Source organism: Pleurodeles waltl, chromosome 5, assembly GCF_031143425.1.
Source record: "Pleurodeles waltl isolate 20211129_DDA chromosome 5, aPleWal1.hap1.20221129, whole genome shotgun sequence".
In the NCBI taxonomy this organism is placed as follows: Eukaryota; Metazoa; Chordata; class Amphibia; order Caudata; family Salamandridae; genus Pleurodeles; species Pleurodeles waltl.
In genome coordinates, this window is record NC_090444.1 from 872447379 (window position 1) to 873600811 (window position 1153433).

General features: G+C 46.4%; 1 protein-coding gene, 1 long non-coding RNA gene and 1 pseudogene across 3 annotated transcripts; 2 read left to right on the forward strand and 1 right to left on the reverse strand.

The window, feature by feature from the left end:
- Positions 1-165817: 165817 nt before the first annotated feature.
- THBS2 (thrombospondin 2) lies at positions 165818-707939 on the reverse strand. 2 transcript variants are annotated; one of them, XM_069234978.1, is made up of 22 exons: positions 707605-707939; positions 703992-704066; positions 700500-701056; positions 650775-650859; positions 592749-592942; positions 586939-587079; positions 585462-585555; positions 584820-584990; positions 578410-578586; positions 563860-564033; positions 550096-550223; positions 549802-549954; positions 521972-522190; positions 509976-510083; positions 494466-494625; positions 483785-483903; positions 460600-460834; positions 427394-427621; positions 419701-419972; positions 403692-403789; positions 268730-268869; positions 165818-168341 (listed from the first exon to the last, which is right to left on the reverse strand). In XM_069234978.1, the coding sequence occupies exons 2-22, from the start codon at positions 704059-704061 to the stop codon at positions 168334-168336; spliced, it is 3531 nt and encodes a 1176-aa protein (XP_069091079.1). In that variant the 5' UTR covers positions 704062-704066; positions 707605-707939; the 3' UTR covers positions 165818-168333. The 2 variants fall into 2 exon arrangements, with proteins under 2 accessions (XP_069091079.1, XP_069091078.1); XM_069234977.1 differs by having other exon boundaries at positions 592749-592945.
- Positions 707349-735740, forward strand: LOC138297067 (cold shock domain-containing protein E1 pseudogene; annotated as a pseudogene).
- Positions 735741-804311: 68571 nt separating this feature from the next.
- LOC138297328 (uncharacterized) lies at positions 804312-871610 on the forward strand. The gene is made up of 3 exons (XR_011204029.1): positions 804312-804375; positions 868379-868461; positions 870675-871610. It is a non-coding gene; the product is annotated as an uncharacterized lncRNA (long non-coding RNA).
- The last annotated feature ends 281823 nt before the right edge of the window (positions 871611-1153433 follow it).

The following is a 1153433-nucleotide window of genomic DNA, read 5'->3' on the forward strand; positions in this document are numbered from 1 at the left end:
AACAGTGAGGCCCGAGTAGATGAGACCTTGGGGCAAATGCCGTTAATGTCTTGGGCTCAGCAGAAAAGGTCACTAAGCCAATATTGACAAATCAAGCCCCACCTTGTATCCAAGAGATGTAGCAATAAGAGCTATACAGGACACTATAGCCAAGACCCTCCTCTGGCAGTCAAGCAAAATGGAGCTGCAACTTGATTTGATTCAATCACTGGCAACCGACCTCACAGAAATCGGTTCCAAGCTTAGCTTCCTGAAACAAAGTTAAAACTCCTTGTAAATCTTAAATCACCCTCATGCGCCCCAATCAATTTTTAACAAGCTGAATACACTACCTGAGATAATGGAGGATCTAGTAGGCACACTTGAGGCCTTCGTGATTATCAAAGCTCTCCAGCTTAGTCTCTGATTGCTACTATGCCTAATGAGTCTGAAAAGAAGACCAATGGTGGTTCCCCTAAAGCTACCATCCCTCTGATAGTTTCCCATCAATGACCTGGGATGCAGGACCAGGTGGGCTGTTAATTTCTCCTCTACACCCAAATGGATCGAGAGGGTGAGCTTCTGGACTATTTAATGGATTAACTAGGTGGTCACTGCAAGAGGACCACAAGTGGCAACAGTAGTCAGATTTCGATCTGAGCAAAGCTCGTCCTCCTGCCTGTCTTGAAGTGTGAAAAAAGGTTAAATAAACAAAAAACAGCATTTGCTTTAAAGAACCTCTCCGTCTGCCAAACTAGCCAGAGGTAATAAAATTCAAGCTCCTACAAATCCGGGTAATTTCTATCCAATTTTTGCCCCTCCAACTCAGGCGATACCCCAGCACATGCCGTCAACTAATACACTGGCTATAGTCCCTTCGGGTGCCTTTGTAGTGCCTGACCCCAACGACCCTGATTAGGGGGTCATCATTGATTGACAACCTCTCGATGCAAAAGGCAACTCAAGACTCACGCCCACGGGAGTGCAGAACCTTCGGTCAAGACCTCTACATCCTCAACAAAAGGAGGCACACCTATAGGACTGGATGGGCTGCTGGTGATGCATAGCGAAAGGGTAGGCAAAGGTACTCAATCTGATTGAGTGACCCCGGATCCAACAGGCCCCAATTTTAGGGGTCAATCAAAGGATCTACTTATCTACAGACCTATGATTAACCAAGAGTGTGGAAGGGCCTTACCTGCCTCTTCAGTACAATGTGGTGAGAGGCCCTTCCAGTGCATGGAAAATCCTGGGCCCCATTTGGTTTCAACTTGTTGGGAAGCATTGTTTGGTGAGCGACACAGGAGTGAAACCTGTACCATACCCGGTAACAGGTCCCCTGCACAGCTTTCAACCTTCTGCTCTGGTCTCTTCGCTGTACAGAGGATCAGCATGACTCCACCTTCCCCAAGTGTGATGATGAGAAGAACTCCCAATTAACACTTCTCTAGATAACTTGATACTCTCCAAAGGGCTCAATGGACACTTTCAACAGAGGGAACTTGTTGCAGTTGTTTGTCCATATTCCTGCCCTTCAGAATATAGCCACTGATGACCTGGAATGGATCAAATTTGATTTGGCCCTCCTATACTCAATCAAGGAAATGACCAAGACCATCTGGAAAAGAGCTGCCCAACCGAACACGGTTTTGGCAGAAAGGGCAGTCTTTGAAGAATGGGGCATCGATCTTCACATACCTGCCCTAGTGAAATATCTATATATTCTTCTAAAACCCCCTCAAGCCCAAATTCAATGCTGTATATTGAAGGGAGTAATTGGGGGAAATCACAGTGGGGCCCTCACTGCCGAGGCCCTAGGCCATTTACCATTTCCCGAAAGCACGAAAGGTGTGAAGTCTCCTTTATTCCAGCGTGGAACACTTGCTACACGAAGGGCAGGTAGTGGTAGACTAAGTGCAACATGCAGGTCCCTCGAAGAAATGTCTCCTCTATCCATGAACATCTTGACAATGATCTCCTGGAATGTTGCGGGACTAGGTTCCAAGCTCATCCAAGAGCACTGGGGGGAATTCATAAATTCTGCTGATGTAACCATGTTCCAAGAAATCTGGGAGATTTCCCCCTTATACGGGCAGGGTCTAAAACCTTCTATGCCTAAGCCTGCAAGCTTAAAATAGGGAGATCATCTGGTAGGTTGTTAATATGAATCAAGGTATTCCCTAGGGTTCCATGCTATCCAACTACCTATCAGTTTTGCCGACTTGCTTTGGATTGAGATCTCCACCCCAGATAAAAACGTTGTTTCTCTTTTTAACGTATACAGTAAAAGTGTTAACAAAGCTGCTGATTCCCCCATCCTTCCTCTACTTTACCAAGGAAGGAAGCAGATGTGATTGTGGCTGGGGATTTCAATGTATTTTTGAACCATCTGCACTCTATGATAAAGTGGCTGGAGAGGAAGACCAATACTGTGGTATTTCTCAAATCTCGAGTCCACTGTTGCATTCACTCCTGACGGCTGCCTTGCAAATGCTGGAGCTCTGTATGAGTTGCCGCTTGAGAGCTTGCAATGACAGAGCTAAATCTGATCTGGGGCTTTGCCCCACCTTTATAAGGAAAAGTTACCTACGTCATATTGATTACTTTCTATTAGATGTTCAATTCTGGGGGAGCCTTATTCAATTGAAAGTCCTGCATAGACATGAGTGTGACCACTTCCCCTTTTGCCTCTCCCTCTGTGGACACAGTGAGGGGGGGATAGGACTCGCCAATTACCTTGTAAAATCCCCTGGGTTAGTAACAAACATAGGAGTATTAAGTCGGAGAGCATTATGGTCAATGAGTATGCCCTATTATATCAAGAGCTAGTTCCCATTTTGTCCTATATATCGAACCCAGAGGCAACCCCAGATTCAATTATGGGAGCTTACTTTAGATGGTTTGAAAACCTAAAAATAAGCTATTTTCCTAAACCTCCCCCATCAAAGGCTGTTCCTAAGAGGGCAGACCCCACAAGGTACGACAGACTTGTAGGTTAGCTAAGAGTAACCTTCTTAGTCCCATTAAAAGTGGGTTCTCACAGGTCATAAAGTCAGCCAGAGCAGACTATAAACAAGCTTTAACCCGAGCACAATCTGCATGGGATTCAGCTATCTGGAGTGACATATTGTCTGCAAATAAGCTCAGGGGACCAGGTAGCCTTCTGGCATATAATAGACCATGGTGCTAAAACCAATACGAAGAAGCCAGAATCCCACATTCTTCCACCAGACTGGGTGAACCACTTTGAGGCTCTTTTTGGCTGTTGCGTCTTGACTGCTGCAACCTATGAAATGACTGGGTTCCAACAATCCAATGTATTCTCTAAGATCTTCTTCAATTTAGAAACTCATATTGAAGACTGGTTATTTACAGTGGCTGAAGTTGGTGTATCCATTAGATAACAGGAGGCAGGAAAGGCGCCATGGTGAGACCAAATACTGGTGGACCTTCTTAAGCCTAAAACAGTAATGCACACCTTACCTTACATCTGTTCTTAATTCCATTGTTGCAGGAGGTGAGATTCCAACCTCTTGGAAAGCGGCAGAGCTTATTCCTGTACAAAACAAAGGCCTGAAGTCTGACCCAGTCAATTACCGTCCAGTCAGCATCATTGATTCAAGTAAAAAAAAAATCTTCTGTAGGCTTTTTTTAGATCAGCTTCTCACCTGGGTGTCCAAGGAAGAAACCTTAACACAGTTTCAGGCTACTTTTCACTCAAACATTTGTATAGTTGACCAGGTTCTTAGGTTTCAACTTATGAGGTGGAAAGAAATTGAAATAAAAAAGGGTAGCCTCTATGTCGCTTTTGTTGACCTTAAAGTAGCTTTTGATCTTGTCCCTAGAGACAAGTTATGGTGAACCCTAGCTGATTTAGGTCTTCCACACCCTGTGCTTGATTTATTTATTGGCTTCATGAGGGCAGTTGTGTACAAGCCAGACGAGGTACAAATGAGGAAAACACTCTGCCCTTCAAGGTTGCCAAGGGGCTTAGGCAAGGATGTGTCCTTGCCCCCACATTGTTCCTGCTGTTTAGAAATGGTTGGGCTGTGACAATGACTTTCCGGTATCAGGGGGAACTAAAATAACTGCTTTACTATTTGCAGACGATACTCTACTTAAGTCTAAAACACCTAAGGGCCTAGAAACCTTATTGAGTAATTTTAACAGATTCTGCTGGGATCATGGATTGGCAATAAACGCGAGTTAGACAAAGTTTATTGCCATTAATTCCCATAAAGGTTTCAGAGGACCATTAAAGCTAGAGGGGGAAGGGCTGTCGAAGGTGCTAGATTTTGGTTATCTAGGCATTTGGCTTTCTAGCACAAATACATGGGGAATTAATGTTATCAAAGGCACACTTATATGGAAGCATCGGGCTGCAGCCATCCTGAAATTCGCAAACAGGACACTATTCTGCCCAATTTCTCCCCTTCTCGAGGTCTGGAGGGCTAAAGTGGTTGCTGTTGTAGTATGTGGAGCAGAACTCTGGGGTCACATCAACCCAAAATCTCTTAGGTTTTCAGCCCATTGCCCCCTTGCACACTTGAAACTCATCTTACACTGAAAACAGATTTGGTCAATGCCGTAGCTGGTGGAATATAGGGTGGGCCTAAGATAAGTTTTGAATAAATTCCCAAGAGGAGACCAGCTACCCTGGCTGGACCATGTTAAACAGTCCTTATATTCCATGAATTTACAGGAGTATTGGCGGTCCCCTGAAACTATTCCCCCTTCTGCAAATATTAAACTGAAGACCACCTACTGAGAGTTCCAGGATGCCAAATTACTCAACCAGGTAGGCCTGGGCTGATTAACAGACTGTTTCCTAAGGTTCAAGCCTTCCTCATGTTTTGAAAAATACATAAATGACATTGAGCTCCCGTTTACAAAATGTCTTTATATAAGGTTCAGGTTATTTACCTTACCTAGCTACTCTGACTGTTAATTTGAACGGTCAGCAAGGAGGTGGTAAAATCTGACCTGTTTGCAAGAATGCCAAAGAAACTAACATTCACCATTTATTTTTGTGTCCAAGGTACCACAAGCAGTATTGGCTTTGGATTGTCCCTCTGTGCTGCCTCCTAGGTGTGACCCAGTATAGGGTAGCACTATGATTATGCAGAGTGAGCAAGTCTCCAGTGTTTTCTCTGTTGCTAAATATCTGGAGAGCATTTGATCGATCTGGCAAAAAATCAGCCTCCTTGCCATTACTTTGCTCTCCACTAAGTGCCAATTTTCTACCCACTGTGTAACACGGACCCATTGTTTTTAAGAATTGTGTATTCTAATTGTTCTAAAGCTAGAGCATTCAAATTTTACGTAGCTAGTTTGTCCTGCTGGGTGTGAGAGTGGGTTTGAAAGGTTGTGTCTGGGTGTGAGAGGTGTGTGAGAGGATGTGTTGGAGTGTGAGAGTGGCTGTGAACGGGTATGTCTAGGTGGGAGACTGGGTGTGAGAGCATGTCTCTGGGTGTGAGAGTAGGTGTGAGAGTTTCTGTCTAGGTGTGAGATTGCATGTGAGAGGGGGTCTCTGGGTGTGGGTCTCTGGTTGTAAGAGTTTGTCTGAGTTTGACAGAGGGTGTGAGAGTGTCTGGGTGTGACAGGGTGTGTCTGGGTGTGGAGTGGTTGTGAGACTATCTGTGTCTGAATGTGAGAGTATCTCTATGGATGCCTGAATTGGCATGTGAATTTATATTTTTTTTTTACATTTCCTGAAATCAGCAGATCTACCCACAGATTTACACCGGGGGCCCGATGAGCCCCTTGGATGGATCAGCAGATCTCAGGAAATGTTAAAAAAAATATTATAGGCATTTTCATCAATTACCTAATGTTTAAACACATTTCTATAAACACCATGGGGTCCTCTAACCTGATCCCATCATATCTACTGTAGCCCACATTTCAGCCCCAGTGACCACTGCGGCCGCCATTTTGTTTTTGCAGACTGTTCTGCTTTACTTCAGACTGAGAAGGAACAAAGTGAAAGGAATGCAAAGAATGCAGCACTGAGTAATGGATTTATTAACGTACTACCCAATTTAAATGAACGTGAGCAACACACGTGTAACTCTTAAAATAATCACAGCAGTAGAATAATAATGATCAAAGAAAATTTAATACATCAACAATTAATATAATATATATGTAGTGATTAACCCCTTCGCTGCCAGGCCTTTTCCCCCTCCTGTGCCAGGCCTTTTTTTGCCTATTTGGGGCAGTTCGCGCTTAGGCCCTCATAACTTTTTGTCCACATAAGCTAACCAAGCCAAATTTGCGTCCTTTTTTTCCAACATCCTAGGGATTCTAGAGGTACCCAGACTTTGTGGGTTCCCCTGAAGGAGGCCAAGAAATTAGCCAAAATACAGTGAAAATTTCGTTTTTTTCAAAAAAATTGGAAAAAGTGGCTGCAGAAGAAGGCTTGTGGTTTTTCCCCTGAAAATGGCATCAACAAAGGATTTGTGGTGCTAAACTCAGCAGCTTCCCAGCTTTCAGGAATAGGCAGACTTGAATCAGAAAACCCAATTTTTGTTTACATTTCCTGAAATCAGAAGATCTACCCACAGATTTACACCGGGGGCCCGATGAGCCCCTTGGATGGATCAGCAGATCTCAGGAAATGTTAAAAAAAATATTATAGGCATTTTCATCAATTACCTAATGTTTAAACACATTTCTATAAACACCATGGGGTCCTCTAACCTGATCCCATCATATCTACTGCAGCCCACATTTCAGCCCCAGTGACCACTGCGGCCGCCATTTTGTTTTTGCAGACTGTTCTGCTTTACTTCAGACTGAGAAGGAACAAAGTGAAAGGAATGCAAAGAATGCAGCACTGAGTAATGGATTTATTAACGTACTACCCAATTTAAATGAACGTGAGCAACACACGTGTAACTCTTAAAATAATCACAGCACTAGAATAATAATGATCAAAGAAAATGCAATACATCAACAATTAATATAATATATATGTAGTGATTAACCCCTTCGCTGCCAGGCCTTTTCCCCCTCCTGTGCCAGGCCTGTTTTTGCCTATTTGGGGCAGTTCGCGCTTAGGCCCTCATAACTTTTTGTCCACATAAGCTAACCAAGCCAAATTTGCGTCCTTTTTTTCCAAAATCCTAGGGATTCTAGAGGTACCCAGACTATGTGGGTTCCCCTGAAGGAGGCCAAGAAATTAGCCAAAATACAGTGAAAATTTTGTTTTTTTCAAAAAAATGGGAAAAAGTGGCTGCAGAAGAAGGCTTGTGGTTTTTCCCCTGAAAATGGCATCAACAAAGGATTTGTGGTGCTAAACTCAGCAGCTTCCCAGCTTTCAGGAACAGGCAGACTTGAATCAGAAAACCCAATTTTTCAACACAATTTTGGCATTTTACTGGGTCATACCCCATTTTTGCAATTTTTTGTGTTTTCAGCCTCCTTCCAGTCAGTGACAGAAATGGGCATGAAACCAATGCTGGATCCCAGAAACCTAACCATTTCTGAAAAGTAGACAAAAGTCTGAATTCAGCAAGGGGTCATTTGTGTAGATCTTACAAGGGTTTCCTACAGAAAATAACAAATGAAAAAAGAAAAATATTGAAATTGAGGTGAAAAAAACATAAATTTTTCTCTACGTTTTACTCTGTAACTTTTTCCTGCAATGTCAGATTATCGAAAGCAATATACCGTTACGTCTGCTGGACTCCTCTGGTTGCGGGGATATATAGGGCTTGTAGGTTCATCAAGAACCCTAGGTACCCAGAGCCAATAAATGAGCTGCACCCTGCAGTGCGTTTTCATTCTATACCGGGTATACAGCAATTCATTTGCTGAAATATAAAGAATAAAAAATAGCTATCAAGAAAACCTTTGTATTTCCAAAAAGGGCACAAGATAAGGTGTTGAGGAGCAGTGGTTATTTGCACATCTCTGAATTCCGGGGTGACCATACTAGCATGTGAATTACAGGGCATTTCTCAAATAGATTTCTTTTTTACACACTCTCCTATATTTGGAAGGAAAAAAATGTAGAGAAAGACAAGGGGCAATAACACTTGTTTTGCTAATCTATGTTCCCCCAAGTCTCCAGATAAAAATGTTACCTCACTTGTGTGGGTAGGCCTAGCGCCCACGACAGGAAACACCCCAAAACGCAACGTGGACACATCCCATTTTTTTGAAAGAAAACAGAGGTGTTTTTTGCAAAGTGCCTACCTGTAGATTTTGGCCTCTAGCTCAGCCGGCACCTAGGGAAACCTACCAAACCTGTGCATTTTTGAACACTAGAGACCTAGGGGAATCCAAGATGGGTTGACTTGTGGGCCTCTGACCAGGTTCTGTTACCCAGAATCCTTTGCAAACCTCAAAATTTGGCTAAAAAAAAACATGTTCCTCACATTTCTGTGGCAGAAAGTTCTGGAATCTGAGAGGAGGCACAAATTTCCTTCCACCCAGCGTTCCCCCAAGTCTCCCGATAGAAATGATACCTCACTTGTGTGGGTAGGCCTAGCGCCTGCGACAGGAAATGCCCCAAAGCACAACGTGGATACATCCCATTTTTTGACAGAAAACAGAGCTGTATTTTGCAAAGTGCCTACCTGTAGATTTTGGCTTCTAGCTCAGCCGGCACCTAGGGAAACCTACCAAACCTGTGCATTTCTGAAAACTAGAGACCTAGGGGAATCCAAGATGGGGTGACTTGTGGGGCTTTGACCAGGTTCTGTTACCCAGAATCCTTTGCAAACCTCAAAATTTGGCTAAAAAAACACATGTTCCTCACATTTCTGTGGCAGAAAGTTCTGGAATCTGAGAGGAGGCACAAATTTCCTTCCACTCAGCGTTCCCCCAAGTCTCCCGATAAAAATGATACCTCACTTGTGTGGGTAGGCCTAGCGCCTGCGACAGGAAATGCCCCAAAGCACAACGTGGACACATCCCATTTTTTGACAGAAAACAGAGCTGTATTTTGCAAAGTGCCTACCTGTAGATTTTGGCCTCTAGCTCAGCCGGCACCTAGGGAAACCTGCCTAACCTGTGCATTTCTGAAAACTAGAGACCTAGGGGAATCCAAGATGGGGTGACTTGTGGGGCTCTGACCAGGTTCTGTTACCCAGAATCCTTTGCAAACCTCAAAATTTGGCTAAAAAAACACATGTTCCTCACATTTCTGTGGCAGAAAGTTCTGGAATCTGAGTGGAGGCACAAATTCCCTTCCATCCAGTGTTCCCCTAAGTCTCCCGATAAAAATGATACCTCACTTGTGTGGGTAGGCCTAGCGCCTGCGACAGGAAATGCCCCAAAGCACAACGTGGACACATCCCATTTTTTGACAGAAAACAGAGCTGTTTTTTGCAAAGTGCCTACCTGTAGATTTTGGCCTCTTGATCAGCCGGCACCTAGGGAAACCTACCAAACCTGTGCATTTCTGAAAACTAGAGACCTAGGGGAATCCAAGATGCGGTGACTTGTGGGGCTCTGACCAGGTTCTGTTACCCAGAATCCTTTGCAAACCTCACAATTTGGCTAAAAAAACACATGTTCCTCACATTTCTGTGGCAGAAAGTTCTGGAATCTGAGAGGAGGCACAAATTTCCTTCCACCCAGCGTTCCCCCAAGTCTCCCGATAAAAATGATACCTCACTTGTGTGGGTAGGCCTAGCACCCGCAACAGGAAATGCCCCAGAGCACAACGTGGACACATCCCATTTTTTGACAGAAAACAGAGCTGTTTTTTGCAAAGTGCCTACCTGTAGATTTTGGCCTCTAGCTCAGCCGGCACCTAGGGAAACCTACCAAACCTGTGCATTTCTGAAAACTAGAGACCTAGGGGAATCCAAGATGGGGTGACTTGTGGGGCTCTGACCAGGTTCTGTTACCCAGAATCCTTTGCAAACCTCAAAATTTGGCTAAAAAAACACATGTTCCTCACATTTCTGTGGCAGAAAGTTCTGGAATCTGAGTGGAGGCACAAATTTCCTTCCATCCAGTGTTCCCCTAAGTCTCCCGATAAAAATGATACCTCACTTGTGTGGGTAGGCCTAGCGCCCGCGACAGGAAATGCCCCAAAAAGCAACGTACACACATCAATTTTTTTTAAAGAAAACAGAGGTGTTTTTTGCAAAGTGCCTACCTGTGGATTTTGGCCTCTAGCTCAGCCGGCCCCGGGGGGGGGCAGAAATGCCCTAAAATAAATTTGACCCACCGCCCCCAAACCCCCCCTGCCCGGGAGCGACCCTTGCCTACGGGGTCACTTCCCCTGTGTGACATTGGCGCCAAAAAACAAATCCCCAGTGCCTAGTGGTTTCTGCCCCCTTGGGGGCAGATTGACCTAAAATCGGCCAATCTGCTCCCAAGGGGGGCAGAAATGGTCTAAATACAATTTGCCCCCCAGGGCAGCGACCCTTGCCTGATGGGTCGCACCCCATCTCTAAAAAAACAAACAAAAAAAAAAAAATAATAATAATAATTTGCCCTGGCGCCTAGAGGTTTCTGCACCCCCCCGGGGGCAGAAATGGCCTAAAATAAATTTGCCCCCCCCAACCCCCACACCCCCCGGGAGCGACCCTTGCCTACGGGGTTGCTCCCCCTGGGTGACATTGGCACCAAAAAACAAATCCCCGGTGCCTAGTGGTTTCTGCCCCCTTGGTGGCAGATTGACCTAAAATCGGACAGTCTGTCCCCAAGGGGGGCAGAAATGGTCTAAATACAATTTGCCCCCCAGGGGAGCGACCCTTGCCTAATGGGTCGCTCCCCACCTCTAAAAAAACAAACAAACAAAAAAACACACAAAAAAAATTGCCCTGCCGCCTAGAGGTTTCTGCCCCCCCTGGGGGCAGATCGGCCTAATAATAGGCCAATCTGCCCCCAGGGGGGGAAGAAATGGCCTAAAATAATTCCCCCCCCCCCAGGGAGCGACCCTTGCCTAAGGGGTCGCTCCCCTTGCGTGAAATTCACGCAAAGAAAAAACTCCCTGGTGACAGGGGGGCAGATTGGCCTCATCAAAATAGGCCAATCTGCCCCCAAGGGGGGCAGAAATGGCCTAAATATAATTTGCCCCCTAGGGGAGCGACCCTTGCCTAAAAAGAAAAAAAAATAACAAAAAAAAAAAATGATCCCTGGTGCCTAGAGGTTTCTGCCCCCCCCCCCCCCCCGGGGGCAGATTGGCCTAATAATAGGCCGATCTGCCCCCAGGGGGGTAGAAAAGGCCTTCCCGAAAAATGCCCCCCCCCCAGGAGTGACCCTTGCCCAAGGGGTCGCTCCCTTATGTCAATTTCTGGAGAAAAAAAAATCCCTGGTGTCTAGTGGGGTTTCAAAAGCCGGATTGCAAGCAATCCGGCTTTTGAAACCCTGGGAGAGACTTCAAAGGGAAGGAAATACATTTCCTTCCCTTTGAAGCCCCTCCGGGCCTCCCCCAGTGATTGAAAGAGAAATGCTGAGCATTTCTCTTTCAATCGTGCTGGAAGCAGAGCTTCCAGCGTGATGGGGGAGGCCCCTGTGACAAATCAGCACGCGCTCGCGGGCTGACGTCACAGGGGGGGTGGACGGGGTCCGGGGTGGAAGGGTAAGGTCTTCCATCCCCGCCTTGGGGGAGAGGGGGGTGCACAGGGGGGGCGCGCTAGCGCTCCCCCAAGTTCCTGTGTGCCTTGGACGAGGTGACCTCGTCCAAGGCACACAGGAACTGTAGCCTTGGACGAGGTCACCTCGTCCAAGGCACAGAACGGGTTAAGTATTCATGAATGCACACTGCAAAGCTAGAAATAAGAATTAAAAATGCATCAACATGGGGCTTGGTTCAGACATCATTCCTTGTCTTCAGGATGTGTAATCCTGGACAACCGAGACAAAAGAGAACAACTTTAGTGGGATTACTCTCTGGGCAAAGCGTCCACTCTCAGAGGTGAGTTCTTTTTTCTCCCAGTTGTCAAGCTTCCCTTACCTTATATACTTTAAACAAACTTAAGAGGAAGGTTCTAGAAACCCCCCTCCCTTTGAGTAAGTTGTAAAATTCAAGCGCTGGCCGTACCGGGTCAGTGTTGAAAAAAACAATGAAGACTGGTCAGATCTCACAGTGTATTTTCAAGACCAAGCTGTACTCAGCCAGGTACATTCTTCTCTATATTCCTCCCCCAGGTTATGTTCCCTTCCCTGGTGAGAAAAAGCGAAAACACATTAACAAGCTGTGCGTGGAAAAATACCTGGGCCACCAATGTGACTGCGTTTGAAACTAAGCTAAGTACAAAATGGAGTCAGTGGTCAAAATGGAGCTGGTGAATAAATACAGATAGCATGACACAGACAGTGGTTCCCAGGCTGAAATATAGGGTGGAATGGAGATGATGAGGTTAGGGTAGATTTTACCTGACTCCATGGGTTACACAGAAATGTGACAAACCGCTAAATAATGAACTGAAAATTCCTATAATCTTTTTTTTGATATTTTCTCAAATCCACAAACTCACCTGTGGATTTACACCGGGGCCATGCTGAGTCCAGCAGGGGGATCCTCAGATCTCAAAATATAGTAAAAAAATGGTTTATAGGCATTTTTAGCCAATTATTTGCTGTTCTATCACATTTCTATGCACACCATGGGGTCAGTGAACCTTTAACCTGACCCCATCATCTCCATTCCACCCCACATTTGAGCCTGGGGCCCATTTCCTGATAAAAGAAAATGGGGGCCACAACTTACCTGTCAGGTTGCAGCCAGCCATTACATTCCTGTATTGGTATGTGAATCCATGGATCCACTGTGGGTATATCCACGGAGGATACGCATCTTAGATATCTATATTTCTTTTTCCTTTTATTTCTCTAAAACCACAGAACAGATTTACACCAAATAACAAAAAGCATTATCTGTGCACCAAGATCTAACTTTGCTGCCAAATTTGATGTAATTCTCTTCAGTGGTTCGGGCTCTAGTCGCATCTAGATAACCTATGGGAAAATGAATGAGGAAAATGTGTTTTGGGATGCCCCCTTTTTCTTGGCCCCTGCTTGACGGATCACCCCGAATCTTTTAAAACAACAGCTGAACCAACGGTTGTACACCTTTTTGACCATTTTGTTCAGAGTCGTCAAACAGCGCCAAAGTTATTGGCAAAATGAAAAAACTCTCTTCCTATGGAATCTAGGTCCTAACTATAACTACCTACTGGGGACTGCCAGTAAGTAATATGTACTATATCTATCTATGTCTATAGCTATAGCTATATCTTTATCTAAATCTATCTTTATTTCTATATATCTAGACGCTGAAAAAAACAAAGGTTACAGGGATGTTATAATTAGGTTCTGAATTTACTTATACAACACCTTAGAAATTCAGCAGTTATAGTTAGAGGTATTTCAAGCAACCATAACTCATGCCCAATTTCAGCCCTGGGACCTCATCTTCCGGGGCCTGGCTATAAACAAATGGAGCAGGGGGGCAGTTCGACCCCCCTCCCTGGGCCGATCTTGGCCCCTGAGACCCCTTCTCCCATGGCCCATCCTTTACTAAATAGAGGTGGGGGCCATGTGGCCCCCCTACCCCAGGCCAATCTCGGCCCTAGGGATACCATTCCCCCAGCCCAACCTTCATTAAATGGAGGAGGAGGGCCACGCTGCCCTCTCCCTGGGCCAATTTTGGCCCCAGAGATCCCATCCCCTGGGGCCCGGCCATCTCTGCTGGGTGTCTCCAGGGCACTCAGGGTGCAGTGGGTCTTGGGGGGAGCCTCAAGGACCTAGCGGTCCCAGTAGGCTCCCCGCCTCCTGCGTAAGCCAGCATTGCTCTTGCACACAGGGAGCTGCTAAGCATACAGCTTCTTGTGTGCAAAAGCAATGGCTTCATCTCTTTCCCTGCTCGCATGTCTGCGGGAAGGGAAAAGGATGAAACCTCTGCTTCAAGCAGGCAAGAGCACTTTGACAGCTCTTGCCCGCTGGAAGCAGAGTGTTTTGTTCTGACTTCTCAGGAGCAGTCAAAACTCCTACCAAGTCAGAACAAACAGTAATGTCTTGGGGGGGTACCTCTGGACATAGCAGGATCCGGCCCAGGTGGTGGTGGTTCCACAATGTGGGCCATGTGGCCCCCTCCAACATGTCAACTTAGACCCGGGGAGGTGGTAGCCCTTGGACTGAGTGTCTGCAATGGACCCCTTCATCAGCTTGTATCAGGACTGGGCAAGGGGCGGACCTCAGGGCTATGGGGGTCTCTTGGTACCCCCTTTAGTTACAACAAATCACTCTGGGGCGGTGGCGATCTCCAGGGCTGTGGGGGGTGGCCGCATGGCCCCCCAGCATAAATTTCACAATCAGCCCCAGGGAGGTAGTGGTCCCCAGTGCTATGAGGGAGGCTATACAGGCCTCACCCATTATAAATTATTGTTTTGCCTCGGGAGATATGAGTCCCAGGGGTGCAGGGTGTCTTGCGACACCCAACATACCTTAATTTTATTGCCACTTCCAGGGGCTGGTCCCTGAGGCTAACACAAGCCCTAGGAGGGGGACCAGGCCCACCCAGAGGCAAAAACAAAGAAAAGGGCAGGAGACCTCCCTTTTTCTCCCAAATGTTGGAAAAATCAGCAGATCCAGATTGGTCTTTTTTCTGAGATTTATTAATTAGAAAAATGATTTTTAGCCCCGGCGGTGTCCGTGAGGGAACCCTAGGCCAGGGTTATGGGCTCAGGGGGACCCTACCCTGGCACCTTTTCTGTTTTTTTTACTTTTTGTGGGACTCAGATGAAGCGGAGTCCCAAAATGGCTACCAACACTTCCTTGTTGAAATGTTGGGTGCATTCAATCAGATATCAGTACATGAACAGTTAAATCCATGGAGGATCTGCGTCCATTCATATTTATATTTTTTAAACTCTAATATCTCAAAACTACAGAGGAGATTTACAACCAATCTCAATAGGCACACTATTTGGACCAAGAGTCAGCTTTCTGATTGATTTGGTGTAATTCCATCCAGCTGCTTGGGCTGTAGTAGTTTTGAAAGTCCCAAAAGGAAAATGCATGGCGCAAACATGTTTTGGGACCTCCCTCGCTTGACAGATCACCCAAAATTTTCAAACAGAAACTGAATCAAAGTATAAGTTTCAAAACTTTCGTGAAGCTTCGTCAAGCGACGCCAAAGTTACTGGCAAAGCAAAAAACTTTCTTCAATGGAAAATAAGTCCTAGTTATAACTACCTACTGGCAACATCCAGTATGTAATATATCAATATATTTATATATATCTATAGTAGTTGTAGTTAGGACCTAGTTTGCATAGAAAAAGTGTTTTTTTACTTGCCTATATCTTTGATGTAAATTGACGAATTTTCACAGAATTTCCCAAAATAATTCAACACTTATGTCAGCTGCTGTCTGGAACATTTTGGGTGATTAGTCAAGCAGGGGCTAATAAAAAGATGGGCCCCAAAATGCTTTTTCCCCATGCATTTTACCATAGGAATTTTGAACTGGAATAGCAGCCAAACCACTGGACGGATTTACACCAAATTTGGCAAAAAACTAGCTCTTGGTCACAAAAGCTCCCTTTTTGTGATTTGGTGTAAAGTCATTCAGTAGTTTTTGAAAGAAAAAACAAATGTGTATAAATAGGGATGTGAATGCTCCGCAAAACCCTCCAGATCTTGCTGAGATCATATTGGCTGCCAACAATTCAACAAGGAAGCAGTGACAGCTATCTTGGGACTTGGCTACAGCCAAGTCCCAGAAAAAAAGATGAAAAATAAGAAAAGGGGCCAGGGCATAGACACTCTGACCCCTTAGCTCTGGTGCTGACCCCTTAGCTCTGTAGTCACAAATCAGCAGATTTTTTTTTTTTTTAAAAGACAACGTGGTCTCTGCCACTTGTTTTACTAAAGCCCCCTGGCAGGCCAGGTCCCAGGGGCGTATTAAAAATAAAGGAGGATGGCACACGGGTGTCCCCCCTCCTAGGGCTTGCCAACGCCTTGAGGACCACCACCTCCCAGGGGCAAAATGCTTTAATTGAAATAGGGGTATACTGCACAACCTCTGTGCCCCAGGGAACCACCTTCTCCCTGAGGCTGTTTTCATTATATGTGGGGAGGGGTGTGCGTCGCCCCCACAGCCCCGCGTGCCCCCATCTCCAGGGGCTACAATGAAAAAATAAAGGTGGACCCCCACCTTCCCGGGACTATTAATGTAAATTAAAGGGGGCCATGTGGCCCCTGTCCACAGTCCTGGGGTCATCTTGGATGTATTTCATAGCAAGGTGTCTGAATGGCTGCAACCCACAGGTCTCTGAATTGGATTTGTTGCCACAGAGAATTGTAGTAACATAGTCAAGGCCATGGCAGACAGTGGCTATTTCAGCGTCCTGTATTTGGCACAATGCATCAACCTGGTTGTGCAAAAAGTTTTCAAATTAGAAAACATAGGCCCTCATTACAATCCTGGTGGTTAGTGATAAAGTGTCGGTAATACCGTCAACAGGCCGGCAGTAATAAGACAGACAGCCACTTTAACAAACTGACCGTCAGGGCGAAATCAACAGGCACCACGGTGGTAACCACCTGCAGCCAGGTGGAAGACAATGTTCCGCCCACTGTATTATGATACACCAATCCTCCAGCTTTTCCAGGGCGGTACCAACAACATCAGAATTCTGGCGGAAACACTGCACAGAAGGGAAATGACTCACCTCTGGAGACTCAGGGCCATATTTATACTTTTTGACGCAAAACTGCGCTAACGCAGTTTTGCGTCAAAAAAAGTAGCGCCGGCTAACGCCATTCTGAAGCGCCATGCGGGCGCCGTATTTAATCAATGACGTTAGCCAGCGTTAGCCGCCGGCGCTGCCTGGTGTGCGTGGAAAAAAACGACGTACACCAGGCAGCGCCGGCGTAGGGGGATACGGGGCTTGGGCATCAAAAAATGGGGCAAGTCAGGTTGAGGCAAATTTTTCGCCTCAACCCGATTTGCGCCATTTTGTTTGACTCCCAACCCCCATTGAAATGACTCCAGTCTTAGCAAAGACAGGAGTCATGCCCCCTTGTCCAATGGCCATGCCTAGAGGACTTCTGTCCCCTGGGCATGGTCATTGGGCATAGTGGCATGTAGGGGGGCACAAATCAGGCCCCCCTATGCCACACAAAAAAAAAAAATGACTTACCTGAACTTACCTTAATGTCCCTGGGATGGGTCCCTCCAGCCTTGGGTGTCCTCCTGGGGTGGGCAAGGGTGACAGGGGGTGTCCCTGGGGGCAAGGGAGGGCACCTCTGGGCTCCTTCAGAGCCCACAGGTCCCTTAACGCCTGCCTTTTCCAGGCGCTAAAAAACGGCGCAAAAGCGGCCGTACGTCATTTTTTTTGACCCGCCCACTCCCGGGCGTGAATTTTGCCCGGGAGTGTAAATACGGTGCACATGCCTCGGAGTAAATTTTTTAGACGTGAACGCCTACCTTGCATATCATTAACGCAAAGTAGGTGTCCACGCTAAAAAATGACGCAAACTCCATGGACTTTGACGCTAGACGCGTCTAACGCCAAAGTATAAATATGGAGTTAGTTTTGCATCGGAATTGCGTCAGAAAAAACGACGCAATTCCGGCGCAAACGGAGTATAAATATGCCCCTCAATGTTTTCCCCATGTTCTTCTACATGCTGCTCCACTACGAACACCAATTCTGGCGAAGACGACCACTGTGAGTACTGTCGCCTAGCACACAGGGGAAGGGCGGAGGAAAAAGAGAGTGACACATACACGCAACACGCAACCCCCCAACCCCCAACACCATAAACACAAGCAGATGCAGTAACATAACATATTCACCCCGTACCCCTCAGGAATAATGCAAGGACAACTACAATAGAGTAAAAAGAGTGTAATAAGATAAATATAATAGTAATATGTGCATCCAAATAAAAAAGTATATACATATTCACAAATCAAGGGACACTGCCCAGTCCTCAATGTCCGTGGGCCACAGGGCCACATTACAGAGTCCAAGGTCTCACCTCACTGCTGCAACAACACGGAGAGAACACTTCAGGGGCATTAGGTAAAAAATAAACAGGTACCTCAGGGGGACGGGGAATGGGGGGGGCACTTCAGCCGGAAGATGGAACAACGCCACTGGTCCTGGGAAGTGCAAGGCCACAGTCTCTCAAGTGGGTGACTTGCCCACTGGCTTGTCCTTGGGAGTGCAAGGCCACAGTATCTCAAGTGGGTGACTTGCCCCCTGAATTGTCCTGGGGAGTGCCAGGCCACAGTCTCTCAAGTGGGTGACTTACCCACTGGCTGTGGAGGGGGCATCGTGCCCACTGAGCTTCATCCTGGGGAGGATGGGGTGAGTGGATGTCTTCTCCACTGGTTCTGGAGGGGGCATTGTGCACAGTGAGCTTCATCCTGGGGAGGAGAGGGTGAGTGGATGGCTTCCTCACTGGTTCTGGAGAGGGCATTGTGCCAGTGAGCTTCATCCTGGGGAGGAGGGGATGAGTGGATGTCTTCTCCACTGGCTCTGGAGGGTAATCGTGCCCAGTGAGCTTCGTCCTGGGGAGGATGGGGTGAGTGGATGGCTTCCTCACTGGTTCTGGAGGGGGCATTGTGCCAGTGAACTTCATCCTGGGGAGGAGGGGATGAGTGGATGTCTTCTCCACTGGCTCTGGACGCCCTGTGATGCAGGTCTTAGGGAGAGCAAGGCCACAATCTCTCAGCTGGATGTCAGACCCACAGGATTTGCAGAGGCCAGGCCGCACAACAGCCCATGGAAACAGGACTACACACTGTCTGCCGGCGGTGAGGGCTGCTCAGTGGTGGCAGAGGTGGTGCTGCTCGTGGAGCTGGCATTGGCGGTGGAAGGCACCAGCCCATCCCCTGCAGCCTCGGGCGGCTGCCTACTGGGGCTGCTTCTGCTGGTGGCGGTGCTGGTGACGGTGCTGGCAGTGGAGGAGGGAGGCTCCAGCCCATTCCCTGCAGCCTCGGACGGCTGCACCACCATGGTTGGTGGTGGGGGCTCCGACTGAGTCTCAGCACCAGGCCCCTTGTCCCTACCGCCTGATGTTGCAGGCCCCTTGCCCTTCCTTCCAGCAGTTGGGGCTGGCTCCTTGACCTTCCTTCCAGCAGCTGGGGCTGGCTCCTTGCCCTTCCTTCCTGCAGTTGGGGCTGGCTCCTTGCCCTTCCTTCCTGCAGTTGGGGCTGGCTCCTTGTCCTTCCTTCCTGCAGCTGGGGCTGCTTCCTTGCCCTTCCTTCCTGCAGCTGGGGCTGCCTCCTTGTCCTTCCTTCCTGCAACTGGGGCTGTCTCCTTGCCCTTCCTTGAAGCACTTGGGGCAGGCCCCCTTTCCGTCTGGCTGGCTGATGGCCGGGATCCTTTCCCACCTGGAGTTCCTGGGACACTACAGTGCCCATGGACTGGGTGGCTGAGGTGCTTGCCTGGGTTTTGACCACCTTGGCCTGACGTGAAGGACGGGGGGGCAGGACTAGGGAAGAGGTCAATGTTGATGAGGAAAAGCTTCTTAGGGACATTGAGGCAGGAAGAGGGAGATGGTTTTGGAGTGGGGGCAGAGGGAGTTGTAGAAGGTGTCACGCAGCTGTGTTTAGGTGCAGCTGCATGGGCTAGATGCTGTTGTGAGGTGGATAGCTGTTGGGTGTCTGAGTGCTTGCGTTTGTGTACTTTGGGAGGAGGGGGCACAGACACAGTGGGAGAGGACACAGGGGACGTGTGCATTGATGTGGGGGTGGTGACTGCCAGTGAGGGGTATGTACTGATAGGTGTGCTGGTGATGGTGGTAATGGTTGAGGATGTTGTGCATGCAGGTGTGAGTGGAGTCACAACTGGGAGGGAGGTGGACAACGACGATGAGGTAGCAACAGTGGAGGCAATGGATGTTAGTATGTCTGCTTCTGGATGGTGTTTGTGTGAGTGCCTGTGGGATGAAGTGTGGTGCTTGTGTTTGCCATGTCCACTCTAGTGTGTTGTCCTGGGTGCCTGCTCATCTGCCTGTGTGCTCGGGATAGGTTTGGGTTCAGGGGAATGGGATTGGGAAGAGGAAGTTGGAGGGGGAAGGGTGGAAACAGGGACAATGGCTGCCATCAGAGAGGAGGCCAGAGCTTGGATTTATCTTTGTTGGGCCGTCAAGCCAGTGTGAATGCCCTACAGAAATGCATTGGACTGTTGCATTGGGGCTGCCAGCCCCTGGATGGCATTCACAATGGTTGACTGCCCAAAAGAGATGGATCGCAGTAGGTCAATAGCGGCCTCACTCAGGGCAGCAGGGCTAACTAGGGAAGGGCCTGAGGTGCCTGGGGCGAAGGAGATGCCCTCCCTCCTGGGTGAGCAGGCACGGGAAACTTGCTGAGGGGCTACTGGGAGGGTGGTGCTGGTACGGGGGTGGCAGCTGTACCTGTACCTGGGGTGGGCACAGAAGTGTCCGCCACGACGAAGGAGCTTCCATCGGAGGAGGTATCACTGACCGATCTGTCCCCTCCAGTGTCCGCAGTGGTGCTCCCCTCACCCTCTGTCCCACTGGTACCCTCAACGTCGGTGGATTCGGCCTCCTGGGTCCTGTGGGATGCAGCTCACTCAGTCGCCGGTGCCTCTGCTGCTCCGCTAGATGATGCTAATGCACATGAGGACAGGGTGACAAAACAAATAGGTGGGGGAGAGACAAAGGATACACTTGGTCAATGTGGCAACAACACCACCGTTGGCGTACACAACACAGTCACACACAGGGAACAGCCCTATGCATTAGGCAATGCACTACCAGTCACAATGCTAGTCACCAGCCCATGGATAGGGACACCTAACGCAAATTGCAGCATACCTGAGACCCACAGACCCCTTCCCAGTAGTGGATGCCTACTGACTTGGTTTGAGGACTTTCACATCAGAATCCTGCCCAACACGGGACCTACTCTGCAATGCCAGGCCTGGCCTAGGTGCACCCACAGGGCCACCTCCCCGCCCCGGATACCACCCCACCAGGCATAAATTGTAAATTAGGGCACTGTACTCCCCCCCTTGTAACTGCTGTGATGCCCCCAAGCGCCCATCCAGCTCCAGATAGGCCACAGCCAGTGTGCAGACCATCAGGGGGGTCAGGGTTCGACGGGCACCCCTTCCTTATTGGCACACCATCCCCAGCTGGGCCTCCGCTGTCTTCCGGGCCGAGCATCTCAGGTCCTCCCACCATTTGTGACAGTGGGTGCTCCGCCTGCCGTAGACCACCATGGTCTGCACATCCTTGGCAATGGCACGCCATATACCCTTTTTCTGATAGGCACTGGCCTGCAAGGCAAAGGACACAGGGAAATATATTAGTCTGACCGTCCTGCCTGTTACACTCTTGGCCCACCATGCCCCTTCACATCCCATTAGCACAGACATGGCCCATTATACATGCAGCACGCTGCCAAGGGCCCCCCCACCAACCCACCCCACATGAGGCCTTCACACCTTCACACACAGTACTCCATGCATTCACGCCTCATGCATCGTACTCACAGTGTACACACTTGTTGGTCTGGAGGCCCATACAGCATTCGGTACTGAGGTAGGACCCATCCACCAGTCACTCCAACTCCGCCAAGGTGAAGGCAGGGGCCCTTTCCCCAGTGACACGAGTCATGGTCAGTTCCAGACACAGGTAACAGCAGCACTTGCAGTGTAGGTCCTCTCCTGTTGAAGGTCAGGTAGCAAATGAGGAATAAGATACAAAATGGCTGTGACGTCTGCGGTGGTGCACACCGTCACCGCTGGCGTACATCACCATTGGCCTCCGTACCCCATAGGGCCCAATGTTAACCAATAAGGAGTTGCACAGCGGTTTTCAACCACCTCCCGCAACGGCGCACAACGTCAGCGGAATGACCTCATTTCCACCTGTCCCTCCAAACAGGACAGTCGGATGCCATTTCAGGGGGGGTGCAGGCCATGGGTCCCAACTGTGTCACAATACATATATGCACCATTTGGACCTCTCAAACAAAATACTGTTCCCATCACAACATGCATTTAAGTGTAGTGGTTGGAAATAATAGATACTGACCAACTGCTCACCATTTTGCCTCATAGATTGCAACCGCTGTGGATGAATAGGAGATAGAGACATACCCCCGTGTACAGACCCCTGGTGGACTTGGCAACATTAGAGGACAGGCACATTATCCTCACCTATAGACTGGACAAGGCCACAATCACAGAGCTGTGTGTCCAATTGGAGCCTGACCTAGTATCTGCTATCCGCCACCCCACCGGGATCCCCCCCTCTTGTGAAAGTGCTTACAGTGCTCCATTTTCAGGCAACTGGCTCCTTCCAAGTGACAATGGGCTTGGCAGCAGGAATGTCTCAGCCAATGTTCTCAATAGTGCTGACCAGATTGTGGTCTGCCCTGATTAAACACATGCACAGCTACATCATTTTCCCCCAGGTGGAGGATTTGGCCACAGTGAAAGCTGATTTCTATGGAATGGGACATATCCCCAAGATTATTGGGGCGATTGATGGTACACATCTAGCATTTGTCTCCCCCCCGGCGAAATGAACAAGTATTCAGAAATCAAAAGAGCTTTCACTCGATGAATGTGCAGATGGTGTGCCTGGCGGACCAGTACATCTCCCACATCAATGCAAAGTATCCTGGGTCTGTGCATGATGTCTTTATCCTGCGGAATAACAGCATCCCATATGTGATGGCTCAATTCCAGAGGCACAGGGTATGGCTAATAGGTGAGCCCTGGTTCCCACCCAGTGGATGTTGGCATGTGGGTATGGTGTGGGCCCTAAGAGTTGATGTGTGGCTAACAGTTGTCCCTATTTGCAGGTGACTGTGGTTACCCCAACCTCTCATGGCTACTAACCCCTGTGAGGAATGCCAGGACAAGGGCAGTGGACCCATACAGTGAGGCACATGGGTGAACAAGAAGAACTATCGAGAGGACCTTTGGCCTCCTGACGGCCAGGTTTTGTTGCCTCCATCTAACAGGTGGATCCCTGTACTACTCACCCAAGAAGGTCATCCAGATCATCGTTGCATGGTGTATGTTGCACAACCTTGCCTTACGTCGCCAGGTGCCTTTTCTGCAGGAGGATGAGGCTGGAGATGGCCGTGTGGATGCAGTGGACCCTGTGGACACTGAAGATGAGGAGGCAGAGGATGAGGATGAGGACAACAGAAGTGCAATAATTTGTCAATACTTCCAATGACACACAGGTAAGACAGTGTAACTTCACATTTAATTGACAGTTTTGTGTTTGACATTGTGACTGGCAGGCTGATTTTCCCACTTCTATGGCCACTCATTGTAGCCTTTGGCATCTCTATTTGCAGATATTTGTGCCCCACTATCACTCCTGGTGTGTTGACTGCAGCCAACTACAGGTCATTCCAATGTATACATTTCTGTACAGTTGAATTTCAATGTTTAAACCTTATTAAACTAATACATACTTAAATCATTTGACATACTCCATACTTTTATTTTTTCAAAGGGTGTTTATTTAAGTGCTAAGAGGTAGAGGGGGATGTACAATGGGCTGGGGGGATGATGGAGGAAAGTCCAGGTTGGAGTTTGCGGGGTGGTTCACCTTCTGCAGGGGGAGGGTTGCTGGTGGCCTGTTGTTCCTGTGGCAGGGCCTCCTGTCCACTAGCGGAGGTGGAGGGCTGTTCATCGGTTTGGCTAGTGGCAGAGGCCCTGTGGGGTGACACTGCCTCCCTCATAGTGTTGGCCATGTCTGCCAGCACCCCTGCAATGGAGACCAGGGTGGTGTTGATGTCCTTCAAGTACTCCCTGATCCCCAGATACTGTCCCTCCTGCAGCCGCATGTTCTCCTGCAACTTGTCCAGTATCTGGCACATCGTCTCCTGGGAATGGTGGTATGCTTCCAGGAAACCAGTGAGTGCCTCCTGGAGAGTGGGTTTCCTGGGCCTGGCATCCCCCTGGTGCACAGCAGTCCTCCCCGCTTCCCTGTTGTCCTGTGCCTCTGTCCCCTGAACTGTGTGCCCACTACCACTGACCCCAGGTCCCTGATCGTCCTGTGTTTGTGGTGTGGCCTGGGGTCCCTGTAGTGGTGGACACACTGCTGATTGGCACGTCCTGGGGACAGAGGTATGGGCCCGCTGGATGGGTGCTGTGGTGGTGTTTCCTGAGGAGGGAGGCTCTGTGGTGGTGTGAGAGTGTGCCTGGGTAACCCACTGTCCAGAGGTCCCTGATGGGCCAGGTTGGTCATCCACATCCAGGCGAGCAGAGATGCTGTCATCACTATGGGCCTCTTCTGTGGAGGGACTGGATGTTGCTGGCACCTCTTCTCCTGCGACATTGACTGGGGGACCTGTGGGGATGTAAATGCAGTGTTATTGTTTCTGTGTGTGACATTTCGTGCATGGATGTGTTGCCCTCTATGGTTGTTGTTGCCCTGGCAGATTTGCTTTTGAGTGAGTAGCTATTTGGTGGGTAGGTGATTCTCTCCAGTGTACATGGAGTGGTGATAGGTGTCCATGCAGGTCTGTGAGGCGTGTCCATGCATTGGTGTTACATGTAGGGGTTGGTATTGGGATGAGTGGGTTGTGATGGTGGGGTATGTGGGAGGTAGTGAAGTGATGGGAGTGAGGGTGAGGGTGGGGGTTTGTGATGGCATGCAGTTAGTGGGGGTGATATTATTAGAGATTTGTCTTACCAGAGTCCAGTCTTCCTCCTACTCCTCCCAGGCCCTCAGGATGCATGATTGCCAAGACTTGCTCCTCCCATGTTGTTAGTTGTGGGGGAGGAGATGGGGGTCCACCGCCTGTCCTCTGTACAGCTGGTTGGTGTCTTGCTGCTGTAGAACGTACTTTCCCCCGTAGGTCGTTTCACCTCTTCCTGATGTCGTCCCTTGTTCTGGGGTGCTGTCCCACGGAGTTGACCCTGCCCACGATTCTCCGCCATAGCTCCATTTTCCTAGCAATGGATGTCTGCTGCACCTGTGCTCCAAATAGCTGTAGCTCTACCCGGATGATTTCCTCCACCATGACCCTTAGTTCTTCCTTAGAGAATCTCGGGTGTCGTTGTGGTGCCATGGGTGTAGTGTGAGTGGTGTGGGTGAGTAGGGTGATGTGTTGGGGTGTGGGATGTAAGGTGCGTGGATGGTGTATAGGTGATAATGTTATGTGGCTCTGGTTGTGTGTGTGCTCTTGCTGTCTTTCTCTGTTGACAAGTCTTTCTAGTCGTAAAGGGTTGTGGGTAGTGTAGGTGTGTGTTTTATAGTGGTGTAGGTGTGTGGGTGTGGTGTGTATATGGGTGTCAGGTGTGTGTAGTTTGAATTGTCCAATATGGTGTAGTTTTGTTTGAGTGTGTGTATTTTGAGCGCAGCAGTATGTACCACCAATGGTTTACCGCCATTGAATGTCCGCTGTGGTGATTCGTGGGTCATTATGCTGTGGGTGTAGTTTTGTTGGCATAACGGTGTGGGTTTTGCTACCGCCAGTTTATCACTGACATTTGGGCTGGAAGACTTGTGTGTGTGGCTGTATAGTAACGAATTGGTATGTGTATGTCATAATTTGCTTGACGGTTATCCGCGGCGGCGGCATTATGTTGGCGGCAGTCGGCATGGCGGTAAGCGGGATTTACCGCCAATGTCATAATGAGGGCCTATGTCATTCTAAATGGAGAGGATGCAATTGGAAAAGCTATGACCATGGATGCGGACAATGAGTCGCAGTCAAATGCCTAACACAGATGCTGCTCCCTTTTGAGGTTTTCACATGGGAAGTTAGCAAGGAGAACAGTATGATGGGCAAAGCTGTCCCCTTGTTGCATCTGCTACAGGAATAGCTAAAGAAGGTGTCTGAAAGTTTCGCACTCAGAGATGTGAACAATAACACAGAAGCACTTGCATTGGTTGAGAGTCTAAGCTATTGCTTGACTTGAAATGCAAGACTGCAAAATGGCACTATCTCATCCAAAGAGTACATCTGTGTCACCCTGCTTGATCCACACTACAGAAACATAATTTCCTCTATCATTCCTTTTTCTGAATGCAATGTTTCAAAATACAAGAGATGGCCTCTTGAGCAAACCAGAGAACTGGAAGAAGAATGGCTGGGACTTAGAGTCCCACTCCACAGTTCTCTACCTTCAACTTCCTGAGAGGGCAACTTGTCTCACAGCAGCCAACACCAGCAACAAGAACACCTGCAACAACAGTAGAATTGGACCCAACCTCTACATTGGCTGGGTTTCAAGTGGCAAGTCTTAAGTTCAGTGCAGAGGTGAAGGCAAAAGAGGTTGAACAAGTGGCAGCACCATTGACACTTCAGAGGATGTTCCTGGAGTATCTGGATGACCCAAAAGAGGCGTATGTGAATCAAAAGCCATTGTTGCATTGGTATGGGAAGATGTGCCAATGGCCAGTGCTCAGCAGGCAGGCAATTAGTATCTGGCTTGTTCTGTAGCCAGTGTGTCTGCTGAATGTGTGTTCAGTGCAGCTACTGCAGTTTTTTACAGTGAGAAGGCAAAGTCTCTTGCATTAAAATGTGAAGGGATTAACCATGATCAAAATGAACCAGCATTTTATACCATCTGATTATACTGTTCCCAAAACACCACAGGAAGAGGAAGAGGATGATTGGTCAGAATCCAGCATGTTTGCTGACTAACTGCTGGGTGAACCACAAGAGTCTGAGGACAAACTCTTCTTGGACTGAGCATGCCAGTGACACCATTTAAATTGTAATTATTTATTTTCTTCTTCTTCTTTCTTTCTTTCTGAAAAAAAAAATTGGTAGTGAAACGTTATGTTTATGTCAGATTTATGCTGAGGCACCATTTTTTAGCCACATATTATATGCCTGGATTGGAGTTGGACCCGTGTGCAGTGATCTAGAAAATCATTGATTAGAAGACTGCCAATGCCAAATTCCAATGTGTTGCACTTGACAACATAGGTGTACCTTGCTAGGTTTGGGACTGCAATAAAGTTCCTCAGAATCAGGAGGAGAAGGATGGAAGGACTCAGGGCGGGACTACCTCAACAGCTAGAAGGAGAAAGTTATCGACTTTTATGAGAAATCATGATGATAGTGAAGACTTTGAGGCCTAGTACTCACTCAGCTCTGTGGACTGGAGAGAGGTGCTTTATTGGAAAATGCTGCTGAGTATGTGTTTGCTGTATTGATGGCTCAAATGTCAAACTCCTCTTACGTTCTTGCTCTGCCTCTGAGTCTTCCTGGCACATTCCTAACTCCTCATAAAGATTAGCTTGCTTCCTTTTGTCCTTCTCCTTTACTCTATAATTCAGCTACAATTTTTTTAAACATGCAGGCATTCTCCTAGTCATCTCCTGCATCAAAACTTGCTGAAATCTCAAGACTTCAGCTTACTTACCGGACAGGTTCAGGGATGAACCCAAGAATGACGGACATTCTAAGAAGAATGGGGATGCCCCACCCAATTTGATAATAGAGTATCATTTTCCTTTTAACAATCACAATTTTTAGAACTGGGTGAGTTAACTTCAATCCTCCATAATTTCTATTTTCCAAACCTAGAAGACATAACATTTAGAGATGTAGGGGCATATTTATACTCTGTTTGCGCCGATTGTGCATCAAACAATTTGACGCACAATCAGCGCAAACGTTGCCCCATATTTAAACTCTGACGCGCGAGCCTGCGGACAACAAAAATCCGCTGTGTGCGTTATTTTTTGGATGCGGCAACCCGCCCTGCGTTAATGATATGCAGGGTAGGCGTTCCCGTCCCAAAAACGACGCACGCGGCCGTGCGTCGTATTTATGCTTCCGGGCCAAAATGACTCTCGGCCGGGAGGCGGAGCAAAAAAATTACGCAAAGCCCGATTTGCGTCAAAATTTAACGCCTGGGTCAGGGCAGGCGTTAAAATGGGGCAAACACACCTGTATTTAATCAGAACACACAGAACAAACAGCAGAGCAGCAACAGGGAGACATGGAGGTGATCTTTATCCAGTGTGCACGTAGACGCAGAGCCCAGCAGCAACAACAGCAGCTACAACATCACCAGCAGGGACCCCAAAGGCAGCGCAGAAGGCAGGAGAGGATATTCCGCCCAAGAACAACCCTGCATGGCCTCAGGGAACACGACATCATACAGAGGTACCGGTTGAACTGCCAGGCCATTCAGCAGCTGCTGGGAAACATTGAACCGCAGTTGGCCCCCACTTTAGTGACACCCCGCACTATCCTAACAGAAACAAAGCTGCTTGCCGTACTTCACATGCTGGCAAGTGGCTCATTTCAAACAACTGGTGCCCTGGTTGGGGGAATATCACAACCATCATTCTCCGCATTTCTGCCAAAAGTACTGGATGCCATCATTCGCCTGCACCCCTCCACATCTGCTTCCCTAACACACTGCAGAAGCAGCAGGAAACAAAACAGGGGTTCTATGCCATCAGTGGCTTCCCACACGTCCTTGGTGCAATCGGCTGCACACACGTACGCCTTGTGCCACCTGCTGCAACTGAACACCTCTACCGCAACAGGAAGCACACACATTCAATCAACGTGCAGGCCATAGTTGATCACCAGGGATTGATCAGCAACATCGTGGCTAAATATCCTGGGAGTGTACATGACTCATTCATCTTCTGTCACAGCACCATCAACCAACACTTCCAGGATGGACGGTATGGCAATGGACTACTTGTTGGTAAGTACAAAAACCTACTTATATACACACTGCACAGCAACCCTCTAGGACACACATCACATACACCACAACAGCAACATCTAGAGAGGAACACACTGAGGTCCTTACATCACTAGCCATGTTTCTTATGTCACCATTGAACCTGTCACACATTGGAATTTACTGTACAGCCTAATGTGAAGACATTAATGAGTGTGGTTGCCTAAATGACACCTTGCAAATTGTAAGTGTCACAATAGCCTTTACATTAATACATTGCATAAGTTTCAAGGGATGGGATGTACATGGTACTTTGATATGAACGTGTTAACAACACTTCCAAATTTAAATGTGCATGGAACTATCATCTCACCCTCAGTGAAGACACAAGGACACCTGTATCACAAATCACAATGCTAGGGAGGGCACACTCTACTGCAAATCCCAAAACATACTGCTGACAAACGGTTAGCAGACAAACACTTGTTCAGCCAAGGAAAAAACACAATGCAGATGGTATAGCCTACAAGTATAGGATGTCACATTAGTACACAAAAGAGTCACAGACAACACAAGACAACTACTGCCATTAAAATTTTCAATAGTGCCAGCTACATCTACATGATCCCATTCTGTGTTTTTCTTTCAGCTGATCAGGGGTATGGCATCCAGCCATGGCTAATGACACCATTTGGGAACCCGACTACTGCTGCAGAGTGGGCATACAACGATGCCCATAAGAGGACACGCAGCACTGTCGAACGCACCTTTGGGATCCTAAAGTCAAGGTTCCGCTGCCTTGACATCACTGGTGGTAGCCTACTATATTCCCCAGAGATGGTCTGTAGGATCATACTCACTTGTGCCATATTGCACAACATTTGTGTAAAAAGGAACATTCCCCTCTTGGAACCAGACCCATACTTGCCTGAAGACGACGAAGAGGAGGATGCTGGCCTGCAACAGGAGGGGGAACAACCAAACACGGCTGCTGGAGTGCGTAGGCGCCAACACATTGTAAATAATTTATTTTCATAATTATCACTATCATCACTTAATGCACTATTGTAAATAAACACTGATAACAAACACCACATCATGGTTTGGCCTATTCTTTTCTGCCCACCTTTAGCTTGAAATAGCTGAAGAAGAATGTTGTCTCATTGAGCAATAATGATATAACAATCAGGACACTAAAAGATGCACCACAAATGTAATGGCCACCATACAATAGTCAAATACACACACCATGTAAATGACAGACATCCTGTACAGTTCACCTTTGAAGGGCAATAGCTGAGGACCACACATATGACTCACATACATGTAGGAAACATGGATCATCGCAGCAGATGGCACACAACTAAAACACCATCACTCAACTAGCGGAAAACAGGCCTCATACATCAGGCAGTTCACATGCTAATGCTTCAGGAACAGGAATGTAGTACTAGACTCTTGCCAACAGTAATTCCAACTACTTACTATCATTGCAATGACTATCTGTCACTAGAGTTGCACATAAGCAGAACATACACAGCACAAGTGCTACACCTATGACAAGCATCCAGCACATCCCATCTACATGTCAGCCCTTTTCTAAAAACAATACACACACTTGCAGCTGCTCACACCCCACCTGTCTGAAGAGGTCCCTGGAATGCCGATTTGTGTACACTGAGATTCCCTCATCTACACACACACACTCACAAGAGTCATCCAGTGTGCCACACCCTTTACTATGCCTACCAGTGTCATACTACCATCTCACTGCATGGAACACAGCTCATATAATACACTGCCTTGGAGTTTATTAGGCCTGGTATCACCTGTAGATTGATTCTTCTGTGAAAGGTACTGTAGGCTATTTATCAGCAAATCCCATCTGACAGGACTAGTGAGACACAGATGGAGGCCACACCTGTGATCCCCTCCATGCACACCACCCAAATGTACATGCCCCGTCCCTGCAGATGCCTCCTACTGCATACATGTTTGAATGTGAGCTATTACATCATTAAGCTTTGACACAAATGTTGCCGTTGAAAACTTTATCTGGGTTCATGTGTCACCTTCAAAGCAACACAGGACATACACAGTGTGACATCTCAACTGTCTAATGCTCCCTCTGACCAGTCCTAGTCAGAACACGTGATCATGTAATTACTGAAAGAGCTTGCTCCTGATTGACCCAGCATCCTGTCAGCCTGACTGGCACCTGTCCGTGGGTCACTCGACAGATACCTGGGGTCCACCTATGGACAACACATGCTGTCCAAAACCTTTTGTACCTCAGACACTAATTTGTCATTAGCCTCATCAATGTATACTCAAATACATAGTAGTGCATCATCTGACTGTCATTTGCATCCGATTTGTGACAGTGCCCATGAATAGCCAAATCTTGGCCCTTCCGTTGTCTGACCTTCATTAATGCCTAAACTACAAAGTGTGACAGTGGACCAGGACCATAGTGTATGATGGTGTAAATGGCCTCCATCAAAGCCAGCAACCTCAGATAATGTCCATGAAAAGGTTACACATATGAGGACCCTGACTGTTCAAAACGCTGAGTAACACTTTTTCAAATGATAAAGATGAGTTGTGTGTTGAATACCAGCCATTTACTTCTGCACGGAGGCTATGATGTTTCATGATACATTACCATCCACAGAGGCCAACTGGAGTAGAAATGTTGCAATTACACATGCCAGATCCAGACACCTGAGACATTCTCTCACTCAGCACACCAAGGTTGCCCATTCGAAAGTCTCATTACACGTGTTCAGTGACAGGGTGGGACCATCCATGTGTAGGTGACCATGTCCTCAATGGCTTCTCTCCATTTTTGCTCCAAAAAATGCCCAATTGAAACAAGATTAGCTGCCACTAACTCATGAGGAGACCTGGAAGTTACAGTGACAACATACACCCTGACAGTTGATAGTGGATCTATATTGGACCACACACATAAACATGTACCATCCAATCAACAAAATATTTGCAAGCAGCCGATCACAGTAGTGTCCCAGTTGTAACCTAGCAGGAAGAATGAAACATGCCACTAAACCAGGTAATGCATAAAGGGCCACATACATCAATAACCTATTTGTCATCAGCACATGAGGAACGTTGAGATTTAGCTACAAATATCAATGCAAAATGGTATGTCAGATTTCTCCAAATAATCAATAGGGCAAACGTCAAATGGGCAAATGGGATTACAGAATGGCAAACAGTGAATCATACCCTATGTGCTTCCATGAGCCTGCTGCTACAGGTTTAGCATTACTGAATTTGGGAAACCCTTGGATAAATTAGCAAGTCTGGAAGAGCAAACCCTAGGGTGCTGGGGGCCTAAGTCCACCTCTACCGTCCCCCAAATATACATTATATATGCACATGTGAAGCACACACATGCATAAGGCGCATGTGTGGCCTACATGTCAAAAGTAAAACACATATAAGATACATAAACTTGTAATTAGGATATGGTTACCCCCTTAAAAAGTGTAGGTGACAATTGCACTACCTATTTGGCCTATATATAATTTTGATTACCGTGATAAATGTGGACACAATTTTACTAAGGAATACATCCTGGTATCCCATTCATATTTTGAAATTAGCCATCAGCAATTACCCACATATGTGTACAATTATGAGTAATAACCATTCTGAGCAATCATTACTATTGCACTGTGAATACCTTCTATACATCCTATAAGGGACATTTGCCATAGCTAACCCCAAATGTGTATCACTTAGCACCGTTTGGTCATGACAAAATTCTTTTCACAATTTGACAAATGAAAGACATATTTGTCATAATGCGTCATATTTCCACGCATACAGCTTGTGCGTCATAATTTTTGATGCATAGGAGTGCACATAATGCTGAGTCAAAAAAAAATGAAAAATAGATATACTATCCAGCATTACATGTCCTCCATTTTTATCCATAATGCGTCATATTTCCACGCATACAGCTTGTGCGTCATAATTTTTGACGCATAGGAGTGCACATAATGCTGAGTCAAAAAAAATCAAATAAAAATAAATATATATTAATAACCAGCATTACATGCCCACGATTTTTTTCTATAATGCGTCATATTTCCATGCATACAGCTTGGGCGTCATAATTTTTGACGCACAGGAGTGCAGATAATGCTGAGTCAAAATTAATTTTCATATTTGGATATCATATTTGCCAGCGGCTTAAATTTAAACTCTAGAACTGTAAAATAAGCCTCAAACAAATATAAGGGAACAATGATGAAAAATGTTTTGACTCTGCATTATGTGCACTCCTATGCGTCAAAAAATATGACGCATAACGGAAAAATAAAAACTGCGGCCATTTTATGCAGGATGTGATGTAATAGGATATCCCGTTTACAGAATCTGTACTGTGGGTGTACTTTCACTTTCACTTTGCAGTCTCAGATTATTCTAGACTGTGTGGCTGTGTGGAAAGTGTTGTCCTGTGTTTTAGTGTTTTTGTGTCCAGTGTACCTTCTCTATTGTGCTTTTGTCATCATTGTCTTGTTGTTGAATACTGTCTGAGTCTGTATTGTATTATTTTGTCAAGTCCAGTGTTTCTTTTATTGTCTGTGGGAGTCTGTTGTGGGTAGTGTAATTTAGGGGTTAGTTGGGCTCTTCTTCTTAAGTTTTCTTTGTTTTTCACTACTCTACCTTTCCCCATTTCCCCCTTTTCCTTTTTCTCCAACTTTTTCCACTTTGTCAGTGCTGAGATGTCAGGTAGGCCACGGCTTGCCAGGATGGGTGAGGAGGAATTGGGGGGATTTATATGGCTTGTTTGCCATTTCCTCCCACTCATGCTGGAGGCTGGGGGTCGTGTGATACAGGGGTATCACACGGAGGCCCGTAAAGTCCGGTGGGGGAAGGTGCGCCATCACTTGGTCCGTGTCTATGGTAGCCTGAGGAATGACCATCAACTTAAGCACCGCTGGGCTGATCTGATATCCAGGGAGAAAGATCTGCTGGACCACCTGGGAATCAGGATTGGTGGCCATGTTGGTGAGTACACATCAATTACATGTGCACAATTGAAAGCTGTGTGGGGACATGTGATGATTGTTACCCAATCTGCCATATAAGTAGCTGACTGTGTGTAATGCTAGGGAAACCTACTGGGTAATTGTTGCACAATGTGAAGGAAGACAAATGCTAGCAGTCAGGTAGCTCATGTTTTCTACACATACCGGTTGCCTGTAGCAGTATGTAATGCAGTGCTGCCTTTGTGTCAGACAAGCAACACGTTAATGACTCATTTTGAACTCTACAGGTCACAATAGCCAGTGAAAAATGGATGTTGAAACATCATACCTACTTATGTAGACGCCATAGCTAGACTGACATTTGTAAACCCAATATGATGCTATAAATGAGTGCTGCCTTCACGTCAATTGAAGTTAGCTATGTTGTCCACACATATGTCACATGTGTGTCTGGTTGGTGTGTGGAGAAAATGACCACATAGGCTGTTTGAGTTTGAGGGGTCATGCAGTCCTCAAGTAACCAGCTTTTGGATGTCTCTCTTGGATGCACATGATGAGATGAATGCACCCCTATATTGTTGGGGCATACTAATGGAGGTGCATCTTTGACACCACATGACTGTCCAGGCCACTGCATGTGTGTAGTAGGGTGTGTATCTGTAGCAGGAGACTCATCCAATGTAAATGTTGTGCAAGAATTATTCCATGCAGTATGAGCATGTGTGAAAGTGTTTCATTACGCATGTCATATTCTCACATTGTCTTTGTAATTGCAGTTGTTTGTCAGTGCACGGATTCTGAGTATATTCTTCCTTCCATGCTTTGTAGGTGGACCTGCACCGTACACAGTGGGAGAGGTGGCTCATTTTGCAGACCCCGACACCTACAGTGAGTGTTGCATGTGTGCTATTTTTATTGTTTGCTGGTGATGCATGATGGACTACTGTGTGTTCAACAGAATTCAAGGTTTGATGCGCTGCCCATTCATTAGTATTGTTCCATTAGTGGGATTTCAAATATCACTTCAGTTTGAGTAGACCTATGCTTATCCATCTCTCAGATTTAGGGTCTGTAGGCCATTCCAGTCAGGCCCGCTATGGGGAATGGGATGAGTCATGTGGAATACACTGGTTAATGTAAGAGTTGCTCTGGGACTTGTCTCGGACTGAGTCTGCATTTCAGACTGACATTCTCCCAGATAGCTTCTGCAAAAGGCTTGTCTGAAATATGCTGCTTCCCTAGTTGAGGATGGACTGAGTACACTGTAGGTTGGATCTTCCGGGGGCATGTACTTCCACAAGTTGAACTAGAAGTGTGTGGGACTAGAGTGCAATGGCCTAGGTGTACATTCTACTCATGATCATGGGTGTTCTTGCTCCTCTGTGTGTGTGGTAAAATATGCCTCACTGGTAGTATGTGATGTTGGCCTAAGTCAGTACATTTTGACATGTGTGGACCTTGCATAGGACAAGGTTTAGCTGACTCCAATTTGTTGCTAGCCCTTCACTGGTGTTGTGTGTGGAGGCAAATACTTGTTGACCTTTCTAGACACTCCTGGGTGTGCATTGAATATGGGATTGTTGGTTGTTCTTCCCACCCCACCCTCAAAGACTGCCATGTGTTTGGGAATAGGGTACCTAGGACTGTAGCAACCAGTATGTTACACATACTTGTGACCATTTGCAACTTTGTTTTGAACCTAGTGAACACACTCGGTTATGGCACAGCTCTATACTAGCAAAAAACAATTACAAATGGCAGATATTGAGGGTTGTGATTGTTATCACATAGACTGACATATGTAGTGAAGTCAGTAGGCGGAAGAGGTGCAGCCATAATGTCAGCTGCATTACCAATTATTTGGATGAGAAGTTTAGGCTGATGTCACCCATCATGTAGAGACATGGATATGCTAGGTGTGAGATGCCCTTTTGTATGCAGGCTTCCCATGTACTTCCTCTGAGACTTTCAAGGATCTATGTGGTGAAAATAGCTGTTACAACTACAGTAAAAGTAATGTGCAATTGACCCATTGTGCTATTACGCCCAATGCATTTCCTATGGTAAATAGTTGCCCTTTCACTTCACAGCTGCAAACATGAGTGCCGCACAGAGGCATGATTTTGAAAGGCGGGCAATGAGATACCGGCACATCCTGCAGGTGCAGTCGGGGTTCCGAAGGATGGCCCGAAAATACCAAGCGGATCGGGCCTCCGGAGCATGGTGGGTCTCACCACAGGGAGGCCCAACGTTGCCCACTACAGCCACCACCATCACATCCACCAGTTCTCCCCAAGTGGCCCCAGCAACGGCGGGGACAGTTGACCCTGCCTCTGCAGCACGACCTGGACCCAGCAATTTCAGAGCTGCAGGACAGTCCAGTGGGCTACCAACAACTCCCACACCGAGCACCTCTGCCAGCACACAGACAGCAGCAGCCCCTGCTATTGACCCTGCGGCATTCCAGGCTTTAGACAGGAAAATGGACAAGTTTATTCGTAAGGTGGACAAGCTGAGCCAGGATGTGGCGTACATTAAGAAGAGGGTTAGGTCCATCAGGCGGACCCTACAGAGGGCCAACCACTAAGACTTAATTGATTCTTTTAAATTTATCCCTCCCCTCTCTCCTCTTTCCTTTTTGTCATGATAGTTGGGTTTTGGGGATTAGTGTTAGGTTAGAATAGGTTGTTAGCTTAGTTAGTGTTAGGGAGGAGGGTGGGGCGTCCTTATTCTTTCTATTTTTCATTTTTGTGTGTGTGGGTGGTTGGGTGGGGGTCAATGTTGGGATTCCTGTCTGTTTAGAATTATTATTATTTTTTTTTATTTATTTTTTAAATATATGATTGTTTAGGATAGTATAGTATGTGTGTAGGTTAGTATGTGTTGTCCTGCATGTGTCCTGTCTCATAATGGTGGGTGGGGGGTTGATGTTTAGATTGATTCGTTATATGTGTAGAGTAAGTTTAGCTTAGGTTAGTTAGGGACAGTTGTGGTTTAGGAGTAGTCAGGTTAGATTAGTGTAGGTATGACTTTTCCCTTAGTTGCCTCTGGTATGAATACATATGAATAAACATATAGTTAACCCTTTGCATTATTTGTTAACTGCTACTTGATCATGGCCTTGACATCAGTGTAGGTGATTGTTTTTCTATGACATTTGGGTCCTATGCTACACACCAAAGAAAATAGAGGTTTAAAATGGCAGCTATCCCTGTGCTAACTTGATAAGTATCCACCATTTGATAGACCCACCATTAGTAGTTTACATGGATCACCAAGGATTTGTGTTGATGAGTAGGTATTCTACATCACAAAGTGTGCTTCCAGACTTGGTATTGTGGGTAATTTATTAGGTCGGACTGCAGTGTGATGTTCAGGGACATCTTTGTAGATGAGGTGTTGTTAACATTCTTGTCTTGTTTTCTTCATTGCTGACATAGATCATGTGTGCAAAAATTCAGCATGACTTCCCTTCATGGAAGTATACTCAGAAAGGGTGATTGATGCTGTGTTTAGTTGTGTTTGCTTAGATTATACTGCATAATTTCATGTTTTAGTATTGCGTGGTGCCTACATTTATCAGCCACCATTAGTTGACTTTGATTGCTATAGTAGGAGCATGATTCTGTCCAACACAGCATAATTGTGTGTGGTTTGTCCCTTCATCAGTTATTCTCCTCAGGATGGTCAGGCTATGATGCAATCCTGGCCACTGCACAGATGTATCAGACTACATGATGTCAGGACAGTTGTATTGACAAGCTACATGGGTGTCACACAGGCACTTTAGAGTTATCTACTGCACAGTTGATGTGTCAAATAACACAGAGACATATTAGGTGTGCAAGTGCTATTTATTGATAGGTGCTGTAGTGCAAAATGTACATTGTCCATGTTTGCTGAGTCCCTTCTGGTGCATTCTTACATGGTGATCCTACAGAAGGGGTGTGGATGATGCTCCTGACATGCTGGGGTGATGTAACAGACAGTGCAGAGGGACAGGATTTGCTGAATAGTAGGAGAGAGACATTCACTGGCAATGCTGACAAGTCATACAGTGGTTAGCAGAACAGTCATTGAGTATAATTGTAGTGAGACTGGCAATTGACAAAACGTAGGACCTTGGTCAAAGTAGGCCATGGTGCAGGGACTAGTGCTTCCGGGTACTCGTCCGTGAGAATGTGATCTGTTCCATGTCTTCTTCTTCTGATGTGTGTGTTGCCTGCTTTGTCCTTGTTGTTGTTGGTTGTGAAGGGGAAACACACACCTCAGTGTTAGAAGACGTAGAGTCAGACATCCCGGTCGCTGCTCTCTGTGAAGTTCTTAAGGGCAGTACTGCAGCAAGGAGAGCCTGCTGGTTTTTGAGAATAGCAGCTACATCACGATGGTAGGCAGCCAGGTCAGCCCTGAGGGAGTCATGATTGCATTCGTGCATGCAGGGGAAAGTTTGGGGTGCGAGGTGTTGTGGCAACTCCCTTACTGCAGTGGTTTTTCTTGTAGTCCTTGAAGTATGGATGTTAGGGCTTGCATAGCTGCTGCCTGATCTGCAGATGACATCATGCACGAGCGCACCCCCTCAAGGCTGGCTGCCATAGTTTGCATCCCCACCCGCACCTCCTTGGCCAGCTCCCGCTGTACTCCAACTACAGTTCTTTCAAAGCTGGTGCCAGTGTCGTCAGAGTCCTCAGCTGTGTAGGAGCTGGCAGGTCTTGCAATTGGGGTGGTGGGTGGTTCTTCTGTGAAGGCTGCTTGTTCTGTGCTCCTCCTTGTGACTGAAGGTGGGGTCTGGAGGGTTTCAAGGACCTTTTGGATGGTCTCCTGGGGAATGTTTATGGGCTCGTCATCCATGTCATCAGGGAAATCAGGGACAGGCATATCGGCAGGAGATCCATGTTCCTCTGCAATGAAACAGGGTACAATTAGTGTGTCTGTGTTGTGACAATTTTGCCGTAACATGCAAGCCTTTGGATGAATTTACTTTGTGATCTTGTTTGGTATTGGTATCTGCTGTCCTTCATATGGGCATTGTTATAGGCCTATGGCCCACCTGTGTGTCACATGTATGATATAGAGTTATCAGACTTGTCTGCCTAATCGCCTCTAGGTGTTGCTTTGTACCAATTAGGGAATAGCCATTTTTTTGTCCTACTCGACCCTCCATGTATATCTATTCTTATGGTGAGACCTTTCACTGGCTGTGGGTGTTGTGATTGCCCTGGCAGCACACTTGCCTCTCAGGACCTGCCCCAATCTCTGATTGTTCACATTGACCTAATTGTAATTGTTATGTGGCATATCCTATGCATGGCAATGTTACGATGTGATATGGATGTAGACATTGTTAATGTTTCCAACTGATGTTGGGTAATGTGTGTTTAATTGGATTGCCCTGTTTATAGTATCAATGTCCTATATGGTCCTCTGACTGTGCAGGTGTGTTTCAGTGACCAGTTGCATGTGTCCCCTCCTCAATGTTGTTGTCTGAGCAGTATGACATTTGTGATGTTGCCTTGTTAGCCAGGCACGTGAAGAACCCTGACATATGCAGCATGTGTGTGTCCTTAGTGCTGTGTGGCTCCTATTGCTGTTTACTTTGGCTGATGTATGTGACAACTATGGGCATTGACATTTGAGTGTACTGGTGCCTTTGTCTTGTTTCTGGAGATTGTTGCAGATGTCATCCTCACCCCCTAATTTAGGTATGTATGTTCCATGGGGAGGTTACTGCCATTGGCTACTATAGCTGCACAGAGATCAGAGGTGTTAGTGTCAACTGTTGTTGCAGTTACATTGCAGTTGTTGTTTTGGCTACTGGATTACTGATAGGGACCTAGTTGATGTAGGAGATATTTTGGCTGACGAGTGCCAGGATGTAAGTTTGACGTAATGGCCTTCCCACCTGTCGAGGCTTTCCCTTAGCTCCATTGTTGTCATGACAGGAAGCCCCCATGGGACTGTTGTTGGTGTTGTGTAATGTCGTGCCCCAGCTTCTGTCTGTGCAGGGCATGCCCCCCTGCCGTTCCCCTTTACCCATGCCACTCCATATATATGCTGACTTACATGTATTGTGTAGTAGGTATTCCCCACCCCGGTTGCAGTTAACATTATTGCATTATAATTCCCCATGCGACTTACCCTGCATGTGCGTTGTCTCGTGGTAGTCTGCGCTGTCCTGTCCTTGAATCCCTGTGACGATCTCCTCAGGGATGACGGCTGCGACCATCTCCTCCATGTGGTCCAGGGCCTCCTGGTGTGCTGGACTCCCCCCTCCAGTCTGCAGTGCTGCCTTCCTGTTCCTGCCCATTTTTTCCTTTGTCCTACGTTTGCAGTCATGCCAGCGTTTCTTACACTCGGTGACTGTTCTGCGTACTTCAGCCACACTGTTGATCTTGTCAACAATTTGTTGCCATATGGCCTCTCTCCTGCTGATTGGCAACTTAGAGGTGATGAACAGTTGGTGCTGGTGTTCCGTCACCTCTTTAACCAGGATTTCCTGCTCCTCTGCACTGAAGCGACACTTTCTTTTTTTTCTATATATGTCCTGGTTCCTGTATGGATCATCCTGGCTGGTTCCTGCTCTGCTATCATCTTCCTGTGGTCTCTAGTGGCATCTGGGATCCATTTTGACTCTCCTCCGTGAAAGGGCAGTGTTCGCGGGTATTTTTGACGCTATTGCGTCAAAAAAAACGGCGCTTTCCGGGTTGCGCTGTCGTAAATCAACCCACAGTCATTTACGTCGCGTTAACGTCGATTTCCTTTACGACTTGACGCCGCGATATGCGTAAAAATAAATGACTCCCACCTGGTGGTTGCGCCGCCGTGCGTCAAAGTATAAATTTGACGCCCGCACGGCGCATCGAAATGGCGTTAGCCGGCTGTAAAAATTTGGACGCAAAACTGCGCCGGAGCAGCTTTGCGGCAAAAAGTATAAATATGGGCCATACTATTTTGTGTCTTTCTGGGGGAGAAGGACTGTTTGCAATGCCTTTAACTGAACTGTGTCATATTTATCCCTTCATTATTTCCTTCTACATAGGATTGATAATGGCGTGCTGCTCAGCGCCCAGAAACATTGTCATGGTTTACTTTGGGTAAGGCTTGTCTTTGTCACACCTTTCCCCAAATCCCTTTTCCCATCTATTCATCAAAGCCCCTAAACCTGATTTATTGAGGTGTGACCTAATTTTACACCATAAATAGATTACACACTTGCTGGGGTCGATGTGGTGATGTCGACACCACCTCACTGCATGACCTTCTATTACTTGAGCAATATTCTTCACCAGCCCCATCAACCTCATTATTCATGCCTTGTATTGGGTGTTGCGTAAACTCTTAACCCTGTCCAACCACTCTTCACTCCGAGCCCACTTCTCCTGACTCCATGATTTAATTTCCTAAGTTTAGTTGTTAAATACTAGCCCCCCACCATTGCTCAGAAAAAGTTAATATTGCTAGTTTTTATTATCAAATTAGGTCTTCTTTGTTGTGTGTCAAATACTGTCATTGTGGTAGTCTGGTCTCAGTCTTCCTAAGGTATGATAGAATATGACCCACTAACTCTCTATTTTCTTTCAATCTAGTTGACTGTGATGGATAACACTTTGATTAATCCTGCAGTTGAAATCTACATAGGTGGGAATGACACCTTCTGTCTTCCCTGTTAGCACACTAGCCTGCTGCTACTACTACCTACTGCCCCCTTAAGATGCCACCTTGGGAAAATCCCTGCAGTATGAAGACTCCCTCGCTTCATCTATTCAGGTAAGAGAAGAACTATGGATTGAAACGTACTTGTTTTGTTAGTAATTAACTCCTGCTAAAGATGATGTTGTCTGTGTGTCTAGGTTTTGGTAGGCAAAATGGCAATGGCAATCATCCCCTAGTGGTCAACATAGTTGCAGAGGGCAATAGAGCAAGTGTATAAGTAAATGACGTACACTTTTTTAGCAGATGTACAAAGCAGGCTACACTAAAAGACAGCGGTGCAAACTCAAACACCACACTAACCATTTGAGGCATAAATCAGATAAAATAAATTATCCCCTTTTTATTTTTAACAAATACAAAAACCCATCCTTTACACCCACAACAGTCCCACCCCTCTCCCCAAACAAATAGCCCCATCCCCAATAAGTACAACGAAAAGTCCAATATGAAAGGTTTTTGAAACCCCCATCTCAAATCCCTCCCCACACTTTCCAACCACAACAAGTCCCTCCCACCAAAACAAAAAAATTGAAAAATGCTCAGAAGAGGGCTCTGTCTATATGGGGCCAGAGCTGGTCCAGACTCTGCTCGATCCTAGTGAACCAGCTCTCCACCCGGTCCATCCACTGCAGGATACAGTGGAGCAATGCCCTGTTAGAGCGGGAGGGGGAGCAGTATGTGCAGTCAGGGACCCTGACAGCTGACGGTGGTGCTGTTGATGTAGTGGCCCAGGAGGCTAGAGGTTGGGGGTGGTGTGCGCTGACCGGAATCCTGGGTCCAAGACAGCTAGTTCACCTTCTTTCTCCTCCAGGGCCACAAGCCTCTGGTACTTGGCCTAGATGTTCTCCAGCCTCTGCCACCATAGACGGGCCACTATCTCCTGCCTGGTTGGTGGTCATCCAGCAGGAGTAGCTATATTGAGAAAATAAAAATAAAAAAAGACAAATTGTACAAAATGCTCTGAACAACACTTCTTTAAAAGTAGGTAGTGGATGGTATAGTAGCACTACACTGCTGGTCCTCTAAAGGACATTAGAATTTGATGTGATTATGATTAGGAGACTTACAGGGCCAATTTTATTTGTTTACCCACACATACCTCACATAATAAGCACTGACTGACTGGTAGAAAATAATTAAGGGAGAATAAAACCATATTAAAAAGACAGTGATTTAATTGTTTTCTTTTAAAGCATTTCTAGTAACTAAACAGACACTTTTAGTGGAAATGTGAAAATGAATTACCTCTCATTAATGAGTAAAGTATTATGCACTATGGAGTAAAACTTGCCAAATTAATGGAGGTATGCTAGTCAGCGCTTTGAGTACTTTGCTACTGTCTGTAGCTGGGGCAATCTTTAAGTCCAATGGACCTGCTCTTGCGAAAGGCCTTTAGTTTTACCCTGACTCCAAAGAGGCAGATGAATAAATAAAATACATCACACATGTGATATATAAAATGCATATATATTTATCCTGCCTACCGTAAGTAGGCAGTGGGGAAAATGATGCACTGCACTACAGGGATAGGAAAGGCCTATATAGATTATATTTGGCATGTTCATTACAGAATATTCTTTATGCCAAATGTGAAATCAAATTGGGTACTTACTAGTCCCACTTTACTCACTGGCCTCACCCACTGCCACAAATTCTTTCCCACAAATTAATTTGCTGGGCAACAAGGAAAGGAAGCTTGACTTTACGGCAGAGTAAGGCACAGGGAGTAGGTGGGTAGGTAGAGCTTTTGCTATAAAATTGAGGGGTATCACTGATAATCGATTCATCGTGTGCCTAAGCTTTGGCTTATACAGTAACAATATAGACAAAAGTCAAAAGGGAAAAATCTGAGGAGGCAAAAAATAAATCTGTTCTGGGAAACCATGAAATATATTTTGGAAATGCTTCACATAGCCGTAAAAATGTGGCAGATGCCAAGAATAGATTTTTAAATTTGTTGGGTAGGCTGGGATGAAAGAACTCAGGAAAGAATAAAGCAGTGAAGTTTTAAGAGGTGACTGAGTGGGCGAAGAGAAAACAACATACCTTATGTGTTTGGTTTGCAATACATTGAAAACTTGTAAATGCTGCATTAACTGAAGCAGACACACATTGCACAGAAAACACTGCAGGCACAAATTGAACCATACTGCACTTCTTCTGTCATGGATGGTAAAATGCCATGGGGAGGGAGGAAATTGATAAATGATGATGATGGGTAGGATATATATCTGTCTTGTTTAAAGAATAGAGTGAGTCAAGGGATTAGAACACACATTAAAATATCCCTCACTTTGAACCATAGCTTTGATAACCATAAAATCAAAAGTAAGTGAAGTAGGTGAGCAGCATGCCCCTCTACAGAAGAGCTCCCTTGTTTATTCATCCAAGCAATTATTCAATAGCACTTTTATTCTTCCTACTATATTCAACCACAGCCACCATGCTTTAAGCTTTACTTTTCTCATCCAGTCTTCCACCAAAATTCACAATCCATTATCCATCCATTCAGTATCTACTATCCCCCCTTTCTTTTAACCATCCTTCCACCCATCCATCCATTTACCTAATACTCACCCATGCATCCGTTCCCCCACCCAGGCATCCTTTCCTTTCACTCATTTCACCCATGCATTCTTTTAACCTCCTCTTCTTTCCCCTTTCCATCAAGGCATCATTTTTAGTACACATTATGGGCCTGATTCTAACTTTGGAGGACGGTGTTAAACCGTCCCAAAAGTGGCGGATATACCACCTACCGTATTACGAGTTCCATAGGATATAATGGACTCGTAATACGGTAGGTGGTATATCCGCCACTTTTGGGACGGTTTAACACCGTCCTCCAAAGTTAGAATCAGGCCCTATGTGTGCTTTTGCTGAGTTGCAGATAGAAGAGGCCATAAGTAACCCAATCACCGCTGTAGCTATAAAGTGAGGGGTTTACAATCACGACTACTCCCTTTGAGCTAGAGAGTAAAGTTAATTGTCAATAAGCAAGCAATGTGACTCACCACCACCTGTCTGTGCCCCTGCTTCTCCCCATGCTCCACCTGCTCCTACAGTGGAACTTGAGCCAGCTCCACTGGTGGTTGGTGTGGCTGGAAAACAATTAAACAGTTTTTAGATGCCAGGGATACCTCCTCTTATTTTTTTTATCGAAAGTGCAACTGCAATATAGCATTACAGTTTGGTTAGCACTGCAGTATTTTCTATGAAAAATGTCACTCTCGGCATTTTATTGATTCACAATGTTCTCTTCTTGTCCTTGGGTGCCGATGTCAATCAATCAATCAAAGCATTTATAAAGTGCACTACTCACCCGTGAGGTTCTCAAGGTGCTGGGGGGATGCTGTTACTGCTCGAACAGCCATGTCTTGAGGTGTCTCCTAAAGGTTAGTAGATCCTGTAGATGTCGCAGGTGGATAGGAAGAGTGTTCCACATCTTGGCAGTGAGGTGGGAGAACGATCTCCCACCGTCGTTCATTATGTGGATGCATGGGACGGTGGCAGAGCGAAGCTGTTGGGTCGAGGTGTAGAATGAGAGCGGTCTGTTGAGGTATTCTGGTCCGGTGTTGTGCAGTGCAGTGCTTTGTGGGCGTGGGTGAGGAGTTTGAACGTGATTCTCTTGTTGACGGGGAGCCAGTGCAGGTCTCTCAGGTGGGCTGTGATGTAGCTGTGGCGGGGGATGTCCAGGATGAGGCATGCGGAGGCGTTCTGTATGTGTTGCAGTCTTTTCTGGAGCATGGCCGTGGTTCCTACATAGAGGGAGTTGCCGTAGTACAGTCTGCGGCTTACAAGGGCTTGGGTGAGTGTCCTTCTGGTTCCGATGGGGATTCATTTATAGATCATCCGAAGCATGCAGAGGATGTTGAAGCAGGAGGAAGAGACGGCGTTGACTTGCTGAGTCATTGATAGCGATGAGTCCAGGATGAATCCCAGGTTACGTGCGTGGTCGGTGGGTGTTGTTGCGGTTCCTAGTGTGGCAGGCCACCAGGAGGATGAAGACCTCAGTTTTGTCAGAATTTAGCTTCAGGCAGCTGTTCTTCATCCATTCGGTGATGGCCTTCATTCCTTTGTGGAGGTTGGTTTTGGCAGTGGTGGGGTCCTTGGTGAGGGAGAGGATCAGCTGGGTGTCATCGCCGAATGAGACAATGTTGAGGTTGTGTGATTGGACGATGTTTGTGGATGTTAAATAGGGTCGGGCTGAGGGACAACCCCTGGGGTACGCCGCACATTATCTTGGTGGCTTCAGAGCGGAATGGAGGGAGACTCTCTGGGTTATGCCGGTGAGGAAGGAGGTAATCCAGTCCAGGGATCTGACAAGGATCCCTGCATCATTGAGGCGTGTGCGTAGGGTGTGGTGGCCGATGGTTTTGAAGGCGGCCAAGAGGTCCAGGAGGATGATGAGGGCCACAGTTTCGCCGCTGTCAAGTAGGGTTTTGATGTCGTCGGTGGCGGTGATGAGGGCAGTTTCGGTGCTGTGGTTGCTGCGGAATCCGGATTGGGATGGGTCCAGAGTGTTGTTCTCCTCAAGGAAGTGTGTCAGTTGTCAATTTTCTCAATGACTTTCGCACGAGTGAACAAGGAAAGTAATTTTTCCGAAACGTGTTGAGTGTGATTTGTGCCATTTAAGAAGATTCACTGCAATAACTGACTTTGTGACCTGGACTTCTGTTTCTTAAACTTACGGATTATTGACGTACGGAATGAGAGGAAGTTGTGTGCGATATATATATATATATATATATATATATATATATATATATATATATATATATATATATATATATACACATATATATTACTTAGTGGTGGTCACCACTAGGTAGGTATAATAAGGACCATGGGCCTGATTACAACTTTGGAGGAGGTGTTAATCCGTCCCAAATGTGACGGATATACCACCAGCCATATTACGAGTTCCATAGGATATAATGGACTCGTAATACGGCTGGTGGTATATCCGTCACATCTGGGACGGATTAACACCTTCCTCCAAAGTTGTAATCAGGCCCCATGTTTCTATAGAAAAAGTGTTTTTTGCCTTCCCTATATCTTTGAAACCATTTGACAAATCTTCACGAAACTCTCCAAAAAAGGTGTTGCACCCCAAAGTAATTATAACCTGTGCCTTCGCCATGCACAGCTAATTACTCCACATATTACATCAATGATATTATCACTGCAACATTTGCAAAAAAATAATTGATAAGAAAACTGTGCATGACAAGAGTGCGTGTTATAGTTACCTTAGGAGGGCACAAGTTATAGTTACTTAAAAGAACTCTAACTATAACTGCTGAATTCTTATGGTATTGTACGAGTAAATTCAGAATCTAACTATAACGTCCTTGTAACCTTTGTTTTTTTCAGTGAATATACATATATATATATATATATATATATACATATATATATATATATACAGATGTGTTCACTGAAAAAAACTATAACTCGTGCCTTAAGGTAACTAAAACTCGCACCCCCAACATGCACAGTTTTTTCGTCACAAATTTAATTGCAAATATTACAGTGATATTATCAAGATGTTATGAGTGTATGGGGTAATTAGCAGTGCATGGTGAGGGCACGAGTCATAGTTACTTGAGGTAACTCTAACTATAACTGGTGAATTTCTATGGTTTCGTACTTTTAAAATGTGAGCCTAACTATAACGTCCCCTTTGTTTTTTTAAGTGAATTTCAATGGTTTTTTAAAGAATTCTATTTCCTAACTATAACGTCCCTGTAACCTTTATTTTTTTGAGTGAATTTCTACGGTCTTTTTAACGATTAGTAATTTTCATTACTAAACGTTAATCCAACCACCACCGCGAACGGCCCTGAGGTCAACCCCATACAAGCGCCCAACCTTGCACCATGCATGGCCTTCGCTCTGGCACAGCGGAGGTTTCCTGTAAGACAAGGCCTGCAGCTACACCCTGGGGCCAAGCCCCCTAACCAACCAACCCCATGCTGCATACGGCCATTTGGATGTGCACAGCGGGATTTGGCCACACCCTCTCTGGGTGTGAGAATAGGTGTGAGAGGGTGTATCTGGGGGTGAGAGTAGCTGTGAGAGTGTCAGACCTGGTGTGAGAGTACATACATCAGTGTTTTAGTTGGTTCACAACTGTGTGAGCAAGTCTGTGAGTGGGTGCATGAGTGTGTGAGTGGGTCTGTGAGTGGGTGTGTGAGAGACTGAGTGGGTCTGTGAGCGGATGCATGCATATCTGACTGGGTCTGTGAGTGGGTGCGTAAGTGTCTGAGTGGGTGTGTGAGTGGGAGAAAGAGATTGAAAGAGAGAGAGAAAGAGAGTGAGAGGGAGAGAGATAGATAATTTTTTAGGCTTTTATGTATGATATACTTAGAATGAGATATTTCTTCACAATTTGAAAAGAAAAATGTATTTGTCATTTAAAAAGAGTTAGATCACCTTTCAGTATGAGCCTTAAACATCTGAATAAAAAACAAAAATAACGGAGGGAAACGACCAGGGACACATCTTGATTTGAACCCTCACTGCTCAGTGTGAAGGTCTGCAACCTTTACACTTGAGCTATTTTTTATTTTTTTGTACTTTATGACATATCTGGATCTGCAGGGGAAGCCTCAAGGCCTCCCCCAAGGTCCCTCAGTATATTTATTTTTCTTGTAATATACTCGTATGGGTTGTCTGGGGTCAGTGGGAAGCCTCAAGGCCTCCCCCACTGTCCCTGACTATATTTATGTATGTCATAATATGCCCTTACGGGCTATCTGGGACAGTGAGGGGAGCTTCAAGGCCTCCCCTGCGGTCCCATTTCTCCAGCAAGCAGGCAGCAACTTTTAACAGCTTACATATCTGTGTGCAAGGAACAGAGATGAAAACTTTGCTTTTTGACAGGTCCCACTATCAAAAAGCGGAGTGTTTGCTGTGACTTGGTTTCAGCGATCAAAGCTGCAGCCAAGCTTCAGCAAACAGCTATGTCCCGGGGGTGGGCTCCCCAGGGCATAGCAGGAGCCAGCCCTGGGGAGTGGTGTTCCACAGTGCTGTCAGTGGCTCCTTGAAGGGGGCTGTGTGGCCCCCCTCCAATGTAGACGAAGTCCCAGGGAGGTGGTGGTTCACAGGGCTTGGAGTCTGAAATGTACCCCTTTTCTATTTTTTAAACATTTTCCCTGTGGGGGTGGTGGTCCCCGGGGCTACAGGGGGACACATGGCCCCCGCACACTAATTAAACATAATCCAGGAGAGGTGGTGGTCCTCAGGGCTGTCTGGCGGGGCTGGGTGTCCCCGTATATTAATTATTAAAAGTCCCAGGGAGGTGGTGGTCCCCATAGCTACGGGGGGCCACAGGACCCCTTTCCCATTATTGTTGATCATGGCCCCGACAGGGTGGCAGTCCCTGAGGCCTGTTACATGTAAAGTTGCCCTCAGGGGCTTGATAAAGATGAAGCGCAGGAGCCCATGCATCATGTTTTGTTTTTTTAACTTTCACTGAATCTGCAGATGCGCTGCAAACCACTGCGAAAATAAAAAATAAAAAAATGTTTTTTAGCCCTGGGAGGGTACCTTTGGGCCCAGCGCTAAGGGGTCACGGTGTTCGTAACCTGGCCTCTTTATTTTTTTTATTGCATTTTTTCTCAGACTTAGCTTCAGCAGAGTCCCAAGATGGCTGATAACACTTCAACTGCTTCCTTGTTGAAGTTTTGTCAGCCAATCTGATTACAGCACAAAATCGGGAGGGGTCGCGATTCCTTTGTGTCCCTAGACATTCAAGTTTGAATTTTCTTTAATTTTTCTAAAACTACTGAATGGATTTGCACCAAAACAAAAAATGGCCGCTTTCTGGACCAAGACCTACCTTTCCGCCAAATTTGCTGTAATTCCCTCCAGTAATTTAAGTGCTATGGCTATTCAATTTTTCCTATGGAAAAATGAATGGGAAAAAAGTGTTTTGGGAACCCCCCTTTTTTTCAGCCCCCTCTTGACAAATCACCCTGAAACTTCCCAGACAGCAGCTGACGTGACTGTCAAATGTTTGTGGAAAGTTCTGTAAAGATTTGTCATGCAGTGCTATAGATATAGGCAAGTGAAAAAACTCTTTTTACATAGCCAATAGGTCCTAACCATAACTACCTAGTGGCAACCGCCACTATGTAATATATATATATATATATTCATTTTAATATATGTACTGAACAAAACAAAAGTTACAGGGACATAATAATAAGGAAAAATAATTTTATAAAAACCTTAGAAATTCACTGAAAAAGACAAAGGTTACAGGAACGTTATAGTTAGACTCACATTTCACTCGTACAAAACCAGTGAAATTTAACAGTTATAGTTGCTGGAGCTAACTATAACTTATGCGCCACAATGCACTGCTTATGACTTTACATAATATATTACTCATGACATGATCAGTGACATCACTGATAACATCTCAAATGACATTACTGGTGACATAGTACCCCTATACAACCTCTCATACACCCACTCACGCACCCACACAACCAATCACATGCCCATTCACAGATCCATACAAGTACTCACACAACCACTCACTCATTCATAAAGCCACTCACACACCCACTCCCTCACTCATACAGACACTCACACAATCATTCAGTCACCCATACAGCTACTCATACCACCAGGCACTTACCCATACAGCCACTCACAGAGCCACACATTCACCCATACAGCTACTTACTCACCTAAACAGACATTCACACACCCACTAACCCATGCAGCCTGTCAACAAAGCTACTCACTCACCCATACAAGCACTTACACACCCATTCACACAACCACTGACATATCTTTTCACACATCCATACAAGCACTCACACATCCGCTCACTCACCCATATATCCATTCACACTGAGCGTACTGTACATTATAGCTGCTCATACACCACATCATTTACACAGCCAGTCATTCACTCAAGCAGCCACTCACACAGACACTCATGCTCCCATACAGAAACTTACACACCCACTCACTCACCAATATGGTCACTCACACAGCCACTTTCTCACCCACACAGCTACTCACATACCTACCTATACACCAATACAAGTACTCCCACACCCACTCACACACCTATACAGGCAATCAGACACTCACTCACACACGGAAACACACAGACACACAGACACTCACATAATATATGTTAGAAATAGTATCACTCATTGGTAGAACAGAAAGTATACTATTTTAACTTTTGTAGTACCCTGGTACATTAGTTAAACACTCCTAAACATTTAGAAAACCCTCACACTCCCCCCGGGGCCCACCACAATTCAATGGGGAAGGTGGGCTGCAAGGACCCTGTCCCCCTGCTGATTTTGGCACCGGGGACCCTAACCCCCAGGTCCCACCACAATTCAATGGGAAAGGCTCATGGCCCCCTTTCCTTGGGCTAATTTTGGCCCCAGGTACCCCATCCTCCTGGGCTCAGCCAAGTGTCCCTCAGTGCCATAGTCCAAGCCAGGGCACCCACTGTACTATAGGACCTCAGACAAAGCCTCAAAGCTCCCGCTGTCCCAGCTGGCACCCCGCCACTTGTGGGAGATGGCATTGCTATTGCACACAGGGAGCTGCTAAACATGCAGCTCCCTCTGTGCAAGAGCAATCATTTTATCCCTTTCCCTGCCCACAACCTCTGCTTCCAGTGGGCGGGAGCACTTTGGCAGCTCTTGCCCGCTGGAAGCTGAGTCTTTGCTCTGACTTGGTGGGAGCTGTCAAAGCTCCCACCAAGTGTCGGACCAAACATCCATGTCCTAGACGTGGGTACCACGGGACAGAGCAGGAGCCAGCCCTTGGGGGTGGCGATTCCCAGCGACATTAATGGCCTTCTGTTTTCACTGCCCAGCCTGAAGAGGAGGGGATCCCTGGTGCCATTTGTGACCCAGGAGGAGGGCCCCCATCCAATTTGTTTAAAGTAGAATTGGCCCTGGAAAAGTGGTGGTCTCTGGGTCTGGGGGTCTGCACAGCCCCTTCTATTTCTTTTTTTCAATTTTGGCCCCATGGTGGTGGTCCCTGGGGAGGTCTGCGCACCCCCCCCATGTATTTTTTACATAGTGGCTATATGGAGGTGGTGGTCCCCGGGGGGTCTGCGAGGCCCCCCAAGTAAAATTAACAAGAGCCATGGGGAGGTGGTGGTCCCCATAGCCTAAAAGTGGCCATGGAAAGGGCCATCTGCACCCTGCTCCTTAAATTTAATAAAGGAGGACTGCCCCAGGACCTGGCCCACCCTGGGGATTAACTAAAAACAAGAGCCGGAGACCGTGCTTGTTTTTATTTTTATTGTTTTTGCAAATTTGAAAATTTCACAATATTCGTGAAAAAATGTTTTTTGCCCTGGAGTTTCCCTTTGGGACCCCAATACCAAGGGGTGAGGGTCGGGATATTCCTGTCTTCCCCCCTTTTCTGTTTTTCCACTTTTTTGGGGACTCGGCTGAAGCCAGTTCTTAAGATGGCTGCCAACACATCCTGGTTGAAGCCAATCAGAGCTCTGCCTTTTTATGCACATGCGAAGTCATTGAGGAGGAACCGCATCCTAGATATACAATTTGGGTTTCCATTAATTTCTCCTAAACTACTGAATGGATTTACACCAAATGTGAACAAAATGTAGCTTTATGTCAAATTTGATGTAATTCTGTCCTGCAGTTCAGTCATGTTCAAAACGTCTATGGGAATTAACATTGGAAACACACTTGTTTGACCCCCCCTTTTTCTCAGCTCCCACCGTGAAACTTCTCATGTGTAAACAATTTCTGGCACACTTTTTTGGGGGAAGATTTGGCAAATGATGGCAAAGATATAGGCAAGTCAAAAATACTTTCCTATGGAAACATGATCTTAACTATTGCTACCTAGTGGCAACCGCCAGTAGGTAATAATATATATATATATATATATATATATATATATATATATATATATATATATATATATATATATATATATATATAACCTAGTGGCAATCGGCACTAGGTAGTTATAGTTAGGACCTAATTTCTATAGAAAAAGCATTTTTTGTTTTGCTCATAACTTTGGTGCTGTTTGGGGAGATCCGTCAAGCGGGGGCTGAGAAAAAGTGGGCGGTCCAAAAACGTGTTTTCTCCATTCATTTATCCATAGGGATTTTCAACAGTGATAGCACCTAAACAGCTGGACAGAATTACACCAAACTTGGCAGGAAGCTAGATCTTGGTCCAGAAAGAGGGCCCTTTGTTACTTGGTGTAAATCCATTCAGTAGATTTTGAAATACTAAAGGAAAAACACATTTGTATATATAGGGATGAGTAGGCTTTGCGAACCTTCCCGATCTTGTGCTAAGATCTGATTGGCTGCCAACACATCAACAAGGAAGTGTTGGCACCCATGTTGGTACTCGGCTCCCGCCAAGTCCCAGGATTCAAATTATTAAAAAAAGAAAAGGGGCAAAGTTAGGGACATCCTGACTCCTTAGCTCTCCCAGGGCAAAAACACAATTAAAAAAAAAAATTGCTCCTGAAGTCACAGCAGATCCACAGATCCACCAATTTTTTTTAAAAAAATACACGTGCTGGCAATCGAATTTGATAATGCTGAGGCCCCGGGTGGGCCAAGTCACGGTGGCATTTTAAAGCAGGGACCCCCCCTCTGCCCCGGGGATCGTCACCTCCCTGGGGCACTAATAAAAACTAATGGGGAGGCTCCCCGGCCTCCTCTGCAGCACCAGGGACTGTCACCTCCCTAGGGCACAAATGAAAACTAATGGAGGTGGCTGCCCTGTCCATTGCAGCCCCAGTATACCTACCTCCCTGGGGCACCAAAGTAAAACTAATGCAAGGGGCTACCCCACCCCCAGCAGCCCCAGGGAAAGCCACCTCCCTGGGGCACTAATGAAAAGTAATGTGGGAGGCCACCTGCCCCCCCCGCCGCAGCCCCAGGTACTGTCACCTACCAGGGGCACTAATGTAAACTAATGCATTGGAGGGTCGCCCGACTCCCCCGCTTCCACGGGGGCACTGATGTAAGCTAATGCAGGATGGCCCCCAGGCCCTCCGGCAGCTCTGGGAACCACCCCCTCCCCAGGGCACTAATGACAACTAGTGCGGAGGGGGTACCCAGCCCCCCCAGCGACCGCCACCTCCCCGGGACATTAATGAAAAGTAATGCAGGGGTACCTAGCCCCCCGCAGCCCCAGTGGTGGCTAATTTAAAAAGAGATCTCACTTCATGCAAGAGGAGGTTTCCTCTGTTTCATTGCCTGCAATACTGCTTTAGCAGCTCCCTCTCTGAGACAGCAATACCAGCTCCCACAGGAGTTGGGGGCCAGGTGGGACGCGGGGGCCTTCATGCTCCCCCACACTCCCCAATGTTGTCACGGGGTACCCCGGGGGGGCACACAGGTCACATGACTGGCCCCGGGGATAGGGTCACCAGGGCTGAGATAGGCCCTGAGGGGGGCAGGCAGCCCCACTCTCTAAACAAAATTTAATTGTTTAGGCTGGGTTCTTGGTGATGGGATCCCCAGGGTAGAGACCGTTCTGGGGAGTGGGGCACCCTCCCCCCAAAAATTAAATGTTTAGACTGGATCCCAGGGGGTGGGATTCCCAGTGCTGAGATCAGCCTGGGGAAGGGGGACCGTGGGGGGCAGGGTTGTTATAGGGGTTGGCCACAGGTCCTGAGGCCAACCCCCACTGTGCACGGTCGAAGGACGTGCTCACCACAGGGATGGGTTGTTTTAGGGGTTGGAAAAACTTACTAATGGGGTGAAATGTTAGGGATCACAAGGCGCTCAGGATTCAAATAGGCAAAGGATCTCAACAAAGAAGAGGTGCCTACACGAGGGTAATCACCCAACCCTCAAAAAGGTTCAAATGAACCTCAAAACTAATCACAACAATGTGCGGTACCTCTCAAATAATAATAGAATTCAATATTAGCACGTACAACTATACAGGAAAATCAATTTTGGTATAGTCCAAACATTTATTATAGTTCATTAGTGGTAATATAATTTAAACCAATTTTGGTATAATTTCAATTTGTTACATCCAATTCAAGCATTCATTGTAGCCCGTCCAACATATTGTAATTTAAGCTTGTAGCCCGTCCATGATATTACAATTCAAGCCGTCCAACATATTATAATTTAAGCTTGTAGCCCGTCCATGATATTACAATTCAAGCCAACACGTGTTTCGTCAAGGGACATTGTTTTCTCACATCCCAAACGACTTCTTCAGGGCTAGAAATTGTAAACAAATTAAATGTAATTGAAAAAACCAAAATGCTCCAACTTGAAAGTTCAAAAGTTTATAAAAGATCCCAGAAAAGATTTTAAGATTATAAGGGCAATGAGTACCCCAGAAAAAGCACTAATAAAAATATAAATCATATATAAAGGTGACAAAGGGTGAAATCAAATTTCATTGGGCATCAACCCCATATGTCTACAATACACCAAAAAGGGATTGTGTAATGCCCAACTACCAACATATGTTATTATATCCAAGTGATGAACACCAAAAATACACACCTCAAATTAATGGACAACAACCCTTCCATGTCATCACATTAAACACCAACGTGTTGCATGCCCACTGCAAATTTAATGCATTGAAGTGAAAAAATCATAAAGTAAACTACCAACCAATGTCCGATTCAATCCTATAATTATTGCTAGTGTCTTATGGTTAAAGTCCAAAATTACAGTACTGATTAACCAAGCCTATCAAGGTTACTTGAATACTCACCACTTAAATCCAGTTATCCATCTCTAATATTAAAGACAAAAACAAATCTATATGAGATAACCTCGTATAGCGAGCGAAATCACGCCCCTATCAAATGCAAATAGTCTCACATGAGATACCTCGATTATATCGTCCAGTAATAGTAATGAAGATGAGACTCCCATAAACTTCATTCATGTGTTATGGCACAGAAAACCCTGATGCGGATCTATATGTAAAAATATTATACCATTAGTTGCCTTCCAAGATGAATATATCCTTTTAGTAAAAAATGCCCTTACTTGATTGCTCACCTGAATATAACGGGCGGTTTTCCGAAACAGCATTCAGTAATGAGAGACGCCGTGTTGCGAGTACGCACAGCGCGTCGCTCAGAAAACCCCGATGCGGATCTATATGTAAAATATTATATCATAAGTTGCCTTCCAAGACAAATATATCCTCTTAGTAAAGCTGCCCTCACTAGATTGCTCACCTGAATATAACAGGCGTTTTTTCCGAAACAGCATTCAATAAAGATAGACGCCGTGTTGCGAGTACGCACAGCGCGTCACTCAACCCGGAAGTTTAAATATGCGTACGAGGTCAACTCGAGGCTATTATCATAAAAACAAAGAGCGGACTAACATCCCCTGTTATTAACTAGCACCAAGCAAAACTTTGTGAAGTAGACAAGCCCGCAAAGAAAAGCCGAAAATAAATAGCCAAATTTTTATGGTTACAAGAGAAAATTACGATGTAGATTGCATGTAAATACTGGCCATCTGTATTGTACCTCTTGATTTCTTCCACTTCATTCACTCCTCCTCGCTAATTCCTCAACACACCGTAGCAACATTGTAAATTGTGCCTAAAGCATCAGAATATCAAATGTAGCTAAAATCATACACCAGTCCATATTCTAATTGATTTAAATGGTTCACCACCCATATAGCAAGTATTGGTTAACATCCCTGTAGCAGGTACTGAAAATATGTCCCAGCAAGAGTATCCAATTATCAAATGTTGGAGAATTTTGGTTATTTGGTTCTATATCACATGCCACATAGTACTCAATCTATAAACACTTACATTCTATTATAGTCATCAAAATATACAATGTAGCATCATTCACATAAGAATTCCATTTCAATCATTTCTTCATTTCCCCAAGAAAAACTCCAATTCTCTATCAGAATTGAGACCACACTCTACGGTCCTTAGTCTCATAATCCACAATGCTTCTTTTTTCCGAAGAGCTAGTTCTCTGTTACCACCCCTTGGGTCTCTAGAGATGTGTTCGAGTCCCAAAAATTCAAAACATTTGTGGACTGTCTGTGAGTCACAATCCATAATATGTGTTACAATTGGGTATCTGGCATCAAACTTTTTGAGAGCCCGGACATGTTGGGGCCACACTCAAACAATATAAAAAACTTAATTGCATTCCCCGTGGGTTAAGATCCCAGATTTTTCCTACATATGACGATTTAGATTCTGACTTGTTAGCTCTGTAGTATGAAGAGCTTATGATGAGTTCAATGAAACTCATGGACATTTTAATCACAAATGCAGAAAGGAAGGTTATTCAGTTACAAGCTGAGATCAAGGATTTAGAAAAAGAGATTGAAGATTTGAACTTAAAAGAAGCAACTGATAAAAACTACAGAATTCTAGAAGAGATATTACTTAAATTCCAAGAAGACATTACACAGAGGAAAGCGCGTAAGTTAAAACGAGATGAAAAGGATTATTTGACAGGAAGAGTTTTCATTTTTTCCAGCAAATATGACCATTTGATACATACTAATCTGACACCCAGGAGGTCGAGTGTGTCTAATGCTTCTGATTCGACATCCATTAGCACTTCAATGACAAGTGACAGCGAGGCAGAAGGGGCTGCTTGTACGTCAGCTCAGGGACGAGATGGTATGGGTGGAAACACTTTTTTAAAGGAACTCATGAGGATGAAACGGGGCAAATTTATACAAAACAGAGGGATAAAAAAACAAGGAGAGGCAACAGAGGAACAGGTAGCAAGGATAAAAGAAGTAGATGGAGTCAAAACGAGATCAAGAGACAAGAAAACCTAGACGTAGATACATCATCTTCTATAAGTGTCATTAATCTTTCTAAAATTGAGCTAACCTCAGGAGCCAAAAGTCTTCTGACTAGGGGACTCAATTTTTGCCCTAGGTCCTTTGGTGATCCTTGTAGATCAAAGATCGATCTATTTAAATTTGTTCGGAAACTTAAATTAAAGAGACATTTCCAACTGCATCAGGTGGAGAGTTCTTCACTTGACACGACCACTTCCTCATTAAGTACATTATCGATCGAAGAAGTGCGTGACACTGCACTTATTCTATCTATAGCTGAAAGAGACCAAGACCCAGGCATTCTTCCAAAAGTCCTACAGGAGTTAGAGATAGATCCGAATAAAAGCGTTTCGAGTGGATTAAAAAATAAATCCTGTTGGACTCCAAGGTCTTGGGGCCTGAACCCCTTTGACAAGTTCTTTGACCTGGTCTGTCAAGATTATGACAAATTTTTGATGAAGAATAAGTACAGGCAATCTAGTAAACAAAACCTGAATTCTGAAGAAGTAGCAGCACTTAAAATACTCAGACAAAACAGAGATATTATCATTAGACAGGCTGATAAGGGAGGAAATGTTGTTCTTATGGACAAGATAGATTATGACAATGAGATTTTGTCACAACTGAATTACACTACGTGCTATGAGAAGATCACTGAGAATCCTATTCCGAGCTTAGTGTATACGATCAATAAGAAGTTATCTATGTGGAGAGATAAAGGGTTCCTCAGTTGAGATGAATATTTGTACCTGAAGGTTGACCATCCTAGATACCCATGTCTCTACACACTACCCAAGGTGCACAAGGGTCTACCTTTTCCTCCGGGTAGACCTATTGTTTCAGGTATATCAGGCCCTACTGAAAGGCTTTCTGAATTTGTTGACTGTTTCCTAAAACCAATGGTGTGTAATCTCCCATCTTTTATCAAAGACACTACACACATTTTGAGCATTTTGAATGATTTGGAGTGGGACAGCAATATGCTATTAGTCACATTGGACGTAGTAGCTTTATATACTTGTATCAACCATGAGCTGGGACAGGAAGCCATTCAGTTTTTCCTTAGCAAAAGATCTGCGAGTCTATGGGAGCACACGATGATGGTAATGGATATGATTAATGTAATTCTAACAAATAATGTCTTTGTGTTTAATAAAGATTGGTATCGACAAAAACAGGGTGTGGCGATGGGCTCCAAATTCTCCCCCTCATACGCAAATCTTTTTATGGGGTGGTTTGAGCACAAATGGATTTGGGGCCCTCTGTCTACTCAATGGCAAACATATATACTGTTCTGGGGACGATATATCGATGATTGTTTTTTAATTTGGACCGGTGGAGAACAAAAATTGATTGAATTTTGTACCTTTTTTAACTCAAATGCTATGAATGTACAATTTACATATCGATTTAGCGCAGTTAGTATTGAGTTTTTGGATGTAGAGGTTTACATTGCAAATGGTAAAATCCAGAGTAGACTTTTCCGTAAAATCACTTCCTGTAACTCTATTCTTCATGCAGAGAGTGCACACCCTAGACACCAAATAGTGTCGATCCCTTATGCAGAACTAGTAAGGGCTCGACGCAACTGTAGTTTGGACGAGGAATTCTTAAACCAAGTAGGAGACATGAGCATGAGGTTTTTAGCACAAGGGTATTCTAGTAAGGTGGTAAGGAAAGCACATATTAGAGCTAAACAACTAGACAGAAAGGACACTTTGAAAAATAGGGTTTACAACAAGACGGTGGAACAGTGTAATAAAGTTCGATTCATCACAGACTATAATGATGCCTCTCTGATGTTAATAAAATTCATGACCAAACATTGGGGGATATTGTCACATGATACCTCATTAAAGGACTTGATACCCGAAAGAGTCCTAACGACATATCGGAAAGGTAGGAACTTAAGGAATCTTTTGAGGCCTAGTTTCACCACCAGTTGTGTGGACAAGACTTGGTTGTCTACTAAACCAGTAGGTTTTTACAAATGTGGTGACTGTGGGTTTGCCGTTGGGCATGCCATAACATCAAAGAGTTTTCAAATGGGGATAGGCAATACACAATTAGGTCAATGATAAACTGTAACACTACCTTTGTTGTATATATAATACGTTGCAAGTGTTCCAAAATGTATGTGGGAAGTACAATACGTGCACTCAAAGTCAGAATTGGGGAACATGTCCGGGCTCTCAAGAATTTTGATGCCAGATACCCAATTGTAACACATATTATGGATTGTGACTCACAGACAGTCCACAAATGTTTTGAATTTTTTGGACTCGAACACATCTCTAGAGACCCAAGGGGTGGTAACAGAGAACTAGCTCTTCGGAAAAAAGAAGCATTGTGGATTATGAGACTAAGGACCGTAGAGTGTGGTCTCAATTCTGATAGAGAATTGGAGTTTTTCTTGGGGAAATGAAGAAATGATTGAAATGGAATTCTTATGTGAATGATGCTACATTGTATATTTTGATGACTATAATAGAATGTAAGTGTTTATAGATTGAGTACTATGTGGCATGTGATATAGAACCAAATAACCAAAATTCTCCAACATTTGATAATTGGATACTCTTGCTGGGACATATTTTCAGTACCTGCTATAGGGATGTTAACCAATACTTGCTATATGGGTGGTGAACCATTTAAATCAATTAGAATATGGACTGGTGTATGATTTTAGCTACATTTGATATTCTGATGCTTTAGGCACAATTTACAATGTTGCTACGGTGTGTTGAGGAATTAGCGAGGAGGAGTGAATGAAGTGGAAGAAATCAAGAGGTACAATACAGATGGCCAGTATTTACATGCAATCTACATCGTAATTTTCTCTTGTAACCATAAAAATGTGGCTATTTATTTTCGGCTTTTCTTTGCGGGCTTGTCTACTTCACAAAGTTTTGCTTGTTGCTAGTTAATAACAGGGGACGTTAGTCCGCTCTTTGTTTTTATGATAATAGCCTCGAGTTGACCTCGTAAGCATATTTAAACTTCCGGGTTGAGTGACGCGCTGTGTGTACTCGCAACACGGCGTCTATCTTTATTAAATGCTGTTTCGGAAAAACCGCCCGTTATATTCAGGTGAGCAATCTAGTAAGGGCAGCTTTACTAAGAGGATATATTTGTCTTGGAAGGCAACTTATGATATAATATTTTACATATAGATCCGCATCGGGGTTTTCTGAGCGACGCGCTGTGCGTACTCGCAACACGGCGTCTCTCATTACTGAATGCTGTTTCGGAAAACCGCCCGTTATATTCAGGTGAGCAATCAAGTAAGGGCATTTTTTACTAAAAGGATATATTCATCTTGGAAGGCAACTAATGGTATAATATTTTTACATATAGATCCGCATCGGGGTTTTCTGTGCCATAACACACGAATGAAGTTTATGGGAGTCTCATCTTCATTACTATTACTGGACAATATAATCGAGGTATCTCATGTGAGACTATTTGCATTTGATAGGGGCATGATTTCGCTCACTATACGAGGTTATCTCATATAGATTTGTTTTTGTCTTTAATATTAGAGATGGATAACTGGATTTAAGTGGTGAGTATTCAAGTAACCTTGATAGGCTTGGTTAATCAGTACTGTAATTTTGGACTTTAACCATGAGACACTAGCAATAATTATAGGATTGAATCGGACATTGGTTGGTAGTTTACTTTATGATTTTTTCACTTCAATGCATTAAATTTGCAATGGGCATGCAACACGTTGGTGTTTAATGTGATGACACGGAAGGGTTGTTGTCTATTAATTTGAGGTGTGTATTTTTGGTGTTCATCACTTGGATATAATAACATATGTTGGTAGTTGGGCATTACACATTCCCTTTTTGGTGTATTGTAGACATATGGGGTTGATGCCCCAATGAAATTTGATTTCACCCTTTGTCACCTTTATATATGATTTATATTTTTATTAGTGCTTTTTCTGGGGTACTCAGTGCCCTTATAATCTTAAAATCTTTTCTGGGATCTTTTATAAACTTTTGAACTTTCAAGTTGGAGCATTTTGTTTTTTTCAATTACATTTAATTTGTTTACAATTTCTAGCCCTGAAGAAGTCGTTTGGGATGTGAGAAAACAATGTCCCTTGACGAAACACGTGTTGGCTTGAATTGTAATATCATGGACGGGCTACAAGCTTAAATTATAATATGTTGGACGGCTTGAATTGTAATATCATGGACGGGCTACAAGCTTAAATTATAATATGTTGGACGGGCTACAATGAATGCTTGAATTGGATGTAACAAATTGAAATTATACCAAAATTGGTTTAAATTATATTACCACTAATGAACTATAATAAATGTTTGGACTATACCAAAATTGATTTTCCTGTATAGTTGTACGTGCTAATATTGAATTCTATTATTATTTGAGAAGTACCGCACATTGTTGTGATTTGTTTTAGGGGTTGGCCAGGTCCTGACCATAGGTCATGCTCTGTGGCCAACCACAGCCACACATGGCCAAAGGCCGTGCGCAGTGATGGTTGGATTAATGTATAATAATGAAAAGTACCTTACGAAAAAAAAAGTAGAAACATCCCTGAAAAAAGCGAAGGTTATAGGGACGTTATAGTTAGGCTCACATTTTGAACATATCAAACCATAGAAATTCATCAGTTAGAGTTATCTTAAGTAACTATAACTCGTACCATAGGTAATTATATCTCGCAACCTCACAATGCACTGCTAATTACCCAACATAATACATTACTCATGACATGTTTGATAATATAATTGACAATATCAATGTAACATTTGCAGTAAAATTATTCAGCAGAAAACTATGCATGGCGGGGCACGAGCCTTGGGGCATGAGTTATAATTACTTGAGATAACTCTAACTATAATGATGAATTTCTATTGTTTGGTACGTTTAAAATGTGAGCCTAACTATAACATCCCGGTAAGCTTTGATTTTTTAAGTGAATACATATATATAACCAACTAGCTAGTTGCCAGTGGGTAGGACCATGTTTCCATAGGTGCCGTTTGACAAACCTTCAACAAATGTTCCAAAAAAGTATGCCGGTGATTCTTGTTGTGTACGGAAAGATTTAGGGTGATCCGTCAAGCGGGTTGAGAAATAATGGGGTCACAAAATATGAGTTTCCCATGTTAATTTTAATTGGAGATTTGAACACGATTACCACCTTAACCGCTGGACGGAATTGCACCAAATTGGGCAGAAAGGTAGCTTTCAGTCAACAGATTACTCTTCTTGTTATTTGGTGTAAATCCAAACAGAAGTTTAAGAGAAATTAAATTAAATTAAAATTTGTGTATCTAGGTCCGTGGATCCTCACCAGTGACCTTGTGAATAATAACGAGCTTGTGCAGGGAAATGCAGAGTTCTGATTGGCTGCCAACACTTCAACCAGGAAGTGTTGGGATCCATCTTGAGACTCGGCTTCAGCCGAGTCCCAGAAAAAGCGTGAAAAAAAAGAAAAGGGGCAAGGGTAGGAATACCCTGACCCCTTAGCTCTAGTGCTGGGGTTCAAGAGGGACCCCCCAAAGGGCAAAAATGTATTAAAAGTATGTATAGTGAATTTGCAACAATGTCGCAACTTTTCAGCAAAAAAAAAAAAAAAAAAAGTGTGGACTCGTGCACTTGCTTTAATGAGGCCCACACGTGGGCCAGGACCCGCGGGTATGTGAAAAATAAAGGAGGGTGCACATGGGGCCCCCCTCCAAGGGCATTGTTGTGCCCTGGGGATCACCACCTCCCCAGGGCTTATTACTATAATGGTGCGTATCACCTCTAAAAGTAATTCCATGAAGGTCCGGTATCATTAACAGCGGAAACTGCCCTAAAAGGGCAACAGGGGATTTTAAATCTCATTACTATTTTTCTTTGCTGCTGCCTTTGAGATCTTTTTGGCAGTACACGATATTGATTGGCCTGACCACGTTATCACTGCATAACACCAGACCCGGAAATGGCATAGCGGAAGCAAATCGGCCAGGTTAAGAAGCCTTCTTTTGTACCTGGATGAGTGCATTTTCATCATAAAATGCTTTCCTTTATTTTTAAGAAAGTTTAGTTTAGGTGCTGCAGTTGGTTACATTATTTAGTTTCTATCCAATAACGTCATAGTTCTGCCCTGTTATTAAAACATTAATTTAATTTTGTTTCCCGCTGTTGAGACAGGTGACTAATGTGTGCTGGATGCTAAGTTCCAGCCTGAGTCTGCAATATCATCACAATTTTATTATTTTTTATCCCCACATATTTCACACATGCGCGCAACTTCACAAAAACATTTTGTCTGTAGCAAAGAACGGGTTGTGCATTTCCCTAAATTAATCACTTTATACATTCTTTTTTTGAATGGGAGCTATGAGTATAGCAGATGTCTTTAGTTTACAGACTGCACTATTGATTCAGAACTGGTTTCTGGGTGTAAATATGGGAACTCGCAAATTATTTTTTTTGTCTACAGTATGCACTATGAACTAATGCATCAAAATGACTAGTTGCACTTCTGTGATAGAAATTTTTGTGGAACCGTGAGTCCTGGGCAAGTGGGAATGTCCTGGGCTCGGTTTTGATAATATTGCTTGAACATCCCTTTCTTTGCTGGTGACAGGGCCGCAAGAGGCCTTAGACCTCTGTAGGAGGAGGCCTAGTTACCCAGTTACTGGACTGGAAGGTCCTGCATGTGAGAAAACTGGGCTGATTGCAGAAGCCCCCTAACTTTTTGCTAGTGTTTCCTGACTCTGAAGGTGCCCTGGGTACTGGTAAGCAGTCCCAGGGTCTGTGCTATGTGTAAAATGAGTATGCAAATTAGGCTAATTATAATTGGCTATGCCAACCTACCTACAAGTCCCTAGTATATGGTAGTGCATGTAGGTTTAGGGACCCCAGCATAGGTGGTGCCCCCATAGGTGCATTGCGGAGGTGCCCAGGGTCATTTTAAAGGCATGTCTTTCTTGCCGGCTGCTTTTAAATTAAAGTTACATGCAAATTCGACTTTGGAATTAAAAGAACTTCCAAAGTCTTAAACTGCCTTATGTTTACATATAAGTCACCCCTAAAGTGTGCCCTAGATGTCCCCAGCGTAGATTGCAGTGAAACTATAAGTAGGGACTTTATAAAATATGTTTTATAAGCCCTGGTTAGGAAAAATAGCCAAAATCGTTTTACCTCATTGTAGTGAACAGGCTCCATGGGCTAAAATAGGGAGACTTTATTTTAATGAATAATGTCTCTAAACAAGCAAGATATGGCAAGTTTGGTCTAAACTAATTGTCATAAGAAATGCAACAACTTGCCATTGTTGGATTTAATGTAACTTGTTCAGAGAAAGAGTTTGAGAACTCTTCCTAAAAGATACCAGTTTCAGCTCTGTAGAGCCCTTCTCTATTTGGCCAGCCATTGGCAGCCTGGCCAGGCTGCCTTGATGAGGTGTGAAGTGGCCTGGGCAGAACACAAAGGAAGTGCCTAGGGGAGGAGGTCTGCCTCAGCAGATGGTGAAACAGGATGGGGAAGAGCAGCCAAACTAGTCTTCAAATGAAGGAAGGATATTTGGAGCAGCTCAGGACCTCCCCCATTTCATGAAAACCCAGACAACCAGGTGCCCTCTTAATTATATTAGGAGAGGGGTATATTAAGGATTTGCAGCCACATCAGTGGTCAGACCTAACCTCCAAAATGCAGTTTTTGCCATTTTGGATTTTTAAGGAATGTTGCTCCCTGGGATTGATTGTTGCCACATTTCCCAGGAAGTGGTCATCCAAAAGGTAGTGGCCTGCCTGGGATTGGACAGCTACCCCCCCTGTTGTTCTTCACGTCAGTAGCAAGGATACATTTGGCAGAGATGCACAAACATCCCTGATCCTTACAAGGAACAACAACAGAAGAAGAAGGACTGCCCTGCTGGACCCCTGACCTGCACCTGGGAACTGCACTCTGAAGGACTGCACCAGCTGCACACCTGGGCTTCACCACTAAAATGGCTTTGCCTGTCTTCAACTGTTTCAAGAAGGGACTCCCTGCTTGCTACTGGTGGAAAATAGCTAACCAGAGTCCCCTGCATCAAAAGCTGAAGAAACTGACCAGCTGACCCGTAGCAAGTGGTCATTTCTGGATTTGAACCAGATGCATTCTGGGAGTTGGAGTCCTAACCCTCAAGGAGCAACTCAGAGCTTCTGGAACCTTGGTGGGAGCTATTGGCATTGGATTTTTATTGTGTTTTGTGTTTTACTTATTTACTGTTTTGTGATTTTTAAATGCTCTACACACCTGTCTCCTAAGTTAAGCCTTTTTTGCACGTTGCCGGCTACCAAGGGTTGAGCTGGATTTAATTTATTGAGACCTAACTGGACCTGAGTGGAGGTTTATGACCTATTGCTAAGTTTAGGTACTTATCTGCCCTCACCAATAATCCACTTTCCAACACTGCCCCTATGTGTCTGGTCTTCGCTGTTTATCTTCGCTGTCCGTCGGCAGTTGTGGAGCAGCGGACGGGCAGGCTTGCAGGCAAGCCTCTTCCGGCGTCCCCCAGCCTTCTCAGACAGCTCCCCTCCCCCAGTTCTCCCTGGGTGTGGAGAGACCTGTGGCCAGTCGCTCAATCGGAGGGCCTGATCAGAATGCTGCTGCAGAGGGGGGGGGCCTGTGGACTGGGTTCACCTCGGCTAGTGCGAATACCACGCCTGGGTCTGGCTGAGAGGAAGAACCGTGGAGGTCTACAGGGAGGGGCATTGACGAGCCCTCGGATTCCAGAGTACAGAGGGCATGGGAGGAGCACAGGGCGATAGGGCGTGGTACCTGTTCTCCCAACTTCAGGTGAAGTGTAGAGCAGTGGACAGTCGGGCGCCCATGCAATGCCTTACGTGCTGGCTGAGTGGAGGGCCCACGTACATCTTGAGCCAGCTGCTGAAGGTCTGTCTACACCCCTGAAATTCCCTGAAAATAACCAGAAGAAGATGCCAGGAAGATTCCAGGAGAATACCAGAATACCAGGAGGAGGAGGAGGAAAAGAGGCCTCCCTGGGATAATTACCTTCTGAAGTAAGTGACTTACCCTTCGTGTTTTAGCTGAGTCAGAATTACCTGCAGTGAACTTGAGTGTGGCTAGTGCTCCTTAAGTGGAGTAAGCATATCCCGACTTGCTGCTACAATGCTCGTGCCTGCCACCTGTGTGTTTGTATACTGCGAGCCCCTGTGTGACTGCACCACAATTCTAAGAAAAAACTGAGTAAGAGCTGTGTTGTCGAACTGTGTTGGGCAGGGTATTAGAGTCTGAGGTCTGTTGGAGGATAAGATACACAGTGTTTGGAGGCGACGGTAGCGGTATTAGAATTGATTCCACCTGTTTCCAGGGGAATGAGAAATATATCATGCCCTCGAACAAAGGGTGGACACATGGTGGGTGTGGCCTGAAGAAGGGTCTGAAAGGTATCTCTAGGATAAAGGGAATTCCTAAGGAGTGTTGTCTTTTGGGAGATATGCTTCAGACATTGACATCACAGAATGAGGTCGCCCCGAAAGACAGCAGGAAAGGAACAGCTGTAACACCACTGGGCACGTCAATTAAAGAATTTGTGGGGAAATATTTTAAAAAGGCCCTCAATGTGTCCCAGTTTACAGAAAGGAAAAAAACCTCTAATAACTCATCAGAGAGAAGTTGAACGATTTGTAACAAGTGATTCTCTTATTTCTCACATTGCCTCTGAGACAAGCCTGACTGATTGTGCCAAGCTACCAAGAGATTATTTTAGCTGTGTGACTCCTTTACCCTGACTAGAGTGAGGATCCCTACTTGGACAGGTTGCAAACCACTGCCACCTAGAGACCCCATTTCTAACACTGTGGGTTCAAGATCAAGACTGTGTCAGATCAAGACGTTTGTCTTTCTATCACACAATCCAAGGGCCTTATTTAGAATCTGGCAGAGAATATATTCCATGGCAAATGAGGCAAATGTCCCGACTGCAGTATTACAAGCGCATAATAGACTATGCCACTCGTAATACCGCATATGGTATATCCACCACATTTTAAGGGAGTATTCCATCCACCAAGGCCCTTGGATTGTAAGCTTGTGTGATAGACAGACTACAGTCTTGATCTGACCACAGACTTGAAAACACAGGTCCAAATATTTTGACACACATTGCTAATGAATTGCTGCCTCTTGTGGCTCAGTTGTAATGCAGATCTCTAGACCAATGCGGTGATTTAAACCGTTTGTTTTATCCTGATGCTCCCCCTTGAATCAAAGAATGAGGTATCAGTTGCCATGCAAGTCCCCCGCACTCATATAAAACACATATTGCACAATTTAGCCTCCGACGTCTATAGCTGTCACTCTCATGTTGTGAGGATCACTTTACACCTGTACTGTCTTTTCCACTCAATTGCATTAAGCATCCTGGGACTGTACATTTTTCAACTGAAGAATGGGCCTAAAAGTCCCAGCATGCCCTGTACTGTTGTCTGGAAAACAGGACTAGCTGTCTTTTTCCTGACCTGGGAGTAATTGAAACTCTGTATTTTTAATAAGTAAAATATTCTGTAATATGAACAAGCTACAATTTTGTAGTGGCTTTGGGGGAATTCTTTCTAAGGCAAGTTGAAAAACACCAACATTTAGCAGTGCTGTACATTTATCAGATTAAAATATATTAAATGTAAAAATTGCCAATAAGTCATCCTGAGAAAATAGGCCCTCAAGCAATGTTCAGTGTTGTTTTTTAAACTATCAAAAATGTGGGATTATCCAGATCTCTTAATTTCCCAGGGCCATGCATGACGTGGTCCTACAGTCCAGGAATTTGCTTTGAATGGAGTGAATTTTAGTCCTAATCGTATAGTGGCTTATACAGGACTAGAGGTCCCGAAAGGCAAAGTAAAACCTTGACTCAACTGATTGGACATAGGAACCGTTTGAGCTTCGTCTGCCACTTATCAGAAGACTGAAACAAACGTATCCAGTCCATATTTTTCATCATAGAAATCAGTTCATTCTTAAAGTTGGCATAACAGACACGAAAACCGGGATTTGATAAACCAAAGTCCAGAGTTGAAAATGTATCTCTGTAAAATGTAGTCATCTTAAACCATATGCGACTCTGGTTATTTTTAATTATTCTTTCACTGTTATTTCTATATTTTTGCAAATATGGGAAAGTGAAAACACTGTCTGCAAGTGGGATAAAATATTTAATCAGGTTCCAGGGGGATGGCAGCAGTTTTTTTTTGTAATAAAGGGCAGTATAAATTTGCAGCCCTGGCTTTTCATTTTAAAATAATTATTTTCATGTGTGTTCATTTTGATTGGTTCAATTGAACTGAAGCTAGAATCTCGGAAGCGTTGGGCCTGGTATGTACTACTAACGAGGTCCGACCCTGCCTTGCGCTTCCGATATTGGACGCATTCAGGCCAGGGTGGAATGCTGTAGGGAGCTTCTTGTGCTGACACAGCCCACCGTCCTGGAGCCTGCTGCTCTCAACCACACCTGCACATTTCCCTTGACCAACCCTCCTTCACAAACTTGCTACGGAGGGCCAAGCACACCCCCTGTCTTGCACCAGCCTTGCAATTGCTTCCTCTCTACTTACACACAGCCTCAGAACACCCTTTCTTTAGGGCCCAGCACTAGCAGCAACAAACCAGCTTGTCACCAGCAGCCTGGTATTTTCACAAAGTGCTTAGCCTTGCTTGCCACTGGGCTCTAAGGCACTCTCTCCAGACACACACATCTATTCCGGGGGGATGGAGGAGGGGCTGGACTACCACTCAGTAGCTGATGCTCCCCAGGTCTCCGGCTCTCCCAGCTGGCCTCAGAACCATTCCCCACACCACTTCCTTTCCCAGGGACTCTGGGGAGACAGGTTCTTTTCAAGTGGAGCTCTTACTGCAATTTTCCTTTTGTCCAAGTGCAAGTGCAGACCCCCTACATGTGCAAAAATCCTGTCCATGCCCAGTGCCGGCCCCCTTGTGCATATAGGAGAGAAAGCAAAACAAAGGCCTGACATGAATGCTGGGTCCAGAGTCCCCATTGCCAGGGGCCTGGCTCTCTGCCCTTGCTCTCGAGCTCCTGAGGACAGTGAAAGGAGGAAGGCCCGGATCTAGCGCAGGTGCAGACCCTCAGCAGCAGCTTGCAGCAGCTCCATACCGCTGACTGGCAGAAGGAAAAGCCTTAGCTAGGGGTCTCCTTGCCTGTCATAGGGCAAATGTTGTCTTCATTTTTTTGCTGAGTGTAAAGTGCAGCCCAGTTATGGGCCACACAGCTCAAGTGCAGACTGCGTTTGTGCTGTATGGCCCATAACTGGGCTGCAGTGTGCATGCCGGTGAGCTTTGCTCCACTGCCAGGCTAGGGGAATTTGTGGCCGAACTCCACACTCCAAGCAGAGCACGGAGTGGCAAAAACTCAGTTAACTCCACCAGCAGAGCAGAGCTCACCATCCATGCCTAATATGAAGCCCATGGATGCCATTTAGGGGTCACAGCTGTGACCCTTGACTTGACCTTTGTGACCTTTGGCGAATTCAGTGTCAGGAACACAGTGGCAGCACGTCCTTATGGATGTGGGTTGAGGCTCCTTTCTCTTTGTTTTCTTTCATTTTTTTATTGCACTAATAATAAATAATGTTTAATTATTCACTAGTAGTATACCAAAAAATGGAGTACAATTAGCTGGACTATAGCCCTCCCTGGCAGCTGAGGTAAGTAAAAGAAATGCTCTGCAATGTATGTTGTGTGCATTCTTGAGGGTGAGTGTGAGTTTATATGAGAATGTGTGTGAATGTGTGTATGTGTAAGTAGTGTATGTGAGTTAAACTGAAGGGCAAAGGGTGTGCTATGTCACTTCGGCTACCCCAGGCATTTTGTGAATTGACATTAATGATTGTAATGATGGCATGCTGGTCTAGTGGCACAGAATTATTGTTTACTTGGCTCAGATCTGGCTGGGAGTGGATGGATTGCTTAAATAAACGCGGTATAGACCACTCATGGTCTTCTGCACCGAGCCAATTTAACAAGTGTTTGTCATCTATTGCTAGTGCGAGCATGCGTCATTGTAACTCTGGCTACAAGGGGTTTTGCCCACGTGAATTACTGCCTGTCTGGCTGCCCCACCGAAGACTACCTGCATCAACATAACCCTAGACACGTGATCTGTACAGTGGCGTGCCAAACTGCGCTTGACACCCTGAAGGAGGCCATGTGCACGACACCCATACTGCTGGACCCAGACTTGTCCAAGGAATTTGTGGCACAGACAGATGCTTCAGAGCATGGTGTGGGAGTAGTACTCTTATAGCTGAATGAAGAGGGCTTAGATCAATCTGTAGGCTTCCTTAGCAGGAGGCTACTCCCCAGGGAACAGAAGTGGAGTGCAATTGAAAGGGAAGCTTCTGCTGTGGTCCGGGGACTGAAGAAGCTAAGACCCTACTTCTTTGGGCCTCACTTCCAGGTTCAGAACAACCAAAGGCCCCTCAAATGATTAATGCAGATGAATGGTGAAAACCCCAAACTGTTGAGGTGGTCCATTTTTCTACAGGGGAGGGATTTTATGGTGGAATACCATCCTGACACAACATGTGCCAACGCTGATGGTCTTTCCAGGTTCTTCTGCCCCAATATGAGGAAAACTCACAGGGGGTAGGGTAGTTCTCACCACTCTTAGCTGGAGGGGACACATGTTAGACTTGACTATTGGGGTGTTTCCCCTGTCTCGTTGCCTTCTGACCTCCTGTTTTTTTGGTATGCTGGACTCTGTTTTTCCTGGTTTATTGTCACTGCGCACTTTACCACTGCTGATTAGTGCTAAAGTGCAAGTGCTCCCTGTGTAAATTGTATTGGTGATTGGTTTATCCCTGATAGGCATATTAGATTTACTATTCAGTCCATAGTAAAGTGCACAAGAGGTATCCAGGGCCTGTAAATCCAATGCTACTAGTGGGCCTGCAGCACTGATTGTGTCACCCATATGAGTAGCCCTCTAAACATGTTTCAGGCCTGCCACTGCAGTGCCTGTATGTGCAGTTTTGTACTGCAAATTCGACCTGGCAAGTGTACCCACTTACCAAGCCGAAACCTTTCCTTTTATTACATGCAAGGCACCCCTAAGTTAGGTCCTAGGTAGCACCATGGGCAGGATGCAATGTATTTAAAAGATAGGACATGCACTGTGTGTTTTACATGTCCTGAAATGCTGTCAAATTCGTTTTTCACTATTGCGAGGCCTATCTCTTCCATAGGTTAACATAGGGACTGCCTTTAAATATCTTTTAAGTTCAGTTTCCCATTGGGAGCAGATTGAGATGTGGCGTTTGGGGTCTCTGAACTTACAATTTAAAAGTAAATGTTTTGGTAGAGTTGGTTTTTAGATTGTCTGTTTGAAAAAGCCACTATTAGAAAGTAGGCATTTTCTTGCTTAACCAAGCTGTGCCTCTGCCTGCTTGTGGAATCCATATCTGGGTCGGACTGACAGTTGGGGTGGGTGGGAATTCCCTCTAGACAGTGACACAAAGAGGGCTGAGGTGTGTCCTGCATATCGTGATGAGTCTTCCTGGGATAGAGTGGGGAGGGAGGAGCTGACTCCTGCACCTGAAAGGGCTGTGTCTGTCCTCCACAATGCAGTCTCCAACCCCCTGGAGTGTGTCTGGGGCCAGACCTGGGCAAGGCAGGATCTTGTGAACAACAGAGACTTTACTTTGAAGTTTGCCTACTTCAAAGGCAGACATGAGTATAAGTAGTGGACCCAAAACCCCAGATTTTAGAACACTTCTGGATCAGGAGGATCTTTTGCCAAGGAGTAGAGCTGATGAACTGGAGTACTGCCACTTTGCTGTGTGTGCTTTGCTGGGTTGCCCTACAGTTGCTGCTTCTGCCTTAAAGAGGACAAAGACTGGACTTTGCTGTGTATCCTGTTTGTGAAGTTTATCCAAGGGCTTGAAGTAGAGCTTGCCTCAAGTGGGAAGTCTCAGGGACATCAAACGCTTCAGATTAATCTGCCTACTGCACTGGGAACTGTGTGTTTTGTGCTGCAACAGCATAAAAACAAACACACCGTCGTCAATGATGTCGCTGCCTGCACCGTGACCTGATGACAATGCACATAGCCGTACCCTGCTTTACACCACAACCCTGGTCTCACGCAGTGTTGACACTTGAATCCATCATTGTAGGAAGGTAGCCTCTTTCTAGCCTTGTTACCCCCACTTTTGGCATGTTTGCGAGTATATATCAGGGTGTTTTTACTGTCTCACTGGGATCCTGCTAGCCAGGGCCCAGTGCTCATAGTGAAAACCCTATGTTGTCAGTGTGTTTGATATGTGTCACTGGGATCCTGCTAGCCAGGACCCCAGTGCTCATAGGTTTGTGGCCTATATGTGTTCCCTGTGTGGTGCCTAACTGTGTCACTGAGGCTCTGCTAACCAGAACCTCAGTGTTTATGCTCTCTCTGCTTTTAAAATTGTCACTGCAGGCTAGTGACTAATTTTACCAATTCTCATTGGCACACTGGAACACCCTTATAATTCTTTTGTATATGGTACCTAGGTACCCAGGGTATTGGGGTTCCAGGAGATCCCAATGGGCTGCAGCATTTCTTTTGCCACCCATAGGGAGTTCAGACAATTCTTACACAGGACTGCCACTGCAGCCTGAGTGTAATAACGTCCACGTTATTTCACAGCCATTTTCACTGCACATAAGTAACTTATAAGTCACCTATATGTCTAACCCTCACTTGGTGAAGGTTAGGTGCCAAGTTACTTAGTGTGTGGGCACCCTGGCACTAGCCAAGGTGCCCCCACATTGTTCATAGCAAATTCCCTGGACTTTGTGAGTACGGGGACACCATTACATGCGTGCACTACATATAGGTCACTACCTATATGTAGCGTCACAATGGTAACTCCGAACATGGCCATGTAACGTGTCTAGGATCATGGAATTGTCACTCCAATACCATTCTGGTATTGGGGGGACAATTCCATGCATCCCTGGGTCTCTAGCACAGAACCCGGGTACTGCCAAACTGCCTTTTCCGGGGTTTCCACTGCAGCTGCTGCCAACCCCTCAGAAAGGTTTCTGCCCGCGTGGGGCCTGGGCAGCCCAGTCCCAGGAGGGCAGAATAAAGGATTTCCTCTGAGAGAGGGTGTTACACCCTCTCCCTTTGGAAATAGGTGTGAAGAGGTGGGGAGGAGTAGCCTCCCCCAGCCTCTGGAAATGCTTTGATGGGCACAGATGGTGCCCCTCTCTGCATAAGCCAGTCTACATCAGTTCAGGGATCCCCCAGCCCTGCTCTGGTGCGAAACTGGACAAAGGAAAGGGGAGTGACCACTCCCCTGACCAGTACCTCCCAGGGGAGGTACCCAGAGCTCCTCCAGTGTGTCCCAGACCTCTGCTGTAGGAAAGTACCATCTTGCCTGGCATGTTACCCCCATATTTCACTGTATATATGTTGTTTTAGTCAATGTGTCACTGGGACCCTGCCAGGCAGGGCCCCAGTGCTCATAAGTATGTGCCCTGTATGTGTTCCCTGTGTGATGACTAACTGTCTCACTGAGTCTCTGCTAACCAGAACCTCAGTGGTTATGCTCTCTCTGCTTTCCAAAGCATCACTAACAAGCTAGTGACCAATTTTACCAATTCACATTGGCATACTGGTACACCCATATCATTCCCTAGTATATGGTACTGAGGTACCCAGGGTATTGGGGTTCCAGGAGATCCCTATGAGCTGCAGCATTTCTTTTGCCACCCATAGGGAGATCTGACAATTCTTACACAGGCCTGCCAGTGCAGCGTGAGTGAAATAACGTCCACGTTATTTCACAGCCATTTACCACTGCACTTAAGTAACTTATAAGTCACCTATATGTCTAACCTTCACCGGGTGAACGTTGGGTGCAAAGTTACTTAGTGTGTGGGCACCCTGGCACTAGCCAAGGTGCGCCCACATCGTTCAGGGCAAATTCCCCGGACTTTGTGAGTGCGGGGACACAATTACACACATGCACTATACATAGGTCACTACCTATATGTAGCGTCACAATGGTAACTCCGAACATGGCCATGTAATATGTCTAAGATCATGGAATTGTCACCCCAATGCCATTCTGGCATTGGGGAGACAATTCCATGATCCCCCGGGTCTCTAGCACAGAACCTGGGTACTGCCAAACTGCCTTTCCGGGGTCTCCACTGCAGCTGCTGCCAACCCCTCAGACAGGTTTCTGCCCTCCCGGGGTCCAGGCAGCCCTGGCCCAGGAAGGCAGAACAAAGGATTTCCTCTGAGAGAGGGTGTAACACCCTCTCCCTTTGGAAATAGGTGTGATGGCTGGGGAGGAGTAGCCTCCCCCAGCCTATGGAAATGCTTTGATGGGCACAGATGCTGCCCATCTCTGCATAAGCCAGTCTACACCGGTTCAGGGATCCCCCAGCCCTGCTCTGGCGCCAAACTGGACAAAGGAAAGGGGAGTGACCACTCCCCTGACCTGCACCTCCCAGGGGAGGTGCCCAGAGCTCCTCCTGTGTGCCCCAGACCTCTGCCATCTTGGAAACAGAGGTGTTGCTGGCACACTGGACTGCTCTGTGTGGCCAGTGCCAGCAGGTGATGTCAGAGACTCCTTCTGATAGGCTCTTACCTCTCGTAGTAGCTAATCCTCCTTCCTAGGTAGCCAAACCTCTTTTTCTGGCTATTTAGGGTCTCTGCTTTGGGGAATTCTTCAGATAACGAATGCAAGAGCTCACCAGAGTTCCTCTGCATCTCCCTCTTCACCTTCTGCCAAAGGATCGACCGCTGACTGCTCAGGACGCCTGCTAAACCGCAACAAAGTAGCAAGACGACTACTAGCAACCTTGTATTGCTTCATCCTGCCGGCTTTCTCGACTGTTTCCAGGTGGTGCATGCTCTGGGGGTAGCCTGCCTCCTCTCTGCACCAGGAGTTCTGAAGAAATCTCCTGTGGGTCGACAGAATCTTCCCCCTGCAACCGCAGGCAACAAAAGACTGCATCACCGGTCCTCTGGGTCCTCTCTCAGCACAACGAGCGTGGTCCCTGGAACTCAGCAACTCTGGCCAAGTGACTCCCCCAGTCCAGTGACTCTTCAGTCCAAGTTTGGTGGAGGTAAGTCCGTGCCTCCCCACGCTAGACTGCATTGCTGGGTACCGTGTGATTTACAGCTGCTCCGGCTCCTGTGCACTCTTCCAGGATTTCCTTCATGCACAGCCAAGCCTGGGTCCTCGACACTCTAACCTGCAGTGCACAACCTTCTGAGTTGTCCTCCGGCGTGGTGGGACTCCCTTTTGTGACTTCGGGTGGACTCCGGTTCACTTTTCTTCCAAGTGCCTGTTCAGGTTACTTCTGCGGGTGCTGCCTGCTTCTGTGAGGACTCCCTGACTTGCTGGGTGCCCCCTCTGTCTCCTCATCCAAGTGGCGACATCCTGGTCCCTTCTGGGCCACAGCAGCATCCAAAAACCCCAACCGCAACCCTTGCAGCTAGCAAGGCTTGTTTGTGGTCTTTCTGCGTGGGAACACCTCTGCAAGCTTCTTCACGAGGTGGGACATCCATCCTCCAAAGGGGAAGTTCCTAGTCCTCTTCTTTCTTGCAAAACACCAAGCTTCTTCCATCCGGTGGCAGCTTCCTTGCACCCTCAGCTGGCATTTCCTGGGCTCCTGCCCACTCTTGACACTGTCGCGACTCTTGGACTTGGTCCCCTTGTCTTACAGGTACTCAGGTCTGGAAATCCACTGTTGTTGCATTGCTGGTGTTGGTTTTCCTTGCAGAATCCCCCTATCAGGACTTCTGTGCTCTCTGGGGGTTGTAGGTGCACTTTACACCTACCTTACAGGGTCTTGGGTTGGGCTATTTTTCTAACCCTCACTGTTTTCTTACAGTCCCAGCGACCCTCTACAAGCTCACATAGGTTTGGGGTCCATTCATGGTTCGCATTTTGGAGTATATGGTTTGTGTTGCCCCTATACCTATGTGCTTCTATTGCAATCTACTGTAACTTTACATTGCTTGCATTACTTCCTTTTGCTATTTACTGCATAATTTTGGTTTGTGTACATATATCTTGTGTATATTTCTCATCCTCATACTGAGGGTACTCACTGAGATACTTTTGGCATATTGTCATAAAAATAAAGTACCTTTATTTTTAGTATATCTGTGTATTGTGTTTTCTTATGATATTGTGCATATGACACCAGTGGTATAGTAGGAGCTTTACATGTCTCCTAGTTCAGCCTGAGCTGCTTTGCCATAGCTACCTTCTATCAGCCTTAGCTGCTAGAAACACCTCTTCTACACTAATAAGGGATAACTGGACCTGGCACAAGGTGTAAGTACCTCTGGTACCCATTACAAGCCAGGCCATCCTCCTACATCTGCCATCTTGGATTCAGAGGTGTTGGGGCACAATGGACAGCTCTGAGTGGCCAGTGCCAGCAGGTGACGTCAGAGACCCCTCCTGATAGGTGCTTACCTCTTTCAGTAGCCACGCCTCCTTTCTCAGTAGCCAAACCTCCTTTTTTGGCTATTTAGGGTCTCTCCTCTGGACTATTCCTCAGATAACGAATGCAAGAGCTCACCAGAGTTCCTCTGCACTTCCCTCTTCGACTTCTGCCAAAGATCGACCGCTGACTGCCCCAGGACGCCTGCAAAACCGAACAAAGTTACAGTTTTTACTTAGGAGGTAAGTAATATAGACAAATTATATATACACAAACCCAAAACAGGTAAGTAACAGTAAGAAAAGTAGTGCAAACAATGTAGAATCACAATAGGATGCAATAGGTAGACATAGGCCTAGGGGCAACACAAACCATATACTCCAAAAGTGGAATGCGAATCACGAATGGACCCCAGGCCTATGGGAGATTGAAGTGGGTCGCTGGGATTGTGAGAAAACAGTAAGGGTGTCCAAATGCCCCACCCCAAGACCCTGAAAAGTAGGAGTAAAGTTACCTTACTACCCCAGAAAGACAGAATAGTCTTGATAGGGGATTCTGTGCAAATGCTTTACACATTGCTTCTGAGATAAGCCTGACTGCTTGTGACAAGCTACCAAGGGGATGAGCAGGTGTTATCTGAGCTGGGTATTTCCCTTACCCTGACTAGAGTGAGGGTCCCTAATTGGACAGGGTGTAAACCGACTACCAACTAGAGACCCCATTTCTAAAAATAACACTCTACAAGTAGTAGAAAACAAATCTCTTAGGTGACTCCTTGGTAACCCTAACTCATTCCCTCTTGTGTAGTCCATGAAGAATTAGTGGTTAAGTATCTTCCAAATACTAAGGCCCTCAGTATAACATTGGCGGTAAGTACCGCTTACCGCCATGCTGACTGCCACCAACATACAGCCGCCGCAGTGGATTACTGCTACCCATATTATGACACACACATAGCAATCCGTCACTATACAGCCACACACACACAAGTCCGCCAGCCCAAAGGTCAGTGATAAGCTGGCGGTAGCAAAACCCACACCTTTACGGCAACAGAACTACGCCGACAGCATTATGACCCACGAATCACTACAGCAGACATTCAGTGGCAGTAAACCATTGTCGCTACATACTGCCACGCTCAAAATACACACACACATACAAAACTACACCACATTGGACAATTTGAATAATACACACCTGACACCCATACACACACCACACCCATACACCCACACCACTATAAAGCACAAACCCACATTACCCACAACCCTTTACAACTAAAAACAATTGACATAAGAGATAGCAAGACCACAGCCACACACCACCATCACCTCTACACCATCCATTCACCTTACATCACACACCCCAACATATCACCCCACACACCCTCCCCCACACCACTCACACTACACCCGTGGCACCATAACGACACCCCAGGTTCTCAGAGGAGGAGCTAAGGGTCATGGTGGAGGAAATCATCTGGGTAGAGCCACAGCTATTCGGATCACAGGTGCAGCAGACATCCATTGCAAGGAAGATGGAGCTATGGCGGAGAATCATGGACAGGGTCAACGCCGTGGGACAGCACCCCAAAACAAGGGATGACATCAGGAAGAGGTGGAATGACCTACGGGGGAAGGTGCATTCCACAGCAGCAAGACACCAACTAGCTGTACAGAGGACTGGCGGTGGACCCCCATCTCCTCCCCCACAACTAACAACATGGGAGGAGCAAGACTTGGCAATCATGCATCCTGAGGGCCTAGCAGGAGTAGGAGGAGGACTGGACTCTGGTAAGTCAAATATCTATTACTATCACCCCCCTACCTGCATGCCATCTCAAACCCCCACCCTTACCCGCACTCCCATCACTCCCCCACCTCACATGAGGTACTGGGTTTTTCAGAACCGGTACTGATCCGGTAACCCAGTGGTGCCAGGGTACACCCAAAGACCTCGGGTACTTTCCTGATTCAGACCACAGAAACTCAGAGTCTTCTAGGTGAAGTCAAAGATCGAATTTATTGGCTGCAACCAAGTAACAAGCGTCCTAGAAGTACAACAGCACGGTTTGTATGTTCTCAGGAGACTGTGTGTCAATGCAAAGTCAGGTTTCCTTATATACAGTTTTTTAAGCTTCAGGCAAACATTCTTGACATTTTGGTTGGTCATTCACATGTTTTCACTACAAAGGAAAAAACAGTGTCATGATGAAACCTCATATTTCATGTCATCCAACCCATAATAAATTACCCGGCAAGGCCTAGTATTTTACATCAGATAAGTGTGGACCCCCAATAAAAACGGGCACCTCCCCCTCGTAAAGTAAGAAGAAGAAAAGAGCAGGTGCAGGTGTGAGCAAGATTAGGCAGGGTGTGTGAGCGATAATAAGGGTTTTATGGCATGGTGTGCCTTGATGCTATCTGATTCGGCCACTGGGAGAGGGACTGACCAAACAGGTTTGGCCTGAGGCAATGGTTCCAGCTTGCCCAGGTCAGAGAAAAGTCAATCAAGGTGTACGTGTCCTTGGAATCAAATCTGACTGTATTATAAGCCTATGTGAGGGCAACTTTTAAAAATGGCTGCCGTGTATAAAATGGGAGCCACGAGTGCAGGACGAAAATGGTGATTTCGAGGTGAAAACGCTGCTGGAATTGAGCGAAAATGCTCATGCTTAGTGTACTAGTCATTATCGGTCTTTTGATACTAAAATCGTACTGCTGTGGCAAAGTAAATTACATGGGTCCAGAATTTTTAGAACCACAAACCCTCCTTTTGCCCTTACATAGGCAATAAACCTATTCTCATGCTAATCTGAGTCCAGGTCTATGTTTCTAAAGTCGTTGAGATGTTGCTGTAACATCATCCTAGTATTTAGCTCGTCTCTTGGTGCAGGTTTCCTTATGCATGATGTAACACAGAGGCCACATATCGCAGGAGCACACTGCACGCATAGACAGAACAGGAAAAGAATGGCCAAGATCATCCCAATGACCATCAGTATCTTCCATCCTCATGCTGATATCAGTTCCCAGAACCATCCCATTAATGACCAATCTCCTCTATCTAAATGAATAGATTCGGAAATTCTATGCAGTTTGGAGATGGCCTGGTATACTGTTGGAGGGTTATCTGGGACAAAAACACAGCAACTCGATTGGATCAATGTACATACTCCACCCCTGTCTGCAAGTATGACATCTAATGCGACCCTGTTCTGAAGGGTCATAAGACGATCCGACTGGAGCTCAGCAGTCAAGTTACCAAGGGCACCAGCGGTTTCAGCAATGGTGGATTCAACCACTCTTATCAATTGCCTTATGCTCCTGCTGTTACCTATTTGTCCCCAGAACGGCAGAAAACCCTTTACGAAGTCCCCAAATTCTTGTCCTGCAGTGTCTTCTTCACTGAAGACGCCTCTAACTATCCTTGTCTTGTGGTAATCTGTCGCTGCTGTGTAGGTAGGGGGCAACAGGAACGAAACGAAGCATGTGCCCGAAAAGTCAGGGGGCAACCATGTAAAGGCTCTATCATGGCAGATGAAATAGGTACCCTTAGCTGCCAAGAGCGGAGGGGAGGTCTGAGATGCGAAGACATATGTCTCAGTGCAGACGCTTTCCCCTAGCTGAGCTCTGGGATTCTTGCCAGTACCTTGCAGACACAGGTGACCCTGATGGGGTACAACCCAAATCAGGGAAGATATCTTAGCTTGCTGTTTCTCACTCATTGTGTCTTCATATCCAGTCATGTTCCATCCTATATATGCTATTGTCTCATCTCTGGGGATAGTCTCGTAGAAGATATTGTCCTTCATCATGTCTATGATACCTTTAACTAAAGCATTTTTCTTAGGGTTGTCTTCCGCAAAACGTAGGGGGTAGTGTGCATAGATGAATATCGTTCTGAATGCCCACACGGAACCATTGTGGCTTAAAGGCAGGATCAGATAAGGGATACCTTTATCTGCTGTGTGAGGCATAAGGCCACACACCCAACAGTTAGTTGTATTTATCACTAGTTGGTGTTGATGCAAAAGCTGGATGAAGGAGTTATTAATGAACTCTAGTCTCCTAGCAGATTCATGTTTAGGGAGGAGTTGAAAAGAATGTGGGGAAACAGTGGAAGGAGGAGGTGTAGACGAGGTAGTGGGTGCCAATATCACGTTAAAACAGAATAAAACATATCCTATAAAAAACATAAGTATACTAAATAACATAAAAATGCACAGCAGCAAAAACCGTTTCCTGGTTATCGTTTCACATATTCTCTTCTTGAAACTCAGTCTTTCAACATGTTCTCCATTTTGGAAAGATTCCATCCTCTAACCGTTGCCGTTCGTGGCGGTTGGTTTACTTCACTTAGGAGTGTTCTGAATGTTCCAGGCCGCCCTAGAACAAACCAGACCTGTAGACCTTGTGTCCACAGGCTACCCCCCTAAGTCTTTTCAGCCACGATCCTACAGCTGAACCCGGATGGAGGTTCGAAAAACACAAAAAAAACAAAAAGTCATTCAAAAATAATTTTCCATATTGGAGAACTTTGCTAAAGGGAAGAAAAGTAAACTGTTTTATTTGTCCTTTATTCTTGGTCGTAGATTATAACGGTTAGTCCCAGGTATCGTGTGGTCCTGAAAAAGGAGTTCAGGTTCTGTAGTGTCCAATCGAACTGACGGTGATACTGCTGATTGTAAAATGTCATCACTTTCTTTCTCAGTGAGTGTTCCTTTTATTCGTGCATCGCTGAAAGGCAGAAAACGTGGCACGGTTTCAGTCTCTGAGTCGGCGACACCTTCCTGAACCCACCGGTCATATGGCAGAGGTAGGGGTACCCTTTTGCAATGGGTCCCATGGATCCAGTGTTTCTTCCCTTCTACTCGAACAGCTGATCTTGTGGAGAGAAGAACGAGGTGCGGTCCGGTCCACCTGGGATGCTCGTTTTTGGTTCGCTGAAAGTTCTTTATTAAAACCCAGGATCCAGGCTCAATGGGATGACCTGGAGATTCAGAGACCGGAGGCAGGGTGTCGTGGACCTGTTGATGTAAAACACGCAATTTAGCCATCAATTCATACAGATAGTCAAGCAAAACAGGATGCTCTATCTCGCTAAACTTCTTGGGCCTGGGCACTCCCCATATATTGGCCGGGCGGCCAAATACTATTTCATAAGGACTAAGTTTCTCTCGTGAATGCACAGTCATTCTGGTTGATAGGAGTGCTAAGGGTAGAGCGTCAGGCCATTTACGACCAGAGCTCGCTTGTATCTTGGCCAATTTTAGCTTTAGAGTGCCATTATAGCACTCCACTAATCCAGCTGATTGGGGGTGATTTGCAGCGTGAAACTTTTGGTTTATGCCTAGCCCTTCGCATATTTTCTTCATCACTTGACCCACAAATTCACTTCCATTGTCACTCCAGATCATTCTCGGCATTCCGAATCTAGGGAAGAACTCTTTCACAAGGGCTTTGGCTGTGGATAGCGCAGTATTGTCTTTTAGGGGATAGGCTTCCACCCATCTTGAAAAGGCACAAACAACAACGAGTACGTATTTTAAGTTGTTGCACCTCTCCATGTGGATGAAATCTAGCTGCAAAACCTCAAACGGATACGTAGGAGGTGCAAAATGACCAGCTGGAGTTGGGGTTCCTCTACCAGGGTTGTGTTTCAGGCATACCATGCAATTTTTAACCACATTTTCTGCGCACTTGGGAATTCCTGCATTTTGCCATACTGGGGCCAACAACTTACAAATCCCTTTCACACTGATGTGAGCCATTCCATGAGCCATTGTAACTACTGCAAGAACATACGCATCGGGTAGCAACCATCTTTGATGTTCTGACAACTCGACCCAACAACCATTCGCATCCAATTTACCCGTACTTTCTCTCCACACACTCAATTCTCTCTCTGTGGCTTCAGCTTGAATCGATTTCACGCTTTCTATCGTGTCTTCACACATTCCAACATCACCAATCCATCTTGCAGGGCCCGCGACATACATTCGGCTCATCACATTCCTTGCCGTTTCTTTTGCGACCTCGTCAGCAAATGCATTCCCACGACCAACATCATCAGTCACCTTTTTATGTGCGCTACACTTCACAATCGCAACTTGCAACGGTAAAGTAAGTGAATCAAGGAGCTCATTTACCAACTGACCATGCTGTATTTTAGTTCCATGCGAGGTCAGGAACCCACGTTCCTTCCACAAACGCCCAAAACTATGGGCCACACCAAACGCATATTGGCTATCGGTATAGATAGTCACTTTCATTCCTTTTGATACTGTACATTCTCTTGTTAGGGCTATTAACTCAGCTGCTTGGGCTGAATTGTGTGGGATACGTGCAGCTTCAACAATCGTACACAAAGTTGTCACAGCATACGCCGCAGTCGTGTCACCATTCGTGAGCTTAAAGCATGAACCATCCACCCACAAAGTACCATCACTCTTTGCAAGGAGAGTGTCCAGAAGGTCTATTCTCCCTTTTGTTTCTTCTTCTGTTCTATGGAGACAATCATGTTGTTCAGAAGTATCTAACTCCGTCACAATTGGCAATAACGTAGCTGGGTTAAGTGTAGTGCATCTTTTTATATGTACATGGCTTGCTAACAATGTCAACTCGTAACCTGACAATCGAGTACTAGTTAAATGCTGTGTCTTGGTTCTGTTTAACAACGTGTCCACTGCATGTGGAACCATTACGATTAATGTGTTATTCATCACTAAACCAGCAGACTGTCGGATAGAAACAGCAGTGGCCGCTGCCGCTCTTAAGCAGCTTGGTAGTGCCTTAGCTACTGGGTCTAAGGTTGAAGAGAAATAGGCACATGGACGCTCCCTGTCTCCAAACTGTTGTGTCAAAACTGCTAACGCACAACCTTCTTTCTCATGGACATACAATGTAAAAGGCTTGCTGTAGTTGGGGGTACCCAACACAGGAGCTGAACATAATGCATCACGTAATTCGACAAAACTTTTCTGACAATCTTCAGACCATGGAACGGGATTTGTTGTATCTTTACAAGTTAATGCCACCAAGGGTTTGGCTATTAACGAAAAATTAGGTATCCATTGTCTGCAATATGATGTAATACCCAAGAAAGCACGCACTTCTCTCTGTGTTCTTGGCACACTCATTGCTGCAACAGCCCTGATTCTCTCTGGGGTCAGTTGCCTTCCCTCCTTCGAAAAGAGATGACCTAAATAGGTCACTTCTTTTTGACAATACTGTAACTTTGAAAGGGACACTTTGTGGTGTAAATCAGACAAATGACGCAATAATGACAATGTTGCTTCTTTGCAGATCTCCTTAGTATCTGCAGCAACTAGCAAATCATCGACATATTGAATGAGAGTGGCGCCATCAGGTAACATAAGAGTGTCAAGTTGTGCTTTCAAAGCCTGACTATAGATAGATGGACTTTCACAATAGCCTTGAGGAGCTCTCTTAAATCTGAAGCTTCGTCCTCCCAAATTGAAGCCAAAAATGTCCCTGCTCTCTTCTGCAATAGGGATGCTGAAGAAAGCATTTTTCAGGTCTATCACTGAAAACCAAGTGGCTGAAGCTGGAATCATTGTCAACAATGCAGTGATATCGGGGACGACTGGAAACTGTGGCACAACTATTTTGTTCACCTCTCTAAGATCAATTACAAACCTATAAACATGTGGCTGAGTAGGGTAAGTATGCTTCAAGACAGGCAAAACAGGACTATTGCAAACGTTGCCTCTTGTCTCTTCAATTACATCCTTCTCAATCAGATCACAAATAATTGCTAACAACGCTTTTTCCCCTTCACTAGAGATCTTGTATTGGGGAATACGTGGCATTTTAACATTGGCTTTTAATGTTATCACATATGGCTGAATTTCCAAAAGACCTACATCATTAGGTCCAGTAGCCCAAAGAGTATTAGGAAGAGACGAAAATTCTGGTGGAAATCTGTCCTTTGACAAATACATTGGTGAAACCACTTTCTTACCCAATGTGAGTCGCACTCCAGAAGGAGAGCAATACAATGTCGCATACAATCTCTTTAACAGATCTAATCCTAACAAGTTCGTGCCACAACCTGTCGTCAAAATAAGGGGTGTTTCAAATTTACAAGGTCCAACAGAAAGAGATATAGGGTTAGAAATCAGATTTCTAACTGGGGCGCCGGAAAACCCTACTGATACATTTGTTTCGCCAGACAAAGGTGCGCCAGGGAGTTTTGAGTGCATAATAGAACTCTTGGTAGCACCAGTATCCAACAGAAAAGGTTCTGACACACCTGATGCAATCACCTTAACACAAGGCCCACTCTGATCTACTGGAACTGAAACAACTCCCTCTCTTTGTCTATGGCTGTCCTAGCAATCATTACTGTCCAAATGCTCATCCTCTGTATAGTAATCATCAGTATAGTACTGAGCCGTCCTACCAGATGCATTAACCTGTTGATCAAATCTGTTCATTGAGTTTTGAGGGAGGAATGGGCGCGCGCTCTGGGGAACATATCCACGTCCTCTTCCTCTAGGTGCTTGTGGAACACCTCGACCTCTTAAACCAGAAGTACCATGTGCGCGCTGTAGCAAAGCAGGGCAACTATACTTGAAATGACCCTCTTCCTTGCAATATGAACACTGATTGGGACCTACTGGGATACGTGGTTGAGCATACTCGGCTCTTTGCGAGTTTCTTTGAAACGGTTGGGGCTGATAGTTATTCTGATAGTTGTTCTGATAGTTACTCTGTGCACCACTATTTTGACCACCACGTGGCGGGTACGCTTGTTGTAACAGAACCTTCGTTTTCAATTCTTTAGTTTTCTTCTCTACACTATCTCTCTCATCTTTATCTCTATTTTCGTAGTACTGTGCAGTAGCCAATATCTGCGCTGAAGAGGAAACTGCCCAAGAACTTTCTGAATTTTTTACCTTTTTACACAACTCAGGAAGTAGATTATGCACAAATTTATCGACGAACAAACGTTGACCACCTTCCGTGCTCATATCTTGACCACTGTGGTCCACAAACGTTTCTTCAAACCTGGTGAAGAAATCTGATACTGTTTTTTCTTTCTTTTGCTTACATGCAGACAATTTATCCCAGTTTACACGCATCGCAGGCATTATAGTTTTCATGTAATCAATAATCCTACCAGGAAGCTCTGTCACTAAAGGCTCAGGTTTAGCACCACCAATTTGTCGGGCATCTGCAGCAGCAATATTAGCCCATGTGTCACCTAACTCTTGAGCATGGTCTGTATGGCGAATCTTTCCCCATAAAGGCTGTGGAACAACATTCCCAAACAACATGTCTATGTCAGCTAAATTCATAATGCAAGACCCCGCAGTCTGTGACAATTCCTTGTAATACCCTGTAGGATTCTTACGGGGATCAGGAACGTGTACCCATACACGCTGGAAATGAGGCAGGACAGGTGGATTAGCATTTGGGTCCCCTTCCCTCCATTGTGGGGGAACTTCTCTCATGGGGTACTGTTTCCCTTTCTTTTTAGCAGAAGAGTCATATTTAAACAATAACCTGGAAACACCTTCAGTCCTAAACGACAATAACATCGTAACTGCTTTCTCGACATCTGAACCCACAATCAAACCTGTCGCAAAATCGAACCGTACACGACACAACTTAGGCGGATTGGGCTCCAAACCATTTTCCTCTAAATCCTCAGAAAGAAAAGTACACATTTTCTCAAAAACGTATCTCTGTTTCGGTTCTTCCCACTGATGGAAGACATCCATAACAGACTCTAGTTCATATCTCGCTGGTTCAGTAACCCATTTATGCGCCAAATAATTCAGTGTCTCTTTCTCCCTACCATCAGGCAATTGGCTACGCAATTGTTTACGCTCTGAAACTGGGGTCATAGCTAATGACCCAAAGAGAGGGGATAAAAGACTAGTCACAGTGTTTGTCATTCTCTGACGGATAGAGGGAGAGGTTGACAAATGAACAGGAGGAAAAACAGAATGAGACAAGGCAGAGACAGAAGCAGTGTCAGAAACAATACCAGGAGTGGTAGTCGCTATAGTAGTCAAAGTTGTAGGAAGTAAAGGCAGAGCAGATGTCAAAGCCGGTGGCCCTTGAGGAGGCTGCACCGGAGGAATAGGAACCAACTGAAGAATAGCTGGTGGGTGCTGTGGAGGAGCAGGAGGCAATGCAACCACTGGTTGTGCAACTAGAGGTTGCGGAGGTGCCGTGGCATTCTGCGCATAGGGTGGTGGCGAACTTAGCAAATGCGACATTAGGGGATCTTTTTCAGAGTCTTTTGCTGCATCTTGCTGAAGAGGCGGCAACACTGGATAGCATTTATCTACTGTCATTTTATGTCGCCTATGCAACTGCTCATTCAACTGTTCTACTTCGTTATCTTTAAACTGTATAGCAGCTTGCATAATCGAAATACCTTTTTCTCTCTTATTTTTCTTAGCTAATTTAATTTCCTTTTGCTTGGCTTCCTTACGCCATAAGCGGAAAGAATCAAACATTGCCGGCCGGGCTTTCTTCTTAAAAAGTCTAACTTCGAGGTTATCTAAGATTTCTGTGTCAAAGCTACCATTTTGGGGCCATTTTAAAACACCATCTTTTCTGGTGTAACGGATCCATACTTCATTATATGTGATGGGGCCTACTCCGTGCTTCACATATAGTTCATAGGTTGGAGTTCCAATCGGAGGAACCGGACATGAGTCCTCCAACCGGGAGTCCCTTTTACAACCAAGACAAAACAAATTTCCAAGTCTGCTAAGACAAGGCATCTTCGCTCACTAGTCTAGCTTCAAACTTCAAAGGATTATCGTTTACGATAGTCTCGTGAATACACGAGTCCTTCGGCTTTGGTACTTGCAAGTTCCAAATCAAAGTGATCCCGAAGGGATACCAAACCAAATGTCCAACTAAGGACCAAACCAAGTGTCCAACTAAGGACTGGGAGACGCTCCACTTATACTTAACTGAAAATATCGATGACGTCACTAGAAGACTCGTCTTATCGTTTCGCTCTACCAAACATCAAGGGTCCAAATCAGGGCGATAGCCAGGGCAGCAGTCCTTCGTAGCCGTCGGGAAGCGGGGAACCTCGCAGCAAAAACTTTCGGACCACGTCGACATGCAGGGGTCGATGAAGTGGCGGCCTTCCTCCAGAATTTTCACACGAAGCTCCTCACGGACCTCAGGCTTGGACCGGTACCGCTGGTATCGCCCCACGTTGGGCGCCAACTGAGGTACTGGGTTTTTCAGAACCGGTACTGATCCGGTAACCCAGTGGTGCCAGGGTACACCCAAAGACCTCGGGTACTTTCCTGATTCAGACCACAGAAACTCAGAGTCTTCTAGGTGAAGTCAAAGATCTAATTTATTGGCTGCAACCAAGTAACAAGCGTCCTAGAAGTACAACAGCACGGTTTGTATGTTCTCAGGAGACTGTGTGTCAATGCAAAGTCAGGTTTCCTTATATACAGTTTTTTAAGCTTCAGGCAAACATTCTTGACATTTTGGTTGGTCATTCACATGTTTTCACTACAAAGGAAAAAACAGTGTCATGATGAAACCTCATATTTCATGTCATCCAACCCATAATAAATTACCTGGCAAGGCCTAGTATTTTACATCAGATAAGTGTGGACCCCCAATAAAAACGGGCACCTCCCCCTCGTAAAGTAAGAAGAAGAAAAGAGCAGGTGCAGGTGTGAGCAAGATTAGGCAGGGTGTGTGAGCGATAATAAGGGTTTTATGGCATGGTGTGCCTTGATGCTATCTGATTCGGCCACTGGGAGAGGGACTGACCAAACAGGTTTGGCCTGAGGCAATGGTTCTAGCTTGCCCAGGTCAAAGAAAAGTCGATCAAGGTGTACGTGTCCTTGGAATCAAATCTGACTGTATTATAAGCCTATGTGAGGGCAACTTTTAAAAATGGCTGCCGTGTATAAAATGGGAGCCACGAGTGCAGGACGAAAATGGCGATTTCGAGGTGAAAACGCTGCTGGAATTGAGCGAAAATGCTCATGCTTAGTGTACTAGTCATTATCGGTCTTTTGATACTAAAATCGTACTGCTGTGGCAAAGTAAATTACATGGGTCCAGAATTTTTAGAACCACACACACACACACCACCATCACAACCCACCCCTCCCAATACCAAGCCCTGCATGTAACACCAATGCACGGACCCCATCACAGACCTGCATGGACACCCATCAATAAAGCATGCACACAACAGAGAATCAGCTAGCCCACCAAATAACTAGTTACACAAGGCAAAGCTGGCAGGGCAATAACAGCCACAGAGGGCAGCACACCCATGCACAAGAAGACACACGCAGAAACAATAACACTGCATTTACATACCCACAGGTCCCCCACCCAACGTCACCGAAGAGGAGGTGTCAGTAACATCCAGTCCCCCCCAGAAGAGGCCCACAGTGATGACAGTAGCTCTGGACGACGCCTGGATCTGGATGACCAACTTTGCCCATCAGGGACCTCTGGATAGTCGGTTACCCAGGCACAGTCCCATACCATCACAGAGCCTTCCCCCTCAGGAAACACCAGCACAGTACCCACCCAGAGGGCCCATACCTCTGTCTCCAGGACACGTCAATCCGCAGTGTGTCCACCACTACAGGGACCCCAGGCCACCCCACAAACAGAGGACTATCAGGGACCTGGAGTCAGTGGGCACGCGGTTCAGTGGACAGAGGCACAGGAAACCAGGGAAGCTGGGAGGACTAATGTGCGACGGGGGAGGACAGGCCCAGGGAACCAACTCTCCAGAAGCCACTCACCATGATCCTGGGAGCATACCACCATTCCCAGGAGATGATGGGCCAGATAATGGACAAGTTGCAGGAGACCCAGCAGCTGCAGGAGGGACAGTACCTGGGGATCAGGGAGGACTTGAAGGACATCAACACCACCCTGGTCATCATTGTAGGGGTGCTGGCAGACATGGCCAACATCATGAGGGAGGCAGTGGCACACCAGTGGGCCCCTGACACTAGCCAAACTGATGAACAGCCTTCCACCTCCGCTGCCGCTAGTGGACAGGAGGCCCCGCCACAGGAACAACAAGCCACCAGCACCTCTACCTCTGCAGAAGGAGAACCACCCCACAAACAGTCCCTGCGATCCAGGCAGAAGCCAGAGACTATTGCCAAGACCCCCGCCAGGAAATAAGACTCTCCTGATTGTCACCCTTGTGTCCCACCCTGTCACCCTGTCCACCTTGAACTGCCATTGCTCCACTTCCTATGCCCCCTTGGAAATGCACCTGTGATCCACATAGACTGTACTCTATCCTGGACATTCCTCCACCATCACCCTAGCCCATTGCACACCCCCCTCTACTTATTGGCACTTAAATAAACACCATTTGAATAAATACAAGTATGGAATCTATCAAATGATTGAACTATGTATTCATTTAACAAGCTTTAAACACTGCAATACAACTGTACAGTAATGTATACATAGGAATGACCTATAGATGGCTGCAGTCAACACACCAGAAGCGATAGTGGGGCAAAAATATCTGAAAATCGAGATTCCAAAGTGTACAGTAAGTGGCCATAGAAGTAGGAAAATCAGCCTGCCAGTATCAATGTCAAACACAAAACTGTCAATGAAAAGTGAAGTTACACTGTCTTACCTGTGTGTCATTGGAAGTATTGTCGTATTATTGCACTTCTGTTGTCCTCATTCTCATCCTCTGCCTCCTCATCTTGACTGTCCACAGGGTCCACAGATGCCACACGCCCATCTCCAGCCTCATCCTCCTGCAGAAAAGGCACCTGGCAACGTAAGGCAAGGTTGTGCAATATACAGCATGCCACGATGATCTGGCAGACCTTCTTGGGTGAGTAGTACAGGGATCCACCTGTTAGATGGAGGCAACGAAACGTGGCCTTCAGGAGACTGAGGGCGTCATTACAACATTGGCGGTAACATTTTCCCTTGGACACTCTGATTGCTATACGTGCATAGCTGCACACACAACAGCGTTCATTTTTTTAAAGATTATTCAAAATTGTCTCCACGAGCCCATGTCTGTCATAGATACAGACCAGCATTCATCTTTTAAAGATTGAGGAGGTCATTACAACATTGGCAGTAAAAGCCGCTTACCGCCGTGCAGAAGACCGCCAATACACCGCCGCGGCCGCAGGATTCCGCCACAGCTATTATGACCCACATCTCGGAATCCGCCGAAATTCAGACACCCACACAAGTCCGCCACACCAAAGGTCAGTGATAAACTGGCAAAAACAAATCCTCCACCGTCACGCCAACAGAAACACGCCCAAGCTATCACGACCCATGAATCCACGCGGCAGTCTTTCAACTGCGGTATTCCATTGGTGGTACACACCGCCGCGCTCAAAATACACACACATCTCCAAAACACCGCCACATTGGACAATTCGAAATACACACACCTGATACACATACATACACCACTCCCACACACCCGTTGCAATATAAAACACACACCCACATCACCCACAAACCCCTACGATCAAAAACTGAAGACGAAGGCGACAGACAGAGACTACAGCAATAGACAACCCACCACACAGAGGCACACAACACCATCACCCATACAACATCCACGCTCAAAACACCCCATACTACCACACATCACCACACTCATCAACACATACACCACCCCACACATCACCTACACCACCCCATGTCACGCCAAAGACACCCCAGGTATTCCGAGGAGGAGCTCAGGGTCATGGTGGAGGAAGTCTTACGGGTAGAGCCACAGCTATTTGGAGCACAGGTGCAGCACACCTCCATAGCCAGGAAGATGGAGCTATGGCGAAAAATCGTCGACAGGGTCAACGCTGTGCGACAGCATCCAAGAAATCGGGAGGACATCAGGAAGAGGTGGAACGACCTACGGGGGAAGGTGCGTTCTGTGGTCTCCAGGCACAACATTGCGGTTCAGCGGACTGGCGGCGGACCCCCACCTCCTCCCCCACAACTAACAACATGGGAGGAGCAGGTTTTGACCATCATGCATCCAGAGGGCCTCGGAGGAGTCGGTGGAGTGATGAACACTGGTAAGTCAAATCTTAAATATCATATCCCCCACCCTACCTGCATGCTATCACACACCCCCACCCTCACCCCCTCCCCTATCACTACAACTCCTCACTAATGTACTAATAACACAAACCACACATCCCAACACCAAGCCCTGCATGACACAACTAAGCATGGACACCCATCACTAAAGCATGGCCACTGCACATACCCATAACAACCCCCCAACCATCATCACACAAGCCCCCACACAGGAATGCTTGCACTGGGGTACACGCACACCCACCCATTGCACACCATGACACACACACACATGCAATAATCATGCACTTATACCCCTGCAGGACCACTACGTAACCTCACCACACAGGAGGGTCCAGACATCTCCACTCCACCCACAGAAGAGGCCCACAGTGACGACAGCAGCTCTGGCCAACTGGATCCAGATGACCAGCCCGGACCATCGTGGGCCTCGGGACAGTCGGTTCCCCTCGCACAGGCACAGCCCAACACTGACCTTCCACCCTCTGGTAACACCAGCACAGCACCCACCCAGCGGGCCCATACCTCCGTCCCCAGGACACATCAATCAGCTGTGTGTCCACCACTACAGGGAACCCAGGATAACCCACCACCCCAACAACAACAGGGACCTGTGGGCAGTGGTAAAAATGTAAATTAGCACTTGTATAGCGCACTACTCACCCGTTAGGGTCTCAAGGCGCTGTACTCATACCGCTATGGAACCCCTCCTGGCTTTTCCCTGTGAGGCACCCACTCCTGAGCACCTCCAGGGTGAAGCCAGGCATCCAAGCGCTGTTGGGGCCGTTGTGGAGATTAAGCAAGCTATTGCCCAGAGTTGCAGAGTGGGACCCATGAATTAGATTAGGCACCGAGGCGAGAATTATCTGGTCAAGGGGAATTGAGCCCAAGACCTGCTGAAGCGGGACTTGAACCCTGGTCTTGAGCCAGATCTCTGCTTCAGGGTCTGCCGCTCTAACCATTGAGCCACACTTCTCCACATGGTAGTGGGCACACGGTCCAGGGGACGGACGCACAGGAACACAGGGGAACTGGGAGGGCTGCTGTGCGACAGGGGGCAGACAGGCCAAGGGAACCCACTCTCCACGAGGCCCTCTCCTCCATCACGGGAGCATACCACCACTCCCAGGAGACGATGGCAACGGTCCTGGCCAAGTTTCAGGAGACCCAGCGCCTGCAGGATGAACAGTATTTGGGCTTCAGGGAGGAGCTCAGAACCATCAGCTCCGCCCTGGGCACCATCGTAGGGGTGCTGAAGGACATACAAAAGACCATGAGGGACACCGTGGCACTCCAAGGGGCCCCTGACACTAGCCTGAACGATGAACTGCCCACCACCTCCGCCGGCGCTAGTGGACAGGACGCCCGCCACAGGACCACCACACCAGCACCCCACCCCCTGCAGATGGAGAACCACTACGCAAGCGGTCCCCGAGATCCAGGAACAGGACAGAGCAAGATGGCAAGACCCCCGCCAGGAAATGAGACCACCCTGATTGTCATCCCACTGTCTCACTTTGTTACCCTGTCCAGATTGGAACTGCCCCAGCTCCACTTCCTATGCCCATATGGGCAGTGCACCTGTGAGACTAATAGACTGGACTCTGCCATGGACATTCCTCCTCCATCACCCATCACCATTTTGCCACCCCCTCCAATAATTAGCACTTCAATAAACACCCTTGAACCACAAAACAATCTGGAGTCAGTCTGTGATTTTGAAAATGTATATTAGCAATGACAGTGACAAAATGCGTTTTCAAATGTAATGCCAACATACCTATGTCACACATCACAAGTCCATGAAGGATGCAAGCAGATGACACACTTTGGTAACCACACCTGTGAAACCGTAATGGAAATGTACAACTCAGTTACCAAATACTGCTTATAATTGACAGACAGGATAGAGGTAGAAGTGTGAAAGTGAATGTAATAGTAAAAAAAAAATTCTCACCTGTGTGTCACTGGAAATATTGCTGTATGACTGACTCCCTGTTGTCTATGTCTTCTTCCTCAGCTTCCTCCTCATCACTGTCCACGGGCTCCACAGCTGCCACAACACCGTCACATGGACCATCCTCCTGCAGAAAAGGCACCTGGCATCGCAAAGCAAGATTGTGAAGCATCGAGCAGGCGATGATGATCTGGCACACCTTCCTTGGTGAGTAGAATAGTGAACCACCTGCCATATGGAGGCAACTGAACCTGGCCTTCAGGAGGCCGAAGGTGCATTCGATCACCCTCCTAGTCCGCCCATGGGCCTCATTGTAGCGTTCCTCTGCCCTGGTCCTGGGATTCCTCACTGGGGTCAATAGCCATGACAGGTTGGGGTAACCAGAGTCCCCTAATAGCCACACACGGTGCCTCTGGAGTTGACCCATCACATAAGGGATGCTGCTATTCCACAGGATGTAGGCGTCATGCACAGAGCCAGGGAACATAGCATTTACCTGGGAGATGTAATCGTCTGCCAAACATACCATCTGTACATTCATGGAATGATAACTCTTCCGGTTCCTGTACACCTGTTCACTCCTGCGTGGGTGGACCAGAGCTACATGGGTGCCATCAATAGCAGCTATGATGTTGGGGATATGTCCCAGGGCATAGAAGTCACCTTTAACTGTAGCCAAATCCTCCACCTGAGGGAAAACAATGTAGCTCCTCACGTGTTTCAGCAGGGCAGACAACACTCTGGACAACACGTTGGAAAACATAGGCTGGGACATCCCTGATGCCATGGCCACTGTTGTTTGAAATGATCCACTTGCAAGGAAATGGAGCACTGATAGCACCTGCACTTCAGGGGGTATTCCTGTGGGATGGCGGATTGGTGAGATCAGGTCTGGCTCCAACTGGGTACACAGTTCCTGGATTGTTGCACGGTTAAACCTGTAGGTGATGATCAAATGTCGCTCCTCCATTGTTAACAGGTCCACCAGCGGTCGGTACACCGGAGGATTCCGCCATCTCCTCAAATGTCCCAGCTGACGGTGCCTAAGAAGGACAACAGCGACCACAGAGTCAACAAATTCTCAGGTATGTACCCACAGCTACACAGAACACGACACCAAATACAAAACTCTTCCTGTATGTGTGTTGAGTGTAGGCCTAGGTATGTGTGACGCAGTAGTAAATGAAGCCATGTGGGCCCCTGAAATGGCGGCAGCCTGACCTCTAAAGTGGGACAATGGGATGTGAGGTATCTGCGCTGGCGTTGTACACCGCCGAGGTAGGCGGTCGTAGACCGCAGCGCAATGCTGCATTGGTTAACATTGGACCCTATGGGTCTCAGGAGCCAATGATGAAGTGCGCCGCCGGTGATGATACGCACCGCCGCGGACGTGACCGCCATTTTCTATCTGTTCAATCACTCGATACCTGATCTTCAACAGGAGAGGACCTACACTGCAAGTGCTGCTGTGACCTCGGTTTGGAAGAGACAATGGCTGCTGCGTCTGGGGAAAGGGCTCCTGCCTTCACTGCTCAGGAGTTGGAGAAGCTCGTGGACGGGGTCCACCCCCAGTACACGCTGCTCTACGGTCCTCCAGACCAACAGGTAAGTACACAGGGAGCACGTTGTATGGGCTATGCTGGGTGGAGAGGGCTGGATGTCAGTAGGAAGGGGGCAGAGTTCTGCGACCATGAAGGACTGTGAATGCATGTGCCACATGGCAAGGGTAGGGATGGGGGCCACTCACTTCGACGGTGCAGTTGGTAATGACTTCTCTTCTTCCCCTGTACATGTCATGTAGGTCAGCGCCCACCAGAAGAAGGACATTTGGCGTGCCATCGCCAAGGACGTACGGACCCTGGGGTCCACCAGAGACGGGGCACCCACTGCCGTAAAAGATGGGAGGACATTCGCCGCTGGAGCAAGAAGACCGCAGAGGCTCATCTGGGGATGGCCTCCCAACGTGGGAGGGGTGCCCGTCGCACCATGACCCCCCTGATGTTCCAGATCCTGGCGGTGGCCTACCCTGAGTTGGATGGGCGCTTGAGGGCATCACAGCAGACACAAGGGGGTGAGTACACTCTCATTCTGCGGACTTTGCACGCAGTGGAGGGGTCTGGGTGGGGGAGGAGGGCTGTGGGTTTCCCTAGGCCAGGTCGAGTTACGTAGGCTAGGCCCCTTCGTAAGGCATGGCCCTGTGGCCCTCCACCCCACCTTTGTAGAGTGCCACATACAGGTACACATACCCCTGTGTCATCTATGTGAACAGATGACACTCATAGCCATGTAGGCCATATCCCAGGAATTGCATCTGTAGAGGCCAAGAGCACGGCGTAGTGCAGGGGGCTGCTGTGTCTGCATTGTCCGCCAACGGTAGCGGTAAGCCATGCACTCAACCAGTCTTTCTTCTGTCGCCCCCCCCCCACTTTTTGTGCTCTCCCTGTTCGTTTGTGCATCAGCATCATCAGGCGGAGGTACAGTGGCACCGGAGCACGAGGGAGCTGCATCCCACATGGCCATGGAGGGCCACACCACAGACTCTGAATACACCAGTGGGACGGAGGGCGAGGGGAGCTTCACGTCGGTCACTGGATCAGCAAACAGCGATACGGACACGTCCGCTGATGGGAGCTCCCTTGTGGTGGCGGCACCATCTGTGCCCCCCACTTCTACAGGTACAGCCGCCACCCCCCCTACCAGCACCGCCCTCCCAGCAGCCCCTCAGCCTTCTCTCCGTGCCCGCTCACCCAGGAGGGTGGGCATCACCTTCGCCCCAGGCACCTCAGCCCCTGCCCCTGTCACCTGTGCTGCCCTCAGTGAGGAGGCCATTGACCTCCTCAGGTCACTCACTGTTGGGCAGTCTACCATTGTGACTGCCATCCAGGGTGTAGAAAGGGAGTTGCAACACACTAATGCATTCCTGGAGGGCATTCATTCTGGTCAGGCTGCCCATCATCAAACCCTGCAATCTCTGGCCTCAGCACTGATGGCAGCCATTGTCCCTGTGTCTAGCCTCCCCCCTCCAACTTCCTCCACCCAGACCCAATCCCCTGTACCCCAGCCTATCCCAACCACACCATCAGACAAGCATGCACACACCTCAACACACAAAAGTAGCTCAGGCAAACATAGGCACCACACATCCCACAGGCACTCACACAAGCATCACCCACATACAGACACAGCAACATCCACTTCCTCCACTGTGTCCCCCTCCTCGTCATCTCCCTCCTCCCTCCCAGTGTCGTCTACACTCTCACCTGCATGCACTACATCTACAGGCACTAGGACTCGCACCAGAACACCCAGCACCACACCCCGCTCACCTGCACTCACCACCCCCACTACCATTTACACGTCCCCTGTGTCCACTCCCAGTGTGTCTGTGATGCCCCCTCCCAAAGTACACAAACGCGGGCTCCCACACACCCAACATCCATCCACCTCACGACAGCCTCCAGTACCTGCACCTGCACCCAAATCACCTAAAGTTACACCTCCTACAACCACCTCCTCTTCCTCCACTCCCAGACCCCCTCCAGCTACCCATCCCAGTATTCATCAGAAACTCTTCCTCAGCAACGTTGACCTCTTTCCCACCACCCCCACCCCTCCAATTCATAGGTCCCGTAGTAGCACCTCAGCTAAAAAAAGTCTGGTACCAGTGGTGCGTGTTAAAGGTGTGTGGAGTGCACTGGCCACCAGGGCAGCCAGTGTGACACGGAGCCAAAGCACTGCCAGTCCACCCCCTGTAAAGCACCTTAAGTTGGAAAGTGGCCGACGGGAGAGGGTGAAGACTCCTGCCGGCAAAACAGCTCACAAGGGTCCCGGGGGGAGTGCCGAGTCAGCTGTGACTCCTCCCAAGGTGGTGAAGGGGCAGAAGAAGTCTCCAAAGTCTGGTAAGAGCAGCACGGCGGAGAAGGCCGCCATCCTCCCCGCCGGCCGGGACGCCACCGCCAGCACTGTCGTCACTGGTCCAGAGACCAGCGCCAGAGTCAGTGCCCTGGAGGGCAGCACTATCGTCACTCTTCCGGAGACCACTGCCAGAGTCAGTGCCCTGGAGGGCACCACTATCGTCACTGGTCCGGAGACCACCGCCAGAGTCAGTGCCCTGGAGGGCAGCACTGTTGTCACTGGTCCTGAGACCACCGCCAGAGTCAGTGCTCGGAGGGCAGCAGTATCGTCGCTGGTCCGGAGACCACTGCCAGAGTCAGTGCCCTGGAGGGCAGCAGTATTGTCACTGGTCCGGAGACCACCGCCAGAGTCAGTGACCTGGAGGGCCTCAACAGCAAGAGCCCCGCTGGGCACTGAGGGACCGTCATGCCACACACCGCTGCACAGGTCAGAGACAGCAAAGGCAAGCACCGCTGAACAGGGCAAAGACCATCATGGTGAAGACCGCTGAACAGGGCAAAGCACCGCTGAACAGGGCAAAGACCACCATGGTGAAGACCACTGAACAGGGCAAAGACCACCATGGCAAAGCACCGCTGAACAGGTCAGAGACAGCAAAGGCAAGCACCGCTGAACAGGGCAAACACCGCCATGGTGAAGACCGCTGAACAGGGCAAAGTACCGCTGAACAGGGCAAAGACCGCCATGGCAAAGCACCGCTGAACAGGTCAGAGACTGCAAAGGCAAGCACCGCTGAACAGGGCAAAGACCGCCATGGTGAAGACCGCTGAACAGGGCAAACACCGCCAAATCAAGCATCGTTAGCCCATGTGCAGCTGGAACTGTGACAGAACTGGGACTGTCACGGGGAGCGTGATGCACTCTGGGCACCAGTCCCCCTCCAGAACCAGTGGAGACCTGCATCCACTCTGTCTGTCCTTCACAGGATGAAGCACTCTGGGCACCAGTCCCCCTCCAGAACTAGTGGAGACTGTTATCCACTTGAGAGACTGTGGCTTTGCACTCCCCAGGATGGTACAGTGGGCAAACCACCCACTGTAGAGACTTGAGAGACTGTAGCTTTGCACTCCCCAGGATAAAGCAGTGGGCAAACCACCCACTGTAGAGACTTGAGAGACTGTGGCTTTGCACTCCCCGGGATGGTACAGTGGGCAAACCACCCACTGGAGTGACTTGAGAGACTGTGGCTTTGCACTCCCCAGGATAAAGCAGTGGGCAAACCACCCACTGGAGTGACTTGAGAGACTGTGGCTTTGCACTCCCCAGGATAAAGCAGTGGCCAAACCACCCACTGGAGTGACTTGAGAGAATGTGGCTTTGCACTCCCCAGGATAAAGCAGTGGGCAAACCACCCACTGGAGGGACTTGTGAGACTGTGGCTTTGCACTCCCCAGGATAAAGCAGTGGGCAACCCACCCACTGTAGAGACTTGAGAGAATGTGGCTTTGCACTCCCCAGGATACATCAATGGGCATGGAGCCCCGTCGTGGATCTGGCGTGGTGCTGTAATCCGGCTGAGGTGCCCCCCCTTCCCCTCCCCCTGAGGTGCCTGTTGTATTTCTACCTGATGCCCCTGCAGTGTTCTCTCCGTTTGTGGACAGGTATCTAGTGTGGGCCTCGCCCATGCATTGTGGGCCCAGTGGTCCACTCACATTGATATGTGCATACCTGCAGTACTAATCGTGATGTATGATTTTTGAATGTTTATATATATCTGTATATATTTGGTAACTGTATTTTGATACATTACAATGGTTGTACTCATTTCCTTTTGTGTTTGCATTCTTCTGGGGGGGTTGTGGGTTGTTACTGTGCTGTTTGGAAATGCATTGGTGTGTGTGTTGTAGTGGGTGAGGGTCGGGTTGGGGGTGGGGGTGTTGCGTGTGTGTGTCCCTGACTTTTGCCTCCCCCTCCCCTATGTCGTAGGTGCAGTACTCACCGTTGTCTTTGGCGCCTACGTTGCTGGTGTTCGTAGAGGAGCAGGAAGACAAGTGCAGGGACTATTTGTAGTTCGGGCTCCATGGTGGCCTCCTTCCTCGTGGAGTGTGTTGAGGTGAGCATTTTCCCTTTGCAAAAGCTGTTTCCACCGTGTTTTTATCCACGGTGAATCTGCCCCGGAAAATTTGGCGGATTGGATGGTTGTGATACTGTGGGCGGTACATTGTCTTCCGCCTGTCTGTTGGCGGTGACCGTCGCGCTGCTTGTCTGTACCGCCGTGGCGGTCGGAGTGCTAAAGTGGCTGTCTATGTTGGCGGTTTGCGCCACGGTCATAATTCCCTTTTTTTGTCCGCCGGCATGTTTGCGGTATTACCGCAGCTTTAACACCATCCGCCAGGGTTGTAATGACCACCTGAATGTTCTCTCTATGATTCTTCTTATTCGCCCATGTGCCTCATTGAACGTTCCTCTGCGCTTGTCCTGGCATTCCTCACAGAGGTCAGTAGCCATGAGAGGTTGTGATAACCAGAGTCACCTGCAAATATCGAGGACAACTGTTAAACACACACTAACCCTTAGGGCCCACACCATATCCATACATCAACACCTACTGGGTGGGAACCAGGGCTCATCTATTGGCCACATTTGGTGCCTCTGGAGTTGAGGCAAAAACAACAAGTGATGGACGGAATGCTGAACATTGTCAAACACTCACCCCCAGTCATAGATCTGGGTTTAATCCATCGTTCTTTTGCTCACCATGCCACCCCAGTTTGGACCCAGCCATATGCAAATCAGTCTTGACCCTGTTCCTCATGGGAACAGTCCAGACCGAACTGCCAAGCCAGGTCCTCACTGGACCGGAAACAAGCATCCTGGGACCGGTTTCGGGGTTTCACCCCTCATCAGCCAGGCTAGCTTGAATCCAGTGGCATGGGAAGCACGGGACCCACGTCTGGGCATACCCTTCCCACTTAGGGCGACAAAGCAAAAACAACAAGTGATGGACGGAATGCTGAACATTGTCAAACACTCACCCTAAGTCATAGATCTGGGTTTAATCCATCGTTCTTTTGCTCACCATGCCACCCCAGTTTGGACCCAGCCATATGCAAATCAGTCTTGACCCTGTTCCTCATGGGAACAGTCCAGACCGAACTGCCAAGCCAGGTCCTCACTGGACCGGAAACAAGCATCCTGGGACTGGTTTCGGGGTTTCACCCATCATCAGCCAGGCTAGCTTGAATCCAGTGGCATGGGAAGCACGGGACCCACGTCTGGGCATACCCTTCCCACTTAGGGCGACAAAGCAAAAACAACAAGTGATGGACGGAATGCTGAACATTGTCAAACACTCACCCCCAGTCATAGATCTGGGTTTAATCCATCGTTCTTTTGCTCACCATGCCACCCCAGTTTGGACCCAGCCATATGCAAATCAGTCTTGACCCTGTTCCTCATGGGAACAGTCCAGACCGAACTGCCAAGCCAGGTCCTCACTGGACCGGAAACAAGCATCCTGGGACCGGTTTCGGGGTTTCACCCCTCATCAGCCAGGCTAGCTTGAATCCAGTGGCATGGGAAGCACGGGACCCACGTCTGGGCATACCCTTCCCACTTAGGGCGACAAAGCAAAAACAACAAGTGATGGACGGAATGCTGAACATTGTCAAACACTCACCCCCAGTCATAGATCTGGGTTTAATCCATCGTTCTTTTGCTCACCATGCCACCCCAGTTTGGACCCAGCCATATGCAAATCAGTCTTGACCCTGTTCCTCATGGGAACAGTCCAGACCGAACTGCCAAGCCAGGTCCTCACTGGACCGGAAACAAGCATCCTGGGACCGGTTTCGGGGTTTCACCCCTCATCAGCCAGGCTAGCTTGAATCCAGTGGCATGGGAAGCACGGGACCCACGTCTGGGCATACCCTTCCCACTTAGGGCGACAAAGCAAAAACAACAAGTGATGGACGGAATGCTGAACATTGTCAAACACTCACCCCCAGTCATAGATCTGGGTTTAATCCATCGTTCTTTTGCTCACCATGCCACCCCAGTTTGGACCCAGCCATATGCAAATCAGTCTTGACCCTGTTCCTCATGGGAACAGTCCAGACCGAACTGCCAAGCCAGGTCCTCACTGGACCGGAAACAAGCATCCTGGGACCGGTTTCGGGGTTTCACCCCTCATCAGCCAGGCTAGCTTGAATCCAGTGGCATGGGAAGCACGGGACCCACGTCTGGGCATACCCTTCCCACTTAGGGCGACAAAGCAAAAACAACAAGTGATGGACGGAATGCTGAACATTGTCAAACACTCACCCCCAGTCATAAATCTGGGTTTAATCCATCGTTCTTTTGCTCACCATGCCACCCCAGTTTGGACCCAGCCATATGCAAATCAGTCTTGACCCTGTTCCTCATGGGAACAGTCCAGACCGAACTGCCAAGCCAGGTCCTCACTGGACCGGAAACAAGCATCCTGGGACCGGTTTCGGGGTTTCACCCCTCATCAGCCAGGCTAGCTTGAATCCAGTGGCATGGGAAGCACGGGACCCACGTCTGGGCATACCCTTCCCACTTAGGGCGACAAAGCAAAAACAACAAGTGATGGACGGAATGCTGAACATTGTCAAACACTCACCCCCAGTCATAGATCTGGGTTTAATCCATCGTTCTTTTGCTCACCATGCCACCCCAGTTTGGACCCAGCCATATGCAAATCAGTCTTGACCCTGTTCCTCATGGGAACAGTCCAGACCGAACTGCCAAGCCAGGTCCTCACTGGACCGGAAACAAGCATCCTGGGACCGGTTTCGGGGTTTCACCCCTCATCAGCCAGGCTAGCTTGAATCCAGTGGCATGGGAAGCACGGGACCCACGTCTGGGCATACCCTTCCCACTTAGGGCGACAAAGCAAAAACAACAAGTGATGGACGGAATGCTGAACATTGTCAAACACTCACCCCCAGTCATAGATCTGGGTTTAATCCATCGTTCTTTTGCTCACCATGCCACCCCAGTTTGGACCCAGCCATATGCAAATCAGTCTTGACCCTGTTCCTCATGGGAACAGTCCAGACCGAACTGCCAAGCCAGGTCCTCACTGGACCGGAAACAAGCATCCTGGGACCGGTTTCGGGGTTTCACCCCTCATCAGCCAGGCTAGCTTGAATCCAGTGGCATGGGAAGCACGGGACCCACGTCTGGGCATACCCTTCCAGCACTCCGTCCATCATTCTTTTGTGTTGTTAATGTCGCCCTACGTGGGAAGGGTATGCCCAGACGTGGGTTCCGTGCTTCCCATGCCACTGGATTCAAGGTAGCCTGGCTGATGAGGGGTGAAATCCCGAAACCGGTCCCAGGATGCTTGTTTCCAGTCCAGGGAAGACCTTGCCTGGCAGTTCGGGCTGGACTGTTCCCATGGGGAACAGGGTCAAGACTGATTTGCATATGGCTGGGTACAAACTGGAATGGCATGGGCAGCAAAAAAACGATGGATTAAACCCAGATCTGTGACTGGGGGAGAGTGTTTGCATTGTCAGCACTCCGTCCATCATTCTTTTGTGTTGTTAATGTCGCCCTACGTGGGAAGGGTATGCCCAGACGTGGGTCCCGTGCTTCCCATGCCACTGGATTCAAGGTAGCCTGGCTGATGAGGGGTGAAATCCCGAAACCGGTCCCAGGATGCTTGTTTCCAGTCCAGGGAAGACCTTGCCTGGCAGTTCGGGCTGGACTGTTCCCATGGGGAACAGGGTCAAGACTGATTTGCATATGGCTGGGTCCAAACTGGAATGGCATGGGCAGCAAAAAAACGATGGATTAAACCCAGATCTGTGACTGGGGGAGAGTGTTTGCATTGTCAGCACTCCGTCCATCATTCTTTTGTGTTGTTAATGTCGCCTCTGGAGTTGAGCCATGACTTATGGTATGCTGCTACTCCTCAGGATAAAGGCATCATGCACAGACCCAGGATACTTTACATTGACATGGGAGATGTACTGGTCTGCCAGGCACACTATCTGCACATTCATGGAGTGAAAGCTCTTTCGATTTCTGAACACCTGTTCATTTGTCTGGGGGGGGAAGAGAAATGCAATATGTGTACCATCAATAGCCCCAATAATGTTGGGGATATGTCCCATTGCATAGAAATCAGCTTTCACTGTGGCCAAATCCTCCTCCTGGGGGAAAACGATGTAGCTGCGCATGTGTTTAATCAGGGCAGACAACACTCTGGTCAACACTATTGAGAACATTGGTTGAGACATTCCTGCTGCCAAGCCCACTGTCACTTGGAAGGAGCCAGTTGTCAGGAAATGGAGCACAGATAGGACATGAAATGGCATCCGCCTGTCCTTTATGGAGGGACATGTGGAAATGAGCTAATTCCGCTGACATTGTGCGCTGTTGAGGAAGGCGGTCAAGAACCGGCGTGCAACTCCTCTTTGGATACCATTGGGCCCTATGGGTTACAGTGGCCAATGGTGATGTACGCCGGCGGTGACGGCATGCACCACCGCGGACGTGACCGGCATTTTCACTTGCTACCTGACCTTCAACAGGAGAGGACCTACACTGCAAGTTCTGCGGTGACCTGTGTCTGGAACCGACCATGGCTCGTGTCACTGGGGAAAGGGCACCTGCCTTCACTGCTGCAGAGTTGGAGAGACTGGTGGATGGGGTCCTACCCCAGTACTGAATGCTCTATGGGCCTCTAGACCAACAGGCGAGTACACGGTGAGCACGATGCATGGGGCATAAATGCATGGAGTGCTGTATGTGAGGCCTCTTGTCGGGGGTGTTGGTGGAAGGACCGTGGTCAGCATGCTGCATGTATTGTGGGCAATGTCTGTGCATAAGGGATGTGAGGGCAGGACGGTCTGACCGATACCTTTTCCTATGTGTATTTCTCTGCAGGTCAACACCCATCAAAAAAAGGGTATATGGCATGCCATCGCCAAGGATGTGCAGACACTGGGGGTCTACGGCAGGTGGAGCACCCACTGTCGGAAACGGTGTGAGGACCTGAGATGCTGGGCACGGAAGATGGCGGAGGCCCAGCTGGGGATGGCCTCCCAACGAGGAAGGGGTGCCCGTTGAACCCTGACCCCGTGATGGCCGGCATACTGGCGGTGGCCTATCCAGAGCTGGATGGGCGCTTGGGGGCATCACAGCAGCCACAAGGGGGGGAGTACAGTGCTCCAATATACTACTTGTGCGAGGTGGGGTGGCATCCGGGTGGGGGATGTGGGGCTGTGGTTGCCCCTAGGCCAGGCCGGACATTGCAGGGTAGGACCCATGTTGGGCAGGGGCTGATGTAAACCTCCTCCAACCAAGGTAGTAGGCATCCGCTACTGGGCAGGGTCTGTGAGTCTCAGGTATGCTGCAATTGGTGTTAGATATCCCTGTCCATGGGCTGGTGACTCGCATTGTGACTGTTAGTGCATTGCCTTGTGCGTAGGGCTGTTCCCTGTGTGTGTGTGTAGTGTACGCCAACAGTGGTGTTGTTGCTGCCATTGACAAAGGGTATCATTTGTCTCTCCCCCCCTTTTTGTTTTGTCACCCTGTCCTTATGTGCATTAGCATCATCTGGCGGAGGAGCAGAGGCACCGGCGACAGGGAGAGCTGCATCCCACTGGGCCCAGGAGGCCGAATCCACAGTCGGTGAGGGCACCAGTGGGACAGAGGGCGAGGGGAGCACCACAGCAGAGACTGGACGGGACAGTTCTGACAGTGATACCTCCTCCGATGGAAGCTCCCTGGTGGTGACAGACACCTCTGTGCCCACCCCAACTACAGGTACAGCCACCCCCCCCCTACCAGCACCGCCCTCCCAGCAGCCCCTCAGCGTGTTTCCCATGCCTGCTCACCCAGGAGGCTAGGCATCTCCTTCGCCGCGGGCACCTCAGGCCCTGCCCCAGTTAGCACTGCTGCCCTGAGTGAGGAGGCTAGTGACCTCCTGTGATCCATCTCTGTTGGGTAGTCAACCATTGTGAATGCCATCCAGGGGCTGGCAGCCCATTTTCAACAAACAAATGCGTTCCTGGAGGGCATTCACTCTGGCATGGCGGCCCAACAGAGATCAGTGCAGGCTTTGGCCTCCTACCTGATGGCAGCCGTTGTACCTGTTTCTTGCCTCCCCCTCCAACTTCCTCTACCCAATCCCATTCCCCTCAACCCCAACCTATCCCAAGCCCACAGGCAGACCAGCATGCACACAGGACAACACACAGGAGTGGTTCAGGCAAACACAAGCACCACACATCATCCCACAGGCACAAACAGCATACAGATGCAGACATACCAACATCCACTGCCTTCACTGTGTCCCCCTCCTCCTCGTCCACCTCCCTCCCAGTTGTGTCTACACTCACACCTGCATACAATACATCCACATCCACTACCACCATCACCATCAAATATATCACTACACGCCCCTCACTGGCAGTCACCACCCCCACATCCATGCACACATCCCCTGTATCCTCTCCCACTGTATCTGTGCCCCCTCCTCCCAAAGTACACAAACGCAAGCACTCAGACACCCAACAGCCATCCACCTCACAACAGCATCCAGCCCATGCACCCAAACACAGCAGACAGACACCTCTTACAACCATTTCCTCTTCCTCCACTCCCAAACCTTCACCCTCTTCCCACCCCAATGTCCCTAAGAAGCTTTTCCTCTCCAATGTTGACCTCTTCCCTACCACTCCCCCCCCATCCTTCACGACGGGCCAGGGTGGTCAGAACCCAGGTGAGCACCTCAGCCCCCCAGTCCACGGCCACAGTAGTGTCAACAGCTACTGCAGGTGGGAGAGGATCACCAGGCAGCAACACTGAAAGGGTGCCGGCACCAGGTGCTTCAAGGAAGGGCAAGGAGGCACCACCAGCTGCGACAGGGAAGGGCAAGGAGGCACCACCAACAGCGTCTAGGAAGGGCAAGGAGGCACCACCAGCTGCGTCTAGGAAGGGCAAGGAGGCACCACCAGCTGCAGGAGGGAAGGGCAAGGGGCAATCCCTGGCTGCTGACAGGAAGGGCAAGGGGCCTACACCAGCAGGCAGGAAGGGCAGGAGGCTTGGTGCTGGGACTCATTCAGAGCCCCCACCACCAACCATGGTGGTTCAGCCGTCTGCGGCTGCAAGGGAAGGGCTGGAGCCTCTCCCCACCACTACCAGCACCGCCGCCAGCACCACTGCCAGCAGCAGCAGCCCCAGTGAGCAGCCGTTCGAGGCTGCAGGGGATGGGCTGGAGCCTCCCCCCACCACTGCCATCACCGCCACCAGCCCTGCCACTGCCACCACTGAGCAGCCGTCACCGCCGGCAGACAGTGTGTAGTCCTGCCTCCATGGGCTGTTGTGCGTCCTGGCCCCTGCAAATCCTGTGGGTCTGACACCCAGGTAAAAGACTATGGGGGTCATTCTGACCCTGGCGGTCCAAGACCGCCAGGGCCACGAATGACGGAAGCACCGCCAACAGGCTGGCGGTGCTTCCAAGCCCATTTTGACCGCGGCGGTAAAGCCGCGGTCAGAAAACCGGGGCCGGCGGTTTCCCGCCGTTTTTGCCCCGGCTGGGCGAATCCGCCAGGGCAGCACTGCCCTGTGGATTCTGACCCCCTTACTGCCAGCCTGTTTCTGGCGGTTTTCACCACCAGAAACAGGCTGGCGGTAAGGGGTGTCCTGGGGCCCCTGGGGGCCCCTGCCCTGCCCATGCCACTGGCATGGGCAGTGCAGGGGCCCCCTAACAGGGCCCCATGAAGCTTTTCACTGTCTGCCTAGCAGACAGTGAAAAGCGCGACGGGTGCAACTGCACCCGTCGCACCGCCGCAACACCGCCAGCTCCATTCGGAGCCAGCTCCTGTGTTGTGGCCCCCATTCCCGCTGGGCCGGCGGGCTTTAACATGGTTAGCGCCCTCCGGCCCAGCGGGAATGTCGGAATGCCGGCAGCAGTCTTTTGGCCGCATGGCGGCCGATTGGCGGCTCCCGCTTGGCGGGCGGCGGTAAGTCGGAATGAGGGCCTATGGCCTTGCATTCCCCAAGATATGCATCACAGAGCACAATGGCCCCTCCAGAACCAGTGTAGAAGCCATCCACGCACCCCATCCTTCTCAGGATGAAGCACAGTGGGCACAATGCCCCCTCCAGAACCAATGGAGAAGCCATCCACTCACCCCATCCTTCCCAGGATGAAGCACACTAGGCACAATGCCCCCTCCAGAACCAGTGGAGAAGGCATCCACTAGAGAGAATGTAGCCTTGCACTTCCCAGGACCAAGCAGTGGGCAAATCACCCACTTGAGAGACTGTGGCTTTGCACTCCCCAGGACCAACCAGTGGGCAAACTACCCACTTGAGAGACTGTGGCCTTGCACTCCCCAGGACAACGCACAGGGCATGTTGCCCCCTCCTGGACCAGTGGTGTTGTACCATCGTCCGGCTAAGGTGCCCCCCCATTCCCCATCCCCCTGAGGTGCCTGTGTATTTGCGACCTGATGCCCCTGCAGTGTTCTCTCCGTGTTGTTGCAGGAGTGAGGTGGGTCCTTGGCCTATGTGTTATGGCCCTGTGGCCCACGGACATTGAGGACTGGGAAGTGTCCCTACATTTGTATATATGTACATACGTTTGTATTTTGATGCACTTATTCATGTAATGTTATCGTATTACACTCACTTTCTTCAAATCATTTTGTCCTTGCATTATTCCTGAGGGGTACGGAGTCAATATGTTTTATTACTGCATCTGATTTTGTGTATGGTGTTGGGGGCGGGGGTGTTGTATGTGTGTCACTCTCTTTTTCCTCCCCCCTCCCTTGTGTGCTAGGCAGCTGTACTCACCGTGGTCTTCTTCGCTGGCGTTGGTGTTCATAATGCAGCAGAAGGTAGACAAGCATCGGAAATATGTGCAGCTCGGGCTCCATTGCGTCATGGTTGTTCCCTGAGCTTCCACAGGTGAGTCCTTTGACTTCTGTGCAGTGTTTCTACCATGCTTTTGATGTTGTTGGTACTGCCCAGAAAAGGTGGTGGATAGGCCATTCCTAATAGTGTGGGCGGTACACTGTCTTCCGCCTGGCTGTTGGCGGTTACTGCCGTGGTGCTTGTTGATTCCGCTGTGGCGGTTGGTGATTTAAAGTATCTGTCTGTCTGAGCAGTTTCCGCTGTGGTCATAATTCCATTTTGGTTACCGCCGGCCTGTTGGTGGTATTACTGCTGCTTTATCACAAACCGCCAGGGTTGGAATGAGGGCCTAAGTCCTTATGCCCCTTTCTTAGTTGAATAGACATTTGGACCCAAGGGGGATCCCAGCTAAATAAAGAGGTTTTGCTTGACTATTTGTCTCTTGACTACGCACACTGTATCAGGACAAAATTTTAGAGTTTAGGAAGTGCAGAGCTCTCCACTAACTGGAAAGATTGTCAAGGCTGACTCTGAATGGGTCAGCAAATACTTTCTGAAGCAGAGGTTACTAGATAGAGAGCATGCAGCTCTACAAAAGCTGTCAGGTGATAATATGCACTGTTGAAAACTACTCACATTACAGAGCCTTATCTCATCATTGTAACCTCTATGATCGGTACCTGTTCAGAGAGTTTCGTCTAAATTTGTTACCACAGCTGCTAGCATCCCATGGGGTCGGAAGGAAGCTCATTCAGAGGCACCCTGTGGCTGCAACCAGGTATCTCTGTAGGACACAATGCATTTTGTTATGTTTTGTAGATCTTTAAAGTTCCCAGGAAAGTTTATATTGTCCCCCTTCTGAAGGGTCATCAATTTAAACAAGTTCTACCTGCTCTATTGTTTCAGCGTTTGCTTACTGCTGATATAATTTTGAAAGTTGCTAGTTTTTTAAAGGCTGCCTTGATATTTAGGAACTCAGTGGGTGACTGAATGCACTTGATTAAACTGGTTGGCTCAGAGACTTCTTGCTTTTAAGTTTGTTTTAAATTGTTCTGTAGGTGTATATGTATGTATTTTAATATTGTACTCATTGTGATGCTTGTATGGCTTTTATGCTAACCAAATTACCAAATTTGAATTTGACTCCATGGGCCAGCTGACTGGTCTCCTGATCTGAAATCTCAGGAACATAAAATACTTCAACCACCCCAATACTCCAACTAGACTCGGCCAGCAGTGAGCCCGACCTTCAAAGTGGTGCCACCCCAGCCCTAGAAACTTAGAGGTACATCTTAAAGTTTGGGTCTAGCAGAACCGCCACATCTCTTCTGTTGCGGAAACAGAACTGCTGTATCTCTGCTGCTGCATGGAAAAAACTGGTGCATCGCATTCGGAACCAGCACTGTGGTGTTTTCCTTTGTGCAAGGTCCCTGCAACGCCGTCGATGACAGCCAGATGATGTCCCTGAACTCTGCATCACGGGCACTGCACTCATCGGAATCAGCATTTCACTTCAACAATGATGCAGCCGGCACCCACACCCAAACTCCACCACACCTCAGCTCTGACATATCGGCACCACTGAGTGGGGGGCGTCGATGCATCTCCTCAACTGCGTGTGGAAGATTAACGCATATCCTTGATGGCACAGTCCGGAACAAGTGCAACTCTCAGGCACTAGGATATTTAAATACCTTTGTTCAGTGGACCCAACAGGGTCCTAGTAGCCAGCCCTAGCTCCATCATGGTCGACCTGAGCTTTTGACTTTGTCCCTGTCTGGAACCACCAGATAGCCCCAGTTAGCACTTTTTGCTTCTAAATCCTTTTCTGCAGTTTATTCTTTAAAAAGTCATAGCATACCTCAAGGTCTACTTATTGGATTTTTGTCATTTTAGCCTTGCTTTATTTATTAAATTAAGTTGCATTTTTCTAACCAGGTGTGGTATCTTTTTTGTGTGGTGCTTTCACTGTTTAACTGTTTGAACCGTTGCACAAATACTTTACGAATTGGCTCTTACGTTGAGCCTGAGTTCTCTGTGCCAAGCTACCAGACTGTAAACACAGGTTAATTTAGAATGTGTTTGTGTCTTACTCTGAATAGGTCTGTGGTTTCTGCTTGATCAGGGCGTATACCTCTGTCAACCACAAACCCCATTTCTAAAAATTGACATTTTCTTTTCTCCTTCCACAGGCCTTCAGTTCAAGGAACCCTCCACGGCATTCCTACTCCATGGTTCAGCCCTGTTTCAAAAACAGACAGTGCTAGAGCATATAGGTGCACAATTTCTATAGGGTATCATTTTTCTTTATGGAAAGAAAGAAAAATCTTTGTGCAGAAAATAAATGATAAGAAAGGGAGGCCAAGGATAGGCAGATACTTTTTTCCACATGGTACTTCCCCCAGAGAATCAATGGACCTGACAATTCTGCTATAGCAACCTCCTTCAGAGACTTGAATATTTATTACGCATACTTTAGTTAATGACCCTGTCTGCATACTGTTGATTTGTGCTGGCCTCTGTATTGGATTTTCCACTCATGCTTTCTCCTCTTTTATTATCATTAGTTTCATGTTGCAGGATGCAAATCCTTTTTTTCTGATTCACCTGCTTTGTTCAAAATAAGAAGTACCTTGTTTTGATTGCGACATCTTTTTTATATGAGCCTGTTAGGGACACTAACAGTTAATCCCTTAAGCAAACTCCCTGCTTCAACATATACTCACATGTTTTGATGGAAGTGATAGACAATACATTTCTGTTTAAGTAAGAAAGGAAGGTGGGAGTGGATAGGTTTGAGCTTGGACATGGCAATATGCTTAATGTAACATCCGGATTACATGGGTTGCAAGTATCAATTTGCTGTGACTGCAGCGTGCAGGACAACACACAGATATCACTGATCGGTTAGTGAGTGCTCAAATTTATTTCAAGGGGTGTGCGAAATTCATATAATTTTCTTTTGTGATTCCCAATTAACTACTGAAATGAGAGGCTAACTTGTAATGTTTCACATATTTGTCTTAGGAAGCTGTATCTGCATGTATTATAGTACTGGTTATTTTGTTTGTAAGCCCATCAGAAGCTTTGAGTACATTTGTGTTGTTAGTACTATAAAATATTGTTTTATAAATTAGCATTGCCTACTTCTGTTTGAAGTTTACAAGTAGCTCACTTTCCAATGAGTTGTAAAATAGTTTCATTCATGGCCACTCCCCACTTACATGCATTGTTTCCCATAATATCATATTAACACGCAGTGCTTCTCTTACTTGTTATTATTTTCTTCAAAAGTAGTGTAACTTTTCTAAGTGGTGTGCATTATTTGCTGGAAATGAAACTCAACGTGGCTTGAAATCAGTTTACTGGGCCAATAAAACATATTTGACCAAGTGCCATAGTTATGATGCTGTCTTTGAATTTATGTAGTCTATACGGTTTATGAATATCTTCTGGATATCAAAAAATTCTAGGATACCAAATACTTCATGATCACTTAATTACTCCTTATATCTGCTTGAGTACTTCTAGACCTACCCACTGCCTTTCTACAGTTTTGATATTTGGTAGGTATGTATTAGCTTCTTCTTGAGAAATATGGAGCTCATCCCATGTATATATTGGACAACTTAATACTAAACCATTTTGAAATGTCCAAATGTTGTTGCATACAACCAACATCTAATAATTTAAGATAACAATATTTGTTTGATCTGTTATAATTTGCTAAGACTATTGTAGGTGATTGTCTTCATTTTCTAATGTTTGGATGAGTAGCTGTACAGTTATGTTTTTGTACAGGGTGTTTCAGCAAAAAGCACATGCAACAACAAAAGAAAGGCAAGATACTTCTAATTCATAAAACAATTAAAACAGGAATCTTTGACTATGTTACAATTCTGAATATTTATTATACATTCTTGAGACACAGTATTCTGATGCTCTTTTTTATAGAGGTATTTCATATTGTCATCCTTTTTTTGAATTTAGGAAAAACATGAGAAACTTTGTACTAATAGTCTCCCAAATGCTACCTGGTTGGCTTTGAGCTTGCTTCCCTTTAAATGCATTTATAAATTCTGTAATATATTAATGATGCTGTTCTTCGGTGTTGCTTTTTTATAATGTTTGAATGTCCTTTTCATGTATTTGTTCCTTGGCACTTATTTAATGTTTTAATAAAATATTCACTTTTTAATCTTTTAAAAGGTATTAGGTTACACAAATAAATACTTTTTTCCTCTTTTTTATACACAAGCTCTTTGCTGATTTAGTGGTCGAACTCCATTTGTCAATACAAAAGTTCAATTTTTTTTGTTATTATAATTAGATTGTTTGGTAATTTATAAGACATTTTTACATACATCTTACAGGAACTACTAAGATGCCAAATAATGTTTCTTAGTATCTACTGAATAATTGTTTGAAATGGATAGAGACTATGTAGAGTCTAGCACTATTTACAAAGGTTTCCAAATCAGATTAATTATTTATTTGCATTCTTTTGCGCTATATACAGCAAATTTGTACCACTCACCATTCTTTTCTTGTGTTAATTTTTCAGTTAAGGTGATCCTTTAGATTTAGAATTATAAAAGGTTCTTCAACAAGAAATCCCTACATCTCCTGAAATTTCCCAAAAAAAGTATTGCTTTTTGCTGTTTTTATTTATAACAGTGTAATTTGATAGTTGATATATATGTGGACCTTAACATTTGGACTAGTGCCCTATTTCTCTACAAAGGAAATGATGACAGCTGACATTCATAATTCCTTAACCTCATTTTCTGTCCCTTGAATTCACACTGCATATATCTTTGTAAGGTACCTTGATATGAAATATGTCAGCCACAAATATTCTGGTTTCTGTGTGAAATGCTCCAACCGTGCAGTTGTGATTTAAAATGAATGTGCAGCTAGGTTTTTAGAATGAACTATGCAGTGTTCTTTAAAGGTTGCTACATTTTAACTAGGGCAGTTATTCATATTTTGTAGCACTTTGTTTCCTTTGTACTGGATTTTTGAAACTGAGTAGAGATGTTTAGGCCCGTATTTATACTTTTTGACGCTAAACTGCGCTAACGCAGTTTAGCGTCAAAAATGTTTGCGCCGGCTAACGCCATTCTGAAGCGCCATGCGGGCGCCGTATTTATTGAATGGCGTTAGCCGGCGCAAGCAGACCGGCGCTGCCTTGTGTGCGTGGAAAAAAAACACGTACACCAGGCAGCGCCGGCGTAGGGAAAAATGGCGTTAGGGCGTCTTAAAAATGGTGCAAGTCAGGTTGACGCTAAAAAATCGCCTCCACCCGATTTGCGCCATTTTTAACGACGCCCAGACGCCATTTACATGACTCCTGTCTTAGTAAAGACAGGAGTCATGCCCCCTTGCCCAATGGCCATGCCCAGGGGACTTATGTCCCCTGGGCATGGTCATTGGGCATTGTGGCATGTAGGGGGGCACAAATCAGGCCCCCCTATGCCAAAAAAAATATATAAAAAAAAAACAAATTTATACTTACCTGAACTTACCTGAATGTCCCTGGGGTGGGTCCCTCCATCCTTGGGTGTCCTCCTGGGGTGGGCAAGGGTGGCAGGGGGGGTCCCTGGGGGCATGGGAGGGCAGCTGTGGGCTCATTTTGAGCCCACAGGTCCCTTAACGCCTGCCCTGACCCAGGCGTTAAAAAGAGGTGCAAATGCGGGGTTTTTTGCCCCGACCACTCCCGAGCGTGATTTTTGTCCGGGAGTATAAATACGACGCATTTGCGTCGCAGTCATTTTTTTGGACGGGAACGCCTACCTTGCATCTCATTAACGCTCTTTACTCATACTTTGGCGCTAGACGCGTCTAACGCCAAAGTATAAATATGGCGTTAGTTTTGCGCCGAATTTGCGTTGAAAAAAACTACGCAAATTTGGCGCAAACGGAGTATAAATATGCCCCTTAGTGTTTGTGCCTTGTATTTGCATATGTCACTGTGCATCACTGTGTGTAATGCAGGCCAGCTTCAATATACTCTTGCTTCTATTGGGAGCCCTGCATATGAAGTGAAAAATTGGGATATGCATTTCCAGAATTATTCTAATGCGACTAGGCTCAAAGCAGTGTTGATGAGTTGCTGTTATCAAAGCCTGAAGTTTTATGGTGTAGCTCTTAGGAAAGCATTAATATAGTCAGGTCTAGACATGATGAACAGCGATTATGCCATTGTTTCAAAGTTTAATTAAGGTATGAGATTGTATCACTGTTTTACAGTCTAATTCAGGTATGAACGTTTTAACTCCCTGAAGAAGTATGGGTTGGAACTGCTGGACATTTTTTTTTTGTATAGGTTCAGATTTTTATCTATGTGAAGCTCAGAGATGTTGTGCAGTCCATGATTTGAGGTTTCGAGTCCAGTACTTTTAGTGAGTCCAGTCATGACTGAACCAGGATTGAGCTCTGAAATGGGGATATAAGTAGGAATGCAATCTTCAGTTGGTTTGATTTTAAATAGTTAAAAGACATCCATGATTGAATGTGTTTCTAGAGTCTGACCTAACACAACTCTTTATTCCAGTAAGGAAGTCAGTTTTCTCAGTATGATTATAACCAGTTCAGTACAATGTCAGTAATAACCATTCCTTTCCTGAGATTATTAACAATGGTGATATGGTTCACTGTACTAAATGCAGCTGATAAGTTGAGAATGATAAGTAAACATGAGTTTCCTTTGTCCATTGAGTATAGTGCATCATCAACAATTTGAAAGATATCTGTTTATATGCTACATCGGAACTTAATCCAAAGTGTAGTGTTATATGGGTCCATTTATGATTATAGGACTGTATATTAGGACAACAGCACTTCGGAATGTTAAGGACTGAGGGCCATATTTATACTTTTTGACGCAAAGCTGCGCCGTCGCAGTTTTGCGTCAAAAAAATTAGCGCCGGCTAATGCCATTTCGATGCGCCGTGCGGGCGTCAAATTTATACTTTGACGCACGGCGGCGCAACCAACAGGTGGGAGTCATTATTTCGTGACGCACACAGCGGCGTCAAGTCGTAAAGGAAACCAACGTTAATGCGACACAAATGACTGTGGGTCGATTTACGACAGCGCAACCCGGAAAGCGCCATCAATTTTGACGCAATAGCATCAAATTTACCCGCGAACACTGCCCTTTCAGCAGAGGAGAGCCAAAATGGATCCCAGATGCCCCAACATACCCCAGGAAGATGACAGCAGACCAGGAACCAGCCAGGATAATCCATACATGAACCAGGACATTTTTAGAAAAAAAAGAGTGTCGCTTCAGTGCAGAGGAGCAGGAAATCCTGGTTAAAGAGGTGACGGAACACCAGCACCAACTGTTCATCACCTCTAAGTTGCCAATCAGCAGGAGAGAGGCCATATGGAAACAAATTGTGGACAAGATCAACAGTGTGGCTGAAGAACGCAGAACAGTCACTGAGTGTAAGAAACGCTGGCATGACTGCAAACGTAGGACAAAGGAAAAAATGGCCAGGAACAGGAAGGCAGCACTGCAGACTGGAGGGGGGAGTCCAGCACAATAGGAGGCCCTGGACCACATGGAGGAGATGGTCGCAGCCGTCTTCCCTGAGGAGATCGTCACAGGGATTCAAGGACAGGACAGCGCAGACTACCAGGACACAACGCACATGCAGGGTAAGTCACATGGGGAATTATAATGCAATAATGACAACTGCAACCGGGGTGGGGAATACCAACTACACAATGCATGTAAGTCAGCATATATATGAAGTGGCATGGGTAAAGGGGCACAGGAGGGGGGAATGCCCAGCACAGACAGAAGCTGGGGCACGACAAAACACAGCACCAACAACAGTCCCATGGGGCCTTCCTGTCATGACAACAATGGAGCTAAGGCAAAGCAGCGACAGGTGGGAAGGCCACTACGTCAAACTTACATCCAGGCACTCGACAGTCAAAATGTATCCTACATCAACTAGGTCCCTATCAGTAATCCAATAGCCAAAACAACAACTGCAATGTAACTGCAACAACAGTTGACACTAACACCTCTGATCTCTGTGCAGCTATAGTAGCAAATGGCAGGAACCTCCCCATGGAACATACCTACCTAAATTAGGGGGTGAGGATGACTTCTGCAACTATTTCTAGAAATAAGACAAAGGCACCAGTACACTCAAGTGCTAATGCCCATAGTTGACACATACATCAGCCAAAGTAAACAGCAATAGGAGCCACACAGCACTAAGGACACACACATGCTGCATACGTCAGGGTCCCTCATGTGCCTGGCTAACAAGGCAACATCACTAATGTCATACTGCTCAGACAACAACATTGAGGAGGGGACACATGCAACTGGTCACTGAAACACACCTGTACAGTCTGAGAACCAAATAGGACATTGATACGATAAACAGGGCAATCCAATTAAACACACATTACCCAACATCAGCTGGAAACATCAACAATGTGTACATCCATATCACATCCTAACATTGCCATGCATAGGATATGTCACATACCAATTACATTTAGGTCAATGTGAATAAAAAGATTTTGGGGCAGGTCCTGAGAGGCAAGTGTGCTGCCAGGGCAATCGCAAAACCCACAGCCAGTGAAAGTGTAGTGTGGTAAGTTTTACCTATCCTTTGCGCATTAGCTTCAGGCTTTATGTCTTTGTGCACTTTGCCCTGAATGTATTTTATTCATTTGCTGACAGCTTAGAGCCTCTGTGCACTTTGCACTAAATGCTTTTTATTAGGCATCGTACTATTATTTTCAAATAGCCAGTTCTACGGTCTTGTTTTGTATTCATTTCACACTGTTTTGCCTACTTCAGCACTGGAGTTCTCCATAACATATTCACTCTGTGTTTCAGTCAAGGATACAGTCTGGTACATTGCCGATAGACGTGGTAGGAGTTTAGATGTCGCATTCCTGTGTAGGGACATTTTGTGATCACGATGACATGTTAGTTATAAAAACACTTCCTTGTCCCAATACACACAAGAGGGAGTTTCCGAACAGAGAACCACAACTAGAGGCTGCCTGCCTTGTTGCAGATGCTGAACCAGATCACAGGCCTTTGCTCAGGTATGAGGGCTGATGTCTCCCCAGTGATTCGGAAAGGCAAGCTAGAAGCTGAACATGCTGTGCTCTAAATAGAACAATCAGAGGGAGAGTAGAAACTGTTAGGCACTATGATAGCTTTGTTCTTAAGTTTTACTCTCCTGGTGACTATTTCAATTCTACTATGTTGTATTGTTCTGGTCATTGCGGCTCACGCCTTATTATCTAAAATACAGTTGTTTAATGAAACCATCATATAAAACTCATACTGTCTTTGTCATTTGTATATGAGATCATACTGGAAATGAGAGAGTTGGTTTGGATCTGAGTGACCACCACTTCCCTGAGAAGTTGCAAAAATGTCATGCGCTCGGCTGCCTAATCATTTATTCCCCGTGGGAGACATGAGGCACTGCTAGTTAGCCAGAGCCATAAAAAAGATTTAGGGTGACAGAGTTCTTTACAAGTGGGTCAGACTCAGGCCCCCACACCGTTATCGATCCTGCTGCCTAGAAATCCAGTAGTCTCATTTAGGATAATGAGAGCCCACGCAACAAAATGTCTCTCCATAAGAATAGATATACACGGAGGGACGAGTAGGACAAAAAGATGGCAATTCCCTAATTGGTACAAAGCAACACCTAGAGGCGATTAGGCAGACAAGTCTGATAACTATATATCATACATGTGACACACAGGTGGGTCATAGGCCTATAACAATGCTCATATGAAGGACAGCAGATACCAATACCAAACCAGAGCACAAAGTAAACTCAGCAAAAGGCTTGCATGTTATGGCAAAATTGTCACAACAAAGACACACTAATTGTACCCTGTTTCATTGCAGAGGAACATGGATCTCCTGCCGATATGCCTGTCCCTGATTTCCCTGATGACATGGATGACAAGCCCATAAACATTTCCCAGGAGACCATCCAAAAGGTCCTTGAAACCCTCCAGACCCCACCTTCAGTCACAAGGAGGAGCAGAGAACAAGCAGCCATCACAGAAGACCCACCCACCACCCCAATTGTAAGACCTGCCAGCTCCTACACAGGACTCTGACGACACTGGCACCAGCTTTGAAAGAACTGTAGTTGGTGTCCAGCGGGAGCTGGCCAAGGAGGTGCGGGTGGGGATGCAAAACATGGCAGCCAGCCTTGAGGGGTTGCGTTCGTGCATGACGTCATTTGCAGATCAGGCAGCTGCAATGCAAGCCCTAACATCTCTCTTGCAGGAACTTGCTAAAACACAGAAGGAAATCAGCACACTGTCATCCAGTTGACACAACACCTACAACTGCAATCCAGTTAATGGGTGCACGAATGCAACATTGAACCCCTCAGGGCCGACCTGGCTGCCTACCATTGTGATGTGGCTGCTATTCTCAAAAGCCAGCAGGCCCTCCTTGCAGCAGTACTGCCCTTAAGATCTTCACAGGGACCAGCCCCCGGGATGTCTGCCTCCACGTCTTCTAACACTGAGGTGTGTGTTGCCCCTTTACAACCAACAACAACAAGGACCAACCAGGCAACACACACATCAGAAGAAGAAGACATGGAACAGATCACATTCTCGCGGAAGAGTACCCGGAAGCACTATTCCCTGCACCATGGCCTACTTTGACGAAGGTCCTACGTTTTGTCAAAGGCCAGTCTCACTACAACTACACTCAATGACTGTTCTGCAATCCACTGTATGACTTGTCGCCATTGCCAGTGAATGTCTCTCTCCTACTATTTGCCAATTACTGTCCCTCTGCACTGTCTGTGACATCACCCCAGCATGTCATGAGCATCATCCACACCCCTTCTGTAGGATCACCATGTAAGAATGCACCAGAACGGACTCAGAAAACATGGACAATGGACATTTTGCACTACAGCACCTATCAATAAATAGCACTTGCACACCTAGGCCCATATTTATACTTTTTGACGCAAAACTGCGCTAACGCAGTTTTGCGTCAAAAAAATTTGCGCCGTCTAACGCCATTTGGATGCGCCGTGCGGGCGTCAAATTTATACTTTGACGTACGGCGGCGCAACCAACAGGTGGGCGTCAGGATATTGTGACGCACACAGCGGCGTCAAGTCGTAAGGAAAAACCACGTAAAGGCGACGCACATCACCGTGGGCCGATTTACGACAGCGCAATCGTGAAAGCGCTGGTTTTTCTCACGCAATTGCGTCAAATTCTAGCGCGAAAACTGCAGTGTTACCAGAGAGCCAACATGGATCCCAGTGGACACAACAGAGCCCAGGATGATGACAGCAGACCAGGAACCAGCCAAGAGGTCCCACAAACAAACCAGGATAACCAAAAAAAGAAAAGAAAGTGTCGCTTCAGTGAAGAGGAGCAGGAAATCCTGGTGAGAGAGGTGACGGAACACCAGCACCAACTTTTCATAACATCCAAATTGCCACTCAGTAGGAGAGAGGCCATATGGAAGCAAATAGTGGACAAGATCAACAGTGTGGCTGAAGAACGCCGCACAGTCACTGAGTGTAAGAAACGCTGGCATGACTGTAAACGCAGGACCAAAGAGAAAATGGCCAGGAACAGGAAGGCAGCAATGCAGACTGGAGGTGGGAGTCCAGCACAACAGGAGGCCCTGGACCACATGGAGGAGATGGTTGCAGCCGCCATCCCCGAGGAGATCGTCACAGGGATTCAAGGGCAGGACAGTGCAGACTACCAAGACACAATGCACATGCAGGGTAAGTCGCATGGGGAATTATAATGCACTAATGTTAACTGCAACCAGGGGGGGAATACCTACTACACAATGCATGTAAGTCAGCATATACATAGAGTGGCATGGGTAAAGGAGCACAGTAGGGGGGCATGCCTAGCACACACTGAAGCTGGGGCACCACCAAACACAGCAACAAGTACAGCCCCATGGGGACATCCTGTAAGTACAACAATAGAGCCAAGGGAAAGCAGCGACAGGTAGGAAGGCCACTACAGCAAACTCACATCCAGGCACTTGTTTGGTAAAATCTATCCTACAGCAACTAGGTCCCTATCAGTAACCCAGTAGGCAAAGCAACAACTGCAATGTAACTGCCACAACACCTTACAATAACGCCTCTCATCTCTGTGCAGCTACAGTACCAAATGGCAGCAACCTCCCCATGGAATATACATACACAAATTAGGGGGTGACATTGACATCCGCAACAAGTCAGTGTAAAAATACAAACGCACCAGTACACTCAAATGCCCAATGTCCATACCTGACACATACATAAGCCAAAGTAAACAGCAATAGGACCCACACAGCACCAACCACACACACATGCTGCATACGTCAGGGTCCCTCACATGCCTGGATAACAAGGCTACATCACTAATGTCATACTGCTCAGACAACACCTGAGGAGGAGACATAGGCAACTGGTCACTCCAACACACCTGCAAAGTCTGACAAACAAATCGGACCTTCATACGATAAACAGGCTTATACAATCAAACACACATGACCCACCTTCATCTTCAAACATCAACAATGTTTACATCCACACCACATCCAAACATGAACATGCATAGGAAATGGCACGGAACATGTACACTGCATGCAATGTGAATCAAAAGTGAATGGGGCAGGTCCTGAGAGGCAAGTGTGTTGGCAGGGCACTCACAACACCCACAGTCAGTCAATGTGTATTCTGGCAAGTGTAATGTATACTTTGCGCATTAGCCTCAGGCTGTAGGCCTTTCTGCACCTTACCCTGAATGTACTCTTACGCATATGCTCACATCTAAGAGCCTCTGAGCACTTTGCACTACATGCTTCTCATTGGCCTTCCTATCAGGAAATATACCAAATAGCCAGTCCTAGGGTGTTGTTAATAAGTCCAATCACACTGTTTTGCCTACATCTGCACTGGAGTGTGCCAGAACAGATACACTCTGTGCCCCAGTCAAGGATACAGTCTGGTACTTTGCGGATAGATGGGGTAGGGGTTCTGATTTGCCATTCCTGCGTAGGGAAACTATCTCATCACCATGACTTATGACTTATAAAATCACTTCCTTGTCCCAAGACACACAAGAGGGAGTCTCCAAACAGAGAAACACCAGACGCTGCCTGCCTTGCTGCAGATGCAAAACCAGATCACAGGCCATTGCTCAGATATGACGGATGAAGTCTCCCCAGTGATTCAGACAGGCAGGCTAGAAGCTTAACATGCTGTGCTATAAATAGAACAAGCAGAGGGAGAGTACAAACTGTTAGGCACCATGATAGCTTTCGACCAATGTCTTACTCTCCTGCTGACTATTTCAAGTCTACCATGTTGAAGTATTTGGGTTATTGTGGCTCACACCTAAATATAGACAAGTCAGTTGTTCAAAGAGATCATCATATGAAACAAATACTGTCTTTGACTTTTGTGTATGAGTTCATACTGGAAAAGAGTGAAGATGTTGGGATCTGAGTGACCACAACTTCCCTGAAAAGTTCCAAAGATGTCATGCGCTCGGATGTATAATCATTCCTTTGCTGTGGGAGACATGAGCCAATGCTAGTTAGCTAGAGCAAAATGAAAGAATCAGGGTGACAGAGTCAATTAAAAGTGGGTCAGACTCAGTCCATCACACCATTAGCTATCCTGCTGCCTCGTAAGCAAGTCAGCTCAGGTCGGATAATGAGAACACACCCTCGAAAATGTCTCTACATAAGAATAGTTAATCACGGAGGGACTAGTAGGACACAAAGATGCCTATTCACAAAATGTTACAAAGCAACACCTAGCGGCAATTAGGCAGACAAGTCTGGTAGCTCCACATCACACATGTGACACACAGGTGGGCCATAGGCCTACAACAATGCCCATATGAAGGACAGCAGATACCCAGAAAAAAACAGACACCAAAGATAAGGCATCCAAACGCCTGTAACTGTTTGCAAACTTGTTACAACACAGACACACTAATTGTACCCTGTTTCATTGCAGAGGAACATGGATCTCCTGCCGATATGCCTGACCCTGATTTCCCTGATGACATCGATGACGACCCCATCAACCTCTCCCCACAAACCCTCAACATGGTCTTAGGAAGCCTCCAAACCCCACCTTCAGTCCCAAGGAGGAGCCCAGAAGAAGCAGCCACCCCAGTAGACCCACCTGCCACCCCAAATGTAATACCTGCCAGCTCCAACACAGCTGAGGACTCCGACGACACTGGAACCAGCTTTGAAAGAACCGTCGTTGGGGTCCAGCGGGAGCTGGCCAAGGAGGTGCGGGTGGGGATGCAAACTATGGCAGCCAGCCTTGAGAGGGTGCGTTCGTGCATGATCCCTCCTGCTGATCAGACAGCTGTGATGCAAGCACTAACATCGCACATGCAGGAACTTGTAGAAACTCAAAAGCAAATCGCCACAGCTGTCATCCAGTTGACGGAACAACTAAGAATGCAAGCCAGTCAACGGGTGCACGAATGCAACATCGAACCCCTCAGGGCTGACCTGGCTGCCTACCATCGGGATGTGGCTGCCATTCTGAGAAACCAGCAGGCCCTCCTTGCTGCAGTATTGCCCTTCCTAAGTCCACAGGGACTAGCCCCCGGGATGTCTGCCTCCATGTCTTCTAACACTGAGGTGTGTGTTGCCCCTTCACAACCAACAACAACAAGGACAGAGGAGGCAACACACACATCAGAAGAAGAAGACGTGGAACAGATAACCTTCACACGGAGGAGTACCCGGAAGCCCTAGTCCCTGCACCATGGCCTACTCTGACCAAGGTCCTGCGTTTAGTCAAAGCCCAGTTTCTGAACACCTACACTCAATGACTGTTTGGCAATCCACTGTTTGACTTGTCCACATTGCCAGTGAATGTCTCTCTCCTACAATTTGGTAATCCTGTCCCTCTGCACTGACACCTTCTATAGGCTCACCAAGAAATGATGCCCCAGAACGGACTCTGCCAAAATGTTGAATGGACAATTTGCACTACAACACCTGTAAATAAATCGCACTTGCTCACCTATTGTGTCTCTGTGTCATTTCACACTTCAACTGTGCAGTACCTAACTCCAAAGTGGCTGTGTGGCAACCCTGTTGAATCTCTATACTACTGTCCTGATGTCATATATTCAGATCCATCTGTGCATTGGCCAGGATTGCATCATAGCCCTACCATACTGAGGGAAATAACTGAGGAAGGAACTAAGCACACACAATCATGCTGTGTTGGTCAGAATGATGCACCATCTATCGCTATTCCAGAGAGCAAATGGTGTCTGGGAAATGTAGGCTCCATGCAAGACTTAAATAAGAATGGATGCCGCTTAATGTAATGAATCGTGTACAAATCACACTGCATTAACTTCCCTTACAGAGTAGGCTTCCATGAAGGAAATTCATGCTGCTTCAGTACACACATGATGTAGCTCAGCAATGAAAGCAGCAATACATGAGTGTGAACAACTCCTCATCTACAAAGATATCCCTGAGCTTCACACTGCTGTCCGACCTAACAATTAACCCACATTGACATGTAATGAAGCACTCTTTGTGAAGTTGGACACATATCATAACAAAAGCTTGGTGTACAATGCACACTACCAATGGGGAGTCTCCCAATTTGAGGATACTTAACAAGTGAGCACACGGGTAGATGGGATGTTAAACATCCATTCCCAGGGGATGCTGAGCATAGGACACAAATGTCACACTAAATCATTCTGCAACATGGATGTCAAGGCCATGATAAAGTAGCACCTAACGCATCAAGTAAAGGGTTAACAAAATATTTATTTATATCTAGTACTACAAGAGGCAACTAAGGGAAAGGTACACCTACACTAATCTAACCTGACTACTAATAACCCACAACTGTCCCTATCTAACCTAAGCTAAACTTACTCTACACATGTAACGAAACGATCTAAACATCAACCCCCCACCCACCATTATGAGACAGGACACATGCAGGACAAAACATACTAACCTACACACATACTACACTATCCTAAACAAGCAGATAATTTTTTTTTTTTTTTGTTTTACATTTTTTTTGTTTTTTTGTTTTATTAAACATGAATCCCAACATTGCCCCCCACCCACCCACCCACACACAAATATTTGAGAAAAATAACAAGGACCCCCCACCCTCTTCCCTAACACTAACTAAGCTACATACCTATCCTAATCCTAATACTAATCCCCAAAGCCCAACTAACAGGAGAAAAAAAGGAAAGAGGTGAGAGGGGAGGGATAAAAGTTTAAGAGGGCAAACGAACTAGACGTTTGCACTCCTTAGTGTGCGCCTGATGTCGCGGACCCGGGTCTTTACATAGTTCATGTCATCAGTCAGGTTGTCCACCTTCCTCAAAAGTTTGTCCACTTTCTGGGACAATGCCTGGAAGGCTGCAGGGTCCACGGGAGGGTCTGTGGGGAGGGTTTGTGTGCCAGCAGAGGTCGAGCTAGTGGCAGCTGTTGGTGGGACATGTGACTGTCCTGCTGCCAGCACACGGCTGGGTCCAGGTCGTGCTGCATGCGGCGGGTCCATGGCAGCCGAAGTAGATGGGACCACTGGGCCAGACCTGGTGGCTGTGTCGTTGGTGGCTGTAGGTGGCACACTTGTTGGAGGCTGTGGTGTGGCCCACCACGCCCCGGAGGCCCTTTCGGAGTGATACCTGCGGCCCATCCGCCGATACCCAGACTGCACCTGCAGGATGTGCCTGTAACGGATGGCACGCCGCTCAAAATGGATGCGATCGGCCGCCCTCATGTTAGCAGCTGTGAAGAGAAAAGGCAGATATTTACCTTTGGCTTTGCATTGGGTGGGATAGCACAATGGGTTATTTGTACATTACTAGAAATGTATAGGTTGCAGCAATTGTCACAACATAGTTCACAGAAGGGCTCAGAGGAAGTACATGTGAAGCATGCACACATAAGGGCATATCACACCTAGAATATCCAGGTCTCTACATGATGGATGACATCACCCTACACTACTCATCCTAATCATCCCTACGGTTTTGTACATCATGGCTGCACCTCTTCCGCATACTTACTTCACTACATATGTCACTATATGTGATAACTATCACACTCCTCACTCTAAGCCATCTGGAATTGGTTGTGTGCTAAGATTGAACCAATGGGCTATAACCCAATGTCTACACTAGGGACCAGATGTAGGAAGATGGGAAATGGGACGAACAATCTGCAATGCAGAATGGGGTATCTGACACCGTCTGTGAGTTGCTATGGGGTTGCTAAGAGCCACCTCATTTACATCAATGATGTGGGTTGCAAGTTGCTCCACCTTTGCAACTATGGGCACTCACGGGGATGGAGGCCTGCTGGGAACAGCAGACCTCCATGTCCGTGACCGCTTGGAAATAACGCAGAACATGTTCCCCAAGTGTAGGCCGTTTACCTCAACGGGAAATGAGCAGCACTTAGAAATAAATTACGACAATTTCAATATTGAATAATTTAAGGCACTTAGGCCCGTATTTATATTTGTTGTTGCGCCGCATTTGCGTCACTTGTTGACGCAAAAGCCGCGCAAAATTGCAAATTCCAATTGTAATTTGTAAGTTTGCGCCGTTTTGGCGTCAAAAAGCTGGGCAAATGTGGTGCAAAAAAATTATAAATACGGGCCGCAGTGGTCCCAAGGACCACTGCCTGTTTTGTACAGGATTATTTTGGTACACTTGGAAAGGTGATGGGTTACAATGGGGACCCCTTACTGCTAGCAAGTGGGTTACCATCCACTTAAAGTGGATGATAACTGCGACTCACTTAGCAACCACAAACTCCATTGCAAATGGACTTGCATACCACTGTCAGTTGCAAATAGGACTGGAAAAAGCCTTCATATTTAGGATTAGGAATAAAATCTCCCATATATTTTCATGATCACCTAATACATTTCGGAATAGGAAACAGATGTTTGCAACTCACACACAATAATTATGAGTTTATCAACTTGTACACAGTTTGGCACATCTGGCCCTAGGTTCTGACTCACGACACAAAAGGTGTCAAGTAAGTGTGAGATACTGGTTGCTACAGTCCAAGGTAGCCTGTTTCACATTAACATCCCAGTCGTTGAGGGTGGTGTGGGAAGAACAACCACCAATCCCATGTGAAATGCACACCCAGGAGTGTATTGAACGTTCACCAAGTATGTGCCTTCACACACAAGACCTATGAATGGCTAGCAACACGTTGGACTTAGGCAAACATTGTGACATCCATGGACCACACATGTCACAATGATATGACTTTTGCCAACATGACATACTATCAGTGAGGCATGTTTTACTACACACACAGAGGAGGTGGAACACCCATTCTCATGATTCAACAGAACACATAGGCCATTGCACTCAAGTCACACACACTCCTAGTTCAGCTTGTGTAAGTACATGCCCCCGGAAGATCCAACCTACAGTGTGCACAGTCCATCCTCAACTAGGAAGATGCACTTTTCATCACAGCCATGTGCCTAAGCTATATGGGAGAATGTCAGTCTGATATGCAGACTCAGTTCATGTCAAGTCCCCGACCAAGTCTTACTTTGACCAGTGTATTCTAAGTAACTCATCCCATTCCCCATTGCGGCCCAACTGTAATGTCCTACAGCCCCTCAATCTCAGAGATGGCTAGGTGTTGCTTAACAGAAACATAAGTCCAATTTGATATCACACTAACACGACAATGGCAATGAACGGCCAGCGCATCACATCATGATTTCTCTTGAACACACAGTAGTCCATTTTGCGTCATTGGCAAATAAATATATCAAATAGCACTCAGGCAACACTCACTGTAGGTATCGGGGTCGTCGAAGTGTGCCACCTCTCCCACGGTGTAAGGCTCTGGTCCACCTGTAAAGCATGACAGGAAGAATGTACTCAGACTGGGTGGACTGACAAAATAATTCTGTTACAATGACACTGTGAGAATATGACATGGTAATGATACACTTTCACACATGCTCATACTGCATGGATGAGTTTGTATTCAACATTAACATTGGATGATTCTCCTGCTACAGTTACACACCCTACTACACACATGCAGTGGCCAGGACAGTCAGGTGTCGTCCAAGTTTACTCACAATAATTATGCCCCGCCAATATTGTTATCCAAACATCTCAGCATGTGCATTCCAGAGAGACATCCAGACACTTGTTCCATGAGGACTGCATGACCACTCACAGTCAAACAGCCTATGTGGACATGTTCAACACACAGCAACCACACACACGTGTGACATATCTGTGGAAAACATATCTGACTTCATGTGACGTGTATAAAACACACATGTATATCATCATCATGGGATTCAAATCAGATTTCGAGCGATGGGGTCTACATATGTAGGTATGTTGTTTCGACATGACTTACTCATTGCCCATTATGACATGTAGAGTACAAATAGAGCCATTAACGTGTTGCTTGTCTGACACAAATGCTACACTACATTACATACAGCTACAGCCATCTGGTATGTGTAGAACAACTGAGCCATCTGACTGCTAGCATAGGTCTTCATACACATTGTGCAACACGTACACATTAGGGCACATATGTAAACATTAGTAAGGCAGCATTTGCATCATTGCATCACGCAGAGATGGGCCACACCTGCCAAAAACAGATATATGTATTAAGTTTCTGCTGTTTGAGGGAGAAAAAGTGTAGCCAATTTGGGGATATCAATATATATTGACAAGGGCCTAGGTTTCCCTAGCATTACACATAGGCAGCTCCTTATCTAGCAGATTGGGTAACATTCATCACATGTTCACACACAGATTACTATCATGTCCATGTAATTGATTGCTACTCACCAACAGGGCCACCAATCCTGACTCCCAGGTGGTCCAGCAGGTCCTGTTCCCTCGTGATCAGATCGGCCCAGCGGTGTTTCAACTGATGGACATTCCGCATGGTCCCATGGACCCGGACCAAGTGATGGCGCACCTTCTCCCAGCGAATTTTCCGGGCCTCCGTGTGATACCCCTGTATCACACGGCCCCCAGCCTCCAGCATCAGCGGGAGGAAATGGCACACTAGCCAGATAAATCCCCCCAATTCATCTTCGCCCATCCTGGACAGGCGAGGCCTCCCTGACATTATGACTGATGACTAACAGAAAAAATAAAGTAGGAAATGGGGAAAGGTAGAGGTGTGAAGTTAAGAAAAGGAGAAAATAGCCCAACTAACCCCAATAACTACCCTAGCCACAACAGACTCCCACAGACAATACAAACAAATACAGGAATGGACAAAACTAGACTTAACAGACTGAGACAATGATACACAACAATATTAGACTGAACAAAGTACAAAAGACAAGCTACACAGGACAACAAAGCAATAATTCACAGGACAACACTCTTCACTGAACCACACAGTCTAGAAAAATCTGAGACTGAAAAGTGAAAGTGAAAGTCAACTTCCAATACAGATTTGGCAAACAGGATATCCTATTACATCACTTCCTGCATAAAATGGCCGCCGTTTTTTAATCGCGGTTTGCGTCGTATTTTCATGCATACATAATTTCGCGTCATTTTTTATGACGCATAATATTGCACATGCTGCTGAGTGTAAAAATATGATATGAATATTAATATTTATTTACTGTACGAGATGTCCAAAAATATGTGCATGTTGCGTCATTTTTTCCGACGCATACATGATGGGCGTCATATTTTATCCACCTACAGGAGTGCTAATGCTGCTGAGTGAAAAAATATGATATGAATATTAATATTCATTTACTGTACGAGATGTCCGAAAATATGTGCATGTTGCGTCATTTTTTCCGACGCATACATGATGGGCGTCATATTTTATCCACCTACAGGAGTGCTAATGCTGCTGAGTGAAAAAATATGATATGAATATTAATATTCATTTACTGTACGAGATGTCCGAAAATATGTGCATGTTGCGTCATTTTTTCCGACGCATACATGATGGGCGTCATATTTTATCCACCTACAGGAGTGCTAATGCTGCTGAGTGAAAAAATATGATATGAATATTGTGAGAAGGTAGCCTCTTTCTAGCCTTGTTACCCCCACTTTTGGCCTGTTTGTGAGTGTATGTCAGGGTGTTTGTCACTGTTTTCACTGTCTCACTGGGATCCTGATAGCCAGGCCTCAGTGCTTATAGTGAAAACACCATGTTTTCAGTATGGTTGTTATGTGTCACTGGGATCCTGCTAGTCAGGACCCCAGTGCTCATAGGTTTGTGGCCTATATGTATGTGTCACTGGGACCCTGTCACACAGGGCCCCAGTGCTCATAGGTGTGCATGTATATGTTCCCTGTGTGGTGCCTAACTGTCTCACTGAGGCTCTGCTAACCAGAACCTCAGTGGTTATGCTCTCTCATTACTTTTAAATTGTCACTAACAGGCTAGTGACCATTGTTACCAATTTACATTGGCTTACTGGAACACCCTTATAATTCCCTAGTATATGGTACTGAGGTACCCAGGGTATTGGGGTTCCAGGAGATCCCTATGGGCTGCAGCATTTCTTTTGCCACCCATAGGGAGCTCTGACAATTCTTACACAGGCCTGCCACTGCAGCCTGAGTGAAATAACGTCCACGTTATTTCACAGCCATTTTACACTGCACTTAAGTAACTTATAAGTCACCTATATGTCTAACCTTTACCTGGTAAAGGTTAGGTGCAAAGTTACTTAGTGTGAGGGCACCCTGGCACTAGCCAAGGTGCCCCCACATTGTTCAGAGCCAATTCACTGAACTTTGTGAGTGCTGGGACACCATTACACGCGTGCACTACATATAGGTCACTACCTATATGTAGCTTCACCATGGTAACTCCGAATATGGCCATGTAACATGTCTATGATCATGGAATTGCCCCCTCTATACCATCCTGGCATAGTTGGCACAATCCCATGATCCCTGTGGTCTGTAGCACAGACCCTGGTACTGCCAAACTGCCCTTCCTGGGGTTTCACTGCAGCTGCTGCTGCTGCCAACCCCTCAGACAGGCAGCTGCCCTCCTGGGGTCCAGCCAGGCCTGGCCCAGGATGGCAGAACAAAGAACTTCCTCTGAGAGAGGGTGTGATACCCTCTCCCTTTGGAAAATGGTGTGAAGGCAGGGGAGGAGTAGCCTCCCCCAGCCTCTGGAAATGCTTTGTTGGGCACAGATGTGCCCAATTCTGCATAAGCCAGTCTACACCGGTTCAGGGACCCCTTAGCCCCTGCTCTGGCGCGAAACTGGACAAAGGAAAGGGGAGTGACCACTCCCCTGACCTGCACCTCCCCTGGGAGGTGTCCAGAGCTCCTCCAGTGTGCTCCAGACCTCTGCCATCTTGGAAACAGAGGTGCTGCTGGCACACTGGACTGCTCTGAGTGGCCAGTGCCACCAGGTGACGTCAGAGACTCCTTGTGATAGGCTCCTTCAGGTGTTAGTAGCCTTTCCTCTCTCCTAGGTAGCCAAACCCTCTTTTCTGGCTATTTAGGGTCTCTGTCTCTGGGGAAACTTTAGATAACGAATGCATGAGCTCAGCCGAGTTCCTCTGCATCTCCCTCTTCACCTTCTGATAAGGAATCGACCGCTGACCGCTCTGGAAGCCTGCAAACCTGCAACATAGTAGCAAAGACGACTACTGCAACTCTGTAACGCTGATCCTGCCGCCTTCTCGACTGTTTTCCTGCTTGTGCATGCTGTGGGGGTAGTCTGCCTCCTCTCTGCACCAGAAGCTCCGAAGAAATCTCCCGTGGGTCGACGGAATCTTCCCCCTGCAACCGCAGGCACCAAAAAGCTGCATCTCCGGTCCCTTGGGTCTCCTCTCAGCACGACGAGCGAGGTCCCTCGAATCCAGCGACACCGTCCAAGTGACCCCCACAGTCCAGTGACTCTTCAGCCCAAGTTTGGTGGAGGTAAGTCCTTGCCTCACCTCGCTGGGCTGCATTGCTGGGAACCGCGACTTTGCAAGCTTCTCCGGCCCCTGTGCACTTCCGGCGGAAATCCTGTGTGCACAGCCAAGCCTGGGTCCACGGCACTCTAACCTGCATTGCACGACTTTCTAAGTTGGTCTCCGGCGACGTGGGACTCCTTTGTGCAACTTCGGCGAGCACCGTTTCACGCATCCTCGTAGTGCCTGTTTCTGGCACTTCTCCGGGTGCTACCTGCTTCAGTGAGGGCTCTTTGTCTTGCTCGACGTCCCCTCTCTCTGCAGGTCCAATTTGCGACCTCCTGGTCCCTCCTGGGCCCCAGCAGCGTCCAAAAACGCCAAACGCACGATTTGCGTGTAGCAAGGCTTGTTGGCGTCCATCCGGCGGGAAAACACTTCTGCACGACTCTCCAAGGCGTGGGGGATCCATCCTCCAAAGGGGAAGTCTCTAGCCCTTGTCGTTCCTGCAGTATTCACAGTTCTTCAGCCTAGTAAGAGCTTCTTTGCACCAACCGCTGGCATTTCTTGGGCATCTGCCCATCTCCGAGCTGCTTGTGACTTTTGGACTTGGTCCCCTTGCTCCACAGGTACCTTCAGACAGGAATCCATCGTTGTTGCATTGCTGATTTGTGTTTTCCTTGCATTCTCCCTCTAACACGACTATTTTGTCCTTAGGGGAACTTTGGTGCACTTTGCACTCACTTTTCAGGGTCTTGGGGAGGGTTATTTTTCTAACTCTCACTATTTTCTAATAGTCCCAGCGACCCTCTACAAGGTCACATAGGTTTGGGGTCCATTTGTGGTTCGCATTCCACTTCTGGAGTATATGGTTTGTGTTGCCCCTATTCCTATGTTTCCCCATTGCATCCTATTGTAACTATACATTGTTTGCACTGTTTTCTAAGACGATACTGCATATTTTTGCTATTGTGTATATATATCTTGTGTATATTTCCTATCCTCTCACTGAGGGTACACTCTAAGATACTTTGGCATATTGTCATAAAAATAAAGTACCTTTATTTTTAGTATAACTGTGTATTGTGTTTTCTTATGATATTGTGCATATGACACTAAGTGGTACTGTAGTAGCTTCACACGTCTCCTAGTTCAGCCTAAGCTGCTCTGCTAAGCTACCATTATCTATCAGCCTAAGCTGCTAGACACCCTATACACTAATAAGGGATAACTGGGCCTGGTGCAAGGTGCAAGTACCCCTTGGTACTCACTACAAGCCAGTCCAGCCTCCTACAAATATTAATATTCATTTACTGTACGAGATGTACGAAAATATGTGCATGTTGCGTCATTTTTTCCGACGCATACATGATGGGCGTCATATTTTTGAAACGTACAGGAATGCACATGCTGCTGAGTCTAATCTGAAATATGATGTAACTTATATTTTGCTGTCTAAATCTGTGAAATTTTTGTATACATTCAGATTTGACTCTGCATTCTGTGCACTCATGTACGTGACCAAAATATGACACCCATGCTGTATGCGTAGAATTATGATCAAATCTTTTTGTTACGTCTTCATGTTTTTAACTTGGGGAAGGTGATTTGTCAGGGTCAAACGGGGCAATGTGATACACATTTGTGTTTGGATATGCCACATGTCCATTGTTGTATGTATGGCAGGCATTCACACAGTAATGGTGTGGATACGTTACATAATGTCTTTTCCATATTTGTCAACATATTTGTGGCAATTGCTGATGGCTGTTTGGAAATGATGGATGGGATACCATGATGTATTCCTTCTCCAAATTTGGTCCACACTTATGATGGTGATGCTTTTATCTGGAGTCCTAACAGGGAGTGCAATGGTCACTTACAGTTATTATGGGGCTAACCATGTCCTAGCCTCATTTTGTGTTTGTGCTTTGTGTTCTACTCTTGACATGTAGGCCACACATGTACCTTATGCATGTGTTTGGCTCACAAGTACAGGATTTGTGTATGTTTGTGGGACCGTAGAAGTGGACTTAGGCCCCCAGCACCCTAGGATTTGACCATCCTGATTAGTTACAGTATCCATGGCTTGGCTTAATATTTTATGGGAAACCTGCAGCAGCAGGCTAATGTAAGGCCATATGGTATGTATGACTGTTGACCATTCATTCATCTCATTAGCCCATTAGAAGTTTGCAGTAATGATGATTTTGAGCTGACATGCCTACCATTTCCCAATGACTATGTTTGGAAGACTCTGAGCGTTCCTGATGTTCTGGGGAATATTCTTTAGTGGGTGTCTGTGTCCCTTTCTGCATTAACTGGTTAAGTGGCATGTCACATTCTTCCTGCTAGGTTCAAACTGGGACCCGACTGTGATGGTCTACTTTCAATAATTTGGTTGATTGTATGACATATGTGTACATGTGTGTTGGTATGTGGATCCACTATCACCTGTCTGGGTGTATGTTGTCACTGTGACATCCAGGTCTCCTCCTGAGTTAGTGGCAGCTAATGTTGTCCCAATTGTGTTTTGCTCATATCACCCACTGGAGAGAAGCCATTGATGACATGGTGACGTACACATGGATGGTCCCACCCTGTCTCTGACCACATGTGATGTGACTTTCACATGATCTACTTTTTTTGTCTGGGTGCAAGACTGTCTCAGGTGTTTTGATGTAGCATGTGGATTTGCCACATTTGTACTCATGTGGGCCTCTGTGTATGGCAATGTATCATGTCACATCCTACCCTCTGTGCATACAATTGAAATGTTCTTTTTTGTTGTGATGATTGTTATGGCATTGTTGGTCAAGGAGACCACATTCTTCGTCAGCATTTTATAAGTAAAGGTGCTCAGTAATGCATGGACCAAAGCATGATGTGGTGTTTGATATCTGTGTTTATTTACAATAGTGTAATACAGGTGATTATTATACATTAAGCAAAAAAATTATTTACAAGCTGCTGGCGCCTACGCTGTCCTGCTGCCGTGTTGGGTTGTCCCCCCTCCTGTTGCGGCCCAGCATCCTCCTCTTTGTCATCCTCAGGCATGCCTGGGTCCAGTTCAAGGAGGGGAATGTTCCTCTGGACACATATATTGTGCAATATGGCACAAGTGAGGATGATTTTGCACACCATCTCTGGGGAATAGAGTAGGCTCCCGCCAGTGATGTCAAGGCAGCGGAACCTAGACTTTAGGATCCCAAAGGTCCTCTCCACAATGCTGCGGGTCCTCTTGTGGGCGTCATTGTATGCCCGCTCTGCAGCAGTGATTGGGTTCCCGAATGGTGTCATCACCCAAGGCTGGATGCCATACCCCTGATCAGCTGAAAGAGAAAGAGAATGGATTGAATTAGATGTAGGAGGCAGTGTTGTACGGATCTTTGATGGCTGTAGTTGTCTTGTGTTGTCTGTGACTCTTTTGTGTACTAATGTTCCAACCTATGGTTGTTATTGAAAACTTTGCTTTGATATATTTTCCCTTGGCTGAGCAAGTGTTTGTTGGCTAACCGTTTGTCAGAAGGACTGTTTTTGTTGTTGCAGTAGAGTGTTCCCTCCCTAGCATTGTGACTAGTGATACAGTTGTCTGTGTGTCCTCACTGGGGGTGTGATGTTAGTTCCATGCCGAGTTAAAACGTGAAAGTGTATTTGACACCTTCATGTGTATGAGCCCAGGCCATCCCATACCTTTTGACTTATGCATTGTATTAGTGTACAGGTTATTTTGAGACTTCCAATCTGTAAAGTGACATTTGGCCAACCACACTCATTGATGTCTTCACATTAGGCTGTGGATTAAATTCCAATGTGTGACAGGTTAAATGTTGACTTCTGACACATGGCTAGTGATGTGAGTACCTCAGTGTGTTCCTGGCTAGGTGTTGCTATTGTGGTGTATGTGTTGTTTGTCCTAGAGGGTTTGTGTGCGGTGTGTGTATGGGTTTGTTTTTTGTCCTTACCAACAAGTAGTCCATTGCCATAGCGTCCATCCTGGAAGTGTTGGTTGATGGTGGAGTGACGGAAGATGAATGCGTCATGTACACTCCCAGGATATTTGGCCACGATGTTGGTGATCAGTCCTTGGTGATCGACTATGGCCTGCACGTTGATTGAATGTGTGTGCTTCCTGTTGCGGTAGAGGTGTTCTGAATCAGCAGGTGGCACAAGGCGTACGTGTGTGCAGTCGATTGCACCAAGGACGTGCGGGAAGCCACTGATGGCGTAGAACCCCTGTTTAATTTCCTGCTGCTTCTGCAGTGTGTTAGGGAAGCAGATGTGGCGGGGTGTCAGGCGAATGATGGCATCCAGGACTTTAGGCAGGAATGCAGAGAATGATGGTTGGGATATTCCACCAACCAGGGCACCAGTTGTCTGAAAGGAGCCACTTGCCAGCAGGTGTAGTACGGCAAGCAGCTTTGTTTCAGTTGGGATAGTGCGGGGTGTCACTAAAGTGGGGGCCAACTGTTGTTCGATATTTGCCAGCAGCTGCTGAATGGCCTGCCAGTTCAACCGGTACCTCTGGATGATGTCCCGTTCCCTGAGGCCATGCAGGGTTGTTCTTGGGCGGAATATCCTGTCCTGCCTTCTGCGCTGTCTTTGGGGTCCCTGCTGTTGTTGTTGTAGCTGCTGTTGTTGCTGCAGGGCTCTGCGTCTACGTGCACGTTGAAGAAAAAGCACCTCCATAGCTCCCTGTTGCTGCTCTGCTGCTCTGTTGTTTGTTCTGTGTGTTCTGCTTAAGTACAGGTGTGTTTGCCCCATTTTAACGCCTGCCCTGACCCAGGCGTTAAAATTTAACGCTATTCGTGCTTTGCGTCATTTTTTTGCGCCGCCTACGGCCCGGGAGACATTTTTGCCCGGAAGCATAAATACGACGCACCGCTGTATGCGTGGGTTTTTGGACGGGAACGCCTACCCTGCATGTCATTAACGCAGGGCGGGGTGCCGCTTCCAAAAACTCACGCACATAGCGCCATTCCCCTTGTGCGCCGCATCGGGCGTCAGGGTATAAATATGGGGCATCGTTTGCGCTGAATGTGCGTCAAAATTTTTGACGCACATTCGGCGCAACCGGAGTATAAATATGGCCCCTAATATGTCTCTGTGTGATTTGACACATCAACTGTGCAGTAGATGACTCTAAAGTGCCTGTGTGGCAACCATGTAGCTTGTCAATACAACTGTCCTGACATCATGTAGTCTGATACATCTGTGCAGTGGCCAGGATTGCATCATAGCCTTACCATCCTGAGGAGAATAACTGATGAAGGGACAAACCACACACAATCATACTGTGTTGGACAGAATAATGCTCCATCTATAGCAATTCTAGTCAACTAATGGTGGCTGAGAAATGTAGGCACCATGCAATACTAAAACATGAAATCATGCAGCAAAATCTAAGCAAACAAAAAAAGATGACACTGCATCAATCACCCTTTCTGAGTATACTTCCATTAAGGAAAGTCATGCTGAATTATTACACACATGATCTAGGTCAGCAATGAAGGCAACAAGACAAGAGTGTTAACAACACCTCATCTACAAAGATCTCCCTGAACATCACACTGTAGTCCGACCTATTAAATTACCCACAATAACAAGTCTGGAAGCACACTTTGTGAAGTAGAATACCTACTCATCAACACAAAACCTTGGTGATCGATGCAAACTACCAATGGTGGGTCTCCCAAATGGTGGATACTTACCAAGTTAGCACACGGGTAGCTGGCATGTTAAACCTCATTTTTCTGTGGTGGGTAGCATAGGACACTAATGTCATAGAAAAACATTCACCTACACTGATGTCAAGGCCATGATAAAGTAGCACCTAACGCATCATGCAAAGGGTTAACTATATATTTATTACTATTTATTCACACAAGAGGCAACTAAGGGAAAAGTAATACCTACACTAATCTAACCTGACTACTACTAACCCACAACTGTCCCTAACTAACCTAAGCTAAACTTACTCTACACATATAACAAAACGATCTAAACATCAATCCCCCACCCACCATTATGAGACAGGACACATGCAGGACAACACATATTAACCTACACACATACTATACTATCCTAAACAATCATATATTTTTTTGTATTTTGAATTGTTTTTTATTATTTTTTATTGTTTTTTTTATTTTATTTTTAAACAAACAGGAATCCCAACATTGACCCCCACCCACCCACCCAAAAAAGAAATATAGAAAGAATAAGGACCCTCTTCCCTAACACTAACTAAGCTAACAACCTATACTAACCTAATACTAATCCCCAAAACCCAACTATCAGTACAAAATAGGAAAGAGGAGAGAGGGGAGGGGTAACAGTAAAACATGGTAAAAGTCCTAGAGGTTGGCCCTCCGTAGGGACCGCCTGATGGACCGAACCCTTTTCTTGATATATGCCACATCCTGGCTTAGCTTGTCCACCTTTGTAAACACCTTGTCCAATTTACGGCTTAATGCCAGGAATGCGGCTGGGTCCACAGGAGGGGCTGCTGCAGTCTGTGTGCTGGCCGAGGTGGACCTTGTGCCAGTAGTTGAATGCCCACTGGACTGTCCTGGGTGTGGAACATGGCTGGGTCCAGGTCTTGATGACGAGGCAGGGTCAACTGTCCCCGCCGTTGCTGGGGCCACTTGAGGAGAACTGGTGGATGTGGTGGTGGTGGCTGTTGTGGGCAATGTTGGGCCACCCTGTGGGGAGGCCCACCATGCCCCGGAGGCCCGATCTGCTTGGTATTTGCGGGCCATCCTCCTGTACCCCGACTGCACCTGCAGGATGTGCCGGTATCGCATGGCACGCCTCTCAAACTGGTGTCTATCTGCGGCACTCATGTTTGCAGCTGTGAAGAGATATGGCAAATATTTACCATGGGAAATGCATTGGGTGGAATAGCACAATGGGTCATTTGCACATTACTTGTACTGTATTTGTTCCAGCAATTGTCACAACATAGTTCATTGAAAGTCTCAGAGGAAGTACATGTGAAGCCTGCATACATAAGGCCATTTCACACCTAGCATATCCATGTCTCTACATGATGGGTGACATCAGCCTAAACTTCTCATCCAAATAATGCCTAATGCAGCTGACATTATGGCTGAACCTCTTCCGCATACTGACTTCACTACATATGTCACTCTATGTGATAACTATCACAACCCTCACTCAATGCCATTTGTAAATTGTTGTTTGCAAATATTGAACCCATGGGCCATAACCGAATGTGTACACTAGGTTCAAAACAAAGTTGCAAAAGGTCACAAGTATGTGTAACATACTGGTTGCTACAGTCCTAGGTACCATATTCCCAATCACATGGCACTCTTTGAGGGTGGGGTGGGAAGAACAACCAACAATCCCAGATTCAATGCACACCCAGGAGTGTATAGAAAGGTCAACAAGTATTTGGCTCCACGCACAATGCCAATGAAGGGCTAGCAACACTTTGGAGTCAGCCAAACATTGTCCTATCCAAGGTCCACACATGTCAAAATGCACTGACTCAGGCCAACATCACATACTACCAGTGAGACATGTTTTACCACACACACAGAGGAGCAAGAACACCTATGATCATGAGTCGACTGAACACCTAGGCCATTGCACTCTAGTCACACACATTTCTAGTTCAACTTGTGGAAGTACATGCCCCCGGAAGATCCAACCTACAGTGTACACAGTCCATCCTCAACTAGGAAGCTGCATATTTTATACAAGCCTTTTGCCGAAGCTATCTGGGAGAATGTCAGTCTGATATGCAGACTCAGTCCAAGCCAAGTCCCAGAGCAACTCTTACATTAACCAGTGTATTCCACATGACTCATCCCACTCCCCATAGCGGGCCGACTGGAATGACCTACAGCCCCTAAATCTGAGAGATGGCTAAGTATTGGTCTACAGAAACAGAAGTGATATTTGAAATCCCACTAAAGCAACAATGCCAATGAACGGGCAGCGCATCAAATCTTCAGTTCTGTTGAACACACAGTAGTCCATCATGCATCACTAGCAAACAATAAAAATAGCACTCGGGCCACACTCACTGTAGGTATCGGGGTCCTCAAAATGTGCCACCTCTCCCACGGTGTACGGTGCAGGTCCACCTGTAAAGCATGAAGGGAAGAATATACTCAGACTCCGTGCACTGACAAATAATTGCAGTTACTATGACACTGTGTGAATATGACATGCGTAATGATACACTTTCACACATGCTCATACTGCATGGATGTATTTTTAAGCAACATTTACATTGGATGAGTCTCCTGCTACAGTTACACACCCTACTACACACATGCAGTGGCCAGGACAGTCATGTGGTGTCAAAGATACACCTCCATTACTATGCCCCAACAATATAGGGTTGCATTCATCTCATCATGTGCATCCCAGAGAGACATCCAAAAGCTGGTTACTTGAGGACTGCATGACCCCTCAAACTCAAACAGGCTATGTGGACATTTTCAACACACACCAACCAGACACACTTGTGACATATGTGTGGACAACATAGCTAACTTCATGTGACGTGAAGGCACCACACATTTATAGCATCATCATGGGTTTACTATATTCTGTCTAGCTATGGCGTCTACATATGTAGGTATGATGTTTCAACATCACTTTTTCACTGGCAATTATGACCTGTAGAGTTCAAAAAGAGGCATTAATGTGTCGCTTGCCTGACACAAATGCAACACTACATTACATACAGCTACAGGCATCCGGTATGTGTTGAAAACATGAGCCATCTGACTGCTAGCATTGGTCTTCCTACACATTGTGCAACAAATACACATTAGGGGGCATATTCATACTCCGTTTGCGCCAAATTTGCGTCGTTTTTTTCGACGCAAATTCGACGCAAAACTAACTCCATATTTATACTTTGGCGTTAGACGCGTCTAGCGCCAAAGTTCATGGAGTTAGCGTCATTTTTTGGCGTGAACACCTTCCTTACGTTAATGAGATGCAAGGTAAGCGTTCCCGTCTTAAAAAATGACTCCCAGGCATGTGTGTGGTATTTATACTCCCGGGCAAAAATGACGCCCGGGAGTGGGCGGGGCAAAAAACCCCGCATTTGCGCCTCTTTTTAACGCCTGGGTCAGGGCAGGCGTTAAGGGACCTGTGGGCTCAGAATGAGCCCAGAGGTGCCCTCCCCTGCCCCCAGGGACACCCCCTGCCACCCTTGCCCACCCCAGGAGGACACCCAAGGATGGAGGGACCCATCCCAGGGAAGAAAAGGTAAGTTGTGGTAAGTATTTATTTATATTTTTTTTGTGGCATAGGGGGGCCTGATTTGTGCCCCCCTACATGCCACTATGCCCAATGACCATGCCCAGGGGACATAAGTCACCTGGGCATGGCCATTGGGCAAGGGGGCATGACTCCTGTCTTTGCTAAGACAGGAGTCATGTTAATGGCGCCTGGGCGCCCAAAAAAAATGGCGCAAATCGGGTTAAGACGATTTTTTTGCCTCAGCCTGACTTGCCCCATTTTGGGACGCCCAAACGCCATTTTTCCCTACGCCGGCGCTGCCTGGTGTACGTCGTTTTTTTTCACGCACACCTGGCAGCGCCGGTCGGCTAACGCCGGCTAACGCCATTCAATAAATACGGCGCCCGCATGGCGCTTCAGAATGGCGTTAGCCGGCGCTAATTTTTTTGGCGCAAAACTGCGTTAGCGCAGTTTTGCGTCAAAAAGTATAAATATGGCCCTAGGTTTCCCTAGCATTACACACAGTCAGCTACTTATCTAGCAGATTGGGTAACAATCATCACATGTCCCCACAGAGCTTTAAATTATTCACATGTAATTGATTTGTACTCACCAACATGGCCACCAATCCTGATTCCCAGGTGGTCCAGCAGATCCTGCTCCCTGGATATCAGATCAGCCCAGCGGTGCTTGAGTTGATGCTCATTCCTAATGCTGCCGTAGACCCGGACCAGGTGATGCCGCACCTTCCCCCACCGGACTTTGCGTGCCTCCGTGTGATACCCCTGTATCACACGGCCCCCAGCCTCCAGCATGAGTGGGAGGAAATGGCAAACAAGCCAAATGAATCCCCCCAATTCCTCCTCACCCATCCTGCCAAGCCGAGGCCTACCTGACATATTAACAAATTGAAAGGTGAAAAAATAGACAATAAAGTAAAAGTGGGAAATGGGGAAAGGTAGAGTAGTGAAGGAAAAAGAAAACTTATGAAAAATAGCCCAACTAACCCCAAAATTAAACTACCCTGAACAGACTCCCACAGACAAAACAAACAAACACAGGATTTGACAAAAGTATACAAAACAGACTAAGACAATATTAGACAACAAGACTATGATCACAAAAGCACAATATACAAGGTACACAGGACACAAAAGCAGTAAAACACAGGACAACACTTTTCACACAGCCACACAGTATAGAAGAATCTGAGACTGCAAAGTGAAAGTGAAAGTAAACTCACAGTACAGATTATGTAAACAGGATATCCTATTACATCACTTCCTGCAGAAAATGGCCGCCGTTTTTATTTTTCCGTTATGCGTCATATTTTCACGCATACAGATTGTGCGTCATATTTTATGACGCATAACATTGCACATAATGCAGAGTCAAAACTAATTTCTTCATTGTTCCCTTACATTTGTGTGAGGCTGAGTTTATAGTTCTACAGTAGATTTGTAATTTGCTGGCAAATATGAGAACCAAATATGAACATTATATTTGACTCGGCAATCTGTGCACTCCTGTACGTGAAAAAATTATGCCGCCCATGTTGTATGTGTCAAAATATGACGCTTCAGAGACAGTATGGTGGACATGTAATGTACCTTATTATTTTATTATTTTTCATATAATATTTTTTGACTCTGCAATCTGTGCACTCCTGTACGTGAAAGAATTATGAGGCCCATGCTGTATGCGTCAAAATATGACGCTTCAGAGACAATATGGTGGACATGTAATGTACCTTATTATTTTATTATTTTTCATATAATATTTTTTGACTCTGCAATCTGTGCACTCCTGTACGTGAAAAAATTATGAGGCCCATGCTGTATGCGTCAAAATATGACGCTTCTTAGACAATATGGTGGACATGTAATGTACCTTATTATTTTATTATTTTTCATATAATATTTTTTGACTCTGCAATCTGTGCACTCCTGTACGTGAAAAAATTATGACGCCCATGCTGTATGCGTCAAAATATGACGCTTCATAGACAATATGGTGGACATGTAATGTACCTTATTATTTTATTATTTTTCATATAATATTTTTTGACTCTGCAATCTGTGCACTCCTGTACGTGAAAAAGTATGACGCCCATGCTGTATGCGTCAAAATATGATGCATTTTGACAAAAATGTCTACATTTTTTCAAGTTGTGAAAGGAACTTTGTCATGGCCAAACGGTGCTATCTGATACACATTTGTGGCTAGCTATGACACATGTCCCTTATTGGGTGTGTAGAAGGCATTCACACTGTAATATTTATGATTGCTCTAAATGTTTATTAACCATATTTGTAAACATATTTTGGGTAATTGCTGATGGCTATTTGGAACTGATGAATGGGATACCAGGATGTATTCCTTCTCAAAAATGTGTCCACATTTATAACGGTAATTCATTTATCTATAGTCCAAACAGGGAGTGCAATAGTCACTTACACTTTTTATGGGGCTAACCATGTCCTATTAATGATTTTGTGTATCTGATTTGTGTTTGACTTTTGGCATGTAGGCCACACATGCGCCTTATGCATGTGTTTACTTCACATCTACCTAATACTTGTATATTTGGGGGGCGGTAGAGGTGGACTTAGGCCACCAGCACCCTAGGTTTTGCCCTTCCAGATTTGCTAATTTATCCAGGTCTTTCATTTATGCTGTTATGCTAAACCTGCAGCAGCAGGCTAATGGAAGGCCATAGGGTATGAATCACTGTTAGCCATTCAATCATCCCATTTGCCCATTTGACGTTTGCCCTATTGATTATTTGGAGCAATCTGACATACCATTTTGCACTGACTATGTTTGCTCAATCTCGGCGTTCCTCATGTGCTGATGACAAATAGGTTGTTGATGTATGTGGGCCTTTATGCATTACCTGGTTTAGTGGCATGTTACATTCTTCCTGCTAGGTTCGAACTGGGACACTACTGTGATCGGCTGCTTGCAAATATTTGGTTGATTGGATGACATATGTTTATATGTGTGGGCGAAAGTGGATCCACTATCAACTGTCTGGGTGTATGTTGTCACTGTAACTTCAAGGTCTCCTCATGAGTTAGTGGCAGCTACTCTTGTTGCAATTGGGTATTGTTTGTAGCAAAAATTGATACAATCCATTGAGGACATGGTCACGTACACATGGATGGTCCCACCCTGTCACTGAACACGTGTAATGAGACTTTCAAATGAGCTACATTTTTGTGCTGAGTGAGAGATTGTCTCAGGTGTCTGGATCCGGCATGTGTCATTGGCACATTTGTACTCCTGTTGGCCTCTGTGGATGGTAATGTATCATGAAACATCATAGCCTCTGTGCAGACATTTGTGGTGTATATTTTTTGTGTGATGAGTGTTATGTCATTATTGCACAATGAGACGACATTCTTCTTCAGCAAATTCAAACTACAGGTGGGCAGAAATGAATAGGCCAAAGCATGATGTGGTGTTTGTTATCTGTGTTTATTTACAATTGTGCAATAAGTGTTTACATTAGAAATTATGAAAATAAATTATTTACAAGCTGTTGGCGCCTACGCACTCCAGCAGCCGTGTTTGGTTGTTCCCCCTCCTGTTGCAGGCCAGCATCCTCCTCTTCGTCGTCTTCCGGCATGTCTGGGTCTGGTTCAAGGAGGGGAATTTTCCTTTTTACACATATATTGTGCAATATGGCACAAGTGAGTATGATCCTACAGACCATCTCTGGGGAATATAGTAGGCTACCGCCAGTGATGTCAAGGCAGCGGAACCTTGACTTCAGGATCCCAAAGGTCCGCTCAACAATGCTGCGTGTCCTCTTATGGGCGTCGTTGTATGCCCGCTCTGCAGCAGTAGTCGGGTTCCCAAATGGTGTCATTAGCCAAGGCTGGATGCCATACCCCTGATCAGCTGAAAGAGAAACACAGAATGGGATCAATTCGATGTAGGAGGCACACTTGTACAGACCTTTGATGGCAGTAGTTGTGTTGTGTTGTCTGTGACTCTTTTGTGTACTAATGTGACAACCTATACTTGTAGGAGAAAAGTTTTGCATTGAGTTTTTTCCTTGGCTGAGCAAGTGTTTGTTAGCTAACCATTTGTCAGCAGTATGTATTTGGATTCACAGAACAGTGTGCCCTCCCTTGCATTGTGACTTGTGATACAGGTGTCCGTGTGTCTTCACTGGGGGTGAGATGATAGTTCCATGCAGAGTTAAAACATGAAAATGTAGTTAACACGTTCATATGAAAGTACCCTGGACATCCCATACCTTAAGACTTATGCAATGTGTTAATGTACAGGTTATTGTGACACTTCCAATTTGCAAGGTGACATTTAGGCAACCACACTCATTAATGTCTTCACATTAAGCTGTGGAGTAAATTCCAATGTGTGACAGGTTCAATGGTGACTTCAGAAACATGGCTAGTGATGTGAGGACCTCAGTGTGTTCCTGGCTAGGTGTTGCTATTGTGGTGTAGGTGTTGTTTGTCCTAGAGGGTTGCTGTGCAGTGTGTATATAAGTTTGATTTTTGTACTTACCAACAAGTAGTCCATTGCCATACCGTCCATCCTGGAAGTGTTGGTTGATGGTGCAGTGACGGAAGATGAATGCGTCATGTATACTCCCAGGATATTTTGCCACGATGTTGCTGAACAATCCTTGGTGATCGACTATGGCCTGCACGTTGATTGAATGTGTGTGCTTCCTGTTGCGGTAGAGGTGTTCTGTAGCAGCAGGTGGCACAAGGCGTACGTGTGTGCAGTCGATTGCACCAAGGACGTGTGGGAAGCCACTGATGGCGTAGAACCCCTGTTTAGTTTCCTGCTGCTTCTGCAGTGTGTTAGGGAAGCAGATGTGGCGGGGTGTCAGGCGAATGATGGCATCTAGTACTTTTGGCATGAATGCGGAGAATGATGGTTGTGATATTCCACCAACCAGGGCACCAGTTGTCTGAAACGAGCCACTTGCCAGCAGGTGAAGTACGGCAAGCAGCTTTGTTTCTGTTGGTATGGTGTGGGGTGTCACCAAAGTGGGGGCCAACTGCTGTTCAATATTTCTCAGCAGCTGCTGAATGGCCTGCCAGTTCAACCGGTACCTCTGTATGATGTCGTGTTCCCTGAGGCCATGCAGTGTTGTTCTTGGGCGGAATATCCCCTCCTCCCTTCTGCGCTGCCTTTGGGGTCCCTGCTGTTGTTGTTGTAGCTGCTGTTGTTGCTGCAGGGCTCTGCGTCTACGTGCACGCTGAATAACAATCACCTCCATGTCTCCCTGTTGCTGCTCTGCTGCTCTGTTGTTTGTTCTGTGTGTTCTGATTAAATACAGGTGTGTTTGCCCCATTTTAACGCCTGCCCTGACCCAGGCGTTAAATTTTGGCGCACATCAGGCTTTGCGTAATTTTTTTGCTCCGCCTACCGGCCGAGAGTCCTTTTTGCCCGAAAGCATAAATACGGCGCACGGCTGTGTGCGTCGTTTTTTGGACGGGAACGCCTACCCTGCATGTCATTAATGCAGGGCGGGTTGCCACTTCCAGAAAATGGTGCACACTGCGGTTTTTTATCGTGCGCGGCCTCAGGGTTTAAATATGGGGCAACGTTTGCGCTGATTGTGCGTAAAAAAATTTGACGCACATTCGCCGCAAACTGAGTATAAATATGCCCCTGAGTCCGTGCACACTGTTAGAAACTGTTGGCCCAATTCATGGCTAGCTCATAGTGCCTCACTTGAACCCCAAACCAACTGGGGTGGTAGGTGATTGTGGCAACCTGAACATGACACTCTAACTCCCCAGCAAAGTTGTGGAAACAGATCTTACCCTTTTGTGGTATTACTCAAGCATGCTCAGGTGAGACACAAAAGAGATGCAAGATGAGTTTTCACTACATTTATTGAAACAATCGCAATCTGGCATACAGTGAATGGGCCGTGATAATTGTGCAGATGAAACAAAGCAAAGTAATCAGCATTATAAACATGGTAAAGAGGATAAACAATCAAACAATGGTATGTGTGATTCTATATGTTTAGGAGAGTTCTAGAAGTTCCAAACTAAGACTATACTCAAGAGCATAATTGGTGTATCCTTCTGCCTGGTCCAATCTAAGGGATTAGCCCCAGATGCATACCTGAATACAGTGCCAAGAGTCAGCCTGTGGTGTAGATAGCAATCCTTTCTGGGGCTGGTAGATTAGCGCCAGTAAAACATCATGCCAAACAGCATTCATCCTAGAACGGTCGAGGCCGGAATGCCCTCTGCCCCCTCCTGAGTTAGTGCATCACTTATATAATAAATCATACTGTATTGGAAGCACACTCCTGATGTATGCTGTGTATAGGTGTTAGAAGCTGTCACCTGAACGGGCAACATAAACTAGCATATTGTGTACAGTATTCTTAGCCTTGGATAGAATGTACTGATTACGTCTTGCAAAAGTTAACTAAACAAGCAGTGCATTCTCTATATTCCTGAATAAAAGCAAGCGGATAACAATATGTAAGAAGTCATTGCCAAAAGCAGCCTTACTAAAATAAATAAAATATGATATATAAAATGAAGCTAAATGGATCTAAAAACAAGAAGAACCAACACAGGTCCAAGAGGTCCTCACAACAGTAGTTCATTAAATAAATTGCAGTCTCAAATGAACTGTTTAATTTGTAAAGCAACCATATTGTATAGGATTTTTTTCAAGAAATAGAATTTCATTAGACAGCAAAAAAGTTTAAATCTTGGGGATCAACTGCTGTGTTTTTTTTTAAAGAGGGGTGACCGCCCCTATGGTATACCTGTCCTGGCCCTTGCATTCAGTCAAAGAAGTGGGACCACTTTCACCCAAAATGGGGCAAGAAAAAGTGATCTCTGTTGCTATGGAGGCAGCGTATCAGATCAGTAAGATGCTTTGGTGCCTGTTATTGTCTTTCATTTGTTGTAATTTTCCTAAAATTGTTTCAAAGCATATACTGAAAAGAGAAATTCACAGTTGAAAGAAGTTTAGAATATCTGAGAATTGTTTAACAATTTTAAAACATTTTAGGGACATTTTTTTACTAGGTCCATTTGATATGTAAGGGACAGTTTGTTTCAATTCACAGTGCAGCAAGGGTCATGAGTGATAAATCTTGCTGTTATATCTGCTCCACAATTTTGAGCTTCTTCCATTTTTGTTTGAACCTCTAGAGTACCACTGTGCTGATTTTGATTCTTTTTCTTTTTTATTTCATGGGGACAAATCCATTGAGAACATCCAGCATGGATTCATTATATAATGCCATTATTGGAGTCACTTGTACCTATTTTTTAGGTGGTTGTAATTGGGACGATGCCAGGTTTGTGATATAAAGATGGTGGTGATTTGTTTGTGTGACATTAAGAAAAAAAATCATGAAACTCACTATTTGGTGTCTAGTATGAAAATTAAAATACAAGTACATACTTTGAACACACAGTTTACACAACATACCAGCAAATGGATTGGTTTGAGGTGAAAATGTTTCCATGACTACATTTTCACCATCATGAGACATTTTCTTCTCAAACCAGTCCATCACAGCTAAAATTTCTGAAAACATTTACAGTGTGAAATTCGCCAAACTTTTCAAACAATATAAACATTTTGCATGTGCCTAGAGGTTTTGCACAAATAGTTCCTCTGAGATATGGTCAAAAGGAATGAGGTGATTGTATGACCAGTCTACAGGTTTTGGAGTTATGTTGACATGGTCTCTACCTTTACTATATGAATGTCTAGAATAGACCCTTTCACATGTGCGGGCACCAAACACAGATGTGTAGAACCATTTCTGCTTAAAACATGTTCATTTGAGAAATGTGGGAATTGTTTGGCCCACAACAGTGTGGAATGAAGTCCACTAAAAAGATGTCATTTGAGGATACTTTTCCATGGACAGTGACTAATTCCAACAAATGCTCAATGAGATCAAGGTTATTGAGAGATGCATGAACATGTGTATTTTGATGGAAGCAATATTGTTTCCCTTATGATCTGCTCCTAGATATCGGAGCATGGAGGAATTTACAACTTCTGTGTTGGATAATGTTTGTCTCTGTATATGGTCTCTATGCTATCACTTGTTTTATCCCCTCTGTCTAAGTGCTTTATTGAGTAGTCTGGAAGAATCACAAGATCACTTATCATTCAGTATTTATTGAACCTTGTCTTAGCCAGAAATGTTTTTTGAATGATATATGATTTATTTATGCAATGTGTTGCAGCAAGTTTACAATTATTCGGCATACACATTTGGGATGGCTATAAGTTTTGCTTTGAATCAAGGTGCCTCTGCCTTACCTACAAGTGCTCTCCAAGGTCTTGGATTGAGCTTGCCTCTTGTTCTGAAGTCTTAGAACCACAAAGACTTCACCACAGAGAAGAAAATCCCAGTGCATTGGAAAATTGACACAACGCCTGAAGAAATTCATGCAGAGCTTGCCTCGTGGCTAAAAATTCCCTGCATCGCCTACCAGATTGACGAAGTTCATGCTCCTTGTTTCCAGCGCATTAAGGATTTTCAACGCATCGTCCCTGGGCATCAAAATATCCCCACATCACAGTGAGGAACCAATGCTGCACTTTTGGAAATCGATGCATCACCTTGCAGCATGGAAAGAAACAACACATTGTCTGTGGTGCGCCAGAAAATCTGACGTAGCACCTTATTTTTCAACACATCTCCTCCTCTGCGCTCCCGCATCTTTGATGCATCCCAGGTACTGTGTGTTACAAGGATAAAACCACTGATTCTTAAGGACTGAGACTCTTTAAACCTTTAAAAAGTGATATTACAACTTGTGCATATTGGATTTTTTTCCTTTTTACCTTATTTTATTTAGATAAATATTATCTATTTTTCTAAACCTATGTGGTGTATTTTTGTGGTGTTTTAACTGTGTTACTGTATGAGTAATTGCACAAATACTTTACACATTCCCTACTAAGTTAAGTCTGTCTGCTCTGTGCCAAGCTACCAGAGGGTGAGCACAAGATAATTTGGATTGGGTTGTGACTTGCCCTGACTAGGATAGTGGACCCTACTTTAGCAAGGGTGACCCAATTTCTAATAGTACCTAATTTTAGTTCCCCGCTACCCTCCATTTTAAGTGCCTTTCATATTCAAAACCCACTCATTCTGCTTCAGTCTTTTCCTGTGTGCTAATCTTGCTTGTCTACAAAAATGGTCAGTCTGGATTGTTGGCCCTAGTTTTGTGTTTTGGGCCAGAGAGAGTGCTAGAAAGAGTGGCAATGACAGGGAGCTAGGTTTAGCTAATGTAGACATTACTCGAGTTGGGCAGAGAGGGTTAAAGTGGCATCAATTGCTGCCTTTGGCTGAAAACATTGCAGATTGCCAGAATCCAGACCTCATGTTTGTGTACTTTGGTGGCAATTGCCTAGGTACAATTACTGAGGTAGAAATTGAAACCCTAATAAAGGATACCTTTAGTAAATTGATGTCACTTCTCCCACACACTACCTTGGTGTTCCCTCATATTTGCCAAAGACGGAAATGGCAGTGGTCAAATGTGTTTTGTCTGCAGATAGACAAATTCAGAAAACATGTCAATAAAGTTGTTTCTGCAGTTCCAAGACCACAACATGGGCTCTATATTTGATAACAACTTACGTTTCAATATGGATAGAATATATCAAAAAGAGTCTATTTCACTATGCAAGCAACAGGGTGCTCCTCAACAACTTAAAAGAGTGCCTCATGATCAATGTGTAATTAGTATCTACACACCTTAATCAAAAAAGATCTTTTCAGAGCCAACCATTTTCCCAAAACTGGTTCTTTTTGTTTTCAAATCCCTTCTTTTGAAGTTCTCACTTAGATCCGCAGATCCACAGTGGATCCCTGGCCAAATAATGGGTCTGACTGTTATATAGTGGGGGGATGCATACCTGAGCCACAGATCCATTCCCAAGAAAGAACACACATTCAATATAAAACAACAACATATTTAATGCAGAAATGTCTTATTGCAATTTACATAAATGTATCACTGCCTGTTTGTGGATGCATGAGGAGCTGCGTAAGTGACTGTGTGGGTGTGTGAGTAGCTGTCTAGTGCCTGTATTATTGTGCAAGTGCTTTTCTTAATCTGTGAGTGTTGTCTACGTGGCTATATTGGTATTTGAGGGGGTGTGAGTGGCTGTGTGTATGTGTGACTGGGTGTGTGGGTGGCTGCATGGGTGTGTCATTGGGTATGTCACTGATTTTGCTGTATGCATGTGTAAGTGGCTGCGGGGGTCTATGCGTTGGTGGGTAAGTGGCTGTATGGGCGTGAATGTGGCTGTGTGAGTCTGTATGTTCCTGTGAGTAGGTTTGTATGTCTGTGAGTGGATGTGTGAGTGGTTCGGTGGCTGTGTGTGGTAGTGGTTTTGTGGGTCTGTGAGTGGTTACTAGAGTGTGTGAGTGGGTGTGTGAGTGGGTGTATGAGTGGCTATATTGGTCTGTGAGTAGGTATGCAAGTCGTTTGTGGGTCTGTGTGTGGCTTTATGGATGTGTGAGTGGGTGTGTAAGTAGTTGTATGGGTGTGTAAGTGGGTGTGTGAGTGAGTGGATGTGTGGGTCTGTGACTAGGTGTGGTAGGGCTTTTGTGGGTCTGTGAGTGGGTGTGTAAGTGTGGTAATGGGTGTGTGAGTAGTTGTGAGTCTGTGAGGGGGTGTATGTGTTTATTTTAATTGGGTCTGGATCCACTGCAGATTTTCACAAGGGGCCATGGTGAGAAACCCCCCCAGTTCCTCGAAAGCCCAAAAATAATAGGATTTTTTTGAGGGAGCAATTTCTTGACCATGACGGGTCCCTCACAAAATCCTCCATCAGTGCCATAGGGCCAGGGTACCTCGACCCGAACACCTGCCATCATGTTTCACTTTTATGTGCCCCAATTGACAAAATAGCAGCCACTTTTCCTGTCAGGTTGCCGCCAGCCATTTATGGCATTGCTGGTGGCTTGTGGCTCCATGGATCCACCTCGGTGGATCCACATCTCTAAATAAACATAAATCTTTTCTCTTAAGTAACTCCAAAGCTACTGAACAGATTTATAGCAAATTACAAATGTGATCTTTCTGGATAAAGATTTAGCCTTCCGCCAAAATTTGGTGTAATTCTGTTCAGCGGTTGTGTCTAAAATCCCCATGGGACACTCCATGGCGAAAATGCATTTCAAGCTCCCCTTTTTCTCAGCCCCCACTTGATGAATCACCCTGAAACTTCTCAGACAGCAGCTGAAGTAACTGGCACGCTAGTTTTGAAAATTTCATTAGTCTTCGTCAAATGGTGCCAACGTTATTAGCAGAACAAATATTAAATATATATATATATATATATTTGTAATTAGTTTTTTTACTGAAAAAGCAAAGGTTAACAAAATGTTGTAGTTAGGTGAAATGGTCTATAACAATCTAATAGTGTGCCCTCTCCTACTCAAACCCATAACTCACTGGAGGAGCTTGCTAGTCTTGACCATCCTCTGACACTCAGTATCGATCTTTGACCTCCATTGAAGTTCATCGGAATAGAGGGCTCAGAAGCAACTTAATGCTAATCTTTTGTGGTGAACTCTCCCAAGCCCCTGAATGAGGATGGTGCACAGCCACTCCGAGATACATCACACTCAGGTGGTCATTCGGAGTTTGGCGGTAACCGAACCGCCACGCTGACAGTGGTGGTGAGATCGCCACCAGGGTGACAGTGCAGACCGCCATATAATGAGTAAGACTGTGAACCCAATGCAACACTTACAACTTACTACCAGAACCGCCACCACCGACGAGCACCAGCCAACGGCGGTAGCCAACTTCAGGCTGGCAGGAACCAATGTCCCGCCCACCATATTACAAGTCACCAGACCGCCAGGATATCCATGACAAAAATCTTGGCGGAAACAGAAAGTACAAAAGGAGACACTCACCTCCAGGTACATAGACGTGTCTGCGGCAACCATGGCAAACAAACTGCAAGTCCTCGCAGGGTTGTATCTCGACATACACCTTCAGGGCCAGCGACAACGACGAAGACGACAATTGTACGTACGCCTAGAACATAGTGGAGGAAATGGCAGTGCTACACACACACACACACACACTCCCGGTATGGACAGCGAAGGCCACACACACACACACACACATGCATACAAACATACCGTAAAAGCACACACATATATATACACACACACACACACATGCACACACATAATACAAAGAAAGCCAAGTACCCAATACATACACAAAGCCAAGCAGATACGTGCCAAACACACAGCACAACATACACAAACACCACCAACAGTCATACACATCCATACACAAAACCCCATAATCACACGACAGCTAGACCACAAACACCTCAACGCAGTCCTAGACAGGCACGTTGTGAAACACCACACATCCACACACACAAAAAGCTGAATGTAGCATTTACACACAATCAATATCAGTGAACACACATCCAATGACACAGGTGACACGTCACATACAAAGAAATCCACAGATGCAGTACCATATATATGGACACACACAACACCCCATACAATCTCACAAGCAAGCAGTCAGACACATAACAACATGCACATGGCACAACCCATCCATCCAGCACATGCAACAACACATACACAGACTTCACACACCATTTCACACAGATGTCACACCACCCTGTAGAAGGAAACCAGGGCAAGCATCTCATCTTGCCAACCACAGCAATGTTGGCAGATGTAATAGAAAAATAACAATAAATATGAACTATCTACAGAGGGTGTCAAATGGCAAGTCTAACATGCAGAACTGCACAACACATAGTCCACATATCATGGCCCCAACTTGACTCCCAACAGTAAATAGGCCTCCACCTCATAAGGTCATCAATTGGACATGCAGGCACCTCAGGGCTTTGGGGATGGTGGTGGTGGCTTGGATTTGAAAGGGGGGTGTCTCTGTTTGGACTTGGGAGGGGAGACTTTGGCTCTGGGCAGGATGGACTTTTTGCTGGGTGGAGGAGCAGGGGAAACACCACAGGAGGCTCTAGAGGAATAGGAGGTGGAAGGGCCTGGGAGGGGTAGGGGGACAGGACGTTTAGGGGTAACACTGGATGGAACAGTTGTTTGGAAGAGGTCAAGGGTAGCAAGGAAGACTTTTAGGTACACGTGGGTGGTCACAAGAATAAGGGATGGGAGAGGAGGTAGAGGGAGTGCTTGTATGACGTATTGGTGTGCTGTACGTGGATGCTGGTATGTGCAATGTGTACATGTGTGTGGTGGGTGTATGTTGGGTGCATGTGTATGTCTTGGGAGGAGGGGGTAGAGATGCGGGGAGAGGGAATGGAAGACGTGTGAGTGAATGATGGGGTGGTGTGTGCTAGTGAGGAGGGTATACTGCAGGTTGCAGAGAAGGTGGTTATGGTGAGTGCGGATGTGGTGTGTGGGGTCGGTGTCTGTGAGTCTGCTGTTTTGGTGATTGAGGGTATGACAGGAATGCTAGCAGGACCAGTGTATGATGATGCAGTGCTGGCAGGTGTGAGTGGTGATATGACCGTAAGGGAGGCAGTGAGGGAAGTGTCTGTTGTGTATGCAGATGTGTGTTGTGTGTGTGCATGCCTGTGGGTTTGTTTGTGGTGCTTATGTTTGTTTTTGCACACCTTGTCTGTTGTAGTAGGTGTATGCTGGTCTGTAGGTATAGACTGGATGGGTGAAGGGAGAGGGATTGTGGACTGGGAACAGGTAGCTTGAGGGGGGACAGAAGATGACGGGCCACTGGCTGCCATCAACGAGGAGGCCAGAGCCTGATACGATCTCTGTAGGCCAAAGCACTGTGAATGCTTTCCAGGTAGGCATTGGACTGCTGCATCTGGGATGCCAGTCCCTGGATGGCATTCACGATGGTTGTCTGCCCCACAGAGATGGACCTCAGGAGGTCAATTGCCTCAACATTGAGGGCAGCAGGGCTGACTGGGGCAGAGGTGCCTGCGGCGAAGGAGACACCCACCCTCCTGGGTGAGGGGGCAACTGGGTGGGGGCTACAGGGAGGGCGTGCTGGTAAGGTGGTGGCAGACAAGGATGGTGTTGGGATGGTACCAGATGGCTCCGCCAGGAAGCTGCCATTGGGGAGTAATCTGAATCAGATGTAGTGGTTGCTCCAGTCTCCCCTGTGGTGCTCCCCTCACCCCCGTCCCACTGGTCCCCTCAGCTTCACTGGTGCCAGCCTCCTGCGTCATGTGAGCTGCTGTATCCCCACTTGCTGGTGCCCTTCCTCCTCCGCCAGATCATGTTAATGCACACATAGACAGAGGTGGACAGTGGAGGGTGGGAGCAAAAGAAAGGGATGACATGGTAAAAACCTACACATCAACTTCACATACAAACAATATACACAGTTGGCACTGTCGGGAAAACAAGAGCCCATATTGCAAGTCATATCCAAACTTATCACCGATTACCTTATCCTTGCAACCTAGACACCCGATTGAAAACTCCTATATGCCTGTCAACTGGCTAACTGATTAATCAAACAATTTAATCCATGAACATACCGAACTGCATGTCAGTAATGGCAGGATGTAACAAATCTTACCTCGGAGGAACTGTGCACACAAACTAAATTACAGGTACGTGTGGATTACATTCAGTACAGATGACCATTGATATTGCAATTAAATCAATTGCAATGTAAACTAAACATACCTGTCAATACCCTAATGCAGTGGCAACAAGATCACTTTGGACTACTACAGTATACCCAGAGATGGAGTATGAAGCCAGTAAAATGCCTGTACATTTGAATAACTCATGTGTACAGTAGAATGTGTGTTACAGTACAACCACGTCTGTTCCTGCATGGCTTTACATAGCTAACGTATCACACTCCAACATGACTAGTGTGACATCCAGGACTGTACACTCCCCAAATTTCATCTGACCACGTAAATCCCAAGTCCAGTGAGGATCACAGCAGACAACCATGCAGAAGTCATCTAACATTCTACACTTACTCCATTGTGGCTGCCCTCAGACACAGCCTTTTGCACATCAATTGGCACCAACTAAGCCCTGTCTGGCATGGAAGGGCTGCTACCTAGCCATCTAAAATAAGCATTTCACCCAAAATACCTAAGCTGGACCATGCTGCAATGTCTAAGCTGGCTTATTGGGGCATCCACTGACTAGAACACTGCACCAAAATCCCATGTCAGGCAACATAGATGGTTGTCACACACACTGTACTCACCCCCTTGTGGCTGCTGTGATACCCTCAAGCACCCATCCAACTCTGGGTAGGCCACTGCCAGTATGCGGGCCATTAGGGGGGGGGGTCAAGGTCTGATGGGCACCTCTTCCGAATTGGGAGGCCACCCCCAGCTAGGCCTCTGCGGTCTTTGGGCCCAGCGTCTTAGGTCATCCCACCGCTTCCTGCAGTGGATGCTCTGCCAGCTATGGGCCCCCAGGGTCCACACTTCCTTGGAGATGGCTCTGCACAGCCCTTTTTATGATGGGCACTGACCTCAACGGGAAACATTGAGAAAATGGAGGACATGATGTAAATGATACCAATACAGCTGCAACCCTTGGCAACACACAACATACACAGACCATGCACATTGCCAATATACCATACACCACACATATCATGTACATGTAAAACCCCAAATCATTCATCACATGTCAATGTGCACACACAATTGCCGTCAAACACCACCTGAAATGTCAGACAAAGGATGTTGTACTGACCTGTTGCCTTGGAGCCCCATACAACCACCCATACAGGGGTAGGACCCCTTCCACCAGTTTTTCGAGCTCCTCAGCTGTGAAGGCTGGGGCCTTATCCCGTGCAGTGCATGCCATCGTGGCTCCAAGAGTCAGGACACAGCAGCACATGAAGTGGAGCTCTTCCTTGCCCGAATGCCAGGAGTCAAGTGGGCTTGCCGATACAAAATGCTAGTCACGACGGCAGCGGTCATGATCGTCAACGCCGGCGGTGATCATCATTGGTCCCAGTTTCCCATAGACGTCATTGTTAACCAATGAGGAGTTGCACGGCAGTTCCGACCGTCCTCCGCCATGACGACTGCCGGCGGCGGAATGAGGTCACTTCCATCTGTCTTATGCATGCAGGACAGGCAGATGCCATTTTAGTATGTTACATGACTGTCCTGAGTTCACACACCGTCATTACCTGCTTATCGTCACAAAATGATTCATGTAGGGTGCATTTTGTGAACAATCATATATGTAGTGGGTGTCAGGTGACATTACCACACTTGTCACTACCTATGTTTGTATTGACACTCCGTATGGTGGGACACATGGAAAGTCTTTGCTTATACATCACTACATGTCCTGTACATGTCCTTGTCACAGGTATGGCATTTTGTGGCATTGTCTGGGTAGAAATGGAGTGTGGAGTAATGTGTCTTTCCACAACATGACAAACAACTTACATGACCAATACTTCATGACTGTTGTATGCCATACATGGTTCACAACATTGTGAAATGTGCCCAGATTGTTGTTTGTCTCCCTGCCTAGATATGGAATGCACCAGTCTACCGGCCCCAAGTAGATCTTGAAAACCACGGAAGAGCGCCACATCATCATGACCCATCGACTGGACCGTGTGCCCATCAGGGAATTGTCGCCCAGTTGGAGCCAGACCTCCTGCCGGCTTTGAGAAATCCCGATGCCATATCTCCAACAGTCCAGGTGTTGGCAGTCCTGCATTTTCTGGCCAGTGGCTCGTTTCAGGTGACTGTTGGACTGGCTGCATGATTGTCACAGCCCAAGTTCAGTATGGTGTTACAGGATGTGCTGGGTGCCCTACTCAAGCATGTGAACAGGTACATAAGGTTCCCACATCGTGCTGAATTGCCCACTGTTAAAGCAGCCTTCTACAATATATCACCTGTCCCACATGCAATAGGGGCCATTGATGGGACTCACATCACCTTGGCACCTCTGAGGGCCAATGAACAGGTCTAGAGAAACTGGAAGAGTACATATTTGCTCAATGTACATTTGATGTGTCTTGCAGATGAGTACATAACACATGTAAGAGCAAAATTCCTTGGTTCGGTACATGATTCCTATGTCCTGAGGAACAGCAGGGTCCCTGTAAGATGTTATAGCTACAGGGAGAAAGGTATGTGCACTGCTCTCCATGTCAAAAGTTTGATATCCCTCCCTACACAGTCTGCACTATTTCACACAGGTGATTCCGGATACCCCAACCTGCCCTGGCTCCTGACACCTGTTAGATAAGCAACTACGGGAGGGGGAACATATACAATGAGGCACATGGCCATTCAAGGCGGGTGATTGAGAAGACTTTCAGTCCCCTTGAAAGCTAGATTTTGTTGCCTCCATGTGTCCGGTGGTGCCCTACAATACCGACCAGGAAAAGTCTGCAAGATCGTCCTACACATGTGTGTGAGTGACAATGCAGACTCTTACGTATGTGGTATCATAGCTGCTGGGGCAATCATCCTGTGTTTGTGTTCTACTGCTGTTGATGTATGAATATGGACTACATGCTTTACAACATTGAGCCTAATTCCATGTTATTTTCACTCTTCAGGTCACGTCTGTTTGCAAGCTGATTACTGATATGCCTGTTGGCACCCTTGCCAATTGATGTAACTACAATATGGATGTACTTACACACCTGCTGAAGATTCCCACTACATCTGTCACTTTGACATTCTTGTAGCGTTGATATGTGTATTTGGTTGTTGCTTGTAAACAGAAATGCCACTTTAAACAATGAAGACACATGTACCATGACTTGTGCTGATTAGTGTTTATTGAGTGTTTCACATCACAGTTCTGAGGAGGGGGGACTTGGTTTAGGTGAAGATCAGAGTGGGTGGTTCAGCTGTAAGTTTCACAAGTCCTGTATCCATTAGCCTTGGGATGATGGGAACTTGGCATTGGACAGCCAACAGGGTGTAACAGTGGCACACAAGGGTGACAGTTCAGGAGAGGGATCACTTCCTGGTGGGGGGATTGCTCTTTGCCTCAGGTCCTGTAGGATGTCTGACCTCTTTTACGGGGGTCCCTCAGCTGCAATGGTAGGGGTGCTGGTGGCCTCTGGGTCCTCTTGCTGGGCCTCCATTCCAGTAGCAGGTACTGATGTAATGGGCAGTGGTGTTGCGTGACTACTCGATGGGGCCTGCTGTTGGATGGAGGAAGTATGCAGGATGGTGTTGAGTTCTTTAAACTCTCCTGACATGGAGACCATGGTGGCATTGAGTACCTGTCACTGCGGCATGGTCTTCTGGTGGTATTCCCCCTGCAGCCTTTGGGTCTCCTGCAAGGTGCTAAGTATCTGGCCCATCTTGTCCTGGGATTGCTGGTAGGCTCCCAGAGACAGCCTCCAGGCCAGTCGTGTCCTGTTGCTGCATCATCTTTTGGCCCACAATTGCCCTACCACTGGCCCTTGCCTCCTGTGCCTGTGGTGCAGTGTGCCCCCTCCCACTGACACTAGGACCGTCATTGTCTTGGGATTACAATGTTGACTCATGCCCCTGTACTGTGGGGCACCCTGATGTTTGATGTGACCTTGGGAAACAGGTTTGGGAAGGTGGGCTCTTCTGTGCAATGGATGCCACAGAGGAGGGGGGTTTCAGTTGTGGACAGGGTGAGACTGGTGGTAGTGAACTGACCACTCAGGCCTGATGGGCCAGGTACGTCATCCCTATCAGACATCCAGGGGATTCCTCCTCTATTGGCCCTGCTTTCAGGGCTGGGCTTTCTGTCTCTGGCATTCTCTGCTGTGTGGCAGTACTTTGGAGACCTGTGGAATGAGAGGTATTGTGTCACATGATGGTATTGTACAAGTGGTACACATGTTTGTATGCCATCATTGTCTGGATTTGTACTGCAGTAATGGCATTAACAGTTACTACACTACAGCTTGTTTTGGTATCAGAATGTTGCAATGGTCCTAATTTGATCAATAGTTGTTATTGGCTTTGCTACAGTCACTGCCATGTACTGATGCCCATTCCAATTACTTGTTGGTGAAGGGGGGTGACATGGTTTTACGTGCAGGTGCACAGATTTAAAGTGGATTTAGCAGTCCTGCAAGGGTATGGAGTATTGCATTGTGGTAGTATTAGTACTTGCTGCAGTGAGGGGAATCCATGCACTAGGTGGGCCTGTTAGGGAATGGTGTTAGTAGGGAGCTGTGACATGAAAGGGTGGGTATTGGGTCCATGGCTAGTATGTGCACATTAGGGTGGTGTGAGGGGGTGGGAGGGTGTTGGGGTACATGCTGTGCAGGGGTACATGTTCGCCGGAAAGTGTAGCTGACTTACCAGTGTCCAGCCCACTAGGTATCCCCATCAGCCCCTTTGGGTGTAGGATGGCCAAGACTTTCTCCTCCCACAATTATAATTCTGGGAGATGTGGTAGGGGCCCACCACCAGTCTTTATGACAACAATTTGGTGTTGTGATGCCATAGCCGTACTTTCCCCTGTAGGTCGTTCCACCTCTTCCTAATGTCGTCACTTGTGCGTGGATGGTTTCCCACTGTGTTCACCCTGAAGACGATCCTCTGCCATGAGTCAGTTTTCCGGGCTATGGATGTCTGCTGGACCTGTGCTCCAAACAGTTGCAGCTCCACTCTGATGATTTCGTCGACCATGACCCTCAGCTCCTCATCTGTGAATCATGAGTTGTTTTGTGGTGCCATGGTGGCTGTGTTGTGCATGGTACAGTGTACTGTGCAAGGATGCTGGGTATGCTGTTTGTTGGTGTGAGTTTGAGTGCTAGGATGTGCATGTGGTTTGTGGTGTTTGTGTACAGTGGTGATGTGTGTTGTGTTGCTCTTGATTTTGTGTGTTGTGTGATGCGTGTTCTGTGTGATGGTGCTTGAGATATCTATGTGCAGTGCCTTCTGTTAGTGTGCTCTTGCCTCGCTATGTCAGTCTTTCTGGGTACAAAGGATTCTGGTGTGGGTGTATGTTTTGTAGTGCTGTCGTCAGGTGTGTGTGGTGTGTGTATGTGTATCAGGTGTGAGCTATTGGTATTGCCCGATGCGGTGCAATGTTCTGGTGGAGATGCTTTTTTGACCACAGCACTTCAGACCGCCAATGGATTGCCGCTGTGCTAAGAACGCAGTGCTGATTTGTGATTCATGATCTGGAGGGCCGGATGTTGTCGGCGTGGCGGTGCTGGTGGTGCAGACGCCTGTTTCACGCCGTCGTTCAGGCCGACTGTGTCAGTTTTTTGGTATTTTTTTTGTGGTGTTATGTTGGTGACTTGTAATACGGTGGTCTTTTGGTGCCCACTTACATGACGGTTTTTGTTAAAGACCGCCAAAGTCAGAAAGACCACCTCCGTGTTACATTCTCCCCCAGTCTCTCCTGTGTTTTGCAAAAAGAGGCACCGGCACTCACCTGTTCAGTGCAAAATGTTGTGTATTTACCACATACCATCAGAAAGATCGATGTGTTCTGGCTACAACATAGCCTTGGTCATGACAGAAAGTGCCATTTTTGGATTTTTTTTAAAACACTAAGGGGGTTATTCTAACTTTGGAGGAGGTGTTAATCCGTCCCAAAAGTGACGGAAAAGTGACGGATTTACCACCAGCCGTATTACGAGTCCATTATATCCTATGGAACTCGTAATACGGCTGGTGGTATATCCGTCACTTTACTGTCACTTTTGGGACGGATTAACACTCCTCCAAAGTTAGAATAACCCCCTAAATGTTACTGCAAACAACAAACATAGAAAAAATACTTTGACCTGCACATGCACATAGGCCCATATTTATACTTTTTTAGCGCCGCATTTGCGTCGTTTTTTGACACAAAATCGGCGCAAACTTACAAAATACAACTGTATTTTGTAAGTTTGCGCCGATTTTGCGTGAAACTACGACGCAAATGCGGCGCTAAAAAAGTATAAATGTGGGCCATAGTTTCTTATCCATGCTTCAAATGGGGAACAGAGTTTTCAACAATAATAATCATTATAGTGGCACTAAATATTACAGATGTACCATAATTTAAAATCTATACAATTAATGGTTTATATATGGCAATTATAGTCCTAAATGTAAAGTGCAGAGTACATACTAAAATTACATTACATTTAGATTATTATTTTAGTGTTTTAGTCGCCCGTAGGTGGTTATCTGTGATTCCATAGGAAAATGTTTTTTTTGTTTTCCTATTAACTTTGGCTCAGTTTAACAAATCTTCATATACCTTTCCACAAATTACTTTTATTCACCCCAGCTCCTTCCTGGAAAGTTTCTAGAGGATCCATAAAATGGGCCAGAGAAAAAGGAAGAGTCCCAAAACATTAAACAGCGACATGGCAAAAACTGCTGAATGGAATTAAACCAAATCTGTTTGAAAGCTAGATCTTGGTGTTAAAAGATTGTTTTTTGTGATTTGGAGTAAACCGGTTCAGTAGTTTTTGAGCAGTGAAATCTCAAAAGCTTTGTATATTTCACTCTGCGGAGGCTTTGCGGAGCCAACAAATCTCAAGATGAGCCATCTTAGAAGTCCGTCCCAAATCCTAATAAAAAAAATAAGAGGGCAGTGTAAGGATGGCCTCCCTCCATAGGCTTGGTGGTGGTGGTGGGGGGGGAAGGGCAACCAGAAGGACCCCAGTGCTGATTTTTTTATTTTATTTTAATTTTGCCACAAATTCCTGGAGTGTCCATGAATCCACTGTAAAATAAATTCCACCAGAATAGACCAAGGCCTGGTGGAATGGCACAGTTAATTATATAGGGGAGGGGACCTGTGGCCCCTCCCCTAGCCTCTTTGAGACCCGGGGACCCTTCTACCAGGCATATAGTTACAAAATGAGGAGGTTGCATGCATCACCCCTCCCATAGCCATTTGACACCTCTAGAGGCCCGCCCCCTGTGGCTGGCTCAAAGACAGTACCTCAGGGTTCCCAACTCCAGGAACACCATATATTTCCCTGCCTAAGAGTGTGTACAGATAAAGTGTAATGTGCTCCCACCTGGCAAGAGCACAAAGCATCTCCTGCCAGGTGGGTGCAAAAAACCTTTTTTGAAGGGAAAAAAACACTGAATTGTTCGAGCCCAGTGGAACAAAAAGAAAACAACTCCTGCGCCCCCCAACAAAATAAAAAAAGTGTTTGTGTCCTGTATGGGGCTGGAACACCCACAAGAAAAATAAACAAACTGCACAAAATTAATAATAAATGAGTATCCACTGATGCTCATTTATTATTCACAGATGATAAATGAGCATCCAAATAATGCCCTATGGCATTTTAAAAAAAAACAATACATGTAATATAAAAGGCTGTGGTGCTCCTAGAAGAAAGTGGAAACACCATTTTTTTTTAAATGTTATCGGGGGCTGCAGGCCCCCAGCAACATTAAAAAAACAGTAAGTCTCCAGGGTCATTAAATCCATGATAGCTTAATGTATTTATTTTAAAGCACTCTTAGCTGGAACTGTATGCTATTCCGCTGCAGAGCAGAACCATCTTATGGTGGGTCTTATAGCTGAATTTTGTAGCTTCAAAAATGTTTAAAAAAGAAACTTAAAGTCATAGTGATGTTTTTTTTTTTATATAAATACAATTTTGTTATATTGTTCTGAAATAAACAAAGGTTAGAGGAGGTTAGAGTTAGGTATGGTAATAATATATCACTTTGCATGCTAAACCCCATAGAAATATAATTTAACTCGTGCCCTTACCATGCACATCTAATTACCCTATATATTACATCACTTATGACATCTTCTATGGCATCATTGAATCATTAACAATTAAATTATGTATGAGAACAATGTTCATGGTGGGAGTGCAAGTTGTAGTTACCTTAGGTCATGAAGTGTAGTTGTCTGAGATAATTATAACAGGTGAATTTTACTACTGTGTATGTTTAAAAACATGCCCCCTAACTATAACTGTCTCCTGCTGCCCTCCCCTTAGATTTTGATCCCAGGGGGTGGGGTCCCTAAAGCCCAAGAAGGCTCGGAGAGGAGACTGCCTGGCCGCCCTCCTATTTTTATGGTATTTGGCCTCAGATGATAGGGTTCCAGGGCCTATTAATGTTTGAGGATGGGGCTCCACATCCTCCACTTGTGTTTTTATTATATTTGACCCTGGTGGATATAATCCCTTGGGCCAATTAAGAGTCTTAGAGGGTGCAGCAAGCCCCCTTCCCTTAATATATATACATATATTTACCATACATTGTTCAGAGATAGTGCAGTGTTTTTTCCAGTAGACTTTACTAGCATAAACACTGCAGAATTTCTGAACAATAAATGTTAAATGTTTATGTTAATACTTAGCAAATCATTCCTTATATACACTTCACATGTTTACTTCATCTTGCAGCTATTTAAAAGAAGTTGTGTTTCTGTATTGTTGGTGCTGTATATTAACCCTCTTGTGCAACACATAAGGTTGCCTCCAGTGTTTATGATGGGCCACTTTTGAGATTGTTTTTTTAGTTTTCTATATTACTCCTGTATACCACATATTTTGAATTGAATAGCTTCCAAGTGTTCATATCTGGCCATGATTTAGAGTTGAGGCTGAAGGACTCAGAGTGCCTGGTAGTGGGCCAAAAAGGTGTTCACTGTACAAGTCATGCATTCCTTGGCCGCTCTGCAGAGCGCACCGAGCAATGGTAACATATCCCAGTTGCAATTCTGATTGTGTGCAAATGTGTGTGAAGACAGCTGTCAAAATATTGATGAAGAACAAGTAAATGAAAATGAAGGGCTTACAGGTGAATGTGTGAATTGTGTGTTGGAGGGGTACTGAAATGAAGGAGATGTGAGTTAGTGGATTAAGGAAAGAGTGAAATGAGGGTACTGAAGAGGAGAGGCGTAAGATATGCATATGAATGAGATGAAAAACATATCTAACCTAGAGTTCACAGAAAACACCCTGAAAACCAATACTTCTACTACAGGCCCCAGTACTATTTGAGTCACAGACTCATAACTTCAGAATCAAAACATTTCAATATAACAAAATCATTATTTTACTCAATTATCGTCAACAGTTAACAACCATTGACAAAGCCAATAGTCCTGGCATGTTTTAGGTGAATGTCACATGTTGTGTTTTATATCTTTGAAAGCAATAGTGAAAATCTCAGAGATAAAGCAAAATTCCAGTCAGTGGGCATACTATGGGAATCACAAGAATTTAGTTTACATGTTTAAGCCACACCCTTTTTGAGACCTTCCCAAACACTTTTTTCATCCCACTTAAAGCCCTGGCATCACATATTTTTATATGACTGCACAGAGTATTTTCTTCAAAAGTCAGTGTCACATGAAGTGCAAGACACTGGGCAAGCACACGCCTTCAAGGGTCTGAAAATGTCACAATGTACAATTTGCACAATAATATACGCCTGCTTCATTTGCTTGTTACATTAAAGTCATTTACACTCCCCCACTTCTTAAATGTCAAAATCTTCCCACCACCTGCACAACTTAAACAGTGTTTTTCTTACACATTTAATCAATCACTCACTTAACAAACAATTCGTAGGAGCACATAAATCCTTGAGTTCAGATGTGGTGTTTGCGTGACCTGTCAACCTTAAAACATGTTAATTCTTCATGTCACATCAACTGATGATCATTGAAAACAGAACTTGTCCATTATGCAGCTTTATCTCACATGAAGTATCTATTACAATGAGTAAAATGCTTCATGAGCCCTATGGGCTAGAAGACTTAACGGAAGACTTTTATAACCAATCAAGTGGTCAATTTCTCAGCTCTTCAATGTCATGTAAAAACTTTAGTCAGCTTTAGAACCTCCAACATAACAGATATTAGATGTTTGTCCAGAGCATTACCCCATGTTTGACAGGCCATTGTCTCTCGCTCTTCAGATTATGTCCTTGAACTAATTCTAGTGGTTTAAATTAAAACGTTTTTCTACATATTATACAAAACACAAGGTCGTCACAAAAATTTTTTTGAAACTTTTTTTGACAATTTATTTTCTATCATTACTCTTTAATGTATAAAAATGAGGGTCTTACTAAACGTTTGACTTTCATTGGTGAAATGATGTCTCTGTCAATAAATAAATAATTATTTACAGTCTTTGACAAAACAAAATGGTGCTCATTGATCTGCACAAAATAAGAGACAAAAAGGAAATGTGTTATAAATACTTTACATAGGAAAACTCGTACAGGCTAAATATTAACATCCTCTGTCCCCGTTCTATGACAACAAAACAAAAAAACTACACATCTGTTAACATTGGTACATTTTAATGAAAATATCCCCATTCTGAACAAGGGATACATATTGCTTACTTGAAAAAAGAAAATTAAAATGTTCACCAAACTTAGCAATTCTTGCCAACAAAAAGGTTTTTCTTAAATGAAAAAATCTATGAATTGTAAATGAAAAAAATCTAAAAACTGTGCAGTGAAGCCAGACAATGTGGATTCTTTCTAATGAATATAGCAGTAACATCTATTATTTGTTTAGAATAAAAGAGCTGGGAAAACGCTTGCAATCTCCTTTCTCTGTCAAACCACAATATATTGAAATCCTTAGCAAAACTACACTTGTGCATTTGATAACTATGTTTTTGTTGTAGAGAAAGCACATTTGAAAAAAAAGAAATATTAAATATTTGCTTAACATAGTGGAATAACTACTGTAGATTATGATGATTCTCGTTTTAAAACGTCTATTTACAACAGATGTCTATGACTGTACAAAATACTATTGTGCCCCATGACAGTGGCTACCTCATCTTTATGACAAAATCCAGAAGGCGTCTAATGAAAAGTATGCCGCACAAACAAAAGGGAAAATATTCTGAACACACTGAAACTTTTGGGATCCATTGCATAACATCAGATATTGTTAACATAGGTGGTACTGCTGAAGAGACTGTTCGTCCATCTGGCCTAATAGCCTTTAGCTAGCTTGAAGGCATCAGCAGCAAACAACGCGTGACAACTCAAAGCTCAATCACATAATATGATTGTGGTAAAGGAAGCTAAACATAGAAAGGACAATTAATATGACCACTTCACCATACAACAATAACTAAGGTAGCCTGCAGTGGTATTATTATTAAAGCATGTGGCTTTTATAAGATCAGTCTGATAAAATGTGTTCTTTCTAACAACCTTGATTTACACTCTAGCACGGTGGTCAAAGTAAGGGCATTCGTATGATGAATTATCAGTGTGTTTTTCAACAATGGTACTTTCATTTATACTTCAGAGAAAAATTGTGTTTTATTAAAACACAGTCAAAATGGAATAATATGTTAAAAATGTCTTCTCTCCAGAGCTGATTTCAACAAGACAATGTCCGCAAAGCAAAGAGCATGCCCTGGGTATGACAGTCCATCATCACTATGGCATTGCAAAGTGTTCCTAAAGAAAGTGCTTAGTTAATGCTAAAAGGGGCACACAAATGCCGAACACCAACACCGCTGTGGCCTGTTGCTAACTTGAGGTCTCTTATTGTAAAAGGGCCTATTTTCAGAGCTTGAATGGGATACAAACTTTCCAAAGCATTCCTCTCAAAACAATGTGCAGTGAGATACTCTTCTTGTGAGGATGTGTAACATGTCAAAATGGTATTAGACAAATTTCATTCCTTATTGCATTCAAACTTCTCTCTTTATTTTGTGAATCTAGGTGAACTTACTGAAATATTTTCTTTGCAGATTTCAAACACACTCTAATGTTCTTTATACCACTTTTTCCCCTTGTAATGTACCCTTGATGCTTTCTTGGCATGAGCAGGGGAACATCCTGGATCCCTTTCACATGTTGTCTCATGGAGCGGGGATGCTGGCCACTGCTTCTTCATACTTTCTGCTCCTACCTACACAAATCTCCTGTTTTTGTTTTGTTACCTCACAAACTTGCCACCATCTCTCCCCAACCCTTTCTTTTGCCATTCTTTGGCATATTCCTGTCAATTTAATTATTTCCTCTGTTTTGGTTCTGCCCATGTACATTAATGTTATCTCTTCCCTGACAGTTCTTTTGTACTTCTTTCTTTGTCTGCCATGTGACAGCAGCATTCTCCCTCTGCTGTAATCTTCTAAGTGAGGCAGTGGTGTAATGTATGAAGTGAACTCAAGCTTGTGCTTACGAAATAATCCATCTCTCAAAATGGCATATTGGAAATTTGGTTCACCTTGATAATTTAATAATACCCTACATTTTCCTTACCAACTTGTGAAAACTTCAATATCATTCATTTCTATTTTTTCCTGATCAAATACACAAAGGTTGGCTATGCATTAGTTTAAATTAACATTTAAAAACCTCATTACCACTCAGTTTAAGGCACTAGTTGAAGATGAGCATCCCCTGTTATCTATCTCTCTCTCTCCCTATATATATATATATATATACATATATATATATATATATATATATATATATATATATATATATATACACACACGTTCACACATTTATAAATACAAGTTATCACACTTTAAGTACACAGCATTGTCATCCTTTAAAGCACACAATGTATTGCACTTTAATTTGAAACAAATGTTCTGTGGTATCTTTTTGATGCTGTTGTAGAGGCAGGTGAAACATGATGAGACGACACACACCATTGCTATGGTTTGGAGAAGGTGCATGCATATAAAACATTTTCAACAATGGGAGATAAAATTATAATTTAGCAAATAATAGAGATGATGGGAGGATGAGCCCAGTTGTCAGGATTGCAGAGCACGCACAGCACATTGCAAGAAATGCAGGAAATAGTAGAGTTCAGTAATCTGAAAGAATGAAAGAATACGTCTGTCAGTTGCACTCCCATTAACACAGATGTTTTTACCAAATATCACACAAGTGAGTTCTTGCATACAAAATATAAGACAACTTCCGATTTAGACAGTAAAGGTTCATAAAACATTGTTGACTATCACTACTACATGTCCTTCATGGTAAGCCAGGCAGTACTTGGTGAAAAAATGTTTTGCCACTATATTACGAAAGCAGATTTGTGGAAGTGGTAACGTGCAACATGAATGTGTCTGCATATTTGTTGTGTTGCACACTGTCATTGTGATCTGTGGTGTTTTTCTGCTTCTTTATTGAATAGTGTTGGTATTGTGCTTTTCTCTGATGTGCTATGCTGTTTACGTTAGGTATATCAACTAGTGTTGCGGCATTTCCAATCAAAGGTATCACATTTCTTTAAAACAGTCATTACCCATTGTTTTATGTAAAGTTGTAAAATGCCACTGTTTCAACTCTTCAACCGTTTAAAATACCAGTAAGCCCAGACCTGTGACAGACACCTGTCTTAAATTAGTATTCCCAATGCTCATGTTATGTTATACAGTCCTTGCTGACTGGGTTGCATTTTATTCAAGAGCATACTGAACTTCTTACCACTATGTACTTAAGCAATGAAAAGCATTACTGTAAAGCCAATACAGAGCATGGCATAGTATATTGTAATATAATCATGGTTCGTTCCATTCATTTTAATTATGTTTTATGAAACAATCCATTAAGAATCTGAAAGAGAGACCGGAATAACCTATTGCTTATGGGGATTTTTCCCTATGAAATGGTATAGGGAAATATATGATAACACAAAATAATCTCCCGAAAAGCAACATTTATCATTAACTTAAAATGTAAAGGTGCATACGAAACTCTCCATTATGAGATAAACAAATATTTCACTTGCGGCACTCGAACATAATCAGTTTTATTTCACAGAAAAATATCTATATACTTATTGACATATCGGTCAAATTGACAATAGTTATTGAAAAAAAACGTGGAATGTATTTGTGGTTTGGTCCATCTGTAAACCCAATCGGTTAAAAGTGCATTTTAATGTAATAAAGTCAATTCAAATTAAAAAATACATTTTACTGTTGCAATTTTGCATTCAGTAAAATGCCATTAGCAATCATTCATTAAAAATTCAGCAAGAAAACACTTTGATCTGAAGGTGTTGGGACAAAATATTGGCTTAAAAAAATAGAGGCACACAAATATTGAGTTTTTTATATTGTGATGTAGAAATATCAATGATATTATTATTGATTTTTAGGTAAGTAAAAGCATTTGCAATAATCTCAATGTTCTTATTATCGTATTTAATAATATAGTTGTAATAAATATTGTTTTTACTTATCTTTGTGTTTTAGTTATATTTTAATTGTACATGCTTTATATTGTTTGCATAATTGTTGTTAATAGTTTTAAATATAGTTTGAAATTTTAAGTTAATTATTTTTTAAATGCAGTTGTTAATAATTTATAGTGTTGTGGGTCATGAGGTTTCCAAGGCTATATGGTGGGTAGTTAATTAAGCCTTAACAAATTATTCATTAATTATAAATTTTTAATAAAATACTTAATTGACTTATAATTATGAAATTTGTCAAATAATCATATTTTAAGTTATATATTAGTTGCAGGTTTTGAAGTTTGTGGGGTATAGGGTAGGAACGTAATTTCTAATTAATTGGTAATTATTAATTTGAATTAAAATAAATAATCAAATTATAATTATAGAAAGTATTTAATCATTTTATTTTTATGTTATATATCAGTTGTGGGTTATTGGGTTTATAGGGCTATAGGATGGGAAATTAGGTAATAATAATACCTAATTACTTATTGTTATTATATTAATTGAATTATAACTATGAAAAGCATTTCATAATTATATTTTTTATGTTATATGTTATTGGGTTTGAAGAGCATAACGTGGGAAGTTAATTAAGTAATAACTGAATATTAATTGTTTATTAATTTAATATTTTTTAATTGATTATTAAATGTGTGATTATTATATTTTTATTTTATATTTTAGGTGTGGGTGTTTGGTTTATAGGTGTATAAGGTGGGAAGTTAATTAGGTAACAAGTCATTAATTAATTAATTTTTATTAAAATATGTAATTGCATTATAATGATGTATTTTTTCAAAATGTATATTTTTACTGTTATATATTAGTTAAAGGTTGCTATGTTTAATAGGGTGATAGGAAGGTATGTAAGTAATTATTTATTCATTTATTAATAATAATTTTTAGCTGAGGCATTAAACACCATGGTAAAGGTGGGAAAGTAATATGGCAGCTAGCGGCTGAAGTGGCGCAGAGGTTTTGCTTCCCTGACCCCACTGAGTTTTAATAACATTTGGGAAAGCCTATGCCGGCCGATGGATTCTGGACCCCAACTCTCTCCTATGCTCTGCCAACCTCACTCCTTTGTGACACGGGATGTCTGCAGCAAGGGTGAGGGGAGATACCATCCATTTGTCTGCTTGCCCGGGGACCTGACTGCTGGCACACAGCTGCCGTGGTGTGCAAGGGCTCGTCTTATGGCCCTCTGATGGGGACAAAATCTTGGTGACATCGTCTGCTGTGTCAGCCTTGGGGGACTGCCTCTAGAAGAAAGTTCTGCTGCCGAAGTGTGGTACAGCGCAATCAGCTCCTTGGAAGCTGGACCGGCAGGATTGTGTTGCATTTGCATGTCTGCCACAGTGGGAGCTGTGGGAGCAAGGAATGCAGGATCTTCAGCCCCGGTAGGAACTGTCAGCTGGCTCCCACAAGGTAAATGTGCTTCTTGCAGCGAAGGGAGGGGGAGTGTTCTTGTTACCTGCTGCTGCTACTTTGTTGCAAGGTGCTCCCTCTCAGTTTTTGTACTGCCAGTGCAGCTTCAGGGTAGGTGTCCTTCTGGATACTTTGTTGCTCACATTAAGGACAGCTTCCGTCCCACATATAACTAAGAGAGATTCTGCTGTGAATATGTGGAAGTTAGTGGTGCTGTTACAGGCTGCTTCCTGAGCCGTGCCTAGGATACAGGTTAGGGTCCAGGATAGGATCCTTGCCAGATTCAGATTAAGGAGGGATGGCGGGCGGTCCGGAGTCCCCAAATGGAGAAAAAAACGATTGCTGCTTTCAAACCTAGGTGAGGGCAAAAGGAGCATTCACTGTAGACCAAAAATGGAGAAAGAGGTCATATGCCATCCTTCCACCCCTGATTCAACCACTGTTTCAACCACTGCTTCAACCATCTTGGAAATGGCAAAAGTCTCCCCTGCTGCTAATTTTTTGGGAAATCCACCCGAGTGGGACAGTGTTGGTAGACAACGTCTTGACAGCTCTGGCTGGATCTGAGAGGGATAGTTTGATAACCCAGTCACAGCATACAGTAGACACATTTTTACCCTGGCTCCATTCTGTCCCTGCAGATGCATCTATGGGGCAGGATAATCATATTGGAAAGAGTGAGTCACTGGTAAGGGCAGCAACCCACCTACACCCCCAACCTAGAGGGGTGATCTCCTGTAGCAAGGAGGCGACTCCGTGCGTCTCTACATTGTCACCTCAATTGGCTTTGAAAGCCACTTACCCCAAGACCAAGGTGGTGCTACGTAAGTTGTCAAAAAATATGGACAATACTCAGTCCTGACTGGGAGTGGTGGAAGACAGTGGAAGTAAACAGCTCGGGGATCACTCAGCATGAACGGCAGCTTACTAGGAGGGTGGAGGACATGGCGAACGGGTCACGTCAGAATAATCTGCGGGTCCTGGGGGTTCTGGAAGGGGCAGAGGGTAATTATCCCAGCAATTCTGTTCTTCATCTGTTTCGAGAGGTCATCCCCCCTTTAAGTGACTGGGACATGGATTCTATGATTCAGCACAACCATCTCCCAGCAAGCCCTCTCAGTATCCCCAAGCAATTTTGATTTATATTGGGAACTTTATCCTCTGAAAAAAGATCTTTTGGACTGCAACCAATAAGTCTCCAGTAAAAGCATGTGGTATTGAGTTTTGTGTTCCTTCAGATTTCTGCCATTAAAGGGTGCTGAGATGGTAGGAGTTGTGGGAGCACATTCAAGCTCTCCAGAAGTGGGTGCCTATGTTTCTCTCATGGGTCCTGCCACCCTGCAGATTCAAAAGGTTGGCCAGACTTTTTATTGTTAGAATGATCAAAAAGTCCAGGAGCTATAAACTAAGTGGCAACCAAGAGGCTGATGTTGCTCTTCTAATTGAATCTTCTTTGAGGGTGTCCTGCACAGCAACTTCCTTGGGCGGTTCTCAATCTGGGGTGTATCTGTTTGAGTAATTTTGATTAGGCAAGGGTAGCCTTTGCTTGTTTTTAGGATGGTTCAGTGCATGGACCGGGGGAGGTTTGGGTGGGTGGATTGGTGTCTCTTCTTTATCTTTTAAAAGGTTTTACTCCCATTACTCCTGTCTTCTACCCCCCATATGAGGGCAGGTAGGGGCTTTCTATCTCCTTTTTCTTCCTTTTTCCTGATTTCTTCTGATATTTTTTTGATGGCTATATGGGGTTTGGGCCAGGTATTGATTCCAAAATGGGCCGCTATGAAAATGTTGCTCCCTGGCAGAAGCGGTATTTGCCCTTGGATTTTAGGGTTTTGAGTGTCAGAGGGGGTTGGTCCGCTGATACGGAGACTGAGGGGGTGTGGGGAGGCAGTGTAGGTTTGAGGATTGAGTCGTGTCTGACTAGGACCACTGGGATTTCACTCTGATTTTGACTATGGCTCGTTATGATAATGAAAGCATGTGCATCTTGGTCTGGCAATATATTCAGGAATATTGTTTATCTCTAGCTGTAAGATGGAGGAGCAGCTTGTGGTTTTTGTAGAGCTATGGTTATTGCTAGCGATGGCGGCAGTCCTAGGCTGCAGCTTCATATCTTGTCATAGAATATTAGTGAGGTTGTCCCCACAAAAGCGCAAGCTTGCACGGGTAGAATCACGTTTGCTCTGGCCACAAGTTCTCTGTCTTCAGGAGACTCACCTGGCTCAGACCGAGGGCTCCTTGTTAAAAGAACTTGGTTATGAGGTTGTATCTCTCTCCTCCCATACGTCTGCTCAGAGGGGGGTTGCACTCTTGGCTTGGGACAGTAGGTGGCGGTCTTGTCACAAAAGAAGGATCTGGGAGGTAATTTGCCAAATACAGATGGTCCAAAGGTCCTGGATTTCCTTCTAGCACCTTTGGGTCCAACCCTATATCGTCTGCGTTGACTTTAATGTGACATTGTGCCCTAAACTTGATTCAACCTCTCAGATGGGGTCCGCCAATCAGTCTCATAATGACCAGGCTACTCCAGGCAAATATGGGCTTCGGGAGGCGTTGCATCAGTTAATCTTCTCTTATGCTCTGGTTGACCTTTGGCGTTTCTGTCATCCTAAAGAACCATGATTGATTCTGCTCCTCGAGTGATGTTGAGGTTGAATATGTTCTTCGTTACTAATAATAAGATTGTGCTTAATGCGAGGGTCTTGTTGGACCATAATACTGTTTTCATTGTTCATTCAACTAGGTGAGCCTATCCAGACATCCGGCCTTTGGACTTGGACATCTGAAAGTAGACTATTACTGGAAGACGGTTATGTCAGCCTCATAAATCCCCACCTAATTGAGTTCCTTGAGCTTAATATTTGGTCAGCACCACTGCCGGTAGTTTGGAAATCTCTAAAGGCCTTGGGCCATGGACAGACCCTTCAATTTTCTTCATGCCAAAAAATGTTGTTTTGGTGGAAGAAACTACAACTCCACAGATTCTAGGTTCTCTGGAATCTGAGTTGGAATACAGATTCCTGGGGCAGGATGGGCCTCAGGCCAAGAGGCTCTTGGAGCAGTCCACTGTTTTTGGAGCTTCTCTTAATAAGCACATCTGGGATAGGGTAGTGAAAAATGGATAGGCCTGTCAGATGACTCAGTTTGAAAATAATGAGGAAATGGGGTGAATCGTAATCTTTAGGGTTAGTGACAGAGCTAGTTCTAATACCATTCACCAGATCAGGGATGAGAATGATGCTCTTGTCTCTGATCTAGCTGCAATCTCTGAGATATTATTATGTGGGCCCCACTAAAGTGAAACATTGGGCTGGTCTATGTCATCTTGTTTGTCATGCTTTAATCAGGTGGATGATCCTTTCCTGACGCAGGCTAATAAGTTGAGCATTTTACTTAATTTGGAGGTAACCGTTGCTGACCTCCAGTGCAGTAATGTTTTGTCCCATGTTGCTTTAAACGTATCTTATATTAAGGTACATCACCTCAAATATATTAATTGTTGGTACTATACTCCGTACCGTCTTTTTATGATGAAGCTGCGGTCTGAGAATTGCTGTTTTCATTGTGGACTTGCAGATGCCAAACTGGTTCATGTCTTTGCAGCTTGTCTGGCTCTGTGCCTGTGTTGGGCATTTGCTTTTGGCAAGTTGAGTAGGATCTCTAACTTGATGACAGGTTTGATCCCAAGTTGATAATGTTGGGTCCCTCATATGCTATTCCTCCTTATTTCTGAGGTTATACTGCTTTTCTATCGCTTTAGCACCGCTGATCTTGGCATGATTCTTGCATTCCAGTGAGCCTCCTGGTCCATGGATCTGGTGGCGGGAATTTTTAAACATAAGCAGGCTGGAGATGGTGCCAATTGAGAATGACCCTTGGAGATAAAAGGTGGGGCGATCTGCGATCTTGTTCAGGGGTGGCTGGCCTCTGCGGCTGCTTCACAGGATGGACCAGCCTAGTCTATTCGTTTGATTTGTTTTCCAGGGGGCTCTATGCCATGTAGGTCTGGTGGGTTTGTCTATGTATACGCTACCTTGCCTTATTTGCCACCGTTTTTCTTCCTCTTTTCTCTTTTAATTGTTGAATTGATGAGCAATCAATGTAATCCCAGTCTGTCTTGGTATTGGTTGTCTATTTTGCAATTAAAAAAATAATAATCATTTTGATAAATTAATGTTCATTTTGTTTGTCGTAATATAGGTGGTCATTGCAACCCCGGAAGTCGGCGTTAATGTGGTGGTAAGTACCGCCAACAGGCTGGCGGAACCTATCAACATATTATGACATTGGCACTCCGACCGCCATGGCGGTAACAGCCCACGAGCAGAACACCGCCAGGCCGTATTATTGGTCATAAAACGGCTGGCAGTGCTCTACTGGCGTGGCGCTGGAGGTGGCAGCAGCACCAACTTACCGCCATCAGCCGGCATGGCCACAGCCAGATTTCTGCCATTCTTGTGGTTGGGAATCCAACTGTGGTCATAATATGGCAGCCGGCTGGTAGCCGCGGCGATGGTCATTTGGCAGCCGTCGACGCAGTGGTAGGCGGCTTTTACCACCAAGGTTAAAATGAGGGCCATAATGTGGGAATTTAATTAAATAATCAATTAACAGCATTTATTTAGTTAAGATATTTATGTATACAAATTTATCATGATTATGTAAATTGTGTTAAGGTTTTTTAAATTTGTAAAATGTTTATATGATAATTTTGATATTTTCGGAGAATAGCTAGAAAATTATATTATGTGTTTTAAGTGAACTACTTTCTTCTGTTGAGCGCTTTGCCTACGGTTGCATAGACTGGAGTGGGAATAGTAAATTTTACCTCACCGGATTCCAACTCTTTCTGTATTGTTGCACAGACTGGAAAGGGAATAGTAAATGTTACCTCTTCGGAGACCAATACTTTCCCTACTGTTGCACATACTGGAGTGGAAACAGTAAATTCTAACCCTTCTGAGTCCAAAGCTTTCCCTACTGTTGTACAGACTGGAGTGAGTATAGTAAATTCTACCTCTTCTGAGTCCAAAGCTTTCCCTACTGTTGTACAGACTGGAGTGAGAATAGTAAATGTGACCCATCTGGAGTTCTACATTTTTCTTACTGTTGCACAGGCTTGAGAGGGAATAGTAATTATTACACCCTTGGAGTCCAATGCTTTTCACTTTTGTTGCAGAGAGTGGAGTGAGAATAGTAAATTTTACCCATCTGGGGTCCAATGGTTTTCTTACTATTGCACAGACTGGAACGGAAACAGGAAGGTTTACCCCTCCAGTCCAACACTTTACCTCTATTAAGTATAATGCTGTTATTTCCAGAGTTTAATATATTTATTAATATTTTAATATTACTATTTGATTACTTTTTACATTATATATATATATATATATATGAAGAAGCTTTATTCAGTATGAAAAAAATTCATCCATTACAACACATAATCACCAAAACATTGTAAAAATACCAATAAAAACCATGTATAATAAAAGCACCCATCATAAAAACAAGTACATATAATTCTATATATATATGTATATAAAAATAAAAAGCAGAAGAAGATAAAAACCTCATTCATAAAAAACTGGCAAAAAAAATAAAAAAAATAATAAGTAAAATCATTCTAAAAATTCTAAATTTTTGCGCCAAGTAGTTGCTCCCTTCAGGAATGATCCCAGGCCCTTCCATACCAGTACATCTGAGGCCATTTGCAGCCACATGAAAGCAGGACGGTATTGCACAAAACCCTTGGGCCTAAGGAGCGGTAGTAGAAATCGGGTTCTAAATGGTGCATAAAAGACACAGAACAGTGTAAAATGGATCAAGGTCTGATGGGACACCCCATCACAGGGACAGGGTCTAATACATTTCTCCCCATACTGACCTAGGGGGAAGCACAAATTACTTCTAATGATCCCCAAGCGGAATCGAGTTATGAGAGACCTTTCCCTCACATCCTTGATTTCTGAGAGATATCGCTCGGGACCCACCCACATCTTTAGCATAGTAAATTCCCTAATCGATTTTTTCCTTAGAGCCTCCCCCTCCCTCTTGGTCTCCTGGATTCTCTGAAAGTTCTCCTTAATCCATTTCTTATCATAGCTAGTCAGGTCCTCAGGATAATCAAACAATTCAGGCCGCCCCAGGTCATGTGCCATCTTCCTTATATGCGACAGCCAGGGAATAAGCTTTACATTGTCGCAGGCCAAACTATCCCTAAGGATATCCCTATTAAGAGAGGCATGTTCGTTACTCCACACTGAAATCCATAGCAAAAGGGGAGCCAGCTGGGTAGTGTCCTGTACATACTCAAGGTCCAATTCCAGGTGAAGGCAAAATCAAGGAATATTTTGCCCGACACCCAGAAGTCTTCTACAGAACCGATTTTCTTCCACCATAAGGGCTCGGGTATCCCTAAACCCCCAAAGTGCTGAACCATACAGAAGGACAGGTAGGCATTTCCGCCTATAGATTTCAAGCAGGGGTTTGATAGGTTTGCTCCCTACCCTAGCCGCAAAGTCAAAGGTTGCACCAACTGTTGCATGAAAAAGCACAATCCTTCTAGCAATACAGGGTTTCCAAGATCCTTTCTTATCAAAAATGACCCCTACATATGGGAACTCATGGACTCTGCTAATAATTTGATCCTCCACCCTTAGCTCTCCCACCCTACTCATAGGTTTACCACAAACCATAAAGTGCGACTTCTTACAATTAACCTCCAGTCCCAAAGCTGACATAAAGACGACATAAGCTCTAACTAATCCTCGGAGACCATTCATCGTGCGGGCCATAAGGACCGCGGCATCCGCATACGTCAGCACAGGGATATTAGTACCCTTCACCTTCGGGACATGCCTGCAGTGTTCAATCAGAAAATCTGACAGTCCATTTGTGTATAAAAGGAACAGGGTAGGGGCCAAGACACAGCCCTGGGGCACACCCCTTGAAAGCTTGAAAGCCTCCGAGCATTCCCCATTTGGGCCCACCCTCACGTTTGCAACTGTCCCAGAATGGAGATATCGGAGAAGCTCTACAATATTAGGGTCCAACCCTGACTGAATTAGCCTCTCCCATAATAAAGACCGGTTCACTTTATCAAAAGCACAGCTAAGGTCCATAAAAGCAAGATAAAGGGTACCTTTCCTGGCCTGCGTGTATTTGTTGATTATCATCAGTAAATTAAGACACTGTTCTTGCGTGCCGAGGCCTTCCCTGAAGCCATACTGTTCCGGACTTAAAATATCATTTTCTATCATCCAGGCCTCCAGACGGCCTAAGATAATCCGTCCCAGAATCTTCACAGAGGAGTCCAGCAGTGAAATAGGGCGATAAGATTTAGGATCATTTCGATCACCCTTTTTAAACACTGGGACTATGCATGCCAATCTCCAAGAGGCAGGAATGCCCACAGTAACGGCTGCATTAAGAACATTTAGGAGAATGGGTGCCCATAACTGAGGGTTAGCTTTATACAAGTCCATCGGGATTGAGTCCGGGCCCGGTGCTTTATTATGCGCACAACTCTTTATTGCATCAATAACCTCCGGAAGTGAGAATCTGATTGCTAGGTTAGGAGCCACATCATACACATTCTCCCGCATATTTCTTAGGGGGGTACCCTCAAATATACTACAGAAATGAGTTACCCAGGCCTCCGGGGCTATATTACATCCAAGGCCTCAGAGGTTTCTGTTTCAAAGGAACCTCTATTCACCACCTTCCAAAACAGGCCGGGGTCTTTCAGAGCTGTAGCACGCTCTAACTCTTCCCAGGCTTTATCTTTACATTTTAGCTTACTATCCCTCAGGGTCCTTTTATACCTTATTCTAGCTTCTTTTACGAGAACCCAATCTCTAGGGTGAGTCTTGGTAGCCATCTTTAAATTTGCCCTTGCATCATAGCAGGCTTTGTCGTACCAGCCACATTTACGTTTATTAGGGTGGTTGCCTACTAAAACGAGACAGTCTCTGACTGCTGCATATACTACTGTTATCGCATCTATAACAGTCCTGGGATTTGGCGCTTCTGTCAGGAGTATTTCCATAAATAGATGTAGGTTGTCCCCCACAACCCTTCCCACAACTTTTTGGGGGTCTACTTGCTTCCACCCAAGCCACCTACCCTGATCCTTTGTCGCCACCGTTACAGGCCTGCCTCGTCCTAGTGAGCGTAGGGCCCCAGGGAGTTTAAAGGACAATATAAGGGGATTATGATCGCTAAAGCACTCGCCTAACACTTTACCCCCAATCACAAAGTCTCTCATAGGAGGGGACACAAAAATATAGTCGATGGTGGAACCAGACCCTCTACTGACATAGGTTGGAAGTTGGTGAGAGCCTACTGCTTCAATATCATAGAAATTCAAGAGGCCCATCTCCCGAGTTCCTTTAGTAGATCTCTGCCTCTCGAGTCCAGCGGACCCTGAGCTGAATAGACCTTACAGTCACGGGTGAAGGGATTAACCACGGTACTGGATCGGCCCAACTTGGCATTAAAGTCCCCGGAGATGATGGCACGAAATTCCAATCCGACCTTCTCCATTCTGTATTTCAAAATCTTAAGAATGGAGAACAGGGCCCCAATTTGGCACCCCATACCCCACACAGCATTATAAAAGTTGACCAATAACACATTAAAATGATTGGAGAAGAGTACCCATACCAGCAATATACCTTGATGGTTACAGTTAATTTGGAAAGCACCCACTATCTTAGATAAGCGAATTAGAGTGACCAGGCCACCTTTCGAGCGACCACCAAGAGACTGTACAGCTGGAATTGCATATCTGTCATACCCATCCCACACAGCCAGTCTCGCCAACCAAGTTTCCTGAAACATGATGACATCATAGTTAGCCACACACCCAACCCATGCTTGATCAGATAGCTTAGCGTCATAGCCCGCAATATTCCATGAGATAAGATTACACAGTGAGGGCACCTCTTCTTGTATAGCCAGTGCCTTGGCGCATTGTCAATCCACCCCTTCCAGGGATAGGTTGCTATTTTGTCTTCCACTATGAGCCTGCAGGCTGAAATGACCCAGGGGGAGGTTCCTACCGGAACCAGAAGAGACCCCAGTACACACTCGGATGTGTTCATAAAAATAACCCAACGGAACCATACCCATAGAACCAGCACTAGGGACAGGAGAGCGATGGCTAGAGAGAAGTCTTTTGGTCAGGGCGGGATATCTGACATTTATAATAATACAGTCGCCCCTCCCCATCTTATTTTTAGGACCAACCCACCCAATTCTTCTGGCAAACAGGATATCCTTGAAGTCCTTACATGAAAAATCAAAATTTTTGCTCAGCCAATGTCCAACCTTGTTTATGAGTTGGTTTGTAGATTCAGTTGCCCCATATACAAGAGCAGGTACATTCGTCAGCACTACCACATAAGGGGCACACGCAGGGGGGGGATTAAAACAGGCCGGGGACGGCCTGGCCGCTGGCTGGTTCAGATTGTCATTTCCAGACAGAAGTTGGCCACCCCCTCCAACTGCCACAGAATCCGTATCAGGCTGCCTACTGCAGCAATATATATACATATTTTTTGTAAATGTGCTTGTTTATTATTAGTTAAGTTACTTGATGTTTGATATTTGGTTTTGTTAGATTTTTTATACTTTATATATGTATCTATATATAAATACATATTTATGTATATAATATAATAATGTATTTTTTATATGCATATATAAATATATATATATGTGTATGTTTATGGAAATAAATATTCATTTTTTAATAATGTTCTATTTAACATTTACTATTTTATACTGTCTAATGGAAATCAATATTTGTGTCCTTTTTTTTATATTAGTGTGAAGCAATATTCTTTTTTTCAATATTTTTGTATTTATCATTATATGTGTAGGAAAAGAATACTTGTGCCCACAATATTTTGGACACGAAATGTCTGTATCTCAATATTCTTGGGGTCAATATTATGTCACTGATCCGATCTGAAACTGCACTTGACACTCTTGATATGAAGAAGAATGACAATTACAAGATTACAAGTCACATAAAATCGTCCACTTCAGCAGCATTTTTGATACAGTTACCACAAGGTGCTGCCTTCAAGCACTATTGTGGGCTATTAACAGTTTTATTTTATAACAATTCAAGATCCACCAACATCACCTGTAGAGTTTAACACCTTTTAGTACTGCCATTATTGGTGTTAAACATCTACATGGCTCCTCTCACAAGGCTGCTAGGCCCCTTTGATATAGGATACCATATGCATGCTGATAATGCTCACCTACATTTTAAGCTTGAGTGCAACTGTGGTAAAATCTTCAAATAGGACCATTTTCCATCTTTGGTTCAATGGTGGTGAAAACAATGGCTGTGTCTGAATGGTGAAAAAACCTTAACCTGACTTCTTGGGATGGCTGTTCCATGCCACCTGTATTTCATTTGGCATGAATCCCTGAGAACTACAGACAATCAGTGAGTGGTTAAAGCATGCAGCTTAGTTGTATTTGTGTAAACATGTATCATAGTAAATAATTTGTTCTTGAAGTTGAATATGCTAATCTGGTAAAGAATGCATCAAATAATAATTTGGTAGCAATTTCTTTTATAAGTCTTGTATTTGGCTAAAGAAAAGGAATCTGTCAGGTTTTATTTTTAAATTGTGAAACCTGTCCATTTCAAATAAAGGCTGTCTCCTTATCTGTCTTCTAACGCTTGCATCTACTAAGAGGTATCTTTAATTCAGTCTCTTCACCTTGAAACTGCCATCATCCTCTCAGGAGTGATCACCAATGGTGAATACTGCAGCAGCCCTTACACTGGACCCCAAAAAGATCAATCTCCAAACTCCTAAGTATTCAGAACTACACTGCCTGTCTTCTGTTTGGCCTGATTTGCTACAATCACATCTCAACAGCACTATGGTCCCTCTGCTGGCTTTTACTGAAAGAAAGCGTATGTCACATCTTTTGCCTTATTCACAAAGCACTGCAGGGTAGCTCACCAGACAGCTTGTCTGAAGTGTTCATCCACAGCCTTACATTCAGAAGACTGTCATCTGCCATTCCTAACATAGGACTGTTCATGTACATATATCTTCCCTGTGAAACTCCCTCCTGCGATGTAGAAGGATTCAAATTAACTTGCTGAAATTCAGAATGCAGCTAAAAACTCACTTATTCAGGCAACCATATGGTTAACCTCCCACATGCTTTTATCCCCTGTTCCTTATCCCACAAATGCTGATTAGTGAAGTAACACCAGTTTTTGACAGCCCTCCTGGATTAACTTCCATGTTCTAGATTCTCCTTCAAAGCTTTATCATCTGTATCAGTGTGCAAGGTTACAAATCCTTGATATTACCTTATTTTTTATTGATGTACCTCTTAACTATTGTTTCTGATGCAAGGCACAATGAGTTTATGGTGGTTATGAGTCGTAGAAGCCTTGTTTTTCTAAGGACCTAAACAATAGGGCTGTTACCAAATGGTTGCTGCTGTATAGGAGTTGTGAAATAAGAAATGTACTCATTCAAATTGGGCTAAGATCCGGGTGGGCCAAGTTCCTAAAATATCAGTGAACACATTTTTGGGGAGGCTACAAGATTTAGAGAAATATTTAGAGGGAAAACTCCTCCTCTAAATGATCTGAACCTTTAGCATCAACTGAACTAGAAGAGATGGTACTCAACATTCTAATATGAAGCCTTGTGCTCAGACTTTCATGATTAAACTTTGCAAAATTCATAAATCTTAAGATAAAACTGGTTACACAGGGTAGAATCTACTAACAGCTGACTTGTATCTTCTAAATTTGAAAAGCCCTAAAAAAATGTAGCTTAATCTAAAATAATCTCTTATATCGTATCTGTAATGTCTTTAAAAACAGTACAAAATAACAGTATTCATACCTGTAGAGTACTAAAAGTGTTCTGTCCCAAATTCATTCTGGAACAAAAATGATGATACATACCTCTGCACAGCACACAATTCCCCCAATTCTGACTGCTTTGATAGCATGAAGGAATAAAACGTCTGCAACTTATTGACTGGGAATAGTGTTGTAGGAAACCACCAAACCAATTTTCAGTAAGAGCCAGTACCAATGACCAGTTTTATTTTATTTATTTGTAGAATCTTTGGGTAGCAGTGGAGTTTATTTATTGTAAAGAAAAAATACACTACAAAACCTTTGACGTAAGGAGGAAGAACAGAAAATTGTCTGGCAAGGGAATACACTGTGCCTTGGAAAGTATATGTAAATGAATTACCAATATCCCAAAAACCCTGATTAGGGACCTAAAACCATTTTGTTGAAAGCCCTCCTGGATTATCTTCCATGTTCTAGATTCTCCTCCAGAGCTTTATCATCTGTTATCAATATGCACGGTTACATATCCTTGCTATCACCTTACTTTTATTGATGTACCTCTTAACTATTGTTTCTGATGAAAATCACAATAATGTTACCTTTAGTGATTTGCGGGTATTAGAAGCCTTGTTTTTCTAAGGCCCTAAATGAAAAAGTTGATACCAAGTGGTTGTTGCTGTATAGGTGTAGAATAAGAAATGTACCCATTCAAGCTGGGCTACGATCGGGGTGGGCCAAGTTTCCTAAATATCAGTGAACAGCGTATTGGGGAGGCTACAAGATTTAGAGATATATTTAGAGGGAGAACTCCTGCTGGAAATGATATGAACCTTTAGCATTAGCTGAACTAGAATAGATGGTACCCAACATTCTAACATGGAGGCTTGTGCTCAGACTTTCATGATTAAACTTGGCAAAATCTATAATTCGTAACGTAAAACTGGTGATACTGAGAGCAGAATCTACTAATAGTTGGCACGCAATTTCTAAATCTGAAAATTCCTCCAAACATGAAGCTTAATGTAACAATAATCTTCAAAGTATATCTGTAATGTCTTTAAGAAAGAATAACAGGATTTATACCTCCAGAGCACTGAAAGTGTTTTTTGCCAAATTAATGCTGAAACAAAAATGTTGATAAATACCTCCGGACAGCACACAATTCCCCCAATTCTGACTGCTTGATGGCAGGAAGGAATAGAACCTCTGCAAATTATTGACTGCCAACAGTGTTATAGGAAACTGCCAAACCAATTCTCAGTAAGAATCAGTACTAATGACTAGTTTTATTTCATTTATTTGTAGAATTTATGGGTAGTGGCGGAATTATGTTTTGTAAAAAACATACACCTCAAAAACTTTGAAGTAAGGAGGATGAACAGTAAATTGTCTGGCAAGGAAATGCACATGAATTAACAATAATTTATATGAAAAGTTGAAGAAGTATGGTATAAAAAAGATTCTCTGCCAAAAACCCAGGAATAACCAACTTGATAGTGTGGATCCTAAGTATCTAATGCAAAAAATATTCCCCTCATCGTGACCTTGGCAGTAAATACTGAATACCGCCGCGCTGATTGCTGCCAGCATAGCGCCGCGGAGGCGGACATCTGTCTGCCCGATTATGACACATACATACAAAATGACAGAAAACAGCCACAACCACAAATCCGCCAGACCCACAGAACGTGATAAACTGTTGGTACTACCACCCATACTGTTAAGCTACCAATACTAAACCTTCCAAATAATGACCCATAAATCACCACAGTGGCCATTCAACGGCGGTAAACCATTGGCGGTGAACACCGCCACTGTGGAAATGGCCACTCAAGTACAAAACAAGACAATATTGGCCAGACTAAAAAACCTACACCTGACACAAATACACACACCCCACACACCCACCAACAGCACCATAAAACCCCCACCCACATCACCCACAATCCTTTGCAAACACGAGAAGATAGCTAAACTTTGCTACGCCCATCCTAAAGAGAAATGCACACACATATCACAACTACCTATTCATCCGACACGCACCACACACACCACCACTTCACACATCACCCTCTGCACAACGTACACATACCACACAACACCCATGTTCCCACAAAGTCACCCGCGTTTTACTGAGGAGGAGTTGCAGGTCATAGTTGAGGAAATAGTCAGGGTAGAGCCACAGCTGTTTGGAGAACAGGTCCAGCAGATTTCCATTGCCAGGAAGATGGAGCTATGGTGGAGGATTGTGGACAGGGTAAACGCTGTGGGACTACATCCACGCACAAGAGACGACATAAGGAAGAGGATGAACGACCTACAAGGGAAGGTGGACCCCCAACTGCTCCCCCACAGCTAACAGCATGGGAGGAGTAAGTCTTGGCAATCCTGCATCCTGAGGGACTCACTGGAGTAGCCAGAGGACTGGACACTGGTGAGTCACAATTTACTACCTATCATCGCCGCATGCCACCACGACCCCTCACCCTGACACCCATCACTCCACTCCATCCCACACAGTGCACCACCAAAATGAAATGCGAAGCCCTGCATGCCATACCCACTGCATGCACATCCCTTCCAGCCCTGCATGTACACCCACCACCAAGGCATGCACAGCATGGAGAACTAACAATCCCACAATCCATCACCATACACAACCAAAGGTGGCAGGGCAGCAGCAATAACATTGGGGAAGCTAGTGATGCAGAATATGCCACAGACATGTAGCATAATACACCACTTACATCCCCACAGGTGCCCAAGCCAATGTAAGAGGAGAGCAGGTGCCACGGCTACCCAGTCCCCCACCAGAAGATGCCCCCAGTGATGACAGCAACTCAGGAGCTCTGGATATGGATGAACTCTCTGGCCCATCCGGGACCACTGGTCAGTTGGCTACCCCATCTCACATCCAGTCCACTACAGATCCTCCCCGCTCAGAATCCAACACCACAGCAATTAACCAATGTCCCAGGACTGACGTCCCCAGGACACGTCAAACAGTAGTGTGCCCACCTGTACAGGGACCCAAGTCCACACCTCACTGGCAATACAATGAGGGTCCTGGGGTCAGTGGGAGTGGGCAAACCATTCAGGGGACACAGGCACAGGGGACCAGGGATGGTCAGAGGACAGCTGTGCACCAGGGGGAGGCCCAGGGAACCGACTGCCCAGGAGGCACTCACTAATGGCCTGGGGGGTTACCAACAATTGCAGGACAAGATGGGTCAGGTGTTAAAAATCATGCAGGAGAACCAGTGGCTGCAGGGGGAACACCACCAGGAGATCAAGCAAGAATTGCAGGTCTCGAATACCACCATAGTCTCCATTGCAGGGGTGCTGGGTGACATGGCCAACATCATGAGGGAGTACACAGCACACCAGCAGGCACCTTCCACTAGCCAGTGTACTGACCTGCCCTCCACATCTGCTGCAGCTACTGGACAGGAGGCCCTGCCACAGGACCCACAGGCCACCAGCACCCCTCCCCCTGCAGAAGGTGAACCACCCCGCAAATGTTCCCTGCGATCCAGACAGACACCAGAGACAGTTGCCAGGACCACCACCAGGAAATGAGCCCCTTCTGAATGTCTCCCTTGTGTTCCACTGTGTCACCTTGTCCACTTTGAACTGCCATTGCTCCCCTTCCTATGGCCCCTTGGACACTGGACTTGTGCAACAAACAGACTGGCCCACTACACTGGCCTTTTCCCAACCATTATACCACTCTATTGCACTGTGTACCAGAATATTAAATAAACACCCTTGGACACAATTTGAGTAATAGTGCTTTATCTGAAGTGTATGTACAATGTATTGAACTGTTGTGAATTCCATGGTCCTGTGCAAAGGTCCAGTAATATGTTGATCCATCCTACATATCTGTCTCAGGAGTCTGTACACATCACAGCATTACACTGCTGTAACCACAGCAACACCTGCAATAAGGGAAGGCATAGGTGACAGTCAGGTTGGATGCAAAGGTAGTGATTGGCATTAGGCTACAGCCACACAGCACAAGACTGAAATGGAGAAATGGTTAGTTCAACAGTCTTACCTGAGTGTCATTGGAAGTACTGTTATAGCATGTGTGTCCTGTTGTCCCCATCCTCCTCCTAATTGTCCTCAGTGTCCACTGCTGCTACAGATGCATTGTCACCCCCACCTCCTGCAGATAGGGCACATGGTGTCTGAGGGCCAAGTTGTACAACGTGCAGCACACAACAACAATCCTGCAGACCTTCTCAGGGGAGTAGCATAGGGATCCACCTGTCAGATGGAGACATCTGAACCTGGCCTTCATGAGACTGGAGGTCCTTTCAACAATCCTCCTGGTATGCCCCTGAGCATCATTGTACCTATTCTCAGCCCCTGTTCTCGGATTCCTAACAGGGGCCTGGAGCCAGGACCGGTTTGGGTAGCCAGAATCACCTGCAAGAAGTGAGGGACAAACATTAGCCTTGCACAGTGGCAAGGGGTATCACTCCTGAAGACATGCACTGAGATATATTGGGTTGGGACTCAGACTCACCCATAAGCCACACTCTGTGCTTCTGTAGTTGTGCCATCAGGTGTGGGACGCTGCTATTCCTCAAGACAAAGTCATCATGCACCGACCCAGGATACTTGGCAGTGACATGGGAGATGTACTGGTCAGCAAGACACACCATCTGGACACTGAGTGAGTGGAAACTCTTCCTATCCCTGTACACTTGTTTATTGGCCCGGGGGTGGACAAAGGCAATATAGGTCCCGTTAATGGCCCCAATAACATGCAGTATATGTCCCATTGCATAGAATCCAGCCTTCACAGTGGGCAATTAATCTACCTGGGGGAATGCGATGTAACTGCACATGTGTTTGAGCAAGGCTGCCAAAACCCTTGCAAGCACAATAGAGAACATTGGCTGTGAAATTCCTGCAGCCAAGCCCACTGTCGCTTGGAAGGAGCCAGTTGCCAGGAAATGGAGCACTGAGAGTACCTGGACAAGGGGGGGCATTACTGTGGTGCAACAGATAGCAGGTAGCAGATCAGGCTCCAATTGTGCACACAGCTCTGTGATTGTGGCTCTGTCCAGACGATAGGTGAGTATGATGTGCCTGTCCTCCAGTGTCTGTACATGGGTGCTTGCTTCCGCCTCCCATTCCTCCACAGTGGTTGTTACCTAAGGGACCAAAAGTAAGAAGGGAGTGACAACAGGAACTATGGACACACTACATCAGTGTACACAGAGCATGTTTGTATGTTGGACACTGGAATTGTCTAGGTGTGTACATTCCACAACAATGACCCACTTTTAAATCAGTACATGTGTACTAGCAGTAGAAAATGGCAACTACCTGTCCTGTATTCAGGGACAGGTGGAAGTGACCTCACTGCACCGGCGTTAGGCGTCATGGTAGGAGGCGGTCTGCACCACCGTGCAATTCCTCATTGGCTAACATGGGCCTCTATGGAGTACAGGAACCAATGATGATCAACGCAGACGGTGATGGTGTTCACCGCCATGACCGCCATTCTGTTTCTACCACTTCACTTGATTCCTGACTTTCCACAGGACCACATCTACACTGTGTGCTGTGACCTATGTCTGGAACCTGCCATGGCCTGTGTAACAGGGGAAAGGGCCCCAGCCTTCACGTCGGAGGAGGTGGAGAGACTCGTGGATGGGGACCTACCCCTGTATGAGCAGTTGTATGGGCCTCCAGGCCAACAGGTGAGTATACCAAAGGTACGTTACATGTGACATGGCTGCATGGAGATGTATGTGTGCTGGCAGTGTGTCGTTTAGGGGGTTATGGCTGGTGGCAGTGTCTGTGCAGTGGTACGGGTCATATGTGTGCTTGCTGAGGGCCAAATGCAGTATGTGAGCCATTTCTTTGACAGGCTGGGTTGCATGGTTAAGGGTGTCCTTCTGTCTGTGTTTCCTCTGCAGGTCAGTGCCCATTGGAAGAAGGGGTTGCGGCGTGCCATTGCCAAGGATGTGCGGACCCTGGGGGTCCATAGTTGGTGGAGCACCCACTGCAGGAAAAAGTGGGAGGACCTGAGATGCTGGGTCCGGAAGACTGCGGAGGACGGCCTCCAAACGAGGGAGGGGTGCCTGTCGGAACCTGACCGCCTTGATGGCCCGCATACTGGCGGTGGCCTACCCAGAGCTGGATGGGTGCTTGAGGGCATCACAGCAGCCACAAGGGGGTAAGTACAGTGTGTGTGACAACCATCTATGTTGCCTGACATGGGATTTTGGAGCAGTGCTCTAGTCAGTGGATGTCCCAATAAGCCAGCTTAGACATTGCAGCATGGTCCAGCTTAGGTATTTTGGGTGCAATGCTTATTTTAGATGGCTAGGTAGCAGTCCTTCCATGCCAGACAGGGCTTAGTTGGTTCCAATTGATGAGCAAATGGCTGTGTCTGACTCCTACCTGCTATGGTACCTAGTCAATGGTATGCCAGTGTGGTCCATACTGCCCATTCTTAGTCCCTTTGTGTGTTGGTGATGTGCATGCCATCTGTGCTGTTGTTGCTGTGATTGACCCTGTGCTCCCTTTCTCCCTCCCTCCTTTTGTCATCCTGTTCATGTATGCATTTCCATCATCTGGCAAAGGAGCAGGGGCACCGGTAAGTGAGGGAGCTGCAGCCCACGGGACCCAGGAGGCAGAGTCCACTGACGCCGCAGGGACCAGTGGGACGGAGGGCGAGGAGAGCACCACAGGGGGTGCAGGAGCTGATTGAACCGACTCTGAAACCTCCTCCGATGGGAGCTCTCTGGTGGTGGCGGACCCCTATAGGACCAACCCAGCTACAGGTTCAACCGCCACCACCAAACCAGCACCGCCCTCCCAGTAGCCCCCCACTGAGTTGCCCGTGCCTGCTCACCCGGTAGGGTGGGCATCTCCTTCGCCCCAGGCACCACAGGCCCTGCCCCAGTCAGCCCTGCTGCCCTCAGTGAGGAGGCTATTGACCTCCTGAGATCCTTCACTGTAGGGCGGTCAACCATAGTGAATGACATCCCAGATGCAGCAATGCAATGCCTTCCTGGAGGGCATTCACTGTGGCTTGGCGGCCTTACAGAGATCATTTCAGGCTCTGGCCTCCTGCCTAATGGCAGCCAGTTTCCCTGTTTCTTCAGTCCTCCCTCCAACTACCACTTCCCAGTCCCAGTCTCCTCACCCCAAACCCATCCCATGCACACATTCTGACAAGCATGCACACAAAACAACAGACAAGACTCGCACAGACAAACACAGGAAGCACACTTCTGTCCACAAGCACTCACACAACCAACACACAGATGCACACACATCATCCACTGCCTCCACGGTCTCCCCCTCCTCCTCCTCCCTCACAGTCACATCCGCACTCACACCTGCATGCACTGCATCAACAGTCCCTGAACCTGCCACATGCACAGCCTTGCCCAGTCACCACAGCAGACATGCAGACATGCACCCCATACACCACATGCGCAGTCACAACCATCACCACCTCATGCAGCACACCCACCTCACTTGCAGACACAACATCCATCCACACGTCCTGTTTGACGTCCCCCATCCTATCTGCCCCCAAACACACACAAACGCTTGCACTCAGACTCCCAACAGCCATCCACCTCACATACGCACATTGTCCATGTACCTGCACCCAAGTCCAGCACACCTCCTCCTCCTACAACCACTTCCTCTACCTCCACTCCCATCCCTCCTCCCACATCTTGCCCCGTTGGCCCTAGGAAGCTTTTCCTTTCCTGTCTTGACCTCTTCCCTCCCCCCGTCCAGCCCGTAAGAGGAATGTCCCACCACCCCACCCAGTACATCCAGTACCCAGTCTGACTCTGTTCCACCCCCAAAGACTTCAGGTGCCTCTAAGGGGCACATGAGTGCGACTCTGGCCCCCGCCCCAAGCCTGCAACTCCACCCTCAAAACGGAAGGCTAAAGTGCCGCCCCCTCCCAAGCCAAAACCCAAAACCAAGGAGACACCTCTCACAGCCAAACCCAAGGAGCCCCCTCCCAAACCAAAAGCTAAGGAGCTCCCCCCCAAACCAAAAGCCAAGGAGCCCCCTCCCAAACCAAAGCTAAGAAGCCTCCTGCCAATGAGAAGCCCCCTGCCAACCCCCATCCCCGCCTGCTTATTCCAACATGATGCCCCTGCACAGTGGAGTCCCGATGTTGTCAGGAGTCAAGTTGGGGCTTGGATTTTACACTGTGGGCATTACAGACTTTAAAATGGCCATTGGATCTGCATGTAAATATGCAATTCTGTATTTTTTGGATTTGGGCTCTTCATCCAAGTGGATTATAGTGGTTGGAACAGAGGTATGTGTCCTGGCTTTCTTTGCTACTGGGTTCTGTTACTGTTGATTTACTCTTCAGCTGGTTCTGGGTGTGTGGTGTGTGTGTATGGTGTGTTTTGTGCGTGTGTGTGCCACTCTCCCATCCCTCCCTTGTGTGCTAGGGGGGCTGTACTCACCGTCGTCGTTGGTGCTCCAGGACGGCCATGGCATGGAACAGCATAGGAAGACTTGCAGTTCAGGTTCCATGGCAGCCCCTGACTCCTCTGTGTCCCTGGAGGTGTGTGTCTACATCTATATGATGTATTTCCACCAGCCTTTTGGTGGCATTGGTACACCTCCGGAAACCCTGGAAGAGTGCTATGTCATTATATGGTGGGCGGATCCTTGTTTTCCCCCTGCCTGGAGATTGCTACCACCTTGTTCAGTGTTCATACCGCACTTGCGGTTGGTGTGGTACATTCGCTGTCTATAGGAGGAATCACCACCGCGGTCATTATTTGGTGGTCATTACCGCCGGCGATGGCAGTTACCTGACCGCCAAGGTCATAATGAGGGCAGATGGGAAAGGCAAAGACATCAATTTTCAATGCAATAATATTGATGTTTATATAACAAGTTACTTACCTTTGGTAATGTCTCATCTGGTAGAGACAACATCTAGCTGTAGATTCCTTAGCTTTGAATTCTTCCTTGGCCTCAGTCTGAAGCTGCAAGACTTTCATGAGCAGACCCCCTGAGCACTGTCAGGTGGTGTTGATTGGCTCTGTGTTCATCGTCGGTGTCGTTCATGCCAGGTATGGTTTTGAGGTCCCATAATCAATCAATCAATCAATCATAGCATTTGTATAGCGCGCTACTCACCCGGAAGGGTCTCAAGGCGCTTGGGGGAAGGGGGCCGCTACTGCTCGAATACCCAGGTCTTGAGTTGTTTCCTGAAGGCGAGGTGGTCCTGGGTCAGCCGAAGGTGGATAGGGAGGGAGTTCCATGTCTTGGCCGCCAGGTAGGAGAAGGATCTGCCTCCGGCGGTGGTTCTTCGGATGCGTGGTACGGCGGCGAGGGCGAGGCTAGCGGACCGTAGCTGGCGGGTGGGCGTGTGGAAGGTCAGGCGGTCGTTGAGGTACTTGGGGCCCAGGTTGTGGAGAGACTTGTGTGCGTGGGTGAGGAGCCTGAACGTGATCCTCTTGTTGACGGGGAGCCAGTGCAGGTTCCTCAGGTGGCCGGAGATGTGGCTGCGTCGAGGGATGTCCAGGATGAGTCGGGTGGAGGCGTTCTGGATGCGTTGTAGTCTTTTCTGTAGCTTGGCTGTGGTTCCGGCGTAGAGGGTGTTTCCGTAGTCCAGACGGCTGGTGACGAGGGTCTGGGTGACCGTCTTCCTGGTTTCGATCGGGATCCATCGGAAGATCTTGCGGAGCATGCGGAGGGTGTGGAAGCATGAGGAGGAGACGGCGTTGACTTGTCTGGTCATCGAGAGGGAGGAGTCCAGGATGAAGCCCAGGTTGCGTGGGTGGTCTGTCGGCTTGGGGGCGGTGCCCAGGGCTGGGGGCCACCAGGAGTCGTCCCAGGCGGAGGGTGATGGTCCAAGGATGAGGACTTCCGTCTTGTCTGAGTTCAGTTTCAAGCGGCTGTTCTTCATCCATTTGGCGACGTCTTTCATCCCTTCGTGGAGGCTGGTTCTGGCGGTGTCGGGGTCTCTGGTGAGGGAGAGGATCAGCTGGGTGTCGTCGGCGTAGGAGATGATGTTGAGGTTGTGTTGGCGTGCGATGGCTGCGAGAGGTCCCATGTAGACGTTGAAGAGGGTGGGGCTGAGTGATGATCCTTGCGGGACGCCGCAGATGACTTCGGTGGCCTCGGAGCGAAATGGGGGGAGGCGGACTGTCTGTGTTCTTCCAGCGAGGAACGAGATGATCCACTTCAGAGCCTTCTCTTGGATGCCGGTGTTGCTGAGGCGTTGGACTAGGGTGTGGTGGCAGACAGTGTCAAACGCGGCGGAGAGGTCCAGGAGGATGAGTGCCGCTGTATCCCCGTTGTCGAGAAGGGCTCGGATGTCGTTGGTGGCTGCGATGAGGGCGGTCTCGGTGCTGTGGTTGGCTCTGAACCCGGACTGCAAGGGGTTGAGGGATCCATTCGTCTCGAGGAAGGCGGCAAGCTGTCTGTTGGCGATCTTCTCGATGACTTTGGCAGGAAAAGGGAGGAGCGAGATGAGGCGGAAGTTTTTGAGGTCGGTGGGGTCCGCTGTTGGTTTCTTCAGTAGGGCGCTGAGCTCGGCATGCTTCCAGCTCTCCGGGAAGGTGGCCGTGTCGAAGGAGGTGTTGATGACTTCTCGGAGTTGGGGTGCGATGGTGGAGTCGGCCTTGTTGAAGACGTGGTGGGGGCAGGGGGCAGTCGGAGATCCGGAGTGGATGGTGTTCATTGTGCGGGCTGTGTCTTCGGTGGTTACTGCGGTCCAGGTGCGGAGGGTGGCGGTGGAGTGTGTTGGTTCGATGGTTGGGTGCGAGGATGGTGCGCCGAAGCTGTTGTGGATTTCGGCAGTCTTGCGGTGGAAGAACGAGGCGAGGGAGTCGCAGAGATCTTGTGATGGGGTGATGTCGTTGTTGCCGGTGCTGGGGTTGGAGAACTCCTTGACGATGCTGAAGAGTTCCTTGCTGTCGCGGGCGTTGTTGTCCAGTCGATCCTTCAGTGATTTCTTCTTGGTGGCGCGGATGAGCTGGTGGTGCTTGCGTGTTTGAGGGCGGTCATGTTGTCAGTGGTCTGGTCGAGGAGCCAGGCTTTCTCGAGGGTGCGGCAGGTTTTCTTGGAGTCCTTGAGTTCGTCGGTGAACCAGGGGGCCTTCTTGCTTCTGGGTTTGCTGGGAGGGTTCTTCAGTGGTGCGAGGTCGTTGGCGCAGGCGGTCAGCCACTGCGTGAGGTTGCGGGCTGCTTCGTTGGGGTCCGGTGTGCTGGCAGGTGGGTTCTGGCTGAGGGAGGTGGTGAGTTGGTCGGCGGTGATCTTGCTCCAGCTTCTGTGAGGAACCTGCTGCGGGTGGTGGTTTTTCTGAAGCTGAAGTGGACGCAGCTGTGGTCTGTCCAGTGAAGTCCAGTGGAGTGGCTGAAGACGATGTGCTTGCTGGATGAGAAGACGGGATCTAGCGTGTGGCCAGCGTGGTGGGTGGGGGTGTTGACCAGTTGCTTGAGCCCGATGTTGGCGAGGTTGTCCAGCAGGGTGACGGTGTTGCGGTCCTTGTTGCTCTCCAGGTGGAAGTTGAGGTCCCCTAGGAGGATGTAGTCGGCGGAGGGGAGGGCGTGTGGGCTGATGAAGTCCGTGATGTCTTCGCTGAATTGTGTGCGTGGTCCCGGGGGTCTGTAGATGAGGGTGCCTCTGAGGGTAGTCTTTGGGTCGGTGTGAATCTGGAAGTGGAGGTGTTCGGCGGCGGTGTAGGTGTCGTCGGCTTCGGTCGTGATGCAGATGGTGTTTTTGTGGACGATGGCGATGCCTCCCCTAGTCTGGTTGACGCGGTCCCTCCTGATGATCTTGTATCCATCCGGGATGGCGATGGCGATGTCGGGGGCTGAGGAGGCGTTCATCCATGTTTCAGTGAGGAATGCGACGTCTGGTGATGTTGTGTCGAGTAGGTTCCAGAGTTCGACGGCATGTCTGTGGACGGAGTGGGTGTTGAGCAGGTTGCACTTGAGGTCGCTGCTGGGGTTTGGCTTGGCGGGCGCGGTGCATGTTCGGAGGCAGGTGAACTTGCAGGTTGTGCAGGTGAAGGGTCCGTGGAAGCATTTCGGGGCGGCCCGGCAGCAGGCGGGAGTCCGGCCGGCATGTTGAGTGCGTTGAGGGCAGTGGCGTCGTAGGTCTGTCGGGTCGTCTTGCGTCGGTGGGGGCCAGGGGTCCTGGCACTGGGCGCGGTCCAGGCGCGGACGGGCTTGCCATTGGCGCGCCTTCGGCGCGTCCGCACGGTCGCCATTTATGCGAAGTGGGAGGGCGGGAGGAGCAGCTGGGAGGCGGGAGCGGGGAGGGCACAGAAGGAAAAGGGGGCGTGGCCGCTAGCACGGTGGCGGGAAGCGGGGCGGGCAGGCACAGGGGGGCGGAGAGACAGAACAACAGCACAGGTAATAACAAAAAAGCAAGAACAGCAAATGGGAAACAAAAACAAGATTAACAAGATGCAGGAAAAACAAAAAAGGAAACAAAATATAATCTAAAGTACACGCAAATGCGGCAGGGGGCGGGATCAGCGAGGCAGGCTCAGCGGGGCTGCGGGCAGCAGCGGGACGAGTTGCACACACAACAGCTGGTGGCCGTGCGGCACGGGGGTGTCCTGAGAACAGGTCACACTCACCTGCGCCGCGCGGTCGCCATTTATGGCGAAGTGGGAGGGCGTGAGGAGCAGCTGGGAGCGGGGAGGGCACAGAAGGAAAAGGGGGCATGGCCGCTAGCACGGCGGCGGGAAGCGGGGCGGGCAGGCACAGGGGGGCGGAGAGACAGAACAACAGCACAGGTAATAACAAAAAAGCAAGAACAGCAAATGGGAAACAAAAACAAGATTAACAAGATGCAGGAAAAACAAAAAGGAAACAAAATATAATCTACAGTACACGCAAATGCGGCGGGGGGCGGGATCGGCGAGGCAGGCTCAGCGGGGCTGCGGGCAGCAGCGGGGCGAGTTGCACACACAACAGCTGGTGGCCGTGCGGCGCGGGGGTGTCCTGAGAACAGGTCACACTCACCTGCGCCGCGCGGTCACCATTTATGGCGAAGTGGGAGGGCGGGAGGAGCAGCTGGGAGGCGGGAGCGGGGAGAGCACAGAAGGAAAAGGGGGTGTGGCCGCTAGCACGGCAGTGGGAAGCGGGGCGGGCAGGCACAGGGGGGCGGAGAGACAGAACAACAGCACAGGTAATAACAAAAAAGCAAGAACAGCAAATGGGAAACAAAAACAAGATTAACAAGATGCAGGAAAAACAAAAAAGGAAACAAAATATAATCTACAGTACACGCAAATGCGGCGGGGGGCGGGATCGGCGAGGCAGGCTCAGCGGGGCTGCGGGCAGCAGCGGGGCGAGTTGCACACACAACAGCTGGTGGCCGTGCGGCGCGGGGTGTCCTGAGAACACCCCCATATAGGCACCACCCGGCGCACTGACATCAGTTTCTTTCCATGCCTTTCCACACCAGAAGTGCAGAGCTATGAAGAAACGGACTACTAGTGCATCAAAACTAAGGCTCTGAAAGGGGAGTCCCTGCCCCTAAAAATCAGTTTGCAGAGCAGGGAGGATAGATGGGTCAGTAAGGAATCTACAGCTAGATATTGTCTCTACCAAATACGGCGTTACCAAAGGTGAGGAATTTGTTCATCTGATATAGACTTTTAGTTGCAGCTTTGTTACTATTGATTAGATACCCAAGCTACCAGGTTCATACTAGAAAGTCCTGCAAGACTGATTGGGGAAGGGCCCATATCTACAGACCTCACTGTCCAGGCAGTAGTGTTTGGTAAACGTGTGCAGAATGCCCACGTTGCCGTCTAGCAGATGTCATAGACTAGAACTCTGTGTGCTAACGCAGTAGTCGTAGCTTTAGCTCAGGTAGAATGAGCACGCAAAACCTCAGTGGGCTGCTTTCTGACCAGTGTGTAACAGATCTTAATGCAGAATAAGACCCATCTGGAGATGGTCCGCTTCTGCACTGCTTGACCTTTCTTCACACCCACATACCCTACAAAGAGTTAGTCATCACCTGGAGCTCTTCTGTAGATCAAGGTAGAGCACCAACGGTCTATTTGGGTCCAGGCAGTGGAATCTCTCCTCTTCCTTAGAAGGACGTGGGGGTGCATAAAAAGTAGGCAGGGTGATGGATTGGCCTATATGAAAGGGCGTAACCACTTTTGGCAGAAAAGAGGCCCTAGTGCGAAGCACCACTTTGTCAGGATAGACAGAAAGGTATGGTAGCTTAGATGACAATGCCTGCAGCTCACTCACCCTCTGGCCAGATGAAATTACCACAATTAAGGCTGTTTTTTAAAGAGAGAAGCCTGAGAGGACAATTGTGGGGAGGCCCGAAAGGAGCATTCATCAGAAAGATCAAAACCAAATTTGGCTGCAACTGGGGCATTGTTAGACCTGGCATCCTTATGGTGGTATTACCTAAGACCTTTTTACCTTCTGATTTGTTGTTGTATTTTTTTGTTGGCCTTAGGGCTTTGAGCACTGCTAACCAGTGCTAAAGTGCATGCGCTTCTCCCTTAAACATGGTAACACTGGTGTATTCACAAGTGGCATATTTTACTTACTTGTAAGTTCCTTCTAAAGTGGTATACCATATATGCAGGACCTGTAAATTAAATTCTACCAGTGGGTCTGCAGCACTGATTGTGCCACCCACTGAAGTAGCCCTGTAAACGTCTCAGCCCTGCCACTGCAGAGTCTGTGTGTGCAGTTCACTGCCACTTCTACTTGGCATTTAAAACCTCTTGCCAAGCCTTAAACTGCCCTTTTCTTACATATGCGTCACCCCTAAGGTAGGCCCTAGGTAGCCCATAGGGCAGGGTGCCATGTAGGCCGGACTTGCACTTTTAAATTTTACATGTCCTGGTAATATAAAAAACAAAAAGTTGATTTTTCATTCCCGTAAGGCCTGCTCCTCTCATAGGTCAGCACTGGGATTGCCTTCAAATATTTTTTTATTGTAATTTCTGATCAGAAAGAACTAGCTGCATCATGTTTGATATAATTTGAATGGTAATGATAAATATTCTTTATTGGTAAGGTCAGATTTATTATTATAATGTTAGAAATGCCACTTTTAGAAAGTTGACATTTCTCTACCCTCACTGCCCTCTGTGCATGACAGCATGCCTCCAATAAATGTCTGGCCTGGGTTGGGTGACAGCTACATTTGTGTGTTCCCTTCAGACACCCACAAAACAAGATACTCATCTGCATCTGCATACTGTTGGGTTTTCCTGGGGAGGAGGTGGGGAAGGGCTCACACTTTCACTTCAATAGGTAGGGGCCTGCGCCCACACAATGGCGCTGGTTACACCCCCACTGATGGTCTGGAACCAGGGTTAGGCTGAAAGGGGGACTGTGCACTTCAGAAAGATACTCTGAAGTCATCCCCCATATCAAAGGCACTTTGGGGTATGAGTACTGGGTCTCTGACCACTTGAAATCAGATCACCACTGGACGTGGGAAGAACTCTTTTAGAATAAAGACTCCTGTGCTGTAAGGATTGCCACCCTGCCTGGAGTGACTGTTCAAAGGATCTGCTTCTCTGCACTGCTAAGATGCCCTGCTGATCTCTGCCCTGCTGAGGACAAAGACTGAAACCATTCTGCTGAGCCACAGTGTCTCCAAGGACATGCTGGCTTGCCCCCGTTCTTCTGCAGTCTCATGGACATCAGAGACGGCTTGCAACTCTCCTTTGCTGATGGACCCTGCCATCTGTGATTCCTACCCTTGCATGAGAGGCCCCCCTCCAGTCCTGGGCCTGAGAAGTGGATTTTGCATCTACAATCTCCAAAAAGTGATGCTTCGCCCCGAGTGCGACAGAAAAATCAATGTATCCCCTCCAGTGACACAGTGGCTGCCCGACAACAGGGGATTCACAGGCTGTGTGCCCCGATGATTACGCTATGTGCAGCCTGCCGACAATCCATGGCATTCACTTTCCTGAAGCCCACTGATGACACAGTGCCTAGAGTGCTGCAAGGAAACTGATGCATCGTGCCCTCGTCTCTCGAAAGGTACTGTTTCAGTGGACCCTGCGTGGTTCTGTACCTGGCCTACACTTCATTGCGATCATCCTCGATTTTGACTATGCACCGGTCCCTCGCACCTTTAAGTAACCTTTTGACCACTAGTGACTTCTAAGCACTAATCCTTTTAAAAAATCATATCTTGACTTTTACTTATTGGAGTTTTGTCATGGTGGTCTTGTTTTACTCAGATAAATATTCTCTATTTTACTAAACCTGTGCGGAGTCATTTTGTGGTGTTTTCATTGAGTGCCTGTATTTTAAATGTGTTGCACAAATACTTTACACATTACCTCCTAAGTTAAGCCTGCCTGCTCTGTACCAAGCTACTAGAGGGTGAGCACAAGTTAATTTAGGGAGTTTAACGTACTTACCTTGGCTAGGACTGTGGTCCCTACTTAGACAGGATGCAAACCTCTGCCAAATAGAGATCCAATTTCTAACAGGCATAATGAATAGGGATTGAAGAAAAAGATATGTAAGACCTTTAAGGAACCTATGTACAGTAGGTGTATTAAACAAAGAAAGTTGATCAGGCAACCTAAAAAAGCAGAAATAGGAGACAAATAACTTTTAAAAAGTGCCCATACCAGATCCCTGCTGGGCCAGGGAACGTATGAACAACAGAATCTCAGACAGAGGGGAAGAAAGGGGGTCAACAGACTTGTCTGTGCACCATGCCACAAATTTCTTCCAATGACAGGCGTATTGCGTTTTGGTAGATGGATGCCTGACTGCCAAGATTATGTTACAGACTTTGGAAGGAAGGTCAAAGTCTGTCAACTGTTACCGCTCAATTTCCAAGAAAGATGGAGGAGAGTGGACAGGTACGTGCGTAGAACACTCTCCTGCTTCTGCGACAGAAGATCCTCTTGAAGGGGCATTCTGATCGGAGAATCGATAGACATGCTCAGCAGCCTGGGATACCAGACTGTCTGTATCCAGTCGGGAGTCACAAGGATTACTTGGTCCAGTTGTTCCTGTTCTTCTTGAAAACTCTGGGAAGAAATGGTATGCTCAGAAAGGCATATGAGTACCACCTTGGGAACTCCAATGTGCAAAACTGTTGACATTGCACGTTCTCTGTGGAGGCAAACAGATCTAACCAAGTCCCTCCCCACTGCTGAGAGAGACCTTCCACCACCTCTGGATGGAGACACCATTTGTGACCCACAAGGCATTTTTGGATCAGTTTTGCCACTTTAGAGTTCAGAGATCCTGTTAGATATTGACCACCAGGGATGTGCACTACAGTAATGTCCAAAGGCACACAGCCTCTTGACAAAGGGTCCACAATGCCACCCTGCCCCGTTGCAGTTCAACATGGCGGTGGTGTTATCCGTGAACACCTTAACAATCTTTCCCTTGATAGAGGGAAGGAAGGCTTCCAATGCAAGCAGGATCACACACAGGCTGATGTGGAGTCTGTTTTTTGCCGGAGACCAGATGCCTCTGATCTCCAGCTCTCCTAGATGGCCACCCCATCCTTGTCACTGCTGTGAGATTTGGTTGGAGAAGGGAGAGGGATCTGTCTCCGACCCAATAGTGGTTCATTAACCACCACTGCAGATCTTTCACAGTTCACTCGAAGATCTGGACATTTTTGGAGAGATTCCCTTGATGCTGCACCCACTGGAACTTAAGGTCCCACTGCAGAGCCCGCGTATGCCAACAGGCATGTATCACCAGCAGGATGCAGGAGGCCATGAGGTCCAAAAGCCTCAGAATCATCCTCATGGAAATCCAGGATAGAGGCTGAAACCTCAGTATCATAGCCTGAATATTCTGGACTTGCCGTTTGGGAGGATAAGCCCGAAATTACACTGTGACCAGTACAGCTCCGATAAACGGGAGCATCTGAAAGGGAGCCAAAAGTGCATTTATAGTGAATCCCAGCAAAGGCAGGAGGTCCGCCATAATCTGGATGTGAGAGACGACAGCCTGGGCAAGCCTGCCTTCAACAGCCAGACATCAAGATAGGGGAAGACTGAAACTCCTGATCTCCGCAGATGAGCTGAAACCGCCATCATCACCTTGGTGAGCACCTGAGATGTGCTGGTAAGGCCAAAGGAGAGCACGGTAAACTGAAAGTGCTCGTTGCCTACCATGAACTGCAAGTAACGTCTGTAGACAAGCAGGACGAGGATATGAAAATAAGCATCTTGCAAGTCCAACACTACCATCCAGTCACCTGGGTCTAGGGCAGACAGAACCAGAGCAAATGTGAGCACCCGGAACTTCTCCTTCTAGAGGAAAAGATTGAGGAATCGAGGGACTAGGATATGCCGAAGACCCACGTCCTTTTTGGAGACCAGAAAGTAGCAGGAATAGCAACCACAGCCTACTTCTGGCATGGCAACCCTCTCTATGGCTTCCTTGGCCAAGAGAGCCATTACTTCCTCATGGAGAAGGGCCAAATGATCCTCTGTCATCTGATCGTCATCTGATCGTCATCTGATCGTAGGACGGTGGCATGGATGGAAGGATAGTCTTCAAGATGAGGGAGTGGCCTCTTCTGACTAGCTGCAAAACCCACCTGTCTGACTTAATGCATTGCCAGTGGAGCAGGAGATGGCGAATCTTGCCACCAACTGCCCATGGTGGGGGACAGTCAGACTAGGAAGGTTTAGAGACTGCTGCAAAGGGGGGGGGCAGCAGACTGTCCAGACCGCTGGCCACCTGATTCATAAGATTGGTGGACTCCGAATCCTCTGCCACGCAGACACCGGGCAGCATACATGGCATGGTGGCTGGCGAGGAATGGACATGGTTGGAGGTCCCTTTCATAGCTATGAAAGTGGTGAAAGGCAGACTAGGGGGCCTGAGCCCACAGCAAGTCCCAAGGACCTGGCCTTAGCCTGAAACTCCTTGAAGCGTTCAAGCGCTGAGTCTGCGTTGTCTCCAAAGATTGGGTGCTATCAAAAGGCATGTCCATCTAGGAAGCTTGGACATCCCCTGAAAAGCCAGACACCCTCACCCAGGCGTGGTGCCTCAGGGCCACTGTTGATGAAATCACTCTGCCTAGCGAGTCAGTCGTGTCCAGTCCGCAACAGATTGTGAACTTCGCTGCTTCTCTCCCATCAGCAGCAGTCTGAAAGAGTACAGCCCAAGTTTCCTCCGAGACCTGTGGCAGCACTTGCACAACCATTTCCCACAGCATGTGAGAATAACGTCCCAAAAGGCAGCAAGTGTTCAAGGATCACAGCGCAAGGCTGGCAGAAAAAAAATCTTCTTGCCAGGTGAGTCCAACATTTTGGATTTGTGCCTTAGGAGATAGAGGCTTGGACCACCAAGCACTTAGAAGCGCCTTGAGACCCTCACGGGTGAGTACCGCACTCTATACATTTTTATGATTGATTGATTTATAGATGGGGTGTACATCAAGAAATGTGGGTCCCAAGGTGCAGGACAATGGTAGTGGGCTATAATCCTGTTCACAGAAGCCCCTGTGCTGGGTTTGGATCAGGTACCTAGTAGGACATCAGTGAGGGTCTCACTGAATGGGAGCAGGGGTTCTCAGGTGGAAGATCAAGGTTGCAGCACCTCTGTCAAGAGATTAGTCTTGATAGCCACCAAAGGCAGCTGAAGTTCCAGGCCTTCAGCCACTCTTCTGCCCACCATAGCATAAGATGCTCCTTCCTTCATAGCCTTGGTAGGGGGAGAAAGCATTCCAGTTTCTAGAAAGGTATCCAGTCCGCTGGCCTCACTCAAGTCTTCATGACAGTCCATTCCTTAATGGGGTGCCGGTCCAGATCCAGGACTGAATCCCTGGGGCCATTTGGTGCTGAGGCTGAATCTGCTGGCTTGGAACCCGAAGGGCCCCCTTTTGACTCTGCGAGAACCAAAGGCACCCCAGCTGTGTTGGATTGCCCAAAAATGAGGTACATGGCCTCATAAACTCATTGAGTTGGGCAGGGGTCACTCCAGCTACAGGAAACTTAGGGGGGCAGGGATTTGCCCCAGGCACAGGTTCAGCAGAACGAGGCCTCGATGCTCTCTCGTCTCTTTGGTCAACAGGTGAGGAAAGTCAAAGATCACTTCAACTTCTTGGTATTCTTCTTGTGTCTTAACTTACCCAAATGCCCCAAGGACTCTACTACCAGTCCTGGGACCTTGTTCTCGACCAAGATTTTGACTTGCATGCAGTCAAGCTGTAGGGACTGTTCCCTCAATGCCTTTGGTTGCATGGCCTGACATTGAAGGCATGGCTCTGGGTCATAGTCACACTCCAGGCATCAAAGAAACATGAAGTGCGGAGCCATCATGAGCATGACTCAATGACAAGATCCACAGGGCTTGAAGCCAGTCTTCCTGGAGGACATCCTTGACACAATAGGAGTAGAAACTCAAAAAAGAGTTGACAAAATGTTTTTTAAAAGCCTGTCAAATATTGACTGAGGGATGGCTCTCTTCGGGTCAGCGCTTGTTGGTGTGGAAAGAAAAGAACTGATGTCAGCACGCCGGAGTGGTGCCTATATGGGATGCATAACATCATATTCAGCAAGGACAATGCCGATGAAGGACGTGGACCCAATCAACACCACAAAACTGAGCACAGAGGTACATCTCATGAAAATCTTCCGGATCCAGTCTGATGCCTGGGGAGAATTCAAAGGTAAGAAATTTGCAGCTAGAAGTCTCTATTAAATATGTTGTTTACTACAATATTGTGATCTAAAATATAATTTTACTGGGTTATTGTTATATTATATTAGTATACTATTTGTTATTCTATTCTTTTATTTAATATAAATGATAGAAATGTATGTGGAGCTACCGTTATATAATTTAGTAAATATATATCTATAAAATTATTGGTTATGTTATGTATGGCTCTCATTGAGAGTCTATTGTTTATTTCAGATTCTGAAAAAGATAACTCCTTGCTATGACATCACAGCTGCGGGGAGGGAAGACAGGGAAGGCAGTAGGTTTGGTTAAGGATAGCAGTTAAGATATTTTTTACATTTGCAGTCAGGGAGGCGAAGGCATGGAATGTATAGCTCTCCCATTATCCTCTGCCCCTGTTCAGTAGTTGAAGGCAGGGTCAGATGATTTGGGGGGCCATAAATAGTTTGTTATACTTAGGAATACATTATTTCTTCTTTCTATACAACCAAAACCTAACCCCTTAACTGTTGGGCCTTTACCTCGAGTGTTGAGCCCTTTCTGGCTATTTGGGGTAGTATGTGCTCCATAGCTTTTGTCCACATAAGTTATCCACGCCAAATTTGCATCTCTTTTTTCTTACATCCTGGGATTCTAAAGGTACACAGGCTTTGTGGATTCCCCGGATTGGACAGAGAAATTAGTCCAAAATATAGCTAGATTTTGAGTTTTTAGGGAAAAATAGGAAAAAAGTGCTCTGGATAAAAGTGTCTGTTTTTTCCCTAAAAATGGAATCAATGAACATTTTGTAGTCCTAAAGTCACTATCATGCCACCTTTCAGGAACTTTCAGGGATGAATAAAAAAGCTATTTTTTTACCACAGTTTTGGTATTTTCAGAGGTAGCCCATTTTTCCAACGTTTGTGCTTTCAACCTACTTCCAGCTTATGGTGGAAACCAGTGTGAAACCCATGGGTGATGTAGGAAAGCTATATATTTCTCAAAAGTAGATAAACTTTAAATTCAGCAAGGAATCAGTGTAGATCCCTCAATGTTTTTTTCAAAGAAACTAACGGTTGAAATAAAATAATATTGAAAATGTGTAGTAAAGAACAGCCATTTGTGACAATGTTTTCATCTGTAACTTTTTTTTACAATGGCCAATTTACAAAGGCAATATATCATTAAGTCTGCTAGACCCTTCTTGTTGCAGGAATATATAGGGTTTGTAGGTTCTCCAAGAATCCAAGATACCCAGAGTCAACAACTGAGCTGCACCATACAATGTTTTTTCATTGAGTACTTAGAATAGAACACTTCATATAGTGAAATAGAGAGAAAAATGGATATCAAGGAAACCTAAGTATTTCTGAAATGGGCCTAAGATATGTAGTTTAAGAGAAGTGGACATTTGTACATCGCTGAGTTTGTGGGTACCAGTAGAAGCAAATAATTTAGAAGGTATTTTTCAAATTGTGTTCTGTCTTCCAGACTAGCTTACATTTCGAAGGCACATATGTGGCAAAATGTAATTGGTAATAACACACATTCTAGTATTCTATGCTCCCACTTATTTTCGGGTAAACATGGTGCCTCACTTGTGTGGGTCGGCCTAGTGCCTGTGAAAGGAAGAAGCCCAAAAAGCAACTTGGACATCACATTTTTCCACTTTTCCAATGAAATATGATCCTTTTTTGCAAAGTGGGTAGCTGTGGATTTGGACCTTGTCTCAGCCAGCAACTAGTAAAACCTGGGAAACGTACATGTTTTGAAACTGGAAACCTAGGGTAATCCAGAATGGGTTGACTTGCATGGCTCTCATCTGGTTGTTTTACCCAGAATCCATTACAAATGTCAAACCTTGACTAAAAACACACATTTTCTTCACACTTCTATGTCAGAAACCTCCTTCCACCCAGCATTCACCTAAGTCTTCTGATACAAATTGCACCTCACTTGTGTGGGTAGGCATAGTGACTGAAACAGGAACTGGCTAAAAACCCAACATGGATACATCACATTTTCCACACAAATCTGACCCATGTTTTGAAAAATGGGTAGCTGTAGATTTTGGACCATAACTCAGGAGGCACATAGGGAAACCTTGCAAACCTGCAAATGTTTAAAAACAAAACACCTGGGGAATCTAGGACGGGGTCACTTGTGTGGCTCTCATCTGGTTGTTTTACTGAAAATCCATTAAAAAACCTCAAACCTTGACCAAAAACACATTTTCCTCATATTCTGTGATGAAAAGCTCTGGAATCTGTGGGGAACTACAAACTTCCTCCACCCAGTCTTCCTCCAAGTCTTCTGCTAAGAATGGCACATCACTTGTGTGGGTAGACATAGTGCCCATGACAAGAAAATGGCCCAAAACACAACATAGATACAGCACATTTTTTCACTAAAAACTGACCCATTTTTCGCAAACTGGGTAGCTGTTGATTTTGTGCTGTAACTCAGGTGGCACCTAGGAAAACCTGCACATTTTTAAAAACTAGACACCTAGAAGAATCAAGGGTGAGGGTGACGTGTGTGGCTCCCTCAAGTTGTTTCACCAAGAATCTCTTGCAAACCTCAAACTTTGACAAAAAAAACATTTTCCTCACATTTCTGAGATGGAATTTTCTGGAATCAATGGGGAACTACAAACTTCTTTCCACCATCGTTTCCTCAAGTCTTACAAAAAAATGGTACCTTACTTGTGATGGTACACGTAGTGCTCACTACAGTAAATAGCCCAAAACACAACGTGGATATATCACATTTTTACACTTAAAACTGACCTTTTTTTTTGCAAAGTGGGTAGCTGTGAATTTTGGGCCGTAACTCAGGTGACACCTAGGGAAACCTAGCAATCCTGCACATTTTTTAAATGTAGGCAAATAGGAGAGTGAAGTTGCCACTTGCTAAAGTGATAACAGGCAGGGGAATATTACAAAACCTAATAGTTACCTAGACAGTATGGAATAACACAGAACACAGCTATTGTACTTAAACAAAACATGGCCATAGATAGGGTATGTGTGGGTGTGTGTGTGTGTGTGTATATATATATATATATATAGATATATATATATATGTATGTATATGTATACGTGCAAATTCCAATGTACGGAAAAAAGTCTCTGCCACACGGTGTCCAATAACTACATTTTTTATTTGGCAATTAGAAAAAATCCAACGCGTTTCGGGACTCCTCGCTCCCTTGTTCAATGTAAAGAAAGTAGTTATTGGACACCGTGTGGCAGACACTTTTTTCCGTAAGTTGGAATTTGCACGTTCATTTTTAAGGGTTCCGCGACCCTTGCCTTTGCTGCCTGTGAGCCGAATATCACGCAGCTTTTTATTATTTGGTGTGTGTATATATATATATATATATATATATATATACATACATATGCGCCGAAACACGTAGGGTGTTTTCTTCCTCTGCCGAAGTATAATGCTGAAATTGATTTTCAACTTGTGAGCACAGACTGCTGGAGAGCACTTCATTATTACTGGGTTGCTGGAGAGAGCTGAGATTTGCCCGTGTGTTATGTCATGAGAGAGGTGTTTTTGATCTATGCCCCTTAATAACTTTGCATCAGTTTCACAAATGTGTGTGAAACATTGCAGACCTGCTGCCCCTGTTATATTTTGGGAGGACTAAAAGTTTTATGGCAATACAAAAATTTGATAAGAAAGTTGCAGGCACATTGTTAGCTCATCATAAGGAACTCAGAGAAGGGCAGTAATATAGTGATTTGGCCAATGAACATACAAGACTAAAGCGTACAATTATATAACATGGAATGCTACACCAGGAGTAGTAGGAGTGAGGATAGAGAGCTAGAACCTTGTTTCATAGCAAAATAATTGAGGGGAGAAATGCAGGTCTGCTCAATCAGGATGAATATATGTTTATGCTAAATGATCGTCCGATGATCCCATCATTCTATTTCATACCAAATGTTCACAAAAATCCTCAGCAACCATAAGGGAGACCCATCATTTCTGTGAAAGACAACGGCCCTCATTACAACCCTGGCGGTCGGTGTTAAAGCGGCAGTAATACCGCCAACAGACCGGTGGTAAAAAAAATGGAATCACGACCATGGTGAAAAACCGCCAACATAGACAGCCACTTTAACACTCAGACCCCCCACGGCGGTAGGATCAAACACTGCGGCGGTAACTGCCAACAGGCAGGCGGAACACAATGTACCACCCACCGTATTACAAGGCACCAATCCGCCAGCTTTTCCGGGGCGGTACCAAAGCCATCAAAGCACGGCGGAAACAGTCTGTGGAATGGAAACCACTCACTTCTCAACACACAAAGAGGAACCAGGACGCCATGGAGCCCGAGTTACAGGTCCTGCCCATGTTGGTTTACCTCCTCTTCTATCAAGAGCAGCAAAGTCGTCGTCGACGACCACGATGAGTACTGCACCTAGCATACAGGGGCGGGGAGGAGGGAAAAGAGAGTGACACACACACACATTACGCAACACCCCCACCCCACCCTCACCCTCACCCACAACACCATACACACAAATACATGCAGCAACATTACATTTACACCCAGTCACCCCCTGGAAGAATGCAAGGACAAAATGAAATGATTGTAACAAGTGTAATCATCGAAGAATCAGATAGGCCAAAATTAAAATCGTCAGTATACGACGCGCTTTTATTTTTTTTTTCTCTTTCCTGCTCCCCTAGGGGCCGAGGAGGACAAGCCAGCCTATCAGCAAAGGGCAGGAGCCCTTTAAAAACAGCACAGCGCTCCCGCCTCGAGGGACGCGCTTTTATTTATTTTTTCTCTTTCCTGCTCACCTGGGGGCCGAGGAGGACACGCCAGCCTATCAGCAAAGGGCAGGAGCCCTTTAATAACAGCACAGCGCTCCCGCCTCGCGGGACGCGCTTTTATTAATTTTTTTCTCTTTCCTGCTCATCTGGGGGCCGAGGAGGACACGCCAGCCTATCAGCAAAGGGCAGGAGCCCTTTAAAAACAGCATAGCGCTCCCGCCCCACGGGACGAGCTTTTTTTTTTTTTTTTCTCTTTCCTGCTCACCTGGGGGCTGAGGAGGACACGCCAGCCTATCAGCAAAGGGCAGGAGCCCTTTAAAAACAGCACAGCGCTCCCCCCCTCGGGGGGCGCGCTTTTATTTATTTTTTTCTCTTTCCTGCTCCCCTGGGGGCCGCCCGCCTCGCGGGACGCGCGCGGGCCAAGGGCGGGCCCGTCCTGTACCCGTCAGAGACCGGAGGAGGCTGGGCTGGGCTCCCCCTCTTTCATCTACAGTAAGAGACTAGACTGCCACCCGGTATTGAGACTTTACATAATTTAATTCGGGCTATAGTATCTCTAGACAGCTGTATTAATAGTAGCCTCTCCCTTTCAGCTCTCCTGTTGTTTGACACCTAGAATAACATAAATAGTATCACAGAGTAAGAGCCTAGAGTCCCCCATATTAGATATTAGACATAGTAAAAAGCGAAGAATCAAATAGTTGGCAAAGAGGTATGGGGAAACGCAAGGCATTAGAACCACCACGGGGAAAAGAGAAAACTACAAAAAAACTTAGAAATTCGGGTGAAAATTGTACGATATCCGAAATTGATGACCGCATAGAGGAGGTAGAATCTTTACTAAGTAATAGGACTACATCTCGAGAGGGTTCGGATAAGAAGATAACTTCATTTATACAAAGAAAACAGAAGTAGGGAAAGCGGAACCAATCGATAGGAAAGAGAGTGACAGTCAGCAAGAGGAAAATTTATCCCCCGTTAATAGGATAGCTAGTTACAAAGATGATATATTCCGGGCCAAGCGCCACCCTCTAATTACACTAGAAAGTACTAGGAAGAAGGACCATGTGCACAAGAGTGACATAGTAGTGGTGGTCATTCCAACCTCGGCGGTAAAAGGCGCTTACCGCCGTGCAGAAGACCGCCATAACACCGCCGCGGTACACTGCCACGGTCATTCTGACCCACAACAGGCAAACCGCCAAAATACAGACATCCACAAAAGTCCGCCACACCAAAGGGCAGCGAGAAACTGGCGATGACCAAACCTCCACCGCCACGCCAACAGAAAAACGCCCATGCCATTACGACCCACGAATCCACGCAGCGGTCTTTCAACCGCGGTATTCCATTGGCGGTACACACCGCTGCGCTCAAAATACACACACACTTACAAAACACAGCCACATTGGACAAATCGAAATACACACACCTGATACACATACACACACCACTCCCACACACCCAATACAACATATTACACACACCCACAAACCCCCACTCCTCGAGATTCGTGAACACGCACTGGGAAAAGAGAACCGAGCACCCAGACGCGCAATTCACTGTCACCCTGCAATATTACCACGCACTTCAAACAACACACCAATACACAGCACCACACTTAGCACCACACAATCCACCCCACACATCACCCACACCACCCCATGGCACCGCAAAGACACCCCAGGTTTACTGACGATGAACTCAGGGTCATGGTGGAGGAAATTGTACGGGTAGAGCCACAGCTCTTCGGGACACAGGTGCAGCACACCACCATTGCCAGGAAGATGGAGCTATGGAGCAGAATAGTCGACAGGGTCAACGCTGTGGGACAGCACCCAAGAAATAGGGACGACATCAGGAAGCGGTGGAACGACCTACGGGGGAAGGTGCGTTCCATGGTATCCAGGCACAACATCGCGGTGCAGAAGACTGGCGGCGGACCCCCACTTCCTCCCCCAGAATTTACAACATGGGAGGAGCAGGTCTTGGCGATCCTGCATCCTGACGGCCTCGCAGGAGTAGGCGGAGGAATGGACTCTGGTAAGTCTAATCTTAACTACTTCATCCCCCCACCCCACCAGCATGCCAACTCATACCCCCACCCTCACCCTCACCCCCATCACACCTACTCCTTGCAAATATCTTACCATCACAACCCACCCATCCCCACACAAAGCCCTGCATGCGATCACAAAGCAGGGACACCCATCACCTAAGCATGCCCACTGCACACCCCCCCCCCCCAAACCACCGTCACAAAAGCCCCCACAAGGGAATGCCAGCACTGGGGTACACGGGCACCCACCCATTGCACGCTATGGCACACACAGAAGCAATAACCATACCTTTATACCCCTGCAGGACCCAAACGCCACGTCACCGCGCAGGAGGGTCCACAAATGTCCACTCCACCCCCAGAAGAGGCCCACAGTGATGACAGCAGCTCTGTCTCCCTGGATCTAGATGACCAGCCCGGCCCATCGGGGACCTCTGGACAGTCGGTTCCCCTCAGACAGCCACAGCCCACAGCAGACCTTCCCCCCACTGGGAACACCAGCACAGCACCCACCCAGCGGACCATTACCTCTGTCCCCAGGACACGTCAATCAGCGGTGTGTCCACCACTACAGGGAACCCAGGTTAACCCACCACCCCAACAACAACAGGGACCTGGGGGCAGTGGTAGTGGGCACACGGTCCAGGGGACAGAGGCCCAGGGAAACAGGGGAACTGGAGGGCTGCTGTGTGACAGGGGGGGACAGGCCCAGGGAACCCACTCTCCACGAGGCCCTCTCCTCCATCATGGGAGCATACCACCACTCCCAGGAGACGATGTCCACGGTCCTGGCCAGGTTTCAGGAGATCCAGCTTCTGCAGGAGCAACAGTATATGGGGTTCAGGGAGGAACTAAGAAACATCTGTTCCGCCATGGGCACCATCGTAGTGGCACTGAATCAGGTAGTCACCACATTGTGGGACACTCTGGCACCACAAAGGGCCCCTGTCACTAGCATGGACCAAGAACTGGCTACCACCTCCGCCGGCGCTAGTGGACAGGAGGCTCCAACACAAGACCAACAGGCCACCAGAACCCCACCTCCTGCAGAAGGAGAACCACCCCGCAAGCGGGCCCTGAGATCCAGGCAGAAGACAGAGTAAGATGCCAAGACCCCCGCCACGAAAGGATACCTCCCTGATTGTCATCCCACTGTCCCACATTGACACCCTGTCCAACCTTAAACTGCCCCTGCTCCACTTCCCACAGGCATTTGGACATTGCACCTGTGATACTGATAAGTCTGGACTCTGCCATGGACAATCCTCCACCATCACCACTCACCGATTTGCAACCACCCACCAATTTAGAGCACTGTAATAAACACACTTATTGCACAAAACAATCAGGAGTCTGGCTGTTATTTGGAACAAATGTGTTAGATATGACCGTGCCAAAATGCTTATTTTCATTGTGATGCCAACATACCAATGTCACACAGCTGTAGTCCATGGGGAAACAAAGCAGATGTCACGCAGTGGGGCCCACAGCTCTGAAATCTGAAGGGAAAGTCACAACTCAGATACCATACACTGGGGGAAAAGGACAGACAGTAGAAAGGTAGTAGGGGTTAAGTAAATGTTATATGCCGGGGGGGATTCTTACCTGTGTGTCATTGGAAATACTGCTGTATTACTGTGTTCCTGTTGTCTATGTCGTCCTCTTCGCCTTCCTCCTCTTCACTCTCCACAGGCTCCACAGCTGCTACAACACCACCATCTGGACCATCCTCCTGCAGAAAAGGCACCTGGCGTCGCAAAGCCAGGTTGTGAAGCATACAGCAGGCCACGATGATCTGGCGCACCTTCTTTGGTGAGTACATTAGGGATCCACCTGTCATATGGAGGTACCTAAACCTGGCCTTTAGGAGGCCGAAGGTCCGCTCTATCACCCTCCTAGTACGTCCATGGGCCTCATTGTACCGTTCCTCTGCCCTTGTCCGGGGATTCCTCACTGGAGTCAGTAGCCATGACAGGTTGGGGTAACCAGAGTCACCAATTAGCCACACACGGTGCCTCTGGAGTTGATCCATCACGCAAGGGATGCTGCTATTCCGCATGATGTACGCATCATGCACTGAGCCAGGGAACTTGGCATTAACATGGGAGATGTACTGGTCAGCCAAACAGACCATCTGGACATTCATGGAATGATAACTCTTCCTGTTCCTGTACACCTGTTCACTCCTGCTGGGGGGGACCAAAGCAACATGGGTCCCATCAATGGCACCAATGATGTTGGGAATATGTCCAAGGGCATAGAAATCACCTTTCACTGTAGCCAAATCCCCCACCTCAGGGAAGACGATGTAGCTCCGCATGTGTTTGAGCAGGGCAGACAACACTCTGGACAACACCTTGGAAAACATGGGCTGGGACATCCCTGATGCAATGGCCACAGTTGATTGAAATGACCCACTTGCTAAGAAATGAAGTACTGACAGAACCTGCACTAGAGGGGGGATCCCTGTGGGTTGGCGGATAGGTGACATCAGGTCTGGCTCCAGCTGGGCACACAGTTCCTGTATAGTGGCTCGGTCAAGCCTGTATGTCAGTATGACATGTCTTTCCTCCATTGTCGACAGGTCCACCAGTCTCCTTGCATGTCCCAGTGGACGGTGCCTATGAAGGACAACAGCGAGCACAGAGTCAATCAAACCACAGGTACGTTCCCACAGCTTGCACATAACACAAATCCCTATGCATTGTATGGCTTGTATGAGTGTCGAGGCAAGGCCTAGGTATGTGTATCGCAGTACAAATTCAGCCATGTGGGCCCTTGAAATGGCGGCTGCCTGACCTGTGAAGTGCGACAATGGGATGTGAGGTCAATGCGCTGGCGTGGGACACCGTGGCGGTAGGCGGTCGAAGACCGCGGCGCAAAGCAGCATTGGTTAACATTGAACCCTATGGGTTTCAGGAGCCAATGACGATGTGCGCCGGCGGTCGCGGTACGCACCGCCGCGGGCGTAACCGCCATTTTCTATCAGCTTAATCACTCGATACCTGATCTTCCACAGGAGAGGACCTACACTGCAAGTGCTGCTGTGACCTCAGTCTGGAAGAGACAATGGCTCAAGCGACTGGGGAAAGGGCCCCTGCCTTCACTGCGGAGGAGTTGGAGAAACTTGTGGATGGGGTCCGCCCCCAGTACATGCTACTCTACGGTCCTCCAGACCAACAGGTAAGTACACTGGGACCATGCTTTGTGGGCTATGCCTGTGTTGAGTGGGGTAGATGAAAGATGGTGGGGAGGGGAGCGATTGAGGCATGCATCAAACGACAGATGGGAGCATGTGCCACATGGCAAGGGTGGGGATGGGGGGCCACTCACATGGAGCATGCAGAAGGTGATGATTATACTTCTCTCCCTGTACATGTCACATAGGTCAGCGCCCACCAGAAAATCTACATTTGGCGTGCCATCGCCAAGGACGTCCGGACCATGGGGGTCCACAACAGACGAGGCACCCACTGCCGGAAGAGATGGGAGGACATCCACCGCTGGAGCAGGAAGACGGCGGAGGCTCGGCTGGGGATGGCCTCCCAACGTGGGAGGGGTGCCAGTCGGACTTTGACCCCCCTGATGTCCCGGATCCTGGCGGTGGCCTACCCCGATTTGGATGGGCGCGTGAGGACATCACAGCAGAAACAAGGGGGTGAGTACACACTCACTCTGGTGACTTTGCGCGCAGTGGAGGTGTCTGGGTGGGGGAGGAGGGCTGTGGGTATCCCTAGGCCAGGGCGATTTCTGTAGGCTAGGCCCCTCCGTAAGGCATGGCCCTGTGCCCCCACCCCCCACCTCTGTAGGGTGCCAAGTACAGGTATCCATGGCCCTGTGTCATCTATGTGTGCAGTTGTCGTCCATAGGCTTGTAGGCCATGTCCCACGGATTGCGTAGTGGACCCCAAGTGCGCGGCGTAGTGCAGGGGGCTTCTGTGTCTGTCCTCTCCGCCAACGGTGTCGCCAATGCATGCACTCAACATGTCTTTATTTCTCCCCCCCCCCTTTTTTTGTGGTCTTCCTGTTCATGTGTGCATTAGCATCATCAGGCGGAGGAGAAGTGGCATGGGAGCACGAGGGAGCTGCATCCCACATGGCCCTGGAGGGCCATGCAACGGAGTCCGAATACACCAGTGGGACGGAGGGCGAGGGGAGCTCCACAGCGGGGACTCGTGCTGGTGTCAGTGACAGCGACTCGTCCTCTGAAGGGAGCTCCCTTGTGGTGGCGGCAACATCCGTGCCCCCCGCAACAACAGGTACAGCCGCCACCCAGCGCACCAGCACCGCCCTCCCAGCAGCCCCTCAGCGTTTGCCCCGTGCCCGCTCACCCAGGAAGGTGGGCATCTCCTTCGCCCCAGGCACCTCAGGTCCTGCCCCTGTCACCCCTGCTGCCCTCAGTGAGGAGGTCATTGACCTCCTGAGGACCATCATTGTTGGGCAGTCTACCCTTTTGAATGCCATCCAGGGTGTAGAAAGGGAGGTGCACCAGAGTAATGCATACCTGGAGGGCATTCATTCTGGTCAGGCTGCCCATCAGCGATCGTTCAACGCTCTGGCCTCAGCACTGACGGCAGCCATTGTCCCTGTCTCTAGCCTCCCCCCTCCAACTTCCTCCACCCAGACCCAATCCCCTGTACCTCTGCCTATCCCAGACACACCATCAGACCAGCCTGCACACACCTCAACACCCAAGGGAAGCTCAGCCAAACATAAGCACCACACATCACACAAGCATTCACACAAGCAACATCCACATGCAGACATACCAACAGCCACTGCCTCCACTGTGTCCCCCTCCTCGTCTCCCTCCTCCCTCCTTGTGACGTCTCCACTCACACTTGCATGCACAACATCTTCAGCCACTAACTCCATCACCAGCACACCCACCAGAACACTCCGCACACGTGCAGTCACCACCCCCACTACCATTTACACGTCCCCTGTGTCCTCTCCCAGTGTGTCTGTCACCCCCTCTTCCAAACTACACAAACGCAGGCAGCCACCCACCCAACAGCCATCCACCTCACGACAGCCTCCAGCCCAAGCACCTGCACCCAAAGACACCAGACTTCACACTCCTACAACCACATCCTCTTCCTCCACTCCCATACCCACTACACCTACTCGTCCCTCTCTTTCGAAATTGCTTTTCCTTGCCAACCTTAACCTCTTTCCAACAACTCCCCCACCCCGTCCATCTCATAAGACTCCAATCAGCACCTCAGCCACCACAAAACCGGGACCTATAAAGACTGTTTGCCATGGACTGTGGAGTCCCCCACCCTCAAGGGCAGGCAGTTCAGCTAGGAGCCAAGGCACGGCCAGCCCACCCTCGGAAAAGCATCCGAAGATTGCCAGTGCCTGGCGCGAGAGGCCAAAGACACCAGGGACCAAAATCCCTACCATGGCTCCGGCAGGAAGTGGGGTGCCACCTGGCACACCGCCAAAGGTGGGAAAGGGCCACAGGCGAACAGGGAAGGGTGGGAAGGGCAGCACGCCCGACAAGTCCGGCAGCAGGCCAGCTGCCCAGGAGGGCCCCACCAGCCCCATCCCAGGTGTGCAGGAGGACACCCACAGGCCCGGTACTGCAGCCCAGGAGGGCCCCGCAAGCCATGTCCCAGGTGTGCAGGAGGACACCCACAGGCCCGGTACTGCAGCCCAGGAGGGCCCCGCAAGCCACGTCCCAGGTGTGCAGGGGGACACCCACAGGCCTGGTACTGCAGCCCAGGAGGGCCCTGCAAGCCAACAGACAGATGGGCAGGAAGGCCCCGCCAGCCACATGTCAGGTGGCGAGTGACATCCATGCCATGGCCGGATCCGCTGACCTGGACACTCATCTCAACCACCGCTGAACTGTGCCCTTCATCTCAAGCACCGCTGAACTGGGCCCTTCATCTCAAGCACCGCTGAACTGGGCACCGCCGTCTCAACCACCGCTGAACTGGGCACCGCTGTCTCAAGCACCGCTGCACTGGGCACCGCCGTCTCAAGCACTGCTGCACTGGGCACTGCCGTCTCAAGCACCGCTGCACTGGGCACCGCCGTCTCAAGCACCGCTGCACTGGGCCCTTCATCTCAAGCACCGCTGAACTGGGCCCTTCATCTCAAGCACCGCTGAACAGGGCACCGCCGTCTCAAGCACCGCTGAACTGGGCACCACCATCTCAAGCACCGCTGCACTGGGCACCGCCATCTCAAGCACCGCTGAACTGGGCCCTTCATCTCAAGCACCGCTGAACTGGGCCCTTCATCTCAAGCACCGCTGAACTGGGCCCTTCATCTCAAGCACCGCTGAACTGGGCACCGCCGTCTCAAGCACCGCTGCACTGGGCACCGCCATCACAAGCACCGCTGAACTAGGCCCTTCATCTCAAGCACCGCTGAACTGGGCCCTTCATCTCAAGCACCGCTGAACTGGGCACGGCCGTCTCAAGCACCGCTGAACTGGGTACCGCCGTCTCAAGCACCGCTGCACTGGGCACCGCCGTCTCATGCACCGCTGAACTGGGCCCTTCATCTCAAGCACCGCTGCACTGGGCACCGCCGTCTCAAGCACCGCTGAACTGGGCCCTTCATCTCAAGCACCGCTGAACTGGGCACCGCGTCTCAAGCACCGCTGAACTGGGCACCGCCGTCTCAAGCACCGCTGGCCCATTGGCAGAAGGGGCAGGCCCTCATCTGTGTCGGGCAGGGCTGCACGAAGCACTCTGGGCACCAGTCCCCCTCCTGAACCAGTGGAGACTGTCATCCACTTGTGAGACTGTGGCTTGGCACTCCCCAGGATGGCACAGTGGGCAACCCACCCACTGCAGAGACTTGAAAGACTGTGGCTTTGCACTCCCCAGGATGGCACAGTGGGCAACCCACCCACTGTATAGACTTGAGAGACTGTGGCTTTGCACTCCCCAGGATGGCACAGTGGGCAACCCACCCACTGCAGAGACTTGAGAGACTGTGGCTTTGCACTCCCCAGGATGTAACAGTGGGCAACCCACCCACTGTATAGACTTGAGAGACTGTGGCTTTGCACTCCCCAGGATGGAACAGTGGGCAAACCACCCACTGTAGAGACTTGAGAGACTGTGGCTTTGCACTCCCCAGGATGGAACAGTGGGCATGGAGGCCCCTTGTGGATCTGGCGTCGTGGACTCATCTGGCTGAGGTGCCCCCCCTTCCCTTCCCCCTGAGGTGCCTGTAGTTTTGCTATCTGATGCCCCTGCAGTGTTCTCTCCGTTGGTGTCAGGTATCCTGTGTGGGCTTTGCCCATGTGATTTGGGCCCAGTGGTCCACGGACAATGCCTGCAAAAATTATCGGACTTTTAATATTTATGTATATAATAGTTTTAGATGTGTGATATATTTATAAGCCAGTGACACAATATATTCGACAGTTGATGATCATTTCCTTTTGTCTTTGCATTCTTCCGGGGGGTTTGGGGGTGTAACTGTGATGTATTGCTATGCATTGATGTGTGTGTTGTAGTGGGTGAGGGTGGGTGTGTCGCGTATGTGTGTCCCCGTAATTTTTTCCCTCCCCCCTCCCCTGTGTCGTAGGTGCAGTACTCCCCGTTGTCTTCTGCGCTGGCGTTCGTGCTCCTGGTAGAGGAGCAGGAAGACAATAGCTGGGAGGATGTGGAGTTCGGGTTCTATGCTGTCCAGATTCCTTGTGGTGTGTATGGAGGTGAGCGTTTTCCCTTCGAAATGGCTGTTTCTGCCGTGTTTTTATCGGCGGGGCTACCTCCCCGGAAAAGGTGGCGGATTGGTGGGTTGTGATAGGGTGGGAGGTACTTTGTCTCCCGCCTGTCTGTTGGCGGTGACCGCTGCGCTGTTAGTTCGTCCCGCCGTGGCGGTCGGAGTGTTGAAGTGGCGGTCTCTGTTGGCGGTTTCCGCCAGGGTCGGAATTCCATTTTTTAAACCGCCAGCCTGTTGGCGGGTTGGCCGCCGCTTTAACACCGACCGCCAGGGTTGGAATGACCCCCAGTGTGTTCTAATAAGTATGCAGTTCTGGCAGAACCTGCTACAAGTAAAGCGCAGAAGGCTCAAGAGAGGAAATCTGTGGGTAGGCATGATCAAACCACCCTCTTAGAACAGAAAGCTAAAGAGAAGGCACCATTAGCTAATCAAGATCTAGAGACCTGTTTAAAATGCAAAACAAGGAGTTTAACAGATCTTTATGATCTAAAGACTGGACTAATGCAGGAAGTTAGAGAGCTTAAATCTGAAGTGGGAAAACTATCAGCTCTTGTGAAGAAGGGGGGGAATACAGGAACCACTAGAGACCAGAGCACAGAGGAGACTTCATTAGTAACATCACATGTACAAGGTAGACAAGTGTCCCCCCCAAACTCTGAATGCCCAGCCTAACTCTATTTTAACTACAGCTAGTAGAACACATGCACCACAAGAATATGTGAAAGGGGAAAATGAGTGTAGTAGAGGGACTTGCATTTACTCCGTAGTTAAGGCAGGAGAACTACAACAAGAATCTGTGAATCTCTTGAGGGAGTCATGTTTGGGAATAGGGTCTCATGAAGAGAAGATGGAAAGTATATTTAAACCCTATACTCTATCACAAAATGGTAGCATGCATTCTCTTATAAGGAGTAGACACCACGAAGGAAAAGCAAGGTCCCCTAGGACTGATGTAGTTTACCTGCTAAATGTCCCGAAATTGGCTCAAAATTGTATTGAGGAGGAGGATTCCCTAAAGCATAAACTTACACACTGGATCAGACATAATCAACACTGTTTATCCCTAATCCGCTCAGATATTATGAGGGCGGAAAGGATTCCAGGAGAGGTTGTGATGCAAGATGTTGTCGCTCTGACATTAAGGGATGAAAGACTAATTGAAGGTTTGATCATCATGGAACAGAGAGCCAGTGAACCCATGGAAAATGCTGTGAGATTTAGCCTGGATCCCTATACTTGTAAGTCTATAGCACAGAGGAGCAAATTTGGGGGTGGGAGAGCGCAAATGAGAAAAAGAGACTCTCACCTGGAAGCAGTTGATTGACTGAATCAAGTATATCTGAGACCAACCAGAGACCCAACAGTAGTAGAGATTCAGGAAGATACTAGTTATCAAGATACAGGGGGAGGAAGTATTGAGGAGCACTTACCCTGTAGAAAGGAAATGACCATATCTCAGAGCCCTACTACCAATGAAACGACTGCAATCAGAAGGGGGCTGATCTCTATGGTTTCCTGGAATGTAGCAGGTTTAAAAAGCAAGCTTATAGATCCTGACTGGCATGCTTACATTGAACAGTTTCATGTCTGTCTCTTTCAAGAAACTTGGCTAAAGGATCCACCGCATAAGCTGGGATACAAAACTTTTTTTATTAGCGCAACTGCTGCAGCGAGAGGAAGGCCGTCTGGGGGCTGGTTATATGGGTAAAAATTTCCCTTAATATCGAGATATGCAAACGCGATACAGGGTCTGCTGACATTCTGTGGTTAGCATTAGGGGATAAAAATAAGGTGCTATCCCATTTGTTTAATGTGTATATAAGGCCCAGAAGATCAAACCTGGAGTCACACGACATAGAAATATTAGATGGTACGTTGGAAAAAATCTTTGTAGGAGAGTCAATCATGATTGGGGGAGACTTTAATTGCAACTATGAGCCTATAATTGGTCTTGAACATCTGGCAGAAGAGGAAGACCTAGCTAGAGCAGTCCCCCGCCTTTCAATCCAAGAGTCGGTCCCTGGCACGGTTGCTGCGTTGCAACTCATGGGCCTCACATTAAAGCATGGATTGAGGGCGTGCAATGGTAGAGTGGGCCAAGGTGGTCTTAATATGGACACTTTTCAAAGAGGTAATACAGGTTCAAAATTAGATTATATTATGCATAGCACTAGTACGTGGGAGAGAATAGTGACCTTTAAAACAGATAAGAGGAGGGAAAGTGATAATTTTCCGCTAGTAGTAGAACTCAAGGGCTACCTCACGGAATTGAATTGCATGGAAAAGGAGAAGGTGGAGTTGCAACCCACTCTTAGTAATAATCAAAGGGCAGTAAAATGGCCAGTGATATTGGGCAATTTGGGTGTCATGACTAATATTTATAATACATACATAGAATTAATGGAACCCCATGACCTTAAAAATTGTACTGATATCCCTATCATGGATATTCATCAATCCATGAGTATTGCACTAAGACCTTATTTTACCAAATAGGTACAACAAAAAAACAAAAAGGGCAAAGAGCAAATTACCTCATTTAATCCTTGGTATACCATTGAATGCAGAGAGAGGAAAACATTATTGGTAGAGGCCCTTAAACAGAAAAACCCAATAGCCGTGCAACAGGCAAGGGCTGGCTATAAGAACATTTTGGCTACAACACAAAAAAACTGGGAGGATCAAAAATGGCATGACCTCTTAGAGGCAGCCAAATGCAATGATACAGCTGCTTTCTGGAAAATAGTTACTCATGGCAGGAAAGAGGGGATATACAGCACTGAACATCATATAGATCCCAGTGCTTGGGTCAATCATTTTACGTATCTCTACTCTGACTCGCCCAATTTTGATGGACATCTTTCCTGGACCAAAGAAGTATCTTTTTGGAGTAGTTTTCCTATTATACAGTTTAGCCTGAAAGAAACAGTGGCTGCCATTGAAGCGATTAAACTAGGCAAAGCCCCAGGTTTGGATAAAATCCCTGGGGATCTGTTCAAGCATAACATAGAAATCTGGGCACCTTATGTAAATTTACTCAGCAACGCCATAGCAAGGGGGGAGACAGTTCCTGAGACATGGAAAGGAGCAGAAATAATCCCTGTCTATAAAAAAGGATCTAGGGAGGACCCTGGGAACTATAGGCCAATTAGCCTTATTGATGTTATGCAAAAGATTTATGCTAGGCAGCTGCTGAATAGAATAGGTTGTTGGATAGAGGAAAAAAACATCCTGACAATATACCAGGTAGGCTTTAGGCAGCAGACAAGTACAATTGACCAGGTCTTCAGGTTACTAGCAATAATGTGGAAATAAACAAAACAAAAAAAGGGCCATTTGTACATTGCGTTTGTGGATTTGCGTGCGGCCTTTGATCTGGTTCCAAGAGACTCTCTATGGACTGCATTGGGGAAGCAGGGTATCCCGGGGAGTCTCCAGTTCCAGATAATGAGATTGCACGAGAATACTTTCGCAAAAGTACGGTGGGGCCCAAATGGAGAGTTGACTGACTCAATACCTATTAAAAGGGGAGTGAGGCAGGGCTGTGTGCTTGCCCCGACTCTCTTTTCGTTGTATATCAACGACTTGGTAGAGTATTTAAAAGAGAGTAATCATGACTCGCCAAGATTGAATGGAGAACCAGTTCCTGCTCTCCTCTTTGCAGACAATACTATCTTATTATCGCAAACTCCCATGGGTCTACGATCCTTATTAGGAATGTTTGGCAAATACTGTAACCTGAAGGGGCTGGAGATAAACGCAATCAAAACAAAGTACTTGACTGTTAATCCTCACAAAGCACTTAAAAGGAGTATTGTGGTTAATGGGCACGATCTAGAACGTGTAAAAATGTTTAATTACCTAGGGATATTGCCGGATGCTAAGTTGTCCTGGACGCCGCAGATTAACAAAGCTGCAACTTCTTTAGTCCACAGCTCTGCGGCTATAAACAACAACTATAAAAGTTCAAGAACTGGGATTGTTTCACCAGTGTTTGAGGTCTATAGATATAAAGCGCAGGCTGCTACATTATACGGTGCCGAACTTTGGGGAATTGTAAATCTAAATTCACTAGTATCTCAAGAAAACAGCTTTTTGAGGGGGTTATTGGGATTGCAACCATCTACTCCGTTAATCCCTCTTATTTATGATATAAATGTGAAGCAAATAGGTAAATTGGCAGTTTTGAGGCCATTACTTTACTGGTGTAGACTGTGGACAATTCCAGAATTGACTCATTACAAGCAAGCGCTAATGGACCTTGATAAATCAGTTTCTCTCCCGTGGCTACATCATGTAAGGTACTGGTTCTATAACTTAGGGCTGAAAGCCTATTTGGACGAACCAAATACACTTACGATACAATCCAAGATTCGATTAAAACAAGTATACTGGGAATTCTCCTCGAGTTCTCTTTTTCGCAACGAGAATTTGGATAGATTGACGTTGAGCTTTTTGGACATTAAACCAATACCAAGAGCTGAGGACTGGTTAGATACAATCCACCCTAGGCGAGCAAAAACATTATTCATGAAGTTTCGATATGGGATCCTTCAGACTAAAGCTTTTACTATTAAATGGAGTCCCCAGAGAGAGAATAATCACGAGGTGAAATGAGGGTTATGCAATATGGAGACCATTGAAACGGTGGATCATGTTTTGTTATTCTGCAAAGCCTACGATAAACCAAGGAAAAAAATGATTCTACCTATTTGTAGGAGTGAAGGAATTAGAAATTACAAAGAAGCGTCCTGATTACTTAGGTCTACCACCACCCCATCCATTGTCTTTGGAATAAATCGCTTTCTTTTAGCGACTTCATTTATCAGGGACAAGGAGGGCCTGAGGTTTTAATAAACTCAGAGTTAATAAACATCTATAGATAAATCTTATGAAGATCAAGCGGTTAATAGGTCCTCCTCCAAGCAAGTTAACAGACCCTGGGAAATTATCTTGTTTAAGATGTAATTTTAGTCTTTTATATGAAGGAAAATATACGTATTTATGCATTTTAAGAATTTTTTCTTTTTTTTTTCCTTATCTATTTATTGTCTTATATAATGGTTAAATAGTTCTCCATTAGTTAGTTGATAAGTTAGTGGTAGTATTTTGGGCAGGAGATTAATTTTAGGAATTTTTATAATTTTCATTTAAAGTAATAATGAAAATGATTGTTATATATTGATTTTAGGAGCGTCATCGGTTATTTATCTATGTAAATTGGTTTTATTAGTCATGTGAATAATTGCTGTTGAAATGATGTGTTCTTTTTTCAATTGTATTTTCCTTTTATGGCTTACAGCCGAATAAAGGTGTGATGAATGAAAAATCGTCAGTATATACAAATATGTACACCAACTACACAAGTCCGGATAGTAATGAAATCATTGTCTGTGGACCAGTGGTCCAGAGGTACCAAAATGCATGGGCGAAGCCCACACATGATACCTGACTCGAAACGGAGAGAACACTGCTGGGGCATCAGATCGAAAAAAAACAGGCACCTCAGGGGGAGGGGGGGGGGCACCTCAGCCAGATGAACGGACAATGGCACTGCTCCACGAGGGGGCTCCATGGCCACAGTTTGGTCCTTGGGAGTGCAAAGCCACAGTCTCACAAGTCTCTCCAGTGGGTGGTTTGCCCACTGCAATATCCTGGGGAGTGCAAAGCCACAGTCTCACAAGTCTCTCCAGTGGGTGGTTTGCCCACTGGTATATTCTGGGGAGTGCAAAGCCACAGTCTCACAAGTCTCTCCAGTGGGTAGTTTGACCACTGCAATATCCTGGGGAGTGCAAAGCCACAGTCTCACAAGTGGATGTCAGTCACCACTTGTTCTGGAGGGGGCATTGTGCCCAGAGTGCTTCATCCTGCCAAAGACTGTGTGAGTGGATGCTTTTCTCCACTGGTACTGGAGGGGGCATTGTGCCCAGAGTGCTTCACATGCAGTGTGTGTCCCCAACCTGGGTGTGTGTGCCAAGAGATTGCCTGGGAACAAGTAGCATGATACTCCATGGAGGCAGAGACACACTCCACCCTGCTGCGAGTTTGCCTGCTACATGCAGGTACAAACAGTGCTGGGTGTCGTGCCTCATGTACGCTGTGCAGGGTCCAGGACGTCTCCTGTAGCCTCGGATGGCTGGCCACTGGGGACGATAGTTATGTCAGCTCTGGTGGCACGTTGCAGGGCTGGTGGCGGTGGTTGCGGCGGTGTCTGTGGCGGAGATGCTGGCGGTGGTGAATGTGTCAGCACCTGTGGAGGGACACAGCAGGACATCTCCTGCAGCCTCTGACGGCTGCCCACTGGGAAAGATCCTGGGGACTGTTGCTGAGGTAGCAGACTTGCAGGTGGCGGTGTCCACCGCCGGACAGGTTGCTGTTCTGGTTGCCAGAAGGGGTGAATCTGGTCCCTCAGCCGGAGACTCTGTGCCCTGTCCTGACTTGCCCTTCACCTTGTGTCCCTTCTCCACCTTTGATGTCACTGCTGGTCCCTTGGCACTGCCCCCTTTTGGCTTGGAGGGGCCCTTGCTGGGTGTTTGGTGCAGCTTCTCCCTACGGCATGTGGGCACCTTCTTCACCTTGGCAGGTGGTGGAATGGGCTGATCCTTGGCTTCGCTAGGTGGCACACTGTAAGCCCTGAGGGGTGCCGCATGCGATGTGACAGGACTTGCTGAGACGACAGAGCTGGAGGATTTGGTGGCTGAGGTGTTGGGTTGGGACCTGGACATCCTGGCCCTAGGGGAAGGACGGGGGGGAGGTGTAGGGAAGAGGTCAATGTTAGCCAGGAAGAGTTTCTTGGACACACTGGCACGGGAAGATGGAGGGGGTTTGGGAGTGGATGAAGAGGTAGTGGTTGTAGGAGGTGTACGTCTGCTGGATTTGGGTGAAGGTGCATGGGTTGGAGGGTGTTGTGAGGTGGATGGCTGTTGGGTGGGTGTGTGCCTGCGTTTGTGTAGTTTGGGAGGAGGGCTCACAGACACACTGGAAGAGTACACAGGGGATGTATGAATGGTAGTGGGGGTGGTGTTGCACGTGAGCGGTGTGTGGTGATGGGTGTGCTGGCGATGGAGGTAGTGGATGAATATGTAGTGCACGCAGGTGTGAGTGGATACGAGACAGGGAGGAAGGATTAGGACGTGGAAAAGGGGGACAAAGTGGAAGCAGTGGATGTTGCTGTGTCTGCATGGGGATGGTGCTTGGGTGAGTGCCTGTGGGATGTGTGGTGCTTATGTTTGCCATGTCCACTCTTGTGTGTTGATGAGTGTACATGCTGGTCTGATGGTGTGCTTGGGATAGGCTGAGGTACAGGGGATTGGGTCTAGGTAGAGGAATTTTGGAGGGTGGGGGAGACTGGACACAGGGACAATGGCTGCCATCAGCGCTGAGGTCGGAGTCTGAAATGCTCTCTGTTGGGCCGCCACGCCAGAATGAATGCCCTCCAGGTATGCATTTGTTTGCTGCAAATGACTCTCAACACCCTGGATGGCATTCAAAATGGTTGATTGCCCAACAGTGAGGGAGCAGGGCTGACTGGGGCAGGGCCTCAGGTGCCTGGGGCGAAGGAGATGCCCACCCTCCTGGGTGAGCGGGCATGGGAAACTCGATGAGGGGCTTCTGGGAGCGTGGTGCTGGTAGGGGGTGGAGGCTTTACCTGTTGTTGTGGTGGGCACAGAGGTGCCCACCACCGCAAGGGAGCTCCCAGCAGAGGAGGAGTCGCTGGTGTCTGCTCCTGTCCCCATTGTGGAGCTCCCCTCGCCCTCCGTCCCACTGGTGCCTTCTGGGCAATGGGGGTTGCAGCTTCCTCCTGCTCCGGAGCCAATGCTCCTCCGACAGATGATGCTAATGCACACAAGGCCAGGGTGACAAAACAAAAAGGGGGGGAAGACAGAGGAGACACATGGTCAATGCCTGCAACACCACTACCATTGGCGGACACAACACACAGGGAGCATCCCTATGCACTAAGCAATGCAGTGCAGGGGAAAAGCACATGCCCATGGGGGACTCAGTCTAGACCCATTTCATGCACAGCTGGAACCCATAGGAGCCTGACTATGTGTACAGGGCAATTACCACCTTTGGGGTTGGAGTGGGACTGAGCCTGCAAATCAATGGATCTACCTTTGCGCGTGTGCCCTGGCCTAGGGGAACCCACAGCCCACCTTCCCCCCACACACCTCGTTAAGCGTGCAGTCAGTTGAATGAGAGTTTACTCACCCTCTTGTGGCTGCTGTGATGCCCTCAAGTGCCCGTCCAACTCAGGATCTGCCACCGCCAGGATACGGTACATCAGGGGGGTCATGATGCGACAAGCACCCCTTCCACGTTGGGAGGCCATCCCCACCTGGGCCTCCGCCGTCTTCTTGCTCCAGCGGCGCAGGCCCTCCCATCTTTTCCGGCAGTGGGTGCTCTGTCTATGGTAGACCACCAGGGTCTGCACTCCCTTGGCCACGGCACGCCAAATACCTTTCTTCTGGTGGGCGCTGAGCTAGAGGAATAGTGAAGTAAAAAAAGGATGTTACTCCCCGCACAGTTCTTCTCACACATTGGCCCCAAACCTCCCACCCTGTCCCAGAAAAACATACACTGACCATCCTCACATGCTGGCCTGTCCCCCACCCCTGTCTCTTCCATCCACGACACTCCATACAATCATGTCCCATCCACCATGCACACGGTTCACTCACCTGTTTGTCTGGAGGACCGTAGAGTTGAGTGTACTAGGGGAGGACCCCATCCACCAGTTTCTCCAACTCCTCCGCAGTGAAGGCAGGGGCCCTTTCCCTAGACACTGTAGCCATTGTCACTTCCAGACGCAGGTCACAGCAGCATTTGCAGTGTAGGTCCTCTCCTGTTGAAGGTCAGGTATCAAGTGAAGGAACAGATAGAAAATGGCGGTCACGTCCGCAGCGGTGCGTACCGTCACTGCGGGCGTACATCGTCATTGGCTCTTGGAACCCATAGGGCCCAATGATAACCAATGCTGATTTGCGCAGAGGTCTTCGACCGCCTACCGCAATGCTGCACAACGCCAGCGCAGTTACCTCATTTCCCCATGTCCCTCCTTACAGGTCAGGCAGCCGCCATTTCATGGGGCCACATGACAGGCCAACTAACTGTGTCACAGCTATTTTGGCCAGGAATACGGACAGACAAAGGCTAAGTTTATAGAGATAATTTCACGATTGTGCTAAACAGCCTTGTGAAACCTATGTGGTGTATGACCCTCTGCTCACCCTTCTCCATAGGGCACGTCTGCTGGAGCAGGTGATGAGATGGCAGCATCCTCCAGTGTACAGACCCCTGGTGGACCTGTCGACAATGGAAGACAGACACACCATTATCACTTACAGACTTGATTGTGCCACAATCCAGGAAGTGTGTGCCAAGTTGGAGCCAGACCTGATGTCAGCTATTCGCCATCCCACAGGAATCCCCCCTCTAGTGCAAGTCCTGTCAGTACTCCATTTCCTGGCAAGTGGGTCCTTTCAAACAGCAGTGGCCATGGCATCAGGGATGTCACAGCCAATGTTCTCTAACGTGTTGTCCAGAGTGTTATCTGCCCTGCTGAAACGCATGCGCAGCTACATCATTTTCCCTCAGGTGGAGGATCTGCCCACAGTGAAAGGAGACTTTTATGCCCTGGGACATATCCCCAACATCATTGGTGCCATTGATGGAACACATGTGGCATTTGTCCCCCCGCAGGAATGAACAGGTGTACAGAAACTGCAAAAGCTACCATTCTATGAATGTGCAGATGGTGTGTTTGGCAGACCAGTACATGTCCCATGTGAATGCCAAGTATCGTGGCTCAGTGCATGATGCTTACATTTTGAGGAATAGCAGCATCCCTTATGTGATGAGGCAACTCCAGAGGCACCGGGTGTGGCTAATAGGTGAGCCCAAGGTCCCCACACAATTTAAATAGGTGTCTGGGTATGGGAGAGTCCCTAAGGGTTAGAGAATGTCGAACTGTTATCCCTCAATATTTGCAGGTGACTCAGGTTACCCCAACCTGTCATGGCTACTGACCCCAGTGACGAATCCCAGGACAAGGGCAGAGGAATGCTACAATGAGGCACATGGGTGAACTAGGAGGATAATAGAGCGCACCTTCGGCCTCCTGAAGGCCAGATTCCAGTGCCTCCATCTGACAGGTGGTTCCCTATACTACTCACGAAGAAGGTGTGCCAGATAATCGTGGCATGCTGTATGTTGCACAACCTGGCTTTGCAACGCCAGGTGCCTTTTCTGCAGGAGGATGGGCCTGATGCTGGTCTTGTGGCAGCTGTGGAGCCTGTGGACAGTGAAGAAGAGGAGGCAGAAGAAGAAGAAGATATAGACAACCGAAACAACATCATCATGCAATACTTCCAGTGGGACACAGGTAAGAGGATGGCACTGCTTAACACATCTCGTACTACTGTAGGACATAGCATAAATCTGCCTTTTGACCTCTGTGTATGGACCCTGACATGTCACTTTGCCTTTCCATTTCACAGATCTGGGTTCCACTTTGTGCCCTCTGCTATGTTTACTGCTGCCCAACAACTGTCTAACATTGGTATGTGAAAATGAACATTGACATTGCTATATTTCAGATGGGTTGCAATTACACATTTGTGAAAGTACAGACTGACTTCAGATTGATTTGTGATTCAAGGGTGTTTATTTCTGTGCTAATAAGTGGAGGGGTGTGTGCAATGGGCTGGGGTGATGGTGGAGGAATGTCCATGGTTGAGTTCAATTTCTTGGTCTCACAGGTGCATTGTCCATGGGGGCATAGGAAGTGGAGCAATGGCAGTTTAAAGTGGACAGGGTGACAAAGTGGGACAGAAGGGTGACAATCAGGAGGGTCTTATTTCCTGGTGGGAAATGTTCTCTGTCTTGTTCCTGGATTTCGAGGGCTGTTTGCGGGCTGGTTTTCCTGCAGGGGGTGGGGTGCTTGTGACCTATTGGTCCTATGGCGGCACCTTCTGTCCACTAGCGCCGGCAGAGGTTGAGGGCTGTTCATCGTCCAGGCTAGTGTCAGGGACCCGTTTGTGTCCCACTGTGTCCCTTATGGTGTTAGCCAGGTCTGCCAGCACCCCTGCAATGGTGACCAGGGTGGTGTTGATGGACTTCAAGTCCTCCATGATCCCAAGGTAGTGTTCCTTCTGTAGCCGCTGGGTCTCCTGAAACTTGGCCAGTACTGTGCCCATGGTCTCCTGGGAAAGGTGGTATGCTCCCCTGATATTGGATAGTGCCTCGCGGAGAGTGGGTTCCCTGGGCCTGTCCTCCCCTGTCGCACAGCAGCCCTTCCAGCTTCCCTGTTGTCCCGTGCCTCTGTCCCCTGAACCGTGTGCCCACTTCCACTGACCCCAGGTCCCTGTTTGTTTTGGGTTGGTGGGTTTGCCTGGGGTCCCTGTAGTGGTGGACACACTGCTGATTGACGTGTCCTGGGGACAGTGGCATGGGCCTGCTGGGTGGGTGCTGTGGTGGTGTTTCCTGAGGAGGGGAGGCTCTGTGGTGGCTTGTGACTGTGGCAGGGGAACCGACTGTCCAGAGGTCCCTGATGGGCCGGGCTGGTCATCTTGATTCAGGCGTGCAGAGCTGCTGTCATCACTGTGGGCCTCTTCTGTGGGGGACTGAATATGTCAGGCACCTCCTGTCCGGTGACGTTGGGTATGGGTTCTGTTGGGGTGTAAATGCATAGTTTTAGTATCTGTGTGTGCCATCTTGTGCATTGGGTGAGTTACCCTCCACTCCTGTGCTTGCATTGTTATGTTTGCCCTTGTGTGATTAGTATTTTGGGATCTGTGTGGGTATCTGTACTGGACATGCTTTGGCAATGGGTGCCTATGCTTTGATGTTGCATGCAGGGCTTGGTATTGGGATGGGTGGGTTGTGATAGTGGGGCATATGTGAGGTGTTGGAGTGATGGGGGCGAGGGGATGGGTGGGGGTATGTGATGGTATGCAGGTAGGGTGTGGGGGATATAGTAGTGAAGAGTCCAGTCCTCCTGCTACTCCTGCGAGGCCCTCAGGATGCAGTATTGCCAAGACTTGCTCCTCCAATGTTGTTAGTTGTGGGAGAGAAGGTGAGGGTCCACCGCCAGTCCTCTGTACAGCAATCTGGTGTCTGGATACCACTGAACGCACCTTCCCACGTAGGTCGTTCCTCCTCTTCCTGATGTCCTCCCGTGTTCTTGGATGCTGTCCCACTGCGTTGACCCTGTCAACGATTCTACGCCATAGCTCCATCTTCCTTGTAATGGAGATGTGCTGCACCTGTGATTCAAATAGCTGTGGCTCTACCCGGATGATTTCCTCCACCATGACCCTGAGCTCCTCCACAGAAAACCTGGGGTGTCTTTGAGGTGCCATAGTGTGGTGTGGGTGATGTGTGAGGTGATGTTTGTTGTGCTGTGCGATGTGTTGTGTTGGGGTGTGTTGTTTGAGGTGCGTGGATGTTGTATGAGTGATGTTGTGGTGTGCCTGTGGATGCTGGTGTTGTGTTTGCTATTCTCTCTCTCTCTGCTTATTCAAAACAAAGTTGTTGTAAGGGTTTGTGGGTAATGTGGGTGTGTGTTTTATAGTGTTGTGAGTGTGTGGGTGTGGTGTGTGTATGTGTATCAGGTGTGTGTATTTTGAATTGTAAAATGTAGTTGTGTTTTGTAAGTGTGTGTGTATCTTGAGCGCGGCGGTGTGTATCGTCAATGGATTACCGCGGTTGAAAGACTGCCGCGTTGATTCGTGGGTCGTTATAGTGTGGGCGTATTCTTGTTGGCGTGACGGTGTAGGTTTTGCTATCGCCAGTTTATCAATGACCTTTGGTGTGGCGGACTTGTGTGGGTGTCTGTATTGTGGCGGATTCCGAGATGTGGGTCGTAATACCTGTAGCGGATTTCTGCCGCGGGCACGGTATGTTGGGGGCCTTCAGCACGGCGGTAAGCAGGATTTACCGCCAGGGTTGTAATGAGGGCCAAAGTGTTTGAGAATACATCTAACTGCACAGATTTCTTTCTTCAAAAATATGTCAGCAGCCTACCAACATATATAAAGGGCACTGGCTATTTCCTAAAGAGAATCTATGACATTCCACTGCAACATAACTATGTTCTATTAATGTTGGATTTGACAAAGCTACATACTATAAAGATGGATTGCATGCAGTTTAACATTTCCTCAAGGGATGACCCCTGAGTCATTACAAACGTACTCAAATGTTATTATCAATGATTAAGAGGTGCCTGGAATGCCGCTATTTTTATTTAACAGGAAAGTATTCCATCAGGTGAGGGGAACTGCAATGTGCACCTGCTCTGACCCCAGTTATGCTTGACTGTATATCGGCTGGTGGGAGGAGCTGGTGAATCTTCCCGATCATAAGGAGGATTGGGATGCACTATGTGGTACTTTGGACCAGATTCACTGATCATTTGTTTGTCATTTGGCGGGGAATGGTGGAAAGTGCCAATAATTTTGTACCAATACTCTTATCCAAAAGATTAACAATAATGGTTTTGAACTTGCATTTCACAAGACACATAAGTCAAACCAGACATACATTTTTTGATTTAGAGGTCTTAATTGAAGGAGATAAAGCGGAGGCAAGGTGGTACAGGAAAGCAACAGCAGGGAATGCAACCTTGCATGCAACAAGCTTTTATCCCAGACATTTGAAAGCTGTCATCCCCTATGAGGAAATGCTGCGTATCAGGCAGAATTGTAGCTGTGAGCAGGATTTGGTGATATGTCAAAATGAAGTGCTAATAAGATTCAAGCAGCAAGGTTATGCATGACACCTCGTACAAACAGTCATGGAAACAGCAAGTAAGAAGCAAAGTGATTCACTGATATTTCTCATGAAAGGATGGGTGCACGCAATTCAGTGTTTAGAATAATTATGATATATAATGACCAAGATTAAGCACTGAGATCATTTATCCATAAATATTGGCATCTAATCAAGAAAGATCCAATGACAAACCATCTGGTAACAAGGAATCCTTCTATCACGTATTGCAGAGCATATGCAAGATGCTCTAGCCAAAAGCAGTCTAGAGGTGTCATCACAGAATACGTGGCTACATCAAAAGAAGGGATTGCTTAGCATGTCAGATTCAAATCAAGTCCATGAAGTACACAAGCCCCATTTCATAGTAGACCTGTGAAAATATAGGTGCCTGGAATGCAGCTATTTTTATTTAACAGGAAAGTATTCCATCAGGTGAGGGGAACTGCAATCCGCACCTGCTCTGACCCCAGCTATGCTTGACTGTATATCGGCTGGTGGGAGGAGCTGGTGCATCGTCACGATCACAGGGAGGACTGGGATGACCATGTGGTACTTTGGACCAGATTCACTGATGATTTGTTTGTCATTTGGCGGGGAATGGTGGAAAGTGCCAATAATTTTGTACCAATACTCTTATCCAAAAGATTAACAATAATGGTTTTGAACTTGCATTTCACAAGACACATAAGTCAAACCAGACATAAATTTTTTGATTTAGAGGTCTTAATTGAAGGAGATAAAGCGGAGGCAAGGTGGTACAGGAAAGCAACAGCAGGGAATGCAACCTTGCATGCAACAAGCTTTTATCCCAGACATTTGAAAGCTGTCATCCCCTATGAGGAAATGCTGCGTATCAGGCAGAATTGTAGCTGTGAGCAGGATTTGGTGATATGTCAAAATGAAGTGCTAATAAGATTCAAGCAGCAAGGTTATGCATGACACCTCGTACAAACAGTCATGGAAACAGCAAGTAAGAAGCAAAGTGATTCACTGATATTTCTCATGAAAGGATGGGTGCACGCAATTCAGTGTTTAGAATAATTATGATATATAATGACCAAGATTAAGCACTGAGATCATTTATCCATAAATATTGGCATCTAATCAAGAAAGATCCAATGACAAACCATCTGGTAACAAGGAATCCTTCTATCACGTATTGCAGAGCATATGCAAGATGCTCTAGCCAAAAGCAGTCTAGAGGTGTCATCACAGAATACGTGGCTACATCAAAAGAAGGGATTGCTTAGCATGTCAGATTCAAATCAAGTCCATGAAGTACACAAGCCCCATTTCATAGTAGACCTGTGAAAATATAGGTGCCTGGAATGCAGCTATTTTTATTTAACAGGAAAGTATTCCATCAGGTGAGGGGAACTGCAATCCGCACCTGCTCTGACCCCAGCTATGCTTGACTGTATATCGGCTGGTGGGAGGAGCTGGTGCATCGTCACGATCACAGGGAGGACTGGGATGACCATGTGGTACTTTGGACCAGATTCACTGATGATTTGTTTGTCATTTGGCGGGGCATGGTGGAAAGTGGCAATAATTTTGTACCAGTACTCTTACTCAAAAGATTAACAATAATGGTTTGAACTTGCATTTCTCAAGACACATAAGTCAAACCAGACATACATTTTTTGATTTAGAGGTCTTAATTGAAAGCAGAGGCAAGGTTGTAAAGGAAAGCAACAGCAGGGAATGCAACCTTGCATGCAACAGGCTTTTATCTCAGACATTTGAAAGCTGTCATCCCATATGGGAAAATGTTGCGTATCAGGCAGAATTGTAGCTGTGAGCAGGATTTGGTGATATGTCAAAATGAAGTGGCAATAAGATTGAAGCAGCGAGGTTATGCATGACACCTCGTACAAACAGTTATGGAAACAGCAAATAAGAAGCAAAGTGATTCACTGGTATTTTCTCATGAAAGGATGGGTGCACGCAATTCAGTGGTTAGAATAATTATGACATATAGGGGGTCATTCCTACCCCGGCGGCCGGCGGGTGCCGCCCGCCAGGCGGTGACCGCCCGCCAGGCGGTGACCGCCAAAAGACCGTTCCGCGGTCAAATGACCGCGGCGGTCATTTTGACTTTCCCGCTGGGCTGGCGGGCAACCGCCAAAAGGCCGCCCGCCCGCCCAGCGGGAAAGCACCAGCAACAATGAAGCCGGCTCCGAATGGAGCCGGCGGAGTTGCTGGTGTGCGACGGGTGCAGTTGCACCCGTCGCGATTTTCAGTGTCTGCTTTGCAGACACTGAAAATCTTAATGGGGCCCCCAGGGGCCCCATGACACCCGTTCCCGCCATCCTGTTTCTGGCGGTGAAAACCGCCAGAAACAGGATGGCGGGAAGGGGGTCGGAATCCATCATATTGGCATCTAATCAAGGAAGATCCAATGACAAACCATCTGGTAACAAGGAATCCTTCTATCACGTACTGCAGAGCATATTCAATGCAAGATGCTCTAGCCAAAAGCAGTCTGGAGGTGTCATCACAGAATACCTGGCTACATCAAAAGAAGGGATTACTTAGCATGTCAGATTCAAATCAAGTCCATGAAGTACACAAGCCCCATTTCATAGTAGACCTGTGGAAATATAGGGAGTACATAGCTGGAAAACAGATTTGGAAGTTTATGTACTGACATGCAGTTGTAATCTAAGGTATGTGGGGCGCGCAGTACTCCAGGTGCATAAAAGAAGCCTGCAACATATGAGAGCCATATACGGTGAATGGAATAACCGTCACATTTGTGGTGGAGTATTCCTTCTGCCAAAATCTAAATCAGGCCCTAAATATATCTTAAATCTTGACAGCAAGATTCCAAATGGTCTCCGTGTGGAGGAAGAGATCTACATATTTTTATAAAGCAACAACATGAGGATGGTTTGATATATGACATTTGGGTTTGCCCACTTGGCCTTGACATGATATTGATTTCAAAGATGAATTTTGAAAAAGATGAAGGAAAGAAAGCATTGTGGTAAGTTAAATTGTTGTGGTTAGAGAAAGTTCATCAAGTCAATAATGGGAGGCTAAGGATTAATGAGAATGAAATACAATCATGTTTAGTCATAAAGTGCTTAGTCTTTTTATTTAAGTAAAAGAATGTCTTTCACTTTTAAAGATTTAGGGCCTGATTATGAGTTGGGCAAGTGAACAGCCACAACTCCAATAAAGCGTTGGTGAGGCCACCTTCAAGGTGGCGGCCTCACCACCGTCGTATTATGATGTTTCCACCGGGCTGACCTGTGGAAACTGTTGTATTACAATGTTTCAGCCAGCCAGCAAGGTGGAAACAGTGCAGTGGCATTGGCCTCAGCTCGTTTAGGGAGCCAAGGACAATGTTATTGCACACAGTACCCTTGGAATGCACACTGCCATAGCAGACAGTGTTCATTCCGAGGGTGCTAGCAGGGGGGCCCCTGCACTGCCTTTCTGTCAGTCATTTCATGGCGAGGACCTCACCACTGAAAGGCTGGTAAGAAAGCAAAGTTGTGGTCAGCACGGCGGTGCCGACCTTGGCACTACAGTGACTGCCCACTACTTCAGCTGCCGCCAACCCATAAGGATCCCTGATCCCGGCAGAGATGGGGGTCTCCTGATGGTCTGACCACCAGGATCGTAACCAGGATTGCAGTGGTCCAACCGCCACTGAGTGTTTGGCTGTCTGGGGATCGTCAAACTCATAATGAGGCCCTTAATTTGGTGCCGTTCTGAAATAAAATAATTGTGAGATGTGATAAATTAGATGTATAATACTGCCCACTGGGGCTTGATTGACAATTCAAACATGCAGTGAATGTAGTCGAGTTTGAACATACTGAATTCACCCATTATTTGGAGCAGTTGACTAATGTAATTTCAGGGCTGTATTTAATGTTATAAGTAGTGAATGTGGTAGAAGTATTTTGAATGGTATGGTAAAAATGATAGAATGTTTTTTCTTTCTATTGTGTACACTATACCTATGAAGTTTAATATAGCATTACAGCATTATACGATCAAGGCCATAGTGTACGGCCAAAATGCGTAATGACAGAGAGCAGAAATAAAGAAATTTAGGAGCAAAACTTCAGTGTCCGCAATCAATGTGTTTGGATCTGGGAACTAGCAGATTGCTGGGATGGATGGAGCACTCCACTCTACTGTATGAGACTGTGCTCCAATTTTTAACAGTTTCCTTGACTCTATGCTATGCCACTAAAATATATGCAACCACACTCTACACTAATCCACAGGACCCTACTAAACTCTATACAACTCAACTGTACAGCACTCCACTCTGCTATTCCACTCTATGCTACTCCTCTCTTCTACACTCTACTGTACGGTATTCCTTTGTATGCTATTCCACCTATTGCACTCCAATTTATGGTAATTCACTGTAGGCCACTAAAGTGTAACCCACTCCATTGTACACGGCTCCATTCTATGACACTCTCCTCCACTCTATATAACTTCACCCTATAAAGGTAAACCACACTTCACAGCACTATATGGCATTTTACTCCACTCTATCCCGTACACTTCACTGTCCAACTCTATACTCCACTTTATGCCCATTCACCCCAATGTACAACAATCCATTCCACTATACAACACTTTTCTTTACAACACAGCACTTCACTCTACAGTGCGCAACCCTACTCCAATTTATAACAGTTTACTACCTACACTACGCCAATACACTCTACTCCATCCCACTCTACGGCACACCAATAAATTGTATTGTGCTTTACCCCACACTATATTACAAGACTCCACTCAACTCAACTCCACTATACACGACTTTACCTATGTAGCTCTATGCTTCACACACTACTGTACTCTATGCAACTCTACTCTACAACCCTCTACTACACAGTATGCCATTCTTTGATACTTTTATACTGTCAATATCCCTGCACTACTCTGTACAACACTGTTTTATACTGTATGCCACTGCACAACACTCTACGATACTCTAGTCTTCTATATAACACTGTATGTAACTCTTTGTATGCCACTGCATCCCACTTTAGGCCACTCTTCTCTGGTGCAGTACCCCACTCTACTCCACTACTCACCACTTCATTCTATGCCACTCAATGCCATTGTACTCTAAAACACTGTGGGGGTCATTCCGACCCTGGCGGTCATGGACCGCCGGGGACGGAGGAAGCACCGCCAACAGGCTGGCGGTGCTTCAGGGGCAATTCTGACCGCGGCGGTAAAGCCGCGGTCAGAAAAGGGAAACCGGCGGTTTCCCGCTGGTTTTCCACTGCCCCAGGGAATCCTCCACGGGATTCCGACCCCCATCCCGCCATCCTGTTTCTGGCGGTTTTCACCGCCAGAAACAGGATGGTGGGAACGGGTGTCGTGGGGCCCCCTAACAGGGCCCCATTAAGATTTTCAGTGTCTGCAAAGCAGACACTGAAAATCCCGACGGGTGCAACTGCACCCGTCGCACACCAGTAACTCCGCCGGCTCCATTCGGAGCCGGCTTCATCGTTGCTGGGGATTTCCCGCTGGGCGGGCGGGCGGCCTTTTGGTGGTCGCCCGCCAGCCCAGCAGGAAAGTCAAAATGACCGCCGCGGTCTTTTGACCGCGGTGCGGTCTTTTGGCGGTCACCGCCTGGCGGGCGCCGCCCGCCGGGGTAGGAATGACCCCCTGTATGTCAATCCACTTTACCACACTCCTCAATACTGCTGTACACCACTTCACTCTACAAAAATCAACTAGACTGTATGCCACTCTACTCTATTGTACTCTACATCACTTTCCAATACTGTACGACACCCCACTAAACTCTACTGTACAACACAGTACTCCAGTTTATGACACTTTAATCAACTGTATGCTGCACCACTCTACGCTACAGTATTCCATGCCATTCCACTAGGACACGCCACTCCACTCTAAGACAGCTTTCTCCACTTACCCAACTTGAGTTTACTCCACTCCACTACACTCCACTCTACTATACTTTATCCAACTCCATTCCATTGTACTATACTCTGCTCTATGCCACTCCACTGTCCGACACTCTACTCCATTGTATGTAACTCCCCTCTACAACACTTTACTAAACTTCATGCATCTCTACTCCACTTTATGCCCATCCACCATTTGCCATTGCCCTACACTGTATGACACTCGACAACACACCACTTTAACTTCTCTCTGTGATAAGCCACTCCACTGCCTGACACGGTACTCCACTCTGACATTCTCCTCGACTGTACTTTATGACACTCCACTTGAAAATACTCCACTCTATGATACTCTACCCTACTCCACTCTGTGACAGTCTACGACACCTTACTCTACTCTGTTTGACATACCATTCCACTGTACAACTGGCTGCTCTAGTCTACGATACTTGACTCCACTATATGATACACTATACCACTGCATTATACAAAACTTCACTACAATGTACAATATACTACTACACTGTACTCCACCCGATTCCATCCTACAAAACTCCAGTCTATGACAATAGACTTTACAACACTCTCCTCCTCTGTAGATGTTCAAAACTCCACATAACAGCTGTCCACTTGCAACACTAGGCTCTACGATTTGAAACATATATAAAAATTAAAAAAAACATTGAAATTCAATGAAAAAACAAAGGTGAAAACTTATAGTTAGGAAAACATTTTCCCCATAAAAAAAACAAGTTTAAGCTACACAAACTTAAAAAATATTAAAGTTATAGTTATAACTTTTATTTACAGTTTATCCACCACTTTCAAATTATTTATATATAGTTTCAAGTAGTGGAGCTTGTTGCAAACTCTTTTCAGCTCACTAACCAGACAACACTAGCTGTATTCACTGTCAATAATTAAATAATAAAAATAAATTGGGTGTCATATGTGTATGGAATGCAAATGTTATCATTCCAGTGTAGTCTTTAAGGCAATTAGCAGCAGCAAATTCCAGAACAATGGACAAATTCAAATTAGCTCTGATGGCACTACAGAACGTGATAAACATTTTAGAGAGAGATTATTTTGGATTGACAACACTATGAGAAAGATGATCCCCATTTGAAAATCCTCTAACAAAGTTTTGATTGTATCTAAGAGGCAGTACATAATTGTGGATGTAGAAAAAACAATGCCAGAAAATGAGAAATGTATGAGTGTGCAGATGATTGAGAGTACAAATGCAATGCTCAAGGGAGAAAAGGATGATGTTTTCATGTGTGGGTATTGTGGCCATGTGGCTAACCACAGCCAAACTCCAAAAGAGGCCGCAACGCATCCAGAACGACCTTGCACGCCTCATCCTGGACATCCCCCGCCACTGCCACATCACAGGCCATCTGAGATACCTGCACTGGCTCACCAACAACAAGAGAATCACCTTCAAACTCCTCACCCATGCTCACAAAGCACTGCACAACACCAGTGCTCACAAAGCACTGCACAACACCAGACCAGAATACCTCAACAGATGGCTCTCCCTCTACACCCTGACCCGGCAACTCCGCTCCGCCGACCTCGCCCTCGCAACCGTCCCACACATCTGCAGAACTACAACCGGCAGCAGATCATTCTTGCACCTCACCGCCAAGACGTGGAACACTCTTCCCACCCACCTGCGTCAGACCAAAGACCTCCTTACCTTCATGAGACTTCTCAAGAACTGGGTGTTCGAGCAGTAGCAGCACCCCTCCCCCTGCCTTAACGCCTTGAGACCCTCACGGGTGAGTAGTGCGCTTTACAAATTTCTTGATTGGTTGATTACCAGTAAGGAATGCCCTTGCTGGAAATGTGTATGACTTGTGAGATGACAGAATAAACTGCCAAATATTGTAAGAGAATTTAGGAAAATAAAGATATGAGAGAAATCAAGGAAGAGTGCAATGAGATACAGTTACAACTACAAGGGGATTATCAAGATAAAGCTATGGATCAGGTGTTAATAGAAAATACTAGCATTTGCATGTTTTGATTCGTGTTCTAGGGTGATTGTATCTATGCATTTTAAGAAAAAGGCTCTGGCTGAGAAAATTGATATTAAACACATATGCTATATGGGTGAACCCACAAAAAAATATGACTTTCACCCTAGTATGTTCAGAGCATAAGTGTAGTATGTGGTGAGTAAAGTTTATGTCTCTGTGAAAGGTGATGGGTTAAGTCTAAAACTAAATCCTAACAACAGTCTTCAAGTATAAATTCTGGAAGCCGTAGACAAGATGGTTGATTTTAAAGCTAAATTTCCCTTTGTGTGCAATGGCACTTCAGGTTGTTTAAGACTGGTCCCAACCATATAGTGAGAAACATTAGCAACGTTCCCATTAGGGTAAGGATTGCTGTAGCCTTAGAATTAAAAGATGAAGGAGTAATTGTGGTGGAAGTGGCATAATGGCTGACTCTTACTTTAGTCATGAGGAAACCTGAGGGATTGTTGGCAATGTCATGATTTGAGGGAATTAAACAAATTTGTGGTGGTTAATAGGCTTCCTTTCTAACATAGAAAAGATAGTTTCAATTAGTGGTGTGTGAAATCCCCTCAGTTTACTTTCACATAATTACACAAAATGGTATTAAAACTACAAATATTTACACAAATAAAAACATTATTTCACGCTATATTTGAGCTCTAAAGGCATGTGCACATAAATTTTTGCCATTTTGCTCTAAGAAAATAGACGTAAAAACAAAATCACTGCACACAACAGACACTTGCATTCTATGACTCTTATGCAGTCACTGTAAATTTCTAATGTGAATTGTGCATTTGCAGTAAGATTTTACTTTTAATTGTGTGTAATTATGCAAAGTGGCATAGCAGCATCATTTAGGGAATTTCCATAACAAGCATGATGCCTACTTTCAATGCAACAGGGCATTGAAATCTTCACGACTGATCTCACAACTGTGTACCATCACATACAATTAAATGAGCACTCTAGGAGCCTATAAGTGTTTATGACACAAATAGGGGATTCTAGATTTCTGTGTTTTTCTTTCAGATCACTGCCTGCTCATTGGGTTTCTCAGACAATGATGTCAAAATATTAGGAGGTTTGACAAATGTGCAGTTCATCTATGAGGATGTTTTAGTGTATGGCAATAATTACGAACACCATAATAATAGGGTTTATGCAAATTAAATATGTAATCTAACAGCACAAACTTTGCCTTGAAACTGTTATTTAAAAAATGTTTTTTCAGTGAAGTACAGCGTAATGTAGATATAATAAGATAAAGGAGGGTCAGAATTTAGCTCCAGGTTTCTGACCTAATCTTTGAAGGCTGTGTTATTACTGATGTCAGTAGAAATAAAAGTTAGTTGAAGTGCTACTACAGGGGATTAAAAGGCAGGAGAAACTATAGCATTTGCTTTGATTGTTTTAAGGAAGGCTGTGAAAGGTTGCTTAGTGATAAAATGAGGGCATTAGTCATTTTGTGGGCCATTAAAGTATTCAAATAGTTTATATGGGATATACAAATTACAGTTAAGACTGATTAGTAATTCCTGAAGCAGATTTTTACCAAGAAAGTCATTTATGTAGTATCTTTAGGAATTTATAAATGAGATACCAGGCTGCAAGAGGGTGCCTTTATTGTGGAACACATTCCTGGTCTGGAAAATAGGGAAGCTACCTTCTTGTTGACGTACGTAAAGACAGATGGAAGACAAGAATAGGAAGATAATGAGTGTAGTGAGGGATGGAATCTGGAGGAGATATATGTTATCACAGAAAGAGTGATTTCAGAGGAGCAGTGGAAAGATGATTTGGTAGAAGAGTACATTTTGAAGGTCTGCAGGTTTGCTAAATTAACTTGGAATGCCAAGAAGGAGTGGCAAAGAAGGAGTTGCCGGTGATTGACTAATTATCAGTATTTAGCTGTACACGATATTGGCTCCACACATTAAAATGAGTCCTAAATTGATCAATTCTATGATCAAGAGTGTCATGGTATACTAGAAATAAAGAAAATGTTTACGATTAGGTTTTGGGTCTGGGTTATATTTTAAAATAGTAGGTCAGGATTATACTGAATGCCAGGGGAGTAACATGGTGCACAAGATTAAGTATCCACCGGTGTAAAGAAATAAGCCTGGATCCATTTGAAAAGACAGCATTTGATATAATTGTCCACTTAGAGGAGTTCAAAGAACACCCTGTATTATTTCTTAGTGGATTTATTTTAAAGGTTGCCGGGGAATGAATGGGTGAGTAAAATAAACACAAGGAGTAAAACAAGATGTTTGGAAGTGGACTTAACCCCAACAGACACAAAGGTCCACCTGGGTAGCAGGAAGGATTAAAAATAAACAGTGTACTTTATATCATCCCAAAACTACTGGGACATGAAAATGATTAAAAGGACCATTAACTTGGTTAAAAACTATGAAAGAATTTGGAAGGATATGTTGCAGGACAGGACCTTTGTATAGAGGCAGGCACCACATTCTATCACAGGTAAATCTCTGATGGAATTATTGAGAAGAATAACCCCAAAGTTGCATGTGTTTCATTGTTTGATGGAAGGGAATAATGAGGTTGTGAATATTAGTCTGGAGAGAAAATGGAGAGAGAGATTGAGAGGCAATGTGAGAGGAAGTTGATGTTAGATAAGTGGGCAGCTGTGGCTATGAAATTGCTATATTTGGACTGCAAAGTACAATTAACTTGAAAGTAATTCTGAAGAGAATGGTTAAATGAATGATAGCCATTTTCCAAAGTTGACATCTGGAGAATATAAGAGGGCACAACACATCTGTGTGTAAACTGGCATACCTTAAAGACTTGGTTTGAATTACATTTTCACTCTTGTATTCTCCATTAAGAATATTGTTTTCTTTAATTCCAAAATATTCTAACAATGTATTTGGTAATTTAATTGATTCTAATATTATATGTACCCTGCACATACTGATGTATTAATGTAATTGTCCTTACTATCTTAGCTTTTTCTAATCTTTATGATTGAGTGAAAGTCTTCTCTTTAACAAATTTGTTTTGCAAATAAGAGGCGTGTGCAGCATAATGAGGATTTGCTGATGCCACCATTTTGCAAATTAGATCAGAACAAATGTGTGGGAAAGGATTTTTAAGTTATCTCAGATGGAGGTTGGTTCTTTAATTACTACTTCTGTGGAGTTGTACTTTACTCATTGAATGGCTGTTTGATCTGATCTGTATTAGAACAGTATTAAAACAAGAAATTTGGAAAATGATACACAAATCACTAAATGGGTAGAGAAGAATAGGTCTGCAGCTAAGAGCAAAGTAGAAAAAATCATAAGAAATATATGTGATTGGCTTGCCTATTCATATGATGGAAGGGTACAAAAGCTTCAACAAGTGACAAGTGATGGGCTGAAATGATAAAGTTGGCAAAACTGGAGGCACTAAACATAGATAAAAATACACAGAGACAGCATTGGGGCCTACAGTACTAGTGTTAATAAGCAACAGAGAGGATGGATGTAGTATTTAGCAATCACATCAGGAGGGATAAAACCTTTGACCTAAAACAAAGAATGAAGGAATACATGATTAATTCACATATTTATAACTTTTGGAGCCCTCTTTGTACCCTCCACCACCGCTCTCTCATACAAATGGAACCAAATAGCAAGCACATCTTCACCACACACATTGACACAATTTGGAGGCAGCATTCTATTTGAAATAAAACACAAGACTCAGGTTCAGAATATGTAGTTGCTGTTATCTTTAAGTTTTTTTTTACATTTCAGTCTGCTATTTGGTAACCTGATTTGCTGGTAGGATAATAAAAAAGGTACATGCTGTTGATGTACCATAAACTGGCAGGATGATATTGAACAATATGCACCACACATTACGGAAGAGGGGTCAGTGTGAGGCGCAATGAGCTGGAGTATGCTGCCAGTCAGTTGGCTCTGGCTGCCGGAGACCTTTGTTGACAGGCCCACTTACTAACCTGCCTATCCAGGAAGTGTTGCAGGAAGCCTCTGCTAACAGCCCATTTTGTTGCCCACCAGTTCGCATTCACCACCTGGCTCTCAGGAAGCCTGAGGTCGAGGCTGAGGCTCATTTTGTGACTGTTCAGTGACTCACATAAATAAAATGTAATGAAGGGGGAAAACAAAAGTTAATTTCTCTAACAAATCCTACAGGGTCAAACAAGGTTTTCCCCCAGCACCTGCTCAGTGCATGCCTGCTGATCGCCGTTTGAAGTGCTGTGAATGTACTTCACTGTAGGGACAGAGGGGTGTTGAAGCCCTAGGTACTGTTACAGTAACAGGTAGAGCCCGGTTGCCACAGAAGCAGCCTGATCACGTTCAGGTGCAGCTTCTGGCCCCGGCAAGCTCCCTCCCTCTTGGCCTGCCGTCCCTTCCACATAGGACAGTTTGTGGTGGTCTGTAGCACATTCACACTTGCTCATTTTCAAGTTGCCCAATAGCCCTGGTTTTACTAACAGTGGGGCAATGAGGTGTGGTAGGACAAGACGGACACTCCAAATAGCCCTTAACTGCAGAAAGGCTAAGACTGCAAGACCAGCAGAAACAGCATCTGCAGGGGAGCCCACATCATTTGACCCAGAACCCAGCTCTTTGGCTCCAAACCCTGCATCAAATTCAGGCATGGGCAGTTTAGAGAATGGGGCTGGTTATTCAGGCCCGCTCATGACAAACCTTGATTGATTTCTTTACCAGGAAACAACCGAAAGTGAACCTCAACCAATAACTGCTAGAGGGGAAGTCTGCTGCACTCAACTGTATGCCGCTGGCTGTGCTGTTAGGGACAACAATGGCTGTTGTCCACGCAGCCCCCTGACTCCGATTGTCAAGGGCAATGACAACGAAGTTCTAAACCTGGAGCCCTGCCTTAAGGATTATCCATTGGGCTTAAGCTCCTTCGAACAATGGTTGTCTGTCACACTAGCCACTCATTTCACTGATGACCCTGCCACAGACATGCTATTACAGGTATCCTCTGAGGTCAACAGCCCTTGCCTTGCTTTAACTCCTTAAGTCACTTTAATCTGGGATCAGAACCAGCCCCTCAAAACGTAGTATGTAAGAGTGGCCCAACATCTTCACCAGCATGCCTGACCGAAACAATCTGTCAAGCAAGCTCATCTGCACACACAGTGGAGCCCCACTGGCCAAAGCCAAACTTGGAGTTAGCTACAAAATATCCCTTTAGCCCACCAGCAGCACAGCACAGTGGGATCAGGCAGCAGCTGGGAGCATAGTCTTGCTATCTCCATCAAAATGTTCTCTGTTTGATAACATTGGCCACTCTCAGCTCAGGGTTGTTTACATGAAGCTGAATGATGAATCATGAGTGGAGTTGTCACTCTCCCTACATGAGGAGCTGGGCAACCGTGGTCCTCTCAGCAATGCCAGCCCCAGCTCTCCCTCAGAAGTGCAGGCTTTATGTGGTCACAGCTCTTGCAGACTCTTCAGTATAGGGTAGCAGCCCTCAATTAGCACATGGATAAGTTGGATCCTCAAGTTGACTTCTTTAACACCCAAGGTGTCATTACCTCTGAGACTGACAATAAGATCGACAATTTGAATAAACTTATAATCAGAGTTCAATCTAGCGGTAACTTGGCATAGACAGTATGCTGCTGCTCTCCCATTAGCAACAATTTGTTGTAATTTCTGGCCTTCCTCAACACTGTCATAGCTGAGATAAAAGACATCAGGGAGGGAACAGAGTGAAGCTCAACTTTGGCCTTTACTCATAGCCTGCAAGTTTTCAATGCTCAAACGTGAGAAGCCCTCCCACTGACAACTAACCAAGGAGAAGAATGTTCTGTATCCTGCAGGGCGGATCAGACAGGCAAAGAAACAGTTGACGTATCGCCAGGGGAAGGCGCCACACTCTCAAAGGAAGCAGGTTCCAGGAACGAGATCCTGGGGCTGTCAGAAACACCCCCTCGGGACAGCTTGGCCATTGTTGTGCAGGCGACTGTAAAGTCTTCCCAGGCAACTCCAACCACTGATGCCCCGGCCCCCACCTAGTCCACATCACCCTTAAGCAAGAGAGAGAGGAATCGCCACTTGTAGCAACAGAACAAAATCAGCATTAATTCTTCTATAGTGCACCAACAATTGATGTGCCTGCTGTTTTCAAAAATGACTTCTAGGTGCAGAGTGCCCATAGATAATGGTAGCAGCACTCACCTGGCTACAGAGATATCATGTCCTGGTCATAATGCTGCCTCTGCCATGTCAAATAGTCACCCAAATCCTTATGGCAGGGATATAGGGCAAAAGGAAAGCATATCATGCCAAACAGATCTGAGTGCCTGAGATGAGGCAAGGGCGATCCAGTTGGAAGGAAGGGAGGAACAGGCTCCCCTGGAGTCAAGGGTGGTGTGGAACTTGTCTGTCCAAAAGGCCCCGTAGGGCTTCCCTGCCATTTAATCCCAGGAAGTACTCAAGCTACTCAGTTGCTAGGGCCAAAAAAGACCTAAAACAGGATCATCTGACAAGCGGACCACAGGGGAAAAGTAGCCCTGGAAGGCTATAAAATTTATTTTGGCATTCAGTCTCTTTCCACAACGGTTTAAGTCAAGGTTCCATGGGGTAAGCTGCTTTCCACCTACCCAGTGTCAGACTACTGTTCATACCAGAATACAACACAGGGTCCTCATGACATCCAGGAGCTCAGCCATCTGGAATCCATCTGGAATCCAAGGGTTTAATCCATTGGTTTTTGCCCCACCATTCCCCATGTGGCTGTGCTTGTGCCTGCCCAAACGTCATACAGCACACGCCACACACGGAGCCGCGAGGGGAAGATCTGCCACTAGCATCACCATTGGGCTTGCTGGGAGCGATTGCAAGGACTGTACCAAGTTGCCCTATCAGCCCAAGCTGAGCCAATGGAGTCTTGAGGCAGTGGTAAAGCTGCCATTTTGGTCATGCTGCTGCACTGTCTTGTCCCCCCACCTCCTGATACTGACCTGGTGTTAGTTTGGACTCCTCCACAGCCACTGGCATTATAGCAGCACTGTGCGCCGTTTCTGCTCTAGACAGCCGACAGTGTACCTGACTCACCCATGGAGACAAGAGGGCATAGGTGTATGGCAGGGCGGTTAGGACAGTGATTTGTGGCAGTGGCTTCAGGAGCTGCTCTTATACCTGGGTGCAGCGTGGTTCCTTTTGTGGCTGCTGTGGTACAGTTTTTCCTGCTGCAGCCTTCCCTTTACTTTCCAACCTTCCTAGTTGCAAAGGCGGCCCTCGTAGCCCAACAGGGTTAACAGGGGTTTTAGCTGACAATTGTACCCTGGGGCAGACAACTGAACTCATAGCCTGGGCCTGATCAATCAAATCTGGCAATCTAGCAAATCCTATCAAGTGAGCGAGTGGAGCAACAATGGATCGTCATCAATATGGTCGGTCTCCAGCTGCCACTACCTGCTACTACATGCCATTATTTGCCATCTCGTTGCTTTCCTTTGCCTTCTTTTGCCAATGCCTGCCATCCTTGCCATTCCATCATCCTCAGTTCTGGCTTGTGGGGTGGAGGTGGCCACAGCAAGACCAGGGGGGAAGGTAAGTGGACAGTGGATATGGTCAGTGGTTGCTGCTGTTGCTGTACTGTGCTGCTGTTTTTACGGGTCCTGCTGCAGGTTCTGGTTCTGCTGGGCCCATTATTAGTGCTATTGCTACTGCAATGACCTGACATTTCCATTGGCATTCATATTGGGGTTATTTTTATTGGGTCACAGCCCTTTTGCTGCATTGTTTTATCGCCTCACCTAGCTCAGACTCCCTTTTAAATTACTCTCCTGGAACATTGCCAGGCTCGCTTCCAAGCTGAATTGTCCCGATTGGGCCGAGTTCATCAACTCATATGACCTCTGCCTATTTCAGGAGACCTGGTGCACTTCTGTGGACCCCCACTTTATCATTACTGGGACCCAGGGACCCCCTACACTGACTGCTGGGACCTAATCTGCTAATATTATTTAATTTTCTATGCAGTTGCGGACCCCCTGAGGAGGCTTTGCAGACCCCCAGGGGTCCCCGGACCACAGGTTGGGAACCACCGCCCTAGAGAGCAATCTAGCGACCCAGGAGGAAGACAGGGTATGGTCCACCCCCAAGTTAGTAATCCCTCCAATTAAGAAATTGTCCTCACTCGCTCTTCAAATCACTGCCCTGACATTGAATCAAAGCTTACGAGCCTGAAATAGCTGAACTACATCTGATAAGGAAGGTAAACATACTTTTAATTGTCCCCTTAGTACCAGTCAGTCTCATTGATTACATTCTGGTGGATGTGTGGGTTCAGCATTATTCTATTACATGGTTGTCCTCTCAAGACAGGACAGAGATTGTATCACACTCTCTAGAGTCATAGTTGTCCCAGTGTGAGACATGGCAGTCAGCTCCCCCTATCCTTTTGACAGAAGACTAAGCCCAACAAACACTATGCATAGTTAGATGATTTCATATGGCTCGCTCTGATAAGTTGGTGGGGGTAGTCTACATAATTGTGGCAGAATACATAGAAATCCTACTATCCCTGTTAGGACCAATAGACTGTAGCGATAAACAGAAGATTTGCGAAGGCCACACCAGAATGTTTAAAGAGGTTCATAGAATTTTCTTTGTGGAAACCAAAAAGCCTGCAGCGAGGCAGTCCCCCCTCAACATGGTTCAATCTTTCCTACAGGTGGGCTAGGGGTTCTTTGATGCAAGATATCAAGCAACACAATAGGAATGAGATAAAAACTAGGAAGGTTGCATATAAAAGGGCCATATACCATGCGAAAAGGGAGTGAGAGGCTGCAACAGTGGGAAGGAGTTTCAGATGCTGTGCAAAAGAGAGACCAGCAGTCCTTTTGGAACTTGGTGTCTACAGGTTCTGCTGAGAGATTCCACACTGTGGACACCAATGTCATTGCTGCCAAATGGGTCACACATTTTTCAAGTCTATGCTCTGTAACTGGAGAGGTCAACCTCCCTTTGGTAGCTTCCAGTTGTGATACCTTAGTGGACCTGCGAATCGTACGCGATAGAGAGGAGCCTTCCTACATTACATTACAAGGAGTTAAATCTGCGATCCTTAAGATGATCCACAACAAGGCTCCAAGCCCTGATAAAATCCCGGGTGCCTCTATCAAAGTGACATGGATGTCTGGGGTCCTTATTTTACAGTTCTTTTTAATGCTATATTGAAGGGAGCACCCATTTTGCCTACTTGACTGGGGGCAGATATTGTTCCCTTATACAAAAAAGGCTGTCCATCACTTCTGTCTAATTACAGGCCTATAAGCCTCATTGTCTGCTCTCAGAAGTTATTCAGCAGGATCCTCCTATGAAGGTTACAAGAATGGCTAGCTGCTGAGAAAGTGCTCACAACCCTACAGGCTGGCTTTAGGAATAGCACCAGCACATTGGATCAGGTCTTCCGCCTCTAAATGTATTTTTGGAAAACAGTAGTTTTGGGAGGAGGAAGGTTGTATGTAGATGTCTATTCTGCATTCAACCTGTTCTTGATGCTCACGCTCTTGCAGGTGATGCTCATATAGGTGTCCCTAAATATTTATTGGCCAACATCATAAGGCTTCATTAGCACATAATGCCCAGATGAGGTGTGGTCAATTTGGCGAGCTGACAAACTGTATTCCCATCACAATAACAACATTCATATTTTGTCTTGTACTTTTATGACTAGTAGCTCAAATAAAGATTTTATAGGTAAAGGAAAACAAGGATAGCATTTCAATTGAGTTCCTAACACCTAGAGGTGTGCAAATCTCTGAGCCTGCTTTGGTGATATTCGCCTCCCCGGCCCACACTCAGAAAACCCTGTTAAAAGAGGAAGTGTTTAACTCCTGAAGCATAAAACTCAGCATCTATAATGAAACAGGCTACTCTGTGGTTCTTGAAAACAGCAGTTTGCTCCAGCTGTGTCTAAGCAAGAGGCATATTCCATCTTAAAAAATGACCTCGGACATACCTATTCAGTCCCAGAGACGAGCAGTTAGGGACATGTGCCCTCTCAAGGGCAGAGTGGAGCTGGCTGCCTTCAATCCTAGTTTGCAGGCACCATGACTAAATAAAGGAAAGTGCCCAGACCTGCTTCTATGATCCATTCCTCCTGTCTCTAGACTCCTGGAATATCCTTGGCCTTGGCCAGAAAGAGTAGCTTATTGATCTTCCAGACGGGGTAAATTCAAAATAATAGCTCTTCAGGAAACCTGGGGCATCATGGGCCACTTTATCACTGGTTTTCTTGAATTTGCTAATTTGCCTCCAAAAAGCATAAAAATAGTAGACCTAAAGGAGGCCCTTCATTGCACATCTCCTTGAAACTTCAGGTCTCAATCAAATCCATAGACATCCAGGAGAATTGCATCAAGCAGTTAAACTGCTAAATTGGAGATCAAGTCACTTGCTCTTGCTAATCAATATATACATTAACCCCTCCTCGAGGGGAAAAAGGCCAAAACTGAGCCACCTTATATCAGTAATATGTTGACTGGGCAGGGACCATCCTTCAACAGACTGTATCATAACGGGAGATTTCAAAGTGCACCCTTTCAAAAACAATTATGAGCAATCCCCTGAGTTGGCCCTTGACTTTGAGTGGAACATCACATAACAAATAAGGCCTAAAGGTAGTCAACAAAATGGGCTGGACAAACTGGTGGTCATGCAACCTAACAACCTGGGCTTCGAAGTCCTAAATGGAAGGTTTCTGTAGGATGTCCTGCACACCTGGACAAGATCAGGTGAAAAAACAGTCTTACTTTGACTACACCATTTGTTACGTGGAAACATTCAATTTAGTGGAAAATTATTGCATTGTACCCTGTTCCGAAAGCAACAATCCCCCCAATTTACTAGAATTAACACCAACTTGACGTAACACACTCTGCCCTGTGTCACCAGCAAAGGAGCCTTCACTGACAACCTTAGGCAACTTAAATGAAGGGATGACCTCCACAGTAAAATCATGACTGAATGCATAAAGATTTAAAGGAGGGCCACCAGTGAAAATTCTTCTTGAATAGCTGAGTGGTACTTCTTTACTATCCAACTGCTTGTAAAGTTTCCACACACAACAGCAGTTAACTCACAGCCTCCGACCCACAACAAACTGTTCCCCCAACCGCTATGATTAGATACTTGATGAAAGCCCTGAGCATCGCCCTGATAGCAGTGTGCAAAATCTCAGGCAACAAAGAGCTAGCGACTGAGTTTAAGCTCACACAAAAGCACCTCAAGCAAGCTATATGGGCCAAAAAGACCAGACACATTGATCAGTTCTAGATGGCACTCTTGTATGATAATAAGAAGAGCAACTCAAAGAAATTTTGCTCTTTGATAAAGTGGCAGATAAATGGCCCTGGCAGAGCAGGTTGTGCTAACATCTCCGGAGTGTCATCTTTCCTGTCCATACAATTCATGTCCGGTGAATCTGGAGAAAGCTCTGTCTGCCTGGCTACCCAGCAAGGGAGTAACTGTGGCCTCACAAATTCCAAGGAAGCTCCCAACACTGTGAGTTATCAAGGCTCTGCAGGTGTTAGTCTACCTACCAATGACCTGTCCTCCGAGATGTGCAAGCTGAAACTGGTTGTGGCGAAGGCCAGATCAGACGGCCTACCCCATGCCCTATTTAGGCAGGATACCCTCTTCTTGTCCAGTAGACTTGCACCTGTAATTGGTTACTGTCTAAGGAGTTCACTAATACGTACTCTTGGCGCAGTGCCATCATTCAACTTATCTTTAAAGGTGGATCTAAGTCTGACACCAGCAGTTATAGGCTGACAGCCCTTCTGGACAAGGAAGCAAATTCCTTTGCAAGCTTGCTCCTCCAGGATCTACAATTGGTGGAGTCAAGGGGACTCATTCCAAAGAATCAAACAGGGTTAAGAAGTCTGGTACCTTGACAAACCTGTTAGCAATATCCTTACTCTCAAGAAGGGCCATACCATCTCAGACCCTGCTGCACTGTTGTTTTGTGGACTTTAATGCAGCATGTGACCTTGTCCCAAGAGGGACCCTGTGGCTAAAGTTAAGGAACCGGGGTGTCTCACTGAATTTCCTTGACATAATTTTACAACTAGATAGCAACACATGGATCAGTGTCTAATTGGGCGATGGAACCTACATTTCTAGGAAAATTACCATCTTCTGGGGGAGTCAAGCAAGAATGTGTGCTGATTCCATTGCTTTTTATTTTATAGATCTCTGATCCATCCAGTGCACTTGACAATACAAACAGTTATCCCCCCAAGATCGAAGGCGAACACATTAGGAACTTGCTGTATGCTGATGACCTAGCTCTGCTTACTCACACGAAAGTCAGCCTGAAGCGTTTATTAAATGTATTGCACTCTTATGCCAGCAATAACCACCTGGAAGTTAACTTAAAGAAAACCAAGATTTTAATACTGGGCAGGAGAATCAACAAGGCTGGCTTCTGGCACCTCAATGGTACTAAAATCTAAATGGAACAGACATATAAATTCATTGGTGTTACAATCCATGCAATGTGCTATTATGCCAGGCACATGGAGGCTGTGTAGGCCATGGCCCTGATCCTCCTGTTATCCTTTTCAAAATTGATGTGGGGGGTGAGCCTCCACCATCTCCTGAAGGTAATGAGGGCAAAAATCATTCCATCCCTGGTCTATGGCAGTGAAACCCTGCTGGGGAAGGATGGTAAGCTCTTAAACAAGTTGATCACCAAGATTTATGAGGCAGCTCTTTGTTTGCCAAGACCCTCATCAGCTGCTCAAATCCGACTGGAATCTGGCCTTCGTGACCAACTACTGGCTAGGGCAAGTGCCTTTTTAATTTTCTGCAACAAACTCCGGCTTGCTAGGAGAGGAAGTATGGAGGCCCTACTGTGGGACAAAATTCAACCAGGTGGAGCCAGACAAACATATTCCTTGCAGCTTGAGGACTGTTGCCACCTTCTGAAGGCTGGGGAGCTTTAGGCTTTATACACAAGTCAAAATGTCTTAAAGCTAAGCAACCAAAAGTGAGTGTGCCTTCTCTCATATCCAGCTGACATGGATACCTTGGTGAAGAGAAGGCATGCTTGGGCTGTCATCAACTCTTATCACCTGAGGTATGTTAGACCCTATCTGGCCTGTACAGACTCAAAATAAATACAATTAAAGTTTATGGCTCTCAGGCTTGGTGAACTGCAATTTTTTAAACATCTAGGTAGGTGGCACGGTCTTCGGAATCCACAATGTGCAGGGATTTTGGCATGTATAATAAATCATTTCAGCACATCGTTTGTAGCTGTCCGGCCTTCCTACAAGAGAGTTCTGTTAAGACTGGAATGGAATATATTAGGCACGTGTATATGCCAGCAGGCAATTATTAATACCCTGAACCCTGATAATACGATTCTGAACCTCCTGTTGGTCACGTTTGTGGCACTGGCAGCCAATAAGTTAAGCTTGGATGTAACATTGTGAGGTGTGACTCCAGTTATTAGTTCTCACACTCCACTGGACTGCCCACAAGTTTCACAGCTCATCAAGGCAGTTCCTTTTAGTCAACCGTCTCAGGTTTAAGGACTAAGCACCCTTTCCACTTCCACTACTAGGTACAGTTGAGCTTGCCCATGAACTCTTTGACTCTTGTTGTGTGAAATGCGCAGAGAATTCAGTGTATGCTTTTCTGCTATTTTATATATTGCACCCTGCATACACCTTGTTTTCCTAGTCATTGGAGCAGCCATATCTTTCAGCAGTACTGAGTAACATGTAAAGCCTTAAAAGACCTTTGACTTGTACTTTAACACTGGTTTATTGATTAATGATTGTGCTGATTGAAAATGAAGGTAAAAACCTCTGAATGCCATCTGGCTGGGAAATTTTAAATTGCTTATGTTTTTATTGATTGAATGGTTTTAAGTAAACAAACAATACATTTTTAGCAATAGAAACAGTTTTGGACAACGAAAGAGGGGATAAGAACCCGACTGAACAAATAAGCAATGATGCTACACTGTAGAGAGCAAGTCTGAGCTAATTAAACCGTCTTAAGAACTTTCAAGCTGCACAATGGTAAACTGAGGAACAGAAGGCAAGTAGTAGAATTATGAAAGTGTATGAAGAAAACGTTTATACACAATACATTGTATGCATAACATTGTTTAAAATCTATAACAATATGTTAAACAATACTATGTAACTGGATATAATATTTAGAGAACACAATGCATGATTATCATTTTCATGACCTCTATGTATCTGATAAATGGACGTTTGTCCCAGTGAAGCAATACTTTAGTTGCCTAGGAGTCAATCGAAATAAGAATTAGCTGTGAAACTGTATTAGAGCTGCATAAATCAATAGGACCAGCTTATCAGAAATTCTGCTTCCAGCTCATAAGGTGATATTTCCATAAAGATGAAAACAACTTTGAGATAGTCCATCAAGTTGATATCAAAACCACAAATATGTTAAACCATGTTTTATAAAGAAAGGCTTAATAATTTCATCATGGATAGTTGGAAGAAACTGTGTTATGAGTTATACATAAAAGAGAACTTTCAATTTAAAAACGAATGAAGGGGTTTTCAACAGAAACATAAATGTAAACGGAGTGGTGAAAATATGAGACTGGAAAGAGGGTTTTTTTCACTAAAAATGAAGCCAATCTATGTGTTAATCATAGCGACAAAGTGGTTGGTTAAGAACAGTAAATAATTGAAAATGATTCAGACATATCTGAGAACAGTAGTGGCAGCTGGCTTATGTTTGCGGGGGGTGGTGGGGACACAATAATAATAATAAGAAGAAATAAAAAATGTAAAAAAGGCACTTAATTTCAGGTGTCTTCCTCGCTGCATCCTCCTGCCTCTGAAAGCTCCAACACATGGGACCAGGAAATGCCACTAAGAAATACTGATGCTGCTTTCATGCTAGTAATCAGCATGAAAGCAGCATCAGGATTGTTGGGAGCAGGCTCTCTCAGCGCCCACAAGAGCACTGGAGGCCTGTGCTTTCTCAAACCCAGCTGTCAAGACAGCTGGGTTAGAGATGTTTAAGGTGCACATGTCTGGCTGGCTGTCGCAAGGCGGCTGTCCAAAGGGACATGTACACTTTAAGCAAGTGCACAGCTCTGTGTTGCCACTTGCCAGCAATTTCCCTACCCGTCCTGGCACTTGGCTCAGGAGGGGGCGCTGAAAAATAAAATTGTAATAAACAAAGTTTATCACAATTTTATTTTTCCGTTATGTGGGCATTTCTTTGGCAGGATGACACTCCTGCGCTCACATGGAGGGTCCGCTACTGGAAAACAGTGCCGGGAGGGTAAAGGTGAACTGAAAGCCAAATTGTGCCTGTGGGCTTTCCATGAAATGCTAACGGTCAGATTACATGGTTTTGGTAGTCTTCGTGTGTCACCCGATTCTTGGTCTGGTTCATAAAACCACATTTGAAATGTCAGAAACATATACTCTTAGGTCAATGCTTTGATTTGGAGTAGCTTACTAACATTGTAGGAATTTTCAAAGAAAGTATGATTAATGCTCTGTTTATAAAACTGTCTCAGATTTTCAGAAGTACTCTCACGTCAGTGTAACATACATATTTACACTTTTGAAACTAACATAAAAATGCATTTGCACTTTAGAATTGTGTTTTATCTCATGGAAACTGTTATTCCCATGGACAACAACTCTCCCCTTATGCTTGATAACAAAATAAGCATTTTAAGCAGAAATTACCTACAACTGTTTGAATACCCAGAAACCTGAGAACACGTTGGGTTTTGGTAACATTTACAGGTGAATCCATCTTGAAAAGCCCTACAATCTTGCCTAAGAGCAGATAAATTCATTATTCTGGTGGAATGTCATCATAAATAACTCACATTTGCAATAGTAACCTTCCTCTTTGATGATTAGGTGGATCAAAAGAGAGTTTCACCCTGGCAAACATAATTACTTGGACACTTAATTTCCATTTATGCATGCAAACAGCCAGGGACATCTTATGGATTTTGGGGGCCCTGGGACAAACGTATTTTGAGGGCCTCTTTTCAGAACAGCTTTGATTTTATGATCCAAATTCAGCTCTTTCATGCCCTTTTTGGCCAGGTCAGTAACAGTGCACAGGCACACTGATCCATATCCTAAATGAGCTTACATGTAATAATTAGGGACAGTGACGTGATTTTAATATTATCACACAGCAGCAGCTCAGTAATATTACTACAAATAATTTTTGTGACACCATCCCCTTGCTCATAGGTGAAGCCCTGTTTTGATCTAAAAGAAATATTTTTTTATGGATGTTGTCTGAAACAAACACAACATTTCTCTGCTAAATTTCTCTAGCAGACTCTCATACATTACCCTCATCAAACATATATTAAAATAAAACAGTATTTTAGAACAATCTGTTTAAGTATTATTGAAAGAAATCAGGACAGGACTCTTATTATGTTGCATACTAGGTTCCATGCATCATGAGTTCTGGAAGGGGGAGGCAGCGGAGATTCGATCGGTGGCGGTTGGTGGCGTCGGAGTGGGAGCCAGATGCCAGGTTGTGTTTTCCAGAGAATAAACTTAATTACTCAAGTTTATATGTTTCGCTGACCCTCTATTCACAACATTTTGTTGACGAGCTTGAAGGGAAAACACAACCTGGCATCTGGCTCCCACTCCGACTCCGACTCCACCAACCGCCACTGATCGAATCTCCGCCGCCTCTCCCTTCCGGAACCTAGTATGCAACATAACACATCCTCTCCTGTTCATCAACAAATTACAAATAAGAAAGATAATCCGCAACAAAATAGCAACCAAAGATAAAGAAAGAATATAAGAAAACAAAGATCAAAAATATGAAGATTAAAATGATAACAACAAAATTGCACTTATAAACATGTCATGATTAGCAAAAGCTTGTACAATAAAATATGATTTTCTATTCTCTTACAATAAAGCTATCTGTAACATAAATCATCTAATAAAATCTTCCAAGTTAGAAGGTGGTTTCCCAATCCTCTTCTGGAGAGCAGGCACATCCACACTCTCATCAGAACCATCCCCACACTCAACACCATCAACACAATCATCCAAAGACATCCGTCCTTTCTCACTGACAACCTTGTCATCATTCATAAACATCGTTCCTGAACAGCCTTCATCAAATAAATTATCAATTATTCCACTCTTTTGATATAAAGCTACATTTCTGAAATTCCACCTCTCACCATTCTCCAAAATCACAAAATGTGTACCAACCTGTTGAACCCGGAAAGGACCACTGAACTTGGTTAAGCCTCCTTGTATCCTGCCCGACTTTGACAAACCAGTGTCATGTCAAAGAAACCATTTCAAACATGGTATGGGATTTCCGTACCACGCCACACAGTGTTACTCAGAGTATCCCTTTTGTGGACATGAGGGGGCGTTTACCTGGCACCAAATTAGTGCCAGACTGGTTAAAAAAAATCTTGTGTGATGAGACAGCTATCAATGATTCGTTTAAGTTTCCCAAGAAAGGTGAGATACGAACTAGTGTATGAGTAAAAGTGGGAGATTGGATCAAAGTGAAGTGAAGTCGGGCAGGATACAAGGAGGCTTAACCAAGTTCAGCGGTCCTTTCCAGGTGGAATATCGATTTTAGCCGCAAGGCCGGCGGCGTGTCGTTTTTGCAGCCGCAAAGCAGGTGCTGCTTCGCAAGTTTCCACGTAAGGCGGTCTTTGCGTGGATTTTTGTCCTTTTCCACCAGCTGCACCTTTCAAGGCCCCAGAGACAGGTGAGGGCACCACTTGGCAGGCAGGACTCTCAGCAGAAAGCCCAAGTGCTGGCAGACAGAAGTCTGTGCTGTCCCTGAGACGTCAACAACAGGAGGCAAGCTCAGTTTCAAGCCCTTGGAGATTCTTCACCAGTGGGAAGTCACACAAAAATCAGTCTTTGTCCTCTCTCAGGGAGAAGCAGCTACTGCAGGCCAACGCAGAAAAGCACAGTGACAGGCAAAGGGGCAGTACTCCTCCTTCAGCTTCTTCAGCTCTTATCCTTGGCAGAGGTTCCTCTTGGTTCCACAAGTAATCTGATTTTCAGGGGTTTTGGGTGCTCTTCTTATACCCTTTTCTGCCTTTGACGTAGGACTACTTCAAAGAGAAGTCTGTTGTTTTCAAGATCCTGCCTTGCCCAGGCCAGGCCCCAGACATGCACCAGGGGGTTGGAGACTGCATTGACCACTCCTCCTGTCCCCTCAACCCAAATGGCCCATCAGGATATGCAGGCTACACCCCAGCTCCCTTTGTGTCACTGTCTAGAGGAGAGGTGCAAACAGCCCAACTGTCAAACTGACCCAGACAGGGAATCCACAAACAAGCAGAGCCACAGAATGGTTTAAGCAAGAAAATGCCTAGTTTCTAAAATTGGCATTTTCAAACACACAATCTAAAAAACAACTTCACTAAAAGATGTATTTTTAAATTGTGAGTTCAGAGACCCTGAACTCCACATGTCTATCTGCTCCCAAAGGGAATCTGTGCTTTAATAATATTTAAAGGCAGCCCCCATGTTAACCTATGAGAGATAGGCCTTGCAACAGTGAAAAACGAATTTGGCAGTATTTCACTGTCATGACATGTAAAACACATAGGTACATATCCCACCTTTAACATACACTGCACTCTGCCCATAGGGCTACCTAGGTCCTACGTTGGGGGTGCCGTACATGTATAAAAAGGGAAGGTTTAGGTATGGCAAGTGGTAGGCTTGCCAAGTCGAATTGGCAGTTTAAAACTGCACTCACAGACACTGCAGTGGCAGGTCTGAGCCATGTTTACAGGGCTACTAAGGTGGGTGGCACAGCCAGTGCTACAGGCACACTAGTAGCATTTGATTTACAGGTCCTGGGGACTTCTAGTGCACTTTGCTAGGGACTTACTAGTAAATTAAATATGCCAGTCATGGCTAAGCCAATGTACACATATAATTTATACAGGAAACACTTACACTTTAGCACTGGTCAGCAGTGGTAAAGTGTCCAGAGCAAAACAACAAACAGCAAAAACACAGTCGAGCACACAGAAACAACCTGGGAAATATAGGCACAAGGTTAGGGGAGACCATGCCAATGATGCCAAGTCTAACAGCAAGCAATCGCCATTAGGCCATTGTAGGAAGTTGGCTCTGTATGTGCTATTTCAAAGTAAGGAATAGCATGCACAGAGTCCAAGGGTTCCCCTTAGAGGTAAAATAGTGGTAAAAATAGATAATACTAATGCTCTATTTTGTGGTAGTGTGGTCGAGCAGTAGGCTTATCCAAGGAGTAGTGTTAAGCATTTGTTGTACATACACATAGACAATAAATGAGGTACACACACTCAGAGACAAATCCAGCCAATAGGTTTTTATATAGAAAAATATCTTTTCTTAGTTTATTTTAGGAACCACAGGTTCAAATTCTACATGTAATATCTCATTCGAAAGGTATTGCAGGTAAGTACTTTAGGAACTTCAAATCATCAAAATTGCATGTATACTTTTCAAGTTATTCGCAAATAGCTGTTTTAAAAGTGGACACTTAGTGCAATTTTCACAGTTCCTAGGGGAGGTAAGTATTTGTTAGGTTAACCAGGTAAGTAAGACACTTACAGGGCTTAGTTCTTGGTCCAAGGTAGCCCACCGTTGGGGGTTCAGAGCAACCCCAAAGTCACCACACCAGCAGCTCAGGGCCGGTCAGGTGCAGAGTTCAAAGTGGTGCCCAAAACACATAGGCTAGAATGGAGAGAAGGGGGTGCCCCGGTTCCGGTCTGCTTGCAGGTAAGTACCCGCGTTTTCGGAGGGCAGACCAGGGGGGTTTTGTAGGGCACCGGGGGGGACACAAGTCCACACAGAAATTTCACCCTCAGCAGCGCGGGGGCGGCCGGGTGCAGTGTAGGAACAGGCGTCGGGTTCGCAATGTTAGTCTATGAGAGACCTCGGGATCTCTTCAGCGCTGCAGGCAGGCAAGGGGGGGATTCCTCGGGGAAACCTCCACTTGGGCAAGGGAGAGGGACTCCTGGGGGTCACTTCTCCAGTGAAAGTCCGGTCCTTCAGGTCCTGGGGGCTGCGGGTGCAGGGTCTCTCCCAGGCGTCGGGACTTTAGGTTCAAAGAGTCGCGGTCAGGGGAAGCCTCGGGATTCCCTCTGCAGGCGGCGCTGTGGGGGCTCAGGGGGGACAGGTTTTGGTACTCACAGTATCAGAGTAGTCCTGGGGTCCCTCCTGAGGTGTTGGATCGCCACCAGCCGAGTCGGGGTCGCCGGGTGCAGTGTTGCAAGTCTCACGCTTCTTGCGGGGAGCTTGCAGGGTTCTTTAAAGCTGCTGGAAACAAAGTTGCAGCTTTTCTTGGAGCAGGTCCGCTGTCCTCGGGAGTTTCTTGTCTTTTCGAAGCAGGGGCAGTCCTCAGAGGATGTCGAGGTCGCTGGTCCCTTTGGAAGGCGTCGCTGGAGCAGGATCTTTGGAAGGCAGGAGACAGGCCGGTGAGTTTCTGGAGCCAAGGCAGTTGTCGTCTTCGGGTCTTCCGCTGCAGGGGTTTTCAGCTAGGCAGTCCTTCTTCTTGTAGTTGCAGGAATCTAATTTTCTAGGGTTCAGGGTAGCCCTTAAATACTAAATTTAAGGGCGTGTTTAGGTCTGGGGGGTTAGTAGCCAATGGCTACTAGCCCTGAGGGTGGGTACACCCTCTTTGTGCCTCCTCCCAAGGGGAGGGGGTCACAGTCCTAACCCTATTGGGGGAATCCTCCATCTGCAAGATGGAGGATTTCTAAAAGTTAGAGTCACCTCAGCTCAGGACACCTTAGGGGCTGTCCTGACTGGCCAGTGACTCCTCCTTGTTATTCTCATTATTTTCTCCGGCCTTGCCGCCAAAAGTGGGGGCCGGGCCGGAGGGGGCGGGCAACTCCACTAGCTGGAGTGTCCTGCTGGGTTGGCACAAAGGAGGTGAGCCTTTGAGGCTCACCGCCAGGTGTGACAATTCCTGCCTGGGAGAGGTGTTAGCATCTCCACCCAGTGCAGGCTTTGTTACTGGCCTCAGAGTGACAAAGGCACTCTCCCCATGGGGCCAGCAACATGTCTCGGTTTGTGGCAGGCTGCTAAAACTAGTCAGCCTACACAGATAGTCGGTTAGGTTTCAGGGGGCACCTCTAAGGTGCCCTCTGTGGTGTGTTTTACAATAAAATGTACACTGGCATCAGTGTGCATTTATTGTGCTGAGAAGTTTGATACCAAACTTCCCAGTTTTCAGTGTAGCCATTATGGTGCTGTGGAGTTCGTGTTTGACAAACTCCCAGACCATATACTCTTATGGCTACCCTGCACTTACAATGTCTAAGGTTTTGTTTAGACACTGTAGGGGCACAGTGCTCATGCACTGGTACCCTCACCTATGGTATAGTGCACCCTGCCTTAGGGCTGTAAGGCCTGCTAGAGGGGTGTCTTACCTATACTGCATAGGCAGTGAGAGGCTGGCATGGCACCCTGAGGGGAGTGCCATGTCGACTTACTCATTTTGTTCTCACTAGCACACACAGGCTTGTAAGCAGTGTGTCTGTGCTGAGTGAGGGGTCTCTAGGGTGGCATAAGACATGCTGCAGCCCTTAGAGACCTTCCTTGGTATCAGGGCCCTTGGTACTAGAAGTACCAGTTACAAGGGACTTATCTGAATGCCAGGGTGTGCCAATTGTGGATACAATGGTACATTTTAGGTGAAGGAACACTGGTGCTGGGGCCTGGTTAGCAGGGTCCCAGCACACTTCTCAGTCAAGTCAGCATCAGTATCAGGCAAAAAGTGGGGGGTAACTGCAACAGGGAGCCATTTCTTTACACAAGCCCCCCCCAGCCTACAGGCCAGGAGACTCAGCCCAAGCTGGGAGAGTCTTCCTAGTCTGTCAGGCGAGGAAGAGTAGGAGAAATAGGCTGGTTAGTTGCAGGGCCTACTCTGCCTTACATCCTTCTGTTCAGGTCATTCCCTTTGGGGAACTGACCCACTTCCACAGTGATAGGACCTAGTCTGAATTGCCTCTTGTCTGCCTCTTCAATGTCTCCACCCATTCTTTTTATTTTGGGTTTAGAGGTATCTACCTCTGCTAATCTTATCTTGGCCAGGGTTACCCCTAGCTTACCCATAGAGGTTACCCAGAGCTGGAGTAACCCCACCATGACCAATAGGGTCAGGGGGCCTAACTTGCTATTTGGCATGGGGTCAGACCACCATGCTAAGGATAGTGCAGCCATAAAGGCTAACACCCAGCAGAGGCCACTGACAGCTGTCAGTGCCCAGAACCACACCTTTAGCTCTTCACCTAAAAGGGAAGGGGCTAAGTTACAGGCTTCTTTGGGTTCAGGTTGCCGGTCTGCTGTATTGGAGTGGGGGGTTACCACATCTTGTAGTAAACACCCTTCTTCCACTCTTTCTTCTGTTAGCTGAGGAGCCACCCACTCAGGTTTAACAGTTGCCTGACTAGCCAGGACTTCTTGTGGGTCAGGTTGGACTTTATCAGGGCCATTTTTGGAGTTCTCCCCTACTGGAGCAGAATCTCCTTGGCTTGATGTAACCTTGGCTAAAGGTTGTCCACCCCTCCTACTCTGTTTTCTTTTCTTCTTTTTCTGGGGCCTGCTTGCATTTACTGCAGAGGCAGGACTTCCAGAATCCTTGGGAGAGGACTGGCACTGGACCAGTTCCTCTCTTGGGCTCTGACTAACCTCTGGGTAGTCATTTCCAAGGAGACAATCAAGGGGGAGGTCTGTACTGACTACTACCCTTCTCCAGCTAAGAGTGCCACCCACTTCTATGGGCACTAAAGCCACAGGCCTCTTAGTGACCCTGTCTAGGCTAACTCTTACCCTGGCAGTCTCACCTGGGATGTACTGGTTTGAGAGCACCAGCCTGTCATGCACAATAGTGTGACTGGCACAAGTGTCTCTCAGGGCAGTGGTTGGGATTCCATTCACCAGTAGGTGGTGGAAGTGTCTACTTCCCTCTGGAATCTCCAACTCACCTGTTGGGCCCTGTTTCCAGTTGAAGGCTATGAAGACCTCCTCATCTGAGGAGTCATCTCCCATGGCTACACTGGTTACCCCTGGAATTTTGTTCTGGGGTTTGTTTTTGGGACAAGAAGTGTCCTTGGTGTGGTGCCCAGACTGTTTACAGTTGTGGCACCATGCCTTAGTGGCATCCCAGTTCTTACCCTGGTACCCACCTTTGTTTTGGGTTGTGTCTTGGGGCCCACCCACCTGTTCTGGTTTTTGGGGGCCTACAGAGGACTCTTTTTCTTTGTTTCTAGTGTCACCCACTTTCTCCTGGGGAGTTTTTGTAACCCCTTTCTTTTGGTCACCCCCAGTGGAAGTTTTGGTTACCCTAGTCTTGACCCAGTGGTCTGCCTTCTTTCCCAATTCTTGGGGAGAAATTGGACCTAGGTCTACCAGATACTGATGCAACTTTTCATTGAAGCAGTTACTTAGAATGTGTTCTTTCATAAACAAATTATAAAGCCCAACATAGTCACACACTTCGTTTCCAGTTAACCAACCATCTAGTGTTTTTACTGAGTAGTCTACAAAATCAACCCAGGTCTGGCTCGAGGATTTTTGAGCCCCCCTGAATCTAATTCTATACTCCTCAGTGGAGAATCCAAAGCCCTCAATCAGGGTACCCTTCATGAGGTCATAAGATTCTGCATCTTTTCCAGAGAGTGTGAGGAGTCTATCCCTACACTTTCCAGTGAACATTTCCCAAAGGAGAGCACCCCAGTGAGATCTGTTTACTTTTCTGGTTACACAAGCCCTCTCAAAAGCTGTAAACCATTTGGTGATGTCATCACCATCTTCATATTTTGTTACAATCCCTTTGGGGATTTTTAGGATGTCAGGAGAATCTCTGACCCTATTTAAGTTGCTGCCACCATCGATGGGACCTAGGCCCATCTCTTTTCTTTCCCTTTCTATGGCTAGGAGCTGCTTTTCCAAAGCCAATCTTTTGACCATCCTGGCTAACAGGGGGTCATCTTCACTGGAGTTATCCTCAGTGATTTCAGAGGTGTTGGTCTCTCCTGTGAGGGAACCAGCATCTCTGACTATTATTTTTGGAGTCAGGGTTTGAGGGACCCTGTTCTCCCTAGATAGGACTGGTAGGGGGGAATTTTCCTCCAAGTCACTATCCTCTTCCTCTGAGTTGCCACCCTCAGAGGGGTTGGCCTTTTCAAACTCTGCCAAAAGCTCCTGGAGCTGTATTTTGGTAGGTTTGGGGCCCATTGTTATTTTCTTTATTTTACAGAGTGACCTTAGCTCCCTCATCTTAAGATGGAGGTAAGGTGTGGTGTCGAGTTCCACCACAGTCACATCTGTGCTAGACATTTTGCTTCTAAAAGTTGGAATACTTTTTAAGAATCTACAACTAGTTCTAGGTTCTAATTCAAACTTTTACAAACTTTTAAACTCTAAAAGAAATGCTAAACAGGATCTAACACAAGGCCCTAGCAGGTCTTTTAAGAATTTAGAAAACTTTTCAAATTGCAAAAATCAATTTCTAATGACAATTTTGGAATTTGTCGTGTGATCAGGTATTGGCTGAGTAGTCCAGCAAATGCAAAGTCTTGTACCCCACCGCTGATCCACCAATGTAGGAAGTTGGCTCTGTATGTGCTATTTCAAAGTAAGGAATAGCATGCACAGAGTCCAAGGGTTCCCCTTAGAGGTAAAATAGTGGTAAAAATAGATAATACTAATGCTCTATTTTGTGGTAGTGTGGTCGAGCAGTAGGCTTATCCAAGGAGTAGTGTTAAGCATTTGTTGTACATACACATAGACAATAAATGAGGTACACACACTCAGAGACAAATCCAGCCAATAGGTTTTTATATAGAAAAATATCTTTTCTTAGTTTATTTTAGGAACCACAGGTTCAAATTCTACATGTAATATCTCATTCGAAAGGTATTGCAGGTAAGTACTTTAGGAACTTCAAATCATCAAAATTGCATGTATACTTTTCAAGTTATTCGCAAATAGCTGTTTTAAAAGTGGACACTTAGTGCAATTTTCACAGTTCCTAGGGGAGGTAAGTATTTGTTAGGTTAACCAGGTAAGTAAGACACTTACAGGGCTTAGTTCTTGGTCCAAGGTAGCCCACCGTTGGGGGTTCAGAGCAACCCCAAAGTCACCACACCAGCAGCTCAGGGCCGGTCAGGTGCAGAGTTCAAAGTGGTGCCCAAAACACATAGGCTAGAATGGAGAGAAGGGGGTGCCCCGGTTCCGGTCTGCTTGCAGGTAAGTACCCGCGTTTTCGGAGGGCAGACCAGGGGGGTTTTGTAGGGCACCGGGGGGGACACAAGTCCACACAGAAATTTCACCCTCAGCAGCGCGGGGGCGGCCGGGTGCAGTGTAGGAACAGGCGTCGGGTTCGCAATGTTAGTCTATGAGAGACCTCGGGATCTCTTCAGCGCTGCAGGCAGGCAAGGGGGGGATTCCTCGGGGAAACCTCCACTTGGGCAAGGGAGAGGGACTCCTGGGGGTCACTTCTCCAGTGAAAGTCCGGTCCTTCAGGTCCTGGGGGCTGCGGGTGCAGGGTCTCTCCCAGGCGTCGGGACTTTAGGTTCAAAGAGTCGCGGTCAGGGGAAGCCTCGGGATTCCCTCTGCAGGCGGCGCTGTGGGGGCTCAGGGGGGACAGGTTTTGGTACTCACAGTATCAGAGTAGTCCTGGGGTCCCTCCTGAGGTGTTGGATCGCCACCAGCCGAGTCGGGGTCGCCGGGTGCAGTGTTGCAAGTCTCACGCTTCTTGCGGGGAGCTTGCAGGGTTCTTTAAAGCTGCTGGAAACAAAGTTGCAGCTTTTCTTGGAGCAGGTCCGCTGTCCTCGGGAGTTTCTTGTCTTTTCGAAGCAGGGGCAGTCCTCAGAGGATGTCGAGGTCGCTGGTCCCTTTGGAAGGCGTCGCTGGAGCAGGATCTTTGGAAGGCAGGAGACAGGCCGGTGAGTTTCTGGAGCCAAGGCAGTTGTCGTCTTCGGGTCTTCCGCTGCAGGGGTTTTCAGCTAGGCAGTCCTTCTTCTTGTAGTTGCAGGAATCTAATTTTCTAGGGTTCAGGGTAGCCCTTAAATACTAAATTTAAGGGCGTGTTTAGGTCTGGGGGGTTAGTAGCCAATGGCTACTAGCCCTGAGGGTGGGTACACCCTCTTTGTGCCTCCTCCCAAGGGGAGGGGGTCACAGTCCTAACCCTATTGGGGGAATCCTCCATCTGCAAGATGGAGGATTTCTAAAAGTTAGAGTCACCTCAGCTCAGGACACCTTAGGGGCTGTCCTGACTGGCCAGTGACTCCTCCTTGTTATTCTCATTATTTTCTCCGGCCTTGCCGCCAAAAGTGGGGGCCGGGCCGGAGGGGGCGGGCAACTCCACTAGCTGGAGTGTCCTGCTGGGTTGGCACAAAGGAGGTGAGCCTTTGAGGCTCACCGCCAGGTGTGACAATTCCTGCCTGGGAGAGGTGTTAGCATCTCCACCCAGTGCAGGCTTTGTTACTGGCCTCAGAGTGACAAAGGCACTCTCCCCATGGGGCCAGCAACATGTCTCGGTTTGTGGCAGGCTGCTAAAACTAGTCAGCCTACACAGATAGTCGGTTAGGTTTCAGGGGGCACCTCTAAGGTGCCCTCTGTGGTGTGTTTTACAATAAAATGTACACTGGCATCAGTGTGCATTTATTGTGCTGAGAAGTTTGATACCAAACTTCCCAGTTTTCAGTGTAGCCATTATGGTGCTGTGGAGTTCGTGTTTGACAAACTCCCAGACCATATACTCTTATGGCTACCCTGCACTTACAATGTCTAAGGTTTTGTTTAGACACTGTAGGGGCACAGTGCTCATGCACTGGTACCCTCACCTATGGTATAGTGCACCCTGCCTTAGGGCTGTAAGGCCTGCTAGAGGGGTGTCTTACCTATACTGCATAGGCAGTGAGAGGCTGGCATGGCACCCTGAGGGGAGTGCCATGTCGACTTACTCATTTTGTTCTCACTAGCACACACAGGCTTGTAAGCAGTGTGTCTGTGCTGAGTGAGGGGTCTCTAGGGTGGCATAAGACATGCTGCAGCCCTTAGAGACCTTCCTTGGTATCAGGGCCCTTGGTACTAGAAGTACCAGTTACAAGGGACTTATCTGAATGCCAGGGTGTGCCAATTGTGGATACAATGGTACATTTTAGGTGAAGGAACACTGGTGCTGGGGCCTGGTTAGCAGGGTCCCAGCACACTTCTCAGTCAAGTCAGCATCAGTATCAGGCAAAAAGTGGGGGGTAACTGCAACAGGGAGCCATTTCTTTACAGCCATGTACTAAACACTCGGGCCCATAAGATTAGTGGCTTGTGTTTTCTCAAGTGGCAAGCAGAGGAAAGCCTTAGGTGCATTACAGTATGCACAACAAATTGCAGGCAGATCAGTCACAGCACACATAGCATTACAAGTCTTATACGGACCACCATGCAAGGACGGATCTCATCACTGCTCATAAGGGCTTCCTTCTCTCTTCTGCTCTCTTTACAGGAGCTCCCTGCCAAATCAGTTATCCATAGCCATGGGACCATCATTGGGCACATCAGTAAACAGGTCTTTCCCCAAAGCAGAATAGTCTAATTAGACACTCCACTCACCAGTCTCAAGGCCATCTGCCTCCTCTGTCCAGAGACCTCAAATAATTGCTATACAGTGCACTGCAGCCCCACCCAAGGCTGCAGGACCACAATGATTATTCCAACATGCTCTGACAACAACACCTGCCTCCCCAGTCCTGTTTTGAGGGCATGGGGTTTCACCCTGGCATACCTTGCATACTGTGTGACTGGCAATGCAGACCTAACCTGCCTCACCTGCATTGGAAGCCGTCTTCATACCAGTGGCAGCCACCTTGCCTCACTAATCCCAAAGTCAGACGAGGCTGATTTGCGGGTTTCTCTCACTGCTGCCTGAAAGCCAAAGATGGTTCCAGCGGCACCCAAGATGTAGAATCACCTCATGTGCCTACAGTCTGAAATCTAGGGTCACCTCATCTAGGCACAGGCCTCAAAGGGACCTCTGGCACTTGGAGCTCAGCGAGAGATACATGGGTCCTTATCATAGCCACATCCTTTCACACAGCCATCTAAAGCAGAACTTGACAAAAACCATGTGTACTGCAGTATATCAACTTATTATGCAACCAAGCACTCTCAAATTTTATACCAAAATCAGGTCACCCTGACATCTTGTCATTAACTAGGAAGAATCATCATTCAACAGAAACACTCATGTCATTATCACATTACAAGCTAACTTTGTCAGAGAGCTCAGCTACTAAGTTCATCCAAGAAGCCAAAACGGAGAAATTAAAGGGGACAACAGGACTACTCTTTATCCTCAATACAGACTGTACAGTTGCAGTCTACAGCCCTCATATTTGCTTCAAGGCAATCTTTGCAGTGCTAAAACTGCAGAAACAGTCCAGTTCTTTTGACATATTCTACATAAATATGTACTTGACAGATTTGAAGATGATCTTTCATTTCTATATTTTGATGTGCAATTGCTTTGTTAATTTTCTGAAAAAGCACATTGATGTTTATGTTTTCATTAGCTGAGATGTTGCAATGATTATTGGAGTTGAGGTACGTTAGTAAGTATATTTGGCCATTCATAAATGTTTAATCCAGTGAGTATCTGTCTTGTGTTTTTGAAATATTTTTATAAATGGGCATCTATAATTGTGTGAGACAATGAGACTCAAATATTCTGTCATTTTGGCATTAAATTGTCAATAGAAGAATGAAACATACTAACCTCTACATTCATATTTGAGGTCAGAAAAGAAAACCATCTCTTGGGAGAAAACAAAAAGACCCAGCCGTCCGCCAGCATAAGTCTTGTCATACAGAGGACCAGAATCAGCCATGATTTGCTTCCCTTCAAAAACGACCACCCTACAAAGTAAAAACAAAAAGAGAAAATATGTCTGTCTGATTTACTATATGGTTGACCTGGAGCATCTTTTCGATAAGGTACATGTAACCCTGGGAAGCTGAAAGACAAAATGATAACCAATAGTTTTACTGCATGTGTTATTTCATTTTTCTTTGATGCAGGCCTGATGATCACACGGATATACATTTAAACAGTTGTTATTAAAGCCTTTCTTTTCACAGTGTACAGGGGAGCTTCATGCATACCCACTTCTTCATCACACAAATTTTAATAAGCTTGCTATTTTGTTCTGTGAAGAAGATATTGTGATCTGATGGGTGCACTCAGTAGTCTATTTATCACAATGCACTCATAAGTAACAGAATAGCATATCAACACTCGTACATTCATTGAAATCATAGATAATTTGCCTATAATTAAAGATTTGTATGCTTAAAATAGTCCACACAACTGGAATTTTCATGACCACAAGCTCCATATGATTAGATATTTCTTAATGTTTTGGAATAATAGGAATATAGGACCCCAAAATATAGTTAAACAAAGGTAAACAGATATCAAGTCTTACGATTTTCAACAGAGCTGCAGTTCCAGAATAAATAAAACGTGAGTTGCCAGTTGTGTTCACAAGTCTCAAAACTAGATAGAACACCAATGGGTTAGATTCACAATATCTTCCCATACCGCTCAAGCCCAGATAGAGAACAAAGTGTCTGGCTCAGCATGCAAGTGTAGGCTTGGCAGAACCCAGGGCACCAACAAAAAATGAAAAATGATGGCAAAAAGTTAGGGGGCCTCTGCAATCAGCCCAGTTTTCTCACAGTGCGTAAGCGTCTCAGTTGGTGTGTGAGTGGGAGAAAGAGATTGAAAAAGAGAGAGAGAGTGAGAGAGAGAGAGAGAAAGAGTGAAAGGGAGAGAGAATTTTTAGCCTTTGATATATGATATACTTAAAATGAGACATTTCTGTTCAATTTAGAAAGAAAAATTTATTTGTTATTTAAAAAAAAAAATCACCCTTTATTTCACCTTTAATCATTTGTAGTTAAAAAAACAAAAAGAGGGAAACAAGTCTAGCAGGACTCGAACCCTCAGTGCTCACTGTGAATTCTGTGACCTTCACACAGAGCTTTTGTTTTTCTTTTTCTTTTTTGTTCCTTGTTTTTTTAGCCGTTTATGGGCTATCTGGGACAATAGGGGAGCCTTCAAGGGCTTCCTCGCATTCCCTGCATGTTTTTTTTATTTTGTCAAATTTTTATTACACAAAATACAGTGTACTGGCTATCTTATACAAAATACAGTTTACTGGCTATCTTGAAATGCGGGGTAAGTGCCAGTGCCATTGCTTCAGCAAGCAAGGAGCTGCTTTTAAGAGCAGCTTCGTGATTGCTGAAGTAAACCTTTCGTCTCTGTTCCCTGCATGCAAAGCTGCAGCCAAGCCAGAGCAAACAGCTATGTCCCGGCGGTCGGCACCCTATGACATAGCAGGAGCTAGCCCTGGGGGTAGGAATGCCCCAGGGCCATCAGTGGCTCCACAAGAAGATAGCCTTGGGGAGGTGATGGTCCCTGGGCTTTTTGCCCCAGGGAGGTGGTGGTCCCTGGGGCTGTGGGGGGCCGATTCACCCCCCACACTTTAAAATAGTAATGCCCCCGGGATCTGAACCACCCGGGGGCCCATTAAAAAAAAAAAGCAGGAGCCCGTGCTTGTTTTTTTTTGGTCATAAATTTGTGAATATCATGAATCCGTGGCAAAACTATTTTTAAAAAAATGCTTTTTTGCTCTTTGGGGTCCATCTGGGACTCCACCACCCGAGCTAAGGGGTAAGGGTGCCCGTAGCCTGGCCCTTGTCTTTTTTTTTTGTTTTAACTTTTTTACTGAGACTCGCCTTAAGCAGAGTCCCAAGTTGGCTGCTAACACTTCCTAGTTTGAAGTGTTGGCAGCAAATCAGAGCTGTGCATTTCCCTGAACAAGCTCGTCTTTTTACATCAATACTTAGGCCCATATTTATACTTTTTTAGCGCCGCATTTGCGCCGCTTTTTGACGGAAAAACAGTGCAATCTTGGAAAATACAATTGGATTGTGCAAGTTTGCGTCGTTTTTGCGTCAAAAAGCGGCGCAAATGCGGCGCTAAAAAAGTATAAATATGGGCCTTAGTGGCCAGAGATATACAAATTTGAATTTCCCTAAATTCCTCCAAAACTACTGAATGGATTTATACTAAAGCATAATCTGCATACCGACAACTAGCTTTCTGCCAACTTTTTTGCAATGCCGTCCCGTGGTTCGGGCTGTAGACATGTCTAAAGGTCCTATGGGAATTAATATTAAAAATTTAATGTTTTTTTATCTCCCTTTTTCTCAGTTCCCGTATGACGGATCACCCCCAAACTTTCTGTGAACAACAAGAGTCACCATAAGACTTTTTTTTGGAGAATTTCAAAGATATAGGCAAGTCAAAAACACTTTTCTATGGAAATATGGTCCTATCTGTAACTACCTACTGGCGACCGCCACTAGGTAATGTAATATATATATATCTCCAGGACACCAATGACTTTTTGAGCAATGTCGACAACATTCCATGGTGCGGCACAGCTGTTATATCATGGTCACATAGGATGCACTTCCCTGAATACCTCAATCAAACATGAATATGGTTTAGAAGCCTGCCATTATTTCCTGAGAGCTCAGTCACTGAACTATGTTCAACACATCAAGATGATAATAATCATCCTAAGATTTTGTCTAGCTCATAATGTCTTTCTATTTGACAATAAGATCTACCTCTTTGTTCACCCCCAGTTACGCAAACCTATTTATATGAGTTGGTGTGAGATGGAGGTGGCATGGTCTAATGCACATGCCTGCTATATGGAGAAGGGTGTCATTTGGATGCGTTTTATAGATGATCTGTTTGTGATCTGGGATGGAGAAGAAACTCTATTGCAGGATTACACTGATCAATTTAATTGCAATGCATTTAGTATCAAACTCACAGCCAGTATCAGTAACACCAATATTGATTTCTGGATGTTCATTTAGTGGTTGAATCGGTCACCTTCAGTATCTTCCAAAAAGAGATGGCATGTAATTCTATTCTACTTGGGAATAGGGGGCATCACACATCAATAAAATGGAGTATCCCATACAGACAACTCCTAAGGCCCAGAGGATCTGCTCAACTGAGAGTCTGTTTGAATGTGAGGCAGAGGCCATGATGGAATGGTTTCAAGAAAGAGGTTGCCCACAAAAGACCTTAAAGGAAGCCTTTCTATACTTTGTGGAAAATAATCGAGAACATCAGGCAATAAGATCTATCCCCACACGCAACTGGCATGTTTTGAAGCATGGCAAACACATTTAAACAATAGTAGGTCAACGTCTCCACATTACTTTTTACAAGGCCAGATTGTTGGGTGATAGCTTTACAAAAAGTATGTTCATCAACAATTGAAAAACACCCTGCCTAGGCAACAAAAATCTGGGTTTTTAGAAATGTGAGCCCTGCAAGGCTTACAGATACGGTGTCGGCAAACAAACGTATAAAAAAATGGAGGGTAGATCATGTTCCATAAAAGACAGAATAAGACAGAATTTGTTGTATATGTTCTGGGGTGTAAGTGCTAGAAGAGTTATGTTGGAAGCACTACCCATAAAGTTAAGACTCATATATTTCAGCATCTCACAGCAATCAAGAACCAAGATAGAACCTATCCCATGGGTAAACATTTTTGAGAGGTATATCATTGGAACCTTAGAAGCAAAAGATTTTATGGGCTCAAACACATTAAGCCTCATCCACTTGGAGGTGATCAGGAATTCGAGCTGTGTAGACATGAATCCAAAATGATCATCATATTGGAAACTGAAAAGCCATGGGGAAACATTCTTGATGCAGAGTTACATGTTCATATATGACTGCAAAGATGTGTTGAGAATGCCAATGTTGATGTTTGATGAAATATTGGTTATTTGATTGTAGGGCTATTGTGATATACAATAATGTGTTGTTTGAAGCTGATGAAACGTGATTGGGAGAGGATATACGCTTGAAACATGAAAGGTAATTACTGCCCTCAGGGGTCCCTAAATAGGGATATGATGAAAGCATTGATCATGTACAATATTTAAGCAGCCAAAAGCATGAGTCCAGTTTTTACCTGTTCTATATTGTTCTTGATTTTGATTAGTTTTGGTTTATATGTTGCACTTAACTTGTGTGCCCCTTAAATGTATTTGTGTGGATGTTTCATTTTTCTCTTGGCTATCACCAGTTGTTATCTCTTGGAAGTTTTTGAAGCTGATCTGAAGTGCGAGTGAACAGGACTATACACACAGACACTTTACTTGAATTACGCGGGTATAGCTTTTCAAATTCAGATATTGTTGTAATATCAATATGCCATTTTAGACCCACTTATGCCAACCAAAGCTCTGGCATAATTGTGTTGTGATGTTTTTTCAAAGTTCATATGTTTCAGACTGGGATATCAGCTATCTACATTTAATAGACAATTGAATGCTGAGTCTCCATAGGTTGATGCGTGTTCCATTTGACTGGTGACTTATAAGACCTTATTGAAGACATGCTTCCATATATTCTGTTTTTTATGTGCTGCCATTGATAATAATCATTGCATTCATGCACTAAGACACTTTAGTTCATGTATTCTGCCATGAATGTGACTCCGGATAGATTGCAATAGATATGGTTAGATGCCATGCATCTTGTCACTTCAATTATTTAGCTACTGATGCTGGGAGATCAGTTATTCAGATGTAATAGATGACTGAATGTTGAGCTTTAGTAGGTTGATACATGTGACTGGTGATTGATACATTTTCATTCAAGTCATGCTGCCATATATTCTAGTCTGGCTTTGCGGCTATTGATTATGATCATTGCACCAACACACTAAGACACTATTTTATGTATGCTGCCATGATTTTGACTCTGGAAAGGTTGAAAGAGATATGATTAGATGCTATGCACTTTAGTTACTTAGATGCTGCGTTAGATTTATTTTTTGCTAAGTGTGAAATTGGGTTGATTAAAGGTGAAATAAAGTTTGCCCCATCTGTTCCATCATGTATTATTATCTATTTATTTTACTGATTTTTTTGTGCATTTATGGGTTACACTTTGATACAGGGTAATTTGATCTGTTTGTTGCACATCAACATTTTATATTTGATTCTGCTATAAAAGTGACCTCTCTGCACAATAATACTTCTGGTGAAAAATAAGCCTCTATTCTAAAAATGCTGCCATTAATTTTCTTGAGGAAATGCAGCGATAGATGGGTAATATGGCATGGGTGCACTAAGATACTTTATTCAGTATTTTTTCCATGCAGCTTGAACCTGACTCCGGATATGCTGTCATAGATATGAGTGGATGTTATGCACCTTGTCACTTTCAGTATTTTGGTGCTGCTATGGATTCAGAGACACTTCATCCATGATGTTGCTATAAGGGTGACTTCTTTGCACAACGTCATTTCAATTTGCAACTATAATAGGTGACTGTGAGGGACATGATTGACCCTTTGTGCAAATGCACACACATTATTGTAGGATTTGAGTTCCCAACAACTGTGTTAAATTACAGTCTCCATTGGCATAAGGCAATAATTGAATTTTGAAATGTGCCTTACATGATGTACATGCAAATTGACAGAGACTGATAGGTTATCCATTATCTTTATGTACAATGCAATTTAGCATGTAAAAAAGACAGGCCATAGTGTGGGACTTTATTGAACAAGTGTGCATATGCAAGTATACATACTATTATAGAAATTTCAGCTTTTGAGAATCACATTCTGTGGCAGTCCCCACTGGCGAACTATATCAATGAATGTATAAATATGTGTATATATGTATTTTTCTATCATTTGGTTCCATATTTATGTATAAAGACTATAATAATATGAACAAGCATTTGTGGCACAAGGTTATATATTGTGACACAACATATCCACTCATAGATAGAGCTCGGAGAGTCAGAAACATGGTACCTGAATGGAGTCTTGATGGTTTTCAGGCAGCAGTCTAGTTTGTAGGGCTAAGGGGAAGTGCAATTAAAGACCAACTGTTTCTACAACTATAAAGTTGCATTGGTGGTGGGATGCCCAGTTGAGGGAGTGAGCCGAAACACGTTGGCATTCAGTTTTTGTATGATACTTGCACATGCCCGTATAAAGAAAACAGTCATATCATATGGCGTTTGAATCAGGCAGCAGTCTAGTTTGTAGGGCTAAGGGGAAGTGCAATTAAAGACCAATTGTTTCTACAACTATAAAGTTGCATTGGTGGTGGGATGCCCAGTTGAGGGACTGAGCCGAAATACGTTGGCGTTCAGTTTTTGTATGGTGTTTGCACATGCCTGTATAAAGAAAACAGTCATATCACATGGCGTTTTAAATATTTGACTGTTCTCTCTCTATGTTGGTGCGGCTGCAATGTCAATGTATGTATGTATATATATATATATATATATATATACATATACATATATATACTTTATAGTATACATTAAATGTATAAATGCCAAATCAATTTTAAATTGATAGAACTATGGGGGTCATTACAACATTAGCGGGCGGCAACTGCCGCCTGCCAAGTTGTAACCGCTGTGCGGCCGTCAATGCGGCCGCACTCCCGCGGTGCCCATTATGACATCCCCGCTGGGCCGGCGGGTGGAAACAGAGTTGTGGGCCGGCGGTGTTGCGGCTGTGCGACGGGTGCAGTTGCACCCGTCGCGCTTTTCACTGTCTGCTCTGCCGCATGGGGCCCTGTCAGGGGGCCCCTGCACTGCCCATGCCAGTGGCATGGGCAGTGCAGGGGCCCCCAGGGTCCTCCTGACTCCCCGTACTGCCAGCCTTTTCCTGATGGTTCAAACCGCCAGCAAAAGGCTGGCGGTAGGTGGACTCGTAATCCCCTGCGCTGCCCTGGCGGATTACTACCGCCGGGGCCATTGTGGCGGGAAACCACCGGCCCCGGCGGTGCGACAGCGGCGGAGGAGCACCGCCGGCCTGTTGGCGGTGCTTCCGTCATTTCAGCCCTGGCGGTCCTGTACCGCCAGGGTTGTAATGACCCCCTATGTGTTTTCTTTCAAACTTCATGTATTCTTTACTATAGGTATCCATTGGTTCAGGAGTAAAAAGAGGTGAATCTCAGTCATCAGGAGTGCCACACAACAAGTGGAGTGCATTGAGAACTCTGGCCAACCATATGATGTAGTGAAAGTGGTTCTAAATGATAAAGACCTGGTTAATGGCCTATTAGCCTTGGATGCTCTTAGGGTTTGTAAACTGCCACGGAAATTCAGATGAGGTACATGCTTGACTATGATGCTCAATGTGCCCCCAGATGCACTGCTGTCTCTGTTTGGCATAGGAGTCTTGCAGATATTGATTGATTACATAGCCCCCTATTAGAAAGATTCCTGTACGTAGTTATTTGGCTTGGCATAGTCCAATTGATATAGTCATCTTGGAAAGTGTGAAACTTGTTATAGTGAGCGAGGGGTACAATAATGTCAACCCAGGGATGCTTGTTTCCATGGGGGATAGAAGAGGAGATGAATCTGTGGAGATGTGGAGACTGCTAATAGATCAATAAAGTGTGTCCTGAGAGGTTGGACACTACCCTGTGCAGTCAAGGAGCAATCCCTGGGCATGCCAACAGGCAATGAAAATATTATCGTGGGATGTGTCAGGGATAGGAGCAAAGCTGGGGAGTGCAGACTGGGGCCAGTCCATAGATGAATATGATATATGTTTTCAGCATGAGGCATGGAGTACTTCCCCAGTTGACAGAATTGGGTTTACCTCACTCTGTAATCATGCGGTTCAATCATACAGGGGTAGGCCATCTGGGGGGTTGACAACGTGGGAACTAACAGATTTACAGTGACAAATTAGAACCCTATCTGTCAACTCTGCTGATGTGTTGGCTGTAACAATAGTCTTTAACAGTGGAAACCCCCTTTTAGTGATCAATGTATACAGTAGTGTTTATTAGAAGAAAAGAAGTAACTCAGACGATAAGTGTCCGAGAGGACCTTTTAAATGAAACTAGGGGCAAGGGGTAATTATTGTGGCAGGTGATATAAGCTCTACTTTTGAGCCCCTTACATCATTTGATCCCGAATTATTAGCTGAGCAGTATGCAAGATGGAGGATTTCTCTTATGGATGTTCCAACTGTCAAATGGTCCTCGAGGGCTTCCCAAATACTTGCACTGACCCTAAACTTTAATATTAAGGCAGCAAATGGGCACACTGCATCTGATACTGGAGGTAGGCATACTTTTAAAAGGCCAATTCATACAATCCTCATTGATTACTTTTTAATTATCTTGAAATGCTGGGAGTATATCCAGAACATGGTGGTCATTGAGAGGGTAGATAGCGACCTCAATGCCCTGATCCTGGCACTTTTGTAAATGTTCCCCCATCCCAAGACTGTGCACAAGTGGTGGGGGAATACATCTCTTCAATAATGTGAAGGCCATTAAATGGGGATGGTTCAAAAAACACCCGAAGGTCGTACAGCAAGTGAATATCAAGGCTAATGAGTTGGCAGACTCATGAGATAATCTTGTCTCAGAGGAGAGTGGGTTCTTATTAGACAAGGCCTATAAGAGTTTTTGTTGATAACATACATGAGACTATGGTGCTGGATATTGACAGTGCCCGTATGGGTCAAAAGGCAGCACCATGGTACACCAAGACCTGTAGGCAGGCCAAAACACAAATGTTATGGGCAGCTAAAGCCAAAAATAGAACCCAGCCTGTACTGTGTAGGGTAAATTATAGAAGATAATTGGAGATCACCAAAAGGGATTTAGAGGATTCGCTTTGGAATGAGCTGAGTCATGCCCTGATGGCTAGGGATAATGCAAGTTTCTGGGCTACCCTGGCTTTGATGACCAATGTTGGCAAAAAATCCTGGGAGTATTTTGTGCAACCACAGCATTGAATGCTCAGTTTAGTAATCTTTACTTCTGTAAAGATGATTATCATGGGAAGGCATGGATTCTTTGTTGGCTGTCAAACTTATGAATCAAAATACCCTAGAGCTAGACTTAGGGAGACAGACGATAGGGTAAAGCTTGTAGCTACGATCAAATACCAAACAAGACCTTTAAATCACATGTGGAGGCTTGGGGTCCTTATATGAACCACCTCGCAAATGCTATTTTAATGGGTATGCAGACCCCTGTGCCCTGGAGCTCAGTGGAAAATCATTCCAATCTATAAAAAAAGGTAACCACAGTGTCCCCATTAATTACTGGCCAATTTGTTTAATTGATGCTTCACAAAAGATCTTTCGTAAACAGATATTACAACACCTCCTAGATTGGATAGGGGACAAAAATGTACTATCGAACCTTCAAGCCGAGTTTGGAAGTGGAATCAGTGCAGTTGATCTGATCTTCTGCTTTATTTTTTTTTGTATTGGAAGACTGTTGTGGCTAAAGGGGGTCGACTATTTGACGCTTTTGTCAACCTACATGCAGCATTTGATCTAATCCCTAGGGCCGAGCTTTGGTCAACATTGGAAAGGATGGGCATTCTAATTAATTTGTTGGCAATACCATATGAAAGCCCTGGGTGGTGCCGTCTGTGGAGTCCACACTTGGGGCCAATTCGGATTGTAACACCTTACACAGAAAATAGATTTGCTTTTTACTCTTTCTTTAGGAGAATACCTTAAAAAGTATAACTTAAACCCTTAATATATTGGCACAGGCTTTGGTCTTAACCAGTCTAAGGTTCTTATAGAGAACTAGTTAAGGATGTTTTGGCACTGCCCTGTGCCCAGGATACACCGTGGTTTACACATGTTAGGTCCATGCTCCATTTCCAAAACAGACATCAAATCAAATGAGTTTACTGGATGAATGTGAAAGAGGAAACTGTGCTGAGTAGTAGGAGTGCATTGACTTAGGCACTCATGATGTTTAAAATGTTACCTAGCTATGAGAGGTTGATAGGTGAGCAAACACGCCATTAGCCCGGAAAACTATTTTTACAACACAGAAAATAAGAGTATTTAATGCCCAGCATGTGGGGGACCAGCTGAAACCATCCCACATTTTATATTTTTTTGTCCTGCATGTGACCCACAGAGAACAAAATGGCTACTGCACCTGTGTAGGTTGCTAGATGCGAGGAGGCACTTTGATATCCTGAGGATCCTAAGAACTGATACTTCCAGGCTGGTGGTGCTTACTGTTGAGAGATACCTTCAAGCAACTTGGATTTGATGCTCTAAGTGCATCCGCATTTATGTAGCTACTGCTTCTGAGCATAGTCAAAAAGGGGGGTAGGGTCATTTGCCCTTGATGTAAACTAGGGTGGATATTCTATGCTGTATATAGGTTTTTAAAAATTATGTAACATAACCTGATTGGTCTGTATTTTATTACTGTCTTAATTGTATTATGTACTCTGCACTGTTTGTTTTATTCAAATGTACTGACACTTTATATGGCCATGGTACACCATGGTCAATTGTTGGGACTGTTTGATGTTTTTATTCTGTCCTTTTATGATCTATATAGATCTAAATAAAGCTATGAACTGAACTAATAAACCAAACTTAAACTACAAAAAAAAAAAAAAATTCAAACTTATATCTCTAATTTATGCAACACCTTCAAATTGTTTTAACTTGTGCATCTCCATACACCGTGTATTCAAATCAGTAGCCACACTACATTATCTTTAACTTATGCCTTCTCCATGAACTGCAAATACTGTGGTATATCACTACATTATGCCCGTAACACCATCTAAAATATTAGTATTTACAACAACAGTTATGACATTGCAAGTCACATCTTTTGTGAGAACACAGTCCTTGGTAGAATGACAAGTTATGGGGCCTTATATATAGATAAATAGTAGGTTTTATTTTTGTTCCCTACTTTTTACCACTTTATTAAAGTGGTCTTAGGTGGAGAAATGTATTTATATTTTTCTATATATTGTGACAGCACCCTACAGAAAACTGCACATTTTCAAAAACAATTGTAAGCATTGCTGTAATTTTTAACTATTACAGCTGTACTCTGTAGACTTCTTTGTAAAGAATTAAATATGTAAAAAAATGAAAATATGCTGTAGTATACTGTATTTCTAAAATCTAGTGTAGAAAAGCATATTTTCAATTTTTTACCTTACTTATTTTTTTTAAACTATAAGTACTGCAGTATTTACTAGGAAGTACCACAGTCATCTGTACATTTTTTAAAGTTCTATAGACCTCCCTGAGCCTATTTTGCCCTGGGGACCCCATCACACAGGACATTTATTTTAACAGGGAAGTTTCCTTGTGTCCACCCAGGGCACCCACCAAACACACATTGAGGGTCCTTGGGGGGGAGCCCCAGGGCCCCCACGACCCCAGCCAGATTTCTGCATAGTGCAGGAGCCAGCACTGCTCCCACCCACAGGGAGCAATTTGTTGATCTGTCTCCCTGCCCACATCAGTGCAGGCAGAGAAAAAGATCACAAGTCATCTCCCAGCCGGCAGGAGTATTTTTAAAGCTCTTGCTAGCTGGGAGCAGACTTTGTGCTTGGTCCTGTTTGATGGGAATTTTAAAAATGCTCCTGCCATACATGTTTCTCTGCCTGCTGTGGGCAGGGAAACTGCTGTGTCCTGAGGATGGGCTCCTGGGACACTAAAAGTGAGCCAGCTCTGGAGAATAAGGTTGAGGGAGCAGGTCTGGGTGTCCCCCCTTCCCCAGGACCATTTAAAGGCTCAGGGAGAGGGGGGGTGCCCTGTCTTAAAAAAGACAATATGCATCAGGATGGAGCCAAATACACCTCCAGGAGGTGGGTCACGAGCCCCACTCCTCATTTTGAAAAAAAATCAGGCCTTGGTGGAGGGGGTCACACAGCACACTCTTCATATTAATCAACTGGGCCCTAGGGATGGGGTCTCCCTAGCAAAATACATCCATGGAGGGGGGCCACGTGCCCCATTCCCCTTAATTAAATAATGTGGGCCCAGGTTGCCAATTTGGGCCTGATTAAGGCCTTGGCAGATGGGATACTCCGTCGCAAACATGACGGATATCCCACCTGTCGTATTACAAGTTCCATTATATCCTATGTAACTTTTAAAACGGAGGGTGGGATATCCGTCACGTTTGTGAAGGAGTACCCCATCCACTAAATTATAGTCAAGCCCTTTGTGTTTTTTTGCCATGATTTCATGGGAGTCCCAAAAGATTGCAGGAAAAATTGCGGATTTTTTAAACTTTTGGCCCCAGAGGGGCAGTGTATCACTACCCTGGCCTTTATATCATTTGTTTTTAAGTTTAGGACTGGGGATTAAGTCTCTGAGTACTATAATGGCTGCCAGCAACAATTTTCTCATGTTGCTGGCAGCTAATGAGAGAGTTTGCTCAGACTCCAGCAAGAGCATGATGGCCGAAGGGAAAAAAAGCTCCTTGTGCTAATCAGAATGCTCTATTCCTTAACATGTGGGCTCCAGGGACTTTCACAGATACCTCTGGTCTGCAATAGTTAAATGGTGGCGAGTGGGAGGAGGCAGCAGAAGCTACCATAGTCGGTGGTGAGACACTGTTGATCTCCTGTAGCCGAACATGTGCGGCATAAAGGGGCAAAGTCACCAAAAGGATTGTACGATGGAACAATGACTTTAAAAACAACTACTGCCTTAACAACGAGGTCGGAACACTGACCTCGTTCTTACTACTAATGATTTTACCACAAATGCCTTAACAACAATATTTTGTTGTAAAGGCATTCCTGATAAAAGCATTAGTAATAGGCACCATTCACCCTACATCCCTCACCCCACCCCCCAACCCCACCCCAAAACCTAAAACCCCCTAACCCCCCACCCCCTCCCCAAAACCAAAAACGCCCCACCCCCCCAACCCCACCCCAAAACCTTAAACCCCCTGACACCCCACCCCCTCCCCAAAACCAAAAACGCCCCACCCCCAAACCAAAACCTAAAACCCCGACCCCCACCCCCTCCCCAAAACCAAAAACGCCCCACCCCCCAACCCCACCCCAAAACCCCCTAACCCCCACCCCCTCCCCAAAACCAAAAACGCCCCACCCCCCCAACCCCACCCCAAAACCTAAAACCCCCTGACACCCACCCCCTCCCCAAAACCAAAAATGCCCCACCCCCCCAACCCCACCCCAAAACTTAAAACTCCCTAACCCCCACCCCCTCCCTAAAACCAAAAACACCCCACCCACCCAAAACCTAAAACCCACTAACCCCCACCCCCTCCCCTCCCCAAAACCAAAAACACCCCACCCCAAAACCTAAAAGCCCCCACCTTCCCAGCCCCTCCCCAAAACCTAAACTCACCACTTACCTTAGTCGACCCCTTCTCACCTGCGTCGTCCTCCTTCGCCAACTCCCTTCTTTGTACCTTAACCACGCATGTTCGTTGTTCAGAACATACGTAGTTAATGCACAAAATAACAGAGTCGTGGTTAAAAGAAGCATTGTTGCGCTTTCGTTAACCACGACTTTCATAAAAAGAAAGTCGTAAAAAAGGATGTTTCCCCACCAAAAGTGAATGAAACCTACAATTACGATGGAATTATTTACTTTCTAGTGAAAAACTTTATTTTCACTAGTAAGCTGCCTAAAGGTAATGCAAACTAGCGTTCTGTGCACCAAGGGACGTCCCTGGGTGCTGCCATGATGCCACCTATGTTTTTGACGCAATACTCAATCTATTAACATTTATACAGAGACCTTTGCACCAAAAAATCTACCTCTTTTAGGCACGCACCAAGTAGGAGAAATGTTTCATTTCACCTAATTTAACCCCATTGTATATGTGCTCCAATGTACAGCACAGGTGCAAAGTGAACAGTATTTTAAAGTACATCTGAGCATAGCATTTTCAGACCTGCAAACCTCAGAAAATGTTTCACCATATGAGGAGTGGATTAGGACTTTCGTCCCCAGCACAGACTGAAACATGTTATCTCACCACCTCCCACCACCTACACCAAGAAAACTAGGAGTAAAGGCTGCCACCAATATACTAAGGTTTCACCCCCAGAAATGACATTGGCCACACAGACTCCAATTAGCTGGAAAACTTCTCTCTGCAGGAGGTTCTAGTTAATTATGTGCACACCATCTGATATCGACTCCCCACTGGTGACTATAAAAAGGGAGCTGATATCAAGTGCCACATAGTGGGTATTTTTTGGTTGAAAGGTCTGTTTGTACTAGAGGGGTACCTGTCCAATACAGAACCGCTGCTAAGCAGCACCTTTGCACTACTGTGTGTGTGCTGCTAGGCAGCCTAAAAAAATGCCAGCACCAGGGAAGATAGCAGTCACACCATACTTTAGTAGATATGGAACCTACCCTGCTCTCTTCTCCTAGTGCAACATAGCACTGTACATTAGTAAATCCAACCTGAAGGGTCTCGGATGGTGCCAGCAACTCTGGCATGTCAGCACAAGAGCAGCATCATTGTTGCATCTCATCACCAGGTGTTCTACTATCGCAGTGCACTAAACAATGTCAGTAGCAGCAGAAATATATATTGCTGTTCTCTCCAACTATTTTTTGTCATTGTTATTCATCTGTAATCAAGTATGATTTCACACTGTTATAGCACATGTTAGATTCAACTTGCCTTAAACAAAAGAAGGGTGAGTGATATAATTTCAAGTATGCTGCTTTCAAACACAGGGAAACACAGTTGTTGGGACAATAGGGAAAGCAATCCTAGTCAGGGTTAGTCAGAATACACAAACTAAATTAACTGTGCTCACCCTCTGGTAGCTAGGCACAGAGCAGTAAGGCTTAACTTAGGAGGCAATGTGTAAAGTATTTGTGCAACACTTAATTACAGTAAAACAGTGAAAGACACCGAAAAAAGACTCCACACAAGTTTAGGAAAATAGGTAATATTTATCTGAGTAAAACAAGGCCAAAGCCACAAACAAAACATTAAGTTGAACTCCATATATTAATTTTTAAAGAATAAACTGCAATGTAGTGCTTTGAAGTCAACTGCACTGGAAGGTTTCTTAAGGTCACGCTAGATCCAAAGTTCAGGCCGACTGTGATGGAGAGCAGGCCAGCTACAGGACTCACACAGAGCCTGCTGAAAAAGTACCTTGGATGCAGCAAGCATCGATGTCAAGGAGCAATGCAAAGGTGATGTATTGGTTGTAATCCACGCAGTCGGGTTGGTGCATCAGTGTCGAGTCCTGGAGTCGGGTCCTGTGTTGGGGTCGACCTCCATTGGGATGTATGCAATGCATTGTTGTTGAGCAGTGCAGTGATGTCTTCAGATTGGTACTGTATTGAACCTTACACCTGGGTCCTGCATCGTCGTCGAATCGGCAATGCGTCGGAGGGCACTGCCTCAGTTCTGAGAAGCGCAGCAGCTTGGGCCTTTTGATTCTTGCAGAAAACTGGATTGCCATCTCAATCAAGGGTAGGACTCACCGACGGCAGAGTCCAGCAGCAGGAGCAGAGATGCAGGCAACATTTGATGTCCCTGAGACTGCAAGAACAGGGGGCAAGAAAGCTAGCTCTTAGAGTCACTTGGGGGCATATTTATACTCCATTTGCGCCGAATTAGCGTCGTTTTTTTCGACGCAAATTCGGCGCAAAACTAACGCCATATTTATACTTTGGCGTTAGACGCGTCTAGCGCCAAAGTATGAGGAAAGAGCGTCATTTTTTTGCGTGAACGCCTTCCTTGCGTTAATGAGATGCAAGGTAGGCGTTCCCGTCTAAAAAAATGACTGCGCCGCAAATGCGTCGTATTTATACTCCCGGGAAAAAATGATGCCCGGGAGTGGGCGGGGCAAAAACCCCCGCATTTGCGCCGGATTTTAGCGCCTGGGTCAGGGCAGGCGTTAAGGGACCTGTGGGCTCAAAATGAGCCCACAGCTGCCCTCCCATGCCCCCAGGGACCCCCCCTGCCACCCTTGCCCACCCCAGGAGGACACCCAAGGATGGAGGGACCCACCCCAGGGACATTCAGGTAAGTTCAGGTAAGTATAATTTGTTTTTTTTTTTTTTGGCATAGGGGGGCCTGATTTGTGCCCCCCTACATGCCTCAATGCCCAATGACCATGCCCAGGGGACATAAGTCCCCTGGGCATGGCCATTGGGCAAGGGGGCATGACTCCTGTCTTTACTAAGACAGGAGTCATGTAAATGGCGCCTGGGCGTCGTTAAAAATGGCGCAAATCGGGTGGAGGCGATTTTTTGCGTCAACCTGACTTGCACCATTTTTAAGACGCCCTAGCGCCATTTTTCCCAACGCCGGCGCTGCCTGGTGTACGTGGTTTTTTTCCACGCACACCAGGCAGCGCCGGTCTGCTTGCGCCGGCTAACGCCATTCAATAAATACGGCGCCCGCATGGTGCTTCAGAATGGCGTTAGCCGGCGCAAAAATTTTTGACGCTAAACTGCGTTAGCGCAGTTTAGCGTCAAAAAGTATAAATACGGGCCTTGGTTCTGTAGAGGATGTAAATAGGACAGTAGCTCAACACATCAATGGATTTGAGCAGAGTGACAGTCCCTCTTCCTGGAATAATGTCCTTCAGATCCAGCAGTGTTCTCATTTGGTGTAGTCTGTGGTCTAGTTCTTATTCCCAGGTGCATTTTCTGAATGGGAGAGACTTCAAAGAGAGTCTTTTCAAGTGCCCAAGGTCCCTAACCTTCCTTCCCTGGCACCAGACATTCTATAGTGGTTATGCAGCCTTCTGTGTGGGGAGAGGCACAGCTTTATGTTAGTGTCAGCTTCTCCCTCCCATCTAGCCCAATAAGACCCACCAGCCAGGTGATGGGCCATCAGGATGCAAATGTCACACCCCAGCTCTCTTATTGTGTGACTGTCTACAGGAAATGCACAAAGACCAGCTGTCACTTATCACTCATGTGTATTCAAAGACAGGCAGAGGCACAGAATAGTTAAAATGAAAAAATGCAAACTTTCTTAAAGTGGCAACTTAATACTTACAATTTAAAATCAAACTTCACCATAATTTGTGATTTTAAATTGTGAGTCCAGAGACACCAAACTCCAAGTTTTGATATTTTTCCAATTGGACGTTACACTTAATAGTTGCTGCAAGGTAACCACACCTATGGAGAGATAGGCTTTGCCGTAGTGAAAAACAAATTTAATAGTTTTTCACTACCAGGCCATCTTAAACTTAAAACTACAAGTGCAACATTTTAAATCGACTATAACCTGCCCTTGAGGCTAATCAGGTCCTACCTTAGGGGTGACATATGTAACAAAAAGGAGGGTGCGGGTCTGGCAAATGGGTACCCTTGCCAGGTTGAAATGTCAGTTTAAAACTCCATATGCACAGGCCTGAGACATGTTTAAAGGACAACTTAAGTGGGTGGCACAATCAATGCTGAGGCCCACCAGTTACATTTAATTTACATTCCCTAAGCACAAATAGTGCACTTTACTAGGGACTTATAAGTAAATGTAATATGCCAATTGCGAAAAGCCACATAAAGTCACCATGCTTTAGCACTGGTTAGCAGTGGTAGCATGCACAGAATCCCAAAGCCAGAAAAATGAAGTCAGAAAAACAGGAGGCCAGAAGGTAAAAAGTTTGGGGAAACCACACCAAGGATGCCATGTCATACAAGGACACTTGTATGTGATTATCTAATAGATAATCACATACAAGTGTCACCCTGTTGATGTAGTGCATAACCATAGAGTGGAATTAAGAGTGGTGTGTAAGACCAAACTATTTCAATAAGCATAATGTCCTGCAGTAGTTCCCAGTAACATGAATGTAATGTTTGCTTTCCATCTAAAGAGTTTCCTTTGACATCAGTATAAACTCCTCCTCAATTTGGCAGTAACTTTGTTAAACTAACCACACACAACACTTACTCTAGCTGAGCTATGTTTTTCTGTCTCACTACATATAGATCCAGCTATCTGTGTCTATGAGCTAGCATTGTTGACTATATTACAAACAGCCAATCCTTGCTCAAGATTGGAGGGCTTTTGGGTTAGTCTCATTTGCCTTACTCCTATGAGTTGCTTTCCTCTCTCTGTGTTTAACTTGTTCATAGGAGATTTTTGGATTCGCTGTTAATTGATTCATCATTTGTCCAGCTCCGAACTCTGCATCACAAACATTTTAAACACCAGTTTACTGTATGTCAGTGCCAATTAGTGGCTACTAGAAAAACTGCAGCAGAAATTTGGAAGATACAACAACATCGATCTTGATGGACATTGAAGACTACAACATTTGAAATTTATGACTACTTTTATCAAGCAATGTCAGTGGGTCCTGCTTGTGTGTAAAGTTAAGCCAGACTGATTGACATTGACAAGGCATGTGGTTGTATGACTGATTCCCATACACATGAGCTCAAGTCTGAGGGTGCTGTCTGATAACTTTTGTTTCTTTTATGAATGTTAATCTTTTTCTTGACTTTATTTGTTTTTTTTTTGGCCTCCCAGTGTCTGTGGCAATTATCCTCCGACAGTGGGAGAAGTTATAAAGTCACTAGGACCGGCCCCCTGATATAACACTGTCATCCATGGGTGTCAGGCCTCCGGATAAATGACTGGTGTAACAAAAGGCCTCACTGGCCCTGAATTTATTGTACTCAGCCATCAAATTAAGGTATTTTGTTATTGGTGGTTACGGAATAACCTGTATAGCTTTACAAATCGTCCTATTCTACATGCAATGTGTGAGTGTCAGCTGATCTCCATTACCTGAGTGGATATCTCAGGCAGCACAGCTGAGCAACATAAAGTATCTTGTTCTCCGTGGCTTCTCCCGTGATGCTCAAGAAGTGGAAGCATGAGGGCTGTTACAACCTGACACTACCGCATTGGAAAAGAGGCACGGCTATCACCAGTGCAGTGAATATGGCTTGTGTCATCATTTAAAACTATATTGTGCTGCCTGTCAGTACCAGTGAAGTGTGTATAGCACAGATGACAATGTGTTGTGCTGTAAATCCAGGAGAATAGCCTTCAAACATAACTTTGATGTGTGATTCACCAAAATAACATGGCAGTTAGTAAAATCATCATTCTTTCTTTGAAGATCAGATCAGCTTTTATGTGCTTTCAGTTTATTGTTACTGCTAAATATGGAATGTTTCTTGAAGAGAATCGAGGGTGTGTGGGGCACTGTCCCTACAGTTTTGCAATAAAGAGCAGCAGGTGGGAGACACTGGCCAGACAGGCAGTGAATACAGAGGTCAGGCTGCTGCTGAAAAAGAGCAGCAGGAGAGTGATAAAAGATGGGCAGAGAAGTGGGTGGGGTGGGGTATAGCACCTACATGCCAATCTTCATAGACATTCCCGCAAGTTAAAACCTGAAGCCAACTAAAATACCTTAGCCAGTGGCAGAAAGGGGTTGTCCAAAGGCCCATATATATATATATATATATATATGCATATATATATATATATATATATATATATATATATGGAAAATGTCACTTATCCGGTGTACATCTGTTTGTGGCATGTTGCGCTGCAGATTCACATGCTGTGTCCAGTTCCTGCCATCTAGTGTTGGGCTTGAAGTGTTACAAGTTGTTTTTCTTCGAAGAAGTCTTTTCGAGTCACGGGACCGAGTGACTCCTCCCTTTCGGCTCCATTGCGCATGGGCATCGACTCCATCTTAGTTTGTTTTCCCAGCATAGGGTGAGGTAGGAGTGGTAGAATGAGGATACTAAAGATGTCCATGCAATGGAATAGATATGTATGTACATAATTTGTGGTAAAGGAATATTTATTTACATATATACAATTTAAATGTAACTTAAACGGCTACAGGATCCCGGGGAGGTGGGAGGGCGCATGTGAATCTGCAGCGCAACATGCCACAAACAGATGTACACTGGGTAAGTGACATTTTCTGTTCAATGGCATGCGTAGCTGCAGATACACATGCTGTGCATAGACTACAAAGCAATAATCCTGCCGAAAGCAGTGGTCAACCTGTAGGAGTTGAAGTTGTTTGAAATAATGCTCTTATTACAGCCTGTCCTACTGTGGCTTGTTGTGTTGCTAACACATCTACACAGTAATGTTTAGTAAAGGTATGAGGTGTAGACCAAGTGGCTGCTTTACAAATCTCTGTCATTGGTATATTACCTAAAAAGGCCATTGTTGCTCCTTTCTTTCTAGTGGAGTGTGCCCTTGGTGTAACGGGTAAGTCCCTTTTAGCTTTGAGGTAACAGGTCTGAATACATTTGACTATCCATCTGGGTATGCCCTGTTTGGATATAGGGTTACCAGCATGGGGTTTTTGGAAAGCAACAAACAATTGCTTAGTTTTACGAAATGATTTTGTTATGTCTACGTAATACATTAGCGCTCTTTTAATGTCTAATGTATGCAGTGCTCTTTCTGCTACCGAGTCTGAGTGAGGGAAGAAGACTGGGAGCTCTACTGTTTGGTTTAGATGAAACGGTGAAATGACTTTTGGTAAAAATTTTGGATTTGTGTGAAGAACCACCTTATGTTTGTGTATTTGTATAAAGGGTTCTTCTATAGTAAACGCCTGTATTTCGCTAACTCTTCGTAGTGAAGTGATGGCTATTAGAAAATCTAACTTCCAAGTTAAGAATTGGATTTGGCAAGAATGCATGGGTTCAAAAGGTGGGCCCATGAGTCGTATAAGTACAATATTAAGATTCCACCAGGGTACTGGTGGGATTCTTGGAGGTATGATCCTTTTTAGTCCTTCCATAAAGGCTTTAATAACTGGGATTCTAAAAAGTGACTTTGTATGTTTAATCTGCAGGTAAGCAGAGATTGCGGTGAGATGAATTTTTATGGAAGAAAACACAAGGTTAGCTTTTTGTAGGTGTAGTAAGTAACTCACAATGTTTTGTATGGAGGCCTCTAATGGTGTGATTTGGTTTGCCTGGTAGTATAAAACAACCCTTTTCCATTTATTAGCATAGTAATGCCTTGTCGGTTTTCTTGCCTGTTTAATGACTTCCATACACTCATTTGAAAGGTTTAGATAGCCAAATTCTAAGACTTCAGGAGCCAGATTGCTAGGTTGAGCGATGCTGGATTGGGGTGTTTGATCTGTTGTTTGTGTTGTGTTAACAGATCTGGTCTGTTTGAGAGTTTGATGTGAGGTACTACTGAGAAGTCCAACAGTGTGGTGTACCACGGTTGGCGAGCCCACGTTGGTGCTATAAGTATTAGTTTGAGTTTGTTTTGACTCAGTTTGTTGACTAGGAAAGGAATGAGTGGGAGAGGGGGAAAAGCGTAAGCAAATATCCCTGACCAACTGATCCATAGAGTATTGCCCTTGGACTGAGGGTGTGGGTACCTGGATGCGAAGTTTTGGCATTTTGCGTTTTGTTTTGTTGCAAACAGATCTATGTCTGGTGTTCCCTAGCGGTAGAAGTAATCTTGTAGAATCTGGGGATGTATTTCCCACTCGTGAGTTTGCTGGTGATCTCGACTGAGCTTGTCGGCCGATTGTGAATGCCTGGTGTATATATATTGTGCTATCAGGCAAATGTTGTTGTGAATTGCCCAATGCCAAATGTTTTGTGCTAGGAGACACAGTTGTGACAAGTGTGTCCCCCCTGTTTGTTTAGATAGTACATTGTTGTCATATTGTCTGTTTTGACAAGAATGTGTTTGTGGACTATACGGGGTTAAAAAGCTTTTAGTGCTAAAAAGACTGCTAGTAGTTCTAGGAGATTTATGTGAAGTTGTTTTTGTTGTTTGTCCCATTGACCTTGTATATTGTGATTGTTGAGGTGTGCTCCCCACCCAATCATGGAAGCATCTGTTGTCATAATGGCGTGAGGCACTGGGTCTTGAAATGGCCGCCCTTTGTTTAAATTTACAGGGTTCCACCATTGAAGCGAAGAGTGTGTTTGGCGGTCTATCAACACTAGATCTTGAAGTTGACCCTGTGCCTGCGTCCATTGTTTTGCTAGGCACTGTTGTGAGGGCTGCATGTGTAGCCGTGCATTTGGGACAATAGCGATGCATGAGGACATCATGCCTAGTAGTTTCATTACAAACCTGACTGTGTACTGTTGGTTTGGTTGTATGGTTGACACTATATTTTGAAACTATTGAACTCTTTGTGGACTTGGAGTAGCAATTGCTTTTTGCGTGTTGAGTGTGGCTCCCAAGTATTGTTGTATTTGGGATGGTTGCAAGTGAGATTTTTGGTAATATATAGAAAACCCTAGTTTGTGTAGAGTATCTATTACATATTGCTGTTGTTATCCCGAAGGGCAATACTTTGAATTGGTAATGATTGCCCTGTATTACAAATCTGAGGTATTTCTTGTGAGATGGATGAATGGGTATGTGGAAATATGCATCCTTTAGTTCCAGTGTTGCTGTGTATTCTCCCTGTTTTAGCAAGGGAACTACGTCTTGTAGTGTGACCATGTGGAAATGATCTGATTTGATGAAGAGGTTTAACGTCCTGAGATCTAGAATTGGTCTTAGTGTTTTATCTTTTTTGGGATTAAGGAAATATAGGGAGTAAACCCCTGTTCCTTTTTGATGGTGTGGTACTAGTTCTATGACTTGTTTTGTTAATAGTGCTTGCACCTCTATTTGTAGTAGGTCTAAATGTTGTTCTGACAGTTTGTGCGTCCTTGGGGGAACATCTGGAGGGAAATGTGTGAACTCTATGCAGTAACCATGTTGGATAATTGATAGAACCTATGTGTCCGTGGTAATGTATGACCAGTTTTTGTGGTATTTTGTTACTCTTCTCCCCACTGGTGATGTGTGTTGGGGAAGTGTGACATTGAAGTCACTGCTTGTTACTAGGGGTCTGCTTGGCAGGCTGAAATTGTCCCCTTGCTCTTGGGTACTGTCCACTGTATGAACCACGAAACCCCCCTCTCTGGTACTGAGACTGGTAAGTGGGCTTTGTTTGGGAGGTGGATGGCTCTGAGGATTGCTGTCTAAATCCTCCCCTAAACTGTGGCTTCCTAAATGTTCCCCTATACTGGGAAGAGTAGAGCGCGCCCATGGCCTTGGCCGTGTCTGTGTCCTTTTTCATTTTCTCTATCGCAGTGTCCACCTCGGGCCTAATCAGTTGCTGTTGGTTGAATGGCATATTTAATACTGCCTGCTGTATTTCTGGCTTAAAACCAGAACTGCGTAGCCATGCATGCCTTCTGATGGTAACTGCTGTATTGACAGTTCGTGTTGCTGTATCGGCAGTCCAGTGCAGAATGGATTTGGTTGTTGGAGATGGCCTGTCCCTCCTCCACCACCTGTTGAGCCCGTTTTTGATGCTCTTTTGGCAAATGCTGAATAATATCCTGCATTTCGTCCCAATGCGCTCTGTTGTAACGGGCGAGGAGGGCCTGTGAATTGGCGATTCGCCACTGGTTGGCCGCTTGCGACGCCACTTTTTCCTGCTGCATCAAATTTATGGCTTTCTTTATCAAGGGGTGGTGCATCCCCTGACGATTGAGAATTTGCCCACTTTCTCGCGGCTCCCACTACAACAGAGTCCGGAGGGAGCTACTGTGTAATAAACACAGGGTCTGACGGGGGAGGTTTATATTTTTTCTCTACCCTCGGTGTAATGGCCCTTCCTTTGATCAGTTCCTGAAAGACCTGGCAGGCTTTGATATCAAGCATGCATGGATGCCAGTGTATTAAAAAGAAAGTTATCCTCCACTGGTTCTGAATGCATAGTGACATTATGGAATGTCGCTGCTCTAGCCAGTACTTGTGTGTAGGATGTGCTATCCTCTGGAGGAGAAGGCTTTGAAGGATAACACTCAGGACTGTTGTCTGAGACTGGTGGGTCGTATAGGTCCCAGGGGTCTGTATTGTCCTGCGTCTGCACAGTATGTGTTGGTGACTGTGCTGTTGGTGTACCAACTGGTAACCTTGCATGTTGTGGCGAGTGAGGTGGCGACATTTCTGGTGAGAAATGTGGGATTGGTGACCTTTCTCTAACCACCTTTGCTTCTGGCTGTTCAGTTTCAGTTTCTGCATGAAAAGCCAATTTTCTTTTAAACTTGAGCGGAGGGATGGCTTGAATTTTTACTGTTTCCTTTTGGATTTGTAATCTTGGTTGAGTTTGGTCAAGCTCTTCCAAATCCAGCTCCTGCTCAAACCTGTGCCTCTCTTTAAATTGTTGCGAGAGCCCATGTTCTTCTGTGTAAGAAGTCTTTTTCGGCTCCGAAGCTGTTTTTTTCGGTACCGAAACCCCCATGGATACGGTCCATCTCGGCTCCGAGAGGCTCTTCCGAGGCTTATTCGATTCGACCAATTGATGTTGACTCTTTTCGATGCCGGTTTCTCGACCCGAGTCGGAAGACTTCGGTACGATTTCGGCCTTTTTCGGTGCCGAAGATGTTATTTGGTCACCGCTTTTCTTGTGGATCGAGCCATGGCCTTCCTGCAGTGGCATCCCCGAGGCCTTCTGTTTTTTCACCTGACTTTGGGGCTGGGTCGGGGCAGGTTTACTCACTTTTTGTCCTGCCGTCGGTGGCAGGTCTCTGTCGGAGTCATCCGATTCCGAAACCTGGATCGAGATAGCCATCTCTTCCTCCTCTACGTCGAGGTGTTGTGTCGACTTCGATGCCATCTACAAACGCCTTGCTCGTCGATCTCTTAAGGTCTTCTTGGACCAAAAAGCCTTGTAGGCCTCACAGGTGTCCTCTCTGTGTTCTGGAGACAAACACAAATTACAGACCCGATGCTGGTCTGTATAAGGATACTTGGCGTGACACGTCGGACAGAAACGGAAGGGGGTCCGGTCCATGAGTCTTCAACGACGGGTGTGGTCGGGCCGACCAGGCCTCGGTTGAGTGCGGAAGCCCCGAAGGGCCGCCAAAGTGGTTGTCTCGTCAGTGCTGATGTATCTATATCAAACCGGCCCTGAACGCAACAATACCGACGGATTTCAATGTTTTTCAAAATTTTCCCGATTCGAATTACGGAGCGAAGAGGAACACGTCCGAACCCGATGGCGGAAAGAAAACAATCTAAGATGGCGTAGATGCCCATGCGCAATGGAGCCGAAAGGGAGGAGTCACTCGTCCCGTGACTCGAAAAGACTTCTTTGAAGAAAAACAACTTGCAACACTCCGAGCCCAACACTAGATTGCAGGAACAGTGCACAGCATGTGTATCTGCAGCTACACATGCCATCGAACATATATATATATATATATATTATATATATATATATATATATATATAGATAGAGAGATAGCTATGGATATATAAAATATACAGCTGGTCACCAGTCGGTAGTTATAATTAAGACCTAACTTTGTCGCCGCTTGACGAATCTTCACAAAATTTTCAAAACTTTCAATTTTGTTGCTTCAGCTACTGCCTTAAAAGTTTTGGGGTGATCTATCAGGTGGGGGTGGGAAAAAGGGGCATCCTAAAAAACATTTTCTCCATAAATTTTTCCATAGGGTCTTCGGACACGCCTTCAGCCCAAACCGCTGAACGGAACTACACCAAATTTAGCAGGAAGCTAGATCATGTTCTGTGCTTTTTGTGATTTGGTATAAATCCATACTGTAGTTTTGGAGATGTTAAAGGTTAAAAAATATAGATATTTAGAGATGTGGATCCTCCATGGGGGGGGGGGGGGGGGGGGGGGGGAGAATAAGTGAGGAAATAACATAAGTTGTGTTTTTAACCGGTTGGGTGCCTTGGACGAGGTGATCACCCTGCACCCGGGAACCAGGGGAAGCGCTAGCGCTTCCCCCATGGTTCCCACACCTTCCGGTCATGATAGAAGGGGAATCCCTTCCCCTTCCACCCCCTGTGACGACAATAACAAGGCCTCCTCCCATCATGCTGGAAGAGAAATGCAAAGCATCACGGGAGGAGGCCGGAGAGGCTTCAAAGGGAAGGAAATGAATTTCCTTCTCTTTGAAGTCTCTCTGAGCATTTTAGCACGCAATCTGGCTGCTAAAACGCCCACTAGACACCAGGGATTTACTTTTTATTAGGAAATTGGCATAAGGGAGCGACCCCTCGGGGGGCAGAAACCTTTAGGCGCCAGGGCAAATATTTTTTTGTGTTTTTATTTATTTTTGGGTTTTTTAGAGATGGGGAGCGACCCATTAGGCAAGGGTCGCTCCCTTGGGGGGCAAATTGTATTTAGACCATTTCTGCCCCTCGTGGGGGCAGATCGGCCAATTTTTGTTAGGCCAATCTGCCCCAATGGGGGCAGAAACCACTTAGGCACCAGGGATTGGTGTGTGTGTATGTGTGCGTTTTCTTTAGGGAGGCAGCCCCTTGGGTAAGGGTCGTTCCCCATGGGAGCACATTACTGTTGGCCATATCTGCCCCCCATTGGGGGCAGATGGGCCTATTTTTGGAAGGCCCATCTGCCCCAAGGAGGGGCAGAAAGCCCACCAGAGGCCAGGGAAGTTTTTTTCCCAAAAATAAGAGGGTGGGGGTATGGCCATACCCCCACCCCAAATAAATGGGGCCAAAGTTGTTCTGCCCACTAGTGGGTAGATGGGGCAATTACCCCTGATCCACACCCCGGGGGAAGAAAGTCTACTAGATGCCAGGGAATTTAAAGAAAACAAAAAATATTGGGGTGGTGGCTACCAACCAGTATGGACCTGGTTACGCCCCCGCCTCAACTGAAGGGGGTAACAGTCTTTCAGCTCTCCCCCGCACTCTAAAACATCTTATCCCACAGCAAGCAAGAAGACATTTGATTATTTTGGGTTTTAGTTTTACATTTGGGCCATGAGAACTTGGCTTACTCTCAAACACATCCCACTTGGAAGGGTGAGGGCTGCACTTTATGGACTTTGGGACGCTGCCATGTAGAAAGACCTATACACATCTGAAAACTAAACATCTGGGTGATTGCAGGGTGGTGTGTTTCACATGCACCCTGCACCATTTTTGTACCCACAATCCCCTGCAAACCTCCAACTTTGCTGGAAATCACACATTTCTCCCACGTTTTTGTGATGGAACCTTCCGGAATCTGAAGGAATCCACAAAATTCCTACCACCCAGCACTGTCTCATCTATACCAATAAAATTCTGCTGCACTTGTCAGCCTAAAAATTTTTTTGGCTCTTCCCTTTCACAAGCACTTGGCCCACCTACACAAATGAGGTATCATTGGCTGAGGGGAACATTGGGTGGTATGAAATGTGTCCCAGTGCTGTGATCCCACACAGAAATGTGTGAAAATGTGATTTATTTTGCTAAATTTGAGGTTTGCTGAGGATTCTGGGTAAGAAAATATTGTGGGATCCAGGCAAGTCACACCTCACTGGACTCCCTCGGGTGTCTAGGTTTAAGAAATGTCTGGGTTTGGTAGGTTTCCCTAGAAGGCTGCTGAGCCCAGCACCAAAAACGCAGGTGCCCCCCTACAAAAACAGGTAGTTTTGTATTTGATAATTTTGATGTGTCCACGTTGTGTTTTGAGCCATTTCCTTTTGTGGGCGCCAGGCCTACCCACACAAGTGAGGTACCATTTTTATCGGGAGACTTGGGGGAACGCTGTGTGGGAGGAAATATGTGGCTCCTCTCAGATTCCAGAACTTTCTGTCACCGAAATGAGAGAAAAGGTGTTTTTTTGGTCAAATTTTGAGGTTTGCAAAGGATTCTGGGTAACAGAATCTGGTCAGAGCCCCACAAGTCACCCCATCTTGGATTCCCCTAGGTGTCTAGTTTTAAAAAATGCGCTGGTTTGCTAGGTTTCCCCAGGTGCCGGCTGAGCTAGAGGCCAAAATCCACAGGTAGGCACTTTGTAAAAAACACCTCTGTTTTCTGTGAAAAAATGTGATATGTCCACGTTGTGTTTTGGGCCATTTCCTTTTGTGGGCGCTAGGCCTACCCACACAAGTGAGGTACCATTTTTATCGGGAGACTTTGGGGAACACAGAATAGCAAAACAAGTGTTATTGCCCCTTTGTCTTTCTCTACATTTTGTCCTTCCAAATGTAAGGCAGTGCGTAAAAAAGACGTCTATTTGAGAAATGCCCTGTAATTCACATGCTAGTATGGGCACCCCGGAATTCAGAGATGTGCAAAAAACCACTGCTTCTCAACACCTTATCTTGTGGCCATTTTGGAAATACAAAGGTTTTCTTGATACCTATTTTTCACTTTTTATATTTCAGCAAATGAATTGCTGTATACCCGGTATAGAATAAAAACCCATTGCAAGGTGCAGCTCATTTATTGGCTCTGGGTACCTAGAGTTCTTGATGAACCTACAAGCCCTATATATCCCCGCAACCAGAAGAGTCCAGCTGACGTAATGGTATATTGTTTTCAAAAATCTGACATCACAGGAAAAAGTTACAGAGTAAAAAGTGGAGAAAAATTGCTGTTTTTTTCACCTCAATTTCAATATTTTTTTATTTCAGCTGTTATTTCATGTAGGAAACACTTGTAGGTTCTACACAAATGACCCCTTGCTGAATTCAGAATTTTGTCTACTTTTCAGACTTTTCTGGGATCCAGCATTGGTTTCTCACCCATTTTGGTCACTAACTGGAAGGAGTCTGAAAGCACAAAAAATAGTAAAAATGGGGTATGTCCCAGTAAAATGTCCAAATTGTATTGAAAAATTGGGTTTTCCAATTCAAGTCTGCCTGTTCCTGAAAGCTGGGAAGATGGTGATCTTGCCACCGCAAACCCTTTGTTGATGCCATTTTCAGGGAAAAAAACACAAGCTGCCTTCTGCAGCCCTTTTTTCCCATTGTTTTGAAAAAAACTAAATGTTCACTGTATTTTTGGCTAATTTCTTGGTCTCCTTCAGGGGAACCCACAAAGTCTGGGTACCTCTAGAATCCCTAGGATGTTGGAAAAAAAGGACGCAAATTTGGCGTGGGTAGCGTATGTGAACAAAAGGTTATGAGGGCCTAAGCGCGAACTGCCCCAAATAGCCAAAAAAAGGCTCGGCACAGGAGGGGGAAGAGGCCTGGCAGCAAAGGGGTTAAGATGCATGGGATTCATTTTCTTTATGGTTTCTGAGATCTGTGGAGCTCAGGAAGGATTAAAAAAAATTTATTTATATATACATACACACAAACATATATAATCATACACTCAAACAGGCAAATACTCACAGTCTCACACCCATACAAACACTCTCATGTCCACTCTCACATGCAGACACTCTCACACCCAGACAGATATTCTAACTCACACTCTCACACCCAGGCACACCCTCTCACACCCATTCTCACACTCAGACACTCTCACACTCAGAGACACCCTCTCACACACACTCTCACACCTACACAGACACTCTCACTCTCATATCCAGATAGATACTCTCACACCCATGCAGAGACTCTCACACCTAGAGACACCCTCACACTAACACTGAGACAGATACTCTCACACCCAATCTCACACCCACAGATACCCTCTTACACTCTCATAAACAGAAACACACTCTCACATCCACTCTCACACCCACAGATACCCTCTCACACCAGCCTCACATCTAGACACTCTCACACCCATTCTCACACCCAGAGACATCCTCTCACACACAGTCATACACAAACACACTTTCATACCCACTGTCACACCCACAGACACACCACACCCAGTCTCATGCCCAGACTCTATCACATCTATTCTCACACCCAGACACTCTTACACACTCTCACAACCAGAGACACCCTCTTACACACACTGTCACACTCAGCCAGACACTCTCACACTCGCTGTCCCACTCAAGAGACACCCTCTAACACACACTCTCACACCCAGACACTCTCACTCCCACTCTCACACCCAGGCACACTCTCTCACAGCCATTCTCACCCCCAGAATATCCTCTGATAGACACTCTCATACCCACACAGTCTCACACTCACTCTCACATCCAGACAGATACCCTCATGCCCTCTCTCGCACCCAGGCACAGTCTCTGACATCCACGCTTACACCCAGGAACACACTCTCACACCCAATGTCCCTCCCAGACAGAGACTCTCACACCCACTCTCACATCCAGACATATACTCTCACACTCACTGTCACACCCAGACAAATGTTCTCACACCCACTTTCACATCCATTTTCACATACACTTTCACACGCAGAAAGACTCTTGCACCCACTCCCATGCCCATACACACTCTTACATCCACTCACACACCCACATAAACATACAGACAGACATACTCACACCAACTCTCACACGCAGACACTCTCACATCTACTTGAACACCAAGACAGTTACTCTAACACCCACTCGCAGTGCTACTCACACACTCATTCTCACACCCATGTGCACAGCTACTCTCACACCCACTATCACACCCAGACACTCACAGCCACTCACAGACCCATACTCTATCACAGCCACTCACATACCCAGAAAGACAATCTCACACCCAGACACTCTCACACCCACTCACAGATACTCTTATACCCACTCACATACCCAGAGACTATCACATCCAGTGACATGCTCACACACTCTCCCACCCACTCACACAACCAAACACACACTAATACATAGACTAACAAACCCAGACACACACTCATGCATACACTGACACTTCCATGCACACTGATATATGCACTAACACACTTAAAGACACACTAATAAATCCACTTACACACCCAAGCACACACTGATACATACAGTCACATACCCAGGACTACAATCCATTGACTAACACATCCATATACACACTCGTACATATACTAACACACCAAGGCTCACACTGATGCATACACTCAGACCCCAAACCAGACTGATAGATACACTAACACTCATGCTCACACTCGTGCATACACTAGGAGACTCAAACACAGCCATTCATACACTAACACACCCAAACTCACAACAATACATACACTGACACATCCAGACACACAGTCTTCTATGCACTAACATGCACGCACACACACACACACACACTGATACATACACCAACACATTCAGGCACACCAATGCATACACTGAGATACCCAGGCAGACACTGGTACATACACTGTCAGACCCAGGTAAACACTGACACAAACGCTGATACACACTGACACACTGATACATACAGTGACACACCCAGGCACACACTAATCTATACACTAAACACCCAAGCACACACTGAGGCATACACTGACACACCCAGACCCACAGTGATGCATATTTTGATACACCCATGTACACTCTGATGCATACACTAACACACCCAGACACACACTGGTGCATGCATGTAAAAGGCCGGAACACACTGAAGAATAGACTAATACACCCCGGCACAGACTGATGCATAGACTAACATGCTTACACATACAAAATGATATATTCATACACCTAATAAAATATGCTAAAACACAGAGCACAATAAAACATGGGCAGAGTCAGCTCTTTGATTGAAGATATGGTGGTTCTAAAAAAACATTTAAAAAAAAGAACTTTTGTCTTTTTATTAGTTTCAAAGAAACAAACTTAAAAACGCTGAAAAATGTAAAACAACTGGATTAAAAGAAGTCCAATTTTCTTGGAACATAGTTATAGCCAACAAGAGCAGCAAAAACTAAGTTACTAAAAAAAAACGATGTTTTTTTAACAGCATCAAAAAATGTAGTGACACTTGAGACTTTTAGTGTCACCAACTTCTGACACTTAGCACAATGTGTCACCATAGCTCCCAGTTCTGCACACCTGTTAGGGAATGTCACCTCAGGAACAGATGGTATTTCTCCTGTTGTTGAGGGGCCTGCAGCATCCTGAGATGTTCCCACTCTCTCCCCAAGAATATCATGGTAAAAACGTTCATGCATGGCTTTGATGTGCTTTCATGTACTGGAAGTACAATTACTTTACTTTTTACTAGTCCTGTGTGAGAGCTGCTTGCCACATATATTGCACTGCACAAATCTTTCAGAAACCTTTTTCTCCCCTGAAAGGATGGTGAAGTATTTACACACTTCACTTTCTTTTTTTATGGAAATGCATGTCCCTCCTCTTGAATGACCTGAGGCTCTTCAGGTGCAGGTGCAGCAGTCCTTTCAGCCATCTGAAACACAGCCGACAACAAGAAGGAAATCCTTCTCCAACAAGATATGGCAGAGAAATAAACTACTGTTGGGTGTGCTTCCAATCAAAACTGGGTGTGGCGAAAAGATCCACAATGAAAAGGTAGCATTTCTCTCTGTCATCAAGCAACTCCGCGAATCTGACCATGGATCAGCCGGGCTGCTAATGCTGTGAAAAAAGAATATTGGCCAAAAAGCAATACAGAACATTATTTATATTGTCCAAAATATGTTCACCCTCATACCAATATTAAAAAGAGAGGGCCTTATACACAAAAAAATATGTTTTTTTAAATTTGCCAACTACATGATTCAGGATCCGCTGATCCATTCCGATCGCATGATCACAACAAGGAGTATGGTCCTCCTATGTTTTGAAATTTCGAAGGCTCTGTGAGTCCTGAAAATATTTTTCAAGAAAAATAATAGATAAATATACTTACATTTCAATTAAAAATACTTCCTTATTGTTTTATCCAACTTACTTTATTCTCCTTTTACAAAATTTTTCCTCATTCTGTCTGCTTTCTTTTCTTTTTGTGCTCTACTTACTATATTATATCCTGGGTCTTCCTTTGTTTTTACTGATTTCTAGTTTCTATTTTACTCTTTTTTTATTACGTTTAGATTTCTTTCACCTAATTTTTTGCTACTTTCTCTTTGATTTTTGTGATATTTTAAAACTACCTATGCCTTCTTTTTCCCTTTCAGTGTGAAACAGAAATAATGTAGGTGAGTGGTCACAAAGCCTGGTGAACAGCCTTCCTTTTCATTTAAAAAATCTTAGAAATTCACTGAAAAAAATAAAGGTTACAAGGACGTTAACGTTAGAAAATAGAGTTTGTTGGAAAGTAGATTACTGGTAAGGGCAGTTAGGTACTTACACTTAGCAATAGACCACAACCCCCCACTAGGTCCAGTCAAGGTCTCAGTAAAATAATCCTTGCTCAACTCTTGGTAGCTTGGCCCATGAGCAGTTGGGCTTCACTTAGAAGACATGTGCATTTAATAGCAACAAAACAGTAAATAAGTAAAACCCAACACATAATAAAAATCCAACACCAATCTATAACAATAGAAATATTTGTATCTTTTGAATTACACCAAAACGACAAAAGTCCAATGTACTGAACCCGAGATATAAATGTTTAAAGATTATGGGGGTCAATATGACCCCGGCGGTCGGTGTAATAGTGTACATACCTCCACTATTATGGCATTGGCGGTTTGGCCAAAGCCAAACCGCCAAGTTAACACACTGACCGCCACGGCAGTAACGACCGCCGGGCTGGAGACTACAGTGACGGCCGCCCATGGAATTTTGACCCCGTCCATCGCCATGGTTTCCGTGGTTTCTGTACCGCCACGGAAACCATGAATTCCTTCCCTGGCACTGATAGGGGTCTCCCCTGCCCCACTCTTCTCCAGAGGCCTCCGCCACACTCCCCCTCCCAAACCCTCAAATACACACATACATAAACACCCATACACACACGCATACACACAATCACCCACGCATACATACATTTATACACATTCACAGCAACACTTATGAACATAAATCCAGGCACACAGGCCCTCACACAACACAACATGCACGTACACACACACACACACTCATGCACATACACATTACACATGCATGCATGCATTCAAACACAGTCACACACCAACCCCACCCCCTCTCCTGTCGGAGAACTCGGCTTACTTGCTTGCAGGGGGTCCTCCGGCAGGAGACGGGACGCAGTATCCGACAGCAAAACACCACCAGGCTGTACCATGGAACATGATACGGTAGGTGGCGTTTTGCTGGCATTGTGCTGCTTCTGGCAGCAGCGCCCCCTTACCGCCGTCCACCGCCATGACCGTAGCTGGAATTCTGCCAGCCTTCCAGCTACGGTCATAATTTGATGGACGGTCAGTAGCCACGGCATGTTGGCAGCCATCACCGTGGCGGTAGGTGGCATTTGCCACCAATGTCATAATGAGGGCCTATGTGTTAAAAAATGCTTTCTAGCACTTACAAATCAAAAGCGCCCACTGTGGACATCTGGTCTCACTTGACTGGGCAAAGTCAGAATTTGAGGCCAACCGCGATGGAGCCCTGCTCGAATACACTGAGCAGGAGGCCTTGGGTAAAGTCTAGAACATTTCTTGGAGATTTTCTTTGACTGGGGCAAAGTCAAAATTTGAGGCTGACCGCAATGGACCCCTTCTTGGAAACACTGCATGGGAGGCCTTGGTCAAACTTTTACCTTACCACTTTTCTGGAGATTTTCTTCCGGGACGTCGGACGGTCCTCCTCAGCAAGCCAATTTTGATATGACATCGTCGGATTACCTTTCCATGAGCCCTCAGTCAAATCCTTGAAGTCTGGGGCGCTCGAGCTTTTCAGCGGGATGAACCTGAAATTCAGGCCAGGATGCGGTTGACAGTGGCCGGATTGACTCTCGACGACGGGTCGGTCCACTTATGGAGAAGTGTTTCTAAACTCACTCCAAACGTCTGGATCTTTGTCCAGAAGTACGTTTTGGGTCCTGAAAGTGTCCACAAACTTACTCCAAGGTTTCAGAAGCTCTGGGTTGCTCCTTGGAAGTTGGGACTTCAATTCCCAGAATGCACCTGGTCAGAATCCTTAAATGGCCACTGAACATTGGTCAGCAGGGCAATTCTTCCAGGACTTGATGCAGGGGACTCTTGTTAGCTACTTTGTACCTGTAGCTTACAGGGAGTCCACTCCTGGGGTTGCAGAAGCAAGACAAAGTCTTGATGAAGCCGAAAGTGTACAGCTGTTGCAGTCCTTCTGAGTGACGGTTCAGGTGCAGGCCAGGGGTCCAGCATTATCTTTCAGGTAGAATCTGGTTTGTGGGGCAGCTCTGCCATATTTATCCTTGCTCCTGGGGGTGGGAAGCGAGGGGAGTTCCTGTCCGATAGAGTGCAGGTGACCACTTCCTGGGAAGTGTGGAAAAAATCAATCCCAGGAAGCAACATTCTTCAAGAATCCAAAATGGCAAAAATTCAGTCTTAAGAGTTTAGATCCGGCTGAGTCCACCCTCTGGTGTGGCTAGGTTTCCCTTAACACAGGCCTTACCAGCTCCTCTCCTAATCTAATCAGGGGACTCCTAGCTGTCTGGGGCTGGAGGAAATGGGGGCGGTCCAGTTTCTGTCCTAAGTGGCTTTTCCTCCTTTGAAGACCAGTTTGGCTACTCTTCTCCAAACTGGTCTGCCATTTTCTGTAGCAGTTCTCCGCCAGTTCTTACTTTGTTTCAGCCCAAGCTACTTCACACCTCATCAAGGCAGCCTAGCTCAGGCAGCCAGATGCTCACCATTCAGGAAAGGGCACTACAGGGCTGAATTTGGTAACTTTCAGACAGAGATCTATAAAACATTTGGAAAGAGATCTAAAACTCCTTCCCTGGGTTAGTTATACTAAATTCAACACTGGCAAGTATTTGGATTGTTTATAACATCTCATTTGATACCAAAATAAAGTATTTCCATGTTACCCTATGGGGTCCATTGACTACAATGGAGAAAAACAAATTTGGCTATTTCCCCTCACCAGGGTTTATAAAACATATTTTATAAAGCCCCTACTTATAACCCTCGGTTCACCTAAGGCAGACCTTAGAGATGACTTATGCAAAAATAAGATAGTTTGAGACTTTGAAAGTACTTTTAATTCCAAAGTCAAATTTGGGGTTAATTTAATCTTACAAGGAGCCAGTAAGGCAGGCCTGCCTTTACAATGACACTGGACACCACAGCAGTATACCCATGGGTGCACTATCTATACTGGGGTCCCTAAACCTACATGCCCTACCATATACTAGGGACTTAGAGGTAGGTTGTCAGAGCCAATTGTAATTAGGTCTAATTTGCCTATGCCATTTTACACAGAGCACTATCCCTGGGACTAGGTAGCAGTGCCCAGGGCACAGTCAGAGTCAGAAAACATCGCAATTAGCTAAACATGGGAGCAAAAAGTGAGGAGGCTTCTGCAATCAGTCCAGTTTTCCCACAGAGTTAAAAAAAGAAAACCTTAGAAATTCATTGAAAAAACAAAACAAAGTTTATAGGGACTTTATAATTAGGAATTGAATTTACAGCATAGAGATAGCAGTTATAGTTAGCAGCCCAAACACACATTGGGAGCTGGTCAACTTGCAGTTTCCTGTGTCCAAGAGCAATAGTTTAATGTCCTTTCCTGCCCACATCTCTGCAGGCAGGGAAAGAGATGAAACCTCTGTTTCGGCCAGGAGCACTTTGACAGCTCTCACCCACTGGAAGCAGTGTGTTGGCTCTGACTTGATGGGAGCTGTCAAAGCTCCTGTCAAGTCAGAGCAACAGCTATATCCTGGGGGTGAGCACCCCAGGACATAGCAGAGCCAGCCTTCGGGGTAGTGGACCCCAGGACCATTATTGGCTCCATGAGGGGGGTTGCACTCAGACACTCACTAAGACACCCATGCACCCACTCACAGACCTACTGAGATGTTCACACACCCACTCACAGACCTACTCGGAGACTCATGCACTCCCTCACAGACCCACTCAGAAATTCAATTCACTCTCTCACAGATGCACTAAGAGACTCATGTACCCACTCACAGACCTACTCAGACACTCATATACCTACTCACAGACACAATTAGACACTCACACATCCACTCACAGACCAACTCAGAGATTCACACATCCATTCACAGACCTACTCAGACACTCACACACATACAGACACACACTGTCAAATGTTGGTGGTTACAGTTAGGAAACAACATTAAAAAAAACCTTAGAAATTCACTTAAAAAAACAAAGGTTATAGGGATGTCATAGTTGCGAAACTGCATTAAAAAAACATTAAAATGTCACTGAAAAACATATGTTACAGGGGCGTTATAGTTAGGAACTGGAATTAAATAAAACTTAGAAATTCACTGAAAAAAACAAAGGTTACGGGGATGTTATAGGTAGGCTCACATTTTACTCATACAAAACTAGAGGATTTCAATAGTTAGTTATCTGAGCTAACTTTAACTTATACACCCACAATGCACTGCTTATGACTTGGCAAACAGGTCCCGCTGTCAAAAAGCAGAGTTCTCATCTCTGTTCCCTGCATGCAGATATGCATGCAGGGCACAGTGATGAAAGCTTTGCTTCAGCAAACATGAAGATTCTACTTAAAGCAGCTCCATGCTTGCTGAAGCAATGAGACTGCGGAGGAGGCCTTGAGGCTTCCCCTGCGGTCCCAGGTATCCCGTAAAGGGCACATCATAAAATATTTTAAAAAATATGTGGGGACCACAGCGGAGTCCTTGAGGGCTCCCCGTGATCCCAGATAGCCCAAAAAGGGCTAAAAAAAGAAAGAAAAAAAAAGAATAGCTCAAGTGTGTAGGTCACAGACCTTCACATGGAGTTACAAAGTTTAAGGCTCATATGAAAGGTGATCTTACTTCTTTTTAAATGAGAAATACATTTTTGTTTCCAAAAACATTTAATTCTAAGTGTATTATACATCAAAGCCTAAACACGTATTTATGTCTCTCCCTCTCTTTCTTTCTCTCTCTTTCAATCTCTTTCTCCCACTCACACACCCACTCAGACACTTATGTACCGACTCACAGACCCAAGCACTCATGCACCCACTCATAGATCCACTCAGACCCTTGTGCACCCAGTCACAGCCCCAGTCAGACCCTCATGCACCCACTGACCGACCCACTAAGACAGTTGGGCACCCACTCATAGAGTCACTCAGACTCTCATACACCCACTGACCGACCCACTGACACCTCATGCTCCCACTCACAGACACGCGAACACACTGATGCACCCACTAATACATTGATGTACGCACTCTCACAGCCACTCTCATCCCCAGATACACCCTCTCACATCTATTCTGACACCCAGAGAGGCTGTGGCCAACTTCGGCCACACACAGCCACAGGGCTGTGCACAGTATGGAGTTGGGTGGTTAGCAGGGTTGACCACAGGGTCTGGATGCAGGCCAGGTCCGATGGGCAAGCTCCGCTGCGCAAGTCGAAGGCTGTGCATGGTCCAAGGTTTAGTGCATATAGGGGTTTGGCCTCAGGGCCTGGATTGACATATAGTACTGAAAATTACTATATGTGAAAAAACTGAAATTCACTGAACACGTGCCCTAAGGTAACTGGAGTTCGCACCCTTGCCATGCACTGATAATTACCCGACAAATTATGGCACTCTTGACATCTTTGATAACATCATTGATAATATCAATGTAATATTTGAAGTAAAATCTTTGACGGAAAAACTGTGCATGGCGGGGGCATGAGTGGCTGCATCAACAGTTGAGTTTGCCTGCTTTGGCGTTCCGGAGCCTGCCAGATGCTGAAGCACCAGGGGAATGCCTTGGTATTCTAGCCATGTCCACAGGCGAAGAGCCTCTTGACAGAGGGTCAACAACCCCACTCCAACCTGCTTGTTGCAGTAACACAGTGGTGTTGTCGTTGAACACATGCACACTTTGAGAGAGGGAAGGAATGCTTTCAATGCAAGTCGGATCGTCCAGAGCTCCAAAAGGTTGATATGAAGCCTGGAGTCCGCCAGAGACCAGAGTCCTCTGATCTCCGCTTCTCCCATGTGGCCGCCCCATCCCAGGAGTGACCCATCTGTCACTCCTGTGAGATCTGGTTGGGGAAAGGAGAGAGATCTGCTGCTGACCCAATCTGGATTCGACAGCCACCACTGCAGATCTAGTGCAGTCCCCTCTGAGATCTGGACCATGTCAGAGAGGTTCCCCTGATGCTGCGCCCACTGAAACTTCAGGTCCCACTGCAGAGCCCGCATATGCCATGTGGCATGTTCTACCAGCAGGATGCAAAAGGCCATGAGGCCCAGCAGCCTCGGAGTCATGCTCACCGAAATCTAGGATACAGGCTGAAACACTGGAATCATAGCCTGAATACCCTGGACATGCTTTTGGGAAGTATTAGCCTGAAACTGCACTATGTCCCGAACATCACCGATGAAAGGGAGCATCTGAGAGGAAGCCAGGTGTGACTTTGGCACGTTTATAGTGAGCCCCAGCGAATGCAGGAGGTTTGCCGTAGTCTGGAAGTAGGAGATGACAGCCTGGGGAGAGTTTGCCTGCAACAGCCAGTTGTCGAGGTACGGGAAGACTGAAACTCCTAACCTTGGCAGATTAGCTGCAACCACTACCATCCCCTCAATGACCACCTGAGGGGCGCTGGTAAACCTGAAGGGGAGCATGGTGAACTGAAAGTGCTTTGTGACCTACCACAAATCGCAAGTAACGTCTGTGAGCCGGCAGGATGGGAATGTGAAAATAGGCATCCTGCAAGTCCAACGCTACCAACCAGTCTCCAGGGTCCAGGGCAGACAGGTCCTTAGCTAGAGTGAGCATTCTGAACTTCTTCTTGAGGAAGAGATTGAGGGACCAGAGATCTAAGATAGGTTAAAGGCCCTTGTCCTTTTTGGGCATCAGAAAGTAGCGGGATTAACAGCCACGACCTACTTCTGGCACAGGGACCATCTCTATGGCAAATGATCCTCCTACAGATGATGGTGGCATAGCTTGAGGGGTAGTCTCACAGGGGAGGGAGTAGACTCTTCAAACTATTTGCAACACCCACCTGCCCATGGTAATGGATTCCTAGGGGGCAGGTGATAGCGGATCCTGCCGCCAACTGGTCCAGGATGTTCCAACGGACTAGGAAGGCATGGAGGTGGTGGAGGGGGCAGGGGAGGACTGGGTGGACTGCTGGCTCCCTGATCCACGAGTATGTGGGATCCTGCGTCCGTGCAGTGACTGTGAAGCATGCGTGGGTCAGTGGCCGGGTGGAATTCGACATGGCTGGGTGCCACTTGCGTAGCCATGAAAGGGGTGAAAAGTGGACTGTGATGGGTGAGGAGCAGCTATAAGGCCAAGGAACCGAGCCTTAGCCCGGGAGTCCTTAAAGCACTCGAGCACTGAGTCTGCTTTGTCTCCAAAGAGATGGGTGCCATCAAGGGGCATGTCCATTAAAGATTGCTGGACATCCCCTGAAAAGCCAGATGTCCTCAACCAGGTGTTGCGCTGCAAAGCCACTGTCGATGTAACTGATCTAACTAGTGAGTCAGTCATATCCAGCCCACAACAAATCATGAACTTTGATGCGTCTCTCCCTGTCAGTATCAGCTTGGGAGAGAACTACGCAGGCCTCCTCTGGGACTAAAGGCAGCACCTGCGTGACCTTTTCCCCGAGAGTATGGGGTTATCGGCCCAAAAGCCATGGGGTGTTCACAGACCACAACGTAAGACCGGTGGAAGAAAACTGTTTCTTCCTAAGGTTATCCAGTCTTTTTAACTCCCTATCCAAGGGAGCGGAAGGGAAAGTGCCAGAAGAAGAGGAAGCCTGGATAACAAGGCTCTCAGGAGTAGGAAGTTGGGTCAGGAATTTTCGGTCGGTCGGCGCAGGCTGATGGAACAGGTACCACTTACGAATGGCTTCATTAAAGGGTAGGAGGGGTTCTGAAGTGGAACCCCCAGGCTGAATCATCTCAGTCAATAGGTTAGTCCTGACCACCACAGAAGGAAGCTAGGGATCCAGGACCTCAGCTGCCCTTCTCTCCACCATGGGGTATGAAGCTCCCTCCTTGGAAGCCACGGTAGGGAGAGAAAACTTGCCAGCATTACCAGAGGTATCTAGTCTGCTAGCTTCACCCAAATCCTAAACCCAGTCCATCTCAGGGTCAATTTGGGATTCTAAAAGGTCTAGCGTCCCCTCTACACTCTCCCCCTATCCATACCCATAGGAATAAGGGTCAGGATCTGCCCTGGGCCCAGTAGAGCCCATGGAAAATGCAATTTGTGTTGAGCAACTCTGATTCAACTCTGGGTCGTCGGGGATGAGTATAGGTTCGACATCAATTGTGGGCCTAACAGAAGTCGAGAGCGTCGGTACGGATCAAAGAGCGGATCTGGAAGTGTCCTCCAGAGCCAAGGCGAAGCCACTGCAGCGGAACTCGAGGGGGCCTTCACCAACCCTCCTGGGCCCAGAAGGCGGGTCGGTCTGCTCAAAGATGAGGTGCATGGCTTCATAGAACTCTTTCAACTAGGCAGCGATGGCTCCGGCTCCAGGAAAGTCAGGGAGATGTGGAGCCGACCCAGGCGCAGACTCCAAAGACAGGCCCAGAGCGTCAACTTTCTTTCTGCATCGCATCATCCGAGTGATAGGGCAAAAGTCAAAGTACGTTTGGCCTTCTCCGACTTCTTCTTTTTGTAACCTGAGTGTTCCGAGGATTTGGAATGGGATGAGGAGCAATGGTGATGACTCCGCGAGTTGTCTTGTGACTTTCTTCTCGAACGAGACCAGGAGGGACGCGGAATTGAGCGCCGGGCCACCATGAGCTTTAGGGACCACTCCCTCAAAGCCTTTAGGTTCATGGCCCGACACTCAGAGCACGACTTCAGGTCGTGATCGCGCTCCAGACACCATAGACAGACTAGATGCAGATCTGTCACAGACATCATTTGATGACAGGAGTCGCAGGGTTTAAAGCCAGTCTTCCGGGACATCATTCACATCCAAAACTCATCAAAAAGAAGTTGACAAAAGTTTTGCAGTTAGTCAAACAATGACTAGGGGTAGCTCTTTCCCTGGATCTGCACGTAGGATAGTGCGAAAGAAAATAACTGATGTCAGCACACCGGGGTGGTGCCTTTATATGACCGCAACATCAGCACGGTGACCACTATACCAATGACGCACGCGGAGTCGACTGACGGCACCTGAGGGCGCGCAGGGGTACAGCTCAAAGAAAAGTCACCGGATCCAGTCTGACATCTGGGGTAAATTCTAAGGTAAGAAAACTGCAACTAGAAGTCTCTATCAGATATATCAGATTTGGTATCAAATTAAATGTTATAATAAATCCAACAACTTGCCAAGGTTGAATTTATTTTAACTAGCACAGAGAAATTTCTGAAAGTTACCAAATCCAGCCATCTAGTGCCCTTTCCTGATTGGTCAGCCTCTGGCAGCCTGAGCCAGGCTACCTTAATGAGGGTTGAAGTGGCCTGGGCTGAAACAAAGGAAGCATTTGGTTGGAGGAGAATTGCAGCAGCAGATGGCAGAACAGGATGGGGGAGAGTAGTTAAACTTGTCTTCAAAGGAGGGAAAGCCACTTGGGACAGAAACTGGATGACCCCCATTTCCAGCTTCCCTAGACAGATGGGAGCACCAATGATTAGATTAGGAGGGGGCTGGAAGGGGTGTGTTAAAGGAGACTTAGCCACACTAGTGGGTGGACTCAGCCAGATCCAGCCTCCAAGGACGAATTTTCTCCATATTGGATTTTTAGAGAATGTTGCTTTCTGGGATTGATTTTTGCCATGTATGAAGTGGTCACCCCAGAGAGTGGTGGCCTGCACCCCATTGGACAAGAGCACCCCCCTCCCTCCCCACCGAGGAGCAAGGATAAATATGGCAGAGATGGGCCAAGATTCAGATTCCTGCTGGAAGACAACACTGGAGAAGAAGGACTGCCCTGTTGAACCCCTGGTCTGCACCTGAGGGACTGTACCCACAAGGACTGCACCAGCTGCACACTTTGGGTTTCACCAAGAAAAGGACTTTGCCTTTCTTCTGCAACTCCAGGAGTGGGCTCCCTGTATGCTACAGGTACAAAAGAGCTGACCAGAGTCCCCTGCATCAAGTCCTACAAGAGGAGCACAGTTGACCAGCATCCAGTGGCCAGTTGATGATTATGACCAGGTGCATTCTGGGAACTGTAGTCCCAAATCCCAAGGAGCAACTCAGAGTTTCTTGAACCTTAGATCAAATTCGTGGACACTTCAAGGACCCAGAAGAGAAGATCTAGACATTTGGAGAAGTTTATAGCATGTGTTGGAAAAAGCTCCATAAGTTGAAGAGATGCATTGTGGGAGTTGTAGTCCCTGACCCCAACAGCTAACCCAGAGCCTCTGAACCCTTGGCTGGTGGTGTGGACCACTTTCCTGAATCAAGAAACACTTCTGAAGGTAAGTGTAGCAGAGTTACATTGTGGGTGGTCCAAACTCTGGACTTTGTCCCTGTCTGTGCAATCTTTTTTAACCCTTTCAGCACTATTTGCTTCTAAAAAATAGTTTTGCTTTTAATTTTTAAAAAATTCATATCTCTGGTTTCCTACATAAGAGTTTTGTCGTTTTGGTGTCATTTTAATTTTAAAGATACAAAATATTCCCTATCTTTATAAGATTTTTATTGTGTGTTGTGTTTTACTTATTTACTGTTTTGTTGATATTAAATGCTTTACACACCTGTCTCCTAAGTTAAGCCTAACTGCTCACGGGCCAAGCTACCAAGGGTTGATCAAGGATTAGTTTACTGAGACCTTGACTTAGTGGGGATTTGTGGCCTATTGCTAAATGTAGGTACCTACCTGACCTTACCAATAATCAACTTTCCAATGATTGCATATTGTGTTATGATCTGTATGGGTGCACCAGGAGTACCTCTTTATGCCTTTCGTGAATCTGAAGACAATGTTAGATGCTGTGAGGAAAGGTCATTTGTAGGAAACTATCACAAAAATAGGTAAGATGTGATTTGACCTTCCACAAAGTGTCTCCAATTATATCCTACAGTATAAACTTAAAACTAATCCTCTGGCAAGACTCCCATGGAAGTTAGTCAAAGTTTCACCATTTAAGGTTTTAAAGAATACAATTGTTTGTAGCACAGAAGTCAACTTCATCTTAGCTAGCTCTTCGTGGCTGGATCAATGAACCAGCCAATATTTGGAAATTTGCTTTAGTAATATTAAATGAAGCCAATGAAAAACAAATCAGATGCAACCTTCGACAAGCAAGCAATTTAAGTAAATTCTCCTCACCACAACAAAAAGCGTTAGCCTTATTCACCACTGACCGCCTCAGTGGCTAATCGACCAGCGAGCACACCAAGTGGACTTGGAAAAATGGGATAAGACGGTAACACATGGATATTAAACACTCTAGATACGTAAAACTAAATTAATGTATGGGGCAATCCTTTTTCCTCATTAGTTGTCTTTGATAAAGGTGGGAATGTTCTATGCTCCTTCCTCTGTTATGAAAGTATTTGAAAGTACAAATTGTAAAGGTGCTTTACTAGCCTAAATATGATGACATGACCAAGGGGTAATTTCATGAACAATATGAGCCTTTGCAAAGATTGTTGGGCACAACCACATTTGCAGACGCCATTACATCTTTTATATGCTTAATCATCAAATTATACCCATGCCCTCATTTCTGATTAGTACAAATACATATTTTTCATGGCATTGTGCCTAAATGAGAATATAGGGGAAAGGAAGAAACAAAGCTTTCTACGTCTTGCACTATGCCATATAAATCATATGTCCCATCTCCAGTCCTCATCATGGATCTGCAATCAGTCATGTATTGAGTATGATGATGATGACTGTAGGATGCTGGCCTGGTGTGTGCTGAACATCTATGGTTATATCCCCTAATACCAGGTCCAGCAATCCCCTATTAGTGAGGGGTAGACAGTATCTAGGACGCCAGGGCCCTCTAGAGGTAGATGTGGATGAGCAGCCAAGCATTATCTAGGAGACATGCAAAGTTTATGCAATACCACTAGAATCACACAGCACATACACACATGAAAGAGCCACACGGTGTTACAAAAATAAAGGTACTTTATTATAGTAACACAAATACTAAAATACTGAATAGGCAATACTCCAATATGAGGTAAGTAAACACACTATTATATACACATTAGAAGTCGGTGATTAGCATAGAAAGCAAAAGCAAATAATTAAAACAATATGAAATAGTGAAGGCCGTAGAGGGAGACCAAACCATATACTCAGTGGAATGTGAAAGGCAGTCCCCCATCCAAAGAAGTGGAATTAGTAGAGGGGAGCTGGAGGAACTAGGAACCCCAAAAGGAAAGTACCAGGGTGCCCCCCAACGACCAGAACACAAGAGGTAAGTACCTGGTTCTTCCCCAAACCCGCAGGAGAACTTTGGAAAAGGACTGTGCAAGACCCAGACAAGAATGGAAGAAACCAAAGCTGGATCCTGACAGAAGAGGAACTGCAAAAGAAGGGGACCAAGTCCAGTTTGAGTTGGAGTGTTCGGCTTTGGCACTAATGACCCACCCTTCTGTGGATGCAGGACCAGGTTGATGGTGGATGAAGAAAGTCAGCAGTGCACCCCAGGAGCAGAAGAGGAGTTCCAGAATTGATGCAAGTGATGTCCCATGTCAGCAGTTGGTCAGTGGTGCTAGAAAACCACCAACAAGCCTTGGAAAATGAAAGAGCCGAAGACAATGGTTTTGCAAGGCTGAAGAGGACTACCAAGGCCCCTGGGACTCGACCCAAGGAGGGGAGTCCAAGGTGATTCTCAGCAGCTGGGAGAGTCACAAGAAGAGGAGGCAGCCCCCACAGGTGACCCACAGGCAGCATGCACAGGAGTCGCAGTGAGGCCCACTCAGCACACCGGAAGAGAAGTCCCACGTCGCTGGAGCAGCAGGCAGGAGACTGTGCTTTGCAGGGAAGATTGCTGGAGGCCGGGGCTGCATGGAGCCTAAAGGTTCCTTGGTGGAGGAACAAACAAGCCTTGGTAGCTGCAAAAGCCGCAGTGCACAGGGGTATTGTTTTGCAAAGAGAGGCAATGGCTAACTGTCTCCCAAGTTGGACAGCTGGTAGAGAGGACCAAGGGGAACACTCCAGACCACCACCTGTGATTCAGTATACATGCAGTTCCAGAGGATAAGGGATCAATGAAATGGTCATTGTTACAGTTAATGCCTGCGGATGTAGGGGAGTGACTCCTTCACTCCAAAGGAGATTCCTTCTTGCTTCTTGTGCAGGCTGAAGACTCATTGCCCTCAGAGGATGCACAGGGAAATGTTGCAGATGCTGGAAGAAGCCAGCGAAACAGTGTTGCAGAACGTAGTCATTGCTGGAGTTGCAGATTGTCGATTTCTGAAGGGTCCTGTTGCAGTCCTGGTGGCCAGAAGATGAAGTAAACGATGCAGAGGAGTCCTGCTGGAATCTTGCACATCAAATCTGAAGATCCATCTGGGAGGGAGACCCTAAATAGCCCGGGAAGGAGGAACTGTCACCTAGCAGGGTGACCATCTATCAGGAGGTGGCTGTTATATCACCTGTCTGACCTGGCCACTCAGATGCTCTCAGGAGCCTCTGCATACCTTTGATTCAAGATGGCAAAATCAAGTGGCCACCTGGAGGAGCTCTGGGCACCACCCCTGGGGTGGTGATGGACAGGGGAGTGGTCACTCCATTTCCATTGTCCTGTTTCACGTCAGAGGAGGGACTGGGGGTCCCTGAACTGGTGTAAACTGGTTTATGCTAGGAGGGCACCAAATATGCCCTGAAAAGCATACCGGAGGCTTGGAGAGGCTAGAAGCAATGTAATACCTATTTCCAATGGGAGAGGGTGTTGCCTCCCCCTCTCAAAAGAAATACTTTGTTCTGCCTTTCTCTGCTTGAGCTGATGAAGCAGCAGGAGGACAGAAATGCCTGAGGGGTGGAATCAGGACGGCCTGCCCAGAAAACCCCAGAAGACTGGTAGAAGCAATGCTGAGGGTCCTCTAAGGAGCCCCACAAGTGCATGGGATCATACAACCAATACTGGCAACAGTAGTGGAGTATGAGTCTGCCATGTTTGACACCAAACATGCCCAGGTTCGGAGTTACCATTATGTAGGTGGACATAGTGTGTCCAGTACACAGGTAAAAATGTTTTCCCAGCACTTACAAAGTCCCGGCAAATGGAGCTGGAGTTCATAGGGGCACCATTGCTTATGCCGGGGTGCCCTCACACACAGGTACCTGCACCCTGCCCTCTGGGTTAGGAGGACATGCTATAGGGGTGACTTACAGTGACCTCGTGCAGTGACCTGTAGTGAAAGGGTGCATGCACCTTTTCACAAAGGCTGCAATGGCATGCCTGCAGACACATTTTGGATGGGCTCCTTGGGTGGCATATTACATGCTGTAGCCAATGGGGAACCCATGGTGCCCCAATGCCCATATACTAGGGACTTAAATGGGGGCACCAGTATGCCAATTGTGGTGTATGCTGAGCCCTACACAACCAAATTTAGAAAGCAAGAGCACAGTCACTGGGGTCCTGGTTAACAGGATCCCAGTGAACACAGTCAAAACACACTGACAGCAGGCAAGAAGTGGGGGTAACCATGCCAAAAAGAGGGTACATTCCTACAATGACATTATTATTATTATTATTATTATTATTACTGTGATTTTTGTTGTTGTTGGTACTATTATTCAGTATGCACACAAGCCCTGGAGCATCCTAGCACAAAGAGCAGACAACTGGCAAAAGAACATTTAAAAACATGATAAGCCATGGAAACAAGACAGAATTGATGTTAGAAATGGGGTATCTAGTTGGCAGAGGTATATACCCACGTCCAAGTAGGGACCACAATCCTAGTGAGGGTAAATAACACACAATGCAGATCATCCTGTGCCCACCCTCTGGTAGCTTGGCACTGAGTGGTCAGGCTTAACTTTGAAGGCAATGTGTAAAGTATTTTAGCAATAAATTATACAATAAATCATATCAGTTCTTGATTTAATTCCTGATGCACTGGGGAAGGGCCTCTATGCTCGCTTTCGTTTTGGAAGCCTCCTGCTGCTGTCCCTAACCAAAGGTTGGGGAACTATTTTATCTATTGATCTCTGCCTAGCTTGTTCTAGTTGCACTGAAACCTTTGAACACTATGTTTTTTTGCCCTGCTTATACTATTTCAAGGTCAAAATAGATTTGTGGAACGTGTCGAGACTTGGGCTTGAGCCAGTGCACCACAGCTATTAGGATTCTAAAGAGCGATACTACTAAATCTGTAATTCTCACAGTTAGCAAGTTCCTTGTGACCGCTTGGAGTATTCGACACCACTCATTGAAATACATTTTTCCTTCTTTTATTATTAATTATTTTAGGATACAGGAACCAGAAGATATGATGTAAAGGGATGTTTTTTATTATTGACAAGTTTTAATTATTCTATATACATAATAAGTTATTATGATTAGGATGTACTATTTTATTCCATTTTAGTCTTTTAACTCTGTTATTCACTGTATTTTTTATGCTTTGATGGCCTTTATTGACCGAAAAAAGCTATTATTATTATTATTATACAGTAACACAGTGAAAACACCACAAAAAAGACACCACACAAGTTAAAAAAAATAGAGAATATTTATCTGAATAAAATACTGTTGAATCAATGAAAATCCAATGTACACAAGCAAAAGTTAAATCCAACTAAAGCGCCTGGAAAACACAATAGCTCCAAATGGAGCTATCATGGCGTTGTTGACGGACTCGTTCCCAACACTCCGACACCACCAGTACCGATCACGGAGTCACACGATCCCCCAGATATAGTACCTTTTGGAAACGAAGAACAAGGACGTCGCACTAAGCCAGAAAGTCCCTTACGGTGTCCAAGGAGAGAGGGGTTTGTTCTGCGCTGTGAGGCAGGTGGAAGTGAGGCGTTGGCTCCGTCCAGATAAAGGGAGGGATGATAGATCGTCGACCGCAAAGCGTTGATTCCTTGTGACTCAGCGCGGTCGCTTGTCCCAGTCCATCAGGACTTGATGTGTCGACTTTGCAGTGTCCCGATGACCCTGAGTGACATCAGTGGAGTCGCGGCGACGTCTGACTTGCGTTGCAGGCCGTAGTCAGTGCATGCAGCAAGGCCCATGGAGCGGGATCAGGCTGTGGCATCACTGAAGTTGTTCCAAAGTCGCTGAAATCGGTGTATGTAGGAGGCTGGCCTGGTTTGTAGTGGGTACCTAAGGTACTTACACCTTATACCAGGTCCAGTTATCCCTTATTAGTGAAATGTAGTCAGTGTCTAGAAGAAAGGCTCTCTAGGGGTAGTGTGGAGGAGCAGCCAATGCCTAACTAGGACACATGCAAAGCTCATGCAATACCACTGTAGTCATACAGTACTCACACACATGAAAGAAAATACTCAGTGTTACAAAATAAAGGTACTTTATTTGGTGACACAAATGCCGAAAATACCTTAGAGACTATACTCCCTTAGGAGGTAAGTAATATACACAGTACATACACTAGAATGCAGAAATAGCGCTAGAACCAGTTAAAAAAACGTGCAAATAATGACAATCACAATAGTTAGAAGTGGGCCTTGGGGGAACACAAACCATATACCAAAATAGTGGAATGCAAAAGTGGGTTTCCCTCCTAGGCAAGTGTAGTGTGTAGAGGGGCGCTGGGAGTGTTAGTAAACACCAAAAGTAAGTAATAGAACCCACCCCAGAGCCCGGGGAAGCAGGAGTAAATCATAGTAACATTCCTAGAACACACAAGAAGACGTGATAGAAGATTTTGCAGGAACCAGAAGAGACTGCAAGACACTAACGATGAATTGCTGGACCTGAAGACATGTGGAAGAAGGGGACCAATCACAAGAAGCACCGAAGGGTCCAGGGAGGACAGGAGCCGCTGCTAACCCAGATGAAGGTGCAAAAAAAGAATCACCGGTGAAGAAAAACAGTCAGTACTGCACCCAAGAAGACGGATGCAGGTTCCTTGTTGGTGGAGATGATGTCCCACGCCGGATGAATGATTGCAGTCTGGTTTGCGTCACTGGATTCCGCCAACAAGCCTTGGCATATGCAATGCTCGTGGTTAGCACAAAAAATGCACTGCCCAGGTCCAGGAGGGACTAGGTGGCCTCTACCCAGGAGGGGGAGGCAGAGGGGCTCCCAGTAACTCAGAGAGCCCTCAGGATACCAAGGAGTGCACACAGGATTCACACAGCACAGAGACAAAGAAGGAGCAAAAGGGGGCCCATGCAGCACTACACAAAGGGATCCCACGCCGCCAGAGAACCACGCAGGAGGCTGTGCGTCACAGGAAGGAGTGCTGGGGCCGGAGCTGCATGGTGCACAAAGAACTTTGTGGAAGGATGCCAACAAGCCTTGCCAACTGCAAAACATGCATGGGGAGGCAAGCTCTTACCTCCACCAAAGTTGGACAGCTGAATGTCTGGACCGTCGGGACCACTTCAGTCCACCACCTGTGTTGCTGGATCCACGCACTTCTTCAGGAGAGGAGACCCAAGCTGCAGAGGGGTGCCTGTTGAAGCAGGGAAGTGACTCCTTCATTTTAAGGGATATTTCTTTGTTCTTCTGCTGCAGGCTGAAGAGAGGCAGTCCTCGGACGACCTGGAAACAGTTGCAGTTGCTGGCAGGAGCTGAAGATACAATGTTGCAGAAGTCATCTTTGCTTCTTTGTTGCAGCTGTAGAGTTCCTGGAGGGTCCAGATGCAGTTTCTTCAGTAAGGTGAATTAAAGGATGCATAGGACTCCTCCTGGAGTCTTGCAATCCAAATCTGAAGAACCACCCAAGAGAGAGACCCCTAAATAGCCTTGAAAGGGGGATTGGTCAGCTAACAGGTAAGCACCTATCAGGGGAGGGTCTGACGCCACCTGCTGGCAATGGCCACACAGATGCTCCCAGAGTGCCCTTCCAACTTGGAATACAAGATGGCAAAACCCAGAGACACTCTCGGGGAGCTCTGAGCACCACCCCTGGGGTGGTGATGGACAAGGGAGTGGCTGCTCTCCTTTCCTTTGCCCAGTTGCACGCAAAAGCAGGTCCTGGGGGTCCCTGAACCGGTGTAGACTGGATTATGCAAGGAGGGCACCATCTGTGCCCTTCAAAGCATTTCCAGAGGCTCTGGGAGGCTACCCCTCTGATGCCAGTTACACCTATTTCCAAGGGGAAAGGGTGTAACATTCTTCTCCCAAAGGAAATACTTTGTTCTGCGTTCCTGGGCTTGAGCTGCTCAAGCAACAGGAGAGCAGAAACCTGTCTGTGAGGTGGCCGCAGCTGGGGTTGCCTGGAAAACCTCAGAGGGCTATAATGGTAGTACTGAGGGTCCTCTAAGGAGCCCCCAGAGTGCATGGAATCATACACCCAATGCTTGCATAAGCCTTGGGGTATGGTTCCAACATGTTTGATACCAAACATGGCCATATTCGGAGTTACCATTGTAAAGCTGAACATAGGTAGTGGCCTATGTATAGTGCACGTGTAAAATTGTGTCCCCGCACTCACGAAGTCCGGGAAAATGGTCCTGGATGACATGGGGGCACCTTTGCTAGTGCAGGGGTGCCCTTACACAGGTACTCTGCACCTAGCCTTCAGGGTTGGGAGGCCTAACATATAGGTGACTTATAAGTTACCTGGTGCAGTGTAAACGGCAATGAAAGGGTGCATGCACCATTTCACACAGACTGCAATGGCAGTCCTGTAGACGCCTTTGTGTGTGCTCCCTATGGGCGGCAAAAGTAATGCTGCAGCCCATAGGGATCCCCTGGAATCCCAATGCCCTGGGTATCGAAGTACCATATACTAGGGACCTATAACGGGTGACCAGTATGCCAATTTTGGGTGAAATACTGGGTTACCAGTATGAAGTGACAACATTTATAGGTGAGAGAGCATAAGCACAGGGGTCATAGTTAGCAGGATCCCAGTGACAAAGTCAAACACACTGACATCAGGCAGAAATTGGGGGTAACACGCCAAAAAGGGGTACTTTCCTACAGGATACCAGCAAAAAGCTAGCAGTGGAGGTCTTTGTAATCGTTGAGATCCTAGAACAAGAGGCAAGTTCAATCCAAGACCTTGGAGAGCACTCTGGGGGGAAGGCAGAGTCCTTACACAGTCAGAGGCCAACAGAGCAGGAGTCCTTTGCAGCATAAATGCCTTTGAAGTGGGCAAAACCTCAAAGAGTGGTTTTGAGGTGCACAAGTTCCGCTTTCAGTACAGTCCTGTCTGCCAGGGTCCAAGTAGGGGGTTTGGTAGTCCATTATGTGAGGGCAGGCCACTTTCCTTTGAAATGTAAGTATCAGGTCCTCCACCCTTCCAGCCCAGGAAGACCCATTCAATATGCAGATGAGTGCAGGTGTGACTGAGTGTCTTGTGTTTGTGGTTGTCTGGGTGAAAAGCACAGGGGAGCAGTCAACCGGCCCAGCCCAGACATTGATTGGAGACAGGCTTTAAGGAACAGATGGTTTTTAAGTGCAGAGAAATGCCAACTTTCTCAAAGTGGCATTTCTAAAATGATAATATAAAATCAATTCAATTCAATCAATTCAATTTCCGCTTTATTTCGGTAAAAACATACCATAAAAGCACATAGATAAAACAGTTGAAACAAGGTAAAATACAAAAAAGCAACCCAAAATCTATTAGCTAAAATGATTAAGATACAATATGATTTAAAGGACTCTAACATCTGCAATAGCTGCCTTAAACAGAATAGCTCAGTTGTAGCTAATTTCCATAAAATATACATAAATATATAATTCACCGAAGTACAAAATCCCCTGCAAAAGGCACTCAACATTACAGATAACATTTTTTTTTTAATTTAAAACACCTACTTAAGAACAATATAGCACCAGTGTAACTAGTTTCCATATAATATACATAAATATATAATTAACGAAGGTACAAGGCCCCATTCAAAAAATACATAACATTATAAATGACAGTTTAAAAATTTAAGTCTAAGATACCAAATGGCTTCCAGACATTTTGCTAGAGAGAATGCCACTAACACATTAGGGTCTGATATGCAAATGCTGAGTGCTATTATCCTGTTCCTAATACCCATAGATTTACAAAAAAGTACAATCCAACGGGCTCTCTGCTTAGAGTACGCTGGACAATGAAAAAGGACATGGGCGAGACATTCAGCCTTCCCACAGCCCATTGGGCATAAACTAGAGTGGCTATCAGACTTCAGCCATCTATAAGTTAAGGTACGTAGGGGGAGTGACCCTAATCTAAGTCTAATGTAAAGTGCTCGTGCAAGAGGGGATGGAATTGCATCCATATACTGCTTGAACTCATAGTGGCATTTAGACAGTAAATAATTGTTTATCATACCAGAGGTGGACACTTCTGAAAGTTCATCTACCTGTACATTAAGCCAATACAAGTCCTTCACAACCTGAGTAGCATTTTTTGGGAGAATAAAAGGGTCTGTCCAGTAGTTTCCCAGACCAAGTTTAGTAAAAGTATTCTCAACTTAATTACACCACCTAACTTTTTTTGTAGAGTGTGCACTCATCAATTCGCTCAACCAGGCTCGGTACGGGATATAGGTATCTGATGTCCAGATTCGAATCCAATATAATAGTGGCTTGAGGGCGGCAATATGCGCAATGGAATGGGTGGAGGTTTAGATCCATCCGGATCGGCAATGTGGGGGAACTGGAGGGTACTTTTAATAGCATTTTTATATAAGAATTTTCCACTCTTTCCAGAGCCACCAAATTGGGAAAGCCCCATAACTCTGCTTCATATAGCGCTCCTCCTCTTGCTTGGGCTTTGTAAATTTCAATAGCAGGGGTAATTGCAAATCTAGAAGACCTGGCCGCATATCTCAAAATACCCCCAGACTTTTGTTTTAGACTCATGAGAGACTGGGCCTGCCATTTGTGAGAATCCTCCAACTTAATTCCCAGATATACAAAATCATTTACTCTTTCTAGTGCCTCACCCTCCAAAAATATGCATTTCTTCATTTTATGTTTTTTATCCCCAAATACCATGTACTTGGTTTTAGTTGTGTTAATTCCCAAGCCATAATCTATGCAAAAACCAATAAACTTCTCGAGCAAAATAGAAAGCCCGTGGGCGGTTTGAGATAATAACAAAGTATCATCTGCAAATAAGAGGCATGGGGTCTTAACCCCGCCTAATCTGGGAGCATCGTTGGCACAGTCCAGGAGATAGGGAATACAAGCATTAATGAATAAGAGGAAGAGAGTAGGGGCCAGCCCACACCCCTGTCTCACCCCTCTGTGTATAGGGATCTCTGTTGTCAGCTCCCCTTTTATAACCCATCGGATTCTGTCATAATTCTCGGAATACAGATCTTTGATTAAATTTGAAATGGGGCTCGGCACTCCCACCCTACTCATGACCTCCCACAGCTTACAGCGTGGGACGAGATCAAAGGCGGACTTAAGATCTACGAACAACACAAAAAGCTTCCCTACGTCCACTTCCACCATCTTCCACTTAATAGTAAGGAAACAAAAGACCTGATCAACTGTGCTTACTTTTTCACTGAAGCCCGCCAGTAGATGACTAAGAGCTTGATTTTCTTCTATCGACTCTTTGAGCCTACGTAATACCTGGTAACAAAAAATCTTTTGTTAGTTATCCAGAAGGCTAATTGGTCTGTAATTCCCAGGAACACCTTTCTCCCCTTTTTTATATATTGGAACAATAATTGCTCCCCTCCAAGACCGAGGATACATTCCACTTGCCAGGACAGCATTTGATGCCCTATTGACGTATGGACCCCAATGGTTCGAGTCCAATTTAAACATGTCTGAGGGTGTGCCATCTAGCCCAGGTGCCTTTCCTAGTTTTTGGGCCCTAATGGCAATCTCGGTTTCCTTCAAAGTGAAGGAACTCATATTAGCTGTAAGAGAAGAGCCATACATAGGTTTAGCATCATTGGCAATGGAGCAATCAGACGTATTTCTGTACAACTCGATGAAATGACTAGACCATGTTTCCAGGGAAATGTGGCAATCAGGTTTAGGGTACTCATTGCAACCATTTCTAGCCACCAAGGACCAAAAGCGTTTCGAATTTGAGTCCCTGGCAGCCAGAACTAATTCTTGCCATGATGACTGTTCCCAGCGATTTTTGCTGGACTTAAGTATGGACGTATAATCATGCCTTGTGTGTATTATCTTACATCTGTCTTTTGATCTTATTGCTTATATAGGAGTGTTCTTAGCCTCTCTACATGCCGTGTCAAACCACCTATGGCGAGAATGGACTTCTAAATGACTATTCTCCCAGTTAGTTTTAAAGAATAGTTCTTTGAGGGCCGAGAAAAGATCTAAATGCAGAGACATAACCATATAGGGAGGAACCGTCAAATAATAGGTGAGTCGATACTAGAGCACACAATTTTCCCCATAATTTGTGAGAGTTTCTAAAATGCTCCCATTTCACAGCACGCTTATTGGAGGACACTTCCAGGGCAATAGGAGCTTCATGGTTTAATTGCACATCTGTCCTTGTAAAAAGGTGCCTATCATACGTTACCAAAAGAGGGGCATGGTCACTATTATATTGGTTTGCCACCCTTACATCTCTAATGAAATGCCAAATCATCATATCAATTAGTACAAGATCTAAAATACTACTATATGACCCTCTAAAAAAAGTGGGCTTTGCAGGGGAATCTAACGGAAAACGCCCATTTCCCAGGCGGAGACCATAAGTTATCATGAGGTCAATAATCTGGAGAGCCCTTCTGCTAGTTTTCAGGTTTTTCATCTGAGTCGAGTAGGAGGGGATGTTCCATATTGAGTCTTCTAACTGCGTGACCTCAGAACACGCTAAGTTAAGCTCAAGCATCACATTAAAATCGCCCGCTATAATAATGTGGTACGAACAATAAAAGTCCAGAATTAAAGAATTTAACATCTGAATAGTGCTAGACATTCGACTGGGATGGTCCGGTCTGTTATAGATGTTAATACACAGGACTGGTAAGCCTTGGTTGGATTGTATCGATACTGCCAATATATCAGGCGAATCCACATACATTTCCTTAGCACTACCCACCTCGGAAATTCTTAGCCAGGTGATGAGACCACCCGCTGCTCTACCAGCAGGAGATGATTTAGCCTCTTTGCAAAATGAACAAAACCCCTGTCTATACACGTTTGAAATGGCCAATATTTCCTGAAACAGACAAAGTTTGAATTTGTCTATGTACTCCCCCCAATCGCCATCATCTAGTTTATTACGAATTCCTGCCACATTCCATGACAGTAACTCCATCGGTGAAGATTCAGGGTTGCAAAGGCCTTCCTGAACACTGGCATAAGTACATGACTTTGCAGGACACTCCACAGGATTCAAAGATACAATACTGTTCCCTGAAAGAGACAGATCCAAGTCAGAAGTGTCAGGCAGATGGAATGTGGCATTAGAAAGGGGTGTTTTAACACCCTGGTGTTTTTTAGACAAATGCAGTCAGTTAATGTCCGATGTGGCAACCGAGTGCTCCAGCTCCTGTGAGAGCTCGAGATCCTTTGCTAAAGGCACACAAAGCATTTCTTCACCGGGCACTGAGGGCCCTAAACCCTCACTGGATGACCTAGTATTCGGAATAGATGGTAATTTCTTCACAAGGGGACTAATTACAGGCCCACAACTACTAAGGTAAACGTTCGATCCATCCCGCATGGTATTCTGGGCTTCCATAGATAGCAGGCCCTTTACCAACTGTGGACTGGCTAACGTTAGCTTCATAAAATCCCAGTGGCCTGGCTTGCTACTTTGTCGGAACACCGATATTATGTCCGCATGGATGACAGACCCACATTGCTTAGTATGGCGTAACCAATGAGAGGCTTTATTTATTTAGAGGATTTGTCTTCCCGTGTGTTGAGAGGTAGGGGGGGTACCTTGCACATATAGATTCGGTGACTTTTGCTAATATGACTGTAATGGTTATAGGCAGTAGTCGAACCCCATTCCAATTTCGGTCGCAAGCGATGCCCCAAAGATGCTTCATAAAGTCCCCTGGAATGTGGTGCATTCACAGACATAGTTGAGGGAACTCTCAGGGCATGGACATATCTCTTAGAAGAACAGGCACCCCTTAAGTTTGTCTCATTTCCTTGTAGTGAAGGGACCCATTCCGAAGGAACCCGAACATTCGGAAGAGTCACCTCATCCTCGTGGTTATGGGTAAAGTCTTTCCTCGAGCTGATAGATCTGAGAGTATGTAACACTAACTACTATTAAATGCTTCAAGTCTCTCACTTCATCTTTTAAGTCGATGACGAGGGAAGCCAGATCCTCCTGAGGAAAGGGTTTGGAAGCTGTGGTAGAGTGCTGGTAAGCGATTTGCAAGATTGAAGAGGGACTACCTTGGTCAGGCACATGGTCCTGAAGTTCTAATAGTGAAAAACGATTAGAACAGGGAATATCGTGAACAATCACGCTATCGAACCTGGGACTATTGCAATGGGGTACGGTAGGTGTTAAAGGGTTAGCATTCGCACTGCCCGCCTGGGGGGGCAAAGCAGGCAGGGAATCTCCATTAACTTGAGTACCACTCTTACTGTGAAGTCTAGTAGAAAGTGAAGGGGTAAGAGTACCATCTTCTAAAGCCTTTCTCAATTTTTTTTCCTTCTTATTTAGAATAGATTCAACCTCTTCAATCAGAGTGTCTATTTCATTGGCTACACAGTTAGAAAGGGAGTGCGGACGTTGGAAAAGTTTTGGTATTTTGGTTTGTACAAGGCCTGCTGCAGGACTTCCTTTGGCCTTAGGCTTCCCCATTCCATGTGCACACAAACTGAGTGGTACTCAAAAGCAAAAAAACGTCAACAGGCCTACCTCAAAAGTAAGAGAGCTGGACCAGCCCGTCCTCGAATGGTCTCAGACGGGTGCAGACGGGCCCGCCCTTGGCCCGGGCTTTGCCTGGGCGCGGCCCGCGCAGCGGCAGTGCACTGCGCGCTTTGTAGCGCCCGCGTTCAGAAAGCGGCCCCCCCACCAGCAGGCGGCAAACAGGAATCCTGGGACGTGGAGTCCCTCCACGAAGGTGAGTGTTGTGGCAGCAATAGGCTGTAGTGCGCGGTGCGCTTTGTAGCGCCCACGTTCAGAAGGCGGCCCCCACCAGCAGGCGGCAAACAGGAATCCTGGGACGTGGAGTCTCTCCACGAAGGTGAGTGTTGCGGCAGCAATAGGCTGTAGTGCACGGAGCGCTTTGTAGCGCCCGCGTTCAGAAGGCGGCCCCCCACCAGCAGTCAGCAAACAGGAATCATGGGACGTGGAGTCCCTTCACGAAGGTGAGTGTTGCGGCAGCAATAGGCTGTAGTGCGCGGCGCGCTTTATAGCGCCCGCGTTCAGAAGGCAGCCCCCCACCAGCAGGCGGCGGCAAACAGGAATCCTGGGACGTGGAGTCCCTCCACGAAGGTGAGTGTTGCAGCACCAATAAGCAGGATTTTCTATTACCCTTCTGGCCATACTAAATATGACCTAGTTACCCCTTTCAGATCAGAATCTATCATTCAAAAAGTATATGAGGGCAGCCCTAATGCTAGCCTATGAAAGGAGCAGGACTCAAAGTAGTGGAAAATGAATGTAGGTGTTTTTCACTACCAGGACATATAAAACACATAGGTGCATGTCCTGTCTTTTACCTACATAGCACCTTGCCCTATGGGTTACCTAGGGCCTGCCTTAGGCGTGACTTAGATGTAGAAAAAGTAGAGTTTAAGACTTGGCAAGTACTTTTAAATGCCAAGTCGAAGTGGCAGAGAAACTGCACACACAGGTCTTGCAATGGCAGGCCTGAGACATGGTTAAGGGGCTACTTATGTGGGTGGCATAATCAGTGCTGCAGGCCCATTAGTAGCATTTAATTTACATACCTTGAGCACATGTAATGCACTTTACTAGGGACAAAAAAAAAAAATCAAATATGCCAATTGGGGGTTACCATTTTTAAGGGAGAGAGTATATGAACTTTAGCACCGGTTAGCAGTGGTAAAGTGCGCAGGGGTCTAAAACCAGCAAAAACAGTGTCAGAAAAGTGGAGGGGGGGGGGGCAGGCAAAAGGTTGGGTGATGACCACCCTAAGACTGCCAGGTCTAACATGTGCCCCCCCAGATGAAAGTGGGGAAAGCTAACCACCCCGCTGGGAGCTCCCATCACTAAGGTGGAAGAATCTGGAGAGACCATCAGCATTGGTGTGGTCAGTCCCCGGGAGATGCTCCACCGTAAAGTCCATTCCCTGTAGGAAAATGGACCACCTCAAGAGTTTAGGATTTTCACCCCTGATCAGCAGGAGCCATTTGAGGGGCCTGTGGACTGTCTGAACCCAGAAGTGAGTCCCAAACAGGTATGGCCTCAGCTTCTTCAGTGCCCGAGCCACAGCAAATGCTTCTCTTTGAATGGCACTCCACCTCAGTTCCCCTGGTAATAGCCTTCTGCTAATAAAGGCTACTGGTTGGTCTAGGTCCTCCTCATTCAGCTGTGCTAGAACTGCCCCTTTGCCATGCTCTGAAATGTCTGTCTGCACGATGAATTCCTTGGAGTAGTCAGGGTCCCTGAGCATGGGTGCTGTGCACGTCTTCCTTTAGGGAATCAAAGGCTTTCTGACAAGTCTCTATCCAGTTCCCCAACCTAGGTTGCTTTTTGGAAGTTAGTTCTGTTAAGGTCCGCTACGGTGCCATAACCCTCAACAAACCTATGGTAGTATCCTGTAAGGCCTAGAAAGGCTCTCACCTCTGTTTGGGTTCTAGGTTTATGCCAGGCCGTGATTGTCTCAATCTTTATCTGGACGGGTCGGCACCTTGCCACCACCTACTAGCTGTCCTAAGTACACCCACGGAACCCTGCCCAATCTGGCATCTACTGGCCTTATTTGTCAGGCCTGCCTGTTGCAGAGCCTGGAGCACCTCTTGGAGGAGGAGCAGGTGCTCCTCCGAGCTGAAACTGTAGACGGCAATGGTGTCTAGATAGGTTGCGCAGAATGCATCCTTACCTGGCAGGACCCCATTAACCAACCAATGGAAGGTAGCGGGGGCATTTTTCAAACCAGAGGGCATCACTCTGAACTGGAAATGTCCCTCAGGAACTGAAAAAGCAGATCTCTCTTTGGCCCCCTCAGTCAAGGCGATCTGCCAGTACCCTGATGTCAGATCAAAAGTACTGAGGAATTTGGCAGGGTCTAGCCTGTGTACGAGCTCATCAGCTCGGGGGATCGGGTGAGCGTCAGTTTTAGTGACAGAATTGAGACCCTGGTAGTCAACGCAGAATCTAAGTCCTGGCTTGGCACCGGGTGCTGCAGCCTTGGGTACCAGCACCACAGGGTTGGACCAGGGACTGCTGGATTTTTCAATTACCCCCAGAGCAAGCATCTTGGCAACTCCATCCTCGATGCTGGCCTTCACCCTGTCTGACAACCTGTAAATGTTATTCTTTACAGGGGGGCTGTCTCTTGTGTCAATGTCATGAACACCCAAGTGCGTGAGTCCAGATGTGAGGGAAAAGGAAAACAGGGAGGAGAACTGCTGCAGTAGGTTGTAGCAGTCCCTTTCCTGGTCCAGAGTAAGGAAGTCAGAGAGATTGGCACCCTCCACTGACCCGTTACCTTCTCCGGCAGAGAGGAGGTTGGGGAGAGTTTCACTCTCCTCCTCCACACCCTCATCTGTCACCAGAAACATGTTGACTTCAGTCCTCTCAAAATGAGGCTTCAGTCTATTCACATGGAGCACCCATAGGGGATTCCTAGGGGACTGGAGGTCCACTAAGTAAGTGCCCCTCCCTTTTGCTCCTTTATCTCCAATGGGCCAGTCCAGCGGTCCCGGAGAGCTCTAGGCTCTATTGGCTCCATCGCCCAAACGTTGTCTCTAGGCTGAAACACCACCAGGGTGGTCTACTGGTCGTACCAGCGTTTCATCACCTCTTGACTGGCCTCAAGGTTGCTCTTGGTCTTCTTCTAGAAGCAGTGCATCTGGTTGTGGAAGGCCAACATGTAGCTGACCACATCCTGGTGGGGTTTTTTGGGAGCTTTCTCCTACCCCTCTTTTACAATGCTTAGGGGTCCTCTGACAGGGTACCAGTAGAGAAGCTCAAAGGGACTGAACCCTACCCCCTTCTGGGGTACCTCTCTATAAGCAAAGTGAAGGCATGGCAAGCGGTCGTCCCACTTACGCCTCATGGCCTCAGGGAGGCCTCTGATCATGCCTTTCAAGGTCTTGTTGAATCGCGCCACAAGACCACTGGATTGAGGATAGGGTGTGGTGAACTTGTATGTCACCCCACACGCATCCCACATGGACTTCATGTATGCAGACATGAAGTTTGCGCCTCTGTCAGACACAATCTCTTTTGGGAATCCCACACGGTAAAGATCCCCATCAGAGTTCCAGTCACCACCGGTGCAGTCACCATCCTCAGAGGGATTGCCTCTGGATAACGGGTGGCATGGCCCACCAAAACCAGGACAAACCTGTTGCCTAGGGCAGTTTTGGGGTCCAAAGGACCAATAACTTCGATGCCCACCCTTTCACAGTGGGTGCAATGATGGGGAGTGGGATCAGGGGGGCCTTGACCCTTTTCCCGGTCTTCCCACTGGCCTGGCAGGTAGGATAGCACCTAAAGAATGCATCTGAGATTGTCCGCATTCAGGGCCAATAAAAGTGGGTGACAAGCTTGACAAAGGCCTTGTGTTGCCCTAAATGTCCTGCCAGGGGAATGTTGTGAGCCAGGCCCACTAGGAAGGCCTAGTAGCACTGGGGGACCACCAGCACACGTGCTGCCCCAGCCTCTGGTATCTTAGGCTCACTGTAAAGGAGATCATTCTCCCAATAGATAAGGTGATCACCAGAGGCTTCACCTGCTGCTTGGGCTGAGGCCTATTGCCTCAAGTCCTCAAGAGTGGGACCCTCTTTCTGCACCTTGCAGAATTCTTCCCTGGTTGGCCCACCCTCAACCTGCCAGCCAGCAAGCTCAGGTAGGTCACCCAGGGCAGCAATGTCCTCCCTGGTTGAATCAGGTGCCTCCTCCTCAGGAACCCCGTCAACCACTGGGGGAACTTCTGGGACCGGTTTCCCACACCCCTTGACCCTCACCTTGGCAGCTGTCTGGGCCATTCTTCCAGGTTCCAAACACCCTTGACTCCCATCCTGGGCAGCCATGGACCGTGTGGGAATGCAGACCCACTTAGGCAATCCCAACAACTCCAAGTGAGACCTTAGCTCTACCTCCCTCCAGGTAGTGCGCTCAAGGTCAATGCCTAACAGCCTATTTAAAGGCATGGAAGGACTCACAGCTACGTTCAGAGTACCAGAGACCCCCCCCCGTACTCAAAGGGAACCAGAGCTACGAGTAGGTGGCTCTCACGATTGTCAGCAACTATGACTTGGTGGAATGTGTTCGGTAGCACCTGCCCTGCTGACACCAGCTAAGCCCTTACAGTAGTCATGCTGGCTCCTGTGTCACGCAGAGCCTCCACACAGTGCCCATTAATGGTGACCCACTGCCTATACTTGGAAGTATTAGCAGACATGTGGGCTTTTGCCACCATTTCTGAATCCCCAAGGGACACTAGGGTTACCTCTGTCTGTTCCCGAAAAGTAACTGAGACTACCTCCTCCCCGAGCACTACACTAGCCAACCCAGGCGTCTGTCCTCCAGTGGGGGCTGTGACCTCTTTTGACATTTGGAGTTGCCCTTAGAGTGACCATACTTAGTGCACTCTATGAATTGGGGTACAAACCTCCCTGTCTTACTGTCAAAAAACCCTTTCATTTTAGACTCAGATTGAGACTGGTTACCACTATTCCCTTGAGAATTATTTTGGGGACCTTTTGAGAACTCCTTTTTAAAAAAAAGTTTTTCTCCCCCCTCTTTCTTCTGTTGAGGACCCTGACCACCTTTGTGGGTGTCCCCCCATACCTGTTTGGACAGTATGGTGCTAACCCAGAGTTCTGCCTCCTCAGCAAGCTTCCTGGGATCAATCAGCTTACTGTCAGTTAGGTGCTGGCGCAACTCTGTGTAGGAAGCTGGCCTGGTTTGTAGTCGGTACCTTGGGTACTTACACCTTATACCAGGTACAGTTATCCCTTATTAGTGAAATGTAGTAGTGTTCTAGCAGCTTAGGCTGATAGAGGTAGCTATAGCAGAGCAGCTTAGGCTGAACTAGGAGACATGCAAAGCTCATGCAATACCACTTATAGTTACACAGTACTTATACACAAGTAAAGACAATACTCAGTGTTACCAAAAATAACGGCATTTATTTGGGTGACACAGTACCAAAAATATCTTAGAGACAATACTCCTTCTGGAGGTAAGTATTATACACAATATATACACTAGACACCAAAATCAGACAAGTAAATAGAACAATGCAAACATTAGGAAATGCTATAGAATGCAATGGGAGAAAATAGGTCTAGGGGCAACACAAACCATATACTAAGAAAGTGGAATGCGAATCACAAATTCCCCCCTAGTCAAGTGTAGTGCGTACAGAATCGCTGGGAGAGTAATAATACAGTAAAGGTAAGTAAATTACCCCACCCTAGAGCCCAGAATAGCAAGAGTAAAGTACTTCAAGTTTCCTTAGGACATACTACACCTCGTGATATGGATTATTGCAGTAACCAACCAATTCTGCAAACAATAACTGGTGGATTCCTGGACCTGAAGACCTGCAAGAGGGGACTAAGTCCAGAAGTCAAAAGAAGTTCCAGGAAGGACAGGAGACCCTGCCAACTCAGAAGTGGGTGCAAAAGAAGAGTCCCCGGTTAGACGAGGACTGCAGGAATGCAACCTAGGAAGATGCCAGCGGGTTCCTGCATGATGCAAAGGATGTCCCACGACGTAAAGATGGATGCAGACGTGATTTTGATGTTGGAAGTCACCAACAAGCCTTGGTTATGACAAAAGTGCGTTTTACGTCAAAATGGCGCTGGCTGGACCCAGGAGGGACCTGGGAGCCTTAACTCTGTGTGAGGAAGAAGATGGGGCTCGCAGCACTTCAGAGAGCCCTCAGAATGCCAGGAAGCACCCACGGAAGTCCCAGGACATGGGGACAAAGGCGGTGCTAAACGCGCTTGGTGCAGCACAATAAGGGAAGGACCCACGCTGCTTGAGAACAACTCAGCGAGTTGAGCGTCACAGGATGGAGTGCTGGGGACCTGGGCCAGGCTGTGCACAAAGGAATTTTGCAAATAGTGCACAGAGGCCTCAGGAGGTGAAGAAGACACAGGGGTACTGTCGCTCTCAGGGAAGGTAAGGTCTTACAGCCTCCAAATTGCTTCAGCAGGACTTCAGGACAGTCTATGTCGATGGGGGCCACCCTTTGTGTCCTTAGGAGCACGCTCGTCGTTGTGAGAGGTGCCCTTCAAAGCATTTCAAGAGGCTGGGGGAGGCTACCCCTCCCCAGCCTGTAACACCTATTTCCAAAAGGAGAGGGTGTAACTCCCTGCTCTCAGAGGAAATGCCTTGTTCTTGATTCCTGGGACTGGGCTGCCCAGACCGCAAGAGGGCAGAACCCTGTCTGTGAGGTGGCAGCAGCTGTAGCTGCAGGTCAAACCTCAGAGAGCTGGTTTGGTAGTACTGGGAGTCCATAGTGGAGCCCCCCAGGATGCATGGAATTGGCTCCCCAGTACCAGATTTGGAATGGGGCACAATTCCATCATCTTAGACATGTTACATGGCCGTATACGGCGTTATCATTGTGAAGCTACATATAGGTACCTGTATGTAGTGCACGCGTGTAATGGTATCCCGCACTCACAGATTCCGGGGAACTGGCCCTGGACAGCGTGGGGGCACCTTTGCTAGTGCAAGGGTGGCCTCAAACTTAGTAACTTTGCACCTAGCCTTCAGTAAACGAAGGTTAGACACATAGGAGACTTATAAGTTACTTAAGTGCAGTGAAAACGGCTGTGAAATAACGTGTGTTATTTCATGCAGGCTGCAATGGCAGGCATGTGCAAGGGTTTGTCTGAGCTCCCTATGGGTGGCAAAAGAAATGCTGCAGCCCATGAGGATCTCCTAGAACCCCAATGCCTAGGTTGGATTGGTATTTTTACTGATTTTCTAAAGTTCTTAGATAAAGAAATATGCAATCAGCTTGTGTTGCTGTGAGTCTAGTAGTGTCAACTGTGAGACACTAAGGCCCAGATTTAAGAGGGCACCATTCCAGCGCCACCTTAGCGTAATATTTTTACGCTAATGTGGCGTTGGAAGGCCAAAAATGCTGCACCATATTTACAAAGTGGCTCAATGCTCGCATTGCGCTACTTTGTAACCCCTTGCGCCACATTATGCCTGCGCCAGGCATAATGTATGCAAGGGGGGGGCGTTCCGGTGCTAGGATGGTTGAAAAAATAGCGCAAAGAAATCTAAAAGATTTCTTTGCATCATTTTTATCTGCATTTTTAACGCCTGCTAAGAGCAGCCTCTAAAGAGAGGCTCCCATTCTTTTCAATAGGCCTCTGGGTGATTTGCATGATTAGCGTACATTTTTTTTTACGCTTATCCTACAAAGCACTGGACTAGTTTAAAAAATAACAACGCTAGTACCCCTGTCTACCACTGTGCTGCGCTGTATTTTAAATACGGCGCACACATGGTGGCGTTATGAGGGCACTAATGGGGCACAAGAAAAATGGTGCTGCACTAGGTGCTGCACCACTTTTAATAAATCTGCACCTAAATTTGCAAGAACATGGCTCAAAATGTATCCCCAGAGACGAAAATAAAACTACGACACAGCCCAAGCAACGCAGTTGAGGAAAATAGAAGTGAGATGAATTAGGGCAGTGGAAGGAAAAATCTGTGCTAATCTTTGTGAATGTAACATTATTGTCATGCCAACAAGGGAAGACATCAGCGCAATTTAAAGAAAATGCCTAGACACAAATATACTTAATTCAGCTCTGAATACTAATACATGTATATACATGTACTGGCATCTAATCCACTGGATATAATAGACTGAAATATCAAGATATCAAATCTGGTCTTAGGTATGATTAAAGTGAGCAAAATTTCCAGATATAATATCAAAATATTACTATACACGCCTCGTTATATTCATCATCAAACAATATTAATGACAAAAATAATACTACATTGAGGCAGTGATGATCAAGGTGTGCTGTATAAAAGATTTATACTAGGAGATCATTCTGCAACCTCTGTATTAAGCCAGACATCTCATCTGATATTTTCTATTATAATAATTTTATCTCGCATGGTTTTATCCAAGGATACAACGGATCGAGGTGGCATAGTGGCCTGCTCTGACAGGAAATGGGATAAACTGAACATGCATAAAGCCTGCAATTTTTTAAGGATTTGCACGCTATCTTGTCTGCCTAGATGCTTTTGACGCCCGCCTGGCAGCTCTCTTCCAAGTTATTAGATCACTAGCATACCCAGTACCACCTACCATTTCTGCCTGTGGTAGGAGCAGCACAAAATGGCACATATGCTTGTTCTCTGAAGTCAGAGGATAAAGACCTTTTAGGCCATATGAAAGGAAGTGGTGGAGAGATTACACCAACGATATGGAATGTGAGCAGGAAAGGGCCTGGTACCCATACAAATCGAGTCTTGATTTACCAAAGACCAAGTTTAAAGGCTCCTAGTTGCAATCGTCAGCAAATATCTCCAAAGATCTCTTGGAGATTGTGAAACAATTTTGCCATTTACCACTAGCTAATTCAGGAGCATCTGCCTCCCAGGTTCTCTGTGATAATATACTCGATTTTGTCTGCCAAAATCATGATGATATATGAGGATGTTAAGGTTCTGTTAGGAGGGTGCCCTTGTATCCCCCCAGGGAACAAGTGCACACAATGCTGGTTTCCATCCCAGAACTCCCTCCTCAGCATTAACACGGTAAATGTCATCTTATCAAGCTTCAAGTCGGGCTTTCTGGGTGCTCCCAGCCATATATACTTTCACAAACGCCGCCTTCCTCTAAGAGGAGAATCAACTTAATCTATTAACAATTCTGCACTATGCAGAGCAATGATTCCTTGGCACCTTAAGAAAGGAGTAGTAAATAGGGTTGTGCGAAACATGCACTATTTGCTGTAGTGTAGTCATGCAAAGTTATCACTAAATTATGCAAAATTACTTGTATAAAATACAATATGCATCTTGTACTTAAACATTTGCCTCAGTAGTCCATGCTGGTAAAAATTCAACTCACAAATAGCATTTTGAGTTGATTTCTGGTTGCTTGTGTACAAAACCCTGCCCTCACGTTCAGATTTGTAGTTTTGCACTCAAAACGTAACCAAACGGTTTATTCAGATAAAAACAGCTACCTAAAATGTTTGTTCACTACCTATGTGAAAGTAACTGCCACTTGCATTGAAGTTTGTGGTTTCACAATCAAAATTAACCAAAGGTCCTGTTGTGTAAACAAATCTGCCTGAAATGCAACGTTTGCGCAAACATTACCTGAATGGTGTATCTTGTGTTACATTTTATCCCCAAACTATGCAGTGTGTCATAAAACCAGTATCTTGGTAATTCCACATATATTTTGTTACACAAGTTCCAGCTTGGATCTGGGCCAGGTTTAGTGCCTTGATAACTTATTTCTGGATTCGTCAATTGTTATACCTGACAGCCTTAGGGTAGTCATCCTCCAACTTTTTGCCTGTGTCCCTCCACTTTTCTGACACTGCTTTTGCTGGTTTTAGGACTGTATACTTTACCACTCCTAACTAGTGCTAAAGTGCATATGCTCTCTCCCTTAAACATGGTAGCATTGGCTCACATCTAATTGGCATATTTGATTTACTTATAAGTCCCTAGTAAAGTGCACTACATGTGCCCAGGGCCAGTAAATTAAATGCTACTACTGGGCCTGCCGCACTGATTGTGCCACCCACATAAGTAGCCCCTTAGCCATGTCTCAGGCCTGCCATGGCAAGGCCTGTGTGTGCAGTTTCACTGCCACTTCGACTTGGCATTTAAAAGTACTTGCCAATCCTTAAACCCCCCTTTTTCTACATATAAGTCACCTCTAAGGTAGTCCCTAGGCAAATCAGAGTGCATGGTGGGGTGTAGGTAAAAGGCAGGACATGTAAATATTTGTTTTATATGTCCTGGTAGTAAAAAACTCCTAAATCCATTTTCCACTACTGTGAGGCCTGCTCCTTTCATAGGGTAGCATTAGAACTGCCCTCATATACCGGCGCCTCTTTCCGGCTCTGTGCAATGTCCTTGTTCTTGGTTTCCAAAAGGTACTGTACCTGGGGGATCGTGTGACTCAGTGATCGGCACCAGTGGTGTCGGATTGTTGGGAATGACTCCATCGACAATGCCGTGATAGCCCCATTTGGAGCTATTATCTTTTCTAGGCCCTTTAGTTGGATTTAATCTTTAAAAATTCATAACTTTGCTTGTGTACATTGGATTTTCATTGTTCCAACAGTATTTATTCAGATAAATAGTCTCTATTTTTTAAAACCTGCGTGGTGTCTATTTGTGGTGTTTTCATTGTGTTGCAGTATGATTTATTGCACAAATACCTTACACATTGCCTTCTAAGTTAAGCCTGACTGCTCAGTGCCGAACTACCAGAGGGTGGGCACAGGATAGTTTGGGTTGTGTGTGATTTAGCCTGACTAGGATTGTGGTTCCTACTTGGACAAGGGTTTATACCTCTGCCAACTAGAGACCCCATTTCTAACATTGGTCATCAGCGGTAAGGATAGGACTTGTGTTTGTGCAGTGACATACAGTAGCTACGTGAACACTACCCACCCACGGTCAAAAATAATTTTTTTGATTTGTTTCTCTTTGCTGCAATTTCACTGCTTGACATTTTGTAACCAAAATCCTGTACAACATGTCTCTGGCTGGGTCCGCAAGTGGAGCTGGAGAGTTTGACCTTTCCAAGCTGGAGACATATACTGATAACTAGCTTAAGGGTTTCTGCAAAGGGATGGGGGTACCTACCCGTGGAGCCTTCAGGAATGAGGAGTACCAAAAGGCTCTGAGTGCCTGGGCAGAAGCCTGATCACGAGAGCATGTTGAGTTGGGAGAGCAAGAAGTCGGCTCTCCAGAAGATTCACAAGCAGTAGTGGCGGGTAACGCCCCTGATTTTGTTCCTCCTTTGAGACCTGGAAGCAGTGTCTCCCATCATGGCCAACCGCAGAGGAAAGATGGGAGGAAAGAGAATTTCAACTACAGTTGGCAAGGTTAAAAATAGAGGCAGAGGAGAGGAGAGCTGGGGCTGAGAGAGCCTTGGCAGAGAAGAAACTGATCTTGGCTCACAAACTGAGTCTGAAAGAGCTGGAGATCAAATCTAGGGAGTCTGAGTCCAGCAGTGATGGTGGCAGCTTAAATACAGGACCTGCTGGAGACAAAAAGGTTTATATACCCAAAGATGTGGTGGCAAGTTATGCGGTGGGAGATAACATTGATAAGTGGTTTACTGCATATGAAGTTGCACTATGGGCTCATGGGGTTTCTGAAGAGCATTGGGGGCAGGCTTGTGGAAGGGCGTGCCAATACTTTGGAGGGACACAATTCTTACATTAGAGGTTGGGGATCGAACTAGTATGCTCCTATGAAAGCCATTTTGACTGCCAAATTTGGACTGACCCCTGGAAAGTATCGCCAAAGACTCAGTTACAGTACCACGCTCCCCAACCAAACCTAGTAAGGCTCTGAATGGTTGGGTGCAGGGCAGTAAAGTAAAGGATTACAATGGGTTGGTACAATTTCATCCTGAGAGAGCATATGCTCAGTATTTGCTTTACAGAGTGTGAGAAAGTAGCCCCTTTCTAGCATGGCTACCCCCACTTTTGGCCTGTTTGTGAGTGTGTATCAGTGTGTTTTTACTGTGTCACTAAGATCCTGCTAGCCAGGACCCCAGTGCTCATAGATAAAAAAACGATATGTCATTGTGTTTTACCTGTCTCATTGGGATCCTGCTAGCCAGGACACCAGTGCTCATAGTTTGTGGCCTAATGTGTGTGTTGTCAGTAGTGCTTGACTGTGTCACCGAGGCTCTGCTAATTAGAACCTCAGTGCTTATGCTCTCTCTCCTTTAAAATGTGTCACTGTAGCCTAGTGACTTCATTTACCAATTTCAATTGGCACACTGGACCCCCTTTATAAGTCCCTACTATACATATATAAATGTTTGACAATTCCCACAGTGGAAACCTTATAAAACAACTGCTGAAAAGTTTGCAGTAACTGATGACCTGATTTAAAGTTTCGTGGATGGAGTTTACTAGATCGGTATGGTGGTGGACAATACCTCTGAAATCCGAGGGACCTAAGGTAACCATCTGCTGTAAATTAAACGGACTGTCCGTAATTTCAGCCTGATATTCATTGTCCATTATTGGTCTGATAACGGTCTGCCTATGTCCGTAATTTCAGCACTGCTGTTTTTTTTTTTTTTACAGCTTTGGGATATTATTGAGCTAGCAGAAATCGCACGCAATTTTAACCTGATCAGAATCAACATCTGAATTGGCTTCCAGTGCAGCCTCAAATGTTACTGAGCACTGAATGGAACAGAGAGATGTTATGAAAAGCACACAATAATATCGTAGAGCACTTGAAAAGCTCAAGCTGTACTGTCCTTTTCCCGGTTTTAATTATTATGCACTTATTATGTATTACATTTTTTTTGGGGACTGTTTTCCTCTCATGTAGTATGGCACTAAGATGTTTACTTACATAGAAGGTTTTCATTAACGTGAGCATCGTAATGTTTCTATTATTACTGTTTGAGGTGGATAGGTGCTGGGATTGATAAATACATGGGTAAGCGGAAGGATAGCTGGATAAGTAGGTGGGTTGATGAATGGATGCAAAATGTGGGCATGAATGGAAAGGGTATAAATTGGAGGATGGCTGATTTGATGATTGCATTGACAGGGATAATGGATAGATCAACGTATGGGTAGATCAGTGTATTGATGGATGGATGAGTAAATAGATGAATGGGTGCAGATGTGTTCTTGTGTGAATGGAAGGCCAGATGGATGGATAGATAAATTTATGGATGGATGAACAGGACAGATGCTTGGACGGGTAGATGAATTAATATGGGTAAATGAAAGGATCTTGGTGGGTTGGTGGATTGATATTGGTGGGTGAAAGGATGGATGGACAGATGGCTGGAGGGAAGGATCTTGGTGGGTGCATAAATAGATATACAGTAGGGGGGATTAATGGGTGCTTGAATTCCAGATAGATCAGGCCTGATGGATTGATCTTGGGGGGTGGTTGGATGGATGGATCTTGCAGGGTGCATGGATGCATAAATGGATGAACAATGGGTGCTTGGATGGACGGATCGGGCAATGGATGGTTTTTGTTGCATGAATACACAGAAGGATGGATGAGTTCTTGGGTTGATTGAACAGTAGAGGTGGATGGATGGATCCTGGTGGGTGGATAAATTTTTCTTGCTGGGCACAGTGGCTGGACACATCAATGAATGGACGGACAACAGATACTTGGGTGGATTGATAGATGGATGGACAAATGGGTGCCTGGGTGGATGGATCTGGGTAAATGGATGGATCTTGGATGGATGGATGGAAGGACTTTGATGCATGTATAGATGGATACACTGAAGGATGGATGTGCCAGTACTTGGTTGATGGATAGTTCAGGGTGGATTAATGGATCCTGTTGAGTTCATGGTCAGCTTGATAAATGAATGGATGGATGATGGGTGATTGGATGAATGGACAGATAGGTGGTTGGTGGATGATCTGTGTGAATGCATGGATGAACAAATGGATGAATCAATGTTGGATGCAAGGATTGATATATAGAAGGATGGATGGGTGGGTGATTGGATAGATGTGCAATAGGGACTATTTTACTTCTGAAACATATTCACTATCATTTAACATTTAAGAGCATATTTACAAGAAAGCTGTGCATCAGATATAATGTGCTGCTTTTCTTGCAACCCCTACCCCCAAGGCCACCATGGCAGAGTCATATTTACAATACAGCTCAGCAGTGCTTAATTTGTAAATAAAAAGGTGTTGGTTCCCAACGCCCGCCTCTTAACCACGCTGCTGCTGCAATTAAATGTGTGAACACGGAATACTGAGGCGGTGTAATCCTGAAGCCGACTCGGGCATCTTTAATCCATATAAAGCCACTCCTTGCCCCTTCAGCTCACCATTGCAGCTTTCTACTTTCTCCCTTTGTGACGCTTTTTCGTTTTTCCCTTCCTCTGTCTTTCCAATATGTGTCTTTTGCTCGCAGCAAATACTTGAGGTAGAAGAATAAGCCCCGGCCCTCAAAAATAAGTGCCGGTGCTCAGGACCAGAAACAACCAGCACAAATTAGGCACTGTGGCGCACCATGGTGCAGGTTAGCACAATAGTATCAACACTTTTGACAATTTTGTGGCGCAAAAATATGGTTCTGGTCCAGCAATGCGTGGGGAGACCCATTGAACCTTGGGCAGGCATTAAAAATGACAGGAAAAATGGTGCAGTGAAATCTTGTAAATGTCACTACGCCATTTTTCTGGGCCTCCTAACAGGGAAATGATCCACTTGCATACATTATGCCTGGTGCAAGCATAGTGTGGTGCAAGGGATTGCAAAGTGGCACAATGCTTGCATTGTGACACTTTGTAAATCTGGCGCAGGGAAAAGGCCTCCTTGATGTCACCTTAGCGTAAACAAAAATGATGCTAGAGTGGAGCAAGGAAGTGCTAGGGGCTAGTAAATATTCCCCTTATCTCTTTATCTCATCTATGTACTGTTTACACAAGGTCATTGTATTTTAATTGTTTTATTGCTTTTGTCAGAACTCAATTGAATGCCAAACCTGTTGGCTATGCTAGTACTTGTACAAGACCTTGGAGATACCACCCAAGATTGACTCTCAGCTGATGAAGATGGAGGAAGAGCAAATAGCACGGAGGGGAGTTTGACTGAAACTCTACCATAGTTTTGTCAGAAACAATCACAATGAAATACACACACTCATAAATATGCATTATCTTTCTCAAATTTGATCTAAACACTGACTTAGTATTTCACTCTCTTGCTGCCTCTAGTAGTACTAACCGCATATGAGCTGAAAATCTACATTCATCAACACATCAGTGATTCAGGTACTATGATACAAGGTAACAAGCAGAATCATGTGGAAACTGTCCCTAGAGTAGGCTGTGAAATTTCAATTAGTTTGCATATGTTTGCTAGTTTTTAATCTTTAAAGTTCAATTACATGTAAATATTTGCTCCACACTGTTATATATTATACAAACCAAAGAACATACATCTAGGCTGACTTGTTCTTCTGTCAGCTATTTACTTATTCTTACATTATTGCTTGACCTACTCTGATGTGTCCGTAAAATTGACCTTTTTTCCTGAATGTTTGTCCTGAATTTTGACCCTTTGTCCTGAATTTTTACAGTCATTGTTCAGAATTTGCCTTCATGCCAGGTGGTCACTCCAGAGGGACATTGCCTGCCAAAATTAGGGTTGCCCACCCGCTATGTGGAAAACTCTTTACATTGACAGGAAGCACCATCATGACAGTTCCTGATAATGTAGGAAAAGTTTGACGCATGGTGGCTTTAGCCATGACGAGCAGCCATAACACTTTTCAAAAGTTTTGTTTTTCAAAACTATGCTCCCATAGCAGGAGTTATCTTCCAGGATGTGGTGGTCATTATTGCTTTTTTACTGTCTCTTACTGCCTATTGTTTCTTGGCAGTGACGTACAGGAAAAATAAGAACTTTGCACCATCCACCCTAAATAAGGCAGACTTCGTAAACTCTTTCCTGTGACAGCCTATTTTGTGTCAGACAGTCAGAGGAACTATTCCGTCAATGCAATACCTATGGTGGCCCCACTCTAAAACCCATTATTTAGAGATGTGCATACACGATAGAGTCTCCAAACCTATTCATGTAGAATGATATATTTGTGTGTGTGTTTTATTTTTATCAGACCCATTGCATCCTTTTGCGACAAGTGAGCAGAATATTAAAAGTAAAGCCAACTAAAGATATCATAGATGGAGGTTTGTAATGGAAACGACAGCTAGTAAAACTCCCTCGGCCTAAAAAAGAACTCTTAAGGGAACAGTCACCCCACAGTGTCCTACTGTCGACTTTTATTGAGGGATATCTTCTTTGTCATCTTTCAGCTGGCATGTTTGTACAACAAATCAAATCGTGAAACTACTGTGTTGGGCAACCAGTTATGTTTGCTCTTCATATAATTCTCATTCCAGGCTCCTGGTGTCAGTGTTATTTTGGAATAAGCTCTTCGCAAAGCATCACATTCTCTTCATCTGTGTTCATTTTGGTGAGTTCACTGCCCTTCAGTAAACCTTAGGAATTATATTTTTAGTTTGTTATTGTTAAAGTTGGACTGTTCCAAGAGAACAGTGAAAACATATGCAAAGAGACGCGGGCGGGAGACTATTTTATACCCAACAAAATGTTTCAGAAACCAATAGATTAATCGCAGGTCTTGACTCAACAGTGTTAGGACTAGCAAAACAATTTTACATCACAATAGATAGATGATTTCATAATAAACATGATTTCTTCTAAGTTGGCTAAAATCGCTGAACTAGGAATGGTTAAGACAAGCATGACGTGGCGGGTTTGAGATTGCAAATGGCATTTTATGCAAAACACAGTCCCTTCAATTGGCATGCTGTGTCACCTGCACTGCAGAGGCTTCAAATTGGTTGTACACGTTTACATAACTCAAGTGGACAATACAAGAGCTGAAAAAAAGCTTGGGCACTACAAATGGGAGAGACCCTTAGATAAAATATGAGGTGCCCCACATTAAAGTAATAATCTCCTACCTCTTCTCCCTCTCCCATTACGAAATAATTGATAGGTAACACACAATCTACTTGCGTAAAGCTAATTTAGGAACTGACGTATAAGGTTCCTGAGAGTTCAGCCAGGCCCACACTAAGAGGGTGTGCCTAGGTGCTCTCTATGCTTTCTCTTATCATAGGATTGTTTTTAGTCTCCTTGTGAGCTTGGAGCTGTCTGGGAGGCAAGATATGCAGACATATATAAACATATATACACTTTATATACGCACATATATAACTAAAAACCAAAGGTTACAGGGACGTTAAAGGTAGGTTCAGATTTTACATACACAGAACCACAGAAATTCGGCTGTTAGCATTATTTCAAGTAACTATAACTCGTGCCCTAAGGTAACTATAACTCGTGCCTTCGCCATGCACAGTTATCTCATCAATAATTTGACTGCAAAAGTTACAGTGATATTATCAATCAATGATGTCATAGAGGATGTCATGAGTGATGTAATATCTGGATTAATTAGAACTGCATGGCGAGGGCGCAAGATATAGTTACCTTAGGGCACAACTTATAATTACTTGAAATAACTAACTATAACAGCTGGATTTCTATAGTTTTGTGTGTAAAATCTGAACCTAACTATAACGTCTCTATAAGCTTTGTTTTTTTCATTGAAATTCTAGGTTTTTTTTCACATTAAGTAAGATGCCATTGCAAAGCATGGTGGATGGGTGGGGTTGGATGGAGCGCCTGGCTTGGCATTGTGCCACCCCCACCCAAGCTTGCTGCTCCTGCGCCCCCTCCTCCTTGCAATCCATCGTCCAATTCCAAGTCCTGCCCTTTCCGCCGTCCCTGGACAGTTATCTTGCTGCCCCATTCATCTCTTCCGTACCCTTTGTTGTCCGAGTCCATGCACCAGCTCCCTCCCTCCTGCCCTGCATGGTCTGATTTGCTGCCACTGCTCTCCATTTAGTATGATGCCCCTGTCCACTCCTCCTGCCCTCTGCTGCCCAATTCAATGCCCCATCATCGCCCTCCTGCTTAGCCTCTGTCTTAGCTTGCTGCCCCTGCCCACCTTCCCCCCTACCCTCCCATGTCTGTGTGCATGCCCCTGCTCCCTTCTTTTGCCCACCATGTTCCATGGACCTGCCTCTTCCCCTCCTATCTACTCTGAGTGTTCTGTTGAGCTGCCACTGCCTCTCCCACCTGCCCAGCACGGTTAGATGGCTGCTCCCTGTCCCTGCCACCTCCACTGTGCCTGTTTGATTGCCATGTCCCTATCCCCTCCCTTCTGTCCTTCATTTTGCTCCATGGTCTGTTGTACTGCATCTGCACCTCCTGCCTGTCCTGCATGGGCAGTTATGAAGACCCTTCCCCTGCCCTCTCATGTCTGTGTTCAGCCCTTACCCCTCCCTTCTGTCCTCCCTGGTCCTTTGTGCATGCCGGGCTTCCCCCTCCCTCTTGCCTGCCATGGCTTTTATGCTGCCACTAACCCTCCCACTTGCCATGCATGGTCTTTTTGCTACCACAGCTCCTCCAACCTACCCTTTGTGGTCAGCTTGCTGTCCCTGACCACCTCTCACCTTCCTTCTGTTGTCTGTATGCATGCTATTACAGTCTCACTGTAGCCCTCCATGGTGTGCTATGCTTCCAATGCCCATCCCACCTACCCTCCATGGTCAGCTTGCTGCTTATCCCCTACTTACTAGCCCCCTGCCCTCAGTTTTCCATGTGCAGGCCCCACTTCCCTCCCTTCTGTCTTGCCTAGTTTATTGTCATGCCCCGGCCCCTCCCTCCTGCCCTTCATGGTCTGTTATGGTGCAACTGTCCCTCCCATCTGTCCGGTATGGTGAGTTGCTGCCCTTGCCTCTTACCCCTCTGCTCTTTGTTGTCCATGTTCATGGCCCTTTCCCCTCCCTATTGCTTTCCATGGTCCATTGTGCTGCACTGCAGTCTCACTTGCCCTGTGAGGAGTATTGTGCTGCTGCAACCCCTGACCTCTGCCCTGTAAGGTTAGTTTGTTGCCCCTGCCCCTCTCCCTCCTGCCCTCTGTTATCCAGGTCCATTTCCCTACCCTTTTCCTACTGTCCCCCATGATCCAATGTGCCATACTTGCCAACATTCTGAATTTGGTAAGAGGGAGATTTTGAAAAAAACAAGCCTGAGGAATTGTTTTTCCCCATTGACTTACATTGAAAAAGAGAAGATTTTAGGCAGGAGACAGATAAAATAAAGCCCTTTTGGCCTTAAAAACATTGGGAGTCTCCTGACTGAATCGGGTATATTGGCATGTATGGTTGTACTGCCACTGCCTCTTCCTTCTGCCCTCAGTGGTCTGTTATATTGCCACAACCACTCTTGCCTGTCTTACATCATTGGCTTGTTGCCCCTGTTCCCGCTGTCCCCTGCAATCCATGCTCTGTTGTGTTGTCACTGTCCTCCCCCTGCCCGGGATCATCAACTTGTTGCCTCTGCACCCTCCTCCCTGCCCCCAATTATCCAGGTCCATGCCCCTGACCTCTGCCTCCCCACAGTATTCTAATGAACAACTAGATTGCTAATATTCTATATTTATTACAAAAGTGTGGCATGCCTGACATCATCTTGATGTAATCAAAACTGTAATACCTAAGGCATTTCCTTTGGAAATTATAAAAATGAGAGGGTCTTATTCCCATGGAAATTATGGTTAGTACTCTAAAAACCTAAAATAAGGACATATTTTTTGCGTTCTTAAATAGCAACAAAGCACTTTTAAATTATTTGCTATCTTTATTGTTTTTATTCAGCTGAACAATTTATTATTTGTTACACTTAAGCGAGAGGATGTGACGTTCCGACCATAGCTGTACACCTTGTAACTGGGAAACCATGTTCGAGCTTTCGCCTCAACTCGGCATCCTCGGATTCTGGGCAAATCACTCACAGCCTGATTTAGAGTTTGGCAGATAGAGCTACTCCATCACAAACGTCATGGATATCCCGTCCGCCGTATTACAATTTTATTATATCCTATGGACATCGAAAGATTGCAAACAGGATATTCGTCATGTTTTTGATGAAGTAACCCATTTGCCAAATCAGGGCCCTAGTGTCCCCATGCCTAAACCCAAAATGAATGTGTCCTTGTGTAGTTGAACTGATGCTCATGTAAAGCACTCCAATACCTTCGGGTCAGGTCTGGGCTATATAAAACTGCAAAAAAAAAAAAAACACAGTTTGGGGCCAGATTTACAAGGCCCTTGCACCCCTTAGTGCCTCATTTGTGGCAAACTTTTTGCCGAAAATGTGACGCTAATGGGCCACTACTATAGCGCCATATTTACAAGGTGGGGCAGACTAGGTTTGCGTCACCTTATACATCCTTTGCACCACATCATGCATAATATATGCATGATGTATGCAAAGGGGGCATCCCCTTGTTAGAAAGTCACTAAACATGGCGCAATGGAATCTACAAGATTCCATTGCACCATTTCTAGAGTCATTTTTAACTTCTGTTTAAAGCAGGTGTTAAAATGAGGCTCCCATTGATTTCAATAGGTCTCTTAGCACTATACTGGGTTAGTGTCATTTTATTTATGCTAATCCAGTACAGCATTACAATAGCATCAGAAAAATGACGCTATTGCCCATAACATGCGTCATGGTGCACAGTATTGTAAATACGGCGCTACCATTGTGGCGTTAGGAGATGTAACGGGGGGCCCTAAGTGTTTTGCACGCTTCCATCACTGGGCTATACATGGGCTACGTTTGGGTGATATTTGTGCTACATCTGACTCTTTTTTCTCTGGTGGCCATCTTGGGAGACATTTGCTTCAGCTGTTCTTTAGAACAATCTAGGAGGCTGCATTAGAACACAAGGAAATCAACTTGAGGCTGCCCCTGCTGGAAGTACATGTTTTACAGAGAATGTCAGACTTCAATCTCATATGGCTGAGAAAGATAGTGTGAATTTACAGGAAATATGGTCTCATTTTAGTTTCTGGCCCACCTTCCATAACCTCCATGGTAAAAACATGAGAAAACTGTTTTCTCTCAAACATAATCCATGAAATCCCAGCACAAGGCTTTTTCAGAGGGTAAAATCACCTTGGAACACACCACAATTCCTAAAATCAGTATTGCATCATTAACATATTATTTATTTTGTCATCAGCCTTTATACGTTCTCCGTTATGTGACCCTCAAAACCTGCCATTCAGTACCATGCATTTAAATGGTGTCAACAGTGTCCCAGAGCAATGTAAAGGCTGCCACAATATGATATATATATGTGTGTGTGTGTGTGTGTGTGTGTATGTATGTATGTATGTGTATATATATATATATATATATATATATATATATATATATATATATATATATATGGAAAATGTCACTTACCCAGTGTACCTCTGTTCGTGGCATGAGATGCTGCAGATTCACATGCTGTGCATTATCCTGCCATCTAGTGTTGGGCTCGGAGTGTTAAAAGTTGTTTTTCTTCGAAGAAGTCTTTTCGAGTCATGAGACCGAGGGACTCCTCCCCTTTCGGCTCCATTGCGCATGGGCGTCGACTCCATCTTAGATTGTTTTCCCCGCAGAGGGTGAGGTAGGAGTTGTGAGTATACTAGATGTGCCCATGCAATGGAGTAGGTATGTATGTACATAATGTGTATTAAAATAATATTTATTTACAAATTTACAATTCTTATTCAACTAACAATGGCTACAGGCTCCCGGGGAGGTGGGAGGGCACATGTGAATCTGCAGCGTCTCATGCCACGAACAGATGTACACTGGGTAAGTGACATTTTCCGTTCGGTGGCATGTGTAGCTGCAGATACACATGCTGTGCATAGACTAATAAGCAGTAATCTCCCCAAAATGCGGTGGCTTAGCCTGTAGGAGTTGAAGTTGTCTGAAATAATGTTCTTAATACAGCTTGTCCTACTGTGGCTTGTTGTGTTGCTAACACATCTACACAGTAATGCTTAGTGAATGTATGAGGCGTAGACCAGGTGGCTGCCTTACAAATTTCCGTCATAGGTATATTCCCCAGAAAAGCCATTGTGGCGCCTTTTTTCCTAGTGGAATGTGCTCTTGGTGTAATAGGTAGATCGCTTTTTGCTTTAATATAGCAAGTTTGAATACATTTAACTATCCATATGGCGATGCCTTGTTTGGATATAGGATTACCTGCATGAGGTTTTTGGAAGGCTACGAACAATTGTTTTGTTTTATGAAATTGTTTTGTTCTGTCAATGTAATACATTAGTGCTCTTTTTATATCTAATGTATGTAAATCTCTTTCTGCTACTGAGTCTGGTTGTGTAAAGAAGACTGTGAGTTCCACTGTTTGGTTTAGGTGGAATGGTGATATAACCTTTAGTAGGAATTTTGGATTTGTACCGAGAACCACTTTATGTTTATGTATTTGTATAAAGGGTTCTTGAATAGTAAATGCTTGTATTTCACTTACTCTTCTGAGTGATGTGAGAGCTAATAGGAAGGCTTCTTTCCAAGTTAAGTATTGCATCTCACAAGAGTGCATGGGTTCGAATGGTGGTCCCATGAGTCGTGTTAATACAATATTAAGGTTCCACGAAGGTACTGGTGGTGTCCTTGGGGGTATGATTCTTTTTAGCCCCTCCATAAATGCTTTGATGACTGGGATTCTAAAAAGCGATGTTGTATGTGTAATCTGCAGATAGGCAGATATTGTAGTGGGATGTATTTTAATGGAAGAGAATGCTAGATTAGACTTTTGTAAGTGTAATAAGTAGCTTAGAATGTCCTTTGTGGAGGCATGTAGTGGTTGAATCTGATTAGTGTGTCAGTAGTAAACAAATCCTTTCCATTTGTTTGCGTAACAATGTCTTGTTGTAGATTTTCTAGCTTGTTTAATGACCTCCATACACTCTTGTGTAAGGTTTAAATGTCCAAATTCTAAGGCTTCAGGAGCCAGATTGCTAGATTGAGCGATCCTGGATTCGGGTGTCTGATCTGTTGTTTGTGTTGTGTTAACAGATCTGATATGTTTGGTAATTTGATGTGAGGTACTACTGATAAGTCCAACAGTGTTGTGTACCACGGTTGGCGAGCCCAGGTTGGTGCTATGAGTATTAGTTTGAGTTTGTTTTGACTTAGTTTGTTGACCAGATAAGGAATGAGTGGGAGAGGGGGAAAAGCGTAAGCAAATATCCCTGACCAACTGATCCATAGTGCATTGCCCTTGGATTGAGGGTGTGGGTACCTGGACGCGAAGTTTTGGCATTTTGCGTTTTCTTTTGTTGCGAATAGGTCTATGTTTGGTGTTCCCCAGCGGAGGAAGTGATCCTGTAGGATCTAGGGATGAATTTCCCATTCCTGAGTTTGCTGGTGATCTCGACTGAGATTGTCGGCTAAATGGTTCTGAATGCCTGGAATGTATTGTGCTATCAGGCGAATGTGATTGTGAATTGCCCAATGCCAAATTTTTTGTGCTAAGAGACACAGTTGTGACGAGTGTGTCCCCCCTTGTTTTTTGAGATAATACATTGTTGTCATGTTGTCGGTTTTGACAAGAATGTGTTTGTGGGCTACTAGTGGTTGAAATGCTTTTAATGCTAGAAAGACTGCTAACAGTTCCAAATGATTTATGTGAAATTGTTTTTGTTGATTGTCCCATTGACCCTGTATGCTGTGCTTGTTGAGGTGTGCTCCCCACCCCATCATGGAAGCATCTGTTGTGATCACATCTTGAGGCACTGGGTCTTGGAATAGCCGCCCTTGGTTTAAATTTATAGGGTTCCACCATTGAAGCGAGAAGTGTGTTTGGCGGTCTATCAACACTAGATCTTGAAGTTGACCCTGTGCTTGTGTCCATTGTTTTTCTAGGCACTGTTGACTGTATGCTTGATGTTATATTTTGGAACGCTTGGACCCTTTGTGGACTTGGAGTGACAATTGCTTTTTGTGTGTTGAGTGTTGCTCCCAAGTATTGTTGTATTTGGGATGGTTGCAGATGTGATTTCTGTTAATTTATAGAGAACCCTAGGTTGTGTAGAGTTTCTATAACGTATTGTGTGTGAAGAAGACACTGTTGTTGAGAGTTGGTTTTATTAGCCAGTCGTCTAAGTATGGGAATACGTCCATGTGCTGTCTCCTTATGTGAGGCATTTCGTGAATACCCTTGGGGCTGTTGTTATCCCGAATGGTAACACTTTGAATTGATAGTGTACGTCGTGTATCACAAACCTTAAGTATTTTCTGTGAGAAGGATGGATGGGTATGTGAAAGTACGCATCCTTGAGATCTAATGTTGACATGTAGTCCTCCTTTTTTAGTAATGGAACCACGTCTTGAAGTGTTACCATGTGGAAGTGGTCTGACTTGATAAAGAGATTCAGTGTTCTAAGGTCTAAAATAGGTCTTAACGTTTTGTCCTTCTTTGGAATTAGGAAATATAGTGAATAGACTCCTGTTCCTTTCTGATGGTTGGGTACTAACTCTATTGCTTGTTTTTGTAATAGTGCTTGGACCTCTATTTGTAATAGGTCTAAGTGTTGTTTGGACAGATTGTGTGCCCTTGGGGGCACATCTGGTGGGAACCTTGTGAATTCTATGCAATAACCATGTTGGATAATGGCTAGGACCCATGCGTCCGTAGTAATGTGTGTCCAGTTTTGATAGTATACGGTAAGTCTCCCCCCCACTGGTGTTAAGTGTTGGGGTTTTGTGACATTGAAGTCACTGTTTGGTGTGACTTGTTTTAGGTGTCTGGAACTTTCCCCTTCCTCTTGGGAATTGTCCACCTCTATATGAGCCACAAAACCCTCCCCTCTGGTATGGTGCCTGATAGGTGGGTCGGGTTTGCGAGGTGGAGGGCTCTGGTGTTTGCATTCGAAAAAAACCCTCTAAATTGTGGCTTTCTAAATGTGCCTCTGCCCTGTGGGGAGTAGAGCGCGCCCATGGCTTTGGCCGTGTCCGTGTCCTTCTTTAATTTTTCAATTGCTGTGTCCACTTCCGGCCCAAACAATTGTTCCTGGTTCAAAGGCATGTTCAAGACTGCTTGTTGGATTTCTGGCTTGAATCCTGAGCTTCGTAACCATGCATGCCTGCGAATGGTTACTGCAGTGTTGACTGTTCGTGCTGCTGTGTCTGCCGAGTCTAATGCGGACCTTATTTGGTTGTTGGATATTGCTTGTCCTTCTTCCACAACCTGCTGGGCATGTTTCTGGTGTTCTTTGGGCAAGTGTTGTATAATGTATTGCATCTCGTTCCAGTGTGCCCTGTCGTAGCGAGCAAGTAGGGCTTGTGAGTTTGCGATCCGCCTTGATTGGCTGCCTGTGCTGCCACTCGTTTGCCCGCTGCGTCAAACTTCCTACTCTCTTTGTCAGGCGGTGGAGCGTCACCTGGCGATTGTGAGTTTGCCCTCTTTCTTGCTGATCCTACAACCACCGAGTCTGGTGTAAGTTGCTGTGTTATAAACACAGGATCCCTTGGGGGAGGCTTGTATTTTTTCTCCACCCTAGGTGTGATAGCCCTTCCTTTAACTGGCTCCTGGAATACCTGTTTTTCATGTTTGAGCATGCCCAGGAGCATTGGCAGACTCTGGTAGGAAGTGTGAGTGGATGGCAAGGTGTTGAACAGGAAATCATCCTCTATTGGCTCAGAGTGCTTTGCTACATTGTGGAACGTAGCTGCCCTTGATAGTACCTGCGTATATGCAGTACTGTCCTCTGGAGGGGACGGCTTTGTTGGGTAACAGTCCGGACTGTTGTCTGATACTGGTGCATCATACAAGTCCCATGCATCAGGATCATCCTGCGTCATCCCTGTATGCGTAGGTGACTGCATAGGAGGTGTTCCCACCGGAGACAACTGTGGTGAGTGTAGTGGGGAAGGTTGTGGAGAAAAACTTGGTGGTGGTGTTTTTTCTCTGGCCACCTTCACCTTTGGCTGCATTTCTGACTCTTGAAATGCCAGTTTTCTTGTTGTTTTAATTGGAGGAAGAGTTTGTATTTTTCCAGTCTCTTTCTGGATATGCAACCTCCTTAGAGTATGGTCTGGCTCAACCATACTTATTTCCTGCTCAAATCTGTGTTTTTCATGCATTTGGCTGGAAAGTCCTTGCTCTTCTGTGTAAGAGGTTCTTTTCGGCTCCGAAGCCGCTTTTTTCGGTTCCGATGTTTTTTTTCTCACCTTGGGTGAGTCGAACTCTTGGTGTCGAGATCGTTCGGTGCCGGAATCTCGACCGGAGTCGGAAGTCTTCGGCAAATCTCTGGCCTTTTTCGGTGCCGATGTTTGGTCACCTTCTTTTCGATGGGCTAAGCCATGGCCTGCTGGCAGTGGCGTCCCCTTGGCCTTAACGATCTTTGTGTGAGTTTGGACGGGGCAGTTTTACTCACTGTTTTCTGCATCGTCGTGGTTCGCTCACTTTCGGGATTGTCAATGTCCGTCCCCTGGATGGAAATTCTTTCCTCCTCCTCGGCGTCGAGTTGTTGTCTCGGTGTCAACGCCATTTGTAGTCTTCTCGCTCGTCGATCACGAAGGGTCTTTTTTGATTGAAACGCTCGACAGGCCTCACAAGTATCCTCCCTGTGTTCTGGTGATAAACACATATTACAGACCAGGTGTTGGTCTGTATAACGATACTTCGAGTGCCACTTCGGACAGAAGCGGAAGGGGGTCCGATCCATTAGTCTTCGTCGATGGATGCGTTCGGGCCGACCAGGCCCCGCTGAAGAGCGGAAGCTCCGAAGGGCCGCAGGAGCGCTTCTGCGATCGGTGCCGATACGATAACACTAACCCGGTACCGAGCGAGAACAATACCGTCGAATTTTCGATATTTAGCTAACTTTCCAGGTTTGAAATACGGAGCGAAGAGGAACATGTTCGAACCCGATGGCAGAAAGAAAACAATCTAAGATGGAGTCGACGCCCATGCGCAATGGAGCTGAAAGGGAGGAGTCCCTCGGTCTCGTGACTCGAAAAGACTTCTTAGAAGAAAAACAACTTGTAACACTCCGAGCCCAACACTAGATGGCAGGATAATGCACAGCATGTGTATCTGCAGCTACACATGCCACCGAACATACATATATATATATATATATACTGAAAAAGGTTACAGGGGCATTGGCGCATTATAGTTAGGGAAAAGAATTAAACAAAACCTTTGCAATTCACTGCAAAAACCATAGATTACAGGGATGTTATAGTTAGGTACTGAATTTACTCGCACAAAACCAGAGAAAATCAGCAGTTATAGTTAGCAGCCCTAACTATAATTCATGCCCCCGCTATGCACTGCTTATCACCTTACATATTACATCACTCATGTCATGATCAGTCACATCACTGATGACATCTTATATGACACCACTGATGACATCGCTGATGGCATCATCCCATTTGTGCAAGAGTGTCACAAATATTTACAAGAGTTAAAGTTACTGTACAAGTTAACTAAGTAGTCTTTACACAGCTAGTGATCACTGATAGTATTTGTAATATTTGCAATCTCAGTGGGTATGTGTGTGAGCATTTGTATTTGGGTGGCTGTGTAATGGCATGTATAGTTGGATGAATGATTGTGTTAGTGGATGTTTTACTGAGTGAGTGTGTTTCTGCATAGCCGTGTGGGTAAAGAAAGTAATGTGTGAGTAGTTGTATTTGTAAGTAAGTGTTTTTCTCAGTGGTAAGTTAGTGACTGAGTGAGAGGATATGTAACTGGGTCTTTGAGTGAGTTGGAGTTTGTGTAAGGACAATTTAGTGAGTGTGTCAGTTACTCTATGAATGATTGTGTAGTGAATACATGGGTGAGAGTGTACTTGTATCAGTGACTGTGTAGGAGAGCGTCTATATATATATATGTTAGTGTCTATATTACTTGGTTAGTTTGTGTGAGTAACTGTGTTGGTGAGTGAATGGGTTTTTAAATAGTTGCATGGGTTAATGACATTGTGTGGCTGAATGTATTCGTGAATAATTTGGTGTATGAGTGCGTGTATGAGTGGGTGAGTTAGTGGGTGTACACAAGAATAAGTGAATACTATATTAGCTGTGCTGGTGGGTGTGTAGCATCTGAGTGGCTTTATACGTCTATACCTCACTATTTGTGTAAATTCATGGCAAAATTAATAATTGTGTGACTGGCTATATGAGGAAGCATATGAATGCGAGTGCATTTTGGAATGAGTGTTTTGTGTGTAGTTGAATGGGAGTGTGTATAGGTATGTCAGTAGTTGTGAGACAGTATGAGTGGGTGTGTGAGAGGTTTGAATGGGTGTGAGAGCGGAGTGTGAGAGTCTGTAGGTGAATGTGAGAGTCTGTAGGTGAATGATGTCATCAATGATATCATTTGAGATATCATTAGTGATGTCACTGACCATATCATGAGTGATAAAATATGTGAGGTGATAAGCAGTGCATTGGAGGGGTGTAAGTTATAGTTAGGGATGCTAACTATAACTGCTGAATTTATATGGTTTTGTGTGAGTTAATTCAATACCTAACTATAATGCCCCTGTAACCTTTGTTTTTTGCAATGTATTTCTAAGGTTTAAAAAAATTCTATTTCCCAACTATAACGTCCCTGTAACCTTTGTTTTTTTCAGTGAATTTCATGGTTTTTTAAACACAGAAGAAGGCTGGTTATAGGGGCTGGGGTGCAGCCAGGTTTTTTGGCTACCATTATACATTATTTGTATTTTATATCACAACTGGAAAAAAGATAGTTTTAAGTTGTGGCAGAAAGAAGGAAAAGTAATAAAGTTTGGATAAGCAATGTGGAGGTATTTAAGAAATGGTAAACAAGAACTCAAAAAGCAATAAAAAAAGAGGGAAAACTAAAGAGATAATACAGTAAGTATGGGGAAAAACTAACAAGAAAGTAGTCAGGATAAGGGTAAGAATTAAAAACAGGAAAACGAAATAAGGTTAAAAAAACAATAAGAAAGTAATAATAATTTAAATATAACTGTATTTACTGTATTATTATTCCAGTGCCAGAAAATGTGAACTGCTGTACTCTATGGTTTTTGCTGTGATCACTTTATCGGGATGGGTCCACGGATCCTGCGATTTTGTAAAAGTTTATTATCAGTGTATACAGGCATCTGTTTTTTATATTGGAATTAATGTGCACCTATGTTGGAAAGTGTATTATTGGTAGGGACAGGTAAGTATCTACACTTAGCAATGGCCACTAACTCCCACTAGGCTCAGTTAGGTCTCAATAAATTAACCCAAGCTCAACCCTTAGAAGCTTGGCAATGAACAGCAAGGATTAACTTAGGAGACAAAGTGTAAGGCATTCATGTATCACAAAACAGTAATTAAATAAAACACAGGCAACAGTTGGGCGATGGAGCCCTGCTTGGCTACAGCAAGCGGGAGGCCTCTGTCAAAAGTTTACCTTAGTACTTAGTCGTTTTCTTGAATGTTTTCTTCAGCGGGACAGAGTTGCCAGTATGGTCCAACTTACCTGGAGCTCTTCCTCGGATACGAGTCGTGGGAGCCCTCGATGAAGATTTCTATGTTCAGACTTAGAAGAATTTTCAAGATTAACATCCTTCAACCGCGGCAAACATGAATCTTGAAATTACGTCCCTGGAGCCCTCTTCGGATACACTGTGCGGGAGGTCCCATTCAAATTTCTACATTCAGACTTAGTCACTTTTTCAGAGATTTTCTTCAGCGAGACGAACCTGCAAGTTAGGCTGGGTCGCTATTGAGGCAAGTCGGCTAAAGTTGCCACAGTGGTTCGGTCGCTTTATGGAGCTTTTTCCAAAAAGTTATCCAATCTTCTCCAAACTTCTGGATCTTCTTCCAGAAGGACTTTTAAGGTTCCTTTGGAGTCCACAGCTCACCCCAAGGTGCTGAGTTGCTCCTTGAGGGTGTGGACTACAACTCCCAGAATGCACCTGCCACAAACTCCAAATTGGCCACTGGACAATGGTCAGCTGGTCAGTTTCTTCAGGATCTGAGAAAAGGGACTCTGGTTAGCAATTTTTCACCTGTAGCAAACAGGGAGTCCCTCCTTGAACCAGTTGAAGCCAGGCAAAGTCCTTCTTGTGGTGAAGTCCAAGTGTGCAGCTGGTGCAGTCCTTCAGAGTGCAGTGTCCAGGTGCAGGTAAGGGGTCCAGCAGGGCAGTCCTTCTTCTTCTGATGTTCTTCCTTGTAGGGATTTAGTAGGGATCTGAAGTGTGGGTGCAACCCTGCCATATTTATTCTTGCTCCTGGGTAAAAAACAGGAGGTCCTGGTTCTCCAATCAGATGCAGGGTCCTTTCCCCTGTGATGACCACTTCCTGGGAAGTGTGGCAAAAATCAATAACAGGGAGCAACATCCTTCAAAAATCAATCATGGCTGAAACTGATTTTTGGAGGTTACATCTGGCTGAGCCCACCCACTGGTGTGGCTAAAAACCCTAAACACACCCCTCTCCTGTCCTCTCCTAATCTAATCAAGAGGGCACATAATTATCTGGGGTTGCAGGATGTGAGGGAGGTGATGGGTTGCTCCAAAATGCCTTTGAAGACCAGTTTGGCAGCCCTCCCCTTCCTGCTTCCCCATCTGCAGAGGTAGTTCTCCTCCCCCAGGCACATGCTTTGTGTTTAGCCCAGGCCACTTCACACCTCATCAAGGCAACCTAGCCAGGCTGTCAGAGGCGGGCCAATCAGGGAAGGGCACCACAAAGCTGAAGCTGGCAACTTTCCAGGTAAAGTTTAGAACTCTTTACCTGAGCTAGTTATATTAAATCCAACAATTATTAATTTGATACCAAACTTGAGGTATCTGCCACTTAGGGGGACTTTGTTGATTAAAATAAAATCTCCCCAGTCTACCCTTTGGAGGCCATTCACTACAGTGAGGGAAAAATGAATTTGAATTTAGCGTTTTTACCTCACCAGGGCTTATAAAACAATTGTTATAAGGTCTCTGCTTATAGTTATATGGCACCCAACACTAGGAGCAGATAGGGCACACCATACGGGTGACTTATTTGTAAAAATAGGGTCGTTTAAGACTTTGAAAGAACCTTTAATTCCAAAGTCGAATTTGCATACAACTTTAGTTTAAAAGCAGCCATCAAGGCAGGACTGCCTTTAAAATGACACTGGTCACCTCAGCACACCTATAGGGGCACTACTTATGCTGGGGTGCCTAAACCTACATGCCCCACCATATACTAGGGACCCATAGGTAGGCTCATACTGCCAATTATAATTAGCCTAATTTGAATATCCACTTTACACAGAGCAATGGCCTTTGGACTGGTAAGCAGTACCCAGGGCACAGCCAAGAGTCAGTAACCACCAGTATCTGTCCAAAAGGTTTGGGGGTGACCAGGGCAAAAAGGAGGACTTCCTTGCCACCTATACGTAGGTATATATAACTCATCAAGTAGCTTTTCTAATCCCAACTAAGTTCTTTAGTTATTTCTTGGGTGAGTTGCATATTCTTTTTATATTAATCACAAACCTTCTATTTATATTTGTTGTGACATTTTATCAACATGCTGCTCACTTTAATTCAGTTAATGTGCACTCATTCCTTTACTAATATTTATTAAGTGCACTGCATTTCACTACAGGAACCTGTTAAGTGTTCTTGTTGGAATGTATGTTTATCTTTCAGTATCAGTTAGAATTTCTTTTCACTGAAAAAAGCACAAACACCAAGTTCAAGGCAGCCATAGATGGCAACCTTTTCAACTTTGCTTTCAAGGTTACTTAATCAGAAAACTAGCTGCAAGTTCTCTTTCATTCTAAACTTATGTACTACCATTTAAAACTGGCGTGTATTGTTAACCCTTTCCAACACCCTTCAAAAGATAGACCAATTCAATAGGAGTTTTAGTCGGATCCTATGGTAACACAGTCTGCAACATTCTGCAGTAGAAGGTCACAAGTTCATCATAACAGTTTCTGAGTGCACCATGCTTGCTTTTAAACCAAGTTTAGCAGGTGTGATTGAATTTTTGAAACAATAAACATATCACAGGCAATAATACTGTTTTGCTATTTTTCTAAAGCCAATCCAACATTTACTTACCTTTCACACAATCTCACTGCCTACCTTCATAAACAAACTTATGTACAATAACCAATCTAATAACTTCTTTCAAATTGTAGCCAGTAGCCTCCATTTTATCTGCATTTCTATTGAAATCTGCCTCATTCAGCTGCAGTATTCTCCCGGGTGCTGCTCCAGATTCCTTTTAAACTGCTCAGAGTGGAGCTTGTGGGCCACAGTTTTGTGTTTTTGGCCACAGAGTTTGCGAGAAAAAGTAGTATTGACAGGGACCTGGGCTTATCTGATGTGGGTATCACTTGGGTTGGCCAGAGAGGGTTGAAGTGACATCAATTGCTCCCTTTGGTTGAAACCATTAAGGACTGCTAACATCCAGAACGTATGTGTAGGAAGTTGGCTCTGTATATACAATTTCAAAGTAAGAAATAGTGTGCACAGAGTCCAAGGGTTCCCCTTAGAGGTAAGATAGTGGCAAAAATAGATAATACTAATGCTCTATTTTGTGGTAGTGTGGTCGAGCAGTAGGCTTATCAGAGGGTAGTGTTAAGCATTTGTTGTACACACACACAGGCAATAAATTAGGAACACACACTCAAAGACTTACTGCAGGCCAATAGGTTTTTATATTGAAAAATACCTTTTCTTAGTTTATTTTAAGAACCACAGGCTCAAGATTTACAATTAATACTTTAAAAATAAGGTACTTCACTTAGATACTTTAGGAACTTTGAATAAACACAATATCATGTACAGTCTTTGTAAAAATGGCAATAAGCTATTTCAAAAGTGGACACTGCAAAAATCACCGGTTCCTGGGGGAGGTAAGTAAAGGTTAGTTTTGAAGGTAAGTAAAACACTTACAAGTCTCAAAGTTGGGGCATAGGAAGCCCACCGTTGGGGGTTCAAGGCAACCCCAAAGTTACCACACCAGCAGCTCAGGGCCGGTCAGGTGCAGAGGTCAAAAAGGTGCCCAAAACACATAGGCTTCTATGGAGAACAGGGGTGCCCCGGTCCCAGTCTGCCAGCAGGTAAGTACTTGCGTCCTCGGGGGCATACCAGGGGGGCTTTGTAGGGTACCGGGGGACACACAAGCAGGCACAGAAAGTACACCTTCAGCGGCACAGGGGCGGCCGGGTGCAGTGTGCAAACAGGCGTCGGGTTTTAGATTGAAAACAAAGGAGGGACCCAGGGGTCACTTCAACAATGCAGGCAGGCACAGGGGGGGCTCCTCAGTGTAGCCACCATCTGGGCTAGGCAGAGGGTCGCCTGGGGGTCGCTCCTGCACTGGAGTTTAGTTACTTCAGGTCCTGGGGGCTGCGGGTGCAGAGTTGGTTCCAGGCGTAGGGTCCCTTGTTACAGGCAGTCACGGTCAAGGGGAGCCTCTGGATTCTCTCTGCAGGCATCGCTGTGGGGGCTCACGGGGGTCATCTCTGGTTACTCACGGGCTCATAGTCGCCGGGGAGTCCTCCCAGAGGTATTTGTTTTCTGCAGGTCGAGCCGGGGGCGTCGGGTGCAGAGTGGGAAGTCTCACGCTTCCGGCGGGAAATGTGAAGCCTTTAAAGTTTTTTCTTTGTTGCAAGGAAGTTGCAGGTTTTTTAACAGGGCCGCTGTTCACGGGAGTTTCTTGGTCCTTGGGTGCAGGGCAGTCCTCTGAGACTTCAGAGGTTGCTGGTCCCTGTTGGATGCGTCGCTGTTGCAGTTTTCTTCGAAGTTGGGAGACAGGCTGGTAGGGCTAGGGCCAAGGCAATTGTCGTCTCCGTCTTCTCTGCAGGGCTTCAGGTCAGCAGTCCTTCTTCTTGTTAAGGTTGCAGGAATCTAGTTTCCTAGGTTCTGGGGTGCCCCTAAGTACTGAATTTAGGGGTGTGTTTAGGTCTGGGAGGGCAGTAGCCAATGGCTACAGTCCTTGAGGGTGGCTACACCCTCTTTGGGCCTCCTCCCTCAGGGGAGGGGGGGGCACATCCCTATTCCTATTGGGGGAATCCTCCAAAATCAAGATGGAGGATTTCTAAAGGCAGGGGTCACCTCAGCTCAGGACACCTTATGGGCTCTCCTGACTGGTGGGTGACTCCTCCTTGTTTTTCTCATTATCTACCCTGGACTTGCCGGCAAAAGTGGGGGCAGTGTCCAGGGGGCGGGCATCTCCACAAGCTGGAGTGCCCTGGGGCATTGTAACACAAAGCTTGAGCCTTTGAGGCTCACTGCTAGGTGTTACAATTCCTGCAGGGGGGAGGTGTTAAGCATCTCCACCCAATGCAGGCTTTGTTTCTGGCCTCAGAGAGCACAAAGGCTCTCACACCAGGGGGTCAGAATCTCGTCTCTCAACAGCAGGCTGGCACAGACCAGTCAGTCCTGCACTGAAGGATTGAGTAAAATATAGGGGGCCTCTCTAAGATGCCCTCTGTGTGTATTTTTTTTATAAATACAACACTGGCATCAGTGTGGGTTTATTATTCTGAGATGTTTGATACCAAACTTCCTATTATTCAGTGTAGCCATTACGGAGCTGTGGAGTTCGTTTTTGACAAACTCCCAGACCATATACTTAATATGGCCACACTGTACTTACAATGTCTAAGAATAGACTAAGACACTGTAGGGGCATATTGCTCATGCAGCTATGCCCTCACCTGTGGTATAGTGCACCCTGCCTTAGGGCTGTAAGGCCTGCTAGAGGGGTGACTTGCCTATGCCACAGGCAGCATTTTGTGTGCATGGCATCCTGAGGGGGATGCCATGTCGACTTTGCCTTTTTCTCCCCACCAACACACACAATCTGCAATGGCAGTGTGCATGTGTTAGGTGAGGGGTCCCTTAGGGTGGCACAACATATGCTGCAGCCCTTGGGGACCTTCCCTGGTCACAGGGCCCTTGGTACCACTGGTACCTTTTACAAGGGACTTATCTGTGTGCCAGGGGGTCCCAATTGTAGGAACCATGTTACATTTTAGGTAAAAGAACACTGGTGCTGGGGCCTGGTTAGCAGGGTCCCAGCACACTTCTCAGTCAAGTCACCATCAGTATAAGGCAAAACGTGGGGGGTAACTGCAACAGGGAGCCATTTCCTTACAGTATGATTCAGCACTGTGGTGGTAATGACCTGGGCACCGTCATATAGGTTGGTTTGGAAGCCCTAATGAAAGATACATTTGGAAAAATAGTGACACTTTTCCCACACACTCTCTGTTTTTTCTAACATTTGCCAAAGGCAGAAGTGGAACTGGTCAACTGAATTCTTTGCACAAATAGACAAACCCATGAACCATGTTAAGAAAACTGTTTCTGCATTCCCCAGAGACCATAACATGGGCTCTATATACCACAATAATTTACAATTTGATAAGGGTGGTATATACAGAAACAATGGCTCTCACCTACCAGACAAAGGCAACAAGGTGTTCCTGCAGAACTTGAGAGACTGCATTCTGTTTCATGTGTAGTGATCACCTACACATCATAAACACAAAGGCTCTTTTAGAGCCAGTCCTCTTACCATACACATATTTATTTACCTTTAAATAATTACAGTTTTATACCTCATTCGGATCTGAAAAACCACCAGTGGATCTCAAAAACAATTTTTGGCATTCTGTACCGATTGTTCCTATTGTGTGACATTTATGTCAACCCCTGCAGTCGGGGAACTCGTACCCTGACCCCTTCATATGGATTACTGTCCTCATTTTTTACCTGGGTCCCTTTCCTGTTAGAAACAAATGCCAGCCACAACTCTGCCTCTCAGTTCACAGCACCAAAGACTGTATGGATATCTATGAGTGTGAGAGTGTGCATGAGAGTGTCTGACTGCATTTGAGAGTAGCTGTAAGAGTATTTGCCTGGGTGTGTGAGTGGGTGTATATGTTTTAACTCTGGGTTTAGAGTGTGTTTGAGAGGATGTCTATGGGTGTGAGAGTGCCTGTCTGGTAGTGACAGTGGGTGTGAGAGTGTGTCCTGGTTGTGACAGGGGGTGTATGAGTGTTTACCAGGGTGTGAGAGTGGATGTGCAAGTGTTTGTCAGGGTGTGAGAGCGATTGTGAGGGGATGTCTATGGGTATGAGAGTGAGTGTGAAAGTGTCTGTCTGGATGTGAGAATGGCTGTGACAGAATTTATGTGGGTGTGAGATTGTCTGTCTGGGACTGCCAATGGGGTTTGAGAGGTTATACCTGGTTGTGAGAATGTCTGTCTGGGTGTGACTCAAATAGAATATTTGGATGTGAGAGAAGATGTGACAGTGTCTGGCTGTGACAGTGGGTGTGAGACTGTGTACTGGGGTGTGAGAGTGGATGTGAGAGTGTTTGCCTAGGTGTAGGCGTGTGTGGGTGTGAGAGAGAGAGAGAGTGAGAGAGAGAGAGAGAGAGAGAGGATGTCCATCGATGTGAGTGTCTGGGTGTGAGAGTGGCTGTGCTAGGAACTAGGCAGGTGTGAGAGTGTATGTCTGGGAGTGAGAGTGGATGTGAGAGTGTGTACCTGGGTGTGAGTGTGGGTGTGATAGTATCTATCTTGGTTTGAGAGTGGGTGTAAGATTGTTTATATGGGTGTGAGAGTGTATGCCTGGGTGTGAGAGTGTGTACCTGGATGTGAGAGAGAGTGTGAGAGTGTTTATCTGGGTGTGAAAGTGGGAGTCAGAGTGTGTACCTAGGTGCGAGAGTGGGTGTGAGAGTATCTATCTGGATGTGAGAGTGGGTTTGAGTGTCTATCTGGGGGTGAGAGTGGGTGTGAGAGTTTGTATCTGGGTGAGAGAGTGGGTGTAAGAGTGTGTATCTTTGTGTGAGAATGTCGATCTGGTGTGACAGTGGATGTGAGCGTTTATGTCTGGGTTTAAGAGAGGGTGTGAGAATGTCTTTCTGGGTTTGAAAGTAGGGGTAAGAGTATGTACCTGGGTATGAGAGTGCCTGTGAGAGTGTCTATCAAGGTGTGAGAGTGGATGTGAGAGTGTTTATCTGGGTGTGAGACAGTATGCCTGGGTGTGAGACGGTCTGTCTGGGAGAGACAGTAGGTCTGAGAGCATGTTCCTGGGTGTGAGAGTAGGTGTGAGAGTGTGTACTTGGGTGTGCGAGTAAGAGAGAGAATGTCTATCTAGGTGTGAGAATCTATGGCTGGGTGTAAGAGTGTATGCATGGGTGTGAGAGTGTCTGTCTGGGTGTGAGAGGGTCTGGGTGTGAGAGTGTGTAACTGGGAGTGGGAGTGGGAGTGGGTGTGAGAATGCCTGGTGTGAGAGTGGGTGTGAGAATGTCTGCCTGACTGAGAGTGGACGTGAGAATGTCTGTCTGATTGTGAGAGTGGGTGTGTGAGTGTCTGTCTGGTTGTGAGATTGTGTGTAAGAGTGTTTGGGTGTGAGAGTAACTGTGAGAGTGGTTGTCTGACTATTTCATTGGGTGCGTAATTATATAGATTTATTTTTTTATGTTCGCTGAGACCCGCAGATCCATCCGTAGATTTATACCGGTGACTGCGCTGAACCCAGTAGATGGATCCACAGATCCTGAAAAAAGTAAAAAGATATATTTGTAGGTATTTACTACTCATTACTATTTTGTTACATTTTATCAATCCGAGGGGGTCAGGGAACCTCTACCCTGACCCCATAAACTCCATTGCAACCTACATTTCAGCCTCAGGGACGGTTGTGGCCTACATTTTACATGGTTATGTCAGATCCTGTCATTGGAAAGGAAATAGAACAATATCCATCTATAACCTATAGAAAACCCAAATCTATTGGTGATATGATTGTTCATAGTTATTCTAATCCTTTCAAAGATACTGTCACGGCTTTCACATGGTTAAAGTCCCCAAAGGGATTGTGAAATGTGAGTTATGCAAAGCATGTAAATATAGCACAAATACACATTCCTACAGATTACCCACAGGTAAAATGAAAAAGGTATTCCAAATTAATCACCTGTACTTCGGACTTTGCTGTTTATCTGTTGGAATGTCCATACATTTTGCAATTATGTGGGTAGTACTAAACTGCCAGTCAAAAGATGTATTTTAGAACATCAAGCCGAGAAAAAGGATCGAGATGCAAAGTGTTACATGTGAAGGAGCTGTATTTACAAGGTGGCATTAAGCCTCAAAAAGTAGCTTAACACCACCTTGTAAATACGGCACAGGGCATAGAGCCACTGGAGCGTCACGAAAAGTGACGCTCCAGTGGCACTAGGTGCTCTTAAATATGCCCCTCAGGAGCTATGATATATGTATTGCCCACTGGTGCCTAAAAGTAATTATCTCAAGTAACTATAACTTGCGCCCCTGCCGTGCACAGTTTTTTCGGCAACAATTCTGCTGCAAATATTACATTAATATTATCAATTATGTTATTCGTGGGGTAATTAGCAGTGAATGGTGAGGGTGCAAGTTATAGTTCCCTTAGGGCATGAGTTATAGCAGTCCCGCTTTTGAATTACGACAATTTTAATTCTCCTGGGACTGATACAAGATGCTTCACTTTGATCTGGGAACACTTAAATTGCAGGTAGAGTCAAGTTTTATTCACAATTGGAACTATGGGCCAGATGTAGCAAGCATTTTGCATGGTGCAAACTGCGAAAATCGCAGTTTGCGCCATGCAAAATGCCCATCGCGATGCACATTCACAATTTGCAAGTCGGTACCGACTCGCTAATTGTGAATGCGACTCGCAAATAGGAAGGGGTGTCCCCTTCCTATTTGCGACTCGCATCTCTATGCTAAATTGCTTTGTGACCGCGAATGCGGTCGCAAAGCAATTCGCAGTTACCACCAGAGTCACACTGGTGGTAACCCATTTGCAAAAGGGAAGGGGTCCCCATGGGACCCCTTCCCCTTTGTGAATGTTGCCCAAAATGTTTTTCAGAGCAGGCAGTGGTGCAATGGACCACTGCCTACTCTGAAAAAACTAGACCAAATGGTTTCAGTATTTTTTTTATTTTGCAACTCGTTTTCTTTTAAGGAAAACGGGCTGCAAAATAAAAATAAAAAACTGCTTTATTTAAAAAGCAGTCACAGACATGGAGGTCTGCTGCTTCAGCAGGCCACCATCCCTGTGAGAGCAGGGACTCGCTATGGGGTCGCAAAATGCGACCCACCTCATTACTATTAATGAGGTGGGTCTTTGCGACCCCATAGCGAATCGCAGACGGTGTCTGAGACACTGTTCTGCATCCAATTTTGTGAATCGGAAATTGCGAGTCGCACCGACTCGCAATTTCCGATTCGCAAAATCGGAACTACCTACATCTGGCCCTATGTTCCCATGAATTTGATTAACTTTGCTTAGGTGTTTGTGTCTGTTTCTTTCAACATTTCTTAAATTAATTTTTTTATGCCTGTTATATTTTAATGAATGTGACAAATCATCAATCAGAAAAGCTAACAAAGGTACTACTCAGACAGAATTCTAAATGCTAAATATGCAAAAAAGAATTTTATAAAATTGTCTATGAATTTCAAAAACCTGAATGCATGGAAGGAAGTCATCCCACTACTCGAGATTTCACAAACAAACTGGCAACTCATTACACAACCAAAGCAGACACATTGGACTCCAATTTAAAACAGAAGAAAACCATCAGCACCAACCACTTTCCTAAAATCCTCTCCAAGAATAAAGAAATCCAGTCTCTGCACTCTTTCAAACAAATATCACAAGGTGAATTTATGGATTTGGTCAAAGCAAGCAGGCCTTCCAGTTGCCCTTCTGACCCTCGTCCACCACACGTCTTCAAGAACATTCTTTTATCTACTTCTACTGCCCCACCTGTAAGAAGAATCACGAATAACTCTTTAACTACAGGAACCTTTCCTGAAGACCTGAAAAAGGCATACATACATCTGTTATTAAAGAAAACAAACCTAGACTCACAGGACCCCAACAACTACAGACCAATCACAAATGGACCTTTCCTGGGCAAACTGATAGAAGGAGCAGCATTCGCCCAGATGTGACAATTCATTGAAAACAATTCCACACTTTCAGACTACCTAACCAGATTCCACCCAGGAAGAGGCACTGAATCGGCACTCATAGCAATCTGAGATGATCTTAAAAACACAGTCAACCGCAACGGAGTTGCTGCACTACTTCTCTTTGACCTCTCAGCTGCCTTTGATACTGAGACCATGACACCCACGACTCCATGAAGTTGGCATAGAAGGGACTGCTCTCGACTGGATTACATCCTACCTTCAAAACTGAACTAATATTATCTATTCTCCCCTTCTAGTCTAAACCCTACCTCACAAAAGCAGGAGTCACCCAAGGATCAATCACCTCAGCTTTGCCTTTCAACATCTACATGATGTCATTACCAGAATTGATCAATGATTTTCATTTCACATGCTACAACTATGCAGATGACACACAGATATTACTTACATTGGAATGCCCCAAAGACATTGAAAACTCACAAATACTCAGTTTTCTTAGAGCCGTTGATCAGTGGATGACTTGGAGCCATCTCAAACTAAATGTTTCCAAAACAGAAATACTCACATGTGGTGACTGGAAAAATTCTTACCCACTGTGTGCCTGGCCTGACGATCTCAGACCACCTCCTCAAGTATCCAAGGAAGGTAAAAACCTTGGAATTACAATAGATTCAAAGTTAACAATGAATGCCCAAGTGGACAAATTAGCACGGTCAAGCTTCTTCACCTTGAAGAGACTGCAACGCATCTTCTCCCACTTCGGATTACCACACAAGATACAGGCTACTATCTCTCTTGTACTATCCAATTAGGATTATGCCAGTGGCCTCTACCACAGATCATTTCTATCTATTATGAAAAAACTACAACGTATTCATAACTCTGCTGCCAGGCTACTATTGCATGTAAAGCCACAAGCCCACATCTCCCCTGCCTTGAGAGTACTACACTGGTTACCCGTTGCCAGAAGATCCACCTTCAAGCTGCTTTGTATCACCCAAAATGCTAAGGTACAGGACCGCTTTTTATCAAAAACAAAATAACCAAATACATTCAACAAAGAAACCTCTACTCAAGATCGGCACCCCGCCTTAGAACACCACCATACAAGAAAAAGACAGCAGGTGGTACAACCTTCTCCGTCCAAGCTGCCAAACTACAGAATTCATTATCCCCAAATATAAGATCCACAGATTAATATCTTGCCTTTAGAAGACTACTCAAGAGTTGTCTCTTTCGTTCATAGTCACATATCCAAACAGCAGTGGACTGCATATGCCTGTGTTGATAAATATTTATAATCTGATTATGTGTATATTCTAGATATGTATAGTTCTTTAGGAAATATGTATCGTTACTATGTCATAATAATACATTACACACATACTCTTTAAGCCTGTTTAACAAATGTATATTTACTCACGGTTAAATATAAATATATATATGTGTGTGTGTGTATCTGTGTGTGTGTATGTGTGTGTGTGTGTATATATATATATATATATATATGTATATTTTTCTATGCATAGCGCCTAGATAAGTTGTTATATTACTTATGAATCCCTGCTTTCGTTTTTATATCACACTGATCAAATGTTTTATTATCATAAGCATTTCGTTATTCAAAAATTGAGGAAAGATAAATAAATGTTAGAAAAGTACACTTACTAACTTCAAATACTACAAATCTTGAAAGTCTATGTTCATACAATTCTAATTTTCTTCTCATATCATTATACCCATTATTATATTCCTTGCACATATATTCCCTTACTATTTTACAGATCTATTTATCACTTTAGTACTACTGTACTAGAGAAAAAAAAAGAAAAACAAATCTATACATAAAATTCAAATTATAAATAAAGTTAAAAAATATCCATTAATAATAAATAAAAGAAAAAATAAATAAAAATAGTAATAAAATAAATTATATATATCTCTTGCAAGCTTTACTCTTTCTCCCCATCACCCTATGTCTCTATCAATCTATCCTCCAGCTCCACTCTGACTCATCCCAGACTCATTCTATCTCTTTCATCTCCAGAATAACCCTGCCTAAGCTCTTCCATCCTCTACCGCATCTAGCTCACCCCAAATCACAGTTTACTACCATGATCTCCTAAACAACCGTACTAAGTTCTTCCTCATTTATCTCACCTTTCACTCATCCAAAATCCCTCCTGAAACTATGATCTCCCTACCCCTTTCTACAGACTCTTCCCTCCTCCATCTCTCCTTTACTCATCCCATTACTATAAACTCCCAATTAACACGTCTCGATTCTTCCCTCCTCTAACCCTCCATTACTCTAGTCAATCCAACTAACAAACTCGCATATCCTCTGCTCAAATTCACTCATAATAATACTAATACTGTACTCATATTTCCCTAGACTAATCTCCACTGATTTCTTTTGGGTTCTACTCGCTGAAAAGCGCATCAATGCCTCGTAAGGGGTAGTAAGCGCTGTATAAATGCTATTACAATACAATACAATAGTTACTTGAGACAACTCTAACTATAACAGGTGATTTTCTATGGTTTGGTATGTTTCAAATGTGAGCCTAACTATATCGTCCCTGTAACCTTAGGTTTTTAAAGTCAATTTCTATGTTTTTTTTAAATTCTATTTCCTAACTATAACGCCATTGTAACCTTTGTTTTTTTCCAGCGAATTCCTACGGTTTTGTCAACGTAAAGTCATTTTCATTACTATATTTTAATCCAACCACCACTGCTCATGGCCTCTGGCCATGTGTGGTGGCAGTTGGCTGCAGGACCTGTAGCCACCTCCTATATCCACCCAAACTCGTGCTGCACACATCCTTCAGCCATGCACACTGGGAGTTGGCTGCATAGCCTAGGCTGCAGCCAGGCCCTGCAGTCTACTCCTATAACCACCCAAGCCAGAGCTGTGCACCACCTTCAGCCGTGCACAGTGGGATTTGGTTGCAGGGCCTGGCTAACTATATGGCCTAACTATAGCCTTACTATAAAGTCCCGTAACCTTTGGTTTTTCATTAACTATATATATATATATATATATACACACACATACATATATACACACACACACACATATATATATGGAAAAGATTCACATGCTGTGCATATCCCGCCATCTAGTGTTGGGCTCGGAGTGTTACAAGTTGTTTTTCTTCGAAGAAGTCTTTTCGAGTCACGAGATCGAGGGACTCCTCCCATTTTGGCTCCATTGCGCATGGGCGTCGACTCCATCTTAGATTGTTTCCCCCGCAGAGGGTGAGGTAGGAGTTGTGTATATAGTAATAGTGCCCATGCAATGGAGTAAGTATGTATGTACATAACGTGACTAAAAGTGTTATATTTAAAAAATTTCAAATGTACAAGTTTAACTTTAATCAACTTATAACGGCTACAGGTTCCCGGGGAGGTGGGAGGGCGCATGTGAATCTGCAGCGTCTCATGCCACGAACAGATGTACACTGGGTAAGTGACATTTTCCGTTCGATGGCATGTGTAGCTGCAGATACACATGCTGTGCATAGACTAGTAAGCAGTTATCTCCCGAAAAGCAGTGGTTTAGCCTGTAGGAGTTGAAGTTGTTTGAAATAATGTTCTTAGTACTGCTTGTCCTACTGTGGCTTGTTGTGTTGTTAACACATCCACGCAGTAATGTTTAGTGAATGTATGAGGCGTAGACCATGTGGCTGCCTTACAGATTTCTGTCATTGGTATATTTCCTAGAAAGGCCATTGTGGCGCCTTTCTTTGTAGTGGAGTGTGCCTTTGGTGTAATAGGCAGTTCTCTTTTAGCTTTAACATAACAGCTTTGAATACATTTAACTATCCATCTGGCAATGCCTTGTTTGGATATTGGATTCCCTGTATGAGGTTTTTGGTAAGCTACAAACAATTGTTTTGTTTTGCGAAACTGTTTAGTTCTATCAATGTAGTACATTAGAGCTCTTTTTATGTCTAATGTAGGTAATGCTCTTTCAGCTACAGAGTATGGTTGTGGAAAAAACACTGGGAGTTCCACAGTTTGGTTTAAGTGGAACGGTGATATAACTTTAGGCAAAAATTTGGGATTTGTGCGTAAAACCACTTTATGTTTGTGTATTTGTATAAAGGGTTCCTGTATGGTAAAGGCTTGTATTTCACTTACTTTTCTGAGAGATGTGATAGCTATTAGGAAGGCTACTTTCCAAGTTAAGTATTGCATTTCACAAGAGTGCATGGGTTCGAATGGTGGACCCATGAGTCGCGTTAAAACAATATTGAGGTTCCACGAAGGAACTAGTGGTGTTCTTGGTGGAATGATCCTTTTTAGACCCTCCATAAATGCTTTTATGACTGGGATTCTAAATAGTGAAGTTGAATTTGTAATTTGCAGATAAGCTGAAATTGCTGTGAGATGTATTTTAACCCCTTCGCTGCCAGGCCTTTTCCCCCTCCTGTGCCAGGCCTTTTTTTGCCTATTTGGGGCAGTTCGTGCTTAGGCCCTCATAACTTTTTGTCCACATAAGCCAACCAAGCCAAATTTGCGTCCTTTTTTCCAACATCCTAGGGATTCTAGAGGTACCCAGACTTTGTGGGTTCCCCTGAAGGAGGCCAAGAAATTGGCCAAAATACAGGGAAAATGTCGTTTTTTTCAAAAAAATTTGAAAAAGTGGCTGCAGAAGAAGGCTTGTGGTTTTTCCCCTGAAAATGGCATCAACAAAGGGTTTGCAGTGCTAAATTCAGCAGCTTCCCAGCTTTCAGGAACAGGCAGACTTGAATCAGAAAACCCAATTTTTCAACACAATATTGGCATTTTACTGGGACATACCCCATTTTTGCAATTTTTTGTGCTTTCAGCCTCCTTCCAGTCAGTGACGGAAATGGGCATGAAACCAATGCTGGATCCCAGAAACCTAAACATTTCTGAAAAGTAGACAAAATTCTGAATTCAGCAAGGGGTCATTTGTGTAGATCCTACAAGGGTTTCCTACAGAAAATAACAACTGAAAAAGAAAAATATTGAAATTGAGGTGAAAAAACCATAAATGTTTCTCTACGTTTTACTCTGTAACTTTTCCCTGCAATGTCAGATTATCGAAAGCAATATACCGTTACGTCTGCTGGACTCCTCTGGTTGCGGGGATATATAGGGCTTGTAGGTTCATCAAGAACCCAAGGAACCCAGAGCAAATAAATGAGCTGCACCCTGCAGTGCTACCGCGACAGGAAACGCCCCAAAGCGCAACGTGGACACATCCAATTTTTTGAAAGAAAACAGAGGTGTTTTTTGCGAAGTGCCTACCTGTAGATTTTGGCCTCTAGCTCAGCCGGCACCTAGGGAAACCTACCAAACCTGTGCATTTCTGAAAACTAGAGACCTAGGGGAATCCAAGATGGGGTGACTTGCGGGGCTCGGACCAGGTTCTGTTACCAAGAATCCTTTGCAAACCTCAAAAGTTGGCTAAAAATACACATGTTCCTCACATTTCTGTGGCAGAAAGTTCTGGAATCTGAGAGGAGCCACAAATTACCTTCCACCCAGCGTTCCCCCAAGTCTCCCGATAAAAATGATACCTCACTTGTGTGGGTAGGCCTAGCGCCCGCGACAGGAAACGCCCCAAAGCGCAACGTGGACACATCCAAATTTTTGGAAGAAAACAGAGGTGTTTTTTGCGAAGTGCCTACCTGTAGATTTTGGCCTCTAGCTCAGCCGGCACCTAGGGAAACCTACCAAACCTGTGCATTTCTGAAAACTAGAGACCTAGGGGAATCCAAGGAGGGGTGACTTGCGGGGCTCGGACCAGGTTCTGTTACCCAGAATCCTTTGCAAACCTCAAAATGTGGCTAAAAAAACACATGTTCCTCACATTTCTGTGGCAGAAAGTTCTGGAATCTGAGAGGAGCCACAAATTTCCTTCCACCCAGCGTTCTCCCAAGTCTCCCGATAAAAATGATATCTCACTTGTGTGGGTAGGCCTAGCGCCAGCGACAGGAAACGCCCCAAAGCGCAACGTGGACACATCCACATTTTTGGAAGAAAACAGAGGTGTTTTTTGCGAAGTGCCTACCTGTAGATTCTGGCCTCTACCTCAGCCGGCACCTAGGGAAACCTACCAAACCTGTGCATTTCTGAAAACTAGAGACCTAGGGGAATCCAAGGAGGGGTGGCTTGCGGGGCTCGGACCAGGTTCTGTTACCCAGAATCCTTTGCAAACCTCAAAATTTGGTTAAAAAAACACATGTTCCTCACATTTCTGTGGCAGAAAGTTCTGGAATCTGAGAGGAGCCACAAATTTCCTTCCACCCAGCGTTCCCCCAAGTCTCCCGATAAAAATGATACCTCACTTGTGTGGGTAGGCCTAGCGCCCGCGACAGGAATCGCCCCAAAGCGCAACGTGGACACATCCAAATTTTTGGAAGAAAACAGAGGTGTTTTTTGCAAAGTGCCTACCTGTTGATTCTGGCCTCTAGCTCAGCCGGCACCTAGGGAAACCTACCAAACCTGTGCATTTCTGAAAACTAGAGACCTAGGGGAATCCAAGGAGGGGTGACTTGCGGGGCTCGGACCAGGTTCTGTTACCCAGAATCCTTTGCAAACTTCGAAATTTGGCTAAAAAAAACACATGTTCCTCACATTTCTGTGGCAGAAAGTTCTGGAATCTGAGAGGAGCCACAAACTTCCTCCCACCAAGCGTTCCCCCAAGTCTCCCGATAAAAATGATACCTCACTTGTGTGGGTAGGCCTAGCACCCGCGACAGGAAACGCCCCAAAGCGCAACGTGGACACATCCAAATTTTTGGAAGAAAACAGAGGTGTTTTTTGCGAAGTGCCTACCTGTAGATTTTGGCCTCTAGCTCAGCCGGCACCTAGGGAAACCTACCAAACCTGTGCATTTCTGAAAACTAGAGACCTAGGGGAATCCAAGGAGGGGTGACTTGCGGGGCTCGGACCAGGTTCTGTTACCCAGAATCCTTTGCAAACCTCAAAATTTGGCTAAAAAAACACATGTTCCTCACATTTCTGTGGCAGAAAGTTCTGGAATCTGAGAGGAGCCACAAATGTCCTTCCACCCAGCGTTCCCCTAAGTCTCTCGATAAAAATGGTACCTCACTTCTGTGGGTAGGCCTAGCGCCCACGAAAGGAAATGGCCCAAAACACAACGTGGACATATCCATCCAAATTTTTGACAGAAAACAGTGCCTACCTGTGGATTTTGGCCTGTAGCTCAGCCGGCACCTAGGGAAACCTACCAACCCTGTGCATTTTTTTAAACTAGAGACCTAGGGGAATCCAAGATGGGGTGACTTGTGGGTCTCGGACCAGGTTCTGTTACCCAGAATCCTTTGCAAACCTCAAAATGTGGCTAAAAAAACACATGTTCCTCACATTTCTGTGGCAGAAAGTTCTGGAATCTGAGAAGAGCCACAAATTTCCTTCCACCCAGCGTTCCCCTAAGTCTCTCGATAAAAATGGTACCTCACTTCTGTGGGTAGGCCTAGCGCCCACGAAAGGAAATGGCCCAAAACACAACGTGGACACAACATATTTTTTCACAGAAAACAGAGGTGTTTTTTGCAAAGTGCCTACCTGTGGAGTTTGGCCTCTAGCTCAGCCGGCCACGGGAGGGGGGGGCAGAAATGCCCTAAAATAAATTTGACCCCCCCACCCAAGCCCCTCCTGCCCGGGAACGACCCTTGCCTACGGGGTCGCTACCCCTGCGTGACATTGGCGCCAAAAAACAAATCCCAGGTGCCTAGTGGTTTCTGCCTCCTTGGGGGCAGATTGACCTAAAATCGTCCAATCTGCCCCCAAGGGGGGCAGAAATGGCCTAAATACAATTTGGCTCCCAGGGGAGCGACCCTTGCCTGATGGGTCGCTCCCCATCTCTAAAAAAACAAACAAACAAAAAAAAACACACAAAAAAAAAATGTGCCCTGGTGCCTAGAGGGTTCTGCCCCTCCCCGGGGCAGTTCGGCCTAAATGGCCTAAAATAAATGTGCCCCCCCAGCCCCCCCCCCCGGGAGCGCCCTTGCCTACGGGGTCGCTCCCCCTGCATGACATTGGCGCCAAAAAACAAATCCCAGGTGCCTAGTGGTTTCTGCCCCCAAGGGGGCAGATTGACCTAAAATCGGCCAATCTGCCCCCAAGGGGGGCAGAAATGGCCTAAATACAATTTGCCCCCCAGGGGAGCGACCCTTGCCTGATGGGTCGCTCCCCATCTCTAAAAAAACCAAAAAAAAACACACAAAAAAAATTTGCCCTTGTGCCTAGAGGGTTCTGCCCCCCCCCCGGGGGCAGAAATGGCCTAAAATAATTTTGCCCCCCCAACCCCCACCCTCCCCCGGGAGCGACCCTTGCCTGATGGGTCGCTCCCCATCTCTAAAAAAACAAAAAAAAAAAAAAACACACAAAAAAAAAATTGCCCTGGTGCCTAGAGGGTTCTGCCCCCCCCCCCCCCCCCGGGGGCAGTTCGGCCTAATAATAGGCCGATCTGCCCCCAGGGGGGGCAGAAATGGCCTAAAATAAATTTGCCCCCCCAACCCCCACTCGGGAGCGACCCTTGCCTACGGGGTCGCTCCCCCTGCGTCACATTGGCGCCAAAAAACAATTCCCAGGTGCCTAGTGGTTTCTGCCCCCTTGGGGGCAGATTGACCTAAAATCGGCCAATCTGCCCCCAGGGGGGCAGAAATGGCCTAAATACAATTTGCCCCCCAGGGAAGCGACCCTTGCCTGATGGGTCGCTCCCCATCTCTAAAAAAAATTAAAAAAAAAAAAAAAAACACAATTTTTTTTTGCCCTGGTGCCTAGAGGGTTCTGCCCCCCGGGGGGCAGTTCGGCCTAATAATAGGCCGATCTGCCTCCAGGGGGGGCAGAAATGGCCTAAAATAAATTTGCCCCCCTAACCCTCACCCCCCCCCCCCCCCCCCGGGAGCGACCCTTGCCTACGGGGTCGCTCCCCCGGCGTTACATTGGCGCCAAAAAAACAAATCCCAGGTGCCTAGTGGTTTCTGCCCCCTTGGGGGCAGACTGACCTAAAATCGGCCAATCTGCCCCCAGGGGGGCAGAAATGGCCTAAATACAATTTGCCCCCCAGGGGAGCGACCCTTGCCTGATGGGTCGCTCCCCATCTCTAAAAAAACAAACAAACAAAAAAAAAAAAACACACAAAAAAAATTTGTCCTGGTGCCTAGAGGGTTCTGCCCCCCCCGGGGGCAGTTCGGCCTAATAATAGGCCGATCTGCCCCCAGGGGGGGCAGAAATGGCCTAAAATAAATTCCCCCCCCCCCAGGGAGCGACCCTTGCCTAAGGGGTCGCTCCCCTTGCGTGAAATTCACGCAAAGAAAAAACTCCCTGGTGTCTAGTGGTTTCTGCCCCCCTTGGGGGCAGATTGGCCTCATCAAAATAGGCCAATCTAAATGGCCTAAATATATTTTTCCCCCAAGGGGAGCGACCCTTGCCTAAGGGGTTGCTCCCCACCTAAAAAAATTAAATGAAACCTAAAAAAAAAAAAAAATGGTCCCTGGTGCCTAGAGGTTTCTGCCCCCCCTGGGGGCAGATCGGCCTAATAATAGGCCGCGCGCCCCCAAGTTCCCCTGTGCCATGGACGAGATGACCTCGTCCAAGGCACAGGGGAACTGTAGCCTTGGACGAGATCATCTCGTCCAAGGCACAGAACCGGTTAATGGACGAAAAAGCTAAGTTAGATTTTTGTAAGTGTAGTAAGTAGCTTACAATGTCTTTTGCGGACGCGTGTAATGGTTGAATTTGATTATTTTTGACAGTAATAAACAAATCGTTTCCATTTATTTACGTAGCAATGTCTTGTAGTAGGTTTTCTAGCCTGTTTGATGACCTCCATACATTCTTGCGTAAGGTCTAGGTGTCCGAATTCTAAGACTTCAGGAGCCAGATCGCTAGATTGAGCGATGCTGGATTCGGGTGTCTGATCTGCTGTTTGTGTTGAGTTAACAGATCTGGTCTGTTTGGTAGTTTGATATGAGGCACTACTGACAGGGCTAGTAATGTTGTGTACCAAGGTTGTCGTGCCCAAGTTGGTGCTATTAGTATTAGTTTGAGTTTGTTTTGACTCAATTTGTTTACTAGATACGGAAGGAGTGGGAGAGGGGGAAAAGCGTAAGCAAATATCCCTGACCAACTCATCCATAACGCATTGCCCTTGGAGTGAGGCTGTGGGTACCTAGATGCGAAGTTTTGGCATTTTGCGTTTTCTTTTGTTGTGAATAGGTCTATTTTCGGTGTTCCCCACTTTTGAAAGTAGGTTTGTAGTATCTGTGGATGAATCTCCCATTCGTGGATCTGTTGGTGATCTCGACTGAGATTGTCGGCCAACTGGTTTTGAATTCCTGGGATGTATTGTGCTATTAGGCGAATGTGATTGTGAATCGCCCAATGCCAAATCTACTGTGCTAAGAGACACAGTTGTGATGAGTGTGTGCCTCCCTGTTTGTTTAAGTAATACATTGTTGTCATGTTGTCTGTTTTGACAAGAATGTGTTTGTGGGCTATTAGCGGTTTAAATGCTTTCAACGCTAGAAACACTGCTAGTAGTTCTAGCTGATTTATGTGAAGTTGTTTCTGCTGAGTGTCCCATTGTCCGTGGATGCTGTGTTGGTTGAGGTGTGCTCCCTACCCTACCATGGGAGCATCTGTTGTGATCACGTATTGTGGTACTGGGTCTTGGAAAGGCCGCCCTTGATTTAAATTTACATGATTGCACCATTGTAGCGAGGTGTGTGTTTGGTGGTCTATTAACACTAGATCTTGTAGTTGACCATGTGCTTGTGTCCATTGTGTTGCTAGGCACTGTTGCAAGGGCCGCATGTGTAATCTTGCGTTTGGGACAATGGCTATGCATGAGGACATCAGGCCTAGTAGTTTCATCACTAATTTTACCTGATACTTCTGGTTTGGGTGCATACTTTGTATTACGTTTTGGAATGCTTGTACCCTTTGTGGACTTGGAGTGGCAATCCCTTTTTTGTGTTGATTGTTGCTCCTAAGTATTGTTGTATTTGACACGGCTGTAGGTGTGATTTTTGGTAGTTTAGTGAGAAACCTAGTTTGTGAAGGGTTTCTATGACGTTTTTTGTGTGTTGAACACACTGTTCTTGTGTGTTGGTTTTGATTAACCAATCGTCTAGATACAGGAACACGTGTATGTGCTGTCTTCTGATATGTGCCGCTACTACTGCAAGGCATTTTGTAAATACCCTTGGTGCTGTTGTTATTCCGAATGGTAACACTTTGAACTGGTAATGTACTCCTTGGATTACAAACCTTAAGTATTTCCTGTGTGAAGGATGTATGGGTATATGGAAGTACGCATCTTTGAGATCTAATGTTGTCATGTAGTCTTGTTGTTTGAGCAAGGGGATTACGTCTTGAAGTGTCACCATGTGAAAGTGATCTGATTTGATGTAAAGATTTAGGGGGTCATTACGACCATGGCGGCCGGCGGTAAGTTGGCGGTAACATCGCCAACAGGCTGGCGGTTTTCCGCCAGCAATTATGACCGTGGCGCAATTGCCACGGCCATACCGCCGGCCCCTCCAATATACCGCCAGGATTCCGCTGTCATAATCCCCAGGGTAGCGGTGTTATGAGTCCCCGACCGCCAGCCTGTCCGTGGCGGTACACACCGCCATTGAAAGGCTGGCGTTAAGGGGACTTGGGGTGCCCCTGGGGCCCCTGCACTGCCCATGCACTTGGCATGGGCAGTGCAGGGGCCCCCAGGCATAGCCCGTCGCACATTTCACTGCCCGAATTTCGGGCAGTGAAATGCGCGACGGGTGCTACTGCACCCGCTGCACATCAGCATTGCCACCGGCTCTATTACGAGCCGGCAGCAATGTTGATGTGACATTTCCGCTGGGCCAGCGGACGGTAACACTGTTACCGTCCGCTGGCCCAGCGGAAATGTCATGATAGGGAGCCAGGAATACCACCGGCAATGGCGGTATTCTGTCTCCAGCGGCCTCGGCGGTCTTTTTGCAAGACCGCTGAGGTCGTAATGACCCCCCTAGTGTTCTGAGATCTAATATGGGTCTTAGAGTTTTGTCCTTTTTGGGTATGAGAAAGAACAGGGAGTAAACCCCTGTTCCTTTCTGATGATTGGGTACTAGTTCTATTGCATGTTTTTGTAACAACGCTTGGACTTCTAGCTGTAATAGATCCATGTGTTGTTTGGACATGTTGTGTGTTTTTGGAGGCACATTTGGTGGTAATTGTAGGAATTCTATGCAATAGCCATGTTGGATGATGGCTAGGACCCACAAGTCCGTTGTTATTTCCTCCCAATTTTTATAAAAATCTGTTAGTCTCCCCCCCACTGGTGTTATGTGTTGGGGATTTGTGACACTGAAGTCACTGTTTGTTTTGAAGGGTCTTTGGACTTTGGAACTTCCCTTTAGTCTTAGGGAACTGTCCACCTCTGTATTGACCCCGAATGCCTCCTCTCTGATACTGGCTCTGGTATGTGGGCCTGGTTTGTGAGGTTGAGGGTTCTGTGGTTTGGCCCCGAAACCCCCCTCTAAATTGTGTCTTCCTAAAAGTGCCTCTGCTCTGTGGGGAGTAGAGTGCGCCCATGGCCTTGGCCATATCTGTATCTTTTTTCAGCTTCTCGATAGCTGTGTCCACTTCCGGGCCAAACAACTGCTGTCCATTAAAAGGCATATTAAGCACAGCCTGTTGGATTTCGGGCTTGAATCCTGAGGTGCGCAGCCATGCGTGTTTCCGAATTGTGACGCTGTATTTACAGTCCTTGCAGCTGTGTCTGCCACGTCCATTGCTAAACGTATCTGGTTATTTGAGATACTTTGGCCCTCTTCTACCACTTGTTGTGCACGCTTTTGGAATTCTTTGGGCAGATGTTCAATAAAGTGTTGCATTTCATCCCAGTGGGCTCTGTCATATCTTGACAGCAAAGCCTGTGAATTTGCAATGCGCCATTGATTGGCTGCTTGTGCTGCCACTCTTTTTCCCGCTGCGTCGAACTTGCGACTTTCTTTGTCGGGTGGTGGTGCATCTCCGGAGGTGTGTGAATTCGCCCTTTTACATGCTGCACCTACTACTACTGAGTCCGGTGTCAGTTGCTGCGTGATGTACGTAGGGTCTGTTGGTGGAGGCTTGTAATTTTTCTCCACCCTAGGAGTGATGGCCCTGCCTTTTACTGGTTCTTGAAATACTTGCTTAGCGTGTTTCAATATTCCCGGTAACATCGGAAGACTCTGGTACTGACTATGAGTGGATGACAGAGTATTAAATACAAAGTCATCTTCGATAGGTTCAGCGTGCAGTGTCACGTTGTGAAAAGCAGCTGCTCTAGACAACACCTGTGTGTAAGCAGTACTGTCTTCAGGTGGTGATGGTCTTGCTGGGTAACAGTCGGGACTGTTATCTGACACAGGCGCATCATAAAGATCCCATGCATCTGGGTCATCTTGGCTCATGCCTGTGTGCGTTGGAGACTGCACCATAGTTGGGCTAGCAATTGGTGATGATTGCGGTGAGCGTTGTGGTGATGGTGGCGGAGTTACTTGTTTTGCCACCTTTGTTTGTGGTTGTTTATCCTTATCTTGGAAAGCCAGTTTCCTTTTCATCCTTATAGGAGGGAGAGTTCTTATCTTCCCTGTTTTTCTTTTTGGATATGGAGCCTTCTCTGTGTGTATAATCTTGCTCCCCTGCTTCTAGGTCTTGTCCGAATTTATGGCTTTGCATTTGTGTGGAAAGCCCTTGTTCCTCGGTGTGGGAACTTGTTTTCGGCTCCGAAGCCGGATGTTTCGGTATCGAAACCTTTTCAACAGTCTTTTTCGGCTCCGAAGCCACTTTTTTGAGTTTCGGTGTCCCGATCTCTCGGTGCCGACTCGTCTCGGTGCCGGTATCTCAATGTCGAGATTGTTCTGAACCAGTGTCTCGGGGCCGAGTCTTTTCTGTGCCGGTATCTCGACCGGAGTCAGATGACTTCAACACATCGGTCACCGATTTTTTGGGTTAAGCCATGGCCTGCCGGCGGTGGTGTCCCCTGTGCTTTGACGATTTTTACGTGAGTTTTGGCCGGGGCTGTTTTACTCACGGTTTTCGACGTCTGTCCTGTTTCGGCCTCGTCCGAGTCCAAGTCAGCAATGGAAAAGGTTTCTTCTTCCTCCAAGTCGTGGTGTCCTGACGCCGCCGACGCCATTTGAAGTCTTCTTGCGCTCACAAATTACAGACCAAATGTTGATCTGTGTAAGGATACTTGTTGTGGCATTCGGGGCAGAAGCGGAATGGGGTCCGTTCCATTAGTCTTGTAGACGCACGTGGTCGGGCCAACCAGGCCCCGCCGGGGAATCGAAACCCCAAAGGGCCACAGGAGCTCTTCAAAATTCGGTGTCGATCTGCGTTAACTAACCCAATACCGAACGCAAACAATACCGGCGAATTTTCCAATATCTAACTAACTTTCCGAACCGAAACACGGAGCGAAGATGAACACGTCCGAACCCGATGGCGGAAAGAAAACAATCTAAGATGGAGTTGACGCCAATGCGCAATGAAGCCGAAATGGGAGGAGTCCCTCGATCTCGTGACTCGAAAAGACTTCTTCGAAGAAAAACAACTTGTAACACTCCGAGCCCAACACTAGATGGCGGGATATGCACAGCATGTGTATCTGCAGCTACACATGCCATTGAACATATATATATAATAAAATTGCATAGATAGATAGCTATTCAGCTGTCACCCAATACCAACACTCAATAAATCATTGCCCAGTCTTTGCTTTTTCTTTGAAAAATGAAAAGCATGTTTAGAATACACACACACATACACATACACACTTCTAAATACTCCACATTAATTTACAAGTACATACATCAGGCAGATGGCAATTCCTTTGTTGACATTCTGAAATCATATTTGACCCCTACTGGGTCAAAATTACAATACCTGACCTATACCAGATAGAACATCACAAAATAGGGGGTATCATTTAAAATTAAAATAAGCCTTCAGGGCTTTGCCAGGTGAGTCACCAAACCAATTTAAGGCAAGCTACTGACTTTGTCAAGTGATCACCGTAATCAAATACGAGGCAAGCCTATGGACTTTGCCAAGGAGTAACCACATATAAAAGGCAAACCTATTTGCTTTCAAAGTTTCCACCTTACAATAACAATACCCACATGTTAAACATCACCTTCATATGCAATTGGTTCAGTAACAATGTTTACCCATAATTATTTTTGTTAGTAATGAAAGCATTTCAATGTTCAGCAAAAATCACTGTCAATGAAATACTTTGAATAAAACACTAGAAATCAAAATAATATATGTCTGAGTCTTTCAGGCCAAATAAAATACAGACATAGCATCCACCTCTAGGAGTGCTTTGAAACTAAAGAGAGCCTGCCTGGGCTTCATCTATTCACTGTCCCCAGAAACATGAGAAAAGTTGTATTCACCTTCCTGGGGAGCTGCTATAGTCCCTGCAGCCCCTACAACATTTGTTGGAAACAATAGGGGAGCTATCACCCCCCCAGGGCATTATGGGGCGCACCAAGTTAGGGGTGATGAAGGCTGAATGAATGGCTCTTCTCAGGCCACCGCAGACAGGTAGGGTGGCTTTGAGCATTCTAATCCTTTGAAAGAAACTGTCATGGCTTGCACATGGTTAAAGTCCCAAAGGGATTTGTGAAATGTGGATCATGCAAAGCATGTAAATATAGCACAAATACAGATTCCTACAGATTACACACAGGTAAAATGAAAAAGATTTCCAAATTGATCTCCTGTACTTCGGACTTTGCGGTTTATCTATTGGAATGTTCGTGCAATTTGCAATATGTGGGTAGTACTAAACTGCCAGTTAAAAGACGTATTTTAGATCATCAAGCCAAGAAAAAGAATTGAGACTTATGGGCCCTCATTATGACATTGGTGATAAAAACCGAATACTGCTGCGGTGACTGCTACCAACATACTGCCGCAGAGGTGAACATCCATCTGCCAGATTATGACACACACACACAAAACTGACAGAAAACAGCCACAACCACAAACCCACACACCTACTGAATGTGATAAATTGTCGGTACTACACCCATAACGTTACGCCACCAAAACAACACCCTTCAAATAATGACCTACCACAGCGGACATTCAACAGCGGTACACCATTGGCGGTGCACACCGCCAAGGCAGATATGGCCACTCAAAAACAAAACAAGACAATAGTGTCCAGAACCATAAACCCACACCTGACACAAAAACACACACCCCACCCACCCACCAACAGCACTATAAAATACACCCCCACATCACCCACAATCATTTGCAAACATGAGAAGACTGCTACACTTTGCCATGCCAATCCCAGAGAGAACTGCACACACATATCACAAATACCCATTCATCTGTCACACACCACACACCCAACCGCTTCACACAATTCACTCTGCACAACACTCCACAGAACACCTGTGTTGGCACCGTCGTTTCACTGATGAGGAGTTGCAGGTCATGGTAGAGGAAATATTCAGGATAGAGCCACAGCTGTTTGGAGTACAGGTACAGCAGATATTCATTGCCAGGAAGATGGAGCTATGGCGGAGAATCCTGGACAGGGTGAACGGCGTGCAACAACATCCACGTACAAGGGACGACATAAGAAAGAGGGGGAATGACCTACAGGGGAAGGTGTGTTCCATTGCAGCAAGGCACCAGGTCACCATCAGGAGGACTGGCGGTGGACCCCCACCTCCTTCCCCACAGCTGACAGCATGGGAGGAGCAAGTCTTGGCAATCCTGCATCATGAGGGACTCACTGGAGTAGTCGGAGGACTGGACACTGGTGAGTCAACATTTACTACTAATCACCCTCCCATGCCTGCATGCCACCACGCCCTCTCACCTTTACTCCCATCACCCCACTCCATCCCACACGGTGCATCATCCCAATTACCAAACCTAAATGCCAAGCCCTGCATGCCATACCCACTGCATGCACATCCTTTCCAGCTCTGCATGCACACCCACCACCAATACATACACAGCATGGAGAACTAACAATCCTACAATCTATCACCATACACAACCCAAGTTGAGAGGCCAACAGCAATAACATAGGGAAAACTAGAAAAGCAGAATATGTCACTGACATGTACCATAATACATCACTTACATTCCCACAGGTGCCCCAGCCAATGTCAGCGGCGAGGAGGTGCCACGGCCACCCAGTCCCCCACCAGAAGATGCCCTCAGTGATGACAGCAATTCAGGAGCTCTGGATCGGGATGGACTCTTTGGCCCATCTGGGACCACTGGTCAGTCGGCTACTCCACTGACAGCCAGTCCACCACAGGGCCCCCCCCCCTTGAATCTAACACCACAGCAGCCACCCAATGCCCCCACACCTCTGTCCCCAGGACACGTCAATCAGTAGTGTGCCCACCTGTACAGGAACCCGAGTCCATACCACACAGGGCAGACAATGAGGGTCCTGGTGTCAGTGGGCACACCGTTCAGGGGACACAGGCACAAGAGGCCAGGGACACTCAGAGGACAGCTGTGTTCCAGAAGGAGGACAAGCCCCGGAAACCGACTGCCCAGGAGACACTTATAAATGTCCTGGGGCATACCAACAATCCCAGGACAGGATGAGTCAGGTGATCACCAGCAGCTGCAGGGGGTACACCACCAGGAGGTCATGCAGCAGTTGCAGGGCATAAATGCCAACATGGCCTCCACTGTAGGAGTGCTGGGTGACATGGCCAACATCATGCAGGAGGACTTAGCACAGCAGCGGGCCACTTCCAGTAGCCACTCCACCCAGCAGCCCTCCACATCTGCTGCATAAATACAGGGAACTGGCGGATAGGGAAATTGCTTACCTAGGAAAATATTCACATGCTTGATGATAGGGGGAGGGAGGGCAACCAGGACGTACCTTGGCCACGCTGTTAAAGAAAGTTCAACATCGCAATCACATTCTCGGGGTCGTGACACATGAGGCAAGAGAACAAACCTCTAGTGAAGACATTTTGGGGGCCTTTAGTGTGCACCATAAAGTCCTCTGCAGATCACGTATTGATATTCTTGCAGATCTGACAGAGGGATACTTCGATCAGATGGCCCTGGTGTGGTTGGAAAACAGACCAATACTGTTCTTTAGAATGATCAAATTACTTTATATGAAGTCACCAGAGCTATAGACAACATGGCTGGCAACCAGGCTAAACATACCATGGTCAGATGGTTTCACTTTGGAGTTCTACAAAACCTTCAAGAAGCTACTAGCTCCCTATCTATTGCAAGCCTACAAAGAGGCATTGAAAGAGGATTTGGTGCCTCAGACAAATCAAAAGCCAATTATCACTGTCCTTCCTATGACAGGCAGATGTGCCTCATACTCCCTAGTATCCAAATTAAATATGGACAGTAAGATTTTGGCCAAAATCATAGCCAATCAACTATCCTTATTGATAGAAATATCGTTTTTCCAGTTCAGCCCAGATCTGTCCCACATAGATCCACTGCAATAAATCTTATGACAATATTTTTCCTGCCTCATCAGCTTACCTTAGTCTAGGGCAGCAGCTGCCTTCCTGGATGCAGAGAAGGTCTTTGATTTCTTAGAATGCTCATTCTAGATAGTGGTGCTGAGATGGTTCAGCATTTCACACCAGTTCATTGCTCTAATGCAACTTCCTTATTCAAAACTAATACCTAGGGCGAGGACTGATAGACTAATCTCACAATTATTTTTTATAGTAACCCAATGTACATGGTAAGCCTGTCCACTGTCCCCTACCCCTATTATTTATACTAGCTATGGCCCACCTGGCCCAGGAACTTCAGGAGTGTCACCCGAACAGAGGAAAGCAATTCCACTAAAGCAGCATATTACTACCTATGTACGCAGAAGGCATTCTCCTGTTCATTCACCACTTGGCAGAGAATCTAGCTCCCTAATGTGTGAGTGTTGGAGTTTTTTTGCCTGCTGTCAGTATGTTTTTTGACTGTGTTCACTTGGAACCTGCTAACAAGGACCCCAGTGACTGTCCTCTTTCCCTCTAAATTTGGTTGTTACTGACCTTACACACTGCACAATTGGCATAGTGCTGCCCCCATATAAGACCCCAGTACATGGTACATAGGTACCCAGGGCACTGGGGCACCAGGGGTTCCCCATGGTCTGCAGCATGTATTATGCCACCCATGGGGGCCCATGCAAAATGTCTGCAGGCCTGCCATTGCAGCTAGCGTGAAAAGGTGCATGCACACTTTCACTACAGGTCACTGCACCAGGTCACTATACGTCACCCCTATGGCAGGCTCTCCTATCCCAGAGGGCAGGATGCAGGTGCCTGTGTGTGAGGGCACCCCTGCATGAGTAGAAGTACCCCCACAAACTCCAGCTCCATTTTTCTGGACTTGGTGAGTGGGGAGAAGCCATTTTACCCATGTACTGACATAGGTCACTATCTATGTCCAGCTACATAAGGGTAACTTTGAACCTAGGCATGTTTGGTATCTGCTGCCAGTACTGGATGTACAGTTCCATGCACTCTGGGGGGCTCCTTAGAGGAACTCAGATTTGCCCCTACCAGTTTGCAGGGTTTTCCCGGGCAGCCCCTGCTGCTGCCATCCTACAGACAGGTTTCTGCCCTCCTGCTGCTTGAACAGCTCACGCCCAGGAAGGCAGAACAAAGGATTTCCTTTGGGAGAGGGAAGAAATACCCTCTCCCTTTGGAAATAGGTGTTACATGGCTTGGAGTAGCCTCCCCAAGCCACTGGTATGCTTTGAAGGGCACATTTTGTGCCCTGCTTGCATAAACCAGTTTGCACCAGTCCAGGGACTCCTGGTCCCTCCTTCTGCATGAAACTGGACAGTGGAAAATGGAATTTACCACTCCCCTGTCCATCACCACCCCAGGGGTGGTGCCCAGAGCTCCTCCAGGCGGCCACTTGATTCTGCCATCTTGAATCCAAGATGGGCAGAGGCTCCTGGGAGCATCTGAGTGGCCAGGTCAGGCAGGTGAGGTCACAGCCCCTCCTGATAGGTGGTCACCCTGCTAGGTGAACAATCCCCCTATTAGAGCTATATAGGGTCTCCCTCTTGGGTGGGTACTCAGATTCGATGTGCAAGATTCCAGCAGGACTGCTCTGCAACGTCTACTTTGACTTCTTGCAACTGGAACTGCAACTTGACTTCACAGGAACCTACAATCTGCAACTCCTGCAACTACTCCACTCTGCAACATTGTTTCTCCAGCTCCTTCACCAACTGCAACATTTCTCCAGCTGTGCATCCTCTGAGGGTGGCAGTCTGCACTAGGAAGCAAGAAGGAGTCTCCCCTGGAGTTAAGGAGTCACTCCCCTGCATCCGCAGGCACCAAGTGCATTGACGACCAGCCATATGGATCCTCTCTCCTGCAGCTCTGCATGGATCCTGCAACACAGGTGGTAGTCTGAAGTCGTCTCCTTGGTCCCCTCTACCAGCTGTTCAACTTGGGAGGTGGTGAGTCTTTGTCTCCCCTTGCAGGAGATTACCCCTGTGCACTGCTACTCTTGCAGCTACCAAGGCTTGTTGGCTCTTCTTCCAAGGGATCTTCAGGCTCCATTAAGCCCCGGCCTATAGCACTCTTTCCTGAAAAGCACAGTCTCCTGCCTGGTGCTCCAGCGATGTGGGACTCCTCTCCAAGTGTGCTGAGTGGGCCTCACAGCAACTCCTGTGTCTGCCACCTGTGAGTTGCCTGTGGGGATGCATCCTCGACTTCTGGCTCTTCTCACTAATGAGGGTTGCCTGGGACTCCCCTCCTTGGGTTGAATTCCCTCAGACCTTCCTGGTCCCCAGCAATTCTGCAACTCTTCTTCTGCAACTCTTACCTTTGCCAAGGCTTGTTGGCGGTTTTTCTACACCACTGATGGACTGCAACTCTTCCTTCAACATGGGACATCGACTGCATCACTCCTGGAACTCTTCTCCTGCTCCTGTGCTGCATAGCCAACTCCTTGTCTTCACCGTAGACCTGGTTGTACATCTCCAGAAGGGTGGGTAGTGGCTCCTGCCCCTACCGGACACTCCAACTGGAACTGGACTTGGTCCCCTTCATTTGCAGGTCCTCTCCTGTCAGGATCCATCTTCTGTTTCTTCCAGTCTTGCTTAGGTCTTGCACAGTCATTTTATAAAGTTTACAAGTTGGTTTGGGAAAATTCCGGTACTTACCTCTTTGCTCCTGGTCACTGGGGGGCACTCTGGTACTTACCTTTTGGGGGTCCTAGTTCAACTAGCTCCCCTCTACAGATTCCACTTACCTGGCTGGGTGTCTGCCTTTTGCATTCCATTTTTTTAGTATATGGTTTTGTCTCCCCCTAGGGTCTCCATTGTTTACTGGTATTTCACTGTCATCCCTAATTACTAATGTGTATATAATAGTGTGCTTACTCACCTGCTAGTAGAGTATTGCCTATAAAGTATTTTAGTATTTGTGTTACTATAATAAAGTACCTTTATTTTTGTTAACACTGTGTGGTTCTTTCATGTTTGTAAGTGCTGTGTGACTATAAGTGGTACTGCATAAGCTTTGCATGTCTCCTAGTTAAGTTGTGGCTGCTCATCCACAGCTACCTCTACAGAGTCTGGCTTCTTAGACACTGACTACACCTCACTAATAGGGGATACCTGGACCTGGTATATGGCGATAACACCCCAGATTAGTTTAGATAAGGCAGAAGTATTTCTATTGAATGATGACAGAGGCACCAGACCTAGAACTTCCAATCCACTGGGTAAAAGACTCTATCAAATATAGGTAATAACCATACACAGGGACAAAGACAAATTAATAAGGTTGAATTTTGGCCCACCCATTATCAAGTTGGCACACCAGTTAAGCACTTATATCAAACTGCCATTGTCCTTAGTGAGCTGCATGGCACTTTTGAAAATGATAATCCTCACCTGTTTTCTATATCTGTTTAATATTCCCATGATTTTAAATAAAGATTACTTGAGGACCCTGAGAACACTTCTTATTAGACTTATCAGGGCTAATACACAATCCAGAATTAAACTGGAGATCATAGCCTTACCTTCTGAGAGACGCAGATTTGACATCTAGACATACAATATGATGGTGTAGGAACACTACATGAGGTGCTGGTACATCCCCAACAGGAGGCTGTCCTACCTTACTCCAGATAGGGAACAAACTGATGGCATTCCCTTGGAGTCTCTTCTACCTCCCTCATCGTAGAACTGAGATTTTCACTGCTGCTACCTCTTGCTGGGACTGGCGGACATTACGTCAAAAGGATGGGTTTCAGATTCTTTACTCTCCTGCAACTTACCAATATCCCCCTGTTCCCCAAGACGAAACATACCAAGCCAATGTATGGCAGTTGCAGGACTGACAGAAATGATAGTATTATATATACTAGTAGTAGTAGAAATGATAGTATAATGATAGGATTTTTATGTCACTTGAGCAGTTCGAGCATCATAGTGACCAGACACACCTCTCTACTTGTATGTACATAAGGATAAGCATTACAGTCCGGGAGAAACTACCAGTGTTCCCTGAAGGGCTGTAGAAGGAGCCCCAACTGACGCAGATAATCAAAGTACCAGATGCTACTAGGTGAGCCTCAAGGCTCTATTCGATGTTTTGGGAGCTTCGAAAGGTGATTGCATTGCCACATAAAATGGGAAAGAAATGTGGGAATTGAATTAACGCCTGCGAAGTGGAAATACTGGTACATGCAAACCTAATTAATATTGACCAATCACAGACACAAGCTTATCCAGTTGGAGTTCCTACACCAAGCTTATTATGCACCTATTAGGCAACATTGGATGGACTCTTGTAGACCCCACCTTTGATAGTAATGCGGAGCAGATGGGGCAGTTTTTCCATTTTGCTAAGACTTGTGCTTGCATTTTCCAGTACTGCCAGGAAATATTTCTTGCATTATCATCTATGCTGGGTAACAAACTGCTACTAAACCTAGAGATGGCTCTATTGAGCTACTTTAAACAACTGACAGGTGGGAACCGCATTAAGTATCAATAGCACTTTTGATGACTGAAAGGAGAGTGACATTGTATTGGTGCAATGCAGCAGTCCAGATAAAAGACAACTGGAATTGAAACACAGTCATCTCCAATGATTGATGTGAAACCTATACCTCCCTTCAAACTGCTATCTAGGTATTTTCTCTTGTGTAATATGATGCTTGTTTTAAAATCAATAAAACACATTAAAAAACGATGGAGTGGAGTAGAGACCAGGGGGTGGCACTGTATATTTTATAGTGGAGGGAGGAATGCAGTCCCTCTTCCTGAGCCTCCTTGAGGCCCCGTGAACCCCATGTACTGGGGCAATCTGTAAATTAAAAGGGTTGGATGCACAGCCCCCCTCCCTGAGCATCCTTCACCCCCTGGGTACCCTTTCCCCTGGGCCGATGTCTAGAATACAGGAAAGGGGGAATGTGGTCTCCTCTTACAGTCCTCCAGGATTCAGGGACCCCAGCCCCTTGGGACTGAGTTAGAAATTGAGCGGAGTGGCAATGCACTCCTCTAGCTGAGCCATACTATGACCCCAGGGACTCCAACCCAGGGGTGTGCATTTGGACAAGGTCCCAGGGACACCAACCCAGAGGCACCATAGTATCCCTGCCAAAGCACCTACCATAAAAAGTGCTGTGGAGTGCCACAGCTGGGCACCGGGGTACCCTACAACTATTTAAAAAAAATAAGCCAAAAGATGCCCAGGGTAGCAGTGGCTTTGAGGCTCACCCTGTGGCCCCCAACAAAATGAATTAAGATGTGGGTGTCCCTGGTGGGCACCGGGACACCGAAGAATTAACAAAAGCACCATGCCTAAATAATATGTGAGTGGCAGGAGCCCAATAATGCCCTGTGAGGGCTTCTTATTTACATTTCTCAGATCCTTGTAAAGCCTTTAGAAGGGGCAGTGATACCACCTAGCATTTTTTTTTTATTTGTGTGGGGCTGCAGGAAGTGCAGCAGCCCCCACCAACATTAAAATACAGTGCCTACTGGGGCATTAAATACATGCAGCAGAGCTTACCATATTTTTAAAGCACTTCTAGCTGGAGTACAGGGACCTCTTGCTGTTGTTTTTAGGCATTGTGGGCTAAAACTGTTAAAAGAAAGACTGAAAGATATGTTGATGGCTTTTTCATTAAACACTGCACTATGTGAGTTAATGATATAGATGTATAGGTCAGCTTCACCTATGTTGACTCCCTTCATGAAGCCAATAGGTTCTCGTTTTATATTTTGGCATTCGGACTCTTTGACAAAGTCAGTAGGTCTTCTTTGCTTAAAATGACAGGGTTTTGGGTGCCAGACCTTACGCACAACCCCTTACTGTGCCTGGGAGTCAACGCCAATTGCCAAGCTCTGCAGACAACCTCACAACCTGTACGGGCAAAGTCAGTGCGTGCCAGGGGGTTGGCTGTATGCAGTGTGTTAGGCACAGGGCCTGGCGTCAACCAACCTCACGCTGTGTATGGCCAAAGGCCATGAGTGGGTGGGTTCAGTATTACTTGTGGTAAGAAAATATTACTTTACATTTAAAAAACCCTATAAATTCACTGAAAAAACAGATGTTAAAGTGACATTATAGCTAGATTTGGTAATACTATCTTTTTTTGCATTGAAAAAAAACCTTAAAAATGTAATGAATAAACAAAGGTTAAATGGCCGTTATAGATAGGTAAAAATGTCAGCTGAAACATATCCTTCTAAACTAATAAAACCACTTGAATTCACTACTTATAATTATCTTGCGTAACTGTAACTCATGCCCTAAAGTAACCTTAACTTGCACCCTCACGAAGTTGGTCAAGAGTGTGTGTATGCGAGGGCCTTATTGGTGGTGATGCAAATGTAGGTACTTGCATTTATAATTTTCTGAGGTATTTCTTTATTTGCATCAAAAAACTACTGAACTGATTTAAAACAAAGCCAGCAGAAAGATGAACCTTACTCAGACTACATAATTGTTCATTGTTTCTGGCTTTTGTAAAGTTAAATGTTTTTTAGAAACATCACTAAAATATACCACAAATACATCATGACATTGGCCGCATCCCTAGCACAAAAAGTATCTACTGGGCATGTAGTAGGAGGAGTAGAAGTAGCACAAGGTGCCATCAAACAGAGGAGGTACAAAAACAACAGCAATTTGCAAAACCTTCCTCTCAGTAAAGGAAGAACTCGAGTTGCAATAGAAATGTGTGTCTCTATCTCTCTCTCTCTCGCTCACAAGGAACAGGTCCAGGAGGGGTAGCAGCAATGCAAGGTTCGCTTCCTTATAGAACAGGTGCATGCTTCCCTCCCTTCGAGAACATGTATATCATTTTTCAATTTTTCACTGTTCAGTAGTGTATGAGATGTTTATGTTCTGAAAAGGGGCCAGGCCAGCCTCAAATGGTTAGAATTTTGTATATCTGAACTATTAGGTTTGGAAAAAATTCATAAACGGTATAGTTCACAGATAGAATTTATATTAAAAAATATTTTTTCCTGTTATGGGCTCAAAAGGTGCCTCTGTATGCAATGGCAATCTGAATTGATTCACTGACTTTTGTCCCAAACACAATTTTCCCAGTGTGGGGTCCTAAAAAATGGTTGCAAACCCATCTTCAAGTAAAAAAGATAAGAGAGGCATAAGAGGAAAGGACTACCACATTCTGACCAAAGGGCAGATCAGGGGACCAGAGGGATAAGTTCAGCTCCAAATATGTAAAAAAACATAGATTGCAGCATTAGTGGACTATGGAACAATGGGAGAAGGTTTGCATCTTTGTTGGCCATCTTGGAATTTCCAAAACCTATTCCAATACAGTGCTGTTTGCTACTGTGTTAAAATTGTCACAATCACTTGACAGTGGACTGGGGAAACTTTGTGAACCCTAAGTTAGAGCTTGCAAAAAATCCTTGGCCAACTCTTATTTAATGACTTATCAAAGGTATATTGGGACATGGGCATCCTTTAGAATAAACCTAGAAAGTATAGCTAAGCTGTCAAAATGTTGATGATAGTGGAAGGGCATTGATACAACTTGAGCTGACATTTTAAAGCATACTGAACCTTCTGCATTGCCCCCAAAGAGCAATCCATGGCCAATTTTCTGAGAAATGATGGTCCTTTAACTTGCACTCTGCTTATAAGGAAAGCAAGTCCTAAAACAAAAATACTAGTTTTATCAATGTTATCATGTAGTCATAGGTATGAATGACTCCCAATAGTATTCGCATAACATTCTAACTGTAAAGGGTGATGAGGCGAATGTGATTGGTTTTTCGACATTTCGATAGTTGAGCAACTTTTTAATACTTGTCTTATGATGCTAGAGAAATATTTGCCTTACTCACAGATTGCTCACCCTAAACTATTTGCAGTTACAACAGATATTTAGTTGGTGAACAGAGTGACAAAGGAGCAGGGTTCTCAGAAGGCTGTGCTCAACAGGTTTAGGAGACACCAACATGCCACGAAACAACCTAAAAATCATAACCAATATTTCCATTCCTTAATGTACAGAGATACTCAGAATGAAAATTACCTACAGATCTTACCAAAACTACCAGGTGTGGGCATTGTTACCCCTTTTAAATGCCAATGAGATTTTTGATTGAGGGAGAAATCTTATGTCATTAGCCTGTAAGCCTCTTAAGGTGTAGGATCAGCCACATTTTTTTTCGCATCATACCATAGACAACCTCATACTGGGCCAGATGTACCAAAACTCCAAACTGCGACTTGCAATTTGCGAGTCCCTGCGACTCGCAAATTGCAAGTCGCAATTTGGAATGCAGAAAGGTGTCTCAGACACCTTCTGCAACTCGCAATGGGGTCGCAAAGACCCACCTCATTAATATTAATGAGGTGGGTCGCAGTTTGCGACCCCATTGCGAGTAGGGGCACTCACGGGGATGGTGGCCTGCTGGAGACAGCAGACCACCATGTCCGTGAATGCTTTTTAATTAAAGCAGTTTTTTTTTTCTAAGTGCAGCCCGTTTTCCTTAAAGGAAACGAGCTGCACTTTGAAAAAAAAAAAAAACCTTTTGTTTCGGATTTTTTCAGGGCAGGTAGTGGTCCCTTGGACCACTGCCTGCTCTGAAAAAATATTTTTTTGTCCAGTCACGACTGGGTTACCATCCACTTCAAGTGGATGGTAACTGCGATTCGATTTGCGACCGCTTTCGCAGTCGCAAATGGAATTGCATAGCATTGCGAGTCGCAAATAGGAAGGGAACACCCCTTCCTATTTGCGAGTCGGAAATGCATTTTGCGAGTCGGATCCGATTCGCAAAATGCATTTCTACATAGGAAAGAGGCATTTGCGCCTCGCAAACGGCGACTTTCGCTATTTGCGAGGCGCAATCTCTTTGCTACATCTGGCTCACTGTGCTTGTTTTTTTACTTTTTTTACTTGTTAGGTGTTGCTAGAGAACTAATACTTCAACCGTAGACTGTTAATGTTGGTGAATGAAGACTAGAAATGTAATGTGAGGTCCTATATATTTTAAATTGTGGGTTGTGTCTTCAACAACATTGGGAGATAATGCATTAGAAGCACAAGGTAAATGCTAACCTTCACGCTAGTCAAAAATTGTATGACCAGAAGATGATCCTCACTCTCTACCCACATAGCCAGGAATTCCTGGTCATGGAACCAGCTGGTGAGCATACTTGAAAGGATAATGAATAAATACAACATTGTAAAAAGGATGAAGAAGGTCATCTACACAATTACATAAACACAAAAGGGTACAATCGCACACAAAACTCAAAGACTTCATCCATTACTGAGTGGTATAAATCTCAGCCCTGTGTGGGTAACCTAATAATCCTGTCGGGGCAGGTTAGCAAGTCATTACTGTTTGAAGAAGAAGCCTTACACACTAATAGTATCATTCTTCATCCTCTGCAACCTCTCCCCACCCTGGTAGGACAATGCCACCAGGGCGGACTCAACTGCCTGTTGGATGAAAAGGAAGGATGCAGTTAGGTTTTTCACCTTTAATACTGGGACCTGAGGTATATCTGAAAACATTACTGAGATGATCAGTTAGAGTGATGACTCAAACAATCTCCACACCACCGCAGACGTGACAGCCATTTTCTGTTCACTCACTTGCAACTTCACCTTCAACAGGAGAGGACCTACACTGCACGTGCTGCTGTCACCTGTGTCTGGAAGCGACCATGGCTCAAGTCTCTGGGGAATGGGTCCCTGCCTTCACCGCTATGGAGTTGGAGAGACTGGTGGATGGGGTCCTACCCCAGTACCGATTGCTTTATGGGCCTCCAGACCAATAGGTGTGTACACTGTGTGCACGATGCATGGGGCATGAATGCATGGAGTGCTGTGTGTGAAGGCCTCATGTAAGGGAGGGGTGGTTGAGGGATCCTGTGCAGAGTGCTGCATGTATGGTGGTGTAGGAAAGTAGCCTCTTTCTAGCATGGTTACCCCCACTTTTTGCCTGTTTGTGAGTGTGTGTCAATGTGTTTTTACTGAGTCACTGGGATCCTGCTAGCCAGGACCCTAGTGCTCATAGTTTCAGGCCTAATATGTATGCCTGTGTGGTGCCTAACTGTGTCACTGAGGCTCTGCTAACCAGAACCTCAGTGCTTATGCGCTCTCTACTTTTAAATTTGTAACTGTAGGCCAGTGACTTCATTTACCAATTTCAATTGGCATACTGGACCCCCCCTTATAAGTCCCTAGTATATGGTGCCTAGGTACCCAGGGACTGGGGTTTCAGGATATCTATATGGGCTGCAGCATTTCTTTTGCCACCCATAGGGAGCTCAGACAAACCCTTACACAGGACTGCCATTGCAGTCTGCGAGAAATAGTGCACACGCTATTTCACAGCATTTCCACTGCACTTAAGTAACTTAAGTCACCTATATGTCTAACCTTCACTTGCTGAAGGTTATGTGCAAAGTTACTAAGTGTGAGGGCACCCCTGCACTAGCAAAGGTGCCCCCACATAGTTCAGGGCCATTTTCCCCAACCTTGTGAGTGGAGGGACGCCATACACGTGTGCACTACATATAGGTCAATACCTATATGTAGCTTCACAATGGTAACCCAGAATATGGCCATGTAACATGTCTAAGATCATGGAATTGTCCCCCCATTCCAAATCTGGTATTGGGTAGCCAATTCCATGCATCCTGGGGGCTCCACCATGGACCCCCAGTACTGGCAAACCAGCTCTCTGAGGCTTGTACTGCAGCTACAGCTGCTGCCACCTCACAGACAGGGTTCTGACCTCCTGGGGTCTGGACAGCCAAGTCCCAAGAAGGCAGAACAAAGCATTTCCTCTGAGAGCAGGGTGTTACACCCTCTACCTTTGGGAATAGGTGTTACAGGCTGGGGAGGGGTAGCCTTCCCCAGTCTCTGGAAATGCTTTGAAGGGCACCGATGGTGCCCTCCTTGCATAAACCAGTCTATACTGGTTCAGGGACCCCTTCCTCCCTGCTCTGGCAGGAAACTGGACAAAGGAAAGGGGAGTGACCACTCCCCTGTCCATCACCACCCCAGGGGTGGTTCCCAGAGCTCGTCCAGTGTCCCGGACTTCAGACATCTTGCTTTGCAAAGTGGCCAGTGCCAGCAGATGACATCAGAGACCCCTCCTGATAGGTCCTTTGCTGAGAAGGTAGCCAATCCCCCTCTCAGGGCTATTTAGCGTCTCTCCTGTGGGTTCTCTTTAGATTCTGCTTGCAAGTTTCCTTCAGGAATGCTCTGCAACAACTTCAGACTCTTATGACCTTGGATCAACTGCAGCCTGCTCCAAGAAACGCTGTAACTGCAACAAAGTGTCTACAAGAGACAATTTTCTTCAGCAACCTCAGCTCCAAGTCAGCAACTGCAACAGTGTCCACAGTGTGCACGCTCTGGGGACTCCCTGTCTTCATCCTGCACCAGAAGAACCGAAGAAATCTCTCGTAGAGTGATGGAGTCACCCCTGCTCCAAGCAGGCACCTTCCAAGACGACGACTTGTACCCAGGAACTCCTCTCACAATGACGGGCGAGCTCCTAAGGACAAAGAGGGTGGACATCATAGACTTAGGCTGTCCGGAGGTCCTGCTGCCGAAATTTGGAAGAGGTAAGACCTTGCCTTCTCCTAGAATGACAGTACCTCTGTGTATTGTGTCTTCTTCGCCTCCTGAGACCTCTGTGCATTCTTTGCAAAGTTATTTCATGCACAGCCTGGCCTAGGACCCCAACACTCCACCGTGCAATGCTCAACTCGCTGAGTTGTTCTCCGGCGGGGTGGGACCTTCTTTTGTTGTGCTGCATCAACTGTGTTTTGCACCTCCTTTGAACCCAGATCCTGAGGCTTCTGGGGGTGCTGACTGGCATCCTGAGGGCTCTCTAAAGTGCTGAGAGCTCCCTCTTCCTCCACACACAGAGTTGAGGCCCCCAGGCCCCTCTTGGGTCCATCCAGCGCCATTTTGATGAAAAATGCACTTTTGTCGTAGCCAAGGCTTGTTGGCGACTTCCGACACGAAATCTCATCTGCAACAATCTTCACGCCGTAGAACATCTTTTGCATCATGCAGGAACCCGCTGGCATCTTCCTAGGGTGCATTCCTGCAGCCTTCGACTAACCAGGGACTCTTCTTTTGCACCCCTCTTCTGGGTTGGCAGGGGCTCCTGTCTTTCCTGGAACTTCTTTCGACTACTGGACTTGGTCCCCTGCCTTTGCAGGTCTTCAGGTCCCATAATCCAAAGTTGTTCTTTGCAAACTTGGTTGGCTGCTGCAAAATCCCAAAAACGAGGTGTAGTGTGTACTAAGCAAACTTGCAGTACTTTACTCCTACTTTTATGCGCTCTGGGGTGGAGTAATTTACTTACCTTTAATGTATTCTTACTATCCCAGCGATTCTGCACACACTACACTTGTCTAGGAGGGAATTCGTGATTCACATTCCACTCTTTCAGTGTATGGTTTGTGTTGCCCCTAGACCTATTTTCTCCCATTGCATTCTATAGGATTTCCTACTGTTTGCATTGTTCTATTACTATTTACTTGTCTAATTTTGGTGTCTAGTGTATATATAGTGTATAATACTTACCTTCAGAAGGAGTATTGTCTCTAAAATATTTTTGGTACTTTGTCACCCAAGTAAATATTTTTATTTTTGATAACACTGAGTATTGTCTTCACTTGTGTATAAGTAATGTGTAACTATAAGTGGTATTGCATGAGCTTTGCATGTCTCCTACTTCAGTCTAAGCTGCTCTGCTATAGGTACCTCTAACAGCCTAAGCTGATATAACACTACTACATTCACTAACAAGGGATAACTGGACCTGGTGTAAGGTGTAAGTACCCAAGGTACCCACTACAAACGAGGCCAGCCTCCTACAGGTGGTCAATGTATGTGTGTAAGGGGATGGGAGGGATATGGTGGCCCATGGGTGTAACAGGCCGGACGGTATGACTGATCTCTTCTTATATGTTCTCTTTTCTGCAGGTCAGCGGCCATCAGAAAAAGGGTACATGGCTTGCCATCGCCAAGGATGTGCGGACCCTGCGGGTCTACGGTAGGCGGTGCACCCACTGTCGCAAATGGTGGGAGGACCTGAGACGCTGGGCAATGAAGACAGCGGAGGCCGAGCTGGGGATGGCACTGGGGATGTGGGCATGTGGGTGCCCCTAGGCCAAGTCGGACATTGCAGGGTAGGTTCCATGTTGGGCAAGGTCTGTAGCACTCAACCCCCAAACATGCTAGTGGGCATCCACTACTGGGCAGGGATCAGTGGGTCTCAGGAATGCTGCTATTGGCGTTAGGCATTATTCTCTATGTCCTGGTGACTAGCATTGTGACTGGCAGTGCATTGCCTAGTGCATTGGGCTGTTCCCTGTGTGTTGTGTACGCCAACTGTGGTGCTGTAGCTGGCATTGACCAAGTGTATACTCTGTATCTTCCCCCCTTTTTGTTTTGTCACCCTGTCCTTATGTGCATTGGCATCATCTGGCGGAGGAGTAGAGGCATCGGCGACGGAGGGAGCTGCATCTCACCTGGCCCATGAGGCCGAATCCACCGATGGTGTGGGTACCAGTGGGACGGAGGGCGAGGGCAGCACCACTGCGGTGACTGGAGGGGACAGTTCTGACAGTCATACCGTCTCTGATGGAAGTTCCCTGGTGGTGGCGGACACCTCTGTGGCCACCCCAACTACAGGTACAGCCGCCACCCCCGTACCAGCACTGCTCTCTCAGCAGCCCCTCAGCGTGTTTCCCGTGCCTGTTCACCCAGGAGGGTGGGCATCTCCTCCGCTCCAGGCACCTCAGGCCCTGCCCCAGTCAGCCCTGCTGCCCTGAGTGAGAAGTCTATTGACCTCCTGCGATCCATCTCTGTTGGGCAGTCAACCATAGTTAATGCCATCCCGGGGCTGGCAGGGCATTTGCAACAAACAAATGCATTCCTGGAGGGTATTCACTACGACGTGGCGGCCCAACAGAGATCATTCCAGGCTCTGGCCTCCTCCCTGAAGGCAGCCATTGTTCCTGTCTCTAGCCTCCCCACTCCAACTTCCTCTATCCAGTCCCATTCCCCTCAACCCCAACCTATCTCAGGCACACCATCAGACCAGCATGCACCCAAGACAACACACAGGAGTGGCTCAGGCAAACACAAGCACCACACATCATCACACAGGAACTCACACAAACACCATCCAGATACAGACATGCCACATCCACTGACTCCACTGTGTCCCCCTCCGCCTTGTCGTCTACCTCCCTCCCAGTAGCGTCTCCACTCACACCTGCATGCACTACATCCTCATCCACTACCTCCATCACCATCACGCCTATCACTACACACCCCTCACTAGCAGTCACCACCCCCACATCCATGCACACGTCCCCTGTGTCTTCTCTCACTGTGTCTGTGCCCCCTCCTCCCAAAGTACACAAACGCAAGCACTCAGACACCCAACAGCCATCCACCTCACAACAGCATCCAGCCCATGCACCTGCACCTGCACCCAAACACAACAGACACCTCCAACCACCACTCCCTCTTCCTCCACCCCAAAACCTTCACCCTCTTCCTGCCCCAGTGTCCCTAAGAAGCTTTTCGTCTCCACCATTGACCTCTTCCCTGCCCCTCTCCTTCCTGTCCTTCACTTCGGGCCAGGGTGGTCAGAACCCAGGCTAGCACCTCAGCCACCCAGTCCACGGCCAATGTAGTTTCGGCAGCTACTGCTGGTGTGAGAGGCTCCAAGGAGACACCGCCGTCAGCACTGCCAGTGTGCCTACACCAGCTGCCAAGGGCAAGTAGGGACCACCAGCTGCCAAGGGCAAGGAGGGACCACCAGCTGCCAAGGAGGGACCACCAGCTGCCAAGGGCAAGGAGGGACCACCAGCTGCCAAGGGCAAGGAGGGACCACCAGCTACCAAGGGCAAGGTGGGACAACCAGCTGCCAAGGGCAAGGAGGGACCACCAGCTGCCAAGGGCAAGAAGGGACCCCCAGCTGCCAAGGCCAAGGACAAAGGGCCGGCCACTGTAGGCAGGAAGGATAGTAGGCCTGGTGCTGGAGCTGAATCTGAGCCCACAACACCAACCATGGCACTTCAGCCATTTGAGGCTGCAGGGGAAGGGCTGGAGCCTCCCCCCACCACTGACAGCCCCGTCACCAGCACTGCCACAAGCATCACTGGCAGCAGCAGCAGCCTCAGTGGGCCGCCGTCCGATGCTGAAGGGGAAGGGATGGAGCCTCCCCCCACCGCTGAGAGCACCATCACCAGCACTGCCACAAGCATCACTGGTAGCAGCAGCAGCTCCAGTGGGCAGCCGTCCGAGGCTGCAGGGGAAGGGCTGGAGCCTCCCCCCACCACTGACAGCACAGCCACCAGCACCGCCACAAGCATCACTGACAGCAGCAGCAGCTCCAGTGGGCAGCCGTCCGAGGCTGCAAGCGAAGGGCTGGAGCTTCCCCCCACCACTGACAGCACTGCCACCAACATCGGCACTGCCACCACTGTGCAGCCATTGCCGCCGCCGGATGGACTGTAGTCCAGCCCCCATGAAGTGTCATGCATCCTGCCCACTGCAAATCTCGTGGGTCTGACGACCAGGTGAGAGACTGTGACCTTGCACTCCCCAACATCTGCATCACTTGGCACAGATCCCTCTCCAGAACCAGTGGAAAAAGGCATCCACTCACCCTCGCCTTGCCAGGATGAAGCACACTGGGCACAAGGCCCCCTCCAGAACCAGTGGAAGAAGCCACCCACTAGAGAGACTGTGGCTTTGCATTCCCCAGCACCAAGCAGTGGTCAAACCACCCACTTGAGAGACTGGCTTTGCACTCCCCAGGACCAAGCAGTGGGCAAACCACCCACTAGAGAGACTGTGGCTTTGCACTCCCCAAGATCAAGCAGTGAGCAAACCACCTACTTGAGAGATTGTGGCTTTGCACTCCCCAGGGCCAAGCAGTGAGCAAACCACCCACTTGAGAGACTGTGGCTTTGCACTCCCCGGGACATTGCACAGGGCATGTAGCCCCCTCCAGGACCAGTGGTGTTGTACCATCTTCCGGCTGAAGTCCCCCCCATTCCCTATCCCCCTGAGGTGCCTGCGTATTTTCGACCTGATGCCCCAGCAGTGTTCTCTCCGTATTGAGGCAGGAGTCAAGTGGGGCCTTGGCCTATGTGATATGGCCCTGTAGCCCACAGACATTATGGACTTGGCAGTGTCCCTCCATTTGTATATCAGTGAATACTGTATATAATTTGGGGAAGTTTTTCAGGATTTTGATCTTATTACATTCACTTCAATCACTTCCCTTTGTCCTTGCATTATTCCTGAGGGGTACGGGGTGGATATGTAATGTTACTGCATCTGTTTGTGTGTATAGTGTTGGGGGTGGGGGTTGGGGTGTTGCGTGTGTGTGTCACTCTCTTTTTCCTCCTCCACCCCTGTGTGCTAGGGGCGGAACTCACCGCGGTCGTCTTTGTCGGTGTTGGTATTCCTGTTGTAGGATGAGGTAGACCAGCATGGGTAATACCTGTAGTTCGGGCTCCATGGCGTCGTGGTTGTTCCCTGGGTGTCCAGAGGTGAGTTGTTTCCCTTCTGTGTACTGTTTCTCCCGTGCTTTTGATGGCGTTGGTACCGCCCCGGAAAAAGTGGCGGATTGGTGTTTCGTAATACTGTGGGCGGTACTTTGTCTTCCTCCTGGCTGTTGGCGGTTACCGCTGCGGTGCTGTTGCTACCGCTGTGGCGGTGGGAGTGTTTAAGTGACTGTCTGTGTTGGCGGTTTCTGCCGTGGTCATGATTCTATTTTTTTTACCGCCGGCCTGTTGGCGGTATTACTGCCACTTTATCACTGACCGCCAGGGTTGTAATGAGGGCCTTAATGTTTGTTTGGGTAACTGCAGCAGACAATACCATTAATGCCATTTAAGAAGGGACCTTTAATTGTTAATAGTAGCACTGTGGCATTAAACTAATCGCCATGTCTCTGAAAATATTATTTAAAAACATTTACAACTATAGTAGCCTTTCTGTTCTTTAGGTCACACATGAGGACATATAGACAATGACAGTAATATGACAGCCTTACAACTGCATTTAATGTGTTTGAGTTTATGTTTTGAATTGAACTGTACCATATGTAACTACAGGAGTCTTTCATTTCCATATTTTTAGTCTGTGAAAAGATTTTCATGGTGGTACTGATGCTATATGTAATATGGCAGCCTTACTACAGCATTTAGAATGTTTGATTTTATGCTTCCAATTGAAATGAAACTACAGGGGTCTTTGATTTCCACGTTTACTTTGAGAAATGACTTTGTAGGTGGTACAGTAGCCACACAACTGAAGACACAAGTCATGATCTTTTGCCACAGCCTTTGCTCAATAACTGGTTCAAAGTGCTTTTGTGGCACAGCATGTGTCCTCAATCACTGAGCAATTTGTGCTACCTTTACATGCCATGTCCCCAGCAACCATTCCACTTGTACCTACTTGGCATTACTTACAGCTAAGTACATGGTGGACTAGGTAAGAGGTCTGATGTTTGACCATGCCCAGTAATTCCTATTGCATACCAACTACACAGAATCTCCGGGTGTGGCCAGTGAACATAAGGCATTGTCTTCTTACAACTCATGTGATCTACATCCTTGCCTTCAGTACCTGAGGTCCACAGGTGTCATGATCATGTACCTGCCAAAGGCATTAACATTGGCCATACAATAGCCCATAGTACACAATAATTATAATCCATAGGCATAAGAAGTGACTTATTCACAGTACTGTCCAATATGTCCTGGGCACAGTAAAGTCCTGTGTCCAATGTCTCTTATCTTGTCTTTATATATCGTTGTTTTGTTTTTCCTGAAATGCCATGAGCTTCTTTGTTATCCAAATCGTAAAAGGACTTTTTGAAAACATGCATACCAATTCCAAAACATGAAAAACAGGCTGATGAACCGCTAGCAACACAAAGGGATGATAGTCGGAGTGCTGAACAATGCAAACACCCATCCCCAGTCACAGATCTGGGTTAAATCCATCGTTCTTTTGATCACCATGCCACCCCAGTTTGGACCCAGCCATATGCAAATCAGTCTTGATCCTGTTTCTCATGGGAACAGTCCAGCCCGAAGGGCCAAGCCAGGTCCTCCCTGGACCGGAAACAAGTATCCTGGGACCGGTTTCAGGGTATCACCCTTCATCAGCCAGGCTAGCTTGAATCTAGGGGCACGGTATGCAAGGGACCCACGTCTGGGCATACCCTTCCCACTTAGGGCAACTTTAGCAACTCAAAAGGATGACAGATGGAGTGCTGAGGTTTTTGATGAACCGCTTGGCTTAATTTAATCATTTATGGTGTGCAACATAATTTTATACCTATCAGCCTCTCTACCACTCAGATTCAATTTTGGATCCCAACACTACAAAACACAACCATTAAGTCAAGACAAACTTTTTTTTTTCAAATTTCTTAAAATCTACTTAATGAATTGACAACAGAACTTGAAAAGGGATTAATTTACACCTCTTAACACTGAATTCGGTTTAATTCTGCCGTGCACTGTTACGGTAATCGTGGAAAAAATCATATGGCATTTTAAATGGGAAATTTAACTTTTGGGAGTTTTCTGCTTTCTGTCCACACCATCTTGACCAATCTATCTGTCTTGCTGTCTATGGGAGTGGTTGCCTTTAGTGCTGCATTGTACTGCATCAAAACGTACTTTCATGCCTGAGTGTGGCATGGTTAGTCTGTTTTTAAAAAACTGCACAATAAACATTAATGTACAGTAGCTGTTGCCATAAAGGTCAGATATAAACATTATTTCATGTGTAATAAACTGTCTCTCACCTAATCAAACCAGTTTTAGGCCTGTGAGTCAGGTGCCATCTGTAGGCCGTGTAATCCTTCCAGCCAACATTCTTGGGGTCATGCCATAATGTACGCACCTAAAAAATAAACAGAGGTGCATGGATTAACTTCACAAGAGATTTGTCTTTTTGAAAAGTTGCTTAACAATTCTCCTATAAAAAAGGCAACTCACAGAAAATTCAGAAAGATGTCACAACGATAAATTGTAAAAGAGTTACATTAGACAGTACAGAAAAACTGAACCCAGACAAAAATTAAAGTAAAAACATCACAGTAAAAATAAAAAGTATGTTCTCTAACAGTCTTTGAAGTGACTCTTGAGACTGTAAACACAGTGGACGCAATGATCACTGTCGTTTCCATTAGTTGGGACATGTTCACTTTTTTAACTAAATGGACCACTTCCTAACTTGGTGAGCTTCCATTTCTGTAATCCAAGTATATATTCACCGGGGTCAAGGAAAACTGCTTGGTTTTCCGAGTTTGTGGCAGTATTAAAAACTCAAAGAAAGGCTTGTGGCACCTGGCAATTCAACTTCAGCTTTTCTTCTCTCAAGACATATAGGCGTCATTATAACATTGGAGGTAACAACCGCCTACTGCAGCGGCGATGGCCTCCAAAACACCATCTCCGCGGCTACCAGCAGTCCACCGTATTATGACCACAGCCGGATTCCCACCAGAGGGATGGCGGAAATCCGTCTGAGGCCATGCCGGTGGATGGCGGTAAGGTGGGGCTGCTGCCAGCAGCTGCGCCACGCCAGTAGACCGCCGCGGCCGTATTATAACATTAATACGGCCCGGCAGTGTTCTGCTTGCGGATGCTGCTGCTGGCAGCAGAGCCCCGTCCTGTCTCCTGCCAGAGGACCCCCTGACTACAGGTAAGTCGGGTGCTCCAACAGAGGAGGGGGGTGTTGTGTGTGTGTGCGTGGGGGGTGTATGTCTGTGCGTGCGTGTATGCGGGTGTGTGTTTCGTGCTGTTTGTGTGTGCATGTAAGGAAGTGTGAGTGTGTGTATGTTGAGTTGTGTGAAGGCGTGTATGCGTGTATGTATGTAAGTGTGTGTGGGTGGGTGAATGGATGTATGTTGGTATGGGTGTGTGTATGCGTGTGTGAAGGAAGGGACGTTCAGGGGGTGGGAGGGTCTGGAATGGAAGGAGGGTTGGGGGGAACCAAGGGAGGGGAGGGGCGGGGAAGACCCCTATCAGTTACAGAAAAGGGATTCCCTGTCACTGATAGTGCCTACTGCCATGGTTTTCGTGGCGGTAAGGATGCCACGAAAACCATGGCGGTAGGTGGGGTCATAATCCCGTAGTCGGGCAAGTGACGGCCGCAGGGCTGGACAGTGAAGTCTCCAGCCCTGCGGTTGTTACCTCCGTGGCGGTCAGTGTGGTACATTGGCGGTGTGGCTTCAGCCAAACCGCCAATGTCATAATATGTAGAAAAGTACCACCAGCCTGTGGGCAGTACTTTCCTCCATAATGAACCCCATGATCCCTCATTAAAAGTTATGAATAAAACTCGGTTCTGCCATAAACAGGTGTTTAGAGCTGAACTGGGATCACAAGATCACTAGGTAATCCCAAAGATATGTACTTTCTCGCTTCGCATTTTTTGGTTAAATGCGAATAGAGAGATTGCCTGAAATGAGGGAAAATATGTTGAAATTGGTGTGCAAACTGATTTCCGTTGTTACTCCTCATTCTAAGGGCTAACATTAGAAATTTGCAACTATGAAATACTGACAGTGTAGTGTCAATAATATCTCTCTGGATGAAATTCAGAGATAATAAAACCTGCACACTCAAAAAGAGGGAAACAGAGTAGCATTCGGGAAGGTGAAAAGCAGGAAGAAATTGCACGCAATATCTTCTAATTCACCAAACTCCTAGAGGTCAACAAAATTGGGTGGCAAGCACATCAGTGCTAACCTGCTAATTCATAATAACAAACAACCACCCATCCCATTTTTTCCGTACTGCTCTAATGATAACAAATCTACTAAACTACATAGTTTGCAAGTTGATTATTGAACTGGTACACAGTCTGGTCTGCACCGAGCACAAGTGTACAAAAGTGATGACAAGGATACTCTACCAACCTGATATGGCCCCTGAAGATACAAACATATACTTCCTAACCATCTGACTGTGAGAAAGTAGCCTCTTTCTAGCATGGTTACCCCTACTTTTGGCCTGTTTGTGGGTGTGTGTCAGTGTGTTTTTACTTTGTCACTGGGATCCTGCTAGCCAGGACCCCAGTGCTCATAGATAAAAACCTATATGTCAGTGTGTTTTGCCTGTCTCACTGGGATCCTGCTAGCCAGGCCCCCAGTGCTCATAGTTTGTGGCCTAATGTGTATGCCTGTGTAGTGCCTAACTGTGTCACTGAGGCTCTGCTAATCAGAACCTCAGTGCTTATGCTCTCTCTGCTTTTAAATTTGTCACTGTAGGCCAGTGACTACATTTACCAATTTCAATTGACATACTGGACCCCCCTTATAAGTCCCTAGTATATGGTACCTAGGTACCCAGGGCATTGGGGTTCCAGGAGATCCATATGGGCTGCAGCCTTTCTTTTGCCACCCATAGGGAGCTCAGACAAACTCTTGCACAGGCCTGCCCTTGCAGCCTGCGTGAAAAAAGGCACACATTATTTCACAGCCATATTCACTGCACTTAAGTACCTTATAAGTCACCTATATGTCTAACCTTCACCTGCTGAAGGTTAGGTGCAAAGTTACTAAGTGTGAGGGCACCCTTGCACTAGCAAAGGTGTCCCCACATAGTTCACAGCCAGTTCCCCAGACTTTGTGGGTGCGGGGATGCCATTACACACGTGCACTACATACAGGTCAATACCTATATGTAGCTTCACAATGGCAACTCCGAATATGGCCATGTAACATGTCTTAGATCATGGAATTGTCCCCCCATTGCAAATCTGGGATTGGGAAGGCAATTCCATGCATCCTGGGGGCTCCACCATGGAGTCTCAGTTCTGTGAAACCAGCTCTCTGAGGCTTGCACTGCAGCTACCGCTGCTGCCACCTCACAGACAGGGTTCTGCCTTCCTGAGGTCTGGGCAGCCCAGTCCCAGGAAGGCAGAACAAAGCATTTCCTCTGAGAGCAGGGTGTTACACCCCCTCCCTTTGGAAATAGGTGTTACAGGCTGGGGAGGGGTAGCCTTCCCAAGCCTCTGGAAATGCTTTGAAGGGCACAGATGGTGCCCTCCTTGCATAAACCAGTCTATACCGATTCAGGGACCTCTTCTCCCCTGCTCTGGTGGGAAACTGGACAAAATAAAGGGGAGTGACCACTCCCCTGTCCATCACCAACCCTTGGCTGGTGCCCAGAGCTCCTCCAGTGTCCCAGACCTCAGCCATCTTGCTTTGCAAGGTGTGGGGGCACTCTGGAGGGCTTTGAGTGGCCAGTGCCAGCAGGTGACATCAGAGACCCCTCCTGATAAGTCCATACCTGATAAGGTAGCCAATCCACCTCTCAGGACTATTTAGGGTCTCGCCTGTGGGTTTTCTTCAGATTCTGCTTGCAAGTTTCCTTCAGGAATCCTCTGCAACAACTTCAGACTTGTCTGACCTCGGATCAACCGCAGCCTGCTCCAAGAAACGCTGTAACTGCAACAAAGTGTCTACAAGAGACACTTTTCTTCAGCAACCTCAGCTCCAAGTCAGCAACTGCAACAGTTTCCATGGTGTGCATGCTCTGGGGACTCCCTGTCTTCATCCTGCACCAGAAGAACCGAAGAAATCTCCCGTGGAGTGACGGAGTCACTCCCCTGCTGGAATAAGGCACCTTCCAAGGCGACGACCGGTACCCTGGGACTCCTCTCACGGCAACGATCTTGCTCCTAAGGACACAGAGGGTGGACATCATCGACATAGACTGTCCTGAGGTCCTGCTGATGCAATTTGGAGGACGTAAGACCTTACCTTCCTCGAGAAAGACGGTACCCCTGTGTATTGTGTCTTCTTCGCCTCTTGAGGCCTCTGTGCACTCTTTGCAAGATTCCTTCGTGCACAGCCTGGCCTAGGTTCCCAGCACTCAACCCAGCGATGCTCAACTCACTGAGTTGTTCTCCGGCGGCGTGGGACCTTCTTTTGTTGTGCTGCATCAACTGCGTTTTGCACCTCCTTTGAACCCGGATTCTGCAGCTTCTGGGGGTGCTGGCTGGCATCCTGAGGGCTCTCTAAAGTGCTGAGAGACCCCTCTTCCTCCTAACACAGAGCTGAGGCCCCCAGGTCCATCCAGCGCCATTTTAATGAAAAACACACTTTTGTCGTAGCCAAGGCTTGTTGGCTCCTTCCAACACGAAATCTCGTCTGCAACTATCTTCACGTCGTGGGAAATCTTTTGCATCATGCAGGATCCCGTTGGCATCTTCCTAGGGTGCATTTCTGCAGTCTTCTACTAACCGGGGACTCTTCTTTTGCACCTTCTTCTGGGTTGGCAGGGGCTCCTGTCCTTCCTGGAACTTCTTTCGACTTCTGGACTTGGTCCCCTTCCTTAGCAGGTCTTCAGGTCCAATAATCCAGCAGTTGTTCTTTGCAGACTTGGTTGGCTGCTGCAAAATCCCCAAAACGAGGTTTAGTGTGTCCTAAGGAAACTGTAGTACTTTACTCCTGCTTTTCTGGGCTCTGGGGTGGGGTAATTTACTTACCTTGACTGTATTCTTACTCTCCCAGCGATTCCGCACACACTACACTTGTCTTGGGGTGGAATTTGTGATTCACATTCCACTTTTTTAGTACATGGTTTGTGTTGCCCCAGACCTATTTTCTCATATTGCATTCAATGGGATTTCCTACTGTTTGCATTGTTCTATGACTATTTATTTGTCTAATTTTGGTGTCTAGTGTATATATTGTGTATAATACTTACCTCCAGAAGTAGTATTGTCTCCAAGATATTTTTGGTACTGTGTCACCCAAAGAAATACCTTTATTTTTGGTAACACTGAGTATTGTCTTTACTTGTGTATAAGTACTGTGTAACTATAAGTGGTATTGCAGGAGCTTTGCATGTCTCCTAGTTCAGCCTAAGCTGCTCTGCTATAGCTACCTCTATCAGCCTAAGCTGCTAGAACACTAATACTTCACTAATAAGGGATAACTCGACCTGGTATAAGGTGTAAGTACCCAAGGTACCCACTACAAACCAGGCCAGCCTCCTACACTGATCAGATAAATAGGATACAAATAGACATGCCTCCCATTACCTCTTACTCACACCATACCAGAAGAAAGGCCTATTTTGAGACGTACAATCTGTCCTTCAAAAGCCTTACCACGTTAGTTCTTGCCTCCTCTCAGCCTATACTTCAAGTTAACACACACAACACATTTGAGCTAACATTTTGTAGGCTTTCATTATACCTGACCAAGAATAGACTATAGATAGACAAATGGTAGCAAACAGCATAATGTTTGAAATAGAAAGCACATTCAGAATGTAGAACATTATAGATACATACAGTCCCTACATAGCCATTGTATTGAGTCTCCAGATCAACACAGTGTGGAATATGTAATATAATTTCTTATGAACACACACACAAGCTTAGGTCTGAGTGAGTGGTTCATTATTTGCTTTGCATAGGTTTGACTACTTTGCCGACTCTGCCCTGGACAGTCCCACTTCTTAAGTATTCTGAAGTTTACACATATCATACATATATTCTGCACATGTTGATGATACCCCTGCATGATTAACAGAATATCTTCAATTGTGAATTGCCACACAATAACAGAACCTTGCCTTATAACGTTTTTGTCAATGTTGTGAATCATTAATGTTGATACACAACTTAACCTTATAGACTTAAGATCAGTTAGGCCTTCGCTGTCTGTCTAATCAGCAGCATGCACTTTTAGTTTCATCATATCTTCAATGGAGGAGAAGAAGAGAGGCAGCCCCAGAACACAGTGTCTTAATAAGAAAATTTTGAAAAATCTACAACACTTTGGTTAAAGCTTTTCTTAGTATTTGTCAAAATCTCTCTTTGTTTGGATAGCTAATGTTTTAAAAATTAGGCCTGCATGCACATAAAAAAGACAACCTTTTTATGCAATTTGAAAAAGCTTGAAACTACAGAAGTCAACAATCATTGTGCTTCTTGGAAAGTAGGGTCCAGCCTCAGAGGGCTAAAATGTGTGTTCACAGAGGCACTATGGGCTTACGTGCTGCCTTGCAAGTGAGTACACAACAGTTAAGTATGCGTCACGCCAAAAACCTATTCCTTTCTAACTTTGACATAGAAAAAGCTGGAAATATCACTCTTGTATCTTATAACTAAAGAAAAAAGTTAAAATTGTCGGCAAACATTGAATTCTTTTCAAATAGCTTCTGATCTTTAAACTGAAGTCAGAGGTGACACTCCTTCAGGCTTAAATATTTACTTTCCTGTACACCTACACTCAGCCTGGGGCACAAATTCACTCCCAGATCTGAGGCTTCTTTGCAACAAAAGGTATTTTGAGCTCAGCCCCCCCCCCCACCTCTTTTGCTTGACAGCACTCTTCAAAGCTCGGATTTGACAAAGTCCTACCGACCTGTCCATGGCTTCCTTCCCAACAACCCTATGTCAAAGGAAGTTAAAACTAACGAAAGGACAGCTCATACAAAATCCATCCTTTTTCTCTTTGGGAAACTAGGAACCAAAGGAAACCGATTCCAGTGACCCACTTGGAGCTAAAATTCTCCTGAGTAACCAACTCCTTGCTCTCTGAGAGCAAAAAGACATGTAAGGCATGTCACAAGTGTGACGGATATCCCATCTGCCGCATTACAATTCCATTATATCTTACGGAAATTATAATATGGCAGACAGGGTATCTGTCAAATTTGTGTCGGAGTAATCCATCCACCAAACTCTACATCAGGCCCTAAGTCCTAAGGCAAAAACTCATGAATATGGTAAACTGTGGACTTCCTATCAACTTTGTTTGATGACTTGTTGGCCTAAAAGGGTGTCTTTGTCCCAGTTTACCACCCAGTTGCATACAGTTCCTATTTTTCATTCTAATGCTTTTTTCTAGACATTTTTGAAAAAACTCCTGATACTTATCTTCTATTTACGCCATTAAGGTATGTTTTTAATTAATAAGTCACTCTTTATTCTTACGTTTGCTTGGGAATTTCAGTGTATTTATTTCTTAAATGTAATGCTGTTTTGGTGCAGCTCTACATGTAACACATCCGATTTTCTTCGAGATGGGAAGAAAATAGGTTACTAACCTGTAACTGCAGTTCTCCAGTATTGGTATCTTTTGTAGATTCACATGCTTGAATCATTCCCCGTTGTCAAGATGGGAGTCCCCGGTAAGTTAATAAAGCAGTATATATATTGTTATGATAGGCTATAATGGCAATGAAAAAGGTCAGTTTAATAGCCTATCCATGTCCTTTTTAAAAAAAGGACCATACTTGAACTATAACCAATCAGACGACAGCACCCTCTAGAACACTCCCAACAGAGGCTGAGTCCCTCAGATTTTAAAGCACAAGTGGGAATAGATAATACCGAGCTATAAGTGGAGCCTCTCTGTGGAGGAGGGTCGGTCATATGTGAATCTACGGAAGATACCAATACTGGAGAACTGCAGTTACAGGAAAGTAACTTATTTTCTTCTCCAGTATTGGATCCTTAATAGATTCACATGCTTGAATCAGAATAGCAAGCAGTTGCTGTATTTGCATATCTTATAGTATTTTCTCAAATACTGGATGGTGGGTAGAAAATACATGACATTCATATGCAATATAATAAATCTATACATATATACACATCTTACATTAAAATTTGCATGAATACATAAACACATGGAACCAAAAGAGGCTCCCCTTAATGAAATAGGTGGTATAGTAAAACCAATCCAACCACTGTATAATTGCGCTGCGCCGATTCCAGGTAGTAATCCTGCATGAATAATATGCACACTTTTCCAAGTCGCATCACAACATCTTCTCAAGAGGTACCTATGCAAACGAAGTAGTTGAAGTGGAACTGCCCCAATTGAATGCACCCTACTTTTCTCTGTGAGGGGATTGCTAGTCTGAGTGGCAGAACTGGATTGCAGCTGAAATTCATTCAGCGATGGTTGTCATTGTGACTGGGTCACCCTTACGAGTGTGACTATCCAGTCCAACAGTTGGTCAGTTCACATGAGCTGTTTAGTGCAATGCAAGTAGAAATTGTAGATATCACTTGATACCTAGAGTATAAATAGCCCTCTCAGCTGGTGATGTTGAATTCAGGAGAAAAGTCCGAAATATTATAGGCTCATTGAGGCAAAATCTGAAGGAACCATGGGAATAAATCTGTGGATTGGTTCAGAGAAGAACTAAATTGCCTGTGAGACGCAAGAAGGCTTTTGTGTTGAGAAAGCCTGCAACTTCTCTACTCTACTTTTCGAGGTGAGCACCAGTAACAAGACGACCTTCCATGCAAGAAATATGAGGTGTGCTCTCAGAATAGGTTTGAATTAACTCTTCATGAGTTGAAATAGAAGTATGTTCAAGTGCCAGACTGAGGAAGCAGCCCTTTCTGTGGGAAAACACTGGATAAATCTTTTATGAATTGTTTGATGATTCTGCAAGAGTAGAAAGTAAAAATGTGATGAACAGTTATATCTTGATATTTCTGTAAGCTGTACCTTAACGGACACATATACCAACTGTGACTGAGCTAGTGATAGGAGACAGGATAGTTATTTGCCTGATTATGCTAGTAGAGGATGTAGGTTTGATTTTCTGGCGCCACATGCAGAAACTTTCCCATTAACGTTTACATGTCCTTATCGTGGCCTCCTCCTTGACTTGGAGAGAATACACCTGCAGTCCTGAGGAATATTGAGATCTTTGGATTGATGGAATTTAGAAGCTATGTGAATAAGAGGAGAGAAGTCAGGTCAGGATGAAGGGCCTGGCCTTAGTGTATCATCAAAGGTTTATGGAATGTTGGTAGCTGAATGTGGTTGTATTCTGATAGCAGGAGAAGCTCAGTGAACCAATGCTGAACTAGCCACCGGGGGGCTATCGGAACAAGAGAACAGTGCTTTGCTTTCCTCTTGTTGAGAATCTTTGGTATTAAAGGTATTGGGTAAAAAGGTAGATATAGATCCTGGAGTATGTGTCGAAAAGGCATTCCACCAAGATCCTGGATGTGGATGTCAACTTGCATAGAACTGGAATTTGCCAGTTTCATTTGTTGCAAAGGGAGGTGGAGCCAGTTTGCCCAGAACAAGAAGATCACGCTTAGAGCCGAATGATCAAATTCTCCTTCTTGGAGGCTGTTTCAAGTTTTGTTTAGCATGTCTGCTATGAGATTTCTAGTCCAGGGATTATGTTCAGCCCAAAGAGTTATCCTGTGTGTCATTAGCTGACACCAAATTTTCTGGTCTTCCAACGATCTTGCGCCACTTCGTTTATTCACGTATTGCATGCTGGTAGTACTGTCCTTGTGAACTAACACTGAAGATTGCTACATTGGCAGGAAAATTTGGAGACCTAACAGCTGGCTTTGAGATCTAGGTAAGTGATATGTATGCACTTCTGGAGCAGAGACCACTTTCCTCGAATTGGAGGTTCTGTACATGACTGCCCCAACTTTCTAGGTAAGTATTTGTAGTTCAAGACTACTAGACTAGAGCTTCCATCACCTATGTGAAAATTCATCAAGCCCCAAAATGATTTGTTTGATTGAATCTATTGTTTTTGTAGCTGCTCCTGCAAGGCATTCATTTTCAGGTGTACAAGAGAGATCCTATTGATTGCTGAGGACCTGACACTCAAAAGCTAATTGAATGGAAAGTATCTTCTTTGATTGAGGAGTTGATTATCTCTGGTAATTCAGAAGGAGACAGCCTGTGAAACAACTTTAGGCAAGCCTCTGTGGCCTTGGACACTTGAAATGTTGTTGGTGCTTTTATCAACGAGTTGTCGACGTTGGGGAAACCCTTCCTGAAAAAGCTGATCTGAAGCCAAATAGAAGAACTCTGTTGAGAGGGAATGCAAAAACAAAAATATATATATCCTGTGCTGAAGGAGACCATATAAAAGGATTGTTTCCGGAAATACTTGCTAATTTCTGGAGGTGTATGATTGATGGGCATTACTCTGTTTTCTGGTTTATGAGGCAAAACCAAGAATAGGAACGTCTTTCTTGCTGAGAATGTGGGTTTCTCTCTCTTGACCCTTTGGTCAGAGTAGCTGGCACTTCCTTTCGAAGGTAGATGGCAGAATCTGGGTGAACTGCAACATATATCTATATGTGACGCGATCCAGGACTTATTTGTCCGATGCTATTTTCTGCCATAGATGACAACATTTTTGGAAGGTTTTTTCCCACTGGATGGTGTAATCAGCACCAGAACGTTGTCACTGTAGGTAAGCTAGCCTAAGTGCTACTGAGAGGGTTGCTAAGTCAGATACTTATCAATGGATAATTGTCTTTTTTGGGTCCCTATAAAGATCGTTTCATTCGAAATTGTAATGCCCCAAAAGATCATTTAGTGTCAAGAGTCGCCGTTGACTGTTTGCAAGTAGTTGTCAACATGCATACATACAGAGCGTCGGCATTGTACTATCAAATATATTAGATATATTTGTACCTCAAATTTTAAAATTTTGTGGCCTTGATCCGTAATATCTAAGGACCACTGACCCTGCCAGTTGTGAGAATACTACTTAAGCTTTATCTATAGCACAGTCTATGCTGACATCTCACTCCACTACAGCAGCATTTATTTTTTCCCATCTTCCGGCAAACATTTTATTTATGTGGCCATGTCTGACCACATCTGGTGGCCATACCTGCCCCATATTACCAGTGAATTGGTATCCCGTACAGTAGTCTGGACATAGATGACAATGTGTCCTTGCTGGTTAGGCATAATTATGAATTATAGGGTTTTCCATGATTGCAGTTCCTCCTGGATATATGAGCAATTGGAATAGGTTTTACAGCTTTCCTATTTAAATTCATGAAGGAAAAAAAACCTCATTTCTTGTTTGCTATAGGGAACTGGAAGTGTTTGGTCGCTCGCTCTGAAGGGTATGGAAACCCCCAAAATAAATCTGGTGGGGAAATCTACCCACCTGTAATATGCTCTGAAGCTCTAGTATGAGATACAAGGACCTAACCAATGCTCTGCAATTGGAGGTGGAGTGGTTTAATTGTTCCATATATTGCCCATCAATATATTGACTGTTAAAGACATGCTCATATTGGTACCTCAATCACTAAATTATTCTGGATTGTGTGTGTTTTGCTTTTGTTGACAATTAGGTGTTTTCGTCTTAATTTGTATTGTGATCAAGTTCGACAAAGCAGATGTAAACGACTAGGCTCATGTAGACAATGTTTGTTGTTGACGAGGCCTTCGCCGCAGACGGGGCCTTCGTAGAGGATGCAGCCATAGACAAGGCCATCGTCAACAAAGCATACAGAGACAAGGCCATCGTAGATGTGGTTCCGTAGACTAGGTCATTGTAGGCAAGGCTGTAGTAGTAGACAACCATCAGAAGTGGCTGTCGCAGATGAACATCGTAGATGAGACTGTCACAGATGACTATCATAGAAGAGGCCATCGTATATGACCATTGTAGACGATCATCTTAGATGAGGTCGTCGTAGACCACCATCGTAGATGATACTGCCATCATAGAAGAGGCCGTCATATATGACCGTCGTAGAGGGCATCATAGATAAGGGCGTCATTGACAACCATCATAGATGAGGCTGTTGTGGATGACTGTCGTAGATGAGCATCGTAGATGAGGCTGTCATTGACTACCATCGTAGATGAGACCGTTGTCAACTACGATGTCGACTACCATCGTAGATGAGGCCGTCGACGATGACCACCGTAGAAGACCATCGTCGACGACCACCGTAGATGACCATCATCGTCGACCACCATAAACGACCGCTGTAGACGACCACTGTAGATGACCGTCGTAGATGACCACTGTAGATGACCGTCGTAGATGACCGTTGTGGACGACCACTGCAGATGACTGTCGTAGACGACTGACATAGATGAGGCACTCATTGATGACCATGGTAGATGAGGCCACAGTAGATGGGCCCTTCTTAGATGAGGTCCTTCATAGACCACTGTAGATAACTGTCGTAGATGATAACTGTAGATGACCGTCGTAGACGATCATTGTAGATGACCGTCATAGACGATCACTGTAGATGACTGTCATAGACGACTGGCATAGATGAGGCACTGATAGATGACCATCGTAGATAAGGCCATCATAGACGAGGTCCTTCGTAGATGAGGTAATAATAGTCAACATTGTCATCAACCACCTCAAAGTATTTCCAGTGAATGAGGATTTTACAGGCGGTTTTCAGACGCCCCATTGTAAGGTCATGAGGGTCTCTCTGCTGTATTGTCAGAGTTGAAGAGGGAGTTAAGGGTCTCTTTCCATTTTCTTTTTCTCTCTGTGAGAAGTGCCTTATGAAGACTCATGGTAAGTCTTTTTATGGCTCTCCTGCGTGTCTCCTGGAGAACCTGGTGCAACATATCCCTCTGACCTCTCCTGTGAGGTGAAGGAATCCTCACTGTCCTCATTATTAGTGACAAATTTAAGATTTTGTAATCCCAGCCAGTAATAACCTCATCTCTCAGAACGTGAGAGTTTTTGAGAAAAGGTTAGACATATTTATGTAGTCTTTTAGCTTATTTACTGCTACTCTGACATATTAGTGCCAGGGTTAGAGAAATGAAACAGGAAATATAATCTTGGATGATCCAAAAAGAAGTAAAAGCTGAAGAACTGAGCAGAGTTCAGGGAGACTCCCTTCACACAATGTGCGGTAGCAAAGCTGAGGGACTCAGCCTCCGTTGGGAGTGTTCTAGAGGGTGCTGTCACCTGATTGGTTATAGTTCAGGTTTGGTCCTTTCTTTAAAAAGGACATGGATAGGCTATTAAACCTACCTTTTTCATTGCCATTATAGCCTATGATAATGAAATATATACTGCTTTATTAAGTTACTGGAGACTCCTATCTCGACCACGGGGAATGATGCAAGCATGTGAATCTATGAAAGATCCAATACTGGAGAAGAAAAGTGTTTCAGTACATAACTCTCTGTGTACTGCATATAATTCACTCTTCAGAGTTATGAAAAGTACCAAACAAAATCTATGATTTAGACCAAAGGAACTAATTCTCACATTTTCCTTCAAATAAGGAAATGCCAAAACTTACTATTATTCAAAAAGGAGAGTACTGAATTTCCAAGTATAACTTCCAATATTTTACTTGAAGTTGTACTGTAACTGCCCGCAATTAGGTATTTTAAGAGGCTATGAGCTATTTGTTTGAGATCATTGAACAGTTGGATCACCATAAATTTCAGGATTACATTCTTTTCTCCATATGCCGGAAAGCTTACATTTAGCACACTGTTGTTATAATCTATCAATGTTTTTAAGCTGCAAGTAGTAGTTGTCATTATAATGAGTATGTAAAATGATTTCTTAGCCAGATACATTGGTTGCAGAGTTTTTACGTTGACAGAAATTGTGCTGCTGACTACTCAGTGCTCCGCATAAAGCTGGCATCTAAGATCAAAGTGCAAATGTAGAACTGAAGCTTTTGCTTTCAACCATGAAATTCAGACATGAGATGCAGTGAAACAGGTAGTCTAAGTGATGTTTTTGTCTGTCAACCTTGAGTGAACACACATGGTTATTCCACAGGCATGAATCCATTCAGGTATCAAATGAAAGTATTTCACGAAGAAGAAAAATTAGTTTATGTGCCACACTTTTACGCACGTTGAAATCCTATAGAACATTTGAGAATAGGAGATGGAGTCAATAATTTTACTCTTGCAATTTTAACAGAGCAATGGCAAAAGCAGTCAATTTGAAAGTATATAAAAAGGCCATCATTTCTGAAATCCAAAACTATCATTTTGATCTCAGCCTATCAAGAAAGGGATAACATAGATCAGTTAACTCATTGAATTTAGGAGAGACCCAAAGATTTGATGAATTTGTAGTACATAGGGGGTCATTACGACCCTGGCGGACGGTGGAGAAGGGCGGTATGACCGCCAACAGGCTGGCGGTAAACTTTTTGCAATTATGATCATGGCGGTTACTGCCATGGTCATCCGCCACTTCTCCGTTCCGCCCGCCAGGGCGGAGACGACCGCTGGTCTGGACACCTGGGTCTCCAGCCCGGCGGTCGTCACTATACCGCCGGCGGTATTTTGACCCGGCTGACCACCATGGATTTCATGCGGTTTGGAACCGCCATGAAATCCATGGCGGTAAGCACTATCAGTGCCAGGGAATTCCTTCCCTGGCACTGATTGGGGTCTCCCCCACAGCCCACCCCCACCCGAGTCATTCCCCTACACCCCCCACCACCCCTGCCATCCCCCAAAGGTGGCAGGACCCCCCTCCCCACCCCTACCCTCAACATCACATCACACATACACACCCGACACGCACGCAGGCACCACCAACACACATACAAGCACACACACCAACATACATGCCAACAGCCACACACACAGTCATACATGCACACCCACATTCAGACATACACGCACACATCCATACAGACATACCTACATACATACACGCACTCATTTCCAAACACACAACACCCCGCAAGCATACACGCAGTCACACACCCCCTCTACATACACACACACACACCCCCATGCACCCACACAACACCCCCCCACCCCCTCCCCTAACGGACGATCAACTTACCTGGTCCGTTGATCCTCCGGGAGGCGATGGGATCCACGGGAGCTGCTCCGCCGCCACCACACCATCAACAGAACACCGCCACGCCGAATCACAGGACGTGATTCAGTGGGCGGTGTTCTGTTGACGTGGCGGTGGAGGTGGAGCAACCTCCACTTCCCCACCGGCCGCCAGTAGGGCTGTTGGCGGCTCTCCGTCCGAAAAAGGACGGAGGGCTGCCAACAGTCATAATACGCCGAGCGGAAAACCGCCACCACTGGCGGTCTTCAGCACGGCAGTCCCTCGGCGGTCTTCGCAAAAGACCGCTGAGGTCAAAATGACCCCCATAGTCTCTCACATCAGGGAAACAGCGCATTCCACAGCAGCAAAAATATTGAACTTTTCTTGGACTTTGCAATCCTGAATTCAAAGATGAAAATTAAATCATGATGTGTCATGGAGGGCATATTGCATCTACAGGGGTCCTCTAGGGCATACCGTGGATACCCTATGAATTGTGAGTAGTGCTACTTGAAACCTTGTGGGTATCCGTGGAATTGTGATCCCATAACCAACGCATCAATGGTTTGTGACCGTAATTCCAGTCACAAACCACTGCCCAAGTTGGGAAGATAACTGATTTACAATCGGGAAGAGGTCCTTTTTGGACCCCTTCTGCTTTGGGAACAGTTTCAGAGGGAGCAGGTGGTGGCCCAGTAACCCACAGCTTGCTCTCATTGAAGTTTAAAAAAAATTAGGTTTGAAAAAAAAAAAAGGGCGGTTCCTTTAAGGAATTCACACCCGGCTTAAAAAATGCTGTATGTATTTGAATGTAATCACAACAATGGTGGTCTGTTGATCCTTGAAGGTCAATATCCCAGAGATTGTTCCTAATTATAAGGGGTCAAAAATTGCAGCCTGCCTAATAAATACTAATTAGGCTGGTCATTCTGTGATTTCCCCCTGATTATTGATTTTGAGAATCGACCTATTAGTACACAGGTTGATTAAAAAAATGAAATACTGGCTGCAAAACGCCAATATATCATTTGCGACTACTTTTTGTGACCAGTATGTAAGTACATCTGGCCAATTGTCAAATTTAAAAATAAAGAGCAAAAGGAAGTAAAACTCACTTCTAAAACACAAGAATCTTAGCAGTGGATGGCACATATTTATTTACAACATATTGTAAGAAGTACATGTAAACATTAAATTTGCTCGATCTTCCTTCAATCTACTTACCTGCCCAAGAGTGTTGCCTGTATGCCAAAGGGCATTTCTTAAGTGCTCTCCACTGCCCGTTGTGGAGTTCACCACTTTGAGGGACACTCCAGAATATCCATAAGCCTTGGACGGCTTTTCCTCCCAGTATGTTTGTGTGACCTGTTTCCACATCAGTACATAGAATCGGCTGCTGGATTGATATCCAAAAACAAATCCTGCATAATCATCATCGCGATCTGTATTGACGTAGAATGTGCCACTGAAGTCCACAGCACTGAACTCATCAAAACCTGCACAAAACATAAGCAGCACTGGTTATAGCCATGGAAACCCCAATGTTACAATGCTCTTAGGTCATGTAATCTTGAAAAAGCCACAGAACATATGACTATCATTACGTTCGTAACAAGAGTGAAAATATACACTTGAGATTAACCTTAACTAGAAAAGTTAGTACTTATCATTTGTTCCTATATCAATTACAATGTGGTCAGTGTTAGGTCTGTTTATCTGCAAGTCTAGCTGTTTATTTAGTGCTAGTTGATATTGGTCAAATACTATAGAATTGCTCACCCCAAGGCTGTTCTTTCCATGTTTTACTTAACCATTCTTGGAAACGAGGAATTTCAATAAGTCCACATCCACTTTCAATCCTCCCGTTTTGCAAACTTCGTTTAAGATCAGTTATATATATTTTACAGCAAAGTTTTTCCATTAACTGTCAAATATTTTGTTTTTTTAAAAACAATTCACCTAATATTTGTACAAAGCATCACACAGCATTAGCTTGGAAGTAAGTTGAGCGCGTTGTGTTCCGATGAGCATACACAAGCACGTTTGTGGGGAGTGATAATGTTCACCCCTCCTCAACAGACAACACTTTGAGCAGTCAACCATGATTTGATATTGTTTAAATGCTTACTTTTCCCCATGTAGCTCTTCCTACTGGCTCAATAATGTTTTTAGATTTAAGTTGCACTTTTAAACACTCCCCTTTCCTTTCACACCTTCTCACTGTTATATCAGTTGCTTTACATTTCATCCAGATGCCCTGTCAGTTGCTAGTCCGCCATTTTTTCCCCCCACCTCCTTATTTCCTCTACAATGGGCCTGATTACTAGTTGAGTCATTATTTATCGCCCCTGATAATGAAAATGTCACTTACCCAGTGTACATCTGTTCGTGGCATCAGTCGCAGTAGATTCGCATGTTCTGCAATAGCTCGCCATCTGGTGTTGGGCCGGAGTGTTACAAGTTGTTTTTCTTCGAAGAAGTCTTTCGAGTCACGGGACCGAGTGACTCCTCCTTTTGTCTCCATTGCGCATGGGCGTCGACTCCATCCTCGATTGTTTTTCCCCGCAGAGGGTGAGGTAGGAGTTGAATTGTAGTAATAGTGCCCATGCAATGGAGTGACTAAGTATGCACTTATTTAAGGTTGAGATGATACATATATAAATAATTGAAGGTAACTTCCAAACTGCTACAGGCTCCCGGGGAGGCGGGTGGGCACATGCGAATCTACTGCGACTGATGCCACGAACAGATGTACACTGGGTAAGTGACATTTTCAGTTCGATGGCATCTGTCGCTGTAGATACGCATGTTCTGCAATAGACTAGTAAGCAGTTATTTCCCCAAAAGCGGTGGATCAGCCTGTAGGAGTGGAAGTAGTCTGAAATAATGTCCTTAATACAGCTTGACCTACTGTGGCTTGTTGTGCGGATAACACGTCTACACAGTAGTGCTTGGTGAATGTGTGAGGCGTAGACCATGTGGCTGCCTTACATATTTCTTGCATTGGGATGTTTCCTAGAAAGGCCATGGTAGCACCTTTCTTTCTGGTTGAGTGTGCCCTTGGTGTAATGGGCAGCTGTCGTTTAGCTTTAAGGTAGCAGATTTGGATGCATTTAACTATCCATCTGGCTATACCTTGTTTTGAAATTGGGTTTCCTGCATGAGGTTTTTGAAATGCAATAAAGAGTTGTTTAGTCTTTCTGATGTTCTTTGTTCTGTCGATGTAATACATTAATGCTCTTTTGACATCTAATGTATGTAGTGCCCTTTCAGCTACGGTATCTGGCTGTGGAAAGAACACCGGAAGTTCCACTGTTTGATTTAGATGGAACGGTGAAATAACCTTTGGCAAAAATTTAGGATTGGTCCTTAGGACGACTTTATTTTTGTGTAGTTGTATAAAAGGTTCCTGTATAGTAAACGCCTGAATCTCGCTTACTCTTCTCAGGGAAGTAATGGCGATGAGAAATGCCACCTTCCAGGTTAGGAACTGTATGTCGCAGGAGTGCATGGGTTCAAAAGGTGGACCCATAAGTCTAGTTAGGACAACATTTAGGTTCCATGAAGGAACAGGTAGTGTTCTTGGTGGTATAATTCTCCTAAGGCCCTCCATGAATGCTTTAATGACTGGTATTTTATATAGGGAAGTTGAATAGGTAGTCTGCAGGTATGCAGATATTGCTGCAAGGTGAATCTTAATAGAAGAGAAAGCTAGGTTAGATTTTTGTAAGTGAAGCAAGTAACCCACTACATGTTCTGGAGTTGTGTGTAATGGTTGTATTTGATTAATATGGCAGTAGCAAACAAACCTCTTCCATTTACTTGCATAGCAGTGCCTGGTGGATGGCCTTCTTGCTTGTTTTATGACTTCCATACATTCTTGGGTAAGTTGTAAGTGCCCGAATTCTAGGATTTCAGGAGCCAGATTGCTAGATTCAGCGATGCTGGATCTGGGTGTCTGATCTTTTGGTTGTGCTGTGTCAACAGATCTGGCCTGTTGGGCAATTTGATGCAGGGTACCACTGATAGGTCTAGCAGCGTTGTGTACCAGGGTTGCCTTGCCCAAGTTGGTGCTATCAATATGAGTTTGAGTTTGCTTTGACTGAGTTTGTTTACCAGGTAAGGAAGGAGAGGGAGAGGAGGAAAAGCGTAAGCAAATATCCCTGACCAGTTCATCCATAGGGCATTGCCTTGGGATTGCTTGTGTGGGTATCTGGATGCGAAGTTTTGGCATTTTGCGTTCTCCCTTGTCGCAAACAAGTCTATCTGAGGTGTTCCCCAGAGTTTGAAATAAGTGTTCAGTATTTGGGGGTGAATTTCCCATTCGTGGACCTGTTGGTGATCTCGAGAGAGATTGTCTGCGAGTTGATTTTGTATCCCTGGTATAAACTGTGCAATTAGGCGAATTTGGTTGTGAATTGCCCAATGCCAAATTTTTTGTGCTAACAGGCTTAACTGCGTGGAGTGCGTCCCTCCCTGCTTGTTTAGATAATACATTGTTGTCATGTTGTCTGTTTTGACGAGAATGTATTTGTGAACTATTATTGGTTGGAAAGCTTTTAGTGCTTGAAAAACTGCAAGAAGTTCTAGGTGATTGATATGCAGTTTTGTTTGATGTACGTTCCATTGTCCTTGTATGCTGTGTTGATTGAGGTGTGCTCCCCACCCTGTCATGGAAGCATCTGTTGTTATTACGTATTGTGGCACTGGGTCTTGGAAAGGCCGCCCCTTGTTTAAATTTATGTTGTTCCACCACAGAAGCGAGAGGTAAGTTTGGCGGTCTATTAACACCAGATCTAGAAGGTGACCCTGTGCTTGAGACCACTGTGATGCTAGGCATTGTTGTAAGGGCCTCATGTGCAGTCTTGCGTTTGGGACAATGGCTATGCATGATGACATCATGCCTAGGAGTTGTAATACCATCTTTGCTTGTATCTTTTGTGTTGGATACATGCGTTGTATGATGATGTTGAAATTTTGAATTCTTTGTGGACTTGGAGTGGCTACTCCTTTTGATGTGTCTATTATGGCTCCCAGGTATTGTTGTACCTTGCGTGGCCGAATTTTGGATTTTGTGAAATTGACGGTGAACCCTAGTTTGAAGAGGGTTTGTATGATATGATTTGTGTGATTTGAGCACTCTATTAACGAATGGGCCTTGATTAGCCAGTCGTCTAGATATGGGAACACATGTATTTGCTGCCTTCTGATGTGTGCAGCGACTACCGCTAGACATTTGGTAAAGACTCTTGGTGCGGTTGTTAATCCGAAAGGCAGTACCTTGAATTGGTAATGTATTCCTTTGAATACAAACCTTAGGTATTTCCTGTGCGATGGGTGAATTGGTATATGGAAATAAGCATCCTTGAGGTCTAAAGTTGCCATGTAGTCGTGCAGCTTTAGCAATGGTAATACTTCTTGTAGTGTGACCATGTGGAAGTGGTCTGATTTGATGAAAGTGTTGACTACTCTGAGGTCTAGGATTGGTCTCAGTGTTTTGTCCTTCTTTGGTATCAGAAAGTACAGTGAGTAAACTCCTGTGTTTATTTGTGTGTTTGGCACTAATTCGATTGCATTCTTTTGCAATAGTGCCTGCACTTCTATCTCTAGGAGATTGGAATGGTGTGTTGTTAAATTTTGTGCTTTTGGTGGTATGTTTGGAGGGAACTGTAGAAATTCTATGCAGTAACCATGTTGGATAATTGCTAGAACCCAAGTGTCTGTAGTGATTTTCTCCCATGCTCTGTAATAATGACCTATTCGTCCCCCCACTGGTGTTGTGTGGAGGGGGTGAGTGACATGTGAGTCACTGTTTAGTAGTAGGGGTTTTGGGGCTTTGGAATCTTCCTCTATTTCTAGGGAATTGCCCTCCTCTATATTGTCCCCGAAAACCTCCTCTATACTGTCCTTGGTAACTGGACGGTGTGGCTTGTGAGGTGCTGGCTTGTGTGCTTTGACCCCGAAACCCCCCTCGAAAGGGCGTTTTACGGAATGAGCTGTAATTCCCTCTGCTCTGCGGGGAGTAGAGTGCGCCCATGGCTTTGGCAGTGTCCGTATCTTTTTTGAGTTTCTCAATCGCTGTGTCCACTTCTGGACCGAACAGTTCTTTTTCATTAAAAGGCATATTGAGAATTGCTTGTTGAATCTCTGGTTTAAATCCAGACGTTCGGAGCCATGCATGCCTTCTGATAGTTATAGATGTATTAATTGTCCGTGCAGCTGTATCTGCAGCGTCCATGGAGGAGCGGATCTGGTTGTTGGAGATGGCCTGTCCCTCCTCAACCACTTGTTTTGCCCTATTTTGGAAGTCTTTGGGCAGATGTTCAATGAGATGTTGCATCTCGTCCCAGTGGGCTCTGTCATAGCGCGCAAGTAGTGCCTGTGAGTTTGCGATGCGCCACTGGTTTGCAGCTTGTGCTGCGACTCTCTTACCAGCTGCATCAAACTTGCGGCTTTCTTTATCTGGGGGTGGTGCATCTCCAGATGTGTGAGAGTTGGCCCTTTTTCTAGCTGCTCCTACAACAACAGAGTCTGGTGGCAGCTGTGTTGTGATGAAAGCCGGGTCCGTAGGAGGCGGCTTATACTTTTTTTCCACCCTTGGTGTGATTGCCCTACTTTTGACCGGGTCCTTAAATATGTCTTTTGCGTGCCGGAGCATACCAGGGAGCATAGGCAGGCTTTGGTAGGAGCTGTGGGTGGAGGAGAGTGTGTTGAACAAGAAATCATCCTCGACCTGTTCTGAGTGGAGGCTTACGTTGTGAAATTGTGCTGCTCTAGCCACCACCTGAGAGTACGCGGTGCTGTCTTCTGGTGGAGATGGTTTTGTAGGGTATGCCTCTGGGCTGTTATCTGACACTGGGGCGTCGTATAGGTCCCATGCGTCCTGGTCTTGGTCACCCTGGCTCATGGTGGTGTGAGCTGGGGAGTGTGATGGCGTTTGTGCTGGTGAAACGTTAATCACGGGCGGAGGAGAGGGTGGTGGTGTAACTCTTTTCACCACTTTTGGTTGTGGTGCTTGTTCCGTCTGGAACTCCAACCTTCTCTTTCTCCTAATGGGGGGAAGGGTGCTTATTTTTCCTGTCCCCTGCTGAATGAAGATACGCTTTTGCGTATGGTCCGCATCAGTTGCTTGTAGCTCTTCCTCAAACCTATGCTTCTGCATTTGGGAGGTTAGCGAGTGCTCTTCTGTATAAGCTGGGTCGCTTGCAGTTTGTTTCGGCGTCGAAACTTTGTCTGCGTGTTTTTTCGGCTCCGAGGTGACTTTTTTCCTTTTCGGGGCCGAAACCTCTCGGCGTCGATCTGTTTCGGTGCCGCTGTCTCGGCGTCGAGCCGTGTCCACACCGGCATCTCGGTGTCGAGGCTTGTCTCCAGCACTTTCTCGGTCCCGAGAAGGCTGCGTGCCGGTGTCTCGACCGGAGTCGGACGATCTCGGCACCGTTTGGGCCTTTTTCGGTGCCGACGGTCGGTCACCGATTTTATGGGTTGAGCCATGGCCTGGTGGCAGTGGCGTCCCCTGGGCCTTGTAAATGTTTCTTTGTGTGGTTTTCGACGTCTTACTCACGGTTTGTGTATCGTCGAATCCTTCGGAGTCTGAGTCTTGGATCGAGAAGGTACCTTCCTCTTCCTGTTCCTCGAACTCCCGTCGGGCTGTCGGTGCGGACGCCATTTGAAGTCTTCTGGCTCGACGGTCTCGGAGTGTTTTTCGGGACCGGAACGCACGACAGGCCTCGCAGGTGTCTTCGCTGTGCTCAGGTGACAGGCACAGGTTGCAGACCAAGTGTTGGTCTGTGTAGGGGTATTTATTGTGGCATTTGGGGCAGAAACGGAAAGGGGTCCGTTCCATCGGCGTTCCTCAGCACGCGGTCGGGCCGACCAGGCCCCGAGGGAGGATCGAAAAACTACCCCGAAGGGCACCGGAGCTCTTCGATCTTCGATGCGGTGTTGAATGTAAGTACGCCGATCCCGAACGCAACAATACCGACGAAAATCTTCCGAAATTAACTATTTTTTCTGTTCCGAAACTCGGAGCGACAGGAACACGTCCGAACCCGATGGCGGAAAAAAAACAATCGAGGATGGAGTCGACGCCCATGCGCAATGGAGACAAAAGGAGGAGTCACTCGGTCCCGTGACTCGAAAGACTTCTTCGAAGAAAAACAACTTGTAACACTCCGGCCCAACACCAGATGGCGAGCTATTGCAGAACATGCGTATCTACAGCGACAGATGCCATCGAACATAATGATACTAAGGGGTACATTTATTTGTCAGGTATGAAAATAACACCTATTACATGTTTGGGGGAAATAACATGCGGATTTTGGTGAATAGCGCACCAAAATATGCATGCTCCAGTTAATACTGCATTTTTTCCACTGTAACATTCCAGCAAGTTTGACCTGCCGAAATTTAACAAAGGTTGAGTTATTTAATGTATACGATAAATACTGAATGTGTTAAATGCCTTCAAACTTGTAATTCCGACCCATGCATAAACAGGGGTTAGCGCATGGGTAGGCATATTACGAGCAACGCGTTATCAGGCCCATAGTTTTCTGACAACAATTACTGAATTTTAGAAATTTGAAAACTAGCATTGATTTACACATCTGCTTTGGCAAACCTATTCACTTTATAAAACAAATAAAGCAATACAGACATGGATTTCTGGAGGTACAGACATATAGCATGATTTAAAATGTGGGGGACTGTTACTCGCTCGTACACATGATGGATATCCCATCCACTTTACTGCAAGTGCAATAGGACAAAGTCACCTTGTTTTGAGGCAAATGAGATATCTGTCAGGTATGTGGAGTAACACAGCTGCCAAGCATTCACTAATGCCCACATTATTTTAACATGCAGAGTACTTGGGCAAGACATCACTGTTGTTTTCTTTCGGTTCAATACACACCAACAGCTAGTCCAGGATCAGAGTTGGCAGTTTGCACCAGCTCCTTGCCCTGATGACGGATAACCCAATTTGGATCGATCTGAGCTGTTCCTTTTGGATCCAGAGGAACCATCTGAAACTTCCTGAAGTCAGTTTCGCTTATTGCACTGTTTTCAGGGCAAACATCAATGATGTCAGGAATACTATCATTGTCAAAGTCATCTTTGCATGCTTCTCCTCGACCGTCACCTAGAAGACAAGAACATCCCGTTACTATTGTTATGGACAGTTTAGAAATAAAGAATGAGCAATGCTGTATGCGTGGATATAAAATAAAGAAAATAATATTCAGTCAACTCCACATGTGATCCACAGCAGGATGATAGGAATGTGATCACCCCTTGCTTTCATTCCAATTGTCTTTGTACATTCCAAAGAACTAGTCCTCACGCAGTGTGCACAATATACATTTTATACATAAAACAAAAGAGTCCTGTATACCAACTCCACTAACATAGCTGGCAGCACCAAGGCCATGATCACAGTTGATGAAGGGACTAATAAGCAGAGGTTTTAATAAATGGATAAATAGAATTAAGAAATTGTTCACATCTATGTTAATGCAAGCTTTCTGACCATGTTCATTTTTTAATGAGCATTAAATTCATTTTGATTACTAGTGCATATTTACTGCCTTGCAAACCCTCTTGTGCAAAGAGAATGTGCACTGTCACCTCCTACATCATGGCTATGAGCATACTCTTTTATGTAAGGGTTATACTCCAAGGGTGCCCCTTTTTGGAGATCCATGATCTCCTCCTAGTTTTCTGCAGATCAGAAGCTCCCAGCCATCCTTTCTGCATTACCTTTGTTCGGTAATAATCTGCAAGGCATCTTTTGTATGATTCTTCTACATTCCCACCTCGTAGTCTCTATAACACTCTGCCTCCTGCTGGGCCCCAGGCGTGCCTCTTTTTTACCCTGCTTGTTCTCCCATCACAGTTTTCCTTTCACTTTATGGTGTCAAATAATTTAATAACATTTTCTCTATTTTAAAAAAATATGGTTTGGGATTTTTATTGTGTTCTGTTTGTGTTATATTGCTGCATAAATACTTAACACATTGCCTCTAAGTTAATCCTCACTGCTTTTTATGCCAAACTACCTATGATTGAGTATAGGCTAAATTCGTGAATTGTTGATGTTCACTCTGCAAGGGATTGTGGCTGATGCTTGACCAGGGCTCACATTCAAGTCAACCAACAACCCGATTTCTCATATAGGGTTTATGAACTCGCTGGATTTGAACACTGATTTTTCAAAATCATACACAATGGTCCTCGTCCCCAGAAGTAAATAACAGACAAAAGACTTTGGGGATGGTGTAGGAAAGTACCATCTTGCCTGGCATGTTACCCCCATATTTCACTGTATATATGTTGTTTTAGTGTATGTGTCACTGGGACCCTGCCAGCCAGGGCCCCAGTGCTCATAAGTGTGCCCTGTATGTGTTCCCTGTGTGATGACTAACTGTCTCACTGAGGCTCTGCTAATCAGAACCTCAGTGGTTATGCTCTCTCTGCTTTCTAAATTGTCACTAACAGGCTAGTGACCAATTTCACCAATTCACATTGGCATACTGGAACACCCTTATAATTCCCTAGTATATGGTACTGAGGTACCCAGGGTATTGGGGTTCCAGGAGATCCCTATGGGCTGCAGCATTTATTTTGCCACCCATAGGGAGTTCTGACAATTCTTACACAGGCCTGCCACTGCAGCCTGTGTGAAATAACGTCCACGTTATTTCACAGCCATTTACCACTGCACTTAAGTAACTTATAAGTCATCTATATGTCTAACCTTCACCTGGTGAAAGTTGGGTGCTAAGTTACTTAGTGTGTGGGCACTCTGGCACTAGCCAAGGTGCCCCCACATCGTTCAGGGCAAATTCCCCGGACTTTGTGAGTGCGGGGACACCATTTCACACGTGCACTATACATAGGTCACTACCTATGTATAGCGCCATAATGGTAACTCCGAACATGGCCATGTAACATGTCTAAGATCATGGAATTGATCAGACAATTCCATGATCCCCCGAGTCTCTAGCACAGACCCGGGTACTGCCAAACTGCCTTTCCCAGGGTTTCACTGCAGCTGCTGCTGCTGCCAACCCCTTAGCCAGGTTTCTGCCCTCCTGGGGTCCAGCCAGGCCTGGCCCAGGAAGGCAGAACAAAGGACTTCCTCAGAGAGAGGGTGTTACACCCTCTCCCTTTGGAAAAAGGTGTCAGGGCTGGGGAGGAGTAGCCTCCCCCAGCCTCTGGAAATGCTTTGATGGGCACAGATGGTGCCCATCTCTGCATAAGGCAGTCTACACCGGTTCAGGGATCCCCCAGCCCTGCTCTGGCGCGAAACTGGACAAAGGAAAGGGGAGGTGCCCAGAGCTCCTCCAGTGTGCTCCAGACCTCTGCCATCTTGGAAACAGAGGTGTTGCTGGCACACTGGACTGCTCTGACTGGCCAGTGCCATCAGGTAACGTCAGAGACTCCTTCTGATAGGGTCTTACCTTTCTTGCTAGCCTATCCTCTTTCCTAGGTAGCCAAACCTCCTTTTCTGGCTATTTAGGGTCTCTACTTTGTGGAATTCTTCAGATACCGAATGCAAGAGCTCATCAGAGTTCCTCTGCATCTCCCTCTTCACCTTCTGCCAAAGGATCGACCGCTGACTGCTCAGGACGCCTGCAAAACCGCAACAAAGTAGCAAAGACGACTACTGCAACCTGGTATCGCTCATCCTGCCGCCTTCTCAACTGTTTCCTGGTGGTGCATGCTCTGGGGGTAGCCTGCCTCCTTCTTGCACCAGGAGCTCTGAAGAAATCTCCCGTGGGTCGACGGAATCTTCCCCCTACAACCGCAGGCAACAAAAGACTGCATCACTGGTCCTCTGGGTCCCCTCTCAGCACGATGAGCGTGGTCCCTGGAACTCAGCAACTCTGTCCAAGTGACTCCCACAGTCCAGTGACTCTTCAGTCCAAGTTTGGTGGAGGTAAGTCCTTGCCTCCCCACGCTAGACTGCATTGCTGGGTACCGCGTGATTTGCAGCTGCTCCGGCTCCTGTGCACTCTTCCAGGATTTCCTTCATGCACAGCCAAGCCTGGGTCCCCGACACTCTAACCTGCAGTGCACAACCTTCTGAGTTGTCCTCTGGCGTCGTGGGACTCCCTTTTCTGACTTCGGGTGGACTCCGGTGGACTCCGGTTCACTCCTCTTCCAAGTGCCTGTTCCGGTACTTCTGCGGGTGCTGCTTGCTTCTGTGAGGGCTCCCTGACTTGCTGGGCACCCCCTCTGTCTCCTCATCCAAGTGGCGACATCCTGGTCTCTCCTGGGCCACAGCAGCATCCAAAAACCCTCACCGCGACCCTTGCAGCTAGCAAGGCTTGTTTGCGGTCTTTCTGCGTGGCAACACCTCTGCAAGCTTCTTCACGACGTGGGACATCTATCCTCCAAAGGGGAAGTTCCTAGTCCTCTTCTTTCTTGCAGAAACCAAAGCTTCTTCCATCCGGTGGCAGCTTCTTTGCACCCTCAGCTGGCATTTCCTGGGCATCTGCTCACTCTCGACATTGTCGCGACTCTTGGACTTGGTCCCCTTGTTTCACAGGTACCCAGGTCCGGAAATTCACTGTTGTTGCATTGCTGGTGTTGGTCTTCCTTGCAGAACCCCCCTATCACGACTTCTGTGCTCTCTGGGGGTTATAGGTGCACTTTACACCTACTTTTCAGGGTCTTGGGGTGGGCTATTTTTCTAACCCTCACTGTTTTCTTACAGTCACAGCGACCCTCTACAAGCTCACATAGGTTTGGGGTCCATTCGTGGTTCGCATTCCACTTTTGGAGTATATGGTTTGTGTTGCCCCTATACCTATGTGCTCCTATTGCAATCTACTGTAACTTTACATTGCTTGCATTACTTCCTTTTGCTATTACTGCATATTTTTGGTATTGTGTACATATATCTTGTGTATATTTGGCATCCTCATACTGAGGGTACTCACTGAGATACTTTTGGCATATTGTCATAAAAATAAAGTACCTTTATTTTTAGTATATCTGTGTATTGTGTTTTCTTATGATATTGTGCATATGACACCAGTGGTATAGTAGGAGCTTTGCATGTCTCCTAGTTCAGCCTAAGCTGCTCTGCTATAGCTACATTCTATCAGCCTAAGCTGCTAGAAACACCTCTTCTACACTAATAAGGGATAGCTGGACCTGGTACAGAGTGTAAGTACCCCTTGGTACCCACTACGAGCCAGGCCAGCCTCCTCCAGATGGTACTAAAATAACCAGGGTCACTACCTTCTCCTATCTAGGGGTCCTTTTTATGGGCAAGCGCAAAGTGCTCTGTCCATAAAGTAATCTCTCTTTGGGCTTCAAACCACACCCAGGTCACGTCAGTCTCTTTCACTGGTTCTCGGGCTTGCTCTTTAAAAACTGTTTGCTTTCATTTGTGAAAGGCATGCATACGTCATGCCTTTTCTGGTGTTTAGCCTGCCTACACAGCATTGATAAACTACTAGAAACATACGAGGCTCGATGTTTTGAGCCTGGTTTCTTCATCTGTTAATTTTCCCCACAGCACGATCGCGCTGGGGTTTATATAGCGCGATTGCGCTCCCTTTTTTCGTTTTCAATTTCAGCGCAAGCACGCTGTGTTTTTTTCTTTTAATTTGTGTGGCAAGAAAAGTTAGGTTAGGAGTTTACAATGCAAATAGCTCCAACTCGAGCAAATGCGAGCCGCACTGCATTGAAAATGCTTGTTGATGATAGGGATCATGGACCTGATAAGGAAGGCCAAAAGGAAATCAATGTTAAGAGCTGTAGCTGCTGTTTTTGACTTTGCCAAAAGACTGGGGGGTAAACCTGTATAGGCTCTCATGAAAGTCTACCAAATAAAATGCATTTCCATCGCCAGTTATGGGAGGGATATTTGGGGTTACAAGGACACTATGGATATGCAAATAGTGGAAAATGAATTCTTGAGAAGACAGTTAAGTGCCCCACACTCTGTGGGGCATCCTATTTAGTCCATGAGAAGCTGGGGATGGGATACATTTCTGACTTGTTGGCTCTCTCATCATTATTTAGATGGATAAGAATCTGGACAAACCCAGATCTGGGGCAGAACCAGACAATTATAAAAGACTGTCTGCTTCTGCAGAAGGCGAACAGCATCCCTTTGCTCAGTTACATTACTACCTTAGCAGGAAAGCTGTGCCATCCTGAACTATTTTGGGCTCCGATGGGATTACAAGGAGAGATCAGAACTGAGCCAAAAGACATTACCTCTCCACTATGTATCCGCAGAGAGAAGCAAGCAAGCTCATTAAATTATCAATGCAGGCCTACATTTTGTTAAAAACTTGCCCTCTGTAAAGACCTACTTAGTGGTAGTTACAATACCTCATCATCACTTACTCTTGACAAGGTTCAAGTTAAACCTTTTACATTGGTTATATGCGGTACCTCAGGGGCGGCATTAAAGTGGATGAGCCACACCCCTTTACCTGTGACAGTGTTACTCTGCAAGACACCATGCATTTTGTGATGTTCTATGACTATTATTGTTCATTATGACAACTTTTTATGCTGCCATTTTTTAATCAATCAATCAGGACTTGTAATGTGTGGCTAATCACTCATAGGGTCTCGAGGCGCTGAATGAAGGTGTGATGCTCAGTCAAAGAGCCAGGTCTTGAGGTCCTTCATGAACTGCTTCAGTGATGCAGTCTGCCTGAGCTTGAGGGGATGTGTGTTCCATGTACAGGCTGCTAGGTAGGAGAAGGATCTTCCTCCTGCTGTACTTTTCTGGATCTTGGGGACGGCTGGAAAGTTGAGCTGGGAGGAACGGAGACGTGTGTTGGGTACATAGAAGGTGAGGTGGTGGTTGAGGTATGCTGGTACTATGTTATGCAGTGCCTTGAAGGTGTGGATCAGGAGTTTGTATGTGATGTGATGCACTTGTTGACTGAGAGCCAGTTTAGGTCTTTGAGGTGGGAGGAGATTCGGCTGTGTAGTGGGATGTCCAGGATGAGTCTGGCTGCTGCATTCTGGACTCGGTGTAGTTTTGATTAAATTTTCTTGGTAATGCCGGCATATAATGCGTTACCGTAGTCTAATTTGCTGGTGATGAGTGCATGGGTGACTGTCTTCCTCGTGTCTAGGGAATCCATTTGAAGATCTTCCTCAGGTGATGGAGGGTGTGGAAGCTTGATAAGGAGATGGCGTTAACTTGGTGGGTTATCGATAGAGTGGACTCCAAGATGATGCCCAGGTTATGCCCATGGCCCCTGGGGGTGGGGGTGTTACCCAGTGTGGTGGGCCACCAGGAGTTGTTCCAGGTAGAAGGGGTGGAGCCGATCACGAGGATCACTGTCTTGTCCGAGTTGAGCTTGAGGCAGCTGGCCTCCATCCAGGCGGTGACTGCTCTCATCCCGTTGTGGAAGTTCCTCTTGGCTTGCACAGAGTCCTCAGAGAGGGAGAGGGTCAGTTGGGTGTCATCTGGGTAGGAGACTATGTTTAGCTTTTGTTATCTGGTGATCTTGGTGATTGGGGCCATGTAGATGTAGAAAAGCATCGGGTTGAGTGAGCAGGGGGTGTGGTGGTGTGTAGTGTTCTTTGGGAAGGTAATGTTGATGCACTTGTGGTCGGTCCAATGGTGTTTGGAGGTGTGGGAGACGGGGATGTTGTCCCCTGCTGAAAAGACGGGGTCAAGAATGTGTCCGGCTCTGTGGGTGGGGACATTGGCGAGTTGTTTGAGGCCGAGAGTTGTGAGGTTGTCCAGGAGGTTTGAAGTGTTGGGGTCATCAAGGGTTTCAAGGTGGAAATTGAAGCCACCAAGTAGGATGTAGTCAGAGGAGGTCAGTGCTTGGAGGGCGATGAGGTCGGCAATGTTTTCTTGGTACTGGGGTCAGGGTCCTGGTGGCCTGTAGATGGGGGTGCCATGCAGGAAGGTGTTTGGGTTGGTCTGGATATGGAGGTGTAGGGCTTGTGTGTTAACTGAGACGGCATTGTCTGGGGCAGCGGTGGGGGTGATCCAGGTCTCTGTGAAGAAGGAGACGTCTGGGGCTGTTGAGTTGAGGAGGTCCCAGACTTCTACCTGTTTGCACTGTTCTCTCCTTTTTCTGCATGCATTTAATAATTCTAAAATGAAATGTATATATTTTCTAAGAACATTTTTATGAAATAAACACAAACATGACTTTCCATGGCATCAGATAAAAAGTGCTGTTTTGTAATTTTCTCCTCGTTTTTTTCTGCATTGTAAAATATACCTGAAATCTGCCCCTCTGACATCTTCCTATGATTGGTTTGACCTGTTTTACGATCGCTTTCACTCTATGACAATTTCACTTTACCATTTCCAAACAATTAAAGAAATAAACTAACCATAGGTATCATCTTTACAACACTAAAGTCAAAGATAAAAAATTAAGAGAAGATCAAATGTTATTCTAAAATGTATTGATTTAAGCTAGAGTGGACAGTGCCTATATCTTAGAGCAGGTTTGGTGTTTTGCCTCCCCCTCCCACACTAAATATAGTATTTTAAAACTGAGTTTCATGTCAAAATCTAGCAACACCTAGAGCCACGCGTGTACATCAATTCACCAAAATGCCATGGGTAGCAGAAGAGACATCACATGCAATTTCATTTTCACTTTCACTCACACACACGTTTACACAAACACACACTTTCACTCCTACACACATTCTCTTTTACATAAGCACACTTGAACCTGCAAAAACGCACACAAAATACATTTAAAAGTGTTTTTTTACTTGACTTACCTAATAAGGAGGGTTATGCTATAGCTAACTATCCTCCGTTTTGATTACACTAATAGTGAATAATGTATTATTATGCACTATTAGTGTAATTAAAAAAACTGATTGTAAACAAGAAAGTGGAGCCCAAAGAAACGTCCATAAGGACAAGCTGCCCCTCTGTCCCTGGCACTGATTTAGCCACCTCTAAGGTCAGGGGTTGCAGAGGCAGTGCCAGGAGTCGCAAGGCGTAAGCTGGGGGAACGCAGATTCAACCCCTGGTGACCCCTGGCGACCTCTAAATGACGCCCAAGGAGCCACGCCTAGTAAATATGCACAGGAATATCATTGAGAATTTATAAGTTTATCAAATTTACTTTAGGAGTCTGTTAAGATGTGCTCGGAAGCAACATTCTCTTCAGCCTGTCTGCTGGCCACATGTGAATAAACCAATTTCTTTTGTAGTTAGCCTTACTCCTTTTGTCAGTATTCACAAAAATGTGCACCAAAGAAAATTTGGGAAACCTTTCATAGGCCCTTTGTTTTTAGGGGATAAACTGACGAAAATAACAATCTTCTTTTTTTCACTACAGACTTTAATTTGTTGAGGAAATATCCAACTGTGCCTGAGAGATAATTCATTCATCAGCTATGCCTAAAATAGCTGAAGTATTATCTGCAAAGTTTCCAAGAGGTAAACCGAAGATAATATGTCCATCATTTTATCTCGAGAAGTTCATTGCTATGGATCATTAAAAAATATTTTCAGAATAATACTTTATAAACGAGGTCATAGTTAACTTTATAAGCTGTCATATTTCATTCGTTTAAAAGACTGCCTACTTGTAAACGTGTCCCTTCAGGACTAGCAATTAAAACATTAGTTAAAACATCTGCATGCCATTCAGTTTCTTGAAATTAATGAAATTTCTGATAAAGCCTTCCGTTGTCGAGTCTACATTCAAAACACCTATATCATAGTAAACCTCTGACCTTCCCCATATAGGGTGATGGAGCAATATAAAAGCTAATTAAACGCATGTTTTTGGTGTAATAAATCTCGGTGAATATGAATAACCCTTTTCTCTACCAATTTGGATAGTGACCAAATTCTTGACATTACAACATGAACACCTTGCTGGAAAAGGGTAAAGGAGACTTTCAGTTTGTTTTTCTAAAAAGTGGTGGGTTATAATATCGTTTGTGTCATGAGTGTGGCTGTAATATCATTCTGCTGATTCTCATCACTTAAAGATGTGCTGTACTTGATATAGTGTTTCTTAGAAAAAACGATCTGACAGATCTGCTTTAGTTATAAGCATTTTTTCTATTTTTTTCAATTCCAGTTTCTATCTGCCATTTGGTGCCTCGAGTCACGTTCCATTCTGCTTATTTGATCCCAGACCCACAAAATCTTTTCACATTTGTATCAATAGTTTGGGAACATTTCAATAAATTGCGTTAAATGGCTGCTTAATCATGACTTATTAAGTAAAAATACAGCACAACATGTCTCCATGTTTTAGTTGAAGGGACGTTAAAGAGACCTGCATAGTTAAAGGTTGTGGGAAATTGGGTTGTTATTTGATGGGATTAAATCATACTTGGACAACAGCCACAATCCTCGACAGGGTGAACCACAAAAGTCACTAAATTAACCTGTGCTTAACCCTCTCGTAGTTTGGCACAAAAGCAGCCATGCTGAACTTAGGGCAATGTTTCAAGTATTTATTCAGCACTTAGACAGCAAAAAAGTGAAAACCATCAACAAGAAAAACCCTACACCCATTTTAAAAAATAGAGTACATTTCGATAAATTATTTGACACCAAGATTACAAAAATCCAATCAACGGAAGCAGCGTTACCTATTTTCAATGTTTAATGCGAAAAAGACTGCCTAAAATATCAAAGTGTCATAGAAGTAGAAAATTGTAATTATTTAATGATTGTTCCTTCCTGCACATAAACAATAATTAATGGTGTTTGCTCTATGTGTGTTGCAGGATGCAGCACACAGAAAAAGCAAATATGAGGATGGGGTGGTGTTCGTTTTTGGTGCTGCCTCAGGTTTACGATTTCTCGTCAATTTGGGGCAGCCAAAAAGGCAATGGGTGTTGCTCTGGAACGCCCATAGCCACACCCATTGCACACCTCTTACACGCAAAGTGATGTGTGTAAAGGGGCCATATTTACAAGGCGTCATTCAGCCACAAAAAGTAGCTTTACACTCCTTTGTAAATATGGAGCAGGGCACTGCACCACTGGAACTTCGGAAAAAGTGCCGTTCTGGTGGTGCAATGATCTTGTAAATGAGCCCCTTGGTGCCACCTGGTCTTGAGGAATTGTTTTATGTTCCAGTCACTGGGTGGCCTTTTACCAGAATGTGCATAGCCCCCATACAATCACTCACTTCCTTCATAGTGTTAAAGCAGATATATCAATAAGAAATTATTAATGAATGTTTATGCGTTTTGATTAACAAGAAAATGATAGAAAAATTAAACGTAGAAAAATTAATATGCACGCTTGAAAATATGCCCACAAACAGTGGCTACCAACTTATACGAAGTTATACTAAAATGATAAAAAATGCGTGAAATATTGAAAATGTGCAATAACAATGTTGTAATGTGTCATATTAAGAAGCATAACCTATGTTTTGCATTATATCGTAGAGCTAACTTAGCCAAAGTTGTGGCCTAGTTTTGGCAGGCCTCATGCAGCAGCGGAATAACCATGCAATGTAGAGACGCTAATGTGTTGAACTGACCCTGAACCACTCGATTTTAATAAAGTCTGCTTAACTAGAATTTTCTCCAATGCACCGATGGACAGGAGAGGAGGAAATCAAAATGTGTATCAAAGTCTGTGTAGAGCAGACAAGATGTACTTTCCCAGGACTCGAACAATGGAAACACTGATTGGAGAAGAAGATGCAACATTTTCGATACCTGATGAGCCGGCTGATGAAGACATCGTACCGTGAACCAATCGACAACCTGAGAGCGACGAAATATTAGAACTCATAGATTTGAAGAATTTAATGTATTGGGTAGCGTCATATATGGTGATTAATTTACCAATTAGGAATTGGGGGATGGACTGGGTAACTTTAATATAATGTCATGACAAAGGGGGAAAACTTCAGATGCAGAATAGAACTGCTGGGGAGAAGTTAGAGGCAGATGATGAGGGAGAGACCTTTGCCAAAATTGAGGCGGGATTCTGTCACTGGGTTCATGCTCTTGAAAGCCTGATGCGTTGCTGATCGATTGATGACCTGAAGACGAAGACTGACTTTGTTGCTGATCCATTCTGTGGATAGGTAGCTATGACAATGTGACAGTTAACCTTTGTGCCTTTCTTTCTAGGTACCAACTGCGCTGTCTAAATAGTTTTTCTCTTAGCTAGATGCTTTTTCCAAATTCACGTTCTACATTTTTTTTTGCATGACGTCCACATGCTAATGCTAATCTGGGTTAGGTAAGGTTTTTATGGGAGATGCTGACAGTGACAAATGTTTGTCGAACTGACTGCTGAACTCTGCTATTAATGTTGATACATTCGTCTTTGTTGGCTTATGCTGAAGCATTAGAAGGATAAGTTACTTACCTGTAAATCCTAGTTCTCTTCCAGGGGTATCCTCATCAAAGTCATAAACATTGAATATTCCAGCCCTCGTGCGGGGACCCCGGAGCATACATAAAATGCACACATATAAAAGTATGAAATATGCACGAAAAATATATATATAGCATTTTTAGTAGACAAATTTTCATACTAAACTCATATATACGTGTGTATAACAGCAATGCAGACTATATTCATAAACCGGCTAAAATGCTTTATTTCTATGGAGTTTTTTTTGTGTATTTTTTAAACAGTCCTTTTCAAAATTACAATAAGAGAAAATCTTTCCAAAGCCCCATAGCTGGGCCCAGGGAAAGAAGCAGTAGCAACATCAGTGAAAAAAGAGAAAAACTACATTGAAAACAATGGAGCATCATCAGCCAATAGGCTGCATGCAGGTTAATACAGGAGAACCATAAAAATTCTGGGACCGTGCCTTTAAGACCCTGAGCACCTCCAGTATCCCACCATGCCTTATGGGTGAAGGAGAGGTGACAGTTGGTTCACAGTTAGGTCAGTACTTTTTTACGGTGACAACTTGTGCAGCAGATTCGAAAGATAGTGTGTCCTGCACTTCTAGGAGACTTGCGTCCGGGGAGGAGGGTGGGTTGTTTATGACTTTGATGAGGATACCCCTGGAAGAGAACTAGGATTTACAGGTAAGTAACTTATCATTCTCTTCCAGGGGATCCTCATCAATAGTCCTAAACATTGAATAGATTAGGAGGCCCATCCCTTAACTCTGCGGACTGTCTAATAGAAGTGCAGGAATTTCTCAGAGATGCTTGCCCAACTTGGGCGTCTGCTCTGGCATCTGAGTCTAAACAGTAATGCCTAGTAAATGTATATACAGACTTCCATGTAGCAGCCTTACAAATTTCAGAGATTGGAACATTATTAAGGAGGGCAGCCGTAGCCGCCTTTCCTCTTGTCGAATGAGCCTTAGGCCTAGCAAGTAGTTGTTTGTTAGCCAATTGATATGCAGTAACAATACATGAAACTATCCATCTAGATATGGTTCGTTTTGAGGCTGCCTCGCCTGTTCTCAAATGACCGTAATTTACAAATAAGTGGTGAGATTGTCTAATTAGTTTGGTTTTATCCAAGTAAAATTTGAGCACTCTTTTCAAATCCAGGGAGTGCAAAGCTTTCTGTCAAGATTGGGGAAAAAAGTTGGTAGTGAAATAGTCTGATTGATGTGAAAATCTGACACCCCCTTCGGTAAGAATGATGGATGAGTTCGTAGAACCGCTCTATTCTCGTGGAAGACTGTGTATGGTTCTTTGGAGGACAAAGCCTGAATTTCACTGACCCTCCTCGCGGAAGTAATGGCTACCAGAAAAGCCGTCTTCCACGTAAGGTGATGCAGAGTCTTTGTGTATAGGTTCGAAAGGAGGGCCCATGAGTTTCGATAGTACTATTTTTAGCTCCCATGGAGGGGAGGGTTTTCGAATGGGTGGAAAAACTTTTTTCAAACCTTCTAAGAAATCCTTGACTACTGGCCTTGTAAAAAAGGATTCCTGAGAAGGTGACTTACGATAGGCTGTAATGGCAGATAAATGTACCTTAATAGATGACACTTGCAGACCCGATTTTGCCAAATGGAGTAGGTAAGACAGTATGACCTCCTCCTGAGCCAGTATAGGATTCTGACCTTTGCTGACGACACCATATGTAGAACCTCTTCCACTTGAACGCGTAAGAACGCCGTGTGGAAGGTCGTCTGGACTCCTTTAAGATGTTCATGCACTCCTGCGAGAGCCCTAGGTGCCCATACTGCAGGAATTCAGGAGCCATGCCGTCAAGCTGAGAGAGGGAAGGTTGGGGTGAAGTATCCTGCCTCCCAGCCTGCAAAGGAGATCCGGTCTGCACGGCAGCCTCCTGTGAGGCTGTTCTGATAGGTTGAGGAGATCTGTGTACCAGAACTGACGAGGCCATTGCGGAGCTATGAGAATCATTCTGGTGCTGGATCTGTAGAGTTTGTTGATCACCGCAGGTATGAGGGGAATCAGTGGAAAAGCGTAGAGAAATATCCCTGACCAGTCGATCAACAGGGCATTCCCTCGAGACCCCGGACGGTAAAACCTGGACGCGGTTTTCCTCGTCTGCGAAGAGATCTAATTGAGGCCGACCCCATTGAGCGAAGATGTCTTAGACGACCTTGTCGTGAAGAACCCAATTGTGGGCGTCCTCGAGATTTCTGCTCAGGAAGTCCGCCTCCACATTTTGTTGCCCTGGTAGGTGAACTGCTGTAAGAGACATTCCCCTCGCTAAGAGCCAATGCCAGATGGCCTGAGACTCCCGAGATAGGGGCAGGGATCTCGTTCCTCCTTGTCTGTTCAGATAATACATTGTCGTCGTATTGTCCGTTTGCACTAGAAGAGATTTCCCCTGAATCGATGGAGCAAAAGACTTGAGAGCCAGATGAACTGCTCTGAGCTCCAGCAGGTTGATGTGGTACTCTCTTTCGTTGTTGAACCACAGGCCCTGAGCTTGAAGGGAACCCAGATGAGCTCCCCATCCCTGAAGCGACGCATCCGTTACCAGAGTGTCGGACGGGATTAGCTGGTGAAACTGAACTCCTACTGACAGGTGAGGTCTGTGCATCCACCATCGTAACGATTGTCGTGCTCCTATCGGAAGACGCACTCTGTCCTCCCAGCGGCCTGTGCTCTGGGTCCAGTTGTTTTCCAGCGCCTCTTGAAGAGGCCTCATATGTAGCCTGGCATTCGGGACAATGAAAATGCAGGAGGCCATGGATCCCAGTAGAGATGTCACCTGACTGGCCGTAGGTGCGTCGGATTCCAGAAGGTCTTGACACTTTCTCTTTATTGATAATAGTCGTTCCCCCGAAGGATACACTCTTTCGAGCTCTGTATTCAGTATTGCTCCCAGGTAGTGGAGACTTTGCGTTGGAATGAGGGTGGACTTTTGGTAGTTGACTTGTAGACCTAGAGATCTGAAAACACTGAGCAAAATGTCCCGATGGCTTTTCACCTGCTCTGGAGAGGAGGCTTTCAGTAGCCAGTCGTCTAGGTATGGGTAAATTAAGATTTTCTGCTTCCTTAAATGCGCCGCTACCGTTGCTGCGCATTTTGAGAAAACGCTAGGGGCAGATTTTAGGCCGAACGGAAGCACCTTGAACTGATAATGATGGGAGGCTATCCGGAAGCGTAGGAATTTCCGATGCTTGGGAATGATCAGGATATGAAAGTACACGTCTTGCAGGTCTATGGAGCACATCCAGTCTCCTCGATGCAACTGAGGGAAAATCTGGTGGAGAGCCAGCATCCTGAACTTTTGCTTTTTTATGTACTTGTTCAGTAGTCATAAGTCCAGAATCAGTCTGAAAACTTCTTCTCGACCTTTTTTTGCTACCAGAAAGTATCGGAAGTATACTCCTTTCCCTCTGTGCGCGACTGGGACTTTTTCTATTGCTTTTTTCCGTAAAAGGGCGTAAGCCTCTTTGCGTAATAGGCTCATGTGAGCCGGATTGCATTTGGTTGGTGGCAAGTGAGGAGGAGGTTGTCAGAAAAGAAGAGAGTACCCATTCTCTACATTGTTCAGCACCCATTTGTCTTTTGTTATGCCACGCCACTCGTGAATGAACGCTGTGATACTTCCCCCCACCGAAGTGGTGCACAGTGTTAAGGGAAGCGAGTCCTCATTGCTTTGCAGGAGCTTTGGGTGTGGACTGCTGAGGTCTGCTTGACCCTCAGTCTCTCGGGACCTTACGAGATTGGAAGAGTGGACGCCCTTGCCTCTGTTGTGGCCTCTGGGACCAAGGAGGGGCTTGAACTCTCTGCTGAAAATGGCGCCTGTCGTAAGGTCTATACCTTCGCCTGAAGTCCTTCCTTCTCTGCAGGCCCACTGCTCTCATGGTGTCCACTTCCGCCTTCATACGCGCCATCTCCTCATCTGTGTGGGTTCCAAAAAGCGAGTTTGCGTTGAACGGAAGGTTTAGGATACGCTGCTGCGCTTCCTGCTTCAATCCCGTAAGTCTCAGCCAGGAAGACCTTCTCGAACAAACCCCATGCGCGTAACCATGTGCTGCTAAGTCTGCCCCATCTGCTGCTGCACTGATGACCTGATTGGAGACCAGACTCCCCTCCTGAAGGATCTCCTGAAAATCCTGCCTGTCCTCCCTAGGCAGCTTCTCTGTGAACCTGCTCAGCGAGTCCCAGAGTGATCGGTCGTATCTGCCTAGGAGTGCGGAAGCGCTGGAGACCTTCATCATGGAAGCCGCCGTGCCACACATCTTCCTCCCCAGAGAGTCCAGGTGCCTACTCTCCTTGTCCGGTGAAACTGTGGAGAATGATGCCACTGAGTGCGTCTTCTGGGCTGCGGCCAATATTACTGCGTCCGGCGGTGGATCAGTCCTGAGAAACAAAGGATCTTGCTCAGGTGCCTTATATTTCTTTAAGATCCTAGCAGGAGCTGATCTGAGGGTGGCTGGTGCTAAAAAGGTGTCCATGGTTGGTTGTAAAAGACCAGGCACCAGCGGTAGCAATTTCTTTGAAACCGCTCTATGTTGCAGGGTTTCAAAGATCACAGAGGAGGTTGAAGGTTCCGGGACCTCTATATTCAGCTTTTCTGCTCCCCTGAGAAGCACCTCGTTAAAGGTTGTGATATCGTCCTCAGGGGAAACTCTAGCTGGTGGAGAATCCGTTAGTGTAGGGGAGTACTTTCTTACTGAGGATCCCGACAATGACCAAGAAAGAGACCTTCTGCGATGGCGTGACCGTGATCTAGATCTTCTCTGGGAGCGTGACCTGCTCCGAGATGTTGTTGCAGCACGTCGAGGCCTAGTGGCCGACTGGCGAGACGCAGAACGAGCCCGTCCTGCCCGCGCTGTTGGCGATGGTGTTCTCGGGAGAGAAGCCGAAGGTGAGTACATACTCGAGTATCGCGAGTCTGGGGAGGCAGTCGTTCTATTAAGGCTCTCCAACCACCTTGGCGACAAGTTGATGGGCGAGACATGCCCAGACGATGCGGCTCTCGACCGCCCAGATGAACCACTCCTTATGGAGACCACCAGAGATGTTGGGGTGGTCTTATCCGCCGGCAGTAGCCAACGCTCTTCTCCTTGTAAGACAGGCAAAACCTGTGTCGACAGTTGCAACGACATCGAAGGGAGTGACGTGGGTTGCTCTGGTCTCAACGTTGAGTGCCTCGACGGTGACCGGCGATCCCTTGACCGCGGCCTGCTCGACGTCGTGTGCTTCGCCGTCGAGAGATGGGCCATCGACTGCGGATGTCTTTGCTCTCGCCGTTGAGGCGATTTCGACGTTGTCTTTCGTGCCGTCGAGGGGTGCGAGGCCTTCGACGGCGAATGGGCACGCCGGTACTGGCTCGACGTCGAATGGTGGGTTGCCGTCGATGGAGATCTGCCCCTGTGGTGGCCATGTTCCTTCGACGTCATATCCTTCGACATCGGTCGGGTCACCGTCGACGGCGATTTATGTCGATGTGACGGTGGAAGCGATGACGTCGACGGGGAACAAACAGGGGCCTTCCTACCTGCTGACGTCGATCTAGCCTGTCTCTCCTGAGAATGGCTTGCTGGCTGCCTGGGAACCGAAGAGGACAATGTCTTCTGCCTCTCATGAAGACAATGAAGTCTGATCTTCTCCCTGTCCCGCAGAGTCCTTTTTGACATGTGCTTGCAGTGTCTGCAAGTGTCAGGGCAGTGACTCTGAGGCAAACACACAATGCAGAGAGTGTGTGGATCTGACTGGGCCTTCTTCTTCCCACAGGAAGGGCACTTCACAAAAAGAGAAGGCATTTTTCAGTCAGGAAAAAGTCTGTTTACTCAGACAAAGGTGTAAAATGTCAAGTGAAAGCAGAAAAAACACTGTTTTTAAGTATTTTCCTGAGAAAAACTCAGAAAAACTGAGAGCTCAATGCTCCAGAATCCTCTCAGAAGAAGCCGGAAAAAAGAACTGACCTAACTGTGAACCAACTGTCACCTCTCCTTCACCCCTGAGGCATGGTGGGATACTGGAGGTGCTCAGGGTCTTAAAGGCACGGTGCCAGAATTTTTATGGTTCTCCTGTGTTAACCTGCATGCAGCCTATTGGCTAATAATGCTCCATTGTTTTCACGGATGTTGCTACTGCCTCTTTCCCTGGGCCCGGCTATGGGGCTTTGGAAAGTTTTTCTCTTATTGTAATTTTGAAAAGGACTGTTTAAAAAATAAATAAAAAAATCCATAGAAATGAAGCAATTTAGCCGGTTTATGAATATAGCCTGCATTGCTCTTATACACACGTATATAGGAGTTTAGTATGAAAATTTGTCTACTAAAAATGCAATATACATATTTTTCGTGCATATTTCATACTTTTATATGTGTGTATTTTATGTATGCCCCGGGGTCCCCGCACGAGGGTAGGAATATTCAATGTTTAGGACTATTGATGAGGATCCCCTGGAAGAGAACATATGTTTTCTCAAGTTTTGATTAGATTATGTTACTGGTGGTCACTAGTGAACTAATTCGGAGCTAAATAAATAAAGTTTGAATTAACCGTATGGATTAGTATTGTAACAAATAGGGAAATAAACATTGATAAAACGTATATTGAGTTGTGGTTATTCATGAAATGTTGATATAATTGACTTGTGATTACTGATTCTCTTAGTGGTTATTGATTGGTTATATTGAATATTAATAACATTGGTCAGTACATGGCTAGGATACTCTATGCAATCCAAAAGGTTCATCGGCCTATACGCGTCCCCTTGTAAGTTTACCTACTAAGGACCAGGCGCACTAGCAATAGCCACAAATTAATGGCAGCTCACATGAAACTGTGGGCCTGCCGCTGTTGTCTTGTGGGCTACTTATTTGAGAAATGGGCATTAAACTGCTAGCAGGAGTCTGGCTGGAGTCTGCTTTCCCTCTACTGCAATGCTGGATTGCTGGATGGAGATTATATTTACTACCGGGCGGTTGGGGTGAAGTATACAAAAAGTGATGGATGAAATCGTGGAATTAATCTCAAGCACTGCAATTACTCGGGCCACATCCTAGTCAATGTTCAGTGGTGTAGACAAGGAATTAGCCTGAAAATCATTGGGAACGTTCTTTAATCAGAAAAGTGTGACAGGAAGCAAGAAGTCATCTGCCCTCCATCCTCTGTCGAGGACCTGGCATGAGCTATTTAGTTGCGAGCTTATCATGACTGTCCATCCAGGCCCCTCACACTTTTCTGTTTAAGGCACTTTTCTGATGCTTTCTATTTTGTTGGAAGTCCCGGATGGGATTTTTTCTTACCTACACTACAATCTGACCAGATTGATTAGAGATTTAATTGTACCTATTGAACTGACCTCCCATCACCCTTTTAACTCAGTGCTCAAAATGTTCTTGTCCTTGTGATGACCTGCCAAATCATGAAAGGTCAAAACGTCGTTAACAGTTCCAGGGCTGGAAAATATTTTCTTTGATTGAACTTTGGGCAGGAATAATTTTGTACGAGCCTTCCCCTGCAAGCAATTATCTGCAGATGTTGTGAAACTTTCTCCTTCTTTATGCTGTTTTTCTTTGCTTTTGTGATTGCCATATTGCACAATCCACACAATTTTTCAGAACACTGTGTGTCACCCAACACATTCAAGACTTACTCTGTAAATATGTATACAGCATATGAGTGTATGAATGTATGAATTCTCTTCCCAATGTGTTTTAGGTCATATCATTCATTATCGACTTGCTGCGCATAGCAATACATTCTTTATGTATCGTACAAAGTTTATGCATCATCTGGCATGATACCTATCGGAGCACACTTGCAGGACTATATATTGCAAAATCCGCAGCTCTGCCAGAGTAGGAAATTCATAGTGTACCAAAGATACACATAAAATGTACACATGTAGGCACATTTATAACACAAAATCACTGAATATGAACAAATCCACGGCAATAGATTGGTCAACTAAACACAGTCCACAGCAAGGTGGCCTTAGTCTTTTTTAGAATGATGTCTGGTTACTATCTATGTAAGCATATGGCATTTTGATAGTTCAAACCTAGCCACGAAGCAGAGTTCTGTGTATTGTGAAAGAAAAGCATAAAGTCAAGATGTAATAGGAAAAGAAGATGGGTTATGGACGTTAACACACTGTGGTGCAGAGTACTTTAAAGAGGTGGGCACGCACGCACACAACATACATTTAAACTTTTTTTTTTTTTTTACTTACCCCACCTAACAAGGAGGGTTATGTTATAGCTAACTGTACTCCATTTTTATTACATTAATAATGAATAATGTATTATCCACTATTAGTGTAATTAAAAAAAATGATTGAAAACAAGGAAGTGGAGGCCCAAGAAACGTCCATTAGGACAAGCCTCCCCTGTGTCCCTGGCACTGATTTTGCCACCTCTGAGGTCAGGGGTCGCAGAGGCAATGCCAGGAATCGCAAGGAGCAAGCTGGAGGGCCGCAGCTGCGACCCCTAGCGACCCCCAAATGACGTCCATGGAGCCACACCTAGTAAACATTCACAGGAGTATCATTGAGAATTTATAGGTTTATCAAATTTACTTTAGGAGTCTGTTAAGATGTGCTCGGAATCAACATTCTCTTCAGCCTGCCTGCTGGTCACATGTGAAGAAACCAATTTATTTTTTAGTTGGCCTTACTCCTTTTGTCAGTATTCACAAAAATAATTCATCAGCTATGTCTAAAATATTTAAAGTATTATCTGCAAAGTTTCCAAGAGGTAAATGCAAGATAATATGTCCATCGTTTTATCCCAGAGATGTACATTGCTATGGATCATTAAAAAATATTTTCATGATAATACTTTATAAAATAAACATTAGTTGAAACATCTGCATGCCATTCAGTTTCTTGAACTTTATGAAATTTCCGGTAAAGCCTTTTCGCTGTCCAGTCTACATTCAAAACATCTATATCATACTAAAGCTCTGACGTTCCACATGTGGGGTGATGGATCAGTATAAAAGCTCAATGAACGCATATACTTGGTGTAATAAATCTTGGTGAATGTAAACAACCCTTTTTTCCACCAATTTGGATAGTGACCAACTTCTTGGCATTACAACATGAACACCTTGCTGGAAAAGTGTAAAGGAGACGTCAGTTCGTTTTTAAAAAAAGTGGTGAGTTATAATAACGTTTGTGTCATGACTGTGGCTGTAATATCATTTTGCTGATTCCCATCACTTAAAAGATGTGCTGTATTTGATATAGTGTTTCTTAGAAAAAAACGACCTGGCAGATCTGCATTAGTGATTAGCATGTATTCTTAAAATATTACGCGCGCACCGGTTTAACGTTTTTCTATTCCAGTTTATATCTGCCATTTGGTGCCTCGAGTCAAATTCCGTTCTGCTTATTTGATCCCAGAGACACAAAATCTTTTCACATTTGTATTAAAAGTTTGGGAACATTTCAATAAATCACGTTAAATGGCCGTAGGCACATAGGGCCGTATGTATGAAAACATTTTCTCATAGACACTGAATGGGTAACAAACCTGTGAGACATCTGGCCCATTTTACTTAGATGGCAGAAAACACTGCAAACACTACTGGCATGGAAAATGCGTATAAGACATGAATAAAGAAATGAAAAAATCCCAAATATGCCTGTATTTAAACTAAACCATGAAAGTATAAAGTGCAACATATCAAATGAAAGCATTTATTCTCATCCATTGATCCTACAGGCACTCAGAAAACACTGTTCAAGTTCCACACAACTTCAGGGTGCCTCCTTAGCGTGAGCAAAATTGCATGGGACCACAGTGCCTGAGAACTAACTTAATACTCAGTGTATCTCAAAATGGCTACTAAACCATAACTTATTAAGTGAAAATTCAGCACATGTCTCCATGTCTTGGTGGGGTGTTAAAGAGACCTGCCTAGTCGAAGGTTGTGGGAAACTGGATTGTTATTTGATGGGATTAAATCATACTCAGACAACAGCCACAATCCTCCTCAGGGTGAACCACAAAAGTCCCTATGTTAACCTGTGCTTAACCCTCTCGTAGTTTGGCACAAAAGCAGCCATGCTGAACTTACGGGCAATGTGTAATGTATTTATGCAGTACTTAAACAGTAAAAAATTGAAAACACGCCACAAGAAAAAACCTAGACCACTTTAAAAAACAGAGTACATTTTAACAAATCATTTGACACCAAAATTACAAAAATCTTAAAAGCGGAGTTATGAATGTTTTAATGTCTATTGTGAAAAAGAGGTGCATAAAATGTCAAAGTGTCATAGAAGTAGGAAATCTTCATTATTTAATCATTTTTATGTGCAGGAAGGGTCACCTTCCTGCACATAAACAATAATTAATGGTGTTTGCTTTATATGTGCTCCAGGATGCAGCACACAGAAAAAGCAATAATAAGGATGGGGTGGTCGTTTTTGGCACTGCCTCAGGTTTACGACTTCTCATAAATTTGGGACAGGGAACACCCACAGCCACACCTATTGCACGTTACTTACACGCAAAGTGATGTGTGTAAAGGGGCCGTATTTACAAGGCGGCATTAAGCCACAAAAAGTGGCTTAATACTGCTTTGTAAATATAAAGCAGGGTACTGCGCCACTGGAACTTCGGAAAAAGTGACATTCCGGTAGTGCAAGCCCTTGTAAATGAGGCCCTTAGCGTCACCTGGTCTTAAGGAATTGTTTCATGTTCCAGTCACTGGGTGTAGGAAGCTGGCCTGGCTTATAGTGGGTACCTTGTGGTACTTACACCTTGTGCCAGGTCCAGTTATCCCTTATTAGTAGAATAGAGGTGTTTCTAGCAGCTTAGGCTGATAGAGGTAGCTATGGCAAAGCAGCTTAGGCTGAACTAGGAGACATGCAAAGCTCCTACTATACCACTTATATCATATAGCACTATATCACAAGAAAACACAATACTCAGAGTTACTAAAAATAAAGGTACTTTATTTTAGTGACAATATGCCAAAAGTATCTCAGAGGATACCCTCACTTAGGAGGTAAGTAATATACACAAATTATATGTACACAAACCCAAAACAGGTAAGTAACAGTAAGAAAAGTGGTGGCCCAGATAAACCACTTTCCCCTGCCCTATCTGGCACTTTGAGGCCTTGATAGTGAGGCCTGCCTTTTGCAGGGCCTCCAAAACTTCCCATAGGTGGACCAGGTGATCATCACAGGTTGAGCTAAAGACAGCAATATAATCTATATATGCTGCACTAAAAGCTTCCAACCCTTGGAAAGTGGCAGGTGCATTTTTCAAACCAAAGGGCATTACTGTGAATTGGTAGTGCCCTCCAATGGTTGAAAATGCAGTCTTTGGTTTAGCATCTTCTGATAACCTAATCTGCCAATACCCTGCAGTTAGATCAAAAGTGCTTAGATACTTGGCAGAAGCCAGTGTATCTATGAGCTCATCTGCCCTGGGTATAGGGTGAGCATCTGTTTTGGTTACTTGGTTGAGCCCTCTATAATCAACACAAAACCTCATCTCTCTTTTTCCATCTTTGGTGTGAGGTTTTGGGACAAGCACAACTGGGCTAGCTTTCTGAAGTCTCAATCACCCCTAAATCCAACATTTGTTGTACCTCTTGTTTAATGCAGTCCCTGACATGGTCAGGCTGCCTATAAATCTTACTTTTGACAGGCAGGCTGTCTCCAGTATCAATTGTATGTTCACACCAGGAAGTTGTACCTGGTATAAGTGAAAGTAGTTCAGAAAACTGACTTAAGAGATTGACACAGTTGTCTTTCTGTTCAGCAGTAAGACAATCTGCTAAGACCACTCCCTCCACTAAGCCATCAGAGTCAGTGGTGGAGAAGAGATCAGGGAGAGGGTCACTCTCTTCTTCCTGTCCCTCAACTGTTGCCATGAGCAGGGTGAGATCAGTCCTGTCATAGTAGGGTTTTAGGCGGTTAACACCCTAAGGGGACTCCTGACAGTGCCCAGGTCTACCAAATAGGTAACCTCACCCTTCTTTTCAACAATTAGATGGGGTCCACTCCATTTGTCCTGGAGTGCTCTTGGGGCCACAGGATCCAATACCCACACCTTCTGTCCTGGGTGATACTGAGTCAGGACAGCCTTCTGGTCATGCCATTGCTTTTGCAGCTCCTGGCTGGCCTGAAGGTTTTTACTGGCCTTTTTCATATACTCAGCCATTCTGGATCTTAGGCCAAGTACATAATCCACTATATCCTGTTTAGGAGCTTTTAAAGGTTGTTCCCAACCCTCCTTTACAAGAGCAAGAGGACCTCTTACAGGGTGCCCAAAGAGGAGTTCAAAGGGTCTGAAGCCCTCTCCTTTTTTGAGGTACCTCCCTGTAAGCAAAAAGGAGGCAAGGTAACAGGACATCCCATCTCCTTCTGAGTTTTTCAGGGAGTCCCATTATCATACCTTTGAAAGTTTTATTAAACCTCTCAACCAGACCATTTGTTTGTGGATGGTAAGGAGTTGTGAACTTGTAAGTTACACCACACGGCTTTGAGGTATGCAGACATGAAGTTACTACCTCTGTCTGACACCACTTCCTTAGGGAAACCCACTCTGGAAAAGATTCCCAGGAGGGCCTTTGCCACTGTAGGAGCTGTAGTGGTCCTTAAGGGGATAGCTTCAGGATACCTAGTGGCATGGTCCACTACCACAAGGATGAATCTATTGCCTGAAGCTGTTGGAGGGTCAAGGGGGCAAACTATGTCCACCCCTACCCTTTCAAAGGGCACCCAACCACTGGGAGTGGAATTAAGGGGGCCTTTGGAGTGCCACCAGTCTTGCCACTGGCTTGGCAGGTCACACAAGAGCGACAAAACTCTTTAGTGTCCTCTGACATATGAGGCCAGTGAAACAGGGGGACAAGTCTCTCCCATGTTTTCGTCTGGCCCAAATGCCCAGCCAAAGGAATGTCATGTGCCAGGGTAAGAAGAAACTCTCTGTACTACAAGGGAATGACCAATCTCCTGGCAGCTCCTGGTTTAGGGTCTCTTGACTCTGTGTATAAGAGGTTATCTTCCCAATACACTCTATGGCTATGGCTATCACTGACATCCCCATTCTGCTGTTTGACAGTTTGCTGTCTTAAACCCTCTTATGTGGGACAGGTTTGCTGTGCCACGCTCAGCTCTTCTCTGGCAGGCCCCCCTGCACCCAAAAGCTCAGCAGTGTCTGCTGCCAGCTCCTCTGGTGTAGGTTCTGCACAGGGAGAGGATTCCTCTTCCTCAAAAGGGGAATCTTCTGTAGAGGGAGGGATAGTGGGCAGGGATTTACCCTTTCTACCTCTAGCTTTTGGGAGCACTTGGTCCATTGTTCCAGGATCCAAGTTTCCCTGTCCTTTTTGCTTCTTGGCCTGAGCCCTTGTCAAAGCAAAAATATGCCCAGGAATGCCCAGAATTGCGGCATGAGCCTCCAACTCCACTTCTGCCCAAGCTGATGTTTCCAAATCATTGCCCAGTAACCAATCTACAGGTAATTCAGTGGCTACCATGACTTTCTCTGGACCAGTAACCCCCCCCCCCACCACCAGTTGAGATTCACAACAGCCATGGGGTAGCTAAGAGTGTTGTTATGAGCATCAGTCACTTGGTACTGCTGACCAAGTAGGTGTTGATCAGGGTGGACCAGTTTTTCTATCACCATAGTTACACTGGCTCCTGTGTCCTTGTAGGCCTCAACCTCAACACCATTGATTAGGGGTAGTTGCTTGTACTTAACCATATTAAGGGGACAAGCAACCAAGGTGGCAAAGTCAATGCCACCATCAGAGACTAAAACAGCCTCTGTGGTCTCCCTAACAAGACCAACCCCAACTACATTGCCAATAGTGAGCCCAGATACACCCTTGGATTGGCTATTTGTATTAGATTAACCACCACCACAGCTATTACTAGGGGCACTAGAGGTTGCAGTTGGGGTGTGGTGGTGGGAGGTTTGGTGTTTTTCTTTGGACAAGTGGAATCACTTGCCCAATGGCCTTTTATTTTACATAAATAACACCAAGGCTTTTTCTGATTGTTTGAAGAGGATTTGGACCCACCACACCCAGAGGATTTTTGTGGGCCTGATGAAGACTCAGAATGCTTACTTTTGTCCCCACCCTTGTCAGAAGACTTACCATCCTTCTTCTTGCCATCCTTGTCACCCCCTGTATTAACTTTTCTGTTCACTCTTGTTGTGACCCATTTGTCTGCCTTCTTTCCCAATTCTTGGGGAGAGGTCAGATCTGAGTCTACCAAGTACTGGTGCAACAAATCAGACACACAATTGTTAAGAATATGCTCTCTCAGGATCAGATTATACAGGCTTTCATAGTCAGATACTTTACTGCCATGTAACCAACCCTCCAAGGACTTCACTGAACAGTCAACAAAATCTGTCGAGTCTTGAGAGGACTCTTGTCTGGTGTCTCTCAACTTAATCCTGTATTGTTCAGTGGTTAAGCCAAATCCATCCAAGAGTTCATCCTTCAAAACTTTGAAATTATTGGCATCACTTTCTCTGACAGTAAGGAGCCTATCCCTACCCTTTCCAGTGAAAGATAGCCACAAGATAGCAGCCCACTGCCTTTGACGGACCAACTGTACCATACAGGCCCTCAGGTGCAGCAAACCACTTATTAATGTCATCCCCCTCCTTGTAAGGTGTCAGGATACTTCAATTCGATTTCCTCAGAAGCAGAAGATAACTCCTCAGTCCCGACCCGAGCTACTCACAACAAATATTAATCCTTCGTGCTGAGTACCCCGGAGGGGGAAAGGGGAATGGGATGGCAGAGAGACTGCCACAGAGATGATGAACTCCAGTACTCAGTCTGCCTCTTCACATCTAAGATTGGATACAGCACCTGCAAGAGTCACAGTCGCAATTACTAGGGACATACAACATCAGTTTTTCACTTTCTACTCTCAACACTTAATTCTCTTTAATTCTATTATTTCTTCACTCACCCTGAGTTCTCTGTAGCCTTGCTTCTCTCTATAAATGATAGCTCTTAAATAAAATGCTTATTACTGATTCTGGAAGAACTTCTCAACCTTTGTTAGAGATTGGTTTTATGTTGCTATATATATATATATATTTGGTGATAATGCGTTCTTCAAATCAGCTGATGTTATTTAATTTCTCCTGTCTTATTGTGACTTCTGTCAATACTTGTATTTGTAAATGCTTGTTTATTACAGTTAGTTTCTCCTTCCTTACTTCGACATCTGTCGATAACTTGTAGTTGTAAATGCTTGTTTATTTAAGTTTGTTTCTCTTTTAAACTCTATTTTGGTTTATTACCATTGAATTTGTAAATGCTTATTTGTTAACAGTTCGTTTCTCCTTTAAACTTGGCCTTTGTTTATAACCTTGACATTTGTAGATACTTGCTCTTTTAAAGTTCGTTTTTTCTTTGACTTTAATATCTTAAACAAGAACCTAGTAAACATAAGGTTAGTTCATACATTAACTCTGTAGCCTTGCCGACTTCCACGGAACGGTCTACTATCAAACTCTTCGAATAAACCTTGACAATATTTATCCGTTTTCTGTAATATAATCTTCAAATGTAATTTTACCTCACAGGAGTTTCTGTTCTGAAGCGCGCTCTCTCTCCACACAGCTGATTCCTGTCAGACCTCAGTTGAAGTGCAAGGCTTCCAGCTGGAGAGCTCGTAAACTAGCAACCAACCGATTGCAAGACTAGAACTGTAACTAACCTTCAGGACTCACAGCGGCCATCTTGGATCTTCTCTTCTTGATTCTTCCTTTGAAATAAGCGCAAGATTACTCTGCAAACTTTCTTCCAGTTTGGGCTTTGCTGTCTCCACTGAGGATATCTCTTTGCTTTTCTCATGCACTTCTTTGATTTGACTTGGCAAGTTTGTGTGGTCATGACATAAGGGGGGACTATCTTATGCAGGATTCTGGAATCTTGCTCTCTAACAGGATTGCTATCAGAAACACTGCTGCTGCCACCAAGGGGAACTAACCCCATTCTCTGTCTTTCCCTCTCTATATCCAGGGATTTCCTGTCTAAGGCCAACTGCTGCTGTTTAAGCTTCAGCCTGGACTCTTCCAACCTCAGCTTTCTAAGTGCCCTTTCCATTAAGATATCCTCAGGGTGGGAGGCTTGGGAATGTTTGGACACAGAGGAGATTTGGGAATTGGCAGAGAGTAACTGTCTGGACCCTAGTAACCTGGCCTTTAGGAGTGAAAGATGCCCTACTAATATGTGAACCTCTCCCACTACCAGTGTCACTAGGTGGCCTGCTAGGTATCAGGTCTTTGTAAGAACCCTCCCCAGCATTTTCAGGGAACTCCTCTGAGTCTGACTGGGAAGCTTCCCCTCCTCCTCTTTTTCCTGAGATGGGCCAGACTGGTTCTGGTCACTTTCTAAGAGTAGGTTAAAGAGAAACTCTTTTGTAGGATTCTTACCAATGCTTAAACCTCTTTCTAAGCAGAGACCCCTCAAACTTTGGTAGTTTAGACTCTCATAAGTTGCCTGTACAACTTTGGGAGTGAGCTCTACTGAAGACATGAAAAGGTTTTAGAACTTTTGAAAGTACAGAGATAAAACATTTTCAAACTTTTAGAAAACTTTTAAAAGTTTTCAGAACTTAGTAGAAAGTTTTAGAGCAGAAAAGTAAACTGTTTTGGTTCAATGTACAAATACTGAACTGTTTGGTATAAGTTTTTCTTATGAAAAGCACCAAATGACAAAGTGGTAAAGTAGTTACAAGTACTTATCCCACCGCTGCCACCAATGTAGGAAGCTGGCCTGGCTTTTAGTGGGTACCTTGTGGTACTTACACCTTGTGCCAGGTCCAGTTATCCCTTATTAGTAGAATAAGGGTGTTTCTAGCAGCTTAGGCTGATAGAGGTAGCTAAGGCAAAGCAGCTTAGGCTGAACTAGGAGACATGCAAAGCTCCTACTATACCACTTATATAATATAGCACTATATCACAAGAAAACACAATAGTGAGAGTTACTAAAAATAAAGGTACTTTATTTTAGTGACAATATGCCAAAAGTATCTCAGAGGATACCCTCACTTAGGAGGTAAGTAATATACACAAATTATATGTACACAAACCCAAAACAGGTAAGTAACAGTAAGAAAAGTAGTGCAAACAATGCAGAATCACAATAGAATACAATAGGTAGGAATAGGCCTAGGGGCAACACAAACCATATACTCCAAAAGTGGAATGTGAATCACGAATGGACCCCAGGCCTATGTTAGGTTGTAGAGGGACGCTGGGACTGTGAGAAAACAGTAAGGGTGTCCAAAATACCTCAACCCAAAACCCTGAAAAGTAGGAGTAAATTTACCATACTACCCCAGAAAGACAGTATAGTCGAGATAGGGGATTCTGCAAGAACCACAACCACCAGCAAAACACTGAAGATGGATTCCTGGACCTCAGGACCTGTAAAGGAAGGGGACCAAGTCCAAGAGTCACGCAAGTGTCCAGGGGGGCAGGAGCCCACTAAACCCTGGATGAAGGTGCAAAAGGGCTGCCTTCGGGTGGAAGAAGCCGAAGCTTCTGCAACAACGGAAGGTGCCACGAACTTCTCCTTTGGTCAGAAGATGTCCCACGGTGTGCTGGAGGATGTAGGAGTGTCTCCACGCAGAAATACCGCAAACAAGCCTTGCTAGCTGCAAGAGTCGTGGTTGAGGATTTTGGGTGCTGCTGGGGACCAGGAAGGACCAGGATGTCGCCCCTTGGAGGAGGAGACAGAGGGGGTGCTCAGCAACACAGAGAGCCCTTACAGAAGCAGACAGCACCCGCAGAAGTACCGGACTAGGCACTTAGAAGATCTGAGGACAGCGGTCGACTCAGAGTCACAAAGGAGGGTCCGACGACGTCGGAGTCCAACTCAGCGAGGTGGGCAATGCAGGACGGAGTGCTGGGGACCCAGGCTAGGTTTTGCACAAAGGAATCCTTGGAAAAGTGCACAGAAGCCGGAGCAGCTGCAGATCACGCAGTACACAGGATTACTGTCTGGCGTTGGAAGGCAAGGACCTACCTCCACCAAATTTGGACAGAGGGGCCACTGGACTGTGGGAGACACTTGGACCCAGCTCCTGTGTTCCAGGGACCACGCTCGTCAGGATGAGAGGGGACCCAGAGGACCGGTGATGCAGAAGTTTGGTGCCTGCATTGGCAGGGGGAAGATTCCGTCGACCCACAGGAGATTTCTTCTTGGCTTCCAGTGCAGGGTGAAGGCAGACAGCCCTCAGAGCATGCACCACCAGGAAAGAGTCGAGAAAGCCGTCAGGATGAGGTGCTACAATGTTGCTGGTAGTCGTCTTGCTACTTTGTTGCAGTTTTGCAGGCGTCCTGGAGCAGTCAGCGGTCGATCTTTGGCAGTAGTCGAAGAGGGAAGTGCAGAGGAATTCTGGTGAGCTCTTGCATTCGTTATTTGAGAAATAGCCCAGAGGAGAGACCCTAAATAGACCCAAAAGGAGAATTGGCTACTGAGAGAGGTAGGAACCTATCAGGAGGGGTCTCTGACGTCACCTGCTGGCACTGGCCAGTCAGAGCTGTCCATTGTGCCCCAACACCTCTGTATCCAAGATGGCAGAGGTCTGGGACACACTGGAGGAGCTCTGGGCACCTCCCCTGGGAGGTGCTGGTAACGGGAGTGGTCCCTTAAATCCTTTATTCTGCCTTCCTGGGACTGGGCTGCCCAGGTCCCACGGGGGCAGAAACCTGTCTGAGGGGTTGGCAGCAGCTGCAGTGGAAACCCCGGAAAAGGCAGTTTGGCAGTGCCCGGATTCTGTGCTAGAGACCCAGGGATGCATGGAATTGTCCCCCCAATACCAGAATGGTATTGGAGTGACAATTCCATGATCCTAGACATGTTACATGGCCATGTTCGGAGTTAGCATTGTGACGCTACATATAGGTAGTGACCTATATGTAGTGCACACGTGTAATGGTGTCCCCGCACTCACAAAGTCTGGGGAATTTGCCCTGAACAATGTGGGGGCACCTTGGCTAGTGCCAGGGTGCCCACACACTAAGTAACTTGGCACCTAACCTTCACCAAGTGAGGGATAGGCATATAGGTGACTTATAAGTTACTTATATGCAGTGAAAATGGCTGTGAAACAACGGGGACCTTATTTCACTCAGGCTGCAGTGGCAGTCCTGTGTAAGAAATGTAAGAGCTCCCTATGGGTGGCAAAAGAAATGCTGCAGCCCATAGGGATCTTCTGGAACCCCAATACCCTGGGTACCTAGGTACCATATACAAGGGAATTATAAGGGTGTTCCAGTGTGCCAATGAGAATTGGTAAAGATAATCACTAGCCTGCAGTGACAACTGTAAAAGCAGAGAGAGCATAAACACTGAGGTTCTGGTTAGCAGAGCCTCAGTGATATAGTTAGGCACCACACAGGGAACACATACAGGGCATACATTATGAGCACTGGGGTCCTGCCTGGTAGGATCCCAGTGACACATAGGCACAAACAAACATACATACAGTGAAAATGGGGGTAACATGCCAGGCAAGATGGTACTTTCCTACACTGGGTAGCCTTTTACCGGAATGTATATAGCCCCCATACCATCAATCACTTCCTTCATGGCCACAAATTAATGGCAGTTCACATGAAACTGTGGGCCTGCAGCTGTCGTCTTGTGGGCTACTTACTAGAGAAGTGGGCATTAAATTGCTGGCTGGAGTCTGGCTGCAGTCTGCTTTCCTTCCCCTGCGATGCTGGATTGAGGGATGGGGATTATGTTTAGTACCTGGTGGTTGGGGTGAAGTATACAAAAAAGTGATAGATGAAATCGTCGAATTAATCTGAAGCACTGGCAATTACTTGGGCAATATCCCAGTCAATGTTCAGTGGTGTAGACAAGGAATTAGCCTGAAAAGCATTGGGAAAGTTCTTTTATCAGAAAAGTGTGACAGGAAGCAAGAAGTCATCTGCCCTCCATCCTGTCGAGGACCTGGAATGAGCTATTTAGTTGCGAGTTTATCATGACGTGCCAGTCCAAGACCCTCACACTTTTCTGTTTAAGGCACTTTTCTGATGCTTTCTATTTTGCTGGAAGTCCCGGATGCGATTTCTTCCTACCTACACTACAATCTGATCAGATTGGTCAGAGATTTAATTGTACCTACTGAACTGACCTCCCATCACCCGTTTATTTCCGTGCTCAAAATTTTCTTGTCCTGGTGATGACCTGCCAAATCGTGAAAGGTCAAAACATCCTCAACAGTTGCAGGGCCGGAAAATATTTTCTTTGATTGAGATAGTTTTGTACTAGTCTTCCCTTGCAAGCAATTATCTGCATATGTCGTGAAACTTTATTGTTTTTTATGCTGTTTACTTTTCTGTTCTGATTGTCATACTGCACAGTCCACACAATTTTTCTGAACACTGTGTTCACCCAACACATTTAATATCTCTCCGTAAATATGTATGCGGCATATGAGGGTATAAATGTATAATTTCTCTTCCCAATGTATTTTAGGTCATATAATTCATTGTCAACTTGCTGCGCATAGCAATGCATTCTTTATGTATCGGACAACGTTTTTGCATCAGCTGGCATGATACCTATCTGGCAGGACTATGGGGGTGATTCTGACCGCGGCGGTCGCCGCCCGCCAAGCGGTTCCCGCCGAAAGACCGCGGCGGTCATTCTGGCTTTCCCACTGGGCTGGCGGGCGACCGCCGAAAGTCCGCCCGCCAGCCCAGCGGGAAACACCCTTCCCACGAGGAAGCCGGCTCAGAATGGAGCCGGCGGAGTGGGAAGGTGCGACGGGTGCAGTTGCACCCGTCACGAATTTCAGTGTCTGCAAAGCAGACACTGAAATTCTTTGTAGGGCCCTCTTATGGGGGCCCCTGCAGTGCCCATGCCATTGGCATGGGCACTGCAGGGGCCCCCAGGGGCCCCACGACACCCCATACCGCCATCCTTCGCCCGCCAGGAACAGGATGGCGGTATGGGGTGTCAGAATCCCCATGGCGGCGCAGCAAGCTGCGCCGCCATGGCGGATTCCCATGGGCAGCGGAAAGTCGGCGGTACACCGCCGGCTTTCCGCTTCTGGCCGCGGCTGTACCGCCGCGGTCAGAATGCCCGGCGGAGCACCGCTAGCCTGTTGGCGGTGCTACCGCTAACCTCCGCCATGGCGGTAATTACCGCCAGGGTCAGAATGACCCCCTATATATTGCAAAACCTGCAGTTCTGCCAGAGAAGGAAATTAATAGTGTCCCAAAGATACACATGAAATGTACCCATGTAGGCATATTTACAACACAAAATCACTGAATATAAACAAATCCACAGCAATAGACTGGTCAACTAAACACAGTCCACAGCAAGGTGGCCTTAATGTTTTTTTAGCATGATGTCTGGTTACTATCTAGGTAAGTATATGGCATTTTGATAGTGCAAACCTAGCCACGAAGCGGAGTTCTGTGTTTGGTCAAATAAAAGTATAAAGTCAAGGTGTAATGGGAGAGGAAGATAGGTTCTGGAAGTTAACACACTGTGATGCAGAGTTCTTTAAAGAGGTGAGTTTTCAACTCTTTCCTAATTTGAAGCAGTGTTGGAGAGCTGGGGGAAACCGTTTCCATTATCTTTGAAAATAATTTCCAGGCTAAACCAGAGTATTTATAGAAATGGAGATGTTTGAGATAGGTCCTCCATTGATCAAATACTGCTGCTATGCTATTTTATATATTACATGTGTCATTCAATATGCTATTCTTAACAAATGTAAGATAAGAATACATTTTGGAAGTCATATTGAACAATGCTTACCATCCGAGTCGAGCTGATCTGGGTTGTATACAAGCCGACAGTTATCCCTGTCATCAGGAACTCCATCATTGTCATCATCAGAATCACATGCATCACCTTTCCCATCCTTATCATTGTCAGCTTGATTTCCATTGGGAACATATGGACAGTTGTCTAAATTGTTCTGATGACCATCATCATCAATGTCCTCATTGTTATCACACTGGTCACCAACAAGGTCATTATCAACATCGGTCTGAAGAAAAGAAATGGAAATCATTTTAGAACATTGCTTTTTATAAAAAATATACACTAATACAATCAGTGGTATGAACCTGAAAAACAGACGCTGTCTGCTTACTTGACAGTAACACCATATCCACTCTAAATATAAAATATATTTTGTGGAGAAGGCCGTATCAGGCCTCAGAAATGTTTAATTAAGCATGAATATGACTAAGAAGATGTGTTGAAAAGAGCTGTAGGTGTTGACTCCTCAAGAGAGATAATACTATCATATCCTCATTATAAGTCATACATACTAAGACATGTTTAAAAAATATGTTAGGCTACCATTGCTGTCCTTACAATTGGTGCAGCATAGTAATATTGACATGCCGAAACAAATATAGAATAGTAGTTTGAAAAAAGGTGATGTAGATTAAAAAACAAACTTCAAAACAAACTTCAATCTATCTGGTTAGTTAGTTAGTTTGACATTCGAACTTATTTTGAAACCCAATGTTCCTCTTTTCAATCACAACAGAGTGCTAAAAGTCTTGGAAAGAAAAAGCCAGCTTAGTTCACCTAGGGTCTGATGAGATATTACTTTGTCCAATAGTTTTCACTTGCAACCTCTTAATGTGTAAATATTCACCTGTAGGTAACTTCCAAGAGTTCTGTTTCAGCAGTTTTCTGAATAAGTGTCATTTAGGTCCCAAATTTTGGGGTTGAAAGTATTTCATACCTCCCAAGTATCAGAACCCAAGTAATAACCATTAGAAGGATATTTGGGTGAGGGGCCACTGTTAAGCAAAGGCTTCTGGTTGGTGAATAACAGGGTGAAAGTGAATATAGATATTTGTTACCTTAATCTCAGTAATGTACAGATACAATGAAGAAGAGCTTAAACTTGACCCTTGCCTCCCCATGCACACACTGAACTGCCTTACCATGCTTGTCTGGGTGTGTTTCCTTTGCATAGGTTAAGTCCCATTCTGGATGGATGCTTTTGCAATCATGGGATCCGGTTAGAAGGTTTCTTTAGCAACCCTGAGCAGATGATGTTATTGTTATCAAGCTCTGCCATAACTGTTGTTTTCATGAGCTCTACACAGTGATTGGTTTGGGGAAGGTGGAGAATTTCTCAAATGCATGAAGGCTCCATGCTAACCACTTTGCCCACTGTGTTGAATTGGGGTGCAGAAGAGATCTCCACATCAAAGATGATGTCTAGATTCCTTATATTAGCTTAGGTTGTTGAAGCTGTTATTATTGCAGGTGACCACATGAAGAACAAGAAAGCAAGTACAGTCCGTCACATCACAGGAAATTGTATCTTAATTCCATCGTACGGAGGAAGCTATCTTTCATCCCATTGAAAACATGATCAAAGCATGAGGTGATAGTGGCCTGATCTTTGGGGTTGTTTATGAGCCTTGAGTGTGTTTGGGTGTCATTATCATGTTTGGAAATTCTTCCAATATTGCATAAAGAACTGTGACATAATGTATATAAGACATTTAAATGCTTTGCAATAGAGCAGTGATACATGTGGGTCACCACATAACAACTGAAAAGATGATTCTACTACGCTAATTCTAATTTTCAGAGTACAGTTAAATAGAAAGCTTTGAATTTAAAACAAGACCATCCCAGACAGCTGGCCACTTTCCCAATGTTACCAGCAGTGCTCTGACATCCACTGTGCTATAGGTATCAGAAGAAGCATAAAGGATAGTCTTTTATCTTCAAGCATGGAGGGAAGGAGAGCTTCTCTGATGTTTGGTAATGTGGTGTTTGACGCCCAGAAACTTCTGAATCCTAACTGGTGATCATATAACAGATAGCTCTGTTCAATTTTTTTGGAGCTGTCTCCTAATTTCCATTTTAATTATCTTTTTGAGGTAGGTTAGCTATTGATCCAAAATTCTTTCCCCATCTTTGGGTCTACTCATGTTTTTCGAAGAGTAATGATGGTGTATTGTGCATGCCAGGAACAACTTCTTTCTCATATTAGTAATGTCTCTGTAATAGATGGGAGAAATTATTTATTACAAGCTGCTGGGTATGGTCCATGGGATATTAAAAGCATTTGTCCTCAAAGTCACTATCAAAGCTTTCTTGATCTCTAGCAGCCTGACAGTTGTGAAAGTAATTTGAAGTGGAAGGATAGACAGGTAGTGAGATAAGCAGTGTTGCTGGAGATGGAATTCGGAATATTGATAATTTTAGATTCAGTGAAATCCAGAAGGGTGTTCCAGTGCTCTTGTAATATGCAAAGAGTATTCATCAGGATGTTGGGGTCAGACATTTTTGGTAGAATCTAAAAATCTCTCTTGGGCATTTGGAGGGCTCCTGGATGTGCTTAGAAAAGCAGGACGTTTTTCTCTCTTTGTGGCATTATGCTAGCTTCCATGGTGCCTTTTACAAAAGAACTTATCTTGACACTGACTTACCATTTATGTTGTAGGTTGCCACTGGTTATTTCCAGCTCGAACGTTCCTTGTTGAACCATCTGGTGGTAACATTAATGTCAAATCAAGAATTTCTTTATTTAACTGGGAACATCATGCCCAGGCAGTATATATGTTGTGGTACACGCTGCCCTACAAGGCTTCAGGGCAACAGGGATGGTAGGGTTTCCTTTGACTGAAAGGATTTTTGAACTGTCTGATGCTGACAGATGAAACAGTATTTAAGGTCTGAGAGAAAGACAGTGATGAAGAGACCCATTCAGGTCTGTAACTGCAGGTTTTGGAGGCATTCGGAAAGAGTAAACACACAATCAAGCACATGTCCTACCCTGTGAATGGAGATATCCACTGCCTGGTTAAAGCCTAAGGAAACTGTGTTAGTTTTAGATTTAGGCTTCAGTTTAACAACCCACAGAAGTAAAATCAAACATGATATCTATTTACTGGGAAAGGGACTGCATGTGAACAGTGATTTCAAGGAATGAATCAAGAAATGATGGGTTCGCTCTAGAGGGCTAGTCGACTGCTGCAATGATGAGTGAACTCTTAGGCATGGTCAGGCAATGGGTGATGATCCATTCAAGAGATGGATAAACTCTCAGAGTTAACTCTGAACAAGTTAGGTTGCAGTGCAGATTATGGCTACCTTGTTTTCTATGTTGGTCTCCCTATGATAATCTTTTGGCTCAGTGTAAATAGCTCATTTTAGAATCACTGTCAATGAGCTACATCTTTGTAAGGGGGATAATGTGGCAGTTGGCTTCATATTCAAGGTCATGGAATTCCAATTCAGGGTTCTGGGTTCAGTGGGTGTTTATGAGATCTAAAATTATGAGGTAGTTATGATTTATTTTAAAGAAGACCTCAATGCTAAGAATTGTAGCTGGCTTTTTTATGCTGTGGGTCGCTGAGAATGAGCACCCTGGTGATCTAAAGAGATGTGAAGGCATCATAATGCAAGGAGTTGCCACAAAACTGTTTGTCTTTGCCCTAAATTGAGAGCTTGAGAGTAGTAACATGGGTGGTGACATGTTGGCGTATGTGGTAATTAGAGTCTGGCTCTAATGAAGCAAAGTTAGCACAGCTTATTGAGAGGAGATGAATTTAAATTTGCCTTTGTTCATTTTTAGAAGGGTTCAAATGCAGTCAGGATAATGTAATTAGCTTGGACTGATGGAACAAATACCTCCTGATACCAGAATGCAGCAGATATTTATTGCCTGACCCCATTTGGCAGTTTCTCAAACCTCACCCTATGGCTGCCCTCTTTTGCTGAAAACGTCCCTCTCCTCATTGCGCTGCCATTTGCACTAACAGCATTTCATATACCACAATGAGTACTGTGCCCTACTCATTTAGAGTCACCTTATCTTAGATTTCCCACATCTCCCGCAGCGCATTTCTTGGGAGGAGAGGCAAAAGAATAGAGGGGAATACCATAAACAGCTCCCTCCTGCACAGTGTATTTCAATGACTGGGCACTGAAGCTGGGAAGGGGACAAGAGTCAAAACAGCAATCAAATGGAAATATGTGCTCTCTCTGCCACCAGACATCACTTTTCCCAACTTCCTCTTGCTGATAGTTGCACTGATAACTTTGTTCATTATATCAGTCAACAGAGCCAGCTGGAGAGCTTCCCTGGCAGAAACACTATATCAAAGACTCGAGGACAAACAGTATTTTGCGACAGGCACATTTTGTGCTTCTCACAAAAAACCCACAAATGTAGCTTTTTATCCCCAAAAAAGTTTTGTGTAACAAATTCGTCAGACCCAGTCACAATAACTTGGGGTCCGAACAGTGGCAGTAGAAATGGATGTTTCCCTTACTGCACGGCTATTCGGACACTTTGTCACCCAGGAGATTAAAGGCAGCAGAAAATAGCTCCAAAACCAGCTGCAGAAACGGAGGCACACTTCTTATGCTATTGACAAATGTGAGGAATTAATCAGAGGAGAAAATTTTTAGGCAACCCTTTACTGTTGGAAGAATGGACATCTCTTTATCGGCTAGTAACATGGTGTGAACAAAGGCACTGACATTTGTGAAAATATTTAGATAAAATGAATTTACACAAAAAGGAAAATAACAATATCTACATATTTATCATTCTCAAAGAAAGGCTGCTCTATATGCATGTAAAGTTACAAAAAAAGGGACTCGTATGTACCAGTGCTTAATTTGTAAATAAAAAGATGCTGGTGCCCAAAGCCCTCTTCAAACATGCGGCTGCTGCAATTAAATGTGTGAGCACAGAACAGTGAGGAAGCGTAATTCTGAGGCCATCTCGGGCCTCTTTCATCTATTTACAGCCACTCCCTGCCCCTTCAGCTTACTCTTGCAGCTTTCTACTTTCTCTCTTTGTGACGCTTTTTCGTTTTTCTCTTCATCCTTCTTTCCCATATGTGTCTTTTGTCACAGCAAATGCTTGAGGCACAAGAATAAGCCCCGGCACTCAAAATTAAGTGCCGGTGCTCAGCACCGGAAACAACAAGCACAAATTAAGCACTGGTATGTACCCTATAAAGAACTTTGGCCTAATTTACAAAACGATTGCCACCATAAAGAACTTTGGCCTAATTTTCCAAATGTTTCCTGCCATAAGTCTAACTCATGATGCCAAAAAGCAGAATTTTTTACTCATCAATTTTAAATCCTGAGTCACATTACACATATTTACAGAATTTGCAAAACAAAAATTATACATTTTATGCAGCAGAATAGCTAACCAAATGATAACATTTTACACTGTAGCATCGATGGTAAAATGCCAAACGTCTGGTCCCATGGGACTAGCTATTCCAAATGATGGAAAAACACAATTTTAGTCCGCAATGACTTTCCAAACTCTATTTGCACAGCAATCTTTACTCCTAAAAGTTGGAATATGTGTGAACATAAGGTGTGAAGACTCTTCAAAAAAGTCTACATTTTTACATCGTCAACTAATGTTTCCCCTCTTTTTTCACAATGCTAAATCTTGATTTCCACATCATTCTCCTTAGGACTTTGCGAATCCTGACAAAGAAGGCAATCTAGTCACAAGATAGGTGGAATTCTTTTCAATGGAACAGCTGTAAGTGGTACAGCTGGTGTGGCACCAGGGCACGGAGGTGTAAGAGGCCCAAAGTAGACCTTGCACTGATTGTACTTTTAGTGGGAAGTCCGTTCTGAATGTTTTTGAGTGCCTGTCTGAGTCTGAATGATAATTGTTTATTCTCTCCCAAGTGTTTTGGGGCTGTGGGGTTGTCAAGTAGAGTGAAAGAGAGCCTGGCCCCAAGCATGGACTGAGGCTCCCAAATGCAGGGCGAGGGCATATCGGTCATTAAATCATGCAGTGCAGCAAGTCACTTTGCTGCGCTGCGTGATAAAGAAAGGGCAGGAATGCACCGTACAAGCATTTCTGGCATTTTCCATCGCTGACACACAATGGGCTGTCTAGCGCCAACACATAGAGCCTTGCGCCATGGTTTTGTAAGTAGGATCGTTTTTGTGCAGTAAGGTAAGGGATACCTTCCTTTACAAAGCGATCCTGAGAGGCACTTTCCTCTTTCCCTGTGTACTGCTCTGAATATATATGTTATATATTATATAGTATAGCATAATTAATAATAATATTTTTACATTATATTAATTTTAATATTTTAAATGTATAGGTTCATATATTCATATTGACACATTTAAAATATAAAACATAAGCTACTGTAAATGAAAAATATTTTTTATATATATCTAATTATATATTCTCATAGCAATACATATAAACATATTATAAAATGAATATTTTATTATGTTGAACTATATATTTAAATGTGTGTGTGTATATATATATATATATATATGTGTGTGTGTGTGTGTGTTGATATAAGTATATCTTTATAGATAGTATTAAATATTGGTGGAATATATTTCATTTACAATATTTAACATTTAATGGTTTAAATTCTATATTAAAAAGTTGATGTGAGAAAAAAGGGTGGGGTCTCAGGAGGTGACAGAGAAGAAAGGTGAAATAAAAAACAGAAAGAGAAGGTAAAGAAATTGTCAGGGATATTGAACAATGGATGGATGGGATAGAAAGGTAAGGGTCTGAACGAAGAGAGGGAGACAGGAATAGGAAACAAAGATGGGACAGGAGAAAAGCCTGAAAGAACAGAAATAAAGCAAATAAAGAGAGAACGGTAGAAAAGGTTAGAAAAAAAAAGAAAAATAAGATATGAACGAGAAACAAAAGGATTGAGGAGACTGAGTATAGAAATGGAAAGGGAGGGCACAAATCAGGAGAGTTCAGAGACAATGACAAAAGGTGAGCTAAATGAAGGAATCGGAAAACAAAATGTGAGGGGGAGGGGATAATATGGGGGAAATGGAGCAGAGAAAATGGAGGAAAGTAAAGGAGAAGGCAAAATGTAGCAAGAAAAAGTGGGGAACAAGAGAAGAGGAAAGAGAGAAAGAAGATAAGACCAAGCAAAAGGTGATAGGAAGGAGACCAAGGGACAGGAATAAGGCTGTCAAAAAGAATGCTAAGTACCTTGAGGGCCCCCCTCCACCCTGGATCCAGACAGAGGCCTGTGGCCCCTGCACAGTGTACTGTGCTGAAGGGGCCCCTGGAGCAACCCCTCCTCCCAATACTCCCCCCGCATCGCGGGGTCTACAAGGGCCTTTGTTACGCCACTGGGGAGAATGAGTAAAACAACAAAATATATATGAAGGAGAAAGGGAGGAAAGTCGGTGTAGCAAGGAGCTTAAGGGGAATTTGAGAAAGAGAAGGTTAGGATACAGGTAGAAGAGAATGCGGAGAGTATGTTAGGGAAGCGGGGGATAGAGAAAAGGGAGGGAAGTCGACTGACAAGGGGAGTAAAGAGAGGAGAACAGGAGGAAAAAGATAATGACAAATGAGGGGGAAGAGCGAGGCGGAATGGAAGGGAATAGGGAGAAGAGAGTCAAAGCAATTAAAGAGATGAGTGGGTAAACAGCTAGTCATAGGAATGAGAGTGGACAGACAAATATAGATTTCAGAAATAAATAAGCAGAGGCCTAGCAATTAGTAGTGCAGCAGATTCAATAGCGCCCGTTCCCAGAGATACAAAGGGCCCATTAACCACCAGCTATGACTGACTTTTAATACTGACTAGGAGGCCGTTTTCATTACTTGATTAAGAGTCCACAACACTCTTGCTATGCCTCTGATTCTTAGATGACCTCATTATTTGCACATTGTCACTTAAAGCAAACCCCCAATGACAAACATCACTCTAAGTGAAGCTAAGACTGCTTCTTTCTGGATATTCTAGCTGAAAGCGAGAAGCATGCAGATCCCATTATTCCGCATTCAACTCTCATGCCCAGACAAGGTCTTTAGTTTACCGTGATTGACGCTGACCTCCCCAGTGTTAAACTAATACGCCCGAAGGTGTCTCTGTCTGTAATAACTTTGAATTCAGCTGCATTCCAAAGCTTTGAATTTTTTTTATGCAATAACATCCAACTTCACTTTAAAAATGTGCACATGCAATGCCAGGTCCTCGACTGACGTGCCCTTTCAGCAGCGTGTCTGATGATCAGGCATTCTAAGGGAGAAATATCCCAGAAGGAGAATGTTACAATTTCGTGAGGACTGGCAGATATGTCGAAACATACCATTATTAACATTTGAGATGCTGCGAAGTGTGACTGCTGACCTCAGAAATCGGTTCATCTGTTCGATTAGAATGTGAAAGGCCCTCATTGAGAGATCTGCGTAAAGCTGCTCTAATGACACAAAATCAGCAACTGCGTTGCGTGGTGTTACTGCATCAGTACTGCTTGATGAGTAACAATAACAACTTTTCCGTTGGTATTGGTACCACGTTAATACCACTGGTTTTCTAAAGCTGAAAATTGGCATTAACACACTTAAGGAGGTTGGGGGGCGTGGCCAAGTAGCCAAGATGGCACACGCGTGATCCCCTTGCTCCGGAGGGGCCCGTGAATTATCCGAGCACCTGGAGCCCGGCCCCGGGGAAGCATGTGGAAGCGCTGCGGGGGGAGCCTGAGGGGACAAGCGGGGGAGCCGCGGAGCCCTTCTGGACCCCTCTGTGCCGATCCTAACGGCGGCGGCGGCGGCACGAGGAGCCGGGGGCCCATCCCGCGGTGAGAAGCCGGGGACTAAAGTAGTGGTGCGTGCCCGAGTGGGGCGGATCAGGCCGTCGGGCGCACCGAAGAAATCGGAGGCGGCGCCGGCCGGCTAGGAACAAGGGAGAGAACCCCAGAGAAGCGTCCCCCAGCAAGGTGAGCGTTATGTGCTGACCCTCGGGCCTAGAGCAGAGGAGGCAGACTGGCGGCCCATTGTGCGGTGGGACTGGGCGGCTGAGGGGCTGAGAGGGGCCCGGGGAGCCCAATTAGAGCAGAGCCTGGAGGTTCTGGACTGCGCCACTGCGAGCTTGGGGCGAGGGGCCCCAGGGGACATGTCTACACCCCTACAATAAAGGGGACTCCAGGACAGGCCTGGGAGGGGTACTCCCGATCTGAGCGAGGAGCTGGGGAGGCGACATCAACAGAGAAGGTGCGGGGGAGCACGCTGTCACCCCCGGCGTTGCGCCTAGAACCGAGCAGCGCCCCCCGGTGGGTCTCCAAGCGAAGTCAGCGGGAGAAGAACCTCGCACGTTCCCCCGTGCAGGACGAGAGGGGGCACTGGCCCTCTACCTGGCCTTGGCAAGCGGACATGACCTAAAGGGGGAGAGCCTTCCACTCCTGCTGGGCAAGCAAAGGGTTGGCTGGAAACAGGCGGCTACTGAAGCGACATATCGACGGACTGGGACGACGTCTACCGGGGGCCGTAACATAGACTGCACCGGGCTAACGGCGCAGGACCCAGGCGGAGGAGATTCAGCAACAACAGTCGAACCACCACCCCGGCCCCTGCGGTGCAACCCCCCATATATCCAATGTCCCCCAAGAACCGGCACAAGGGAAAAACCATGGACAGCACAACGACCGTCGAGTGCAGAGGGGGGGACCCGCAGGACCCTCCACAAACCAAAGTACAGGATACCCTAGACAAACTTTTGGGTGCAATCAAAGATACCGAGACAACGCTACAGCATGACATCAATTAGGTCGCGGTTGAAGTAGGACTCCTAAGGGGAGACCACCACAAACTGGCGGATAGAGTAAAGGAGACAGAGACCACATTGGCGGAAATCGCACCGAAGCAAAAAGACCTAATGGCCGAGGTGACGTGTCTCACGGATAGAGTGGCGCGCCTGAAGCAGAGAGCGGAGGACGCAGAAGGGAGAAACCGCAGGAATAATGTGCGAGTAGTTGGCCTCCCAGATGGGGTGGAAGGTACGAATATGATAGAATTTCTCGAGGAGTGGCTGCGCACAGTCGTGGCGCCGGGCCGCCTGACCCCCTTCTACACTCTTGAACGAGCGCACCGGGTGCCCTCGAGGCCCCTCGCCCCGGGTAGGCCTCCCCGAGTAGTGATCGCCAGATTGCTGCACTACAGAGACAGAGACACTCTCCTACATAGGGCCAGAGAGGCAGGCCCCTTTAAGGTAGCGAACGGAGAGGTGACACTGTTCCCGGATTTTACGTTGGACGTCCAGACCAAACGAGCCTCATTCCTGGCAGTTAAGAGGGCTTTAAGGGATGAGGGAATCCAGTACTCGCTTCTCTTTCCGGCCAGACTGAAAGTGATCCTGGATGGCAAGACCACATTCTTCCAATCCCCCGAGGAGACGTGGGAATGGCTAGAGGCCCGTGGGAACCAAACGGGGTGCCCGGCGAGAGAGGGCCCAGCTGGGAGCAGATCCCGCCGTGGATCGGGAAGATGGCGAAACAGGAATCTCCCCCGCTTGGCGCCAACTCAGACGCAGAAGGAAATGGGGAAGAAGGCGGCACTGGAGGCAGCATCCTTCATGAACAGAGAGGGATCCCCACCGGAGGGCTCCGGAGGAGAGTCAGATGGCACAGCTGTGTCCTCGTGGGGGGCTCGGGCTGCTCGGCGCGGGCCCCGAGGGTAACCCCGCAGACAGCAGATGAACTTGGTTAACTGAGCACATATGATGGCCCCGAGGTGAGGAGAAGCATGCGATTATGAGGCCCCTCCGAGCATGGCCCCCCCAACCGGAATCTCGTCCATTCCGTCAGACTGGCGAGAACTATAATTAAAAAGTTAAATAAGTTGCACTGTTGCACAGTTTTCTGGGCAACCTACTGTTTCAGAGGCACCCGGTGGGGGGTAGTTGGGTTACGCAATTGCTAGTTTTGGTGGCGCTTTGGGAGATGTGGTTTGTCTGTATCAGATATCCGATAAGACTCAGGGAGGCGCCGGCCACTGGGGCGGGTACGGTTGGCTGTTATGCAAAGGACATACCAACATGGCAGAATATAACCTTCTAACATGGAACATACGGGGATGTGGATGCCAATTAAAAGACACAGAATACTGTCCTACTTAAAGAGAAGGGGCATTCAGGTGGCGATGCTGCAAGAGACCCATTTAGTAAAAGGAGAAGTAGAGAAGCTGAGACGCAGATGGAGAGGGCAGGTTTTCGCTACAGAATATTCTGCATACGCCAGGTGGGTGCTGATCTGGGTGTGCGCTGGGGTCCCCTTTGAGGTAGAGACCACTAACATTGACCGCGAAGGCAGGTTTGTGATTGTGGATTGGAAACTACACGGCACTCCGATTGTCCTGAGCTGTATATATGCCCCCAATCAAGATCAGATCCCCTTCATGACACGACTATCTCGTCATCTCAGGCGCCAGCGGATGGGAGAACTGTTAATTGGGGGAGACTTCAATGGTGTGCTAGACACAGACCTGGACCGATCCACTACTCTGCTGCCAGGGGCGGTGACATGTAAGATTGCCAAAAGACTTAGAGAATGGTTGGATTCTTGGGGACTGGTGGACGTCTGGGTGAACAGCACCTTAAAGACAAAGATTACTCATACTACTCAGGCCTCCACCGAGTGCACACCAGAATAGATAGAGTGGTTTGCACAGCAACCCTAGTGCAGGGAATGACACATTCCGAATATCTGGGACGTACCCTGTCTGATCACAACCCCTTACTGCTGACGTGGAGGGTGACGGAAGATAGGCCCCCCATCCCGACGTGGAGGCTGGCCCCAGCTGCCCTGGAAGATCAGGCATACAGAGACGCCCTCCGTCTCCACCTGGCTGAGCATATTAAGATTAACAAGGGATCTGCCACCTCCATATCTGTGGAGTGGGAGACGCTTAAAGTGAAGACAAGAGGTTACTGTCTGGGACAGACGGTAGGGGTGAGACGTACACTCGAGCGGGAACTGATTAGCCTAGAGAAGAGAATACATGAGGGGGAACAGAAACAGAGAACAGACGCACAGGAGAGTGAGGGATACGACCAGGCGCAGAGAGCCCACTCCCAGGTCGAAGAACAACTCCGGTGCCACAATATGCAAAAATACTTTGCTTCATTACAGTCAGAGGAGGGCAGATGGGGTAGAATGCTGGCGTGGTTGGTGAGGCCAGGAGGAGATGGTGAGCCCATTACGAGTGTGCTTGACAAAGAGGGGGAGCGAAGAAATAGGCCGGGCCCTATAAACGATGCATTCAAAGAATACTATACTCATTTGTATAGGAAGCCTGGTGAACTTAGGAAAAGTGCACTCAATAGTTTTTTGCAGCGGCTCCCCTTGCTGACATTGACAAATGAGGAGCGGGATGGTCTAGGGGGCCCGGTGACAGCGTAGGAGGTCTGTGATGCTATAGCACAACTAGCCCCTTAGAAGACCCCTGGGACGGACGGCCTCCCCATGGACTTTTACAAACAAATTGGGACACTACTGGTCCCCCAGTAGGTGGAAATGTACATGGAAGCACTACAACGCGGTGAGCTACCGGATACATTGAGGGAGGCACTGGTGGTCCCTCTACCCAAGTTGAAATCAAAGGAGGCATCGGTGGCCGGCTTTCGCCCCCTGTCAATGTTGAACAGCGATTTCAAAATTCTCAGTAAGATCTTGGCCAACCGTTTGCTTTGCCATATACCCTCACTGGTACACGCAGACCAGAACGGTTTTATCCCGAACCAAAGTACCTCCCTGAATTTAAGGCATCTCTTCGCTGTCCTACATATGCCCAGAGAAGAGAAACCCCCAGCGGGATTATTACTTGCAGTGGACTTCGAGAAAGCTTTTGACTCGGTCAGGTGGGACTACCCGAGGGCAGTGATGATACAAATGGGGCTGGGTGGGGGGTTGGGCAAAATGGGTGGACTTATTATACGTGTCCCCCCTGGCTAGGGTGAGGACGGGCAGGACGGTATCTGACCCCTACCCAGTGTATAGGGGAACTAGGCAGGGATGCCCTCTGTCTCCACTATTATTCGCCCTGGCCATTGAGCCTCTGGCGGCCCAGATACAAGAGGATGGCGTGGGTAAAGAAGTGGAATGGGGACAATCTGAGCAAGTCATTTCACTATAGGCCGACGATATACCCATCTACCTTAGGGACGGGGAGACTGGACTCCCCTGGGCTCTGAGGAACTTAGAACACTTTGGGGCCTTGTCGGGACTGCACCTTAATAGAAGCAAAACATTAGTTTTCCCCGTTCTGCCGAGCTGTGAACGTCCCACCTCGTGCCCCGGGGACGTGATCTGGGCCCCATGTACCTTTAAGTACCAGGGTATACAAGTGTTTCATGAAGTGGGGGACCTCGGGATGGTAACCTCGGTAGGGCACTTCGCTCCCTGCGGGCTTCTGTCAGGTTCTGGCGCTCCTTGAAGTTAACTATAATAGCTAGAGTATCATTATCTAAAATGATCATACTACCCCGCCTCCTTTATTACTTCGTTAATTTACCGCTGCTGATCCCATCGGCATGGTTCCGCGAATTGAACACCCTACTCAGGGAACTTATATGGGATGATGGCCGTAGACGCACAGCACTCTCGACCTTTTGCAGGCCGACCCTCTTGGGAGGCTTGGGAGTCCCAGATTTTTAGTTCTATTATTTGGCATCTCAACTGCAGTGGGCGTCCAGGTGGTTTGTTGGAAAAGGACAACTGGACAGGAGTACCGTCAATGGTGAGACAGGCATAGAGCGGATTATAGCACGTATGATAAATAGGAGGATGACTCTTCAAGCAGACAGCCTGATGACGAGAGTAGCTGTATCATGTTGGAGAATGCCGAGAAGAGTCGGGGTGGGGTGGGCCCGCCTACTCCCCTGCGTTGCCGTTATCGGTCCTGGTGGTGGACACGGGAGGAAGACACCCAGCGGGCTCGGGGCTGGGACCCTGGAAGAAAGCGGGGGGTGGAGACGGTTGGGGAGCTATTCAGGGAGGGTGTGCTGAGATCCTTTACTGACCTAGCGGACAGGGGAGTCCCTCGGGGACAGTTCCTCTTGTATCGGAAGCTGATACATACCCTAAGAGAACACTTGGAAACGATCAATGCAGAACCTGCCACCCACAGGGTATTACATCTTCTGTTGACATCTGTGGAGGACACCCACTTAATTGCTAAACTTTACCGGGCCCAAATCGAGGAAGCATTAGACCCACTGCAGTCTCATAGCGAGAGATGGGAAAGGACGGTGGGAAGGGAGTTGACGGACACTGAGTGGAGTAGGACTCTGCCTTACCCTCGTACCGTCTCCCGAAACACACGACTAAGATATATTCAGTACAACTATATTCATAGGACGTACCTTACCCCGCGCCGACTGTCGATAATATATGGCGGAACCCCCAAGACATGCCCCAGATGCGGGGATGTGGACGCTGACTTTGACCACATGGTATGGTTTGAAGTACTAGCGGACCTGACGCAATTGTTTGAGGTGGAATTGGCCCTGGCCCCAACTATGTGCCTACTGGGTCTCAAAATGGGTTTCCCACACGGGAAGGTGAAGGGGCGCTTCCTTGATCTTGCTCTGGCCCTCTATAGGAGACGGATCACGATGGGCTGGAAACCTTCCAGAGGCCCTCCACTGAGTGAGTGGAGGTGGGACGTGGTGAAGTGGGCTAGAGCGGAGCTACATGTCCTGAAGGGTGAAGAGGCGCGGGGCCTCCGTCAAACCCCTATAGCCACGGCGTGGGAAGGAATACTGACAAGCTGGGACTGCATGGTGAAGGGAAGGGAGACAGCATTGGAAGAGCCAGAATGAGCTGTAGGTCAGGGAATGGGGAAAGAAGGATGTGGGAGACATAGCGCCTGCCGTGGGAGGGCCGGTGAGGGGGGCCAGGGACCACGTGGGATGGGTGGATGGAGATGGCAGCGGGATCGGACTGAGCGAAATAGGGCGTAGACAGACTTGACCTAGAGGCCCATCTACCCACCAACGAGCAGGTGGAGACTGTGAAATGTGAAGGGTACTAACCCACGCCCCGGTGGAGGAGATAGGAGGCTTATCCCAGCAATTGGAATTACCAACTCACAACAGTGCCACCACGTTAAAATAATATTTAATATTAGTTAAGACTGTTATGTAGACACAATAACAAAACGGCGTTACGGTGAACACACGGAAGGAATGAATAACCAAGAGGTTTTAATGAACCAGGCACTGGGAAACCTTAATCCTGAGGTACAGACATAGAGAACACTATGATGTTAGCCCTAGAACTTGCAGTAGCTTGGTGTGTTATTAACATTGTTGACTGCGAACAGAACGGTAACCTGTTTATGCCATAATTTGAATTGTACTTATGTGACAGTGAAATGTTAATAAAAAATATATATTAAAAAAAAAACACACTTACGGAGATCTCCATATGAGGGTCTAACTAGCTAGGCCCTGTGTCTGTAATTTGAAATTCTGGTAAGAAAATCATATAATCTAATCCGGAAAAAGTACCCATGACAATTGCAATTGTTTACATGTTTTTATGTATGTTACTAAGGAATTGCAAAGAAGAGATATATGATAAGTGTTAGAAATTGGGTTTTTAGTTATCAGTCAGTTTACACCCTGTTCAAGTAGGGACGTTTACTCTGGTCAGGGTAAGAAAGTCACACACCTAAAATAACCCCTACTCACTACCTTGGTAGCTTGGCACAAGCATCTCAGAGGCAATGTGTTAAGTATTTGTACCCAAACACTAAGACAGTAAAAACACTACAAATGGACGTCACATCAGTTTTGAAAAATAGCCATTATTTATCTAAGTAAAACAAGACCAAAACAACAAAAATCCAACATACACAAGCAAAAATATGAATGTTTAAAGATTAAACCACAATAAAGCCCTTAGAAACACAATAGCTCCAAATGGTGCTATCAAGGCATCATGAAGTAGTCATTCCCAACAATCCAACGCCACTTGCAAGGGAGTGTGGTGCCAGTCACGGAGTCGCACAGACCGTAGGTACAGTACCTTAGAAACTAGGCAGAGTCAAAGACGTAGGACAGAGTCGGGGAGGTGAGCCATCACTGATGCCGGTTCAGCGTCAGTTCCATGCTGCTAGGCAGGAGGTGAGGTGTTGGTTCCTCACAGAGGTGACGCGTCGGTTCCTTACAGAGGCAGCAGAGGTGAGGTGGCATCGACGGTGAGGTGTCGGTTCCTGACGATCCGGCGGGTTCGAAGAGTACAGCGGGTCAAGATGTGATGAGGCAACTTTACATGGTTCCGGTCACACCAAAGGGCCACAGGCGCTGCGGCACAGTCGGATGTCATGGAAGTCTGTGACACGGCACTCAGGATGTCGCAGGACGTCAGAGGCGCTGCAGCGGTGTCTAGCCAGTGGCATCGGGCCCTTCGGCTTCATTCGCAGCAGTTGCACTTCTGCAGGGACCACTGCTTTGGTTGCAGGTAGCGGTGCGGAATCAGGCAGCGGTGCCAGTTTTGGAGTCGTCCGGTGTTGATGTGAATGGTTCTTCTTGTTTTTATGCCAGCTTTCACTCCCAAGGGCCCAGGAACTGGAGTGAGCTTACCTGTCAAGTCAGGGGTCCTCTGCATGAGAACCCAGAGGCTGATAGGTGAAGTATTTGCTGTCCCTGACGTTAGTCTCATCCTCTTTCGTATGGGAGGGGATTGTGTAGGAAAGTGCTCTTTTTGGCATGGTTACATCACACTTTTTGCCTGGGATCAATGCTAACTTGACTGACTGTGTGCTGGGATCCTGCTATCCAGGCTATGGCACCAGTGTTCTTTCCAAAATTGGCACCCCCCGGCACACAGCTAAGTCCCTTGTAAAAGGTACCAGTAGTACCAAGGGCTCTGTGACCAGGGGGGGTCCCTAAGGGCTGCAGCATGTATTATGCCACCCCTAGGGACTCCTCACCAAGCACATGCACGGTGCCACTGCAGATTGTGTGTGCTGGTGGGGAGAAAAAGGCAAAGTCAACATGGCACCCTTTCCAGGGTGCAATGCCCACAAACCACTGCCCGTGGCATAGGTAAGTCACTGCTCTAGCAGGCCGTACAGCCCTAAGGCAGGGTGCACTATACCACAGGTGAGGGAGTAGCTGCATGAGCAATATGCCCCTATAGTGTATAAGTCCACTCTTAGACATTGTAAGTGCAGTGTGGTTATATTAAGTACATGAGCAGGGAGTTTGTCATTACAAATTCCACAGCTCCATGATGGCTTCACTGAAGGCTGGGAAGTTTGGTATCAAACTTCTCAGCACAATAAACCCACACTGGGTGCCAGCGTTGGATTTATTGTACAATGCATTTCACCCTAATCTTAAGTGTAAGGTTGACCAGTCTGTGCCAGCCTGCCACTAACAGACAAGTTTCTGACCCAATGGGGTGAGAGCGTTTGTGCTCTTTCGGATCAGAAACAAAGCCTGCTCTGGGGGGAGATGCTTCACACCTCCCCCTGCAGGAACTGTAACACTTGGCAGTGAGCCTCAAAGGCTCAGGTCTCCTGTTACAGTGCCCCAGGGCACTCCAGCTAGTGGAGATGCCTGCCCCCAGATCAAGTCCAACTTTTGGTGGAAAGTCTGGCCGGAAAATTAGGAAAAATAAGGAGGAGTGACCACTTAACTGGGACCACCCCTAAGGTGTCCAGAACTGAAGTGATCCCCTCCTTGCAGAATACTCCATCTTGTTTTGGAGAACAGGGGCCAATAGGGTTAGGAATGTGTCCCCCTCCCCAAAAGGAGTGGGCACGGGAAGAGTGTATCCACCTTCAGGGACAGTAGCCATTGGCTACTGCCCTCTGACCCCTGTAACGCCCCTAAATCTAGTATTTAGGGCTCCCTTGAACATTACTCACCAGATTCCTGGCAATCTCAGAAGAAAGAAGAAAGAAGAAGGACTGCTAAGCCGACCCCAGTAGTGAAAACATCAGACGACAACTGACTTGGCCTCAGCTCTACCGGCCTGTCTGCAGCTTCAAAGAAGGTGACACATCCGGCAGGACCAGCAACCTCTACAAACCACCAGAGGACTGCCTGCACAGCAGAGGACCAAGAACTCCTGAGGACAATGGCCCTGTCCCGAAAGGACTCCAGAACCACCCAGGATCTGCGAGCCCTGCCCACGCTGCATCTCCATGCCCACGGCCCGAGTCCAGGTGTCCCACTGGTCCAGAGAAGGCCCCCAGGCGATTCCGACCTCGAGTCCACCCTGGGTTGACCCCTCCTGACCAACACAATAACACCTGCAGCCTGAATATGGAGGACCCCCCTGACCGCGACTGGATCCGATGAAGATTCCCGATGCCAAAGGAGACCCCTGCACCCGCAGCTCCTGGCCTTAGGGAATCTAACTAACGGTCCAGCAACATCCAGCAGGTGCCTCTCCTACCTGTTCAGCCTTTGGTTTCCCAGAAACGACCCCCTGGACCCAGCCTGCAGTATCTTTTGTGACCCCTGGGGTCCCCATATTGAAAAGCACAGGGCGCCCAGCTCTGTGTTTCCACTCTGTGCCCGGCTGCCCCTGTGCCGCTGAGGGTGTGTGTTAGGTGTAGACCTGTGGCCCACCCCGGTGCTCTTCTAAACCGCGCAGGTCTGCTCCCCAAGGACACAGGTACTTATCTACCAGTAGATCTTCTTTGAGTGCCCAAAGTCTCCATAGGATACCATCCTAAACTCAACATCAACTTTGACCTTTACACCCTGTCGGTCCCATGTTGCTGGTGGTGTATGTTTGGAGTCAACTTGAACTTTGACCTGTGGACTTCCTAACCCCCAGAGACTGGAACCATCAGTCAATTACTTATCTTCAAAGCATACTAATACTTTTCCTCCCCTAGGTCCGCTTTGATTCCTATGGAAAATTGCAGTTTTTTTACATAGAAAACTACTTTACCTGCTAAAGTCAAACAAAGTATATTTGATACATATGCTTGATACCTATTGATAACTGTACTTACCTACAACAATGTATTTCTGGTTCTAGTAATAAGTAGCAAAATATAGTTTTGCTATATAAAAACAATTGGCCTGGAGTTAGTCATTGACGGCATGCCTCATTTCTTGACTGTGTGTGTACAACAAATGCTTTGCACTACCCTCTGATAAGCTTAACTGCTTGACCACACTACCAAAAAAGACAGCATTAGCATTAGTATTATCTACTTTAGCCTCTGTTAAGCCTTAGGGAACCCCTGGACTGTGTGCACCTAATTTTGGTATAGTACATACAGAGCCAAATTCCTACAGGGACCCTCACTCTAGTCAGGGTAAGGGAGTCACAAACCTAATATAACACCTGCTCACCCCCTTGGTAGCTTGCCAAAACCAGCCAGGCTTAACTCAGAGGTAATTTGTTAAGAATTTATACTCACACACAGTAACACAGTAAAAACACTACAAATGGACACCACACCAGTATAGAAAAATAGCAATATTTATCTAAGTAAACATTACCAAATTGACAAAATCCAACATATACAAGCAAAGATATACATTTTTAAAGATTAAATCCCAATAAAGAGCTTAGAAACACAATAGCTCCAACTGGTACTATCATGGCGCTGTGACGGAGTCATTCTAAACAGTCTGATGCCACTTGTGAGGGAGTGCAGCGCTGGTCACAGAGTCGAGCGGACCCCAGATACAGTACTTTAGAAACAAGGCAGAGTCAAAGAGGTAGCACAGAGTTGGGGAGGTGAGACATCGCTGAAGCCGGTGCAGCAGCTGTTCCGTGCTGCTACGTAGTAGGTGAGGTGTCAGTTCCTCATGAAGGTGAGGTGTTGGTTCCTTAGGGAGGCAGCAGAGTTGAGGCAGTGAGGTGTTGGTTCCTAAAAATCCAGTGGGGTCGATGAGCCCAGCGGGTCAAGATGCGCTGAGTTGACTTCACAGGGTCGCGGTCACACCACCGGGCCACAGGCACTGCGGCGGAGTCGGACGCCGATGACACGTCACTCGGGACCCACAATGTCACAGTACTTCAGAGGCGCTGCGGCAGCATTGGGCCAGCAGCGTCAGTTGAGATCGTTGCACTTCAACAGGGACCACAGCTTTGGGTGCAGGCAGTGGCACAGAGTCAGCCACCGCTTCAGTAGTCGCCCGGAGTTGATGTGCATTGTTCTTCTTGTTTTTATGCAGGCTTTCACTCCCAAGGGCCCCGGAACTGGAATGGGCACCACCCAGCGAGTCAGGGTTTTCAGCATGAGAACCCAGAGGCTGGTAGGTGAAGTGTTTGCTGTCCCTGAGACTTCTTAGCAGGAGGGAAGCGCAGTGCAAGCCCTTGGAGAAACTTCACAACCAGGGTACACAGCAAAGTCCAGTCTTTGTCCTCTCCAAAGCAGAAGCAGCAACTGCAGGCCAACCCAGCAAAGCACACACAGCAAAGGGGCAGTACTCATCCTCACAGCTCTGTAGCTCTTCTCCTTGGCAGAGTCTCCTCTTGATCCATGAGTGTTCTAACGCTGGGGCTTTTGGGTCCACTACTTGTACTCATTTCTGCCTTTGAAGTAGGCAAACATCAAATGAAAGTCTCTGTTATTCACAAGATCCTGCCTTGCCGCGGCCTGGCTCTAGATACAGTCCAGGGGCTGGAGACAGCATTGTGAGAGGACAGTCACAGCCCTAGCCAGGTGTCAGTGAAAACTCCTCCCATCACTATTGCTAAAGAAGACCCATCAGCCAGTTGATGGGTCATCAGGATATGCAGGGCACACCTCAGCTCCCTTTAGGTGACTGTCTAGAGTGCATGCATGACCAGCCGCTGTCAGTCTAAACCAGATGTCGATTCCACAGGCAGGCAGAGGCACAGAATGGTTAAGCAAGAAAATGCCCACTTTCTAAAAGTGATATGTTCAAACACGCAATTTAAAAACCACCCTCACTTACAATTGTACTTTTAAATTGTGAACTCCACATCACTATCTGCTCACAATGGGAAATTATACTTGAGAGTTATTTCAAGTCAATCCACATGTTAATCTATGGGAGAATTAGGCCTCACAATATTGAAAAACGAATTTGTCAGTATTTCACTATCAGGACATATCCTACCTTTTAAATACACTGCACCCTGCCCATGGGGCTGCCTTGGGCCTACTTTAGGAGTGACTTAAATGTAGTAAAAGGGAAGGTTTGGGCCTGGCAAGTGGGTGCACATGCCAGGTCGACATGGCAGTGTAAAAATGTTCACGCAGACACTGCATTAGCAGGTCTGATACATGTTTACAGGGCTACTCATCTGGGTGGCACAATCAATGCTGCAGGCCCACAAGTAGCATTGGATTTACAGGCCCTGGGCACACATGGTGCACTATTCTAGGGACTTTCTAGTAAATCAAATATATCAATCATGGATAACCAATCATAATCACAATTTACGCAGACAGAAAATGCATTTTAGAACTAGACAGCAGGGTTAAAGTGCCCAGAGTCCTACAACAAACAAAAAAAGGGTCAGAAAAATAGGAGGCCATAGGCAAAAAGTCTGGGGATAAACCTGCAAACAGGGCCAGGTCCAACAATAAGTTACTCTAAGATTGAAAATTATTCTTATTTCTGGTAAAGTGTATATTTATTGTAGCTAATGATGCACCACTTGCTTATTGCTTGCACCTCCTTTTGATTGGCATTAGTATTTGGGGCAAAGCCTGGGCATGCAACTTTAGTAGCGCTATGTAAAGGCTTTTGCGTTGGCCTTCTTTGGAAATTATCCTTTGCGTAAGTTAACAGGGAAATCGTACAAAGAGGAATGGGTGCTGCACAAAGGTCATGTTTCAGCACAAAATAGCTTTTGCGCTTGTCAGGTGACCCATCGCTGCTCTCTGTTCTTCTCTGCAGTCTGCAATTGCCAATGTAAACCTTTGGTAAATATGAGCAACAGGTTTCTTTTTTTTGCAGTTCACATTGAAACATTTGTAGCCTGGCTTTTGCAGGAATTTGTAGCCTGCCTTTTGCAGGAGGAGAGTGTGCAGTAAGTGAGCAGTAAGGCATTTGCTCTAGCTAGCTACAGGTCATACTCACTGGCCTCTACCTACCACCCTACCCCCATGATCAGTCCCTTTTAGCTCTTTGCCACCTATACTGCTTTAAACTAAGATTCAGCCCCGCAGCATAACTGGTGAGCGTGAAATGATAGTAGCAACTTATTGTATGGAGCTATGGGGCCAGAAATAAAGTCTTGCCAAAGCATTCACTTGTGCCATTAATGCAACAATGATTTGAGAACCAGAGTGTGTGGGGAAAGGTGGTTAAAGTCTGCTTTAAGATTTTAATCCTGCAAATACTTTCAACAAGCCTGTACAATGTTATCCTGTGGATCTACAGATCAAAAGAGATTGTTGTGAAACTCGAGCCCAACAACAGGGAAGATACTGGGCCAATCTATACACACGTCACCCTTGCCAACTTAAAGGAGTCACCATGTGAAAGGGGACAGGTGCCTTGAAGGGAGGTGAGGCTTCATGTCAAGAATTGCCTAAAACAAACTCTTGCCACCTCCCCCACCAACTTGTCCCCCACCACAAAACAAACAAAATCCTGCTGCTGACGTCCTAGTAGACCTGCCAACTTAGAGGGAGCGTGGGTTCATTCCAAGAGACGTAGGAAGAAATCTGCTCCTCACCAAGACCCCCCCACTCCTTCCCCCCAAAACAAAACTAAAAAAAGAAAAGGGTCATTGAGTCTGTCTCCAATGTCCTGGGGTGCTTTCACATCTCTTGACGTTTTCTCACTTTTAATGGGCATCCTCTGCTCAGAGCTTCAAAAGACAAGCTGGCAAGCCACATTGTGCAGTGGTTTCCAGCTCTGTTTCTCTGCCACCATGTGATTTCAGCTCCATACCAGGTGACCGTGGGAAGGAAGCCAAAATCAATTGACAACTTGTGAGCTGGCACTTCTGTCTTAGGGGTTTTTAAAACCTATACTACCCATCAGCTGCAAAAGTCTCCAAAGATGAGATAGAAACCCACTCAGAGAAGGGGTTTCCAGCTTTACTTCCCTGCTGTACACCTCTTCACCAAGTGACCAAGGGAACAGAACTAATATCATGAGACAAGTAGTAGCATTTTTAGAGTTGATATTTATGACACATACAGAAACCCCAATGCCTGAGATAGGTGAGGCAGCCTGTCATCTATAGACGAGAAATACATGGGAAAACTATTTACCTGATCAGGATTCGGGATCAAGGGACAGTTGTCGCATTGGTCTCCTGCGCCGTCCTGGTCAGTGTCTTTCTGGTCAGTATTGTACACATATGGACAGTTGTCCAGTTCATTTAGAATTTCTGAAATATAATTCATCAGAATTACACATTTACAAGATCACATTGCACAGATCAGTGCCTAAGAAACTTCTGACATCACTTATCCTTCAGTTACTGCTACAGTGTGTGTCCTCTCGGACACTGAATGTAAATATTTCACTTGAATGCAGTTACAATAAACATCAAAGACTTTCATTATCACAAGGAAGTGAACTTTAACAACTATAATTTTGAAACTTTTGGTCTAACAGCCACATACATGTACACAGGTTATGAAGCGTCACTGAAAAATGGGCCGGGTGGGGGAGGAAGTGCACGAGATGCTAAAAAAAAATGAAGATTCGACATTGGGATGTTGTAGCAAAAGCATGCTGAGAAATGAGTAATTTATTGATGCCACACCTTTTTGGACTGTTTGCAAACTTAGTAATACCGTTTTTTGTGCACATCCCTTTAGTATAGAAAAACCTGTTAGTATTAAGAGACTGCACTGATGCATCAGCCACAGAGCCCTATGCAATCTATGTTTTTAAGAACAGTTTATCTGGCATGCTATATTTCAGAATATGGGCAATTCGTTTCATTATGGAGGATAAACAAATGAGTGGATTTAGCATCGGTCTCTTTCAATTGGCACCTGAAAGCCGAGCCTACCCTTCTAGATGTGGGAAGGGGATTTCTAAAAAGAGACCGCATGCCATCAGGTTCAAACTCTAATATAGGGGTATTCATAACTTTTTTCTTGGGAACCAAAATCATAGTTTCATTTGTGTGACTAACGGCCTCATTATGAGTTTGGTGGCTCCACCTTGTGACTGCCAAACTTGCAGGGAGGACGCCACCACCATGGTGGTGACATCCCCCCTGCGCATATTGCAGTGTTCCCAGCAGGCTGGCAGGTGGGAGCATAGTAATACATGGTTCCCGCCACTACGATATTGCTATTGGTCTCAACTCTCTTAAGGGAGCAAAGGCCAATATCGTAGCATGCCAGCACCTTCAGAATGCGCACTGTCTGCAAAGCAGACAGTGCATGTTCTGATGGTGCTGGGCAGGGGGGGCTCTGTCCTGCCCATGTCATGGGCAGTGCAGGGGCGTCCCTGTGGCCCCAGGCACTGGCTTTCTGCAATCCTTCTCATGGCAGAAATCTGAGCTGTACTCAGCCAGGTGACGTTAAGTTCAGCACCGCCCTAGCTGAGTACAACTCAGGCTGATGTTAACAGGCCGGGAACCATGTTCCTGGTGGGGACGGTGTTCTTTAAGAGGGCCCCCAACCAAGGTTGTAATGGGGTTGTCGGACTCTCTGGAGTGTGGAGGACCGACCGTCACCGCGAGTGTGACGGGTTGAGGACCGCCACACTTGTAATGAGGGCCTAAGGTCCACATTGACCACTAACCATAAACCAACCCCTACATCCCAAATAAAAAAACCTTGTATTCATAGTGGATTTGAAGTAACCTAGAAAGTTGGAGTTTGGCAGAGAGCATACTCTGTTGTAACGGTGACGGACCACCCTCTCCATTAAGCTGAAGTTACACCATCCTATTCAGAATCAAGCAGAACTTCTGTATGTCAGCGGCAGAGGCTTTTCCATTTCTGCTGCTGACATACACCTCTGAAGGCCCAGTGCAGTACAAGCTTTCAGAAGCTTGGCTATTTGATAACCCACCTGACTTACAGTGGGGAGCCAATTTTCACTGTCCTTCATTATTAAAAAAAAAAACCTGTTTTGGAACTTTGTTTTTGAAAATAATAAAACAGTTTAAAAGTTTGATGGAAAGTACTGTCTTGTTTGAAGGAGTTGTCCGTCAAACTTTTAACACATTGATGGCGGTTTCTGTCAAAATAAGAGATGTCCACATGTATGACCAGTTCACTGTAAGATATATCCAAAATATCTATGTCTTCCTTTTATAGCCCTCTTCTCCTTTTCTGCCCAGTGCCCTTACATTGGTCCTGGGAATTTCTATTTCAGGTGAGGAGTGAAAGGATTCGTGTTCAACTCTCACCACTTTAAAGAACACTACATCACAATGCAAAAAACATTCACAACCCAGCTACCTATCCTACCCCTCCTTGGGTTCCAGTGCTTCAGTTTTCCATAATCGGATCCAATATAAAAGTGGTCTCAGACCCACTGTATATTTAATGCTATTTATTCCTAAGTCGAGTCTGAGAGGGATCATCGGTGTGCCCTTCCCTAACCTAGATATATGTCTAAGAAAATTATTTTCTTTAGGTTGTAGAATATCCAATTGTCTATAGGAACCCCAAAGTTACGCTTCAAACAGGGCAGCAGCACGAACTTGAACTTCAGAGGGGGGCTCACTGCAGCTCTTGCCTTTCGTTCTAGTGCTCTGCCTCTTTGACTTATAGTGAGTGCCCCTTTTCTAATAGCTGCATCCCAATTGCCCAAAACCGATAGCCTAATGCCCAGATAATCATACTCCGAGACACTCTCCAAAAGGACTGAATTAATTACTATATTTGCTTTTATTCTCTTTTTCGGGGCACTGTATATCATAAGTTTTGTTTTCTTAACATTAACGTCCAGCCCATAATCTCTACAGAATGCACAGAATTGGTTAACCAAATTTGGGATTCCCATAGATGTTTTGGCCAGCAGGATAGTATCGTCCGCATAAAGCAAACATGGCACTTTCTTCCCGCCAGCTTAGGCGAATCATTGATACAACTTACTAAGTATTTGATGCAATTATTTATATATAAAAGGAAGAGGGTAGGGGCTAGAACACAGCCTTGCCTGACTCCTCTTCTGATGACAACTGGGTCTGTTAGATCGCCGTCCTTACCGCTCCTAACTTGTGCATAAGTGTTCTCGTGCAATCGAACAGTAAGTTTCAGGAGACCTTTGGGAACGCCCATGTTACATAATGTCACCCATAGCAAGTTCCTGGGAACCAAATCAAATGCGGCTCTAAGGTCAATAAAAACCACATACAGATTTCCCCCTCCTACTTCCACGGTCTTCCATTTGATTGCTAGGAACCTCAGGACCTGATCTATGGTACTGACTGCGGGTCTAAACCCTGCCTGTAAATCAGAGATGGCTTCGGACTCTGAAATCCATTCTTCAAGGTGGAACAGGACATGCTTCGCAAAGATTTTTTGGAAATTATCAAGTAAACATATTGGGCGGTAATTAGCAGGATCGCAGGGACTACATTTTTTAAAAAGAGGAACTATCTCTGCTCCCTTCCAGGAGCGTGGGACAGGAGCTCCTGCTGCAACTGCATTCCAGACCAGATTCAGATAAGGGGCCCATATATCAGGTCTTGTCTTATAAAGATCGCCTGGGATTTTATCAGGACCCGGAGCATTTAACCAATTCAATGAGACTATTGCAGCCTTGGTTTCTGCCAAGGTAAATTTAATTGGAGAGGCCCACGGAAATCATGATATCATCTGGTTCCCTGGTAGTAACTTCAGCTGGCCCTGAATATAATCGGCCAAAATATTCGGCCCACACTGCGGGAAGGACTGAGGTACCAGGCTGAGGACAGGGATCCCCGCTATCGTCTGCAATCACTTCCAAGAACCTAGAAGTGTCATTCGCTTCTGCACACTCCAGCAGGGCAGCCCATCTAGACTCCTCCCAGCTCCTGCATGCCCTGCTAAGTTCCTGCTTGTAGTCCTTCCTTGATTATCTTATATGCCCCCCTCTCAGGGCTCTCAATAACTTATGCTGTGCTTCCCTGCATGTATTACTAAACCACCATGCGCTGCAGCTCTTTTGGGCTCCACGCCTAAAGGTGAAATGGGTATTAGCGTCAGAGCGGGAGCGGCCGTTACAGGCCCGAAGACCATGTGCGAGTGTGATATCAGCAACTTGATAAGCTGTTCTATTCATTCTCGGTCTTTTGCTCGACACCAGTTGTGGGATGCCCCAATAGGCATCCTCTTCTTTATATAATTCTTGGACCAAAGGATAGGGCTCAAAAGTAACGTTAAAATCTCCTGCAATTAGGATGTAATGAGTGGGAGTTTTACTGGAAAGAAGACTATCCAAAATAGTCAAAACATCAGACTCATAGTCACTGCCCATACTCCTACTGTAGATGTTAATTATTAGGAGCGGTTTCTCTTTAAGGGTCGATACTATTAGGCCCTGTAAATCGGGACAACCCTGTAGGAGGCTGGCCTGGCTTGTAGTGGGTACCAGAGGTGCTTACACCTTGTGCCAGGTCCAGTTATCCCTTATTAGTGTAGAAGAGGTGTTTCTAGCAGCTTAGGCTGATAAAAGGTAGCTATGGCAGAGCAGCTTAGGCTGAACTAGGAGACATGCAAAGCTCCTACTATACCACTGGTGTCACATGCACAATATCATAAGAAAACACAATACACAGATATACTAAAAATAAAGGTACTTTATGTTTATGACAATATGCCAAACGTATCTCAGCGAGGACCCTCAGTATGAGGATGCCAAATATACACAAGATATATGTACACAATACCAAAAATATGCAGTAATAGCAAAAGGAAGTAATGCAAGCAGTGTAAAGTTACAATAGATTGCAATAGGAGCACATAGGTATAGGGGCAACACAAACCATATACTCTAAAAGTGGAATGCGAACCACGAATGGACCCCAAACCTATGTGAGCTTGTAGAGGGTCGCTGGGACTGTAAGAAAACAGTGAGGGTTAGAAAAATAGCCCACCCCAAGACCCTGTAAGGTAGGTGTAAAGTGCACCTACAACCCCCAGAGAGCACAGAAGTCGTGATAGGGGGATTCTGCAAGGAAAACCAACACCAGCAATGGAACAACAGTGGATTTCTGGACCTGAGTACCGGTAAGACAAGGGGACCAAGTCCAAGAGTCGCAACAGTGTCGAGAGTGGGCAGGATCCCAAGAAATGCCAGCTGAGGGTGCAAGGAAACTGCCACCGGATGGAAGAAGCTTAGTGTTTTGCAAGAACGAAGAGGATAAGGAACTTCCCCTCTGGAGGATGGATGTCCCACGTCATGAAGAAGCTTGCAGAGGTGTTCCCACACAGAAAGACTGCAAACAAGCCTTGCTAGCTGCAAGGGTCGCGGTTAGGGTTTTTGTATGCTACTGTGGCCCAGGAGGGACCAGGATGTCGCCACTTGGAGGAGGAGACAGAGGGGGCGCCCAGCAAGTCAAGGAGCCATCACAGAAGCAGGCAGCACCCGCAGAAGTACCGGATCAGGCACTTAGAAGAGGAGTGAACCGGAGTCCACCCGAAGTCAGAAAAGGGAGTCCCACGATGCCGGAGGACAACTCAGAAGGTTGTGCACTGCAGGTTAGAGTGTCGGGGACCCAGGCGTGGCTGTGCACGAAGGAAATCCTGGAAGAGTGCACAGGAGCCGAGCAGCTGCAAATCACACGGTACCCAGCAATGCAGTCTAGCGTGGGGAGGCAAGGACTTACCTCCACCAAACTTGGACTGAAGAGTCACTGGATTGTGGGAGTCACTTGGACAGAGTTGCTGAGTTCCAGGGACCACGCTTGTCGTGCTGAGAGGGGACCCAGAGGACCGGTGATGCAGTCTTTTGTTGCCTGCGGTTGCAGGGGGAAGATTCCGTCGACCCACTGGAGATTTCTTCAGAGCTCCTGGTGCAAGAAGGAGGCAGGCTACCCCCAGAGCATGCACCACCAGGAAACAGGCGAGAAAGCCGGCAGGAAGAAGCGATACAAGGTTGCAGTAGTCGTCTTTGCTACTTTGTTGCGGTTTTGCAGGCGTCCTGAGCAGTCAGCTGTCGATCCTTTGGCAGAAGGTGAAGAGGGAGATGCAAAGGAACTCTGGTGAGCTCTTGCATTCGGTATCTGAAGAATTCCCCAAAGCAGAGACCCCAAATAGCCAGAAAAGGAGGTTTGGCTACCTAGGAAGGAGGATAGGCTAGTAAGAAAGGTAAGAGCCTATCAGAAGGAGTCTCTGACGTCACCTGATGGCACTGGCCACTCAGAGCAGTCCAGTGTGCCAGCAACACCTCGGTTTCAAAGATGGCAGAGGTCTGGGGCACACTGGAGGAGCTCTGGGCACCTCCCCTGGGAGGTCCAGGTCAAGGGAGTGGTCACTCCCCATTCCTTTGTCCAGTTTCACGCCAGAGCAAGGCTGGGGGATCCCTAAACCGGTGTAGACTGGCTTATGCAGAGATGGGCAGCATCTGTGCCCATCAAAGCATTTCCAGAGGCTGGGGGAGGCTACTCCTCCCCAGCCATCACACCTATTTCCAAAGGGAGAGGGTGTCACACTCTCTCTCAGAGGAAATCCTTTGTTCTGCCTTCATGGGCCAGGGCTGCCTGGACCCCAGGAGGGCAGAAACCTGTCTGAGGGGTTGGCAGCAGCAGCTGTAGTGGAGACCCCGGAAAGGCAGTTTGGCAGTACCCGGGTTCTGTGCTAGATACCCGGGGGATCATGGAATTGTCTCCCCAATGCCAGAATGGCATTGGGTGACAATTCCGTGATCTTAGACATGTTACATGGCCATGTTCGGAGTTACCATTGTGACGCTATACATAGGTAGTGACCTATGTATAGTGCACGCGTGTAATTGTGTCCCCGCACTCACAAAGTCTGGGGAATTTGCCCTGAACGATGTGGGGGCACCTTGGCTAGTGCCAGGGTGCCCACACACTAAGTAACTTTGCACCCAACCTTCACCAGGTGAAGGTTAGACATATAGGTGGCTTATAAGTTACTTAAGTGCAGTGGTAAATGGCTGTGAAATTTCACTCAGGCTGCACTGGCAGGCCTGTGTAAGAATTGTCAGATCTCCCTATGGGTGGCAAAAGAAATGCTGCAGCCCATAGGGATCTCCTGGAACCCCAATACCCTGGGTACCTCACTACCATATACTAGGGAATTATTAGGTTCTGGTTAGCAGAGCCTCAGTGAGACAGTTAGTCATCACACAGGGAACACATACAGGGCACACTTATGAGCACTGGGGCCCTGCCTGGCAGGGTCCCAATGACACATAGACTAAAACAACATATATACATTGAAATATGGGGTTAACATGCCAGGCAAGATGGTACTTTCCTACAAACCCATATCTACTACTTCGACCTGACACTTGAGGGAACAGCTGAGCCATATGAGCAATCCACCCGAGGGTCTCCCAGAGGTCACCTTGCGCGCTGAGACCCAGTAGCTTTTGAAACCAATTCTGTGTTTGGGCTCCAACGCCCATGTTTCTTGAAAAAGACATATCTGATGTTCGTCTATAAATTTGCCCCATTCAGGAATACGCATTTTATTCTCCAGTCCTGCAGTATTCCAGCTGAGGACTGTGTCTGACACATCTGCTCTACCTTGCAGTGCTTAGGCCGGGGATTGCACTCTAATAGATGGAGTGCCATAAGAAAGCTTGGTACCCCTTACAGTCATAGCTAGGCTGCTCTCATTTGCACAACCCGCTGCTTTGTCACCCAAAGGATCTCTCACCCCAATAGGTTCGGAGCCAATCGTGTTCAAATCAGATACCATGACAGGTAAAGTAGTCCCACAGTTGTTGTGACCTATTGGTTCTAAAACTGGATTACTCACATGGGCTCCTCTCACCTCACTGACTCCTGGGAAGGTAATCAACCCATTCATTTCACAAAGGGATGAAATCTGACTAATTTCCAGATTACAGGGTTCTATCTGGGTGGGTGGAGAAATTGGTGTGAGGCCTCTAATGGCTGCATTAACAGTCTGCTCATCCTCTGGGCTACTTATTCCTAATCCCCGTGATCCAACAGCTCTAGATATATGGTGGTCCCTATCTAGGTGCCTAATTCCCAGGAACTTAGGTAAGCCCTGTGTGAGACTGTCTTTGAGTCAATCTACTTCAGAAAGGGAGGATGAAGAAAATCTACATCCTAACTGGGGGGCAAACTGCGACTGAGAACAGGAGGAGCCTCCGGGCGCTGATAACGACCCACTAATGACTGGTATGACTGCTTGGGGATAAAAAGCTTGAAGTCTACACAGATATGCTTCTCCAGCTAGGGGATTGGATTTACAGGTGTTTAGAGAAAGCTGCTGAACAAGGGCAGGTGAGTCAAAATTAACGACAATGCAATCCACTGTACCGGGCTTTTAAATGGACCCACCCAGCCCACCCTCCTCACCATCAATATTGAAGGTACCATTAGAAATTCAAATCTGGCATTAGTATGTAGCCAATATATGACCTTATTTTTCAGTTCAGTGAAGGTTTCCAAAATGTTAATTTTAAGTTTGGGAACATTTGTGATGACAAGAACATATGGGCATGATTCTGGTGGAAGATGTAGAGCTCTCAACCTACTCCCACCATCAGTCTGCGCCTTCTCCAGGGGGCCTACTTGTTGGTGATCTTGAGCCGAATTAGCTTTATGAATTTCCGTTGCTGTGTCATCAAAAGTAACTGTTCCTCCAAATCCCCTCCTGGATAATTCTAGAAGGGATGGTGGGTGGAGTAACCAAAGCAATCTGTGGGTCATGCGACTGTAGAAGCTGTGTTGAAGTTTGCGGTGAGGATAATGACTGGCAGCTAGTGGCCAACAGTAAGGGGGCAGTTAAACGGCGCTCAACCATCTCTATTTCCTTTTCTAGAGCTCCAACAGCTTTGTGGAGAAAACCGTCTAAGGTTTTGTTGTTACCAAGATTTTCCTGGGGTGCCGCCCCCTTCCGTCTGCCCATCAAACTCTCACTTGTGCGCACTTGGCTCCTCTGTTCCCCCCAACTGGGGGCCTACTAAAGCACTGCAATAAGCTTAAACTCCTCAGGCCTCACTGCTGTGGGTTCAAGTTCTAATCACTGGTCCCCAAAACGTAAAAAAGAGATGTGGCCCAGCCCAGCCTCTTCCGGGCGCAGGACGGGCCTGCCCTTGGCCCGGGCGCGAAGCGGGCGCGCAAAGCAGAGTTTAAAGGGGCTCAGGTCCCGCCCCACAAGTCCAGCGCGTCCCGCGAAGCAGGCGCGCGAAGCAGGGTTTAAAGGGGCTCAGGTCCCGCCCCTGCCGCCACACAAGTCCAGCGCGTCCCGCGAAGCGGGCGCACGAAGCAGGGTTTAAAGGGGCTCAGGTCCTCCCCTGCCACCACACAAGTCCAGCGCATTCCCAACCACCTCTCTTGATAACTTTAGGAAAAGTTAAAGCTTCTCCTCTTCCAAGGACACATCTTTTCAACCGAAGTTCATTAATTTAATCATGCGTCTCATTCTTTCTCTCTCCAGCTCTGCTGGCTGGTATGCTTTTGAATGGCTTTTCAAGTCCCCTGCCTGCTTTCTACTTTTGAACATATCATATATGATTTTATACCTTATTACTACATATGGAATTCCATGTGGGTATTCAGTTGAATGCGTAATTGTTCAAAGAGACCGTTTTTGTTTCTTTTTGGAACCTCCCAGTTTTGTTGTTAACATTTTGACTGTATGAAGCACCCCACTGCCTCTAGGTAATATTCATACTTTGGAAAACTGCACAAATATATAAACAAATTGGACAAAGCATAACATTTTAGAATGGGAGGCAGTAATTGCAGCGAAGAGGACACATTTAAGAAGCCTTTTCTTGTGTATGCAGTCTAAACCCGATTACATGAATTCCTTTATTGATTGCTGTGGGATAGCTTGTTTTGTGTAGTAAGTGGTTTTACTTTAACTTTTCAAGTGCAGATTTACAGTATGTTTCTAAATGATATATGACAACACCTTTATGCGGCAAAATATTAGGTGTGCCTTATTTTAAATGAATCATAATGCCATTTTATCTGTCAGCAGTACACAATGGAGAACTGTAATCCATTTTGATAGGTCAGCCGCATACCTGGAGGGCATGGTAACACTCTCAAAAGAAACATATACTTCATTCAGAGCTGTGACTTTCAGCTCACAGTCAAACCACCAGATGTTTCTATTACTTAATGTAGTAAATGACCATTCTTTGTGTGGTATTCCTCCAGATTTGTTCCTTCAATAACTTATTTTTGCTAAACCTGTTTTTGTTGGCTTTTAGGACTTACCCTACCCTAGCTGTCAACTGGGGTATATGTGTTGGAGATTTGCCCTTTCTGCAGGCCAACTCCAGATTTTTGCCTTCTTTTTGCTGAACCGATTTTTTGCAGGCCCTTAGACTCCTGCTAAACAGTGGTAATGTGCTTGTGCTTCTCCTTCTAAACATAGTTAAATTGGAATACAGCTAATTGGCACATTTCATTTACTTCTAAGTTCCTAGTATGTGGTACTACATGTACATGGGGCAGTAAATTAAATACTATATATTGACCGCGGAACTCATTGTGCCACCAACTACAATAGCACTGTTAAACATTTCTCCAAGCCTGTCCCTGTAGCCTGTGTGTGCACTTTTAAACTGTCATGTTGACCTGGCAAATTAAGTCTTTCCCAAAACCTAAACCTTCCTTTTTAATATCTAGAAGTCACTGCTAAGATAGGCTCTAAATCCCCATAGTGCAGGGTTTATTGTGTTTAAAACGTAGGACATGCATATTCCTCATTTATCTTACCCATCTAAGCAGCTGAAAGCCCAAAGAGAAGCCAATGTAAGTGTTAGATCAAATAGTTAAAATTTTTGATGGACATAGTGGGCTTTTGCACGTACCATCTCCATCAATGTCAACTGAGCAGGCATCCCCTTCTCCATTGTTGTCGGTGTCAATCTGAGCAGGGTTGTGCACATACGGACAGTTATCACATCGGTCTCCAACTTCATCCTTGTCATAATCAAACTGACGTGGGTTATACAGAAGAGGGCAATTATCCTGCAAAAAACAGAAAGTAGCAAGTCAGGAAAAATAGTTTATCAACAAGGTTTTCTTTAGTTTTTCTCTTTTAGGAGATTTCTTTAAGTTTCAATACATTTTTGTAGGAAAGTCCTCCTTTTTGCCCTGTTCTCCCAAACTTTTTGACTGATACTCGTGGTTACTGACTCTGACTGTGCCGTGGGTACTGCTAATCAGTCCCAGAGTCATTGCTCCCTTGTAAAAAGGATTATGCAAATTAGGCTAAGTATAATTGGCTGTGTCAACCTACCTATAAGTCCCTAGTATATGGTAGTTCATGTAGGTTTAGGGACCTCAGCATAGGTAGTACACCCATAGGTGCACTGCTGTGGTGCCCAGTGTCAAATTAAAGGCAGGCCTGCTTTGCTGGCTGCTTTTACCTTAAAGTTAACCCCAAATGCAACTTTGGAATCAAAAGTACTTCCAAAGTCCTAAGCTACCTTATTTTTATATATAATTCATCCCTAAGTGCTCCCTGGGTTGGGTGCAGTGTAACTATAAACAGGGACTTTCTAAAATATGTTTTATAAGTCCTCATGAGGGAAAATAGCTACATTCGTTTTTTCCCCACTACAGTGAATGGTCTCCATAGGCTAACAAGTTGAGACTTTATATTTAAAATAATACATTTTATTTTCCATAGGAAGGAGCAAAGTATGGCATATTTAGTATCAAATTAAAAGTTATAACACATCCAATAACTTGCCACTATTGAATTTAATGTATCTTGTACCTAGAAAGAGTTTTAGAACTCTTGCTGAAAGTTATCATCTTCAGCCCTGCAGTGCTCTTCTGATTGGTCTGCCTCTAGCCTAGCAGCCAAAGCCAGGCTGCCTTCATAAGGTGTGAAGTGGGCTGGGGTGAAACAAAGGAAGCATCTGATGGGAGGAGATCTGCCTCAACAGATGGTGGAACAGGATGGTGTGAGAGCAGCCAAACTGGTCTTCAGAGGAGGGAAGGACATTTGGGACAGCAACTGTATCTCCCCCATTTCCTGAAAACTCAGACAGCCAGATGCCCCCTGATTAGATTAAGAGATGGGTGTGTTAAGGGAAACGTAGCCACACCAGTGGGTGGACTCAGCCAGATCTAAATTCTAAGATTTAATTTTTGCTATCTTGGAATTTGGAGGAATATTGTTCCCTGAGATAAATTTTTGCCACACTTCCCAGAAAGTGGTCACTCAAGAGAATGGTAGCCTGCACATGATTGGACAGAGGCCACCTCCTACCGCTTGACACTCCTAGGAGCAAGGATAAATATGGCAGAGCTGCAGCCGACCTCAGATCCCTACTGCAACAAGACAAGAAGAAGAAGGACTGCCCGGCTGGAACCCCGGGCCTGCACCTGGTCACTGCACTCAGAAGGACTGAACCAGCTGCACATTTTGGGATTCACAAAGGAAAGTACTTTGCCTGACATCAAAGACCTCAAGAAAGGACTACCTGTAAGTTACAGGTAGAAAGGAGCCGACCAGAGTCCCCTTCAACAATTCCTGCAAAAATAGCTGTGAGATAACAGGGCTGATTGTAGAGGCCACCTAAATTTTTGCGCCCATTTTTCACTTTTTGCTGATGTTTTGCTTACTCTAATGGTGCTCTTGGTACTGCTAACCAGTCCCAGGGCCTGTGCTCTGTGTAAAATGAGTATGCAAGTTAGGCTAGTTATAATTGGCTATGTCAACCTGCCTATGCGTCCCTAGTATATAGTAGGGCATGTAGGTTTAGGGACGCCAGCATAGGTAATGCACCCGTAGGTGCACTGCTGAGGTGCCCAGTGTCATTTTAAAGGCAGGCCTGCCTTGCTGGCTGCTTTTAAATCAAAGTTATATGCAAATATGACTTTCGAATTAAAAGTACTTGCAAAGTCTTAAACTACCTTATTTATACATATACGGCATCCCTAAGATGTGCCCTATGTGCCCCTAGAGTTGGGTGCCAAGTAACTATAAGCAGGGAACTTATAAAAATAGTTTTATAAGCCCTGGTGAGGTAAAATAGCCAAATTCGTTTTTCCCTCACTTTAGTGAATCGCCTCCATAGGCTAAAATGGGATGACTTCATTTTAATTAATAAAGTCCCCGTAAGTGTCAGATACCTTGAGTTTGGTATCAAATTAATTGTTAGAATAAATCCCACAACTTACAATTGTTGGATATAATATAACTAGTTCAGTTAAATAGTTTTAAAACTCTACCTGAAAGTTGCCAACTTCAGCTTCATGAGGTGCAAAGCTGTCAAAGATTTAAAAAAACAAGCACTGCTGTGAAATAGTGGGAAGGAATAGCATTCCTGCTAATTCACAATGTGGTGCTGCTACTCCGTAGCTATGCACTGTATTTTTCCTGAATGCTGGAGGTCTCACCTTCAAGGCCAAGACTTCCAGTGGGCAGAGGGTGCACTGCGCGTGGATGCAATTGTTACCTATCACAAAGGGATAATACCTTAGGGCACAAGTAGGGGGTACATAGGGATGGACAATGCCCACTTGCTATTTTTAAAGTTTACTATTTTGCCACCCCCCTACCAAGAAGTTTGGCCCAAATGAAATATGCTGAGTTTGTAGCTTGCAGAAACTGGAACACATTCACCAGTTCCTATACGTTTACTGCTTTCCGGTCCAAGCAGCAACATGCAGGTGATAAGGGGGCTTTCTTGTTTAATATTCCAGCTGAGCCCATCAGGACTCCTTTTGGTCAAGCACAATCCTGGCTGAGAGCTTTTTAGAGCTTAACACTTACATACCAATGGCATGGAGAGGAAACAAAAGCACACAGCCTGTTATCACTTCACACAGACTTAAGAGAAAACACAATTTGGAGGCAAGATTTTGACTTTGTTCAGTCTAGGCATGCACTGTAAGAATGTCAGATCTACCGATCAACACAGGTATTTAAACAAATAATTTAAATAACAATTTATTGTTTCTAATTTAATTATTTTATTGCGCAACTCATTCCAATGTAGAGTATCAGAGAACTTTACATAACACAGACACATTGTACATTGACAATAGATCATACAAGTGCCTAAATCAATGTACAGGATGGGTTACATCAGGCAATGGGGGTTACAAGACGTAGGAGGCACATATCATCCATACTAATAGGCATCATATGTTAAGAATTTATGGCCGGGAGAAACACAAAATCAGGATTTAAAACATAACTTGGAATTGTCTGTTCTAATAAGATTATATCACTACCTGAAGAAACTCATTTTAGCAACAGATTGAGAAAAAAAGTAAGGTTGTAAACCCATGTGTTAGGGCTGTCAACCTAAGGGTGGTCTTCCCCCTAACTTTTTGTCTTCCTTCTCCATCTTTTGATGATCTTGTTTTTGCTTGCCTCAGGACTCAGCGCACTATACCACTGCTAACCAATGCTAAAGTGCATGGGCTCCTTCCTTAAAACATGGTAACATTGTCTTCTTCCCAAGTGGCATATTAATTTATTTACAAGCCCCTAGTCAAAGGGTATTACATGGACCCACGGCCTTTAAATTATTAAATGCTATAAGTGGGCCTGCAGAACTGGTTGTGCCACCCATTTGAGTAACTCTTTAAACATGTCTCCCGCTTGCTATTGCAGCCTATTTGTGCAGCTTAAGCTGACATTTCGACCTGGCAAAAAAAACTTTTATCAGGTCCAACCCTTCCTTTTAAATACATATGGGCCATCACTGGCGGGATGCACAGCCCACTTATACCTCATTAGACTGTGTCCTGCCTCCACACAAAGAGCTGCAGACCCTCGTAGTTAGTCTAGAGCCAGGATAGGAAAGGCAGGATGTGTGGAGATTTCAAAGGGAAACCTCTAGAAACTTCTTCTCCACTTCAAAGGAACACCTGGGTATAAATACTGGACCTCAAACACCACCATTTCAGTACACATCTGGACCTGTGCCGCTGAACGACTGCCACTCTGCTGGATTGCTGCCTTACTATGCTGCTACTTGGCTGTGCTAACCAGTGCAACCCCGTGTAGAACTGATTCATTTCTGCTCCTGTGTGGATTGGGCCCATCCCAAAGACTCACTTTGCAACTACAGCCCGCATCGCTTTCAGAACTGCCGCTGCACGGCACATCCTCAGCTCAGGCCCTCGCATCTCTCGTCGATGGCAGCCCCGGTGATGACACCATACCCAACATGGCAGCTTCGTAGGTCCTCAACACAATGAATCCCCGACTCCGGACTTTGCATGGCAAGCCCTTGTCGATGAGATCTTTGATGATGATGATGATGCAACAAGACCTTGCACTGCAGCCTCACCATATTTAAGTAGCCAGTGCATTGCTTCGGCTGTGTGATGCAACAGTGACGCAGATCTTTGCATTGCTCCACAAACCGGGATTGAGTGTACTTTGTTCAGCGGGCCTAACTCAGTCCCTGCCGGTGCAGGCTCCATCACAGTCAGCATGAACTTCTAACTTTTTCCCAGTTGGGCAAGATCAGATAACCACAGTTGGCGCTTTTTCCCCTTTGTTGCTATTTTTAATTATATCTCTAAAATTAAATATCTCTTATTACTGGTTGGATTTTTGTCACAGTGGCCTTGTTTTATTTACAAAAAATTTATTTATGTTTCTAACTCAGTTGTGGGCCCCTTTTGTAGTGTGAGTGCATGGTGTTACGGCTGACTGAAGTGTCGCACCTACACTTTACACATTGCCTCTGAGTAAAGCCCTTCTGCTCTATGCGAAGCTATGTGAAGGGTGTGTCAGGTTAATTTAAAGTTTGCTTATGACTTCACCCTGAGAAGAATTGTGGTTGCTGCTTCAGAAGGGTTTCAATCCCCCATCAACCAGTAAACCAATTTCTTACAATGGTGGTCAGCAGAGAGGATCTGGACTTGTTTTTGTGCAGTGTCTTGTTGTGCTACGACCCTATATAAATAATCTAAGCCCAATTTGAATGTAAATTCTCCTTAATTGGCTTCTTTTTGTTTTTTAATAAATTCTTCCCCTGCCTGTTGTACTACAATGATGGAATTTGAGCTGCCAAAATGAGCCCTACACTGTGACCCAGCTCAAGGACTTCTACAAGCAGAGTGGACTTCCAGCCAGGAGCACCACCATGAAGGTGGAACCACAAAAAGCGCTGAGGGCCTGGGTGGATGCTTGCCAGTCAATGTTGGAATCCACAGACGGGATGAGGTGATGGAAGGACAGGGAAACACCTGGAAAAACGAGTCCGGAACCACGAGGTTGTGAAAAACGAAAGCTAAACAACGCTTTCGTTTTCCACGATTTCCTGGTTTTGGTACCTTAACCACGCATATTTAAACAATGTACATGCGTGGTTAAGGTACAGAAGAAGGAAGTCGGAGTGGACGCGGTGAAGGAGGAGGTAGGTTGGGCTGGGACTGGGGCTGTTTTTTGGGGGGGCTCAGGGTGATTAGGGTTTGGGGGGCAGGGTTTAGTTTTAAGGGGTGGTTTGGGGGGCTGGGGTGTTTAAGTTTTGGGGCGGGGTGGGGACTCGGGGTATTTTTAATTTTGGGGTGGGGTGGGAGGCTGGGGGTGATTCGGGTTTGGGGGGCAGGGTTTAGGTTTAAGGGGTGGGGTGGGGCTTGAGGTGTTTAGGTTTTAGGGGCGGGGTGGGGACTCGGGGTAGTTTTAGTTTTTGGGGTGGGGTGCGGGGCTGGGGTGATTAGGGTTTAGGGCAGGGAGGGGGGGTTGGGGTTTAGGTTTAAGGGATGGGGTGGGGGGCTGGGGTGGAAGCATGCTGGGTCGTGCATGCTGATTGCGAATGCATTTACCAGAAATGCGTTTACAACAGTAAAATCGTTGTAAACGCATTCGTGGTAAAGGCATCAGTGGTTAGAACGAGGTTGTTGTTCCGCCCTCATTGTTGAGCCACGGGTGGTTTAGGCACCTGTGGTTCCAACATATAACCGGAAGGACAAGGAGAAGGCTTCCTTGAGATCCACACTTCAGGTGAAGGGGATGACTTAGGCCCTGAAGTGGAGCCCACTGCCAGGGAAGGGAACAGTGTATCGTCCCACAACTTGTCCTCAGAGGAGTTGGCGGAAAGGATGGAAGAGAGAGAGTTCAGGCTGCCTGCTGTGTGTGTGAAGGGAATAAAAAGGTCTACGTCCCCAAGGATGTGGTACCTAGTTATGTGGTAGGAGATGATATTGATGAATTATTTTTGCCTATGACATATCCTTAAGGGTTCATAAGTTCGCAGAAGAGTACTGGGGGTGTTTTGTGAAAACCCATGCCTACAATGAGGCGGGACACACTTCTTACTTTAGAGGTTGGGAACCAAACCAGGTACTCCCTCCACGAAAGCCACCTTGATTGCTAAGTTAGGGCTGACCCCTGAGAAGTACTGCCAGAAGTTCAGGGACAGCCAGAAGCTCCCCAACCAGTCCTGGGTAGATTTGTGGACTACTCTAGTAATGCATTGAATGGTTGGGTGTGCGGCAGAAGAGTTATTGACTACAGTGTGTTGTACAATCTAATTTTGAGAGAGCACGTGCTTAGTATTTTTTCCAGAGCTGCACCAGCACCAAGAAGCTTGCTGAATAGGTGGGCCTCTGGGCAAGCACCAGAGTGTCCATCAAGGTATCTGGGGGAGATTCCTACAAGAGTGGTCAGGGGTCCCACCGGAAGAAAGGTGGGAGAGAAAAATCCTAAACATAAGGAGCTCTCAAAAGGCTCCCAAACTAATTCCCAAGGGAACAGTCACATGCCCCTGTCAGAGCCGAAAAGAAGGGGTTCTTTGATAAGCAGACAGGGAGGTTTGTCCCACAAGGCACAGAGTGACACAAGTATGGGCACTCCAAGGGCAACTTCAAATGCCCCAAAAGGGTGCATCCCCCACCAGTGGGTAGGCATTTGGGTTGGCAAGTGCAGTCAAGGAAGAGGTAGTCCCAGTTAATTTTGGGGAACAGACAGAGACAGAGGTGACCCTAGTTTCCGTGGGGGATAAGAGAATGGTGCCAAAATCCCATCTGCCTGCCAATACTTCTAAGTACAGGCAGTGGGTCAACATCAACATCAATAGGCATTGGGTGGAGGGTCTGAGAAACACAGCATGGCTTCTGTGAGGAGTCAGCTGGTGTCTTCAAAGCAGGTCCTCCCTAAAGCATTTCATTAATTCATTGTTGCAGGCAACTGTGAGAGTCATCTAACACTGGCTCTGATTTCCTTTGAGTGGGGGGGGGGGGGTCTCAGGTTCTCTAAAACTAACTGTAAGCCCTGCTATGCCTGTAGATTGTTTGTTGGGTAACAACCTAGAGTATACTATCTAGAAGGAGGTAGAGCTCAGGTCACATCTGGAGATGGTGGGATTGCCTGAGTGGGTCTATATGACCACACAGTCCATGGCTGCCCAGGAAAAGTCAGGTCAAGGGCTCTTGGAGCCTGAACAATGGCCCCGCAACTGGTAAAAAGAGTAGGAGAAAGAGGTGTGGAAACCTGCTCCTGGAGGTCCCGCAGTGGAGGTTGACGGGGCATCCCAGGGGGACGCACCTGAGCCAACCGAGGAGGACACTGCCACTCTGAGTGTCCTGCCTGAGCTTATTGTTTGGCAAGCTGTGGGTGCGCCCACCAGGGAGGAACTCTGCAAAGCTCAGAGGGAGTGCCTCACTATAGAGGGCTTGAGGCAGCAAGCTAAGGCCCAGGCAGCAGGTAATACCTCTGGAGATCATATTATCTAGTGCGGGAATGATGTCCTATACTGTGAGCCTAAGGCTACTGGACCTGAGGCAGCCAGTGTGCTGGTGGTCCCCCAATGTTACAGAGTTTTCTTATTGGGTTTGGCTCATAACATACCCCTGGCAGGACATCTGGGACAAGACAAGACTTTCAGTAGGCTTCTTGCCCACTTCTATTGGCCCCAGATAAAGATGGCTTCAGATGCATTCTATAGGTCCTAGCCCACCTGCCAGGTAAGTAGGAGATCAGGGGAACAGCTCAAAGCTCCCCTGCCCCCATTACCTATCATTAGCACTCCCTCTGATAGGGTAGGCATCAACATTGTTGGATCTTTACACCCCAAGACGGCTTTAGGCAACAAGATAAATCTAGTCTTTGTGGATCATGCATCCCTCTACACAGAGGCCACCTCTCTGAGGATAGTAACGGCGCCTGCAATGGCCAGGGCCCTGATGGTGATGTTTTCCCATTTGGGGTTCCCTAAAGAAGTAGTGTCTGACAGAGGCACTATCTTCATGTCAGCGTACAAGAAGTCCATGAGTGTGGAGTAACTTGAAAGTTCTCCACACCCTATCACTCCCAAACCAAAAGTCCTGTGGAGAGATTCAACAAGAACCTGAACGGGATAATAATGGCCCTCCCTAAGCATGAGTCATAAGTGGAATCTCCTCCTGCCATGCCTTCTCTTTGCCTACAGGGAGGTGCCACAGAAGGGGGTTGGGTTTAGCTCCTTTGAACTATTCTTTGGTCAAGCTAATAGGGGGCCTCTTAGTCCTGAGAAAAGGGGTGAGTGCAAACTCCCAGGAAACCCCCTTACCATATGGTCAGCTATATGCTGGCCCTCTGCAACCAGATGCACCGCTTCTGGAAGAAGGTGAAAAGCAATCTTGAGGCAAGTCAGGAAGTTATGAAGCACTGGGATGACCAGAAGGCCACTCTAGTACAGTTTCAAACTGGCCAGACAGTGTGGGTTATGGAGCTCCGTGAGCCCAGACCTCTCCAGGATCACTTAACAGTCCCTTATGAGGTGAATGAGTAGAAGGTGGAGTCCAACTGCTTTATGGATCTCAAGACTCCTAAGAACCCCCTAAAGGGCACTCCACATGAAGCATCTCAATTCCTACTTTGAGTGGTCTGAACTGAGCTCCTGGTGACAGATGAAGGACTAGAAGACAAGAGGGAGCCTCTCCCTGGCCTCCTGTCTGCCCAAGAACACAACAGGTCAGTGGAAGGTGTCAACCTCTCCTCTACCCTGACTCCACAGCAGCCGAGTGGCTGTCGCCAGTTGCTGGGGCTGTGTGTCTCTCTGTTCTCCATCACCCCTGGAATTACACACCTGTGGGTTCATATCATAGAAGCCGGAGACTGTGCACCTGTTAAAAATAAGATTTACAGGTTGTCAGACACGGTGAGGGCCAGTATAAAGGAGGAGGTCTCCAAAATGCTAGTGTTATGGGTGATTGAGCACTCCAGCAGTCCCTGGTCTTGCCCTGTGGTGCTGGTACCCAAGGTTGCCCCACCAGGTACCACTCCAGAACTAAGGTTCTGTGTGAACTACTGGGGTCTCAGTTCCACCACGAAGACTGATGCACATCCCATCTCTCAAGCTGTTGAGCTCATAGACATGCTGGGCACTGGCAAGATCCTCATTACTTTTGATCTGACATCAGGGTACTAACAGATTGCTCTGAGTGAGGGGGCTATAGAGAGGTCTGCTTTCTCAACCCCAGAGGACCACTTCCAGTTTAGGGGGATGGATTTTGGTTTGATCACATCAAGAGCGTTGTCATATACACTTCTTGTCCTTGCATCATAATCCAGTTCACAATCTCTGCAAGCATGGTAATGACTGCAAAAACATCCTCATAGCAGGCTCCTCGAACACATTCACAAGAGAGTAATTTTGAAGACGTGTAATTTGTGTTAAAGTATAAACCGGTGCAGGAGATTCTCTCTTAATTATAAATTCATATCAGAAGGTTTCAGAGACTATATTGACAACGGTAGAAATTAAGTTAAAAAGAACTGCAACCTGTTTTGAAGGCAATAAACACACTACTAGTGACTTCAACTGAATACGAAAGGGGTTTTACCATCATGAACTTGATAATGTCACCCTTAGGTACCTGTCCTGATTTTGCACATCTTTCTGCCCTAATGTTCATAAATCTCATGAGCTCTCATCTGCCTCTTTGAAATCCACTGCCGTATGTTAACAGATGTTTGCCTGCTTATCACCATGTGGATGATAGTCAGTCCTAGGAAAGTAGATCCCACTGCCCATCACAGTAAAAGATATGCAGATGCTCAGGATTTGTTCAATTACTTTGGTACCCACATGTCAGGGACGTTATGATGTAAACTCTCACTAATTACCCATTTCTTATAGTTGAACATCCTGTGGCATAGGGCTTAGTCCATAGCTAAATAATCATATGTGCAGAATATCCTGTTATAACTGTATCTTTCATAGAGAATATCATTTTCCATGCTCAGAATACCAAATCCCGTAAGCACCTTACATTTTTTTTAGAATGGTTAAAGTGTGCTAAAATGATAAGTGAGATAGTGGTATGCTAGTTTCACCTTTCATATGTGAAATCTCATAATGCTCTCAAATGTATTCATGACAGACCTATTAAACAAATGTGTAAGGTTTTAAGATCTGGTGTCACTTCTTCTGATGTGACTTCCTGTGCGGTCTTGGGCCATGATGCCACATCCTGTGATGTCACTTCCTGTGTTGTCATGTGCGATGTCACATGCCATGATGTCACTTGCATGCTGCCTAACTTGGTTAGTGTCTCCACTTTTGTTTTTTCGTAGTACTTGTGTCCTGGTAGCCCTGAATGATATTGGGAAAAACTTTGAAGCTAATTTCCTGTAGCTTGAAGTTCACCTCGTTTGTAGTCCAGACATCAGAACTGAGGAATCAGAGACAGTTGTAGCCAAAATTCAACTCAGGCAAAGTCGGGACATTTTGCCTACCTCTAACAAGGGCAACGTTTCCTGAAACTGCTGCACTTTATGGGTTAAGTTTAAACTTTGCAGAACCTTACACAAATTATATTTCCAAAGTGAGGGCGTCAGGCTATGTTTAAAACCAACCACTATTTATGTTTGAAAACATGACAGAAAATGGTATCATAATGTTTTATTTCGGAAAAAAAGTGCAGGTTGAGGTCTTCGGGTCCATGTGCTTATAAAGCCGCAAAAGACAGATAAGCTTTGTGTTTAACACTGGCTCTTGGAAACACATACACACTTCAGTCATTAAAGGATAAACACATTCCACATAAGGCATTAAAAGAAACAGTCACAGGAAAGTTTTTTAAATCATGCCTTCAATTGCTTCATAAAAAGCAGTATGTTAACGATAGGCAATAGGGTTACAGTCAAAACTTTTAACGGAATTCTACATGTGGATTAAGAATTCTTTTGCAATATTCTGCGCCACATGTTGTAAAGTTTTCCGCGCATTGAGTCCTTGTTTTTTGTAGAAATAAATGACCGTGGTAAAGTGGAATATAGGGTCAGATTTATCAAGGAACTGCATTCCCCTTGCGTAACACAAGGGCAACACAACACGAAAGTCAGATTTACCAAGCCACGCAAGGGCCACCTTGTTTGGCCCTGTAGTGCTTGGTCAATCTGGAGTAAAGCAAGGCAGTGCAAGTCACTGTATTGCGTTAGTCCGACCAAGGGAGGCATTCCCACACATCCTCTAATGGATTTTGGTACATTCCCAGATTTACCAGGATTACTAATCCTGGGAAAGCGTCAAAATGCTATGCCTTCCCAGGTGAGCCATAACGAGGGAAAATATGTTTATTTCTCCTTGTTTTTCCTCTTTCCATGTGCTCTGCATTCTGCAGCACACATGGAGAGAGGAAAAAGCCTCAGGGGGCAGATTTTTTGTGCAGGCAGCAGTGCACCATCATGCAAGGATTCCTGCATTGGCGCTAGGCAGGCAAAAATGTACCAGCACAAGGAGAAAACAGGAATGCACCATATAATGTTAAATTGGGCCCATTCCTTTCACACAGTACAGTGCAGCACAGCACGGTATCTTGCTGCATTGCATTGCATTAAAGATTAATAAATCTGCCCTTCAGTGTGTAGCTGTCCAAACAAATATATGGAGAAACGATACAGCTTGTAAACCACAGGCATTCACTTGTTGCACCAAATTCCAAATGGGAACCTAGAAACTAGAAACCTAGTAAATGAACCTAGTAAAGCTTCTCTTCATTGCACAGCCTGACTTGCTGATTAACAGTTGACAATTTTGGGGGTCTTGAAATCTGTTCTTTATAGTCCATTTTCAGAAACCACATGTGTCTTTAAAGTTTGAGATGGGGGTCTGCTTCCTTTTGCAGTGCCCACTCTTCTGTCCTGCTTTCCTCCAAAAAGCATACTGTCACAGCACGAACAACTCCGAAAAAACAGGCCATGGCCGTGATTAGAGGTTCACACCTGGATGTGCATCCAAAGGTTAACTAAGGGTCTCAACCTTACTCTTTATGACTCTCTTACCAACCCATCTCCTTCCTGAGATATGCCCAGGGCCCCTCCAATTATCCCTCCCTGAATGAAAGAGCACCTATTGAACTATACTGAACAGCCTGGCTTTTCTCTTCCTCCAGTGAATATCCTATTCAGGTCACAGAAAAGCAGCAATACACAAAATTGTCTGGGGCATATTCCTTCACCTCCACATGCTCCTCCAGTCAGTCTCGGGTCTCCCAAAATGGGACCCAGAGACCTCTGTGTATTGCACCATTCACAGGCACACTTAAACATAGCTAATGCATGCAACCACACATGCTACACTGCACTACATGCTAACTTGATGTAGGGCAAGGGTGATTTCAGCACACAGCAGTTGAACTTTATTAGTAGCCTGTAGTCCTCACCCAATAACACAGGCAAAAAGTCCTGTTCACTTCTGCTGATCACTACACTGTATGCTGCCACTATGGGCTTGCCCTACCTAACTCCTGGCAAAAGCAGTAGCCATTCACCACTATGATGGTAGCTTTTTGGGTACACAGCCCTGATCAACAAGACGCAATTCATGAGACAGGCCTATATCATAGTGCACACACACATGATCTATGGCAAACCAACCTCAGCACCATTGATCCAGATACCACTGCAGCTGGGGCATTCAGGATAAGGGTGCACGTCTGTTACCATGCAAGGGACATGTCTTCCCAACAGTAGGAACCTGAGTGTTCAGATGAGGTGAAGGGAGGTAAGGGTAAATTTAGAGTTCAGGCGTGGGTAGAGGTACAGGGAGGTAAAAACAAAATGCATGGTTCAGGGATGGGTAGATGTAATGGAAGGTAAGGGTGATTTTACGGTTCAGGGATGATCACAAGCCAAGAACAGATCAGGATGTTTTGATGATACAGAGGTGCAGCCACCAATTTTGTTGGCTCTATAACTGAACTACTGGCTTTAAAGTCAAGAACTGAGAGTGTGTATGTGTGGTCTCAAAGCTGGGTGTGTGTGTGTGTGTGTGTGTGTGTGTGAGAGAGTGTGTAATCTAGATGGGTGAAACCAAAGTCCTCCCATCTGGGGCGACTGCAAAATGAAACCAGTTGCAGTATATGATGAATGAAAACAAAAGAAAAGAGAATGACGAGAAAGCCAACCAATGATAAGCAATAGGTGGGATTCAAGCCGTGTTTAGATTTTGCTTTAAAGAACATTAGAACTTGCAGCAACAGCTCATGTGCTGTCTCAGGAGACACCTAAAAATAAAGAGGCTGTTAATTCTTAAGTGTTGATTACATTTGTTACTCCAGTAATACTCCAGATAGTTCAAGTTGCGTGGTCCATATAAACCACTTATCATGTCTGTTAAAGCAGTGGCAATGATGGTAGTTTTAAAGATTGAGGTATAATTCAGTTCTGTTATTCTCTGTCTGGAAATCTTCAGGATTAATATATATTATAAGTGTTGTCAAAGTTTGACCCTTACAAGAACCTGTATGAATTAAATATATTTATCTTACGTTTTTTTCTTTAAGAAATTAATTGAAACTAGTTTCAGTGTCTGGAGTAACATTCACGTAATTCTGATTTCTTTGAGGGTACAGTCACGAAGGTCTTGTAAACTTTTTTGTTCTTAAACCCAACATAGGTGGGCAACAAATGACACCTCGCTATTTTGGAATTTTATTGTTTCTGAGCACATTTTATAAGTTCATTTCTAGCTCATGTTCATTTCTAGCTCATAAAATGTGTTCCATTCTGAAGATGTTCAGGTTATTTAAGTGGAGAAAATCCAAGGGTGTCAGAAACCTGGGGCCATAGCGTCTACCTGTGCTCTGGGGTAGAGCAAACAGTAGACACAGCACTGTCTAAAGTCCACACACTTATTTTGGAAATTCTCCAGTTTAGTAAATTAGCTACAGACAGTACAGAGTGGAAAAAGGGAGCAGTGGCTTCCTCTCCTATCTTCTAACCTGTGACCTCAACAGCTCACACACAACATTGGAGGATGCTTGACTTGAGCATCTAGTTTTGGCTGCAGAGCTATTCTTCATTTCAAAACACCTGTTTCCTTTGAAATTTAAATTTTTGCCAAGGATTACAAAAGCCAAGGGTGACCACCCTTGCATGTGCATCAATGCGGATATTTCAGCTAGTATACTTTAATTCTTTTTGCTGTGCTTTATTGAAAACATTCAAATATGGCCGCCCATGTATACGCACAAATGCACACACATGGTTGCCATCTTGGAATGGTTTTAGTAATAAAGTTTTACAAAAACCTTCCTTAGATTGTAGATTTGCATGTGTGGGGAGTCATTGTGGAATGCTTTTTGTTGTACATTACAAAAAGTCGTTAAAATGGCCACATTTATGTGTGGGCACATGTACGCATGAGCACACACAGGTGGCCATCTTCCAAATGTTTTGTGTTATACTTTACAATTAAACATTAAAAGGCTGCTGCCTTTACTTGCAACATATGTGCATCCATGCGCATGCAAGGCTGGTCATTTTCAAATGTTTATCAATAAAAAATGGAATAAATACATATGCACAAAATATACATACATAAAGGTAAGCCAGCAGACTAGTAGCAGTGTACCAGGAGTCATCATGACTTTGTTAAAAAAAATACTACTGAAATAATAAAACAATTAAATTAGATACTATAATAACAACAATCCTGTGCATGCAGTGCTTAATTTCAGCTGGTGGTTGCTGGTCGGGGGCCACCTGCACTCATTTTTGGGAACCGGCACTTATTTTTCTGCATCAGACACTTATCGGGAGGAAAGGAGAAAAAAACAAATGCCAAGGAAAAATGAAGAAAGAGAAAGATAGAAAAACACTTACAGGGAGAAAGCAGGAATCTGCATGAGTGCGATAAAGGGGCACAAGGTGGAATAAACAGTATGGCATTGGACGTCCCAACATTTAATTGCACCAGCAGCGGGCTCCTCAGCTGAGCTTCGGGCACCAGCACTGGTTCTTTCACAAATCAAGCACTGATCTTCTGTTTACTAAAATAACATGCATGACAGCAAAAGAGCAACAGAAAACCTAAGTCAAAGAAAAATGTTAGGCACTACTGGCTGACATATTCTCTTTTCACTATAATGAAAATATAGTGGTTGCCTTCCATGTGAAATGTTAAGCTTACCTTTTCATCGTCAACCCCATCATTGTCATCATCTTTGTCACATGCGTCTCCCATGCCATCCTTGTCAAAATCTTCCTGTCCAGAATTTGGCAGATGGGGGCAGTTGTCCTATTATGAATAAAATAAATAACAGTGTCCATGTTCCGGTAATAAGAGGAAAATATAATAATAAATAAAATGTTTAAAAATTGCAGCGGAAGAGCCGATTTCCTAAAGCATAATTTGCAAAAATTATTTTTCCAAACCATCTATTACACTAGCATAGTTTTTCTGTTTAGTTTATTATTTTGACTAGCAAATATGTTTATATATTTCAAATTCATTTAACAACTTCAACATCTTATAATTAATTAAGTTTGTATCTTACATTTAAAAAGTCCTATCTTTTTATGTGCGGAGACTCCGGACACATAAAGTTACTACTAGTGAATTATTGTGTGAATAGCAAACAATCATAAATTACACAAAAGTGTGGGTTTACCTTTGAGAATCAGGCCCACAATATTTAGAGCAACTGCAATAATTAACACACATTCATATATTACCTTAGTGCAACTAAATCTGTGGGGAAAAAAATGGTTTTCTGCCTTGCTGACTACATGTTTCAATGAGATTTTACCTTGCTCCATAAATTAATAATGAATTAAATGCAGTGAGATAAAATGAGATTGAAAAATGCAGTAGGTAGAAAACTATATATATATATATATAGAAAGAAAGTTGTCCTCGGACGAAGAGCGCACTCTCAACAGGTTTATTGGGAATTCAGCAAAGCCAGCAACATACAAAGATGTATTTTTCATTTCTTCAGGCCTTACGTGTTTCAGACATCTCAGTCCTTGATCACAGGCCAAATGTTCAAGTTCAGCAAATAATTGCAGGTACCTGTTCACTCTGTTAAATACTGGTGTTGCTCTCGGTAAGCCTCTAAGTGAGTCCCGAAGTGCATCCTGTATACAGTAGGCCCACAATTTATATTTACGTCTTCACTTTACATCCTTTTCAAGTTGCTGTAGTCAAACATCATTATACTGCACATTTTATTCAAAGTACATTTAAACCTGTTGAGAGTGCGCTCTTCGTCCGAAGACAACTTTCTTTCTCTCTCTCTCTCTCTCTCTCTCTCTCTCTATATATATATATATATATATATTCACACAAAAAACACAGAAATGTACCAGTTATAGTTAGCAGAGCTAACTATAAACTGTTCCCCTGCCATCAACTGCTTAAGACTTCACATATTACATAATTCATGATATCAGTTATGACATCACTGATGATATCTCAAATCAAATCATTGATGACATTCACCAGGGTCTAGGGCCTTTATTTTATTTTTTTAGTAAAGGGGAGGGGTCAGCGTGACCCTCACCCCTGAGACTATTATGGCCTAGGAGACCCCATCCCATAGGACCATATATATATTTTAAAGGAGGAGTGGTACTTTGCTCCCCTCCCGGAGCCTCTTTAGGCCCTGGGCACCCTATATTCTAGGGCTGTTTTTTTAATGAAGGGGGTGGCCAGGCAGCGGCCCCTCTCTGAGTCTATTATTGCCCTGGCGATCCCCTAGAGCCTATATATTTTAAAACGGGAGAGGGCCACGCACCCCTCCTCCCCCTTGAGCCTATTATTGGCCCTAGGGACCCAATTACACAGGGCCATATGTATTTTAAAGGGGAGGGGGGCTGGGTGACACCCCTCCCAAGTCTCTTTAGACTCTGAGGACCCCATCCTCTATGGCCTTTTTATTAAAGGGGAATGGAGCACACACATTATTAGGCCCTGTGGGCTCTATTCCCCCAGCGTCATGCTTTTTTAAGGGGGAGGCAGGCCATGCAGCACCCCCTCCTTAAGCCTTTTCCAGCCCCAGGGACTCCATCCCCCAAGGCCCATATTTTTTTTAAGTGATTGCCTTGGTGTCCACCAAGGGTGACCACCGTACACCTGCTGACACCCACAGGGGGAAGCCCCAAGGCCCTCACTGCCCCAGCTGACTCCCTGCATGCAGAGGGAGCCAGGATTTCTTCCGCACGCAAGGACCAGTTAATGATACTGCTCCCTCCAGGCAGAAGCAATCCCCTTTTCTGTTTCACTGCACAAATCAGTGTATTTTGAAAGCTCCCACCCATTGGTAGCAGACTTGGGGGCAGATTTATGGAAGATGGTGCTGTAGCCAGTGCAGTGCAACATTCCCTGCGCCCCTTAGCGCCCCCCCCCCCCCACACCGCTACCACGTATGTGCCGTATTTAAAATACGGCACACCAGGACGCAGGGTAGTGGTCAACAGCATAATTTCTCATGATGCTACTCCTGCAGAGTACATAGGGGCCCATTCTAAAGAATCGAAGCCCCCTTTAAATGCCTGCTCTTCAGCAGGTGTTAAAAGTGCCGTAAGAAATTGAGCATGGAAATCTCATAGATTTCCTTCTGCCATTTTTCCAGCTCCCCTAACGGGGGAACGCCCCCTTTCCATACATTATGCATGGTGCAGGCATAATGTACGCAAAGGGTTACAGAGTGGCGCAATGCATGCATTTTTTTCGCGCAGGGATTTCGGCCTCATTGGGCCACATTAACATAAAAAATGATGACGTTAATGTGGCGCAAGGTGGTGCTAGGGCACTTTAAATATGCCCCTTTGTGTTTGCTCATGCATAGTGAGAGGTCCAAAAATGCTCCCACCAGACTTGAGCAAACCCAGGTTTCCCTGTCCAGGCCAGAGTAGGCAGGGAAAAAACACTATGTCCCAGGTGTAAGCTACCCGAGACATACCTAGTGAGCTGGTCCCAGGGAATGGGGTGCCCAGGACCATAGAAGGTTTGCGAGGGGGCCATATGACCCCCCTAACTTTTGATAATGTTTGATAATGTTTCTGCTCCAGGGGTGGGCTTCCTGGGGCTTCTGGAGGCTGGGGGAGGAGAGCAGTCTGGCCTGGTCATGCTTTACGCAAATTTCATCCCCAGAGGAGGTCTCCCTCAAGTCATTAAGGGCTTTGGGAGGGGGCCATGCTGCCCCTCCCCTAATTAAATATGGCCCTGGGGGGGGGGGGGGGGGGGGGGGTCTCCCCAAGGTCTCTAACTGAACAATGCAGCCCTGGCTGGCATCATTTTGTTTACAATCCCGTGGGAGTTTCACGGGGTAGCAGAAATTTATTTGTATTTTGGTCTCAGGTGGATTTGCTCTGGGTCCCCCCCACAGGACCTAAAGGGGGAGGGTAGCCCTACCCTGCACCATCATATTTTTTTTTTTTACATGTTCAGGCAGGGGACTAAGTTCCCAAGTCCTGTAATGGCTTCCAGCAACATTTTTCTCATGTTGCTGGCAGCCAATCAGAGTGCCTGCTCCCACGGCAGTCTGACTCTTGAGGGAGCGAGATGGCCCAAGGGAAATAAAGCTCCTTGAAACAATCAGAATGCTCGATTTTTGAATTGGTGCTCCCGCAAGAGTCTCTCCAGATATCTCTATTTTTAAACTTTAATTTCTCAAAATCTACTGAATGGATTTACACCAAATCAGAAAAAGCACAATCTGCGTACCAAGATCTACATTTCTGCCAAATTTGGTGTAATTCAGTACAGCAGTTTTTCCTGTAGCCCTGTCTAAAGAAGTCTATGGAAAATGCATAAGGAATTTCCATTTTGGGAACTCCCCTTTTCCCTCGCCCCTTGCTTGACGGATCATCCCAAAACTCTCCATGCGCAAACTAGTAAAAAAGTAGCCCTGCTTTGTAAAATATTTTGGCGATTCGAAAGTTATGCAAAAGCAAAGCAAAAAGAAAATCGTCCTATGGAACACTTAATCTACCTATAACTTGGGACACATATATATATATATATATAGAGTGAGAACACAGGGGTGATTGCAGAGGCCCCCTAACTTTTTGCCCCCATTTTTCACGTTTTGCTGGTGTTTTCCTGACTCTGATAGTGCCCTGGGTACTGCTAACCAGTCCCAGGCCTGTGCTCTTTGTAAAATGAGTATGCACATTAGGCTAATTATAATTGGTTATGTCAACCTACCTATAAGTCCCTAGTGTATGGTAGGTCATGTAGGTTTAGGGACCCCAGCATAGGTAGTGCACTGATGGATGGGCTGCTGAGATGCCCAGGGTCATTTTAAAGGCAGGCCTACCTTGCTGGCTGCCTTTAAATTAAAGTTAAATGTAAATTTGACTTTGGAATTAAAAGTACTTCCAAAGTCTTAGCCTACCGTATTTGTACATATAAGTCACCCCTAAGGTGTGCACTATGTGCCCGTAGGGTTGGCTGCCATGTAACAATAAGCAGGAACCTTATAACATAGTTTGATAGGCCATAAAACAGCCAAATTCGTTTTTTCCTCACTGTAGTGAATGGCCTCCTTAGGCTAAAGTGACTTTATTTTAATTAACAAAGTCCCCTTTAGTGTCAGATACATTGAGTTTGGTATCAAATTAAATGTGATAATAAATCCCACAAATTACAATTATTGGACTGATATGAGCAGGACAATATATCACATATTGCTCCAGCCCAGCGGGAGCATGCAGAAAGTAGATTCTCCCTCCAGACGGGAGAGATGCCATCTCCCATACCATGCGGGATGGAGGCTGGGGCGACAGGGCCCTGGGGCTCTCCTCACTGCACCCAATGTGTTGCTTGAGGGTGTCCTGGGTTGGGGACTGGGGCACCCACCTTTTTTGAAGGCAGACCCAGAGGATGGGTCTATGGGGCAATAATAGTCTTGACGATGGGGGGGTCATGTGCCCTCCTTTAAAATAAGGTATGAACCTGGGGGATGAAGTCACCAGTGCTTATGAAGGCTCAGGAAGGGGGTCATGTGGCCCGCTTCCCCTTTAAATAAAATACAGCCCTGGGGTATGGGGTCCCTTGGGCCTAATAAGTCTCAAGAGGGGGGCCCTGCAGCCCCCACTCCCTTTTATGATGTTATGTGGCCCTGGGGGATGGGGTCACCGGGACCTATTAAGGCTCAGGGTGAAGGGGGCACCATCCCATTACCATTTGTTGTTGAAATTGGCTACTGGGATAGTGACTCTGGGGCCCATAGGTCAACCCTATGCCATGTTACCTAAGGTTGTACAGAGCCTTAGGTTGGCTGACTATGGAGGGGTTGGCCACCTCGCATCATGGGATGGGCTGTCTGTGGGAAGTTGAAAACAGGGACTGGCCGTCAGCCAGGCCTTTGGCCAACCTCCTTGCCATGTGTGGCTGAAGGCCATGCGTGCTGGGAGTTTGGCTATACATAAGCTAGCAAAATTATACTTTACGTTAAAAAAATACTAGAAATTCACTTAAAATACAATGGTTAAAGTAATGTTATATATTAGGTGAAATATTCAGTCACTGTAATGTTTTAAACTAAAAAAACATGGAAATTTAGCAATTATAGTTATCTTAAGTAATGATAACTCGTGCCCTAATGTAACTATATCTTGCGTCCTCTGCATGCCCTGCTAATTATCCCACATATTACATCATTCATGACATCTTCTATGATATCATTGACAATATTACTGAAATATCTGCAATTAAATTGTTGATGAGAAAACTGTGCATGGCGGAAAGTGAGTTATAGTTGCCTTAGGGCATGAGTTATAGTTACTTGAGATAACTATAACTGGTGAATTTCTGTGTTTGTCAGTTAAAAATGTTATGTTATTTCACTAACTATAACTAACTATAAAGTTACTTTACTAACTATAATGAACTATAAAGTTACTTTAACCTTTTTCTATTTTATATATATATATATATATATATATATATATATATATATATATATATATATATATATATGGAAAATGTCACTTACCCAGTGTACATCTGTTCGTGGCATGAGTCGCTGCAGATTCACATGCTGTGCACAGTCCGCCGTCTGGTGTTGGGCTCGGAGTGTTACAAGTTGTTTTTCTTCGAAGAAGTCTTTTCGAGTCACGAGACCGAGGGACTCCTCCCACATCGATTCCATTGCGCATGGACGTCGACTCCATCTTAGATTGTTTTCCCCGCAGAGGGTGAGGTAGGAGTTGTGTATGTTAGTAATAGTGCCCATGCAATGGAATGAATACGTATGTACATAATAAAGGTTAAAGTAATATATTTACAAATGTACAAATGTTGAAGATCTACTTCTAAACGGCTACAGGCTCCCGGGGAGGCGGGTGGGCGCATGTGAATCTGCAGCGACTCATGCCACGAACAGATGTACACTGGGTAAGTGACATTTTCCGTTCGATGGCATGTGTAGCTGCAGATACACATGCTGTGCACTGACTAGTAAGCAGTTATCTCCCCAAAAGCGGTGGTTCAGCCTGTAGGAGTTGAAGTAGTTTGAAATAATGTTCTTAGTACAGCCTGACCTACTGTGGCTTGTTGTGCAGTTAACACATCTACACAGTAGTGCTTGGTAAATGTATGAGGCGTAGACCATGTTGCTGCCTTACATATTTTGTTCATTGGAATATTTCCTAGAAAGGCCATGGTAGCCCCTTTCTTTCTGGTTGAGTGTGCCTTTGGTGTAATAGGCAGCTCTCTCTTTGCTTTAAGATAGCAGGTTTGAATACACTTAACTATCCACCTAGCAATGCCTTGTTTTGAAATTGGATTTCCTGTATGAGGTTTTTGAAAGGCAATAAATAGTTGTTTTGTTTTTCTAATTAGTTTCGTTCTGTCAATGTAGTACATTAGTGCTCTTTTGATGTCTAATGTATGTAGTGCTCTTTCAGCTACAGAATCTGGTTGTGGGAATAACACTGGTAATTCTACTGTTTGATTTAAGTGGAACAGTGAGATAACCTTTGGTAAAAATTTAGGATTTGTTCTTAGAACTACTTTATTTTTATGTATCTGAATAAATGGCTCTTGTATGGTAAATGCTTGAATCTCGCTCATTCTTCTTAGAGATGTGATGGCAATCAAAAATGCAACTTTCCACGTTAAGTATTGCATTTCACAAGAATGCATGGGCTCGAAAGGTGGACCCATGAGTCTTGTTAAGACAATGTTGAGGTTCCATGAAGGAACAGGTGGTGTTCTTGGTGGTATGATTCTCTTTAAGCCTTCCATAAATGCTTTAATGACTGGTATTTTAAATAGTGAAGTTGAATGAGTAATTTGTAGGTAAGCTGATATTGCGGTGAGATGTATTTTTATGGAAGAGAAAGCTAGATTTGATTTTTGCAAATGTAGTAAATATCCTACTATATCCTTTGGAGATGCGTGTAATGGCTGAATTTGATTATTCTGGCAGTAATACACGAATCTTTTCCACTTGTTTGCGTAGCAGTGTCTAGTGGTAGGTTTCCTAGCTTGTTTTATGACCTCCATACATTCTTGTGTGAGGTGCAAGTGTCCGAATTCTAGGATTTCAGGAGCCAAATTGCTAGATTCAAAGATGCTGGATTTGGATGTCTGATCTGTTGTTTGTGTTGTGTTAACAGATCTGGTTTGTTGGGTAGTTTGACATGGGGTACTACTGACAGGTCTACTAGTGTCGTGTACCAAGGTTGCCTCGCCCATGTTGGTGCTATTAGTATGAGTTTGAGTTTGTTTTGACTCAACCTGTTTACTACATATGGAATGAGAGGGAGAGGGGGAAAAGCGTATGCAAAGATCCCTGACCAGTTCATCCATAGAGCATTGCCTTGGGATTGATCTTGTGGGTACCTGGATGCGAAGTTTTGGCATTTTGAGTTTTCCTTTGTTGCAAATAGATCTATTTGAGGCGTTCCCCAAATTTGAAAGTAATTGTTTAGTATTTGGGGGTGAATTTCCCATTCGTGGGTTTGTTGGTGATCTCGAGAGAGATTGTCTGCCAACTGGTTCTGAATCCCTGGAATAAATTGTGCTATTAGGCGAATGTGGTTGTGAATCGCCCAATGCCATATTTTCTGTGTCAGGAGGCACAACTGTGTTGAGTGTGTCCCTCCTTGTTTGTTTAGATAATACATTGTTGTCATGTTGTCTGTTTTGACAAGAATGTATTTTTGGGTTATTATGGGTTGAAATGCTTTCAGCGCTAGAAATACTGCTAACATTTCCAAGTGATTTATGTGAAACTGTCTCTGATGTACGTCCCATTGTCCTTGGATGCTGTGTTGATTGAGGTGTGCTCCCCACCCTGTCATGGAAGCATCTGTTGTTATGACGTATTGTGGCACTGGGTCTTGGAAAGGCCGCCCTCGGTTTAAATTTGTACTGTTCCACCATAGAAGCGAGATGTATGTTTGGCGGTCTATCAACACCAGATCTAGAAGTTGACCCTGTGCTTGTGACCATTGTGATGCTAGGCACTGTTGTAAGGGTCGCATGTGCAATCTTGCGTTTGGGACAATGGCTATGCATGAAGACATCATGCCTAGTAGTTTCATTACCATTCTGACTTGTATCTTTTGTGTTGGATACATGGCCTGTATTACTTTGTGAAATGTTTGAACCCGTTGTGGACTTGGAGTGGCAATCCCTTTTGTTGTGTTGATTGTCGCTCCTAAGTATTGCTGCGTTTGACACGGCAAAAGGTGTGACTTCGCGTAGTTGATGGAGAAACCTAGCCTGTGAAGGGTTTGTATGACATATTTTGTGTGCTGTGAACACTGTTTTAGCGTGTTGGTTTTGATTAACCAGTCGTCTAAGTACGGGAACACATGTATTTGCTGCCTTCTGATATGTGCAGCTACTACTGCCAGGCATTTTGTAAAAACTCTTGGCGCAGTTGTTATTCCGAATGGCAACACTTTGAATTGGTAATGTATTCCTTGGAACACGAACCTTAGGTATTTCCTGTGTGAAGGATGTATTGGTATATGGAAATACGCATCTTTTAGATCTAATGTTGTCATGTAGTCTTGCTGTTTGAGCAGTGGGATTACATCTTGTAATGTGACCATGTGAAAGTGGTCTGATTTTATGTAGGTATTTAGTGTTCTGAGATCTAGTATTGGTCTCAGAGTTTTGTCTTTTTTGGGTATTAGAATGTACAGTGAGTAAACTCCTGTGTTTTTTTGTTGAATTGGTACTAATTCTATTGCGTCCTTTTGTAGCAATGCTTGAACTTCTAGTCCTAGAAGATCTATATGTTGGTTTGACATATTGTGTGTTTTCGGTGGGACGTTTGGAGGGAATTGGCGAAATTCTATGCAATAACCATGCTGGATAATTGCTAAGACCCAAGTGTCTGTTGTTATTTCCTCCCAAAGTTTGTAAAATTGGCTTAGTCTTCCCCCCACAGGTGTTATGTGATGGGGTTGTGTGACTTGTGAGTCACTGCTTATTTTGAGGGGTTTTGGGGCCTTGGAATTTTCCTCTATTTTTTGGGAATTGGCCCCCTCTAAATTGCCCCCAAAAACCTCCCCTCTGATATTGACCCTGGTAGGTAGGCCTTGTTTGTGAGGTTGTGGTTTCTGTGGGTTGAACTCGAAACCCTCCCCTAAAAGGTGTTTTCCGAAATGTGCCTCTGCTCTGCGGGGAGTAGAGTGCGCCCATGGCTTTGGCTGTATCGGTGTCCTTTTTGAGTTTTTCGATGGCAGTGTCTACATCCGGCCCAAACAATTGCTGTTCATTAAACGGCATATTGAGCACAGCCCGCTGGATTTCCGGTTTGAACCCAGAAGTGCGCAGCCATGCGTGCCTTCGTATTGTGACTGCAGTGTTTATTGTCCTTGCAGCTGTATCTGCTGCATCCATGGAAGACCGTATCTGATTATTTGAGATACTTTGTCCCTCTTCCACCACCTGTTGCGCTCTTTTTTGGAACTCCTTGGGTAAGTGTTCGATGAAATGTTGCATTTCATCCCAATGAGCCCTGTCATATCTTGCCAAAAGTGCCTGTGAATTGGCAATACGCCACTGAATTGCTGCTTGTGCTGCAACCCTTTTTCCCGCAGCATCAAATTTGCGGCTCTCCTTGTCTGGAGGTGGTGCGTCGCCTGAGGTATGAGAGTTGGCTCTCTTACGAGCTGCCCCCACAACTACTGAGTCTGGTGTTAGTTGTGTTGTAATATATATTGGATCTGTGGGCGGTGGCTTATATTTTTTCTCCACCCTCTGAGTTATGGATCTGCCTTTAACTGGATCCTGAAAAATGTGTTTTGAATGTCTTAGCATTCCTGGGAGCATGGGAAGGCATTGATACTGGCTATGGGTGGAGGATAGGGTGTTAAAGAGAAAGTCATCCTCAATTGGTTCCGAATGTAAGGAGACATTGTGAAACTCGGCTGCCCTTGCGACCACCTGTGTATAGGATGTACTGTCCTCAGGTGGTGACGGTTTTGTAGGATAAGAGTCTGGGCTATTGTCAGACACTGGAGCATCGTAGAGGTCCCATGCATCGGGATCATCCTGACTCATTGTGGTATGAGCTGGTGAGTGCATCAGTGGTGGAGTTGTTGCTGGTGATGCATGTATTGATGGTGGTGGAGACGGTGGTGGGGTTGTTTTCCTTGCCACCTTTGCCTGTGGTTGCTTGTCCTTTTGTTGAAAGGCAAGTTTCCTTTTTATTTTGATTGGAGGAAGAGTGGTTATCTTCCCTGTGTCCTCATGAATATGAAGCCTTCTTTGTGTGTAGTCAGGTTCTACAGCTTGAAGCTCCTCTCCAAATCTATGTAATTGGGAGGTTAATCCTTGTTCCTCTGTATAGGAACTGGTTTTCGGCTCCGAGGCTAGCTGTTTCGGAACCGAAACCTTTTCGGAAGTCTTTTTAGGCTCCGAAGAAACCTTCTTTGTTTTCGGCGTGGTGTCTCGGTGCCGAAATTCTTCGGTGCCGCTGTCTCTGTGCCGAAGTTTCTCGGAGCCGCTGTCTCGGCTCCGAGGTTGCTGTGTGGCGGTATCTCGACCGGAGTCGGATGACTTCGACATCAGCGTGCCCTTTTTCGGTGCCTTGGATGGGTCACCTATTTTTCGGGTTAAGCCATGGCCTGTTGGCGGTGGTGTCCCCTGGGCTTTTGTAGACTTCTCGTGAGTCTTGATTTTCGACGTCTTACTCACGGTTTTGGTTGTTTCTTCGGCGTCGAGTTCTTCCGAATCCGACTCGCGGACGGAGAAAGCTTCTTCTTCCTCCTCGAAACGATCTTGACCTGTCGGCGTGGACGCCATTTGTAGTCTCCTGGCTCTTCGGTCTCTCAGCGTCTTCCTCGACCGAAACGCTCGACAGGCTTCACAAGTATCCTCCTTGTGCTCGGGGGACAAGCACAAGTTACAGACCAGATGGTGATCTGTATACGGATACTTGTGATGGCATTTTGGGCAGAAACGGAATGGGGTCCGTTCCATGAGCCTTGAAGTCGCACGTGGCCAGGCCGACCAGGCCCCGACGGGGGATCGAAAAAAACCCGAAGGGCCACCGGAGCTCTTCAAAATTCGGTGTCGATTTGTTCTAACTAACCCGATACCGAACGCAAACAATACCGACGTTTTTTTCCGAGATTCTAACTAACTTTCCGACCTGAAACACGGAGCGAAAAGGAACACGTCCGAACCCGATGGCGGAAAAAAAACAATCTAAGATGGAGTCGACGCCCATGCGCAATGGAATCGAAGTGGGAGGAGTCCCTCGGTCTCGTGACTCGAAAAGACTACTTCGAAGAAAAACAACTTGTAACACTCCGAGCCCAACACCAGACGGCGGACTGTGCACAGCATGTGTATCTGCAGCTACACATGCCATCGAACATATATATATATGTGTGTGTGTGTGTGTGTGTGTGTGTGTATATATGTATATAAATATATTTTGAGGTAGTGTGAGATAAAATGATTTGCCCAGAAAATACAATTTCTGCTACAAGCATAAATCAAAACTAAGCACTAAGACCTCTGCTCGACTCTCAACTCCTGTTTATCATTATTCCCCACTATGATTACAAGCACCTTCTGCCCTTAAGCATATGTGCAGTGGTCTTACTGCTGTAAATAAAACTCAAATAAAGCAATGACATTAATGTCCAGAATATGAAACATACTATTAGAACTTTTCTTCTTTTTTGTCAGTCATCACTCACCTTACTACAGTGGTAGGTTGCGTTAGCAGCACAAATTAGATTACTGTTGGGCCATCCATCTAAATCAGTGTCTTCACCACAGATGAGGCCATCACCGGCATATCCTGTCCTGCATTCACACTTATACACAGGGTCACTAAAATGGCCCAGGTAGATGCATTCAGCTGACTTGTGGCATTTATGAGTTTTGTCTTTGCATGGATTCTCAGGTTCACACATCTAGAAAACAGAGAGGAACATATCTTGCTTAAGTTTTGATGCAGTAGAAACAAATATAATTTTGGAGATTAAGTAATATACACAATCTGTTATTTGTGTTTAAAAGGCCCAGAGATATTACATAGTATGTATGTAACCCAATAGGTGGTGCATGCTGAGTGTAGCCCAACACTTTCATCATAAAGATACCTTCTTGAAGCAGGTCTATATTTACAAAACCAGACAATATCTCTTCTAAATCTTTCAGGGATCATTTCATAGTTCCTGTGTTTTGAAGGTTAACCATTTGCTCTGTACGATTTCTCTATGATTGGAGCACATTTTAGACTTTCATGGGATTCAAAAAGATTACCAGCTATGAGATCCTTAAATTTGTTTAGTAATCAAGTACATAACTGTAAGACTTAGCATCCTTGGCGTGGCGTCTCCTAACTTTTTGCCTCTGTTTCCCAGGTTGTTGATGTGTGCTGGACTCTGTTTTTGCTGTTTTTGTTACTCTGGGCACTTTACCACTGCCATCCAGTGTTAAAGTGCAAATGCTCCTATGTAAAACGTATGTGTAATCAGATTTCCATGTAAATCCAATTCTACTGCCTGTAAATCAAATGCTACTAGTGGGCCTGCAGCACTGGTTGTACCACCCACATTAGTAGCCCTGTAAACATTGCACAGACCTGCCACTACAGTGTCTGTGTGTGCAGTTTTAAACTGCCAATTCGACTTGGCAAGGGTACCCACTTGCCAGGCCTAAACCTTCTCTTTTCTTACATATAAGACACCCCTAAGGTAGGCCCTAGGTAGCCCCCTGTGCAGGGTGCAGTGTATATTTAAGGTAGGAGATATACTAATGTGTTTTATACGTCCTGACAGTGAAATACTGCCAAATTAGTTTTTCACCTTTGCAAGGCCTATCTCTCTCATAGGTTAACATGGGAGCTACCTTTAAATATGATTAAAGTGTATATTATTTTTGGTAGCAGATATACATGTGGAGTTTGGGGTCTCTGAGCTCACAATTTAAAAATACATCTTTTAGTGAAGTTGGTTTTAAGATTGTGTGTTTGAAAATGTCACTTTTAGAAAGTGGCCATTTTCTTGCTTAAACCATTCTGTGACTCTGCCTGTTTGTGGATTCTCTGTCTGGGTCAGTTTGACAGTTGGGCTGTTTGCACCTCTCTCTAGACAGTGACACAAAGGGAGCTGGGGTGTAGCCTGCATATCCTGATGAGCCATCTGTGCTAGGAGGGAGGGAGGAGTTGACACTTACACCTGAAAGGGCTGTGCCTGCCCTCACACAATGCAGTCTCCAACCCCCTGGCGTGTGTCTGGGCCCTGGCCGGGGCAAGGCAGGATCTCACAAACAAGAGACTTTCCTTTGAAGTAGGCCTACTTCAAAGGCCAAAATGGGTATAAGAAGAGCATATAACATTTCCACTCCCTTAAAAACACGTGACATCATCCTTTGAAATACACTGGCAGCCGAAGACAAGCCAAACGGCATCCTATTAAATAGAAACGTTCCTTCCGACGTTACAAAAGCTGTAAGTTATTTTTAATCATGATGTAACTTGATCTGGTGGTATGCACTCTTGAGATCGAGTTTACTGAAAAAACACGCTCCTTTCAATAATAACAGCATCTCATTGACATTCGGTAGAGGAAAAGTGTCTACTATGATGTTGTGATTGACGCTGCGTAAGTCCACACAAAATCTCAGACTTCCATCTGTTTTCTTCGCAATGACACCTGTCCTTCACTTTCCCTTTCACCTACACGACAAGCACCCCCTTTACTACATCTACCATCCGCATAACTATGAATCAAATCATCATCCATCAACCTATAGCTGCTACAACCATCCTCAAAATTACAGCTTTGCTCGTTTGCAGACTGTTGATCCTCATCCATCTGTACAGAACTTGCCTCACAAAGCTTAGCTACTCTCAAGTTCCACTTTTCACCATTCTCCAAAACCACAAAAAAAGATGCACTTCTCTCACTTTGAAAGTTCCACAGAACTTATGCCCGTTTTGATTTTAATTTTCACCCAGTCACCTTTACGGATTCCGTTAAAACTTACGTTAGACCACTCTTTGTTGCTCTCATTAGACTTTCTTTCCTTTCCCTCCCATAAACACATGTCCAACATAGTTCTCATCCGCACCGGGAACATTCTTGTCCCCGCCTTTCTAACTCTCATCAGCACAAAAGGAAGCTCACCCGTCACTCCATTCCTCGTAGTGCGATACGTCCAACATGTCCGATACAATTGATTCAATGCTGTTGCCGCCACACACCACCATTTGTACAGCCCCCTTCACCAATCAAATAGCCCTTTCTACAATTCAATTGGCACGGGGATTATACAAACTTGTGCGAGAGTGTTTGATTCCTGCCCTCTGCAAATAATCTTTCATTTCAGTTTAAACCAACTGAGTACCATTATCTGTAATGATCTTGTAGGGATACCCTTCTTCCCTAAAGATTGTTTTCAAGACCTTGATGGTAGACTTAGTGGTAATCTCCTTCATGAATCTCACCACCAACGACTTGGAATGAACATCCACCATCACCATGGCGAATCTCAACGGACTACCAACTTGCGATAATGGTCCTATAAAATCCATGCACACACTATGCCAAGCCATACCAGGATTCTCAATTACGCCCCAAAAGGATTGACGGGCAACTTTCAACCTTTTCTCGCTCTGCTTACACTGCACTTCTCCAACCACACTTCAACGTCATTGTCCATGCCTGGCCACCAAAACGTTTCTCTCAATCTTTTCTAGGTTAGAGTCTGACCCAAATGCCCCATATGTGTCAACTTAAACAAGTCAAATCGCAAACATGATGGAGGAATGAATTTATCACCTCTCATCAATATCTCACTTCCACACAAAGTCAATTCATCCAAAACTTTCAAATACGGCCGCGTGGATGTGCTTACACAACTCTCCCTCTTCGCACCACACTTCACTAACTCAATCACTTCACTTAAGACAACATCATCCTTCAAACTCCTTAACCACTTATCCTTAGGAATGGCCCCATGCATGCTCTCAAAAACATCTTCAACACTTGCAACAACAATATCTCCCTCACACTCCACAGTAGTTCGAGTACCATCTTGCACAGGCAACCGAGACAAACTATCGGGTTGTACATTACGCCAACCAGAAATGTATTCCACCACATACATATACTCTTGCAACTTTGAGGCCAATCTGACCAATCTAGCTGAGCCTTTCCCCGCACCACCAGGTGCCAACACCTTAACTAAAGGTTTGTTATCTGTGCGTAGCACAATAGGCGTTCCCCAAATAAAAGTGCCGAAGTACTCCAACGCCCAAGAAGCTGCTAAGGCCTCTCGTTCGATAACAGAATAATTCCTCTCACTGGGAGACAAAGTTCTGGAAGCAAACGCCACTGTCTTTTCACCCCCAGCATGATGCTGTGATAACAACGCACCTACTCCCACAGCGCTAGCATCCACCGTGACAATAGACTTGCGATTCACATCGAACGGTACTAAGACATCAGCATTGAACAATTCTTCTTTGATAGAATCAAAACATTTCTCTTGTTCAGCACCCCAAAAGAAACTTGTGTTTTTCTTAAGTAATTTCCTCAGACCATCAGTTTTGTCTGCAAAATTCTGAATGAATTTTGAATAGTACTCAATAAGGCCCATAAATGACCTCAACTGATCTTTGTTATTTGGTGGAGGGGCATCCCTAATAGATCTTAATAAATCTCTCTTAGGTTTCACACCCTCCCTCGAGAGAGTATGTCCCTGGTGGAGGGGCATCCCTAATAGATCTCAATAAATCTCTCTTAGGTTTCACACCCTCCCTCGAGAGAGTATGTCCCAAATATTCCACTTCCTCCACCAAAAACTTACACTTCTCTTTTTTGAGTTAACCCTGCAGATTTTAGTTTATCAAACACAGCTTTCAATGCAACATTATGGCTTTGAATAGTTTCCCCAAAAACAGGAATGTAATCTTGAAAAAATATAACATTTTCCACTCCCTTAAAAACACGTGACCTCATCCTTTGAAATACACTGGCAGCCGAAGACAAGCCAAACAGCATCCTATTAAATTGAAAAGTCCCTTCTGATGTTACAAAAGCTGTACGTTTTTTTGAATCGTGATGTAGCTTGATCTAGTGGTATGCACTCTAGAGATCGAGTTTCTGAAAAAACACGCTCCTTTCAATAATAACAGCATCTCATTGATATTCGGCAGAGGAAAAGTATCTACTATGATGTTGTGATTGACGCTGAGTAAGTCCACACAAAATCTCAGACTTCCATCTGTTTTCTTCGTAATGACCACTGGAGAGATCCATTCTGAGCTTTCCACAGACTCAATTAATTTTTTTGCCACCATATCATCAATGAGTTTCTTTACTTCCCCTCTGTTATGGGGATTTTCTGTGGAGGATGTTGTGCTGGTACTGCATTCTCTTTTAGCACAATTTTGTGTACATAACCTTTCAATGTTCCTATACTTTCCGCAAAGACTTCACTTGCTCCTTTAATGATATCATCAATGGACATATTCTCCACCACCATTAATTGAGAAGGGGTTCTCGGGTTGATCACAATATGAAGATCATATTGGTGTTGCCACCCTAAAATGGATGGTCCAGACTTGGCGGCATATACTTTGCCTTCCACTGATCTATCTTGAAATGTTATGTTCGCAAGCAGATAGCCTATAATGTCAATTTGCTCTCCTTGATAACCACCTGGATTTATATCTTTCAGCAGCAATGTAACCCCTGGCCATTCACGATCTACCATGTTTTTAGGTATGATGGTATACAAGGATCCCGAATCTACCATAAGTTGAACCATTCTACCTTCAATCATGAAGTTCGCCTTAGGTCAAGAACATCTCCCCATAACTGCACTTTGTACGCACAAAATCCTGTCTTTAGATTCTTCACTGATATCCAAATTCACATGACCTTGCACCATTGCCACATTACTCAACGATGCTCTACAAACTTTAGCGAAATGGCCTTTTTTTCCACACTTTCTGCATTCTTTACCATGCAGCCATCATGCTCTTTTTGAAGACCTCACTGGATCTTTTCCACTTTCTTGCATTTGTTAAGTTGAGGACACTCAATTGCTTCTTAAACTGGATGGGGATCTAGATCTGAACAGCAAAACCTTGTTCGGTCCAGGAGCAGTGGCAAACTAGATGTCCAAAATGGGCTTAAGTTAAATTCTGACAAAACTGACATATGGTTCTGGCTGGCCATCTCTTGCTTTGGTCTGAGGGCCAGAAACTATGGACCACACTCCTTCTGTGTCAGAAATTATGGTTCTTGCTTTAGAGGGGTTCTCAACTCCCTCAACCAATTATGTAGGACCTGGCCTTTATTGCAAGGTGTCCTCCATAAGTTTTTGCTGAAACAGTTTTTATTGGCATTAGGTCTCTGTGTTCTTTTTCCCTGCTAACCAGTGGTAATGTTTCTATGCTCTTTTGCTAAATCATGATAAACTGAACTACACATGATTGACAAATTTTGTTTACTTGTAAGTCCCCAGTAATTGGTACTACATGTACACAGAGCCTGTACATTAAATGCTACTAGTAGGTCTGCAGTGCTCATTGTACCACTCACTAAAGAAGCCTTTTAAAGCATGTTTCATGCCTGCGACTGAAACCTGTAGTGCAGTTTTAAAATGCCATTTTCACATGGCAAAATACACCTTTTGCCAGGCCTAAACCTCACTTCTTAAATCATATGTCACCCCTACGGAAGGTCCCAGAGGCTATAGGGCAGGGTGCATTGTATTTAAAAGGTAGGACATGCAGGTGTAAGTTTACATGCCCTGGTAGTGAAAAACTCAATCACTTATTTTTCACTACTATCAGGCCTACCTCTTCCATTGACGTATGTTGGGTTACCTTATTACATTGATTAAGGGCTAATTTCTATGGTTGGAAGCAGATAGAAATGTCATGTGATTTAAAATCCTCTTCAATGGTAATGTCAGATTTTAAGTCGCAATTCTGAAAATGCTAGAAAGTATGCATTTCCCCACCCAAACCACTTTTGTATCTCTGCCAGTGACCTGGGTAACAAGATTTTGAATGGCTCTGCAGTTGTGGTTTGTGTATTTCTAACATGGATGGAGACAAAAGGCACTCAATGAAGGCAGGATGGGACATCTTGGCTGCATTGCTGGAACAAAGCTCATCTCTGCCCCCACTTACATTTCAAAAGGCCTTGCCTCTAGCATATACAAAGGAACCTGGCACTAGCCCTTTATCATCCTAGACTTCATGGAGCTTTGACAAATGTCCAGAAGAACTTTCTAGAACCAGAAGTAGGAGTAGTATAGGGGATTCCCCACTTCAAAGACTTGCACCATGTATAGATATTGTATCTCCAAGAGGGCTCATCAGTCAATTCATGGACCTACAGATGTTACAGAAGAAAGACTGCCTTGTTCCCCAAGAGTACTGCCTTGCTTCTACCAGTGGACTGCATTGCTTCTTGAGACCTGCCTTGTTCCCCAGAGGACTGCACTGCTGCTTGAGGCCTGCCCTAATCTCTGAGAAGGAAGACTGGACCTGATCCTTTCATCCCACGCTACCTGAGTGATTCCAAGGGATGACCTGCTGCTCTGAGCTCCAGGGATAAAACAAGCTCCAGGGGCCTCCTTGCAACTACCCAGCTGACCTTTTGTAGTGGACCTGCTTGGACCTGCAACTGGACCTCACAAGAGTCTTGCAGGCCCAGATCACCAAGGAGCGCTTTTCCCCAGGTCCTAGACCCATGCCTGGTATAAGAAAGTACTCCTCCTGTAGTGAAGGAGAAATCTTGAAGTCTTGGGATTTTGATGACTGCAAACGGGCCCTTGCACTCTGAGACTCTGCACCCACCACAACGGCCAATGCGAAACTCCAGTTAATCTAACTCTTCACACTACCGCAACCACCATTGATGAACGGCATCACGATATCTGCACTTTGCAATTCAGCAACCACAGCCCATGGTGACACCAATGCAAAGCTCAAGCAATGACCGTCCGCCTAACCGGATCTTCATTCTACAGTGATGACCATTTGCGACACCAGGGCTACCCATACTGCTACAACAACGACCATCCACAACATTGTCCCTGCTTCTCGAGGCCTCCCCACCATGAATTGGACTTTGTGCCAGACTTTGAGAAAATAACTTTTTCAGGTGGACTAACAAGGTTCCTGTATCTAGGCCAAGCTCCATCGCAGTCGGCTTAAACACGTGACTTTCCTCGGTCTAGCACAATCAGATGACCGGGAGTGGCACTTTGTGCAGACTATGGCCCTCATTCTGACCCTGGCGGTCTTTGACCGCCAGGGCGGAGGACCGCGGGAGCACCGCCGACAAGCCGGCGGTGCTCCAATGGGGATTCCGACCGCGGCGGTAAAGCCGCGGTCGGACCGGCACCACTGGCGGGGTCCCGCCAGTGTACCGCGGCCCCATTGAATCCTCCGCGGCGGCGCAGCTTGCTGCACCGCCGCGGGGATTCTGACCCCCCCTACCGCCATCCAGATCCCGGCGGTCGGACCGCCGAGATCCGGATGGCGGTAGGGGGGGTCGCGGGGCCCCTGGGGGCCCCTGCAGTGCCCATGCCACTGGCATGGGCATTGCAGGGGCCCCCGTAAGAGGGCCCCTACATGTATTTCACTGTCTGCTGCGCAGACAGTGAAATACGCGACGGGTGCAACTGCACCCGTCGCACAGCTTCCACTCCGCCGGCTCGATTCCGAGCCGGCTTCATCGTGGAAGCCTCTTTCCCGCTGGGCTGGCTGGCGGTCTGAAGGAGACCGCCCGCCAGCCCAGCGGGAAAGTCAGAATTACCGCCGCGGTCTTTCGACCGCGGAACGGTAACCTGACGGCGGGACTTTGGCGGGCGGCCTCCGCCGCCCGCCAAGGTCAGAATGAGGGCCTATATCTACTGCATAACTCCGGGTCTACTGATTGGATGTGTGCCATTCTGGAATAATATTGTTTGTAAAAATTTGCTCTATTTCCTGAATTGGTTTGGGATTTTTCTTGTGTTATGCTTTCGTTTTGAGGTTTGTGTGCTGCATAAATACTTTACACATTGCCTCTAAGTTAAGTCTGAGTCTGCTTTTGTGCCACACTACCAGAGGATCAATCACCCTGACAAGGACTGTTTGTTGCCTGAGTGGGGCTTCCACTCCCTCACCCCATAACCATATCTATCTATCTATCTATCTATCTATCTATCTATCTATCTATCTATCTATCTATCTACAAAGGTTAAATGGATGTTATAGCTGTAAACTGTAATAAGATCTTACCTTACATAAAAATAAAAAAACCTCAGAAATGTATCACTGGAAAAAGCTAAGTTTGAAGGGAAGTTATGGTTAGGTGGAAATGTCAGTGGGTTAACATATAATGTTTTAAACTAACCAATCTGAAATTCACCAGTTATAGTTATCTCAAGTTACTATAAATTCTGCAGTGGAATAAATATAACGTGCGCCCCCACGTTGCACAGTGTTGCTGCCAAGTATGTAAATTCAGATGTCATTAGGGATGTTATCAATACAGCCACTAAACATTTCATAAGTTGTGTGGCACTATCAGGTCCACAGTGGATGAGGTAAAAGCACAAGGTCAACAGGAGCATGGAGCAGTGTAGCCCCTCCATAGTGCAGCACAGAGTCCAGAGAAAGGTCTAAACGGGTTCAACAATGCCTCAGTACAAATGTTAAACAGCAAAGGCAGCTCATATTTCTCTGCTCTTTACAGCTGCAGAGCCTTGTCTCTATTGCTTCACTTAATAACAAAACATAGAAGGTACTAAGTCAATGATCCCAGGAAGTATGAAAGGCTGAGCAAGCCAAACCTACTCTCAATTCCAAGATGTCAAACACACAAAAGGTGATGGGAGGAATTCTTGAACAAAACACTGACAATCGCTCTGGGTAGCATTCCCACCCATTGCTTTTTAGCCCACTGTGCCATTCTAGATGAGGCCTTGTTGTTTCAAATCAGTATTGACCATGCTCCTCATGAGAACAGTCCATCCTGAACGACCATGCAAGGTCCCCTGCACAAGGGAATACATGCAACCCCAGACTGGTTTCAGCCTTGTTAGAACTCATCATTGGCGTATAGCTTGGATCCTGATGCACAATCCCAAGAGATGTCATTCGAATTCTAAAAAACCAAGCCTGAAACACAAAGGGAATGGGATGGTATCCAGTCCCAATACAGATCTTCTCAAAGTCCTCTCCCTGCCCAGCCAAAGAATACCTCCAACTACCTTTACCTTCTCCTCCACTAGACACCATGGATCTACCAAGGAAATCCAACAATACTCCAATCTCCCCTGAGAGCTCCCACAAAAGCAAGAAAAACAAAGTCAGGATTCAGCTAGAACCAGATGTTCTTCTGCTCATAGGATCAGTACCCCCTATCTCAGCCCCCTGGTAACCAGTTGGCACCAATCATCATAGCAGCCCCTCCCCTAAACACCAAACACTTGTTGTTCTCTAGCTCTACTGTGCTCCACCTCTGACCATGAAGGAATAATAAAAACTTTCTGGTTAGAAAAGGAGTCTTTGGTTGGCAGTCAGGTTACCCCCTGTCCACACAAGGACCCTCACTCTAGTCAGGGTAAAGGAGAATCACACTCAGTTAACCCCCGCTCACCCCCTTGGTAGCTTGGCATGAGCAGGCAGACTTAACTTTAGAAGCAATGTGTAAAGTATTTGTACCAACACACACATTAATACAGTGAAAACACTACAAAGTGGACACCACACCAGTTTAGAAAAATTGGCAATGTTTATCTAAATCAAACAAGACCAAAACGACAAAAATCCAACATACACAAGTCAACATATGAATTTTCAAAAGAATAAGAGTCTTAGGCCCTCATTCCAACCCTGGCGGTTTGAAACCGCCAGGGCGGATTCCGACCCCCTTCCCGCCACCCTGTTTCTGGCGGTTTACACCGTTCCAGGATGGCGGGAACGGGTGTCGTGGGGCCCCTGGGGGCCCCTGCACTGCCCATGCCACTGGCATGTGCAGTGCAGGGGCCCCCTAACAGGGCCCCACAAAGATTTTCACTGTCTGCTCAGCAGACAGTGAAAATCGCGACGGGTGCCACTGCACCCGTCGCACCCCTGCAACTCCGCCGGCTCCATTCGGAGCCGGCTTCATGGTTGCAGGGACTTTCCCGCTGGGCCGGCGGGCGCTCTTTTGGAGGGCGCCCACCGGCCCAGCGGGAAAGTTGGAATGGCCGCCGCGGTCAGAATGACCGCCTTAATCCTTATAAAACAGTAAAAATGCTGTTCTTACACAAAGTATCTAGTTAGCATAAAAAATAAAGCCGCACGGGTAAGCGCACATCGGAAAAGGGAGCGATGCATTGATTCCTTCCTCGCAAGGGAGGCCGTGCGTCATTTTCTTCTCCGGAGGGGTCGGCAATGCGTCCTTTCTTCTCCCTCACAAGAGAGCAATGTGTCGATTTCCAGACGGGGCACCTGCAGAGTCGGGTGGACTTTGACGCCCAGGGACGATGCGTGGAAAATACTGTTGCACAGTGTTAGAAAACCATGCTGTGTGGGGTTTGCGTCATCATCAGTAGCTGAAAGTGGGTGTTGTGCTTCATTTCTCAAGCCACGATGCGGCGATCTACCAGCTGCGCAGCAGGTGGAGCATTGATTTTAGCCACGAGGCTGGTGGCGCGTCGTTTATCAGCTGCGTCGCAGATGGTGAGTACTAAATTTCCCCGCACCGCCTTCTGTACATGGATTTTTAACTCTTGTCTGCCAACTTCACTTTTCAAGGGCCCAGGGACCGATAGGATACCACTTGGCAGCGCAGGAGTCTCAGTAGAGAGTCCAGGTGTTAGCAGAGGAAGTCTTTGATGGCCCTGAGACTTCAAAACAGGAGGCAAGCTCAGTTCAAGCCCGTGGAGATTCTTCACAAGCAGAAATGCACAGCTAAGTCGAGTCTTTGACCCCTTTCACAGGCAGAAGCAGAAACTGCAGGATAGCCCAACAAAGCACAGTCACAGCAGGGGCAGCACTTCTCCTCAGCTCTTATCCTTGCAGAGATTCCTCTTGACTCCAAAAGTGATCTGATTTTCAGGGGGTTTGCTCCCAATACTTATACCCCTTTCTGCCTTTGAAGTTGGCAAACTTCAAACGGAAGTCTCTCTTTTGCAAGATCCTGCCAGGCCCCAGACACACACCAGGGGGTTGGAGAGTGCATTGTGAGAGTGCAGGCACAGCCCATTCAGGTGTAAGTGACCACTCCTCCCCTCCACTCTAGCAAAGATGGTTCATCAGGATATGTAGGCTACACCCCAGCTCCATCTGTGTCAATGTCTAGAGGGGATTCACAAACAGCCCAACTATCAAACTGGCCCAGACAGGGAATCCACAAACAGGCAGAGTCACAGAATAGTTTAAGCAAGAAAATGCCTACATTCTACAAGTGGCATTTTCAAACTAAAAATCTAAAAACCAACTTCACTAAAAGATGTATTCTTAAATTGTGAGTTTAGAGACCCTAAACTTCATATTTCAATATGCTCTCAAAGGGAATCTGCACTTTAAAGTTATTGAAAGGCAGCCCCCATGTTAACCTTTGAGAGAGATAGGCCTTGCAACAGTGAAGACTGAATTTAGCAGTATTTCACTGTTAGGACATGTAATACACCTAAGTACATATCCCATCTTTAACATACACTGCACCCTGCCCATGGGGATTTAGAACTGCACACACAGACACTGCAGTGGCAGGTCTGAGCCATGTTTACAGGGCTAAGAATGTGGGTGGAACAACCAGTGCTGCAGGGCCACTAGTAGCATTTAATTTACAGGCCCTAGGCACCTCTAGTGCACTTTACTAGGGACTTACTAGTAAATCAAATAAGCCAATCATGGATAAACCAATCAATAATACAAGTTAAACAGAGAGCATATGCACTTTAGCACTGGTTAGCAGTGGTCAAGTGCCCAGAGTCGTAAAGCCAACAAGGCAGGTAAGAAAAAATAGAAGGAAGGAGGCAAAATGTTTAGGGATGACCCTGCAAAAAAGGCAATTTCCGACATTTCCCATTATTCCTCCCTTCCTACCATATCTGCCAAGTGATCCCATGCCTGCACAGCACCGCAGCCATCTCTTACCCATCCTGTTCCACCAGCAAGACTTGGCACGATGGTTAACCTAGAGCCCATACTTGCATTGTTAAATGAACAAACAAATTACAGAATGCAAAGTGCAGGTGGGCAAAAGAAGCCAAGAGAAACTAAAGCTTCACATGTCAAAGATCCTCCAGGTAGCCATTCTACCATCCCCTCAATTTACCTCTGAGATTTCCACTGCCTATCCCGGGGGCCTGCCACCCCTGCAGAATCTACATTTCCACTGTTAGGCCTGCGATTCAGCTCTATCTGAACCCATCCTAATGTACAACAAATCCAGGTTCAGCCCTCTCTCACTAGTAAAGTTGTTTAACAGATCAAGAGGGTAATGGAATAAAGGTAAAAGGCAAGAATGGTGCCAGTGATCGAATTGACAAGAAAGGTAAGGCCCAGGTGATGTAGGATCTGACTGCAAGCAAACAGAATCAAGATCTCCACTTCAACATTTAGCCATTACTTTTTCATGTATATTTATCATTTGCATGAAAAAATGTCACACTGGAGTTTTCATACAAAAAGATATGCAGTACGTATATAATCATCATTGTGATCTTTACTTCAGCATATCAGCCATAAAAGAAGAGTTTAAAAAAAGTTGTAATTCTATAAATACATAAAAACATCACTGAAATAATCAATTGTAAGATACTAAAAAAATCAATACTAAAAAGTAAAATGATAATATAACTAAAAAATACCAAACATGAGTGCCATTGCCAGTAAGTAAAAACACTATACAAAGTTAATCAGGGGATTAAGAGGACAAAAAAGAGGACAACTCTGGTGACACATTATTCAATACTCAATTATGTTAGTTAAATGGTTGCTGCCTCTACTGTTATGGAACAGAATTTGCCCCTAATTCTCCACATGGAAGATAAAAATCTTGAAATGGCAAAGTCTAGGGGTCGACTTGGATTGAACTGCAAAATGCTAAAGGCTTCCAGGTGCCGTCTTGTTCCTAAATTGCGGCATACAGGGGTCAACCATTTGCCCCTCACAAACTTATATGCAGGGAAAAAGAAAAGAACACAAATACTATCGCTGGTGAAGTTCCACAAGACAGACAAGTCAGCTGAGTGGTTTTTATGGTACCAGCCCACCCATTGGTAAGTCAATGTAGTGGCTGGGTCCCAAACCAAAACTGTCTATACAGCTTCCTTGCCTATGTGGGCTGGATCTGATGGTACCAATCCTCTGCTTTATAGCCATCTTTTGATTAGAGAAAAACAGCAGTCAGTGGACCCTGAGTAGTCCTAGATAACAAGGTGCTCAGTTTGTACTGCAAATATGTTCTCTTAAGGACTGTTTTTGAGATAAATGGAGAAATCTCCGAAGGGGCCTCCCACAGACTATCGTTACCTATCGCTCTCAGGGTCTCACCCACGTACTTAATCCAGAGTAGATTTCTTGACCCGGTCGCTTGTGTATTTTGTCCTACCCTAATCAATAGGACTTCAATTCTGGGGTGGCCCAGATACTCATCCAAAATAAAATCAGGCTCATACCCACCCCATCAATGATTGATTGGAGCTCCATGTTCAGCCTAAGAGGCAACAGAGGGGTACTAACAGGGAGACTCAACAATTGTCACAGAAATCAATTTTCTATGACCTCAAAAGCTTTCAAGTCCTTATGACCCCATAGCTCTGTGCCATACAAAGCAGCACCCCGGGCTTGATAGTTATAAACTTGTAACACCGGGGAACGGTGCTGAGAAGAGAGGCAGTGTGCTCCCTGGGATGCACCTGTGGTACTGTTACCTGTGAAGACCTGGGCAACATTTCAGCAAACCCAGATGATTTTTCTCTGCTCGCTACTACTTCTGCTCTCTACTGATGAAGGGCTAAACCCAGAAACAACAGCAAAACCTGCACCATCTTGGGTGAAAAACGACACTAACTTTGAAGTAAGCATACTGCGTTTACCAGAATGCAATGGGGTGAGCTATGCTGGGATGAGAGGCAGTATGCCCCCATGTTTTTAGTCATATCCTCTTTTATTCTTCTAGACGATGAACTCCCTTGCATGTTCTTTTTTTCTGTGTACCCATCTAAGGTCTCCTCCTGAAACCAATTTGGATTTAACTTTGTGCCTGGGAGTCTACCCTTTGGTGAGAGGAATCGAGATATGCCCATGACTGAGATAGAAGTAGTGTGATATGACCACGACATTTTTTCAGTGCCTTGTCTGCTGGTTCGCCCGAGAGGTTAGCTAGCTGAAGACATTCTCTGATCATTCTGTTTACCTCCCCAACTAACCCATTAGCCCCAAGGCAATATAAAGCTCTTCTAAAATGTTAGCTGGACATCTTCCCAAGGAACTCTTTCATGGCATCCGAAGTGAGTTGGACCCCATTATCCATGATGAGAATGCTAGGTATGCCTTCTACCATAAATGAGTAGGTGAGGAACTCAATGAGATCAAGTGCGATGATAAGGTTCACCACCTGTGTGATTATTCAATGGGAAAGGTAGTCCAATAATACCAGTGTTAGAAAGTGGATTATTGGTAAGGACAAGTAGGCACCTACACTTAGTAACATGCCACAATCCCACACTAAGTCTAGTCAAGGTCTCAGTAAATTAATCCTTGCTCAACCCTTGGTCGCCTGGCCCACGAACAGATAGGCTTAACTTAAGGGACAGGTGCGTAAAGCATTTAATATCAACAAAACAAACAACAAGTACAACACAACACACAATAAAAATCTAAGACCAATTCATAAACATGGGAAATATTTTTGTCTTTACAATTATACCAAAATGACAAAAATCCAACGTAGGGAACCTATGATATGAATTTTTAAAGATTTACAAAAAAATGTGCGTTCTAGTGCTGAAAAGTAAGAAGTCCCACCCAGGGACATCTGGTCATGGTTGACCGGGCAAAGTCAAAGCTGACCACGATGGACCCCAAGTTGGATACACTGAGTGGTAGGCCCGCTGAAATTTAATCTTTTGACTTAGTCTCTTTTTTTGAGCTTTTTCTTTTTTCGTTGGTTAAGGCTCCTCTTCAGGCCGGCTTATGAAGCAATGCAATTGACTTGACTCAGCAGAAGGTCCTGGTCAACTCCTGGAAGTCTCGTTGACAGGGAAAAGCTCTGAAGCTTCAGCTTGATGAACCTGAAATTCAGGCTGGGTCATGGTTCAAAATCGCCGGCTTGACGCTCGTCGACATGTTAGTCACCTTATGGAACTCTTTCACAAAGATGCTCCAAACTTCTGTATCTGCTATTAGAAGTCTTTTTTCGGTTCCTGAAGTGGCTGCAATCTTGATTCAAGGTTACGGACGTTTATGCAGAACTTGATGCTAGCAGACCCTGATGAGCTCCTTTGCACCTGTTGCTTACAGGGAGTCCACTCCTGGTGCTGTAGAAGCAAGGCAAAGTCCTTTTCTTGGTGAAGCCCTGGGTATGCAGTTGGTGCAGTCCTTCAGGTACAATCCAGGGGTTCAGAAGGGCAGTCATCTCCAGTAGTTTCTTCCAGCAGGGATCATATTAATGTTTGATCCTAGGCTGGTAAGCAGGAGGGGCACCCCTGACCAGTGGGGTGCAGGGTGCAACCCTCTGGGGTGATCATTTCCTACTAAGTGTGCCAAAAATCAATACCACAGAGCAACATTCTTTAAAAATCCAAGATGGAGAAATTTTCTCCTTGGAGGTTACATCTGGCTAAGCCCACCCACTGGTTTGGCGAAGTTTCACTAACACATCCCTTCCAGCCCCTCTCCTAATCTAATTATGGAGGCTCCTATGTGGCTGGAGGAGCAGGAAATGAGGGAGATCTAGTTTCTATCCATGGTGGCTTCCCTCCTTTGAAAAGCAGTTTGGCCACTCTAGCCCCCTTCCTGCTCTGCGATCTGCTGCAGCAGTTCTCCTCCCAACAGATTCTTCCTTTGTTTGAGCCCAGGCCACTTCACACCTCACTGAGGTAGCTTGTCTCAGGTTTCCAGAGACTGACCACTCAGGAAAGGACACTACACTGCTGATTTTGGTAACTTTCAGAAAGAGTTCTATAACTCTTTCTCCGTACTAGTAATAATAAATCCAACCTTTGCAAGGTGTTGAATTTATTTTAACTTTTAATTTGATATAAAACATGCCAAATATAGCTCTTTTCTAATGGAAATGAGACTTCATTATTTGTAAATAAAGCCTCCCAATGTCAGCTTATGGAGCTAACGTACTACAATGGGGAAAACTAATTTGGCTGTTTTTTCCTCAATAGGGGGTGTAAAGCATCTTTTAAAAAGCCCCTGCTTGAATTTACACTGCATCCAACTCTTGGGGCACCTTGGGCATGATGTAGGGGTGACTTATATGTAAAAATAAGATAGTTTAGGACTTAGTAAGTACTTTTAATTCCAAAGTCGACTTTGGGGTTAACTTTAATTTAAAAGCAAGGCAGGCCTGTTTTTACAATGACACCAGACACCGCAGTAGTGCACCCTTGGGTGCCATGACTACTCTGGGGTCCCTAAACCTACATGCCCTACCATATACCAGGGGCTTATAGGTAGGTTATGAAAGCCAATTATAATTATACCAAATTTGCATATGTCATTTTAAACAGAGCAATGGCCCTGGGACTGCTGCCCAGGGCCAATCAGTCAGAAAACACCAGTATTCAGTTACAAATGGGGCTAAAATATGAGGGGACTGCTGCAATCAGCCCAGGTTTTTCACAACCAGCATATATTTTCCTGCCCAAAATTGCACTGATTGCTTATTAGAAAGTAGTCAGTCGTCAAGCTCTGCGGCCTGCCGGACAAGGCCGTATACGAGATCAAACCTACTTTTCTGTGCTCAAAACTTAGCTACTATCTGCCTTACAGCTAGTTAGCGTCTTCAAAGAAGGCTCTTCTGCAGAACCTATGTATTCGTACCTCCAGATATAGTGGCAGATTTTTCTCATATTTGGCCTGGCATCCCTGGAATAATCTTCCTTTTCATATCCGTAGGTGTACCCATTTTTTTAATTTTAAGATGTTAATAACACAGTTGTTGTAAAAAGTGCCACCTTTGCCTGAACAGCACAGCGCTGAGCTACTCCTTTGGAAGTGAGTCATGCTCTATATCAAGTAATAATAACATAATGTGACATCCCAAAAAGGTCTTGATTTCCTCTTGTAAATCATTAGGTCTTGCTGGCCATCCTAGGACATTTTTTTCTTTTACTAGCTACAGTGTTACATCATTATCCATACTTTTATCCCATTCCCCTTTCGATAGTCCTAGAACCTTGACAAATAAAATAGGATCCATAGAAGAAACAGTTTCTCTTCTTCCCCTCTCCAGTGTACAATGGACAAGAAGTCTGTGGCTATGTTTTTTGGACCTATTCAATCTTAAAATTGTATCCTTCTAAACCTAGGATCTATTTTGCTCAACTGGAAGTGGCCTTATCCCTTTCTTTAGAGGTAAAGATAAATGGAAGAGGTTTGTGATTTTTTTGTAGCATGAATGGCTACTCCCACAAAAATAAGTTAACATGGGTTGTGGCCCAGTAGCAGGCTAAGGCTTCTCTTTCTATGATGGAACTTTCCCTTTCAGTCAGCCAAGCTCAAAAAGGACTTGAGTTTCTCTTTGTTCGTGGGCCAGGGAGCTTCACTGACTACTATCATCAAATCCAGTTTAGGTGTAATCCAGTCATTGGAGATGGTGTGACCCAGATATTCTAGCTTACTCCTTTTTGTCATTTTTCCATTTTGAACATTATGGGGGTCATTCCGACAGGCTGGCGGTGCTTCCCTGCCCATTCTGACCGCGGCGGTAAAGCCGCGGTCAGAAAACCGGGTCCGACGGTTTCCCACCGGATTTCCCCCGGCTGGGCAAATCTGCCAGGGCAGCGCTGCAAGCAGCGCTGCCCAGGGGATTCTGACCCCCTTCCCGCCAGCCTGTTTCCGGCGGTTTACACCGCCAGGAAGAGGCTGGCAGGAACGGGTGTCCTGGGGCCCCTGGGGGCCCCTGCACTGCCCATGCCACTGGGATGGGCAGTGCAGGGGCCCCCTAACAGGGCCCCAGCCTGCTTTTCACTGTCTGCCTAGCAGACAGTGAAAAGCGCGACGGGTGCAACTGCACCCGTCGCACACCTGCAACACTGCCAGCTCCATTCGGAGCCGGCTTCAATGTTGCAGGCCCCCTTCCCGCTGGGCCAGCGGGCGCTAACATTGTTAGCGCCCGCTGGCCCAGCGGGAAGGTCGGAATGCCGCCAGCGGTCTTTTGACCGCGGAGCTGTCAAATGGCGGTTCCCGCCAGGCGGGCGGTGACCGCCGCCCGCCGGGGTCAGAATGACCCCCTAAATCTGCTTCATTGAGGGCTGTGAAAAGGTTTCTTAATATGCAGTTTTTAGCACTTTCAGAGGCCCCATATACTAAGACATAATGTTGGAAGCACAATACATTCTCTATGCCTTCCAGTATGTTCGGCATCACCCTTTGAAAAACAGAAGCTTCTGAAGCCAAGCCGAAGGCCATCCTGCAAGTTCTGTATGCTCCCTGAGGGGTTATGAATGATGTGAGCAATTTTGAGTCAGGATTTAGTTCGATCTGGTAGGATGCTAATGAGAGAATAATTGGCTTCTCCTATTAGACTTATCATGTCATTGATTCTCTGCAGTGGGAATCTGTCAACCCATATGTTGGCATTAAAGTCTCTTAGTTCTACACATAACCGTATTCCCCTTACACAGTGTTTTTTATAACTACAATGGGAGCTAACTACACAGAACTTTCAATCAATTCAATGAGCCCGCCGCTGATTAACTAATTACCTCATTTCTGCTTCTAAGGTTCCTGCAGTAGATGAGGAAGGGGCCATGCTTTATGCACCACTGGTACTGCTTTTTCCTTCAATATCATTCTGTGCTGAAAATTTTCAAACCGCCCACCTGTCCTCAAACAAACCTGGGAATCTTTGCCGATAACCATACCCATAATTGATCTTTCTACCACCATGGCTTGCTCTGTATTATCGGGATCTAATTTTATTCTCAGTTCCTTTTGATGTCTCCAGCCTACTAGGTTTGAAGCCTTCTCTACTACATATACATTCTCAACAGTGTGGTATCCCTGGAATGAAGTGTGCATTGATAACATACCCACCAAAGGTATTGGGTCTCTATTGTAGCCTCCTGGCTTAACATCTGCTGCTGGGGGGATATACCCTTAATCCTTGAACTTATTCTTGAAAATGTTATGATCTATAAACGTAAATGGCAAATGGGAATCAGCAAACACTATTGACTTCTCACCAATCCAGGGCTACATCACAAACAGGATAATTATTGTTACTCTTCTCCTCCTTTACTTTTATCTGGACTATAAATTTACCAGCAATCTCATTCAAATTTTCAATCACATGTACTTGCTTATTCCCCGTTTTCAAATTCCAACATACTTGGGCATAGTGTTTCCTGTTATTGCACTTCCTACACACACTGTTGTGGGCTAGACAACTTGGACTATTCGCTAAATGATTGTAATTTCCGCAACAATAACATTTGTTTTCTTCTACTTCTTTTTCAGTGTCCAATTTCTTTCTGGAATGTACTTCATAAACCTTTTGCTCATGGTCTTGGTTCATTGTTGGTTCATTATGAACAGGATGATCAGTTACCACCCTTACTGTATCGGAATTCGTAGTCTGTTTCATTTCTTTAAAGCACTCTTTTGTGTGTGCTGCACTCTTTGTAATGTCAATAGCCTCCCTTAAAGCTGGGTTACCCAATAATAATTGCTCCTGAATATGAGGATTGTTGGTGCATAGAATCAATTGGTCCCTTACCAATGAGTCACACAGGGGTCTAAATTCACAGGTGATCGACATGCCCCTCAGGAAAGCTTTGTAGCTAGATACATTTTTGTTTTTACCCTGTGTTCTTCTAAAGAATTTAGGTCCCTCTAGCACTAGGTTAACCTCCTGACCAAAGTGTTCTTCCAATTTATGATATGTCATTTGATACACATTTGCCATATCCTCGTTTTTATCTTCATTTAATTATGGATTGGTTAGACTCTCATATATTTTTCTTCCTTGTATTCACAGGCTGTGCAAAATGATATGTTGCTTCCTCAATGGAGAGAATTTCTCACCGTTTACAGCTATCAGATATGACTCAAAGTGTTTTACTCACTCCTTCCATGACAAAACTAAATCTCCTTCATTTAGGAGGGTCATACTCGCTGTGGTCATTCTGAGCAGATCAAATTAAGGTTCTGACACTAAAGCTCACATGCAACTAGAACCAATGTTATGACTCCTTTAAGTTAATTTTCCAATTGGGACTACTTAAAATAAGTTGTATCAGTTCACTATTGTTCTGTACACTGTGGGGATGCTCACTTAAATGACACAGTATTATTTTTTTGTCTTGGTAAGGTTGATGCGGGGTGGAGAATCAGAGAGCTTTACGAGGAGTCCTGTTTCTAATTGTGGGCTAGGTGACTAAACTGTTTCCCAACACTAAATTCCCAACTCAAACTCTGCACGTTGAGCTCGTTGCCTTGCTGAAAACTCAGACAGGCTCCCAGGGTACCCTTAGAGGCAATTCCCCAGGCTTCAGCGCCCCTCCTTGATTCTGTTGGCAGAGCTTGTTGCCGAACCGTTTCTGCTGGCTGCTCTCCTCAGAGGGAAAACTCCGCCTGACAGTAGTCCTCAGGGAAGATTCTACCGGCTCCTCACACCACTCAAGGGGAAAAAGAAAAGAAAATCCAGCTGCTCAGACTTCTCTTCACATAAGATGGAAACAAGCTGCCAACTCCACGCAATTAAATGAGTTTGTGCGTGACCTGCAGCTCTCCTTCCCACATGCCTCCTCTCATCTGAAGGACCTCCGACCACTGACAACACCTTGAACTGAGATATCTTGTAAGCACTCTGTGGCTCCTGCAGCTCTCCTTACTGATGCACTCTGTTGCCCAACAACTATAATCATCTGAGCAAGTGGATGCTGGTTCAGCCCCTTGCACTACTGTCACCCCCACTTCTGAGGTAATCCACTTTGACACAGCTATACTTTGCAAACCGACTTATGTACTCCTTTTTTCTGCACACTTTGTATATGTCCACATTTTCTGCCAGGTTTGTGAGGATACTTGTTACCTCTGTCGTCCTTCTATTTTCTTGGCAGCCTCTCAGTAAAAATTGCTCAATCTGAAGTAGCTTCTCTTTGGTATGCACCGGGGTGGGGGTGTCGCAAGCACCCCCCTGCACAACCTAATATCCCATCCTCATTGTCATATGTTGAAATAAGCAATATTGAGTAGTGGACTGAAGTAAATATAAGATTTATTGTCTTCCAGAGCAATGTCAAACGACACCCCAAGGCCATCTCACTTCACTTCGTAACAATTGTCATCAATTTCATGAAACATTCCTTTAAATATATGAGCAGGGGAAAACTGGGACAAAGGACAGGATTCTAGAGTATTAGGGGAATTATGTAAACGGTAAGTGTAGGAGGCTGGCTTGGCTTATAGTGGGTACCTTGTGGTACGTACACCCTGTGCCAGGTCCAGTTATCCCTTATTAGTAGAATAGAGGTGTTTCTAGCAGCTTAGGCTGATAGAAGGTAGCTATGGCAAAGCAGCTTAGGCTGAACTAGGAGACATTCAAAGCTCCTACTATACCACTTATATCACATAGCACAATGTCATATGAAAACACAATACTCAGAGTTACTAAAAATAAAGGTACTTTATTTTAGTGACAATATGCCAAAAGTATCTCAGAGAATACCCTCACTTAGGAGGTAAGTAATATACACAAGTTATATGTACACAAACCCAAAACAGGTAAGTAACAGTAAGAAAAGTAGTGCAAACAATGTAGAATCACAATAGGATGCAACAGGTAGACATAGGTCTAGGGGCAACACAAACCATATACTCCAAAAGTGGAATGCGAATCACGAATGGACCCCAGACCTATGGGAGGTTGTAGAGGGTCGTTGGGACTGTGAGAAAACAGTAAGGGTGTCCAAAATACCCCACCCCAAGACCCTGAAAAGCAGGAGTAAAGTTACTTTACTACCCCAGAAAGACACAATAGTCATGATAGGGGATTCTGCAAGAACCACATGCACCAGCAAAACACTGAAGACGGATTCCTGGACCTGAGGACCTGTAAAGGAAGGGGACCAAGTCCAAGACTCACGAAAGTGTCCAGGGGGGGCAGGTGCCCACAAAACCCCGGATGAAGGTGCAAAAGGGCTGCCTCTGGGTGGAAGAAGTTGAAGATTCTGCAACAACGAAAAGGGCTAGGAACACTTCCTTTGGATGGAAGATGTCCCACGGCATGCTGGATGTTGCAGAAGTGTTTCCAGGCAGAAATGCCGCAAACAAGCCTTACTAGCTGCAAGAGTCTCAGTTGAGGATTTTGGGTGCTGCTGGGGATCAGGAAGGACCAGGATGTCGCCCCTTGGAGGAGGAGACAGGAGGGGTGCTCAGCAACTCAAAGAGCCCCCGCAGAAGCAGGCAGCACCAGCAGAAGTACCGAAACAGGCACTAAGAAGAACTGTGAACTCAGAGTCACAAAAGGAGGGTTCCACGACGTCGGAGTCCAACTCAACGAGTTGGGCAATGCAGGACGGAGTGCTGGGGACCCAGGCTAGGCTGTGCACAAAGGAATCCTTGGAGAAGTGCACAGAAGCCGGAGCAGCTGCAAATCACGCAGTACACAGGTTTGCTGTCTGGTGTGGGGAGGCAAGGACTTACCTCCACCAAATTTGGACAGAAGGGCCACTGGACTGTGGGAGACACTTGGACCGAGCTCCTGTGTTCCAGGGACCAGGCTTGTCAGGATGAGAGGGGACCCAGAGAACCGGTGATGCAGATGTTTGGTGCCTGCGTTAGCAGGGGGAAGATTCCGTCGAACCACGGGAGATTTCTTCTTGGCTTCCAGTGCAGGGTGATGGCAGGCAGCCCTCAGAGCATGCACCACCAGGAAACAGTTGAGAAAGCCGGCAGGATGAGGCGCTACAATGTTGCTGGTAGTCGTCGTGCTACTTTGTTGCGGTTTTGCCGGCGTCCTGGAGCAGTCAGCGGTCGATCCTTGGCAGAAGTCGAAGAGGGAAGTGCAGTGGAACTCTGGTGAGCTCTTGCATTCGTTATCTGAGGAATAGCCCAGAGGAGAGACCCTAAATAGCCAGAAAATGAGGTTTGGCTACTGAGAAAGGAGGCTTGGCTACTGAAAGAGGTAAGCACCTATCAGGAGGGGTCTCTGACGTCACCTGCTGGCACTGGCCACTCAGAGCTGTTCATTGTGCCCCAACACCTCTGAATCCAAGATGGCAGAGGTCTGGGACACACTGGAGGAGCTCTGGGCACCTACACTGGGAGGTGCAGGTCAGGGGAGTGGTCACTCCCCTTTCCTGTGTCCAGTTTTGCGCCAGAGCAGGGCTGGGGGATCCCTAAACCGGTGTAGACTGGCTTATGCAGAGATGGGCAGCATCTTTGCCCATCAAAGCATTTCCAGAGGCTGAGGGAGGCTACTCCTCCCCAGCCCTTCAGACCTATTTCCAAAGGGAGAGGGTGTAACACCCTCTCTCAGAGGAAATCCTTTGTTCTGCCTTCCTGGGACTGGGCTGCCCAGGCCCCAGGGGGGCAGAAACCTGTCTGAGGGGTCGGCAGCAGCAGCAGCTGCAGTGGAGACCCTGGAAAGGCAGTTTGGCAGTCCTCGGGTTCTGTGCTAGAGACCCGGGGATGCATGTAATTGTCCCCCCAATACCAAAATGGTATTGGGGTGACAATTCTATGATCCTAGACATGTTACATGGCCATGTTCGGAGTTACCATTGTGATGCTACACATAGGTATTGACCTATATGTAGTGCTCGCGTGTAATGGTGTCCCCGCACTCACAACGTCCGGGGAATTTGCCATGAACAACGTGGGGGCACCTTGGCTAGTGCCAGGGTGCCCACACACTAAGTAACTTGGCACCCAACCTTCACCAAGTGAGGGTTAGACATATAGGTGACTTATAAGTTACTTATGTGCAGTTCAAAATGGCTGTAAAATAACGTGGATGTTATTTCATTCAGGCTGAAGTGGCAGTCCTGTGTAAGAATTGTCTGAGCTCCCTATGGGTGGCAAAAAAAATGCTGCAGCCCATAGGGATCTCCGGGAACCCCAATACCCTGGGTACCTAGGTACCATATACAAGGGAAGTATAAGGGTGTTCCAGTGTGCCAATGAGAATTGGTAAAATTAGTCACTAGCCTGCAGTGACAATTTTAAAGCAGAGAGAGAGCATAAACACTGAGATTCAGGTTAGCAGAGCCTCAGTGATACAGTTAGGCACCACACAGGGAACACATACAGGCCACAAACGTATGAGCACTGGGGTCCTGGCTAGCAGGATCCCAGTGACACATAACAAACACACTGACAACATAGGGTTTTCACTATGAGCACTGGGCCCTGGCTAGCAGGATCCCATTGAGACAGTAAAAACACCCTGACATATACTCACAAACAGGCCAAAAGTGGGGGTAACAAGGCTAGAAAGAGGCTACCTTCCTACAGTAAGACATACCATGATAATAGTAAAGTTACAGCTTATTACATTAATAACAGCATATGACAGCAACAACTATGTGGGAGCTACTTCTCTGTACAGATATGCAAGCTCTGTATCACACTTTTAAATCAATTAAGGTCGATAATCTAGAATTTAGAAGAGGAGAAAAATATCTGGTTGTTTCCAAAAAGATAATTTCAACCGGGTGCAGCGTACAGGAGCTACTGTTTTTATATGAAAACCTCTATCCTATTTCACACATTATTTCATTCCACTCCTCATTCAATTATATGCTTTAACAAGCATGCAATGGCATGACTGGCGCACACATCCGATCCACCCATAGGAACCAATAGGTCTCTACCATAGGCAACACCTGAAAAATCATTTGCTCTGCTATTTATAACAGAGTAGAAGCTTGCTTGATCTGCTTATTAACATGCCTACCAAAACACAACTGATGCACACTTCTGATTCACCTATAGAAACCAATGGGTCTCTAGCACAGGCAACACCTAAAAAAATGTGTTCTGCTGTTCATAACAGAGATGATGCCTGCTTGATCTACGCTTTAACACGTGTGCCTTAACACGACTGGCAGACACTTCTGATCCACTCATAAGAACCAATAGGTCTAAACCATAACCAACATCTCAAAAAACATTTGTCTGCTATTCATAACAGAGTAGATGCTTGCTTGTCCATCTCAAAGGGGCTTTGGGGTTTATAATGGTATTAAATCACATAAATACAAATACAATAAGCACTGAATGTGCCCTTAAGGCTGCTGCCTTACCTCGCGGTACTGAAAAGTCAACCCTGGCTGAAAATGGCTGCTTTGTGCAGTAAATTGCTGAAGCGCTCGGAGATTATGAGCAGCTACTTTTTGCTTTGAAGACAATATCCGCACTACGGCGCTCATGAAGATTGAGCGCCCACTCTAAGCTCTTGGAGCCTTTTAACACGAGCACCAGTAACAGTACAAAATGTCACACTCATTTTTGTGTTTTTGGCCACTGGAAATTTAGGGATTTGCCCAAAGTCACAGAATGTTGTGCTGACGCCAAGACTTAGGGTGACCAGATGTCCTGGATTTCCCCGGACGGTCCCGTTTTTTTGGGAAGTGTCCTGACACTTTTGTCAAAAATAAAGGAATGTCCCGTTTTTTGGGAAGTGGCTAGATTATTTTTAGAAATATCCCGGTTTTTCAGTAGTGTCTGAGTTGAGCATGCACACTGGTGTAAAATAGATGTGCTCATGCTCACTTTTCACTGCTTAAGAAGTTGTGGCGTGACGTCACTTAGGTGAGCATTGTAGCATGAAGGGAAATCCAGAGAGAAAAGAGATATTTTTTGTCTGTATTTCCCTTCTCTTTATACAAAGCAGCAACAATGGTGTTTTGCCAGCCATCGGGACAAGAGCTCCTTCAAACCACCAGTGGCCAAGATGACCCTGCCCTGCTCACAGGACTCAGAGGTCACCCCCTGCAGCAAGATCCAGCCACCCATCTGCGTAACCCTGCTCTGTCCTTTTACGCAGCTCAGAATCAAGCAGCTGCTAAAGGAAAAAAGGGCTGGAGTGAAATCATCTATACTGGTAGGCAGTATAGTTTGAGTGCTTGGTCTCGAAAAGTACAAACTCAGAATTTTAAATTTAACACCACAGTTAGGGGTTCTCTTTAATAATAAGAATTGATTTCTACCAAAATGTGCCCTTCTTGCAAAGTTAGGATAATGAAAAACTGGGAAATAATCATAATGCTCTAATCTATACCTTGCAGTTTGCCTGCAGCACTTTAATGACAGGATCTTTCTGACAAAAGTAGTAAGCCACTAACCTATTTGCATTATATGGATTTAACCTGCATGGCACACATTCTTTGCAGCAGGTATATTAACTCTCTGTGCTACCTTACAAGGTCCACAAGAGAATCCTATTTGTCACCAGGCAGAACATTAATTACCAGAGTAATCTTACCTAAAACTGCTCAAGGCGAGGAACATGGCAGCATGTGCTTTTAAAACAATAACATACCTGCAAATACGTGCCCCCACCCGCAGTCAGCATTCAGTGCGGCGGCACCAGTCGTACCTCCCTAGAGACGTCCCTGGGTGTGAGCTACTGATGAGCAGGAGATAAGTGTCACAGAGGGGCTGGATTTGTGACTGACTGAGGGGAGAAGGTAAATGTTACTGTTGTAGAGGTGACAGGCTGAATTTTTGGAGGGCCACTGGAGCAAAAAGAAAAAATCTGGTTTATCATCTGTAATTCTTCATATATATCTGTGAAGGAGGCTGTCATTGTAGTCCCTTTTCTATGTCTATGAAAGCTATTAAGTAGTCCTAATTTTATGTCGATTGCTGCTGCAAACTGTAGTCCTACTTCTATGTTTATGGTATGTCCCGGTTTTTCGTTTTGAGAATCTGGTCACCCCGCTGAGACTGGAATCTGGTTTCTCATTTTTTAAGTCGGTAGCTCTGGCAGGAACGCTATATCCTCTTCCCTTATTTATTTTGTAATAACATTGGCATCATAAGTGGACAGACGTAGAATGCATTCCCTGCAGATTCAGAGGAACATTTCTGGAATTCACTCTTTTGGTGGTAAGTAAATGTCTGCAATCGGCCTTACAGCTGCATAATGATACATGGCTTTTTCTGTGGATGCCTGAAAGAAATAATATTACGTAAACCTGTATTGCGAAACGTCCACAAGAATTTATCTTATCCCAAATGACACCTGGAGATCGTGTCTGCAGACACACATCTGACTACCCCGAACTTCTGTTTATGTTTTGTCAACTCACGTGTGTGACCCTTGACCACTCACATTCGTCGTCGAACACGGATTCAGCGAACTTTAACCTCACTTACTTGCTTGTCTTTCTTGGCTACCTCAAGGCCCACTCCATAGGGCTGGCTGCCCTTGTAACGTGGCGGGCAGGGTAGGCAATGAAAACCTGGGTCCGTGTTTACACAGCGATGAACGCCATTCATCCTGAAGCAAGCATCTGGTACTAATGCGCACTGGGTGGAAGAATAAACAAACACGATTTAGAAAGAGAAAAGCGTTTTCCCTATAGTTTGGAGTCTTAAAACAAATAACTTACTCAGGGCTAGAGAAAGAATGTAGCACGATGGAGCAAATAAAAATACGTCTCCACTTACCTCATCAAGGTCCTCGCAGAATGTGCCATTTCCAATGTAGCCAACAGGGCATGACCCGCAAGACCAGGAACCATCAGGGAAGCTGTTGCATTCAGCTCCGGGAAAGCATGGATTAGACAAGCAACCATCTATAAAAGGAAAACAAAAACATTATATTCAAACGTTTTCACCGTAGTCAAAAAGCAGGTTGAAAGCTCAGCCTTTCTAAAATAATTATTAAGACTTCTTGGGCACCTGTTCGCCTTTTAGTACAAGGCAAAGATATTTAACATGCAAAATCCATGCAGAAATTGTAAATGTAATCCTCACACAGCTTTTGTTAATTATTCCTCACACAGGTACGGTTGACTTTTAGGAAAATAAATACAATGTTACTTCAGTGGCGATATTGTCTCCACACGAGTAAATAATTATTGAGGCATTCACTTGTGCCTCAGAGACTACATTGAACAAGCAATGGCAAAACCAATCGGTATGACATTTTCAAATTAATTTTAAATGCGAGCATGTGCCACGAATAGGAAAATTAACCAGCATAAACCATTTTAATAATATAGTTTGATGTCACCTTAAAAAAGTAGAAACACTTTTTAGTTTTAATGTATATCACAGAAAAATGTGGTGTGCTGTAAAGAAAAGATACTGTTGGTTTTGAATTTCTTGAACACGAAGACATAGAAAAAAACACAATGTTGTCTAATAAAAAAAATAATGGATACAAAATAGAAAGCAAAAAGTATTGACAAAGTAAAGTATTGGTTCACCAGCTCTGGAACTGTGCGATTTTTTTAGGTAGATGTGCACGTAAGATCAAGCAAAATGTCTTCACTCAGTGCAAGACAGCCAGTGGCTGAAATGTGCTGACCCAGTTCCCCGTAATATACCCTTTAGCAGGCAGAAATAATGTAAATGATAGTTGAACAGACCTATGACGAAGACAGCTCACTTTAAGCCATTCTGTGAATGAATTTATGTATGATCTTTTTATTTGTGCTTTTTATTTACTACAACGAGGCTTGCAAACCAGGATGACAGTTGGACTGTTTGTGAATTCACTGTAGACAGTTGCACAAAGGGAGCTGAGGTATGCCCTGCATATCCTATGGGTCTTTCTGCGCTAGAGTGGTGGGAGGAGGTGGTACTTACACCTGAATAGGGCTGTGCCTGTCCTTACACAAAACAATCTCCAACCCCTGAAGTGTGTCTGTGGCCAGGGCAGGAAAGGCAGGGTCAAAGACTTCTCTTTGAGGTTTGCCTACTTCAAAGGCACAAATGGGTATATGTATTGGACCTCTGACCCCAGAAAGTTACTATCCTTGTGAACTGTGGACATTCTGCCAAGAAGAAGAGCTGGATGCTGTAGGAGGGACTGCCACCCTGCCTGTTGCTTTGATGTGATGGCCTGCTGCTTGGTGCTTCTGTCCTAGGAGTAAAGGGACTGGACTTGGCTTTCTACGTCCTGCTTCCAAAGGTTCCCTAAGGGCTTGGACTGAGCTTGCTCCAGTTAAGAAGTCTGAGGGACATCAAACACTTCATCTGCCAGCACCTGGGTTCTCTTGCTGAGAGCCCTGACTTGCCTAATGGTGCCAAATACAGTTTCTGGGCCCTTGAGAGTGAGTTATGGTGCAAACCAAGAAGAAACAAGTACATCGACTCCAGAGTGACTTCGGAACCAATGCCACTGTCCGACTCTGCACCGCTGCCTGCACTGGAGCTGTGGTCCCCGCTGAGTGCAACGACCAACACTGCAGGCCCGATGCCGCAGCAGAGCCTCCGAAGTATCGCCACAGTGTGAGTGCTAAGTGCTGTGTCACTGATGTCCGTGACACCCGATTCCACCGCAGCACCTGTTGCCCTGTGGTGTGAATGTGACATGCAAAGTTGACGCCTCACATCTTCACCTGCTGGATTCATCAACCCTGCCTTGTCACAAGGAACCAACGCCTCACCACCACTGCTGCATCACCTCCCCTGAAACTGTAAGGAACCAATGCCTCACCTCCCCTGCCTAGAAGTAGGGAACCTATGCCTCACCTCTCTGGAAGAAGTAAGGAACCAACGCTGCACCGGCTCCAGGGAACACCTCACCTCCCGACTCAGTGCAATGTCTGTTTCCTCATTTTCCAAGGTACTGTACCTGGGGTCCATGCGATTCCGTGACTTGCCCGCACTCTCTCACGAGTGGCGTTAGACTGTTGGGAATGACTCCGTCAAGATGTCTTGAAAACCCCAGTTGGAGCTATTGAGTTTCTAAGCGCTACACTAAGATTTAGTAATTGAACATTTTTATCTTTTCTTGTGTATGTTGGATTTTTGGCGTTTTGGTCTTGTTTTATTCCGATAAATAATGGCTACTTTTCTAAATTGGTGTGGAGTCCTTTTTTAGTGTTTTCACTGTGTTCCTGTGTGCGTACAAATACTTTACACACTGCCCCTGATATAAACCTAACTGCTCATGCCAAGCTACCAAGGGGGTGAGCAGGGGTTATCTTTGCTATGTGACTCCCTTACCCTGACTAGAGTGAGGGTCCCTACTTGGACAGGGTGCAAACCACTATCAACTAGAGGCCCCATTTCTAACACAACGCAAGGCACTTTTCTTGCACCTAAAATGGAACATATATCTTTGTGAAAGTTGTACATTTTGAATAAGCTTATCATTCAACACAATAGGTATCAATTCAAAAAAGTGCAAAGGGGTAGCAAAAGTTACATCTCATACACTTTGACCTGAATGACATCACAAGAAGTGATATATGACCCCTGACCCCAATTTTTTCCAGGAAAGCTTGTCACATCACCCTAACATCCCAATAATTGACATCGCTGAACTTCCATAGTAACTGCACAATTAGCATAACATCATAACGCAGACAACTGTCATTATTAGATGCCACCTATATTATGGTGCTGGCTTGGTCTTTGAAAATTCTGGGGCATAATACTTACCCTGAATTGTAATGAGCAAGAAAAGCAAGTATAGCAGACCTCTGTCAGGGTATTTCTCTCCACCAAATAAAAATGGAAACTAAAGGGATCAAAAACTGTATTTTAAAGCACAGTTTCCACATAAATTTGCAAGAATGCCATAGGCACCGAAACCACACTCATTACATATTCAAATCCTTTCATGGTGTGCTAAGCAAATTAAACCTGATGTTCCCCAGGAGTTGACAATATTTTTTTTAAATGGCTTATTAGTTCTCCATATATCAAAAAGTTAACTCCTTTGTGCCAGGACCACCATTTTGGAATCACTGCCCCCCTGTTCAATGGAAACCCTCTTAAATCAAAACAGTACTAAACAGGCTAAAAACTGAATTTTGCAGTTTATTCTGTCCATTAACCATAGTTTACCCTCTTGTCAAAAATGGCCTCAGTATTTCAGGGCCAGCCTTTGGTCATGGTTACTACCCAGCTTTTGCCAGGTTGTCCACCTTTACGTCAAGAATTTCAACCATTGTGCTAGTACCAGCATTTTACCACTGGTATCCACATGAGAAGACTATCCTCATGCACGCTAGTATTTTCCAACAGGAGCTCTATATTCCATGAATCACGTCTAGTGTGCCAGTACCAATATTTTACCATTGGTTCCCTTTATGCTAAAAAATAACCTCAGTGCGCCAGTGTCAGTATTTTGTTACAAGTGTCTGTCATGTTAAGAATTAAGGCAAGCATGCCTGTGCCAGTATTTGGCGTGGGTACCTTTGTAAGAAAGACAAGTGTTCCAGGTCCAATGACGATCTCACAGCATCACATCAAATTCTCACTCACTCTCACATTGTCACTCACACTCATTCTGTCATTCACACTCATTCTCTCACACCTGTATCCTCTTTATTTATTCATTCTCGTTCACTTTCATTCACTCTTAATCTCAATCATTCTCACTCACTCTTACTTACTGACATTCAGAGACAGATTTACTAACGCTTTGCTCTGCACAAATTGTTGAGGTGGAATAGACTAGCGAAGGGAAATCAGGATTCGTACTGAATAGTATCCCAAAGTAATGTAAGGTTGCTCTATGCACTGCTTTTCGTTAATTTTCTCAAGGGGGAGTTCCATGGGTGGTTCATAGACATTCCTATGCAACCACCCATGACGCTGATCCCTACGTACAAACATTGGTAGACAGTGCTAAAATTGTATGCCTTTCCGAGAAAGGCATAAGAAGAAGAAATGTTTTAATTTCTCCTTGTTTTTCAAACTTTGCTTGTGTGCTGCATTGTACAGCCCACATACAAAGTTGGAAAAGCATAAACGCGTATATCTTTGTACTGGAAGGGACTCCTGACAGTACAAACCCATGCTTCAAAAAAATTTTCACACACTTGCACTATGAAACAAGTTGTATATGTTAATATATAACTGACAAAATTGCACCAGCGCACAGGAAGGTGAAAAATGTGCCATATTTTAGTAGATACAACACAGTTTTTTCTCTCCTTTTGCTGCAGGGCAGCATTGCCTTACATTAAATAATTGTGTCGCAATTTAATAAAGAAATGGACAGGGGGGTCGCCCGTGGGCAGGGCGACCCCCTGTGGGGGCAATATTTCTTTTTGTTGTTGTAGGGTTTCCCAAGGAAACCATACAACTACTAAAAAAAAAATAGATCTATATATAAATATATTTTTTAGGGCACCCCTTAAAGATTCTCAAAGATGCCCATTTGAGGGTCTTGAACATGTCCAGAGAAAAACTGCTTTTTAAATCTGGTAGCATCAATAATCAAGATCAAAATGATGGATCTTCACCTAGACTGTTTCTGGAATTCAATTCCCAACATTCACATCTAAATAACATCATACAAAAAAATTGGCATGTTTTGAGACATGACTCTGCTATAAAGGACAGTATAGGTCCTCATCCACATATCACATATCGTAAAACTCAATCATTGGGTGACCATCTCACCAGAAGCCTATTCCAAAGTTCCAAAGCTAATTCGTCTTGGCTAGCTAAGAAAAGTCTTGGTTTTTGGAAATGTGGACATTGCAAATCCTGTTTATATGCACAAAATACTCACACATATACTACTTTTGAAGGGAAAATCTGTGATATAACAGATCGTATCACATGTGAAACTGAATACGTCGTATATGTGATTGAATGTGGTTGTCATAAAAAATATGTAGGCAGTACCATTCATAAATTGAAAGTCCGGTTCTTACAACATCTCAGAGCTATCAAGAATCATGATCCATCTTACCCCTTAGCTAAACACTTTTGGGACGTACATGAAGGCAATTGCAGCTCTTTAACATTTTATGGTGTTAAAACCATTGCTGCCCATCCCCGGGGAGGGAACAGAACTGCGCATTTGAGACAAACTGAGTCTAAAATGATTTTACTTCTAGGCACAGAAAACCCCTGGGGTCATAACTTGGATGCAGAGCTTCATGTCCATTTGTGAGATTTTAGATTTCTTTTCATACATATATATATATATATATATATATATTTTTATATATATACTTTTTCCAGTAGAAAACATGAAATTCATTTGACATTTAAAAATATTGCTTTTTAGGATCCTTTATTGGTTAATGAAATTTCCGGATTGAAATTTAGTTCATTTTGTTATTTTATTTATCACATATTAATTCACTTTAGGGTGTTACACTCATCTAATTTACCTTTGTACTGTAATATATGCCCTTAGGGAGGGTCTAGCGGTGTATGTATATATATATTCCTGTTGCTGAATTTGTTGGGTCTTGTTTGCAATTTCAAAATTAATGATAGATTTGCCTGTGATATGGACATAATAATTCTTTCCTTTTTAGAGTATATTAATATTCAGAGGATCAGGATTAATTTTATGAATTGTATTATGATCTATTCAAAATGGAATTTGATATTGTTATTAAGAGTAATTGAGATATTTATATAAATTGTATAGAATTTTGGTTATTAACATCCATTTATATATTTGTCCGTCTTGGATATAACTTTTATTGGTATCTCTTTCTTAGAATCGATTGGATTTATTCTATTTATTTAGTCATTTATTTATAGCTTGTATATAGATTGATTGTATTGTAATTAATTTATAGTACATATATTTATATATTTATTTATTTATATATCAGGCTTTTAAAACTATTAAGTAAAAAGTGGATAATATGTCGATATTAAGAGTGAAAGGAAAAAGGAAGAGAAAGAGAGAAAAAAACCTTATACATGGGGCTTTCCTTTCCCTGCATTTAACAATTATCAATTGTGATTATATATTATTCATGCATTTACAGGCGACCAGATCATATATGTGATATTGCAGTATAACATGAAAGAAATATACAATGTTATATTTGAAGTTTTTATCTCATCAAAGCACAGGATTATTAGTCTCTAACTTTCAAACTTAGAATTGCTACGTTACAAAATGGCCGCTCTGTTTGCACTTCCCTCGAGCTATGCAGTCAACAACAAAGAAGGACTATATGGTTTAAATAGTTGGGTGTAAAAATGTCTGCCAATGTCCTGTTGAAGGCTTCTGCCAAAACGCGTTGACATCTGGTTGGGACAGCGTGAGTTTGTTCATGGTGGGCACATTATTGATTTCCTTTTTGTGCTTTTTTACCATTTTATGCGGGTCGAATTTACCTGCATTTAAACCTTTTTCAATAAATAGCAGCCGATGAAATTATTCATAAGTAGTTTTTGACTCTACTATTTTACGAGCTCATTTTGGATGATGTGCAGCCCTTGGTGTGCGATTATAATGCACCAGTTTTCTTGAATACATATATATATATATATATATATATATATATATATATATATATATATATATAAAAAAAAGAATTCTCTTTCTGTTTCGAAAGGAGAAAACCGCACTCCGTCGTTGTGCCAATAATAGTAAAACTTTAATTCCATTTGTGAGATCACGGCAAAAAACAAAACAGGAATCCCTTGACGCGTTTCGGTCACTTATATATATATAAGTCGGGAGACTTGGGGGAACGCTGGGTGGAAGGAAATTTGTGGCTCCTCTCAGATTTCAGAACTTTCTGTCACCAAAATGTGAGGAAAATTTGTATTTTTTTAGCCAAATTTTGAGGTTTGCAAAGGATTCTGGGTAACAGAACCTGGTAGGAGCCCCACAAGTCACCCCATCTTGGATTCCCCTATGTCTCTAGTTTAAAAAAATGCACTGGTTTGGTAGGTTTCCCTAGGTTTCCCTAGGTGCTGGCTGAGCTAGAGGCCAAAATCTACAGGTAGGCACTCTGCAAAAAACACCTCTGTTTTCTATCAAAAAATGGGATGTGTCCACGTCGTGTTTTGGGTCATTTCCTGTCGCGGGCGCTAGGCCTACCCACACAAGTGAGGTATCAATTTTATCGGGAGTCTTGGGGAAATGCTAAGTGGAATGAAATTTGTGGCTCCTCTCAGATTCCAGAACTTTCTGTCACCGAAATGTGAGGAAAATGTGTTTTTTTAGCCAAATTTTGAGGTTTGCAAAGGATTCTGGGTAACAGAACCTGGTCAGAGCCCCACAAGTCACCCCATCTTGGATTCCCCTAGGTGTCTAGTTTTAAAGAATGCCAAGGTTTGCTAGGTTTCCCTAGGTGCCGGCTGAGCTAGAGGCCAAAAGCTACAGCTAGGCACTTTGCAAAAAACACGTCAGATTTCAATGTAAAAATGTGATGTGTCCATGTTGCGTTTCCTGTCGCAGACATTAGCCCTCCCACGCAAGTGCGGTACCATTTCTATCGGAAGACTTGGGGGAACACAGAATAGCAGAACAAGTGTTATTGCCCCTTGTCTTTCTCTACATTTTTTCCTTCCAAATGTAAGACAGGGTATAAAAAAAGACAACTATTTGAGAAATGCCCTGTAATTCACATGCTAGTATGGGCACCCCGGAATTCAGAGATGTGCAAATAACCACTGCTTCTCAACACCTTATCTTGTGCCCATTTTGGAAATACAAAGGTTTTCTTGATACCTATTTTTCACTCTTTATATTTCAGCAAATGAATTGCTGTATAACCGGTATAGAATGAAAACCCATTGCACGGTGCAGCTCCTTTATTGGCTCTGGGTACCTAGGGTTCTTGATGAACATACAAGCCCTATATATCCTCGCAACCGGAAGAGTCCAGCAGACGTAATGGTATATTGCTTTCAAAAATCTGACATTGCAGGAAAAAGTTAGAGTAAACGTGGAGAGAAATGGCTGTTTTTTTCACCTCAATTTCAATATTGTTTTTATTTCAGCTGTTATTTGCTGTAGGAAAACATTGTAGGATCTACACAAATGACCCCTTGCTGAATTCAGAATTATGTTTATTTTTCAAAAATGTTTAGCTTTTAGGGATCCAGCATTGGTTTCACACTCATTTCTGTCACTAACTGGAAGGAGGCTGAAAGCACAAAAAATAGTAAAAATGGGGTGTGTCCCAGTAAAATGCCAAAATTGTGTTGAAAAATGTGGTTTTCTGATTCAAGTCTGGAAAGATGGTGATTTTAGCACCACAAACCCTTTGATGATGCCATTTTCAGGGAAAAAAAACACAAGTCTTCTTCTGCAGCCCTCTTTTCCCATTTTTTGAAAAAAAAAATGATTTTTTTTGCTGTGTTTTGGCAAATTTCTTGGTCTCTTCCATGGGAACCCACTAACTCTGGGTACCCTTGGAATCCCTAGGATGTTGGAAAAAAAGGACGCAAATTTGTCATGGATAGCTTATGTGGACATAAAGTTATGAGGGACTAGGCACAAACTGCCCCAAAATAGCCAAAAAAAGGCTTGGCACAGGAGGGGAAAAGGCCTGGCAGTGAAGGAGTTAAGTAGTCTACTGTGTTTTCCTTGGCTTTAAAATAAATGTTTTGACATTTATTACATTTAATGAGGCAATCCATTAACTTATTCACTCTGTTAGAATAATGAGCACATGTCTGAGTATTGCTATGTGGAATTTCCAGGTCACAGAGACTAATTAAGCATTGCCCGCGTTGACCTGGTGGCTAATGTCAAACAGTTTCTTGCATCTTCAACCCCGCAATGGATGTTAAAAAGCTGGATTTTGCATACTTGAAGGTAGTTAAATTTAATACTGGCATAAACTAAACCTTGGTAGAAAACTTACATCTTTACTACCATCCACTTCCGTCCAACAAAACTATTCAGTTTCTACAGCAGCTGGCAACATGCCAACGTCCCATTTGACGACAAAATGTATGCATGGTTACATTGGATCTATTAAAGACTGGGATGTGATTCACTCTTTATTTGTTTAGTTAAGGTACTATGGATCATTACTTGATGTAGTGATAGTAGTCTTTCTAGTGGTCTAGCAGTGTTTCTAGTGGTCTAGAAGAGGAGCCTGTCTTAGTGGTGCTCCCTCATCGTCCTCAACAGCATAGGATGCTAGGACTGATGGGTTCCTAGAAACACTTTCTCGGGTTATCTATACCAAGGACACATTTACATTTGATGAAACTGAACAGCACTACATACAACCCAAGGCATTCTTCTCATTCTTATTCCTATTCTTATTTTGTTCTCTCAAGTGAAGGTGATATCACTGTGTCTTTGCCCCTTCCCTGGTTGCCTGAATCTGACTTTTTAATCAAGTGGGAGTAACTCAATCAGAGGGTCAAGTAAGGGTGTAATAAAAAGCAAGGTTCTTAAGGTATTGTGCCCCTTGGGGTCTTCGTGTTTCGGAAATAATGGCAAGTAATTTTAAAAGAGATTATTTGTTCTTCATAGAAACAGTTGAGTGCTTGCATCATTGCTGTTGTAGGCACAGTATAGATGGTTGATTCTGAATGCCTTTCAGATATTCCTCCTTTTTGTTTGAGAGTACTTTTGTATATGAACTTCAAATTATCGAAATGGAAAGCACTAATGTTATTTTTCGTTCCACCCAGAGGCAGAAGTCAAATGACTTTCCTGAGTATGATGAATCTAAAGTTTTATTTCTTGTTTATGACAATTATCTACAGAATTGTTGAGAGGTTAAATCGTACCAGACACCTAAGCTCTTACTTTTGTGGTCTAATCGTCTCTTTTAAGCTTTAGTTTTCTGTATCCAAAGAGGAGATGCTCCCTAGGCTTGTGACCAATAAAAGACATGGCATTCCTATCGGTGTCTTTCAAACCACAACATTTCTTTAAGACCCACCCAGGCTTTGTTCGGAGATGTTTATTCAAGGGGAAGCTATGCCTTAATTATTGATCATGATTTTTTGGTTCACTCTTCCATTCTTCAGGCAGCTGTGGACTAACCGATGACAAATAATTTTGGATTTGGAGCCGATAATGCTAAATCAACCCCACCAATTTCAATGTTGGAAAACAGTGGCCATCACAGAGAATACCTTCATGGAAACTAATATGACATACTCTTTACAAAGTACTGCCTAACATGACAGAAATGCATTTTGGGTGTTTCTGTCTTTTTAATAGAGGATGTGGCCTACCAGTTCAGCTAGGCTGCTCCATTCTGCGTTAAGTCAGCCAGATATGCAAATATGTGGTTCAGTCTTTCAAACGCACAATAGGGCACTACTGGATTGATATTAATGCAAAGTAACTGCCATATATATAGATACTTATTACTCCTCACGTCAGGAACTAAATGCTTCTTTACAGAAGACAGGGGGTTGGGGATCTCAAAGTCCTTTGTGTCCTAGCCAATGGACAGGATGAATCCATTATCAAATGTGCAAAGTAAGTTTTATGTGCTGTCCAGCGTAGTGTTCTAAGATGTTTTGAAGGAAGTGAAGCAACATTTTCTCGATGCAGGTTTATGCATGTTTCCAGTTCAATATCTTACTGCAGTAATGGAGGATGGAGATGATGCAGTAACTGGACAACTCCTGCGTGTGTCAAATGTTGTTTTAGTTAGCAGAAGGGTTATTATTACATGTCTGAGTGCCTCAAGAACTACACACATTTTAATATAAGATATTCAGCAACTTCACTTAGTCCGTGGCAAGACTACATAAGGAGTGTCTGATGAATTGTGCATGCAATTTTTCATCAAGTAAGTTTGATGCTTTTACTTTTTCATCTTATTTTTACTAGATGCTTTGCAGTGGAGGAAATACGCCTAATATATTTCACATAAAACATCACACAGGAATTTTTCAGTCATAGGAATGGCTCCAAAGTTTAAAAAAATATGATCTAATTTAATATAAATGCATGCAGAGTAGATGAAACAGTCAAATATAGTAAGTTGCATTAAATAATTTTTTACCTTTAGAGCAACTCTTGGCAAAGTGCATGCATTCTAACCTGGAAACACACATGTAAGCTGATGAAACTGATGGTTAGAATTTGATCAAGTCACGACTATCTGAAATTATTTGCAATTCTTGTCCATACCAGCAGATCCACCCAAATCCCCTACTGGGATGACAAATATTGTTATTATGCAATTAGATTATCCTTAAAACAGATAAATATGGGGTATGAGAGGATAACCAGTGATATTTCAGACATGGCTTTCCCTGAGTAAAAAATCTCTGCCTCATTTTAATGTCAGATATTTAGCTGAGACTTCAGTAATAATGAAGAGAACTATTGTAAGTAGTGAATAATGGTGGGTGAATGACAAAAGCGTATCGAATTGTCTAAGAGGAGGTTCGTCTTCGTCCCAATTCTAGTGTGTTTTCTTTCATTGGTTATTTGCTAGTTGATAAAATGCATGTAAGAAAACAATTTAAGGTTATGTAGCCACACCTTTACATAAGTAAATATTTGACACAAATGTTTTAGATGCAGAATTGCAAATGAAAAATTACCAGATTGTGCATTTCTGATCGTTCTGATGAGTGTCTCAGACAATAATACTTATGGAAAATGTAACATGCAGACTAAAAGTAATTTATATATAATCCATAATGTGATAAAGCCTAAAATTATAATCTAGTCCTACTAGAAGACGCTGTGGATGATGAGACAGGATATGGTATTGTTCAATGAGGAGTTTGGTATAACATAACTCCGGTCATAAAGGTGATGTACTGAATTGAATAGTTTATGGTTCACAACACAAATACGCACTTTACCTGTACTCTTTTTCTGTTTTTGCTAAGTGGATGACTTGCATGTGAAGGTCTATATGTATATGATAAGGTCTTTCTAATGATTTTATGATTAACTGGAAAAGCATAATATACAGATTCAGCGTGTTGCATAATGGAATGCTATTAGAAAGTCTAGTGTACTGGTTAAAATTTGCACCAGGTTTGATGGCAATCCCTATAGCTGGAATAAGTGAGGAGTAATCAAGGTAATAATACATTTACTAGGTGATCTCATGGCTGAGAAATTTCTGTTGGGATTTTTTATACGTGAGTGTATTTTTCCTTTGGACTACAGGTTTTGTAGTTTGCTAATTAGGTGGAATGAGGAATGTGAAGTTGTGTAAATCGGCCAATGACGTTTGGGTTTTCACATGAATGTTTGATACTATTTAGTAATTGCCTATACATTTTCTGTCAGAAAAGTGAATTTTCCTACTATTTCAAGTATTACACAGGATTTACTTTGTCCATGATAGTATAGTTTCAACAAATGAACAAGTTTCTGGACAAGACTAATAGATGTCTGTAATGGCCTGGTATCAATAATTAGTGATGGGGTTTTGAATACTTGAAGTTGAGAAATATCTTTTCATACCAATAACCAATTGACAAGCTGAGCATGCTTGGTGTGAGATTAATTTTCGTAACACAAGCAGGCACGGGCCATGTGGCAGGCGTGGCCATGTGGTGGTGAAAGGTGTTAAATTGGGAGAGATGGGCTATTGCCAGAGTAGCAAATGGCCAGTATTAGGCCCATCTTTTCCAATGATATGAGAAGAGACATGTCAGAATTGCAGGAACGGGCAGTATGCTTCCTTATGAATGTCACAAAGATTGTTAACATAGATCATATATTAAATGGTGTTAAATTCTACCTCTTTTACCAGTTTTCCAGTTGTGTTCATAATTTTGTACTCATAATTGAAAGCTAATGTATTTAGGTGGGAGGGATACTGAGGTGCAACGAAAGCTGCAGGTGGTAGTACTGAAGGAAATTTCACAGGAGAGATAATTTCCAGTTTGCATAAAAGTTCACTGTGGACAGGAACTAAAAGGCTAGTATGCATAAGAAGAGTTTTCTATACTGTTCTGTTCATTGTATGACGTGGTGTGTCCTGCTCAGGAGACCGCATGTCCAAATGAATAACAGATTAGACAGACCACAGAGTAGATCAGACATAGAGGTGTCCTGCATTAGAAAACTCATAAAAAAGACAGGGAATGTATGTATTTTATATCTGTATAGCCTGGAAGTGCAGCTTGATGGGACATTATGGTAGAGCCAAATGATAGCACAATTTTAGGAATACAGAAGAGGAACATGTGTATTTCAATAGAGGAAATTGATGGCTGGCTCTAGATTAATAAACCATGTGTAGGAGAAGTTCAGGAGTAGTAGGTCTTACATAAACAACAAGTTATTTAAAAACAGTGATATACGAAACATGTAACAAGATTCAAAATGCTATAGAAAAAATAGAGGAAGGCAAACATAATGAAAATGCAAACAAAGAAATGAACAGTACAATGTTGTATCTGGTATTCAAACGAGTAGCCTAACCTGGTCCAGTGGCCCTTATTTGCCATCACAGTTTTTGCAAGCATCTACGTGTGCAACATTAACTCTCAGAATCTTGGTAGCTTTTATGTTCTCTTGAGGCATTGTGTTTATAGTACTTTGCTTACTGGAAGTTGCAAAATGTATATACATACCAATTGGACAATCTTGTTTGTTGCACATCTCATTTTCTTTATTGTCACCCGCACATTTCTTTCCTCCATATTGTGGTCGTGGGCTGTTACACAAACGGGATCTTTCACGTAGTCCCCCTCCACAAGTGACAGTGCAACTAGACCATGGAGACCAGGGTCCCCATTTTCCATTGACTATAAGAAATATTTCAGAGATTTAGTAGTGAGTAAGAGAAATGACATCAATTAATGTTGTATAGAAGTTTCAGGATTGTTATGCAGATTTTATTCTATCATTTCGTAACACATATTACAGAAACACGAATGTTAACCTTTTCTAACAACACATTTTCATAAGGAGGCAACGGAAACAAATTTACTTCTCTCAATTTTTCTAATTTGTTATTGGTCATTTTGGTCCAACACCATTGTGATCGCAAAACTAATATTATTATGGTGTAGTTGTTGTAAATATGAGGGGACATTTCAAAGGCTAATAAACTCTAACAAATAGGAACAAAGAAAATTATTGATTCCCAATGGTGATTTGTTGATATGTGAGTAGCATGATGGGATATTTGCTGTAGATGGGCAATTTTTTTTTTTTAAGTCTTTTAATTTGACACTACTCAACACTGGCCATAGCTTAAACATTATCTCAGTTATTTGGCTGAAGGTGCCATACATGTATTGCATTGGATGATATCTGGTCAGCAGGTACATTGAAATACATCAGTATATGGATGATGCACAACTATAACATAACATTCCATCTCTACACAATGTAGATTTTCTAAAGAAGAGTGTTGCCATTCCCAACTCATCACTCAAGAAGACAACACCTAGTCAGGCCTCCAAGATCATAATCTCTTAAATCACCTACAGCTGCAAGAGGAACAATATCAGAAGACTGGAAACTTAGAGATGGAATCACTTGAAAACAAAAGAGTAAGCATTCTCCAGATGTGGCCCAATAATATGAAAAAATATCCCAGTCCAGATCAACAAGTATCTTCCTCTCATGCTTTCTTCAAGAAAAGAAGGCAACTTTATTCCTGCAGCATTTCACAAACTCTGTGGAATCTGCTTTCTCTGTGTACCCACCTCTCTTGTAATGGCCAGCTGCCTTGGTAACCCCATATGCCTTTATTTGTCAAGGGCTCCATTGCTTTGTAGGAAGGTTTTTGCTTGATAAATCGAATACATACATACAAAGTTTTCGGCCTCATCATATTAATTTCTCAATAGTTACTCACTGTATTGCTGATACCCTTATACTAGTGAGGTGATCCTAGACCTTTTTGGAATTCCAACCAATTGACACCTCTAAATTGCATTTTGTTTTCAACTATTAGATATCCTTCTTGGCAGACATGATGCAACTGCAACATCTGCAATTCCAGATGTGCCTTGGCAACACAAATATGTTCCACTCCCTAGTGAGTGAGCTTGGCCACCATGACAACCTTAAGTACCATTATGTTATGTTAATAGAACTTGCTAAAGTGCATGTTCAACAGTGGTTTTAGTGCTTTAAGACTAAGGGAATTCAGAGAAACTGAGATTCAAAGTAGTTCGTATAGGTCTGTCTGAAAGTCTAACAACTCTCTAAAAGTCAAACTAGCATGTATAAGACTGTCAGACAGCCAGTTTTAAAGGTCACACAGCAGTTTTCTAGCCTCAATAAGTCATGTAAGGAATTCTACAGGAAGAGATCCTGCACTGAGAAACTACATCCTCCCATCCATTGCTTCTTGTATCTTGGGACCTGGAGAAGGTAGGCACTAGAAGATCTTAATCTGCCTGAGGGAATATAACAAATTTGAGCCAAATCTTGCAGCGCTTTAAATATTGTACAACAAATGTTAAACTAAACGTTTTGCTTGACAGGTACCCGATGTAATTGTTTTAGGATCACAGGAATGCCTCAGAATTCTATATATGAGACAGACTGCTTAATTTTAGAGAAACTGAAGCCTCTGAATCACATTATTTGGAAGGGCTAAATAAATAGAGTTGGCAGTGTCTAAATGAAAAATAACTGTAGCCGTATTTGTCATTTTCAGGGCTTGAATGGAGGATATTTTTGTGATCAATTTCAATGTAAAAGTGCATTTAGATGCAACAGCACTAATCTGGAATGTCAACATTAGACCACTATCTAACAATACTCCCAAACTCTTAACCGGAGTCTTAGGCTGCTCAGGGTCACCCATCTCGACTGGCCAGTAAGGGCTGTTCCTGAGGTTGATTTGTTGTTTAAAATCATGATCACTGTTTTGTTTCCATTTAACTTGAGCTAGTTATTTCCCATCCAGCTCCAGACAGATTTCACATTGTTTTTAAATTCCAACTCTGAGGCCAGGGTATTAGCTACGTGTATGAGAAACTGGGAATCGTCTGCATAGTTATGCGCTCTACAACCCGATCTGCAAATTTTAAAATTAGGGATCCTACATATACATTGAATAGATAGGTAGAGAGAGCAGATCCTTGGGGACTCCACGTGTAATTAGGGTAGATGCAATCGGGGTGGATGTAGCAACAAATGGACCCAGCATCACTGCCTGAGTGCAAGGTTGCAGGAAGTATTTCATCCAGTTCAAAGCAATGTCCTTGAGCTCTGTTGCCTCCTAATGATTGACAAGAATCTTATGGTTGACAATGTACAAAGCAGCGGATAGATCCAATAATACCAATGCAGATATCTGACCATTATCCCCATACCCATACTGACAATACTGTCTAGATCATCTGCATGGAAGGATAAAGGACAACAGCCTCCTTTTAAATGTGTTCAAGGAGCTCTGCTTTTGATAGTGGAGAAGATGAGATGGTCTTTTTTCTATAAATATCGATTGAAAATTTTCCCAAAAAAATAAAGAATTTGCACAGATTCGTAAACCTCACCTTAACTTTATGGTGTACATAAGGGTTCTACTTTCTAGGTATCCATACTTTAACAGTTCTTTCCACTTCTCCGAACCAAAACCTCGTGGACTAAACTACACCCCATTGAATGGAAAAGCTTGTTGACTGTAAGTTAATCAACAGTAATCAACTTAAAAAGACACATTGCACCCTGTCCTCTCCCTCTTGCCCCCAGAGGCTACCAGGTGTGTGATGTGGCCACTGGCCATGTTCTATGCCCATTGGAACCTTCAGGCTATGCCTAACTGGTACTGTTAGGTAGAGGTAATTACCTCTGGTCATGCCCTAAACCTATTTCCCACCCCCCATTTACCGTTTAGCACTGTCTACAGGGCATTCTCTCCAGGAGTTACGCACCCTGAGTACTAACTGGGTAATGTCCACGGACAATGTTTTTGCATTCCTCCTTATTGATAAAACAGTTCAAAGCAAAATACACGATTTAGGGCACTCCTCCCCAGCATCAAGCAAGTGTGGGAGTATGTTGCTTCTGAAATGATTTTGTGGAGATTTGTCAGAAAAGGATGAATTCATAAGCAATCCAAAAAAATGCAAAAAATCGGAGTATGTGGGAATAAAAATGTGTTGGGAGAACGAGGCATGACCATATGTGCCATACATGCTGCTATAAGTGCGCAGTTAGTGGCAGAGGTAGTCCGTAGGACAGGGGTAGGTTTACTTCATAAAATTGATAGTTGCTAGAAAAGGTGTCTCTAGTTGGCAGAGTTATGCACCCTGTCCAAGTAGGGACCACAATCCTAGTCAGGGTAACTCACAACACAACCTACATTATTCTGTGCTCACCCTCTGGTAGCTTGGCACAGAGCAGGCAGGCTTAACCTAGAAGGCAATGTGTTAAGTATTTGTGCAATAACTCATACAGTAACACAGTGAAAACACCACAAAAAGTACTCCACAGCATTTTAGGAAAATAGGTGATATTTATCAGAATAAAATAAGACCAAAACAACAAGGATGCAAATGCACAAGTCAAGATATCACTTTTTAGAGGTTTACGTAAGTCTTAGTCCATAGGAATCAATGGATGCATCTTTTTAGCACAAAATACCTGGGTTGCGTAAAAAAGAACAACGCAGAGGGCCGCAGAGAAAGTGATGCGTCAGAAAGAAAAGCAATGCCTTGATTTTTGCGGTGCAGCGGAGGTGGTGCATTGATTCTTTCCACACAGGCAAAGTGATGCGTCGATTTCCGAGTGCGCAGCCTTATAGCCTTACTGCGGTGCAGGGATATTTTGACGTCCAGGGACGATGCGTGGAAAATCCAAAATGCGCTGCAATGTTGAAACAGTCACTGCATCATTTCAGTAGGCACTGCAGTGATTTTTCAGCCACGAGACAGGCTCTTCATTGATTCTGCAGGTGTTGCGTTGATTTTGCTGGCATTCCGTCGGTTTTTCCAGCGCAGTGGATTTTCTCTCTCTGGTGAAGTCTTTGATGGCACTGAGACTTCTTAATAGGAGGCGAGCTCATTCCAAGCCCTTGGAGATCACTTGTGAGGGAAGGCAAAGTACTTAGAGCAGAGTCAGAGAGCAGCAGGGCAAAAAGCAGGAGAGAAGTACTTCCAGAAAAGCAGTTCAGATGAGTCCTTTTGGCAGTACGGTAGTTGATCTGGGAGAGTCCAGTTGTAGGTCCAGAAGTGTCTGACTTTAGGGGGGCACAGATCCAGTATATATACCAAAATGGGTCTTTGAAGTGGAGGAGACTTCAAACAGTGGTTTTGAAGTGTACCAGTTCCCCTTTCAACCCAGTCCTGTCTGTCAGGAGATCTATGGGGGGTGATCAGTCCTTTGGGTGAGGTCAGGCCACTAGCCATTGAGGTGTAAGTCTAAGCCCCTTCACACTTCCTGCCCGGGAAGACCCATCAGTATGCAGATGAATGCAGATGCAGCTGAGTGCCCTGTGTTTATAGCTGTCTGGGTGGAATGAAAAAGGGGAGCAGTCAACCAGCACAGACCAGATGTAGATTGGAGGCAGACTATAAGGCACAGAGAGCAGTAAGTACAGAGAAATGCCTACTTTCTAAAAGTGGCATTTCTAAAATAGTAATAATGAATCCAACTTCACCAGTAAGCAGGATTATTCACTACCATTCCAACCATGACAATGCTACTCCCTTCAGATCAGAAATCAACACTTACAAATACATATGGGAATTTCCAGTGCTGACCTATGAGAGGACCAGGCTTCACAATAGTAAACAGTTTTTCCCTATCAGGACATGTAAAACTTACAAGTACATGTCCTGCCTTTTAATTACATAGCATAGTGCCTATAGGCAACCTAGGGCCTACCTTAAGGGTGACATATGTAATAAAAGGCAGATTTATGGCTTGGCAAGTGGTTTTAAATGGTAAGTCGAAGTAGCAGTGAAACTGCATACACAGGCCTTGCAATGGAAGGCCTAAGACATGGTTAAGGAGCTACTAAGCTGGGTAGCACAATTAGAGCTGCAGGCCCACTAGTTGCATTTAATTTACAGGCCCTGGGCACATCTAGCGCACCCTTCTTGGGGCTTATAGGTAAATTAAATATGCTAAATTCTTATCATGTGTAGGAAGCTGGCTCTCTATATAGTGTATAGTGGCTGGGTGCAGAGCGCCAACACAGCATCGGACGCTCCATGCTGTCCAATGGAGACAGGGGGGTATCCGCTGAAGTGCTGCTTACAGGTGAGTAAATCAGGGTGCTGGTTTTGAGGTAAGTACAAGGGAGGCCAAGGCCGCATCAGACTTAAACCCTCAGTGGCACAGGGACAGCCGGGTGCAGTGTGTCAAAGCAGCATCAGGTGCCCAATGTTATTCAGTGGAGGAGATGACTTTCAGAAACGGACTGCAGGCTCTGGCCAGGAGGCTGGTAGAGGTCAACCAACAGCTATGCAGGTAAGTTGAGATGCCAGGGATCATAGGGACACCAACGGTCTAGCTCCCCAAGACCCAGGGACTCCGGCTACAGGGGTGTCTTTTGGCATCGGAAACCGCTTCCCAGGTAGGTCGCGGTTAGGGGAAGCCCTCGGACTTAGGCTTCAGGCATTGCTGCGGAGTCCAGCAGGGGTCAGCCCGCGGTGGACTCTTAGTCAGAAGCACTGGGGAACCTTCACTGGACTGGTGGGCCACTTGGATTTGGGCCATGGGCGTTGGGTGCAGACGTGGTTCCAGGCAGAGGTTTTGAGGATCCTCAGGCAGACTTCTTTCTTCTTTGAAGATGTTTATTTTGGACAGGTCTACTGTCCATGGGAGTTCTTGTTCTTTATTAAAGGTAGGCAGTCCTCCCAAGACTTCAGAGGTCATTGGGCTGCAGGATAGTCATCTTCTGGGCACAGGTTATTTGAAGCTTGCAGACAGGCCGTTAGGGCTGGGTCCAAGTCAATTGGTGTCTTCAGTCTTCTCTGCTGGGCGCCTTCTGTAATGTTGGGCTTTTCTTAGATCAACAGGAATCTGATTCTAGGGATTAGGGGTGCCACCTAAATGCTGAATTTGGGGGTGTTACAGTGAGTGCCAGGTGGTAGCCAATGGGCTACTCATGTTCCTATGACCACTTGCTTAGGAAAGTGACATAGCCCTAATCCTATTTGCCTGATTCCTTCCATGCAAGATAGAGGAATTTAAAAAGTATTGTCCACTTCAGCTTGTCCAACCTAGTGTGAGACTGGCATGGAGTGGGCACTCCTAATTTAACTGATTTTTCCTGCAAGTTCTGCTGCCAAAAGTGGGATCAGGTACTGGGGCTCAGCCTCCTCTACCATTTGGAGATACCTGGGTGGTATTTCAAAGGCGACCAGGCCTTTGAAGCTCCCCTGCCTGGAATGTTCATCATGTCTGGGAAAGGAAGTCACAGGTCTGCACAGAGCAGGCCTTGGTTCTGAGCCCTCGAGAGCATAGGCTCTCACCTCAGGGGTCCAGAACTCTGTCTTTGGGTGGTAGTACTGGTTTTGATCAGTCAGTGCCCATGCTAGGATTTGGTAGATTTTGCAGGGGGCACCTCTAAGCTGCCCTCTGAGTGCATGTATTAATAAATCCATTACTAGATTCAGTGAGGGTTTATTAATACGAGGTGGTTGATATCAAACATCCCTATCGTCAGTGAAGCCATCAGGTAGCTGGGGAACTCGTAATGACCAGTGTCCAGACATGTACTTAAAAAGGCTTCATTGTTCACTTACTATGTCTGAGAATCGACAAAGACATAGCAGGGGCATATCTGCTCATGCAGTTAGGGCCTCACATGTAATATAATGCACCCTGCCTTTAAGATTGAAAGGCAAGCTAGAGGAGTGACTTACATATATTGCATGCAGTGCAAAAGGGACAGGGCACACGGGATGTGTGCCATATTGTGTTTTCCTTTTGGGTCTGCACCAGGACACGCAGCCTACAAAAGCAGCAACTGTGTGCTCTTAGTGAGGGGGTATCTGAGAAACTCACTCAGAGGAAGTATGGCAAATCGCCAGGATGTCCTTATGTAAGAGATACCTTGCCTCCACAACAGGTGGCTTCGAAGAAGTGCAGGACTCAATGAATAAGTGAGTATAATCTCACCATTAGATACCTGTACGATATCACGTTTGATACCCCCCTTTTTTTGATTGGAGACGATTATGTGCAGTCCTGAAGAAGCGCCAAAAGATCTGTTAAGATGTAAGTAGGCGCAAAACATGTTGACTTACTTGGTAGTGACAAAAGTAGCACTCCCAATCACCTTTTTGAAAGAGTAAAGGGCCATTATGCCCCTTAAACTCTCCGTGTTGCTTTTAATCTTGACCAACATCCCCTATCACCAAGTAAAAGAAGTTCTTGAGGTTAGTTGAGTCAATTTTAATTTCACGTTTTGTTTGCACTTTTTTCTTTTCTCTCCACTGGTCTGTTCAACTTAACTCAGAAGTTGGCCTAGTGACCCCTTTGAGGGTCCCATCAGACATTGCAGTGTCACTCTGGCGTGGAGCAAGCCTGATGATGATACCTGAGGGCCCCTTCTTCTGAGAGGGCTCTTACTTCTGATTTACCTCTATTCCAAAAAACATTTTTAGTAGCCCATGCCCTAGGTACCAGGGGTACCATTAACTAGGGACCTATAATGGTAGTTAAAGGTTTGCCAGTTGGGAAAATGACTGTGCAGTTTTAGGGAGAGAGATCTGGTCTTGGGAACCTGTTTAGCAGGGACCCAGGGCACTTTCAGTCAAAATTGCACCAGAAACCAGGAAAATGTGGAGGGGTGACCATGTCAAAAGAGGCACTTTCCTACACCATGTTTAGGAGAGAGAGCAAAAGCACTTTAGCACTGGTCAGCAGTGGTAAAGTGCACAGTTTCCTAAAACCACCAAAGACGAGGTCATAAAAATGGAGGGAGGCAGAAAGTTGGGGGAATATCACCCTAAGGCTGTCAGGTCTAACAATAGTTAATAATTAGATATCACACTACATTTATTTTGAAAAAATGATTAGTGTATGCAGTCTTCTATGGCTAAATATAAAGATTTTGTCTGTGGTAAAAAGGTATTACCTACCCTTCTTATGTCTTTCCTTGTCTTCCCACAGCTGTGGCGTGTCCCTATTCACATGGCTCTCAGCAATTTGTTTCTGAAATGTCATTTTGGGAACGTCTGTGGGGTTGCTAACTGTTGCATTGTAAAGTAATGACCGGAGCATTCATTTTAACATTTTGCTAGCCACCCAGCTCAATTTGTAGTTTAACTATGATTTGTAAATTAATTCATGGGGTAATAGTAGAATATCCATAAACGTGAGGCTCTGGAGACCACTCAACGCTTTTGCAATTCAAATGTACAGAAAATCACAAAAGGATACTGTTAGAAATTAGGTTGGCTAGGGTATGTACCTAAGCCAGGCAGAACCCACCCACGCTAGTCAGGGCAAGGGAGTTACCCGTCCAAGATAACCCCTGCTCACCCCCTTTCTAGCTTGTCACGAGCAGTCAGACCTATCCCAGAGGCAATGTGTAAAGCATTTGCACAACTCATACAACACACATGACACACTATCCCCACCACAAAGGAAACACAACACCAAGTTATATGAAAATAAACTGTATTGTACACAACGCAATTATTAGACCAAACACAACATGTCAGTAATGCCCTGCTACCCAAGCAGTTGTCAGAACGTTACACAATAGTTACTCTGCAGAATCAGCGGTAGTTACACACAACACAAGGGGTACTTACTTATTATTCTGCAACATAAGCAGTAGTCAGGAATCACATTACAAGATAAACGCACTTGTCATAGAAATATCATAAATGCCCATATCAGGAACATTATAAAAACATATGGCAAGTCTTAAGAATATATCAGCCTAGAATGCCCATAAAAGGAACATTAGCAAACATGTATGCAACACATCATAAAAAATACCAGGAAAACATAATGATCCACAGTGTCCGTACCAGGAACATTTGAATTATGTGTGCCCAAGAAAAGTACCTGTTTGTTTATGAAAAAGGCACTTCTAGTGCCAAGAAGAGCAAAGGGGGCCTCCAGCGCTCCAGTGCGTGAAATCAGAGGCCTTGTGATGATTTGGGGGGGCGAGAGGGATGGCATGTACCCCTTTGGTTTGTATAATGGCCAACTCCAGGGGCCTGTGATCTCTGGGGCCCTCCTGGGCCTCAACTGGCCCTCCAGAAGGGGAGAGGGGCCGGGGGCAAAGCTAGCAACACTTAGGGGCCCCAAGGGAGACCTGCGGCATGGGGGCCTCCGGCGAGGCTTCTGCCCACCTGCGGTCTCAGTAGATTAATCAGGGCTTCGATGGGGGCCAGGAGGAGCCTCCGAGGAGGCTTCCTTCCCCCCCACCCGTTGTGAAGGCACAACAACAAAGGGTCTGGGGGCAGTGGGGAGCCTTCGATGAGGCTTCCTTCCCCACCCGCCTTCGAGAACACCATAGAGCCTGCTTGGGCCGCAGGCAGTGAAGCAGCACCAAAGCAGGTGCCTGCTTGTACCCCGGGGGTGCTTCCCAGAGCGCGATTTGCCCCAGGGGCACAGTAGGAGCGTGCTCGCTCTTTTTCTCCCATCGAGGGTGCCCTGGAGGTCCCAGGGACAGCACGTCACTCGTACTTTACAGAAAACAGCCCACGTCGTGGTGGTGAATCCTGGCCACAAACAACGTGCTCCTCGAAGCGCGCAATGACCCTGCAAGCGCTTTCCAGTGCAAAAATGCACAACAATGGGAAGTGCTTTCAAATCGCTTCAGGAAAAAGACTGCAGAGCGCTCTCCAGGCACTATGGACTTGTTGCAGGGGTCCAGGGCCACTGCAACCAGCCCCTGGGGGACAGTAGTCAAAGAAAAAAGGAGCACAGGTGGCAGCACAGCAGCAGCAGTCCATGGCGGTTCCTGGTGAGTCCCTTTCAGCATTCTGTGTCCAGTTCAAGGTAAGATCCAAAGTGTCTCCAAATTGTGGGGAAAACTCCCCTGTTCTTATACTCTGTTTTACAGTGTGTTTACAAAGAAATGGGGGAGGAGGTTCCAACCAGTTCTAATTGGTTCTGGGAGTGCCCCCTCTCTCCTCCAGCACAGGCTGCAAACATCAGTTGGAGATAAACGACCCTATTGTGTGAGGCCAGTGCACAGCCTTTAGAAATGCAGGTGTGCCCCGCCTCTCCTTTCTCTCAGCCCAGGTAGACAATTCAGTGTGCAGATGCACCTCTGTGACACCTCCACCCTTCATGTGTAGAGGCTGTCTGAAAAGTATGCACAAAGCCCAACTGTCACTCTGCCCAGACGTGGATTGGAGTTAATCTGCAAAACACCAGAGTCATAAGCACAGAGAAATGCTCACTTTCTAGAAGTGGCATTTCTGTAATAGTAATAAAAAAATCAATTTACACCAGTAAGCAGCATTTCTCGCTACCATTACAACCATACCAAACATGCCTACGCTACCCCTCATATATCAGACAATACCCCCTACACATAAGGCAGGGCATTTCCAATGCAATCCTATGAGAAGGCAGCACCCACAGCAGACAGAAACCTAATAGGCTGTTTGTCACTACCAGTACAGGCCGCGCTACTAGGCACATGTCCTGCTTTTTACATACATAGCACCCTGCCCATAGGGCTAGCTAAGGCCTACCTTAGGGGTGCCTTACATGTAGTAAAAGGGGAGTTCTGGGCCTGGCAAGTAAATTTAGATGCCAGGTCCCTGTGGCAGACCCTGCGCTATCAGGCCTGAGACAGGTTTGAAAGGCTACTTCAGTGGGTGGTGCAAGCAGCGCTGCAGGTCCACTAGTATCATTTAATCTACAGGCCCTAGGTAGAGAGATACCACTGTATAAGGGACCTACATTTAAATTAAATATGCCAATTAGGTATAAGCCAATCATACCAACTTTAGACAGGAGAGCACCTGCACTTTAACACTGATCAGCAGTGATAAAGTGCTCAAAGTCCTAGAGCTAACAGCGAGAGGTCAGACAAAATAGAAGGAAGGAGGTAAAAAGTCAAGGGATGAACCTACCACAAGGGCTAGGTCCAACAGATACATACAATGTCAAAAAAGAATCCATTATTTTCAGGTTTGGTATATGTTAGACTTTTCATCCTTGGCGTGGTCTCCCTTAACTTTTTGCCTCTATTCCCCAGGTTGTTGATGTGTGCTGGACTCGGATTTTACAGTTTTTGTTACTCTGGGCACTTTACCACTGCTAACCAGTGCTAAAGTGCAAGTGCTCCTTTACAAAATGTGTATGTAATTGGCTTATCCATGATTGGCATATTTGATTTACTAGTAAGTCCCTAGTAAAGTGCACTGGAGGTGCCAGGGCCTGTAAATCAAATGCTACTAGTGGGCCTGCAGCACTGGTTGTGCCACCCACCTAAGTAGCTCTGTAATCATGTCTCAGACCTGCCACTGCAGTGTATGTGTGTGCAGGTTTAACTGTAAATTCGACTTGGCAAGTGTACCCACTTGCCAGGCCTAAACCTTCACTTTTCTTACATGTCAGATACCCCTAAGGTAGGCCCTAGGTAGCCCCAAGGGCAGTGTGCAGTGTATTATTAAGGTAGGACATATAGGGCCTGATTACAACTTTGGAGGAGGTGTTAATCCGTCCCAAAAGTGACGGTAAAGTGACGGATATACCACCAGCCGTATTACGAGTCCATTATATCCTATGGAACTCGTAATACGGCTGGTGGTATATCCGTCACATTTGGGACAGATTAACACCTCCTCCAAAGTTGTAATCAGGCCCATAGTAATGTGTTTTATATGTCCTGACAGTGAAATATTGCCAGATTCGTTTTTCACTGTTGCAAGGCCTGTCCCTCTCATAGGTTAACATGGGGGCTACCTTTGAATCTGATTAAAGTGTAGATTCCCTTTGGGAGCAGATGGACATGTGAAGTTTGGGGTCCCTGAGCTCACAATTTAAAAATACATCTTTTAGTAAAGTTGATTTTAAGATTGTATGTTTGAAAATGCCACTTTTAGAAAGTGAGCATTTTCTTGCTTATACCATTTCTGTGACTCTGCCTGTTTGTGGATTCCCTGTCTGGGTCAGTTTGACAGTTAGGCTGGTTGCACCTCACACTAGACAGTGACACAAAGGGAGCTGGGGTGTAGTCTGCATTTCCTGATGATCCATCTGTGCTAGGAGGGAGGGGAGGAGTGATCACTTACACCTGAAAGGGCTGTGCCTGTCCTCACACAATGCAGTCTCCGACCCCATGGTGAGTGTCTGGGGCCTGGCCTGGGCAAGGCAGGATTTCACATTCAAAAGAGACATTACTTTGAAGTGGGCCTACTTCAAAGGAGAAATTGGGTATAAGAAGGACATCCAAAACCACAGACTTTAGAACACTTCTGGGAACAAGAGGAACCTCTGCCTGGAGAAGAGCTGAAGAGCTGAGGAAGAAGAGCTGCCTTGCCTGTGACTGTGCTTTGTGGAGCTATCCTGCAGTTGCTGCTTCTGTCAGAGTAAGAGGGAAAAGACTGGACTTTGTGTGCCTTCCATCTTGTGAAGAAATCTCCAAGGGCTTGATCTAGAGCTTGCCTCCTGTTGTTTGAGGTCTCAGGGACAGCAAAGACTTCTCTCTGCCAGCACCTGGAGTCTCTGGAGAGACTCCTACTCTGCCCTGTGGTGCCCATCCAGTTCCTGGGACCCTGAAAGGAAAAGCTGGCAGCCTAAAGACAAGAAAATCCACGCACAGAGCATCGTGCGGGGAAAAGAGCGACGTGACTCTGATCTGCGGCTGAAGAAACGATACACCGCTGGCTCCGCAGCTAAGAATCGACGCTTGCCGGAAATGCATGGAGCAGGAGAAACAACGTGCAGCATCGCTGACGGAGGCTGGGAGCTCACCACCCGCGCTGCGGGGTTTTTGGATCTTCTCGCGGCTGGATTTCCGACTCAAGTACTGCTGGGAGTGAAAAAACAATGCAAGGCCTGGCGGACCCGAGAGCGCTGACCGGATCGACGCATCGCTCTCCTGCGAAGAGAAGAAACGACGCGCCCGCCCCGGGAAAGGAGAATTGACGCAAGGTCCCGCTCGTGAGTGGAATCAATGCATCGCAAGCCCTTTTTGACGCGCACTCGCCCGTGCGGGGTTATTTTTGACGCACTCAAGGTACTTTTTCACTCTGACAGCGTTAGTGTGTGTTTGAAACTACTTAAAGACTCTTTTTGCATTTTTATTGATAACTTGACTTGTGTATTATGGATTTTTGTCGTTTTGGTCTTGTTTTTGTTTAGATCAATATTTCCTATTTTTCTAAACCTGTGTTGTCATTTTGTAGTGTTCTCATTGACTTACTGTGTGTGTTGGTACAAATACTTTACACCTAGCACTCTGAAGTTAAGCCTACTGCTCTGCCAAGCTAGCAAGGAGGTAAGCAGGGGTTAGCTAAGGGTGATTCTCTTTTACCCTGACTAGAGTGAGGGTCCTTGCTTGAACAGGGGGTAACCTGACTGTCAACCAAAGACCCCATTTCTAACAGTATAATTCAGATCGGCAGAAATTAATGTAATGGAGAGGAAATATTCTAACTTCCTAAGTCCTTCATCCCATCTGCATGAAATTTGAAATCATGAACTTTAGATGAATTTGCGCAGTCTCTGCCAAATGTTGTGTAGATTTTTTTTTTAAAAGGGATCAACATTGTCAGGAAAAAAAACAACAACTAGACAGTCGCTATCACCCACTTCACAGTACAAACATGTAAACACTAGGCCAATAGCCCATGATATCATTTATTGTGTTGCTATGCTAAACACAGAATAAAAACACGCTTCAAAGCGTGAGTAAAATGATAAACTGTAAAATAATAGTGTCTCAACCAAACATTTCATCAAGGTTTAAATACGAAATGAATTCACATATATTTTAAGGTTTACATTTAATAGTGGGCAAAAGAAGTTTACAGCGTGTGCATTAGTTTAACAATAATGTATTCTAGGGTAATCAACGCAAAAAGAATAGGCAGAATGTCGTTACTTTATATATTTTAGTTTGAAAGGTCTCTGAAAACATCTGTTATTTTAATTTCATGCATTGTTAGTTCTAACAGATTGTAAGGATTGCATGCTTGATTTAATTAGAATGCACCTAAACAAAGTCGAAGGCGTTCGTCTAAAATGCATTCAGGTTACGTCAACAATAACAATCTTACCAGGACAGGGGATGCCTTCACACTGTTTTGTCTCACGCCCATTTCCCTGGCAGTCTTTTCCACCCATCTGTGGCAAGGGGGAGTTGCAGAGGCGGATGCGAGTGATATTGCCAACTCCACATGTTGCAGAACATGAAGACCAAGGTGACCAATTACTCCATCGTCCATCTTGGCGTACTGTCAAAGAAAGAGAACGTTAAAAGCATAATCATGAACTCTGGCCAAACAACTGAGAGTGAATTAATGCTTAAGACCAAGGTATGACTGGCCTACAGTGACCGAGGTACTGATCTGACAGGTCAGTGTGCAGGCACTTTCTTGGCTTGCTGTAGGCCTATTTTATGGGCAGCTGGGCTGGTTTTACTGTTGATTTCCCCGATATTAAAACAAACCATGCAATTTCTCATACCTTGCAGAAGACTTATACAACACGTTTTTATAAGTTAATAACTGCCACAATTTGCAGACATGGGTCACTTTTTTTCGCTATCTAATTTAGTAATGGAAGGCACTTTTACATTTTTAGTATCTAGGCCTATTTTCTATCTCAATCTGACCATGCTTAAGACATTTGATCCCTACTTTTGCATGTTTGACCACCCAAGTTACTCCTCTGTCGGTAGTGTCAAGGAGAGTGGGTATATTAGGAATCCCACATTGTCCAACTGAGAAGTAAAATTTACTTTCTGGATATTCACCATCTGCCTGCTTTATTTCCACCTGGATGTCCACTTTAGCATTGGACTTAATTCTGGTTGTTTTGTGAGTGGAAAGTGTGTTGGACCAACGTACCTGCTGAATCGAATTTTGAAACCCCTCATTTGGCATGTATGGTGACCTCCCCTCAAGTAAGCGCATCTCAGAGAGGCATGCAGGGGTCCTCCACATCCCTTGACCCCCTAAAACTGAGCAAGATCATTTAACAAATAGTCTCTTTCTTGACAGTGATCACTTTGCTGGGCCTTACTGTTGTTCCAAATTGGCAATCAGTGCTGGACTGATAAGGGGTAGACTACATTTCTTGAAATCCGCTGGATTTGCAAAAAGAATCCTATTCACTAAACTCTAAATAATGGCCATAGTTCTTACACAGATGAACAGAGATGATCAAAACCTTTAATATCAAGGTTACTCAATGTTAGTTTGTCAAAAATGCCTAATAAGGAATGTAGCTATCAATACTGTAGTAGGTGAAGTGGTGTGTGTGGGGCCCACTGGAACCCAAATATACTGTTTTCTTTTACTACCAGATTGGGATGAAGGGAGGCGTTTTCTTTGCTTTGCCTAATATTTACCAACACTTATCAAGAGGAGGATACTAAATCAGACAATTGCTTTTGAATGATCTTCCATAAAAACAGGTGCCACCTTGTAAAATATCTGTGCATTTGATACAGTGGCAATCAAACATGGAATTCTATGAAATACTATTCTTAACTGATGTAGATGTCTTTATTTTTCTGCCAGTGTTTTGTAGCAAGCAGTATAAATCCATGCTCCGCAGTCAGTACCACTGACAGTTGCAAGCATACATCGTTGCAAAGTTCACTAAGCTAGCCTGGTTAAATTCCTTCCAGGTCACCCCACTTCGTTCCAGAAAGTTTCTCAGTCCCCTATATACAAACAAGGGAAATAATTTGGGGAGGGTTATGTTGAAATAAACTGCTATTTTACATACAAGCTAGATTTACAATCCATTACATAATATATTATTGTTTTCAACTCTATTTTTATGTTTGACTACATTTAAGAATGTTCACATTACAAATACCTATGGGTACAGACTGACAACTAACATGTATTTTGCCCTGTTGTGAGGCTTCAATACCACTCTAAGGCTTTCAGTACGAGTGGATGTAAATTCCGATGGGCCTGGTACTGGGGTGTTACCATGTCCAACAGGATTATAAGTTTTGTGTTTCTTAGAATATCTCTTAGATCTGATATGAATCTTATCAGGTTACCTCTGTGAAGCAGCAGTAATTTTCCTGTTGGAGAAAGTGAAAGCAGGAATGTAGGTCTGGTGATAGGGGCGCATGCAAGGTCCACCATGCATGTGTTCATAGCCAAATGCCGGTCGCCTCAAATAAAAACGTACTAAATTAATATTCATTAGGTCATTTGCTTTGTGACCCTCTCTTAATGGGCATTTTTGAAAAATAATTTCTTAGTACATCGCTTGCATCAGAAAGTGACAGGCAGGTCACAAAATGTCAGTGTGCAATTTGCAACCACTATTTGCGACGTGCCCACATGTACATTAGTCATAGGCACTAGGTAACATCAACTTTTGAGAACTAGGCCAGGTGGAGCCTGCTCTGTTGTGAGGTGATCAATGTTACCTTACACTGAGGTCAAGGCGTGCAGTATTGCTCCAAATATCCCTCTTATATGACATATAAAACCAACCCAAATACGCTGTTACATGCATAATTTTTAGACTTTGTGACTCAGTTTATAGCATTGGACAGGACATTTGTGAAAAGCAGTTGTGCTATGCTAACTATGTATCCATATATATGTACAGGCTTAGTCCGAGCAATCTTTTATATATTTCTTTAAAAGGCTTTTGTAGAATGCTGGCATGTAAAGTTAATGCAGTTGTTTAAGTGAAAACCTTCCACTTCATGATATCTTATGTACATCTTTCAGACAGTCAACCTATTTAAAGTTGTAACTAGATCAGACTACGGGGTCTTAGTGAAGATATAATCTAGGCAATTGCCTTCACTGTTAGACAAAGCAGTTTTGATTCTTTTAAATAAAAAAGAGCAACTGTATAAAGCAGTATGTATGTGAAACTTAGAAAGTGGGCTACATGTTCCAGGGAAACTGTCAGGTACATTGAGGCTGAAGGAAAGTATATTAATCTACATTTAGTAAGGCACTTTTTAGCAGTGATACATGTTATTTGTTGTCTTGTGTAAAATTGTCATTGAAAGTATTTATAAATCAACAGAAAAAATACTATTTATTGGGAATTAGGTACAATTACTGTATATTATTAGTAGTAGTTTATTTCGGGGACTAGCCCCATAGAACATCATATTAAAAAAACAGACAAGCATTGAAACAGTGTGCACACGACACATAAAATACGAAAGACTAAATAGCAGTATAAAAGCACAAGATACATTAAAACATCAAAAATCATTAAAAAAAATAACGTGTTCCAAGTAGTTAGAATGAAAAAAGTTCACATAGATAAAAACTATTACTCTAAAAACATGTCTGGAAATAGGTTTTCATATCAACAATGACATTCTGAAAACAATTAATACTAGCAAATTCATATGAGTTGTCTTCATAAATTAGTAATGTTAATAATAAGAAGCCCAATCTCTTTCTAATAAGCCAATCTGCAAAAAGAAGCATCTTACTGCATACACTATCATGGGGTTAGTATCTGACCAAAGAATGCAAATGGCACAAACTGTTGTACATATATGTTAATTATTGATAATGCTGGCATTTTACTATTATATTATGAATTGTAATCAACAACCGAAAGAACTGAGCTATATGGCAACAGCTGCAATATGTGTAAAATACATCTGATTCTTGTGCTGTTCACAATGTATCTTTCCCTACTTACAAATTTAAAATTCCTTAATTTGGGTTGGGTCTGTCGATACTCATACTTCTTTTGTTTGAATTTCTCTATAGCTGACCATGCACACACTTTGGTGTCTTTCTCTAAATACTGTATGATTTCCTTACCTTTTGGCATTTTATGTCAGCCTTGAGAGAGTCCCAGCCTGTGTGCCAGGAAACGGCGAAACACTTGTTGGCTGTTTCTTCTTCTTTTGGTTCATCTCTTGGAACCTCGTTTAATTTCATAGAATACAAATTATCCTTTACCAATTCAATACAACAAAATTCATGAACTTATTTGAACTACGAGACAATCCCTTAGTTTTGTCCCTCAACTCTTTATGAACTTTTACTTTAATGGGTAAGGGGGTTCCCATTCCCAAGGCCAACTAAGCCTCCTGAATCTGCCCATCTACCAAGAACAAGCTACTTCTGTGGCATTTACCCCGTTCATTCCTTGTATGCAACAAATAATTGCTATTGAAAGAGCTGTGGGGATTAAACATCATAACCCTAGTTTTGGATGTATTCTCCTTAAGGCCTCAAGTATCACAAAAGTTGACAGATTTATAAAGCAGTATTTGCAACCCAGCTGGAGGCTGGTAGACTATGAGAGTGGTAACTGCAAATAACAAGGCTGTAACAAAGATGCCTCAGAGTTAAAGGGAGTTATGAATGCAGTTATTTAACATTTTATGACATCATTTATATAAAGGAAAAATAGAGTATGAGGGAGCACACAACCTTGACGCACCCCAAGCTCAACGAGTATGCATTCTGTGAGCTCGCCTCATGCTTCCCATCTCACTTAGGCAAAGTTCCCCCCATTAAGTCATCTCAAAATCCCCATATCATTAGTATGTCCTATAACTAATGCTGTATGGAAATACATTTATTTTGAATCTGAACACAAGTGGGTGAAATATTTTAGTGTTTTACAGAGTTAAAGAGTCAATGGGAATATTAACACTTTTTCTGTAAAAGTGCAGTGAAAGATGTTAAGTAAAGATTTCTGTTTTTCACAGCTGTCTATGTAAATTGCTATTTGATTTCATGTAAAAGGTAAGACATAAAACTGTTTTACAGCTTATTTGTGAACTACTTTTTCTTCAAGAAGGAGCACAAATGAGGGAATACTGCCTAAACTTAATTTGTATAAAGTGAAGGAAAACAAATGGGCAAAGATGGGTGTATATGTTAAAGGGACTACTCTTCAGCTCCTCTCTGACCATTTCTGACAGGAACTATTGACTGCATACTACAAAAAGAAAACATGCTTTTAGGTATCTATCTAACTCTCCTTTAATATTCCTAATCATTTTATTTAAATAAAGTCTGGAAGATGAATATATACACTACTACTCATACTCTACTGAAGGCTAGCAAACGTGTTATTTAATGAGAGACCTGAATCTCTCTCACACATTTGGGTCCATTTGAAACTGGAAGTGGTCTAAAAGGTCACACAGGGCTGTCCCTTTGGAATGGCTCCGAGACTAATATGAATTTTTCTGTGTATGCACTTTAAGAGGCTGTAAGAAGCTTCTCCTTACCTGTCCCACTGTTTCCTCATGGTGGAATAGGCTGAGGAGGATCGGTCCACGAAGGCAGCCCACTGTCTGCCCTCTGTGGTTATGAGGATGCAATGTTGTTCTCTCCCATCGCCATCATGCTTCCTGCACTTCACAGTTTATAGAACATCTAGCAAGATTCCTGCATGCATCCTCCTGGTATACGTCGCATCGCAGAAACAACAAACTAATAAACCTAACAAAGTAAGCTATGTAATAGAATGCCTGTTATTATTTTTTAGTTATGGTACTATTTTGTTGAGAGTTAATTATATACTTGTTTATCCCAATCCAAGATGGCCTAACCTTTCTTCTATTAGGTCACTTCTTGTTCTTCACTATAAAAGTAAGTCTACTGGGAGACCAGTTGCATCACAGCTGTTTCCGCATTGCTCAATCCTGGTTTCCATAGACCACTACAATCTCCAGTTTTTTTTCTTCTTGATATTCCTTCTGCGCTGCAGTTCCAGTACTTCTTTTGTATCGCGATACCTATTGGGCCAGCTTCAAGGTTTCTTTCCTGGATTCCAGTATTTTCCGTCTTGCTAGGTTATTTCCTGGAGCAGTTTTAGACTCCTCTTCCAATCTGACATCCCCTCCTGCTTCTGATGATAAACGGCTCTATCTTCACACAAAGAAGTTGTCACCAGTGTCGCCCAAAAGACCACCACTTGACAGAGGCAGGACAGAAAACAAAGAAATAGAATGCTGTTCAGAGTAATTACCTTTGGTTTAGAAAGGTTACTCCATCACATTATAGCACTTTTTTCATAAGTGATTCATACAAAGACAAGTGGATATGCCCAAATGTTGGCCTGAAACTCTCTGTGCCACAGTGACTTCAGCTGCTTTTCACTAATGAGACTCAAAAAGGTCAAAATTCAACTCTGGTTGTTAGTTTTCCCAAACAAAGGGATCATAATCTAGTAGTTTGGTCTGAGCATCCTTTTTCGGACAGAGCAAGACCAATTTGCATGTAGCAGGCCTTGTCTCAAATGCTATACACAAACTAATAAACAGGAGAATGGAATGAGGACATAATAAGTAAAAGTGATTCAGACTGAATCAAGCATTACCATCTAACATCCTTTATTCTGTATAAATGAACTTTGTCCTGAATGTTCATTTCCTTGGCTTTTGTGAAGAGTATTTAAAGAACATTTGGAAGAGCATGATCAATAATCAAAGCATTATTATATAAGACAAAGAAACAGAAGCTCATATACACAGTTTCTAGCTACTTACTGCGGTTATCACATTTTCCAATGTTGCATGTCCTGGTCTGGATTGAAGAGCCTTCACAGGTATTGCTGGTGACATCACATGATCTCCCACGTTGTTGAGTTCCAGAGCCACATGTTACAGAGCATTCTGTCCACTCAGACCATGGGGACCAGCCATCTTCACTGCCATTGGCTGAAAACAGAGATGACAATATTATATTGAGCCAATAAATGCACTTTGTCAACACTCTTACCAGAAGGAAAGCTGTTCCCATAGATTTCAAACCACGTACTTATGAACTATAAATTGCTATAACACTTTTTCAAATAGAAATATTAGATCATTATACACACCTAGTACAACCTAAGGATATAAATGTTGGTTGCAAAGTTAAATAGTAGTTGGAAATATATGAAAATGCAGTTCAAAAGAAAACATGTGATTTGTTTAATAAGCCTATGGTCCAGGTGTGGTTGTATAATTATTTTGACACTGTTGTAGACTTCAAGATGGTGATTTGCCTTCTGAATAATGAATCTTCTCAAAGTAGGACACTCAAAATAACTAGTAGCTGGACATTTTCCCTTTTTCTTTTGAAACATTTCAACCTCTGCATTTCTGTGAGGTAGGTCTACAATGAAATTAATCAAAGTAAATACTTACGGTCACAGATTGGGCAGCATTCACCTTCTTTAATTACTGGACTGCCACAATGTACAGCTGGGCAGGTGATCTGACTGCAAACTGTCTTTGCATTCTGCAAGTAGACAAGTACATCAGAAGGACGTCAACCCTTTCCTGTAAGACTCGGCACAGAGCTTACTGGCTAAAAATCTATACCTCTAACATTATGCTACCATTTCTATTAGTATTCTAATCGCCAATCTATATGTCTGGCATTAGACAAGACCTTCTGTTCCTCTTATAAACATTTTTTTTTGTTTAAATAGACTTAACAAGCCTTTTTCATCCATTGCTCTGTTCAACTGACATTCACATTTTGCTTCTTCCCACCATAGCTTGCAACATGGCTGGTGCCCACTTGAGCCGCTGGTTTATTTCTCTCTGAGCAACTGCATCCTACCCAAGCAGAATGTCGTCACCCACAAAGAAAGTAGTCCTTTTCAGTGCGAGGGACATGGTCATTTAAAAAAAAAAATTGCATTTAGTTTTACTTATTTCGCACTCTAAGGGCCCAGCAGCTCCTGTGGCACAGTTATCGGACCCTTTCTGCAACTGCAGTGCATCATATCCTATGTGCATTGCTTGTGCTAGCCATGTTTTAAATAATACTTTTTGCTCATTCCAAAATGACTGTATTTAACTGCATATGTGTACACATGGGTGGCCATCTTTGAATGGGCTTGAAGACAATTCGTAACTGGCCATCCTTCAGTGCACCTTTGCTCACAAGAGGGGTTATGTTTGAATGTTTTTGTACTTAAAGTTTGACAAAAAAATATAAACACAGGTGCCGTCCTTTAATGTTTTGTAAACCATTATTACAAACCATTAAACGACAACAGCCCATATGTGCACATAGGTCATATGAATACGGTCACGGGCTCCCATTTTTTTTACATTTTTGTAAACACACTACAAAAACATTAAAATACACTGCTATTGGCTGGTGGCCATTGCCAGACCAATTGGCTTTCCTAATGGGTGTTGTTATTTATCTTTGCACTTGGCCTTTTCTTCAGTTTTGTGCATAGGATATACAATTGAAAAGTTACTGCACACAAGAACCCTAAGGCCACCGAGGTGATATGCTCTTTCTAGAAACCCCAAGCATTCATCTAGATAATGAAGTACACAAGCCTACGTTTCATGTGTATTTGGATTTGGAGATCTTTAAACTGCAAATAATTTCACCTTGCGATCTACTGCTGCACTTTTCCCGTTCGCCCAAGTTTCGTCACATATTAGAAATGCTCAACATCACGGCCACGTTTTACCAGCGTTCATCTTTCAGGTTGCCAACATTCATATATGACAATATATATTTTTCCATTAGAAGGAAGGCCACACCCTCCTTTACCCAAATGCCAGTCACCTTCTAAAACTGAGAACGTGAAACACAAAAATATTATTTCGGAGGCTTAGAGAAATCAAGAGAGACATTTAATATCTGCCTCACCTGGCAAGAACATTTGGTGCAGCTGTCCACAACCCAGATTTCATTGTCTCCAAACAAACGCCCATCTTGCAAGCACATGGTCTGGTTCCTTAAGGTTTTGTTTGGCCCAATCAGTTCCCACAGCACTTGATTCTCATCAGACTACAAGGTTAAGAAGAAATCAGTGCGGGATTACGTAAGAACTACAATACACAGTGAAAACCATGTAAATCGGCACCACTTACAGTAAATGTTATTAACAGGACATACTAAATATTGCAGTGCACAAATGAAGAAAATGCAAATATTGCTTGGTAATTGAGTGATATGTTTTGTATCAGTCCTAACATGTGCATTCGGCATTTCCATATCACAGTAAAACATATTACAGTTAAATAATGAATGTTCATTGTCACAGTGAAATTATAGGAGCACATATAGTTCATGAATTCATGAAGTGTAACTGGTAAGTAACAAAATGAAAAGTAAGTTTCTATTTTTAGCTGAGTTAGGGATAGTGGGACGGGTGTGCTTAATAAATGATCGAATTGCACTATGCCGAATTTGTTGTTGTTTTTTTTAAAGAAAATAATTTTTATCAGATACACTCAATAACACATCGACGACATAAGAAAAAACAACGGCATGCTTCGGAGTACATGATGTTACAATACAATGGACTCATCACTGGGCAGTTGACCAGTTTGGAGTCTGCGACGGGGTGTAGGAGTATTTACTTTCTCCTTTTTTATGCAGCCTTCTGGGTTCACCTTAAGTCAAGTCCACAATAAACCAACCATTGCCCCTAATCTTGTCACACTTTTGTAGGGAACCTCAGACCACGTATTTCAATGATTGCGATGCCAGGCAGCAGTCTTTATTGAATCTCCAAAGACCCCTCTTTGGTGCCTCATCACTACCCTCTTCAGAGTTTCAACACATCTCTATGTGCAGTGCATAAACCAAATCTACACCAGATTTTAGTATTTTTTTTAAAGGTTTTTACTGATCTTAGTGTTTACAGATAAACGAAGTGTTTGGGTATCAATCCTTTCTCCAGGCAGTAGTACACCAGTGTTCTTACTGGCAAAGATGGTGTTGCAGTCAAAACCATTAACAAATGAGTAAACAGAAACTCAGCAGGGGGGATGTCTCTACCGATGCGTGGTAAAGGCAGAGCCACATGTACCAATGCAGGTAGAAAGCATAGATATCACAGGTTAGGGTGCTAAAACACCCTGACAATCTCTAGGGGAGGGAGAATAAACAGGTGTGGTGGAGTCGTGAAGAGGATGGGGGAGCTGCATATGTCACGTAACATAGGTTTGTGGGTTCGGAACCCTTGAAGGTGGGAGATCATCATTGGAAAGCACAGTCTTATGTCCAAGTACCAAGATAGGTCAGCTATTGGGACCTGACCGAGGCCACTTTTCGTCTCCCTGTGCTAGGAAGTGTCTTCAGCCTGTGTCAAGTGTTGAAGGTCCCGATGCCAGGATAACAGAGAGGGGGGTTTCAAGGATTTCTAGCACTAGCCAATTGCTCGTTGCATGAGGAGTGATTTAGCTTCTTCAGGTCGGGGTGGCCCTCCAGAAGAACTACTACGCTGCACTCTTGGATCGACTGCTCCATAAGTTCTGTGAGTGTGTAGAGTACATCAGACCTGAAAGTCACAACTTTTCACAATCATAGAGCATGTGATTCAAGTATGTTGGTATTGAATGGCATTGTGGCAGCCATAGGGAACAGCGCATATATTTTTAGAGGAGTAAGGTATGCCCTATAAAGGACACAAGCTTATATAAATGTAAATCGGGCATTGCAGGGGATCAGAGAAGGACATTGCAACCTTTCTGCCACTTCTTGTCAGTGAAGAAAGTTTGGAGCACAGCTTTCCAGCTACTTTTAATGGTTTGTGAGAAAACACCTGAATGGTCCTGGAGCCCTCAATAAGGCCAAGTCCTTCCTGTGAACTATTGTGTGGAGTGTCTGTATTGTGGCAAAACTGGGGGCGTTCTTGATTAAGAGATTGGCAAGCTTGTTGGATCGCAAGCAGCACTCTTCCATAAGTAATGATTTTCACGAAGAGGGGGCTTGCATTGAGAAGACAAGATTGTGAAGTCCACATAGAGGCCTTCTTCGAACAGGTCTCCCATGAAGGCCAGACCAATGGGACCCCATTAAGGCAGACTGCAAAAAAAGTTCAGCACCAAACAGTCTGGGTTTCCCAGCAGTGAGATAGCTGAAGGTAAGCAGGCAGATCTTGGTGTATTTAAAACAGTTACGTAAACAGGTGTGTGCTGCTTCGAGGGGTATGGTACATCAAGGAGGCCTCTTGGCATTTGAAAAAAAAAACATTGTGTAGGATGTAGGAGGATGATTGTAGAGTACTCTCGATGGGGCACCAACCTCCCCTGACCAGGAAAGTGATTCACCAGACGAGAGACATTTTAAGGCATGGGCAAAGTGGGCCCTGACCTAGGCCCCCGGACTTTCTTGGGCCCTTCTGACAGAGTCAGCTCTGCTCTGCTGAGAGTCTTTACCCGATGACCTTGAATAATTCTTTAACACATTGTTTTAAATACTGTTTTCCTTTAATTGATTTTTAATGTAAGTGATGTGTGACTCTATTAGACATTTTGCAGATAAATTTTGTTTTTATGTTTCAAGCAACATCCAGAAAAAAAGTTTATTTTAGATCAAAACAATGGGAGACATGAGAGGTTGACACAGAGATTATTTGCAGTAATATTAGTGAGCTGCTGCTGTGTTATAACATTAAAAAAACATGCCGTTATCTCTAAACATTAGATGTAGACACATTTAGGAATTTGGACGAATGTGCCTGTGCAAAGAGGGTATGAAAGAGCGGAAACGGGGTCATAAATTCAAAGCTGTTCCTAGCAGGGCCCCCCGAATTTTGCTTGGCCCAGGGCCCGTAAAATCCTAAAGATGTCCGTGGCAATGACAAATGAGGCATAAGAATAGAACTGCAACTGGGCACTGTACTGAAGTATTCACTAATATTAGGACTGGTCAATCAGTTAAGATATTCATACACTAATGTGTGCACCAAGAATAATGTTTAGGAGGATAGTGGAATAAAAAGGCCTTTTGTAACTAGCGAATGCAGGTTCATGGGAGTAGCTTTAGAGGGATATTTGGGGGTGACACCCCCACAAAAAAATGAATTATTGGCTTTGTAGTTCGTTTTTTCTCGTTGTGTACCGAGAACGAATGACCAAACAGTTCTCTTCTATGTAAAAGTGATAGAGAGAGAGACAGATTCCCATCAGGTGGCTGAATTTCAAAATGTGAAACTATATAATCTGGAATCAGTAACGACTTTCCAGCTTGTCCAAATCGAGTTATCCCCTGCAAATATCTTATTTCACAGAGTTTACTTTGTATTTATTATCACATATGAGCGCACTTTTAAATATGTGAGTTCATGATGTGTACTGTACAAACATCTGTTATTGATTTATTCGACTGTAATGTTCATTTAGCTATAATAAGAATTTAGGCCCCATTTAGGGTTTATATGACAACTGAGGTGCACTTCAGTTCACTAATAGCATTGTCACTGGATGGTGAGCCTTGAAGGTTTCTAAAAACCTTTGTAAGTGTCTGTCTAAGCAGGAATGCAGCTCTCGACAGTTCGCTCTCCTTTAAACATCTGATTCTCACTGTCGCATCCAATTCCTTCATTTTATTAAGCATTCTCTGCAAAGTTATAGATTGTCTCCATTTTTGGGCTAGAGAAATTGTGAACCATGCTCTTAAAACTGCTAGGCGGGATGACTTGAACCCTCTGTAACCTAAGCCTCCCAAAGAAACTCATAAGCAAACTTCAGTTGGAACAGAATTCAGCAGCCAGACTACTTCATTTTCCCAGACACTGTTCCGTCTCTGTTAAATTGAAGACACTTTACAGGTTACCAACAGAAAATAAGAATCACTTCAAGACTCTGAGTCATATCTACAGAACGGTCTATCTTTCTGGTCCACATAGTGACCAAAATCCATTAAAGTTTCACTCAAAGGACAGAAGTTTGAGATCATCTAATACCTTCTGTAGCCACTCTTCAAAATGTCTCACAACAAGGAGAGAAGGGCGCTCTGCAACAGTTACAGGATCAATTTTAAGGAATACTTTTTCTTGCACACTTTGAGTGACAGCTGACTGCACACGATTTAAAAAAAAAATTAAAACCTGGATTTTTACCAACAACTAATTTCCTAAGTGTTTTTGTTTTCACCTATGCAATTTTCACTCTTCCATTCTACATTTCTGAGATTAATATAACACCTTGAAGCTCTTTATTGAGCATTAACAACACTGCCCAAATCAAAAATCAAATCAATTGCAGTAATACTATCTGACGTACTAAGGTGAAACGATTCTGCATGTTAAAAAAAAATACACTTTTTTGAATCTTGAAGAGATTGTATCATATTTATACATTGTTTGTTGCACAATATGCATGCCAAACGTTTTCATTGGTTCGGCTCCTACATGAACTCCTGGAGCCAAGCAAGACCCATATCTAGGCACTGTCTGTGATCCCTCCTCTATCTGTGACAACCGCTTGGTACATGGGGCACATGATAATACGATTTGTAAAAGGCGAGGACAGAAAACGTCGTAGCCTGCCAACATGCATCTATTTGACAACCTCGAACATCAAGGCTTCTTGTAGAAGAGATGAAGAAGAGTGTGCGCAGTGGAAATACATTTAAAATATGTGATCCCCGGGGCAGAGATTTCAAGTCATTGCTTTTTGGGTGAAAGTAGTCATGAGTTACTAGGTAGTATTACCAGGCTCAGGTGGGATGGGCAGGGGTGTAGCATCATAGTTGGCGCACCCCCCCCCCCCTGCTCCAACACATGCATTCTTCGTTTGGTAGCTGGGTCAGGGGGCCGGGAGCAGGGATAGTTTTGTCTATGTCTTGTAGTTCTTATTTCACTAAGAGGTCTTTTTTACCTGTTCATTTTTTGGAACAGGATCTTAAATATATACTGCAACCGTTTTACCAAGAAAGTAGTAAATCTGCACCTATAGAAGTACTCCTTGAATGGGTGTGAATTTACTACTTTTGGAATTCACAAACGTTGCCCGTTGTAGGCTTGGAAAGTTGTGCCAGTCTCAATTTTCCAGGCATACTACTGACAATCAAACACCCCATAGGTGATAGGATGAATGCTTGCAAATAGTGAAACCATTGCCAATCGCTGAGGGTAGCATTCCATTACAACATTTTTTGTCTGTTGTGCCACTCTAGACAGAGGCCCCCCTAATGCAAATCAATACTGACCCTATTCCTCATGGAAACATTCTGTCTGATACATTGGTCATCTCACCTGTTTACCCTGCTGTCTGCTGCTTTTTTAGTTGGTGAATTTGAGATTCAACACCCCCGCATCTCACTGACTAAGCTATGCCCCTACTTCCGTTCTAGAAACTAACATCCTCTAAGTTCCCTTGATGCCCCCGCCCAGGGTCACTTACTCTCTATTTGCTTATTATTTACCTATTTTTGTATTATCTTTTTGATACGTATTCAAATTGGATATTCTGGAAGGTTGTCCTGACACTTCATTGCTAACTGAGAAGAATGCAACACGCACCATCATTTTTTCACATAAATATGTAACTCATTCTTTGATATATCCATGTGCTTACTCATTCATCAGTCCATTGGTTCACTCTCAAAAACACACTCACTCTGCAAGACAACCACAGGCACAAATTTGAGAAACTAGAAAAGCTTTCACTTAAAATCTAGCCAGACATATTGGTCTTGCAATGCTTATTTTTCCATGTACTTACCACTTTCTGTAAGTTATCAACTAGGTTTTTCACAACAACGCGCAACCCACTCATCTCTGTAAACATGGTTCCTAGTTCATCACAGGATCGGTCACAGAATTCTTCCTTTTTATCTACTTTTTGGTCAAAATATTCAGTTGTGACTCGGGTGAGGTGCAGGATTTCAGAGTTTTCATTGATGGCGTTGACTTCAGCTGCTGAAGAAAAAACACAAAGAGTGGAGCTGTTACGTATTGGTATTCAAAGACGAGACCTTTTCATGACTACACAAGCAATTCATTTTGCTCTGCCTTTGCAGTATTTCCTAAAAAGTCATGAACTAGTTTCAAAATAAATGTGCTCCTGTATCTAGGAATTATTTCCTTTTCTTTTCTCTAGGCATACGGTATTGAAGCCTCATTACAGTCCTACCAAGGGGAGCTAACGTCTACATTTCTCAGTGGTGCGGTTATAAGGAAAAAAACTTTCAACTTGGAACATCACTAGAAATGACATTGCGAATATCTTTGTCACAGGAAGCTATTTGGCACTGAGATGTCAATGGACATTCACATTTGTAGGCTACATCATGTTAATATGCATGAGTTATAACAGACACAAATACAACTGTGGAGTAGATAACTACATTTTTATCTGGCTAGAGTAAACTATGTTTACCAATAATCTATTGGTCTACTCTTTAGGGGAAGTTACTAACACCCATTGCTGCCAAGTAGCTCTATTTCATGTAGGCCTGTCCTGGCTTTTTTTCTGAAAGTATACTGCATTTAGGACATGTAGTTGTGTTATAACAGTGTAGAAATTGTGGAAAAAAGCATAGTGCAGTTTGCATAAGAACCAGGACTGACTGAAGGTGTCCCATGTTACACGAGCCAACTGCGAGTCTTGTATTGCTGCCTACGAAAAAACAGCATATACAACTGTTGTATAACATATCTCAAGCCGTTCCCAAATAGCAGGGAAATTATAGCAGAAAAATGTAGGAGGCTGGCCTGGTTTGTAGTTTTGTAGTGGGTACCTAAGGTACTTATACCTTTTACCAGGTCCAGTTATCCCTTATTAGTGAAATGTAGGCCATGTTCTAGCAACTTAGGCTGTCTAGGGGTAGCTGTACCAGAGCAGCTTAGGCTGGACTAGGAGACATGCAAAGCTCCTGCAATACCACTATAGTTGCACAGTACTTATACACAATAAAAGACAATACTCAGTGTTACCAACAATAAAGGTACTTTATTTTAGTGACACAAGGTCAAAAATATCTTAGAGGCTATACTCCTTCTGGAGGTGAGTATTATACACAATATATACACTAGTATCCAAAATCAGGTAAGTAAACAGTCATAGAATAGTGCAAACAGTAGAAAATACAATAGAATGCAATAAGCCTGGGGGCAACAGAAACCATATACTAAGAAAGTGGAATGTGAATCACACATTCCCCCCTAGGCAAGTGTAGTGTAGAGAGGGGTGCTAGGAGTGTAAGAAAACACCAAAGGTATGTAATGTCCCCACCCCAGAGCCCAAGAAAGCAGGAGTAAAGTACAGCAAGTTTCCTCAGGACACACTATAAGTCGTGATAAGAGATTCTGCAAGAACCAAGCAAGACTGCAATCAACAACCAGTGAATTCCTGTACCTGAAGACCTGTGAAGAGAAGAGACCAAGACCAGAAGTCGCAGAAGAATTTAGGAAGGACAGGAGCCCCTGCCAACCTAGAAGATGGTGCAAAAGTGGATCCTCTGGTTAGAAGAAGAGTACAGAAAAGCACCAAAGAAGATGGCTGAGGGTTCCTGCGTGGTGCAGGAGATGTCCCACGTCGAGCTGTTGGATGCAGGCTGTTTGTGTCGCTAGATTCCGCCAACAAGCCTTGGTTCATGCAAGTACGCAGTTTGCGTCAAAATGGCACTGCCTGGACCCAGCAGGCGCCTGGGGGTCTCAACTCAGACTGAGGAGACAGAGAGGGCTCTCAGCACTTCAGAGAGCCCTCAGAAGACCAGGGAGCACCCACAGGAGTCACAGAACACGGGGACAAAGAAGATGCAAAGTTCGGTCATCGCAGCACAACAAAGGAAGGTCCCAAGCCGCCGGAGAACAATTCAGCGAGTTGTGCATTGCAGGATGGAGAGCTGGGGACCTGGCTACACTGTGCACGATGGATTCTTGGAAGAAGTGCACAGAAGCCCCTGGAGCTGGAGATGACGCGGTGCACAGGGGTACTATTGCAGCACGGGGAGGCAAGCTCCTACCTCCACCAAATTTGGACAGCAGGACCTTAGGACAGTCTGGGTCAGGTCAGTCCACCACCTGTGTTCCAGGGAGCACGCTCGTCATCAGGAGAGAAGTCCCAGATTACCAGTTGTCGCAGAAGGGTGCCTGCAGAAGCAGGGAAGTGACTCCGTCACTCCATGGGAGATTCCTACAGTTCTTCTGGTGCAGAATGAAGACAGGGAGTCCTCAGAGCGTGCACGCCTTGAAAACTGTTGCAAATGTTGGCTGGAGCTGAAGTTGCAGGTCACAGGAGTCGTCCTGGATACTTTGTTGCAGTTACAGCGGTTCCTGAAGCAGTCTGCTGTTGATCCGGCTGTCAGAAGCTGAAGCAGAGGATGCAGAGGATTCCTGGAGGAGTCTTGGAAGCTGCATCTGAGGAAACACCCAGAGGAGAGACCCTAAATAGCCCTGAGAGTGGGATTGGATACATACCCAGGTATGCAAGTATCAGGAGGGGTCTCTGACGTCACCTGCTGACACTGGGCACTCAGAGGGCCTCCAGAGTGTTCCCACAACTTGGCATCCAAGATGGCTAATGCAGGGGACACACTGGAGGAGCTCTGGGCACCACCCCTGGGGTGGTGATGGACAGGTGAGTGGTCACTCCCCTTTCCTTTGTCCAGTTTTGCGCCAGAGCAGGGATTGGGGGTCCCTGAAACGGTGTAGACTGGCTTATGCAAGGAGGGCACCATCCGTGCCCTTCAAAGCATTTCCAGAGGCTCTGGGAGGCTACCCCTCCCAAGCCTGTAACACCTATTTCCAAAGGGAGAGGGAGTTACATCCTCCTCCCAAAGGAAATGTATTGTTCTGCCTTCCTGGTACTGAGTTGCTCAGGGCCCAGGAGGGCATAAACCTGTTTGTCAGGTGGCAGCAGCTGGGGCTGCAGTGGAAACCTCAAGAGAGCTGGTTTGGCAGTACTGGGGGTCCATGGGGGATCGGCCCCCAATACCAGATTTCGAATGGGGGGACAATTCCATGATCTTAGACACCTCACATGGCCATATTCGGCGTTACCATTGTGACGCTACATATATGTATTAACATATATGTAGTGCACGTGTGTAATGGTATCCCCGCACTCACAAATTCCGAGGAATTGGCCCTGGACTGCGTGGGGGCACCTTTGCTAGTGCAAGGGTGCCCTCACACTTAGTAACTTTGCACCTAGCCTTCAGTAACTGAAGGTTAGACACATAGGTGACTTATAAGTTACTTAAGTGCAGCGAAAATGGCTGTGAAATAGTGTGTGCACTATTTCACTCAGGCTGCAGTGGCAGTCCTGAAGAAAGGTTTGTCTGAGCTCCTTATGAGTGGCAAAAGAAATGCTGCAGCCCATAGGGATCTTCTGGAACCCCAATGCCCTGGGTACTTAGGTACCATATACTTGGGACTCATAAGGGGGGGGGGGGTCCTGTGCGCCAATTGGAATTGGAATATGAAGTCACTAAACTATAGTCACTAATTTGGCAAGTAGAGGGAGCATTAGCACTGGAGTTTTGGTTAGCAGAACTTCAGTGAGACAGTTAAGCATACTGACAAGTCACACATTAGGCCACAAACTATGAGCACTGGGGTCCTGGCTAGCAGGATCCCAGTGAGACAGGCAAAACACACTGACAAACAGGCAGAAATTGGGGGTAACATGCCAAGAAAGGTGGTACTTTCCTACAAAGGATAGCCACATTTATGACACAAATGGTAACGTTAACTCAGCCTGCATGTCACCTTCCCTTTGTCACAGTTAAAGCTTTCCCTTGGCCACAGCTACAGTCTCCTGACATCTGGCAGTCTGAAACAAATCTGTTGATTGCCATGACTTCAACTAATATTTTCTCTCACCTCCTACAGACTCCAGCAAAGTAAATCATGCCAGTGTGATGCACAAACTTTCAAAGATAAAAAGAAAATTCTTAATGGAATGGACGTTAATTTCACCCATCTCTCCAGCAGTCTGCAGTTGTGTGCAGAGGTGTGCAAGGCATTCTTCCAATGTTCAGTGAATACCTCAAAATATTTATAGGGGGCTGGGTTTCTTGAGCACCCATGAACTCGATGCCCCTGGTGCCACCCGTATCAAAACTTAAAGAACACCATACTACTAGGCTGTACTGCAGAGATGACCATTTGGGGGCATGCAAGTATGTGTGTGTGTTTGTATTGACCTTGCACGTGAATTGTAGACATACCAGTGGCAATTCATAAAACCCTTTTTCAGGCATAAGGGAGATCTATGCCAGAAAAAGTTGTAATTGCATAAATAGCGAGTGAATCACGAAATAAAATGAATAAATCCACCAAAATGTTTTCTCCGCCTAGCCAATTTGCACATGAAAGTTGGCAGCCCAACAAGTTTTCAGAACCCTTAATGGCTGTCCCTGCCAGCTACTGGTGTTCATGAGAGGGCGCAGCCTTCCCTATCAAAATTGTGTTGCTCTCTAATGGTCTCCAGAAGATCAACCCCTATAGCAGGAAATGTCCAAGACTAAACAGGCATCACATAGTTTTAGAAAATCTAAGAATATCTGATTACTAACCAGAGGCCTGGAATTTGTCATGTTTGCCTTTTTCAAAATCACAGTAAAAGTTACTCATAGCCCTAATGAAGTTTATAATGCATGCAGTGCATACATTGTGCTTATGTGGGGTTATGTAAAAGAGTGTAAGCCACTATTCATTGCTAGCACCATAGATCCTTATCATAGTCCATGCTTACACTATCAAGGTCACAAACAAATGTATGTGAATTGGCAAAATGTGCAAGCTACACATATGTGGAAGCTTGCATTTTACACAATTTACTCCAAATTTCTATGAATCAGCCCACTCTAGTTAGCTTCTTGATATTGGCAGTGTATAGTTTTTAAGTGACACCATTCCACAGCCTACAAGAACCATGCATACAAACTTTTTCTTAACAGACCTGGGCAATTAACAATGGCCTTGACTCAAGCGAGGAACCTAGAAGCAATCCTAAACTTCAACCTGTCCCTCTTAGAAAAGCTAAAATATCTGACAAACGGTTAATTCTACACCATGCAACTTCATGCTGTATCTTCCCACATTTAGTAGTCCCTCACAGGTTGGAACAAAATGTAGGATGCAGCTTCAGAAACTCTTCCATCTATGAATGCCTGTCCATATGTATCTGGCCCTTCAGCTTCAACGGTGACTGACGGTGGCACAATGTGTTTCATTCAGAGCGCTTGCCTTGGTAGAATGTCCTTCTTAGAGCAAGTAAAAACGTTTTTGAACTGGCTCTCAAAAAGGCTCAGACCCATATTAGCTAAAGCTTTGCAACGGGACTAAAGCAATGCAAAGTGGTGTGAAGTGACACATGCTAGTTACTATCTAGTGCAAATGGTGATTTGGACTCGAAAGGTGAAGTTTTCACAGTGCAAAACTTACTTTGTGCTATTTGGTCTCACTTTTCCTCATTGGATGGTTACAGAGGAATTACTGGGGGTGGATCAATGCAAACACCCAGAAGTTCTGGCACAAAGTCCAAATTTACTAAGACCACTACAACAGGCTTGTTAGAAATGGGGTTTTTGGTTGGCAGTCAGGTTACCCTCTGTCCAAGCAAGAACCTTCACTCTAGTCAGGGTAAGTCACACACAATCCAAATTATCCTGTGCCAACCCTCTGGTAGCTTGGCACGAGCAGTCATGCTTAACTCTTCAAGTTGGGCACCAGATCTCTGGGCTTGTGCCCTTCTTCAGCAGTACTGGATGCAAGATTTTTGCTGCCACCATCTGAACTGGACTCAGCCCTTCCGGCTTCCAGTTTCAGCTCTTCACAGCTCACCTCCTGAGCTGCAATCCTTTCTTTTTCCAGGGCTAAGGCTCTTGCTGCCTCAGCCCTCTCAATAAACTCATCTAGCTCTTCCACCTGCCGCTCTTGAGCTAGGAGCCATTCATCTCCCACTGGTTCTCTTTCCTCATCTGAGTAGTCCTCCTCCTCATTATCATTCTCAGGGCTATGATTCCTTTGGTTCTTTGCTGCCTGTTCCTCTGCCCATTGTGCTTCTCCCCAGGCTACATAGATATCTAGCAGTTCCATCTTAGTGGATCTCCTTGACATGGGAAGTCGCCATGTTCTGCAAAGCCCCCTCAGGTCAGCCTTAGTGAGGGATTTAACAGGTACAAGGTTTGACACATCATAGTCTTCTGTGAAGCTGGAATCCATTCCCAATCTGGCAAGGTATCACAGGCAAAACCAAAAATCAAAGTCCAAACTCAATAATACATCCAGGAGGACATCAGAGAACCAAAAGCAAAAAGATGAAAAATCAAGTTGACCTTCAACTGTGGGTAGGTAGTGAAATACTTAGCTACTGTATGTCACTGCACAAATACAAGTCCTATCCTCCCTGCTGATCAGCAATGTTAGAAATTGGGTTTTTGGTTGGCAGTCAGGTTACCCTCTGTCCAAGCAAGAACCCTCACTCTTGTCAGGGTAAGTCGCACACAATCCAAATTATCCTGTGCCCACCCTCTGGTAGCTTGGCACGAGCAGTCAGGCTTAACTTAGAAGGCAATGTGTAAAGCGTTTGTGCAATAAATCATACAATAACACAGTATAGCACCACAAAAATACACTACACAGTGTTTAGAAAAAATATATAATATTTATCTGGGTATTTGCAGGTCAAAACGATCAAAGATGCAATATGAATTTGTAAAGATATCACTAAAAAGTGATATGAAGTGTCTTAAGTCTTTAAAAAGTAAACAAAGTATCTTTCAAGCACAAATTACCTGGTTTGGAGTGGAAAATCTCCGCAGAGGGCCGCAGAAGAGGGGATGCGTGGAAAAATGGTGTGTGCGTCGGTTGCGCCCCTTCACACACGGACTTGCGTTGTTATTTTTCACTCGGGGAAGACGTGCATCGTTTTCCGGCACGCGGACAGTCTCCTTCTTTGGATCGCGGGATTACCAGATGTCCCAGGGTCTGTGCGTGGATTCTTCGGCTTGTTATCCGGCTGTGCGTCGTTCCGGGAGTCCGTGCGTGGAATTTTCTTTCTCACAGCAGGCGTCGCGTCGATTTCCTCTCTGGAAGCCGGGCGGCGTTGTCCATGCTAGGCCGTGCGTCGAAGTTCCGGTCACCCCGTAGGCGTCACATCGGCGTGCGGCGATTGTCTCACGGCAGAGCAAGCTGTGCGGCAAATTGTTCAGCGCGCGAGGAGTCCAAATGAAAAAGAGAAGTCTTTTTGGTCCTGAGACTTCAGGGAACAGGAGGCAAGCTCTATCCAAGCCCTTGGAGAGCACTTTGGCAGCCAGACAAGAGTTCAGCAAGGCAGCAGGCCAACAGCAAGGCAGCAGTTCTTTGTAGAAAGCAGACAGGTGAGTCCTTTGAGTAGCCAGGCAGTTCTTCTTGGCAGGATGCAGGTTCTGGTTCAGTTTTCTTCTCCAGCAAGTGTCTGATGAGGTAGGGCAGAGGCCCTGTTTATATACCCAAATGTGTCTTTGAAGTGGGGGAGACTTCAAAGAGTGGCTAAGAAGTGCACCAGGTCCCCTTTCAGTTCAATCCTGTCTGCCAGGGTCCCAGTAGGGGGTGTGGCAGTCCCTTGTGTGAGAGCAGGCCCTCCACCTTCCCAGCCCAGGAAGACCCATTCAAAATGCAGATGTATGCAAGTGAGGCTGAGTACCCTGTGTTTGGGGTGTGTCTGAGTGAATGCACAAGGAGCTGTCAACTAAGCCCAGCCAGACGTGGATTGTAAGGCACAGAAAGATTTAAGTGCAAAGAAATGCTCATATTCTAAAAGTGGTATTTCTAGAATAGTAATATTAAATCCAACTTCACCAGTCAGCAGGTTTTGGTATTACCATTCTGGCCATACTAAATATGACCTTCCTACTCCTTTCAGATCAGCAGCTACCACTTCAATACTGTATGAGGGCAACCCGAATGTTAGCATATGAAGGGAGCAGGCCTCACAGTAGTGTAAAAACAAATTTAGGAGTTTTACACTACCAGGACATGTACACTACACAGGTACATGTCCTGCCTTTCACCCACACAGCACCCTGCTCTAGGGGTTACCTAGGGCACACATTAGAGGTGACTTATATGTGGAGAAAGGGGAGGTTTAGGCTTGGCAAGTACTTTTAAATGCCAAGTCGAGGTGACAGTGAAACTGCACACACAGGCCTTGCAATGGCAGGCCTGAGACAAGGTAAAGGGGCTACTTAAGTGGGTGGCACAACCAGTGCTGCAGGCCCACTAGTAGCATTTAATCTACAGGCCCTAGGCACCTATAGTGCACTCTACTAGGGTCTTACAAGTAAATCAAATAGCCGATCATGGATAAACCAATCAACAGTACAATTTATACAGAGAGCATATGCACTTTAGCACTGGTTAGCAGTGATAAAGTGCCCAGAGTTCAAAAGCCAACAAGAACAGGTCAGAAAAAATAGGAGGAAGGAGGCAAAAAGTTTGGGGATGAGCCTGTCAAAAAGCCAGGTCCAACAAGGCTTGAATAAAAAAAACTAACTCTTACTTGATGACTGTATTGTTGAATAACCTGGACAGTAAATCTTTGCATAAGCCCGAACAGCTGAACCGTATCCTCTCTTGTATGATATCTATGAAGGGCATGACACTGAAATCTTCCATTGTATGGCTCATGGGAAGAGGGTCAGCTCTTGGAGTTTGCGAACGCTCAGTTTTGATTGGTTTCTTCTCTGTGGTTTGTGTGGATGTATGCTTGTCTGTGAGTGTGTGTAAGAATGGAAATGTGAATGCATGTCTGCATGTCAGTGTGAATGTTTGTACGGATGTGTGCGAGCATGACTGGATGTATGCGTGTATGCCAGTGTGAGTGAGTGGGTGTATGCGTGGTGCCTGTCTGCGGGTGTGTATGTGTATGGTGGGTGGGGGATCAGAAGGGGGGAGCGTGGATGGAGGGGGTGGGGGATGACTGGGGAGTGTTTGGGGGGGGGTGAGCCTCCTATCAGTGACATGAAAGGAATTCCCTATCACTGTTAGGGCCTACTGCCGTGGTTTTCGTGGCATTTCTAATGCCACGAAAACAATGGCGGTAGGCTGAATCAAAATGCCGCCGGCGGTACTATAGCAGCTGCCGGGCTGGAGATTGATATCTCGGGCCTGGCGGCTGCTACCGCCATAGTGGTCTGAGTGGAGAAGTGGCAAGTTGGCTGCAGCCAACCCGCCATTCTTATAATGTGGCAGTACGTACCGCCAGCCTGTTTGCGGTACTGCTGCCACATTACCACTCACTGCCGGGGTCATAATGACCCCCTAAATCACCCTCTAGAAGCTCCTATAAAAAAACAACAATACAGTTTGGCTGGCTGGTTTATTTTGATGAATTGATGAAATAAAGAACTTCGAAAATACAGCGAAGATTTGTTTCCTCATTAAATACATTGAAACAGAGAAATAAACAATATTATAGAACCTGATATGCTTAGAGCGGATTCTAATATATGGTACTGGTCAATGATCTTAGGTTAATTGTCTTTGTTGAAAATTAGTAGTAGGAATGTTTTTTGCTGTATCCTAGAAAAACTGCACCAAAGCAAAATTAAAATATTAATTGGGAAAAAGCCTTGGCAGGCAAGGTATATATAGCTACAGCTGCAACAGCAAAATTATTTTCTGTGGAAAAAGGTGTATTCGTGGTATTCCTACAGAGAGAAGATTTGTGCTTCTGTATGCAGAAATCTTAAACTGTATGGAATGCCAGAGATGTTGGTGGACAGAAACTAGGCACAAACTATAGTCACCCACCTGAATCGAGTAGATTGCCCCCATATTCTTCTGTCTTTGGATAGATGATTTTGGTGTGGCTTTTATGTCTTTTTGGGGTGGCAGGTTTATTGGGCCCGCATCACCTATACAGAGGCTGCATATAGAAGATGCCATTCCAGAGCAATGATTATCAAGAACATTAGATTAGCATACCGCAGTACCACTGAGTCATGCTAATCTTCTCATTCCCAAAGCGAGCCATGACAGACAACAATATGTTGGCTTGAGCACATGTGACACAGATAACTAGAGACATCTGAAAGCTTGAAGGTACTCTAGGCATCATGTGAACTATACAGAAGGGTACCATGACTCCTATAATAGAGAGACCACTGGACCAGGTTACTTGAAAGAAGGATAATACAATAGAATGAAAACATGAGGAAGACGTCCATTTTAAGTGATAGCGATGCTGCTTCTAGGTATGTGTTTCGTCTACCTAATAATGGGCCCAATACCCTCTCTACAGCAAGGATTTGACAATTAACATTTTGATATAAGTTAAAACGTTACACACAAGGATTAAAACCTAAGGAGATGACATAAAAAATTAAATCAGAGGTTGAACTGTATGGCCTAGGCTAAAATAGGAAATACCTGCAATGCAGTAATTTTAGTGAATATTAATTATCAGTCACGTCTTAGAAATTATAAGTTGTTAAGCTAAATTAATTCCTTGCTTAGCCTCTATCTATACCATGAATATGCCTTGTAGAGTGGACTGTGGTCAGTCATAGTGTGTAGAGTGCAAACAAAACCTCTCTGACTACAGCATTCAGAGTTCCGTATGGACCTGGGCTATTCCATAGCATGGGTGAACCCTACAGCACATTGTGAGTTGAATCAGGTTCATATTGTTTGCATTTATTAAAATACATTTCCAAAATAGCATAATTGGTCAGCAAACAGTTTGTATTGCATGGCCTAAAATGGCATATGTCCTCCTATATCTGTCCCTAATAGTGGCATAATGATAAATATTTTCAACTAATAATGACAAATTACTACAGGGTTTGAAAGTTGTCGATGGAAATTTCGCCTTTAAGTTCAAATTTAGGAACAAGATAAAATCCTGTTGCAACACCTTTTTAGAGCTTCTGCTTGTCACAGCCACTGGTTACGTGCCATCATCAAACATTCCTCATGGATTACCTGGAACACACTCCTGGACCACATTACTGAAAGCGCACTCCAATATTAGAAGTTATGTAGTAAATAAGATGCAGATTATCCAGTTCATGACCAGCATGTTTTTAGGTCTCCCTTGGATTCTTTGCCTAATTAATAATTGGAGATTTCCTCTTGAGGCAAAACTCCATTGTTATGGATGTCCATAGAGTGGTGCATTAAACCCTGCCTATGGTGGCCACTCTATCTCTCTTTCTCTGATACTCACTATCAAACCTTCCAATGCATTTACAAATCTTGAAAGAAAAGAAGGATTCACAGATTAATTTAAAAAAACTTCAACACGAGCATCCACTATTTCACACAAACACCACTCATCTGTGAGTTCTGCTCCTGAGTATCCCATTTACCATAACATGAAACACAATCAATTTTAAACTTTTTCCTCTGTCCTAATCTCTTGTTACTAAACTCTCTCTTGTGAATGGTGTGACTATTATGCAATCTCAGTCATTATTATCCATACCATCAATATCCACATGTGTAAACTAAAGCGGTCCTTTACATGTTTCCCCTTAGAAAACCTTAATTACTTCCTTTTCTCACAATGGCTACCACATCACAACATCGTGACTCACTTGTTGACATCAGCAACTAAAAAGCTCTCTTTGTAATTCCAACCCCAAATCTTCAGGCCTTGGTGTAGTTAGGATTAGGTCTGGGCAAAATTTCATTTATGCTAATGTAATCTCAATTAATGTCTAGCATTTCATGCTTTGATAGTTATGTGAAATACCTGAGATTACACCATGTGATGTGTTTGAGACTTTGGGTGAAAATCTTGTCACAGGAGCATTGAAGGAAGTAAACAAACTGAACATGAGCAGCTGTTGTTAGTATCACATGTGATTTTTAGTTTTTTTCTTTTTTTTTACAGTAAAATGTATCAGTGCAGAAAAGTGGTTGTAAGAGCGCATTTCTTGCTAATAAAATAGCGAAAAATCCTCAAGTCGGTATGTACTGTGATAAATCTTAATTTTGCACAATGTTTTGGGGCATTTCATGCAACTCCCCCAAGGACATTATGCAAACTTTGCCTAGGCCTAGGGAGGATCCTAATTTAAGTGGAAGTAATGTTTCAACTTATCATGTCTCGCTACAAGGTCCTCACAGAGTACACTCCATTACAAAAGAAAAATGAGAATTTTACCTTCAAAATTTCTCACCAGTTATCGAGCGACTCTTTTCAAAGCCACAGCTTCCCCTTCATGCCATTACTTATTTGTGCCTCGGTTCATAGGTCTACGTTCAACCAATTTTCAATGTTGAAAAAATTAGCAACAAAAGAAACAACATTGATTCAGCTAATAACCCACGTTACAATCACACTGAACACCCCAAAAACATTCACACTTGGCATACCTTCTACCTACTCACCACAGATTGTTGCTCCAACTTCTTTTGTTTAAACACCATCATCTTAAAGATGATATTCTAACTTTCCGCCACTTGAGGTGCACTCCATATACTCAACACCATCAAAGTCAGCTTCTAAACAGTAAAATTCAAACCTTCACTGACCTGTGTTGAACTCCATATTTACTGATCAATCTTGTATCTTTTTTTCTTGGAAAACAGAGTTGCCCTAGAACCCTCTACCTCACGGTGTTGTTTGCAGAAGGTATCAACTGCCTAAATGTCTGCCACAGCCTCATTGTATCCTTGGACCTTGCTCAAATTAAATCCAACAATTGCAGAGTTTGTGATTTTCCAGGTTGAACAAGCAAAAATTAATCACAATATCATGATATGATGCCGGTATAGAATCGTTCTCCCAAATGTTGAATCATTTCTGGGCATTAGCTCATTTAGGCAAGCAAATCACACTACTCACAAAGAGGGTCTGCTACAAAAAATACATTACGTTGCACTAAAGAGGTATACACAGTCTAAAAACTGAATATATTAAATTAAGCTCAAAAAGAGTTCTCTCTGTGTTGTTGAAAAATTCCTTTGTTAAGGGCGGAAACACTCACCCACCCCTAGGTGGCAAACTTCATCATAGGGTCACCCCTCACGCAAGGGTGTTGGTATGGGCTGCAACTCCCTTCAACAAGGAAGGAGCTCTTAAAATGCATTTTATGATGATTATGGCCTTATGGGAGCGGTCAGTGTGGATGAGGTATGCAGAGTGCAGTGTAGATGCTTTAGGGAGAATAAAACTACCTCTTCAGGTAAAGCAGACAAGGCCGCTGTTTAGGCCCAATAATGGAATAAGATCACAGTGAAAAACTGGTGTTTTCAAATTCCCCTGTATGACATGTTGAATGTGAGGACAACTGAAAACTTGAAAAGGGTGATGTTTGAGGTGAACCCTCAGCAAGACCAGTGCAGTTGGAAGGGTTAAATGCATGGATACACGCCGTGCACGAAAAGGAAAAACAAAAATATAAAACTCAAACAAGAAATAAAATCTATAGTTGGATGGAGTCAAATTGGAATGTGAGACATGATGGTTGGCAAGACAGTGTGCTTGAGAGTGTGGGTGTTTCCCCTGCAATTGTAAAAGAGGAGATGGGGTGAGGAAGTCATGAGAGGGAGGTGGGGATTACAAGAGAACCCGAGACTGACAGCGATAAGGCTGTTGTGTTCTTTGACGTTTTGCAGAATTCCTGACCACCTCCCTACAATGTTGATAGACAATTCTGATAGCAGTGAATGCTGTTTGCACCACTGAAGGGCACATATTTAACAAAAATGACAGAGCGCGATGCTGCGCCAAAATTGGCAGCACCACGCGCTGTAAATTTCACAGCACAGGGATGTGCCGTATTTAATTGAATACCCATGTGTTGTCCCCTGCACTGGCACTAAATGGAGCTGCATAGCAACAACACAGGCATCCTTGCACCATTGTGCAAGGATGTCTGCGTAGAGGGGTTTGATTGTTTATGTGTGGGAAGATGTCCCTTCCTGCACATAAGCAATCATTAATGGCGATTTAGCACTTTTGTGTGTGCCGCAGAATGCAGCACACACAAAACTTCCAAAGTGTCATTCTGAAACAATTGTTTAAATGCAGGAAGGGACACCTTCCGCACATAAACAATCATGTCTGTCTTTCTATGTGTGCTGCAGAATGCATCTCACATAAAAAAAGCAAAAAACGAGGAGGAATAAAAGTATTCCTCCTTGTTGCGGCTTGCTAACGCCACCCCTGGGGTGGCATTAGATTTTGGCGCTGCCTCAGGTTTATGAAAACTCGTAAATCTGAAGCAACGTGAAAATACAATGGGTGTTGCTGTGGCACGCCTACAGCAACACTCATTTCACGCCACTTCCGCGCAAACGGCTGCAGGTGAAGGGGGTGTATTTACAAGGTGGCGTTAAGCCACAAAAAGTGGCTTAGCGCCACCTTGTAAATACAGCGCAGGGCATTGCGCCACCAGAGCATCATGAAAAGTGATGCTCCGGTGGTGCTAGGGGATCATAAATATGCCCATGGTGTTTTGGAAACCTATATAACTTCTGCACATGAATGAACCATGAATTATAAACCTATATGACTTCTGCACATGAATGAACCCCAAATTGGGTGCACATGAACTGGAAGAAAACACAAGCTCTTTGGGTGCTAGATTTCAATGGGAACAGAAGTGGCCAAGAAGTGGTGGGAGACTGGAAAACGTAGTGATGAGAGATGATTGGGGAAGAACTAGAGCCATCCGAACAGCATGCTAAAGTTTGAAAAATAACCAGAAGTCAGAAGAAATAAGAGACAAAAAGTGCCAAACCAAAGATATTTAGCACCTAAATGGACCTACTTTGTTAAAAAATTGTCAAGACCTGAGAGCTCATAAATCTGAAAATCATAACCCCCCCCCCCCACCGTGAACGATGCTAATAGTTAACAATTGAATACGTTTTTGATTAACTAACTCATTTGACATTTGTCCCTACATTTGAAAATTCATGTTTTTCACTTTAGGTAAACAAATCAATGAATTAGGTTCCCTTAGATATTCAGCTGAAGAGTATGGCTTCGCTTTAGGTATCCAGTGGAAGCTGCAGGTTCCTAATCCTAAAAGTAATGTAAACTAATCAATTTGCAGTTAAAAGAACTGAAAACTTTGCTGATTTACACAGTAGTATCAATAAGTAGATGTTTTTTTTTCCTTTTTTTCTTTTGATCTGACTAGAGAGAAACTATGGTGTCTACCAAGTAGAAGGGTTGATAACTTATGTTATTAGTCATAGTTATATTAATAGCCGGCTTATTAGTGAGTCTTAACTCTCCTACTGAGCATGTGTTACTTGACACTTGATTTATTCAAACACTATTATATGAGAAATGTTAATTTATTATGAAAATATTAAACAAGGATGGCTCTGGAAAGAGTTTTTGAGACAATGATTGTTTGTGACCATTAAATGATAATTCTTAGCTATAGAGTGTTCAAGACTGTTATATCTGCATGTATCTTCCTCCTTCTACAGCAGTGGGTGTTACCTATCACCATTTGCCTCAACTTATTCATTTTCTTGTGGTATAGTTATGAATTTGTTTTCTCAGCATGAACATTTTAAGTATTATTTTTGGAATTTTTATATGCCTATAGATGATGGGCCTATGTTAAGATCGACAAGCAGGGCAACATCTCTGGACTGTATGTATCATTATTTGAGATCTATGTTATGTTATGTTATAATGGTTTATATAGCGCCTACCTGCCCAACGGCCTCGTACCGCTTATACTGCCATGGCGGTGACATACTGTTTATGTTTATACAAGAGATTTCAATTTTAAAAAGCCAAGTCTTCAGTTCCTTCCTAAACGACATCTCTTGAGGGTTTGCTCTCATCTTGAGAGGGAGATTATTCCAAAGCAAAGCGCCTTGGTATGCTAGCGATCTTCCTCCCCATCTGGCTTTCCTCGTTGTTGGAATTATGGCCAGATTAACTGAGGAGGATCTAAGTGGCCTGGCTGGAATGTAAACCTGTGCCAGTGTTTTCAGCATTTCAGGTCCCTTATCAAATATGGATCTATGAAAGTGGCAGAGGGTCTTGAACTGAATCCTTTCCGCTACCGGGAGCCATTGTAGGGAGACAATTCCTGGCCGTATCGAATGTTGTTTAGGAATATTTAGTAGCATACGAGCCGCTGCATTTTGTACCCTTTGTAATCTTTGAATTACATATTTCGGAGAGCCTATAAACAAAAGCATTGCCATAGTCAATCCGAGAGCCTATCAGTGCCTGGACAACCATTCTTCTGGCTGAGAATGGTAAAATAGTTAAAACCTTCCTCAGGGTCCTTAGCAGAGCAAAAGCAGTTCCTGCTATTCTATTCGCATGTTGGGCCATTGAGAGAAGAGGGTCCAGCCATACCCCTAAGCTTTTAATGAGACATTTAGGGGGTGGGAGGGTAGGCACCCCTCTCAGTAGGCTGGAGTTGAATGGGGGCAATTTATTTCCAAAAAACATGACTTCCGTTTTGTCATCGTTAAGCTTCAATTTACTTTCAGACATCCAGGTTGCAACTGCTTTCATGCAAGGACCTAGTATTGAGCCCATATCTGGGCGGGCATTGGAAAAGGAGACTATCAGTTGCGTATCATCTGCATATGATACCAGATTCAGTCCGAAAGGCTCGACTATACCTGCTAGTGGCCGCATATAGATGTTGAAAAGTAATGGACTTAGAGTCCAACCCTGAGGAACACCACAGCTACTGAAGGTGCTCCTAGAGATATACTCTCTCTCAAGTACCTGAAATGACCTCCCATATAAAAATGAGCAAATCCAGTCTAACGCGGGTACCAGCAATTCCACATCCTCGCAATCTGTCTATGAGGATTTTTAGGTCAACTGTATCGAAGGCCGCACTTAGGTCAAGGAGGATAATCCCGGTTTCCATACCTTTATCCATCCTCTTCCTTGCTTCTTCTGTGATGGCAATCAGTGCGGTTTCTGTGCCATGTTTAGGTCTAAAACTCATCTGAGTAGGGTGTAAAAGTTTATTTTCTTCCAGAAGCGTGGATAACTGAGAGTGTACGTGTTTCTCCGCAAGTTTGGCAATTAGAGGCAGTAATGAGATTGGTCTATAGTTGCTCAGAGTCTTAGGATCTAGATTAGTTTTCTTCAAGAGCGGTTTGAGAATGGCCTGTTTCCAGTGGTCAGGTACAGTGCCGTCACTTAATGAGGCGTTAATAAGTTTCGTTATTATCGGTCCTAATGCTGAAATTCCCAAGGATAAGATCTGGGGGGGGAGGCAGGGTCTAATGGGGAGCCCGATTTCGTTGAGCTCAGTAAGTTGATAACTCTATCCAGACTGATAGGTGTAAAGTTTGTGAGAAGAGTTACCTCCCCGACCTCTTGGTTCATCTTCTCCTGCTCTTTACTAGGGGGGTTAGGGAAGGCTAGATAAATATTCTGAATTTTATTTAGAAAGAAACTAGCCAGATCTTCTACATGTTGTTGTGGTGAGTCCCTAATTTCTGCTTCCTCCCTTGGATGAATGAGATCTTTTAGGGCATTAAAGATCTCCTTGAGTGAATTAGCTGCTGCTTCGATTTTTCCTGAGTAAAAAGTCGCCTGAGTTTTTTTTATTTCTAAATGATATTCTCGAATCAGATTTTTATAGTCCCTTTTCATGGATTCATCTTGGGTGCATCTCCATCTCCTCTCTTGCTTCCTACACTCTCTTTTCTTCTCTAATAGGCATGCATTGTACCATGGAGCCGACTTCTTTCGATTGGTGCTTTTGGACGAGGAGAGAGGTATAGTCTCCTCTAGGCTGTCCTCTATCCATTTATTAACAGAGTGCGAAAAATCTGTTATGTTATTTATATTTATACTTCCTGGTCTATTTTTCTCCAAAGCGGAGATGAAATCTGTGGATTTTAATCTGTGCCATTTCCTTCTGCGGGGGGGTGCCCCCAGGTGGGTGATCTTGTAGTAAGTGAAATGTAATTCCAGTTCTAGAAGGAAGTGATCCGACCATGCTAGCGGACAAGATGATAGAAATTTTATACTTGGGTCATTAGAGAAAACCAGATCAAGTGTATGACCCTTAACATGAGTAGGTCCTTGAATACGTTGTATTAAGTCACATGCATTCATGTCTGCTATCAGCATCTTAGTGGAAGCATTATCTGTATTCTCAGCATGTAGATTAAAGTCACCCAGCACTAAGAAGTTTGATTTAGTGTATATTAGTTGTGAAGTGTTTTCTGCCAGTGACATTATGAAATCTCCCATGGGACCAGGTGGACGGTAAATCAAAACACCCGAAAGGGTGTAATGAGGGTTCACATTGATGGAGAAAGACATACTCTCGCAGTCTTTAATCACAAATTAATTCAACTAACCCTAATAATTTTAAGATTTTATGTAAATTGAGTAGGACAGAAAAAGATTTTATAGAGGAATCAAATGAACGAAAATCAAAGCCTGATGAAGTCAGAAAAGGAGAAAGAATTGGTTGGGTAGCAGAAGCAGTTAGGGAGTTAGGAATAAATCCACAACTTAGCCTGGATTTGTGGATAAGGGTTTGAAGTTATGGGTGAGTTTCTGTCAGGGGAAGAACCTATTGTTAGAGGAGTTTACTATGTGTATGGAAAGAATGTTTATTTGTAGCTTCCACTGAATTAGATGGGATGTTGCTATTTAGCTTTAGTGTTTCCTTGGTATATCATGTAGATGACACAGATGATAGGTTTGGCTTAGTGCTTCTGCAGTGCAGGAAATATATTTCAAGCTATATTGCCTTCTGTAGGCATTGTTTTAAACAATTTGAAAGTCAGAAACCAGTCTTCTTTAGTAGATTGTTTGACTAATAACATGGTTGGTGCTTTAACCGCTTCTGTGCCCTGGATGAGGTGACCTCGCCCAGGGCTACAGTTCCCCTGTGCCTTGGACGAGGTCACCTCGTCCAAGGCACAGGGGAACTTGGGGGAGCGCTAGCGCCCCCCGTGCATCCCCCTCCCCCCCCAAGGCGGGGATGGAAGGGGAAGACCTTCGCGCGCTGATTACTCACAGGGGCCTCCCCCATCGCGCTGCATTTCTCTTTCAATCACGTGGGGGAGGCCCGGAGGGGCTTCAAAGGGAAGGAAATGTATTTCCTTCCCTTTGAAGTCTCTCCCAGGGTTTCAAAAGCCGGATTGCTTGCAATCCTGCTTTTGAAACCCCACTAGACACCAGGGATTTTTATTTTTTTTTGGGTGAAATTCACATAAGGGAGCGACCCCTTGGGCAAGGGTCGCTCCCAGGGGGGGCATTTTTTCGGGAAGGCCTTTTCTCTCAGAAACCTCTAGGCACCAGGGACCATTTTTTTTTTTTTTTTTTTTATGTTTTATTTTTTTTTTTTAGGTGGGGAGCGACCCCTTAGGCAAGGGTCGCTCCCCTTGGGGGAAAATTATATTTAGGCCAGGCCTATTTTGATGAGGCCAATCTTGGGGGCAGAAACCACTAGACACCAGGGAGTTTTTTCTTTGCGTGAATTTCACGCAAGGGGAGCGACCCCTTAGGCAAGGGTCGCTCCCTGGGGGGGCAAATTTATTTTAGGCCATTTCTGCCCCCCCCTGGCAGCAGATCGTCCTATTATTAGGCCGATCTGCCCCCAGGGCGGGCACAAACCTCTAGGCGCCAGGGGACATTTTTTTTTTTATTTTTTTTTAAATGTGTTTGTTTGTTTTTTTAGAGATGGGGAGCTACCCATCAGGCAAGGGTCGCTCCCCTGGGGGGCAAATTGTATTTAGGCAATTTCTGCCCCCCTTGGGTGGCAGATTGTCCGATTTGAGGTCAATCTGCCCCCAAGAAACCACTAGGCACCGGGGATTTGTTTTTTGGCGCCAATGTCACGCAGGGGGAGCGACCCCGTAGGCAAGGGTCGCTCCCGGGGAGGGGGGGTGGGGGTTGGGTGGGCAAATTTATTTTAGGCCATTTCTGCCCCCCCTCGGGGCAGATCGGCCTATTATTAGGCCGATCTGCCCCCGGGGGGGGGGCAGAAAGCTCTAGGCGGCAGGGCAAATTTTTTTTTTGTGTTTTTTTTTTTTTGTTTGTTTGGTTTTTTAGAGATGGGTAGCGACCCATCAGGCAAGGGTCCGATTTTAGGTCAATCTGCCCCCAAGAAACCACTAGGCACCTGGGATTTGTTTTTTGGCGCAAATGTCACGCAGGGGGAGCAACCCCGTAGGCAAGGGTCGCTCCGGGGGTGGTTGGGGGGGCAAATTTATTTTAGGCCATTGGGCAGATCGGCCTATGATTAGGCCGATCTGCCCCAAACCTCTAGGCGCCAGGGCAAATATTTTTTTTTTGTTTGCTTGTTTTTTTAGAGATGGGGAGCGACCCATCAGGCAAGGGTCGCTGCCCTGGGGGGCAAATTGTATTTAGACCATTTCTGCCCCCCTTGGGGGCAGATTGGCCGATTTTAGGTCAATCTGTCCCCAAGGGGTCAGAAACCACTAGGCACCTGGGATTTGTTTTTTGGCGCCAATGTCACGCAGGGGGAGCGACCCCGTAGGCAAGGGTCGCTCCCGGGGGGTGGGGGGAGGGGCAAATTTATTTTAGGCCATTTCTGCCCCCAGGGGGGGCAGAAACCTTTAGGCGCCAGGGCAATTATATATTTTTTTTCATTTTTTTTTGTTTCTTTGTTTTTTTAGAGATGGGGAGCGACCCATCAGGCAAGGGTCGCTCCCCTGGGGGGCAAATTGTATTTAGGCCATTTCTGCCCCCCTTGGGGGCAGATTGGTCGATTTTAGGTCAATCTGCCCCCAAGGGGGCATAAACCACTAGGCACCGGGGATTTGTTTTTTGGCGCCAATGTCACGCAGGGGGAGCGACCCCGTAGGCAAGGGTCGCTCCCGGGCGGGGGGGGGGTCAAATTTATTTTAGGGCATTTCTGCCCCCCCCCCCCTGGGGCCGGCTGAGCTACAGGCCAAACTCCACAGGTAGGCACTTCGCAAAAATCACCTCTGTTTTCTTTCAAAAAAATTGGATGTGTCCACGTTGCGCTTTGGGGCATTTCCTGTCGCGGGCGCTAGGCCTACCCACACAAGTGAGGTATCATTTTTATCGGGAGACTTGGGGGAACGCTGGGTGGAAAAAAAATTGTGGCTCCTCTCAGATTCCAGAACTTTCTGCCACAGAAATGTGAGGAACAAGTGTTTTTTTAGCCAAATTTTGAGGTTTGCAAAGGATTCTGGGTAACAGAACCTGGTCCGAGCCCCACAAGTCACCCCATCTTGGATTCCCCTAGGTCTCTAGTTTTCGGAAATGCACAGGTTTGGTAGGTTTCCCCAGGTGCCGGCTGAGGTAGAGGCCAAAATCTACAGGTAGGCACTTTGCAAAAAACACCTCTGTTTTCTTTAAAAAATTTGGATGTGTCCACTTTGCGCTTTGGGGCGTTTCCTGTCGTGGGCGCTAGGCCTACCCACACAAGTGAGGTATCCTTTTTATCGGGAGACTTGGGGGAACGCTGGGTGGAAGGAAATTTGTGGCTCCTCTCAGATTCTAGAACTTTCTGCCACAGAAATGTGAGGAACATGTGTTTTTTTTAGCCAAATTTTGAGGTTTGCAAAGGATTCTGGGTAACAGAACCTGGTCCGAGCCCCACAAGTCACCCCATCTTGGATTCCCCTAGGTCTCTAGTTTTCAGAAATGCACAGGTTTGGTAGGTTTCCCTAGGTGCCGGCTGAGCTAGAGGCCAAAATCTATAGGTAGGCACTTCGCAAAAAACACCTGTTTTCTTTCAAAAATTTGGATGTGTCCACGTTGCGCTTTGGGGCGTTTCCTGTCGCGGGCGCTAGGCCTACCCACACAAGTGAGGTATCATTTGTATCGGGAGACTTGGGGGAACGCTGGGTGGAAGGAAATTTGTGGCTCCTCTCAGATTCCAGAACTTTCTGCCACAGAAATGTGAGGAACATGTGTTTTTTTAGCCAAATTTTGAGGTTTGCACAGGATTCTGGGTAACAGAACCTGGTCCGAGCCCCACAAGTCACCCCATCTTGGATTCCCCTAGGTCTCTAGTTTTCAGAAATGCACAGGTTTGGTAGGTTTCCCCAGGTGCCGGCTGAGGTAGAGGCCAAAATCTACAGGTAGGCACTTTGCAAAAAACACCTCTGTTTTCTTTAAAAAATGTGGATGTGTCCACGTTGCGCTTTGGGGCGTTTCCTGTCGCGGGCGCTAGGCCTACCCACACAAGTGAGGTATCCTTTTTATCGGGAGACTTGGGGGAACGCTGGGTGGAAGGAAATTTGTGGCTCCTCTCAGATTCCAGAACTTTCTGCCACAGAAATGTGAGGAACATGTGTTTTTTTAGCCAAATTTTGAGGTTTGCAAAGGATTCTGGGTAACAGAACCTGGTCCGAGCCCCACAAGTCACCCCATCTTGGATTCCCCTAGGTCTCTAGTTTTCAGAAATGCACAGGTTTGGTAGGTTTCCCTAGGTGCCAGCTGAGCTAGAGGCCAAAATCTACAGGTAGGCACTTCGCAAAAAACACCTCTGTTTTCTTTCAAAAAATTGTATGTGTCCACGTTGCGCTTTGGGGCGTTTCCTGTTGTGGGCGCTAGGCCTACCCACACAAGTGAGGTATCATTTTTATCGGGAGACTTGGAGGAACGCTGGGTGGAAGGAGATTTGTGGCTCCTCTCAGATTCCAGAACTTTCTGCCACAGAAATATGAGGAACATGTGTTTTTTTAGCCAAATTTTGAGGTTTGCAAAGGCTTCTGGGTAACAGAACCTGGTCCGAGCCCCACAAGTCACCCCATCTTGGATTCCCCTAGGTCTCTAGTTTCCAGAAATGCACAGGTTTGGTAGGTTTCCCTAGGTGCCGGCTGAGCTAGAGGCCAAAATCTATAGGTAGGCACTTTGCAAAAAACACCTCTGTTTTCTTTTTAAAAAATGGGATGTGTCCACGTTGCGTTTTGGGGCGTTTCCTGTCGCGGGCACTAGGCCTACCCACACAAGTGAGGTATCATTTTTATCGGGAGACTTGGGGGAACATAGATTAGCAAAACAAGTGTTATTGCCCCTTGTCTTTGTCTACATTTTTTCCTTCCAAATATAGGAGAGTGTGTAAAAAAGACATCTATTTGAGAAATGCCCTGTAATTCACATGCTAGGATGGTCACCCCGGAATTCAGAGATGTGCAAATAACCACTGCTCCTCAACACCTTATCTTGTGCCCTTTTTGGAAATACAAAGGTTTTCTTGATACCAATTTTTAACTCTTTATATTTCAGCAAATGAATTGCTGTATACCCGGTATAGAATGAAAACACACTGCAGGGTGCAGCTCATTTATTGGCTCTGGGTTCCTCGGGTTCTTGATGAACCTACAAGCCCTATATATCCCCGCAACCAGAGGAGTACAGCAGACGTAACGGTATATTGCTTTCGATAATCTGACATTGCAGGGAAAAGTTACAGAGTAAAACGTAGAGAAAAATTTATGTTTTTTTCACCTCAATTTCAATATATTTCTTTTTCAGTTATTATTTTCTGTAGGAAACCCTTGTAGGATCTACACAAACGACCCCTTGCTGAATTCAGAATTTTGTCTACTTTTCAGAAATGTTTAGGTTTCTGGGATTCAGCATTGGTTTCATGCCCATTTCTGTCACTGACTGGAAGGAGGCTGAAAGCACAAAAAATTGCAAAAATGGGGTATGTCCCAGTAAAATGCCCAAATTGTGTTGCAAAAATTGGGTTTTCTGATTCAAGTCTGCCTGTTCCTGAAAGCTGGGAAGCTGCTGAGTTTAGCACCGCAAACCCTTTGTTGATGCCATTTTCAGGGGAAAAACCACAAGCCTTCTTCTGCAGCCACTTTTTCCAATTTTTTTGAAAAAAATGAAATTTTCACTGTATTTTGGGTAATTTCTTGGCCTCCTTCAGGGGAACCCACAAAGTCTGGGTACCTCTAGAATCCCCAGGATGTTGGAAAAAAAGGACGCAAATTTGGCTTGGTTAGCTTATGTGGACAAAAAGTTATGAGGGCCTAAGCGCGAACTGCCCCAAATAGGCAAAAAAAGGCCTGGCACAGGAGGGGGAAAAGGCCTGGCAGCGAAGGGGTTAACCACAGCAAATCAAGAGCTCATGGCTATACAAAGCATGGTATTGCAGAAGGCATTGCCTGTACGAGCCTTGCTTTAGACCTCTTACTGGGGAAGAGGGCAAAGTTTATTGAATGATTTGTGTTCAACAATACTGTATTTATATGCCCGAATTTAACCAGATTAACAATTATATAATTTAACAGATAATTCTCACAAGGTGAATGATTTTGAGAATACAGGTGTTTGAGAAGTGACAGGGAGATGATGTTCAAAGATTGGCGAGTAGTTTGGAAACTTTGGAGGAGGCCTTCTCAGTGACATATTAACTCTGACACTAGTTCTTTTGATTTGTGTGATATGCATTTTTCTTTTTATAAGAGGGATCAAAATGATATTTGGAAAGGGTGGGTAAAAATTCAGAGGAAACGAGAAGAGATTGAGATAGATGACAGCCAAGAAAAGGTATATCCGGTGAATTCAAGGGGTTAAATTGACAACTTCTGTGTAACGAGAGAGCTTATTTGGTAAAAATGTGATTGGTGGTGATTCCCACAATCACCAGAGGAGGGGATTTGGGGAAGTTTTTCAATATATTAATTGTTTGCATTAACATTATGTTTACACATATACACATGCTGATGCTATTTGTAGAAAACAACTATTTTTTTACATTTAGATTATATTTTAGCTATAGTAGGACTGAATTTCAAAATGAGTCATTGTTGGTTGGTTTTTTTATGTGACGTGAACATTTTATTTCTAGGCAAAATGGATGTTTGCTGATGATTTTCATTCTTTCCCATGAAAAGCTTGTTTTCTTTTCTTTGTGATTATCTTGGAATGTCTTACTGTATAGTACATTCTAAAAGACACCTGCAGTGTACAGACTACCACATGTATCTTATCTTGTTTCAGATAGTGTAAGTTTGAAGGATGCAGAGAGAAGCTTATAGTGAGAGAACACCTTAAGAACCTGTCAATTATGTAGCTTTATTATTGAAGGGTAGACACAGGGGCATTTAAGCTGTCGCTAGAGGGCTGGCCAGATGGGACAGGGGCACACAGGTAGTTTATGAAGAGCAGGCCAAAGGTGGGCAGGGACAACAATCTCACCATGACGAACATGCCACTGACCATGGGGACAGGGGCAGTAAGCTGTCCACAAAGGGCTGGCTGGATGGGGCAAGGATATGTGCAGATGGAGAATTGATTAGAGGTGTTGGCTGAATATGTTAAAAAAAACTCTAGTAATTTTCTGAAAAAACAAAGGATAGATAGACGTTTTAGTCAGGTAGGGCAATATGATCTTCCCTAGCCAGAAATCCTCTGAAGAAAATCAAAGGTTAAAGTGATGCCATAGTTAGGTATGGTAATAAGATTTTAGTTTACAATTATTTAAAAAAACTAAAGATTCACAGAAAAAACATAAAGGGTAAAGTAACATCATAGTTAGGTGTTGAAATTAGTAATGCATTACCACTTAAAAGCAAACACAACCCGCAATTCACCATTTATAGATCAGAGAGCTAAATATAACTTGTCTCTTCTCCATGCGCTGCTTATGACCTCACATATTGCATCCCTCGTGACATGTTAAATGACATCATTGATGATGAGGGGGGACAAAACTTCAATTTCTCATTATAATTCTCATAGGAAACCTTGCTCTCCAACGCAAAAAAACTGTTGAAAGGAATTACAGCATATTCGCATATAGTTAGAATTTTATAAGTGTGCATGGAAATCCAACATGTTATGACTGATGTAATATGTGAGCTCATAAGCAGTCAATGGCGGGGACGCAAGTTACATGTATCTCAGTAAACTATAACTGGTGAATTTAAGTGTGTTTTTGGTTTTTACATTTTAGTTTTTTACTTATTTCAATATACAACCATAACTTTATTTTAACCTTTGTTTTTTCAGTGACAAATATACGGGCCGGGCAGCTGCTGTGCTGATTTTTTTTAAAAACAAATGATTTGGCACAGCTATTTCTATGTTTTTTGACAGCTTGAAGCACTGTTCGCATTTACGATTGGGAATTAAAAAAAAAAATTTAAAAGAAAAATGCATGGCAAAGCCAACAGGTCAATGCTGTCTTACTTTTGTTTTGGCCTCTTCTTGCATTCAGTTAGTGTTGAATCATGAACGGTGTCCTACCAAAGACCATACAATTATTTGATTAAAGAAGTGTTTGGAGTGCTTCACATGAAATGCCAAACCTAGCAATCAGTTTCTTCCATTTCAAGAGGATGGAAAAATACTGCACTAATATTCTCTCAGAGCAGTCCTTCCGTGTGACCTTTGGTATTTTTCCCAATTGTTTCACATAATACTGAACACTGGCAGATGCAAGGACAACGGGATCTAACTGTCAAACAAATAAGATTCAACACTTCAGTTTATTTTTCTTACTTTGGACATGCTATAGACAAGTTGAATAGAGATTGAGTTTAAAGCACCAGTTTATACAGATGATCGTAAATGCTAGTAGCGACATATAAAGAATTCACCATCAACCATCATAGTAAATATTATACATTACATGAATTACTTAGACATGATATGCATATCATTTGTGTCAGTCACATGATCAATTGGGATCATTTGTAGATGAGCTATAAAAGTGTAAACAAAAATTTAGAAACTTGCAAATTTGACTTTATTTGCTTTTGTGGAAATGTGTTTGGCTCTTTTCTGCAACCATGTAGGATAAGTGCCAGCACCATCTACAGCTTTAAAAATAAAGGTTACTTAAAGATTTGTTTTCATACTCACTGGAAAGGAAGGTATTCTGCAAATGAAAATGTTTGAAACAATACAATTGTTTGGATAGTGAGTAATCTCCCAAGCTAAGTTAATTAGAAAAGACAGTATGGAAAATGTATGCATATATTCTGTATGTAAGCCAAGATCTAAAAACTATGAAAGTGCATATTGTTTTGGCTTTTTCTGTAGGGAAAAGTATCTTCTGTTTTTCAATAAGTTATCCAAATGCTTAATTATTTTAATGAATAAAAATGCCCATGTATGTGTTTTGTAAACTAATATTTTATGCATTTTATAGATGATTTTTATATTAAAGTTTGAGTGGATATTTTTATTTTAAAGTGTATATCACTTACAGTTAATTGTTTAATAGTTAACAGTTTTGGTGTGGGGTTATAATAGGAGAATAAGTTGGTAGTATGTTTAGCTTAAAATAGTTATATTAAAAATAATCAGAAATGAAATTATTTAACAAATGTTATTGTTTTTCTTTTATGTTTGTATGTTTATGCTGTGAGGCAGTTCTGGAATATTGCTTATTTTAATTATCAGGTATTTATTACAATGCCAAATATTCTGTTATTTCTTATCTTTTAAGATTTGTTTTTTTTAAATGTATTTACAATTTTAAGCCTTTACATGAACATTTATGGAATAATTGGAAATGTTTATTTTATGTATGTTGCATTTCAACTCCATACAACCCACCAAATATAAGCACTTTCCCCAGTGTTTATTAATTTTGAGATACAATGGCAAATCTGCTCCCTACACTCTATGCACTATCCCTAGTGTTTGTGTGACAGGATTTAGAATGTTAAATATGCCCCAAATCCCTCCAGGGTATGCACTTTCCTCAATGTTTGTAGGAGTGGAATTAGAATAGTAATTTTAACACCCCCAATACAGGCATTGTCCTCAATTTATAAAGGATTTGAGTTGGATGAGTGCGTTCCAATCTATTCATGTTTGTCCATTTTTTGAGGATTTGCAGTTAGAATAGTGTTTTTCTGTTGGACGTGGCCTTCTCCTCAGGGTCACCTCCAAAATTTTGCCTTCACCTTCTGTTTTCTGAAGTCGTTTTTGTTGGCTTTTAGGACTCCGTGCAATTTACCACTGCTAACAAGTGCTTGTGCTCACTCTTTCAAACATGGTGAAATTGGCTTACGTCCAATTGGCATATTTAATCTATTTGTAAGTTTCTAGTAAAATGGTACTGTCAGTACCAAGGGACTGTAATTTAGATGCTACCAATGGCTCTGCCGCACTCCTTGTGCTAGCCACTTAAGTAGCCCTTTAGAATATGTCTCAGGACTGCAATTGCAGTGTAACAGCAGTTTTAAACTGCCAAATCGACTTGGTAAAATAACCTATTGGCTAAGCCTAAAACTCCCTTTTTCATACATATAAGTCAACCCTAAGGTCTTCCCCCTAAACAGCCCATACAGCAGGGTGCATTGTTATTAACCCCTTCTGTGCCCAGGACGTAATGGTTACGTCCTGAGGCACAGTGCTGCTGTGCCCAGGACGTAACCATTACGTCCTGTGCACAGAGCCCAGAGGGAGCGCTCTCGCTCCCTCTGTGGGGTTCCCCCCCACCCCCCCAAGTCAGGGATGGAAGGGGAAGCCCTTCCCCTCCCACCCCCGACCCCCCCCAACCCCCCCTGTGACGTCAGCGCGCGAGCGCGCGCTGATTAGTCACAGGGTCTCCCCCATCGCGCTGGAAGCAGAGCTTCCAGCGCGATTGAAAAAGAAATGCTTTTGCATTTCTTTTTCAATCCCATGGGGGAGGCCCCGAGAGGCTTCAAAGGGAAGGAAATGTATTTCCTTCCCTTTGAAGTCTCTCACAGGTTTCAAAAGCCGGATTGCTTGCAATCCGGCTTTTGAAACCCCACTAGACACCAGGGATTTTTTTTTTTTTTCTTGAAATTGGCAAAAGGGAGCGACCCCTTGGGCAAGGGTCGCTCCCAGGGGGGCATTTTTTTAGGAAGGCCTTTTCTGCCCCCCCTGGGGGCAGATTGGCCTATTATTAGGCCGATCTGCCCCCAGGGGGGGCAGAAACCTCTAGGCACCAGGGACCATTTTTTTTTTTTTTTTTTTTTTGTGATGAATTCTTTTTTTTTAGGTGGGGAGCGATCCCTTAGGCTAGGGTCGCTCCCCTACGGGGCAATATATATTTAGGCCATTTCTGCCCCCCTTGGGGGCAGATTGGCCTATTTTGATAAGGCCAATCTGCCCCCAAGGGGGCAGAAACCATTAGACACCAGGGAGTTTGTTTTTGCGCGCGAATGTCACGCAACAAAGCGACCCCTTTGGCAAGGGTCGCTCCCAGGGGGGGCAATTTTTTGGGAAGGCCTTTTCTGCCCCCCCTGGGGGCAGATCGGCCTATTATTAGGCCGATCTGCCCCCAGGGGGGGAAGAAACCTCTAGGCGCCAGGGCAAATTTTTTTTTTGTGTTTTTTTTTTTTTTGTTCTTTTTTTTTTTTTTAAAGATGGGGAGCGACCCATCAGGCAAGGGTCGCTCCCCTGGGGGGCAAATTGTATTTAGACCATTTCTGCCCCCCTGGGGGCAGATTGGCCGATTTTAGGTCAATCTGCCCCCAAGGGTGCAGAAACCACTAGGCACCGGGGATTTGTTTTTTGGCGCCAATGTCACGCAGGGGGAGCGACCCCGTAGGCAAGGGTCGCTCCCGGGGGGGGGGGGGTAAATTTATTTTAGGCCATTTCTGCCCCCCCGGGGGACAGATTGGCCTATTATTAGGCCGAACTGCCCCCGGGGGGGGCAGAACACTTTAGGCGCCAGGGCAATTTTTTTTTTGTGTTTTTTTTTTTTGTTGTTTCTTTTTTTAGAGATGGGGAGCGACCCATCAGGCAAGGGTCGCTCCCCTGGGGGGGCAAATTGTATTTAGACCATTTCTGCCCCCCTGGGGGCAGATTGGCCAATTTTAGGTCAATCTGCCCCCAAGGGGGCAGAAACCACAAGGCACCGGGGATTTGTTTTTTGGCGCCAATGTCACGCAGGGGGAGCGACCCCGTAGGCAAGGGTCGCTCCCGGGGGGGGGTGTGGGGGTTGGGGGGGCAAATTTATTTTAGGCCATTTCTGCCCCCCCGGGGGACAGATCGGCCTATTTTTAGGCCGAACTGCCCCCGGGGGGGGGGGGGGCAGAACACTCTAGGCGCCAGGGCAATTTTTTTTTTGTGTTTTTTTTTTTTGTTGTTTCTTTTTTTAGAGATGGGGAGCGACCCATCAGGCAAGGGTCGCTCCCCTGGGGGGGCAAATTGTATTTAGACCATTTCTGCCCCCCTGGGGGCAGATTGGCCAATTTTAGGTCAATCTGCCCCCAAGGGGGCAGAAACCACTAGGCACCGGGGATTTGTTTTTTGGCGCCAATGTCACGCAGGGGGAGCGACCCCGTAGGCAAGGGTCGCTCCCGGGGGGGGGGATGGGGGTTGGGGGGGCAAATTTATTTTAGGGCATTTCTGCCCCCCCCCCCTGGGGCCGGCTGAGCTACAGGCCAAACACCACAGGTAGGCACCTTGCAAAAAACACCTCTGTTTTCTGTGAAAAAATATGTTGTGTCCACGTTGTGTTTTGGGCCATTTCCTTTTGTGGGCGCTAGGCCTACCCACACAAGTGAGGTATCATTTTTATCGGGAGACTTGGGGGAACGCTGGGTAGAAGGAAATTTGTGGCTCCTCTCAGATTCCAGAACTTTCTGCCACAGAAATGTGAGTAACATGTGTATTTTTAGCCAAATTTTGAGGTTTGCAAAGGATTCTGGGTAACAGAACCTGGTCCGAGCCCCGCAAGTCACCCCTCCTTGGATTCCCCTAGGTCTCTAGTTTTCAGAAATGCACAGGTTTGGTAGGTTTCCCTAGGTGCCGGCTGAGCTAGAGGCCAAAATCTACAGGTAGGCACTTCGCAAAAAACACCTCTGTTTTTTTCCAACATTTAGGATGTGTCCACGTTGCGCTTTGGGGTGTTTCCTGTCGCCGGCGCTAGGCCTACCCACGCAAGTGAGGTATCATTTTTATCGGGAGACTTGGGGGAACGCTGGGTGGAAGGAAATTTGTAGCTCCTCTCAGATTCCAGAACTTTCTGCCACAGAAATATGAGGGACATGTGTTTTTTTAGCCAAATTTTGAGGTTTGCAAAGGATTCTGGGTAACAGAACCTGGTCCGAGCCCCGCAAGTCACCCCTCCTTGGATTCCCCTAGGTCTCTAGTTTTCAGAAATGCACAGGTTTGGTAGGTTTCCCTAGGTGCCGGCTGAGCTAGAGGCCAAAATCTACAGGTAGGCACTTCGCAAAAAACACCTCTGTTTTTTTCCAAAATTTAGGATGTGTCCACGTTGCGCTTTGGGGTGTTTCCTGTCGCCGGCGCTAGGCCTACCCACGCAAGTGAGGTATCATTTTTATCGGGAGACTTGGGGTAACGCTGGGTGGAAGGAAATTTGTAGCTCCTCTCAGATTCCAGAACTTTCTGCCACAGAAATGTGAGGGACATGTGTTTTTTTAGCCAAATTTTGAGGTTTGCAAAGGATTCTGGGTAACAGAACCTGGTCCGAGCCCCGCAAGTCACCCCTCCTTGGATTCCCCTAGGTCTCTAGTTTTCAGAAATGCACAGGTTTGGTAGGTTTCCCTAGGTGCCGGCTGAGCTAGAGGCCAAAATCTACAGGTAGGCACTTCGCAAAAAACACCTCTGTTTTTTTCCAAAATTTAGGATGTGTCCACGTTGCGCTTTGGGGTGTTTCCTGTCGCCGGCGCTAGGCCTACCCACGCAAGTGAGATATCATTTTTATCGGGAGACTTGGGGGAACGCTGGGTAGAAGGAAATTTGTGGCTCCTCTCAGATTCCAGAACTTTCTGCCACAGAAATGTGAGTAACATGTGTATTTTTAGCCAAATTTTGAGGTTTGCAAAGGATTCTGGGTAACAGAACCTGGTCCGAGCCCCGCAAGTCACCCCTCCTTGGATTCCCCTAGGTCTCTAGTTTTCAGAAATGCACAGGTTTGGTAGGTTTCCCTAGGTGCCGGCTGAGCTAGAGGCCAAAATCTACAGGTAGGCACTTCGCAAAAAACACCTCTGTTTTTTTCCAAAATTTAGGATGTGTCCACGTTGCGCTTTGGGGTGTTTCCTGTCGCCGGCGCTAGGCCTACCCACGCAAGTGAGGTATCATTTTTATCGGGAGACTTGGGCAAACGCTGGGTGGAAGGAAATTTGTAGCTCCTCTCAGATTCCAGAACTTTCTGCCACAGAAATGTGAGGGACATGTGTTTTTTTAGCCAAATTTTGAGGTTTGCAAAGGATTCTGGGTAACAGAACCTGGTCCGAGCCCCGCAAGTCACCCCTCCTTGGATTCCCCTAGGTCTCTAGTTTTCAGAAATGCACAGGTTTGGTAGGTTTCCCTAGGTGCCGGCTGAGCTAGAGGCCAAAATCTACAGGTAGGCACTTTGCAAAAAACACCTCTGTTTTTTTCCAAAATTTAGGATGTGTCCACGTTGCGCTTTGGGGTGTTTCCTGTCGCCGGCGCTAGGCCTACCCACGCAAGTGAGGTATCATTTTTATCGGGAGACTTGGGGGAACGCTGGGTGGAAGGAAATTTGTAGCTCCTCTCAGATTCCAGAACTTTCTGCCACAGAAATGTGAGGGACATGTGTTTTTTTAGCCAAATTTTGAGGTTTGCAAAGGATTCTGGGTAACAGAACCTGGTCCGAGCCACACAAGTCACCCCTCCTTGGATTCCCCTAGGTCTCTAGTTTTCAGAAATGTACAGGTTTGGTAGGTTTCCCTAGGTGGCGGCTGAGCTAGAGGCCAAAATCTCCAGGTAGTCACTTTGCTAAAAACAGCTCTGTTTTCTGTGATGTGTCCACGTTGTGTTTTGGGGCATATCCTGTCGCGGGCGCTAGGCCTACCCACACAAGTGAGGTATCATTTTTATCGGGAGACGTGGGGGAACACTGGGTGGAAGGAAATTTGTGGCTCCTCTCAGATTCCAGAACTTTCTGCCACAGAAATGTGAGGAACATGTGTTTTTTTAGCCAAATTTTGAGGTTTGCAAAGGATTCTGGGTAACAGAACCTGGTCCGAGCCACACAAGTCACCCCTCCTTGGATTCCCCTAGGTCTCTAGTTTTCAGAAATGTACAGGTTTGGTAGGTTTCCCTAGGTGCCGGCTGAGCTAGAGGCCAAAATCTACAGGTAGTCACTTTGCTAAAAACAGCTCTGTTTTCTGTGATATGTCCACGTTGTGTTTTGGGGCATATCCTGTCGCGGGCGCTAGGCCTACCCACACAAGTGAGGTATCATTTTTATCGGGAGACGTGGGGGAACGCTGGGTGGAAGGAAATTTGTGGCTCCTCTCAGATTCCAGAACTTTCTGCCACAGAAATGTGAGGAACATGTGTTTTTTTAGCCAAATGTTGAGATTTGCAAAGGATTCTGGGTAACAGAACCTGGTCCGAGCCCCGCAAGTCACCCCTCCTTGGATTCCCCTAGGTCTCTAGTGTTCAGAAATGCACAGGTTTGGTAGGTTTCCCTAGGTGGCGGCTGAGCTAGAGGCCAAAATCTACAGGTAGTCACTTTGCTAAAAACAGCTCTGTTTTCTGTGATATGTCCACGTTGTGTTTTGGGGCATATCCTGTCGCGGGCGCTAGGCCTACCCACACAAGTGAGGTATCATTTTTATCGGGAGACGTGGGGGAACGCTGGGTGGAAGGAAATTTGTGGCTCCTCTCAGATTCCAGAACTTTCTGCCACAGAAAGGTGAGGAACATGTGTTTTTTTAGCCAAATTTTGAGGTTTGCAAAGGATTCTGGGTAACAGAACCTGGTCCGAGCCCCGCAAGTCACCCCTCCTTGGATTCCCCTAGGTCTCTAGTTTTCAGAAATGCACAGGTTTGGTAGGTTTCCCTAGGTGGCGGCTGAGCTAGAGGCCAAAATCTACAGGTAGTCACTTTGCTAAAAACAGCTCTGTTTTCTGTGATATGTCCACGTTGTGTTTTGGGGCATATCCTGTCGCGGTCGCTAGGCCTACCCACACAAGTGAGGTATCATTTTTATCGGGAGACGTGGGGGAACGCTGGGTGGAAGGAAATTTGTGGCTCCTCTCAGATTCCAGAACTTTCTGCCACAGAAATGTGAGGAACATGTGTTTTTTTAGCCAAATGTTGAGATTTGCAAAGGATTCTGGGTAACAGAACCTGGTCCGAGCCCCGCAAGTCACCCCTCCTTGGATTCCCCTAGGTCTCTAGTTTTCAGAAATGCACAGGTTTGGTAGGTTTCCCTAGGTGGCGGCTGAGCTAGAGGCCAAAATCTACAGGTAGTCACTTTGCTAAAAACAGCTCTGTTTTCTGTGATATGTCCACGTTGTGTTTTGGGGCATATCCTGTCGCGGGCGCTAGGCCTACCCACACAAGTGAGGTATCATTTTTATCGGGAGACGTGGGGGAACGCTGGGTGGAAGGAAATTTGTGGCTCCTCTCAGATTCCAGAACTTTCTGCCACAGAAATGTGAGGAACATGTGTTTTTTTAGCCAAATTTTGAGGTTTGCAAAGGATTCTGGGTAACAGAACCTGGTCCGAGCCCCGCAAGTCACCCCTCCTTGGATTCCCCTAGGTCTCTAGTTTTCAGAAATGCACAGGTTTGGTAGGTTTCCCTAGGTGGCGGCTGAGCTAGAGGCCAAAATCTACAGGTAGTCACTTTGCTAAAAACAGCTCTGTTTTCTGCGATATGTCCACGTTGTGTTTTGGGGCATATCCTGTCGCGGGCGCTAGGCCTACCCACACAAGTGAGGTATCATTTTTATCGGGAGACGTGGGGGAACGCTGGGTGGAAGGAAATTTGTGGCTCCTCTCAGATTCCAGAACTTTCTGCCACAGAAATGTGAGGAACATGTGTTTTTTTAGCCAAATTTTGAGGTTTGCAAAGGATTCTGGGTAACAGAACCTGGTCCGAGCCCCGCAAGTCACCCCTCCTTGGATTCCCCTAGGTCTCTAGTTTTCAGAAATGCACAGGTTTGGTAGGTTTCCCTAGGTGGCGGCTGAGCTAGAGGCCAAAATCTACAGGTAGTCACTTTGCTAAAAACAGCTCTGTTTTCTGTGATGTGTCCACGTTGTGTTTTGGGGCATATCCTGTCGCCGGTGCTAGGCCTACCCACACAAGTGAGGTACCATTTTTATCGGGAGACTTGGGGGAACATAGATTAGCAAAACAAGTACTATTGCCCCTTGTCTTTCTCTACATTTTTTCCTTCCAAATATAGGAGTGTGTGTAAAAAAGACATCTATTTGAGAAATTCCCTGTAATTCACGTGCTACTATGGTCACCCCGGAATTCAGAGATGTGCAAATAACCACTGCTCCTCAACACCTTATCTTGTGCCCTTTTTGGAAATGCAAAGGTTTTCTTGATAGCAATTTTTTACTCCTTATATTTCAGCAAATGAATTGCTGTATACCCGGTATAGAATGAAAACGCACTGCAGGGTGCAGCTCATTTATTGGCTCTGGGTTCCTCGGGTTCTTGATGAACCTACAAGCCCTATATATCCCCGCAACCAGAGGAGTCCAGCAGACGTAACGGTATATTGCTTTCGATAATCTGACATTGCAGGGAAAAGTTACAGAGTAAAACGTAGAGAAAAATTTATGGTTTTTTCACCTCAATTTCAATATTTTTCTTTTTCAGCTGTTATTTTCTGTAGGAAACCCTTGTAGGATCTACACAAATGACCCCTTGCTGAATTCAGAATTTTGTCTACTTTTCAGAAATGTTTAGGTTTCTGGGATCCAGCATTGGTTTCATGACCATTCCTGTCACTGACTGGAAGGAGGCTGAAAGCACAAAAAATTGCCCAAATGGGGTATGCCCCAGTAAAATGCCAAAATTGTGTTGAAAAATTGGGTTTTCTGATTCAAGTCTGCCTGTTCCTGAAAGCTGGGAAGCTGCTGAGTTTAGCACCGCAAACCCTTTGTTGATGCCATTTTCAGGGGAAAAACCACAAGCCTTCTTCTGCAGCCACTTTTTCCAATTTTTTTGAAAAAAACGAAATTTTCACTGTATTTTGGTCAATTTCTTGGCCTCCTTCAAGGGAACCCACAAAGTCTGGGTACCTCTAGAATCCCTAGGATGTTGGAAAAAAAGGACGCAAATTTGGCTTGGTTAGCTTATGTGGACAAAAAGTTATGAGGGCCTAAGCGCGAACTGCCCCAAATAGGCAAAAAAAGGCCCGGCACAGGAGGGGGAAAAGGCCTGGCAGCGAAGGGGTTAAAAGGTTGGACATGTACTTTTAACTTTTGCTTTTCTTAGTAGTGAAAAGCCCATACATTTGCATTTCACTACTGTGAGGCCTTCCTCTCCTATAGAATAGCATTAGATTACCTTACTACATTTAATTAGTGCTAATGTTTGATTGGGCACAGGTGGGAAAGTCACATTTGGTGTATGAGGAACTGTTATTTAAAATTCTCTTTAATAGTAAAGTCAGATATTAAGTCGCATTTCTGAAAATGCCACTTTTAGAAAGTTGTAATTTTCTTGTTCTAAACATTTGGTGCCTGCAGCCTGTTCCTGAGTCACATGGCTAGGTGTAGTTGGAGGTTGACCTTTGTTTCCTCCTCCCAGACAGCATCACAATAGAGGGTGTAGATGTTAGCAGGATGGACCACCTCTGTCTTGATAGGGGGCACACTTGCACTTCAAAGGAACTGGCTCAGCTCACACACATAGGACATCACACTAGCCGATTGTGCCTCCAGACGGACTGGGACCAGGGCAAGAAGGAACAGGAAATTCCAGACACCTGTGAGGTAGGAAACTCTAGAAGCTTCTCTCAATTCAAAGTGGGCACCAGGATTAAATATTGGACTCTTAAACCAGCTCTTCTGATAACTTCTGGACCTGTAGAAGAGTCAGAAGAAGGACTACTCTGCTGGCCTTCTATTTAGAGCCTCAAGGAAAGAAAAGGCTCCAAACATCTTGAACACTGCACCAACACTCTGCCCGCTGTGCGTCCTGACCTCCCAAGAGGTGACTTCCCAGTCCTGGCCCCTCAGAAGTAGAATTAAAGGTGCTGTGCCATCCCAGCTGTGGTCCCCAACAGAACTGACGCACAGCAACACTACCTGATGCGGGACCTCTCATTGTGGTACTCGCAGCTCCTCACAGAAACAGGCGCAACACAACTCAACGCGGCCGTTGCCTCACAGCTCCTCATCAGAACCAACACAGCACAATGCAACTCGACACAGGTCCCCACATAGCTCATCGGAATCGAAGCTGCATGACTCATCTGCACAAACTACTTCCTCTTCAGTGACCTTAACCACCACATTAACAACTGCAATGACATCAACACTGCTTCCCTGCTCGAGAACCTCTCCACAACAGGACTAAAGCAACTGGTCACCATGTCAACACACACTGCTGAACACACACAAAACCCCATCTTTTCCACCAGCAATAACATCACAGTCGACAAAACCTCCATGCTTTAATGGACTGACCCCCACTGCATTCATTTCACCATGACCACACCGACCATCCACCTCTGCATACTCTGAGCCGCAAGTAGAAAATGGAACCATATCACAGAGGAACAGCTCATCAACACCCTCAGAAAATCTCCCCCACCCCTCACCACAAACACCAACATCTCAGCGCAGAACTTCCACCAATGAATTTCCAAATGCGGCAACACTCTAGCAGGTCTCAGAAAGATCTCAGCTAAACACCACCTCAAGAAGGCCAGCTGGTTTGTCCCCGCACTTCAGGTACACATGCAGTTGGCTAGAGAAAATAGCAAGTCACTGGAATACTTCAAAGCCTTCAAAGCTGCCAACAAATCCCACCACCACTTCATCAGAGCCACCAGGATAGTCGCCCTATAGGACCATATCAACCCCACTGCACACAACACCAAAGAGCTCTTTGCTGTGGTCAAACAGTTCATCAAACCCAAATCGGAAACAGCAAACATCCCTCCATCTCAACACCTCTATGACAGACTAGCCAACTTCTTCCACCAAAAAAATCAAAGACATATCAGACAGCTTCAGACCCCAAGACTGTCTGAGCCCTCCAACAACCCCTCAGCAACAACCCTCTGAACCGTCACAGATCCTGCACAGCTGGACCACCCTCACCACAGACGAGACCCGCTCCATCATGAGCAGCATCCACTCCGGAGCCCCTATGGACCCCAGTCCTCAGCACATTTTCAATAAAGCCAACACCTCCATCGCAACCGAGCTCTGCCACACCTTCAACTGTTCCATAGATACATCTAGCTACCTTCCACGTTCCCTGAGGACTGGAAACACAACGAGATCCGCCCACACCTGAAGAATCCCTCGGCCGACCCGCTGGACCTCAAGAACTACTGCCTTATCTCTCTGCTGCCTTTCCCAGCCAAGGTCATCAAAAAGGCCATCAATACATCTCCGTAAGCATATTGAGAACAACAACACCCTGGACATTTCAGGTTTCAGGAGCAAGCACAGTACAGAGACCACCCTCCTCATGGCCACAGATGACAACTGCCTGCTCCTTGACCTATTTGATGCCCTCAACACAGTTTCGTACTACACCCTATGCTCCACACTCCACGCAGCTGGCATCCGCAGAAAGGCCCCACAATGGATACGCTCCTTCCTGTCTGGCAGAACACAGAGACTCAGACTCCTGCCTTACCTGTCAGAACCTATAGAGATCAGCTGCTGAGATCCACAGGGATCCTCCCTGAGCCCCACACTCTTCAGTATCTACATGGCCCCTGCTCCCATCTATTGTCCGGAACCACAGGCTGAACATTGTCTCCTATGCCGATGACACCCAGCTGATCATCTACTGACCAAAAACCCAACAACTGCAAAGAAGAATTTCCACAACAGGATGGAAGCTGTCGCCTCCTGGATGAAGGACAGCTGCCTCAAACTCAACTCTGACAAGGCAGAGATCCTCATCCTGGGACCCTCCACATCAGCCTGGGATGACTCCTGATAGCCAGCCACCCTCGGCACCCCACCACCCCAACAAACCACGCATGCAACCTCGGTTTCATCCTGGATTCATCGCTCATCATAACCTGCCAAGTCAACTCAGTCGCATCCTCCTGTTTTTACACACTTCAACCTCCCCCGGAAGATCTATAAATGGATCCCAAAAGACTCCCGCAGAACCGTAACCAATGCCCTGGTTACTAGCAGACTTGACTGTGGCAGCACCCTGTACGTCGGCACCGCCCAGAAGAACCTAAAGAAACTACAGCACATCCAAAACACCTCTGTCAGACTCCTAAGAGACCTCCACTGGCTTCCTCTTGACAGAAGAATCAACTTCAAACTCCTCATCCATGCATACAAGGCCCTCCATGACCCAAAACCCATCTACCTCAACCACTGCATCACCTTCGACTCCCCCACCAGACCTCTACATTCATCAGGCACTAGCCACCTTACCCCACATGCTTAGGACCTCGGGTGGAGGAAGATACTTCACCTACCTCGTGGCAAAGAGCTGAAACACCTTGCTCCTGCACCTCTGGCAGTCACCATTGTTACCTCAATTCAGGGAGGACCTTTAAACCTGTCTCTTCAACTGAACCACGGAGGACAAACCCCCCTCAGCGGCTTGAGACCCTTATGGGTGTGTAGTTGCACTCTATCAATCCTGATTTGATCTCAACACAGGACAATTGCATCACACCTTGGAACCGTAGCTGGATGGTGTAAAGCCCCATATTAAGGTCATTAGGTACAATTATCAGCAGGCTTAACAGGGTCCCTGTATCTAGACGGCACTCTTTCGTGCTTGGCCTCACCTTGTGATTTTGTCCAGGTCCAGTGCGACCAGGTTACCATGGCTGGCACTTTGGGCTTTTAAGCACTATGGTTACCTAAGCCTATAAACCCGCATATTTCATGTTCTACTAATTGGATTTTTGTTGTTTTGGTGTCAAACAATTTATTAAAATTAGCTCTACTTTTCTAAATTGGTGTGGGATTTTTCTTGTGCCATGCTTTCACTTTATTAGAATTTGTGTGCTCCGTAAATACTTTAAACCTTGCCTCGAAGTTAAGCATGACTGCTTTTGTGCCAACCTATCATACGGTTCAGCATCACTTAATTTAGTGACTTTAATGATTCACCATGACCTGGACTGTGGCTGTTGTCTGAGAAGGGCTCTCACCCTCCTCAACAAACAACACAATTTGTCACAGTTTAATTTTTGTATTTACCTTTTTAAAATATGTTTTTACTGGAGTTAGGTTACTGCATATGACTTCATCCTGGATTTCACAAATCAATGCAGTATATTTATGTTAAAAATTATACGTATTTGTTGGGGCTGATAGGTCTTCTACATAGTAAGAGATGTGTACCCCTGCCCTGAGTGCCCAACTGTACTGTTGTCTGGATCCTTAATTGTTAGAAATGGGGCAGTCAGTTTGCACTCTGTCCAAGCATGGACCCTCACTCAAGTCAGGGTAAGAGAGTTATACTCCTAAGACAACCCCTGCTCATCCCCTCAATAGCTTGGCACAAGCAGTCAGGCTTATTCCAAGGTAATGTGTAAAGTATTTGTACCAACACACACAGTAATACAGTGAAAACACTATAAAAAGGAACACAACACCAGATCACAATATTTATCTAAAGCAAACAAGACCAAAATGACAAAATTCCCACATACACAAGTAAAGTTATGAATTTTTAAATTAAAAAAGAGTCTTACTCCGTAGAAATCAATGGATGCGATACTTGTACACAAAGTACCTGGTATGCGTCAAAAATAAAGCCACACGGACGAGCGTGCATCAGAAAAGTAAGCAATACGTTGATTCCTGACTTGCACGTGAGGCCGTGCATTGTTTCTTCTCCGGTTAGGTAGGCGATGCGTTGTTTCTCTCTCCTGCAGAAGAGAGATGCGTCGATTTCCGGATCGGCAACCTCGGGTCCGCACAGGTTCACTGTGATTTTGACACCCAGTGATAATGCATGCGAAATACCGGTGCACGGTGGTAAAGAGTCCCGCTGCATGGGTGATGTGTCGATTTTGGCAGCCACAAGCGGGTGTTGCGTCGATTTTCCAGCCGCAATGCAGGTGGTGCGTTGATTTTTCAGCCGCAAAACAGGTGCTGCCTCAATTTTTCTCTCACTCGCCTCCTGTGCGTGGATTTCAGTCTTGGTTCATCCAGCTTCTCCTTTCAAGGGCCCAGGGACTGGATCGGACACCACTCGGCAGGGTAGGCGTCTCAGCAAGAGAGTCCAGGAGCTGGCAGAGGAATTCTTTCATGGCCCTAAGACTTGACTTCAAAACAGGGGGCAAGCTCAGTCCAAGCCCTTGGAGACACTTCACACACAGGAAAATACAGCAAAGTCCAGCGTTTATGCTCTCTAAGGTAGAAGCAGCATCTGCAGGCAAACCCAGCAAAGCACATTCACAGGCAAAGGGGCAGTCCCCCTCCTCCAGCTCTTCTCCTTGCCAGAGGTTCCTCTTGATCCAGAAGTGTTCTAAAAGTCTGTTTTTTTGGGTCCACTACTTATACCCATTTCTGCCTTTGAAGAAGCAAACTTCAAAGGAAAGTCTGTGTTGTTCACAAGATTCTGCCTTGCCCAGAACTGGCCCCACACACACACCAGGAGGTTGGGGACTGCATTGTGTGAGGACAGGCACAGCCCTTTCAGGTGTAAGTCTCAGCTCCTCCCTCCCCTCTCTAGCCCAGGAGACACATTAGGATATGCAAGACACTCGTCGGCTCCCTTCGTGTCTCTGTCTATAGGGAATTCACAAAAAGCCCAATTGTCAGTCTGACACAAACCTGAATTCCACAGACAGGCAGAGGCACAGAATGGCAAAGTAAGAAAATGCCCACTTTCTAAAAGTGACATTTTCAAACTGACAATCTAAAAATCAACTTTACCAAAAGATGTATTTTTAAATTGTGAGTTCAGAGACCCCAAACTCCCAATGAGAAGCTACACTTTAAAGATATTTAAGGGCAGTCCCCATGTTAACCTATGGAAGAGATCGGCCTTACCATAGTGAAAACCACATTTGGCAGTATTTCACTTTCAGGACATGTAAAATACACCATTACATGTCCTACCTTTCAAAGACACTGAACCCTGCCCATTGGGCTACCTAGGGCCTACTTTAGGAGTGCCTTACATGTACAAAAAGGGAAGGTTTGAGTCTGGCAAGTGGGTAAACTTGCCAGGTCAAATTGGCAGTTTAAAACTGCACACACAGGTCTGAGCCATGTTTACAGGGCTACTCATGTGGGTGGCACAAGCAGTGCTGGAGGACCACTAGTAGCATTTGATTTAGAGGCCCTGGGCACCTCTAGTGCACTTTACTAGGGGCTTACTAGTAAATCTAATATGGCAGTCATAAAAAAGCCGATTACACATATGGTTTACACAGAGAGCACTTGCGCTTTTGCACTGCTCAGCAGTGATAATGTACCCAATGAACCAAAACGAGCAAAAACAAAGTCCAGCACACAGTCAAAAGTACAAGAAGCGTAAGCAAAAAGACAGGGGAAACCACGCCAAGGATGCCAGGTCTAACACTAAAGCTGATTTTTTTGTCATAGGTGAACAAAGGACATGCATGTGTGCCATTCTCTAGGCCTGTCTCATGGAATGGGGTCTTGTTGGACCGGGAGTGACACCCAAAGCGCTACCATCATGGTGGTGGAAGGCTACAGCCTTCTCCAACAGTTAAGCAGACCGAGTAAAGTGGTGGCAGCATACCATGTAGTGATCAGTAGTAGTAAACAGGTCCATTTTACCCTTTGCACTGGAGCAAGGCCTACAGACTCACTCGTCTTTTTAAAAAGGTTCTGCTGCTGTGTGCTCAATTCACCCTTGGCCTACATCGGGTAGATGTGGAAGTGCTGGGCAGTGCAGCAGTGTTGACTTCACACTTGTTTATTTTGTAAAGGATAGAGTACAAGGATAGATCAGTACTGTGCAGTATGTGTAAGGTTAGTGCATGTACTGAATATATGTGTGCCTGTTGGGATACAGTACGAGAGATGCAGTGCATGTGCAAAGAAAGCATGTGCTGAGTGTGTGTGTGTGTGTGTGTGTGTGTGTGTGTGTGTGTGTGCTTGTGTGAAATACAGCACATGAAGGGTGAAGTGTTGTGCAGTGTGTGTGCTTGCATTCTGTGTGTTTTAAAACAGCACACCCTGGTACGATGCAGAAAGCCTATAGTGCTGAACAATGCACATAGATTGAATGTGTGTTATGAATGTTTTTGTGCCTGCAATGGTACAATGTATGGAAGCAACAGTGCTGTCTAGTAAGTGTGCTGGGAATCTACACTGAGTGCCAAGGTACCTGCAATGGCACATTACATGGAGGACTCTGGGTTGCAGGTTGGGAGGCTAAGCCTACCTGGTGAAGACACGAGGAGTAGAGGAATCCTGCAAACAGATTTTGTCTTGCTGCATTCCTGTGAGCTGCATGGGGCACACTACAGGAAGGGATACATCTTTGACACTTTCAAAAGGTTGCTCTTTGATTCAGTGATAGATCACAAGGAAGGGGCCTAGACAAATCTCCAGAAGGAAGATCGGGCTGATAAGAGAATCCTTAAGAGTAAGGGTAGGAGCCCAAGATTAACCTTTTGATGCGCAGATAACTGCCGCTGAGATCCAGGTGTGAACTCTGGTCTCTCTCATAAATTGTGTTGTGGGTCAGTCAGCTTTGAAGTCATGCCTGCTGTGACAGCCATCCTTTCAAAGGAAAGAAGAAAAGGAAAGTTGTTGATTTCAAAAGAAGCAGAACCCCAACAAAAAATCCTCAAATATTGAGACCCCAAATCACATTTGGTGTCTGAAAAAGGACCATATGAAGTGGAGGTTGAGATCCCAAACGTTGTCATCTGCAAAGCAGCCAGATTAGGGGCTATATGAGGAGGGTAAGCTCTGCAAGACTTCTGCCCATGACCAGGACTGGATCAAAGGCCTGCTAGTCGCCCTGCTGGTTGAGGGGACATCTCCTAAGAAACCAAGACCACCTGCCCTAGAGCCTGGAGCACCATTGCCTGCCTGCCTGCCATGACTAGTATGCCTTGTGAAGGAGACAGCAGGACACCGTTGGAGGGAGGGAGGGAGGTCCAGTGAGGATCCCTACACAAAGATTCAGTTAGCAAGAGGTGTCAGGCTATGCACTGATTGGGTCATTGCCCCAGTGTAATATCGGCACTGCGACCCCCATATGCCAGATGAAGACCGCCTGATCCTGAGTCATGCCAGAAGCGCTGTGTGTGAAGTAACAGGCCCGCACTGCCATGCCACCGTGAACCTATATGCCAGAGGGTCACAGATTAACTGATTTTGGAGGCCAGGAGCATGGACTTGTGACTGCTATAGGTGGTATGCCAGGAGGGGCCACCGTAGTGAGGGCGGTCACATAGGGAAAGTCTGCACCTAGATCATGAGTACCACATCAACCCTGTATGCCAGGAGGGGCTAAAGGAATACACTGTAACCAGCGGAATGAGCCCACTTGCTGGGATCTGCACTGGGCAGAATCTTTGAGGATCATTAGGATGCTGCTGACGAAGTTGTACCTTCATTATAGCTCCAGCCAGGAACCGAAATCCACACCAGCACCCCCCGTCTTTTAGGGGGAAAAGCAACTTACCTTTGTTTCTTGTGAGCAAGAGCAGCTTCAATTACAGGAACAAAACTGCAGTGCTCCTCAACAGGGAAAGACTGCACCGCCGGATGCTACGGTGTACACTGCGAGTGTCCCAACTTTGCTGTAGGGGGATCCAGACTTGTGAGCACCCGAGGAGAGAGCACTTACTGCACCGCTGAACAATGCCATAAGGCCAGAGCAAGTAAGACTGTAACTGGGCCTTTGGGGCCCCAGGGGACGCACTGCTAATTGTGCTCTAGCACCACTAACACTTTTAACTAATTCCAAGGAAGAACCTAATATGATCTAATGGGCTGCATTCCATGGCTACGTCCCTCAACACATTACATGAAGGAAGGTGAGACAGGGAATCACCTGACAACTACTAGAGCCCCGACCTCAAGGGGGAATGTGTTATAGCTTCTGAATGTTGTATACCTTTGCATGTGTAGAGTTAGAAATAAAATACGCCTCTGGACATTGATTTATTGTTCATGCTGTTTGTACTTTGAGTTATGAGGCGTGTTCACTGCCTAGAGCAACTTGACTGCTCGACCACTTTTACCACTGAGAGTCATGAGCAGAAAGGGTACTTGGCCCACTTGCTCAGAATCCATAGCAGGTCAGCCCAGTTACCCCACCCTGAACTGTGTTTTAAACTATTTATTTTTAAGTCTTTAATAAAGTTATTGGTATGTATAATTTATTTATTTTTACTCATTTATAAATGGTTTAACAAATATCAAATGTATCTTTATTTTTTAGGGTTAATAAAGTAACATTATTTGTTATATTTTAAGTTACATATTTTTGAATATGTTCATTTTATTTAAAATATAGTACTTTAAAACAAATTATAATGTTATTTACAATTAAATATATGTATTGAGGTCTTCATTTGAGTGAACTATGGCAGAAATACTTGTTAAGTGTTTTTATGGCAAGATGTAGCAAAAGTGTCCTTGTCGTGATTCACCCTGCTTAGGATCATTTACCTCAGAGGTTCTGATTTTAAGATTACTCTCTGCACAGTAAGCTAGATATTGTGATGATGTGTATTTACTGTCAACACTGTAAGAAAGTAGCCTCTTTCTAGCATGGTTACCCCGACTTTTGGCCTGTTTGTGAGTGTGTATCAGTGTGTTTTTACTGTGTCACTGGGATCCTGCTAGCCAGGACCCCAGTGCTCATAGATAAAAACCTATATGTCAGTGTATTTTACCTGTCTCACTGGGATCCTGCTAGCCAGGACCCCAGTGCTCCTAGTTTGTGGCCTAATGTGTGTGTTGTCAGTAGTGCTTGACAGTGTCAGTGAGCCTCTGCTAACCAGAACCTCAGTGCTTATGCTCTCTCTGCTTTTAAATTTGTCACTGTGGCCTAGTGACTTCATTTACCAATTTCAATTGGCCCACTGAACCCCCCCCCCTTATAAGTCCCTAGTATATGGTACCTAGGTACCCAGGGCATTGGGGTTCCAGGAGTTGCATATGGGCTGCAGCATTTCTTTTGCCACCCATAGGGAGCTCAGACAAACCCTTGCACAGGCCTGCCATTGCAGCCTGCGTGAAATAACGCATGCATTATTTCACAGCCATTTTCACTGCACTTAAGTAACTTATAAGTCACCTATATGTCTAACCTTCACTTGCTGAAGGTTAGGTGCAAAGTTACTAAGTGTGAGAGCACCCTTGCACTAGCAAAGGTGCCCCCACATTGTTCAGGGCCATTTCCCGGGACTTTGTGAGCGCGGGGATACCATTACAAAGGTCAATACCTATATGTAGCTTCACAATAGTAACTCCGAATATGGCCATGTAACATGTCTAAGATCATGGAATTGTCCCCCATTCCAAATCTGGTATTGAGGAGCCAATTCCATGCATCCTGGGGGCTCCACCATGGACCCCCCAGTACTGCCAAACCAGGCTTGCACTGAAGCTACAGCTGCTGCCACCGAACAGACAGGGTTATGCCCTCCTGGTGTCTGGGCAGCCCCGACCCAGGAAGGCAGAACAAAGCATTTCCTCTGAGAGTAGGGTGTTACACCCTCTCCCTTTGGAAATAGGTGTTATAGGCTGGGAGGGGTAGCCTCCCCCAGCCTCTGGAAATGCTTTGAAGGGCACAGATGGTGCCGTCCTTGCATAAGCCAGTCTACACCGGTTCAGGGACCCCTTGTCCCCTGCTCTGGCGCGAAACTGGACAAAGGATTTTTTAGGGTCTCTCCTGTGGGTTCTCTTCAGATTCTGCTCGCAAGTTTCCTTCAGTCAGCAACTGCAACAGTTTCTATGGTATGCATGCTCTGAGGACTCCCTGTCTTCATCCTGCACCTGAAGGACCGAAGAAATCTCCTGTGGGGTGATGGAGTCACTCCTCTGCTCCAGCAGGCACCTTCCAAGACGACGACCGGTACCCTTGGACTCCTCTCACAGTGACGTGCGTGCTCCTAAGGACACAAAGGGTGGACATCATCGACAGAGACTCTCCTAAGGTCCTGCTGATGCAATTTGGAGGAGGTAAGACCTTGCCTTCCTAGAGAGTGACGTTACCCCTGTGTACGGCGTCTTCTTCACTACCTGACACCTCTGTGCATTATTAGCAAAATTCCTTCATGCACAGCCTGGCCCAGATGCCCAGCACTCCATCCTGTGACGCTCAACTTGCTGAATTGTTCTCCGGTGGTGGGGGTCCTTTCTTTGTTGTGCTACATCAACCGCATTTTGCACCTCCTTTGCCCCTGTGTCCTGGGACCTCTGGGGTGCTGGCTGGCATCCTGAGGGCTCTCTAAAGTGCTAAGAGCCCCCTTTTCCTCCTCACACAGAGTTGAGGCCCCCAGGTCCCTCCTGGGACCATCCAGTGCCATTTTGATGCAAAACGCACTTTTGTCGTAGCCAAGGCTTGTTGGCGACTCCCAACACGAAATCACGTCTGCATCGATCTTCACGCCCCTGGCATCTTTCTCGGGTGAATTCCTTCAGTCTTCGACCAACCGTGGACTCTTCTTTTGCACCCTCTTCTGGGTTGGGAGGGGCTCCTGTCCTTCCTGGAACTTCTTTCGACTTCTGGACTTGGCCCCCTTCCTTTACAGGTCTTCAGGTCCAGAAATCCAGCAGTTGTTCTTTGCAGACTTGGTTGGCTGCTGCAAAATCCCAATCATGAGGTGTAGTGTGCCCTAAGGAAACTTGCAGTATTTTACTCCTGCTTTTCTGGGCTCTGGGGCGGGTTATTTACTTACCTTTACTGTATTCTTACTCTCCCAGTGATTCTGTACATACTACACTTGTCTAGGGGAGAATTCGTGATTCGCATTCCAGTTTCTTAGTATATGGTTTGTGTTGCCCCTAGACCTTTTTTCTCCCATTGCAATCTATAGCATTTCCTATTGCTGGCATTGTTCTATGACTATTTACTTGTCTAATTTTGGTGTTCAGTGTATATATTGTGTATAATACTTACCTCCAGAAGGAGTTTTGTCTCTAAGATATTTTTGGCCTTGTGTCACCCAAATAAACTACCTTTATTTTTGGTAACACTGAGTATTGTCTTTACTTGTGTATAAGTACTGTGTAACTATAAGTGGTATTGCATGAGCTTTGCATGTCTCCTAGGTCAGCCTAAGCTGCTCTGCTATAGCTGCCTCTATCAGCCTAAGCTGCTAGAACACTACTACATTTCACTAATAAGGGATAACTGGACCTGTTATAAGGTGTAAGTACCCAAGGTACCCACTAGAATCCAGGCCAGCCTCCTACAAACACTGTATTCATTTGTGTACAGTTTTGAGCCCGATCAGAATATGTTTATTGGTTTAATTCCATAAGTTCCCTCAATCTCCTTAATATAAGCAACAGTTTTTTCCTAATTATTGTGGCTATTTCAATAGTATTGTGTTAATTTAGAACTCAACTTATTGGTTAATTTAATTTTTCAAACAATGTTCTCACAGAAAGACATAAGCGGTGTATAAACAGCACTTACTGTTTATGGTCTGGCTTGACAGTGCAGGTGTTGCCAAACAATTATATGAGAATCACCAAAAGAAGGACTTTAACCCCATCCATATATTGGGAGCCAGTAGTACATGTTTTGATTGGGCAGATGTTGTGTGCTTTCATAAAAAAGTGTTTGGCTCCATCCACACAGCTGTTATCATTTTGTTTATCCACCTGCCTACTCTTGAACTTTCAGGGGCACGTACATGACATTGTAATGTTATTAAAGTGCCTAAATTAGCTAGATAATGTGTGATGTTTTTCTCTGGCATAGAAATGAAAAGAGGGCAGTCATTACCCTACCCTCAGTTTTTAGGTCTGGTTTAAGAGTGTAACAATTGACTGACCTTTTAAGCTACACCATTATAATTCTAAAGTTCCTGGCTTCCACACAAACAAATATCCATTACCATACTATCTACCTGTAATGCTTCACATTACTATACAGCATTCCTTTAGAGTCAGATCTAATGGCATTGCCAGTGCTTGTAAATGATTAGTAAAGCAAAAATAGTAATAATAATAACAATAATTATAATAATAATAAAAATAGGTTTTATCTGATGACTTGCCATTTTGAAGAGCTTTAACTGGTGAAAAGTCAAATACATTTTTACATTTTTATGAAGAATAAATTGAGGACTTTGGAGAAGCAGTAATACCTGTTTTGTCTGTTTGTTACTTACCTTTTGAGGGAAATTAAAATGCTTAAGTAGTTATGATTTTAAATAATATTTGTGCAATCTAAATATGTGATAAACTTATTAAGCAGGAAAATATTTGTAAATTGACAGCACTCATAGGAAGCTTGCTTTAAAGGTATGCTGCTCATTAATGTTAGATGAAAGCAGTGCAGGAGGAGTGAAATGCCTTGTTATCTGTGTGCATGCCAAGAATTGCATGTGGCTGCAGGAGGGCCTCCTCTCGTGTCAGGAACTAATCCCAGGGACACTATTGATGTTGTTTACTGAGAGGGGTTTTACAGCCACAATTCTGTTGCTTCATCATGAAAAGGGAAAGGAGCAAGTTGACCAGGAGAACTTAAGTCCAAGAAGACCAAAGAGAAGCAGCACTGTGCACAGAATGAGCACTGGGTGACAGGAGAAGAGCCCGGAGACACTAGTAGGGCACTAGAGAGTATGATGTAGCTTTGGAGACACTGTAGGAGCACTGGGCAAAGGGCAGGGAAGGAATACTGAAGCTTGGGAAAGCACTAGGGATACCAGTAGAGACTGCTCAGAGTAGAGAAATGACCGCACAACTAGAGAAATACCTTGAACTGTAAATTAACATTGGTATAACCAGATGAGCGCTTGCTAAAGGAAAGGAATATTAACATTTTAGAAGTGCATAGCAGAGGTCCTGCTGCCCACCAGTCCTCCCAACCATAAACAGCCTGGTGGCTTTTGGGTGAATGTGTACAGAACTCTAACATTGAGTGCAAAGAAGTTAAGAGTAGTTGTGCTCTTCAGCATTGCTACTGCAGTGCATCTATTTGTGTTTTACTAGGAAGAGGAGAGGGCCATATGCATCTGATTACCCACCGATCAATCAGTCTCTTGTACAGTGATAGGGATGTGGTAAACTGCATGTTACATGTGCACACTTGGATCTCTTCTCCACACGAAAATATTTTGCAGGCACCATTATCTCTGGTCAGGAAGATGATGTAAAATTTACAACCTTGAACTGGAATTTTTTTATCGGAGTGTTGTTCTGCTTCATTAATGATGTTTAAAAAAGATTTTCTGTTGTTGTGAATGACCAGACTTCACTTTAGCTAATGCAAAAGAGCACTGGAGCAAGAAATCAAGATGTAGCTTTAATGAAAAATGTAGCTGTTGATACTTCTTCTGTAGGTTCTCTGATCAAGCTGAACAAAGAGTTTGAGGCTCAGGCTCAGGTACATGTATATTTTATTATGAAAGCTTTGTTTACATTTGTTAAATGGAACCAATGATGTTAGCAGTTAAATAAACACATTCCTATAGGGGAATCAAATTAACCATAGAGGCCCTCATTTACAGGATAGTAGAGCAGGAGAACTACCTTTAAACCATTAATTGGTGGTTCGCCTTCTCTGCCAAACTTGGGGCTCTTCAACCCATTTTAGAGATGGGGAAACCACTGAACTTCTGTCAAAGGAGCCTCAGTTGGCTCCTCCAACAAAAACCTTTGGCCTGGCAGGATGTCTCCCACTAGTCTGACAGGTCATAATTACAGTGCCTTGCCCTATTTCTGGCAGGTGACCATCACTAAACTTTCATCCCAAGGACTGCCTTGCAAGGCATGGTAGTCACAACCAGGGAAAACATTCACTACTCCTAATCACAAGGAAATAACTTCCTGTGTATCAGGCCCATTGATTTATTTTTTGCTTTTTAACCACAAACAGCCAGCTTGGGAGTTACTTATTGAAAAGTAAAAAAGGTTTGCCAAGCAAGCACTACAAGCATGGAATATGGAACCCACCTGGCAAGCTCCTCAATTTGGTGAATACTTTGAAGGCTTAGAGGTCAACTAAATCTGACAGTACCTCCAACAGGGGAGCAGTGAAAAAGCCTCTAGGGGTAGCAAGCCTCTCAGCCCTCTGAATAAGGGTCAAAGCCACCATTGCTAACTCACTTATAGGTAGCTATGTCTTGGAAATTGCACATTCTCATTCTACTGCTCACTTTGTACAAGATGTCAAACATCCCCTGTATTTTGAAATAACGCTATTTCATGTTTTCTTCAATGGCTGATGATTGAAGCAGTACCTCATCCTAAACTGGGCTCTAATTGAGGCTAGTTTGTCTTTCTGCAAGGTCTAAAATAGGGCTGATGATTTCATCAAATAGGGTAAATCAGCAACCCCAGCATAAACCCATTGGGTGGCAGTGAGGTAAATGAAAAAAAATAAAACTGCCCTTTTTAGGGGACATAAAGTGATCTTGCAGGAAACTATTCTTTTGCATGACATGAAAAAACTTCTTGCACTCTTCTTGGTTAAAAAGCTATGTATGAGCCATTGTGAAACTCTGTTTCTGCACTTATGTTGAGGTCTTCAGCTCCTTGGGTGCTAGAATTGGGTTGTTGTGCATTCCTTTTCTTCTGTTTTAGCTCCGTTTCTATAATGAAGATCTTCAAAACCATATGATGCTATATTTAACAGTTTCAGTATGCTTCTCAGAATAAACAGTGGTGACCACAGTGTTGGATTAACAAACCTCCTCCTCTAAATTGGACACTCCAGCACAGCAATCTGGATAATTTTATATATGAATTTCAGATGTATGAAGTTAGAAGCATTAGTGAAGGGGATGAGAACCCAGTTCAAATAATAATCACAATCCTTGTCAGGATTAACCAGAAATGTAAATAACTAAACCTGTGCTTACACCTTGTAGCTTGGCATAAATCAATCAGGTTTTACTTAGAGACAATGTATAAAATATGTGTACAGTACTCAAGCAGTATGAGGGTAAAACACAACACATGGAAAATCCTAAACAAATTTAGAAAAAATAAAGTACATTTTAATAAATCAAATGACACCGATAATGACAAGTAACCAACATGTAGAAATTGAGCCATGAATTTTTTTAAATTTGAATTAAAAACAGTGGAAAAAATCTCAACGCTCCAACAACTTAAGTTATGACTGATCATGATGGACCTTTGAGTGGGTGAAGTCTGAAATCTATGCCCAGGAAGGCCAAGACTTTGATGGGCTGCTGTTCAGAAGCGGTCCCAATGCAGACCGTCTATTTACAGACATAGAAACCTTTATGCAAGTTAGATCTCCCTCAGTGGGGCAAACCAGTGAGCTGAAGCTGACCAGCGATTTGACATTGAAGGCTTTGGCTTCAACAATGAGTCTACAATGGTTATTCAGATAGAAAGTTGGCAAAAAGTTTCGACGTCCACGATCTTGCGGTTTGAGAACAGGAGGAGTACACTCTAAAATCAGGCAAAGGGCCAAGACGCAGGGTCACTGTATGAGGGGTAGGGCACACTCCAAACAGAGGCCAGCAGCAGAATCAAAGGAAGGTCAAGTTGGTATTGGTCAGTTGGGTAGTAGCAGGAAAAGACTTCAGGAATTGTGTTGTGTGCAAGAGGAGGCCAGGAAACATGTTTTAAAGTGCTACTTTAGTGGATGGCACAATAAGTGCTGCAGCCTACATGTAGCATTTAATTTACAGGCCCGAGATATATATATAGTACCATATACTAGGCTTAAGTATATTTAATGTGCCAATTAGGGCCTGCCGATTGTACCACATTTAAAGGGAAGAGCATGAACACTTTAGCACTGGTTAACAAGAGTAAAGTGTGCAGTGCCTTATGGCCAACAAAAATGGGTTCAGTGAAGGGAAGGAAGAAAAATGTGGGTGAAAACCATGCAAAAGATCGTCATTTCCAGCATCTGGTGACTGGAACGAAAGCAAGCTAATAGTGGGTGTAAGATAGTACCATCTTTCTTGGTATGTTACCCCTAATTTCTGCCTGTTTTTCACTATGTTTTGCCTGTCTCCCTGGAATCCTGCTAGCCAGGACCCCAGTGCTCATAGTTTGTGGTCTATGTGTGTGTTGTCAGTATGCTTAACTGTGTCACTGAAGTTCTTCTAACCAGAACTCCAGTGCTTATGCTATCTCTAATTACCAAATTTGTCACTATAGTTTAGTGACTCAATATTCCAATTCTAATTGGCACACTGGACCTCCCTTATAAGTCCCTTGTATAGGGTACCTAGGTACCCAGGGCATTGGGGTTCCGGGAGATCCTTATCGGCTGCAGCATTTCTTTTGCCACCCATAAGGAGCTCAGACAAACCTTTCTTCAGGACTGCCACTGCACCGGAATGAAATAGTGCACACATTATTTCACAGCCATTTTCACTGCACTTAAGTAACTTATAAGTCACCTATATGTCTAACCTTCATTTCATTTACTGAAGGCTAGGTGCAAAGTTACTGTGTGTGATGGCACCCTTGCACTAGCAAAGGTGCCCCCACGTTGTCCAGGGCCAATTTTCCAGACTTCGTGAGTGCAGGGATACCATTACACATGTGCACTACATATATTTCAATACATATATGTAGCTTCACAATGGTAACTTCGAATATGGCCATGTGAGGTGTCTCAGATCATGGAATTGTCCCCCATTCCAAATCTGGTATTGAGGGGCCAATCCCATGCACCATGAGGGCTGCACCACAGACCCCTAGCACTGCCAAACCAGCTCTCTAAGGTTTCCACTGCAGCCCCAGCTGCTGCCACCTCACAGACGGGTTTCTGCCCTCCTGGGGACTGAGTAGCTCAATTCCAGGAAGGCAGAACAATGCATTTCCTTTGGGAGAAGGGTGTTGCACCCTCTCCCTTTGGAAATAGGTGTTACAAGCTTGGGAGGGGTAGCCTCTGGAAATGCTTTGAAGGGCATAGATGGTGCCCTCCTTGCATAAGCCAGTCTACACCGGTTCAGGGACCCACAGTCCCTGCTCTGGCAGGAAACTGGACAAAGGAAAGGGGAGTGACCACTCCCCTGTCCATCACCACCCTAGGGGTGTTGCGCAGAGCTCCTCCAGTGTCCCTGGCATTAGCCATCTTGGATTCCAAGGTGTGGGGACACTCTGGAGACCTCTGAGTGGCCAGTGCCAGCAGGTGACATCAGAGACCCCCCCTCCTGATAGGGTTATACCTGGGTAGGTAGCCAAACCCCCTCTCAGGCCTATTTAGGGTATCTCCTCTGGGTGTTTCCTTAGATTCAGCTTGCGAGACTCCTCCAGGAATCCTCTGCATCCTCTGCTTCAGCTTCTGACCGTCGGATCAACCACAGACTGCTTCAGGAACTGCTATAACTGCAACAAAGTATCCAGGATGACTCCTGTGACCTGCAACTTCAGCTCCAGCCAACATTTGCAACAGTTTCCAAGGTGTGCATGCTCTGAGGACTGCCTGTCTTCAGCCTGCACCAGAAGAACCGAAGGAATCTCCTGTGGAGTGACTGAGTCACTTCCCTGCTTCTGCAGCCACCCTTCTGCGACGACTGGTACTCTGGGACTCGTCTCCTGACGACGAGCATGCTCCCTGGAACACAGGTGGTGGGCTGACCTGACCCAGACTGTCCTAAGGTCCAGCTGTCCAAATTTTGTGGAGGTAAGAGCTTGCCTCCCCTGCTGAGACAGTACCCCTGTGCACCGCTTCTTCTCCAGCTCCTTGGGCTTCTGTGCACTTCTTCCAAGAATCCTTTGTGCACAGTGTAGCCCAGGTCCCCAGCACTATATCCTGCGACGCGCAACTCGCTGAGTTGTTCTCCGGCGGCGTGGGACCTTCCTTTGTAGTGCTGCGACGACCACACTTTGCATCTTCTTGGTCCCCGTGTTCTGGGTCTCCTGTGGGTGCTGCCTGGTCTTCTGTGGGCTCTCTGAAGCACTGAGAGCCCCCTCTGTCTCCTCAGTCCGAGTTGAGACCCCCAGGCCTCTCCTGGGCCCAGGCAGCTCATTTTTGACACAAACCACGTACTTGCTTGAACCAAGGCTTGTTGGCGGAATGCAGCAACGCAAACAGCCTGCATCCAACAACTCAACGTGGGACATCACCTGCATCAAGCAAGAACCCGCAGCCATCTTCTTTGGTGCTCTTCTGTACTCTTCTTCTTACAGGAAAATCCACTTTTGCACCATCTTCTAGGTTGGCAGGGGCTCCTGTCCTTCCTGGACTCTTCTTCAACTTCTGGACTTGGTCTTTTCTCTGCACAGGACTTAAGGTCCAGGAATCCATTGTTTGTTGTTTGCAGCCTTGCTTGATTCTTGCAATATCTCTTATCATGACTTGTAGTGTGTCCTCAGGAAACATGCTGTACTTTACTCCTGCTTTCCTGGGCTCTGGGTTGGGGTACTTTACTTACCTTTGGTGTTTTTCTACGCTCCCAGCGCCCCTCTACACACTACACTTGCCAAGGGGGGAATCTGTGCTTCACATTCCACTATTTTAGTATATGGTTTGTGTTGCCCCTAGGCCCATTGAAATCTATTGTATTTTCTATTGTTTGCACTATTCTATGACTGGCATGTGGTTACTAGTGTGTATATTGTGTATAATACTTACCTCCAGAAGGAGTATTGCCCCTAAGATATTTTTGGCCTTGTGTCACTAAAATAAAGTACCTTTATTTTTGGTAACACTGAGTATTGTCTTTTATTGTATATAAGTACTGTGTAACTATAGTGGTATTTCAGGAGCTTTGCATGTCTCCTAGGTCAGCCTAAGCTGTTCTGCTACAGCTACCTCTAGGCAGCCTAAGTTGCTAGAACACTCCCTACATTTCACTAACAAGGGATAACTGGGCCTGGTAAAAGGTGTAAGTACCTTAGGTACCCACTACAAACCAGGCCAGCCTCCTACAGTGGGTTCTTTTACACGACAGCTTTTACTGGAGCTCATCAAACAAACAGACATTTAAGAAAACCCTCACTGTTGATGATTGTTGATGATGCAAGATTAGATAATAAGGCACAGATTTAATTTCACTATATAGTCCTTATAATTTGCCCACACTTCCACATTTTAAACAAAGGGTGTCTAGCTTTATTGTTCCTAATTTCGTTCATCACATAGATTTTACCATCATATGTTCATCAACAACTTTTAGTTCTAAAATGCATGCTTAATCTATTCTTTGAAATATGTCACACTATAATATATTATCAAACAATAGTATATAGTGTCAAACTATAATATGTTATCTAGTACGTCTATGTCATCAGTCTGTCTCATCAGGACAAGACCCAAGGGTAAACAGTTATGATTGCTGAAAAGGAAAGCTATACAGTGATCTTATATTTCAATAATGTTTCCCTCCATTCACATAGTAGACAATGTGCAGAAGCTTGCAGTTCTGTTGCACATTAAGGAATTCAGGTAGGGTTAGAAATGTGTCACAGCTACCTCACAACAATCTGTTCTAATCTTACCAACTGTTGCCCAGCCTGATTTGTATTCCTTCTTTCAATTATCTTCATATCATCATTTTCACAAAAAGGGTTTTAGATGTTAGCACTAGGTATTACAGATTTGCCACTTTTGAAACACCAGATTCAGATGTAAAGTTACATTTATGTTCCTTTACTCTTCAGTGCTTACTACTGCCTTCTCAAACCACTGGTAGTGCACTTACAAAAGGAGAAGATGTGCTCTGGTGGCTTAAATGGCAGCCTTTTGACCGAGATATCTTAGCTTGAAAGTCAACTGTAGCACTTCACCAAACAGTGTTAAATGACTAAGAGGAATATTTACTATCAAAGCTATTACTATAAATGTTTGCTAAGAAAACCACAACCTCACATTTGTATTAGTACGAGTTTGGTGGGGGGGGGGGACCGACTGGGGACATAGGCCCTCATTACAACATTGGCTGTAAAAACTGCTTACCACAGCTGCCAAAAGACAGTCGCTGCAGCGTGTATGCAGGTGTGTGTTTCGTTTTGAATGTGTGTGCATTTATGGAGGTGTGATTGCATGTATGTTGTGTTGTGTGAATGTGTGTCTGCGTATTTGTATGTAAATGTGTGTAGATGTGTGTGTGAATAGATGTATGCATGCGTGGATGCATGTGTGTATGTATGTGTGTTTGTGGGTGGGGCGTGAATGTGGGGGGGTTTGGACAGGAGGGTGGGGACCCTGGAGAGGGAGGGGGATGGGGGAGACCCTTATCAGTGACAGGTAAGGACTTCCCTGTCACTGATAGTGCCTACCGCCATGGTTTTTGTGGCGGTAAGGAAGCGGGGTCATAATCCTGCGGGCGGAACAGTGACAGCTGCCAGGCCGGAGATGGATATCTCCAGCCCGTCAGCTGTCACCGCTATGGCGGTCGGAGTGGTACAGTGGAGGGTTGGCTTCTGCCAACCCGCCAATGTCATAATATGGCAGTAGACACAGCCAGCCTGTTGGGGGTACTTACCGCCATGTTATCACCGACAGCCGGGGTCATAATGACCCCCATAGTGTGCTCTAAATAGGAATATATGGAGGGAAGCATGAAGTCTTCAACCGGAGAAAAAAAAGAACCAGTAGCAATATAAAAAATAGTTGTGGTGTTGGCCTCTTAGCAAAGCAGTGATTGTAATGGTTTTCTTGGTTAGTGCATTCAAGAGCATCACATAGATCCAACCAAACATCATTCAGTTTTGGGCACATCACTTATATTGAATTCATCATCTTCCAATGTATACTCATTTATTAATTTTAACTTGCTATTTTACACATCATGATAATAGTTTTAAGTGAAAACAGTATTAAACATTGGCAGAATAGAACATTCAGAATTTTATTTAGGTACAAAAACACTCCAAAAAGCTGACAAGAGTATTGTGTAAACCGGTATGTTACATTACCTGTGTGTCTCAGGTTGCATCCTCTATCCAGCAACACCTCTTCAATTGAGGAATCAAATATTAAATAGAGATTTTGAAGAAGACCCTGAAAGACAGATTAGAATACCATTTTACACATTGAGAAAATAAGTGTTTGACGAATGTTTCAATTTGGTTAACACTATTCCAATACTAAATATTGCCGGATAGCATCTCTCAAAATGGTAAACATTTCCCATTAGTAAGAATGAATATTAAAGAAAAGTCAAATTAGTATGAGGCTTATTGAAGGATTTTAAAACTATATAAAATAGCCTGACTTGATATAATAGTGAAACAAAGCCTTTATTGATTTTTTTTAAATATATTTTCTATGTTATATATACATGATTTACTTTGTAATATTTTTATAATAATAGAATTTACTTTCTTTGCATCCTTCTGTGCATGGGCTTACTTCAAATTTATATTTACCCTTTGTGAATGCTTTCAATAGAAACAAATTGGACGGTTATCTCTGAGAGTTAGAGAAAGTGGATTATATTGAAAGCTACAGTGGAAAGAAACCTCCAGCATCTGGTAACCACATTGTTGAGTTGTATTTTTTTTTTTTTTCAAACAGTCCTTAGTTATGAGCTTAATTTTTAAACAGTTGTTTAGCCAGGCAGTTGTGTTAACAAACAGATAACTAGAATTATTTTGCAAAAGGCAGTAGTGATAGAAGGTATCACTCTAGGCTCACTTGCCATTCCAACTTCACAAAAATAAAAACGTTTATTCAGTCCCATAGACAACAAGAGAATAATTCTCAAAGTTTCTTATGTGCCTGCCTGTTAAATATGTGTTAGGAATGTGTACAAAAAAACAAGATTTCCACAATTTAAATACAAATCTCTGTTCACGGAATACACATTTCCATGCAGAAATCCAATTACTCCTGCCCACAGACTTACCATACAAATAAGTGAAAGTTGGTGGTATGAAGGAGTATAGTGGTGCCTCAGAAGATGTAGTCATGGAAAATCAAATCCCATGATTTTGGAACTGTGTGGCAATTCACATGTATTTTACTACTCTGGAAGTATACAAACATGTATTCCTATAAAGGTTGGGATTAGCGTTGTTTAGTATTAAATGAGTATTGGAGTACCCATACACTAAATGGGTTGCATTAGAACGGTTTTCACCAAAAAGAATATTTTCATGTAGAAATTGTTTAATTTGTATAAAATGCAATGCAACAAAAAGCTAAACTTTGTAACTGTCCACTTGTTGACAATCCCACTAAGGCAGTGGTTCCCAACCTGTGGTCCAGGGAAGCCCGGGGATCCGCAAAGCCTCCTCAGGGGGTCCGCGACTGCTTAGAAAATTAAATAATATTAACAGATTGGGTCCCAGCAGTCAGTGTAGGGGGTCCTCGGATTCCAATAATGATTCAATGGGGGTCCCTGGGTTCCAGTAATGATAAAGTGGGTGTCCACAGAAGTCAAAAGGTTGGGAACCACTGCACTAAGGTATGTTAAGGGTTGCCATATGTACACCTAGATATCTAAAAAAGAGATCTAAATTTCTACAATTTGGACAGAGCTTTGCGAAAAGGTGAACATAGTTTTCTGACTACTCTGAATTAGACCTGTTAGAAATGGGTTTTTGGTTGGCAGTCAGATTACCCCCCCTGTCCAAGCAAGGACCCTCACTCTAGTCAGGGTAAAGGAGAATCACCCTCAGTTAACCCCCGCTCACCCCCTTTGTAGCTTGGCACGAGCAGGCAGGCTTAAATTCAGAAGCAATATGTAAAGTATTTGTACCAACACACAGAGTAAATCAGTGAAAACACTACAAAATGACACAACACAGGTTTAGAAAAATAGGTAATATTTATCTAAACAAAACAAGACCAAAACAACTAAAATCCAACATACATAAGTCAAGTTATTAATTTTCAAAAGAATAAGAGTCAATTCTTAGAAAAGAGTGAGAATGAAAATGTCACTTACCCAGTGTACATCTGTTCGTGGCATTAGTCGCTGCAGATTCACATGTTTGGCACAGTCCGCTGCCTGGTGTTGGGCTCGGAGTATTACAAGTTGTTTTTCTTCGAAGAAGTCTTTTTGGTCACGGGACCGAAGGACTCCTCCCTCTTCGGCTCCATTGCGCATGGGCGTCGACTCCATCTTAGATTGTTTTCCCCGCAGAGGGTGAGGATGGAGTTGTTTGGTATAAATAGTGCCCATGCAATGGAGTGAATATGTATGTACGTTAAGAGTTTATAATAATTATTTACAAATGTTCAGATGTTTAAGATTTATGATCTACTTCTAAACGGCTACAGGCTTCCCGGGGAGGTGGGAGGGTACATTTGAATCTGCAGCGACTAATGCCACGAACAGTTGTACACTGGGTAAGTGACATTTTCAGTTCGATGGCATATGTTGCTGCAGATACACATGTTTGGCATAGACTATAAAGCAGTTACCTCCCCTAAAAGCGGTGGTTTAGCCTGTAGGAGTTGAAGTAGTTTGGAATAATGTTCTTAGTACAGCTTGGCCCACTGTAGCTTGTTGTGCATTTAGTACGTCTACACAGTAGTGTTTAGTAAACGTATGAGGCGTAGACCAGGTTGCAGCCTTACATATTTCGCTCATAGGAATGTTTCCTAGAAAGGCCATTGTAGCACCTTTCTTTCTGGTTGAGTGTGCCTTTGGTGTAATAGGCAATTCTCTTTTGGCTTTAAGATAGCATGTTTGAATACATCTGACTATCCATCTAGCAATGCCTTGTTTAGAGATTGGATTTCCTATGTGTGGTTTTTGAAAAGCTATGAACAGTTGTTTTGTTTTCCTGATTAGCTTTGTTCTGTCAATGTAATACATTAGTGCTCTTTTGATGTCTAATGTATGTAGTGCCCTTTCAGCCACAGAATTTGGTTGTGGGAAGAACACTGGCAATTCTACTGTTTGATTTAAATGGAATGGTGAGATTACCTTTGGCAGAAATTTTGGATTTGTTCTTAGAACTATTTTATTGTTGTGTATTTGAATAAATGGTTCTTGTATGGTAAATGCCTGTATTTCACTTACTCTTCTGAGGGATGTGATTGCAATGAGAAATGCGACCTTCCAGGTTAGATATTGCATTTCACAGGAATGCATGGGTTCGAAAGGTGGACCCATGAGTCTTGTTAAGACGATGTTAAGATTCCATGAAGGAACTGGTGGTGTTCTTGGTGGTATAATTCTTTTTAGCCCTTCCATGAATGCTTTAATAACTGGTATTCTAAATAGAGACGATGAATGAGTAGTTTGTAGGTAAGCAGATATTGCTGCGAGGTGTATTTTTATAGATGAAAAAGCGAGATTTGCTTTTTGCAAATGTAGTAAGTATCCTACTATGTCTTTAGTAGAGGCATGTAATGGTTGTATTTGATTGGCATGGCAGTAGTTAACAAATCTTTTCCACTTAGATGCATAGCAGTGTCTAGTGGAAGGTTTTCTAGCTTGTTTTATGACCTCCATGCATTCTTGTGTGAGGTCTAAGTGTCCGAATTCTAGGATTTCAGGAGCCAAATTGCCAGATTCAATGATGCTGGGTTTGGATGCCTGATCTGTTGTTTGTGTTGTGTTAACAGATCTGGCCTGTTGGGTAGTTTGACATGCGGTACTAGTGAAAGGTCTAGTAGAGTTGTATACCAAGGTTGTCTTGCCCATGTGGGTGCTATCAGTATGAGTTTGAGTTGGTTTTGACTCAACTTGTTTACTAGATATGGAAGGAGAGGGAGAGGGGGAAAAGCGTACGCAAATATCCCTGACCAACTCATCCATAGAGCATTGCCTTGTGATTCGCGGTGTGGGTACCTGGATGCGAAGTTTTGGCATTTTGAGTTTTCTTTTGTTGCGAACAAATCTATCTGGGGTGTTCCCCAAATTTGAAAGTACTTGTTCAGAACTTGGGGGTGAATTTCCCATTCGTGGACTTGTTGGTGGTCTCGCGAAAGGTTGTCTGCTAGTTGGTTTTGTATTCCTGGAATAAATTGTGCTATTAGGCGAATGTTGTTGTGAATCGCCCACTGCCAAATTTTTTGTGTTAGGAGGCACAATTGTGTTGAGTGTGTTCCTCCTTGTTTGTTTAAATAATACATTGTTGTCATGTTGTCTGTTTTGACGAGAATGTATTTGTGTGTTATTATGGGTTGGAAGGCTTTTAACGCTAGAAATACTGCTAACAGTTCTAGGTAATTGATATGAAATTTTGTTTCGTGTATATCCCATTGTCCTTGAATGCTGTGGTGATTGAGGTGTGCTCCCCACCCTGTCATGGAAGCATCTGTTGTTATAACGTATTGAGGCACTGGGTCCTGAAATGTCCGCCCTTTGTTTAAATTTTTGCTGTTCCACCATAGAAGCGAGAGGTATGTTTGGCGGTCTACCAACACCAGATCTTGAAGTTGACCCTGTGCCTGTGACCATTGTGATGCTAGACACTGTTGTAAGGGTCGCATGTGTAGTCTTGCGTTTGGGACAATGGCTATGCATGATGACATCATGCCTAGAAGTTTTAGCACAAATTTTGCTTGTATCTTTTGGTTTGGAAACATAGCACTTATTACCTTGTGGAATGCCTGCACTCTTTGTGGACTTGGAGTGGCAATTCCTTTTGATGTGTTGATGGTTGCTCCTAGATATTGTTGTGTTTGACACGGTTCTAGGTGTGATTTTGTATAGTTGATGGAAAACCCCAGTTTGTGAAGGGTTTGTATGACAAATGTGGTGTCGTTTGCGCATTCTTTTACTGTGTTGGTCTTGATTAGCCAATCGTCTAGGTAAGGGAACACATGTATCTGTTGTCTCCTGATGTGTGCTGCTACTACTGCTAGACATTTTGTGAACACTCTTGGTGCAGTTGTTATTCCGAATGGCAACACCTTGAATTGGTAATGTATTCCTTTGAATACGAACCGTAGGTACTTTCTGTGAGAAGGGTGTATTGGTATATGAAAGTACGCATCCTTTAGGTCTAATGTGGTCATGTAATCTTGCTGTTTGAGCAGTGGAATGATGTCTTGTAGTGTGACCATGTGAAAATGGTCCGATATGATGTAGGTATTTAGTGTCCTGAGATCTAATATTGGTCTTAATGTTTTGTCTTTTTTTGGAATTAGAAAGTACAGGGAGTAAACTCCTGTGTTTTTTTGTTGTACTGGTACTAACTCTATTGCATCCTTTTGCAGTAGTGCTTGAACTTCTAGTCCTAAAAGTTCTAAATGTTGTGGTGACATTTTGCGTGTTTTGGGGGGGATGTTTGGTGGGAAGTTGTGGAATTCTATGCAATAGCCATGTTGGATTATTGCTAATACCCAATTGTCTGTTGTAATCTGTTGCCAAGATTGGTAGAATTGGCTTAGTCTTCCCCCCACTGGTGTTGAGTGAAGGGGTTGCGTGACTTGAAAGTCACTGTTTAGGTGGAGGTGTTTTTGGAGTCTGGAATCTTCCCCTACTCCTTGGGAATTGACCCCCCCTATATCCCCTGAAACCTCCCCTTTGGAAGGAACCCTGATATGGTGTGGTTCTTGTTTGTTGGCTGGTGGTGTCTGTGGGTTGGCCACGAAACCCCCCTCTAAATGGAGGTTTTCTGAAAGAGCCTCTGCTCTGCGGGGAGTAGAGTGCGCCCATGGCCTTGGCCGTGTCTGTGTCCTTTTTAAGTTTTTCAATGGCTGTATCCACTTCAGGGCCAAAAAGTTGTTTTTCGTTGAAGGGCATATTAAGGACAGCCTGCTGGATTTCAGGTTTGAAGCCTGAAGTGCGGAGCCAAGCGTGTCTCCTTATGGTGACAGCAGTGTTGACTGTTCTCGCTGCAGTATCGGCTGCGTCCAGTGAAGAGCGGATTTGATTGTTTGAGATCGTTTGTCCCTCTTCAACTATTTGCTGCGCCCTTTTTTGGTATTCTTGGGGAAGATGGTCTACGAGAAGTTGCATCTCATCCCAGTGAGCGCGGTCATATCTGGCCAGCAGCGCTTGAGAATTTGCGATGCGCCACTGGTTGGCTGCCTGTGATGCTACTCTTTTCCCTGCCGCATCAAATTTTCTGCTTTCTTTGTCCGGAGGTGGGGCGTCACCAGATGTATGGGAATTTGCTCTTTTGCGAGCTGCCCCTACTACTACGGAGTCAGGTGGTAACTGCGAAGTAATAAACACTGGATCTGTGGGTGGTGGTTTGTATTTTTTATCCACCCTTGGGGTGATGGCTCTTGATTTTACGGGCTCTTCAAAAATTTGTTTTGCGTGCCGTAACATCCCCGGTAGCATTGGGAGACATTGATATTGGCTATGTGTAGCCGAGAGGGTGTTAAATAAAAAATCATCCTCTATAGGATCTGAATGCAGTTGGACATTGTGGAATTCTGCAGCCCTAGCCACCAGTTGTGAGTATGAGGTACTGTCCTCTGGCGGTGACGGCTTTGTGGGGTATGAATCTGGATCATTGTCCGGCACTGGGGTGTCGTATAGGTCCCAAGCGTCTTGATCCTGATCATCTTGACTTATGGTAGTTTGCGCTGGTGAGTGCATTTGTGGCGGTGTTTGTGCCGGCGATGCCTGTTGTAGTGGAGAGGGCGGAGGCGTGACTTTTTTGACCACTTTGGCTTGTGGTTGTGCGCCATCCTTGAGGAGACTGATCCTTCTTTTCCTCATTATTGGGGGAAGGGTTGATATCTTCCCTGTGTCTTGCTGGATGTACAGTCTCTTTTGTGTGTAGTCTGATTCTACACTTTGGAGCTCTTGTCCAAATCTGTGCATCTGGCCACTTATTCCTTGTTCCTCTGAGTAGGATGAAGGTGTGGTATTTTTCGGCGCCGAGAGAGAATCTTTTTTCGGTTTCGGCACCGACAGAATTTTTGTTCCTTTCGGCATGGATTCTCGGTGCCGATGTTTTTCGGTGCCGGTATCTTGTCTTTGTCTCTTGGAGCCGCTTTCTCGGCTCCGAGGTTGCTCCATGGCGGTCCCTCGACCGGAGTCGGGTGTCTTCGCTATGGGCGTGCCCTTTTTCGGCGCCTTCGACGGGTCGCCTGTTTTATGGGTCGAGCCATGGCCTGTTGGCAGTCGCGTCCCCTGGGCTTTCGTTTTGTCGATGGTTTTACTTTTCGACGTCTTACTCACAGTTTGTTGCTGTTGTTCGACGTCGGAGTCTCCGGATTCTGATTCCGGAACCGAGAATGTTTCCTCTTCGTCGTCGAAACGTTGTTTTGTCGGCGTGGACGCCATTTGTAGACGCCTGGCTCTTCGGTCCCGGAGTGTTTTTCTGGACCGGAAGGCTCGACAGGCCTCACAGGTATCCTCCTTGTGCTCGGGGGACAAGCACAAGTTACAGACCAAGTGCTGATCTGTATAAGGATACTTACTGTGACATTTTGGGCAGAAACGGAACAGGGTCCGTTCCATCGGCTTCGATGTCGCACGCGGTCGGGCTGACCAGGCCCCGATGGGGGAATCGAAGCTACCCCAAAGTCTTCCGATGATCGGTGTCGATGTACCTAACTATCCCGATACCGAACGGAACAATACCGACGCTTTCTTCCGAGATTCTGACTAACTTTCCGAACCGAAACACGGAGCGAAAAGGAATACGTCCGAACCCGACAGCGGAAAAAAACAATCTAAGATGGAGTCGACGCCCATGCGCAATGGAGCCGAAGAGGGAGGAGTCCTTCGGTCCCGTGACCAAAAAGACTTCTTCGAAGAAAAACAACTTGTAATACTCCGAGCCCAACACCAGGCAGCGGACTGTGCCAAACATGTATATCTGCAGCAACATATGCCATCGAACTGCTGTTATTTCATGAAAGGACCTGGGTAGCGCCAAAATAAAGCTGCACGAGGGGTTTGTGTCGAAAAAGGCCAGTGATGCGTTGATTTCTCACTCGCAACGAGACTGTGCCCTTTCCTCCTCAGGTCGGGTCGGCGTGCACCATTTCTTCTCTCCCGCAAGAGAGCAATGCGTTGATCTGGACAGGCACCTCAGGTCCGGGCAGGCTTTACATTGATTTTCTGCGCCCAGCAATGATGTGTTGAAAATCCGGTCGCAAGGTATCACGAAACCGCACAGCGTGGGGTTTGCGTTGTTTCTCCAGCCACATTGCGTCGATTTTCCAGGTGGGATGCAGGTGGAGCGTTGATTTCAGCCGCGAAGCCTGTGGTACGTCGTTTATCAGCCATGTCAAGGAACGTGCGTCAAAAAAATCCCTGCACAGCGGTCTGTGTGTGGTTTTCAGTTCTGGTCTGCCAACTTCACCTTTCAAACACCCAGGAACTGGATAAGGTACCACTTGGCAGGGCAGGAATCTCAGCAGAGAGTCCAGGCGGTGGCAGGGGATGACTTTGATGGCCCTAAGACTTCAACAAAAAGAGGCAAGCTCAGTTCAAGCCCTTGGTGATTCTTCTCAAGCAGGAATGCACAACAAAGTCCAATCTTTGTCCCCTTTCACAGGCAGAAGCAGCAATTGAAGGACAGCCCAACAAAGCACAGTCACAGGCAGGGGCAGACCTTCTCCTTAGCTCGTCCCGCTCTTCTCCTTGGCAGAAGTTCCCCTTGATTCCAGAAGTGATCTAATTTTCAGGGGTTTTGGGGGCTCTTCTTATACCCCTTTCTGCCTTTGAAGTAGGCCTACTTCAAAGAGAAGTCTCTGTTGTTTTCAAGATCTTGCCTTGCCCAGGCCCCAGAAACACCAGGGGATTGAAGACTGCATTGTGTGAGGTCAGGCACAGCCCTTTCAGATGTGATTGGCCACTCCTCCCCTCCCTCCTAGCACAGATAGCTCATCAGGATATGCAGGCTACACCCTAGCTCTGTTTGTGTCACTTCTAGAGAGGCATGCAAACAGCTCAACTGTCAAACTGACCCAGACAGGGAATCCACAAACAAGCAGTCACAGAATGGTTCAAGCAAGAAAATGCCTGTGAGAAAGTAGCCTCTTTCTAGCATGGCTACACCCATTTATGGCCTGTTTGTCAGTGTTGTTAGTTTGTTTTAACTGTGTCACTGGGATCCTGCTAGCCAGGACCCCAGTCCTCATGGTGTGTGGCCTACTTGTCCGTCTTGTTTTTGTCAGTGTGCTTAACTGTGTCACTGGAGTCCTGTTAACAAGACCTCTTGTGCTTATGCTCGCTCTGGTTCAAAATTTGTCCTTACATACTGGTAACCCAGTATTTCACTCCAAATGAGCATACTGGCCCCCCATTATAAGTCCCTAGTATATGGTACCTAGGTACCCAGGGCATTGGGGTTCGAGGGGATCCTTATGGGCTGCAGCATTTCTTTTGCCACCCATAAGGAGCCCATACAAAGGCTTCTACAGGACTGCCATTGCAGCCTGTGTGAAATAGTGGATGCACTATGTCACAGCCATTTTGACTGCACCAGGTCACTTGTCAGTCACCTATATGTCAGGTCTTCAGACTCTGAAGGCTGGGTGCAAAGTACCTGTGTCTGAGGGCACCCCTGCACTAGCAGAGATGCCCCCACATTGTCCATGCCCATTTTCCCAGACTTTGAGAGTGTGGGGGCGCCGTTTTAAGTGTGCAATGTACATAGGTCAATACCTATGCACAGTTGCACAATGGTAACTCCGTATATGGCCATGTAAGGTATTTAACAAATGGGAATTGTACATTCAGTATTGGCTGAACATTTCCATGCACTCAGGGGGCACCCCAGTGGATTCCCAGTACTGCAATACCAGCCTTCTGAGGTTTTCACTGCAGCTTCAGCTGCTGCCACCTCACAGACAGGCTTTAGCCCTCCGGGGGCTTGAGCAGCTCAATCCCAGGAAGGCAGAACAATGCATTTCCTTGAGGAGAGGGGTGTTACACCCTCTCCCTTTGGAAATAGGTGTTACAGGCATGTGAGGGGTATCATCACAGAGCCTCTGTAAATGATTTGAAGGGCACAGATGGTGCCCTCCTTGCATAATGCAGTCTACACAGCTTCAGGGACCCCCAGTCCCTGCTCTGGTCCGAAACTGGACAAAGGAAAGGAGAGTGACCACTCACCTGTCCATCACCACCCCAGGGGTGGTGCCAGAGCTCCTCCAGAGTGTCCCTGGGTTTTGCCATCTTGGATTCCAAGTTGATGGTGCACTCTGGGAGCATCTGAGTGGCCAGTGCCAGCAGCTGTTGTCAGAGACCCCTCCTGATAGGTGCTTACCTGGTTAGGAGACCAATCCCCCTCTCTGAGCTATTTAGGGTCTCTCCTCTGGGTGTTTCTTCAGATTCGGATTGCAAGACTCCAGCAGGAATCCTCTGCATCCATTACTTCATTTTCTACCGACGGATCAACCGCTGACTGTTCCAGGAACTCTACAAAACTGCACCAAAGAAGCTAAGACAACTTCTGCAACATTGCATCTTCAGCTCCTGCAACAGTGTCCAGGGCGTGCATCCTCTGAGGACTGCCAGTCTTCAGCCTGCACCAGAAGAACCAAAGGAATCTCCAGTGGCGTGATGGAGTCACTTCCCTGCTTTAGCAGGTACCTCTCTGCAGGGATGACCGGTGATTTGGATCCCCTCTCCAGACGACCGGTGTGGATCCAGCGACACGGGTGGACTAAAGTCACTCCGGCAGTCCCAATTTCCAGCTGTCCAATTTTGGTGGAGGTAAGAGCTTGCCTCCTCACGCAAAACAGTACCTCGTGCACCGCTTGACTTGCAGTTGCCAAGGGTTGTGTGTGACCTTCCAAGAAGTTGTTCATGCACCGTACAGCTGAGGCCCACAGCACTCCATCCTGCGATGCACAGCTTCCTGAGTGGTTCTCCGGCGGCATGGAATCCTTTGTGTCGTGCTCCGTGGGCCTCCATTTGCACCTTCTTTGTCCCCATGCTGTGGGACTCCTGTGGCGCTGCCTGGTCTTCTGAGGGCTCTCTAAATTGCTAAGAGCCCCCTCTTTCTCCTCCTCCTGGGTAGAGGCCACCAGGTCCTTCCTGGTCCAGGGCAGTGACATTTTCTGCCAACCAACAGCTTTGCGTGTGCCAAAGCCTGTTGGCAGAATCCAGCAACGCAAACCAGACTGAATTCATCCATCGGGCATGGGACATCTTCTGCACCAACCAGGAACCCGCATCTGTCTTCTTTGGTGCAAATGTTTTCTCACCTGTGGTTCTTCTTTTGCACCTTCATCCGGGTTACCAGGGGCTCCTGTTCTCCCTGGACTCTGCCGTGCTTCTTGGACTTGGTACCCTTCTTCCACAGGTCTTCAGGTCCAGGAATCCATCATTGGTGTCTTGCAGTCTCTTCTGGTTCTTGCATTATTTTCTATCATGACTTCTAGTTTGTTTTAGGAAACTTGCTGTGTTTTACTCCTGCTTTCCTGGGCTCCGAGATGGGGTACATTCCTTACCTTTGGTGTTTTTTTTACACTCCCAGCACCCCTCTACACACTACACTTGCCTAGGTGGGAAACCGACTTTCGCATTCCACTATTTTAGTATATAGTTTGTGTTCCCCCTGGGCCCATTGCAGCCTATTGTGATTTTCACTATTTGCACTGTTATCCTACTGTGTTCTTACCTGTTTCTGGTTACTAGTGTATATATTGTGTGATTTACTTACTTCCTAAGGGAGTATAGTCTGCAAAGTATTTTTGGCATTGTGTGACTAAAATAAAGTACCTTTATTTTTGTAACACTGAGTACTGTCCTTCATGTGTGTAAGTACTGTGTGACTACAGTGGTACTGCAAGAGCTTTGCATGTCTCCTTGTTCAGCCTTGGCTGTTCTGCCTACAGCTACCTCTAGACAGCCTGGCTTCCAGACAATGACTACATTTCACTAATAAGGGATAACTGGACCTGGTATAATGTGTAAGTACTTTTGGTACCCACTACAAACCAGGCCAGCCTCCTACAATGTCTACTTTCTAAAAGTGGCATTTCCAAACACACAATCCAAAAACCAGCTTCACTAAAAGATGTGTTTTTAAATTGTGAGTTCAGAGCCCTTAAACTCTACATTTCTATCTGCTCCCAAAGGGAATCTGGGCTTTAAAAGTATTTAAAAGCAGCCCCATGTTAACCTATGAGAGAGATAGGCCTTGCAACAGTGAAAACCAAATTTGAAAGTATTTACGACATGTAAAACACAAAAGTATATGTGCCACCTTTAACATGCACTGCACCCTGCCCATGGGGCAACCTAGGGCCTACTTTAGGGGTGCCTTATGTGTATAAAAAGGCACGATTTAGGCCTGGCAAGTGGGTACACTTGCTAAGTCGAATTGGCAGTTTAAAACTGCACACACAGACACTGCAATGGCAGGTCTGAGCCATGTTTACAGGGCTTCTACTGTGGGTGGCACAATCAGTGCTGCAGGCCCACTAGTAGCATTTGAGCTACAGGCCCTGGGCATCTCTAGTGCACTGTACTAGGGACTTACTTGTAAATCAGATATGCCAATCATGGAAAGTCAATTACACATACATTTTACATAGCAGCACCTACACTTTAGCACTGGATAGCAGTGGTAAAGTGCCCAGAGTAACAAAAACAGCAAAAACAGAGTCCAGCACACATGAACAAAATGGGAAACAGAGGCAAAAAGTAAGGGGAGACCACGCCAAGGATGCCAAGTCTAACAGGACCCTATTGTTCCAATGGTCTACTTGGTTCTATAGAGATCCCGAAAGACGATTCTACAGATTTTATTAATCTAATGTCCTGCTTATGTTTTTATAAGTTTAGAATACAACAAATGATTTGATAAAGGTTTTCACGAAATGTTTATCTAACACTCACAATCCTCAACTCATTGTGGCTTTCTAAATGTGTAATGTAAAGGTTTCTTAAAAGTACAGTAAATCGCTGTTCAGGTACTCCAGGATAATATTTATGCACACCTGTAGTTCATGATCGTCCATATATGGTGAATTAGGATGCACTATCCCTTTTTTCCACCAAAAGGTGAGTTTCAAGAATGTTTAGCAATACCTGATCATCTTATCATCTCCCCAAAATCCCATTGTGGGGTTACGATGATTGATTGACAGTGCCAGCAACTTGAGACACACTATCCCAACCTCTGGCCTGCTTGGGACAATTTTTCAATATTGTTCTCCATAGGGTTGTATTTAGAGAAATGTCCAATATGTGTGACACCCTATCCCATGCCATTGGCATAATTAAATAGTATTTTGCATAATTCAGTAGCTAGCCTAAATAACGGGGCATATTTGGCTATGACTAAACAACTCACTGGATGAGAATTGTTCCTCTGAACAACTGAGAAGCATCTAGATAGTATTCATATCATCTTGTGACATCTGAGTAGGTTCCAGGCATGTGCTGGGGTCTCCTTGGCATACAGCTGCTTTACAGGCACAGAAATTACCTCTGGTGGTTTTATGAGGCAATGCACGTTTTTGGTGGCACACAAATTTTCTGGTTGCTGAAGAGGAATCATGTTCTAGGGTTTTGTGGCAGACCTTACGTTTTTCTCATGCACTGTCCTACAAAAGTTTGAAAATCTATGGCTTTTAAAGGCAAAATATTTGGAAAATGTAATGAGAAATGCAAGCAGACCCCATGTTTTCAAATGATTCTTTTGAGTGTAATCTCTACTCTCCTCCACATCCACAAGTTTACATCAAGAGAGCTGGGCTCCTTCACTCCTTCTCATATGTGAAATATGAGGCTGATATAAATAAATCTCAGGGCATAGGGCTATTCCCCATTTTCAGGAGGAAACCTCCCTGGATATCAGCATCTAGTGGTGCACTAAATATCTCAGAATATTGCGCACAGTTTTAATTGGGATCCATGTATCAATTTCTGTATTTTTCTTTTTCAATGTAATCTCAAGTAATTTAACATAGCTGGTACAAGTGATGTAAACAATGAGTACAATTTACAGAATGAAGCAATTAAGTAAATGTTCAGGAATGGGTAAATGTCCTGACATTAAACGACATGGCAAATCCAGTGAAGTGTGTGCTGCTAATGTATGTGCCCAACCTGTAGTTCAAAGATTTGAAAATCAGCTTGGCTGATTAAATGTTTGCCATTGTATTGGGTAATACAAATGTTTGCTGTTTGCAGTACAAACTGGGGAAACATGTCTTGCACATAAACATCAGTTGTTATTTCAGTTCTGATCTTTAGCTGTTATGTTGGCTCTGGAATCCACAAAAAGCTCTGCCAGTGCGCACCAGTCCTAGCCAGCATCAGATGATGCTAATTTAGTGCATGGAGTCCCAAGCAGCACTATTTGAAAAGCATAAGTGGACATTATTACCTAAACCCTGGCTTGTGCTCTGGCATTGCAATGCAGGGATTGATGCCTCTTCCAAATAAACCTCAACTCTGTCTGCGGTACCAGAGCGATTTCAGTGCTAGCTCAAACACAATGCTGCCAATTTACAAATTATCTCAGGTATGATCTGAAGACTAATATGTTTTTTAGAAATTATGACAACCAACACAATTCTACCTATACGCCTTTATGATGTAAAGGCAGTGGTTCTTAATCTGTGGTCTGAGTACTAGTGGGGGGCCATGTGGCCTACTCAAAGAGTCCATGACTGCTTCACAAAATTAAATAATAATAAAAATAATCAATTAAAATTGACAAGTATATATAAATAATAATAAAGCACTATTACAAATATGAAAACAGTTTCTACACTTGATTGTTAATTACACAAACTATCTCAATATTTTAGCATTTGTTTGGATACTTGTTTTTTTACTTTTGTGTATTGTTTTGAGGTATATACCATATTGAGTTCCACCAGAGATTCTGAAGACTGATAGGCGAATTGGCAAAAGATGAGTACCTTACATATGAAGTATGAACAGTCTTACTGCTCATAGTCATGATGAACACCTGCTTACTAACTTCTCAAGATACTCTTAAGTATACATGCAGAACTTACACACATCATGGCAAGCAGGTATACAAATGCTATTTATGAAACATACTCACACTCGTTTATTTTCCTAATACTATATGTGCATATTCTAGATGTTATATAGAGTATTCATGTTGAGGGTTAAAGACTTCAAACATTTGATAGTCTTGTATTTTATTGTTCCACTTTAAAAGAAATGATTTAGCATGAGCCCCTCAGAGAGAACATTTTTATAAAACTGGGCTCAATGGTGAAATTTAAAAATATTTAAAAAGGACATCCACTTATATGATTTAGTTATAACTTTTACGTACTGAACATGTAGGAAATGCATTTATGAATGTTTATTAATCTTTTTTAATGTAAAACTGATTGTGGAGGAATTCCTAGACCAGTTCTCTGACACACTTCTACCCGAGTGGTGCAGCTTAAGTTAGGTTAGGATTGTGCAATCTCTCCATAGTGATTAGACTATTCAGTTGCATATTATATTAATACCTTATGATGTTTGATCTCTTGTGTGTAATTTACATGAATGTGAGTTACAGCTTTTTCTAAGAGTAAATCATAATTGCATCAGTCCTTTGTGAAACAGCCCTCCTGGTCTCCATTCATTCTTAGGCTGGTACTGATGCATCTCATACAGCTCAGTCAGCACACCTTAGTGTGCAGCTTCAGAATGCTCCGCTGTTTGCTCAAAACTTCAGACTAACATATTGTGAAAAAAATGGATTATTTAAACATGGAATGCCAAACTTAAATTGTGTTCACCCCTCAGATATTGTGTTGTGTTCAAGGCCGTATATACCTATTAATTGATTTGTAGGAGTCCAGCAAATATTTATGATTATAAAAGAAGGGGGAGATTAAATCAATCATAGCTGAAATACTGAGCAAAAACTAGCACAATTGTCTGAGCCCATTAATGCTCTTGTATTTTATGCTTTTTCAGCCCTACTCACATTTTAAGGAAGCATACGTCTACAAGGAGGTCTGACCGAACTTTTCTCCAAAATCATTCACTATGGTCTTCATTTAGACATTGGTGGACGGAGGCAGTCCTTTTCTTTAATGACACCCATTCAAGTCTGCCATTTACAAAGTGAGGCAGAGTTACAAATTCTGACAATCTGATGGTGGGATCCCTACCCCTGCACAAGGGAGATCTCCCCCAAATTCCAACTATATCCAAATCAGTCGGTGGCTATCTCTACCTAACATGGCCGGGCATAGAGTGAGGATGGTGGTGGAAAAGGTCTCTGTATCTGAATTGTAGCCAAAATGTGCTCCTTCCTAGGCCAGGGAGTACCAGTCTGGTCTTTATGCACCCATGGCTTACCTCATGTGTCACCACCTCAAATACCTGGAGCCCCCAGCAATTCTTGAGATGTGCCTGAGAATGATACTGACAAGTCAATCTGTGTAATTCACCACACCCCTTTGAAAATAATCCTATGGATCACTGGGCCCACACTCAACAGAGACTTCCAGGGATACTCTCTGCAATTTCATGGTTCTCCAGACCCAGGAGGCACAGGCATCCTGTCTGTTCTGTTTGTTAGCTCGGGGCTCCACCAGCTGTCATTTGGAATATGGAAATATGCATGAAGTTCCAGGGGTGTGGAATTTATTAAGATATCTACTTGTCCAGGGGACAGGTTGCTTCTCAAATCTACTTGTCCTGTAAAAAGATCTACTTGTCCCTTTGGTGCCATGTAGTGTGGCGCCAAATTATGGCAGCAATCTCATTATGTAAGAGCTCTGATAATAGCCTCTCTGATTATGCCAGGGCTACTACCACAGTAGGGTTTGAATACTTGCAGTTTCAATCCCTACTGTAGCAATTTCCTTATTTTGCCACCTTTCTGCAGATCTGCATACTGGGGCTGGAGGAAGCAGTAAGCAATAGTTCCAGGGCTGGAATGCCTTTGAGTCTGCAAACCTACTAACCTGCATGTTTTAAAGATTTTCACTAGCTTCTCTCTAATATTTTCCCATAATAAGAAAGGTTGGACATTTACTCCTGACAATGGCAGAATTAGAACTTCTTCCAGGGTTGGGAAGAAAGTGGTTGGAGGGAAAATTAACTTGCAAATGCTCAATAGATTTTCACATGAGCAAATCTACACATGCGTATTTACCCATGCTAAAATACAGTTCACAAATATTTTATAGGGGTACGACATATACCATGGGTGCACTTTTGTGACTTTCTTTAAGAATTTGGGGCCACATGTAGGTAGGTTCAGATTTGCGACTCGCAATTTGCGAGTCGCAAATCCGAATGTAGGATGGTGTCCCTGACACCATCTGTGATTCGCAAGGGCTGCGCAAATGCCCACCTCATGAATAATCATGAGGTGGGTCGCAATTTGCAACCCCCTTGCGAATGGCGGCCATCACAGGGATAGTGGCCTGCTGGAGACAGCAGACCACCATGTCTGTGACTGCTTTTCAATAAAGAAGTTTTTTTTTTTTTTGTAGTGCAGCCCGTTTTCCTTAAAGGAAAACGAGATGCATAACAAAAACGACAAATTAAACGTTTTTGTTTCATTTTTTCAGAGCAGGCAGTGGTCCACAGGACCACTGCCTGCTCTGAAATTTTTTTTTACAGTGACATTCACAATGGGGAAGGGGTCCCATGGGGACCCCTTCCCTTTTGCGAAAGTGTTAGCACCCATTTGAAATGGGTGCAAACTGCGATTGGTTTGCACCCGCGTTCGCAAAGCAATCCTACATTGCACTGTGAGTCGCAATTAGGAAGGGAACACCCCTTCCTAATTGCGAGTCGCAAACCCGTTTTGCGATTCGGCAAACAGGTTACCGAATCGCAAAACTGGGTTTGTGCATCGCAATGTGCTTTTTGCACATCGCAAACAGCGAAAGGCGCTGTTTGCGACATGCAAAAAGCTACCTACATGTGGGTCTTGGTCCCTAATTAGGTCTGGTGTTAACAAAGACATTTTGTTTTTATTAAACTTCTATTTCTCTCTCTTTCGGCTGGCTTTACTGTGAGTGATCGCATTCTGCTCTTCCACATACATGCATATTGGCACACAAAATAGTTTTGTTCAGTGTCAGGAACAACAGTGCCAATCAGTGACGTAACGAAACTGGAGGGTGCCCCTTTGCAAAGAACATGGAGGAGCCCCCTCTCCCGACTCACTCAGGGCAGGTGCTGTGCTGAAGGGGGCCCCTGGAGGGCGGCTGCGGGGCCTTTGTTATGCCACTGGTGTCAATGTGTGCTTTTAGGGTTCAAAAACGGTTTTTTTTGTTTTTTTTGCCAGTGTTTGTTACAATGTTGAGGGACTGGTAGCTCCCACAACAATAAAGTGTTACAAAAGCCATGTCAAACAAGACACGCATTGATGAAACTAAAAGACTTATAAAAATGTCAGATCATTTGGCTTTGTCAGTGTTTGTTTATTTTCATGCTTCCCATAATCGTGTTGAAAATGGTTACACTGATTTTCCATTAGAAATATTTTTGGGAAATACTAGCACGCATCAAAACATTTTACTAAATGACACTTCATTTGCATCTAATCAGAGAGCATTCTGGGAGCATTATACTTAGCCTCATAGCCTAAACTTTTCAAACATGTGTATGCACGTTTTTTGGGTTTTTTTGTACTGGAACCAACGTCAGTAGTGAAGTATGACCTTAAAACATTTATTTACAGCACTCACCCTAGTAATGAAGGCTTTCAAATAATGAACCATAAATACAAGTTCGAACAGCATTACCTTTTGTAAACACATTACCTCAACTGCAGAGAGTTTCACTCTCTGTAAACAGGCAGCCAAAGGGTTTGTACTGCAGAGGGTTGGGCCTACTTGTCCCAAGGACAAAGTAAATATAAAAACTTGCTGCCCTTGACCCCAAACAAGATGTCCTGGGCGTCGGGCGATAGGAATTCCACATCCCTGAGTTCTACCATTGCCTTTTTCTTATTGTGCCATAGCCTGGACGTCCCTGCAATTAAGGATTAATGCCACGGCATGGGCAAGCTGCAGAGTGTTTTAGAACTGAAGGGAGGTGGTATCACCATCAAAGGGACAATGCTTAAAATGAGGACAATTACAAGAACATAGGTCATTATTTTGGAAAGGATATGTATTATCTAACACTTGCACCTTACCGGAGTACAGTACTGTGCATGGTTAATGCAGCCACAGACAAGTCACCGGAGGAATCCCCACAGTCTATCTGTTGGGATGATTCCCAAGTCCCAAGGTGAAGCTCATTACTACCAGGGTTGCAGACCTAGAATTGATCCTGGCTAGAAGATAACGGTTCATGAAATGGAAGTCTCCCACTGGCCCCTACATACAGGAATGGTGGTGCAACCTATAGAGATGGGCAGAATGTGAAGGCCTCTGCTGAAACAAGAGGCACAGAAATACCAGCGTAGACCTGAGCATGCACAGGCATGGCAATTGATACTCCGGGATTGCCGGTGTATTGATCTCCAAGGTCCACTGCTACTCCTTCTGTCAGGATGAGTGATGGGTCCCAATGTCATACCTAGAGCTTTGTTGGATCTAGACACATCATTGCAGAGCTGTGCCTCTAATACAGTATGAATTTGATTATGTAAACAGTGAGCTGTCCCAGAGAGGTCTGTGGAGCACTCTGGCCACTACAATCCTAGAAAATATCCTGTGTGAGACATGCAGCTCTGCTGACCTTCCATCTTGCAGAGAATGATTGCCAACTTCACTCTAGACCTGCTCCCTGGCTCAGCTTTCCAGGTATAGAGGTCTTAGACAATCCTCCTAAATCGGGCAAAGGCAAAGGGTACGTCTGCTATGCTCTCAGAGTGTTGGTAGTGATAGGTAGGAAGGTATCAATTTAAGATTATCATGGTCAGACTGTTAATTATTTTCACCATTTTAGTGACACTGGTCACAATGCTTTGTTTCATCTGCACAATAATCGCAGCTCATTCTCTCAATGCAAGAATACGATTGTTTCAATATATTTTTTTAAAGCTTCTTTCGTATATTTCTTGTGTTTACCCTGGGGATGCGTGAGTAAACCAATGAAAGGGGTAAGTCAGAGAGTCATGTTCAAGGTTGTGAAATCGTCTGCTCCTTTGGGTTGGGGGTTCAGGTGAGGCAGTGTGAGCTAGCTAGGAACTGGGTCGACCGCTCCTCATGGTGTACATGGACTCAGTCCTCTCGTCCTGAAGTTCTATTGCCCTAATACACAGTCCTACTGTAGGAAAGTAGCCTCTTTCTAGCATGATTACCCCCACTTTTGGCCTGTTTGTGAGTGTGTGTGTCAGTGTGTTTTGCCTGTCTCACTGGGATCCTGCTAGCCAGGACTCTAGTGCTCATAGTTTGTGGCCTAATATGTATGCCTGTTTAGTGCCTAACTGTGTCACTGGGTCTCTGCTAACCAGAACCTCAGTGCTTATGCTCTCTCTACTTTTAAATTTGTCACTGTAGGCCAGTGACTTAATTTACCAATTTCAATTGGCATACTGGACCCCCCTTAAAAGTCCCTAGTATATGGTACCTAGGTACCCAGGGCACTGGGGTTCCAGGAGATCCAAATAGGCTGCAGCATTTCTTTTGCTACCCGTAGGGAGCTCAGACAAACCCTTATACAGGACTGCCATTGCAGCCTGCGTGAAATAGTGCACACACTATTTCACAGCCATTTTCACTGCACTTAAGTAACTTATAAGTCACCTATACGTCTAACCTTCACTTGCTGAAGGTTAGGGGCAAAATTGCTAAGTGTGAGGGCACCCTTGCACTAGCAAAGGTGCCCCCATGTAGTTCAGGGCCATTTCCCAGGACTTTGTGAGTGCGGGGACGCCATTACACGCGTGCACTACATATAGGTCAATACCTATATGTAGCTTCACAATGGTAATTCCGAATATTGCCATGTAACATGTATAAGATCATGGAATTGTCTCCCCCATTCCAAATTCGGTATTGGGGAGCCAATTCCATGCATCCTGGGGGCTCCACCATGGACCCCCAGTACTGCCAAACCAGCTCTCTGAGGGTTGCACTCTAGCTACAGCTGCTGCCACCTCACAGACAGGGTTCTGCCCTCCTGGGGTCTGAGCAACTCAGTCCCAGGAAGGCAGAACAAAGCATTTCCTATGAGAGCAGGGTGTTACATCCTCTCCTTTTGGAAATAGGTGTTACAGACTGGGGAGGGGTAGCCTCCCCAGCCTCTGGAAATGCTTTGAAGGGCACAGATGGTGATCTCCTTTCGTAAACCAGTCTACACTGGTTCAGGGACCCCTTCTCCCCTGCTCTGGAGGGAAACCTGACAAAGGAAAGGAGAGTGTCCATCACCAGCCTAGGGGTGGTGTCCAGAGCTCCTCCAGTGTGTCCCAGACTTCAGCCATCTTGCTTTGCAAGGTCTGGGGGCACTCTTGAGGGCTCTGAGTGGCCAATGCCAGCAGGTGACGTCAGAGACCCCTCCTGATAGGTCCATACCTGATAAGGTTGCCAATCCACCTATCAGGGCTATTTAGGGTCTTTCTTGTGGGTTCTCTTCAGATTCTGCTTGCAAGTGTACTTCAGGAATACTCTGCAACAACTTCAGACTCTTCTGACCTAGGATCAACCGCAGCCTGCTCCAAGAAACGCTGTAATTGCAACAAAGTGTCTACAAGAGACACTTTTCTTCAGCAACCTCAGCTCCAAGTCAGCAACTGCAACAGTTTCCATGGGGTGCAAGCTCTGGGGACTCCCTGCCTTCATCCTGCACCAGAAGGACCGAAGAAATCTCCCATGGAGTGACAGAGTCACTCCCCTGCTCCAAGCAGACACCTTCCAAGGCGACCACCGGTACCCTGGGACACCTCTCACAGCGACGAGCGTGCTCCTACGGACAGAGAGGGTGGACATCATCGACAGACTGTCCTGAGGTCCTGCTGATGCAATTTGGAGGAGGTAAGACATTACCTTCCCCGAGAATGACGGTACTCCTGTGTATTGTGTCTTCATCGTCTCCAGAGGCCTCTGTGCACTCTTTGCAAAATTCCTGCTGAGTTGTTCAACCGGCGGCGTGGGACCTTCTTTTGTTGTGCTGCATCAACCACGTTTTGCACCTCCTTTAAACCCGGATCTTGAGGCTTCTGGGGTGCTGGTTGCTGGCTGGCATCCTCAGGGCTCTCTAAAGTGCTGAGAGCCCCCTCTTCCTCCTCACACAGAGTTGATGCCCCCAGGTCCCTCCTGGGTCCATACAGTGCCATTTTGATGAAAAAAACACTTTTGTCCTAGCCAAGGCTTGGTGGCGCCTTCCAATACGAAATCTCATCTGCAACGATCTTCACGCTGTGGGACATCTTTTGCATCACACAGGAACCAGCTGGCATCTTCCTAGGGTGCATTTCTGCAGTCTGACTAACCGAGGACTCTTCGTTTGCACCCTCTTCTGGGTTGGCAGGGGCTCCTGTCCTTCCTGGAACTTCTTTCGACTTTTGGACTTTGTCCCCTTCCTTTGCAGGTCTTCAGGTCCAATAATCCAGCAGTTGTTCTTTGCATACTTGGTTGGCTGCTGAAAAATCCCCAAAACGAGGTGTAGTGTGCCTAAGGAAACTTGCAGTACTTTACGCCTGCTTTTCTGGGCTCTGGGGTGGGGTGAGCGACCTCTGACCTGCCTTTAAGTTCCAGAGTTCGCTCCCCACGCGCGCAGCTCCACCAAGTCGTGCCCGTGTCCGCCACCCCCGCCCACGCTGCTGTGGCGTGTTCGAGGCCCTCCTCCACCCGCAGGCATCCGCCTGTGCCTCATCTCTGGTGTCTAGTGGGTTGCCGGTAAACACTCCTAGACTTGTACATTTTTCTGTGCTTTTTAAAAAAATTATTTCCATTGTTTTTGTGCCTTATTCCACTGTGCGTTCCACTGCCAGCTCTCCCTGAGCTGGTTTCTGCCTCTCTGCCTTTCCTGTCGCTGCGGCCCCGTCCCCTCGCGCCCCCATTTGCTCTGCCCTCCCACCTCCCAGCTGCTCCTCCCTCCCACCTCCCCTTCTTAATGGCGGCCGCTGCGTGTCGCAGTGAGCGACCTCTGACCTGCTTTTAAGGTCCAGAGTTCGCTCCCCCAACGCGCGCGCAGCTCCACCAAGTTGTGCCCGTGTCCTCCACACCCGCCCACGCTGCTGTCGCGCGTTCGAGGCCCTCCTCCACCCGCAGGCACTCGCCTGCGCCTCATCCCTGGTGTCTAGTGGGTTGCCAGTAAGCGCTCCTAGACTTGTACATTTTTCTGTGCTTTGTTTTATTATTTGCACGGTTTTGTGCCTTATTTCCACTGTTTTTGTGCCTTATTCCACTGTGCGTTCTGTTGCCGGCTCTCCCTAAGCTGGTTTCTGCCTCTCTGCCTTTCCCGTCGCTGCGTCCCTGCGGCACCGCCCCCCTCGCACCCCCATTCACTCTGCCCTCCCGCCTCCCAGCTGCTCCTCCCTCCCACCTCCCCTTCTTAATGGTGCCCGACCGGGCGTGCCGCTGGCACGCCGGAGGCGCTCCAGAGGCAAGCCCTTCTACGCCTGTCCGAGCCTGGACCGCGCTCAGCGCCAGTCCCCCGGGCCCACGGGGCCCCCGCACCACCAATCACCGCTACACAGCTAGCTACCTCCACGGCCTCAATCCAGGACACCCCAAAGCACACCAAAGGACCCTTTCCTGCAGAGCCTGAAACTTCACCTGCACCCGAACCACCAAACGCAGACACAGACCCGCAGACAGCCACCTCAGCTGCATCCTGCTCAACACCCACTCCATCCACAAGCACCCAATCGAACTCTTCACGTGCGCCCGAACCACCAAACGCAGACACAGACCCGCAGACAGCCACCTCAGCTGCATCCTGCTCAACACAAACTCCGTCCACAAGCACGCAATCGAACTCTGGGACCTACTGACCTCATCTTCACCTGACGTCGCATTCCTCACCAAAACCTGGATGAATTCAGCCTCGGAACCAGACATAGCCATAGCCATTCCTGAAGGCTACAAAATCACTAGAAGAAACCGCACCAACAAACCAGGAAGAGGAATCGCCATAGTCCACAAAAGCACCTCCATTTCAAAATCCATGTCAACGCGAACACCACCCTCAGAGGAACACTGGTCTCTTCCGGCCCCCGGGGCCCCCGACCTCACTTCTGCGACGCCATTGCCGACCTCATCAGCACCCAAGCCATCGCCTCAACAGACTACATCCTCCTCGGCGACCTGAACTTCCACCTAGACAACAACGACATCAACACCACCAACCTACGTGCCAACCTCGGTCTTAAGCAGCTTGTCACATCCCCCTCCCACACCGCCGGACACACACTCAACCCCATGTTCTCAGCCAGCAACCACATCTCCTTCAGCCACACCACCGAACTCCACTGGACCCGACCATCGATGCATCCATTTCTCCCTCCAGAAACCGGTCACCCACCACCTCACCACTCAGCCCCCCCGCCGCCACTGGAACAAAACCTCAACAGAACAGCTGACCGCCAACCTCGCCCAGGCACCTCCTCCCCGGACCCGGGACCCCAACTCAGCCGCGACCAACCTGCATCAGTGGATAGACGACTGCACCAACAACCTTGCATCACTCAATCCTCGGGCATCCAGCACAGATCCAAGGCCAGCTGGTTCACCCCCGACTTACAAACCTCCAAATGGGAATGCCAAGGAATGGAGAAGATCTGGCGCCTTGAACCTACCGAATCCAACCATATCGCCCTCAAGACGGCCATCCGCAAACATCACCAGCTGATCCGCACCTCCAAAAGAATCTACTACAAAAGCCGCATAGACACCAACGCCCACAACAACAGAGAGCTCTTCGGCATCGTCAAAGAACTCTCCAACCCCAGGCCCTGCTCCAACGAACCCACGCCTTCACAGGAGCTCTACAACTCCCTCACCACCTATTTCCTCCGAAAGATCGAAGAAATCCACAACAGCTTCAAAACCCAGACCCACCGGCCTACCATAGACAACCAGGAACCCAACGCACCAAGCAGCACCAACCTTCTATGCGCCTGGACCCACGTCAAGAGTGAAGACGCCATCAACACCATGGCCTCCATCCACTCCGGCTCCCCCTCGGACCCCTGCCCACACCAGATCTTCAACAAGGCCAGCGACATCATCGCCCCCCACCTCCGCGCCATCATCAACAGCTCCTTCAAGACAGCCACCTTCCCAGAGAGCTGGAAACACGCTGAGGTCAACACCCTATTGACGAAATCCACAGCGGACCCAGATGACCCCAAGAACTACCGGCCCATCTCCCTCCTCCCCTTCCCAGCGAAGGTCATTGAGAAAATCGTGAACAGCCAACTATCCCACTTCCTGGAAAGACAGCAAGACACTTGATACCTCCCAATCCGGATTTCGCAAGAACCACATCACTGAGACTGCTCTCATTGCTGCTACAGATTACATCAGGATCATGCTCGACGAAGGCGAAACCGCGGCGCTCATCCTCCTGGACCTCTCCGCAGCCTTCGACACCGTTTGTCACCACACCCTTCAAAAACGCCTCCACAATGCAGGAATCCGCGACAAGGCCCTCGACTGGATCTCTTCATTCCTCTCCAACAGAACCCAGAGAGTCTGACTTCCGCCTTACCTGTCCGAATCCTCCAAGACCATCTGTGGCACCCCCCAGGGATCCTCCCTCAGCCCAACACTCTTCAACGTTTACATTGTTCCTCTCGCCAACATCACACGATCCCACCACATGAACATAGTATCCTACGCAGACGACACCCAACTGTTCATATCCCTCACGAAAGATCCAACAACCGCAAGAAACAACCTCCACAATGGACTTCACACCATCGCCAACTGGATGGAATCAAGCCACCTCAAGCTAAACACAGACAAAACAGAGATCCTCATCTTTGGCAGCAACCCCTCCGCCTGGAACTACTCCTGGTGGCCTACCTCCCTAGGAGCTGCACCCACACCCACCGCTCAAGTACGAAACCTAGGAATCATCTTAGATTCAACACTCAGCATGACCCAGCAGATCAACGCAGTCTCATCTTCCTGATACAACACCCTTTGCATGCTCCGCAAGATTTTTAAGTGGATCCCCGTTGAAACCAGAAAGACAGTCACCCACGCCCTGGTCAGCAGCCGACTGGACTACGGCAACGCACCCTATGCAGGACCCACAACCAAATGACAAAAGAAAATGCAACGTATCCAAAATGCCTCCGCCCGACTCATCCTCGACGTCCCATGCCACGACTGCATCTCTGCCCACCTCAAAGAACTACACTGGCTACCCGTATCAAAGAGGATTACCTTCAAACTCCTCAACCACGCACACAAAGCCCTCCACAACAGAGGTCCGGCCTACCTCAATGACAGACTCACCTTCCACACTCCCCGCCGCCAGCTCCGCTCCGCCAGCCTCGCCCTTGCTTCCGTCCCCCGCTTTCGCCGCACCACCGCCGGAGGAAGATCCTTCTCTCACCTCGCCGCCAAAACCTGGAACTCCCTACCGCTCCACCTACGCCAGACCAGTTCAGGAAACACCTCAAGACTTGGATATTCGACCAGTAGCTCCTCCCCCAGCGCCTTGAGTCACTGACGGGTGAGTAGCACGCTTTATAAATTATTTGACTGATTGATTGACTTACCTTTATTGTTTTCTTACTCTACCAGCGATTCTGCACATACTACACTTGTTTATGGGGGAATCTGTGATTCACATTCCACTTTTTTAGTATATGGTTTGTGTTGCCCCAGACCTATTTTCTCCCATTGCATTCTATAGGATTTCCTACTATTTGCATTGTCCTGTGACTATTTACTTGTCTAATTTTGGTGTCTAGTGTATATATTGTGTATAATACTTACCTCCAGAAGGAGTATAGTCTCTAAGATATTTTGGTACTGTGTCACCCAAATAAATAACTTTATTTTTGGTAACACTGAGTATTGTCTTTACTTGTGCATAAGTACTGTGTAACTATAAGTGGTATTGCATGAGCTTTTCATGTCTCCTAGTTCAGCCTAAGCTGCTCTGCTATAGCTACCTCTATCAGCCTAAGCTGCTAGAACACTACTACATTTCACTAATAAGGGATAACTGGACCTGGTATAAGGTGTAGGTACCCAAGGTACCCACTACAAACCAGGCCAGCCTCCTACACCTACCTTTTCAGTGGGAGCCGCACAACAATTTCTTGACCATAATGGAGGGGTAAAATGTGCTTTCTGAACACTAATCTCCGTTTTTTAATGATTAGTTTTTGTTGCTTTGGAGTAATTTTATTTGTTAAAATACTCTCTATTTTTTCTAAGTTGGTATTGGAATTATTCTAGTGTTGTGTTTTCACTTTATTACTGTTTGAGTACTGCAAAATGCTATATACAGTGCCTCTAAGTGCAACCGGACTGCTTTGTGTGAATCTACCAGAGGGTTAAGCACAGGTTCATTTTGTGACTTGAGTGGTTCATCCTGACAAGCATTGTGACAGTGTTTCAAATATATTTATTTATGTGTGTATGTGCGTAATTAACAAGAAACTTGACCAGCCTGTAGCCAACCATTTTAACCTTGTGGACCATTTACTATCAGATTTGAAGATTTTCCCTGTGGAACATGTTTTAAAGGAAGAACTACTGGACATCAGAGAAAATTTCTGGATGTACCGTTTAAAATCACTGCATCCAGATGGACTGAACTTCACTGACAATACCACTTGATTTCTGCATATCTTCTGCATATCTGAAGAGTTCTTAGGACTGCATTGATTCCACATTCCAATTGGAATATTCACTCATGATGCTTTTTGAAAATCCACCAGTGTCAGCTGTGCAGCCACTGAGCAAACAATCTTGTACTACCTGAGAAGGGCGGAAGCTGAAACATTGTAGTAGAAATATATGTTTGTTCTTTAGTGAGATCATCTGTTTGAGTCACTTATATACGCAAGTAGTTAGTTTTAGGTAGGACTATGTTTTTATAGAAAAAGGGGTTTTGACTTGCTTATATCTTGTGCAGATTCCTCAAAAGGTGCCAAACATTTTACAAAAGAAAGAATGCTGGGGACTTTTATTGTGCACAGAACGTTTCAGGGTTATCCATCAAGCAAGGGTTGAGAAAAAGGGGGATCAAAAACCATGTGTTTCCCACATCAATTCCCGTACCTGAACCCCTGGACAGAATTGCACCAAATGTGGCAGGGGACTGCCACCTCCCCGCGGCTTAAATTATAATGAAGGTGGGGTACCAAGCAGCCCCCCAGCAGTCTCGGGACCACCACCTCCCCGTTGTAGACCCCTGAGCCCCAGGGACCACCACCTCCCTGGGGCGAATAGTACATTGGAGGGGCCCTCCTCGAGGAGCCATAGATGGCCCTGGGGACCACCATCCTCCAGGGCCGGCTCCTGCTATGTCCTGGTGTGCCTGTCAACCAGTTCCCACTTGCAGAAAGCAGAGTATTGATCTGTTTCCCTGCAGACAAATATGTGTGCAGGGAAGCAGATTAAAACATTGCTCCAGTAGGCAGGGAGCTGCTATTTAAAGCGGTTTCCTATCTGTGAGGGCAATGCAGGCTCCCGCAGGATGCAGGGAGTTGGCTAGGACCATGGGGGCCTTGAGGCTCTCCCCACAGTCTTGTCTGTCTCTCTCTCTCTCTCTTCCAGAAAAGAGAGAGAGACTTATTGCAATGGTCACTCAATCCAGTGACGTCAAAGCATCAAACTAGCAAGATGTTTAGCACAAATGTTATACTTTCGTTTTTTTTTTTTTTTTTTTTTTTTTTTTTTTTTTTCGTCCTCATAATTATCACCCATGCTTTGGTAGAGGAAAAATGGTACCGGACGGGGGAAACGTAACCCTTGGGTCGTCCCGTTTGGTCTACGTTTTATTATTCTCCCAATCGTATGCCATCAACCAGGATATACTATTTTCTATGAAACCTAGTCATAACCAAAGCATCGCCCAGTATTGGGTAAGGGGAGTACTAATCATTGGACTTAAGTTGCACGAGGAGGAGACCAGACAGCAAAACAGTAATATACTATTGGTAGACATTTTCCCAGTTCATCCAGAAGTTATCCCTTCTAGAAAGGGGACCTCGTTGTTCCATTATGCACATTCGATTTACAGATATTTGCCAATCCTTAGAACGGGGGGGAAAGGGGTCAACCCATTTACGACAAATTTCTCGTCTAGCCAAAAGTATTAATACAAACAACAGGTGCTCCTGATGTGCTGACAATTTTTGATAATTCATACCCTGTTCACTGACCCCAAACACCACCATAGAAAGATCCAATTTTACGTTCACATTAAATATTATCTTTAAAGTGTTTCCTATCTCCTCCCAATATTCCCGTTATACTTTCGTTTTGCTGGACAGCAGACCAGGGTCACTTCTGGCCTAACGATACAGCTCCTGGACTATCAGTAGAATTGAAGGTTCAAATCCTAGTATCTCATGACAGTGTGTCTGTTTACTTTCTAGTGTTTTGACTGCTAAACATTCCTAGTGATGGAACACTGAAGTCTTTTTTCCTTCAAACTCTGTGAGTTAAATGTCAAAGGTGAGTCTGGACACTGCACAGTAAGGTGTCACCCCTAGCTTAGTGGTTAATATCTCAGACATGCACACTGAAGGTTAAGGGTCCCGTCTAGGCAAGTCTGTGGTCATTTCCTGCTTTAGTTTCTTTTCAACTGTACATATTTAAGTTACATACTGAAAGGTGATCTCACTCTTTTTAATTAACAAAAAAGGTAGTGTGAGGTGGTGGTTGGATTAACGTATATTAATAAAAATTACGTTACAAAAAAAAAAAAAGAATTTCACTGGAAAAAACAAAGGTTAGAGGGACATTATAGTTAGGAAATAGAATTTTTTTTAAATATAGAAATTCAACAAAAAAAATATCCAACTCACGTCCATGCACTGCTTATTACCTCACAAATTACAACCCTCATGACATCTTTGATAACATCATTGATAATATAAATGCAATATTGGCAGTGAAATTTCTCGTGAAAAAACTCTGTAAGGCGGGGCATGAGTTATAGTTACCTTAGGGCATGAGTTATAGTTACTTGAGATAACTCTAACTATAACAGGTGCATTTCTATGGTTTTGTACGTTTAAAAATGTGAGCCTAACTATAACGTACCTGTAACGTTGTTGATTTAAGTAATATATATGTGTATATATATATATATATATATATATATATATATATATATATATATAAGCATTTCTATATTACTGCTGGTTGTCAGTAGGTAGTTAGAGGACCTAGTTTCCATAGGAAAAGCGTTGTTTTTTTTTGTTTGGCTAATAACTTTGATACCATTTGACAGATTTTCACAAAAGATCTCACACAGCCACTCCATTAAATAACAGGGAGGGGCATGCATGGCTCTCTGGTCGATTTCAGCCCTGGGGACCCCATTCTCCGTGATCTAGTCTGATTGTTAAGGGGAGGGGCATATGGCATCGCTCTCAAGGCCCTTTTTTTTTAACCCTGGGAGCCCATCCCCAAGGGACCAGCACTGTTAAAGCTGGGTGTCCGGCCAGGGAGCAGCTACTTATGCTGCTCCGTGCGAGCAAGAGAAATATTTTGATCTAACAGATCAAAAGTCCGCTCCCAGCAGGTGGAGGTCACCAGTAGGTAGATATAGTTAGGACCTAGTTTACATAGGAAAAACAAATTGTAAAGCTAATAACTTCAGTGCCGTTTGACAAATCTTCATGAAATTGTCAAAATTAGTTTGCTACTCAATTCAGCTGCTGTCTGGAAGGTTTTAGGGTGATTCGTCAGGTGGGGGGCCGAGAGAAAGGGGGGGACTCAAACTGCTTTTTCCCCATGAAATTTTCCATAGAGGTTTTAAACATGACTGCAGCCCAAACCGCTAGATGTAATTACACCAAATTTGGCAGAAGGCTAGATCTTGGTCCAAAATGATTTCTTATTGTAATTTGGTTTAAATCTGTTCAGAAGTTTGTAGTTATTAAAGAAAAAATATTTATGTACATCCAGAAATGTGCATCTACTGCAGATCCAACACAGTGGATCCACACACCAACAGCACTGCTGTGATTAGCTGGACACAGTCTGAAAGGAAGGTTCTGGCCACCATTTTGTGTATCAGGACTCAGTCCTGGGGGGAGGGAATAAAAGTTAAAAGTGATAGACGTGGTCAGGAAAGAGGTACCCTGACCCCATGGGACCAATGGAGGGATCTGTGAGGGACACCTTCATGGGCAAGAAAATGCCCCAAAACATTTGTTTGTGGTTGCACGAGGATCCGTGGTTCCTCTGTGTTGCTCAGGGCGGGCTCAGTGAAAATCTGTGATGGATCCACAGATGCAGACCCCAATAAAAATAAAAAAAATACACCCGCTCACATAGCCACACACACTGACACACACCCATTTGCACACTCACACACCCACTTACAGATCAACAAAACCACTACCACACCCAGGCACAAACCCACAAAGCCACTAAATCAATCAATCAGGATTTTTAAAGAGCAGCTAATCTCCCATAAGATTACTCAGGCACTGGGAAACATAGCCGCTGAGGTGTTCAGTCGAACAACCAGGTCTTGAGTCCTTTCCTGAATTCTCAAAAAGATGATGGGGTCCGTAGGTGAAGGGGGAGGCTGGATGCGGGGGTTGATGGAAAGGGAAGCAGAGCGTTGGTGCCTGGATGGTTGGTGGAAGTTGAGGCAGTGGTTGATGTATGCTTGTCCTTGATTATGAAGAGCTTTGTGGGTGTGGAACAGCATCTTACATTTTCAGCTCTTCTAAATGGGGAGCCTTTGGAGCTTCTTGAGAAGGGGTACACTGTGGGTCCATATCGGAAGGTAGAGGATGAGGATGAGTCTGGACATTAATCCTGTATGGTCAATAGTCTCATCAGGAGGTGTGTGATGATTCCTATGTAAAGTGCATTGTTGTAGTCCGGCTGACAGGTCACTAGGGCTTGAGTGGTGGTTCATCGGGTGTTGATGGGGAGTCATTTGAAGATTTTACGGAGCATGCATAGAGTGAGTAAGCAGGCAGAAGAGACTGCCTTGATCTGATTTTCCATGGTGAGCTTGCGGTCCAGGATGATGCCAAGGTTTCCAGTGAAGTCTGTTGGAGTCTGTGCTGGTCCTAGTTCGGAAGGCCACCAGGAGTCATTCCACCAGACGGTGTTGTTTCCAAAGAGCAGCACTTCCATTTTGTCAGTGTAGAGTTTTATGCAGTTGTTTCTCATCCATTCGGCGAAGCCCATCAGGCACTTCTGGAAGTTGGCCTTTGTGGTGAGAGGGCGAGCTGGGTATCATCTACTTAGGATATGATTTTCATTCCATGGGTTCTGATGATGTTGGCCACTCTCACTCATACCCTCACTTACACACCCACACAACAGCTCACACACCCACTCACACACCCACAAAAACACTTGCATACCCAATCACAGACCTACACAACCACTCACATGTGTACTCATATACCCACTCCTACACTCGCACACCCACACATGCCCAGTCACAAACCCATACAGCCACTCACACCTACTCATAGACCCACAGTGTGGGGTCGGATGCATCCAGGGGTGGAGGGGGTTTGGCGGCAGGGCCTGGCAACCCCCCACCACACATGGCTGCAGGCCATGTGCAGCAGCGGTTGGATTAATGTATGGTAATTAAATATTACTTTATGTGAAAAAAAGAGAAATTCACTGAAAAAGGTTACAGGAATAGTTACGGAATAGAAATAAAAAGAACCTTATACATTCACTGAAATACTAAAGGTTACAAGGACGTTATACTTAGGTTCAGATGTTGCACATGCAAAACTATTTACAAACCCAAACACAGACCTACACAACCATTCACACGTACTCATATACCCACTCATACACTCACACACCCACACATAGCCAGTCACACACCCCTACAGCCACTCACACACCCACTAAGAGACCGACAGTGTGGGGTTGGCTGCATCTGGGGGGGTTGACTGCAGGGCCTGGCAACCCCCCACCGTGCATGGCTGAAGGCCATACGCAGCAGCGGTTGGATTAATGTATGGTAATTAAATATTACTTTATGTGAAAAAAAAAGAGAAATTCACTGAAAAACAAAGGTTACAGGAATGTTATAGTTAGAGAATAGAAATAAAAAGAAGTTTAGAAATTCACTAAAAAACTAAAGGTTACAAGGACATTATAGTTAGGTTCACATTTTGCTCATGCATAACTATAGGAATTCAGCAGATATAGTTATACTTATCTCATGAAACTATAACTCATGCCCTAAGGTAATAAAACTTGCACCCTCTCAATGCACTGCTAATTACCCCACATATTGCATCAGTGATGACATTTTCTATATCATAATATCACTGCAAAATCTGCAATAAAATTATTGATGAGAAAACTATCCATGATGGGGCATGAGTTATATAAAATCTTAACCTAAGTATGATGTCCCTGTAACCTTTTTTAATATAAAGATAGATTCAGCATCAAAGCAGTGTTTGACATTCTCCAGGGTGCTGGAGTGTTTCCTTGGATTGTTTGGAAGCACTTTGATCTGGAATGCCTCATGGAACCCAATACCCATTGCTGAGCATCAATGCCACTTTAGCCACTGAGTTGCGGGTGCCCACCTCAGTTTGGCCTAAAGCAATTCCCACCGCCCCAGTAATAGTGTCATCATAAAAAGATACAAGGTATGGGGACGGAATGGTGGAGCACATTGTGGGCGGCATGGGGGCACCGAGTGGAATGTCAATTCCCAACCATTAACCCTGACTGGAATTTGGGAAGGGTAAGGAGAGTGGGTCAGGCATTCCACTCCATAGACATTGTAGCAATAGAGAACAAAATCTTGGGCATGTGGAAAGGCATGTCAGTTGGAGAGGTATGACTTGGAACAGTGTATAGAAGATGGAGGAAACCTGAAGGAAAAAGAGCTAGTAGAAATACATTATTTGAAGATACAAGGAGCATAATGATCTTCTCGGTATTAAGAGGATTGACAATCTGACCCTTAGTGTGAAACAGAGCTTAAGACTACTTTAAAAACTATTTAAATGAAAACTGAGCAAATGATGGGAGAATAGCTTCCTTGAAAAATATCCAGAAGTAAATAGGGTTCCAAAGGTCCTGTGAATCTTGGCTGTACCCACATAAAAACCCTCAACCAAAGCTCGAAGTATGGCCTAATTTAATGTCTAGCACATATGGCACTTCTTTTGCAGGTTGGTCGAGGTCATCGGTCGTAACACTGTGTGCGATGAAAGGTCTCTGCAGCTAGTACAGGGCCACTGCGGGGAACCACTTGTAAACAGCACAGGTAAGCTTAAAGATGGTTCCTTTGGGTCCCTTTGAGTGTCAAGGTTGCAAGGGGTGGGCGACCCTTAAGGCATAGCAGGTTCTTCCTTGCAGGGCACAGAGTGGCCAGGTGCAGAGCAAATCTGTGAGCCAGGAGCTGTGCACAAGGATGTCCTCTGGAGCAGGAGGTAAGTTGGTTCGAAGGCTGTTTGCAGGACAACGGGTGTACTCCTTTTTTAACCCTAGGCAGGCTGTTTTTCTTGGTGTCCGATGTTAACTGACCAATACCAGGGGTATTATTAGGTTTGGAGGACACAGTGCCACCAAACTTTGCAAACTTCCAGGGTTTATCCTCACAGTCATTGGTGTTTTGTTGGGTCCAGCTGCGACTTCTGGTTCGGTAGTTGGCGGCTGGTCAGTGAAGTGACCCTCACTGGCTTACCGGTTTCTTGCTGTTGTAGAATGGTACCCCCACTCTGGAGGGAGTTCTATGGTGGTTTTCAAAGCCTAGAGGTCCTCTGGGGTTCTTTAGAGTTTTTCCAGTTGTCCAGCAGCTCATCAGTGGTCATTGTCGGGTCCTTGGTGCAGCAGGCAGGGTTTGTCACCTTTTCTTTGTTGCAGCAGGTCTAAGGTTCTCGTGCCTTGGTTCTTCTTGGTGCTGGTCTTCTTTTGTCCATCAAATCTGATTTCCTGGTCTAGGGATTCCCACTAAATACTGTATTTAGTGGGCGTTTAAGGGGGAACCTGGTTGTGACCAATAGGTCACCTACCTTTGGGTGGCTATACCTACTAAGTGACCACTTCCTGTGGGGAGGGGTCACTTCCCTATACCTGGTTGGCTATTTTCCCTCCATCCAAGATGGAGGAAAGTGAAATGGAGTATCCACCTCGCAGGCAACACCCCACACCTTCTACCATTTATGTAGTTTCCTGCCTTTGCTCCTGACAAAAGTGGGGGTTTGCCAAGGTGGTGACCATCTGCTGCTAGCAGCAGGCTTGGGGGACGAGTTTCAAAGGTGGTTAGCCCTTTGAAGCTCATCTCCAGAGCAGTGCACATTCCTGAGGGAGGGGATGTTGGCAACTTCACCCAGGAAGGGCTTTGTTCTACAAACCCGGGAGACAGATCTCTTCCCCAAGGTTTGTAGATTGGATGTCTGGAGGTGGCAGGCTGGATAGAACCAGTCAGCAACCATGTCAGGGTAGTTAGCTTTTGCATGGGACACCTCTAAGGTGACCCCTCATATATTTAGGGATAAATCCAATACTGGTACCAGTTTGGATTTATCATTCTGAGTTGTTTGATACAAAACAACCCAGGGTTCAGAGTGGCCATCATGTAGCTAGGAAACTCCTGTTGACCAGTGTCCAGCACATGTATTAAAATGGCTGCTCTGTTTACTCACTATGTCCCAGGTTTACCAAGGGCACAGTAGGGGCATATTGCTCATTCAGCTATGCCCTCACATATATTAGGCTGCACCCTCCCTTAGGGCTGGAAGGTCTGCCAGAGAAGTGTCTTATCCATAGTATATGCAGTGTATGGTGGAAAGGGCACATGGGCAGTGTGCCATGTGATGTTTTGCCTTTTAGGGTGCACCAGGACATTCAGCCTATAATGGCAGTGCTGGGTGCATCTAGATGCATGTCCCTAGAGGGTGGCACAATCAGTGCTGCTGTCTTCAGGAGCCTACCCTTAGTAGCCCATGCCCTGGGTACTTAAGTACCTTTTGCTAGGGACGTATATAGCTAAAAGTGTATCCAATTACCTTTGCAATGCTTTAGGGAAAGAACACTGGCACTGGGAATCTGATGAGCAGGATCCCAGTGCTCTTCAGTCCAAGTTGCATCCAGACGCCAGACAAAAAGTGTGTGGGGGTACTGCAACAAAGTGCCAGTTTCCAACAACATCTGAGGAGACTAAACAAGGAATTACAGCAAGCAAATGTGAAGAAGCTTATTGAGCATTTCAGGTGAAAACTGAAGCATACACTGACTAATTATGAAGAAGAAAGCAAGAACAGAAAAGAGTGGAAATTCATCAGAGACAGACATGACTATCTACAGGGCTGGATCATAACCTAACTTTCAGAAAATATACTATATCAGGAAATCTGGTGAAACAGCACAGGGCAAAGAAAGCAGGAACAACTCCATGACTGAAACCAGATTTGATCTAAGCTCAAGCACTGATGTGTTGTATGGCCAGTGGATGATACTCAGTCAAATCAATAGACTTTTTAGATGAATTTTGCATACTGCACCAGGGAAGATACCTGTGGAGGCAAATGAGAAGATGCCTCAGACGAAGGGGAGGAAACAAAGGAAAAGGTAATTGAGAGGGGGTATACACCAATAGAAAAGACACAACACCACATGGGAAGAAAATTAAGGATTTGAATTAGAACAAGAAATGAATGAGTCCGGTGAGAATACAGAACTATAATTTAACAGCTTAGAATTTGGCAATGCAGAAAGATCTATAGTGGAACCTATGTCTTTCAGTTTGTCCATACACTGAATATGATTTTGGTATCATTAGAAATGATTTGTACATATTTGTCAGGAAACTAAAATTAATTCTCTTTTCTTTGCCTCATCTAGGCCCTCTATATATCTGCACAAGGCATTTCCCTTGTGACTCATTTGGTCTAGAAATTTGTAAATAGAGTTTAACTCTTATTTGTGGTTTGGATGTTCTCTGTATTTTCCACTGGCACACCTAAGCCCAAATGGGCAAGCAGTTAAAACTGCAGCTCCAATTTTTTAAACATAATACGCTTTGAGTCTTATTGCCACCCTTTAGCAGATGTTAATTTGAGCAACAAAAATGTATATTTTGTATTACAATGAGCATCCATCCACAGAAAATTGATGCATCATGAGAATATTTGTCAGTCTGTTTTCAGTTTTCATGAATGATAACTTCTTAACAGTCAGGTTCTTTTATGAGTATTGTAACAAATTTATGACATGACTTTTGATAACATAATTAAAATCTCACTAAGGGGGGCGGAGCCAAGATGGCGGCGGACTAGGAGCACCATCATGGAGCTCCGTCATCAGATCCAGGCCAGGAGCAGCTGAAACAGAGTGAGAACCCGTGGTTCTGGTGGGGGCCACGGAAGACACTCTGGTCTCCATTGGAGGCATTTGTGGCCCCAAGGGGAGATGCCCGGCGAACTGAGTCGGAGCTGCGGAGTTGCAGAGCCGCAGATAAGATGGCGGACGCACCAGCCATTCGCGGATAGACCGGCCAGGACAAGAGATGGGTGGTCCCAAGCCGCGGGGGCCCGAAACTTGGCCCAACAGGGCAGTGGGGGAGAACGCTCCCCGCCTAATGATGCAGAGAGGAAGCAGAGGTAGGCATCATGAGTGCTGGAGCAGGGCTGTCACCGGGCAGTAAGAGAACGCCGCTACAAGTGGATGGGTGCGGCGCAGTGACGTGGCGCCTTCCCCCCAAGACTGGAGAAGTAAACCCAGGTGAGTGGGAGCCAATGGAGTGCCGGACCGTGCCACAGAAGGAGATGCGCACTAGAATGGAGGGGCATAGCGACGGCACAGTGGTCCTCGCCCTGTGAGGTGGAGACAGGTGAGGGGCCCGGGAGGCCTTCCTGGGTCCCCCTTGTGGGGCAGAGAGGCCCTCGAAGACCACGACAGACTAGCTGGTGGGGGAAGCAAGATACCAGGTGCCCAGCCAGTTGAAGGGGACATGCGAGTGCAGGTAGCATATGGAGGTGCGTGGAGAACGTAGATCTGACCGGCATGTGAGTGAAGAGGCCACGTCATAGGATGCCTGGCGATGCAGATGGATGGGTGGTCCTCTCCATTAGGATGCAATAGCTGAACTGATGGAGAAGGAATACACCTCTTAGCTGAAAGCGGAACTGGGAGAGACCCTCATCGAAAGCAGAGCACTGGTGGCCTGAGGACAGGATCTAGAGGTTGGGGGGAAAACAGCTTTTTGTACTGACGACACTGCCTGGGGTGGCTAAAGAAAAAGCGCCTTCAATCAGAGGAGAGGCATCATTCCCCCGGGAGGTGATGGCGACACAAAGACAATGCAAGAAAGACAGTAGGCTGAAAGACCTCTTTGCTAAAACCCCAGCGAAAAAGCAGGAACCCACTAATGGTGTGGGGACGGACCCCGGGGGGCCAACAATGGTGAAGCGGGGGGAGGAAGATGCCAACCCAGTGATGAAAGCCTTTATGAAGCAACTATTTGGGGTGCTCTGTGAACATATCCCTACCCTCCGGCAGGAGCTTGCCACAACTGTCAAAGAGCTCAAAGGAGAGGCTGCGGAGTTGGGTCAACGGGTGGATACAGTGGAACGCACCTGCGACGCACAGTAGGAAGAACCAGACTGCCACAGACAAGAGATTATCGCTCTCCAAGACAGCAACCGGGACTTGAAGTATAGACTTGAGGACCTGGGGAATTGGTCCCAGCGATCCAACATCCGCATCAGGGGAGTGCCAGCACAGGCATTGGCAAGACTCCTGGAAGACTTTGTGATCCATCTGTTCAGGCAAGTGGCACCGGCTCTTAAAAGACCAAGACATTATATTGGACCGCACGCACAAGACTGGACGCCCATCCCAATCCCCAGGACAGCCACAGGATAGGCTCACATGCCTTCTCTACTATAAGCAGAAGGAGCAAATCTTGAAAGCGGTCCGTGACATGAACGCTATTGACTTCGAAGGCCACAAAATATACTTGTTCCAGGTTTCTTTCTTCGCTGACTCTGCAGCGCCGGCACGCTCTGCGGCCTGTCACAGTTATGCTTCAGGGAAAAGGAATTCGCTACGAATGAGGTCATTCTTTCCATCTACAATTTGTTGGGCAGAATGAGATGTACATTATACGCACGCTGGAAGAGGCCGAAGCCCTTCCGGACATGGACTTGGAGCAGAGTAAACCCCTTCCTGGGAGCTCAGAGGAGACCTCACGGGTGACACCTGGGAATCGTGGTTGCGTAGCTCAACAACTGAAGAAGAAACTCCCCAAACCATCTGAGAAGGGAACAGGAGGGAAAGAGAGGACTTGCTCCGCAGTCTGCGGCACCGTGAGGGCCTACCTGAGACAGGACCAGAACCCTAAAACCCGCTCAGTGCCGGTGGATGAGGAGGTCTTAACAATGAAGCACATGGCCTTCCCTCCTTATAGCTGAGCTTCCCCAGTGCGAAAAAAATCGAAGGACGGGGTGCGACATGTGGCAGCTGCAATAAGAACATGGATAAGAGGAGACGGCGGAGCTCCTAGGGTGGAGGAAGACTGCTGAAAAAGAAAAGACTTGGTACATTCAGATGTACCCCCCCCAAAGGGCCTCCATGTGGTTCCTAGGCAGGGAACGAGTTGTATTTACACTGTTATATTAGGTTGGCTAATTGTTAGGTTGAACGCACTCCCTGTGCCTCATTTTCTAGTGCCATATCTGGCACCATTAGTAGCCGGAATATTTAGCAGTAAGATGGACCCCTGAAGGCCCACCCACTTTAATTTCCATAACATGCAAGTCGGTCAATGTAATTAGTCTTAATGTCAGAGGCCTCAACTCTCCAGTGAAGAGGCGAGCTTTGATAGCAATGCTCAGGGAAGCCAAAGGGGATATATGTTTGATACAAGAGTTGCACCTGCTGAGAACAGACTGGAAGAAACTGCGAACAAGAAGATTTGACAGACAATACCACTCATCAGGACCTGGGAACCAGGCGGAGTGGCAATATTGCTAGCAACGCATTTCCCAGGGAAACTAGTGGGCATACAGGCTGAGATTAATGAAAGGCTTATATCCCTGTGCATAGACATACTTGGGCATAGCATCACGGTAGCCTGTATTTATGGCCTTAACGAGCATCAAAAGGAGTTTTTAGGAGAGGCCATTGGGCGGGTGCTGGTTACGGCTGACACGGACATCCTAAAGGGGGGGATTTTAATATAGTCCCCGACACTCACGTTGACAGATCAGCGCAGCAATATGGACAGACAGGGGCCTACTCAGTGGTCTTTCGGAGGTGGTTGGAGGAGGGTGGACTGATGGATGTTTGGCAGGCACATAACCCGACACAGAGAATATACATTTTTCTCGGCTGCGCACCAGACTTTTGTAAGACTTGACCTCTTTCTGGCCACCTCAGGCCTACTACACGCAATCACTCATTCAAAAAATTAGAGTGGCCTCTATGTCCGACCATGCTCTGATCACATTATGACTCACACTGTCGAACCCAAGCAGGAGAATACGGATATGGCAGCTAAATACTAAGCTTCTTGCAGATGAAGAAGTGCATACAGAAATAAAGGGTAGAATTGCATCATACTTAAGCATTAATGACTCGCCAGAGACCCCAGTGGCAACAGTCTGGGAGACATTGAAGGGTGTGGTTAGGGGTCAATTTATAGATATTGCAACACGCTCTAACACACTCAGGAGGGAGAAGCGACAACAGTTACAGGTCAGGATAAAAGAGCTGGAGGGGCAACACAGGGTAAAGGGCGTGCAGGAAGTGAAGCAACTACTTGTGGCGACTCGTAAACAATTGGAAGCACTAGACATGGATGGTGCGGAATACGCTCTTCTGCACACCAACCAAATGTACTATGTGAGGGGGAGAATGAGGCAGGGCGACTCTTGGCACACCAGCTGCGTGCACAGGTAAATTCAGTACAGATACAAAAGGGCAAAAGGGCGAGGTCACTACAGATGAGAAGTTGATCCTGAAGGAGTTTGAGGATTTTTATACCTCCCTTTACACAGCCGAACAACTAGATGATGGGGTAACAGCAAGATTCTTAAGATGCAATATCCTGGCCCGACTTCCCAAACCGCTAGTCAGCGTGTTAGACAAGGATATTACCCCTGTTGAGGTTTCAGTGGCTATCCAGTGACTCCGCACGGGCAAAGCACCTGGTCAGGATGGGCTTGGGGCAGAGTTCTGCAAGCTTTTTGGAGAACTTTTGGCTCCAGTGTTGAAATGGCTGTTCAGCAGCTTTTCCTCTATGGGACTGCTAACCCAGTCGATGCGGATGGGTACCATCCTGAAGCCTGGTAAGGATCCAACCTAATGTGCGTCCTATCGCCTGATTACATTGTTGAGTGTAGACGCTAAACTTTTTACTGGCATTCTGGCGTATAGACCAAGCCCCCATATGCAGGGACTGATAGACCCAGATCAGATTGGGTTTATTCCAGAGAGAACATGTGCGGACAACACTAGGAGACTTTGTCACCTTTTAGATAAGGTGTAGCAGGCCAGTATCCCGTTGATATTACTTTCTATCGACACGGAGAAGGCCTTCAACCGTGTTCACTGGGACTTTCTATTATGAGTACTTCCCTGTTGTGATTTGGGACCGCTATTCTGTGAATGGGTGCAGAGTAATTACAGTCTTCCCCAGGCCAGGGTGAGCATAGTTGGTGGTCTATCTGAGACCTTTTCTATTGCCAGGGGGGCTAGACAGGGCTGCCTGCTATCACTGCTGCTGTATGCCCTATACATGGAACCTTTCTCTGAACACCTACAGCAAAACCAGGACATCAGTGGTATCCCAATTTGGGGGGGGGGGCAGATCTCATAAAATAGCACTATATACAGATGATGTTCTGCTCTACTTGACGCAACCGAAAATATCACTTGTAGCAGTGATAAATGAACTGCAGGCCTTTGGCAGGGTGGCAGGTTTCAAGACTAATCTGTCTAAATCCTCTATCCTTAACTTGACGGTGCCAGAAGCGGACGCAGAAGCACTGCGACCCCTCTTACCATTTGTTTGGGCCCAACAAGAAGTACAATACTTGGGCTTACAAATCCGCTCCACACCAGCCACTACAGCGGAATGTAATTATGCCTCCCTACTGAGCGAGGCCCGTGGGGCCTCGCTAAGTAGAGAGGGTGTGGCCTCCCATGGTTGGGACGCATTGCAGCTGTGAAGATGATACTTCTACCTAAAGTGATGTTCATCATGCAGACCCTCCCACTACAACCCACGCCTAAGGTAGATGCTATGCAGAGGCTGATATGGGACCTCATCTGGGCAGGGAAAAAGGCGAGAATGGTACGAGAACAGACCTATTTGCTGCAGTCGGAGGGGGGCTGGGAATCCCCTACCTGGTTGGGTACTATCAAGCTGCCCAGCTGAGATACCTGGTGGAATGGTCTCAAGCTAGCACTGAAAAGCACCAGTGCTTTATAGACCAGGCTATTGCAGGACTACACATCTGGAAGGTCCCCTGGCTCTCGAGAGCATGCCGCCCACCGGGTGTTTATGTATCTCCGGTTCTGCGAGCCACCATGGAGGTATGGGACAAAGTGCAGATATGTAAGGCCCTGTTCTTGCCCATACCCACTCAAACGCCGATCATTTGCAATCTGGACTTCCCCTCAGCACTCAAAGGGTCCTCGTACCAGTCCTGGCAGGACTCCAATTGTATAAGAGTTGGGGACTTGTTCGATGTGCAGGGGATCATAGATTTCCCTCAACTCCGAGAGGTATATGGTCTTCCTCAAGAAACTTACTGGCAGTCTTTGGCGACCAGACACTGGGTGTTATCTCTGACAATCCGACACCATGCAAGTAGACCCTTTCTCCCCTTTGAACGCTGGCTCCTGACGTGTTCGACAGATAAGAGGCTTATCTCGGATATCTATGTCTTCCTGACAGTGCTGCCAAACTTACCCCTGACTCCTTCGAGGCATAAGTGGGAAGCTGATTATGACCGTGCCTTCAGACAGGGAATGGCTAGATGTGCTAAACTGAGCACGCAAAACTGCTTGCAACATGAACACCAAGGAATTATTCTTGAAAATGGCGCACTACTGGTATTATACTCTGGCGCGAGTAGCCTGATGGAGGAAGGGCGCCAGGGACCTCTGCTGGTGGGGGTGTAGAAGAGGGATACACTTGCACATATCCTATGGAAATGCCCACACTTAGTCCCCTTTTGGGAGAACACTTTGAAATATTATAAACAAAATATATGACACACCCGTACCACGTTTCCCTAGGTGTATCTTACTAGGACTACCGAACCCGCAGACATACCGTCACAAGGCCCAGAAAAGTAGATCCATTACAATGGCAATCGGCGCCGCTAAACAGCTGCTTTTTGCTCGATGGGGTACAGAGGTGATTCCCTCACATACTGACTGGCTACTCAAGTAGTGGGACATATTGGGGATGGAAAAGCTGATAGCCACAGGATCCCTGCCCAACTTTGATAAGATATGGGGCCCCTGTATCTCTTACCTCACAGATGAGTTAAGGGAGCTGACATTCCCGTGCTACTTGCACGTCTGTCCTTGACTAGCTCAGATGAAGGCCGACCATGCGACAGCTACGACATAAGATGGATATGTGGCCTAGGTGGGGGTGCGGGGGGGCGAGCAGGCTCTACAGCCATGTACAGATATAGGTATGGGGGGCACTATGTTTGGTTTCTTGTTTCCTTTTTTATTTTATATCCAGTGGTTGTAGGTGGAATAGTTGTATGAGACAAAATGTTAATAAATAGTTTTAATCCTAAAATCTCACTGATACTCAAGATTACAGTACATTGGTTATGCAGTAAATTCACACTGAATAACTTTGGAAGAGCGATTTGATTATGAGGCTGGTCCCTAGTACATGGTACAAAAGCATATCCTGGTCCTGTAAGTTAAATGTCACTAGTGGACTAAAGCACATATTATAAAAAGACTAAAGTGACAATGCAAACCATGTCCTTGGGTCTGCCCTTGTAGCCCGGGTAGGCAGTTTTAAAATTACCAATTCAAACTAGCAAAATAAACCATTAACCAGACCTAAACCTTCCTTTTTGATATTTATGTCACTTCTAAGGTAGGCCCTACAGCTCCTTAGGAAAGGGTGCATGGTTTTTAAAAAGTAGGACATGTATATGTTATGTTTTATATGTCCTGGCAGTGAAAAACTGCCAAAGCCTTTTTTCACTGTAGCAAGGCAGGCTCTCCCATAGGAAAAGAGTGGATTACATGATAACACTTAAAAGTGCCGAACTTCAGTTTGGGAGCAGCTAGGAAAAGATTCAAGGAAGTATTTTAATAGTCATTTAAACCCAATTTAGTGGTCAAGTCAGATTTTATATTACTATCTTGCAAAAATAACAATTTTTTTAGAAAATGGCCATTTTCCTGCCTAAGCCAAGTGTTCACTGTCACTCAAGAGCTGAAGAGCTCCTTAATGAGGTGTGCGAGCTCCCAGAGCGGAGACAAAGGGAGCCCGGCTGACCTTTCCTTGACAGAATGAGCATCTGGGATATACCCAGGAAATTAATTACCTTCAAATGATACCAGCCCTATCACTGGCAGATATAGCTCACTCCTGGGCCTGCCTCCTCTAATGTCTTGCTCGGCAGGGAGGCACTGCTTACAGAGTCATCAGAACTTGTCTTATGTGACCACAAGGGGAGGATTGCCTGTTATCATAGCCATACCTTTGGGTGGGCACTGGGAGCTCTGTACAGAGGAAGAAAAGTTTTGCCATTTTAGCTTTATAGAAGAGCATTGTGGGACGGTTTACAGTAAAATACACAGGAAGTGCTGCAAGAGTGGGTAAGGTCACCCCTGGGTCCTTTTACTCCATTAGTTAGAGAGTGGCTAGGAGTGTCCCCCATCCACAGGCTGACATTGGGCATAGATGTGGCATCCCCAGTGCCCTCTATGGAACCCTCTGGACCTGTGGAAGACAGAAGAAGAGCTGCACCAGCTGTCTCTGACCTGTAAGGAGAACACTAAGGGTTGGAGCTGTTCCCACTCGCACACAAGACTGAGAAGTGGACTCCAAAAGTGTGTTGGCTGGCCTCCTATTAAGCTTCAGAGACACAAAAGCTACAAGAAGACCTCTTTTCTGAGAGAATCCAGCTGATCAGTTAAAACTGGACCTGCCTGAGACCATGCTGGTGGCTTTTACTGAATTCAGTCCTCACCTCTCAGTGGTGTCCATAAAGTCCCAAACATCATCTTTTAACTGTGTACCATGGTTGGCACTGGAAATGTTCTCCATTACGTGATGTCTCTCGTTGATTAATATTTGTTCTTTATGCAGTCATATATTGTAATGGCACAGCTACGTTAACTTGTGTGTAAATATTTAACTACGTATCTTTATTAGGCTGTCAGAATAGATTCAGAAATATTTATTGACGTAATCCTTACATTATTTTCAATTTTCAAATGAACGCTATGGAATTTTCACCCTTAAATGTGCATGAATAATGTTCTGCCAAGAGAAAGCGTTGTAGTCACGGACAAGTTTATTTCAGTGTTCATGTTTTCAATTCATAGATATAAGGCAGTGCGGGATTGAACTCTGCATTGTACATCTGCCAAAATGGAGAAATATGCAATGGTATTGGCAGATTATTTGGTGCGTTAGTGTACACTGGTAAAGAGCTACCAGAATGACGTTTACAGTTACATGTAACATTCTGACATGGTTTAATATTATAAAATCTTATCAATCACGGCCACTATTTGAAATTAAGGTTACAAATACATCTATTCCTATTGGAACCCATTTTAATAGAACTGCTATATTCAAAATTATTGAAAATTATTTCAGAACTCCCAAATGAGAGTGACTTTAAAACCTACTGCATATATTGCAAGAAAGCAGTTTATTCTAGATAGAAATTAACTAAAATATTAATTATTTTAATGGGAAGCTCATGCTGATTTTATCAACACTAATCTAAAACAAAAGGACTCAACATAAATTGATCATGTATGCAGTTCTCATATCTTATGTATTCTTTATGATGCTTTTGACAGAGAAATATTAGTTACTGGTCTGTGGATTTCATATAGAACAAGTGTTTGTATGTTGGCATTCGGGAGATGTTTCTCAACAAATTGAAGAGCAAAGGCAGTAATCTTTGGAGACCCGAGAATGACAAGTTGCTCACTAAAGGACAAGAGAATAACTGACTTTACATTTGCAGATAATCCACAAATGTGATGTTTACAGATCGCAGGAGCCTGTGCCTTTCAGCTAATATCTATGGTACATAGAGCTGCAATTTTCAAAGATAAGTAATGAAACCTTTAACACATTAAATCATAGTGTGAACGGAATCCACTCTGACACTGGGAAAATTCCCTCAAATCACATAAATTACATTCCTATTGCAAACGAAGATACACCAAACAATTTAAGCGTTGAAGACACAGTCTGTGCCACATGTCTTTTAGTTTGCCTTTCAAGTAACTGAACAGTCATGGCTATCACGCAGATCACATTCTTTAAGTACAGTAGAGCTGGTTGCTGGGTAAACCAATGGCGTGGTAACTCTTGATCTTTCGCTCAAGTGTACAGATATAATCTAAATCTGATTGAAGTTCTTTCTGGTCGTTTTTATTTATCAGATGAGGAAGCCTGTAATCTCCTCCGTGCCCTTCTTCCTTGTCCACATAAATTGGTTAAAAAAACTCATTGATGAAAGAAGCAACATACATTGCTTATCCCGATTGCTTTATCTGTCTGTGGTTCGCCAATATTGATTTCAACCTACATATTATCCTAAAAGGACCAATTTAATGATATAAAGTGCATGTACTGCAATTCACTGTAATACGTTGTTGTTTATTGGGCGACCAAAACTGCACTTGCAGGCACTGCGTCATTGATCAGCATAAAAATAGATAATTCACCAAACTGCCTATTACAATGGCTGTGCCTTTGTTTTTTCCTGAAATTGGTTTGAGGAGAGGCCACAAAAGCCTGAAAAAGAAACATCCCTGTTTGAAATTGAATTCACCATAAAAAAATAACCACTTGTCGATTATGAGCAAACAATTAATGGTATGTTAAGGAGGCAAAAAATGATCGACAGGCTGGGCATAGTGTGGTATTACGGTCCCACTCCTGCAGCTAACAGCCAGGCATTTTGAATTGTTTCTTTCAGGCACCACCTCACAAAGCTGGAATTAGAATAGTTAGAGATCTACATCTGTACATTATTCCCGCTTTACATAGTATGCTTAAGGGCTTACACTCAAGGACAGTTATTAATACTTACAAATTCAAAATGTTTAAGCTTGCCTTTGGAAAATGATGCTAATTTCTCAAATTCCACGTAACACTGTATAGTCTCTGCATTAGTACATTGAAAGACGGTGCCCAAGCTTGAGCAGCACATTTTCTGTCAATGACATTATTATCTAGGCTCTTTGAAGAAATCCATTGAAAATTCGCCAATTTCTCCCAATGTTTTATTGAGGTTTTATTACAATCGATCTAACATTTATTTTTTATCATTTTCCTTATTAATACTCCCCAGTAAGTGGCAGTGGCAAAAGCAGAGTTTTGACCATAGATCACACCGTTCAAAGTATTAGCTAAAAATCAAGTTCATGTTCCTGAATAACATAAACACCCATCAAAAATGATTTGAAAACTCTGTTAGGGTATGTGCATCTTTTGGCATACAGTTATAAAAATGTTGTTTCCATTACCTGACGTTTAATGTATTACCTAAGCAAAACTAGTAAACTCATAAACACAACAAGGCATTCCTTGACTACATTAGATCCTTGCTACCACTGAAACTCCAGGAACCCTGCTAGTTCTCCGTAAACAGTTTTCATCTGAGAAATATAGTAGCGATTTTCAAATGAAATTGAAAATAATGCCCTCAGTATGCCACCATCACGCCTCTTCTAAAATAAACTCTTAACTATCAATATCCAGCCTGTTCACGACCGATCCATAACCAATCCCATACTTTAAAAAAATGAGAGCACTGTAAGTCATAGCAGGACAAGGTATAAATGACTGGACATTTTAGAAATAACTTAAAGTTGGGGTTCATGAAAACGCTTTTGATTTCGAGGACTAATGAGGAATCCACAAAAGAATCCAACAGTTGAACTTCCACTGCCACAGTACCCTTATGATTCACCTGTTTGATTTTGCATTTCCTCCAGATAGTTGAGGTTTTTTTTGTTTCTCATCCACCTCGAAAACCTAGCCTTTGCAGAACAGTCATAAAGGGTTGAGACTGGGGCTTCAAACTGAACACTCTTGTTGGTGTTAGGGAAAGTCTCCTAAAGTCTTTGGGTAGTAATGCTTTGGTATCCTGCTGAATGTGAGAATGCCGTTTGACCCTATTAGCCCTGGTGTCATTTTCAAACAACTAGGAACATAGATAAAGGTTTCCTGAAAGCCTGATACTTGTCTTTAACAATTCATTCTTAATCGAATGCAGCCATTCTAAATATTACTCCAAGATCAATTGTCTCAGCAACATGTTAAATATTACTGTGAGACCACCACTAATGGCATCACATAATTCAAGACAAACTAAAATGTACTAATGACACATAGATGTGCTCTGATTGGACAAAAGAAGCAGAAGTATGTTGCCTGCCAAGATGTAACAACAGAAATTCCATGTTGTACTACTTGATGACAATATGGGCATGGAAAGAAAATATTTTTACAGCAAAACTTTGAAGGATGGAGACATTTATTAATAAATCATTATCATATCCCATCAAAATGATTTGTTGGGTTGTCTCTCTTGGTCCCCTTCCCCTCAGAACCCAAATTATGCAGAATTTCGGTCGCATTCAAACATCATCTTGCACAACTTGTGTAAGCTACTGGCTAAGGATTCTAATCAGAATACTCTCAAAGTCTTCAATAAAAAGTAGATTGGTCTGAGTTTTCATTTTACCTAAAGTTTTATGTTTTTTTACGGAAACAGTCTCCTTGCTGCCTTCATGAGCACTGCAAAACAAAGTCCTTTTCCAAATCACAAGATCCCATCTAAGCAACATTCATGTCAAATCTCTTTGTGAATACTATAAAATATACTTAGTAATACCAACAAAGCATTCAGTAACAATTAGTTTAATCCAGTCAGAGCAGAATAATTCTGGGGTACAATCATCAAGATGTTCTGGCACAAACTATGAATTAAATGCCCACAGTCTGGAGGATGGAGGCCTGAACTGTCTACCCATACTTCTTGAAACAGTCTTGTATAACCCTGAATGTCACCTCACATTCAAAAAGCAAATTAAAACTCTCCATTACCTAAAAGCAGTCTCAAGCCACACATGCAGAACAGAGACATCCTCTACTAATGCTCTTTTTATCTGACTGCCAGAGACGCTGCTTTGATGACCTCCAATATGCTGCAAGTCATCAAATATTAACCAGTATAACACACTGTATATTTCTAGAACCACTCCAGAAATATCACTATTTGCAGCATTTTATGAATCTGTATATTGAGTAAGAAGTTCGGCCAAACTGACTAGCTCAATACTTCTCCAAATTATGTATAGAACCTTAAATTAATAAACTTTCAACACAATCTATCAACTGTCTCACAGAGGCTTCTGGGTCAGTGATGTGATAATGATAATGTGTTATTAACTTTATCTCTTTAGTTAAATCAACGTTTCCTATATAAGCAAATTCAATATGTATTCATATTATTCTTTCACACATTTCTATATACCATCCTGCTTCCTCTTCTCTCACAGTAGATCTTTTAACACAGCCTTAGTTAGACATCTTCTTGATTACTTACCCGGAAATGGTTCTCTCTAATGGACCCTTTCGCAACAAACATCCGACTGTTGTCAGCAATCAGGTGATCATAGAAAGGTTCCTCCAAGGGGAAACTATCAATGAGGTCGCAGCCAATGTAGAGATTGTAACTATCCCCCGTCACTTGTATTGTGATATTCTTCCATTGAGAGTCAGCGATGTCTACATCCTCCAAGGATATCATATTCTGGGAGCCATCAATCCAGTATATAAGGTCCATGGTGTTGGCTCTTCCATTGGAAACAAGCTCAAACTGCCTCTGGGTGAGCTCTGGGCCCTCCAAAGCCATAATAGTCCCCCTAGATTTTCTGTCCTGCTTCACGCAGGCTGTAAGTATGAACCCTTCATTCTGTTGCATTAGATAAATAATCCTTTTGAGAATGTCCTTCTTTACTGGGGGTATGTGATCAAAGCGAATGAAACGGTAAGCTGGGGAGCTGTGGTCTTGGCCACGAAATAGTTTTGCCCCTACGGTCTTCCTGTTTATGTTACTGACTTCGAATAAATCAAAGGTAGTCTCATCTTCTTTTTCGCCATCTGGCAATGGCAGAAAAACAGAAAATTAGAAAGAACAAATACAAGTGCAAATGATTCTTTAAAGCACACTGTTCTGATCAACTTGAACAAAGTAAGTAGGTGTACGACAATTGATGTGAGAAAACATGATGGTGAAGTGGAAGGCCTGATTTATGTATCTCTCAGATTCAAACCCAAGACTTAAGTTTATGTCACGTGAAGTTACACGATAGATTGGGCTTGCCATTGCCAATTTATAGGGAAACATGCATTTTTTTAGATTAAAATGTTCAAATAAATTCTCGTGGAAAAATATGTCTTGATAGTGTAAAGTAACAAAAGAATAAAAAATGTGCCCTTGTCTAAAGGATGACTGGTCTTTCACGCCATGAAATATGTGGGTATATATTCGAAGGTTAAATAAACGTGACCTTTTGGTTGCTTAATAGCGCTTTGAATAACGTCCCTGCCATGTAAGTATGTGGGGAATAGGGGATTTGAGCCTAATCTGTAAAAGGATTGCCCCAGTCCGAATTCTTCGGTCACTGGCCAATAGTGTGTGTAGTTTAACCGCAAGAGAAACTGACAAATCCGTTTTCGAGCCTTTCCTGAAGTGGGGGTGATTTCGTTCTGCCCTCTGGTTTAGTTCAGTGTTTTCCAACCCACTGCTTACACCGTGTCTATTGTCAATGGTTATCAAAACCACCTTTGCATTTAAAGGAATACTTTGATTGAATGAGTTGATATAAATGTAAAAGGAATATGTTGTAATAGTTAAGGGTGGCATTATTATGTTCCTAATTTTATCTTGAAATCCACGAAAAGACACGAGTATCCTGGTGCACACTGGCAGCTAATTAAAAAACAACGTTCACTTTTAGTGTAAAGGCACGCATCGTATTTCACGGTATAACTACAGTGCTCGTGCACGCTCATAGGCATCAGTGGGAAACCAAATGTGACTAAAATGACTGGCGGGCATTCGCCTGACATTCATTTTGGCAGGCATAAACAAATTCTCTAATGAGATGTAGACATATAATCTCATAATTGCTGTTTTAAGCAACGTATATTTGCCTTTTCTCTCATTGTTCCACCTATCACTTACCCCACAAAATCAAAATGGATTTACGTGTGCCAAGGTAAATAAAGAGCACTTGGAGGGGAAATATCTGGTGGTAAAGGTTTCCTATAGCTAAGGGGACAACACAGAGCAGCCTGTGACTGGGACTGTCTTGAGAGTTACGGCGGTGGCGCACAATGTCCCAGAGTGCATGTTTTGGACCGTCCGGATGACCTCATAACACGCCCCACTTTTCCTCTGGGCGCCTTTCTAGGAGGTCGAAAGTGCTGCCATCAAAGGCGCGCGTTTTTTTTCATTTTATGAATGGCCATGAGTTATCACAGTGGCAAGAACCCAGCCCTGTGATTTCACAGCCAAGGCCTCAACCACCGCATTGGCACAATCCGCTTCAGTGACGACTACTTCTAGAAACAAAGCACCATCACTCCAGGCTTTACATAACAATGATACATCCACGAAACGCAGTTTTGCATAATTTCACCGAAGGAGTCATGATTTTCTACACAAAATTAATTGCCTTAAGTGTTTGGGTAATCTTTATTTCTCTTCAAAGGCGTTTAGCGTGACGTGCCTAACTTGGAGATGTCACAACCTGTTTTGCTACTCCCTTAAAATAAGAAAAATCTTACACGGGCAGTCAGCGTCTGACTGGTCCACATGCAGGGACACTGGCATTATGCAGTAGGGGAGCATCAAATTTTGCAGGGGAGTAGAGTAAATTATGAACCAAGGAAAGGCAAGTCATGTGGCATAACATTTTTTTATACTATTACTTTAATATTTATAATTTTTGCACACGGTAATACCGTGTGGGCTAAGATTTAACTTTCTTAGTACCAGTCAACGAGAAAATACAGAAAAAAGCAACAGAAAGGTGACAGTTAATATTTGCAAAGGGCCTTCTATTGTGTGCAAACCCTTGTTGCCACATTTCTAAAACGTTTGGCCTATTTAAACTAGAAACATTTTCCTTTGTTAAAATCTAAAGATTATGCAGCAGATGACAGATTGTTTGTAAAATGTGGCAAATTCATAATTATGGGGGTGGACCCATGACAGAATTTCAGTGGCCCTCTCAATAGGGCAATCGGGTGCCCCATGGGCCAGTCTGAAAGAATAGTGTTTGGGTCGGTCTTTTGGCTGTTTGTGTCCCTGTTTTATGGTTTCATACGCCGATTGTACGTGTTGATTTCCCTGCTATTAAAACAAAAGTTGCCTGCAGCAAGCTCAAATCCTTGCAGTCTCCCATACCTTGCAAAACACATATACAGCACATTTGTAAACATGGCCCACTTTTTTCGATATCTAATTCACTAATGGGGGGCACTTTTATTATGCTGCCCAGACCTATTGTCTGTGTCTGTCCGAAACTGTGGACAGTCACACTAAGTAAACACTCCCCGCTTTCTTAAAACAGGGCTGTGTCACAGAGTTGGTTAAGATGGGGAAGAGGATGTGGCCTTATGGCCTGGGCTGCCTACTTTGGAACTGGGAACCAGGTTCAAGTTCTGGCTTCGGCGTAACAACCTGCGGTTCTGGGCAAATCAATTAATCTAGCTGTACCTAAAAAATCAATGTAACTGGTGCTTTAATAAGGAGCTCCAATACGTGCAGGTCGAGTTCGTGCTAGCATTTAGGGATGTATTGACAGTGTATTTGCAGCCACGGTGGTATTCTGCAATTTAAAGCCGCCCAGTTAACATCTGGGTTTGGTTAGTAAATGCCATTGGGCTAGGCTACATAACATGTGAGTTATGGTGTGCATTAACAAAGCCTTGACCCCGCTCTGCTGCCTCAGCAAGTGAGCTCTTTGTCGCTGGCCTCCTGAGTATGCAGACTATTGGAAATAACACGTGCTGTTCTGGGAATTACCTTGAGCGTGCGAAGAAGCCAATAGACTTAGGAAAACAGGCAGCCAAAACAGACAGCTCCTCTGCAGCATAACTCCTGCAATAAAGCAAACACAGCATTAGTCACACACAGACTCACCATGGGATAGAGAGAACAGATTGCAATGCTATGAATTGAAACCAGGAACGCACGCAGATATGGTTTAAAAGCTATACATCTGCAGAACACAATGCTAAGTGTGTAAAATAATGCACCCTTCACCAGCTGACCACGGCACCCCACTACCCCTTGCGTCTTTAAAATCAGTTTTGCGCCGCACAAAAGCCTAATCTGTGGGCGCTTGAACCCGGTCTACATGCATAAACACGACATTTGTAACGTTTTGAAAAATCAAAAAATCGATTGTATGTCACACGTGAGTTCCAAGAGGAAAGCCTGCATCCTCGCACGTTACAAATTAATCGATATGATGTACAAGAGGGCCAGAAGTCCAGCAGGGTGTACACACAGCCTTCACAGGCTGCTCTTGTATCTGGAGCTGTGAGAGCTCCTGCTGCATGAACTCCCCTGACCGCCTGCAGGCACATTGCTGTGGCACGTCTGCATGTGTGAGGAATGAATGCAGCAGACACAATTAAATCGAGCGTTCAAAGGCAGATCACAATGGAAACAAGTCTATTCTGGAAATGTTTGTCCGGTCACGGATTCCAGCATCTGATCAGGTCACACAGACCAAGACAATGAAGCTGAGCGAACCGGACTCGACGCCACACCAATTCTCTCTCAGGTTGTCCCTTGCCCAGTGGCGTAACAAAGGGCCACGCAGCCCCCGTGGTGATGGAGGCGTGAGGGACGAGCCTTTTGGGGTGGGGGGTATGCTCAGCACAGTGCTCTGGTCGGAGAGCTCCTGGGTGGGGGGTCCACGTAGTTTGCAGGGGACCCCCTCAAGTTTCGCAACTCCACTGCCCTTCCCACCAATTCGTTTGCAAGCAAATGTTTGTCAGAAGCGAGTCCTATATTCATGGGTATACACCAAACGCTTCATCATATCACATCCATGACATGTCGAGCTTGGTGCCAAAGGTAGTCATGATAAGCTGAGGTACTTAATGTCCCTTGAATGCACGGACGTTACTTACACCATACGGAAGTACCCACGCCTTTTGAATCTAAGGCATTAATGCTCTGCCAATGTACCTCATGTTTCTTGAGTTTAAGGCAATCTGGCCACACATCCATGCCCTCCTAAGATACCCTCGATTCTGAGGTATTTGTCCCACGCTCAGGCCTAATGAGAGTGGAGCACTTGTGCGCACTGTGGCACTTCATTCCCCCCGAGTCTAAGAATAAGACTCCTATAGCCAACCGTTTACAGCATCACCGACACAAGCTGACATGCTGTGGACCAAGGGAGTAGCCAGAAAAATAAACCATCCCCCACTTTTCACAACATGATATTGAATAAGTGACCAAGGCTGCCCCACCATTACTAAGAAGGTCTGTGGGAATTGTTCCACGGGGGAAAAAGCGTCAAATATGGATGTAAAGCACCATTTAAAGACTTAGGCCAAACAGCTTTTTGTCATTAATCTTTCTTTTTTCTATGTTTTTCTCCTTTCATTTATTTGTTTTCATTTTCTGCCATTCATTCTTTCCTTTGATCTTTTGACCTTTCCTTATATCATTCTTTCTTTCCTTCTTACCCTCTCCTTTCAGTGCTTGTTTCTCTCCTTCTCACTATTCTTCTTTCACCTTACTGTCTCACTTTCCTGCTACATTTCTGTCCATCTTTATATTCTCATTTCATTTCTTTTCCTTACCTCCACTTCTCCACTTCCTCTCGTTCTTCGTTCATTATTTTGTCTTCCCTCATGATCATCTTCTTATCAATCTTTCGCCCCTTCTTTTAATTATTCTGTTCCTTTTTTAATTCCATCTACCTTTCTCCTCCTCTTCTGTTCCATTCATTGCCCTTCCTTCTTGCCTTTTCACCTTCTCTCAATCATGATTTCCATATTTTTCTTCTTTATTTCATTCTGTTTTCAAGCTTTTCTTCTTTCAGATGTAGTTTTTTATTTGTCTCTTTCTTCTTTTCTTCTTGCCATCCTTCTTTACATACTTGATTCCTACTTTCTTTCTGTTCTCACATTCCATCTGGTTCTTACTCTCCTCCTCGTCGCCTTTCCTTTTTCCTTCTTTTAATTTATCTGTAGTCCTTTATATCTTCGTTCAATTCTGCTTCATTTCTCTCTGATCATTTTTGTTAACTTTGTGGCAATGTCATGTCCTCTATTCTTTTTCGTTCTTTCACTCCATTGGCGTCTCACTTTTTTCTTTTCCGTTTTGATAATTTCTCTTTAATTCTGTCAAATGTTTGGCCCATGGGTACTCCTTTGCTCAATGTTACAGCTCTGCCAAGTTGGCTTCTTGTGTGTAATATCTATTAGCTTCTATCTTGTGGCGCGGGGTCACCGATCAAAGTCTAAGATAGACCATTATGAGCAAGTGACAGCTGGTTTCGAAGGTGCTTCACTACTCCCTTGCTGTAGAATGCTCATGCGCCTCCGAGGTGCATGTGAGCACCCACATGTTTTTATGGCACCTACAGCGCTGAGGATTCAGAACGCACAACAGAAACACCAACTTGTATAGTAATGACAATAAATAGCAACAGAAATTAAAATGGATTGGGGGGGGGGAAGCGTTTCACAAAGTTTTATTAATTTGATCAAAACTGTGGGCATCCTTTTTATTTTAAAAAAAAAAAAAAACGTTCCTGGACTGCTGAGTTGCCGCGGACTGAACGGGGAAATGAAGGGACTTCTCTACTAGGAATCGAGAGAAAGGAGAGGCAGATAACGAGAAACAAGTCTATGATGCCTGCTACATGGTATATGCAGTTACTTGTTCGTAAAAGGCCAACAAAAAAGTTAGTCACTTATTCGTGTAGCCACGTCTCTGACCCCGCCCGCACACTTGCTCACTGCGCCCCCATTGTTCTCAGGATCACTGTTCTTAAACTTTTCTTTATGCACTTCGACCGCTGATGCACAAGCACTGACTCCCTATTTCTCTTGGAAGCCACAAACCAAAATAGCAACTATTAAACACCCAAGAGTTCCCTTTGCTTTAAACTTAAAACATAGGCTGTATTCATAAACGAGGTGAATGTAGCCTTCGATTTAAATGAAGTAAAAACCATCGATACCCATAACTATTAATTCCGTACCGATTGTAATCCACCCCTCCCAACCCTAATCAATAACTTGTCCGTGGAATGGCACATTAGTCCATAATGACCCTCTGCAGGTAAGGCGATGTGTCATTTTATGTAATTAATTCCCCTAATAGATGATTCAGTGCCCTTATCCGTGCGCGATGCGTCCAGTTACTCTAAATATTCGCATGTGGGGCATTCGTCTGCCTGCTTGTAAACTGTGCCCTACGAAACTCAAGACGCGCATGACGGAATCTTCCAAACAAGTCATCGGAGGTGGCAAACCTTTTGAAGAAGCAGACGTTCATTCCATCTTCAGTTGGTTTCAGTGATTTTATAACCAGAGGGCATACAAAGGGGTTTAACAATAAAACTTCTAACATTTTGGAACACGGCTGAAAAAGAAGCATTCCTTACCTTATGTAAAAGATCCACTGGTTTACGTTTGTATGCGCGTACGCCACGTGAAATCCCTACAAAAAGTAAAAACGTAGCGGAAGCAGCGCTGTGACCCTCCCAATCGCAGCCCGACAGAATACCTCTGGGTGAAGGCAGGGCTTCTAGCGGCTGAACAGGCCGTTTCTCCCTTATATACTCGGCTCTCAGCGCATGCTGTCAATCAGCGCTGCACGGAAATGGTTTTTTTAAATTCATTCCTCTGAAGGGAAGACACAATGCCTTTCCTGATCTCACAGTGTGCGCTGGTCTAGCTGAAGGTAATTCCAAAACCTGCACTTTAACTTCAAAAGTGTATCTTCACTCCTTTCTACCATCGAGAGATCATCGCGGGTAGGAGGGGCCAGAGAGAGACAGGCACCCGCCACGCCTCATTATTTTCTCGAACCCACACTCTGACTGGAATGCTCGGGTTTCCTGCCATCTTTAGTCTTAGCTCCAGCTTGTCACCTCGTGTCTGTCGTTATGGATTTTCTGTTTCTCTCTCTACCTTGGCGAGTAAACCATTACAATGTATGTCCAGTCATGACCGTGTTCACTCATATCTCTCTGTTAGCTTCGCTTTCCTGCGCGGGGCCAACACCCTAGTTGGCTCCTTGTAGATTGGATGACACCGAGCTCTTCGCACGTTTGGCACACGAAACGGCTGCTCAGCTGGCAGCTCCTGCCGTGTACAGTTCACGAGAGAACTGTGTGGATCCCCAGGTGGGCTATAGCTCGAGAATACACAAAATTGGATAGTGTTTAGGATACCAGCAAAACATATGTTTAAAAAACGAAAGTAGAGCACGTATTACTTTTGCATTCTTTCGTTAAAGCAGTGAGTGCTCCTACAGAGCAGTGCTGGGGAACTGACTGACGTGGATATTATTTTTTTTTTATACTAACAGTTATACTTTTAGTTGATCGTTGCCTACTGCAGTCGAGGCAGTCTGGAAAGAATTACGTGACTTGTTTTTTGTTCGTCCAAGCCAGTCAGCAGCTCCCAGCTCCGGTGTCATGAGTAGGGGCTGCATATCCATTCTTACAAATATATCACACATTCCTTGAAAAGTTTTTCTAAGTGTCACGCAGAATATTCTCCATCAGTCTTCTCTCACAGCAGCAGGAAAAAGGAAATAGCTTACGTTACAAGAATAATGACTTCCAGAAAGAGGGGTGCGCGAAGATTCTGTGCTTATTACTTACACCTTTTGCTTTTACCACCCAGGACGTTTGTGCAGGATTCCCAGGCTGGTAAAATTTCAAAGTTTGACATTATCACCGATCCACCTGGACCCGAATAGTGGACTTCTGTCTGCTGATCTCTGTCAAAGTCGTGGGACTCCACTTCCTTGCATGTCACCAGGCGCACGTATGAACATCAGAAGTGAAGGTGAAGTCGAGCTCTTGTACTACAATGCGCTCCCTTTCACTCCTCCGTTACCCAGATCCCCTGCAATCTTTTCCTTTATTTTAAATGTGCACTTCTGTACAAACTAAAACGTATTTTTTGAATGTACAAATCCAAGTGGCATGCGCGTTCTTGGATTGGTAAATACAAAATTAAAGCAGAATGGCTACCGAGCCACTCTGTTGGCACTCACATGCGTTCTGATGCATTCACGTCCATCAGACATCACGCATGCATGCATCATTGGTCCCTTTTTATTTATTTATTTATTTATTTATTTATTTTCACAATGTTACACAGCATCGCGAAAAAATCCAGAAGCTTTAGAGCATCACCAGAAGGCATTGGAAAAGTCTGTAGGTGTGAAAAGAAAACCCTATTTGTTTTGCCAAAGCTTCTTTGCCAACGTATTGGGTTTTTGGAAAGCACAGAGATACACGGAATTCCTTAAGGTCTTTGTGTGAAGAAATGGCTTTTATAATTAGTTTAGTATACATTTGTCTTTCCTTTGGGGCTAGCAACTCTATTTGTGAAATTTACATAGTATATACATTCTGAGGTGAAACCAACCCATCAGATAATTTTAGTGAATTTATATTTCTACATCTTTATTTGTAAGACACTATAAATGCCACTGAAACAAAACCAGCTCTCAACTGTACACTGTCTTGGTCTTACTTAAGGAGGGTTGAATAAAGGTAATTATATGTCACCGAGTCTCTGAAAAGTACGTGCTTGAACATTTTTTACTTGTTCAAAAAAGAATCCTCCCCACACACCTTCGAGATCAAAGAGGAGAGTAATCCTCTGTCTTAATTTGGAGCATGTCATTTTCTCTGGATCAGCATATGGAATCTATATGAACTGCAGTAAATTTAAGAAAAAGAGCTAGAGGATCTGTTACGCAAATATTGATCCCATCACCATTTTGGAGTTAAAGGACATCACAAATTAAATTTTATTTGGCAGATGGAGACATTCCCCAGATACTGGTAAGCTTACTTTGGGTAGGAGTGGCTGTAGTTATAAGAAATTACAGTTGGTGCTCTTTTGGCTTAGAAAATGCATTAACAGAAGCCATTAACGCCAATATATTAGCTTGTTGCCCCTTCACAGTGTAGCTATCGTGAGCCTGTAAAATGTTTGAAAATCTGAGCCTCAGTTTTATAATCAGGTCGACGTCTTTACCCTCATAATCCCTTTTCCCTTAGGAAACAGACTGCTGTCAATACACTGATATATCTTTTGTATAATTACAATTATTATGGCTGGACAAATTGGAGGGCAAGACTGGCTCAGTAACTTCATTACTTGAGGAATCTAAATTGAATGTAATCTTTTCATGTAATTTAGACAAGAATACTTCGACTTCAACATTGCTTATATCTGTAAACTCAACTATTGACTTTAAATCTTGTCAATATTATCGAGTTCTTTTTGTCTGCATGTGAGAAAGTAGCTTATTTTTAGCATAATTACCCCCACTTTTGGGCTGTTTGTGAGTGTGTATCAGTGTGTTTTTACTGTGTCACTGGGATCCTTCTAGTCACTGTGATCCTGCTAGCCAGATCCCCAGTGCTCATAGATAAAAACCTATATGTCAGTGTGTTTTGCCTGTCTCACTGGGATACTGCTAACCAGGACCCCAGTGCTCATAGTTTGTGGCCTAATGTGTGTGTTGTCAGTTGTGCTCGACTGTGTCACTGATGCTCTGCTAATCAGAACCTCAGTGCTTATGCTCTCTCTGCTTTTACATTTGTCACTGTAGGCTAGTGACTTCATTTACCAATTTCAATTGGCACACTGGACCCCTCTTATAAGTCCCCTCTTATAAGTCCCTAGGTAGCCAGCGCATTGGGGTTTCAGGAGATCCATATGGGCTACATCATTTTATTTTGCCACCCATAAGGAGCTCAGACAAACCATTCCACAGGCCTGCCATTGCAACCTGCATGAAATAAAGCACACCTTATTTCACAGCCATTTTCACTGCATCTAAGTAACTTATAAGTCACCTATATGTCTAATCTTCACTTGCTGACGGTTAGGTGCAAAGTTACTAAGTGTGAGGGCACCCTTGCACTAGCAAAGGTGCCCCCACATAGTTCAGAGCCATTTCCCAGGACTTTGAGAGTGCGGGGACACCATTACACGCGTGCACTACATATAAGTCAATACCTATATTTAGCTTCACAAGGTTAACTCCGAATATGGCCATGTAACATGTCTAAGATCATGGAATTGTCCCCCATTCCAAATCTGGTATTGGGAAGCCAATTCCATGCATCCTGGGGGCTCCACCATGGACCCCCAGTACTGCCAAACCAGCTCTCTGAGGCTTGCACTGCAGCTACAGCTGCTGCCACCTCACAGACAGGGTTCTGCCCTCCTGGGGTCTGAGCAGCTCAGTCCCAGGAAGGCAGAACAAAGCATTTACTCTGAGAGCAGGGTGTTACACCCTCTCCCTTTGGTGTTACAGGCTGGGGAGGGGTAGCCTCCACCAGCCTCTGGAAATGCTTTGAAGGGAACAGATGGTGCCCTCCTTGCATAAGCCAGTCTACACCAGTTCAGAGACCCCTTGTCCCCTGTTCTGGCGTGAAACTGGACAAAGGAAAGGGGAGTGACCACTCCCCTGTCCATCACCACCCTAGGGGTGGTGCCCAGAGCTCCTCCTGTGTGTCCCAGACTTCAGCCATCTTGCTTCGCAAGGTTTAGGGGCACTCTGGAGGGCTCTGAGTGGCTAGTGCCAACACGTGACGTCAGAGATCCCTCCTAATAGGTCCTTACCTGATAAGGTAGACAATCCTCCTCTCAGGGCTATTTAGGGTCTCTCCTGTGGGTTCTCTTCAGATTCTGCGTGCAAATTTCCTTCAGGAATCTTCTGCAACTACTACTTCATCCTCTGACCTCGGATCAACCGCAGCCTGCTCCAGGAACCGCTGTAACAGAAACAAAGTATCCACAAGGGATACTTTTTCTACAACTTCAGCTGCAGCCAGCAACTGCAACAGTTTCCATGGTGTGCACGCTCTGTGGCCTCCCTGTCTTCATCCTGCACCAGCAGGACCGAAGAAACTTCCCGTGGGGTGACAGAGTCACTCCCATGCTCACGCAGGCACCTTCTAAGACGACGACCGGTACCCTTGGACTCCTCTCACAGCGACAAGCGTGCTCCTAAGGACACAGAGGTTGGACCCCATCGACATAGGCTGTCTTGAAGTCCTGCTGGCGCAATTTGGAGGAGGTAAGACCTTGCCTTCCCTGAGAGCGACAGTACCCCTGTGTACTGCGTCTTCTTCACCTCCTGAGGCCTCTGTGCACTATTTGCTAAATTCCTTCGTGCACAGCCTGGCCCAGGTCCCCAGCATTCCATCCTGCGATGCTCAACTCGCTGAGTTGTTCTCCGGCAGCATGGGACCTTCCTTTGTTGTGCTGCACCAACCACGTTTTGCACCTCCTTTGTCCCCATGTCCTGGGACTCCGGTGGGTGCTGTCTGGCATCCTGAGGGCTCTATAAAGTGCTGAGAGCCCCCTCTTCCTCCTCATACAGAGTTGAGGCCCCCAGGTCCCTCCTGGGTCCAGCCAGTGCCATTGTGACGCAAAACGCATATTTGTCGTAACCAAGGCTGGTTGGCGACTTCCAACACGAAATCACATCTGCATCCGTCTTCACGTCATGGGACATCTTCTGCATCATGCAGGAACCCGCTGGCATCTTCCTAGGGAGCATTTCTGCAGTTTTCATCCAACCGGGGACTCTTCTTTTGCACCCTCTTCTGGATTGGTAGGGGCTCCTACCCTTCCTGGAATTTCTTTCGACTTCTGGACTAGTTCTCCTTCTTTTGCATGTCTCCAGTTCCAGGAATCCAGCAGTTGTTGTTTGCAGACTTGGTTGGTTACAGCAATATCCCAATCACAAGGTGTAGTGTGTCCTAAGGAAACTTGCAGTACTTTACTCCTGGTTTTCTGGGCTCTGGGGTGGGGTAATTTACTTAACTTTATTGTATTCTTACTCTCCCATCGATTCTGCACACACTACACTTGTCTAGGGGGTTATTCGTGATTCGCATTCCGCTTTCTTAGTATATGGTTTGTGTTGCCCCTAGACCTATTTTCTCCCATTGCATTCTATAACATTTCCTATTGTTTGCACTGATCTATGACTAATTACTTGTCTAACTTTGGTGTCTAGTGTATATATTGTATAATACTTACCTCCAGAAGGAGTATTGCCTCTAAGATATTTTTGGTACTGTGTTACCCAAAGAAACTACCTTTATTTTGGCAACACTTAGGGGGTCATTCTGACCCTGGCGGTCATTGACCGCCAGGGTCAACGACAGCGAGAGCACCGCCAACAGGCTGGCGGTGCTCTCAAGGGCATTCTGACCGCGGCGGTTTGGCCGCGGTCAGAAAGGGAAAACCGGCGGTCTCCCGCCGGTTTTCCGCTGCCCTATGGGATCCTCCATGGCGGCGCAGATTGCTGCGCCGCCATGGGGATTCCGACACCCCATACCGCCATCCTGTTCCTGGCGGTTCGGCTGCCAGGAACAGGATGGCGGTATGGGGTGTTGTGGGGCCCCTGCAGTGCCCATGCCAATGGCATGGGCACTGCAGGGGCCCCCGTAAGAGGGCCCCACAAAGAATTTCAGTGTCTGCTTAGCAGACACTGAAATTCGCGATGGGTGCAACTGCACCCGTCGCACCCTTCCCACTCCGCTGGCTCAATTCGGAGCCGGCTTCCTCGTGGGAAGGGGTTTCCCGCTGGGCTGGCGGGCGGCCTTCTGGCGGTCGCCCGCCAGCCCAGCGGGAAACACAGAATCACCGCGGCGGTCTTCGGACCACGGAGCGGTGTTCTGGCGGGGAAACACTGGCGGGCGGCCTCCGCCGCCCACCAGAGTTAGAATGACCCCCTTAGTATTGTCTTTACTTGTGTATAAGTACTGTGTAACTATAAGTGGTATTGCATGCGCTTTGCATGTCTCCTAGTTCAGCCTAAGCTGCTCTGCCATAGCTACCGCTATCAGTCTAAGCTGCTAGAACACTACTACATTTCACTAATAAGGGATAACTGGACCTGGTATAAGGTGTAAGTACCCAAGGTACCATCAACAAACCAGGGCAGCCTCCTACACTGCAAAAAACAACTTACTTTGTTGTTGAGTATTAATTACAGATGTTGCCAATTTAAATGAATGTACAATTCACTCTATGCAGTTGATTTGCAATTCTTAGGTTTATTTTTTTTTTTATTTTTATTTTTTACATGACCTATCAGGAATCTCAAGGCTTGATCCCACGAGCACCTCAATCTCGACGTTATCATGTGATTCTATTTTGCCTAGTTTCTTCTTGGATATTTTGCCTGATATGTTTAGTTGCGGATTCCAAGATGCCCTATATAAATTTGTCTTCCTGATTACTCACTATTGTGTTATGAAGTGAACAAAGTTTCTGAAGAAGTATGGACAGATGATGTAACATTCGTACAGCCCAGGATATATAGCTTGGCTCTAATCCTACTTAGATGGGCCGTTTGAGCTGATCTGTTCAGAGTTAAGTGATGTCTCCAGTATGACAGAAAGAGTGGTTTGCGTTATAGCAAGAGTTTCAATATTTGAATTAGCTGGATAAGCTAAGCTTGTAGGTCTGAGTTTTGTGTCATTACATTCAAGATTAACTCACACACCAGCAAACAGAATGCGTAACATACATATAAAGTGATCAAAGATAACAACCAATGAGAACTTCAATTCCCATAAATATCATGGTACAAACTACAGTATGACCTATCAGTGTTCTAACATGAATTTATATAATGAAGAGTCTCGAAACCCTGACGGGTACATAGCGCGCTTTATAAATACTATGATTGATTGATTGATTGATTGATTGTCGTATTGGTGTTCTTTCTTGCTCCTCCCTAGCAGCCGACTCAGTACATTTCACGTTTCCAGTCATTTGTACATTTCTTATATGCTTCCATCAAGACTCTAGGCCCAAACTATATCCAACAAGCTGCTACTATAGATCCAGCATTAGATCATCCTTCTATTATCAGAAAAGGGGAGGTTTCAGAAACCATCTCTAAAGAGGTCATTCTAGAATTACTAGTAGCCAATGTTACCAGTTCAGAAATTGGCAGAGGTTTGTACTCTGTCCAAATAGGGACCACAATTCTAGTCAGGGCAAGTAAGATACACACTAAAGGTTTACCTGTGCTCACCCTCTGGTAGTTTGGCACAGAGGAGTCAGACTAAAGAGGCAATGTGTAAAGTATTTGTGCACAAACACAGTAACACAGAGAAAACACCACATAATGACTCCACACCAGTTTAGAAAAATAGCCAATATTTATCTGAGTCAAACAAGACCAAAACAACAAAAAATAGGGCATACACAGGTCAAGTTATGAATTTTCAAAGATTAAATCAAATTGCAGTGCTTAGAAGACAATTGCTCCAACTGGGGCTATCTGGTCACACTGAACTAGAGCAAATCCAAAAGTGCAGTGCAACCGTGATAGAGAGCGGGCCGAGTACAGGAGGTATACAGACCCCCTGACCGTACCTTTGTTGTGTCGATGCTCGATGATGATGCATTGATTCAGAGAAGGGGATGCGCCGCACTTGCAGGCCATGCATAGTTTCCTGATCGGGCAACGCTGTTGATGCGTTGATGTCCAAAAATGACAAGTACTGGTTCTGATGTGTCTGTGCTGCGTCAACCAAGCTGGGGCCTCCGTTGTAAGTCACGGTCGTTGTGCCGTGCAGTCAGCGGTGTCCACAGCTTTGGTGCAGGCAGCGGCACAGCAGCATTTCTGCAGCAGGATGCATCGGTTTCAAGTGACAAGCTGGTGTCGTTGCATTAGTTCTTGTGTTGTAACACCACACTGGACTCCAAGGGCCCAGGAAAGGATTTGGCACCACTTGGCAGAGCAGGAGTCACAGGAGAGGAACACAGGTCCTGGTAGGAAGATGCAGGTGAAGTATTTGATATCCTTGAGACTTCAGACACAGAAGACAAGCTCAGTCAGGCCTTGGAGAAACTTTAGATTACAGGATCTAGAGAATTAAATCCAGTTCTGTCACTCCCTGACAAGAAGTAATAGGCAGCAGGCCAACACAACAGAGCAAACAACAAAGTGACAGTCTCTCCTAATAGCACAGCAGTCCTTCATCATGGTAGAATGTCCTCTGTCCAGAAATTTTCTGAGTATATTGTGTCAGTGGCCCAGTACTTATACCCAAAATGACCTTTGGTGTGGGGGTGTAGGAAAGTACCATCTTGCCTGGCATGTAACCCCCATTTTCATTGTATGTATGTTTGGTTTTGCCTATGTGTCTCTGGGATCCTGCCAGGCAGGACCCCAGTGCTCATAATGCATGCCCTGTATGTGTTCCCTGTGCTACCTAACTGTATCACTGAGTCTCTGCTAACCAGAACCTCAGTGTTTATGCTCTCTTTGCTTTTAAAATTGTCACTACAGGCTAGTGACTAATTTTACCAATTCTCATTGGCAAACTGGAACACCCTTATAATTCCCTTCTATATGGTACCTACGTACCCAGGGTATTGGGGGTTCGAGGAGATCCCTATGGGCTGCAGCATTTCTTTTGCCACCCATAGGGAGCTCAGACAATTCTTACATAGGACTGCCACTGCAGCCTGAGTGCAATAACGTCCACATTATTTAACAGCCATTTTCACTGCATATAAGTAACTTATAAGTCACCTATATGTCTAACCCTCACTTGGTGAAGGTTAGGTGCCAAGTTACTTAGTGTGTGGGCACCCTGGCACTAGCCAAGGTGCCCCCACATTGTTCAGGGCAAATTCCCCGGACTTTGTGAGTGCGGGGATACCATTACACGTGTGCACTACATATAGGTCAATACCTATATGTAGCGTCACCATGGTAACTCCGAACATGGCCATGTAACATGTCTAAGATCATGGAATTGTCACCCCAATACCATTCTAGTATTGGGGGGACAATTCCATGCATCCCTGGGTCTCTAGCACAGAATCCGGGTACTGCCAAACTTGCTTTCCGGGGCCTCGACTGTAGCTGCTGCTGCTGCCAACCCCTCAGACAGGTTTCTGCCCCCTGGGGCCTGGGCAGCCTGGTCCCAGGAAGGCAGAACAAAGGATGCCCTCTGAGAGAGGGTGTTACACCCTCTCCCTTTGGAAATAGTGGTGAAGGGCAGGGGAGGAGTAGCCTCCCCTGCCCTCCCCAGCCTCTGGAAATGCTTTGATGGGCACAGATGGTGCCCATCTCTGCATAAGCCAGTCTACACCGGTTCAGGGATGTAGGAAAGTACCATCTTGCCTGGCATGTTACCCCCATATTTCACTGTATATATGTTGTTTTAGTTGTATGTGTCACTGGGACCCTGCCAGCCAGGGCCCCAGTGCTCATAAGTGTGCCCTGTATGTGTTCCCCGTGTGATGACTAACTGTCTCACTGAGGCTCTGCTAACCAGAACCTCAGTGGTTATGCTCTCTCTTTGCTTTCCAAATTGTCACTAACAGGCTAGTGACCAATTTCACCAATTCATATTGGCATACTGGAACACCCTTATAATTCCCTAGTATATGGTACTGAGGTACCCAGAGTATTGGGGTTCCAGGAGATCCCTATGGGCTGCAGCATTTCTTGTGCCACCCATAGGGAGCTCTGACAATTCTTACACAGGCCTGCCACTGCAGCCTGAGTGAAATAACGTCCACGTTATATCACAGCCATTTACCACTGCACTTAAGTAACTTATAAGTCACCTATATGTCTAACCTTTTCCTGGTAAAGGTTGGGTGCTAAGTTACTTAGTGTGTGGGCACCCTGGCACTAGCCAAGGTGCCCCCACATCGTTCAGGGCAAATTCCCCCGACTTTGTGAGTGCGGGGACACCATTACACGTGTTCACTATACATAGGTCACTACCTATGTATAGCGTCACAATGGTAACTCCGAACATGGCCATGTAACATGTCTAAGATCATGGCATTGTCACCCCAAAGCCATTCTGGCATTGGGGAGACAAATTCCATGATCCCCCGAGTCTCTAGCACAGACCCGGGTACTGCCAAACTACCTTTCCCGGGGTTTCACTGCAGCTGCTGCTGCTGCCAACCCCTCAGACAGGTTTCTGCCCTCCTGGGTTCCAGCCAGGCTTGGCCCAGGAAGACAGAACAAAGGACTTCCTCAGAGAGAGGGTGTTACACACTCTCCCTTTAGTAATAGGTGTCAGGGCTGGGGAGGGGTAGCCTCCCCCAGCCTCTGGAAATGCTTTGATGGGCACAGATGGTGCCCATCTCTGCATAAGCCAGTCTACACCGCTTCAGGGATCCCCCAGCCCTGCTCTGGCGCGAAACTGGACAAAGGAAAGGGGAGTGACCACTCCCCTGACCTGCACCTCCCCTGGGAGGTGCCCAGAGCTCCTCCAGTATGCTCCAGACCTCTGCCATCTTGGAAACAGAGGTGCTGCTGGCACACTGGACTGCTCTGAGTGGCCAGTGCCAGCAGGTGACGTCAGAGACTCCTTCTGATAGGCTCTTACCTGTGTTGCTAGCCTATCCTCTTTCCTAAGTAGCCAAACCTCCTTTTCTGGCTATTTAGGGTCTCTGCTTTGGGGAATTCTTTAGATAACGAATGCAAGAGCTCATCAGAATTTCTCTGCATCTCCCTCTTCACCTTCTGCCAAGGAATCGACCGCTGACTGCTCTGGACGCCTGCAAAACCGCAACAAAGTAGCAAAGACGACTACTGCAACCTTGTATCGCTGATCCGGCCGCCTTCTCAACTGTTTTCCTGGTGGTGCATGCTGTGGGGGTAGTCTGCCTCCTCTCTGCACTAGAAGCTCCGAAGAAATCTCCCGTGGGTCGACGGAATCTTCCCCCTGCCACCGCAGGCACCAAAAGACTGCATCACCGGTCCTCTGGGTCCACTCTCAGCACGACGAGCGTGGTCCCTGGAACTCAGCAACTCTGTCCAAGTGACTCCCACAGTCCAGTGACTCTTCAGTCCAAGTTTGGTGGAGGTAAGTCCTTGCTTCCCCACGCTAGACGGCATTGCTGGGTACCGTGTGATTTGCAGCTGCTCCGGCTCCTGTGCACTCTTCCAGGATTTCCTTTGTGCTCAGCCCAGCCTGGGTCCCCGACACTCTTACCTGCAGTGCACAACCTCCTGAGTTGTCCTCCGGCGTCGTGGGATCTCCTTTTGCGACTTCGGGTGAGCTCCGGTTCACTCTTCTTCGTAGTGCCTGTTCCGGCACTTCTGCTGGTGCTCCCTGCTTCTGAGAAGGCTCCTTGTCTTGCTGGGCGCCCCCTCTTTCTCCTCACGCAATTGGCAACATCCTGGTCCCTCCTGAGCCACAGCAGCATCCAAAAACCCTAACCGCGACCCTTGCAGCTAGCAAGGCTTGTTTGCGGTCTTTCTGCGTGGGAACACCTCTGCAAGCTTCTTCACGACGTGGGACATCCATCCTCCAAAGGGGAAGTTCCTAGTCCTCTTCGTTCTTGCAGAATCCACAGCTTCTACCATCCGGTGGCAGCTTCTTTGCATCCTCAGTTGGCATTTCCTGGGCATCTGCCCACTCTCGACTTTGTCGTGACTCTTGGGCTTGGTCCCCTTGTTCCACAGGTACTCTCGTCTGGAAATCCATCGTTGTTGCATTGCTGGTGTTGGTCTTCCTTGCAGAATTCCCCTATCACGACTTCTGTGCTCTCTGGGGAACTTAGGTGCACTTTACACCTACTTTTCAGGGTCTTGGGGTGGGCTATTTTTCTAACCCTCACTGTTTTCTTACAGTCCCAGCGACCCTCTACAAGCTCACATAGGTTTGGGGTCCATTCGTGGTTCGCATTCCACTTCTAGAGTATATGGTTTGTGTTGCCCCTATACCTATGTGCTCTCCTTGCAATCCATTGTGATTGTACATAGCTTGCATTGCTTTCTATTGCTATTACTGCATAATTTTGGTCTTGTGTACATATATCTTGTGTATATTTGCTATCCTCATACTGAGGGTACTCACTGAGATGCTTTTGGCATATTGTCATAAAAATAAAGTACCTTTATTTTTAGTATATCTGTGTATTGTGTTTTCTTATGATATTGTGCATATGACACCAGTGGTATAGTGGGAGCTTTGCATGTCTCCTAGTTCAGCCTAAGCTGCTCTGCTAGGCTACCCTTTTCTATCAGCCAAAGCTGCTAGACACCTCTTCTACACTAATAAGGGATAACTGGACCTGGTGCAGAGTGTAAGTACCCCTTGGTACTCACTACAAACCAGGCCAGCCTCCTACATTGGTTGTGCAGCGGTGGGATAAGTACTTGCAACTACTTACCACTTTGTCATTTTGTACTTTTCATAAGAGGAAAATATACAAAACAAGTACAGTGTATGTACACCTAACCTACTTTTGCTTTTCTTCTCTTAGTCTATTGCTAAGTGCTGAAAAGTACCTCTAAACTTTCAAAAAGTTTCTTAAAAGTTGATTTTTTTTTTCCTGTTTCCTTAAAAAGTTCTGAAACTTTTTCTTTCTTTTTCTGTCCCTTAAACCTTTTTCTATCATGTCTGGTACAGGTCCTACTCTTGATCTGGCCAGCACTGCTTATGACCACCTTAACTGGAAAAGTGTAAGGAGTCTCTGCATTCATAGAGGTTTAGGGGTAGGGAAGAATCCCTCTAGAGAATTGTTAGTTAACATGCTCATTGAAAATGATAAGGCCTTAGCTGGCACATCTGGTGACAAGTTAGCAGATGGTTCACACTCTGATTCTGGGGTAGCCCCAGTAAGAATGTTAGATGGTATTCTTTCCAACCTGCCCCTTAGCAGACCCCCTAGCATGGCTGGTACTAATGTGAGCTCTCATCACAGTAGGGATGTCATTCCTTTAGATCAGGTTGTTAGGGTGCCAACTGTTAGGGACAGGTCTCCCTCTGTTCATTCACACCATTCTCCTGTGTCAAAGCATGCCCAACCCACCCACCCTGATGACAGAATGTTAGAAAGGTAACTCAATAGATTGAGAGTGGAAGAGACCAGGCTGAAGCTTAAACAGCAACAGCTGGCTCTAGACAGGGAAACTTTAGACTTAGAAAAAGAAAGGCAGAGGTTGGGGTTTGGACCCCATGGTGGCAGCAGCAGTATTACAGATAGTAATCCTGTAAAAGAGCATGATTCTAGGAAAAAGAGCATGATTCTAGGAATCTGCACAAGATCGTTCCCCCTTACAAGGAGGGGGATGACATTAACAAGTGGTTTGCTGCACTTGAGAGGGCCTGTGTTGTACAGGGGCTCCCTCAAAGGCAGTGGGCTGCTATCCTATGGCTATCTTTCAGTGGAAAGGGTAGGGACAGACTCCTTACTGTGAAGGAAAGTGATGCCAATAATTTTACAGTTTTAAAGAATGCACTCCTGGATGGTTATGGCTTAACCACTGAACAATACAGGATTAAGTTCAGAGAAACCAAAAAGGAGTCTTCACAAGACTGGGTAGACTTTGTTGACCATTCAGTGAAGGCCTTGGAGGGGTGGTTACATGGCAGTAAAGTTTCTGACTATGAAAGCCTATATAAGTTGATCCTGAGAGAGCATATTCTTAATAACAGTGTGTCTGATTTGTTACACCAATATCTAGTGGACTCAGATCTGACCTCTCCCCAAGAATTGGGAAAGAAGGCAGACAAATGGGTCAGAACAAGAGTGAACAGAAAAGTTCATACAGGTTGTGACAAGGATGGCAAGAAGAAAGATGATGAGAAATCTCAGGATAAGCATAGGGATAAGGGTAAAACCAAAGATCCTTCTTCAAATCCTAAGCACTCTTCAGGGGATAGTGATAAAACAAATTCTTCCTCTTCTTCACAACCTACACACATTAAAAAGCCTTGGTGCTTTGTGTTTAAAAAAAGAGGCCATAGGCCAGGGGATAAGTCCTGTCCAGGTAAACCCCCTGAGCCTACCACCACTAATACATCAAGCTCTAGTGCCCCTAGCAGTAGTGGTACTAGTGGTGGGACTGCTGGCAACAGTCAAGCTAAGGGTGTAGTTGGACTCACTTTTGGTAATTTAGTTTGGGGTGGTCTTGTTAGGGAGACCACAGAGGCTGTGTTAGTCTCTGAAGGTGCCATTGATTTGGCCACCTTGGTTGCTTGTCCCCTTAATATGGATAAGTACAAGCAACTTCCCCTAATAAATGGTGTTGAGGTTCAGGCCTACAGGGGCACAGGTGCCAGTGTTACCTTGGTAATAGAGAAACTGGTCCACCCTGAACAACACCTACTTGGTCACCAGTAACAAGTGACTGATGCTCATAACAACACTCTTAGCCACCCCATGGCTGTTGTGAATCTCAACTGGGGGGGGGGGGGGAGGGGTTACTGGTCCAAAGAAAGTTGTGTTTGCTTCAGATTTACCTGTAGACTGTCGCCTAGGTAACGATTTAGAGACTTCAGCTTGGGCAGAAGTGGAGTTGGAGGCTCATGCAGCAATGCTGGGCATTCCTGGGCATATTTTTGCTTTGACCAGGGCTCAGGCCAGAAAGCAAAAAGGACAGGGTGACTTGGATCCTGGAACAATGGACCAAGTGCTCCCTAAAGCTAGGGTTAGTAAAGGTAAATCACTACCTAATATCCCTCCCTCTACAGATGATTCTACTTCTGAGGAAGAAGAATTTCCCCCCTGTGCAGAACCTTCACCAGAGGAGCTGGAAGCAGACACTGCTGAGCTTTTGGGTGGAGGGGGGCCTGCCAGGGAGGAGCTGAGTGTGGCACAGCAAACCTGTCCCACATTAGAGGGTCTCAGTCAGCAAGCTGTCAAACAGCAACATGGGGATGTCAGTGACTCTCACAGAGTTTACTGGGAGGACAACCTCTTGTATACAGAGGCAAGAGACCCAAAACCTGGAGCTGCCAGGAGATTGGTTATTCCCCTGCAATACAGAGAGTTCCTCCTAACTCTAGCCCACGACATTCCCTTGACAGGACATTTGGGGCAGATGAAAACATGGGACAAGCTTGTCCCCTTGTTTCATTGGCCTAGAATGTCAGAGGACACAAAGGAATTTTGTAAGTCCTGTGTCACCTGTCAAGCCAGTGGCAAAACAGGTGGCACCCCAAAGGCACCCCTTATTTCACTGCCTGTGGTTGGGGTTCCCTTTTAAAGGGTAGGGGTTGACATAGTTGGCCCCCTTGACCCTCCTACTGCTTCAGGCAATAGGTTTATTTTGATGGTAGTGGACCATGCCACCAGATATCCTGAAGCAATTCCTCTAAGGACCACTACAGCTCCTGCAGTGGCAAAGGCCCTCCTGGGAATCTTTTCCAGGGTGGGCTTCCCAAAAGAGGTGGTATCAGACAGGGGTAGCAACTTTATGTCTGCTTACTTAAAGGCCATGTGGAAGGAATGTGGTGTAACATACAAATTCACCACACCCTATCATCCACAAGCAAATGGACTGGTTGAGAGGTTTAACAAAACTCTCAAAGGAATGATAATGGGACTCCCTGAAAAACTCCAGAGGAGATGGGATGTCCTGTTACCTTGCCTCCTTTTTGCTTACAGGGAGGTACCCCAGAAAGGAGTGGGCTTCAGCCCCTTTGAACTCCTATTTGGGCACCCTGTAAGAGGCCCTCTAACACTTGTAAAGGAGGGTTGGGAACAACCTTTAAAAGCTCCTAAGCAAGACATAGTGGACTATGTACTTGGCCTAAGATCCAGAATGGCTGAGTATATGAAAAAGGCAAGTAAAAACCTTCAGGCCAGCCAAGAGCTCCAAGAGCAATGGCATGACCAGAAGGCTGTTCTGATTCAGTACCAACCAGGGCAGAAAGTGTGGGTCTTGGAGCCTGTGGCCCCAAGAGCACTCCAAGACAAATGGAGTGGTCCCTACATTATTGTTGAGAGAAAGGGAGAAGTCACCTACTTGGTTGACTTGGGCACTGCCAGGAGTCCCCTTAGGGTGCTCCATGTCAATCGCCTAAAACCCTACTATGACAGGGCTGATCTCACCCTGCTCATGGCAACAGATGAAGAACAGGAAGAAGAGAGTGACCCTCTCCCTGATCTCTTCTCTTCCACAGAACAAGATGCTCTAGTGGAAGGTGTAGTTTTGGCAGATTGTCTTACTACTGAGCAGAACGACCACTGCATAAATCTCCTGGGTCAGTTTTCTGAACACTTTTCTCCTGTGCCAGGCACCACTTTGTGGTGTGAGCACACTATAGATACTGGAGACAGCTTGCCTGTCAAAAGTAAAATCTATAGGCACCCTGACCATGTCAGGGACTGCATAAAACAAGAAGTTCAGAAAATGCTTGAACTGGGAGTGGTTGAGCACTCTGAAAGTCCATGGGCCTCTCCTGTGGTACTTGTACCAAAACCTCATTCCAAAGATGGGAAAAGGGAAATGAGATTTTGTGTAGATTACAGAGGTCTCAACCAGGTAACCAAAACTGATGCTCACCCTATACCCAGGGCAGATGAGCTAATAGATACACTGGCATCTGCCAAGTATCTAAGCACCTTTGATTTGACTGCAGGGTATTGGCAGATCAAGTTATCAGAGGATGCTAAAGCAAAAACTGCATTTTCGACTATTGGAGGGCACTACCAATTCACAGTAATGTCCTTTGGTTTGAAAAATGCACCTGCCACTTTTCAGAGGTTGGTGAATACAGTCCTACAAGGGTTGGAGGCTTTTAGTGCAGCATATCTAGATGATATAGCTGTCTTTAGCTCCACCTGGGATGATCACCTGGTCCACCTATGGAAAGTTTTGGAGGCCCTGCAAAAGGCAGGCCTCACCATCAAGGCTTCAAAGTGCCAGATAGGGCAGGGGAAAGTGGTTTATCTGGGACACCTTGTAGGTGGAGAACAGATTGCACCACTTCAGGGGAAAATCCGAACTATCATAGATTGGGTTCCCCCTACAACTCAGACCCAGGCGAGAGCCTTCTTAGGCCTCACTGGGTATTACAGGAGGTTCATAAAGAACTATGGCTCCATAGCAGCAACTCTTAATGACCTCACTTCAAAGAAAATGCCTAAAAAGGTATTGTGGACAGCTAACTGTCAGAAAGCTTTTGAGGAGCTGAAACAGGCCAGGTGCTCTGCACCTGTCCTAAAAAGCCCCTGTTACTCCAAAAAATTCATTTTCCAAACTGATGCATCTGAATTAGGGGTAGGGGCAGTCTTATCACAACTCAATTCTGAGGGCCAGGATCAACCTGTTGTTTTTATCAGCAGGAGGTTGACCCCTAGAGAAAAGCGTTGGTCTGCCATAGAGAGGGAGGCCTTTGCTGTGGTCCGGGCACTGAAGAAGTTGAGGCCATACCTGTTTGGCACTCACTTCATTGTTCAAACAGAACACAAACCTCTACTTTGGCTAAAACAAATGAAAGGTGAAAACCCTAAATTGTTGAGGTGGTCCATATCTCTACAGGGAATGGACTATACAGTGGAACATAGACCTGGGAGTATCCACTCCAATGCAGATGGACTCTCCAGATATTTCCACTTAGACAATGAAGACTCATCAGGTCATGGCTAGTCTTATTGTCCTTCGTTTGGGGGGGGGGGGGGTTGTATAGGAAAGTACCATCTTGCCTGGCATGTTACCCCCATATTTCACTGTATATATGTTGTTTTAGTTGTATGTGTCACTGGGACCCTGCCAGCCAGGGCCCCAGTGCTCATAAGTGTGCCCTGTATGTGTTCCCTGTGTGATGACTAACTGTCTCACTGAGGCTCTGCTAACCAGAACCTCAGTGGTTATGCTCTCTCTTTGCTTTCCAAATTGTCACTAACAGGCTAGTGACCAATTTCACCAGTTCACATTGGCATACTTGAACACCCTTATAATTCCCTAGTATATGGTACTGAGGTACCCAGGGTATTGGGGTTCCAGGAGATCCCTATGGGCTGCAGCATTTCTTGTGCCACCCATAGGGAGCTCTGACAATTCTTACACAGGCCTGCCACTGCAGCCTGAGTGAAATAAAGTCCACGTTATTTCACAGCCATTTACCACTGCACTTAAGTAACTTATAAGTCACCTATATGTCTAACCTTTACCTGGTAAAGGTTGGGTGCTAAGTTACTTAGTGTGTGGGCACCCTGGCACTAGCCAAGGTGCCCCCACATCGTTCAGGGCAAATTCCCCAGACTTTGTGAGTGCGGGGACACCATTACACGCGTGCACTATACATAGGTCACTACCTATGTATAGCGTCACAATGGTAACTCCGAACATGGCCATGTAACATGTCTAAGATCATGGAATTGTCACCCCAATGCCATTCTGGCATTGGGGAGACAAATTCCATGATCCCCCGAGTCTCTAGCACAGCTGCTGCTGCCAACCCTTCAGACAGGTTTCTGCCCTCCTGGGGTCCAGCCAGGCTTGGCCCAGGAAGGCAGAACAAAGGACTTCCTCAGAGAGAGGGTGTTACACCCTCTCCCTTTGGAAATAGGTGTCTGGGCTGGGGAGGAGTAGCCTCCCCCAGCCTCTGGAAATGCTTTGATGGGCACAGATGGTGCCCATTTCTGCATAAGCCAGTCTACACCGGTTCGGGGATCCCCCAGCCCTGCTCTGGCACGAAACTGGACAAAGGAAAGGGGAGTGACCACTCCCCTGACCTGCACCTCCCCTGGGAGGTGCCCAGAGCTCCTCCAGTATACTCCAGACCTCTGCCATCTTGGAAACAGAGGTGATGCTGGCACACTGGACTGCTCTGAGTGGCCAGTGCCAGCAGGTGACGTCAGAGACTCCTTCTGATAGGCTCTTACCCGTGTTGCTAGCCTATCCTCCTTCCTAAGTAGCCAAACCTCCTTTTCTGGCTATTTAGGGTCTCTGCTTTGGGGAATTCTTTAGATAACGAATGCAAGAGCTCATCAGAGTTACTCTGCATCTCTCTCTTCACCTTCTGCCAAGGAATCGACAGCTGACTGCTCTGGACGCCTGCAAAACCGCAACAAAGTAGCAAAGACGACTACTGCAACCTTGTATCGCTGATCCGGCCACCTTCTCGACTGTTTTCCTGGTGGTGCATGCTGTGGGGGCAGTCTGCCTCCTCTCTGCACTAGAAGCTCCGAAGAAATCTCCTGTGGGTCGACGGAATCTTCCCCCTGCAACCGCAGGCATCAAAAGACTGCATCACCGGTCCTCTGGGTCCCCTTTCAGCACGACAAGCGTGGTCCCTGGAACTCAGCAACTCTGTCCAAGTGACTCCCACAGTCCAGTGACTCTTCAGTCCAAGTTTGGTGGAGGTAAGTCCTTGCCTCCCCACGCTAGACTGCATTGCTGGGTACCGTGTGATTTGCAGCTGCTCCGGCTCCTGTGCACTCTTCCAGGATTTCCTTTGTGCACAGCCAAGCCTGGGTCCCCGACGCTCTAACCAGCAGTGCACAACCTCCTGAGTTGTCCTCCGGCGTTGTGGGATCTCCTTTTGTGACTTTGGGTGAGCTCCAGTTCACTCTTGTTCGTAATGCCTGTTCCGGCACTTCTGCGGGTGCTGCCTGCTTCTGAGAGGGCTCCTTGTCTTGCTGGGCGCCCCCTATGTCTCCTCACACAATTGGCGACATCCTGGTCCCTCCTGGGCCACAGCAGCATCCAAAAACCCTAACCGCGACCCGTGCAGCTAGCAAGGCTTGTTTGCGGTCTTTCTGCGTGGGAACACCTCTGCAAGCTTCTTCACAACGTGGGACATCCACCGTCCAAAGGGGAAGTTCCTAGTCCTCTTCGTTCTTGCAGAATCCACAGCTTCTACCATCCGGTGGCAGCTTCTTTGCATCCTCAGTTGGCATTGCCTGTGCATCTGCCCACTCTTGACTTTGTCGTGACTCTTGGACTTGGTCCCCTTGTTCCACAGGTACTCTCGTCCAGAAATCCATCGTTGTTGCATTGCTGGTGTTGGTCTTCCTTGCAGAATTCCCCTATCACGACTTCTGTGCTCTCTGGGGAACTTAGGCGCACTTTACACCTACTTTTCAGGGTCTTGGGGTGGGCTATTTTTCTAACCCTCACTGTTTTCTTACAGTCCCAGCGACCCTCTACAAGCTCACATAGGTTTGGGGTCCATTCGTGGTTTGCATTCCACTTCTAGAGTATATGGTTTGTGTTGCCCCTATACCTATGTGCTCTCATTGCAATCCATTGTGACTGTACATTGCTTGCATTGCTTTCTATTGCTATTACTGCATAATTTTGGTCTTGTGTACATATATCTTGTGTATATTTGCTATCCTCATACTGAGAGTACTCACTGAGATACTTTTGGCATATTGTCATACAAATAAAGTACCTTTATTTTTAGTATATCTGTGTATTGTGTTTTCTTATGATATTGTGCATATGACACCAGTGGTATAGTGGGAGCTTTGCATGTCTCCTAGTTCACCCTAAGCTTCTCTGCTAAGCTACCCTTTTCTATCAGCCAAAGCTGCTAGACACCTCTTCTACACTAATAAGGGATAACTGGACCTGGTGCAGAGTGTAAGTACCCCTTGGTACTCACTACAAACCTGGCCAGCCTCCTACAAGGGATCCCCCAGCCCTGCTCTGGCGCGAAACTGGACAAAGGAAAGGGGAGTGACCACTCCCCTGACCAGCACCTCCCAGGGGAGATGCCCAGAGCTCCTCCAGTGTGTCCCAAACCTCTGCCATCTTGGATGCAGAGGTGTTGGGGCACAATGGACAGCTCTGAGTGGCCAGTGCCAGCAGGTGACGTCAGAGACCCCTCCTGATAGATGCTTACCTTTCTCGATAGCCAATCCTCCTTTCTGGGCTATTTAGGGTCTCTCCTCTGGGCTATTCCTCAGATAACAAATGCAAGAGCTCACCAGAGTTCCTCTGCACTTCCCTCTTCGACTTCTGCCAAGGATCGACTGCTGACTGCTCTAGGACGCCTGCAAAACCGCAACAAAGTAGCAAGACGACTACCAGCAATATTGTAGCGCCTCATCCTGCCGGCTTTCTCAACTGTTTCCTGGTGGTGCATGCTCTGAGGGCTGTCTGCCTTCACCCTGCACTGGAAGCCAAGAAGAAATCTCCTGTGGGTCGGCGGAATCTTCCCCCTGCTAACGCAGGCACCAAACTTCTGCATCACTGGTCCTCTGGGTCCCCTCTCATCCTGACAAGAGTGGTCCCTGGAACACAGGAGCTGGGTCCAAGTGTCTCCCACAGTCCAGTGGCTCTTCTATCCAAATTTGGTGGAGGTAAGTCCTTGCCTCCCCATGCCAGACAGTAATCCTTTGTACTGCGTGAACTGTAGCTGCTCGGGCATCTGTGCACTTTTACAAGACTTCTTTGTGCACACCCTAGCCTGGGTCCCCAGCACTCTGTCCTGCATTGCCCAACTCGCTGAGTTGGACTCCAATGTCGTGGGACCCTCCTTTAAGACTCTGAGTCGACCGCTGTCCTCAGGTCTTCCAAGTGCCTGTTCTGGTACTTCTGCGGGTGCTGCCTGCTTCTGCGGGGGCTCTCTGAGTTGCTGAGCACCCCCTCTGTTTCCTCCTCCAAGGGGCAACATCCTGGTCCTTCCTGGGCCCCAGCAGTACCCAAAATCCTCAACCGTGAGTCTTGCAGCTAGCAAGGCTTGTTTGCGGTATTTCTGTGTGGAAACACTCCTGCATCCTCCAGCATGCCGTGGGACATCTTCTGACCAAAGGAGAAGTTTCTGGCACCTTCCGTTGCAGAATCTTCGGCTTCTTCCACCCGGAGGCAGCCCTTTTGCACCTTCATCCGGGGTTAACTGGGCTCCTGCCCCCCCCCGGACACTTGCGTGACTCTTGGATTTGGTCCCCTTCCTTTACAGGTCCTCAGGTCCAGGAATCCGTCTTCAGTGTTTTGCTGGCAGTTGTGTTTCTTGCAGAATCCCCTATTTCGACTATACTGTCTTTCTGGGGTAGTAGGGTAACTTTACTCCTACTTTTCAGGGTCTTGGGGTGGGGTATCTTGGACACCCTTACTGTTTTCTCACAGTCCCAGCGACCCTCTACAACCTACCATAGGCCTGGGGTCCATTTGTGATTCGCATTCCACTTTTGGAGTATATAGTTTGTGTTGCCCCTAGGCCTATTTCTATCTATTGCATCCTATTGTGATTCTACATTGTTTGCATTATTTGTCTTACTGTTACTTACCTGATTTGGGTTTGTGTACATATAATTTGTGTATATTACTTACCTACTAAATGAGGGTTGCCTCTGAGATACTTTTGGCATATTGTCACTAAAATAAAGTACCTTTAGTAACTCTGAGTATTGTGTTTTCTTGTGATATAGTGCTATATGACATAAGTGGTATAGTAGGATCTTTGCATGTCTCCTAGTTCAGCCTAAGCTGCTCAGCTATAGCTACCTCTATCAGCCTAAGCTGCTAGAACACCTCTTTTCTACTAATAAGGGATAACTGGACCTGGCACAAGGTGTAAGTACAACAAGGTACCCACTATAAGCCAGGCCAGCCTCCTACAGGGGTAACTTCAAAAGAATTCTCTGAAGTGCACAAGGTTCCCTTTCAAACCAGCCCTGGCTCCAGACTACCAGTAGGGGTAATCAGCCCTTTTTGTGAGGACAGGACACAGTCTTTTCAAATGTAAGTGTGAAGTGCCTCTCCCTATCCCTGTCCAGGACGACTATCAGTATGCAGATGTTTCTCCTGTCACACCAAGCCCTTCTTGTTTGTGGCTCCCTGGAGAGAATGCACAATTGTAGTTGTCACCTAAACCCACACTAGTTAGAGGCAGGCTAAGGCACAGAATGAATAAAGTAAAAAAAAATGTCATCTTTCTAAAAGTTGCATTTTCAGACTGAGACCTGCAGTTTAAAAACCAACTATACCAAAAGATTTATTTTTAAATTGTGAGCCCAAATCCACCAAATTCCATTTTTTTTTTTTCTTCCCAATTGGAAATTACACTTAGGACATGTTCAAAGGTAACCCAAACACCCTATGGGAGAGATAGTACTTGCAATAGTGAAAAAGAAATGTAAGGGTTTTTCACTACCAGGAGATGTCAAACCTAAAGGTACGTGTCCATCTTTTACATACACTGCACCCTGCCCTTGGAGCTAACCAGTACCTACTTTAGGGGTGACTTACATGTAATAAAAAGGAAGGGTTGAGTGTGGAAAGTGGGTACACTTACCAGGTCAAAATGGCAGTTTAAACTGCAGACACAGTCTCTGCAATGGCAGGCCTGAGGCATGTTTGAAAGGCTACCATAGTGGGTGGCACAAACAGCGCTGCAAGCCCACTGGTAGCATTTGACCTACAGGCCCTGGGCACCCATGGTGCACTTTACTAGGGACATACTAGTAAATCAAATATGCCAATCATGGAGAAGCCAATGTTAACATGTTTTAGACACAGGGCACGTACTTTAGCACTGGTCAGCAGTGAAAATGTGCACAGAGTCCTAAAACCAACAAAAAACGGGGTCAGAAAAATAGGAGAAAGGCAAAATGTCTGCGGATGACCCTTCAGAAAAGCACCAATCCCAACAGTTGTATTACTCTTTGTTTTATTAGTGTTGCACTCCTCTAGTGCAGTTAGAATCATATTCTTTACTAGGTTGATAGGTCATTTTCTCTCGCTAATTTTTACCACTAGCAACTGCCATCCTTTAAAATGTGTGCTGTACAAAATAATCTGCAAATACTACTGAGGTGCAATATTTAGAACTCTCCACGAGATATGCTTTGATCCAAACCTTCTCCACAACATTGGACACAATGGATACCCCAATGGAACATCAGCAGCTCTGCCTGAAACAGAGATCATTGGAAAAAATCCCAGCATCATATGGGTTCACAGTACAATGGTAACCTTCAAGAGCTCAAAGTAGGAGATGATGTTGAGTTTGAATCATCAACAGATAGGCACACTGTAAAACCCATTGCTGGTAAATTGGTTAACATAAAAACAGAATTATTACTGGAGGAACAAATAACTGGACATGTTGTTTCCGCTGTTCCTCACAACTTAGAGAATAAATCTCCAGCTGCCCCGGGTCAAAGTCCATCAGGTAGTTTATGCTGCAAACGTAATGAGGAAGTATTTCATCTACCCTACACTCCTGATGATGTAGATGGAAACTCTCAGCTGGAATCCCCAAACCTTTTGCCTTTGTCCTCCTATTTTTTCGGATCTGTTTTGCTGATTTATTGTGTCTGCCCACTTTACCACTGCAGATCAATGCCAAAATGCAAGTGTTCTCTGTGTAAATTATATTGGTGATTGGTTCATCCATGATTGGCATATTTGATTTACTGGTAAGTCCCTAGTAAAGTGCACTATGTGTGCCCAAGGCCTGTGAATCAAATGCTACCAGTGGGCCTGCATCACTGATTGTGCCACCCACAGGAGTAGCCCTGTAAACATGTCTCAGACTGGCCACTGCAGTGTCTGTGTGTGTAGGTTTGCACTGCCAATTTGATCTGGCAAGTATACCCACTTGCAAGGCCCAAACCTTCCCTTTTACTACATATAGACCTAAGGTAGGCCCTAGGTAGACCCACGGGCAGGGTGCAGTGTATTTAAAAGGTAGGACATGTACTGGTGTATTTTACATGTCCTGAGAGTAAAATACTGTCAATTTTGATTTTCACTATTGCAAGGCCAATCTCTCCCATAGATTAACATGGGGACTGTTTTTAAGTGTCCTTTAAGCGCAGCTCCCCATTGGAGCAGATAGAGATATGGAGTTCCGGGTCTCTGAACTCACAATTTAAAAATACATCTTTTAGTGAAGTTGGTTTTTAGATTGTCAGTTTGAAAATGTCACTTTTAGAAAGTGGGCATTTTCTTGCTTAACAATTCTGTGCCTCTGCCTGTGGAATCAACATCTGGGTCAGACTGACAGTTGGTCTATTTGTGAACTGTGACACAAAGGGACCTGAGGTGTGTCCTGAATAGCCTGATGAGTCTTCCTGGGCTAGAGTGAGGAGGGAGGACCTGACGCATGCACCTGAAAGGGCTGTGCCTGTCCTTACACAATGCAGTCTCCAACCTCATGGAGTGTGTCGTAGGCCAGGCCTGGGAAAGGCAGGATATTGTGAACAACAGAGACTTTTCTTTGAAGTTTGCTTACTTCAAAGGCAGAAATGAGTATAAGTAGTGGAGCCAAAGACTTTTAGAACACTTCTGGATCAAGTGGAATCTCTCCGAAGGAGAGAAGCTGAAGAGCTGGAGGAGGAGTACTGCCCTTTTGCTGTGTGTGCTTTGCTGGGTTGGCCTGCAGTTGCTACTTTTGTCTAAAGAGGTCAAAGACTGGACTTTGCTTTGTATCCTGCTTGTGAAGTTTCTCCAAGGGCTTGAAGTAGAGCTTGCCTCCTGTTGGAAGTCTCAGGGATGTCAAAGACTTCAGGTTCATCTACCTACAGCACTGGGAATTGTGAGTTTTGTGCTGCTCAGAAGAAAAACACCACAGAGCCATTAACGACACCGCTGCCTGCACTGTGACCTGACGATGCATGGAGCAGTGCCCCACTTCGCACTGAAACCATGGTCCCACCGACGCGCCACCGATCACCGTCACTGAGCCACTGATTGCACCATAACCCGTGGGCCCCGCACTCCGCATCGCCTTCCTCACACCGCAGCCTTGGTATCCCGATGACGCTGCTCTGCACTGACACCAACGCGGCGGCCTGTATCGTGGCCTGAGGGCACTGCTCGTGAAGCACACAAAGCACCGTCCCGTTCCGCACTGCAGCCCGGTCTGTCGACGCCAGCCCCATTGACTCCAGCAATGACGACACCACTGCCTGCACCGTGACCTGGAGACACTGCACGTGGTACTACCCCTTCCCACTTCACACTGCAGCCCTGATCTCACCGATATCGTAGGATGCCAACACCGAGCTGCTGCCTGCTTGTGATGTGTTAGCACAGCACGTCGTATCGTCCCACTTTGCACTGCAGCCCCGACACCATCAACACCAGTGCTGCTGACTTCGTCATCAGCCCGGAGTACAATCTTCAACGCGTGTGACTTCAATAGCCCGACGACCTCTGGAGCCCATGCCTGCTGATGCTAGCGATGCTGCACTCTGGATCTCATTGCGAGGAGCACATCGCCCTACATTTCTAAGGTACTGTTTGCGGGTCTTTTTGACACCGCAGCTGGCCCGTGACCCCGTGGTCGGCCTGAACTGTTGGATTTGTTGTTCATGATGCTGTGATAGCCCCAGACTGAGCTATTGACTTCAAGGAACTGTATTTTTAAGTTAATTCTTGCAAAATTCATATCTTTAATACTGTATGTTGGATTTTTCTCATTTTGGTCTTGTTTTACACCAATAAATATTGTCTATTTTTCTAACAATGGTGTGGTGTCCTTTTGTAGCGTTTTCACTATATTACTGTGTGTTATGTGCAAATGATTTACACATTGCTTCTCAGGTACGCCTGGCTGCTCGTGCCAAGCTACAAGGGGGTGAAGAGGAGTTATCTGAGCTGGGTATCCCCCTTACCTTGACTAAAGTGAGGGTCCCTACTTGCACAGAGTGTAAACTGACTCCCAACTAGAGACACCTTTTCTAACAGTACAAATAAACATACTGGTGCTGTAAGTTCATGTAACATTATGGAGTTGAAAAAAACAAACAAATGCACTGCCAGGGAGTTGTTTGTGCTGTGAAGAAAGCTTTTGGATTCATTGAAAAAGGTGAAAATTAAAGGAAAGATTCTTTCACTACAGTGAATTTAAAGGTGATCTAGACGTCTCGCAGCCTGGTGATGATGTGGAGTTTACAATCAAGGATAGAAATGGTAAAGTGGTTCCTACCTCAGATGACAGTTATGTTTGAAGACATCAGCATTATTTTGAGGGCACGATAAATAAAGTTATCCCAAAAATACCTAACAAAATCAGAATGATTGATTACTGAGGCATCTCAAAGTTTACTTTGTTATTCTAAAGAACTTCCATTTGATGATAATGATGCAAAGTCAAAGATCACACTTCTGGAAGGAGACCATGTCAGGTTTAACATTTGCACAGATTCATGCAACAAATTAGAACGTGCTACCAACAACAAAGTCTGTCAGATAATTTTCACCGCACTGATGAGTCTAGAGAAATGGATATGCTCTCTACACAGAGAAATTATGTTATAAGAATTTAAAAAATCTTACCATGGGCACAGTCTCATGTTAAACCCAGTCGGATCATTGTTTTGTTGGCACCATAGAAGAGGAAGCAACTATGTCCAGCCCAAAAGCCAGTATCCAAACAAAGGCAAAAAAAGGATGATGAAGAGGGGTAATCTCATGAGGATCGTGAAGTTGAATTTAGTGTCCCGTATTATACAAGGGACTTGGATGGACCTGCTCCTCAGATTGGTGACAAGGTGGAGTGCAGTATTTGGCATGCAGGGTACAGTTTCACTCAAAGTAATGGGATGCATTTCCAGTGCTAAGAGGTACTTGGATGACGTGGCCACTCTTAAAGATTATTTTGGATTAATTGAAGCTGCCAACCATGACAAGAAAATCTTTTTTCATTACAGTGAATTCTGTGTAGATACTGATAGCCTAAATGTAGGAGATGTGGTATAGTACAGTTTGTCTAAAGGAAAAGGGAATAAAGTCAGCGCTGAAAGGGCTAACAAAATAAATGCAGTGATCAACTCAGATAATGAGATTGATGACCCAGTTGATTGGGGTAAAGTTATAATACCTGTCTGAAATGCGTATCCCACTCTGTCCATCATCCTTTTGTGTTGCTAAAGTCACTCTAAGTGCCCAGGGTATGCCCAGATGTGGGTCCCTTTCACACTGTGCCACTGGATTCAAGCTAGCTTGGCTGATGAGGGGTGATACCCCAAAACCGGTCCCATGATGCTTGTTTCCAGTCCAGGGAGGACCTAGCCTGGCAGTTCAGACTAGACTGTTCCCATGGGGAAGAGGGTCAAGATTGTTTGGGTCCAAACTGGGGTGGCATGGTGAGCAAAAGAATGATGGATTCAACTCAGATCTGTGACTGGGGGTGAGTGTTTGAAAAGTCTCAGCACTCCGTCCATCATCCTTTTGTGTTGCTAAATTCGCTCTAAGTGACCAGGGTATGCCCAGATGTGGGTCCCTTGCTCACTGTGCCACTGAATTCAAGCTAGCTTGGCTGATGAAGGGTGATCCCCCAAAGCTGGTCCCAGGATTCTTGTTTCCGGTCCGGGGAGGACCTGGCCTGGCAGTTAGGGACAGACTGTTCCCATGGGGAACACAGTCAAGACTGATTTGCATCTGACTGGGTCCAAACTGGGATGGCATGGTGAACAAAAAAACAATGGGTTAAACCCAGATCTGTGAGTAGGGGTGAGTGTTTGAAAAGTTGCAGCACTCCGTCCATCATCCTTTTGTGTTGATCCAGTTTTAGCTAGCCAGGTGTTCACCACTACCTAATTGTACTCATCAGCACTCGCTTGGCATGATTATTTAAGAAACCATGCAGACTTATCTATCCTGGCACTATGATAGTGGAAGTGGTAGTAAGTAATAACCGCGAGTTAGCGTTCTCCATGGCTTTCTTTCATGTAGCTCTTACAGTCCCAATCGCAATCTCCCAGTATTGTGTGGCATGCATCTATGCATTGAAAAGTGAGACTGAGATGGCCCATCAAAGGTGGGTGAGAAGCAAAGATCATTCATTGCAATGCATTGGTAGTTCCAATCCTGGTTTGTGTTGAGGAAATTTGGAATAGAGCTTAGGGTTTGGAAATTAAGAATAGGTCAACTCAATACTTTTATTATAGGCAATGTGATTTAGAAAAGTACAATGTTACTGCGTTTGCCCTTGCCTCTCAAAATATTTTTAGCAGATTAACTGCATCACTAATCTATTTTTTATCTTCTTTATTTCTTACCTCAGCACCTAAGGACAAGAGGAGGGCTTCAGAGGGGGGTCAGGGAGACATGGGTGCCACCCCCAGTTTGGCAGCTGGTGGATCTGATGGCCCCAGTAAGTCTTCCTCGTATATTACTATTTCCATAACTTTTACCTCTCCCCATTTAGAATATTTGTTCCTTTTTGTTACTGAGTTTGTCTCCTTTTTTCACTCATCCTTGTTCTAAGGTTTAGTAAATTCTTGTTCTTGTTTTTTTTCTACATTTCATGTTTCTATAGCTGACTTCCTCCTGTCTGCACTAGTCTGTAGCTTTCTTCTGCTTTGTTAGTAAGCTTTCCCCCTCCCCTTATATAGCTTGTTGACTGATCCTGTAAGACTAAGAGAACAGATTTTAGGACAACTACTCCACTTTGAAGATTTCATGCCCAAATAAGCTTTTCTACACATGTTAGTTAGGAAGACTTTCTTTTTCCTGCTGATACTCAAAAAATAAAATGAGAGCGTGCCCAGCGTCATCGTAGACCCCCCCCAATTTGTGTTGTATGTATTATTATTCTTCATATATACAATAGTATACCATACCAGCGGTTTCGATGACAGTGCAGCATGGCAGGAAATTAGTATGAGGACGGCCCCATTGCATGTGCCAACCAAGACCTCACCATATGTCCTTGATTGACTAATTATTCTACCCCTTCATTGCACTTCAGTGACTTAGCTCTGCCTCTCCATTATGAAATGCTTGCGGTTGGCCTGACTTGAGAACCTGGCTTTTCTAACATAGTTAACTAACAAAACTAAAGTGAATGATAGAAGAAGATAGAACTGTAGTAATCTATTGTGGTTGTATTTTGTTGAATTGAATTTTTCTTAAAAAATAGCAAAGCAAGGCATTTCTGGCATATAAAATGTGTAATATTATTTCTAGCTGCATCAACCACCGGTGCCGGGGCCAGTGGCAGCACTAGTGCGCCAGGTGCGGAAGTGGTTGGAAGGGGAGAACCGGCTGCAGCAGGTATAGGTGTTGATAAGTCATATTGCTTGCTAATTGACAATTAATTACTCATTTACTCACTGCAAGGGTGTTGCTTGTGAACCCCCTGCTTTAGCAGCTACAGCAGGGGTTGAGTTCTTTATGACCTCTTCTATCTGCAACTCAGTAGGCAAATGCTCATAATTAACACTACCAATAATGGGTTGATGGACAAGGGAAAGAGGAATGAACAGTTAAAAGAAAGGATAGCTGTTGGAAATTGTGTTAATAGCTGTGTGGCCAGCACAAACACTAGCGCCTCAATTGCCCTCAGTGAGAACCAAATACCCCACTATAGCACTTGACTCTCACAGAGTAGCGAGGCGGAGCAGTCTAAGGCCTACTCAAGGGACATTGTGTGGCCTAGAAATCACAAGTCACTGGCACACAATAATAACACTTAATAAATGATTGCCAAGTCAGTACTTCTTCTTTAGAAAAAGAGAAATACACTTATTATGCACACACTAATAAATACTACACAATAATTTACAAATATACTTTGGCAGATGACTTATACCATAGCTGACATTGTGCAGCCACTGGTGACCGCCTAGAGGGGACCCCCTGAAAATGTCACATGAGTTCAAACAGTCATGGTGTAGTAACAATATTACTTTGGCATGAATTGTAGTGTAGCCATTTTTAATGTAGCTTTCTGCACGTTTGCTCAAAGTATTAGGCCTCTGTGCACTTTGTCCTAGATGCATTTTATTTAGCCTCGCACTGTTATTTTACAATAACCAGTTTTACGGTCTTGTTTTATTTTCTTCTATCACACTGTTTAGCTTACTTCAGCACTGAAGTTCTCAAACAATACATTCTTGCTCGCTCTGTGCTTCAGTCAAGGATACAGTCTGGTACATTGCCGATAGACGTGGTAGAAGTTTAGTCTTTAGGGTTCGTAGAAAGTACACATTCTTACGTAGGGACATTTCTTAGAACACCGGCGTGTTAGTTATAAAAACACTTCCTTGTCCTGGTACACGTAGGAGGGAGATTCCGACCAGGAACCCACAACTAGACGCTGACTGCCCTGTTGCAGATGCTGATCCCTATCACAGGCCTTTGCTCAGGTATGAGGGTCGATGTCCTTCCGGGGGAACCTGAAAGGCAGGCTTAGAGCTTAACATGCTGTGCTCGAAATAGAACTTAGAAGAGAGAACGTAATCTAGTTGCACTATGATAGCGTTATTCTTATGTTTCACTCTCCTCGTAACTATTTCAATCCTACTGTGTTGTGTGGTTCTGGTTATTGCGGCTCACGCCTTGTTATATAAAATGCAGTCGTTTTATTAAACCAATCTTTAAAACTCAAACTGCCTTTGTCATTTATATATGAAACCACACTGTGTATGAGAGAACTGGTTTGGATCTGAGTGACCACGACTTCCCTGGGAAGCACTAAGATGTCATGCGCCCGGCTGCCCAATTGTCTCTTCCCTTTGGGAGAAATGAGGCACTGCTAGTTAGCCGGAGCTCAACCTGGATTTGGGGTGACAAGGGTCCTTCGCCGTGGGTTAGACTTAGTCCCCCACACTGTGAACGATCTTGCCGCCCAAAAATCCAGTAGTCTCATTAGGATAATGAGAGCCTACGCGACAGAATCATCAGCATAATTGCATGAGGATAAATCAATTAACCATAAGCAATCATCATGAAAACCCAATAAACATTTACCAGGGATTACATTTGTGTTTGTGCATTCTTTAAAATATTAGACATAGAATAACCCCTAAAGGGCATCACAATAAAACAGCACAGTAAAAAACATTACAGTGTAATCATACATTTGGTCGCTAGAGGGCATAGTCACCTGAAAAAACACTACAGTGTAATTAACAACCAACCCCCAGAGGGCTTAATACATTATAGATTTTGGGCCTTCCAGACCTTTTAAAGTGTTATCACACACAAGATCCTAGGGAGCAAATTACTACCAGCTGTAGAATAAATGGTCCAGCCACAGGAGAGCTTGAAAATGCATAAAAAGTAGGTGGTGATGGTTTTGGGGTCCCCCAAATATAGGGTGAGGAGATAAACTAATGACCAAGAGCTCATCATGCTGAGTAATTTGGCTGTGGTCCCATCATCCTACAACTACCACAAGCAAGCAAAGATATGTGGAAAATTTTATTTTGAAAAGAATGCCCTGCAAAGCATTATGGGGTAATTTCCAGAGTGGAATGAATATCATAGTAGCAGCTTTCCCGCTGTGCCGGGGTGAACCGTGATGAGGTTTTCCTTTTTGTTCTTCTCTTAAATGCAGTCTTGCGCCACATTTTTTCTTTTTGTTTTTTTAGGGGAGGGGTGCCCGGTCCTACCTGGGCAGCCCAGAGGTGGAGGACGTTGGAGGGCAGCATGGGAAGCCAACCAAGGCTGCTCTTGCCTGCTCCCTACATGGTCCACACTCCTGCATGTGGCCATGGGAGCTGGCAATTGTTCTTTGTGTCTCCCTGTGGGCCGACGTGTGCAGTGGTGGCTGGCTCTCCTTAAACCGGGGCCCTGGGATGGTGTCCTGGGCCCCTCTGGTTTCCTGATGGGGAAGCACAATGATGCTTCCCTGCATTCTGTGGTGCTGTGGGCCTGGGGATGGGGTCCCAGCTACCTTGATCATTAATCTGCCAGGGGGACGGGGACCTCAGGTGAGATGGGAGCATGTGGAGGGAGCCCCATGCACGTCCTCTTCACCACCGGCATAAAAGCAGCTTTCTTGTGCTATCCCCCGGGCCCTGGTCCACCCCGAAGGGAATTGCTCAAACAGCAAAGATAGAAGTTTGAAAATAAATAATTGAAAAGTATTATGGTGGCATACTCAGTCAAGGAAGTAAAGTTTGTCCTCAAACTCAGGTGGTTCTCCCAGAAGTTTGTCTGCTAACAAACTTGATTCTGATCAATCCCCTTGTTCTTCCTCCTGTGCTGTTTCAGAGTTGATGAAATTGTGCGGTATGAAATGTTGGTTCATTTGATCACAGTCAATCTCTCCACGTTTTGTTTAGAGAGACATGCCCTTTTCACTGTGACAACTACACCACCTGCACTGAACACAAGCTCAACAGACACGCTTGCTACAGAAAAAGGCAGATTCATTTTTTTTTTAAGATCTCTTTTATTGCTTTATAATTGCATGAAACGCATACAAAACAAAATAACTTCCCATCTTTTTGTAACTCCCCCTCCCTCTCCCCTTTCGCACTTCCCATCAATTATACAGAGGTATTTGTTCGGTTCACAAATGAATCACTTATTTGGTCTCTTGTACGATCTTCAACAGGAATGTCTTGATCAACTATACATGATCTGACTCTGATAAATTTGCGTCTGCATCAGAGTTAGAAGTGTCAGGTGTTCTAAAATTGTCCAGTATCATGTTCCAAAGCTGAGCATTGTCTCTAGTTCCTAGGCCCCTGAGTGTTTCCCTTAGTAATACTGTCCCTTCAGTTTCCGCCCACTTGATTAATGCATTTCTACAACGATTTATCTGTGGTCCCTTCGGATCTTTCCAGTGTGAAGTTATTTCTCTCCTTGCTAGTATCAAAGCCAGGTCTATGAATCGGTTTGTGATTTTATGCTTGCTGGGGCGAGGGAAATCTCCCAAAACCGCCACCATGGCTGATCGGGATAATGTTCTGCCCGTGCAAGTGGAGAGTGCCTCAAATATCCCCATCCAGTAGTCCCCGATTAGTGGGCAACTCCAGAGCATGTGCAGCAATCCTGCTGTTAGTTCTGCACATCGGGGGCAGCTGGCATTTTCCACACCATAAATCTTTGATATGATATAGGGGGTTAAGTAAGCTCTGTGATAAACATATATGTTTATTAATTTAAACCTGGCGTTTCTGGAAACTGTATATATGTGTGTGGTTATTCTGGTCCACTGTGTGTCATCTATTGTAACATCTAGTTCCCCCTGCCATTTGGTCTTAAGTTTATTTAAGGGAAGACATATGCTGGTTAGTAGAGATGTATATATCCCTGATATCAACTTTCCTTGGTCTCCTATAGTGCATATTTGGTCACAGGTGTTATGTCTGGGGGGCTCTTCTAGTCCTGTACCCCATTGTCTACGAATAGTCCTAGCTATTGCGTTAAAGGTTAGGAACAGCCCTGGTGGTATCTGGAACCTTTCCTGCAGTTCTGCATAAGTGCACAGTTTCCCGTTATTATATAGAGCCCCTATGCTGTCGATTTGAAGTGCCATGAATTGGGTGATACCCTTTATTACATAATTTCCTGTGATGGTTCCTATACAGATCAGGGGGGCCTCTGGTGAGTACGGTGTTCTGGTATGTGTTCGTTTTAGGTATTGTTCCCAGCAGTGACGTGATGCTTCCCATTCTATCGGAAGTGGTTTATTCTGTTTCTTGGGGTTTAGTAGAATGCCCAAAATTCTATCACGGGGGCAGTGGAGAGGGGTTCTCAGTGCTTCCCCCACTGGGGGAGCTCTGATGAATCGCGCCAGCCATTGGAGTTGGCTCGCCCAATAGTATAATTCAAAGTCAGGAACAGCCAAACCACCCTCTGCTGTTGTTCTCTGGAGGGTGCGCAATGCTATCCTTTGTCTGTTGGTTCCCCATATAAATCCTGTAATCAAGGACGAAATTGTTTTAAATACCACCCTCGGTATAATGAGTGGGATGGTTGCAAAATAATATAACATTCTAGGTAATACTATCATCTTAATCAGTGCAACTCTCCCAGTAACCGCTAGCGGGAGTGTCTGCCAGAATATCATGCTGTTTTTGATACTCCTAATCGTGCTCTGAATGTTCCCTTCCAGTAAATCCTCAGCAGAGTGATAGATATTGACCCCTAAATATTTGAATGTGGACGGGGACCACGGAAGACCCCGATTGTCCATTGGTTCTTCGATACCCCTAGCAGCTGGAAAAATGGACGACCCCCCAGTTTATCCGGAGTCCAGATGCAGCTCCAAAGTTGTCTAACATTGTCATTGCTCCTGGTAGATCGGTCTCTGCGTTCCGGAGGAAGAGTAACATGTCATCCGCATAGAGAGCAATATGATGCGTCCAAGCATTGATTGTAATGCCTTCGTAGAACCTCTGGGACCTAGCTGATTGGGCGAGAGGTTCAACTGCCAATGCAAAAAGCAAAGGTGAAAGCGGGCATCCCTGTCTTGTACCCCTACCTATGGCAAAGGAAGGGGATATTGTACGGCCAGTGAGTACTCTCGCTGTGGGGTTTGTGTAGAGAAGCCTCGTCCATTTGACAAACCCTTCACCTAGTCCTAGCTGCAGCATCACTCGTTCTAGGTAGTCCCATCGTAGGCTATCAAAAGCCTTCTCGACATCTATCGAGATGATTACTGCTCTATTTGCGTCAGAGGGTAGGGCATGAAGGAGTGAAATCAATCGATGGATATTTTGAGCAGTGCTTCTCTTTGGGATGAATCCCGATTGGTCCTGATGGATTAATGAGGACATATATGGTAGAAGTCTATTAGCTAGTACCCTGCTTAGTATTTTATAATCTAAGTTCAACATTGATAGTGGGCGGTATGATCGAACTTCTGTGGGGGGTTTGGTAGGTTTCAGAAGGGGAATCATTATTGCCTCTGTAGTGGAAGGAGGCAAGCTGTTGTTATTCCATGCCTCTGCATATAAGATGCTGAGCTGGGAGGTTAATGAGTCCTGATATGTAAGGTAGAACTCCAAAGGGAGACCATCTGCTCCCGGTACCTTGCCCCTTGCCATACTCTGGATTGCAGTCTTTATTTCTGTAATTGATATGGGAGTCGCCAGGGCTATTCTATCTTCCCCCTTCAATGCCGGGAGGTTGAGGTTCCCCAGATCTTGTAATTGAGCGTCGCTGAGTACTTCGGAGGGAGGGGCATACAGCTCTGAGTAATATTTAAGAAAGGTGGCATTGATCTCCTTCTGTCTATATACTTTTATACCCGGGGTGGTCTCTAACTCCACTACTATGGTTTGAAGTTGGGGCGGTTTGGCCAGCCAGGCCAGTAGGGCACCTGCTCTGTCGCCCTCTGTATCTTGCTTCTGCAAGAATTGTTTGTAATCGAAACAAGACAATCTAGTGTTAGTTTCTATTATTCTAGCCCTTGTCTCTTCTAGTTGTGTTGAGAGGTCGGGTTGTGATGGGTGCTTACATTCGAGTTCCTTAAGGGAGTTCTCGAGATCGGTTAGATCTGTCTCTAGCACCTTCCGAACTCCCACAGTAGTGCTAATACAATATCCCCTGATCACTGTTTTAAAGGATTCCCATTCAACAGATCTGGACGAGGCAGTTCCAGCATTGTTCTCGAAGAATTCCGTAATCTGCGTGCCCAGTTGGGTTCTAAAAGCTTCGTCTTCAAGTGACTCTGCTCTCAGGCGCCAAGTGGGAATCAAAGGTCTTTCGCCGCACCAGGCCAAAGAGATCAATAAGGGATTATGATCTGAGATGGTGCGGCCAAGATACTCGGCCTTCGCCACCACAGATTGCACCTCTGGAGATGCCAAAACAGTGTCCAGTTGTACATGCAGATCGTGAACTGCTGAATAGAAGGAGTATTCTCTATTGGGGGGATTAAGTTTGTGCCAACAATCCGTTAATTGCCAGTGTTTTTGCCACTGCTGGAAGTGCAGTGCTGTTTTATGGGTTACGGATTGTGACAATGGTGGGTGCGATCTATCCATTGCGGTATCCACTACACAATTAAAGTCTCCTCCTATTAATGTAGAACTAGTGAGAAGTGTGCTCATGATCAGTGATAATCTGTCTAGGAATTTTCCCTGTTCGTGATTTGGGGCGTATAGTCCCGCAAGAGTTACCTCTCTCCCGTCCAATCTACCAGATATCACTACGTATCTCCCCTCAGTGTCGATCAAGGTATGAAGAACCTGTAATGGAACGCCTGGTCTGATCCATATCAACACTCCCCTCGCAAATGCTGAGTGGTTAGTGGCAAATATTTGTCCCCTCCAGCGCTTTTTCAAGGCCTTGATCTCCTTCTCCAACAAGTGAGTTTCTTGTAAGATAGCTATGTGCACTCCCCTTCGTTTAAGAAAGCTGTGAACTTTGTACCTCTTGGACATGTTATTTAGGCCCCTGACATTCCATGTGATTATCTTGTATTCTGTGGTCATAATTTAAGGAGGGGTGTGGAGGCGGTCCGCTAACACCGCTCTATTACTACTACTAGACAAACCTATTGAGTTTCGTAATCTAAGGTGTGAACCGTTTGGGCTGCGAGATAGATGTGCCTGATAAACCCTGAAGACAACACAACCAAAATCAAACCCCCTTTGTAACTCCCTCTCCCCAGGACCGGTACCTACAACTCTCCCCGTCCAAACCATTACAACTATTGTAATCCTAATTATCAACCTAATGGAGGGAGGCGTGCCAGAGACCAAGAGGCAGCGTCCCGCACTCTCCCCCAGGCCCGATCATGTGTAATGTGCCGGTTAAGAAATGACATCTAGGTTCCTATTGCTCTATATTTACGGTTGGGTCCTATCAATGTCCCTAAACAGATTGAGGTTCCCCCACAATTGTCCGCTCACTTGCCAACTTGTTCTTTTAGCGAGGTCAAATAATCTCGTCCGCCGTTCCTGGGGTGATCAAAGGCAAGCCGACGAGAGTGTCCTGGGAGGATATTGAGGAATGTTCGTAGTTTGAGTCAACGTCTGATGTAGCATCTGGGGTCCGGTGTGTGTGGAAGTCTCCCCCGCTTAATGCTGCTGCTGTTTCCACCGCATCACGCATCTCCTTTTGTGATTGACGTTTCGATGGAGCCGCTTCTGTGGTCTTTTTCCGGGATCTGCTACGTTTCTTCCCGGGGTTTCGGAATGTCCGGTCGCGGGTTGCTCTGCAGTGGATGTTCAGCGATTCAAGCCATTCCATCGCCAGCTGAGGTGTGAGAAAAAAATGGGTTCTGTTATCGTATTCCACTCGGAGTTTTGCCGGAAAGAGCATGGCATATTTTATACCATGCTCACGCATGGCTCGTTTTACTGCGATGTAGGATGCCCTTTGCGCCTGTGTTTCTCTCGTAAAGTCTGGGAATATCATAACCTTTTGGCCATCCAATTGAATCTCTCCTAGCTGGCGGGATTGTGACAGTATGTAGTCTCTATCTATGTGGTGGAGTAATCTAGCGATTATTGGCCGTGGCCTGACTCCTGGTGGGGGTGGTCCGCCAGGGATCCTGTGGGCCCGTTCCACCGCAAAGAATGGTGAGAAGCCCTCTGATGCTATCGTGTTTCTGAGCCACTGTTCTAGGAATACTTCTATATTAGCTGCGGAGGCCTCCGCCCCCTCCGGAACCCCCACCAATCTGATGTTGTTCAGTCGGGCTCGGTTTTCTGCATCCTCCGCCCTTGCCTCCAATGTTTTCAGCCGGGTGGTCAGGTCTTTAATTTCTGAGGATGAGCCTTTGTTCGCTGCTAACACTCCTGTCAGCGTAGTGTCGTGCAAACCCACCATTTCCTTTAATTTACGGTGGTCGTCTCGCAAAAAAGGGAAAGATCTGTGGTGAGGTTATCGATTTTACGCTCAAGCGCTTCCCGGGAATCTTTAATGGCCAGCAGCACAGTGTCCAGAGTTGTTTCTTGTTGTTCGTGCCCCATTTGCGATTCTCTGGCGGGCGTTGGGGGTGGATTCTCAGTGTGCAAGGAATCCCCCGCTGGTTATTTGTCTTGTTTTTTTTGTTTTATCATTGTAACAGGTCTCAGACGCTTCTCTTCACTTTTTGAGATCTTCGGTCGTTATTATGGCAGTATCCAAGCTTTGGGCCTGGATTGTGGCCCGAGGGCGCTGCACTACGCTGTATTCGCTGATGTTCTGTACTGTTGCTCTCGTCGTTATTGGCAAAAGTGTCTGAGTCCTTTGCGCTCTTCAGTAGATGGTGTGGGAGATCTCACCTCCATGGGACCCTCGTATCCTCTCAGCCGAGGGCCGCGGCTGTAGCTGGTTTCCTGCTCCGTTGGGGGGAGTTTTTCGGACGATCTCTCCCCCAAAGTGGAGCGCCGCGGTTCCTACTTGTGCTGTATATTCTCCGATCGCTTCTCTATAATTTTTAAGACCTCCGGTCGTTATTATGGCAGGATTTAAGCTTTGGGCCTGGATTGTGGCCTGAGGGTGCCGCCCTACGCCGCATTCGCTGATGTTCCGCTTCGTAATGTTGTTCTCGCCGTTGGTGGTGAAGGTATCTGAGCCCCTTGTGTTCTTCGATGGATAGTGTGAGGGTCTCTACCTCCATGAGACCCTCGTGTCCTCACAACCGAGGGCCGCGGCCGCAGTGAGCTCACTGTTCTGTCGCGGCTGCCATTTTGGGTTGTGGCAGCCGCGAAGTTTTCGGGGGGAACTTTCCGGGTGATCTCTGCTCCAGGGTGGGGCGCCGCGATTCCTACTTGTGCTGTATATTCTCCGATCGCTTCTCTTCAATCCCCAAGACCTCCGGTCGTCACTATGGCAGTATTTAAACTTCGGCCTGGATTGTGGCCCAAAGGCCCCACGCTATGCCACATTCGCTGATGTTCCGCTTCATACTGTTGCTCTCGCTGTTTGTGGCGAAGGTGTCTGAGCCCCTCGTACCCTCCAACGAATGGTGTGGGGGCCCTCACCTCCACAGGACCTTCGTATCTTCTCAGCCGCGGGCCGCGGCTGCAGCGGGTTCACCGCTCTGTCGCGGCCGCCATTTTGGTTCACGGCAGCCGCAGAGTTGTTGGGGGGAGTTTTCTTGGTAAACTCTGCCCCAAAATGTATTGCCACGGTCTCTACTCGTGCTGTATATTCTCCGATCACTTCTCTTCAACTTTTAAGACCTCCGGTCGTTATTATGGCAGGATTTAAGCTTCGGGCCTGGATTGTGGTCCGAGAGCGCCTCACTACGCGTGCAGCTCCATTGGTCCCAGGCCACGCCCCCGAAAAAGCCAGATTCTTTATTGCCAGCCTGCTGAGCATTGGCCATTGGTGCACATTTGCATCCAAATACAGTTCCATATAGACCTCTTTTGGGTCATCCAGATACTACTGGAACATCCTCTCTATGGTCATTGGTGCTGCGTCTTTCTCGACCTATATTGTCTGTGCCTCTGCGCTGGACTTAAGACCTGCCACTTGAAACCATGCCATTGCAGAGGTTTGGGGCAATTCTTCTGCTCCTGTAGTTGTGGGTTTTGTTTTTGTTATTGTTGCCGGTGTTGGCTGCTGTGAAACAAGACTGCCCTCTCTGTAAGTTGAAAGTGGCACCCAAGAACTGCTGCCTGGGTTTGGGACTCTAATTATTTCCAGCCATCCTTCTTCCAGGTCTTCGGCTTGCATAATACAATCCACCTATTGCATTTTGAAACATCCCCTTCAGAAAAAAGGAATGAAAGAGGCCAGAATTATTTTGCACCGTGGATCAATTAGTGTGGCACATATGTACTCTTTGGACAACGTGATGCCATTTTGCAGCCTTACATTACAAGCAACATGAAGGATTAAGTCCTCAACCAAGGCAAGAGTTTCTTCGTTTTCTTTTACACCTGTGCCTGCGAACCTTTCAGACACCTTCTTTAGCTGATACTGGAGCAGATGCAACAATGGGATAGCTTGGTCCATCCTGCTGTCCTCCTTGCTAACTTCCTGTGTGACCTCACAAGGGAGTGGCATCTGTGTCAGGCATTTGACAAGGCCCCATTTGTCCACATCCATGGTCATAGCTTTCCCAATTGCATCCCCTCCTCTTTGAATGACATAGTCACTGATCTATCTGTACTGCTCAAACAGACGTTAGAACATGTAATAGATTGAGTTCCAGCATGTTGGCATCTCCTATATGAGGGCTTCAATTGGTACTCTATTAGCATGAATAATAATTCTTAACTGCTTCCGGGCTTTAAAATAATGGCTGAAATGAGTGCATATTCTTTTGCAGGTAGTCAGTATGTTGCTGACTATTAACCTTATTTAGATTTTGGCGGAGGAGTTACTCCATCACAAATGTGACGGATATCCTGTCCACCATATTACATGTTCCATAAGCTATCATGGAATTGTAATACGGCAGCCAGGATATCTGTCACATTTGTGAGTGAGTAACCCCCTCCACAAAACTCTAAATCAGGCCCTATGTCTTTTTTTTAGAAACTCCTTCACAACCAGGTTGATGCAATGCGCCAAACACAGGACACTGAAATAGCCACCATCTGACATGGCCTTGACTATATTGCTGCCACTGTCCATGGCAGCAAATCCAATTCTTAGGCCGCTGGGTTATAGCTATTCGTACACCTTGCATGTTAACCCCTTCGCTGCCAGGCCTTTTCCCCCTCCTGTGCCAGGCCTTTTTTTGCCTATTTGGGGCAGTTCGCGCTTAGGCCCTCATAACTTTTTGTCCACATAAGCTAACCAAGCCAAATTTGCGTCCTTTTTTTCCAACATCCTAGGGATTCTAGAGGTACCCAGACTTTGTGGGTTCCCCTGAAGGAGGCCAAGAAATTGGCCAAAATACAGTGAAAATTTCGTTTTTTTCAAAAAAATTGGAAAAAGTGGCTGCAGAAGAAGGCTTGTGGTTTTCCCCTGAAAATGGCATCAACAAAGGGTTTGCGGTGCTAAACTCAGCAGCTTCCCAGCTTTCAGGAACAGGCAGACTTGAATCAGAAAACCCAATTTTTCAACACAATTTTGGCATTTTACTGGGGCATACCCCATTTGTGCAATTTTTTGTGCTTTCAGCCTCCTTCCAGTCAGTGACAGGAATGGTCATGAAACCAATGCTGGATCCCAGAAACCTAAACATTTCTGAAAAGTAGACAAAATTCTGAATTCAGCAAGGGGTCATTTGTGTAGATCCTACAAGAGTTTCCTACAGAAAATAACAGCTGAAAAAGAAAAATATTGAAATTGAGGTGAAAAAACCATCAATTTTTCTCTACGTTTTACTCTGTAACTTTTCCCTGCAATGTCAGATTATCGAAAGCAATATACCGTTACGTCTGCTGGACTCCTCTGGTTGCGGGGATATATAGGGTTTGTAGGTTCATCAAGAACCCGAGGAACCCAGAGCCAATAAATGAGCTGCACCCTGCAGTGCGTTTTCATTCTATACCGGGTATACAGCAATTCATTTGCTGAAATATAAGGAGTAAAAAATTGCTATCAAGAAAACCTTTGCATTTCCAAAAAGGGCACAAGATAAGGTGTTGAGGAGCAGTGGTTATTTGCACATCTCTGAATTCCGGGGTGACCATAGTAGCACGTGAATTACAAGGAATTTCTCAAATAGATGTCTTTTTTACACACACTCCTATATTTGGAAGGAAAAAATGTAGAGAAAGACAAGGGGCAATAGTACTTGTTTTGCTAATCTATGTTCCCCCAAGTCTCCCGATAAAAATGGTACCTCACTTGTGTGGGTAGGCCTAGCACCCGCGACAGGATATGCCCCAAAACACAACGTGGACACATCACAGAAAACAGAGCTGTTTTTAGCAAAGTGACTACCTGTAGATTTTGGCCTCTAGCTCAGCCGCCACCTAGGGAAACCTACCAAACCTGTGCATTTCTGAAAACTAGAGACCTAGGGGAATCCAAGGAGGGGTGACTTGTGTGGCTTGGACCAGGTTCTGTTACCCAGAATCCTTTGCAAACCTCAAAATTTGGCTAAAAAAACACATGTTCCTCACATTTCTGTGGCAGAAAGTTCTGGAATCTGAGAGGAGCCACAAATTTCCTTCCACCCAGCGTTCCCCCATGTCTCCCGATAAAAATGATACCTCACTTGTGTGGGTAGGCCTAGCACCCGCGACAGGATATGCCCCAAAACACAACGTGGACACATCACAGAAAACAGAGCTGTTTTTAGCAAAGTGACTACCTGTAGATTTTGGCCTCTAGCTCAGCCGCCACCTAGGGAAACCTACCAAACCTGTGCATTTCTGAAAACTAGAGACCTAGGGGAATCCAAGGAGGGGTGACTTGTGTGGCTCGGACCAGGTTCTGTTACCCAGAATCCTTTGCAAACCTCAAAATGTGGCTAAAAAAACACATGTTCCTCACATTTCTGTGGCAGAAAGTTCTGGAATCTGAGAGGAGCCACAAATTTCCTTCCACCCAGCGTTCCCCCACGTCTCCCGATAAAAATTATACCTCACTTGTGTGGGTAGGCCTAGCGCCCGCGACAGGATATGCCCCAAAACACAACGTGGACATATCACAGAAAACAGAGCTGTTTTTAGCAAAGTGACTACCTGTAGATTTTGGCCTCTAGCTCAGCCGCCACCTAGGGAAACCTACCAAACCTGTGCATTTCTGAAAACTAGAGACCTAGGGGAATCCAAGGAGGGGTGACTTGCGGGGCTCGGACCAGGTTCTGTTACCCAGAATCCTTTGCAAACCTCAAAATTTGGCTAAAAAAACACATGTTCCTCACATTTCTGTGGCAGAAAGTTCTGGAATCTGAGAGGAGCCACAAATTTCCTTCCACCCAGCGTTCCCCCACGTCTCCCGATAAAAATGATACCTCACTTGTGTGGGTAGGCCTAGCGCCCGCGACAGGATATGCCCCAAAACACAATGTGGACATATCACAGAAAACAGAGCTGTTTTTAGCAAAGTGACTACCTGTAGATTTTGGCCTCTAGCTCAGCCGCCACGTAGGGAAACCTACCAAACCTGTGCATTTCTGAAAACTAGAGACCTAGGGGAATCCAAGGAGGGGTGACTTGCGGGGCTCGGACCAGGTTCTGTTACCCAGAATCCTTTGCAAATCTCAAAATTTGGCTAAAAAAACACATGTTCCTCACATTTCTGTGGCAGAAAGTTCTGGAATCTGAGAGGAGCCACAAATTTCCTTCCACCCAGCGTTCCCCCACGTCTCCCGATAAAAATTATACCTCACTTGTGTGGGTAGGCCTAGCGCCCGCGACAGGATATGCCCCAAAACACAACGTGGACATATCACAGAAAACAGAGCTGTTTTTAGCAAAGTGACTACCTGTAGATTTTGGCCTCTAGCTCAGCCGCCACCTAGGGAAACCTACCAAACCTGTGCATTTCTGAAAACTAGAGACCTAGGGGAATCCAAGGAGGGGTGACTTGCGGGGCTCGGACCAGGTTCTGTTACCCAGAATCCTTTGCAAACCTCAAAATTTGGCTAAAAAAACACATGTTCCTCACATTTCTGTGGCAGAAAGTTCTGGAATCTGAGAGGAGCCACAAATTTCCTTCCACCCAGCGTTCCCCCACGTCTCCCGATAAAAATGATACCTCACTTGTGTGGGTAGGCCTAGCGCCCGCGACAGGATATGCCCCAAAACACAACGTGGACATATCACAGAAAACAGAGCTGTTTTTAGCAAAGTGACTACCTGTAGATTTTGGCCTCTAGCTCAGCCGCCACCTAGGGAAACCTACCAAACCTGTGCATTTCTGAAAACTAGAGACCTAGGGGAATCCAAGGAGGGGTGACTTGCGGGGCTCGGACCAGGTTCTGTTACCCAGAATCCTTTGCAAACCTCAAAATTTGGCTAAAAAAACACATGTTCCTCACATTTCTGTGGCAGAAAGTTCTGGAATCTGAGAGGAGCCACAAATTTCCTTCCACCCAGCGTTCCCCCACGTCTCCCGATAAAAATGATACCTCACTTGTGTGGGTAGGCCTAGCGCCCGCGACAGGATATGCCCCAAAACACAACGTGGACATATCACAGAAAACAGAGCTGTTTTTAGCAAAGTGACTACCTGTAGATTTTGGCCTCTAGCTCAGCCGGCACCTAGGGAAACCTACCAAACCTGTGCATTTCTGAAAACTAGAGACCTAGGGGAATCCAAGGAGGGGTGACTTGTGTGGCTCGGACCAGGTTCTGTTACCCAGAATCCTTTGCAAACCTCAAAATTTGGCTAAAAAAACACATGTTCCTCACATTTCTGTGGCAGAAAGTTCTGGAATCTGAGAGGAGCCACAAATTTACTTCCACCCAGCGTTCCCCCACGTCTCCCGATAAAAATGATACCTCACTTGTGTGGGTAGGCCTAGCACCCGCGACAGGATATGCCCCAAAACACAACGTGGACACATCACAGAAAACAGAGCTGTTTTTAGCAAAGTGACTACCTGGAGATTTTGGCCTCTAGCTCAGCCGCCACCTAGGGAAACCTACCAAACCTGTACATTTCTGAAAACTAGAGACCTAGGGAAATCCAAGGAGGGGTGACTTGTGTGGCTCGGACCAGGTTCTGTTACCCAGAATCCTTTGCAAACCTCAAAATTTGGCTAAAAAAACACATGTCCCTCACATTTCTGTGGCAGAAAGTTCTGGAATCTGAGAGGAGCTACAAATTTCCTTCCACCCAGCGTTCCCCCAAGTCTCCCGATAAAAATGATACCTCACTTGCGTGGGTAGGCCTAGCGCCGGCGACAGGAAACACCCCAAAGCGCAACGTGGACACATCCTAAATTTTGGAAAAAAACAGAGGTGTTTTTTGCGAAGTGCCTACCTGTAGATTTTGGCCTCTAGCTCAGCCGGCACCTAGGGAAACCTACCAAACCTGTGCATTTCTGAAAACTAGAGACCTAGGGGAATCCAAGGAGGGGTGACTTGCGGGGCTCGGACCAGGTTCTGTTACCCAGAATCCTTTGCAAACCTCAAAATTTGGCTAAAAATACACATGTTACTCACATTTCTGTGGCAGAAAGTTCTGGAATCTGAGAGGAGCCACAAATTTCCTTCTACCCAGCGTTCCCCCAAGTCTCCCGATAAAAATGATACCTCACTTGTGTGGGTAGGACTAGCGCCCACGAAAGGAAAGGGCCCAAAACACAACGTGGACACATCACATTTTTTTATAAAAAGCAGTGCCTACCTGTGGATTTTGGCCTGTAGCTCAGCCGACACCTGAGGAAACCTAGCAAACCAGTGCATTTTTGAAAACTAGAAACCCAGGGGAATCCAAGATGGGGTGACTTGCGGGGCTCTGACCAGGTTATGTTACCCAGAATCCTTTGCAAACATCAAAATTTGGCCCAAAAAACACTTTTTCCTCTCATTTCGGTGACAGAAAGTTCTGGAATCTGAGAGGAGCCACAAATTTCCTTCCACCCAGCGTTCCCCTAAGTCTCTCGATAAAAATGGTACATCACTTCTGTGGGTAGGCCTAGCGCCCACAAAAGGAAATGGCCCAAAACACAACGTGGACACAACATATTTTTTCACAGAAAACAGAGGTGTTTTTTGCAAGGTGCCTACCTGTGGTGTTTGGCCTGTAGCTCAGCCGGCCCCAGGGGGGGGGGGCAGAAATGCCCTAAAATAAATTTGCCCCCCCAACCCCCACCCTCCCCCGCCGGGAGCGACCCTTGCCTACGGGGTCGCTCCCCCTGCGTGACATTGGCACCAAAAAACAAATCCCCGGTGCCTAGTGGTTTCTGCCCCCTTGGGGGCAGGTTGACCTAAACTCAGCCAATCTGCCCCCAAGGGGGGCAGAAATGGCCTAAATACAATTTGTCCCCCAGGGGAGCGACTATTGCCTGATGGGTCGCTCCCCATCTCTAAAAAAAAAAAAACAAAGAAAAAAAAGAAAAATTCCCCTGGCGCCTAGAGGTTTCTGCCCCCCCCCCCCGGGGGCAGATCGGCCTAATAATAGGCCGATCTGCCCCCCGGGGGGGCAGAAATGGCCTAAAATAAATTTACCCCCCCAACACCCACCCCCCCCGGGAGCGACCCTTGCCTACGGGGTCGCTCCCCCTGCGTGACATTGGCGCCAAAAAACAAATCCCCGGTGCCTAGTGGTTTCTGCCCCCTTGGGGGCAGATTGACCTAAAATTGGCCAATCTGCCCCCAGGGGGGCAGAAATGGTCTAAATACAATTTGCCCCCCCAGGGGAGCGACCCTTGCCTGATGGGTCGCTCCCCATCTCTAAAAAAAGAAACAAAAAAAAAAAAAAACACAAAAATACAATTGCCCTGGCGCCTAGAGTGTTCTGCCCCCCCCCCCCCGGGGGCAGTTCGGCCTAATAATAGGCTGATCTGTCCCCCGGGGGGGCAGAAATGGCCTAAAATAAATTTGCCCCCCCAACCCCTACCCCCCCCCCGGGAGCGACCCTTGCCTACGGGGTCGCTCCCCCTGCGTGACATTGGCGCCAAAAAACAAATCCCCGGTGCCTAGTGGTTTCTGCCCCCTTGGGGGCAGATTGACCTAAAATTGGCCAATCTGCCCCCAGGGGGGCAGAAATGGTCTAAATACAATTTGCCCCCCCAGGGGAGCGACCCTTGCCTGATGGGTCGCTCCCCATCTCTAAAAAAAGAAACAAAAAAAAAAAAAAAAAAAAAATTGCCCTGGTGCCTAGAGTGTTCTGCCCCCCCCCCCCGGGGCAGTTCGGCCTAATAATAGGCCGATCTGTCCCCCGGGGGGGCAGAAATGGCCTAAAATAAATTTGCCCCCCCCAACCCCCATCCCCCCCCCCGGGAGCGACCCTTGCCTACGGGGTCGCTCCCCCTGCGTGACATTGGCGCCAAAAAACAAATCCCCGGTGCCTAGTGGTTTCTGCCCCCTTGGGGGCAGATTGACCTAAAATTGGCCAATCTGCCCCCAGGGGGGCAGAAATGGTCTAAATACAATTTGCCCCCCCAGGGGAGTGACCCTTGCCTGATGGGTCGCTCCCCATCTCTAAAAAAAGAAACAACAAAAAAAAAAAAAAAATTGCCCTGGTGCCTAGAGTGTTCTGCCCCCCCCCCCCCCGGGGCAGTTCGGCCTAATAATAGGCCGATCTGTCCCCCGGGGGGGCAGAAATGGCCTAAAATAAATTTGCCCCCCCAACCCCCATCCCCCCCCCGGGAGCGACCCTTGCCTACGGGGTCGCTCCCCCTGCGTGACATTGGCGCCAAAAAACAAATCCCCGGTGCCTAGTGGTTTCTGCCCCCTTGGGGGCAGATTGACCTAAAATTGGCCAATCTGCCCCCAGGGGGGCAGAAATGGTCTAAATACAATTTGCCCCCCCAGGGGAGCGACCCTTGCCTGATGGGTCGCTCCCCATCTCTAAAAAAAGAAACAACAAAAAAAAAAAACACAAAAATAAAATTGCCCTGGCGCCTAGAGTGTTCTGCCCCCCCCCGGGGGCAGTTCGGCCTAATAATAGGCCGATCTGTCCCCCGGGGGGGCAGAAATGGCCTAAAATAAATTTGCCCCCCCAACCCCCCCCCCCCCCCCCCGGGAGCGACCCTTGCCTACGGGGTCGCTCCCCCTGCGTGACATTGGCACCAAAAAACAAATCCCCGGTGCCTAGTGGTTTCAGCCCCCTTGGGGGCAGATTGACCTAAAATTGGCCAATCTGCCCCCAGGGGGGCAGAAATGGTCTAAATACAATTTGCCCCCCCAGGGGAGCGACCCTTGCCTGATGGGTCGCTCCCCATCTCTAAAAAAAGAAACAACAAAAAAAAAAAACACAAAAATAAAATTGCCCTGGCGCCTAGAGTGTTCTGCCCCCCCCCGGGGGCAGTTCGGCCTAATAATAGGCCGATCTGTCCCCCGGGGGGGCAGAAATGGCCTAAAATAAATTTGCCCCCCCAACCCCCATCCCCCCCCCGGGAGCGACCCTTGCCTACGGGGTCGCTCCCCCTGCGTGACATTGGCGCCAAAAAACAAATCCCCGGTGCCTAGTGGTTTCTGCCCCCTTGGGGGCAGATTGACCTAAAATTGGCCAATCTGCCCCCAGGGGGGCAGAAATGGTCTAAATACAATTTGCCCCCCCAGGGGAGCGACCCTTGCCTGATGGGTCGCTCCCCATCTCTAAAAAAAGAAACAACAAAAAAAAAAAACACAAAAATAAAATTGCCCTGGCGCCTAGAGTGTTCTGCCCCCCCCCGGGGGCAGTTCGGCCTAATAATAGGCCGATCTGTCCCCCGGGGGGGCAGAAATGGCCTAAAATAAATTTGCCCCCCCAACCCCCCCCCCCCCCCCCCGGGAGCGACCCTTGCCTACGGGGTCGCTCCCCCTGCGTGACATTGGCGCCAAAAAACAAATCCCCGGTGCCTAGTGGTTTCAGCCCCCTTGGGGCAGATTGACCTAAAATTGGCCAATCTGCCCCCAGGGGGGCAGAAATGGTCTAAATACAATTTGCCCCCCCAGGGGAGCGACCCTTGCCTGATGGGTCGCTCCCCATCTCTAAAAAAAGAAACAACAAAAAAAAAAAACACAAAAATAAAATTGCCCTGGCGCCTAGAGTGTTCTGCCCCCCCCCCGGGGGCAGTTCGGCCTAATAATAGGCCGATCTGTCCCCCGGGGGGGCAGAAATGGCCTAAAATAAATTTGCCCCCCCAACCCCCCCCCCCCCCCCCCCCCGGGAGCGACCCTTGCCTACGGGGTCGCTCCCCCTGCGTGACATTGGCGCCAAAAAACAAATCCCCGGTGCCTAGTGGTTTCAGCCCCCTTGGGGGCAGATTGACCTAAAATTGGCCAATCTGCCCCCAGGGGGGCAGAAATGGTCTAAATACAATTTGCCCCCCCAGGGGAGCGACCCTTGCCTGATGGGTCGCTCCCCATCTCTAAAAAAAGAAACAACAAAAAAAAAAAACACAAAAAAAAAATTGCCCTGGTGCCTAGAGTGTTCTGCCCCCCCCCCGGGGGCAGTTCGGCCTAATAATAGGCCGATCTGTCCCCCGGGGGGGCAGAAATGGCCTAAAATAAATTTGCCCCCCCAACCCCCCCCCCCCCCCCCGGGAGCGACCCTTGCCTACGGGGTCGCTCCCCCTGCGTGACATTGGCGCCAAAAAACAAATCCCCGGTGCCTAGTGGTTTCTGCCCCCTTGGGGGCAGATTGACCTAAAATTGGCCAATCTGCCCCCAGGGGGGCAGAAATGGTCTAAATACAATTTGCCCCCCCAGGGGATCGACCCTTGCCTGATGGGTCGCTCCCCATCTCTAAAAAAAGAAACAACAAAAAAAAAAAACACAAAAAAAAAATTGCCCTGGCGCCTAGAGTGTTCTGCCCCCCCCCCCCTCGGGGGCAGTTCGGCCTAATAATAGGCCGATCTGTCCCCCGGGGGGGCAGAAATGGCCTAAAATAAATTTGCCCCCCCAACCCCCACCCCCCCCCGGGAGCGACCCTTGCCTACGGGGTCACTCCCCCTGCGTGACATTGGCGCCAAAAAACAAATCCCCGGTGCCTAGTGATTTCTGCCCCCTTGGGGGCAGATTGACCTAAAATTGGCCAATCTGCCCCCAGGGGGGCAGAAATGGTCTAAATACAATTTGCCCCCCCCAGGGGAGCGACCCTTGCCTGATGGGTCGCTCCCCATCTCGAAAAAAAGAAACAACAAAAAAAAAAAACACAAAAAAAAAATTGCCCTGGCGCCTAGAGTGTTCTGCCCCCCCCCCCGGGGGCAGTTCGGCCTAATAATAGGCCGATCTGTCCCCCGGGGGGGCAGAAATGGCCTAAAATAAATTTGCCCCCCCAACCCCCACCCCCCCCCGGGAGCGACCCTTGCCTACGGGGTCGCTCCCCCTGCGTGACATTGGCGCCAAAAAACAAATCCCCGGTGCCTAGTGGTTTCTGCCCCCTTGGGGGCAGATTGACCTAAAATCGGCCAATCTGCCCCCAGGGGGGCAGAAATGGTCTAAATACAATTTGCCCCCCAGAGGAGCGACCCTTGCCTGATGGGTCGCTCCCCATCTCTAAAAAAAAAAAAAAAAGAACAAAAAAAAAAAACACAAAACATTTTTTTGCCCTGGCGCCTAGAGGTTTCTTCCCCCCCTGGGGGCAGATCGGCCTAATAATAGGCCGATCTGCCCCCAGGGGGGGCAGAAAAGGCCTTCCCAAAAAATTGCCCCCCCTGGGAGCGACCCTTGCCAAAGGGGTCGCTTTGTTGCGTGACATTCGCGCGCAAAAACAAACTCCCTGGTGTCTAATGGTTTCTGCCCCCCTTGGGGGCAGATTGGCCTTATCAAAATAGGCCAATCTGCCCCCAAGGGGGGCAGAAATGGCCTAAATATATATTGCCCCGTAGGGGAGCGACCCTTGCCTAAGGGATCGCTCCCCACCTAAAAAAAAAGAATTCATCACAAAAAAAAAAAAAAGGTCCCTGGTGCCTAGAGGTTTCTGCCCCCCTGGGGGCAGATCGGCCTAATAATAGGCCAATCTGCCCCCAGGGGGGGCAGAAAAGGCCTTCCTAAAAAAATGCCCCCCTGGGAGCGACCCTTGCCCAAGGGGTCGCTCCCTTTTGCCAATTTCAAGAAAAAAAAAAAAACCCTGGTGTCTAGTGGGGTTTCAAAAGCCGGATTGCAAGCAATCCGGCTTTTGAAACCTGTGAGAGACTTCAAAGGGAAGGAAATACATTTCCTTCCCTTTGAAGCCTCTCGGGGCCTCCCCCATGGGATTGAAAAAGAAATGCAAAAGCATTTCTTTTTCAATCGCGCTGGAAGCTCTGCTTCCAGCGCGATGGGGGAGACCCTGTGACTATTCAGCGCGCGCTCGCGCGCTGACGTCACAGGGGGGGTTGAGGGGGTTGGGGGTGGGAGGGGAAGGGCTTCCCCTTCCATCCCTGACTTGGGGGGGTGGGGGGGAACCCCACAGAGGGAGCGAGAGCGCTCCCTCTGGGCTCTGTGCACCACAGCAGCACTGTGCCTCAGGACGTAACCATTACGTCCTGGGCACAGAAGGGGTTAAACTCTTCCAAGATGTCTACTGTTGCATGCCACCAAATGCCCTTAAAAGTATCTTCAGTGCAGAGACCTGTAGATAGCTTTTGCCTAACCCCTGCAAAAGAGATCTAGTGTGCAGTGATACACATGTAATCGATTGCTTGACAGCTGGTCCACATGTCTGTTGTTAGGTGGATAGTGTAACAGCATTTTGCTGCAAAGTGTGCCCAGCCAACTGCAGCACATCGTGATGGAGCGCTGTAGCAGCCACTCTGGTAAAAGAAGTCTGGCTCAGAACTTTCCATTTCTGGCAGATGGCCACCACAAATTTTAAAAACACTACTCCTTCCACAAAAGTAAATTGGAGAAGGTCCAGCGCTAACCTTTTTTGTCAGCTTTTCATTGTACCAAAGGGCCATTTGGTGGTTGTAGTTGTAGGGCCCCTCCTGCCTAAACAATCCCTTAATGGTAGCCTGGATTTTCTTCTTTTCTGGGGCCAATGATGCAGGCAACTACTTAGATGTAGGAGGTGTTAGACTCAATGTGCATCTTAGGGCAGTTGTATGTTGTGGTATCTCTGTCTGATTCTGAATCTTGTGTCGTTTGTTTCCTGGCTCTCCTCACCTTCACCTCCACTACGTTCAGCAATTACTTTAAGGTGCTCCTCACACTGGATTGCTTGATGTCTTTTCATATGGGTGATTTGGCCTCAAATACCATAGTGTGAACCAAGCATACTTCAGCAAACACATGTGTGGCAAATGGAGCCTATTGCAAAGTTCTCCTCCTGCTTGCTAAGCGTAAAAATAACCCAAACTGAGTACTTTCTTAGTGTGCCAGTGTCAATGCCTGAAGAAGAACTGAAGGTAGGTGGGTGTGTCATTGATTGCCTCTCTGCAGTGCATTCTTCCACTGAGGTAGGGGTTGGTGCAGGTCTGAGCTGGGTTTTTACAAATATGGGAGCTGGTGGTGATACTTGTGCCACATCCCTCAGAGCAGGCTGAATAGGAGGGGTAATGGTCAACTCCTCTGTGCCAGTTTCCATAAAAAAGACTGGTTCATTGTGATCCTCTTCCTCATCCCCTTTCCATAATTCTAAGGCTTTCAGGAACTTTTCTTTTCCCTTGCCTCCCCAGGCATATCTCAGACTCTGGAGGGCTGCAATCCATGTCCAGATAATCATCATCAGAAGGGGTGCATGTGAAACGTGGTGGAGACCCTTCCTTTTTCTTGCTGGAGATCTGGGAGCCAATGATTCTAAAAGAGGAGGTTCTTACTCGGCAGGAAGCTCAACCTCCTGTTGAACCTCCTGTTCTACTTCAACTGCAGGAAGATCTACTATTGCTGGCTGCAGCTGCTATCCACTTTGTTCTGTTTCCTGAAGTGATTGGGTGCTACTTTGCAAAGGGACAAACACAAATCAACGTCACTGCTCATCAGCATTGCCATTATTGCAGTGGCTGCCATGCTGACAGACATGAGCTTATGCTTAGCTTGGGGTGGTGCAGTTGATGCGGGAGTGCTGATCCTCGGTTCCTCCCCGGAGGCCAGTGCGGCGGGCACGCATCTCAAAAAAGGTTGTGGTCAACACGCCAGTGGTGGGAAGCTGCTTCTTCTCCCTGCACAAGTAGAAGAGATTGGAGGATTGACATCACATGTTCTTGTACAGGCCTTCTGGTTGGCAGATCTGTGGGTGATGTCTCTTCTATTGTGCGCCTAAAAGCAAACAAACAAGAAAATCATTTAGTGAAACATGACATTGTTGCAGTTTGAATTAGTGCAGACAACAATATAATTTAGTGTGCTTGGCTACTTGGGTAATAATTAGTAACAATTTACTTAACATCTTAAAACTAAACCACACCACCATAACATAAAATGTCATTTCCAGTCAGGATAACACCGCAAACAGATATAGCTCTTTGCTTTATGTAAATCTATTCTAAAAGAAACATCTGTGGTAGTCAGGGAGGTGCCTGGGTAAATGGGAAAATCCCTAAAAAATTAAGGCTAGTGTGCGCCTATGGCAGGCAAGATGGTCCAGGGGATAATGGAATAATCATTAAAAAATTCAGTAATGCTGCTGTGTGCGCAGTGCACCTACTCTAGGGCAGGCAGAGAGTCGAGGGGGAAATGGAATAATAACTAAAGAAAAAAAAAAATGGCAGATGTGTGGCTATAGCAGCCAGGGGGTGGATGGATCGATTTGAGACAAAATGCAAAAAAAAAGAAAAAATACAAAAATTAAATAGAAAATAAAACAAAATTTAAATAAAAAAAGTAAAAAGAATTAAAACATTTCCATTGAAATAAAACGTTAAAATAAAAAAAATGAAAAATAATTGCTGATGTTTGTACTACAGGAGTATGAGAAACCTATTGGGAGGCAAGGAGGTGAAGATGAAAAATGTTCATCCTAATTATATTCATAATATACATATACTGCAATGATCCTCAAGCATAATACTAAATTGATATCATATGCAGGACTATGGCAAAAGCACACTGGCTGGCTGCACAAAATGGCTGCCAGCCACATAGTCAAACAACAACAGCTAGAAAGGAGGCATTGGGAAGAAAGCATATGCAAGCCTATGGGAAAAGCACATTGGCTAGGTGCACAAAATGGCCTCCAACCACATGGTCAAACCAAGAACAGCAAGCAAGGAGACATGGAGAACAAAAACACATACAATCGTACAGCAAAAACACTGGCTGGCTGCACAAAATAGCCGCCAGCCACATGGTCAACAACAACAGCAAGCAAGGAGGCATGGAGAGCAAAGAACACATGCAAGTCTATGGGAGAAGCACACTGGCAGGCTGCACAAAAAAATTGCCACCAGTCACATTGTCAAACAACAATAACGAGCAAGGAGGCATGGAGAACAAAGAACACATTCAGGCCCATTGACACAAACTACATAAAATGGTCCCTAGCCACCTGGCATAGAGTACAAAGACAAATGGTTGTCTATGGCAAACACATTCACACCCATACTGACCAGACAAAGGAGGCATGGTAACTCTGAAGAAAATACTCCCATTATCTCAGCAATGCCAAACATGAAAATTAACTGAGCGGAAATAATTTTACAACACCCATCCTCCTATGGCATCAAATATTGCCCCACATACACACTTTTTGCACTAAGTGAACATGAAATACAAACAGTAGCCAGTATTTCTAATATAATCAAAGAGCACCCCTGCCCTAAATGATGTTTTAAAAAACATATACCACAGAAACAGTTCTATCATGCAGTGATGACTAATATTGGCCTACTGGCTGGATTGTATGTTGGCAGACTAGGCCACATAGTAAAATAAATGAATGTTGCAAATGTAACAAACATGGAAAAAAAGGTGAAAAATGAAATGCACAAAAATAACTAGGCCCCTACTGAAACTCTGGGCCACCCACCATGATGACATTTAAAAATCAAGTACAAAGAAATACTGGTACATGCCCTATCAAACAAACAACACCCTTATACAATAGTTTTTGACACTTGTGCGATATAACAAAAAACAACATCCTTAAATACCTAGGTATATATTCAGCAGACAAAGAGAATAATCCTTCCACTTCAAAATCCAAGTGAAAAGTGACCAGGAGATGGATGAAGCACTGAAGCATTGAAGCCTGCTGAACAGAAACAGGAAGTTGGGGTCTCTGGCAAACTTTCTTCCTTTTGAGAAAAAAAGTTAAAAAGAAAGACTTCTTCCACTTAACAACAATTTGAACAGTCCATTGGAGTAGAAAATCCACTTGAAAATGTCTTTTTGAGTAGATTTAGCTGCTTCTCAAGTAGAGAATCTGTTTGAGGTGCACCTGCAGTCTCTTGTGCTCACAAGCAGCACTATAATGGTGCTGTCTCAGCCTGACGCCACGCGTGCAGGCATGAAATGGCATGTGCGTTCTCAAATGTCCTGAGACTATTGTGGCACTCACAAGCGAGTGACAAAAACAATTCTCTTACGCGCTCTAAAAAAAAAACAACTACCAGATGGCAGAATTTTAAGAACTCTGCATTAATCCGTTTAGAGCGGAGTGCCCGAATTCCGCAAACTCTGCAAGCAGAGCACATCTTACCTCCCGGGCTTAGTTTTCATAAAAAATACACCCTTTATGCTGCAATTCTACATATGGACATCTTTACAGCTGTCCAATTCATAAATCATTTAGGTGGACTATGATCAGAAATTCTGACCTCTCTTGCCAACAAATTCTAGGAATACTGGCTAGCTTCTCATGTTTCTGTAACACCGGATTATCTTTAAAGTCAACTCAACGAGTTTGTCCATTGGAATTCCTGTTATAAAAAAAATAACAGTTATTGACAATTACATCCACCATTTTTCATGCATTGCAACAAATTTGAAGTCTAATTTCAGAAGATTTATTTGCATAAAGTTCACAAAACTGGCATCCTGATCTTCTTCAGATTACTCTAGGGTGTACCTTATCTATTACTCAATCATCTGACCGAGGCTCACAACCTTCTAATATCATGTGTGGAAAATTTTTGGCATAATTTTATTACAAGGGGGCTTTCAGAGTAGTTTATCAGACCCGTCAGTAAAGCTTCTGACTCTGGCACTATCAGACTCATCAATAAAGCCAAAGGTTATTAATCAGTCTGGAAAGTATGGTATAAATTGTGTTTGGAACCCTGACATTTACAGGGTTTATCAATAAGTTTGGTCAGTATTTGGTATAAATTTCCAATCCCTTTTCTTCAGATGTCTCACAGCTAATTACCTAATTTCCTTAATGATTTCTGGTACGTCTTTTAGACCTGTGAATACTAATAGACGAGCTGTTTCCTCCAAAAAGAAATATATTACTGCAGAACATCCTGTCATCTGTAGACTCCTTCGTGGAGTAAGAATGAGTATTCCTCCCATTCCTAAGTTTTCATCATTGTTTAACATTAATATTGTTCTTCAATTCTTCCTAAATTGGCCAGACAATTATTTGCTAAATTCAAAATATGTCTTTCGGCTAACCTTTCTATGTTGTTGTGCTTAGCATTTTTCCATAGAGTATCAGAAGACAAAGCACCAAATCTATCAAGTAGACAGTGCACTCCTTTTGGAGTTTTTTCTTGATATGCAAATCATACAGCGGCTCTCAGTTCTTCTCCGTTATTGATATGTTTTATCAAATCTCCTTCTCCAATTTCTTCAGATACTCGCTTAAATGGGTAAGATAGATAATGCCCCAAGCTGGATATGATATTTCTCTGTTTGCAACTCATTCTTCTAGGGTGCCTCGACTTTTAAAGCTCTTGCTTTTGGTGCACATGTGCTGGATATTTTGAAAGCAGCTAATTGGTCTTCGTCTTCCAGTTTCAAATGACTGTCATACATGCCTCTTTTCATGTTATTAATTAGCTTTGAACTCACATAATACTAAGCTTCCCTGTGACATAAAATGAGGACATTTCAAGTGTTCATGATCAAAAGTTCTAATTTTATTAATGAAACAGAGGCAAGAATTATCCCATGTTAATCAAATGTTATTTTCTTTTTTCTGCTCTATACTTGAGTACTTTGCTGATATATAGTGTATTTTCATATAAAATCTTCAACTAACCATTAGCTTTATTTTCAGTTGCAAATTAATACTTGGAAAGTCTGCATTAACTACATCTCCTGTGTCATCACAAGTAACTTTTGTCTCAGTTGAAAAGGATGATGTTCACCATTCTGGCAGCTACTCTGTGAGTCCAGCTAAAAACTCTCATTCATTAAGTTGTCATACAAGCTTTGTGTCTCAAACACAATTCCAGACTCTTTCCTGTTACAAAGAGTAGTTGATTGCACTGATCTAGAACTGCACACTGCTCTACAATAACTTGAGGGAGAAAGGAATGGGTAATTTCATCTTGGTGCCTTTTTGTCTATTCTTGCCTTACTTGGTGCTTTAGTATTGCAGGTCTTCCCAGAACAAAGCTTCATAGAGGCGTCCCCCTTTACCGTCAAAAGATAACAAAAAAGGAAAGCAGCCTGCTTACTGTGGAATACTAACGTCTCAGATGGAACTCTAAAATATAGATGACTGACAGCAGGTAAGAATACAACACAGGCGTCTGCAAATCTAGTGTGGTGGTGTCTGGCACTACTGGCATGTCGCTGCCATCTATGCTGTATTCTGGAATAAGAGAGCAATACATGTACCTCAAATGTGCACCAAGCACAAAATCACCTTGTGCAGTAATGCTAAAATTGCAATGTCATACCGACAGAAACAACAAAGACAGCATCATTCTTCAATGATAGCTAGACCTTTAAGGCTAGTGTTACACACTGGAGGGCTCAAGGTCACCTCGCATAATGGCAATAATACCTCAGCATTCACTGCTCTGTGCTTTGAAATTATCATCCTAAGACATTTTGGCCCAAGTTGAACTTGATCTGAATGGCAAACTATCTTCCGAAATTCCTGTTGAGAACAGCTTAAAGCAGGGACGATTTTATGATCCAATATTTTTTTGCCTCTATTTTTGCTCACCAATCTGCTATATCAAAATCTGTCTCTCCTTCTCTGTAAGAGTAAGCCGTACACAGGTTAGGACACTTTTTTGCAGGCTATTGTGTTTTGCCTGATTCGACCCTATTGGCTAACTGCGCAAATATGATGCATCACACTGTTATAGAATTTTGAATAAACAAATGAGCATTATCGATAAAACAAATGCAACACAATTACGAAAGGAGAGGACAACATGTATAGCCCTTGAACTGTAAGAAATAATCAGAAACAGTTGAACAAAATCAATATTTTTGACTTTTTCTAGCTCAGTGACAAGGAGTCATCTTCAATGGAAAATGGATTAAAAATGTGTCCTGAAAGGATCATTATGCTTAAGTTCCCATTATGAGGGATTTTCGGTTTTACCTTCAATAAAAGTGATTCAAGGTGAAGTAATTTCCATGTTGTGTTATGGAAGTGAATCCATTATTTATCTTGAATGGCAACTTTTGTTTCTCTCAAACAAAAGGTTTTACTTTCAATTAAGCTTTGGGGATTCCTAAATCTGTAATGGAACAGACATTAAGAATGAAACTAGCCTTGCGCTCACAGATGTTTTTTTGCTGAAATCCTCCATATTTTTGTCACTGTGCATTTTGAATCTCATGTGAAGTCTGAAAGACGTTGAAAATCTGGAAATCTGTAGAGGAAGCTACTTCTCAGAAAACGAATGCAGCAACAAATAAACTCCAGGACGCACTTTATGTACAATCCAATAAATCTTCATGTACATAAACACTTAGATGTGAAGCAGATATCCATATCTGGAGTTATTGCCCAGCTCTGTGAGAATAAATGCTATCTTAATATTGTTTGGATATAAATATAGGTTGTCTAGTAAAAGGGCTTATGATATTGGTAAAACTGATAAAGGTAAAATTGAATAAAGAAACTTTACTTTTAGGTGATATTTAGTTAATGAAGTTAAGCTGTATTTTTTCAACTCTTCTTTTTAACTTAGGGTGCTAACACGCGCTGAGGAGGTGGTGCTATTGGGAAACGTATAGGAAACCTTTTCAGTAAAATTAAATATGTAGTATCTTTTATTTGTGAATTAACATTTATTGTTCTTTTTCTATTTTGCTATTATTGCTATTTTACAAGTTTACACAATGTTGTTTGTACTTTACATATAACAACAAACAAATGAATAAATACCAAATAGATCAGTAAAAAAAAGGGTCACCAGCGCTGAAGTCGGTCCTGAACTGGATCCCGTATTTGCAAACATTTTACACTGACTTTGTGTCCCAAATGTGACACAGTTTGCATAAAAATTTTTTTTACTTACTTTCCAGAGCAAAACTGGGTTTGCACTGGAAAGTTACCTCAATGTAATACAAAGCATTGCAAAGCACTGCTTTGTGATACTCTGTGTCAAGTGGGCATTCCATGGGTGGTACATGAATTTTGGCATGCAATGACCCATGTGCTTTTTGTGTGAAACCTTATCTACTAACAAGAGTGGACACAATTTTGCACTAAAAAATAACGCCACTTTAAAGCAGGTACAAAGAAGGAGAAATGCGTCAATAACTTACCAGGTAATTGCATTACTCTGAGTTGTCTTCGCTCGCTTCTATTCATTACAATATTGAGAAATCCTGCCTCACCAGACACTCATATCACGTGATCCTTCACACCAAAATTAAAAGTCCCTCCCCCCCAATCCTCCTGAATATGCCATGCAACCTGACACAGTGCAAATAATCATTGGTTTTGATTGGCCTGGATTACCCGAGAGGGAGTGATGTAATGAATAGAAGTGAGTGAAGAGGGCTCAGAGTAATGCAGTTACCGGGTAAGTAATTGACGCATTAGCTCATTGTCCCTTCCCTAGCTTCCCTTCATTACAATATTGAGATGTACAAAGCCAAACAGGAGAACCCAAAAATGCAATGCACAAACTCATATTTATTAAATACAAAAGATACAGTAATGGAACACTATTTAGATGCCATAATGGCCAACACCTTAGACCCAAAAACTTGAGCTAGGACAACCTCCGGAACAATATGATAATGAGAGGCAAAGACCAAGGGGTAGACCAGGTGACCGCCCTGCAGATCTGAGCAATTGAACCCCCTGAATCTCAGCCCATGAGGCAGACATAGGACGTGTAGAATGACCCTGAACCCTTACAGGAGAAACCTAATCAGAAGCCTTTTAGGCCAGAGAAATCAAGGTCAAAACCCACTTACTCAAATAGGAAGTGGAAGGTCTCACCCCTGAATTCACAGGGCCAAAATTAAGAAACAGAATCGGAACGCCACATAGGAGCTATCCTATCCAAATACACCAGAAGAGCTCTCCTGACATCCAGACAATGCAGCAACATATCCTCATCAGAAGCAGGAAACTTGAAAAAGGAGGGCATAATCAACTCCTCAACGCTATGAAATTGGGAATCAACCTTGGGACAAAAGGAGAGAAGAGCCCTCAAAATGATTCTATCATCAAAAATCCGACAAAAAGAATGCTTAAAAGATAAAGCCCCATCTCATTCAAACACCTAGCTGAAGAAGCAGCCAACAAAAAGAACATTTTAAAGGTCAAAATCCTGAGATCAACAGAATCCAGAAGCTCAATAGGTGGATCCATCAATGCCTCCAAAACCAAAGAAAGATCCCAAGAAGAGAAATTTCTATGAGGAGAAGAAAGGACATTCTTCAACCCTTTGAACAAATGACCCACCAAACGTTCTGGATCGGACAGATTGTTCCAATAACTTTTAAAAGCTTTAATAACTGCCCATTGAAGCCTAAGGGTGGCAATCTTCAACTTCAAGAAGCCTCGTCCTGCAGAAACATCATAACATCAAGCAAGCAGTAGGAAGTTGGATCCAAACCCTTGCACTGACACCGCTTACTGAAGGAACTCTAGTGCCGCAAATAAGATTTAGTAGTAGGAGTGCCACGCAGCCTGCAGTGTCAGAGTCAAACTAGCTGGAATCCCCTTATGCAGCAACCATAGCCTTTCAATCTTCAGGCCACCAACTTCATTCTGGACATAACCTCTGCCTGCAACACTGGGAACAATAGGGGCAAAGGATTCAAAGGCAACATCCATTCCACCTCCCGCCTCAACTGCACTAGAAGAGGATACCAAGAGGACATGGACCATGCCGGGGCAATCAGAAGATCCGGCACCATCTCCTTCCGCACCCTGAGAAGGAACTGTAGAAGCACAGGAAAGGGAGGAAAGGCATAAAGAAGAATCTTGGCTACCTGCAAGACAGAGCGTCCACCCCCACACCAGACAGTCTCTTGTCCTTGAGCAAAAGATCAGGACCTTGGCATTGGTAGAAATGGCAACACGATCTATCACAGGGGCTCCCCACTGATCAGTAATCTCTCCATACAACTCTTGTGAGAGACAAAAATCCACAGATGATGGACTTGCCAGAGTATTGTATACCCCCAGGCAGTGCCAACAGACGGGACTGCTCCCAATAAAACAACTTGCCCGCAATCTTTGCTGAGGAAAGAGACTTCGTCTTTCCCTACCTGTGCATGTAAGCCATTGCCGTGACATTGTCCTTATCAGAACAACAGCCCCTTTTACAAACCAAGAGAAACCCAGCAGAGACAGATGGACAGCGCCCAGCTTCCTCCAGTTTGAAGACCTCCTGCCCTGAGGCAGGGACCAAGAACCCCCGACATACTCCCATCCATGATCCCCAACCTGATTGTTGGCAACCGTCGTAATAATCCTGGGAGGGTGAGGGCGAGAGGTACACCCTTCAGGACATGTTTCTTTTCCAGACACCAACTTAAGTCTTTCCTGATCTGGGCAGAGATAGGAATCAGAAAGGACATAGGTTGCCAAATGGGAGACCAATGCGCCAGGATGTGAGCCATCAGCATGTGTAAATGATAGCACGCCAGGGAACCAGAAACACTGTTGCTGCTAAATCCCCCTACCCTCCAGCCAAAGAGCAGCCTCCTGAACTGGCTGGGCCAAAAGACTTTCAATGTGGGCTTTGATTTTTGTCACTCTTACATCCGGCAAGGTGGCCAACCCCACATCTCTATAAAACCTTGCCTCAATAAAGTGACGGTCTTGTTCTGGAACAAGGTTTGATTTTCCCAGATTTATAAGAAAACCGTGCCTCTCCAAATAGAAAGAACCAGCTCCATGTCTTTGAGGGCCAACAGCCTGGAGGGAGCATGAACCAGCCAATCATACAGGTAGGGATGAAGGAGGAGGCCTTGACATTGAGCCAATGCCACCAAAGGGGCCAGAAACTTTATAAATACCATTGGGGCAGTTTTCAGCTTAGATGGCAACAGTGCTAACTGTATGTGATTGTCCCCTATCACAAATCTCAGATATGTTTGATGCGCTGAAGCAATTGGGACATGAAAGTAAGCATCCTGAAGATCTAGAGAAGTCATAAAGTCATTTGAGCTTATGAAGGCAATTATGGACTGTATCATGACCATCTTGAAGTGAGCCATCCTGTTCCACCTGTTCACCCTTTTCGTATCCAGAACAGGCCTAAATGTGCCAGACATTTTCTGTACAAGAAACAAAATTGAATAAGTTCCACATCCCTGCTTTTGACCAAAATGGCATGAACCCCATCCCAAAAGACCCTGCCTCCGTACCGGATCCTGGGGGACAGAAGTATGGATGGTGCCCCACTCAGTAGGCTGACTGGCAAAGTCTATAAGAAAGCCACTCCTGACAATATTCAAGGCCCATCGATCCTTCACATCCTTCTTGCAGGCCTCCTGGAAAAACAAAAGTCTGACCCCTATCCAGAATCGAATCCCCTGGGCCATAGTTGTCAGGACTTCTGTTTTGAGGAACCTTGCTGCCCTTTATTACCTGCAGAGGCAGAAGCCTTCCTGGGCTGGAATTTCATCTAAAAATGGCATTGCATCTTTCTTAGAGGAACGAAAATAGGAAGAAGAAGAAGGCTGATTCCCGTAGCGTGGAGAAGAAAAAGGCTTCCCCTTGTACAGCATAAAATGCTTCCTATCCTTAAATGCTTTGATAATCATGAAATCCAACTTTTCCTCAAACAGCATCCTTCCATTAAAAGGAATTTTCAACAAAGAAGACTTTTCATATTAGTCTGCCTTCCAAACCCTCAGCCACAAATTTCTCCTCCCCAAAACTATGTAACCTGTAGTCATGGCCGAAGTCTTTAACACATTAGAAGACACATCCACCAGAATCTTTACCTCCTGTCCCATAAGCAACAGTAAATCAGAACAGTCAGAGTCATCCTGAATAGCAGAGGCCAATTTCTCAAAGGCTGAAACAAGGTCTGAGCCGCATAAGCTGAATAAATCCCCACTTTCAGAGTCATATTAGAAGCAGAAAAAGCCTTCTTAAGGGTGCCCTCCACCTTCTTGTCAGTAGCATCAGAAGGTGAACCATCCTCAGGATTAAGGGCCACGCAACCAATTAGAGTGGCCATCATAGCATCCACCTTAACGTGATGTGAAAGAGAGTCCTCTCTGCCCTCCAGTGAACACAGCTTCTGCAAAAACTGAGGAGCGGTCCAGGTTCCGCCAATCCCCAGTAATTTCTATTTGACTTTTGCACTGAAAAGTTAAATCACCACATTGGGAGCATTCTATACAAAATGAGGCTCATATCAAAGAAACAAAATCAGTATTACAGAAGAGAACAACAGTGTATAATGCAGCACACCTGTGGTGTGAGAAAACACTGACGGCAGTGGTAATAGGTTCATAAGTTACAAAGTTGGAATTTCAGCTGCCTTTGTATTTAAAGTGCTGAGTGTAAAGATAAACAAGGTTAGATATAAATGAAGTAGGAGGCTGAAATCTGAACATTTAGAAACCACTAAATAACCAATTGTAATAGTGTTATCAGGTATTCCCAGCCGAGCTTTGAAAAAGCTTATAGTTAGCTACACGAACTTCAGGCAGAGGACTTCATGCAGACAACTTCCTACACCAATCCAAAAATGGTGCCTGTATCACATTTCATTTGTGACTGGCTTTTTTACCTCTCTAATCAAATAAGATCATTTCCAGATTCAAATTAGCCAGTAATCAAGCAAACCACTGCTGCAAGTTTGGAGGATCTTTATCTAACCAGAGTATCGGAATGCACAGGCAAGCCATAGCAATAAACAGCAACCACTGGGTGGCACCAGGCACCACGTCGCTACGTGCTCCCATTAGAATGAGTTTAGGGATTAATTCAATATTGATACCCAAACATGAATCTAAGAATTTTAAGATTCCTCCCCACAATGGTTTAAGGCTTCGACAACTACCACACATATAAATAGCATCAGCCTTAGGGTATTGGCAACAAGGGCATTTCTTGCCTGCAGTAGCTCCCCGACTGACACTTTTCCAACAAGTATAATGCAAGTCAAAAATAGTTTTGTAGTGTTGTCCCTGCAAATTAGCAGACATCAATATAGTGCATACCAGTTCTAGTGATCCTGGAAAAGAACACAGCATTTCCCCCAGCTTATTTTGATTTTTTTTAGATTGCTTTTTGAGATCATTCTTAGTAAGAGCATTCACATCCATGAAAATTGGCTAATGCCGCAAAGGTCTTCCCAACCAGATGATCTAGTAACACTGTCCTCTGAAAGACCAGGGGAACCCCTCCCTTACATCTTAAAAAATCACTAATTTGTAGGTACCTAATGAAATCTTTCTTGAGTATCTCAAATCTAACCTACAACTCTTCAATTGACATTATTCCATCCAGTGAAAAAAAATCATCCAGCCTCTGAATTCCACAGGAAGATCAGTCTGTTACAGGGGAACCCCAGAAAATATCTGGGAGTAACAGGGTTTTTTGCAAGAGGGTGTAATGATGATACGGCCCCAGCCCCAGTTTTATGCAAAGTGGAGCCCAGACTCTATAAGCACCATATACTGTCTTGAACCAAACATTTTCTAAAGTAGCTGGGTTGAACTTGTAAAAATAAAATAAAATAAAATAAAATGCCTCTAGGTTTTTTTGCCTGGCAGAACCTCATATATGGATAGGATTTCAGCTGACCCATCTATCCCTAGATCCTGATCCCTGAAAAGTGGATACATAAATTGAAGGGTGGCTGCCCAGTAATAACATTTCAAATCTGGTACTGCCCAGCCACCTCTATACCTGGGTGGGTTAAGTACTTGAGTGCTCTTCTAGACTTACAATAGGCCCAGATTAACTGTGTAATCATGTTATTCGTGCCTTATACCAGCAGGTATTTAACTCTAGAGGAATAGCCCTGAAAGAAATGCACAATATTTGGCAAAAAGATAAACTTAATAATGTTACAGCGGCCCAAAATAGAAAGATGTAAATTATCCAGTCTGGGCAGATCACTATCTGCTCTTGCAATGACTGGAGCTAAATTGAATTCAGCTAGCTGGTTCAGCTCAGCAGACATAGTGATGCCCAGATACATAGCCCTCTCCACTACGGTCACTAAATCCTGTAAAGTGGTTAGTGATTACCTTGGTCTTACTTTGATTAAGCAAATATCCAGAGAGCCACTCGAAGGCCTATGCTATTTGCTCTACTTGTGGTAGAGCATCAGCAGGGCGGGGTGTCACTATGGCCACATCATCCACGTAAGCAAGCACTTTGGTGTCCCAGCCTTAAAAATGCATAGGAGCAATGGTAGGGTTTAGCTCCACTTTCTGAAGGGAGGGGTCAATATCTAATGCAAAAAGCAGGGGAGAGCAAGGGCACCCCTGCCATGTACCTCTTTGAATTTGGATCTCATCTGTCTGGCCCGCAAATGAACTCTAGCAGTTCGACTATGGTAAAGCGATCCCACTGCCTTTATATAGCGTGGCCTTATGCCATATCGACCCATGACAAGCCATAGAAAGTGCCAGGAAACCCTATCAAATGTCTTTTCTGCTTCTATCGGAATTAAAGCCATGGGGTTCCCAGAACCTTTGATGCATCGAAAAGGGATATAACACAGTGGGTGTGGTCTGTTGTATCCCTCCCGGGGATGAACCTATGTTGCCATGGGGAGACTAATTTGCTGATTACTAAGCTTAGTCGTGAAGCTAAGATCTTAGATTACATTTTTGTATCGCAATTAATGAGCATTGTAGGCTAGTATGACCCTGGATCCTCCAGTGGTTTACCTTTCATTGGGAAAACAATAATGTTAGCTGCTGACCACGAGTCTGGAGCAGGGTGCCCCTCCTGAATCTGAGAGAATAAGGACAGCAAGTTCATTTTTAGGTATAGAAAGAATGTTTTATAAAATTCCAGCCGATTCATTTCCCTGACAACTGCTTTTCCCGGCGGCAATTCCCAGATGGCTGTTTGCAAGTCCTTTATCGAAAAGGGAGTATCTAGCATATCGCAGTCTTCCGCAGTAAGTGTCCTGAAGGAGATTGAATCAAAGAAACACCATATATCGTCTTCTAGAGTTCCTTTTTCTCTTCTTTGTACAGCCCCCAAATACCTTGCAGACACAATCAGCATCAGAGATCAGACAGCCACAGAAGTCCCAAACCTTCCTTATTTCAGTCTGAGAGGTTTTTGGCTGGAAACAAACAGCCAGTTGATGGCCAACTTGTTCCCTATATTCATAACTCTGCCTTTTCCATTTTTTCCCCATAAATCTGATTATTAGCATTTTGTCTTATCATAACATCAAAAAGTCAACAGCATTTGGATAACAACCATTGTGCAATTACAATTCGCTTGTGTACCCACGTTCGAAAAAAGGTAGGCGTCAGAGCAAGATGTAACCAAGCCTCCAACCAACGTAGTAAGCCGTGGTTAGCCCAAGCACACACAGCCCATTATCAACAGTTATGTAAGTCATAGATAGAGCATGCATACGCTAGTCACCGGAAGCTTTTAAGTCCTTAAATGGATGACAAGCAGTTTCATGGTTCTACAAATCAGTCCGAAAGATCAGCTCATCCCCACCTACATTTGAACATGGTTATTTCTTGCTGGTAGGCATATAATGTAAACAGATTACAAATAACAGTATGAACAATAACAATTGCTGGATACTATTTATACAGACAGCGGATTGCAATTAAAGCGCGCTATAATCGGCATGGGAACCACTCTGCATCATCCCAACATACCAGTGGAGGGCGGGTCCTCATAATGGCCCCAGATCAATATTGCCCTTCAGCTCACTAACTCTGCATCGCATCAGTCCATCGGGCATACACCCACCCCATCACAACGCTCCCCTCCCTCAGCATGCGCACATCCACCTCAACAACTAGACTAATACCTCCACAGCAAGAACCCCACACATATTCCGCAGGCGTAGTAACATCTCTTCCCAGCTATCCAACAACGGATATTTGCGCAACCCTAGCGCGTCTTCTCTTTTCAACACCACACCCTCTGCTACTGCTCTCACCTCAAAGGAATATCTCCAGGCTTGTTCAACCGGTGGGTCTGACGACTTCCACCTACGAGTTACCAGACGCTGATGAGGCCCAGGTCCGTAAATCACAGCGCAGCTCTATGCTGTCCCCCTCTAGGAAAGGTTCCCAGCACACACGCCTCCCAGGTGAACGGAACCAGCCGTGACGTGCACTCTGATAGGTGGCCCACCACTGCTTTCCAGAAGCAGCCCAAGGATGGGCAGGACCATAGCATATGTATCAAGTCTGCATTTATGTAAGAGCAACGGGGACAAGCTGCATCCTGACGAGCAAAATATCTGTTCACTCGGGCTGGAGTGAGGTAGGCCCTGTGAATGATGTAGAATTGGATTAAACAAAATCTAGAGTTGCGGGGTATGTTAAGGTAGCCAGAAAGAGCTAACTTCCACTGCGCGTCTGTAATCGAGCTGCCCGCATCCCCTTCCCAAGCCGCTCGCTGCGCATCGCATTCGAGAACTGTATGTACCCGCAGTGCGTCAGTAAACCAACTGATCAAGTGCTGCCCCCGCCCCATCACCTGTAGGTACTGTATCAGTAAGTGTGTGGGGGGGGAGCCACCGACACATCACCCACCTGGACTTCAAAGCCCTCAACAACGAGTTATATAGCAAAAACTGCCCTGACAGCAGCCCCGCTTCCTGAAGCCTAGAAAACGAGAGCATCTTGCCATCCTCGTAGAGATCACCTAGCGTATACAACTCCGCCTCATGCCACACACGCAACTCCAAGCCCGACGTGATCCTAGGGCCACGTGGAGTGCCCAACAAGGCCAAGGCTGGAGCGAATGGGACCACCCGCCCTTGAGACGGAGGGACCTATGATAACAGCTATACGCCACCTTGAGGAATAATTGTTCCGGCATTGGCATGCATGCGAGTGGATGAAATAAGTGTGAAACCTGCAGTAGAGACCAAGAACCCTGCTCAGACGCCGTATCCGCAAGGTGGAGGCCCACCAGCCATTTGGATACCCATTGGGTCTGAGAGGCCAGGTAGTAGTGCTCTAGATTAGGAACCACCAGGCCACCTCTCTTCAACAGCAAGTACAGTTTTTCAGCGCAACTCTACAACGACCCCCATTCCAAATAAATTCCCTCATCACTGATTCCAGACTCCTAAAAAAGCTGGGGGGAATGTAATGCGGAAGGTTAGAGAAGTAATATAATAGATGCGGTAAGACTACCATTTTTAGGAGCGCTAACCTACCTGCCACCGACAGCAGTAGCGTCTGCCAAAAAGTCATCTGGGATTTGATCGAGGACATCACTCTCGTAATGTTACAGTCAACTAGGTCTCTCTCCCGATGATGAATACAGACACCCAAATACCGGAATGTGTGCGGCTGCCATGGGACAGGACTCCCAGCAAGGCAAAGCTCTGTGTTCGGAAGCATAGAGTCAAAAGGAAAGAGGCATGATTTGGACCAATTGACCCTGAGGCCAGACAACAAAGCAAATCGCTGCAACAGCGTCCCAACCTCCGGAGGGATCCGCGCAACATCCCTAAAATACAGTAGAAGGTCATCAGCATACAAGGATGCCACGTGTAAGCCATCCGCCAGGGTAATAACTCTCCCTTTTCCACACCATATATTTCACGGCAGCTGTCCTGCTTGAGATATCAGTAATAGCTGCTCTTGCCAGAGCTATCCTGTTTTGTTCCCCAACAACATTTTCCCTAAAAGAGGTCCCTGCAATCAACAGAGACTATGCCTCATCGAGGGCCCTACATGGCTCCACGAGCTGCGAGCCGCAGATTCTCCTTTTTTTGATGGCTTAATCTGAAGCTGAGTTTCCCTGTGTATTCCAGCTTTAAAGGCCTTTCAGACAGCCCCCATGGAAGCGCTCTCCCACAGTTGATCTCTAAAAACTCTGGAATCCACTGCCTCATGAGTTGTATATAAAGAGCCCTGTCAAAAATCCACTTTGAATCTATATAACCCTAGGAAACTTTTATATATTAGCCCCATGTAATAGGGTATGTGAGACCAACATGTAGTCCAGCTGGGTTTGGGATCTGTGTTGAGCAGAGTAATATGTGTACACCAGAAAAGATGCTTTTAAATTACTCCAGGCATCAACCAGCCCATGGCTACTTACTAAGTGGATCAGAGACATTTGGTTTTCGGCCAGAGTATGACCTTGCACCTTTCTCTAACCATCCCCAACTACCACTAAAACTAAAATCCCTGCACAATACAATTGGGGTAGGCCACAGAGCCAGGTTGTTAATAAACCAATCAAACACTGTAGGGTTGTCAACAACTGAAACATAGAATGTTGATCAGGTAAAAAAGGGCACTCCCATAGTGACATTCCGTGATCACCCATCTCCCAAGCTTATCACCATTCGTGTGCTTAAATATGTACACATTGCCCCGGGTCAGGATAGCAACCTCTCAAGTCCACACACCCTGTGTTGTACTTTCAACCAAATTAAAACCAATAATTTCTAGCAAGTGTTTCCTTGATGCTTCAAATTGTATCCCCTCAGACACAGGAAAATGGCCTGCAGCACTTTTAAATCGTATGCCACCCTTCTTTTAACACAATCAATCAGACCGCAAATATTAATAGTTGCAATTTGTATCCTACCCATCCTTAAATGTTGCATGTTCTCCAAATACTCCACATCGCTCAATCCTGGTCTTAGAAGGTTTAATGCTTCTCCCAACGTGTTTCCTCCACCCCTTCCTTTTCTCCAACCTGATGCCCTTCAATCTAGACCCCACCCACCGCCCATCCTCCAACCACCCTGACCCACAAAAACCCCTACCAAATCCCCTTCCTCACACCCCCTTCCCCACCCCACCTCCCATCAAGAGGCAATCAGGCCCCCCAGAGCCTGAGCGATGACCAGCGATACCACCTTTCATGTGCTCCCACCCTCAGCTCATTGACACAGGATTTTTAGGGAATGACAGGAGGGAAGAAAAAAGAAAGGGATTAAAAATGAGAAAACTCCCCCAACACATTCCAAATACCTATGCCCTCAACATAATTAATAATAATTGCCACCCATCCGCCCTCCCTATCTCCATATATCCTTGTCTCAGCCAAATCCCCACTGCTCCTCCAAACATTTTAAACCTGTCAAAGCATGACTCAGACCCAATTTAACCACACACATAAGCTGCAATGCCTATCTAACTCTTAAGACCCCCAATTACCTTAAGACACTTTCCCTAGCTCAGATGAGAACTCCTACATGTATTCTGAAGCTTTGATCTCTGAAAAAAATATTCTTATTTTGCATTTCAAAATAATTTTCAGGCAAGTTGGACTCAGCAAAAAGACTTTTCCTCTCAAATCCTGAAAAGGCTTAATAAGCTGCCTAAGATGCCATCTTCTTTCCACTATGGGATGACAGAAATCTGGGTGGGCAAAAAATGTTTTTCATCATAACTTGTCTTGCCATCTGGATGGGCTTTTTCAAAAATTGCTTGGCACAGCAGAAAAGTTCCAAAGTAAACCAGCATGGCCCTGGCCCAGTCAGTTTGCCCGTTATGTGGCTTTTTAAGTCTTCATGGAAAATGGTGCGTGTGTTGGACTTCAAGGTCCTGGTTCCACGTAGAAATGTTCAGGAAAAGCTCCTCTCAGGAGATGTAACAAACAAGTTATGCTGTCCCTGCCTAATCCTGCTGCCAAGCTCAAAATCTCAGGTTGTTTCTGCGCTACTGGTTTTCAAAATCTTCCATTGTTCACATTAAACCAGACACCTGAGACTGGTGCAGTTCAATTTGGCCTTACAGCACCCCCACATCTCGTTTCAGGACTTCTGTGTGCTCTTCCACTGCAGATATCTTGGATCCAATCTCTGTGTAAGTCTTGTTTACCTTTCTAACCGCCCCTGGACTTTTTTGACATCAAGGCGAACTGTCAAGCTTTCATTACAAGTCTCTTCCTTCAGCTGCTTTATGGAGCTGTATACGAGAATGAGTGTGGGTTCCCTTCTGACAGCGGAAGCTTGTTGCTCCTCTTACCAGCTAGTAAAGTTTCCATGTTGCAAAGTGTCTTCTCGATAAACTTTCCTTTTTGGTGGAGTACTCCCATTTCCAAGCTCTAGCTACCCAGGGACCTATTCTTCGATTCACTCAACTTCTTTGAATGTACCCCTATTGTTTTCTTTCCCTGGCATTTCTTTTGTTTCACTGTGCTTGGCTAATCAACAGTATTAAACAAACTCATCTCTGAAGCCTCTGAACCTCCTAAGATTGCAGAGAGCAAGTCCTTGTCCAAATCACTATGACTTATGCTGGAGCAGTTTGAGCCATCCGTTTTGAGAAAAAAACGTATCCATGTGTTCGGAAGAGCCTCCCATCATCTCTTAACTGCCAGACCCTTGCTGTGACTCAGTTTGTTCAATTCCCTCTGCAATGAGGGGGGTAGAATTTGATCATGACCTAGTGCCTCTGGGAGCACTAATGAGTCCAGAACCTCAAACCGCTTGAGGAAGGCTTTAACTGATTGGACCCCCCCTGCTCCTTTCCAGATTAGTTCTCAGCCTTCTCCAGAGGTTACACCGAACCGACCCGACCCGGCATGTATTCCCTGCTGTATTGCCACTAAACTCCAGACCTTGTGGAGCCCCCACTCTTGTTTGCATAACTGATATTGCTGGTGCCTCTCCACACTGAGTAGTCCATGAGACTCCTTACCAGTGTTGGGGTATTGCAGCTGGGGGCTTTCCACTATCTTGCCCACAACATGGGCTCCCTCTGTTTTTTCATGTTGGCGTCATCACATCTCCCATCATCACCCACTGCCCTGGAGTCTGCTGCACTCTCACCAGCGGCTGCTCTGCAGGGGAAGAGGTCAGCTATGGATTGCTGAGAAACCTGCATGTGCTGCAGATCTCCTTGATTAGGCACTTTCCCGTTCACCTGCACTGGCATCAGAATATTCTCCTTCCTCTGAAGTTGTGCTTCGGGGTTCCTTGCCCCTAGATTTGTGAGTGCAGCTTGGTATATCTATAATTTAGCCCCCTGTATTGGAAGAAAACCAGTGGCCCCTCTGTTGGAGGTATACAGGAGTAAATGCTTTCCTATTCTCACCTATGAGGCGGGCATTTGGGGATAGTCCAATATAAACCCCCTTATGGGCAAACAAAACAGGGTTTTCAGGAGGCTCCTGAGAGTTCCACCGGTCTATGCAACCTTAATTGTCCATCAGTAGCTTGGGGCTGATTGCATGGAGTATATTATAAAATTGGTCACTCTTGCCTTGTGGTGCACACTTTGGACAAACCAGCAAGCCTAATTTAGTAGGGAGATCATCTTAGACTGGCTTGCATGAAATAGCAGAATGAAACATCTAGTGTTAAAAATATGTTACATCAGAATTAGTGGCCTTGGATAGGCTGGCCCTTTTTTCTATTCCTTCCTTCATGACCAAAACTGATTTGGCCTGTGTTAAGAAAACCTTTTTACGCTTTGAGGCATTGCCGAAGGGAAGAAACCAAACCTTCACAATTTACTATCAGGGAGTATGTGAAGCTTCAAACCACACCAGTCTTACAACTGTACCTTGAGTGGGTGAACACCACCTGGGACATATTGCTTTTAACAAGATCTAGGCTGGATTGGCATCTCAGTTTCCCCCTTGGTCAGTTTGATTCATCTAAAGTTCTAAAATATGTCCATGCAACAAATCGTCCCCCCGAGCCTGCTACATTTTACTTTCTTTTGTCAGTTTTATTCTGTTTTTACTAAAAAGCTTTTAATACCAGTTTTAAGGGAAAGTGGGATTAGAAGATTCACCACTGCCCTGATGTTTTTGCAACTGTTGAAGTCTTCTTCTTCATGTGTAAATATTGGGTCTTTCTTAAAATGTGCTATCACCAAAAGGAAAACGATGTTATTTTAGCTGTGCCTTAATATAATTGTTTTTCATGATGTATTTTGTATAAAGGAATGGTTTTATAGGGGTGACTTTCCCAGTGAAATCTCATTTTGTCCTGAACTTCAGTCCACTGGATCTTTGAGGGCTTTTATGGTTTATTCACTTAAAGTACCCATGCACTGTCACATTTTTGCAACCTTTAATTTCTTGCTGTTTTACTGTATTTGCTTAATGGATTAAACTGAGTTTTGTTCTTTATTATGGAGCTTTTGTGATGTGCTTTTATGGTTCCTTATGTAACCAAAATAAATTTTGGATTGAACAATTGAACATTAGGGATAGGGTATCCCAAAGTCTTTTTCACGAGGCTCAATACCACTTTCCAATAATGTTTTAATTGAGAGGTAGTTATCCACATGTCACATCCCCCATGCCACCACACTATCTTCAACACGTATTGCTGGTTCAGTGGTGTTTGGGTGCATACATTTGAGTTTACTAAAGGTGAATGCCACCTACACCTAATTGTAAACATTATTTCTCAAATCTTGATGCTTCTTGTTGTCCTCAATATGTTCCTCCACAGTATCTGCCATTGCTCTTCTAATATTTCAGTACTCAGTGCCCTTTCCCAAGTGACCTCATATGGCCATCAAGAGGTAATGTGCCACGCACCATGAATGAATGAATGAATCAAACAGTTCATTTTTAGAGCCCGCACTGTCACCCCTGGACTCTGGGTGCTTTGGTGCCTTGTCTAAGTCAGAAAAACAGGGCTTGAGCTTTTTCCGTAACTCTATTAGGGTTGGTGCTGTTCAGAGATGTTGCGGAAAGGAGTTCCATGCCTTGGTGGTGGTGTAGGATAAAGTTCAGCTTCTGGTGCGGCTTTGGTGGATGCAGGGTGGGGAGATGTGTGAGGGCCAGTGCAGTAGAGCAAAGGTGTCTTCTGGGTTGGAAGGTTATGCAGTGGTTGAAATAGGATGGTCCTTGTTCATACAGTGCTTTGTAGGCGTGTGTGAGGGTTTTAAACAGGCATCTTTTCTGGATGGTGAGTCAGTGGAGGTGTCTGAGGTGGGGGAGGGTGATGTCGGTCTGTTTTGGTTGATCCAGGAACCTAAATGCCAGAGATATACAAAGACGTTAATCATTTAAACCCTGCTTGGCAACATTTTTAAACTGCTTATAGCTCAAAAACTGCTTAACTGATTTATACTATAACAAAAAAGCTGACTTTCAGAGTTAAGTTTTGTGCCAACTTTATTGTATTTTTTTCTGTGGCTCAGGCTGTAGGCACAAGCAAAATTTCCTATGGGAGCAAAAATGGGAAAACATCTATTTTTTCACCCCTCTAAACTTCTTTCCCCGGCATGAATCTTCTCAAAATGTGGCATGTAGAACCCTAGCTCACACCGCATATGGAAACCAAGACCTTACCACCCCACAGAGAAGAGCCAAGTTTTGAGTGTGCTGTGGAATGTGGACTCAAGACGGGGATCTGATGCAATTTGCTTGGAAGCTCATTCCAGACTTTAGAAGCACAAAATGAGAAAGCTTTATTGCCCCTACGGGCATGCTTAAAGCAAGGAATTGACATAAGTGAAGCAGAATGCAGTGCTCTGGAGGGGAGGTACTGAACAATTCTCCTCGCCAGATACCAGGACTGAACAGATACACTGCCCTTTGAACTGGAACCAGGGCTTTAAATAGGATCCATTTCCTGATGGGCAGCCAGTAAAGGGTTTTCAAAACTGGTGACATAGAAGAGCCCCTAGGAAAAAGCAAGCCTGGATGCCGCATTATGGAACACCTACAGACAGTTCACCACAGTCTTTGTCATTCCTAAGTAGAGAGTGTTCACATAATCTGAGCAGGAGGTGATCAGGGCATAGATCACAACTCTCCTAGACTCCAGAGGGAGGAGTGGAAGAATTTTTTGCAGTGTGGAGCATAGCGAAACATTGGCCCACCGCTGCAGAAATCTGCCGCCCCAGGGATAAGGCGATATCCAGCTTCGTCCCTAGATTTTTAACCACCGAAGATGAAGGGGGCAAGACCAGCAGCACAGGAGGTTGGAGATCTTTCCACCAGTTTAACACGTGATCCAAATGGAATAATTTCTGTCGTCTCTGCATTGCATTTGAGTGGGCTACCCTGCATCCATTAAAAAATTATGCACATACAGCCTGTTAAAGATGCTGCAATTGAGACGTGGGAATTATCAAAGGTAAAGAGTAACTGGGTATCACCGGCTCAAGAAATTATTTTATACCCTAAAGGCCCGACTACAGAGCCTAGAGGGGAAATGAACACATTAAAGAGGGTAGGGCTTAATGAAGAGCCCTGCAAGACCTCCTGGCACCCCCTGGTTGGCTGCCTTGACCGTGGAAGAGAACTGAGTGAACCAAACTGATTAAACTCTAGACTCAAGGAAGGACTTCCACCATTCCCACACAGTACCCCCCACACCAACCAAGACAGCCAGTGCAGGAGGATACAGTGTGGGATGGTGTCAAAAGCGACCGATTGATCAAAAGGAATCAAGGCCGCATGTGTCCCCGAATCCAGCGACCAATTAATAGGGTCAGAGATCTCCAGTACTGTTAATTTCATACTGCGGCGAGGGCAAAAGCCAGATTGGTTGGGGTGTAGCAGCTTGCCTTGCTCAAGATAATCCGAAAGTTGGCCAATAAACACTTTTTCCAGCATTTTAGTGAAGTCAAGAAGAAGAGAGATAGGTGTGTAATTGCAAAAAATATTGGGGTCCAAAGCAGGTTTCTTGAGCACTGGAACCACTTTAGCCAGTTTCCAAGTGGCAGGTATAACCCCCCCTAAGAAAGAGAAGATTAAAGATGGAGTTGATGAAATCTGCTTGATGACATCTGCTGCCACAATTAACAAGGCAGAGGGACAGGCATCCAGAAGGGAACTGGATTTACATTTCAGAATGACATCCTTAGATTGTTCTAGTGAAATACGCTTAAACTAGTTAAGCCTATACTATGGCTATCCAGACCGACATGGCAGACATGGGGAAGACTCTCCTGCAGAACAAGCAGTGATCTGAGTATTGGTGATTTTTGCCTCAAAGAATGTTGCTATCCCATTGCACAACTCTTGGGATGTGGCAATTACCCTATGGCAGGACTCTGACGAAAGGAAAGATTGAGCATCTGAAAAATGGCGCAGAAGCTATGCTTAGCTGGCTTAACTTTGTTGGCAAAATACATATTTAGCCTTTTTAAGAGAGACATGACAGGCTCTAAGAGCAGATCAGTAGTTGCATTTAGTGTCAGTAGAGTAGTCCTCACGCCAAATTCTTTCCAGCGTTTTGCAGGATTTATGCTCTGCTGCCAAAGAAGCAGAGAAACAAAGGGCAGGGAGTCTGCCCTCTATCTATCTATCTATCTATCTATCTATCTATCTATCTATCTATCTATCTATCTATCTATCTCTCTATCTCTCTATCTCTCTTTTTATCTATTTATCTATCTATTGAGTTTGCACTTGTGTTCACCTGAGCTCAGCTGCTGTCTTGAAAGCTTCAGGATGATTCGTCAAGTGGGGGATGAGACAAAGAGGGGTCCAAAACTTGTTATCCCCAAGCAATTTCCCATAGGAATTTTAGACACAACCAGAGCCCAAACAAGTGAACAGAAGTACCCTAAATTTGGCAAAAAACTAGCTCTTTGTCCAGAAAGAGCCCTTTTGTGATTTGATGTAAATCCTTTCAGTCGTTTTAGAGTAATTATAGAAAAAAACAAATTGCATTTCTAGGGACGTGGACCCTCAATGGATCCAACAGATCTTATGCTCAGATCTGATTGGCTGCCAACAATTTAGTCAGGAAGTGTTGGCAGCCATTTTGGGTCTCGGACTCAGCCGAGTCCCAAAAAATGTAAGTTAAGGAAAAGGGGCAGGGTAGTAATACCCTGGCCCCGTAGGCCTGGTGATGGGGTCCCCCAGGGATCCCACCGGGACAACAAGCCCTGTACTGCTAATTACCCCACATGTTAGATCAGTCATGACATCTTCTGTGACATCACTGAGATTATCCCCGCAACATTTGCAATATAATTATTGATGCGAAAACTGTGCATGGCAGGGGTGCGGGTTATAGTTATCTTAGGACACGAGTTATAGTTTCTTGAGATAAGTATAACTATAAACATTGACTTTCTATGGTTTTGTGCATGTAAAGTCTGAACCTAACTATAACATCCCTGTCATTTTATTTTTGTTGTTGTGAATAAATAAATACATACAATATATATATATATATTCACTTAAAAAAACAAAGGTTACTGGTTTGTTATAGTTAGGCTCACGTTTTAAAGGTACAAAACCATAGAAATTCACCTTTTTGTGTTATCTCAAGCAACTATACCTTGTGCCTCTGCCATGCACAGTTTTTTCATCAAAAAGTTTACTGCAAATATTACATTGATATTATCAATGATGTTATCAAAGATGTCATGAGTGACGCAATTTGTGGGGTAATTAGCAGTGCACGGTGAGGGTGCAAGTTACGGTAACCTTGCTGTACAAGTTATAGTTTCTTGAGATAACTCCAACTATAACAGGTGAATTTCTATGGTTTTGTATGTTTAAAGTATGAGCCTAACTATGACGTCCCTGTAACCTTTAGTTTTCTAGAGAGAATTTCTATGTTTTTTTTACATTCTATTTCCTAACTATAATGTCCCTGTAACCTGCAGTTTTTTCAGTGAATTTTGAAGTTTTTTAATGTAAAGTAATTTTCATTACTAAACGTTAATCCGACCACCACTGTGCAGTGCCTGACATAGCAGGAGCCAGCCCTGGGGAGTGGCGGTCCCCAACCCTATCATTGGCTCCTTGGGTGGGGCATGCTGCCCCCCTCCAACAATCAATAGTCCCGGGGAGAAGGTGGTCCTCAAGAGTGCAGAGGGGCTTCGCGGCCCACCCACATTGTTTTAGAATTTAGCCCCAGGGAGGTGGTGGTCCCTGGGGCTGTGGGGGGAGGTGGCACGCAGCCCCATTGCATTGTTTTACACTTTAGTCCCAGGAAGGTGGTGGTCCCAAGGGCTGCGAGGAGGACAAGCTGTTTTATCTATGTGCCCCGGGCGGTGACAGTCCTCAAGACTGCCAGGTGGCCCCCCTCCGCATAGAAATTGTAAATGCCCCTGGGACCTGGCCCTCCCGGGGGCTTGTAAAATTCAACTGCAGGAGCCAGCGCTTGCTTTTAAAAAAAACATTCTACAAAATCGTGATGTCATTGTGAAATAGCAATTTTTTAAAAGTGTTTTTTAGCACTGGGGGGGGGAGGGGGCTGCACCAGAGCTAAGGGGTCAGGGTGATTCTACCCTGGCCCCTGGCCCCTTATCTTCTTGTTTTACTTTTTTGTGGGACTTGGCTGAAGCTGAGTCCCAAGATGGCTGCACTGGTTTTCAAGTGTTGGCAGCCAATCAGAGCTCTGCGGCTCCATGCTCGAGCTAATTATTATTCGCAAAATCATTGGGGTGGATCCGCGGCCCTAGATATACAAATTTATTTTCCCTTTAATTTCTCCAAAACCACTGAACTGATTTACACTAAACAGGCGAAAGCACAATCTGTTTACCGAAGCTAGCTTTCTGCCAAATTTGGTGTAAAGTAATTCTGTTCAATGGTTTGGGCTGTAGTTGTTTTCAAAGATCCTATGGGAATTAACATGGGAAAGGCTACGTTTTTTACCCCCCTCCCTTTTTCTTGCCCCCCACTTGAGGGATCATATTTAAAATTTCTGTGTGCAACAAGAATCACTGGCATACTTTTCTTGGAAAATTTCATGAAGATTCATCAAACGGTGCCAAAAATATAGGCAAACCAAAAAATGCTTTTTCTATGGAAGCATGGTCCTAACTATGACTACCTAGTGGCGACCGGCACTAGGTTTTATATATATATATCATCAACATTTATGGCAGTACTTCTCCTACCATGGTAGCCGCACCACAGTCAGAGATTCATGCAGCAGAGGGATCAGGCACAGTGGGATGTTGAATCATTCCTTATTTATTCTTCTTTATTTCAAATTATCACACCATACACAAACAGGTAGCCAGCGGGTTTCGGCTTACGCCTTCAACTGGACAATCCCTATTCCCACACCACAGTGATTTAAAAATTGTCCTTCTCAGTTGCACTGTCCCTGACACCAGTAAACTACAGGTTTAGCTGCATCTACGTAGCTCCCAACCCTATCTCAATACCAATACAGAATACTCAATCATATTGTCAGTTTCAAACACGGAAATGTTCCTGCTGTTGCAGTCGTGTGTGTTTCAACAACATGAGCTTCTAAGCAAATGCTGATATAAACTTCAAGTGAGTACATTCATGAACATTTGGCATTCTTACAATTGCTACAGCTTTCCACCCTGCCTTGGTCCCATGGCAGAATACTCAGTCGTATTGTCAGTTACATGCATGGCAATGTTCCTGCTCTTACATTCATTCGTAATTCAACAACATAAACGTATGATCAATTGCTAATATCAATTTGACATATATATTTATCAGGATCTTATACTTCAACAATTGCTACATAACACCAATGAAGTATGTATGTTGCCAGTATGGATGTCGATTTTCCAAAAGGAAACATTTTCTGTAGTAAAAATTCACAAAGATATCAGACGTCTGAAAATTGCACACATACGTACTTTGTAACCTAGTAGTTAAAGGGCTCCGTGCTAAATTAAATAGCCAGCGGTTGTAAACTAATATGCACCGTTGGTTACTCATGGTAATACAAAAGGTGTTTATGTGCAATGTGCTTTACCAGGGATAAATAATAATGTCAACCTAATCGCTTATTGAGAAATGCATGACATATCAAGGCATAAATTGCCAATATTTATAAACATATTCTAAAAGTGTTACGTGCTAAAGTGCAATAAGATTTCAATTATAAATCTGTGGCACACCCTGATGTCTCATGATATAGACCATATTATTGCATATAGTGAAAAGCAACATTCAAATAATTAAATTGGTTCACAGATTCCTATGTGCACAGTTCTCGACCTGGCAGATGGATATTCAAAACACCGTAATGGCTTATTCAAAAACATCTAATATAACGAAGCGCAGCATCGCTGATACAAGTAGACATGATCTGATTATTCAAGTGCTATGTGCTGTAGTTCATTGAAACATTTAGGGGCATATTTAAGAAACGTGGAGCTACACACAGTGCAGCGCCACTTTTCTTGAGCCTCTTTGCGCCCCCTAATGCCACGTCACCCTAAAGCTCATTGAAGACCTTTGTAATCAATGGTGTGCCTCCTTTTAACACCTGCTCTGAGCAAGAATTAAAAGTGCCGGAAAAAATTACGCAAACAAATCTGTTAGATTTCTGTGTGCCATTTTTTGGCCCTCCTACTGGGGGAATGCCCCAATTACATACATTTTGCCTGGTGCAGGCATGATGTAGGGCAAAGGATTACAAAGTGGTGCAATACATGCATTGCGCCAGTTTGTAAATATGGCGTGGGGGTTTTGGCCTTGTTGGGCCACATTAACGTTAAAAAAATGATGCTAATATGGCACAAGGAGGCGCTAGGGGCTCCTAAATCAGTCCCCTAGTTTTGTACCACACTTTAGTCCTTTTTTCCTATTATTTGTGCTCACAACCTACTTCCAGTTTTTAGTCGAACCAAGTGTGAAACCCAAGGGTGATCCAGAAAAGCTATACATTCTGAAAAGTAGACACAATTCTGCATTTAACAAGGAACTGCATGTATAGATCCTTCAAGGTTGTCCCAAGGAAAATCACTGTTGAGTTGAAGAAATATAGAAAATGAGTAGGAAAGAACAGCAATTTGTGACAACATTTTCATCTTTAACTTTTTGTCACAATGGCCGATTTACAAAAGCAGTATACCATTACATTCGCTAGACGCCTCTGGTTGCAGGTTTATATCGAGTTTGTAGATTCTCCAGGAACCCAAGGTACTCATAGCCAACAACTGAGCTGCACTGTACAATGGTTTTTCATAGCATACCGAGTATAGACCACCTCATGTAGCAAAAAAGGCAGAGTGAAAAATGAGTATCAAGAAAACTTATGTTTTTCTGAAATGGGCACAAGAAATGGAGTTTATGAGCAGTGGTTACTTCTACATTCTGAATTTATGGGAACCCGTAATAGCAAATGATTTAGAGGGTATTTTTCAAAATGTCATCTATCTTATACACTGGCTTACATTTAAAAGGCACAAATGCAGTGAAATTCAGTTGGTAATAACAAATGTTCTACTATTCTGTGCTCGCAAAAGTTGCCGATAAAAATGGTACCTCAATTGTATGGGTAGGCCTAGTGGCCGAAACAGGAAATGGTCCCAAACACAACATGGATGCATCACATTTTTCCACCTAAAACTGACCCTTTTTTTTCAATGTGAGTAGGTTTTAGATTTTGGGCCTTAGCTCAGCCGGCACCTAGGGAAACCCAGCCAGCCTATAAATTTTTGAAAACTAGAAACATAAGGGTATTCAGGATGGACTGACTTGTGTCGGTCTCATGACTTTTTTTACCCTTAATCTCTTGCAAACGTCAAACTTTAACTAAATAAAACATATTTTCCTCACAGTTATATGATGGAAAGTTTTGGAATCTGCTGGGAGTCACACTCTTTCTTCCATTAGGCATTCCACCAAGTCTTCCAATAAAAATGGTACCTTACTGTGGATGGACCTAGTCACTGTGACAAGAAATGGCCCAAAACCTGCACATTTTTTAAAACTAGTCACCTTGGGGTATCCAGCGGGTTGACTTGTGTGGGTCTCATCACATTTCTTGTACTCACAATCCCTTGCAAACCTCAAACTTTGACTAAAACACATTTTCCTCACATTTCTGTGATGGAAAGTTCTGGAATCTGCGGGGAGCCACAAACTTCCTTCCACCTGGCATTTCCTCAAGTCTCCTGATACAAATAGTACCTCACTTGTGAGGGTAGGCCTAGTCCTTGTGACAGGAAACGGCTCAAAACTCAACGTGTATGCATGACATTTTTCAACCGAATACTAACCCTCTTTTTCCAAGGTGGGTAGCGCTGGATTTTGGAGCCTAGTTCAGCTGGCACCTAGGGAAACCTAGCCAAGCTGTACATTTTTTAAAACTAGACACCTGCGGGTGTCCAGGGTAGGCTGACTTGTGTGAGACTCAAACTTTTTTTTTACCAGGAATCCCTTGCATACCTCAAAGTTTGACTAAAAACACATTTTTCCTCACATTTCTGTTATGGAAACTTCTGGAATCTTAGTGGAACCGCAAACTCCCTTCCACCCGGCATTCCCCCAAGTCTCCGAATAAAAATGGTGCCTCACTTGTATGGGTAGGCCTAGTGGCTGTGACATAAACTTATCAAACCAAGGTCAATAGGAGTCCCATGGCGAATGCTCCTGTTGACCTTGGTTTGAGCTGTTTCTATAGCTGGCACTAGACCAAGGCACAAAAGAGGAGCAACATTTTTATCAGCACGGGTGGCGTAATGCAGAGAGGTAGGAATTTTGTGGATTCCTGCAGATTCTGGAACTTTCCATCACAGAAATAAAAGGTAAATGTTTGATGACAGTCAGAGCTTGAGGTTTGCAGAGCATTGTTGGTAAGAAAACCTTGTGGGATCCACCAAGGTACACTACCCTGAACTCCCTTGGTTGTCTAGTTTTCAAACATATCTGTGGTTTGTAGGTTTGTATAGGTGGCACCACAGCACAGCCCCAAATACCGCACCTACCCATATTTCTTATCTCTAGACATAGCAATATAGGGCCTTTTGTGTCCTTTTCTCTTGGAACATCTACACATGTCTTTCTGTCACAGAAATGTGATGAAAAGGTATGCTTATTACCAAAGTGTGACATCAGCAAGGGCTTCAGGTTAATACTACCTGGAGAGAGTCATGCACCCCTGGAATCCCCTGAATGTCTAGTGTTAAAGAATGTGCAGGTTTGCCTAGCTGCCGGCAGAACTACGGCCCAAAATCCACAGCTATCCATAATGAGAAAAATAGGATTTCTTAGTAAGAGCCATCTTTCTCACCACCACAGATATAAATAAGGCCTGGGCAGAGTTCACAGAGCTCTGCTATACGGAACTCCGCAAAGTGATGAAAAAACTCTGCCATACTATGCAGAGTTCTGAAAGCAGCGGAGTTTGGGTAAGTTGCGAGGTTCATGCTGATTTTCAGCACCCGGGGATTCTACTGTGCTATATAAATCAGTGCGAATGGCATCAAGCGGAGTGCTAGAGGTGCTATCTTCTTTCTCCCACTCGAGTAGCGGCAACTTCCTCCACGTAAGCAGCAGTTTTCTCAAGTGTAGTATTGACCTGCCGTTACTGCCTTTGTTCAGAAATCTCGCTCACCAACTTAGTGATTTCTCTCACTTGTGCTCCCCAACTTGACGTTGGCAAACAGTGTGAGAGAAAAAACTCTGCTCCGTGTCACTTTGCTGAGTGTCTTTGAACTCTGAACGGAAGGCAGAGCGCGGAGTGGGGAAAACTCTGCGAAATCTGCTGGCGGAGCAGAATTCTTTGCCCACCCCTCATATAAATCTGGTACTAATTTTTTTAAGTTAATCTACCACTTACCCTGGTTAGTTTTAGCATCTCCAGAAATGATGGCTTCAAAGCACAAGTACCTGAATATTGAAACCAAGACTTCTAAAGGTGAGCCAGAAAGTCACATCAAGGCACCAACTGCTTTATAGTCCATTCACATGCCATTTACGCACCACACACAAGACTTTCACAACGCCAGCCGCGGGCCCAATCCAACTGATCAGTGCACTCATATCAACATACTGCCACCATGCAGGGGCCCATCCCATTCTTATGACACAGGACAGGATCAATTTGACTACATTTTACCACCTGTCAAGTAACCATCTCCCTCTTTCTGAACATTACTGCACGCATGCCTAGTGAACCTTTACTAAGGCTCCCATGACAGCCACGTGAAACTCAGGAAGAGATGTCTTCATGTGTCTTTAACATGCTCACTGTGGAAAATCCAACTCTTTCCACTCCATGCATGCATGTTCGGGGTGTCCACGTATGCTTCGGAAATGTAATTGCGCGATCTAAGTGAGCATATCTACCTTTGAAACTAAGGCAAACATGCTGGGGGAATAATGTCCCCTATGGAGAACATCATAAACTATGAAGAACTGTAGTTTTTGACACAAAGGGTAGTCTGTAAGAACATAGCATATGTTCCATCCACCATGATCTGCAGTGCTGTGACTATAATGCACTTATACAGCAAAATGAACATCTACTAAGTTCTGATGGAGGATGAAAATGGCAAGCAGGTCAAGCATTTACCCATATGTGCCATGGTAATTCAGTAATGTGGCAAGTGTGACACCAATGGGTTTGAATCAGTAGGTAAAGATGAAGTCATGGCATGTGTATCTGTACTACCTTTATTATCTGTCTTCTACCTATGCAATACCTATGTGAAAACACACCCAGCATAAGGTTTTTTCACCCGTTCATGTCTCTGTCCTCATCAGACTCCTGACTAATACTGTATAATTGCCAAGTGAACATACTGTAATGCCTTCCGTCCCTAGCTACTTGAAGCTCAAGAAAATGTGTCTTTCACGCACCATCACCACACTTACAGTACTAAATCCAGCTTCTTTCAGTTTGGGGATGCAAGTCGGGGTGTCTGAGTATGCTTTCTGAGGCCTCATTCCTCGATCTGAGTGAGCATATCTACCATTGAAACTAAAGCAAATATGCAGGGGATTACTGCCTAAGTTCCCTAAAGTAATAAGCCAAACAAATGTCCTGGGACTCATTCACCGACACGTCTACTTTTGCTTTGAAAGTGTGAAAACTCAATTACTAACTTGTATCATAATCAATGTTATTGATCAAGTGTACAAGACACAAGATCTTGTATGATGATTGTTTTCACATATCTTATACAAAAGATGTGAAAACAATCATAATACAAAGTCAAGCCTTTTTAGGTGTTTAAGGAATGTGGTCAGTAAAGTGTTGCTCCTACAGCCTTGCCACATCCTCCAGAACAATGAATTGGAGGCTGCTGCTTCTCTAGCAGTAAGACCTTCAATGACTGACAATTGAAAGTCAAAGAAAGACATGAGTCTTCCTGTGGTTGTCTCACGATAAGCAACACAAGCATTGTATGTTGCAGTCTGGATCAGGTGGGTAAACAGTTTCTTGCACCACGTGCTAGTTATATCGATCACACGGTATGGCTGAAGAACCTGGTCGTTCTTATCCACTCCACCCATGTAGTTGTTGTAATCAAGTATCCAGATGGGCTTGTGAATTTTGGCCATCTGAACCCAAAACGTGAAGGGGAAGTGCTCTCATCATGAATTTTAGTGAGCATGTACACATCATGCCTATCCAAGAACTTGATAGTGAGCAGTTGGAACACAATGCAGTGCCCTGGGATTTTTGGAGCTTCTTACAAACATGATCCGGTGAGAATCCTTTGTGGTGACAACAAACTGTACCGCAGGCCGCAGTGCCAGCTTTGTACAGTTCACTAATCAGCTCTACTGCTGTATAGCATCTGTCCACATAAAGGTTATAACCTGTTGAAGGAGTGGGTGGAAAACCCCCAATACATTCTTTCCTGTGACTCCTAGAGTGAGAGGGCAATCTTCAGGGTTTAGAGTGGAGTCCTTCCCTGAATACGTTCACAAGCTACACACACACAGCCAGTGGCGCTTTCACAAAGCATGTTAATTCAATGGCAACCTGTTTTACTCGCAATGGGCTGCCTGAACAGTAGCCGCCCTTTGTACAGGATGAATGACTCATTGATGGCTATATTCTTTCCAGAAGTATACATCTCTGGAAACTTGGCAGACATATGTTCCATGACAGGCTGAATTTTGAACAACCTGTCATGGTCTGGATGGTCCCAGGGCAATGCAGCAGAATTGTCATTGAAATGCAGCATGCGCTGCAATAGCAAAGAACAATCTCTGCTTGTGTACAGTGTGAAGGTTGTGGTTGCCCACACAGTGCAAGTAGACCAGTAGGATTGCAAGGCTGGTTTCTGCATTAACCCTATTTTGAGCGTAAGGCCCAAAAATATCTTCATCCCCTTAAGCGAAGTGGAGGTCCTATGGTATGCCCTAGAATGAGGCCATTGAGTGCATCCATTCTTCCTTAGAAATTGTTTGGCATGCAAATTTGTTTGCTGCACAATGTGCTCAAGGATGTCAACATCCAAAAAGAGAGGGACATAGTCAATTGACGAAAAGCTGGTTGTACTGACTTTACATCCAGTGTAGTCAGTGAAAGGTGGAATTTGGGGCTGAACTAAATTAATGGGCTGCCAAGAGAGCACTCCGTCAGGGTTTTCTGCCATGCTTTGTGTTGGTCTAACCTGCTACAGTTGCCCCGCTGCATAGACTGCAAAGGGGCAACATGGCCGCCATCATCATGTCCCTCAGCATCGCTGTAAGATGAGTCATCAGGTAGGACTATGCTGACTGAAAAATCACTTCCAGATTCTTCTCCCTTTTCCCATCCTTCAAATGCCGCCTCAGTATCTGCTGTCTCAGTCTCTGATACTGCCTCAGAGCTTTCCTCCATAACCCGAGATAGGGCTTGGGCAGCAGTCATCTACTGAGAGGACATCTTCGCTAGTGGCTCAAACCACCCTTCTAAAACAATATCCTAAGGAGAAGGCAGATTTGTTGTTCTAAAGCAGCAGGCATATGTGTGTGTGTGAGACTTGTGCAACAGTAAATAAAGATAAAGTCACCTTACCTTACCTTCTTTCCGAAATCTGCAGGTTCTCTAAAGACAGAAAAAAAAAAAAAAAAAGACTCAGTATTACTTCACCTTACAACATACCTATCATCATAGCCTTTAGTAGTGGTGGCACACACTGCGGCAATCATTTTTGGTGCAGCTCCAAGAACCTCCTCCTCTGCTTTTCTCACTACCACAGGGCAAAAGTGCCCCTCATCTCTTCATAGCACATCTCTCACACACATTTCAGTTGTCTTAAAGCGCTGGTAAAGCTGGCTTGACCAAAAATAATGTGCATCTACCCAAACAAACTCTTCTTAGCAACATTGGAAATAGAGAATTAAAGACTGAGGGAAAAAAACATAGGCCCTCATTATGACATTTGCGGTAAATCCCACTCACTGCCACGCTGACTGTCGCCAACTTACCGCCGCGGCGGTGGATATCCGTTCACCATATTATGACACACACACACACCAATCCGTCACTATTCAGCCACACACACAAATCCGCAACACCAAAGGTCAGTGATAAATTGGCGGTATCCAAACCCACACCGTTACGCCAACAGAACTAAACCCACCACATTATGACTCAAGAATCACTACGGCAGACATTCAACGGCAGTAAACCATTGGCGGTACATACCGCTGCGCTCAGAATGGACACACAGAAACAAAACAACACCCCATTGGACAATTCAAATACACACCTGACACCCATAAACACACCACACCACTATAAAATACACACCCACATAGCAGAGAGACATCAAAACCACTGATACAACCAGAGCCACACACTATACACACCTATACACCACTCACGCACCCCACATCACACACCCCAACACTTTACCCAACACACCCTCACCTACACACCTCACACAACACCCATGGCACCACAAAGATGCCCCCGCTTTACAGAGGAGGAGCTAAGAGCCATGGTGGAAGAAATTGTCAGGGTAGAGCCACAGTTTTTTGGAGCACAGGTGCAGCAGATATCAATAGGTAGGAAGATGGAGCTATGGCGGAGAATTGGGGACAGAGTTAACGCTGTGGGACAGCACCCAGGAACTAGGGATGACATCAGGAAGAGGTGGAACGACCTACGGGGGAGGTACGTTCCATTGCAGCAAGATACCAGCTCGCTATACAGAGGACTGGCAGTGGACCCCCGCCTCCTCCCCCACAACTCACACCATGGGAGGAGAAAGTCTTGGCAATCCTGCATCCTGAGGGCCTGGCCGGAGTAGGAGGAGGACTGGACTCTGGTAAGTCAACTCTCTACTACTACTACCCCCCTACCTGCATGCCACCACATACCCTCACCCTCATTCCCATCACTCCACCACCTTCCACACACCCCACCATCACATCTCACCTATCTCAATGGCAAGCCCTGCTTTCTCTACCAATGCATGGACACCACTAACAGTCCTGCATGGACACTATCACTAAAGCATGCACACCATAGAGAACTAACAAACCCACCATACACCAACAAGCACAAGTGAAAGCTGCCAGGGCAAATACAATGAAAGAGGGCAAGCCACGGATGCACAATATGTCAGACACAGAAATCATAACACGTCATTTACATCCCCACAGATATCCCAGCCAATATCAGCGGTGAGGGGATGCCAGCAATATCCAGTCCCCCAACTGAAGAGGCCCACAGTGATGACAGCAACTCTGGTCTTCAGGATCTGGATGACCAACCTGGCCCATCAGGGACCTCTGGACAGCCGGTTACCCAGGCCCAGTCACATACCACCACAGAGCCTCTCTCATCAGGAAAGGCCACCACAGCACCCACCCAGCGTACTCACACCTCTGTCCCCAAAACACGTCAATCAGCACCTCTACAGCGACCCCAGGCCACACCTCATACCCAAAACAATCAGGGACCTGGGGTCAGTGGCAGTGGGCACACGGTTCAGGGTACAGAGGCACAGGCCAACAAGGAAACTGGGAGGACTGCTGTGCGCCAGGGGGAGGACAGGCCCAGGGAACCGACTCTCCAGGAGGCACTTGCTGAGATCCTGGGAGCCTACCAATATTCCCAGGACACAATGGGCCAGATCCTGGACAATGTGCAGGAGAACATGCGGCTGCAGGAGGGACAGTACCAGGGGATCAGGGAGGACTTGCAGGCCATCCACAACACGCGGATCTCCATATCAGGGGTGCTGGCTGACATGGCCAACACTATGAGTGAGGCAGTCACACAACAGTGGGCCCCTGCCACTAGCCAGACATCTGAACAGCCTTCCACCTCCACTGCCGCTAGTGGCCAGGAGGCCCCGCCACAGGACTCACAGGCCACCTTCACCCCTCCACCTGCAGAAGGAGAACCGCCCCGCAAATGTTCCCTGCGATCCATACAGAAGCCAGAGACACTTGCCAAGAGCCCCACCAGGAAATTAGATTCTCCTGATTGTCACCTTTGTGTCCCACTCTGTCACCCTGTCCTCCTTGAACTGCCATTTCTCCCCTTCCTATGCCCCCTTGGACAATGCACCTGTGCTACAAACAGACTGGTACAATACCCTGGACTTTCCTCCATCATCACCCCATCCCCTTGCACTTGCCCTTCTATATTTTAGCACTTCAATAAACACCCTTGAAAAAGTCTGGAGTATGTCATATTTTCAATTATGTATTCATTGTTACAGGTACAAACATTGCAATTCAACTGAACTAAAAATGAGCATAGATTAATGACCTGTAGCTGGCTGAAGTGATCACACCAGGAGAATTTGTGAGGTCACCAACATCTGCAACATGAATTGCCCGAGGGAACAGTTAGAGGGCATAGAAGTGGGAAATATCAGCATGCCAGTGCCACACAAAATCAAACAAATGTCACTGAAATGTGAAGTAACACTGTCCTACCTGTGTGTCATTGGAAGTATTGTCTGATCACTGATGTTCTGTTGTCCTCATCCTCACCCTCTGCCTCCTCATCCTCACTGTCTACAGAGTCCACTGCTGGCATACGTCCAGCCTCCTCCTCCTGCAGAAAAGGCACATGGCGTCTCAGGGCCAGGTTGTGCAACATGCAGCATGCCACTACATGCTACAGACCTTCTTAGGGGAGTAGCACAGGGATCCACCTGTTAGATGGAGGCACCGGAACCTGGCCTTTAGGAGGCCAAAAGTTCTTTCAATTATCCTTCTGGTTCGCCCATGTACCTCATTTTAACGTTCTTCTGCCCTTGTCCTGGCATTCCTCACAGGGGTCAGCAGCCATGATAGGTTTGGGTAACCACAGTCTCCTACAAATATTGAGGGACAACATTTAGCCACACACTGTCCAGTATGGCCAACACCATAGGCATACACCAACATATACTGGGTGGGAACCAGGGATCACCTATTAGCCACACTCTGTGTCTCTGTAGTTGGCCTATCACATTTGGGATGCTGCTATTCCTTATGACAAAGGCATCATGCACCGACCCAGGATACTTAGCATTTACCTGGGAGATGTACTGGTCCGCAAGGCACACCATCTGTACATTAATAGAGTGGAAACTCTTCTGATTTCTGAACACCTGTTCATTCTGACAGGGGGGACAAATGCAATATGTGTTCCATCAATCGCCCCAATTATGTTGGAGATATGTCCTAGTGCATAGAACTCGGCCTTCCCTGTGGCCAAATCTTCAACCTGGGGAAATACAATGTAGCTGCACATGTGTTTAATCAGGGCAGACAACACCCTTTTCATCACTATAGAGAAAAATGCCTGTGACATTCCTGCTGCCAAGCCCACTTTCACTTGGAAATAACCAGTTGCCAGGAGGGGTGACGGATAGCAGATATCAGGCCAGGCTCCACTTGGGCACACAGCTCTGTGATTGTGGCCCTGTCCAGTCTATAGGTGAGGATAATGTGCCTGTCCTCCAGTGTTGCCAAGTCCACAAGGGGTATGTACATGGGGGTATGTCTCCATCTCCTATTCATCCTCAGCAGTAGGAATCTATGGGGCAAAAGAGTGAAGACCCGATCACAAACTGAACAATGGAGCTACAACAGAACTTTGCATGATGTTAACTTATAATGGGTAAGTGTGATTTGTCGATTATGTCCTGATTTCACCAGTGACGCAGCAATTTTCTAGAGCCTGCCCCCCCCCCCCCCCCCGAAATGCCATCCGCATGTCCTTTGTGGAGGAACAGGTGAAAGTGAGGTAATTCCTCTGACGTTGTGCGCCGTTGCGGAAGGCGGTCGGGAACCGCCGTGCAATTCCTCATTGGTTGATATTGGGCCCTATGAGGTAAAGTGGCCAATGGTGCACCGCCGCAGACGTGACCGCCGTTTTCTAACTGATCCTTCACTTGCTACCTGATCATTCACAGGAGAGGAAACATGTGTTTCTGTGACCTGTGTCTGGAACCTACCATAGCCGGTATGACTGGGGAAAGGGCCCCAGCCTTCACTTCGGAGGAGATGGAGAGACTGGTGGATGGGGTCCTACACCAGTACGGACTGCTGTAAGAGCCTCCAGACCAACAGGTGAGTACATTGTGGGCACGATGCATGTGGCATGAATGCATGGAGTGGTGTGTGTGAAGGCCTTGTGTAAGGGGGGTGGGTGGATGTCCTCTGGGCAGTGTATAGGTTGTGTGCTGGGCCATGTGCATGTTAATGGCGATGTGAAGGGGAACGGTGGCCATAATTGTAACAAGCAGGACTGTTTGTCTAAATATATTTTCCTGTGTGTATTGCCTCTGCAGGTCAGCGCCCATCAGAAGAAGGGTATATGGCGTGCCATCGCCAAGGAGGTGCGGACCCGGAGGGGTCCATGGCAGACGGAGCATCCACTGTCGCAAATAGTGGGAGGACCTGAGACGCTGGGCACGGAAGATAGCGGAGGCCCAAAAAGGAAGGGGTGCCTGTCGCACCCTGACCCCCCTGATGATCCGCATACTGGCGGTGTCCTATCCTGAGCTGGATGGGCTCTTGAGGGCATCACAGCAGCCACAAGGGGGCAAGTACAGTGCCCATCATTACAACTTATGGCTGGTGGGGTGGTATCCCGGTGATGGATCTGCGTCAGTGGGTACCCCTAGGCCAGGCCTGACATTGCACCATAGGTCCCCTGGTGGCTAGGGTTCAGAAGGGAAAATCTTGCTACCTGGCTCGTAGGCATCTACTACTGATCAGGGCTGCGTGGGTCCCAGGTTGGCGGTGTGTACCCCTCCCATGCCTTGGCTGCTAAATATATCTCTGTTAATGCTATGGCATATTCTGTAGGCCTGTTCCCTGTGTGTGAGGGTGCTGTGTACGCCAACAGTGGTGTTGGTGCAGCCATTGACCAAGTGTATCCTTTGTCTCCCCCCCTTTTTGTTTTGTCATCCTATCCTTCTGTGCATTAGCATCCCACAGGACTCAGGAGGCAGAGTCGACCGAGACTGATGGCACCAGTGGGACGCAGGGTGTGCGGAGCACCACAGCGGAGTCTGGAGGGGACAGTTCTGACACAGGTAACTCCTCCGATGGAAGCTCCCTGGTGGTGGCGGACACTTCTGTGACCACCCCTGCTACAGGTACCACCGCCACCCCCCTACTAACTCCACGCTCCCAGCAGCCCCTCAGCAAGTTGCCCATGCCCGCTCACCCAAGAGGCTGGGCATCTCCTTCGCCCAAGGCACCTCAGGCCCTGCCCCAGTTAGCCCTGCTGCCCTGAGTGAGGAGGCTATTGACCTCCTGAGATCCATCTCTGTAGGGCAGTCAACCATTGTGAATGCCATCCAGGGGCTGGCAGTCCAGATGCAACAGACTAATGCATTCCTGGAGGACATTCACACTAAATTGGCAGCCCTACAGAGATCAATCCAGGCTCTGGCCTCCTTTCTGATGGCAGCCATTGTCCCTGTTTCTACCCTCCAACTTCCTCTTCCCAGGCCCATTCTCCTCAACCCAACCCATCCCAAGCACACAGGCAGACGAGCATGCACACAAGACAACACCCAAGAGTGTCACAGGCAAACACAAGCATCAGACTTCATCCCACAGGCACTCACACAAACACCATCCAGATGCAGACACACCAACATCCACTATTTCCACTGTCTCCCCCTACTCCTCCACCTTCCACCCAGTTACGTCCACACTCACACTTGCATGTGCTACATCATCATCAACTACCAACATCACCACCACACCAAGCAGAACACACACCTCACTGGCAGACACCCCCACAACAGCCATGCACATGTCCCCTGTGTCCTCTTCCACTGTGTCTGTCCCCCCTCCTAAGGTACACAAAGGCAAGTACTCAGACACCCAACAGCCATCCACCTCACAACAGCATACAGCCCATGCACCTGCACCAAAAAGCAGTAGACACCTCCAACAACCAGTAGCCTCTTCCTCCACTCCCATTCCTTCTCCCTTTTCCCGCTCCAATTTCCCTAAAAAACTGTTCCTATCCACCATAGACCTCTTCTCTACCCCTCCCCCGTCCTGCACGTATGGACAGGGTAGGAAGAACCCAGCCAAGCACCTCACCCACCCAGTCTACGGGCCCAGTCATCACCACAGACACTCGTGGTGGAAAAGGATCCAGGCCACATGTCCTGAAGGTGAAGGAGCCTGCACCAGGCAGCCTCAAGGGAAAGGAGCCTGCCCCAGCTGTTATGCAAGAAAGAATACGACTTTCTAAATCAAAAACAATCACGCATTCCCCTTCTCTACATTCTCCCGAAGATACATCAAGATGCCTCTAATCCTCCGGGGAGACCAATTATTGCGTCCTGTGGTTCCTTACTGGAACCTTTGGCCCAATATGTGGATTTCTTTCTCAAACCATTAATGTACAATACAAAAGCATATGTGCGGGACTCTATGCATATGACTAATAAACTTGAAGGTAATCCCTTCAATGAAAGAACACAATTGTTAGTGACTTTAAACATAGAGGCACTTTACACTAATATTCCACAAAATGAGGCATTACAAATAATGAATGTATATTTAGATCAAAGACCTCTTTCTCACAAGGTCCCCTCTTCATTTCTGCTTGCTCTAGCCACGCTGTGTTTAAAAAACAATGTCTTTTCATTTGATAATGAGATGTACCTGCAAGTTAAGGGTGTAGCGATGGGGTGCAATTTTGCCCCAGAAATTGCGAATCTCGTGATGTCATTTTTTGAAGACAAATTGATTTTTGACCTAAATAATCCCTTCCATAACCATATCAAAACATGGCTAAGATACATTGATGACATCTTTGTGATCTGGGAAGGTGACCAGGAGGCCCTTTCCTTGTTTCATGATTGGATTAACCATTTAACACCTGATCTTAAGTTTACGTTGTCTTCTGATTCTAAACAAATCAATTTCCTGGATCTATGGATCCAATCCTTTGAAGATCATATTTTGGTGAGCTTATACAAAAAACCTACCGATAGAAACACCTTACTTAATTTTTCAAGTAATGACCCTCCTTCTCTTAAGGAGAATTCACCCTATGGCCAATTTCTTCGAATTCACCGTAACTGTACCACTAAAGAAGATTATTTTCAAAACACAAAAGCTCTGATTTCTAGATTGTTGAACAGGGGCTACCCAAAGAAAATTGTTAAGGGTGCATGCAAATGAGCATGGTATACTCCACGGGAACACCTGTTAGTACCCAAGTTAAAAAATAGGGTGTGCCCTTTGACCTGCGTACTAACATATAACCCTAAAGCGAATCGGGTTAGAGCCATTATTGAAAAAAAATTGGAAGTTGCTCCTCCCTTTATGCTTAGATAAACCCCTCTTCGCTTTTAAAAGAGGCCGTAACATCTATCATTCCTTAGTACATGCTCCATTCACTTCGAACAGTAAGAAGAAAATTGATCTGAGAAGTATGCTATCCCTACCTCCTATCATTGGCCATTTCCCATGCATGAACTGCCTGGCTTGCCAGTCACAAACAGTTAGGAGCACACCTGCCTAACATCCCAGCAAATAATCAGCCCCATTGCATCATGATAAATGTAGTTTCCTCAAAAAACGAACTCAGTTACTTTTAAATATTTCACCTCTAAATAGGTGCAGCCTTTGCTGTGCATCTCTGGACACATGTGTTTCTGGGTTAATCCCTTCTTCAGCAGAGAACAAATTTGCGGGGTGCTGGAAATGCTGCCATTAATCATCCGGTTTCAATACCTCTTCACTGGCATGCCGGTGCCTGCTCCAGAGCTCGTCAGCCCAGTGGCTCAAGGGAGCCTTTTTAAAGTCACAAACAGTTAGGAGCACACCTGCCTAACATCTGGCTTGCCAATATACAGAAAAAAGTATACGGGTGCAGTTGAATGGTAAAATACACCACCAACGTTGCTTTTCAAACTGCAATACACGGCATGTGATATATTGCATCACATGTCCGTGTTCACTTACCTATATTGGCCAGACGACACAACCGGCTAAAACACGTATACTTCAACACATGTCCAGGATCAGATGTACAGTACGGGGTGCCCCTTTGGTTGACCACTACATTGAACAGGTCCATCGTCCAGATGACATCAAATGGTCTATCTTATATGTAGTGGACAAAACAAAAACAGATATCCTACTAGCTTCCGCTTTGGATAAAATGGAAGCTCGTCTGATAGAAAGATTTGGGACGGCCAGACGGGGGCTAAATGATTTATCTGAGATGTGGGCCTTAATTAAATCTTAATTAAACTGTTCCATAGTGGTTCTAACTTTACACTCCGTGTGATGTGGAATATGTTGGACAGAATCAGTCCCAGAGTTGTATACTAAGTTTGTTTAATGTCACTGTTAATGTTATATGTTGTTGTTTTTAGTGCATATAGGACAATTACGAATGTTTCTAAAATAATACATTTTGTGAAGATTGAGATAGGCTCTATCAATAATTGTGGCAGAGGTCCCATTTATGATTTTGTATCCATTATAAGTCCTCGAATTATGTAATGTTTGTGCAGTTTGTTTATTGATTACTTATTTTTTGGTGTCTGTATTATATTTGTAATCGTTTTTATTGTCAAAACATGATAATATGTATTGTAATTGAAATGCCTTTCATTAACATGGTAGTAATCTAAGTATGTCAAGCATTCTGTTCTTTTAGCATGTTTTGAGTTATTTTTCTTGCACACTTCAAAATGGCCCCCACAGTCTTGATGTAGCATGAGTAACACGTTAAGTCTCCTTTTTTATGTTGATTGAGGACGCATAGCTAAGGTGACGGCCTGAGGTGCAGCTTATTTAAATGCACGCCGTTCTAGCGTGTCTCACGGCGAAGCTCTCATTTCTGTTTACAGACGGCTGGCAACTTCTTGATAATAAGGTAGGCGCCGCCTGTTTTGACGCGCTCGCGGTTGACAGGCTCTTGTGATTTCTTCAAGCCTGTTTCATTAAGCTCATGTTACTTTATTTCACACAGCATGAGTCCGGCTACATTCTCCTTTAAATTACTGCTTGTGCTTCTAATGAATTCGCTAAGGTTAGTCCCTTGAGTTACGCATCTCTCCGTTTTCCTTTTCCTTTACATTTAAGCATGATGATTATTGTTTTGATTAATTTTTGGAGGGCTATATGTTCTCTTTGTTTCTTCAGTATTATTATTTTGTTCACAAGTTTTTTAGTCCTGTGTGGTATACCTCTTGGATTGATTCTTCCTTTTTAATTAACAAAATGGACTTTAGATGGGGTTTAGCCTGATTCTTTGTACATATAGGGGGTCATTCTGACCCCCGCCGGCGGCGGATGCCGCCGGCCTGGCGGGAACCGCCAGAAGACCGTACCACGGTCAAAAGACCGCGGCGGTCATTCTGAGTTTCCCGCTGGGCTGGCGGGCGACCGCCAGAAGGCCGTCCGCCCGCCCAGTGGGAAACCCCCTTCCACGAGGATGCCGGCTCCGAATGGAGCCGGCGGAGTGGAAGGGGTGCGACGGGTGCAGTTGCACCCGTCGCGATTTTCAGTGTCTGCCACGCAGACACTGAAAATCTATGTGGGGCCCTGTTGGGGGGCCCCTGCAGTGCCCATGCCAGTGGCATGGGCACTGCAGGGGCCCCCAGGGTCCCCACGACACCCGTTCCCGCCAGCCAGGTTCTGGCGGTGAAAACCGCCAGAACCAGGCTGGCGGGAAGGGGGTCGGAATCCCCATGGCGGCGCTGCTTGCAGCACCGCCGTGGAGGATTCCCTGGGGCAGCGGGAAGCCGGCGGGAAACCGGCGGCTTCCCTTTTCTGACCGCGGCTTTACCGCCACGGTCAGAATGCCCCCGGAAGCACCGCCAGCCTGTTGGCGGTGCTTCCGCGGTCGTTGGCCCTGGCGGTCAGAATGACCCCCATAATCTTTTTTGTTTTTTGGTTTCACTTTTTAATATATATATTTTTCGTTATGTGCACACATGAAGTGTTGTTGGTAAACAGGTGGGGTTTCCTCCCACACCTGGTGGTACCTTTGGTTGTTATGATTATAAGTCTTGGTAGGTAATTTTCTGTGTTGTATATATAGGCACTGTCTTCATTGGCCTGAGGAGGCCGTAGTTGATAAGGCCGAAACGCGTCGACTATATCGTATTAAGGAGTGACTGTTGGAATTCCTGAAACATTTGGATTGAATAATTTGGGGAGTGGATCGGACTTCTATATAAGTGATTGATTTCCCTCACTGGAACAGGATACTTTCCTCCCACAACTGTCACTACCTGGATTAATGACTGCTTGCAACCTGATGGTTAAGCAGCTTTTATTTTATGTCTCACTGTGCTTATCTGGAATGTTAGGGTTGTTTTGGATTTGTATATAGTTTGATTGTGCATTATTTTTCTAGGTGTACAGGCGATTTTTGACACTATGATTGAATTGATTTATTTGTAATAAAGAAATTACTACTCAGTAAAAAACTGAGTTTTTTGCTTAGATACTTGGTATAGATTTATCCCTGTTGGATATTTTGATTTTTTTGTATTGTTATTGTCCCTAATCCAGTGGGGTTACAGGGACCTCCCCTTTCGCTGCCAGAAAGAGCAAGTATCCTGCCCCAGCAGGCAAGAAGGGAAAAGAGACTGTCCCAGCTGCCAGAAAGAGCAAAGAGCTTGCCCCAGCAGGAAAGAAGGGAAAGGAGCCTGCCCCAGCTGCCAGGAAGAACAAGAAGCCTGCACCAGTTGTCAAGAAGGGAAAGGAGCCTGCCACAGCTGCCAGAAAGAGCAAGGAGCCTGAACCAGCAGGCAGGAAGACCAAGGGGCCTGGGCAGGAACTGTGACAGAGCCCCCACCACCAACCATGGTTATGCAGCCATCTGAGGTTGCAGGTGATGGGCAGGAGCCTCCCCCCCCCAGCAGCACCACGATCTCCACTGAGCAGCCGTCCGAGGTTGCAGGAGATAGGCAGGAGCCTCCCCCCATCCGCAGCACCACCACCTCCACTGAGCAGCCGTCACAGGTTGCAGGGGATGAACAGGAACCTCCTCCCCAGCAGCACCACCACCTCCACTGAGCAGCCATCCGAGGTTGCAGGAGATGGGCAGGAGCTTCCCTCCCCAGCAGCACCACCACCTCCTCTGAGCAGCCGTCCGAGGTTGCTGGGGATGGGCAGGAGCCTCCCCCCATTAGCAGCACCACCACCACTGAGCAGCCGTCACTGCCGGCAGACGGTATGTAATCCTGCCTCCATGGGCTGCTGTCTGGCCTGCCCCTGCAAATCCTGTGGGTATGGCACCCACCTGAGAGACTGTGACCTTGCACTCCCCAGGATCAAGAGCACAGGGCTCGATTCCCTCTCCAGAACCAGTGGGTAAGACACCCACATGCCCAACACTCCCCAGGATGAAGAGCACAGGGCACATGGCCCCCTCCAGAACAAGTGGGTAAGACACCCACATACCAACACTCCCCAGGATCAAGAGCACAGGACACGATGCCCCCTCTAGAACCAGTGGGTAAAACACCCACATGGACAACACTCCCCAGGATCAAGAGCACAGGGCACAGTGCTCCCTCCAGAGCAAGTGGGCAAATCACCCACTCGAGAGACTGTGGCCTTGCACTCCCAGGACCAAGCACAGGGCATGTTGCCCCCTCCAGAACCAGTGGGGTATTCACCCACTCGAGAGACTGTGGCCTTGCTCTCCTCGGGACCAAGCACAGGACACGTTGCCCCCTCCAGAGCAAGTGGGCAAGTCACCCACTTGAGAGAATGTAACCTTGCACTCCCCAGGACCCGGCACAGGTCATGTTGCCGCCTCCAGGAACCAGTAGTCTTGTTCCATCTCCTGGCTGAGGTGCCCCCATCCCCCTGAGGCGCCTGCCTATTTACCAACTGATGGCCCTGCAGTGTTCTCTCTGTGTTAATGCAGGTGACATGTGTGGCCTTGGACTTTGGCCTGTGGCCTATGAACATTGTAGACTGGGCTGTGTCCCTTTTTATGTACATATGTATATATCTATTATCTTGCCTATCCTATTTTTCATGCTGTGTTGATCTCCTTACATTCACTTTTTAAAATCGTTTTGTCCTTGCATTATTCATCCGAGTTACGGGGTCAAATTGTTTTTGTAATGCAGCTGATTGTGTGTGTGGTGTTGGGGGTGTGTGTGTGGTACCTGTATGTGTCACTCTCTTTTTCCCACCCCCCGCCTTGTGTGCTAGGTGGCTGTACTCACCGTTGTCGTCTTCGCCGGCGTTGGTGTTCGTGGTGGAGCAGAATGTAAAAGATCATGGGGAAGACATGCAGTTCCGGCTCCATGGCAGCAGCGTTGTTCCCTGTGTTGCCAATGGTGAGCCCTTTCCCTTTTGAGCACTGTTTCCGTCAGGCTTTTCATGTCATTGGTACCGCCACGGAAAAGGTGGCGGTTTGCAGGGTCATAATATGGTGGCCAGAACTTTGACTTCCGCCTGGCTGCAGAAGGCTACTGGCGTGGTGGCTGTTGTTTCCGCCGTAGCAGTCGGTGTGGTACATTGGCTGTCTTTCGGAGATCTTTCTGCCATGGTCATAATTTGGCGGTGGTTACTGCCAGCCTATTGGCGGTATTACCGCCACTTTATCACCGACCATCAGGGTTGTAATGAGGGCCATAATGTCTTAACCTATTTTATGCAGTCTGCATGCAACTCTTTGAAAACAGTTCGCAACAGTCACTGTTCTATATTAAAGTTGTATCTTATGAATTGCAGCAACAAAAAATTCTCTGTGACAAAAAGCAATAATCCACTCAGCTATCCCAATAAAATACAGATCTGTGATCTGCACAGTACGCATTAGTTGCAGCAGGCATATTAATCCTCTGTTCAACTTTATGGCGACTAGACCAATGCAGGAGAAATCCTTTCACCAAACAGATGAATTCTGCTACCAGTGAACTGGATCTGTTTTCCTGCTCCAGTCTGCTGGGAGTGGACTTACAGTATGCTTTCTTGGTAAGAGCTGTCAAAGCTCCTGTCAAGTGAAAGCAAATTGCTATCTTCTGAGGGTGGGCACCTTGGGAGATAGGAAGCCAACCCTAGGGAGTGGTGGACCCAGGGCCATTAGTGGTTCCAGGAAGGGGCCCCTCCTTTAGTTTGCACATGGCCAGCCTTGGAGAGGTGATGGTGCCTAGGGCTGAAAATGCCCTGGGAGGGGGGGCTCTGTGGCCTCTGCCCGTTTCTTTTGGGATTGATGGTCTTGGGGAGGTGGTGGTTTGCAAGGCCCGAAAGGGCCAAAGAGGGGGTCCAGGCAGCCCCCATCCTATATGCTGTAAAAGTAGGGGGAGGTGGTGGTTCCCAGAGTTCTCTAGAGCTTGGGGAGGGGGCCCACATGGCTCCCCTCCTATATATTTTGAATGCCATAGGGAGGTTTTTTATTTTTATTTGGCCGCAGATTCACAGATCCTCTGTGATTTCACAACAAAATTGAAAAATAATGTTTTTAGCTTCTGGGAGGGTCCCAGCACAATATTTCTACCCTCCACCCTCCTCTTTATTTTTATGCTTTATTTTGGGAGTCCCAAAATGTCTGCCAACACTTCCTGGATGAAGTGTTGGCAGCCAATCACATCTCAGAATATGGCCTGTCGGATCCATGTAGGATCCACATCTCTGGATATCTATATTTCTTTTTCTTTTAATATCAACAAAACTACTGAACAGATTAACACCAAATTATAAAAAGCACATTTTCTGAACCAAAATCTAGCTTTCTGCTAAATTTGTTATAATTCCATCTAGTGGTTTGGACTGTAGTTGTATCTAAAATCCCTATGGGAAATTGCATGGGGAAAACGCATTTTGGAAACCCCATTTTTCTCTGACTTTGCTTGACAAATCACCTCAAAACTGTCAAGACAGCAGCAGAAGTGAGTGGCAGACTATTTTTTAAAGTTTTGTGAAGATTTATCAAACTTGCCAAAGTTATTGGCAAAACAAAAAACATTTTTCCTATGGAAACTAGGTCCTAGCTTTAATTACCTACTAATGACGGCCCCCCACTGAGGGGGGAAGAAGACTCAGAACTGATTCTGCGTCTCCCTCTGCTTTTTAAAAAGGAATCCTCCGGTGCTGGCACCGGAGGTTTCTTTTAGTCCCTCCCGGGTGACTGCCAATGGCCGACAGACACACTTAAGGGGTTAAAATATGTATGTTTGTTTGTGTGTGTATATATATATATATATACATATATATATATATATACATGTGTTTGTATATATATGTGTATATTTATGTATTTATATGTGTTTATATGCATTTATCTGTATGTGTATGTGTGTGTGTGTGTGTATATATATATATACACGCACATATATATACAAATATATAAATATACATAGATACTTCTCTCTTTCTTTCTCTCTCTCTCTCTCTATATATATATATATATATATATATATATATATATATATATATATATATATATATATATATATATATATATGAATTAGATTCTACAGGGTTGCCTTGTGATGGAAAGGGCAGACCCCCTGACAATGTCACTACTTTTTTTTTCCAGCTCAAGCCAAACCGCCAATGTACCACTCTGTCTGCCACGGCTGTAACAGCCGCCGGGCTGGAGACTTCGGTCTCCAGCCAGGTGGCCCTCACAGTGCCACCCGCTAGATTATGACCCCGCCTATAGCCATGGTTTTCGTGGCAATCTTACCGCCACAAAAAACATGATGGTAGACATTATTAGTGCCAGGAAATTCCTCCCTTACACTGATAGGGGCCTTGAGCCACCCCCCTCCCCTCCCCCTCCTGACCCCCCAACATACACGCATCAACATACACAACACACAATAGGCATGTCCCCACAAAAGCACCGCCGATTTACAGCTGAGGAGTTGCGGGTGATGGTAGAGGAAATCATCCGGGTAGAGCCACAGCTGTTTGGTACACAGGTCCAGCAGATCTCTATTGCCAGGAAGATGGAGCTATGGCGGAGGATTGTGGACAGGGTGAACTCTGTGGGACAATATCCACGCACCAGAAACAACATACGAAAGCGGTGGAACGACCTACGGGGGGAGGTGCGTTCCACTGCATCAAGGCACCAGGTCGCCATCATGAGGTCTGGCGGTAGACCTCCACCTCTTCCACCACAAATGACAACATGGGAGGAGCAAGTCATGGCAATCTGGCATCACTGGAGTCACTGGTGGGCTGGACATGGGTAAATCACCATTACTTACCTACCACCACTGATACCTGCATGGCATGTCACCCCCTCACCCTGACTCCCTTCACCCCACTCCATCCCATACAGTACACCGCCCCAATGACCACAGGTAAATCTGTACCCCTGCATGACCTACCCACTGCAGGCACACCCTTCCCAGCACTACATTCACACCCACCAGTATTGCATGGACAGCATGTAGTACTACCAATCCCACAATCCAGCACCATACACCACCAAAGATGGGAGGACAACACCAAACCCATAAGGAAAGGTAGAAATGCGGAAACTGTGACAGACAATGACCTTAACAAATCACTTACATCCCCACAGGTGCCCCAGCCAGTGTCAGCGGTGAGCAGGTGCCACAGCAACCCAGTCCCCCACCAGAAGAGGCCACCAGTGATGACAACAACTCTGGATGTCTCGAACTGGATGAACTCCTTGGCCCATCTGGGACCACAGGTCAGTCGGCTTCAACATCCCACAGTCAGTCCACCACAGGGCACCCCCCTCGGACTCAAACACCACAGCACCCACCCAACTTCCCCAATCCCCTGTCCCCAGGACATGTCGATCAATAGTGTGCCCACCTGTACAGAGACCCAAATCGACACTACACAGGCAAGACGAAGAAGGTCGTGGTGTAAGTGGGAGAGGGCACACCAATCAGGGGTCACAGGCACAGGGGCCCAGGGACAGTGGCAGGTCCGCTGTGCACCGGGGGCAGGCCCAGGGAACCGACTGCCGTGGAGGCACTCACACATGTCCTGGCGGCATTATCAAAGATCCCAGAACAGGATGGGCCAGGTCATCACCATCAGGCAGGAGAAACAGCGGCTGCAGGGGGTACACCACCAGGCGGTCATGCAACAGTTGCAGGGCCTAAATGCCAACGTGGCCTCCATTGTAGGGGTGCTGGGTGACATGGCCAACACCATGCGGGAAAAAAGAGCACACCAGCTGCCCACTAGCCACTCCACTCAGCATCCATCAACATCTGCTGCAGCTATTGGACAGGAGGATTTGCCACAGGACCCACAGGCCACCTGCACTTCTTCCTCTGCAGCAAAAGAACCACTCTGCAACGGTCCCTGCGACCCAGATAGACACCAGAGACTGTTGCCAAGACCAAGACCACCGCCAGGAAATGAGCCCCTCCAGAATGTCCCCCTTGTGTGCCACTGAGTCATCTTGTTCACTTTGGACTGCCATTACTCCTCATCCTATGGCCCATGGACGTTGTACCTGTGTTCCGGACCACCTGGACCACCACACTCTGGTTTACCTCAACCATCACCCCACTCTATTGCACTATCCCTTCATTATTGTCATTTCAATAAACACCCTTGAACACAACTGGAGTAATAGGTCTTTATCAGACAATGTTCAATGTAATTGGCTGTATCATCCTGTGCAAATGTCCTGTAAAATATGATTCCATCAAACAAATGTTGTAAAGCAGTCTGTAGCCATCACATCAGTACACTTTTGTTACCACACCAACATCTAAAAAGAGGGAAGGCATAAGTGACATTCAATAGAAAGTGTAATGCAGTGATTGGCACAACACAGCTGGCACACAGCACTCAATAGAAATGGAGAAATCAACAGATCTGCAGTCTTACCTGAGTGTCATTGGAAGTACTTCTGTAAGAAATGTGTCCTGTTGTCCACATCCTCCTCCTCGTCACTCTCCTCAGTGTCTACTGCTGCCACAGGTGCATTGTCACACCCCTTCTTCTGCAGGTAGGGCACATGGCGTCTGGGGGCCAAATTGTGCAACATGCAGCATGCCACCACAATCTGGCAGACCTTCTTAGGGGCGTAGCATTGGGACCCACCTGTCAAATGGAGGCACCTGAACCTGGCTTTCAGTAGGCCAAATGTGCGTTCTACAACCCTTCTGGTATGTCCATGTCCCTCATTGTGCCGATTTTCAACCCCTGTTCTTGGATTCCTGAAAGGGTTCAACAACCAGGACAGGTTTGGGAAGCTGGAATCATCTAGAAGTAGTGAGGGATACACATTACCCATTTACATTGGCATGGAGTACATCTCCAGTTGCCATACACTGACACACATTGTGTTAAGACTCATGCTCACCTACAAGCCACACTCATTGCCTCTGTAGTTGTGCTAATACCTGTGGGATGCTGCTTTTCCTCAAGACATAGGCATCATGCACAGATCCAGTATTCTTGGCAGTGATGTGGGAGATGTACTGATCTGCAAGGCACACCATCTGGACACTAATTGAGTGGAAACTCTTCCTATTCCTTTATACCTGCTCATTTGTCCTGGGAGGAACCAAGGCAATATAGGTCCCGTCAATGGCCCCAATCACATTTGGTATGTGTCCCATGGTGTAGAATCCAGCCTTCACAGTGGGCAAATATTCACTCTGGGGGAATGCAATGTAGCTGCTCATGTGTTTGAGCAAGGCAGCGAAAATCCTTCCAAGCAATATCAAAAACGTTGGCTGTAACATTCCTGCAGCCAAGCCCACTGTCACTTGGAATGAACCACTTGCCAGAAAGTGGAGCACTGTGAGTACCTGTACTACAGAGGTAATAGCTGTAGTGCTACGGACAGCAGGCATTAGGTCAGGCTCCAATTGTGCACACAGCTCGGCAATGGTGGCCCTGTCCAGATGATAGGTGAGTATGATGTGCCAGTCCTCTAGTGTAGCCAAGTCCACAAGGGGTCTGTACACAGGTGCTTGCCTCCTCATCCTCATCCTCCGCAGTGGTTGGTATCTAAGGGAGCCAAAAGGAAATTGGGTGTGGCTACAGGACCTATGGACACACAAAATCATAGTACACAGAGCATGTATGTATGTAGGTGACTGGAAGTGTCTAGGTGTGAACAGTCGATACAAATGAAGCACATATTTATTCCCGAGATGAGCACTAGCAGTAGGGAATGGCAACCGTCTGTCCTGTATGCAGGGACAGGTGGAAGTGACCTCACTCCGCCAGGTTTAGGCATCATGGCGGAAGGCAGTCTGCACCACCGTGCTAATCCTCATTAGCTAACATGGGGCTCTACGGAGTACAGGAACCAATGATTATCAACGTCGGCGGTGACGGTGCTCACCGCCTCAGACGTGACTGCCATTTTCTTTTTACCACTTCACTTGATTCCTGACTCTCCACTGTACTACATCTCCACTGCATGGGCTGCTGTGACCTGTGTCTGGAATCTGCGATGGCCCATGCTACAGGGGAAAGCGCCCCAAGCTTCTCATCTGAGGAGTTGGAGAAGCTTGTGGATGGGATCCAACCCCTGTATGGGCAGTTGTATGGGCCTCCAGACCAACAGGTGAGTACATCATGGGTACGTTGGATGTGACATAGCTGCATGTAGATATATGTGTGCTAACAGTGTGTCATTTGGGAGGGTTGGACTGCATGCAGTGTGTATGCAGAGGTATAGGTCATGGATGTGCTTGATGAGGGGAAAATGCAGTATGTGAGCCATTTGTGTGGCAGACTGGATTGTTTAGTTCGTGGTGTCCTTCTGTCTGTGTCTCCTCTGCAGGTCAGCCCCCATCAAAAGAAAGGGTTGTGGTGTGCCATCGCCAAGGACGTGCGCACCATGAGGGTCCATAGCCGGCAGAGTACCCACTGCAGGAAATGGTGGGAGGACCTGAGACGCTGGGCCCAGAAGACCGCGGAGGCCCAGCTGAGAACATTCTCCCAACGAGGGAGGGTAGCACATCTGAGCCTGACCCACATAATAGCCTGCATACTGGTGGTGACCAATCCTGAGTTTGATGGGTGCTTGAGGGCAGCACAGCAGCCACAAGGTGGTGAGTACAGACTGTGTGGTATTTTGTATATGTTGCCTGCCATGTGGTTTGGGCGCAAGGTTCTAGCCAGTGGATGCCCCAAAATACTGGTTTAGCTATTCCTCTGTGGTCCTTCTTAGCTATGTAGAGTGGGATGCATTTGTGGTATTGGTAAGTAGCTAGCATACCATGGCAGACAGGGCTTAGTTAGTCCCAGTAGTTGTGCAGTTGGTAGTGTATGGATTCCTTACTGCTGTCATACCTATGCAATGGTTTGTCATTGTGGTCCATACTGCGCAATGTAAGTCCCAGGGAGTGATTGTGATGTGTATGCCATATGTGCTGTTGGTGCTTTTATTGACCCTGTGCTGCCTTTCTCTCCCCACTCCTTTTGTCATCATGTCCATGTGGCATTAGCATCATCTGGCAAAGGAGCAGGGACACCGGTAAGTGGGGGAGCTGCAGCCTACGGGACCCTGGAGGCAGAGAGCACAGATACCGAGGAGACCAGTGGGTTGGAGGGCCGGGGGAGCACCACTGGGGAGACAGGAGAAACCACTACAGACTCTGATTCCTCCTCCAATGGAAGCTCCCTGATGGTGGCAAACCCCTCTGAGACCACCCCAGCTACTTCATCTTCTGCCACCCTGCATTCCAGCCCCGCCATTCCTAGTAGCCCTCCACCCAGTTGCCCATGCCTGCTCACCCAGGAGGGTGGGCATCTCCTTCGCCCCAGGCACCGCAGACCATGTCCCAGTCAGCCCTGCTGCCTTCAGTGAGGAGGCTATTGACCTCCTGAGATCCATCTCCGTAGAGCAGTAAACCATTGTGAATGCCATCGAGGGGCTGGTATCCCAGATACAGCAATGCAGTGCCTTCCTGGAGGGCATTCATGGTGGCTTGGTTGCCCTACAGAGATCGTTTCAGGCTCTGGCCTCCTCATCAGTGTCCCTGTTTCTTCAGGCTCTGGCCTCCTCATCAGTGTCCCTGTTTCTTCTGTTCCCCCTCCAACTACCTGTTTCCCGTCCCATAGCCCCCTCCACCAACCCATCCCACGCACATAATCTGACAAGCATGCGCACAAAACAACAGACAGGACTTGCACAAACACAGGAACCAAACTTCACTACACAAGCACACACAGAGCCAGCAACCAGATGCACACACAACAGCCACTGCTTCCACTGTCTTCCCTTCCTCCTCCTCCCTCACAGTCAGATCAGCACTCAAACCTGCATGCGATGCATCATCAGTCCCAGATCCTGCCAACTGTACAGCCTTGCCTACAGTCACAACAAAAGTAGACATGCAGACAAGCACCCCACATACCACATGTGCAGTCACCACCACCACCTCATGCAGCACACCGACCTCACTTGCAGACACCATCACAACATACATACACACGTCCTGTTTGTCCTCTCCCATCCTGTCTGCCCCTTCTCCAAAGACACATAAACGCTCCCACTCAGACACCCAACAGCCATCCACCTCACACACGCACAATGTCCATGAACCTGCACCCAAGTCCAGCACTCCTCCTCCTCCTACAACCACTCCCTCTATCTCCACTCCCATTCCTCCTCCCACACCCTGCCCCATTGGTCCTAAGAAACCTTTCCTTTCCCGCCTTGACCTCTTCCCCCTGTCCTGCCTGTAAGAGAAAGGTCCAACCCCCCCCAGCCCAGTACCTCCAGCTCCCAGTCGACTCCTGTTCCCCCCCCCCCAAGAGTACTCCTGCCACTAAGGGGAAAAAGAGTGGCACTCCGTCCCCCGTCCCAAGGCCACTCCTATGCCCCCAAAACAGAAGGGCAAGGATCCGCCTCCTCCCAAACCCTAGCCCAAGGACCCCCCTCCCCAAGAAGAAACCCCACATCACCCTAACCCCATCTGCCCCCTGAGGTGCCTGCCTACCACCTCCATGATGCCCCTGCCCAATGGAGTGACTTGGCTGTCAGGAGTCAAGTAGGGCCTTCAACGTTGCCCTGTGTCCATTTGATGATTTTGGACTGGCCAATGGTCCTTGCTGTACATTTGTACAACTGTAAATATATATTCATTTGAATTTGAGCTCGTTTTCCAACATGATTATAGTGGGTGGACCAGAGATATGTGTCCTAGCATTCTTTGCCCCTGGGTTTTGATGCTGTCTATTTACTAAACATAGTTGTTCTGGGTGTGTGATTTGTGTGTTTGCTGTGTGTTGTGCGTGTGTGTGTGTCACTCTCCCCTCCCTCCCTTGTGTGGTAGGCGGCTGTACTCACCATCACCGTCTTCGTCGGCGTTGGTGCTCCTAGACTGCCATTGTATAGTACAGCATCTGGAAGACTTCCAGTTCGGGCTACATGGCGGCCGCGGACTCCTCTGTGTCCCTAAACGTGAGTGTCTCCTTTTATATGATGTGTTTCCGCCAGGCTTTGGGTGGCGGTGATCCCGCCCTGGAAATCCTGCTGGTCTATGTCATAATATGGTGGGCGGGTTGTTGACTATAGCCTGCCTGAAGATGGCTTCCGCCATGCTCAGTGGACGGACTGCACTGACGGTTCAGGTGGTACATGGCTGTCTATGGGAGGGATCACTGCCATGGTCATAAGTTGGTGGCTTTCATCACCGGTCTGGCAACGGTACTACTACCATCGCTGGCATTGTGGTCAGCTGACCGCCAATGTCATAATGAGGGCCAATGCTTGAACATGTCTTGCACTACTATCAACTGTCAAAGAAACTGTTGGTCATATAATTGTTGGTGATTATCCTACATTTTTACTAAATCAAGCACAAGTAGTCCTGAACATGTAAACTCTTGCGGGTGCTATTTGACTGTCTAAATCTTAAACCAGGGCATCAAAAACAAAGTGATGGATGGAACGCCTTAAATTAATCTCAGTCAATGGCAATTACTCAGTCCGCATCTCAATCCATTGTCCAGTTGCTGAGATTAATTTCAGCATTCCATCCATCACTCTTTTGTGCACTTCAGTGTGATGCCATAAGTGGGAGAGTATGCCCAGATGTAGGTCCCCTGCTCATTGTGCCACTGGAACCAAGCCATACCCAGCTGATGTGCCCTATTCAAGGTGACTTATGAGTTACTTATGTGTAGTGAAAATGGCTGTGAAATAATGTGTGCACTATTTCACGCAGGCTGCAGTGTCATTCCTGTGAAAGGATTTGTCTGGGCTCCTTATGGGTGGCAAAAGAAATGCTGCAGCCCATATGGTTCTCCTGGAACCCCAATGCCCTGGGTACCTAGGTACCATATACTAGGTACTTATAAGGGGGGGGTCCAGTGTGCCAATTGAAATTGGTAAACAGAGTCACTAGCCTACGGTGACAAATTTAAAAGCAGAGAGAGCATAAGCACTGAGATTCTAATTAGCAGAGCCTCAGTGACACAGTCCAGTACTATACAGACACACACATTAGGCCATAAACTATGAGCACTGGGGTCCTGACCATCAGTATCCCAGTGAGACAGGCAAAAACATACTGACATACAGGTAAAAATGGGGGTAACATGCCAAGAAAGATGGCACTTTCCTACACCCCCCCAAACATGGGACAATAAGGCTAACCTTGCCCAGGTGAGTCTTCATTGTCTAAGTGGCAATATCTGGAGAGTCCATCTGCGTTGGACTGGGTTCTCCCAGGTCTATGTTCCACTGCAGAGTCCATACCCTGTAGGGAGATGGACCACCTTAACAATTTAGGGTTTTCACCTTTCATTTGTTTAAGCCATAATAGAGGTTTGTGGTCTGTTTGAACAATGAAGTGAGTCCCAAGCAAGTAGGGTCTCAGCTTCTTCAAGGCCCAGACCACAGCAAAGGCTTCCCTCTCTATGGCAGACCAACACTTTTTTCTCTAGGGGTCAACCTCCTGATGATAAAAGCAACAGGTTGATCCTGGCCCTCTGAGTTAAGTTGTGATAGTACAGCCACTACCCCTAATTCAGAAGCATCTGTTTGGACAATTAATTTTTTGGAGTAGTTTGGGCTCTTCAAGACAGGTGCAGAGCACATTGCCTGCTTAAGCTCCTCAAAAACATTCTGACAGCTAGCTGTCCACAATACCTTTTTAGGCATTTTCTTACTGGTGAGGACATTAAGAGGGCAACAATGGAGCCATAGTTCCTAATGAACTTCCTGTAATACCCAGTGAGACCTAAGAAGGCTCTGACCTGGGTCTGTGTAGTAGGAGGAGCCCAGTCCATAATGGTCTGAATCTTTCCCTGCAGTGGTTCAATCTGTTCTCCACCTACCAGGCGGCCCAGATAAACCACTTTCCCCTGCCCTATCTGGCACTTTAAAGCCTTGATATTTAGGCCTGCCTTTTGCAGGGCCTCCAAAACCTTCCAGAGGTGGACCAGGTGGTGATCCCAGGTGGAGCTAAATACAGCAATATCATCTAAGTATTGAGCACTGAAAGCTTCCAAACCTTGGAGGACTGTATTCACCAGCCTCTGAAAAGTGGCAGGTGCATTTTTTCAAACCAAAGGGCATAACAGTAAATTGAAAATGCCCCCCTATGGTTGAAAATGCAGGTTTTGGTTTCACATCCTCTGCCAATACCCTGCAGTCAAATCAAAGGTGCTTAGATACTTGCCAGATGCCATTGTTTCTATTAGCTCATCTGCCCTGGGTATAGGGTGAGCATCAGTTTTGGTTATAGTATAGTATCGAGACCCCTATAGTCCACACAAAACTGCATTTCTTTCTTTCCATCTTTGCTATGTGGTTTGGGGACTAGCACCACTCAAGCCTCAATAACTCCTAGATCTAACATTTTCTGAATTTCTGTTTTAATGCAATCTCTGACATGGTCAGGTTGCCTGTAAACTTTACTTTTGACAGGTAAACTGTCCCCATTGTCAATTGTATGTTCACACCAAGTAGTTGTACCAGGTGTGAGTGAGAAGAGTTCAGAAAACTGTCCAAGGAGATTTGTACAGTCTTCCTTCTGCTTAGCAGTAAGGCAGTCTGCAAGAACCACTCCTTCCACTAAACCATCCCTTCAGTGTTGGAGAAGAGGTCAGGGAGAGGGTCACTCTCTTCCTCCTGCCCCTCATCTGTAGCGATGAGCAGGGTTAAGTCAGCCCTGTCATAGTAAGGTTTCAGGCGATTGACATGAAGCACCCTAAGGGGGCTTCTGGCAGTGACCAGGTCCGCCAGATAGGTGACCTCACCTTTCTTTTCTACACTGAGATGGGGTCCACTCCGTTTGTCCTGCATTTGGTGCCACAAGCTCCAATACCCACACCTTCTGTCCTTGGTGGTACTTTGTCAGGACAGCCTTCTGGTCATGCCATTGCTTTTGGAGCTCTTGGCTGGCCTGAAGGTTTTTAGTGCCCTTTTTCATGTACTCAGGCATTCTAGATCCTAGGCCAAGCACATAGTCTACAATGTCTTGCTTTGGAGGTTTTAAAGGTTGTTCCCAACCCTCCTTATCAAGAGCAAGGGGACCCCTAACAGGGTGACCAAATAGGAGTTTAAAGGGTCTGTAGCCCACTCCTTTTTGTGGTACCTCCCTGGAGACGAAAAGGAGGAATGGCAAGAGGACATCCCATCTCCTTCTGAGTTTTTCAGAGAGTCCCATGATCATGCCTTTGAGAGTTTTATTAAACATTTCAACCAATCCATTAGTTTGTGGATGATAAGGGGTGGTGAACTTGTAGGTAACACCACACTCCTTCCACATTGCCTTGAGCTATGCAGACATGAAGTTACTACCTCTGTCTGATACAACTTCCTTAGGGAAACCCACCCTGGAAAAGATTCCCAGGAGAGCGTTTGCCACTGCAGGTCCTGTAGTGGTCCTTAAGGGGATAGCTTCTGGGTGCCTTGTGGCATGGTCCACCACCACAAGGGTGAATCTATTGCCAGAAGCTGTTGGAGGGTCAAGGGGGCCAAAAATGTCAACCCCTACCCTTTCAAAGGGCACCCCAACTACTGGCAGTGGGATTAAGAGGGCCTTTGGGGTGCAACAAGTCTTGCCACTGGCTTGGCAGGTGACAGAGGAGCGACAAAACTCCTTTGTGTCTTCTGACATATGGGCCCAGTGAAAATGTGGAACTACTACTTGGGTACTTACACCACGTCCAGTTATCCCTTATTAGTAAAATGTAGTAGTGTTCTAGCAGCTTAAGCCAATAGAGGTAGCTATAGCAGAGCAGCTTAGGCTGAACAAGGAGACGTGCAAAGCTCCTACAGTACCACTTATAGTTACACAGTACTTATGCAAAAGTAAAGACAATACTCAGTGTTACCAAAAATAAAGGTATTTATTTGGGTCACACAAGGCCAAAAATATCTTAGAGGCAATACTCCTTCAGGGGTAGGTATATACACAATATTTACACTAGGCACCAAAATAAGGTAAGTAATTAGACATAGGATAGTGCCAACAATAGGAAATGCTATAGAATGCATTGGGAGAAAATAGGTCTAGGGACAACACAAACCATATATTAAGAAAGTGGAATGAGAATCATGAATTCCCGCCTTGACAAGTGTAGTGTGTGCAGAATTGCTGGGAGAGTAAGAATACCATAAAGGTAAGTAAAAGACCCCACCCCAGAGGCCAGAAAAGCAGGAGTAAAGTACTGCAAGTTTCCTTAGGACACACTACAAGTCATGATTAGAGTTATTGCAAGAACCAACCAAGTCTGCAAACAACAAATGGTGGATTCCTGGACCTGAAGACTTGCAAAAGAAGGAGACCAAGTCCAGAAGTTGAAAGACGTTCCAGGAAGGACGTTCCAGGAAGGACAGGGGCCCCTGCCTGCCCAGAAAGGGGTGCAAAAGAAGAGTCCCCAGTTGGACGAAGACCACAGAAATGCACCCTAGGAAGATGTCAGCGGGTTTCTGCATGATGCAATGGATGTCCCACATCGTGAAGTAGGATGCAGACAAGTTTTGGTACTGGATTCCACCAACAAGCCTTGATTCTGGCAAAGTCACGTTTTGCGTCAAGTATGCGCTATCTGGACTGAGGAGGGGCCTGGGGGCCTCAACCCTGTGTGAGGAGGAAGAATGGGCTCTCAGCACTTCAGAGAGCCCTCAGAGCACCATATAGCACCCACAGGAGTCCCAGGACAAGGGGACAAAGGAGGTGGAAAATGCAGTTGGTGCAGCAATACAAAGGAAGGTCCCACGCCGCTGGAGAACAACTCAGCGAGTTGAGCGACGCAGGATAGAGTGCTGGGGACCTGAGACAGGCTGTGTATGAAGGAATTTTGCAAATAGTGCACAGAGGCCTCAGGAGGTGAAGAAGACGCTGTTCACAGGGTTACTGTCATTCTGGGGGAAGGCAAGGTCTTACCTCCTCCAAATTGGGACAGCAGGGCCTCAGGATAGTCTGTGTGGATGGGGTCCACCCTCTGTGTTCCAAGGAGCATGCTCGTCACCAGGAGAGGAGTCCAAAAGAACTGGTCGTCGACTAAGAAGGTGCCTGCGTGAGCAGGGAAGTGACTCTGTCACTTCACGGGAGATTTCTTTGGTCCTTCTGGTGCAGGGTGAAGATAGGGAGTCCTCAGGGCTTGCACACTGTGGAAACTGTTGCAGTTGCCGGGTGGAGCTGAAGTTGCAGAGGAAAAGTATCCCTTCTGGATACTTTGTTGCTGTTACAGCGGTTCCTGGAGCAGGCTGCGGATGTTCCGAGGTCACAGGATGAAGTAGTAGTTGCAGAGGATTCCTGCTGGAAACTTGCAAGTAGAATCTCAAGAGAACCCACAGGAGAGACCCTAAATAGCTCTGAGAGGGGGATTGGCTACCTTATCAGGTATGGACCTATCAGGAGGGGTCTCTGACGTCACCTGCTGGCACTGGCCACTCAGAGGCCTCCAGTGTGTCCCCACACCTTGCAAAGCAAGATGGCCGAAGTCTGGGACACACTGGAGGAGCTCTGAGCACCACCCCTAAGGTGGTGATGGACAGGGGAGTGGTCACTCCCCTTTCCTTTGTCCAGTTTCGCGCCAGAGCAGGGACAACGGGTTCCTGAACCAGTGTAAACTGGCTTATGCAAGGAGTGCACCATCTGTGCCCTTCGAAGCATTTTCAGGCTCTGGGGAAGGCTACCTATTTCCAAGGGGAGAGGGTGTAACACACAGCTCCCAAAGGAAATGCTTTGTTCTGCCTTCCTGGCGCTGGGCTGCTCACACCCCAGGAGGGCAGAACCCTGTCTGTGAGGTGGCAGCAGCTGTAGCTGCAGTGCAAGCCTCAGAGAGCTGGTTTGGCAGTACTGGGGGTCCATCGTTAAGCCCCCAGGATGCATGGAGTTGGCTCCCCAATAACAGATTTGGAATGGGGGGGTAATTCCAAGACCTTAGACACCTTACAAGGCCATATTCGGAGTTACCATTATGAAGCTACATATAGGTATTGACCTATATGTAGTGCACACGTGTAATGGCGTCCCCACACACTCAACATCCCGGGAAATGGCCCTGAAGTATGTGGGGGCACCTTTGCTAGTGCAAAGGTGCCTTCACACTTAGTAACTTTGCACCTAACCTTCATCAAGTGAAGGTTAGACATATAGGCGACTTATAAGTTACTTAAGTGCAGTGAAAATGGCTGTGAAATAATGTATGCACTATTTCACGCAGGCTTCAGTGGCAGTCCTGTGAAAGGGTTTGTCTGAGCTCCTTATGGGTGGCAAAATAAATGCTGCAGCCCATAAGGATCTTCTGGAACCCCAATGCCTTGGGCACCTAGGTACCATATACTAGGTCTTATAAGAGGGGTCCAGTGTGCCAATTGAAACTGGTAAATTAAGTCACTAGCCTTTAGTGACAAATTTAAAAGCAGAGAGAGCATAAGCACTGAGGTACTGTTTAGCAGAGCCTCAGTGACACAGTTAAGCACTATACAGACACACACATTAGACCATAAATTATGAGCACTGGGGTCCTGATCAGCAGGATCCCAGTGAGACAGACAAAAACATATTGACATACAGGTAAAAATGGGGGTAACATGCCAAGAAAGATGATACTTTCCTACACCATGTCCCCTCAAAGGCACCCTTGTTTCACTGATGAGGAGTTGCAGCACATGGTGGAGGAAATAGTCAGGACAGGGTCATAGCTGTTTGGAGCACAGGTACAGCAGATCTCTGTTGCCAGGAAGATGGAGCTATGATGGAGAATCGTGGACAGGGTGAACGCCGTGGGACAACATCCACACACAAGGGACGACATAAGGAAGAGGTGGAAAGACCTACGGGGAAGGTGCGTTCCATTGCAGCAAGGCACCAGCTTACCATCAGGATGACTGGCGGTGGACCCCCACCTCCTCCTCACAGCTGACAGCATGGGAGGAGCAAGTCTTGGCAATACTGCATCCTGAGGGACTCACTGTAGTAGCCGGACGACTGGATACTGGCAAGTCACCGTTTACAATCTATCACCCTCCATACCTGCATGCCATCTCACCCCCTCACCCTGACTCCTTTCACCGACTCCATCTCGCACATTTCTCCACCACAATTACCACACCTAAATGTCAACCCCTGCATGCCATACACACTGCAAGCACATCCCTTCCAGCTCTGCATGCACACCCACCACCAATACATGCACAGCATGTAGAACCACCAATCCCACAAACCCTCACCACAAACTACCAAATGTGGGAAGCCAACACCAATATCATTGGGAAAGGTAGAAAAGCAGACTATGTCACAGACAAGTACCCTAACACATCACTTACATCCCCACAGGTGCCCTAGCCAAAGTCAGCGGCAAAGAGGTGCCTCAGCTACCCAGTCCCCCACCCGAAGATGCCCCCAGTGATGACAGCAACTGAGGAGCTCTCGATCTGGATGAACTCCCTGGCCCATCTGGGATCACTGGTCAGTCGACTACCCCATCCCACAGCCAATCCACTACAGAGCTCCCCCTCTGAACACCACAGCAGCCAGCCAATGCCCCCAGACCTCTGTCCCCAGGAAACGTAAATCAGTAGTGTGCCCACCTGTACAGGGACCCAAGTCCACGCCACGCAGGCAAGACAATGAGGGTCCTGGTGTCAGTGGGAGTGGGAACACTGTTTAGGGGACACAGGCACAGGGGGACAGGGACAGTTGGAGGACAGCGGTGTGCCAGGGAGAGGACAGGCCCGGGGAACCGACTGCCCAGGTGGCACTCACAAATGTCCTAGGGGCATAACAACAATCCCAGGACAGGATGGGTCAGGTGCTCAACATCATGCAGAAGAACCAGTGGCTGCAGGGCGAACACCACCAGGAGGTCATGCAACATTTGCAGACCTTGAATACCACCATGGCCTCCATTGAAGGGGTGCTGGGTGACATGACCAACTTCATGCGGGTGTACACAGCACACCAGCAGGCCCCTACCACTAGCCAGTGTACTGACCAGCCCTCCATATCTGCTACAGCTAGTGGACAGGAGGTCCTGCCACAGGACCCACAGGCCACCAGCACACCTCCCCCTGCAGAAGTAAACCATCCCGCAAACGTTCCCTGTGACCCAGACAGTCACCAGAGACAGTTGTCAAGACCAAAACCACTGCCAGGAAATGAGCCCCTCCAGAAAGTCCCACTTTTGTTCCACTGTGTCACCTTGTCCACTTTGAACTGCCATTACTTCTCTTCTTATGGCCCCTTGGACACTGGACCTGTGCTATCAACAGACTGGCCCACTACACTGGACTTTTTCCAATCATCACCCTACCGTATTGCACTTTGCATTGTATACCAAATTTATAAATAAACACCCTTGGACACAACTTGAGTAATAGTGCTTTATCTGAAGGAAATTTACAATGTATTGAACTGTTTTGAACTGGATGATCCTGTGCAAATGTCCTGTAATGTGTTCATCCAACCTACATATTTGTCTCAGCAGTCTGTACACATCATAGCATTACACTGTTGTAACCACACCAACATCTGCAATAAGGGAAGGCATAGGTGACAGTCAGGTGGGATGTAAAGGTAGTGACTGGCATTAGACAACCGCCACATAGCACAACACTGTAATGGAGAAATGTATACTTCAACAGTCTTACTTGAGTGTCATTGGAAGTACAGCTGTATGATATATGTCCTGTTGTCCACAGCCTCCTCCTCTTCCTTCTCCTCAATGTCCTCAGTGTCCACTGCTGCCACAGCTGCATTGTTACCCACCTCCTCCTGCAGATAGGGTGCATGGCATCTGATGGCCAAATTGTGCAGCATGCAGCATACCACAGCAATCTTGCAGGCCTTCTCAGGGGAGTAGCGCAGGGATCCACCTGTTAGATGGAGGCACATGAACCTGGCCTTCAGGAGACCGAAGGTCCGTTCAACAATCCTCCTGGTATGCCCACGAGCTTCATTGTACTTATTCTCAGCCCCTGTTCTTGGATTCCTAACAGGGGTCAAGAGCCAGGACAGGTTTGGGTAGCCTGAGTCACCTGGAAGAAGTGAGGGACACACATTAGCCTTGTACAATGGCATGGGGTATGACGCCTGTAGGCATACACTCACATACATTGGATGGGGACTCAGGCTCACCTATAAGCCACACTCTGTGCCTCTGTAATTATGCCATCATGAACCGATCCAGGATACTTGGCAGTGACATGGGAGATATACTAGTCGGCAAAGAACACCATCTGGACATTGAGTGAGTGGAAACTCTTCCTATTCCTGTACACCTGTTCATTGGCTGTGGGGGGACTAAGGCAATATGGGTCCCGTCAATGGCCCCAATCACATGTGGTATGTGTCCCATTGTGTAAAATCCATCCTTAACAGTGGGCAAATCATCAACCTGGGGGAATGCGATGTAGCTGCACATGTGTTTGAGCAAGGCAGCCAGAACCCTTGCAAGCACAATAGAGGACATTGGCTGTGACATTCCTGCAGTCAAGCCCACTGTCACTTTGAAAGAATCTTTTGCCAGGAAATGGAGCACTGAGAGTACATGCACAAGAAGGGGTATTACTGTGGTGCAACGGGTAGCAGGTAGCAGATCAGGCTCCATTTGTGCACACAGCTCTGTGATTGTGACCCTGTCTAGACGATAGGTGAATATGATGTGCCTGTCCTCCAGAGTAGCCAAGTCCACAAGGGGTCTGTACATGGGTGCTTGCCTCCTCCTCCTGTTCCTCCGCAGTGGTTGGTACCTAAGAGACCCAAAAGTATAAAGGGAGTGACAACAGGACCTATGGACACACAACATCAGAGTACACAGAGCATGTATGTATGATGGACACTAGAATTGTCTAGTTGTGTACATTCAACACCAATGACACACCTTTAAATTCAATACATGAGTACTAGCAGTACAAAACGGCAACTGCCTGTCCTGCATGCAGGAACAGGTGGACGTGACCTCACTCCGCCGGCATTAGGCATCATGGCGAAAGGTGGTCTGCACCTCCGTGCAATTCCTCATTGGATACCATGGGGCTCTATGGAGCAGAGGAACCAATGATGATCCACACCGGAGGTGACGTGTTCACCGCCACGGATGTGACCGGCATTTTCTTCCTACTACTTCACTTGATTCCTGACTTTCCACTGGACTACGTCTCAACTGCGTGTGCTGCTGTGACCTGTGTCTGGTACCTGGCATGGGCCGTGCTACAGGGTAAAGGGCCCCAGCCTTCACATCGGGGGAGTTGGAGTGGCACATGGATGGGATCTTACCCCTGTATGGGCAGTTGTATGGGCCTCTAGGACAACAGGTGAGTACATCATGGGTATGTTTCATGCAACATGACTGCATGTAGATGTATGTGTGTGCTAGCAGCGTGACATTTGGGGGGTATGGCTGCAGACAATGTGGATAAAGAGGTACGGATCATGTGTGTGTTTGATGAGGGGCAAATGCAGTATGTGAGCCATATGTGTGACAGACTGGATTGTCTGATTCATGGTGTCCCTCTGTCTGTGTTTCCTCTGCAGGTCAGCACCCATCAGAAGAAGGGGTTGTGGCATGCCATGGGCAAGGACGTGCGTACCCTGGGGGTCCATAGCCAGCAGTGCACCCACTGCAGGAAACAGTGGGAGAACTTGAGATGCTGGGCCTGGAAGACCGCAGAGGCCCAGCTGGGGATGACCTCCCAATTAGGGAGGGGTGCCCTTCACACCCTGACCTGCCTAATGGCCTGCTTCCTGGCGGTGGCCTATCCAGAGCTGGATGGGCGCTTGATGGCACCACAGCAGCCACCAGGGGGTGAGTACAGTGTGTGTGACATTCATCATTTGTTGCCTGGCATGGGATTTGGGTGCAGGGTTCTAGTCAGTGGATGACCCAATATGCCAGTTTAGACATTGCTGCATGGTCTAGATTAGATATGTTGGGTGGTATACATAATTTGAATTGCTAGGTAGCTGGCTTTCCTTGGTAGACGGGGCTTAGTTGATCCTAGTAGGTGTGCAGATGGCAGTGTTTGGCCCCTACCTGCTGTAGTACCTGGGCACTGGTTTGCCAGTGTGGTCCATACTGCCCATTCTTAGTCCCAGTGAGTGATAGTGGTGTATGTGCCATCTGTGATGTTGCTGATTTTATTGACCCTGTGATCCCTTTCTTTTCTTCCCCCCTCTCTCCTTTTGTTATCCTGTCCATGTGTGCATTAGCGTCATCTGGTGAAGGAGCAGGGACACAGACGAGTGAAGGAGCTGCAGCCCACAGGGCCCAGGAGGCAGAGTCCACCAACACCTAGGAGACCAGTGGGACAGAGGCCGAGGGGAGCACCACGGGAGGGACAGGAGCTGATACAACTGACTCTGATTCCTCCTCCGATTGGAGCTCCCTGGTGGTGGCGGACCCCTGTGGGACCAGCCCAGCTACTTCATCTTCCACCCCCCCCATAGCAGCACCGCCCTACCAGTAGCCCCCCACTGAGTTGCCAGTGACTGCTCACCCAAGAGGGTGGGCATCTCCTTCGTCCCAAGCACCTCAGGTCCTGCCCCAGTCAGCCCTGCTGCCCTCAGTGAGGAGGCTATTGAACTCCTGAGATCCATCTCTGTAGGGCAGTCCACCATAGTGAATGCCATCCAGGGGCTGGCATTCCAAATGCAGCAATGCACTGCCTTCCTGGAGGGCATTCATGGTGGCTTGGCTGCCCTACAGAGATTATTTCAGGCTCTGGCCTCCTCTCTGACAGCAGCCAGTGTCACTGTTCTTCTGTCCCCCCTCCAACTACCTGTTCCCAGTCCCAGTCTCCTCTCCCCAAACCCATCCCACGCACACATTCTGACAAGCATGCACCCAAAACAACAGACAAAACTCCCACAGACAAACACAGGCAGCACACTTCAGTCCACAAGCACACACACAGCTAACACACAGATGCAACCACATCAGCCACTGCCTCCTCTGTCTCCCCGTCCTCCCTCACAGTCACATCAGCACTCACGCCTGCATGCACAGCATCAACAGTCCCAGATCCTGCCACCTGCACAGCCTTGCCCACAGTCATCACAACAGCAGACCCGCAGACATGCACCCCAAACACCACATGTGCAGTCACCACTACCACCATCACCAACTCATGCAGCACACCCACCTCACTTGCAGACAGCACCACAACATCCATCCACATGTCCTGTTAGTCCTTCCCCACCCTGTCTGTCCCCCTCTTGAAAGACACGCAAACGCTTGCACTCAGACTCCCAACAGCCATCCACCTCCCATGCACACTGTCCATGCACCTGCACCCAAGTCCAGCACACCTCCTACTCCTACAACCACCACCACTACCTCCACTCCCATACCTCCTCCCACAACCCACCCCAGAAGCTATTCCTTTCCCAACTTGACCTCTTCCCTCTCCCTCCCCCCGTCCTGCCCGTTAGTGACAAGTTCCACCCTCCAGCCTGGTACCTCCAGCACAAAACCAAGGCCTGTTCCTTTCACTGATACTTCTGCTGCCAATAAAGGGCACAAGAGTGGCACTCTGGCCACCCACCCCAAGCCTGCACCTCCGCCACTTAAACAGAAGGGCAATGACCAGCCCCCTCCAAAAACCAAGCCCAAGGACCCCCTTATGAAGAAACGCCCCACCATCCCCTGCCCCTTGAGGTGCCTGCCTACCATCTCCATGATGCCCCTGCCAGTCATGACTGGGCTGTCAGGAGTCAAGTTGGGCCTTGGAGGTTTCCCTGTGGCCTTTAGACACTTCGGACAGGCCAATGGCCCTTTCTGTACGTATTAATATTTCAAGTTATCTCTTTCTTCAATTGAGGCCCCTGTAACCACCTAATTACAGTGTTTGCACAAAAGGTATGTGTCCTGGCTTTCTTTGCTCCTGGGTTCTGTTGCTGTTGTTTTTCTCTGCTGATTGTTCAGTGTGTGTGGCATGTGTGCATGGTATGTGTTGTGCATATGTGTGTCACTCTCCCCTCCCTCCCTCCCTTGTGTGCTAGGCAGCTGTGCTCTCCATTGTCGTCTTCGTCAGCATTGGTGCTCCTGGACTGCCATGATGTGGTACAGCATATGGAAGACTTCCAGTTCTGGTTCCATGGCTGGCGTGGACTCTGGGGGTGAGTGTCTCCTTTTATATAATGTGTTTCCGCCAGGCTTTTGGTGGCGTGGCTAACACCCCGGAAATCCTGGCGGTCTGCTCTGTCATATTATGGTGGACGTATCCTTATCTTCCGCCTGCCTGGAGATTGCTACCGCCGTGTTCAGTGGTCATACCGCACTGGCGGTTGGGGTGGTACATTGGCTGTCTATGGGAGGGATCACCGTCATGGTCATAATTTTGGGGTCATTACCGCCAGCCTGGTGACTGTACTACCGCCATCACTGGCGTGGCGGTCACCTGACCGCCAATGTCATAATGACGGCCTGTGGTGCCTCACACACCATCCTCCCTCCCATCAGCAATAACAATAAAGCACTATTACACGAACAGCTGCTGCATCACATCACTTTTTCATTTTTAACTTTAAGCTATACTATGTGGTATGCGTGGTCCTGTACAACATGGCTAAAGAACATTGAGAAAGCCAATCACTCTTGAGTTCTTGTCTCATAGGCAAGACTTATTGGCTTTGTCAATATTTGCTTGGCTGCTTATGGGCTTGTTTTATAGTCTGGTGAGTCATTTTTCATATTGACTTTCCTCAAATTACCCCAGAATTTACCTACAGCAAGCAAAAATGCCTCAAGTTAACTACACCTTGGGAAACACCTTTACAATGTGTCTACAAGTTCAGAACAGCCAGGATTTGAAAATGTTGTCCACCTTTCACCCATTTGATCTGCTAATGGAGGGCAACTTTATTTTAGTGGCAGGCCTATTTTGTGTCTCAGTGCAACCGTGTTTCTGACTCAAATTGTCTCTCTAGTCCCCCTCCTCATATCTTCCTCAGGCAATTTGCCCTTCCCAGTCCCTTGGGACATTGTCAGTTCCACTGCTCCTTTGATCTTATGTCTTACCTTCTCCTTCCTGCTGCCCCCCTACTTTTGTCTTCAGCCGTTCTTCTGGTTCCCTTGTGCCATGTTCATTATAAGACTGTCCAGTCTATGTTTGTTACACTTGTGGCAATTTTCGATTTGGCTATCCTGTGAAGTAGTCCCTTACCTTAATGTATTTAATGCTATGTTCACCAACTGTTAAATAAATAAAAATTAACATTTGGCAGCTCTCTTTAAGTCTTTGAATCTGTTTGATCCGGAAGCTTGGGAACTGTATTCTGTCTTGATGTATTACGACTTGGAAAATATCCCTTTGGTATGTCTGCTAATATACCACTCCATGAAAAACAACCCAGACCTTCCTTTCCTGTTCCTAATGAACTTACGTACAAGAAGGTTGGTTCATATCTCATAGTTCTTGGGACCCACAGGCACCATTGAAGATTTGAACCTAGAAAGATCTTGGGAATTCAATGTAGCCTCCAAATGTGTCTACCTCAGCAGTTCTGCAATCAAGCACCAATTTAAAGGCCTGGTTGCTGATAATCTCTTAACAAGCAGCTTTCAGTCTCCAAACTACCCTAGCTACAGGGCACAAGTCCTAACATAAAAAACAGAAGTGCAGGGACTAACCAAGTTAGGCAGTATACAAGTGACGTTCGTTTTCCGGGAGGTGGTCTCCGAGGATAGGTCCTACAGCAGGACCGGTGCACCACTGTTGGCACTTTGAGTCCAAGAGACGCCTTACCCATGGAACCTGTTCTCGAGTAGGGGGTGGGTACCTGTATTACCAGTCAACTAAAGTAAGTGACCGGTTTTCATATATTTACAAAGAGGTTTACTTACCGAGTCATATAGGTCCTGATGAAGCGTCAGTGGATCTGGATAGACCAATAGACGCGAAACATGTCGACCATCACATAGAAATTTCCTTCAATTAATTTTTTTAGGACACTCTATTACATTCATTGACTTTTTGGAAGATATATGAGCATAATCCTCATTTTTACTTTCAAAATTGTTTTTAACCTTGGTCTTCATCCTTGTTATACCAGACCGATTAAATGATGACGTTTATGGATGAATAACCAATTTTAGAACCTCTTCCATTTCTTTTCACTTGGGGTGGTGACTTGCGGCACCCATATTTTGTACTGTTGAATTTTTTCAGTCACTATCTCAAATTTTCGGCTGAGAGCCCCCATTATGGGGTGCCCACTAGGCATTGCAGTGCCGGCCTAGTGAGGAGCTATTCCCGATGATGATACCAGTCATCCAGAGTGATGCTCTTGCTCCTGAGATTTCAGGTCTCTCCTGTTTTCATTCTATTTCCGTCTATTTTTGTGCCTTTGGAACAGTGTACTTTTATATAATCAGTATACAAGTGACATCATGGTGTATGAAATCACAGCGTGACATCACAGGAAGTGACATCACAGCCCAAGACGTCTCAGGACTGACAACACACAGAAGTGACCACATCTTAACACTTCAAACATGTTTTGCAGGTCTATCATGAGGTACATTTGGGTGAAATATAAGATTTAACAAATCAGATTTTGTGTCTGGGTAGTGCAAGAAAGTGATGCATGGGGGCCTCAATGTATTTATTTATTTTTTAAAACTCTGCCACAGAAAAGTTGGCAACAAGGAGACGCATAGCGATAAATCTATTCTGCAAAATTGGTTGCAAAGTCTCAATTTTAAAATATCTCATGTGGTTAAGGCACCTGCTGCACAGATATTTGTCTGTCCTGCAAATCTCAGGGAACAATAATAATAGTAAGGTAACTTTAAATATTAACACATTTGCTGGAGAGACCAGTTTTTTCCCCTTGTCACAGTTTTGAATCAAAGTAGCATAGAGGGTTAATGTTTCTCCTGTAAAGCACATTGTGCAGATGGCAGATTTCTATTTTATTTAGCTAGGTAAGTGGATTACTGCTTTTAACACAGAGATCCTTTTGTAACTTGCAGTTCATAAATTGTAATCTTTCTAAAGTAGCACAGTGAGCTATGAAGGTCATGTGACTCCCACACCTTGTAACCCTCACTGTCTTATGTAACACATTTTGTACATTGATTTACACATTTATAGGATTTATTGTCAATGTATTTTATGTTTGTGTGATGTAAAGTGCTTTGAAACCCTGCACTGGGATGAGTAGCACGGTAAACGAAATTAAACAAAGAAGTGATTTTTAAATTGTTACTGGTAATAAGACTGGACTGGACCAATACATCTGACACTCTTACAGTGCACACTGATCTCATAAACAGGGATTGAACAACCTAGAAAGCAGCCTCTCAAGTATTTGTGAAGTGATAGCAACAAGCTGTGTGCCTTTGTTTCCCCTCCCTTGCATTTGCATCTAGGTGTGAGGCTCAGATAGCTCCAAGTCAGGATAGTGAAACAAAAGGACGCCTGCTGGCAACTTAACTTCGGCCTTTGTTGTGGGCCCAGTTGGTGACAGAAAAAGGAAAGCCCCCTTGCCGCCTGCACCTTGCCGCTCAAAACAAAAGCAAGTAACGTGCAGGCGCTGCTGAATGTGTCTGAAAATCAGTACACCGGGACAACTTCATCATATTTCAGTGGGTCCCACTTCTTGCAAGGTGGACGGCGTCCACCCTGTTAAAATAGTGGATGGAATCCTTGTACCCACGTGTACCCCTGACTTGTCCCCTGCCTAGCTACACATTATGCAAATCTTACGTGTCTTTGAAACTAAATGATTACCACAATAATGTAAGGGCCAGATGTAGGTACAAAAAAATTAGCGACTCGCAATTTGCGAGCATGTGCGACTCGCAAATTGCGTGTCGCTAATAGGAATGCAGGTACAATTTCCGGGGACAAATTGCGACTCGCACCCGGAGTCGCAACGCAGATAGCGAGTCCGCTGTCTGCGAGGTCGCTTTTTGCGACCGCGCAAAAAACGGACACGCAATTTGCGAGTGGGTGTCGCAAATTGCGTGTATCATGTAAATTGATTGCAGGTGCTGCAGAACACTCCAGAAACCACTCCAGAACTCTCTGGAAACACTTCCTGGCACATGATGATGACATCACAGCCAGGAAGTTTACTAATACACCTGGGAGGAGGGAGGACCACACCCTTTTTAACAGCAGAACTGCAAACAGAGCTACAGCAACAATGGCAGACACTCCCAGAAAGAGGAAATTAAACTTTTCTGAGAAGGAGCTGGAGGTGCTGACAGAGGAATGCTGTCAGCACTATGATGATCTTTTTGGGAAGGCAGCCCTCAATTGCCAGACTCAACTAAAAAACAAATCTGGCTGGATATTCAGGAAAAGGTGAACTCCCTGGGGGTCAGCCACAGGAGTGTGGATGAGATCAAGAAGAGGTGGTATGACCTCCGCTCCCGGACCAAGGAGGCACAGGAGGGGGACCATCATCCGTACCATCACCCACACCCCTGGAGGAAAGGGTGGAGGAGACCCTGGAGCAGGAGGCAGTTACAGGATTCGGAGATCTGGACACCTCTGAGCCCACAACATCAACCGGTGAGTACCATGTGATATGCCTGTACCCCCATCAATGCCATACCCCCACCTACCATGTACACAGGGGCATGCACAACCAAGATAGCTCCATTTCAGGGTAGCAAACACCAGAATGATGCATTATGGGCAATGTAGTCAAGTAGGCAGTCAATAGGCAAATGTTTATTAGGATGTGTGCAACAGATAGTAGACACTAACAGTCTGTTCCCCATGTCCCACAGGTCTCTCACAAGACACCACCACCAGCCACAGCAGCCAGGTGCCAACAGTCAGTCAGCCCCATGAGGAAAGCACAGGAGCTGCCAACACTCCCACCTGCACCACCAACACCATCCCCTTGATGACTACACCTGCTGCAACAGTGGTTCCGGAGGCTGCACCAGCAACAGCCAGGAGTGCCACGGTACATCTCACAGGGCATCCACCGCTGCGCAGGCGACGCAGGTTGAGGAGAGCAGGGCTGCAGGCTGAGTCCGGGCATCCATCCACCACCATGACCGAGGCACAACTGCTACGTGGTCAGCGCCTGCAGAACCAAATGTTAGGGAGGATTAGTGGGGTTTTCCCCCTTTTGTAAGGAGCAATGAGACCAGCATGCAGCAGCTCCATGCACAATTGGACGTCATAGGAAACAACACTGGGGACCTAGCCCTGTCCATGCGGGAACTGGTGGCTGGACTGCTGTCACAGAGCGAGGGTGGGCGGCGCAGGGACCGCCAGCTGCTCCAGAGGCTGGACAGGATGGCCTCATCAATTTGCAGACTGGCAGTCAACACCACTGGGCTGTCAAGAAGGACAGTCGGCCTCCAAGTGGAAATGGGCCACTTTGCTGGTGATGTGGCAAGAGGCCTGGGCCGGATCACCCATGTGATCAATCTAATGGAGGCACAGCATGTGTCCAGTGGTACAGGGGACACCCCACAGGACAGCGAAGAGGGCTCCACTGTGAGCAGTGTCTCTGCTGGTGACACCAGGGTGCTCCGGAGTGGGAGTACCAGGCAGAGCACTGCAGAACAACCTGGGACCAGCCAGGCTGGCAGAGGCTGCCGTAGGTCATAAACTAAACCCTGTCCCTGATGTTGGGGTACATGACGACAATGTGCCCCTTGCATGGTTGGCTTTCTAAACTCCCTGAACAGTTTGTCATTGTAAATAGTTCAATTTCTGCACATATTAAATAGTTTTTTTGTTCCACTTAACAAATGGAGTTTTTGGTCAATAGGTGAGTATGGTTGAAGTTGACACGTACCTTCCAAAGTATTGGGTTGCGATGTGTTGCCGTCTCAGTCTGCTTTGATTTGCGATGCTCCGATCCCCATGATGGCGATGTGGTTGCTCTTGCTCTTCATCCTCAGAATCTGGGTCTGCAGGGCTGAGAGGTAGCCCACGTCGGGTGGCAATATTGTGCAGGATAGCGCATGCGACAACAATTTTGAATGCTGTAATGGGGGTATACTGGAGGGCACTTCCACTTCAGTGGAGGCATCTGAACCGTGCTTTCAGCAATCCGAAGGTGCGTTCAATCAGGTTCCTGGTCCTCTTATGTGCACTGTTGTATCGTCTCTCACATTCATTGCTGGGTGTTAAGTACGGAGTCATTATCCATGGCCTTAGTGCATATGCACTGTCACCTGTTGGGCACAAACAGTACACTGTTAGAAAGTCCTGGCTGGTGTGCACATTGATCTGTGTGTATGTCTACAAGGTGTATTCAGCTCTACCTAGGAGGTATCCGTCTCCAAACTCCCCACGTTCCAGGCGTTGGTGTATCCCACTGTGCCAAAAAATGTAGGAGTCATGAGTACTGCCTGGAAATTTTGCGACAATGTCAGTGATGACATAATGGGCGTCACAAACAACCTGAATATTGATTGAGTGGGTACACTTTCTGTTGCGGAACAGATATTCCAGGTTTGCAGGGGGGCATATTTGAATATGTGTCCCATCTACACACCCTATGACATGGGGAAAGTTGGCAATCCGGTAAAAGTCCAACTTGGTGCTGTTAATTTCTGCCTCATTCCTGGGTAGGTATATGAAGTGAGACGTGTGTGAGTATGGCATCTAGGAATGCCCTGAGGAACCTTGATAGTGCACTTTGAGATACCCCACCTGCCACAGCAATGACCCCCTGATAGCTCCCCGAGGCCAAGAGGTGCAGTGAGCATAGCACTTGCACATGCGTAGGGATGGCGCTGCCGCGCAGAGTCTGGCGTTCTAGCTGTGGTTTGAGTAATTCAATTAATTCAAGTATAGCTGCGCTGCTAAGTCGGTATTTGTCATAGATTTCTTCCTCAGTTTGCTGAAAAAGAGTCTGCCTTGTTCTGTAAATCTTCTCCTGTCTCTGGCTCCTCCTCCTCCTCTGCTGGGCTGCGTGGACTCTCCTCCTCACTGCTATCAGGTATATCTCCGCCATCTTGAGTAACCCAGATGCTTTCTGGGTCTCCTTTTATACTTTGGTAATGATTACCACCTGCTCTGAGTTAGTGGTAAATGGGACATGCAAACTGGGCTTTTTGCGACTAGTCGCAATTTGCGAGTTGCAATTGCATATGGTTTGCGACTCGCAAATTGCGACTTCCTATTTGCGGGTCGCAAAATGGGGTCGCACATTTTGCGAGTCGGTAACGGCTTGCATCGCTTTTTGCGAGTCGGAAATGGGACTTTTTGCATCCCATTTCCGATTTTGCGCAGTCGCAAATAGCGATTCGGGCCATTTGCGACTCGCAAACCTTTGCTACATCTGGCCCTAAGTCTTTAAGGGAAGGATGCTTAGTCTCTGAGCATATTTGTGTTTTCAGAGAAGGTCTCTTTTTTGGTATTAATTAACAGTCTCATGAGTGCTTGATGTTGGTCCTTCAAACATTAACCGTTATAAATACACAGCCCCAGAAGTATGATTTAAGCAAGACCTGCCAAGAATACTTTCCACTGATCCATTACCCGCTGGCCATTGTAGAAACAAATTGTAAGCTTTATATTTGCAAATAGCTCCAAGAGTACTAGTCATTGAACAATAAAACATTTTTTTAAAATATCCCACCCGCCAAGGTCGTAATCAGGCGCTAATTTTTCATATTCATCATGAAATCACACAGCGCAGCACAGCAAGTCACCTTGCTGCGCTGCATGATAGGGGAAGGGCAGGAATGCACCATACTAAACATTGTAGCCCATTCCTGGCTTTTCCCAGTGCTGGAACACAATGTGCTGCCTCGTGCCAATGCAGGCACCCCTGCACCATGGCAATCATGCCTGCATTGTAAGCAGAATTGTTTTTGTGCAGGAAGGGACACCTTCCTGCACAAAAACAATCCTGAGAGGAATGCAGTAATGGTGAATCTGAGAATGTGCCAAAATCCATGGGTAGATATGTGGGAACACCCATGTACCATGCATGGAATCCCTTCCCAGGGCAGAGTAACACAGGACAGCAATTTGCATTGCATTGCGTTACTCTAGATGTATCAAGTAAGGCAAGGCCATGCAAGGTGGCCTTGCCTGGCTCGATAAATCTAACTTAAGAGTTGTGTTGCAGAGCAACCCAACTCTTTTATAAATATGCCCCATAATCACTAAAAGTGTGTTCTTTTCAAAGTACTTTTCCTGACCTACACTGCCTTTATGAAGTCTGGCTGCAGCTACCTTACTATTAAATTTCATAATTCACCTAACAAATCTTTAAGATTTGCTGTGCAGCTTTTACTTGTGATTCCTTAAATTATTCAAATTAAACAAGATAGAAGATCTTTCTCTTACTTAGCTGATACATCTCGAAATTAACTTCTCCTTGACATTTGGAGCACTGCCGAAAACTTGTATTTTATGAAAAATAAAAACTTGGGAATTTTCATGTCTTTTACTTTGCTCTTTTTCTTTGATAATTATCTTTCGGCGCCAAGACATCTTAAGGTACTTGTTAGCCCTTTATAAATGTGATTCATTTATTTAGTTATAATATTAATTAACTACATTATAAACCTGAATGTTTCACTTTAATATTTGCATTCGTCAGTCATCCCAGATAAATCTACATAAATACTTGGTGACTCATAGATGAGCTACTGACTTTTCAGATAGGTGTCTAAGCATGGCATAAAAGAACGCAATAGATAAATTAATATATTGTCTATAACCAACAATAAAGGAAATATTTTATCATTACAAGGCAAAAACAGGTTTATAAACTGCCATAAAGGTAAGAGAAATATCTAGAACACCTCTAAAAATGGAAATATATCAAAAGAGAATTCTTACAATAGCAGAATATAATTAACCAGTTGATAGTGGAAAATTAAAAACCTGGGCTTGCAAATATAGATTATTTGAAACAACCCTTGACATTAAAACAGATATTGTGGTCAAAATCCAGGTTGCTAAATTATTCTGCAGTTATGATGATATCAGTTAGACCCAACTTAATACTTCAACTTCAGAAATTTTCTGAGGACATCGCTAGGAAATTAGCAGTGTCAAATGCCGGTATGCTAAATGACGAAATATGTGATATTGAGCACCAACTAGGAAATAAGGATAAAAGGGTAGATATGCAAATTGAAAGAGTAGCATAATGTCTGCCTACAAATTCAACCAAGTTTTCAGCTCAAGTTTGCAAGATAGACCCATCAAAACCAATTGCTTTCTTTTCAGTGAGCTAAATTAGAATAATGAAACTTCACATTTGGTTAAATCAATCACATAAACGTTTACTGAAATAAAGCAAGATTAAAAAGAACTTTACAAAAAATAATTTGGATGAGACAGAAGCCAAAAAATTATTAAATTAAAAACGTTTTTTAAATTGAATTTTGTGAAATGTAATGAGAAACAATTATACAGTTTTGGAAAAAAATAACTATGTATAAAGTTGCAAATTTCTTTAAATCTCCTTATTCTGGATTCAGTTTGACATAATTAGATAATAAACTGTACAATGTAGAGTTATTCACCCAAGCCAAGAGATGAGTACCTCAACAGACGACTCTCCTTCTACACCCCGACCCGGCATCTCCACTCCACTGACCTCGCCCTTGCAAACGTCCCATGCATCCGCAGAACTACAACCGGCGGTAGATCATTCTCGCACCTCGTCCTCAAAACGTGGAACACTCTTCTCACCCACCTGCGCCAGACCAAAGACCTCCTTACTTTCAGGAAACTTCTCAAGACCTGGCTGTTCGAGCAGTAGCAGAACCTCCCCCTTTTTTTCTCCCCCTCCCCTCAACCGTGCCTTGAGACCCCCATGGGTGAGTAGTGTGCTTTACAAATTCCTCATTGATTGAGTGGTACAGTTTGTTTTGCTGGGGTTCTGAAAAACATTATTAATCAGATCAGAAAGCTGCCGGGAATTCATCAATTAATTTTTTTTTTTTTTATTAAAGTCAAAAATGTTTTCTAGTCTCAAAAAGCACACATTACCATAATACCCCCGGCAGAGTAGGGAACCACAAAGTGGATGGATGCATGGTCGAGTGGGTTGGAGAAAAATGTGAATGGCACAACCACAGACAAATGGATGACCTAAAAGAGACAATTGTTCTGCCATTGGCTGCCAGCATTTCATAAAAAAAAGAAAGAAAGAAAAAAGAAAAGATAGAAAGGAAAGTAAGAAAAAAGAAAGGAAAGACACCAGAAAGAAAGAAAAACAAAACAGGAAAAAAGAAAGGAGAAATGAAGAGAAGCAGGAAGAAAGAGGGAAAAGGAAAGAAAGGAAAAAATGAATGAATGACAGAAAGAAATAAGGAAGGGTAGAAAGAAGAAAAGAAAGTAAAAAGAAAGGAAGGAATAATAAAACAAAGAAATGTTACAAGTGATATAAATTAAACAGAATCCAGGGTGGTTTTCTTCCTGGGCAAAGTTTAATAAAGAACCATTGGTGAAAATGAGACCAGAATAAACATGTTCTGAAGAATCATGCCCTTATGAATTCACATGTATTATTCTGAAGGGTTCAATGTGTGTAATGCATGTTAGTTAACAGAGGATAAATTAATATAAAACCGTTTCCAATAGACAAAATCTGGTATGCTGTGAAATACCAGTAGTTAGATAAATAAAGGTTACCCCAAAAGGAAGTTACAGCAGCATTAGCAGGAGACTTCAACTGATAAAGCATGGAATGTGGCCTGTGCTCACAACTGGTATAAAGCACAAAGGCAACACAAAAGTAATATAAAGTAAAAACAAAAAAAAACTGACACTGAAAGGAACTACCTTATGTGCATATGTGTTCATTGGGAAAGAGCAGAATGCAGTCACTCATAGTGAAGTTAAACAGTAGCTGAAATAGGCTGACCCATTGCCCCAAGCTATATGCTGTAGTGGGTGGAAGCAAATTGTGAATAACACAACAAATCAATGGATGAAAAGAGGTGACTGCAAGCCCCTTTAAGTATGAATATTATAAGTATATTAGTAGAATTACAAGGTCTTGACTAACACCAAACCTAAAAATGCATTCATAATAGAAAGTAGTCAGATTTTAGAGAGTAGAGGTTTCCTGAAGCTGACTGATCTATGATTCAAAGTGTTGGGGACGCACTAGCAACTTTGACAAGGGACTACATATCCCAGACTGCTTTGTGGCTCCAGGAGGTGGCCATTTTCTCCAGCACCTGCACCCACTTGACCAGAACAACGAGCGTTATAAAGCGCGTGGGGGCACTTCGCAGTGCAGGACGTGCTAGCAACTTTGAAAGGGACTACATATCCCAGACTGCTTTGTGGCCCCAGGAGGCAGCCATTTTCTCCAGCACCCACTTGACCAGACCAACTAGTGCTATAAAGCGTGTGGGGGCACTTCGCAGTGCGGGACGCGCTAGCAACTTTGACAAGGGACTACATATCCCAGACTGCTTTGTGGCCACAGGCCACCTTCAGCACCTGCACCCACTTGACCAGACCAATGCACGCTATAAAGTGCGTGGGGGCACCTTGCAGCCCGGGATGCGCTAGCAACTTTGACAAGGGACTACATATCCCAGACTGCTTTGTGGCCCCAGGAGGCGGCCATTTTCTCAGCACCTGCACCCACTTGACCAGACCAACGAGCGCTATAAAGCATGTGGGGGCACTTTGCAGCGTAGGCCGTGCACGGGCTGTGCTTGGGCAATACCCGGGCCAAGGGCGGACCTGTCCACGCCCGTTGGAGCCCAAAGGAGGCCGGGCTGGGCCACCCCCCTAACATCATACTATTAAGTAGCCTTTGTAAGAGTTTCTGCATTGTTTTAGCCACTGGGGACAGTTTTATTGTCTTATTTTATCCTCAATGGTTCACTATCTGGTGAAAGCAATTGCGATGGGCAAAAGGAAAGTGAACAAGGGCGTGGCTGGGGTGGCACATAGGAAAAACACAAACGGCAGAAGTATGCAGCAAGCAACTGCGTAATGGATAGGATAGATAATCTCCTGGTTGATTGTGAGGATATTTTGACCTCCTCTCCAGATAGAGCCTCCAAAGGTATTCAGAGTGAGTGTTCCCCAAAAAGGTCAAGGGAGGGCCACAGGAAAATCCCAGAGATGTTAAAAAAATGTAGGGTACAGGCTTTAACTCCTACATGGCAGGGTGAAGCGAGAAATGCTATTATATATTTGCTCCTGTCACCAGCGAATGCGCCTCCACCTACTGGAAGCGAGGCCCTTCATTGCACCAATCGCTTCAGCCCCCTAAATGACACATCACATGAAGATCCTGACCTAAGTGTATTGATGGGTGGGATAGCAGACACAGGAGCAACAGATACAAGCCCAGACCTGCCTAATGCTCAGTACATCTCATACATAAAAGATCTAAAGGGTGATGTATATGAGCTTAAATCCATAGTCAAGTCTTTAATTACAATGGTCAAACAGTTAACATTTGTAGACGTGACATCCACCAGGGATGACATTGGTAGCTTCATGCTTAATCCCCGGGTCTCTTAACATTTTCAACCAAATTGCCCTTAAACATCTGTAACAAGTTCTGCAATTGCGCCCCTCCCCACGCTGCTGCCAGTCTTGTGCCCTGTGCTAGTCATCCTATAGCAGGCAGTGGAATCAAGAACTCTTGCCAGGCTTCCACCTACAATAATCTAAATATGGGTGACAAACCAAGATTTCACTATCAATTGTCTAGACCAATGAAAGGCAATGTCCCAAATCGTGTTGGACAGCCCGTTGCTAACTAGTCTAATTCTAACAACACTGCCCTAATGGTTATCGTCCCCAAATTACACCTACGAGTCCATAGGGAAGTGGGAGAGTCTGTTAGAAACAAGGCAATCCATTGGATCCGCCATTTGAGGGGCTGTTACTCGATAATACGCGAGGAGATAATCAATGCAGTTAGAATGCCAGATCCCGACACCTGCCTTGATACAATTGAGCTGACACTTAGGGATAGGTGCTTAGTTGATAATCTGGTGGCCTTAGATGCAAGGACAAGCACACCAGGGTACTAACAAATTCAGTTTAAGAATCCCAGGCTCCCCCACGTGACAGGGCCAGGTTTACCAATCATTCAGCAGGCATTCTTTCTACTCTAGTTGTAAATGACTGACTTGGTGTATCACCTGATATCCCTGCTTACTTACCATCCCTTCCAAGCGACATAACTACCCCTGATTTTATTGCATCTCCTGCTGCTGACTTTAAAAACATCCTCCCCACCTTTTGGACAGATCCCATCTACCAACTCAGGACCACTTGGTCAATTGTGAAAATACCGTTCCTGAGAGGAAGACAAGGATAGCATTCTGGAACGTGGCAGATTTACTATCTAAGGTGGGAATAGCAGACTGGTGTGATTTTGTTAATAGCTTTATTGTAGTCTGTGTACAGGAAACATGGGCAGTAAATCTAATCCACCTAAATGGTTTTAGGACCTATCATACCCTAGCAGAACCATCTAACTCGGGGAGAGCAAAGGGGGGGATCTGTACCTACGTTTCAAACACCCTGAGGGCAGCTAGTATAACAATGCTGGCTCTGCAACCCTACCATCAGATCATTGTTGTTGAAACATCAGCTACATGGGTGCTGCATTAATCAACTTCTTTAACAACATCCCGAAAGCTGAGATAAAAACCGTCCTGACTTTACTAAAAAGGGATATCAAAGCCCTCAGGAATAGAAAATTCCAGTATTTGGCATTTCTATGGAGGGGGGAAGACTCCAATACAGAAGATTGCACTAGGCCTTCAGAAAAGATCTGCGGATTAAGTGAAAGAGGGAATGCTGGGCACTCACATTTTACACACTCCATCTGAGGGAACAACTGAATGGTCTCATATTTAGAACTGACGTTTCATTCTGTAACGAGATTTGCTGCCCTCCAATCCCATTTGCAACTACATTCAATGGCCAAAGGAAAAACTTAGTGATACATTACATATTGGTCACAAACAGACACGCCGCAAGGGCTGGAAATGTTACTACCCACACAATTACATGCAGCGACCACTACCCCATGAGCATAGACTTGGATATGGCTTCAAGGATTTTTTTAGCCCAAGCGACACACCCCAACTACCGCACGGTGGGATCCATGGACATTAACAGGCTTAACAGGTATACCCTGCGCTGGTCAAAGATTGATCCCCAAGAGTTTCTAAAAAGGCTGATTTGTGGTTGTACGCAGGCTTTTGAAAGTTGTCTAGACCTGGGTTCTGACCCTGAGGATATTTTCAAAAGATTGCTGGGGACGTTAAGGAGGGACTAGTGATTACAGGCATGGACAGTAGCAACAATAGGATGAGGGGGTGGTTTGATGAACCTTTCACCAAGGCCCAGAGAATGCTGAAAGTAGCCCTACACAAACGACCACACTGCGTAAATGAAGTCAGAGCTGCTAGGAAAAACTATAAGTATGTTTTAAAGCAAAGGAAAGTAGTATTAAAAAAAGAACTATGTGACAAAGTGCATGAAGCAAGCACTAGTAAGGACCCTGCAGCTTTTTAGCTGGTAATTAACATGCCCTAGCTCCAGCCTGACACCAGACCACGCCTTGAAATGGCTATTAGTTAGGGAGACTGGATTACTCACTCCCCTACTATGTATTCTAATCCTATTAACGGGTCAAGGCTGACAATAGACTATGCGACTGACAGCAGATTGTGCCCCCGTTATTTTCCCTATCAAGCTTGCATTTACCTTGGATGAGATTATTGTTGCCCTAAACCAAGTAAAGCCAGCAATGCGCCGGGTCCAGACTTCATCCCTGTAGATCTGTTTAAAGCCAACACAACCCTTTGGGGGCCACTGCTTACTCAAGTCCTGAACGCATGTTGCCAAGTTGGCCTACTGAAGTCAGGGAGGGAATCAATCATTGTCCCAATTTTCAAAAAGGGAGATAGCCATAGCCTCACTTGTTACCGTTCTATCTCTCTTATAGATTCGATGCTGAAAGTATCAGGTTGCGTCATCTTGAACAGACTACAGGAATGGGCTCAGGACAAGAATGTCATATCGGACTTGTACGGGAGTCCAGGAGTGAGTAGGAACCATGGAACAGAGACTGAACCTAAGCATGCTGATCGAGAAATACACCACTATCAAACAAAGGAGAATGTACCTGGTCTTTGTTGACTTAACTGCTGCCTTTGACTGCGTACTCCATAGTAAATTATGGGCAATCATGGGGAACATGGGGGTGGACCTACAGATCGTAAAATTTCTTAGGGAAACATCATGGGTGTTGTGTCATGTTCGACATAAAAGGGACAAGGGAACCAGAGGGCTACACTTTCAGAAAACTGTTGCAGCTTTGCACAACTTTGCTTGCAAGATTGTAAGAAACCCCCGAAGGAGATATTAGCGGTGTATAAGGCCAAATGTATGTCAACAGCTATAACTGGAGCAGGCCTCTGGGGCATGTAAACCATGACTCCCTGCAGCTGACAGAGAATGTCTTCCTGAAGTACCTTCTTTCCCACAGAGTAGTCCATCACATGTATGCCACTCGGAACTAGGGGTCCCGCTCATTTCAAACCTAGTTAAAACTCAACCGATTTTGCTATGGCACAAGATATGGACTTCTGAGTACACCAGGCTGAAACAAGTGATTATAGGGGACTGTCTAAAGTAAAAAACTTTATGTGACCTAGGACACCCAGATTACTACTATAAACCAGAAACACTGTGAGCTGTCACAAGAAAAAACCTGAAAAAAGACTGCTTGAAACATTTAGAAGAATTAAGTTTCTGTTGAACTACTTAAACCGTGTGTTCTTAAAAAACAGTTGATTTTAACCTCACCTGGCATGCAACTAAACCTAAAGGAGGTGAGTGATGAACAGCACAGATTTGTTTTAACCAGGTTTAGGCTAGATTTCTTCCATCACTTGGTCAGTTTTCCAACCAGAAAGGACTGGTTGAGGCCCATGGCCAAATGCCCGTGTGAAATGGCTACTGAGCAAAGTACTTTCCATACGATTCTCTGTTGTTCATTGTATAATTTGCCAAGAAAGATATTTCTGCTGCCATTATTGAGATCCATGGACTTGATACAATGTCAACCAGCTTATGTGTACTTACAGTCTTTGCCAACTATATACATTTGTAACATCATGTATACATTTTTATGGGCCATTCTTAGACACAGGAAAATAATACATTCTACTAGTGACTGAGAAGTAAATTCTGTATCAATAGCTGTGTGTGACCTGTTGGGTAATTTTAACTATTTTATTACTGTTCTATTGTTGTGTATATATGCTTTTATCCTTAACAGAATATACATTTTTTATATTTTTAGAATAGCTTTTAACTACAAAAACCCTGTATCTTACAGTTTTATTTGGTCCTACCACCATGTAGTCTTCTACCTGAGTCCTAATGTTTGGTTTGTGGTTAATGTATTGCCTTTGTTTTATGCACGTATGCTTTTATGACATCTGCTGTCGAATAAAGCTTATTTGATTGGTATTAGGGAGAGTACCCTTCCTTCCCTAGGAAAAGATTGGGTTTTGTTTACAGAGTGTACAAGAGTGAAATTATTAGAGTAAGGGGTATTATGACTCCAAAGGGATGAGCCTAAAGAAAAGGCCTCTACTCTCTAGATCTGAGCACTTTCTTCCTCTATACCAAGCAGTGGATGGCGGTAATCAGGACACAGGAAATAGATGATCCCATACTACCTGACAAAATACAGAATGGCCATTGGAGTCTTCTGTAATGGACCCCACCTTACCTTAGATGACACAAGGGTTGAATTATGATGTTGCCAAAATATCATTGGATGATCAGGAATCTGATGAGTAAGATGAAAAGTATAAATATGCTATTTCGATTAATTACAAAATACAGCCATGAGAAATACTTGAAGTTTTTTGACCATTTGTGGTCTACATGGAGAACCAAGACAACATTGCCTGAATGGCAACACCTCTGTCTTTTCCCCAGTGTTTTGTAGTTTCTTCACTAGTTCGGATGCATAGTGCCTCTTTGTGTCTCATTAGAGTCATTAGTATAATTTTTATGATGCTAATGTGGCTCAACGAGGCTGAATTCGCTGCACCAGATTTACAAAGCGGCGCAATGCATGCATTGCGCCACCTTGTAACTCCTCATGCCTGCGGCAAGCAAAATGTATGCAAGGGGGCCGTTCTCCCATTAGAGGGACTGCTAAAATGGCACAGTGGAATCTATGCACAGAGCAGTCATTAACAGGGGGCACACCATTATTCTTAATGGACCCCTATGTACATTGCAGGATTAGCGCTAACATTTTTGGCGCAAATCCTGCAATGTAGTACAGTAGGGTCACAAATGACACTATTGTCCCTAACCTGTGCCATGGTGCGCCATATGTTAACTACAGCACACACATGGTGGCGTTAGGGGTGGCGCTGATAGGCACAAGAAAAATGGCGTTGCATATTATGCAGCACCACTTTTCTTACATTTGGGCCTGTATGTTCAGTTCAGAGAAAGGTACAACTGTTTTAAAATGCACCTTCCTTCAAAAGAGCCCATGCTGGTATTTGCCACATTACATGCATAAGTCGCGCTCCCATTCACTCCTGTTTAACTCCCATTACTTCACTTTTAATTTTTAGCTCCCATTAACCCCTGTTTGACTGTTTACTCATGTCTCTAATTAATAAAAACAATTCAGTAATACAGTTTGCAAATTAATTATAATAAGTGCATTGGGACTCTACAGAGAATCTGGATATAACAATTCTCTAATCACTCAATTGCCATTTTTCTGTTGAATGTCAGACTAGACTATAATACTTTCAGTTTTTCAAATCTGATTGACGTGAAAACACAACCTCATGTTCTGGTTTCTCTGTGTTGGTGGAGACTCATGCTAAGGTTTCTTCCGGAAGCTCTATTGGCTTACCTATCCTTTCGCTGCATCGTTTTTGATCTTTCGGAATTCCAAGCAATTTCTTTTGATATACTTTGTGAATTTCTTTGTTATCTACTGTAAATGATACATTTCGACATTATGCACAATTTGCTTTTAGATTATTCCATTTTGCTAGAAGAGATTATTAGTTTGTATAGCTGACTCGTTTCTTTGCAATTCAGTTTTGACTGTCTCAGCAAGACATGCATGAACATTTTTTGACTGTTATGAGAATAGTTTGGAAGTTACACCTGGCGAATCCGTCCTGTTGAAGGATTCAGAACAAACAGGTTAATTAACAAAGTTATGATAAGTGAGTTCATTACCCTTACTTTACTCAACATAGATTCCCGCTCAGTTGCAGTAATGGGTCTGCCCTTAATTTTGATCTCTTGGGCATGGTGAACTATCGTAGTTTTCCAGCGTTGTTTTCTATCACAGTTTTTATGAACACAGAAACATTACTAAACCGTTGGAAATACTTTTTACTGATATTTTGTAATAATTACATATACAAACGCATTTGTTTTCTTGCTTTTGTAGAAGCCTACCTTTAAAATGTTGTGCTCTGCCCTTTACTAGTGAAAATCTAACTATATAGTTAACCTGATGAAGAAAGCATTAATTACTAGTACACAACCAAAACGTGCATCAACACATTTTAACCGATTTACTGGGTGGGACTGCGTCATCTGGAAAGACCTGTCTTAAACCAGTTGTCATATTGGTCCTTTGCTATCCAGAAATTACATTTTTTAAAGTGTCAGCATGTGCGGGTATCTTTAGAATAGGGGTTGGTGGGTTTATTTGTGAAGATAAATTTACCTTTTGTACTTGATAATAATGTTAAAAGCAGTTGTATTATTTCTATATGTTATTTAAATCTTTTATATATAACAATGCCTTGCATATTAAGTTCAATCTTCATTGAGTGAGAAAAGAATCTATTTTGATTGAGTATCGTACTGAAATTGTTTGGTGGGCATGGATCTATTGACATTGTTTTTGGTTTGCCAGTCAGTATCTAGAGCTTGAGGAGAAACGCGGCGGGAACGGAGATCAGGGGTGCAAGGGGCGAATGCCTTATTTAGAGTTCTGGGCACACGTTTTGTGGAGGAACAGAGCACCAAAATGTAGCTTGGATCGGCTTTCTCATCCTCTCCACTGCAGAGATGTGGGGTGAGTGTAGGAAGCTACAGGCATTGGGGTTGTCAGAAAGATTATTGCCTTGGTACCCCCACATACCCACTAGCAGCTATCGGCTGAACAACCAAATTACAATTTGGTCTCACCTAGCGGTGAGGCACTCATAAAGGGTGTCTGATATCCATTGCACAAGGACAGCCGAGAACATTTTGTGAAGAAGAAAGCCATCTAGTGATTTCAGCAATTCACTGAGAAAGGCAGAGGCACATGTATCACAGAAACTGAAACTATGTGGGTTCGGCATTGAGGTGTTACTTGGCACTCCTGTGGAGGAGCCCGTGATGTGTTAAATTAATTCATCATTTACCCAGAACAGATGTGACCAGCCTTCCTGAGTTACTTGCATGGGTATGCATTTTAAAACAGAGTGTTAAAAGGGCAAAGTGAATCTGGTACTGGTAATTGCCTTGGAGTAACACACCTCTTATTGCACAGGTGTTGGGAGAGGAACCTGTGACACCAATTAGGGGTTTGGAGAGGTACTAGTCTGTCTGGATAAAAGCCACAAGGAGAAGGCTGCTTTAAAGTTACACAGAAGTACTTCTTTGGGAAATCATATCCTTTGGTCCAAGTGAGTTATCAATTGAGCCATGCTTTTCTAGTCGAGACTGAAGTTGCAGCTAGGGTATGCAATGTAATCCCATGCACTTCTTCTACACCGCTGTCACAAGAGTGAAAATGAAATAACTATGACAACACATGTTGCAATAGGAAATGAGGACTGATGAACATAGACCACAGGTAATGGGTGAAACGACTGAGCCCAGAATGTGTTAAATGTGACCACATCCATTGAACAATATAAGGCACACATAGAGCCCTAGAAAATAAAATACTCCCCCTGGATTTGAGATTGCTCAGAGTAGATCAAAGGAAATTAGCAGACAGAGTCACCAAGGAGAAAACATCCACACTAACCATGAAATGTATGGTGAAAGACTTGGAGGACCACTCCAAGTGAAATTATATCCACATTATTGAGCAGTCAAGCAGTAGAGAAAGTCAAAGTTTCTTAAATGTAAGTATTTCTGAAAGACTTGAGCAGCAGCAATGTGACTCCCAAAGAACACTGCCTAGATATTTCACAGTTGAAATAACTCATAAGTCACAATGCTACTGCCACAGCACAGGACACCCACTTTATCAGTTATTGCAAGGCTGCTAAACTATGGATAGCGTTACCTCATACTGCAGCGTGCAAGGCAGCACGGTCCATATTGGTTTGAAGACAGTAGTGTTCTAATCATCTCAGGCTTTACATATGTAGTGCACTATAAATGCAACAGTGAAACCTAGAACTTAACTTAAAGTAACTTCAACCAGCCAAATCTTAGATGATAGAAAAAGATAAGGCTCACTACTATACGACACCATATGAAAGTAGAAATTTGAAAGTAGAAATACGACACCATAGCCACCTTGGACTGGCAGAAATGTTATTGCTTCCTGAAATTTGCTGCAACTACCAGAGAGTAGAACGTAGTGATGTGGGGCCAGCAGCAGAGGGAGGACGTTTGATATGAAACAAATCAGGAAATCAAACAGCAAATAGAAGAGTAGGAGCCAGTTGAGAAGCAATACATCACAGTGAATACCTAAGTTAGTAGATTTCCTTAGCAATCTGAAAGAATGTCTGATTTTATGGCCAAGATAGAATACAGGACGGGAACAATTTTTGTGTAGCGGACACTAACCTTAGTTGATCGATTTTCTTCTGCCAGAGACACCCTAGCCCCCGTCTACCCCCTCCCTCACAAGGGAGAACACTAATTTGACTTATCAGTGTATAATTTGCACAGGATTCAATGAATGACACAACTGGGCTTGTATCTAACACCGAAGTTGTACCATAGACTGACAGACCATAGTCCCTTCCTTACTCCATTGATTACAGTATGCCCGTCACTGGTTTACTGTCTGTGTCATATAAAGATCCCAGGTCCAGCTCTGCCTGTGCTGATGCACCACTGTCTTATTGTGTCCTTTCTCCTTCTTTTCACCTTGCTTTTCCCCGTTTATGTGTGCCTTTGGTTTCCCCTCATTTTACTCATTTTAACTGCTTTCTCCCTACATTTCCCCTGTTGTTTGTGTGCCTTCTTCTTGCCTTTCCCCTGTTTTCACTGCTTTCTCCTTGCTTTTCCCCCCTTTTCTATGTGCCTCTCCCTCTTATTCCTCATTTTCACTGCTTTCCACTTGCTTTTCCCCTCAGTTTGTGTACGCCTTGTCCTTGTTTTTCCCTCATTTTCACTGTTTCCTCCTTACTCATTCCCCCGTTTTTGTGTGTCTTCTTCTTGCTTTTCCCTCGTTTTCACTGCTTTCCCCTTGCTTTTGCCCCTATTTTTTGAGTGCTTTCTCCTTGCTTTTCCCTCATTTTCACTGCTTTCTTTCTTTTCCCCAATTTTCTGTACCCTCTCCTTGCTTTTCCTTGTTTTTACTGCTTTCCCCTTGCTTTTTCTCTCATTAATGCTCCCAACTGTCGTCAATTATTTTAGCCCTGCCCACTGCCTCCCAGCACCCCTCCCACCTACCAGGACGTAATTACTGGAGGCCGCAGTGCAGGCATGCAGGGGACATGTCACCCATGCACCAAAGGTAAGCCCATATGCACCCATGTGTTCCTGGACTGCCCCAGCGCCAGGACCCTGGGTCCGTGGCCCACCAACAGTTATGAAGCTGTTACTCTTCATGTACTAAACACTGGATGACCCAGGAAACACTGGCCATGCCACATCGTACTCAACGGTAGGACTATTCTCCTGAACCAGATGCAGCTTCTCCTGCACGACAACCAGCACGCCGCACAGCACCACAACAAACTCTTGCCAGAACATGCCAAAAGCAACACACCAAGTCCACTGCCGGCTTCTCAACACACACTCAATGTGCAAGCACTCCACCGAACTATGGGACCTCATCACTACCCTCTCATCCGATATCCTCTTCCCCACAAACCCTGGCTGAAACCCATGTGTGCCCCAGACATTGCCAAAGCTATCCTGATGGTTATAATATCACTCACAAATACTGCAACAGCAAGCCAGAAGGAAGAACAGTCATAGATCACAAAGGAACAATACAGTGCACCACCTACACCAACAATACTACCACCTCATGGAGCACCTCAACTTCAAGCTTTACACAGTAGATAAAACTACTATCAGAGGTGTCCCAGGGTACCAATCCCAGGCCCGCATGTCAGTTTCTGCAACACCATTGCAGACTTTATCACGCACCCTAGCCTTAGAATCCAAGGACTTCCTCTTCCTCGCCGACCTTAACTTTTACATCACCGACCCCACTGACAACAACACTGCACATCTCCTCGACAGTATGAGCTGCCTCGGATTAACCCAGATAGTCTATGACATTAAGCACACTGGAGAACACACATGCTGGACCGCATCTTCACCTCCAGCAGCCATGTCACATACAGCCAGATCACCAAACTAACATAGACTGATCAACATCTCCAGCTCCCACACCAACACCCCCAAGACATCCAGCTCCTCCCACTGAGAATGGAGCACAGTTTCAGAGACCAACTGGACTGATGCCCTCAACACCTCCAGCCCTGCCACCAATCTGAAACAAGGAGTAAAGAAGAGTAATGCCTGAATCACTAACTGCAATGACAGCATCATCCCTGTCAAAAGCAGCATCCAGAGAAAAAACCTCCAAAAAGCCCAGCTGGTACACCCTGAATTCAAAACAGCTAAACGAGACAGAAAACAGCTTGAGAGGAGGTGGCGGGCCAACAAAGACACCTCTGACAGGGCACATGTCAAGACCTCCTTCAACCTTTACCCCCACCTACTGAGAGAAACAAAGAAGGCAGTCCTAGCCACGTGTATTGAAACCAGCAGCAACACACCAAGGAACTTTTAAGATGTTTTAGGAATTCTCCAACCCGGCAGCTAGTGAAAACAATATAACACCCTCACAGTAGATGTACTCAACCTTGCCAATTTCTTTCACAACAAGATTGCAATCATATACAGGAACTTCAAACCCAGCCTACACCTACGGAATTCATCAACAGAGTCACCACTACCACAACCAACCCAACCACAGACTAACCACTTGGAACCTTCTCTACACTGACAACACCTCCCGACCATGAAATCATCCACTCAGGAGCCCAAACAGACTCCTGACTGTGCCATAGATTCAGTCTTGAGAACCAAAGAATCAGCAAGGAACTTACTGTTCTACTCAACACCTCCTTCACCACTGCAAATGTCCCCTGTGCTTGAAAACACACCAAAGTCAAACCACTATTAAAAAAAAACACGTAGGCCCTAGCATACTCAAAAGCTACTGGCCAATCATTCTCCTCCCTTTCCCAGCTAAGGTACTGGAACAAATCATCAACAAGCAACTCATGACCTACCTGGGGCAGAACCAGCTACTTGACGCCTGCCAATCAGGGTTCCGTAGCAATCACAGCACTGAGACTGCCCTGATAGCAGCCACAGACGACATCCTTACCCTCCTGAGCTAAGGAGAAACAGTGGACCTGATCCTTCCCATCCTCTCAGCAGTCTTTGATACCGTATCCCACCACACGCTGATCAAAAGACTCCACCACATCGGCACGCAAGGGGCATACTCAGATGGATCACCTCCTTCCTCACTGGAAGAACCTAGAGGATTCATCTACCTCCGATCACCTCTAAAATCAGACATCTAATGTGAGATCCCCCAATGATAATTCCTCAGCTGCATTCTTTTTAAAGCTTATATGACCCCACTGCCCAACATCAACATATTCCATGGCATCTCCTATACAGACGACACTCAACTCATCCTCTCACTCATCGACGACCCCACCAACACCAACTTCCATAGATGCATGAAAAGCATTGCTGACTCGATTGATAAAAACTGTCTGCAGCTGAACACAGACAAGACTGAAGTTTTGATCTTCAGCAAGAGCAGCAATACACGGAATGATTCCTGGTGACCTTCAGAACTAGTACCCATATCAACTCCCTCCGACCATGCCAGAAACCTCAGAATCATCATTGACAACATGGAATCACAGATTAACACTATCTCATCTGCCTGCTACTTCACTCTGTTCATGCTATGTAAGATCTTCACGTGACCATCCCTGCACACAAGACACACCATGACACAGACCCTCATCACTAGTCAAGTAGACTACAGCAACACCTTTCATGTAGGAATTGCCTCACAACTTCTACAAGCACTTCAGACCATGCAGAGCACTACAGCCACACTCACCCTGGACCTTCCCTGATGATCCTACACCTCAGGAAACTCCATTGCTTCCACATGAAGAAGAGGTATGTATTCAAGCTGTTGACCCATGCACACAAAGCTGTACACAACCAAGGACCTTGCTATATTAACCACCACCTGATTTTCCACTAACCGACAAGAAGAATACACTGCACCTCCCTATCACTTGCCCATACTCCACACATCCACTGAAGCAGAAGTGAAGGGCATGCCTGTAAGAGGCTGGCCTGGCTTTTAGTAGGTACCTGATGGTACTTAGACCTTGTGCAGGTCCAGTTATCCCTTATTAGTAGATTACTAGTGTTCTAGCAGCTTAGGCTGTTAGAGGCAGCTATAGCAGAGCAGCTTAGGCTGAACTAGGAGACATGCAAAGCTCTTACTATACCACTTATATTATATATGTACTATATCATAAGAAACACAATACTCAGAGTTACTAAAAATAAAGGTACTTTATTTTAGTGACAATGTGGCAAAAATATCTCAGAGGATATACTCCCTAAGGAGGTAAGTACAATACACAAAATATGCACACAAACCAAAATCAGGTAAGTAAACAGAAGAATAGTGCAAACACTGTAGAATACAATAGGATGCAATAGGCCTAGGGGCAACACAAACCATATACTATGAAAGTGGAATGCGAACCACGAATGGACCCCTAGGCTAGTGTAGTATGTAGAGGGTCGCTGGGAGTGTAAGAAAGCACTAAGGGTGTCCAAGATACCCCACCCCAAGACCCTGGAAAGTAGGAGTAAAGTACTACTATTTCCCCAGAAACACACTAAACTCGTGATAGAGGATTTTGCAAAGACCACAACAGACTGCAACGCACCGAAGACAGATTCCTGGACCTGAGGACCTGCAAAGGAAGTGGACCATGTCCAAGAGTCGTGAAAGTGTCCGGGGGGGCAGGAGCCCACTAAACCCCAGATGAAGGTGCAAAATGGCTGCCTCCGGATGGAAGAAGCTGAAGATTCTGCAACAACAAAAGGTGCTAGGAACTTCTCCTTTGTGCAGAAGAGGTCCCACGGAGTGCTGGAGGATGGAGAGTTGTTTCATTAGCAAAAGACAGGAAACAAGCCTTGCTAGCTGCAAGAGTCACAGTTGAAGAAAAAGGGTGCTGCCGAGGCCCAGGGCGGACCAGAATGTCGCCACTTGGGAGAGGAGACAGAGGGGGCCCTCAGCAACATAGAGAGCCCACGCACAAGAAGGTAGCACCCGCAGGAGTCCTTGAACTCAAGTTCAAGATGTCTGAACATGGCGATCATCTCAACACTGCAAAAGAGGGTCACACGAAGCCCGAGATCAACTCAGGGAGTTGAACAATGCAGAACAGAGTGCTGGGGACCTGGGCTTGGCTGTGCACGAAGGATTCCATGAAAATGGGCACAGGAGCCCTAGCAGCTGCAGTTCACGTGATGCACAGGATTACTGTCTGGAGAGGGGAGGCAAAATCCTCCAAATTTTGACAGTTGGACCACTGGACAGTCTGGTTCACTTGGTTCCACCACCTGTGTTCCAGGGGCCATGCTCATCAGGATGAGATGAGAGGGGTCCCAGAGTACTGGTGATGGTGAAGTTTGGTGCCGGGAGATTTCTTCATGGCTTCCAGTGCAGGATGAAGGCAGGCAGCCCCCAAAGCATGCACCAACAGGAAACAGTTGAGAAAGCCAGCAGGATTAGGCGCTACAATGTCGCTAGTAGTCTTCTTGCTACTTTGTTGCAGTTTTGTAGGCGTCCTGGAGCAGTCAGCGGTCGATCCTTGGCAGAAGTCAAAGAGAGAGGTGCAGAGGAACTCTGGTGAATTCTTGCAAGTCGTTATCTGAGGAAATGCCCACAGGAGACACCCTAAATAGCCCTCAGAGGAGGATTGGCCACCTAGTCAGGTAAGCACCTATCAGGAGGAGTCTCTGACATCACCTGCTGGCACTGGCCACTCAGAGGCCTCCAGAGTGCCCTCACAACTCTGGATCCAAGATGGCAGAGGTGTGGGGCACACTGGAGGAGCTCTGGGCACCACCCCTGGGGTGGTGATGGACAGGGGAGTGGTCACTCCCCTTTCCTTTTCCAGTTTCATGCCAGAACAGGGACTTGGGGTTCCCTGAACCGGTGCTGACTGGCTTATGCAAGGAGGGCATGATCTGTGCCCTTCAAAGCATTTCCAGAGGCTGGGAGAGACTACCCCTCCCCAGCCCTTCACACTTATGTTCAAAGGGAGAGGGTGTAAAACCCTCTGTCAGAGGAAATTCTTTGTTCTGCCTTCCTGGGACTGGACTGCCCAGACCCCAGGAGGGCAGAACCCTGTCTGTGGGGTGGCAGCAGCGGTAGCTGCAGTGAAAACCCCAGAGACCTGGTTTGGCAGTACCCGTGGTCCATAGAGGAGCCCCGGGGATGCATGGGATTGGCACCCCAATACCGGATTGGCATGGGGGGACAATTCCATGATCTTTGACATGTTACATGGCCATATTCGGAGTTACCATTGTGAATCTACATATAGGTATTGACCTATATGTAGTGCACACGTGTAATGGTGTCCCCGCACTCACAAAGATGGGGAAATGGCCCTGAACTATGTGGGGGCACCTTTGCTAGAGCAAGGGTGCCCTCACACTTAGCACCTAACCTTCAGCAAGTGAAGGCTAGACATATAGGTGACTTACAAGTTACTTAAGTGCAGTGTAAAATGGCTGTGAAATAACGTGTGTGCTATTTCACTCAGGCTGCAGTGGCAGTCCTGTTTAAGATTTCTCTGAGCTCCCTATGAGTGGCAAAAGAAATGCTGCAGCCCATAGGTATCTCCTGGAACCCCAGCACCCTGGGTACCTAGGTACCATATACTAGGGCAGTGGTTCCCAACCTTTTGATTTCTGTGGACCCCCACTTTAACATTAATGGATCCCAGGGACCCCCACTGAATCATTATGGGAATCCGGGGACCCCCGCCTGAGTCATTACTTGAAGCTGGGGACCTAATTTGTCAATATTTGTTAATACTGTTTTATTTTCTAGGCTCTCCAGGACCCACTGAAAAGGCTTTGCGGCCCCCAGGGGTCCCCGGACCACAGGTTGGGAACCACTGTACTAGGGAATTATAAGGGTGTTCCAGTGTGCTAAGTAGAATTGGTAAAATGGTCACTAGCCTATAGTGAAAATTTCAAAGGCAGAGAGAGCATAAGCACTGAGTTTCTGTTTAGCAGAGCCTCAGTGACACAGTTAGTCACTACACAGGTACACACATTCAGGCCACAAACTATGAGCACTGGGGTCCTGGCTAGCAGGATCCCAGTGAGACAGGCAAAAACAAACTTACATACATGTAAAAATGGGGGTAACATGCCAGGCAAGATGGTACTTTCCTACAGTGCCTCCTCCCACCTAGCAGAAAAAACCTGGAACAGCCTCTCCATGCATCTCCGGACCATCTCCTCTCATCTGGAATTCCGTAGAGCCCTCAAGTACTGGCTATTCCAATGAGCCACTGAAACCTGCAAGCTCCTGGATACCCTTGAGGGTGATTAGCTGCGCTTTACAAAACCTATTTGATCAATTGTTTGATTGATACATCTCTCAGAAAAATCATGACAGCTGAAAGTGGGAGAACTACCCAACCTCCTGGGAATTCTCGTCACTAAGGTAGAAGAACCTGGATAGACCATCAGTATTGGAGTTGTCTGACCCAGGATGGTGTTGCACCTTAAAGTTCATTTCCTATAGGTAGATGGACTACCTCAACAGTTTTAGATTCTCGCCCCTTATTTGCACTAGCTACCTGAAGGACCTGTGGTCTGTCTGAACCCGGAATTGAGTGCCAAACATGTATGGTCTCAGCATATTCAGTTCCCAGATTACAGCAAACTCTTCTCTTTGAAAAGCACTCCGCCTCTTTTCCATGGGAAGTAACCTCCTAAAGATGAAAAATACAGGTTGAGCTGTGATAGAACTGCCCCTGTGCAATGCTCGGAGGCATATGTTTGGGCTTTGAATGCCTTAGAAAAGTCAGGGGCCTTGAGCACAGGAGCTGCACACATGGCCTGTTTGAGGAAGTCAAAGGCTTTCTGTCAAGCCTCTGTCCAGATAACTTTCTTGGGCTGCTTCTTAGAAGTCAGCTCAGTCAAGGGTGCAGTAATGGTGCCATACTCCTTGACCAACCTCCTGTACTATCCTGTGAGGCCAAAGAAGGCCCTCACCTCAGTCTGCATTTTTGATGGCTTCCAGTCCAGAATAGTTTTTATTTTGGCCTGGAGGGATTGCACCTTTCCCCCACCCACAAGGGGTCCCAAATACACCACCAACCCATGCCCTATCTGATACTTACTGGTCTTGATAGTGGTGCCTGTGCCTTGCAAGGCCTGAAGTATTTCATGCAGGTAAAAGAGGAACCTCACACCTGCTACTTTCAGCAGATGTACCATCCAAGTAACCAGCACTGAAGGTGTCCATCCCAGCCAAGAAAAGGTTCACCAGCCTCTAGAAAGTGGCAGGGACATTTTCCAGTCCAAAGGGCCTCACTTTTATCTAATCATGGCCCTATGCTGTGGAAAACCCTTACCTTTCTTCATTCCCTTCAGTTAAGGCAATCTGCAAGTACCCTGAAGTTAAGTCAAAAGTAATCAGAAACTCGGCAGCCCCTAATCTGTCAATGAGCTCATCTGCTCTGGGAATAGTGTGAGAATCAATCTTAGTGACTGAGGTGAGCCCCTGTAGTCCACACAGAACTTGAGTCGTGGGGCAACACAGAGTGGAGCAGTTTTTGATACCAGCACCACCGAGTCTTTCCAACATCTTAGAGACCTCCTCTTTGATGCTGGTCCTCACTTTTTTAGACAACCTGTATAATTTCAGTGTCAGTATCATGGAGACACAGACGTGTTAGCCCAGAAGTGAGGGAAAACAGACAGGCAGATTGTTCCTGTAACTAGCGACAGACCCACTGCAGTTCTTAGGGATCAGTGATATAATATTGAGTTCAGAGATATCAGGATACAGACATATTGTGTCAAAAATATTGTTGACACAAATATTGTATCTATATATATATATACATATATATATATATATATATATATATATATATAAATAATGGTAATTGCAAAAATATTGAAAAAAAGGTTTCACAATATTATTGCAAAAAATAGGACAAAATATTGACTTCCATTAAGCAGACACTATAAAACAGTAAATACTGTATATTCAAAAAATACAAGTAACATTTATTATTGGAAAAAAAGTTTTCACTTCCATAAACATACAGACATATAATTGCATGTTGATATATACTTTTATAAAATATATCACTATTGTTAAAAATAGGTTACATTATATAATTTTTTTATGTTTTCCAGTTATTATTAGTATAAATATATATGAATTTATATATAATTATGTATATAAAGTATACAAAATGTAACAAAACCAAATATAAAACATTAAATAACTTACCAAAGAATTAAAACAAAAAAAACTAATTTGCTAAAAATAAAATTGATATGTATATCATACATTTAAAAAATAATCAAATAATAATATTACAGATATTTTAAAAATATTAATACATATACTAAACTCTGGAAATAATAGCCTAACACTTCATAGAGGTAAAATGTACAAATTCCACTTCAGTCTGTGCAACTGTAGGGAAGGCACTGGACTCCCAATGGGTAAAAATTACTATTCTCACTCTAGTCTGCACAACAGAAGGGAAAGCATTGGACTCAGAAGGGGTATAATTTTCCATTCCCACTCCAGTCTGTGCAACAGTAGGGCAAGTGTTGGACTCAGGAGGGGTATTATTTACTCTTCACACTGCAGTCTGTGCAACAGTAGGGAAAGCATTGGACTCTGGATGGATGAAATTTACTATTCAAACTCAAATCTGTGCAACAGTAGGTAAACTGGTAAACTCAGGAGTAGTAAAATTTACTATTTTCATTGCAATCTGTACAACAGTAAAGAAAGCCTTGGACAGTAAAGAAAGCCTTGGTTGGATAAATTTACACCCCAGCCTATGCAGCAGTAGGGAAAGCACTGGAAAGAAGAAAGTAGTTAATTTGAAACACATAACATAATTTAATAACTCTATTAATTCTCAGAAAATATCAAAATTATAGTATAAAAATTCTATATGAATGCAACCAACATTTACACAATTAACATAATTATTTAAAAAAATAATGATTATAAAAACTAAACAGATGTTATTAGCTGATTATTGACTTAAATTCCTACACTATATCCCCCCAAACTTAGCAGCCCAAATTAAAATATAATGAAAATAGAAAAGACTAACAAAATTAACATATTAATTATTAAGAAATAAATAAAAATGAATAATTACGTGATAGTTAATTATTACTTATATAATTTCCTATGACCTTACAAACACAACAACCTACAATTGACATATAACAGTAAAAATATAAATATTGAAAAATGTTCATAATTGTAATACAATTAAAAACGTTATTAAAAATGAATAGTTTACAAATGACTAATTATTACCTAATTAACTTCCCACCCTATCCACCTACAAACTAAACAACCCACACCTAAATATAAAAAATATAATAATTACAAAATTAACATATTTACTAATCAATTAAAAATCAATAATACATTATTAATTATTAGTAATTATTAGTAATTATTACTTAACTTCCCACCTTATACCCCACCAAACACAACAACCTGCAAGTGAAACATAGCATAAGAAATATACACTTTTCACAATTATAATTCAGTTAAATATTTTTTTGGGAGTTCAAGAAGATTTTTATTCTTTTATAATTTAACAAAAACATAGAAAAAAAAACTGCATTCTGTACATATATTGCTTGTCTTAGGCAATGTAAAAAGAAGAAAATAAAATAAATCAAAAACGCCATATACATAGATGATTAAGGGGGTTATTCTAACTTTGGAGGAGGTGTTAATCCGTCCCAAAAGTGACGGAAAAGTGACGGATTTACCACCAGCCGTATTACGAGTCCATTATATCCTATGGAACTCGTAATACGGCTGGTGGTATATCCGTGGTGGTAATCTGTATTACATTGGATGAAGTAATACAGAGAAAAGGTAACATAATAGAGAGTTAGAAACGCAAATAGAGAAGATAAAGAAATAGAGTAAGATTTGGCATGATGTTGCTCTGAGTTACAGATCACTGAATATGTTATAAGGGCTGAGGATTAAATACACTTGGGTGTCATTCGGAATGAGATCTAGAAATGTGTTCATGTTGGTTTATTGTAAGCAAAGAATTTATCCAAGAAGCACCAAGGTTTATGTGAGTGCATTTTCCACTGAGAATATTGGAAAGCAGTGTTATCTGTTCTCCAGATTTGAATTATCCAATTTAACCGTGACGTAAAAACAGATTTGATTGCTGCTATGAGCAGAAGGTCAAGAAGTTGGCGGTGCGATTCATTTTTGATATTAGGATCTAGAAGGCCTGTGATTAAGTATGAGAAATTGTTTTCTGGTTTAATATCGAATAGTCTGGAGATAAACAAAAAGACTTTGGGCCTGAATTTTTTGACCTGTCTGCAGTATAAAATCAGATGAGGTAGGTCTCCTGTCCCCTCCTGGCACTTCCAACAAGTAGGTGTATCTGCTGTGTTCATTGCGTGTAGGCATGAAGACGTCTAATAAATATTATGTATTAACCAAAATTTGGTTTGCGAGGGTATAGGAGTAATTTCATGTAAAGTCACTGATCTCCAAATGTTTGTCCACTCTGGATCTGTAATTACAGATTTAGAGTGGCCTTTCCAGAATTCTAAAGTCTTTCTAAAATGTTTTGTAGCCTGTGGTTAGAAAAAGTGGTAAATTCTAGATACCTGGTATCCAAGTCTGGAGATTTTCAAAAGTAAAGGAAGGACTGAAGGGTCATAGTGGAGAGAGTGAGTCTTAGATAGTGCTACTATAATTGTAAGAAAGTTAAAGAATTCCTGGTCCTCAATATGATACATTTCTTGTAGGTTTCTTGTAGGTTCGCAAAGGTGAAAGGATTGGAGAGTGTGCCTCATTGTTTGGGATAGTAAATACTTTTGTTTATCCATGATTGCCAGTGAAGAGTCTGATCTATATATTTAATATTTGGGTTGTACGAAAGAGAAGCAAGATTGGAGAATTTCAGTTTAGAATGCAATTTGTTATCAATTAAAAGTAATGCGTTTTTGGCATTCTTAAAGATATATTTAGAGTATGGTATGTGCTTGTCGGTAGATGTGAGTAGAGTTGCCGAGTCTAAGTTACTCAAAATTGCTTTTTCCACTTCAAGCGATAATGGAGTGTAGTTTCCGAGGGTGAAAGCCATTACGTACCTTGTTTGGCAAGGGAAGCTAATTGGTAATTTTATAATTAGGTAGGTTGAGGCCACCCAGGTTTTTGGGGTAGTCTTAAATTGTGTAAGGATATTCTTGGCCTTTTTCCTTTCCAATAAAGTTATAATAATTTTATCCAGTTTATGGTGGAAGTGATCGGTGAGTGATAAGGGGTGCATATTTATAAGGTAGTTAACCAGGGGAGATATCATAATTTTTATCGTTTTGATGCGACCCCACCAGGTAATACATTTTGGTGACCAGCCTTCTATAAATGTTAGATTTTTTTAAGGGTTAGAAGCTCGTTATAATTAGAGTGTCAAGGAAATCTCCCCCAAACTCGATTCCTAAGTACTTTATCTAATTCAACTGCCAGATTAGTCCTGACACGTGAATAGTGTTCAATTGTGTCCAAACATGTCATCTGTGTAGGCTGCCAATTTGATTATTTTTCCATTGAAATCTATTCCTGATATTTGAGGATTACTGTTAATGTATAAAAGTAGTAGTTTGAGTGCTAGTAGAAAAAGAGAGGGTGAGGTAGAGATACCAGGCCATTTATGGAGATAGATGCTCTGGGGTCACTATACATGGCGGTGATCATTTTTATGAAGTCATCTGCAAGATTACAAGATCTAAGGGACTCTAAGAATGTCCAAGAGACTTTATTGAAAGCCTTCTCAGCATCCAAGACTATAGCTACGGATGCAGAGGATCAATTCCTGGATCTTTCTATTACATGGTATAGTAGGCGGGTATTATCATTGGCCATCCTGTTCTTTAAAAACCCTACCTGAGAGTTACCAATTAGCTGCGGGAAGTAAAGATTAAGGGGATCATTCTGACTGTGACGGTCTTTTCTTTAGAAGTCGCGGGCGCCAGAGGACCGCCAGTGCTTGCTGTCCTCCGACCACCATACTACGAGTACTGAAGGATTTCTGCCACAGTTTGGGAGGAAATTCTTCAGTAGTCGTGCTGGCGGTTGGTGGTGCAGAGGTGGTTCCAACGCCGGCCCTGCCCCGCCAAGAGGACTCTGCTAGCTGTATTACGACCTGTAATATGGCCTGGTGTTGTCCTGATGGCGGGGCGCTGCCGGCGGTGGGAGAGCCGAGTTTCGCCCCCTCAGAGAGGAGCACCTCGTCGGACGAGGTAAGTGACCCCTGCAAGGGCAGGGGGTTGTGTGTGTGAATGGGTACATGTGAGTGTGTGTATGCATGTTATGAATGGGGGTGGAAGGGGAGTGTTTGTGCGTGCATGTGTGTAAATGTGGTGATGGGGATGCGTGTGTGGGTCAATGTAAATGCTGTGACGGGATGCGTGTGCGCATACATGTGGCAGGGGTGGAGGTGTTGTGTGTGTGTGTGCATGTATGGATTTGGAGCGTGTTGAGTGTGTGTGTGCATGAGTGTAACGGTGTTCTGAGTGAGTGTGTAGCTGGATGTGTGAGTCTGTGGGTGAGTGTGGGTGCGTGTGTGTATGCTGGGGTCTGGGGTGAGTACGGGGCTCAGGGGGGTCACTACTGGGAGTGGGGGAGTCATCTTCCGGCAACAGGAATGCAAACTCCCTTTGCCGGTAGCCTTTCCAGTAGGGATTTTGTGGCGGTGCTACTGCCATGAATCCCTTGCTGAAAGGGGACTCAGAATACCGGCAGCAGTATTGGGTGGCACGCCGGGTTGTAGATGCTCGTCTCAGGCCCGGCAGGTCAAACCACCCTGCTGGTAGGAAGGAGTAAATGGTGGTTTGGCACAGGCCAAACCGCCACACTTGTTATATGGCAGTCTGAACAGCCACCCTGGCGGCAGTCAACAGACCACTGCAGGTGTGGCGGTTCAGTTACTGCCATACTCGGAATGACCCCCTAAGTCTTTTGGCTAAACTTTTTGCATAGATTTTACAGTTGAGATTTATTAGCGAGATTGGTCTATAATTCTTTGGTAGTAAGAGATCCTTCCCTTCCTTGGGGATGACAACTTTATTTGCTTCAGCGGTTGTACTGTTAATTTTCCCAGAGGAGGCATATGTATTGTATAGTTCTGATAGAGTGGGTTGAAGTGAAGGGATTTGGTAAATGTTTTGTAAAATTTGGCATTGAAACCATTGGGTCCCTGGGCCTTATTATCTTTGTGTGTGTTAATAGCCTCAGTGATCTCAGCTGTAGAGATTGGTTTGGCTAATACCTCTTTATCGTCTTCAGATAGTTTGTGGATCAGTAATTTATTTAAATACTCTTTACATTGTTCAACTGTAATTTGGTTATCCTCCGGGTATAGTTCCATATGAAATTGTCTAAATGTATCTATAATTTTTTGGGGGTTGGTGTGGATGGAGTTCAACTTATCTTTGATTGAAGTTATGTTCTTTTGATTTTGTTTGTGTTTAAGATATGATGCTAGTATTTTTCCTGCTTTGTTGGCCTCACCGAGTTTAAGGTCTTTAAATTTATTAATCCACACGCCTGCTTGTTTGCTGAGTATTCTATTATATTCATATTTCTTTGCGGTAAGTTTGGTAAGGATCTGCTTGTCCAGGGTTTTGATATGGTAGGATTCTAAGGGAGCAATCTCATTCTCCAGTTCCAGTAGGGATTTATTTTTTGTCTTATTGATTTTAGTTTTCGTTTCTATTAATGTACCCCTTAAATTTGCTTTAAGAGTGTCCCAAAAAGTTTGTATATGTGTGTCCGGGGATGAGTTGTTAGTGAGAAAGTCGGAAATGGTCCATTCAATTCTCTTGGTCTTTTAAAATCTTGTTGTTTAAATGCCATTTTTTGATACGGGTTCTAGATTTGGTCCCAGTTAGTAGAGTATTGATACATGCATGGGCAGAAATTTTTATTAGTGAAATATTTGTTTGGTCATTAAGGTGAGTATGGGAACCTGAGATGAGGATATAATCTATTCTCATGTATGAGTTATGAGGAGGAGAATAAAAGGTATAATCCCTCGAGTCAGGGTGTTGGTGTTTCCATGCGTCTTTAAGGTCATATTTAGTGCAAATATCCTTTAGAATTCTATGTGCTTTAGGTGGGCGATAATTGCAATTGGATTATCTATCAGAGTATCCAGGAGGAGGTTGAAATCTCCAGCTACAATAAGGAGGTCATTAGTAAGCAACTGGCCTAATTTCTCTGAAATTGTATTCCAGAAATCACAGTCATCAATATTTGGACTGTATATGTTAACAACACTTAGGGCCTGATTACAACTTTGGTGGAGGGGGTTAATCCGTTCCAAATGTGACGGATATGCCTCCCACCGTATTACGAGTTCCATAGGATATAATGGACTGGTAATAGGGCGGTCGGGATATCCGTCACATTTGGGACGGATTAACCCCCTCCGCCAAAGTTGTAATGAGGCCCTTAATCTAGTCTCATATTTCATTAGAGTTGTTATGAACCATCTTCCTTCTGTATCAGAGATATAGGATTCAGTAATTAGGTTAGCTTTTTTGGAGATCAGTGTAATCACACCATTTTTTTGTGGACTGCCGGAGAACAGTGTACATCATCAATCGTTTTTGATTTTGAGTGCTTCTGTCTCTGGAATCATTGTCTCTTGAAGGAGGATAATATCTCCCTTGGTTTGTATAGATAGTTCACTATTTTCTACGTTTTAAAGGATGGTTCATACCATTAACGTTCAAAGATACAATATTCATATTGTATATCGTATTAGTATTAGCCATAGTATGATGTTATGTGGTAGAGGTGTGTATCAATGTGTATCAAAAGTACTCTTATGTAAGAAGGGTATCTTTGTGAGTATGGGCTATCATTGATATACAACAGTTGAATATGTGTATAATTTCTGCTTTCACAATAAAGTAGAATAATCCAATAAGTGCTATATATATAGTGAACAAAACACGTACTGTCTATAGTCTTGTGAGAAGGAGTCCTAGAAGTACTATATTGGATGAATTAGTATAAGTCTAGTGTGAGAATTGCACTCATAGTAACCCTAAGCTTTCCAGCAAATAAGTATAAATGAGAGAAAGGTGGTAGAGAAAATAAGAAAGGAAGACGAAGAATAAAAAATGAAAGAAGAAAAAGTAAGAACAACACCCTCCCCACCCCTCTGTCCTATTCCCCAACTTTCTACATACGCCATGGAGTGGGCAACAAAAGAAGAGCAAACATCCGTTGGGGCATCGCAGAATATACATTGTGATGTGCACATTGTATGCCGCTATTATAGATAACATTCAGAGGAAAGGTCACATAAGTTTATTTATATCTGTGTCTTGGAAAGCTATCAAAAATTGGATACATGGATGGCACATGTGTTGGAAATGATATAGCATAACCTGCAGAAAATGGTGAAGTGAAACTATTGCATGTAACTTGTTCAAAAGGTTATGCAATCCACATTTAAGCAAATCAAGCAGAATATGTATGAACATATACTGTCAGTTAACAAGAGCCTAACTATAGTAGACAATGAGTGAGTATGAACTAACCTTAACAGGTAATGTGATAAGAGAACAAGAAGGTGATTAAGTCTCACTAATTAGATCACAAAATTTACCACCTATTACTTTAACAATTCAGACAATACAACAAATGAACCTTAAATCCGATCATAGGAAAGAATATCCTTATTAGGAGGAAACATTGTAGATAAGGAGGGACCCTACAGATTGCTAAAAGCATTAAAAAGTCCTCAATACCGATGAGATTGGCGCGCTTTTAAGGAACAATGTTTAGGTTTTTCTTCTGTTTGACAGGGCTCTAGCAAGATCCATTTCTTGTCCTGCCACTTCAACTAAAAAAGTTTTTAAAGAATTGTGATCATTGAAGATTTGATGTTTTCCATCCATGATGATTCTGAATTTTGCTGGACCTGCAAAAGAAAATTGAATTTTCATGTCTCTGAGTCTATCGCGTAGAGCCAAGAATCCTTTTCTTGTATCTATAGTCCTTTTGGAGTAGTCCTGTGAGATGTAGATTTTAGATCCATTCCAGTTAATGTGGTTATTTTTGTGCATGTAGAGCAAGACTTCTTCGGCATGTTAGAACCGCAGAGGTTTGCTAACTATTGGTCTGGGTTTGGTCAGAGAGCCATAGGAGTGTTTGAATGTTGGAACCCTTTGTGCTCTTTCCAGTTAATTTTTTTTGTCAAATTGGAGGCCTGTAACAAGAGGTAACCAAGATTCAAGGAAGGAAATGCACGAATTGGGGGGCCCTCATTACTTTCAGATCCTTCAGTAACCCCAAAAATTCTCAGGTTACCTCTCCTATTTCGGTCCTCCAAGTCCACAATGTCTTTTTTCATAGATTTCGTTATTGATTGTAGGAAGAGAAGGTACTTGTTAGATTTGTTCTTGACTTCTTCCAGGTCACTGATTCTTTGTTCTGCCTCAAACATTTTGTTATTGACAGTGTTGATATCTGCCATGATGGCGGTTAATTCAAGCTTCATAGAGTCTGTGTTTAATTTTGTAGATTTAGCGAGGTCATGCACTTCCAACAATTTTTTGAGACTCATAACCTTCGTACTGTTTATATCAGCCTTGCATTTGATCGGCGAAGCCGAAAAGGTTGGTTCTCCTTTGGAACGCTTAGCGTGAGATTTAGGTTCCTTCTCAGCCATGTTAAATTCTGCTGTTCTTAATTGAAGGGATGGGTTAGTGTGCCGGTTTTGTAGGAAATAGCGAACACAAATTGAGTGTTGAATTTGTTCAGTTATCACAATCACCGAAGATTTCTGGCCATGTATTACTTCTACATCTGGTCTGGGCCTGAAGAGTTCTGAAGTTATAATATTGAGAGACTAAGCTGTGATAACTCATGTATTTCGACATGCTTAATGATCATCAAAAGTCAAGTTCACAGGAATGAGTATATTGTTCATTTTATTCGCAGATATTTCACACATTTCTGAAAACAGCAAAGAAGAAAAATATTTGCCGTTTCAGCATGAGCGCCATTTTAAGTTCAGGTTTTGAGTGAGTAATTTGTTTTCTTCATGCATTCGGTGAAACTTGCAAAACTGGTGAATAAACGCATTCATTTTTTGCCATGATTAGCGCAAGTTGTACAAGTATTGTTCAAAAGATTTCAATCGATTTAGTCCAACAATGCGCCAGGTTGAGGAGTGTAACACCACCATTTTAGGATGCATGCGTTGGTTACAGTGAGAGGAGACAAACTCAATTAAAACATTTAGATTAGCTCTGACCTTATCTCTGGTCTTCACATGTGTGGCAGGAGTCTTTCTGAAATCGGACGTTTATATTTGTTAAGCGTCTGCAGATCGCGGAGCAGCAGAAACAGACGAACGTTGTTCTGAGTTGGCGGGCGAGACGGAGTCAAGAATCCATACGCTTCTCTGTCCAAGCCATGCCCCCATTCAGTTGAATATTGTAATAAAAAATTATAATTAATTATTAATTAATTCATACTTAATTAACTTCCCACCCTATACGACTTCAAACCCCAAAACCTGCAACTAATATATAACATAAAAATATGAATATATTTCACAAATTTCAGATTTAGAATTCAATTAAATAATTTATTGAAGATTAATAATTAATTAATACTTAATTATATTCCCACTCTATACCCCATCCGAACCTCACAACCTGCTACAACACTATGAATTACTATTGACAGAAGTGAAACAGGGTGCATATTGGCTCCTTTACTACTTAATCTTTACTTGGCCGACCTAAATAATGCTCTTTGTGTAGTGCATCCCTTCCCACCTAAGCTTGGAGACTCACATCTGCAATGTCTGCAATATGCAAATGATACTATTTTATTTGATCATGCTGCTGTTGGCATGCAAAGGTTGCTGAATGCCTTGTCTTACTATTGCAATAAAAAATAAGAGCCCCATCAATGCTTCAAAAATTTAAATTATGGTATTTTGGCGAAAGAAAGTTAAACATATTAAATTCACTTTCGACCAGGCTATTATTGAGCAGGTATCCAGCTTCAAATACTTGGACATTCATTTTAACCAGTGCGGCTCACACTATCTGCATCTTGAGGCTATTAAGGGAATGGCGACAGCCATGATCATCAGTTTCCAGACATTGTTGGAAAAAATGTCAGTGCCAGATTTGACCGTAATCTGTCGAATAATTAACTCTAAGGTCCTCATTACAAGTTTTTGAGTCGGACGGCCAGACAGCCATGTAGGCCCAGAAATAGGCGGTCTGACCTCCAGCCCCGTCAGTACAGCAACCAACTACTGATCATATTACAAACCCAAAGTTGCAGAGGCGAGCATCCATTGCGGTCAGCCAATGGCAGTACGAACCACAACAGTTCGTAGTCACCAAAGTAATACATACTGACACATTGGTTAGATTGGAAAACAACACAACTGACACACTTTGCCACACTGTACACACATGCAAAGGACACTATAAACACATCCTTTAACAAACCACAATCCTGTGCATTTTCACGGCAAGACTCTGCAAGACAGAGTGACTTTTTCCCACACTGCACAGATACTAGGCACCATTTTTTCACCATCCCATACAACACCCTGCACATACTTTGCTAGTCACATCCTTTGCCCGTCACATCCTTTTACACTATCCCTCTTTAGTAACTCACTGTCACTCTTCTATATTTTTTCCCCCATGTCACATTTTGAAAATCCCTGTTTCACAGATGAAGAGTTAAGAGTCATGGTGGATTAAATCATAAGAGTAGAGCCACAGTTATTTGAAACCCAAGTCTAGCACACTCCTCTTAGTAGGAAAATGGAAATGTAGAATAGGATTGTTGGCAGAATGAATAGTATTGGCAACAGACACATTCACAAAGCACTGACCACAACATGACACCAATCACATATACAACAAAGTCGTGGGTTTGCCTGCATTCCAATCAACTAGGTCTCAAAATGATCGAAGCCACATCTTGCCTAGCCACTGTTTTACCTGTACAGGTGGCAATATGTCATTCTCAGGCCATCCTCCCAAGTGCTAATGACATGCACATTTCAGCAGCTGCTCCACTTAAATGGAATTGGCATGCTGTACAAATGTCAGGTCAATACAACCAATAACATGGGTACCTGTACAATAGGGTAACCTGCAAATTAACTATGTACAAGGTATTTTCAAAAGGTCACTGTAAACATTTGGAGGTAGATGTCACAATACAACCAATAACATTTTATGTTTCACCTCAATAGGTTGACATGCCACTGGGCACCCAGAGGCTACAGAAGAGACTGCCATTACCCCCATGGATGAAGCCCTCATTGAAGAAGACACCCCTGAATGTCTGGACGTGGAGGACGGTTATGGCCCATCCAGACAACCTGGTCTGACCCAAACAGTGAGTCTCACTGTACCCACATCAACACCCCCCAACCTGGTTGCCTTGCCATCACAGGCACTCGCTCGCCCCTCAACCTGTGTCCTTAGGACAGTGTCTACCATAATGTGTCCCCAGTCTAGGATCCTGAGCCACAGAACAAAATCCCTGATAATGATGGTCCTGAAACCAGTGAGAGAAGGCACCCTGTGGCAAGAGCACAGGCCGTGGGGTAGAGTACAAGAGAGGGATGCTGTGGGCCAACTGGGTGAGGCGACTGGGGATGCTCCTGGCCAGAAAACCATCACCCACATCCTGGGGGTCTATCAGGAGTCCCAAGGCATGATGGGCCAGGTACGTGCGGAACTTCAACAGATCAAGTAGCTGCAGAAAGACATCCACAGGGATATGCTTGAGCAGTAGGAGGCCCACAATACCAACATGGCCTCCCTAACAGGGGTGTCGAGGGACATTAATAGTACCCTGATCAAGGATCATCAACAACATTCTACCTCTTCCTTTGGCACAGCAATACTAGGTACTTCATCAGTGCCAGCCACTAGAAGGGGGTCCTGTCAGGGGAAGAACCCACCCCAAACACCTCTGCCTCTGTAACAGCAGATCCCCCCCACTCAAGTGGGGACATCCAGCAAAGACTCCAGGAGGTGCGTATGGCAAGACACCCACCACTGCCAGCAAGTGACCTCTTCCTACAGGACCTCCTTTGTGTGCCACATATTCACTCTGTTGACTGTTCTTCAACCACCTTCCATTTCCAATGGGGGTTGTACCCTGGACCTTTGACTTAAAATAGTGTGGCATCTACTCCAATGATTTCATCCACTATGACTGAACTCTTCACTCTTCTTTTCAACCATACCCCAATATTATTTTATGCACACATTTTTAAAAAATCTACCTATCACGAAGTCAGTGTCTGCTTGCTTATGTTCCACATTTTGCTATGTAGAGATCTAAGACCATGTGAAGCAAATGAGGAAGACACTATGCTAATGCAAGGTGGGAGATGTTACAGGTACAGTGTTCTGCTAAGGATCACTACTAATACACACAAACACATTGCTATAAGTGTCTGGCCACACCAAACATTTTATTTCACTGTATATCACATAGGCTGTCCATATGCCTGGACCGTCATAGCCAAGAATGTCTGACGCATATGATGTCAAGGTATACATACCAAGGTACAGCTCCCAGACCACAGAAGGAAGGGCCTTGTCAGACATTGTCCTGTAGAATAGGCAAACAGAAAAGTACATGGATTCACCAGCTTGAGCTTTATCAGTAATCCAACATCAAATAAACCAAGGTACCGACAGAGGGCAGTACAACAGTTCCTGATCACAGGTCCATCATAATCCATTGACCATGCATTTGGTGGTATGACATAAACATATGTCAGTATTGTGGCACAAGCACTGTGCCCTGCAATAATGAGACACATCTACAGCTACATACAGGTCATACAAGAAGAGTGTTTAGCCTATTTGAAGGATGAATGCCTTGCTTGCACTGGATGACAACATATTTCATGGCCACATGATCACACACATGATGCAATCTGCTCAATACAGCACAATAAACAAGTCCAATGTGCACTTCTGCCCTACCCAAACACTATTCAAGCTGCCTTGGCACAGGTCTCAGACACTCAAATCTGTGACCTGTATTACCTGTACAAATACATGTCCACGCCCTATGTCGGAACAGCATCACATAAATACCAATGTCACAACTCTGCTATGCTCACATGAGGATGTCATGGTGAAATTACCTGTACAAAGACAAAACACAGAGTATAGGCTTGAAAAAACATCCTATTACACAAATCATATGGCAAGTAACTGAAAGGAAATTACATTGCAATGAAACTGACACAAGAAGCTACATAAAGGTGGGAATATTTCACAGGCTAACCATTCAAGCACCCTTTGGCTGAATATTGAAGAGTATTAGCTCCCCAATTATGGCCAAAATACTCTACTCCAAACATTCCAACATCTACAGTTTTTCATACTGTCATAGTCATTACATCACCTGACATAATTACACTCAAGAAAAGTAGTTATTGATGAGATCTTCCTGCAAGTCAGCTCCTTCCTCTTCACCACTGTCATCCTCACTTGGCATTTCATGAATCTCACCCCGTGGCACTGCAGGCTGCCCCTCCTCTGAGATATTAGGGAAATTCCTCCACAGGACAATGTTGTGGAGCATGCAGCATGCTACAGTGATGTGAGACACTTTTCTGGGTGAGTAGAGGAGGGCTCCAGGCGCCAAAATCTGGCCTTCAGGAGCCCAACAACTCCACTATGCGCCATGTTCTTCCAGGGGCCTCATTGAAGTGGACTTCCCCTGGCATAGTTGGATTCCTTCTTGGCGTCAACAAGCAAGGATGGTTTGGGTATGCAGGGTCTCTTGTTAAGGAATGGGACATATGTGCAACAATGAGTCCACCTTTTCAGGATTGTAGCACCATTGCACACACACAAACATTACAAATCTCACTTACCAACCAGCCAGGCCCTCTCTGGATACAGTTGTCACATCAGCTGGGTATAGTGCTGTTCCGCATTATGAAGGAGTCATGGGCTGAACCTGGATAATGGGCACAGACCTGTGAAATGTAAAGGTCCACCAAACAAATAGCTTGCACATTAATGGAATGGCAGTTCTTTCTGTTGTGGTATGCTTGTTAATTTGCATGCAATGGGTCCAAGCCAAAATGTGTGCCATCAATGGCCCCCACTACATGTGGGAGGCGTGCAAAACCATAAAAGTCAGCCTTCACATGGGCTAAATCCTTATGTCGGGGAAACTGGATGCAGCTGTCCAGACGTTTCAACATTGCTGTATGTTGTAAGGACCCTGTGGCTAGAAAGTGCAATACCGACATGACTTGTACACTGGGTGGTATGCTGGCTGGATAACTAATAGCTGGCATCAGATCTGTCTCCAACTGACGACATAAGTCCACTATTGTTTGCCAATTGAGACGATACAGGAGGATGATGTGTCGTTCTTCCATGTTCTGAAGGTCTGGCAGTGAATGGTAGACAGGTGGTTGTTGCATCCTTCCTCTCCCTGACTACCTATGTATGACACAAAATGAGTTCTAACATTAGTCATTGTGTCCCCACCTACATGCATGATGCATATCAATGATATCATGTGACAATGCATTATAGAAGGGATAGACATGGCAAACAGTGCACATCACAGCTGCTAATAACACAAGGGACACACATGATCCCCATGGTTTTCCACACGTGTCCACTAAATTTATCTGGACCAAACTCAAATAAGTGCATCACAATTGCCCCTCAAAATGTGACTGGATATCTCGACCACAAAAACATCCTTTGGTCGGGGTGGACTGTGCCCCACTGTTAAATGCCATCTGTGTATGGCAGCATACTACAATGGTGTTTGAGTAGTAGGACCAACATGACAAAACAGGATAAGCATGTTTGTGAGTTCATCCAACATTTTCAGAGGTGTGACTGCACTGACCTCCTGGTCAGCGTCTGCTGCCCTCCCAGGCTACTCTGACTGCTGCTGCCTCTGCCCCTTGCCTGGTACAAACTGAGAGTCTCCTGACTCTCAGTTCGAGGCCCTCCTCCACCCGCAGGCTCATCCCTGCACCTCATCCCTTGTGGTCTAATGGCCATCACAAGTAAGTATTTCCTTTTTTCTTTTCTTCTCTCTGTCACTCTTTCATTCTTGCATTTTATACCTTTTTCTTCTATTATCCCTCGTTTTACCCTAGTTCTTTTTCCTTTCTCCCTTCTTTCCTCTGCCCCCACGCAAAGCCCCTTCGCCCCCGCCTCCTAGCTGACTGCTCCCCCCACCCCTTCCCTTCTTATGGCAGCTGCAGTGCTGTGAGAGAGCAACTGCACTGACCTCCTGACCAGCATCTGCTGCCCTCCCCAGCTCCTCTGGCTGCTGCTGCCTCTTGCCTGGGACAAACTGAGTCTGAGTTCAAGGCCCTCCTCCACCTGTGCATCATTCCTGGCGGTCTATTGGCTATCACATGTAAGTTTTTCCTTTTGTTTTCTTTTCTTCTCTCTGTTACACTTTCACTCTTGCATTTTCTGCCTATTTATTCTATTGTAGGTAGGAGGCTGGCCTGGTTTTTAGTGGGTACCTTGGGTACTTGCACTTTATACCAGTGTAGGAAAGTACCATCTTGCCTGGCATGTTACCCCCATTTTTACTTGTGTGTCAGTTTGTTTTTGCCTGTCTGGCTGGGATCCTGCTAGCCAGGACCCCAGTGCTCATATTTTGTGGCCTGAATGTGTGTCCCTGTGTAGTGACTAACTGTGTCACTGAGGTTCTGCTAATCAGAACCTCAGTGCTTATGCTCTCTCTGTCTTTAAAATTGTCACTAAAGGCTAGTGACCATTTTCACCAATTCTAATTGGCACACTGGAACACCCTTATAATTCCCTAGAATATGGTACCTAGGTACCCAGGGTATTGGGGTTCCAGAAGATCCCTATAGTTTGCAGCATTTCTTTTGCCACCCATAGGGAGCTCAGACAATTCTTACACAGGACTGCCACTGCAGCCTGAGTGAAATAATGTCCACGTTACTTCACAGCCATTTTACACTGCACTTAAGTAACTTATAAGTCACCTATATGTCTAACCCTCACTTGGTGAAGGTTAGGTGCAAACTTACTGAGTGTGAGAGCACTATGGCATTAGCCAAGGTGCCCCCGCATAGTTCAGGGAAATTTCCCCGGACTTTGTGAGTGCGGGGACACCATTACATGCGTGCACTACATATAGGTCAATACCTATATGTAGCTTCACAATGGTAACTCCGAATATGGCCATGTAACATGTCTAAGATCATGGAATTGTCCCCCCATGCCAAATCTGGTATTGGGGTGCCAATCCCATGCATCCCCGGGGCTCCAGCATGGACCCCGGGTACTGCCAAACCAGCTCTCTGGGGTTTTCACTGCAGCTACTGCTACTGCCACCCCACAGACAGACTTCTGCCCTCCTGGGGTCTGGGCAGCCCGGTCCCAGGAAGGCAGAACAAAGGGTTTCCTCTGAGAGAGGGTGTTACACCCTCTCCCTTTGGAAATAGGTGTTAAGGGCCTGAGAGGAGTAGCTTCTCCTGGCCTCTGGAAATGCTTTGAAGGGCACAGATGGTGCCCTCCTTGCATAATCCAGTCTACACCAGTTCAGGGAACCCCCAGCCCTGCTCTGGCGCGAAACTGTACAAAGGAAAGGGAAGTGACCACTCCCCTGTCCATTACCACCCCAGGGGTGGTGCCCAGAGCTCCTCCAGTGTGTCCCAGACCTCTGCCATCTTGAATCCAGAGGTGTGAGGGCACAATGGAGGCCTCTGAGTGGCCAGTGCCAGCAGGTGACGTCAGAGACCCCTCCTGATAGGTGCTTACCTGACTAGGTGGCCAATCCTCCTCTGAGGGCTATTTAGGGTCTCTCCTGCAGGCTTTTCCTCAGATAACAAATACAAGAGCTCACCAGAGTTCCTCTGCATCTCCCTCTTCGACTTCTGCCAAGGATTGACCGCTGAATGCTCCAGGACGCCTGCAAAACCGCAACAAAGTAGCAAGAAAACTACCAGCGACATTGTAGTGCCTAATCCTGCCGGCTTTCTCGAGTTTTTCCTGGTGGTGCATGCTCTGGGTGCTGTCTGCCTTCACTGTGCACTGGAAGCCAAGAAGAAATCTCCTGTGGTTCAACGGAATCTTCCCCTTGCTAATGCAGGCACCAAACTTCTGCTTCACCGGTCCTCTGGGTCCCCTCTCATTGTGACGAGCGTGGTCCCTGAAACACAGGTGCTGGATCCAAGTGATCTAGACAGTCCAGTGGTCCATCTGTCCAAATTTGGCAGAGGTAAGTCCTTGCGTCCCCTCGCCAGACATAATTCTGTGTACTGCGTGAATTGCAGCTGCTAGGGCTTCTATGCACTTTTGCAAAGAATCCTTTGTGCGCAGCACAGCCTAGGTCCCCAGCACTCCCTCCTGAAATGCTCAACTCGCCGAGTTGACCTCTGGCTTCGTGGGACCCTCTTTTGTAGTGTTGAGACGACCGCTGTGCTCAGTTTTCTTGAACCCATGTTCAAGTACTTCTGCGGGTGCTGCCTTCTTGTGCGTGGGCTCTCTGTGTTGCTGACTGCCCCCTCTATCTCCTCTTCCAAGTGGCGACCTCCTGGTCCTTCCTGGGCCCAGGCAGCACCCATTTTCTTTCACCACTACCTTTGCAGCTAGCAAGGCTTGTTTGCAGTCTTTCTCCAAAAAAACAAATCTGCATCCTCCAGCGTTCTGTGGGACATCTTCTGTGCAAACAAAAAGTTCCTAGCATCTTTTGTTGTTGCAGAATCTTCAGCTTCTTCCACCCAGAGGCAGCCATTTTACACCTTCATCCGGGGTTTAGTGGGCTCCTGCCCCCCCTGGACACTTTCGTGACTCTTGGACTTGTTCCCCTTCCTTTACAGGTTCTCAGGTCCTCAGGTCCTGGAATCCATCTATGTGCTTTGCAGTCAGTTGTGGTCTGTGCAGAATCTCCTATCACGACTTTAGTGTGTTTCTGGGAAAGTAGGGTCATTTTACTCCTAATTTTTGAGGGTCTTGGGGTGGGGTATCTTGGACACCCTTAATGTTTTCTTATACTCCCAGCAAACCCTCTACACACTACACTAGGCCTGGGGTCCCTAAGTGGTTCGCATTCCACTTTCTTAGTATATGGTTTGCACCTCCTGAGGCCTCTGTGCACTCTTTGCAAGAATCCTTTGTGCACAGCCTGGCCCAGATCCCCAGCACTCTATCCTGCAATGCTCAACTCGCTGAGTTCTTCTCCGGTGGTGTGGGACCTTCGTTTGTAGTGCTGCAGCAACTGCAATTTGCACCTGCTTTGTCCCCGTGTCCTGAGACCTCCGTGGGTGCTGCCTGGTCATCTGTGGGTTCCCTCCAGTGTTGGGAGACCCCTCTGCCTCCTTAGTCCGAGTTGAGGCCCCCAGGTCCCTCCTGGGTCCAGGCAGCGCCATTCCTACACAGTCCGTGACATTGCTTGAACCAAAGCTTTTTGGATGAATCCAGTGCCACAACTCACCTGCATCTAACATCTCCATGTGGGACATCCTTTGCATTATGCAGGAACCCGGAGCCATCTTCTTTGGTGCTCTTCTGCAGACTTCTTCCAACCGGAGAATCCTCTTTTGCACCATCTTCTAGATTGGCAGGGGCTCCTGTCCTTCCTGGAATCTTCTGCGACTTCTGGACTTGGTCTCCTCTCTTTACAGGTCTTCAGGTCCAGTAATCCACCATTTGTTGCTTGCTTGCAGTCTTGCTTGGTTCTTGCAATAACTCTAATCCCGACTTGTAGTGTGTCCTAAGGAAACTTTCAGTACTTTACTCCTACTTTCTGGGGTGGGGTATTTTATTCACATTTTGGTTTTCTTACACTCCCAGCAACCCTCTACACACTACACTTGCCTAGGGGGGAATTCATGATTCGCATTCCACTTCTTAGTATATGGTTTGTGTTGCCCCTAGGCCTATTTTTTCCTATTGTATTCTATGGTATTTTCTATTGTTTGCACTCTCCTATGACTATTTACTTACCTCATTTTGGTGTCTAGTGTGTGTATTGTGTGTAATAGCTACAGATACCTCTATCAGCCTAAGCTGCTAGAACACTACTCCATTTCACTAATAAGGGATAACTGGACCTGGTATAAGGTGTAAGTACCTAATGTACCCACTACAAACCAGGCCAGCCTCCAAATCTCATTGTCGGTGGACTCTGCCTCCTGGGTCCTGTGGTTTGCAGCTCCTCCTGTCGCCGGTGGCCCTGTTCATCCACCAGATGATACTAATGCACACATGGACAGTATGACAGAAGAAAAAAAGGGGGGGGTGGGAGAGAAAGGGAGCACTAGATCAATTTCTGCAACAACACCACAGAAGGCATACACAGTATCGTCACACACAGGGATCAGGATTGATCACTTTGCATTGCACTGCCAAACAATTGTCTAGATTCCACAGCAAGATGAAAGCCAACCACCACCAACGGCACCCCTCCTGGGACCCACTAAACCCTGTCTGACATGGAATACAACCTAGCTAGGTTATCTTGATTTACCTTTCAACCATTACCCTTGAGGTGGATCATGCTGTAATGCCTGGCCTGGTATTAAGGGACACACACTAACTGACACCCACCACCCGAATCCCATGCCACCTAACAATTATTGTAACGGCCACTGTACTCACCCCCTTGTGGCTGCTGTAATGTCCTCAAGCGCACATCTAGCTCTGGGTAGGCCATCACCAGTATACGGGCCATCAGGGGGGTCAGGATCCGACGTGTACCCCTTCCTTGTTGGGAGGCTATCCCCAGCTGGGCCTCCATGATCTTCGATGCCCAGCGTCTAAGGTCCTCCCACCGTTTCAGACAGGGGGTGCTCCGCCTGCCATAGACCCCCAGGATCCACACATCCTTGGCGAGGCACGCCATAATTGATTTTGATTGGCGCTGACCTGCAGAGGCGATACAGACGGGAGGACACCATTACACATACAATCCAGCCTGTCACACATATGGCCTACCAATCCCATTTCCATCTCCATTGGCACACACATTGCCCACTACCCACCATGTACACCACCACAAGACATTCCCCGATGACACAATGCTTACACACACATCTCCATGTATCCTTCCCACATGCATCGTGCTCAAGGTGTACTCACCTGTTGGCCTGGAGGCCCATACAACAGTCCGTACTGGGGTAGGACCCAATCCACCAATCGCTCCAACTCCTCCGCAGTGAAGGCTAGGAGCCCTTTCTCCGGTCACACAGGCCATGGAAGGTTCCAGACACAGGTCACAGCAGCACACACAGTGTAGGTGTTCTCCTGTTGAAGGTCAGGAAACAAGTGAGGAATCAGATAGAAAATGTCGGTCACGTCTGCGGTGGTGTACACCGTCACCGCCGGCGCTGACCCCCATTGGCCACTGTACTCCATAAAGCCCCATATTATCCAATGAGGAATTGCACGGCAGTGCAAGACCGCCTTCCGCCACAACGCCCAACATCGGCGGAGTTACCTCACTTCCACCTGTCCCTACATACAGGACAGATAGTCGCCATTTCATGGTGGTGGACAACGATCAGATTAACCTTAACTGCGTCACTGCCTAGATTTGCACATGACCTGCCCTTCCCACTGTCCCATCACATAAATGCACTATGTACACTGATGTGGGGGTTCCATTGTTCAAATTGTGACAGCCTACTCACTCCTGTGTCCCTTAGATACGTACCACTGCAGATGAATGGGAGGAGAAGCAAACCTCAGTGCACAGACCCCTTGTGGACTTGGCTACACTGGAGGACAGACACATTATACTGACTTATAGACTGGACAGGGCCACAATCACAGAGCTGTGTGCCCAATTGGAGCCTGACCTGATATCAGCTATCCATCATCCCAATGGGATCCCCCCTCTTATGCAAGTGCTATCAGTACTCCATTTACTGGCAATTGGTTCTTTCCAGGTGACAGTGGGGTTGGCAGCAGGAATGCCACAGCCATTGTTCTCAATCGTGCTGGCAAGGGTTTTGTCTGCCCTGGTGGAACATGTGCAGCTACATTACTTTCCCTCAGGTGGCAGATTTGGCCACTGTGAAGGCAGGATTCTATGCAATGGGGCATACCCCCAATAGTATTGGGGCGGTTGACGGTACACATATTGCATTTGTCTCCCCTGCCAGAATGAACAGGTGTTCAGAAATCGTAAGAGTTTCCACTCACTGAATGTGCAAATGGTATGCCTGGCAGACCAGTACATCGCCCACGTCACTGCCAAGTATCCTGGGTCGGTGCATGACTGTAGGAGGCTGGCCTGGTTTGTAGTGGGTACCCTAAGTACTTATACCTTAGACCAGGACCAGTAATCCCTTATTAGTGAAATGTAGTAGTGTTCTAGCAGCTTAGGCTGAATAGAGGTAGCTGTAGCAGAGCAGCTTAGGCTGAACTAGGAACATGCAAAGCTCCTGCAATACCACTATAGTTGCACAGTATTTATACACAATAAAAGACAATACTCACTGTTACCAAAAATAAAGGTACTTAAGGCCAGATGCAGGAACAAAGGGCCAGATGTATGAAGAAAGCCCTCTGCGAATCGCAAATAGCGATTTTTAAAAAATCGCTATTTCTGAGTCGCAATATGCTATGTAACATATTTGCGTTTTCTTAAAAATCGCTATTTGCGGTTTGCGAGGCCCAAATACCGAATCGCAAAAAAGTTCCGATTCGGTATTTGAAAATCGCTAATTGCGAGAACACACACCTGGCAGAGCCTGATGACATCACAAGCAGGAAGTGAGTCATCCCAGGCAGTTTGCAGGTGCCACACCCAAAGGAGCAGTGAGAGAGGCACAGCCCAGCCACAGGGAGCAAGTCTGTGAACAAGGCAGGACTGCACATCACCATGGACATCTCTGCACATGGAAAGGAGAAGGGAGAGAGGAAAAGAAAACTCAAGTTCAGTGAGCGGGAACTGGAGGTGCTCACTGAGGAGGTGGTAAGGAGCCATTACCGTCTGTTTGGGAAGAGCTCACTCCAGGTCCCTCAGAGTGAGAAGCGCAAACTCTGGGCAGACATTCAAGCTAAAATCTGCGCTGTGGGTGTTGCGCAGCGCTCAGTGGAGGAGATCAAAAAGAGGTGGTACGACCTTCGTTCCCGTGCCAAGGAGAGGGTGGCAAGAAGACTACAGGAGGCAAGGAGCACAGGAGGTGGACCATCCACCGAGACACCCTCCACCCCCATGGAAGACCTGGTGGAGTCAACACTCCTCTCAGAAGCTGTCAGTGGGGTCACTGACATAGACCCATCCGGCACACCAAGCACCAGTAAAGGTAAGTGCAATATTGAAATGTAACCCCATATGTGTATGTACAAATGCCCCTTAGGAATTAACAAGTAGTGCAAGGCATTGTGAGAAGTAGTCCATTCCACTTCTTAGAAGCGGCACAACAATGCCTTATGGGAGTGGTAGTCCACAACCCAGAGCTGAAAGTAGCATATAGAATGTAATTAGGCAGAGCAACACCCAGAAGAACACAACACCCACTACATAGTGATATGATGTAACTGTACATTTATTACCATTGTTGAACCTTTGGTGATACATACATAAATGACATGCTGCACATTGTCATTGCAGGTGGCCCAGGCCCAGCAGCATCAGCAAGTGCCGTTGTGGGGGATGCTGAAACCCATGCAGCATCAGACTCAAACACCAGTGAGTCACTGAATATTGCGCCTATCAGACGCAGGGCAAGGGATGTACCGCTACCCGAATCGAGCCAGGACTCAAACGACATGCGGAATGACAGCCACACACCTTCCCCAAAAGGCAGATCCACTGTTATGCAGGAGTCCCAGCCCCAGCGTAACTCAACACCCCGCAGGAGGCCTTAGTATGCAGGCACACAGCACATGGAAGCAGGAGAGGGCCCATCAGTCTTCAGTGGCCTAGAATCCGCTATGCTGAAACTGCAGCGCCTGCAAAACAGGAAAATATCAGCAATGCAAAGGCAGATGCAGGCACACAATGCCAACATGGGGGGGCTGCATCGGCAGATGGAGTGCCTTAATTCCAAAATCTCAAAGCTGCATGAGGGACAGATCACAGCTTCCGAGAACACCAGGGAGCTGACAATTGCAGTGAGGGAACTCTGCACAGAGTTAAGGCACGACAGAGTCAGCCACTGCAGGCAGGAGAGGCGTTTTATGGGCATGTTCAGTGGATTCTGTCGCTCGGTCAATCGCCTCGCTATTTCAATAGCCCTCATATCGCAGCATGCTGTGGCCGTACAAGCGGAGGCAGCACACAGCAGTAGGGATGTGGCACAGGGACTGGTCCAGATCACTAATGTGCTGGATAATATGCTGGGTAACCGCTCTGCTACACCCAGTGAACTTGGACTATGGGAGACTGAGGACTCATCTAGCCTCAGCAGCGTAGCAGTGCCCACCACTGATCCTAGGCTTCGCAGTGCCAGACACAGCACTGCCACTGAGGCCGATAACAGAGGTGCCAGTGAGGCCACTGCGCACTCGAGTGGCTTGCCTGGCCGTAGAAAGTGACTGTAATGGCCACAGGGGACTGTCTGCTTCTTTTGTGATACAGTAAGCTATGAATCAATAGTGAGACACTGGTATCTGCTTATTTTAAGACACATAGGCGGTCATTACAACATTGGCGGTAAAAGCCGCTTACCGCCGTGCAGAAGACTGCCAACACACCGCCGCGGCAGCGGAATTACGCCACAACAATTATGACCCACATCTCGGAACCCGCCAAAATTCAGACACCCACACAAGTCCGCCACACCAAAGGTCAGTGATAAACTGGCGAAAATAAAACTTCCACCATCACGCCAACAAAAATACGCCCACACTATCACGACACACGAATCCACGCAGCGGTCTTTCAACCGCGGTATTCCATTGGCGGTACACACCGCTGCGCTCAAAATACACACACTCTTACAAAACACAGCCACATTGGACAATTCAAAATACACACACCTGATACACATACACACACCACTCCCACACACCCAATACTATATAAAACACACACCCACATCACACACAAACCCCTACTACCAAAAATTGAGAACGAAGCAGAGAGAAACACCACCAGCAAGTACAACAGCATCCACAGGCACATAATACCATCACCCACACAACTTCCACGCACCTCACACAACACACCACTACATATCACCACACTTATCACCACACACACCACCCCACACATCATCCACACCACCCCATGGCACGACAAAGACACCCGAGGTTCTCGGAGGAGGAGCTCAGGGTCATGGTGGAGGAAATCGTCCGGGTAGAGCCACAACTATTTGGATCACAGGTGCAGCACACCTCAATTGCACGGAAGATGGAGCTATGGCGAAGAATAGTGGACAGGGTCAACGTAGTGGGACAACACCCAAGAAATCAGGAGGACATCAGGAAAAGGTGGAACGACCTACGGGGGAAGGTGCGTTCCGTGGTCTCAAGACACCACCTTGCGATTCAGCCGACTGGCAGCGGACCCCCACCTCCTCCCCCACAACTAACAACACGGGAGGAGCAGGTCTTGGCGATTCTGCATCCTGAGGGCCTCGCAGGAGTTGGTGGAGGAATGGACTCTGGTAAGTCAAATCTTAACTATTACATCCCCACCCTACCTGCATGCTATCACATACCCCCACCCTCGCCCTCACCCCTATCACTCCAACTCCTCACAAATGTACCAATATCACAAACCACACATCCCAACACCAAGCCCTGCATGCAACAACAAAGCATGGACACCCATCACTAAAGCATGCCCACTGCACATACAACCCCCTAAACCATCATCACACAAGCTCCCACACAGGAATGCCAGCACTGGGGTACACGGTCACCTACCCATTGCACACCATGCCACACACAGATACAATAATCATGCCTTTCCACCCCTGCAGGACCACTACCCAACGTCACCAGACAGGAGGGTCCAGACATGTCCACTCCACCCACAGAAGAGGCCCACAGTGATGACAGCACCTCTGTCCAACTGGATCAAGATGACCAGCCCGGACCATCAGGGACCTCTGGACAGTCTGTTCCCCTCACACAGGCACAGGCCACCAGGGACCTTCCCCCCTCTGGAAACACCAGCACAGCACCCACCCAGCGGGTCCATACCTCCATCCCCAGGACACGTCAATCAGCTGTGTGTCCACCACTACAGGGAACCCAGGATAACCCACCACCCTAACAACAACAGGGACCTGGGGGCAGTGGCAGTGGGCACACGGTCCAGGGGACGGAGGCCCAGGAACACAGGCGAACTGGGAGGGCTGGCGTGCGACAGGGGGCGGACAGGCCAAGGGAACCCACTCTTCATGAGGCCCTCTCCTCCATCATGGGAGCATACCACCACTCCCAGGAGACGATGGCAACGGTACTGGCCAAGTTTCAGGAGACCCAGCGCATGCAGGAGGAACAGTATATGGGCTTCAGGGAGGAACTCGGAGCCATCAGCTCCACCCTGGGCACCATCTTAGGGGTGCTGAAGGAACTACTTAACACCAGGAGGGACACTGTGGCACTCCAAGGGGCCCCTGACACTAGCATGGACGATGAACTGCCCACCACCTCTGCCGGCGCTAGTGGACAGGACGCCCCGCCACAGGACCACCACACCAGCACCCCACCCCCTGCAGAGGGAGAACCACCCCGCAAACGGTCCCTGAGATCCAGGAACAAGACAGAGCACGATGCCAAGACCCCCGCCAAGAAATGAGACCACCCTGATTGTCATCCCACTGTCCGACTTTGTCACCCTGTCCATAATTAAACTGCCCCAGCTCCACTTCCTATGCCCATATGGGCAATGCACCTCTGAGACCAATAGACTCGACTCTGCCATGGACACTCCTCCGCCATCACCCCTCACCATTTAACTTCCCCCTCCAATATTTTGCATTTAAATAAACACACCTAAAGCACAAAATGATCTGGAGTCTGTCTTTGATTTCGAAATAGTGTATTTGCAATTACAGTGACAAAATGTGCTTGAAATAGTAATGTCAACATACCTATGTCACACAGCTCTAGTCCATGAGGAATCTAAGCAGATGACACACGTTGGGACCCACATCTGTGAAACCGTAAGGGAAAGTGACAACTCAGTGACCATACACTGGGTGAAAACGACAGACAGTAGAGAGGTAGTAGTGTAAAAGTACATGTAGTAGTCATGAATGTATTCTCACCTGTGTTTCACTAGAAATATTGCTGGATCACTGAGTCCCTGTTCTGCATGTCTTCTTCCTCTGCTTCATCCTTATCACTGTCCACAGGCTCCACAGCTGCCACAACACCGCCATCTGGACCATCCTCCTGCAGAAAAGGCACCTGTCGTCGCAAAGCCAAGTTGTGAAGCATACAGCAGGCCACGATGATCTGGCACACCTTCTTTGGTGAGTAGAATAGGGATCCACCTGTCATATGCAGGCACCTGAACCTGGCCTTCAGGAAGCCGAACGTCCGCTCGATCACCCTCCTAGTTCGCCCATGGGCCTCATTGTAGCTTTCCTCTGCCCTGGTCCTGGGATTCCTCACTGGGGTCAGTAGCCATGACAAGTTGGGGTACCCAGAGTCACCTGCAAATGGCGAGGGACAACTGTTAGACACACACTAACCTGTAGGGATAACCCCAGACAACCATTCCCACTGTCTTGCTTCCAGGGGCTCACCTAATAGCCACACACGGTGCCTCTGGAGTTAACCCATCACATAAGGGATGCTGCTATTCCGCAGGATGTAGGCGTCATGCACTGAGCCAGGGAACATGGCATTCACATGGGAGACGTACTGGTCTGCCAAACATACCATCTGTACATTCATGGAATGATAACTCTTCCGGTTTCTGTACACCTGTTCACTCCTGTGGGGGGGGACCAAAGCCACATGGGTCCCATCAATGGCACCTATGATGTTGGGGATATGTCCAAGGGCATAGAAGTCACTTTTCACTGTAGGCAAATCCTCCACCTGAGGAAAAACGGTGTAGCTCCTTATGTGTTTCAGCAGGGCAGACAACACTCTGGACAATACGTTGGAAAACATAGGCTGGGACATCCCTGATGCCATGGCCTCAGTTGTTTGAAAAGACCCACTTGCAAGGAAATGCAGCACTGATAGCACCTGCACTTGATGGGGGATTCCTGTGGGATGGCGGATTGCTGACATCAGGTCTGGCTCCAACTGGGTACACAGTTCCTGGATTGTGGCACGGTCAAACCTGTAGGTGATTATCAAATGTCTTTCCTCCATTGTCGACAGGTCCACCAGCGGTCGGTACACCGGAGGATTCCACCATCTCCTCACATGTCCCAGCGGACGGTGCCTATGAAGGACAACAGCGACCACAGAGTCAAACAACTCAGAGGTACGTACCCACAGTTTACCCAGAACACCAATCATACACAATAGGTGCCTGACCTCTAAAGTGGGACAATGGGATGTGAGGTAACTGCGCTGGCATTGTACCCCGTCGCTGTAGGCGGTCGGAGACCGCGGCGCAATGCTGCATTGGTTAACATTGGACCATATGGGTCCCAGGAGCCAATGACGATGTACGCCAGCGGTGATGGTACGCACCGCCGCGGACGTGACCACCATTTTCTATCTGTTCGATCACTCGATACCTGATCTTCGACAGGAGAGGACCTACACTGCAAGTGCTGCTCTGACCTCGGTCTGGAAGAGACAATGGCTCGTGCGTCTGGGGAAAGGGCTCCTGCCTTCACATCGGAGGAGTTGGAGAAGCTCGTTGATGGGGTCCTCCCCCAGTACACGCTACTCTACGGTCCTCCACACAAACAGGTAAGTACACAGGGAGCATGTCGTATGGGCTATGCCTGTGTGGAGAGGGCTGGATGTAAGAATGAAGGGGGCAGAGTTCTGCGTGCATGAAAGACGGTGGGTGCATGTACCACATGGCAAGGGTGTGGATGGGGGCCACTCACTTTGACGGTGCAGTTGGTAATTACTTCTCTTCTTCCCCTGTACATTTCATGTAGGTCAGCGCCCACCAGAAGAAAGATATTTGGTGTGCCATCGCCAAGGAGGTCCGGACCCTGGGGGTCTACCACAGACGGAGCACCCACTGCCGGAAAAGATGGGAGAACATTCGCCGCTGGAGCAAGAAGACGGCGGAGGCTCAGCTGTGGATGGCCTCCCAACGTGGGAGGGATGCCAGTCGAACCATGACCCCCCTGATGTTCAGGATCCTGCCGGTGGCCTACCTGGAGTTGGATGGGCGCTTGAGGGCATCACAGCAGACACAAGGGGGTGAGTACACTCTCATTCAGCTGACTTTGCGCGCAGTGGAGTTGTCTGGGTGGGGGAGGAGGGCTGTGGGCTTCCCTAGGCCAGGGCGAGTTCCGTAGGCTAGGCCCCTCCGTAAGTCATGGCCCTGTGGCCCCCCACCCCACCTCTGTAGAGTGCCAAGTACAGCTGTTCATGCCCCTGTGTCATCTATGTGTGCAGATGTCGTCGATAGCCTTGTAGGCCATTTCCCAGGAATTGCACTGTAGAGCCCAAGAGCGCGGCGTAGTGCAGGGGGCTTCTGTATCTGTCTTGTCCACCAACGGTAGCGGTAATCCATGCACTCAACATGTCTTTATTCTGTTCCCCCCCCCCTGTTGTGCTTTCCCTGTTCTTGTGTGCATTAGCATCATCAGGCGGAGGAGCAGTGGCACCGGAGCACAAGGGAGCTGCATCCCACATGGCCATGGAGGGCCACACTACGGACTCAGAATTCACCAGTGGGACGGAGGGCAAGGGGAGCTCCACGACGGGACAGGAGGTGAGACCAGCGACACGGACTCGTCCTCTGATGGGAGCTCCCTTGTGGTGGCAGCAACATCTGTGCCCCCCCATCTACAGGTACAGCCGCCACCCCCCCTACCAGCACCGCCCTCCCAGCAGCCCCTCAGCCTTCGCCCGTGCCCGCTCACCCAGGAGGGTGGGCATCACCTTCGCCCCAGGCACCTTAGGCCCTGCCCCAGTCACCCCTGCTGCCCTCAGTGAGGAGGCCATTGACCTCCTCAGGTCACTCACTGTTGGGCAGTCTACCATTTTGAATGCCATCCAGGGTTTAGAAAGGCAGTTGCAACAAAATAATGCATTCCTGGAGGGCATTCATTCTGGTCAGGCGGCCCTTCAGCGAGCCTTTCAAACTCTGGCCTCAGCATTGATGGCAGCCATTGTCCCTGTGTCTAGCCTCCCCCCTCCAACTTCCTCCACCCAGACCCAATCCCCTGTACCTCTGCCTATCCCAAGCACACCATCAGACCAGCCTGCACACACCTCACCACACAAGGGAAGCTCAGGCAAACATAAGCACCACACATCCCACAGGTACTCACGCAAGCATCAGACACATGCAGACACACCAACATCCACTGCCTCCACTGTGTCCCCCTCCTCGTCGTCTCCCTCCTCCCTCCCAGTCTTGTCTACACACACACCTGCATGCACTACCTCTACAGCCACTACGTCCCTCACCAGCACACCCTGCTCACGTGCAGTCACCACCCCCACTACCATTCACACGTCCCCTGTGTCCTCTCCCAGTGTGTATGTGACACCCCCTCCCAAGATACACAAACGCAGGCACACACCCACCCAACAGCCATCCACCTCACGACAGCCTCCAGCGCATGCACCTGCACCCAAACTCACCAAACGTACACCTCCTACTACCACCACCTCTTCCTCCACTCCCAAACCCCCTCCAGCTACCCGTCCCAGTGTGTCCAAAAAACGTTTCCTGTCCAGCCTTGACCTTTTTTCCACACCTCCCCCACCCCGTCCATCTCATAGGTCCCGAAGTAGCACCTCAGCCACAACATCTCCGGGACCAGTGGTGCCTGTAGTCACAGGTATGTGGAGTGCACCGGCCACCAGGACAGCCAGTGTGGCACGGAGCCACAGCACAGCCGGTCCCCGCCCCCCCTGTGAAGCATCAGAAGTTGGCCAGTGCCCGGCGGGAGAGGGGGAAGACTCCAGCCACCCAAGCCGCTCCCAGGGGTCCTGGTGGGAGTGTAGACTCAGCTGTGACACCTCCCAAGGTGGGGAAGGGCCACAAGAATCCCGGCAAGTCTGGGAAGAGCAGCACAGCGGAGAAGACCGCCATCATCCCTGCTGCCCAGGAGGCCACCGCCAGCCCCAGCCCAGCTGCCCAGGAGGGCCCCGCCAGCCCCAGCCCAGCTGCCCAGGAGAGCCCCGCCAGCCCCAGCCCAGCTGCCCAGGAGGGCCCGCCAGCCCCCGCCCAGCTGGGCCATGAAGGACCGCCAGCCCCAGCCCAGCTGGGCCATGAAGACCGCCAGCAAAAGACCCGCTGGGCCATGAAGGACCGCCAACTCAAGCACCGCTGGGCCGTGAAGGACCGCCAACTCAAGCACCACTGGGCCATGAAGGACCGCCAACTCAAGCACAGCTGAACAGGGCACGCACCGCTGAACAGGGCAAGCACAGCTGAACAGTGCACCGCCAAATCAAGTACCGCTGAACAGGGCACCGCCAACTCAAGCACCGCTGAACAGGGCAAGCACCGCTGAACAGGGCACCGCCAACTCAAGCACTGCTGAACAGGGCACCGCCAACTCAAGCACCGCTGAACAGGGCACCACCAACTCAAGCACTGCTGAACAGGGCAAGCACCGCTGGACAGGGCAAGCACCGCTGAACAGTGCACCGCCAAATCAAGCACCGCTGAACAGGGCACCACCAACTCAAGCACCGCTGAAAAGGGTAAGCACCGCTGAACAGGGCACCGCCAAATCAAGCACTGCTGAACAGGGCACCGCCAACTCAAGCACCGCTGAACAGGGGAAGCACCGCTGGACAGGGCAAGCACCGCTGAACAGTGCACCGCCAAATCAAGCACCGCTGAACAGGGCACCGCCAACTCAAGCACCGCTGAACAGGGCAAGCACCGCTGAACAGGGCACCACCAACTCAAGCACCGCTGAACAGGGCACCGCCAACTCAAGCACCGCTGAACAGGCCAAGCACCGCTGAACAGGGCTCCGCCAACTCAAGCACCGCTGGACAGGGCAAGCACCGCTGAACAGGGCACCACCAACTCAAGCACCGCTGAACAGGGCACCGCCAACTCAAGCACCGCTGAACAGGGCAAGCACCGCTGAACAGGGCACCACCAAATCAAGCACCGCTGAACAGGGCACCGCCAACTCAAGCACCTCTGAACAGGGCACTGAGTGGCCCATGAGTGGCAGGGGCACTGACGCAACTGGGACCGTCACGGGGTAAGTGATGCGCTCTGGGCACCAGTCCCCCTCCAGAACCAGTGGAGACATGCATCCACTACCTCTGTCCTTCACAGGATGAAGCACTCTGGGCACCAGTTCCCCTCCAGAACCAGTGGAGACATGCATCCACTACCTCTGTCCTTCACAGGATGAAGCACTTTGGGCACCAGTCCCCCTCCAGAACCAGTGGAGACTGTTATCCACTTGAGAGACTGTGGCTTTGCACGCCCCAGGATAATGCAGTGGGCAACCCACCCACTGGAGAGACTTGAGAGACTGTGGCTTTGCACTCCCCAGGATAATGCAGTGGGCAAACCACCAACTAGAGAGACTTGAGAGACTGTGGCTTTGCACTCCCCAGGATTGAACAGTGGGCATGTGGCCCCCTTGTGGATCTGGCGTCGTGCACTCATCCGGCTGAGGTGCCCCCGCTTCCCTTCCCCCTGAGGTGCCTGTTGTATTTCTATCTGATGCCCCTGCAGTGTTCTCTCTGTTTTGATCTGGTATCGAGTGTGGGCCTCGCCTATGCATTTTGGGCCCAGTGGTCCACAGACTATAAATGGTGCAATACCTGGACTACTATTCTTGGTTTATATTTTGTTAATAGTGTATATAGGTATATTTTTGTGTACTGCATTTTAATGGATTACAATTGTTACACTCATTTCCTTTTGTCTTTGCATTCTTCCGTGGGGGTTTGGGGGTGTAACTATAATGTATAGATATGTATTAGTGTGTGTTTTGTAGTGGGTAAGGGTGGGGGTGGGGGTGTTGCGTGTGTGTGTTGCTGTTTTTTGCCTCCCCCCTCCCCTGTGTCGTAGGTGCAGTACTCACCGTGGTCTTCGCCGCCGGCGTTCGTGCTCCTGGTACAGGAGCAGGAAGACTATCGCGGGTAGGATTTGGAGTTCCGGGTCCATGGTGTCCTCATTCCTCGTGGAGTGTGTAGAGGTGAGCGTTTTCCCTTTGAAATTCCTGTTTCCGCCGTGTTTTTATCCACGGTGAATCCGCCCCGGAAAAGGTGGCGGATTGGCCTGTCATAATAGTGTGGGCGGTACATTGTCTTCTGCCTGTCTGTTGGCGGTGACCGCTGCACTGTTTGTTTGTACCGCCGTGGCGTTTGGAGTGTTAAAGTGGCTGTCTTTGTTGGCGGTGTCCGCCACGGTCGTAATTGCAAATTTATTTCCGCCGGCTTGTTGGCGGTCTTACCGCCGCTTTAACACCGTCCGCCAGGATTGTAATGACCACCATATTATTTTATTTTTTCTGCTAGTGAAACTTATGTTACCTGACGTTAAGGTAATAAATATTCTAACTACCAGTATACATGTGTAGGAAAGTACCATCTTGCCTGGCATGTTACCCCCATTTTCACTGTATGTATGTTTGTTTTTGCCCTTGTGTCACTGGGATTCTGCTAGGCAGGACCCCAGTGCTCATAGTGTATGCCCTGTATGTGTTATCTGTATGGTGCCTAACTGTATCACTGAGGCTCTGCTAACCAGAACCTCAGTGTTTATGCTCTCTCTGCTTTCTAAAATTGTCACTGCAGGCTAGTGACTAATTTTACCAATTCACATTAGCAAACTGGTACACACATATAATTCCCTTGTATATGGTACTTAGGTACCCAGGGTATTGGGGTTCCAGGAGATCCCCATGGGCTGCAGCATTTCTTTTGCCACACATAGGGAGCTCTGACAATTTTTTCACAGGACTGCCACTGCAGCCTGAGTGAAATAACGTCCACGTTATTTCACAGCCATTTTTCACTGCACAAAAGTAACTTATAAGTCACCTATATGTCTAACCCTCACTTGGTGAAGGTTAGGTGCCAAGTTACTAAGTGTGTGGGCACCCTGGCACTAGCCAAGGTGCCCCCTCATTGTTCAGGGCAATTTCCCCGGACTTTGTGAGTGCGGGGGCACCATTACACGCGTGCACTACATATGGGTCAATACCTATATGTAGCTTCACAAAGGTAACTCCGAACATGGCCTTGTAACATGTCTAAGATCATGGAATTGTCACCCCAATACCATTCTGGTATTGGGGGACAATTCCATGACCCACTCGGGTCTCTAGCACAGAACCCGGATACTGCCAAACTGCCTTTCCAGGGTTTCCACTGCAGCTGCTGCTGCTGCCAACCCCTCAGACAGGATTCTGCTCTCCTGGAGTCTGGGTAGCCCCGGCCCAGGAATGCAGAACAAAGGATTTCCTCTGAGAGAGGGTGTTACACCCTCTCCCTTTGGAAATAGGTGTGAAGGGCTGGGAAGGAGTAGCCTCCTCCATCCTCTGGAAATGCTTTGATGGGCACAGATGGTGCCCATCTCTGCATAAGCCAGTCTACGCCGGTTCAGGAATCCCCCAGCCCTGTTCTGGCACGAAACTGGACAAAGGAAAGGGGAGTGACCACTCCCCTGACCAGTACCTCCCAGGGGAGGTGCCCAGAGCTCCTCCAGTGTGTTCCAGACCTCTGCCAACTTGGATTCAGAGGTGTTGGGGGCACACTGGCTGCTCTGAGTGGCCAGTGCCAGCAGGTGACGTCAGAGACCCCTCCTGATAGGTTCTTACCTCTCTTGGTAGCCAATCCTCCTTTCTTGGTAGCCAAACCTCCTTTTCTGGCTATTTAGGGTCTCTCCTCAGGGCTATTCCTCGGATAACGAATGCAAGAGCTCACCAGAGTTCCTCTGCACTTCCCTCTTCGACTTCTGCCAAGGATCGACCGCTGACTGCTCCAGGACGCCTTCAAAATCGCAACAAAGTAGCAAGACGACTACCAGCAACATTGTAGCACCTCATCCTGCCGGCTTTCTTGACTGTTTCCTGGTGATGCATGCTCTGAGGGCTGTCTGCCTTCACCCTGCACTGGAAGCCAAGAAGAAATCTCCTGTGGGTCGACAGAATCTTCCCCCTGCTAACGCAGGCACCAAAAGACTGCATCACCGGTCCTATGGGTCCCCTCTCATCCTGACGAGCGTGGTCCCTGGAACACAGGAGCTGGGTCCAAGTGTCTCCCACAGTCCAGTGGCCCTTCTGTCCAAATTTGGTGGAGTTAAGTCCTTGCCTCCCCACGCCAGACAGCAAACCTGTGTACTGCGTGATTTGCAGCTGCTCCGGCTTCTGTGCACTTCTCCAAGGATTCCTTTGTGCACAGCCTAGCCTGGGTCCCCAGCACTCCGTCCTGCAGTGCTCAACCCGCTGAGTTGGACTCCGATGTCATGGGACCCTCCTTTTGTGACTCTTAGTTCACAGAACTTCCAAGTGCCTGCTCCGGTACTTCTACGGGTGCTGCCTGCTCCTGCTGGGACTCTGAGTTGCTGAGTGCCCCCTCTGTCTCCTCCTCCAAGGGGCGACATCCTGGTCCTTCCTGGTCCCCAGCAGCACTCAAAAACCTCTACTGCAACCCTTGCAGCTAGCAAGGGTTGTTTGCGGTATTTATGCGTGGAAACACTTCTGCAACATCCAGCACGCCGTGGGACATCTTCCATCCAAAGGAGAAGTTCCTAGCCCTTTTCATTGTTGCAGAATCTTCAGCCTCTTCCACCCAGAGGCAGCCCTTTTGCACCTTCATCCGCGGTTTCCTGGGCTCCTGCCCCCCCCCGGACACTATCGTGACTCTTGGACTTGGTCCCCTTCCTTTTCAGGTCCCCAGGTCCAGGAATCCGTCTTCAGTGTTTTGCTGTTGCATGTGGTTCTTGCAGAATCCCCCTATCACGACTATAGTGTCTTTCTGGTGCAGTAGGGTAACTTTACTTCTACTTTCTAGGGTCTTGGGGTGGGGTATTCTGGACACCCTTACTGTTTTCTCACAGTTCCAGTGACCCTCTACAATCTCGCATAGGTCTGGGGTCCATTCGTGATTCGCATTCTACTTTTGGAGTATATGGTTTGTTTTGCCCCTACACCTATGTTCACCTATTGCATCCTATTGTGATTCTACATTGTTTGCACTACTTTTCTTACTGTTACTTACCTGTTTTGGGTTTGTGTACATATAACTTGTGTATATTACTTACTTCCTAAGTGAGGGTATTCTCTGAGATACTTTTGGCATATTGTCACTAAAATAAAGTACCTTTATTTTTAGTAACTCTGAGTATTGTGTTTTCTTATGATATTGTGCTATATGATATATGTGGTATAGTAGGAGCTTTGCATGTCTCCTAGTTCAGCCTAAGCTGCTTTGCCATAGCTACCTTCTAGCAGCCTAAGCTGCAAGAAACACCTCTATTCTACTAGTAAGGGATAACTGGACCTGGCACAGAGTGTAAGTACCACAAGGTACCCACTATAAGCCATGCCAGCCTCCTACAACATGTCAGTGAAGTTGTGTTGTTATTACTTACATCTGAAATGGTTGTGCGTGATGTCTGCACTCCTTTGCCTGCCCTCTGCTGCACTGGTCCTCTCTGCTGGCTGTAGGGGGGGTATGGGATCATCATCCTCATTAGAGTCTGAATCAGATATTTCCACAGGTATGCCCCTGGTGGTACCTATATTGTGCAGGATTGCACATGTGGCCCCTATTCTACAGGTCGTGTCCGGACTGTACTGTAGTGCCCCTCCACTTTTGTGGATGCACCGGAAGTGACTCTTCAGCAGGCCAAAGGTGCACTCCACCACATTGCGGGTTTCCCTGTGTGTTGAATTGTATCTCCGTTCTGCTGGTGTTGTAGGATTAATGTAGGGCGTCATCATGTAGGTGCGTACTGTGTAGGCACTGTCTCCTGGAAGGAACAGAGGGTATAATGAGTAAGTGAGCCATCTGACAACGCCATCAATGCGCCAGTGTACAGAGGGACAATACCTAGTAGATATCCTTCACCAAACCCCCCTGCTAGCAGTCTTGTGTGAATGCCGCTGTGACAAAAGATGTATGAATCATGTGTGCTCCCTGGGTACCTGGCCACGAGATCAGTTATGATGTAGGAGGCATTGCATATCACCTGTATATTCATTTAATTTTGGTATTTACGGTTGCGGTACACATACTCTGTGGCCGATGGTGGACAGATTGCAACATGTGTCCCATCTATGGCACCTAGGACGTGGGGGAACTGTGCTATCTGGCAGAAATCGATTTTTGTCTGCTGTATTTTCAGTGGGGTGTGGGGGAATCTGATGTACTGGTATATCCTACTCAGCATGGCATTGATAAATGCATGGAAAAATCTAGAGAGGGCACTCTGTGATACTCCTCCAGCTGCTGCTATGACCCCTTGATACCTCCCTGAGGCAATTAGGTGGATGGAGCATAATGCCTGCACATGGGGTGGGTATGCTATGAGTCCTATGTATTGTGCGCTGCAGTATGGGTTGTAGCTCAGCTATCAGGTCAAGTATCATGGCTGAGTTCAACCTGTACTTATCATAAATCTCCTCCTCAGTCTGGTCAAAAAGGGTAATGCGCACTCTGAAAATGCACTCCTTTTGGCCTCCTACCTCTCCTCAAACCTGCCAGGATCCTCATTCTCCTCGCCATGACGTAGAGTGCAGCCATTGTGGAAAAGAGTCTGAGGCATTCTGGGCCTCTTTATATAGGTTGCACCTGGTTACCACCTGGTTTCATCTAGTGGTAATTTCCATGTGCAAAAGGGCATTCTGCGAAAAATCGCAATTTGCGATTTTTTGATGCATCGATTTGCGACTTGGTTTTGCGAGTCGCATTTTGCATCTTGCAATTTCCGACTTGAAATACTGAATCGCTAATTGTGATTTGATATTTCATGTCACAAATTGCGAGACGCAAATTGCTAGACGCAAAACCAAGTCGCAACGCAAAAAATTGCTATTTTTGCGATTCCTTATTTTTCGTCTGGGAATGCCTTTCATGCATCGCAGACCGCGTTTTTGGATTCGCAAACGGGCAAATTTAGCGATTCGCACCGTTTGCTAATGCAAAATCGTTTGATACATCTGCCCAAAAAAAATTTGAGAGGCCGAAATAGTGACTCCTTGCCAATCGCTATTTCCGACTTGCAAAACAAGATGTACGTAAAAATCGCTATACCAAATAGCTATTCGGTGCGGAGTTGCAATGCAATTTGCGACCTTGCAATTTGCTAAATCGCTATTTGCAGGTGTGGTTCGGAGTCGCAAATTGTGACTGACTCACAAATTGCATGCAATAATAGCGAAAAACCCACTTCCTGGTTCTGAATGATGACATCAGAACCAGGAAGTACCCCCATGGAACAGGTAGGAGCCTACCCAGCCCAAACAGCAGAGTCACACGCAGCTGAGAGGAGCTACTTAAAAATGGCATCTCAGGACAAGGAGACACCCAGTGCTGGCAGGAAAAGAAAACTGAAGTTTTCAGAGAAGGAGCTGGAGGTGCTAACAGAGGAGTGCTGCCTGCACCATGATGTATTGTTTGGAAAGGCAGCAATGAGTGTCCCTGACACCCAAAAGAAATAAATCTGACAGGACATCCTCACCAAGATTAATGCCGTTGGAATCAGCCACTACACAATAGATGAGGTCCGCAAAAGGTGGTACGACCTCCGGTCCAGGACCAAGGAAAGGGTGGCTGAGTGTATGAGGGAGATGCATGGCACTGGAGGATGCCCATCCACAGTACCTCCCCCCCACCCCGTACAGCCATAGAGACCATGGTGGAGACCACTCTGGAGCGGGAGGCAGTACTTGGAATTGGAGACAGTTCAGCTCCAGGAAGATCCAAAAGTAAGTACCAAAAGTAACTTATTTACACCACTCTATGCACCATGCACACAACCACAATACACATAAGCATGCACCTCCAGATTAGCTCCATTCCTATATTGCAACCTATAGAACAGTGCATTATGGGCAATGTAGTACAGTAGTCCAAATATTGAGAAATATTTATTCTAAGACATCAAACATATGTGAGGCACCGACAGTGTATCCCCTGTGTCCCACAGGTCTCCCACAAGGACCCACCAACAGCCCTACTGTGCATTGAGATGAACCAGCCACACGCACACAAGACGAGGCAGCCACAGAAACTGCTGGGGAGTGCATGACAACACCACCCGTCCAACATGCACCAGAGGACATGGATGAGCCTGATCTGGGTTTTGAGGCAGCCAACATGACACGGGGGCCAATGATGAGGGAGAGTCGACCACATAGGTCAGCTGGCTCTGTGCTGAGACGGCAACGCCCAATGCAGTCAGCGAGTGAGGAGGATGTCACCGACAAACAATTGTTGGGACTGGAGGCATCCTTACTGCAAAGTCACCGGCTGCAAAACAGACACCTGCGTGTGATGAATAGGAACCTGAACAGACTGCAGCACACACTCGCCCAGGGTTTTGCCAATGTGGACAACCAGTTCACTGCTATGAACACAAACATGGCAAACCTTACCAGTTCCATAAACAACTTGGTCAAGGAAATGGTGGCAGATAGGGCACATGCAAGGCACAGGGAGCGCAACACTGGTGCCCGTTTGGACAGACTAAGGGGGTCATTACAACATTGGCGGTAAAAGCCGCTTACCGCCATGCAGAAGACCGACAACACACGGCTGCGGAATTCCACCACGGTCATTATGACCCAAAGCCCGGAATCTGCCAAAATCTAGACACCCACACAAGTCCACCAGACCAAAGGTCAGTGATAAACTGGCTATAACAAATCCTCCACCATCACGCCATCAGGAATACGCCCACACTATTATGACCCACGAATCCACGTGGCGGTCTTTCAACCGCGGTATTCCATTGGTGATACACACCGCCACGCTCAAAATACACACACATATACAAAACACATCCACATTGGACAATTCAAAATACACACACCTGATACACATACACACACCACTCCCACACACCCAATACAATATAAAACACACACCCACATCACCCACAAACCCTTACGACCAGACTTGCGACTGAAGGCCACAGAGAGACACCACCATCTACAAACGAGCATCGACAGGCATCCAACACCATCACCCACATAACATCCACACATCTCACACAACACACCACTAAATATCACCCCACACATCACAACACACACCACCCCACACATCACCCACACCACCCCATGGCATGCAAAGACACCCCAGGTTCTCTGAAGAGGAGCTCAGGGTCATGGTGGAGGAAATCATCCAGGTAGAGCCACAGCTATTCAGATCACAGGTGCAGCACACCTCCATAGCTAGGAAGATGGAGCTATGGCGAAGAATCGTGGACAGGGTCAACGCAGTGGGACAGCACCCAAGAAATAGGGATGACATCAGGAAGAGGTGGAACGACCTACGGGGGAAGGTGCGTTCCGTGGTCTCAAGATACCACATCGCGGTACAGAGGACTGGCGGCGGACCACCACCTCCTCCCCCACAACTAACAACATGGGAGGAGCAGGTCTTGGCTATTCTGCATCATGAGGGCCTCGCAGGAGTAGCTGGAGGAATGGACTCTGGTAAGTCAAATCTTTACTATTACATCCCCCACCCTACCTGCATGCCATTACATACACCCACCCTCGCCCTCACCCCATCACTCCTACTCCTCACATATGCCCCAATATCACAAACCACCCATTCCCAACACCAAGCCCTGCGTGCAACACCAAAGCATGGACACCCATCACCAAAGCATGGCCACTGCACATACCGATACACCCCCCTAAACCATCATCACACAAGGTCCTACACAGGAATGCAAGCACTGGGGTACACGGTCACCCACCCATTGCACACCATGGCACATACAGATGCAATAATCATGCCTTTACACCCCTGCAGGACCCCTACCCAATGTCACCGGACAGGAGGGTCCAGATATGTCCACTCCACCCACAGAAGAGGCCCACAGTGATGACAGCAGCTCTGTCCAACTGGATCTAGATGACCAGCCCAGCCCATCTGGGACCTCGGTACAATTGGTTCCCCTCACACTGGCATAGGCCACTACAGAGCTTGCCCCCTCTGGAAACACCAGCGCAGCACCCACCCAGCGGGCCCATACCTCTGTCCCCAGGACACGTCAATCAGCAGTGTGTCCACCACTACAGGGAACCCAGGCTAAGCCACCACCCCAGCAACAACAGGGACCTGGGGGCAGTGGTAGTGGGCACACGGTTCAGGGGACAGAGGCCCAAGAACAAAGGGGAACTGGGAGGGCTGCTGTGCGACAGGGGGAGGACAGGCCCAGAGAACCCACTCTCCACGAGGCCCTCTCCAACATCATGGGAGCCTACCACCATTCTCAGGAGACGATAGCAATGGTACTGGCCAAGTTTCAGGAGACCCAGTGGCTGCAGGAGGAACAGTATTTGGGCTTCATGGAGGAACTCAAATCCATCAATTCCACCCTGGGCACCATTGTAGGGGTGCTGAAGGAACTCGTCAACACCAGGAGGGACACTGTGGCGCAACAAGGGGCCCCTGACACTAGCCTGGGTGATGAACTGCCCACCACCTCCGCCGGCGCTAGGGGACAGGAGGCACCGCCACAGGACCACCACACCAGCACCCCACCCCCTGCAGAGGGAGAACCACCCCGCAAACGGTCCCTGAGATCCAGGACAAAGACATAGAACGATGCCAAGACCCCCTCCAAGAAATGAGACCACCCTGATTGTCATCCTTTTGTCCCACCTTGTCACCCTGTCCATCCTTAAACTGCCCAGCTCCACTTCCCATGCCCCTTTAGACAATGCACCTGTGAGACTAATAGACTGGACTCTGCCATGGACATTCCTCCACCATCACCCCTCATCATTTTACAACCCCCTCCAATATTGAGCAATTAAATAAACACCCTTAAAGCACAAAACAATCAGGAGTCTGTCTATGATTTTGCAATAGTGTATTAGCAATTACAGCGGCAAAATGCTCTTTCAAATGTAATGTCAATATACCTATGTCACACAGCTCTAGTCCATGAGGAAACAAAGTAGATGTCACACAGTGTGACCCACATCTGTGAAATCGTAAGGGAAAGTGACAACTCAGTGACCATACACTGGGTGAAAATGACAGACAGTAGAGAGGTAGTAGATTATAATCAGATGTAGCAGGCAGTGTTGTCTTCTTGCCTGTGTCTCACTGGACGTATTGCAGGATCACTGTGTTCCTGTTGTCGATGTCCTCTTCTTCTGCTTCCTCGTCTTCACTGTCCACAGGCTCCACAGCTGCCACAACATCTCCATCTGGACCATCCTCCTGCAGAAAAAGGCACCTGTCGTCGCAAAGCCAAGTTGTGAAGCATACAGCAGGCCACGATGATCTGGCACACCTTCTTTGGTGAGTAGAATAGGGAACCACCTGTCATATGGAGGCACCGGAACTGGCCTTCAGGAGGCCGAAGGTCCGCTCTATAATCCTCCTAGTTCGCCCATGGGCCTCACTGTAGCGTTCCTCTGCCCTTGTCCTGGGATTCCTCACGGGGGTCAGTAGCCATGACAGGTTGGGGTAACCAGAGTCACCTGCAAATGGCGAGGGACAACTGTTAGACACACACTGACTCATAGGGACATCCACAGACCCAGACAACTATTCCCACTGATTTGGGTCCAGGTGCTCACCTAATAGCCACACCCGGTGCCTCTGGAGTTGCCCCATCACATAAGGGATGCTGCTATTCCGCAGGATGTAAGCGTCATGCACTGAGCCAGGGAATTTTGCATTAACATGGGAGATGTACTGGTCTGCCAAACACCATCAGCACGTTCATCGAATGGTAACTCTTCCGGTTTCTGTACACATGTTCAATCCTGCGTGGGGGGACCAAGGCCACATGTGTCCCATCAGTGGCACCTATGATGTTGGGGATATGTTCCAGGGCATAGAAGTCACCTTTCACTGTAGGCAAATCCTCCACCTGAGGGAAAATGATGTAGCTCCACATGTGTTTCAGCAGGGCAGACAACACTCTGGACAACATGTTGGAAAACATAGGCTGGGACATCCCTGATGCTATGGCCACTGTTGTTTGAAATGACCCACTTGCTAGGAAATGGAGTACTGACAGCACCTGCACTTGAGGGGGGATTCCTGTGGGATGGCAGATAGATGACATCTGGCTCTAACTGGGCACACAGTTCCTGGATTGTGGCACGATCAAGCCTGTAGGTGATGATCACGTCTTTCCTCCATTGTCGATAGGTCCACCAGCGGTCTATACACCGGAGGATGACGCCATCTCCTCACATGCCCCAGCGGTTGGTGCCTATGGAGGAGAACAGCGAGCAGAGAGTCAAACAACTCTGAGGTACGTAAACATAGCTTACTCTGAAAATATTCATAAATTGGAATTTGTGTGTATGAGTGGTTAGGCAAGGCCTAGGTATGTGTGACGCAGCCAAAAATAAAGCCATGTGGGCCCTGAATTGGCGGCTGCCTGACCTGTAAGGTGGGACAAGGGGATATGAGGTAACTGCGCTGGCGTTGTACACCGTCGTGGTAGGCGGTCGAAGACCGCTGCGCAATTCTGCATTGGTTAACATTGGACCCTATGGGTCCCAGGAGCCAATGACGATGTACGCCGGCGGTGACGGTACGCACCGCCACGGACATGACCGCCATTTTCTCTCTGTTCAATCGCTTGATACCTGATCTTCGACAGGAGAGGACCTACACTGCAAGTGCTGCTGTGACCTCAGTCTGGAAGAGACAATGGCTCATGTGTCTGGGGAAAGGGCCCCTGCCTTCAGCACGGAGGAGTTGGAGAAACTCGTGGATGGGGTCCTCCCCCAGTACACGCTACTCTACGGTCCTCCAGACAATCAGGTACACTGTGAGCATGCTGTATGGGCTATGCCTGTGTGGAGTGGGGTGGATGAAAGATGGGGGGGGGGTGAGAATGAGGCGTGCATGAAACAACGGTGAGTGCATGTGCGTCATGGCAAGGGTAGGGATGCGGGCCAATGACTGTGATGGTGCAGATGGTAATTACTTCTCTTTTCCCCTGTACAATTGCTGTAGGTCAGCGCCCACCAGAAGAAGGACATCTGGTGTGCCATCGCCAAGGAAGTACCAACCCTGGGGGTCTACCACAGACGGAGCACCCACTGCCGGAAAAGATGGGAGGACATTCGCTGCTGGAGCAAGAAGTTGCCCGAGGTCCAGTTGGGGATGGCCTCCCAACGTGGGAGGGGTGCCCGTCGCACCATGACCCCCCTGATGTTCAGGATCCTGGCAGTGGCGTATCTGGACTTGAATGGGCGCTTGAGGGCATCACAGCAGCCACAAGGGGGTGAGTACACTCTCATTCTGCTGATTCAGCGCACATTTTAGGTGTCTGGGTGGCGGAGGTGGGCTGTGGGTTCCCCTAGGCCAGGGCGAGTTTGCTAGTTAAGTTCCTTTCTTCAGGCAGGCCCTGTGGCACCCCACCCCACCTGTGTACAGTGCCAACTACACCTAGTCAGGCTCCTGTGACATCCATATGTGCAGAAATCGGCCATAGCCTTGTAAGCCATGTCCCAGGGATTGAATAGTGGACCCCAAGTGCGTGGCGTAGTTCAGGGGGCTTCTGTGTCTGTCGTGTCCGCCAACGGTAGCAGTATTGCATGCACTGAACATGTCTATCTTCTGTCTCCCCCCCCCCTTTCTGTGGTCTCCCTGTACTTGTGTGCATTAGCATCATCAGGCGGAGGAGTAGTGGAACCGGAGCAGGAGGGAGCTGCATCCCACATGGCCCTGGAGGGCGACACTACAGACTCCGAGTGGGACGGAGGGCGAGGGGAGCTCCACGGCGGGGACAGGAGCTGACACCAGCGAGAAAGACTCCTCCTCTGATGGGAGCTCCCTTGTGGTGGCGGCTCCAGCTGTGCCCCTGCATCTACAGGTACAGCCGCCACACCCCCTACCAGCACCGCCCTCCCAGCAGCCCCTCAGCCTTTGCATCATGCCCGCTCACCAAGGAGGGTGGGCATTACCTTCGCCCCAGGCACCTCAACCCCTACCCCAGTCAGCCCTGCTGCCCTCAGTGAGGAGGCCATTGACCTCCTCAGGTCCCTCACTGTTGGGCAGTCTACCATTTTGAATGCCATCCAGGGTGTAGAGAGGCAGTTGCAACAAACCAATGCATTCCTGGAGGGCATTCACTCAGGTCAGGAGGCCCTTCAGTGAGCTTTTCAGTCTCTGGCCTCAGCACTGATGGCAGCCATTGTCCCTGTCTCTAGTTTCCCCCCTCCAACTTCCTCCACCCAGACCCACACTCCTGTACCTCAGCCTATCCCAAGCACACCATCAGACCAGCATGCACACACCTCAACACACAAGGGAAGCTCTGGCAAACATAAGCACCACACATCCCACAGGCACTCACGCAAGCATCAGACACATGCAGACACACCAACATCCACTGCCTCCACTGTGTCCCCCTCCTCCTCTTCTCCCTCCTCCCTCCCTGTCTCGTCTCCACTCACACCTGCATGCACTACATCCTCAGCCACTATGTCCATCACCAGCACACCCACCACCACACCCCGCTCACGTGCAGTCACCACCCCCACTACCATTCACACATCCCCTGTGTCCTCTCCCAGTGTGTCTGTGAGGCCACCTCCTAAGGTACACAAACGCAGCCACACACCCACCCAACAGCCATCCACCTCGCGAAAGCCTCCAGCCCATGCACCTTCACCCAAAGTCACCAAACGTGCACCTCCTACAACCACAACCTCTTCCTCCACTCCCAAACCCCCTCCAGCTACCCGTCCCAGTGTTCCTAAGAAACTTTTCCTGGCCAGCCTTGACCTCTTTCCCCCTCCTCCCCCACCCCGTCAGTCTCCTAGGGCCCGACTCTCCAGGTCCCAACCTAGCACCTCAACCACAACATCGGCGGGACCAGTGGTACCAGTAGTCACCGGATTATGGAGTGCACCAGGCAGCAGGGCAGGCAGTGTTGCAAGGAGCCAGAGCACGGACAGTCCTCCACCTGTCAAGCATAAAAAGTTGTCCAGTGCCAGACGGGAGAGGGGAAAGAAAACAGCCACCAAAGCTGCTCCAAGGGGTACAGTTGGGAGTGTGGAGACAGCTGCAACACCATCCAAGGTGGGAAAGGGGCAGTGTAAAACTGGCAAGTCTGGGAAGATCAGTACAGCGTACAAGACCGCCAGCAGCCACACTGCACAGGAGGCGACCGCCAGCAGCCACACTGCCCAGGAAGCGACCGCCAGCAGCCACACTGCCCAGGAAGTGACCGCCAGCAGCTCCGCTTTCAACAGACAGTACCCCCAGCAGCAGCCCCGCTGCCCAGGAAGTGACCGCCAGCAGCCCCGCTGCCACAGACAGGACCGCCAGCAGCAGCCCTGCTGCCCAGGAGGCGACCGCCAGCAGCCCGCTGCCACAGACAGGACCGCCAGCAGCAGCCTCGCTGCCCAGGAAGCAACCGCCAGCAGCCACACTGCACAGGAAGCAACCGCTAGCAGCCCCGCTGCCACAGACAGGACCGCCAGCAACAGCCCGCTGCCACAGACAGGACCGCCAGCAGCTGAACCTCTGCCCAGGACACCGCCGCCAGCAGCCCCGCAGGCCAGGACAAGACCGCCAGCAGCTGAATCGCTGCCCAGGACACCGCCGCCAGCAGCCCCGCAGGACAGTCAGCACAAATGATTCTAACGCTACTGAGTCTGCCACGGGCAGGCTGAAGCACTCTGGGCACAAGGCCCCCTCCAGAACCAGGGGAGAGATACATCCCCTACCACTGTCCTTGGTAGGATGAAGCACTCTGGGCACAAGGCCCCCTCCAGAACGAGTGGAGAGATACATCCATTACCTCTGTCCTTGGCAGGATGAAGCACTCTGGTCACAAGCCCCCTCCAGAACCAGTGGAGAGATACATCCACTACCTCTGTCCTTGGCAGGATGAAGCACTCTGGGCACAAGGCCCCCTCCAGAAACCAGTGGGGACTGTTATCCACTTGAGAGACTGTTGCTTTGCACTCCCAGGATTGAACAGTGGGCATACCACCCACTGTAGAGACTTGAGAGACTGTGGCTTTGCACTCCCCAGGATGCAGCAGTGGGCAAACCACCCACTGTAGAGACTTGAGAGACTGTGGCTTTGCACTCCCTAGGATTGAACAGTGGGCAAACCACCCACTGTAGAGACTTGAGAGACTGTGGCTTTGCACTCCCCAGGATTGAACAGTGGGCAAACCACCCACTGTAGAGACTTGAGAGACTGTGGCTTTGCACTCCCCAGGATTGAACAGTGGGCAACCCACCCACTGTAGAGACTTGTGAGACTGTGGCTTTGCACTCCCCAGGATTGAACAGAGGGCAACCCACCCACTGTAGAGACTTGTGAGACTGTGGCTTTGCACTCCTCAGGATCCAACAGTGGGCATGGAGCCCCCTCATGGATCTGGCGTTGTGCACTCAACCGGCTGAGGTGCCCCCCCTTCCCTTCCCCCTGAGGTGCCTGTTTTATTTCTATCTGATGCCCCTGCAGTGTTCTCTCCGTTTTGATCGGGTATTGAGTGTGGGCCTCGCCCATGCCTTTTGGGCCCAGTGATCCACGGACTATGATGGTGGAATCCCTTGGACTTGTGTTCTTGGTGTATATAATTGTATATAGTACAATGTATGTATTTGTAAATATTTTTGATGTATGTAATTGAATATATCACAATTATTTGACTCATTTCCTTTTGTCCTTGCATTCTTCCAGGGGGGGTTGGGGGTGTAACTGTTATGTATCAATGTGTATTAGCATGTGTGTTGTAGTGGGTGAGGGTGGGGGTGTTGCGTGTGTGTGTCACTCTCCTTTCCCTCCCCTGTGTCGTAGGTGCAGTACTCACCGTTGTCTTTGCCGCCGGCGTTCGTGCTCCTGGTAGAGGAGCAGGAAGATAAAGGCTGGCAGAATCTGCAGCTCGGGTTCCATGGCGTCCTGATTCCTCATGGGTTGTGTAGAGGTGAGCGTTTTCCCTTCGAAGTCCTGTTTCCACTATATTTTTGTTTGCGGTGAATCCGCCCCGGAAAAGGTGGTGGATTGGTGGGTTGTAATAGTGTGGGTGGTACATTGTCCTCCACCTGTCTGTTGGCGGTTACCGCCGCGGTGTTTGTACCGCCGTGGTGGTCGGAGTGTTAAAGTGGCTGTCTATGTTGGCGGTTTCCGACACAGGCGTAATTCCATTTTTTTTACCGCCGGCCTGTTGGCGGTTTTAGTGCCGCTTTAACACCGACCGCCAGGGTTGTAATGACCGCCTAAGTGTTTCAGTTGGGCACCTTACAACCACAACAACCTGCCTGTCAAGGCGCACAGTGAAGCTGCAGGTTGAACTTGGCCATTTTGCAAGTGATGTGGCAAGAGGACTTGGGCGCATCAGCCATGCAGTGGACCTGCTAGAGACCAGCCAGGCAGCAAGGGGCATTGGCGATACCCATCAGGATTGCAAAGAGATCTCCAGTGTCAGCAGTGTGTCTGCCACTGATGCACGAATCCTGCGGAGTAGCAGTGCCCAGCAAGGATCAGGGGACCAACCTGGATTGAGCCATGGTGGCCGTAGTCACAGGAGCCTTTGAGCTACCAATCTGTGTTGTGACTGAGGCACATGAACTAAATGTGTCAGACTTTACTTTTTGCTTTCTTCATGCAGTTTAGTTGACTATATTTTCTTCATTATATTCCTGAAATTAAAGGGATAATTTGTTGTACTACACAATTGGGCTATGTGTGTCTTACATTAGTGAGTTTTGTCACGGTTGCCACGTCCCTGCCAAAGTAGTGGGTTGCAATGTGGTTCCGTCTCTGTTAGCCCTCCATTGTGATGCTTCCATCCCCAGGCTGTTGGTGTGGTAGCTCTTGCTCCTCATCCTACGAATCTGTGTCATCAGGGGTGAGATATAGCCCACGTCTGGTGGCAATGTTGTATAGGATGGCACAAGTAGCAATGATCTTGCATGCAGTTTCTGTGGCATACTGGAGTGCCCCTCCACTTTTGTACAGGCACCGGAATTGTGACTTCAACAAGCCGAACGTCCTCTCTATGACAGATCTGGTCCGCCGATGTCCTATGTTGTATCACCCCTCATTCTGATTGCCAGGTGTTAGGTACCGGGTGAGTATCCATGGTCTCAGGGCATATGCTCTGTCACCTGTTTGACAAAAGAGGCAAAATTAGCAGGGCATCACAGGGTTACGCAGTAACATGTATTCAAGACATCAGAGTGTACTCGACAGTACCTAATAAATATCCTTCGGCAAACTCCCCACGTTCTAGGCATTGGTGTATTCCACTGTGCCTAAATATGTATGCATCATGTGTACTCCCTGGATATTTAGCCACAATATCAGTAATTACATTATAGGCGTCACATACCACCTGAATGTTTAGTGGGTGGGTACATTTCCTATTGCGGAACACATATTCCAGATTTGCAGGAGGGCAAATTGGTATATGTGTCACGTCCACCCACCCTATTACATGGGGGAAGTTGGCAATTCTGTAGAAGTCCAACATGGTGCTGTTCATTTCCGCCTCATTCCTGGGAAGCTATATATATCTGGACATGTGTGCAAGTATGGCATCTAGGAAACGTCTGAAAAATCTTGAGAGGGCACTTTGGGATACCCCACCTGCCACTGCAATCATCCCCGATAGCTACCCGTGGCCAAGAGGTGCAGTGAGCATAGCACTTGCACATGTGTGGGGATGGCGCAGCCTCCAATTGTCTGGCGTTCAAGCTGAGGTTTCAGCAGTTCAATGATCTCTAGGATAACTGCTCTGCTCAGTCTGTATTTATCTTAAATCTCATCCTCAGTTGGTTGAAATAGTGTCTGCCTGGTTCGGTATATCCTCTCCTGTCTCTGCCTCCTCCTCTTCTGCTGGGCAGCCTGGACTCTCCTCCCCCATGCAATCATGTGTAGTGCAGCCATTGTGAGAAAGTCAGATGGCTTCTGGGCCTCCTTTTATACTTTGGTTCTGGTTACCACCTGTTCGGAATCAGTGCTAATCTGGGTGTGCAAAACGGGGTTTTTGCGACCAGTCGCAATTTACGACTGGCTTGTGCATTCGGTTTGTGACTCGCAATTTGCGACTTCGTAATTGCGAGTCGCAGAATCAGGTCGCAAGTTTTGCGAGTCGGTAATGGGTTGCATCGCTATTTGGAACTCCGAAATGGCATTGGTACTTACCATTTTGCTTTTTACGAGGTGGCAAATAGGTCTGCAACCCATTTGCGACTCGCAAAAGTTTCCTACATCTGGTCCTTTATTTTAGAGACACAAGGCCAAAAATATCTTAGAGGCATTACTCCTTCTGGAGGTAATTATTCTACAGAATATATACAATAGTGACCTGTTGGAAAGTACCATCTTTCTTGGCATGTTACCCCCCTTTTTACCTGCTCATAGTTTATGGCATAATGTGTGTATCTGTATAGTGCTTAACTGTGTCACTGAGGCTCTGCTAATCAGAACCTCAGTGCTTATGCTCTCTCTGCTTTTATATTTGTCACTATAGGCTAGTGACTTAATTTCCCAATTTCAATTGGCACACTGGACCCCCCTTATAAGTCCCTAGTATATGCTACCTAGGTTTCCAGTGCATTGAGGTGTCAGGAGATCTTTATTGGCTGCAGCATTTCTTTTGCCACTCATGAGGAGCTCAGACAATCACTTTCACAGGACTGCCACTGCAGCTTGCGTGAAATAGTGCACACATTATTTCACAGCCCTTTTCACTGCACTTAAGTAACTTATAAGTCACCTATATGTCTAACCTTCACTTGCTGAAGGTTAGGTGCAAAGTTACTAAGTGCAAGGGCACCCTTGCACTAGCAAAGGTGCCCCCACATAGTTAAGGGCCATTTCCCGGGACTTTGTGAGTGAGGGGACGCCGTTACACGGGTGCACTACAAATAGGTCAATACCTATATGTAGCTTCACAATGGTAACTCCGAATATGGCCAAGTAAGGTGTTTAAGATCATGGAATTGTCCCCCCATTCCAAATCTGGTATTGGGGAATCAATTCCATGCATCCTGGGGGCTCCACTGTAGACCCCCAGTACTGCCAAATCAGCTCTCTGAGGCTTGCGCTGCAGCTACAGCTGCTGCCACCTCACAGACAGCGTTCTGCCCTCCTGGGGTCTGAGCAGATCAGTCCCAGGAAGGCAGAACAAAGCATTTCCTTTGGAAGGAGGGTGTTACACACTCTCCCTTTGGAAATAGGTGTTACAGGCTGGGGAGGGGTAGCCTCCCCCAGCCTCTGGAAATGCTTTGAAGGGCGCAGATGGTGCCCTCCTTGCATAAGCCAGTCTCCACCGGTTCAGGGACCCCTTGTCCCTGTTCTGGCGTGAAACTGGACAAAGGAAGGGGGAGTGTCCACTCCCCTGTCCATCACCACCCCAGGGTTGGTGCCCAGAGCTCCTCCAGTGTGTTCCTGGCGTTAGCCATCTTCTTTTCCAAGGTGTGGGGAAACTCTGGAGATCTCTGAGTGGCCAGTGCCAGCAGGTGACGTCAGAGACCCCTCCTGATAGGTGCATACCTGGTTAGGTAGCCAATCCCCCTCTTGGGGCTATTTAGGGTCTCTCCTGTGGATTCCTCTTCAGATTTGGCTTGCAATTTTCCACCAGGAATCCTCTGCAACTTCTTTTTCATCCTCTGTCCTCGGATCAACCGCAGACTGCTCCAGAAACCACTGTAACTACAACAAAGTATCCAGAAGGGCTAGTTCGACTCTGCAACTGCAGCTCCAGCCAGCAGCTGCAACAGTTTCCACGGTGTGCACGCTCTGAGGACTCCCTGTCTTCACCCTGCACCAGAAGGACCGAAGAAATTTCCCATGGAGTGACGGAGTAACTTGCTTGGACCAAGACAAACTCTCCAAGAGAGCACTTTCTTCTTTGGGTTACTTATCCCCTATTTCATATCCAGTTGTAGTGTCTTCCCCAGCCTCGTACCCACTGTAGGAAGATGGCTTGGTGTGTGGGGAACACCTATGATGCTTGCACCTTATACCAAGTCTAGGCAACCCCTATTAGTTAGTGAAACAGTGTCTAGGAAGCAAGGGCTCTTTAGTGGTAGTTGTGGTGACCAACTAAGACTTATATAGGAAGAGTGTAAAGTACTTGCAACCCGCCACTTCTACACTCATATGAGCCCCCTGGCCGGAGATGTCTATCTCGAGCCTGGCGGTCCCAACACAGTACGGCCTATGGCATTATGAGCCGTTCTACCAACATGGTTTGCGTGACGTTGCCATGAATTCCCTGTCATCGGTTGGTGGCTCCCCACCCCCCTAACATTCACCTGACAGCCCCACCCCCCCCATATCCAAACTCATCCCCACCCACCCGATACACAAACTAACCCCTCAGCCCCCTCCGAACCACTCACTCACCCCCACCCTCTCCGATCCACTCACTCACCCCACCCCCATACACGCACACACTAGCAGACACGCACACACCAAACTGACCCCTTCCCCCACAGCCACAAATGCACACATCACCCCATCCCTCCTCCCCCACTACATCACAGAACCCCTCATCCCCCTGCCCGCATACACGCACACAGACACCCACACACACCACGCACACACCCATTCACTTACACTGGCATACAAGTATTCATACACACAGTGGCATACACGCATTCATACATGCATACTTCCAGACATATTCACACACATTCTTACACAGAATCACACTGACATACAGACACACACTCACTTCACCATTCTTACACGCATTCACTCACCTGCATACAACCAGGCAAACAATACAACACACACAGACGCATTCACAAACACACACTCACGCACACACATTCATACACACATTCATACACACACTCAGACACACACACACACACACACACACAACACTGCCAAATTTCCACCCTTATTGTGGCGGAAGTCAGGCAGTGCTCATAATATGGCAGACGGATGGTAGCCGCTGTGGCAGCATGTTGGCGGCTGTCACCAAGGCAGTAGGTGGTACTTACCGCCAATGTTATAATGAGGGCCTATATATGCACTGTAAGTATTAGGAATTAGCATAGAAAAACAACAAGCATTGGCAAGAAATAGCAGACAATAGTTGCGTCCCTATTGAAGGCCAAACCATTTACTAAAATAGTGGAATGTGAAGTGAGGTCCCCCGCCCAAGGATGTTAGAAGGGAGCTGGGAGAACTTGGGACCCCCGAAGGTGAGTACCTAGGTGACCCCCAGCGACCAGGAGAGCAGAGGTAAGTTACATAGCCTTCTCTTAGACTAACAAGGGGACTTGGAAAAGGATCTCTGCAAAAACAGGACCCGTCCTGTGGAACCCAATGGTGGATTTCAGAAGTATAGGACCTGCAACTGAAGGGGACAGAGTCCCATCCACGCAGGAGTGCCCAGATGGGGCAGAAGCCACTATCCAACCCTCTGTGGATGAAGATCCGGTCAACTATGGAAGATGAAGGCCAGCTGTGGAACCCAGGAGCTGCAGAGGAGTCCCTGAAGTCATGCAGAAACTGTCCCACGCCGGTCTCCGGGTCGCAGTTGGGTCAGTAGTCAGGAGGACCACCAACAAGCGTTGGCAAGTGCAAATCTAGACAGAAGAGGATTTACAGGGCTGAAGAGGACCAGCAAGGTCCAGGAGACTCAGCCCTTGGAGGGGAGTCTGTGCTGACTCTCAGCAGCCAGGAGAGCCAGCAGAAGCAGTCATAACCCCCTCAGGCAACCCACTGGCAGCAGGCACATTAAGCTGCAGTGAGGCTGAGTCAGCACACCAGGAGAGGAGGCCCATGTTGCTGGAGAAGCAAAGGAGAGACTTCCTTGCAAGGATGAAGTGGTGAAGTCTAGGGCTACATAGAGCCTGAAGATCCCGAAGAGCAGGAGTTAACAAGTCTTGGTTGCTGCAAGAGTCATGGTGCACAGGGATTCTGTCCTGCAAGGAGTGGAAGGGCTCACCATCTACCAAGTTGACTAGAAGGCAGAAAGAACCAAGAGGACCAACTCAGAACTGCCACGTGTGCTGGAGGATCTACACAGTTCCAGTGGAGAGCAGATCCAAGCAGCCAGACGTTGTTGCTTTAGGTAGTTGCTGATGCAGGGAAGTGAATTGTTCACTCCAAGGGAGATTCCTTCTTGCTTCTTTGGTGTAGCTGAAGTCTTGCTGATCCTAGAGGATGCACAGCTATGGAAATGCTGCAATTGCTGGAAGGAGCTGGAGAAACAATGTTGTAAGGCAAGGTCGTCTCGGGAGTTGCAGGCTTGTTTTGTTCCTGTGAAGTCCAGCAGCGGTTCTGGTGGCCTGGAGCAGAAGAGGTCAGTGCAAAGGAGTCCTGGTGGAGTCTTGCATGCTGAATCTGGGGCCTCACCTGCAAGGGTTTGGAGTTACCATTAGGTAGCTGGACCACAGGTAGTGAGTGATCTGTGGCCAGTACATAGGTACAATGGCTTTCCTGCACTTACAAAGTCCAGTGCATTGGAACTGGGGTTCATAGGGCCACCTTTGCTCATACAGGGGTGCCCGCACAGACAGGGCCGGCACTCTGCTCTCTGGGCTAGGGGGTCCTGCCATATGGGTGACTTACAGTGACCTGGTGCAGTGACCAGCAGTAAAAGTGTACATGCATCTTTTCACACAGGCTGGAATGGCAAACCTGCAGACACAGTTTGCATAGGCTCCCATGGGTGACATAACACATGCTGGAGCCCATGGGGGATCCCTGGTGTACCAATTTACTAGTTATCTAAGTACCATATACTAGGGAATTACAAGGGTGCTCCAGTATGCCAATTGTGAATTGTCAAGGGGACCAAAGCAACCAAATTTAGAGGAGAGGGCACAATCAATGGGGTCCTGTTTAGCAGGATCCCAGTGAAAACAGTCCAAGCACACTGATAACAGGCAAAACGTGGTGGTAACCATGCCAAAAATATAGATTTTTCTTCACAACCCACCCCCCCAAGAAAAGACAATAAGACTAACCTTGCCCAGTTGAGTCTTCATTGTCTAAGTGGAAACGTCTGGAGAGCCCATCTGCATTGCAGTGGTTACTCCCAGGTCTATGTTCCACTGTATAGTCTATTCCCTGTAGGGAGATGGACCACCTCAGTAATTTGGGATTTTCACCTTTCATCTGATTAAGCAATAGGAAGGGCTTGTGGTCTGTCTGAACAAGATAGCGAGTGCCAAACAGTTATGGCCTCAGCTTTTTCAAGGCCCAGACCACAGCAAAGGCCTCCATCTCAATGACTGACCAATGCTTCTCTCTAGCGGTCAAGCTTCCACCTATAAAAGCAACAGGTTGATCCTGGCCCTTTTCATTTAGTTGTGAAAGTACTGCCCCTATTCCTACCTCAGAAGCATCTGTCTGGACAATTAATTGTTTGGACTTCTTAGGATGGGAGCAGAGCACATGGCCTGCTCCAGGTCATCAAGTGCCTTCTGGCAGCTAGCTGTCCACAAGACTTTCATTGGCATCCTTTTGGATGTGAGTTCATTTAAGGGTGCTACAATGGAGTCATACACTTTAATGAACCTCCTCTAGTACCCAGTCAGACCTAAGAAGGCTCTGATTTCGGTTCGAGTAGTAGGGGTAACCCAATCCATAATGGTTTGGATTTTGCCCTGGCTGACTTTGGCCTCCACCTACTAGGTAGCCCAAATAAACCACTTTGACCTGCCCTATCTGGCATTTTGATGCCTTGATAGTGAAGCCTGCCTTTTTCAGGGCCTCAAGTACATTTCCAAGGTGGGCCAGGTGATCCTTCCAGGTGGAGCTAAAGATAGCTATATCATCTATATATGCTGTACTAAAGCTTTCTAGGCCTTGGAGGACTTTGTTCACCAACCTTTGAAATGTTGTAGGGGCATTCTTCAAACCAAAGGGCATCACTGTAAAGTAATAATACCCATTAGTTGTTGAGAATGCTGTTTTGGGTTTTATATCATCTGATAATTTGATCTGCCAGTATCCAACAGTCAAAAAAAATATAATGAGATACTTGGCAGCAGCCAGTGTATCTATCAGCTCACCTGCCCTAGGGATTAGAAGAGCATCAGCCCCGGTGACTGTATTTAGGCCCCTGTAGTCAACACAGAACTTCATCTCTCTCTTACCATTTTGAGAGTGAGGCTTGGGTACCAAGACTACAGGACTAGCTCAAGGGCTACCTGAAGGATCAATGACTCCTAAGTCAAGGATAGTGTACTTCTGTTTTGATGCATTCTTTGACATAGTTAGTCTGTCTATATATTTTGCTTTATGCAGGAAGACTGTCACCTTTGACAATGGTGTGTTCATACCAGGTGGTTTGACCAGGGGTCAGTGAAAACAGTTCAGAGAACTTACTGAGGAGATTTTTACAATCATCATTTTGCTGGTCAGAGAGGCAGTAAGCAAGAACTACTCCCTCTACTGAGCCATCTCCTGGGCTGTGATAGAAGAGGTCAGGAAAGGGTCACTCTCTTTTTCCTGACCGTCAACAGTGGCCATGAATAAAATCATGTCAGCCCTGTCATAGTACGGCTTCAGGCGATTCACATGAAGAACCCGGTGAGGGCTTCTGGGAGTGCCTAGGTCCACCAAGTAGGTGACCTCACATTTCTTCTCCACAATAGTATGAGAACCACTCCACTTATCTTGGAGTACCCTGGGAGCCACAGGCTCCAAGACCCACACTTTCTGTCCTATTAGTCATGCCACTGCTTTTGTAGTTCTTAGCTGGCCTTATGTACTCAGCCATTCTGGATCTTAGGCCTAGCACATAATCTACTATGTCCTGTATGGGGGGGTTGAGAGGTTGCTTCCAACCTTCCCTCACAAGGGAAAGTGGACCCCTAACAGGATGTCCAAACAAAAGCAAAGAGGGGCTGTAGCCTACTGCCTTCTGTGGAACTTCCCTGTAGGTGAAGAGGAGATAAGGCAATAGGGCAGGAGCTGTAGCAGCCCTATGGGTAATTGCTTCTGGGCATCTGATGGCATGGTCCATCACCACCAGTATAAACCTGTTCCCTGATGCTGTTGGAGCGTCCAGGGGCCAACAATGTCTACCCCTACCCTCTTAAAGGGTACCACAATCACTGTTAGTGGAATTAGCAGGGCCTTTGGAGAGCCACCTGTCTTGCCACTGGCTTGACAGGTAACACAGAAGTGACAAAACTCCTGGGTATCCTTAGACATGTGGGGACAGTGGAAGTGAAGGACAAGTCTGTCCCAAGTCTTGCTTTGCTCCAGATAGCCTCCACGGGGAAAATCATGTGCCAAGGTCAATAAAAACTCCCTAAACCTTTGAGCAATGACCAACCTCCTGGTGGCACCAGGTTTCAATCAATCAATCAATCAATCAGCCATTTGTAGAGCACGCTACTCACACATAGGGTCTCAAGGTGCTGTGCGGTGTACTCAGGGTTCAGTCGAAGAGCCAGGTCTTGAGGTCCTTCCTAAATTGAGGTAGTGATGGCAACTCTCTCCAGCCGAGGACTTCTTTATGCAGTGTATAGTGTTGAGCGACTTCTGGGAGGAGCAGAGAGGTCTGGCAGGGGAGTACCAGATGATGCAGTGGTTGAGGTAGCTGGGTCCGATGTTGTGGAGAGCTCTGTAGGTTTGTACAAGGAGTTTGAAGTTGATCCTTTGCTCTAAGGGGAGCAAGTGGAGGTCTCTCAGGTGTCCTGTGAAATGTTTTCTCTGCGGGGATGTTCAGGATAAGTCTGGCAGGGGCTTTCTGGATTTTTTGCAGCTTGCTCAGGTTCTTCTTGGTGGTTCTAGCATATAGGGCGTTGCTGTGCTCAAGGCTGCTTGTGATCAGGGCGTGTGTCTCGGTTTTGCAGCAGTTGCTTGGTATCCATCTGATGATCTTCCGTAGGAGTTGGAGGGTGTGGAAGCAGGTTGATGCATCAGGATTTACCTGTCTAGTCATGGTGAGCACTGAGTCGAGGACGATGCCGAGGTTTTGTGTATGGTCTGTGGGGGTGGGAGGATGCCATGTTTTGAGGGCCACTAGGAGTCATCACAGGCTGAGGAGGATGGTACCACGTTGAGGATCTCGGTCTTGTCAGAATTCCGTTTATGGCACTCTTCTTCATCCAGGCGGCGACTGCTTCCATCCCATTTTGAAATTCTTCTTGGCCGTTGAGTTTTCAGTCAGGGAGATGAAAACTTCCAATGGAAGAAGGCAGCTAGTCTGTCTCAGAGGTCTTGAGATATAGGGATGTTAGTGGTCTCAGCTTGTGGTTTGGCAAATTCTTTGACAACGTTGAAAAGTTCTTTTGTGGCTGTGTCTGGTGGTGTTAATGCAGTCCTGCAAGGCTGTTTTCCTGCTGGATCTGATGAAGCCATGGTGGGATCGTGTGGCTGATTTGAAGGCTGCAACATCCTTTGGGGATTTGCTGTTCCTCCATTCTTCTCCAGCCTCCTGCAGGTGTGCTTTGATTCCTGGAGTTCGAGGGTGAACCAGCCAACTTTCTTGGTGATGTGTTTCCCTGTGGTCCTTCGGAGAGGAGCTAGAGTGTTGGTGCAATATGTGATTCATTTGTGGGGTTGCGTGCTGGGGTGTTGGCATCTATTGTGTCAGGGGGTGGTGAGTTGCTGAGGGTGTTGACGAGTTGCTCCTCTTGGTATGGTTCCATTTCTCTTGAGAGGGGCAAGTGGTATAAGTGTGCGCTGTAGGTGTGGAGATGGAAAAATGGATACACTAGTGGTCAGTACAGTGTAGTTGTGTTGAGTCATTGATGGGGACGTTGCTGCTGGCGGAGAAGATGGGGTCGAGAGTGTGTCCGCTGATGTGCGTTGGTGAGGTGACCGGTTGCTTGAGCCCGATTGTGCCCAGGTTCTCGAGTAGTGATGAGGTGTTGTGGTCGTTTTGTGGTCATCGATGTGGAAGTTGAGGTCTCCAAGTATGTAGTCGGTTGAGGTGAGTACATGGGGGGCTATGACAGCATCCGGGTGGTCTGTAGATGAGGGTACCGCGAGTGGTGGTCTTCAGGGTGGCGTGCACTTGGAAGTGGAGGTGCTCCATGTGGTGGGAATGTTTCTCTGTGCTGATCAATAGTGGGAGGGTAGTCTTGTGGGCGATGGCTCTGCCGCCGGTTAATCTGGAGGGCCGGTCCTTGTCGAACAGTTTTTAGTCACTTGGGATGGTGATGGAAATGTCCGGTTCAGATGCTGTGTTTGTCTAGGTCTTAGTGAGGAAGGCAATGTCCACGTGGATGAAGTATATCAAGTCCCAAAGCTCCACAGCATGCTTGTTTAAGGAGCAGACTTTGAGAAGGATGCACTTGAGGTAGTCTGAATGGGCTTTTGATGGTTCTGCGGTTGGGAGGTCTGGAGTTTGGTGTGTGGAGAAGGTGGTGGCAGTTGCGTCAGGTAAAAGGTCCATGGGTATCCTTGGGGGAAGTGCAGTGGCAGGTGATCAGGCATCCAGGGTTCAAGGCATGGAGGGTTTTGATGTTGCATCGGTGAATGGTGTGAGAGCCAGGGTCTGTTGCCCTGGGCACAGTCCAGGTGCATATGGGCAAAGATGGGCTTGCCTGTGGCGTGCCGGGTGCGACAGAGCAATAGCCACCCCTAAGAAGGGGAGGGAGGGATTGGTCAGCTGGGAGGCAAGAGGGCAGGAAAGCGCTACGAGGGTGGGGTAGGGGACACGGGGCAGCAACTGCAGGGAGCGGGGGAGCATGGGATGCGCTTTCACAGAGAAGGCAGAAAGGAGATACAAATGAGTAAAAAACAGACAAAACAAGGAAAAAGAGAAAGAACAGACAAACTAGATAGAAACAGATGGCCAATGGGCCACCAGGGTTAAGGCACAGGTGGATGTCTGATGGTGGAGGCAGGCCTCGAACACTCTGTCAGCGGCAGCAGCAGTGGCCATGCAGGAGGGAGCAATGGACGCTGGCCAAAAAAGTCAGTGAAGCCACCCTTAAGAAGAGGAAGGAGGGGGGAGGGATTGGTCAGCTGGGAAGCGGGAGGGTGGGAAAGCGCTACCAGGATGGGGGGGTGGGGCCACAGAGTAGCAGGGGAGCACAGGATGCGCTTGAACAGAGAAGGTAGAAAGGAGATACAAACGAGTAAACAACAAAACAGACCATATGAGGAAAAAGAGGAAGAACAGACACACCAGACAGATGCAGATAGCCACTAGGCCACTAGGGATGAGGTGCAGGTGGGTGCCTGGGGTCCCTTGCCTCAGAATAAAGGAGGTTATTGTCCCAGTAGACCCTATGAGTCCCACTGACATCCCCTGCTTCCTGAGCTGCAGCTTGCTGCCTCAGACTTTCTAGAGTAGGGCAGGGCTTCTGTTCTAGGCTAAATTCCTCCCTGGTGGGTTCTCCTGCACCTAAGAGTTCAGCTCTTTCAGCATTTGTTTTTAAGCTCCTCTGGTGTAGGTTCCACCCTAGGGGAAGGTTCCTCTCCCTCAGGAGTGGGATCCTCATTAGAAGTCTGAACAGGGGGTAACTTTTTACCCTGCCTGCCTCTCTTTTGGCAAGCTTCCTGGGCCTTTTTTCCCAACTCCAGTGCTCCTAGTTCTCCCTTTCTCTTGGCCTGTTGTCTGGTTAAAGCAAAGGTGAGGCTAGGGATACCCAGCATTGCCTTCCAACCCAACTTCAGCCCAAGCTGAAGTCTCCAAATCATTATCTAAGAGACATTCTACAGGTAGGTCAGACGATACTACAACTTTCTTTGGGCCAGTAACTCCCCCAGCTAAGGTCAACAACAACCATGGGGTGGCACTGAGCGTTGATCTGAGTGTCAATAAATAGGTGAGTGTGACCAAGTAGGTGTTGTTCAAGTGACATCTAGTTTTCAGTCACCATTGTGACACCGACACATGTGTCGCTGTAGGCCTCAGCCACAACACCATTGATAAGGGTATGCTGCCTGCACTTATCCATGTTAAGAGGACCAACCAGATGCTCACTTGTTTCCAAGATGGCAGAATCAAGTGGCCACCTGGAGGACCTCTGGGCACCAACCCTGAGGTGGTGATGGACAGGGAAGTGGTCACTCCCCTTTCCTTTGTGTGGTTGTGTGCAAAAACAGGTACCAGTGGTCCCTGGACTGGTGCAAACTGGATTATGCAATTAGGGCACCCAATGTGCCCTTTAAAGCAAGCTAGTGGCATGGAGAGGCTATCCCTTCCCAGCCTTGGAACACCTATTTCCAAAGGAGGGGTTGTTGCAGCCCCTCTCCCACATGAAATCCTTTATTCTGCCTTCCTCTGCTTGAGCTGGTCAAGCAGCAGGAGGGCAGAAACCTGTCTGAGGGGTGCAGCAGCTTGGGCTGCTCGCAAAACCCTGGAAGACTGTTAGGAGCAATACTGGGGGGTCCTTTAAGGAGCCCCCAGAGAGCATGGAATCATGCCACTAATACTGGCATTAGTATTGGGGTATGATTCTGATATGTTTGATACCAAACATGCCTAGGTTTGGAGTTACCATTATGTAGCTGGACCACAGGTAGTGAGTGACCTGTGGTCAGTACACAGGTAAAACGGATCCCCACACTTATGAAGTTCAGTGCTTTGGAAGTGGGGTTTACAGGGGCACCTCAGCTCACGCAGGGGTGCTCACACACACACGGACCTGCACCCTGCCCTCTGGGCTAGGAGGGCCTACCATAGGAATAACTTACAGTGATCTGGTGCAGTTACCAACAGTGAAAGGGTGCAGGCACCTTTTCACACAGGCTGCAATGGAAGGCCTGCAGACAGTTTTCATAGGCTCCCATGGGTGGCATAATACATGCTGCAGCCCATGGGGGACCCCTGGTGTACCAATTCCCTGGGTACTTAAGTTCCATATAATAGGGACTTACAGGGGTGCACCAGTATGCCAATTGTGGGGTGTAAAGGGTACCAAAGCAACCAAATTTGGAGGTGCGAACACAATCACTGTGGTCCTGGTTAGCAGGATCCCAGTGAAAACAGCCTAAGCACACAACAGGAAACATGTGGGGGTAACCATGTCAAAAAGAGTGACTTTCCTAGACTCACTTAATATCTAGGCCATATACAATCACGTCTTTATTCAGCTACATGTACCTGTAAACTCCAGCATGCTGTTTTTTAATAAACCAATTTTTATAGATTTTATTATGGTTCAGAAGGTCATAAGCACACCAAGCACATAGTCACCACCACTGTTTTAACAATGTAACACTATATTTATTATTGCATATAGGACTGCCTACCAAACAAGGTAATATCAGGATCAATATGTTGATTCCAGTATAGAATCTCCCCACCATTTATCCCATAAGTTACTGTATTTAGTGGGAAATCCACAGGCCTCATACACTGGCTTCTCCTGTTGGGTGCACCAGTCCACTCCACAGCACCATTGAGCTATTTTAGGAGGCTCAGAATGTTTCCATTGGGATGCTATATCCCTTTTTGCTTTCATAGTGGCCATATCAAGCAGGGCCTGGTCTGCCCCAGTGCCTCCCATACTCTTATGCACTCCCAATATCAACACCAGTGGTAAGAGGTCCACCTCCTATCCCAATACCACCAAAGGTTCCATGGCCACTGCCTCCCAGAAGCACTTTATGACTGAAGAGGGCTAAACCTTGTGGTAGAAATCTGCAGTTTCATAAGAGCAATGGAAGCACCCAGGGTGTGTAACAAGACCTCCCCTAAATAGAGGCTCTGTAGTAAGAAATGGGCAGTGAAGATAATATGTTTGTATCAATCGAAGTCTAGAGGATATCGCGATGATTCTGGGTGCCATCACTGCGTCTCTCCAGTCGTCATCCTCAAGAGGACTCAGTCAGCCCTGACTCATTGAGTCAGGAGCATTAATGATAAGCATATGGTAGATCTGGGACATGCCTCCTTTCCCAAGAGCTCATGTCATGATTTTTGCCCCAAGAAGACTAAACTCCAGGAAGGATGTACCCTGTGTGATATATGTGTGTAGTGCATGATGCAGCTGTAAATATTAATGGAACTCAGTTGTGGATAGTACGTATGTGGCTTGGAGTTCTTGGAAGAAGTGCATATGTGTACCAGACCAGACATCTCAGAGCTCTGTAATGCCAATAGCGTCTTGGTGACCAAAGCCTTCCAATGCCACCACCTCCCCAGCCACCTGCCTTACCACAGCAGAGTCTGTTCGATGAGTGTAGTGCTGTGATGCCAGAAAATATAAATAAGTTGGTCATGCCAAGGCCTCCATCATATGGGGCCTGTTGAAAATTGGCATAGGTCAAGCCCAGTCTACCCAAATGAAATACCTATGTGGGTATGATTATAAAGTTTTTTCACTCATATCAGGCGTTTTTGTTAGTAGTGACAACTAATAATATATATAGTTATGAAATGACAATTGAAGAACACTCTGTTAATTATATTGAATCTATATGTTTTATGTTGTAATTTAAAAAATTGGTGTGAGCATGTATGATGTAATGGTTTTAATTAACTATGCATTTAAATAAACTTGAACTTGAACAGCATAGAACTATGCTACAAAAAAGCAATGACCATGTAGTCCAATTCATGAAACTAGTAGCCGGGTATCATCAGTAGTATTGTTTGGAAAAGGTACAGGAACCTCTGCAGGACCATCATTTTATAAAGGGCTATTCTGCCCATTACATTCAATGGAAGAGACTGCTACTTTTTAAGATCTGCTTTGACCAGGTGGGTCAAGGGGGTAATGTTAAGTGACTAGGTCGGCTCAAGGTAAAGCTCCACCTGGATGCCTAGATAGCAAAAACTTAAGAGGCGTACAGGGATTGTGGTCTGCCACGCTAGGCAACTTTGCAATGACAGCAGCGGTTCTAGGATTGACTTAGCAGGATTAATGTGTGAACCAGAGGTCTCTGCAAACATCTGCAAGAGTTGGAGATAGCGGGGTCCACTGGTCTGAGCACGGCGGTTGTCTCAACACTACAAAGGACTGAGGCTTCAAAAGATACAGGAGAACCTCACTGGCATGTAATACGATGTGGTATACATGGCCAGTATCCCATGCCCACCCGCTAATCTGTGCGTCACATTTAATGAGTCAGGCAAAAGGTTCAAATGCTAGTGTCGGGGTCACTTGGATCCAGCTCCTGTGTTCCAGGGACCACGCACATCGAGATGAGAGGGGACCCAGAGTACAGGTGAAGCAGAGGTTTGGTGCCTGCGTTAGCAGGGGGAAGATTCCGTCGACCCATGGGAGATTTCTTCTTGGCTTTCAGTGCAGGGTGAAGACATACAGTCCTCAGAGCATGCACCACCAGGAAACAGTCGAGAAAGCCAGCAGGATTAGGCGCTACATGGTTGCTGGTAGTCTTCTTGCTACTTTGTTGCGATTTTGCAGGTGTCCTGGAGCAGTCAGCGGTCAATCCTTGGCAGAAGTCGAAGAGGGAGATGCAGAGGAACTCTGGTGAGCTCTTGCATTCGTTATCTCACGAGAAACCCACAGGAGAGACCTTAAATAGCCCTCAGAGGAGGATTGGCCACCTAACGAGGTAAGCACCTATCAGGAGGGGTCTCTGATGTCACCTGCTGGCACTCGCCACTCAGAGGCCTCCATTGTGCCCTCACACCTGTGCATTCAAGATAGCAGAGGTCTGGGAAAACTGGAGGAGCTCTGGGCACCACCCCTGGGGTGGTGATGGACAGGGGAGTGGTCACTCCCCTTTCCTTTGTCTAGTTTCATGCCAGAGCAGGGGTTGGGGGATCCCTGGACCGGTGTAGACTGGTTTATGCAAGGAGGGCACCATCTGTGCCCTTCAAAGCATTCCCAGAGGCCAGGAGTGTAGGAGGCTGGCCTGGATTATAGTGGGTACCTGATGGTACTTACACCTTGTGCCAGGTCCAGTTATCCCTTATTAGTAGATTAGTAGTGTTCTAGCAGTTTAGGCTGATAGAGGTAGATATAGCAGAGCACCTTAGGCTGAACTAGTAGACATGCAAAACTCCTATTATACCACTTATATCATATAGCATTATATCATAAGAAACACAATACTCAGCGTTACTAAAAATAAAGGTACTTTATTTTAGTGACAATGCGCCAAAAATATCTCAGATGATATATTCCCTTAGGAGGTAAGTAAAATACACAAAATATACACACAAACCAAAATCAGGTAAGTAAACAGTTAGAAAAGTAGTGCAAACACTGTAGAATACAATAGGATGCAATAGGCCTAGGGGCAACACAAACCATATACTAAGAAAGTGGAATGCGAACCACTTAGGGACCCCAGGCCTTGTGTAGTGGGTAGAGGGTCACTGGGAGTGTAAGAAATCACTAAGGGTGTCCAAGATACCCCACCCCAAGACCCTGAAAAGTAGGAGTAAATTTACCCTACTTCCCCAGAAACACACTAAAGTCGTGATAGGAGATTCTGCAAAGACAACAACTGACTGCAAAGCACTAAAGACGGATTCCTGGACCTGAGTACCTGCAAAGGAAGGGGACCAAGTCCAAGAGTCACAAAAGTGTCCGGGAGTTGCAGGAGCCCAAAAAACCCTGAATGAAGGTGCAAAATGGCAGCCTCCGGGTGGAAGAAGCTGAAGATTCTGCAACAACAGAAGATGCCAGGAACTTCTCCTTTGCACAGAAGATGTGCCACGGCGTGCTGGAGGATGTGGAGTTGTTTTCATGCAGAAAGACCGCAAACAAGCCTTGCTAGCTGCAAAGGTCACGGTTGAAGAAAATGGGTGCTGCTCGGGCCATGAAGGACCCGGAGGTCACCCCTTGGAGGAGGAGACAGAGGGGGCGCTCAGCAGCACAGAGTCCACGCAGAAGCAGGCAGCACCCGCAGAAGCATTTGAACAGGCATTCAAGAAATCTGAGCACGGCGGTTGTCTCAACACTACAAATCTCACGAGAAACCCACAGGAGAGACCCTAAATAGCCCTCAGAGGAGAATTGGCCACCTAACCGGGTAAGCACTTATCAGCAGGGGTGTCTGACGTCACCTGGTGGCACTGGCCACTCAGAGGCCTCCATTGTGCCCTCACACCTCTGCATTCTAGATGGCAGACGTCTGGGACACACTGGAGGAGCTCTGGGCACCACCCCTGGGGGGAGTGATGGACAGGGGAGTGGCCACTCCTCTTTCCTTTGTCCAGTTTCGTGCCAGAGCTAGGGCTGGGGGATCCCCGAACCGGTGTAGACTGGTTTATGCAAGGAGGGCACCATCTGTGCCCTTTAAAGCATTCCCAGAGGCCATGAGTGTAGGAGGCTGGCCTGGCTTAAAGTGGGTACTTGATGGTACTTACACCTTGTGCCAGGTCCAGTTATCCCTGATTAGTAGTGTTTTACCAGCTTAGGCTGATAGAGGCAGCTATAGCAGAGCAGCTTAGGCTGAACTAGAAGACAAGCAAAGCTTCTACTATACCACTTATATCTTATAGCACTATATCATTAGAAACACAATACTCAGAGTTACTAAAAGTAAAGGTACTTTATTTTAGTGACAATGTGCCAAAAATATCTCAGAGGCTATACCCCCTTAGGAGGTAAGTAAAATACACAAAATATACACACAAACCAAAATCAGGTAAGTAAACATTTAGAAAAGTAGTGCAAACACTGTAGAATACAGTAGGATGCAATAGGCATAGGGGCAACACAAACCATATACTAAGAAAGTGGAATGCGAACCACTTAGGGACCCCAGGCCTAGAGTAGTGTGTAGAGGGTAACTGGGAGTGTAAGAAAACACTAAGGGTGTCCAAGATACCCACCCCAAGACCCTGAAAAGTAGGAGTAAAGTCACCCTACTTCCCCAGAAGCACACTAAAGTCGTGATAGGAGATTCTGCAAAGACAACAACTGACAACAAAGCACTGAAGAGGGATTCCTGGACCTGAGGACCTGTAAAGGAAGGGGACCAAGTCCAAGAGTCACCCAAGTGTCCGGGGGCAGGAGCCCACTAAACCCCGGATGAAGGTGCAAAAGGGCTGCCTCCAGGTGGAAAAAGCTGAAGATTCTGCAACAACGGAAGATGCCAGGAACTTCTTCCTTGCACAGAAGATGTCCCATGGCATGCTGGAGGAAGCAAAGTTGTTTCCACTCAGAAAGACTGCAAACAAGCCTTGCTAGCTGCAAGAGATGTGGTTGAAGAAAATGGGTGCTGCCTGGTCCCAGGAAGGACCAGGAATTTGCCCCTTGGAGGAGCAGACCAGACCCAGGAAGGCAGAACAAAGCATTTCCTTTGGGAGAAGGGTGTTACACTGTCTCCCTTTGGAAATAGGTGTTACAGGCTGGGGAGTGGTAGCCTCCCCCAGCCTCTGGAAATGCTTTGAAGGGCACAGATGGTCCCCTCCTTGCATAAGCCTGTCTACACCGTTTCAGGGACCCCTTGTCCATGCTCTAGCGTGAAACTGGACACAGGAAAGGGGAGTGACCACTTCCCTGTCAAGCTCCTCCAGTGTGTCCCAGACTTCAGCCATATTGCTTTGCAAGGTGTGGGGGCACTCTGGAGGGCTTTGAGTGGCCAGTGCCAGCAAGTGACATCAGAGACCCCTCCTGATAGGTCCGTACCTGATAAGGTACCCAATCCCACTCTCAGGGCTATTTAGGGTCTTTCCTGTGGGTTCTCTTCAGATTTTACTTGCAAGTTTCCAGCAGGAATCCTCTGCAACTACTACTTCATCCTCTGACCTTGGATCAACCGCAGACTGCTCCAGGGACCACTGTAACAGCAAACAAGGATCCACAAGGGTTTCTTTTCTTCTGCAACTTCAGCTCCAGACAGAAAGTGCAACAGTTTCCCTGGTGTGCACGCTCTGAGGAGTCCCTGTCTTTACCCTACACCAGAAGGACTGAAGAAATCTCCTGTGGGGTGACGGAGTCACTCCCCCTGCTCACGCAGGCACCTTCTAAGTCAACAACTGGGTTTCTTGGACTCCTCTCCTGGCAACGAGTGTGCTCCTTGGAACACATTGACACAGACTGTCCTGAGGTCCTGCTGTCCCAATTTGGAGGAGGTAAGACCTTGCCTTCCCCCAGAACGACAGTACCCCTGTGCACTGTATCTTCTTCACCTCCTGTGGCTTCTGTGCACTATTTGCAAAATTCCTTTGTGCACAGCCTGGCCCAGGTCCCCAGCACTCTTTCTTGCAACATTCAATTTGCTGAGTTGTTCTCTGGCGGCATGGGACCTTACTTTGTAGTGCTGCACCAACCGCATTTTGCACCTCCTTTGTCCCTGTGTCCTGGGACTCCAGTGGGTGCCATCTGTTGCTCTCAGGGCTCTCTGAAGTGCTGAGAGCCCCCTCTTATTCCCCCCATAGAGTTAAGACCCCCAGGTCCCTCCTGAGTCCAGATAGTGCCTAATTGACGCAAAACGCGACTTTGCTGGAACCAGGGCTTGTTGGACGAGTCCCGTGCCAAAACTCACCTGCATCCAACTTCACGACGTGGGACATCTTTTGCATCATACAGGAACTTGCTGGCATCTTCCTAGGGTACATTTCTGCAGTCTTCGTCCAACCAGGGACTCTTCTTTTGCACCTTCTTCTGAGTTGGCAGGGGCTCCTTTCCTTCCTGGATCTTCTTTCAACTTCTGGACTTGGTTGCCTTCCTTTGCAGGTCTTCAGGTCCAGGAGTCCATCATTTGTTGTTTGCAGACTTGGTTGGTTCTTGCAATAACTCTAATCAGGACTTGTATTGTGCCCTAAGGAAACTTGCAGTACTTTACTCCTGCTTTTCTGGCCTCTGGGGTGGGGTAATTTGCTTACCTTTACTGTATTCTTACTCTCCCAGCGATTCAGCACACACTACACTTGTCTAGGGGGGAATTTGTGATTCACATTCCACTTTCTTAGTATATGGTTTGTGTTGCCCCTAGACCTATTTTCTCCAGTTGCATTCTATGGCATTTCCTATTGTTTGCACTATCCTATGTCTAATTACTTACTTTATTTTGGTGTCTAGTGCATATATTGTGTATAATACTTACCTCCAGAAGGAGTATTGTCTCTAAGATATTTTTGGCCTTGTGTCACCCAAATAAATACCTTTATTTTTGGTAACACTGAGTATTGCCTTTACTTGTGTATAAGTACTGTGTAACTATAAGTGGTATAGCAGGAGCTTTGCATGTCTCCTAGTTCAGCCTAAGCTGCTCTGCTATAGCTACCTCTATCCGCCTAAGCTGCTAGAACACTACTACATTTCACTGATAAGGGACAGTTGGACCTGGTGTAAGGTGTAAGTACCCAAGGTACCCACTACCGACCATGCCAGCCTCCTACATTGGTGGCACAACTGTGGGATAAGTACTTGCAATTGCTTTACTACTTTTGTTACTGGTGCTTTTCACAAGAAAAGCTTGCTCCAGTCCTGAGAGCATACATAGTATATATGTAGAAGTAATTTTCTAACTTTCTAAAAAGTTCTTTTAACTTTGCAAAAGTTTTTACAAAGTTCTGAAAAGTTTTCTTCTTTTCTCTAAAAAGTTAGCTCTGATATCCTACTAACTTTTTACTCACTTTCCTAAACTTTTTCTCTTTCAATAGTCTTCTGTAGAAGCTACCCCTAGAGTTGTGAAAACAACATATGAAAATCTTAACTTTAAAAGTTTGAGGGGTCTCTATATTGAAAGAAGTTTAGGAATTGGGAAGAACCCCAATAAGGAGTTCCTCTTAAATCTTCTCCTCCAAGATGACAAGGGACTCAGCACTGGTCCAGATCAGACATGGGAGGGGTTGGGGAGGGGGATAGAGGATGACTCCAACCAGGAAGGCTCAGAGGAGCACACTGTCAATCCTAGGAAGGGCCCTTCCAATGATCTTTCTGTTTACAGACCCCCTAATGTATCTGGGAGTGGGAACGGCTCACACACTAGTAGGTCTCCCTTCACCCCTAAAGGGCAGGTCACTAGAGTGACCCCAGTTAGAGAAAGGTCAGCCTCTGCATATTCCCATGTTACCTCTGTTTCAGGGGTATACCATACATCTAACCCTGAGGACCAGTCCCTAGATAGGGAACTCAGAAAGCTGAGGTTAGAGGGTGCCAGACTGAGGCTACAGCAGCAACAGTTGGCCTTAGACAGGGAATCCCTGGCTGTGGAAAAGGGAAGGCAGGGTTTGGGGTTAGTTCCCCATGGTGGTAGCAGCAGTTTCAGAAATTCAAATGTTTGGGAACCTTCATTTGACTCTAGGAATCTGCATAAAGTTGTCCCTCCTTACAAGGATGGAGATGACATATATAAGTGGTTTAATGCACTTGAGAGTGCCTGTAAAGTTCAGAGGGTCCCTCATGTTCAGTGGGCTGCTATCCTGTGCCTATCCTTCTCTGGCAAGGGGAGAGACAGACTCCTTATAGTTGGAGAAGATGATGCAGATAATTACCAAATTCTCAAAAGTGCACTGTTAGATGGTCTGGTCTTAACCACTGAACAATACAGGATAAAGGTCAGAGAGACCAGAAAGGAGTCATCACAGGATTGGACAGACTTTTTAGACTGTACAATGAACGCCCTAGAAGGTTGGTTAAATGGCAGTAAGGTGACTGACTATGAAAGCCTGTATAACTTAATTCTGAGAGAGCATATTTTGAATAATCATTTGCCTGAATTGTTGCATCAGTATCTCGTGGACTCAGATCTGACCTCTCCCCAAGAATTGGGAAAGAAGGCAGGCAAATGGGTAAGAACAAGGGTGAACAGAAAAGTTCATACAGGGGGTGACAAGGACAGCAAGAAGAAGGATGGTAAGTCAAATGACAAGGGCAGGGACAATGATAAAAATCATCAGAGTCTTTATCAGGCCCACAAAACTCCTCTGGGGGTGGTGGGTCCAAATCCTCTTCTCACAATCAGAAAAGGCCTTGGTATTATCTCTGTAAAGCCAATGGTCATTGGGCAAGTGACCCCACTTGTCAAAAAAGAAACACCAAACCTCCCACACCACAACCTCAACTGCAACCACTAGTGCCCCTAGTAATAGCAGTGGTGGTGGGAAGAGCACTACTAATAGCCAATCAAAGGGTGTAGCTGGGCTCACCATTGGTAATGTAGTTGGGGTTGGTCTAGTCAGGGAGATCACTGAGGCTGTTTTAGTCTCTGATGGTGGCATTGACCTCGCCACTTTAGTTGTTTGTCCCCTTAATATGGATAAGTACAAGCAGCTACGCCTGATTAATGGTGTTCAGGTTGAGGCCTACAGGGACACAGGTTCCAGTGTCACAATGTGATGGAAAAACTGGATACCCCTGAGCAGCACCTACTTGGTCACCAGTACCAAGTGACAGACGACCATAACAGCACTGTTAGCCACCCCATGGCTGTTGTGAATCTCAACTGTTGGGGGGTTACTGGTCCAAAGAACTTTGTGGTAGCCACTGATTTACCTGTGGAATGTCTGCTAGGCAATGATTTGGAGACTTCAGCTTGGGCTGAAGTGGAGTTGGAGGCCCATGCAGCAATGCTGGGCATTCCTGGGCATATCTTTGCTTTTACTAGAGCTCAGGCCAAGTAGCAAAGAGGGCAGGGCAACTTGGATCATGGAACAATGGACCAAGTGTTCCCAAAAAATAGGGGTAAGAAAGGCAAACCCTTGTCCACTATCCCTCCCTTCACAGATGATTCCCCTTTTGGGGAAGAGGAGTTCTCTTCCTGTGCAGAGCCTACACCAGAGGAGCTAGAAGATGATACAGCTGAGCTTTTGGGTGCAGGGGAGCCTGCCAGGGAAGAGCTGAGTGTGGCACAGCAAACCTGTCCCACATTGGAGGATCTCAGACAGCAAGCTGTCAAACAGCAGAATGGGGATGTCAATGACAGCCACAGAGTTTACTGGGAGAATAATCTCCTCTATACTGAAGCAAGGGACCCTAAACCTAGTGCCATCAGGAGACTGGTCATCCCCCTTCAGTACAGGGAATTCCTCCTAACTCTTGCTCATGACATTCCCATGGCTGGGCATTTAGGCCAGAGTAAAACATGGGACAGACTTGTTCCACATTTTCACTGGCCCCATATGTATGAAGACACAAAGGAGTTGTGTCGCTCCTGTGTCACCTGCCAAGCCAGTGGCAAAACTGGTGGCACCCCAAAGGTCCCCTTAATCCCACTGCCCGTGGTTGGGGTACCCTTTGAAAGGGTTGAGGTTGATATTGTTGGCCCCTTGACCCTCCAACAGCTTCTGGCCATAGATTCATCCTTGTGATGGTGGACCATGCCACAAGGTACCCAGAAGCTATCCCCTTAAGGACCACTACACTACCTGCAGTGGCAAAGGCCCTGCTGGGAAAATTTTCCAGGGTGAGTTTCCCTAAGGAAGTTGTATCAGAGAGAGGTGTTAACTTCATGTCTGCATACCTCAAGGCAATGTGGAAGGAGTGTGGTTACTACAAGTTCACCACCCCTTATCATCCACAAACTAATGGACTGGTTGAGAGGTTTAATAAAACTCTCAAAGGCATGATCATGGCACTCTCTGAAAAACTCAGAAGGAGATGGGATGTCCTCTTGCCATGCCTCCCTTTCGTCTACAGGGAGGTACCCCAAAAAGGAGTGGGCTACAGCCCTTTTAAACTCCTATTTGGTCACCCTGTTAGGGGTACCCTCGCTCTTTTTTAAGGAGGTTTGGGAACAACCTTCAAAGCCCCTAAAGCAAGACATTGTGGACTTTGTGCTTGGCCTAAGATCTAGAATGGCTAATACATGAAAAAGGCCACTAAAAACCTTCCGGCCAGCCAACAGCTCCAAAAGCAATGGTATGACCAGAAGGCTGTCCTGACAGAGTAGATCCAAAAAATATATACACACAGTTCCAAAACGGCAACAACGGGGGGGTTCTCTAGACCAGAGGTTTCCCAAAAAAAGGGCAAGCAATATGCTTGAAGCAAGAGCCCTCACTCACCTTCCGGTGACATGCTTCATCATAGGGCCATGCTCCTCGTCAGGCCGGCACTGCAATGCCTGACGGGCCCCACAGGGGGGCTCTTTGCCAGAGATCTTTTGAAAAAATTATGTGAAGCCGGTCAAGACGTGAAAAGGATTGGTGTAGAAAAAAGTTAAAAATGACTAGAGGTAAAAATTTATTATTTATTCTGATATTAATACCCCTGACATGATTAAAAACAAAACATAGGGATGTGGTAAATTAATGTCTACACTCCCTAAACAAAAAATATATACAATTTACTAAATCTCGTCGTGAGAAAGGTACAGAGGGAGATAAGGTAGCCAAACCCCCTCTCAGGGCTATTTAGGGTCTCTCGTTTGGGTTTCCAGCAGGAATCCTCTGCAATTACTACTTCATCCTCTTACCTCGGATGAACTGCAGCCTGCTTCCGGAACCACTGTAACAGCAACAAAGTGTCCACAAGTTCCTCTGCAACTTCAGCTCCAGCCAGCAACTGCAACAGGTTCCATGGTGTGGACGCTCTAAGGAGTCCCTGTCTTCACCCTGCACCAGAAGGTCCAAAGAAATCTCCTGTGGGGTGATGGAGTCACTCCCCTGCTCCAGCAGGCACCTTCTAAGACGACGACCGGTACCCTTGGACTCCTCTCTTGGTGACGTGCATGCTCCTTGGAACACAGAGGGTGGACCCCATCGATATAGACAGTCCTGAGATCATGCTGTTCCAATTTGGAGGAGGTAAGACCTTGCCTTCCCCCAGAACAACAGTACCCCTGTGCTCTGCGTCTTCTTCACCTCCTGAGGCATCTGTGCACTATTTGCAAAATTCCTTCATGCACAGCCTGACCCAGGTCCCCAGCACTCCGTCCTGCATTGCTCAACTACCTGAGTTGACCTTCGGCTTCGTGGGACCCTCTTTTGTAGTGTTGAGACGACCACCATGCTCAGTCTTCTTGAACCCATGTTCAAGGACTTCTGCTGGTGCTACCTGTGTTGCTGAGGGCCCCCTCTGTCTCCTCTCCCAAGTGGCGACATCTTGGTCCTTCCTGGGCCCAGGCAGCACCCTTTTTCTTCAAGGTTTCCTTGCAAAAGTACACAGAAGCCCTAGCAGCTGCAGTTCACGCGGTGCACAGGATTACTGTCTGGAGAGGGGAGGCAAGGACTTACCTCCTCCAAATTTGGACAGTTGGACCACTGGACAGTCTGGGTCACTTAGGTCCACCACCTGTGTTCCAGGGGCCACGCTTGTGAGGATGAGAGGGGTCCCAGAGTACCGGTGTTGCTGAAGGTGCCTGCTGGAGCAGGGGGAAGATTCCATCAACCCACGGGAGATTTATTTGTGGCTTCCAGTGCAGGATGAAGGCAGGCAGCCCCCAAAGCATGCACCACCAGGAAACACTCGAGAAAGCCGGCAGGATTAGGCGCTACAATGTCGCTGGTAGTCTTCTTGCTACTTTGAGTATTGCAGGCGTCCTGGAGCAGTCAGCAGTCGATCCTTGGCAGAAGTCGAAGAGAGAGGTGCAGAGGAACTCTGGTGAATTCTTGCAAGTTGTTATCTGAGGAAAAGCCCACTGGAGAGACCGTCAATAGCCCTCAGAGGAGGATTGCCCACCTAGTGAGGTAAGCACCTATCAGGAGGGGTCTCTGATGTCACCTGCTGGCACTGGCCACTCAGAGGCCTCCAGTAAACTCTTTGACCGTCTTTGGCCAGGAGTTTCACTTGGCTCCACCAGCCTGCCCCCGTGCCCCTTACACTGTTGACTGCCGCCTGGACAGCAGTTCGAGGCCCTCCTCCACCCGAAGGCACCCGCCTGCGCCTCATCCCTGGTGCCTAGTGGTAGGCTTTCCTGCTGCCCTCGCGTAAGTAATTCCTTTTGTGTTTGCCTTAATCTGCTTCTGTGTTTTCATATTGCCGCTAGTTTTTTTTGCCGTGTTCAGTGTTTTACATTGTGCTTCTGTGTTTTTATATTGCTGTTTGCTTTTTGCCTTAGTTTCTTGCTGTTAGTTGTTTTTGCTGTGTTTGCTCAGCGCATCTCTTTCCCCCTGCTCCCCCTTGTTTTACCTCTTGTTTCGCTCTCCTGGTCTCCCACCGCCCGTTTTCTTAGCACCGGCCGGTCTCTGTTTCCCCTGCTGCTGCCTCCGCTGCGGCCCGCCCCCCAGGCACACCCATTGTCCCTCCCTCCCTCCTCCCAGCTGCTCCACGTTCCCACCACACCCTCTTAATTGCGGCTGCTGCGTGAAGCCCGTGTAAACTCCATGACCTTCTTTGGCCAGGAGTTTCACTTGGCTCCACCAGCCTGCCCCGTGCCCCTTACACTGTCAACTGCTGCCCGGACAGCAGTTCGAGGCCCTCCTCCACCCGCAGGCAGCCGCCTGCGCCTCATCCCTGGTGCCTAGTGGTAGGCTTTCCTGTTGCCCTCACGGAAGTAAGTCCTTTTGTGTTTGCCTTAATCTGCTTCTGTGTTTTCATATTGCCGCTAGTTTTTTTGCTGTGCTCAGTGTTTTACATTGTGCTTCTGTGTTTTTATATTGCCGTTAATTTTTTGCCTTAGTTTCTTGCCGTTAGTTGTTTTTGCCGTGTTGCTCAGCGCGTCTCTGCCCCCCTGCCCCCCCTGTTTTAGCTCTTGTTTCGCTCTCCTGGTCTCCCACCACCCGTTTTCTCAGCATCGGCTCCGGCCAGTCTCTGTTTCCCCTGCCGCTGCCTCCTCTGAGGCCCCGCACCCGTGCACACCCATTGGCCCTCCATCCCTCCTCCCAGCTGCTCCACCCTCCCACCACACCCTCTTAATGACGACCGCGCAGATGGCGTGCCAGAGGTAAGCTCGTCTGCACCTGCCCGCGCCTGGACAGCGCCCAGCGCCAGTCCCCCTGGTCCCCCTAACCCAGACCCCCCGACCAACACTACTCTGCAAACACACTTCACTCCCTCAACCCAGGACCACGTCCCGCCTGCACCCAAGCCAACCCCACACACACACACACAGGGACCTTTCACCTGCTACGCCTGCCGATTCTCCTGCTCCACCTTTTATGCCAGAAACACTCACACGCCCCGCACTAACCCCAACGCTCCCCACATTAAACACCACAATCTCAATGCAGCAGATTCCCACACAGCCCCCGCCCACCCGAACAACAGACCCCACCCCAAAAAGCCCCACAACCCGAACACACTCCACGACAACACCACCACAACCCACAGCAACACCATAACCCGCACACCAACACCATCGCGCACCACAACAACAGCAGCCCCCACAACCACCTCAACTGCTTACTCCTAAACACCCGCTCCTTACACAAGCATGCCATAGAACTCTGGGACCTCATCACATCACACTCACCTGACATCGTCTTCCTCACGGAAACCTGGACGAACCACTCATCTGAGTTTGACATAGCCACAGCCACCCCTGATGGGTACAAACTCCATCGCAGAGACCGCCTAAACAAACCAGGAGTTGGCATCGCCATTCTGCACAAAGACACCATTAAGGTCACCACCAACACACACGACACCCTAGACAGCAAAGAGCACATGCACTTCCTAATCCACATAAACAACAACACCACCCTCAGAGGAACACTCATATACAGACCACCAGGGCCTTGCCCCTCCTTCTGTGACGCCATCGCTGACACAATCAGCCCTCAGCTCCACAGACTACATCCTCCTCTGTGACTTCAACTTTCACCTGGAGAACCCGCACAACCACATTTTCCTCATCCCTCCTAGATAACCTCACCAACCTCGGACTCAAACAACTGGTCACAGCACCCACCCACTCAGCAGGACACACACTAGACGCAATCTTCACCTCGAGACAACACATAACCTACACTCACACCACCGAACTCCACTGGACTGACCACCACTGCGTCCACTTCTTCTCTAAACCTCCCAAACACCACCACCAACACACCCCACCCTACCGCATGTGGGACAAGATCCCCACAGAACACCTGAACTCCCAACTTGCGCAGAACCCCCCACACCAACGAAACCAACATTGCTGCTCTCAACCTCGCAAAATGGATCACAACCTGCACAGACTCACTCACCCCCCCTCAGAAAAAATATCACCACCCGCAACATCAAGAACGCCCCTTGTACACCACTGAACTCCAAGACTCCAAGCGTAAATGCCACAAAGCAGAGAAAGCTTGGCGACAGGAACCCTCAACCACCAACTTCTCCACCCTCCAAACCTCCATTCGCAATCACCATCAACTCATACGCACCACCAAAAGAACATACTACAAGGAACGCATAGACAGTAACTGTCCTAACAGCAAAGAACTCTTTACCATCATCAAAGAGCTCTCCAAACCCAAAGCCAGCAACATAAACCCCACGCACACACAACTCCTCTGCGACTCCCTCTCAAACCATTTCCACCACAAAATCTTAGACATCTACAACAGTTTCAAACCACATGCACCCACCACACACACCTCCGACTCGTCCAACACAGACCCCCCACACGCCCCCCCAACCTACTAATCACCTGGCCCAACCACTGACGAAGAAACAGAAAAAACAATGAATTCCATCCACTCTGCCTCCCCCTCTGACCCCTGCCCCCATCGCATTTACAACAAAGCCAGCCCAACCATCGCCCCAACCTTCGTGACATAATCAACGGCTCATTCGACACCGCCACCTTCCCAGACCCCTGGAAGCACGCAGAAGTCACCGCACTCCTAAAAAAGCCCAATGCTGACCCTGACGACCTCACCAACTACTGCCCTATCTCTCTCCTCCCTTACCCCGCCAAGGTCGCTGAGAAACCAGTGAACACCCGCCTGTCCCACTTCTTTGAGGAAAACAATACACTCGACCCCTCCCAGTATGGGTTCTTCAAGAACCACAGCACGGAGACTGCCCTCAATGCATGTACTGATGACATCAGAACCAGAGTCGACAAGGGCAAGACCATCGCACTCATCCTCCTGGACCTCTCCGCTGCCTTTGACACTGTCTGCCATCATACACTCCACATACGCCTCCATAATACAGGGATTCGACACAAAGCCCTAGACTGGCTCACCTCCTTCCTCACCTATAGAACCCAAAAAGTCTGACTCTCTCCCTTCCACTCCTTACCCACCAGAGTCATCTGCGGAGTCCCCCAAGGGTCCTCCCTCAGCCCTACCCTTTTCAACATTTACATGACCCCGCTCGCCAACATCCTCTGACCAAACGGAATCACCATCATATCCTACGCAGACGACACCAGCTTATCATCTCCCTCACCCGTAACCCTAAAACCGCCAAAACCAACCTCCATGCTGCACTCCTTGACACCGCCACATGGATGACAGCAAACCACCTCAAGCTCCACTCCAACAAAACCGAAATAATCATTTTCAACTCCAACAAAACCATATGGGATGACTCCTGGTGGCCCACTGCCCTAGGCCCCGCACCTACCCCCACAAACCACGCACGCAACCTTGGCATCATCCTGGACCCCTCCCTCTCCATGACCCAGCAAATCAACGCCGTTGCCTCCTCCTGTTTCAACACACTCTGCATGCTGCGAAAAACCTTCAAATGGATTCCCATAGAGCCCAGAAAGCCCGTCACCCACGCACTCATCCGCAGCAGGCTGGACTACAGAAGCGCCCTCTATGCCGGCACCACACTCGAACTCAAACGCAAGCTCCAGAGAATGCAGAACACAGCCGCCCACCTCACCCTGGACCTCCCTTGCCATGAAAACATCTTGTCACACCTCAAATCCCTTCACTAGCTCCCCATCGACAAGAATCACCTTCAGAATTCTCATCCACGCACACAAATCCCTCCACAACACCGGCCCAACCTACCTCAACGAAAGAGTGAACTTCCACACTCCCAATCGCCACCTCCGCTCCGCCGACCTCGCACTCGCCACAGTCCGCCACATCCAACGCACTACCACAGGAGGCAGATCCTTCTAATACCTCGCCCCAAGGCCTGGAACTCCCTCCCCACCAACCTCCGCAAGACCCAGGACTTTCTGCTCTTCAAAAAAAAACTCAAGACGTGGCTGTTTGAACAGTGACCCTCCTTCCCCCCCCATCAGCACCTTGAGATCCACACGGGTGAGTAGTGCGCTCTATAAATTTTTTTGATTGATTGACACCTCTGGATTCAAGATGGCAGAGGTCTGAGACACACTGGAGGAGTTCTGGGCACCACCCCTGGGGTGATGATGGACAGGGGAGTGGTCACTCCCCTTTCCTTTGTCCAGTTTCGTGCCAGAGCAGGGACTGGGGGTTCCCTGAACCTGTGTAGACTGGCTAATGCAAGGAGGGCACCATCTGTGCCCTTCAAAGCATTTCCAGAGGCTGGGGGAGGCTACTCCTCCCCAGCCCTTAACACGTATTTCCAAAGGGAATAGAGGACATTCTTTGTTCTGCCTTTCTGAGACTGGGCTGCCCAGACCCCAGGAGTGCAGAACCTTGTCTGTGGGGTGGCAGGAGCCGTAGCTGCAGAGAAAACCCCAGAAAGCTGGTTTGGCAGTACACGGGGTCCATAGTGGAGCCCCGGGGATGCATGGGATTGGCACCCCAATGCCAGATTTGGCATGGGGGGACAATTCAATGATCTTAGACATGTTACATGGCCATATTCGGAGTTACCATAGTGAAGCTACATTTAGGTATTGACATATATCCGCCAGCAACAACGTATCCTTCAGCCACTCTTCCGCTATACACTGGACCGACCACAGATGTGTCCACTTTACCTTCCGACGCGAGACTCGCCACCTCCACACACAACTCATCCCACGTCGACAGTGGAACAAAATCCCAGAGGAACAGCTTCTCTCCACTCTCAATGACAATCAACCCACCTTCTCCTCCGACCCCAACGACACAGCCCTCAGCCTCACGAATTGGATCACCAACTGCGCAGACAACCTCGCTCCCCTCAGACGCCTCCCAAGACAGACCAACACCAAAAAACCTCTCTGGTTCACCGACACCCTTAAGGAATCAAACAAAACCTGCTGCGCCCTCGAGAAAGCCTGGCGCAAGGACCACACCGCAGATAACATGACTGCCCTCAAGAACGCTACCCGCGAACACCACCAACTGATCCGCGCCGCCAAAAGAAATTTCTTCACAGACAGACTGGACAAAAACAGCCACAACAGCAGAGAACTCTTCAACATCGTCAAAGAGCTCTCCAACCCTAACGCCAACGCCATCACGCCCTCACAAGACCTCTGCAACTCCCTCGCCACCTTCTTCCATCGTAAGATCACCGACCTACACGACAGCTTCAGACACCAGACCCAGCCAACCACCACAGAACCTACAACCCCAGCCATCGCCCTCAACGCCTGGACTCACATCAACACGGAAGAGACCAAAGCCACCATGAACTCCATCCACTCTGGTGCCCCCTCGGACCCCTGCCCACACTTCATCTTCAACAAAGCCAACGACATCATCGCCCCGCACCTCCAGACCATCATCAACACCTCGTTTTCGTCTGCTACCTTCCCCGAGAGCTGGAAACACGCTGAAGTTAACGCCCTACTGAAAAAACCTATTGCGGACCCAAGCGACCTGAAGAACTTCCGCCCCATCTCGCTCCTCCCCTTCCCTGCCAAAGTCATAGAGAAGACCGTCAACAAGCAACTTACCAACTTCCTTGAAGACAACAGCCTACTCGACCCCTCTCAGTCCGGATTCCGAGCCAATCACAGCACAGAAACCACCCTCATCTCAGTCACAGACGACATCAGAACCCTGATGGACAACGGAGAAACAGTCGCCCTCATCCTCCTCGGCCTCTCGGCTGCCTTCGACACCATCTGTCACAGCACCCTAATAACCCGCCTCCTCTCCACCGGAATCCAAGGACAGGCCATGGACTGGATCACCTCCTTCCTCTCCAACCGCTCCCAAAGAGTCTACCTCCCACCTTTTTGCTCAGACCCCACCGAGATCATCTGCGGCGTCCCACAGGGCTCCTCGCTCAGCCCGACTCTCTTCAATGTCTACATGAGCCCCCTCGCCGACATCGTACGCAAAAACAGCATCATCATCACCTCCTACGCCGACGACACTCAACGATACTTTCCCTCACCAAGGACCCCACCAGCGCCAAGACCAACCTGCGAGATGGAATGAAAGACGTCGCAGATTGGATGAAACTCAGCCGTCTGAAACTGAACTCAGACAAAACAGAAGTCCTCATCCTCGGAAACACCCCGACCGCCTGGGACGACTCCTGGTGGCCCACGGCCCTTGGCACCGCACCGACCCCCTCAGACCACGCACGCAACCTCGGTTTCATCTTGGACCCACTTCTCACCATGACCAAACAAGTCAATGCCGTATCATCCTCCTGCTTCCTCACCCTCCGCATGCTCCGAAAGATCTTCCGTTGGATCCCCGCCGACACCAGAAAGACCGTGATCCACACCCTCGTCACGAGCCGCCTGGACTACGGCAACACCCTATACGCAGGAATCACTGCCAAACTCCAGAAACGTCTGCAACGAATTCAAAACGCCTCCGCCCGCCTCATCCTCAACATACCCCGCAACAGCCACATCTCCGCCCACCTGAGACACCTGCACTGGCTTCCCGTCAACAAAAGGGTCACCTTCCGACTCCTCACCCACGCACACAAAGCCCTCCACAACAAGGGACCCGAATACCTCAACCGCCGCCTCAGCTTCTACACACCCACCCGTCCTCTTCGCTCCGCCAACCTCGCTCTCGCCGACGTCCCTCGCATCCGCCGCACTACAGCGGATGGGAGGTCCTTCTCCTACCTGGCGGCCAAGACATGGAACTCCCTCCCCACCATACTCAGGGCCACCCAGGACCACTCCGCTTTCCGGAGACTACTCAAGACCTGGCTCTTCGAGCAGCAGTAACCCCTTCCCGCTAGCGCCTTGAGACCCGCACGGGTGAGTAGCGTGCTTTATAAATATTTATGATTTGATTTGATATGCGTGTAATTGTGTCCCCGTACTCACAAATTCCGGGGACATTGCCCTGAACTATGTGGGTCACCTTTGCTACTGCAAGGGTACCCTCACACTTAGTAGCTTTGCACCTAACCTTCACTAAGTGAGGGTTAGACATATAGGTGACTTATAAGTTACTTAAGTGCAGTGACAGCAGCCCTGTCCTGGTGTGGAGCTGTAGGAGGCTGGCCTGGCTTACAGTGGGTACCTAGTGGTACTTACACCTTGTGCCAGGTCCAGTTATCCCTTATTAGTAGATTAGAGGTGTTCTAGCAGCTTAGGCTGATAGAGGTAGCTATAGCAGAGCAGCTTAGGCTGAACTAGGAGACATGCAAAGCTCCTACTATACCACTTTTATCACTTAGCACTATATCATAAGAAACACAATACTCAGAGTTACTAAAAATAAAGGTACTTTATTTTAGTGACAATATGGCAAAAGCATCTCAGAGGATATACTCCCTTAGGAGGTAACTAATATACACAAAATATATACACAAACCAAAATCAGGTAAGTAAATTGTTAGAAAAGTAGTGCAAACACTGTAGAACACAATAGAATGCAATAGGAGACAATAGGCCTAGGGGCAACACAAACCATATACTCCAAAAGTGGAATGCAAACCACGAATGGAGCCCAGGCCTAGTGTAGTGTGTAGAGGGTTACTGGGAGTGTAAGAAAACACTAAGGATGTCCAAGATACCCCACCCCAAGACCCTGAAAAGTAGGAGTAAAATGTTTTAGAAAAGTTTTTCAAAAATTTTGAAAAGTTTAAAAACGTTTTTCTCTTTTTTTAAAAACGTTTCTAAACTTTTGATCTCTCTGTCCTAAACCCTTTCTATCATGTCTGCAGTAGAACTTACTCCCACAGTTGTCCAGGCAACATATGGGAATATAAACTTTAAAAGTTTGAGGGGTCTCTGCATTGAAAGAGGTTTAGCCATTGGTAAGAATCCTACAAAAGATCTTCTCCTTAGCCTTCTCCTAGAAAGTGACCAGAACCAGTCTGGCCCATCCTATGATCAGGAGGTAGAGGAGGGGGGTACCCTGCCAGACTCCGAGGAGTCCCCTGAGGATGCTGGGGAGTGTTCTTCCAAGGACCTGCCAGCTAACAGGCATCCTAGTGACACTGGTAGTGGGAGGGGGTCACACGCTAGTAGGGCACCTTTCACTCCTAAAGGCCAGGTTACTACAGTCCAGCCAGTTAGGGACAGGTCCAACTCTGCCAATTCCCATATTTCTTCTGTGTCTCACAATTCCCAAGCCTCCCACCCTGAGGATAACCTGATGGAAAGGGAACTCAGAAAGCTGAGATTGGAAGAGGCCAGGCTGAGGCTAAAACAGCAGCAGATGGCCTTAGACAGGGAATCTCTGGATGTGGAGAGGGAAAGACAGAGGTTGGGGTTAGTTCCCCACGATGGCAGCAGCAGTGTTTTTGATAGCAATCCTGTGAGAGAACTAGATTCCAGAAATCTGTGTAAGATAGCCCCCCCTTACAAGGAGGGGGATGACATTAACAAGTGGTTTGCTGCACTTGAGCGGGCCTGTATGGTACAGTTGGTCCCTCAAAGGCAGTGGGCTGCTATCTTGTCGATATCTTTCACTGGTAAGGGTAGGGATAGGTTTCTTACTGTCAGAGAAAGTGATGCTAATAACTATAAACTTTTGAAGGATGCACTCTTGGATGGATTTGGCTCAACCATTGAACAATACAGAATTACGTTCAGAGACACCAGAAAAGAGTCCTCTCAAGACTGGACAGACTTTGTAGACTCTTCAGTGAAGACCTTGGAGGGTTGGTTACATGGCAGTAAGATGAATGACTATGAAAGCCTGTATAATCTAATCCTGAGAGAGCATATTGTGAATAATTGAGTGTCTGATTTGTTGCACCAGTACTTGGTAGACTCAGATCTGACCTCTTCCCAAGAATTGGGAAAGAAGGCAGACAAATGGGTCAGAACAAGAGTGAATAGAAACGTTCATACAGGAAGTGACGATGGGAAGAAGAAAGATGGTGAGAAATCTCAGGATAAGCATGGGTATAAAGGTAAAACTAAAGATCCTTCTTCAAATCCTAAACACTCTTCAGGGTGTGGGGCTAAATCAACTTCTTCCTCTTCTTCACAACCCACTCACATTAAAAAGCCTTGGTGCTCTGTGTGTAAAAATAAAGGCCATAGGCCAGGGGATAAGTCCTGCCCAGGTAAACCCCCTGAGCCTACCATCACTAATACATCAAACTCTAGTGCCCCTAGCAGTTATGGTAATAGTGGTGGGACTGCTGGCAACAGTCAAAATAAGGGTGTAGTTGGGTTCACTTTTAGGGGTCCATCATAGAAACTGGGGTAGTCAGCCCCAAAACAGTTTCTATCACACCTGGTGGCATTGGCCTTGGCACACTGGCTGCTTGTCCCCTTACAATGGATAAGTACAGGCAGACAGTTTCAATAAATGGCGTTGAGGCTCAGGCCTACAGGGACACAGGTGCCAGTATCACTTTGGTGACTGAAAACATAGTGTCTCCTGCACAACACATCATTGGACAACAGTACAAGATTATTGATGTCCATATCTCCACTAAGTTTATCCCCTTAACTATAATTCAGTTTAGTTGTGGGGGAGTTACTGGCCCTAAGCAGGTGGCAGTATCACCTAGCTTACCTGCAGACTGTCTCTTAGGTAATGACCTAGAGACCTCAGATTGGGCTGAGGTAGAGTTTAATACCCATGCAGCCATGCTGGGTATCCCTGAGGAATTGATTCCTCTCATTTCTGCTGAAATGAATAAGCAAAGGAGAGAAAAAGGCCTGAAAACTCAGGATCCTTCTCCAACAGGTAAAAGGGCATCAAAGTATCCCCTAACCACCCTGCCATTCAGGATACCATTCCTGTGGTGGGGGAAAACTCTCCTGGGGTGGCACCTGTACCAAGAGAATCATCAGCTAACACAGCTGTACTCCCTGAGGTAGAAGTACCTCTCTGTGGGATAACTAATATTGGTGAGAAAAGGTGCACCATTTTAGTTAACATGGAGCATCCCTCCAACCCTCCCAGAGAAATGTTAGTGTAGCAACCCTGCACTGCCTCACAACACTTAGGACAGCAACCCTGTTTTAGTGTGGAGCTTATAGGATAGCAGCCCTGCCATGCTCAAACCTGTTCTCTCTTACAGCCATATGGACAAAGTGTTTGCCCAGCAATGGCTTTATTGAGACAGCATCCCTGTCTGACATTCTCATCACTTGATATAGGCCCAGTGGACAATTCCCACTGCTCTAAACTTAAACATACTAATAGGAACTCTGAGAATATAACTTCACATTGTTGGCTAGCTAACAATCCTCAAACAGGGTAGTTCACATCCCCACAGGGAAGTAACCATACAGTGGATGATAAAGGGAGTAACCAATCTATTGCAGAGCTGCTCTCCACTTATCACCACTTAGACAATAAAGACTCAACTGGCCAAGGTTAGCCTTCTTGTACTTCGTTTGGGGGGTGGGTTGTGTAGGAAGGTAGCCTCTTTCTGGCCTTGTTACCCCCACTTTTGGCCTGTTTGTGAGTACATGTCAGGGTGTTTTTACTGTCTCACTGGGATCCTGCTAGCCAGGACTCCAGTGCTCATAGTGGAAACCCTATTTGTCAGTGTGTTTGATATGTGTCACTGGGATTCTGCTAGCCAGGACCCCAGTGCTCATAGTTTGTGGCCTAAACGTGTTCCCTGTGTGGTGCCTAACTGTGTCACTGAGACTCTGCTAACCAGAATCTCATTGTTATGCTCTCTCTGCTTTTAAAATTGTCACTACAGGCTAGTGACCATTTTTCCAATTCTGATTGGCACAATGGAACACCCTTATAATTCTCTAGTGTATGGTACCTAGGTACCCAGGGTATTGGGGTTCCAGGAGATCCCTATGGGCTGCAGCATTTCTTTTGCTACCCATACGGAGCTCAGACAATTCTTACACAGGACTGCCACTGCAGCCTGAGTGAAATAATGTCCACGTTATTTCACAGCCATTTTACACTGCACTTAAGTACCTTATAAGTCACCTATATGTCTAACCCTCACTTAGTGAAGGTTAGGTGCAAAGTTACTAAGTGTGAGGGTACTCTGGCACTAGCCAAGGTGCCCCCACATTGTTCAGGGCAATTTCCCCAGACTTTGTGAGTGCGGGGTCACCATTACACGCGTGCACTACATATAGGTCAATACCTTCATATAGCTTCACAATGGTAACTCCGAACATGGCCATGTAACATGTCTAAGATCATGGAATTGTCCCCCCAAGCCAAATCTGGTATTGGGGTGCCAATCCCATGCAACCCCGGGGCTCCAGCATGGACCCCAGGTATTGCCAAACTAGCTATCTGGGGTTTTCTCTGCAGCTACCACTACTGCCAACCCTCAGACAGGTTTCTGCCCTCCTGGGGTCTGGGCAGCCCAGTCCCAGGAAGGCAGAACAAAGTATTTCCTCTGAGAGAGGGTGTTACACCCTCTCCCTTTGGAAATAGGTATTAAGGGCCTGAGAGGAGTAGCCTCTCCTGGCCTCTGGGAATGCTTTGAAGGGCACAGATGGTGCTCTCCTTGCATAAACCAGTCTATACCGCATCAGGGAGCCCCCAGCCCCTGCTCTGGTGCGAAACTGGACAAAGGAAAGGGAAGTGACCATTCCCCTGTCCATCACCACCCCAGGGGTGGTGCCCAGAGCTCCTCCAGTGTGTCCCAGTCCACTGCCATCTTGAATGCAGAGGTGTGAGGGCACAATGGAGGCCTCTGAGTGGCCAGTGCCAGCATGCAGCGTCAGAGACCCCTCCTGATAGGCTCTTACCCGGTTAGGTAGCCAATCCTCTTCTGAGGGCTATTTAGGATCTCTCCTGTGGGTTCCTCTTCAGATAACGAATGCAAGAGCTCACCCGAGTTCCTCTGCATCTCTCTCTTCAACTTCTGCCAAGGATCGGCCGCTGACTGCTCCAAAACGCCTGCAAAACCACAACAAAGTAGCAAGAAGATTACCATCAACATTGTAGCGCCTAACCCTGCCGGCTTTCTCAACCGTTTTTCTGGTGGTGCAAGCTCTGAGGGCTGTCTGCCTTCACCCTGCACTGGAAGCCAAGAAGAAATCTCCCGTGGGTCAATGGAATCTTCCCCCTGCTTATGCAGGCACCAAACCTCTGCATCACCGGTCCTCTGGGTCCCCTCTCACCTTGACGAGCATGGTCCCTGGAACACAGGAGCTAGATCCAAGTGACTCCGCCAGTCCAGTGGTCCTTCTGTCCAAATTTGATGGAGGTAAGTCCTTGCCTCCCAATGCCAGACAGTAATCCTGTGTACTGTGTGATCCGCAGCTGCTAGGGCTTTTGTGCACTTTTGCACTGATTCCTTCATGCACAGCACAGCCCAGGTCCCCAGCACTCCGTCCTGCATTGCTCAACTCGCTGAGTTGACCACCGACTTCGTGGGACCCTCTTTTGTTGTGTTGAGACGACAGCCATGATCAGATTTCTTGAACACCTGTTCAAGTGCTTCTGCGGGTGCTGCCTGCTTCTGCGTGGGCTCTCTGTGCTGTTGAGCACCCCCTCTGTCTCCTCCTCCAAGGGGCAACCTCCTGGTCCTTCCTGGACCCGGGCAGCACCCATTATCTCCAACCGGGACTGTTGCAGCTTGCAAGGCTTGCTTGCAGTCTTTCTGCATGGAAACAACTCTGCATCATCCAGCACGCCATGGGACACCTTCTGACCAAAGGAGAACTTCCTGGCACCTTCCGTAGTTGCAGAATCTTTGGCTTATTCTACCCGACGGCAGCCCTTTTGCACCTTCATCCGGGGTTTAGTGTGCTCCTGCCCCCACTGGACACTTGCGTGACTCTTGGACTTGGTCCCCTTCCTTTGCAGGTCCTCAGGTCCAGGAATCCGTCTTCAGTGCTTTGCAGCCAGTTGTTGCCTTTGCAGAATCCCCAATCTCGACTTTACTGTCTTTCTGGGGTAGTAGGATAGCTTTACTCCTACTTTTCAGGGTCTTGGGGTGGGGTATCTTGGACACTCTTAGTGTTTTCTTACACTCCCAGCGACCCTCTACACACTACACTAGGCCTGGGGTCCATTTGTGGTTCACATTCCACTTTTGGAGTATATGGTTTGTGTTGCCCCTAGGCCTATTGTGTCCTATTGCATTCTGTTGTGTTCTACAGTGTTTGCACTACTTTTCTAACTGTTTACTTACCTGATTTTGGTTTGTGTGTATATTTTTTGTATTTTACTTACATCCTAAGGGAGTATATCCTCTGAGATACTTTTGGCATATTGTCACTAAAATAAAGTACCTTTATTTTTAGTAACTCTGAGTATTGTGTTTCTTGTGATATTGTGCTGTATGATATAAGTGGTATAGTAGGAGCTTTGCATGTCTCCTAGTTCAGCCTAAGCTGCTCTGCTATAGCTACCTCTATCAGCCTAAGCTGCTAGAACACTGCTAATCTACTAATAAGGGATAACTGGACCTGGCACAAGGTGTAAGTACCATCAGGTACCCACTATAAACCAGGCCAGCCTCCCCCACACACACACATTCACAAACAGGCCAAAAGTGGGGGTAACCATGCTAGAAAGAGGCTACTTTCTCACACCTGGTTGCCTAGGTACCATATACTTATGACTTATAAGGGGGGTCCAGAGTGCCAATTGAAATTGGTAAATGAAGTCACTAGCCTATAGTGATATATTTAATAGCAGAGAGAGCATATGCACTGAGGTTCTGATTAGCAGAGCCTCAGTGACACAGTTAAGCACTATACAGACACACACATTAGGCCATAAACTATGAGCACTGGTGTCCTTACCTGCAGGATTCCAGTGAGACAGGCAAAAACATTCTGACATACAGGTAAAAATGGCAGTAACCAGCGAAGAAAGATGGTACTTTCCTACACCTAAATTGTTGAGTTGGTCCATTTCTCTAAAGGGGATGCACTTTACAGTGGAACATGAACCAGGGAGTAACCACTCCAATGCAGATAGACTCTCCAGATATTTCCACTTAGACAATGAAGACGCATCTGGGCAAGGTTAGTCTATTGTCTCTCGTTTGGGGAGGTTGTGTAGCAAAGTACCCTCTTTTTGGCATGTTACCCCCAATTTCTGCCTGATGTCAGTGTGTTTGACTGTGTCACCTGGATCCTGCTAACCAGGACCCCAGTGCTTATGCTTTCTCTCCTTTCAATTTTGTCACTGCATACTCGTAACCCAGTATTTTATCCCAAATTGGCATTCTGGTCACTGTAGGAAAGCACCATCTTGCCTGGCATGTTACCCCCATATTTCACTGTATATATGTTGTTTTAGTCTATGTGTCACTGGGACCCTGCTAGGCAGGACCCCAGTGCTCATAAGTATGTGCCCTGTATGTGTTCCCTGTGTGATGCCTAACTGTCTCACAGAGGCTCTGCTAACCAGAACCTCAGTGGTTATGCTCTCTCTGCTTTCCAAACTTGTCACTAACAGGCTAGTGACTAAAGTTACCAGTTCACATTGTCATACTGGTACACCCATATAATTCCCTAGTATATGGTACTGAGGTACCCAGGGTATTGGGGTTCCAGGAGATCCCTATGGGCTGCAGCATTTCTTTTGCCACCCATAGGGAGCTCTGACAATTCTTACACAGGCCTGCCAGTGCAGCCTGAGTGAAATAACATCCACGTTATTTCATAGCCATTTACCACTGCACTTAAGTAACTTATAAGTCACCTATACGTCTAACCTTCACCTGGTGAAGGTTGGGTGCGAAGTTACTTAGTGTGACGGTACCCTGGCACTAGCCAAGGTGCCCCACATTATTCAGGGCAAATTCCCCGGACTTTGTGACTGCGGGGACACCATTACACGCGTGCACTGTACATAGGTCACTACCTATGTACAGCGTCACAATGGTAATTCCGAACATGGCCATGTAACATGTCTAAGATCATGGAATTGTCACCCCAATGCCATTCTGGCATTGGGGGGACAATTCCATGACCCCCGGGTCTCTAGCACAGAACCCGGGTACTGCGGGAAAGTCAGAATTACCGCCGCGGTCTTTCGACCGCGGAACGGTAACCTGACGGCGGGACTTTGGCGGGCGGCCTCCGCCGCCCGCCAAGGTCCGAATGAGGGCCCAAGCTTCTTCCAACAGGTAGCAGCTTCCTTGCACCCTCAGCTGGCATTTCTTGGGCTCCTGCCCACTCTCGACACTGTTGCGACTATTGGACTTGGTCCCCTTGCCTTACAGGTACTCAGGTCCAGAAATCCACTGTTGTTGCATTGCTGGTCCTTGTTCTTCCTGCAGAATCCCCCTATCACGACTTCTGTGCTCTCTGGGGGTAGTAGTTGCACTTTACAACTACCTTTCAGAGTCTTGGGGTGGGCTATTTTTCTAACCCTCACTGTTTTCTTACAGTCCCGGTGTTCCTCTACAAGCTCACATAGGTTTGGGGTCCATTCGTGGTTCGCATTCCACTTTTGGAGTATATGGTTTTTGTTGCCCCTATACCTATGTGCTCCTATTGCAATCTACTGTAATTTGACATTGCTTGAATTACTTCCTTTTGCTATAATCTGCATAATTTTGGTTTGTGTACATATATCTTGTGTATATAACTTATCTTCATACTGAGGGTACTCACTGAGATACTTTTGGCATATTGTCATAAAAATAAAGAACCTTTATTTTTAGTGCTTCTGTGTATTGTGTTTTCTTATGATATTGTGCATATGACGCCAGTGGTATAGTAGGAGCTTTACATGTCTCCTAGTTCAGCCTAAGCTGCTTTGCCATAGCTACCTTCTATCAGCCTAAGCTGCTAGAAACACCTCTTCTACACTAATATGGGATAACTGGACCTGGCACAAGGTGTAAGTACCTCTGGTACCCACTACAAGCCAGGCCAGCCTCCTACAGTCACCGCCTAATAAGTCCCTAGTATATGGTACTTATGTACCCAGGGCATTGTGGTTCTAGGGGATCCCTATGGGCGCACCCATAGGGAGCCCATGCAAAGGCTTCTACAGGACTGCCATTGCAGCCTGTGTCAAATGGTGCATGCACCCTTTCACTGCCATTTACACTGCACCAGGTCACTTATAAATCACTTATATGTCAGGCCTTCCAACCCTGAAGGTTAGGTGCAAAGTACCTGTGTGTGAGGGCACCCCAGTACTAGCAGATGTGCCCCTACATCATCCAGGACCATTTCCCCAGACTCCATGAGTGCAGGGATGCCATTTAATGCCTGCACTGGACATAGGCCAATACCTATGTCCAGCTGCACAATGGTAACTCCAAATATGGCCATGTAAGGTGTCTAACATCTTGGAATTATACCCCAATGCCGATTCTAGCATTGGTTGTATAATTCCATGTACTCTGAGGGCTCCACAGTGGACCCCCAGTCCTGCATTGCCAGCCTTCTGAGATTTTCCAGGCAGCCCCAGCTGCTGCCACCTCACAGACAGGGTTCTTCCCCCCTGTTGCTCAAGCAGCTCAAGCCCAGGGAGGCAGAACCAAGCATTTCCTTTAGGAGAGGGGCTTTACACCCTGTCTCTTTGAAAATAGATCATACAGGCATGGGAGGGGCAGCCTCCCAGAGCCTCTGGAAATGCTTTGAAGGGAACAGATAGTGCCCTCCTTGCATAATCCAGTCTACACCAGTTCAGGGACCCCCAGTCCCTGCTCTGGCGCGAAACTGGACAAGGGAAACGGAATCACCACTCCCCTGTCCATCACCACACCAGGGGTGGGGCCCAGAGCTCCTCCAGAGTGTCCCTGGGTTTTGCCATCTTGGATTCCAAGGTGATGGGGCACTTTGGGAGCATCTGAATGGCCAGTGCCAGCAGGTGACGTCAGAGCCCTCCCTAGATAGGTGCTTACCTGTGCAGCCAACCAGTCCCCCTTTCAGGGCTATTTAGGGTCCCTCCTCTGAGTGTTTCCTAAGATTCAGATTGCAAGACTCCAGCAGGAATACTCTGCATCCTTTACTTCACCTTCTACTGACGAAACTGCATCTGGACCCTCCAGAAACTCTACAAACTGCAATGAAGAAGCAAAGACTACATCTGCAACATTGTATCTTCAGCTCCTGACAGCAACTGCAACTGCTTCCAGGTCGTGCATCCTCCGAGGACTGCCTGTCTTCAGCCTGCACCAGAAGTACGAAGGAATCTCCCTTGAAGTGAAGGAGTCACTTCCCTACTTCAGCAGGCACCCTCTGCGGTGACAACTGGTGTCTTGGGTCCCCTCTCCTGAAGAAGTTCGTGGATCCAGCAACATGGGTGGTGGACTGAAGTTGTCCCGATGGTCCTAAGGTCCAGCTGTCCAACTTTGGTGGAGGTAAGAGCTTGCCTCCCCACGCAAGACAGTACCCTCTTGCACCGCATGTTTTCCAGTTGCCAAGGCTTGTTGGTATCCTTCCATGAAGTTCTTCGTGCACCGTGCTTCTCCAGCCCCCAGCACTCTATCCTGCAGTGTACAGCTTCCTGAGTGGTACTCCAGCAGTGTGGGATCCCTTGTTGTAGTGCTGCATGGCCCTCCTTTTGCACCTTTTTTGTCCCCGTGCTGTGGGATTCCTGTGCAAGCTGTCTGGTCTTTGTGAGAAAGTTGCCTCTTTCTAGCATGGTTACCCCCATTTTTGGACTGTTTGTCAGTGTGTTTTTACGGTGTCACCTGGATCCTGCTAGTCAGAACCCCACTTCTCATAGGGTGTGGCCTACGTATCATTCTGTTTCACTGTTTTTGTCAATATGCTTAACTGTGTCATTGGAGTCTTGCTAACCAGAACTCCAGTGCTTATGCTTTCTCTGATTCCGAATTTGTACTTACATACTGGTAACCTAGTATCCCACTCCAAATTGGTAAACTGGACCCCCCTTATAAGTCCCTATTATATGGTACCTAGGTTCCCAGGGCATTGGGGCTCCAGGATATCTTTATGGGCTGCAGCATTTCTTTTGCCACCCATAAGCAGCTCTTAAAAACACTTCTTCAGGACTGCCATTTCAGCCTGAGTGAAATAGTTTAAGCACTATTTCACAGCCATTTTCACTGCACCAGGTCACTTATAAGTCACCTATATGTCTAGTCTTCAGATCCTGAAGGCTGGGTGCATAGTACCTGTGTGTGAGGGCACCCTTGCACTAGCAGATGTGCCACTAAGTCGTCCAGGCCCATTTTTCCAGACTTCGTGAGTGCGGGGATGCCATTATAAGTGTGCAATACATATAGGTCAATATATATATGTAGCTTCACAATGGTAACTGTGAATAAAGCCATGGAAGGTGTCTAACAACTGGGAATTGTACCCCATTACTGATTCCAGTATTGGTGGTACAATCCCATGTACACTGGGGGCTCCACCATGGCCCCCCAGTACGGCCACACCAGTCTTCTGAGGTTTTCACTGCAGCCCCAGCTGCTGCCACCTCACAGACAGGTGTCTGCCCTCATAGGGTTGAGCAGCTCAATCCCAAGTATGCAGAATAATGCATTTCCATTAGGAGAGGGGTGTTACACCCTCTCCCTTTGGAAATAGGTGTTGCAGGCATGGGAGGGGTATCCTCCCAGAGCCTCTGGAAATGCTTTGAAGGGCACAGATGCTGTCCTCCTAGCATAATCCAGTCTACACCGGTTTAGGGACCCCCAGTCCCTGCGCTGGTGCAAAACTGGACAAAGGACAGTGGAGTTACCACTCCCCTGTCCATCACCACCCCTAGGGTAGTGCCCATAGCTTCTCCAGAGTGTCCCTGGGTTCTGCCATCTTGTTTTCAGGATGGCCAGGGAACTCTTTGAGCATCTAAGTGGCCAGTGCCAGCAGGTGACGTCAGAGACCCCTCCTGATAGGTGCTTACCTGGTGAGGGGACCAATCCCTCTCTCAGGGCTATTTAGGGTCTCTCCTGTGGGTGTTTTCTCAGATTCGGATTGCAAGACTCCAGCAGGAATCCCTTGCAACCTCTGCTTCACCTTCTACCATCACATCAACCGCAGAACTGCTCCAGGAACTCTACAACTTGCAACAAAATATCCAAAGCGAGTACTGCAACTCTGTAACTCCAGCTCCTGCCAGCAACTGCAACAGTTTCCAGGTTGTGCACCCTCTGAGGACTGCCTGTCTTCAGCCTGCACCAGAAGAATTGAAGGAATCTCCCGTGGAGTGACAGAGTCACTTCCCTGCTTCAGCAGGCACCTCTCTGCATTGACGACCAGTACACTGGGTCCCCTCTCCTGACAACAAGCCTGGGTCCTGGAACACAGGTGGTAGAATAAAGGGACCGACTGTCCAAAGGTCCAGCTGTTCGAATTTGGTGGAGGTAAGAGCTTGCCTCTCCGTGCCAGGCAGTAACACTGTTAATTGTGTGTTTTGCAGCTCCTAGGGCATCTGTGTGCTTTTTCTAGAATTCTGTGCACAGCCTAGCCCAGGTCCCCAGCACTCTATCCTGCAACCCTCAGCTCCCTGAGCTGTTCTCCGGCGGCGTGGGATCTCTTTGTGTAGTGCTGCAATGACCGCAATTTGCAACTCCTTTGTCCCCGTGTTGTGGGATTCTTGTGCGTGCTGTCTGGTCTTCTGGGGGCTCTCTGAGTTGCTGAGAACTCCCTCTGTCTCCCCCTCCTGGGTGGAGGCCACCAGATCCCTCTGGTCCCAGGCAGCGCCAATTTCCACTAACCGCGAGGTTTGCTTTTACCAAGGCTTGGTGGTGGAATCCAGTGACGCAAACCAGACTGCATTCATCCATCCGGCGTGGGACACCTTCTGCACCAACCAGGAACCTGCATCTGGCTTCATTGCTGCAATACTAACTTTGTCTTCTCACCGGTGGTTCCATATTTGCACCTTCATCCGGGTTAGCAGGGGCTCCTGTTCTCCATGGACTCTTCAGTGCTTCTTGGACTTGGTCCCCTCCTTACACAGGTCTTCAGGTCCAAGAATCCATTGTTAGTGTCTTGCAGCCTCTTCTGGTTCTTGCATTATCTTCTATCACGACTTCTAGTGTGTTTTAGGAAACTTGCTGTGTTTTACTCCTGCTTTCCTGGGCTCTGTGGTGGGGTAAGTGTAGGAGGCTGACCTGGTTTGTGGTGGGTACCTTGGGTACTTACACCTTATACTAGGTCCAGTTATCCCTTATTAATGAAGAAGAAGTGTTCTAGCAGCTTAGGCTGATAAAGGTAGCTTTAGCAGAGCAGCTTAGCCTGAACTAGGAGACATGTGAAGCTCATGCAATACCACTTATAGTTACACAGTATTTATACACAAGTAAAGACAATACTCAGTGTTTCCAAAAATAAAGGTATTTATTTGGGTGACACAGTACCAAAAGTATCTTAGAGACAATACTCCTTCTGGAGGTAAGTATTATACACAACATATACACTAGACACCAAAATTAGATAAGTAATTAGTCATAGGATAGTGCAAACAATCGGAAATGCTATAGAATGCAATGGGAGAAAATAGGTCTGGGGGCAACACAAACCATATATTAAGAAAGTGGAAAGCGAACCATGAATTACCCCATAGACAAGTGTAGTGTGTGCAGAATCGATGGGAAGAGTAAGAATACAGTAAAGGTAAGTAAATTACCCCACCCCAGAGCCCAGAAAAGCAGCAGTAAAGTACTGCAAGTTTCCTTAGGGCACACTACATCTTGTGATAAGGATTATTGCAGTAACCAACCAAGTCTGCAAACAACAACTGCTGGAATCCTGGACCTGAAGACCTGCAAAAGAAGAGGACCAAGTCCAGAAGTTGAAAGAAGTTCCAGGAAGGGCAGGAGCCCCTGCCAACCCAGAAGAGGGTGTAAAAGAAGAGTCGCCATTTGGACGAAGACTGAAGGAATGCACCCTAGGAAGATGCCAACGGGTTTGTGCATGATGAAAAAGATGTCCAACAACGTGAAGATGGATGCAAGTATGATTTTGTGTTGGAAGCCACCAACAAACCTTGGTTACGACAAATATTAGTTTTCCGTCAAAATGACGCTGGCTGGACCCAGGAGGGACCTGGAGGCCTCAACTCTGGGTGAGGAGGAAGAGGGGACACTCAGCACTTCAGAGAGCCCTCAGGATGCCAGACAGCACCCACGGAAATACCAGGACACAGGGACAAGGGAGGTGCAAAGCGCAGTTGGTGCAGCACAACAAAGGAAGGTCCCACGCCACTGGAGAACAACTCAGCGAGTTGAGCATCGCAGGATGGACTGCTGGGGACCTGGGCCAGGCTGTGCATGAAGTAATGTTTGCTAATAGTGCACAGATGCCTCAGGAGGTGAAGAAGATGCGGTACACATGTTTACTGTCACTCTCAGGGAAGGCAAGGTCTTACATCCTCCAAATTACGTCAGCTGGACCTCAGGACAGTCTATGTCAATGGGGTCCACCCTCTGTGTCCTTAGGAGCATGGTCGTCGCTGTGAGAGGAGTTCAGGGGTACCAGTCGTCATCTTAGAAGGTGCCTGCTTGAGCAGGGGAGTGACTCTGTCACCCCACTGGAGATTTATTCTGTTCCTCTAGTGCAGGATGAAGACAGGGAATCCCCAGAGCATGCACATCATGGAAACTGTTGCAGTTGCTGGCTGGAGCTGAAGTTGCAGAAGAAAAGTATCCCTTGTAGATACTTTGTTGCTGTTACAGCGGTTCCTGGAGCAGGCGGCGGTTGACCCGAGGTCAGAGGATGAAGTAGTGGTTGCAGAGGATTCCTGAAGGAAACTTGCAAGCAGAATCTGAAGAGAACCCACAGGAGAGACCCTAAATAGCCATGAGAGGGGGATTGGCTACCTTATCAGGTATGGATTTATCAGGATGGGTCTCTGACGTCACCTGCTGGCACTGGCCACTCAAAGCCCTCCAGAGTGCCCCCACACCTTGCAAAGCAAGATGGCAGAGGTCTGAGACACAGTGGAGGAGCTCTGGGCACCACCCATGGGGTGGTGATGGACAGGGGAGTGGTCACTCCCCTTTCCTTTGTCCAGTTTCGCACCAGAGCAGGGACTGGGGGTTCCCTGAACCAGTGTAGACTGGCTTATACAAGGAGGGCACCATCTGTGCACTTCAAAGCATTTCCAGAGGCTGGGGGAGGCTACCCCTCCCCAGCCTGTTATACCTATTTCCAAAGGGAGAGAGTGTAACACCCTCTCTCAGAGGAAATTCTTTGTTCTGACTTCCTGGGACTGGGCTGCCTAGACCCCAGGAGGGCCAAACCCTGTCTTTGGCAGCAGCAGTAGCTGCAGAGAAAACCCCAGAGAGCTGGTTTGGCAGTACCAGGGTTCCATAGTGGAGCCCCGGGGATGCATGGGATTGGCACCCCAATAGCAGATTTGGCATGGGGGGACAAGTCCATGATCTTAGATATGTTACATGGCCATATTCGGAGTTACCTTTGTGAAGCTACATATAGATATTGACCCATATGTAGTGCACGCGTGTAATGGTGTCCTCGCACTCACAAAGTCCGGGGAAATTGCCCTGAACTATGTGGGGGCACCTTTTCTAGTGCAAGGGTGCCCTCACACTTAGTAACTTTGCACCTAACCTTCACTAAGTGAGGGTTAGACATATAGGTGATTTATAGGTTACTTAAGTGCAGTGTAAAATGGCTGTGAAATAACGTGTGCGTTATTTCACTCAGGCTGCAGTGGCAGTACTGTGTAAGATTTGTCTGAGCTCCCCATGGGTGCCAAAAGAAATGATGCACCCCATAGGGATCTCCTGGAACCCCAATACCCTGGGTACCTAGGTACCATATACTAAGGAATTATAAGGGCATTCCAGTATGCCAATTAGAATTGGTAAAAATGGTCACTAGCCTATAGTGACAATTTTAAAGGCAGAGAACCATAATAACTGAGGTTCGGATTAGCATAGCCTCAGTGACACAGTTAGTCACTACACAGATACACACATTCAGGCCACAAGTGATGAGCACTGGGGTCCTAGCTAGCAGGACCCCAGTGAGACAGGCAAAAACAAACTTATAAACATGTAAAAATGGGGTAACATGCCAGGCAAGATGGTACTTTCCTACACAACCCCCTCCCCCAAACGAGGGACAATAAGGCTAACCTTGCCCAGATGAGTCTTCATTGTCTAAGTGGAAATATCTGGAGAGTCCTTTGGCATTGGAGTGGGTACTCCCAGGTCTATGTTCCACTGTATAGTCCATTTCCTGTAGGGAGATGGACCATCTCAACAATTTAGGGTTTTCACCTTTCATTTGTTTAAGCCATAATAGAGGTTTGTGGTCTGTCTGATCAATAAAGTGAGTACCAAACAGGTATAGTCTCAACTTTTTCAGTGCCCAGACCACAGCAAAGGCCTCCCTCTCTAAGGCAGACCAACTCTTTTCTCTAGGGGTCAACCTCCTGCTGATAAAAGCAACAGGTTGATCCTGGCCCTCAGTGTTAAGCTGTGATAGATCTGCCCCTACCGCCAATTCAGAAGCATCAGTCCTGACTATGAATTCTTTGAAGTAACAAAGGCTTTTGAGGACAGGTGCAGAGCACATGGCCCATTTGAGGTCATCAAAAGCCTTTTGACAGCTAGCTTTCCACAATACTTTTTTGCATCTTTTTGCTGATGAGGTCATTAACAGGGGCTGCAATAGAGCCATAGTTCTTAATGAACCTCCTATAGTACCCTGTGAGGCCTAGGAAGGCTCTCACCTTGATTTGCGTTGTAGGGGGAGCCCATTCTATAATGGTCTGGATCTTCCCCTGCAGTGGTGCAATCTGTTCCCCACCTACTAGGTGGCCCAGATAAACCACTTTCCCCTACGTATCTGGCACTGTGAAGCCTTGATAGTGAGGCCTGCCTTTTGCAGGACCTCCAAAACGTTCCATAGGTGGACCAGGTGATCATCCCAGGTGGAGCTAAAGACAGCTATATCATCTAGATATGCCGCACTAAAGGATTCCAATCCTTGTAGGACTGTGTTCACCAACCTCTGAAAAGTGGCAGGTGCATTTTTCAATCCAAGGGGTATAACAGTGAACTGATAGTGCCCTCCAATGGTTGAAAATGCTGTTTTAGGTTTAGCATCTTCTGACAACTTAATCTGCCAATACCCTGCAGTTAAGTCAAAAGTGCTTAGATACTTTGCAGAAGCCAGTGTATCTATTAGCTCATCTGCCCTGGGTATAGGGTGAGCTTCAGTTCTGGTTACTTGATTGGGACCTCTATAGTCAACACAAAACCTCATTTCCTTTTTACCATCTTTACTATGAGGTTTAGGGACAAGCACCACTGGGATAGCCCATGGGCTTTCAGAAAGCTCAATCACTCCCAGATCTAACATTTTCTGTACCTCTTGTTTAATGCAGTCTCTGACATGGTCAGTCTGCCTATAAATCTTACTTTTGACAGGTAAACTGTCTCCAGTGTGATGACTCCTGGCAGTGCCCAGGTCTACCAAATAGGTGACTTCACCTTTCTTTTCTACGATGAGATGGGGTCCACTCCATTTGTCCTGGAGTGCTCTTGGGGCCACATGCTCCAATACCCACACCTTCTGTCCTAGGTGGTACTGAGTCAGGACAGCCTTCTGGTCATGGCATTGCTTTTGGAGCTCTTGGCTGGTCTGAAGGTTTTTACTGGCCTTTTCATGTACTCAGCCATTCTGGACCTTAGGCCAAGTACATAATCCACAATGTCTTGCTTGGGAGCTTTTAAAGGTTGTTCCCAACCCTCCTTCACAAGACCAAGGGGACCACTTACAGGGTGCCCAAAAAGGAGTTCAAAGGGGCTAAAGCCCACTCCTTTTTGGGGTACCTCCCTATAAGCACAAAGGAGGCATGGCAACAGGACATCCCTTCTCCTTCTGAGTTTTTCAGGGAGTCCCATGATCATACCTTTGAGAGTATTATTAAACCTCTCAACCAGGCCATTTGTCTGTGGATGATAAGGAGTAGTGAACTTGTAAGTTACACCACACTCCTTCCACATAGCTTTGAGGTATGCAGACAGGAAGTTACTACCTCTGTCTAACACCACTTCTTTAGGGAAACACACTCTGGAAAAGATTTCCAGGAGGGTTTCTGCCACTGCAGTGGCTATAGTGGTCCTTAAGGGGATAGTTTCAGGATACCTGGTGGCATGGTCCACTACCACTAGGATAAACCTATTGCCTGAAGCTGTTGGAGGGTCAAGGGGGCCAACTATGTCAACCCCTACCCTTTCAAAGGGTACCCCAACCACTGGTAGTGGAATTAAGGGGGCATTAGGTGTGCCGCCAGTCTTGCCACTGGCTTGGCAGGTCACACAAGACCAACAAAACTCTTTGGTGTCCTCTGATATATGCGGCCAGTGGGTGCTCAGCAGCACAGAGAGCCCACGCAGAAGCAGGCAGCACCTGCAGAAGCACTTGAACAGGCGTTCAGGAAATCTGAGCACAGTGGTTGTCTCAACACAACAAAAGAGGGTCCCACGAAGCCCGTGGTCAGCTCAACGAGTTGAGCAATGCAGGACAGAGTGCTGGGGACCTGGGCTATGCTGTGCACAGAGGATTCCTTGCAAAAGCGCACAGAAACCCTAGCAGCTGCAGATCACGCAGTACACAGGATTACTGTGTGGCGTGGGGAAGCAAGGACTTACCTCCACCAAATTTGGACAGAAGGACCACTGGACTGTTGGGGTCACTTGGATTCAGCTCCAGTGTTCCAGGGACCACGCTCGTCAAGATGACAGGGGATGCAGAGGACCGGTGATGCACAAGTTTGGTGCCTGCGTTGGCAGGGGGAAGATTCCATCGACCCACAGGAGATTTCTTCTTGGCTTCCAGTGCAGCGTGAAGGCAGACAGACCTCAGATCATGCACCACCAGGAAACAGTCGAGAAAGCTGACAAGATTAGGAACCACAATGTTGCTGGTAGTCGTCTTGCTACTTTGTTGCGGTTTTGCAGGCGTCCTAGAGCAGTCAGCGGTCGATCCTTGGCAGAAGTTGAAGAGAGAGATGCAGAGGAACTCTGGTGAGCTCTTGCATTCGTTATCTGAAGAGAAACCCACAGGAGAGGCCCTCAGAGGAAGATTGGCTACCTAACCAGGTAAGAGCCTATCAGGAGGGGTTTCTGACGTCACCTGCTGGCACTGGCCACTCAGAGTGCCCTTACACCTCTGCATTCAAAATGGCAGAGGCCTGGGACACACTGGATGAGCTCTGGGCACCACCCCTGGGGTGGTGATGGACAGGGGAGTTGTCACTCCCCTTTCCTTTGTCCAGTTTCATGCCAGAGCAGGGGCTGGGGGATCCCTGAACCGGTGTAGAATGGTTTATGCAAGGAAGGCACCATCTGTGCCCTTCAAAACATTTCCAGAGGCTGGGGGAGGCTACTCCTCCCCAGCCCTTAACACCTATTTCCAAAGGTAGAGGGTGTAACAACCTCTCTCAGAGGAAATCCTTTGTTCTGCCTTTCTGGGACTGGGCCGCCCAGACCCCAGGAGGGCAGAAACCTGTCTGAGGGTTGGCAGCAGCGGTAGCTGCAGAGAAAACCCCAGAGAGCTAGTTTGGCAGTACCCGGGGTCCGTGCTGGAGCCCCGGGGATGCATGGGATTGGCACCCCAATACCAGATTTGGCGTGGGGGGGAAATTCCATGATCTTAGACATGTTACATGGCCATGTTTGGAGTTACCATTGTGAAGCTACATATAGGTATTGACCTATATGTAGTGCACGCGTGTAATGGTGTCCCCGCACTCACAAAGTCCGGGTAAATTGCTGTGAACAATGTGGGGGCACCTTGGCTAGTGCCAGGGTGCCCTCACACTTAGTAACTTTGCATTTAGCCTTCACCAAGTGAGGGTTAGACATATAGGTGACTTATAAGTTCCTTAAGTGCATTGCAAAATGGCTGTGAAATAACGTGGATGTTATTTCACTCAGGCTGCAGTGGCAGTCCTGTGTAAGAATTGTCTGAGCTCCGTATGGGTGGCAAAATAAATGCTGCAGCCCATAGGGATCTCCTGGAACCCCAATACCCTGGGTACCTCAGTACCATATACTAGGGAATTATAAGTCTGTTCCAGTGTGCCAATCAGAATTGGTGAAAATAGTCACTAGCCTGCAGTGACAATTTAAAAAGCAGAGAGAGCATAAACACTGAGATTCTGGTTAGCAGAGTCTCAGTGATAGAGTTAGGCACCACACAGGGAACACATCTAGGCCACAAACTATGAGCACCGGGGTCCTGGCTAGCAGGATCCCAGTGACACAGGCAAAAACAAACTGACACACAAGTAAAAATGGGGGTAACATGCCAGGAAAGATGGTACTTTCCTACAATTGATATCCCCATTCAGCTGTTTGGCAGCTTGCTGCCTCAAACCCTCTAGTGTGGGACAGGTCTGCTGTGCCACACTCAGCTCTTCCCTATTAGGCCCCCCTGCACCCAAAAGCTCAGCAGTGTCTGCTGCCAGCTCATCTGTTGTAGGTTCTGCACAGGGAGAGGATCCCTCTTCTTCAAAAGGAGAATCTTCCGAAGAGGGATGGATAGTGGGCAAGGATTTACCCTTTCTCCCCCTAGCTTTTGGGAGCACTTGGTCCATTTGTCCAGGATCCAAGCTTCCCTGTCCTCTTTGCAACTGGGCCTGAGCCCTTGTGAGAGCAAAGATATGCCCCAGAATGCCCAGCATTGCTACATGAGCCTCAATCTCCACTTCAGCCCAAGCTGATGTCTCCAAATCATTTCCTAGTAAGGAGTCTACAGGTAAATCAGTGGCTACCACAACTTTCTTTGGACCAGTAAACCCCCCCACCCCAGTTGAGATTCACAACATTTTTACACAAGAAATTAATCTACTGACCAAGCGTTTTTAAAACAGGTGCTAATTAGAAACAACCATTAACTTAGCCAGGAAACGCACACTTTCTAAACAATGGGACTCACTTCTTATCAGAGCCCAAAAAAAAAACCAATCAGAACTTGAGAAGGAACATCTCCTTCATCATTAAACACAGTCCAGTTAGTGGGGTTCTGTTCCGAATTCTCAAAAAGCACTGGCATCTATTACTTCTAGACTCCAAATTGGGGGGGATTATCGGACAGACACCGTCCATCACACACAGCAGTGGACGCACCCTGAGAAATATTCTTTGCCCAAGTTTTGTGGCACCCCTCCCCCCCAATTCCCAAATGTGGCTACCTAAGAAACCTTCTGGTTTCTTCAAATGTGGCTGTTGCATTTCCTGCCAGATTGCATTAAATAAGACCCTGATCTTTACATTCAACACAACAACCACTTTTCATGTGATGCAATTTATCAATTGCAATACTAAATACACTGTCTATATTATCATATGTGTATGTGGACTAATCTATGTGGGTACTACTATACGCCCCCTCAAGGAACGCATACGGGAACATATCAGGGCCATCAGAAACTGCACTCTTAACTATCCTTTGGCTGTGCATTTTAACTCTTTACATGGTGAATCTGGGATTCCAAAGATCAGATTTTTTGGCATAACACACAATACTCCGTCTCCCAGAGGGGGAGATAGGACCACAGAATTGTGTAAATGTGAGGCCAAATGGATACTTCAACTACGTGCTGTGGAGAAGGGTCTAAATACTGTTAAGTAGCTCCACGTTTTCCTCACTTAGATTGATTTTACCTCGATATGGATCATTTTGATTCCTTAACAGTTGTTTATAACTGGTTATACATTACAGTGACTCAGTACTCTACTATTTCATGCACATGGTATACACATACGCTTAAAATACAATAGTTTTGTTTGTAATCATGTGACTCAGTGTTCTCGGGTTGAATGCGATGTGACTCACCCCGTAGATTCATCGCTTATCCTCATGACTAACCTCTCTCATTTCGAAGGTTTTTTTTTCTGTTTCTGTTGAAAATCTGTTGCTTGATCTGCTTTTTTAGTTGGGACTATTTTCAGTACCACTAGCTTTTCTGATATCACTTGTATTACTCTATGGTTACCGCTCACCAATTGTACCCATGAGATTGTGACTGATGTATATTTACTTTCTACTATTTAATGTATTTCTGTTGCTAACCACAAAAGGTGACCTGTGAGAATCCGTTACTTTTGTGAACCATTTACTAATACCCTGTTTTGTACATATAGGATTTACCATGCAAAACCACCTCTTTATTTACTAATTATGTTATGGTACCAGGAACTGTGTACTAAGGTTGTGTTATACTGTGAAATTAATTATATAACACTACTTCCCTCTCACTTTGGGTCCGCTTTTATCACACACTTTCCTACCAGGTGTCCTCAATACTTACCTGTTTCTGGCATACTTTGAATCTCTCCACTTGCTGTCCGCTATCCTTCCAACATGGCTGCCCTTTTGGCCCACCTTTGAATACGTCCAGATACGGAAGCCATCCGATTCTCTCTCACGGCGCCCTTGACGCCCGCTTGCTATTTAACCACTGCCCGATTCAGTTTCATTAGCTTCGCTCTTCACACTACAAGGGTTATCACACCTGCTAACGGTAAGTTATTGGCCACAAGGCTTTGTCTGCTCTATTACACCTTCAATTCTAGCATGGTGTCCTTAGACTAGTGCTTTTTACCGCGTTAACCTGACCCAATGACTCAGTCCTTAACAAGACTGGTTTTGGCAACACGCCATTTAGTGCTTTTCACCGCGATAACCCTATCTAATGTCTCAGTCCTTTACGAGACAATTTTTGGCCACACGCTGTTCCCATGTATTTAATTTATCTAATCTTTTACACTCCTTATCAAGTGTCTTTGTCCACAATCCTTGTGTGTAGGAAAGTACCATCTTGCCTGGCATGTTACCCCCATATTTCACTGTAAATATGTTGTTTTAGTCTATGTGTCACTGGGACCCTGCCAGGCAGGGCCCCAGTGCTCATAAGTATGTGCCCTGTATGTGTTCCCTGTGTGATGCCTAGCTGTCTCACTGAGGCTCTGCTAATCAGAACCTCAGTGGTTATGCTCTCTCTGCTTTCCAAATTTGTCACTAACAGGCTAGTGACTAAATTTACCAAATCACATTGGCATACTGGTACACCCATATAATTCCCTAGTATATGGTACTGAGGTACCCAGGGTATTGGGGTTCCAGGAGATCCCTATGGGCTACAGCAATTCTTTTGCCACCGATAGGGAGCTCTGACAATTCTTACACAGGCCTGCCAGTGCAACCTGAGTGAAATAACTTCCAAGTTATTTCACAGCCATTTACCACTGCACTTAAGTAACTTATAAGTCACCTGTATGTCTAGCCTTCACCTGGTGAAGGTTGGGTGCAAAGTTACTTAGTGTGTGGGCACCCTGGCACTAGCCAAGGTGCCCCCACATCGTTCAGGGCAAACTCCCTGGACTTTGTGAGTGCGGGGACACCACTACACGCATGCACTATACATAGGCCACTCCCTATGTATAGCGTCACAATGGTAACTCCGAACATGGCCATGTAACATGTCTAAGATCATGGAATTGTCACCCCAATACCATTCTGGGTCTCTAGCACAGTACCCGGGTACTGCCAAACTGCCTTTCCGGGGTCTCCACTGCAGCTGCTGCTGCTGCCAACCCCTCAGACAGGTTTCTGCCCTCCTGGGGCCCAGGCAGCCCTGGCCCAAGAAGGCAGAACAAAGGATTTCCTCTGGGAGAGGGTGTTGCACCCTCTCCCTTTGGAAATAGGTATGGAGGGCTGGGGAGGAGTAGCCTCCCCCAGCCTCTGGAAATGCTTTGATGGGCACAGATGGTGCCCATCTCTGCATAAGCCAGTCTACACCGGTTCAGGGATCCCCCAGACCTGCTCTGGCGCGAAACTGGACAAAGGAAAGGGGAGTGACCACTCCCCTGACCAGTACCTCCCAGGGGAGGTGCCCAGAGCTCCTCCAGTGTGTCCCAGACCTCTGCCATCTTGGAAACAGAGGTGTTGGGGGCACACTGGACTGCTCTGAGTGGCCAGTGCCAGCAGGTGACGTCAGAGGCTCCTTCTGATAGGCTCTTACCTTTCTTGGTAGCCAATCCTCCTAACTTGGTAGCCAAACCTCCTTTTCTGGCTATTTAGCGTCTCTGCCTTGGGGAATTCTTCAGATAACGAATGCAAGAGCTCACCAGTGTTCCTCTGCATCTCCCTCTTCACCTTCTACCAAGGATCGACTGCTGACTGCTCCAGGACGCCTGCAAAACCGCAACAAAGTAGCAAGATGACTACCAGCAACATTGTAGCGCCTAATCCTGACGGCTTTCTCGACTGTTTCCTGGTGGTGCATGCTCTGGGGGTAGCCTGCCTTCACCCTGCACCAGAAGCTCCAAAGAATCTCCATGTGGCGACATCCTGGTCCCTCCTGGGCCACAGCAGCACCCAAAAACCTCTACCGTGACCCTTGCAGCTAGCAAGGCTTGCTTGCGGTCTTTCTGCGTGGGAACACCTCTGCAAGCTTCATCGCGACGTGGGACATCCATCTTTCAAAGGAGAAGTCCCTAGTCCTCTTTTTTCTTGCAGAACTCCAAGCTTCTTCCAACCGGTGGCAGCTGTAGGAGGCTGGACTGGCTTGTAGTGAGTACCAAGGGGTACTTACACCTTGCACCAGGCCCAGGTATCCCTTATTAGTGTATAGGGTGTCTAGCAGCTTAGGCTGATAGATAATGGTAGCTTAGCAGAGCAGCTTAGGCTGAACTAGGAGACGAGTGAAGCTCCTACAGTACCACTAGTGTCATATGCACAATATCATAAGAAAACACAATACACAGATATACTAAAAATAAAGGTACTTTATTTTTATGACAATATGCCAAAAGTATCTCAGTGAGTACCCTCAGTATGAGGATAGCAAATATACACAAGATATATGTACACAATACCAAAAATATGCAGTATAGTATTAGAAAACAGTGCAAACAATGTATAGTTACAATAGGATGCAATGGGGACACATAGGGATAGGGGCAACACAAACCATATACTCCAAAAGTGGAATGCGAACCACGAATGGACCCCAAACCTATGTGACCTTGTAGAGGGTCGCTGGGACTGTAAGAAAACAGTTAGGGTTAGAAAAATAGCCCACCCCAAGACCCTGAAAAGTGAGTGCAAAGTGCACTAAAGTTCCCCAAAGGACATAGAAGTCGTGATAGGGGAATTCTGCAGGAAAGACACAAACCAGCAATGCAACAACGATGGATTTTCCGTCGAGGGTATCTGTGGAACAAGGGGACCAAGTCCAAAAGTCACAAGCAAGTCGGAGATGGGCAGATGCCCAGGAAATGCCAGCTGTGGGTGCAAAGAAGCTGCTACTGGACAGTAGAAGCTAAGGATTCTGCAGGAACGGCAAGGGCTAGAGACTTTCCCTTTGGAGGATGGATCCCCCACGCCGTGGAGAGTCGTGCAGAAGTGTTTTCCTGAAGATAGACCGCCAACAAGCCTTGCTAGCTGCAAGTCGTGCGGTTAGCGTTTTTGGATGCTGCTGTGGCCCAGGAGGGACCAGGATGTCGCCAATTACGTCAGGGGACAGAGGGGGCACCCAGCAAGACAAGGAGCCCTCTCAGAAGCAGGCAGCACCCGCAGAAGTACCAGAACAGGCACTACAAAGAGGAGTGAAACAGTGCTCACCCGAAGTCGCACAAAGGAGTCCCACGTCGCCGGAGGACAACTTAGAAAGTCGTGCAATGCAGGTTAGAGTGCCGTGGACCCAGGCTTGGCTGTGCACAAAGGATTTCCGCCGGAAGTGCACAGAGACCGGAGTAGCTGCAAAAGTCGCGGTTCCCAGCAATGCAGTCTGGCGTGGGGAGGCAAGGACTTACCTCCACCAAACTTGGACTGAAGAGTCACTGGACTGTGGGAGTCACTTGGACAGAGTTGCTGGATTCAAGGGACCTCGCTCATCGTGCTGAGAGGAGACCCAGGGTACCGGTGATGCAGTTCTTTGGTGCCTGCGGTAGCAGGGGGAAGATTCCGTCGACCCACAGGAGATTTCTTCGGAGCTTCTAGTGCAGAGAGGAGGCAGACTACCCCCACAGCATGCACCACCAGGAAAACAGTCGAGAAGGCGGCAGGATCAGCGTTACAGAGTTGCAGTAGTCGTCTTTGCTACTTTGTTGCAGTTTTGCAGGCTTCCAGCGCGGTCAGCAGTCGATTCCTTGGCAGAAGGTGAAGAGAGAGATGCAGAGGAACTCTGATGAGCTCTTGCATTCGTTATCTAAGGAAATCCCCAAAGCAGAGACCCTAAATAGCCAGAAAAGAGGGTTTGGCTACTTAGGAGAGAAGATAGGCTAGCAACACCTGAAGGAGCCTATCAGAAGGAGTCTCTGACGTCACCTGCTGGCCCTGGCCACTCAGAGCAGTCCAGTGTGCCAGCAGCACCTCTGTTTCCAAGATGGCAGAGGTCTGGAGCACACTGGAGGAGCTCTGGGCACCTCCCAGGGGAGGTGCAGGTCAGGGGAGTGGTCACTCCCCTTTCCTTTGTCCAGTTTCACGCCAGAGCAGGGCTAAGGGGTCCCTGAACCGGTGTAGACTGGCTTATGCAGAAATGGGCACCATCTGTGCCCATGAAAGCATTTCCAGAGGCTGGGGGAGGCTACTCTTCCCCAGCCCTGACACCTTTTTCCAAAGGGAGAGGATGTAACACCCTCTCTCTGAGGAAGTCCTTTGTTCTGCCATCCTGGGCCAAGCCTGGCTGGACCCCAGGAGGGCAGAAACCTGTCTGAGGGGTTGGCAGCAGCAGCAGTTGCAGTGAAACCCCAGGGAAGGTAGTTTGGCAGTACCCAGGTCTGAGCTACAGACCTGTGGGATCATGGGATTGTGCCAACTATACCAGGATGGCATAAAGGGGGCAATTCCATGATCATAGACATGTTACATGGCCATATTCGGAGTTACCATTGTGAAGCTATACATAGGTAGTGACCTATGTGTAGTGCACGTGTGTAATGGTGTCCCCGCACTCACAAAGTCTGGGGAATTTGCCCTGAACAATGTGGGGGCATCTTGGCTAGTGCCAGGGTGCCCACACACTAAGTAACTTTGCACCTAACCTTTACCAGGTAAAGGTTAGACATATAGGTGACTTATAAGTTACTTAAGTGCAGTGGTAAATGGCTGTGAAATAACGTGAACGTTATTTCACTCAGGCTGCAGTGGCAGGCCTGTGTAAGAATTGTCAGAGCTCCCTATGGGTGGCAAAAGAAATGCTGCAGCCCATAGGGATCTCCTGGAACCCCAAAACCCTGGGTACCACAGTACCATATACTAGGGAATTATAAGGGTGTTCCAGTATGCCAATGTAAATTGGTAAAATTGGTCACTAGCCTGTTAGTGACAATTTGAAAGAAATGAGAGAGCATAACCACTGAGGTTCTGGATAGCAGAGCCTCAGTGAGACAGTTAGTCATAACACAGGTAACACATTCAGGGCACACTTATGAGCACTGGGGCCCTGGCTGGCAGGGTCCCAGTGACACATACAACTAAAACAACATACATACAGTGAAAAATGGGTGTAACATGCCAGGCAAGATGGTACTTTCCTACAGCAGCTTCCCTTCATCTTCAGCTGGCATTTCCTGGGCTCCTGCCCACTCTCGACACTGTCGCGACTATTGGACTTGTCTTACAGGTACTCAGGTCCGGAAATCCACTGTTGTTGCATTGCTGGTGTTTGTTCTTCTTGCAGAATCCCCCTATCACAACTTCTGTGCTCTCTGGGGGTAGTAGGTGTACTTTACTCCTACTTCTCAGGGTCTTGGGGTGGGGTATTTTTCTAACCAGTCCCGGCGACCCTCTACAAGCTCACATAGGTTTGGGGTCCATTCGTGGTTCGCATTCCACTTTTGGAGTATATGGTTTGTGTTGCCCCTATACCTATGTGCTCCTATTGCAATCTATTGTAATTCTACACTGTTTGCATTACTTTTCTTGCTATTACTTACCTAATTTTGGTTTGTGTACATATAACTTGTGTATATAACTTATCCTCTTACTGAGGATACTCATTGAGATACTTTTGGCATATTGTCATAAAAATAAAGTACCTTTATTTTTAGTAACTCTGTGTATTGTGTTTTCTTATGATATTGTGCATATATTATAAGTGGTATAGTAGGAGCTTTACATGTCTCCTAGTTCAGCCTAAGCAGCTTTGCCATAGCTACCTTCTGTCAGCCTAAGCTGCTAGAAACACCTCTTCTACACTAATAAGGGATAACTGGACCTGGCACAAGGTGTAAGTACCTCTGGTACCCACTACAAGCCAGGCCAGCCTCCTACATTGGTTGTGCAGCGGTGTGATAAGTACTTGTAACTACTTACCACTTTGTCATTGTGTACTTTTCATAAGAGAATCATATTCAAAACAGTTCAGTGTATGTACACTTAACCAAAAAGTTTTGCTTTTCTTTTCTCAAACTTTTTACAAAGTTCTGAAAAGTTTTCTAAAACTTCTAAAAGTTTTCTAAAAGTTAGAAAAAGTTTTTTTCTCTGTTCTTTAAAATGTTCTGAAACTTTTTCTTCCTTCTCTCTGTCTCTAAACCTTTTGCTATCATGTCTGTGGCAGATTCAGCTCTTAAAACTGTCGATACAACTTATGACAATTTGAATTACAAGAGCGTAAGGAGTCTCTGCTTAGATAGAGGTTTAGTGATAGGAAAGAACCCTACAAAAGAGTTTCTGTTTAACATGCTTATTGTAAATGATGAGTCCCAAGCAGGCCCATCAGATGAGAGGTTAATAGAAGGTTCCCATTCCGACTCAGGAGAACACCTTGAGGATGGTGGGGAGGGTTCTGAACAGGATCTACCCCCTAGCAGGACATCCAGTAATGTTGGTAGCAATGGAGGTTCCCATCACAGTAGGACAGTCTTCATTCCTAGAGGACAAGTTTCTAGGGTTCTGTCAGTTATGGACAGATACCTCTCTGTAGTTTCCAACTTGTCTTCTGTGTCAAAGCATTCCCAACCCACCCACCCTGAGGATAACCTGTTAGAAAGGGAACTCAAAAAGTTGAGGGTTGAGGAGACCAGACTGAAGCTTAAACAACAACAGCTGGCCTTAGATAGGGAATCCCTAGACCTTGAGAAGGAAAGACAGAGGTTGGGGGTTGGGCCCCATGGTGGCAGCAGCAGTATTCCTGATAGTAATCCTGTTAGAGAGCATGATTCCAGGAATCTGCACAAGATAGTCCCCCCTTACAAGGAGGGGGATGACATCAACAAGTGGTTTGCTGCACTTGAGAGGGCCTGTATGGTACAGGGGGTCCCTCAAAGGCAGTGGGCTGCTATATTGTGGCTATCTTTCATTGGAAAGGGTAGGGATAGGCTCCTTACTGTTAGAGAAAGTGAAGCTAACAATTTTACAGTTTTGAAGGATGCACTCTTGGATGGATTTGGCTTAACCACTGGACAATACAGGATTAACTTCAGAGACACCAGAAAAGAGTCCTCTCAATACTGGACAGATTATGTGGACTGTTCAATGAAGGCCTTGGAAGGTTGGTTGCATGGCAGTAGAGTTTCTGACTATGAAAGCCTGTATAATCATATTCTGAGAGAGCATATTCTTAACAATTGTGTGTCTGACTTGTTGCACCAATACCTAGTGGACTCTGATCTGACCTCTCCCCAAGAATTGGGAAAGAAGGCAGACAAATGGGTCAGAACAAGGGTGAACAGAAAAGTACATACAGGGGGTGACAAGGATGGCAAGAAGAAGGATGGTAAGTCTTCTGAGAAGGGTGGGGACAAAAGTAAACATTCTTAGTCTTCATCAGGGCCACAAAAATCCTCTGGGGAAGGTGGGTCCAAATCCTCTTCAAACAATCAGATAAAGCCTTGGTGTTATTTGTGTAAAGTCAAGGTCCATTGGGCAAGTGATTCTACTTGTCCAAAGAAAAACACCAAACCTCCTACCACCACAACCCCAACCTCTAGTGCCCCTAGTAATAGCAGTGGTGGTGGGAAATCAACTACAAATAGCCAATCCAAGGGTGTAGCTGGGCTCACTATTGGCAATGTAGTTGGGGTTGGTCTTGTTAGGGAGACCACAGAGGCTGTTTTAGTCTTTGATGGTGTCATTGACTTTGCCACCCTAGTTGCTTGTCCCCTTAATATGGGTAAGTACAAGCAACTTCCCCTAATCAATGGTGTTGAGGTTGAGGCCTACAGGGACACAGGAGCCAGTGTAACTATAGTGATAGAAAAACTGGTCCACCCTGATCAACACCTACTTGGTCAGCAGTACCAAGTGACTGATGCTCATAACAACACTCTTAGCCACCCCATGGCTGTTGTGAATCTCGAACTGGGGGGGGGGGGGGATTACTGGTCCAGAGAAAGTTGTGGTAGCCACTGAATTACCTGTAGATTGCCTACTGGGGAACGATTTGGAAACGTTAGCTTGTGCAGAAGTGTAGTTGGAGGCTCATGCAGCAGTGCTGGGCATTCCTGGGCATATTTTTGCTTTGACAAGGGCTCAGGCCAAAAAGCAAAAAGGACAGGGAAACTTGGATCCTAGAACAATGGACCAAGTGCTCCCAAATACTAGGGGCAGAAAGGGTAAATCCCTGCCCACTATCCCTTCCTCTACAGAAGATTCCACTTTTGAGGAAGAGGAATCCTCTCCCTGTGCAGAACCTACACCAGAGGAGCTGGCAGCAGACACTGCTGAGCTTTTGGGTGCAGGGGGCCTGCGCGGGAAAAGCTGAGTGTGGCACAGCAAACCTGTCCCACATTAGAGGGTTTAAGACAGCAAGCTGTCAAACAGCAGAATGGGGATGTCGGTGATAGCCATAGGGTGTACTGGAAAGACAACCTCTTGTACACAGAGTCAAGGGACCCAAAACCTGGAGCTGCCATGAGATTGGTCATTCCCTTGCAGTACAGAGAGTTTCTTTTCACCCTGGCTCATGACATTCCTTTGGCTGGGCATTTGGGCCAGACGAAAACTTGGGAAAGACGTATCCCCTTGTTTCACTGGCCTCAAATGTCAGAGGACACAAAATACTTTTGTAAATCTTGTGTGACCTGCCAAGCCAGTGGCAAGACTGGTGGCACTCCAAAGGCCCCTCTAATTCCACTTCCAGTGGTTGGGGTGCCCTTTGAAAGGGTAGGGGTTGACATAGTTGGCCTCCTTGACCCTCCAACAGCTTCAGGCAATAGATTTATCTTGGTGGTAGTGGACCATGTCACAGGATATCCTGAAGCCATCCCCTTAAGGACCACTACAGCTCCTGCATGGGCAAAGGGCCACCTGGGAATAATTTCCAGGGTGGGATTTCCTAAGGAAGTGGTGTCAGACAGAAGTAGCAACTTCATGTCTGCATACCTAAAAGCAATGTGGAAGGAGTGTGGTGTAACCTACAAGTTCACCACCCCTTACCATCCACAAACAAATGGTCTGGTTGAGAGGTTTAATAAAACTATCAAATGTATGATAATGGGACTCCCTGAAAAACTCAGAAGATAGGATGTCCTGTTACCTTGCCTCATTTTTGCTTACAGGGATGTACCCCAGAAAGGAGTGGGCTTCATTCCATTTGAACTCCTCTTTGAGCACCCTGTAAGAGGTCCACTTGCTCTTGTGGAGGAGGGTTGGGAACAACCTTTAAAAGCTCCTAAACAGGACATAGTAGACTATGTACTTGGCCTAAGATCCAGAATGGCTGAGTATATGAAAAATGCCAGTAAAAACCTTCAGACCAGCCAGGAGCTGCAAAAGCAATGGCATGACCAGAAGGCTGTCCTGACTCAGTACCACCCAGGATAGAAGGTGTGGGTATTGGAGCCTCTGGCACCAAGAGCACTCCAGGACAAATGGAGTGGACCCCATCTAATTTTTTAAAAGAAGCGTGAGGTTACCTATTTGGTAGACCTAGGCACTGCCAGGAGTCCCCTTAGGGTGATTCATGCCAACCGCCTGAAACTCTACTATGACAGGGCTGATCTCACCCTGCTCATGGCAACAGATGAGGGACAGGAAGAAGACAGTGACCTTCTCACTGATCTCTTCTCCACCACTGAAGTAGATGCCTTAGTGGAAGGAGTAGTCTTAGCAGATTGTCTGACTGCAGAACAGAAAGACAACTGCATCAATCTCTTGCAATTTTCAGACCCCTTTTCACTTATACCAGGTACAACATCCTAGTGTGAACATACAATTGACACTGGAGTCAGCCTGCCTGTCAAACGTAAAAATGTATAGGCAGCCTGACCATGTCAGGGACTGCATTAAACAAGAGGTGCAGAAAATGTTGGACTTAGGGGTGATTTAACTTTCTGAAAGCCCCTGGGCTAGCCCAGTTGTCCTTGTACCAAAACCTCACACCAAAGATGGAAAGAGAGAGATGAGGTTTTGTGTAGATTACAGAGGGCTCAATCAGGTAACCAAAAGTGATGCTCACCCTATACCCAAGGCAGATGAGCTCATTGATACACTGGCTTCTGCCAAGTATCTTAGCACTTTTGATCTAACGGCAGGGTATTGGCAGATTAGATTGGCAGAAGATGCTAAACCCAAGACTGCATTTTCAACCATTGGAGGGCACTACTAATTCACAGTAAAGCCCTTCGGTTTGCAACATGCACCTGCCACTTTTCAGAGGTTGGTGAACACAGTCCTGCAAGGGTTAGAAGCTTTCAGTGCAGCATATCTAGATGATATTGCTGTCTTTAGCTCAACCTGGGATGATCACCTGGTGCACCTATGGAACGTTTTGGAGGCCCTGCAAAAAGGCAGGCCTCACTATCAAGGCCTCAAAGTGCCAGATAGGGCAGGGGAAAGTGGTTTATCTGGGCCACCTGGTTGGTGGAGAACAGATTGCACCACTCCAGGGTAAAATCCAAACTATCATAGATTGGGTTCCCCCTACAACTCAGACCCAGATGAGAGCCTTTTTAAGCCTCACAGGGTACTATAGGAGATTCATAAAGAATTATGGCTCCATAGCAGCCACTCTTAATGATCTCACTAGCAAGAAAATGCCTAAGAAGGTATTATGGACAGCCAGCTGTCAGAAAGCTTTTGAGGAGCTCAAACAGGCCATGTGCTATGCACCTGCCCTAAAAAGCCCTTGTTACTCCAAGAAATTAATTGTTCAAAGTGATGCATCTGAATTAGGGGTAGTGGCAGTACTATCGCAACTGAATTCTGAGAGCCAGGATCAACCAGTTGCTTTTATCAGCAGAAGGTTGACCCCTAGAGAAAAGCATTGGTCTGCCATAGAGAGGGAGGCCTTTGCTGTGGTCTGGGCACTGAAAAAGTTGAGACCATACCTGTTTGGTACTCATTTTATTGTTCAGACAGACCACAAACCTCTACTTTGGCTAAAACAAATGAATGTTGAAAACCCGAAATTGTTGAGGTGGTCCATATCCCTACAGGGAATGGACTATACAGTGGAACATAGACCTGGGAGTACCCACTCCAATGCAAATGGACTCTCCAGATATTTCCACTTAGACAATGAAGACTCATCTGGGCAAGGTTAGCCTTATTGTCCTTCGTTTGGGGGGGGGGGGTTGTGTAGGAAAGTACCATCTTGCCTGGCATGTTACCCCCATTTTTCACTGTATGTATGTTGTTTTAGCCTTTGTGTCAATGGGATCCTGCTAGGCAGGACCCCAGTGCTCATAGTATGTGCCCTGTATGTTTTCCCTGTGTGGTGCCTAACTGTATCACTGAGGCTCTGCTAACCAGAACCTCAGTGTTTCTGCTCTCTCTGCTTTCTAAAATTGTCACTGCAGGCTAGTGACTTATTTGACCAATTCTCATTGGCACACTTGTGCACCTATATAATTCCCTTGTAGATGGTACTTAGGTACCCAGGGTATTGGGGTTCTAGGAGATCCCTATGGGCTACAGCATTTCTTTTGCCACCCATAGAGAGCTCAGACAATTCTTCCACAGGACTGTCACTGCAGCCTGAGTGAAATAACGTCCACGTTATTTCACAGCCATTTTTCACTGCACATAAGTAACTTGTAAGTCACCTATATGTCTAACCCTCACTTGGTGAAGGTTAGGTGCCAAGTTACTTAGTGTTCAGGCATCCTGGCACTAGCCAAGGTGCCCCCACATCGTTCAGGGAAAATTCCCTGAATGTTGTGAGTGCGGGGACACCATTCCACGCGTGCACTGCACATAGGTCACTACCTATGTGTAGCGTCACCATGGTAACTCCGAACATGGCCATGTAACATGTCTAAGATCATGGAATTGTCACCCCAATACCATTCTGGTATTGGCGGGACAATTCCATGATCCCCCGGGTCTCTAGCACAGAACCCGGGTACTGCCAAACTTCCTTTCCGGGGTTTCCACTGCAGCTGCTGCCAACCCCCTCAGACAGGATTCTGCCCTCCTGGGGTCTGGGCAGCCCCGGCCCAGGAAGGCAGAACAAAGGATTTCCTCTGAGAGAGGGTGTTACACTCTCCCTTTGGAAATAGGTGAATGGTTGGGGAGGAGTAGCCTCCCCCAGCCTCTGGAAATGCATTGATGGGTACAGATGGTGCCCTGTGGTACTTACACCCTGTGCCAGGTCCAGTTATCCCTTATTAGTAGAATAGAGGTGTTTCTAGCAGCTTAGGCTGATAGAAGGTAGCTATGGCAAAGCAAATTAGGCTGAACTAGGAGACATGCAAAGCTCCTACTATACCACTTATATCATATGCACAATATCATAAGAAAACACAATACTCAGAGGTACTAAAAATAAAGGTACTTTATTTTTATGACAATATGCCACAAGTATCTTAGTGAGTACCCTCAGTAAGAAGGTAAGTAATATACACAAGATATATGTACACAAACCCAAAACAGGTAAGTAAGATTCAGAAAAGTAATGCAAACAGTGTAGAATTACAATAGGTTGCAATAGGTGAACATAGGTCTAGGGGCAACACAAACCATATACTCCAAAAATGGAATGCGAATCACGAATGGACCTGAAGACATATGGGAGCTTGTAGAGGGTCGCTGGGACTGTAAGAAAACAGTCAGGGTGCCCAAGATACCCCACCATACAGAAAACGTTTTTTCTGGGGCACTCTTGGACCTGACAAAAAATCCTGCAAGTCAGTATGATTAGACAGTAACGTGAGATGTGTCTTAACTGCATCTAGCGTGGATGACTTCAACCATTGTTGACAAAGTTTCCCCACGCTATATGTAGTAATGATATCCGCATGTTCTGGTGATATGTAGCGAGGGTCTGCCCTACTAGTCCTGAACCCCCCCCGAAGAGGTGACAAAACGCTGATGACACCCATTAGTGTCTATGGGCCACAATAACCACCTGCCTGCACGTGTCAATGAAGTGTTAAGCGTACCATTCTGGACCCAGTCTGTAAGCTCACTAAACGTGGCATTAATATATTGCTGCCAATTTTACATTTTGGAAGGGACAGGTATGCTAGGCAAATTCAAGTCTCTAATTGTTGCTAAGCCCAAACAGCTAGTCTGTTGTACAGTGTCATTTAAGAAAATCATTTGGACAGGAATAATACATGCCCTAAACAATGTGTCCCTACCCCGCATTTGCCAATTTTTCGTTCCTCATTCCTTTTCAAATCAACAGTTTTGGACCAGTATTCATACCCCTCAACCGAAAGTTTGGATAGAAACAAATTTGAATACAGTAATTTAGTATCAGTCAATAACATCTTCTTATTAGCATGCGGAGTAACCTTAAAATAGTAAGACTTAGCACTCTGTTGATGATGCCCAGAAAAATATGCAAATTTATCAGAATACGTTTTAGAACTCCCCTGTGGAGGAGTCGGGCAATGTTCCCATTGCATATACTCAAATATCGATTTAGGGCTACTAGCTTTATGAATAAAGTGGTGTCCATAATAATTGTAACAAAATATGTCACCATAATTATCTCTAAACTGGTTTGGTTTGACACATGCTTTATTCGATCAGTCAATCATCAAAGCGAAAATACAATAATAATAAATAAGGATAAAACCAGTAATAATAAAAATATTATATTATAAAACATAAATAGAAATTGTGGAACATAGGTTACTGAGCATACTATAATTCTCTAAACTGGTAAGCATCTTCATTTTCATAGACAGTATAATACTGCAATTCTGTCAACATAGAATCAACTGTCTTCACATCCCAATCATCAGATACAAAGCCTGGTATTACTATATCATTCATTGATAATTTGAGAACATACGGTATTTGAATTATTTCCGTGGGACCATATATATCAAACATTACTATATCCCACACAATCCCATCTGGAATTGTTACAGCAGAAATGTTCACAAAGGACAAGTCTCTTCGAGACATATGTAATGAAAAATGCGGTTTCAACACCTTCTCCACATGCTCAATCTCAGATCGTTCAGGAAGAAAATGACCATGTATCACCAGAAAAAAGGTAACAACAAACCCCAGCCATAGGAAAAAAGTCATCACAGTCATGAAAAGCCACAGATAGTTCCAAGGAACAACAAAATATGTGTGTTTGAGACAACACAGCAGCTTACGTGGACCCAGGGCTGGTGTTGAAGAGGACGAAGAGTCCGACACGGTATCATCATTGGTATTAAAGCAGCCGGAGGCAGTTCTCGCAAAAGGTGCAACCGTAAACAAAGGAGCAGATTGTGGCTCTCGCCGTGGTACGCTGTAGATAACACCTTCAGCAACATCAGTAGTCACAGCAACTTGATCAAAAGATTAAAAATTATTCGCTGTTAGTGGAACAATCGCAAGATCAGCTTCCACCCTCCCCAAGCTCGGAGAGGAAACAGCGTCGATGCAAATCACCTGCAGCGGAACATCGTCCCCAGTAGTGAGAGGGATTCGGGAACTACTGGGTGTTCCTCTTGGTCTGCTGTGCAGAATCGGCCACATGTTGTAACTTGACATTGTCAATGGAAACAAAGCAATTTCCCTTGGCCCCTTGCAGCGGTGGCAAAATCACAGTTCTTGTGCCGTGGATCCCTAATACAGGGACTGGCACTCGATATGAAGGGCCAAATTATTTTTTCACTGCGACCTTTTCACGCACAAGATCCCCAATTCTGGGAATCCAACCAGTAGGCGTTACTGGTTCATCCTTAATTCCTGTGGAGGCAGCACTGGCAGAAGAGTTATCTTCACGGATTTGTTGTAAATCCTGCAAAACAGTGACACGATCATTTATGTCAAAGGGCGTATCCGCCGTCTCCACACCAGGACCATCTAGATCAGGAACCTACATTCATGTTCCAAACAGACACTCATATGAAGTACGACCCCCCAGAGACCTTCTAGGCAAGTTATTAAGTGCTCTCTGTACTCCATACAGGTGGGCTAGCCAACTACGACCCGTACCTATAACTCTGGCCGTTAAGGATTGCTTTAAATCGCGATCTAAATGCTTCACGACAGAATTTCCCTTGGGATGAAATGGAGACAAGAACTGGAGCTGGACCCCCAACTAAGCCATGGTGTCCCTGAATGCCTTAGAGGCAAAAGCAGGGCCCTGGTCCGAATGAAAAGCCGCAACTGCATATATATCAACAAAGATGCGCAAATCTTTAATAACAGTACGAGCGTCAGCCGAGTGCTGTGGCCAGACCCACACAAATCTGGAGCACGAATCTACAGCTACCAATATATATTTGTATGCACTATCTGGTGTCAGCGGACCACAATGATCCAAGTACACACACTGTAAAGGCTTATTCGATATCAGAAGGGGCGTCTGCTGCGGGCGTCTAGCCTTGGAAACTTTAATTTGTTGACAGGTGTCACAACAAAGGACATACTGCTTTGTCTCCTTATAGAGACCAGGCCACCAATAACGAGCCTGTAAGAGTGAAATTGTGGCAGCCACGCCTGCATGTGCAGATGCCGCCCCCTCATGTGCTGCAGTAATTAATCGAGGTCGCTCAATTTTATTGGGCATCTCACGTACGCCAATGCCTGGGATTTTAACCTCAGCGTTCAGCATACCACCCATGGAATAGTGATATTTGGAAGGGAATCCTTTAGGATATGGCGTGCCATCAGCCGTAGCCTTTATGGCAGCCAAAATCTCTGTCTGGTTTGGAACTCGAACGAGTTACTGCGGCTACAGTGGCAACTGCCACTGCCGATTTCGCTGCTTCATCAGCCAAAGTATTCCCAGCAACGTGTATTCCAACGCGCTGGTGTCCAAGTGTATGCACAACATGGACTTTAGGAAGCGTTTCCTTCATATCCGCAACCTTCCCCCACAGCAATCTGTGTTTTATGGTGTTACCCTTGGAATCTCTGAACCCATTCAACCTCCAGTAATGTAAATATTCATTGAAAGACTGAACACAGTAATAGGAATCACAAACCAGCAGTGTGAATATTGCCGGATCTGCATGTTCCAAGGCTAACAACAGAGCTTTCAGCTCAGCCAACTGTGCCGTACAGTCTCCCAAGGTCTGTGTATAAGTATGTTGGGGGCAGAACTTCTCCCCCTCCATATGGCCGCTCACCACCGCACATGCAGCAGAATACTGTTGTTTAGTCCCAACCGATGGTTGCTCAGAGCCATCGGTGTACATGACCACCTGATATTGATCAATAGGCAAAGTGCCAGCGGGAACTGGGTACTCCATTTCATATTGAAGAAATTCCTGAGTCTGCAGTTTAGGGTCAAATATGTAATCTACATCAGTGGCTGTCAAAAACATTGCCCATTGTATCCATCGCGGGTGTAAAGCTTTTGAATTAGGAACACTCGCTTTTGTAACAGCCTCTAAGGCTGGAATCGGGGAAACGACAATGATGCGTTGGCCCTGGGCAAGAGGTCGTTCTTTAATCACAGCCATCTGTGCAGCAGTGAGAATTTTCTCAGTCTGTGCAAAACGTTGTTCTGCAGCAGAATACAAGTGGGACTAGTATGCTATCGGGACGGTCTCATCCTCATTAAAGGTGACATATGTAAACCCAACGGCCCCAGCTATAACCCTGATGACCAGATGTGTCTTATTGTCCTGTGTGTGTAAATGCTTTACCGCTAAGAGATCAGTTTGCAAATCTCGAAGAATATGTGTATGCTCAATCGTCCAAAATCTATTCGAAAAATTTGGGCGAATCAACTCGTATAATGGCTTTATAGGTGTAACATAATCAGGAATGTAAAGTTCTGCCAAAATTTCGAAATCCCAACAACGACTGGAGTTTTCGAATCGTATTAGGAGGTTGCAGCTGTGCACATTTTTCCAAAAAGTGTGGCGCTAAGCTCTTGCCCTCATTCAACAGCTCATATCCCAGGAAAATGACGCTGAGGAAGGCAATTTTTGATTTTTTAAAATTAAATTTGTAGCCTATTTCGGCAAAACCCACAACAATGCGGGCTACCCGCCTTAAATGTTGTAGTAACTCGTCATCTGTCAGATATATATCATCGACATATGACAAAGCTTCAGGGTCCAACTCGTGCAAAATTTCAGTCACACGAGCCGAAAACAGTCCTGGGCTATTCTTATACCCCTGAGGCAAACGACAATTTTTTTTCTGAGAGCCAAACACACCAAAGCTTGTAAAATCCCTACTTTCAGTCGCTATATTTTGGCAGAAGAAACCATTCGAGATATCTAAAGTTGTTTTGTATTTCTTACGCACAATATTATTCATGAGCTCTGCGCTGTGTGAATTTTGTATTGCATATGTGCATGTATGTCCATTTAAATGTCTGTAATCCACCACTATCCTATAAGAATAGTCCGGTTTAGCTACAGGAAATAAGGGATTATTCATCGGCGAGACACAGGGTTCAATAACTCCCTGGTACTCCAATTGTGTAAGTATTTTCCTTACCGATGCCCTTGCTTCAAATTTTATAGGAGATTGCGGTTGCGGCTGAGGTTCGCCCTTAATCGGAATTACATGATAAGGTGAATCCCTATCCCACCCCACATGATTTCTATATAAGGCGGGTGCCTGTGCCAGAGCCCATGTATTACTATAGGACTCTGCAAGTTCTCCCAGAACAAGTGGTGAGAACGAAGGTGTAATAACCTCCTCCCCAACTGGACAGTCGTGAACAAAGCCTGGGGGCCAATCCTGTTCGGCCAGCAGAATGTCATACATGGACTACACGATCCCAAAAGATGGCGTTTATGGTGCGCTCAATGTCCCCTTCTAATTGCAAAGTTACTGTATAAACTCTATCAGGATCAGAGACACGCATATCTGCTGTTTCGACTTGTATGAAGTCATCAGTTGCTTTCACTTCCAGATGCTCTAGAAGATTCCGGCGAACTATTGTGACCTCTGCCGCGCTGTCTAACAGTGCTAACGCCCATGTCTTGTTCTTCAAGAGAACTCTCTTCTTGTGTGGCGTGTCTAACTGAGACTTCCGCCACTTTCTTCTTTTTAAACTGCTGCTTTTGTTGGTTCGGTTTCTCTTCTTTCTTGACAGAAACCTCAGTTGAGCGTTGTGATTCCTGTCTCGGTTTCACGTACTCTGTTCTCCGCACTGACCGCCCACCTCTCTCATTTCTCTTTTCCGATGAGTCCTGAAAGGAACGAGATTGGCGTGTATCAGTATATTGATATCTATCAGGCGTCTTCAAATTATCCCTATTCCTGAGATTATACCTAGTCTGTGGGGTCTCCGGTTGCGGAGATTTTCCCCTTTCTTTTTTAGGTGTTTTTTGTTTTTTCTCCCAGCGCTTCTTATTACCCTCAGGTTGCTGTTGTTTAGTAGTATCCTTACTACCCTTACCTTGAAACTGTGGTTTCTGTGGTCTAGCCCCTAGGCTATCACGACCGATACTGGAATATGTTTCCGCTATTATTTTCGGCAGCTCCCGCTCTTGATCGAGTTGCGGGACGTCATGAAGACGCATACGCACCGCTAGTGCCACTGCCTCCCCTTTTAGATTACTCAGTATGATGGAAGAAACCGTGGCAAAATTGCCAATCAGTTGCATCCCTAGATCTAAGGCTGGGGCAGCCCCATATTCATCTTGAATTTGTTTAAGCACTTCTGGTAAATTAGCCAATGTCAGTGTACCGTGTGCTGTAGTGTAGAGCGTGGCAAACACTGTGCCCCATTTATTACAATGGTCCACAGTAGGAACCATACCAAACGGTAAACACATCGTCAATATTCTATGTTTATCCTGAGGTCCCGTATGGGGAAAAACTGCTTCCAGCGTATTAATTTTTTGCGCCAGCCAAAATGGAGTTTCCTCTCGTTTTGCCGGTACCTTACCCATAACTGAGTGTACAGTGGCCGGATTAATACCCGGAACCACTGCATGTGGTTGCGCCGGAGCAGCACGCGCTGCCTTTGTATTTAGTGTCTGCATTACAAATTGAACTAAGCGTCTATATGTAGCCGTTAAGTCTGTATATAAACGACAAACTTCAGCCACTGCCAATTGAGCAACCGCAGGATGTGGTGTATATGTAGCCAATAAAGGCCAGGTAGGACCATCATTACTTAGTGGACCTAACCTTACTTGTGCTATGGTGTGTGGGAGGGCGCCATCAAGCCAATTATGGTGTTCTTGATAAGATAAAGGTATCTCTAAATATGCATATGCCCTGTATTGCCCAGGGGCATTTGCAACAGTGTATTCATGAAAAGTGTGTGATGCCCCATCAACTGCCGGAAATACGACCCAAGAATAAAAAAAGCTCTGTTCTATAGGCTGCATGGGCGTCCACCACAAACGTGACCAGACCTCCCTGGTTCGTCAGACCATATGCTATCAGATGTCCTGTGAGCAGGTGTCGCATATTAAGTGTGATATTCAATACTTGGGGATTCGCCATTATGAAAACAGCCTTTGGATCAGAGAAGGCACACCAATATCGGGGTTTTCCTTTCAGAGTTCAAGCTTGAACAACCGACCACAAAATAATAGGACGTACCTATATCGTGGTGGCGGAAATCCTCAGCGCCACGGACGTCTCTGTTAACGGAACCGAGGAGTCAATATATATATGAGACCGAGAGAGTCAGCCGGACCCGAAAATTAGAGCCAGACCAATCGTTGGCGGCGCCATGTTGCGTGGGCTCTCATTATCCTAAATGAGACTACTGGATTTCTAGGTAGCAGGATCGTTCCTGGTGTGGGGGACTGAGTCTGACCCACTTGGAAGTACCTCTGTCACCCTAAATCCGGTTTTGCTCCGGCTAACTAGCAGTGCCTCATCTCTCCCATGGGGAAGGGATGATTGGGCAGCCGAGCGCATGACATCTTTGGAACTTCTCAGGGAAGTCGTGGTCACTCAGATCCAAACCAGCTCTCTCATTTACAGTATGATCTCATATACAAATGACAAAGGCAGTTTGAGTTTTATATATATATATTGCTTTTAATAAAACGACTGCATTTTAGATAATAAGGCATGAGCCGCAATAACCAGAGCCATACAACACAGTAGGATTGAAATAGTCACGATGAGAGTGAAACATAAGAACAACGCTATTTTATTTCAGTCTTAGGTGCATAGTTAAAATTTAGCAGCTAAAATAATTTGTTCCTCATCATCATTTTTTCCCCAGGGTACTGATACGAATATGCCAAGCAGCTACAATATACTTGCTAACCGCACAAGATAAAGAGAGGGAAGTATCCCTCATCATGATCCTCAAGGCAGCCATACAGTGTCTTATCCCCATATTTCTACACACAGGTCGTAACCACTTCCGTCGCGCAGTCATATATGCAGGGTATATAAACATAAAATGTACAATAGATTCAGAGGTGTGATTACAACTAGGACAGGGATCAGATCTTGTAATCAGACTCCGTGTACTACCATAAGATTTAAGAGGCAGGCAACCATATCTGAACTGAATGTATAAACTCTTACTTAATGGATCAAGAATTTTATCCATAAATGGTTCTAGATACGGATACCATTTGAAGTCAAAAAATTGTGAGGTCAATCTGCCGTGTGTTGAGCACATCAGGTAGTTTTCCCTGACATATATCCAGTAAACAGTTTTCAAATGGTTCTTCTGATCCTTCCTTATACTTTCTGGATGGCTCCAAAACTCACTAAGACCCAATCTATAAAAACATTTTGAGATGTGATTAAACCAAGGAATGGTAAGAACATTTGGTCTATCTAGAATGTCTTGAATAGACTCCTTATATGTGGATCGCTCAGGGGTGGTCCATACACGGACCCAGAAAAGCAATGGTCGTAGGGCAATTACATCTGAGATGCATGACAGGCCAAGGTCCCAGAACATTGGCAGCAGTGGGGTATTACGAGGACAAGACAAAGTTGACCTTACAAAGTTGTTTTCCCCCACTGCCAACTTGCCAGTGTTCGAGGACCCCCAGATTTCTGCTCTCTCTCAGTTAGTTCTATTTCGAGCACAGCATGTTAAGCTAACAACTTGCCTTTCAGATTCCCGGGGAAGCCATCAACCCTCATACCTGAGCAAAGGCCTGTGATCTGGTTCAGCATCTGCAACAAGGCAGCCAGCGTCTAGTTGTGGTTCCCTGGTAGGATCTCCCTTTTGCATGTATTAGGACAAGGAAGTGTTTTTATAACTAACATGTCAGTGTGATCATAAAATGTCCCTACGCAAGAATGCCAAAGACTAAACTCCTACCACGTCTATCGGCAATGTACCAGGCTGTATCCTTGACTGAAGCACAGAGTGAACAAGAATGTGTTATTGAAAACTCCAGTGCTGAAGTAGGCTAAACAGTGTGATATAAAAAATAAAACAAGACCATAGAACTGGCTATTTGAAAAATAACATTACGAAGCTGAATAAAAAGCATTTAGAGCAAAGTGCACAGAGGCTCTATGCTGCGAGCAAAGGAATAAAAGACATCCAGGGCAAAGTGCACAAAGGCTTAACGCCTGAAGCTAACACGCAAAGGATACATTAAACTGACCACACTACAAAGACTCTGAAAAGTAGGAGTAAGGTACACCTACTACCCCAAAAGAACACAATAGTCGTGATATGGGGATTCCGCAAGAACCACAAACACCATCAAAGCACTGAAGATGGATTCCTGGACCTGAGGACCTGCAAAGCAAGGGGACCAAGTCCAAGAGTCGCAATAGTGTCCGGGGGGGCAGGAGCCCAGGAAACCCCGGATGAAGGTGCAAGGAAGCTGCCTCTGGATGGCAGAAGCTTGGAATTCTGCAACAACAAAGAGGACTAGGAACTTCTCCTTTGGATGGAAGATGTCCCACATCGCGATGAGGGTTGCAGAAGTGTTCCCACGCAGAAATACAGCAAACAAGCCTTGCTAGCTGCAAGGGTCGCGGTAGAGGTTGTTGGGTACTGCTGGGGACCAGGAAGGACCAGGATGTCGCCCCCTTGGAGGAGGAGACAGAGGGGTCGCTCATCAACTCAGAGAGCCCCCACAGAAGCAGGCAGCACCCGCAGAAGTACCCGAACAGGCACTTAGAAGATTTGTGAACCAGAGCTGGCTCAGAGTCACAAAGGAGGGTCCTACGACGCCGGAGGCCAACTCAGAGTGTTGAGCACTGCAGGACGGAGTGCTGGGGACCCAGACTAGGCTGTGCATGAAGGAAATCCTGGAAGAGTGCACAGGAGCCGGAGCAGCTGCAAATCACGCAGTGCACAGGTTTGTAGTCTAGCGTGCGGAGGCAAGGACTTATCTCCACCAAACTTGGACTGAAGGATCACTGGCCTGTGGGAGTCACTTGGATAGAGTTCCTGTGTTCCAAGGACCACGCTCCTCAGGATGAGAGGGGACCCAGAGGACCGGTGATGCAGTCTTTTGGTGCCTGCGTTAGCAGGGGGAAGATTCCGTTGACCCACAGGAGATTTCTTCTTGGCTTCCAGTGCAGGGTGAAGGCAGGTGACCCCCAGAGCATGGACCACCAGGAAACAGTCGAGAAAGCTGGCAGGATTAGACGCTACAATGCTGCTGGTAGTCGTCTTGCTACTTTGTTGCGGTTTTGCAGGCGTCCTGGAGCAGTCAGTGGTCGATCCTTGGCAGAAGTCAAAGAGGGAAGTGCAGAGGAACTCTGGTGAGCTCTTGCATTCGTTATCTGAAGAATACCCCAGAGGAGAGACCATAAATAGCCGGAAAGGGAGGTTTGGCTACCAAGAAAGGAGGATTGGCTACCACGAAAGGTAAGAGCCTATCAGAGGCGGTCTCTGACGTCACCTGCTGGGACTGGCCACTCAGAGCAGTCCAGTGTGCCCCCAACACCTCTGTTTCCAAGATGGCAGAGGTCTGGGACACACTGGAGGAGATCTGGGCACCTCCCCTGGGAGGTACTGGTCAGGGGAGTGGTCACTCCCCTTTCCTTTGTCCAGTTTCGTGTCAGAGCAGGGCTGGGGGATCCTTGAACCGGTGTAAACTGGCTTATGCAGAGATAGGCACCATCTGTGCCCCTCAAAGCATTTCCAGAGGCTGGGGGAGGCTATTCCTCCCCAGCCCTTCACACCTATTTCCAAAGGGAGAGGGTGTAACACCCTCTCTCAGAGGAAATCCTTTGTTCTGCCTTCCTGGGCCGGGGCTGCCCAGACCCCAGGGGGGCAGAATCCTGTCTGTGGGGTTGGCAGCAGCAGCAGCTGCAGTGGAAACCCCGGAAAGGCAGTTTGGCAGTACCCGGGTTCTGTGCTAGAGACCCTGGGGATCATGCAATTGTTCCCCCAATGCCAGAATGGTATTCGAGTGACAATTCCATGGACTTAGACATGTTACATGGCCATGTTCGGAGTTACCATGATAACGCTACACATAGGTAGTGACCTATGTATAGTGCACGCGTGTAATGGTGTCCCCGCACTCACAAAGTCTGGGGAATTTGCCCTGAACAATGTGGGGGCACCTTGGCTAGTGCCAGGGTGTCCACACACTAAGTAACTTGGCACCCAACCTTCACCAGGTGAAGGTTAGACATATAGGTGACTTATAAGTTACTTATGTGCAGTGAAAAATGGCTTTGGAATAACGTGGACATTATTTCACTCAGGCTGCAGTGGCAGGCCTGTGTAAGAATTGTCGGAGCTCCCTATGGGCGGCAAAAGAAATGCTGCAGCCCATAGGGATCTCCTGGAACCCCAATACCCTGGGTACCTAAGTACCATATACAAGGGAATTATATGGGTGTACCAGTGTGCCAATGAGAATTGGTAAATTTAGTCACTAGTCTACAGTGACAAATTTGGAAAGCAGAGAGAGCAGAAACACTGAGGTTCTGGTTAGCAGAGCCTCAGTGATACAGTTAGGCACCACACAGGAAACACATACAGGGTACATACTATGAGCACTGGGGTCCTGCCCAGCAGGATCCCAGTGACACAGGGGCTAAAACATACATACATACAGTGAAAATGGGGGTAACATGCCCGGCAAGATGGTACTTTCCTACACCATCTCTGCATATGCCAGTCTACACCTGTTCAGGGATCCCCCAGCCCTGCTCTGGCGCGAAACCGGACAAAGGAAAGGGGAGTGACCACTCCCCTGACCAGTACCTCCCAGGGGAGGTGGCCAGAGCTCCTCCAGTGTGTCCCAGACCTCTGCCATCTTGGATTCAGAGGTGTTGGGGGCACACTGGACTGCTCTGAGTAGCCAGTGCCAGCAGGTGATGTCAGAGAACCCTCCTGATAGGTTCTTACCTCTCTTGGTAGCCAAACCTCCTTTCTTGGTGCCAAACCTCCTTTTCTGGCTATTTAGGGTCTCTCCTCTGGGCTATTCCTCAGATAACGAATGCAAGAGCTCACCAGAGTTCCTCTGCACATCCCTCTTTGACTTCTGCCAAGGATCGATCGCTGTCTGCTCCAGGTCGCCTGAAAAACTGTAACAAAGTAGCAAGAAGACTACCAGCGACAATGTAGCGCCTAATCCTGCCGGGTTTCCTGGTGGTGCATTCTTTGGGGGCTGCCTGCCTTCATTCTGCACTGGAAGCCACAAAGAAATCTTCTGTGGGTTGACGGAATCTTCCCTCTACTCCAGCAGGCACCAAACTTCAGCATCACCGGTACTCTGGGACCCCTCTCATCCTGACAAGCGTGGCCCCTGGAACACAGGTGGTGGACCAAAGTGACCCAGATTGCCCAGTGGTCTAACTGTCCAAATTTGGAGGAGGTAAGTTCTTGCCTCCCCTCTCCAGACAGTAATCCTGTGCACCGCGTGAACTGCAGCTGCTAGGGCTTCTGTGCACTTTTGCAAGGAATACTTCGTGCACAGCCTAGCCCAGGTCCCCAGCACTCAGTCCTGCATTGCTCAACTCCCTGAGTTGACTCTGGCTTTGTGGGACCCTCTTTTGTAGTGTTGAGATGACCGCCATGCTCAGTCTTCTTGAACCCATGTTCAAGGACTTCTGTGGGTGCTTCCTTCTTGTGCATGGGCTCCCTGTGTTGCTGAGGGCCCCCTCAGTCTCCTCTCCCAAGTGGTGACATCCTGGTCCTACCTGGGCCCAGGCAGCGCCCTTTTTCATTAACCGTGACCTTTGCAGCTAGCAAAGCTTGTTTGTGGTCTTTCCTCAAAGAAACAACGCTGCATCCTCCTCTGGTGTAGACTGGCTTATGCAAGGAGTGCACCATCTGTGCCCTTCAAAGCATTTCCAGAGGCTGGGGGAGGCTACTCCTCCCCATCCCTTAATACCTATTTCCAAAGGGAGAGGGTGTAACACAGAGGAAATTCTTTGTTCTGCCTTCTTGGGACTGGGCTGCCGAGACCCCAGGAGGGCAGAACCCTGTCTGTGTGTTGGCAGCAGCGGTAGCTGCAGAGAAAACCCCAGAGAGCTGGTTTGGTAGTTCCCGGGGTCCATTGTGGAGCCCTGGGGATGCAGGGGATTGGCACCCCAATACCAGATTTGGCATGGGGGACAATTCCATGATCTTAGACATGTTACATGGCCATATTTGGAGTTACCATTGTGAAGCTACATATAGGTATTGACCTGTATGTAGTGCATGCATGCTTTGGTATCCCTGCACTTCCAAAGTCTGGGGAAATTGCCCTGAACTATGTGGGGGCACCTTGGCTAGTGCCAGGGTGCCCTCACACTTAGTAACTTTGCACCTAACTTTCACTAAGTGAAGGTTAGACATATAGGTTACTTAGGTGCAGTGTAAAATGGCTGTGAAAGAACATGTGCATTATTTCACTCAGGTTGCAGTGGCAGTCCTGTGTAAGATTTGTCTGAGCTCCCTATGGGTGGAAAAGAAATGCTGCAGCCCACAGGGATCTCCTGGGACCCCAATACCCTGGGTTCCTAGGTACCATATGCTAGGGAATTATAAGGGTGTTTCAGTGTGCCAATTACAATTGGTGAAAATGGTCACTAGCCTAGAGTGACAATTTTAAAGGCAGAGAGAGCATAAGCACAGAGGTTCTGGTTAGCAGAGCCTCAGTGACACAGTTAGTCACTACACAGGTACACACATTCAGGCCACAAACTATGAGCACTGGGGTCCTGGCTAGGAGGATACCAGTGAGACAGGCAAAAACAAACTTACATACATGTAAAAATGGGGGTAACATGCCAGGCAAGATGGTACTTTCCTACAGCATTGCACTGTTTTAGTATATGGTTTGTGTTCCTCCTAGGCCCATTTCTAACTATTGTGATTTTCACTATTGGCACTGTTTTCTAACTGTGCAGCTTATTCTTCATTCTAGTGTATATACTGTGTATATTACTTACCTCCTAAGCGAGTATAGTTTCTATGGTATTTTTGGCATTTGTATCACCAGAATAAAGTATCTTTATTTTTGAAACACTGAAGCCCTCATTATGACCCTGGCGGTCAGTGATAAAGGGGCGGTAATACCGCCAACAGGCCGGCAGTAATTACTGCCAAATTCTGACAATGTCGGAAAGATCTCCGAAAGGCAGCCAATGTAGCACACCAACCGCCAGGGCAGAAACAACAGCCACAACGGCGGTGACCGCCTTCAGCCAGGCAGAAGTCAAAGTTCTGCCCACCATATTAAGACCCTGCAAACTGCCAACTTTTCCGGGCCGTACCAATGACATCAAAAGCCTGGCGGAAAAAGAGCTCAGAAGTGAAAGGACTCACCATTGGAGACACAGGGAAGAACCACGCCGCCATGGAAGCCGAACTACATGTAGTTCCGATGATATTCTACATGCTGCTCCACCACGAACACCAATGCCGGCGAAGACGATGACGGTGAGTACAGCTGCCTAGCACACAAGGGAGGGAAGGAGGAAAACAACAGTGACACGCACCACTCACACCCCATACACACATCCAGATGCAATAGAAAACAAGTTAATCCCCCTAAATCGGCTGAATAGTGCAAGGACAAAACAAATTTACTAAAGTGAGTGTAATAATATCAACACAGTATAAAAATTCCTTAGCCAATGTTACAGATATCTACAAATGTACAGAAAAAGGGAGAGTGCCCAGTCCTCAGTTCGCATGGGCCACATGGCCACAGGGCAAAGTCCAGGCCCCACTTTTCACCTGCATCAATACGGAGAGAACACTGTAGGGGCATCAGCTGTGAAATAGGCAGGCACCTCAGGGGGGAGGGTGGCATCTCAGCCGAAAGCGGAAACAAGACCACTGGCTCTGGAGGGGGCAACATGCCCTGTGCTTGGTCCTGGGGAGTGCAAGGCCACAGTCTGTCACATGGGCGTCTTGCCAACTGGTTCTGGAAGGGCAAAATGCCCATTGCTTGGTCCTGAGGAGTGATGGGCCACAGTCTCTCGAGTGGGTGTCTTGCCCACTGGTTCTGTTGGGGCAACCTGGCCTGTGCTTGGGCCTGGGGAGTGATGGGCCACAGTCTCTCGACTGGGTGTCGTGCCCACTGGTCCTGGAGTGGACAGGCCACACAGCAGCCCATGGAGGCAGGATCACATTGCATCCTCCGATGGTGACCGCTGCACTGTGGTGGTGCTAGTGGTGGGGGTGGTGGGAGGCTCCTGCACATCCCCTACACCCTCAGATGGATGCACTGTGGTGGTGCTGGTGGTGGTGGGAGGCTCCTGCACATCCCTTGCACCCTCGGATGGATGCACTTTGGTGGTGCTGGTGGTGGTGGGAGGCTCCTGCACATCCCCTACACCCTTGGATGGATGTACAACCATGGTTGGTGGTGCAGGCTCCTGGCCCTTCTTGCCTGCTGGTGCAGGCTCCTTCCCCTTTCAGGTGGCAGGTGCAGGCTTCTTGCCTGCTGGTGGAGGCTCCTTCCCCTTCAATATATGTGGCCTGGAATCCTTTCCACCATGAGTAGGTGCGGATGGAACTGGGCTTGTGGACTGCGTGGCTGAGGTGCTTGGCTGGGTTTGTGTTAGTCTGGCCTCACATGCAGGATGGGGTTGGGGTAGGGAAGAGGTCAAGGGTGGATAGGAAAAGTTTCTTAGGGACATTAGAGCAGGAAGAGGGAGAAGGAATGGGAGTGGAGGATGAGGGAGTGGTTGTTGGAGGTGTCTGTCTGCTGGTTTTGGGTGCAGGTGCATGGGCTGTATGCTGTTGTGATGTGGATGGCTGTTGGGTGTCTGAGTGCTTGCGTTTGTGTACTTTAGGAGAGGGGGCAGACACAGTAGGAGAGGACACAGGGAACATGTGCATGGATGTTGTGGAGGTGTCTGCCAGTGAGGTGTGTGTTTTGCTTGGTGATGCTGGTAGTGGATGCTGATGTAGTGCATGCAGGTGTGAGTGTGGACGTGACTAGGAGGGAGGTGGTGGAGGGGAGACAGTAGAGGCAGTGGATGTTGTAGTGTCTGCATCTCTATGGTGTTTGCGTGAGTTCTTGTGGGATGAAGTGTGTTGCTTGTTTTTGCCTGTGACACTCTTGGGTGTTGTTCTGTGTGCATGCTCGTCTGGCTGTGCTTGGGATGGGTTGGGATAGAGGAGATTGGGACTGGGAAGTGGTAGTTGGAAGGGGGATGGTAGAAACAGGGACAATGGCTGACATCAGAGAGGAGGCCAAAGCCTGGATTGATCTATGTTGGGCCGCCAATCCCGTGTGAATGCCCTCCAGGAAGGCCTTAGATTGTTGCATCTGGGCTGCCAGACCCTGGATGGCATTCACAATGGTTGACTGCCCTACAGAGATGGATCTCAGGATGTCAATAGCTTCCTCACTCAGGGCAGCATGGCTCACTAAGGCGGGCCTGAGGTGCCTGGGGAGAAGGAGATGCCCACCCTCCTGGGTCAGCAGGCACGGGTACCTCGATGAGGGGCTGCTGAAAGGGCAGTGCTGCTGGTATGGGGGTGGCGGCTGTACCTGTAGCTGTGGTGGTCACAGAAGTGTCCGCAACCACCAGGGAGTTTCCATCTGAGAAGGTATCTGTGTCTGAATTGTCCCCTCCAGTCTCCACCGTGGTGCTCCCCTCGCCCTCCGTCCCACTGGTGCCCTCAGCGTCGGTGGACTCTGCCTCCTGGATCCTGTGTGATACAGCTCCCACCGTCGCCGGTGCCTCTGCTCCTCCGCCAGATAATGGTAAAGCACATAAGGACAGGAGGACAAAACAAGAGGGGGGAGAGAGACAAAGGATACACTGGGTCAGTGGCTGCACCAGCGTTGGCGTACACAACACCCTCACACACAGGGAACAGGCCTACGCACTATGCATTGCACAACTACTGATATCGCTAGCCACCAAGGCATGAGATGAGGCAAATACCGCCAAATGCAGCACACCTGGGACCCACACAGCCCTGACCAGTAGTGAATGCTTACTAGCTAAATAGGCAGGATTATTCCTTCAGAACTCTACCCACCAGAGGACCTACACTGCTATGTCAGGCTTGGCCTAGGGGCACCCACTGACACACATCCACCACCCGGATACCACCCCACCAGCCGTAAGTTGTAATGATAGCTACTGTACTCACCCACTTGTGGCTGCTGTGATGCCCTCAAGTGCCCATCCAGCTCTGGATAGGCCACCGCCAGTATGCGGGCCATCAGTGGGGTCAGGGTTCGATGTGCACCCCTTCCTCGTTGGGAGGCCATCCCCAGCTGGACCTCTGCCGTCTTCCGTGCCCAGCATCTCAGGTCCTCCCACTGTTTGCGACAGTGGGTGCTCTGCCTGCCATGGACCCCAGGGTCCGCACGTCTTTGGCGATGGCACAACATATACCCTTCTTCTGATGGGCGCTGACCTGCAGAGGCAATACACACAGGAAACACCATTATACAAACAATCCACCCTGTTACACATATGGCCCACCATACCCGTTTGCATCACCATTGGCACACACATAGCCCAGCACACAGTGTGTACACCGCAAAGAGGACATCCACCCACCCCCCTTTACACGAGGCCTTCACACACACACACACAACTCCATGTATTCATGCCACATGCATCGTGCCCACAGTGTGCTCACCAGTTGGTCTGGAGGCCTATATAGCAGTCCGTACTGGGATAGGACCCCATCCACCAGCCTCTCCAACTCCTCCGAAGTGAAGGCAGGGGCCCTTTCCCCAGTCAACCGGGCCATGGTAGGCTCCAGAAACAGGTCACAGCAGCATATGCAGTGTAGGTCCTCTCCTATGGAAGGTCAGGTAGCATGTGAGGAATCAGATAGAAAATGGCGGTAACGTCCGCGGCGGTGCATACAGTCACCGCCGGCGTAGATCACCATTGACCACTGTAACCCCTAGGGCCCAATATTAACCAATGAGGAGTTTCACTGCAGTTTCCGACTGCCTCCTGCAATGGCGCACAACGTCAGCGGAATTACCTCACTTCCACCTGTCCCTCCACACAGGACATGTGGCGCAATTTTAGAGGGAGGACAGCCCTATAAAATAATGCTGTGTCACAGGAGAAATAGGTACATACTGGACAAATCACACGGACCCATTACAAGTTTACAGATTGCAAACTCCTGTTGTGGCTCCAATGTTCAGTTTGTGACAGCCTCCTCACTCTTGTGTCCCTTAGTTTCCTACCGTTGCAGATGAATAGGAGATGGAGACAGAACCCCCCGTGTACAGACCCCTGGTGGACTTGGCTACACTGGAGGACAGGCACATTATCCTCACCCATAGACTTGACAGGGCCACAATCACAGAGCTGTGTGCCCAATTGGAGCCTGACCTGATATCTGCTATCCGTCACCCCACTGGGATCCCCCTTCTTGTGCAAGTGCTATCTGTACTCCATTTCCTGGCAACTGGTTCTTTCCAAGTGACAGTGGGCTTGGCAGCAGGAATGTCACAGCCAATGTTCTCAAACGTGCGGACAAGAGTGTTGTCTGCCCTAATAAAACACATGTGCAGCAACATTGTTTTCCCCCAGGTTGAGGATTTGGCCACTGTGAAGGCTGAGTTTTATGCAATGGGACATATCCCCAACATAATTGGGGCGATTGATGGTACACATATTGCATTTGTGTCCCACCTCCGGCAGAATGAACAGGTGTTCAGGAATCATAAGAGTTTCCACTCAATGAATGTTCAGATGGTGTTCTTGGCGGACCAGTACATCTTCCATGACACTGCTAAGTATCCTGGGTCGGTGCATGACGCCTTTGTCCTGAGGAATAGTGTAGGAGGCTGGCCTGGCTTATAGTGGGTACCAATGGTACTTATACCTTGTGCCAGGTCCAGTTATCCCTTATTAGTAGATTAGTAGTGTTCTAGCAGCTTAGGCTGATAGAGGGAGCTATAGCAGAGCAGCTTAGGCTGAACTAGGAGACAGGCAAAGCTCCTACCATACCACCTATATCATATAGGTACTATAGCATAAGAAAGACAATACTCGAAGTTACTACAACTAAAGTTACTTTATTTTAGTGACAAATGTGCCAAAAATATCTCAGAGGATATACTCCCTTAGGAGGTAAGTAAAATACACAAAATATACTCACAAACCAAAATCAGGTAAGTAAAACAGTCAGAAAGTAGTGCAAACACTGTAGAATACAATAGGATGCAGTAGGCCTGGGGCAACACAAACCATATACTAAGAAAGTGGAATGCGAACCACAAATGGACCCCTAGGCTAGTGTAGTGTGTAGAGGGTCGCTGGGAGTGTATGAAAACACTAAGGGTGTCCAAGATACCCCACCTCAAGACCCTGGGAAGTAGAAGTAAAGTACTACTATTTCCCCAGAAATACACTAAAGTCGTGATAGAGGATTGTGCAAAGGCCACCACAGACTGCAAAGCACTGAAGACGGATTCCTGGACTGAGGACCTACAAAGGAAGGGGACCAAGTCCAAGAGTCGTGAAAGTGTCCAGGGGGGACAGGAGCCCAATAAACCCCGGATGAAGGTGCAAAATGGCTGTCTCTGGAAGGAAGAAGCTGAAGATTCTGCAACAACAAAAGGTGCTAGGAACATCTCCTTTATATAGAAGATGTCCAACGGAGTGCTTGGCAAAATACTACAAACAAGCCCTGCTAGCTGCTAGAGTCACAGTTGAAGAAAAAGGGTGCTGCCTGGGCCCAGGAAGGACCAGAATGTCGCCACTTGAGAGAGGAGACAGAGGGGGCCCTCAGCAACGTAGAGCGCCCATGCACAAGAAGGAAGCACCCACAGAAGTCCTTGAACATGGGTTCAAGAAGTCTGAACACAGCAGTCATCTCAACACTGCAAAAGAGGGTCCCACGACACCGGAGATCAACTCAGGGAGCTGAGCATCGCAGGACGGAGTGCTGGGTACCTAGGCTCGGCTGTGCATGCAGGATTTCTTGGAAATGTGCACAGAAGCCCTTGTAGCTGCAGTTCACGCGGTGCACAGGATTGCTCTCTGGAGAGGGGAGGCAAGGACTTACCTCCTCCAAATTTGGACAGTTGGACCACTGGACAGTCTGGATCACTTGGGTCTACCACCTGTGTTCCAGGGGCCACGTTCGTCAGGATGAGAGGGGTTCCAGAGTACCGGTGACGCTGAAGTTTGGTTCCTTCTGAAGCAGGGGGAAGATTCAGTCGACCCACGGGAGATTTCTTCGTGGCTTCCAGTACAGGAGGAAGGCAGGCAGCCCCCAAAGCATGCACCACCAGGAAACAGTTGAGAAAGCCGGCAGGATTAGGTGTTACAATGTCGCTGGTAGTCTTCTTGCTACTTTGTTGCAGTTTTGCAGGCGTCCTGGAGCAGTCAGCGGTCGTTCCTTGGCAGAAGTCGAAGAGAGAGGTGCAGAGAAACTCTGGTGAATTATTGCAAGTCATTATCTGAGGAAACACCCACTGGAGAGACCCTAAATAGCCCTCAGAGGAGAATTGGCGTCCATCAGGTAAGCACCTATCAGGAGGGGTCTCTGACGTCACCTGCTGGCACTGGCCACTCAGAGGCCTCCAGAGTGCCCTCACACCTCGGGGTCCAAGATGGCAGAGGTCTGGGACACACTGGAGGAGCTCTGGGCACCACACCTGCGGTGGTGATGGACAGGGGAGTGGTCACTCCCCTTTCCTTTGTCCAGTTTCACGCCAGAGCAGGGACTGGGGTTCCCTAAACCAGTGTAGACTGGCTTATGCAAGGAGGGCACCATCTGTGCCCTTCAACTCATTTCCAGAGGCTGGGAGAGGTGACCTCTCCCCAGCCTTTAACAGCTATTTCCAAAGGGAGAGAGTGTAACACCCTCGCTTAGAGGAAATTCTTTGTTCTGCCTTCCTGGGACTGGGCTTCCCAGACCGCAGGAGGGCAGAACCCTGTCTGTGGGGTGGCAGAAGCAGTAGCTGCAGAGAAAACCCCAGAGAGCTGGTTTGGCAGTACCCGGGGTCCATATTGGAGCCCCAGGGATGCATGGAATTGTGTCCCCAACACTAGATTTGGCATGGGGTGCAATTCCATGATCTTAGACATGTTACATGGCCATGTTCGGAGTTACCATTGTGAAGCTACATATAGGTATTGACCTATATGTAGTGCACATGTGTAATGGTGTCCCCGCACTCACAACGTCCGGGGATATGGCCCTGAAATATGTGGGGACACCTTTGCTAGTGCAAGGGTGCCCTCACACTTAGTAAATTTGCACCTAACCTTCAGCAAGTGAAGGTTAGACACATAGGTGACTTATAAGTTACTTAAATGCAGTGCAAATGACTGTGAAATAATGTGTGTGTTATTTCACTCAGGCTGCAGTGGCAGTCCTGTGTAAAGGTTTGTCTGAGCTCCTTATGGGTGGCAAAAGAAATGCTGCAGCTCATAGGGATCTCCTGGAACCCCAATACCCTGGGTACCTAGGTATCATATACTAGGGAATTATAAGGGTGTTCCAGTGTACCAATTGAAATTGGTAAAAATGGTCACTAGCCTGCAGTGACAAATTTAAAGGCAGAGAGAGCATACCCACTGAGGTTCTGATTAGCAGAGCCTCAGTGACACAGTTAGTCACTACACAGGTATGCACATTCAGGCCACAAACTATGAGCACTGGGGTCCTGGCTAGCAGGATCCCAGTGAGACAGGCAAAAACAAATTGACATACATGTAAAAATGGAGGTAACATGCCAGGCAAGATGATACTTTCCTACAAATAGCAGCATCCCAAATGTGATGGCCCAACTACAGAGGCACAGGGTGTGGCTAATAGGTGAGCCCTGGTTCCCACCCAGTAGATGTCGGTGTATGGTTATGGTGTGGGCCATATAGGATAGTGTGTGACTAGATTTTGTTCCTTAATATTTGCAGGTGACTCTGGCTACCCAAACCTATCATGGCTGCTGACCCCTGTGAGGAATGCCAGGACAAGGGCAGAAGAATGTTATAATGAGGAATATGGGCGAACCAGAACGATCATTGAAAGGACCTTTGGCCTCCTGAAGGCCAGGTTTCGGTGCCTCCATCTAACAGGTGGATCCCTGTGCTACTCACCCAAGAAGGTCTGCCAAATAGTAGTGGCATGCTGCATGTTACACAACCTGGCCTTCACGTGCCATGTCCCTTTTCTGCAGGAGGAGGAGACTGGAGTTGCCCCTGTGGCAGCAGTTGACCCAGTTGATGGTGAGGATGAGGAGGCAGAGGATGAGGATGAGGAAAACAGAACATCACTTATACGACAGTATTTCCAATGACACACAGGTAGGACAGTGTAACTTTACATTTCTTTGAGTTTGTTTGTAATCTGTGTGGCATTGGCATGCTGATATTCCCCACTTCTATGGCCACTTACTGTTCCCTCTGGCAATTCATTTTGCAGTTGTTGGTGATGTGACAAATACTTCTGGGGTGATCACTAAAGCCAGCTACAGGTCATTAATCTATGCTCATCGTATGTACAGTTTATTAGCAATGTTTGTAACTGTTTCAATGAATACATTTTTAATACACTTGACATACTCCAAATAGATTTTTGTTAAAGGATGTTTATTATAGTGCTAACATATAGAAGGGGTGCAATGGGATGGGGTGATGATGGAGGAAAGTCCAGGGTATTGTTCCAGTCTGTTTGTAGCACAGGTGATTTGTTCTAGGGGACATAGGAAGTGGAGAAGTGGCAGTTCAAGGTGGACAGGGTGACTGAGTGGGACACAAGGGTGACAAACAGGAAAGTCTCATTTCCTGGCTGGGGTTTTGGCAAGTGTCTCTGGCTTCTGTCTAGATCACAGGAAACGTTTGCAGGGTGGTTTACATTCTGCAGGGGGAAGGGTGCTGGTGGCCTTTGAGTCTTGTGGTGGGGCCTCCTGGCCACTAGCGGCAGTGGAAGTGGAAGGCTGTTCAGATGTCTGGCTAGTGGAAGGGGCCCGCTGGTGTGAGACTGCCTCCCTCATAATGTTGACCATGTCTGCCAGCACCCCTGCTATGGAGATCAGGGTGTTGCTGATGGACTACAAGTCCTCCCTGATCCCCTGGTACTGTCCCTCCTGCACCTGACTGTTCTACTGCACGTTGTCCAGGATCTGGCCCATCATGCCCTGGGAATGTTGATAGGCTCCCAGGATCTCGAAGAGTCCTGGAGAGTCGGTTCCCTGGTCCTGTCCTCCCCCTGGCACACAGCAGTCCTCCCAGTTTCCCTGTTGGCCTGTGCCTCAGTCCCATGAATCGTGTGCCCATCACCACTGACCCCAAGTCCCTGATTATCTTGTGGGTGAGGTGTGGCCTGGGGTCCCTGTAGAGGTGGACACACTGCTGATTGATGTGTCCTGGGGACAGAGGTGTGGGTACGCTGGGTCGGTGCTGTGGTTGTGTTTCCAGATGGGGGAGGCTCTGTGGTGGTGTGTGACTGGGCTTAGGTAACCGGCTGTCCAGTGTTCCCTGATGGGCCAGGTAGATCGTCCAGATCCTGAAGACCAGAGTTACTGTCATCATTATGGGGCCTCTTCAGTTGGGTGACTGGATAGTGCTGGCAGCTCCTCTCCTCTGACATTGTCTGGGGTACCTGTGGGGATGTAAATGATGTGTTATGGTTGATGTGTATGACATATTGTACATCCCTGGCTTCCCCTCTATGGTTGGATTTTCCCTGCCAGCTTTCAATTGTGTATGTTAGTGCTTGGTGGGATTGTTAGTTCTCTATGGTGTGCATGCTTTAGTGATGAGTGTTCATGCAGGGCTTTGAGGGGTATCCATGCGTTGGTACAGCATGCAGGGCTTGGCATTGGGATAAGTGAGATGTGATTGTGGAGTGTGTGGGATGTAGTGGAGTGATGGGAGTGAAGGTGAGGGTATTTGACACCATGCAGGTAGGGGGGTTATAATAGTAGACAGTTGATTTACCAGAGTCCACTGCTCTTCCGACTCTGGCCAGGCCCTCAGGATGCAGTATTGCCAAGACTTGCTCCTCCCATGCTGTGAGTTGTGGGGAGGAGATGGTGGTCCACCGCCAGTCCTCTGGATAGCGAGCTGGGGTCTTGCTGCTATGGAACGTACCTTCCCCAGTAGGTTGTTCCATCTCTTCGTGATGTCATCCCTAATTCTGGGGTGCTGTCCCATGGCGCTGACCCTGTCCACGATTCTCCACCATAGCTCCATCTTCTTGGCTATTGATATCTGCTGCACCTGTGCTCCAAATAGCTGCAGATCTACCCTGACAATATCCTCCACCATGACCCTTAGCTCCTCCTCTGTGAAACGGGGGTGTCTTTGTGGTGCCATGGGTGTTATGTGAGGTGTGTTGGTGAGGGTGTGTTGGGTAATGTGTTGGGGTGTGTGATGTGGAGTGCATGAGTGGTGTATAGGTGTGAGTAGTGTGTAGCTCTAGTTGTCTCAGTGGTCCTAGTGTCTCTCTGGTGGCAATGCTTTGTAATCATAAAGGGTTGTGGATAATGTGGGTGTGTGTTTTATTGTGGTGTGGGTGTGGTGTGTGTATGGGTGTCAGGTGTGTGTTGTTTGAATTACCCAATGTGGTGTTGTTTTGTATGTGGGTGTCCATTGTGAGCGCAGCGCTATGTACAGCCAATGGTTTACCGCAGTTGAATGTCCGCCGTGGAGATTCGTGGGTAATAATGTGATGGGCGTTGTTCTGTTGGCATAACGGTGTGGGTTTTGGGACCGCCAGTTTATCACTGACCTTTGGTCTAGTGGATTTGTGTCTGTGGCTGAATTCTGTCGGATTGGTGTGTGTGTGTCATAATATGATGAACGGATATCCACCGCCGCTGCTGTAAGTTGGCAGCCGTCAGCATGGCGGTAAGTGGGATTTAGTGCCAATGTCATAATGAGGGCCTGAGTATTTTCTTTCATTTGTGTAAGTACTGTGTGACTACAGTGGTATTGCATGAGCTTTGCATGCCTCCTAGCTAGGCTTTGGCTGCTCGCTTACACTACCCCTAGAGAACCTGGCTTCTAGACACTGACTACATTTCACTAATAAGAGATAACTAGACCTGGTATAAGGTGTAAGTACCTTTGGTACCCGATACAGACCAGGCCAGCCTCTTACACTTTCATCTACTCATACTGCATTACATATACTGTTGGAATGTGATTCAAACCTCAGTAAACAGGTAAGAAACACAAAGGTGACAAGTATGGTAGCAACATCGTTTGTGATGTAAGACAGTCTACTGCCTCCATATCACATATCAATGACACGCAATTCACGTGCATGTGACTCATGAAGGCCTAGATCCATGCACCACTACATATATTGGGGGTCATTACAACATTGGCGGTAAAAGGTGCTTACCGCCGTGCAGAAGACCGCCAATACACCGCCGCGGAATTCCGCCACAGCTATTATGACACACATACCATAAACCGCCGAAATTCAGACACCCACACAAGTCCGCCACACCAAAGGTCAGTGTTAAACTGGCGAAAACAAAACCTCCACCTCCACGCCAACAGAAACACACCCATGCTATCACGACCCACAAATCCACGCGGCGGTCTTTCAACCGCGGTATTCCATTGGCGGTACACACCGCCGCGCTCAAAATACACACACATCTCCAAAACACCGCCACATTGGACAATTCCAAATACACACACCTGAGACACATACAAACACCACTCTCACACACACAACACAATATAAAACACACACCCACATCACCCACAAACCCCTACGACCAGAAATTTTGAGGAAGCCGAGAGACAGAGAGCACAGCAATAGAGAACCCCACCACACAGAGGCACACAACACCATCACCCACACAACATCCACACACAAAACACCACATACCACTACACATCACCAGACTCATCAACACATACACCACCCCACACATCACCCACACCACCCCATGTCATACCAAAGACACCCCAGGTTTTCCGAGGAGGAGCTCAGGGTTATGGTGGAGGAAATAATCCGGGTAGAGCCACAGCTATTTGGCTCACAGGTACAGCACACCTCCATAGCCAGGAAGATGGAGATATGGCGAAGAATCGTGGACAGGGTCAACACTGTGGGACAGCATCCAAGAAATCGGGAGGACATCAGGAAGAGGTGGAACGACCTACGGGGGAAGGTGCGTTCTGTTGTCTCCAGGCACAACGCCGCGATTCAGTGGACTGGCGGCGGACCCCCACCTCCTCCCCCACAACTAACAACATGGGAGGAGCAAATCTTGACCATCATGCATCCAGAGGGCCTCGGAGGAGTCGGTGGAGGAATGGACAGTGGTAAGTCAAATCTTAACTATCATATCCCCCACCCTACCTGCATGCTATCACACCCACCCACCCTCACCCCCTCCCCTATCACTCCAACTCCTCACTAATGTACAAATAACACAGACCACACATCCCAACACCAAGCCCTGCATGACACAACTAAGCATGGTCACCCCTCACTAAAGCATGCTCACTGCACATACCCATAACAACCCCCTAACCATCATCATACAAACCCCCACACAGGACTGCCTGCACTGGGGTACACGCACACCCACCCATTGCACACCATGACACACACACATGCAATAATCATGCTCTTATGCCCCTGCAGGACCACTACGGAACGTCACCACACAGGAGGGTCCAGACATCTCCACTCCACCCACAGAAGAGGCCCACAGTGACGGCAGCAGCTCTGGCCAACTGGATCCAGATGACCATCCCGGACCATCGTGGGCCTCGGGACAGTCGGTTCCCCTCGCACAGGCACAGCCCAACACTGACCTTCCACCCTCTGGGAACACCAGCACAGCACCTACCCAGCGGGCCCATACCTCCGTCCCCAGGACACGCCAATCAGCTTTGTGTCCTCCACTACAGGGAACCCAGGGTAACCCACCACCCCAACAACAACAGGGACCTGGGGGCAGTGGTAGTGGGCACACGGTCCAGGGGACGGAGGCACAGGAACACAGGGGAACTGGGAGGGCTGCTGTGCGACAGGGGGCGGACAAGCCAAGGGAACCCACTCTCCACGAGGCCCTATCCTCCATCATGGGAGCATACCACCACTCCCAGGAGACGATGGCGACGGTCCTGGCCAAGTTTCAGGAGACCCAGCGCATGCAGGAGGAACAGTATTTGGGGTTCAGGGAGGAGCTCAGAACCATCAGCTCCGCCCTGGGCACCATCGTAGGGGTGCTGAAGGACATACAAAAGACCATGAGGGACACCGTGGCACTCCAAGGGGCCCCTGACACTAGCATGGACGATGAACTGCCCACCACCTCTGCCGGCGCTAGTGGACAGGGCGCCCCGCCACAGGACCACCACACCAGCACCCCACCCCCTGCAGACGGACAACCACCCCGCAAGCGGTCCCTGAGATCCAGGAACAGGACAGAGCAAGATGGCAAGACCCCCGCCAGGAAATGAGACCACCCTGATTGTCCTCCCACTGTCCCACTTAGTAACCCTGTCCATATTCGAACTGCCCCAGCTCCACTTCCTATGCCCATATGGGCAGTGCACCTGTGTGACCAATAGACTGGACTCTGCCATGGACATTCCTCCACCATCACCCATCACCATTTTGCCACCCCCTCCAATAATTAGCACTTCAATAAACACCCTTGAACCACAAAACAATCTGGAGTCAGTCTGTGATTTAGAAAATTTGTATTAGCAATGACAGTGTCAAAAAGCGTTTTCTATTGTAATGCCAACATACCTATGTCACACATCACAAGTCCATGAAGGATGCAAGCAGATGACACAGGTTGGTAACCACACCTGTGAAACCGTAATGGAAAGGTACAACTCAGTTACCAAATACTGCTACCAATTGACTGACAGGTAGAAGTGTGAAATTGAATGTAATAGTCCAAAAAAGTGTTCTCACCTGTGTGTCACTGGAAATATTGCTGTATGACTGCCTCCCTGTTGTCTATGTCTTCTTCCTCAGCTTCCTCCTCATCACTGTCCACAGGCTCCACAGCTGCCACAACAACGTCATCTGGACCATCCTCCTGCAGAAAAGGCACCTGGCGTCGCAAAGCAAGATTGTGAAGCATCGAGCAGGCGATGATGATCTGGCACACCTTCCTTGGTGAGTAGAATAGGGAACCACCTGTCATATGGAGGCACCTGAATCTGGCCTTCAGGAGGCCGAAGGTGCGTTCGATCACCCTCCTAGTCCGCCCATGGGCCTCATTGTAGCGTTCCTCTGCCCTGGTCCTGGGATTCCTCACTGGGGAATTCTTCAGATACCGGATGCAAGAAGCTCACCAGAGTTCCTCTGCATCTCCCTCTTCACCTTCTGCCAAAGGATCGACCGCTGACCGCTGACTGCTCAGGACGCCTGCAAAACCGCAACAAAGTAGCAAAGACGACTACTGCAACCATGTATCGCTTCATCCTGCCGGCTTTCTCGCCTGTTTCCTGGTGGTGCATGCTCTGGGGGTAGCCTGCCTCCTTCTTGCACCAGGAGCTCTGAAGAAATCTCCCGTGGGTCGACGGAATCTTCCCCCTGCAACCGCAGGCAACAAAAGACTGCATCACCGGTCCTCTGGGTCCCCTCTCAGCACAACGAGCGTGGTCCCTGGATTTCAGCAACTCTGTCCAAGTGACTCCCACAGTCCAGTGACTCTTCAGTCCAAGTTTGGTGGAGGTAAGTCCTTGCCTCCCCACGCTAGACTGCATTGCTGGGTACCGCGTGATTTGCAGCTGCTCCGGCTCCTGTGCACTCTTCCAGGATTTCCTTTGTGCACAGCCAAGCCTGGGTCCCAGACACTCTAACCTGCAGTGCACAACCTTCTGAGTTGTCCTCTGGCGTCGTGGGACTCCCTTTTGTGACTCGGGTGGACTCCGGTTCACTCCTCTTCTAGGTGCCTGTTTCGGTACTTCTGCGGGTGCTGCCTGCTTCTGTGAGGGCTCCCTGACTTGCTGGGTGCCTTCTCTGTCTCCTCCTCCGAGTGGCGACATCCTGGTCCCTCCTGGGCCACAGCAGCATCCAAAAACCCTAACCGCGACCCTTGCAGCTAGCAAGGCTTGTTTGCTGTCTTTCTGCGTGGGAACACCTCTGCAAGCTTCTTCACGACGTGGGACATCCATCTTCCAAAGGGGAAGTTCCTAGTCCTCTTCGTTCTTGCAAAACACCAAGCTTCTTCCATCCAGTGGCAGCTTCCTTGCACCCTCAGCTGGCATTTTCTGGGCTCCTGCCAACTCTTGACACTGTCACGACTCTTGGACTTGGTCCCCTTGTCTTACAGGTACTCAGGTCCGGAAATCCACTTTTGGTGCATTGCTGGTGTTGGATTTCCTTGCAGAATCCCCCTATCACGACTTCTGTGCTCTCTGGGCTTTGCAGCTGCACTTTACACCTACCTTACAGGGTCTTGGGGTGGGCTATTTTTCTAACCCTCACTGTTTTCTTACAGTCCCAGCGACCCTCTACAAGCTCACAAAGGTTTGGGGTCCATTCGTGGTTCGCATTCCACTTTTGGAGTATATGGTTTGTGTTACCCCTATACCTATGTGCTCCTATTGCAATCTATTGTAACTTTACACTGCTTGCATTACTTCCTTTTGCTATTACTGCATATTTTTGGTATTTTGTACATATATCTTGTGTATATTTGGCATCCTCATACTGAGGGTACTCACTGAGATACTTTCGGCATATTGTCATAAAAATAAAGTACCTTTATTTTTAGTATATCTGTGTATTGTGTTTTCTTATGGTATTGTGCATATGACACCAGTGGTATAGTAGGAGCTTTGCATGTCTCCTAGTTCAGCCTAAGCTGCTCTGCTATAGTTACCTTCTATCAGCCTAAGCTGCTAGAAACACCTCTTCTACACTAATAAGGGATAACTGTACCTGGTACAGAGTGTAAGTACCCCTTGGTACCCACTACAAGCCAGGCCAGCCTCCTACAGTCATGGTAAGAGTTACCTAGGTTGTGGCATGCTGGATGAAATGCATACCCATATTCAATGGAGGATGTGGATGGATAGCTTCGAGACACCCAAAGGGAGGTTACAACATGGGAGGTTACTTGGAGACAACACAAGTGCTGTGCCAGGTGTAATGTCATGTGTGTGTGGCACTCATTACATCTCACAAATATTGTCAGTGAAACCGTAACTATCAAGTAGCCAGTAGTAGGAGATGTGTACATCCACAAATTACACAAGTCACATGTTGCATCATGTCCATGTATGACCAGACAATGTTGCTGTAGAAGATGTGTACAAAGGGCAAGCAGCCCAAAGGATGGGCGCAATGTAGGAGACAATACATAACTTACCAGTAATGCAGGAAAACATGGAGAAGGGACACACATAGACCAATACTGACTGTACAACACATCAATGTCTACATGTCAACATTTAACATATGTACAGAGAGGTTTGCCGGGTAAATACATAACCCAGTCATGCTTGCCACTAGCATACCATGGTATTTGCCTATTGCATGCTACCATGACAGGAGGCAGTGACAGACACCACCATCTGTACCCTGCCACGTTTCCATTATTGAAGTCACAACAGATATACAAGCCCTAATCCACCCGCCCATGGAAACAACTAAGGAAATCACATAATGAGGCATGTTCTACATGTACAAGCACCGAGCTCTGTACATGAGAAGGGAAGGCTGACATTATGTACTGCAGGTGAAAATAGGATATCCTGGTTTGGATGACCACAATTGTGCATGTGTCTATCTGCTGGGGAGTGTGAATAGTTCTGCTGAGTAGCAATCATGAAGAGTCTAGATCCCTGCTCAATAAACCCATGCCACTGCTCTGGCTACATCAAGGTAAGACATTGTCAGGGGCCTGATGCATGTGCGCAGGGGAATGAGTAAACTGAAGTACCATTAACTTGCCCCTTCACATGCAACCATGGGTTTTGTTGCCATACAAACTCACACAGTGGTAATCATGAGCAGGCTGGCATCTATGCCAGACTGTGACACTGCTATACAATGGTATGCCATTGTATGTGACAATCATAACAAACATGATGTTGACAAATGTAAGTACCCAGTTGGAGGCATGCACGCATATACCACATATCTCATCACACACGTACCACTATAATGGCTCAGGCATGGCAATGTGTATGGATTCTAAACAAAAGGCAACCTAGCACAAAATAAGGGCATAGGTATCACAAAATTAGTGACTTAAAGAAATTACTGTCACATGTGTTCCGACACACAGAAACATAGGTAGCACTGTTGTTGCTACAATAGCATTTGTAAAATGCCAAATTGTGTCTATGCAAGAAGATAGTAATGTGAGGTTTCACATTCCATTAACACACCACTGTCGTCATTTGTTACCGAAATTACCTAACACATGTCTTTACACACATGCATATACCAACCTTCACTACACATGTGTACATAACATCTCCCGCAACTAAGATGCATGGGAAACCAAATGGCACAAGTGTAGCAGAGCAACATGAAGTCAAATCTAACAACACACCACAAAGTGGACACACATGCACACACAAATTTCCAGGGCTTACGTGATGTCAATGCAGTCCTAGTCCACTGAACATCCTGAGTACAAATTGTCATGGTTGTCAAATGCCTTACCATGTGTTGGATATAGGCCATCATAGGTATGTGTACATTTGTATCTCAGACATAACAATGTAGTACACCCACAAAGTATTATTCATACACATATGTATACACATAGCACACATGTGCCAGCATATATGTGGACACAGTGTAGCTACACATGCACAAATGCACAAGGTATGAGTAAACACATGCAGCAGACTCATAAACCAACCTATAGGTTCAATACACCAATGTCACCGTAATTACATTACTGGATAGTCACACACATGTAGCCATACCACATGTACAACATTGTAGCACAGCCCATGAGACATGTTAAGTGAATCAGGGCGCACTTGAGGCCTACATTGCAAAAATCCAGGCAATTCCGTCATGCGTAAAAATAAAATGACACAAATGCATCAACTCCATACTGCAACTTAAGTAAAATTACGCTTGGGTCCTAAGCACAATTACACGCTTGCATGCCTCTTAATGCACCATGGTGAAAAATCGATGCATGACCATCATGTGTCAAACTTTTTCACACATATGCACATACCATACAATTCCCCTAAGCTAAAAGACGCCTAGCCCCTGAACGTCTATTGCATGTCCACAGGCGATTTCACATTAATGGTGAGAAAAACAACACATGATCATCATGCGTCAAAAAAAGGTGCATGACTGGAAACGTGATGCACACACCCCGGAAATGATGAAACAGAACATCCTGCCTGGAAACGTGGTACAGTGATTTCACCTTCACTTCACAGTCTTTTTCTCTGTGACTGTGTGAGGGTGTGTGGAGCTGGTGCTGTAGGAGTTTTTGAGTGTCGAGTGTTTATTGTGCTGTGTCCTGTAGGTCTTGTGTTTTATTTGTCTTTAAACTTGTCTTTGTATTGTAAGTGTACTGTTTGTGTTTCTGTTTTGTGGGGGTGTTTGTCTTGGGAAGTATAGTGGTTTGGGGTAGTTGGGTTAGATGTTAAGTATGTTTATTTTTTGTTTTGGGTGAACTGCATTTTCAGTCCAATATGTCTGGGAAAGGAAGGATGACGCGGATGTAGGCTGATGAGCTGGGGGGTTTATTTGGCTTGTTCAGCACTACCTCCCCATGATGATGCAACTGGGTGGCCATGTCATTCTTGGCTACCCATCAGAAGCAAGGGGGCTGTGGTGGGGCAAGGTGCTCCACCACCTAACAAGGATCTTGGGGACCGGAAGGAACGACCACCAACTGAAGCATTGCTGGGCAGATCTCGTTACAAGAGAGCAGGATCTGCTGGATCATCTGGGAATAGAGATTGGTGGAGTAGTAGGTAGGTCTCCTATTTCCATACAAAGTCCTTTCTTTTGCATGTGCATGACAGTTGCAGATACGGTTGAGTGCTGCATGTACTGGTTGTGGATCTGGACATGTCGTTTGCTACCTGTATGAATAGTCCCAGCGCCACCTTAGGCCTGCAATTCAAATGTACGATAAAGAAGCTGATGCAGGGCAGATGTACCATTTTCCCTGCACTAGCATCACAAAGTGTTGTGATGGATACATAGGGCAACTCAGTAATGAGCAGCACCAAACGAGGCCTGCACCATGCAACATGTATTTGGGAGGCAAATGTATAATCCACTGAGTAAAATGAAAAATCTGTTATTTAAATTGTTCATGCACTCTGAATGGCTGCGCAGAGCAGGTGTGATATGGAGGTATATAAATGTATGAGATGGTCCCACATGTACTCAGCAGAAGTCATGCTGATCTGTTGCAACTTCTGCTGCGTACATCATTTACCTATACATAAATAAATGCAGTTGGATCTTACCTGCTTCATGCTGAGCCTTAATTCTCATTAGGCGCACACATGGCGAGGGTAAGGGGTGCACTGAGGGCCACAAGGACTGTATAGATGCAATTGGTGCTGCACCACTGTTGTTCTATCGCCCCATTTGTGTCATTGGCCAAAGCCATGAAAGGGAGCTTGACCATGCACTGGATCCAGACTACTAGCACTTCCCTGATCTAGTTCATTGTGTATCACATACACCCTATACTATGTATATTACCACACATATGTGCAGAGTCAGTTCCACAGGTGTGCTGCTTCTCATTGACAATATGGGACTGCCCTGCATCTGCTCCATCACTGGGATATCTCTCATTAACCTGCACCAACAAATGCATCCTTGGACCACTGAGCAAGTGTGTCTGTATTGAGGCATATTTCTATGCCCATGTTCTTATACACCCCTGGACAAATAATGGTATACCATGACAACAATGGCTGACCACACACTATTGGCAATATTCATGATTTAAATCAGTCAATGTGCTGGTAGGTATAACTATCTTCACATGAGTAAACTCCCATAGCATTTTTGATTGTGTGTGGGCCTTGGGATGGCACACAAATATTACTTAGTTCACTGAAGGATGTATCACGTCATTCCTCAACACCTTAGATTACCCACACAACCCCTGGGCAGTAGTTACTCAGTCTGCTGTGACAATGAGGTGGATGTCTACAACATCTGAGGCAGGCTCAAATGCTATGGGTGTCACATTTGGACAGCCATTATAACAACCATTGCACGCCCCTCAGATGCAATATGCAGTTTCAAGCAGTCCCATATGGTCATGGAGATGTAGTGCTAGCAGATACCTGCATGACCATGCCATGTATAAATGGTGCAGTGAGAAGCACCACAGGAGTGTCAGGGTCAGTGATGGTCTGTAGGTGCGTGGGTCTACATTATCTGAGAGTATGTGTGATTGACTGATCATACATGTCAGTCACTCTGAACTACCACTCGCATGGCTTGCTCACTCAGCCTAACAATTTCACAGTGAACAATGTTGTCCATTAACTGATATGTACAAATTACACTAAGCAATGTTTTCCATTCATTTCTTGCAGGTGGAATTGCGCTGTACACCATAGGAGAGGTTGCCTGATTTGAAGACCACAATGCATCCAGTAAGTGTCATCTTGTGCGTCCTGTGTGCTAATCCAGGGTGTGGTGTGTGTCAGTCTGAAGTTTGGAATGCTATGAAAGATGGTTTTGCCTGACCAATGATATGATATCATTGGTGAATGGATGGTGACATTGTGCATGTTCGAATGTTGTGCAATGAGAATGGCTTACTTGTAGTTCAAGGGGCAATGTGTGTCTTGGCATTTAATTGTGTGAAATAGGTATTGTAATGGCTGGGCACACATTCATTGATGTCTACCATGATATGTCTCAGGGCAGCTATTTATGTACATAGCATGCCTGTTGACAACCACTTTGTCACAGCACCATTGTCAGCAATGTGTGCCACACATAGCTTACACTTGCTGACAAAATGGTTCAGATGTGGGTTATATCTGCAGAGGTCTCGTCTCTAGGTGCTTATGTAGGAGATACATACATCACAGTATGTCAGTATCCTACAGATATAATAAGTCTGTAGTACTTCAAGGAGCCATATTGTGCTGCACAACAGTCAGTAGTGTACACAATTAGTAGACAACCCAGTTCCAGAAGGTAGTGGGAAAAGTCTATGGTTCTTCCAATGCCAGATCCCTGCAGTTTTCACAACATGGTCCTGCCACCATGATATTTGTGAGTGATGTAGGGCACATCACATATGCATATGATGTGAATGCTGTGTGCATACCTGGTACTTTGATGATGTCTGACATGCATGTGCAAATGATGTACAATGTTTCAGGATACTATTGCAGCACCCAGTGCAGTGCCAAACTCACTGTGGGCCTAAGGGCACCCATACAGCCACCATGTGTGTGCCGTTTAACACATGTAGCACTACATAGCACAGGATAGTGGGCTTAAGTTGTCTAATGTGTTGACAACTTTGATGTGCAGCTCAGGCTTTGGCAAAATGTTCTGGGAGCATTGCATCAGTTGTACATATGGGCACATCTTGGGCAATGGCATGCTCCCTTGTAACGTATGCTCAGGCCAGGTCTTACACCAGGACACATGAATGTTGATTTACAAACCCTAGAATAGCAGGCGGGAAGTTACCGGACCCCCTATCATATGGCCCACACCTTGCCTCCATTATACACAGGGACACAGGAAATCCAGACTTGTTGGGGCCCGTGAGCCTCACAAGTTAGATGACACAAATGTTGGTCATGGACAATTGTGTCCAATGAGCTCTGGCCCCTATTGGTTAACAATGGATTGCCGTCATCCCAGTGACATGTACATGATACTGTGGATAGCAGGTATGAAATAGTCATAGATGAGGAGTAAGTCATTGTTGAGGCATGTGTGTTGGACTGTATGTGCTATTTGCAGTTGCAGTGTACATTAAGGCCCTCATTACAACATTGGCGGTAACTACCGCCTACTGCCACGGCGACGGCCACCAACATACCGCCGGCGTGACTTCCAGCCATTTACGCGTATCATGACCGCCAACGGTATACCGCCAGAATGCTGGTGGAACACCGCTGACGGTCATGGTGGCAGACGGCGGTAAGGCGGTGCTGCTGACAGCAGCACAGCCACTCCAGCAAAACACTGCCGACGGTATCATGAGCAATGATACGGACTGGCGGTGTTTTGCTGGCGGATGCTGCTGCTGGCAGCAGCACCGCGGACCGTCTCCAGCCGGAGGACCCCCTGCAAGCAGGTAAGTCGGGTTCTCCGACCGGAGAGGGAGGTGGGGGGTGTTGTGTGTATGTGGGGGGGGTGTGTATGTTTTGGTATGCGTGCATGCGGGTGTGAGTCACGTTGGATGCATGCGTGAATGAGTGATTGTGAGTGTTGTGTGTTGTGAATGCATGTGTGTGGCAAGGTATGTTTTTGTGTGTTGTGGTGTGGGTATGCATGTGTGCACGCACGGGTGCTGGTGGGTATGCGTGTGTGCATGTGTGTATATTGGTGCGCATGTGGTTGTGTATATGAGTGGAAGGGCAGGAGAGGGAGGGGAGGGTGGAGGAGGACTCTGGGGAGTGGGAGGGGGGTGGGGGAGACCCCTATCAGTGCCAGGGAAGGAATTCCCTGTCAGTGATAGTGCCTACCGCCAAGGTTCTCGTCGCGGTAAGTTTGGCACGAAAACCATGGCGGTCGGCCGGATCGTGATCCCGAGGGTGGGATTGTGGCGCTGTAGGAGACTGGCCTGGTTTGTAGTGGGTACCTTGGGTACGTACACCGTACACCAGGTCCATTTATCCCTTGTTAGTGAATGTAGTAGTGTTCTAGCAGCATAGGCTGAAAGAGGTAGCTATCTCAGAGCAGCTTAGGCTGAACTAGCAGACATGCAAAGCTCATGCAATACCACTTATAGTTACACAGTACTTATACACAAGTAATGACAATACCCAGTGTTACCAAAAATAAAGGTACTTATTTGGGTGACACAGTACCAAAAATGTCTTAGAGACAATACTCCTTCTGGGGATAAGTATTATACACAATATATACAATAGACACCACAATTAGACAAGTAAATAGTCATAGGATAGTGCAAGCAATCGGAAATGCTATAGAATGCAATGGGAGAAAATAGGTCTTGGGGCAACACAAACCATATACCAAAAAAGTGGAATGTGAATCACAAATTCCCCCCTAGACAAGTGTAGTGTGTGCAGAATCACTGCAAGAGTAATAATACAGTAAAGGTAAGTAAATTATCCGACCCCAGAACCAAGAAAAGCAGGAGTAAAGTACTGCACGTTTCCTTAGGACACACTACACCTCGATTTTGCAGCAGCCAATCAAGTCTGCAAAGAACAACTACTGGGTTATTGGACCTGAAGACCTGCAAAGGAAGGGGATGAAGTTCAGAAGTCAAAAGAAGTTCCAGGAAGGACAGGAGCCCCTGTGAACCCAGAAGAGGGTGCAAAAGAAGAGTCCCTGGTTTGTAGAAGACTGCAGAAATGCACCCTAGGAAGATGCCATCGGGTTCCTGCATGATGCAAAAGATGTCACACGGCGTGAACATTGTTGCAAATGAGATTTCATGTTGGAAGGTGCCAACAAGCTTTGGAGGACCTGGGGGCCTAAACTCTGTGACACGAGGAAGAGGGGGCTCTCAGCACTTTAGAGAGCCCTCAGGATGCCAGCCATCACCCCCAGAAGCTGCAGGATCCGGGTTCAAAGGAAGTGCAAAATGCCTTTGATGCAGCACAACAAAAGAAGGTCCCACACCGCTGGAGAACAACTCAGCAAGTTGAGCATTGCAGGGTGGAGTGCTGGGAACCTGGGCCAGGCTGTGCATGAAGGAATTTTTCAAAGAGTGCACAGAGGCCTCAGGAGGCGAAGAAGACAAAAAACACGGGGTACTGTCGTTCTCGGGGAAGGCAAGGACTTACCTCCTCCAAATTGCATCAGCAGGACCTCAGGACAGTCTATGTCGATGATGTCCACCCTCTGTGTCCTTAGGAGCGCGCTCGTTGCCGTGAGCGGAGTCCCAGGGTACCAGTCGGTGGCTTGGAAGGTGCCTGCTTGGAGCAGGGGAGTGATTCCGTCACTCCACAGGAGATTTCTTCTGTTCTTCTGGTGCAGGATGAAGACAGAGAGTCCCCAGAGCGTGCACACTATGGAAACTGTTGCAGTTGCTGACTTGGAGCTGAGGTTGCTGAAGAAAAGTGTCTCTTGTAGACACTGTTTTGCAGTTACAGCGTTTCTTGGAGCAGGCTGCGGTTGATCCGAGGTCAGAGGATGCTGAAGTTGTTGCAGAGGATTCCTGAAGGAAACTTGCAAGCAGAATCTGAAGAGAACCCCCAGGAGAGACCCTAAATAGCCCTGAGAGGGGGATTGGCTACCTAATCAGTTATGGACCTATCAGGAGGGGTCTCTGATGTCACCTGCTGGCACTGGCCACTCAGAGCCGTCCAGTGTACCCCCACACCTTGCAAAGCAAGATGGCTGAAGTCTGGGACACACTGGAGGAGCTCTGGGCACCACCCATGGGATGGTGATGGACAGGGTTGTGGTCACTTCCCTTTCCTTTGCCCAGTTTCCCACCAGAGCAGGGGAGAAAGGGTCCCTGAACCGGTGTAGACTGGTTTATGCAAGGAGGGCACCATATGTGCCCTTCAAAGCATTTCCAGAGGCTGGGGAGGCTACCCCTCCCCAACCTGTAACACCTATTTCCAAAGGGAGAGGGTGTAACTCCCTGCTCTCAGAGGAAATGCTTTGTTCTGCCTTCCTGGGACTGGGCTGCCCTGACCCCAGGAGGGCAGATCCGTGTCTGTCAGATGGCAGCAGCTGTAGCATCAGTGCAAGCCTCAGAGAGCTGGTTTGGCAGTACTGGGGGTCCATGGTGGAGCCCCCAGGATGCATGGAATTGGCTTTCCAATACCACATTTGGAATGGGGGGACAATTCCATGATCTTAGACATGTTACATGGGCATATTCGGGGTTACCCTTGTGAAGCTACATATAGATATTGACCTATATGTAGTTCACGCGTGTAATGGCGTCCCCGCACTCACAAAGTCCTGGGAAATGGCCCTGAACTATGTGGGGGCACCTTTTGCTAGTGCAAGGGTGCCCTCACACTTAGTAACTTTGCACCTAACCTTCAGCAAGTGAAGGTTAGACCTATAGGTGACTTATAAGTTACTTAAGTGCAGTGAAAATGGCTATGAAATAGTGTGTGCACTATTTCACGCAGGCTGCAGTGGCAGTCCTGTTTAAGGGTTTGTCTGAGCTCCCTATGGGTGGCAAAAGAAATGTTGCAGCCCATATGGATCTCCTGGAACCCCAATGCTCTGGGTACCTAGGTACCATATAGTAGGGACTTATGAGGGGGTCCAGTATGCCAATTGAAATTGTTAAATGAAGTCATTGGCCTACAGTGACAAATGTAAAAGCAGAGAGAGCATAAGCACTGAGGTTCTGGCTAGCAGAGCCTCAGTGACACAGTTAGGCACTACACAGGCATACATATTAGGCCACACACTATGAGCACTGGGGTCCTGACCAGCAGGATCCCAGTGGGAAAGGCAAAAACATACTGACATACATGTGAAAAATGGGGGTAACATGGCAAGGAAGATGGTACTTTCCTACAGGCGCGCACCAGGCTGGAGACCGAGTCTCCAGCCCAGTGGACATTACCACCCTGGCGGTCAGTGTGGTAAAGTGGAGGTCTGGGCTGGCGGTTACCGTCAAGGTCATATTCCCATTTTGTTTACCACCAGCCTTTTGACGGTATTAATGCTACTTTAACACCGACCGCCAGGGTTGTAATGAGGGCCTAAATGTCTGTACAACATCCACCAAATGCTGATACTGATGCTTGATTCTCCTCACATTTCAGCTGTCAACATGACACTAGAACAGAGGCGAGCGTTCCACAAGAGGGCCGAATGCTACTGCCACATAATGGAGGTTGAGACCAAATATCTCCGAATGGGCAGGAGGTCCAGAAGTGAGAAAGCATCAGGGGAATGGCATGCATTTGCACATGGTGGACCTCCACAGCAGCCACACAAGGACACTGGAGCAAAGTCATCAGTGGTGCAGAGGGCCACAGCTGGACCAAGGCCATCCACATCAGCTGCACCAGTAATAATCCGGCCACCAGTTCAGCCACCTGCAGCAGTAGTCCCTAGCCAGTTTGAACAAGACATGAGAAGGGACATTGGCTAGATTTTAGCCAGACTTAAAAAACTGGAGTAGGAATCAGCAGAGAACCTTAGGATGTTGCGATACATCAAGAAGAAGGTTAAGAAAAGCAGGAAATTAACTTTTCTGTGTCGTACAACCTCCCAGTTCCTTCTCCTCCCTTTCACTGTTTTACATAGTTTTATATTGGGTTTTAGATGTGTAGGGTTAGGTTAGTGTAGAGTATGCATGGGTTAGGTTAAGTATAGTGGGGGGTTTCTACATTCTGTTATTGTTGGGGGTTGGGTGGGGCTTCATTTTGGGGTATTTGTGTATATAAAAAAAATAAAAAATATATATATTTTTTAGGCCATAGGTTAGGTTAGTACATGTGTATTCATAGTTTAGGTTGTCTTACTTGTATCTTGTTTCTTAAGGAGGGTGGCGGGGGCAATATTTTGAGAGTGGTGTTGCATGTGTAAGATAAGTTTAGAATAGGTTAGATAGGTGTAGTTGTTAATTAAGTATAGTTAGTATATGTTAGTTTAGCACAGGGTAGGTCTTAGGTATTCTTTTGTGATATGGTTTTAAAATAAATCCTGTTCATCTTAGCCTAATAATTTTGTAATTTAATTAAGTGTCTGGGGCTTCACATGAGTGCACTGATCAAGTTCGGGGAATGGCCTAGGTTATGTTTACTGTCTTGATTTTCCAGGTTTCCTAGCGCATCTCCTGTGACCAAGGAGCTGTCAGAATGGCTGCTACATACTGTCTACTAGTGAATACATTTGCCATCCAGTGTTCCAGCCATTCACAATGTGTATGTAATCTTTATCTTGCACAGGTAAATATGGTACTTCACTTGTCATTGGTGGGGTCCTGCAATTTTATTGTTGGCAAGTGTGGTACATCTGACAACAGGCAAATTTGCAACTGTATCCTGCAACACTGACAGGTGACCGTCACTGATAAGGTTAGATTTTCCTGTTCCATACAAATAAATTGTACTGGTACTCCCATCTGGGTAAATTACCATTCATTTGGTTCAGAGCCATACATGTCGAATGTCTTCTTCAAGGGATATGGGTTCAAAATCATATAGTATACACTGTAAGTTGGTTGTAGCCGACAACACCATAATTCAGCTTTCTCTGGTTCTGATCCTAGTGGGTGGCTTACTGTCTGACAGTCATGCACTCATGTACTGATATTCTGTACAAATTGGCCTGAATTGACTCAATGCTATCTTTTAGCTGAGTAGATGGATCACGGTAAACGTAGAAATGCTACATGTGTACAAGGTGCTTTATTTACAGGTGCAATTGTAATTGTGATTTATATACAATATCCATTTGATAGACCCCATGATTGAACGTTAGCCATATGTAGCACAATCCAAGTCCAGGGTTGAGGGACATGTCATGAGACATGGTTAGGAGTAGTGTGTATTACTGAGGAGTTTAACAAATTGCCAATTGGTATGGAAGACACAATGGCAGCACATAGCAGACAATTCAACAGTGGTTAGATGAAGAGGGCACATTTCCTCCTGTCACAACACTGGCATGATCTTAAGCCCAGAACTAAGGAGAAACTGTCCATGAGGCACAGACTGATGCTACCAGGTGCTTTTTCTTGTGTGTGTTATTCCTTCCACATCTTCATCTTCTGATGTGTGTGGTGCCTTCGATGCCATGGCTGATGCTGTTGTAGAGGTAGCGGGGGCCACACACACGTCAGTGGACAGGGATTTGGAGTCAATGTTCCCAGCAGTTGCCATTTGTGACAACACATAAGGCATCACTGCTGCAAGGAGGAACTGCTGACTTTTCAACACTGCAACAACACCACGGTGGTAGGCAGCCATGTTTTCCCTGAGGGTGGCCACTTCCCGCTGAATGGACTCCAGTGTGTTCTGCATGCTGCTGGCAGTTTGGGAGGGAATTTGTTGTAGCCCCTGCTTCATGATAGCAGCTATGTCTGCCAGAGACTGTTGAAGTCCATGTAGCAGGGAGTGGGTGCCTCTGATGGCAGCTGAGTTGTCTTTATTTGTACTGAAGAACGTCCTCACTCCCTCTAGGCTGCCTGCCATGGTCTCCATCCCCACCCGAACCTGCTTGGTCAGCTCCCGCTGGACTCCTATCAGTGTCCTCTGAAAGCTGATCACTGGGTCCTCGGAGTCTAGGGCTGTGTGAGTACTGGCTGGTGGCATGTGTTGGAGGCTTTGGTGGTTCATGTGGAGACCCTGCAACACTGTGTGTCCTCCCTTTGACTGGAGGTGGTGTATGGAGTGATCCTAGGACATCCTGGACAGTCTGTTCCTTGAAGATTGGCAGCTGGTCATACATGTCATCAGAAAAATCCTGGACAGGCAGGTCGGCAGGAAGTAAACCTTCATCCTCTACAATGAGATAGTATAAAAGCACTATTTGATTGCACTAACTGTTGACATGGGGCATCATGTATTTCCCACTGGAGGCTCAGTGGCATGTCAAAGATCCAAGGTTGTGGTTGTACTCATGTGTAGCATAGTGCATCACACATGGGTCAAGCTCACTAGTAACGGAAAATGACAGAGCTCAACAATGCGCTAAAAGTGACAGCGCCCGCTGCGTCATTTTCACAATGCAGGGATGCTCCTTATTTATATGTATATGGCGTACCCCTGTGTTGTCCCCTGCGCTGATGCTAAATTGAGCTGCCGAGCGCCAACTCAGGCATCCTTGCACCATCGTGCAAGGATGTCTGTGTTGAAAGATTTGATTGTTTATGTGTCAGAAGGTGTCCCTTCCTTCACATACACAATCACTCATGGCGATTTATCATTCTAAAATGATATTTTATTTGTAGGAAGGGACACCTTCCCGCACATTGACAATCATGTCTGCCATTTTGCTCTTTCTATGCATGCTGCAGAATGAAACAAGCATTGAAAGAAGCACTGGCACTCCCAGTAGACCTGCTTTAAGCATGAAAATGAAAGCCAGATCTACAGGCCTTGCAAGTGATGGAGTGACGCATTATGTGAACACAAACATTCAAACACACAGACATGAAACCTAATTTGTTTATAAATAAATGCCCACTTTAATCCAAAACTGCTTCTATTTTAAAAAACAACCAATCTTAAGTATTACCGACATGTGCTGTCTTAAATAAATGAAGGGTTTTCCTAAACGGATGTTAAGCATCAATACAAAAATAATTAATACTTATGCGTAAATCTCATGATAATTTTACTGGTTACCACTTATCCACTGGTATTCTTATTTTCCTACCTTTAACTCGGGTTTTCTAAAGGGACATTGAATTCTGGAGTGGGCATCTGACCACAGACAACATATGTGCTCGGAGCATTTATTATGTCTGGGTTGTAGTAGGGAATATCCAGGTCACACTATCGAAGGGTTACAATATCATGAGCAGAATATCGAGGAACAAAATATCTGAGGTAAGTGCACAGAAGGAGGAATGGATTTACTATTCTTAACTCCAAATATATGTACCTTGAAGTTATATATGTCACTAAGGTGTATATATGTGGTGTTGGGTATAGAAAATGTATACAAATTTATGTTTCAGTGTTTTGTTCCTTGGTATTCTGGCCATGAAATTGTAACTTTATGATATTTTGGGGCATATTCACAAGCCCCTTGCACTGCCTTAGCACCGCCATAGCATCTTTTTTTATGCTAAGGCGGTGCTAAGGAGACTTTTCTGCCATGCCAGATTTACAAAGTGGTGCAATGCTTGCATTGCACCACTTTGCAACCCCTTGCACCACATTAGGCCAGGCATAATGTGTGCAAGAGGGTGTTCTGAAGCTGGGTGGCCCGAAAAAATGGCGCAGTGAAATTTACAAGATTTCACTGTGCCATTTTTTCTGTCATTTTTAATGCCTGCTCAAAGCAGGTGTTAAAATGACATACTCATTGTTGTCAATGGGCCTCCCTGCACTGTGCTGCACTAGCATCAATATTTTTGATGCGATTGTGGCAAAGCATCACAACAGCATCAAAAATTTGACTCTAGTGTGCTAATGACCGCCATGGTGTGCCATATCATAAATACGGTGCAAACATGGTGCCATTAGGTGCCGGTAGGGGGATGCAAGAAAAGTGGTGCATCATCTATGATGCACCACTTTCTTGTAAATATGGGTCTTTGTGCCTGCCTACTGTCTGTCTTCCCCTCCTTCCAGTGCTTTCTCCTTGCTCTCAGCCCTATTTTGTGCTTGCCTGCTGCTTAAATATCCCCACTTCTCACTGCTTTCTCCTTGCTCTCAGCCCTGTTTTGCACTGTCTGTCCGCTTCATCCACGCCAAATAGACTTCCACTGTTTATCCTTAAGGAAACTGAGTTAGCCATTAAAGGCCAATAATCAGTAAAGGCTCCTGGTTTAGATGGAATACAGTCTGATTTGTTTAAATCTGACCTTAACTATTGGGATCCCTATGTCAATAGCGTGTCGAATGCTGTCCTGGCGGGTGGAAACCACCCCCTCTCTTGGAAAGGAGCGGTAATTGTCCCCATTTATAAAAAAGGGGATAGGCTAGTTCCAGGCAACTACAGACCAATTAGCCTGCTAGACAATTTGCAAAAAATATTTTGCTATCTGGTCTTGAGTAGGCTAAAGGACTGGATAGAGGAACATGAAGCCCTTAGCCACTTGCAGGCAGGCTTCAGGCAGAGGACAAGCGCAGTCGACCAGGCCTTCTGCTTCCGCACTATTAAGTGGAAGGCGGTAGATCTGGATCTAGGGAAACTTTTTTTTGCCTTTGTTGGTATTAAATCTGCTTTTGATCTGGTCCCTCGTCACAAATTGTGGGAGATTCTGGACAGAGCTGGAGTTCCAGGACATCTGCTCAATTTGATCAAAGAACTGTGCTCTGAGAGCTATGCCAGAATTAGGTGGGGAACAAATGGGGAACAAACAAGAGAGATTCCAATACTGAAGGGGGTGAGACAGGGATGTGTGTTGGCTCCCACACTTTTTTTATTGTTCATAAATGCTTGTATTCCTAATGACGCACCTAAAGTAGGTGGGGCTAAGACCCCATGTTTATTGTTTGCTGATGACACTTTATTGCTATCGCAAACTGCTTCTGGCCTTGCCAAGCTTCTTGATAAGTTTACGGGATTCTGCAGGGAGCATGGTTTACAAATAAATGCCATTAAAATCAAATATATGGTTTTTGGTGATATAAGACACAAAGGCCCTCATTATGACATGGCGGTAAATGCTGCTTACTGCCACACTGACGGCCGCCAACTTACCGCAACGGCGGCGGATATCCGTTCACCATATTATGACAAACACACACCAATCTGACAGAATTCAGCCACATACACAAATCCGCCAGGCCAAAGGTCAGTGATAAAGTGGCAGTATCAAAACCCACACCGTTAAGTCAACAGAACAATGCCCATCACATTATGACCCACAAATCACCTCGGCAGACATTCAATGGCGGTAAACCATTGGCGGTACATAATGCCACACTCAGAATGGACACCCACATACATAACTGCACCACATTGGACAATCCAAACAGCCTGACACCCATACACACACCACACCCACACCACAATAATACAAACACCCACATTACCCACAACCCTTTACGATTACAATTCATTGCCACCAGAGAGATGCCAAGACCACTGAGACAACTAGAGCCACACACTACTCACACCTATACACCACTCACGCACTCCACATCACACACCCCAACACATTACGCAACACACCCTCACCAACACACCTCACATAACACCCATGGCACCACAAAGGCACCCCCGTTTCACAGAAGAGGAGCTAATAGTAATGGTGGAGGAAATTGTCAGGTAGAGTCACAGCTATTTGGAACACAGGTGCAGCAGATATCAATAGCCAGGAAGATGGAGCTATGGGAGAGAATCGTGGACATGGTCAACGCCGTGGGACAGCACCCCAGAACCAAGGATGACATCAGGAAGAGGTGGAACGGCCTACGTGGAAGGTACGTTCCATAGCAGCGAGACACCAGCTCGCTATCCAGAGGACTGGTGGTAGACCGCCACCTACTCCCTCACAACTCACAGCATGGGAGAAGCAAGTCTTGGCAATACTGCATCCTGAGAGCCTGGCCAGAGTCGGAGGAGGACTGGACTTCGGTAAGTCAACTTTCAACAATTATCACCCCCCTACCTGCATGCCATCACATACCCTCACCCTCACTCCAATCACTCCACTACATCCCACACATGCCACCATCACATCTCACTTACCCCAATGCAAAGCCCTGCATACTGTACCAATGCATGGACACCCCTGCATGGACACTCATCACTAAAGCATACACAGCATAGATAACTAACAATCCCACCATACACTAACATACAAAAGTTAAAGCTGGCCGGGCAAATACAACTATAGAGGGGAAACCAGGGATGTACAATATGTCATACACATCATTTACATCCCCACAGGTACCCCAGACAATGTCACCGGAGAGGAGGTGCCAACATTATCCAGTCCCCAAACAGAAGAAGCCCACAGCGATGACAGTAACTCTGGTCATCAGGATCTGGAAGATCTACGTGGCCCATCGGGGAACACTAGGCAGCTGGTTACCCAAGCCCAGTCACACACCACCACAGAGCCTCCCCCATCAGGACCGACCCAGCGTACCCACACCTCTGTCCCCAGGACACGTCAATCAGCAGTGTGTCCACCTCTACAGGGACCCCAGGCCACACCCCGCTCCCAAGACAATCAGGGACCTGGGGTCAGTGGCAGTAGGCACACCATTCAGGGGACAAAGGCATAGGCCAACAGGAAAACTGGGAGGAGTGCTGTACGCCAGGGGGAGGACAGGCCCAGGGAACTGACTCTCCAGGAGGCACTCTTCGAGATCCTGGGAGCCTGCCAACATTTCCAGGATATTATGGGCCAGATCCTGGACAACGTGCAGGAGAACAGGCGGCTGCAGGGGGGACAGTACCAGGGGATTAGGGAGGACATGCTGGCCATCAACAACACCCTGATTACCATAGCAGGGGTGCTGGCAGACATGGCCAACATTATGAGGGTGAAGTCTCACACCAGCGGGCCCCTGCCTCTAGCCAGACATCTGAACAGCCTTCCACTTCCACTGCCACTAGTGGCCAGGAGGCCCCACCACAGGACTCACAGGCCACCAGCACCCCTCCCCTGCAGAAGGAGAACCACACCCCAAACGTTCCCTGCGACCCAGAGAGAAGCCAGAGACACTTGCCAAGACCCCTGCCAGGAAATGAGACTTTCCTGATTGTCCCCCTTGTGTCCCACTCCGTTACCCTGTTCACCTTGAACTGCCATTGTTCCCCTTCCTATGTCCCCTTGGACAAACAGACTGGAACAATACCCTTGACTTTCCTCCATCATCACCCCCATCCCATGGCACTTTCCCCCTATATGTTAACACTTCAATAAACACCCTTTGAAAAAAAAATCCATTTGAAGTATGTCATGTATATCAAATATGTAGTTTTTGAAACAGGTACAAACATTGCAAATGAACTGTACATAGAATCAGCATGGAATATTGACCTGTAGCTGGCTGTAGTGATCCCCCCAGGAGTATTTGTCAGATCACCAACATCTTCAAAATGAATTGCCAGAGAGAACAGTAAGTGGGCATAGAAGTAGAAAATATCAGCATGCCATTGCTACACAGATTACAACCAAAGTCATTGAACTTCCCTACCTGTGTGTCATTGGAAGTATTGATGGATCACAGATGTTCTGTTGTCCTCATCCTCATCCTCTGCCTCCTCATCCTCACTGTCCACAGGGTCTACTGCTTCCACAGCGGCATCTCCAGTCCCCTCTTCCTTCAGAAAAGGGACATGGAGTCTGAGGGCCAGGTTGTGCAACATGCAGCATGCCACTACTACCTGGCAGACCTTCTTGGGTGAGTAGCACAGTGATCCACCTTTTAGATGGAGGCACCGGAACCTGGCTTTCAGGAGGCCAAAGGTTCTCTCAATGATCCTTCTGGTTTGCCAAGGTGACTCATTATAACGTTCTTCTGCCCTTGTCATGGCATTCCTCACAGGAGTCAGCAGCCATGATAGGTTTGCAAATAATGAGGGACAACATTTAGCCACACACTATCCTCTATGGCCCACCCCATAGCCATACACCAACATATACTGGGTAGGAACCAGGGCTCACCTATTAGCCACAACCTGTGCCTCTATAGTTGGGCCATCACATTTGGGAATGTTGCTATTCCTCAGGGTAAAGGCAACATTGTGAGAAAGTAGCCTCTTTCTAGCATGGTTTCCCCCACTTTTGGCCTGTTTGTGAGTGTGTGTCACTATGTTTTTACTGTGTCACTGGGAGCCTGCTAGCCAGGACCCCAGTGCTCATAGATAAAAACCTATATGTCAGTGTGTTTTGCCTATCTCACTGGGATTCTGCTAGCCAGGACCCCAGTGCACATAGTTTGTGGCCGCCTAATGTGTGTGTTGTCAGTAGTGCTTTACTGTGTCACTGAGGCTCTGGTAATCAGAACCTCAGTGCTTATGCTCTCGCTGCTTTTAAATTTGTCACTATAGGCTAGTGACTTCAGTTACAAATTTCTATTGGCACACTGGACCCCCCCTTATAAGTCCTTAGTATATGATACCTAGGTACCCAGGGCATTGGGGTTCCAGGAGATCATTATGGGCTGCAGCATTTCTTTTGCCACCCATAAGGAGCTCAGACAAACCCTTCCACAGGCCTGCCATTGCAGCCTGCGTGAAATAGTGCACACGCTATTACACAGCCATTTTCACTGCATTTAAGTAACTTATCAGTCATCTATATGTCTAACCTTCAATTGTTGAGGGTTAGGTGCAAAGTTACTAAGTGTGAGGGCACCCTTGCACTAGCAAAGGTGCCCCCACATAGTTCAGGGCCATTTTCCTGGACTTTGTGAGTGTGGGGACGTCATTACACGTGTGCACTACATATAGGTCAATACCTATATGTAGCTTCACAATGGTAACTCCGAATATGGTGATGTAACATGCCTGAGATCATGGAATTGTCCCCCATTCCAAATCTGGTATTGGGGAGCCAATTCCATGCATCCTGGGGGCTCCACCATGGATCACCAGTACTGCCAAACCAGCTCTCTGAGGCTTGCAATGCACCTATAGCTGTTGCCACCTCACGGAGAGGGTTCTGCCCTCCTGGGGTCTGAGCAGCTCAGTCCCAGGAAGGCAGAACAAAGAATTTCCTTTGGGAGCAGGGTGTTACACCCTCTCCCTTTGGAAATAGGTGTTACAGGCTGGGGCGGGGTAGCATCCCCCAACCTCTGGAAATGCTTTGAAGGGCACAGATGGTGCCCTCCTTGCAAAAGCCAGTGTACTCCGATTCAGGGACCCCTTGTCCCTGCTCTGGAGCAAAACTGGACAAAGGAAAGGGGAGTGTCCACTCCCCTGTCCATCACCACCCCAGGGGTGGTGCCCAGAGCTCCTCAAGTGTGTCCCAGACTTCAGCCATCTTGCTTTGCAAGGTGTGGGGCCACTCTGGAGGGCTCTGAGTGGCCAGTGCCAGCAGGTGATGTCTGAGACCCCTCCAAATAGGGCCTTACCTGATAAGGTAGCAAATCCCCCTCTCAGGGCTATTTAGTGTCTCTCCTGTGGCTTCTCTTCAGATTCTACTTGCAAGTCCCCAGCAGGAATCCTCTGCAACTACTACCTCATCCTCTGACCTCAGCTCAACCACAGCCTGCTCCAGGAAACCGCTGTAACAGCAACAAAGTGTCCACAAGGGATACTTTTCTTCTGCAACCTCAGCTCCAGCCAGCAACTGCAACAGTTTCCACAGTGTGCACACTCTGAGGACCCCTGTCTTCACCTTGCACCACACTGTCCTGAGGTCCTGCTGATGTAATTTGGAGGAGGTAAGACCTTGCCCTCCCTGAGAGCAATAGTACCCCTGTGCACCACATGTTCTTCACCTCGTGAAGTCTATGTGCACTATTTCCAAAAATCCTTCATGCACAGCCTGGCCCAGGCCCCCAGCACTCTATTCTATGACACTCAACTCGCTGAGTTGATCTCCGGCGGCGTGGGACCTTCCTTTGTAGTGCTGGACCAACTGCATTTTTCACCTCCTTTGTCCCTGTGTCCTGGGACTCCCGTGGGTGCTATCTAGTGCTCTAAGGGCTCCTTTAAGTGCTGAGAGCGCCCTTTTACTCCTCACACAGAGTTGAGACCCCCAGGTCCCACCTGGGTCCAGATAGTGCCTAGTTGATGCAAAACACGAATTTGCCGGAACCAAGGCTTTTTTGAGGAATCCAGCACCAAAACCCACCTGCATCCAACTTCACGATGTGAGACATCCCTTGCATCACACGGGGACCCGCTGGCATCTTCCTAGGGTGCATTTCTGCAGTCTTAGTCCAACCGAGGACTCTTCTTTTGCACCCTCTTCTAGGTTGGTAGGTGATCCTGGCCTTCCTGGAATGTCTTCCGACTTCTGGACTTGGTCTCCTTCTTTTGTTTGCAGGTCTTCAGGTGCAGGAATCCACTGTTTGTTGTTTGCAGTCTTGGTTGGTTGTTGCAATAATTCCAATCACGAAGTGTAGTGGGTCCTAAGGAAACCTGCAGTACTTTACTCCTCCTTTTCTGGGCTCTGGGGTGGAGTAATTTACTTACCTTTACTGTATTCTTACTCTCCCAGCGATTCTGCACACTATACTTGTCTAGGGGGGAATTTGTGATGCGCATTCCACTTTCTTAGTATATGGTTTGTGTTGCCCGTAGACCTATTTTCTTCCTTTGTACCCTATAGCATTTCCTATTGTTTGCATTATCCTATGTCTATTTACTTGCCTTATTTTGATGTTGTTAGACCTGACAGCCTTAGGGTGGTCACCCCTAACTTTTTTCCTGCCTCCCTCCACTTTTTGGACACTGTTTTTGCTGGTCTTTAGACTCTGCACACTTTACCACTGCTAACCAGTGCTAAAGTGCATATTCTCTCTCCCTTTAAACATGGTAACACTGGGTCACTCCCAATAGGACTCTTCTAAACCACTCTTTGAAGTCTCCCCCACTTCAAAGGCACATTTGGGTATATAAACAGGGCCTCTGCTCCTTCCAATGAAGACACTTCCTGGAGAAGAAACTTGTAACCAGAACCTGCATTCTGCCAAGAAGAACTGCCTGGCTGCCCAAAGGACTCACCTGACTGCTTTCTGTAAAGGACTGCTGCCTTGCTGTTGCCCTGCTGCCTTGCTGCTCCCTGGCTGTGGTGAAGAAAGCTTGGATAGAGCTTGCCTCCTGTTTCCTGAAGTCTCAGGACCAAAAAGACTTCTCTCTTGCATCTGTGCAACTCCTTGTGCGGTGCAAATTCAATGCACAGCTTGCTAAAAATATGCACAGCCTGCCCCGCGGTGAGAAATTCACCGCACGCCGAACCGGATCGACGCAGCCCGACTTCGCAAGGAGAAGATCGATGCGGCGCCTGCGTTGCGACCGGAACTTTGGTGCACAGCTCACCAGATCGACGCACAGCTGACCTGGGGTGACGCGGCCTGACTTCCAGAGGGGAAATCTACGCAACGCCTGCCGTGCGGAAGAAATTTCCACGCAACGCCCACCTGAACAACGCAGCGCTTGTGACTCTGCTCCACAAGCCCAGGATTCCACTCACAGACCCCGGGGTGTCTGAAAACCTCGCAACCCAAAGAGGATCCACGACTGAGCACTGGAAATCAACGCACAGCCGTTGCTGCATGGAAACTAAATGACGCATCACCGTCTGTGGCCCAAGAAATTGACGCACACCCCGTTTGTTTCCACGCTTCTCCTCTGCGGCCCATTGCGGAGATTTTTCACATGAACCAGGTACTTTGTGCTAAAAAGAGACTTTGTTTGCTTCTAAAAGACTTAAAACACTTTATATCACTTTTCAGTGATATTTCTACATTTACTTATTGCATCTTTGATCGTTTTGACCTGCAAATATCCAGATAAATATTATATATTTTTCTAAACACTGTGTGGTGTATTTTTGTGGTGCTATATTGTGTTATTGTATGATTTATTGCACAAATACGTTTCACATTGCCTTCTAAATTAAGCCTGACTGCTCAGTGCCAAACTACCAGAGGGTGGGCACAGGATAATTTGGATTCTGTGTGACTCACCGTGACTGGAGTGAGGGTCCTTGCAAGGACAGGGGGTAACCTGACTGCCAACCAAAGACCCCATTTCTAACATTGGTGATCAGCGGTGAGGATAGGACTTGTATTTGTGCAGTGATATACAGTAGCTAAGTAGTTCACTACCTACCCACAGTTGAAGGTCAACTTGATTTTTATCTTTTTTCTGCAATTTTCCTGTCAATTGTTTGACCAAAATCCTCACTCAACAAGTCTCAGGCTGGGTCTCAAGCAGGAGATTTTGACCTAGCCCTGTTGGAGACATACCCTGTCAAATATCTGAAAGGGTTCTGCAGAGATATGGGAGTACCGACTCAAGGTGCCTCCAGAAAGGAGAAATTTCAAAAGACGCTGAGGGCCTGGGCAGAAGCCCATTCAGAGGAGGATGCTGAGGAGGAGGTGCCAGAAGATGGCCCCCCAGAGGATTTTTTGCCATCAGTGGATGTTACCACTGCAACTGTGCCCCCTGCCAAACCAGGGAGCAGTGTCTCTGATCAAAGCCTGACCCCAGAGGAAAGGAGAGAGGAGAGAGAGTTTCAGTTGCAAATGGCAAGTCTAAAAATGGAGGCTCAACAGGAGGAAAGGAGGGCAGAGAGAGAAGCCAAGCAAGCTGAGGCTGAATGAGCAGCCAAACAGATTAAAGCTGAAAGAGCTGAAGCTGCAGCTGAGAGAGCCTTGGCTGAGAAAAAACTATTGTTGGCTCATGAACTGAGTCTCAAGGAGCTGGATATTAAGGTGAGACAGTCTGAGTCCAGCAGTAATGGTGGCAGCATACAGGCAGGAACTGCTGGAGAAAAGAAGGTTCGTATATCCAAAAATGTGGTGCCCAGTTTTGTGGTGGGAGATGACATAGGTAAATGGTTAGCTGCTTATGAAGTTGCACTAAGGGCTCATGAGGTTCCTGAAGGGCAATGGGATACAGCTATGTGGAGTTATGTGCCAGCACTGGGGAGGGACACACTTCTCACACTGGACCCAAAGGATCAAAACATATACCCACTTCAGAAAGCCATTTTACTTGCCAAGTTTGGGCTGACCCCTGAGAAATACAGTCAGAGGTTCAGGGACAGCACCAAACAGTCCACACAAACATGGGTAGATTTCTTTGACTTTTCCAAAAAGGCACTGAATAGATGAGTGCGGGGCAGCAAAGTAGATGATTATAAAGGGTTATGTGACCTGATTCTGAGAGAGCATATACTCAATATTTCTTTTACAGAGTTGCACCAGCACTTGGTAGATAGTAAGCTGACTGACCCCAGGAAGCTTGCTGAGGAGGCGGACCTCTGGGTTAGCACCAGAGTGTCCAAAAAGGCATCTGGGGGGGACTCCCACAAAGGTGGCCAGGGTTCCCAACAGAAGAAAGAGGGGGGAGAAAAAAGTAAAGAAAAGGAATCCTCAAAAGGCCCCCAAAAGAATTCTCAAGGGAGGGTGGACACCATTCCTCTTCTAGGTTTTTTGAAGAAGCCAGGGTATTTTGTTAAAACATTAGGGAAATTCATCCCCAAATGCTTAGAGTGCTACCAGCATGGACACTCTAAGGGCGACTCCCAGTGCCTCAAGAGGGCTCAGTCCACCACTGGACAGACACCTGGGTTGGCTAGTGTAGCTTTGGGGGGAGACAGTCCCAGTTAGCTTTAGGGAGCAGGCAGATGTTTCCCTAGTGTCCCTGGGAGAAAGAGAGATGGTGCCTAAAGCCTACATGCCAGAAAATACTTCAAAGTATAGGCAGTGGGTCACAATTGATGGGCAAAGGGTGGAGGCTCTGAGTGACACAGGAGTCAGTATGACTACTGTCAAGAGTCAGCTGGTGTCATCAGAGCAGATAGTCCCAAATACATTCCACTAGGTCATAGTCGCTGACAATCGCGAGAGTCACCTACCGGTGGCTCTGGTTCCCTTTTAGTGGGGGAGTCTCTGGTACTCTGAAAGTAGCTGTGAGTCCTGCCATGCCTGTAGATTGTCTGTTAGGCAATGATCTTGAGCATACTGCCTGGAAAGAGGTAGAGCACAGATCCCACCTGGAGATGTTAGGTTTGCTGAGTGGGTCTGCATGACCACACGGTCCATGGCTGCCCGGGAAGGGAGTCAAGGGCGTCTGGAGCCTGGAACAATGGCCCAGACAGCTGCAAAGAGGAAGGGCAAGAGGTGCGAGAAACCCGCCTCAGGTGTTCCCACAGTAGTGGACGGGCCCCTGAGGAGGAGGAGGCCCATGAGCCAACTGGGGAGGACATAGCTGACCTGGGTAACCTACCTGAACTTGCTGGCTGGCAAGTAGAGGGTGGGCCAACCAGGGCAGAATTCTGCAAAGCGCAGAAGGAATGCCCCACCCTTGAGGGTCTAAGGCAACAGGCCACAGCCCAAGCAGCAGGTGACGCCTCTGGCACTCACCATATTTACTGGGAGAATGATCTCCTTTACAATGAGCCTAAGGTTCCAGGTCCTGGGGCAGCATGTGTGCTGGTGGTCCCCCTATGTTACCGGGCCTTCCTACTAGGTCTGGCTCACGACATCCCACTGGCAGGACACCTGTGCCAAGACAAGACCTTTAACAGGCTTGTCACCCACTTCCATTGGCCCAGAATGTGGTTAGCCTCAGATAATTTTTGCAGAGCTTGCCCCACCTGCCAGGCTAGTGGTAATACAGGCAAAAAAAGCTTCAGGCTCCCCTGCTCCTACTCCCCGTCATTGGTGCCACCTTTGAAAGGATGGGCATTGACATTGTTGGTCCCTTGGACACCAAAACTGCCTTGGGCAACAGGCTTATCCTGGTTTTGGTGGACCATGCCAGCCGCTATCCAGAGGCAATCCCTCTGAGAACAGTGACTGCACCGGTGGTGACCAGACCCCTGTTGGGAATATTTACCCATATGGGATTCCCTAAGGAGGTTGTGTCTGACAGGGGCACAAACTTCATGTCTGCGTACATGAGGTCCATGTGGGATGAGTGTGGGGTGACCTACTGGTTTACCACCCCTTATCATCCTCAATCCAATGGGCTTGTTGAGAGATTCAACAAGACCCTGAAGGGCATGATTAATGGCCTGACTGAAGCCATGAGGCGTAAGTGGGATGACCTCTTACCATGCCTGTTGTTTGCTTACAGAGAGATACCCCAGAAAGGGGTGGGGTTCAGCCCCTTTGAGCTTCTCTATGGTCACCCTGTCAGGGGACCTCTAAGCATTGTTAAAGAGGGCTGGGAGAAAGTTCCCGAGACACCTCCCCAGGATGTGGTCAGCTACATGCTGCCCCTCCGCAACCAAACCCAAAGCTTCTGGAAGCAGGCCAAGAGTAACCTCGAGGCCAGTCAAGAAGTGATGAAGGAGTGGTATGACCGGAAGACCACTCTGGTTGAGTTCTGACCTGGAGACAAGGTTTGGGTGATGGAACCAGTAGAGCCCAGGGCTCTCCAGGACCGCTGGACTGGCCCCTTTAAGATCAAGGATCGTAAAGGGGAGGCCACTTACCTAGTGGACCTCAAGACCCCTAGGCACCCCTAAGGGTCCTCCATCACAATCGGCTCAAACCTCACTTTGAGAGGTTTGAGATCAGTATGCTCCTGGTCACAGATGAGGGCATGGAAGAGGAGAGTGAACCTCTCCCCAACCTCCTCTCTGCCAAAGAAGGTGATGGGTCAGTGGAGGGTGTCATTCTCTTTGACTCCCTGACTCTAAACCAGAGAGGAGACTGCTATGAGTTGTTCTCCTCCCTGTTGTCCCTTACTCCTGGACTGACCCACCTATGTGCTCATGACATTGACACAGGTGACAGTCCCCCTGTGAAGAACAAAATGTACAGGTTATCGGATAAAGTGAAGGCCAGCATCAAGGAGGAGGTCTCCAAGATGTTGACTTTAGGGGTTATTGAGAAATCCAGTAGTCCCTGGGCCAGCCCTGTTGTGCTGGTTCCTAGGCCTGCTGCCCCCGGTGCAAAGCCAGAACTCAGGTTCTGTGTAGATTACTAGGGTCTCTAATCAGTCACACAGACTGATGCTCACCCCATCCCCCGAGCTGATGAGCTCGTTGACAGACTAGGCTCTGCCAAGTTCCTGAGTGCGTTTGATCTTACTTCAGGGTATTGGCAGATCACCCTGACTGAGGGGGCCAAAGCGAGATCAGCATTTTCTACACCTGATGGCCATTACTAGTTCCGGGTGATGCCATTTGGGTTGAAAAATGCCTGCTACTTTCCAACGGTTGGTTAACGGGGTCCTAGCTGGCAAGGATGCCTACTGTGCAGCCTACCTGGATGACATAGCTGTCTACAGTTCCAGCTGGGAGGAACACCTGCTCCACCTCAAGGAGGTGCTTCAGGCTCATGAACAGGCAGCCCTGACCATCAAGGCTAGTAAGAGCCAGATTGGGCAGGGTTCCGTTGTGTACTTGGGACACCTAGTAGGTGGTGGAAAGGTGTAGCCACTCCAGGCCAAGATTGAAACTATCAAGGCCTGGCAACAACCTAGAACACAGACTGAAGTGAGAGCCTTTTTAGGCCTCACTGGATACTACCGCAGATTCGTCAAGGGCTATGGTACCATTGTGTCACCCTTGACAGAACTCACTTCCAAGAAACAACCTAGGTTGGTAAATTGGACAGAGGCTTGTCAGAAAGCATTTGATTCTCTGAAGGAAGCCATGTGCACGGCCCCCATGCTCAAGGCCCCTGCTTCTCCCAGGAATTTATTGTGCTGACAGACGCTTCAGAGCATGGCATAGGGGCTGTTCTAGCACAGCTAAATGAGGAGGGCTCAGACCAACCAGTAGCCTTTATTAGAAGAAACCTATTAAAAAGGGAACAGAGGTGGAGTGCTATTGAGAGAAAGAAGCATTTCCTGTGGTCTGGGCACTGAAGAAGTTAAGACCCTACCTGTTTGGGACTCAATTCCTGGTTCAGACTGACCACAGGCCCCTCAGATGGCTCTTGCAGATGATAGGTGAGAATCCAAAACTCTTGAGGTGGTCCATTTCCCTACAGAGGATGGACTTTACGGTGGAGCATCACCCGGGGATTGACCACACCAACGCTGATGGTCTCTCCAGATACTTCCGCCTTAGCGATGAGAGCTCCCAGGAGGTTGGGTAGCTCTCCCCACTTTCAGCTGGGGGGACACATGTTAGACCTGACAGCCTTAGGGTGGTCACCCCTAACTTTGTGCCTGCTTCCCTCCACTTTTTAGACACTGTTTTTGCTGGTTTTTAGACTCTGCACACTTTACCCCTCTAACCAGTGCTAAAGTGCATATGCTCTCTCCCTTTAAACATGGTAACATTGAATCACACCCAATTGGACTATTTAATTTACTTATAAGTCCCTAGTACTGTGCACTATATGTGACCAGGGCCTGTAGATTAAATGCTACTAGTGGGCCTGCAGCACTGGTTGTGCCACCCACTTAAGTAGCCCCTTAACCTTGTCTCAGGCCTGCCATTGCAAGGCCTGTGTGTGCAGTTTCACTGCCACTTCGATTTGGCATTTAAAAGTACTTCCCAAGCCTAAAACTCCCTGTTTTCTACACATAAGATACCCCTAAGATATGCCCTAGGTAACCCATAAGGCAAGGTGCTGTGTAGGCAAAAGGCAGGACATGTAGCTATGTAAAGTACATGTCCTGGTAGCGTAAAACTCCCAAATTTGTTTTTACACTGCTGTGAGGCCTGCTCCCTTCATAGGCTAACATTGGGACTGTCCTCATATATTGTTTGAGTGGTAGCTGCTGATCTGAAAGGAGTAGGACTGGTGAAGTTGGATTTAATATTACTATTTTAGAAATGTCACTTTTAGAAAGTGAGCATTTCTTTGCACTTAAATCTTTCTGTGCCTTACAATCCATGTCTGGCTGGGTTTAGTTGACAGCTCCTTGTGTATTCACTCAGACACACCCCAAACACAGGATACTCATCCTCACTTGCATACATCTGCATTTTGAATGGGTCTTCCTGGGCTGGGAGGGTGGAGGGCCTGCTCTCACACAAAGGACTGCCACACCCCTTACTGGGACCCTGGCAGACGGGATTGAACTGAAAAGGGACCTGGTGCACTTCTAAGCCACTCTTTGAAGTCTCCCCCACTTCAAAGGCACATTTGGGTATATAAACAGGGCCTCTGCCCCTTCCAACGAAGACACTTCCTGGAGAATAAACTTGTAACCAGAACCTGCATCCTGCTAAGAAGAACTGCCTGGCTGCCCAAAGGACTCACCTGACTGCTTTCTGTAAAGGACTGCTGCCTTGCTGTTGCCCTGCTTCCTTGCTGATCCCTGGCTGTGGTGAAGAAGTGCTCTCCAAGGGCTTGGATAGAGCTTGCCTCCTGTTACCTGAAGTCTCAGGACCAAAAAGACTTCTCTCTTGCAACTGGACTCCTTGTGCGGCGAAAATTAGACGCACAGCTTGCTAAAAACGACGCACAGCCTGCCCTGCGGTGAGAAATTCACCGCACCCCGAACCGAAACGACGCAGCCCGACTTCACAAGGAGAAGATCGACGCGGTGCCTGCGTTGCGACTGGAACTTCGACATATGGCCCACCGGCTCGACGCACAGCCGATCTTGGATGACGCTGCCCGACTTCTAGATGGAAAATCGACGCAGCACCTGCCGGGCGGAAGAAAATTCCACGCAACACCCACCGAAACGACGCAGGGCTTGTGACTCCGCTCCTGTGATGCTATTAATTGTGTTTGACCAATGACTTTGTGTTTCACCACTGCGCATATTAGTTGCTCAATGTTCACCAGTAGCACATTATATTCTGTATTCAGTTTAGCTGCCTATTGGCTTTGACATGGCATTAGCCATTACATTCTGTATTCAGTTTAGTTGCCTATTGGCTTTGACATACCATTAGACATTACATTTGATATTCAGTTTAGCTACCTATTGGCTTTGACATGACATTAGATATTACATTTGCTATTTAGGTTAGCTGCCTATTGGCTTTAACGTGGGCTTAGACATTGCAGTTGAGACATTGCAGATGAGCTGTGTTTTTCCAAGCTGTGTTTTTCCACAAGATGGACCAAGCTGTTTTCTTCACACCAGACCTTAGCTGATAAGAGCATGTAGATTTTGTGTTTACCTCGCAATCCAGTCTGAGAGCGGGGGCTCGGGAGAATTGGCCACTCTCCAAGGTTCTTGGGCTCTCACACTGAGTTTGCTTTTAAGGATGACTCTGGGCTACAGAGAGTTAGATTGAATCTGCTTGACTTCAGACGGGAACTAGACGTCAGTTGCCCGTCTCCCGTTTGGGCAGAGAATCTCTTTCTCACAGTTGACCGGAGTCATCAACTTGCAGACCCCAGAAAGATGAAGCTGAATATAGGCCCTACCGCCTTGCCCATATGGTGATGAATTTTGACTTTTATGCTTTGCTTTGCTATAATATAATCACATCTATTTGCTGTGTACATTGCAACTGAGAAGTACTTTGATATATTTTGCTTTCATTGCTGCGACTACTTTTGAACGTGTGCTTCCAATCTACTAATTTCATCTCTCAGGAACTTGTGGGTGGGGAATTAATAACAATAAATGTCTTCTTTAAACTCAGAAGTGCATTCCAGAGAGGTTCTGTAAGTTCGATTATGAGATAAGAGGGAAAGCAGAACAGCTCCACAAGCCCAGGATTCCACGCACAGACCCCGGAGCGTCTGGAAACCCTGCAACCCAAATAGGATCCACGATTGAGTGCCAGAAATCGACTCACAGCCGTCCCTGCGTGGAAACTAAACAACGCATCACTGTGTGCTGCCCGAGAAATCGGCGCACATCCCCTTTGTTTCCACGCTTCTCCTCTGCGGTTATTGCGGAGATTTTTCACGTGAACCAGGTACTTTGTGCTAAAAAGAGACTTTGTTTGCTTCTCAAAGACTTAAGACACTTTGGGGGGTCATTACTACCTTGGCGGGTGGCTGAAGCCGCCCGCCAAGGTCTGACCGCCGGGCGGCCGTGAATGCAGCCGCACTCACGCCACGGCCATTATGAGATCCCCACTGGGCCGGCGGGCGGAAACCTGGTCTCCGCCCCCCGGCCCAGCGGGGTTCTCGGCCGCAACACAGGAGCCGGCTCCAAACGGGTGCAGTTTCACCCGTCGTGCTTTTCACTGTCTGCATAGCAGACTCCTCTTTCGGCCAGCCTTTTCATGTTGGTGCAAACCGCCATGAAAAGGCTGGCCGAAGGGCGACTCGTAATCCCCTGTGCAGCGCTGCTGGAGGATTACTCCCGCCGGGACTAAAGTGGCGGGAAGCCGCCGGTCCCGGCGGTGAAGAGCCGCGGTCGTAATACCAAGGATTTCACCGCCAGCCTGCTGGTGGTGAAATCTGCCAAAACAACCCTGGCGGCCAAAGACCGCCAGGGTTGTAATGACCCCCTTTATATCACTTTTCAGTGATATATCTACATTTACTTATTGCATCTTTGATCGTTTTGACCTGCAAATATCCAGATAAATAGTATATATTTTTCTAAACACTGTGTGGTGTATTTTTGTGGTGCTATATTGTGTTATTGTATGATTTATTGCACAAATACTTTACACATTGCCTTCTAACTTAAGCCTGACTGCTCAGTGCCAAGCTACAGAGGGTGGGCACAGGATAATTTGGATTGTGTGTGAATCACCCTGACTAGAGTGAGGGTCCTTGCTTGGACAGGGGGTAACCTGACTGCCAACCAAAGACCCCATTTCTAACATATGTCTAGTGTATATATTGTGTATAATACTTACCACCAGAATGAGTATTGACTCTAAGATATATTTAGTACTGTGTCACCCAAATAAACTACCTTTATTTTTGGTAACACTGAGTATTGTCTTTACTTGTGTATAAGTACTGTGTGACTATAAATGGTATTGCATGAGGTTGGCATGTCTCCTAGTTCAGCCTAAGCTGCTCTGCTATAGCTATCACTATCAGCCTAAGCTGCTTTAACACTACTATATTTCACTGATAAGGGATAAGTGGACCTGGTATAAGATGTAAGTACCTAAGGTACCCACTACAAACCAGGCCAGCCTCCTACATGTTTGGTGAGGGGTGGGATACATACTTGCAATTGCTTTACCACTTTTGTTACTGGTGCTTTTCGCAAGAAAAGCTTGCTCTGATACTTAGAGCATAGATAGTATATACTTAGAAGTAATTTTCTAACTTTCTAAAAAGTTCTTTAAAATTTGGAAAAAGGTCTTACAAAGTTCTGAAAAGTTTTCTTTTCTCTAAAAAGTTAGCTGTTATTCTACAGACTTTTTACTCACTTTCCTATACTTTTTCTCTTTCAGTATGATTTAAACTTTAAAAGTTTGAGGAGTCTCTGTATTGAAATATGTTTAGGGATTGGGAAGAACTCCAATAAGGGCTTCCTCTTAAATTATCTCCTCCAAGATGACCAGGGACTCAGCACTGGTCCAGATCAGAGGGGGGGGGGGATAGAGGATGATTCCAACCAGGCAGGCTCAGAGGAGCAAACTGATAATCCTGGGGAGGGTCCTTCCACTGATTTCTCTGTTAACAGACCCCTTAGTACAACTGGGAGTGGGAAGGGTTCACACACTAGTAGGGCTCCCTTCACATCTAGAGGCCAGGTCACTAGGGTGGCTTCAGTTAGGGATAGATGAGCCTCTGCACATTCCCATGTTACCTCTGTTTCAGAGGCATCCTACACATCTAACTCTGAGGACCAGTCCCTAGATGGGGAACTCCGAAAGCTGAGGTTAGAGGCAGCCAGATTGTGGCTACAGCAGCAACTGGCCTTAGACAGGGAATTCCTGGCTGTGGAAAGGGAAAGGCAGGGTTTGGGGTTAGTTCCCCATGGTGGCAGCAGCAGTGTCAGAAATTCAAATTCTAGGGAACCTTCATTTGACTCTAGGAATCCGCATAAAGTTGACCCTCCTTACAAGGATGTAGATGACATATATAAGTGGTTTGCTGCACTTGAGAGGGCCTGTAAAGTTCAGAGGGTCCCTCATGTCCAGTGGTCTGCTATTCTGTGGCTATCCTTCTCTGGCAAGGGGAGAGACAGACTCATTATTGTTAGAAAGGATGATGCAGATAATTACCAAATTCTTAAAAGTGCACTCTTAGATGGTCTGGGCTTAACCACTGAACAATAAAGGATAAAGTTCAGAGAGACCAGAAAGGAGTCATCACAGGATAGGACAGACTTTGTAGACTGTTCAGTGAAGGCCCTAGAAGGTTGGTTAAATGGCAGTAAGGTGACTGACTATGGAAGCCTATATAAATTAATTCTGAGAGAGCATATATTGAATAATGGTGTGTCTGACTTGTTGCATCAGTATCTTGTGGACTCATATCTGACCTCTCCCCTAGAATTGGGAAAGAAGGGAGACAAATGGGTCAGAACAAGGGTGATCAGAATAGATCATACAGGGGGTGACAAAGACAGCAAAAAGAAAGATGGTGAAAAATCTCAGGACAAGCATGGGAATAAAAGTAAAAACAAAGACCCTTCTTCAGGTCCAAAACACTCCTCTGGGGTGCTATGTGTGCAGAGGTAAAGGCCATTGGCCAGGGGATAAGTCCTGCTCGGGTAAAGCCCCTGAGACTACCACCATTAATATATCGAAACTATAGTGCACCTAGCAGTAGTGGTAATAGTGGTGGGACTACTGGCAATAGTCAAACTAAAGGTGTAGTTGGGTTCTCTTTTGGGTCCATAATAGAAACTTTTGTAGACAGTCCCAAGACAGTTTCTGTCACACCTGGTGGCATTGGCCTTGCCACCTTAGCTGCTTGTCCCCTTAACATGGATAAGCGCAGGCAGTCCATCTTAATAAATGGTGTTGAGGCCCAGGCCTACAGGGACACAGGTGCCACTATCACTTTGGTGACTGAAAACTTGGTGTCCCCTACACAACACCTCCTTGGACAAAAGTACCAAGTTACTGATGTCAATAACTCCACTCAGTCTCTCCCCTTAGCTGTAGTTCAGCTTAGTTGGGGTGGAGTTACTGACCCTAAGCAGGTGGTGGTATCACCTAGCTTGCTTGTAGATTGTCTCTTAGGGAATGACCTAGACGCCTCAGATTGGGCTGAGGTCGAGTTTAGGGCCCATGCATCCATGCTGAGTATCCCTGATGAATTGCTCCCTCTCATTTCTGGTGAAATGAAAAAAACATAGGAGAGAAAAAGGCCTGAAATTTCAGGATCCCTCTCCACCAACATGTAAAAAGGGTATCAAAGTATCCCTTACCCACCCTGCCACTGAGGATACCATTCTTGTGGTGGGAGAAACCTGTACCAAGGGAGCCATCAGCTACCACAGCTGGACTCCCAGAGGTAAAAGTACCTCCTTGTGGAACCACTAAAGCAGATGTTCAAAATTGCACCATTTTAGTAAATATGGAGCATTCCTTCAGCCCTCCCAGAGAAACTTTAGTGCAGCAGTCCTGCACTGCCTCTAAAAACTTAGAAGAGCAGCCCTGTCCTAGTGTGAAGCTTATAGGACAGCAGCCCTGCCCTGCTGCAACTCATGAGAAACAGCAACATGTACTTTCTTACAGCCATTTGGCCAAAGTTTCTGCCCAGCTATGGCTTTATTGAGACAGCATCCCTGTCTAGCACTTACTGCATTTGACATAGGCCCAGTAGACCAATCCCACTGCCCAACTTTAAAACATACTAATAGAAACTCTGAGAATTTACACTCACACTGTTGGTAAGGTAAATGTCTCCAAACGGGGTGGTTTACATCCCCACAGGGAAGTAACCATATAGTGGATGATAAAGGGAGTAACCACTCTATTGCAGATATGTAGGAAAATACTGTCTTTCTTGGCATGTTACCCCCCATTTTACATGTATGTCAGTATGTTTTTGCCTGTCTCACTGGGATCCTGCTAGCCAGGACCCCGGTGCTCATAGTTTGTGGCCTAAATGTGTATGCCTGTGTAGTGCCACTGTATTGCAGATCTACTCTCCACTTGTCACCACTTAGACAATAAAGTCTCAACTGGCTAAGGTTAGCCTTATTGTCCTTCGTTGGGGGGGGGGGGTTATGTGAGAAAGTAGCCTCTTTCTAGCATGGTTACCCCACATTTGGCATGTTTGTGAGTGTGTGCCAGTGTGTTTTTACTGTGTCACTGGGATCCTGCTAGCCAGGACCCCAGTGCTCATACATAAAACCTAAATGTAAGTGTGTTTTGCCTGTCTCACTGGGATCCTGCTAGCCAGGACCCCAGTGCTAATAGTTTGTGGCCTAATGTGTGTGTTGTCAGTAGTGCTTAACTGTGTCACTGAGGCTCTGCTAATCCGAATCTCAGTGCTTATGCTCTCTCTGCTTTTAAATGTGTCACTATAGGCTAGTGACTTCATTTACCAATTTCTATTGGCACAATGGACTCCCCTTATAAGTCCCTAGTATATGGTACCTGGTTACCCAGGGCATTGGGGTTCCAGGAGATCTATATGGGCAGTAGCATTTCTTTTGCCACCAATAAGGAGCTCAGACAAACCCTTCCACAGGTCTGCCATTGCAGCCTGTGTGAAATAGTGCATACAATATTTGACAGCCATTTTCACTGCACTTAAGTAAATTATAAATCACCTATATGTCTATCCTGCATTGCTGAAGGTTAGGTGCAAAGTTACTAAGTGTGAGGTCACCCTTGCACTAACAAAGGTGCTGCCACATAGTTCAGGACCATTTCCCGGGACTTTGTGAGTGTAGGGATGCCATTACACGTGTGCACTACATATAGGTCAATACCTATATGTGGCTTCACAATGGTAACTCCAAATATAGCAATGTAAGGTGTCTAAGATCATGGAATTGTCCTGCCATTCCAAATCTAGTATTGGGTACCCAATTCCATGCATCCTGGGGGCTCCACCATGGATCCCCAGTCCTGCCAAACCAGCTCTCTGAGGCTGGCAATGCAGCTACAGCTGCTGGAACCTCACAGGGTTCTGCCCTTCTGGGCTCTGAGCAGCTCAGTCCCAGGAAGGCAGAACAAACATTTCCTTTTGGAGCAGGGTGTTACACCCTCTCCCTTTGGAAATAGGTGTTACAGGCTTGGGAGGGGTAGCATCTCCCAACCTCTAGAAATGCTTTGAAGGGCACAGATGGTGTCCTTCATGCATCCGCCAGTCTGCACCGGTTCGGGGACCCCTTGTCTCTGCTCTGGAGTGAAACCAGACAAAGGAAAGGGGAGTGGCCACTCCCCTGTCCATCACCACTCCAGGGGTGGTGCCCAGAGCACCTCCAGTGTGTCCCAGACTTCAGCCATTTTGCTTTGCAAGGTGTGGGGGCACTCTGGAGGGCTCTGAGTGGCCGGTGCCAGCAGGTGACGTCACAGACCCCTCCTGATAGGTCCATACCTGATAAGGTAGCCAATCCACCTCTCAGGGCTATTTAGTGTCTCTCCTGTGGGTTCTCTTCAGATTCTACTTGCAAGTTTCCAGCAGGACTCCTCTGCAACTACTACTTCATCCTCTGGCCTCGGATCAACCGCAGCCTGCTCCAGGAACCGCTATAACAGCAACAAAGTATCCACAAGGGATACTTTTCTTCTGCAACTTCAGCTCCAGCCAGCAACTGCAACAGTTTCCACGGTGTGCATGCTCTCAGGACTCCCTGTCTTCACTCTGCACTAGAAGGACCAAAGAAATCTCCTGTGGGGTGACGGAGTCACTCCCCTGCTCTCGCAGGCACCTTCTATGTCGACGACCTGTTCTCATGGACTATCTCACAGCAACGAGCATGCTCCTTGGAACACAAAGGGTGGACCCCAATGACACAGACTGTCCTGAGGTCCTGCTGTCACAATTTGGAGGAGGTAAGACCTTGCCTTCCCCTAGAACGACAGTCCCCTGTGCACCACATCTTCTTCACCTCCTGAGGCCTCTGTGCACTATTTGCAAAATTCCTTCATGCACAGCCTGGCTCAGGTCCCCAGCATTTTATCCTGTAATGCTCAACTCACTGAGTTGATCTCCAGCGGCGTGGGACCTTCATTTGCAGTGCTGCACCAACCACATTTTTCACCTCGATTGTTCCCGTGTCCTGGGACTCCCGTGGGTGCTTTCGAGTACTCTGAGGGCTCTCTGAAGTGCTGAGAGCCCGCTCTTCCTCATCACATAGAGTTGAGGCTCCCAGGTCCCTGCTGGGTCCAGCTAGCGCCTAGTTGATGAAAAACGTGACTTTGCCAGAACCAAGGCTTGTCGGAGGAATCCAGCGCCAAAACTCACCTGCATCCAACTTCACGACGTGAGACATCCTTTGCATCATGCAAGAACCCGCTGGAATCTTCCTAGGGTGGGTGCATTTCTGCAGTCTTCGTTCAATGGGGTACTCTTCTTTTGCACCCTCCTCTAGGTTGGCAGGGGCTCCTGTCCTTCCTGGAACTTCTTTCGACTTCTGGACTTGGTCTCCTTGTTTTGTAGGTCTTCAGGTCCCGAAATCCACTTTTTGTTGTTTGCAGACTTGGGTGGTCATTACAACCCTGGCGGTCAGTGTTAACGCGGCGGTAACACCGCCAACAGGCCGGCGGTAAAAAATTTGCAATTACGACCGTGGCGGAAACCGCCAACACAGACAGCCACTTTAACACTCCGACCGCCACGCGGTACAAACAAACAGCGCGGCGGTCACCGCCAACAGACAGGCAGAGGACAAAGTACCACCCACAGTATCACAACCTACCAATCCACCACCTTTTCCGGGGTGGATTTACTGTGGATAAAAACACGGCAGAAACAGGATTCGGAAGGGAAAACGCTCACCTCTACACACCCCACGAGGAACTAGGACACCATAGAGCCGGAACTCCAAATTCTCCCTGCGATAGTCTTCCTGCTCCTCTACCAGGAGCACGAACGCCGGCGGCGAAGTCCACGGTGAGTACTGCACCTATGACACAGGGGAGGGGGCAGGGAAAAAACAAAGACACACACATGCAACTCCCCCACCCCGACCTCCACCCTCACCCACGACAACACACACACTAATAATACATCATGATTCATTATAGTTACACCCCCCAAACCCCCTGGAAGAATGCAAAGACAAAAGAAAATGAGTGTAACCATTGTAATATATTAAAAGCAAGTAGGCAAAAATATATATACACTATTAACAAAATATAAACCAAGCATAGTAGTCCAGGTAGTGCTCCAATTAAGTCCGTGGAACACTGGGCCCACACGGTATGGGCGAGGCCCACACAAGATCCCCGACCATGACAGAGAGAACACTGCAGGGGCATCAGAGAGCAAGAAAACAGGCACCTCAGGGGGACGGAAGGGGGGGCACCTCAGCCGGTTGAGTGCACAACGCCAAATCCACGAGAGGGCCACATGCCCACTGTTCAATCCTGGGGAGTGCAAAGCCACAGTCTCACAAGTCTCTCCAGTGGGTGGGTTGCCCACTGTTCAATCCTGGGGAGTGCAAAGCCACAGTCTCTCAAGTCTCTACAGTGGGTGGTTTGCCCACTGTTTAATCCTGGGGAGTGCAAAGCCACAGTCTCTCAAGTCTCTACAGTGGGTGGTTTGCCCACTGTTCCATCTTGGGGAGTGCAAAGCCACAGTCTCACAAGTCTCTCCAGTGGGTGGTTTGCCCACTGTTCAATCCTGGGGAGTGCAAAGGCACAGTCTCTCAAGTCTCTACAGTGGATGGTTTGCCCACTGTTCAATCCTGGGGAGTGCAACGCCACAGTCCCTCAAGTCTCTACAGTGGGTGGGTGGCCACTGTTCCATCCTGGGGAGTGCAAAGCCACAGTCTCACAAGTCTCTCCAGTGGGTGGTCTGCCCACTGTTCAATCCTGGAGAGTGCAAAGCCACAGTCTCTCAAGTGGATAACAGTCTCCACTGGTTCTGGAGGGGGCATGGTGCCCAGAGTGCTTCATCCTGCTAAGGACAGAGGTAGTGGATGGATCTCTACACTGGTTCTGGAGGGGGCATTGTGCAAAGAGTGCTTCATCCTGCTAAGGACAGAGGTAGTGGATGGATCTCTCCACTGGTTCTGGAGGGGGCATTGTGCCCAGAGTGCTTCATCCTGCTAAGGACAGAGGTAGTGGATGGATCTCTCCACTGGTTCTGGAGGGGGCATGGTGCCCAGAGTGCTTCATCCTACTAAGGACAGAGGTAGTAGATGGATCTCTCCACTGGTTCTGGAGGGGGCATGGTGCCCAGAGTGCTTCATTCTGCCCGTGACGGACTCAGTAGCGTCAGTGCCCTTGGCGCTTATGGGCCAGCGGTGCTTGAGACGGCGGTGCCCTGTTCAGCGGTGCTTGAGACGGCGGTGCCCTGTTCAGCGGTGCTTGAGACGGCAGTGCCCTGTTCAGCGGTGCTTGGAGCAGTGGGCTCCTTTGCAGTGACTCAGCTGCTGGCGGTCCTTCATGGCCCAGCGGGGCTTGTGCTGGTGGTCCTTCATGGCCCAGCGGGGCTTGTGCTGGCGGTCCTTCATAGCCCAGCGGGGCTTGTGCTGGCGGTCCTCTCTAGCCCAATGGGGCTTGTGCTGGCGGTCCTCTCTGTCCCAGCGGGGGTTGTGCTGGGTGTCCTCTCTAGCCCAGCGGGGCTTGTGCTGGTGGTCCTCTCTGTCCCAGCGGGGCTCGTGCTGGCAGTCCTCTCTGTGTCAGCGGGGATGACGGCTGTGGCCTCCTGGTCAGCGGGGATGACAGCGGTCTCCTCTGCCGTGCTGTTCTTCCCAGACTTTCCTGGTTTCTTGTGGCCCTTCCCCACCTTGGAAGGTGTCACAGCTAACTCCACACTCCCACCGGGACCCCAGGGAGCGGCTTTGGTGGCTGGAGTCTTCCCCCTCTCCCGCCGGCCACTGGCCAACTTCTGAGGCTTCACAGGTGGGGGACTGCCTGTGCTGTGGCTCTGTGCCACAGTGGCTGCCCTGGTGGGCGGTGCACTCCAGATTCCGGTGACTACAGGCACCATTGGTCCCGGAGATGTTGTCGCTGAGGTGTTAGATCGGGACCTAGGAGACGGATGGGGTGGGGGAGGTGTGGGAAAGAGGTTAAGGTTGGACAGGAAAAGTTTTTTGGAGACACTGGGACGGGTAGCTGGAGGGGGTTTGGGAGTGGAGGAAGAGGTTGTGGTTGTAGGAGGTGTTTGTTTGCTGACTTTGGGTGAAGGTGCCTGCGCTGGAGGCTGTCGTGAGGTGGATGGCTGTTGGGTGGGTGTGTGCCTGCGTTTGTGTATCTTGGGAGGGGTCGTCACAGACACACTGGGAGAGGACACAGGGGACGTGTGAATGGTAGTGGGGGTGGTGACTGCACGTGAGCGGGGTGTGGTGGTGGGTGTGCTGGTGATGGTAGTGGCGGCTGTATAGGTAGTGCATGCAGGTGTGAGTGTAGACGAGACTGGGAGGGAGGAGGGAGACGAGGAGGAGGGGGACACAGTGGAGGCAGTGGATGTTGGTGTGTCTGCATGTGTGTGATGCTTGCGTGAGTGCCTGTGGGATGTGTGGTGCTTATGTTTGCCTGAGCTTCCCTTGTGTGTTGACGTATGTGCATGCTGGTCTAGAGGTGTGCTTGGGAGAGGCTGGGGTACAGGGGATTGGGTCTGGGTGGAGGAAGTTGGAGGGGGGAGGCTAGACACCGGGACAAGGGCTGCCATCAGTGCTGAGGCCAGAGTCTGAAAAGCTCGCTGAAGGGCCGTCTGACCAGAATAAATGCCCTCCAGGAATGCATTTGTTTGTTGCAACTGCCTTTCTACACCCTGGATGGCATTCAAAATGGTAGACTGCCCAACAGTGAGGGACCTGAGGAGGTCAATGGCCTCCTCACTGAGGGCAGCAGGGGTGACTGGGGCAGGGCCTGAGGTGCCTGGGGCGAAGGTGATGCCCACCCTCCCGGGTGAGCGGGCACGGGGCAAAGGCTGAGGGGCTGCTGAGAGGGCGGTGCTGGAAGGGGGGGTGGCGGCTGTACCTGTAGATGGGGGGGCACAGATGTTGTCGCCACCACAAAGGAGCTCCCATCAGAGGACAAGTCTGTGTCGCTGGTCTCAGCTCCTGTCCCCGCCGTGGAGCTCCCCTCGGCCTACGTCCCACTGGTGAAGTCCGATTCCGTAGTGTGGCCCTCCATGGCCATGTGGGATGCAGCCCCCTTGTGCTCCGGTGCCACTGCTCCTCCGCCTGATGATCCTAATGCACACAAGAACAGGGAGACCGAAAAAAAGGGGGGGCGACAGAAGAAAGACATTTTGAGTGCATGCATTACCGCTACCATTGGCGGACACAACAGACACACAAGCCCCCTGCACTACACTGCGCTCTTGGCCTCCACTGTTCAATTCCTGGGAAATGGCCTACTAGGCTATGGACGACATCTGCACACATGGATGACACAGGGGCATGACTAGTTGTACTTGGCACTCTACAGAGGTGCGGTGGGGTGCCACATGCCTGACTTACGGAGGGACCTTGCCTACGGAACTCTCCCTGGCCTAAGGAAACCCACAGCCCACCTCCCCCACCCAGACCCCTCCACTGCACGCAAAATCAGCAGAATGAGAGTGTACTCACCCCCTTGTGGCTGCTTTGATGCCCTCAAGCGCCCATCCAAGTCCGGGTATACCACCGCCAGGATCCTGAACATCAGGGGGGTCATGGTGCGACAGGCACCCCTCCCACGTTGGGAGGCCATCCCCAGCTGAGCCTCCACCGTCTTCTTGCTCCAGCGGCGAATGTCCTCCCATCTTTTCCGGCAGTGGGTGCTCCGTCTCTGGTAGACCCCCAGAGTCCGGACGTCTCTGGCGATGACATGCCAAATATATTTTTTCTGGTGGGCGCTGACCTACATGATTTGTACAGGGGGAAGAGAAACTTATTACCAACTGCACCGTCACAGTCATTGGCCCCCATCCCTACCCTTGCCATGTGGCACATGCACTCACCGTCGGTTCATGCACGCCGCTCTCTCCCCCTTTCTTCTTACATCCACACCTCTCCACACAGGCATAGCCCATACAGCATGCTCCCAGTGTACTTACCTGTTTGTCTGGAGGACCGTAGAGTAGCGTGTGCTGGGGGAGGACCCCATCCACGAGTTTCTCCAACTCCTCCGATGTGAAGGCAGGGGCCCTTTCCCCAGACACTCGAGCCATTGTCTCTTCCAGACCGAGGTCACAGCAGCACTTTCAGTGTAGGTCCTCTCCCGTCGAAGATCAGGTATAGAGTGATTGAACAGATAGAAAATGGCGGTCACGTCGGCGACGGTGCATACCGTCACCGCCGGCATACATCGTCATTAGCTCCTGGGACCCATAGGGTCCAATGTTAACCAATGCAGCATTGCGCCGCGGTGTTCGACCGCCTACTGCGACGGTGTACAACGCCAGCGCAGTTACCTCACATTCCATTGTCCCACTTTAGAGGTCAGGCAGCCGCCGTTTTAGGGGCCCACATGGCTTCATTTTCAACTGCGTCACACATACCTAGGCCTAGACTCAACACACATACAGGCCACTTTTTAGATTATGATTGGTGTTCTGTGTAAGCTGTGGGTACGTACCTCTGAGTTGTTTGACTCTGTGCTCGCTGTTGTCCTTCATAGGCACCGTCCGCTGGGACATGTGAGGAGATGGCTGCATCCTCCGGTGTACCGACCGTTGGTGGACCTGTCGACAATGGAGGAAAGACATGTGATAATCACATACAGGCTTGACCGTGCCACAATCCAGGAACTGTGTACCCAGTTGGAGCCAGACCTGATGTCAGCTATCCGCCATCTCACAGGAATCCCCCCTCAAGTGCAGGTGCTGTCAGTGCTCCATTTCCTAGCAAGTGGGTCATTTCAAACAACAGTGGCCATAGCATCAGGGATGTCCCAGTCTATGTTTTCCAACGTATTGTCCAGAGTGTTGTCTGCCCTGCTGAAACACATGCGGAGCTACATCGTTTTCCCTCAGGTGTAGGATTTGCCAGCAGTGAAAGGTGATTTCTATGCCCTGGGACATATCCCCAACATCATAGGTGCCATTGATGGGACACATGTGGCTTTGGTTCCCCCCCACAGGAGTGAACAGGTGTACAGAAACCGGAAGAGTTATAATTCTATGAATGTACAGATGGAATGTTTGGCAGACCAGTACATCTCCCATGTGAATGCCAAGTTCCCTGGCTCAGTGCATGACGCCTACATCCTGCGGAATAGCAGCATCCCTTATGTGATGGGTCAACTCCAGAGGCACAGTGTGTGGCTATTAGGTGAGCACCTGGAAGCAAGTCAGTGGGAATGGTTGTGTGGGTCAGGGGATATCCCTCCAGGTTAGTGTGTGTCTAACAGTTGTCCCTCGCCATTTGCAGGTGACTCTGGTTACCCCAACCTGTCATGGCTACTGACCCCAGTGAGGAATCCTAGGACAAGGGCAGAGGAACACTACAATGAGGCTCATGGGCGAACTAGGAGGGTGATCGAGCGGACCTTCGGCCTCCTGAAGGCCAGGTTGAGGTGCCTCCATATGACAGCGGGACCCCTATTCTACTCACCAAAGAAGGTGTGCCAGATAATTGTGGCCTGCTGTATGCTTCACAACTTGGCTTTGCGACGACAGGTGCCTTTTCTGCAGGAGGATGGTCCAGATGGTGGTGTTGTTGCAGCTGTGAAGCCTGTGGACAGTGAAGACGAGGAAGCAGAAGAAGAAGACATGGACTACAGGGACTCAGTGATCCAGCAATATTTCCAGTGAAACACAGGTAAGAATTAAAACCTGCCTACTACATGTACTTAAACATTACTACCTCTCTACTGTCTTTCGTTTTCACCCAGTGTATGGTCACTGAGATGTCACTTTCCCTTACGATTTCACAGATGTGGGTCCCACAGTGTGACATCTGTTTGATTACTCATGGACTACAGCTGTGTGACATAGGTATATTGACATTACAAATGAAAGAGCTTTTTGCCACAGTGACTGCTAATACAGGCCCTCATTCTGACCCTGGCGGTCGGTGATAAAGCGGCGGCCAAGCCGCCAACAGGCCGGCGGTCCAAAATATGCAATTCTGACCCTGGCGGGAACCGCCAACACAGCCCGCCGCATTAACACTCCGACCGCCACGGCGGTACAAACAAACAGCGCGGCGGTCCCCGCCAACAGCCAGGCGGCAGACAATGTACCGCCCACCCTATCACGACCCACCAATCCGCCACCTTTTCCGGGGCGGGAGCACCGCCGATAAAAACACGGCGGAAACAGACTACGAACGGGAAAACGCTCACCTCTACGCACTCCACGCGAGATTCCGGCAGTATGGAACCAGAGTTGCAGGTCATCCCCGCACTCCTATACCTGCTCATATACCAGGAGCACGCCCGGCGGCGCGGAAGACATCGGTGAGTACTGCACCTACGACACAGGGGAGGGAAAAGATTACCGGCACACACCCACCCACCCATACCCACTACAACACACACATCAATGCATTCCCACAGATCACTGTCACAACCCACAAACCCCCCCCTCCGAAATAATGCAAAGACCAAAAGAAGAGATCATAAACGGGCAGATATATTGAAATATGGACACCAGTAATCCCAATAAATAAATAAACTATGTACAAAATATACACAGCTACAAAATGTAGTCCAACCACTGTCCGTGGACCACAGGGGTCCTGTCCAAAGGGGCAAGGCCCAGTCCCACGACAAGAACTCCACGGAGAGAACACTGCAGGGACATCAGAAAGAAAATAGGACAGGCACCTCAGGGGGAAGGGAAGGGGGGGCACCTCAGCCACTTGAGTACACGACGCCAGATCCACGAGGGGACTCCATGACCACTGGGCCATCCTGGGGAGTGCAAAGCCACAGTCCATACAGTCCATACAGTGGGTGGCCTGCCCACTGGGCCATCCTGGGGAGTGCAAAGCCACAGTCCAAACAGTCCATACAGTGGGTGGCCTGCCCACTGGGCCATCCTGGGGAGTGCAAAGCCACAGTCCAAACAGTCCATACAGTGGGTGGCCTGCCCACTGGGCCATCCTGGGGAGTGCAAAGCCACAGTCCAAACAGTCCATACAGTGGGTGGCCTGCCCACTGGGCCATCCTGGGGAGTGCAAAGCCACAGTCCATACAGTGGGTGGCCTGCCCACTGGGCCATCCTGGGGAGTGCAAAGCCACAGTCCAAACAGTCCATACAGTGGGTGGCCTGCCCACTGGGCCATCCTGGGGAGTGCAAAGCCACAGTCCATACAGTCCATACAGTGGGTGGCCTGCCCACTGGGCCATCCTGGGGAGTGCAAAGCCACAGTCCATACAGTCCATACAGTGGGTGGCCTGCCCACTGGGCCATCCTGGGGAGTGCAAAGCCACAGTCCAAACAGTCCATACAGTGGGTGGCCTGCCCACTGGGCCATCCTGGGGAGTGCAAAGCCACAGTCCATACAGTCCATACAGTGGGTGGCCTGCCCACTGGGCCATCCTGGGGAGTGCAAAGCCACAGTCCATACAGTCCATAACAGACCCCACTGCCACTGGAGGAGGCATGTTGGCCAGAGGACATCCTGCAGCCCTGCCCGAGATAGATCCTGCCCTGCCACGTCTGCCAAAGGGCCAGCGGTTCTTGCCTGGAAGGGCCCAGTTCAGCGCCTCATGCCTTGAAGGGCCCAGTTCAGCGGGTCTTGCCTTGAAGGGCCCAGTTCAGCGGTTCTTGAGACGGCGGGGCCCAGCGGAGCGGTGCTTGAGACGGCGGGGCCCAGTTCAGCGGTTCTTGAGACGGCGGGGCCCAGCGGAGCGGTTCTTGAGACGGCGGGCCCAGCGGAGCGGTGCTTGAGACAGCGGGGCCCAGTTCAGCGGTTCTTGAGACGGCGGGGCCCAGCGGAGCGGTTCTTGAGACGGCGGGGCCCAGCGGAGCGGTTCTTGAGACGGCGGGGCCCAGTTCAGCGGTTCTTGAGACGGCGGGGCCCAGTTCAGCGGTTCTTGAGACGGCGGGGCCCAGCGGAGCGGTGCTTGAGACGGCGGGGCCCAGTTCAGCGGTTCTTGAGACGGCGGGGCCCAGCGGAGCGGTTCTTGAGACGGCGGGCCCAGTTCAGCGGTTCTTGAGACGGCGGGGCTCAGCGGAGCGGTTCTTGAGACGGCGGGGCCCAGCGGAGCGGTTCTTGAGACGGCGGGGCCCAGCGGAGCGGTGCTTGAGACGGCGGGGCCCAGCGGAGCGGTTCTTGATACGGCGGGGCCCAGCGGAGCGGTTCTTGAGACGGCGGGGCCCAGCGGAGCGGTTCTTGAGACGGCGGGGCCCAGTTCAGCGGTTCTTGAGACGGCGGGGCCCAGTTCAGCGGTTCTTGAGATGGCGGGGCCCAGCGGAGCGGTTCTTGAGACGGCGGGGCCCAGCGGAGCGGTTCTTGAGACGGCGGGGCCCAGCGGAGCGGTTCTTGAGACGGCGGGCCCAGTTCAGCGGTTCTTGAGACGGCGGGGCCCAGTTCAGCGGTTCTTGAGACGGTGGGGCCCAGCGGAGCGGTGCTTGAGACGGCGGGGCCCAGTTCAGCGGTTCTTGAGACGGCGGGGCCCAGCGGAGCGGTTCTTGAGACGGCGGGGCCCAGTTCAGCGGTTCTTGAGACGGTGGGGCCCAGCGGAGCGGTTCTTGAGACGGCGGGGCCCAGTTCAGCGGTTCTTGAGACGGCGGGGCCCAGTTCTGCGGTGCTTGAGACGGCGGCCGGTCTATGGCCAACTGCTCATTGCCTGGTGGTGCCCTCCTGGGCAGCGGGGATGGTGCTCCTTCAATGCCCACCTGGGCTGTGGGTGGTGGGGCCCTCCTGGCCAGCTGGGCTGGGTCCTCCCTGTGCAGCGGCTATGGGGGTGGTGGGCTCTCCCGGGGCAGCTGTGCCGGTTCCTCCCGGGGCAGCAGCTATGGGGGTTGTGGGCTCCTCCTGGGCAGCATGCCTGCTGCCTGACCTCTCCGACTTGCTGCCCTTGCCCTCCTTAGTCGTGAGTCTGTGGCCCTTTCCTCCCTTTGGAGCTGTGGCTGGTGACTGTCTCTGGGTGGTGTCCGGGGGGGATGTAGAAGGCGGGCTCCTGCGGCGCCCCTTCCGCCTTCTGCTCCTCTTCCCAGGGGGTGGGCTGGCTGTCCCCTTGCTGCTGGGCGAAGATCCAGACATGCGGGCTGGCGGGCTCCAATACCCCTGCACCCTTGTCAAGGGGGCTGCAGGGCTGGTGGTGGCTGAGGTGCTCTTCTTACCCCGACGAGAAGGAGGGGGGGGCTCAGGGTCAGGAAAGAAGTTAGCAGTGGCGAGGAAGAGTTTCTTGGGACAATGGAGAGTGGTAGGTACAGTGGGAATGGGAGTGGAGGGAGAGGATGTGGTTGTAGGTGAGTCACGTTTGCTGTCTTTGGGTGCAGGTGCAGGAGGGATAGGCTGTCGTGAGGTGGATGGCTGTTGGGTGGGTGGGTGGCTGCGTTTGTGTGGTGTGGAAGAGGGGGTGACAGACACAGTGGGAGAGGACACAGGGGACGTGTAAATGGCAGTGGGGGTGGTGACTGCACGTGTGCGGACTGGAGTGGAGGGTGTGCTGGTGATGGAAACACTGGCTGATGGTGAGGTGAATGGAGGTATGAGTGTAGACGTCACAGGGAGGGAGGAGGGAGACGAGGAGGTGGGGGTCACAGAGGTGGTAGTGACTGTTGGCATGTCTGCATCGGAATGTTGCGTGTGTGAATGTCTGCGTGATCTGTGGTGCTTATGTTTGGATGAGCTTCTCTTGGGTGTTGAGGTGTGTGCAGGCTGGTCTGATGGTGTGGGTGGGACAGGCAGAGGAACAGGAGACTGGGAGGAGGGAGTTAGTAGAGGGAGGCAGGAGACAGGGACAATGGCTGCCGTCAGTGCTGAGGCCAGAGCCTGGAACGATCGCTGATGGGCAGCCTGACCCGAATGAATGCCCTCCAGGTACGCATTGCTGCGATGAACCTCCCTCTCCACCCCCTGGATGGCATTCAAAAGGGTAGTCTGCCCAACAATGAGCGTTCGGAGGAGGTCAATGACCTCCTCACTGAGGGCAGCGGGGGTAACAGGGGCAGGGCCTGAGGTGCCTGGGGCGAAGGAGATGCCCGGCTTCCTGGCAGAGCGGGCACGGGGCGAACGCGGAGGGGCTGCTGGGAGGGCGGAGATGGTGCGCTGGGTGGCGGCTGTACCTGTAATGGCGGGGGGCACGGATGGTGCCACCCCCGCAAGGGAGCCCCCTTCCGAGGACGTGTCCGTGTCGCTGCAGGGTCCAGTCGTCCCCGTCGTGGAGCTCCCCTCGCCCTCCGTCTCACTGGTCCAGTCTGACTCTGTGGCATGGCCCTCCTGGGCCATGTGAGATGCAGCTCCCTCCTGCCCCGATGCCACTTCTCCTCCGCCTGATGATGCTGATGCACACAAGCACAGAAAGACAAACAAAAAGGGGGGGGGAGAGAGAAATAAAGGGATATTGAGTACATGGATCTCCGGTACAGTTAGCGGACATGACAGACACAGATGCCCCCTGCACTAAGTTGCGCACTTGTGGTCCGCTACGCATTCCGTGGAACATGCCTTACACGCCTAGAGTTGACAACTGCACCCATGGATGACACGACCCAGGGATGGCTGTACTGACAAACTACTGAGGGTGGTGGCTGGGGACACAGGGGCTTACGGGGGTGCCCAGCCTACAGATATCGCCCTGGCCTAGGGGGACCCACAGCCCTCCTCCCCCACCCAGACACCTCCACTGCGCGACAACAGAGTAGATAATGCTTGTACTCACCCCCTTGTGTCTGCTGTGCTGCCCTCACGCGCCCATCCAAATCAGGGTAGGCCACCGCCAGGATCCGGAACATCAGGGGGGTCAGTTGACGGCAGGCACCCCGCCTACGTTGGGCGGCCATCCCCAGCAGAGACTCGGCGGTCTTCTTGGTCCCGCGGCGGATGTCCTCCCACCTCTTGCGGCAGTGGGTGCCCCGTCGATGGTGGACCCCCAGGGTCCGGACTCCCTTGGCGATGGCACGCCAAATCCCGATCTTCTCATGGGCGCAGACCTATGTGACACGTACAGGGAGGGAGAAATACCATGTTCAAGTTTGTCTGCATTTTCCCTGCCAGTGGCCCAACGCCCCCCATCCCCGCCACGCCCCCGCCATGCCCCCCGCCAGGCCCAACATGCCCCCCATCCCCGCCATGCCCCCGCCATGCCCCCCGCCAGGCCCAACATGCCCCCCATCCCCGCCATGCCCCCCGCCATGCCCCCCGCCATGTCCCCCGCCAGGCCCAACATGCCCCCCATCCCCGCCAGGCCCCCCGCCATGCCCCCCGCCAGGCCCAACATGCCCCCCATCCCCGCCATGCCCCCCGCCATGCCCCCCGCCAGGCCCAACATGCCCCCCATCCCCACCATGCCCCCCGCCATGCCCCCCGCCAGGCCCAACATGCCCCCCATCCCCGCCATGCCCCCCGCCATGCCCCCCGCCAGGCCCAACATGCCCCCCATCCCCGCCAGGCCCCCCGCCATGCCCCCCGCCAGGCCCAACATGCCCCCCATCCCCGCCAGGCCCCCCGCCAGGCCCCCAAGCCAGCCAGTGGCCCCAAATCCAGATTGAATTAAACTCACTTGTTGGTCTGGAGGACCGTAGAGTAGCGCCTACTGGGGGAGGACCCCATCCACAAGTTTCTCCAACTCCTCTCCAGTGAAGGCAGGGGCCCTTTCCCCAGGCGCAGCAGCCATTGTCCCTTCCAGACCGAGGTCACAGCAACACTTGCAGTATAGGTCCTCTCCTGTGAAAGTTCAAGTCGCAAGTGGATTAGTAGATATAAAATGGCGGTCACGTCCGCGGCGGTGCGTACCGCGGCGGTGCGTCCCGCCACCGCCGGCGCCCTTCGCCATTGGCTCCTGAAACCCATAGGCTTCAATGTTAACCAATGCGGCTTCGCGCCGCGGTCTTCGCCCGCCGCCCGCCGCGGTGTGCCACGCCAGCGCATTGACCTCACATCCCACTGTCACACTTCACAGGTCAGGCAGCCGCCATTTCCAGGGCCCACATGGCTCTATTTCAACTGCGTCACACAGGCCTAGGCCTTGCATAGCCACTCAGACACGCCATTCACTGCATAGAGAATCGTTTACTGTGCTAGCTGTGAGTACGTACCTGTGGGTTGCTTGACTGTGTGCTCCATGTTGTCCTTCCTAGGCACCGTCCGCTGGGTTTGGCGAGGAGACGGATGAATCCTCCCGTGTACCGACCGCTGGTGGACCTGTCGACAATGGAAGAACGCCACATTATCCTGACCTACCGTCTTAACCGTGCCACTATACATGAACTGTGTGCCCAGCTGGAGCCCGACCTGATGTCCCCCATCCGCCAACCCACAGGGATTCCCCCTCTGGTGCAGGTCATGTCAGTACTCCATTTCTTGGCAAGTGGGTCATTTCAGACAACAGTGGGAATTGCTTCTGGGATGTCTCAGCCCATGTTTTCGAAGGTGTTATCCAGAGTGTTGTCTGCCCTGATGAAATCCGTGAGGAGCTACATCATTTTCCCTGAGGTGGGCGAATTGGCTACAGTGAAGGGTGATTTCTACGCCCTTGGACATATTCCCAACGTCATTGGTGCCATTGATGGGACCCATGTGGCTTTGGTTCCCCCAAGAGACAGGGAGCAGGTGTACAGGAACAGAAAAAGTTACCATTCAATGAACATCCAGGTGGTGTGTTTGGCTGACCAGTACATCTCGCATGTAAATGCCAAATTCCCAGGGTCAGTGCATGACGCCTACATCCTAAGGAATAGCAGCATCCCTTACGTGATGGAACAGCTAGAGAGACACCGTGTATGGCTAGTGGGGGACTCTGGGTACCCCAACCTGTCGTGGCTACTGACCCCAGTAAGGAATCCCCGGACAAGGGCAGAGGAACGGTACAATGAGGCCCATGGGCGTACTAGGAGGGTGATCGAACGCACCTTTGGCCTCCTGAAGGCCAGGTTTCGGTGCCTGCATATGACAGGTGGATCCCTAATGTACTCACCTAAGAAGGTGTGTCACATCATCGTGGCCTGCTGCATGCTTCACAACCTGGCTTTGCGCCGCCAGGTGCCTTTCCTGCAGGAGGATGGTCGAGACGGTGGTGTTGTGGCAGCTGTGGAACCTGAGGAGAGTGACGAGGAGGAAGACGACGGGGCTGAAACAGACAACAGGGACAGAATCATTGAACAGTACTTCCAATAGGACACAGGTAACAATTCAAAGATAATTTAGTAAATGTGAACTACTCTCCTGCATCTCTGCTGCCTGTCTATTTGCCCCAGTGTATGATGACTGAGTTGTGGCTTTTCCCTCCCTATTTCAGATCTGGGGTCCCCACTACGAGTCCTGTGCTTCGTTTCCCCATGGACTACAGCTTTGTGGCAGCTGTTTGTTGACTTCACCATGTACAAGGACATATTTGCACTGTCATGTCAATTACAATATATTGAAATCACAGCCAGACTCCAGATAGTTTTGTGCAAAATAGGTGTTTATTGAAGTGCTCAAAATGGGATGGGTGGTTTCAAGTGGGTGGGGGCTATGGTGAAGGAATGTCCATGGCAGAGTCCAGAGTAACAGTCACACAGGTGCATTGTCCGTAGGCCTGTGGAGAGATGGAGCATGGGCAGTTCAAGGATGGACAGGGTGACAATGTGGGACAGTGGGATGACATCAGGTGGTATCCATTGCTGGCGGGGGTCTTGACATCCTACTCTGTCTTCTTGCGAGATCTCAGGGCCCTCTTGCGGGGTGGTTCTTCTCCTGCAGGAGGTGGGGGTCTGGTGGGCTGCTGCTGTGCGGGGGCCTCCTGTCCACTAGCGCCGGCGGAGGTGGTTGGCTGTTCTTGGTCCAGGCTAGTGGCAGGGCCCTTGGGTGTTGTTGAGTGTCCGCCCTGGTGTTGACGAGGTCCTGCAGCAGCCCTACCATGGTAACCAGGGTGGAGGTGAGGGCTCTGATGTCCTCCCTGTACCCCCGATAGTGTTCCTCCTGCAGTACCTGGATCTCCTGGAACCGGGCCAGTACCGTCGCCATCGTCTCCTGGGAGCGGTTGTATGCTCCCATGATGGTGGTGAGGACCTCGTGGAGAGTGGGTTCCCTGGGCCCGTCCCCCCCCTGTCGCACAGCTGCCCTCCGAGTTGCCCTGTTTCCCTGGGCCTCTGCCCCCTGGCCGGTGTGCCCACTACCACTGCCCCCAGGTCCCTGTTGTTGTTGGGGTGGTGGGTTATCCTGGGTGCCCTGTAGTGGTAGACACACCGCAGATTGACGCGCCCTGGAGACAGAGGCATGGGCCCGCTGGGTGGGAGCTGTGCTGGTGTTCCCAGAGGGGTTTGGGTCTGTAGTGGCCTGGGCCTGTGTGAGGGGAACCGACTGTCCAGAGGTCCCCGATGGTCCGGGCTGGTCATCGGTGTCCAGGTCGACAGAGCTGCTGTCATCGCTGACGGCCTCTTGGGTGGGGGGTGTGGAGAATTCTGGGCCCTCCGCGGCGGTGTGTTGACGGTCGGGTCCTGCAGGGGTATAGAGGTATGGTTATAGTTTCATTGTGTGGCATATGGGTGTATCTGTGGGTTCCCGTGTCCCCAAGTGCTGGCATTCGTGTGTGGGGGCTTTGGTGAGGGTGGCTTGTGGGGGGGATGTGTATATGCATTGGGCATGCTTTGGTGATGGGTGTCCATGCTTAGTGGACGCATGCAGGCCTAGGTTTTGGGATGTGTGGGTTGTGATGGTGAGACATTGGCGGGGAATAGGTGTGCTGGGGGTGGGGGTGAGGATGGTGGTGGGGTGAGGATGGTGGTGGGGGTGAGGGTGGGGGTGAGGATGGTGGTGGGGGTGAGGATGGTGGTGGGGGTGGGGGTGAGGGTGGGGTTCGAGGATGGGGGTGAGGGTTGGGGTATGATTTGGCATGCAGGTGGGGGGGAAGCAGTAGTGAAGCTTCAACTTACCAGTATCCATTCCTCCGCCGACTCCTGCGAGGCCGTCAGGATGCAGGATGTTCAAGACTTCCTCCTCCCATGATGTAAATTGTGGGGGTTGAGGTGGGGGTCCTCCGCCAGTCTTCTGCACGGCGATGTTGTGCCTGGATACCATGGAACGCACCTTCCCCCGTAGGTCGTTCCATCGCTTCCTGATGTCTTCCCGATTTCTGGGGTGCTGTCCCACAGCGTTGACCCTGTCGACAATCCTCTGCCATAGCTCCGTCCTCCGGGCAATGCTGGTGTATTGGACCTGTGTGCCGAACAGCTGGGGCTCTACCCGAACGATTTCCTCCACCATGACCCTGAGTTCTTCGTCTGTGAAGCGGGGTTGTCTTTGGGGTGCCATGGGGTGGTGTGTATGATGTGTGGGGTGGAGTATGTGTATTTAAGTGTGTTGAGTGTGGTGGTGTGTGTTGTTTTGTGTGTGGATAGTGTGTGGGTGATGGTGTGGAGTGGCTGTGGCTGCTAGTTTGTGGATGGTGGTGTCTCGCTCTGGCCTTCTTTCAGAATTTTTTTGCGTAGGGGTTTGTGGGTGATGTGGGTGGGTGTTTTATATTGTATTGTGTGTGTGGGAGTGGTGTGTGTATGTGTATCAGGTGTGTGGGATTCAAATCGTCCAATGTGGCTGAGTTTTGTTCGTTTGTGTGTATTCTGACCGCGGCGGTGTGTCCCGCCAATGGAATACCGCGTTTGAATGACCGCCGCGTGGATTCGTGGGTCGTAATGGCATGGGCGTATTTCTGTTGGCGTGGCGGGGGAGGTTTTGTCACCTCCACTTTTCCGCCGACCGCTGGTCTGGCGGTCGGTCGGTTGTGGCTGTCGGATTTTCGGAGGTTTGCCTTCTGCGGGTCAGAATGACCATGGCGGGTTTCCGCGACCGCGGCGGGATTATGGAGGATTTATGACCGGCGGTAAGTGCATTTTACCGCCGGGGTCAGAATGACCCCCACAGTATTCCGAATTCACAGACTGACTCCAGATTGTTTTGTGCTTTAAGGGTGTTTATGTAAGTGCTCAATATTGGAGGGGGTAGCAAAATGGTGAGGGTTGATGGTGGAGGAATGTCCATGGCAGAGTCCAGTCTATTAGTCACACAGGGGCATTGCCCTAATGGGCATTGGAAGTGGAGCTGGGGCAGTTTAAAGATGGACAGGGTGACAAAGTGGGACAGAAGGATGACAATCAGGGTGGTCTCATTTCTTGGCAGGGGTCTTGGCATCGTTCTCTGTCTTTGTCCTGGATCTCAGGGACTGTTTGCGAGGTGGTTCTCCCTCTGCAGGGGGTGGGGTGCTGGTGTGGTGGTCCTGTGGCGGTGCCTCCTGTCCACTTGCACCGGCAGAGGTGGTGGGCAGTTCATCATCCAGGCTAGTGTCAGGGGCCCCTTGTTGTGCCACAGTGTCCCTCCTGGTGTTGAGTACTTCCGTCAGCATCCCTACGATGGTGCCCAGGGTAGAATTGATGGCTCTGAGTTCCTCCCTGAAACCCAAATACAGTTCCTCCTGCAGGCGCTGGGTCTCCTGAAACTTGGCCAGTACCGTTGCCATCGTCTCCAGGGAGTGGTGGTAGGCTCACATGATGTTGGAGAGGGCCTTGTGGAGAGTGGGTTCCTTGGGCCTGTCCGCCCCCTGTCGCACAGCAGCCCTCCCAGTTCCCCTGTGTTCCTGGGCCTCAGTCCCCTGGACCGTGTGCCCTCTACCACTGCCCCCAGCTCCCTGTTGTTGTTGGGGTGGTGGGTTATCCTGGGTTCCCTGTGGTGGTGGACACACTGCTGATTGACGTGTCCTGGGGACAGAGGTATGGGCCCGCTGGGTGGGTGCTGTGCTGGTGGTTCCAGAGGGGGGAAGGTCTGTGGTGGCCTGTGACTGGGTGAGGGGAACCAACTGTCCAGAGGTCCCCGATGGGACGGGCTTGTCATCTAGATCCAGTTGGACAGAGGTGCTGTCATCACTGTGGGCCTCTTCTGTTGGTGGTGTGGACATGTGTGGACCCTCCTGTCTGGTGACGTTGGGTAGGGGTCCTGCAGGGGTATAAAAGGATGTTTATTACATCTGTGTGTGCCATGGTGTGCAATGGGTGGGTCACCGTGTACCCCAGTGCTTGCATTCCTGTGTGGGACCTTGTGTGATGGTGGTTTAGGGGGGTGTATGGGTATGTGCAGTGGGCATGCTTTGGTGATGGGTGTCCATGCTTTGTTGTTGCATGCAGGGCTTGGTGTTAGGATGTGTGGTTTGTGATGTTGGGACATTTGTGAGGAGTTAGAGTGATGGGGGTGAGGGTGAGGGTGAGGGTATGTGCTGGCATGCAGGTAGGGTGGGGGAGGAAATAGTTAAGATTTAACTTACCAGAGTCCATTCCTCCATCTACTACTGCAAGGCACTCAGGGTGCAGAATCGCCAAGACCTGCTCCTCCCATGTTGTTAGTTGTGGGGGAGGAGGTGGGGGTCCGCTGCCAGTCCACTGAACCGCCAGGTGGTGTCTTGAGACCACGGAATTCACCTTCCCCCGTAGGTCGTTCCACCTCTTCCTGATGTCCTCCCGGTTTCTTGGGTGCTGTCCCACTGCGTTCACCCTGTCCACTATTCTTCGCCATAGCTCCATCTTCCCAGCTATGGAGGTGTGCTGCACCTGTGCTCCGAATAGCTGTGGCTCTACCCGGACGATTTCCTCCACCATGACGCTGAGCTCCTCCTCCGAGAACCTGGGGTGTCTTTGCCGTGCCATGGGGTGGTGTAGGTGATGTGTGGGGTGGGCTGTGGGGTGATAAGTGTGCTGATATGTAGTGGTGTGTAGTGTGAGGTGCGTAGAAGTTATGTGGGTGATGGTGTTGTGTGCCTGTGGATGCTAGTATTGTTGATGGTGGTGTCTCTCTCTGGCCTTCTCTTAGTAATTGTGGTCATAGGGGTTTGTGGGTGATGTGGGTGTGTGTTTTATATTGTATTGGGTGTGTGGGAGTGGTATGTGTATGTGTATCAGGTGTGTGTATTTCGAATTGTCCAATGTGGTAGTGTTTTGTATATGTGTGTGTATTTTGAGCGCGGCGGTGTGTACCGCCAATGGAATACCGCAGTTGAAAGACCGCCACGTGGATTCATGGGTCGTGATAGTGTGGGCGTATTTCTGTTGGCGTGATGGTGGAGGATTTGTTTTCGCCAGTTTATCACTGACCTTTGGTGTGGCGGACTTGTGTGGGTCATAATAGCTGTGGCGAATTTCCGCTGCCGCGGCGGTGTGTTGGCAGTCTTCTGCACGGCGGTAAGTGGCTTTTACCACCAATGTTGTAATGACCGCCTTGGTTGGTTCTTGCAATAATTCCAATCACGAGGTGTAGGGGGTCCTAAGGAAACTTGCAGTACCTTACTCCTGCTTTTCTGGGTTCTGGGGTGGGGTAATTTACTTACCTTTACTGTACACCCTACACTTGTCTAGGGGGGAGTTTGTGATTCGCATTCCACTTTCTTAGTATATGGTTTGTGTTGCCCCTAGACCTATTTTCTCCCATTGCATTCTATAGCATTTCCTATTGTTTGCACTATCCTATGTCTAATTACTTGCCTTATTTTGATGTCTAGTGTATATATTGTGTATAATACTTACCACCATAAGGGGTATTGCCTCTAAGATATTTTTGGTACTGTCACCCAATTACACTACCTTTATTTTTGGTAACACTGAGTATTGTCTTTACTTGTGTATAAGTACTGTGTAACTATAGTTGGTATTGCATGAGCTTTGCATGTCTCCTAGTTCAGCCTAAGCTGCTCTGCTATAGCTACCTCTATCAGCCTAAGCTGCTAGAACACTACTACATTTCACTGATAAGTGAAATAGTGCACAGAGACCTCAGGATGTGAAAAAGACACACTACACAGGAGTACCATCGTTCTCAGGGATGGCATGGTCTTACCTCCTCCAAATTGCGTCAGTAGGACCTTAAGGCAGTTTGTGTTGATGGTAAACACCCTCTGTGTCCTTAGGAGAACACTCATCACTGTGACAGGAGTCCAAGGTTACAAGTCATCGTCTTAAAAGGTGCCTGCTGGAGCGTGGGAGTGACTCCATCACCCCACAGGAGATTTATTTGGTCCTTCTGGTGCAGGATGAAGACAGGGTGTCCTCAGAGTGTGCACACCATGGAAACTGTTGCAGTTGCTGGCTGGAGCTGAAGTTGCAGAGGAAAAGTATGCCTTGTGGATACTTTGTTGCTGTTACAGCGGTTCCTGGAGCATGCTGCGGTTGATCTGAGGTCAGAGGATGAGGTAGTAGTTACAGAGGATTCGTGAAGGAAACTTGCAAGCAGAATCTGAAGAGAACCCACAGGAGAGACCCTAAATAGCCCTGAGAGGGGGATTGGCTACCTTATCAGGTATGGAGCTATCAGGAGGGGTCTCTGACGTCACCTGCTGGCACTGACCACTCAGAGCCGTTCAGAGTTCCCCTACACCTTGCAAAGTAAGATGGCTGAAGTCTGGGACACACTGGAGGAGCTCTGGGCACCACCATTGGGGTATGATGGACTGAGGAGTGGTCACTCCCCTTTCCTTTGTCCAGTTTTGGGCCAGAGCAGAGGACAAGGGGTCCCTGATCCGGTGTAGACTGTCTTATGCAAGGAGGGCACCAGCTGTGTATTTCCAGAGCCTGGGGGAGGCTACTACTCACCAGCCTGTAACACCTATTTCCAAAGGGAGAGGGTGTAATACCCTGCTCTCAGAGAAAGTGCTTTGTTCTGCCTTCCTGTGACTGAGCTGCTCAGACCCTAGGAGGGCAGAACCTTGTCTGTGAGGTGGCAGCAGATGTAGCTGCAGTGCAAGCCTCGGAGACCTGGTTTGGTAGTACTGGGGTCCATGGTGGATCGCCCAGGAAGCATGGAATTGGCTACCCAATACCATATTTAGAATGGGGGGACAATTCCATGATCTTAGACATGTTACATGGCCATATTCGGAGTTACCATTGTGAAGCTACATATCGATATTGACCTATATGTATGTGAACATGTGTAATGGCATCCCTGCACTCACAAAGTCCCAGGAAATGGCACTGAACTATGTGGGGGCATCTTTAATAGTGCAAGGGTGCCCTCACACTTAGTAACTTTGCACCTAACCTTCAGCAAGTGAAGGTTAGACATATAAGTGACTTATAAGTTACTTAAGTGCAGTAAAAAATGGCTGTGAAATAACGTGTGCGTTATTTCATGCAGGCTGCAATGGCAGGCCTGTGTAAGGATTTTTCTGAGCTCCCTATGGATGGCAAAAGAATTGCTGCAGTCCATAAGGATCTCCTGGAACCCCAATGCCCTGGGTACCTAGGTACTATATACTAGGGACATATGAGGGGGGTCCAGTGTGCCAATTGAAATTGGTTTAGGAAGTCACTAGCCTATAGTGACAAATTTAAAATTAGAGAGAGCATAAGCACTGAGGTTCTCATTAGTAGAGCCTTAGTGACACAGTCAATCACTATACAGACAGAGATTAGTCCATAAACTATGAGCACTGGGATCCTGACCAGCAGGATCCCAGTGAGATTGGCAATAGCATACTGACATAGAGGTAAAAATGGGGGTAACATGCCAAGGAAGATGGGCCTTTCCTACAGTTCCCCATGATGGCAGCAGCAGTTTCATCAACTCAAATGTTAGGGAACCTTCGTTTGACTCTAGGAATCTGCATAAAGTTGTTCCTCCTTAAAGGATGGTGGTGACATACATATGTAGTTTGCTGCACTTGAGAGGGCCTGTAAAGTTCAGAGGGTCCCTCATGTCCAGTGGGTTGCTATCCTGTGGATATCCTTCTCTGGCAAGGGGAGAGACAGACTAATTATTGTAAGAGAGGATGATGCAGATAATTACCAAATTCATAAAAGTGCACTCTTAGATGGTCTGGGTTTAACCACTGAACAATACAGGATAAGGTTCAGAGAGACCAGAAGTGAGTCATCACAGAATTGGACAGACTTTGTAGACTGTTCAGTGAAGGCCCTAGAAGGTTGGTTAAATGGCAGTAATGTGACTGACTATGAAAGCCTATATAACTTAATTCCGAGAGAGCATATATTGAATAATTTTGTGTCTGACTTGTTGCATCAGTATCTTGTGGACTCAGATCTGACCTGTCCCAAGAATTGGGAAAGAAGGCAGAGAAATGGGTCAGAACAAGGGTGAATAGAAAAGTTCATACGGGGTGACAAAGACAGCAAAAAGAAAGATGGTGAAAAATCTGAGGACAAGGATAGGGATAAAAGTAAAAACAAAGATCCTTCTTCAGGTCCAAAACACTCCTCTGGGGGTGGGGATAAAACTTCTTCATCTTCTTCAAACTCTTCACACAATAAGAAAAAGCCTTGGTGCTATGTGTGCAGAGGTAAAGGCCATTGGCCAGGGGATAAGTCCTACTCAGGTAAAGCCCCTGAGCCTACCACCACTAATACAACAAACTCTAGTACCCCTAGCAGTAGTGGTCATAGTGGTAGGACTACTAGCAATAGTAAAACTAAAGGTGTAGTTGGGTTCACTTTTGTGTCCATAATAGAAACTGGGGTAGACAGTCCCAAGACAGTTTCTGTCACACCTGGTGGCATTGGCCTTGCCATCTTCACTGCTTGTCCCTTTAACATGGATAAGTACAGGCAGTCAATCTTAATAAATGGTGTTGAGGCCCAGGCCTCCAGGGACACAGGTGCCAGTATCACTTTGGTGACTGAAAACCTGGTGTCACCTGCACAACACCTCCTTGGACAAAAGTACCAAGTTACTGATGTCAATAACTCCACTCAGTCTCTCCCCTTAGCTGTAGTTCAACTTAGTTGGGGTGGAGTTACTGGCCTTAAGCAGATGGTGGTATCACCTAGCTTGCCTGTAGATTGTCTCTTATGGAATGACCTAGAGGCCTCAGGTTGGGCTGAGGTCGAGTTTAGGACCCATGCATCCATGCTCGGTATTCCTGGGGAATTGCTCCCTCTCATTTCTGGTGAAATGAAAAAGCATGGGAGAAAAAAAGGCCTGAAATCTCATGATCCCTCTCCACCAACAGATAAAAAGGGTATCAAAGTATCCCTTCCCCACCTTGCCACGCCACTGGGGATGCCATTCCAGTGGTGGGTGAAACCTCTCCTGGGGTGGATCCTGTACCAAGGGAGCCATCAGCTACCACAGCTGGACTCCCATAGGTAAAAGTACCTCTCTGTGAAACCACTAAAGCAGATGTGCAAAATTGCACCATTTTAGTAAATATGGAGCATTCCTCCAGCCCTCCCAGAGAAACTTTAGTGCATCAGCCCTGCTCTGCTTCTAAACAGTTTGGACTGCAGCCCTGTCCTAGTGTGGAGCTTATAGGACAACAGCCCTGCCCTGTCCAACTCAAGAGAAACAGCATCCCTGTTCTCTCTTACAGCCATATGGACAACGTTTTTGCCCAGGTATGGCTTTATTGAGACAGAAAACCCTGTCTAGCATTTACTGCATTTGACATAGGACCAGTGGACCAATCCCACGGCCCAACTTTAAAATATACTAATAGGAACTCTGAGAATTTACACTCACACTGTTGGTTAGGTAAAAATCTCCAAACAGGATGGTTTACATCACCACAGGGAAGTAAACATATAGTGGATGATAAAGGGAGTAACCACTCTATTGCAGAAATGTAGGAAAATACTGTCTTTCTTGGCATGTTACCCCCCATTTTACATGTATGTCAGTATGATTTTGCCTGTCTCACTGGGATCCTGCTAGCCAGGACCCCAGTGCTCATAGTTTGTGGCCTAAATGTGTATGCCTGTGTAGTGCCTACCTGTGTCACTGAGGCTCTGCTAATCATAACCTCAATGCTCTTGCTCTCTCAGCCTTTACATATGCCACTATAGGCTAGTGACTACATTTACCAATTTCAGTTGGCATACTGGACCCCCTTATTAGTCCCTAGTATATGGTACCTAGGTACCCAGGGCATTGGGGTTCCAAGAGATCCATATGGGCTGCATCATTTCTTTTGCCACCCATAGGGAGCTCAGACAAACCCTTACGCAGGACTGCCATTGCAGTCTGCGTCAAATAACGCACGTTATTTCACAGCCATTTTCACTGCACTTAAATAACTCATAAGTCACTTATATGTCTAACCTTCACTTGGTGAAGGTTAGGTGCAAAGTTACTAAGTGTGAAGGCACCCTTGCACTAGCAAAGGTGCCTCCCCATAGTTCAGGTCCATTTTCCTGGACTTTATAAGTGCGGGGACGCCATTACATTTGTGCACTACATATAGCTCAATGCCTATATGTAGTTTCACATTGGTAACTCAGAATATTGCCATGTAACATGTCTAAGATCATGGAATTGTCCCCATTCCAAATCTGGTATTGGGAGCCAATTTCATGCATCCTGGGGGCTTCACTATGCACCCCCAGTACTGCCAAACCAGCTCTCTGAGGCTTGCACTGCAGCTACAGCTGCTGCCACCTCACAGACAGGGATCTGCCCTCCTGGGGTCTGGGCAGCCCAGCCCCAGGGAGGCAGAACAAAGCATTTACTCTGAGATCAGGGTGTTACACCCTCTCCCTTTAGAAATAGGTGTTACAGGCTGGGGAGGGGTAGCCTCCCCAGCCTCTGGAAGAAGGGCACAGATGGTGCCCTCCTTGCATAAGCCAGTCTACACCGGTTTAGGGAACCCCAGCACCTGCTCTGGCGGAAACTGAACAAAGAAAAGGGGAGTGACTACTCCCCTGTCCATCACCACGCCAGGGGTGGTGCCCAGAGCTCCTCCAGTGTGTCTCAGACCTCTGCCATCTTGTTTTCAGAGGTGTTAGGACACTCTGGAGGCCTCTGAGTGGCCAGTGCCAGCAGGTGACGTTAGAAACCTCTTCTAATAGGTGCATACCTGGGTAGGTAGCCAATCCTCCTCTCAGGGCTATTACGACTTGCAAGAATCCAGCAGGACTCCTTTGCACTTCTCTCTTCGACTTCTGCAAAGGATCGACCTCTGACTGCTCCAGGACACATGCAAATCTGCAACAAAGTAGCCAGAAGACTACAAGCGACATTGTAGTGCCTAATCCTGCCAGCTTTCTTGACTGTTTCCTGGTGGTGCATGCTCTGGGGGCTGCCTGCCTTCACCCTGCATTGGATGCCACAAAGAAATCTCCAGTGGGTCGACGGAATCTTCCCCCTGCTCCAGCAGGCACCAAACTTCAGATTAACTGGTACTCCGGGTCCCCTCCATCCTAACGAGCATGGCCCCTGGAACACAGGAGGTAGACCCAAGTGACCCAAACTATCGCAAGGTCCACCTGTCTAAATTTGGAGGAGGTAAGTCCTTGCTTCCCCTCCCCAGGTAGTAATCCCGTGGACCGTGTGATCTGCATATTTCCAAGAAATCCTGCATGCACAGCTGAGGCTAGGTCCCCAGCACTCTGTCCTGTGATGCTCAGCTCCCTGAGTTGACCTCCGGTGTCATGGGACCTCTCTTTGCAGTGTTGAGACGACCACTGTGTTCAGTCTTCTTTAACCCGTTTTCAAGGACTCCTGTGGGTGCTTCCCTCCTTCCAGTGGGCTCTACATTGCTGAGAGCCCCCTTTGTCTCCTCTCCTGAGTGGTGACATCCTGGTCCTTCCTGGGCCCAGGCAGCACCCTTTTTCTCCAACCGCTACTCTTGCAGGTAGCAAGGTTTTGTTGTATTTTGACAAGAAAACAACTCTGCATCCTCCAGCACGCCATTGGACAACTTCTGCACAAAGCAGAAACTCCTATCTCCTTTCGTTGGTGCACACCAGCATCTTCTTCTAACCAGAGGCAGCCATTTTGTACCTTCATCCTGGGTTTAGTGGGCTCCTGCCCCCCGGAATCTTTAGCAACTCTTGGACTTGGTCCCCTTCCTTTGCAGGTCTTCAGGTCCAGGAATCCATCTTCAGTGCTTTGCAGTCTGTTGTGGTTCTTACAAAATCCTTTATCACGACTTTAGTGTGTTTTAGGGGAAATAGTAGTACTTTACTCCTACTTTCCTGGGTCCTGGGGTGGGGTATCCGGTACACCTGCAGTGTTTTCTTACACTCCCAGCGACCCTCTACACACTACACTTGCGTAGGGGTGCATTTGTGGTTCGCATTCCACTTACTTAGTATATGGTTTGTGTTGCCCCTAGGCCTATTGCATCCTATTGTGTTTTACAGTGTTTGCACTACATTTTGACTGTTTTACTTACTTGATTTGGTTATTTGGGTATATTTTATGTATGTTACTTACCTCCTAAGGGAGTATATCCACTGAGATATTTTTGGCATATTGTCACTAAAATAAAGTACCTTTATTTTTAGTAACTATGAGTATTGTCTTTCTTATGATATAGTACCTATATGATATAAGTGGTATTGCATGAGCTTTGCATGTCTCCTAGTTCAGCCTTGGCTGCTTTGCTACAGCTACTTCTAGCAGCCTATTCTGCTAGAACACTACTACCCTCTACTAATAAGGGATACCTGGACCTGGTATAAGGTGTAAGTACCATTGGTACCCACCACAAGCCAGGCCAGCCTCCTACATTGGCGGTGCAGCGGTGGGATAAGTATTCGTAACTGTTTTACCACTTTGTCAATGGTGCTTTTCATAAGAAAACCATATTCCTAATACTTAGAAATATACACAAGTAAACTTAACAGTCTTACTTTCACTCTAAAAACTTTCTAAAAAGTTTCTAAAACGCTTGAAAAAGTTTTTTCTCTCTGTCGTGAAAGCTCAAACCTTTTTCTGTTGCCCCCAACCTCTTTCTTTTCACCATGTCTATAGTAGAGGCTACTCCCAAAGTTGTGAAAACAACTTGTGATAATCTTAACTTCAAAGGTTTGAGGGGTCTCTGTTTAGAAAGAAGTTTGGGGATTGGTAAGAACCCTACTAAGGATCTCCTTCTTAACCTTCTTCTTGAAAGTGTCCAGAATCAGAATGGTCAAACCCAGGATCAGGAGGTAGAGAAGGGGGGTACCCAGAGAGATTCAGGGGTGAGTCCTGAGAATTCTGGGGAGGGTACTTCCAAAGACCTTTTACTTAACAGGCCACCTAGTGAAGCTGGTAGTGGGAGGGGGTCACACAGCAGTAGGACACCTTTCACTCCTAAAGGACAGGTCACTAGGGATCAGGCAGTCAGAGAAAGGTCCACTTCTGCTCATTCTCACATTTCCTCTGTATCAGAGGTTTCCCAACCCTCCCACCCTGAGGACCACACCATAGACAGGGAACTCAGAAAGCTGAGGTTAGAAGAGGCCAGGCTGAGGCTAAAGCAGCAACAGATGGCCTTAGATAGGCAATCCTTAGATGTAGAGAGAGAAAGGCAGAAGTTGAGGCTAGGTCCACATGGTGGCAACAACAGCAGCAATCTTGATAGTCATCCTGTTAGAAAAACAAATAAAAAAAACCTGCATAAGATTGCCCCCCAACCCTTATAAGGAGGGGGATGACATCAACAAGTGGTTTTTTTGCACTTGAGAGGGCCTGTGTGGTGGAATTGGCCCCTCAAAGGCAGTGGACTGCTATATTGTGGCTATCTTTGACTGGCAAAGGTAGGAACAGACTGCTTACTGTCAGGGAGAGTGATGCCAACAATTACAAAGTTATAAAGGATGCACTCTTAAATGGATTTGTCTTAACCACTGAACAATACAGGATAAAGTTCAGAGATACCAGAAAAGAGTCTCAAGAGTGGACAGACTTTGTAGACTATTCAGTGAAGGCCTTGGAGGGATGGTTACATGGCAGTAAAATGACTGATTATGAAAGCCTATATGATCTAATTTTGAGAGAGCATATCTTGAATAATTGTGTGTCAGACTTGTTGCATCAATACTTGGTTGACTCAGATCTTACATCTCCCAAAGAATTGGGAAAGAAGGCAGGCAAATGGGTCACAACAAGGGTGAGCAGAAATGCTCATACAGGGGGTGACATGGATGGCAAGAAGAAGGATGTTAAGCCTCATGACAAGGGTGGGGACAAAGACAGAAAGAATTCTGAGTCTTCACCAGGCCCACAAAAATCCTCTGTGGGAGGTGGGTCCAAATCCTCTTGTCACAATCAAAAGAAGCCATGGTGTGATTTATGTAAAAGTAAAGGCCATTGGGCAAGTGATCCCACATGCCCACAGAAAAACACCAAGGCTCCCACCACCACAACCCCCACTGCATCCACTAGTGCCCCTAGTAATAGCAGTAGTGGTGGGAAGAACACTACTAATAGACAGACAAAGGGTCTCACCATTGGTAATGTAGTGGGGATTGGTCTAGTTAGGGAGACCACAGAGGCTGTTTTAGTCTCTGATGGTGATATTGACTTTGCCACCTTAGTTGCTTGTCCTCTTAATATGGATAAGTACAAGCAACTACCCCAAATAAATGGTGTTGAGGTTGAGGCCTACAGGGACACAGTAGCTAGTGTCACCATGGTGATAGAGAAACTGGTTGCTCCTGAACAACACCTACTTGGTCAGCAGTACCAAGTCACTTATGCTCATAACAACACTCTTAGTCACCCCATGGGTGTTGTGAATCTCAACTTGGGGGGTTACTGGCCCAAAGAACGTTGTGGTAGCTACTGATTTATCTGTAGACATCTTACTAGGAAATGATTTGGAAACATCAGCTTGGGCTGAAGTGGAGTTGGAGGCTCATGCAGCAATGCTGGGCATTCCAGGGCATATCTTTGCTCTCACAAGGGCTCAGGACGAGAAGCAAAGAGGACAGGGAAACATGGATCCTGGAAAAGTGGACCAAGTGCTCCCAAAAGCTAGCGGTAGAAAGGGTAAATATTTGCCCACTATCCTTCCCTCTCTAGAAGATTCCCCTTTTGAGGGATAGGAATCCTCTCCCTGTGCAGAACCTACACCAGAGGAGCTGGCAGCTGACACTGCTGAGCTTATGAGTGCAGGGGGGCCTGCTAGGGAAGAGCTGAGTGTGGCACAGCAGACCTGTCCCACACTAGAGGGTGTCAGACAGCAAGCTGTCAAACAGCAAAATGGGGATGTCACTGATACCCACAAAGTGTATTGGGAAGACAACCTTCTCTATACTGAGGCAAAGGACCCTAAACCTAAAGCTACCAGGAGATTGGCCTTTGCAGTATATGGAGTTTCTTCTGACTTTGGCTCATGACATTCCTTTGGCTGGGCATTTGGGACAAAGTAAAACATGGGACAGACTGTTACACTGTTTCACTGGCCTCATGTGTCAGAGGACACAAAGGTGTTCTGTCACTCCTGTGTGACCTGCCAAGCCTTTGGCATGACTGGTGGCACACCTAAAACCCCCTTAATTCCACTTCCAGTGGTTGGGGTGCCCTTTGAAAGGGTGGGGGTGACATTGTTGCCCCCTTGGCTCTCCAACAGCTTCAGGAAACAGATTCATCCTAGTAGTAGTGGACCATGCCACTAGGTATCCTGAAGCTATACTCTTAAGGACCACTACAGTTCCTGCAGTGGAAAACGCCCTCCTGGGAATCTTTTCCAGAGTGGGTATCCATAAGGAAGTGGTATCAGACAGAGGTAGTAACTTCATGTCTGTATATCTCAAAGCAATGTGGAAGGAGTGTGGTGTTACCTACAAGTTCACCACTCCTTATCATCCACAAATAAATGGATTGGCTGGGAGATTTAACAAAACTCTCAAAGGCATGATCATGGGACTCCCTGAAAGTGCAGGGGGAGATGGGATGTCCTGTTGCCATGCCTCCTTTTTGCTTATAGAGAGGTACCTGAGAAAGGAGTGGGCTATAGCCCCTTTGAACCCCTCCTTGGCCACCCTGTAAGAGGTCCCTTTGCTCTTGTGAAGGAGGGTTGGGAACATCTTTAAAAGCTCCCAAACAAGACATTGTGGACTATGTGCTTGGCTTCAGATCAAGGATGGCTGAGTACATGAAAAAGGCCACTAAAAACCTTCAGACCAGCCAAGAGCTCCAAAAGCAATAGCATGACCAGAAGGCTGTCCTCACACAGTACCAACCAGGACAGAAGACGTGGGTATCGGAGCCTGTGGCACCAAGAGCACTCCAGGACAAATGGAGTGGACCCCCTCTCATTGTGGAGAAGAAAGGTGAGGTCACCTATTTGGTGGACGTGGTCACTGCCAGAAGCACCCTAAGGGTGATTCATGTCAATCACCTTAAACCTTATTATACCAGGGGTGACTTAACCCTGCTTATGGCCACAAATGAGGGGCAGGAAGAAGAGAGCGACCCTCTCCCAGACCTCTTGTCCACCACTGAAGCTGATGGCTTAGTGGAGGGAGTTGTACTAGCAGATTGCCTTTCTGCTGAGTAGAAGGACATCTGCATAAAGCTCCTTGGACCATTCTCCGACCTCTTCTCACTAGTTACAGGTACAACTACCTGGTGTGTGCACACAATTGACACTGGAGACAGTTTACCGGTCAAAAGTAAAATTTACAGGCAACCAGACCATGTCAGAGATTGCATAAAAACAGAAATTCAGAAAATGTTAGACCTTGGAGTTATTGAGGCTTCCGGTAGCCCCTGGGCGAGCCCAGTGGTGCTTGTCCCCAAAACGCATAGTAAAGATGGAAAGAGATGAATGCGGTTTTGTGTGGACTATAGGGGTCTCAATACAGTAACTGAAACTGATGCTCATACTATACCCAAGGCAGATGAGCTTATAGATACACTGACATCTGCCAAGTATCTAAGCACCTTTGATTTGACTGCAGGGTATTGGCAGATCAATTTGGCAGAGGATGCTAAACCTAAAACTGCATTTTCTACCATAGGAGGGCATTATCAATTCACAGCTATGCCCTTTGGTTTGAAAAATGTACATGCCACTTTTCAGAGACTGGTGAATACAGTTCTACAATGTTTGGAAGCTTTCAGTGCAGCATACTTAAATGATATTGCTGTCTTTAGCTTCACCTGGGATGAATACCTGGTCCACCTCTGGAAAGTTTTGGAGGCCCTGCAAAAGGCAGGCCTAACTATCAAGGCTTCAAAGTGCCAGATAGGGCAGGGGAAAATGGTTTATCTGGGCCACCTGGTAGGTGCAGAACAGATTGAACCACTACATGGGAAGATTTAGACCATTATGGACTGGGCTCTCCCTATTACTCAGACCCAGGTCAGAGCCTTCGTAGGTCTCACTGGGTATTACAGCAGGTTCATTAAGAACTATGGCTTCATTGTTGCCCCTCTTAATGACCTCACCAGTAAGAAAATGTCTAAAAAGGTATTGTGGACAGCTAGCTGTCAGAAAGCTTTTGAGGAGCTTCAGCAGGCAATGTGCTCTGCACCTGTCTTGAAGAGCCCAAACTACTCCAACAAATTAATTGACCAAACAGATGCTTCTGAATTAGGGGTAGGGGCTGTACTATCACAACTTAACTCAGAAAGCCAGGATCAACTTGTTGCTTTTATCAGCAGGAGGTTGACCCCTAGAGAAAAGTGTTGGTCTGCCATAGAGAGGGAGTCCTTTTCTGTGTTCTAGGCCCTGAAGAAGATGACACCCTACTTGTTTGGGACTCACTTCATTGTTCAGACAGACCACAAACCTCTATTATGGCTTAAACAAATGAAAGGTGAAAACCCTAAATTGTTGAGGTGGTCCATTTCCCTACAGGGTATGGACTTTACAGTGGAACATAGACCTGAGAGTACCCACTCCAATGCAGATGGGCTCTCCAGATTATTCCACTTAGACAATGAAGACTCATCTGGGCAAGGTTAGCCTTATTGTCCCTCGTTTGGGGGGGGGATGTGTAGTAAAGTATCATCTTTCTTGGCATGTTACCCCCATTTTTACCTGTATGTCAGCATGTTTTTGCCTGTCTCACTGGGATCCTGCTGGTCACGACCCCAGTGCTCATAGCTTATGGCCTACTGTGTGTGTCTGTATAATGCTTAACTGTGTCACTGAGGCTCTGCTAATCAGAACCTCAGTGCTTATGCTCTCTCTGCTTTTAAATCTGTCACTATAGGCTAGTGACTTCATTCACCAATTTTTATTGACACACTGGACCCCCCTTATAAGTCACTAGTATATGGTACCTAGGTACCCAGAGCATTGGGGGTTCCAGGCGATCGTTATGGGCTGCAGCATTTCTTTTGCCACCCATAAGGAGCTCAGACAAACCCTTCCACATGCCTGCCATTTGCAGCCTGCGTGAAATAGTGCACACATTATTTCACAGCCATTTTCACTGCACTTAAGTAACTTATAAGTCACCTATATGTCTAACCTTCCCTTGCTGAAGGTTAGGTGCAAAGTTACTAAATGTGAGGGCACTCTTGCACTAGCAAAGGTGCTCCCACATAGTTCAGGGCCATTTCCTGGGACTTTGTGAGTGTGGGTCGCCATTACACAAGTGCACTACATATAGGTCAATACCTTTATGCAGCTTCACAATGGTAACTCCAAATATGGCCATGTAATGTGTCTAAGATCATGGAATTGTTGCCCCCATTTCAAATATGGTATTGGTTAGCTAATTGCATGTATGCTGGGGGCTCCACCATGGACTCCCACTACTGTCAAACCAGCTCTCTGAGGTGTGCACTGCAGCTACAGCTGCTGCCACCTCACAGACAGGGTTCTGCCCTCCTGGTGTCTGAGCAGCTCATTCCCAGGAAGGCAGAACAAAGCATTTCCTCTGAGAGCAGGGTGTTACACCCTCTCCCTTTGGAAATAGGTGTTACAGGCTGGGGAGGGATAGCCTCCCCAGCCTCCGGAAATGCTTTGAAGGGCACACATGGTGCCCTCCTTGCATAAGCCAGTCTACACCAGTTCAGGGATCCCTTATCCCCTTCTCTGGCGCGAAATTGGACAAAGGAAAGGGGAGTGACCACTCCCCTGTCCATCACCACCCTAGAGGTGGTGCCCAGAGCTGCTCCAGTTTGTCCCAGGCTTCAGACATCTTGCTTTGCAAGGTGTGGGTGCAGGAGGCTGGCCTGGTTTGTAGTGGGTACCTTGGATACTTACACCTTATACAAGGTCCAGTTATCCCTTATAAGTGAAGTAGTAGTGTTCTAGCAGCTTAGGCTGATAGAGGTAGCTATAGCAGAGCAGCTTGGGCTGAACTAGGGGTGTAAGCTCATGCAATACCCTTATAGTACACAGTACTTATACACAAGTAAAGACAATACTCAGTGTTACGAAAAATATCTTAGAGACAATACTCCTTCTGGAGGTAAGTATTATACACAATATATACACTAGACACCAAAATTAGACAAGTAATTAGTCATAGGATTGTGCAAACAATAGGAAATACTATAGAATGCATTGGGAGAAAATAGGTCTAGAGGCAACACAAACCATATACTAAGAAAGTGGAATCCGAATTACAAATTCCCCCCTAGACAAGTGTAGTGTGTGCAGAATCGCTGGGAGAGTGAGAATACCGTAAAGGTAAGTAAATTACCCCACCCCGGAGCCCAGAAAAGCAGGAGTAAACTACTGCAAGTTTCCTTAGGACACACTACACCTCGTGATTGGAATTATTGCAAGAAACAACGAAGTCTGCAAACAACAACTGCTGGATTCCTGGACCGGAAGACCTGCAAAAAAAGGGGACCAAGTTCAGAAGTTGAAAGAAGTTTCAGGAAGGACAGGAGCCCCTGCCAACCCAGAAGAGGGTGCAAAAGAATAATCCCTAGTTGGATGAAGACTGCAGAAATGCACCCTAGGAAGATGCCAGCAGGTTCCTGCATGATGCAAAAATGTGCCACGAAATGAAGATGGATGCAGATGCGATTTTGTGTTGGAAGGCGCCAAAAGCCTTGGTTACGACAAATATGCTTTTTGCATCGAAATGGCACTGGATGGACCCAGGAGGGACCTGGTGTCCTCAACTCTATGTGAGGAGGAAGAGGGGGCTCTCAGCACTTCAGAGAGCCCTCAGGATGCCAGACAGCACCCACGGGAGTCCCAGGACATGGGGACAAAGGAGGTTCAAAATGCTGTTGGTGCAGCACTACAAAGAAGGGTCCCACGCCGCCGGAGGTCAACTCAGAGCATTGAGCATCACAGGATAGAGTGCTGGGGACCTGGGCCAGGCTGTGCATGAAGGAGTTTTGCAAATAGTGCACATAGAACTCAGGAGGTGAAGAAGATGTGGTGCACAGGGATACTATCGCTCTCAGGGTGGGCAAGGTCTTACCTCCTCCAAATTACATCAGCAGGACCTCAGGACAGTCTATGTCAATGGAGTCCAACCTCTGTGTTTCTAGGAGCACGCTCGCTGCTGTGAGAAGAACCCAGGAGTACCAGTCTTTGACTTGGAAGGTGCCTGTGTGAGCAGGGGAGTGACTCCATCACCCCACAGGAGATTTCTTCGGTCCTTCTGGTGCAGGGTGAAGACAGAGAGTCCCCAGAGTGTGCACACCATGGAAACTGTTGTAGTTGCTGGCTGGAGCAGAAGTTGCAGAAGAAAAGTATCACTTGTTGATACTTTGTTGCTGTTACAGTGATTCCTTGAGCAGGCTGTGGTTGATCCGAGGTCAGAGGAGGAAGTAGTGGTTACAGAGGATTCATGAAGGAAACTTTCAAGCAGAATCCGAAGAGAACCCACAGGAGAGACCCTAAATAGCCCTGAGAGGGGGATTGGCTACCTTACAAGGTATGGACCTATCAGGAGTGGCCTGTACACATCTGACTCACCAAGTGCCCACACATACTCATCCTCTCTGCTCACACGTCTTCACTTTATGCCCTCTGCATGCATGTACTCCCTCACCGGTACACTTACCCCATTCACCGTCACACGCACCCCTATCACCCATGACTATGGCATTTGGCTCACCTGCTCCTCTGGTGCCCCATACAGCTGTCCATACAGGGGTAGGACCCCTTCCACAAGCTTCTCCAGCTCTTCTGGGGTGAAGGATAGTGACCCTATCACCTGCAGTACATGACATGATAGCTCCCAGAGACAGTACACAGCAGCTCAGGTTTTGGAGTTCTTGCTAGTAACAGTGAGCAAGGCTTCAGAAAATGGCAGTCACCAGTATGTAAGGATGAGTTTGGGAACAGAGAGAGCATAAGCAGCGGGGTCCTGGTTAGCAGGATCCCAGTGACACAGTGAAGTATACTGACAAAAACAGTGAAACATACTGACACGTAGGCCACAAACCATAAGCACTGGGATCCTGACTAGCAGGATCCCACTGACACAGTCAAAACACACTGACAAACAGGACAAAAATGGGGGTAACCATGCTAGAAAGAGGCTGCTTTCTCACACAACACCACCCCCAACCAAGGACAATAAGGCTAACCTTGGCCATTTGAGACTTTATTGTCTAAGTGGTGATAAGTGGAGAGTAGATCTGCAATAGAGTAGTTACTCCCTTTATCATCCACTGTATTGTCCCTTCCTTTTGGGGTGGTGACTTGCCCTGTTCTGAGATTTTAGAGTGCAAGTGCGTACTCTTAGATTCCCTATTTGTAAGGTTATTACAAAGTTTTAAAGTGGAGCAGTGTGAGTGTCCCTCTGATCATTTGTCAAGACAGGGCTGCTGTCCTAAGGATTGGAATGCTAGACAGGGATGCTGTCTTAGCAATGCCAAAGCAGGGCAAAAGGTTTGTCCCCGTGGTTCTAAGAGAAAATAGGGTTGCAGTTTCTCTTGGGTTGGAGCAGGACAGGGCTGCTGTCCTAAAGGCTCCACATAAGGACAGGGCTGCTGTCCTATGTTTTTAGAAGTAGTGCAGGCGTGCTGCACTAAAGTTTCTCTGGGAGGGCTGGAAGGTTGCTCCAAGTTTACCAAAACAGTGCAGTTATGCTTATCGGTTTCAGTTTTTTCACAGATAGGGACTTTTACCTCTGGGAGTTTATCTGTGGTAGCTGTTGTGAGAAAGTAGCCTCATTCTAGCATGGTTATCCCAATTTTTGGCCTGTCTGTCAGTGTTTGTCAGTGTGTTTTTACTGTCTCACTGGGATCCTGCTAGCCAGGACCCCAGTGCTCATAGTTTGTGGCCTATGTGTGTTGTCAGTATGCTTGTCTGTGTCATTGGAGTTCTGCTAACCAGAACTCCAGTGCTTATGCTCGCTCTGTGTACCAAATTTGTCACTATAGTTTAGTGACTCCATATTCCAATTCTGGTTGGCACACTGGACCCCCCCCTTATAATTACCTAGTATATAGTACCTAGGTACCCAGGGCATTGGGGTTCCAGGAGATCCTTATGGGCTGCAGCATTTCTTTTGCCACCTATTAGGAGCTCAGACAAACCTTTCTTCAGGACTGCCACTGCAGCCTGAGTGAAATAGTGCACACACTATTTCACAGCCATTTTTACTGCCCTTAAGTAACTTATAAGCCACCTACGTGTCTAACCTTCATTTACTGAAGGCTAGGTGCAAGGTTACTGTGGGTGAGGGCACCCTTGCACTAGCAAAGGTGCCCCCACATTGTCCAGGGCCAAATCCCCAGACTTTGTAAGTGCGGGGACACCATTATAAGCGTGCACTACATATATGTCACTACATATATGTAGCTTCACAATGGTAGCTCAGAATATGGCCATGTGAGGTTGGTACGATTATGGAATTGACCCCCAATCCAAATCCGGTATGGGGGGCCAATTCCATGCACCCTGGGGGCTCCACCTTGGACCCTGAGTACTGCCAAACCAGCTCTCAGAGGTTTCCACTGCAGCCCTAGCTGCTGCCACCTCACATACAGCTTTCTGCCCTCCTGGATATTGAGCAGCTCAATCCCAGGAAGGGAGAACAAAGCATTTCTTTTAGGAGAGGGGTGTTACACCCTTTCCCATGGAAATAGGTGTTGCAGGCATGGGAGGGGTTTCCTCCCAGAGCCTCTGGAAATGTGTTGAAGGGCACAAACGGTGCACTCCTTGCATAATCCAGTCTACACCGGTTCAGGGACCCCCAGTCCCTGCTCTGGCACGATACTGGACAAAGGAAAGGGGAGTGACCACTCCCTGGTCCATCACCATCCCAAGGGTGGTACCCAGATCTCCTCCAGACTGTCCCTGGTGTTAGCCATCTTGGATTCCAAGGTGTCGGACCCTCTGGAGACCTCTGAGTGGCCAGTGCCAGAAGGTGACATCAGAGACCCCTCCTGATAGGTGGGTACCTGGGTAGGTAGTCAATTCCCTTCTCAGGGCTATTTTGGGTCTCTCATCTGGGTGTTTCCTCAGATTTGGATTGCAAGATTCCTCCAGGACTCCTCTGCATCCTCTGCTTCAGCTTCTGACTGTCGGATCAACTGCAGACTGCTCCAGGAAACGCTGTACCCACAACAAAGTGTCCAGGAAGACTCCTGTGACCTGCAACTTCAGCTCCAGACAGCAATTGCAACAGTTTCCAAGGTGTGCACACTCTGGGGACTGCCTGTCTTCACCCTGCACCAGAAGAACCGAAGAAATCTCCCGTGGAGTGACAGAGTCACTTCCCTGCTTCAGCAGGCACCTCTCTGCAACGACAACCGGTACTCTGGGACCCGTCTCCTGTCAAAGAGCATGATCCATGGAACACAGGTGGTGGACTGAAGTGACCCAGACTGTCCAAAGGTCCAACTGTCCACATTTGGTGGAGGTAAGAGCTTCCCTCCCTGTGCAGCAACAGTACCCTTGTGCATCGTGTCTTCTGCAGCTCTTTGGGCTTCTGTGCACTTCTTCCAAAAGTTCTTCATGCACAGCGTAGCCCAGGTCCTCAGCACTCCATCCTGCAATGCACAGCTCTCTGAATTGTTCTCCAGTGACGTGGGATCCTCCAGTGTAGTGTTGAGACAACCACACTTTGCAACTCCTTTGTCCCCATGTTCTGTGTAGGAAAGTACCATCTTGCCTGGCATGTTACCCCCATATTTCACTGTATATATGTTGTTTTAGTCTATGTGTCACTGGGACCCTGCCAGGCAGGGCCCTAGTGCTCATAAGTATGTGCCTTGTATGTGTTCCCTGTGTGATGCCTAACTGTCTCACTGAGGCTCTGCTATCCAGAACCTAAGTGGTTATGCTCTCTCTGCTTTCCAAATTTGTCACTAACAGGCTAGTGACCAAATTTACCAATTCACATTGGCATACTGGTACACCCATATAATTCCCTAGTATATGGTACTGAGGTACCCAGGATATTGGGGTTCCAGGAGATCCCTATGGGCTGCAGCATTTCTTTTGCCACCCATAGGGAGCTCTGACAATTCTTTCACAGCCCTGCCACTGTAGCCTGCGTGAAATAACGTTCACGTTATTTCACAGCCATTTACCACTGCACTTAAGTAACTTATAAGTCACCTATATGTCTAACCTTCACCTGGTGAAGGTTGGGTGCAAAGTTACTTAGTGTGTGGGCATCCTGGCACTAGCCAAGGTGCCCCCACATCGTTCAGGGCAAATTCCCAGAAATTTGTGAGTGCGGGGACACCATTCCACGCGTGCACTGCACATAGATCACTACCTATGTATAGCATCACAATGGTAACTCCGAACATGGCCATGTAACATGTCTAAGATCATGGAATTGTCCCCCCAATGCCATTCTGGCATTGGGGGGACAATTCCATGATCCCCCGGATCTCTAGCAGAGTACCCGGGTACTGCCAAACTGCCTTTCCGGGGTCTCCACTGCAGCTGCTGCCAACCCCTCAGACAGGTTTCTGCCCTCCTGGGGTCCAGGCAGCCCTGGCCCAGGAAGGCAGAACAAAGGATTTCCTCTGAGAGAGGGTGTAACGCCCTCTCCCTTTGGAAATAGGTGTCAGGGCTGGGGAGGAGTAGCCTCCCCCAGCCTCTGGGAATGCTTTGATGGGCACAGATGGTGCCCATCTCTGCATAAGCCAGTCTACACCGGTTTAGGGATCCCCCAGCCCTGCTCTGGTGCGAAACTGGACAAAGGAAAGGGGAGTGACCACTCGCCTGACCTGCACCTCCCAGGGGAGGTGCACAGAACTCCTTCAGTGTGTCCCAAACCTCTGCCATCTTGGAAACAGAGGTGTTTGTGGCACACTGGACTGCTCTGAGTGGCCAGTGCCAGCAGGTGACGTCAGAGGCTCCTTCTGATAGGCTCTTACCTCTCTTGGTAGCCAATCCTCCTTCCTTGGTAGTCAAACCTCCTTTTCTGGCTATTTAGGGTCTCTGCTTTGGGGAATTCTTTAGATAACAAATGAAAGAGCTCATCAGAGTTCCTCTGCATCTCCCTCTTCACATTCTGCCAAAGGATCGACCGCAGACTGCTCAGGACGCCTACAAAACTGCAACAAAGTAGCAAGACGACTACTAGCAACCTTGTATCGCCTCATCCTGCTGGCTTTCTCGACTGTTTCCAGGTGGTGCATGCTCTGGGGGTTGCCTGCCTCCTCCCTGCACCAGGAGCTCTGAAGAAATCTCCCGTGGGTCGACGGAATCTTCCCCCTGCAACCGCAGGCACCAAAAGACTGCATCACTGGTCCTCTGGGTCCCCTCTCAGCACAATGAGCGTGGTCCCTGGAACTCAGCAACTCTGTCCAAGTGACTCCCATAGTCCAGTGACTCTTCAGTCCAAGTTTGGTGGAGGTAAGTCCTTGCCTCCCCGCGCTAGACTGCATTGCTGGGTACCGCGTGACTTGCAGCTGCTCCGGCTCCTGTGCAGTCTTCCAGGATTTCCTTTGTGAACAGCCAAGCCTGGGTCCCTGACACTCCTTTCTGCAGTGCAAAACCTTCTGAGTTGTCCTCCGGCGTCGTGGGACTCCCTTTTGTGATTTCGGGTGGACTCCGGTTCACTTTCCTTCCAAGTGCCTGTTCAGGTACTTTTGCGGGTGCTGCCTGCTTCTGTGAGGACTCCCTTAGTTGCTGGGTGCCCCCTCTGTCTCCTCCTCCAAGTGGCGACATCCTGGTCCTTCCTGGGCCACAGCAGCACCCAAAACCTCTACCGCAACCCTTGCAGCTAGCAAGGCTTGTTTGCAGTCTTTCTGCGTGGGAACACGTCTGCAAGCTTCATCGCAACGTGGGACATCCATCTTCCAAAGGAGAAGTCCCTAGCTCTCTTCTTTCTTGCAGAACTCCAAGCTTCTTCCATCCGGTGGCAGCTTCCTTGCACCCTCAGCTGGCATTCCCTGGGCTCCTGCCCACTCTCGACACCGTCACGACTATTGGACTCGGTCCCCTTGTCTTACAGGTACTTAGGTCCCGAAATCCACTGTTGTTGCATTGCTGGTGGTTGTTCTTCCTGCAGAATCCCCCTATCACAACTTCTGTGCTTTCTGGGGGTAGTAGGTGCACTTTACACCTACCTTTCAGGGTCTTGGGGTGGGCTATTTTTCTAACCCTCACTGTTTTCTTACAGCCCCAGCAACCCTCTACAAGCTCACATAGGTTTGGGGTCCATTCGTGGTTCACATTCCACTTTTGGAGTATATGGTTTGTGTTGCCCCTATACCTATGTGCTCCTATTGCAATCTACTGTAATTTTACATTGCTTGCATTACCTTTCTTGCTATTACCTTAATAAGTTTGGTTTGTGTACATATATATTGTGTATATAACTTATCGTCATACTGAGGGTACTCACTGAGATACTTTTGGCATATTGTCATAAAAATAAAGGGCCATATTTATACTTTTTGACGCAAAACTGCGCTAACGCAGTTTTGCGTCAAAAAAATTAGCGCTGGCTAACGCCATTCTGAAGCGCCATGCGGGCGCCATATTTAATCAATGACGTTAGCCGGCGTTAGCTGCCGGCGCTGCCTGGTGTGCGTGGAAAAAAATTACGTACACCAGGCAGCGCCGGCGTAGGGGGATATGGGGCTTGGGCGTCAAAAAATGGGGCAAGTCAGGTTGAGGCAAATTTTTCGCCTCAACCCGATTTGCGCCATTTTTTTTTACTCCCAACCCCCATAGAAATGACTCCTGTCTTAGCAAAGACAGGAGTCATGCCCCCTTGCCCAATGGCCATGCCCAGGGGACTTCTGTCCCCTGGGCATGGTCATTGGGCATAGTGGCATGTAGGGGGCACAAATCAGGCCCCCCTATGCCACAAAAAAATGACTTACCTGAACTTACCTTAATGTCCCTGGGATGGGTCCCTCCAGCCTTGGGTGTCCTCCTGGGGTGGGCAAGGTTGACAGGGGGTGTCCCTGGGGGCATGGGAGGGCACCTCTGGGCTCCTTCAGAGCCCACAGGTCCCTTAACGCCTGCCTTTTCCAGGCGCTAAAAAACAGCGCAAAAGTGGCCGTACGTCATTTTTTTTGACCCGCCCACTCCCGGGCGTGAATTTTGCCCGGGAGTGTAAATATGGCGCACATGCCTCGGAGTCACTTTTTTAGACGTGAACGCCTACCTTGCATCTCATTAACGCAAAGTAGGTGTCCACGCTAAAAAATGACGCAAACTCCATGGACTTTGGCGCTAGACGCGTCTAACGCCAACGTATAAATATGGAGTTAGTTTTGCGTCGGAATTGCGTAAAAAAAAACGACGCAATTCCGGCGTATAAATATGCCCCAAAGTACCTTTATATTCAGTACTTCTGTGTATTGTGTTTTCTTATGATATTGTGCATATGACACCAGTGGTATAGTAGGAGCTTTACATGTCTCCCAGTTCAGCCTAAGCTGCTTTGCCATAGCTACCTTCTATCAGCCTAAGCTGCTAGAAACACCTCTTCTACACTAATAAGGGATAACTGGACCTGGCACAAGGTGTAAGTACCTCTGGTACCCACTACAAGCCAGGCCAGCCTCCTACACCCCTGGAGTGGTGATGGACAGGGGAGTGCTCACTCCCCTTTCCTTTGTCCAGTTTCACACCAGAGCAGGGACTGGGGGATCCCTGAACCGGTGTAGACTGGCTTATGCAAGGAGGGCACCATCTGTGCCCTTCAAAGCATTTCCAGAGGCTGGGGGAGGCTACTCCTCCCCAGTCCTTAACACCTATTTCCAAAGGGAGAGGAAATCCTTTGTTCTGCTTTCCTGGGCCGGGGCTGCCCAGACCCCAGGAGGGCAGAATCCTGTCTGAGGGGTTGGCAGCAGCAGCAGCTGCAGTGCAAACCCCGGAAAGGCAGTTTGGCAGTACCCAGGTTCTGTGCTAGAGATCCGGGGGATCATGGAATTGTTCCCCAATACCAGAATGGTATTGGGGTAACAATTCCATGATCTTAGACATGTTACATGGCCATATTCGGAGTTACCATGGTGAGGCCACACATAGGTAGTGACGTATGTGCAGTGCACGCGTGTAATGGTGTCCCCGCACTCACAAAGTTCGGGGAATTTGCCCTGACTGATGTGGGGGCACCTTGGCTAGCCCAGACCCCAGGAGGGCAGAAACCTGTCTGAGGGTTGGCAGCAGCGGTAGGTGCAGAGAAAACCCCAGAGAGCTAGTTTGGCAGTACCCTGGGTCCATTCTGGAGCCCCGGGGATGCATGGGATTGGCACCCCAATACCAGATTTGGCTTGGGGGGACAGTTCCATGATCTTAGACATGTTACATGACCATGTTCGAGTTACCATTGTGAAGCTACACATAGGTATTGAGCTATATGTAGTTCACGCGTGTAATGGTGTCCTGCACTCAAAAAGTCTGGGGAAATTGCCCTGAACAATGTGGGGGAACCCTGGCTAGTGCCAGGGTGCCCTCACACTTAGTAACTTTGCACCTAACCTTCACTAAGTGAGGGTTAGACATATAGGTGACTTATAAGTTACATAAGTGCAGTGAAAAATGGGTGTGAAATAACATGGACGTTATTTCACTCAGGCTGCAGTGGCAGTCCTGTGTAAGAATTGTCTGAGCTCCCTATGGGTGGCAAAAGAAATGCTGCAGGCCATATGGATCTCCTGGAACTCCAATACCCTGGGTACCAAGGTACTATATACTAGGGAATTATAAGGGTGTTCCAGTGTGCCAATCAGAATTGGTGAAAATGGTCACTAGCCTGCAGTGAAAAATTTAAAAGCAGAGAAAGCATAAACACGGAGGTTATGGTTGGCATAGCCTCAGTGATACAGTTAGGCACCACACAGGGAACACATATAGGCCACAAACTATGAGCACTGGGGTCCTGACTAGCAAGATCCCAGTGACACAAGCAAAAACAAACTGACACACAAGTAAAAATGGGGGTAACATGCCAGGCAAGATGGTACTTTCCTAAAATCTGCCCTCCTGGGGTCTGAGAAGCTCAGTCCCAGGAAGGCAGAACAAAGCATTTCCTCTGAGAGGAGGGTGTTACAACTTCTCCCTCCCTAAACAGGTGTTAGAGGCTGGGGAGGGGTAGCCTTCCCCAGCCTCTGGAAATGCTTCGAAGGGCACAGATGGTGCCCTCCTTGCGTAAGCGAGCCTTCACCGGTTGAGGGACCCTTTGTCCCCTGCTCTGGCGTGAAACTGGAGAAAGGAAAGGGGGAGTGACCACTCCCCTGCCCATTACCACCAGAGTGGTGGTGCCCAGAGCTCCTGCAGTGAGTCATAGACTTCAGCCATCTTGCTTTGCAAGAAGTGGAGGCACTCTGGAGGGCCCTAGTGGCCAGTGCCAGGAGGTGACGTCAGAGATCCCTCCTCATAGGTCCATACCTGATAAGGTAGCCAATCCCCCTCTCAGGGCTATTTAGGGTCTCTCCTGTGGGTTATCTTCAGATTCTACTTGCAAGTTTCCAGCAGGAATCCTCTGCAACTAATACTTCATCCTGTGACATTGAATCAACTTCAGCCTGCTCCAGGAACCACTGTAACAGCTACAAAGTATACAGAAGGGATACTTTTCCTTTGCAACTTCAGCTCCAGCCTACAAATGCAACAGTTTCCACAGTGTGCACTCTCTTGAGACTCCCTGTCTTCACCCTGCACCAGAGGGACCGAAGAAATCTCCTGTGCGGTGACGGAGTCACTCCCCTGCTCACGCAGGCACCTTCTAAGGCAACGATCGGTACTCTTGGACTCCTCTCATAGTGACGAGCATGCTCCTAAGGACACAGAGGGTGGACCCCATCAACATGGACTGTCCTGAGGTCCTGTTGACGCAATTTGGAGGAGGTGAGACCTTGCATTCCCAGAGAGTGATGAACCTTCCTTTATTGTGCTGCACCAACCGTGTTTTCTACCTCCTTTGTCCCCATGTCCTGGGACTCTCCTGGGTGCTGCCTGGCATCCTGAGGTCTTCCTAAAGTGCTGAGAGCTCCCTTTTTCTCCTCACAGTGAGTTGAGGCCTAGCCGGCGCCATTTTGACGAAAAACGCATATTTGTCGTAACAAAGGCTTGGTGGCGACTTCCATCACGAAATCATGTCTGCATCCATCTTCACGTCGTGGGACATCTTCTGCATCATGTAGGAACCCGCTGGAATCTTCCTAGGGTGCTTTCCTGCAGTCTTCGTCCAACCGGGTACTCTTCTTTCCTACCCTCTTCTGGGTTGGCAGGGGCTCCTGCCCTTCTTGGAACTTCTTTAGACTTCTGGACTCGGTTCCCTTCTTTTAGCAGGTCTTCAGGTCCAGGAATCCAGCAGTTGTTATTTGCAGACGTTGTTGGTTACTGCAAAATCACAATCACGAGGTGTAGAGTCTCCTAGGGAAACTTGCAGTACTTTATTCCTTATTTTCTGGGCTCTGGGGCGGGGTAATTTACTTACCTTTACTTTCTTCTTACTCTCCCAGCGATTCTGCACACACTACACTTGTCTAGGGGGAAATTCGTGATTTGCATTCCACTTTCTTAGTATATGGTTTGTGTTTCCCCTAGACCAATTTTCTCTAACTGCATTCTATAGCATTTCGTATTGTTTGCACTATTCCATGACTAATTACTTGTCTAATTTTGGTGTCTAGTGTATATATTGTGTCTAATACTTACCTCCAGAAGGAGTATTGCCTCTAAGATACAGGGGTACCATCGCTCTCTGGGAAGGCAAGGTCTTACTGTAGGAAAGTATCATCTTGCCTGGCATGTTACCCCCATTTTTACTGTATGTATGTTTGTTTTTGCCTGTATCACTGGGATCCTGCTAGCCAGGACCCCAGTGCTCATAAAGTGTGCCCTGTATGTGTTCCCTGTGTGGTGCCTTACTGTGTCGCTGAGGCTCTGCTAATCAGAACCTCAGTGTTTATGCTCTCTCTGCTTTTCAATTTTGTCACTGCAGTCTAGTGACTAATTTTACCAATTCTTATTGGCACATTGGAACACCCTTATAATTCCCTAGTATATGGTACCTAGGTACCCAGGGTATTGGGGTTTCAGGAGATCCCTATGGCTGAAGTATTGCTTTTGCCTCCCAGAGGGAGCTCAATCAATTATTATAAGTCACCTATATTTCTAACCCTCACTTAGTGAAGATTAGGTGCAAAGTCACTTTGGGGGTCATTACAACCCTGGCGGACGGTGTTAAAGCTGCGGTAATACCGCAAACAGGCCGGCGGACAAAAAAAGGGAATTATGACTGTGGCGGAAACCGCCAACATAGACAGCCACTTTAACACTCCGACCGCCACGGCGGTACAGACAAACAGCTTGGCGGTCACCGCCAACAGACAGGCGGGAGACAATGTACCGCCCACAGTATCACAACCCGCCAATCCGCCACCTTTTCCGGGGTGGATTCACTGTGGATAAAAACACAGCGGAAACAGCTTTTGCAATGGGAAAACGCCCACCTTAACACACGCCACGAGGAAGGAGGGCACCATGGAGCCCTAACTCCAAATACTCCCTGCGCTTGTCTACCTGCTCTTCTATGAACATCAGCAACGTAGGCGCCGAAGACAACAGTGAGTACTGCACCTACGACATAGGGGAGGCAAAAGTCAGGGGGACACACACGCAACACCCCCACCCCCAACCCGACCCTCACCCACTACAACACACATACCAATGCATTTCCAAACAGCACAGTAACAATCCACAACCCCCCCGGAAGAATGCAAAGACAAAAGGAAATCAGTCCAAACATTGTAATGTATTAAACTAGAGTAACCAAATTTATACAGATATATATAAACAATCGAAAATCATACATCATGAGTAGTACTGCAGGTATGCACATATCAATGTCTGTGGACCACTGGGCCCAAAATGCATGGGCGAGCCCCACACTGGATACCTGTCCACAAACGGAGAGAACACTGCAGGGGCATCAGATAGAAATACAACAGGCACCTCAGGGGGAAGGGAAGGGGGGCACCTCAGCTGGATTACAGCACCACGCCAGATCCACGAAGGGGCTCCATGCCCATTGATGTATCCTGGGGAGTGCAATGCTACAGTCTCTCAAGTCTCTACAGTGGGTGGGTTGCCCACTGGTCCATCCTGGGGAGTGCAAAGCCACAGTCTCTCAAGTCTCTATAGTGGGTGGCTTGCCCACTGTTACATCCTGGGGAGTGCAAAGCCACAGACTCTCAAGTCTCTATAGTGGGTGGGTTGCCCACTGTTTCATCCTGGGGAGTGCAAAGCCACAGTCTCTCAAGTCTCTATAGTGGGTGGGTTGCCCACTGTTCCATCCTGGGGAGTGCAAAGCCACAGTCTCTCAAGTCTCTACAATGGGTGGGTTGCCTACTGTTCCATCTTGGGGAGTGCAAAGCCACAGTCTCTCAAGTCTCTACAGTGGGTGGGTTGCCCACTGTGTTGTAGTTTAGCAGCGATTAGATTAAGCATTAGCAGAAGACATCTGTATTTGTAACTATTGTGAACATTTCGCGGAATCCATTTTGTATTCATGGCAGCCATTTTCTCTGCCACATGCTGCCATGTGCTCACCATGTGCTCTGTCCTACCTTTCTGTTAACTACTCTTGAAATCTGCCTAGTGACAAGTTATATTTAGCATCTCCCACTTTCGCACATGCTCAGTAAGGTCTACAGCTGTTAGTCCTTGAAAACTGTTAGCTCCTCCTACCTGTCGACTGTGCATTTTCCACATGACCTTACATGTATACAAGTCTTGCTTCTATAATTGTACCACCTCCTTTTAGCCCCTGCGTGGGTATAAAAGGACCATGCTCTCTCAGTTCAGTGTGGTACTTCAGACATTACCAAGGGTGCTGTTTGAACTGTAGTACCACCTCATGAGGTTAATAAACTTTGTCTTTTATTTCAGTTCCTGTGCCAACTTCTTCCTACATGGTCTAAGGACTTTGTGCAGAGAAAGGTGAACCCCTTGCACTAGTAGGCCTTGCTGAGGCTTACTTCAACAAATTGGCGCCCGAACAGGGACTCATCGGTGACTCGGACGCCCAACGGATTGGTCGCGACGAAGGATTGGGATCTCGCTGCGGACGATCAATGCCTGAGGAGACCTGAGTCTTGGCAACCACTGTGTTTTTCCCTTCTTTCTGATTTGACCATTCAGGTGGCGCCGGTCCTCGACTGAGATCCTTTTTGTTCATTCGTCATGCATTGACCATTTGGTCGATTTTAGAACTTGGCAGTTGTAACCTGGACACCCTGTGATTGGTAAGAGCCGTTTTACGGCACTTGCTGTGGGTTTTGATGCCTTTGTTTGGTAATGTAGTTTAGAACTACTTACTGTGGCTCTCGTGTTTTGGGGGACTAGTTAATTTGTATCCTTTGAATTGATATAGAAATTGCAATTTATATAGGCAGGTAATGAGGAGAATTTTCTCCAATTTAGTTTTGATTTGAACAGCACCTTAAGTGCTACTTTGATTATAATATTGCATATTTTGCACTATTTTTGGCATGCCTGTTTTTAGCGCACTTCGTAGGATGTGTTGCTTTTGTAATGGTACCAATTTGAGACTGGAAGAATCGCAACCGGCACCCCCAGAGGGGACGCCAAATAGAGATATGTATGTTAAACATGGTCTTTCTTCTGTAATGTACAGCACATTATGGAATAAATACACTCGTGCGGATCCTGAGTTACGTTGGCCTATGCATGGATCATTTGATTTGCGAAAGATTGAGTATGTGGAACACTGTATGTGTAAGCGAAAGTCTAGGCAAGATATGTTTGACTGTATACGAATGTGGGAGAAAGAAGTGCGTGGACGAGTGAAGCGTGAGCAAGCCTTGCTTGAGAAAGAGCAGCGGAAGAATGTATATGTGAAAGCAGTGGAAATGAGAAAGAAATAAATAAATGACTTAAAGGAGCTAGAAGAGAAAGAACGTAAATTACAGGTAACTGGCTAAGACACTGTTAGGCAACCTCTCTATCCTATCCTTAATAAACCACATGATGATTTATTGTTACTAGATCGCCCTCCACCTCCGTATGTCGTCCCTTCTGCCCCTCATGAGTTAGCTAAGGTCTCCAGGTCGGAGCAACATAAGATGCGAAACAGTCGCTCTATGTTGCCTGCTGACCGTGCGTCTGAGCTTAAATCTATTGCTCGTAAAACAATTTGTAGCGTTGTCTCTGCTTCTAAACTTTTAAAGGGTGGACGGAAAAGGAGCAGCTATATTTTACTTAGGCATTTGGCTCAGAAGTTATTGAACTATATCGGAAATATTCTGATGAGTTAGAGCCCGATGATGTAGCAGCTGATGATAAGCAAATGCGTGATGGTCTTTTTGTTTTCTCCCAGGTGGCTGATGCAATCGGGCGGTTGGTGAAATTATGTGTTATGGCAGTCCACTTGCAAGAGGAGAAAAGGGCTGTGGACGTAGTTGCACGGACATCTCAGACCAGTGGGGTGCAAGTTTCCATCTTCGGAACAGATAAGACTATGATACATGCAAACGATCCAGGGCTCTGAATTCAACCATATCCCTGAGAGCTAGACCCACTCCCGTGCCCTCTGTACTTAATATCTTATCTTGGAATGTGGCTGGAATAAGGAAAAAGATGGGAGATCCTGGATGGGTTAACTTTATCTCTAAGCAAGACTTGTGCCTTTTTCAGGAAACCTGGGCGGAAGAGTTAATATATGTTGAGGGGTTCATAACTTATTTTGTCGCAGCTCAGCCTGCCTCTGGAGGCTTTGGTAGGCCTATGGGTGGGCTCATGATTTTAGTGAATAAGAAACTGCAATGCGACTATTCTGTATTTGCCCTTAACTCATTAGATCTCATGGGTGTCAGACTTATATTCCACCCTGGTTTAATAGTGACCTTGGTTAACGTGTATGCGAGGTCCGTCCCCCCCAACATGGAATCTAGGGTACTTGCCCAGCTAGTTGAGTATATGGAATCTTTGCATCCTTCTAACCATCTGGTGATAGGGGGCGATATAAACTGTTCTTTTGTATCCCAGAACCTCGTAGGTAATTTAACAACTGAAGAAGACGACTCCTGGGGTATCCCCCAAGCGAAGGATGATTCTCTTAGCACTGGTTCTTGTGCCGCTACACAGATGGCTTCCCTCTGCCTACGCTATGGACTCAGGGAATGTAATGGTCGGACTAGATCTGATTTAAACCGTGCCCCCACCTTCAAGCCGGGTGCTCGTCCAGCACTATCGATTATTTTTTTGTTGACATCAGGCTTTGGTCACACATTCTGGACATGAAGGTCGTATCCCGTCACGACAGCGATCATTACCCTCTATGCCTTACTTTATTCAACAAAGCATTTGGGAGAACACAACACCTAGAGATCACTGACGTTCCGATCCCTTCCCTAAATTAGAGGCAAACCCGTGTTAGTTGGCCAAAAGTTATATGTAACCCACTTTTGGTTAAACAAATTGATTCCTTTTTCTTACAGTCGTTCTGTGGTCTTGAAAATCAAGAGGTCTATAGCCTTCCAATCATGAAAATTCATGTTGAATTGATAAATTTTCTACAGAACGTTTTTTTATAAAGAAACCACTGTGAGACATGCTCCAGATGCTATCCGATCCAGGGAATGGTTCAACAATGACTGCACCTTTGCTAGGCACAATCTTAAATTGGCCCTCCTCAAGCACTCACAGGAGGAGATTAGGACTGCTAGAGTTAGCTATACTAAGGCCCTGAATCTAGCGAAGAAAAACTGGGAATTTGAGATCTGGCAGAAGTTGCTGGAGGCAGTCGGAAATCGAGACGAGGGCTCTTTTTGGAGGTGGTTGACTCACAGGCAAAGAGAGGGTAATGCTAGTCCTAATTTTCATATCCAACCTGAAAGATGGGTGGCTCATTTTTCCGAGATTTATGCGTCATCTGTGCAACAGCATCATGAGGCCTATACGGGTGGCAAATGCTGACCTCTTATTGAGGGTCTCATGGAGAGCATTGTTTTTACAATTGCTGAAACCACAGTAGCTATTAATTCTTTGAAACCGGCTAAGGCTCCTGGTCCCGATAAGATACCGGGGGACCTGTTTAAGTCTGAACCTGCTATTTGGGCGTGGTACATTAATACCTTATCAAATGCCATCGCAGCAGGTAGCCCCATTCCGGACTCGTGGCTCGAAGCCGAAATTATCCCTATTCATAAAAAAGGAGATGTGGGACTGCCTGCTAATTACCGCCCAATGAGCCTCATTGACAATCTTTAAAAGATTTTTTGTAAGCAAGTCCTAGACAGGTTAATGGACTGGGTCCGAGCTAACCAAGCCCTATCTCCCCTCCAGGCTGGGTTTCGTTCATAAATCAGCACTATGGACCAAGTCTTTAGATTTTTTTTGTTACTATGGAAATACGCTACCCTGGCCAAACAAAACTTGTATGTTGCTTTTGTTGACCTTAAGTCTTTGTTCGATCTCGTTCCAAGGCAGAAATTGTGGGAAGTCCTAAAGAAAATTGGTGTCCCGATGAACTTGGTGCATTTAATTCAAAGATTACACAATAATACCTATGCTCGAGTAAGATGGGGCAGCCAGGGGGAACTTACTGATCGTATTAATATCAGGCGGGGAGTACGCCAGGGCTGTGTCCTAGCACCTACTCTATTCTCGTTGTTTATCAATGAAGTAGTGCAAGTTGTAACTGACTGTCAAAACGACGCCCCTTCCTTGAATAATTCAAAAGTTCCAATTCTTTTATTTGCTGATGACTCCCTCTTGATCTCTAAAACACCTATGGGCCTTCAGGTTCTCCTGGATAGGTTTAGTGTGTTCTGTGCAGATCATGGATTGGAACTTAACTCTAGTAAAACAAAACTCATGATCTTTGGTCCTGGCAGCTCTAAACGATGTAATATTTTGCATAATGGGGTTCTCTTGAGCAAGGTATGCTCTATTGATTATTTAGGGGTGAGGATCAGCAATGATATGAACTGGCAGGCCCAGATAAGGAAAAGCTCAGCCCTTCTAGTACACAGGTCAGGGGCAATTTTGCATTTTCAAATGTCTAAGATTGAGAAAGTTGTTTCCCCAGCTATTAAAATGTATCTAGCTAAGGCTCAGAGTGCCGCGGTCTACGGTGCTGAGGTCTGGGGTTGCTCTAAATCTAGCAAGTTATCTGTGGGGGAATATAGCTTCGCAAGATCACTCGTGGCTTGCCCTCGTAGTACGCCCCTGGTCCCAGTGTTTTTAGACCTAGGGTTCCCTCGCATTTCTGATGTAATAGCTTTAAGGCCTTTAATTTTTTGGGTTCGTATCTGGACTACCCCTGAATTAGTCACCTACAAGGAATCTTTGCAAGACTTACTGGATAGACCAAACGTACTTTCTATCCCTTGGTTTAAGCACATTTTAGAATGGTTCCATACCTTGGGACTTAGTCATTTTTGGAGCCAGCCCAATAATTTAAGGAGGGCTCATAAGGACCACCTGAAATCTGTTTACTGGTCCCATGTTAGGGCAAAACATTTGTTTTGTACCTCACATGGCAGGTTGATGTCTCTTTTTCTTGATTATAAGTGGTTTCCCCACTTTCAACCCTTCCTGGACTTAATTACTGATCAATTAAGCAAAAGTTTGTATGTTCGTTTTAGGTATGGAAGCCTCCCTCTGAAGTCCTTTTCTAGTTCATGGAGCTCCACCCTGCCATCCGATAAATGCCCTTGCTGTAGTGGTTCTGTGGAAACTGTAGTCACTTTATGTTTATTTGTCCTGCCTATGGTACTGCTCGGCGGAAATGGCTTCAGCCCGCTTGTAGGAACATGGGGTTGAGAATGTGTAGAGACGCCCTTAGGTTGATGTTGAGAGATTGTTCCTCTCTCCTAACTTGTGCGGTCAGCAAGTTCCTTGCGTCCGCTTGGCACACACGTACATATTTAAAAAAAAAGGATTATAGTGATCTGATATTAACTGATCCCTGATTTTACCCTATTTAACTCAAATTGTTTTATTCATTGAATTTCTCATAAATTACTGATGAGGAAGTTTAAAGCAGTTAACTAAAGGAACTTGCCCCTCACTTGTAGGATGGGATGCATATGTGAAGTTGTATTTCAATTTTTTCCTTCTGTACACTTGCAGATCCCTCATTTTATAGTATTTTTATCTTATTCTTACTATCTACTTTTTAGTCTTGTTGCTATATATTTATTATGTATAGATCATGATTTTATTGTTGTAAGTTATTGCTTTGATGGTTATTTAGACCGAATAAAGCTTGTGTGTGTGTGTGAAAAAAAGACTATGATAGTTCACGCGAAACCAATGCGGGAGGCCGCGCCTTCGTATGTTCCTCCTAAAGGATTGGCTACAAGTGATGATAAAACTTCTGTTGATGCTAAGGGTTATTTTATTTATAATTGGGTGTATACTCCTTGGAATAGGGCAGATGTAATGGCACTTAAAACAGCATTACCTGACCCGCGGAAAAATCCAGCTGCCTTTTTTGAGGAAGTTGAGGGAGCAATTAGTTCTTGTACTATGACTTTGGCTGACATTGATTTATTTTTCGGATTGATATTACCGCCAGATATGTGGAGAACTGTTCGTAAAATTGATGATCGTGCTGTTTTTGGGGCGTCATGGAAAGAATTAGAACAGATGGACGGGGATAGGGAACCTGCGAAAAAGCCATATCAGTTGATCCTAGATCTTCCTGCAGCCATATTAGTTAAGTTAAAAACGATTATTCCCCCTAAAAAAGATAGATTGGACTGTTTTAGCGTCTTGTAAGCAAAAGGCAGATGAATCGGTCTCTGATTTCTTTACACGCTTTGAAGAAGCATTTCATGATTTTAGCGGTCAGTTATTGTCAGATGATACGTGCAGACATTTGTTTGTCGATAAATATGTTGAAAATCTGTTACCAGGAATAGCTAGTCACCTAAAAGCTAGTGAAAGTTCATGGACTTCCTCTACTCCGGTTTCTCTTTTGAACTATGGCTCAGTATTATGAACGTCAGGAATTAGAAGCAAAAGGTAGCGAGGACAAAAAGATTAAAGAATTAAAGACGAAGGTTATGTTGGCTCAAGCTTATGGTCCGCCTTTTAGAGGTAGTGATAGAGGTGGACGTGGATCTTATGGTTCTTCTTACACTCTTTCAAATTTGTCTGTTGATCAGTGTGCGTATTGTAAGAAATTTGGGCATTGGGCTGCCGATTGTCCAGCACTACGTGTTCAGCAGTGTTCACATGGTCGGGGACAAATGAGAAATCGCTCAGGATATTCAGGACCTAGAAGAAGCACAAATGATCATGCTAGGGTTGATGCTAATGTACGAGGGCAGGATGGGTTTAACACTTCTGATAGACGGAACCAATACCAGATGTCTAACTATGTGCAGCCTGATTTCCAAGATTCTACTTATGCATAGGATTGCCTAGGATGGGGTAAGGAATCAGTTGAAGTTCCAGTAGATCAGAGGGGTCCCTATGTTACAGCACATGTTTTGGGTTCTACTAATCAGTTTCTGGTTGATACAGGAGCTACTCGTAGCGCCTTGTCTAAACAATTGATTCCAAGGGCTCCCCTGTCTGGCTTAACCATTACATCGATAGGTTTCGATGGAACACCTTCCCCTAGCCCATTGTCACAACCACTTGCATTCCATGTTGATAAATTTACTGCTCCATGTCTATTTCTGCTTTCTCCAAATACACCAGACAATATTGTGGGTCTTGATATGCTCAAGTATTTCAGGGCTACAATACGATGCTCTCCTGAAGGGGTGCATGTTATTTTAAATGATAATCATCCTGTGATGGAAAGAGTTTGTCTTGTTAAAGAGGATATTGCATTAGCTTCACTCCCTAGTACTTTGTGGGCTACTTCAGATACTGATGTGGGACAAATGATTATTCCACCGGTACATATTAGTGTTAAGGAGGGAGCTGTATTGCCACGTTTGCCTCAATACAAAATTTCACAGGAGGGCGAAGAAGCACTCACACGAATTGTGCATGATCTTATTGCAGTTGGAGTTGTTGAGGAAGTTCTGTATAATGTTTGTAACAGTCCGATTCTTCCTATTCTGAAAAAGGATACTGATTCTAGGATTTACCGATTCATTATTGATTTACGAGAAGTCAATAAGATTGTGATACCACAATATCCTGTGGTATCTGACATCACGACACTCCTCACTTTGGTTCCCCCGACAGCAACTATCTTCTCTGTGATAGACTTGAAGAATGCTTTCTTTTCGATCCCTATTCATCCTGACAGCCGATATTTGTTTGGTTTTACTTTGAATAAACAATCATTTAGATTTTGCAGAGTTCCTCAAGGCTATACGGAGAGTCCAAGTATTTATAGTCAAGCGTTAAAACGACAACTTGATTCTTTTGTTTTGCCTGAAGGTGTGGCTCTCATACAATATGTCGATGATATTTTGTGGCGGCTGATACCCCTGAGCAATGTGAAAAGTGCACTTTGTCCTTACTTTCTTTTCTTGCTTCACACCATCATAAAGTGTCACGAAAGAAATTGCAATATTGTAGACCAAAGGTAACCTATTTAGGTCACCTTTTGTCTAAGGAGGGCCGTGCACTTACATCAGATCGTATTCAAGCAATTTTAGACACACGAGTACCCTCTACTCAGAAAGATGTTCGTGCATTCCTTGGTCTTACTTCTTTTTGTAGGCAATGGATATTAGGGTTTTCACACATTGTCAAACCTTTGCTAGCACTTTTGACTAAAGATACTCCAATGCCCCTCCCATGGACAGATGAATGTGAGACTGCTTTCAGGCAGCTGCGACAAGCCCTTTGTTCCGCACCAGTGTTAGGTACTCCAGATTACATGAAGCCTTTTGCACTTTACGTATATGAGAAAGATGGATGTGCATTGTCAGTTTTAGTACAGACACATGGCGATAAGCAGCGTCCCTGTGCATATTTTTCAGCAGTACTTGATCCTGTCACTCAAGCGTTGCCTGGGTGTTTTCGTTCAGTTGCCGCAACAGCTGTGTCAATACGTCACAGTGAAGGGATAGTTTTGTCACATAAGCTGTTGGTGTTAGTACCCCATGCGGTTGATGCTCTTTTAAATCAAACAAAGACACAACATTTAACTAGCACCCGTATAACAGGACATGAGTTGACATTGCTGGCTCCTCACATTACACTGAAGAGATGTGCAACACTAAATCCAGCCACTTTGTTGCCATATCCGGTGACTCAGCCTCAGTCACAAGAAACACATGATTGTATATTCCTTACCGAAGAACAGACAAAGGGTTGTATTGATTTACAAGATACGCCCCTTTTAGATGTAGACGGGGAATTGTGGGTTGATGGGTCTTGTTTGAAGTTGCCAGATGGTACGACCTCAGCTGCATATGCAATCACCACAATACACACGGTAGTGGAGACAGCTCGTATACCACAGAAGTCAGCTCAAGCAGCTGAACTAATAGCTTTAACACGAGCATGTGAGCTTAGTACTGACTTATATGTGAATATTTATATAGACAGCCGCTATGCTTTTGGAGTGGCTCATGATTTTGGTTTGCTTTGGAAGGAAAGAGGCTTTCTCACATCCCACGGGATGCAGATATTGCACAGAGAATTAGTGCATAACCTCTTGACTGCATTGACATATCCAAAGAAACTAACTATTGTGAAATGTAGTGCACATAAGAAAGTGACCGATAAGATAGGGCAAGGTAATGCTCTTGCAGACCGCGTAGCACGTGAGACTGGGATGCAGCGAAGTACTACTTCTATGTATGTAGTGAAGTCACAAGCTGAATGATGGCATAATGCTAGACAAGACGTATTAGATATACAGAAATCTGCTTCTGTGAAAGAGCGGGAAGCGCTTCGCGGCAGCCAGGGTGGCCGCGAGTGAGAGAGAGAGACCGGCACCACCACCACCTGGGGGAATCAGGGCAGGAGCCCTTTAAAACTTTCTATTTGCGCTCCCGCTCGCGGGAAGCGCTTCGCGGCAGCCAGGGGGGCCGCGAGTGAGAGAGAGAGACCGGCACCACCACCACCTGGGGGAATCAGGGCTGGAGCCCTTTAAAACTTTCTATTTGCGCTCCCGCTCGCGGGACGCGCGCGGGAGGCGCCCTAGCAAAGCCCGGGCCAAGGGTAGGCCCGTCCTGTGCCCGTCGGAGACCGGAGGAGGCTGGGCTGGGCCCCCGCTCTTTCACCTGCAATAAGAGCCCAGTCGACATCTAGGGAAATTGCACAGTGTAACTTGAGTGGCTCTGATTTTTCGAACGGACCTACCATGGCTCGTCACTGCTTGATCGAGGCCAGGACAGGACGGTCTTCTCACCGGGTGACCTCAAGTAAGACTATATTTTCCCTTTTTTTTGGCTACTTCTGTCATCTAAAAGCTATGGGGAAAAGGAAAGCTGTTGATCCACCAGCACTATTGGATGTCTCAAAAAAACAGAAAAAGCGCCCAAGGAAATTAACTAATAATCCCGCACAAGGTGGCCCAAAATCACTTAACGAGATAGACTTATTATTTGAGGAGGTGGAGGTCATACTTAATAGTGAACTAGGCACCCGCGAAACCTTGCCTCAGAAGAAGCCTTCACTCCATCCCAAAAAGTTACAGGAGTTTTTTAATAAAAAGGAGAAGAGTCAAACAGTTATTCCCGGGGAACCAACCGATGGTGCAGGGAAACTGCCCATTGTCAATACCACTATTCCCTCTATCCAGCAGGGCATTGTGGCTTATAGCAGCTCCCCCAATTCCCCACACACTAAGGGTTCTTTTCATGCAGAGGAAATAGAACGTATCCCCCTCCCTTTGAGTCCTGAGATAAGGCTTGTCTCTAATATACCATGCAGAAATCGTTTTGAGCTCTTGACCGAGGAGGGTGAGTTGATAGAGACCCACAACCTCCTTTCTGCCAAGACAGATATTGAGGCTGCTACCTCCCCCCTTCTACTGTTATGTGCTCTGAATCATCCCCTGGTAAAGTCAACTTGTCTCTAATTCACTATAGAGTCGAAGAAGTTAGGAATCTAGTATTTCAGCTAACCAAACTTTTACAGGGGAAAATGGTCCAGCAACCCAGATACAAGTGCCAAAAGTTAGAGACAATTGAGGAAGGTGGAGTTTTAGCAGACAAACGAGTCTCACCTAACATCAATGTGTGCAAGGGGCAGGCCGTCTCTTCCCTAAGCTCTGGGTCCTATTTGGGTGCCACCGAGGCTAATTTAAATTCTTATATAGCCAATCCTAAAAGTAACTATAGAGGGTGTAACAGTTCCACCTCTGGGGGAACTACGGAGGTGAGTGGTGTTGACTTTGTTGGTAGCTCCCTTGTTCCACCAAATCGCCATCTCACTACGAGGCATAATGTCATTTCTAATATTTCAAAGAAAATGGACTGCCCTCTTCCTAATATTGATAGACATCATATCAATCCTTCGAGTAAAGTCTCAACCTGCATCACTCCCTCCCAAAGAGCTCCTAGTGCCCTAGATATGCCTTTAACAAGCATAGGCTCAACGCATGGAGGTAATACTCTCTACTTAACCAATGTCCCAAAGCTGTCACATAGGTCTGCTGAGAACCAAGAGTCTAGGCTCAATAAGGTTGGATGCGTCATCGACAAGGATGTCTCTCGGTCATACGCTCGGATAGCTTAAAAACCGAAAGATGGAGCCCCTCTGGGTCAAGCTTTGATGTAATTGCAATTGTCTTTTCGGACAAAACTATGGCAGACCAACTCATTGACTTTGTTGCACGTATAAGCCAGCTCAAGGGGCTAAAAGGAGAAGGCATTATGCTAGTCCCCAAACTAGTTGATTTAAAACAGGTCCCTGTGTCTGGACACAATGCCTATGCTAATAGGAGAGTTTCCCGGGAGGAAGGCGAATTTATGCAACACGATACAGTATGACTGTCCTCTGCCCAGGAAGTTCTTAATCGAGACATTATAGAGGAAGCTCAAATAACCAGATCTGACAATACCATCGATGAGTTGGACTATAAGGATGGGTTTCCGACAACCTATGATACTAAATCAGTCGCTATTGGTTTATCCTTAATGACTTGGAATCTTGCTGGCCTCGCTAGGAAATTGGACGATACCGATTGGGTTACTTATATAAAGTCCCAAGATGTGTGTCTTTTCCAAGAAACATGGGTTGAGGGTCAAACTTGTGTAGATGGGTTTCTTTCCTTTAATGTCCCTGCATTACCCTCTGAGAAAGCATCAGGTCGAGCAAAAGGGGGACTTTTAATTCTCTTAAATTTAAAACTGCAATGTGAGCATAAGGTTTTAAAATTCGATTGTCCTGACCTGATGGGTTTACAAATTTCTTTCCAGCAGAATTTTAACATAATTCTTATTAATGTATACGCACGATCTGTCTCACGTGGCACAGAATCACATATTTTAACCTTACTCACAGATTTTATAGACACCATAAAAACTAACTGTTATTTAATTATTGCCGGGGATGTAAATTGTACTTTTGAACCTTTCGAGTTCTTTAGTGATCTAACCAGGGAGGAGGACGAACTATGGGGGATTGTTCAACTAGATAGCGATAGCTTCTGCCCACGCTCTCGTGTTGCAGCACAGTTAGCCTCATTATGTCTAAAATTTGGCCTCAGGGCTAGTAATGGGCGCACTCCTTCTGACCTAAGCTAGCTCCCACATTTCAACGAGGTTCTCTGACTAGTGTCATCGATTATTTTTTAGTGGATGTGCGACTTTGGCCTCTATTGCGGGATATGAGGGTGGATTCCAGGTGTGAGAGCGATCATTTTCCCCTGTTACTCACCCTCTCTGGGAACATCTTTGGTAGAACCTCGAACTTGCAATTTACAATGGTCCCTCCCCCTATTTTTAATAATGCTTATACAAAGGTAGGCTGGCCAAAAGTGATGTCGAATCCTTATCTGTTACGCAAAATTTACCTAATGTTTTCTGACAATTTGTCAGCTTATGAAGATTTTGATCCTGAGGCCATTCCACTTCTCGGTATTCATGCAGATATGATGCTTAAACTCCAAAGTATTTTTTACAAAAAGACTAAGATAAGCCCGCGAGGCAGAGGCTCGAACAACAGTAGATGGTTTAACGATTTATGTATGAGGGCCAAGTCTGGTCTAAAAAAGGCCTTAAAGGCTGGGATTCCGGGGGAGATCAAACAAGCTAGATGTACATATAAAAAGACAATCTTACACTCAAAGAAATCTTGGGAAGACTCTACTTGGCAGGAGCTGTTGGATGCTTCAAAAATGAATAATAATAAGCTTTTTTGGCAACTGTTGACTAAACATGAGAGAAGGGACAGATCTAATATAAGGAATCATATTCAACCGGAATGTTGGGTGGAGCATTTTTCTCGTCTTTATGAGGATACTACCTCCTCTGTGGCCTTTGACTGTGAAAATGTGGGTTCAGACCCATCCACTTTATCAAACGACTCTGAGAGTTATATTTGTTTCACCCTAGAAGAAACTGCTGATGCTATTAACTCTTTGAAATCTGGTAAAGCCCCAGGACCAGATAAAATCCCAGGCGATTTATATAAATCTGAACCACTTATATGGACCTGGTATATTAACTTGTTGTCAAATAAAATTACAAAAGGAGGACAGATTCCCGAAACGTGGAAGGGTGCCGAAATTATCCCCATCTATAAAAAAGGTAACCCAAATCTTCTAACCAACTATAGACCGGTTAGCTTAATTGATAATCTACAATTTTTTTCCGCAAAACAGCTTCTAGATAGACTATCAAGTTGGGTCACGGAGCAGCAGATTCTTTCACCGTTACAGGCGGGGTTCCGGCCTAAAAAAAACACGGTAGATCAGACCTTTAGGTTGGCTGTGTTACATTGGAAATATGTGGTTTTGGCAAAGCAACCATTATATGTTGCCTTTGTTGACTTACGTTCTGCCTTTGACTTGGTCCCTAGGGGAAAACTTTGGGGAGTGCTATATAGAATAGGGATTCCAGCTCATATAATTCTTCTATTGAAACGCATGCATGAAGATACATATGCGCAAGTGAGGTGGGGCAAACATGGTGAACTGACCAATAAATTCCCTAACAAAAGAGGCGTCCGACAAGGATGTGTGTTAGCACCACTCTTGTTTTCCCTATTTATTAATGAGGTGGTGCAAGAATTAAGGACATGTCAGAATGATGCCCCCACTTTAGTCAACCAGAAAATCCCTATTCTCCTCTTTGCGGATGACTCCTTACTCATTTCAAAAATGCCGATGGGTTTACAAATTCTGGTGGATAAATTCAATTTATTTTGTGGAAATTCCGGCCTAGAGCTGAATCTGAAGAAAACTAAACTGATGGTGCGCCGCTCCGGACGTCGGAAGGAATGCACTATAAGGATAGATGGTGATATTCTGGAACAGGTTAGCTCTATTGATTACCTGGGCGGAAGGCTCACAGATTCACTTCATTGGGAGGACCAGGTTAGCAAGAGCGCTGGGCTTTTGCAACATCGGGCACCATCCATATTGCGCCTTTACAGGAGTACGATTGCCAAAGCTGTATCCCCAGCAATAAAGATCTATGTGGCTAAGGCGCAGGGTGCTGCCACCTATGGTGCAGAGATTTGGGGCATGGCAGATAGTAGTAGAATAACCAAAATTGAGAACAGCTTCGCTCGGGCTTTATGTGCATGCCCCACCAGCACCCCATTAGTTCCTTTATTTTTAGACTTAGGCCTAAAACAAATGGCTGACTTAATCATATTACGACCCTTGTTGTATTGGGTGAGGCTATGGGTAGTCCCAGAGTTGGTCGTATATAGGTCCTCACTTCTAGAATTGTTACATTGTACTAATTCCACCTCTATACCATGGATTAGTCATGTTTCCAGCTGGTTTTGCACATTGGGACTGAGAGATCTATGGGAGAACCCCTATCAACTTGAGAAATCCCATGTTAAAGTTCTGAAGGAGGCCTATTGGTTTTATGTATGGAATAATTATATCTCCCGCAAATCTTGTGGTCGTTTAACTAATCTTTTTATTGATTTTAAATGGTACCCAGAATTTGAATTATATTTAGATATAATACCTGACCTTTTAGGCAAAGGACTGTATGCCAGATTCCGATTTGGGACATTACCATTAATGGCCTTGACAAGCAGATGGGGACCCAATTTACCATCTGATATCTGTCCTGTGTGTTGCAATTCCCCAGAAACAGTAGAGCACTTTATGTTTTTCTGTCCTGCTTATTTAATTCCTAGGTCTAAATGGATCCGTAGTATTTGCCGGGAACTGAAGTTAAGGAAATGTGCTTTAGCTTTGAGGATTCTGAAAAGTCACAACTCAAGTGTGTTAATTTATGCTGTAAGCAAGTTTTTAGTAGAGGCATGGCGTATACGTAACTTTTACCTATAATGATCTTAATTGGTTTTAGCTTGGACAGAACTGATTCTTATTCTTTTATACATTTGGTTATTGATGGATATGTATATGTTCTCTTATGATTATTATTTTATTTTGTATTGTATTGCTTTGATGGCCGAATAAAGCTTGTGCGTAAGACGTGAGCAATGGTCTGAAGATAGAGAATTGGATGATGAGGGCTGTTGGCGGAATAAGCAGATGGATAAATGGAAATTGCCTATAGCTTTTGTACAACCTATGGTTCAGATGGCACATGGGCTGGCACATGTTGGAGCTTCAACAATAACGAAGTTGCTTACGCAAGTTTGGGAGCATCCAGAAATTTCCAGTACAGCTAAGAGAGTAGTACAGTCTTGTTTGATCTGTTTACAATACAATCCTGGAAAAGGGACACGTACTCCTGCGGGAGGGTTTGCTACACCAACTGCACCTTTTGAAGTTCTACAAATGGATTATATTCAGCTTGAACACTGCAACAATTTAAAGTATGTCTTGGTGGTGGTTGGTGCTTTCAGTAAATGGATAGAGGCGTACCCCACAAAGGATAATACTGCCATTACCACAGCGAAGGTGCTTTTGAAAGAATTTTTCCCTAGGTTTGGTGTTTGCAGACTTTTATGGAGTGATAACGGACCTCATTTTGTTGGGAAAGTTATTAAGTATGTCCTGAAAGGATTAGGGATCAAACAGAAGTTCCATGCGGTTTTCCACCCACAATCAGCAGGGTTGGTGGAAAGGTAATGCTACTTTGAAGCTGAAGTTAGCGAAGATACAGGCTTCCACATCCTTAACTTGGCCGGATGCATTACTGTTGGCATTATTGTCTATTAGGTCAGTGCCACACTCCCTACTCGGCCTTAGTCCTTATGAGGTGGTATTCGGGAGGCCAATGAATATTTGGGGAGTTCCTAAGCCAAAATCTGTATATGATGTACATTGTGTCCTGATGAATGATTATTTGGCACAGTTAACCAACAATTTGGTTTCTATTCATCAACAGGTTCGAGAAGCACTTCCTGACAGATCTACAGGTGAAGGCCATGAACTCCGACCTGGTGACCAGGTGATGATTAAGGGCCTCATTACGACCTGGAGGCCGGAGGTAGCACCGCCAACAGGCTGGTGGTGCTACATCAGGTATTCCGACCGCGGCTGTGAAGCCGCGGTCGCCCAGCCGGGTCCGGCGGTTTCCCGCCGGATTTCCCCCGGCTGGGGGAATCCTCCATGGCGGCGCTGCATGCAGCGCCGCCATGGGGATTCCGACCCCCTTCCCGCCATCCTGTGGCGGGAACGGGTGTCGTGGGGCCCCTGGGGGCCCCTGCACTGCCCATGCCACTGGCATGGGCAGTGCAGGGGCCCCCTAACAGGGCCCCATTAAGATTTTCAGTGTCTGCTTGGCAGACACTGAAAATCGCGACGGGTGCAACTGCACCCGTCGCACCCCAGCAAATCCGCCGGCTCCATTCGGAGCCGGCTTCATCTTTGCTGGGGCTTTCCCGCTGGGCCGGCGGGCGATCTTTTGAAGATCGCCCGCCGGCCCAGCGGGAAAGTTAGAATGGTCCCCGCGGTCATTTGACCGCGGGGCGGTGTTTGGGCGGTTTCCGCCCGGCGGGCGGCACCCGCCGCCCGTCGGGGTCGGAATGACCCCCTAAGTCTTTTGAAAGATCAAGCAGCTTGGAACCAAGGTGGCGAGGCCCAGAACAGGTGCTCCTTGCGACAAGGACAGTAGTTTGAGTGATGAACCGAAAGAATTGGGTCCATAGTACTCACTGCAAGAGAGTGCTACCTACCTTGGTGGAACCTGCTGTGCTGACCGATCATCGAGAGATTTTGAGTATGGAGAAAGGCCGTGCTATATCACCTGACGAATCTGCAGAGGTCTTCTCGGACCATACGACTTCTGGAGTGACACGATATAATTTGAGACCGAGGAAAGAATCTGAAAATGTTTTGAAAAAACTGGTTGAGCTACCGCCCTGGGTTAGTGAAACGGAGAGCCAATGTGGCAAGGGGGGGGGGGAATCAGCCATGCATTAGAGTAGTGACACCCGTCTTGGCCCGTGGTGAAGAAATCAGTGGCTGCCCAGGGATAAGAGCTCCAACAATTGTTTTTAATCCATTTCTGGAAGGGTCAATTATAACTGTTCCTAAAATTAATAACAAACTGATCATTAGTACTATGGGGTTTGTTGTTGTTTTTGTGGTTACAGCAACAATCACCTGGTTTGTTGAAAAGAAGGCTCCTGCTCGTGAGTTTTTTGTTGCCACTCCAGTACCAGAGGATCACTATTACTTTACGCTTCCCTATCAGGAGCAGAAGCACCGTCAATCGTACTTCAATAATACTTTCATTCAGATGTTGCATCATACTCATAATGCTACAAATACTACTAACTTTTGGGTATGTGGAATGAAACCTGCGCATCAAAAGAAAGGAGGAACACCTTTCATTCCTCTTCCTTTTTCACACAATGGTTCTTGTCAAGCTTGGTACACGCTTTTGGAAAACGTACAGAGGGCGGACTTCTTTTTCGCCTTAATAAAGTATGCTACCAAGACAAAGATGGGTATCCCCAAGCCAAAGGAACTAAATGGGAATGGGAAGAGTATCTACCGGACAATGTTTCAATACCATATGTCTTCACAAATATACGAGACTCTGACAAGAAAGAACAATTTGTGATTTCTGTTACAAAAACTAAAGCAGATTTATGTATACGTAGCATTGGGCGAATTCCAGTAGGGATAAGCGATTGTACCTTGATTTTAACTATTGAGGGTGTAAATAATAGTAGTTTTACAGCTTCACATACTACATATTTTGTTTGTGGTAACTATGGATATTACCAACTACCTGTTGGGTGGTCAGGTGTGTGTTATGTATCTTTTCTATTACCCCCTGTGTTTTTGGCCCCTGCATCATATCACCGAGATTTAAAACTGTTCAATGACATCATTAACAATAGATATAAAAGGGAAATAAGTACAAATGAGGTAGACCAAACGGATACTAGCCTGCAACAATATGTTGATTTTAATTTAGGATTGTTCCCCTTCGTAGGTGCTGCGTTAAACAGTATGAAAGTGAGACGATTGACTAGGGTTGTGGAAGCTGTTACCAATCAGGCAGCTCTGGCACTTGGGAATATTACTGAGGAGCTCCGAATTGCAAGGATTGTAGCGCTCCAAAATCGTATGGTACGTGATGCGATATTAGCTGACCGAGGTGGTGCATGTCGCATCATCGGTAGTAGTTGCTATGTTTTCATTCCCGATCACTCACCTTCATTATATGATGCAATATCTAAATTGCATAAAATTGCTGCAGAAATCCACACAGAGACTGGTACTTGGACTTTTTCTGGATGGTTTTGGGCTCTTGTTTCCACCTGGGGCTGGAAACTACTGACTATCCTGTGTGTAATGATTGCAATATTTTTCACATGCTGTATCTGTATTCAGTGTGGTCCAATGTTCTGCTCCATGTGTATTACTGCTTGTATGCCTACCAAAAGAAATATTACAGAAATGAAAGCACAACATATGTTAGATAAAGAAATAGCTGAAATGATGAGCATAAATATACAAGATGAATATTTAGATTATCCCAGAAAGACGAATGTCTTCAGCTAATGCTGAAAGGATTGTCTGTTTAGCAGCGATTAGATTAAGCATTAGCAGAAGACATCTGTATTTGTAACTCTTGTGAACATTTCGCGGAATCCATTTTGTATTCATGGCAGCCATTTTCTCTGCCACATGCTGCCATGTGCTCACCATGTGCTCTGTCCTACCTTTCTGTTAACTACTCTTGAAATCTGCCTAGTGACAAGTTATATTTAGCATCTCCCACTTTCGCACATGCTCAGTAAGGTCTACAGCTGTTAGTCCTTGAAAACTGTTAGCTCCTCCTACCTGTCGACTGTGCATTTTCCACATTACCTTACATGTATACAAGTCTTGCTTCTATAATTGTACCACCTCCTTTTAGCCCCTGCGTGGGTATAAAAGGACCATGCTCTCTCAGTTCAGTGTGCTACTTCAGACATTACCTAAGGGTGCTGTTTGAATTGTAGTACCACCTCATGAGGTTAATAAACTTTGTCTTTTATTTCATTTCCTGTGCCAACTTCTTCCTACATGGTATAAGGACTTTGTGCAGAGAAAGGTGAACCCCTTGCACTAGTAGACCTTGCTGAGGCTTACTTCACAACTGTACCATCCTGGGGAGTGCAAAGCCACAGTCTCTCAAGTGGATGCAGGTCACCACTGGTTCTGGATGGGGGACTGGTGCCCAGAGTGCTTCATCCTGTCAAGGACAGACAGAGTGGATGCAGGTCTCCACTGGTTCTGGAGGGGGACTGGTGCCCAGAGTACATCACGCTCCCGTGACGGTCCCAGTTCCGTCACTGTCCCAGCTGCACATGGGCTAACGATGCTTGATTTGGCGGTCTTTGCCTTGTTCAGCGGTCTTCACCATGGCGGTGCTTTGCCCTGTTCAGCGGTCTTCACCATGGCGGTCTGTGGCCTGTTCAGCTGTGCTTTGCCCTGTTCAGCGGTGCTTTGCCATGGCGGTCTTTGGCCTGTTCAGCGGTGCTTTGCCCTGTTCAGCGGTCTTCACCATGGTGGTCTGTGGCCTGTTCAGCAGTGCTTTGCCATGTTCAGCGGTCTTCACCATGGCGGTCTGTGGCCAGTTCAGCTGTGCTTTGCCCTGTTCAGCGGTGCTTTACCATGGCGGTCTTTGGCCTGTTCAGCGGTGCTTTGCCCTGTTCAGCGGTCTTCACCATGGTGGTCTGTGGCCTGTTCAGCGGTGCTTTGCCATGTTCAGCGGTCTTCACCATGGCGGTCTGTGGCCTGTTCAGCTGTGCTTTGCCCTGTTCAGCAGTGCTTTACCATGGCGGTCTTTGGCCTGTTCAGCGGTGCTTTGCCCTGTTCAGCGGACTTCACCATGGCGGTGCTTTGCCCTGCTCTGCGGTCATCACCATGACGGTGCTTTGCCCTGTTCAGCGGTGCTTGTCTCTGCTGTCTCTGACCTGTTCAGTGGTGTGTGACATTACGGTCCCTCAGTGCCCAGTGGGGCTGTGGCTGCCGGGTCCCTCCAGGTCACTGACGCTGGTGGTGGTCTTCTGACCAGTGACAATACTGCTGCCCTCCAGGGCACTGACTCTGGTGGTGGTCTCCGGACCAGTGACGATACTGCTGCCCTCCAGGGCACTGACTCTGGCGGTGGTCTCCGGACCAGTGACAACAGTGCTGGCGGTGGCGTCCCTGCCGGCGGGGAGGATGGCGGCCTTCTCCGCCGTGCTGCTTTTCCCAGACTTTGGAGACTTCTTCCCCTTCACCACCTTGGTAGGAGTCACAGCTGACTCAGCACTCCCCCCGGGACCCTTGTGAGCTGTTTTGCCGGCAGGAGTCTTCACCATCTCCCGTCGGCCACTTTCCAACTTAAGGTGCTTTACAGGGGGTGGACTGGCAGTGCTTTGGCTCCGTGTCACACTGGCTGCCCTGGAGGCCGGTGCACTCCACACACCTTTAACACGCACCACTGGTACCGGACTTTTTTTGGCTGAGGTGCTACTACGGGACCTATGAATTGGAGGGATGGGGTGGTGGGAAAGAGCTCAACGTTGCTGAGGAAGAGTTTCTGACGAACACTGGGATGGGTAGCTGGAGGGGGTCTGGGAGTGGAGGAAGAGGAGGTGGTTGTAGGAGGTGTAACTTTAGGTGATTTGGGTGCAGGTGCAGGTACTGGAGGCTGTAGTGAGGTGGATGGATGTTGGGTGTGTGGGTGCCCGCGTTTGTGTACTTTGGGAGGGGGCGTCACAGACACACTGGGAGAGGACACAGGGGACGTGTAAATGGTAGTGGGGGTGGTGAGTGCAGGTGAGCGGGGTGTGGTGCTGGGTGTTCTGGTGCGAGTCCTAGTGCCTGTAGATGTAGTGCATGCAGTTGAGAGTGTAGACGATACTGGGAGGGAGCAGGGAGATGACGAGGAGGGGGACACAGTGGAGGCAGTGGATGTTGCTGTGTCTGTATGTGGGTGATGCTTGTGTGAGTGCCTGTGGGTTGTGTGGTGCTTATGTTTGCCTGAGCTACTTTTGGGTGTTGAGGTGTGTGCATGCTTGTCTGATGGTGTGCTTGGGATAGGCTGGGGTACAGGGGACTGGGTCTGGGTGGAGGAAGTTGGAGGGGGGAGGCAAGACACAGGGACAATGGCTGCCATCAGTGCTGAGGCCAGAGATTGCAGGGTAAGATGAAGGGCAGCCTGACCAGAATGAATGCCCTCCAGGAATGCATTACCGTGTTGCAACTCCCTTTCTACACCCAGGATGGCATTCACAATGGCAGACACAGAATCCCCCTGCACTACGCCATGCTCTTGGCCTCTACAGATGCAATTCCTGGGATCTGGCCTACATGGCTATGGTGGACATCTGCACACATAGATGACACAGGGGCATGTATACCTGTACTTGGCACTCTACAGAGGTGGGGTGGAGTGGCACATGGCCTGCATTACGGAGGTGCCTAGCCTACGGAACTCGCCCTGGCCTAGGTAAACCCACAGCCCTCCTACCCCACCCAGACCCCTCCGCTGCGCGCAAAGTCCGCTGAATGATGTTGTACTCACCCCCTTGTGTGTGCTGTGATGCCCTCAAGCGTCCAACCAACTCCGGGTAGGCCACCGCCAGGATCCATAACATCAGGGGGGTCATGGTGCGAGGGGCACCCCTCCCACGTTGGGAGGCCATCCCCAGCTGAGCCTCCGCCGTCTTCTTGCTCCAGCGGCGAATGTCCTCCCATCTTTTCCGGCAGTGGGTGCCCCGTCTCTGGTGGACCCCCAGGGTCCGGACATCCTTGGCGATGGCACGCCAAATGTTCTTCTTCTGGTGGGAGCGCTGGCCTACATGACATGTACAGGTGAAGAAGAGAAGTCATTACCAACTGCACCGTCGATGTGAGTGGCCCCCATCCCTACCCTTGCCATGTGGCACATGCATTCACAGTCCTTCATGGTCGCTGAACTCTGCCCCCTTCCTACTGACATCCAGCCCTCTCCACCCAGCATAGCCCATACAACGTGCCCCCTGTGTACTTACCTGTTGGTCTGGAGGACCGTAGAGTAGCGTGTACTGGGGGAGGACCCCGTCGACTAGCTTCTCCAACTCCTGAGCAATGAAGGCAGGGGTCCTTTCCCCAGACGCAGCAGCCATTGTCTCTTCCAGACCGAGGTCAAAGCAGCACTTGCAGTGTAGGTCCTCTCCTGTCGAAGATCAGGTATCGAATGATTGAACAGATAGAAAATGCCGGTGACGTCCGCGGCCGTCGGCGCACTTCGTCATTGGCTCCTGGGACCCATAGGGTCCAATGTTAACCAATGCAGCATTGCGCCGCGGTCTACGACCGCCTACCGCGACGGTGTACAACGCCAGCGCAGATACCTCACATCCCAATGTCCCACTTTAGAGGTCAGGCAGCCGCCATTTCAGGGGCCCACATGGCTTCATTTACTACTGCGTCACACATACCTAGGCCTACACTCCACACACATACAGGAAGAGTTTTGTATTTGGTGTCGTGTTCTGTGTAGCTGTGGGTACATACCTGGGAATTTGTTGACTCTGTGGTCGCTGTTGTCCTTCTTAGGCACCGTCAGCTGGGACATTTGAGGAGATGGCGGAATCCTCCGGTGTACAGACCGCTGGTGGACCTGTTAACAATGGAGGAGCGACATTTGATCATCACCTACAGGTTTGACCGTGCCACAATCCAGGAACTGTGTACCCAGTTGGAGCCAGACCTGATGTCACCAATCCGCCATCCCACAGGAATACCCCCTGAAGTGCAGGTGCTATCAGTGCTCCAGTTCCTTGCAAGTGGATCATTTCAAACAACAGTGGCCATGGCATCAGGGATGTCCCAGCCTATGTTTTCAAACGTGTTGTCCAGAGTGTTGTCTGCCCTGCTGAAACACGTAAGGAGCTACATCGTTTTCCCTCAGGTGGAGGATTTGGCTACTGTTAAAGGTGACTTCTATGCCCTGGGACATATACCCAACATCATAGGTGCTATTGATGGCACCCATGTAGCTCTGGTCCCCCACCCACAGGAGTGAACAGGTGTACAGGAACCGGAAGAGTTATCATTCCATGAATGTACAGATGGTATGTTTGGCAGACCAGTACATCTCCAGGTAAATGCTATGTTCCCTGGCTCAGTGCATGACGCCTACATCCTGCGGAATAGCAGCATCCCGTATGTGATGGGTCAACTCCAGAGGCACCGTGTGTGGTTATTAGGGGACTCTGGTTATCCCAACCTGTCATGGCTATTGACCCCAGTGAGGAATCCCAGGACCAAGGCAGAGGAACGCTACAATGAGGCCCAGGGGTGGACTAGGAGGGTGATCGAACGCACCTTTGGCCTCCTGAAGGCCAGGTTCAGGTTCCTCCATATGACAGGTGGTTCCCTATTCTACTCACCAAGGAAGGTGTGCCAGATCATCATCGCCTGCTCGATGCTTCACAATCTTGCTTTGCGACGCCAGGTGCCTTTTCTGCAGGAGGATGGTCCAGATGACGGTGTTGTGGCAGCTGTGGAGCATGTGGAGCCTGTGGACAGTGATGAGGATGAAGCTGAGGAAGAAGACATAGACAACAGGGAGTCAGTCATACAGCAATATTTCCAGTGACACACAGGTGAGAACAATTTTTTTACTATTACATTCACTTTCACACTTCTACCTCTATCCTGTCTGTCAATTAGTGGCAGTTTTTGTTAACTGAGTTGTACATTTCCATTACGGTTTCACAGGTGTGGTTACCAACGTGTGTCAACTGCTTGCATCCTTCATGGACTTGTGATGTGTGACATAGGTATGTTGGCATTACATTAGAAAACTTATTTTGTCACTGTCATTGCTAATACACATTTTCCAAATCACAGACTGACTCCAGATTGTTTTGTGGTTCAAGGGTGTTTATTGAAGTGCTAAATATTGGAGGGGGTGGCAAAATGGTGATGGGTGATGGTGGAGGAATGTCCATGGCAGAGTCCAGTCTATTAGTCTCACAGGTGCACTGCCCATATGGGCATAGGAAGTGGAGCTGGGGCAGTTCCAATCTGGACAGGGTAACAAAGTGAGACAGTGGGAGGACAATCAGGGTGGTCTCATTTCCTGGCGGGGGTCTTGCCACCTTGCTCTGTCCTGTTCCTGGATCTCAGGGACTGCTTGCGGGGTGGATCTCCGATGGCAGGGGGTGGGGTGCTGGTGTGGTGGTCCTGTGGCGGGGCGTCCTGTCCACTAGCGCTGGCGGAGGTGGTGGGCAGTTCATCGTCCATGCTAGTGTCAGGGGCCCCTTGGAGTGCCACAGTGTCCCTCATGGTCTTTTGTATGTCCTTCAGCACCCCTACGATGGTGCCCAGGGCGGAGCTGATGGTTCTGAGCTCCTCCCTGAACCCCAAATACTGTTCGTCCTGCATGCGCTGGGTCTCCTGAAACTTGGCCAGGACCGTAGCCATCGTCTCCTGGGAGTGGTGGTATGCTCCCATGATGGAGGAGAGGGCCTCGTGGAGAGTGGGTTCCCTTGGCCTGTCCGCCCCCTGTCGCACAGCAGCCCTCCCAGTTCCCCTGTTTTTCTGTGCCTCCGTCCCCTGGACCGTGTGCCCACTACCACTGCCCCCAGGTCCCTGTTGTTGTTGGGGTGGTGGGTTATCCTGGGTTCCCTGTAGTGGTGGACACACCGCTGATTGACGTGTCCTGGGTACGGAGGTATGGGCCCGCTGGGTGGGTGCTGTGCTGGTGTTACCAGAGGGTGGAAGGTCAGTGATGGGCTGTGCCTGTGCAAGGGGAACCGACTGTCCCGAGGCCCACGATGGTCCGGGCTGGTCATCTTGATCCAGTTGGCCAGAGCTGCTGTTGTCACTGTGGGCCTCTTCGGTGGGTGGAGTGGAGATGTCTGGACCCTCCTGTGTGGTGACGTTATGTGGTGGTCCTGCAGGGGTATACGAGCATGATTATTGCATGTGTGTGTGTCATGGTGTGCAGTGGGTGGGTGTGCGTGTACCCCAGTGCAAGCATTCCTGTGTGGGGGCTTGTATGATGATGGGTGTGGGGTTGTTATGGGTATGTGCTGTGAGCATGCTTTAGTGCTGGGTGTCCAAGCTTAGTTGTGTCATGCAGGGCTTGGTGTTGGGATGTGTGGTTTGTGTTATTAGTACATTAGTGAGGAGTTGTAGTGATAGGGAAGGGGGTGAGGGTGGGGGTGTGTGATAGCATGCAGGTAGGGTGGGGGATATGATAGTTAAGATTTGACTTACCAGTGTCCATTCCTCCACCGACTCCTCCGAGCCCCCTGGATGCATGATGGTCAAGACCTGCTCCTCCCATGTTGTTAGTTGTGGGGGAGGTGGTGGGGGTCCGCCGCCAGTCTGCTGAATCGCGATGTTGTGCCTGGAGACCACTGAATGCACCTTCCCCCGTAGGTCGTTCCACCTCTTCCAGATGTCCTCCCGATTTCTTGGATGCTGTCCCACAGCGTTGACCCTGTCGACGATTCTTCACCATAGCTCCATCTTCCTGGCTATGGAGGTGTGCTGCACCTGTGATCCGAATAGCTGTGGCTCTACCCGTAGGATTTCCTCCACCATGACCCTGAGCTCCTCCTCGGAAAACCTGGGGTGTCTTTGACGTGACATGGGGTGGTGTAGGTGATGTGTGGGGTGGTGCATGTGTTGATGAGTGTGGTGATGTGTGGGGTGTTTTGTGCGTGGATGTTGTAGGGGTGATGGTGTTGTGTGCCTCTGTGTGGTGGGGTTGTCTATTGCTGTAGTCTCTCTCTGGCCTTCGTCTCTAATTTTTGGTCGTAGGAGTTTGTGGGTGATGTGGGTGTGTGTTTTATATTGTGTTGGGTGTGTGGGAGTGGTGTTTGTATGTGTATTAGGTGTGTGTATTTGGAATTGTCCAAAGTGGCGGTGTTTTGGATATGTGTGTGTATTTTGAGCGCAGCTGTGTGTACCGCCAATGGAATACCGCGGTTGAAAGACCGCCACGTGGATTCGTGGGTCGTAATATCATGGGCGTGTTTCTGTTGGCGTGACGGTGGAGGTTTTGTTTTCGCCAGTTTATCACTGACCTTTGGTGTGGCGGACTTGTGTGGGTGTCTGAATTTCGGCGGATTCCGAGATGTGTGTCATAATAGCTGTGGCGGAATTCCGCGGTGGTGTATTGGCGGTCTTCTGCATGGCGTTAAGCGCCTTTTACCGCCAATGTTGTAATGACCCCCTTAGTGTGATGGCACCCTGGCACTAGCTAACGTGCCCCCACATTGTTCAGGGCAATTTCCACAGACATTGTGAGTGCCGGGACACCATTACACGCGTGCACTACATATAGGTCAATACCTATTTGTAGCGTCACAATGGTAACTCCGAAGATGGCCATGTAACATGTCTAGGATCATGGAATTGTCACCCCAATACCATTCTGGTACTGGGGGGACAATTCCATGCATCCCCGGGGCTCTAGCATAGAGCATGGGTACTGCCAAACTAACTCTCTGGGGTTCTCTCTGCAGGTACCGCTGCTGACAACCCTCAGACAGGTTTCTGCCCCCCTGTGGCCTGGGCAGCCCAGTCCCAGGAAGGCAGAACAAAGGATTTCCTCTGAGAGAGGGTGTTACTCCCTCTCCCTTTGGAAATAGGTGTGAAGGGCTTGGGAGGAGTAGCCTCTCCTGGCCTCTGGAAATGCTTTGAAGGGCACAGATGGTGCCCTCCTTGCATAAGCCAGTCTACACTGGTTCAGTGATCCCCCCAGCCCTGCTCTGGCACGAAACTGGACAAAGGAAAGGGGAGGGACCACTCCTCTGACCAGTACCTCCCAAGGGGAGGTGCCCAGAGCTCCTCCAGTGTGTCCCAGACCTCTGCCATCTTGAATGCAGAGGTGTGAGGGCACTATTGAGACCTCTGAGTGGCCAGTGCCAGCAGGTGACGTCAGAGACCCCTTCCTGATGGGTGCTTACCTCTCTCTGTAGCCAATCCTCCTCTGAGGGCTATTTGGTGTCTCTCCTGTGGGTTTCTCATCAGGTAACGAATGCAAGAGCTCACCAAAGTTCCTCTGCACTTCTCTCTTCGACTTCTGCCAAGGATCGAACGCTGACTGCTCCAGGACGCCTGGAAAACCGCAACAAAGTAGCAAGAAGACTACCAGCAACATTGTAGCGCCTCATCCTGGGGGCTTTCTCGACTGCTTCCTGGTGGTGCATGCTCTGAGGGCTGTCTGCCTTCACCCTGCACTGGAAGCCAAGAAGAAATCTCCTGTGGGTCGACGGAATCTTCCCCCTGCCAACGCAGGCACCAAACATCTGCATCCCCAGTCCTCTGGGTCCCCTCTCATCTTGACGAGCATGGTCCCTGGAACACAGGAGCTGGATCTAAGTGTCCCTGACAGTCCAGTGGCCCTTCTGTCCAAATTTGGTGGAGGTAAGTCCTTGCCTCCCCACGCCAGACAGTAATCCTGTGTACTGCGTGAAGTGCAGCTGCTAGGGCTTCTGTGCACTTTTGCAAGACTTCCTTTGTGCACACCATAGCCCAGGTACCCAGCACTCCGTCCTGCATTGCCCAACTCGCTGAATTGGACTCTGACTTCGTGGGAGCCTCTTTTGTTGTGCTGAGATGACCGCCATGCTCAGATCTTCTGAATGCCTGTTTAGGTGCTTTTGCGGGTTCTGCTTGCTTCTGCATGGACTCTCTGTGTTGCCGAGCAACCCCTCTGTTGCCTCCTCCAAGAGGCGACCTCCTGGTCGTTCCTGGGCCCTGGCAGCACCCAAAATCATCAACTGCGACTCTTGCAGCTAGCAAGGCTTGTTTGCAATCTTTGTGCGTGAAAACAACTCTGCATCCTCCAGCACGCCATGGGACATCTTCTGACTGAAGGAGAAGTTCTTGGCACCTTCTGTTGTTGCAGAATCTTTGGCTTCTTCCACCCAGAGGAAGCCCTTTTGCACCTTCATCTGGGGTTTAGTGGGCTCCTGCCCCCCCTGGACACTTGCATGACTCTTGGACTTGGTCCCCTTCCTCTGCAGGTCCTGAGGTCCAGGAATCCGTCTTCAGTGCTTTGCAGTCAGTTGTTGCCTTTGGAGAATCACCTATCTTGACTTTACTGTCTTTCTTGGGTAGTAGGGTAACTTTACTCCTTCTTTTCAGGGTCTTATGGTGGGGTATCTTGGACACCCTTAATGTTTTCTTACACTCCCAGCGACCCTCTACACACTACGCTAGGCCTGGGGTCCATTCGTGGTTCGCATTCCACTTTTAGAGTATATGGTTTGTGTTGACCCTAGGCCTATTGCATCCTATTGTATTCTACAGTGTTTGCACTACTTTTCTAACTGTTTACTTACCTGATTTTGGTTTGTGTGTATATTTTGTGTACATTACTTACCTCCTAAGGGAGTATATCCTCTGAGATACTTTTGGCATACTGTCACTAAAATAAAGTACCTTTATTTTTAGTAACTCTGAAGATTGTGTTTTCTTGTGAGATAGTTCTATATGATATAAGTGGTATAGTAGGAGCTTTGCATGTCTCCTAGTTCAGCCTAAGCTGCTCTGCTATAGCTACCTCTATCCGCCTAAGCTGCTGGAAAACTTCTAATCTACTAATAAGGGATAACTGGACCTGGCACAAGGTTTAAGTACCACTATGTACCCACTTTAAGCCAGGCCAGCCTACTACAGTGGTGGTGCAGCAGTGGGATACGTTCTTGTAACTGCTTCACCACTTTTTCATTGGTGCTTTTCATAAGAAAAACATATACCAAGTGCTTCAGAATATACGCAGTAACCTAAACAATTTAACTTTCCTTCTCTAAAACTTTCTTAAACGTTTCTGAAAAATTCTGAAAACTTTTTAAAGTTTTCTAAAGTTTGAAAATTATTTTTTCTCTGTTCTTTAAAAAGCCCCAAAAACTTTTTTCTCTCTCTTTCTTAAACCTTTTCTGTCATGTTTGCAGTAGAGCTTACTCCCACAGTTGTCCAGGCAACAAATGGGAATCTAAACTTTAAGAGTTTAAGGGGTCTCTGCATTGAAAGAGGTTTACCAATTGGTAAGAATCCTACAAAAGGTATTCTCCTTAGCCGTCTCCTAGAAAGTGACCAGAACCAGTCTGGCCCATCCCAGGATCAGGAGGTAGAGGAGGGGGATACCCAGCAAGACTCAGAGGAGTCCCCGGAGGATGCTGGGGAGGGTTCTTCCAAGGATCTGTCAGCTAACAGGCCCCCTAGTGACACTGGTAGTGGGAGGGGGTCACACATTAGTAGGGCACCTTTCACTCCTAAAGGCCAGGTTACTAGAGTCCAGTCAGTTAGGGACAGGTCCAACTCTGCCAATTCCCACATTACTTCTGTGTCTCAGAATTCCCAAGCCTCCCACCCTGAGGATAACTTAATGGAAAGGGAACTCAGAAAGCTGAGGTTGGAAGAGGCCAGGCTGGAGCTTAAACAGCAGCAGCTGGCCTTAGACAGGGAATCTCTGGATGTGGAAAGGGAAAGGCAGAGGTTGGGGTTAGTTCCCCATGGTGGCAGCAGCAGTGTTTTTGATAGTAATCCTGTTAGAGAGCAAGATTCCAGAAACCTGTATAAGATAGTCCCCCCTTACAAGGAGGGCGGTGACATTGACAAGTGGTTTGCTGCACTTTAGAGGGCCTGTATGGGACAGTTGCTATCTTGTGGCTATCTTTCACTGGTAACGGTAGAGATAGGCTCCTTTCTGTCAGAGAAAGTGTTGCTAACAACTACAAAGTTTTGAAGGATGCACTCTCGGATGGATTTGGCTTAACCAGTGAACCATACTGGATTAAGTTCAGAGACACCAGAAGAGAGTCCTCTCAAGACTGGACAGACTTTGTAGACTGTTCAGTGAAGGCCTTGGAGGGTTGGTTACATGGCAGTAAAGTGACTGACTATGAAAGCCTGTATAATCTAATCCTGAGAGAGCATATTTTGAACAACTGTGTGTCTGATTTGTTGCACCAGTACTTGGTAGACTTAGATCTGACCTCTCCCCAAGAATTGGGAAAGAAGGCAGACAAATGGGTCAGAACAAGAGTGAACAGAGAAGTTCATACAGGGGGTGACAAGGATGACAAGAAGAAGGATGGTAAGTCTTCTGACAAGGGTGGGGACAAAGATAAAAAACATTCTGAGTCTTCATCAGGCCCACAAACATCCTCTGGGGGTGGTGGGTTCAAATCCTCTTCTTACAATCAGAAAAAGCCATGGTGTTATTTCTGTAAAGTAAAAGACCATTGGGCAAGTGATGCCACTTGCCAAAGAAAAACACCAAGGCTCCCACCTCCACAACCCCAACTGCAACCTCTAGTGCCCCTAGAAATATCAGTGGTGGTGGGAAGTCTACTACAAATAGCCAATCCAAGAGTGTAGCTGGGCTCACTATGGGCAGTGTAGTTGGGGTAGGTCTTGTTAGGGAGACCAGAGAGGCTGTTTTAGTCTCTGATGGTGGCATTGACTTTGCCACCTTGGTTGCTTTTCCCCTAATATAGGTAAGTACAATCAACTACCCCTAATTAATGGTGTTAAGGCCTACAGGGACACAGGAGCCAGTATAACTATGGTAATAGAGAAGCTGGTTCACCCTGATCAACACCTACTTGGTCAGTAGTACCAAGTGACTGATGCTCACAATAACACTCTTAGCCAGCCCATGGCTGTTGTGAATCTCAACTGGCGGGAGGGGCTTACTTGTCCAAAGAAAGTTGTGGTAGCCACTGAATTACCTGTAGATTGCTTACTAGGCAATGATTTGGAGACATCAGCTTGGGCTGAAGTGGAGTTGGAGGCTCATGCAACAATGCTGGGCATTAATGTGCATATATTTGCTTTGACAAGGGCTCAGGCCAAAAAGCAAAAAGGACAGGGAAACTTGGATCCTGGAACAATGGACCAAGTGCTCCCAAAAGCTAGGAGTAGGAAGGGTAAATCCTTGCCCACTATCCCTCCCTCACCAGAAGATTCCCCTTTTGAGGAAGAGGAATCCTCTCCCTCTGCAGAACCTACACCAGATGAGCTGGCAGCAGACACTGCTGAGCTTTTGGGTGCAGGGGGGCTTGCTGGCTTGCTAGAGAACACCTGCGTGTGGCACAGCAGACCTGTCCCACACTAGAGGGTTTGATACAGCAAGCTGTCAAACAGCAGAATGGGGATGTCATTGATAGCCATAAGGTGTATTCGAAAGATAACCTCCTGTATACTGAGTCAAGGGACCCTAAACCTGGAGCTGCCAGGAGATTGGTCATCCCTTTGCAATTCAGAGAGTTTCTTCTTACCTTGGCACATGACATTCCCTTCGCTGGGCAGTTGGGCCAAAGTAAAACTTGGGACAGGCTTGTTCCCCTGTTTCACTGGCCTCATATGTCAGAGGACACCAAAGAGTTTTGTCGCTCTTGTGTGACCTGACCTGCCAAGCCAGTGGCAAGAGTGGTGGCACTCCAAAGGCCCGCTTAATTCCACTTCCTGTGGTTGGGGTGCCCTTTGAAAGGGTAAGGTTTGACATAGTTGGCCCCCTTGACCCTCTAACAGCTTCAGGCAATAGGTTTATCCTTGTGGTAGTGGACCATGCCACAATGTACACTGAAGCAATTCCCTTAAGGACCACTACAGCTCCTGCAGTGGCAAAAGCCCTCCTGGGAATCTTTTCCAGAGTGGGCTTCCCTAAGGAAGTGGTATCAGACAGAGGTAGTAACTTCATGTCTGCATACCTCAAAGCAATGTGGAAGGAGTGTGGTGTAACATACAAGTTCACTACTCCTTATCATCCACAAACAAATGGCCTGGTTGAGAGGTTTAATAAAACTCTCAAATGTATGATAATGGGACTCCAGGAAAAACTCAGAAGGAGATGGGATGTCCTGTTACCTTGCCTCCTTTTTGCTTACAGGGAGGCACGCCAAAAAGGAGTGGGTTTTAGCCCCTTTGAACTCCTCTGTGGGCACCCTGTGAGAGGTCCCCTTGCTTTTGTTAAGGAGGGTTGGGAACAACCTTTAAAAGCTCCTAAACAGGAAATAGTGGACTATGTACTTGGCCTAAGATCAAGAATGGCTGAGTACATGAAAAGGCCAGTAAAAACCTTCAGGCCAGCCAGGAGCTGCAAAAGTAATAGCATGACCAGAAGGCTGTCCTGACCCAGCACCACCCAGGACAGAAGGTGTGGGTATTGGAGCCTGTGGCCACAAGAGCACTCCAGAACAAATGGAGTGGACCCCATCTAATTGTTGAGAAAAAGGGTGAGGTTTCCCACTTGGTAGACCTAGGCACTGCCAGGGGTCCCCTTAGGGTGCTCCATGTCAACCGCTTGAAACCCTACTATGACAGGGCTGATCTCACCCTGCTCATGGCAACTGATGAGGGACAGGAAGAAGAGAGTGACCCTCTCTCTGATCTCCTCTCCACCACTGAAGCTGATGGCTTAGTGGAGTGAGTAGTACTTGCAGATTGTCCTACTGCAGAGCAGAAGGACAACTGCATAAATCTCTCAAGTCAGTTTTCCGAACTCTTCTCACTGATACCAGGTACCACTACTTGGTGTGAGCATACAATCAATACTGGAGACAGTTTACCTGTCAAAAGTAAGATTTATAGGCAGCCTGACCATGTCAGGGACTGCATTAAACAAGAGGTTCAGAAAATGTTAGACTTAGGAGTGATTGAGCCTTCAGAAAGCCCATGGGCTAGCCTAGTGGTGCTTGTCACAAAACCTCACAGTAAGGATGGTAAAAGAGAGATGAGGTTTTGTGTTGACTATAGAGGGCTCAACCAAGTAACCAAGACAGATGATCACCCTATACCCAGGGCAGATGAGCTGATTGATACACTGGCTTCTGCCAAGTATCTGAGCACTTTTCATTTAACTGCATGGTATTGGCTGTTTAAATTATCAGAAGATGCTAAACCCAAGATGCTCAACCATTGGAGGGCACTATCAATTCACGGTGATGCACTTTGGTCTGAAGAATGCACCTGCCACTTTTCAAAGGTTGGTGAACACAATCCTGCAAGGGTTGGGATCTTTTAGTGCAGCATATCTAGATGATATAGCTGTCTTTACCTCCATCTGGGATGATCACCTGGTCCACCTGTGGAAAGTTTTAGAGGTCCAGGAAAAGGCAGGCCTCACTATCAAGGCCTCAAAGTGCCAGATAGGGCAGGGGAAAGTGTTTTTTCGGGCCACCTGGTAGGTGGGGAACAGATTGCACCACTGCAGGGGAAGATCCAGACCATTATGGAATGGGCTCCCCCTACAACTCAAACCCAGATGAGAGCCTTTTTAGGCCTCACAGGGTACTACAGGAGGTTCATTAAGAATTATGTCTCCATTGCAGCTCCTCTTAATGACCTCACTAGTAAGAAGATGCCTAAAAAAGTATTGTGGACAGCTAGCTGTCAAAAGCTTTTGATGAGCTCAAACTGGCCATGTGCTCTGCACCTGTCCTAAAAAGCCCTTGCTACTCCAAAAAGTTCATAGTCCAGACTGATGCTTCTGAATTGGGGGTTGGGGCAGTGCTATCACAGCTTAATACTGAGGGCCAGGATCAACCTGTTGCTTTTATCAGCAGGAGGTTGACCCCTAGAGAAAAGTGTTGGTCTGCCATCGATAGGGAGGCCTTTGCTGTGGTCTGGGCACTGAAAAAGTTGAGACCATACCTGTTTGGTACTTTATTGTTCAGACAGACCACAAACCTCTACTTTGGCTAAAACAAATGAAAGGTGAAAACCCTAAATTGTTGAGGTGGTCCATATCCCTACAGGGAATGGACTATACATTGGAACATAGACCTGGGAGTACCCACTCCAATGCAGATGGACTCTCCAGATATTTCCACTTAGACAATGAAGACTCATCAGGTCATGGCTAGTCTTATTGTCCTTCGTTTGGGGGGGGGGGGTTGTGTAGGAAAGTACCATCTTGCCTGGCATGTTACCCCCATTTTCACTGTATGCATGTTTGTTTTTGCCTGTGTCAATGGGATCCTGCTAGCCAGGACCCCAGTGCTCATAAAGTGTGCCCTGTATGTGTTCCCTGTGTGGTGCCTAACTGTATCATTGAGGCTCTTCTAATCAGAACCTCAGTGTTTATGCTCTCTCTGCTTTTAAAATTGTCACTGCAGGCTAGTGACTAATTTGACCAATTCTTATTGGCACACTGGAACACCCTTATAATTCCCTAGTATATGGTACCTAGGTGCCCAGGGTATTGGGGTTCTAGGAGATCCCTATGGGCTGCAGCATTTCTTTTGCCACCCATAGGAAGCGCAGACAATTCTTACACAAGACTGCCACTGCAGCCTGAGTGAAATAACGTCCACGTTATTTCACAGCCATTTTACACTGCACTTAAGTAACTTATAAGTCACCTATATGTCTAACCCTCACTTGGTGAAGGTTAGGTGCAAAGTCACTTAGTGTGAGGGCACCCTGGCACTAGCCAAGGTGCCCCCACATTGTTCAGGGCAATTTCCCCAGACTTTGTGAGTGCGGGGACACCATTACACGCGTGCACTACATATAGGTCAATACCTATATGTAGCATCACAATGGTAACCTCGAACATGGCCATGTAACATGTCTAGGCATGCCCGCGTCTCCAGCATAGAGCCCGGGTACTGCCAAACTAACTCTCTGGGGTTTTCTCTGCAGCTACCGCTGCTGCCAACCCTCAGACGGGTTTCTGCCCTCCTGGGGCCTGGGCAGCCCAGTCCCAGGAAGGCAGAACAAAGGATTTCCTCTGAGAGAGGGTGTTACACCCTCTCCCTTTGGAAATACTGTAGGTGTGAAGGCCCTGGGAGGAGTAGCCTCTCCTGGCCTCTGGAAATGCTTTGAAGGGCACAGATGGTGCCCTCCTTGCATAAGCCAGTCTACACAGGTTCAGGGATCTCCCCAGCCCTGCTCTGGCGCGAAACTGGACAAAGGAAAGGGGAGGGACCACTCCCCTGACCAGCACCTCCCACGGGGAGGTGCCCAGAGTTCCTCCAGTGTGTCCCAGACCTCTGCCATCTTGAATGCAGAGGTGTGAGAGCACAATGGAGACCTCTGAGTGGCCAGTGCCAGCAGGTGACATCAGAGACCCTTCCTGATAGGTGCTTACCTCTGTCTGTAGCCAATCCTCCTCTGAGGGCTATTTAGGGTCTCTCCTGTGGGTTTGTCATCAGATAACGAATGCAAGAGCTCACCAAAGTTCCTCTGCAGTTCTCTCTTCGACTTCTGCCAAGGATCGACCGCTGACTGCTCCAGGACGCCTGCAAAACCGCAACAAAGTAGCAAGAAGACTACCAGGAACTTTGTAGCACCTCATCCTGCCCCAGCTGCTGCCACCTCACAGACAGGTTGCGGCCTCATGGACATTGAGCAGCTCAATCCCAGGAAGGCAGATCAATGCATTTCATTTATGAGAGGGGTGTTACACCCTCTCCCATTGGAAATAGTTGTTACAAGCTTTGGAGGGGTGTCCTCCCAGAGCCTCTGGAAATGCTTTGAAGGACACAAGCGGTGCCCTCCTTGCATAATCAAGTCTACACTAGTTCAGGGACACCCAGTCCCTGCTCTGGCGCAAAACTGGGCAAAAGAAAGGGGAGTGACCACTCCCCTGCCCATCACCACTCCAGGGGTGGTGCCCAAGCTCTTCCAGAGTGTCCCTGGCTTTAGCTATCTTGGATTCCAAGGTGTGGGGACCTTCTGGGAGCATCTAAGTGCCCTGTGCCAGTAATTGACATCAGAGACCCCTTATGCTAAGTGCATACCTGGGTAGGCAGCTAATCCCCCGTCTCTGGGCTATTTAGGGTCCCCTCTCTGGATGTTTCCTCAGATTTGGTTTGCAAGACTGCACCAGGACTCCTCTGCATCCTTTGCTTCAGCTTCTGACTATCGGATCAACAGCAGACTTCTCTGGGAACCACTGTAACTGCAACAAAGTATCTAGGATGGCTCCTGTGACCTGCAACTTCAGCTCCAGAGAGCAACTGCAACAGTTTCTAAGGTGTGCACGCTCTGAGGACTGCTTTTCTTCACTCTGCACTAGAAGAACCAAAGGAATTTCCAGTGGAGTGATGGAGTCACTTCCCTGCTTCAGCAGGCAACTCTCTGCAACGACAACCGTTACTCTGGGACTCCTCTCCTGTTGACGAGCGTGTTCCCTGGAACACAGGTGGTAGACCGAACTGACCCTGATTGTCCAAAGGTCCAGCTGTCCAAATTTGTTGGAGGTAAGGACTTGCTTCCCCGTGCCAGACAATACCCCTGTGCATCACGTCCTCTGCAGCTCCTTGTTCTTCTGTGCACTTCTTGTTCTTTGTACACAGCGTAGCCCAGGTCCCCAGCAAGCTATCCTTCAACGCTGAGCTCCCTGAGTTGTTCTCCGGCAGCTTGGGATCCCTTTGTGTAGTGCTGCAATTACCGCACTTTGCATATTTTTGTCACTGAGTTCTGGGACTTCCGCGGGTGCTGCCTGGCCTTCGGAGGGCTCTCTGAAGTGCTGAGAGCCCCCTCTGTCTCCTCAGTCTGAGTTGAGACCCCCAGGTCCCTCCTGGGTCCGGGCAGCTCCTCTTTGCCGCAAAACGCGTTCCTGTGTGAACCAAGGCTTGTTGGCGGAATCCAGTGACGCAAACAGCCTTCATCCAACGACTCGACATAGGACATCTCTTGCACCAAGCAGGAACCCACAGCTATCTTCTTTGGTGCATTACTGTACTTTTCTCCCAACCAGAGAATCCACTTTTGCACCTTTTTCCAGGTGGGCAGGGTCTCCTATTTTTCCTGGACTCTTCATCGACTTCTGGACTTGGTCTCCTCTCTCCACAGGTCTTCAGGTTCAGGATTCCATTGTTGGTTTCTTACAGTCTTTCTTGGTCCTTGCATAATCCTTCAACATGACTTGTAGTGTGTTCTGCGGAAACTTGCTGTATTTTACTCCTGTTTTCCTGGGCTCTGGAGTGAGGTACTTCCCTTACCTTTGGTGTTTTCATACATTCCCAGTGCCCCTCTACACACTACATTTGGCTAGGGGGAATCCAACTTTCGCATCCAACTATTTTAGTATATGGTTTGTGTTGCCCCTAGGCCCATTGCAATCTATTGTGTTTTTCACTGCTTGCACTATTCTATGACTGTTTACTTACTTGATTTATGTTACTAGTGTATATATTGTGAATAATACTTACCTCCAGAAGGAGTATTGCCTCTAAGATATTGTTGCCCTTGTGCCAATAAAATAAAGTACCTTTATTTTTGGTAACACTGAGCATTGTCTTTTATTGTGTATAAGTACTGTGTGACTATAGTCTGATTGCAAGAGCTCTGCATGTCTCCTGGTTCAGCCTTGGCTGCTCTGCTACAGCTACCCCTAGACAGCCTAAGCTTCTAGACACTACCTACATTTCATTAATAAGGGATAACTGGACCTGGTATAAGGTGTAAGTACCTTAGGTACCCACTACAAACCAGGCCAGCCTCCTACACCTAAATTGTTGAGGTGGTCCATTTCCCTACAGGGGATGGACTTCACAGTGGGACAAAGACCTGGGAGTAACCACTCGAATGCAGATGGGCTCTCCAGATATTTCCATTTAGACAATGAAGAGTCATCTGGGCAAGGTTAGCCTTATTGTCCCTGGTTTGGGGGGGTTGTGTAGGAAAGTACCCTCTTTTTGGCATGTTACACCCAATTTCTACCAGATGTCAGTGTGTTTGACTGTGTCACTGGGATCCTGCTAATCAGGAGCCCAGTGCCTATGCTCTCTCTCCTCTAAATCTTGTCAGTGCATACTGGTAACCCAGTATTTCATCCCAAATTGGCATACTGGTCACCCCTTATAATTCCCTAGTATATTGTACTTAGGAACCTAGGGCAATAGGGTTGCAGGGGATCCCTATGGGCTGCAGCACTACTTTTGCCACCCATAGGGAGCCCATGCAAAGGCTTCTACAGGACTGCTATTGCAGCCTATGTGAAATGGTGCATGCACCCTTTCACTTCCAGTTGCACTGTACCAGGACACTTATAAGTCACCTATATGTCAGGCATTCCAACACTGAAGGCTAGGTGCAAAGTATCTGTGTGTGAGGGCACCGCTGCACTAGCAGAGGTGCCCCCACATTGTCCAGGAACATTTTCCCAGAATTTGTGAGTGCGGGGGTGCCATTTTATGCGTGCACTGGACATAAGTCAATACCTATGTCAATGCTAACTCCAAATTTGGCCATGTAAGGTATCTAACATCTTGGAATTATACCACAATGCTGATTCTATCATTGATTGTATAATTCCACACACTCTGAGGGCTCCACAGTGGACCCCCAGCACTGCCACACCAGCCTTCTGAGATTTTCCATGCAGCCTCAGCTGCTGCCACCTCACAGACAGGTTTCTGTCCTCCTGTTTCTTAAGCAGCTCCAGCCCAGGAAGGCTGAACAAAGAATTTCCTTCAGAAGAGGGGTGTTGCATCCTCTCCCTTTGGAAATAGGTGTTACAGACTTGGGAGGGGTAGCCTCCCAGAGCCTCTGGAAATGCTTTGAAGGGCACATATGGTGCCCTCCTTGGATTGTCCAGTCTACACGGGTTCAGGGACTCTCAGTCCTGCTCTGGCACAAAACTGGACAAAGAAAAGGGGAACGACCACTCCCTTGTCAATCACCATCCCAAGGGTGGTGCCCAGAGCTCTTCCAGAGTGTCCCTGGGTTCTGCCATCTTATATTCCAAGGTGGTGGGGCACTCTGGGAACACCTGAGTGGCCAGTGCCAGCAGGTGATGTCAGAGCCCTCCCCTGAAAGGTGTTTACCTGTGTAGCTGACCAATCTGCCTTTTAGGGCTATTTAGGGTCTCTTCTCTCAGTGTTTCCTCAGATTCGGATTCGAAGACTCTAGCAGGAATCCTCTGCATCCTTTACTTCACCTTCTACCGATGAAACTGCATTTGGACTGCAACAAAGAAGCAAAGACGACTTCTGCAACATTGTATCGTCAGCTCCTGACAGCAACTGCAACTTTTTTCAGGTCGTGCATCCTCCGTGGACTGCCTGTCTTCAGCCTGCACCAGAAGAACGAAGGAATCTTCCCTGAAGTGTAGGAGTCACATCCCTGCTTCAGCAGGCACCTCTCTGCAGCGACGACCAGTGGCTTGGGTTCCCTCTCCTGAAGAAATGCTTGGATCCAGCAACACGGGTGGTAGACTTAATAGGTGCTGATGGTCCTGAAGTCCAGCTGTCCAACTTTGGTGGAGGTAAGAGCTTGCCTCCCCACGCAAGACAGTACCCCTGTGCACCGCAGTTGCACAAGGCTTGTTGGCATCCTTCCACGAAGTTCTTCGTGCACTGTGCTGCCCCGCCTCCCAGAACTCTATCCTGCAACGCACAGCTTCCTGAGTCATTCTCCGGCGGCGTGGGATCTCTTTGTGTAGTGCTACATGGGCCTCCTTTTACACCTTCTTCGTCCCCGTGCTGTAGGACTCCTGTGTGTGCTACCTGGTCTTTTCAGGGCTCTCGGCGTTTCTGAGAGCCCCCTCTCTCTATCCTCTTCCTTGGTAAAGGCAACCAGGTCCCTCCTGGTACCGGACAGCGGTATTTTCTGATAACTGCGTGCTTTGCGTGTGCCAAGGCTTGTTGACAGAATCCAGTGACGTTGACGCAAACCAGACTGTAATCATCCATCAGGTGTGGGACATCATCTGCACCAACCAAGAACCTGCATCTGTCTTCTTGGGTGCAGTACTGACTATTCTTCTTCACCAGTGGTTCTTCTTTTGCACCTTCATCAAGGTTAGCAGGGGCTCCTGTTCTCCCTGGAATCTTCAGTTCTTCTTGGACTTGGGCCCCTTCTTCTACAGGTCTTCATGTCCAGGAATCCATCGTTGGTGTCTTGCAGTCTCTTCTGGTTCTTGAAAAATCTTCTGTCATGTGTTCTATAAAACTTACTGTGATTTACTCCTGCTTTTCCTGGGCTCTGGGGTGGGTTCTATTAATTACCTTTGGTGTTTTCTTACACTCACAGTGCTCCTCTTCACACTAAACTTGCCTAGTTGGGAAACCGAATTTCGCATTCCACTATTATAGTATATTGTTTGTGTTCCCCCAGGCCCATTTCTAACTATTGTGATTTTCACTATTTGCATCGTTTTCTTACTGTTTTTACAGCTATTACTGCATTCTAGGGTATATACTGTGTATGTTACTTACCTGCCAAGGGAGTATAGTCTCTAAGGTATTTTTGGCATTTGTGTCACCAATATAAAGTACCTTTATTTTTGTAACGCTGAGTATTTTCTTTCTTTCTTGTGTGTAAGTGGTGTGTGACTACAGTGGTATTGCACGAGCTTTGAATGGCTCCTAGTTAGGCCTTGGTTGCTCGTCCACACTACCCCTCTAGAGCCTGGGTTCTAGACACTGACTAAATATCACTAATAAGGGATAACTGGAACTGGTATAAGGTGTAATTACCTTCGGTACCCAGTACAAACCAGGCCAGCCTCCACATTTGGGCAGTGAGGAGACATGCAGGTTAAGACAATTGTGTGATATAGAAGTTGTGGGTACGTACCAGAGTCTAGTCCCCTAGGTATTCCAGTCAGGCCCTCAGGATACAGAATGTCCAAGACCTTCTCCTCAAATTATCTGAAGTGTGGGGAAGGAGGTGGGGGCCCACGGCGATCTGGTGTTGTGATGCCATAGAGCGCACCTACCTCTGTAGGTCGTTTCACTTCTTCCTGATGTCCTCCCTTGTGCGTTGATGATTGCCTACTGAGTTGACCCTGTCAACTATTCTCTGCCAGAACTCAATTTTTCTGGCTATCGAGGTTTAGTGGACCTGTGCTCCAAACAGTTGTGGTTCTACCCTGGCAATTTCATCCACCATGACCCTCAACTTGTCTGTGAACTGTGGATGCTTTTGTGCAGACATGGTAGTGGTTGTGTTGAGGGTGGGGGGGTGTTGTGTGTGTAAGGGTGCAGTGTAGGGTGATTGGGTGTGGGTGGTGCGTGGTAAGTGATGCGGGCTTTGTGGTGTGTGTGTTTGGTCGTTATGCGTGTTCTGTGTTGGTAGTGCTCTTCTGTGGTGTGTGCTGAGTGAGATGTGTATATGTGCCTATGGTGTAATGGTGCTATATAAGTGTATTTGCCTGCTCTCAGTGTATGTGTAAATACATTTTGTAGTAAAGGATTGTGGGTTATTTGGGGCTGTGTTATATTATGCAGTGACTAGATGTGTTTGGTGCGTGTATGGTTGTCAGGTGTATGTGTGTCAGGTGTGGGTTCTTCAAACTGTACAATGTGGTGTTGTGTTCTGACAGTATTGGGCTCTGGGTGAGGCGGTTTGCACCGCCAATGGTTTTCCGCCGTGAAAGAACTGATGTGGTAATTTGTGGTTCGTAATATGGTGGGTGGAATTGTGTCTGGCTGGCAGTGCTTGTGGTGGAACCGCCTCTTTCTCGCCCTCCTGTCTCTTGGTGGTGTCTGATTTGTGGCTGTTTTTTCCCAGTCTTCTCAGTGTGAGTCGTATAATACGGAGGTTGGATTACCACCAACATGGCAGTCTTTTTCAGCCGCCACAGCGGTGGTCTTCCAGAAAGACAGCCAAAGTCATAATGGGGCACAATATTTTGTCCAAACATAGCATGGTGCTGCAGAATGTACTAACCTAGTTTTCTTTTCTATCTAGGCTCCAGCACCTTGCACCTTTCCTCTGGTAGTAGATAAATAAGTCCCAAATTTCTCTAACTCCTCGGAAGGTTACTTCTGGTCAGGCTTTAAGCTCCTAGCTACTCAGATCAGGTTTTTAGAAACCAGGTCTCTCTCGAACCAAGCGTGTTGCAGGTTCCAGTCCTCTGTAGTTATGTGGGCCCTCTTGGAGTCAAGAGTTCTTTTGCTTTTGTGTCCCTGAAGCAGGCAAACAGAAACCCACCACTTGACCTTTGAAGAGCAGCTCCAGTCCCTTGCTGCCTCCACAATTCAGGCATCCATGAGTCCTTGAGTGAGACTTTTACTGCCAGGCTTTTCTTCTTCAAGTGAAATTTTCCCAGGATTAGAAAGTTTCTAAGGAGGGGGTGGTTGGGAAGATGACAGATTTATGCAGTGCACTAGTCAGTGACAAAGGACAAAATCCTGCAACCTATTCCTAACTATTTTCACACAGTCCCCCACCTCCTTTTGCAGCACTTCCTCGTTGCCTTATAGAATACCTTTTTCAATATGGCATAACCCTTCTGCCTTCCAGTAGATGTTTTTAGTTCCTGAGCCACTCTTTTGTATATATGAGCTCTCTTCCCACTTGACAGGGTCTGAACTAGATCACTCCCATACTTTGACTAGAGCCTAGGGGTTTAGGACCTGGGAATGAATTGGAGTAGAGGTTTCTGAAAAGAAGGACCCACTGAAACCCAACTACCCTTCTTTCACTTCTCAGCAGTGCAATGGGGAATACAACCACATTAAGAGTGAGATTGGGGGAAAACAGGGAGATGGAACCAGGCATCCACTTTCTGGGGAATAGGTTGTAAATACTGGCACTACTTCCCATACCTCAGAAGTACTCGCATTAACAAGGAATTGGGGAGCCAGCCCGACACTAAGTGGTCAATTTTCCCGTCCTTCAAACTTTCCATACTCTTCCCAACCTATGGTGCACTCGCTGTCTGCAGGACTTTCTAATCCTAACAGTGCCCCCTTCCCTGGGAATGCATAGCAAGAATAGATATTTTTTAAAGAGTTTTTGGAGCTGCCTTACTACATGGATGTAGTCTGAAGGTTCATAGGATCCATTAGCATCCCTTCCATGATACTAGGTATTTTCACTGTCCGCGGTATTACCTGGAATCAATCATTGACTCAGTGTCATAATTTAGGGAACCATCTACATGTCATGATTTGTCAAACCATCCCTCGGTTATTCTCCAGTACACAGTAGCCAGTGACACTGTGGACATGATATACTTACAGCCTTTTCAGAATGCCTCATAGGCAGGGACCATTGTGAGAGACACTAATCACCTAAAACCACTGAGAGGCACTCATTTATTGTTCCTGGTGCCTGTTGGACAGAATTGAACAAATCACATTAAACACTTAGGGCCTCATTATGAGTTTGGCGGTTGGACCGCCAGACCTCCAGACCGTCATAGTGGCAGCCACCAAATGTTCGACATGTTTGCAGTCACACAGACCACCACATTACGAGTAGCAGAGGCAGGACCACCAAAAGTCAGCCAAAAAACCAACCCCGCCAGGACTCTCGAGGGCAGGAAAAAGGCTGTCCGACCACAGGCACCGCCAGCCCATCAACCGACCACCGACAGCATTACAAGTCAAAAGTCGTAATGGCGGTCATGCCATGGCGGTCTTCCAGTGGTGGTCCAAACCACAGAAGTTGTCAGTCACCACAGTAATACACAACATCACATTGTATGCATTTGAAACAATACGGCTGACATACATTCACACACACGGTACACCTGCAAAGCACACTATAAAAACACCCCTTCACACACCACAATACTTTGCTTGTAAAATGCCACACACAGCAAGATAGGGCTTGCAAAAAGAAATTCCAAACCATAGATTAGACACCCCTCCAACTTTTACACCCACATCCTCACCCATCTATGCCTGGGCAAAAATCTCTGCTCCGCTGGCAGAGTTTGCGGTATTCCGCAACCCTGCATTCTGTGGAGAACGCAGAATTACCATTAGACTCCCCACTCTGCAATGTAGGTGAGTTTTGTTCTGTTTTTGCCCCGTTGGTGCGCAATTTCTGTCATTTCGCCGCATGCAAAGTGAAACGAGAGACTTCCAGTCTCTCACAAGCACGAACGAGAATTTTCACCCCCTCGCGAGATTTAGCGATGGGCCAGTGACTTCCGGTGCATCTTTTTTTTATGTAGGGGAGCGCAAGTGAGCACGATTGACTGCTGCTGCAACCTGGCAAAGCTGAAGGAGCTAAAATCTACAACTTTGAGTGAAAAACCTTCTCCAATTGATTGTTTGCGTTGATATTGTTGTGCAAGGAGTACTTTTCTATTCTTTTTTTCCAAAAACAGGAAGGACTTCATAAACTCCACCTCCCTGTTCCTGTCCAACAGGCTCCTCCCACTGCTTTGTCCATCTCCTGGTCACTTTTCACTTTGAGTTTGAGCTGGAACAATCACTTTTTTTATCTCCTGGATATATCTTTAGATTTAAGGACTTTGTTGTATTTGAGATTTCACAAGTACGTTGAAAAACACTTCTGTAAGGGTGTTGTTCAAGTGCTCCCTATATAAATTGTACTGTTGATTGGTTTATCCATGATTGGCATATTTGATTGACTGGTAAGTCCCTAGTAAAGTGCACTAGAGGTGCCCAGGGCCTGTAAATCAAATGTTACTAGTGGGCCTGCAGCACTGATTGTGTCACCCATATAAGTAGCCCTGTAAACATGGCTCAGACGTGCAGTTTTAAACTGCCAGTTCAACCTAACCTTCCCTTTTTATACATGTAAGGCACCCCTAAGGTAGGCCCTAGGTAGCCCCATGGGCAGGGTGCAGAGTATTTAAAAGGTAGGACATGTACTGGTGTGTTTTACATGTCCTAACAGTGAAATACTGCCATATTTCGGTTTCACTGTTGCAAGGCCTATCTCTCTCATAGGTTAACATGGGGGCTACCTTTAAATAACTTTAAAGCACAGATTCCTTTTGAGGCCAGATCGAAATATGGAATTTAGGGTCTCTGAACTCACACTTTAAAAATACATCTTTTAGTGAAGTTGTTTTTTGGATTGTGAATTTGAAAATGACACTTTTAGAAAGTAGGCATTTTCTTGCTTAAACCATTCTATGACTCTGCCTGTTTGTGGATTCCCCATCTGGGTCAGTTTGACAGTTGGGCTGTTTACACCTCTCCTCTAGACAGTGACACAAAGGGAGCTGGGGTGTAGCCTGCATATCCTGATGAGCCATCTGAGCTAGAGTGGAGGTAGGAGTGGTCCCTTACACCTGAAAGGACTGTGCCTGCCCTCACACAATGCAGTCTCCAACCCCTTGGTGTGTGTCTGGGGCATGGCCTGTACCGGAAAGGATCTTGCAAACACTTGAGACTTTGCTTTGAAGTTTGCCAGCTTCAAAGGCAGAAAGGGGTATAAGTGTTGGACCCAAAACCCCAAACTTTTAGAATCTTTCTGGAATCAAGAGGAACCTTTGTCCAGGAGAAGAGCTGAAGGAGGAGTACTGTCCTTTTGCTGTGTTGCTTTTCTGGACGGGCCTGCAGTTGCTTCTTCTGCCTGAAACGATTGAAAAGGGTGAACTTTGCTATGTGTCCTGCTTGAGAAAGTTCTCCAATGGCTTGGAGTAGAGGTGATCTCCTGTTGGAAGTCTCAGGGACACCAAAGACTTCAGTTTCCTCGACCTGCAGCACTGGGAACTGTGGGGGTCATTCCGACCCTGGCGGTTGACTACCGCCAGGGCCGGGGACCGCGGATGCACCGCCAAAAGGCTGGCGGTGCATCCATGGGCATTCTGATCGCTGCGGTACAGCCGCGGTCAGAAACAGGAAACCAGTGGTGTCCCGCCGGTTTCCCGCTGCCCTAGGGAATCCTCCATGGCGGCGCTGCAGGCAGCGCCGCCATGGGGATTCCGACCCCCTTACCGCCAGCCTGGTTTGCTGGCGGTAACGGGTGTCGTGGGGCCCCTGGGGGCCCCTGCAGTGCCCATGCCAATGGCATGGGCACTGCAGGGGCCCCCTAACAGGGCCCTGTAGGAGGCTGGACTGGCTTGTAGTGAGTACCTAGGGGTACTTGCACCTTGCACCAGGCCCAGTTATCCCTTATTAGTGTATAGGGTGTCTAGCAGCATAGGCTGATAGATAATGGTAACTTAGCAGAGCAGCTTAGGCTGAACTAGGAGACGAGTGAAGCTCCTACAGTACCACTTAGTGTCATATGCACAATATCATAAGAAAACACAATACACAGTTATACTAAAAATAAAGGTACTTTATTTTTATGACAATCTGCCAAAGTATCTCAGAGTGTACCCTCAGTGAGAGGATAGGAAATATACACAAGATATATATACACAATACCAAAATATGCAGTAATAGTCTTAGAAAACAGTGCAAACAATGTATAGTTACAATAGGATGCAATGGGGACACATAGGGATAGGGGCAACACAAACCATATACTCCAAAAGTGGACTGCGAACCACAAATGGACCCCAAACCTATGTGACCTTGTAGAGGGTCGCTGGGACTATTAGAAAATAGTAAGGGTTAGAAAAATAGCCCACCCCAAGACCCTGAAAAGTGAGTCCAAAGTGCACAAAAGTTCCCCAAAGGACAAAGAAGTCGTGATAGGGGAATAATGCAGGAAAGACACAAATCAACAATGCAACAATGATGGATTTCCAATCTAGGGTACCTGTGGAACAAGGGGACCAAGTCCAAAAGTCACAAGCAAGTCGGAGACGGGCAGATGCCCAGGAAATGCCAGCTGTGGGTGCAAAGAAGCTTCTACTGGACAGAAGAAGCTGAGGTTTCTGCAGAAACGAAAAGGGCTAGAGACTTCCCCTTTGGTGGACGGATCCCTCTTGCCGTGGAGAGTTGTGCAGAAGTGTTTATCTGCCGAAAGACCGCCAACAAGCCTTGCTAGCTGCAAATCGTGCGGTAAACGTTTTTGGATGCTGCTGTGGCCCAGGAAGGACCAGGATGTCGCAAATTGCGTCAGGAGAGAGAGGGGACATCGAGCAAGACAAGAAGCCCTCTCAGCAGCAGGTAGCACCCGGAAAAGTGCCAGAAACAGGCACTACGAGGATGCGTGAAATGGTGCTCACCCGAAGTCGCACAAAGAAGTCCCACGTCGCCGGAGAACAACTTAGGAGGTCGTGCAATGCAGGTTAGAGTGCTGTGGACCCAGGCTGGACTGTGCACAAAGGATTTCCGCCGGAAGTGCACGGAGGCCGGAGTAGCTGCAAAAGTCGCGGTTCCCAGCAATGCAGTCTGGCGTGGGGAGGCAAGGACTTACCTCCACCAAACTTGGACTGAAGAGTCACTGGACTGTGGGAGTCACTTGGACAGAGTTGCTGGATTCGAGGGACCTCGCTCGTTGTGCTGAGAGGAGACCCAAGGGACCGGTAATGCAGCTTTTTGGTGCCTGCGGTTGCAGGGGGAAGATTCCGTCGACCCACGGGAGATTTCTTCGGAGCTTCTAGTGCAGAGAGGAGGCAGACTACCCCCACAGCATGCACCACCAGGAAAACAGTCGAGAAGGCGGCAGGATCAGCGTTACAGAGTTGCAGTAGTCGTCTTTGCTACTATGTTGCAGTTTTGCAGGCTTCCAGCGCGGTCAGCAGTCGATTCCTTGGCAGAAGGTGAAGAGAGAGATGCAGAGGAACTCAGATGAGCTCTTGCATTCGTTATCTAAGGAATCCCAAGAGACAGAGACCCTAAATAGCCAGAAAAGAGGGTTTGGCTACCTAGGAGAGAGGATAGGCTAGCAACACCTGAAGGAGCCTATCAGGAGGAGTCTCTGACGTCACCTGGTGGCACTGGCCACTCAGAGCAGTCCAGTGTGCCAGCAGCACCTCTGTTTCCAAGATGGCAAAGGTCTGGAGCACACTGGAGGAGCTCTGGGCACCTCCCAGGGGAGGTACAGGTCAGGGGAGTGGTCACTCCCCTTTCCTTTGTCCAGTTTCGCGCCAGAGCAGGGCTAAGGGGTCCCTGAACCGGTGTAGACTGGCTTATGCAGAAATAGGCACCAAAAGTGCCCATGAAAGCATTTCCAGAGGCTGGGGGAGGCTACTCCTCCCCTGCCTTCACACCATTTTCCAAAGGGAGAGGATGTAACACCCTCTCTCAGAGGAAGTTCTTTGTTCTGCCATCCTGGGCCAGGCCTGGCTGGACCCCAGGAGGGCAGATGCCTGTCTGAGGGGTTGGCAGCAGCAGCAGCTGCAGTGAAACCCCAGGAAAGGCAGTTTGGCAGTACCAGGGTCTGTGCTACAGACCACTGGGATCATGGGATTGTGCCAACTATGCCAGGATGGCATAGAGGGGGCAATTTCATGATCATAGACATGTTACATGGCCATATTCGGAGTTACCATTGTGAAGCTACATATAGGTAGTGACCTATATGTAGTGCACGCGTGTAATGGTGTCCCCGCACTCACAAAGTCCGGGGAATTGGCCCTGAACAATGTGGGGGCACCTTGGCTAGTGCCAGGGTGCCCTCACACTAAGTAACTTTGCACCTAACCTTTACCAGGTAAAGGTTAGACATATAGGTGACTTATAAGTTACTTAAGTGCAGTGTAAAATGGCTGTGAAATAACGTGGACGTTATTTCACTCAGGCTGCAGTGGCAGGCCTGTGTAAGAATTGTCAGAGCTCCCTATGGGTGGCAAAAGAAATGCTGCAGCCCATAGGGATCTCCTGGAACCCCAATACCCTGGGTACTTCAGTACCATATACTAGGGAATTATAAGGGTGTTCCAGTAAGCCAATGTAAATTGGTAAAATTGGTCACTAGCCTGTTAGTGACAATTTGAAATAAATGAGAGAGCATAACCACTGAGGTTCTGGTTAGCAGAGCCTCAGTGAGACAGTTAGGCATCACACAGGGAACACATACATATAGGCCACAAACTTATGAGCACTGGGGTCCTGACTAGCAGGGTCCCAGTGACACATAACAAACATACTGAAAACATAGGGTTTTCACTATGAGCACTGGGCCCTGGCTAGCAGGATACCAGTGAGACAGTGAAAACACCCTGACATACACTCACAAACAGGCCAAAAGTGGGGGTAACAAGGCTAGAAAGAGGCTACTTTCTCACAGGCCCCACCAAGATTTTCAGTGTCTGCCAAGCAGACACTGAAAATCGCGACGGGTGCAACTGCACCCGTCGCACCCCTTCCACTCCGCCGGCTCCATTCGGAGCCGGCATCCTCATGGAAGGGGGTTTCCCGCTGGGCTGGCGGGCGGCCTTCTGGCGGTCGCCCGCCAGCCCAGCGGGAAACTCAGAATTACCGCGGCGGTCTTTTGACCGCGCAGCGGTATTCTGACGGCGGGAGGCCGCCCGCCAAAGTCCGAATGACCCCCTGTGTGTTTTGTGCTGTTCAAGAGAAGAAACGACTGCGACGCCGACAACAACACCGCTGGCCTGCACCATGACCTGCCGGCGCCTCACAGAGCCGCACTGCCCCGCTTCGCACTGTGACCCTGGTCTCACCGATGCCGTCATCGGACTACTTCAATGAGTCGCTGCTCGCACCGCGACCTGTGGGCCCTGCACTCCGGTATCGCCTACTCACACCACTGCCTGGGCATCCCCAACATCGCCGCTCCTGCTGACATTGGCACCGCTGCCTGCACCATGGCCTGTGGACACCACTTGAGAGGAGCACAAAGCACTGTCCCGTCCTGTCCCACACCGCAGCTCCGTTCCACCGATGCCAGCACCATCAACTCCAGTGTCATCACCAGGCATCCAGTCCCACACTGCTGGCTTGGGCCTACCAATGACAGTGCTTCAGCAACGATGATACCGCTTCTGCACCATGACCTGGTGACACCCCACGTCGCACTGCCCCGCTTCACAACCCAGCCCTGGTCTCACCGACCTTATTGGATGCCATCTCCGAACCACTGCCTGCACCGGGACCTGTGGGCACTGCATGTCGCATCGTCCCGCTTCGCACCACAGCCCTGACGCCATCCACACCAGTGCTCCTGACTTCATCAGCCCAGAGCTCGATCTGCAACATGTGGGAGTCCAAGTGCTCGATGACCCCTGCACGGACCTACGGAACCGACACCTCAACGCCCGTGATGTACTCTCCGGATCTCATTGCGAGGATCACAACGCCTTGCAAATCCAAAGGTGGTGTTTGTAGGTCTTCCCGACACTGTAGCTGGCCCACGACGCCGCAGGCGGCCTGAACTGTTGGTTTTGTTGATCACGACGCCGTGATAGCCCCAGGCAGAGCTATCAACTTCAAGGAACTATCTTTTTGAGTAAATCTTGCAAAACTCATATCTTTATTAGTTCATGTTGGATTTTTATTGTATTTGGTCTCCGTAACCGACACCACGACACGTACGACGACACCCTCCTAATCTCACCACGACGATCACAACACCCTGCAAACTGATGTACTCTCCGGATCTCAATGCGAGGATCACAACGCCTTGCAAATCCAAAGGTACTGTTTGTGGGTCTTCCTGACACTGTAGCTGGCCTGCGACACCGCGGCCAGCCTGAACTGTTGGTTTTGTTGATCACGGCACCGTGATAGCCCCAGGTGGAGCTATCAACTTCAAGGAACTGTAGTTTTGAGTAAATCTTGCAAAATTCATATGCTTATTACTGTATATTGGATTTTTATCAGATTTGGTCTTGTTTTAATATAGATAAATATTGGCTATTTTTCTAAAACTGGTGTGATGTCTTTTTGAAGTGTTTTCATTTATGGGTGTTATGTGCAAATGCTTCACACAATGGTTCTAAGATAAGCCTGACTGCTCGTGCCAAGCTTCCAAGAGGGTGAGCAGGGGTTATCTGAGAGGGTATTCCCTTATTCTGACTAGAGTGAGGGTCCCTACTTGGACAGAGTGCAAACCGACTGCCAACTATAGACCCCATTTCGAACAACAACAAAATGATGTTTGGCGGTATTTCACATTTGCAAGCAGTGTATGGTGGGGTTATAGTACCAGATGCCTTTGTATGATTTGTGTTGTTGTTGTAAAATATTTAGCCCCTTTATTTTTAGTTTTTGGAAATACTGATACTGACTTAATGCTGCTTTTTTTCCATACCAATACCTTCTTTGTCTGGCCAGAGCATGAGAATGTGTGTCATAGGCTACCATTTGTCTTTGTTCCCCATGCCATGTGGCCAGGGGCCCTTTTTGTATAGTGAAAATTATAGCCCTATACCAATATTTGTTTTTTGTTTTCTATTCATCCTGCTTGTTGTTTGATGTGGCCATTTTGTTTAGGCAGCCAGTAGTCCTGCATGTGTCCTTTGTTGTGGTGGCCATGCCTCCTTGCTGGTTGTTGTTTGACCATGTGGCTGGTGGCCATTTTGTGTAGGCAACCTGTGTGCTTTAGGTCTGCATGTGTTCTTCTTTATTATGGTGGCCATGCCTCCTTGCTGTTTGTTGTTGAACCATTTTGCTGGCAGTCATTTTGTGTAGGCAGCCAGTGTGCTTTAGGCCTGCATGTGTTCTTCTTTGTTGTGGTGGCCATGCCTCCTTGCTGGTTGTTGTTTGACAATTGGGGGGCATTTTGTGTGTTATTCAGGCCAAGTAGGTCAATGCTTTTACTAAATGTACTTTATGAAAAGTTTTTTTATATTTTATTATATACTTTTTTTTTAATTTTTACCTCCACAGCTCCTTGCCTCCCAAATTCCTGTGGTTTTTCATGCTAGTTCTCTTCCCCTAGTACATCAGCAATTTAAATCTATTTTTAAAAAAATATCCTTTTTTTCTAGTTTGTTTCACAACCTTTAGTTTATTTAAATTTAAATTAGTCTAATATTAATAATAATATTTAAACATGTTTTAAAACTTTTTTCTTGGTTTTCACTTTTTTAAATAAATTACATGTTTTTTCTATTTAAAAAAAATAAATCCAATTTTCACCATTAGCCCCATGTCTGCCATAGGAGTACAGTTTCACTACATTACATACCATTAGATTATTCAAGGATTATTATTCCAGTTGTTACCAGCACCTCCCTGAGTGCCACGTGCCCTTGCCAGCTTGATGCAGACAGATAAAACAGCCAGATAAAGCTAACAGATATATTCTGTTTGATGTAGTTGTTGTATCCTTCATGACTTTGCATAATAATGAAAGTTAATATTGGTGTGTTGTTTTTACGAATGGATGCACTGTATTTCATAAATATTTATAAGTGTATTTAAGTAACCATTAAATTATATTGTTTGTTTCTACTACTAATGCAACTGAAACAACAATACCATGTTTCACTGATCCTTCTTGCATGTTTGCTTTTAGTTGCACAAAGAGAAAGAGACATCACCCACAGTACTGCCTGACAGAATGCCTGTGCACGACGTGAAGAGTAACCATACACACAACCACACGGACATCTCTTCAGCTAGTGAAGCTAAGTGCTACTGCCAACTGACAGCTTCAAGATGCCCCCAAAAAAGCTGCTAACAAGAAGAAAGAGCTTCCCACCACTGGTATGTCACCCAGGACCTCTTTTGGGCAAAAAAGTGTGCCTGATTTACCAACCTCTGGGGAGCAAGCTGGGGCACGACTCCCACATCAGCGGCCCCATTCCAAACTAGGCCCAAGCCCATGTCTGGCACAAAGCAGCCTCTCTAACCACAGGAACGCCAATGAGCATTGATGTTGAATTGGACTTATCTCTTTCACAAGATCCACTGCCTTCCAGACATCCACCATCTTCTTCCTCAAGGCCCCCTTTTGATGATCAAGACTCCACTTGGATGCCACCTCAGTCTGAGACATGGCAGGAGAGGCAATGAGTGAAAAGGAACGTTCCTGAAAGCCTTAGAGTTATGGATGAAGAAGAGGAGAATGACGAGTCTGATGATGAGCCAGTCATCATGGATGTTAGCCCAGCCCCAGTGGAGTCAAACATTACCTCATCTTCTCTGCTTCAAGAGATGTGGCACCAATACTATCACCAGCTTCCATATTTACAAGGCCCCGGGTGTGACCTACATCCACAGCCACCTCAGTAGAAGAAAGCACTGCAGAGAGGCAGATGTCATTAAAACAACATCCGCCTACCGCCACTTCTTCAGACATTGGCAGTAGCACCAGTGTTAGAAAGATGACCTCCCAAGTTTTCTTTCCTGTTAGTGAAAAGGGGATAAACATTGCCGTATGCTCCAAGTGAGCAAGTGTTAGTCGGGGTAAGCTTGGTACAAACTATGGAACCGGACGCCAAACAACCCATTTGAGAAAACACCAGGCAATCTGCTGGGTGATGCACCTTAGCGGCGAAAAGGAAAAGCCAGCAAGTAGTGTTAGTGAAGGTGTTAAAAGCAGGGAACCTGATCCAATTGTGGTGGACGGTGAAAAAGAAGGTGACATTTTTGTTTCATAAATCAGCCCTGTCCCCAGCGGTACAGTGGTATTGTTGCCCATATTAGCAACATCGCAATCGCACAGGAAGACTCAGAGTCAGGTCGATACACCAAGGCAAGAACCTATGTGGGCTGCCCCCCAAGACACACATTGAGCTTAGCGCCACCTTCTAATTTACCAGCATCAGTGGCACCAGCAAAGAAAAAAATCCAGGCTACTATTACTGCCAAGTTTAGGCAGGAGGGGCAATACGAATGCAACCACCCAATGGCAAGTTTGTACAACGGGAAGCTGGCTAAAATATTAGTGTTGGACCTCCTCCATTTTTCTTTTGTGGAAGGAGTGGGTTTTCCAAAATTTGTGGTGACTAGCTGCCCAAAATGGAAGGTTCCCAGCCATACCTATTTTGCCAGAGTTGCTGTTCCAGCGCTACATCACAATGTGTTGAAATTGGTTGGACAAGCTTTGCATCAGAGTGCTGTCCACAGTCCTCCTGATGACAGGCATGTGGATCAAGCCACTGATTACATGTGCATCACTGCAAACTGGATCTCTTGTGGGGGGGGATAGAGAAATGATACTTGTAGGTGTTGACACAGCTGAAATTTTTAATGATGCTCAGAAGCTTGCAACAGTAGCTATGTTCGCCATGGAGAAGTCTCATACAGCTGCAAATATCTTGGATGACTTTGACTGCCCCACAGAGGACTTAACATTGGATTTGTTGCCACGGTCAATGACAGTAATATAATTAAGGCCATGTCAGATGGTGGCTATTTCAGGGTCCTGTGATTGGCACACTGCATAAACATCATTGTACAGGACTTCCTCAAAAACAAACCCTGAGTTTTTAACTTACTGTCCACATGCAGAAGAATCATGCACTCATTTGAGCCATTCTTTTAAATCCCGAAAACTGTTGAGGATTGTCCAGCGTGATAATAGAATGCCACTTATAGCCCTGATACAGGAGTAGCCAATATGTTGGAATTCTACTTATTGCATGCCACACCAACTGTTTGAGCAGTACAGACCGATCAATGAATATGTCATGCAAGAGGAGATGCAACTGTGAAAGGCATAATCATTGAAATGGACCAATGAGGCCTGGTCAAATACCTGACAGAGATACTGCTTCCTTTTGAAATCTTCACACTGGAAGTCAGCAAGGAGGTCTGTACCTTGGGCCAAGCTATTCCATTGGTGCATATGCTGCAGAAACAGTTAAAAGAGGTATCTGACTGAGCAAGATGGTCTCCGAGTAGACGGTTGTTGGCCCCTCACCCTGGACGCCACACGGATGGACGCCGGATCGCAGTGAGCGCAAAGCCGCGAGCACTGGAGACGGCGTCCGCGCTGGGCTGAGCTGCGCTCCGTGGATCTCATGCCCCCGCTGTTTTGGCTATCGGGCAGATGTTTGGACGGTTCGGCGGCACGGAGGAGCCAGTGAACAATGAACAGGATGAGAGTCGGTGGCAGCCGGTTGGAGCATATATTTCCCTGAATCTTCCCTGCATTATAAAACGGTAACCTTGGGCATAATATGGCACAGCATAGATGCAGCAATATAGACGTAGAAGGTAAGGGTATTTAAATGGAGACTGGCTTTAAAGGGGCACCCAAGGGGGCAAGGTTAAGCCCTGTATGGGCATTAAATGGGGCACTGAAAAGCGCTCTTACACTTTTAGTAAGAGAAGTTGTGTACTGGCAAAAGACAATTAGAAGGATCGGCGAATTGATTGGAGCTTGGCCTTGGCTTGTGGTGACAGAAATGGCGGCAAAAAGTATGCGAAATATGGCAGATAAAACAGAGGGCGCACGTCAAATGCGTACGGCATAAGAAGGCAGTGACGGTCACTTGGCCGGGAAGCGGCTTACTGGAGTACCAACTAAACTAAGTTGCAAAGTCAGTGCTGGGACTGTGAAAGATGTTAAGGATTTGTCTAGTGGGGTCCAGCCTGACAACAAAGCAAGAGACAGAACACAGAACAGAACACAACCAATTATAACTAATTTTTTTAATGATGGGGAACAAGGGAACATCACTGTGAATCCTATTCTCCTCTCTAAGGATGTGCCAACTACTATGCAGGAGGCTCTGGAGGAATAAGTCTTTTGGAGGAGTACTTACATGTTGGCAATGGGTTTGCTGAGAGCAGCCTGGACCCAAATAGATTAAACCCTGTGGGGGGAGGCAAACAGATGAACCTAAGAGTTCCAAAAGGCAGATGATGCAGCCAGAAAGCCCCACCACGCCTAACAGTACGCAAGAGCAAGAAGAAGGGGTAAAAGACACTCGCAATCCTGTGAAGGAGCCCTCAGAATTTTGTTGCAGGGAAGAGACAGAGAGGGAGAAAGAAAGAATTCTAGTGGGGAGGGTGTGGTGAAAGACTGGACATTGGAGATCAGAAAGCTTGAGAAGGATGGAAAGAATATCGACTGGTCTAAGGATGGTGGAGACAAATTTTATTCACTAACTGAAGACTCAGAAGCGGCCAGCAGTGGATGTAATTTGAGTGAAGAGGATGGGGGTGTTACACTGAAGGCCGAGAGCTTATCTTTGGCAGTGGGTCCCACGGTGAAGCTGCAGCGGCACCACCGCAAGCGTATAAAGTCTAGAGCAGGCTCAGCTGGTGGAGCAGACTCTCCGGAAAGGTGTGCTGCGACGCTTAAGTGGGACTACTCAGGAATCAGATTATTGCAACCTGAGAAGGAGCTCAAAGACTCTAAAGATGTTTTGACTTCCAATATAGGTACAGGTGAAAACTGCCAGAGTGAGCAGATAAATAATATGGCTAGTACAGATACAAAAATGCTACAGCTGATATACGGCACTGTAAGACAATTACAAACTGAGACACGGGCAGAGAGCCAAAGAGCCCGAATGGCCACCAAGCAATTATAGGTTACAGTTCGTAAGATTGCTAAATCCTGTGCTGAAATTGAAGAGAAGTTAAATACTGTTGAGAGCGGAACCTCGGTTGTAGAGGTAGAAGTTGAGGCTTTGAAGGAGCAGGTGGAGACTCAAGGTGGACAATTAACAGACGTTATGTGGGAATTGGAAGACTTTGAAAACCGGCAGAGAAGAAATAATCTACGCTTCTTGGGGATAGAAGAGGGGGCGGAGGGAAATGATATTAAAGCATTCTTGATCAAGGTGTTGCAAAATGCTTTTCCAGAACTTGTAAACTGGTATTGGGAGGCGGAAATTTAAAGAGCCCACAGATTTCCACTGGGTAGGCGAGGGGGAGATCGTAATCCCGGGTTTAAACATCCTAGAGCCATTTTGGTCTTTTTTGGTAATTTCCTGCTGAGGCAAACCATTTTTGAAAAAGCCTGCTCTGATGCCCCTCTCTGTGCTGAGAAAATCACCTTTTTCACACGACCAGATAATTGCCACGTAACCATAGAGCGAAGGTGGCGGTTACGACAGCTGATTAAGCCTTTCCAGGCCAGGGAAGGGGCGGCTTTTCTGTTGGCTCCAGCAAGACTGAAGACGGTGGTTGAAGGGAAAGTTAGAATATTTACATCGGAAGTTCAAGTGAATGAATACCTGATGGAACTGAAAGTACAGAATGTGTAGGAAAATGTTCAGAGATAAAAGGATTTCCCCCCCACTTCTTTTTTTTCTTTCTCTCAAAACTGCATCACGGGTGGGGGAGTAGATATGAATGGTAAAAGCGCGGTCGCCCGGGGAGGGTCTCCGACCGGCATTAAGGGATACCATCATTCAGGCCGGTGGTGGTCTGATTGCTCATTTGGTAGAGGGGGGCAGGGAGAGGGGAGAGGGCAGGGGGGTGGAGGGGAGGAGAGGGATTGGGGATAGGAGGGGTAGGGTTTGGGTGGTGGGATTGGGCGTAGGCATAAAGAAAAAAGGAAAAGAAAGAGGAGACGGGATGTTTAAGATTAAAGGAGATGAAAGAGAAGGAAGAAAAAGGGATGATCACTTTTCAAAAAAGGCTGATGGATGTCATTTGAGATATAAAGATGGAATCCAGAAATGGCAAAATGTGTATATCAATTGATAAAGAGATACAACGGATAAATGACTAGATTGTGAATTGCATCAATTAATATATGTGGGTCAAATAATCCCTGGAAAAGGCAAAAAATTGCTGAAGACTTGAAAACCCTTAGGGCAGACATATATTGCCTACAGGAGATGCATGTGGAATACAGCAATAGATCGATTTTGGGTTAATTAAGTATGAAGATAGTAGCTTGCACTGAACAGAATGTCAACAACAAGGGGGTTGTGATATTAGATGGGAGCATAAGTTGAAGTTAACAAAACGGACGGCAGACAGAAATGGAAGATCGGTGGCCGTAGAGTGCCATTATAGCAAAGGATGTTTTACCCTGTGTTCTATTTAGGGTGCAGTGGTGGATGATCCAGCCCTAATGGATTATCTGTCAGTGGAGCTAGCAGAATTTCCCCCCTTCTAATCTTTGTGGAGATTTGAACTTTAATGGTTCCTGGGATGGGTTAATTGATTTGCTAAATACCACCCATAAAAGGAATCATGGCTGCAAACCCCGGGTATACAAAGCTTTGTCTAGTTTGCAGAAAGAATTAGGGCTGGTGGACGCTTGGGTAAAGCTATGCGAACCAGATCCTGGCTATACGTATTATTTCGCCCCCCCATGCAAAGCTGGCTCAATTCGATTATTTTTTAATCTCCCCCGAATTATTAACAGAGGCTGGCATGGAATTATATCCACGCTTTATGGCAGACACAACCCATTAAGATTGGAAGTAGATCTGGAAGGCTTTGAAAATAAGAAGAGGAAGTGGACTTTTGAGAGAGGGCGCCTCAACGTTCTAGAATATCATAGCCATATGAATATCTGGATAAAGGAATTTTTGGAAATTAACCAGGGGACTGCTCCGGTGGAGATTGTCTGGGACACTTTAAAGGCTGGGGTACGGGGGAAACCTTGAGTTTTAGCCCCAGAAGGCAGATGTATGTCCAAGCTTTGATTAAAGAGGCATACTCAAAGCTCAGAGAAGCAGAAAAACAGTTGATTTCGGTTCTCAAGGGGGGGGGATATAAGAATACCAACCTGGAGCAGATTGCTATTGCAAAGGCAGCAATTAATAAAATCTCAGCAAAAAAAGTAGCAGAAAAATAACTTGCCAAGCATTCTGAAAGTTATGAATATATCGAGAGGACCTGTCGCATATTGGCAGTACGTGCACGTCGCAAGGCGGCGGCTGGGGTTATTAGGGAAATTAAAGATCAACAAGGACGGATAATAACAGACACTGAAGGGATCATAGAGGTTTTTTGCAGGGATTATGCCAAGCTTTACAAACCTGATCCCTCCCTAGAGGAAGAAGTAATGCTTGGGTTTTTAAGTACTATTAAGACCGGTAAACTCTCGGAAAAGGACCAGGAGGTTCTGGGAGATCGAATTAGTATAGGGAAGTTGGAAGAGGCAATATGGGGACTCTCTATGGCAGAGGTCTCCAAACTTTTGAATGCCGCGCCCCCCCAGCTGAAAAATAAAAATCATTGGGCCCCATCCTCAGAATTTTTCACAATTATTGTATAAAGATGGCAATGTTTAGATATGTATAGACCTATTTAAACATTACAGTTAAGTACTGTTACCTTTTTTAAAGATGCAATAACATGCTTCTGCTTAAAACAAAGGCCTGTTATCTGTGCAATGCTTCTTTTGGGCAGAGTCTGGCGCCCCCCCAGTGATCACTTGAGGCCCCCCTAGGGGGGCCCGCCCCCAGTTTGAAGACCTCTGCTCTATGGGAAAAGCCGCCGGCCCTGAAGCAATTCCTGTAGAATTCTATAAATGTTTTAGAGCACTACTGCTACCCTTGATGCTGGAATTATTTACCCAGGTGCAAAATGGTAGTAAAGCCCCTACATCTTGGGCTTCTGCCGATATAGTTGTTGTTTTGAAGAAGGGGAAGATACCGTAGAATCCGGGCTCATATCAACCAATGACATTAATAAATATTGATGTAAAAATTTATTTTAAAAGTTTTGCAGCTTGGCTTTCCATGGGTATTGAGAAGTTAGTGGTCCCACACCAGCATGGGTTTATTCCCGGGAAAGACAACACTGATCATATTAGAAGGGTCATTATGCTTTTTGATGCGACAAATGTGGCGGAAGAGCCTATGGCAGTTGTTCTGCTGGATGCGGAGAAGGCTTTCGATAGGGTGAACTGGGATTACCTCTGGCAGATATTGGAAATCTATGACCTTGGGGGAAAATTTCTGCTGGCAATTAAAGCCATTTATAAATCTCCTGTCGCTCGGATACAGTTAATGGGAGGGCAAACTGATTGTTCGCCCTCAGATCGGGCGAAGCACTAGGCAGGGGTGTACATGTTCTCCATTGTTGTTTGCAATATGTATTGATCCCCTGCTTAAACAGTTAGAAGGGAATTCGGATATCTCATCAGTTCATATGTTGGGATGGGACACAAAGGTTTTGGCTTATGCGGATGATGTAGCTGTTATAACTGCCAATCCGGATGAAGCGTTGAGAGAAATAGAGAAGGAGACAAGCAAATTTGGGACGTTTTCTTGGTATTTAATAAATAGAAAGAAAACCCAGCTGTTGGTGAATAAACATGCGACCTCACAAGACTCCTGCAAGGTGGACCATGCTGTTTATTTAGGTATTGACATGGCCCTAGGGTGGAGGAGATAGTTAATATCAATCTGGACCTGATTTTAGGGAAAGCTAAGCAGGACTTTAGCAGCTAGAATAATCTGCATATGTCTATAATGGGGAGATGTAATATGGTCAATATGATTTTTTTACCCAAGGTGTATCTTTTTCTGGCAATTCCATTAGTCTTTGGGAAATCTTGGTTTATGGAGATGGATCAGTTAGTAACAAGATTTATATGGGCATACGGTAAGGGCAGAAGGGCGAGTCAATTAATGTCTTTACCTAGAGAGAAGGGCGGGTGGTCTCTCCTGAATTTGAAATTGTTTCAAATGGCAGCGGCTTTTCAATATATGCACCCACTGATGGTGGGGAAATATGGTAAGACAGGGACAGAATACTGCCCAAATATTTATGAACTACTGATCGGTCCGATAGCTACTGAAGGATTGCTGGCCTTTGTAGAACCCGGTTATTATAAGAAAGTTCGGTTCAAGGTACTGGAAGCTGCTTTTAAATATTGGCGGCAGTGGCAGAAAATGGCAGGACTTGGGAAGTTTAATCGCTATACGCTAATAGATAATAATCCTTCCCTGCCAGAGATATTTAAAGATTATTATTTTGCTAAGTGGGCCCTCCAAGGGGTACAAAGACTTGGATATTTTTATGAGGGGTCAGGGCTTAGATCATTTGAGGATCTCCTGGAGAAGTACGGACTGGAGCGAAGGGATTTCTTCAAGTACCTGCAGATAATAGATTTTTTTAGTAAAAAAGCTGGGGGGATACAGGGGTTTGCAAAGAATCCTCTTTTGGAGAATGTAATGGAAAGAACTTGAGTATCAATAAGGTCCATATACTCAATACTTATGTCAGAACAATCTAACGATCTCGAGAAATATAGCAAGAAGTGGGACAGCAATTGTAATAAGGGAGGTATCAAATTCTATGAATCCCTGGAGTTTGGATTTACTATTCTATTGTCTTCAGCATTACAGGCACAGCATTATAAGACATTATGGCCCTCATTACAACCCTGGCGGTAAATCCCGCTGACCGCCGTGCCAACAGCCACCAATTTACTGTGTCTGAGGCAGAAATCCGCTACGGGTATTATGACCCACAGTTAGAAATCCTCCACTATACAGACACCCACACAAGTCCACCACACCAAAGGTCAGTGATAAACTGGCGGTACCAAAACCCACACCGTTACGCCAACAGGAATACTCCCACACTATCATGACCCATGAATCAACGCAGCAGTCTTTCAACCGCGGTAAACCATTGGCGTTACACACTGCCGCGCTCAAAAAACACACACTCACAAAACACAATCACATTGGACAATTCAAAATACACACACCTGACACACATATACGCACACCACACCCACACACCCAATCCAATATAAAACACACACCCACATTACCCACAACCCCTTACAACAACATTTTTGGAAGAAGCAGAGAGACAGAAAAGCGAAGACAACACCAGCATCCAGAGGCACACAACACCATCCATGCACAACACACCACACACCCCAAAACATCCCCCCACACATCACAACAACTATCTCCTCACACATCACCCACACCACATCATGGCCCCTCAAAGACACCCCAGGTTTTCTGAGGAGGAGCTCAGGGTCATGGTGGAGGAAGTCATCCGGGTAGAGCAACAGCTATTCGGATCACAGGTGCAGCAGACGTCCATTGCTAGGAAGATGGAGCTATGGCGGAGAATTGTCGACAGGGTCAACGCAGTGGGACAGCATCCAAGAACACGGGATGACATCAAGAAAAGGTGGAACGACCTACGGGGGAAGGTACGTTCCGTGGTATCCAGACACCAGGTAGCCATACAGAGGACTGGCGGTGGACCCCCAGCCTCCCCCACAACTAACAACATGGGAGGAGCAAGTCTTGGCAATCATGCATCCTGAGGGCCTCGCAGGAGTATTAGGAGGACTGGACTCTGGTAAGTCATATCTCTACTATTATATCCCCCACCTTAAACTCCAACCCCTTCCCTCACCCCCATCACTCCACCACCTCATATATACCCCACTATCACAACCCACACATCCCAATACCAAGCCCTGCATGCAACACCAATGCATGGACACCCATCACAGACCTGCATGGACACCCATCACCACAGCTTGTCCAAGGGAGAGACTCACACAGGGCACACAATCACCATTCACACAAGAGCCAAGTCTATAATGCAAGCACAGTAGTAGAGGGAAACAAACCCACTGCACAAGATGGCACACACAGATACAATAACAATGCATTTACACCCCAACAGGACCCCTACCCAACGTCACCGGACAGGAGGTGCCAGACATATCCAGTCCCCCCACAGAAGAGGCCCACAGTGACGACAGCAGCTCTGCACGCCTGGATCAAGATGACCAGCCCGGCCCATCAGGGACCTCTGGACAGTCGGTTACCCTATCACAGTGCCAAACCACCACAGAATCTCCCCCTCAGGAAACACCACCACAGCACCTACCCAGGAGGCCCATGCCACTGTCCCCAGGATATGTCAATCAGCAGTGTGTCCACCACTACAGGGACCCCAGGCAACCCCACTAACACAGGACGATCAGGTACCTGGGGTCAGTGGCAGTGGGCACACGGATCAGGGGACAGAGGCACAAGATAACAGGGAAACTGGGCGGACTGCTGTGCGACAGGGGGAGGACAGGTCCAGGGAACCCACTCTACACGAGACACTCTCCAACATCATGGGAACATACCACCATTCCCAGGAGACCATGGGCACGGTATTGGCCAAGTTTCAGGAGACCCAACGGCTGCAGGAGGAACAGTACCTGGGGATCAGGGAGGACTTGAAGTCCATTAACATCACCCTGGTCACCATTGCAGGGGTGCTGGAAGACATGGCCAACACAATGAGGCAGACAGTGGCATACCATCTGGCCCCTGACACCATCCCGAATGATGAACAGCCTTCCACATCCGCCGGCGCTAGTGGACAGGACGTCCCGCCACAGGAACAACAGGCCACCAGCACCCCAACCCCTGAAGAAGGAGAACCACCCCGCAAACGGCCCTGCGATCCTGGCATAAGGTAGAGAACATTGCCAAGACCCCGCCAGGAATTAAGATTCTCCTAATTGTCACCCTTATGTCCCACTCTGTCACCCTGTCCACCATAAACTGCCATTGCTCCCCTTTCTATGCCCCATTGGACAATGCACCTGTGATACAAAAAGACTGGACTCTACCCTGGATATTCCTCAACCATCACTCCAGCCCATTGCACATCCCCTACCTCGTATTAGCACTTAAATAAACACCCTTGAATTACAAAACAATCTGGAGTCAGTCTGTACTTTCACCAATGTATTATTACAACCTCTTAGACAAATATCAATGTAAATGTTCATTTGCACATACCAAAGTATGACAGTTGTTGGACAGCAGTAAACATAGCAGAAGGCAGAATGTGGTACCCAGATCTGTAAAAGGGAAAGCGAAAGTGAACTGTCAGGGTCCATACACAGAGGTTAAAAAGGCTGACTCATACAATGTCCTACAGTAGTCAATATGAGATGAGCGTTGCCAGTCTCCTACCTGTGTCTCACTGGAAGTACTGCATGATGATGTTGTTTCAATTGTCATTATCTTCTTCATCTGCCTCCTCTTCCTCACTGTCCACAGGCTCAACAGCTGCCACAAAACCAACATCAGGGCCATCCTCCTGCAGAAAAGGCACCTGGCGTGGCAATGCCAGGTTGTGCAACATGCAGCATGCCATGATTATCTGGCACACCTTCTTCGGTGAGTAGTATAGGGAGCCACCTGTTAGAGGGAGGCACCGGAATCTGGCCTTCAGGGGGCCGAAAGTCCTCTCAATAATCCTCCCAGTTCACCCATGTGACTCATTGTAGCGTTCCACTGCACTTGTCCTGGCATTCCTCACTGGGGTCAGTAGCCATGAGAGGTTAGGGTAACCAGAGTCACCTGTAAATGTGGAGGAATATCTGTTAGACATACACCAACCCTTAGGGACTACCCGATACCCAGACACCTATTCATACTGTGTGGGGACCTTGGGCTCACCTATTAGCCACACATGGTGCCTCTGGAGTTGGCCCATCACATAAGGGATGGTGCTACTCCTCAAAATGTAAGCGTCATGCAAAGAGCCAGAATACTTGGCATTCACATGAGAGATGTACTGGTCTGCCAAACACACCATCTGCACATTCATTGAAGGGTAGCTTTTACAATTTCTGCACACCTGCTCATTCCTGCGGGGGAGGGGGGAAATGCCTCATGTGTACCATCAGTGGCACCAATGATGTTGGGGATATGTCCCAGGGCATAGAAGTCACCTTTCACTGTGGGCAAATCCTCCACATGAGGGAAAACGATGTAGCTGTGCATGTGTTTCAGCAGGGCGGATAGCACTCTGGACAACATGTTAGAGAACATTGGCTGAGACATCCCTGATGCCATGGCCACTGTTGTTTGCAAGGAACCACTGGCCAGGAAATGGAGCACTGACAGGACCTGCACTAGAGGGGTATACCTGTGAAACGGCGGATAGCTGACATCAGGTCTGGCTTCAATTGGGCACACAGTTCTTGGACTGTGGCACAATCAAGTCTGTAGCTGATAATGATGTGTCTGTCTTCCATTGTCGACAGGTCCACCAGGGGTCTGTACACCGGAGGACGCCGCCATCTCATCAGCTGCCCCAGCAGATGGGCCCTATGGAGGAGAATGGTGAGCAGAGGGTTATGTACCACATAGGTAGCACAGGTGTTTTTGGACTAATTTGAGTAAATCTGTGTGTGGCGTTGTCTGTCCGTATTGCTGCCCAAATGTGCTGTGATGCAGTTAGGTGCCATGCCATGTGCTACCCTGGAATGGCAGCTGCCTGACCTGTAAGGAGGGACAAGGGGAAATGAGGTAACTGCACTGGCGTTTTGCAGCATCGCAGTAGGCGGTCGAAGACTGCCGCGCAATTCAGCATTGGTTCTCATTGGGCCCTATGGGTTCCAGGAGCCAATGACGATGTACACCGGCGGTGACGGTATGCACCGCCATGGACGTGACTGCCATTTTATATCTGTTCACTCACTTGATACCTGACCTTCAACAGGAGAGGCTACACTGCAAGTGCTGCTGTGACCTGAGTCTGGAAGCAAACAATGGCTACAGTGTCTGGGGAAAGGGCCTCTGCCTGCACTTCGGAGTAGTTGGAGAGTCTAGTGGATGGGGTCCTCCCACAGTACACGCTACTCTACGGTCCTCCAGACAACCAGGTGAGTACACTGTGAGCGTGATGCGTGGGACATGAATGTATGGAGTGGTGTGGATGGAAGAGACATGTTGGGGGGGCTGAGACCTGCATGTGAGGATGGTGAGTGTATGTGTGTCAGGGAATGGGTGGGAACTGGTGGGCAATGAGTATGACGGGCCGGATGGGAAAGTAATTTCCTTTCCTCCTCTACCTTTCCTCTAGGTCAGCACTGACCAGAAGAAGGGTATTTGGCATGCCATTGCCAAGGAAATGCGGACCCTGGGGGTCTATCATAGATGGAGCACCCACTGCCAGAAGAGATGGGAGGACCTGCGCAGCAGGAGCAAGAAGACGGCGGAGGCCCAGCTGGGGCTGGCCTCCCAATGTGAAAGGGGTGCCCGTCGCACCATGACCCCCCTGATGTTCTGCATCCTGGCGGTGGCATATCCAGAGTTGGATGGGCACTTGAGGGCATCACAGCAGCCACAAGGGGGTGAGTACAGTCTCATGCAGCTGACTCTGCGTGCTTTACAAGGTGTCTGAGTGGGGGTAGTGGGCTGTGGGTTCCCCTAGGCCAGGGCGAACTTGCTAGGGTAGGTCCCTTGTTAGGCTGGCTCTGTGGCACTCCAACCCCAAAAGTGGTAGTG

What these genes read in the sequence shown, in the direction of transcription:
- THBS2 (XM_069234977.1), bottom strand. Translation starts at nt 704,061, where the DNA reads ATGCTGCAGAGGAGCTGTCTGTTTTGGCTGCCTGTTTTCCTAAGTCTA. An exon ending in TGAAGGCATCCCCTGTCCTG is followed by an intron (nt 564,034 to 578,409) that starts GTAAGATTGTTA and finishes TATTTCTTATAG; the next exon opens with TCAATGGAAAATGGGGACCC. An exon ending in CAAACAAGATTGTCCAATTG is followed by an intron (nt 550,224 to 563,859) that starts GTATGTATATAC and finishes TTCCTTTTATAG; the next exon opens with ATGGTTGCTTGTCTAATCCA.